Here is a 1105458-nt window from a genome sequence, read left to right as displayed (position 1 = left end):
GGGAGACACAGGCGTCTCCCCCCAGCTGGAGGAGCAGCTGAGCCGGCTGCAGCGGGAGAAGAATGAGGTGCAGAGTCGGCTGGAGGAGGACCAGGAGGACATGAATGAGCTGATGAAGAAGCACAAGGCGGCTGTGGCCCAGGTGAGGGGGGGGCACAGCAGCCGCGGCACCCCAACCTCCCGTAATGACCCTCTCGGTGCCGGTGCAGTGGGATCCCCTCTGACGGCCCCGGTGTGTCCCACAGGCGTCCCGGGACCTGGCGCAGATGAATGACCTCCAGGCACAGCTGGAGGAGGTCAACAAGGAGAAGCAGGAGCTGCAAGAGAAGGTGGGGAGCACTGACATCAGGCATGGGCATGCACCCTGAGTGAAGCCGGGGGGACGGCGAGCATGCAGGGACTCGCTGCCCACACTGTGGGGGAACCCCCTGCACCCAAGGGGGGTGCAGAGCAGTCTCATCGGGAGCTCCCCATTGGGATGGGAGCAGCGGGGCCAGCAGCTCCGCTCCAAGGCCGGGTGGCGGGGGGGCAGGGAGGTTGCCGTTGAGGCTAAGGCTGTGCACCCCCTGCAGCTGCAAGGCTTGCAGAGCCAGCTGGAATTCCTGGAGCAATCCATGGTGGACAAGTCGCTAGTGAGCCGGCAAGAGGCCAAGATCCGCGAGCTGGAGACCAGGCTGGAGTTTGAGCGGACACAAGTCAAGCGCCTGGAGGTAGGCACCGGGCTCTCCCTCTGCTCCAGCTGGGACTGGGATGCAATGGGAACATGATGCCCAGGGGTCTGCTGAGCACATCCCCAATATCCCCTCCATGGGACCCCCCACGCTGCAGCCCTCCCCTGCCGGCAGCCTGTCCCCATCCCCGCAGGGAAAGCTCTCTGCAAGCACCGATAACAGTAATCCACCACCCAGCCTGGCAAAGTGCTGCTCTTCCCATGCATTGACTTAGGGAAATTATAGACTCTCCCGGCCCCGCTAAATGCAGCCTGCTTTATATTCTGCCGTTGCAGCTCTGCTGGGGGAGCGGAGCAGCTTAGCTCTCCTCTTAATATTTTCCTAGCTATTATTTCCCTTCTCCGCTCTCTCTGCCGGGGCCATAAATATGCAGTGGCTGGCTCAGTGGCTGGGGGAGAATGGGAGCTATTTTTTCCCTACGTTACACGCTTTAATTACTTCACACACAGTTAAATCTATTTTTCCAATTCAACAAAGCCCCTGTGGTTGTTCTGCCCCTTCCCTGGCCCTGGCGGGGTTTTCTTCTCCATCTCCTTGTGTAAATTCGTGAGGATGGGATCCATCCCTGCGTGAGCCCTTGGTGGGTGTTGCTGCAGGGTGGGGGGTCCAGGGGGGATCTGGGGTGACCCTGTGCCCGCTGCTCCGCAGAGCCTGGCCACGCGGCTGAAGGAGAACATGGAGAAGCTGACGGAGGAGCGAGATCAGCGCGCAGCCGCCGAGAACCGGGAGAAGGAGCAGAACAAGCGGCTGCAGCGACAGCTCCGCGATGTCAAGGAGGAGATGGGTGAGCTGGCCAAGAAGGAGGCAGAGGCCAGCCGCAAGAAGCACGAGCTGGTGAGGCACCCAGCGATGGGTCTGGGCAGGGGGACAGGGGGGTTTCCCCAGGGTATCCGTCTCACCCCGCTCCTTCCCCACAGGAGATGGACCTGGAGAGCCTGGAAGCTGCCAACCAGAGCCTGCAGTCAGACCTGAAGCTGGCCTTCAAGCGCATCGGGGACCTGCAGGCAGCCATCGAGGATGAGATGGAGAGTGACAGCAACGAGGACCTCATCAACAGGTGAAAGCGCCTGGGCCTGGCTCGCACGCGAGGCACCTCACTGGGCTCACCGCTTCTCCTTGCCACTTCTGAAATGCCATGGGGACCCCTCGGCTCTGCCTGGCCCTGGCAGAACGCCGCCTGTCCATCCGTCCATCCATGCATTGTGCACACGTGCATCCGTCCGTCCGTGCATCATGCACATGTGCATCTGTCCATGCACCCGTGCATCCGTCCATCCATGCATTGTGCACCCGTGCACATGTGCGTCAGTCCGTGCACCCGTGGCTCCCTCCCTCCCTCCACCCACAGCCCCCGTGCAGCTTCACCTGCTTGTGGAGGTGCCTGAAATGCAGCCGTGCCGTGCCGGCTGGCTGGAAACAGCCCGGGGAGCCCCAGGAGCCAGGGCAGCACAGGCTGGCAGGAGGTCTGGGACACTGGGATCCAGCCCAGCCCAGGACAGAATCATAGAATCACAGAATCATTTAGGTTGGAAAAGACCTTTAAGATCATCAAGTCCACCCATTAACCCGGCATGGCCAAGCCCACCACTGACCCATGTCCCCCAGGGCTGCGGCTTTTACATAGCTCCTACGGTGGTGACTCCACCTCCCCGGGCAGCCTGTCCCGGTGCTTTTGACAACCCTTTCAGTGAAGCCATTTTTCCCAACATCCCATCTAAACCTCCCCTGGCACAACTTGAGGCCGTTTCCTCTTGTCCCATCACTTGTTACTTGGGAGAAGAGACCAACCCCCACCTCGCTACAGCCCCTTTTCAGTAGCTGTAGAGTGGGGTCCCCCCTGCGCCCCCTTTTCTCCAGGCTGAACCGCCCCCAGCTCCCTCAGCCACCCTCCATCAGATTGGTGCTCCAGACCCTTCCCCAGCCCCATTGTCCATCTCTGGACACGCTCCAGCACCCGACCTGGGATGCTGGGATCCAGTGCAGGATGCTGGGTGCAGGCCCGTGCCAGGGGTGCAGGGCAGCCACACCTCCCTCCCCTGGCCCTCCCCCACCATTTAATTTAACCCCCATTATTTCCCCACCCCCTTGGTCTTTTTTTTTTGTCTTTTTTTTTTTTCCTTTAATTTGATTTCCTTTCTGTTGTGTTTCTCCCTCCTCTGACCCCCCCCAACCCCTCCCAGTTTGCAGGACATGGTGGCAAAGTATCAGAAAAGAAAGAGTAAACTGTGAGGAGCTTCTCTTTCCTTCCTCCCCTCCCCTAACCCCTACCTCACCCCCGCGGGCCGGGGTCCTGCATGCCACTGGCCCACCTCCGCATGCCCTAACAGCATCCATGGCATGGCACATAACTGCATCCCATGGGGGGGGCACGGGATGAGCCCCCAGGCTGAGGCTGGCGGGGGTTGCTCTGCCATGGCAAACGATGAGCGTGTCGGCACGGGGTGGTGATGGAGCCCCGCTGCCAAGCACAATTAATATCCCCCTGCCGCGGTCGCTCCCCCGCGACCCGGGTCCCGCTTAACTAATGGCACGCTCGCCCGGACATAAATTGTGTTTGACGTGGTGTTTAATTCTGATGGTTATAAAACCTCAGCTGCCCCCAGAGTTTGTTTACGGGGCTCGCTGGGGGTTTTTTTGTTGTCATTTTGTGGGTTTTTGTTGTGGTTTTGTTGTGGTTTTTTTTCCCAAGCTGAGCGTTGCCTGGATGTATTTGCAGGGGAGGGAGACACGCGTGATGGAGTGCAGCTCGTTGCTTTGAATTTAACGAGGAGGATTCATATACAGGGTCTATCCCAGCCTGTCCCCTGTGCTGTCTGCTGCTGTCCCCGGGCAGGGAATAAGCCCAAAGCCGGGTGGATAAAACGGCCGTTTAAGATCATATGATATATTCCTTCCCCGGCAGCAGCTCAGTGGGAGCCCTTGCCTCTCGCCGGCCGGCGGCAGGGTGGGGAGAGAGGGGGCTGTGCCGCTTCGATTTCCTTATAGATCCCGCCGGTACTGCCATAACCCTAATGAAAGCAGTAAGCAGTTAGGTATTAAGGGAGATTTATGCAAGGATGCTTTTAACGTGGAGGAATGGATTTTGCAATGCATACAGCACCTTCTTTCTAAAGGCAATCAATATGGTTACGAACAGCCGTTATAAATTAGATGGTTTAAGCCAGATAGGGCTTTTTTTACACCGGGACGTAAATCAGGGGCTCTCCGGCATGGCAGGGCTGTAAATCTGTCCGCTGCACTCCTGCGCCTGCCTTGCCGGAGTCATTTCTGTTCTGCCTGCTAAACTCCTGTTTACCCAGGGCCATCAACATTGCTCTTCCTTGCTGTAATTTTGCACTTGATGGTGGCCTATAAAATGAACCCACTCATTTCCTTCCCATCCCCGGAGCTGGAAATCTCCTGTTTCTGGAGCCATGCCCTGCCTGCTGCCCCTCGCTGCCCTGATGCCGGCCCTGCTGTCTTACCTCTCCAGCCATGCAGCGGCATGGGGGGATGCTGGGCAGAGCGTGCAGGAGCCCCTCAGCTGTGCAGGGGCATGGTTTGGGGGTTAAGGGGGTGCGTGGCACAGCTGTGCTTCGGGGAGCCCCTAGCATGCAGGTTGAGCTGTACGCATACAGGTTGTGCCCCGGGAGGTGGAGCAGGACCGTGGGATGGTGCTTTGCCCATGTCAGGGTACACAGGCAGTGGATGCTGGGGTGGTTCAGCGCCCACCAGCGCAATTTTGCCCCTCCAGCACCCAAAATCTCACTGCCCCATGCTCACTTATTTCTTTCTCCCACCCTGACCCACATTTCTGGCAGTGATGGTGACTCGGACGTGGACTCAGAGCTGGAGGACCGTGTGGACGGGGTGAAGTCCTGGCTCTCCAAGAACAAAGGCTCCTCCAAAGCGCTCTCGGATGATGGCAGCCTGAAGGGCAGCAGGTGGGTGCAGGACTGGGCACGGGGCTGGCTGGCAGAGGACAGGGTGAGCTGTGCTGGCAGACGGCCAGGCTGTGGGGTGGGCACCCATGGGATGTGGCACACGGTGCCATGCTCCCACCCCATTCTTGTGTGGCTGGCCAGGAAAGGGTTAATGCTGGCGAGCGGCTTGATCTCCATTAGGGACACATGTCCTTCACCCAGGGGGACCTCCCTGGTCCCCCTCCCCATCATCCCACCCACTGCAGCACCGAGACCCAGCCTGGAGGCGCAGGGGTGTCTGCAGCCCCCACCCCGCCTGCCTCCCCAGGGTTTGTGGCAGGGAGCTCTAGCCCTGTGCATCATCCCAGGCTGAATCCCCACTCCATCCTCCCCTCATTTGCAGCCCCACCACATCCCTCCCTACACCTCTCGGCAAACACTGGCTGCCCACACAGCCCCCAGCAGAGGGGGGGACATGCCCAGGTGCCCCCGTGGCACAACGCTGAGCTCTCACCTGCTGAGCACAGATTGCTTTGATCCAAACCCATTTTTCTAGCAAGGCTCCAGGACTCCCAGGGGGCTACCCCCCCCCCGGCTCTGCCAAGCAGGGAGAAAAAAATCTGAGCCAGTTTTTGTTAATTGGTTTAATTTATTCAACGGTGCAGATGTAAAACATTTTGTTATTGGAGATAATTCCACCTTTTCTGAAGTCAGGAATCAAATGCAGTCCAGGTAGCCGACAATGAAATAAATTGAACACAACACTTTAAAGGGGAATCAAAGAGCTGGGCTAGAACAATTCCCCCATTTACATGACATTTTTCCACGATGCTGTTTCCCGCTGACGCAAATTACCGAGGCTGCCTCACCGCCGCACTGCTCCCCCCCCGCCCGCTCATCTCCATCTCTTTCTTGTCTCCCTGGTACGTGCGGGGGCCACGGTGCCACCGGCACAGGTCAGCCCCGCCGGACGGTCCCGAGGGCGAGGAGCGCCCGGTGTCGGTGTTGAGCTGCCTCAGCTATAGGAAGCGGCCAAGCCTCAAGGACTCCATAGGCGGCCGCGGGGATGAGCAGACGCTCTTCAGCGCGCTTGGCGAGCGACCACCTTCCCCTGAGCGTGCTGCCCGAAGGGCGGCCCGGGGCGGTGAGCCCAAGGACCAGGCAGCCATCATCGCCCGTGCCTTCGCCGATGCCAGCGGCCGGGCTCGCCAAGGGCTGGGCAAGCGTTGGTCCCTCTCGGCTGCCGATGGTGAGAAAGCCTCCGTCGCCTCCGCCCCGGTGAGCCGGGCCTCCTCCGCCTCCTGGCGCGGGCTGGAGGACGGGGACGAGGGGGACGAGAGGTGCTCAGTGCTGAGCTTCGCCCTCTCCAGCCCCGGGAGCTTGCGGAGCCGGCGCGGGGGGCCTGAGGGTCGCCCCGAGTCGCGGCTCTCCCTGGCCCGCAGCCACCTGGAAGAGGCAGACGAGGGGTCCCGCGGGCAGCACACCCTGGGGCGCAGCTTCTCTGTGCCCCCCCGGCCCTGCAGCGCTGCCTCCGAGGACAGGGGTCCCAGGGACGCCCGCCCCGTGGGGCACCGCTCCTACCTCGACCCCGACTTGGAAGCTGCCATCCAAGAGGTGCTGAGCTACCGCACGCCGCGGACCGGGGGCTGCTCCAGCCCCGAGGCCGACTCGGGGGATGACGGCCGGAGTGTGCGGAGCACACGGAGCACACGGAGCGCGGCCCCCCTGGGCGCTGCTGACCACCCGCTTGGCAGCCTCCGCCGCTCTGCATCTGCCCTTGACTTCTCCCGGCACGCCTGCCAGCACCGCAGCAGCTCAGGCTCCTCTGAGGAAGAGGAGGAGCGGAAAAAGAAGAGCACCAAGAAGAAATCCAAGAAGGCCAAGAAGAAATCCAAGAAGAAGAAGAAGCAGCAGTCATCATCCGACTCAGATTCCTCCTCCGATTCCTCCTCCGGCTCCACCAGCTCCTACCGCAGCACCTCCAGTGTCAAGAAGGGCCCGCGGGCAGCCGGGGGCGAGGAGCCGGTACGTCCCAGCCGTGGCAAGAAAGAGGAGAAGCAACGGAAGAAGCAGGTCGACAGCCTGATGATGAAGTACCTGTACCGGCCCGAGAGCGATTGAGGCAGGAGGTGGGAGCAGTGTGTGCCGTGCAGCATGAACCTCCCCGTGTGCCACTAACCACCCACCCTAACCCTCGCCTGGCTCCAGGCACGGAGCCCACCTCCGCCGGGCACCCCAGGATGGGGCACCCCGCTGCACCCACAGCAGCCCTGCTTTTGGGGTGCTGCAGGGCATCCTCGACGCATCTCTGGCTGTGGGGAGCATCCCCGGCATGGCCGCAGTGGGACCAGCAGCTGCCCGTACTGCCAAGATGCAGCGTGTTCGGAATTAGCAGCTGCAGCACACGGGACACCGGGAAGCTCTAATCTCTTCCTGGCTCCCCAGCCACCGGTCGGGATGCAGCTGAATTTATTCCTTCAGGAAATTCAAGGGCTCTCTGGGCAGCACAGCATCCCTGCTTGCCCCGGGGCATTTGCCACCCCGGGGGCGGCAGTGGGTCCCGAGGGTGGTGAGGAGGAGCGGGACGAGTACTAACAAGCACTTGCTGCAGTGTGTGAGCGCGGAGGGGGCAGCACCCACAGGAGGAGGCTGGGTGGGCAGTTGGGGCTCAGAGGCAGCATCCTGCTGCCCTGCTCCGTGTCGGTGCCTGTGCCGGGGAGTCGGGGTGCCAGCGCCCTCACCCTGCCGGGCTCTGGGGCTCAGCACCCTGTTCGATGGCAGAGGAGAGGGTGTGCCCAGGCTCGCTGGCAGTGATTTCGGAGTGGGTTTGATCCTTTCCAACTGTTTGAATAGCAGAAAGGCCGGAGGAAGGAAAAAAAGCCTTTTGGAAATGTCACAGTCGGGCTGCCTGCTGCCTGTCAGGGCCAGGGAAGGCGTCGTGGGGTGGCAGGGGGAGAAACCCCCCCAGCACCCAGCCATGGTGGGCTCTGGTGCAGCCAGGACCCTCAAGCAGTGATGCCCATGGGCAGTGGTGTTTGCACCCGTGACCATGTGCCTTTGAGCTGGTGGTGCTGGGTGCCCATGGGGGTGGCACCTCCCAGGCAGGCTCAGCTCCACCGCGGAGCAGCGCCTCGACCCGGGCAGTGGAGCATGTCCCAAATATCTCAGAAATAATATATTGGCTACGGAGGCTCCATCCCGTGGGCTGCCAGCACCGGCTCACCATGGCTCCCGGTGCAGCCGGAGGGGCCGTGTGCCCGGCAGTGGCACTGCAGCACGCTGGGGGCGTGGAGAGCCCCCTGCCCCCCACTAACCCTGCTCTCTCCCACACAGCCCCCCCAGCTCCCGGCACACCTTCACCTACGACAGATGGGACGAGGAGCAGGACACCGGGGAAAGCACACGCCGCTACTCCCACAGCTCCCCCAGCGCCAGCGAGGCAGACAGCCGGGCCACCGAGACCCCTGCCTAGCCCCCCCACCATTTCCCATCACCACAGAAACACTCAGCTCCACGGGGCCACCCCGGGCAGCCGGTATTTCTTCTGCACGGGGTGGGGGGGGACACACACACGCAGCCATCCCCCAGCCTCGGCCTTTTGGGGGGAGCAGCCCGGCCGGCTCGCTGGCTGCAGCCCCCATGCCACCCCCACCCTCCCACCTCCCGTCTGTCCTCGGCGGCAGAGCCGGCAGCTCCAGCACCCTGGGTTTAATTCCTCAGTGCCTGCTGGCTCCTTATTTTATAACTTAAACACTCCCCCCTCCTCCAGGCACCCCGCCATCCTCTTAAGCCCCTTTTAGTTGAGCCAAAGACGTCTCTCGCTGGCCGGGCCCTGGGGAGCAGCCGCCCAGCAGCTGGGAAGGGGACATGGGGACGGGGTTTCACGTGCCCACCCGGGTTGTCGTCACCCCCACCCAGGCCCCCCACCCCTGCCTGGTTGTTTTGCACTAGCCCAGCTGTGCGTTCCCCCCCTACCCCCTTTACTTTCAGTATGAAAATAAACGTCATTTCTGGCTGGTGACACCGGCTGCTGCCTGCTCCACGTGGGGGGGGGGGGGTGTCACTGCGTTTGCGGGGGGGGGGTGTTGCATGGCAGCAGGGTCTGGTGGGATGGATCCAGCCCGGGTGAGGAGGTGGGACTGTATGGAAGGGCCAAGCCGGGCTCCTTCCTGGAGCCTGCTGCACCCATGGGTGACAGGGAGGGAAGGGGGGAGACGGCCCTCGTGGGTGCCGGCACTGAATCATTTATCAATCTTCATAAATATGCAGATGAGCAGCGCGGATGGGAGCCCTCTGCCTGCCAGCGTTAATTATTTAACGCGGAGGAGATGGTGATGTGCATTGCTGGCCGCCTGCGCAGCATGTGGCTTGGCCTTGGCTCCAGCACCCGCAGGCCAGTGCTGGGTGATGCCCCCTGCCCACACCCCACCAGCCCCAGGGACCCCCTGCACCCCCAGGACCCCCCACCTGGCACCCTGCAAACCAGGTCATTCGATCCCTTTCCCCACTGTCTCTTTGAAACAAATGGGCCGAGCTCAGCGCTCGCTGCCATAAAGCCACGCTGCGCTAATGCGCTTTCATTAAGTGGGAGCGATCTAATGATAATAAAATGGCACATTTAACATTAAAACATTTAACTTGACTCCTAAGCAAGTGTGTCTCTCCACGCTGTTCCAGCTCCATCTTCATGAAGCTGACAAAGCTCCTTAATTTGTTTCCAGGGAGCGGGTGCTCAGTAGAGACTGCTTGGCACTGCGCGGCATGAGGGATGCTGGGATGCTGGGATGTGGGGAGGCAGTGTGCTGGGATGTGGGGATGGAGGGATGCAGGATAGCAAGACATGGGGATGCAGGGGTGCTGAGTACCATGATGCTGGGGGGGGGGGATGCTGGCTTGTCAGGATGCAGGGTGCAGTGGTACAGGGATGCAAAAGAGCTGGGATATGGGGATGGAGGGATGCTGGGATGCAGGGGTATGGGAATGCAAGGGTGCTGGGATGTGGCGATGGAAGGGTGCTGGGGTGCACAGACAGAGGGCTGTTGGGATGGGGGAGTGCCAGGGTGCTCTGTGCTGGGATGCTGGAGTGTGAGGATGCAGCGTAGCTGGGCTGTGCAGCATGTTGGGACACCAGGATGGAGGGGCGTGATGATACATGGGGATGCAGGGGTGTGGGGATGCCGGCACACTGGTGTGCAAGGACACAGGGATGCAGGGACAGCTGCAGGCCAGTGCAATGCCGTGTGGGCATGGCACCTACAGTGCAGCCCGCAGCACACCGGGGAAGCGGGTGATGGCGAAGGGGGCCGTGCTGTGGGATGGCTCCTCGCCCAGGCTCAGCTCGCACAGCAGCTTCCCCACCACTGGTGCCAGCTTGAACCCATGGCCTGTGGGGAGGATGGTGGCGTGGGGGACCCAGCCACCCCCATGGCCCTGGCCAGCTCTGGGGGGCCAGGCTGGGGGAGTGGGGTGACCTCACCTACCTGAGAAGCCAGCCCCAATGATGATGTTGCTGAACTTGGGGTGCCTGTCCAGGATAAAATCTTCATCTGGGGTGTTCTGGGGGAGCCATGGGGTGAGGCTGTGGCCAGGGGTCCTCTCCTGGACCCACGGTTGGGGGGGGAAGGGATGGTAGGATCGACCCTGGGGTGGGGGAGGGGTTCAGACCCTGGGCAGATGGGTCCTGCTCCCGAGGGGAGGTCTCACCGTGTAGAGGCACGTCTCCACCACGGCCGGCTGGGGCTCCAGCCTGGGCAGGTAACTGCTGATGAAATTGCTCAGGAGGGTGACGTAGGGGTGGGGGGTACCCGGGGGAGCCCGGTCCCGCTCTTCAGGGTCAGCGGGGCTGCCGTGATGGTAGCACACCTGGGGGAGAGCTGGTCAGGGCAGGCTGGCCAGGGGGTGGCCCCCCACCACCGTGCCCTGCTCACCTTCACCAGCCCCGGGTACTCGAGTGCTGGCAGCCCGTAGATGCTGTGGGGGGCTTGGGGCAGCCCCAGGGTTATGAAGCAGGGACCAGCCCGGCCTGCGCTGGGGCTTGCGGGGTCCTTCTCCTTCCAGTAGCAGACGTCGATGCGCAGGGGCTGGGGTCACTACGTTAGCTCCAGCCGCGGCCACCCCACCCCACGGTGCCACCAACCCTTACCTGCAGCGGCAGGCGGAGACCCAGGGGTGCCACAAGGTCACTGGTCCAGGCTCCAGCCGCGATGATGAGCCGGGGGGCTCGGTACACCCCAGTGGTGGTGGTGATGGTGAGCACAGCCCCGGGTTCAATGTGCAGCACCTTCTCCCCATCCCGCAGGGTCCCCCCGTGCCGGCAAAAGACCTCCTGGGTGAGGATGGTGACAGGAGGGTCTGTGGGAACAGAGCCAGGGGACACCCCCATCCCATCCCCTCAGCAGCACCCACCTGCACTGCCCGCAGTGCCCGGTCAGCAAAGAGCACCCCGCCAGTGTGGTCCCACAAAGCCACCTCACCATCGTGGAGCTGCAGGCCAGGAAAGCGCCAGGCCAGCGTCACGGTGTCGAGGACCTGGTCGGCACCCAGGCTGTGCCGGCAGCTCTCCAGCTCCGGGTTGCCCGCCGGCCCCAGTACCACCAGCCCCGTTTGCCTGCATCCCACCAGCCATGTCAGCTCCCCCTGCTCCCCTTTCCTGTGCAAACCCACACCTTGCTTTGCCCCTGGGGGAAACTGAGGCACAGCAGCACCGGTGATGCTCAGGATGTGCTAGGAGGGGGTGCTGGGTGATACGGGCAGGGCACGTGGGGTGGTGCATGCAGAGGGTCTGAACACTGGCATCATGCTTTGCCCCCCCCCCTAATTACAGCAAGTGCCATCAGCCCTGACCCTGGCAGCAAAGATTTGTTTAGATGCTCATTTCTTTAATGGCGCTTCCTTTACTGAGCCACATAAATCACCAAGAGCAGCTGCCTGCCAGGGTGGCCTCATCCCGCCCAGTGCTGCATCCCACCAGGGCAGCAGCCACAGCCCCCAGCCCAGCCCCGCGGGGAGGGGACGGTGCCCGGTGGGGGCTGCGTCCCTGTCCCCGTCACCTGTAGAGGCTGATGCCAGCCTCAGCCTCCAGCCGCTGCCAGAGGTGGAAGCAGTCGGGCATCATGCGGGCGTAGGGCATGCGGGGGTAGGCGCTGCGGGTGATGCGGCTCTGCCCGTGTGAGCTGCCCCGCGAGTGGGGCAGGATGAACTGTGGGACACGGGGGATGTGGGGGTGACTGTGCCTGCTGCCAACCCTGCTGGGCCCCACATGCATCAGTGCTGTGCCACAGCAGGCACCTGGGGACACAGCCTGCCCTGCCGGCCACGGCGCTGGGACACAGCAGGAAATGGGGTCCTGGCGCTGGGGACACGGGAGTGCTGGCACTGGGAATGTGAGGGTCCTGGCACTGGGGACGTGAATGTCCTGGTGCTGGGGACACGGGAGTGCTGGCACTGGGAATGTGAGGGTCCTGGCGCTGGGAATGTGAGGGTCCTGGCACTGGGAATGTGAGGGTCCTGGCACTGGGGACGTGAATGTCCTGGTGCTGGCACTGGGGACGTGAGGGTCCTGGCACTGGGGATGTGAGGGTCCTGGCACTGGGGACACAGGGGTGCTGGCACTAGGGACCAGGGGTGCCAGCGATGGCTCCGCTCTGTGCCATGGCAGAAGGCAGCCAGGCCTGCAGGTGCCCACCCCAGCACATCAAGGATGGGGACACAATGGGATAGGGACACAACAGGGCTGGGAACATGGCAGGGCTGGGGACACTGGTACCTGCTCCAGCAGGAGGGTGTTCCTGTGGCGCTGGGCCAGGTGGTAGGCAGCGAAGGAGCCCTGGATGCCGGCTCCGATGACAATGGCATCGTAGGTGGCCTGGTGGGGCTGGCTGGTGGCAGCCATGTCTGTCCCTGTCCTTATCCCTGCAAGCAGCCAGGAGCTGAGCCAAGGGGAGGGACAGGGCAGAGTCCAGCCGGTCCGAGCGGATGGCGGAGCCTTGGCTGCCCTCCAGCCCCATGGGGACAGCAGGGGCATGTGGGGGCCACATCCTTCCCACGCCTCAGCACTGGCCGGGCAGGAGCACCCCCACTCCCCCACTGATGCCAGCACCCAGTCCTGCCAAGGAAGGCAGCTCGTCCGGCAGCGATGGCACAGCCGGCAGCGTGGGGGGGCTGCCCCCTCCTTCCCCAGCCACCCCCACATCACCCGATGGGTGTTAGGATCCCACCTTGGCACACGGCAAGCCCTGGCCCCAGCACAGCACAGGGACCACCAGCACCAGCCCCCCAGCCCAGCCCCCCACAGAGCACCGCATCCTCCACCACCTTCACCCCCACTGCAGCGGGGTCCCCCCAGCCCTGCCGGTAAGATCAGCGTGAGTGGGTGGGATAAACGGGATGGAAAATTGTTCCAAATAAACCCCCCTTTCCCCCCGCCCCAGTCACTGCCGGCTCTGACCGCGGCGGGACAGGGGCTCAGGAACGCTCCCATTTTTGTGTGCCAATGGGAAACTCGCCGCTGGCTTCAAGGTAGAGTTGTTTGGGTTTTGTTTTTTTTAACTCTGGCACAATTTATTATGGCCATAAACTATTTTGTTGCCATCTTTTGTTGTTGTTGTTATTTTTTTTTAACAGGAGATAGGCGTGATTTAGGGCTCGCCAGAGCAGCTGGGATGTGATGCGGAGCCCCATGTTCCACTGGTGGTGGTGGATTTTGCAAGCCTGCAAAATTCTGGGATGTGATTCGGGGTTTGGGGACACTCAGCGATGCCTGGGGGGGGATAATGCAGTCTGCCAGTTTTGCCCGTTGCCGCCACTGCCCTGTGCCGCCTGACAGCTAATTAGGGGAATTAATTTACTCTGGCTTTCATGGTGTAAAAGGCATTATTTACTGGTTAATTGTCGTTATTATGAAATGTTAAATATCATTATTTATTTTGCTGCTTGCCTCCAGTGATGGATGAAGCATCGGGGAGCATAGGACGCCCCCAGTGGGGATTTCCAGGCCCCCCCAACGTGTCCCCACAGCTTGGTCACGGGGACACCCTGGCATCATGCAAAGGCAGAGCTGGCAGCTAACAGTGATGGGGAGGTGAGGGGAGGTAGACGGGGGGCACAGGCAAGGGCCAGGCTCCCCCTCAGGCCGCTCACCCACGCCACTGCCAGGACCACTAATGCAACTAGTGGGCACCGGTCTCAGCGTCGCTGCGATGCCCAGGGCTCTGCACCGTGTGCTGCCCCATTAAATCAGCACATCCTCCCTCACCTTTGATGTTACAAATAATTCACCACTTTCCCCGGGTTTCAGCTTGCTTTTTTTTGCTTTGAACAGCCCCTCTACCTGCTCTTCCTTTTTTGCTGGGAAGATGAAGAATAATTAATTATCCGTGAAATGTTAAATGGCAAAAATGAACTCCTCTCCCCTTAACGGCTTGTTAATAGATCGGGCTGGAAAAGCCTTGCTCGTGCTGCTACAGAGCCGGGGAGGCTGCTGGTGGGTTACAGGGATGGTTGCTGGTTCTGGAGGGGGATGGCTGTGCCCAGGTGGGTGGGACAGCACTGGTGACCATCCCCAAGGCTCTGTGGGACCCCCAAGCCATCGCTTTCATGCCATGGATGACCCCAACCAGAGCTGATCCCAGGCATCGGGGAGGTCTGCACCCCCAGACCCCAAAAAGCAGCTGCATGGGCTCATCTTGCCTTGGGGTGAATTTTTGGGGTGCCCCCCCCAGCCCTACGCTGGAGGGTAGAGAGCACCTGGTCTCCATCATCCTCTTGACCTGGGTCTAAATTAACCAGAGGCAATGCTCGTGGCAGCGAGAAATCCATTTCCCAAAGCAGCCGGCACAGGTCAGGAGAGCTGTGCCGAGAGCACAGTAAAAATGAAGTATTCCCTGTGTGGGCTGGGCGATGGATGAGAGCGCTCAGGGTTGGCACCGGGGGGTGACAGGGGTTTGGGGAACAGCCTGGCACAGGCTGTGGGAGCCACCCTGGCTCACATCCATGTGGGGCTGGAGAAACTGGGAATGAGGAGCTTTGGCCAAGGCTGGGCAGAGCTCAGCAAGCAGCAAGCTGAGCTTGTTTGCTTGTTGCACCCACTGCACCTGCTGTACCCATTGCACCCGCTGCACCTACTTGCACCCATTGCACCCACTGCACCCTTTGCATCTATTGCACCCATTGCACCCACTACACCCATTGCACCCACTGCACCCATTGCACCCACTGCACCCTTTGCATCTATTGCACCCATTGCACCCACTACACCCATTGCACCCACTGCACCCATTGCACCCACTGCACCCTTTGCACCTATTGCACCCATTGCACCCACTGCACCCATTGCACCCACTGCACCCTCTGCACCTATTGCACCCATTGCACCCACTACACCCATTGCACCCATTGCACCCACTGCACCCACTGCACACTGGGTTGGCAGCTGAAGTTTCCAAAAGCCCATCATCAGCTGTACAAGCGCTTCATGCCAGGCTGCATCGGCCTCATACTCCAGCAACTGTAAATCAGCACTTACAAAAGAATTAGGGAGCAGCATTGCTCCCCGGGGAGCTGAAGCTGCGTGGCTGTGGGGAGCAGGGCACCCTCCCCACCTGGCTGCAGCGTGCCAGCTCCGGCTGGGCTCGTCCCCATTTACCTCCCTGGCCCTCACCATCTCTCATGATTTGAAGGCATCTGCAAAGGGCTTGTTTGCTTTGTGACAAAACCAACAGCCACCAAAGGCAGCCCCTCATTAGCAGTCCAGGTACGTGCCTGGGGAAGCGTCAGGTGGATTAAAATTGTTTTAATATCATAATATTAGAAACTTCAATTTGGCCTCAAAATGCTCATCTTCTAAACCCTGCCAGGGCTTTGGTGCATTAAACATTGATGAAGCTACCGGCAGATCAAAGTTTTGGGTTTAGCACTCAAACTGCTTTGCGGGAGCACCAGCTGCCCCCTGCCCCCGCCACAGCCCACCGGGGCGAGAAGGATCACAGCATCACTGCCCACCCCCCACCACAGCTGTGGGGCTGGTGGGGCACGGACCATGCCATGGGGCTGGCCACTGGTCTCTTCTCCCTGCGCCAAGCCATGCAGCACATGGTTTGCTGTTCTCCGTGGCAGGAGCGGTGTGTGTCGGCAAAGCAGGGCCTGGGATTAAAAATAAAAACCCACCCAGTGATGGTTGCGTGGGCCGTGTTTGCAGCCAGGGCTGGCCGGGCTGCGGGGGATCTGTGCCGTGCACGGCATCGACACGGAGAGGCGAAGCCATCTGGGCTTTCGCGGAGACGGGGAGGGGGTTATTAAACAAAGAGCTGGTTGGGGTTTTTTTATTATTTTTCTTTTATTTTTAACACACTCAAGAGCCGTCTGGCAGCCAGCACAGAGCTGCTCGGTGCTGGTGCCAATGCCATCTGCCTGCTGCAGGGCTGGCTGCCCCCACCACCCAGCCCTTCCCCAGGAGCTGGACCCCGAGCTGGGGGGCTGCAGGGTGGGTCTCAGCCCCTCGCCTAAGGGCCCCCCTCTGTGCCGTGCCCAGCTGCGGGCGCTGCCCCAGGCCCAGGTTTCCCTGCTTGGGGGATGATCAGCCCAGCCCCCATGGGGGTATTTAGGGATGGGAAAGGGCAGCAGGGTGGTCCCTGGCGCTGGGGGCTGTGTGTGGCTGGGGCGAGTGTCCTGGAGGGTGCAGCATGGGGGGGGGGGGGAGTAGCAGGATATGATGGGATGGGCGCTGGGGAGCTTTCCCACCGCTCTCGGTGGCTCCCCGGCGCGCAAGGTTGCCGGTGTTGGCGGTGGACCGGAGATTCCCCCCTCCCCCAGCCTTCAACTCTCAGCATTTTCCGGCGCCGCACTCGGAGAGTTACGGCGCCGTGTAGTTGCGGGGGGGGAGTGACAGGGAGGAGCCCCCTTCCCGGCCGCGGGATTGGCGGGCGCCGCGCTCGGAGCATTACGGCGGGGAGGGCCCCCCCGGCCCCGGGATTGGCGGGCGCCGCACTCGGAGCGTTGCGGCGCGGCCGTGCCCGCAGCGGAGCTGTCCGCGGTGCTGACTGCCGCCGGCCATGGGCTCGCCGCCGCCCGCCCTGCTGCTGCCGCTCCTCGCCGCGCTGCTCCGCGCACCGGCCCACGGTAAGCGCCGGCCCCGCGCCGACACCCCCGGTCACCCCCCACCCCCACCCCACCCCCCGCACATACACACCAACCACCCTCGGTACCGCTAGCCCCAGCCCCGCTCCGTCGCCGCCAAACTTTGCCAACTTGCGCTCGCCCCCGGTGCGGCGGGGGCATCCCCCCCCGGTGAAGCGAGAATCGCGCCCCCTTCCCCGTTACCCCCCCTCCCCCCGCCCTGGTGGCGCGAGGAGCGGGAGCTGCCGGGGGCGCGCAGAGCGGTTTGCAGCCGGGCTGGTGCAACGCCGCCCCCGGCGGGCTCCGGTGACAGCCCCTCTGCCGGTATTACCGGCGCTGGGGGCGGGGGGTACCGCTGCACCGGGGGCTGGGCAGGCACGGCGCCGCCCGATGGGACCCGCTGCCCCGGCCGCCGAGCCCTTGGAGCCACCCCCGGCTGGCTATGGCTGGTGGTGGGCTGCGAGCCAGTGTCTTGGTGTGGTCCCCACCGCGGAGGTGGGGGCATTGGGCTCTTCCCCCTTGCGCTGGCTGGCTTGGGGTGAGTCCCCCGGCTCCGGGGAGGGTGTGGAGGAGATACGGGGGCGGTGGGTGTTGGTCCTTCCCAAGGAGAGCAGCCAACACCCAGCTCAGCTCCTTAGCTCTGCCACCCATGGGGCATGGGCTGCCTCGACGCCTTGCGGCTCTGCTGCCCCAAAAACCAGGATGGGGAACCTGCCGGGGTTTGGGGCACCCCAATCCATCGCAGCCATGACAATGGTGGGCAGCATGCCCAGGGCGAGGGGTGGGCAGGGCTGCAGCCCCGCTGGCTCCAGCGGGATGCGGGCAGCGGGACGCAGGCTGCCCACTCGGCGCAGCCAAGCTGCAGGCAGCAGCCGTGCAGGGAGTTACATAAACTCCCCATCTGGCAGCCGAGCCCAGCCGGGGACAGGCGCCGTGGCCCTGTGCCCGCTGCTATTCCTGTCTCGTTCTGCCGCCTGGGGCTGCTGCCACAGCCCTCTTGTTTGGGAGGGGTCTATAGGGAGACTCTCTGCAGGGCAGCAAGTGGGGCAAGGCCATGGCACCCCCATCTCCTGCCCTGCCAAGGGGTGTTGAGGCTGGAGGCGGGGGGGGGTCCCTGTCCTGGGAGCAAGGCCCTGGGCAGGGCAGGCTTCCCCCAAGGGAGGCTGGTGCTTACCGTTGTCAGTTTAATGATTTCTAATGAGCAATTACCTCTAGTCAGTCCCCTAATTTCTGAATATCAATAAAGTTAATTAAACTCTGCATGTGTATTTCCCAGAGTGTTAGAGGTAGGGATGCCCTGGCAGGTGCCAAGCTCTTCCCAGGGCTGGGAGCTGTGGGGTCCCATCCACCCTGTCCCCCCCCATGTGCTGAGAGCTGCCCATGGCTCACCCACCCACTCCCCGTCCCCCATCAGGTAGGGCTCCCAGCCCAGCACCCCCATTTTCATGTAACAGTGTCACCATGGCCTTGACTTGGCATCAATGGGCCTGTGCATGGTAGGGATGTGTCATGGGTCTGGGGGGACATGGGTCTTGGAACCCTCACCCAGGCTGAGGGGATTGGCAATGCCCCTGGGTGGTGGCAGTGCAGGGCTGATCCTGTCTCTCCTGCCACCCTGTGTGGTGACCTGCAGATCTGTCCCAGCCACGGGGCTGCACCAGCCCCCAGTGTGCACAGGGGTGGGTTTGTCCCAGCAGAAAGCAGGGCCTGGACCCCACGGTACTGGTGCAACTGAGGGGGACGGTGCTGGGCATGGCTCCACCCACCATACCCCCTCTCCCCAGCTCCCCAAAGTCATGGCAGGCCTGGCTTTTTGTGGGGGATCACCTTTGCCAGGCTGAAGGCAGGTCCTTGTAATTTGGGGTCGTGGCAGCCTGGGGTAGCTGGGAGCAGTGTGTGCTGTGGCAGGGAGCACAGGGTCTGGTGGTGCCCCCGTAAGCAGTGCCACACCATCCAGCATCAGCTGGCTGCACCGTGCCCATGGGGGTGGTGCATCTTGGGGACATGACATCTCTGGGGATGTGGGTGCTGCTCAGGGTCTCTCTGCGAGCAGGGGGCTGAGGAAGGAAGCAGGCATCTGTTACAGTAATTAATGGCATGTGTGCTCATCCCCTGCGTGCCTCGGAGGAGTTCATCACCACCACGCTGCCGTGCCGCCAGGCCAGGATTATCTGGATAATGCTCTTAAGCTAGAGGATGGGAGGGCAGGGCTGCCCTGTGGGGATGCAGGGCGCAGGCTGGGCCACTGCCCCCACCGTCCCCCTGGTCACTGCAGAACTGGCTGCCATTTAGTGTCAGTGGGGACCAATTTGGCGTGTGGTGTTGTGCTGGGCAGAGCCACCAGCCCCAGGCTTTGTGCAGCCACCAGGCAGAGCCAGAGCAGCAGGAACACAGGGGGGAAATGGGGTGCAAAGGAGCCTGGGCAAGAGCCCAACAAGGGCACCCCCAGGCATGGTGTGGAGCAGTGGGGGGGCACCTGCCCCATGCTGGTGGTTGGACCCCCAGACTGGCACGGGGCTCCCCAGGGCTGTGTCTCCCTGTGTGCAGCCCTGTGCCGGGGTGGGGGCTGCCCCCGGGCTGCCCGGCCCCCCACAAGCACAGGCAGGCCCCAGGGGAGGCCGATGAAGTTGTGTCTCCAGCGGCTCTGGCGGGAGAGGATAATTTCACCTCCAATCAATTCTTTAAATGTGCACAATTGAAAGATTGCCTTTGAAAGCTGCCTATAACCAGGGAGGTAATGGATTCCCTCCAGTTGTAGGCAGCAGCTCGGGAACAGCAGCATCCCTTCCTCCAGCAGCATCCCTTCCTCCAGCTGCCAGGGAGACAGGGCCAACCAGGGCACCAGCACCTCTCCTGCCACAGGCATCCTTGGGTGGGCAAAGGGGCTGTCTGGGCCTGCCGGAGGCAGATGGGGTGTTTCCATCTGCCTGGCTTGCCCTGCACTAAGACCCAGCACCACTCGTCATGTCATCCGAGGTGTCGGAGGGTCCCCCTGGATGAGGTTGGGGATGCGCTTGATCCTCAGCCTGTGGGAGAAGTGGCAGGAGCCAGCCTGCATGCTCACCATGCCAGCAGGGATTATTACATATATAATTTAAATGCAGTAACGAGCTGTGCTGAAGGGATCAAATATTAATCAGCCACAATAGCGCTGCTGTGACCCTGCGAAAATAGAGAGAGGTGCTTGAAATGCCAGTTCAGTCGGCGCTGGGTGATGTGTGGGGGCGATGCCCAGGCAGAACAGGTTCCAGTGGTCCCCAGCTGCCATGGGGGATGGCAACAGGTGGTGGGATGTGGCTGTAGCATCAGCCCTTGGTGGCTTCCAGAACTGGATGGTTCATCCTACACGAAGAGCAGTGACAGGGCAGGGTGTGGGGGTTGTTGGCGAGGGGATGCTCACATTGAATTCCCAGGGGAGCAAAGGCAGGTGCTGGGGGCAGGTGGGATGCTGGCTGTGGTGGGAGCAGACAGTGATGCTCCTTGCTTCCCACCCGCTGGGAGGGAATGGTGTCTGCGGGGAGGATGACATGGCTGAGCAGCCCAACACAGAGCCCGACGAGCAGCTCTCGCTTGCCTCCCGCAACCGGATTTCAATTACTGTCACCGGCAGCGGGCGGAGGGAAGGGGAGCTGGGAGGGCAGCATGGTTCCTGTCTCCCTGCCTGCCTCCTACCCCAACCTGGACAGGCCCGCCCAGCACCCAGAGGTGTCCCATGGGCTGGGTACCCCCTCTTCTACCATGGGTGTGCCAGGGGGGCGAGCTGTGCTGCTTCGTGGTAGAGACCAGAGCTGGCACAGATCCCCATGGGGGCTGGCACCCTCGCTGTGGGCACCCCAGGGTGGCACAGAGTGGGTGTTGCCTGGAAGTGGGGGCTCTGTCACAGGTGATCCTGAAGCAGGTCGTGGGGGGGGGGTTGATTTGGGAGCTGCCAGCACAGGGAGGGGGGACACGGCACCACATGACTCCAGCGTTTGGGTCCGAAATAGCAGCAGACATGCAATTTATCACCGCCGCCGCTCAGGGAAATTGCTGTACAAATGCATTAGCTCCGCAGGGAGAGCGGGGGAAGTGGGATTACACGGGCCATGGGCGGTGAGGAGGGGACAGGGGCACTGCTGGCACCCCGCGGCACCCACTGGGTGGGAAGGGAGGAAAATCCCAGGGATGGGCAGCCCAGCGCCCACTGGGCTCTGTCCTCGTGCCCCTGCGGTGTCGGTGATGCTCGGGGCTTGGCGTTTGGTGTGTCAGCCGGGGCTCAGCCACCGCTGCCGTGATGCTCCAGGGAACCGGTTGCGGTGACATGTGACATGTGTCAGCGGGTAAATGACTGTTCAATTCAAGGAGAATCGCAAAACATACAAGGTCAAATGCTTCCCCGCCAGCGCCACCATGAATATTAAAGCTGAGCTCCTCCGGTCGCTGCCAGGGTTGGTGGCTGCACTTGCCAGCAGTGTCCCCAGGCACCGGGGCAGCCCCTTGGGTGCCCCCCACCCCAGCTGCTCTGGCAGCCTCAGCTTGGCCGTGGGCTCCTGGGCTCGCTGGCGGTGCTGGGGTGGAGGTGGCCATGGGGCGGCAGAACGTGGATGCCAGCAGAGGTGGCAATGAGGTGCCAGCTGGTGCCAGCAGGGTGTGTGGCTCACCATTTGGCTGCGTGGCAGTGGTGTCGGCTGGGTGACGCAGGGAGCAGGCTGCACAGCCCTGCTTGCACCCACCCACCCCTGCCTGCACCCTCACGCTGTCTGTGTGCACCTGCCTGCACCCACCCACCCACTTCTGCTCGCACCTACCTGCCCACTCGCTGCCTGCGCCCACCCTGCCCTGCCTGCACTCTTACACCACCCACCCGCACCTGCCTGCATCCTGACACTGCCTGTCCTCTCATACTGCCTACACCTGCCCACCCACAGCCTGTGCCCACCCTCATTCCCTGCCTGCGCAGGGGACAGAGATGGGGATCTGGCATCAACCAGGCACGTCCCCCCTCCTGCACCCGCTGCAGGGGCTGGGGGCGCTGGGGGCACTGAGGGCCATGGATAGGCATGTGTGGCGCTGGCTGCCTGACAGCTCATTCATCACAGCTGCTGGCTCTGGCCGCGGGGGCAAAGCCAGATTGGATTTTAAATTGGAAAATAAACCTGGACTCCTGTGAGCCCCAACCCCTGTCCCTGCGACGCACCAGGGACTCAGCAGCCTGCACCTCCCGCCTGGCCAGGCTGTGGCCAGACGGGAAACTGAGGCACAGAGCACTGCTGTGCCACGGGGTTGCGATGCTCCCGGGGCAGCCGGGGGCCCTGCTCCATCGCCTCCGCCGAGCTGGGCGCTGTTATTGCTTTCTCGGTGGGCAGCATCGATCGGTGCTCCCTGGGCAGCCGCGTCCCGCCTTATTTATTTATTTGCGACAGCAGGCGGCATTGATTCCTGCCGGGGGGCCAGCCACACGCCGCAGCCAGATTAGTCTCCGGCATCTCCTTGGCTCCCATTAATAGACTCCCGCCCAGCAAAACCAATGTGAAGGATTAGGGCCCTGGCCCAGTGCGGCCGTGAGCACGTGCCACGCATGCTGAGGGGCCCCAACAGGCACCCGGCTAGTGGGGACTCGAAAGTCCCTTTGCAGGGGTCTGTGCCCACCCTGAGCCCTGGGTGGTCCCTGCTAGGTGCCAGGGCCTGGAGGGCTGGGTGTTGGGTAGCAGAGTCCCCTGTCACCAACCCTTGATGACCCTGGGGACGTGGGAGGGATACAGCTGCAGCACTGGAGATAAGCTGCTTAGAGATGTCTGTGGTAGGTGGAGGCTGTAAACCTGTGGTGCTTGAGGGGCGTAGGTGGCAACGTCTGGGCACAGGTGGCAACATCTGGGCACCCAACTGCCTTCCCACAGTGCCCTGAGCACCCTGCAACCCCCAAGGGCCAAGAGCATCCCTAGTCCTTGAGCATCCCTTGGCACCAGGAGCATCGTGTGGTACCCAGAGCATCTTCCAGTGCCAGGGGGATCCTGCGGTACCCAGAGCATCCCCCAGTGCCAGAGGGATCCTGTGGTACCCAGAGCATGCCCTGGTACTGGGAGCATCCCGTAGTACCCAGAACATCTCTCAGTGCCAGGGGCATCCCGTGGTCCCCAGAACACCATGCAGAGCCCAGGGCAGTGCCTAGTGCCTAGGTACTACCCAGCCCAGGGTGCTACAGCATCCACATGGGACCTGCTGTAGGAGCCTTGCTGTGGGGTCTGACTCCACCTGGCAACCCCGATGGGGACTGATGTGCTCCCCAGCACCCCAAGCAGCCGAGATGCCAGGGGCAGGGAGGTGCAGGGGGCTGGGGTGGGCATCTCTGCCTCAGCCTTTGCTGCAGCTGCGGCAGCGCAGGGCCCAACCCCGAGCACTAATCTGCTATTAAAGCCTAAAAGAGATTTTGGCGCCCTTCAGTATAAACTCATTAACTTTTATGTTCTAATAAATGGATCCTATTAAAAAATAATTCTGGCCTTGCTGGGGGGCAAGTGAACCTTTCGGAGTTGGTGCGGCCAGGTGCTTGCCTGCTCACCTTGCCACTGTGCCCAGGGCATTATCACTGTCCCGGGATAGCAGGGAAGCGGTGGGGACACAGGGTGGGTGGCGGGGTGCTGGGGATGCCTGCCAGCACCCAGCAGCTCCCCTCCACCACTGCTCACCCAAGTTAATGTCTCTTAATAGTCCCTTAAAAGCAGCAGTCGCAGAGTAATTAATCTTCGCGGGGCCCTGCCCTGCTACGGATTGGTATAATTACCTGGTAATTGGCAGTATCATGTCATCAGCGCCTGTGCACGGTGGTGAGACATGCCCACGCGCTGCTGTGGCCTCACATCTTGCATCAGGCCACAGAGGGATGCTGGGTGCTGCGATGGCATCCCTGCCACCATGGCATCCCCCCTGCTGTGGCACAGCAGGGCTGGGGAGCTGTGCCCCCCGGGAGAGAGGATTGCGCAGTGCTGGATCCAGTGGGAAGAGATGCTGGGTGGCTCATTAGGGCTGATTAATTTTTTTTTTTCTTTTTAGATCTGAAGGCTGTAAATGGCTGGGCTGGGCACAGCAGGGATTTGCTCAGGGATTAATGCACATGAGGGCCACGGGGCTGTGGTGGGAGGGGGGGCCTTGGGGCTGCGAGTTGGAGGTGTGGAGCATCAGTGGGGAGGGGGCCCACAGCAGACTGGCATTGCCTGGGGATGACCTGGCTGGTGGGTGGGTGGAGAGAAGCTGAGCTCTCACAGAACTCATTGCACTGGTGGCCTGGAGCAGGGCCCCAATGTTCAGGCTCCAGTGGTGCCCCCCGTGCAGCCAGTCACGGCAGACATGGAAATCACCTGCATGTCTGCACCACAGGGATGTGGGCTCCCGGGGGACCCTTGGCATGGGACAGCCACCTCTGTAGAGAGGGACAAGCTGTGACCAGGGACACCCAACCCCAGGGCTGGTGCCACCAGGGCTGCGTCACGGGAGGGATGGGCACCCCTTAATGTGGCACAGGCTGCAGCTGTACATTAATTAGCCAGGGCTTAATTGCCAGGGCTGCCCCGTGAAGGGTATCCTGGGGCGAGATGTGGCAGGGTCTCATTGCATGGGGTCGCTGCAGTTGTTTGCCACCCTGGTTTTGGTGCAGTATTGTTGTGCAGGGAAGCATTAGTCCTCAAGGCGGCACTGGCCTGTGGTGAAGTGTTGGTCCATGGTGAAGCGTTGGACTCCGGTGCAGCATCAGTCCCTAGCGCAGCACAGGTCTGTGGCACCGCACCAGCATTGCTCCCCAGTGTGGTACCAGTCCCCAGAGCTGCATCTGTACCTGGCACAGCATCAGTCCATGTCCAGAGGCTGGTCCTGGGTGCCACATCAGGCACAGCATTGGCGTGTGATGAAGCATCAGTTCCCCAGTGCTGCATCAGTGAGCGATGCAGCATCCGTCCATGGTGCATCGCCGGTCCAGAATGAAGCATCAGGCCCTGGTGCAGCATCAGTCTACGATGCAGCATTGGTCCATGGGTCCCCAGCACTCCATGCTCTCTCTTCCCCCCAGGCTTCAATGGGCTGGCAAGGAAGGCTGGGGAGAGCGCTGAGGCCGAGGGGGAGCCGACGGCACTGCCCACACCGGCGGAGCGGGAGGCGGAGGCTCGCTTCGTGAGCACAGCACCCACGCTGAAGCTCCTCAACCACCACCCGCTGCTGGAGGACCTGCTGCACGAAGCCTTCCTGAAGAAGGACTACCTGGGCCAGGCACCATTCCTGCCTGCTGGCCCTGGCCCCCTCCTGCCTGCCAGCGCCCTCGAGCCAGCCCCTGGCCCCCCAGCCCCCGAGCCCCCACCACGCACCCCTGCCCTGCCCAGGGCTGCCTTCCCCACTGACCCGCTGACCACCCCGGCAGGGCGCCCGGGGCTGTGGGGGGAGGCGTGGGGGGCTGTGCCGGGTGCTGACCCTTCATGGTCCCCCGCCGGGGTGCTGGAGTCGGGTCCTGCATCTTCCAGCCGGGCACCCGCCACCCCTAGCACATCCCTGGGACCCCGCGCTGGGACCACCATGGTCCCCGGGGATGAGGAGGGGACCACCACCACCTCCACCATCACCACCACCACCGTCACCACACTGCAGGGTCCAGGTGAGCGCTGGGCAGGGAGCTAGGGGGAGCTGGGGTGACACAGGGCTGAGCTGGTGTCTCCTCTGTCACCAGTCCCCTGCAACCGGACGCTGGCAGGCCCTGAGGGCTGGCTGGTGTCCCCGGAGCTGGCCGGTGTCCCCTACGATGGCAGCCTGGACTGTACCTACACCGTCACCGTCTACCCTGGCTATGGTGTGGAGCTCAAGGTGAGCCAGGGACTCTGTGTGGAGCAGGGTGCCAAGTGCCTGCAGGGAAGCTGTGGGGCTGTGCGGGGTGCAGCAAACACACGGTCTTGTCCCTGTCCTTGTCACTGTCCCCTGACAGTGGGACAGCAGAGCTGGCTCAGGGCATCACCTGCCCTCAGGCCCTGGGGCAGGGATGCAGGTGCGTGGGCTGGTGGGATGCCCCAGGATACCCTGTGTCCCCCGGCTGCCATGGCTGGCACCCACAGCAGAAGCAGCGATGCAGGACTTAATTAATGAAGCACCAACGGAGGTGCAAGCAATGCCAGCGGGTGCAACGCGGTGGGGCAGAGCCAGGAAAACGCAGCGCCCATCTGCCAGGAACAGCGGCTGGCGCCACTCCTACGGTGCTGAGGCCACGTGCTGGTCCCATCAGTGGCACATGGCCGTGTGCCCCTCCCTCCCCCACTGCCCAGCCCACCCCCTCAGCCACCGCAGGGCCATGCACGGCTCCGGTGGTGAGCCAGCAGCACCGGCTCTGTGGTCAGCCCCCAGTCCTCCAGCTCACACAGCAGCGCTCAGCGGTGCCGCTGCTCATCGCTACAGCATTGCTTAATTAACATCATTAATAGCAAATTGCTCCAGAGGGCTGCGGCGCACGCCTGGCTGGCGGCAGGGTTGTTGGCGTGGGCCCGGCTGTGCCGTGACACTTCAGCGGAGCCACCGGCTGGGTCCTGCTGCTCCTGGCGTGGCGGGATGATTTATGGTGCTGGTAACCATGTTTGAAAGGCGCTGTCCTGCACAGACAGGCTTCAGTGCGCTATCGACCGTGGGCAAGCTGCCGGGGAGCCAGCTCCCAGCCACGTGCCAGGGCAGTGCCGGGGCGGTGACACCTGGCCATACCCTGCAGGTACACAACATCAGCCTGGTGGAGGGGGAGACGCTGACGGTGGAGAGCGCGGGGGGCCTGGAGCCCACCCTCCTGGCCAATGAGTCCTTCCTGCTGCGGGGCCAGGTCATCCGCAGCCCTGCCAACCTCCTCACCCTCCGCTTCCAGAGCCCCCGGCCCCCCAGCCCCGGCTCCTACCGCTTCCACTACCAAGGTACGGGGCAGCACCCAGCGCCGGCATGGACCCCCTGGTACCCCCCAGGGCTCCCAGCACGGCGCTAATTTGCAGCGTGGCCATGCATGGGGGCCACGCCGCTGGCCAGTTAAGTGGGCACAGACCCGGCAGAGAACATCAGCAGAGAGCTAATTGGTGTGAGCAATCATGGGCTCATTTAGCATCATTACTGGCAGCCATCAGCACCGCGTCACCCAGCCCTGCAGCACCCAGGGGGCTGGGGAGGCAGGTTCTGGGTGAGGGGTGGGCTGGGGTCCTGGTGGGGGGTCTGGTTCCCTGTCTGCCCCCGGTAACACCACCACCTGCCCCCAGCCTACCTGCTGAGCTGCCCCTTCCCGGCACGGCCGGCTTTCGGGGAGGTCTCTGTCAGCAGCCTGCACCCCGGCGGGGATGCCCGCTTCCGCTGCGCTGCCGGCTACCAGCTGCAAGGTGCCCACCGGCTCACCTGCCGCAATGCCACCCGGCCCTTCTGGAGCGCCCGTGAGCCCCTCTGCCTCGGTAAGCACCGGCACCGGGAGGATGTGGCACAGCATGGCCAGCTGCTGATGGTCCCTCTCCCACAGCGGCGTGTGGCGGGGTGGTCCGGAATGCCACGGTGGGACGCATCGTCTCGCCTGGCTTCCCTGGGAACTACAGCAACAACCTGACATGCCACTGGCTGCTGGAGGCGCCTGCCAGCCACCGCCTGCACCTTCACTTCGAGAAGGTCTCACTGGCAGAGGATGATGACAGGTTTGGCCCCATGGCGGGGCAGGATTGAGGGGGTGGGTGCACCCTGGGGCAGCCCCAGACCGGACACAGGGCTGTGTTCAAGGATGGGTGCCGTTGGCCTTGCCTATGGATGGGTGCCATGGGTCATATTCAAGTATAGGTGCTGTTGGCCATGTTCAAGGATGGGAGCCATTGGCCATGCCCAAGTGTGAGCACTGTTGGCCATTGGCTATGGTCAAGGATAGGTGCTGTTGGCCATGTTCAAAGAACATACCATTGGCCAAGCCCAAGGGTGGGTGCCATTCATCATGCCCAAGGATGGGTGCCGTTTGTTATGCCCAAGGATGGGTGCTGTTGGCCATGGCTGAGGCTGGGTGCTACCATCCATGCCCAAGGATGGGTGCTGTTGGCCATGGCCAGCACAGCACCCTGCCCCTGCTATGCATTGGCAGGCTCATTATCCGCAACGGCAACAACGTGGAGGCACCGCCGGTGTACGACTCCTACGAGGTGGAGTACCTGCCCATTGAGGGGCTGCTCAGCACCGGGCGCCACTTCTTTGTGGAGCTCACCACCGACAGCAGCGGGGCCGCTGCAGGCATGGCACTGCGCTATGAGGGTATGGGGCCGGGGCGTAGGGGGGCACCCAGGCAGCCCCATGCCCGCCTGGCCCCTGCAGACCTTCGCCCCTGTGCCCGCAGCCTTTGAGCAGGGACATTGCTACGAGCCCTTTGTCAAGTACGGGAACTTCACGGCCAGCGACCCCCGGTACCCCGTGGGCACCACAGTGGAGTTCAGCTGCGACCCTGGCTACACGCTGGAGCAGGGCTCCACCGTCATCGAGTGCGTCGACCCCAGTGACCCACAGTGGAACGAGACGGAGCCAGCGTGTCGCGGTGGGCACCAGGACTGGGGGGCCGGGAGGGCTGGAGCTGGGGGTTCAGTAGGTGCCAGAGCTGGGGGGTGCTGTGGGTGCTGGGGATGGGGCATGAAGGATGTTGGAGCCACTGTGCCATGGTGCGTGCTGGAGCCAGGGGACATGGTGGGAGCTGGAGCCAACAGGGGTTGGATGGAGTTGGGATGCTGAAGTGGGTGCTGGAGCTGGGTGTTGCTGTGAGTGTTGGAGACAGGGATGGGCTACAATGGATGCTGGAGCCACCATGCCACGGTGTGTGTTTGAGCTGGAGTCAGTGGAGGGGAGGGCACTGAAGCTGGGGGCTGCAGTGGGTGCTGGGCACTGGGTGGTGGGTGCTGTGCCGGGTGCCCCCACGGCGATGTCAAGCCTGGCGTGCATCCGCAGCGGTGTGCAGTGGGGAGCTGACGGACACGGCCGGTGTGGTGCTGTCACCCAACTGGCCAGAGGCATACGGCAAGGGCCAGGACTGCATCTGGGGGCTGCACGTGGAGGAGGACAAGCGCATCATGCTGGATGTCCGCGTGTGAGTGTGGGGACAGCCACGGGGGATGGGGACAGGGGAATGGGGGGGGGGGCACGCAACCAACATCCTCACGGCCCCGCTGCCCCAGGCTGCGGCTGGGGATGGGGGACGTGCTGACCTTCTACGATGGGGACGACCTGACAGCCCGCATCCTGGGCCAGTACACGGGCACCCGCGGCCGTTTCAAGCTCTACGCCTCCACTGCCGATGTCACCGTCCAGTTCCAGTCTGACCCTGGCACCGGTGCCTTTGGCTACCAGCAGGGCTTTGTCATCCATTTCTCCGGTGAGCCCCACGGTGGGATGGCATCATTGGTGTCCCCGGTGTCTCTGCCACCCCGCTCACACCGCCATCCCCACAGAGGTCCCCCGTAACGACACCTGCCCTGAGCTGCCAGACATTGCCAACGGCTGGAAGACATCCTCGCAGCCGGAGCTGCTCCATGGCACCGTGGTCACCTACCATTGCTACCCTGGCTTCCAACTGGCTGGCACCGACCTCCTGATGTGCCACTGGGACCTGACGTGGAGCGGTGACCTGCCCACCTGCGAGCGGGGTGAGTGGTGCCCGCTGGCAATCCCCCTGCCCTGCGGCATGTCCCCAGCAGCCACCATCACCACCGGTCCCTCCCACCCACAGTGACCTCCTGCCGGGACCCCGGGGATGCTGAGCACAGCCGCAGGGTGGTCTCCAGCCCTAAATTCCCAGTGGGAGCCACTGTGCAGTATGTCTGCGACAAGGGCTACATCCTGGCGGGTGCTGGGACCCTCACCTGCCACGACCGCGCTGCGGGGGGACCCAAGTGGAGTGACCGTCTCCCCAAGTGCATCCGTGAGTCAGGTACCCCTTCCCAGGCATGTCCCCCTAAAAGCCAGTGGTGGGTGCTGATGCCACTGTTCCCTCGACCTGCAGCGGAGACCTACGAGCCCTGCCACAACCCCGGCGTGCCGGTGGGCGGGCGGCAGAGCCCCGAGTGGCGGCTGTACCCGGCCGGAGCCACCTTGCGCTTCTCCTGCACTGCTGGCCGGGCACTGCTGGGCGAGGGCAGCCTGCGCTGCCTGCCCGGGCACCCCTCGCGCTGGAGCGGCTCACCTCCTATCTGCAAGGCGGGTGAGAGGACCCCCCCCCACCCCAGCACCCCACCAGCACTGCTCGACACCCCACTTCTCACCGCTGATGCCGGCTTCTTTCTTCCACCCCCTTCCAGCTTCCTACGATGAGTTTTACAGCAACCGCAACCTGGATGGTAAGGGCAAGGGTTTGCAGGGGCGACCTGGGGTGCTGGGGTGCCGGTGGGCACCCAGGGGTGCAGCCCATGTGGGGTGACCCCTCAGTGAGCCCCCAAATGTCCCGGGTAGCTGTGGCCAAGGCCGTGCCCTCGGGGACGGGGCTGGAGGGCACCAACGTCGCCATCGCTGTCTTCCTGCCTATACTGGTGGTGGCCCTGCTCATCGGAGGCATTTACCTCTACTTCTCCAAGTGAGTGGCTGAGTGACCCCCATCACCTCACAGGGTCCCCACGGACCCCCAGCTTCCCGCCCCAACTGCCCTCTCCCCACAGGCTCCAGGGGAAGCCAGCCCTGCAGCTGCCCCTCGCTGGCTCCCACCCCTATGACCATATCACCGTGGAGTCGGCATTCGACAACCCCACCTACGAGACAGGAGTAAGTACTGGCCACTGTGCCCCCCCAGCTGTGGCCCAGGGACCCTGCGTGGCACAGGCCATGTGGGCCAGGGGCTGCACATGGGGTGGGACATGTGTGGGATGGGGTTGCGCATCCCCAGGACCATGCATTAGCTAGGACATCCATCCAGGGACCACACATGGGATGGAATACCCATCCAGAGATCACTCACATGATGGACATCCATCCAGGGAGCACGCACAGGATGGAACATGCAACCAGAGATTGCACATGGGATGGGACATCCATCCAGGGACCACACACAGGATGGGACATGCATCCAGAGACCACACATCAGCTGGGGCATCCATCCTAGGAACCATGCATTATATAGGACATGCATCCAGGGGCCACACACAGGATACGACATTTATCCAGGGACCACAACATCAGCTGGGACAGCCATCTAGGGACCACGCATGGGATGGAATATCCATTCAGGGACTGTTCACAGGATGGACAACCATCCAGGGACCACTCACCATCTGCAACACCCATCCAGGGACCACACATGGGGCAGGACGCTCACCAAGGGACCACACATGGGGTGGGACACCCACCCAAGGACCACACATGGGCCCAGGGCCCTGTGGGGTGGGAGATGCCCGGTCCCTGTCCCAGGCACCCCGTGGCACCGCCGAGTGTCCAACCCCTCGCAGTCTGTTTTCTTTGCAGGACACGAGGGAGTATGAGGTGTCCATCTAGGCGTGGGCAGCGTGGAGCTGGGCGCTGCAGCCACCCCACCCGGGCCTCCCCGGGCCCACCGGCACCCCCGTGCCCGCCGGCCCCCCGCCACGGCCTGGGCCCACCTCTCCCAGGGAGGTTCAAACCAAGCGCTCGGTGGGAGCGACCCGGGCACCAGCCACCCCCCCGCCACCCCTAACCCACCTGGACCCCGGTGGGGTCGGTCTGAGCCCCGCTGCCCCCCTGCCCTGGACTCCTGGGGTGCTGAGCCGGCGGGGGTCCCCAGGCCTCATCCTGCCCCCTGGCCCCATGACGGAGGTGGGGACCCAGGCAGGGGGAGCGGGGCTTTGGGGACCCCCAGCTGAGGACAGGGCTCCCCGGGGCTGCAGCGGGGAGGGGGCAGCGGGATGCCCTGCAAAGCCCCCTTGGGGGTGGTGTCCTTGTGTGGCTATGGGGGTGCCCCCTACCCTTCACCCACCCCCAGCACAGGGTCTGCCCCCCCGCACCCCCGTGTCTCCCACTGCTGCCACGCAGGCACGTGTGTCCCCCCCGTGCCCCGAGCATGCTGCGCGCCCCCGGCCCCCCCCCGGCTTGCTTCACCCTCCCTGGGGTGCCCCCCCCCGGCCACCGGCCCGGTGCCCCAGCAGGGTGCCAGCCCGGGGTGACGGCGGGCGGCAGCGGGCATGGCTCTGCCCCCCGCCCGGGCTGATGGGCCCGGTCCCGGCCCCAGCCGCCCCCCCCCCGGCCTGGAGCGGGCACCCCCCTCCATCTTTTGGTTGTTTCATTAATAAAAACTGGTGTTTTAGAAGAAGCGGTGGTGTCTTCCTCAGCAGGGCGGGGCAGCCCGGAGAGGGGTGCGCTGCCCCCGCCCCCGGTGGCCGTGGAGCCCCCCAACAGCACCCCTGTGCCATTCCCCCCTCCCGCGGGGGCAGTACCGCTTTAAGAGGCGTGGCCTCCGCGGAGGTGACGTCACGAGCAGGACCCCCCCGCCCCGGCGCACCGCTCGCCGCGCGCCCCCTGCCGGCGGGCGGGCCTCACCGCCCCGCCCTGCGTGGCGACGTCACCAGCGCCCGCGCTTCCCCCCCCCACCGGCCTCCCGCGGCCCCGGAACGTGACGGCAGCCACGCGCCTGCGCGCCGCCCTCCTTCGCCTCGCCCCTCTCGCGCCCCGGCGCGCCTGCGCGGGAAAGGGGCGGGGCCAGGCGGGAGCGGGGAGGGCGGGGCTAGCCGCGCCTGCGCGGTATCGCCGGCTGCGCCCGCCCCCTCCCCCCCCTCCCCTCCCCGCCGCTCCAGGGCCGCGAGCGCGAGGCGGCGCGGGGCCGCGCCTGCGCGCCGTGGGGAGCGTGCGCGGGGGGGGCGGTGTGTGTGTGTGTGTGCCGGCGGCGGGGCGCGGCCTGCGCATGCGCGGGCGGCGCGGCGGCGGCGGGGCCCTGAGCGTCGGCGCAGGCGGTGTGTGGTGCGTGCGCGGCGGCGGCGGGCGCGGGGCCGCGCCGCCCCCTCCCTCCCCCCTTGCGCGGCATGGCAGCGGGCGCGGGGCTCCCCGCAGCCGCCCCCGGGCCCGGCTGGAGGAGGAGGGCGACAGGCAAAGCGCAGCGGCCCGTGGGCTAGGCCCCGCCGCCGCCCCCTCCTCGCCGCGGAGCCGCCGCCGCTGAGGGGCCGCCCCCCCCCGCACACACAGACACACACGCACACACACACACACCCCGCTTCGCTCCCTCTCGCCGGGGGGGGCTCTCGGGGCCGCTACCGGGCTGGATGAATGTGGGAGAAGATGGAGACCAAGACGATCGTCTACGACCTGGACACCTCCGGGGGGCTCATGGAGGTGAGGCCGGGCCGCGGGGGGGGGGAGGCCTGACTGGGGAGGCCACGGGGCTGCAAAATGGCGAGGGACCCCCCCGGAGCCCCGTGGCCATACAAGGAAGCGCGGAGGGACGGCGGCGGCTCGCCCAATCCCCGGGAGAGGCCCTCCCGGACACGGGGCCGGCGGGCGGGGCGGGCCGGCCCCCCCCCCCGGCCGGGCCGGGGCCGCTGTCCCCAGGGCGGGCGACTGGGAGCAGGGCGCTGGGGTCAGGGTCCGTCGCAGCCCCTCAGAGCCCTCTGTCTGTCTGTGCCTGTGCAGCAAATCCAAGCCCTCCTGGCTCCCCCCAAGAGCGAAGATGGGGAAAAGAAGAGCAGGAGGCCCGAGAAGGAGCCCAGGCGAAGTGGCAGGGCCACTAACCACGATAGCTGCGATAGTTGCAAGGAAGGAGGGGATCTGCTGTGCTGCGACCACTGCCCCGCCGCTTTCCACCTCCAGTGCTGGTAAGGCTCGGCGCTGCCTCCCTCCGCGTCTGCACCTTCCCTCCAGCGCCTCCCGCCTCCCGTTAGCTCCCTGCCTTACCCGGGCAGGGGGGGGACGTGGGGCCGGGCGGAGCAGGCAGGAACAAAAAGGAGGTACAGATTCCATTGGGGTCCATCTCCCTCCCACCCCCCCCGCACCTCCGCCCGAGGCTAATCCACGCGGCCGAGGTGAAAAGACCCCCCTCGCTGCTTTCTCTGGGGGGTGGGCATCCGCCACCCGCCTTTCTTTTTGTGCTGAGCAGCGGCCGAGAGGAGGAGCGAGGCCGCTGGCTGCCTGCGCGGCCTGGCTGCCTTGGTGCTGCCCCTGCCCGGCCTTCCACCCCACCCCCACCCCCGAGCAGATAACTTCCCCTCCTCACCCCTTTCCAGGGGGGTGTTGCTTGCCGGGAGGGGGCGGGGGGGGGGAGGCTCAGGAGGGTCCTGGCCAGAGCAGGGGGAAGCGGTGGTGGCGTCTCCGCACCAGGCCTGACGTTCCCAGCGCTTCCGTGCTGCTGCAGCTGCTGGGAATAATGGAGGTTGCTGTCTCTGTGTCTCCGTGCCTCACTGTTTACAATATGGCGACCTTCCTTTAAATTATATTTTTATTCTCAGCGCCATTTTGGCTGCATATATGACTTCCAAACCCTTGCAGCGCTCCCCCAGTATCTCAAACGTGAAAATACCTTCCCTGTGGAAATCCAGGCCTCTAGACTTTAAAATTGGCTGGGTTTATTTCTTTCCCTCCTTTTTTTCCTTCCTCCTGACTCTTCAGATCTGCTTGTCTTGTCCGTGGCGGTGACTGCCGTGAACTGGGGGCAGTCAGGTCCTATTGCTGAGAGTTGTGTGGCTTTGTTGATGAAGGCAGATCTCTCTGCATGCAAATCTGGGTGTCTTGTGGGAGTCGAGGTGCGTGTGGAGGCGGTGGCAAAGCTCTAGTCGGTAGAGGCTGCAGCGGGGAAGGACTCTGGCTGCCTTCCCTTGCAGCTTCCTCCGCTGTCTGCACAAAACGACCCGCCAAAGGCACCTGAACTTTCTGCCCCGAAGTTTTTGCCTTTCTGCACCGGGAGCCCAGATGCATCTGAGGCCGCCTTACCCGAATCTCCCCTTCAACAGTTGACGCAGGCGGGCGGTTTGTGTTAAATTAGCGCAGCCAGAGTGGATAATGGAGGAGGGAGTGGGGCAAGTCAAACAGCTGGAGCTCGGGCGTACAGAGTATTCTTCCTTAGGGGAGATTTTTTAAGCACATTCCTTTCTCTCTTTCATGCTTTGGAGCTTTGTTTGCCACCCTGTTACAGCTGTCTTCTCTTTGCTTTTTTTTCCTGTTGTTTTTTTCTTTCTTCTTTTGCTTGGTGGTTATACTGTGTTTGTATGCTAATTGCAGGTCTCTGAACACTTATTAAACTGATTGCTGATACCAGGAAAACTGACTGTGCGGTCACAGTTCTGTAGGGAGTGTCCCGTTAGCAGCGTGTAGCCAGACGAACCCGACAATGCTGTAGTGTGCAGCCATGACATCATTCCTCCTGCCCTGAGGAAGTGCTACTGGTGGTAGTGCAGATCTTCTAATATTTATTAGGAGGACACTAATTACTAGGGTGTTTTTTTTTGTCCACCTTTCCTGATGGGCTTTAATTTAAGGGTGTTGGTTATTTTTTTTCTTCCGTTGGGCATAGTTGCTTAAAACTTGGCACTTGCCTTCAGATGCTGCCAAACACATCCTGAGTCTTCTCTTAGTGAGACTGGAGCAATGGTTAGAACTTCATGTTTTGAGATGGAAGAGCTGTGACTAATGCTAGAGAGTTTCCTTGTTGACTCTGAATCCTAGTTAAACCTATCCATAAATGAGACTGCTTTGTGCATGGCTAGATTTGGCTAAATTTCATGGCTTTTAGTTTGGCAAGTTTATTGTAGTTAGTGGGTGGGAAACTCATGTAAATCAGATACCTGTAAAGCTTTGGCTGTACTTAAGTTAGTTGAATTGTAATTATTTTTTAAAAAAATAACCTTTGGCTAACTAATCACCCCTCAAAACAGAAATGGAAGGGACTGTTGAGATTGCACTTTCTCATTTCATTTGTTGCCTTCCTTGCGGTGTGTCTCAGGTGATGGTTTTGACAGTAGCCTAGACCCTGCTGCAGGAGGTGGCATGGTCTGGAGCAGCACAGAGCGCACACTGCTGGATAAGCTTTGCCTAAAGACCTCCGGCTTGGGTCCAATTCTGCTCCCCTGCTCGTGGACCTCTGTCTGTCGCTCAGCCAAGGCCTTCAGGTGAACCAGGCTGTCTCGAAGGGATGCTCAGGTTTTGTTTTCATGTTTTGTTTCCTTTACCTTCTGATCTTGCTTAAAGTAAACTTCCATTCTGGATATAAACTTAGGCATACAGGCACTTGCAACTTCCTTTCTACCTCCCTTTTTTAAATTTAAAGAATAGCAGCTGTAATGCAGTGCTCATTTTAAGTCATTTGAATAGCAGTTTAAATATTCTGCTGAGGCATACTAGCTCAATTGTGTTGACAGCTTACCTGTTCTTTAAATATTTATTGTCAGTTTTAGTACAGGTTGCATTTAATATCAATATAGAGAAAAAAACCACACCACACCACCCCCTGCCAAAAAAAAAAAGAGCAGCTCTTAATTGGTCTGGAGTTTGTAATGAGTTGGTGAAAGCTGTATAGGAGAAGCCATATCATAAAAGAAAATGAATGGCAAGGGTGTGATCAGCCCGAGTCACACAGTAGGCTGGAGACAAACCCAGGAGTTAACCCAGCTTAGTGGCCCATAAACTGGTTTTGTTTCTTTCTGTGCAGAGAAGGCTCTTCTGTATAGTGTTGTTTAAATCTGTCGTGAGAAAGCTGGCTTCGTTAGGTAAGTCTGCGGTTCTCAAACTTCAGCAGTTTGCTTAACTTCAATCTAGTACCTCAACCTGTTGTCTTCTGCAGAAAACAGAAGGTGCTCGGTGGCCGGAACCCCCAAAACTTTCCAAGGCTGGTAGTATTACACATCTCTGACAGTAAATAACAGGCTTTGATGATACACTGTAGAACGACTGCTCTCCTGAATTAATGTGGGTGGAAGTGGCTTCCCAATTCATCTGTCAGGGTGTCAGCTCTTCTCACAACTCCGTTTCAGAATCACTAGTTCAGCGTAAAACTCCTACAGGTACTCTCAAAAGAGTCTGTGGACCAGGAGGATTACCAGCCTGGCTGCAGACAAACTGGCTTGGTGGGAGGGATACAGGAAAGTACAAAATCCCTACCAGATACTTAGTTTCAGCATACTTGGGTTAATATCATAGTCAGGTGACTGTCTTCAGGTTTGAATTTACAGAGATATTTTTTTCTGTCCTTAATCATTCTTGAAAAATGGAACATAGGACTTGTAGCTCATAAGTCTGCTTTTGGTTATGTTGTTTGCCCATAATCTGCTGCTTTGGGTAATGGTGCAGCATGAATTTTTGTTCTGCCTTAACCCAGGCCCTTGGGAATGGTATACGCTCCTTTACATGATTGAAAACCAATTTTCCTGTACTACTTCTGTTCTTCCCCGTTTATATCCTCCTTCTGGCTATGTGATTGTTCGAATTATGAGCTCGTGGTAAACTTGATTCATGTTGAAGTCGGTTTGCAAAGTGACTGATGTTGCAAATTCATTACGGCATCGCTGAAGGATTAGAAAGATCCCTGGGAGAGGAAAGTTTAGTTAACAAGTTGGGGGAGGGGAGTGACAACAGGAGGGAGAACTAACACAGAACAGTTTTGTGTTTGTTTTTTCTTCTTCTTTTTTTTTTTTTTTTTTTTTTTTTTAAAAAAAAAGTCTCACTACCCGAGTTTCTGGTTGGAGGAGCCCAAAATCACTAACCTCGCTGAATGCTGCTGTTCAAGTCCCTCTTATAAATCGCATGCTGCTGGCTGTGAAGCACTGCTAGCATGGCAAAGTGACCCGAGTTGCCTAAAGCTGAGCGGCTGCCCATTACGGTAAAACAGACAGTACCAGTTTTGTGTCACTTCCCAGCAAAAAGCCTTCCCTTAGCTGCTGGCTCACCCCACAGCTGTGCTGGGAGAGGTATGCTGCTGCATCCATACCGGGGCCTGCTAGCTCCATCAAACTTTTTGCAACGCTTGCCTCTTCGTGTTTATATTTGGAGCATTTGGCTTCATTTCCCCTCTGATTTGGCAGTCTTCACCAAAGTGCTGTTGTCGAAGAACTGAAGTAACAGAGCTGCAAAGAGAAGTAGACTAAGCTAAACTAGCCTGAATTTTGCATATTTTCTATGAGTCACATCAGTTAAGTGCTTTGCAGAAAGAATGGAAAAAAGTTGTTTGACTGGTAGGACATCAATAACTCTTTCCCCACCTTATTCAGGTCTGAAATGCCCTGCTTTATCTTGGCATTTGTACCAGCTTTGGGGTTTTTTTTACATAAATGCCCTTTCTGTGTGAGGGGAGGGAAGCATCAGCCTGTCTATTGTCTTAGCTAATCCTTCCCTTAATGCAAATCTTTCCCTGCTTGGAGGTTTCAGGTGAAACTGAATGGTCTGAAGCATCTGCTGCTGCAAGGGGTGGCAGGATGCCAAAACAGGTGCCCGAGAGGCTAACTTCAGCCTAACGGTGAACTACAGAGGAGCAGGGTTTCAGTACATCGAATTACATGTGTCACTGGCATTTCTGACAGTTTCAAAAAAGGTTGTAGTTTAGCTGCAGAAAGTTTTTATTTTAAGGCTTTCTGGTTTGGTTGGGTTTTTTTTTTACATCACATGACTGGCAAAAATCTAATTTATGTAACTGCATTTTGAAAATCAGTCAGCTGTTCAGTTCCAAACATTAATGTAAATATATCTATCTTAAGACATTGTTTTAACAATGTTGTTTCAAGTATATACTTTATAAAAAACAAAAAAGCCCTACTTTTGTTTTTATATATCTTTGATTCTGATATTTTAGTAGCATTGGGGCCAGCCTACTCTTGATTCTAAACCAGAATTGCACTGGCTTGGTTTCTCAGTACAGAAGGTCACACTGCGCATGTGTCTGCAGATGTGGTAACATGACCAGTCTTGGCAGTTCTGTTCAGCAAAGTTGTACCAATGAGATCTTATGCTCTTCTCACTCTGTCCTAAATCTCTTGATGCAAAGGCAGATAAGGTCAGCCTAAATCTACCAACTGAAGCTGAGGGCACCAGAAAACCATTCACAGTAAGAATTTAATGAACTAATCTTATTCTGGGACTTGTAAACCACAATTCTCACCTGTGTGTGCATGTTCTGCTCATGTTAAACCAAGTGTGAGCAGATTTTGCAGTGTGGGTAAGAGTTGGGCATTCAGATCAAGCTGTGGATCACTGCTGCTCTTCTCAACATCAGTGTGCAGTGGTAGGAGCAAGGCATTAGGGTTCTGACAACGTCAAGGAGGGGGTTGTTTAACTGCCTAACTTATGTTTTGTTTTCAGACACAGCTGATGTATGGACTGACATTCTGTCAAACACCCGTGATGATCGGAAGCTGTTTAAAAGGGCACGGTGCAAGACTACTAATAACAAAAGTTCTCTGATGTTTTGTCCCTTTGCTTGAGAATGTGCCAGTTTTTTGTTGACTGGGCTGGGACTGGTGGAATGGAGAAGTCTTTTCTTTTTTTTTTTTTTTTTTTTTTTGGGTGCTGCTGCGGGGTCCATTTTTGAGTTGACTCCAAGTTCAGTAGGATGCAGTGGCTTGCTTCCTAGGTGGGGTTCCCGGCTTTGTTCATGCTGCTGCAGAGCTGGTCTTTCCTGGTATGTCAGACCTGCAGGCGTGACTCAACGGGAGCCTTTCAAATGTGGAAAGGTCTTCCCAGAGGAATTCCAGCTCCTCCAGGCATTTGCAAAGGAAATTCTTAATTGGATTAGATTCATAATACGAATCTGCTAATGACTTACTGTTATAGAGATCTTAGTACTGTCTTGTAAATATATTCACCTTCATTTAGCTTGCCCCGTGTCTTTTTATCACATACAAGCTCAGTGTTAAGATTGTATACAACTGCCTGCAGATCTTATAGTTTGGATCGGGAGGACTACTGTGTTTATTACACAAAATGGTATAATGCTCATAATTCTCCTCTCTCTCTCTCTCCCCCTCCATTTCTTCGTGTTGCTTTAGGTGTGGGTAGTAAAAGGATAGCAGTAATGATTAGCATGTGTAACGTCCAGCTGTATTTCTCTTACAGTGGGTGTGAAGGAGATGTCGGGTGGGGAGTGCCCCGATACTGTTGACAGCAACAGAACTGTGTATTTATAATAATTACAGAGTCAGGACCAAACATGTATGGGTTTTTTTTTTCCCTGAAACTGACCTTTTTGACTTGGGTTGTAGGTGCTGTTGTGATGGTATGAGGAACACCTGCATGGAGGGCAGGGCTCCTGGCTCTTTCCCTGTGTAGGACAGTCTGAGTCAATTCGAGATTTCAGTCATAGCATCGATACAGAAACAGTTTCTCTACATAGTAAAGGCACTAACATCAATTCATCTGTTTATTGACCCACTCAAATGGATGTTAAACTGTTCCTGTTGCTAGACTGACTCACTGGTATGTGTTGGGTTCTTGAGTTTTTCCTGTGCTCTGGAGCCCTTATTAATCCTTGAGTCGGTACCAAACAGCAGGAATCCGCTGTGAAGAAAGGGAGCTGTCGCTTCCAGAGTAGGAAAGAGGTGTATCTTCCTGAAAGCAAGTGTTGCAAAGCCTGAATGTTTAGGGAGTGCTGCCTGTTGCAATATGAATCACATGTGAGAAGGATGTACCTGGTTTTGTTTGTTTTTTAAACCAGTTAGGAAGTAAGCTTGGACTTGTGAAAATGCTAATGTATCTGAGAATATAATCTGGCTTTCTTGTAGGGTTACAAAGTACTGGATTTGAAAGAAGTGAGTGTAAGCAAAAAGCATCTTGCCACGTCAGGTTACTGGCTAAACTTGTGATTTTTGTGACACAGTCAGATTGTCGGAGCTGGCTTTTTTCTTCTTACAGTAATCGATTTATGCTGCCTCCAACTCCACCACTTGCTAGATGTCTGCCCAGCTTCCTCGAAGGAATGCTGCAGTATCTGGTAACTCTGTAAGCCAAGTAAAAATTGTGTTGTATCTTCCCTTTAGTAAAGGGGTTGACAGATATCAGTTGTAATGCAGTTACATACCTTTTTAGGGTATGGAGTAAATGCTCCCTATAGCCAAAAAGAAAGAAAAAATAATTCTGTAAATCATTCTTCCAGTTGCCATATCAGATCTCGAGTACAAAAGGCAAAGAGCATCTCAGCCAGCTGGGGGAAATCTAGTGCCTGAACCTGACTCTAACCTATTTCTGCTGACGTCTGCTCTGCACGAGTCACTTGAAGTAAACTAGATGGAGCTGGAGATTACTGACTTTGAACCCTGCAGAAAGCAGTGGCCTGAGGATGCAATTTAGCAGGCTGAAAACCCCATGCTGAATTTCTGGCAAGCAGTAGTGATTGGTGTGAAACACCTACCTGTACAGCCGCTGACTTGAGGCAAGGCATCCTGTGAACTTCACAGTGATCTCTTGTCTAGAATAGCAACAGGAGCAGGATATGAAGGTGATCCGGAAAAAAGCAGAACATAATGTATACAATGCTTTAAGGGGGGTTTTGGGTGGATATTTCTATTGCTGCTCTTTTCTGTCTCTTCCCAGTGTTCTTGGGAAAGCCTAGTCCACGTGTAGATGTCAGAATTATACTTCACTTGTGCCTGTGTGAAGACAAATTCATACTTTTGCTTTTATGGGTCTGTTCTTCATCCTCTTCTGATGTGCTGCTTTCCTTTTTTCCACCTTATTGCTTCTGTCCTTTCACCCCTGTCTCCTTTGAACACATTCAGTATGGCTAGGGCTGAATGTGTTCACTTCTCAGAAACCTCTCAGACCTGTGTTTTTGATTATTTTTTTCCCGCCAGAGATGTCTCTTCATTTATTGTTCTTTAAAGACAAAATTGGATGAAGTGATTCTCACCAGAGCTGTGTTGTTCCTCAGCCCTCTTTCTTTTCCCTGATGCTGCCCTATGTGTCATCCTGCTTTGAGAAGATGACTTGTAATCTGTTAAGAAGATGGTGCTGTGAAGATCGGAACGCTTAATAATGAATCTGGACATTGAATTCAGGCTATTGTTACTATTGTCTGCTGTACAGGCATGAGTGGTGCATGGGAAAGAAACAGGAGTTAAGATGTGCAGAATGCCTGAATTTCTGGGTCTGACCCAATTTTCCCAAAGGCAACAAGTCTTCCTATTGACTTCTATGATTTCTGCTTATAAATACAAAGCTGGATCGTTCCCTAGCAGATACGTCCCAAATATCAGTTTTCACACCAACCAAAGTCATTTTACAAAAACAAAAAAAACCCTTCAGGGTGGTACAGGTATTAGACACTTTATTATGCATATTTATTTGTATAGTTGTATATCTGGTTTTTTATATCTACGTGGAATTTTAATACCTTAAAAAACAATACTTCTTTTTCTTGTCAGCTGTTAATGAGGCTAATAACTAGCGGTTTGTCGAGGGAACTGTCTCTGTGGGCCAGGTTCTTTCTATAAATACAGTAACTAATTACATCAGGTGATCACATGTTTACATGCAGCTTATCCAGTTTATTGGACTCTCCTGCTTGTCAGGTCTGAGACGAGAAAGTTCTGCTTCATCACGTTGGAGGGAACTTTTCTGATTCCCTGCGAGTCTCAGGATTGCAGTGCACGAGCGCTCAGGGAGGAGGCTGGACCCTGGTGATGGTAGGAAGGGAACAGGTAAGATAGATAACACATGCTTCCATGAGCTGTCTCTTCTCAGGATGAGACTAGCAGAAGCAGTTTGAGGAAGGATACAAGAAAATGACTTCACTGGTTTCAAAATTCGCAAAATACAGTCGCAATAATTTGGCTTGTGAAAATGGTACCTTGTTCTTAGGAGCGTGATAGTACTGAAGCCACAGGCTTGAGCCGTGGGTCAGCACAGTGTGCTGCCCTTGCAGTGTTGAACACTGGCTGTTTTTGAAGGTAGAAATAGGCTCACAGTGAAGTTGGATCTTGTGATCCGACATACCTGGCCATACTACTTAAACTCTTAAGAGTTCAAGTAGTCTTCTGCTCTTTTACTGGCACGTGGATGAATTGTGTTAGCGTACCTCTATTTTTTTCCTTGCGTGCATCTTGTTTGTTGGTGGCAGGCCATATAATGGTGTTTTAACCCTGCTTCTGTTCTCTGGCTGTTGCTGAACCCTTATTTCCAACTCTGGCCATGCTGTTGGAAAGATGCATACTAAGCAGATGCAGTGTTCCAGACGATGGGATCATTGGTGACCTGTGAAATGGTCATTTCAGTTCCCTTCCTTGCATAGTGGCAGCCAAAATAATCAAGTACTGACCCGTCCAGGTCTCCTTGCTGGATGTTACTAAATTAAAACTTTTTATATGCATGCTCAAGGCTTTCACTTCAATGTAAACAAAGTTATGTTGGCTGCGATCAGCCTGGGTTTTTTTCACTAGCTCCCTCAGGAGGAGTTGCACCACAGATAAGTATAGGGGCTGATGCTCTGGGGTTAATGTGAATTACACTACTGGCTTCAAGTAGGTATGGCTTACGAAATATTTGAGCCTAATTGAGACCAGAAAGTTCCTGAAACTCTGTTAGTTTTGATGTGATTGACTCATGCTTAGAGGTCTGTAAAGAACAAAAATTACGTCTAGCTTATCTGAAGTTTGGTGGTCTCTGCATTGGTGCTTGAGAAATCTTTGGTTTCATCAGGAAGATTGCTCCTTGTGCTCCTGAGCATTGTGACTTTATCCATGTTAATGAGCAGAACTTGTAGACTTTGGCTGAGTAGTTTGTGCCGAGGGGTAATCCTGACACTACTGGAATAGAGGAGAGAGGTGACCATATTCCTAACAACCATCTTTACGGTCATGGAGCCTGACTTCTGTCTTCAGAAAATAGCGAACTCTTCCTGGATCCAGGAGTTGCAATAGGAAGGTAAAGACGGTTGCAACAGGGAGGAACTTGAAACAGGCTGCAGCTGTTGGCTCGTTTCATGCGTGTTTATTACCTATAAGGTAGAGGCTCTGAGCGCTGGGTTCCAGGTGTCCTCCTCCTGCAGGGTTTGGGAGCAGCTGTGAGCAGAAGTGTGTAACTTGAGCGCAGTAGCACTGTTTCAAAGAACTGAATTTGTAAATGATGCAACTTTCTCTGTTTCTCAATGGGGCGCTTGTGATGCACTGACAGTGAGGTTGGTTTCCTGGTTTGTTTTGGTTACGGCTGCCATTGAGGCCCTGCTGTAGGAAGCCAGGGAGCCTTGTTCTTTATGAAGCTGGTAGAACAGCTGTAGCTCTATCCATCATTGGGATAAATAGGAGCCCCAACAGAAGAGCCAAAAGCCTTCTTCCTTTATCTAACTGGCAAACATAACCAGCATCCTTCATTATAAGCCTGTCATTGAGTCCTGGTAAGTTAATTAGATGATTTCTGAGAAGGAAAAATGTTCTTGCCTACATTTGTTCGTGGGGTTGCTATTTTCCGCTGCAGAGAAAAAACAAACCTAAGTCCAATTGTTGAAAACAACTGACATCAAAGACAAGTTCTTCAAGAAAGCTTTGCCAGCCATGGGTTTGTTTTCCTGCCACCATTATCCCAGCCTGCTAGCTGGCTCTAACCCTGCTGGGTCCAGAGCCTGCTCTCAGTAGTGTCAATGTGCCTTTGATGCAAGATGGCCACCAGGAATGCCGTGTGTAAATAACTTCAGGTTTGCTTATAACTGGTTCCTTTGAGAGCTGTGGCCCAGTTTGTATTGAAGAAGGTGCCATTCCTTTGAGCGTTTGTTTACTTATTTATCGAGGTCAGCAAAGTGAAGAGTAATTACGGGATTTAGACTAACAACAGGCATCTGATGTGTGAGAGCTCCAGAGTGTGAAATTGAAAAGCTAAGTGGCTTCATGCTATTGTTTGCTTGATAAAAACTCCTAGTATACGGGTGACTCTTGAAGACTTCTTTTTATTTCATCATAGCCATTTAAATTTTATTTAAGGGAGGCTTTACATAATGTTCTGACCATGGGAGAGCAAGTCTTGACAATGTAAACCTGGTATGAATTTCAGGAGATGCTACTTAACTTTTTTAGAAAAAGCTGTTGTAAGGCTAATATTACGGCAAGTGACTTCGTATCAGTGTAGTGGCTTTTGAATAGGCAGTGATAAACATCTCCTTTAATTTTCAGAGGCTTTGTATGAGTCAGTCTTCCAGGTGTTTGTATAAATACTCACTTTGAAAGTCAGCCTCAGTTTTTTCAGAGCCATCTTTGTCTTACATTCAGAAACGTGTTCTGCTGAGCAAATTTTGATTCGGGTCACACCAAACCTTTCAGGTAAAATAGCGCTTGCCGCCACTCTTGCCTGCAGTGACAAAAGGAGAAACTATCTGAAATGAAGGTTCAGCGGAATTGTACAGAACAGTACAACCGATTGGTGTGTAGTTGAAAGGAGATGTGTTGTAACTGAAGATAAAGTTGGTGCTGTACAATTCCAGGTCCTGTTGGCAGCAAACACTAACGGCTGGAGATCTGCATGCTAATGAACCTATGAAAGATAGGGAGAAAACAGCCGTGGTGCTCCTGCCAAAGTGCTAATTCCTACCTTGGTTATGAAGATCAAGTATCTTGTTCAGATTTAAAAATCAGTTTCTCTTACGCTTACAGTAAAAGGTTGACGAATGTGGTCATAACTACTCAATTAAAATGGCATTCTTTAGCACTTCCCTGGCTTTATGCTAAGACCCAGGAAATGCTCTCTGCTTGCAGAGAGGCCAGCAGCGCAGGAGAGCATTCATCAGTCTTTGTTAGTGCAGCGAGCTGCCTTGATGAACAGTTCATTAACCAGGAGAAGCAGAATCAGTCTTTTAATACACTTGCTATAGCAGTTAGGCCCAGACAGCCAGCAAAACAACTCAGGAGGCTAGTCTGAGCGCTAAAACCTTGCTGCTGGTCTGAAACTAATCTTTCCCCTCCTTCCGCAGGCCTTTGGATACCAGCATTCATTAAAATGCTTCTCCAAGCTGTCATTTAAGAGTACTGTGTATGTAGGAACTCCTGGTTGTTGAGCAGATAGTTCAAACGTAACAAATGGGACTATAACATACACACTTGAGAAGAAACCTGTTCTGACTCTTCTAGGCATCTCTCAAGATTCGCCATGGTATTAATTGTTTCATTGTAAAATGCGTAAGGTTGAGGTAACAGTTAAAACAAATAACCGGAGGCATCTGGCAGCGTGTGGATCCCTGGCATGCTGCGCATGCACTGGAATGGGGCAGACGTGTTCCCAGCAGTTCAGGCATGCTCATCCGTAGCTTGAGAGGGCTAAAATTCACTACAAACAAAGTGTGTGGGGTTTTTTTTTTTTTTTCCCTGGGGTGCTGGGAGGGGGGAATGGGCCAGGTGAATCTCTACTCCCTGTAGCTACAGGTCTAAGAGATCAGTAAAACCTGAGCTATTGCAGGATCCACCTTAGAACTGGGGATGGATTTACGCTGCAGCAGGCACGGGAGGATCCTCCTTCTACCCCCCCCTTCCCCGCTTTTATTAGCAAAAGCTTAGTTCAGGGCAGAGAGGGGAGTTACTGCTTCAGCCAAACATTTGAGGCTTCGTGTAAAGCAGCCAGTAGTTGAGGCTTTGGTGCTCTCATCTAGAGCCTGATCTCTTGTTCATCCAAGTCCTCCAGGAAATGAGAAACATAAGCTGCAGGTATGTTTGTGCATATATGCAGAGCGCTGCGTTTCTGGAGTGCCTGGAACACGGAGGCCTCTGAAACCCTGCACTCCTCAAAATGGCTGCCAGATGTGTTGGCTCTACTGAATTCCCTGGAGCCTGACACCAGAAATGCTGAGGTTATTACCAGTTTGGTTCTTGCTGTGTTCTTCCTTCAGTCTTCCAGGCACAGCGTTGCAAGCCCGAGGGTGACCCTGGATGGCTGCAGTACCTGCGGAGGCTTTCTGTTGGCACGCTGGCGTCCTCGGGGCAAGGCTCGCCGGGACTCTGTTTAAACAAAGGAAGCGTGTTTGTTTTTACAGCTCAAGCTTGGGAGCCTAGGCTGGGATCCTGTGCCGTTTCCCCATGCTAGGAGCAAGATACTAGAGGAAGACAGCCTCTCCCTTTGCTGCGAAGCACGGCTCTTGCTGGCCAAGAAATACGCATCTTATCTTCTCCGGCTCGTCAGTGCTGGAGACTTCTTAAAGCTTAACTTGGATTTGGTTTGATTTTTGTCTGTAGGTGCAGTAAACAGCGTAAGAGACTCATGAAGGGAGCCACAGTCTGGCTGCCCATGCTCGTGAGGCTTCTTGGGCCGGTCTTCTTAGCTCCTTGCTAGTGTGGCCTCACTAGTGCTTGATCACCTTGTAACTCGGTCAGTCCCAGCTGGTTCCCTTGTAACCCATTTCCCACAGAGTGGGAAATGGAGCTTCCAGGCTCTGCAACAATGCATCTGGCTGTTGAGTGTTTGGCACAAGAGAGCAGGCTTGCTATGCAGCTGTCTCTAGCACCGGTACGCAGAACTTTTAAAAGTATTATCTTAAGCCACGCTGCATGGTAACTGGCTGTTTTTCTGACAGCGTGTACACTTTTCCTGCAACAGTCAGCAGTTTGCTGAAATAACAAATGTTAATGATAAAGAGGTGTTGGAAAGTACTTGAGCTAGTAGTAGGATCTGTAAGGAAAGTGTATCCTCTAACATATGCTGCTGTGCCTTTAGCTGAGGAAAAGTGTTTCTCAAAATAGTCCTCGTTACTCCTTCATCTAATTTGCTTTGGTTTATTTCTAGCGTCAAAATGAGAATGTCATTTCGATGTGATACAGCTTTTATAGTAAGTGCCGATCCATATGAGTAGGATGTATCTTGTGCTTCATAGCCAAGGCAAGCTGTATATGGTGACGCTTCTAAGAGTATTTGGGTTGTCTTAAGATAGAAAGTGGTTTCCACCATTAAGTCTGCCCAGGGACGGAGTACATGGGAAGCAGTGGTAGACTTCACGGCAGCTTGTTCAGTTGGACTCACACTGCAAATCCAAGGGATAGAAATGCCTAGATAGGTGACTGTGCTTGCTGCATGGTAATTGTAGTCTTACACAGAGTAATCAAGTTATTTAAGGAAGCACTGGTATTCGGGGGGGAGGTACACATGTTGCACACAGTGGAATCTTCCAGTTGCCTTTGCTATTCCATTCTAAGAATGGCTTCTGAAACCACAGAGCATGTCGCGTCGAGGAGATGAGATGGGTGTCGTGGAAGACTAGCGTCTCAGAGGTGTCCTGCTAAGTGGATGCAAGGGGGAGCAAAGCCAGGGAACGTCACTGTAAAGAAAAGGAGGAAGCGCCCGGGAGCGGAACCTGCAGCGCTACCCTGACTCCGGCTGCGTGTACGTGAGCAGAGGCTTTCCAGAAATAACAGTAAAGCATTGCTTTGTATTTCTCTTGTAGCAACCCTCCGCTCAGCGAGGAAATGCTGCCTCCGGGGGAGTGGATGTGTCACCGCTGCACTGTACGCCGCAAGGTAAAGCCTCTCATGACGGACACGATCCCTGCCCGTCCGACTGTCCATTTGAAACGTGGATCCTGTGTTTTGTACCTTCCTCTCCCCTTAACGTGTACATAGATACCACCAGAGTTGCTCTTTGTGCTCACACTTTCAAAGGGCTTTGTTAGGAACAGGCTTAAAGAAAACCAAGGGGTCTTGATGAGACTCCTGGTGTTTTTAATCTTACTGCTAGAAACCAAAACTGGAGTTTGTTCGTTCTCATCAAGCTCTGCCTTTCAATCTGTTTTCCTTCCCCCCCCCCCCCACTTCTGGAAAGGAGGGAGTGCTGAGGCACAGAGGGGGTGGGGATGGCTCCCATGCTCCAGGAGGTGAGCTGCCTTACTGGTGAAACGGGAGTCAGGTTAGTGCAGCTTTGGTATGAGGGCTGTGATTCTGGTTAACGTGTATTTTTCGGAAGTGTGACTTCACAGCAGTTGCATGTCAGGAGAGGCTGAAATCACTTTATTATTTGAGTTATGATTTCCTGGGCTGTTGAACAGGATGGGGAGGAGATGATTGGGCAAGATTGTGGCTTGTCTGTTTTTTTTCCTTGATGCTCTTTCTCCAGGAAGCTATCTTGCACAATGTAAACATCTTACTGCTGTGACTACGTAAGACTGTGTAGCAGAGGGTTTAGAAACTGCACCAAACTATCTAGCAACTGTTCCCTTGAAGTGACACCCAAAACAGATTGGGAGAAAACTCTGTGCTCAGCCTTTTGTTCCTGAAGCAATTGCGTTGTTATGTTTCCAGAGTACTGTTCAGCCATCTGCCAACAGAAAAAATGAAGGCTGCAAACTGAGAAAATAATAATAAAATAAGGGATAGAGAGAAAAAAGGAAAACATGCCAACTTTTCTGATGGTCTGATAATGCTTTGCTCCTTTTGCAGACCATTTTAGTGATGGAGTAGATTGGTTCATCCCTATTGGCGATGCTGTCAGGCACTGGAGCAGAGCACAGTTGCCCATGCCAGGCCATGCAGCGTCCCCTCCTGTTGCAAAATGGATTTGTGGTGATGGCAATGTATTGTTTTCCTCTGCTGCAGTTCTCCCTGCTCACCTTGTTCAAGATTTCTGTTGTTCAAGAGGTAGCAGAGTGGTGTTTGTATATTGTGCTTGTATTCTCAAGCTGACCTTCTTGTTCCATAATGGGTTTGGATGCACTGCCAGGGTTAATAGACTGCATCAACAATGAACGGTCTACTGTGGAGTTTCTCAGTGTTGACTAGCAAAGTAAACAGAGGTTTACTTTTTTTGTATTTGTCAAGTATTTAGGACTAGATGCTGTGAAGCGTTGTCCTGATCTGAACTCAAAAAATACGGCTGTTCTGAAAGGAGAGACATGCTCATTTTCTTCCCCATGCCTTGGCTCCCTTCAGCTGTTTTGTCATCTATACGTTAGCTGCAATCAAATTATTTTTGCTAGGTCAAGGCTGTAGTGACTTCACGGGGAAAGTTGTAAGTGGCTCAAGTCTTTTCAGATGCTCTTTGTCTTCGATTGCTTATTTGTCAAGGTTGATGTGCTTTTTTTGTGGCCTCCATGATAAGCCTGCCTATTCATGTCGTGCAGAAGCGAGAACAGAAGAAAGAGCTGGGGCAGGTAAATGGATTGGTGGACAAATCTGGGAAAAGGACCACCTCCCCCACCAGTGACGCAGACCTGTTGGACAGGTCTAGCAGCAGCATCAGGGCTAATGCGCATGCCAGGATCTTGGAAAGGAGAGCAAGCCGGCCTGGCACTCCCACATCCAATGCCAGCACCGAGACCCCCAACTCAGAGCAGAATGATGTCGATGAGGACATAATTGACGTGGATGATGACTCTGCCATTGCAGAAATGGACTGTGGGCAGCCCCAGCTGAAGCGACCCTTTGAGCTTCTTATTGCTGCTGCCATGGAAAGGAACCCAACGCAGTTCCAGTTGCCGAATGAACTGACCTGCACCACAGCACTTCCAGGTGAGCACCAGCTTGTCTAGTGTTGCTGAAGATGTCTGCAGTTGCATCCTGCTGCCATCTTGCCTCTTTTCCCTCCTGGCTCCTTGGTAGTTGCTGCTCCAGTGATGCTCACTGGTGAAAGCAGAGGGTACAGAAGTGCCCCTGGTTGTCCTCCAGCTGTCCAACAGCAGGTGGCCTTGCAGTTGTGAGCTGTGGGGACACTGCTACTACATGCTACACCTTCATCAGCACTTGTGGTAGATGCTTGCTGTTGTCACCTTGTTCTGCATCATCAACCTGAAGAAAAAAATTTCAATGGTCAAAATACCTGATTTTGATTTATGGTAATAATTAGTAACAAACCAGTGACTTAATGTATAGGATGTCACTGAAACTATTAAGTATCAAATATACCTGCCTTCAAAGACAGTCTCTGTCTCAGTTAAGGCTAGATTTAGTGGTTGATAAGGGTTCTTTAAGCAGCTCTCTTTGCCTTTTCTGCTTGCCTCTCTCTGGGTTGATTATGTGTATCTAATAGAAAGAAAATCTCTGTGTGGGTAACCCAAAGTCTTTTAAAATTTACTTTCAGGTACTAGTAAGAGGAGGAGAAAGGAAGAAACCACAGGAAAGAATGTCAAGAAAGCACAACACGAGTTAGACCACAATGGTTTGGTTCCCTTGCCGGTGAAAGTCTGCTTCACATGCAACAGGTATTTGACTCTTCCAGGGAAGTTATTTGGTGTAGCTGCACCCTTCACCGGAGCAAAGTTCTTACTGGAGAAAGTAGATGACCTGTTCCCTTTCCCATTGACCTTCTTTACCTGCTTGCAGCCCTCTAAACAAATGGGGAACGATCATCTTTGCTACGTAACAGATGTTTAACCATGGCAAGTGTAGGTGTGGCTTCTGCAGCCCTGCGTGGCTGTGAAGGGTTTTAAAATGTCGTCTGAAGAGAGTGAGCCATCTTGTCTTCAGTATTTTTCTACTAAAATGGGTTTAGTAAATGGAGATATTTGTTTATGGTTTGTAAAGGAAGTATGCAAGGAGGTGACCTTTAGGAAATAGAAATCTACTGAGAGGGATATAAGCCCAAGGCAAATAGGAATATTGTGCTGAAATAGTAAATTTGAAAACCAGTAGAAAAATACTGCTGTTTTTTATAACTAAATAAAAAAAATGCATAGATAAATCCCTATTTGAAATGTCAGTGAAAACGGAAGACTTTATTTCAGGAACCCAGTCAGAGTGAGTGTCTGGAAGTGGAGTGGAGACTCGGGTGGGCTTTTGTAGAGAATACCTGTTGACTTTGCCATAGAGTGAAGACTTCTTTAAAGCCTGGGGAATCAGCTGTAGTAGCTTTCTGGAGTTTGAGATTTGTTCCGAGAACATCTGGTTGAAGTAAATGTCCCAACTTCACAATGCACGATTCACCTGAGGAAAATTTTAATAACCTAAATCTGAGATTTCCTTTTGATCTCTAAATTTTTTGCTGAATTTCAATCTCTGAATGAAGCAATGCAGAACTAATGTATGAGGTCAACTTGAAAAGTTGCTTATGTGAATCTGCCAGGTACTTACAGCTCCAGCAACGGCATCTCCTCCTGCCAGAGGACCTCTTTTGTAGTGAGGAAGCCTCACGTGCATGGGCAAGTCCTTCTGCCTTGAGTGGGTCTTGCAGAAGGTCCATATAGGTCGTTACAACTTGGAAGCCTCATTTTAGATGGAAGTAACATAGCGTAGGGGGAATTGGTGGGGATAGATAAGCTGAAGTGGTTAGTTGAGCTTGCTTGCGTGTTCAGTGTATGCTCTCTATTCTGTATGGGAAATAAGATATGGCACTCTCTTTGCAGGAGTTGCAGAGTGGCACCTCTAATTCAGTGTGATTATTGCCCACTCCTGTTCCACATGGATTGTCTGGAGCCACCGCTTACTGCCATGCCTCTGGGTAGATGGATGTGCCCAAATCACATAGAACACGTGGTGGTAAGCAGGACTATGATTGCAGTATGGTAACCGGATGCTGGAGTGGAACCTGGCAGGTCCATTAAAGGACAAAGTACAACAAATGTAAAACAGCTTCTGAGCTCTCATTGCTCCCCGTAACGCTTGTAAAGCTCCTGCTGCAAGCAACGCACTCTCCAAAGGAATATGATGCTGCTATCTGCAATAAAATATAAAGATGGGGGAACTCCTTCCTGTAACTGAAGCTGAAAGCTCAGATTGTGGCTCACTGACAGCTTGTCTAGTTTTCAGACTGGACTCCTTAAGATCTAGATGAGCTTCCAGAACTGTGACACAAAGCAGCACAGTGCTACAAATAGGGGAAGTAATCCTTTGCATGCTTAACCCAAAAAACTTTCATTCCAAGAGGGAGTTTTCATTTGTGGAAAAGCAGTGTGCTTGAGACTTAAATACTCAGGAAACAGGGGGCTGAAACAAAGGGCTTGCGCCCAGACAAACTGCTTCTGAGAGCATTGATGCTGCTTAGTAGGCCTCTAAGTGCTTTTGTATTCATCTCCAGCAATGTGCCCTTTAACAGAAATGGTTAGTGCTGCAGGAAACAAATAGTCTAAAGCTGAGCTGGTGCTGTACTGCCAGTGCTACGAGGCGTAATGAAAATCTTAGGGTACATTAGAGTGACCCGCAGATCCCTAACTCCTGTGGCATTATCTGATCACCCAGCTGAACCAGAAGAACTTGACCCTGAGTAATCGGTGCCGAGTATTTGACCGGTTCCAGGACACGATATCTCAACATGTTGTCAAAGTGGATTTCTTAAACCGAATCCATAAGAAACATCCACCGAATCGCAGAGTTCTTCAATCAGTAAAGAGAAAAGGTTTGAAGGTAAGTGGAAACAAGTAGGTGTTGGTGAAAATCCCCGCGTATGTATTCTAGTTTGGAAGGGACACCAGCACGCCCAGTAGAGGTGGCCTCTTGAGGCAGGAGGAAGAGGGTGGGGTCTGAATGAACATGTTGGTGAGAGGTCTGGGAGTCAGCAGTTACTTTTCACTACATGTAGGATTTAAGGAGCTCTTTTTCCACCAACCCTAAGGCTCAGCTATTTACACGTAAGCCTTTAAATCCAGCACAAGCATAGAAAGTACAACACAACTTCTGGAAGGTGGCCCTACGGTCAGAGTTGGGACTGCTGTGTTAAACCCTGCAGAGTGTTTGCTGCCAGAATGCCTGAAAAATGCCATACAGGTTTCCCTTCTTATTTGGCCTCTTTTTTATGACTTGTCTTACACTGTAGCCACCACGTTGTGCTGAAGTCATGCCTGACCTAAGGGAATAAAGCCTATTAATTTCAGTGTGGCTGCATCAATTGAAAGTACTTAGTCCTCAGAACTTCTGATGTATTGTCTGCAGGGCTCCTTTGGGTCAGAAAGCAGCAAACGCAAAGCATTGTGCTGGTTAGGCACTTTTAACTAGTCATTCTTGAGTCTCAATTGTTCTCATGTGTGATCTTCTTTCTCCACAATGTAGGTTCCTGATGCTATAAAGTCCCAATACCGGCTTCCACCCCCGTTACTTGCGCCTGCAGCAATTAGAGATGGCGAGCTGATCTGTAACGGGATCCCTGAGGAACCCTTGCAGAAGCACCTTTTGAACACTGAGCACTTAGCCAGCCAGACAGAACAACAGGAGGTAAATGAAGTCAAATGCTTGGACTCTGTGTCTGTAGTTGCTTTGGTGCAAAGATCCTCTTCCATTTCAGTCATGATCAGAGCAGTTGTCTAGGAAACCAGTCTCAAAATCATGTCTGAAGGTGATAGCTTGTCTTGTCTCTGACACCCTTGCCCATTAAAACTTCATTTTGGCTTTCCAGGTGAAATGTAAAACTCCTCATTTGACACTTCAGGGAAGTGGTGAAATAGTCTTCTGGCCTTAAGAGTGGAGTCGAGGGCTTTCTGTCTAGATGTCATCTTTATTTCCTGGCTGAGGGGAAAATACTTTCCACTTTGATTATGTAAGGCTGCTCTCTGACACGCTTATTTGTATGTTCACGTCACATTTCTGGGCTACTTTTTATTGCTGATAGATTTTGGCTTTTAAATCAAGGTCCAAGGTGTGTTTAAAACTTGTATGAAACTTCTTGCCAGATCCCACGACGCGAAGGCATGTTGCTTTGCAATCAGTGGTGTAGTTGAGTCCTCCTGTTAGCTCAGGCGGGGTTCTTCTGTGTGGCAGGTGCACATTCACCATGGAGCTTAAAACTTGCAATAAATCTTTTGGTCTTCCTCTACCTTGTGTAAAGGGAAAGGTGCTCTCCACCCCAGCTTTGGCAGGCGGCTCCCTGTAGTGTGACGTAGATCAGCATTTCTTTCCAGCATGCTACGGAGTAAGTTGAAGGATTGTGTTTGGATAGAAGCCCGTATTGGTGAAAGACGTGTTTGTAACTAGCTGAAGAGTTACAACGCTTAGTAAGTGAAGAGGAGGAGGAGTTCGGGGGTGAGGAAGTGTGTCCGCTGCCTTCTCCTTTAACCTCTGCTCCCATGTGTACTGTCCCTGGCATGGAGATAAATAGTACGTAATTTTGGTTGTGCTTTTGTACCTCTGGACAAAATTTTCTCCTGATTCTAGATGAGCATCAGAGCAGATGCTGTAGTTCCAGGCTGCATCTGAGCGGTCAGCAGCACAGTGAGGCAGCTGAATTTCTTCAAGCTGGCTGAACGATGGAGTAACTGTTGAGGTTTGGAGCACTGTCTGCCTGTGGAGCTAACCTGCGCTTTTTTCTTCCTCCCAGTGGCTCTGTAGTGTTGTTGCGCTCCAGTGCAGCATATTGAAACATTTATCTGCTAAGCAGATGACTTCGCTTTGGGACTCTGAACAAACAGAGAAGGCTGATATTAAGCCTGTTATTGTGGCAGATGGCTCACTCGCCAACCCTTACCAGGCAGCTGACAAGGCACCCACACCTTCCCTCTATTCCATGTCATCCTGCACCTCAGGGATTACCACCCAGAATTCCTTGAGCTCCTCGCAACCCCAGCAGACTTTGTCACAGGAAGATGTCAACTGCAGCTCTTGTATAGATAAATCCAAGAAGGTGTCTTCTTGTGGGACTTCGAACGGGCCGACAGCCTCTGACATTAAAGTAAACGGTCCTCATTTCTACAGCGTTTCGTCCGAATCTTCAGCACAGTTGAGTGACTCCCAGAGGCTAGTCGGATCTGGTAACACAATACCTGTTTTGTCTCATCGGCAAACGTGGCCTCGGCCCCTCACACCCCCAGCAAGTTGTGGACTTCTGAATCACACCATTGGAACCATTGTCAAAACGGAAAACGTAGCAGGACCTGTTTCTTGTGCACAAAGGGGTTCTGTGCCCGTCACAAGTATGCCTACGTCCATATCGAGCTCCTGTGCCAGCCTGGAGACCACCAGCACTTTGCAAAGAAAGAATGTGCAGACACAGATAGGACCGCCGCTGACGGCAGATCTGCGGTCTATGGGCTCCCCTCTGACTGCCACCAGGGCTCTCACCCCTCCGCAGGCTGCAGGAGATGGCATCTCTGCTGTTGGATCCACAAACAGATTCTGTTCACCAGCACCACCTTCAGGTACGTGCTGAACGGCTGATCTTGGCCCCAGGGCTGAGAAAGTGTTCAGGCTAAGTGTTATTCGGAACCTCAAGGCTCTAATAATAAAGCTCTTTTTATAGTTTAACTGGGATTGGGCTTTCTGTGGAGAGCCGGGAGAAGTTTCTCAAGTCTCTTCTGTCTTGGGTCTCTTCATGGGAACCACAGGGTGGATTTTGGAGGCTGCATATATCTGAGAGGGCAACTCCGTGCTGAGAAGTGGGATAGTAGATCAGTTTTATTCTGGAAAGCAGCAGTAGTTTTTAAAGTCGGCTGCTGTCTCGCTGTTCAACAACTGGCCTCTCCAATGCTGCTGTAAACCTACCAGTTTGCTTTAAAGCACTAGTTTGGTTGCAAGATAGTCCTCCTGACAAGAGCAGCTGTCTGATACGTGATCTCCACGCACAGTAACTGTTGTGGTGATGGTTGTGTCCCCTAGTACAGATGTGTTTGAAGTTTTCGGCTGCGTAGCCTTGGTGTTAGAGAAATGCAGACTTGGGAAGCTGTCTCTAGTATCTGCTAGTGTGTTAATACAGGGTAGTCACCAACTTGCATATACCATCTCTGTCCTGAGTTGAACCCAAAACCCTTGCTGTTCCACCAAAGAATAGGTACATGCATTTTAAAAACATCAAGTCAAAGGTGTTGATAGGTGCTGAAGTCAGAGTAGCTGCCTATAACTCAAATTTTGCTAGAAGCTTTCACTTTGAAACATTCTCCTTCTCTTGCTTCTCCCCACACCAGCTCAGCACTCCAACTAGCAAACCCTTTGTGCACGTTGGGTTGAGGCAGTCGCTGAAAAGCGCGCGATGGAGCTGTCGCCTCTCGCCATTCCTAGCTGCTCAGTGGCAAGCTTGCGTGGAGTGACTCTAATCTGGTGATTGCAAGCAACAGAGGCAACATCTCTATTACTCTTTTTCAAATTCCTTAATGAGTAACTTCTGAGCTTTTCCTCGTGTTTGGAAGCAGTCCCCAGAGTACTTGGCTTCCTTGCTTTTTGCTGAAAAAACTTGGTTACTCTGACGCTTCCGGTTTGACCATGCCCTGCTTAGAAATGCAAGACTGGGAGAAGTTTTGGTAGGAGAAATGAGACCATGCTATAGGAAACTTACTGCTTGTGGTTTGAAGAGCACTACAAACCTATGTAATTTTGCAGTTACTTAAGATGTTAAATAATTGCTTTTGGTGCAAAGCACTTGCATTCTACAAAATGCAGGTTAAAACATTATTTTGGTGTGGTGTCTTGGGAAAGGTGTAAATGTTTAGATTCTCTATCTAACATGATGTGTATATATATTTATAACAAATATTAAATTATGGTTGCTGAGTACAAAAATACAAATTGTTCATTACTTTTTTTTTTTTTTTTTGGCCATAAATTTCAGGCTTATGATAGTTCTACCAAGCAAACCAACTCAGGAAGATCTGGTATCACAATGCATTAAAGGGATTTTGTTTTCTGGCAGTTGCTATTGCCTCTTTTAGCTGCATAGTCGCTGCCAAAGCAGTAGGATTTTACTTTGTAAATAATAAAATCTGCTTATGACTGTCACATTCTTACTGGACAGTGAAGTACACCCTAGACAGGGTAATCATGCAGAAATAAAAATGGGCCAGTTGTACTTTTAATGCATGTTCAGACCTAGACAAGCAACTTGGCGAGTGTGTATAGCTTCAGTAAGTTCCTGAAGCTCCTGGGGACTTGGTGCTCATCTTTCCCATCTCTGTAGGACATCACTTATAGTCTGTCGTTGCTGCTGCTTCAAACAGGGAGTAGGAGCTTAAATGTTTAGGTCTAGAATTCCTCTGACAACTGGAGGAGAGAGGCAGAAGCGGTTGGCTCTGTGCTGGAGGCACACAGTAGTCCTTCTGTGAGCAGGAGAAAGCTAATGGCCTCTAATTCAGGCCTTTTTCAAATACGTGCCTGTGAGCAAAATTAGTCATTCTGAGCAGCTTGTAAGTGAAGTGCAGCCTGAAGGCTGGGTGCATGTCTTGCGAACGTCACAGTGACATATCTTCTCTGCACCATCTTTCTCTGTAGATGGTAAGGTCAGTCCCAGCACCTTATCCATAGGAAGCGCTTTAACTCTACCCTCATCACTCACTTCAAACTCCGCAGCTATGTTGGACCTCACCAGTTCCCTGAAAGCATTTGTGGATGGCGGTGAGTATTTCGTTCATTATCAGTCTCTACTAGCCCTGCCTGTTTGCTTCCCTCCAGCGTTCTGTCTCTGCTTCAGGAGAAGTTCAGAGATAAAGGAAGGGTTGCAGTCAGGTGAGGGTGGGGCTGGGTATACATTACCTTAAATATGTCACGTGCTTCCCTACTTGTGGTGTTGCCAAGGCAGCAAGGCCAATGAAGTGTTTCTGCCTGAAGCTTTTCTGGGGAACGATCACAAAGCTATTGCACAGGCTGCTTTCCAGGTGGAATCACATGCAGAAACCTGCAGTCCTGCCATGTTGTGGTGCTAGCTGCAATCCAGAGCTGTTCCCGATGGGCATAAAGGCCAGCAACAATAGATCTTGTAGTCAAGCAGTCACCTGAGTGGTGATGCTCTAACGGGTCAGTTAATTTTCTAATTTATTTCCGCTTCTGTCAGTCTTCTCCTGGACTGGCCCGTTTTTTATTTTCCTTTTGTTGCACTTGGCAAGCAATGCCAAACCTTAGTGGAGTGACTTCAGGAGGAGGAGATGGCTGAGCAGCAATCATCCATGGTGTACTGAGGCTGTTGCCAAAGACTTCTACATTTGACAGACAGCCTTTCTGGCATTGCCAGTGTGTGACCCTCTTTTTTGGGTGAACCCTGACTGCTCAGCCTGCCCAGATGACTTCTCTGCTCTCAGGAAAGGCTGTTACAGCTCTGCTTCTTCTGCCAGCTGTTTTAGCTGTAGTTGGTGTGGAGAAAGCTCTTGGAAGAAGAGGTTAGCCAGCCCCCTTGCTGCCAGAAAGCAGACCTCTGCAGGGCTTTACAAACATAAATACTTCAAAGCTATCGGCAACAGATCGGTTTTAAAGCTCGTTAATAAATTGTCTGAATTGCCCTGTTTGGTTTAATTGACCCCACTGCGAAAGCGTGTGACTCAAGACTGAGCCTGTAGCAGCTTCAAAGAGATGGTTACAGCTTTCCTCTGTAATGTAGGGCTAGACTTTCTAACTAGGTGATGGAGCTTCACAAGAGCCAGCCTGCTGCCCAGAGGGGCGCGGTGGCAATGTCCACCTCTGCAGGCCTGTTGATTCTGAGCCAAAAGAGCAGATCTTCAATTTGTATCAGTCTTTGTTCCCCTAAACTTCTGCTTGCTGCCTCAGCTGTAGCTCTGGCCGTCGCTGGCACTCTCCTCACACACTGCTTACAGGAGAGCATATGAAGTAATAGATCACCTATATGTAAGGTTCCTGGTATTGCAAAATTTGTCAAGTCTTTGCTGTTGAAGCAAATGGTGAGTTTGAAAGTGGGACAGTTAAATCCCCTGCAGCTCAGATTACACCTTTTCCATGAATACCTTACTAATTGCTTTTTGTTTATTGACAGAGATTGAGATAAATATGCTGGATGAGCAGCTGATCAAGTTTCTGGCCTTGCAGAGAATACATCAGCTCTTCCCTTCCAAAGCTCAGTCTCTAGCGAGCAGTGTCAGTTCCCATCAGCAATCTCCTGTGGGAAACCACATTGAAGGTAAGAACAGCCCTAGAATAGTTGGTTTATGTTAAGATGTAGCTTTTGGGCACTCCCTTGCCTATTCATTGAAGGAGATCTCCCTTTTCTTCTGGTATCTGTCTGATGCTGCCTTTCATGTTTCTTTCCTCTTATTCCCCTGCTCTGGATATCCACTGGCCAGAAACTCCTCCAGGTTTCTCTAGTATCCCTCAGTATCTTCTGGTTTTCCGCTGGAGATCTTTAATAAAATTGTGGTTTATTCATCGTAGAATTAGCAAGAGATGGGAAGGTTCACCTGTTTTTGTGGGGTTTGGGTTTTTTGTCCTCACCTTTGAGACGGGCAAGAGAAATATGTGAATTCCTGCTCTCTCCTTCTGGAGAAGTTGCTTGTGAGACAAGCACTTGAACAGGAGAAACTGGGGCACAGAATAAATGTGTAACGTTGTCATTGCCTGGTCATAATAATGTCCCTGTCAAGCTGAAACACTAAATGCAACTAATGCAAATAGGGGAAACCAACTTGTGCTTCTGTTGGAAATCTCCCGAGTTCAGCATTGGCTTTGTTTATGGTCACTGGTATTGGCGTGCTAACACCTAAAGCTGCAAGATGAACATGGCTTCGTGTTCATCTGCATGCAGCCAGTCAGTTTAATTGGCTTTCAAGCACTAAGTGGCCAGCCTTGTTGTGGAAGCAGTTGTCTGCTCCCCCTCTGCTAGGCCTGGGGGTAAATATCCAAGACAAGATCTTTAGAAGTCTGCTAGCAGTCAGTAACCTTCTGAAACTCTGTGCTTGCCTGCCCGCTTGCCGCTGCGCCACAGCATTCTCTAAATGCTTTGTCAATCTTCTTTTGAACACTGCTGTAGTACACAGCACCAGGCTGTGATATGAGCTGCGTTCCTGTGCTGCTCGTTGAACAGATGAGTTCTGGAAATTCTTCAGCAGTCTGCCTTTCAAAAGGCAGATTGATGCTCTCTTAACCCATCACCCTTTTTGGGCAGGAACGATGCATCCAGCTGACTGTTTAGCATCGCTGATGAAATATTAGATCCAAAGCCTTTAGTGAGCCCAGCTGAGCCAGCAGAGCCAGACGGCTGAGAGGGTTGTGCCAGGCAGCCGGCAGAGGTGGGAACCTGCAGATAACAGCTGCGCTGCGTGCTGCACGTCCAGTAATGCCACTCAGTGTGGCCAATGCTCTTGCCATAGGTAGCTCTCCAAACAACCTGTCATAATCCTTGTGTTCTTTGATTTCACACTCTTGGTGTAAAGCTGTCACACACATTTGGTGTTAGGAGAGGCCTAAATTCTGTGCGTAGAAGGGGCTTACCCCCAAAAGACAGCTGCCAAAATCCTGCTAGGTCTGTACGGTCCACCAGAGTCTGGTATCTCTTCCACAGAAGATGATTTTCTGCCCAGTTGATGCAGGCATGTGAGAATATGTGATTTGAACTTGGCTGCCAGGGAGCTGCTCTGGAAGCTCAGCCCTGGACCAGCCATTTCTGAGTGTGCCGTAGGGACCAGCCTGAGGGGAAAGGAGCCACTCGGTAAATCATCCTGCCCTGGGAGCTGGGCTGCTCCCTGGGCAGGCCCTGTTCAAGCTGTGTGTTTTTCCTGCAGCTTCACTAGAAGTGAAATCGCAGCTGTTAAGTTGGTGACATTCACCAGCACCAATTTTTTTATAAGCGGCACTTTGACAGCAAGACTCAGCTCTTTGATTACCCAAAGTGGAAAAGATTAAGAAAGAAGCTAGTGGTAGGCTGTTTGTGTTTTCCTCGGTGTGGCTCCATTGCACACACTTGGCATTAATGTTCCCCCAGTTGCATGGCTTGTGCGGGTTGCTGGAGAGAGCAATTTTCTCTGATGACTGGCAAAAAGATGTTTAGTGCACAAACATTCCTAGAGGGTTGGGAATTGGTGTTTAGGCCAAAGCTGACTGCATCCTCCTTAGGATCTTAGATTTCTGCAGAGTCTAGTGCTGGGGACACTGAGGTCAAGCAGCCTTTGTAGCTGATAACGTTGTTCAGGTAATTTCTTTTTATCTTGCAGCGCAAAGAAAGGAAGTGCAAGCCCGGGCAGTGTTCTATCCTCTGATGGGCTTAGGGGGTGCAGTCAATATGTGCTATCGAACCCTCTACATAGGGACAGGTGAGTAGCTGTTTACAGCCCTGACCTTTCAGAATCAGGGTGGTTCTCCCTGGCCCTCCTGAAGTGTTTGCCAAGTGGGTGTCAAAGAAAACGGACCCATTGTGGCCACGGGTACTGGGATTCTTCACTACCAAGAAATGTGGAAGTTCCCAGTCCATTTGAATCTTTGTGGGGTTGCACCTTTGTAACCTGGCTGGCATCAAAATTAGCGGAATGGCTGCACTGGAGACCTAATGCCTGACTGATGGAGAGAAGACTTAGAAGAAATTGCTTGCAGGCTTCATTTCTTTCTGCTTAGATTATTCTGGCGTTCTGGGTGGACCCAGTAACTGTGAAATGCTCTTCAACCTTCATGGAGCTGCCTGCTAGCCTTCCCTTCCCCCACTGAAACTTTGTTCGGTGGCTTATCGCAGCATTATTCATGCAGTCCTGGGAGCACGGACAAAGGCAGTTGCTCCCCTGTTGTTTTGCTAATTGAAGTTTAATTCTGTCTGTTGTTCTCTGCTGCCTGACAGTTTTTTTTTTTTTCTTTCTGAAATGAACTGAGCTTGTTTTGTCCTCCTGATTGACAGGAGCTGATATGGATGTGTGCCTTACAAGCTATGGTCACTGTAACTATGTGTCTGGCAAACATGCCTGCATATTCTACGATGAGGTGAGTGCTTGAGTGGTGGGTTTTCTTTTAATTTTTATTATTTGGCATGCATGGCAGTGGGAGCTGGAGATGCAGGCAGCAGGTTGTCTTTGTGTGGCACTCCTTTGTGGACTACAAAGTAAGAGCCAGGGCTGTGAATGGTTTCACTCCAGTGAAGGCTGCGTCAGCGTTTTCTGTCAAACCCTTTTCTGAAGCACAGAGTTCTGCCAGCTTGATTTCTCTGAGCTAACTGCTTGTGGACAAAGACTGACCACAAGTAAGCACTGTCACTGCTGGTGTCTAGGGAATGAAAAAGTCATAGAAACTGTTAGATACTTTTTGATCCAGCTGCGTTGCTAGTAAAAGCAAAATTTTACCTGTCGACATCAAACCTCAGCTGGCACAAAACAAGGAACTGCTCAGAGTCTCTTGCTCTCAGGTGTGATGGTGGTGCAAAGTGTTTGTGCCATTTGCAGTACTCTGTATATAAATTATTTAACTAAAATTTCAGTTAAGCTCTCAGCATAAACAGAGGTCTACATTTGCTCCTTAACTACAGTCCAGAGATTAGTCTGTTCTTGGAAGTAAATAGGTTGGCGGGTCTGCCAATAAAAGCGCCACTGGAGATGTCTCTTAGCATGGGAGCAGTCTTTGAAGCAAGACAAAATCTTTTATTTCACCATTTGTCGACGAGCTACTGAGCAGGATCCAGGATTAACCCACAGCCAGCTTTAGCCATTCCTCCAGTGCACTACAAGCTACAGAACACACTCTGTAATGGGATCCAGACCTTAAATCTGTGTTGAAGCATCTCCTCACAGTGGTCAGTCCTAAATCAGGCTCTAGGTGCTGAACTTCCATGCTCCAGCAGGCCTCCTATGGCTGTGGCTGCTCTGGAGGGAGAATTCCCCTTCCTTAACTCTGCTGCTTCTGCCCGTTGGCAGCTCACACTTGGCCTTGGTCTCTGCAGGATACTTGAAAACTTCACTCCCCGGTGCACAGGGAGTTTTTGTAACTTGATTAAGGCTTTGTAAGTCCCTGGGGGATAAGGTCTCCAGCCTTCAGATGATTCCTATGAGCTAACCTGAAATCTCTTCCACTTTCTCAGCATCCTCTGCAAAGCTCAGTGGAGCGTGATGCTGTGTCACAGTAATGTCTCCTGGCATTTCAGCATCTGCACAAGGCCTGTAAATCCCAGACTGTCGCTGTCTGGCGGCTGCTGCAGCACGCTGGGATCCCTCTTGCCATCTTGTGTCTGCTTTCCAAAGCACATCTCTTCCCTGCTAGGTACAGGTCTGGGGCCAAGTTTGCGTCTAGTGTGCCTCTTCAAATGGTGTGCTCCCATTGTGAGAATCAGCTTGAATCCCTGTTTCCAAAAAATCTGTCGGTCCAAGTGCAGTAGGTAAAACCTGCTTCTCTTCGGAGCTGCTTTGGCCCTCCTTTCCCTGCCGGGAAGCAGCTCCCGCTGAAAAGACAGCTGTTCTGTGAGCATGAGCCGTGCACAAGGGTCAAGTTGGTGGTCTGTGAAGCCGGGGGATATTTTAATTGCTGTTATTTAACCATCAACAGAAAGGGGTTGTGCTCCAAAAAAGGGGTATGTGAGCAGAAGCCCTTCTGACTTGGTGTCTCAATTCCCACCTCTTCCTTTTTTTTTTTTTTTTTTTTTTTAATTCCAGAATACGAAACATTACGAGCTGTTGAACTACAGTGAGCATGGGACGACCGTGGACAATGTTCTGTATTCGTGTGACTTCTCAGAGAAGATGACGCCCACTCCTCCCAGCAGTATTGTTGCCAAAGTGCAGAGTGTGATAAGTGAGTGTTGAGACGGCGCCAGCCCCACACACCGCCCCAGGGAGCTGTTGGAGGGGGACAGGAGCGGGTGCAAATCCATTCCTTGGTGCCCCTTGTTCTGCACCCCTGGGAAAAGGGGGAGCCTCTCCCCGGGAGTCAGCCTGGGTTATAACCTCCCTGTGTGGGCCTGGGAAGTGCCTCAGCCTGCGGCATGCTCTGCTGCGAGCCGTGCCACGGGTCCCTGCCTGACACCAGCTCCGGCTGGACCGAGGGGGTTCACCATGCGTGTCTTCCCCTCCCAGGTTGTGTGAGGAGGTGAGCTGGGCTGTGCTATAGGCATCCCATCCCTGCGTGGCTTACTCCTGCTCTCCACCTGATCAGCTTCCTCCTGGTTTTGCGGGGTTTTGGCTGCCAAAATAGATAATCTTTCCAGGGTGGTGGGGAGATTCCCATTTCCCTTTCATCCGCCGCTTCCTGCAGACTGAAATGCCTCATGGCTGGAGGATCTTACCCCTGAGGCACCTCAGCAGTAGACCCTGCTGATGAAAACAAACTGTCACTGGCCTGCCCAAATCTTACATGTGTGTTTTTGTTGTGTTTTTTTTTTTTCTCTCCTTTCTTTTCTAGAACGACATAAAAGCAGAAAACAGGAAGAGGAGCCGCATGAAGAAGCTGCTGTGATGAATTCACAGGCGCAAGGGCAGCATCGGAAACCCTGTAACTGCAAAGCCAGCAGCTCCAGTTTGATAGGGGGCAGCGGGGCCGGCTGGGAGGGGACAGCCCTGCTCCACCACGGCAGTTACATCAAGCTGGGCTGCCTGCAGTTTGTTTTCAGCATTACTGAATTTGCGACCAAACAGCCCAAGGGGGACACTGCCTTAGTACAAGACATGGACTTGGAGGAGAAGCTTTCTCTGAAACCCCACCAGATGCCCGTGCTGCGGTCCAACTCAGTTCCCTAGGAATTTTAGGAAGAGAGCTTTGAAGTAAAGGAAAACGCCCTCAGACTCTTGCAATGCAAAAATGTACAAACCGAGGTGGGATTTTTTTGTGTCGGCCCAGAGACTGTTCACACGCCGTTTGCATGAAATGAAGAACGTTTAACTTTTTTTAATTTTTCTTTTTTGCTCAAGTTTTAGGGGCATTTGCACATATATTTGTACTATACATTTCATTTTAAAAGGAAAACTGCAGTGAGAGCAGGACGTGTCAGAGCGAGGGGCGACCGCTGTCTGACTCGAGGACTCTCTCTGACAGATAGTTCCCATGCAGTTGTAAAATAATCAGAAACTTGTTCTATTTTGTGCCAGTGACAATAGTTTTATATTAAAAGAGAAATACAGTTTTCATACAGCAAATCTATACAATATCATTGTTTTATTTAATGTAAAAAAGCGCTCTTCTTCCCACAGTTATTTTTCCCATCCCTCCCTGCTATGGTTGCACTACAAGTAGCTACTGTGTATTATGGGCAGTGAGAAATGAGTTCTTTTCCTGGTGTCCATCCTATTTTTATTTCGAATAAGGAAAAGTGTTGGATTCTGTGTAAATACATCAGTGATGGCATTTTTCAATGTTTTAAAGCTGTGTACAGTGCTACATGTGGTATGACGTTCCTCAAATTGTCTATTGTAGCAGATCGTTTGTCGTAACCTGTCTGTCTCTTTTGTTTCTATGCCACCTCCCCGCAGCAGAACAGCTAGTTCCACTGTACATAGTAATTGTAACGTTTTAGACTTTACAGAAACTTTCCTGTATTCTGTATATAAAAAAAAAATACTTCACATTCTGTTTTCCGACTGTCTGTCTGAACTCTTGTCACCACAACCTGGAGCATCCCCAGAGTATGTGCTCTCTGGGGAAGCGGAGCCTGTGCTGCGGGAAGGGGCTGTGCCCGCATGGAGCGTGTCCTGCGTGGGGATGCGGGAGGATGTGAGGATGCTGATGTCCAGGAGGGAGGAGGATGAGGGGCGGAAGGTGATGGAGTCACAGAAGGGTTTGGGTTGGAAAAGGGACCTTGGAAGGTAAGTCTAGTCCAGGACCCCTGCAAGGGCAGGCACCTCTTCACCTTAATCTGACCTTGAACGTTCCAGGAACCAGGAGCAGCTGCCACTGCTCTGGGTGAGAGAGGTGGGGTCTGGCCCTCGGGGCACCCGTGTGCACCCCCACCCTCTCCCTTAGGGCAGCGTGCTGGGGACAAGGGCGGGGCAGGCTGCAGTTCGGGAGCAAGTTACAGGTGGGAGGTAGGCTGCAAGGGGGGGCAGGTTGCAGTCCGGAGCAGGCAGCAGCTGCGGGGGGGGGCACGGGGACAGGTTGAGTCTGGGAGGCAGGTTGCAGTCCGGGGGGGGGGAGCAATCGGCAGCCGAGGGGGCAGGTGGCAGCCGGGGGGAGGGGGGGGCACTCAGCAGCCGGGGAGGGCAGGCAGCACCCAGGGGGGCAGGTCGCGGCCCGGGGTCCGGAGCCAGCGCCGCCCCGTGCCCGCCCCCCCCCGCCCCGCTGCCCCGGTGGCGGCCGCACCGCCTCCGCCCGCCCCGCGCTCCGGTTGCGCAAGGAGCAGCGCGGTGCGGCCCCGTCCCGCCTCCCGCGGCGCGGAGCGGGGGGTGCCGGCTGCCGGGGCGGCCCGGGGCGGCGGCGGGATGGGGTGGGCGCTGCTGGGCGCCGGGCTGCTGCTGGCGCTGTACACGCTGCTCCGCCACGGGCTGCGCCGCGCCCCGCCGCCCCGCGCCCCCCCCGCGCTGCGCGGCCGCACCGCCATCGTTACCGGTGAGCGCCGGGCAGGGACCCCGCGGCTCCGGGACCGCCCCGGCCCGGCCCCGCCGCTCACGGCTCCGCTCCGCAGGGGGAAGCGGCGGCATCGGCGCAGCCACGGCGCTGGAGCTGGCCCGCGGCGGGGCCCGAGTCGTCCTGGCGGCCCGCAGCGCCTCGCGGGGGGAGGCGGCCGCCCGCCGCATCCGCACGGTGAGGGCCGCGGCACCGGCATCCCGCACAGACCCCGGGCCGTCCCGTGGGGGGCGGCAGGCACCCTTGGGGGACCCCCAGCGCTGCCCTGGGGCGTCCCTGGACACGGCAGGGGCACCCCGGGGGCACCCCGAGACACCCACCCCCATGGGACATCCCTGGGCATCACATGGGCGCCCCCATGGGACCCCCCAAGTACCCCAGGAGCACCCCGAGACACTCACCCCCATGGGACATCCCTGGGCACCCCCAGGACACACCTGGGCACCCCCAAGAAAGCCCCATGGGACACTCCCAAGCATTCCAGACACCCTCAGTGTGGGCACCTCCAGCCTTGGCATTGGGCACCCACCCACCCCCCAGCACCCTGCAGCCCCCATCCCAGGCAGGGTACCCCCATCATCCCAGAGAGAGTGCCCCATCCCGGGCAAGGTGCCCCCATCCTGGGCAGGGTACCCGATCCTGGGCAGGGTGCCCCCCTCCTGGGCAGGATACCCCCATCCCGGAGAGGGTGCCCCCCCTCCTGGGCAGGGTGCCCCCCTTCCGGGCAGGGTACCCTCCTCCCGGGCAGGGTGCCCCCCCGACCCTGCCCCAGGCTGTGTGTACCCACAGGAGACAGGGAACGAGGAGGTGCGCTTCATGCAGCTGGACCTGGCCAGCCTGCGCTCAGTGCGAGCCTTTGCCAGCACCTTCCTGCGTCAGGAGCCTCACCTGCACCTCCTCATCAACAACGCTGGTGAGTGCCGGTCCCCCCGGTCCCCCTGCACCCCCACCGTGGGCTGCCATGGCTTCCTTTGCAGGCGTGAGCGCCGGGGGCACGACAGAGGATGGCTTCAGCCTCCCCTTCCAGGTGAACCACCTGGGCCATTTCCTGCTCACCCAGCTGCTGCTGGAGCGGCTGCAGAGCTGTGCGCCCAGCCGCGTGGTCATCGTCGCCTCCCGCGCCCACTGTGCTGGCCGCCTGCGCCTCGACACCCTGGGCCGCGCCCCGCCCGGGCTGCTCTCCACCTTCCAGGACTACTGCGACAGCAAGTTGGCCAACGTGCTGCATGCCCGCGAGCTGGCCACGCGCCTGCAGGGCACCCAGGTGACATGCTACGCCGTGCACCCAGGTAGGGACTTGGCTTACCGTCAGCGTTTGCATGGGGTGTTCTTTGCACTGGGTGTCCCATTGTGCCGGGCGTTGTCTGCACGGTGCGTGCTTTCCAGGGAGCAGCAGTGTGCACAGGGCTGCCTTTGCATGGTGCACTTTTTGCACGGTGCGGACTTTGCACGGAGAATTCCTGCATGTGCAGTATCCCGCTGCACAGAGCGTCCTTTGCATGGTGACTCCCTTTGCATGGAGTATCTGTTCACAGGGTGCACTGTTGCACAGTGTCGCTTTGCATGATGCACTTTTTGCACAGTGCACCCCTTGCACAAAACATCCCTTTGCACGAGTATTCCTCGGCACGTAGCATCTGTTTGCATGGTGCACTTTTGCACGATGTGCTGTTGGCACGAAACATGCGTCTGCACAGCGTGTCCCTTTGCCAGGAGCATCTCTTGGCACAGTGTCTTTGTGCGTGGTGCACCCCTTGGTGCACTCTTGCACGGAGCACCGTGCACCACTGACCCATACACCACCGGCCCTGCTAGGCCAGGCCAGGGGGTGCGACACGGCTGTTTCCCCTCACCCCAGGGTTCGTCAACACGGAGCTGTTCCGCCACATGCCGCTGTGGCTGAAGCCACTTTTCCAGCCGCTGGCCTGGCTCTTCTTCCTGGACGCGTCCGAGGGCGCCCAGACATCCCTGCACTGCGCCACACACCACAGCCTCGAGCGCTTCAGTGGCCGCTACTTTGCCAACTGCCGCCCGCAGGAGCCGTCGCCGGCGGCACGGGACGACCAGCTGGCCCAGGCGCTCTGGGAGGCCAGCGAGAGGCTGGTGGGGCTGGTGGGGCCCGGAGGGAGCCCGTCGCCTGCCCCCGCCACCGTCCTGCAATAAAAATTACATTGGTGACAGAGAGGGGGATGTCTGTCAGCTCCTGCGCCCACGCGGCACCAGGGTGGGCGTGCATGGAGGCGGCCAAGGAGGCACGTCAGGGGGCAGCGGCCATGTCAGTGGGGTAGGCTGTGCTTCCTGCCCAGTGGTGCAGCTGGGCCCCACAGGCTGCCCCCGTGCAATGGGCGCGTGTGCACGTTGTACAGTGCACCGTCCCATGTGTGCGCACACGCACAAGCAGTGCACCCTGCCTCGTGCTTGCAGCAAAGCTGCTGGCCTGCTTGGCAAAGACATGTCTATGCTGCAATGCAGCAAGCCCTGCCTTGCACATGCCTGCACGCACTGACTTGCACGTGCTGCAGTGTGCACCCCCTGCCATGCATGCCCACACTGCATTGCACACACCCTGCCACGCACGCCCATGCACATGCTGCAGTGCCCATGCCCTGCCTTGTATGCCTGTGCATGGGCTGCAGCGCACACACCCTGCCTTGCATGCCCACACCAACCCTGCAGCACACATGCCCTGCCTTGCACACCCTGCCTTGTACACCCATGCACATGCTGCATTGCTCCCACCCTGCCTTGCACACCCACGCAAACCCTGCAGTGCACACACCCTGTTTGCACACCCTGCCTTGCATGCCCATGCACACGCTGCATTCACCCACCCTGCCTTGCACACCCATGCAAACCCTGCAGCGCACACGCCCTGCCTTGCACGCCCACGCTGCAGTGCACACGCCGCGCCTTGCGCGCCCCCCCGCCCCCGCGCTCCTGGCCGCGCGCACGCGCGTGCCCCATGTTCCCGCGCGCGCGCGGACAGGCGTCGCCCAACATGGCGGCGGCGCGGGACGCTCAGCCCCGCCCCCGGGGCGCGGCACCGACCTCCCCAAGATGGCGGCGGGCGGGGGTCACGCCCGCGGCGGGCGGGGCGGGGCGGGGCGGGGCGGGGCGGGCGGCGCGGGGGGCTGTGGGAGCGGGCGCGCGGTGGTGGCGGGCGCGCGGGCACCATGGGCAACTGCCACACGGTGGGGCCCAACGAGGCGCTGGTGGTGTCAGGTACGGCCGGAGCCTCGCAGGGGCTGGGAGGGCCCTGTCAAGGTTGGGGGGTGTGTGTGTGTGGAATGTCCCTGAGGGAACTGGGGCGGGGGGGTGTCTTTTAGTGGTGAGCTCTGCTAGGAGGGGCCCCCGATGGGCCCTGGCTGTGAGGGGTCTATCAGGGGTTTGGGGGGGTCCCTGTCACAGGATGTGGTGGGGGGGGTGTCCCTGTCCTGAGGGGGCTGTGGGGCACTGGGGGGGCTCCGTGATGGTGGGGCCTGGGGGTGCTCTGGGGAGTGTCCCTGTCATGGAGGTGCACTGAGGGGGTCCCTGGTGGGGAATGGGAGACCCTGCCTTAGAGGGGGCGTGGGGGGTGTCTGGAGGTACCTGCTGCAGGGCCCCCTGTGATCTGGGGGTGGGGAATCCCCTGAAGGAGCACTGGGATGGTGTGGGGGGAGGCCTTTCCTTGAGGGGTCACTGGGGGGGATCCCTGCCACCAGGGAGCCTTGTGGCGTTGTTTGGGGGGTGTCCGGCTGTGGGTGGGGGTGCCCCTGCTAAGCGGGTGCCCAGGGGCGGTGGGCAGCTCCCTGCCGCATGGACCCCAGGGCTCTGAGGTGGGGTCCCTGCAGCGCAGGGGGCGGTGGGTGAGGCGGCGGTGCCCGCAGCACACCCCGGGCTGCTCTGTCAGATGATGTCAGGCAACAGTTCTGGGCCACTGCCAGCAGCCTGTGCCTTGGCTTACCGAGAAGCCGTCCCGCTCCTGGGGGGCAGGTTGGCTTTGCTGGGGATGGGGAGCTGGGTGTGAGCATCCTGCTGGGGCAGAGCACGGCGGGCCTGTCCCTGGGGTGCCCTTCTCATCCATCATATCCTCCTGCCACTTCGTCACTAGCGTGTCACCTCGCCTCTCAGTGGTGCTGGCACTGGGCGCGGTTGATGCCCATCAGATAACGTGTGATGTTGGCAGGTGAGCTGGTTGCTTAGGTTAGCGTTAAATAAACCAACAGTGAAATCCCCTCTGTCTGATTCAACCTGTAGCTGCTTCAGTCCTCCGCTGAAGCTCCAGACTGCACTTTGGCATAGGCCCGGATGCATGCGGACAGGACTTAATTACTCTTAGGTGATGTAACAGCTTGCTGTAAGGGCTAGATATGTCGCTGTGTGTGACAGGCTGGGACCAAGTGTGAGGTAATAACCAGGTTAGATACAGATGTTGGTCGCTCTGTGTGTCCTCCGTCATGTTACATCCTTTCTGCCAACACTGGACTGGTTTTGTGGCAGGCGATGTGATGCTCAGACCTAAACTCACCTGGGAGAAGATGTGTGTGAATGTAAAGGGTGTGCTATGACCACCGCTCTGGCATGCACGTGAAACTGAATTGTTATGCTTTTGGAGCCAAAGCCGCCAGTGGGCTGCGGTACTTGCTTCTGGCTGGTCTGTTACCAGTTCATCTGTCTTGGATAACAGATCTGTTACGGGAATTACTGAGGACTTGCCAGAAGCAGGCTGCAGTTTTGGAAACAAATATGCCTGCTGTGGCGGCTGCTTCTGAGGAGTGACAAACCACACCCACCAGCTGCCTGGAGCAGCAGTGTTTCTTGCAGTTTTCCTGGTCTTCTGCATGTCTCTGCAGTTCCCAGCTGGGATCTAGAGCTGATGCTGCGCTTCCCTCCAAAGAGACTCCTCTCAAAATCGGCACTGCTTGGTAAAATGTCACATCCAGCAGGAGGAATTGGGAAGCTCTGCTCCAGGTGTGCCAGGATGCCCTTCAGTCTAAAAGCTTGGGTTTGCTTCTCTTCAGCTCTGAAGTTTACAAAACACAGCTTGCAGGATGAGCCAGCAGGGATTTGTGGCATCTGCTTGCAGTTCCAAGCGTTGTTTTCCCACAGCCGGGAGTTGTGAGCTGAGGACACTCGTCAATGTACAGCCACGTTCTGGGAAGGCAACGTAAATTACACCAGGCTCTGCGAATCAGAATTAGGTTCGGTGCTGCCACCAGACATAGTTTTACTCTGCTGCTGCCCAATGCTTGCTGATTCTTGAGAGCACCGGCTGCGAGCTCCTGGGGCAAGCTGAGAGGTTATGGGAGCTCTGCAGAGCCCCACAGCCCTGCAGTGCCCTTTGTGCTTACGTGTAGAGCAAATGCCAGGGCATTAGTGAGAGGCGTGTAACTACAAGCAGTTGTAGTTCCAGGAACTTGGCCATGTCTCTCTGGGGAAAAGCAGAGACAACCTTTGGGCCCAGCATTTACTTGCATGATATTAGGTTGAATTTGGGGAGAGAGGGGAAAGGGAAGAATAGACCAACAGCAAACAATATTAAAAGCAGGGTTTTGGCTTGCTGTCTTGAATTGTGATACAGCTGTTACTTGAAAGACTTCACTTTGTGGAAGGCACCTCCAAATCATGAAGCTAATGCAAGTTTTCTCTGTTGGTTGTAAATTTAGCCCGTGCATCTTGAAGGAAGTTTAGTCACGTGCCTCCCCCCAGTCTATGTTTTTTTTCTGAGGAGTGATCTTTCTTTTCATTTTCTTGTGAGACACTTGAGTTCCTCCTGTGCTCAAGGAGCAGTCAGCTTTGCCTTGGGAACATCTGTGTGTGCAGGAGCTTCACAGCCTTATTTGGGAATCTGCTTCCCAGGCATGGGTCAGCGCTCTGCTGGTGCTTGTGTCCTTCCCCCGTTGAGCAACACAGATCTTCTAAGAAACTGCACTGGGTTAGCCGATCCGCCCATGAAATGTGGAGTCCAGGCTTTTTAAGAATGTTTCACAAAGCCCAACAGAGGCAATGATGGTCTCTCCAAAATGTGGGTCTAACTGTGCTGGAGGGTAGCGGTGCTGGGAGCCTCCCAGTGAGGTTTGGTGCAAGTTCTGAGGAGGCTTTGCCAGGGAGCTGGCCTGTCACGGAGCTGCCTCCAAGTGCAGCTGGAGCCAGTCGAGTTTTCAGGGAGGTACACAAAGTACCTGTTCATCCTGATAGCCGAATGTTCTCACCAGCTAACAGGCTGTCTCAGGTGCCTGCTGCTGGGTTTGGGTTACAGTCTGAGTGAATGCAGCTTTTGTGGCTAAGGATCGATCTGCGAATTTTGAAATACAACACTGGAATAATTCTGCAGAGTCTCATAATGAGATGTAATTTATTATAGCTGTATTCTTCTTACAGTTATCATAACTCAAGAGTGTTGCCTTAATCTGTACAGTTGGGGCATTTTCCGTCTGGCTGTCGAGGGCTGCAGGGTCACACCACGCAGCAATGGTCCGGCAGCCAGAGGAGCTTTGAGGTGAGCACCTGGACATACGTGACAGAGGAAGGTTGGCACAGCCCACTGTGTTTCTGTGTCAGAGCAAACTGCTGTTTCAGCAAAAGTTCAGGGTGGGAAAAGAGGAAAAAAAGTCAGGGGAGTTGCAGCCAAGTCAGCTGAGCTTTATTTCCTAGGAGAATACTGAAATAAATTGCTCCTAAATGCCTAGAAGACGACAACTACGTGTATTTGCTGAGTATGAGCTGTGTCTAGCTGATCTGCCTTCCCTCCCAGGTGAGTGAGCACTCTAGGGGATGAGGAGAAGCAGCAGATACTGCACACCTTGCCTTTGCTAAGGCTTGTTACACTGTTATGATTTCTCAGAAATCATTGTGAGATACGGTCCAGCCCAGATTCAGTTTACTTTAGTGCAGCACCCTTTGGGGCTCCTTGATCTCTGTCAAAGGGAGCTAGCAGTTAATTCCAGTTTTGTGTAACCATTTCCTGCTGCAGCCCAGCAGTCAGGGGTAGTTAACCCTTCTGGAGTAACTCTGAAGTCTCACATCCTGTTACTGCAACCCTCTTATTGCTGCAAGAAGAACTGGTTGTGATTTTCAACCAGTGTGACTATGCTGTTTTCATGGCAGTTCTGTAAGTTGAAAGCCTGAAATAAAGGCTTCTTGAGGGTCTGCAAGCCCTTCCTGCAAGAGACCTGCAGTCCACAGTGCAAGGAGGAACTGGTTTCTCAGATACTATAAAACTAATACAAAACTGCCTGGAAAACCATTGCCAAGGAACTTGACAGTGGCTCACTGTTCAGCTAAAAGGATTTATCAAGTAAGTTCCTTGTTTTGGCTTGCATAATGGAATCGAGAATGTGTTTATTGAGTTTGCAGACAGTACTGAGCTGCGAATGGATTTGAGAGCTTTGAAGAGCTGGATTAGCATAAAAACGAACTCAACAGATTGACCGAATGGTCTGGAAGAAATACGATGCAGTTCAGTAGGGAGAAACGCAGAGAGTTACACATAGGTGAGAACGGTCGATTACATGAAAATGGAATGAGAAAGTCCAGGCTGTGTCCTGCAGAAAGACAAGATGAGCAGCAAGAGCCATCTGAGACCTAATGTTCGTGGTGGGGCTGATGGCATGGAGGTTGTCCCTCTGCTTCCAGCTACAGGCTGATGTGATGGTGGCTAGCTGCAATTCCAGTTCTTCAGCCTCAAAAGCAGTGTGAGTGTGTGGGAAGGAGCAGGCAGCGTCATCTGGGTTTTGCATGGGGTTTTGCCCCTTGTCTGCATTTGTGCTTCTGGAGCCAGAGTTCAAAACCGTTCTCCAGGGTTGTGGTCGAGGTATTCTACCTTTCACACCAGGCAAGCCATGCAGAAAACTTCTAGTGGCACTGATTGTCACCTGCCAGGTTTAATTGAGTGCTCCTGCAGAGTTAGGTCCTTCATTTTGGCTAGCCAAAAATCTTTCCCTGTGGTTGATTTCACGCTGCTCGTGATGCTCGGTGCTTGCAGTATCACAGCTTGTCTCAAGTCTGGTGCTCAATACAGCTATTCACCACTTGCACAAAAGGAAACTTATGCGGCTTCCCTGTGATATTTCCATTTCGGGAGGTAGTTCTTCAGCTTTATGCAGGTGGTGGGGCTCAAGGTTTCCCTTGTCAGGGGCTTGTTAAATCTCCAAGACTTGCAAATTACTCTTTGGAAAGCATAGCTGGAGGAGGAGGTGGACAGAATAGCCTCAGGGCTTTCCTTTTGGTTTCCAAGAGGAATTCTGGGGTAGTATCCCTGTGGTTTTGTTGTGTAACTTCGTTGCAGTTTGTCTTCTCCAAGTTTCTGCATGCAAGGTGAGTTAAGCTAAATGTGTGTTTTCAAACTCTAGCATTGATACTCATAGCTTAAACCAAGTAATTTTGATATAGATTATATCAAAAACAAGCCAGCCAGCATAATCTGCTTTCATCTGTTGCAGTGACTCTTGAAGGATTTTATGGATTCAATGCAAACCTTGCATCTTTTAAAATTAGTTTTTGCTAACCTTGTACCATTTCTGCATGTGGACAAAGCCTAATTTATATGCATAGCAGGGCCTAAGAACCAGACACCGACTTTAGTCTAGACCCTGCTTTATTACGTGGTTTTCTCTGTGTATACCTTTTCCTTTTTCTCCCCTCTCATTATGTCTTTTGTCAATAACTGTTTTCAATTATCAGTTTTTTCCTTGCCTTTCTGCACTCACTTTTTAGCACCCCATGACATTTCCCAGCATGGGGCCGTTTCTCTAACAAACCCAGCTGCTGTCCAGCTGGACCGAGCTGTTTATTCCCAGCTTTGATGGTGGGTCCTCTGGGAAGAGGTGACTCCAGCACTAGATTGCCCTGGCTCAAGGTGTGAAGGTGGCAGCTCTCTCTGCGCAGGTGAAGGCAGCGGTGTCTGCCCTGTTCTTCACCCTGCGACAGTCTCGGGGAAGGAATATACTGAGCCATCATAGCGGCCTGTTTACCGTGACCTGATTTCGGAACGTTCACCGCTTCCTGCCAGAATACAAACTCATTGCCTCGAGGTACCTTGGGAGAGCAAACAACACAGAGCTTGTTCAGAACCTCAAATTGTCCCAGCTTTAATGTTTTGAGCCCTGTGTCCCCATAACTGTTTGGGCTTCGGTTCGTTCTTGCATGCCATCCATCGGGGCAGCAGCTTCCTGCATCTGCTGAGAGCTCCATTTATCTGCAAACTCCCAAGTGGTTAATCTCATTTCATTAAAAAAAAAAAAAAAAAACAAACAAAAAAAACCCAACAAACCAGCAAACAAAAAGAGACAACGTGCTTTCTCCTGGCTCTGGGAATTCTTACTTGAACATGGGACCCCTTCGTTTGGGAAGAGGCCAAGCTGGATGGCAGCTTCCTGGCTATGAATCCTCCGTTTGTAGTGTGCCTGGCTGCTGTACACTGCCCCGGAAGAGGCACGGTGAATGTTTGTGGAAGCGATGGCCAAGTGACTGTGAGACCCGGGCTGCTAGAACAGTGGGCGTATTATAGTTGGAAAAGGCAATTTCTCTGCCAAATCGCATTGTGCAAGAGGGTTTATTCTTTAGCCTTGCAAAGATTTCGCTTTGTTGGTTCTTTTTTCGCTTGCTCTCTCAGACTTGGGAAAGCGGCTGCAGGACTGCAATGGAAAATGAGCGTTCAGCTCATTTGACCCACGTTACTAGGATGGAGCTCTGATGTGCTTAGACGTCCAGCTTGCATGAAAGCAACCAGCTGGCATCCTGCTCCTGTTTTACATGTTAGCTTTCCCTGTTTTTCTTATGCTTTGAACACTTCTGGACATATAATCTAGCTTAGTAAGCTCTGCTGTGCAGCAATGCTGTGTAGCACTGGGAAGTAAACATGGGGCTCACTCTGGGTGCAATACTAAATAAGGTATTTCCTGCAGAAGAAAAGAAACATCTTCGTGGAGAAGCATGTTCCTGTAACAACAGTGGGTTTAGGGTGCAGAGTTTACGCAGAACATTATTATGAAACGAATTTTGGTTTGGTAAAGACCACACAGACCCTGTGAAATAAAACGGCTTTCCGTGTGGAGCTGCCTTTCCTGACTGCCAGGAACACGTCCCTTCCTGTTCTTGGAAAACAAGGGCCTGGCTAAAAGGTTGAGCTAACCAGGCTGACGTCCTCCAAGAAGCATTAAAAGGCATTGTGGTTAATATGCTGCAGGATATTGGATCATCAGTCTCTGTAACTCCTAGCCTTCCAGTTACAGGAAAAAGCTATCCAGCGGCCATCTCGGAGGTGACGGGAGAATATTCCCCTACGCTGTGGAGCACAGGAGACCTGAAAAAAGTGTGTAGATCCCTCTCCAATTTGTGTTAACTTCCCCCAGAAATTGGAGGGTGAAAAACTGTAGATGCGGCTGATCTGCTGGTTTATCAGCCATTATGTGGAAGCCGGTGAGGCAGGCTCTTTAGCTGATAGCGGAAGGTGGTGAAACACTTGAGGGTGGGGAGGAGGATGTGGAGGATAAGAGTTCCCCCTCCTGCAGGCACGCTGGCCTGGATGTGTGCTGGCTTTACTTCTTCATTTTGACCTGCTGCAACAAACTTAATAATCATTGTCTCTCTTGAAAGGGCTGTCTTGTGTGGCTGCAGTCTGCTGGCTTCATAGTTCTCCTTTTCCCCTCCCACAATGCGAAGCTCCCACAGCGTTGCAGCCACACTGTTTTCCCTGCTCTTCCTCTGCACTGGCTCCATCACGCCTGTGTAGATAAGTCCTGCAGGGCTGAAACTGTCTGTTGCTCTGTTGGTACAGTGTTTGCCTGGCTGAGGCCCTTGAGGGCTGCTGTATGAAGTGATTATGGGTAACAGACTAGGGAGGGACTGCTGGCTTGATCTGCCTGAGAGACGGCAGCTCACAGCCCTGCTCCGAGCCAGGGAGCTGCAGAGCTCCTCCCTTGCCAGGCATGAAACCTAGGGCTGGTCGCTGGCAGGGCGCTCTGTTGAAAGGTAGCAGGCATCTTATTCCTTGAATCAAAGATCTGGAAATCCAGACAGCATCGTCTGACCTCAGTGGGGTAAAATCTTAAATTGTCAGCGTCCTGGATGCTGCCGGAATTCTGGGCACAGCCAGCTCTGCGGTCGACCAGCAAAGCCTCATGTGCTGTAGTACTTGCATGAGCCAGAACTAGGAGATATTTTTGGGGAGCTCAAGGGAACTTGAGGGTTCTTCCCTCCTCAAATGCTGACCTGCTAGCTTTTTGTTGGGTTTAAGGGTGGTTTGCAGTGTGGGGTGAGGGAAAGGAGATGGATTTCTTACATAGCTTTCCACGACAGAGCTGGTGTGTCATAGTTAAAGATACTGAAGCATGTACTTACAATTCTGGTTGCTGTAAGTGCTTAAACTGCTTAACAAAACTAAAATAAAACCCTGGTTTGAAATACAGTCTCTTTCTGTGTGTTACTCTTTGTCATACCGAATTATTACAAATACTATTTTCCAATTTTATAAGACAATACTAAAGAAAGGTTGCCTTTGGAAAATTGCCATGTGAAGCCCATGGAGGTAAGGAAGAGCGCTGGGTTTCACAGTGGCCAGCTGCGTTATGGCCGACCAAAGGCTGTTCAAGGGCTGCTGTGGATCTTGGAAAGAGTTTTCTGTGTTCATTATTTATCAGATACTGCAGGCATGCTTGGATTGTTCTGGGTCATGCTGCAGAGCTTGGCTTGGTCGCACTCATTGCTGTAATGCGGCCAAGCCGAGGTGCTTCCCTTGCTCCGAGGGGCTGTGGGAATTGATGATCCCCCAGGATTCCCTTTCCTCAGCACCCAGAGGCTGGGCAGGCTTATTAGGAAGTTGTTCTGCTCACAACTCAGTCTGGGTGCAGGTTTTTCCTTGTCTGAGAGCAATGTGCTGATGTGTAATCCCTACATCTCTCTGCTTTTTGCTGTGCTGCAGGTGGCTGTTGTGGCTCTGATGTAAAGCAGTATGTATACGGAGGCTGGGCCTGGGCTTGGTGGTGCATTACTGACACCCAAAGGTAAGGAGACCCCTGTTTGTGGTTTTGGAGTAGGAATTAGGCAAAGCCATCCCAGTGGGGCTCTCAGCAGTATCTTTAGGAACGTGGGACTGGGCACTGCGTATGAAACCATGGATGAGCATCAGCCCAGCCCTCTGCCTGTGAGCAGCTCCTGGTCCTTCGCGGGAAGGCTGCCTTGCATACAGGGCTGTAAATAGCTGGAAGGAGCGATATGTGCCCTGTGTGGTGCCTTGAAGCATGGGGCATGTAGGGTCACTCACAACTGCACAGCTTCTGGCCATCCTCTGCTTTGAGTGGTGGAGGCTGAGCTTGTCCAGGGCTATGCAGGAAGTAATCCTGTCATTTTAGGCTTACCTGACAGTAAATGATGATGCGCAAAACAAAACCGCAGGATGGGGGAGTTCTGTGCTGTTTGCGTGGGGACAGTTGTGCAAAAGACAGAAAAGAAACCCCATGCTTTCAGCTGAAGTACTTTTCAAATGGCCTCCCTGTCCACACCTCTCCTCAAACCCAAGGCAATCAGATATCCTTTTTTCATTCTTTATTTTTTTTCCTTTTTCATTGTTTTTTATTTATGTAACACCCAACAAGCTGAGAGAGCCGTAGCCTGGGTGGTCAGTGTGTTTCTTCCTGTGCTGGTGCAGTGAGTGTTGAGGAAGGCAAGAGCCCTGCTCTGCTCCGCTGCTGCCTTTGCAGCGCTCTAAAGCTACGAGGCTCTCGCAGAGGTGCTGGGCAGCAGGGCTGCCTCATCCATGAGTTCATAAGAGGAGCCGAGTTCTGCCCAGTATGGCCCAAACCCTCACCCAGTAACAAACATATTTGTGGCATGCAGTGGGCCAGCGCCCTCTCCTGCTGCTCGAGTCTCTCTTTCTAAAGATAAGCTGACTGCTGTCACCTTGGGAGCAGACTGTGTTCCTATTTAAAACCGCGGGATTTCCTCTCTCTCTCCCTTTCCTTAGTTGTGGATTTTGCTTGCTGCTTCTCACTGTGCTGGTCTCTGAACTAACATGCTGTGATAGTGCTGCTGTCCTGCTAACATGGCTTTTCATCTTTAGGATCTGTGGAAGTGTTAACTCTCTCCCAGCACCTCCCTTATACTCACCGATGCAGGTTCCTCCGTCTGTGTAAAAAATAACAGGGAAAAGGATAAAGATGTGACTCTTGGGTTTTTGCACTAAGCGATGGCCAGAGGTTGTAGTTAACCCTTACTGCTTGATCTTGCCACTTCTTTTCCCTGTTCACGTGTTGCCACCAGCGGACAAAGTGAGCATGTTGCTGCCCTCACTCTGCAGATGATACACTGCCGTAGCTGCTGTTTGCCTGGGGGCCAGGCAGCTTGCCTTGTTTGAAGGGGTCCTGGCTGCTGCTGGCAACTGACTCACCACAGCTCTCAGGTCCTCTCCCAGGTGGCTGGTACTCAGGATTGCTACGAGAGCCTACTGTAGTGCTCCAGGTGCATGAAGAGGTCTCAGCTAACACATACTGCTTTAACTCGGGCTCTCCAGTGATGCTCGTACGAGATGGGAGGGGAAGGAAAGGCCTGGCTTGTGGGCTCAGTGCTTAAGGACTGCATTTGATCCAGACAAGCTTCATTCATTAATTTTTGTGAGGCATCTCATTGGGAGAACTGTTGATTTGAACCAATGGTTTCTGCTGCTCCTCTTGTGTCCAAAGCCCAGAGAACAGTGCAGGACCTTGACCTGCCGTGTGCAGGAGATAACAGATGTATTTGGGAGGCTGACTTATTAAATTAAGCAAAAGCTGAGCCCAGGGCCAAGAACTGCTTGCCAGGAATGAGTTGTCATATGATAGAGGTGTGTGCATTATTTAGCAAATGGGGCTCTTGACAGGAATGCCAGCAGCCAAACAGATCTTTTACTTTAAAATCTATACCCCTGCTTCATGCCATGGGATACGGAGCTTAATTCTCCTTTTGAAAACAGAGCCTTTCCTAAATACCGTAAGCAATGCCCCAGATGGAGCTCACTGCATTAACATGAAGAGTGAGGCAGATTTCCTCCTCTGAAATTAGGACATCTTTTCTGGAACTGCCAGTGCTGAAAGTGAGAGAGACAGCAGCGATTGTGTTCCTGTCGGCGGCATCCCGCCAGGTAGCACTAACCTGGGAACAAAAGGAACAGTTAGAGCTGGCAGGGTGCTGGGCTCTTATCCTGCTGCAACCTTGAGGATTGGGAAGAAAAAAGAAAAAAAAAATCCTGTCCCTGATTAAAGGTCAGAAATAAAAGCAATGAGAGAGGCAGCATGGTCTTACATGCCTCCAGGGGAGCCAAGTGGTATTATTCAGCTTCTCAGGACAGCACTTGGAAGCACCTTTCTCTCATCAATGCCTTAGCCAGGGGTGGGTAGCCCTGGCATTTTAATTTTTCTGGCCCTTCTTAAATGTTGGTATAGAAGTAGCTAGATTATTACAAAAAGGAATTTTCTGTGTGTGAAGATTAGTCCAACAGAGAATGCCAGCTGACTCCAGGGTGGCAGTCCAGGTGGGATACCTGGTTCAGTTTCATCTGTGGTGACTTAAGGGATGCAGGGTGGAGACAAGCCCCCAGCCTGTTTATCCTCATTAAAAGAAGCAGCGAGACGCTGTACACTCCCCGCTGTGACTAGGGAAGCTGCTCTGGCCCAGCGTTACGGAGCCCGGGGTGCGGGCAGAGGAAGGAAGGCACACTGAAGAGGGAAAAGGCAAAACCTGAAAGTCTTGTCTGTCCTTTCCAAAGAGTGTCTTACTCTCTGATAACTGCTTTGTGTATTTGCTGTCCTACCCTTATTCCTTGCTGCTCAGACTGTCTTTGGAGGTTATGACCATCCTCTGTCGCTGTGAGAATATTGAGACGTCGGAGGGGGTCCCACTGTACGTAACAGGGGTTGCACAGGTAATAATCCACCAGCTTCCTAACATTGTGTCTAACCTTTTATCCCTCTGTTTTGAGCAGCAGCAACAGCAGCAGCAGCAGGATAACATAAAAATTAATGGTTTTCTAATGGGACAGTTGAAATCTCAATAGCCTCTTCTCCTTCCCCTTCTCCGGCACTTGCCCTGGGGTGCACTCCACAGTTTATAGGTAATGTAGACAGATGCATACTTGGCAAATTCCAGATTCAGCATTGCTGTACTGGCTCCTTCTGATAACGCTGCAGACATTTGCTCCAACTGTAACCCTTTCCTTGACAGCACTGTTTCCATTGTGTGCTTGGTGGAGAGCAGAAGGGCCATCGCCTTTTGTGTGGAGCCACAAGCAGGCCAGTTTGGGTTCTGAGCAGGATTTGGGGCAGGTGGGAAGGCAGATTTTGTGCTGCTTCAAAAGAAAACCTGTACACGTGGGGAAATTGCAACTCTACCTGGCTCTGCCATTTTGCATATGGGTTTCCACTCAGCCCTTCTTCCTCCACATAGAGACAGGGCCTGTTTTGGACTTTGTCACATTTGAAAGTACAGCATAGAGACCTTGGATGAGTTGCAACACACAGGGTTAGTGTTTGCACTGTGAGCACTTAGGAACCAGTGTGGCAGTAATAACCAAACATCCCTGTGACTTCCTGGCTAAGAAGTAGCACGGTATTGAAATTAAATTCAAATTATACATTAGGTCTTCAGAAGGCTAAAATCCTGCACTAGCTGATTAAAGCTGTGAACACATATGGCAAAAAATGCCTGTGCGCATCCTGGACAGTGGGATCTGTTCTATCAGCTCCCAGTTTGCATGCCAGTTTAATTAGGACAGTGGCCAAGGCAGGCATGAGCTTGCAGAGATATGTTTCAGCACTTCCAGCCAATCCTGGAGCTACTTGGTGTACATGCAGCAGCCCAGTGCAGCCCTTTCATGGTTCAGATGTTTGACCTAACGTTCACTGACACAAGCTGTCTGCCCTGTGGCTCCCTCTCCTGACTCCCAGTGCCTTCCCGGCTTGTTATGACTGACACAAGAGCCAGGCTTTGCTTCCTGAAGCAGAACCTGCCATGGCCAGGCATGTCTCTTGTTTTACCAAATCATGACCTGCAAGTTGCCGGGTCTGGCCAAAGTACCTGGAGCCCAGGAGAAAGTTTTGGAGCTGCAGGATCTGTTCTTGGGTGCCTGATACTACACGAGCACGGCCCTAACGAGCTGGAGACTCACTTCTATCTGCCTTTGGGTCATGGGACACAGGAAAAATAGAGGGAGAGGTGAACCAGATCAGGGGGTACGTCTGTGTTAACGCTAACCCAGTGAGGGCAAAGGCATGGCTGCTTCTTGCAGCGTGAGCACTAGGTTCTGCCAAGCACCAGGGCTCCTGCTGCCATGGCAGTGCGGGGTGGGCAGGAGCATCACGGGTCCATGCTGTGCTTTTAAACCAGTGACACCAGTCAGCAAGAGCACACGCTGCCCCAGCGTTGGGCAGCATGGCACAGCAAGCCTCTGACAGAGGGCCGTTTGGGGTCCTCAAGCTGCTAGCTTCTGGCCACCTCATGAGCCCAGCAGAAGGGAAAGGGTCACAATACCATTTCCAGTCTGGTTCCCAGCCTTTCTCTGCTGATAAATTGCCTTTAAGCGTTATCTGAAAATCTGTTTCTTGGCCAAAGTGACTTGTCTGTCTCCAGTCACGGATGTAGTCCCTCGGCTGCATTCTGCACCTGTCTTACATTACCTGTCTTACATGAGTGCGGCAGGTAGCCCCCCGGGGCAGGAGATGCAAAGGGAAGAGCTGAGTGTGTGTTACCTGGAAACGTGCAAATATTTTGCGTTTTTTGGCAGGATTTCCCTAGAGATAATGACGTTACAACCCAGGTGTGAGGACGTAGAGACGGCGGAGGGGGTAGCTTTAACTGTCACAGGTGTGGCACAGGTACAGTAACTCCAAAACATCATTTCAGGAATGCATGTCTCTAACTTCCATCTGGTTTTTCCCCTTAAGAGGTTACTGTTGTCTAGAAACAGAAGCCAACTGCTCTGAAACAAATTCTTGTGCAAAACCACACTGTCCTTGTTGGTTAAAACACACTACAGCATGTCCCATGTTGTGAAGGCAGTTGTGACCTCTCCTCCTCTCCTTCAAATCATTCCTCTTTTTCTGGTGTCTCATTTGTCCACGTGGCAAATGAGGTGTGTGTGGGTGACTTGATCTGTTTGTGGAACGCTGACGTACGGCGGTGCCCTTGGAGCTATGTGTGATCCTGCAGGACCGAGCCATTCACTCCTGAGATGGTATCAAGCATTATGTTGCTTTGGATTATTATTATTAGCATGTGGACCTTGTAATTCTTCACGGTGAGTTAAAGCTTAAAGAAAGAACTTAGTCCCTCCAGGCACTAAAATTTGTCTGTAAAATCCCTGGTGTGAATTGAATTTTGATTCTCTCAAACCTTCTTCATACGTGAAAACCAGCTCTTGCTGCTTGTGGGAGCACGCTGAAACACCTGCATTTCTTAGCCTCTGAGATCTGCTGCCTTGATACAGAATCTATCCTTGTGACCGGGTCCTGCCTTAGGGAGTATGCTGGGAGGAAAATGTTGTTAGCTTTTGATAGAATTTGACTCCCCAAATAGGCAGCTGGATGCTTTGATTGAAAATTGCTCCTGACAGCTCATTCTGGGTGTGTAAAACCAAGACGGTGGTTCTCAGTTCACACAAGGCTGTGGTCACCACGTGTCCAAGGCATGTCCAGGTCTGTTGTTGCAGGAGAAGTGACTGCCACATTCCCTGCGGTGAGCAGTGGAGCCAAGGGGAGCTGCTGAGTGATGCAGTGATGTGACCAAAATCCCACATGCGTCAAAAGGCTCCCCCCAGGGAAAAGCACTGTGGCTGCTGCCGCCCTTTTAAGACCAAGCGCTTAACAGAGTTCAGCCAGTGCTTTCCAGAGCAGTGCATTCCTCCCTAGGTTCATCAATCTGCTCTAAACTGACGTTGCAGAGGAGCTGTGTGCTGTGTCTCTGCGTAAGTGAGAATATGAATTCAGCTAGGAGTGGTTTCTGGATTGTCACACATGGCAGAAGGGCTGGGCATGACCATGACTCAACAGAGGGTAATCCATCACCCTGCCACTGTTGGGGAATGGGGCTTCGTGCAGGAGCACCAGCACAGGAGCCAGTGTTTTGGGCTCATCCTGGCACTAATGATGTGAACCAGCACCCTTAGTTTCAATTTTTGAGTTCTTTATTATCCATTTAGCTGCTAATGTGTCACATAACCACAGTGGGCTTTGTATGGGTGGCAAAATGCATTCACCCATGTCTCCCCTCACACGCATTTCATAAATCTGTAGGCTTTTCCTTTTGTATTTGGAAAAAGTATTTCTGTGAAGCCAGTGTTCCTTTTTAACCTAGTGTTGGGACATCCTTTCATTGCCTGCGAAATGGTCTAAGCTGGGCGGCGCATGGTAGCAGAAGGCTGGATCACCGGGTGCCTTGACTTAAAAATGCAGCTCTCATTTAATCTCATTCATGTTATTCTCTCTTCTCACTGTTCGTTTTTCCCCACTGTCAATTAATTTTAAAGACCTAGGCTTGTGAGATGCAAGGAATCGCCGTGCAGAAAGCAGGCTTGAGGCAGTTTGAGATGCGCATGGCAGAGGTTACCTTAATTTTGCAGGATTTGGGGGAATTTTGCAGAAATTTGCAAACATTTTTCTTTTAAGAGGTTGTGCAAAAAAGGAAAAAAAAGCAAGCAAATTATTACTAGAGAAACATCTTTTTAAATGTTTGCTGTAATGATAGAAGTGCTCCGTGTGCATAAGGGTGCTGTTCTTTTCTTGAAGAGGCATGTAATGAGTACTCACCAGTAACCTCCTGTCTGTATTGGCTGTACATGCAGCACCCTGTGTCCAGGGTGCACTGGGGTGCTGCTGCCTTCGGCCACGCTGGGCTTTATATCCTTATATCCTTCCGTACCATTTTTCTGAGCCTCAAGCTAATTGGATTGTCTCTGCTCACCCCTCGCTGTGATTGCAGCTGGCTGGAGCTGGGTGCGGCAGTATCGATCCTCCAGACGGGATTGTTTTGTGGAGGCTCTCTGATTCCTTGCCAGCTAAACTCCCTCTCTGATGGGAATGACATTTGAAGAAGCACCAAGAGTCGCAGTGCCCTGTCTGAAATACTGGAAGCAGGCTGAGCGCAGATTGCTCAACTCTTCTTTTGTTTAGTGCAACCTTTGCTTGGTAGGTTGACCTGTGTATTCAGCCAGGCTTGTTCCAGCTGTCCAGGCTTTACCAGCGCAGGCAGGCTGCCGGCTGGCTTTATTGACAGAGGCTGAGTTGTTCCTTGCTCCTGGGAAGTACTGCGGAGATTCTCTTACTGAACATCCTGCTCCATGCTCTGACTGTCCTCTCTGTAGCTTCCAAAGGGTGGGGATTGTTTAGAGAGGTGGAATTGCTGGCAGATGCACACCATCAACGTTGCTGCTGAGTCTAAATGGTTTTGGTATTTGCAAAAACCTCCCATTGGGTGCGGGATGAGCCTTGTGCAGGGCCCACGCTCCCGGGTGCAGCTCCATAAGCAGCTCTCCCAACTCCCTCTTGTGTAGAATGTGCACACTGCTGGCCCGGGGGGCAGGGACCAGAAACCACTGTGGCCTGGCCCAGTAAGGAGCCCAGAGGTCTTGGGGAGAAAGAGGAGGATTGCAACGCTTGCCCGAGATTCAGTTTGGTGTTTTGAATGGGAGACCCAGCCTGAGAAGCAAAGGTTCTTTTTTTTGGCAAGTAAGCAAGTTGTAAAAGATTGCAAAAGCAAATAAGCTCAGCTCAGGTTGGTGTTTCTTCCTGTTCCTAGGGGTAGGCTTGTGGTGGCTGAGCCTTGGTCAGCTCGCCACATCTAACATGGTCCACCTCTGGTCCCCTTAGAAGGTGGTGGCTGGTCCCAGCTGTCCTGGCAGTGCTGGGGCCGGGTCCTGCTGTTCAGCTCTGCAGGTTTGGCTGCAGGATCATTTTGGACTTGCAAGCTGTCAGAGCAGACCTTCTCAAGAAACAGTTGTGTTGCTTTTGCCAGCAGTTCAACCCTGAAGAGTGGTCTTGTAGGTGTCAGGATGAGGTCTATAGGCTGTGAACACATCAAGAGTATGTGTTGGGAGCCACGGAGGGCCCCTGTACAGCACCTGAAGCTTTGGAAGGCTCTGAGCCAGGGCTGTGCTGGCCTTGTAGGTAGAAGCAGGTCCAGCCACAGGACCCTTGGGGCAGGATGCAGGGTGCCACCAGCATCTCGTGGGACAGGAGGCACTGCCCAGCCCACATGTCTCCATGAGAGGGTGCTGTGGGACCCACTCAGCGCCCAGAGGTCCCAGCAGAGCTGCGTGGCTGGTGTGGCCCCGCTTCCTTCGCTGGTGCTGCCAGACGCAAATATGTCCCTGTGTCCAGGCTTTGCCTGAGCCCTCGGACTGGATTTGGCCACTAGGAGCTGTCACCTTGGTGGGTTGTAGCACCTCATAGCTGGGTTATACAGAGCTCCATGAGCACAAAGCTCCACTGCCTTACATACCCCACAGAGATTTTTAACCCACTTTGCTTTTAAAAGGCAGCCTCATGACCAGCAGGATCATCTGAAGACCCTGGCTTGGCTGGATCTGGGAGTGCTTTCACGTCTGGCTCTGACTGTGGGAGGTGAAAGCAGTGCTGGGGCAGCTGTGTCCCACCCCTGGGGACTGTTACCAGACTGACCATGCGGAGCAGGACAACCAGGTCCTCGCCCTGGCACATTGGGGTCACTGCAAATTGCAGCTGGGAGCTCCCAGCCAGGAGCAGGACAAACCAGTGTGCTACGGCCATCTCGTCTCATCTCTCCTTGCAGGGAACACCAAATGGAGCCCCTGTTACCAGGCTGCTCCTTGGGCATGTCAGACTCTTCCTTGTTCTCTGCCTTTCCTGTGTCAGAAAAATTAATTCTAGTGAAGGAGGAGGAAGAGAAAGGTAACTAAATGGCTTTTTGCCAGGGGTAGTAATAAAAAGCCCTCTCCTCCTAAGTCCGTTACTGGTGCAGTGCCTGAACTGGTAGCAAGGGCTCTTTGGTAAGGTTTTCATCATGTGGGACTTGAAGGGTCAATCTCTGTCCCCTCATCACCCAGTGGCTGCCGACGCAGGACAGCTGGCTGCAGGGAGCACCTCTCCACGCTGAGCTGCAGTCAGGGTTTGGAGCAGTGTCTGCCCTGGACGCTGGCACTGCTGTGTGTGCCTGCAGCAGGGCTCTGCCCAGCAGCAGTGAGCAGGGGCTCGCTGCTTGGTCCCATGGCCTGGCTCAGCGTGGTGACAGCTCAGCATGGTCCCTTAGAGCATCGGTAGCACGGGTGCCTGGCAGCCTGGTGGTGGTACTGCTGCTTCTGCTGCTGCTGCTGCTCTTGGGTGCCTGTCCCTCTTTGCAGAGGCACCTTCAGCTCCTTTGGTTTTGTCTTCTGTCTTTAGGTGAAGATAATGACCGAGAAGGAGCTCCTGGCTGTGGCCTGTGAGCAATTCTTGGGGAAGAACGTGCAGGATGTGAAGAACGTGGTCCTTCAGACACTGGAGGGGCATCTGCGCTCCATCCTAGGTGCGGAGGGGCTCACACTCTTGAAGGCATCTTGAGTAGCTTTCTCCCTTCTCTGCTGGCTGGTCCCAGCAGTATTGCTGCCACCGCAGCAGCCACAACAGGCGCTTCCTCTGCTGACTGCAGAGGTGGCATCTTAAGTTGTTCCTCCCTTACAGCAGCTCCTGCCGCGTGGCTGGGTGTTGTGATAAATGAGTTTTCGGTGTCTGCAGTAAGAGATGTCTGAGCCCCCGTGGGTTACAGGTAGCTTGTGTGTGTGGTGGTTGTGCTTGTGAGGTGGAGATGGTGGTGCACGCTGCAGGGCCTGGGCAGAGGTTTACGCCCTTGTGCCCAAACCAAGAGATTAGGGGCAATGAGGATGTTGCTGAGCTTAGACCCACACCATTTTGTGTTACTTGTTCCAAATAAAAGGCTTTGCCTTCCTTCCCTCTGCAGGTACCCTGACAGTGGAGCAGATCTACCAGGACAGGGATCAGTTTGCCAAGCTGGTGCGGGAAGTGGCAGCTCCTGACGTGGGTCGCATGGGTATTGAGATCCTGAGCTTCACCATCAAGGTATGCCCAGATGGAGGGCGTTGCGCTGTGGGGCAGCCGGCAGAGCTGTAGGAGCAGCACAGCAGGGCCTGGCGCTGGCTCCTCTGCTGCAGCTGGCTGAAAGGCTCAGCTGAGAGCCTGCCCCAGCCCTCCAGAAGTTTCCATGGCAGCCGCCCACAGCATGTCCTGTATCCAGGCGGCTGGGCAAAGAGCACCTGGGTAGCTGCCTCTGTAAACACGGCTGGTGGAGAGAGCTCGCTGATAACCCAACCTCCAGGGAGCCGGAGGGAAGATGTCAGGAGAGCCTGCCTCTCCCTGTCATGCCTCGTTTTGTTTGGCAGCAGGCTGACATGGCTCGTTCTGACCGTGGCCTAACCCACAAGTGCTTGCTTTGAGCTTCAACAGAAAGGGAGCAAGAATAGAGTCACTCATTTGAAGTGGTTGTGACTTACCTTCCCCTCTCCAGGATGTCTATGATAAAGTGGATTACCTGAGCTCCCTGGGAAAGACTCAGACTGCAGCTGTCCGAAGGGATGCAGACATTGGTGTGGCAGAAGCAGAGCGAGATGCTGGCATTCGGGTGAGTCTGGAGATGTGCTGGGCTTCCCCAGGGCAGCCACTTTTGCTCCAGCTGTTCACCCTGGAGCTCTGCTCTCTGTTTCCTCTCTGCAGGAGGCAGAGTGCAAGAAAGAAATGCTGGATGTCAAGTTCTTGGCTGATACCAAAATAGCAGATTCCAAACGGGCTTTTGAATTGCAGAAAGCTGCATTCAGTGAAGAGGTCAACATTAAGGTGAGAGGTATCGGACAGCCTGCTGCTGTTCCCTGGCTGGATCGGGGTAGCAAGTCCTCTGGGGCTTGTCACCTTCCACCTCCTGCATGCGTGAGGAGAGCCAGAGGTGGAGAAACCCAGGTTTCTGTTGTCACAGGGTGAGCTCCTTGCAGCAGATTCCTGTCGTGTTTGCAACAGTTAGGTGGGACTAAGAGGAGAGAAAAGGGTGGGGAGGGTCATCCAAGCTGAACCTGGAGCTGGTTGGGCTCAAGTGCTGTGGAAAGAGCACACAGGGAAGGGCAGCAAGTGCAGCTCTGAGGGTTGACATGTCACCCCTGGGCAGAGGTTTGGGAGCAGGAGCCACGTCTGCTTTCAGGACCTGATGCCTGTGCACAGGAGATCATGGCCAAGACTCTCCTCTCCTCTCTCCCTGTGCAGACTGCTGAGGCTCAGCTGGCCTATGAGCTCCAGAGCGCCCGGGAGCAGCAGAAGATCCGCCAGGAGGAAATCGAAATCGAGGTGGTGCAGCGCAAGAAGCAGATCGATGTGGAAGAGAAGGAAGTCATCCGGATGGAGAAGGAGCTGATAGCCACCGTGAAGCGGCCGGCGGAGGCTGAAGCCTACTGTATCCAGCAGATTGCTGAGGGCGAGAAGTGAGTGAGCTCACTGAGCCCGGCTGCGTGCTGGGCTGTGGTGAGGTGGGAGCAAGGTGCAGCGGCTGCTGTGCTGAGACCTGGCTCGTGGGCTCTGCAGGGCAGGCATGTGGCTGACGGAGAGAGGGAAACGGTGCTGGGTACACAGCGGGGTTCTGGGCTGCTGGAGGGCTGGGTTTCCCTTTGCAGGGTGAAGCAAGTCCTCATGGCTCAGGCGGAGGCGGAAAAGATCCGCAAGATTGGAGAAGCAGAGGCTTTTGTGATTGAGGCCATCGGGATGGCGGAGGCGGAGAGGATGAAGCTGAAAGCTGAAGCGCTGCAGCAGTACGGAGAGGCTGCCCAGCTGGCTCTAGTGCTGGATGCGCTGCCTGAGGTGAGGAGGGAGCAGCTTTCCTCTGCTCCTGGCCAAGTGGTGGGGAGGTCCCAGGCTGGGCCAGGTCCCCTGGGGACACAGTGAAGCCCTACGTGGTGTGCAGGGACCTTGCCCAGCAGGCTGGTGAGCAGCACCTTGACTCTGCTCATCCCTCCCTGCTTCCTCAGATCGCTGCCAAAGTTGCTGCTCCCCTCTCCAAAGTGGACGAGATCGTTATTCTCAGTGGAGAGAGCAACAACACAACGTCGGAGGTGAACCGTCTGCTGGCCGAGATCCCCGCCTCCGTGCGTGCCATCACTGGTGTGGATCTCACAAAGGTGAGCCGGTTACTGGCAGCTGGCAATTCCTGCAGCTCGTAGGGCACGGGGGCTTGCCGGAAAACTTTCTAACTCCTAGGGAGCCTTTCCTTCCCCAGCTCCCTGCCTCCCCCTCCTCCAGCCCTCAGAGCTTCTCTTTTCCCCTCCTACAGATTCCCCTGATCCAGAAAGCTACTGGGACCCAGGCATGAGGCTGGCCGACCCAAAGCTGGTGAAGATCACTCCCTGTTATGCACTCAGACATCAACTGCCTTCAACACGTGGGAATTCCTTTTATATCAAAGACAATCGGAGTTTCATTTTTAAGCTCTGGTGCCTTATTTTGTAGGGCCAGAAAGATGCATGTCCAATCAGCTGCTCTTTTATTACAAAGGGTGGGAGGGGATTTATTTTGTAATTATCTGTATATTGTATCAGGCCAGGGTTTGGATCCGATCCTCAGTTATGACTGGCAGCTTGTCTGGTGTTGCAGTCCCGGTGCCTTGCTGTTCTTTGTCCTCGGGTGGCCGCCCAGAGCAGAGGCTCGGCAGGACACCGGAGCGTGGAGCTGTAGGAAGAGGACAGGCAGGACCTACCGCCCCTGGACTCCCTGCCCTGCCGCAGCCACCCTCCTGGCGCTGCCCAACCCCTGCCTTTGCCCGCGAGCTGTTGCTGTGGCTGGCTTTTCCCACCTCAGTGTCTTGCCCACAGGCAACTCAGTCCTGCCCAGGCTGGGCTTCCCAGAGGGGACAGGCACATCCCTGGGAGGGTGACAGTCTGGCACTGCCAGTGGGTGCTGCCCACTCCTGTGCTGCCTTCCCTCGGGGAAGTTTCCTCCCGGGATCTGGAGCCAGGAGAGCTCGGAGGGGGCTGATGGAGCCCAGCTGAGCCCTGCTGTAAGCCAGGCTTGGTGAGGTCCCACCACCAGGAATGCCAAAAAGCTGCGCTGTGCCAAAGCCACCCCATCCTCCAGGAGTGAGGTGGAGCCACCGAGCCTGCTGTCCCTTGAGCGCCCTGGTGTATCTCAGCCCCCACGGCTACTCCAGGCGCAGGTCAGCGGGAGGCAGGGACCGGGCAGGGCGCAGCGGTGGGGACAGGCTCCTCCAGCATGGCCTGTGCAGCCGCCTGGGGACCATGCTCCTGGGGGGTGCCGCGGCCCCCGGGGGCTGGCAGGGGATACCCCGGCAGACAGTGCAGAAGCCCCTACCTCGCTCAGCCCCCCCCTCTTATGGCCAGTGGCTTTGCTGCCCTGAGTAACAATGTGAAAGTGGTTGTCCCCTGTGTGTGTCCCGTACTCCTCACAGTGCCACCAGGGCCTCGCGGTGGCCCTTGCCCCTTCCCCGCCTGCCTCACCGCCTGCGCTCTGTGTGGCTGGTGCAGACAAACCCATGCGTGAAGTCAGCCTGGCGGTGACCTGCGCGGGCACTGCAGGGTGCTGGGGGTCCCTCTGCCAGCTCAGTCACCCATGGCTCGGTGCCACCTGCCCCGTTGCCGTAGGGTGGGTGCAGGGACCTGGGTCCCTGTCTGCCCTCCTGGCAGTGCTCCGGTACCGGCCGGTCCCTTTGCCAGGAGTGACCCGCTGTGAGACTGGTGGCACTGCGTCCCCCTCCCTGCCACCAGGGTGGGGAGGACTGGCGTTATCAGCCCCCTGCTTGTGCTCACACCAGCGGCGCAGATCTGGCGTTTGCTGGCGGGCGTGCCGGGCGAGGCACCCTATCTGCATGTGCGTGTGCATGCCTGCGACCCTGCGACTGCCACTGCTGTACGATAATAAAACCTTGTCACCACGTGCTTTGGCTCTCGACTTGTGCCTCCTGCACCCGCCTCCCCTGCCGTGGCACCCCTGGGCACAGGGCAGTGCCAGAGCCGGTGCTTGACAGGCCATGGCGTTGACTGGCCGGGGGGTGCTGGCCTTGGAGCGGGCAGCATTCCCGCTGGGATGGGAGATCCCAGCTTGTGCAGCTCCTGGGAGCTCGCAGCCTCCCCATGGTCGCCGTGTCCCTGGGGCTGCTCCTGGCCCACCCTCGCTCAGGGTAGAGGAGCCTTGTCCTGGTCCCGCTCGGGTGAGGATGGAGCCAGGAGCCACCCAGGGTGGCTGGTGAGCGCCAGCTGCATTGCCCTCGTTGAAGCGGGGAGCTGGTCACTGTGGGGTGCCCCACCAGTGGCACCCTGGGGTTCGGAGCAGAGCTGGCGTGGGCCGAAGGCTCTGTCTGCAAGGCTGGTGGCAGCAGCTCGTGTGACCACCGTGTCCCCTGCCCCACTGCCAGCTGTGCGCAGCCCGTGCCCTCACCCTGCCACCGGAGCCGCGTCCCAGCCCTGTGCACTGTCCTCTGCACTGGGGGACAGCAGGGTGGCTCTGGGGGTACCATCCTGCTCGGGGTCAGCCGGCGAGCAGGAGCAGTGGCAACCAGCAGCAGGGCTCTTGGCTGCCCTCAGGACCCTCCACGTGCCCGCGGGGCTGGGCAGGGGTGCAGGCAGGACAAAGGGCCCTGTCCCATGTGCCCTGCGGCAGGGCAGCCCTGCTCCCAGGGGTCCCCTGCGGCATCTGGGTGTCCCCACACCAGCTCTGTGGTGGTGGCCTGGGGGACACTTGGGGTCCCTCTGCCCTGTGGGGTGCAGGGCTACAGGGCTGGGTTGCCCTCAGGCGCTGTGAGTGCTGAGTGGGCAGTGGGGCTGGCAGGATGGGGATAATCCCATGGGGCTCACCTGGGGTGGGGGGACTCTTGGGGACACTTTGCCTGTGTTCCTGCTCTAGGTGCTGGGGTGCTTGTGCCACAGTTTGGGGAGCACTACAGGCCCCTCAGGACACCTCTGGGTCACAGCAGGGACCGCAAACAGGAGGGGACGGTCCCTTGCAGCCCCCAGGTCCCAGCATCCTCATGCCTGGGGACAGGCTGATGCCAGGGCTTGACCCTGTGCCACCTCCTACCAGGGCCTGGCCAGGCTGGGGGGAGCGTGGGTGATACTGCCCCTGTTCCCGTCACCCAGAAGTGACAGTGGGTCTGGGGACACCTTGTGTGGCAGGGCAGGGTCCTAGATAGCCGGACACTGCTGCTTATCGGGCCCCCGCGCAGACGGTCCCGGTGGGGGGGTTATCAGCTCCCTGCAGGCGGTTTCCAGGAACACCGGAGTGTCCTGGCGCAAACAACTGGGCGCAATGGCACGGTGCTTGCTGCAGGATGTGGCCCTGTGGGCACAGACAGGCCTGGGGACATGCAGGGCTAGGGGACATGTATGACTGGGGTCATGCACAGGCAGGTGACAGTCATGGTCAGGAGCTGCAGCCATCTGGGGACACGCGTGGTCAGGGGATAAGTATGGCCAAGGTCATGCGCAATGAGGTGACACAGTCCTCTTGGGGACACACACGGCCAGGGGGACATGTCCTTTGCAGACACATAGTAAGGAATACATCCCCCCGGGGGACATATCCCGCTGTGGGGGGCACATACAGGCAGGGGACTTGGACTCCCAGAGGACATGTCCCTGCAGGCTGGGGGACACATCCTTTTTTGGGGGGACACACTGCTAGGGGACATATCCCTCAGGGGAGCACATATGGCCAGGGAACACAGTGCCCTGGAGGCCACCCACTTCAGGGGGACACAGGCTCCCTCCACCCACGTGCATGTGCCTCATTTGGGGGTGCCTATGCAAGGTGACCCCCTGCACCTACATGTCCCCCCACCATCCCCCTGGGCCCTATCTCTATGGGGCTGCCACCCTGCCATGTCCAAAGCTCCTGTCCAGCAACTGGGAACCAGTTTGCAATGGGTAGCTCCCAGTTTGGGGTCCCTTCATCTATGGGGGGGACCATACTGGAGACCACAGGGGTCAAGGCAGGAGGACAGGGGGGCTTGCAGGCGGTGCCCATCCCCAAGGCCCCCATGGGCTATGCCAGGCTGGGGGGAGCTGCTTTGGGTGTGCCCTCCCTAGGCATGAAGGGGTTAAGGGGCCCCGTCCAGCTGTGCAGTGCAGATGTGAGATATGCAGATGAGGCAGAGCAGGTTTTATAAGGCGGGTGCAGCCCCAGCACCCCACAAAGCCCCAGTGCCATCCCTATAGGTAGGTGCCACCTCCTGGGGAGCTGCTGTCCTGCTCCAGGGTGGTGGGACTGAGAGGGGGCAAAGATGGGGTAGGGGGGATGCTGGGGTCTGGGGGCTATTGGGAGCCTCCCTCCATCCTTCCCTGGGGTGGTGGGACTGGGGGGGATAAGGGGTGCTGGCGTGGGGAGGCTATTGGGAGCCTTCATCCCACTGTGGGGCAGTGGGACTGGGGGGGACAAAGGTGGGATTGGGGGGATGTTGGGGTCTGGGGGCTATTGGGAGCCTCTGTCCTGCCCTGGGATGGTGATACTGGGGGGTACAAGGAGGGAGTAGGGGAATGCTGGGATGAGGAAGCCATTGAGAGCCTCCATCCTGCTCTGGGGTGGGGGGACAAAGAACGGGTAGGGGGGATGCCAGGGTGGGCAGCCCACTGGAAGCTTCCATCCAGCTCCAGGGCAGTGGGACCGGAGGGACCGGGATGGGGTAGGGGGGATGCCAGCATGGGGAAGCGGTGACCCGGGTGCTGTGTCCCTAACGGTGCTCTCCCCCGTGCAGATGCTGCTCGCCGCCCGCCCCGCGCGTGCTGCCCGCCGCCCTGGGCAGGATATCATCATATACTGTAAGTTCGCTATGAGACACTACAGTATAGATGATGTACTCCCCTGGGGGGCACCCGCCCACCGGCCCGGAGCCAGCAACGTGGGACCCCGGCGTGGGGCATGGAGGGATGGGGGGCACGGGCCTGGGATGTGGGACACGGCACCGGGGGCAGGCTCGGGGGGCACATAGGGTGGGAGCTGGGGGGATGAGGCACCCCCAGTGCGAGCAGCTCCAGGCTCAACCAGGGACCCGCGGCCGGCGGGGAAACCGTTACCATTACTGAGTTTAGTAATGGTAACGGTTCTGCCGACGGTCGGGCACGCGGCACGGCATGGTACAGCACAGCATGGCACGGCACGGCACAGAACGGCACGGCACAGCACGGCATGGCACGGCACAGCACGGCATGGCGCTGAAGCCCCGGGATCGGGCACAGGGCAATAAATGTGGTTATGGCACAGCGGCTCCAGCTCTCCTTCCTCACCATATCTCTGGGGTCTCTGGGCCCAGCTGTGGGTCTGGGTCACTGGGATGTACTGGGGTGTTAGGGGGTGCACTGGGGCATGGAGTGGGACAGGGAGCGTAGGGGTGCGTTTTGGGGTACTGGGTGCCTCAGGGTGCGGTGCTGGGGGCACGGGGGTGTGGGCAGGGTGCTGGGGTGTATTGCTAGGTGCCCTGGGGAGAACTGGGGGGCACTGGTGTGTGATTTTGGGGGACTGCGGAGACTTGGGGAGCATTGGGGTGTATTGCAGGGGAAGCACTCGGGTGGACAGGGTTGCACTAAAGAGGGGAACTGGGAGTACTGGGGCTCACTGGGGAGCATGGAGGAGTAGTCGGATGCATAGGGTGGGTGGAGGGTGGCGCTGGGCACACGGGGGTGCACTGGGATGGACTGCGGAGTGTCATAGGGGGCACTGGGACACATTGGCGTGTGTTGTGGGGGGCACTGGAACACACTAGGCACACTGGGGTGCACTGGGGCTCACTGGGCTGTGTGGCGGGGGCACTGGGCACACTGGGAGCGCTGGGCTGTGTGGTGGGGGCACTGGGCTGTGTGGCGGGGGCACTGGGCACACTGGGAGCGCTGGGCTGTGTGGTGGGGGCACTGGGCTATGTGGCGGGTGCACTGGGCACCCTGGGAGCGCTGGGCTGTGCCGGGTGCCGCCGCCCTGCACCGCGCGGTGTGGCCGGCAGGGGGCGCTCCTGCTCCCGCCCCCGCATCCCCGCCCCTGCCCACCCTCCCCGGCGGCCCGCACCGCCCGCCGCCCGCTGCCGCCCCACAGCCCCCCGCGGCGGAGCGCGGCGCGCTGGTCCCACCCGCCTCCTCTCTATGCTCCCGCCCTTTCCGCCAATGAGGACGGGCGCCGCTCGCGCTCCCACGCTGCCCCGCGGCGGGGCAAGATGGCGGCACCCGTCACCTTGGCGGCGGCGCGGGCGGTGCGCTGGGCTGCGAGGGCCGCGGCGGCGGGGCCTCTCCTGCTGGGGCCAGGTGGGGCGGCCGGGGCCAGGTGGGGCGGCCGGGGCCAGGTGGGGCGGCCGGGGCCAGGTGGGGCGGCCGGGGCCGAGGCCTCGCTCCGGGGGCGGCCAGGGCCGGGGGGCGGTGGGCGGGCCGAGCCGGGGTGGGTGCGCGGGGGCTGGCCCGGAGGCCCGGGTGAGCGGGGAGCGCCTCCCGGGTAGCCGCGGGGGGTGTGGAGGAAGGGAGCGGCGCGATTTTGGGGGCGTTTTGGGTCCGTGCCGGGTTTCGGTCCATGCGGTGTTTGCTGGTGCTGTCGTTCCAGCTCGTCTCCTGGAGAGCTGCGCCCCGCGGGCCGCCGCGCCCCCCGCCCGCCGCAGCGGGAGCAGCTCCGCGCTGGGCAGCATCCTGGGCATCCCCGCCGAGAAGCCGGCTGACACCCTGGGGCAGCACCCGCCGCCCGTCGCCACCAGCAAAAGTGAGTGGTACCAGCTGCCGCCCGGCTCCCAGCGCTGGGACCGATGCTCCTGACCCCCTGTGGGCTTTTAGCAACGTTCACGCTCCTTCTTTCCCCTGGTAGAGGAACAATACCGTCTGTTACAAAATCGGCCTGACCAGCCCCAGAACCCCAAGGTTTTAAGAATTGCCATCATTGGAGCACCCAATGCAGGGAAGTCCACGCTCTCTAACCAGCTCTTGGGCAGAAAGGTAAAGCTGGGCTGGAGCAACGAGTTCAAACTGCTAAATTACTTTTTTGACATATTCTGGCTGTGTAACATGTTTAGTTTCTTACAGGTTTTCCCTGTCTCTAAGAAAGTGCACACAACCCGATGCAAAGCCCGGGGTGTTGTCACGAGTGGGGACACACAACTGGTAAGCTTTCACACCTGCTTCCGCCTGGGGCAGTGGGGAGTATTAGCCAGGAACTGTCAGGTTTTCTTGTTTGTATCCCACGGGGTTGCTTCTAGTTGCACAAATGGGAAGTTTTAGCTTGGCTACTAACTGCAGGCAAACTTAAAAGATTCGTCTTTCCTCTTTCTAGATCATTCTGGACACACCTGGCCTCACTAGTCCCTTTAAAGCCAAAAGGTATCACCCACCGCTCTTGTGGGGAGAGCGGGCCAGGGGTGGGGGTTCCTGACTGTCAAGGTTTGATAAAACCAGAGAGTGATTTCCACTGGGCAGAGTTTTTAAAATAGGAGTGATAGGAATGTATATTTTTAGCCTTATTTTGGTCCCTTTGAGTTTTTTATGGTTGCAATTTCAGTAGCACACACAGCCTCCACATCCTTTGAGCTCTGTTATGTTTGATTCTGCATATGTGCATGTAACAAGGGATGTCACAGCCTGTAAGGCGGCTTTGTGTCAGCTGGGATGATGGAGAACACTAGATTTTTCCCCTGCTTTGAGGGGAAGGAAGAGGATGGTGATCAAGTGTCTGGCTTACTCATTTGTATTTGTCTTGCAGACATAAATTAGATGAAGCCATGCTGACAGACCCATGGAACAGTGTGAAACATGCGGATTTAGGTGGGTGCTCGGCTCCTCTTGGATCAAGCCAAACCCTTTATCTGCCACAGAAGTTTACAGCCCTATAGCTGTGGCATCTGGATGTTTACTGGGCAGCAAAGGCAGCTCTGGGAGCACGGAGTAGGAGGGAAGAGCAGTGAAATTATTTGAAATATTGAGCTGAGGAGGAGATAAGAATTGCCTGGTGCCAAGGGGAGGTAGCTTAGGGTAATATTTGGGCTTGGATGTTAAGTTTTAGCATGTGTGATGTCATTAGGATGGCAGGTGTAAACTGCATTTAATTTTTTTCATCAATTAGAATGCTCCTTTTTAGTTCCATCCATGTGCTCTCCTCTAGAAGAGGGGGAAGTAGCAGTATGAGGGAAGTGGGCATAGGCCATAGGGAAGCTGAAAATGAACATTTTGAAAAATGCAGGTTCATCATATTTCCCTTGCTCTTTTCTGGCAGTTCTGGTTTTGGTGGATGTGTCGGATCACTGGACACGAAACTCCCTGAGCAAGGAGGTGCTGCGGTGTCTTTCTCGGTTCCCCCAGATCCCCAGCGTCCTGGTTCTGAACAAGGTAAATGAGGAGCTTGCTCTTTCTGCCTTCTACAGTATGTTACACTGGTGTCTTCAGGCAGTACCCAGCATCAGCAGTGATGTGTTTTCAGGTCACTGAGTCTGGGTGTGCTAAAGGACACCGGTTTCCCCCACTGCACTGGAATATATAAGTGTGTATAAATGTATATATGTATACATGTTGTATGCTCGTGCATCCCTGAAGATACAGGCTGCAGACTGGGGTTTAAATCAGCTTTGGGAAGAGGAGCTGGCACCACAGTGGGGATGGCCAGCAAGAATCTTGACCGAGCTGATGGAGGTGTTGCTGTCAAGATGACGGTGTTTGGACAAACTGTGCTGGAACTGCTGACACTCTGGTTTGGCCTCTGGTCGGAAGACTGTCTGATTCTGTTGCAGAAGCCTTGTCCTGCAGCAGCTGCCTCCTGTGGGTGGTTTCTTCTGGCTCCTTCAGATCCAGGGCCTAGCTGCCAACCTCATTTAGGACAAATTTGTGACACCTGTCTCTCACTTTAGGTGGATCTTCTAAAGAAGAAATTTATCTTGCTGGAACTAGTAAATGACCTAACAGAGGGAATTGTAGGTGGAAAGAAACTGGAAGTGACATCTGCATTTAAACATAATTCCTGTTCTTCAGCGAAGTCTCCTCTTCATATCAATGAGGCTTCTCCACCTGAGAATAGGGTTCCTGTGTCTCAGTGCCTGCAGGGAACAGATCAAGCCCAAGAAGGCTCTAGCTTGGGCAAGAGCAGTGATACGAAGGCTTCCGAGTCCAGTCTTGTCACAGAAGCAGAAGGGGCAAAGCACTATGGACCCAGAGATCTAGAAAAAACGAAAGGCTGGCCGGGCTTCCAGGAGATCTTCATGCTGGCAGCTCTCCATGGGGAGGAGGTGGATACGCTGAAGGTAACTGCAGTCTGAACCTCTGTTACGCTTTGAGGCTGGTGTGCTCTTACCCTTGTGGGACCCCGGTACTTCATACTGAGCTTCATCTCCTGTGAGGAAGCAGCAGAGCTGCTGTTCTTGGCCTGGAATGTGGCAGAGGGATGTGTTGCCTGTCACTGTGGGGTGTGTCTGTACTGTATCTCCAAGTTTTCTGTACAGAATTCTTCTTTGGAGCTCTCCAAACAGCAGCTTCTTTGTAGTGATGCAGGCACCCAATACTTTATCTTTCAGCTACCAGATATACTGTGGGCTTTTGTAACTCATACAAATGGCTCTAGGGAGGTGTGATCCTTTGGTGGGGTTTATGAGTTTCAGAAGCTTCCCTTTCTCCTTTCCCCACCAAAGATACTAAACAACTGCCCTGATGCCTGACTAGCAGCAGTGTCCTTGTAGGTGACTTGCTGCCAGATGAGCACAGGGGTTGGTGGCACCGTGTAAGTGGTACGTGAAAGCTGATGGGTGTGATGTGTGTTTTGTGCTCACAGCAGTACCTCCTGATGCAAGCTAAGCCAGGCCCTTGGGAGTTTCACAGCGGGGTCTTGACCAGCCAGTCACCTCAAGAGATCTGTGATAATATAATCAGGGAGAAGATACTGGAGTATCTGCCACTGGAAGTGCCCTACGGCGTGGTTCAGGTGGGAAGCATGCACAAGTAGACTTGCCTTTGAGCTATTTTATTGGAAATAGTGATGATGTGATGAGAATCCCTCTGTTTGAATCTGTGAAGTCTTCCAGAGTTTTTACAAACCCTGGAGGGTGACTTGGGACTTGCCCGTGAAGTGCTCTGAGACCCTCTCTCTGAAGGGGGGCCACCCTTGCATGCCTGTGTCAGGGAGGGAGCGGTGTCTGTGGCTCCTGAGGCACTTTGCAGGATCACTGAGTGCACGCTTGCTGTTGCAGGTGACAGAGATGTGGGAGGAAGGACCGAGTGGGGAGCTCCTCATCGTGCAGAACCTTGTGGTCCCAAGGAAGGCTCATATGGTGAGTAATGGCAGAGAGATGGGGCATGGGGGGGTGTGAACGGAGGTTCCCCAGGTCCAACACATGTGCATCCTTGCTGTGATCCCCTTTCCCTCACCTGGGGGGGGTCTCTTGGGAAGAGCCAGGTGCCTGACCGGCACAGGCTGATCAGTAACAGCTTACACCTTTCTGAAGTTGTCCATGGTTTGATCTTGAGATGTCTCTGACTGCTGTGTCCCTTTTCATTGCTTTGGTGGCTACTCTGCTGTTTTCCTGGGTGGTTTCTCCCCGCAGTTAAGCAACGTAAGGATGAGTACGATGATCTTTTCTCTGGGTTTTAATACAGATGATGTTGATTGGAAGAGGAGGTAAGGTTATCAGCAGGATTGCTCAGGAGGCTGGCCAGGACCTGATGAACGTTTTCCTGTGTGATGTCTGCTTGAAGCTCAAGGTGGAGATGAAGAGTTGAGCTCTTTGTGTATGTTTCAAGAGCCCTTGAGCTCTCTGGTCATGTGGAGAAACCAGTCCTGTTTGACCCTGTGGGTATCTTGGCACCTTTGTTCAATCCAGAAACAGAGGATGATGGAATCAGTGTAGTGGGCCGCCGTGGAATATATTATTCTTTCTGGGAGTAGCCCAAACTGAAATAAAATCTTCAGACCTTCTACGGCACCTTATCTTGTGGACACTGGGCACGGACATCAGAGAAACAGCTGCACCTTTACAGAGCTGTCATCCACTTTTGGGCTACGTCCTCCATCCTTGCTGTGAAGCGTTTGTGCCTGGAAGGTCAGGAGCAGAACTTGCCTCTTAGTGGACAAAGGGTTGCAGCGAAGGGTCGTCAGTACATGCCTCTCACTTCTTCTGAAGGCTGAATCGCTCCAGCAGTGGTCACACGGGAGGAAGAGGCTACCCCAGCCCACGAGGTGGTCTTGTGTCGGCTTTGCTCCCTGCCCTCATGGAAGTTTTGCCCAGGCAGCCTGAGTGGCAGGTTTTCTGGCCACCTGAAGTGCTCTGTAATGGCCGAGTGTGACAGAGGGAGCTCTTAAACTCTCTGTAGATCATAAAGGTCGGTGGTTTCCAACTCCTGTGTGGGAACCCTTCCTGCAGGCTTGTGTACACCACCCTTTTAGATGACTGCCAGCTGCTGCTTTCATTTTGACCTCTTCTGTGCGGTAGTTTGTAAAAATGCTTATTCCTTCTCTTTCCCCTGTCACACTTCCTAAAATGACACACCTCCTAAGCAGTTTGCTGTTCCTGGCAGGTGGTACTTGCTCCGAAGGCTGAGTCTGGTCTGGGAGTTCCTGGAGAAGTGAGAAACGGAACCATGATCCGTTCTTGGTGTGTGTATGAGCTCCTTCCCTGGGTGCCGGTGAGAGGAACAGGGAAGAGAATGGTTCATTGGGCTTGTGAGCATTTGCTGGAGCATATTAATCAGAAGGGGAAACAGAGCAGGGAACAGGCGTCTTTCTGCCCCTGTGCATTTTGTTTCTGGTGCCCAGTGGGGTCCTGCCTGTCCACATTTCTGGATGTTTGGCTGACAAACAAATGTTGAGTGGCTTGGTCTGAAGACGCCACTAGCGGCATCTCATAGATGTTTACTTCTTCAGAATGGCTTGTTCGTCACGCAGAACCAGAGCAGACTCCCTTTCTTAGGAATTTGAATAGTTTATTGCACCAGAGTTACTTCAAAGTCATTACTCTTTGCACCAAGGTCGCAGATACAAACACAGCAACTAAAGAAAAGCCCCAAATAGGAGCAGCAGCAGGTTCTGCAGATCAGGGCTAATGGGATGTTGGTATGGACATTTGGCACAGGTCAGGGTGAGCAAGGCTCAGGGCTGGAGGAGCAGGGCTGTACGGAGGGCCGGGGCACCGTGTGCCACGCTGCGGAGCCCTTGGCATGGAGTGCGGTAGAGCTGGGCACCGTGTCCACATGTCTGGGCCCCTGCCCTCCCTGCCCGTCTGCACGTGGACCTGGTGTTGGAGGCTTGAGTTTCAGCTCCCCACGCAGCTGTGCTGGGGTGTTTGGAGCACTGGGTAGCCTCTGGCCAGAAATCCAGGTAAATCTGCCGCGTGCTGTTATAAATGCACATCCCTGAGGAGTGAGGAGAGCCTGGGCTGCTGCCCCAGCAATTGAGCGAAGAGATGTGGTGGGGTCCGGTGGGGACGCTGCTCCTGCCCGGAGCCCAGACCTGCTGAGCAAATCCCGTGCCCACCGTCCCTCTCTGGTGGGACCTGGAGGAGGTGAGGTGCTTTACCAGTGTCGGGAACACAAGATTATCTGGAAAGCAGGCTTGGGAAGCCTGCACAGAGCCTTGTTCCCCCGAGCAGGGGCTGCGGTGGTCCCATGCGTGCTGATCGCCAACTTTTGTGTTTTCCTTGCAATAAAAGAAGGTCCCAGCCCCAGCGCTTGCCGCTCCTCTGCTTCCCTCCATTGCCCCATGTGCTGCCATGTGCTCCCAAAAACCAGGGCACTTGTGTCTTTCCATCCTTCCCGGTCCCGCTGCCCCAGCCCTGGCTGCGGGAGGTGATGCGGGGGGGCGGGTCCTGGGGGGTCCCGGGCTCCTTCCAGGCGGGAGGAGGGAGGGGGGCGGGGCTGAAAGTCTTTTGCCACCCCAACCTGCAGCTCCTTAATGAGGTTTGATAATTAGGTTAATAAGCCCGGCGCTGCAGCCGGGAGGGGCTGTAATTGGCTTCAGCGGGGCGGCGGGTGCGCGGCCGGGAGCCGGGCTGGGGCCGCAGGGTGAGGGCGGGACCCCCGGGGGAGCCCCCCAGCCGCGGCGCTGGGCGCTGTAGGCGCTCCCGGGCGCCGCCAGGGGGCGCCGCGGCGCGGCCCTGCCCTCTCCCCCCTCCCCGGCGGGGCCGCGCGTGCGCGGGGCGGGGCGGCGGGGCCGTTGGCGGGCAGCGCGCGTGCGCGGGAGCGGCTGGCGCAGCCACCACGGCGAGAGCGGGCGGCGGCGGCGGCGAGCGGCGGGGCCGGCACGGGCACAGCGGCGGCGGCGCCATGAGGCCCGGGCAGGGGCACCGAGAGTAAGTGCGGCCGGCAGGGCTGACGGGCGGCCGGCGCCTCGGCAGGCCGGCGGGACCGCCGCGGCCCGCCCCCCCCCACCCCCCCATTGTCCTTCCCGGGTGTCCCCTCCCTCCATCCTCTGAGGCGGCGTGAGGTATCGCCGCTGTCGCGACTCTCCCCTTGTCGCGACAGCGCCTCGGGGCCGCTGGCGGGAGGCGGCCCCGGCCCGCCCGCCTCCCCGGGGGCCGCCTTCCCTCAGCCCGGAGCTCCCCGGCGCGTCCTTGTGAGGGGACGGGGGGAGCGGCCCGCCTAGGCCCCCCGCACCCCGGCCCCTCGCAGCCGGCCTCCATCGCCACTGCACGGCGGGAATCGCGATAGCACGGCAGCCGTCGCGACAGTGAAGTGCCTTCAGGAAACGGCGGCGGGGCGGGGGGGGGGGGATTGCGGTTGCAATGTGTGCAAATCCTTTGTGTAATCCTTCCCCCAGCCAAGTGCTTTTGCAAGAGGTATCGTTAACAAATTGTTCGTCGTTTTTATTTCCTACCAACGATTTTTTCGAGCGTCTTAACGCAAGCGTGAAGGCAGCTGCGGAGCTTGACTTGTCTGTTTTCAGCCCGCTCGTGCAAGCAAAGTCCTTAAAGGCTTTGGCCGTGCCGCATACCAGCTTCCCAGAGCAGCACCTGCGAGGGCTCGTGGACGCCTCTCATCCTCCTCTTGGCATCGCCTCCCAGCGCTAGGTACAAGTTTTAGGCTAAATTGCAGATGCCAGTCACTTAGTTCCGTGAGAATTCATTGTACTCGCTTCTTGCTGTGGGCCTTCATCCCATCGAACATCACAAGAAAACCTAAGCTTACGTGGAAAACTTTTTGCGACGGTACTTTCAGCTCTTTAGTGTGCAAACCCCGTTCTTTGTTGCGCCGGTAGCTGCAGGAGAGCACGCTCTCAGTAGATGAGGTTGGGTTCCCGAGTGATGTCATTTGTGCTGGAGCAATGGTGATGACTTTGTGATTTAATAAATCCTACTGGATGTGTCGGGCTTCGTGATTTTGTGTGTACGCTGTAGAAACTTCATCTGATTCAGCAGCCGGCTGAGAAAATTCTGTGATCGGTGCTACGTAGGCAGTAAGGGAGTATAGTGATGATAGCTGCTTTTTCCTTTCAGTGCTTGTATTACTGATCAGGTCTTTTTTCAGCTAAAGAATCTGAACTTGTTAGCGGCCATTCGTTTAAGTAAATACCCAAAACAGTGGGGAGAGATGTCGTTGAAGTATATTACAGATAATAAAGGTGGAGAGAGCAGGCTCACGCAGCCAGCAGCCTGGGGAGTGGAGGATGCAGGGAGAGTGTTCAGGTGGGTCTGCTGTTCTGTAAAGCCAGTCCAGAGGGTCTGAAAACTCTGGAGGGGAAAAAGCAGCAACAGAAAGCGAGCAGTGGCAAATTAACTGACCAGTAATTCTCAGTTAGGGGAAGCTTTGAGTCAAAAGCAAGTAATCATCAGAACAAACAGAGGGTGAGATGTGTAGTAAAGACTGAGCTTTTAGGAGAAGATACTTCCACAAAAGAAAGGCTATTTATTTTTTAAATGATGCATAGTGAAGTTGGGTAGAATTTCTGAGGTGAAGAAATCAGAGACTGACCCTTCTCTGGGGGAGTCGCGGGTTGAGCTGGAGCTAGAAGATGTGCTGATGAATAGGCTCTAATTTACAAGCATCGCTTCAGATATTTTCAATATTTCTCAACTATTTTAAGAAGCCATATTGAGTTCAAGCCCAACCAGCCTGGCGGTCTAGAGAGAGAAAGGATGCGTATCGCTGGGACAAGAATTAAGCAAAAATAGATAAATCTGACATAATGGATGACAAGGGAAAGATGATTGCTGAAAGATGTTGGCATGCTCTCTGTTCCTTCATGCTTGGCATCTATTTTGTTGTGTTATATGGCTTTTGAAGTGTAAAAAAAAGAGAAGGAAAAGATCTCATTTTGTGCTGAGATAAAAGAAAAGGCAGGTGCTTAAATTCTGTTGAGGATCAGCTTTGATACTGACATTAAGTAGTGACCTTACTTGCGGTTACCCTTCTGTCATTTTGTAAACTTCTCAATTGAATAAATAGTGTGCTTAGCAACAAATAAATACCATTTAATGAGATGGTATTTTTGATCCCCCTTCCACTTCACATTGCAAATAGATTCACACTTTTATCTGCTTGAGCACAGCCTGGGGTGCTATTTCTGTTAATAACATTAAAAAATATGTTGGAGAATGTCCACGTAGTACTGTTTTTATCTCCAAGTGTAAAATTAAGGAACCCTTGTGTTCTCTGTAACTTGGATATTTGCCTTAAGTCTTATTTGTATTTGTTTCAAGTTGGCCTCTGATAGATGAGCTTTTATATATGTTTGCTTCTGGGAACTGTTAGCAGATCAAGAGGTGAGGATTTTTATCGAGGACTGAAGTATCTGTATTTCCCAGAAATGCAGGCTACTGTGCGATATACAGGAGACTTAACTTATATCCTTACCCGCACTCGCTGAAAATGCCTGGTTGTGGAATAGCAACTTTTATAGGTGTTTCTGCTCTACTGCAATACTTTTCCTTTTTTTTTCCCATCTTGGCTTGTCCATTTTTCTTTATTATTCTCCAGTTTTGATCTCAACTCATTACTGGCCAGCATACAGAAGTGGGGAGAGGAGGAGGTAGAGGTGGTTACCCTGACTGCCCCCACCCCAAAGCATCCATTGCCGAAACATTTTGTATCCTGTATGTTGCTGGCTTGCTCATCTTCAGCGAGGTGGTAGTGAGGATAGTTACTGATTTATGAAGATGGGAGATGAAGTAATGTCCATTCTGTATTTCTCTAAAGCTCAGTGACTTCCAGGGCTCTGGGATTTATGGAATTACTAAATACACCACCAAGAACATAGCCACAACCTGGCTTGCTTGATTTATTTAACAGATGATCAGAACTTTTAAATAATTGCTTTAAGAACATGTAGTTCACTGGAGTACTACACCCAGCAATTGAGTAACAGGTCCCACTGTCGTGTTGTAGGCTGTAGCTGGGGCATGCTGACTCCTCTAAGGCTTCTTTATGGGGTAAGATGCTCCTGAAGGTAAAGGTTTCACAGTTTTCTGCATCTGTAATGGGGTGTATCACCCCACCATTTTCAATTTTCAGCATTTTAAACGTTTTCAAACTAGGAAGTTAAGTGAATAAATTTGTATTCCTTGTGTGGTATGCCATATTCCCATTTTTCCATTGTATTTTGTGACTCGTATTAAAACCTTAATCATAACGGTCTTTGACCAATTTTTCTTTTAATTGCAGATCGTTAGTTTGAATATGAATGTTGAAATGAGTTTCTCACTCTAGTCATCTTTTTTCTTTCTAAAAAAATTTGCTTTCCAAATACTGATTCAGCTACTGGGGAACAGAGCTCCTGAAAAGGCTTTCTGCTGACTGGCATCCAGAAAAGTTGTTTTTAACTTTGGCCAGAGATGTTTTCCCAATGGATTGTATTCCTCAAAAGCTAAGCTTATTATCTGGAATAGGCATAGCTTAGCCTTGGTCTTGCCTACACCTGGAGCTGACAGAGGCTGGTGTGTTCATTGGCTGCTGGTTTCCGTGTTTTTAGTAATTTGATTTAAGTGGGTACTTAAAACAGCAACGGTGACTGTGGCCCATAGCTGATCTGGCTTCATAGACTCTGTAGAACTCTCTTCCTTAATTTGGTACATTCTGTCTGGGTGTCTCTTCATGCCTCCCCACTCATTTTGTATTTGGTATGTTGTTGCTATAATTATTCTCCCGATGTGCTGAGGAATTATGCATAGTTTACATATTCCTATTGCTTAACTTGTTAATACTGTGTTTGAAGATTAGTCCAAGTTGCCAGGGTTCATGAAGAAAACGGTGATAATTCTGTTATTGGAATAATTTCACAAGAATGTAGTTTGGCTTCAGTCTGGCTTCAGTATGGAATAGCAGGGGTGTAGTACTTGGGGTGTGCTGGGGTGAAAACTGAGAGAGATTTTCAATGTAGGTTTTCAAGTCCCATGCAGCGACTCTGGTCTGCTGGATGGTGGTGTGCTTGGAATGCATGGAGTAGGTGAGTTAAATGGGTTATTGATGTATTTAGAGATAACTGAACGGCTCCAGACTTTTAAATAGATGCATTGATGGGTGTATTATAGGGAAATGTATTAGAAAACAGGTTTTCTGTAAATGCCATGCACCTGAGACAAACCTTTAAGTAAAATTCTGTTGAATTAGGTGACAGATCCTGCTTCCAGTGGGAGTGGGCTCTCTAGCATCTTCGGTGTGCAATGAGTGAGAAGGGTTTTTTAATTTCGTACTATGTATGTAATAATGTGATGCAGAAAAGGTGAAGCATGAAAGTGAAGCTATTTTTAGTATTTTAAAGAAACAGTCAAAAAATGATCTACCAAGTGATACGTTGCTGACGTCTGTAGTACAGCCAACCCAATTAAGGTGCCATATATTGTTTCCAGCTGGATTCTGATTGTTTCTAATTTGGGAACCACGTGAGAGCGAATGGAAATAGGTGAAACGACATGCTTTGAAATTCAGAGTGGATCTAGTATCCGGTTGTTTTCTGTAATTCCACTTCTCCTACTTGGGCAGTCTCCCTGTCCTGCACTTCGCAGCTAAGATGGTAGCCACCCGCAGCCTTCCCAGGTGATTTTTTCCTATATGGTGGGTGTGGAATTACTGGCAGAGAAAAATTATTTGCTACTATACGGAGAGCGGAGGGCAGTGGAAGAGAAAAGAAAATTGTGCATGTTTTTGATCGGTAAAATTTGCGTCAGTCAGTGTTCGGTGCTGTGGATTTTATTTCTTCCTCCCTGACCTCAGCATATCCTTTGCTGTATCCTGCTATCGCTCTTGCCTGCATGTTGTTGAACTTTGAGCGTGTGTTTTAGAGGGCTTGCGTATCGTGGTCCTGCCCTTTCCTGTGGCTGTTGCCTTGCCACTCATTTTGTTCCTCTCTGTAGGCAGATTCTGCATGCAGAACGCTTCGAAAAATGTCGTACAATTACTGTCTTGAACCAATACCGTGTGTGTGTGTATATATATAGTATAAATTCTGTTGGATGGAAATAGCATTGTATGAGCCTTTTAAAAAAGAATTATGCAGATGCTCCCACTCTCTAAAGTAAACTTCCTCCCCTGCTAATCTTTTTTTAAATCTGGAATGGAAAAAGCATACATTTTTAACATCTGGAAAGGGGAGCCCTTCATGCCTACTGTATTCTTCTATCCAGCATTGCTTTTCATTCATCCTTCTATTCTGGCACTGGTTTTCTTCATTTTTTGCCTTCTGAGCTAGAGGAATGTCGCGTGCTTTGGCTTCATTGTGGACAGGGAAGGTGAGGTATTTGCTTGCCTTTCTCTTCCAGCTCATCAGTCTATTCTGATTCCGGGCTGGTTTTTGACTTCAGCTACAGAAAAGCCCTCAGCTTTTGCCTGGGATGGGTAATGTGTTCCTACAGCTGGTAATTCATGCATCCTTTGACTTTAAATTGTTCGTAACTATGCTGAGCATTTGTGAATGAGTGTGGAGGAAGATCAATGCGAGAAGAGGCCAGGGGAAAACAGCTCTTTTTCCTGGTCACACCATTGCCTGATTTTTTTAGTTTTCCCGTCTGTGAACTCTTCAGTGTTTAAATTTAGAAATGGCTTGTTTTGGAACAAGTCACTTTTAAGATTGTTTCCAGAAGATTTGTGTGTAATTTAATCCCATTCATGTTTGCTGCTCTGATCTGTGTTTAGCCTGTTCTGTGAGACTTCAGGTTGCTCTTTCTCCCTGTACCTCTCCCAGTATTTTCTAGAAATTTGGAGTTTTTTCCAGTCAAAACTGCAACAGCGTTTATGAAGCCTCTCATACCTTTTCTATCCCCTGTTTCTGTTAATTGACAAGTGGTATTTTTAGAGTTGTTATTTTGTTAAAATAGCCTGAGTATTTTTAAAAAATGTAACTTCAGTTTCTCTGAAGCATCTCATTAGTGATTATTATTTAAATACTCTAGAAATGGAATGCATGTACTTAAAAAAAAGGGGGGGGGGGAAAATGAATTAGCCTAAATAATATATTTAATATTTCTGATGTATATTCTCTCACATTTACTATCTTTTCCAGCACAGCTTAGTTTAATATTTCAAGGCATCTTCTACTTGCCAGATTATCAATGAGTGGAGTTGCCAGCGAAGAACCACAAAAAGGCTTCTTAAAATGTGACAGTACAACATGACATTTCAACCACTTGAATTTAAGTTGAGGCAGGAAAGAATTAAGATTTTACATACTTCCATCTAGTGAGCATGAGGGAAATTGCATCCCCGGTTAAAATCCCAGCCATTCTCCTAGCGGTTCCAGTTGGGCAAGTATCATCTCATCCATTGGTCTTTGTTAAGCAGTTACTGCTGATAAACTGTGTAGCATCACAGGGCTGACAGATTTTTGCTCTCAAGTATTTATGTGGCAGCAGCTTTGCGGTGTCCATAAAATGGCGACGCACAAAGTTTTAAGAAAAATCACCTTTCACCGTGTGGCGTTCGTACTCTCCTTCAGTGTGTTCTGCTCTATTTACTTGTCATTCTGTGCTAGAATTTCAGCTGCTTGATTTATGAATTGCTGCTGCTGAAATAAAATTAAAGTGACTGTTCAGTTATTTAAGAGCCAATTAAATCTGATTTTATTCTGATGTAACATTTCCAATGAAAGTTCATAAAACGCAGCCTGTGTATGAAAGTTAGATCTAAAAATGTTTAGTCTTTATTTTTTATAATCTGTGGTTTAGATGGCTTGACTTGCCAACTGAAATCCATTGCAATCTCACAGCAGTGAGTTCTGATGTTACTCTACATATGAAAATAAAATGGTTTTGGATCTTTTCAGTGATCCTATAAGAGCCTGTAGCTGCTGGTTGGAGAATGTATTCAACCAGGATAACCAGATTTCTCTTGTTGGCAATGCTTTTGGAGAAGCAATTTATTTACTAGACTTTGGTGACTTTCAAAGGTAGAAACAATGGGTCTTTGAGGACCAACATGCTCAATGATTTGTCCTGACTGTACTGTCCTGAGGGACAAGCATTTATATTAGTTGAACTTCCAGTATCAGAATGTGCTAATTACTGTGAGGTCTCCCGCTCACAGGGGATGCTCAGGACGAGATGCTTTGAGAAACGCAGCCCCAGAACCTTGAGCAGTTAGAGCAGAAGTGACGGAGATGTGCCGTTTGTCGCGTGGGGTCAGGGAGCCCAGTTTGCTCTTACAGATCTGGTGGGGCATGGACATGTCAAAAAGCTAACAGTACCAGAACATACCTCCTGTGTTTTGTTAACAATAAACACAGCAAGTGGAGAATGAGCAGGTACTTTTCATTATAGGTGGTAATTAAAATGTATCTCTTGATGGTGGCATTTCTTATTAGGGGAAATGGCAATGCCAATCCCAGTTTTATTTTGACAATGTTACACACTCCATGTGTTATGGCTTCTATGGGCTGGGAGGGTGCTGGCTGAGACTGTTTCGATATTAAGGGTCTGGCTTGCCTTATTTTTTATTTAAAAATAAATCATATTGATGCGGATATAATTTTATTTCTAACTAGACAAGCCTGCACTAGCCAGCTCTCAGGTTTGTGGCGTCTGTCTCCGACAAGATCATAGATATGGAGAAAATGATTTATTTTAGTTTCCAACACTTAGATAAAACTCTGGTTTTGTGCAGATGGCGCTGAAAGGATAATGCATAGCTCAGACAAATTTGTGTAAAGCACTGTATATCTGAACCAAAATTCAAATCTTCAGTATGTCAGCAATACTGAGTTTTATACTACTATCGTAGTAGCCTGGAGTTTTGGGGGCATATAGGATTAATTGCCATGTGGGGAGGTCGGTGGGGTTGGTTTACTCTGGTCTGACGGCTGTGTGCATCTTGGTGGGGGGCTTCCAGCTGCCCAGCCTGGTACCCCAAAGAGCTGTTGGGAATTGTCCGGCTGATGTTGGAGAATGCTTTGGGGTTCTTGGGTGGAAAGCATCCTGAGCGGTGGCAGAGCAGCAGCGTGAAGATGCTTAGCTTTTTAGAGGGGGTTGGAGATGTTACAGGCATTTGGGGGGGTACCTGCTCCTCCCTCAAAAGCTTTTATAAAATGCTTTAGTAGAGCGTGATAAAGAAAAATCTGAAAGCTGCACTAATTCTAAATAAATGTTTACTAAACAACATTAATGGATTTTAAATGTTTTTAGGAATAGTTATTAGTCCTTCAGCCTCGTATGGCGAAGGGAGTTTTGTCTCGATGGGGGGCTGCCATTTTAATGCTTCCTGGCAGGAGGCCTATTTTGATCATGCAAATTAGGTTGGAAAAAGTAGGCTAAGCCATTAAAAAGTAGAAGAGTTCATGAAATTTAAAATTTTTAAGGTGACTGTTTTTCTAATCGTTAACATTTCTGTTATTGTCACGTTTGTCACTTCATTTTCCTTAGTTCTCATGTCCTCATCCTTCAATGCTGACAACCCCAGTTCTGGTTGCCCTTCCATCCACGGCTCAAAATGGAAGCTGTAAGTCCGTTGGCTATTTTATTCCCAGCAAGGCGCTTGGAAATATTGCCACATGGTGTGTTTTGTTGTATAATTAGAAATGCAGATACTTTCTTGTTGCACTGTGGTTAATTTTTGCTATTCTCCTACCATTAATAGGGACTGAAGGTTAAACTTGGCTTGTGTAAACACTGGGTATTTGCAGGATGCTTTTTGGCAACAGGGTTAATTCTGGCAGTGAGAAAGGGGCATGTGTGCAAATGGGCAAGGACCAGAGGCAGCACCCAGAAGACTGGATCCTCAAGTGGGAAGACACTGGGGTTTTCCCCAGGATGATCCCTTCACGGGCTTCACCTTCCCCATCAGTTTCTGGCCAGGGGACAAGCTGCTGGTCAGCAGAACGGCACGGCACTGATGGAACACGCGGTCCCACTGGGGATGTGGGGACAAGCCCCCTTCTACCCCTTCTGGCCAGTGCATGGATCCCGTGGCCACCATCCTGCAGAAACACTGCAGCCCATCCTTCACATCCCCCTCCTCCGGGCAATGAGCATGTCAGCAGAATAACCGTCTTGGTTCCTGCTGGCTCACGAGCTTCATTTAATCCTATTAATTTTTAATAGAAAATTAATATTAAGCTAGTGTACTTCTAACATGACTTTGCCTGTGTGCAGAAAGACCCTCGATTTTTGTTTACTTTGGAGGAGAAGCGTGTTGGATCCTGCAGGAGCGAGACCCTCCAGGCAGTCAGAGCAGTGTGGGGCTTTGGGTTGGGGAAGGTGTCTTTGTAGGGTTGTCACCTTCCGCAGATACATTAGTAGTGCTCTGCTCCACTTCTGTGATCACCAATGTTGCTTGGATTTCAAATGTTTATCACCAAAAGTAGCGTTCTGCGATGGTGGGGTGTGTGTGTGTGGTGTGGGGTGCTGCTTGGATAGACCCAGGGGAACTGGGGATTTCCAGCTCAATGTGTGCAACAAGTGTATGGTGTGTCCATTAGCGCAGAGCTGACCTGATCACCAGTGTCCAGTGAAAAATGCCAAGGGCTGAATACCGATTCTGTGACAGCTCCAGTAAATATGAATTTCAGCCATTTAGGGTTTCTGTTGGTGAAAAAAGAAAGGTGTATTTTTAATTGCCATTTTCACTGGGAGCTAATAAAAGAGATGGAGAGTTTGCACCCAGCCGCCCAGCTGTGGCTTTGCCACAGTTGTTCTGCAGCCCCCAAAACAGTGAACTCGAAACAGGAAGGTCTGCTCTGTGAGTTGATGGTATCTTTCTCGTTAAGATACATTCTGGGAAAGTAAGCTGCATTCCTTAGCTCTTGCAAACCTTTTTAATTGTTTTTTTTCTCACAGCCTTTGCCTGATCTTATGTAAATAATTGTTGCATCATATTTGCTTTATTCTCTTTACTGGGAAGTCAGTTAATTGCTTTTAATGGGAAGTGTTGGGGAAGCCTGTTACCTCTGCAGTGTAGATGAGCAGTGCAGTGGCTACTGCAACACTTGCATTTCTCTCAGCTTTTCTGGAGCCCAGCGGGCAGCGAGCCAGAGAGGGGAGGCATGGATAGCTGGCACCTTGTCTGGCGTTGAGGAGCAGCCGTAAAGTTACTCGCTGTTTTAGACTCCATCATAAAAGTAAAGCTGCAAGCACTGATGTGCCTTGTGTTTAGGTATATCTCGTCTGCGGGAATATTCAGCCCGACTTCCCTTATGAAATAGTATTGTAGGGTATTAATTATTCATAGTCAGTTTAATTCTTCTTTCTTGCATATTTAATTGTAATAGCATGCTGTATGTCACAGTGATTTCCCAGAAGAACTGTATACCAAAGGAAAGCCATTCGGGTATGTAGTCTTAAATATGTCCGTGCTAATCTTTGTTGTTTAATTTTGGAGCAGAATGGGATCTCATCTGATGTTTCTTGCAGAGAAACAATTATGCAAAATCATGATTTTCCTTAATCTTCTCAGCTAAGTTCTTTGAGCTGAAATAGCTGGTTTGATTTTCACTGATGACGTTTACGTTGCCTTGCTTATTTTATGAGGAAAAAATCCTTAATGGGAGGGAGGACGTGACTTCTGTTTTCTTCTCTGAAGGGGGGAACCTCTATCAAAGACTTTGGAAGTGCCAATCGATTCCTTCCAGAAGATGAAGGAAGGGAATAAGATTTTTATTGAGTTTTTCTCAGTGATCAGAATAGCAATGCCAAATGCTTGCATGATTAAGATTTGTCCTTTTTTTTTTTTTTTTTATCGACTAGGATGGGCTCTTAGTGGTTGACGTGAGAAAATATTGGAGGCACAGGAACTGCAAATGCATTCACGATTTGATTTGCATTACTCTCGTTCTAGAGCTGTTTCATGCTTGTAAGCCACTTGGTGAAACCGAATCCCTCGTGTTCGGAGAGCGAGGATTGTTCTCTGAGATTTACTGTAGGAGTTTAAACTTCTGAAAAATCTGTTTACAATGTGTCTGAACTGAAGGATAGAGGACACAGTAGAGACTGTTATCTGTTTACTGCTCAGATAAGGAGGTGGAATAGATTGCTGGCCTGTTTCTGAACTCTGCTTAATGAATGGTTGCTAGGCAAATTGCATCTCAATCAGCTTAATCCTCAAGATGTCATTTACAGGTCTGCTCTTTGTGAGGGCCAGAAACTGCACAGGCCAGAAATTGCTAGCAAAGCAGCTTAGAATAGCTTGTTCAAAAATTCAGCGTACATGTGTTGCTGAGCTGCCCAATTGAAAGTGCCTGTTGTCACAGGGCCACCGTTGCATGGCCAGGCGCTAGATTAGACGAGCGGTGATAGACAGGAGGCAGCAGCATCCTTAGCACCGTTTCTGGATCAGCACAGTGTATATCATAACGTTTTGGCACTGGATTAACGTGAAAGAAAAACGTTTCTAAATGGGGACTGCACTGCTGACGTGATGAAAGGTATTTCTGTTTTGGCCGAGTGTGCCTGGAGCCAGGTGTGATTTCAGGGTGCATATGTGGGACGTGATTAACTTTGGCAAACAGGTGAAAATGGGAGGTGGTGTTCACTGGCACAGGGCAGGGAGCTGGGGCTGGCCTTGGTGAGAGATCTCTAATCTCGAGAAGGCACGGGGTGGTTGTAGAAGGCTTCAGCCTGCCTCTGAAGCAGTGGACTTTCCCCCGCAGCATCGGGAGAGAGCCAATTAATTGCATATGCTGGTATGTGCGTTGCCCACATACATTAGGCTCATGATTTAATCCGAAGAAAGAAAGCTTTCCTAACACAGTTAAGCTTTAACAGTCTCTTAGTAAAGAAAGATAACAAGATACTTGTTTTTATTGGTTTCCTGTGACAGCGATTAATCTTCTTGCAGGCAGAACATTGTTCTTTGCTGCGTGGCTACACCTTCCTTTCCTTTGATGTATGTCCTCTGTGAATGTTGTGTGTCATGACACTGAACACTAAGTGCAAACTGGAGAAAGCTGGACTTGTTGAATGCTAAAGACATTTTTAGAACTGTTTATGATCACAGCGTGCTGATATGAAATGTTCTTGGCGTGGCGCACTTATTAAAAGTGTAGGTGAAAGCATAGTATGTGAACTTTGCAGTGCTTGCATAGTTTGGATGTGTAGAGCGTTTGTGCTACTCAAAAATACTGCTAGAATTTTAGGAAAAGATTATATTAAAATGTTGAGAGCCTCTCCAAATAAAGGGTAAATAAAACTTCACCTTAGTCGCTGGCAAAATGATGGTGGTGCTTGCATCTTTACCCTGTAGATGGGAAGAGGACTGTTGAACAGAAGACTTTGTGATCAGAGAGTGCTTTTCATGCAAATGAAGATTTTATTACATGCTGCTGAATCAGGGGCTTGTGTAGCAAGAACAGCACACAAGTGATAAGATCACTTTGTCATAGCTCTAAATTTTGCCCAGCGTGTCTTTCAGATCGCTGAAACAGGCAAGAAACGCTCTTGTTGAGGGCACAGCGGTAACTGATACAATATTTTGGGGGCAGGGCTTTTTCTTCGTGGTACGATCCATCTGCAGTGATCGGCCACGTGTCCACAGCCCTGATTTCAAAGCAACGAGGAACTGCAACCTGTAGGTGACCCTGCGTAGCAGCAAGTCATAAAAGCTCCCGTTCTTCATGGGTTCCCACTTCTGCTCTTGCCCATATGGGTGCAGAATCTCCTCTCAGCTGCAAGCTGGGAGCCCTTAGCGTTGGTTAGAGCGGTTTTCCACGCTTCTGGCTGGGATAGTCCGTGTTGCCTGTTCCCAGGTCACGCAGGGGCTCTGCACATGCCACGGGGCTGTGTTTTGCTGCAGAGGGCACCCATCCAGGACTGGCTCTCTGTTGGTTTTCCTTTTGTATTTGTTAGCTAATATCGTCTTCCCGATGTCCTACTTTCATGGTTAGAATCAGTTTGGTTTAATGAGGACTGTTGTTGCCAGCAAGTGAATGGATATATGTGGTGGGATAGGCATCTAAATCTTCCCCTGCAGATGGGTGGTGTTCAGCATCCTGATGTGACCTTGGTAAAAGTTCTCTGGTGTGTTACTTTCCCTTTCTGTATCTCTCTTGCTGTGTAGCAGCTTTTCTTTCAGACAAGCGTCTGAGCTATTGGAAATCTGTCCTCTCTTTTCTTTCTCTCTCCAGAGACATTGTCAGCATTAACACCCAAGCTACTTAGATTGACGCCTGAATATTCTGCTTTTGTACAATCAGGAGGCATTCAATGAAGTAGCGAGATGCAAAGAAGTTGTAAGATTTAGGACTGACATTTTTAGACACGTTTCCATCTGGAATTTTGAATAGTCTTGCTGAGGAAGGTCAGAGGCTTCCTTCACGTGGGATGCCCCTGTATGTGTGTGTTGAGCATCCATCGAAGCATATAGCACAGGGAAGAAACATGCTTAACAGTCATCAGATTGCAGTGTGGGGCTGTTCAAGATTCAGATTCTCATCTGAAGAGTCTAGGAATAAAATCTAGCCCTGCATGTTCCTGGAGAGTTTCAGAGCAGCAGGATGGAATCTTTTCTTACATTTTTCTCATGCAAATTATGGTAAGGATTATTCAGTGTTTTAAAATCTGGTTTATACTGGCTTCTGAATTTCATTTAAAATAAACATCTGGATGGCTTTTTGATCTCCTGTGGAAGACTCTTGTCTGCCTTGCTCTTTAAAATGACTTCTGCTTAATTTTTAGTGAAAGGCAAAGGCCTAGATCATTTTATCCTGGAAGCAATCTAAATGGTTCACCTTCTGCGGTTAGAAATTTCCACGAGCGCACAGGCTATCGTGGCAGCGATAGGTACCTGTTTCTTCTGTGCTGCTATTTGGGATCTGGAAGGCTGCTACCTGTAGTGCGATTTGTACTTCTGCAAAGCCTCGTTCTCCCAGTGGTGAGTGTGTATCGGAGCAGATGCTTCGTTCGAGGAGAATTATGGTCTCGTCCCTTCGCAGCTAGCAGTACAAAGCCCTCCTCCGGAAGATTGCCACAGTTTGCCCATGTCCCGCAGTCAGATTGGTGTAACAGTGTCACACAGGGAGTAATTGGTTATTTATTCAAATAGCCATTACATTTGGAGGATGTTTTCTCTGGTTTGACAGGAGCTCGCTCCTCTACTCTTCGCTGGAGACTGAAAACGTGTGCCCGTGGTGAGAGTGCTGCGTATGTGCTTCCTCTGTCTTTCTGGCTCTGAAATGGGTTCCTGTTGCTCTTTGGCAGACCCTAAAGCAGCGATCTGTGGAAGCAGTGTATTCAGAGCGAGAGTGACTTTACCTCTTTGTTTTCTCTCTTTATTTATGTCTGTATGGGATCAGCTGGTCCCACATTATGTGTAAAGTCATTAAATTTTAGCCTGCATCTGTAGGATGTGCTTTCTCCCCCTCCCCTCTAGTCACTTTGATCAAATCAAATAAAAAACACAGCGCTTTCATTTCTAGTTCTGTAGTTTCAAAGACAATCTCTTGACATGCTCTAGCAGTCTGGACCCGAGTCCTTTTTTTCCCCTTAGTCCAAAGGTGCACTGTGTCTTGCGCCTTTCTGTGTATCAGCAGTTGCAGTCTGCGTTGGCTTTTATCTGCATCAAAAGACAAATGGAAGAGAGCAAGGCACTGCAGGAATGGGAAACAGACTTACATGTGCAATGGAAATATGTAATCCGTACATTCAGTCTGCCACATGGAGTACAGACCAATTTCTATATTGGAAATCTCTAGCCTAGAGTCCCAGAAATGTGAGTTTCGGCTTTGAAGGCTGGTTAATCACCCCAGCAGTTAATACCAGTGTAAAATTTTCTGTGATGTCAAGCCTTTTCTTCTAAATACCTTTTTTTTTTGCATATGTCAACTATACAAAGCAATGCTCAGTTTGAGAAATTAGCATTCACTCTGTAAGCACTTTATTTTTGTCTGCTTTGTGAGCAGCTGAACACATGTCCAGGCTGAAGTACACTGAGCTGCCGCTTCCCGGCGAGCGTGCCAGTGCCACTCAGCACGAGGAGCAATGAGAAGGCTCCCGGCCACGCAGGCACAGGAGAATTTGGAACTTTGTCCAGTGTCCTGAAAAGCTGCTCCTGACCCTCCATCCTGGAAAAGCACATCTGCAAATCTGCTCGACTGCATCCCGGGGGAAAGGATCCCAGCTAAGCCGTACTAAATCATACCCAGTTTCTCAGCGAGATGAGTGCTCTGGTCGCTGTCATCCTGATCAAAGTCCGAACCGTGGCTGATGGCATTCATAATGTTGTGGTACGCATTACTTTTTCAGAGTAGCAGTGCTTAAAGCAAAGTGTGTTTCTCTGCATTAAGGAGTCAGATTCAGCTATTCAAAGCAAGTTGATAAATTGCTTTTCATTAAGTGTCTGAGCGCCAAGGGGTTCAGCATGTGTTCCAAGGAAAAAATACATTAATTACAGCTTCTGTAGAGCATTTATCAATCACATAGTTATAAACAGTACTAATGCAGTTAATTGAAGGTAGAAAAATTTACCTTTTGAATGTGTTGACTGTAGCAATTCCGTGGTTGGAAAGACAAATGGTCTGGAAATTAAAATCGAGTGGTACTTTGGGGAATGCCTGGGTACCTGTCTCACATACACACTTGACCAGACTCTTGCAGAGTGTTCAGAGGGGGTGTGCTGTCTGCAGCACGAGAGGCACTGTGGAGGTCAGGGGGGCTACAGCCCAGGTTATTGGGAGCTCAGTGTTCATGCAGGCAGTTTGTGCTGTGTTGGCTGTTGAGCTACAGTCGTACGGACTGTGGTAGTGGTATTTATTCCCTTCTTGCCCACGCAGGTTGTGTTTAGCAGGCAAACTGTAGTTTTGCCTACAAAACTGTAGTACAGTTACAACTGCCTCTGTGTCCTGGCCATACAGTTTATTGCTCTCTGTGTGTGATGGGTTTTTTTTTAAAAGAAGAAAGGCATGCAGAGGAGGAAGGATGTACAAAAGCAAACAAAAATCTCCTGCTCACCTGTAGTCAGTAAAACTTCCTGTGAAAAAATAAATCTTTTGTGAATGTAAGTTTTGGATAAAAGTGCTGGCAGCAGCTGAAGGAATCAGGTGAGGTTGTGCTGAAGTATTTTATCAGGTCTGCAGACAAAAATCCGGCGCTTGTGGTATGCAGAGGTTTTGAAAACATCTTGCACACTTGTGTTGCTTTCCCTGTGGCTGTTTTGAACTGCCAGCTGTGCAACTGGCCGCTTTTCATGCTTCTCAGGAAAGCCCTGAGAATGGTAGAGTATTTTTGCAGTAACTCACGATGAATATATTTCTTGTTCTTTCTTCTGTTGAGTTGTTGTGAGATGGCCTCTGAGCTTCATGCAAGACTGGTAAGGACACTAGGTCTGTGTCAGGACAAGCCAGCAGGGCACCATTTCCCAGGTTGATGGGAAAATGCTGTCTCGGTGCCTGGTCCAGTTCTTTGGTATTCACCTGACGGCTTGTATTTTCTACTGGTGAGTGTTTTGTACTTGTGTTGCAGCTTCTTTTTGAGGCTCTTGGAATGTTTTTTGTCTTTACGGTAGGCTGCACAATATCTCCAACTAGAGAAGAAGGTCTTATCTTGTCCTTACAAATGGTAAAATGAGTATCTAAGAGCTGTGTGTTTGTGGTCTGACAGGAAGCCCTGGCACTGTGCACAATTAGAGATCTCCAATTTTGTACCTTAAATACAAATTTGCCGTATATTTCTCCGCTTGCTTTGTAAATGGGCTGTTAAAATTTCACCATAGGTGGGACCTTAATTCAAGAGCTAAATACTAAACTGAGCAACTGTCAGTGTAATTGTACAGGTCAAAATGGTACACATGCATAATCGATGCACACTGAAATCCATCCCCTCCATGAGCCTGCCTGCGTTCACACACCACCAGCACACCTGGTCCACAAGTGAGTCAGTTTTTATTTTTATTCTTAATATGCAAGTTCAGTTTTTGGGGTTTTATGAAGTCTAATTCATTCCGCCTCATCTTATTTGCAAATATTTCATGTTTTCAAGTGAATCTATTTTTAAAACAGGACTGAAAGCATATTTTTCAATACCTAACAAATGTCTGGTTTATTGGTTGTGTGTTGCATAGAGGTAAAATTTGTTCAAAGTTAGCTCTGAAAAAAATGTGTTTTTTTGAAATAATCAGCTTGTAATAAACAGGGGAAGACAGCTACATTCCTACTCGAGGAACTGTCATAATCTGTAACTTCTAACGATATTTTAGAAGGAAAAACTATCATCCTTCTGTCATGTGCAGCACAAGGATTTCTGTAAGTCATGATTAAGGCTTTAATTCTGGGCTTTTATAGAGTAAGTGGAATGAGAGAAGATAACGATAATGGTGATCTGTGCGAAGCAGCCACTAGAGAGGGAACTATTTCATGTTTCCTTTCCTCTTTGCCTAGGCAGCTGTTTGCTGTACCAAAGAAAAGCTTCCTTTTCAGATCGAGGAAGGCAAGAAAGTCAAGAGGCAGGAATTCTGGCAGAGTGGTATGAGGAAGCTCACAGCTCTTGCATGTCCTTTGTGGTAAAGGAAAGCCCAGAATTACAACCTCATGCTTTACCCAGACATCAAACACATAGGAAAGCTGCACGTAACACCGACGCAGTGCATGTTCTTGCTGATGCTGTTGAGGTTATAACTGCAGCCTCTCCGTTATGGGAAAAGGGTAAATGTGTATTTTGGTTTCTTATCACTTGAAGGCAGAAGGAAGTTGCATACGAGGATGGAGAACGTCTGTTGGTGGGAATGCACGGTGCCTCCATTGGGGTACGTGTTAGCAGCATCCTGTAGTTTGGGAGTCGCTGGGCTGTTCTGGGTTGGCTTTGGATGGAAGTCATCTCATCTAACCTTAATACCATCGTGTTCACATGAAAACATGCACACTTGTATCTGTAAGTTTGTTCCGTGTTTTATAGCTGCTGCTGTGATATTAGAGATGCTGCTTGAGCATGTAGGAAGAAGGTGGATTTAGTTTCCCCTGAGGATAATGGATGCTTTGAAGGAAGGAATGTTTGTTTGCGCCTGTTGGTATCTTGTTGAAGAAAATGGTATCTTCTGTGAATGTTACAGTGACACGGAGGGAGTCTGGTTTGAATTTTGAAAATACAAATGTAAGCCTGATATCCTGGGCAAATGCAGGTTTTGAAGACAACGCTGTATTTACCTGGCCTCTGCTCTTAACTGCTGCAGTTCAACTGTAGCATCCTTTGCTCCCTCTCCTAAATGACCATGCGGATTTATGCATTGTGAAGCGTAACTGAGATACATACCAGACTGTTCTTTTATTCCCGTTTCCCACCAATACAGCATTAAAAACTTGGAGTTGGAAGTTACCATATAAAAGGAGAAAGAAAACTAATTAAAGGTCAGAATGCCTTAGTGTAGTGAAAATTCAGAGGCAGCAGATAGAAAGTTATACAAATTGCTTTTGACTTCAGGCAAGTCGATTTTCCTATTTCTTGCATATATTCCCATGGTAAAAGTAGTATCTCATCTGTCTCATAACTGACCACTAGCATATGTGTTTCAAGCACAGCCAGAAATGCTCCTTTGAAGCTTTGGCCAGGCCCTACAATCGTCCCGACTTGTCTTTTCTACAGCTTTTTTTCACCTTAGAAGCGGCCTGCCACACCTGGCAAGACCTACTTACTTACGCCTGTGTTGTCTGTCAGCTCCTGCCACATTGCAGAATACGGAGTTAAATCTAAAAATAGGCTTAAAAAGAGGTGAGGGCTTTGAGCAAAGTAAAGTAAGCCACTGATTTGGGTCATGAAAGGGAATTGATGTCACTGGTTCTCCGTTGCCGCTTTCTTGAGCTAAGATGTTCTGTTCTGAGCTGTGAAAATGCAGAGCGGGGTGGTAAGCAAACGGCACTCGATACAGGGAAGGGTGGTCTGCTGCCAGTTCTCCAGGGAGGCTGCCTGGACCATGACCTTGTAAGCCTGATGCGAGAAGTCAAGGTAGTATTGAATGCTGCACAGTTTCATTTATCTTCAAAGTCTTCTTCAGTGGTAGAAAACTGTCACACACTGCCGTCCTCTTAACAAGGAGCAACTGTGGCATTGGATGATTAAATGCTGCATCCAAAATTACATCATGGACCAGTGGTGAGACAGATCCTTCCCTCGATCTCTTCCGTCATAGGCTAGCCCATAATCAGGAGACCAGTCTTCTAACATAAATCTGGTCAAAAAACCTTAAGCCACTGTAAAAGGAATTGTGTGCAATTTTTGCCTGTTTCAGAGTGGTTATGTGGCTTCAGTAATGTTTGTTAAGTGCTTTGGTGAAGGACAGAGTGTTAATAATTAAAATTGGAAGGAAGTTCTGAAGTGGTATGGAGGATGACGACCGCTTTCTGGTCTGTTAGTTAACAAAAATGCAAAATATAAATGGACGAATCAGCAGGAATTTAGTTTAATGCTCCCTTCCCCCAGCCACCTGCATGAGCTGAGCACAGAAAGCAGCTAATTGTCTGCTCCGCTGCAGAGATGAAAGAAGCTGGTCCTGCAACAGGAAAGGCTATTGAACTGCGTGAAGGTGGTGAATTATCAGCACTGAAAACCTTTTGAGTTGGTATCTTTACGTGCTCAAAAAGTACATTATTTGTACTGGTGTTTACAGTGTTTGGGGGCTGATGAAACCAGCATCTCGTGACATGAATCTTACGTTTCAGTCCATGTAATTAAGAGGTCAGTAAAACTGAAACTTTTTTTTTGGAACTAAATGCTGTCGCAGTGTTTGGGTGTTGTCGAAGGGTGTGTTTGGTGAGGACAGGCCCTCTTAATGGCTTTATCTTGGCCCAGCTAACGAGCTGTTTGCAGAATTGCGCTGTGATTTGCAGTGGGCAGACTGTAAAAGCAGCCTTGTGTTTGTCCATTTTACTGCTAGCAGTTTCATTTGCAAAGTGCAGGCAGGAGCAGGCTTCTTGCCAGCAACAGCTTCATTCAGATTAGGGCTTTGGTTCAATTATGTCCAATTAACTTTTATTGCAGATAGCGGTGATAATTACTTGCAAGTCAATTTTTTGGCTGTGGTTATCCCAGGGCTAAAGTCTGAGCTTGATGGATTTTAATAACTGAAGTGACGTATAGCTTTTCCTCTTTTTCTCTTCTTTAGGCCTCAATTAGATGAAAGGTCAGAAGGTATGTAAAAATCCATCTTACAATTAAAGGCAACTGTTCTACTCGTCAGCAGATGCGTACTACTGTGTTTTAAAATAATCTCTTGGGATCAACCTAAAAAAAGGCTTTTTAAACTCTTATGATCATAACCTTGAGCTTGCTGCTGCTTTATCTGAAGAGTGAATTTGATGGAGCTGATGGCACATGTGGCAGTACCTGCCTGCCTGGAGCAGAGAGCCGCTGCCTTGGCTTTTTTTACTGCACTACATCCTGTTCCAAATTGCTTACCTAGAAGCCTTTAGTGGTAGCCCTTGGGCATGAGGAGTGTGATATGCACAATTTTCCACTTAAGTGCTGTTACCCCAAAGCTGTTTCATTTTCTTACCTTGTAGAGCATTGCCATCCCAGCTCGGGGAGAGGAGCAGAGCTGTGCTGCAGCAGGTGCCTGCCTTCTCCTGAAGCATCCCACGTACATTTAAATTCTCTCTGCCTTCCCCCTCCAAACTATTTAATTTTGTTGTCTGAGTTACATTATGAATGGAGGTCAGCTTAAAAGGTGAAACGGTTTACAAGCGAAATCATAGTTAATTAAACTGCAAGAAGCAAAAATTGATTTTGATCGAAACTGTTGCAGGGCTCTACAAAAGGTCCACCTGAATGCAGAAAGCCAAAAGGTCCTGTGCTGGCAGATGCTGACAGTGCACGCCACTTGTTACAAAAGGCGCCTTTCTATTGTTCAGCCTCCCTATTTATTTATCCCCAAGTACACTCGATGCTGTTGTGATTTATTGCCATTTCAAAAGACTACCTCGCTGCACGTTATTTTGCAGTTTTCCATTTATAAAACATTAAGAGGATGTGATACCAGCCGGTGATGATTTCAGTGCTAGTTTGGTAATTTTGTTCCAGGAAACGGTAAGATTTATCTCTGGCTCTTCAGCAGTCCTGGGAAAAGGCCGTTCTTGTAATGCCCGAGAATAAAGCGGAGTTTTAGGGCTGGAGAAAGGCAGGAAGCCTGCACCATCAGTCTGGACACTGTCAAGCAAGCCATGGCTGGCTGGAAGGAATTGTATTGAACGCTGAGGTTGGCAGAGGGCTTCAAGTGACTGCAGCTGATACAGATTTTTGAAACCCCTAGATTTTAGGTTACTTTGGGAGAGGGAAAAGGAATGAGTCTCATTCAATCTTGAGCAGCCTGCCGGGGGGTAAATGAGACACTGAGTTTTCCTTGGAGCATGAAAATTGGCACGGATTCAATTATGTTTCCTGGCACGCTCTTGCAGACATTTGTACTGAAGAAACTTCACAAGCCCAGTTAGTTTTTGTTTTTGTTCGCAGCATTTATCTGTATGCTGAACTTGGAGAGACTGTGCCGCGTGCGCTTGGGGGTTGCCGTAATCCCGCCAGCGGTTATGGAACTTCACGGGGCTACCTTGTGAATAACGAGAAGCGAAGCGTATCAGCCAGCCACAAGCACTTAACAACTCTCACATGGCTTATGGGACCCCAGGGTGCTGGAAACTTGGAATAGTTTGGAGCTTTTCTTTTGTGCGTGGGTGGATGCTCCTGCTTCCTCCCAGCCCCAGGCTTTGTGAACAAGCCCGCAGTTAATCGTGGAATTTCAAACATGTGTGTTTACTTTCAGGAACCTAACTTTAGACTTCACCAGCTTGCTTTCGTCTAAACCAGCTCAGTTTCCCTATATTTCACTGGCCGGGGATGGTCTGGGGGGAGTGTTTCCTTTGTGTGCTTACCCTGTAAGGCCTCTTGGGAGCTTCAGAGACTGGCGTATTTAAAACTTGGCAATAACTCTGCGTATGTGGTCTGTTTATATAATGATAAGGCTGTGTTAGAGTATTAGAAATTTCCTGGTAGTACTGAGTTGCTTAACATCTAGGTTTTACCGTGTAAAAGTACCCCCCCTGGCCTGAGGAGCACTGGGTCTGGCAGAGGCAATACTAAACACTGAATATCAGCCAGAAAATAATACATCTTTTTAGTCCAGAAAAGCAGCATCATGGTAAGCTATACTGGAACTGATTCTTAGCTTTACGGGGAGGGTGTCCCTGGGCAGTGGGTGGGGGTGAGTTCTCCAGTCCTGCCTGGTGAGCCTTGGTGGTGGCAGGACTGACTTTGAAAATCAGTGCAGTGGACGCTGTGCTGCCTGGACTGAAAAACCAACCTGATGCACAGGTAAGGCTGAACTTAACAGTCGTTGTGGGGGTGTCACAGTTACTCCCAAATCCCAAGCACTGCATATTTATCTTAAACTTAATCTGTTTTGATTTAATTATTAATAAATCTTAGGAGGAAAAAAATATAACCTGATCTTGTCTAAACCTGTGAACTATTTCATAGAGTGTCCTGCAGGACCTGTGCTGTCAAGATTATATCCTGCAGCTGCATTAGATTAAAATCACTTCAAAGAGGTTTATTTATTTATCCCAATCTAATCATTGTTTTCCTCTAGAAATTCACTTTTATCTTTTTATATATATTTTCAGTACATAGCTTTTTATGCCATGTTTGGCCGTATGCAGAATCAGTTTAAAATGCAATTTAAAAACTTTACAGGTAAGAGTTTCACAGTTGCTCTCCATTGCTGGATGCCAAAACCTACTTTGGCTTTGGGTCAGCTTGCCCTCCAGTTTACAGCTGACTGGTTTAGGTGAGTTACTGAGCCTGGTGCAGCGCAAACACCCCTCGGTTCCTTAATTTGCTGTCTACGTTCCAGTTCCCCCAGTAACATGCCGCCCGTCCTCGAAAGGGCTGGGGCAGCAGCCCTTGGGGAGCTTTGCAGGTGCTGGTGCCCACACAAGTTGCCACCGTGGAGCCAAGCCTGCTAGTGAGAAGCCTTGACGTGCCAAGTTCGGTTTATCTCCTGCTCTGGACTAATTAAAAGCAATAAAGCCGAGCACAGGAGGGGGATGATGGGCCTTTGTGTCAGGACCCTGCGCTGCCGACCTGAGACTGTGCTTAACAGCAGTTTGAGATGGCCATTGATGCTCACCTCAATCCCAAGTACAGTCCGTGCGGGATTTCACTTCGTTTTAGCTGGGGGTGGTATATTGGAGTTGTCTGCGCTAGGTCATGCTGGAGCAGAGTCAGGTCAGAAAGTGCTAGTCAGGTGCCGAGTATCTCAAAGGGAATAAACGTTCATCTAACAAAAAAGTGAACGGGCTTGTTGGTAAAGATAATTCAAATGCTTTTGTTTTCAGATATTTAGATCTCGATTCTGAAAAACTATTAATTTCATAGAGATCAGAAATTGAATCATGTTTTTAATTATAATATGAAATTCAGCAATGGAGTTACGGTCAGCACTTCTCTGTAAGTCTGAATTTCTTTTTTTAATGCTCAGCAGTGACCTAGATGGCATCAATTTGCTTATTGCAAATCAAGCTAAAAGAATGATTTTACGCTTCTACTGAAAATGATTTTTGTAAGTCCAGTATTTCCTTTAGAATTATTGTATTACTACCCCAGTCTTTTATGAACCTTTGGCATTGCCTAAAATGATTATCTGCCTGCGGGAACAACTTGCCTTTATAGCCCTGTCTAAAACATTACTCTCTGTATTGGAGCTAAAGCTTCTGTAAATACATGTTTTGACCTTCAAGGAAATGATGCTGTCTTATCACAGAAGCCTGGCTATTCTGAATTGAACACTGCGACCACTCTTAATCACTTGTTCTCTTTCCTAATGTGCCATTATCCTGTTTATTGCTGTGTGCGTGGCACTTCGGCAAGAGGCTTACTCAGAGAGTCACAGCGTTCAGGCTATAATGAGCGTTAATGACAGAGCAGGTGAGCAAACCCCTGTGCCTATCTTGCTGTCGGAACCGCTCCTTGGGCTGTCCAAGAGCACACTGAGCGCAGTGCTGTGCTGCAGAGCGCTTTTGTCTCTTTTGGGGCTGCACACAAACTTGCCATCGGTTAAGTAATGTTTTAGACACCGAGCTCCTTTGGTTATGCAGGCCTGGGCTGGTGTCAGACGTTACTGGAGTAAAAGGTAGATGCTTAGGCGAGTGTGGGAATGGTGTGATCTCATGGTTTTCTGACTGCAGTGAAGACTCTTTAATTTTGTTTGTCTGCTTTTCACTGAAAAATAGGTCTTGTTTTTTGCCAGTCTTCTGAAGTTGATGAAATGAGGAAAAAAGGAAAATACAATTACTGTTTTTTCTTGCTGACTGTGAACGTTTCTGTTGCTTACTCAGGTAAAGCTCTGGCAACTCACTGTGGTTTTGTCTTCTGATTAAAAGGAGCTGGATTCTTGTTTTGCCTTTTTGGTCTTGCTGGGCATGATTTGGGACAAGAAGCTGCTGCCCACAGGCTGTTTGCAGAGTTTCACTGAACTTTGCATGCTTATAGTCACGAATGAATCTTTTCTATAAAGGTCAAGCAACTTTTCACCTCCTAAAGCAGTTCCTTTAAGTTGTGGATGTGACAGGTCTTCAGTCATCATTTCTGAACACCACCTGAAAGACTCCAAGAACTCCACCTCCTACAGAGGGCGAGAAGAAAATCTGGGTTTAGATTTATTTCACAAGGTTTTACAACTATGTATCTTGGACCTCTGGTAGTGTAGATTGTTACTATCTTCTCGGAATGAGAGGGAGAATGACATAAACTTGTCCTGTTGATGGTTGTCTGTTGGCCCTGCATCTTGGTGAGGTTGTGTGTTTGTTTTCTCACAGCACCGAGTTGCTATTACTCTGAGTGGGTAGGGTGAATGGGCAATGGCGTGGAGTTGTCAAGCAGACATTCAGTGCCCCAAACTATTTTTGTTAGTCACAGTGGCACCCAACAGGCTTTCTCAGCAACACTGTCAGCTTTTGAGAGCGCTCGCACGGTGAAGATGCACGATTTTTGTAAATTAATATTCGTATGAGATTTCTTGGCCGTTAGTTTAATCAGCCTTTGCGTGTTGAACCATGGAGATGCATATAAACAGGGAGCTAATTAATTCTACACAGTGAGTAATTGCTGTGCTACAGGAAAGCTTTAAGTCCATGCTGTTCGCTGTATCGGTGCAAGTATTCCTTGGGCGGTCTGACTTGTGATGGTGGTCTGAGGTTAGGTTTCAAATTAAAGTCTTTAAAACGTCCCTGCAGAGAAATCTGCTTTTGGAGCTTTCTGGAGCATGAAGGCGGTGGTGCTGTCCAGGACGCAGGGTTGATATTGCTGCGCTGGGTGTCATCCAAAGGCTTCACGTTGTTCCTGCGGCCCTCGGCAGTGCAGCTCTTTCAGAAGTGGCCTCAGCGGGGTTTCTGCAGCCGTGGCTTTTCGTGTCAGTTGTGAGCTTTCTGCTTCACCTCTTTTGATCTTTGAATGCCTCCCCAGTTGTTTTAATTGGGATTTGTGAAACAATGACTGAAATTAAATCAGCCTATAACTTTGGAAGCCTTCAACTCTTTCCATCTTTTGGGGGTCATTTAACAAGCACCAAGGCTTTTCTAGCTACTTCTTAAGTGTTTTGGCAAAATCACTCCCTGTACAGCAGCACCGATGCTTGTGGAGATCTGGGCAAGGAGGAGAAGTCAACCAATTTTTCCAGCTTGACTCAGCCATCCTATTTCCCAGAGCTTTCTAAAGTGGTCGTGGCTGGCTGCAGCTTGCCCCGGTACCTGCAACAGGGGGGTTTGGGGCAGGGTCTTGGACCAGGTGGCCTCTACAGACCTTATGCCAACTGAAATTTCTCCATAATTCTAGTAGCACTGGGGGGCTTTGAGACCGAATTAGCTTTGTGTGCCAGGAACCCCCGCGTTGTGTGCCGATGACGGGATTTGAGGGTAGCTGTGCGGTGTTTATATATAAAGAGCTTTAGTGCTCCGGGCATTCATTTTGAGGTTTGATTTTTCTAAATGCTGCACCTCTGCAGTAGAGAATGGTGGCACCTCTGCAGCTCCTTTGTGCAGAAGGCACGTCTTGCTGTTTGTCTGACCCAGAGCCGCGCAGGTTAGCCGGTCTCCTCTGAAACGAAGGAAGTTGTAGCCATTCATCTTTCAGCCTAATGGACCACAGAAATTACAAGCTGTAGCATGCAGCTTAATCTTGCCACAAGGCAGAGCGCTGCATACTTTGCCTTCAATTTATGCATGCCGTGCCTTTTTATTAAATGTAAAAGAGCAGTTGACAGGATTTCTCTAGAGGACTTGCTTTGGCTATACGTGGTAGATAGCCAGCGCATTTCAATATATAGTAAAATGAATTACGGTGGTTTCTTTACCATTCGTAACAACCACCTTTGAAATTTGAGGATGGAGTTATGGATTATTCTCTGTGTGTCGAGCAGCAGAGGAGAGCGAGACAGCTATTTTAGTTTTAACCCTGCAGATGACCCACTTCTTGCAGAATTTCCGTTGCCATTAAGAGATGCAGTAAGGGCCAGAGCAGCGGTTGCGCATCTGCGTTTGGTCAGGCCATCACCCAGGGATGGCTTCTTTGCCGCTTTCTTTTCTCTGTTCCTCCTTGTATTATAACTTTGAATTGTCTCTCTGTTGTTGCAGTGTGCAGAGGAGTGAATGCCCCATGTTGTGTTAGTGCCTGTCTGCCATGCTGGCCTGTCTGCCAGGACCAGGTGACCTCTCCTTTCAGCTTCTTTCTTACACGCAGATGAACACTGGACTTCAGAAATGTGAGTGACGTTTTGTCTGCAGGATGTGGTTAACTGTTAAATCTGGCTCTGGTACAGCTGTGACATAAACATTTAGGATACAGTGGAAAAACTATTTAATGTTAGAGTCTTTTCTTTTGTTGTGCCTTCAAGGCGTGCATCGATAATGGCTCTGAGAAATCGCTGTGGAGGTTCACGTGCGTGCAGCAAGCTCTCCCCCTTTCCTGGCTTTATAAAGGTTAATTTTAACCACAGCAAGATGAAACGCAAGTGAGGTTTCTATGAGGTTCGTGCCTCTCTGCTGAAAACATTTTGTGCTAAAAGTGTGCCAGCTGACTTGCTTCTTAATGCAACTTTTTCCCGACTCCTTTTCACTTCCATTCGTTTAATTACTCCTAGGCATCAATAACAGTTGGATCAGGCTAATACAAACCTTTTGAGGTCAGCAGCTCTGTTGTTCTACATACCTGGGGCATATACTGCAAATATTAGTGATCTAGCCAAATTTACTAATGTTCAAAGTTTCCATCTTCTTTCTGATGTCTCTTTGGTGCATCTGAAAATACGTCTGCAGAGTACCCTGGTAATTCTTTTCTGATAACTTCAGTCTGTTCTTTTTTTTTTTTTTAAGAACAACTTATATTTGGGAATGTTTACTGGCTAGAGATTTTTTTAAATCTTACTGTCTCTCTTTATCACTGAAGTTGCACATTGATTGTTCAGCTGAAATTTCAGAAATACCAAGGTTTCTATGTAAGATCAATGTACTTGGTTCTTAGGGCTGTGACCTGTCTCTTGTATTTGAAATGTGCATTGGGAGATGTCTGTACCCTCAGTTCGCTGACGAACTTGTTGCTCTTTAAGACCAAGTCATTTACAGTCCAGTTGTAGCTAAATTAATATGTTAAGGCTTGTGATGCTACTGAAAATAGTCAAGGTAATTTTGCAATTAAGGGCGACGAGCTCAAGAGTCCTGGTCCTGCCAGAAGTGAATGACACTGTTCACGTACACACGTGTGCACTCCCGCAGCACTTACATAGCATTTACGCTGACTCTACGGGCTTGGTAATTGTAATGACACTTTCAGCGGTAGTAAAAATCTTTACTCACAAAAGGACTTCCTTAGATGGCATGAAACTGGGCATTCTCCTCCTTTCTCTTTCTCATTACGAGTTCGAGCTTTGCTGACTGAAACATGCTGTTGTGGTGAGAACGTGCCTAGGTCCTTGGCATTACGTGAAAATTTACAGTGGATCAGAAAGCTTAGTTCTGAAAGCAAATTATTGAGGTTCACGTGAGGGTAGCTGTGCACAAATCAGGTATTTGCTAATTACACCTTTACGAGGCAACGTGCTGGTATGTGGGCAGTTTCTTAACCTGGTGGTACCCGATTCTGTTTCTGAGAACTGCTTATCCCGGTGCTGAAAGCGTTGCTGTATCCTGCTTAGTGAAGAGCTTCGGGGACTGCATTTAAAAGAATTTAGGACATAAAGTAGCTGGCAGGCACTGGCTGGCAGTGGTAATGCTCAGCTGTTCCAGTTTGTTCTGATTTATACGGAAAATGAAACTGCTTGTACAGACCTTGCTCACCCCTGCTGCAGATGTGTGTAAGATTAATTGGTGCATTTCTCTCCGTACTGTATATGCACAAGTAGTCTAGCCCCTGGCCAAAGGAAAGCTGAGTTAATGAGCATTTTTAATGAACGGTGACTTGTGACTTTTGATGGGGGGTTGGAAGCGGGCTTTAATAGTAGTGCTGTTGCTTTTGTAAAAGGCATAGAACTCCACATGATAACCTTTATTCAGACTTACAGTGTTTGTATTAATAATTTTTAAGTGTAGTTTTCTGGATCAGACTTTCTATTAACGCTTAAAAATCCACATTTAGCTCAATTATCTTTTTTCCCCCCTTATTCACTTTCAAATAAAAGGCTTTTTTCTTAAAGGCAGTCTGTGCAGTGGGAGTTCTGTAGATTCATATGCATGTATTTTTTTCCTTTAGAAACCAATCACTACAGGACTTCCAATTTCAGTGTTTTTCTTTGAATTCCAGCCTGCATCGCAGGAAAGGCTAACATTGAAAGTCATCCTTATCCACACAGGGAATTTCTCACTGACTCCATATTGATATTCTCTCTTTTCTCCCAGATTCCAGTATAACCCTGACCAGTCAGTCAGTGTACTTGAGGCAAGACTGGGCAGCATTGCAGCCGCTCTTGGACATAGCGGCAGTGCCACGAGGTCTGGGAGAAAAAGGGTGATTTTGTGTGACAGTGATACAACATCAAGGTGAAAAGTGCTTTTTGGAGAGTCGGGCCAGGGGACCAAAAGAGAGAAGAGCAGCTTTGGACTGAATATGGGGTCATCAGCTAAATCGAGTCCTTTCTAGGGATGAGGGCTCTCTCTGCAAAGCCTGTAGAGAAACTGCTGCAATTGAGATTTTTATGCAGAAGGTGGGCACAGCTGTTTTCCACTTGTCCCGGTGCGGATGTTCTCATTAGGGTAGGAATCCTGAAGGCTTTTTTGTATTTTGTTTCATGTTAATGAAAATGTAACTGTAGGCAGTTTTAAAAGCAGTGGGTTTTAAAGCCTTAATGTACTTAAAAGATGTTACATCAGTGCTGAGGTGAGGCAGAGAAATATATCTCATTTCATGACAAAATTAGCTCCAGCAGTGAGACTCGCACAGGAATGTGACCAGATGAATCTATTGCCATGGGATTAGCAGGAGTGTGAACTTGCAGCTCACCAATTTATTGGGGTAACTGCTCATATGCACGACTTTACCTTATAGTAAACATGAAGTAATTACTTTTCAACAAAAGTATTCTGCCTTGCGTTTGCCATTAGGTAGCTCTGTGGAGCCCATCCCATTGTTTTCTTAACGTAGTTTGTTCATCTGCCATCCGCCTCATCATTTTATGGCCTGATTGAGAATTCTTGCACTTGCACGTGAATGATGAGCGTGTTCTAATACCAGCCTGTTCTTTCAGTCTATTCCAGCTGGTTTTCCATTCACTTAATTACCAGACCTAATTGTTCTTTACTGGTTTGTAGGAAATTTGCATGGGATATTCAGATTCTTGCTGGCCCTGTAATGCATTTCTCCTTTCTCCTAATTTTTTTGCTGCCTTAATTATTACAGTTGTCGAATCTTGGCTATAGAACTACTAGCAAAGTGCATTTTAAGCAGCATGTTGGGGCGCACAGATATACATCACCTTCAGGTGTAAGTAGAATGGCTGAGTTGGTCCATAGTAAAAGGAACATAATCTTAGCTGTACGCAAAACGGGCGCTGTTTGACATGGTCGTTGGTTTCAGAAGATCCTGTCCAAGGGATTTAAAAGATGGTTTGCCATTTGCTAGGATGCCAAGCTTGATGTCGGTGCATCATTTAAGTTGAACTGAGGGGTTATTTTCTCTCGGAGGAAGGAGTTCTTCCAGGTTTGGGATTACAGATGTGTTGTAACTGATAGGGCAGCCTGTTCAAACATTGATGGTTTAGCTGCTTTCTAAAAGCTTCCATTGCGGTTCCCATGTAATGGAAAAATAGATGCTTGGGTCAAAGAATATGTAGTGTATCTGTTCAGTGCTTTTATTTACCACCTAATGTGCTGATTTGCCTATATAAATATAAACCAAGCTGGGGAATTTTGATGGTAAGGGTGTCTTCAAGTGTCTACTTAATTTTCCATATGAAAACAAAAGCTTTATGTAGCACCGGCCGTAGGTATAACATAAACCATAATACAGACACGTGTGGGTGCCTTTGTCCATTGTTGATGGTTCTTCTCTGATTCATGGTGAGTTGCAAGGGTCATCTCTTGGGGAAGAAACAGAACTTAACGAGCATGGGCAATGCTGGAAATAAAGGGTGGGAGTTCGTGAAGGCCTTGGCTGTTGAGGCAAGGTGGTCCTGGCAGATGCCATTTGGAGGCTCTTCTCTCCGCTAGGAGCATAGTGGCTTGCTCAAAAGGGCGGATCTAAACCACCTGCCTGCAGCAGCAGGTCCAGGGATACAGAGAGGGTGTTCGGGTTAATATAAAATGAGCATTTCCTCTAATTAAGAGTAAGGGTGGTATGTGCCAGTGTTTGGACAGCACAGAGAGTAAGAGTGTAACCTGTGCTGTGCCAGAGATGCAAGACAACCTGCTTGCAAAGCTTCTGATTTCACAAAAGGTGTTTTTAATATTTCTATAATTATCTTTTCTTCGGTATCCATCCTGTTTTCTGTTTTCTTACCCTTACTTTTGGACAGTGAGTGCTCTTACAGCCACGCTGCTCTCCCTCACCTCTGAAAACTGGAAGCTTCAGAATGCAAAGGGAGAGAGATGGGTGGTACTCTTGTGTTCAGGAGTCTTTTGAAGACAATTTGCTTAAAAGAATCAGAGGTGGGTTTTCAGGAAGGGCTGTTTGCCTGGGAGCATTAGATTTCCTTGGGTCAGAGGGCCAGATGTGGGGCTGGGGTGCTCCTGGGCTCCAGAGGAGCTAGCTGCGGTGTTCCCTAGCAGCAGATGGCATGGGGCTGCTGAAAATTTTAGCAAAAAGGATGGGTGGGTTTTTTTCCAGTAAACTGTTGAGGCAGTGGGAAGTGTGTGGGTCAAGCAAAAGCAAAATCAGGTTGTCAGAGCTGCAGGCCGTTATTTGAAGATGATAAAATCGTCCTGAAGCAGTAGTCCCATAGGAGTTAAGCAGCAGAGCTGTGGTAGGGGAACAGCTCAGCTCTTCTTGGAATACAATTCTAGCGAGAGGGGCGTAAGCATTTCCCTAGAATTCTGAAGTTCTTTCCAGAAGTGGTTTGAGCTTGTGGGCAAGGTAGGTATCTGGTAAATTGAAGTAAGTGAAACCACACCCCTGTCTCCAGAAGTCTTTTTGTCTGTGTCTGGGGAACAGCATGGTTTTAATCTTGTGAGGTAATCACATAATTTTGCTGTGTGGTACAAGGATACTGTCCTTAGGAGGGTGCCACACTGAAAATTTAGCTGAAGAAATAATTGCAAGCCATAAAATAATGCACATGTAGCCTCCTTCCATTTGCTGATCTTGGGCTGATGAGGGCTTCCTAATGGACAGAAAGACACTCAAAGTGCTTCCAGGTGTCAGCACCTAGAGAGGAACTTGATGTAAATGGAGGCTTGAGCTGAGGTGCTTCGTGTGTGTATTGGGTTTGCATGGTGAGGTGGGGGGTGCGCTATAGGGGTGGCTTCTGTGAGAAGCTGCTAGAAGCTCCCCCCATGTCCGATGAAGCCAATGCCAGCCAGCTCCAAGACGGACCTGCTGCTGGCCAAGGCTGAGCCCATAAGCAACAGTGGTAGTGCCTCTGGGGTAACGTATTTAAGAAGGGGAGGGGGGGAATCCTCTGCAACAGGAGCTGAAGAGAGAAATGAGAACATGAGAGAGAAACAACTCTGCGGACACCCAGAATCAGCGCAGGAGGCAGGAGGTGCTCCAGGCACTGGAGCAGAGATTCCCTGGAAGCCCATGGTGAGGCGGTGCCCCCAACCCACAGGGGAGCAGGTCCCCACATACAGCCTGGGGAGGACCCCGTGCTGGAGCAGGGGGATGCCCGAAGGCGGCTGTGACCCGTGCGCTGGAGCAGGTTTGCTGGCAGGACTTGTGACCCTGGGGGGGACCCACGCTGGAGCAGTCTGTTCCGGGAGTAGTGAACCCCACGGAAGGGACCCACGGTGGAGAAGTTGATGGAGGACTGTCTCCTGTGGGAGGGTCCCCACGCTGGAGCATAGGAAGAGGGTGAGGAGGGTGAGGAGCTCTCCCCCTGAGGAGGAAGGAGTGGCAGAGACAAGGTGTGATGAACTGACCACAACCCCAATTCCCTGTTCCCCTGAGCCTTTCGGGGGAAGGAGGGAGAGCAAATGGGTGGAAAGTTAAGAATGGGGAAGAGTGGGGTAAGGTGTTTTAATATTTTGGTTTTATTTCTCATTATTCTACTATGATTTTTATTGGTAGTAAATTAATTTTCCCTAAGTCGAGTCTCTTTTTTCCCCGTGACGGTAACTGGTGAGTGATCCCCTGGTCCTTACCTTGACCCACGAGCCTTTCATTATATTTTCTCTCCCTTGCCCAGCTGAGGAGGGGAGCAATAGAGCAGCTTTGGTGGGCATGTGGCATCCAGCCGGGGTCAACCCCCTGCGGTATGGTTCCTACCTCAGCATTACATGGCTTTAATGTTTAATTTGCAGCTTTCTGATTTTGAATGGCACGGTGAAGGTACCGAGAAGGGCTTCAAGAGCCACGGGGAGGCAGACTTAAATTAAAGAGAAATAGAAACTTAGCCCATCACCGCAAGCTGTAAGAAATATTTCAAGCTGGAGACAATCCGATGTTTATAGCATGTTACCTGTTTTTGTCCAACTGTAAACATAGTCTGATGAAAACACTGGTTCCCTTTTGCTCCCCTAGGCAGGTCTTGCCTTAAGCTGAACTGGGGCTTGTGTTGGTCACCAGGTAATAAAGGGAATGAGGTATCTGGTACACGATCTGCTGGTCTGGGAAGATGAAGTTCTTGCCTCTTGATTCCTTGGAGATTTTCTACCCTTGTTGTCCAACTGTCTTGCCCTGAGGTTGATCCCTTGCTTACCAGAATTGGTATTGACAAATTTCCTTTCTCCGCAGGGGACACTACACAGAAAATGAGATCTGCACAGTATCCTACCCCAGCAGAATTGGATGCTTATGCTAAGAAGGTCGCCAACAATCCACTGACTATAAAAATTTTTCCAAACAGTGTCAAGGTTCCCCAGAGGAAACACATACGCCGTACTGTGAACGGACTTGATACTTCGGGCCAGAGGTACAGTCCCTACCCATCTCAGGCCACCACGAAAACAGGCCTCCTGGCGATAGTCAAATCTCCAGCAAAAGGAATTATCAAAGACTTTGACGGGACACGCACGCGTCTGCTGCCGGAAGCGATGATGAATCCCCCTTCCACACCATACGTTGCACCTAGCACTTTAACCCACCCCCAGGCGCTTGCTCGCCAGCAGGCTCTCCAGCATGCACAGACTTTGCCGCACCCCCAGAGTATACCGCAGCCACAGACTTTGCAGCACCCTCAGGGTATACCACAGCCACAAAGCTTACCGCACCCTCAGGGGATACCGCAGCCACAGACGCTGCCGCACCCTCAGAATATGCAGCAGCCGCAGGGCTTGCAGCATCCTCAGACCATGGCACACCAGACTCTGCAGCACCCCCCAAATCCTTTGCTGCAGCCGGGTTTACATGGAAGCAGAAAGATGCCGGATGCAGATGCGCCGCCGAATGTGACCGTGTCTACCTCAACCATTCCCCTCTCTATGGCTGCCACCCTGCAGCAGAACCAGCCACCGGACCTGAGCAGCATTGTGCACCAGATTAACCAGTTCTGCCAGGCCAGAGCTGGCATTAGCACTACCTCAGTGTGTGAGGGACAGATTGCAAACCCCAGCCCTATAAGTCGCAACCTGCTTATCAATGCAAGTACCAGGGTATCTACTCACAATGTCCCTACACCCATGCCTTCCTGTGTAGTAAACCCTGTAGATCATGCTGCTGCTGCTATTCCTCCTGCCTCTGTTAATGTGCCCATGGTGAATATTAACAGGGTGCCACCCGCGTACCAGAACGAAATCAAATCGGTTGCCTGGAACCAGCACCAGCTTGTGCATCTGCAGCAAATGTGTGGGGATGCTGCTGGGCCTGCTGGAGTCGCAGGGAAGCACCCTCAGAGAGAGATCGCAGGGCAGAGTTTTCCTGGCAAAACTTCAAACTACCCTCAAGAACTGTGCATGGGCCAGTCATTCAGCTTGAAGCTCCCCATTGAGAAGCCTACGCCTTCTCCACCTGTGAACGGGTTGCAGGGACCCTTGCCATATACCAATGGGCACTATTTCCAGCCCCTCTGGAATAACATTCTGCCCACACCCAACAGTGACAGCTCTGGGTCCCAGGATCTCGCCATGCCTTTCCACGGGGGACAGCCAGCAGGAGCGCCGCTAGATTGTGCAGGAGGAACTCATTACAGAGCTGGAGCTGGGCCATCCAGCCAGAATAATGTGATGCAGACCATGGATTACCTAAGCGGGGACTTCCAGCAGTCCTGCTTCAGAGATCAGAGCATGGCCGTGCTGGGAAAAGTCCATCGGCCTCCCATGAACCGAGCACCTGAACCAACCGATAGTCGAAATCTTCATATTCAACACCCAGGGTATAGATAGGCTGCAGTCACTTTCACAGACAAAAATTATAGGTTTAGTCTTAATTTTAATTAATAAGCAAGGCATTTTTAACTTGCAAACTTGTGTGATCATTATAGTAACCATTGGAAGAAGACATACTGTATATTTAAAAGCTTTGCTTACATGTTATCCATCTCCTTTATGCATCAAATACTTAACATGCCTTTTGTGTCAAAGAATTTCATTACACTACTTCACGCCACAGCTGTTTCCTCACCGCAGAATCCCCTTTGTGCAGCTTTTGCCTTCTGCTTAGTAGCTACTTGCTGGACTGATGTTGAGTTGCTGCAGGATTTCGCAGTTGCATCTGTTCACCAGCTCCCGTCAAGAGCGAGGTAGTGTAGCTGCTTAAATTTCCATCTCAATTTCCTCTGAAGATTAAGAGCAACAGAATTTGTCAGGAAGTAGGGCTTATTTTCAACTCGAAAGCCCATTTCATTAATGCATTAAACATTGACCATTTGCACTGTCTAGAGGCTTATTTAATTGAAAAAGAAGCCTACATTTGAAAAGAGCTAGCTAGGGGCATGTATTTAGGCATTAATATAGGAAGAAGCTTTTCAGCTGTTTCTTGCCAAGGTGCCCGCGTTTATTGTTTAGACTTTGTCCAAAGTCAAAAGTCTCTGGCAGATTTTTCTGACACTTTTTTTTTTTAAAAAAATATTTTTTTTTTTGTTGTGGACAGGGTATGGAGGAGGGGGGAATTGCGGTTTTAGGACGTAGGCAGCATAGCTGCCATAGGTAGCTGCCTTTTTTCGGCATTGTGTTTCCCTTCCCCACTCCCCTTTGGTCAGCGCAAGAGCTAACTTGGTCTGAACCCCTCGCTGCTAGGAGTCTGGCTGTCCTGATGTGAAGGGAATCCAGACCCACTGATGACTCCAAAAAAAGGGTTCAGCCGCTTTTCTGGTAGCTAGAATTAATTTCAGGGTGAGGGAGACTCAATCGAAGTAGTCTCCGGCGCGTGGAGCGGGCGCCGGGGCAGCGTGGCGCGGTCCTGTTGGGGCAGCAGCGCCGATGGGACGGTAGGCAGTCGATCTGAAGCGAAGTTCCGCTCATGAGCCACTGTGGGACCAATGGTCCTGTATTCCTCTCCATCAAAACGCCACAGCAGGTTTAATGGAACATTTCTCCTCTCTGGGAATTAGCAAAGCTATTTATAACATCTCTTTTTCCCAGGGTCTCGGTGCCTAACTCCTTCTGTTCCTTTCCCACGTCACTTCCAGCAGCTGGTCGAGTCAGTGATCGTAGGACACTAACTATGGGGTAACCTCAGCACCTTGTTCTCCTCAGTGTACCGAAACATACCTTTCCTTTCTAACAGCCGAATTTGTTGTAAGTAGAAAATTTCTCATCTCTGTTAATGAGACTAATACTTGAACATAATGATCACAATCAAGTTTGGAAATTAAAAAAAAATAATAATAATAAGAAAATAAATGCATTGATTCTTTATATGTACACTGGCTAAAAATATTGCTCTACACTGTAACTTTTAAGTGTAATATTTCTGTATGAATGTCGCCTGGTAGTGTGGGTTTGAGTAGCATTGTGTATGGGTGAACCCACTGGCCTCTGCCATCCACTGGCCTCCCTCACAGCCCTTTGAAAAACAAAGCCTTAAGTATTTGCTCCTTGAACTTTCCTTAACGAGCATGGTTTAAAATCTTAAAAGACATCATACAAAATTAAAAAAAAAAAAAATAACAAGTTTTGAAGTGACGTCATAGTTGGCTAGAGATTCTTAAAAGTTTTTCGTAAATGGAAAAATTAGAAAACATTTATTTGTATTTTTTTAATTTAGACGTGTAGTCCTGGGCTGTAACAAATATTTAGGTTTCAAAGCTTAGCAGAGTACGTTTTCTGACTCCTTGCGTAAGTTAGTACACTTATATCATGTCATTATTTAAATTCTTTTAAGTGTACTATAAACCGTTCTTTAGTGGTAACTCTTTAGCAAAGTTAAGCAATTTGACTAAAGACGGATTAAATTATGTGTTGGCTTGTGTTGCCTTATATTTAAAAAGGAAAAATTGCCTGATTGTGTTATGCCAAATGATAGCAACATGAAGTCCTAATTTATTGTTTATAATCGTATTCCTGCAGTCTTTGTGAAAACTGGTAAATATACATCTATGAAAGAACTAAAATCCTGAGGCTTTTCATGCAATATTTTTCTGAATACATTATATTGGAAGCCAAGGTTCGAGTCTGAAGCTGCTTCCCTTACAGTCTCCCCGCCGCCTTCCCCGTCCTACTCCCCCAAATTGATCTAGGGCTGTGCTATGACTTTAACCCTTCCTGCCGAGTTAGTTACTGTAAGGTGTTCTGCTACCTGAATACGTACCTTTTTACTAAATAAAATATTGGCATCTCCTTTGTTCAATAGCCTGCTACAAATCTCAACCCAGACTGTTATTAAAAGCTTTTTTTTTTTTTTTCCTCCTGCTCTTCTCCTGAGAGAGAGATTTGAGTAGAGTCCCGTGTCATGGTGTTTGCATTAGCGATGGCAGCACTTTCAGAGCTGTTGGGGCTCGTTCTCCACGGGCAGCCGCAGGTAGAGCCACGACCTCTGAGATTTGGCCCCGCTGCAGCGGGTCTGGGAAGCAAAAATACTCCTGAGACTCATCCAGGTGGGACATTGCTTGAAAAAGGAATCCTTTTACTATTAAAATACACTGAAATATTTCCTTTTGTTCTAGGAGTGAGATTTTTCTTTAAACCAGCCCTTTTCACTTCTGCAGCAGCCTCTTGCTAATGGGCTCTCCTTCCTTCTTCCCCACCACCTTCCGTGCAGAGGGACAGGAGCACTGGCCCGTCTCGCTCCCAGGTACACCTCGAGCACAGGCACCAAATCCGCGGCGCAGGCAGCCTGGCGTGGGGGTCCAGCTGTGGCACTGGCACTCGCCCCGGTGACAAAGGCGACCAGAGGGCTGGTGTGTGGCAGGAGGTGCGCTCTCCTGGGAATGTCTGTCCACATGCAGTTTTATTTCAGTCTCTGCCGGGTGCAGAAATAAGAGTAATTTCAAGCCCAGGGGTGCACCTTCACCCTGGGCTCTCCCCAGGACCCCGATGCAGGCGGCCGCCTGCCGTTGGGGCTCGGGCTGCTGCTCCCGTGGCCGCACTCAGCTTGCCTTTCCAACTGAATTTTCATCTGTGGGTCAGTGGCTCCCCGACCTCTGACTCCAGCACAAGGCCTCCGTTCCCCTGGTGGATCCTGGGTGCCTGCAGACGATGGTTCTGCTCCTTGAGGAAAGAGTAAGGTGCTTCCACATGTTTTCCTGAACTATTTACGCTGCCTCATCAAATCTGCCCACTTTAGGGTACCGCACTGATTTAGCAGAATACCGTTACTCTAACGGTTCCTGGCAACTCCCTTGCCAGCTGGAGGTGGACACTAGATAGATCCTAGGAGGGATAAACATGAATGTGGCGTAAACCCTTCCAGAGGATGCTTCCATCCTTGATGCATCTTGTCTTTTGAGCAGAAGCTTTGAAGCTGTTAAATAACGAGCCCAGTTTGTTACAGCCCAAAGTTAGCATTTTATAAAGACATTTGTGAATTTTCTTTTCGCTTACGATGTGAAAGGTGTCTCGGTGGGACTCGGCTGCTCCCATAGAAACCAAACAGAAATGTTTGCTGGGGCTCACTGGGGAGAGAACTGGGAATTGCTGCTGTATTTCATTAAACCACAGACTGGTGATAAACACTGCTGCTTATGTGCTACGGGTATGAACTAGAAATTATTTAATTTTTTTTGTCCACAGGAAAAATGAAAGAGAGACCTGGCCCCTATGCCCCTTCTGCTGGTTTTATGCAGTGCAAGTGCGTGGGGCTTGTGTGGCTGCGGTCAGCAGCACGGGGCGGGTGCTTGTCCCAAGGGGAATTTGGGGAAGGGTTTCTGGGCTATGAATGCATCAGGCACAGCCTGGCTGCTCTTCTCCAATAAGAGCATTGAGGAGGTGTGGGAAAACAGAAGAGAGAGAACATCTCCGAGCCAGAAAGGTGCTGAAATAATTACTAAAAAAAGGAGGAGGAGCCTGAGTCAGTTTGAGTTCTGTCAATGTGAACTCAGAGATTTTTTGACATCTGCGAGGGTTCAGGCTGTCTCGTGCTGTAAAGGTCTGCTTTCCTGGGCCAGGAGGGAGGTGTCTTTGGAGAGACATAGGGCTGCTCCAGAAGCTGGACCTGGAAGCTGCTGACCTTCAAAGTGCTGACCTAATGGTACGTGTAATAATCTCAGAGTTTTGCTTATTAACGTAATTTTAAATACAGAATTTTAAAGGAGATACGTAATGTTTGTAGACCCCTTCCAGAAGGTAGGAGCTGTGAGGGTTTTCTCCCCTTTCCAGTGATCGTACATCTAATTTAATCTGCCTGCTTTCATCTCTTAAGGATGACACAACTCAAAATCCATCTCCTCTGTGCTTGCTGCCAACATCTGAGTGTCGGAATCCCTCTGATGGCAAACTAATACCTTTCACGGTTTCCAGTGTTCCCCGGATACTAAGAAATGTATTTGGTTCCCACATGCTTTTCCAGGAATTTGGGCTAAACCAGGCAGCTTAGCCCAGCTAAGCTCAGCTGGGAAGAGCTCTGCATGCCCCCGGGCGCTGCCGCATCCTGGCTCCAGCATCCAGGACCGCTGTGCCAAGAGCAGCCGCTCCATCCATCCGCCCTGGGGAGACGGAGCTTCAAGATCCTCCTCTCCTTTGACTTGGCATCACTGGAGCTCCTTCGGTATCTCGTTTCTTCACCTGTCCCCCCAACAGGAGGAATCCCATCTGCAAAGCTTCTTCAGACTTCTACGTCGGCTTTGTGGCCGGTTAGATCTGTTCATCACTGGGGCGAAGATCTGGGGCGATAATGAGCCAGTGGGGACCTTGGCGTGAGCAGCTGCTGCCTTGGCCGAGGAGTTACATGCAGCCAGAGCTAAGCTAAAGGCTTCTGGCAGATGGCAGAGTAAGATCCAACCTTTTAAACTTCTCCTTTAGGGCCAAATAGGGTTTTCTTCCCAAGATTTAATTGCTGGGTTTGGTCTTATCCCCCGACGCTGAGCTCACCCTACCCTGGTAGATGGTGGGAGGATGTGAAGGCTGAGTTTGACCCAAGGTAGGCAACGCGCCGAGGTGGTCTCTGCCAAAACCAACAGCGTGTTGTCTCGTGATGGAGGACACTTGGAGAGGAGGAACTACTGCAGATGCTGGAAAAAAAATAAGAGTTGAAAAAAGTCCTGCTTGCTGCGGGGGTCCTGGAGGAGCCAAAGGAAAGGGGCATGATGGCATCAGCTCCTCTGCTCAGCTGGGGGAGCGCTTCGGACATCCTCCAGCAACAGCCACCTTTCGGATGCTCTGCTGCTGCTCAGCGAGGCCAAACTGCAATGTACCGCAGGATTTTATCTATCTAGTTTAAATTAATTTCAAGGCAGTTGGGTACAAACTGTTAATTCAGCTGGGGTGGCTGCTAGCCCTAGAGGTGCACTAAAATGGAAGTGGAGAAATGGCACCAAGATTTAAATTGTCCCACAGTAAAAAGCCTCAGACCCCTCTGGCCTGGGGAGAGAAAGGGCGGGGGAGGAGGGAGGCCAGCCAGGTTTTTAATAGGGGTCATGCAAAGCAAATTTGTCATGCCTTTATCTCCTGATGAAATATTCATGTCTGGTTTAGCCATCTTTTAGCTAAGAGGCATCAATAATCGGCACAAATCAGGGCTCTACCACATGAGCAGTAGATGAAGTGGGTTTGCCAAGAATTGTCCCTGAAGGTTTTGTAAGGTGGTCAAAGATTTGGTGTTGTGTTAGAGAAGGTTAGATAATGTGGTTGAGGTCTTCAGCAAGCCCAGGTCCAGCCCCTGCCACCCAGGCAGCCCCCCCCCCTCGATTTATAGGGCATTTAATAGCACTTTCCCTTTTTTTTTTTTTTTTTTTTTTTTGGTTAAATACCCAGGCAGTGGCCAAGCTGCATCTGACTGATGGGGCCAGGCAGAAGCTGGCAGGTTCTCAGCCTTTAGAATAAATCTTCAACAAATTTCCAGGAAGGAATTTTAAACTTGATCTTTAAAGCTAAATTTAGTAGCGAATCGATTTTTTTTTTTTTTTTTACCTCCTCTTCATTAATATTAAGAGCATCTCTTCCTCCTGCTTTGCAACCCAGGTCTTGCAGGGGATTTACTCCCCCGTTTTATGCAAACACGTGAAGGTTAAGAGGTGCTTGAAGATCCGGCTGACATTTCCAGCCAGGCACCGCACGGCGACGTGCGCACCGTGGCTCTGGTTGCAAAGTGCCAGCGTAAATGGAGCTGCCGTGCGGCGCTGAGCGGTGCAGCATGCGTGCATCCGTGCCGGAGTGTGGTGCTGGGAGCTACTGAGAGCGGCACCTGACGGCAAAATTCACATTTGTGATTGGAGATGGCAAAAGAAAAGAAAGAAAAAAACCCAAACGAAGCAGGGAATGCGGAGGGTTGTAAAGGTTGTGAGCTGGGGGCCAGTTTAGTTTTCCTCTGAGCTCCCAGCATCACTTCGCTGCAATAGCTGAAGCTTTTTAGTTCATAAATAATCTATGTGTTTGTTTCTCTTTTTTTTTTTTTAATTATTTTTTAAGGTAACTGGTGAGCCACAAGAGGCTGCCAGCACCCTGCTGTACGGCCGAGCTGGAGCAGCCACTGGGCAGCAGCGACCCGAGCTGAGCACCGCACCGAGCACCAGGTGGGCTGCGGCTGGGCATCGGGCAGCAGTGCAGCCTGGTACTGGGCACCAGTACAGTCTGATACTGGGCACCAGAACAGGCTAGCGTCAGCCACCAGTATAGGCTGCCACTGGGCACCAGTAAAGACTGGCACTAGGGACTGGTATGGACTTGCATGTGGCTGCAGTGCAGCAATGGTACTGAGCACCAGTGTGAACTTACACTGGGCTAGCAGGGGTACCAGTATGGGCAAGAATTGGGCACCATTATAGACTAGCGCTGAGCACCAGTATGGGCTTGCATTTCTCTCCAGCATAGGGCTGGCATCAAGCACCAGTATGGGCTGACACTGGGCAGCAGTGGGGCTGGCACTGGGCACCAGTACGGGTTGATGCTGGGCACCAGAATGGGCTGGCATCAGCCACCGGTTTGGGCAGGCACTGGGCACCAGTATGGACTCCCGTTTGCCTCCAGTACAGCAGTGGCACTGGTATAAGCTGGCATTGGGCACCAGTATGGGCAGGGGGCTCGCCCCTTGCCCCTGGCCAGCCATCGACTGCAGGGTCCCACGGTGCCACCCCCAGCACCCCCGGGCAGCCCCCACATCGGGCTGGGACCTGCCTGGGTGTTTCGGCAGGGCGACAGGGGACAGGACAGGGACACCCCAGCAGCACTGCCCCCCCCCCTGCAGCCCAGCCAGGGCTGCGGGGTGCAGCTAATTAGGGGCTAATTGTGTTAAGCCTGGGCAGCGCTAATGCAATTGTAGGATTAACCTGCAGAGACAGCGACACCCCCCTCCCAATTCCTCTGGGGTGATTTGGGGGGGGGCGGGGGGGGGGCAGACAGACACGTACCCGGGGTCCCCCAAACTGCCCCAGTGCCCCCAGCCATTGCCCACCCACCCCTGTCTGCACTGAATCCCCGCCTCCCCACGGCTGGAATTGCCCCAGCGCTAATGAGGGGCCGGGGGGGGGCTGGGGGGGCTGGGGGAACTGCAGGACAGCAGCACCCCTGGGCTGTGGACACCCCCCCTCCCTGGCACATCCCCGCTGCCGGCGATTACCGAATTAACCGGCTCCATCTGAGCCCGTCTGCTGCCGGGATGTGGGTCAGGGATTACCCACCCCCACCACCCCCCGTGCCCCCCAGCCCGGCCCTGGCTCTCCCCATCCCCACCCACCCCAGCTACACCACAGGCACCCCCACACCGGCAGGCGCTGGGGACAGGGGTGTCACGTCCCCCCCATCCCATCCCATCCCCGGCCAAGCGCAGGAAGGAGGTTCAGGCGGCCGTAATAAATACAAGAAAAGTTTATTGGAAAAAAAAAAATGGGGGGAGGGAGGGGGCAGTGGGCCCCGGCCTGGGGTAATAAATAACAACTGTGCTCCCGGGGGGGCACCAGCTTACAAAATATGGCTCTGGGCAGCGGGGTCCCGTGGGGTCCCCAGTGAGGCTGGCGGGGGCTGCCGGGCACCCCGGTGAAGGGTTTGGGGGGCCCAGCCCCCCGGCACCCCCGGGCACCTGAGGAGGGGCTGCCCCGGGGGGGGGCAGCTGGGGCTGCGGGAGGGTCCCAGCCCCGGGAGGGAGGTGGGGGAGCGGCCCCATCCCTGCCTACCTGAGAGCCGCCGGCTGCGGCCACGGCAGCATCCCCAGAGCAGGGGCATCGGCTGCGGGCAGGGCTCAGCACCACCTGGGGCTCACGTCCTGTCCCCCCCCGCGGGCACCGGGGCTCAGGCCAGGATCTTCTGGGGGATCTCCACCGAGGCCTTGATGAAGATGGCGTTGTCCCGCACGTAGTTCCGCTTCTTGATGTCCTCGTGGGAGATGAACTTGGGGTAGCCGAAGCCCAGGGTGCTCTCGTCCAGGGAGCTGCGCGAAGCTCCCGGCTTCTGGAAGTTTTTCCAGTTGGGATCGGGGTGGAAGGTCTCGGTGATGTGCTGGGGCTTGGAGAGCGAAGGGTCGCTCTGGTCCAGCAAGGAGAAGGTGACGCGGTAGGAGAAGGGCCACTCCAGCAGGTTGTCGTACTCGCCTGGCAGCACGCGGATGTAGATGGAGAGGTGGCTGCTCTCCCCGCTCCCGTTGCCGTTGAGGAAAGCCGAGACCTGGAGCTTGTAGCCGTACTTGTGGGTGTAGAATGGGGGGCTGAAGAACTCGTAGTTACTGCGGGCTTTGGCCTCCTGCAGCTTGCGGGCGTAGTCGGCGATTTTCCAGATAAGGGTCCCGTCGCTGCTCACCGACAGCTCCTCCACGTCCCGCCGCAGCTCCAAGATCTCCTGCCGCTGCCGGCTCACCAGGGCGCACACCATGCCCAGGTGCACCTTGGTGCTCTCCTCCAGGTGCCGGCCCATGGCGAGCTTGGGGCACTGCGGGGACAGCGGGACCATCAGCAGGGGAGTGCCAGTGGGGACACGGGATGTCAGGGCAGAAGGATGCCACAGGGACGGCACAGAGATGTCTTTGGAGCATGGGGGTACTGGAGCAGGACAGCACAGGGATGCTGTGGAGGCGCAGGGGTGGCACAGGGACACCTGGTTGGGTGGTGCAGGGACACTTGGGTGGCAAAGCGACACAAGGGTGAGGCAGCACAAGGAAGGGGACACCACAGAACCACATGGATGCGACAGAGCAGAAAAGGGACGCCACAGGGGATGGGACAGACGTCAGGGCAGGAGAAGTGTGGGGATGCTGTGGGGCACAGGGGTGCCCGCACGGGATGGCGACAGGGATACTGGCACGGGGCTGGGGACACGCTCACCCGGTGCTTGCAGCCAGCTTCCTTAAAGGGGCACAGCAGCATGGCGGTGTTGCAGCTCTCCTTGAGGTGGGTGGGCACATCCTCCCGGGCGATGCTGGGCGTCCCACACTGGTTGGGGCAGGGCACAGGGTACCGGGGACACTGGTACTGGTGGTTCTGGGGACAGAGAATGGCCATCAGCCAGGGCCGGCAGCTGGCAGGGCAAGGGTCCCCGTGGGCCCCCTCTCACCTGGATGGTGTCGAAGACGAACTCCTTGGCGCAGTACGTGCAGGGCTGGGTGCGCTTGGGGCACTCGGCCAGGGCGTGCTGGGACAGCAAGCGCCGCATCATGCGGGCCCCACACTTGTTCTCGCAGTACACGCTCTCCTGGGGACACGTGCCCTGGTGGCCCTGGGGACCACAGCAGCAGCATCACCCTCTGGCTGCCCTCGCCAGCCCTGCCAGGGATGGGGCCATGCAGTGCCCCCGTGGCTGGGCTATGCCCTGCATTGTGTCCCCAACCCTGTCCCCATGGCCAGGTTGTGCTCCCCATGGCGTTCAGCCGGGCTGTCCCCATGCCCAAGCTGTGCCCCCGCCCCACAGTGTCGTGCACTGTCCCCACGGGCAGGTGTGCCCCCATAGCGTCCCCCATCCAGGCTCTGTCCCCATGGCCAGGCTGTGTGCCCTGCAGCTCATCTCAGTCCCCACATGGTGGCCCACATTGCACCCCCCAACCTGGCTACATCCCCATGATACCCCCCCCCCCCATTGCGTCCCCTGCCAGCTGCATGTCCCCCATCAGAGCCATGCCCCCTGGCACGGTGCCCCCCCCCCCCCCCCCATTACCCACCTCAAAGGCCTCCCCAGTGAAGTCGCTGGCGCAGAACTCGCACTTGACCCGGCGCTTGGGGCAGCCGTGCTGGACGTGCTCGGGCAGGTCGCGGCGGCTCAGCTTGGCGCTGCACCGGTTGGGGCAGGGGATGACGTTGAAGCCGCAGGTGCCAAGATGGGCCTGGGGGACACAGGGGTGGTGAAGAGGGGGCCGTGGGGTGCAGCCGTGGTTCCCCCCCCACCCTGCCGAACCCTACCTGGAGGTGTTTGATGAGCCCGCTCCAGCGGCAGCCCTCCTCGCTGTGGATGCAGCGGATGGCCAGGCTCAGCACCTGCGCCTCCAGCTCTGGGTCGGGGTAGATCTGGGGAGGCAGCAGCAGGGCATCAGCATCCCGCGCCAGGCTGCGGGGGCATGGGGACCCCCCCCCAGCAGCCTGGCCGGGAGCCGCAGGCATGCTGCCCACGGCCGGATCCCCCCCGCCAGCGCAGGAACAAGCGCCCTTTGTCGGGAGCGGGTTTCCGCTGCTGGCCCCGCAGCACAAAGGGCTCTTGCTTCCGCACGGGTGCCCGTGCCAGGCCGGCGTGGCGGTGCCAGGCGGCTGTGCAGAGCCTGGGGACGGTCCCTTGGCAGGGACACAGGTGATGGGGACATCTCCTTGGAGTGCGGTGCCCCATCCACGGCTCACCTTGGCATAGTCCAGGGGCAGCTGGTCCTCCGGGCATTTGAAGACGCCTTCGCTGCAAGACACAGAGAGGGGTCAGGGTTGCTGGGGGCTGGGGGCCGGCATGTCACTGGTGACACAGTGTCCCATGGGGTCTCTGCCATTCCACCCCAGGGCATTGGTGCTGCCCCTCCACCCGTGAGCATTCACCCCACACCAAATCCAGCCACAGCCATCGGGGAGCCACCGCTCTAATCCTGCTCCATCTGTCTGAGCTGGGAAATGCCCCCGCCAGACACCCCCCACGGGCAGCCCCCCCCGCCCCGAGCCGGGCACAGTGGCCCCGGTCCCAGGGGGCCTGGGCCAGGCGCTGCAAGTGTGGCACCATCTGGAGCCCCGTCGCCCACCCCAGGCCCCTGGGATTAAGCCAGGGTGCCAGCAGGGGCCACAGGCACCCACAGCCCCAGGTGCTGGGGCCCAACGGGACTGGGGGGGGCAGCAGCTGGGCGCCAGATGTGCAGCCCAGACGCGTGGCCCCGGGGCTCCTGTTCCACAGGAAACGGCCCCACCAGCCACTTCAGGGAGGCAGGGGGCCGGCACAGCAGCTGCCCTGGGAGGGGGCGTCCCCATCCTGCTGTGTCCCCAGGGTGGGGGGCTCCTCCAGAGAGCTGGCCCTGGGGAACGGCCCTGCTCAGCCCTGACCTGTGGAGGGGCAGCATGGGGGGGAGACGAGGATGGAGCCAAACGGGCAGCGCAGCTGGTCACCTCTGGCCCCCACGACACTGTGCCCAGGGACAGACGAGGGTGGCATCCCACGTGCCATTCCCGGTGGACACTGCGACAAGAGACCATGGGCACAGCCCACAGGGACACGCAGGGACCCCGGGACTCTGGTGTCCCCAAGGTGGCTCTGGAGGTGGCCATGAGGTTGCCGTGCATTCACGCAGCACCTGCACGTCTGATGACCGCATGCCCTTGGCAAGCGCCGTCAGGGCCTTGGCCGGGGCTGCCAAGCGGATGGGAGACGGCGCGACAGAGCCAGCAGTGGCACCCGGCACGCGCTGGCCTGGCATGCCCGGGCACGGTGCGGTGACATCCCCTGCAAACAGCATCCTCGTGCTGGGGGCGTGGGAGCAACAACTCCCAGGAAAAGCAGCACAGTGCTGTGAGGCATGAGCCCCACGGCCACAGCCAGCCCCGCCATGTGCCCGGCCTGTTTGCAGCGGGTGTTTCCATGGGTGGCACCAGGCACCGGCTGCGATAAGGTGCCCCGGGCCAGGGCTGAGCACCCCAGCCCTGCCCAGGGAGCCCAGGGCCACCATCGGCCCAAGGCTGCCATAGGCCCGTCGCCTCTCCGGGGGCAGGCAGCCCTGCCAGCACCCGGTGCACGGTGTGGGGGTGCCAGGGCAGGTGGGGAAAGGGGACGGTGACCCAAAGCCAGCGCCTAATCTCCGACAAAGCCTCCCCATTCCTCACGCTCGGCCGGGCAGGGAATGTGCTGAGGCAGCGCCCGGGGGGACCGTCCTTGCCTCTGACCTTCGCCGCGTGCTGGGGCGCAGCGAGGTGATGGGGTGGGAGCCCCGGCACCCCCCCAGCCCCACCAGGCACCGAGGCAGGGCAGGATGGCTCAGCCCATGAGATCCCCAAAACTGATCTAGTACAAAGGGTGAGGGGCTCGGCGGTGGGGAACCCCACATCCAGCCGCCCGCGGGACGGATGCGGGAGGGGAGCGGAGGCGCTGCCTGGCACGGGCCCCGGGGAACGCCCGGTTTCACAGAAACCGGCAGCGGTGACGGTGCCCGCCGTGCCCCCGGAACGGGCAAAGGTCGCTCCGTGCCAAGGCGCGGTGCAACCGCAGGCGGCGGCAGAACCCGGGGTGACGCTTCGCGCTGCCGCACGCCCACCCCGGGGGGCGCGGACACCCCCGGGCCGTGCCAGCGTGGGACCCCCAGCACCGCACCGGGCACGGAGGGCAAGAACCGGGCAGCACCGGGTGGCACGTGTCCCGCGGGCTGCCCGTACCTGGGACATACCGGGGGGTGGGGGGGGGTCCTGGTTCCGCGCCCCCAGCGAGCACACAGGGCCTGGCCGCGTCACCCGTGCGCGGGGGGTGGCCGGACACACACCACACACACCCCCGCTCGGCTCCGGGCAGGAAGGGGTTAAGCACAAATCTTTGCAAGCGCTCGAAACTCGCCGCTCCGGGCTTCACCCGGGCCCCAGCTTCCTCCTCCTCCTCCTCACCGAGAGGGGCCACGGGCCGCTGCACCCCGCGAGGCGGCTGTCACCGGCTGGGCGCGCCCCGCTCCCCCCCCGGCCCGGGGCGCTCCGCACCGCGAGCACTCCGCACCCCCGGGACACCCCGCACCCCGAGCACTCCGCACCCCCGGGGCAACCCTCTCCCCGGCCCGCGGCGTCCCAGGAGCACCCCGCACTCCGGGGCACGGCCCCCCTTCCCCGCCCCCCCCTCAGCGCGCAGGGCGGCCCCGCTCCCGGCAGCAACGCCCGGGGCCGGTGCGGAAGGGGGGGTGGGGGACGCGGGAGCACCCGCCGCCCCCCGGGACGCGAAAGCCCGGATAGGGGTTGGGGGTACCCCGGGGAGCTGTACGGGGGAAGGGGTGCGCGGCGTGACGTCAGGCCGTGACGTCAGGGCAGGGCTCACCTGAGGAACTCCTGCAGGCAGGTGTCGCAGAAGCGGTGGCCGCAGGTGGAGACGCGGACGGGCTCCCGCATGGGCTTCCCGCAGAGCGGGCACAGCACCCGCCGCCGCGGCCGCTCCAGCAGTTTGTAGTCGTAGCCCGGCATCCCGCCGCCCCGCTCCGCGCTCCGCGCCCCGCTCCGCGCCTCCGCTCCGCGCCCGGCTCCGCCCGGGGGGCGGGGACACCGACCAGGCCCCGCCCCCCGGGTCCGACCCGGCCCCCGGCCCCGCCCCGCCCCCCGACGGGGCTGGGGAGGGACCCCCGGGGGCACCGCAGGGGTGCGGACCCCACCGCGCCGGGCAGGGGCACGCCGGGAGCATCGCCCGCAGCACGGCACAGCGACCGCCCGCAGCCCCCCCGGGGGGTCGCACGGCACCTGCAGACCCCCCCTCATCCCGGCTGCGGCCTCCCCTGGCCCTGGGCTGGGGGTACGCAGCGTGCCGGCCTCGCTGGCCCTGCGCCCCCCGCACGCAGCCCTGGCTGTGCCCCCCACATGCCCGGGGCGGGGGGGGCACCTCCCGTACCCACCCTCCCCCCAGAGAGCGCCCCGTGTCCCAGCCACCACCCGCGGCAGGGTCTGAGCTGGGCAACGGCGGAGCAGGAGGCGGAGGGACTGCCCTGAGCACCCCCCCATGCCACAGCCACCGGGGGGGACACACACGCTCCGGTGGCTTCATCTCGCTCCGAGCTCACCCCCGGGCTGCAGCCACCAGCATCCCGCGGTTCCCAACCTCCTGGCAAGAGCTGGGAGCAGGGAGAATAAAAGCAAATCCGTCTGGCTCCAGCCCCCACTCCGCTCCGTCAGAAACCGGAGCAGCATATGGCAGGATTTGCCCCTTTCCCCAGAGAGGGAGCCGAGCAGATGACAGGCTGCCAGCATGTGTTAGTGCCACTGCCGCGCTCCAGCCAGCTCCCCGCGAAGGGCGGCAGTTGCTCCAGCCCCAAATGTTAGCAGTTTTCAATTAGCAAATGGCAGAGGAGAGGGATTCCTGGGGGACACGCTAAGCAAGTCAAGCTCCATCACTTGTCACTCAAGGAGCTCACGTTACCCTTCTTCCCGAGAGGCTTCTGCTTAAAATAAAATCCTCAGCAGCCCGGGGGGGAGGAGGGCAGGCAGCCTGCCTGCTCCTGCCGGAGCTGCCAAGGAGGGATGGGGGGCTGATTCCTGGGGTTACCCCGAGGGATAACAGGTTTACCCTGCCACGGCCTGAGCCACAACAGGACTTTAGCTCCTGACACCCAGACAGCGGGGAAGCCGGTGCTGGTGTACTTTGAGCGTCAACAGGCACCGTGGGGTCTTCCCTGAGCAGCCTGCGGTGGAGAGCCTGGAGTTAAACTTTAACCAGCTCCCAGAGAGCCTGGAAACCCAACGCCTCAAAACAAATGACAGTGGGCAATGTACAGAGGGCAGCGGGGCACACCAGGCAGCTCTGAGCTGTCACTGGGGTGGCACCAAGGGCTGGAGATGCTCCCAGGCTGGGTTTGCTCAGAGCTGCACCCCCCCCCCGGGCAGGATCCACCAGTGGCCCCCACGGTCAGTCTGGTTCTGCCCCTAGGTCCCAGCAGCAGGCCCTGGAGCCAGGCTCACCACCCAGCCGGAGAAAGGCGCTCCCTGCCACCTGGTCCTGTCTCAAAAGCATCCCCGGACACGGCTACAGGACCAGGCCCAGGCCAAAAGGATGGACCCTTGGCACCCCACGGGGGGGACGGGACACCCTGTGCCTTCCGCATCACTCCTGCAAGCTTAGAAATCCTGTGTCTCTAATGACAGGCGTGAACAGAGCCGTGTTTCATCGCTGTTTACTGCTTCTCTTTGATGTTTTGAAAATTTTTCTTCCCTAACCTCACTGAAGAGCATCTCTGCTAATTAGCCAGGAGCCGACAAAGCCATCAGAAGGTGCTGGCTGTGCCGGCAGGATGGCTGGGAGGTGTCAGACCCTGCAAACAAAGATCCCCTCCTTTTCCCCTCTCCCTAAGGAAAGCCCTCCCCGCACGCAGCATCACAGCCAGGCGTTTGTCTCACACAAAGGCGACACTCAACCTCCGGGCAGGGCAATTCCCTTTGTGGAGGCGATATGTTCTCCATCCCTCCAATATGTTCTCTGTCCCCCATGATGGGTCAGTTCTTGAACCCTTCTGGGCTCGGGGAGGCCTCCTGCTTGCTTCCCCCAGCCTCCCCCTGCCCCATCCCTCTGCCCTGTATATATATATATATAGATATACACACACCTAAACTGGAGGGACAGAAAACCGACGCTCCGGCTTCTAAAGAAGTTAAGGTGGAGCGTTTTGCCGCAGGGAAAGGAGCGGGGAGAGTCCTCTCCCTGCTTCTGGGGACTGGTGCCCAGGGAGGGCAGGGGTGAGGGGAGCGGGGCGGCTGGACAGACGGACGGCAGCCGCACCTTCTGGCAAACCTCCTGGGAACGGGGATACAACCACGATGGAGGTGCTGGGATCAAATCAAATCAGCCCCGGGTCAGCAGCCAGTTTGGGCTGATTCCTACTGATGGCGATGGCCCGGGTCAGCAGGATCTTATCGAGCATGGGAACGGGCTTTCCCTGGGTGACAAGGACCGCGGGGGACCCGCACCAGCCAGGATGCGCAAGATGGGACCAGGCAGCCTTATCCCCGCATCACCTCCCCTACCCGCTCCCCTCCGGCCCTGCCTGCCTTGGCAGGAAGAGCTGTGGGGATGCAGCCGATCCACCACCAGCTCTGCAGAACACAGGAACAAAACAAGGATAAAGGGAGAAGCCCTGAGACCTGCAGTTTTCACCAGGAGCTTCTGCAGGGAAACAAAGCAGCAGACGTGAGGAATGCAACTGGCCTATTTGCCCGGGCTGCTCTCTGCCTCCGGCAGCGCGGACATGCCTCGGCTTGTCATTTCAAGAGCTATTGTTGCTCGGGGCTGGGGGCCTCTTTGTTTCCTTTACCCTTTCGCCAGGGTTGGTCACAGCCCAGTATTAAATTATTCAAATCATCTTGCCGGGCTTCACAGCTGAACTCCTGCACGGAGCGCACAGGCTGCGAAATCCCAAGGGCTCCAGCCTTCGCTGCAAGCCCTCAGCCCAGCACAAAGCACACTGGTCCACACTGGTTCCCCCTGCCTGGAGTGAAGGGTCCTAATATTCAAGGTAGTGACACCTCCAGCCCCAGCACTGCCAAGCAAAGGCATCATTAAGCCCTAAAAGAACCAGCACAGGGGTGGGAACAGGGGGGCTGCCAGGGGCCTCACCCCTGGATTTGGCAGCCCAGCTGGAGCAGGGAGAGCCTGGCTCTCCAGGCTGCACATCCCCTGGAACAGTGGCATTTTGGTGCCACCACTGACAACTCAAAGGGTGGCAGAGCCCTCTGTGCTGCCTGCCAACCCTGCCAACCCTGAGCCCTGGCGAGGCTGCAGCAGGAACACCAGCCCCTTCTTATGGAATGGGTTTGCACATGGCGTGGGGCAAGGGGAGCCCCGAGAGCTGAGCACAACACAAACAAGACAAATCTGTTGCTGTAGGAGCTGCTGCTGCTGCCAGCTCAGCGCAGGGAGGAGAGGCAATGGCCCAGAGGGGCTTCGAGGCAGTTTAACCCAGCCCTGCAATTACCCTGGTGCCCAGGTTGGTGTGGGAGTGGGGAACATCTTCCCCTCCGCTGACACCAGGCTGCCGGAGCCGTCCCTGTGACCTACAGCACATGGCGAGTGCCAAGGGATGGCAGAGCCTTTGAATTCGAGTCAGCTTCCCGGGATAGCAGGGTGTAACCGCCTGAAAAGGCAGCTCCACAAGAAACAAAAACGGCAGGGAAAAACCCATGCACCCACCCTGGCAGGAGCCAAACAGGGAGGCCGCGTCTGCCGTCAGGGCTGCACACACCTCTCCCAGCCGGACAGGACCTGCTCCCTTCCCCAGCCGGAGCCTGGGAGGCGAGGGAGGAAAAAGCAGGAGACCTGCAGAAATTCATTACCTTTCACATGACAGAGGGATCAGTTGGCTTCTACCAGAGCCCAGCGAGGCTTCCCTCATTGAAAACAGGAAAGAATCACAAAAATAATTAGAGAGATTTCATCTCAGCCAGCTTATGAAAGCACTGACTTTATACACAACAGATTGGCAACAGCACAAAGATGGATGTGAAAGGCAAGAACATTTGCAATGTCAGGCAGATCAGAGACAGAAGCTCATCAAAAAATGGCCCAGGGCAGATGTAAGTTAAAAAAAGAAAAGAGGAGGGGAAAAAAAAAAAAAAAGAAAGGAAAGGAAACGACCCTTCTGGAGATACAAAACCGTAACTCCTGTCTGTGACACAGTGATATGCCCCCTCCTGTCTGCCGAAAGGATCCCCGGTGAAAACTCATCATCTTCCTGGAGAGATCTGGGTTAAAAAACTGCAATTACTGACAATCACTTGCTGTGTTTTGCTGCCTTCCGCTAGCTCAGCTGGGAGCCAGTGAGCTGGTCAGCAGCAGGATTTAGGGGCCTGAGGACAAATGTCAGCTGGAGAATCCTCTGGTAAGCTCCTGGGGCCAGGAGAGGCTGTAATTGGAAAGCTCCAGGCAGCGTTTTGGGAGAGTGAGGCACGCTGCGCCGCACAGAGAGGCTGCTCACGCCAGGTTTGGCCAGCCGTGCAGGCCAGGACCCTCAAAAGCGTGATGAACAGCTCAACAAACGGGTGAAACGTTGCGGGGGGTGGGGTGGGGGGTGGGGGGGATGGGAAAGAACAGACCTCTCTAATTAGAAAAGAGGTTTGCACTTAGTCACCCAGCATAGCGCCTGGGGCCCTAACTCCAGACACTGCTGTGCAAAGGCTGACAGCTCTCTCAGACACCAAGCTGTCAGCCCGGGCTTTGTAACCACAGACAGCTTCCATGGGGGAAAGCAACCTCTGTGCTCCTCACCCTTCCACACAGGCACTTCCAGTGGGGAGGGGCAGAGCCCCCACACGACCCCCTGAAGGCAGCGCTGGAGCTCCGGGGATGTCCACCCCACAGCACGGCCGGGGCAGCGGCTCTCAGGCACAGGAGGTTCACAGAGAGCCTTGTTGATTTGGTGAGACCAGCTCCGGTTCCGTGGGAACCACCGTCGGGAGCATCCTGTTTCCAGATTGCTGCTTTTGGAATGCAGCTGAGGAGCTCCAGAGCCTGGGGACACAGGTCCAAGCCAGGCCACAGCGGGCAGCAGCAAGAGGAGAGGCATACCGGGTGGCTGGGGGGAGCCCCAGGACGGATATACGATGAGGCTGGATGTGGCCCCTCTCAACTCAAGCTCACTGGGAAGGTGCCTCTTCCACGGCCGCTGAAACACAAAGGGCAAGGACTAAGAATAAGCCGTAAACTGTCATCTCGGTGAAGCTCCAGGCCCTGCCCCACACAGGCCAGATACCCAACAGATGGGCACCACAATCCCTGTCCCGCCACCCCAGAAAGCTACAGCAAGGCCTAAGTAGTGGCGCAAGCAGGAGGCAATGCCCAGCAGCCAGAGCCCAAGCAGGAGGAAATGCTGTCTCCTGAGGCTTGTGCCCTCCTCTTCCTTTCCAGCATGCCCAGCTTCTCCCAGTTACTCCTGCGTTCACAGCGGGATTGAGAGAAGGGTGCAGCAGTGGCCTCACTTGGGCAAAAGCCAAAGCCAGTCAAAAATGGTGTTGGCCACACGGGAGGAAACCGCAGAGCGGTACAGAACTGCTGCCCCAAAGGTGCAGTGCTGCTCACCTGCACCAACACCCTCTCTGGGCCAGGTCACAGCCGCAGCTGACAGCAGCAATGACAGCACACGTGTCACTAGCTCTTGTGTTCTCTCTGCAGAGGTTTCCAGGCAGACTAAGCTGCGTGAAAGCCCAAAGCCAGATCTCAGCTTTTTACACAGCTCTCGATGCTTTTTGTACCCTGATCGCTGAGGGGTGCTGGAGCAGGCACGGCTGCTGCCCTGACACCGCTGCTGCTGCGTTTGCACTTCCAGTACCGGGACAAGCGGGTTGAGGTTTTGGACAGTGCAGAGGGACAGCAGCGGGGCTACACCCTCAGGCCCTGCCCTTACGGTGCTGCAGGGGGGAGCCCACAAACAGCTGCTGTGGGGTGCAAGGCAACTCCGGCAGCGGGAGAGCAGCCCACAGCCTTCCTGCAGAGACAAAACCCTTTTACTCCTGTGACAAACACCCTACTTGTTCCCGAGCACAGGACTCGGCTGTTCCCTGTCCCCTTCACGTGGCAGCACATATCCCATGAGAGCTGGGCACTTGCCGGGGAGGAACAGGAGCCATGGCTGATTCCGCTGCACTGGGGCAGTCAGCTGGGCCTCCTCCCCTCCGGGGTGTAATTAGCCTCCTTGAAGTGGGCTGGGACTGGAATCCCTCAGCCCAGCGCCGAGGCCATAATCGGCCTGGCAGAGGAGGAAGAAAGGCCCCTCCAGCAGTCTGGGCCAGGCTCCCATCGCACACCCAGGCAACGGAAGGGCAGGTCACACCATGGGCACATTTTAACTGCGCAACGATGCTGCCTTTGGCTCAAGCAGAGAGGAACCACAAAAACCATTGCTATCTTTTCCAAACCACAATGGAAAGGCAGCAGCCAAAACGACGCCTCAAATCTCAGCTTCTATTTCAGCAGCATCAATTAGAGAGCTGCTCTTTTTGGATACTCGGTGGACCGCCAGCACACTGACTCCCCATCAGCCGCAGCTTGGCCAGCCCACCTGTCTGGGAGTGCAAGAAACCCCCTCCACCGCCCCTTTGCTCCCCTAGCCCAGAGGAAGGGGTAGCATCAGAGTGCTGCATAGCAGAAGGGGAACTTTTGTGGCCTTCGAGTTATTTCTCTTCATCTACAGCTCTAGAGGGACTAGAATAACACAGAGCTCGTGTGCCAGGGTTACTCACTACAGCTCCAGTCACAAGGCATTGTGGCTGGCTGGGCTGTCATGGCAGAAATCACAGTCATGAAGTTTCTACTCACGCTTTACTGCCAGCAGCGTGTTCCCGTGACAGCAGGCTACGGAGGTCACCAGGTATGGATGCGTCTCCTCCAGCTGCACCGGCCTCGGCACTCCTGTTTCTTCATCCTTCCTGCCCAGGCGTCCCCTGGCTCCTTTGCCCCACGTGCACACCTCCCCCTCTGCAGGGGGATACATACAGCGTGCTGCACACAGAGCTCACCAGCAAATAGGCCTCCCATGTCCCTGGTACTGCCCTGCGCTATCTCCCAGGCCTGTCTTGGCCACAGCATGGGCTGCAGGCAGGGGAAAGCCAGGGTCTGCTACAGCCCAGGACACAGGGGCTTCAGCCTCACCTGCTCCGATGGCCACAGTGAAGGCGTCCCCACAAGCCACCACAGTGACCTTCATTGCCTGGAGCCCCACAACCAGGTGGGGTACGCGGCTGTTGCGGCAGGAGTTGGTGCCCAGCTGCCCATGCTGGTTGCTCCCAAAGGTGTAACACTGGCCAGAAGCTGACAATAGAGATGAGAGAAACAACTGGGTGTCACCCGAGGATGCGTTGAAGCCCCTGAAGCTATTTGCCCTCTGCCATGCTGATCACCCTGCTCCAACAGAGCTCCAATGTCAGGAGCAGGGTGCCTCCTGAGCCTCTCTGAGGTCTCTGCCCATGGGAAAGAGGCAGGAGGAAGAGAGTGAAAATGCAGGTCCCCCCTCGGGGATCTGGGCACACACCCCTCACCTGTGACTGCAGCCGAGTGTGCTGTACCAATGTCAGCGCACACAATCGGCTCTCGGTTCAAGGGGGCCGACTGGGCACACATGAACACAGTGGCCTCTTCCACCTGGTCCTCTGGGGAAGGCTCCTCTGCCGAGCTGATCCGATCTAGGCCCAGCTTGTTACACCTGCCCGGGGAAAAGCACAGTTCAGAGCTGGCTGAATGCAGCCTGGCACAGACACCCCAGAGAGAAATCCTGCCCTAGCATAACCACCCCACCAGCAGTGTGATGCTGGGGGGTAGGATGGCACAGAGGTGTCTTCTAGAGCCCCTTGCCCCCTCTTCTTGGGCCAGACACAGGCTGGCAGGCCCAGGAAGCTTAGGCAAGCTCTGGAGCGCAGACCCTTACCCCTTTTACCTGTTGCTCCCGCAAGCAAGAATCTGGTTCCTCACTGTGAGGACCATGGAGGAATCAATGCCGCAGACAACCTTCTGAGCCTCATGCTCTGGCGGGACTGGGACCTGCTGGGGGGAGTTGTGGCACTCCAGGGTACCCAGCCCAAGCCGACCTGGCAGGAGGAACAGAGCAGGGCACAGCTGATGGCAACAGCCTGAGCACAGCCCCCTGAACAGCACTGACATAGCTGCTGCAGGAGCCCAGCCTGGGATCTGTTGCTGCAGAAGGCAGCAAAACCCAAAGCACAGGGGCCCTGGTATGTGGCGAAGCAGCTGTAACCCTTCCACACCCACCTAGCCTGGCACATCTGGAAAGGACTGCAGGCAAGCAGGGCCAGCGAGGGAAGTGGGAACAGACAACAGAAAGCACCAGCCCTGTTTTGCAAAGCAGACATCTCTTACCATTATCCCCCCTGCCCCAGGCAAACACTTCCCGTTCGTTGGAAACCGCCAGGACGTGAGACGCACCACAGGCCACCTGCACCATCTCGTAGCCCAGCAGGGCCTCCACGATCTTGGGCTGGCAGGGGAAGAGCAGCAGCCGTCAGCCGAGACCTCCCAGCCTGCCCGGCTGCTCCCATTCCTCCCACCCTGCCCCCCCAGCCTCAACACAGCGCTGGCAGCATCCCAGTTTTCATCCAACACAAACACCAGCGAATTTTTCTGTTCCAAACAGTCTTCAAAGGGTCGAGAGACTACGTGCACGCAGCACAGAAGATAATGCAAACATCTCTGGGGCAGAAGCAAGCAGCCAGCACAACAGTTTGGAGAGGGAATAGGTTCAGCTGAAGGGTTGGGATTCGCCCCCTTGCCCATGTGGGGAGTGCCAGGGGCTGTTAACGCACGCTCTGAGCAGGCAGGGGCTTGGTGCAGGGTGCGTTGGCTGTAAGGCTCTTGTGCAGAGGAGCTGCGAGCTATCGGCTACATATTCGTTAGGGTGTGGAGAGACCAGCATCTCTACGTTTTGCCCAGCCCCTGCTGTGACCTGCTGTTAGATCTGACACCTCGCCACAGCGAGCCTCATTCTCATTATCTTCTGCAAGTGAAAAAGCACCATTTGTTGGGATCTGGCTGCTGCTCCCAACTGGTCTCCCCTCCCCAGCAATAAGCACCGAGCAGCTCAGCTCCGGACAGAGCAGGAATGAACGAGCCAGCTGACCACAGTGACAAATGGCACCAGTCCTCGGGCTCGGCTGGAAGCCATCGGCTGCTGCCACATCCGAGGGCAGGCGAGGAAGAAGCTGGAAGGCAGCAACGGGCCCTCAACCCTAGCGTTCCGAGCCAATCGGAAACACACATCTCTTCTTTAAATACTGGCTCTTTTGAAAAATAACTTTTCTCAGTGAACCCTGGCAGCTGCAGGCCAAGAGTGAAGCAGGCAGGTGTGTGATTGGAGGCAGCCTCCAAGCTGGGTGCCTGCCAAGAGCAACCACAAGGCAGCTCTTGACTTCCCCCACACTCAAAGGGATCATTGTGCAGGGGGGGAGAGAGAGAGAGAGGCAGGTTGGGTCTTTTAAAACCAGCAGTGACAGGGAGAGGAGGGGGAGGGGTTCGGATGCCAGAGCACGCCTGGGATGCGCATCCCTGGAGCTGGGATGAGCCCTCTCACGTGGCACAGAAGGCATGATCCATCCTCTACCCTGGGGGAGCAGCATGCCCAGCACCCTCACGACAAACCTGGCTTACATCCGTGAAGTTTCCATGCCCCAGACAGCCATTGCTGCCGCTGCCGAAAGTCATGATTATCCCCCTGTCTGGAAAAGCAGAAAGAAGTCGTGTCACTGGCACACGTGAGGCCCTGCAAGGCACACACAGACCGTGGGGCTGGCTGTGGCTCCCAGGACAGTGTCTCTGCTTGGACCCACTCTGACTCATAACTTGCTGCAGGAGCCAGAAGCCTTCAGTGAGCTTCCAGAGAGCTGAGCTTCCAGAGAGCGGCAGCCTCGATGTGCTGCGACAACTTGCCAAACAAACAGCAGATGATAGGAGAGCACTGAGATAACATTATTGCAGCTGTGCATGCAGGAGCTGCAAACTCCAAGGTCTGACAAGGTGTTAAATACACAGAGACACTCATCGCCCAGCAGAAGGGTGGCAGGAAATGCCATGGAGAGGTAGGACAAACCCATGCCCATGACATTTGCCAGTTACATTATCTGTCGTTAGCTACCCTGATCACCAGCAGAAGTGCAAACAGGGCTCCCAAAGGACCACTGGGAGGGCTTTGCTCTGCAAACACAGCCTTGGGCTAGTATGCGTGCTCCCCTCCCAGTCAGCATGCCTCCTGGCCCACTCTAAGGGGGTTCAGACCCTGCCTTCCTGCAGCTGAGGACAGCCAGCCCTGCAGGAGCTCACGCTGACTCCTCACAGCAACGCCAGTCACTGCTTGTGTCTGTGTCACACTCACAGAGCACATGACAGAGAAAGGCTGAAGGTCCCAGATGCTGCCCACGCTGCAGTCCCCACTGTACAGGTCAGTTCTGTCTTCAGGTGACACCAATGAAGTCAGGACAGCAAACAGCAGAAATTTGTGGCCCTCCCCACGTGGCACAGACCTTTGGGACCAAGCTGTGTGGCATCCTAGGAGGACCATGCCTGCCATTTCTGACCTCCACCTGATGTAACATGAGAGGCCACAGAGGCCTTCATGTCACCCCAGCCCAGCGCGTCGCTCAGGCTCCTCTCCGAGCAGGCTCGCCAGGCAGTCACGCTGCATTTGCAAGGCAGCTGCCGTGCAGAGGGGTCTGGGGCTCAGCCAGGCGAAGGCATGAGGCAGCAGCTCACCTGTGAGGCAGGCCGTGAAGAGATCACCGCAGGACACGTGTTTGATGGTCACACCAGACTGGCCCTCCAGAAAACGGGACACAAACTGAGGCTGGAGCTGCTCGGTGGCTCCTGGGAGAGAAGGGCCTCCTGCAGTACCCATCGGGGGAGCCTGGCAGAGAGAAGTCATGTCAGCTGCTGCACCTCCATGCAGCAAGAGCTGGGCTGGAGAACTCAGACGAACCCTTTCCCACAGGCTTACTGGTGTTACCTGCCACCTGGACTGGACAGCAGTCCTGGAGAACACAGTGCCAGAGCCTATGCAGTGAGCAGGAACGTCTCCTCCTCAGAAATCACACATCTGAGATTTCCACAGCCACTGCCTGCCCCAGGTTCCCTGTCACTCACCTCCCACATGATGAGCCGCCCTGATTTGGTGACTCCGGCCTTCTGCGTCCTGCCAGCAGATACCTGCACCACTTCGGTGTTAAGCATGGGCAGGCGGAGGGGGGTGGTGATCCCGCTCCCCCAGGTGTAGATGGATGACAGCAGAGGAGGGATTCCTGTCCTGGCTGAACCACCTCGAACACCTACAGGTCAACAAAGAGAAATCATTAACGTGGATCCCTGACTCTCTTTGCACAGAAAAAGAAACGACACCAGCCAGTCTGGGTGCCAGCACAGCTGCCTGCCAGCCAGCACAGCCAGACCAGTGCCGGTCCAAGGCTGGCAAGGGGCTGCTGGGGAGCTCCCTGCCAGGGCTGAAACACGTGGGAACAGCTCCTTGTATTTTATCCTAGAACTGAGGAAAGTGGCCCCACAACAGCTCTAGCCAAATTGCTACCAATGTCAGCTGCACTGCCCTGCACCAGGACAGCCCCCCTCGGCACCACTTTGCTGGAAACAGCAGAAATTTGATTCAAGGGTTCAAAACCTAGAAGAGGCAGCTGGAGAAAAAGCGTTGCTTGGTCCCCAGAGCAGAGGTGCCCGTGGGCTCCTCTGGGGTTCAGGGAAGGTGACATCTCTTAACTTTCTCTCTCCAGAAGCTTGAGGGCCTCTCTGACCCCATCATCCAAAGGAAAGGTCCTTCTGAATGGAGCTGCGTTGAACGCGTCATGTCAGGACTCACCCCTCGGCCTGGCACTGCTCACTCGTCCTCCCGTCCGGCTGTGGGTCACTGTCGCCACTGGAGCCAGGGGTTTTTCTGGCCTGCCAAACCAAAATCCAGTCCTTAACATCAGCGCCGCCCCAGAGGTCCCGCAGAGCCGTGGATCACAGCAGGTCTGGACAGAGCTGCAGCATAAGCCACAGCTGAATAGCTCACAGAATTGCCTCGGTAGGTGCTTTAAACCACCTGAGAGAGGGGAGTTGGCATCAGTTTGCTTCCCTTTGAGCTCATACTCTCTATTCACTGCCACTGCAATGACAAACCCGCACCTGCCATGGCCCTGAGCCACTGGGCCAGGCTCAGGCCGCAGCAGCTGCACGCTGGGTAACACAGGAGAGCTGCACAAGGACAACACTCTTTGGAGCTCATAACAGAGACATACAAACTGATCAGACACGTTGCAGGCTGTGGTAGCCCCTCCCAAGGGACACTAAGGTAACAGTGTCACTTGCCTTCTCATTTTGACACTGCCCACATCAGTGTAGAGGTTCAGAAGGGGCCGAATGCAGATGGCCTGAGCCATGATCTCATTCAGCTGGGGCCGCTTGGAAGGATCCAGGTTCAGCATGCTAAGGATGAGCTGGCGCAGGTCAGGGCTGTAGCGATCCGATATTGGGGCAAACGTCCCGCTCATGATTTTCAGCACTAAGGCAGGAAGATTCTGGAGAGAAAACAAAAGAGAGACATACAGTGGCTGGGTGGTCAGAGGTGAGGCCAAGGAGCGAGAAGTTTTCAGCACTGCTCTCTGCCTTCACACCTCCAGGCTCAGTGAGAAGAGTGATCCAAGCGCACATTTTCACCTCTGTAAGAAGCCACAGCTCCCTGCGCTACATGTAAACCATATCCCTCTTACCGCAGCTTCAAAAGCCCTCTTGAGGCTGGCAAGTTCGTACAGCACACAGCCCAAAGCCCAAATATCACTCTTCTGGTTGTAAGGCTTCCCTTCACAAAGCTCTGGGGAGATGTAGCATGGAGTTCCCACAACCTAGAAGAGACAAAGAAATTTACCACAATGCTGAGAAACTGGAGCAGTGAGGTGGAAAGAAAAATGCTGGGTTCAGAGAGCAGTATGCAGGCTGGCTGGAACACCACCAACCGAAGCATAGTAGAGCTGGGGTTTTGTTCCCTGGTGTCAACATCTGCCTGGCAATCTCAGAAAAAAACACGAGGATTTGCCTTTCCAGTGACCTCCCTTGCACATACAGAGATTATCTCTAATTTTGCTCCTATCCACTTGAGAGAATCAGAGCCCAGAGCAATATGATATAAATGTCTAGCCACATTAGTCCAGGTGGGGAATGATACTCAAATCTCAAGCAGAGAGAGGAGATTAAGACGAAGTAGGATGGTGGGGCACAGGCAGAAATTCCATTGCCAAGTATGTGTCAGATGAGCCTGCAAACACCACCCCTCCCACTGTGACAGCAGGAGGAACACTGTTGACCCTCACCAGTGAGCCCAGACACCCCACCCTCTCCCAGGCTTGGGTAGACAAGTCTTTCTCACCTTTCTGCAGCCCACAATGCTGCAGCAGACTTGGGCGTGAAGACTTCAGCCTGTGTAAACACCAAGGAGCAAAGCAGCATTGCGGATGTGGCCTACTGCAAGTATGCTACCTCCAACCTTGCTGCCTACAGCAGCTTCCAAGAGACTACCGTGAGCCAAGCCCAGAGTTTCCAGCCTGCTGCCACGGTGGGAAGTAGCTCCTCTACAAAGCCAGGCCACTCACCGTGTAGGCTTTGCTCTTGCTGCTCAAGATTTTGGAGATGCCAAAGTCTCCAATCTTGACGATCATGCGATGTTTGTCCAAGAGGATGTTTTGAGTCTTCAGGTCACGGTGCAAGATCTGCTTGGTGTGCACATGGTGGAGAGCCAGCAGGATCTGCACGAAGAAGTGAAGGATGGTATCTTCATCTAGCAAGGAGTTGCAGCGCTTATGAATAAACTCTGCTAGCGTGCCCCCTGTAAAGAGCAACAAAGGGCTATCAGCAAGGGTGGCTGCACAGGGCAGCGCAAACCCAGCCTAAAAGCCAGGGGAAGGATTTAGCCATGGCATCCTAACAAGCCAAACGCATGGGAAAAGGCACATCCTGGTGGGATACACAGCACATCCTCCAGTGCTCCTGTGACTGTGTGGAGAACAATGGCAGCACAGTTGGTGGGACAAAGAAAAAACGAGGGAGAAGTTACTGTTGACATATTGTCAAAGGCCGCAGGAAAAGAAACGCTAAAATTATAGCTCTTGGAGGAGGACATAAACACGGATGGCAGAACAAGATAAGCCTGTTCTGCGAAAGAGAACTCTTGCAGTCCAAGAGGCCACGTGGCACTGAGAGGCCCCTATCGCAAAGGGGAGATCCAGATTCAGGGCTCACATACAACTTTTAACAAACCATCATGCAAATGTTGATTTCATCTTAAACTCCATGGCAAATCTCGTTAGAAATCACACCTTCCCATGCAAAGCTGTGGGACCAACAGCATGGCCAATAGCTGACACAGGGAAATGTACGTGAAATCTAAGCCAAGGGCAGATGGTGGCACACTTATCAGCAACAGAGGTGTTAGAAATATCTTTGTTTTGGATATGATTAGCAGGTGCAAGGCATATAATCACAGAGTGGTGGAGCTGGGAAGGGACCTTGGGAGGTCATCTGGTCCAATCTCCTGCTCAAGAAGGGCCACCAACAGCTGGTTGCCCAGGACCATGACCCATCTCTTGAGTATGTCCAGGGATGGTGACTCCACAACCTCTCTGGACAACCTGGCCCAGTGCTCAGTCACTTGGCCCATGGTCACCTTGACCCCCAAACCCTTTTCTACAGAACTGTCTGTTTGAGAGATGTGTTTGGACTTTTCTGGGGTCCCCAAAGCACAGGATCTTTACAAGGAGCACAACATGGGGCCATAGCAGCTCAGCTCAAGGAAAACTGAGTGCTTAGCATTCCCTGGACCTGCCGAGGAACCAGCTATGGGTGCTAGGGAGATGAGGGCCCACCTGGGGCATACTCCATGGCGATCATGAGCGCCTTGTCCTCCAGGAAGTTCTCATAGTACTCGATGACATTGGGGTGGCTGAGCAGCTTGAGGACCTGGCACTCATTCTGTGCTGCCAGCCGCTCATCTTTGCTCATCTGCTCCACAGGGATCTGCTTCAGGATCACCAGCTTCTGGTCGGCCTTGCGCAGGCACAGGTGCACGATGCTGCGGGGACAGGGCCTCAGCGTGGGGCAGTGGAGGGGGCAGGGCCAGGCCACCCCCCCCCGGGCGACACATGGCCCCTGTCCCCCTGCTGCCATGGTAACAGGGCCTGCAATCCCCTCCCCCCCCCCCGGGGTGTCACACCCCCAGTACCGTGTCACCCCATCGCCATGGCAACAGCCAAGGCCTGGACACACACACACACACCCCCCCGCAGGGCGCCACACGCCGGCTGACCCCCGTGTTGCCATAGCGACAGGGCCCTTGCGCCTTGTTACCATGGTAACGCGGCCTGCGGCCTCCCCCTCTTCCCCGCCGTGCCGTAGTGCCGGCGCTCCCCCCACACACTTTGCCACAGTAAAAAAGACCAGGAGACCCCCACCCCGCTTCCCCCGCTCCCGGTGCCCCCCTCGGCGCCACGGGGCCGACCCCGGGGCCGCCCTCACCCGAAAGCCCCTCTCCCCACCACCCGGATCCGCTCGTATTTCTCCATTCCTGCCTCGGCCGGGCCTGGGCTCCTCCCGTCTCCATGGAGACACTTCCGGGAGCCGCTACGGCGGCCGCGGGAGGACAAACCACCGCGGGCCGCGCCCGTCCCCCTCCGCCATGTGTGTAGGGCTGCGGGGGGGAGCACGGGGCTCCCTGCTCCGGCCAGGAGGGGGTAATACCGCCCCGGCTGGGCCCCCACGACCCACGAGGGGGCAGGTCCCGGCGGAGAGGTTTGGGGTGCACTGGGCTCAGGCTGGGGGGCGCCCCCTCAGCAGCCTCCGGGGGGCGCTGTGCTGCGGTAGGGCCAGGCACAAAGGGCCCGGCTCCCCCTCCGTGTGTGCGTGTGTGTGTGTCACCCAGGACCACGAGCACCCCTGCGTGCCCGTGACGGCTCCCACAGCCCGCAAGGGACCTGCCCTGCACCCGGGGGTGGCCGGGGACAGGCCACGCCACGTGGCCGTGCTGCCATCTAGCGACACTGAGCCCGGCTCCCAGGGCGGGGGGAGGGCAGCCCCCCCGGCCAGCCAGCGCCCCGCACCGCGGGCAGTGGTGGGGTAGGGCCCACCCCCCCCAGGAATCGGCACCCAGCCCTGCCCCGCGGCCTGCCCAGCCGGCCCCGGCCCGCTGCTCTGAGGGGGCACCGGGACCCGCCCCACCCCGGGACTCCCCCACACCGATGTCTCCGTGCCCACCGCACGCCCCCAGCCGCAGCGGGTCCGCACAGTTTCGGGGCTGTTTTCCCAGGGGGGCGGCGGTTTTCCTGGTGTTCCCGCCGGGCCGGGCGCTGCAGCCACCCAGGCCAACTGTGCGGTGCTGGGCCAGATGTGCAGGGCCCAGCACAGGCATGCAAGGCCTGCCATGCACCTGCTGCACCCACCCTCCCATGCTGCCCAGTAGCTGTGCAGTGCCCTGCACGTGTGCAATCCCTGACACCCATGAGTGCAACACCTTACACACACAGGTGCCATGCCTTACACGCTCAGGTGCAATGCCTTAAGTGCTCAGGTGCAACGCCTCGCACACGCACCGAGTGCCTTACACACTCGCACACAAGCCACGCTCAGCACCCCGTGCCCACCTGCAGCCAGGTGCCAGGCCTGGCAAAGGAGACACGTGCAGCGCCTTGCACACGTGCGTGCAACGCCCCGCCCCGCCTGCACACGCACTACGCGCTCCCCACACGCCCGCGGCGGGGCCATCGCCTGCGGGAGGCGTGGTCAAGGAGATGTGGCCAATGAGGGAGGCGTGGCCAGCGGGGAGGCGGGGTCAACGATGAGACGTAGCCGATAGCAAGGTATCGTCCGTCGGTGGGGAGGAGTGGCCAAGCAAGGGAGGCGTGGCTAACGAGGGAGGCGTGGCCACCCATATACGTCGCCGGCGGCGAGGCGTGGTCAGAGGGGCGTGGCCCGCGGGGCGCCGCACGCCGGCGGAGCTGGCGGCGATGGGCCCGGGCTGGCGCGCTCCCTCGGCCGCGCTGGTGGGCGGCAGCGTGGCGCTCTTCGGGGCGCTGCGCCGAGCCGCCCTGGCCCTGCCCCGGCCCGCCGCCGTGCGGAGCCGCCCCAGCCGCGCCTGGCGCTGGCGGAACCTCCTCGTCTCTTTTGCGCACTCCGTGCTGGCCGGGCTATGGGCCCTCCTCAGGTACCGGGGCAGCTACGGGGCGAAGCGGGGACTCTCGGCTCCCCGTGGGAGCACGGTCGGGGGGGGGCCGTCCCCCAGGGGAGGGGGGGCGGGGGAGCTCGGGGTCCCCCGTGTCCCCCCATGGCAGCGCCCTGCCCCACCGCCCAGGCTGACCCGCTTACCCCCCTCCTCACCCCCAGCCTCTGGCACTCCCCGGAGCTGCTCTCCGACATCCAGGACGGCTACAGCGTCTCAGGGCACCTGCTGGTCTGCTTCTCCTCGGGTAAGGAGCCGGGCACGGCGACGGCTGCGGCCACCCACCGGGCTCTGCCTGCTCCCCTTCAGCCTCACCAGCTCCCCAGCTCGGGATGAGCCCCCAGCTCAAGGGCTGGGTGACTCCCCGTGCCTCCCATGGAGCCCGTGGGGTGCCAGCCCTGGGCTGTCTCTCCACGCTCAGCCTGGGCAGAGGTGTCCCTGATGCCTGGAGCATGGCCACACCACCCTCCTCCTCACTGCTTCCCCTTCCCGCAGTGGGTGATGCTGCACCAGCTGGGTCTTGATGCTCCCCTTCATCCCACAGGCTACTTCATCCACGACAGCCTTGACATCATCTTCAACCACCAGTCCCGCTCATCTTGGGAGTACCTGGTGCACCATGCCATGGTGAGTATGGCCCCCAGGAGGCAAGGGGCCAGCACAGGGGGGCTACCAGGCACCCCAGGGCTCAACCCAGCCAGGTCTTGTGTGTTACAGCAGAGCAAGCCTGAGCCCTTCCCTCTGCCTCGCCCTGGCTGCCAGGTAGGCTGCACATCAACAAGGCGAGGGCGCCTGGCGGGGCAGGACGCTTGCCAGCGTCGGCTCAGAGCGCCGGGAGCCAGACAGGCTGCCGCGCTGGGCAAGGGAAGAGCCGGAGGCTGGTCCCAGCTCCCCAGCACAGAGAGGTGTGACTGGCCGCAGGATAACTAGCTCTCCAGACTGGTTTTGCCTCGGCTCAGGTGCCCTGGGGCGCTGTTGGTATCTCTGGGTGTGGGGGGAGCAGCACCGCATACTCCCACCTAGCTATGCCCAGACCCTGGTGGGGAAGGACTCACCTCCCCAAGGCAAGGAGAGCTGACCTTGCTCTGTGTGTGCATCCCAGGCCATCTCTGCCTTCGTCTCGCTCATCATCACAGGCCGCTTCCTAGTGGCGGCGATGCTGCTGCTGCTGGTGGAGGTGAGCAACATCTTCCTCACCATCCGCATGCTGCTGAAGATGAGCAACGTGCCTTCCCCAGCACTCTACGAGGCCAACAAGTACGTCAACCTGGTGATGTACTTCGCCTTCCGCCTGGCGCCCCAGGCTTACCTCACCTGGTACTTCCTCCGCTTCGTGGAGGTGCAGGGCCAGGGTGCCTTCCTCACCGCCAACCTCCTACTGCTCGATGCCATGATCCTCATGTACTTCTCCCGCCTCCTCCGCTCTGATTTTTTTCCCTCCCTGCGCAAGGGCTCTGCGGGGAGAGATGTGGATGGTGAGAAGTTTCTGATAGACTGAGACGTGTGTGCCGATGGGGATCCAGGCTCTGGCTCCTGGAGGTCTTGGGCTCTCCAAACCTGCTCTGATGTGCCTTAGGGCTCGCTCCCTGGCCCCGGGCCCTGCCTTCACCCGCTCTGCTGCCTAAAAGCACTTCCCTGCTGGACCAGCCCAACAGCCTCACCGAGCCACAGGGTCGCTGCCGAAGCCAGGGGCATGGCCACTGGAGAAGCAGCCCAAGCTGGCTTCCACGTAGGCAGCTGGAGGGCCAGGGGTGGCTGTTTCATGGCTGATGGCCTGAGAGGGTTGTGAGGGAAGGGACGAGTCCCTCCCATGGTGATGTTGGGTGTTATGTGCATTAAAATCGGTCTGTTTACTGCTGCCGCAGCATGCCTGGGCTGACTTTTCTGTGGGGCAGAGCAGGATTACAGGGAGGGTGGTGGGGATGGACAGGACAGGGCCATGGGAAAGGATGTATCCCTGTTCCCAGCCAAGGGCTGGCAGCCCTCAGGGAGAGGGCACATTTCTGCCACTTGCTTTGTTCTAGGGACCCTCCAGGGATGCACTCTAGCCTACTGCATCCTACCAGCTGAGCCTTAAGCAGCAAGACCTCTATCCCCCACGGATGGGTCCCTCCCCTCCTCCTCCTCCCTCATCGCTCTTCCAGAGACCCAGGGCTGTGCAGGGAGCAGGGGCAGGGAGCCAGGAGGGGTACCGACCCTTGCTGCAGTCCCTGTCCTGCCTGTCTCCAGCCTGGCGGCGAGGAGCCTGGCTTGGCTGCATGACTCACCCAGCAGCCACGTGAAGTGAAGCTGGCATGGGAAAGCCGTGTGAGGCCACGGGCTCTTCCTGGAAGACTGCTGCATGCTCGCATCCCCCCGGAGCAATCTTCACCAGCACAGTGCAGCTCTTGAGTGTGCTGGGCTCTCTCCTGCAGTGACAGGACCAGGCTGCCTCCAGCTGAGAGCAGCAGGAGGGGTTCAGCTCCCCAGGGGAGCAGGGCCGGAACGGGCCCAGCCGGTCCTGTGGAGCACCAAAGCATCGGGAAGGCAAATTCTGCTGATGTGACAGCTCTGGGATCACACCAGACTGGCATAAGCAGTGGGGCTCAGCAGGACTCCTGCCCGACCTCTGCCCCGGGGCAGGATCTGTCCCACCAGCCCAGCTCAGGCAGACAGGCACTGTGGTTGAAGCTGGTGATTCAGTGGAAGCCATTGGGGATCATCCTCCATCCAGAGCCAGGAAACACCCCACAGGGCCGGGATCCTGCCGGCACCTCCTGGTGTACACCAATGCTGTGGCACACTGGGTGGGAACAGCCTGGCAGCCAGAGTGGAGACATGATACTGGGGACACTGCATGGGCAGGGACCTACACCAGCTTCACACCTGCTGCCTTGCCCCCCCCCCCCCCCCCCGCCCTTGCTCAAAGCAGAGCTCAGCAGCCCCACGGGAAGCCCTGGCAGGGCACAGCCCTACCCCTCAGCAGCACGCCCCAACAGCTACACATCTTCCCAGCTGCAGCTTAAGCACCGTGGCCTCTGCAGTGACTCCATCTGCAAATATCCCCACACAAACAAGCCCTGATCTTAGTTTCCCCTTGAGCCGATCGCTCCAAATTTCCCCCTACCTCTCTGCACAAAGCAATCACGGCTCTGCCCAGCAGGTCACAGCACAGGGGGACCAGCCCACACTCCCACCGCTCTTACAGCAGCATGGAAAGGTCAGGCATGACAAACTTCCCAAGGCAGGGAGCCTGGCTCCCCCCCATTCCCCTCCTGGCTTTTAGCTGGAGCATCTCCCAGCAGGGCAGCATTGGCCGGGCTGGGGCAGCTGTGGATGGGGACACCTGCCAGCCCAGAGTGAGAGGCAAGCACAGGGAAGCAAAGCGTCACAGCCAGCAGCAGCCACCGGGCTAAGGTGAGGCAGGGCCAGGGCAGACTGCAAGTCATGCTGATGAGAAATCCCTCCCCAGCCTCCCGCTGCAGCACACACCCGCTTCTCACTCCAGCATCGGCTTTGCTGCAAAAAGGGCGCTTCCCCATCTGTTTCTTGGTGTGACTACAGCTAAGGAGGGAGCAAACCCCCGGCATCCCCTACTGCCACTTGTCCCCTCCCCAGGCTTCACCCAGGCCACGGGCAGGTTGGGTTGCTCCTGGGAAGCAGCACTCCTCCCTCCAGGCAGCTTCTCACTCCTTACAACAGACAAGGAACATTCACCTCTCCTCCAGACCAGCTGAGCATCCCAGGAGGACTGGGGGGGGGGCTTCCCAGGCAGCCCCCATTTCCAACCCCAGCTTTCAGAAGCAGGCTGTCAGCAGCCAAGGTTGGCCCACGCGAAGGTGAGCACGCAGGCTTCGGAATACCCAGAGCTGCCCTCCTCTGAGAGGCTACTGGCCTCTCCCTCACCACAGCCCCCAGCCCTCCCCAGAGGACACACATCCTTCTCCCACTGCAGGCAGCCCAACATGAACCCAGCAGATCCAGCTGCACTTCCCCAGTACCTGGAGCCATGAGCACCAGGGGAAGTCTCACACCAAGGGTCACACAACCCAGCACAGACCTTTGCTGCCATGCTCGGACTGTGGGGTGACAGGATAGCTCACCCTTTCCATCCACCATCTTTTCACATGGGGCCAAACCTCCACCCCAGGGCTCCACCACCCTTCGGCAAGAGGCTCAAAGGAACTCTGTGTCCTGCTGCTCAAGAGCTCCATTACCCCCATCAGTATTTGGTCACAGCTTTCATCACCTTTCTCAATCAAGCCTAACAACATACTTAAGCACCCCTGAAGGCTTATCTGTACTTCACCATTTCCTGCTCACCCAGTGCTCCACATTCTTGTGACTCTCCAAGGACTCTGAAAAGCCAGTTTCCATCTACAAATCTGAGGAAGCAAAGTGCAGCCGAGGCAGCAACAGCAGCCAGTTTGGAAACAGCCCCCGTGAGGACAGTGAACCCTGCGAGGTTACAGGCAACATAACCGTAACAGTGTCAGGGAAACCAGGCTGCGATTCACACACTGCAACATGAGGAGTAAGGATCATGCCAGAAAGAAACCCACAAAGCCTCTGCTATTTGATTAGCTTGAGGGCTTGGTCAAGTGAATCTTGCAGCATAAGCAAATAGCTGATACACTCAGAAAATGGTGGGACACTCTGCTTGTGCCAGATCCAAACCATTAATACGTTTTTGTTGTGGTTACTACCCACCTCCTGGGCACTCTTTAGCCTGTGGTATGCTCCACAAGGAAGCTGTGTAGGACAGAGAGCACTGCTCACAAGCACACACTAATTACTCAGTGCAAGAAAATGCAGCAGGATACCAGAAGTCATGGGTAAATACAGATATTTGAAATGTGAAGGAGTGCCACCTCATGTTTACCCACTGCAGAGAGGCCAGTGATCCAAGAGACCCTGTCAGCAGGGCAGCACTGCCCCCACCCCCATCCGATCCTCTCACAGCTCTACCCACCTAGTGCCAGGGAGGGAGGGAAGAACCCCCCTACCTTTACTGACATGAATCCCCAAAAGTTTGCTAGGTGCTCTCTTTCACACAGGCTATGCTGTCACAAATCACAAGAGCCCCTCAGTGGTGTCACAAGGTTTATTATCTTGTCTGTACAGTTCTTGGTAGATGCAGTTTAGATGATTCCAATCTGGAAAGAAGCAAAGCATGTTAAAACAGATGTTACGGTGGCAGAAAGGCAAGACCCTCTACCACAGACATCACTAGCAGGGCTGCTTCTCCCCAGGATTCCTGTCCTCCAAGGACAGGCTTCTTCCTCCCAGACCTGGCCAAGCACCCTACATGACCCCTTTATATATTTATTCCACAGCGACCCTCGTGCTAAGCAACAATCCCCTACTCCAATCTGTGCCACCACTGCTCCTGCCTACCTCAACCACCTCGAGGACTAAACTGCCTGCTACTTCCAGCAACACAGCCACCTGCACAGCAGAAACCCTTCCTTCACCCAGGTCAGCAGTCCAGCTGTGCCCCTGCCATCATCTCCCCTGTTTGAATCAGCTGCCAACAGTGTTGGCCAAGAACACTATTAAGACAAACACTGTGTCAAGCCAGAAGCTGCAGGGCAGTTTGTGCACCCTCCCCACTAATACTCTGGAGCTCTAGTAGTCCTGTGGAGTAGAGCCCCTCCCTGGAGGAGCTGAAGAACAGCAGCAATTCTCTCTCAGTAACTTTTCCCACCTAACCTCAGGATCTTTCAGGCAGAGTTGTGTTTTCCTAGACAATGTGGTCTTTCTTCTGAACACCTGGATCCTAACTACAAAGACACACCACAGAAGCACCACTGTGCTTGAAGCACAAGTACCTCACGTGTAGGCCAGGTCAGGTAGAGACCTGGTCAGGTGGAGGAGATACAAGACAGCTACTGGGAGCTGCAAAGTTTCCTCACCTTGTTGGCTACATCCAGTGCATCGTAATCTGGAGCCAGTCGCACATAAGCCTTCTTCTCTCCATCAGGCCTAGAGTGGAACAGGAGGCATCAGAACAGAGGCACACAACTACTCCCACCCTCTCCACCTTCCCGCTATAATGACGTGCATCAGTGGTTCCTTTGGAAACATCACATTATTCAGTGGTAAAAAAAATGTTCACATCATTTGCACAAAACTCCCTGGGTGTTAGAAGAGCTCCCTGATGAAGCAGACCCTCTGGTCTGCCAACATTCCCCACTTCCACTAAGATGTACTCAGTCACAAGCTGCATTTCTCAAAACTTTAACACTGAAAACACTACAGAGCTTAATCCCACACCTCCTGAGACTACCCACAACTGCTGAAACTCACAGGTGTTACCATTTTCTGCTAAAAGCCACTCTGGGCTCTTGAAGAATCTCACCCCCACCAGTGACCCATCCTCCTCTTCTTCTCACCTAATCAATGTGTTGACCTTGGCCACATCAATATCATACAGCTTCTTGACAGCCTGTTTGATCTGGTGCTTGTTTGCCTTGACATCGACGATGAAAACCAGAGTATTGTTATCCTCTATCTTCTTCATTGCTGACTCTGTGGTCAAAGGGAACTTGATAATGGCATAATGGTCCAGCCTGCAGGAGAGACCCTGTGGTTAAAAGGCAGCTGGCAGATGCCATCCCTGCATCTCAGGGGCTTTCTTTGGGGTGCATCAGTCACCAAAAAAGTTATAATCACAAACTCTCAGGCTTTGGTCGCTTGAAATCATCACCTGCACCCCAAACACCCTCTGCAGCGCTCTGCCACTGAGGTATGGCTCAGCTCCCAGGATGGCACACTGGCAAGGTGTCACCCTGGGTCCTGCAGCAGGGTACAGCTCCCCATGCATGTGGCTGCTCCCACCCCACAAACCCTGCAGCAGGGCCGAGCCCAACACCCCACACATACTTGTTCCTCCGTGGGGCGCTCTTCCGGGGGTACTTGGGCTGCCGGCGCAGTCGCAGGGTCTTGGGCCTGCGAAAGGTGGGTGATGTGCGGATCTTCTTCTTCTTGTGACTGTGGACCCCCTTCAGGACGGCCTTCTTGGCCTTCAGCGCCTTAGCTTTTGCCTCTGTCTTCGGAGGCACAGCTATGATGACAGCTCAGTCAGCCCAACCAGCATCTGCAGGACCAGTATATGCTCCCCTGCCCCTAACGGGCCACAGCTTCCCCGTCACACAACTCAATGAGCAAGACCTCACCAAGTCAGGGCATCTTCATCCACCAAGGCCAACCCCAGAACACCCAACGGGGTTCAAGCTTCCCTCTTCCCCCACAACAAGCCAGTCACCCACTGCACCAAACAGACTGCAACATTCATTCCCCCTCAGCTCCCACAGACCCCAAGCCACTAAACTACCAGGTAGTTTAGCCTTTTTTAGTTTTGTAACTATATTCCTTATATATTCTCTTTTAGCTTTGCAACTATATTGTTTGCTTCAGTGTAATCACTATGGAGAGACTGCTAACTGACCCTGGCTACGTAAGGGTCGTTTAAAGCTTACAATCACTGAGGGGACGGCTGCATAGGTAATTAATGAGACAAACTTGGACTCTCCTTGGCTCTCCATACAGGGAACTAAATTAGGGCTCAGTGACTGGTCAGCTGTAACTACAGGGTCGACTATTGCTTGAGACCCCTCAGAAGGCTCAGATACCCGTAAGGAGCATGCACGATGCTTCATTAACACAGGACTGCCCACTGAATGAATATATGACTTTCCCGAAAAATATAACGCATAATGGTAAGTGTGGACTATATAATTTTGTTTGATATACTATACGGCATGCACGTGAGGCAGGGCGATGCCCCGTGCATCCAGCGCTACTATAATGTACGCTTCTTAGGGCTACACAGGAGTGAAGGAGTTTCCTTATTCCTGCTTTCGGTGAGACCGAGATGCCGGCGCTCGGCCCGCCAGCGCAGGCCTCTCCTGCCACCCCACGTGCCGGCGGCCAGCACGGGGCCGGCTACCCGCCCGCCCTCCCTCCCCGCCCCACACCGCTCAGCCCGGGCCCCCGCCGCCCTCCACCCACACCCCGACGATCCCTCAACACGTCGAGCCCGCATCCACCCGCCGCCCCGAGCCCGAGCCCTCACCCTCCTTCTTAGCCTTGGGCGCCATCTTGGCCAGGCGGAAGCCGAAAGGGGCCTCCCTCTCTGCCCCGCACGGGCTTATAGCCCAAACTCTCGCGAGATTTCCCCTTCACGCCCCAACTCTCGCGGTACCGCGGGGCCCACCGGGAGCGGTAGGACTCAACGGCGGCCTCATCTGCGCATGCGCAGAAGCGGCCACGCCCCGCGGGGCCTCATGGGAGTTGTAGTCCTGGGCACGGGACCCCCTCCCCGCGCCGCCCCGGCGGTGGGGGCCGGGCTGAGCCCCCGGTGCGGGATTACCGGGGTCCTGGCGTGTGGGCAGCAGCGCAGTTGCCCAGCCCCGGAGGAACCGGCGTCCTGGCCCCTCCCCTCCTGGGAGGTTCCTCCGGGGCTGGGCGTGCAGCGCCGAGCACCGCTACCGCAGCCGGGAGGTTCGCGGTAACGCGGACCCCCCCGTTCACCCACGGAGGGGACCGAGACGGGGCGGGGGGGCGTGCCTGGGGGCGGGGGGGCCTGCGCACGGGGGACACGGCTTGCGGGGACACCGGGACGGGCACACTCGGGGGCGTGGGGACCGGTGGGACACGGGGACGACGGCGCTCGGGGGGATGGGGACGGGTGGGACACGGGGACAGCCACCGTCGGGGGCGTGGGGACTAGCGGGACATGGGGACAGCCACCGTCGGGGACGTAGGGACCGGTGGGACACGGGCACGGTCGTGCTCAGGGGGATGGGGACTGGTGGGGCATGGGGACAGCCACCGTCGGGGGCATGGGGACCGGTGGGTGGGACACGGGGACAGGGACGCGGGGACCAGGGATGGCCATGCGCTGCTGGGGTGTCAGGCTTGGGATGTGGGGACACAGGGGCTTCGGGACTTAGGTGTGTAGGGGTGTGGGGACAGCTGCGTGCTGCGGTGTGGGACAGCCATGCTTGGGGACATGGGGACAGCTGTACCCTGGGGTGGCACACATGGGATGTGGGGATGGCTGGGACATGGGACATGGGGGCAGCTGGGGCATGGGGACAGTTGCACCCCAGGGTGTGGGGACAGCCACACTCAGGGACCTCAAAGCGCTGGGACATGGGGACAGCCACACCTGGGGATGTGGGGACAGCCACGACATGGGGACAGCCACGTCCCGACGATGTGGAGATAGTTGGGATAAGGGGACAGCCCAGCTTGGGGACACGGGAACAGCCCTATTCCGGGATGCTGTACTTGGGGACAGCTGGGACACGGGATATCACCGCTCCCTCTGTCCCCAGGCCTCGGTGGTGGCCCTCAGCCCACCTCTACTCCCCCCAGCCACCCAGCCCCCACCCAGCCCACCCCAGTGGCCCCACAGGACGATGAATGTGCTGGCTCCGGTTCGCAGGGACAGGGTCATCGCCGACCTGCCCCCGGTGAGTCATGGGGCGGGGGGGGACACCGGCCCGGGGGTGGCCTCGCCAAACCCTGTGGTCACACGGGTGTCCCCCTTTGTCCCCCTGCAGTGTTTTCGGAAGGAGGCCGCCCTGCACGCCCGCGTCGCCTTCCACCCCACGGTGGCCAGTGCCTGCCAGGAGCAACGGACTGGCACTGTGGGGTGAGTCTGGGGCCATCTGGGGTTCCCACCCCAGGACTGGGGTAGGGGGGAGGTGACAAGAGACCCACGGTCCCGCCAGTCTCGGGTGGGGGGTCCCCGGCGTAGGCGCCGCGTGGCTGCCGGCGCTGCCCGTGTGCCGAGCCCTGCGTCACGGTGCAGGAATGCAGCGGGGGGGGGGACACATGGGGGTCCGGGCTGGGCTGGCAACGGGGCGGGAGGGCCGAGCTGCAGGGGGCTGCTGGATACAGGGGGCTGTGGGGTGACACCCCCCACAGCCATGAACCTCCCTGCCCACGTGGCCGGCTGGGGGGGGTGGGGGTGCAGGCGGGGGTCCCCCTGCCCTGCTGAGCTGCCCCGGTGTCCCCCTGCTGTGCAGGTTCAAGATCTCCAAGATCATCGTGGTGGGGGACCTCTCGGTGGGGAAGACCTGCCTGATCAATCGGTAATGGGACCCCCCCCAGAGACACTTGGGGGGGGGGGGGCAGGGGAAAAGACCCCCATGCCCCGCCCCCCCCCCCATAAAAAAAAAAAAAAAGGCAGCAGTACCTTGGGCTGAGCCCAACCCTGGTCAGACTCTGGTGCTGGGCACCCCCTGGGGCAGGGGGTTGCTGACACCCACCTCCCCCCGCCCCCCCCAGCTTTTGCAAGGACACCTTCGACAAGAACTACAAGGCGACCATCGGGGTAGATTTTGAGATGGAGCGGTTTGAGGTGCTGGGGGTGCCCTTCAGCCTGCAGCTGTAAGTAGGTGGCAGCCCCCCCCCCCCCACGCACCCCTGTGGCCCCCCCTCACCTCCCACCCCACCCCCCAGGTGGGACACAGCTGGCCAGGAGCGCTTCAAGTGCATTGCCTCCACCTACTACCGAGGAGCACAAGGTGAGGTCCCCACTGCGTCCCCCCACACGGGCTGTCCCCATCCCCACCTCACCCCTCCTTTCCCCCACCCCCCAGCCATCGTGATTGTCTTCGATGTCAACGATGTGGCGTCCCTGGAGCACACGCGGTAGGTGACACATGGCCAAGGGTCTGAGGTGGGACTGGGGACAAGCGTGGGGGGTGGTGGGGCTGGATGGAGAGGTGAAAGCTGGGCAGGAGCGCGTGGGGCTGCTGCAACGCTGCGGCGGGCGAGCAGGAGGGTAGTGCTTGGCCACCCGCCGGTGACAGTGGCCCCGCAGGCAGTGGCTGGCTGACGCCCTGAAGGAGAACGACCCATCCAACGTAATCCTCTTCTTGGTGGGCTCCAAGAAGGACCTGAGCGTGAGTGTGTCCCCCTTCCCATGGGCTTTCTGCACCCCGGTTTGGCGGGGCTGTCCCCGTCACCCACCCACCCCTCCTGGCTCGGTTGGCAGACGCCGGCGCAGTACAGCCTGATGGAGAAGGATGCTCTCAAGGTGGCCCAGGAGATGCGGGCAGAGTACTGGGCTGTCTCCTCGCTCACTGGTGGGTCCTTGGCTGGGTGGGGAGATGCAGACCCCAGTGTCCAGCCAGGTGAGGGTACACTCAGGGGGTCTCATGCTGTGGGGCAGGGGAGAACGTGCGGGATTTCTTCTTCCGTGTGGCGGCACTGACCTTTGAGAGCAGCGTGCTGGCCGAGCTGGAGCGCAGCAGCGCCCGCAGGATTGGCGACACCGTGCGTGAGTACCCCCAGCTGGCCCTGCATGGGAGCCCCCTTCCTCATCCCCCACCCGCCCACCCACTCTCCCTCTTCCCCTCCAGGGATCAGCGGCAATGAGAGTGAACTGTACCTGTCAGCGCCCCGCAAGAAACCCAAGTGCTGCCAGTGAGGGGGCAGCCCCTGGCCCCCGCCACACTCACACCCCTGGACCAAAGAGGGGCAGCCCAGGCTGTCCCCGAGGAGCTGTCCCTGCCACCCCCTGGCCCCACCAGTGCCCCACCTGCCTGGGCACCCATGGCCATGGTGGTCAGGAGCACCCAGGCGGCTCCCTTAGCTATGCAAACCCAGGTACCACTCGCAGGGGGAGGTGCCCCCAGGCTCCTGTTTATCTTAATAAAACCTTTTTTATGCTTTTTAAGAAAGGTGTGGGGCTGGGGGCTGGGGCTGGCGGGGGGGGTCCCCTGCCCCTGGGTGCAGCCATGAGGTTCATGGGCTGGTGGGAGGACAGAGCCAGGGGATGCCACCCAGGAGGGGCTACTGTCTTGGATATGGTGGAAGCCAAACCTGGCGGTGGGTACCCTGGGTGTCTCTGCCCTGAAGAGCCAGCAGCCCTGCACCCTGAGGGGGGATGCAGGGGACATGCAAGATGCCACCACCCCACCCCCCCGTCAGTCCCAGCTGAGCTGGTGGCTGTTGAAGCGGGGCTGCAGGTGTGGGGGGACGCAGTGGGCACACTTGTAGTGCTCCTGGATCCACCGCCCGCCCTCGCTGTCCTCGATGCAGATGGCGGCCACACCTGCGGGGACACAGTGGGGGCTCAGTGCTGACCGCTGGGGGGTATGGGGATGGTGGTTCCACTACACCCATGGGTGCACCCTGGGGTGCCCTGGTAGGCCTCTTCCTACCTGCCACGACCCCCCCTTGCTGCTCCACCAGTTGGATGGCCGCTCTCATGGTGCCCCCAGTTTCAACCCACTGGTCCACAAGGAGGATGCGCAGACCTGGGAGGGGGCATAGGCTGCAGCTGAGTGCTCGGTGCCCAGTGCCTACACCGGCAGCCTACCCCCCAAGATGGGAGCACCCCCTGGCTCACCGAGCGAGATGGTGTCGGTGCGGACCTCCATCACCTTCTCTCGGCCCGAGTAGTCAGTGTAGGGCTGCGCCAGCGTCTGCACGCAGAGATGCCCGGCTTTGCGGATGGCCAGGAAGCCTTTCTGCAGCACGGCAGCAGCGGCAGCACCTGGGGGTGGGCAGGCACCATCAGGCCCTGCAGGGATGAGGGATGGGGACCCTGAGCACACCCGTGTCCCTGCTCACCCAGGATGAAGCCCATGGCATCGATGCCAGCCACCATGTCGATGGCGTCTCCCTGGAAGGGCTGCAGCAGGTCGGTCACACAGTCCTGCAAGCCCTGGGGAGAGAGCGGAGGTGCTGGGTGCCTGCAGCCCATCATGGGCACCCACAGCCCTGTGCCAGTGCCCATGGGCACAGCCAGGTGCCCCAGCAGCCCCGTGGGGATATAGCCCACCCCAGCACCCCCATGGGTGCCATACGCCCCAGGCACCAGGTACTTGCGGGTGGCAGTAGAGCCGGGAGGGGTCCAGCCAGGCATAGTTGGGACCCTTGACGTTTGGGGCCATCAGTGCCAGGTACCAGCCCTTCTCCCGGGTGACAGGGACGTGGCACAGGTCCATGCGTAGGAACTGCAGGCACTGCAAGCACTGAGCATGCAACAGGGGGTGAGACCCCCCACCCACAGCCTCCACAGGGCTCCCCGTGGCTCAGTGCCTCCCACCCTCCCCATCCTCACCCACATGTGGGCACCCCAGGGTCCCAGCGCGCCCGAGTCGGCTCCGTACCTGGGTGCTGGCGGTGAGGCTGAGCTGAGTGGGACTGTCATGGGGAGTGTCACAGACAGCGACAGCTGAGCGGGGGCAGCCCTGGTGGTGCTGGGCCCCTGCCAGCACCCTCCGCCAGCTGGGCTTGAGCTGGTGCCAGGTGGGAGCCCTGCCCATGGGCCAGTGATGTGCCCCCACTGGGCTCTGATGTCCCAGCCAGGCAGTTGCATGGTGGGGAGCACCGGGGCTGGGGCAGTTGCTGCAGCGGTGCCAGGGCATGGTGCAGGTGGCATGGTGCCCGAGGCACCCCGTGGGTGCAAGGGACAGCAAGCCAGGGTGATGTTCAGGGTGCAGCCCCGCAGCTTGTGGGGTCTCAGGCAGTGCGGGGATTTTCTGAGGCCATGCACGTCCCTGCTGGGGTGTCCGGCTGCCATCCTGCCCTGCCAAGTGCTGGCTGGCTCGGCTGCCCGATGTGCCAGCTCTGTGTCCGGATTGCCAATGGGCTGCATGGTGGGGGAACCAGCCAGGGGGGCGAGCCCTGGGGAGGCAAGTCCTGGAAGCCGTGCTGGGAGCTGCTGGGTGCCTGTGGGCTGCCAGCCCCAGCTGGGCACAGGGCACCGGGGCTGCCCCTGTCCAAGGCACCGTGGGGCATCTGTGGGCCACAGGGCACATCTGTGGGATGGGGCAGGATGTGGGGCTGTGGGGAGCATCTGTGGGATGGGACAGGGAGCTGCAGGGAGCATCGGGCCGTGAGGCTGCGGGGACCGTCCATGGGATGGGCTAAGAGGAGCATCCGTGGGTCGGGACAGGGGCCGCGGGGAGCATCCTTCTCCCGTCGGGGGCCACTCCGGGGTCGGGGGCCATGCGGGGGCCGGTGCGTCACGGGGCGGGCGCCTTGGGGCCGGCGCGTTACCGGCCCCGGCACATCACCCCACCGGCTGCCACAGCAACGGGGCCCGGCCCCACCGAGGGGTAACCCCCCCCCCGCGGGATGCGGGGCCGGGATGCGCCGCGGCTCCGGGCAGCGGCTCCAGCACCGGGACTCTCCGCACGGTGCCGTGCCGAGCCGAGCCGTGCCGTGCCGTGCCGAGCCGTGCCGTGCCGTGCCGAGCCGAGCCGCCCCGCGTGGGCGGGCTGTGCCGTGCTATAAGGCGGCCCCACCGCGGGCAGCGGCGCGGTGCCATGTGCGCCCCGGGGCTGCTCAGCCACCTCCTCCTCCTCCTCCTCCTGCTCCCGCTGCCGCTGGCAGCCCTCCCCGGAGCGGCCCCCAGCACCGGAGCGGGTCCGCCGGCACGGACACGGGCCCGCCGAGGGCTCACCTACCCCGGGACGCTGTGGTGCGGTGCAGGCAGCAATGCGGATGCCTACGAGCAGCTGGGTAAGGGCGGCGGGGCCGCTGCTACCTGTCCTCCCCATGCCATGCCCCATGCCGTGCCATGTCATGCTATCCTACCCCATCCCTTCTCATCCCTCCCCATGCTGTGCCATGCTACACCATCCCCTCCAATGCCATCCCTTCCTTTCCCATCCCGTGCCATCCCATCCCGTGCCATCCCATCCCGTGCCATCCCATCCCATCCCATCCCATCCCATCCCATCCCATCCCATCCCATCCCATCCCATCCCATCCCATCCCATCCCATCCTCAGCCCAGTGCTGCTCCACCCCTGCCCAACCCCAGTCCCAGTCCCATCCCAGTGCTGGGTCAGTCCCCATCAATCCTAGCTGTCCACTCCAGTCTTCAGCCCTGTGCTTGTTCAATCCCTGTCTGTCCCAGTTCAGTCTGCACCCCAGTGCCAGCCCAGTCCCAGTTCACCTCCATCTAGTTCCCATCAGAGGGCTGGTCCGTTCTGGTCCACTCCCAGTCCCTATCCTGATCCCAGCCCAGTTCCCCTCTTGGTCCTGACCCAGCCCTGGTCCCCATCCTAGTCCCAGTCTCATGCCCACTGTGGTGCTGGTGCATCCCCAGTCCTCATCTCAGTGCCAGTTTTGTCCCCATCCCAGTGCCAGTCTAATCCCAGCCCCTACTCATCCCAGTATGGCTCCAGGTCTGTCTCAGTCCAATATAATTCTGATCCCAGCCCTAGCCCAGCCCTGATCCCAACCCCATCCAGCCCCAGCCCCTGCATGACGACCCCCCCAGCCCTGCCTGCACCCCTGCAGGGGAGCACCGGGACACGGACCGGTGCTGCCGGGACCATGACCACTGCCAGCACGTCATCCACCCCTTCACCGCCCGCTATGGGTACCGCAACCTGCGCTGGCACACCATCAGCCACTGCGACTGCGACCGCAGGTGAGCAGCCCCGCATCTGACTGTGCCTCGCAGCATCCTTGCATCCCGTGGGGGGGATGCAGCCCCTCCGGCAGCCCCCCTGGTTCCCCTCACCCCGGCTGCGCCCCATGGCAGGTTGAAGGAGTGCCTGCGGCAGGTGAACGACACGGCCTCGCGGGTGGTGGGCCAGGCCTTCTTCAATGTCATCCAGGTGCTCTGCTTCGAGTTTGCCTATAAGGAGGAGTGCGTGGAGCCCTACCTCTATGTCTGGTGAGTGTCCCCCCCACAACGTGGGGACCGTCCCCTGGCTCAGCCCTGCCGGGGCTCATCTCACCCTGTGCCTCCTGGCTCTTTCCAGGTGCAGGGCGTACAACACGGTGGCCATTGCGGTCCCCAGGGAGCCGGTGCTGTACGAGTTTGGGGGGGAGCTCATTGACCGGGCAGCGAGGCCCGCAGGGGTCCCGCTGAGCCCCCCATGGAGCAGCGTGGGTGGAGGAGCCATCCCAGCGGAGCATCACGTGCCCGCCCGCCCACCATCCTCCCGCAAGGCAGCCAAGAAAGAGAGGAAGGGGAAGAAGAAAGACAAGAAAAAGAAGGGGAAAGGTCAGAAAAAGAAAAACCCTTCCAAAAACGGAGAGCTGAGCTGTTCTTCAGCCACTGCCCCTGCTCATCCCACTGCAGGTCAGGTCCCACGGGCCCCGCTGCCGCGCTTGGGGGAAGCAGCCAACGCCATCCTGAGTGATGCTCCGGCCTGGGAGGACTTGGGCAGGGGGCCAGTGCTGGCCACCCCCTCCCCGGTCTCCACTGCCAGCGGAAAGAGGAGGAGGAAGGAGAGAAACAGAAAGAAGAGGCTGAAAAGCAAAGCTGAGGGGCAGCCTGCCCGACAGGCATGGCCCTGACCCCCCCCCCCCGGCCCCGTGCGGGTCTTGGCTGTGTAATAAAGTTACAGCTGCTTGAGCAGATGGCGCGGCCTCTGCTCTGTCTGCGCCGGGAGAAAGGATCACACCGGGGTGGCATCCCAGCGAGATCCCGGGGCTGATCCTGCTTGCGGGGCGGTGGAAGGGGGGCACCGGGAGCTGGGTGGGCATTGAGTGGGTTTGTGCTGTTCCTCACCGATCCCACTGGCTCATGTCACCTTCCCAGGGAACTGGGGACAGAAGTCGTTGCACCGGCTGGGGACACAGCAGCCATCCCTGTGCTGGTATGGGGCAGAGCCCTGATTTTCACTCCCCTGCCGCAGAAGGTGATGTTCCCCAGGGCTGTTTTGCTGGAATACCAGTTAATGGATCGCACCACCCCAGCTTTCTCTGCCACTTAACCTGCCACCTTTTCCCAGTGCTCCCACTCCAACACCAACTCCTCCAGCCCCCAGCAATCAGGAGCTGCTCTGGGAGGAACAGGGGCCTCATCCCTCCCTGGAGGCTCCTCCAGCGCTGTACAAGAACTCTTTGGAGCAGGAGAACAGCAGCTTTTCCAGCCCTGGTTGAAAAGTAGGCGCAGCCCAGGGAGAAGCAGGGGCGAGCTGCCCGTGTCCCTGCCTGGCGGACGGGGATCGCAGCCCAACTCCTTCCCCCGCCAATAACTGGGCTCCCGTAGCAAAGAGCTTGAGGGCTGTGCCCAGAGATGGGGCATTGCCACCAACTCCTCCAAAGTGCTTCCGAGCAAGGAGCGTGGCTCAGCACTGTGTCCCCTCTCCTCCCCGGTGAGGCCAGTAGAAAGATCTTACCACACCAGCACCAGTTCCCAGAATAGCAAAAAGCTGGAGCAACAGGAACCGAGCCTTGGGAGATCAGACAGCACCAAGGCACGGAGAGCAGAGCCGCTCCGTGCAACCCCCACCATTCCCGGAGGAGGGTGCAGGATCCCAAATCCCTGAAATAAGTGGACCAAAAGAGCCTGCGGAGGAGAGGGGGAAACACCAAGGTTGTAGCGAGGCATCGCACCCTCCCAAGCACTACTAATGGGTACAAAGTCCTTGTGGCCACCACAGTGTCACCGCAGGAGGCATGAGGCATGCGGGCGGCTTCCCAAAAGTAGATATTTTTTTTTATTGACTGTAAGGGAAAACTAAAACCGAAGACAGCCAAAAAGGAGCGGACAATGCACAATTTGCCTCCCCCTCTATCGGTCTGACACGTTCCTGGTTAAGTAGCTGCTCCCAGTCAAATTCCCATCCCAAAATACAGTTTCATAAAATAAAAAAAAAAAAATAGCGTGAGGTTAGTACACCTGCAACCTCCGGCAGCCGCGGGCCTGCCTGGTCGCAGGGGTGGGGGGCACAGGGCTGTGTCAGCCCCCCAGTACTGCCGAGGAGATGGCGAGGGAGCAAGACCTGCGTGTCTCTGTGGAAACAGCTTTGCTTTGTCTCCTGGGTTGCTGCCATTCTTCAGGAGCATTTACATGCAAAAAGAGACCTTTGTTTCTTAAGATCTGCTGTTCCTGCTCCTTTCCTAGCGAGAGGAGGCTGACCAGGAGCCCTTGGAAGGAACAAAGACGCTGCTTCCACAGAAAATCCCTACTAATGATGCAGGAGAGAGGAAAGTGTGTGCAGCAGGAACTTTCCAGTTCAGAAATGGCTCTCGGCGCTGCCAGTCGCTCTGCAATACCGCAGCGGTCTGTTTCTGACACAACCCAAGTTCTCTGCAGTCTCTGCCCCTCTCCCAGTGCCCCCAGTCCCTCCCAGCTAGCGGGACACAGGCCTCCGGGAGGTGCCCCGGGTAGTGGCGTGATGTCTCTATACAATGCATTCAAAACAAAACGTTATTTTTTTAATCAGCTTCTCTGTGAAAGTTTCAGCGCGTAGAGGGCAACTCCAAGCAACAAAGGAAGAAGGAGCATCGACGTTCACTGCTGGGCTCCGCTTCTAAGCAAATCCATTGCTAAGAGGAGAGGCAGCACAGGGTGCAGGCAGAAAACCTCTCAACTAGCGTTCAGTAGAAACACAATTTAGTCACCCTTCTTGGTTACAACTGGGCAGGGTTAAGCAGGTATGGAGGAGGATGCCATGCACTCCTGGCTGCTTCGCGTTCTCCACCCCAGGAGCAGCTGCTCTTGCAGTGTTTTAGCCCATGTGTCTGTCCCACATTCGAGAAAGATGCCATTAGCTGGCATTTTGCTTCGCAGTCTGATTAAAAAAAAAAAAAATCTCGAAACTAAATAAATATTGTTCCAAAAGAAGCCAGAGGATAGAGCAAGCCTTTGGTATGACAGCTGGATTTCTCTCTGGCAAGACCCCGAGCCCCAGAGCTGCTGTGCTAGACCCCTACGAGCACAGCTGGGGGTTGGCACAGACTCTGCAGAGCCTGTTACACACAAGAACATAGAGCAAACAACAACAGAAACTTATTGAGAACTCCAGTTTGCTTGTCACAACCCCCGTGCCTTTGCTTGTGCTCTCAGGACAAGGAGAGGTGACAGTCAGGGTGTGGGAGAATCCAAATGAAACAGGCTCGCTGCAGGCCGATGGTCTGCACTTTCAGCTACGTTTGCTTCGTAGTCTTTGCAGTGAAAGCAGACTGCTGTGGATGTACAAGGACAGACTCGTTTGACCTCATAATTACTTTACCAAGCTTCCAAAGTGGTGAACCAGGGCCTGGAATGCAAAGGCCGCTGCAACGTCCCTTCCTATGATATATTTATATATATATATAGTATATATATTTAGACCAGCCCTGCCAAGTCTATTTATTTGCTCAGGTGCATGTCACCAAGAGTCTCTTCCCACCATTTCACAACATATAAAACAGGAGTTACGGGGCTAAGGAAATGGAAACTGTTTTCAACTGTTCATTCTCCCTTCCCCTTCCTAGAAAAGGGAGTGGAGATTATGGGTCAGGTCCAGCATGGCCTATCGATCCATCTCATCCAGCAGCGGTGTGGCATCCCCGGCGATGGACATGGGTGTGCTCTCGATCATGGGGCTGGGAGATGGGCGAGGCGTCAGCCTCTGCTTCTGTTTCCTCCGTTCAGCCTCCTTCTCCTGGAGCCACTGCTCGGCCATCTTCCCCCAGTCAATCGCAGCGTGACTGTTGGTCCTGCAATGACACGGGCAAGAAGGTGAGACACACTCGTGGGAGAGCTTCCCTGCCCTTTCCCCTCAGGGGTCCCACGCAAGAAGGTGCAAGGTAACCCCACCACGCTGGCTCCACACAAATCAACAAAAGCAATTGAGATGGGACACAGACAGGTACACGCACACAGCGCTGGAGCCACTCACTTTGGCTGCTGCCTCTGCCTGGAGCTGGATGATGGCTGTGACTGTGTCTGGGACTGGGTGGACTGGGGTGTGGTGTTGGCCTGGAGCTGATACTGGGGTGTTGTAATCGGCTGGCTGGGAGTAGTGTAGGAGTAGCTGGGGGTCATCAGAGGGGTGGCCACTGGTTGCTGTGCTGGAGTCGTAAAAACCTGCAGAGAGCAGACACTGTTAGGGGGCAGAGGGCAAACCCAGCCAGGCTGCGGGGCAGAGCCCTGGCATGCTCTGCACTGCCCCACTCGCCCTGGAGGCTCCTGCATGCCCTTGCTGCACACTGCTGGCCTTGCTGGAGCCCCTCGCCTGGGCAAGGAGAGGTTTGCAGTGACCACTGCCCAAGGAATGGGGGGCTGCAGGGCAGAAGGAGCAACACCCTGCTGAGCACAGGCCAGTTGTTCCACTGAGAGTCCCCGATCACCCACCCAACCTGGGTCAACAGGGCCACCACAGCCTGCCTGCCTTGTTCACCCCACACAGGGTACAAGGGGAGATGCTTAAATCAAGCAAGAGATGGGCAAAAGAGACACTTGGGGCAAGCTAGCAGAAATTATGTCCAGCAGTGGGCATGAAGAACAGACAAATTCCTCCCCTGTGGGCTGCAAAGGCGGCGCAGCAGCTCCCGAGATGGCTCCCTCCCATATCCCAAGCTGGCTGGCTCACTGCTTGCCCAACTGAGTGCTTAGTCTCTTTGCCTCCCAGCGTTCACCTCCCTTTTCTTCAGATTGTCTTGATGATTAATACACTGGGTTATCCACAGTCCCTGCCTATCTCCAGCTCAGTGTTTCCTGTGCCAGACTCCAGAAAGCCTCCCAAGGTGGTCTAAAAGAGGATCCCTCCTTCCTGCAAGCCTCGTCTTGCAGCACCTCTTCGCTAGGTCTCTCCAATATTGAGCGTGCTTTTTGTACCCGGGCACCTCAGCCCTTCCGCAGCTGGATTTAGCCTTGGTGGCAGCTGGGGAGCTGGCGGCACGGGCGGGGAGGAGGCAGACACCAGCACACATGAGGAAAGGCCTCAGCATGAGCTGAAACTGTCCAATTCCATCTTATTCCCTGCAAAGCCTCTGGGTGTTCAGTCAGGCTGAGGTGTTCGCCTGCCGGTGCAGCTCGGAGATTAGCACGCTGAGCTGAAAATCCCTGCAAACTCAGCACATAGTTTCACAGCTAATCTCTTCCACTGGCAGCTCACGTTGCCAGTTCAGGGGCACAATCAGAAGGTTGTGCGCCCTCACCGCTGGATCCCGCCTCTCCACCCTGCCACATGCCTTGGGGGCCAAAGCAATTTGCTACTTGCTTCAACTCTCTCCAGAGCAGGGCTGTATTACATGCCTCATTTCCTCAGCCACAGGAAGCAAGAAGCCACCTGGTCCAAGAATCCGGCCAGGCTCCCTTGTGCAGCACCACAAACACACAACTTTGGATGTTCCCAGGATGGTCCTGGGACTGGATGTTCCCAGGCTCCCAGCGGAGCCCTTCTGGGATGGTTTCTAGCAGCAAGGAGAAGCCACGCAGCATCTCCTCTCAACAACTTAAGGGACACGTACGTGGTATGCGCTGCTGCCGCCTCCGCTGCCTCCATAGCCATACTGGCTGGATGCCCACTGCGCAGGGGTGGCATTTGGGTTCTGTCCCTGGCCCGTCACAGCAGCGATGGCACTGAACATCTGGGAGGTCATGTTCTGTGGTAAAGCGTTCACTGCACGGGTCAGGTCTGCAAGAAAGACCCATCACGTTAAACAAAGCAGAGCCTGGAGAAGGAGCTTGTATCTGGATTCCAACCAGGAAAGGTCTGCACTGACCTGCCAGGTTAATGTTAGCTGGAGTAGCATTAATGGAGGCTGGAGTCCTGGTCCGACTGCTGCTGCTGGGGGTAATACCTGTGTAAAATACAAACCAAGAAAAATAGATGAGCTTTCCTAGAAGAGCAGCTATTGGCCTGAAACTTGGGATTTGAAAAAGTACAGGCAAGAGTGCTATTGGCAAGATACTACCATGTCACCAGGGAATGGCATGTGCAGGATTGTACGGCTGGGGAGGCTCAGGGAGAGGAAAGGGACAAATCCAGCCTTTGCCCCATGGCCCACTCGGCTGAAAGATTAGCTCTCAGAAAAGCTCCCAGTAGGTCCACAGAAGCCAAACACTTGAGTGTTTCTTTGAAATATCCCACATGTAGAAAGTCCTAGGATACACTTCAGGGACAAAGAACGTGAAATTGTCCTTTTATAACTGTCCCTGTTGTGTGATGCCCAGGAAACAGCCGAGTCACTCAAGTTTTGGGGTGCTCACCTGGAACGGGGTCCTGATAATGATCCTTAAACCATCGGAAAAGTCCATTCACAGTAGGGAAGACCTGGCCTCGGTAGCGGAATCCTTCTGGGGTCACTGTCACATACTCTATCCTGTGAGGAGCAGTGAATGCAGGAGAGCACAAGAGATTACAGGCTGCTTCAGTGCCATATCTGCCACTGTACAGCACCCTCACACTAACAGGTCACAGTCAGAACACCTACAAATTCAGGCAATGGCCGTACTCAAAATGAACAGATAGACCTATCCAAGACAGTTTCATTTTGTTTTCAAACCATTGCTCCAAATACCATGCCTTTCCATGCAAAATCTATCAGTCACTGCTTATACTCTTGTGACACTCTGTGCACAGGGCAGTATTGCTTGTAGCAGCCAGCTGGTTAGAAACACAGAAGTCTCCTGGGTGAGTTTTACTGCTAGACATAGGTCCTCTGCTCTTAGGAGCACAAACCCTGCGTAAGGGGAGGCATGGCTTATGGGGATAATGACAGGGCTGGAAAGAAAACTGGCAGAAATAAGCTGAGGTGTGGTACTGGCAGTACTGAGCTGCAGATGCTGGGCTTGTCTCTCACCTTGGTTTGCCTCGAGGCTGGTATCCCAAGAGGAATTTGCCAGGCAGATCTTTACATGCACTGATAAAGTAGGGAATAAACGTTGGCTTCTCTTTCTTGGTCTTTATCAGCAGCTCTTCCAGTTTCTAATTAGAAAGAGAAAGAAGAGAAATGCTCAAGGAGAGCCTACATTTTCAGCAACCCACAGAACCTAACGGATATCTCCCTCCATGCTGTGGTGAGCCCTTCTTCCCCCCAGCTCTGACGCTAGCAATCCAACAGGAACCACCAACGGCACCGTTTCCGTGCAAGGTTGGTGCACAAATGTCACCAGGTCACAGAAAGCCAATTACTTTCACTGATACTTGCTGACAGGGCAACCCCCTTTGCTACTCTGGTACACTGCTGTAGCACACACCATGTTCCCATTGCTCTCCTAACTCCAGTGCTCCCAGACAGAATGCCCTTGAGACCTGCAACTGGAAAGCAAATGCCAAGGCCCAAGTGACAAGAGGAAGATCAGAGTTTAAGGCCTGTCCAAAGGAATTTATATAAAGCTCCTATATCTCCTACAGAAGCTACCACATCCCGGGACAGGCTTACCTTCTTGTCTCCACCATTGCAGTCCTGGTAGTATTTGTGATTCAACAGGTCTCTGGCAAAAGAAGCCATTGGCTGGACATAGCGAGCAACAATTTCATCCAGGTCTTCAAATTCCTTTGAACAAACACATTTAAAGAGATATTTAGAGTGCGTGATGAGGAACTCTTATTCTAGTATACAGTTGTCAGCCACCCATTTTGCACAGCAAGAGTGGATGCTTTGAGAAACAACAACCCCCATCTCCAAACAACAACAACAAAAGACCTGAGTATTGTCTAAGAATCTGGAGAACAGCAGTGAATGTTTCTCCAACAGTCTGAAAGCAGCTGCAAGGACAGAAAGGCTGCATCAACCTGTCCCTGCCAAATAGGTACTTCGCCTTCCCCACCAGCTCCTTCCCAGGCATGCTCTGCAGGGCTCTCACCTCTGTGTTAATCCAAAGCGTGGAGCCCAGGCTGAAGGCATTCTCTTTACCCTCCTCTCGGACATCCACATGCTGGTAAATCCCATCGTTCACCTTCCAGGTGACAGTCAGGTGGTTCTCCCCTTTGCTACTTGGCCGAATAATCACATCCCCTTGGTCCATGGTCTCCATCATCTTCTCAGCTTGTTTGAAGCTAATATTGTGGAATGACGGGTGAGCAATTACCCTCTTGATGTACGCTAGGGGACAAAGCAGAGTGTTTAGGCTTCCAAGAGGAACTGCTTTGTTGCAGCAATATGTCTAATTGTGCTTACTCTCCTGAAGCATCCTGGGAAGGCTGGCATTATGAGGGAAGAGAAAAATCAAGACTCACTTGTCCGCTGCTGCTTTCTTTTCAGGTCTTCTTCCTGTTTGTGATCTGCTGCCTCAGAGTCAAAGTCATAGTAGGTGTCTTTAGGCAGTTTCCACTCATTGTTCTTATCCATCAGGTCTGAGGTCCTGCAGGTGAGGTCTGCACTGAACTTCTCAATGTCAATCTTCATGATCCTGCAGTGAACGGTCATTCCCACCTACAGGAGAGGGGCAAGCAAAGCTGATCAGCAGCTCCAGCTGATATGCCAGCCTCCCTGCTCTACAGAGCAATCTGTGTGGAGTCACGCTGCCAATAAGGAGGTACAAATGACCTCACCTACTTCAGAGTGATGCAACCTTTAAAAATGATCCTTCTATACAAACCAAAAATCAACTGATCCCCAAGATGAGTAGAATTAAAAGAGATTAAAGGAAAAATGGGCAGTTCTCCAGCATGTCTACTATCTATGCCCCGTACCACATAGAAAACTGCATGTCTGGAAGCTGAGGACAATTAAATTTACTATTTTACATATCTTTAACAATGGGAGAAGCAAAACTGGACTTAAAGATTTGCAAGAAAGCAGTTAAGTCTGTTCAGAAACAGAGTGAAAGATACCCAAAGCACTGCTTCAACAAAATGGGAAACAGAAAATACCACCACAAAAACGGCAATGTCTTAGTCCAGTTAACCGTGCTGAAGTTAATGACTCTTTAAAGAAATGCTGAGAGACCTCTGATCTTACAGAAATATCCATCACCTGCATGGACTGTCAGGGGGACCACAAAAGACAGCAAAGATGTTAAACCTCTATTTTATCATGTGATAAAAATACATGATTCTGTTTCTTTCAGAACCTCGGTCCTTGTCCTGAGCAAGACCAGTAACTCTGATGACCCCCACAAATGAATTAACACAGAAGAAAAAGCCATGAGAGAGGGAAAGTGACCCTTGCATATCCAAAGGCAGTTCCATGAACTCTTTAGAAAGCCAGAAACAAAGGGCAGCTCTGCATTAGAATGCCTTCTGGTCTCCTAAACCCAGACTTTAGCCAGACAATAATAAATCCTCCCGCAGTGCAACATGTTAACTGATTAACATGGTTCTCACCAGCTGCCAAGAGAGATTTGCACTGTGGCAAAAGGACGCTAACCAGAACCTGAACTTGCTGCTGATTTAAAGTTCTTAAATAAAAATATGGTTTGAAAAGTCATTTAGGGAAGCGTTATTAACCAAACTGTGAATCTTTGGTATTGGCTCCAGGCTCTTCCAGCTCTCGCTGGATATGTGAAAACCCACTGCTTTCATACCTTCACCCTTTCTTCTGGGCGCTTGACCACCTTATCACTAAGAAATTTTGTTGGGATGAAGCCAGCGACGCCATTATCCAGACGTGTCTTCACTCCAATGGCCTGACCTGGGCAGGAACCGCTGTCAAAGTGGTTCCAAACCTTGAGCAAGGCAAAAGTAAAGGTCATTCAGCATGGAAACAAAATAGCCCCGGCAGCTCACACTCAAACAAGTCTAAAAGCTGTGTCAGCAAACTGGTACAGCCAGCAGAGACATGTGGAAGGGCAGGGGACAGAGGACTTCAATGAATGCTACCCAGTAATGCAATCTTACTACGTCAGTTTTGCTCGCCTTCCTTTGCAACCAGGAAGGTCAGAACATTTTTAGACCCTGAACACAAGCCTGCAGCTAGGGCGGCTTTCTAATCAACACTATAGGGTTTTAAAGTCATGGATTACCAAGTCTGGAATTCAGCAGTGCTTAGAAGAGACCTCAAGTACAGCTGCATTAAGCAGCAGGGAGCCCAGATAAGTTCTTAAAATTGAGAAGGTGGCAGAACAACCTTCTGTTCTCAGTGTCACAGGCAGTTCCTCTGCGTAAAACACAATCCCAGATCACGAACAAGCCCGCTTTATGTATTTGCAAAGAATTGGTCAGCTTAGCCCCAGGTCCATTTCACTCCTAGCCTGGTTCACTAAAATCCATAATGCAGCCATAAAGGACCTGTCAAATCTATACTGAAGCAATTAGTCACAAGTGGAACAGATTGTATTTGCAGCCAAAGGCCACATTCAGGTTGGGATCCTGGGGCACTGCAGACGCAATCTTGGCTCTGATACCTTGTCTCCCAAGAACGCTACAAAACCCTCAAGCCCGTCAATAGCAGACTCCTGACAAAGGCAGGCCCGTTTGGAGAAGCAGCCCCACCTCGCTGAGCTCTGGAAAGTTATCCTGCTGACAGAAAGGACACTGCCAAAGGCCAGTTTCATCGTTCCGTATTGCCTGGTCGTAGCTTTCTCCTTGTGGCCGCCTGTGGGCTATCCCAGTCACGTTGCAGATGATCATTTTACCTGAGGTGTGATGGCAGAGGAGAAGGAAAGAATGAAAAACTGCATGCCAGCTGCAGGGCTCGGCAGCTCCCTTTGTCTAAGGCGGTTGTGCATGAAGGTGTTAGAAGACTACGTGGGTACCAGAAAAGCTGTTTCATGCACACGCAGCCATAGCACCATCACATCATCACGCTCACCAAGATCCCTCCGCCCCACATCCTAAGTCAAATTAGGGTGACAGAAACCAGGGACGTACCTATATAAAAAGTCTCTGGAGTTTCTTTGGTCAGCATATTGAAGACCTCTTCTGTGTTTGGAGAACGGTATGGGGTTCTCAGGTCCTTGTATCTGCAGCTTAGTTCAGCTCGGATGTCATATAAAGTGATATGCTTGTCACCATAGCCCTGCATGGTATTCAAAGGTTATAAAGCCATGAGCAGCAGGAAGGAGGTGAGTAGGGAATTCAGTGTAAGTTACAAAAGAACATAAGGAACTTTAAACCAGCAAATTTTAAAAGAAGAGGAATACACAGGGTACCATCAAACTCTGGAACTCAGTCATGGGATGTTGAAGAGGTCAAAAGATAATTTCATGTAGAATACCTTAAATGATCTAATTACTGTCTCCTGCCTCCTTCTTCCTTCAGCCCCAAGTGTACTTTCTGTAAGCATTTACTACATGCCATTGTCAGACACTGAATACTCATCATGGCTTTTCATACATTTTACAATGGCAACAGCTAAATACTCAGCTCCTAAAATAGATAAGGGTCACCAGCTATAAAACATAAGAAACCAAGCTGGACAGCAGAGCTTCCCATCTGTTTCTCAGCACCAGGAACCCCCACTGCACCTGTCTTTCCAGTTCTTCAGCAAAGGCATCGAGATCCAGGTCTTTCAGACGCTCAGGGTTTTCTAAGATCTCCTCTAGAGCTCCTGCAGGATTAGCGTCCTCTGCCGACTCATCGTATTCTAAGGCATCCACTGCCATTTTTCTTGCCCATTCATAGGTTTCGGGATGGACCCTAGACCCATCTAGGACTTCAATGTAGGAATCGGTACTGAAATAAAACCGAAGCAATGTTCAGATAAGGACTCTGAAGGGTTCCAGAGTCACCTCCTTCAGCTCAGTAACAAAACATGCTGTTGAAGACCACTACTGGCTGCGCGGCTGTTTTGCCACTGCTGCCCTCCACGGAACAAACCACTCCACAAAGGACAGAATGACTTCTTCTTTGCTAAGTCAACAGGAGCCAAAGACAGACATGACAAATTCCAGTCTGCAGGTCCTGCTCTTCAAAGATACAGCCAGGCATTTTGGATGCTAGGTAGATTTGATCACTCTGCATACTACAGCTTCCCTCTGAGCACACACCTCTCCACAGTTTCTCTCCTCATACAAATTCAGTGTTGCCACCTGGCAGTGAAGCCATCTGCATCTAGCTGTTTGGATGAGGCTACACTTTGCCCTCTGCATCTCTGGGACTTGTATCCTGCAAAAACCAGGGACGTAGCAGGGTTGGGTCACTCAGCACAAGGATTCAGCCAGGTGCCCTTTCTCAGACTGCTTTTCAAAGGCAAAAAGGATACTGGGCCAGCCCTAGAGAAAGCACGTTTCCAACAAGTGACCCTTCGGTGCAAAGCAGTCAGATTTAGAAACCACATTACTGCTGTCCTCCAGACACTTCTCTCTTGTTTAGTTATCAGTAACCTAATGCTCTACAAACTTCCTAGTATTGCTACTAGTTTCAGAGGTAGCTAAATTCCCAAGTTATTCCTAATGTCTGAAACTTTAGAAAAATAAAACACTGTTGCTAGGACTAGGCAGAAACCAAGCTAAAGTGCACAGGGGTTATGACAGACATCCATGACAACTACGTTAGGGAACAATTGTTTTATTTTAGTTCCTCTTGACCACCACGAGTCTTTCAAACCATAGCAAGCTATATAATTAATGTTCTGCAGCTCACACTGCTGTGCTGCCCTTAAGAATCAGATTAATAACCAACAATACCTGAACTTGGCCAGAAATCAGAAGGGCCACACAGAAACTCCTGGGAGCGTGGACTCCATCAAACAAGACTGCTTCAGCCTGTCACTCATGCTAACACCATACCACGTACGACACTGAATGCAACCCAATACTCACCTATCACCCAGTGATGCTGTGTCAATCTTGATGAAGCCAGCACAGTTGATAAACACCTTGGGTCCCATGTGACACATCGTAACCAGCTGGGTCCTGTTCTCCAGACGTGTGTTGTTTTGTTTTAAGATCTGGAGACAGAGGTAATAGTATAAACTTTGCCATTCGAACAGAAGGGTTCTCCACAAAAAGCAGCACGCTGGACACTGCAGTGTTCAAAGTGTCTGACATAAGCCTATCACAACTCAAATTGTTGCTCCCTGCCTGCGTCTCGACATCGTATGAAAGATGATTTCACATGGAGCATCATATGAAAGATGATTTCACATGGAACAGCTCCAGCTCTCAGGAAAAGTGTTGGCTTTTTGCCTCGTGTTTTCTACAGTATGGAGGTGCCTTGATACTGTAACAGTGCATCCGTGGGTTCAGGAGCTAGCTAGGACTGATGGATCTGCTGAGCTGCTTGGGTCTATCTCAGGACATTAATCCATGCATAGCTTCGGGGTTAGGCGCAGTGAGATAACACATACTAAAACTCATGTCAACGGAGCTGTCAGCTGCATCTGGCACACGGGACCCTGACTCATCTTGTAACAGCACTGCCATCAGGCCAACTCGCACATTATTGGTGATGCATTATTTTTTGTAGGCAGGGACAGAAACCTCCTTACCTTTAGCAGATGAGTGCCTTTGCGTGGTCCCAGGCCACACACGTACTGCAGCAAAGCCTGGCTGTGAGGGTGAGCAATCGCCCGATTGACATCCACTCCCACCTCATTCACACGATTTATGAATTCACAGTAGAGGGCATTCAGCAGTTCCTCCTTCACCACGTGCTCCTTGACAGAAAGAAGAGGCATTAGCTTCACAAGGAGATGCGTGCAACACTTTGCCATAAGCAAGCTGAGCCAAAAATACAACACACTGGCTCTCAGGAGCTGTACTGCACCTCAGAGTTACCCCTGAGAACAGCCTAAAAGCAGGAGGCAAATGAGCTAAAGGAGGTAAAAAACCAACAGGGGCCACGTAGTCTGAATATGGCATAGAACAGGCAAAATTTAGACCAGCTCAACTTGGAATACTTTTCTTTGACAGCAAACTGTCCCAAGCCTCTCAGGACACTTTCTATTGCAGAGAAGGATCTTGCTTGCCCAAGGATCTCACAAGGAAAAGTTACCTGCAGAGGGTGGAGTTTCAGGCAGAGAATATCCTCATCGGAGCTGCAGACCTGGGCAAACTCTATGAGGGGGTCCTGAATGCGGCGAGCAAGGGAGACTGCTTGACGCAGCAGAGGTGGGTAATCCCGGAACTCATTCTGCAAGAGGCCAGAAAATTAGGGAAAACCCTGATGGTGTTTTCGCATTTTGTAGCGCAAGTAGCAAAGAGACATCGTGGATTGGAACAAGGGAAGTATTTGGTGCTCTGGGCAAAGGAGAGCTGAGGTCAAAGGCTGCCAGGAGCTCTGCCACAACTAGGAATGAAACAACATCATTCACTTAGCTGAGCAAGATTCATTTCAGACTACATCAATATCTACTTTGTACATCTGCTGTTGCTGATGTCTTCAGGGAAGCCTAAATAAGATGTTTTGCCTTGATCCAAAGATCAGTATGTCACCATCTAGACGGAACACATGAGGCAGCAGATACGCAAGGTAGGGCCAGCGCAACAAATGGAGGATGAGACAGCAGAGCTGAGTGACAGGCTAAGGGATAGATGGAATAACAGAAGGTTCACCTCAGACTTCTTGCTGTTCATGTAGAGGATGGCCAATTCATTGTCCACCAGCTCCACTCCAATAGAGGACAGCTGCTGCCCTTGATCCAGCTCATGAACAATTCTCTTTACATCCTCCATCAGCATCTGAGCATCCCTAGGGAGAGATGACCATGGGGATTGAGGGAACAGAGCAAAGCTGGGTCCTGGAATCACTTAGGGGAGATGACCCCAACAGGTTATCTCACACCATGGACAGAAAGAGTGAAATCTGGACAGGCATGAGGAAAGGACTGCAAAGAGACTGGGAAGTGGAAGGAACACAAAGACTGACCTGTTCTCGCCTGCAATTGTCACCACATGAGGCTTCTTGTTCAAGAGGAATTTTTTCAAGGTTTCAATATCCTGGGCCTGGAAAGGCAAGCGACAGGTCACAGTTTAAAAGCTAGAGGGTTTCTGTACTTAGCTAGCTACCAGTCCTGGTTCCTATTTCACAGGGCAAATCCTCCCCCCACTGCCACTATGACATGAACACAACTAAACGTCTTTTCCACAAGCCAGCTTTGCAGCTCCAGCCCACTGTAAGGACAAACAGGAAAGCTCTGCAGAGGAAAGACTGATGGCATCACACTCTGGTGTTACAGGAAATCAGTGCAAGTAGGGAATGGAAGTCAAAATCCTGACCCAAGCTCCAGCAGGTCCCACAGCCTTTTGCTATTATAACGTGATCAGGCAAAGGGGAGAAAAATTCAGTAGCTGCGACCAAAGAAGTTCACAAACCCCCAAACAGCATAACTCAGGAATGGCAAGGCCCTGCCACTCCCTGCAAGGGGAGCAGAAGAGATGAACTGGAATCTTAACTGGAAGCAACTGTTCTGCAGAACACTTACAGATTGGGAAAAAGGAAGTATTCTTATGTGCAAGAGTGACAGCGAGCTGTCTTCAGATTGACTATTCCCTCCAGCCCACAGTGGATTGTACTGTACCAAAAGCGAAGTGCAGACATTCATCTTAACAATAGCTGTCCAAAGGCTTACCTTCTTTTCCCTCTCCTCCTCACGCCAGGCATTCCTTCTCTTTGTGAAATGCGGCAATCGGAGGAAGTCTGTAACCTCACCCTCTCCATTAACAAGGGCACAAAACACAGGGTGGTCCCTGCCAAAAAGAGATCACTCAGACATGGAGGACTGCTGAAGCTGTACATGCATCCAGAGGCAATTCCCTTCCTCCTACCTGGCTGAGGAAAACGCAATGCCTAGCACCCGAATCCCCTTCCCTTGGTTTTCATCCATGAAATCATCATCTTCCTCCACTTGCTGATCAGGACGATACGAAGCTACTTTTAGCCAGTTGTACAGTTTCCGACTGCAAGCCTGGCAGAACAGAGAAGAGGGGAGAGGAGTGAGAAAATCCACTGCGGGTGTTTTGGCATAGCCCTTCTCCGGAGGGAAGGTTATGGACTGCTCAAGGCAGCAACCAGTATATTCTGCCAGGACTGGGACAAGCTCTCCAGTACCATGGAGCCCATCTTCCCTCCCACTGGGATATTTGCTCTTCTCTCCATCCTCGGGAAAGTATCAAGACTCAGACCCCTGCCGGCCTTCTCCTCCTTTTCAAGAGCCTGTGTACGGCCTGTCAGCAGCTATCCCCAGCACACTGCAGGGCTCTTTGCACCTGTAACCCCAGCTCTGACTCAAACCCACCCGTCCCTTGTCGCACCTTGAGGACATACTCCTTGGCCTCCACCAACAGCTTGTTCTTCAATTCCTTCGCCATCTGCACGTAGAGGAACTGGTTGAGGGATCTCTCAATGGCCATTGTACGCTGCCGATTCCACTCCTGCACCTGGTGGCTGAACTCATCCCGATAATAGAACTGTTTGATTTCCTCAAAGTACGTCTGGTCACTTCCGTAACTGCAAGAAATGAGAGGAGAAGATACAGAAGGGCTCCAGACGCCTGCACTGACACCACCACTGGCAGATTCCTGCACAGGGATGTAACAGCAGCACCTCAGATTCAGGGAGCTGCATGGAAAATTTAGAGAAGAGCCAATTCTCCCATCAAACACTCCTTTATCTGCAAAAGATACGCTGCTAGACAGATCACAGCTGAACACAGCACAGAGAAGCCTGATCTGTGCAACATGGGGCAGCCCACAGCCACTCCAGCCCATCCATACGGCACAGTGTGGCTACTCAGATGTGCAGGGAAGAAAACAAGAAGCACACAGCAAAGATGGCTGGGAAACAAGCACTGCCTTTCACAAAGATCCTAAAGGCTTCAGAGTTTGCCTCCAAATGAATAAGACAGATGTCAACTAAGGTTTTCATTAAGATGAAGAAAAAAGCAAGACCCTGAGAGGCTGCTTGACTTCAAGGTGCGGGAAGCCATCAGGCCATGACTTCCAGGAGCAGTCTGGGTTACAGAGCAGCTCTAGCAGCATGACAGCACTGGACGCATGAGCTCTGCCAAGGCATGGATGGCAGAGCCAGTGAGGACTCACCCCTCCACTCCTTTCATGTCAATGCTGATATCTATAGTGAGCAGCGCTTCCTCCTCTGCCAGGCTCATTTTCAGGAACTGGTCATCTCGCAGCTCCTTCACAGGTTTGTTCTTCAAGTATTTAAATGAATAGGCATAGTGGGCTTCATCAATATCCTGGGAGAGAGGAGAGGCAGTCAGTAGGCATGCTGGGCACTCACAAAGAAAGACCCTTCTGTTTACTGCAGCAGACAATGGCTTTTATTCAATACCCCCTCACCCTTACGCCTGCCAGTCTGCATTTCCTTCCCCAGCAGGACACAGTGGAATTCGTTCCCAGTCTCAGAGAAACAGAGACCATTCCAATAATTGAAGGCACCATCTCAACAGCAAGAATCAGATCTGCTGAAACTCTGAGACTAAAAATGCAGCATGCTGCTGAGCTGGCCTCTGCAACCACCCAGCTCACATGCCGCTCCAAGGTTTATTCATAGTTGCCGCTGACATGGGAGAAGTTTCCAGATGCAAAAATGAGCATTTGTATGTTATTTAGATCCTTCCCTGAGTTGACTCATGGAGTCAGAGCTCCCGTCCTTACCTTCTTCCCCTTTTTGGTTGGTGAAATGTTGACTTTAGCTCTTTCTTGGAAAGTCTGTCTCAGGACCTGCCTGACCAAAGGCTCCCTGGCTATCTGCAAAGCCACCATGTACCGGGCTCCTTCCAGCACAGCTTCAGGGCTTGGGAACTGACTAAAAGTAAAAAGGCAACATGAAGGTTTAGGGCCTGAGAATGCCCTGAGATCCCCTCCCTTGTGTCACATCCGCAAGATCTCCATGGAGACACCCTCCCCGGCACTGACCTACACACATAATCCTTGGCCAGCTCCAGGGGCTCTGCAGGGAACTGCTCTGTCTCGTGACGCTGGTAACTGTCTCGGAGATTCTCTCCAAATTGCTCAGGTGTCAAACCAAACTTCTTAGCCAGGCCATCTGGTAAATCAAAAAAACACCAAAACCACACAACACAAAAACAATGAGGACAAGGGTACTGTAGCTTACACGGAGCAAAACTACCAGTCCTCCTTCTACAGGTAAGCCACACCGCCCAGCAAAGCATGCGGGCTAGGCCACTGCAAGCTCAGCATGACAGAGTGCAACGCTTACCCAGCCCAGCTGTTTGACAGATGGTGTACATATCCCGACGGGAAGCCTGCTTCAGCTCAGGCCCTTTCTGCTCATCATCTTCTGCATCCTCCCCCTCACCTATGGGAAGGATATATTTAGCAAGGCCTCTTTACAAAGGCATCCACACAACTGCAGCGTGTCAGGAGCACAGCAAAGGGATTAAACACAACCTACATCATGCAACAGAGTCCCTAAATTCCACAAACACACCTCAAAGGTTACAGTAAACCTTAAAATTTTTCAGGTTTAGAAAAATACCCTGAAAATGCTATCTTTGCAGTTTCACTCTTCTGCAGTTTTAATAGCAGTATCTCTGGGCTGCACATTAAAACACACATCAAAGTGGCTGATACTTGCTTTGGCCCCCACCACGAGGGGTGGTATTCAGCCTACTGGAAAGCAGCACCTTGTGCAGCAAACTGAAAATTTTCAGAGATGCCTGGAAGACCTGGGATTAACTTGAGATAGAAACTAACAGTAGAGATGCCCTGTGCAAACACACAGGCTTTTCAACACTTTCTTCCTATTCTTTTGAACCAGGATTTTCAACCAGCCCACAGTTAGGAGACTATCAAATCTGGGGACAAACCTTCCTCCTCTTCACCATCCTCTCGGATACGCTTTTGCTTCTTTCGAGCAGCCTTGGCAGCATTCTGCATCTTGGGGATGTCTCGCCCATAGTACAGCAGGAAGTGATTATACACGTCCTTCAGCTCGTCCATGGACTGCACGTCCTTCAACCTACGGCACGCAAAGCCAGCTTGTGTCAAAGCAAAGCTGAGCTGTGGTCAGAGCACTCAAGGAACCTGCTCTGGTACAGGTCAGGCAGAAGGAGCGCTTGGGCTCATCTTCCAAAAGAATTTTAAATATTTCTCACTACTGGCTTTGTAGAGGCTAACGTCAATGCACTGCAGCGGCCAGAGAGCCTGTGCTGTTTGGGCAAGCTAACACACATTTTAAGTTGTTCTGGAATGAATGTAAGAAGGTCATGGCACCATACCTCTCCATGTCAGTAGTATCCAGGGCCCTTATGCCATCAGCCAAGGGCTTGTCTGGGTCAGCAGAAATCTGTTCATACTGATAGGCCTGCATCTTCTCAAACAGACGTGTCAGGTTCTGCTTGCGGATCTTCAGCTGAGTCCACTAACATGAGAACAAAAGAACTGCAGTGAAACTTACTATCACGGTGGGTCACATCTGCCTCTTCCCTTCCCAAATAGGGGTTCCCAGGATCTTGGGATATTTGTTATATAAAAACAATCATTGAAACCTTCACCCACAGTTGAGCCCAGATATGAAACGTGGCAGATCTCATCTCAGAGACGGATTATATTAACAGAAAAAAAACATAAATCAAGATTTGGATCTACCTGATGGTAGAGAAGAAACCTGCACTCCTTGCAGGAAAAGTCACTACACAAGAGGAACTCGGTGAAGGGGAAGGACTGTTTTGAATCCTCTTTTGTCAGATAACCCTTTACCACCACACAGTAACAAATGTACAAAAACACAAGGGTAAAAAAAGCACACAAGGTCTCCAAGGTCAAAACAAAATCTGCTGACAGTATCAATGCTAGGTGAGAAGATATGCTAAATGTTGATGGGATGATAAGCAGTGAAAACACTCCTCACCTTCTCATCCCATTGCCAGACCTTCCACAGATCATTGATATGCAGCTCTGGCTCCACATACTCCTTTCTGTAGAAGGCGATGAATGGGACCTGGGTCAAAAATAAGACTCATTACCACCACGCTGTGGCAGCCAGGAGTCCAGAGAATCCTCCTGTTCCATGTGGGAGAACAAGCTAATGGAGCAGCAGCGTAGAATATGCACCAAGCCACACCCCAGCCTTTAAGACCGTTCCATCAAAGAATATACCACATAGACCAAAAAGCTTCTGCAACATCAGGCAACACGTCAGAGAACAGGCTGAATGGACTGACCAAGGCTCAAGAGACTCTGAAATTCCTCCCCCTCATCTAGCATCAATTTGTTCAGGATCAGGGAAATAGGACATCAGCAGCACCACCAAACAGGCCTTAAAACCTGCATTGCCACAGCTCACATCAGTTGAGCTGCACTTTCCAATGAAGCACCGTTTTGTCACAGGAGAGGCAACCAGGTATGGTATCTCAGCCCCTTCTAGTTTGCTGCCCCAAATGCTTTCAGCAGCCCCTCTGCTAATCCTGCCTGGATAAGGAGACAGACACTCAGACCTCATCTTGGCAACGAAGCGGAGTTGTGAATTACCTCAAAATGCTGGTTCCTCATGAAATTCAGGGCTTCTTTAATCTTCTGGATGGTGCTGGGCCCCTTGCGGCTGAAGCTGCTGCTGGCTTGCCCACGGTCGAGGTAGTCAGAACTTTCCTAAAAAGAAGAAATGTGTTGTGTTGATTGTATTTCTGAGCTGACTCTAAAAGACCAGCCCAGGCTACAGCTGGAAACCAGTGGTCCTTTTTGTTAGCTGGGAACGCAGGCTTAGGTACACACTCTGATTTTATACCACAGAAAAGCATCCTAGCACTGACTGGGCTTAAAGGAAAACAGAGAAGCAGCACCTGGCCAAGGTAACGGATGGTGTAAACGCAGATCATGGCTAATACTAATTTAGCCCTAAGTGCACACTGGCTCAGAGATTTTTCAATCATCCTTGACAATTATTCCTGCAAGTTCTCCGTGTTCCTTTTTTGTCCTGTTTTATAAATACAAAAATGAAGACACCTGCATGTTAAATGACCTGCTCAAAACCAGAAAACCAGAAAGAAAATTGTATTGGGCATCACATTCCTCTCAGCAGACTCCTGGAACAATGTCTCAAGGCTGGAAATCTGCAGCACCTTCAAGTTCTCTTAGGACAGAAGTCCTAGGCATAGTCAGACCTTTACCTGCAAGGAGATGGTAGGTGTTGCAAATGCATTCCTATAAATCCAGTCAGCTTCCTCCTCCAGCTCATCATCTTCAGCACTCTTCACTGGGATGGATCGCAGCTGTGAAAAGGCAACAAGATAAGCAGAGGCACGTGCAATACCAGGGCTCGCACTACCATGTTTTCAAGAAGCCTGGAAATTATTGTTTTGAGCTGCAGGTTCCCCCCACACCCACAGGGCTTTGCTGAGGATAGCCCTGCAACGTCTGCAGCTTCTGAGCGCGCAGGCAACTGCACCAGCTTTACACTAGGCAAAGGCAGCTAACAATTCTGTCAAAGGCTTGTGGAAAGGCTTGCAATGGTGCGAAATCTTTTGCGACAATCAAATTAGGGTACTCCCAATTTCCTACCAGACTCCCAAACCCTCTGCCGTTACATCCTCTGTTTCAAACAGTCTGTGCCTGTTCTAGCCTTGTTATCACTTTTCTTCCTGCAGCCACAGAACAGCAGAACATAAAGCAGCTCCAAACCCTCTCTGGGCATTTAGTCTCAGCCACTTCTCTTGCAGGAGGCCTGCTCTAACCATCATTGACATCCATGAAGATCACAAAATGTCTGAATGGGCCACATATGGTCAGAGGACATTACAAACAGCATTCCCTTGTGCTGTGCACGCTAGCATGGGAAAAAAGGTCCTTCTGAAAAGCCGGCAGCTTCAGACATTCCATTTTACAAAGGAGGGTAACAAGCCTCTGCACAGAATTACATTAACATATGCTACAGGGAGATCAACTGTTCAGTGAAAATCTGAATAAAGGGTAAAATTAAGACAAAAATCCAAGACATCAGAATGATCCCTAGCAGCACAAACCGGACTCGGTGTTGACAGCAGCATGTGTCCCGGTCACTTGGATTAAAGTGGGTTACAGAAACACCTTGTATGAACAGTTATGTGTTGGCTGGTATACAGGCAGGCTAGAAACCCTGTCTGGCACCGTATCTGTATCTCTTGCTATCCAGAGGTACGGCTGCAGGGATTCCAAACAGGATCCAGCATAAAGGACATCTCAGCAGAGCACAAGCCCTGCACCACTTCCAGAAGTGCAACGCTGGCACCCAGTGGCCAAAGAGAAACTTGGACCAGTGCTAAGCCCGGGCTTACATGCCTAGAACAGTTCACAACGTCACCGGTATGTCCAAATGCAGAGCTTTAGCCTATACATTTGACAGATGGAATCTTCAAAGAAGAAGGGGGGGGGGGTGGAAAAAAAAAAAAAAAAGATGCCAAAATCCAGCCAGCAGCCAGGTGTGAGAGCTGGCCTGCAGGTCCTGGAGCTGAACCACTTTCTGCTTGCACACTAGCACCCTCATCCCTCACCTGGAATCTCTCAGGCATGTCTGTCATGCGGATCTCATTGTCCTGGTCTGTTAGGTGACTGCTCTCCAGCTCACTGGGCTCATACATCTCAAAGATGCTACGCCGACTGACGCGCTTCTTGGCAGTCTTTTTGGGTCGTACACGGGTCTCCCCTTCTGTTTCTTCATCCTCATACTCATATTCCTCCTCCATCTCCTCATCATACTCATTGTACTTCTCAAACTCATCATAGTCAAAGTCCACACCAAAGATTTCCTGGGCTTCCTGCAAAGCACTGGAAGGCAAAAACTATCCTTCAGCCTCACTGTGCAGTTCACCGAACATCCTTCTAGCCACACAGGGGAGGCCACAGCACCCAAGTCTAAGCTTATCATGGATAAAATGGAAAAAAAAATCATCATGGATAGGTACACAACTCTGAGTTTTACATGCAAATACTTCTCTTCTAAGGGACTGGTTTTGGTATCCCTGTAAAAAAATCCAGGGGAGAAAGGAAGGAGTCAGACATTTAAGAAATTACAGACTAAAAGATCTGTGTTTAAATTTACCAGGTTCCTTTTGGGGAAAGAGACCAGTGGTATCCAACCACAAGCTGAATCACTCTGCAGTTCCAAGAATCAAGTAAGATGAGCACTGTTTTCAAGGCTCCAGGCAAATTTCCAATCAATACTTACGCATCTGTGTATCCTGGGAGCTTCTTTCGCCATTTTGGCTTCTTCAGAGGTTGTCCATCGTCATCCACAATGAAGTCATCAATGTCTGGACATTGAAAAATGATTTAATGGTCAGAACACTCGCATATTCAGCTGGTACCTCTGACAAAGCTCAGTTCAGCCAGCGCAACTACAAGCCTCCACCACAGGCTTTGGCTGCTGCTGGCTGTCTGATGGCCACGGCATCTACACCAACCTCAGACATTCCAGGCACCTGAACCACAATAACAAGCTAGAACAAACTTCCAGACACAGGCAAAGCCATCTGGCAACATCTGCAGCTCAGCGCATGGAAAATGCAGTCAGAAAAGGCCTTGCTGCTTTGGACAGCAAACTCTTGAAACTCTTCCAGTATGGCACTAGCAGTGGTGACAGGCTGACGCTGAAGAGAAGTAGGGCAGGCATGTGCTGTGCTGCTAGGTATTGAACAGTGCCTTGACTTCCCTCCTTTAAAGCATTTGCATTCTGAAGGCAGCTTAGAGGAGACGTTCAACACCTCAGCACTTGTAATGTGCTTCTGGACAAATCAGTTTAGACAGACAAACTAAACCTGCCACCCAGGAATGTTTAATTGTAAAGACTGTACTAATCAGACCAACAAAAGCTTTACCACAACAGCTCAAATAAAGTCTTAACTTTGTTCCTGTGCTTCAATAATAGGACAAACTTTGGATGAATCCACCATCCATACTCACCAGATTCGTCTTCTTCCTCCTCCTCTTCCTCTTCTGGTGGAGCAACAGGAGCTTCAACAGCTTCCCCTCCTTCCTCGCCTTCACCATCCTGAAAGATTTCTTCAGCAATGGCTTCCTTCTCATGTTCTTCCTTTCCATAGTCTTCTTCCTCATCATCCTCATCATCGGACATTTTTCGCACACGTCTGAATTTTTGCTGCAAGCAAGATGGCTTGTTAGTGCCCACAAATCCTGGCAGAGACTCAAGGCTCAGTGTGATCTCTGCCAGGCCAGAACTGCACTTTGTGTGCAGGCACCCGAAAGGGAGCAGGATGGAGCCCAGCACAGCACAGGGACACAGGGGAGGAGAGCCACCCCCTGGGGACCTGTGCTACAGGTATGGATGGGGCACAGCGTGTACACAACGTAACTGCCTGCTGAGGACTGCACCGTGACCAGGCCCGTGTCACCTGCATGCTGTCACCACCAGCGGCAGCCTGGTTGATGTGCCTCCAAGCAGGGAGTGTTACAGAAGGAGCTTTAGAGCCCATAACAGCCTGCACTGACTCTGAGGTTAGCTCCATGCAGGAGAAAGTTAGAAGAAGATGGGCTCCTCAGACTGTCCGGCAGAGGTGGGGAGGGAGGAACACAGCAGATTTTAGAAACCAGAAGAGGTTTGCAAACTCTAGGAAGCCAGTTCTCAGTTGCCTGGGCAGGGACAGACCCTGCTTCCCTCAGGCACTCAGCTCTCCCTTTCCAAGAGGGCAGGAGCAGATGGGAGGCACCACTCACTCTCTCCAGACAGCAGCCCACCCTCTGTCATCACACCACACCATTAACAGCAGCATGAGAACACAACTCACTCTTTTGACTTTAACACCCAAGTTCTCTTCAATGAGGTCAAAATCATCATCCTCCAGACGGTCATCAAAAGCTAAGAGAAGAGAGCAAACGTGAATTACACTCTCCTTTTACTAATCTGGGAACAGACCAACCAGTAAGAAAGGTATAGCTTACCCAGCCCATGCAGACACCCAGGGCAGAGGAAAAGCATTACCCCGTGGCCTGCTACGAACAGTTATCGTGAAACTTACTCCGCTTTCTCTTTTTGTGGCCAACGTTATTCTCAGAGTCTCCAGAGTCACTGGCTTCTTCCTCCTCTTCCTCTTCCTCATCGTCATCATCGTTAATGAAACCTTTCAGGTTCCCCTGCTCATCTTGATCATCAAGATTCTCCTCCTCCTCTTCCTCATCTAGGGTAGAGAGCAGCAAGCATTAGACATTTACTCATTGGCTGAGACTCCTTCTTGGCTCTGTGCAAACAGAATCTTTCTTCACACTATCCACACAGGGAGTTATAACCGAACACTTCTACTGACACAGAACCCAGCCAGCTGCTTGTGCCAGAAGCCCACTTCTTGTCTCGTGGTCTCATGCTCTCTCTGCAGAGGGAACAGGTGGAGAATTCCTCTGCTTTTACTGTTTACTATCAAACCCACGGGGGTGAAGCAGTGTATTTTCTATTGCCAAATACAAAAACCACCTAAGCACTTGGAGGAAGGGAAGCACTTAAACAGCTGAGATTATCGACTACAGATGGCCATGCTATTATAGCACAGTTATTGCTCCATCTGCAGAGTCACGGGATAGAAAATAGAACAGCGAGGCACACAGATAATTGAGCTAACTCAGAGCAGACAGGCAGACTCACCATCCTCATCTTCTTCTACAAACTTCTTGGTTACTCTAGGCACAACCTCCCCATCCTGGTTGTACTCCTCCTCAGACTCCTCTGCTTCACTTTCTACAAAGTCAGACATGGCCGCAGCGTCTCACACACACTCCACAGGAACTGGGGAAAGAGGAGAGACATCCATCGCATCAGCTGAGCCAGCAGAACACAAGCACTTCCCCCTACTGGGTTCTGGAGAGAAGAGAGCTAAGGCAAGAGGGTTTCAAATTATCTATCCAGGCCATGAATTACCCAGTGTCCACCTTGCCTAGATGTCCCTGTCACCAGGGATTAAGCAAGCATGAAGACAGTAGCCAAGTGCTGCTAGCTCCTGTCAACCCATGTCTCAGCGAGCAGGACAGGACCTGTCACAGCAGCATTCATTACACAGCTGAGCTCCCAGCTGTGGCTGAAATAGCACAGGCAGCCAAAGCCCTTCATCCTGCCCATACCCTCCCATGTGGCCAGGAAAGCAACCTCATGCTGCCACCAATGCTAGAAGGTGTTGGGCACACAGTCCAACCAATTAGGATCTTAATATGATTAATCCTCATTCAGTTAATGAAGCCAGGGCAATCCGGTAAAAGGGCCTTGACTGAATTGCAGTTGCAGGCTGTCAGCAAGGCTCTGCGGAGTCCAGGGAGCAAACAGGGGAGAGGCCTGGGAGGTGCTGCCAGGTCTGGGCTGGGGGCTGCTGGCTGCCCAGCTCCACCGCCCCATGCAGCCAGAGCAGCAGCCAGGATGGTCCAGGCCAGGAGCCTCCGTCCAGAGATCACGAAGTAACAAGAGACTACAGAAACAGGGTGTTTTCTATAGCCAGAACCATTTTTTTTTCCTCATTTGATGTTTTTCACCAGCTGGGGTTTCTGGAAGCAGTATAAACCAAGCTTGGTACAAAGGAAAGTATGTCCATAAAGACACAGCTCAAGTTCTGTCTCTCTGAGCCTTCCACTTCTTGTGGTTACAAAACTTTAAAATTTTCAAAGGCTTTGGGTTTAGCTCCTTTTTACACACACCAAAGTAACAGAAGCTTACAAAAGTCAGCTCTAAGAAAAAACACATCAATTCCTCAAACGGCTGTGAAGATGAAAATGCTGGCCCAGGAAGAAGTACCAGCCTTTGGGAAGGTACAAAAAGGAGCTCAGAGAAGGTGTCAGATCTAAAGCCAAAACCTCCATGTTAAATTACATCTGATGTAATTTAATACACACACACTGGGGAAAAAAAAAAAAAAAAAAAAAAGAGAGGAAAAAAAGATGAGAAAAGATTTCCATATGCCAAAGAATGATACCTAAACAAACACACTTCAAAGCGTTCCCATAATCGTTTCCCCACTGCAAACAAACAGCTGAAGGAAATCAGTCCCATATGGGACAACCTGATCAAGGCTTTGCTGTGACACTTCTTGTGTGCGGGACTTCTTGTTCTGCCCAGAGATCTATACATCTGGTGGCCAAAACAACCACTTAGAGAAAATCAGGGACTTCTCAGTCAAATAAAAAAAAAAAACAAAAAACAAAAAAACCCCACCACCAAACCACCAAAGTGGAAGACCCATCTTAGATATCTTTTAAGTCTTCAAATACTAATAGCTCCAAAGGAATGTGTCAGCCGTATCTCGTTACAGAAAACCCACAATAAAGGCAAGGGAAAGACCTCTGCCAGATTTCAGACATGAGCAGATAGCAGCTCATACTCTTGACTGATTACATGGCTGTGGCCAACACCAAGCCACGATGCTCCAGGCAGGTGATCCCCATCCTCAAGAGGACACTGTAGAAGTCATACACATGTATTTAAGCATCCCCCTCAGAAATAATGTGTCAGAGGACAGTATAGATGCTAGTTAAATACATGTTCCTGAAGCAAACGCCACTGATGAATTGTGTAACTACACACAGTAGTGGAACAGGAATTGTTATGTTTACCAGCCTGTGTATGAATATTATGTCAACGTCACACTTTCTCACCAGTTCTTCTTCAACATGTATCTGTCAGGATGTATTAACATATATAAAACTGCAGACCAAGTGGCTTTTCCTAGAGCATTTCCAAGACTAATAACCTCACTTCTCTCCTGTCCACGATCCACACACAAACCCAGCAAGAAAGAAAACCATCCGTGATAGCACCATACACAATTTCACTATTCTTTGCCAGTGAAGTGTTTCGCTCACAATTCCAACTTTCTTCCTTATCGCTTGTTCTACCATTTCCTGGCAATTTCAGTTCATGTCAAATCAAATTTGTCTGGACACAGTGAACAGCTAGGACTTAGGAAACCCATCTCATTTAACAATCCAGCTGAGCAGGTTCCACACAAGGCAACCACCCACAAAACCAAGTGCCTTCAGTTCCAGTGAAATCCACCTCAGGACAGCAGGGATGTCACTTAACAGGGCAAACGGAAGCCAGGGTAGCTATTACCAAAGAGGTGTTGAATCAGAGAGGGACTAAAGGTGTTTCTCACACCCTCCACGGCAGAGAGGCCTTAATTTGAAATAAAACAGGACAGGGAGGCAGGCAGAGACCGCAGCCAGCGCAGGTGGAGGAGCAGAGGCAGAGCTCAGAGCAGCACTGCTGCCCAGCAGGAGCCCCCTGTGCAGCAGGTCACACAGGGCCAGCCCCGCTTCTCTGGCCCTGGGGAGGCTTTGAAGAATCCAGAGTGAGAAGCATTGGGCCAGCCCAGCTGTATCAGGCTATGGGCCTTTTCTCAGAGCAGCACAGCAGCAACCCCGCTCCTGTAACACACCCAGGAGAGGGTCAACAGATTGCTGCAGCACAGGAGCAAGTCCTAAATTGCACTAGAGCACCAAAAAGGCAGGAAGACCATGCCTAACCCTGCACGCTTACTGGCACACAAGCAGACAGGCTCCTATAGGTGATACATACATAAAGCTTTACCCCTACAGCCACTAAACACTGACCAAGACAGACCAAAGGCAACAGCAATGCAGCAAGCAGCGCTGCGACAGCACCACGGCAGCAGGTGAGGGAAGCGCGGGCGCCTCCACATCGAGCACAGCCTCTCCTGCTTGCAGGGATGATCCAGCGGGAAAGGGCTGAGCAACTACACGACCTCTGCTTTTGACCAGGGACATCTGCACTTTGCTCAGCTCAAGGGCACAACAGCAATTGTCCAGAGTCCACAAGCTCCTTTTAACTGGGATGACCCTGAGCGGAGAGCTCTCCATGCTGTCAATATACAGACACCATAGAACAGGTCAGCAAGAGCAGGCTGGACACTGGCTGCAGGCACTGTGGGCTGCCTCCCTGGTGAGGCAAGGCAGTGCCTTTAGAACAAGTGCTTCTTGGTGATGGACCTGAGAATTCTGAAAACCAGGCATTAAAATACCTGTGAAGCCTTGGCCACACAACCAGATGCCTGCTGGTTGCTCAGGACTGCGAAACATGGCAGTGCTGGAGGCAGACGCAGCTTTTGTACATCACACATCAGCAAAGTTTAACTCATGAGGTTTAGAAATGGAGATATGCTGTGAGTACCTGCAAAATATCAGGATAGTTACAGGAAAAAACCCTGCACCTTGTCATTTACTGTGGCACTTGCAAGGTAGGGACAGGACCTTGTGCAGGATGGCATCAGGAAGGACAGTGCCACACAGAAGCTTCACAGCCTGAGCAGGTCCGGGGTGAGGGAAACCAGAAGCATCTCAGGGATGCCAACTAAAGCATGAGGCCTCAGTGGTGCTCATGGAATAACCAAGGAGTGTCCTTACACGAAGACACATTCATTATTCAGCAGTTAACCTCAGGATAGCAGTGTTAATGCACAAAACAGCAAAACCAAGTGCTAGTCTAGGCTCTACTACAGCATGGGTGGTGAAGAGAAGGAAGTCCTTGACTTCTCCCCATCCTTCATGGAAGGAACTACACCAAAGCCCTGACCCACGTGAGTCCTAGTTCTATGGTGGGTTTCTTGAGGCAGAGAGGGTTTCAACAGGGACTGTTTTAACCTCTGCCATTTTGCGGTTCAACTCACAGTCCAATTAAGATCACACAGGTCCACAGAATCTCATTGCCAAAGCCACCACTGAACAGTTTCGCTCATGTCTACACTTCAAAAAGGAAAGTTAAATTGGAGAGGACTCAGAAAGCTCTGTGAGAATAAGAAGGCTGGGAAACTTGACTCAATTAAATCATAAAGCCTAAGGAATCCCAATCTATTCATTTTGTCAATTAAACGCTCATGGGATGAATTTTAGCTCAGCCGGACTACATCCATGGGAGTAAAAGACAACAAATGGCTTATTAGGAAAAACCCAAACGAACTGCAAAGGTAACACCATCGTTCTACCCCCTGAAGCTCTCATAACAAAATCAATTTTGGTTTTCTTAAATAAATAAATAATAAAACCCCACACAAAACAAGCAAGCCATGGTTGAGCCAGAATGTGTAGATTTAACACTAATCACTAAGCAATGATCTTCAGGCTGGATCCTACCACATAATTCAGACAAGACCATACTGGCATCTTTTAATTTGAAGCTTATGAGCCTAACAAAAATATCCCTGTGAAGCACTGTAAAGCACTCGCACCACAACAAACTACCTTCATGGGTACCTCATCAGCACCAAGCTTTTCCTCAGAGCGACTCCTTGGTACGGGTAGGGACTTCTGTAAGGCTGATCTCTGCCAGGGCCTGCCAGCCCTGATAAGGCATCAGCAACATAGAGTGTTGTATTTAGCTTTTAAAGCCGTTTTATGAATTTCTGAAGTCAGGACCTAAATGAGACATTTCCACCCTCCTCAGTGGTAGGTGTGCAAAGGAGCGCAGGGGTGAAATGACAACTGGAAACAAACAATGCTGTGACAGGGTAAGTCCAGCCAGCCAGCCACCTCAGCTCAGGAACTTCCCATACCTGCTGTGTTAGTTTTAATGCTGCCTGTTGGTCCCACCACCTCTGATGCTATCAAACCGCAGAACGTCCTGTGGCAGAGTGCCACAGTTTACTAGCATGTTGTGTGAAAAAGCACTTCCGCCTGTTTATTTTAGACCCACTGCATCACAATTTCCTGTAAGAAACAGAAAATTGATGGTCCCTCCTTGCTTTCTCTGACCTGCCCATCACTTCACACATCTGCATCACTTCACACATCACCCTAAGGTGAGGAAACAAAGGCTTCACTTGCCCAGAAACCTGCTCATCCGCACTGCCCCTGCCTCTTTTGAGACGGCTAACCAGAACTGCCAGCAAAAGCCAGGGCACAAACTGCCAATGATTTATGCAGCGGCGTTAATGATGTTTTCTGTTTTGTTCTCTGTTCCTTTAAAGTAATTCCAAAACATCCTTTTTAGGCTACAGCAAGGCATTGAAGTGACACAATTGCTGAGACACCAGCAGCTCTTTCCTGAATACTAAAAGCTGATGTAGAGTCAATTGCTGCCGCGTTTGTTACCTTCATTACACCTGCTGCCATCATATCATGTTTACCACACCAGCACTCAGCCACTCAGTATTATCTAGTCTCTGTGACTTTTTTACAGTCTGGTTTAGCTACCCTAAATAATTTAGGATTAAATTTCCCTTCTCCACATCACCATATCTAGGAAAAAAAAAACAACCAAAAACCAAGCAGCAGAAGTGCCTGGGAAACTCCACAATATCCTCCCTCCACTGTGAGCACCAGTCATTCATCCCTACCTTTTTTTGCCACCCTTCAGCCTGTTATTAATCCCCCAAAGGGCCTTCCCAGGCTGCTGCCCCATGGCTTTTCCCAGAGGGCCTCGGCGAGAAGTTTGCAAAACCCAACGCGGAGCCCCGGGAGTTACCCCTCGGGGCGATCCGGACCACCAGCAGACTTGGAAAACAAAGGTCAGAGGCATCCTTCCCCCTCCAGGAAAGCAAACCGACGCTCTCCCCGTCCACCGCCTGACCTCCGCCAGCTCCTCCTACCGTGTCAGCGGTATTTTGCAGCCCCCCGGGCCGTTGCGGCCTCCACCACCGGGGAGCCGGGCCGCTCCGGTGGGCGGGGGGCTGCGGCACCCCCCTGTCCCCCGGGGGAGCAGCCACTCCCCGGGCCGCGGGCCCGCTGCCCACCGCTTGCCCCCGCCCCCGGCCCAGCCCGGGTCACCCCGCTGCGCCCCCGCCCCGGGAGGCTCCTGCCGCCGCCAGCCCCACCCGCCGCCGGCAACCGGGACCGGCGGGGCCGCCGCTGCCCTCGCGCACAGCCCCCCCGCCAACCGGGGCCCTCAGCCCAGCCCGCCCCCAAGCACCGGCGCGTCCCCGCCGCCCTTACCGCCCTCGCCGAGGCCCTGGCCCGCGGCAGCCGCCCAACGCCGAAGGCCCCGGAGGCCCCGCAACCACCCCGGGCCCGGCGCGACCCCGCTGTTCCCTTGGCAACAGCCGCCCCGGCCAGTTCCAGCGCGTGTGACGCGGCCCCCGCGGCCCCGCCCCCGCCAACCGGTAGCGCCCGCCCGGCCCCGCCGCTCGCCCCGGCCCGCCCGGCGCGGCCTTACCCGAGGCGCCGAGGGAAAATGGAGGCCTCCGCGGCGGCGGCGGCGAGCGAGTTGGGGGGGCGGAGCAGACGAGCTGCGATCTCCGGCCGGGCGGAGCGGCGCTACTTCCGCTTCCGGCGGCGTGGAGGGGGGGGAATGGGGGCGGTGGGGCGGTGGGTGCTGCTGCCGGTGCTGGTGCTCACGGCGCTGGGCGCGGCGGTGCGCGGCGGCCCCGGGCCCGTTACCTGCGGCTCCGTGGTGAAGCTGCTCAACGTGCGGCACAACGTCCGCCTGCACTCGCACGATGTGCGCTACGGCTCCGGTAACGGGAGACACCCCCCCCCTCCGCACCCCTCCCCCCCCCCCCCCCGCGCCCACCGGGCCGGGTCAGGCCTGAGCGCGGTTCTCCCCCCTCCGCAGGCAGCGGGCAGCAGTCGGTGACCGGGGTGTCGGCGGCGGATGACGGGAACAGCTACTGGCGGGTGCGGGGCCGTACGGCGGCGGTGTGCGAGCGGGGCACGCCGGTGCGCTGCGGGCAGGCCATCCGCCTCACCCACCTGGGCACCGGCCGCAACCTCCACAGCCACCGCTTTGCCTCCCCGCTCTCCGGAAATCAGGTACCCCCGGGATCCCGGCCCCACCGGGGGTCCCCCCTTCTTCCCCGGGCACGGCCGGGCTGCCCTTGTCACCCGGGCCCTGCCCGGTCCCCTGAGTCCCCACCGGGTTGTCCCAGTCCTGACTTGGTCCCCCTTCTCCCCCACGTCCCCACCAGTTCCACCTTGTTCCCAAGTCCAGATCGGATTCCCTCATCCCTGCCAGCCCCATCTTATCCCCCAGTCCCTGCCGGATTCTCCCTGCCCCTACCAGTTCCAAACAGGTCCCCCGTGTCCCCACCAGTTCCACCTTGTTCCTAAGTCCAGATCGGGTCCCCCCTTCCCTGCCAGCCGTGTCTTGTCCCCCCATCTCTGCTGGATTCTCCCTGTCCCTACCAGTTCCAAACAGGTCCCCTGTGTCCCCACCAGCTCTTGTCTTGTTCCCCAATCCAGACTGAGTCCCCTATGTCCCACAGCCAGCTCCACCTTGTCCCCTAGTTCCTGCTGGGTTCCCCCTGTCCCTTCCAGTCCCAGCCAGCGCCCTCCTGTCCCAAACAGGACAAGAGCAAATGGCCTCAAGTTGTGCCAAGGGAGGTTTAGGTGGGATATTAGGAAAAATGCCTTCACTGAAAGGATTGTCAAGCCCTGGAACAGGCTGTCCGAGGAGGTGGTGACATCGTCATCACATGTAGCTGTGGCAGCTGGGGACATGGGGTCAGTGGTGGCCGTGGTAGTACTGGGTTAACAGTTGGATTCAATGATCTTAAAGGTCTTTTCCAACCTAAATGATTGTACATCCCTACCAGCACTGCCTTGTTCCCTGGTCCTGACCAGGTCCCTACCAGTCCCACCTTGTTCCCCAGTTCCTACCAGCATCCAAGTCCCAACCAGACCCTCCAAGCCCCAACAAAGCCCCAGTCCCAACCAGGTCCCTCCTCGCTCCCCAGGCCCAGCCCCTTCCACTGCCCATCTCCTTGCCCTCTGGGCCCAACTCAACACCCCAGGTCCCCCCCTCTCTTCATCCCAGCCCCCAAACAAGCTCCTTTTCACCCAAAGGAGGTGAGCGCATTTGGGGAGGCCGGCGAGGGCGACTACCTGGACGACTGGACAGTGGTGTGCAGCGGGACCTACTGGGCGCGGGACAGCGAGGTGCGCTTCCAGCACACCTCCACCGACGTCTTCCTCTCGGTGACGGGGGAGCAGTACGGGCGGCCCATCCACGGGCAGAAGGAGGTGCACGGCATGGCCACCTCCAGCCAGAATAACTACTGGAAGGTGATGGAGGGCATCTTCATGCAGCCCAGTGAGGTCTTCAAAGCAAGGCAGTACCACACTGAGTTGTGATGGACAGACAGACTGCCGCCAAGCCTCTGGGAGCTGCCCTGTGGTGTTTGGGACTGCTCAGCCCAGGGGATGGCCCCTGTTCCCACACCTGGGTCTGGCACGTGTCAGGTGGCAGAGCCCAAAGTCCAACGTGAAGCAGATCCCAATGTCCTGAATTTGATGTGGGGCAGATCCCGGTGTCCCAAATCTGACACAAAGCAGATGCCAGTGTTCAGACCTGACCCAAAGCAGAGCCCAAGATCCAGTCCAAAGCAGGTCCCCACATCCCAAATCCAGCACAAAGCTGAGCCCAACGTCCAGACCTGGCCCAAAACTGAGCTGAACATCCAGACCTGACCCAAAGCCGAGCACAGTGTCCACGCCTGACGCAGCTGAGCCCAACATCCAGACCTGACCCAGCGCAGATTCCCAAGCTCCCCCCTTCTTCCCCTGTAGCTCCCTCTGGCCGAGGATCCCCCGAAGGATGCTGTCCCCCGGGAGCTGTGCCACGGTACCCCCCCGCTGTACCCCAAACCGCTCCCCGCACCCAGCGGGGCCCTGCGGACATAAAACTGCTGAACCCTGCGCTGTGGTGTGGCTGTTTGTGCGGGTGGGGAGCGCAGGAGCGGGGCTGGGGGCCGGCCCCGGTGCCCGCCCCCCCCGGCCCCATCCCGGCGCTGGCCGCGGGGGGGCGCTGCCGCTGCCGCTCACTCCGGGAAAGCGCCGCTCGGCCCTGCCGCGCCGCCGGCCCGGCCCCGCCCCTCCCAGCGGCCACCCCGGGTGCGCGGGCGCTCGGCCCCACGGGCGGCGGCGGCGGCGGCGGCGGGGCCGGGGCGGGTGGGGGGTGCACAGCGGGGCCGGGGGCCGCCATGCCGCCGCCGCTGCCCGCTGCGCTGCTCTGCCTCGTCGTCGTCGCGTTGCTCGCCGGGCTGCTGGCGCGGTCAGAGCCGGGGGGGGCCACGGGGGACTCGCTGCGCGGGGTGGGGGGGCCCGCAATGGTCACGAGGGGGGGCATGGGGCTGGCAGTGGGGTGACAGGGCTGGAGGGGGTCGCAATGGTCACGGGGGGGGGCGTGGGGCTGGCAGGGCTGGGGGGGGTCGCAGTGGTCACGGGGGGGGGGCATGGGGCTGGCAGTGGGGTGGGCAGGGGTCTTGGGGCCGTGACAAAGCTTGGGGGGGGCTCACAGGGGTGAAGGGGGGGCCCGTGGGGCTGACAGTGGGGTGACAAGGGTGTAGGGGGGCTTGGAGGGGTGACAGGGCTGGGGGGAGCTAACAGGGGTCAAGGGGAGCCCCCTCAGGGCTGGCAGTGGGGGGGCAGGAGGCTTGGGGGGGGCAGGGCTGGGAGGGGCTCACAAGGGTCAAGAGGGGGGCAATGGGCTGGTAGTGAGGTGCCAGGGGGCTTTGGGGGGTGACAGGGCTGGAGGGGGGTAGTCAGAGGGCCCACGGGAGTCATGGGGGGGCACAGGGCAGCGTGGGGGGACTCACAGGGCTGAGGAGGAGATGTTGGGGGGGCAGCAGGGGGATAAAGGGGACTTTGGGCTGAGGGAGAGGTGTCAAGGGGTGGGGGGAGCCTGCAGGGGTTTGGGGGGTCCTGGGGTTGGAGGAGCAGTGTGCAGGGCATGGGGGGGCTGCAGGGGGGTGGGAGGGTGTCAGGGGGGTGGGGGGGTCAAGGGGGGCCCTCAGGACTGAGGTGTGGGGGGGTGTCAAGGCTTGTGGGGGGTGACCCTGCAGGGTCTCTGCCCCAGCTTGGGGCACCTGTGGCGGTAGGGCCGGACCCTGGGAGCTCCCATCCAGCTGTGGGTGCTGGGGCTGGTGTTTGAAAGGCAAAGAGGGGCCCCAGCCCCAGGGGGGAGACTGACCCTGGTCTTCCACCTGTCCCCGCAGGTGGCTGGCGTGTCGCCTGGCCGTCACCTGGTGCCGGCAGAAGCTACATGCGGAGCTGAAGATCGGCTCCTTCGGCTTCTTCTGGGCCCAGGACATCAGCCTCAAGTTCCAGCGGGAGCAGCAGACTGTGGTGGGTGCCCAGGCGAGGGACAGTCGCTGGCGGATGAGGGCAGGCAGGGTGGCTGCCCTCACCTCTGGGCTGGTGGCAAATCCCTGCAGCCAAGCGGCGGTTGCAGAGCCCCACAGCTGGTGCCAGGCCCTTCCCACGGCCAAACCTGGGGGTTTGGGCTGCTCCCTGCTTGATGCCAGGCATTGGGAGCAGAGCGGGAATGGGATGAGCATCACAAGGCAGAGCCTGGTTGTTTCTTCTCTGACCTACCTGTGTGTCCTTGCAGGAGATAGACAACGTCTGGATCTCCAGTAAACTGAGCCGGGAGCTGCCGTACGTACACCCACCCCAGCTCCTTCCCTGCTCTCCTGGGGGGTCTGGCTTATTCCTGGCCCCACTGACTGTGGTTCTGCTGCTGTTACACCTTTCTGCAGCCCCTATATCCCCGTGCTTTGCTCTGTGTGGAAGTGAATCACTCTTCCTTGAGGTGGCAGTGTCTTGTTGATGCCCTTGTGCCAGTCCTGCATGTCCCCAGGGCAGGGGACATCCCTGACAATGAGGCCAGGTGTGCTGTGTGCCAGCTCCTGTAAGCTGCCCATGCTGTTCTTCCACAGGCGCTACTTTGAGCTGTGTTTTGGCGAGGTGCGAATCCGCACAGATCTCCAGAAGGGCCCTGGGTTCCAGCCGTCCATCCCTGAGGCTCCCAGGGATGCTGATGGAAATGAAAGCAGAACAGACCTGACTCTTAAACCCTCCCTGCTGAGGCTCCTTAGCCAGGTGAGGCACTGGCTCAGTGAGGGGCTGTTGTGGGCTGCACTGCTGTCGGACACCCCTCACAGTAGCACCTTCCCCCCAGCTCTTTTCCATCCACATGGACTCCATCAACATCATGGTTCTGCATGTGGCCACCTCAGAGTCTCTCTGGCACATCCACGCCAGCAAGACACGTCTCCTGCTGAATGGCGATGGGAAGAGGTAACGCTGTGCTCGAGCCCCGCTTTGCCTCCCCAGCCTGGCCCTGGGTCCCAGGGGGCAGGGAGACTCCTCTGACCCCAACGTGGTGTCTCACCTCTCTCCATCCCACCCAGCAGCATCCCATGTTACCTGTGATGTGACACATTAACCTCCTCTGAGGCTGGTCTGGTCCCTTTTCCTTCACGGGAAGTTTGAGTTGTGTGTTCTCCAAATGACGAGTTGCTGCACTGTGCACAGGGTGTGCTCTGCTTTTGGGAGGACTTGGAGCAGGGACTTGGGTCACAGAATCACACAATGATCAGGCTTGAGAAGGGATCTCTGGAGATCATCTAGTCCAAACCCCTGCTAACGCAGGTTCACCTAGAGCAGGTTGCACAGAGTTGTGTCTGGGTGGGTTTTGAATGTCTCCAGAGAGGGAGACTCCACAGCCCGTCTGGGCAGCCTGTTCCGGTGCTCTGTCACCCTCCAAGTAAAATAACTTTTTCCTCATATTCAGATGGAACTTCTTGTGTTGCAGTTTGTGCCGATTGCCCTTTGTCCTGTTGCTTGGCACTACTGAAAAGAGCTTGGCCCTGTCCTCTAGACACTCATCCTTAACATACTTATATACATTGATAAGATGCGCTCTGAGTCTTCTCTGGGCTGAACAGCCCCAGCTCCCTCAGCCTTTCCCTATGAGGGAGATGTTCCAGTCCCCTCATCATCTTCGTAGCCCTAATGGGGTTAATCCCTAATGGGTCCCTGTGTCCCACAGAAAAGAGAGGGCAGGGGCTTGGTTAGGAGGCAGCAGGTTCTGCATCCTCCGTCTGTTCTCTGTTCTCAGCCTGACCTGCGAGGTGAGCCTGACAAAGGTGAACAGCAAAGTCCTCCGGAGCAGCCAGCTGGTGAGTACTGGGGAAGGCAGAAATTCAACACTCTGAGCCTGGGTTCTGGCTCTCTGGGATACCCTGGGGACCTGTTCCAGCGCGTCCCCGAGGCTGGGCAATGCTGCAAGGCTCTGGGCTCCCTGCTGTGCCCAGTGCTTCACCTACAGCACCTGCTGCCAGGGAGTTGGGTGGCTCCCTGCGCACTCCTTGTGTCCCCATACAGGATGACACCTGCCTGGCAGAGCTGGCCCTGGCGCTCTCGCTCTCGCTGGAGATCAGCAGCAAGCGGCGGCTGGTGGGCGTCAGGCTGCGCGTCCGGACCCTGCAGGCAGAGCTGCACGAAGGGCTGTTCTGCAGCCCACTGCTGCGCTGCGTCACTGCCGGCGCCTGGCGCAGCAGCACAGAGGAACAGCCCCGCACAGGTCAGGGAAGGGGACAGGGTAGGGGGGTGCCAGCCCCTACACTTGCACTGGAGCCAGAGAGATTCAGCTCTGTCCCACTGCAGCACCCTGGGGGGTTGGGCCTTCCTGTCACTCTGTGTCTGTCCCCAGGCCCTGGGGAGCCCCTGAAGTCCCTGTCCCTGCTGAGCAGGGACACGCTGCAGCTCATCCCCAGGAGGGTGGAAGTGAAGCTGGAGAACACCAGCGTGGTGCTGTCTATGAACAGCCAGAAGAGGTAAGGAGGCAGGTGGAGAGGGAGGCTGGCCTAGCCCTGATTAGCCATGGGGACACGGACCCGGAGACAACTGTGCTGTTCCCTGCTCATCCCCTGCTCTGCCAGACCACAGAGAGTGAGTCTGAGAGCTCACCCCAGCGGGAAGGACTGAGCTTGGCCTGGGGACAGGCTCTTGGGGAAGGAGGGAGGCATGTGAGCTGGTGGGGACAGCCTGATGGGATCCTTTGATGGGATGAGAGGGCTGGTCTGGGCTGCAGCTGAGCGCTGGCCGGTATCTTTGTCCATGCCAGTGTGCCAGTCAGCTGGGGATGAGAGCTGGGGAGGTGGAGGACGTGACAGTGCCGTTCCTTTCTGGCAGTGACTCCTTGCTTCTTACAGGCACCTCACCTGGAGCCTGAAGCTGCTGCAGTTTCTATATCAGCATGAAGAGGAGCAGATCCCACTGCGCAACTTCACGCCCACCTCAGACCTGGACCAAATGAGTGTAGAGCTCCAGCTGGAGGGCAAGTAGCCAGGAGGGTGCCCACGGGTCAGAGCTGCTGTCACTGCCCTCCACCACCCGTCACTTCTGCTTCTGTCTCTCCGTAGATGGCCTTCTCCTGTCCCAGAGCCGCCAGCGCATCGTGTGCCTCAACTCCTTGAAGACCAGTGTGCAGGTGAGTGAGCACTGGGCATGCTCCAGTCCCCCAGGGGTGGCTGGTTTGGCTTCTGGCACAAGTTTTTTTGCCACCTGGCCCTCTCCCTGCTCTAGGTCACAGCCATTGACCTCTCAGCTGCTGTGCTGCTCAACACCTGCATCATCCACTACCGCCACCAAGAGTTTTCGCACTGGCTGGGCCTGTTGGCACAGGAATGCAGGTGCCAGGCAGTACCTGTCCCCAGCCAAGGGCACAAGGGAAGGTAAATTTGGCCTTGGCACAGCTGCTGGTATTGCAGCTCATTTCCTCTTGCCTGCCGTGCTCCAGTAGGGTGCCCCGGCACCTAGCACCTTCCCCACCCTGTGCACAGCCTGTGGGATGAGATGGCTGGTCTGGAGGGTGGCAGGCGGTTGGGGATCCATGTGGACAGGGTGCCCCTCTGGGCCTGCTCCCTGCCAGGCTCTGTGGGACACAGCACCTCGGGAACAGCCTGTCCTTGCTTGTCCCGTGCAGGAGCTATCCCCAGATCATAGCGCCCATCATCCTGTGTGCCTCGCTGTCCAACGTCAATGTGTCAGTGCAGCTGGGGGACACGCCACCCTTCGCCTTGGGCTTCAACTCCATCTCTGCAGGTATGGGCTGGCAGGTGGCACCAGGGTGGCTCCTGGGCTCTTCCTGGGGGTCGGTGGCTCTGCCAGAGGGGCACCAGGACAGGAATGGGGAGAGCTGTGCCACCTTTGTGCTTGCCTACGTCTATCTCTGGCCAGGGGTTGTGGACCCCTGCCTGGGTTGCCCCTATCTGGAGGCAGCTGGGCAGGCAGCAGCGAGCTCTGCCCGCTCCCCTCCCTCCTGTCTGCCTGCAGACTACCAGCACCTGCGGCCGCAGAGCGTGCACCAGCGAGCGGTGCTGGCCGTGGACCACCTCTGCTGGCGCGTGGGCAAGGACTCGCACATCCAGCGTGCCCCGCATCCCCCCAACATGCATGTGTGGGGAGAAGCCCTCATCCTCGACTCCTTCAACCTGCAGGTGAGGGGTGAGCCGAAGGGGTGAGGGGTGGCTCTCAGCAGGGAGCTGCCTGTCCTCAACTCCATGTGGGTGGTGCAGGGACGCATGGTGGCCCGGGGACATCCTGCAGCCTGAGAGTGACCATTCTATTTGTCCTGCCCCTGTCCTGCAGGGCAGCTACAACCAGCCCCTGGGTATGTCCAGTGCCCAGTCAGACACACTCTTCCTGGACTGCACCATCCGGGGGTTGCAAGTGGAGTCGTCAGACACCTGCACCGAGTGCCTGGCCAGGGTCCTGCCCCTGTTCTGCCTGCGGCCCCACGGAGCTGAGCTTGCCAAGCAGCCTCCCTCTGCCTCCGGCGAGCCCTGGGGGCTGCTCTGGAAGGTGGATTTGAAGGTGGAGGATGTGAACCTTTTCACACTCTCAGCCCTAGTGGGTAAGTAGCATCCAGGCTGATCCCGGGTGACTGTCCTAGAACAGCCCTGTGGTCAGAGGAACCTGGTTTGTTGTGGTGTTCCACCTCTGTGCCACCAGCGCTGACGTGCCATCTCTCTAGGTGCCCTGGAGCTGCGGCTGGACACACTGACCATCCTGGGGAGCGCTGAGAGCTGCACAGTCAGCGTCCAGGGCATGGTGTTGGCCTTGGTGAAGAGCATCACAGAGAAGATGCAGCCATGCTGCAAAGCTCCTGCCATCCCCAACCCAGTGGCCAACCTCTCCATGCTCTCCGTCACATACCACAGCAGCATCCGCTCCCTGGAGGTTGGTTTGGGTGTCCTGTCTCTGCTTTATCCTAGACTGGTGGGACTGGGGTGGCTGGGGCAGGGGGAGGATTGGCTGGCACCAAAAGGCGCTGGAGAGGAGAGTGAGGCTGTGCTGGACCTGGCAGTGACTTGGTGCCTGCTCGCTCTCTCTGCTGTAGGTGCAGTGCGGCGAGGGGCTGGCAGTGCTGTGGAGCCCACCTGACCACATGCACTTGTACCATCACACCCTGGCCACCCTGCAGTGCCATGAAGCCTTGCAGAGCGCCCTCGGCCACAGGACATCTTCCTCCCTGCCCCCAGAGAGCCCAGTATCCCACCCAGCCACCCCTACTGAGACACCGGGGCCCCTCCAGGCAGATGGGACCCCCCCCAAAAGACTCCTGTCCCTGTCACTGGAGCTGAGCTCTGCCAAGCTCACAGCCTTTGTCTCTGAGGCCAACTACATCAGCCTGGCAGCTGAACGGACCTCTGTGAGCTGGCACGGCGGTGCCCTGCATGGCTACTGTCCCGAGCTGGCCGCTGGCTTTGACGGACACAGCATCTTCAGCTTCAAGGAGGTGGAGGTGAAGCTGCTGCCAGAGCTGGAAGAGGTCATCTTGCACCGCTGCGCCTTCCCCACCCTGCGCACCCTTCGCAACCGTGGCTGGGCTTTCTCCTTTGCCAGCGTGACCATCGAGTTCCCCTACCAGTACGACTTCTCCCACACGCTAGATGCTGCCGTGGGCGTGCAGAAGTGGCTGAAAGGCTTGCATCGGCGCGGGCGCCCTGCCAGCACGGCGCTGCCCCCCGACCTCCTGCTCAAAGTGACGCACTTCTCCTGGGTCTTCCTGGATGATGTCTTCGAGGTCAAGTTACGGGACAACTACGAGCTGATGAAGGATGAAAGCAAGGAGAGCGCCAAGCGTTTGCAGCTGCTGGATGCCAAGGTGGCCGCGCTGCGCAAGCAGCATGGCGAGCTGCTGCCTGCCCGCAAGATCGAGGAGCTCTACGCCTCACTGGAGAAGAAGAACATCGAGATCTACATCCAGCGCTCGCGGCGCCTGTATGCCAACACGCCCATGCGGAGGGCCCTCCTCACCTGGACGCTGGCCCACCTGGAGCTGGTGGCCATGGCTGATGAGTCCTTCCATGGCACAGAACGTGTGTTGGAGCAGATGAGGGACATAGATGGTGTCAGCCCGTTCCCCCCCGAGGGTCTGGAGATGGTCACCCAGTGGTGCCGCATGATGAAGGGCAGAGTTGGCAGCTTCTTTGGTGAGTCGCTTTGTGTGAGGGTGCCCTTGGAGGATGGCATGGTAGCTGCGTGGCCTGGTCTCCCAGGACAGGGACCTGCCGGCACCATGTGATGTGTAACCAAGCAGAGAAAATTATTTTTGGAGGTTCAAGGGAGCGGGAAGGGAGCAGAGATGTGACAGGACAGCGGCTCCTGCTGTGGAGCAGAGTGGGGGAGCGGGGCAGTGTCCCTTGGCTGCCCCATCTCTCAGCCCTTCCTCCACCCTGCAGTGCGGATCCGTGACTACCCTCGCTACCTCTTTGAGATCCGGAACTGGCAGCTCTCCGGCCGGCTGATCGGAGCCGAGCAGTGCGGGCAGGCCTGCTCCCGGCGCTGCCAGGTCCTAAAGCTGGGCCTGCCCTGGGGGGATGCGACAGTGGAGAGGAACATGCCACCCTTGAAGTTCTACCACGACTTTCACTGTAAGAGCTGGAGGGACAGAGGGGGCTCTATGCCGGGGTGGGGATGGGGCTTTGTGGGACGTGCAAAGGGCTGAGCCAACCTCTGTGTCCCCAGCTGAGATCTCCCAGTACACCATCGTGTGGGGACCCTGCTGGGACCCAGCCTGGACCCTGATCGGCCAGTGCGTGGATCTCCTCACCAAGCCCTCAGAGGACCCCAGCACCCCATTGCCCTGGTGGGACAAGAGCCGCCTTCTCTTCCACGGGGACTGGCACATGGACATTGAACAGGCCAACCTGCACCAGCTGGCCACCGAGGTGGGTGCCACTGGGGGAGGGAGCAGAACGCGGCGTGGGGTCAGCCCACACCTGCTTCTTTCCACGCTTGTCCTTGCAGGACCCCTACAACACCACGGAGAACATGCACTGGGAGTGGAACCACCTCTCCTTCCACTGGAAGCCAGGGCAGTTCGTCTTCAAGGGCAACCTGGACATCAATGTCCGGACAGCCTCCAAGTGAGTGTGGGCACAGGAGCGCGGGGGCTGCCACCAGCGCTGGGGGGTAACCAGGGTCTCTCTCCCCATTCAGGTATGATGACTGCTGCTTCCTGCACCTGCCTGACCTGTGCATGACGCTGGACCTGCAGTGGCTGTGCCACGGGAACCCCCATGACCACCACGGCGTGGTGCTACGCTCCCCTGAGTTCCTGCCCGAGGTGCCGGTGGGGCAGCAGTACGACTCCTACCGTGCCTTCCGCTCCGAGAACCTCAACCTCTCCATCCGGATGGACCTGACACGGCCCAGTGAGGGTGGGTGACAATGTCCCAGGGATCCCTTGGGGCCAAGGGGGACAGGGTGGGGCATGCTGCTTTTGGTCATCCTTCTCAGTCCTGGGTTGAGTGCTGCCGTGTCCCTGCCCCGCAGTGCGGGCTGACGGCAGGTGTATTCTCAGAACACTCCCAGCCCCGGATCCTGCTCTACAGCAGCACCCTCCGCTGGATGCAGAACTTCTGGGCCACGTGGACCAGTGTGACGCGCCCCATCTGCCGTGGGAAGCTCTTCAACAACTTGAGACCCAGTAAGAAGAAGCTGGGGCAGCATTACAAGCAGCTGTCTTATACTGCGCTCTTCCCCCGGCTGCAGGCAAGTCCTGGGGGTGGGGGTCCAGTGTTACCTCCCCGCTTTGCCCGCGCTGGGCTCTCAGCCCCCGCTGTCTGCTCCCTTGCAGGTGCATTACTGGGCCTCCTTCGCCCAGCAGCGGGGGATCCAGGTGGAGTGCTGCCAAGGGCACATCTTCACTCGTGGCACCCAGCGGCTCATTCCACAAGGTGAGTGGGGACCCTGCCAGCAGCACTCGCAGGCTGCGCAGGTCCCGGCTGACCCCTCTCCCTGTCCCCCAGCCGGCACAGTGATGCGACGCCTCATCTCGGAGTGGAGCATCACACAGATGGTGAGCGACCTGAGCCAGGTCACCGTGCACCTCATGGCCTCCACTTGCGATGAGAACGCCGACCACCGGCTCGACACCCTGGTGAAGAAAACCCATCTGCTGAGCCTGTCCTCCCTCACCTACCAGCGGCACAGCAACCGCACGGCTGAGGAGGTACTGCTGCAAACATGTCGGGCATGGCAGCCTGTGCCAGCCTGATGGCATCCCCTTGGGACAAGGGGACCTTGGTCTTTGGGTGCTGTGGGTGAGGATTTGGCTGGGGAGGAGACAGACCTGCAGGACCTCCGATCTCCCGAGGGTCTGGCCAAAGGGATGCCCTGTTCCACCCGCAGCATCCCTGGTATGGTCCCTGCTGAGGGCTCTGCTCCCCACCCTGCCTGCAGGGCTCCCGACCCCTGTGCCTGAGGTCTGTGGGCAGGGGCTGGGGGAGGGGGTGGCTTTGCCATGCTGAGGCTCTGACCCTCTGTGCCCAGGAGCTGCCCCTGCGGGATGGAGATGATGGTTTCCACACGCATCAGCTGCACTTGGTGGACCTGCGGGCGTCCTGGACCACCACTAACCGGGACATTGCCTTCGGCCTCTACGATGGCTACAAGAAAGCAGCCGTGCTCAAGCGCAACCTGTCCACCGAGGCTCTGAAGGGGCTGAAGATTGACACGCAGCTGCAAGCCAAGAAGCCAAAGCGGGGCCCGCTCTCTGCTCACTCCATCCCTGCCAGAGTGACCGCTCCCATCACCAGCGGCCGTCCCGAGAGAGCCTCCTCGGGGGGTGAGCACAGCAGGGAGGGCAGCAAGGGGGAACCCACAGCCAGCCATGTGCACGCCAGCCCAAAGCTATGTCTGTTTTCCCTCTGTCGCCCCCCGCAGCCAGCCCTCCGCAGCATGACACTGACCCTTTCTCCTTCCCCAGGAGCCTACATGCTGCAGAAGCTCATTGAGGAGACAGACAAGTTCGTGGTCTTCACAGAGGAAGAGTCGGGAGCCAGTGAGCAGCTGTGTGGCATCGCCGCCTGCCAAACCGATGACATCTACAACCGCAACTGCCTCATCGAGCTGGTCAACTGCCAGGTATGAGCCTACTGCTCCCCACGCTTCCCACGGCCTTGCTGTGAGAGGGGCCGTGCCTGTCCCCGGGGCTCGTCTGACCCCCAGGGTCTCTCCCCCCTGCAGATGGTGCTGCGCGGTGCAGAGACAGAGGGCTGCGTGATTGTGTCCGCCGCGAAGGCCCAGCTGCTGCAGTGCCAGCACCACCCAGCCTGGTATGGGGACACGCTGAAGCAGAAGACATCGTGGACCTGCTTGCTGGATGGCATGCAGTACTTCGCCACGACAGAGAGCAGCCCCACCGAGAGGGATCACGGGCAGCTCTGGCTGGAGGTGAGCAGCTCAGGGGGCGCTCTGATGGGTGAGCTGCATGGGGGGCAGGCAGCGCTGCCAGTGCCCTGGCCAAGGCAAGGAGAGCGGCGACAGCCAGCAGTGGCTCCTTGCCTCCCCAGGTGAAAAATATTGAGGAGCATCGGCAACGGAGCCTGGACTCGGTGCAGGAGCTGATGGAGAGTGGGCAGGCGGTGGGGGGCATGGTCAGCACCACCACAGGTACTGCCTGCAGAGCTGGCTGCTGTGCCTGCCCCAGTCCTGCTTGCGTGGGACCCCAAGGCTGGTGAAGCTGAGAGCACCTGGCTCATCCCCGGCCATCTCCAGGCGCTGGCCAAAGCTCTGAGCCTTGTGCTGGGGTGTCCCCAATGTGCCAGGACGTGGTGCTCTGACCCTGGTCCCCCTGCCTGTCCCTAGACTGGAACCAGCCCTCGGAAGCCCAGCAGACCCAACAGGTACAGAGGATCATCTCTCGCTGCAGTTGCCGCATGTACTATATTAGCTACAGCCATGACATCGACCCCGAGCTGGCCACGCAGATAAAGCCCCCCGAGACTCCTGCCAACCAGGAGAAGGAAGACCTGCTGAAGAAGCAGGAAGGTGGGTACATCCAGACAGTGTGTCTTGGGGGTAGAGCTTTGGGCTGACGCACAGGTGCCAGCTGAGTCCAGGGATGGTCTGTCTCGGCTTTGCTGAGATCGGAGGGCTGCATACAGGAGGGGGGTCCCCAGCCATGTGGCAGTGCACCAAATGATGCTGGACATGCTGTGCCTGCTGGAGCCAGTGCAACAACAGCTTGGATCATTCCCCATCCCTCTCCATCTCTGGCTGGGCCCCACATAAATCCCATTTCTGGCCATGCTGAGGCCCCACTTGCCCTTGGTTCCTGCAGGAGCTGTGGATACGTTCACACTGATCCATCACGACCTGGAGATCTCCACCAACCCCGCACAGTATGCCATGATCCTTGACATAGTTAACAACCTGCTGCTGCATGTGGAGCCCAAACGCAAGGTACCCACAAGGCTTCAGGTCACCGTGTCACTCACTGCACCCAGGGCAATCCTAACCTTCCCCTATCCCCATGTCCAGGAGCACAGCGAGAAGAAACAGCGGGTGCGCTTCCAGCTGGAAATCTCCAGCAACCCAGAGGAACAGCGCAGCAGTATCCTACACCTGCAAGAGGCCGTGAGGCAGCACGTTGCCCAGATCCGGCAGCTGGAGAAGCAGATGTACTCCAATGTGAAGGTGAGCCCGCATCCAGGCAGCACCTGGCTCCCCAGGGTCCCTGCTCTGGGCAAGAGAGTGCTGAGGGTTGTCTGTCCTTCAGTCCCTGCAGGATGACAGCAAAAATGAGAGCCTGCTCGACCTCAACCACAGGCTGCAGCAGCAGCTGAGCCAGGAGAAAGCTGACCTGCAGCTGGAGAGTGAGGAGCTGAACATACTGATCAGGTAGGGGCCATCTCTGGCTTCCCCAGCATTGTGTCCCCCTTACTCCAGGGCTCCCACGTCCCAGCACTTCCCTCTCTGCTGCAGGTGCTTCAAGGACTTCCAGCTGCAGCGAGCCAACAAGATGGAGCTGCGAAAGCAGCCGGAGGACGTGAGCGTGGCACGGCGGACTGAATTCTACTTCGCCCAGGCACGCTGGCGCCTGACAGAGGAGGACGGGCAGCTGGGCATAGCCGAGCTGGAGCTCCAGCGCTTCCTCTACAGCAAGGTACCGAGCCGGCTGGTGGCACCCGCAGCCCCCAAGCCAGGGCCCGGGATGCGCGGAGCTGACAGGACTGTGTGTGCAGGTCAACAAGTCTGATGACACGGCCGAGCATCTGCTGGAACTGGGCTGGGTCACTATGAACAACCTCCTGCCCAACGCGGTGTACAAGGCAAGTGGCAGCCTGGGGGACCAGCCCTGCCACCCAGGGGACCCACGAGTGGCCTGGCCAGGGTGGCCTGTCCTCATGCCGGCCACCCGTCCTCTTCCCTGCAGGTGGTGCTGCGTCCCCAGAGCTCCTGCCAGTCCGGGCGCCAGCTGGCGCTGAGGATTTTCAGCAAGGTCCGGCCGCCGGTGGGAGGCATCTCCATCAAGGAGCACTTTGAGGTGCCGGACTGGGGGGTGGTAGGGTCCTGGTGGGGCGCCAGCAGCGTGTGCCAGGCTCTGACCTGCCTCTCTTTGTGGCGTACGAGGCATGGACTTTGTCAGGATTGTGAAGCAAAGGCCTTTATTGTTAGTTGCAGCTTTTCTAAGTTTATACTCCGTACATGCACTGCTAAAAGCTTCATTATTGCTCAAACTCTACTGTCCACGCACCCAGCTGCTGTTCACTACAGGCTACTCTCTGCTGTTCATGCCATTTCCTTATCTTCTAGAGGTTAGATCACATTCCTCCTTTGCTTCTGTCTCATCCAGGTTTCTTCTCATACTCCCTCAAAGTTATTTATGTCTTTGCTGCAGGATCACAGCTGCACATTATCAATGTCAAAACAACCCACTGTCTCCGTCCTCTACATCTCTCCCCACAGGTGAACGTGGTACCCCTCACCATCCAGCTCACCCACCAGTTCTTCCACAGGATGATGGGTTTCTTCTTCCCTGGTCGCAATGTGGAGGAGGAGGAGGTGGGGGATGAGGAAGACAAATCTAAGCTGGTGACAACAGGTGAGACACTCGTGATCGCCCTCCTCCCTGGCACCCAAGCGCTGTCCTTGAGCAGCTCTGGCTGCGAGCTCAGGATCTGTTTGTGGGTGGCTGCTGGCAGGACACGCATCGAGGAATAGGGATTCATGATCTCCCCTGCGGGCGGGGAGCTGGTGGAGAGAGCAGAGAAGCTGGAGAGGGGTCTGGGTCATGGCTAACCCCCAGCCGGACCCCAGCCACCGCCTCCCACCCTGTTTGTCCCAGGGATCCCCGTGGTGAAGCCGCGGCAGCTGATCGTGGCCGATGACTCGCTGGGCCCAGGGAAGGGAGTCACTCAGGGACTGAATCGGACGTCAGGGGTCAGGAGATCATTCCGAAAAGCACCCGAGGTACCTGCTGCTGCTTGGAGGGGGGAATCTGGGAGAGCCCCACTGTGGAGCCTGTCTTGTCCCTCAGCTGTAGGGCTGGGAAGCCATGTCCTCCACCCGCTTGCCTGTCCCATTTTCTCCTGCTCCCTCCCGCCATGAGAATTTGCGTCCTTTACAGCCAAGCACCTGCGTGCTTGATGTGATCGTTGCAGCATCTTGTTTTTCTAACACCACACCAGAGCAGCTCTCACCTCTCCCTGGTGAAGCAATGCCATGGCCTAGTGCCCAGCTGTCCCTTCCCAGCTGGTTCCTGGCTGTCCCCCCAGTTTTGCTGACTGACTGTGTACCGAGCAAAAATGGACACCAAATCAAATATAAAAATAAATGCAGTTCATTATATTGCAATACAATAAAGGTAAATAGCATGCAATATGATAAAAGGAAACATACTAGGTGTGATGTGCAATATGATAAAAGAGCAAGAGCAGCAGAGCATCAAATCGTGATTTGATTTGATTGCATATCATAATGCGAAGCGTCACAGAGACTAAGAAAAGGAGACATCAGCAGTTACCACCTTAACATCATCCAGGCCCATGCTTCAGCTGGGAACCCTGTTGCTGCTGGCACCTGGAGTCCAGTGGGAAATGGGCAGTTCCTATGTGGTGCATCCACCCATAGGTGAGGCTTCTGGCCCAGTCCCGCAGCTTGCCCACCTCTACTCAGTGAAAAAGTTTACATACCTAGTAGTGTAAGCAAGCTTTTAAGTTTATGCCAAGTGCAGGCGTGCAGCGTCTTTTGATTCGTAAGGTTCACGCGCGGCTGGGACTTTGGCCAGACACCTGAGCGTGGTAGTTGTGACCCACTGGTGGTTGTGACACAGCTGCACACTATAATTGTCTGGATGGTTCTGCTCCTGTCTTGTTTGTTCAGGGGGGCCAGGACAAACACTACCTGCTCCTTAAAGTTGTTCTTCAACTCCCTGAGCGCCCTGTCCAAGTTAAACAATTCCTAGTTAAACACAAAGAGTTTTGCATCAGCAGCAGTCAATTTAATAAACTTTCACCGCGTTCCCTCTCCTTCCCTTCTGCTCACGGCTCCTGCTCTGTCCCCAGCATCCCGTGGATGACATCGACAAGATGAAGGAGCGCGCAGCCATGAACAACTCCTTCATCTACATCAAGATCCCACAGGTGCCGCTCTGCGTCAGCTACAAGGTGCGGGGCTGGTGGGGCAGGGCATGCTGGGGAGGGGGCACAGGTGGCCTAGGGCACTGTCCCTGATACCCCTGTCACCTAGGGGGAGAAAAACAGTGTGGACTGGGGCGACCTGAACCTGGTGCTGCCGTGCCTGGAGTACCACAACAACACATGGACGTGGCTGGACTTCGCCATGGCGGTGAAGAGGGACAGCCGCAAAGCCTTGGTGGCACAGGTATGTGGGGCCCCAGCCCGCGGTGCCTCCTTGCCGCTTGCAGGGAGGCTGCCAGAGCTGCTCTGCCCAGGATGGAGGTGGTAACCCCATGGTGGGTGGCATGTTCTCTGGAGCGGGAAGCAGCCATGCTGGCTCAGAAGCTCAGGCTCTCGCCCATGCTGAGGGGCCTGGGTGCAACCATGGGGTGCTGAGCCCCCTAAATCCTGGGGCAGGTGATCAAAGAGAAGCTACGCCTGAAGCCGGCAGCAGGCGCAGAGGCCCGGGGAAAGCTGGAGAACAAATCAGACGGGACCATCCAGCAGCAGGAGGAGGATGAGAAGGCGCGTCTGCTCATTGGGCTGAGTGTGGGTGAGAAGAACCCCAGCAAGAAGTCGATCTTTGGCAGGCGCAAGTGACGGCAGCACCCGGCAGGCCGGGAAGGGACTGGGGGGGGCTCTGTGCTCCCCTGCTCTGGAGGTGCACCCCTATGGTGGGGGGGGCTGTGCTGCTCGACACAGCAATGCCCGAGGCGGGGGTTAGCCACGCACAGGCCCCTGGCAGCCCCATTGCTGTGGGGCAGGGGTGCAGCAGCACAGGGATGTGGGGCGCAGCGTGCTCCGAGGCCGCTTTGTGGGGCACGGACCCCCGTGCCAAGGACCCCTGTGAGCATCCCCCCTCCCTGCTCTGCGGGTGCTGGGCCTAGCCCCAGGGCCTGGGGAAGCAGCAGGATCGCTCCAGGCTGGGAGAAAGGGGAACGGGAGAGAGTTTAAATAAAAGAGTTTTTAATTTGGAACACGCTTTGGGTCAGCGGCTCATCACTTGCCCAGGCTCAGGGCTGTGTCCCCCGTCCCGCCCCCCCCCCAAGTTCGGCAGCAGCCCCCCCACCTGCTGTGGCTTCACCCCCTGGCCCTCCCCGGGGGGGTTGCTCGGGGCATCAGCTCTCGGGGCTTAGGGCTGGCTCCCCTGCAGCATCCCCCGGGGCTCGGCGGGGGCTGCAGGTACCCACCAGCCGCCCCGGGGTGGGGGGGCTGCGGCCCGGGGGGTGCAAAGGGGTGGGGTGGGGGTCCCCGGAGGGCGCGCCCTGCCCGGGAGCGGATCAGGCGTGGGGGAGGGGTCCCGGGCGGCGCTGCCGGTGCGAGGGGCAGCGGCGGTGCCCGGCCGCGGGGCGGGGGGTGGTCGCGCCCGGGCGGGGCGGGGCGGGGCGGCGGGGTTATGTAAAGCGGCGGATTACCGGGGCCCGGGCCTGGGGCGCGGCCGGGCGGCGCCGCGATGGGAGCAGCGAGCAGCGGCCCCGGGCCGGCCCCGGTGCGGCCCCCCCAGGTGCGTGCGGAGGTCCCGGGGGTCGTTTCCCCGCCCCCCGCCCCCGGGCATCCTCGGCCCCGGGGGTCCCCCGCCGCCCCGCTGACGCTGCCCCCGGTTCCGTAGGGCCGCGCCGTGGGGTCGTGGGTGCGGGCGCTGCTGGGCCGCGCTGGGCCGGTACCAGTACCGGGGTCGGGGCTTGCCCTGGCCCCACGGGGCCCCGCCGAGGAGCCGCCGCTGCCCGGGTGGCCGCTGCCGCAGCTCGTCTCGCTTTTCCTGCCGGAGTTCCCCGTCCGCCCCTCCGCCCGCCAGCAGCAGCTTAAGGTGCCGTCCAGGGGGTCCCTACCCTCCTAACGGGGTCCCGGTGCATCCTAACGGGGTCCCCGAGCGTCCTCCCGGCGCCGCCCGTGCATCCCGCCCTGGCAGCCCCGGGCGCCCTAACGAGTCCCCGCGCATCCCGTACCGGGGTCACCCAGCGCCCTACCGGGGTCCCTGCACGTCCTACCGGGGTCCCTGCACGTCCTACCGGTGTCACCCAGCGCCCTCCCGTGCTGCCCTCCCGGGATCGCCGCCCCTCTTACGGGCTCTCCCCGCACACCGTGCCGGGTCCCCGCGCCTCCCACCGCCGTCCCCGATTGTCCCACCGCGTCCCCTTCTACCCCCGCCGGGTCCCCGCACCCCGATGTCGAGTCTCCGTGCGTCCTACCGGGGTCCCGTGCGTCCTGCCAGCATCCACAACCGCCGTGCTGCGGGTCCCTGTCCCCCGTCCCCGTGTGCCCCATACTGGGTCCCCGTGAATCCCACTGGGGTGCTCTTTTGGATTCTCCTGGTCACCATGTGTCCCCACCACCTGCACTAGGTGCCCTGTGCCACCTACACAGGACCCCACACCCTGTCCCACCCCGAGCACCCCAACCCCCCTCCGCGGGGTGCTCAGACCCTGCTTCCCCACCCCAGATCCTGGGTTTCGTGGCCAAAGGCTCCTTCGGGACCATCCTTAAAGTGCTGGACTGCGGGCGGGAGAAGGTCTGCGCCGTGAAGGTGGGTGCTGCCCCCGGGGCCCATGGGTGCTCCTGCCTGACCTTGGCTCCCCCCCCTGACAGCCCCTCGCCCCCCCCAGGTTATGCCCAAAGTGGAGGTGCTGCGCCGCGACACCCTCAAGCAGTGCAAGGAAGAAGTCAGCATCCAGGTTGGGGGGGGGTCCAAGGGGGACCCCAGCCCATGGGGGGGTGCAGGGTGGCCGTAGGGATGGCAGAAGGCTGTGGGGTTGTGGAGGGAGGGTGGCAGAAGTGGGGTCCCCAGCCCCCCTGGCCCCCCACCCTGGGGGCCGCTCACCCTTTCTGCTTTGTGTCCCCAGAGACAGGTCAGGCACCCGTTTGTCCACGGGCTGGGGGACAGCTGGCAGGGCCAGCGCCACCTCTTCATCAGTGAGTGACCATCTGCCCGTGGGTTCCCCCCAGCCCCCCCCCGCCGGCTCACGTGTCCTTGCTGCCTGCACACGTGTCCCCACACACGCGTACGCTCCCCCCGTGCTGCGCACTGCCCCGTGGGCATCCAGGCACTTGGCTGCCAGCTCCCACCCTGCACCCACTGTGGGGACAGGGATGGGGGGACAGGGGTGGGGACAAGCCACCGTGGGGCAGGGACCAGCACCAGGGGTGAATGAGACACCCCAGCCCTGGTGCCTACCTGGCTGCGTGGCCCTGATGGCTGTGCCACCTTGGTGCCCACATAGCTTGTGCATTCCCAGGGCTTATGTGACCCCGGGGACTGTGTCACTTTGGTGCCTGTGTGACCATGGTGCCTGTGCCACCTCAGAGCTCATGTGGCCCTGGTGCTTGTGTGTTCCCAGTGCCCACATGGCTCTGGTGCCCATGTCACTGTGGTACATGACCCCAGCGCTTGCATGCTCCTATGCCGCCTTAGCTATGCCCTGTGTCACCTTAGGATGTGGTCCTGATGCCCATATTGCCCTAGTGCTTATGCCACCTTGGCGCAGTGTGGTCCTGGTGCTTGTGCCACCTCACTGCCCTTATGGCCCCAGTGCTTGCATCACCTTGGTGCATGGCCCCAGTGGCCCACCCAGCCCCCCATGCCCATGCCACCCCAGTGCCCGTGCCCCTCAAGCCAGCCTGGCCCCATGGGGCAGCCCCTCGGTAAGGCACATCGCCCGTCCCGGCAGTGTGCACCTACTGCAGCACCGGAGACCTTCATGCACTGTGGCGTGCCGCCGGGTGCTTCGCTGAGGCCACCGTCCGCCTGTTCGCCGCTGAGCTGGTGCTGGTGCTGGGTGAGTGGCCTGCCATGTCAGGGACAGCCACCACTGTCCCCACCAATGGGGACCTGCAGGCAGGGTCAGCCATCCCCAGGGGTGGAATGCTGCCTGCTGGGTGCCATGGGGGTGGCAGCAGGCACCATGCTGGGAGGGTACCCACCACCCTGATGGCTCTGTCTTCTCCCCAGTGTACCTCCACGACCTGGGCATCATGCACAGAGATGTGAAGGTGGGTGGCAGTAGGGCCGGGGGGGCAGAGGATGGGATGGGGGGTCTCTGAACCCCCTAGCATGGAGAAGCCATCCCAGCACTTGTCTTGTTTCAGATGGAGAACATCCTCCTGGATGAGAGAGGTAAGAGTCTGGTGGCACTGTCTTGGGGACACCCCATCCATGGGGACACCCCATCCATGGGGACACCCCATCCATGGGTCTCTGTGTGGTGTCTTGCTCTACAGGGCACCTCAAGCTCACCGACTTTGGCCTCTCCCGGCACCTGCAGTGGGGTGAGCGAGCCCACACAATCTGTGGCACCCTGCAGTACATGGGTAAGAGGGCAGTGAGGGGCTGGGGGGGACGGGGTGCAACTCCCCCAGGCACTCACCTGCTCACCCCTGCAGCCCCGGAGGTGCTGAGCGGGGGGCCCTACAGCCATGCAGCTGACTGGTGGTCCCTGGGAGTTCTGCTCTTTGCCCTGGCCAGCGGGGAGGTGAGGACCATGGGGTCGGGAGGGGGTGGGGTGGGGGGGTAGCTGCACCCCATGGAGACCCTAAATGCACTCCTTGCCCTCCCAGTTCCCCGTGGCACCGGCAGGGGACCACGTGGCCATGCTGGAGCGTGTCAAGCAGAGCAGCTATGAGAGCCCACCCACGTTCAGCCCCGCGCTGGCCCGGCTGCTTGCTGAGGTAACCCTCCCACCTGGATTTTGGGGTCCCTGCTGGCCCCCCGAGCTGGGTGCCGGGGTCCCCACAACTGACTGTTCTCCCTCCATCCCCAGCTGCTGTGCCACAACCCCCTGCACCGCCTGCGCTACCTCCACCACTTCCAGGGCCACCCCTTCTTCCACGGGGTGGCCTTTGATGCCGACCTGCTGCAGAAGGACCCGGTGGCGGTGGCGGTGGCCCCGTGCCCCCCTGAGCAGCCCCCGCCTGACCTTGCCACCTTTGCCGACTTCGACTACGACCTTGCCACCCCCCCGGGGCGGCCCTGGCCCGGCTGAAGCACCGTGGCTGGGACCCCCGGCATCGCTCAGGGACATCCTCCCCACCCCGGCGGCAGGTCGGACCCCGCTGGGCCGGGTCCCCCTTACCCCAAAGCTGTACCTCTCCCCGCGGGAGCAATAAACCCCGGAGCCGCGGGCACTGCTGCGGGTGCAGCCTTGAGCAGGACCCCCGGGCGTGGGGGGCTGCTCGCCCCTCAACCCTCGGGCAGGGGTCTGGGGAGCCGTGCAGGGCTGGGTGCCCCGGGGCAGGCCTGGGGTCGGGAGGGAGCTGGAGCGGGAGCGGGAGCTGGAGCGGGAGCTGGGCGCGTTCCCGTGCGCCCCCCGCCAAGCGCTGCGCGCCCCCGACGTGGCCAGTGCTCGGCGCTGCGCTGCGCCCGCTGGGCGGGGCCTATCTCGAGGATACGCCCCTTCCCGCCCACCACCGCGCGTGGCCCCGCCCCTAACGCACTCCCAGGCGCAGCGGCGCGTGCGCGGGACAGCCAATCAGAGCCGTGCGTGGGTTTCAAATAGGCGGCGCGGGAACGGCACCGGGAGCGGCGCTATGTGGGCTGCCCGGACCCCCGCCGTGAGTACGGGGTGGGGGCGTCCCGGTGGGGCGGCGTGGAGAGCCCCGGGGGGGGGAGGGTGGGTTTCAAACGGGCGGGGCCTGCACCGGAAGGCCGCACCGGGGCCATGCGGGCCGCCCTGACCCCCGCCGTGAGTGCGGGCCGGGGGGCTCCCCGCGGGGTGGGGTTGGGGGCGGGGTCCCGGTGGGGCGACGTGGAGAGCCGCGGGGGTGGCAGGGGCGTCCGGTAAGGACGGGAACTGTCCCTGTATATATGAAAAGGGGGGGGGCGTTGGGGCGTACTGCCGGTGGTGCTGCCGGTGACCCCCGGTGCCCACCCCCACCCCCCCACCCCCAGGCGGCGCGGAGGCCGCGGCGCCTCCCCCTGCAGGAGCTGCAGCTGCAACCGGGCGCTGAACACACCACCCTCACCCCGCTGTTCCGCCGCCTGCGGCTCGAGGTGGGTGCGGGGCGGGGTGGGGGGACACCAGGGGAGGGGGCTGAGTAACGGGAAGGGGTGTCGGGCTGTACCGGAACTGGTGGTACTGGGGTGAGGTGCCAAGGCACTGGGATGACAGGTATGATCTACTGGTGGGGGAAATGGGACAAACGGCTATGGGGGGATGGGAGGAAGGGCAGGACAGCCCTGACCCTCGACCCCCCCAATGTCTTGTAGAACTGTGGCACTCCGGTGTCCTGCACCCGGGGGCGCCCCAGGAAACCCACACTGGCACCCAGGCCTCTGGAGCCCCTCAAGAGCATCAGCCCAGAGCACCCCAGCGCCCCGGAGCCCCCCAGCAGCCCCTTGCGGGGGCCCTGCACCCCGAAGCCCCCCAGCAGCCCTGTGCCAGCCCCAATACGCAGTTCAGTCCTGGGCCCCAGCAGCCCAGAGCCCCCCAGCAGCCCCGTGCGGGGGCCCTGCACCCCAGAGCCCCCCAGCAGCCCTGTGCCAGCCCCAATATGCAGTTCAGTCCTGGGCCTCACCACCCCAGACCCCCCCAGCAGCCCTGTGCGGGCGCCCTGCACCCCGGAGACCCCCAGCAGCCCCATTCCAGGACCCTGTACTTCAGAGGCCCTGAGCAGCTCGGTCCTGGAATCCCGCACCCCAGAGTCACCCAGCATCCCGGAGCCCCCTGACAGCACAATGCCAGCCCCCCTGTGCAGCCCCATCCCGGTGTTGCATACTTCAGAGCCCTGTGGCAGCGTGACCCCAACGCTCTGCACCCCAGGGCCCCCCAGCATCAGCAGCTCGGTGCCTTGCACCACAAACCCTCCAGGCAGCACCATCCAAGCACCCTGCACCCTCCAGTCCCCTGGCAGTACCAGCCTGGCCTCCTGTACCCTAGGGCCCCCTGGCACCAGCTCCACCCCACAGGAAGCCCCCTTCCACAGGTGGCAAGTGGTGCCCACCCACTTCTCCTGCAGCCCTGTGGGCACCACGCCCCTGGCTGGGGGTGCTGGTCCCCTATCTTGTCAAGACACCCCTGAGGGAGCAGAGTCCCCTGCCCCACCAGAACAGGACCCCCCTGAGCTCCCTCCCACCGAGGCACAGAGGTTGGAGCCTGCTGGGTCGGAGGCAACGGCCACCCCAGTCCCCTTGCCCGAGGTGGCCCCAGGTGCCGTGTCCTGGATGTTGCCACTGGTGTGGCTGGAGAAGAGCCTCGGTACCTTGTCCCCGCTGGATTCCCTGCGGCACAGCCTGCCTCTGCCGGTGGCCGCCACGAGCGCCGGGACGAGCGTCACGCCGGTGGCCGCCACGAGCGCCGGGACGAGCGTCACGCCGGTGGCCGCCACGAGCGCCGGGACGAGCGTCACGCCGGTGGCCGCCACGAGCGCCGGGACGAGCGTCACGCCGGTGGCCGCCACGAGCGCCGGGACGAGCGTCACGCCGGTGGCCGCCACGAGCGCCGGGACGAGCGTCACGCCGGTGGCCGCCACGAGCGCCGGGACGAGCGTCACGCCGGTGGCCGCCACGAGCGCCGGGACGAGCGTCACGCCGGTGGCCGCCACGAGCGCCGGGACCTTCATGACCCCCCGGGACCTGCAGGAGAGGAGCATGAACACATACGTGGGTGCCCCTCCCTGTGCCAAGGACAGCGCTGCTGAAACGGACTCTCTGCTCTGGCAGTAAGTGTAGGAACATGCCTCCCGCCCCAGATGGGACTGTAACACCCATGCACTGCCCCTGCCCTCTCTCTGTCCCCAGCTGTCCTCGGGAGCAGCTGAAGTCCCTGCCACGGGCAGAGCTAGAGGTGCGGCTGGAGAGCACCCTCATCATCATTGAAGCCCTCTCGCTCCAGCTGCGCCGCTGCCAGGAGAGCCAGCGGCTGCTGCCTGGTGTGGGGCCGGCCGAGCAGAGGGATGTGTTCATGCAGACGGACATCACCCATGCCAAAGGGGTAAGAGCTCTTGCTGCGGTGGTGCCACCCCATTCCCTATGGCCTCAGTGCCATGACGGGGCCCATGTGGCCCTGGCTGCGCCGCAGCCTGGTGGAGCAGAAGGGAAGCGGGGCTGCTGTGGCACCATGCATGGCATGATGTGCCTGGCGCTCCTCCGGCCGCGTTATCACGTCCAGCTCTACTTGCTGAGCTTGCTGGATTTGAACCCTTTGTGTGGGGAAACATCCCTGGCACACACAGGGGGAGGGAGAGTGGGAGGTGCGAGCTCTCGCTGGCCCCCAGGGTGGAGTGGGGCTGGGGCGAAGCCCCCTCTGCTCTGCTGGGATGCCCTTAGGAGGAGGAGATCTACCGCAACCTCTACCTTGAGCTGCGGAGGAAAACGGAGGCTCTGCAGTGGCAGCGGGGAGCAGAGCAGGACCTGCGGCGGCAGCTGGAGCTGGCCCTTGAGCGGATGGTGCGTCTCAGCCGGGCTCACCTGTGCTTGGCGCTGCCTGTGCTGGTTCTGGGAGCCCTGCCTGAGCACTGGTGCCCTTGTCCCTTCCCCAGGGTGACTGGAGCAGGCAGCGCCTCCTGTTTCAGGGCTTTGTTGATGCGACTTCTCAGAGCTTGCAGGATGAGCAGGCAGCCCTCACCCAGGAGGTGATCCCCGCTTTCCCCCTGGGTTTTGGGAGGTGCTGGCGCTGCCAGCACACACGGCAGCAGTTAGCTACAGCTGGTGCTTCCTGGTGCTGTCCCCTCTCGCAGCGGGAGCAGGTGAGGGCCCTGGTGTCCCGGTGTGGAGCCGTACTGGAGAGAGTGCCCGGCAAGCTGCGGAGCTGCCTGGAGGAGCGGGATGCCATGAGGCAGCGAGCAGAGGAAGCTCTCCGAGCCAAGGAGGAGGTAGAGGGGCAGCTGGTGGCAGGGTCAGGGCAGGGTCTGCTGTCCCCGTGCCTTTCATGGAGCATCTTGACAGGGTGAAGGGCTCCTGAGCATCCCAGGGGAAAAGTCCAGTGTAGCCCTAGAAGGCCTTGTGGCTGCCTGGGGCAGCTGGAGCTCTCTGGATGTGGCTTTGGCTTGGGCTGTGTCCCGCTGGGAGCGGGAGCCCTGGGCATCATCATCGTGTGGGGATGCTCCTCGGAGTTGCCCCTCATGCAACAGTGTGCCCAGAGCAGCATCCTTCCCTCGGCAGGGAGATCGCTTCCTGGAGGCCTTCCGTGCCCATGCCAGTGCCCAGATCAGTGCCCGCAGCCAGAGCCTGGCCTCCCAGCGAGAGCTGGGCACGCTGCTGGCAAATGCCGTCCACCAGCAGGTACTGAGTGGCTAGGGATCTCCGGCTGCTTCCCACCTGGGTCACTGGGGGGCTGGACAGGCATCCCCATGGCCTGAGCTTGAGTGATGCTCCGAGCAATGGTCTGGGAGGGGTTTGGGTCCACCAGAGGTTTCTTTGTGCAGCTGTGGGGAGCTGCCCTGCATCTGGCCTTGGGGCTGGTGCTCTCCTCCCTCCATGGCCAGCAAATGTGGCTCTTGCAGCACGGCAGCGCTGACCCATCCCTCCTGCCCCACAGGCATCCCTGTCTGCCGAGACTCGGTCTTTCCGGGAATTCATAGATGTCACCTTTGAAAATCTGGAGGAGGAGAGGAGAGCCCTGGATGTGGAGGTGAGGGGTGTCCCGGTGGGGGCTGGCGGTGGGCTCAGCCCCTCGCCTCCCCACCAGCATGGCTGGTGCCGCTTTGCTCTGTCTTGGAGCGCCTTGTGCCCTGGGTGCCACGGGCAGCCCGGCTGCCAGACCGGTCCCTGGGCATGCAGCAGGACAGTGCCACCAGCCGACACGGCCACGCTGTCCCGGCTTGGAGGCTGGCAGTGCCATGCCATGCTGATCTCTGCTTGGTGCTGTCTCCCCTTGCAGCGGGAGCAGGTGAGAGCCCTGGTGTCCTGGTGCCGAGCCGTGCTGGAAAGAGTGCCCAACAAGCTGCGGAGCTGCTTAGAGGAGCGGGATGCTGTGAGGCAACAGGCAGACGAAGCTCTTCAAGCCAAGGAGAAGGTAGGGGGTTGCTAGTGCAGAGTGGTGACTGGGGGTGTCTGGGGTGCTCCCTTGCACAGGGTGACTCAGGGCACCCCTTGGTGTGGGAGCACCCTATGGGGAAGAGCAGCCCAAAGTGAGCTTGGAGGGCACTGTGTCTCTGCAGGCGTCCTGCCAGCTGAAGGAGACCTCAGTGGCCTTGCAGGATGCGGTGGCTCAGCTGGAACAGCTGACTGTGGACAAATCCTGTCTCAGTGCAGGTAGGGGTGGGTGACACGGGGGCTGGAGCTGCCCCTGTGCCCCCCACCATGCTGACAGCTCCGTCCCTCACAGAGCTGAGCTCCCTGATGACAAATCTGGCCAGCGTGGAGCAGGAGCGGGATGAGCTGCAGCAGCAGAACAAGCAGCAGTGCGAGGAGATAACCCAGTGGGTCTGAGCCCTGGGGCAGGACATTACCCCTCCCCCACCTCCTGCCACCCCTGGCCCCCAGAACGCGGCACCCCCTGACCCTGTCCCATTCCTACAGGCTGGCACAGGAGAGGGATGCCCTGCAGCAGGACTGCAATGGCCTGCGCCAGGAGCTGCGGGAGGCCACCGAGTGCCGGGAGGTAGGAGCTGCCTGACCCTGCCCGCGCTGTCACGCGCTGCCAGCCCCCATCTCTGCCTCGCGGGAACTCTGGCAGCCGGCCAGGAGCAGGATTAGCCCTCCCACGGGAGGGGGTGAGCGTGGTGAGGGTGGTTGACATCCCGCACGTAGCACAGCTCTCCATCCTGCCCAGCGGCAATTCCTGGGGAGGGGGGTGGGGAGCTCGCGGGGATAATTTTCTCCGGGCTGCAGGCGTGTTGCCCTCCCCCAGCCTGTCTGATGTCCCCAGTAAACTGCTGGTTTGCTGGGGTAAAGCTGCCCCTAATGGGAAATGGCACCCTGAGGCATGGGAGGGACTCTGCTGGGGGTCCCAAGGGTGCACTCACAGCTGTGTCCCCCCACCCTCTTCCAGTTCCTTGATCAGGAGAACTGCATGTCCCGCACGCAGCTGCTGGAGGTGGAGGCCAAGCTGAAGTCCACGCTGGCCGCCCTGCAGGAGCGCACCCTGCAATACGAGGAGCTGATGAATTCCCACGAGTGCCTGTGGTACTGTCCCCGCTCACCACCTCCCTCTGTTTTTGGGAAATCGAGCTCCTCCTGGGGGTTGGGGAACACTGCTCCGGGCATTGCTGCCCCAGCCAAGTGTGGTTGCCACGGCTGTGGGGAAGCCTACCAGAGCCCATCTTGAGGGGGGCTGCCTAAATCCGTGGGGTTTGCACCACTCCCAGGTCACAGTGGGAGCAGACGTGGGAAATGTCCCCATCCCACGCTGAGGAGGGGGGGATGCTGCTCCCGCTGAGGCTGATGCCATCCCACAGTGAAGAGCAGGCTGCCCTCTGCAAGGAGCTGGAGAGCACCAAGGCCAAGCTCCTTGACTTGCAGCACAAGAGGGACAAAGTCTCCTGGTGTTTCACGGACATTGCCAAGAGCAAGATGCAGCTGCAGGAGCTTGCAGACAGCCTCAGGGCTGCTCTGCAAGAGGAGGTAGGAGCCCTGCCTTGGGACAAGGAGGACCAGGGGTGGCCTGAGGGGTGTAGGACACTCATGGTCCCCCATGGTATGGCTTCGAGACACCCCCTGCTCACCCGGGCAGTGCAGAGCTGTCACAAGCTATCACAAGCTGTGCTCTCTCTCCCCTCCGAAGGATGACGATGCCCCATCGAGAAGCAGAGCCTGGTCCGTGGCCCTGCAGGCACAGAGCTGGCAGACCCCCCGCTGTGCCTGGACCCCCGCCCGCTGCACCCCGGCCCGTGCCAGGACCTCCTTCGTGGGCAGTGCTCTGAAAGCGCTGTCGGCGAAAGGTGAGCTGGCACCCGCTGCCTGGGTGCTGGGGGGGGTGTCCCTGTGTGGGGGTGGGGATCGTTCCCTCCCATGCTGGGGGTGCGGTGCTGGATGAGGAGGAGATCCCAGTGTCATCCCTGTGGGTTCCCCAGTTGTTGCCTTGTGGCAGCCATGGTTCGGGTCACGGCTCCTGTGGGCAGCTGGGGTTTTCTCCGAGCATCCCACGTGAGTGAGCTCTGGTCGTGCTCCCCGCAGCACGCAGGGCTGAGCACAGCACCGCTTCCCTCTCCTCTTGCAGATGCTGACGAAACCACTGGAGGTGGAGGTGCCTTTACTAAGGACAAACCTTCCCTGACAACAAAGCCACCAGGTACTGGGGCTGTCACCCTGCCCTGCACCCTGTGCCAGGGCTGCACAGGCTGTACGAGCAGGCTTGGATTCCTGCTTGGTGCTGTGTCCCCTGAAGCTGATGTTCCTTCTGTGCTGCTCATGAGCCTCTGCCCTGCCCACAGAGCCCGAGACCAGTCTCTTGGAAAGCATGAAGGAGCTGAGAGCCGTGGTCTCCGATGTTGCCACGCTGAGCTTCCGCGTCCAGGAGCTGGAGCAGAGCAAGTTCAAGGCGCTGCAGACAGAGATGTGGGTTCAGTGTGGGCTCATGTTGAGGGCTGGGCATGGTCTCTCCTGTGGGCAGCCTGTCTGGGGTTTGCATCTTGTCCTAGTCCAGGATTAGACCTCTCCTGCCATGGCTAGAAGGGCTTTTTCTAGCTGGCCAGGCTGGTGCGTTGGTCCCTCCCACCACGGGGCTGGTGGGATGCCCAGGACGGGGTTCAGAATCTGTCACCGTGATAGGCTGTGATGCTCACCTGCTCAGCACCACTGTCTTCTCCCAGCTCTGACCTGCAGCTCCGTCTGGCTACCGTGACATCGGAGAATGAGGAGAAGATGGACACCCAGGCTGCCACCATCGCTAAGCTGAACAAGGCGCTGAGGGGCAAGATAGAGGTGAGCCGGTGCCAGAAGTGGGCCAGTACTCGCCCCAGGGCAGAGCCGAACTGGGACGGGTGCTGATCTAGGACACTGAGAAATCTGGGTGACTGCTTCTGGTGATGCCCCTTGGGTGCTTCTGGCTCGTGTGACCTTCTCAAACATGAGAAAACTCACTCCCTGCTGGGGTGCTGGGGGTGGCCAGGGCCAGACACTGCCTGACACCACTTCTTCCCCACCGCAGAGCGAGAAGGAGCTGCAGGACATCGTGAAACAGCAGGAAGAGAAGATGCTGCAACTCCTCAACCAGAGAGGGGAAGTCATGGTGTGTGATAGGGGCCTGGCTGGGCTGCACGCCTGGGCAGTGCCAGCCACAGAACCCCCCTCAGCATCTCCTTTCCCCCTGCAGCAGCTGAAGGAAGAGAGATCTCAGCTGAGTCGCGCGCTCCAGCGCGCTGAGACAGAGGTCAAGGTGCTGTGGGAGGAGGTGCGAGGGCAGGAGCCCAAGGTGGACACTGCCCATGTCCAGGAGAGAGTCCTGCTGCAGCAGCAGGTGAGGCTGAGGGGCTGCCAGGGCTGAGGGCTCCTCATGTCACCATCCCTCTGTGGACAGGGGCCCTTTCCAGACCTCACTCCTTGAGCAGGTGACCAGCTCAAGGGCAGGGGGGAGCCTTTCCCCACCCCCCCCCTCCCCGGGGTCTCGTCCCACAGTGATGTCTCAGCGGCGCTCGCTCTTTTTGCAGTTGGACAAACTGCGGCTGCTGCTCCTGGAGAAAGAGAATGAGAATATGCTACGCTCTGACAAGTACCTGGGGCAGGTACGGGGAGCCCCGAGGGGCTGCCATGGCTCTAGTCCCCTCTCTCTTGGGCTGGTCCCTGCCCAGTTTTGGGGCAGGCTTCTGACAGACATCTCCCACTGCAGATCAAGGGGCTGGAGCTGAGGCTCCAACACGTCCAGAAAATGCTGAGGACCCACGAGGAGATGCAGGAGAAGATGAAAGAGGTGAGATTTATGGTTCGTAGCTCTCACCCTTGCTGTGACTGCAGCAACACCAACCCTTCATCCTAAATGCTGTCACTAACACTGCTGCTGTCCCCAGGTCCTCTCAGCCGTCCCCGACATGGCAGCGAACTGCCAGGAGCTCCACTGCCTGCTGCTGTACTTGGGCCTGGAGCCAGGCACTAGCAGCAAGGAAGCAGCCGAGCCACTGTAGCCTGAAACCTGCCTTTCTTTAATGTTGCAATTATTGACTAAATAAAGTTGTGTTGGCTTTCACCCTGCCTGGTATATGGATGCAGGAAGCTCCTGATGCCCTGCGTGGGGACAACTGATCCAGCCTGCGCTGGCTGCTCCTGCTCAGTCCCTGTCACGGGGCCACAGGCACGGCTCCCTGCCACCCCAGGGCCTCCCCTTGGCGGGGTGCACTCACCCCCCCGCTGCTGCTCGCTCTCAATAAGGCGCTGTGCGTTCCCCAGGCTCCCACCCTGCGGCCCCGGCAGCAGCCAGCGTGCCCGGGCTGACCTAGCTTCCCTTCCCGGCCCCGCTCCTCCTCCTGCCCTAGATTCCCTCTGTGCCCCCCTCCTGCCTCCCCCTGCGGAGGGTAGCGGGAGGCCAGTTCCTGCACCCCACGGTGGGGCTGTGGGCCACACGCCTGTTGCATGGGGCTGGTTCCCCCTCCCTGCGTGGCTGCAGCATGCAGCATCCCCTGGGTGGTGGCGAGGGCTGCCTGCCAGGTGCTGGGAGCTCTGCCAGCTTCCCCAGTCCCCTACCCCTGGGACCTTGTGCTGCATGGGGGGGCTTCCTCGGGGGCTCCCTTGCTCCCAGCACAGCTCCAGCCTTCACTCCCTCCTTTTCCTACTAGGGCATCTCCTGCGGGATCCCTCTCCCGGTGTTCCCGACCCCGAGGATGCTCCCCACTGCCACGGGGGCCATGCAGCACCTCCCTCCCCGAACGTGGCCCAAAATAGCAGCATTCAAACAAGTGCTCTGGTTTTTAATTGCCTGCTTCTCCTGCCCGGGGGGGGAGATCACCTTCCCCTGCCCTCTGCCGCAGCCCAGAGCGGGGCGGGTGCTGGCACCTTTACCCCAGTACCCAGGGAATGGGGGTGCTGAGGGTTGCGCCTCTATTTACCGGGTGCGTGGGTGGCTGCTGGGGAAGCAACGTTTGCTGTTCCCTGGTGTTGCACCCTTCCTTCCTGTGGCTGTGACCCCCTGCAAGGGGTCAGATACAGCCCCCCAAGATGTGAGGTGGGCAGTGGGGGGCCCAGGTGGTGCCCGGCTCTGGGGTGCAGGGGAAGATGTGCCCCTATCCCTGGATTAGGGCCACGCGGGGTGGCTCAGCCCTCCTTTTACGGCAGGGATTCAGCAGCAGGGTCCTGGCAGCTGGCCCGTGGGGTGAGCGGGGACACTGCTATTGTCCCTGTGCTGCCTGCAGGCAGCTTTTTTGCGGGGACACCGCCGTCTCCTGTGGGACTCCCTGCTCTGCCCCGGGAGGCTCTGCGCTGCTGGGTCTTGGCCCCTGGTGACACAGCCGGGGGCTCTGGGACAGCAAGCAGGGTGGCACAGTGATGAGTGGTACAGGGGGGTCCCTGGCCCAGAGGTGATGGGGGGAAGGTCCCTGCCTGTAGGTGACAGTGGCAACGGGGGGGCATGGCGGGGTCCCCAGCAGCAGCACGGGGGTGGCAAGGGAAGCCCCTACCCATAACCAAGAATGGCACAGTGGGGTCGGTGGCATAGAGGGGTCTCTGGCAGCAACCGGGGGTGGCACAGTGGGGTGCCTGGGTTGCCTGGGGGTCCCTGCCCATGACGGGGGGGGGGGACGACTCAGCTGCGTCCCTGGCCGGGGGTCGGGGGGGGGGTACAGAGGGGTCCCCACCAGCAGCAAGGGGTTGCAAAGAGGTGGCACCGCAGGGCCCCCACCCCGGGGTTGTCGCCCTGGGGGGTCCCCACCAGCGCCACTGCCGGTCGCCGGCGGGGCTGGGAGGGGGGTGCGTGCGGCGGCGGGGGGGCGGAGCGGGCCGGGGGGGCCGGTCCTGCCGGGTGCCGCCCCGCCGGTCACGTAGCTCTGCGGCAGCGCAGCCCCATTTACCGCGGGGCCGGAGCACACAGCCCGCAGTCCGCGTCCGCTGCCGCCCGCCCTGCGCACGGTAAGGGGGAGCCGGGGGGGGGGGCGCCCGGGGGGCGCCCGGTGACGGGAGCCGGCAGCACCGCCGAGCCTCCGGGGCGTCTTCGTGCGGCGCTGCCGGCATCCGGGGGGTCGGGCAGGGCTGGGGGGCGCCGGGGCAGGGGGGGCGGCGGGGTAGGGGGAGCCCCGGCGCCGGGGTGTTGGGGGGTGGGAGGGTTCTGGAGGCACCCCCTGCGCTCGAGCAGCCGGAGCCCAGGCGGTACCGGCCGGGGGGATCGCCACCCCGGGGGGCGCACCATCTCCCCCGGGCATCACCGGCCCCGCGGGGCAGCGCCAAGCCCGGGCGCCCCCAGCCCCGGGTAGTGCCGCCCCTGGGGTCTCTCCTCCCCGGGGAGCGCCATTCCCGAGGTATTCCCCCCCCTCCCAGTATCCCCAGCTCCAGGCTACCGCCACCCCCCCGCGTCCCAGCCGCTCGGGGTAGCCCCGGCCGCGGGGCAGCTCCACCGCCGGCCCCCCCGGGCCCTGCCCGCCCCCCCGGGGCTGCGCTCCCTAAGATGGCTGGGCTGGGGGCGGGCGAGCAGGCAGCAAAATGGCTGGGAGCTCCCCGGCATCCTCCACGAGGCCCTGGCCGGCCCGGGGCGAGGGCAGCTGCCTGCTGTACGCAGGGAGCCCACCCCCCTGGCTGGCAGGGCTGGGGGTCCCCAGCCCCGTGGGGTTCCCCGCAGGGTGCTGGCCGGGGGGGGTGGGTGCCACCCCGCCGGCGCGTGACTCAGCCCCCGTCTGCTTGCAGCCACCACCGCCACCATGACGCACCAATACCCCGCGCTGACGGCCGAGCAGAAGAAGGAGCTGTCGGACATCGCGCTGCGCATTGTGGCCCCCGGCAAGGGCATCCTGGCTGCCGATGAGTCCGTAGGTCAGTGTTGGGGGGCTCTGGCCCGCCACCCCTTTTCCCCACGCCGGAGGCTGATGAGGGTGCTGGGTGCCTGCAGGGAGCATGGCGAAGCGCCTCAACCAGATCGGGGTGGAGAACACGGAGGAGAACCGCCGGCTGTACCGCCAGATCCTCTTCAGTGCCGACAGCCGGGTGAAGAAATGCATTGGGGGCGTCATCTTCTTCCACGAGACCATGTACCAGAAGGCTGACGATGGTACCCCCTTCGTCCAGATGATCAAGGACAAGGGCATCGTTGTGGGCATCAAGGTGTGGGGGGTTTCCGATGGGTTTGTGGGGTGCTGAGGGTGCTGGAAGGGTGCTGGTGGGGCTCAGCGCTGCCTTCCCCTTCTCTCCACAGGTGGACAAGGGTGTTGTGCCACTGGCTGGGACAGATGGGGAGACCACCACACAGGGTAGGTGGAGCGAGCGGTGGGGTGGGGGCCGCGGGGTTTGGGGCTGTGGGGCTGACGCGCTGCCTGGCAGGACTGGACGGGCTGTCGGAGCGCTGTGCCCAGTACAAGAAGGATGGGGCTGACTTTGCCAAGTGGCGCTGCGTGCTGAAGATTAGCGACAACACCCCCTCTGCGCTCGCCATCATGGAGAACGCCAACGTCCTGGCCCGCTACGCCAGCATCTGCCAGCAGGTACGTGGCTGTGGCTTTGCCCCATGGGGTGGGCACTGACCCATAGCCGGAGTATTGACCTAAGGATCCAGGAATTGCCCTGTGGGGATGGGCACAGATCCCTGGGGCTCAGCGTTGCCCCCGTGCCTGAGTGTCATCCCATGGGGCTGGACATCAACCCAGAGGTTAGGTAACACCTCATGTGGCTGCTCATTGATTCTCAGGACCAGGCATTGCCCCATGGAGTGGACATCACCTATGGGGTCAGGGGTCAATCCACAGGGCCAGGCATTGCTACATGGGGCTGGGCATCACCCCACAAAAGTGAATATTGCTCCGTGGGGCCAAGAATTGACCCCCTCAGGCTGGGCATCACCCCATGGGGCCAGATATCACCCCACTGGGATGGGTATGACCGGCAAGGGTGGGCATTGAGCCTTGGGGCTGAGCATCGCCCCCCAGGTCCAGGCATTGCCCCACATTGCCATGGGGCCAGAGGGATACCCAGGGATGTCCCCATGGTGGCATCTGCTTGGTGTTTGCAGAACGGCATCGTGCCCATCGTGGAGCCGGAGATCCTGCCTGATGGTGACCACGACCTCAAGCGGTGCCAGTATGTGACAGAGAAGGTGAGCGGTGGGGTGGGCAGCAGGGTGGGCACCATGCTGTGCTGTGCTGTGACGTGCCAGGGGACCCCACACTGCCTGTCTTTCCCAGGTGCTGGCAGCTGTCTACAAGGCACTGAGCGACCACCATGTCTACCTGGAGGGGACCCTGCTAAAGCCCAACATGGTGACACCTGGGCACTCCTGCCCCACCAAGTACAGCCCCGAGGAGATTGCCATGGCCACTGTCACTGCCCTGCGCCGCACCGTGCCCCCAGCCGTGCCAGGTACCGGCACCAGGATGTGGCAGGGACCAGGAGGGGGATGCCCTGTGCCCCCCGCAGTGCCATAACACAGCTCTCTGCAGGTGTCACCTTTCTGTCCGGGGGTCAGAGTGAGGAGGAGGCTTCCATCAACCTCAATGCCATCAACACGTGCCCGCTAATGCGGCCATGGGCCCTCACCTTCTCCTATGGGCGGGCACTGCAGGCGTCGGCGCTCAGTGCCTGGCGCGGGCAGCAGGACAATGCCACCGCCGCCACTGAGGAGTTTGTCAAGCGTGCAGAGGTGAGGGCGATGGCCCTCGCAGGAGAGGGGTGTTGAGGGCTGCGTCCCCTGGGGTGGCAGGGACCCCAAGGGCTGCGTCCCCTGGGGTGGTGGGGACCCCGAGGGCGGTGTCACCATGGGAAGGGGTGTACTGATGCCTGTGCCCATTGGCAGAGGGGATGCTGATGGCCATGTCCCCCAGGGTGATAGGAGACACCAAGGGCTGTGCCCCACAGGACAAGGGGTGCCAAGGACCGTGATCCCCATGAAAGGGACACAGTACTGTGTCCATGGGGACAGCGAGGGCTGTGTCCCCACGGGGGAATGGGGGATGCCAAGGGCCAGGTCCCTGTGGGGTGGGCCATGCCCTCGAGGGTGCCACAGGACATCAAGAGCTTGTCCCTGTGGGAAGAGGGATGCCAAAAGCCATGTCCCCTGGGGTGGTGGGGGAGACCAAGGATTGTGCCCATTGAGATGGGGGACACTGAGGGCTCTGTCCCTGTGGGAGGGGGGTGCCAAGGGCTGTGTTGTTGCAGGGGTGCAGGGGACACCGAAGGCTGTGTCCCCATGAGCTGGGGGACCCTGAAGGCGGTGTCCCCAGGGACTGGGGTCCTCAGGGGCCATACCCCCTGGGGGCCACTGATGTTTCTTTTCCCTGCAGGTAAATGGGCTGGCGGCGCTGGGCAAGTACGAGGGCAGCGGGGACGACTCGGGGGCCGCCGGGCAGTCCCTCTATGTGGCCAACCATGCCTACTGAGCCCCAGCCGGGCACCCCACCAGCCCCCGCCCTGGCCCCCTCCCCACCACTGCTCACACCCCGCTTCCACTCCAGCCACCCAGGGGAGCCGCCACGCGGGGAGGGGGAGGGGAGCGGGCCCCATGGGCTCCGTGCTGCCGCGTCTGCAGATGAGGTGGGGGGGCTGGGTTACCTAGCCCCCCGAAGGGAGGCACCCGGATGCCCCTTTGGTGGGGGGCTCTGGCCAGGCCGTGGAGGGGGGAGGCCGGGCCGCGTGGGGGGGAGGCAGGAGGGGAGGCCTGGGGGTGCCCCTGCTCAGCCGTAGCTTTGCAGTCCCGGTCGCTGCCGCCCTTGGAGCGCGTGTGTTGTGTTCGCCATGTGCACCCCGTGTACCAAATAGCCTAACAACAAATAAACGGTAGAGACAGCGCTGTGCCGCCTCCTCCCTCGCTGTGGGGCACCGGCTGCTGCCCCATCCCGGCCGCGGGTGCCGCTTGTGCTCATCCATGCAGTGAGCTGTGCCCGGTCTCAGCCCACCTGCACACAGAGGGGGCTCTGGCACCTGGGGGCGGGGGTGGCTGGGCTCGCTCTATGGGTCAAGGGGCGAGTAAGGACGCGCAGTTCTCCCCCCCCCAGCCCCGCCTCGTTTCCCCCCCCACACCCGGCATCCCGGCCGCGGTGCTCGGAGCTGCACAGCCGCCCGCGCTGGGCACCGCTTGTCCTTCCGTGGCACTCGTAGCGGCGGTGCGGCCAAGGCCCACCTCCTCAGGGCTGGCGCCGCGCTCTGATTGGTGTTACTGCCCGCCCGTCTGCGCCGCCGCGCTCCGAACTCGACGTCCATTGGCTGTGCTAAGGGCTGGGCGCTCTGACTGGCCGGGCAGGGCATAGGCCCCGCCCCATCGGCTGGGACGGGAAGTGAAGATGGCGGCGGCGGCGGCGATAGCGGCGGATGAAGCAGGTACCGGCGGCACTCGGGTGCCCGCCCGCTCCCCCCGCCCCCGTCCCCGCTGTGCCCGGTCCCCGGGCCGGTGCTGAGCGCTGTCCCCGCAGAGCGGGCGCGGGGCCGCCGGGCCGCCCTGTCTTTCGCGGCCATCGCCGTGGTGCTGGGGCTGCCGCTGTGGTGGAGAACGACCGAAACCTACCGCGCCGCCCTGCCCTACGCGGGCATCGACGGGCTGGGCCAGCTGCCGGTGAGCGTCGGGGGGCCCGGGGGGCGGCGGGCCCGGGTGGGGCCCGGGCTGACGCCGCCTCTGCTCAGTTCCAGCTGGCGGTGCCCGTCGCTGTGGTCTTCGCCCCGGGGTCGGTGCCCGGGGACCTGCCGAGGCCGCTGCCCTTCAGGGACGTGCAGGAGGTGGAGATTCCCGTGAACTGTGAGAGCCCCCCGGCTGCCCGCGGCCCCCCGCTCCCCGGCTGCCCCCGCCCTTCCCCGGGGGGTCCCTGCGTGCCCGCTGTTTCTCTCCCCAGGAGGCAGCACCACAGCTCCCAGGGCCCCAAACCCACGGGCACCAGCATCATCCTGTCCGAAGGGGGACAGTGGGGACAGCAGAGTCCCCAGGGTGCTTGCAGGGAAGAGACCAGCTCGCCTCCCCGGGGATGGGTGCTGTGGCAGCCCTCGGAGGGTGGGATGCGCCCTGGGTGGCGTGGGGGTGTCCCACCTGCCAGCGTGGACTAGCTGAGGCCGTGTGCCACGCTGGGTCGCTCTGCTGAGGTTAGAGCTGGGGCCCAAAGGACCAGTTGTGGCATGTGTCACCCAGGGGCTGTCTCTGTCACTCTTGGCACCTGGCTCCTGCGAAGGGCCTGTGAGCCAGGGTTAGCGGGTTCACTCGGGTTTTCTCACCCAGCAGTGAGAAGCAGCATCACGTCCCGCTACGAGACCCTCTATCGCAGCACCACGGCTCAGGAGGAGGCAGCGCTGGATGCAGCTACCGCACAAGGTACAGGGATGAGGGACTGCAGTAGCTGGGGGAGCTCCGTGGGGGAGCAGTCCCCCCTTCCTGAGGCTAGATAGGCAGGGGACTGGGCTTTACTGCGTCTCAGGGTAGGATGGGGCTTGGAGTGAAATTCCCAACCCTGCTAATGTCTCTTATCTTCCCCAGAGGCTGACGCTGCTCTGCGCTCGCTGCAGGATGCTACGCTGGGCTCTCTGACCATGTACGTGGTCCCTGAAACTTCGTCTCTCCTGCCTCAGGTAGGGAGCAGCACCCTGCAGTGCCAGCCTTTGCACACTTCACCCCTCCCAGATGCCCTGGGGGGAGGTGTCTGTCCCCAGGCTGTCACAGGTGGCACCGTGCTCTTCTCCCATGTGTGGGCAGGAGCCAGCCCTGCTCCCAGCCCTCACCCCTGCCCCTTCCCCAGGGCATCAGCGTCTACGTGGGGAAGCACCGCAGTGCCCTGGTGAGGGCTGGGGGGGGCCTGGCTGCCCTCCGCACCCGCCTCTGGCAGCTCACGCAGGTGATGTCCTTCACGGCCAGCTCCATCGCCACTGCTCTCTCGGACCGTGTGCCTGATGGCCAGCTTGGCCTTGATGCACGGCGGTACTTGAAATCCAGCCTGGGTACGGATGTGCACTCCAGCCCCGTTCTCTGACCCGGGGAAAGCCCCCTGTCTCAGGGGTCAGGGCTCTTTCCTACTGTCCTTCTAGTATCCCTAGATGTCTTCTGGGTAACAGACCCCAGGATCTTCCCTTTGCCCTTGGCAGGTGCTCTGGGCCAGGCTCCACGCTGCGATTGCTGTGTTGGGGCACTGGTGCATGACCCCACATCGGGGAGGACTGGGGAAGAGGGGGTCAGGTTCTGCCACTCTTGGGAGCTCTGTCATGGCCGCATGTGTGGCCTCAGTATCAACAGGTGGTGGCTGTGGTGGTGCCTCACGGGCTGTGGGTCCTTGACAGGGTATGAGATCACCTTCAGCCTGCTGAACCCCGACCCCAAGTCCCATGCTGTGGACTGGGACATCGAGGATGCTGTGGACCGCTATGTGCAGCCCGTCCTGGACAAACTGAGCTTGGTGGCCAACTTCTCTGTGGACTCGCAGGTGAGGGCTGGGAGAGGCGGTGGGGAGAGCCCAGCTCAGTCCTTCCTGGATGCCCCAGGACACGCTTCTCTGCCAGCAACGTCTTCGTGGTGTGCCTGCAGATCCTGTACTATGCCGTCTTAGGAGTGACACCACGCTTTGACAAGGAGTCCTCCAGCTTCCTCCTGAGCGCTCACAGCCTCCCACATGTCATCAACCCTGTGGAGGCCCGGCTAGGTGAGCATGAAGTCACCATGACTGGCTGTCATGGGACTGGGCTCTGCTGAGGGAGGGGGGACAGCTGTGCCTATGGCCTGTGCCCCTTCCCTCCCTGCAGTGCCATGCCCTGCCAGCCCCAGATGGGAACGAGGGTGACAGAGACCTGCTGGCCTGGCCGTCCTGCTTGGGGCTTGCTGTGGAAAGAGCCAGGCTGGGCTCTGCCCCGGCACTGCGTGCGGGCGATCTGCTCTTGCTGTCCCTGCTGGCCAGGGCAGTTCTTTGACTCTGTCCTGCTGCAGGCTCCAGCGCTGCCTCGCTCAACCCTGTGCTGAACTTCCTGCTGTACGTGCCAGAGCGTTCCCACTCCCCTCTGTATATCCAGGACAAGGACGGAGCCCCAGTGAGCACCAACGCCTTCCACAGCCCCCGCTGGGGTGGCATCGTGGTACGGGAACATGGGGCGCTGGTAGTGCTCTGACAGAGTGGCGGCTCCCCCTCCCCAGCGAGTGCTGGTAGCCCTGCCAGTCCCAGGGCTCCGGCTGGGGCTCGCTGACAGGCTCTCCTGCAGGTTTACAACGTTGAAGCCCCTGCTTCCCCCCAAGCCTCCCTCCCACTGCATGTGGATGTGGACATGGTGCGAGTGATGGAGGTTTTCCTGGCCCAGCTCCGGTGAGGATGCTCTCTTCCCTCCCTGGGCCCCTGCGTGTGCTCTCTTGGCAGATGTGGAAATTGGTGGGGTCAGAGCAAGTGCTACGCATGCAGCTTGTTTGCTTCTCTGTGGGTTCTGGGAGGTAAAGGGTGGCTTTTTGTGGCCTGCAAGGTGCTGACCACTGGCCAGCACTGCTGTCTGGCCAGAGATGCTGGTATATCTCCACCTCCTGAGGTGGGAGGCTTGGCTTGTCATGCCCTGCATCCAGGAGGCCACTGGGCATCGTTGAGCCCTGCCAGGACTGAATGCAGAGGGGAAGGGGAAGAGCAGGGACTGCGTGTGGGACTGCAGGCTTCTGATGTGGGCTGGGATCTTCCCCTCCACTCCCAGGTTACTCTTTGGGTTATCTCGGGAAGAGCTGCCCCCTGAGTTTCTGCTGGAGAGCCCAGGGAACGAGGGGCTGGCCGACTGGGAGCTGGACCGTCTGCTCTGGGCCCACACCGTGGAGAACATTGCCACCGTCTCCACCACCTTGACCTCACTGGCCCAGCTCCTGGACAAGATTGGGAACATTGTCATCAAAGATGATGTAGCCTCTGAGGTAGGGCTGGGGGACCCTGAGGGGAGGAGCAGAGGGGGCCAGGTGTTGCTGTCCGTGTGCTAGACCGTGAGCTCCTGCTGGTGTGGTACTGTGAGCGAGGCCCCCAGGCTTCTTTCTGTGGTCCCGCCTGGCCAGGGACTGACTGTTGGCATTGTTCCCACACAGGTGTACCGAGCAGTGGCTGCAGCACAGAGTGCCATGGCTAAGCTGGCCACAGGCCACCTGCACTCTGCTTTCCAGGCCAGCAAGGAAGCAGTCACTTCCTCGGAGCGAGCCTTCTTTGACCCATCTCTCCTCCATCTTCTCTACTTCCCCGATGACCAGAAATTTGCCATCTACATCCCACTTTTCCTGCCCATGGCCGTTCCCATTCTCCTCTCCCTGGCCAAGATTGTGCGGGAGGCCAGGCAACGTCAGAAGGAGCCCACCAAGCTGGACTGAGCCCATTGCGATGGTGCCTTCTCTTGGGGCTGGGGGTGTCCCCACCTCGTGCAGTATGTTGTCATGGACCCATGGCCTGAGATGACACCCCAGAACGGTGTCAGGACTGGGCCCGGCAGTTCGGTTGGGTCTGTGGTGGCCAAAATGCAGGAGTGGGAAGAGAGGCTGCTTGGAGGGGTGGGAGATGCTCTCAGTCTGGGTCCTGAGCCCTCTGCCCAGAAGGGGAGAGAGGAGGGAGGGGGCTCCCCGTGTGCACCCTGCACCTTGCTGTGTTTCAATCAAGCTGCTCTATAAATAAAGACACACCCCCACTTCCGTGGGGGGCTGATGTGGGGCTGTGTGACCCCCCCCCCCCCATGAGCTGTGTGACCCCCCTGGTGAGCTGTGTGTGGGCTGTTGCCCCCAGCCCAAGCTTGGCTGCCCTTTCCCCCCCCCCCCCCCTTGCTTTAGGGGGTCTGGCTCCTGCCTTAGGGGTCTTTAGTCAAAAGCGCATGTTGGGGTGGGACAGGTATGGGGTGCAGCTGTTGGGGGGGGGCACAGTTCTTCCTTATTGATGGGTGTGCGGGCAGAGCCTCCTGGGGCCATTCCACCCTGCTGGGTCCAGGCCCTCCCCTATATTAGCCTGAGGTTCTTGGGGGGTGGGGTGGTCATCCTCTCCCCCCCCCCCCCCCTCCCCCCCCCCCGGGTGTCCCCTGTGCTCTCAGGGACAGCCATAGGGACCAGCCCCACACCACCATTCCTGGGGGGCCGGTTGGCATCATCTGACATCCTTCCCCCCCCGCCGGGGGAATGCCGCCTTCCCCGGTGCCGGGATCTGGCCGGAGCAGCCGTGGGGCCATGCACCCCCCTCCGGGTAGCAGTGCCCCCCCCGCCGGTGGCGCGGGGGCGGGCCGCGGGGCGGGCGGGGCGGTGATGCCCCTCCCGGTGCGGCGGGGCCGGCGGCGGCGCGCAGCGGGGCCGGGGCCGCTCACAGCGGCGGCGGCGGCGGGGCCATGAAGGTGAAAAAGAGCGGCGGGGCCGGGGCGGCGGCGGCGCGCACCGAGGAGGAGCTGGGCCGCAAGGCGCTCATCGGGCCCGACGATGTGCTGGGGCTGCAGCGGGTCACCAGCGGTGCGTGCCGGGGAGGGGGCTGCCTGGGGGTCGGGGGGCGCCTGTGTGCCCAGCCCCGGGGGCGCAGGGGATGGGGACCGTGGCTCCTTGGGGCTGGCGCGGCGGTAACGGCCCCTGAGGGGTGGGGTGGGGGGGTAGGGAAGCCGGTCCCCCCCTCCCCGGGGACCACGGAGGTGTCCCTGGGGTTTGGGTGCCACCGATGGAGCAGGGACCGGCCGCCTGGCGGGGGATGCCCGGACCCGAGGCTCGGGGCTGAGGATGCTGCCCTCCCTGCGAGCCCAGGGTTGCACAGGCTGTGGAGCAGCCCCCCGCCCCGGGGGTCGAAGGTCAGTGGTGAGATCGTCCCCGCTGCTCCCCCCCATCACCCCTTTCCGTGCCTGTGCCCCCTGCACGCAGGGCTGGGCCAAGCTGAGCCCCCAGCCCATGTCCACAACTGTGGGGCTGGTGTAGAGGTGGGGGACAGGCTGAATCTGTGACCGCAGCGTGGAGGGGGAGGCTTCATTGCAGACCTATCCTGCAGCCCCCCAGTATAGCACCACTGGTCCTGAGAGCATCCTCGGGGGCCGGCAGGGGCGGGAGCGCGCGAGCTGGCGGGTTTGTTGTGCTTGGCAGAGCAGCTCGGCTGGGACCAGGCAGCTGCCTGCGCGGTGGCGACGGCAGCGTTGGACCTGTCATGGTTACAGCACACCGGGCAGGTAGGAGGCATGTGGCTCACCCCAGCCTGGCCTCAGCGATGCCCAGGGGTGGTCTGCCCCGCTGCCCCCAAAAAGGCCTTTTTGCATGCCCAGGGACCTGCGGGTGGTCCCTGCGGGCAGCAGGTTGGGCAGGGGGAGAGCGCTGCTGGCAGGGAGGAGGGGGCTGGCCTGGCCGGCCCTGCTTCGCTCTGCCTTGGTGGGCTCTGTGACATGGTGGCCTGAGAGCAGGTTGCGTGTCCCTGCGGTGTGATGAGCCCTGGGGGGGAAGGATGCGGCTGTGAGCCTTGGTGCGTGCCCATGGTGAGCAGGGTGGGGGGAAAGCCCTGTGGGGCTCAGGGTTAGCCCGCAGAAAGGGGTTACGGAGGCTCCTCTGAAAGAGGGGCTGCTGCTGCTGGTGGGTCCTTGGGTCCCCTTCTCCCAGCTGCTGAGATGCTCTGAGGGGCTGCAGTGGCGTGAAGCCCTGCCCAGGCCCTGAAATCCCCGGCCTGTAGCAGGCAGAGCGGTGCAGCAGGCGCTGGAACGTACTGCCAGCGTGCTCAGAGGAGCAGCAGTTAGAAGGTAAATCCAAGCAATGGCTGCGTTGAACACTTTGGGTACTTGCTTTATGGTAGCCTGCATGTCCCTGCCCTCGGCAGTGCTATCTGGAGGGGCTGCAGGCACATGGCCACCCCACACCCTTGCTCTGGGGCGTGCAGACCTTGCGTGGCATCACTCTGGCCAGCGTGGATGGTGCGTGGCTCTCTGTAAGCATCTGCCTCCCCAGGGTGCAAGGAAGACTGAGCTGGTTACTCTGGCTTCAGAGCCAGGCTGGGAACGGAGTGGCTTGTCACCTGCCTCTTCCAACCAAGGAGCAGCACGCTTTGGAGCATGGGGAAGGTGTGAAATGCATGAAAATGTTTTGCTCCCCTCCTGCTATGAGGCTTGCTGGTACGAGGGTAGTACAGCAGGTGTGGATGGGTCATGCCAAATAGGAGCCAGGCGCTGTGCTGGGCTTTGGGTAGTGCCTTCCCATGGGATGTGCTTGTCTGTTCTGCTGCATGCATGTGGGCCACGAAATGCTCTCTGCACCTGAAATCCTCAGCGAGCGTTTGAGGATACAGGTATACGATACATCTGCATCGAGCATACCCAGCAACGTTTTGTAGCACCCTTTCTCAAGCTCAGCTTTCTACCTGATGGGTTTAACACAGGGAGCAAAGATACAACAGTATTTTTCTCACCCTGAACACGTAATGATTATTTGGGGCATTCTGTGGCCTTTCCTCATTTCCATGTGCAAGTTCTTAAAAACAAACTGCCAAAAATACTGATGTGCAACTGTTCCAGTCTTCTGCTCCGAGTGGAGGGTGCTGCAGGGAGGAGAAAGGACCAGACTGTGGGAGACAAATTCATGGCTACCCCAGCCCCAACCTCTCTCTTGGAGATGCTGAGTCAGGGCAAACATGATGCCCTGTTCACCAGCTCTGGTTTTGATGCCCAAAGTCATGGTGCTCCAGAAAGCTGGAAGCTGAAGGGCGAGTTGGTGGTGGGGTTGCAGCAGAAATGTCCTGGTAGTCCATTGTTGTTCCAGGTGGAGTATAAGCCATCTTCATCCAAATTTGTGGGTCGCTTGCACTGTTGAGGGACTGCGGCTGAGCTGTGTGCTGCCTGGTGTGGCCTGGCCACATTTGAAGATTGCTTCAGCAAATGAAGCCCAGGATCAACCATGTTAGGGGAGGGCTTGGTACCACAGGAACGTGGTTTTAGAGATGCTTACACCATGAGTAGCCTGTATGTTTCTGAATGGCCTTCTAGCTTGTGTGGGAAGAGGCAGAATCCTAGCTCCTGCGTGGAGTACGGTCTGGATCTGGCTGCAAAAGGAACTTGTGGCATGGCTGCCCGCGGCAACAGGGCATGTTCCCACCCGGGGGGGCCTTTGCAGCCCTGGATGGGCCTGGGGCATGCTGATCTTGCAGATGCTCTTTTGGAGCCAGGGTTTGCCGTCTTACGCTTGCTCTGCCTGCTGCGGAGCTCCTTGGTACTTCCTAGTGGACTGGTCAAATCTGCTCACCCTTCAGACCTGGAAGAGCCAGATCTCCGTGGAGCCAAGTAGCTGCTTGGTGGTTGCTACTTGTTGACCAGGCAGGTGGGCTGCTAGCCCTCCTCTGGGATTTGGGTCTAGGGAAATCCCTTGCTTTTTCACCAGGAAACACAGCTGGGCTTTTCCAGTAGGTGCACCTGATAAATAACCAAATGTTAAATGTCTCGGGTCAGGAGGGTGGAGATGCGGGATGTGGCTCTGTGGCAAAACCACGTTTACTGCTAACCCAGAGAAACCCCCTGTGCTACCAGCCAGAAGAGCCAGCTGGGCTCTGCTCTTAATGTGCTTCTAATAAGCTTAAAGGGGGAGTTGTGCAAACTGTCCTGCATATGCTACATCCTTTCAATATTAAATTCTCCAGCAATTCCAGGGCCACAACGTTTATGGGCACGCTGGGGTCCAGCCTGGTGGCTCTGGGGTGCTGCCCTGGAATATCTGGGCCTTTTGGCTGGGCTGGCTCTGGCGCTGCTCCAGCTGGATGAGGTGTAAAGCAAATGAACCATTTTCTTTGCAATTAGCAAGATTTGTTACTTGCTCACACAACTGCGGTTACAAAAAGAGGAAAAACCTTATGATGTGGTTAATTTATGTGGCAAAGGAACGGGGCTGAGCCCAGTTCAAATTGCAATTAATTATCGAAGCAGCCAGAGGAGCGGAGGAGTCTGTCTGCAGTCATTGGGATGCTGGTGGCTGTGAATGCCACGTCCCTACCTCGTGGAGCCAGCCACCTTCCCTCCTGTCTTTGACCACAGCTTTGCTGGGTCATGCTGTGCTACTCCCACGTTAGCTGCAGGGCAAAGTGAATTCAAGCAGAGCTTCAATTTTTTCCTCCATCTTTGGGGTCAGAGTCATCAGCGGTCAGCGGAAAGGTATTAGAGCCCTTGTAACACCATCGCCTTTTGCCAGCAATAGTGCCAGGCTTCAAACAGACAGGTAACGAATAGCAAGCTGCAGCCTCTGAGGGCTGCCCTGCTTATCGCAGCTTCAGGCACCTGTACAGATTGTCTGTAATACTAGATTAAAGCTTATATTTTAAGCTTTCTTCTAAGGCTTATTTTATTTGAGCAAACCGAAGGGTTAAATAATTGATTACATACTTGGAAACAACTACAGAACAAAACCTAAGAATAAGGAACACACAATCATTTCTGAAGCTAATCTCTTCCCCGAGCTGTCATTTAGGATTTCTTTGAGGCTTCTGGCAGCTTTAGCTAAAGGCCAGCTTGGCAGAGGGCTGCCTTGACGGGTGGGTCGGGGCAGACCTTCCGTGGGTGACTCTCATACCAGTTTCCCTGTAGCATTAATGGGAAGCTGATGTGGGCGAATCAGTCTGCAAAGCTGCTCGTGGACCGTGACTTTCCTTCCCCAATTCATTGGGAAAAATTATTGTATTAGGAGCTCTGATTAACTGGGGGTGTTTGTGACAGGTTAATGAATCACTGTTCTGGGTTGTCCAGGGTTGTGATGTGTAAAAAAGCATTTTGGTATGCTGATTTCTTGTCACAGAGCGATATTCCAGAGCTATGCCAAGCTGCTCACACCCGTGACTCCTTTCCTCAGCAGCACCACATACATTATGAACCCTTTCAAGGCTTTGTGATAACACATAACTCGAAGTGTTGCATAGATGAAGGGTTTTTTCAGTAGTCTCACAGTACAATATGGACTGTTAAGATTCCCAGGGGCAGCACACATGGTGTGCGTGTAGCAGGGGGTGCTGGGCTGGCAGCTGAGTGGGTTCCTCCTTCTGCCGGTGTTGTGGGTTTGGGCCATCCCTGGTGGAGATGGCAAAGGTAAGGGGGGAGCTGTGGCATGTGCTGGGGGAGTCATCCTGGGGGTTTGGGCAGGGCTCGACTGCTTTGGCTTAGCCCTGTATAAGAGCCAAGTGAGCTGGTTTTGTTAATGTTGTGCAGGTGGTTTCAGATCTGAGTGCCATCAGCGTGAACAAGGGGGCAGGAAAGAGTGTTTGGATGCCATGGGGATGGGAGAAGAGCAGCTCCATCCTTCCTTAACAAGGGCTGGAGGGCTGTGATCAAATTAATTGTGAGAGGGTGAAGTCTGGAAAGCTCTAGTTAAAAAAGAAAAAAAAATAATGAGCTGGCTTCCACAAAAAGCAGTCTGGTGAGCCGTGCGGTGGGACTGGGTGCATCGTGTGGCAAGGCACGCTGCCAGGTGGGTACACCTTAGGGGCTATGGGGACCCTGTAAATGCCCCAGCTCGGAGCCTGCTGGGATGCAGCCCTCTGCTTCATTCACAGGGTTGGTCAGTAAATGTGCCGCTGGGGAATAACTCCCATGGGATCCTTCTGGTGCGAGATTTTTTCTTCTGGGGCATTCACAGCAGCCTAATTAATGAGCTGGGTGGGAGGGCTGCAGATGCCTCCCTCTCCTTGCCCCCACTGGCTTTGCTTATGCAAAACCTAGGGCTTCAGGAAGGGAGCAGATCCTGGCTGGTTTAGCTTGTTTCTCTGCCCTCTCTTTACAGGACTTGAACTGCTGATGCAGAGGGCAGGGGAAATGGTTTCTTTTTTCTTTAATTGAACTCCAGGTGTCTAAGCAGGCATATCAATACCGCTTGGAACTTGCCCTGCCTTCCCCTCAAGGTCTTGCACTCTGTCCTGCGTCACTGCTCTGCCTCTTCACGGGGTTCGTGCTATTTTTGCTCGCTTCCTCCTGAGACTCTTCAATCTGATAATCTCCTAATCTCCAGCTCCCAGCAATTCATCTGCAGTTGTCTTTGCTTTATACCTGGCTTATGTCTTGGGAGTTGTCTTCAAAATAGCTTCTGACCTTGGTGGCTAATACATGTTAAGAAATAGGCTTGCATAGCTACAGAACCCTTCTCATTCCCCAAATTCTTGTTATTGCCTGTGTTGGGGAGAGACGTCCCTATTACAAGTCACTGCTGTTACATCAGTTGCTTGTACAGCATCCTCTTGATTTACACCCATTTTCACGACCAGGTTTTGAGCTCTTGCTTACCCCAGGTACACGGGGCTTTCCTTTGTGGGTTATTAAAGCCTTAAAATAGGAGCCCGATCTGAGCTTAGACGCTCTGATGAGCACCACAGAAATATCTGTAATGTCTGTGAGAGGGGACACGTGCTTTCTCCTGGTTGCAGAGAAGGGGTCTTAAAAGAAGTACAACAAGGAGTGCTTAACCCTATTGCGTGTGAACTCCTCTTAATAAAATGTGCCTGGTGGGGTGGTTGCAAAGGAAATCTGAAAATAGAGGACTGACTTTTAGCTTTCTCTGATGAGGATCAAACACCTAATCTCATCCATTGGATGACTGAAATAACAGGGAGAGGGCAGGAGGGGAAAGTGCCTTCATTAGCTTTCTTCTTGTATTATCTGGCACTGTATTATCCCTCACCTTTTGTGCTCCTTTGTAACACCAGCTTGCTAAAATACATGGCTGGAAATACGCACCAGGGTTCACAGTGTACCATTGTTCACAGAAGAATGGGCAGTGCCTGCTGTCATTGTCTAGGCTGTTTTGCTGGTGCCTTTTGCAATCTTGGTTGGATTTGGGAGGGGAGGAAGGTTTCCTGGATGAGGACCGGCTCTCCTCTGGATTGGGCAGCAGAGGTACCACCTCAGAGCTCTAAACAGGGAATGAGCATCCACTGTTTCTGATAACAAAGCTAGAGTTTAATGAATGTCTTGCTACAGATCACTGTTTGGGGGTTTGAAGTCACTTTTTCATACAAAGGGAACAAGAGAATTCCTGAAGGAATCCATTGTGTCTGGCTCAGGAAGTCCATCACCTCCACTGCTTCCTGAGATCACCACAGTGTCACTACTCTTCAAAACCATGGTAGGGGTTAAGATAGAACATGTCTCTAAGAGTGGGGAGTTGCAAATCATTGGGCATGGTATGGAGATTATGGGAAAGAAGCTGCAGAGGAGCCAGTAGGAACAGTGATGTGTGAGTGAGAAGTAGCTGCTCATTCCTTGCCTGCATTTGGGCATGTTGCAAGAGTTTGCTCTCTGCTTTGAGAACAAGTTCAACTCGGTTGACAACTCTTCCCAGGAAGGGTTTGGGTATGGAGGTCTGGGATATGGGGATTCACTGGGCTTTTGGAAGGAGTAGGAAACGCTTCTCTTCTGTGACCTTTTTTGCACTATTTAATGTGGGTACTTCGGGACAAAAGCCAACCTGCTGGGATTCCTAAGCTGTGCAGATGCGTCCATCCCTTCATCCCTTGTTCGGAGTGTGCCCTCTGCCAGCCCTGAATCAGGCCAGTACACCATGATTATTTAGTTATTAACGGGGAAACAACGCAACTTGCTTCAGGGGAAGTGGAATAATGACAAAATTCTGTGCTGAGAGACCAAGCCTACCTTTCTGGTAAATGACCCACTTGGTGGAGGTTTGAGCTGCCTTATGTCTAACTGAAATAGACGTGGATGCTGCCTCCGTTCCCCAAATTGTGGTGACGGTGAATTAGGATAATGAAAGCAGATGATACATTTAAGTGCGTCATGGAAGTGTGGGCAACTGGGCCCTACAGTAATTTAAAAATAAGTATGTATGGGATGAGATTAGCAAATGTGACAGTGCTCAGCTAAGCAGAAGTATCTGCCAATTGCAAGCAGCCCATTCCCAGTAAGACCTTCCAGTGTCTTATGTACAGGGAAAAAACCAGCATGTGGCTACTTTGTTTGTTTTAACAGGAATTGCAGCAAGCAAATGCAATACAAACTGAGAAGAATATATACCCCTTTTTTTCTTTTTTTTTTTTTTTTCCTGCTAGGAGACTGGGCGCTGCCAGAGGAGGAAAAAACACTTGATTGCAGTACTCTGGCAGCTAATATTCCCAGATGTCATCCAGTTAGATTCTGGCATGTTGATTTAAAAAAAAAAAAAGGTTTAAAATATTTTCAGTGCAAAAAAGAGTTGGAAAATGTAGGGCAGGGGTGCAAACATCAATGAGCAGGAGCCTGGTGGGGATGCTGCCTGGGGTTTACTCCTCTTCGGTGGCGCTGCTTGGCACTCCTCTCCTCCAGATGAGTCATGGACACTGTTATTGCAGCAAGGCTGCTGCCAAGGAGGGGGATAAAGCTGTTGCCATGGTGCTGGATGGGCAGGAATTCTGCAGGAGTAAAAACACTTAATAATTAACTTGCAGACAAACGCGGCTTCAGGCTTGCCTGCGTGCTCTAGGGAAGGTGTCCTGGGCTCCCAGGAGACTGGCCAGCCTGTTCTGGTACAGCTCCTTGCCTTCATGGAGAGCAGCTGGTCCCAGCGTGGCCGTGGGCCGAGGGAGGTGAAGCCGGCACTGTGGGAAGCTGTGCCTGCTGCTGTCAATTTGAGTTTTGCATGTGGCTGCTTGGAGCAGGGAACTTGTGGGATGAGTTAAGAATTTGGGCTGGCTGGTGTGTTAGAACCTAAAATCATTGTGTAATTGCAGGACATCTACTCGCGGATTGCTAAATGTTGGTGCTTAAGGCAAGGGGTTGGTTTAAATTTCTGTCCCAACTCCCTGGCTACTGTTGAAGACGGAAAAGACAATTTTGTGCAGTTCTTAGGCTATTTCTTCTAACAGTAGGCTTGCATTTTCTTGTGGTAGTAAAAAGGTTGAGCTTTTATTCTTGTTCTTCCTGATAGCATGGGTACTGGAGCTAGTTTTGCTTGGCGCAGTGTTGGTAGGAAAGGGAGACCTCCCTGCCAAATGCCAGAGATGCTTTGAATACAGTCCCCTTTCTTCAAGCCTGTTCCTTTGAGCATCCTCCATATGGTGGTGATGATGGAGAGCAGTAAAACTTCAGAGAGCATGTTGAACACCTCTGTTCCTTGTACCAGTGAGCACTTCGATGGTTCTCCCAGTTAAGATTTGCAAAGAATGACAGGCTTCTAGGGAAGTACAGGCGCTAGACGTGCAGGCCATGCTCAGCAGCACCTAGGAGCAATCTTTCATTTATTTCTGACTGCAGCTATCTTGGTCTCTTGCTACAGAGGGACCTGATTTCTGTAATTACAGAGCCCAGCATGAGAGCCCTGATGCCTGGTAGTCACAGTGTGTGGCGTTGGGGATGTTTTACGCTGCCGCAGCAATCTTTTCTTAACTCCTTATCTATGGGGTGTGCTAACCACTGCCCATGAACTATAACCCCCAGCCATAATGTAGGTACCTGAATCGTACCTACTGATCTGGCTGAAGTAGGGTTGTAGTGGGCTGGTGTGATCTCTGAGTTCGCTGTAACTTGTTTTCTTGTAGTCATTGAATAAGCCTGAGGTGAATGGATGTATTTGAATTTTAGAAATAGGAAAGCAGACAGAAATAAATTATTAATTCAGACTAACAGCAGGAATTAGTGGCTGAGAAAGGGCTTAGAATTAGAATGTTAAAGTATTACTTTCACCTTAGAATCTCCAAAACAAGTCTCCTTCAACAGGCAGATGCACAGTCATTCAAAACCACACCTGGCTTGTAGACATACAACATTTATGTAGATTTGTCATGATAAAGTTCGTTATCGGAGCAGCGTTCCTTCTGTGTTTATACGTGCAATGCAAATGAAGTACCACTGCTCTTTCCCCAGAGAGGAGGTGGATACCAAGGCCAGGAAGCTGTCCCCGGGCACAGCAAGGCTGAAGCCAGGAACAATGGCTTTCTCCCAACTCTGGTGGAAGCAGGGAAGGGATCTGTTCCCAGGCTGTTCTCCTAATTCAGGGAAAGGCTTCAACACTATTTTCAGTGCTGAGGAAAAAAAAGAAGTCTTGCATGGGACAAGTGCTGGTGGAGTGCTTTGCAGAGGTCTGGAGCCAGGGGAGGTGGCACAAGGGAGGACACTCCTGTTCCAGTTAAGTGCAGGCAGCTTAGGGCTCACAAAGCTGCTTAGCACTTGCATTCTGCCAGAGGGCAGTTTTTAAAACAGGCAAAGCCTCTTACACTGAAAAGGCTGGGATTTCATGGCGGTGCTGACTATTCTCAATACCCTGTGGGGAAATGGATGCAGGAGGTGTTGGCACAGGCTTCGAAAAAAAGGCGATGACCTCCCAGTGCTGGGGGAGAGAAGCCTTTTCCCTGTCCTGTCCCAGCAGGGACACAGGACACACACCACCAGGTGTGAACATTCAGAACTGAGACTGTCTTCATAGATTTGGATTAAACCCAGGGTAGTAGTGGAGATGCATTTGGGCTGCTCTTGCTGCTGGTTGTGCCCTCTGAAGAATAGCCAGAAATACCTGGTAAATTTGGGCAGCCTTCATGTAATTTTGCTTTCCTCTGCAGATTATTTGTGCACTCCAGAGGAAAATGTTTACAAGATAGACTTCACCAGGTTCAAAATCCGGGACATGGAATCTGGCACAGTCTTGTTTGAAATCACCAAACCAGCAGCTTCAGGTGAGTGCACACACAAAATAACTCTTTTCACAAACAAACAAATGCTTGTGTCGGCTTCCTTTTGCCTTTTCCCACTCCTTCTACTCAATACATTTCCCCCCAAGTAGGAGATGCTCTCAACTGCAAGAGGGGCTAGAGTCCCAGCTTGCAGCAGAAATACTATTCAGGTGTCCCTTTGTACCAACACAGTGAACAGAACTCATTGCTGCTGTATTCCTATGATTGCCATCTGTGATGAGAAAGGACAGATGGATGTTGTAAACAGAAGCAGAGGAGGAGGAGATCACCGTGTGTTCGTTTCTTGGCTGTTCATCAGCTAGAGTACCCTGTACATAGTTTAACTGTTAGTATCTTTCACTCAGGAGTCAGGAAAATGGTATTTGCAAAAGCAAGAAACTTTTTCAGTTGTGCAAATCAGACAAACTGAAAATGTGCGTATTTTTTTTCTTCGTAATTTTTAGGTGTTACCTGAAACTGTCAAAGTGTTACCTGTTGCCAGTGGTAATCAAAAACCAGGGCAACTGTTCTTTTCTTGATCAAGCGCTCTTTTAAATCTTCCCCATCTTCCTGCAGGTGAGAGGAAGTTTTCTGTAGTTTATAGATAGCAAACCAGATGTGCTAAGGGGAAATGGCTTGGTCAGAGTCTTGCTGCAATCCTGAATCGGAGGTAGGAGCAGTAAGTCACTTCAAAAGAAGTGTATCAACCCAAAGGGCCGTCTTGCAATACTCTGTCTCTGAGTGACCGGTAGTAGATGCCTCAGAGAGGATAAGAAGAGGGTAAGCACATCATCAGGCTTTCTCAGAACAGTTTCCTGGCTATACGACTCAATAATGCGTGATTGCAAGTATTTTCACCGAGTTTCTGTTTCTCAAACGGCTGTGACGGAGCTTTACTTTGCGCTTTTCCAGAACGTGAACACAATGACAAGAAGGACATTGACCCCAATGCTGGACGGTTTGTACGCTACCAGTTTACTCCAGCTTTTCTTAGACTTCGGCAAGTGGGAGCCACGTAAGTAGTTGCTCCTGTGCTGTTTTTTCTAGTACAGGAAACAACTGAAATATTATAAAAAATGGCTTTTGCTTGTTGATCCTGTCAGTGAGTTGATTTAATAGGGACCTTTTGTTATTATAAAGATGTCCAAACATCTTTGCTGGCTGCCTTGCTTTCTCCATCCCTGTAGCTTGCTTATTTACCTCAGGGATAGGCATGGTGTTGAGGAGATGAATGCTAAAGGGGCAAAATAAGACTACTGAGGTATTCCAGCTCTTTTCTGTGCGTTATAGTTTGTTTGTCAGAGGCTCTGCCAGCATCAAAGTTGTGTCTGCAGCCTTGCACGCTGCATTCCTCCCAAAACATTAATCCATAGATGCACATGAAATGGTGAAGTAATGTTTGGCGCTTTGTGCACCGGAATGATCTTTGACCTATCTGGTAGTACTGCTTGCATCCATCAAGAAACCACACCAAAATGTGACACCTAAAGCGTCTTTCTGTAAAGCTTTAAGCCAAAGTTGTTGCTACTATAATACAAGTGTCATAGTGTATTGTTTCTTTAGTAAAAGTTAGTAGAGATTACTGCTAACGACACTATCACTACTAACTTACTACTAACTACGGAGTTACCTGCAGTTAAAAAGCATGCATGTGGAGATGCAATTTTCAGCTTGTATTTCCCCTTTTGGCCCTCCAAAGAGCAGACTGTTGGGCTGCTTTGTCTTTAGTGGAGCTTTTAGAAGGATATGGGTCATAGCATGGCAGGTTCTTTATGTCATTAAGTCCATAATACTATAATTGAGCAACAGTTTCTAGCACAAACTGATTTGTTTCAGGTATAGTTTGGATCCACATTGGAGTGCAGTTTGATAGATCCCTTCAGCAGCAAATGTATATGTCATAAGTGATGTACAGTAGCCTCACTTAAAAAAAATGATTTTCAAGCTTGATTAAAATTCAGTATTATTCAGTTAATTCAGCAAAAAAATTAAAATTTGTTGTCAGAGAATGTACTTAGAGTAAGGTTGCCATTACTGCTTTCTGCTAATCTTAAAGATGTGACATTTAGATTTTGTTTTGGAAGAAAAGTTAAAGCTACTTATATACCAATTAGCACCTCTTTGGCCACTGTTTGGTTAAAATGGTAAATACTTTTGGTTTGTGCCAAACTAGTAACTGTGCCTTCCTGGCTTTTACTTATAGTGTATCCTGTGTAACTATTACCTGTCTTCTCCAAGAGGTCATGCTTCTTGGGAAAAGGTACTTGAATATAGTGCTGGCTGAAACTTGTCCCCCTTTGCCATTTACCGAGCAAGAACAGAAAACCATTTTCTGTAGCTCTGGCTTGTTTTTGATACCCATCAGAAGAATTAACTTCTGTGAAACTTCAAAGCAACTCCTAGTGAAGTGCCTGTTCAGTATGGGTGGAGGGATCTTTCCCTCACTGAAGATGAGTTTAAGATTGTAAAATCGTCTTGCATCTCTCCTTTTTTTGAGTAAAAAGAATCAAAACATAGTATAATCTAGATTTGTAATCCTATGTTGTGTCCATGTGTAGCATGCTTTCAGAAAAAGAGGAGATAATAATTTGGTAGTGCCATTGTGTTATATTTTTGGCTTTTTTTTAGAAGAGCTCTCTTCTACCTTTCAGGAACAGTTGCAAATCTTGCTTAAGCAAGAAAGCTCATTTCAGTCTTATCCTTTTTCAGGGTGGAATTCACAGTAGGGGACAAACCCATTAATAACTTCCGCATGATTGAGAGGCATTACTTCCGGGATCAGTTGCTTAAGAGTTTTGATTTTGAATTTGGGTTCTGCATCCCCAGCAGCAAAAATACTTGTGAGCACATCTATGAATTCCCACAGCTCTCTGAGGATCTCAGTAAGTTCTCTTTAATTACTGGGTTTACCACACAGTGATGTTAATCTAAGGTGTTTTGAGGAAGCCCTTTTTTAAAAGCTGTCTGTAGAAAGTGGGTAGGATAAAATACTTCCAGGTAGTTTCAGATCTGTGTTAATACAGATTTTGTTTTCTAGTAGCATGTGTCTTGTCACCCACCAGACAGTTGTTTTTTCTTTTTTTTTTTTTTTAATTCATAAAAGGGAAGCTTCACTGTCAGGGAGAAAAAAGATAATTGTGTTATAAAACAAGCGAAAATAATAGGATTAAAAAGGTGTCCAATAAATGGATGACTTAAATGTTATGTTCTCTTTTTAATGTTTGATGTGCTATACTGATAGCTTGAGAGATTTTAGTTTTAGTGTGAACATAACTTTTATTTTCTCTCCCAAGATACAATAGCATGAGTACTAAATCTGTGTGATCTTATATTCTTTACAACCCCTAATAATGTATGTCAGCGCTAATATTACAGTCTGTGGGAAATACAGCAATGCACCGCTGCTTGCTTATTGTCACACCAGAGCAAATTTTACCCGAGTTTGCTGTTTTATCACCTTTTTTTTAAAAAAAAAAACCAAAACAAAACCCCCATCCAAATTCTAGTGTGATATTGTTTGGTGGTTAGGTAAAGCACTTAGACGTGTGGTGCCTTAATGTATTTTGATGATCTTTCAGTTCTTTAAAAGATACTATCAACAAACGGTTTGGGTAGGTTCTTGGTTTGGTTTTTCACTTGGGAGTTTGCTGCTTTCTGAGCAATGCTGTTAAACGTAACTGAAACCCAATGCAGAGTGCTGCCTCGGTAGGGCTTCTGTGTAACACAACTGATTTTTAATTTTTTTTCTTTCCCCCCCCTTGCAGTTCGAGAGATGATCCTTCATCCATATGAGACACAGTCGGACAGTTTCTACTTTGTAGACAACAAGCTCGTGATGCACAACAAGGCAGATTATTCATACAGTGGAGGACCTTGAGCACAGGATGGACAACCAACCTGTGCTGGCCTTCCCTTTCCTATCAAAGTCGTCAGGGATACCACCACCTTCTGTTCTGTTGCCTACAATGTCAACTGGACAAGGATCCACAAACCCAGGACTCTTTGCCACAGTAGGAGTTTCATGACTAAATTTGCCAGTCTCATCTTTTTTGAGCTTTGAAGCAGACCTAGTTCTTCAGAACTTTAAGTGGTTCTACAATGCTAAATGATCTTTGGCTACCACTTCCCTAAGTTCTTTAAGTGTCTCCTTTGAAAATGGCCTTGTGGGACCTGAGGGATTTTGCCCTAATTCTGCAGATTTGTGTTCTTGCCCTCAAGTATCTTTTTAAGACATGATTGCTTTCTGAGAGTGTAATCTGAGAAACCATGTGAGTGGATGGATGCAAATGCAGTTTTGTTTATTTGTTTCTCTTTGCAAATGCTTCAAAGGCATGGTCAATTTGTCTTGTACCTCCAGTTGAAAATGTCGAGCATAACATCTTGCAAAAGCAAGTTTCATCTTTAGATTAGTTCGAGTATCTCATCCTTTAGTTTTGTTCCATCTATGTAATATTCTGTTTAATCTTGGAAACACTGAAACTCTCAATGAAGACCAGTAGCTCAGTGACAGAGCTGTTTTTAATCAGGTACCAGCCTTTTACATTGCAGATGAAGGCAAAATAACATTGAAGGTCTATGAACCTCCATAAGCATTTCCCATTCAGTTTTTGCAAACTGATTGCAGAATAATCAGGAAAAATTGAAGGGTTTCAGCTTGCTTTACCATTTTTACATAGCTAACATTCAGCCTATTTGTGCTATATGTTTTCTATGTCTATTCTCTTACATCTCTGCTCAATACTAAGATAAGGGCTTCAGCACTGCTTGTTAGAGCAACACTTTCATTTGTCTAGGGCAGTTGGAGAGTGCAGAATTTCCAATTTTCCATCTGTATCTGAACTTGAAGAATGTTATGACACTGTTTTCCCTTTGTTAAAAATGTTTTGCATCAGATATTAGTACAGGTGAAACTAAGTCTAATAATGTAGGACTTTATAGCACAGCAAAAATTTAGCAAGAGCTCTCTCTTCAGACTCTGCAAGAAGACCAGTTTTGCCCACATTTCTCAGCATGTGCTTCTTAGAAAGGTAGAAGTGCAAAGAAGTAGCAACACTGAAAGAATAAAACAAAAGCTGAGAAGGCTGCGTGGGGTAGCCTGTTGTCATGAAACCCTTACTCGGAAGGTCAGTTCAGTGATACTTAAAAAAAATAAAAGGCAGTTTGTAGATATTTCTATAAATACTTGATGTCTCCATGTCTAATTCTGTGAGTTTAAGTGGAACATTATATGTTAGCCTCAGATAGGTGTGATTGTAATAATTTTTATAAAATACCATTTCCAGTCGTGATTAACATCTTTCTAGTCACAGCCCAAGTCAAACAGAACTACAAATGGTTCCAAATGTAGCCATCTGCCTAAGAACAGGGAGGTTTTTGTGCTTTTACTGGGGTTGTGGTCACTATTAATGTGTTACCATTTGTATTTGGCTTGGCTGGCTTTACTTCTGAAAGAGGATTCAGTTTTCTAAAGAAAATGCAGTGAGTTTAGGTTACAGCACAGAATCTTTTAAGACTGATAGCTAAGAAAGTTCATAAAGTTCACTGATTTTACACCACTAGTATCTTGTAGTAACTGTTATCACAATGAGACTTGTATTTATCACTTTTTGTCACTAATGTATTAAATCATACAATTAGCCTACAGCTACTTAGCTGTTTGAGAGTTACAAAGAATTTCCTCAGTATTTGTACAATGCTTTGAGCTACTGATCATTCAGTTATATAGCACAATAATTACTGAAAATTAAAATAGTTTCAAAAAGTCTAGGTCTCTCCACCCCCTTTTTTTTTTTCATCAGGGCTGTTAAATTTTCTATATATTCAATGAGATTTTGCAAGTTTAAGTAGTTTAAGTATTTACAAATTTTGTTCCAAATCTTGAAGGAAAAAAGATACAAGAAGAAGAAAGTGTGTGTGTTTATAACTAGCACCCTATACAGGGTTTTTTTTTGGTGTCTTTCAACTCTCACCTGGTGTTCATAATCATCAATTCTGTGTGTAAAATTTTCAAAAGACTTCTTCTAGCAATGGTGCTTGCCCAGAATTGCCAGTCATACATTTCAAACAGATGTATGCTTCAAACAAATATACTTCTCGGTATGTTTTGGTGAAAGCAGTTGTATTTTGGTGCAGGCTTTTAGGTTATTGTACTGAGTATCTTCTCTGTATAGCGTATCATTGTCACCTGATCTGAAACAGTAATTTTCTGCTCTTTTTTAATGCTGCCTCCCTTTAAGACTTTGGACTTCAAAGTCTTAAAAAAAAAGAAGTAAATCCATAGAAGTATTACTCTAATCAATGAAAATTTGAGTGGTAGACATGCCCCTTTATAAAGGAACCTAGAGAAAGTTACTTTGTTCCCAATAGTGTGGTACGTTGTTGAATGGACTTTCTGACACTGCATTTTATGGTAGGTTTGAGGTTAAACATAAAGGGATGAAATATCCACTACTGATCTCCTGAATTCTGCTAACTGTTCTGATAATTCAGATTCTATGGGTAATAACTTCAGGTTAACAGAAAATTTAGTGTGCATCATATAGGAGATATTTTATTAAGTATATTTGTTGTCTTCTATTATTAGGAATAATTTAAAACAGAAAAAAATATTGGACATTTTCAGTAAAATAAATGTCAACCTATTTTGGCTTTGGCTTTCCAGTTTGAGGAATTTTACTTTTCTTAAAAGTCCCCACAGCCTACTACAAATAACAAGTTCTGATTCTTAAACCGAGGCAAAAACCAAAGCTTTCTGTGGGAATTGTAAGGAACCTGAGGGGTTTTTTGTATCCCACTGCAAAACTCACCACTGTTCTTTCTCTTGGAAACACTTTGTTAGCATTTGTTTAAGGTCAGCTACATCCACAGTGTTTACAAACATGTGGAATCACTGTCCAAGAGAGAGGTCCCATTCCTTTTCTGTTTCTGCAGTGGTATAATGTATAGTGTTGACATAAGGCATTGTATTGTTGCACATAAACAGCACTAGAAGAGTGTTTCTTCAAAAACTTTTGCAGTACAGCTGCTGTTCTAATGCCACTTCTGTCCTTGTTTTGCATTAAAACTATGCGCAAAATTTAATGTTAAACGCTACACTTTGTACAGCACTGAACAACTTCAATTTTCATCTGAAAGGGGGCTGAGAGCTCTCAGGTCTGTTGTAAAATGAAACCCACATTTTTTTCTCTTAAATTGGCAGCTGATTCTTATTATAGATCAGTTGAAAATCAGATTTTAACAGTATTGTTCACAGAAGAATTTTATCTTCTTGACTAGTTATTATTTTGTGGTTTAATATTAATCATAATTGGGTTTACTTTGAAAGTTCATCTACAAAATCACCAAATACTGGCTCTGGAAAAATAATTCTTGTATTATTTTTCTTTGGTCTCATTTTAAAAATTCTTTTAATTAGCACTAAAGCTCTGTTTTAATAAGCCAGTCTGGAAATTCGGGATCTGACTTTCTGAAAGTGAAAGAAAACATCTTAAGAGCTAACCAAGATTATCTGCTAATAATGGCTAGCTGTTTCCCACCATAAAACAGGATTATGTGTGTACTTTACAGAGAGAATTAGTCTTGGAAAAAGAAACTAAGTCTCTGTGAGTCCTAATAGTCACATAATTTTTCTGAGAGACAAGGAAATCATAACTCAACACATTCTCTCACTTTCTCAGTCTTGGAATCCTTTAAACTTCAGGTTTTTTAAAGAAAAGCAACAGTAATACATTTGTGGTTAACTGCCATGCTGCATGATCTAATAATTCACGGACTTTAAAGGCAGAAAGAGAACAAATTATTTTAAAAATTAACACATCAAATATAAGTATGGTTTAAATTCTAGAAACTTTGTTCTCAGATCAGTGGAAAAAGCCAAAACTGTTTCTATGAATGTATCCTTTATGTGGTGACATTTATGAATTAACTGAATAATCCACTCTCCCTGACTCAGAAGATTTTTTTTTTTTTTTAAGTAGGAGGTCTCTTCAGGTTTAAAAGCAATGTGGTGGGGTTTAGTTCTTGCTCATAATCTCTCTCTACATTGTGTTTTTGAGCAGGTCAATAAGATTGCTCTATTTGCTACCTCCGTCCTCCATTTGAGTTTCATTTCAAAAACATGAACGTCCAAGCGGTGGCTGTCTGTGTGAAACATTGCAGCCTACCACATTCCAAATTCCTTCATTTTGAGCATACAGACTATTAAAGTATAATGAGAAATAGTGCTACACTTTGACCTATAAAAACTAAATTCCAGTCTTCATGACAGAAATTAAAGGGAACTCATTCATGCAAAGATCATTTGGGAGCTATTTCAGGTAAGAAAATGCTAATATCCAGCTCTCTTAATAAGTATTATAAAAATGTTCTATTAATTATTCATAACCTGAAAAAATATGGTTAACAGCTCAATTGTAATTAGATCTGGTTAGGAATGAAACTATAGAGATTACTGCTATCCTTTACGGGGGGCAGGCATGGAGAGCAACTAGAACTGCATGTGTTGCACAAAAGCTAGTCAGGTTTACATGCATTGACTCTAGTGGTAAACATTATCTTGCGGAAAAAATGAGGGAGAGGGACAAGGAGAGGAAGAGAGTTAATTTCAGCTAATTGGAACCATGAGCTTTAAGGCCATGGTAAGTGTAAATGCTTTTTCTCTTGAGTTTTAGATAGCTGGTAGCTTCTGTTACCAGTTCTTTTCTATACCCCCAGCATAAGCACTGCCTAAGTTTATACAAATGTTTCAATATTAATCAGATATTAACTCTCATTGACAGTTCATATCATTTTCTAAACATGGAAATATATTTGAAAAGTGTGATGCTCTAGGCCTCAAGTTGCAGCTCAGTTGTTTTCTAAATCACAGGACAGTCTGACTAAGCGGGTGAAATGGTGTGTCTGTGTATCTGTTCACAAGCTGTAGTTAACTGCCTCCCTAGAATCACTGTGTTAATGCCTACTGTGATGTCTCCTTGTATCTTAATGCTACACTGAGAAAACCTGTTTGAATGTGATATTGACTTTTTTGCATAGAATCAGAATTGTCTGTATTAAAATGTATTTATAAAAAATATATTTTTTGTGGAAGGAAAGTAGGATTCTAGTTAATATACCATTGGGAAAATGTTAGAAACATTTTTACCAAGTTCATTTATAATTCTTTGTATCTTGTTAGTTACCTGATTTGTTTCCTATAAGAACATCCACTGTGGCCCATTCAGTGGCAATGCGATGCACTGTCATGCAAAGAATCTGGTTTTCAGAAAACTGGGAGTCTTTTGTTTCCTTTTGGGACAGTAGGAAACCAAGTAGGTTGCCAGGAGAAAAAGGAACCTTGGCACCAAATCCACTTCTGTGGCTTTGGCTTCAGCAACTAGTCTGTTTGACTTGTTTGCAGATAGATAAGTAGCGAGAGCAAAGATTGAGACTTCAGGACAAAGAAAATTAGATGCTACGATTTAGTCTTCCTGTAGGAGAAGGAAAGTACTAAAATTAATTTATACAAGGATTAAATAGGGAGTACACTTGCTTAAAATTATTTAATATTGGCAGCTTAGTCATAAATGTGCATACTAGGGAATACGCTTAACTTTTTCCATTACGTTCATTAGCAAGTGTTTCTTCTCCTGTAACAAATTGCAAAATGTAAAAAAAACCTAAATAAATTATTGATCCTAGAAATGAGAGTGACTATTTTATTTAAATATTTATATCAGCACATGGAAACCATTCTAATTTTCATTTCAGATGTCTCCCATCAATATTTGAACTCTAGGTTTGTGCAAACTTATGTAACTAGCTTCACTTTCTGATGATTATAAACTAAGCAATGAACATGTAAAAACTCTGCAGTGGTTTGCCCAGTTACATAAGTAAAATGGTTACATTGAAAGTGTTTAAATGGGATTCAGCTTTCTGACTGGTGAAAAGATCTTGGGTCATAATTAAATTATTTTCAAAGTACATTAACAGAACTTTGGAGTTCCACAGATCACAGTTATGCACCAGATTGTGCTTTTGAAAAGTCTGTTGGCTGCACTACGGAGAATCAATTTTTGAAATTAATATGACACCTGCAATTGCCATCTCTGCCATATCAACTAAAACTGAAACATCTGCTCAGACTGAAGTGAGTTGCGTTGGGGTAATTCCATCTTGACATTTTTGATATTTTAGTCAAAGGTTCCTGGGAATATCTCTGTATTTCTCTGTGGAGCAGAACAACTTACCTACTCTCAGAGGAAAAGAAGTATAATGTTTTTTGAAAATAGCTGCTGTAACTCATCTTGATTCTTCAGAATTACTGGGGATGCCTTAGTGACACAGTATCCAGCAGAACAATCATTGTGTACTGGAACTTGCAGAAGAAATGGATTAATGCAAGGCTTTAACTTCTGGATTATTGCTTGTAGCTACATGAAATACCTCTACTGAGTTCGGCAATAAGGTGATGACTAGAGCACAGGTTTGTAATGTGACTATTGTTCAGCAATCATTCATCTGAAATCTGCAATGAAGATACACTCAAAAGTTTGACATCAGTTCTCTTACAAGCACTTCTAAATTGGAGGATAGTTTCTGGCTTTGCCTGTACATGTTCTCTGTGGTTTGAGGCTTTCTCCTGCTTAAGCTTACTGTCAGAATTACTCAAACAACTGGAAGCATCAGGTCTATTTTCTTAGAATTCTTGAATGGACTAGGTGCTGATTTCACTGAATACCTACAGAGAAGAAAGAGCAAAATCAGTACTAATACCTCTAATAAGGGAGGTTAAACAATCTGCTTTTGATGCTGATGCAAGAGAATATAGTGAAAACCCTAAAACTCTGCTGCAGACAGGAGCTGCATAGATAACAGAAACATCAAGACATGAGCAAGAGCCTCACTGTCTGCAAGAGAAGGTCAGGAACTTGGCCCACTCCTCACTTCAAGAAGGGACAGTTAGTACAGATGTAGATGAACCCAACAAGAAGGTAAATAAGGAGCCTTCTAACAAGGACGTGCTAACTGCTAAGAGAAAAGAAACTACTGAAGTGATAAGACTCAAGGACACTAGGGTAAAATAATTGTGGTGGTGGGAGATTGGGACCTTGTACTCAAACGGCCCCCCTGAAGAGGATGGATCCCCTGTTCGGGGAGCATGTGTAGTAAATTTAAAATGAACTGTACCTTTAAAATGAAGCAAGAAAGCAACTAACCAATAATTAGTTCGTAGGTATAGACTTAGGGCAGAACTAACCAACTTCACTGTATAAATATGTATTATGAGTAAAATTAAGTGTGCAAGTTAGGAGGAGCAATCCTGCTTGCACTCTGCACCACAATAAACATACCTGCTTTATAACTCTCCTCAAGTTGTGGAGTATGATTCCGCACGTCAATGCTCAGGTATAACTACCTGGACTCATTAAAAAACTTCTGAGGATGAACAGAACCTTTTAAAAAAAAAAAAAACCACACCAAATTTTATTCAAGAGAAAATTTCCCAGTGTTAAATGTCTGTCAGAAATACACTGCATTAACAATGCTTTTTCATTTTTTTTTTCCTTAGCTAGTATGTTGGTCTCATTTATTAATAAATATGCCTAATCATCCTGGAGATTCCTGTACCCCTCCTCAGAGTCTTATTTCTTATGGCATTTTTTGGCTGCTTAGCTATTGTGGCAAACCATATGTGTTCGCACCATGCTTCTAATTCTTTTGTCACCGTTCAAGTGCATTCATCTGTCTGTAAATTGCATTCCCTTAACATTTCTTAACTAGGAATAACACTTCTTAGTGAGATACTATTCCAAGTTTCCCAGCATATACCTTTAAAGACAATGTATCTTCTTTTTAAAGAAAATTTTAGAGATTATGGAAGTCTATCATTGCATGCTAGGATAAAACAAAAGTATTTATTCTACCGATTTAAGTCCACAAAAAGGAGTATTGCTTTACAAAGGGTTTTTTTTTTCCCCCCTTAACCGGGGCTGTACAAGAACTTAAAATAGGAGGTGAAATCATGCTGGATAATGTATTTTAATTAAAACTACAAAGAGAGTTTAGGTAGGTAGAGCATAATTGCAGTTGGATGATTCCCAGCCATTATTTTGAAAGCTGACATGGGACCTTAAATAACAAAGGCCTGTTTTATTTAAGAATAATTTAATTATTCTAGTAGAGGGCATAAACCATGTTAATGAACCTTGCATATGAAAGTAATTTGGAGCAAGAAATAAAAACAGGCAGGGAAGTTACAAACAGTAATATAGAAAACACAAAATGAAATTTATTTTACAAAAGGAAGTTAACACATGGGAGAGGAGTTCTAAACACTTTCAGTTCTTCCTTTCCTACTGAATGACAGAATCAATCAGAAGAGGGGAATATCAAACTGGATATTTTATAATCTTTATAGTTTAGCTATAAAGAGTAAAAAATTATTCCAGATGGCAAATCATTGGAATATGCCAGTTTTACCATATTTACTGGAACAGTTATGCGCACAGTTGTACTTCTTGTACTTGCTTGGCTATAGAAGTGTATGTAGCTTTTGCTTTTTCAATAAAGGCAAGAAAAAATTGGAGTAGCAAACCTGGGCAAGGGGAAATGTCTGGCAGTGATAGTAAAGCTTTCAGTAAATTATCATAATTACTTTTATGGAGTAATTGCTAGTCTTGCGTACGCTGCCTAGTGTGTTTTCTCCCACATGCAGCCAAGCAAAGAAACAGGCATACAAAGTATCTTTTGAGCATATGTAGCAGACCCAGTTTCAGCTATGAAAGGTGCTACATGCACCAGACCTGAAAGCTAGAAATACCTAGACCCTATTTTAGTAAAAAAGCCAAACACCAAAACCAAAACTCAAACCCAAAACATTTTCTTTATGAATGATGTTGCAAAAGCTACAGCATACCACAGTTACACAAATGTTATTCTGTTCACTGGCATTCATCTTGTTTTGAAAATCATGTTTTTATTTCCCAGATGCATACCTTACCACCCTTGTATGTAATAATTAAACCTTATATAATTAAACCTGCTGACTACTTTGATGTCTGTACAGCTTCATAAGTCAGGAGAACAGAGGGTACACATGTCCCCTAAAATTAAAACATGCACAGAGACCTGATTATAAATTCAGAGGAAATAAAACTTTCTGCCCCAGGTACACCAAATCTCTTTAACACCAAGATGTCATGTACCTTTTAAAGATGTTCTCCGCCCAGGAGTTAACCAGCTGGCATTTGTCATAAACTAGATTTGAAATAACAGTCCAGAAGTGTTTTTTGCAGCTGGGAAATACATGCGTATGCTTCCTGTGGCTATCTGGTGACAGGCGCTTGCAGGAAACACAAGCATAAGTGTCACCATGTAGATATCTTATGGTGACAAATAATGAAGGCTATTACATTAGCTAACGTTTACATTTCTGCAAGATAATTTAAAATGAGAAAGATAATTTCCAGCTAAAGAAAAAGCTTGCACTTAAAGTATTGCAGTTTATCTCCTTAGATTAACTGGGTATTTGGTAGAAAATACTTTTCCATAGGTTTTGGGGTTGTTTGTTGTTGTTTTTTTAAATTCTGAAGTCATAAAGTTAAAGACAAGTATAATAAATACCTGAAGTAATCATTTAGGCCTGGAGTCTCAGACAGGCACAAACATGCTGGGCTTATTCATGTGGTTGAAATTAAATTCTTCACTGGCTGCCTGAGCGAGATCTTAAGATTCTTTGTTCATCCAGATTATGCAAATTCCCTTCTCCAGTGGTGGTGGTTGTTGTTGTTTTGTGGTGTGGGTTTTTTTTTGGGGGGTGGGCGGGTGGGGGTGGGGTGGTGTTGTTGTTAGTGATTTGCTTCTACCCGAGAGAGCTCGGTGCGTGGCCACTCGCAGCCGCTCCAACAGCATGAATCTGCTGGGCAGCCGCCTCCCCAGAGGCTTCTGGAAAGGAAAGGAAAGGGAAGGGAAGGAGTCCTGTAGGAAGCGCGGGGCCACACCTGCCTTGTTTTGAGCCCATGACTCATCCCCGCCCGCCGCCGGGCCTTCCACCTCTCACTCTGCGCGCACGAAGCGCGCCCTTTCCGGCACCGCAGGAGGCGGCCCAGCACCGCGCTGCCGACCTGAGGCGGAGTAACCCCGCTGGCGCCCACCGGATTTTCCCGCCCTTCCCTTCAAACCCCCGCGGCGGCCAATCAGCGGGCGGGGCGGGCCAGCCCCCACCAGCCGTCAGCGCCGTGAGGCGGCCGCCTCACCCCGTGCCCGGAGCCGCCGCCGGAGGCCCTGTCGGCTGGCCTGGCCATATCGCGATAGTAGGCGGTGCACGGGAGATGACGGGCCGCGGGAAGCGGCGGTAGCCCGGGTGCTCCCTGCCGGGCGGCAGGAAACCGCTGCCGGCGAGGTGGGTGTCGGTAAATCACCTCAGCGCTAGCTTGAGAGCCTGTCATCCACCCGCCTGCTCCTGCTGCTTCTTAGTTGACGTAATTAATCTTCTGGTGACGGGTGCGTGAATAAGAAGTTTGAGTAATGCGACTAACGGCGGTCTCTGTTGTGCAGCTGGGCCTAATTGGTTTTGTCAGGAATAAATTTTTAATGGTTTTACTCTCCTCTTGTGTGCCCTAGCCAAAAACCGATAGATTCAGAATAATAAGTCTCCAATTTATCTAAGCAGCAAAATATTTTGGGGCTTTGTTACTCAGATGGCTGAAGGTTTAATAGGGGTTTGCACACCAGTATTGGCCCTGAGGCGTGTAGCATGCTTGCTAACAGTTTGCAGCAAAGTTTGTGTGAATTCAGTGGATCTTGGAAGCTGCTTCCGAGCGCCCTTTGGCATCTTGTGGCATGTGTTTATTTGGAGAGGTTAATCTTGGTAAAGGCTGCTAGGTTGTCTGGCTTCCTGCTTATCTCTGTGCCCCTCGCTAGGCTGAGCCTAAGCTTGGAAATCTGTAATCATAGGGTACCAGAAAGGAATCTTGACGTGTCGATAACAGACAAAAAAAATCATTGTTACAAAATGCTGAATAGCACCGACTGCCAGCTTTTCACCACTGGGGAGGGCTCGTGTTTGGTAATGGTTTCACACTGATGGCTGTTTGCTGAGATCTGGCAGTTCATAATCATTCAACATTTGTTATATTGATACCTAAATTTTTCATCAACGTGCTAGCTGACTGAGTAGCACTCAGAGGAATAAATCCAGTATGCATTAGTAGTGTTCCTACTGCTGTTTATTTTCAGTAATTTCGGTATTTTCAGTGCAAACAAATACTGTTTGTGCATGTTTGTTTCTTTATCTGGAAAAAAAAAATAATTGCCCATTTTGGCTTCTGAAAGGACTGGATTTAAATTTTATTTTATGAACTAACTCCATCATTCATTATTTTTGTGAGGAACAAATCAGTAGTTCTCAATTAAATTTTTTGCTATGGCCACACATGGGAGATGCTACTTTAAGATTCCGTTCACATTATTGCAGTGAGGGGATGCCTGGTGAATTATGTAGTTCTTCAGCTAGTGAATGTTTTGGTTTTGTTTGTGTTAGACTATAAATGGATTAGGAAGTCAGAAAAAGCTTATGTAAAAGTGTTTACTGGTTTTGATATTTAGTAGTCTAAACACACATTTATGCACAGATCTGGAAGTCTTAAGTGTAAAAATGGAACATTAACACTCTGGAATCCAAATATTTGTTTCAGCCAGTAGCTTAAACTTATTTGCAAAAGTCAGTAGACCAGTTGCACTTTTCAAGCTTTGTGTGCAAAATTAGAGACACAAAGTAACATTGATGTGTTATTTAATACTTTATCTGTTCCGTAATACCTATTAATCACTTGTTTTAAAGTAGCTCGGCGCTGTGCCAGGGTTAAAGGTATGAAGGTATCTGAAAAGAACTGTATCAACGAAAGCAAATGAGTCTTCAGTTTTTATACCAAGAAGAGGAAAACATATGGGTAGCAGCCTACTTTAGCCTGAAGTCTTATAACTGTAAATTTGGGCTCATGTCAAGAAAAAAGAGCTTGCAAACATAGTTTCAATATAAATTGCTATTTGAATTTTCTGAAGTTTGAATGAAAGATGCAATTAAAAAAAAAAGGTTAAACTAATAAATCCTAAACTTTAGAGTGCAAATTTTTCCTAATCATATACTGGAGAGGGAAACAGTGAAGACTTTCTTCTGTTTGGTAATAAGGTATTTTTATGGTAATTACAGTTAAGATTTTTTTTTTCCCTAGACAGAAATAGCTGTTTGCATAATGTGTTTGGTTTAGGCTGATTAAGCAAATGTCGTTAGCCTTGGACTGGGAAAACATCATTCTTTTCTTTCTTTCTCCCCCTGTTTTCAGACTACTACTTAAAATGATCTTTAATGCAAATGTATCTTAAATAGATTTGCAGTGTGTGCAAAACACTTATTTTATGGTAGGTGCAATTTAAGGTGTCACCAGCTCTACAAGTTCTAAGAAAACTACTACTGTGCTATCAGTGACTGTGTCAAAAAATATTTTTTAAGTACTAGATAAGGATTGTACAAGGATTATTCTTCTTATATAAACAAAAGTAGTTAAATAAATATAGTTTTTAACTTTTTAAAAAAAAGAATTGTTCCAGAATTGTAATTTATAGTAATGACTTTTTCCTCATGCACCCATATTTCAATGGGATTTCTTTTGCGTGTACCTGAATCACCAGAATCACTGAAGCAAGACAATAAAATTCTAGATGCAAGAGCCTGAAAGGGGGTGGGAAGGGGAACCCAGACAATTTATATTAGTTAATAACTTGCAGTCTTTTTAAAATGTGATTCTTTTTTTAATAAAAGTCATTACATTATTTTTCTTATAACTTCTTTGAAATGTCCAACCATGTTAAATATGGAATGCATTGGAGAAAATACTTTAAGGTGCTTGGAACAAATAACTTTATATAGGGAAGACAAACCTCTCTTGTGTAGCTACAGTATGTCAAGAAAGTTAAGCAAAATATACACAAAAAAAGATGTTAGAGTGTTCTTTTCCCTTTTGATTTTTATGTCTGATAATTCTTCGAAGACTTATTGCCAAGAAAAATACATAATACAGTATGGTGCTTAGATTTCCTTCTCTATTTCTTCCTTCCCCTCCGCCTTGTGATCATGTGTATGGTCACAAGCATGGAATATATTGGTGCATGTGAGAGAATGCCCTAGCCTGTTAAACACAGATCACAGAGGATATGAATAACACATACAAATTTACAAATAATGAATTAATTGCTATGCTTGTAAATTATAAGTCTCTAACACAACAAAAGAACCTTATCTTTTCTTCATTTAAAATCTGTGATTTTGGAGTTTCTGTAGCAGATATTCAGCTCATCTAAAGTGTGGTCCAGATCATACCGTTGGTTTGAATGGGTTTTTCATCTGCCGTGGATTTGCTTTAATCACAAATATTTTATTACAATTTTGCCATGTCTTTAGCGTGATGGACCTTCCTGATACACTTCATTTGGTACATTCTCATGCATTTTCTTGTCATCATCTCTCTCTGCCAAATACAAAATATTGGGAAGACCATTAATTCTGTAGGGTAATATCTTGCAAAATGTAACATCCTGTATACTGGCCATAATGTGGTTCACGGTATGCTACTCAGTATGTATTCTTGTAATGATTTTAAAAAAGGCTAATAAGAATTTGATGCAAATGGTGATTGAAAGTAATGGAAAACTGAGTATGTCACTCCCTTAGGCCTCTGAAAATTTTGATCTGTGTACCAACTCTGGTGTTTGCAGTGAAGGGCTTCTAAATGGAGAGGGTTTTATCTTGAGAAGTCCTTGAGGGTGTAGGTAACTGCATGCAGAAGTCCCACTGATGTCAGAGTGGCTGTTCTCTGAAGTTAAGTGAATGTATTTACGAGGGTCTGGCACAGATGGTCCTACCTGAGCAGTGGGGGTGCTGGCAGAGTAGTGCTGTCTTCTGACGAAGTCAGAGAGCATACACATGCACAGAGCTAGGGAAACTAGTCTCTCAGCACAAGCCAGATCTATTGTAAATGGTCTATTATTTGTAGATAACATTATTTACCACTTATTGTTATTTTTGGCTTAAGAGATGTTGGCATGTTTTAAGGAATAATAGTAGCTATGTGTTGGAGAGCCAGTGGGGTGCAAAAACATGCTGCCTGAGTGCAGGGCAGGGGATCTGTTTGGTTTTGTTTTTCCTCAGTGCATGGTTATATTAAGTTATATATTTATTTGGTTGTTTTTTTTTTTTTTTTTTCCCCAAAAAAGGTAGCTAGGATAGTATTATTGCTCTTAAAGTTTGCACTTGGTAGGTATTTATTTGTAACTTGGTAACTTTTAAATTATACTGAATATAATGTTCAGCAGCTTTATACTTACTGTATGCTTTAGGGTTATCATGTAGTATGCACATTTCTAGTGATGTGGCATACTTAATTTTTTCCTTATTTCTTTATCTAAATGTTGGTCAAGAATTGATTCACCTAGCTCTGTTATGTTTGTACAACTCTCTTCCTGCTGTTTTTTTGAATAGAAGAGCTTTGCAAGCTTGAGTCTGCATATTCTCACTCGGCATATTCTGTTTGCAGGAATGCAGAGGAAGAGGGGCTCAAGTCAAGTGAGGATTTCTTGATAGCTGCGTGACGGATTACAAAGTTGCATCACACGTGTTCTTCCTAAATCTTCTCTATCTGTCTGTCCCTAATCTGATTTTAAGTCTAGGCTAGTAGGCATGGTTGAGGGTGTAGATTTGAACCTGGGTTTGGCTTCACTCCTAACAGGCAGTAATCCCACCTGGCCGTGAGAAAGCAGCTAACTAAACCTGCATGCATTTATTTTAACAGTACTATCACTGTTCTACCTGGTCTATGGTTTTCCTTGTAAATCCTTGCTGATTTTCATAGTGTAAGTGACCCAATGTGACTTAAGTTTTAACTTCCTTAGTTTCTTGTGATTTCCATAATATGGGAATAGAGATGTCATTAAAGACACATTTTGTTTGTTTGTTTGTTTGTAGACTATTTTCCTTGGTGTTGTTAAAGGTTCCTGCTCCAGATTGCTTTGGTTTTAGATTGTTTCACTTGAAATAAAACACTGTTCAGTCACATCACAAGCAGCACCTTTATGGTAAATCAGAGAGAGAAGTGTGTTAGGAACCATATGCTATCCTAATGCAAAGGCTAGTTCAGCATCGTAATGAACCCTGTTGGATGTATTGGATGTCAGCCGGATGTTAAAATAGAGATGCTCTCTGGATTTGGCTAATTGCAACTATTATTGTTCTCTCTCTTTATTAGCATTTTTCAAAATGTTGATTTAATGGTTGAATAATTCATCTTACTGTTCAGTTTATGTGGATAAAAATAGAGGAATGAATTTGAATAATTTCCAGCCAAGTAAAAATTCTACTAAATTGTTTTGTTCTTTTTTATTAAAAAAAGCAGAGTTTGAAATCTCTTTTTAAACACAGTAAAACTTAGACTTTTTCACTAAAGTATATTTGTTGCTTTGGTTTAGTCTGTCAGCAGATAGTCCTCTATCTTCTAATACTTGCAGAATTTTCAGTTTATATATCTTGTTTACCAAAACAAGATTTAAAAATCTTGTTTACCAAAACCCAGAACTTCTTTTAAGGGCACTATAAATGTTTTAATATGCAGATATTTATTTTTTTTTGAGTGGTCTGTGGCAGATGTTGTTGCCATCATTGGCTCCAATAAATAAGTTAGATTATTATGTGCTTTGACTTCTGTGTTCATTTGCAAGCAGCTTTCATTAAAAAAAAAAAGAATAAAGTCAATGATTTGTTTTCTTCTTGTAGTCATTTGTTTCTTGAAGATGCAGAAGATGAGTGGCTTGATAAAATGGTGTTGACCAGTTTAGCCTTTAACAATATTATCTTTAAATAATTTTAAAAAAAATTTACTATCTGTCTGTAGAAAATTATCATAGTAAAGCTACATATCCTGCAGGTGAGTTCTGGAAAAAGATTATTCTTATTCCGGTGGACACAGTTTCAGCTGACATCAGATAGGTACATGTCTGTGATGGTTAGGACTGTATTTAGACAAAATAATAATTAGGTTGGTGCGTGGTTCACATTAGTGCTATAGGTTTGGATCCAGAATTACTTAGGTAGGCAGGAGACACTGTATCCAATTCCATAAAGGCAGAGTAAAGAGTAGTGAGCTGTAGGTCGGGTAAGTTGCTGTGTGGAGTTCCGTTTGGGATGTTGCTGTTGCTGCTGCTGTTCTCCATCTGGCAGTGAGAAGGGAAACACTGGGAAGACATTGGGGATGATGAAATGAGAACTAGGGGATCCACAGCTAGGCTGTCGTCTTTCAGCTCCTCCCAAAGATTTCCTATAACAAAACAAAATGGATTGATTTGACTTTCTCTATACGTGCTTTTTGAAACATTGTTTTACAGGAGTTGGTAATTATACAGTTGTGTGTGCTGTATGTGTAGGTACTGGTAATCACTTATGAATGAGAAAGGAAAAAGATTAATAGTTACTATTCATCTGTCTCCCTAATGAATTTAAATCTGGGAGAAAGCAGCATTAATTTAAGAAAATTATTTTGCTTGGTAATTTGCAAGATTCTGCTGCAAATGTATCCTTATGAAGCATAACTTTTATTTGAAAAAAGCCCACTAATTTTGAAACAGGAAATTGCCTCTGTTATCTGTGCAAGATATGGAAGAGCTAATGGCACTTTATGGGACAAACCTGCAGATCTGTAAATTACTTTACAACTGGCCTTCTCGTATTCTTATGGTGTAGCAGTCTCTGAATTGCACGCTATAGTACTGGATATGTGATTGACCCGACAAATCAAAAGATCTGAAATGTTGCATTTTTCTTACATATACCAAAAAGTTTCTTGTCTTTTCATTGAACATGCCTATCCCAGTGAAAGCATTAAATAAGTTGCTGCAGGAGGGCTGTGTTTGTCGTATGCGTCATCAAAGATTTCTTCAGGGAGGGCAGTGGCAGGCAGACTGTTGGTCCAAAGCTATACCCACCATCTACAGACTATCAAACAGGGTAACATTTTTAGCCCTTTTGCTGGAAGCCTGATTTTGTGTTTGGTGGTTGTTTTTTTTTTTTTTACTCTGTGTGTGTGTGTATAATGATTTTGCTCCAAGTGTGCAGGCCTTGTCTTAAATTTTAGCACATCTTATTTCAGATTTGAGAATTTTAAAAAGAAAGTAAGTAAAAAGCTTAGATATGGTTAAAAAATTTAAGGTAAAAGGCGAGGACAGAGGGAAGTTGGGATTGTACCATATTGGTGAAACATACAGAATATTCACAATACGAATGAGTATGGTCCAGATTAACTGAGCAAAATGGAAAGAGGTTCGGGGAAATGAGTGGAACGTGAGATCTGTCTGCCTGAAAGAGGAAGAAGCTAAGAATTCAAAAACCTGTGGTGTTAATCTTAGTCAAGCAATCTGGGCATGGCCGGATTGTGGAATATTTCTGACAGTACAATGGTAAGGCACATGCAGGCACTGAGTCATGTAGATTATTAAGACTATGTTTTTTTGCTCTTTTAGGTTGCTTTGTAACCTAAAAAAGTACCATTTTTTGCCTGTGCAGGAAGGCAATTCTTGCACGTTATTTGGTGCAGGAAGAGCTTTACCATTTGGAACTCACAGGTTTTATTTTATATGTATGCATATATAAATATATACACACAGACACATAAACTTGCTAGGTTTTTTTCATAGTTTTGCATGGAAAGCTATGTTCTTGGTGTTCAAAATCCTGTCTATTCAAGATGATTTGATTATTTAATATAAAAAACTTTACTGTCAGTATTACATGACTAAGAACACACCTCAGAAAATACAGTTGTTCAGGGCATAGATCATGTGAATGTCTTGAGAAGGAGTAAACAGTAAAATTTCTCTGAGAAGAAATGTGGAAGGTGTTTGAATAAATATTGATAAAAATGTCAACATATTAATTCAATCAAAATTATTTATCTCTGTGCCCTTCACGTGATAATTCTCTTGATATGCACTGAATAGCTGTGCTTGAGTAGTTTTCAGTGGAAAATATGCTTTAATTAAAAAAAACCCACATTCTAAATACCGTATTGCAGTATTAAATATCAGCAGTCCTAGTCAAGAGTAAGCAGGTTATTATTTTAAACGCTGGGTGTCAATCTGTAGCTTTCTTGGGAAACTTTTTAAAGATTCCATGTTGTGTGAAATAACGTAACCTAGTAAGCTGGTCTCTGTAGCAGTTGCAAGGACAAGTAGTTAAAAAAGAAGGGCATAAATGCATCTTATGCAGGCTGGGATGTGATGTAATAAACCTGACTCTACAAAATAAAAATGCCTTAGATATCTACCTTGGAGATCAAAATCAGTCAGGGATGGATTAAGAGCATCGATATCATTGCTGAGATCTCCTTCCTGCATGAGCGTGTCCTGCATTGTCCTGGCTGTCGAGTGCTCTGTCAGCATCTTCACACCGCAGGTAGGGGGGGTCTGGGCCGGCAGTGGAGAATCCTGGGTGATGCTGGGCTGAGTTCGGAGTTCACTCTGAGCCTCCCCAGAAGGAAATAGGGTCTGAGGGTCAGGTGACTGTTGCATTAACGTACTTGAGATCGGAGGAAACCCCTGTGGTGATGTGTAGCACGCAGTCTGCTGCCCCCCGAGCAAATTTGATAAGGGGTTCTTGACATGCAGAGCTCCTGATGCGTGGATACTCTGTAATGGCTGTGGTACCCCGGAGGAAAGAGATGGCTCGCACAAGGAGTGGGATTGGACTGCCATCTGCCTGGAAAGGGATGCACTTGCAACACCAGTCGGACTGCAGGACATGATGGAAGATCTCAGCTTCTCACTTTTGTCGCCTATCAGTGTGTCAAGTTCTTCTACAAAACAAGAAAAAAAGTCTGTGACTTACTTTTTCCTAACAGAGCCTTAATTTTCATAGCTTGCGGCTAGTATTTTGGTGTTCCTCAGGAAATGTGTGAGTGGAATGGTAAACAGAAGTGCTAGCCCATAGATGATAAGAACTGAAATATTTTTCTAAATTATCATTTCCAAGTAGGTATGTAATAAATTGCAGGCTTTTTGTTTAAAGGTTGGATACTTATCAGTTGATTTCAGATTTTATTCTATAGTATGTATTTCAGTGTTGTTTTTATCTTAAAGTTTAGTGAGATATGAAGACAGATTTTTTGGGGGGAAGCTTCTTTGTGCCTGTTTGGAAGCACTCCTGCAAAACTAGGTCCTATTTAATTCTGCTTTTAATTTTTTTCTCTTGTTTTGCCAAACACTTTATAACCCAGAAAAAATCTGTTTTCCTAAATCATGTATAAATTCTCTTATACAGCTTGGTGCCTGTTGCAAAGAAAAGTTCTGGGTAACCAGTGTTTGAGAACTAATATGCTAACGTATTACTGACCTGGCTTTGCCATACTCTTCCTTACAGCAACTGGGTCTTTCCTCTTCCATTTCTGAAGCTCTTCCTGCATCTTATCGATTTTGGCTGGATTCAGAGCCCACAAACAGCCCTTCCGAGAAGAATTGCCTGACTTGTTTTCAACTTTCTCAAAGCATTTGTTCAATGATAAGTTGTGGCGTACAGAATTCTTCCAGCCATCTGGAGCTGTCTAGAAAAACAAATCCAATCTAAGAATGGAACATCAAGGAAAAAAAAACCTCACGAAATATATTTCTCTCTTTTGACAGGTGAGATGATAAGAAATGCTGTTTATATTATACTTTCTACAATATTAACCTTGTATGTTAGAAGGAAGCTACAAAATGTTATAGTCATGTTATGTGGGGAGAAAGGAACCAGATAAAATAGTAACTGATCTTCCAAGCAAGAAGGTTGGCCTTGTCAGAGGGGCTGCTGAATTTTTAAGAGTGAATTTGGAAATCACAATAATTGTGTAAAGGATTATATTCTAGAACTAACAGGAAATCTCTCTTAATCTATTTTGGAACACCTAGAAAGTTTTCCAACACTTCATTGAAGGACTATGTGCTACTTGGACTCAAACTAAGTGTCCAGGCAGACTTCAGAAGAATTTTAGCATGCTGCTGTAGGTGTAACTTTGTATGCTAGCTAATTACATAACCAAATGGTTTAATCACAAGCCCTGCAGATGAGATACAGGTTTCTACATCAGATCACTGCATTTTTTGCTTTGCATTTGTTTTTAACTCAGCAGTGGAAGCTGGAAGGTTTTTTTAAAATGGACAAGACTTATGTTTCATTAAAATGATTTGTCTGGTTTTATTATGTTGTTTCTGATCAGTGAGGGAAACAAAATTCCCTCCTTTCCCTGAGGACAGTTTTGCATTGAATTGCAAGAATGGAAAGAAAAGATAACCTAGTGCAAAACCTCTGTTTATACAATTTAATTTTTACAATTTTTTTTTCTCCTGATTGCTTGTAAAAGAACTTTGAAAATTAATGTTGCTGTAAGGGATGAAGAGGGAAATACCCAGCAAAATGGTCATGCTCAGATTCTGATGGGAAATGCCTGTTCGCTTGCTAGTCTGAAATACTGATCTTGAAAGAATGGCACTGTATTCTTTTATAGCATGTAATTTTTTCTGCTGTTTGTTTATTTGATTTCACTCCTTTCTGCTTACTTAGTCCTGCAGCTGCAAGATAGTGCTCATCACATTAAGGCTTTGCAAATTAGTATGCACATTCATATCAGAAGATTCCTGTAGTACATTCCTGATGTGTCACTTCCTTGCTTTTCTTTTGGTAGGTTCTCTATGATGCTGTTTGTTGTGTATCTGAGTAGAACAGCCTTAGCTCATAGGCACTGCACTATAATCTTAAAAAAAAAAAAAAAGGTGGGGGAGTGCAGGAAAAATGACTTGCTACATAATGGTAGGAATCAACCTGAGAAACCCGACTTCATTGTGATATATGCAAGTGCAAGTCCAGCTAGACTTCCCCTGTCATTTTAAGACCAGTTAAAAAAAAAATGAAATTGTAGCTTTACCTGTGTCAGTCAAATGGTATTCTTTATATTCTTTCCAAGAGGTCTGCATTTGCAGAGATGAGAAATCTCAAGAGAGAGAGACTTTAGAGCTCATCGGATTACAAAGAATGATCTTCAGTATTAGTGTATGTGAGGCCTTTTTTTTTTTTTTTTTAATCAATTTTGGATGCTTTTTCTTTTCTTGTTTCCAAAAAATCCTCATCTGTGTGTCATAAGAATTAAAAGAAATTAAACAACTCTGAAAGGTGGGTATGAAGTTGTCTATGTGCCACTATTGATTCATAATCATGGATGCAAAATATTTGTCATTATAATTATTCCTATCAACCACAGAAAATTACTGAACAGAGAGCACAAGAAATAAATAATGATTTTCCATAGCCTTTTTGAAAAGGTTAAAAATTAAAATATACCTTTTATGTCCATTGTTTCCTTTCCATTCTTACACTTTATTAGTAGGGACCCTTCTTTCATGGAAAGACAGCTTTCTGATAGTTTCTCTAATTGTTGTCTAGTGTAACAAATTTCCTTTAAGACCATCTTTTATGCACGTGCTTGTGTACATTTTTGCTTTCACATGATACAATATGAATTTTTGAACATACTTTGACATAAATTCTACTTTTATCGGGAATGTAAAATCTGTTCTTTCCTAGCTTATGAAGGACTATCTTGTGGGTTAAGGTATTGAAAGCCTTACTGAAGAATTTCAGGGTCGAATTTAATACTTGCTTTCTTCATTAAGAAAATTAATTGGTTGTGTGAGTTAAACACATGTTATTTACTAAAAAAGAAACTATTTTCCCTTCATAGCAGTGCAGTTTCTACCCTTTTGGCCCGCCTGATGTCAGCATTTCACTATTCTGTTAGCCAGTCCCACAGGTGAGACCACATGCATTCCTATTAAAAAAAAAAACAACCAAAACCAAACCCCAAAAAACACCAAAAAACCAAACCAACAAAACCCCCTTTAAAACTCTTTCTGCCACAGGGTAATACTAAAGATGATGAATCAGTTTTTCTGCCTTGCAGATCATATTCAAGTTGCTTTCTGGCAGTTCTAAGAGTAAATAAAACTGTTCCTCCTAGGTAAGATGTGTGCTTAGCTACTGAATACGCTGACCTGAAAGAATATTCATGTTTCTTGCTCTGCACATGAGGCTACATATACCTCTGTCTGTATCTAGACAGGATAATTAGTGTTTCTGCTAAGCACCAGAGAAGTTGGGAGTGGCATGTGTTTCTCAGAGGTTTTCAGAATGTATGGGGGTGTAAACTATGAAATAGTTTTAAAAACGTAAGAGCGAAAAGTACACGGATTTATTCTGGAGACTGCTGCCAAGAGTTGAACAGGTTCTTGCATTAAACTTGGTATTGCTGAGCAGCGAGAAATAGTCATTTACCTAGGTAGGCCCTGAAGGAACACTCTGGCAGTGTGTGTGTGTTACAACTCTGTCACCGGTTTTTTAAGTTAACATTTGATTGTTAATAAACTGAGCTTTGGCTACTGAAGGTGCTCTCCTATAGTTGGAATCTCCTTGCTATAGCTCATTTTTGCCATTGCTGCATTCAGCGTAGTGTGGATGAAGCTGTGTGGAGCTGGACACTGCAAGAGAATACTTGCTGCTCTTAAGTTCCATCAGAGCACAGAGCTTTCTAACCTCTTGGACCACTGGCAATAACTCCAATTAACAAGATTAAAGCTTTCTGTTAGACTCACTAATCACTACAAAGAAAAAAAAAAGGATGACAGGCAAAAAGTATTATTGTACAGACCCATTGATCCTGACCGCCTCTTGAAGTTTAAAGAGTTCAGTGATCTTGCAAAACCCTTTCTCTTTAAATCTAGGTCTCAAGAGAAGGGAGAGGTACATCAAAGAGTAATTCAACTTTAGCTGCGTAGATGTTTTTTTTAGGACGTAGGAGTTGGATTGCTCTGTTTCAACTAGAAATGAGATTGTTGCATCATAGAAACTAAATTTGCTGTGGCAGCGAATACAAGTTAATTTGACTAGGCTTGTATCATCTAATGTCTCCCAGCAAGATTCTGTGTACACTTGTACTCTGTTTCTCTCCAACTTAAATTGCTTCCCCTCCCCCTGTTGTCTCCTGCTATTTAGTGAGTTCTGGTAGCAACAATAAAATGTTCCTCACTGATTTTTATATTACTTTGTCTTGCTGAAGACTGCAGAAAAGGGAGGATAGAGGATATTAGCTTTTGTCATATACTGATAATTTTTTGGGCTGCTGTAAAGACCAGAGGTAGGCAGGGTTTAGTGCTTATAAGCATAATAATTGCTTGCTTATGCTCCCCTGCTTATTTTAAGGGTGTTTGGGATGGAACTACTCAATCATTTGACTGTAGTTGTAAGTAAAATCCAAAAATAAAGCCGTCTCAAAACAGTGAAGGCAGTAGTACTCCCTGCACCATTCTTTTACTATAAGGTATATGACAGCAGTAACCTCTTTCTCATCAATTTTTAAAAGAATTAAGAAAAGACCTGAGAATCTGTAAAAAAGAAACCCAATCCCAAAACAAACAACCCACCACCAAAACCCACTCCCTGTGGAACAGGCAAGTTTTGATAAGAAGGGAAAAATTTAGATTAGGTATAAACCAGTTATTTAAAGCTGTGGCAGGAATATACCTACTGTACAGATGAGCATACGTATACACACATCTGTATGTATGCATGCAGGCAGACATATGAACACACACACATCTATACATTTTCACAGAAAATATCACAATATATATGATCCACAATGTTTACACACAATATGTAGTTGAGGAAAGGATGTATATCACCCTATCATTTCCGCTGTGTCAGAATAACTTTAACTTCAGGAACAGGAAGGTGACACCAAGCAAAGCCACAGTCTTGTGTCTGAGGAATTCTGTGCATGGTGGCAGCTGCAGCATTTGGTTTGCAAGCTGCTGCTGAATTTTATAATTGATTGTGATGTAAGACAGAGGAGAATTAATTTCAGTTTGGTCTGATGAATAAATGTGGACATGCCTGCAAAACTTTTCTTTAATATTCCCACCTCTCTGCTTGAAACTTGTGCTATTTTTCTAGAAAACCAATCAGATAAGAATGTGTTACTTTGCTGTAGATCACATGATTTGTGCGTTATGCTAAGAAGCATAGTTTGCAAAACACCAATTTCAAGATGATGTGGCCCAGGACCTTTTTCATAGTCCTTAAACTATTTTCTTTTGGATTATCAATATTTCTTGCAACTAGTAGTAAATGCATGGAAAATAGAGTTAATATTCTGTTAGGGACAAAATACAAATCTTTACACTTATTCTTGTTCTGAAAATGAAGAAAATGTATAGCTGCTGTGTTCTTGTGTGTCATTCTATCCTTCCTTTCCCTGTTTAGATTACTGTCATTGTTTAATTTCATGTGTGTTTAGCCTAAAAATCAGTTGTGTCCCTGTGACTTAACAAAGTTAGAGTGCTTCAGATTTGTTTCTGTGGATTGTGACCAGTCATGCTGTGATGGAATACTTCTTGAATTGTGAGGGTAGGTTTCTTTATTTTTTCTCTCTTCTCTTGCTTGTAACAAATAACTGAGTAGCTAGTGATTTCTTTGGGAGGAAATCTGGGAATACAGAAGTGTAATGGATCCTAACAGTTCTTCATGATAATGTGTGCTCTTTTCCTCTGATTACTGACAAGTGGTTTGTGGTTGTTTTTTTGTTTGTTTGTTTGTTTTTCGTGGGCATTATTTACCCTCAGTGGTCCAAAACCATTGCAAAATTGTATCAGAACATTTATTTTTAGTTATTCTTAGCGTTCTTTTCTTAATACAAATGTTTCAATTGCCTTTATGTAGTTGCTTTAAATTTAACTGCTGTGTGTTTATTTGCAATAGGAAACAGGACAGACTTGTGATGCTTTATTTTCTTTTTTGGGCCTTGCTAACAGTTGCAGGTCACCTGATCTGGACTTCCAGTGAGAAGTTTTTGAAGAATCAGCATCATAAAGCTCTGTCTTGAGCAGCAGTTGGTGATTCCATTATAGCTCTTTTCAAAATCTGAACTGTAATCCTTCTGCTCTTGGATCATGCGCTGACTAACTCTTTCCACTTGCATTCCAAGTGCAAGAAACCATTCTTTTATAGCATGGATTTAAATTTCAATAGTATCTGCTGCAAACCATACAACCTTACCTTCACCAACATTACTGTGTAATTATAAGCTTAGTACCATTTATCACATCTTATACTTTGTACAGTGTATGCAAGTGATGAAGTTGCCTAAGACGGATATCCCAGCTCCAGAACAGAGCAAGATAACCTTGAACCTCTGCTTCCACACGAGTCTGGAGGTGCTGTTGATGGCAGAGGAAGCCACAAGACCAGTTCTGCCTGTATTTGAGATCTGAGGTGAAGGAATGGATGTGTTTTTAGAAATATTTATCCTTGTTATGAGTTTTTATTGAGGAATGGCCACTGTTACCTGCACAAACTCAAAGCTGGAACAGTTCTTAATATCTTTTTGTGTTAAATATTACCACATATTGTGTTAACATTTCTGCCTAGGCCTAAAATGCTGGGTGATTTATGATCATGAAGGTATATCGTGTATAATTGATTTGATATTAATCTACTAAGAAATTATTCCTTCTCATAGACTGAATCCCCTCCCTTATTCCCTCTGCTGCCAGGTAAGCTTAGAGAGAGATTTGCCCCCCCTCCCTGTCGAACTCACCTTAAAGTAAGGAAAATGTTCTGTCATGAAATTGTAAATCTCACTGACTGGCAAACTCCCTGTCTTGCTGTTTTTGAGTGCCATGAAGATCAGGATGCTTTAGGGAGAGAAAGAAAAGTATTTTAGTCTGTTCTGCTTGACTCCTCAGAAGTAGAAACCCCCCTATTTTTCACAGTGTGTGTAGGTACGCTGGCTTTCAATATCATAGCATGAATACTGATGATGCTTAAAGTTGCCACTCAGTTGTTTACAAGCAGTCTCCTTACACTGCTTAGCTTCCAGATGTAGTTCTCAAAATGCATATAGAAGGCCCAACCTGGGTTTAAAATAAAGTAATAGAAAGTGGAATCAAGACCACAGCCTTCAAGTCCTGCTATTGTGTACTTATTTAAGGTTGTGTTTGAAAGCTCAAACTGATAAAGGCCACCAAGAGAGTATCAAATTGATGGTGACAAGATGTATAATGGAAATTTAATTATCTGATCTACTTTATTAGACTGCTATTTGGGGACTAAACCTGTGTGGTGACTTGCATATCTGATATGTTTTCTAGGCATTTCCCCCTAGTAACTGGAGAAAAAAAATAGTTTTAATACAGGTCCTAGAAAAGACAACTAAGTGTTATTAGTCTTGCACTGATGAAATTTGCAACACCTAAGATTTTTTTATTAGAGAAATGTCTAGCTTTTATGGGGGTCATCAAGACTGTTTGCATGCTTTACAGCATTTCATTTCCCTCTGCCTTGGCCCCAGAGTCTGGAACATCTTGTGATTCATACAAACAAGACAGAGCGCACTGAGAACAAGACAAATACAAGTATGTTATTGCAAATTATGCTGGAAATAGGCCATGGGTAAACAGTGTATTTCCTGTAACACTAGGACTTGAAAAAATATTTTATTACCTGTAGGAGTAGATGGGTTTGGGAAACAGAGGCTGCTGGGATTCTTGACTGCTTTGAGGAGCAATTCTTTGGTAAGGGTAGTGTGATGAAGTAATATAAGTCACAGGGTAGTTGCCTCCTGAGGGATACTGGTGATACAATAAACGAGATGTTACTTGGCTTAGCAACAAGCTGTCAAAAACATTTCTTTCTTAAAAACAGTATTAAACTATGAAATTCTGAGGATATTGTCCTCTGCCTACATTCAATGGCTGTTATGCCAATTCAGACCTGAAGTCTTTTTAGCATGGTTTTCGAAAACATTAATATTATTAGTCAATGCTTAAGAAGTATAAGAAACAGGACACATATGAGGAGGAGCTCACTGGTATGTTGGCTCTTACCAGATCCTGTTGCACTGTGTTCCAAATTGAAGGATGTAAAAAACTACTTTCTTTTATTATTACCTGCTATGGTACTGGCATAGCATTCACATTTCTTGTGAAAAAAGAGAAACTACCTTTTTAGTTGTCTCCAGATAATTCATAATTTTATAGACCTAAAGTGTATCATCCATCTCTTTTGTGGTTGAAGTACCTTAGCCCACTCAGCCTCCCCTGAGCATTGCACTATGCAGACAAGTCAATTAATGCTGTAATTTTATTTATATAAATTAAAAAAAATAAAAATAAAACAAACAATGTACACCATAGAAAAATAAGCCTATTAAGCAAAGCCACTAAAAAAGAAGAAGAAAGTGAAGTTTTGACTGAGCCTTGTTTGGGTTTGTGTGCTGTTGTTTTTCATTTTTTAGTTGGAGAGGGATACAACAAGACAAAAATTCAAAGTGTATAAAATCGACTCCCAGATATTAGCATCCCAAAGCATCAGTTGAATTTGCTATTATCAAGCAAGGCAGTAAAAACCCCCAAAAATAACAACAAAAGCTTTAGTAGATGGCATCAGAGTATATATAAAGCAAATGTATTATTACAGAATAAGTTAGTAATGTCATTCCAGGGGTCAGGAGAGTGGTGTATGAGACATTTCTCATAGACAGTTTTCATATTGCCTGACTCACACTGAAGCTGTGAGGCTGCTTCCTCCCAGTTCCCTCAGTCAATGACAAGAAACAGGCTTCTCCAGGAGGCCAGGAGTTTATGCTGTTAACCACCACCTCAAGCAGCTTTTTAGCTCCGCCCCGCCCCCCTCCCCCCCATGTTCTATATCAGAAAGCTAGAAGGAATAGCCAGGACATCTAAAATCGGATAGCATTTATGTTACCATCACCCCACCCCTGTGGACACGCAGCAGAATGCTACATGAGACTGAAATGCTAAGCTATCTCTTCAAGAGATCTTTACGCCTGTCCAGCCCTCAAGACACAGTAAAGAAATGGCTGGCCTATCATGCAATCACCATGATAGAAATATGCCAATGCAATAAAATAGGTAAAAGAGGGGAGATAATGCTGATAGATAGCCTCGATTGCATCAGTTTCTGTAGGTTTGCTCTCAATTTTTTAACACAGCAGCTGGTGACATATTTTTCTTTTCCAAATTATAGTTTAAACCTGCTGGCAAGCAACTTTCAAGAACAAAGAAACACTATCCTGCTAAGGTAAGATACCATAAGATACCATCAGTTGGCTCTCCATGAGGCAAAGGCTCCCACTGAACTCAGCTCTGTGTGAGAGGAATTCCTGCCTCTTACAGATGAATCTTTCCAAATGCCAGGGCTAGGGCATGGCCAAAATTAGGAGTCATGTCATATGCTATTAAAAAATATACCTGCATGCCTTCCTTAGTACTCAAAGGTTGCTGAGCCCTGTTCTAGTGTTTTATTGCTTAGCTCTAGAAGTCCTGTGTCATGACGATTTTATGGGTTCCTTTGAAAGGTTATAAATATAGCTTGCAAGACTTTTTGGGAAAATTTCCTTGGCAATTAGTTTATATGTCTCTTCAGTTTCTTACTGTCATTCCTATTTTCAGACCAATAGCTTCTGTTGCTCTTGGTCTTTGTCCCCTTAAAAAAGCAAGCCTGTGAGAGGTTATGTGCTTGCAAAGTGTTCATAGTTCATTTATTTATTTTGGATTGTGAATAATTTATTTCAGTTTCTCAGTAACTTTATTGTTGTTGCTTGGGTTTTTGTCTGTCTGCTTGTACCTTTCTAACATTGAACTGCCTGAAATGGAATGTGGGAAAACATTCTGAATACACTCATTTGTTTGCTACAGTAAGCAGGATGAAATAAATGAGATGTACATAATTAATCATGTCCTGCCTTGTTGAACTAAATACTGGGCAAAACTGCAGTCTCCAGAGCAGCTGTGAACTGATTTCCTTGTGCAGTTCCGTGTGTATATTTTTTCACTAGAGCAGAAAAGTGGGCAATTCATACAATAATTTTGATTTTAATTGGTTTAGTGGCTCTTTGAACAGAATGAATACTAAGATGGGGCTGGTTGTGATGTCATCACCAAAGGCAAGAACTGGGCATTTTAAGGATTATTTTTGTTTTATTGGTTTCATTACTCCTTTTTGAGGGATACAGAGGCTGAGGAATGGTCTGGTATGACAGGCTTGAGCTGGTTTTACAGTCAACTGGCATGAAAGATGTCCGTGTTTTATGGTGGGTGGGTAAGTGACTTCAGTAAGTGTCTGCTACTTCTTTCAGGTCAATAAGAAGTAATTTTTCTTGTGAGTCACCATTTGTGTTGTGTCCAGCAAAGGGGAAGGTGAGGCCATTTTATCATTTGGACAAAATTAGCAAAGGGTTTGATCTCTCTCATCCCTCTAATGAAAAGTGAGGTGTAGTTTGAACATCCTTCACTTCAGGCTAAAGGGCCTGTTCTCTTGAGTGTTACTTCCTAGTGATTTAAATTGCACTGCTCCATTCAAATTTGAAACGTAAAGTATTAATGCTGGAGCTGCTTCATGCAAAAGATGTTATTCCACTTCTTCTCAGTCTAGTATCACATGTTCTTTCATTTCCCAGTATCTGATTATGGCACACAGACAGCAATTCTATCTGTTGTGACTTTGGCTGCTCATACCTGTTGTTTTTTTCCTCTGAGTAGTAGAACACGTTGCCATGCTTTTCCTACTAAGAAGCACAAATACTGAAAAGTCTAACAGAAACCTGCTGCGTATAAGAGATCTGTCACAGTGCCAGCCTGCAGGTGGATGGAAGACTTTCCTCTTAGTGCTTGTTGTATCTTGCCTAGAAGCTCGCAGGTGGTGTATTTCAGATTTAATTTTTGTAGTTTTTTTGAATGTGGTTAATGCCAATGTATAGTAATAGTACTAGCTTCAAATCAGCAGTGACGGGGAAGGATGCCTCCTTCAGAATGAATAAAGAAATTAAAAAATATTCAAATGAATTAACAAGCTAACTGGAGTTTCTGCTAAAGCACCACACAAACCTGACATTTATACTGCGTGTGAGATGTATGGCACATCCACAATGTGTGTACTGCAGTCTCAGTGGGGAACTAGTTTATCTTTGCAGCAGAGCTTTTGTGTCAAGTTAATCTTCCATCTAGGACTCTTTGCTTCTGAAATAATAATAATAATAAAATCAATTTGTAAGTTAGAATGGTAGTGTAATATCACCTTTCTTCTCATTCTATTTTAATTTTGTTATTAACTTTTATCCCTTCTATTGAGTTTTAGGCTAACAAGAAAAAACAAGTAAATAGTTATGGTGGGTTTGATAAATTGAAATGGAGTTACTTTTTTGCCACATTATAGGGGGGAAAAATGGTTCAGTAAATTCTGGATAGTGGAACGCTGGGGAGATAGGTAAAAGAAAAACCCAGGAGTGAGATATTATCTAGCCATATTTCCTGATGCAGTGTAGGAGAACCGCTTCTTTCTGTTATCTGTGCCTTCTCACACCTATATAGCATCTGTACACTTCTCAAGCTTTACAAGGCAACCCACTGAGGACAGGGGATACAAAAATCCTTGATATTGAAACTATTTGAACTTCAGTAATACCTGGACGCCCTAAGCAAATTGGTCTGTCCTTGTGCAACACCTAGTTGAAGAAGAACCTCCGTGCCCCTGAGTTCCTAAGCTGATTTAAATACAAAGTCCAGTTAGTGGTCAGGGGCTGGCCACAGCTGAGGGAGCAGGAGGAGAAAGATGACAGTAACAGGAACCTGATTTTAGAAGTTTACTTCATGCAAGTGTGGGTCCTTGAAGGTGCTTTCTGAGCTGCCTTGCTGCACTAACAAATGAAATTCCTAAAAAGCCATCTGTGACAGATGATTTAATTTTATCAATGATCATAAAATTCCAAGATTTTTGGGTTTTTTTATGGTAATTTAGCATCTGTTTTCAGAAGTTACTTAAATTTCCTCTTAAATTACATCATGCCAAAAATAACCTTTCTTTTTCCTCATGAGGGACTAAATCCTGGTGATGAATGGTATGATTACTATTCCAACGACTCAGACTAGTAACACCATATGAATTAACAATCCCTATGAAATAACATACAGTAACCTGTTTTTTGTTTTCTTTGCACAGTTTTAAATCACTACTCTGTTAGTCACATTTTTTATACCTCTTGAGCAAGCTGAATAAGATAGTATAGTTGATTTCACAACATCAGTCATCAGTCACTGGGATCAAAGGAGTCGTAACTCAAGTGTGAGCTTTTATGCTCAAGTATTTTCTATCTATGAATTCCCTGTAAGTTTAATTTAATTCAGTTCTAATGGTTGGGAGTTTTGGTAGTTGTGCTCTTTTTGTATATGGATTTCTGCCTGATTATCTGAAAAATCCTTGTTGCCTTAATTTCACCTTAAATAAGTTTTGGGTTTTGTTGTTGTTTGGTTTTTTTTGTTAATAGGGTGTTTCAAGCATATTTTTACCTCCTCGACTATCTGTCTTACTGAAAATTTTGTACATTGCAGATAACTAAGCATAAAAGAGAAAAATTTCAATGCATTGAACAGCACCACCATTTATAACTAAAGGAAATTATTTAAATACATTTCAAAGTAATGAAAATTACTTTCTGTGGTACGCACTCTCCCTCTATGCCAAGTTTTCAAAGCTTAGTAGACCTCACTTGCCAGCCTCTATAAATACATATTAGGATCACATGTAAGATTAAGGTATGTATGTTTGGTTTTACAAAGATACAATATGTGTGCTGCTTTGAAAATATGAACTGATATGTATTCAAACGACACCTAAACACACTCAAGAAAAACAAGGTGTCAGTTACTCCTGTGCATTTTTAGCATTAACAATATGCTTACATTACAAAAGAGCAACCTTAATATTGTACATTCTCGTGCATCATCAGCATTATTGTCAATTATGCTTCAGCTGAATAATCTTTCACTGGGGATGATGTAATAGTCAAAAGATTGCAAAAGAGATGTGTGGGCCATCAAGCACAAGGAAAGTGAGTATCATCTGTTAAAATTTTGCTTTACAAGTGCTTTTCTATGTTTGATCTGAATTTTAGGTATACAGCCACATCTATTTAGGTTTTTATTCTGAAGTTAAAGCACAGTTAATTCCCTGGGATCCTGAAATGCCAACGGTTATGTTAATAATTTGTCTGGTTTCAAAGCCAACTTTCTTGATCATAATGGTAAAAATATAAATAAGCAGTTCCAAGATTTAATTTTTACAAGGTTGGGTGGTGTTTTTTTTTCTGTTTTCTGGACGATGATTGAAAAATGCATTTAGATGTGCTGCTTTTAAGATCTCATTGTCATAAGCAAAATGTGTGTATCCAAACATGGCCTTGCAAACACAAATTAAGCAGGTATTGTTTCATCTGTCTTTTTGTGTTATTACCGTAACTACCATACCATTATGGTGCTAGAAATACAGGGGATTTTGGTCTGCATACTGTACTGACCTGATGGAAAGGATGTGAGGGGCAATACATCTGCTGCACTTGAGGCTGATAGCAGTATAAACCGGGCTGCCCTTCTAGTGGGGATGTCCTGAGCTTGATGTCTGAATCCTGCTGGAAAATATTTAAGGGAGGAGTTATAAGAGAAAACACGTCAATTTAAAATAGAACTGTTAGTCACTGTTCTGATTTGTCTTTCAATATACTTATTACTTTTTTGGACTTGATTCTGTCACAGTGTGTGTTACACAGAATTTGTTTTATGTTCTAGTGGTGCAAGAAGAAACATTGCTTCCTGGGTTCATATTATTAACTATTTAAAAAAAGGAAATCCCCGTCCAAATTCCACGCAAAGAGCAATTGAGAAAATAGCAGTTTCCATTTATCTTTTTTCCCTACTTACACAAACCCCATACTCCAGCTTGGATTCCTGAGCATGCACATATGTCTGTCTCTCTCTCTTTTTTTAATACTCCTTGGTTTTATCTTGCAGACTGTCAGTACCTCAAGCTGGCGCTGGAGTTTTGTCATTAGCTAGAGAGTGAGGTTTATAATGCACAGGAAAGAGGTGGCAGAGAAGAATCAAACTAGGTTGACTACTGAATTTAATGAAGATACAGGAAATATAGTAAGAATGTGATCCTCCTCCCCCCCCCCCCCGCCCCCCCCCCCCCCCCCCGGTGTGGAAATAAACATAACTAAGTTAATCAAGTCTTAATTTCTCAAAGGTCTGTCCAGCTGCCTGTCCTGGATTCCACATAGGGCTTGAATCTTCTGTTAAGGGCTCAGGCTCCTGGATGTTAAGTGTTGCTGGTTTTTAGTTAGAACACTGAGTGTACCATATGGTTTGTGTGGTAACACTCTGCTTTAGAAGAGCAATTCAAACAAACTGCATGCTAAGCAGAGCGCTAGACAGAGCTCTAGCTGGTGATAAACAGTGCAGGGAATGGTGTGTCTTAAACAGCGTCCTTATCCGTGCATCTGGTTCCTTCCCCACTTAACATCCACAGCCAGGAATTCTGTTCTGAGAGCTGGTGTTATAGACGTCTTATTATTTCAAGGAACTAGTAACACTTATCCTTCTGTTTTAAAGCAAAGCCATAATGACCATCTTTTATGGTATAGATTAGTGTAGGGGTACATATTAGACCTGATTTGATATCCTGGCACCAAGCAAATGCCACATCCAGTATTAATAAACGTCCGTGCTATTTTGGTGACCACAAGATGATGTTTTTTTCAGAAATATCAACTTGCCAGCAGTGTGTAAGTTATTTAAGAGCTTTGAAGTTGCATGCTGACTGAACCAGTGGAGACATTTTTTTTCCTGAGTAGTTACGTGTATTTGGTAAGGGGCTCCTGCCGTGCTATCTTGACATTTTCTACATCTCACAGCCCAGGGATTTGGGGAAGAAAATGGGAATGTTTTTCATCAACTGCTTATAGGTTTTGTGTTAAACTCATCTGACCTAGATGAGTATTTATCCAGGAAATAAGAGATCTAGATCAATTTCCTCCTTAACTTGAATGGCTTCAATCTCCAGGTATGTACCCTGACAACATCCCACCATTCCCTGGTGAATTGTCTTAATCCAATTAAGATGATTTTGTTTTTTTTAACCCTTCTTTCTTTTGGTAACCCTTAAATTCTTCGCATCACAGCAATTTAGAACCAGTGGTTAGGGCCCTCTCCTGGCAGATGTAGTCACTGGTTTTGTCTGCACTAGATGATGAAGATAGAATTTTACTACTTTGGATCACAGTAGAGATATCTGGTGGAGACAGATACTGAAAGGGTAATTTACCTTGCCCTTCAGGGATCTCGGTGCTGCCCTAAATAGGCACTTGCCTTTATCCATTATGTAAATTAGCCCAGGTACCTTTGCACTGCACATACCATGAACAGATCTTATATTTCATTTTAAGTAGTACTGATGTCTTAGAGTTTCTCTTCTATTTGTGTTAAGAAAAATACAGCTCAGCCAATGTGTTGTAACAAATCTGATATACATGTTCTCATGTTTGAAAAATACTGTTTTGTGAACTTTTGTCCCTTGAAAATACTAGTTGATGACAATTACTGATACAAACCCTGTTGTCAGGAAGGATTTGGATTGTTAGGATTCATGTCTAGTGGAAAATCATTTGTCCTTGTGCATCTTTGAGGATTTTTTCAGTAGGGAAAGGCCATAAAATAGAGAACTTTGACAAATAAATATGGATGCCTATCCCAAGCTCTTGCCTGCAACTTGACAAGAGACTAAATGTCCATTTAGCCATGTTAAAAAATAATAAAATAATCCCAAAAGTATATATTTGCCATTGAAAACAGGAAAAAAAAATGAGAAAAAATACTGACCATGACTTGTGAACCATGATCTTGACCTGTGGTGCTGTATTGGAGGCTGTTACACCATGGTTGTTCTGCAGAGATATTCGGAATGTGTGTAGGAAATGACTCTGACTCGTCAGGACCTGTAGATCCTGGTAGACTCTCAAAACCATCAATGCTTCTAGCATTTTTGAACGGTGAACCTTCTGGTGGGAGGGCTTGGTGTGCTTCCTGGAAGACATCTTCGCTGATCTGCCTCTTGTAAGGGTGAAAGGGGTTTCTGCTGCTCTTGAGAAACCTGTCATAACTTCCTACAGTACTTTCCTCATAACTATATCGTCTGAATTTTTCAGTACTGAAAGATGCTTTAAATTTGTTCTTGCCACAGTGAATTCCTTGGCTTGTAGGGTATCTCCCGTGAATTTGGTCCTGGGCTGGAGAAGCAGGGCTGGGGCTGTGAGAAGACTCTGAGCTCTTCCTTTCTGTCCTGCTGTCTGACTCATATGGTTGGCAGTTGTAAGTGGGGTTATCCTGCAATGAATTATTGGCATTTATTTAGGATTAGTATGAGCAAATATCTTATTATTTTAATTTTTTACAAAAAAAGTACATTAAAAATATATTATTGATGAGAAGTATAAAATTACTAGTCCTAGCCACCTTCACACCCTAAAAGATCTAAAGGCTTTTTGGTTACTTGGTATTCAAAATTGTTCAAAACTAAATTGATACAAGCATTGAAAAGACTGAACTAACCTGGAAAAACAGGATGTCTTAGGTTACTATTGACTAGTTGGTCTAACAATTTCAGGGAAAAGATGATGTATGATCAAGTGATGAAAGATTAAATGGCAGGAATATGATAAGTGCAAGTCTTATCATATACAAGTTTAGTCAAATAAGCTTGATCTCATTCTCTGGTGGTGTTACAAGCTGCCAGATATGTTGCTAGTTACATCACTTCCTTTCATTAACATAGCCACACTCGCTCTGAGAGACAGGTAGGCTCTAGGCAGACATTTTAACCTTCCTCCTGTCTCATCTCCTCCCTTCCCTTTTGCACTTCAGCAAAAAGAAAATAACAGCTACTAAAGCGCTCTTTAATCTGGAAGAGAAAGACTTAACGAGAACCAGTGTCTGGATCCTGAAGCTGAACACCTTCAGCATAGAAATTATGCATATTTTCCCTGACATCAAGGATGAGTAACAACTTGGGTGCCTTTTGAGAAGACATGCTTAAGTCAAGAGTAGGTTATTGTGTTCAGTGGAGGGGAAAATATAATGTTCTGTGTTACACAAAAAGTCAAACAAGATTATCAAGTGGCCCCTTTCCTCCTTCCCCCTCCAAATGCAAATTGGTCTTATAGTATTTTAGGAGAACAGATAAAGGAATATATGCCTTCATGGAGCAATCAGATTCCAAGAAGCCCCAAAGGGAAGTTTGCATAAAAGTCAGTGCTTTCTGCAGAGTGGAACATGGCAGAACTATTTTTTTCATTTGCACATGGGTCTGTGTGTTAAAGCTATTAATGTTTTGTTCTGTCATGGATTCTGCAGAAAGCAAATCTGACCTCATGACACTTTTGGCATCTCACATGAACACAAACTTGTAATTTCTGAATTCTTACTTCCTTGCTCTCCTCTATAGCCTTAATACATGTATTTATGATATCTTTTGTTAAATAAGAATTTTAAAAACTTTCTATATTTAGTTAAAGCTGTATGAATGGCAGTGCTTCCACTTCTCCATCTGAAGTTTTCATAATAAGAGTATGGGAAAGCTTATTTTGCCATTTTTTGATGAAAACCACTATTCTGAACTGTACTTTTATGAAAGGTAAACATGATGAATATATAGGCAACAGGAGAGAGATCATTTTATTCCAAAAAATGTCCCAAGGAATTCTAAAGTGCTTGAAGGTATACTCTATTGGTGGGGAGTAGAAAAGAGGTTCTGATGTCTCTCTGTCTTCTAATTTATTTATTCATTTTAGAAACAGGATGAGGATTTCTTTAAATGTAGCATTTTTACTAGATGAATTGCCTGATTTGTTTTAAAGTAATAGGATTTTTTAAGCAAGCAAATAGGAAATTTAGCATGGAGCTTAAGATTTAACGAGAAGAGTAACTCAGGTTTCTGCTCTTCAAGAATAAAACTTTCAGTGTTTACTTTGTTACCAGTTAAGTATGCTGAGATTTAGTAAAGCAGTTGCTGAATATTGTATCTGAACTTGTGCCTCTGAAGAAAGGGAATAGAACTGGGCCGTCTTACTCACAGTTTGCTGAGCTGGGGATACTGAATCCCCCTGTGTCTTCATGAGGTCTTGTTGGTCCCTTTCCAGAGTGTCCGAAGAAGAAAATTTAATATTAGATTGATCCTGGAGTAGTGAAACCATTACCAAATCCACGTCAGACAGGATTCCTGTTGTGAGAAAATCAAATTACAGTAAGTATTTTCTAAAACTTAAATTGGAGAAGAAACTATCTTGTTACATGCAAATGACTAGAGTGAATGATACCTTATCTTAAAATGAGCAAGAATTCCTAATACAGTTGAATTCTAATTTTTTTTTAGCTCTTAAAGAAATGTTCTGTAGATGCAATTACAATGAAGATGTGATGCAGAGTTTATATGGATTTACCACACAATTTTTATAAAAAGAAGTCATTACTTTGCTATACGTTCATAAGTTAATGAAAATATATTGCTTTGGGGTTATGCAAATTTAGTACTATTGCTTTATTGAGAGATTGAAAGCAAATGGGGTCCATTTATATTACAGTGGGACTATATACAATAAAAGAGGTTTTTGCTATCATTACTTAGACTGGTTGCTACAGACTTTATTTTTGCTTTTGTTGTTTTATTAGTACCAATCCCTTCAGCCTTTTCATTCTGTTTTGCATGATTAAATGTATCTGAGATATGTAAATAACTTCATCATTCCATACCTATTTTTGTTAGTTACATCTCCTCTCAAGTTCCTGATCTTTGATCTTTGGATATATGAGACATATCTGATAGCTTTCTTTGGATTCAGAGAAATAAATTTGATATGCTAGTATTTTGTTTTCTACCATGTTTTTTTCCCCAATCCTTGTTCGCTGTATCTATATAGTAAAACTACAAAAGAAGAACTTGCATTCTCTTATATCACACACATAATGCTGCACCAAGTGTGTGCCTGTGTAAAGATGTCTTGTGTTCATAGTTTAGATTTCAGGTATACAAGTTGGGGAAAAAAAACCACTTCAAGAGTTAATTTGCAAGGTCTTTGCCACGTGTTTGAATGGCTGTTAGGTAAATAACTAAGGGGTTTATTAGGTTTGGTTAACAAAGATGTATTACCTAAAAATGTAGAAAACCTTTCTTGCCCTTATAGTTCAAAGAGATACCTATATTTATGATAAGTAAGACTGCACTGCCCAAGGGGATAAAGCACAATGGGGCTTGGAAATCAAGTATAAGACCTATAGTAGTATATCAGGAAAAAATGATGTTAGATAAAGTTCAGAAACATCTTAGGCACAGACTCTCCTCCCAGTAGCTTAACTGGAGGCTGATGTGGAGAAATACTTCTAACTGATGCTCATCTTGAAAGAAGCAGGTGGGAAAACTGACAAGAAGGAAATATATGTGTGTGTATGTTTGTAAATGTTTCACACTGTCTGCCTTCTTAGTGCTGGTTTCCCGCTTATCTTCAGGTTACACAAAGCTGTGTCTGACCTCTCTTTTATACTGCAGTTTTTCAACCCAGCTGCCTAATTTGTGGTCTTAAGCATTAGAATTTTATTAAAAGCTTGTGTACAGTTATGATTCTTGCCTAATGACTTTTGCATTGCAAGAGACATTTGACAAATGATCACAAACGAAGAGAAAGGAGAGGCTTGTTTGCAAGAAAATCAGATTAATGAAAATAAGAAAACAGGTAAGTCAAAAAGCTCTGATGGCAGAGTATAGTAATGCCTGAAGCTTTTCTGTTCTCATGTGTACCATTAGGATCTGTGACAGAACCAGATAAAAAGAAGGGTTAATTCAGCGGGTCAGAAAGGTCTGGCTCTGCTTACCGAAGGCAATCTGAAAACAAAGTGACTATATCGTGGTTATTTTGGACAAAAGGTCCACGAGAAGCCAATTATTATTGTCCCTCCTGTCCAAGACTTTTCCCAGGTTGTTTATGAATTTCATTTTGCTGTCTCATGGAGGCTGGTAGGAAAGGAGAAGTCTTACTGCCATTTTCATATTATAAAAATTTCCCCCTGCATAGTGGAAGTGTTTTACTGGGTATTAAATGAGAAGCAACCTTGTACCAAAACAACGTCAAGCTGATAATCTCCATTCAATGGTGCTTATTTAACGCCTTTGTTGAGGATTCGTTTCAGAGGGATTTCCCATACAGGTAAAAATCCCAAGTCTATGATCACAGTGCTGTTCTCAGTTTTCACATTAAGATAGGCACCATTCTTCAGGAGCTCAGTAACAACTGCCTCTCCAAGTTATCCTTATCCTAGAAATGGCATGCTGTGGGTATGTCTTCCTGTTAGAGAAAAACCTCTGGCCATGTACTTCTGACTTTCTGGCTTTTTTTCTTGGAATCTAAACTTCTCGCTCCAAAAGCCATATGCAATTTGACTTTCACTGATATGTATCACTGCAGGCTATGCATATAGATAAGTAGAAACTGCCAAATTAGCATACTGAAAAATCTTTGCTTTCTTTTAAATCTCATTTACAGTATTTAAAATGTCCCTTAGAGACACTATATTTTGTAGAAATAATACATTACCAAAAAAAACCCATCAACCACTTTGCATTGTTAATACAGATTTTAGCAAAGAGAAATCAGGCTACTTACTGACAAATCTTTAAGAGAGAAGAAATTACAGTCAGTGAAGGTTGTTGATAATCAGGATTATAATAAATCATTTACCATAAACTGTTCCTTGGAGACAGAGAACTTAAGGAAATTGTGGGTTGACTAGATGTAGGAAGTGTTAAAGATCATAAAGATAAAAAGCATTGTTTAATGATGCTTGGATTTGGAAAAAGGTATCTGATTATCCCAGATGTAGCTGGAACCATTTCTCCCCAGCCCATGTCATACTTTTGTAAATGTTGCGTGACAATCCTAGGCTCCTATGATAAGATAACTATCTTTAAAAAAATAAATTAATGAGAAACTGTAACCTCAGCTGAGTGTTTGGATAAGCAAGGTAGCAGCAGCTGATCTATTAGCTCTGCATGACTGGAGTCCTGTGGCAGCAATCCATAGTTTAAACAATTCTTGGTTTTGTGTCTTTTCTGGATATTGGAGGGCGTTTTGCCGGTGATACACTTCACCAGAACTCGGCACTGGGCCGTCTAAGCTCTAAACGCTGTATGTTACTGTAAATGCCATCTCCATCCCTTGGGGCTGAGATCAGTTTTCATGAAAGGAAGGTGTGTTTGGATGTTCCCCAATCCATAATTCATTCTGTGTGCATGCCTTAGGCATCTCACTGATCCCTGCTTGACACTTGCTTGTGTGATCTACTCTCATCTCTGCCCCCTCCCCAAAACACTAAATCATCTTTTTCCTCTCCAATTCACACTGATGATTTCCAAAGTAAGAAAGATTTTTTCCCCCGAGTCTCTTATGAGAAAGGAATCAGAGAAGCCATGATGTTTTAGAATTCCATTTCTCAGTTTATAGTTAGAAATCTGCCTCCTAATAATTCCAAGTTCCAAATATTGTAGAAGTGACCAAAAATTTGTGACTAGTGCTTGCCATGTATAGAGGAATATTTCTAAGTGTAATTATTTGTATGGGAGACTTTCAGAGGAAAACGAATTTATTAATGAGAATCAGAAAATTTTGTGGATTACAATGAATGCAAGACCTTTCTAAGCTCTTTCCTGACAGATTGACACCAAAGGCTGTGCTGGATCATGGCTGGTGATAGCTGTAATTGCTTTGTTCATCTCTAACATTCTTGTCACTAAGGCTTGCCCTATTTTTAGAAGACATTTTCAGGAGCAAGATTTCAATCTGCACAGCAGTAAATGCTGGTTTAGCCACATCAATTTCTTACCGCTTTCTTGCTTTATAGTATGTATTGGACCTTGATTATAGGATACTTGAATAGCTTTTACAGAGCTTCTAAGGACTGTTTTCTTCTCTTATGAATTTAGATCTGTTTGTCAGTCTTTGTTTAATTTAACTATGCTATTTTTGCTTTCCTATTCAAGGGTTCTGAGCTCAATTCTGTCCTGGTTAGCTAGTGGTTGCTGCCCACATTTAGCTATCTCTGGAAATAACTTTTGCATATTTAGTGGGAGCAGATGAAAAATAAGCTTAATTCATCAGGGCCAGAGCAGTAATTATCTCAAGTATGGGCAAAGAAAGTCTGTGACCATGAGACCCTTTCTGCATCATATTACAGGGGATGTGTTTGCTACTCGCTTAACAGTAACTGTCAGGGAGGCAAGAGGGTTTGGCTACAGCTGCATTACAGCTTGCCTGATGTTACATCTCTCCATGTGAATCAATTCTTATGGAATAGTTATTCTGAGTGATATAACTAACCTGAATGCTACAACACTGCATGAGTTTACATGTAGGTAGTTGGTTTTCAGAACTCTGTGGAAGTGTAGATTCTACTTAAGTAGACCTGGTTGTGTGGGTTTGAGACTTGTTATGTAAACTGACACGACTAGAATAATGATGAACTTAATTTGATAAATCTGAACAGGGCAAGCTGTCTAGTGGGGTACTTCAAAGTTTAGGATTAACTCTAAAGTAATTTATTATTTTCATTAGAGATTTCAAAGTAAATTGATAACATCCACATGTAGTAGTAATTAAGACAAATATTACCAAAGGGAATTGGGTGCTAGAAACACGGTGGCGTGGCATTATGAAATAGCAAAAGATGTAATGACAAATGGAAAAATGATGAAGAAGAAGCAGAAGCCTGGAACTAGCAATTCTCTGAAAAATTTAAGAGTAATAGGCAGCACAGTGATCTGCAGTATCACAGACCATTAAGAAGTCTACCAAAATTTCAGGTCACCTACATCAAGGTACTGAATTCACATAAAAGAAAGGTCCCATTTTTTTATGAGATCATTCCTGAATTATCAGGATTTCTTTCTTTTCATTAAGGGCTACCTGTAGGCAAGGCTGAATACCAAGTGATCACAATGTACTATATAAAGACTTAGGGTAATTGCCACCATGTCCAGATGTGCACTCAAGCAGGATTGGTTAGGAGCTTTAAAATATCCAGGTGCTTCCTGGTAGGTGGGGAGAAAAGTGGAGTGTTTGCAGCATGTTTTTAATCCACTATAGGAGCATTATCATAAAATACTACAATTATCTGTATAAACAAATATTTTTCAAACAAAAAAAGAAGAAAAAATAAAAGGCATTTGTCCTAAATCTATTGTATGGAAAAAGTATTTTAAGAAGCAGATCCAGGACTTTTCTTTGCATGGCTGAACACAGTAAAATATACAGGCAATGTTACTGTCACTGTAGTCTTTAGTCCAGGTTCCCATCCTTACATGGACATTTTAGCTGTTCTTTTTTGCTTGTATTTTATCCTGCATCTATTACTTCTGATACCAGCTGTGAGGAAGGAGGGATGTGACTATCCCTGCAGAGGACTTTTTGTTTCTGATTTATTACATTTTTGTTGTATTTTCCTCTTTTCCAGGCTAAAACTTACTTACTAATTTCTCATTCTGAAGCCATTCCAGACCTTTGGTTATACCTGCAGCCCTTCCCTGAACAACCTGTAGTTGAACTTTCTGGGATGGGAGGATGAAAATTACATGTAGTGTCCAAGATGTAAGCAAACCATGGAGTTTACGTAGCAGATATTCTCCAAGTACACAGCAATTCACTCAAAATAGAGAAAAGCAGATCATGGGGGTTCTCCTCAGCTGCATTACATATCCTGTTTGTTTTAGGTATGTATTTTATCTTTAATGCTAAAGTATTCATTTATGCATAAATAGAAAACATGGCAGAAATTCATGCAGTATGGCTGAGATAACAACACTGTAAGAACTTTTGTATTTCTTGTAGACTGGGCAGACCCATCATTTGGGAAGTCCTTGACAGGGAAAAGTCCCTCACTTTGGTGTTGAACCAATATAATTAGCTCAGCAGAAAGGGAACTGAGCACTGAACAGAAATCAAGCATGCAAAAATTTAGCTAAGGTAAATGAGCTTGTCGTTTGGCCTTGGTTTTCCCCACACCTTTTTCCTCATCATAATAAGCACTAATACATCTTTCCAACTACACCAGTTAACTGAATAAAAAAAGATGTTAGCTCTCCCTACCAGCTTTGCAACTCTGATGGTATGTTTCAAAACCTTATCCTTTGCATATACTCTGTCCTGTTTTCTGGATGAATGATTGTGCTGTTTCCTGAATGAGGAGTATGAAATTTCATTGCTTTACACAAGACATCTAAGCATGAAGTCAGACACAGTTCCAAGAGTTGAAGTAGTTAATATGATACAGAAACTGTGTGATTCTTTCATGAATAACCAGCTTGGTTGACAGGTCAAACCAGCACAAGAGATAACGGCATAATCTGTTCACGGGTTGATCATAGCAAGTATGTAACTGAATTCTTTGAGCTGAATTCAAAGTTTTACTCTGCAGCAGGTCTGGGGAGTGGCAATGTATAGATGCAACAAGAATGGAAAGCTTTCAGTACAATCATGTGACAGAAAAAAAACCCAACATAGGAAGAAGGAAAGAAAAAGTAGCTATAGCCATTACATTGAATGGTAGATAAGGAGATAGCTTCTTTGGCTCAAAAATTCATGAACTGTAGATTGCTGAAAGCTGGAGGAATGTATTAGGGAATTACCATTTTGCTCTTCTCCAGGTATCCCTCACAGTCCCTGCATCTGTGCTTCACTCTCACCTGTTTTATAGCCCTGTTTCGCATAACCTTTTTTTTTTTTTTTTCCTCCTTTCTGCTATAATTACGTAGGTTGTCTCCTTCTAAGTATTTCTTCTTCTGTTCTCTTTCCTTTCCTCCCCCTGCAATGAAAGTCCATGAGCAAGCGGCTGTGTAGTACATAGTTGCCAGCTGGAGCTAAACCATGACAGTCACTTTACTTCTGTCTATCATGTTATTAGTTCTTTTGATCTCTTCTGGTGTGTCCCATTCCCTTCTACTATGGCTATTCTAGTTACTGGTTTCCAAAGTGATTTACAGGTTATCCACAATATTTTCTAAACTATCTCTTTTTTTAGTGTTCACCATTAAATTTTAATTGAATGGCAACCGTCAGCTGGTTTTAAAGACAAATGCTAAGAGATGAGATGGGTTAACGTTTCAAAGAATGTGAGAGTCACAGAATGATATGAGTAACATGGGTCAGGAACTGTCAGCTACGCAACATGTAATGCATTGTGGCCCTGTTCCTTGCTGCTTATGTGCTGGTGTAATAAATGTGATTAATAGTAAACTGTTCCCATGAATTACCTATTGGTAGGTTAAGAGCTGTATGCAAAGTGGCGTACGCTAATAATCCTCCTTGGGGAACATCGTATAGGGGGAACGTGGGGGACACATGGCATAGATCCTTCAGTAGTCTCATAATTTGTTTTACGTTCCTTTTCTCTCTCTGTGAGTCATGCTCATCTCCCTGTGACTTGAGAGTTCATCTTGGGATCTCATGCCATCTTTCTGTCTTTATGAGAAGGTGTGTATGATGATCCACCCTAATGGTTTCTGTTGCTGGCTGTGGCAGCATGTTTTATGATGGGTGTGGTACATTCCCATTTTCTCTGTTGTGCATGTACAGTATTCACCTTGCAGCCCCACCCGTGGCCACTCCCACCCTCCCACTGGGAATCGCCCACAGTAAGCTCTGTAATTACCTTTATTTGATCTGAGGAATGGATTTGGGAATCTTATTTGCACAGTCGTAAGCTGAGTATGTTAAAACAAAACCCAAAAAACTCTGAATGACTGATTCACTGAGCAGTGATGTGTTAAGTAGGGAAAGAGCAGAGTGACAGATAACCAAGTTCAGGGGCTGTTTAACTGAAGTGGTTTTGGAGTTTTTGCTTTGGAAATGTCTGACTACGATACATATATACAAAGGGGAATTTCACCTGTTATCACTGTTCTGAGTTCTTAATGTTAGCAGGCAAAGCTGGTTTAAGTTACAGTTTTGTTTGGAACAGTTTCTGTTAGTTTTACATTGAATCAGTGCAAACTGCAGTTGCTACTTGTTTTACGTGTTTAGTCTGGGTTATGCAGTGTAGTTTACACAGGCCTCTAAGACTCTCAATGAAGAAAAGAAATTGTATGCAGTCAGAAGTAATGCAGCACTAGTTCAAGCGTTTTGTTTTTGGAAAAACCTTCGAAAAGAAAAAACCCAAAACCCCCCCCCCAAGACTCAAGCTCGTACTTGGGCTTCTCGAGATCAAAGGTCTTTCAGCATCTACTTAGCAACTAGTAACTAATTCAGCTAGCTCACAGAAGCACAGCTGATTTGAAATGATGTATTCTGCTGACACCTATTCCTAGGCATGCATGAAAAATGTTGCATATAAAGTAGTAAAGATGGAGGAACAGGTAATGGAGAATGATATTTATTTCTCTGGAGGGAACCCACCCTCAACTCCTAGCAATAGCCTTTCTGGCCACAAAGCTTAAGTGTAGTTTCTGTATGTGCAGCCATCAATACTGGCTGCATGTTAAAGTATTTCAAACAGGAATACAGGGGAAATTGGCCTGATAATTTGCTAAGGTTACCAGAAAGAGCTTTTGACAAGATGCTTCATCACAAGGTTTTAAGGGAACTAAATATCCACCGAAATCCTGACTATTCACAGAAAAGGTCTTAGCATGAATAAATATTTGGTTAAAAGATAGAAAATGAAAGGTAAAGCTGAGTAATTGGTTTGCATGAGGAAGGAGGTCACCAGTGCTGGGGGTGATCTTTAGGGATCTGCTGAGACTTTGTACTGCTTAATGTATTCACCAAAAAACTGGGAAAAGAGGTGAAAAGCACATGACAAAATTTGCAGATAATAACTGTTATTCTGAATAGATATGATGAAGATTCTGAATAGATATGATGAAGATTGACTGGGAGGAACAGCAAAAAGACATTATGAGATTCAGTGATGGGGCATTTAACCTTACAGATAAACCTAAAGAGAAGCACAAAAACCTTGTTTACTGAAAAAAATCCTAACTTCCTTTAAAAAGAAATAAAAAATAAAGACACTTAGCGGACCATTAAAAGTCAGGAAAGAGTGGTGATGGATGGTTCCTTGAAAACAGTAGCTCAATGATAACAGCAATCACAAAAGTTAAATCAAATGTTAAGAATTGTGAGGGAAAACCAGAACAAGCCTAAATGTTTTTTCCATGATGCATTGCTGTCTTGAACAGCATGCAGTTCTGGGTCTCCCTATCTTGAAAAGGAGACAGTTGTACAGGATAGGTTGAGGAAAGGGCTGCAAGTCTGATCAAAGGTCTGCACCAGCTTCCATATGTGGAATGACTAAGTGGGCTTTGGTCTGGAAAAAAGATGATTGGTGGTGGTGAAAAAAAATGGAAGAGATATATTAAATCACAGGTGGTATGGAGAGGGTGAACTGGCATTGAATGCCAGAAACTAGCAAAATGTGATGATTCTTTATTACCCAATGTGTAGCTGCCCTGTGCAAGCCCCTACCACAGAGTGCTGTAGATGTAAAAATTTGTATGGATTCAAGGGATGGCTGGACAGGTTAATGGAAAGGAAAATCCGTTGTGGCTTATTAAACAGATGGACAACAGCTCTGACTTAAGAGGTCTGTGACTTGCAAGCTATTGTTTGCTGTTTCTGTGCTTTTCTCCAGGCATTAAGTCTTGTCCATTGCTGGAAATAGGATACTGGGCTGGGTGGTGGGCCTTTGGTTTCACCCAGGATGGATGCATTTCAGTATCATGTGCGCTGCGTGGCACTCTGTTTTACACACATAAACCCAGAGAATGTTTTGTGTTTCAATGCTATGAATTCCCTGCAGTCTAAAAGGTAACATATTTCCAGAGAGTTGTAGCTACCTACCTGCAGAAGCAAGCACTTTAGTTAGGGAAAAGAGAGAAAGAAAAAATTTAGGTGAAGAAATAAAAAGGCAAATGCCTGATTATCCTAACACTCTTGTCTTCCTGCCCCAAAATTACAAAGCCATTCACACCCCAGCATCAAGTTGAGAACTTAGTTTTGTAATTTAAAGCATTGTCTTTGGAATACCAGGAGGAGCAAGAGACAGACAGACTGAAGAATAAATGAGGGACAGTCTGGAGATTAAAGAACCTTATAGGAAAATATGGCCTGAGATTTTTTTGTAGAATGAATAACATACAAATACGTTAATCCTTTAGGAAAGAATAACTGCTGAGAACAAGATGAGATACAAGTGACTTGAAATTAGGAAGACTGAAAGAAGCGGGGAGAGGGAAGGAAAACTAAATCTAATATGGTGAACAAAACAAGAAGTCATGCATGAAGGCATTAAACTTCCCAGGAAGGATTATGTTGATTCATTGTAAGCTTTGGAAAAGTTAATGTCTGCTGTTAATATAAATACAAAGGAAGTTCCCCTGAAAAAGAGGGAAGTTGTGAGAGAATAGGCACAATTAAACCTGTCCCTATTTACAGTTATAAGATACCACCAGCATAAGGGTCTCTAAAAACTGTAAATATGGACATACCTGACAGACTAAGTTGCATCAAAGTTCGTTCACCCAATTAGCCTTCTCTCCACTTTACTGCAAAGTGACCAATGACTGTTCTTCCCCTTTACCCTCCCCACTTTCCAAGTGCTCGCTCCTCTGCTACACCCACCTGTTTTCCTAATGCCTAATTTATTCCTAGAGTCTATTTCTGCTTCATAAACACTACTTCCTCATTGTTAAAAGCAAAAGCGGCAAGAGCAGCTATTTGATTTTTAAGTTAATTTTATTTAAATCTTCATCTATTTTAACTCTTTCAGGAAAATTCTTCAAGCTTTGTGAAAACTGTTTCTTCTAAAAGAAGACCAAAACAGAGCCAAGTTTCTTCCCTCAGTTCTGCTCATTCCTGGCTGTTTAAAAACACATTGTTCAAGCCAGCTTGGCAAAAGCTCACTGCAAAATTTTTGCAAAATAATGTAATTTGTTCATCTAGGATGAACTTTTCAGCCAGGTTCATCTGCCTTGTGAAATGTGAGGTGCTTTTATATTGATTTTTCATTTGGCCATTATCTGACTGAACAAGTACTAAGTATTTAATGGTCCCTGTGCTCAGCAAAACCACTGAAAAGAAAATGCACAGTTTTGTGGTATGCATACTCCTTTTCAGGGGCTTAAGTGCACCTTTTCAGGGCTTAAATCTCAAAAGTATTTAATCAATAAAGTATCTAAGAAATGGAGACCGTGTTAGTAGTCTTTCTCCTGCTTAAATGTTTTGACTCTTTAATGAATATCTGAAGCAACAGAGAATCTCCTTCAAGAGCTATTTATGCATTCAAAATAGGGTAGCTACTTTCCTCTGTTTCTTAACAAATTCTGAATTCTTTCTGTTTGTGTGTCTATCCATCTACCAAGTTCACACTTTAGGGTAAGCATGTCTACTATACTGATAACTGAGACCACAAATACTCTTTTAATAATTTCTGTCCCAAATTATGGTTAATTAAAATATCTTACAGCAAAATGTTTTAAAAAATAATTAAAACCAGTTAAATAAATGACAAAAAACTAGAAAATGTGATGTTCACAGATTCTTTAGGAGAAATTTGGTTCTATTACACAATAAGTAGCTTTCCCTGCCTCTCACTTATAGCAAGGCCTCAATGACTTTAGAAAACAGAAATCTCTTTTGCCAGAAAACATGAGGTAATAACACCCTTGAAAGAAAGGATAGGAATTTCACAGAAATGGCAAACATCAAAAAACTGTATGCAGAAACAGTTTTGCAATAAACAGCCTGAATAAACAGTCTCTGTTTCATTGAGGAAGTATCGTTTAAGCAAGTGTATTGAATTATATACACATCCTTGATCCTGTTACAAAATTCTTAATAGAGATGAAAATTAGAAACAAGAAAAAGGCTAAAATTAAATAGTAATCATTTTAAGTCCTGCATTTTTCCCCTGTACTCATGTTGCATTTGACACACATCAACCATGCAGCTTATGAAGCACAAGAGATTCCTCTTGGGAGATTCATGCCCCCTCTAACAGGGATTTTGTCCATTCTCTCCTTAGTGAAAAATTAACTGCTTTACTGAAATGGAATCTTACATTTTTGGGAGCAACTAGCTATAAAGAGGTTGAAACCATGCTTGTTTCTTCTCCTCTTAAAATATTAAATTTCAGTGATACATAAAACATAATTAACCGATCTAAGGGGATTACCACATTAAAGAAAGAGATGTAAAACTAAACATGTTACAAAAACCATTTTGTTTTCTTGTACATAAAACAGTAATGCAAATTAAACTTTTTATAGGTGTTTGCTTCCAACGCTTAAAGCACAGCTGATAAAGAATATTCATTAAGGGACTAGAAGTACTGTTTTATATTATTGCTGACTTTGTCCTCAGAGAAAAAAGAGAATTGATATATTAAAATATATTTATATTTTATAAAACCCCTGCAAATCTGTATTAACATCGGTAACGGCAACAGCTCAACATTTTACTTCCTCCTAAAGACCTCTATGTGTAATGTACTTTTTCAATCATTCCAGCATTTTAGCTTTTTCAGATTGACTGAACAAGTGTAGGACTAAATTTATAATATTATAGTATTTTGGGGGACTAACAGAACATAGTGTTACAGATTCCGTAGAACAAGAGAGATGTCAGCAAAGGAAAGCAGAGTTTTGAACAAAGACCATGTCGCTTGGAGGCCTTTTAGTTATTTACTTCATGAAGTAATGTCTTGACATTGAAGAAAATGTTTTACGTTAAGCTTTTTTGCATTCACATGTTTATGCTCTCCGATTTAATATTTTTTTCCTGTTGTACCCAGAATTTTATATTGTGGTAGCTGTCAGTTATGAAGTGTAGAATGTGTTTTACAGTGAAGAAAAAGATTTGTGTCTGGGATTGGTTTTATCTGAGGCTGAGTGAAACAAATTTCTGTGAGAAGCTTTTGTCAGCTTTAGTTATTCTTTGCTGGTGAAGAGGCTGGCCAGCTACTGGAAACAATCTCATACCTTGCTTTGTCAACTTGTTGTGTGGTGACAGTAGCTTCCTATAGCAGATCTCCTGCTATGGTCAAAGACCATTTTTCTCCATGGTTGGGAGTCTGTAGAGCAGAGCAATAAGGTGCCTGGTTTTCACAGCTATTGTTTCCAATTCATAGCAAGATCTATATAGCAGAAATACCATCGGAAAGGTTCAGAGTCACAGGAAAGCTGAGGCTGGAAGGGACCTCAGGGGATCATCTACTCAAACTCACTCTGCTCAATGCCCGTTCAGCTAGATTAAAGTGCAGAGAAGAGTATCAGCAGGAAAACAGCTAACATATAAAAAGCCCAAGCCTAGTTTCTTCTGTCAGGGAAATTTAAGCCCTGTGTCTGTTACAACGAACATGCATGTTTGTTTAAACGTTAAACATCACTAATGAACACATCATCAAATCCAACTTGCTAAACTAGGACAAAGGAATTCCTCTTCTGGGTTCTCTTTGTTTGGTCTTTCTGTAAAGTATTCCTTCTTTTATCTATTTCCAAGTTAGATATTGCTAGTTATCACTTTTTAAATTGTGATTCTTGGCATATCTTACATTTTTTGAGAAACTCAGTGCTGCTGTAATAGTGAGTGTACAAGAATCACAATTTTTATTTTGCCAAGAATGCATACTTTTGCATTGGTAGTTATGAAATAAAGGTGGAAACTTGATTCTTACAGTGTCCAGAACTATAAGCAAGTATCATAGATCCATCATACACTTATTCTTCAAAATTCCATGATGATAAGATTTGATTATCCATATTGTTAAATTCAAGGAGTTCAGTCCTGGTCCATCCTACCTTCAGTTTCAGTATATGCATATTTCCATTTTCTATATTTTCACTCTCTCTTAAATTTTAGCTTAACAGTGTCTTTATATGTGGGCAATGTTATATGTGGGAAAATCTTCTATTCATCTATAACAGATCTTTTCCTATTTTTGTTGACTGTCTTATTTTTAAAAATTACCTTTTCTGTGGAGGCTTTCAACAATAAGGAACACCATCACTTTGAGCCAAATTTTGCAGTCCCCTTTGCCCTCCTCTTGAGCCACTCTGCACATAGATGCACAGATAAATCTGACTTATTTTCCCTGTTGAAAACAGTCCCCTGTTGTATTTTTATAGAGTCAGAGAGGAAAAAAGTTGTGACTGAATTATGCTGTGCCCCATTTGTTTTTTAGCTGTGAAGTTTGTCTGCTGAAAACTACAGCGAGCCAATGCATGTCAAGTTAGGCTGCAGGAACTCTCACTGATGTGAGGATGGACAAAAATCTAGGAAGCCATTACTAGATTACTAGTGAGTCTTAACCATTGAAAATTTTGTGAGGCAAGGAGTTTTTCCATACAAGTACAGGTATTTTAAGCTGTGTACTGAACTAATATATACTTATGGACAGTGAATTTCCATAGATTTAAATAAGTGGTATTATTGCTCAACACCTCGGAAGACCATATGCAGACTATCTCAAACAGAGGACCTTGCATTAATGGCTAATCTTGAAAACTGTGGTCCTAGTATGTAGTTTTTCAGTGCTTTGAAAGGTTCATGTGAAAGGTGTTAGACAATAATATTTCTTGTGCCTTAGCAAAACAGATTTCAGATAGCACAAACCTGACCTCAAACCCATATGGTAGCTCAGGTGCTCTCTAGACACTCTGCATTTCAAAGGAAAAAACCCATCCCAAATCTATTCCTGGGTGGAAAAGTAGGGCATACATTAATTAGTGACCTTAAAGCACAATGGAAAACTAACGGGGCAATGCCAAGTCAGTGTATGAGAAATTCTGGAATATTAAATGATGTTTGCCTGTGATCTCATACAATGAAGAATATGTGTGTTCTCAACTCCCAGAGGACAGGGCTGAGGCTTTTTGACGTCTTCAGGTTCAGTGGCCCCAATTAATTTCATTCTAGTGAATTTAGAGAATCAGCTGAAATTACTGCAGAGCTGCAGGTCTTTGAGAATTCACTGAGTATGAGTGCCATATACAAGACTGAAAGGAGGTAAATATAGTGCCTGTCTTGAAACTAGAAAGTATGAGGGAATTACAGATGGCATATTTAACTTTAATTCCCAGAAAAGTATAAAATTAAAAACCCACCAAAATGCCAAACTGAGGAAACAAAAGGCAAAAGTAAAAGCTATTATAAATTTGCTAAGAAGAAATTTTCATACCAGTGTAGTTTCCCTGTATACTGGCCTTGCAAGAAATGGAGGTGTACAGGTAATACAGTTTGACATTAGTGAGGCTTCTATGCTGTCTCCCATTTTGTTCTCATAAGCAAACCAAGAGAATTTATTTTAGATAAAACTCTAGGAGAGAGGAGGTAAAACTGGGTGGAATAGAGCATTAAGAGTAGTCCCTAACTGTTGATTGTCAGAATGAAAGGGTGTTTTGAGTGGATTTCTTAGAGCCTGATGCTGCTTGGTACTTTCACTAATGACTTGAGTGATAGACTAGAGAGGAGCACTAATCCAGTTTGGAGACAGCATGAAGATGGAAGGCTTTGCATAGGTATTTAAAGGACAGGATAATATTCAAAAAAGTCAGGAAAAATCAATTGAAGAAAATAAAATGCAGTTCAATGATAATGAAGTTCAACATCTAGGCAGGAATATTAAACCCTGCAGATAGTGAATGACAAGAAGTGACTAGGTAGCAATTCTGCATAAAACGATCTTGAGTTTTTAATGGGTTACAAGCTGAACCTAAATCGGCCACATCATGCCGTAATGAAAAAGGCATACATGCTAGCGTGTATAAGGTGCTTACAGAAATACATTCTGTGAGCCTTGTGAAGTTAACTCTTCTTGGTCTTGGTAAAGTATCAGCTGAAGGTTTGTGTCCAGTTTCAGTCACTGCATTTTGAAGGAATGGACTCCAATTTGGAGTCCATAGGAGAGGAGAGAAAATGGTCAGATGCCTAGAAAATGTGGTTTATGAGCAAAGATTTACAGAATTAAGTTTGTTTAGTCTGGAAGAGAATTTATATTGAAGGACATTCCAGCACTTTTTTTCCCCTCTCATTTGCTCTTCTTCTCTGCAGCTCGGGAGGACAGTGCCTAGCTGTTTAATTATTCCAGCTGGGAAAATAGTAAATTATTTCCTTCTATAAATTACTTACATTCCTGGGAGAACAGGTTCCTGTCTAATATTTCTGGCATCCTACCATTTGCCCACAGAGGGGAATGTTGCAGGGACCTGTCCTGGCAGGTCTGTTGAACCAGCAGTTAAGAGTTTGCAGGGCAGGGATACCTACCCATTCCAGGAGTAAAGTACGGGCTAGGTGTGGAAGTTGTAAGCTGACACTAGATGAGCTCCTTTGAGAGGCTCTAACAAACTGGTGAGGCAGCAGTACAGAGGGAAACAAATTGGGTTAAAATGACAGCATGTTTAGCTTCATTACATGACTCTGATGGAACCTCACCCTATATGCTTCATTCATTTCTGAGCACTTCACCAACAGAAAGATAATAATGCTGTGGATTGCAGTAGCCCTGTCTCATCCAAACATCTTAAAACGATTTTACATATATTTACTAAGCCTCAAAAGACACTGTTGAGATTTGTAAAGGCTATACAAGGATCACTTTACTAACCACACATTTAGCAGCTCCCTTCAGTATTTGGCAACATTTAACAGGGCACAAAGAATGCAGGTTTCATTTGAAAATGTTAGGGAATTTAGGTAAAATACATATAATAATCTTATGTATGATTATCTTGTTTATATAATTCAAAAAGTAGCATTGTTGTTCTGTGGACAACTCTAAAGGTCTTGCATCCTGAACAAAATAAAGAACAATTTATTCTGTCCCAGCTGTTTGGAATATATGGCTCTTTGAAGTGTTGATCTGAAGGAAGAATAGTGGCATACAGGCCACTTGAGAAGAGCGTGTTTGCAAGAAGCTAGCAAGCACAGCATGCTGCATTATAGTGAGGGTTCTCAGCTTCCTCAGCGTTATGGAAGAAGCCCCTGGTAATATCTTACACATGACCAGGAAGACTTAGTTGCACAAGAGGTGTGCAAAAAATGAACTGTGTTGTACAGGACTTAATTGATTTAAAAGAAAACAACGAAACCCCAGGATGTTTGTCTATGGGGTGAGGAGCCAGTTAGGGAAGTAGCAGAGCAGCTGGCTATGGTTATGAGGGCATGACTTGAATTTATGTTTGAAATGTGGCAAAAGGGCTAATTATTTCCCTGATCTTATTAAAAGTGGCATAGTGTCTTTGATACATAGAATTGGCCAAGACTTTGCTTTTAGTCCCTAATGTAAGCAGTATCCTGTTGTTAGCACCATGTTAGGGGATTGATTCAGTAGTGACTCAGAAGAAAGAGCAGCACCTCACAGCTCTGCTTCCTAAAGTTGACAGAATGATGCCATTCTGATGCCATTAGTGGGCTCCTACTCAAGGTACTCCAGCCTCTTTCGACCTTGCTTCTAAGAACTGCCACCTTGCTTTCAAATCTTAGCTAAATGAAGAAATGCCTTGGAAAGATGTGGCACTGGCCATGCTTGCAGATGTATGAGAGGAGGATTTTATTTGTACCTCTAGCTTAATCTGCATTATCTCCATAATAAATCTCTTTGTGTTTCAACCGAATGATTTTGGAGATGCAGGAGAGCAGAGGTGTTTTTGACCCAAATCATAAAGCTCAGGGTTTCTGACTGATAGAGGACATGGCTACAGTCAATCCTATCTGCTTGCAATTTATCTCCATTTACACTTTCTACGGCTTATAGACACTGACCTACCAAGTACTGTTTTGCTTCTGCCCCATCTGAAACAACAATACTTTTCCTTGCTTTCCAATGAACACAGTCAGAAAGAGCCAGCTTCCAAAGTTTCTGCATGTGGGGTGTAAGCTGCTAGAATATTTTGCATCTGTAATTGTTTGGTTTATAGGCAGGACAAAATAGTACATGTAAAAATTCTTCATTATATACTCTGCAGTGCTTTGAGTCCCTACCTTTTAAAGGCTAAGTACATGGTGGTTTGGGGTTTTTGTTTATTTGTTTGGGGGGGGTTTTGTTGTTTTTTTTTTGCAACTTTATGCATTTTAAATTTTATTGCATGGATTACTGCAGAACTTCTGACTTCAGATCTGTCTGTGGTCACTCTGGGTTGTAATCAAAGACTCCTTTTGGTTCTAATGTGAATCAATTGTCAATATTTTTTGCAGGATTTCGAAATTTCTGTTTCAGATTTTTTGGAGGCTGTATCACTGTCTCCCTGTCCTTGGTCATTTAACAGCCTATGAAACTTATGGGATTGATTTTGTGATTGAAAGTAGTTGTGCATGACACCACTTCTTGTGTTAAATTTCTGGACTTTACATCCAAAGAGACAGGAATGTTGTTATTGTGGTTAATGTTTAGTTTCCAGAAATCCTAAACAATTATATTTTCTTTTTATTTCTGTTTTTTACAAAATAGATGCTCTGAAAGGACATAGTGAATTTTCTGGGTTTTATTATCTGTCTTTCTCATTATCCCTTTCCAAAACTGTGTTTGAGCAGCAAGCTATTCTCCTAGAAAAGCCTGTTATTACAAGGAATGGATCAGAAAGACATTGCTTCATGTAGATGACCCTCATTCTATGCTTTCCTCTTTTTACCTCAGTGTTCTGCAGTAATGGCAAGTGTCTTCATGTGCTCCTGGCAGGTTCCTGTACTACACCTATCACAGTGGCATGTAGATATTTCCATTTACTCCCCGGAGTACTTGACTGACTCCTGTCTCAGTAACTGACATGAGGCTCCAGTTATATCTAGGAACACAGCAATATTATGGAAGTACCTGTGTTCATGTACAAGCTAGTACTTTCTTACACTATAACATCTGAGGTGAGTGTAGATGCTCAAATTACCAGGATTAGTCCCTTAGTTCATTTACTTTCATTTATTTCATTACATTTCATTACATTCAAACTACTTCTACCCATGTTCATCTCCCCTCGCTGGGATGTAGGGTAAACAATGTGCTTTAGTTGCATGTTTTCTTGGCTGCATATATAATACAGGGTACCAACTGGCTGAAAGCAAACTACACAATCCTTTACTCCTTAAGAAATATGCACTCTAGATATTAAATATTTTTCTTCTATGCTCCTAATTAGTTATGAAGAAAATACATGTATTTTCAGCCTAAAGCTCATACAGTCCAAACTAGCTCATATCAGTATTCAAGCTGGATACATATGATTCAGGTAAACCAAACTGAAACATTTATAGAATAAAGTCTAATTCCCCAAGATTTAATCTGATGTCCAGTAAACTTGCAGGAGGGCCAAGAGTGAATGATGGCTAGTTGTTATTTATTGGTTTGATAATTATTGTGTTTGTAACACAAACAGTTCCTTTCTTGCTGGAAATCTAACAGTCTGAAACTAAGAAGTGAAAAGAAAGTGATATACTGCCTGCGCGTATAAGAAACAAGAAACTTATGTATAAAGAAACAAGTTCCCATTTGCAGTTCTCAAATTTAGTAATTTCTGCAGTTAACACATCCTAGCTTCTGTCTGGATGTCACTTGAGTCACCTTTCAATATAGGAGTAAGTCCAGATAAAACTTTTATCTACTACTACAAAACACACGAGGCAAAAGTAACAGGTTTAAAACAGAGGCCGTAGTAAAAGCAAGCTTGCTATCAAAACATAAACTTCCCACATTTTTGATTTGTCATTGGCAAAGTTTGAAACAAATCCATTATGCATCTGTGAGACATGAGACTTCCCACTGGTTTTTTTTAGAAATACTTTTTTTGGTTTGTCTTTCTGTTGTTTAATATTTTTTTTTTTTTTTTAGGTAAAGGTAAACACTTCCAGCTTTCTTTGTAACTACGGAACAGAAAGTAGCTTAGATTAAGCTGGTATACACCGGAGACAAGAAAAGCTATTTTTTTTCCTTTGGGAAATCACCTACAGTCTTCACTTCACTTCTCCCAGTACTAGACCAATGGATCTATTAACTTACCTGGTGTTTTCTTGACTCCTTCTCTTGCTGCCCTTCACTTGCAGCTGATAAATACCTATAGGAGTTGCCGAGGAATGGGATGTAGGTGCTGACCTTCCCCTTCCCTCAGCCTAAAGTTCTTCAAAGTCAGCCTCAGGGACTTCAGATTAAATAGATGAGCCAAGGCAAAAGAGTTCTGCTCCCCCTTCCGTTTGGCTTTCACGGCTGAATTCTAAAAAGCTATATGAAGTTGTCAGAGGTTTCCTCTTACCTTTTTACTGAAGCAAAACGGCGTGCTGCTGCTCCAGGACAGGATTAGGTCATTCAAACAGCCCTGCAGAGAGAGTGGAGGCTCAGCGGTACAGAGTCTCCAAAGGCTGGAAAGATCTGATCTTACATCAGGTGAGAGAAGGCAGCTGGCTAGGCAAGCCAATAATTATGATATCAGCTCTTGTTCGCCTCAGGCAGTCCTGCATTTAATAAGAATACAAATATGACTAAGCTGCAAGGTTTTTTTCCTTATGCTCTCAGTAACTCTTCAGAGAAGTTGGGCAGGTATTGAGCTCTAACTGTCTGGAAAGAGAGTGCTCCCTCTCAGCCTCTCTGTTTTTCTTTTGATTTAAAATACTCATCTGTTACTGTGTTTTACAAACTTATTATCCACCTGTGGTTATTAAAAACACTCTTTCCTGACATGGATTTTGCCTTGCTATCAGAAAGCATTCAGCTACCAGAGTAGATGTCTGACTTGCATTTGTTCAGCCTCAACTCTCACAATGGAAAGGAACTGTGGCTCCACCATAGAGTGTCAAAACATGTCGTACCATTTAAATGTAAGAGGAACACTACAAGACCAGTACACTCAGGGTAATATTCCTTCCCAAAAACAGAGTGCCTTAGCACAGTCATAAAAATAGAACTAGATTGGAGGAGTGTATGCATTTGTGTGGGTATGTATGTATATATATTTATGTGAAGAGGTTTGTTTTTTGTGTGCAGATATGTAGAGAGGAATATGAGTTTAAATGTGCAATTGCAGGAATATGTATTTCTGCTGCCCTTACCTGGCTTTGGGCACACTCTACAGTCCCCTACACAAACCTGATCACACCTACTATAATAATACTTACCTACCTCATAGGGTGTTGTGAGGATTAATTAATGTTTGTAAAGTGCTTTGAAGATGAAAAGCCTTGAATGAGTGCTAAATATAATTATCGTCATTCCACAAAACAGTAGAAACATCTTTGCGGCCCCCAGGTTATTGTATAGGTACACCCATGTTTATCTCCCACGATTATGGTAAGATACTGAATAAGGTCTTGAAACTTTGATAAAAACATGCTCTCTGCTTTGGAGGACATATTTATATTCATGTTAAGTTCATGCTATTCATTAAGTTTTTTTGTGATTCCTGTTGCAGAATGCTTTACCAGATTTGTGACAGAAAAGCTCTACCACAGCATCCACGTGTCATAATAATAGGACTGGCGGAAGAAAAGACATGTTTTTACCTGTGATGAATTATTTCCTACCAAGAATCTGCCTGTTTGATTTTATTAGATTCATCAGGAACTTCTGATACTAGAAATGAAGGCTTTGTCAATTTATCTGCTGGATCTTGTAGAGATAGTGGGCATGGAGTGTTGGTGGATATACTCTTTCCTGTCTGGAAGATCTTGGGAGATAGTGCTGGATAATTACTTATGCTTTCCAAGCGCTTTCGGATTTGGTATTCCTCAGGGTTACATGTCTAAAGCTGGTGGGGAAGAATCTGAGATGGTTTGGGCTACATACGACATCTTTACTTAATTATTCCCAAATTCTGCACTACCATCCATTTACGATTCTTACTCTGATGACTGAGACAGATAAATCTGAGATGGTTTTATGTTAGTAACTTAGGCACAAACTGCAGTAGCCCAGAGACAAAGTAGGCTAATGGCCTGATTATTAACCCAGTCTCTGTAGTGAGCTTTGTAGCCTGCATTGAAATCCAGACTGCTGCAGCTATGTAGTTATTGGTACCTAAGTTAGCTAGTTTAACATTAACTTGTTGGGTGTGTTTATTTGAGCTGGCGTCACAGGTCGATTGCAGTGCAGAGATAAGATCCTGAATGAAAGTGAACCACTGACTGGCAAGCATTATCTCTTCTTCCCTGGGATTACTATCAGGAGGAAATACCTAGAGGAAAGGGGGATGCCAGTACTGGCTTCAGACTTTTCCTGTTTTTTACCAATGTGTATCACAGCCTTATACCAACATCTACTTTAGTGAACATAAAGAGCACAACCCACCTAGCAGCACTGCTTTGTAGTATTTCTCTTTCTGAGTGGCAAAATAGTTTTGTAGAATTTAAAGTCTGTATTTTTTTTCCTTACAGCTGTCTTGCAGCCAACTTGAAGAGTTTTGTTCAACTAAAGCAGTTTGTTCTTAAGGAGATGAAGCCATATGCCACAAGCAAAGAACAGAAGAGATCAAGAGGCTTACATCAGAAACAACTTAGTTTTGTTAGACACAGACTAGAATATTGTAATAAGTTAACTTTATATCTCTTCTTGGTCTGAGCTTTTACTGAAAGACTGAGGTGTTTATTTGGTGTACTGGCAGCTATTCTAAACTGTTGAATTCTGTTCCCAGATCTGATCTTTCATTTTGCAGTTAAGAAGAAAACAAAACAATTGCAGCCATCAAGGTTGCAAAGTAAATATTCAAAATGCACATCAGTAGCACCAATTCAGTGATGTCTGACTGAGACTACAGTTTGAAGTAATAATGTTAGCAGGTGGAAATGGTTTCTATCTGCTTTCATGAGACCTCAGCTGCCCGATGAAGATTACTAAAGTGGCAGTGCTGTTTGGTACTTCCATACAGGCAGTACTGCAGCGGGAAAAGAAATGACAGTCTGCATAACTAGCATGACTGTCTTTGTAATATGCCCAGAATGAGCGGCTCAAGAGCCTGCTTCCATATTTGTTTCCTTTCCTTAGGGAGAGTCGTCCCGCATGACCTGCTTCCTGTAGTGCAGTATTTTTGTATCTTGGATATATGTGGCTATTTTGTAATAGAAGTTGGAAAAATATAAATATCTTTCCACAGTTTGATCCTTGTCTCAGAAGTTTTTCCTGGACTAGCTAGTGCTTTTCAAAGCAGAGCACTGGAAATGGATAAGCTGAGCTCAAAGGTGTGCATGACACTTCATGTCCAACTCAGAATGTTTGATCAATTTTAATATAAAATGTTCTTGGGCTCCCTTACATGGAAAACCACTGTTGACCTCATTATAAATTCCTCCTGCTATTTAAAATTGGCAAGAACCATCTTGTTGATCTGGAAATTTGTCAGTGAGGAGTTCTCCCTATGAACTTTCTTCATTTTGTGCACAGCCAGAGCATAAATTCATTCCTTTGATTAAATATTCTTATTTAATTTAGTAGTGGGATAATGGCTTATTTTTAATACATTGTTTATATTTTATTATGCAGTGATGGCAGCAGTATTTGTTATCATAAATAGCTTTGTAGGCTTACAATTTTTGTATCCTAACATTTTGATGATAAGCTTACAAAATGACTTAAGACGTAATCTAACCAGCTATTCTGCCACCATTAAATAGGAAAAGTGGCCTAGCATCTCTCCCTTGGGATCACCTGAGGGAAGACACACCTGGGTGTAACTTAACCGTCTGCTGTGCTGCCTTTAAATAGTAGTCAGGACTTGCTTTTTATCTTCTGAGATATCCCTAGGGAATACACACCTTGGTTTAACCTACATACACTTCAGCCCATTTTTGTCCCTAACAAATAATCCCAAGTGCATTTATCTGGTAGTTTGATAAGTCTAGAAAAATACATTGGTAAACTGAATTTATCGATGTTAGCATTCAATATATTTAAAAGAGTATCATTCTCATTCCTTTCTGAGCTGCTTCTTTTGATAAAATCTGTCTTTTGCCCTATGGTTGTTATAGCTTAGAAGAGCTGCGAGTTGCAGTGTTCAGTTGGAAGACTGAAGGATAAAATTCACCAGGGATATCTCAATTATAGCCTCCAAATCTGACATGCGCTCAAGATTGTTGGCATTTGCAGAACTTTCTGTTTGTTAATTGTTTAATCTTAAATGAAAATACAAAGAACCTTTATTATATATGAAATATCATTTCCTGACCAGTGATTTAGTGTTGCCTATAAAGCATAGCATCTGTAGCAATGTGACAGCCACTATAAGCTATTATTGTTTTGTTATTTTAGAAATGAGGATGAGCTCAAGAGGTGGTGTTAGACTTGACTCTGTGCCTTTCTGCTCTAGGTGAAATTCAGGTAGGTGATATAGACACGTGTTATAGTCATTGTGTCATCTAGCAATATGTTTTGTTTTGCTTTTTTGACAAGATTGCTATTAGTATGCAACTTCCAATACAGGAGTGAGATAATTAATTAAAGACAGATATTTGGCTTATGGAGTAATAACCTCTGATTCTCCTCACAGGTTTATTTTGTCTTGTGCTTAGTTATTTGTTCCTTATAACTATTCTGTATCATATGCCATGTTCAGGACCCTGTATCATTCCAGAGCAGCTGGACCTTCCTCCTATCCTCAGGGAGGAATACTTATTCCTTCTTGGAGCGGATCACTGTATATATTTAAAGTTTCAGACCTCGGAATCAGGTTGAAATGTCCTGAAACATATAAACTTTCTTCTCAGAGAACGTAGTTTGTGAGGAGTTGGCAGCATTCTGTCAACTTTTCCTTGTTTGTAGACATTGCACTTCAGAAAGAGTCTTTTGTGATTTTCTTCCCTTTTTTTGTTACAAGGTTAACAGAAATAGCGAAAGCTTTCCTAGCCTGAAGCTGCTGGATGAGTGGTAGGTTGGCAGGCTGTCTTTGTTTGTTTGGTCTTACAGCTTCTTTTTTGGCTGCCAGTTTTTTTCTGACATCACAGAGTTGTGCAGAGTTGAGGGTATTGGAGGAGTTTTGGTGACATTACAACAACAAGAAGAAAGTCTACCTTACATCAGTTGCCAGAGCATGGTAATTTAATGAATGAATTCTCTGTCAAAGTCAAGAATATAAAGGAGTGTGGCCGATGTCAGAATCCTAGCAGTCAGAATGACTGAATCCTAGCAGTGTTTCATTAAGCCACATGATAATGGCACTGGAAACTTTGGTACTGATTTTGGAGAGAAAAGAACAGTTGACTGATCCTGACAGAGTTAGTCACCTCTAACTCCTCTATCTAAATAGGACTTTTCTAAAGGTCATACCACATAAGATTCAAAGGAGAATGCTATTGCATTCTGGTTTTAAGGCCCTGAGGGACTGTGGGAGTTTCAAGAACATGTGGAGCTGCAAGTGAGTCTTTTGAACTGTGTGAGTCTTCCAAATCCAATCCTGTCACATTCATGATTCTGAATATGTTATGCAGGTTTGGCCACTTAACGCTAAGGCATAAGCAATGAAACGATCGCTCATACATTACTTCATATTATTCCTTCTAAGGCTTGCTGCCTGCTCTTTTTATTTTCCATTTATTTTAAGCTGCAAGATGATTTCAAAGGTGTTGAATAACCCACACGTACCCCAAATAGTGTGCATCTTTTAGTTCTTGGCTGTTTTCTAAGGTCTGTTCCTCCTTGCTAACATTCTATCATGAACATCCTTTCTGGAGCTGTGACAGAGCTTAGAAGCAGCATTTGTTTGTGAATGACATGCGCTGTTTCTTCATGGTACAGATGAAACATGTTAGCAATTTACTGTACTTACTCTGCAACCTGAGATTAAACATGTTGTATTCTTGCACCATTCTTTTACAGCAGCCAAAGAGAATCTGTTTTGAATTGTTTGAGGATGTCTCATGTAGTGCTTAGAACAGCGGATTGCACTCAGAACCTGCTGTACCTCTCAGCTCACAGAACCTCCTGTATCCCTTTCAAAAAACTCATGAATTTGCTAACAACTGGAATATTGCTTTTGTATTTGCCTTGCTTAACATATTTTCTGTAAAGCTGAGGAATACTGCAGCTAGAGATAAAACAGTACACCTTCTCTGTACCACAACCTTTAACCAAGTTTCTAACCAGTTAGTGACATGATTGGTTCTAAACAGGATGATTAATATTTAGCTAACTAGAAGACAGCTAACAGTGTTTTACTCCTGCCAGAGGCTTAGGCTAGCACATGATTATGTTCTTATAACTGGGCTTGGCAGAAGTGTGTGTGTTGGTTTGGTTGGGGCTTTTTTTTTTTTTTTTTTTAGCCCCTTAACCATGTCTAATAACCAGTACAACTGGTTTGTCTTCTTCCTTTCTTGGAGTGTGCTTGGATGTTCCTAACTACAGTGCTCCATAAGCGGCTAGTGCCAATACATGCACTCCCTTTTAGCGTTTCTCCACTTCCATAGATTTTTGGGGGAACATTCGTCTCAGACTTCCCAAAATGCACTGACAATATTAATGGGAGAAATACAGATGCATAAACAGCATTAGTAGAGTTGTATTGCAGAAAAAACTGTTTTAGGAATAGAACTCACATTTAGTTCTTGAAACATGAGTTTCTTATGAGCTCATTAAAAGAACATAGGTATAAATACCTGCAGTATTTATAGGCAAAGCTGACAGGTGCTTAATATCACCACTCCAAGGTGTTACCTCAAATTCTACCACAGCTATTATTGTCTTGATTCTGAAACATCAAGAAAAAGTAGGAATAGTTTACCTGGTATATTAAAAAGGACTAGCATACTTGAGTTTTCCTAACAAATTATAATGCCAACACAGCCTAGGATATTCTTTGACACAGTCTAGGGCATTACTTAAAATTGGGGAAATACACAGCACGTTTTGCAGGAAGGTTATGGAGCTATACCTGGCTGGTAGTCAGGGTTCTAAGCTGACCTTCCTAGCTCCTGTATGCAAGACTTTAGAGCCATCAGGGTCAGTAATTAGAACTATGTGAGAGAGGTTCCCCCATCCTTTCCAAAACATTTTCACATCTTGCTTGGGCAATCCTTCCTTCATCTTTATCTTCACACACAATAGTGGAAAACATAAAACCCTGTGCTTCCGCAAACAGTTGAAATCATCCCAGAGGTATTATCTTAGAAACTAGAAAATGATTCAATGAAAGAAGGAATGAATCATATAAATAAATACTCAAAGTGTTGTACCTCAGCAATGTCCCTCCCTTCTTAGTACAAAGCAAAGAACAAAAGCAGGCTGCTGCCTGGCATGGGCCCCTCCTAGATGACTTACTGGGACTGTGAAATCATCAGAAGCCTCAGAAAGAAGTGCTTATGCAGCGTTTATGACTTGATTTTCTTCTCTTCAGTTCTCTGTAAGCATGGGACCGGTAACTGTGTTCTCTTGAATGCCTGCATATATTCTAGAAGATGGATGAGGAAGGGCATGGGCTGAAGCAAATATTTTTATGTCCACAGATTTCCGGATGGCTTTTACATTTCAGAAACTGAAAATGGATTTTTAGAGATAAAACATATCGCATAGAAAAGGGCACATAAACATTGTCAGGTCATGAAAACATGAAACCACATTTTCATTGCTGAGGATGATTTTAAACACTCTTAGAAAACAAGCAATGTGAAATTGAGTGGTCTGTTCAAATGGAAAGTTATAATGGGAGGTAAAAATCCTGAACAGGCCATTAATTCCTATCTGGCAGACAAACAGACACTACTTTAGCACTTAGAGGAGCTTCAGTGAGAACAAAATATTGATCTCAGATTGCCAGATCTAAACTTAAATGTGTGAGACACAAAAGTCAGTGTAACCCACTATAGAAGGTATTCAGTGCAAATTATTTTCTGAAAGGTCATTGTTCAAAAGATGAAAAGAATTAAGGAGGATAAAAAGAAGTAATTGCAACTGAAGTTTTCATTCTAAATTCAGTTAAAAACGTTTCATCTTCTTAAGCAAGTATTGCAAGTTCATGTGATTCTCCAAACACTCCAGTCTGTGGGGTTTCGTAGGAAGCAGTAGGCTTGGTTCACCTTCCTTGTCAGCTCTTTCTAAGTCCTTAGTTTTAATGGTTGGTTCCATAGAATGACAGTGCACTGCAGCTACTCTACATTGCTTGAATGTGTCTTTGTCAGTGTTTTTTTCTTCTTTTTTTTTTTTTTCTCTTGTTTTTCTGCACAGCATGCTTTTCACTCAGGCTCTTGTGACATCAGTGGCGAATGTCTGTGAGGAATTGCCTCGGGCTGGTGTGACTTTCAAAGGATAAGACAATTTGTTACCTTGCCAATGAACAGTTTATTACAATTCTAATTATTGTTATTAGTCTGGCAGGTGGTGCCTTGCATGATATTTTTACAACTGCCAAAGATGCAGGTACTTCTTTCATGACAAAAAATAACCTGAGTAAGATTTGAAGAAAGAACCAGCATTCTGCTGTAGTACATGTTTGATAATTCTTTGCATTAAGATAGTGTATATGGCACCTGGCTATTTTTAAAGCTGAAGCTGAAGCATACTGACTGTTGAAAGATTTTGTTGTGAGACCAATTGTAATTAGAGTGTGTTAACAGCCTAAGTTAGATATGAAGGTATCTCTCCGTCTCTCAAGCTCTTTCCTCTAATCTTTATTATTCTACTTGTTGTGTAAAGACTCATCATATTTATAAACTCTAACTCACTGTTAATGACTGCCTAAGAATACCAACTATCCCTTTCCCAATGAAGACCTAAGTTCCTAAACATAGGGACTTTGCTTTCTCTGGTTTGTAGGGTTGCATGCAGTCAGCTTCAAGAAATAAAAATGATAGAAATATTATGTGCATTTCAGGATGGGCTAATACAATGCCATACTATCCCTTTTGAGCAGCACAGTCCAGTTCCACCCATTGCTCCCTGTACAGAATGGTTGATAAAGCACATCATGCCTTTTGCTCTGTCATGTACTGAGTGGCAAAACATACTTTCTAAAAAAAGTTTCACATTGCTTATTCTGCTTCAGTAAATACTGAAGCTGCAGTGCATCCACACCAATGCATGCAACATAGGCAGCAAAGAGGAGGAGCTGGAAGCCACTGCACAGCAGGAAAACTGTGATACAGTTGCCATCATGGAAACATGGTGGGATGACTTGCATAACTGCAGTGGGTGGCTATAAATTCTTCACAAGGTACAGACAAGGAAGGAGAGGCGGTGGGGTAGCCCTGTATGTTAGAGTGTTTTGACCATCTAGAGCTTGACAATGGTGACAGTAAGGACAGTAAGGTTAAATGTTTATGGGTAAGAATCAGGGGGAGGGCCAACAAGGCAGATATCATGGTGGGAGTCTGTTATAGACCACCCAACCAGGATGAAGAAACAGATGAACTAATCTATAGCAGCTGGGAGAAGTCTTGTCATTGCTAGCGCTTGTTCTTGTGGGGGACTTCAACTTAGCAGATGTTTGCTGGAAATAAAATACAGCAGAGAGGAAACAGTCCAGTAGCTGGTGAGGGAGCCAGCTAGGGAAGGTGTCTTGCTGGAGCTGTTGTTTGTGAACAGAGAAGGACTTGTGGCGTGATTTGATTTGGTTGGAGGCTGTCTTGGGAATAGTGATCGTGAAATGATAGAGTTTTTGATTCTTGGAGCAGTAAGGAAAGGGGTCAGCAGAACTGCCACCTTGGACATCCAGAAGGCAGACTCTGGCCTGTTTAGGGGCCTGGTTGACAAAGTTCCTTAGGAGGCAGGCATGAAGGGCAAGGGAGTCAAGGAAGGCTGGACATTCTTCAGGAAGGAAATCCTAAATTTGCAGGAGTAGGCTGTCCCCATTTGCCAAAAGATGAGCCGATGGGGAAGAAGACTGGCCTGGCTGAACAGAGAGCTTTGGCTGGAACTCAGGGGAAAGCAGGAAAGCAGGGAGCTTATGACCTTTGGAAGAAGGGGCAGGCAACTCAGGAGGACTACAGGTATGTCATGAGATTATGCAGGGAGAAAATTAGAAGGGCCAAAGCCCAACTAGAACTTAATCTGGTTACTGCTGTACAGGACAATTAAAAAAATGTCTATAAATACATTTGCAACAAAAGGAGGGCTAAGGAGAGTCTCAATCCTTTATTGCTGCAGGTGGAAACATAGTGACAAAGGATGAGGAAAGAGGTGAGGTACTTAATGCCGCCTTTGCCTCAGTATTTATTAGTAAGACCAGTTGTTCTTGAGCCTGGCTCCCTGAGCTGGAAGACAGGGATGGGGAGCAGAATGAAGCCCCCATAATCCAGGGGGAAATGGTCAGCAACTGGCTACACCACTTAGACACACACAAGTCCATGCAGCCAGATAGGATCTACCTGAGGGAGCTGGCAGAAGTGCTCACCGAGCCACTTCCCATCATTTACCAGCAGTCCTGGCTGACCAGTGAGGTCCCATTTGACTGGAGCTTGCAAATGTGATGCCCATCTACAGGAAGGGCAGGAAGGAGGATCTGGGGAACTCCAGGCCTGTCAGCCTGGCCTTGGTGCCAGGGTAGGTTATGGAGCAGCTCATCCTGAGTGCTATCACGTGGCATGTACAGGACTACCAGGTGATCCGGCCCAGTCAGCATGGGTTTACGGAAGGCAGGTCCCGCTTGACTAACCTGATCTCCTTCTGTGACAAGGTGACCCGCTTAGTGGATAAGGGAAAGGCTGAGGACATTGTCTACCTAGACCTCAGTAAAGCCTTTGACACTGTTTCACACAGCATTCTCCTGCAGAAACTGGCTGCTCATGGCTTGGATGGGTTTATTCCTCGCTGGGCAAAAAACTGGCTCGCTGACCAAGCCCAAAGAGTGGTGGTGAATCGAGTTACATCCAGTTGGTGGCTGATCGCAGGTGATGTTCTCTAGGGCTCAGTGTTGGGACCCGTGCTGTTTAATATCTTTATCAGTGATTGGGAGGAGGAGATCGAGTGCACCCTCAGTATGTTTGAAGACAACGCCATGTTGTGGGGGAGTGTTGATCTGCTTGAGGGTAGGAAGGCTCTGCAGAGGGATCTGGACAGGCTGGATTGATGGCCAAGGCTAACTGCATGAGGTTTACCGAGGCTCAGTGCTGGGTCCCGCAGGCTGGGGGCACCGTGGCTGGGAAGCCGCCCGGTGGGAAAGGGCCTGGGGCTGTCGGGCGGCAGCCGCTGGAGACGAGCCCCCAGTGTGCCCAGGTGGCCGAGGAGGCTGAGAGCATCCTGGCTTGTGCCAGAAACGGTGTGGCCAGTGGGAGCAGGGCAGTGACCGTCCCCCTGTACGCTGGTGAGCCCCCACCTCGAATCCTGGGGTTGGTTTTGGGTCCCTCACTGCAAGAAAGACATTGGGGGGCTGGAGCGTGTCCAGAGCCGGGCAGGGGGCTGGGGCACAAGGCTGATGGGGGGCAGCTGGGGGGGGGTCAGCCTGGAGAAAAGGGGGCTCAGGGGGGACCTGATCACTCTCTACCTGAAAGCAGGTTGTAGACAGGTGGGTGCCCATCTCTTCTCCCAGATAAAGAGTGATGGGACAAAAGGAAATGGCCTCAAATTGCACCAGGGGAAGTTTAGATTTGATTTTAGAAAAAAAATTATTCACCAAAAGGGTTGTCAAGCACTGGAACAGGCTGCCCAGGGAAGTGGTGCAGTCACCATTCCAGGAGGTATTTAAAAGCCATGGCACTTGGGGACATGTTTTAGTGGTGGGCTGGGCAGTGCTACATTAACAGTTGGACTTGATGGTCTTAAAGGTCTTTTCCAACCTGAATGATTCTGTGTTTTTATGTTTGGTCTCGTGTAATCAGTATTGCAATAGCAGCTACTTTGTTCTTAGTCATGCGGCTACTACCTTAAAAAACATGCATGTTTTTCTGTCATTCTCATGATACAAAGAAATCTGGTTTTGTAAAAAAAAAAACCACAAATAATTGTTCTTTTTATATATAACCATCTTTGCTTCTTCCTTGTTTGCCCAGGAATATGAAACAGTCATATTTTTGAAAACCAGATGGGTCTGTTACAGTTAATCCAACTGGATTTTAGTGTATTATACTTCAGTTTGAGAAGCTAAGGGGACAGGCATGTCCAGCTCTCTCTCTGTCCCCTACCTTGATGTTTTATGATACAACTGCATTGTGACCAGACAACATGTTTCATTAATGCCACATTTATGTCCTGTAAACATGGAACGTAAGCCGGCAGCAACAGGAAAGCAAGTGGTGTGTCCTGTAAGGAAAATTAATTGATACAATTGTTTAGTACAAAATTTAGTGTTTTGTCTTTCTGTGACTTGGAAGAACTGCAGCTGTGCTAGAATGGTTTCAGGATTTGGCTGACTTATGTGTGCACCCGCCAGGGCTCCAGGTAAGAACTGATCTTGCTGGAGCAGAGAGTGTGGGCATGTTTTGGAGTCATTCCCTGCAGGGGCTGTTCAGCAGGTACAGTAGGCCAAAAGTGGCACTGATTCAAAATAGTGGCGAGAAAGTTATTACATACTTGACTGCACCTGGTGCAGAGGAAACTAAAGATGTTAGTCCCCTCCCCTTTCCCCATCAATTGTCTCATATTTCTGAGATACAGGTGTGTGGTTACAGCGTAAACAGACCAAAGATTTTTCTTCTAGGCTAATAAGTTGCATGGATTTTTTTCCTGTAGTATCTCTGCCAAAATACAGAAACATACAGTATGAACTCTTGCACTTCCACACACCCTGTGCACACTGGAGAGAAAGACTTTTCTTTCTGGAGCCAGGGTGGCAGACTGAACCTGCCCCTCTGGCAGCTATACTTCAGTCTTTTCTGAATATATTTTAGGAATTTATTTTTGTCTTGTCCATATTCTATGTCCATGCATTCTGTCAACAGTCAGAGCATCTTAAATTAAGAGATAATGTATGAGCATGAAAGTGCAGTTTGTTTTTTCTGTGCCATTGGCTGATCTTGTGTGACTATCCAGGACTGTAGCACTAGCTGTGGTCATTGGCTTAGAAGAAAAGCTGTTCTGTCTTCATCCCAAAGCCTGCAAGTCTAAAAGTCATCTGAACAAATTCTGATGAGGTTACTATTTTCTGCGTAGCCTGGATGATAAAGATGTACACTAAAGGAATTACAAAGGTGATTTTAGATTGGCTAGGTAGTATCTTCTAAGACTACTATTTCTTCTGTACCGGTTGTAGCTCTTGATACCACAACACCGCTTGCTTAGGTCTAAGAAGAAAAGAAAAAGCACAGGTGTGAGGAAGCTTGCATTGTACAACTGTGTTATCTCCAATGCAGACAAATGATTTATGATTGCATGTTTCATGTAGCAGGAATGATATTGCCAGAGGTAAGAATAAGGAGGAAAATTCAAACTCCCTTCAGGTGACAGACATCTTAAAAATAAAGAGGATCCTTTTGAATTTTCTGGCAAGTCTCATCAGGCTAGTCCTTCAGCAAAAAGGGAAACGTAGCGTCACTACAACTGCCCCAGAATAACCACTACTCAATGTCTAAGATTCCCTTGATAGGCAACCAGGAAAACTGGTGCCCTAACAGCTAACTGTACCGAGACTGCATTCCCCTTCTGCTTTTGCTCAGAACTTGCTCTTCTGACATTGTGCAATTCCATATTAACGTGGACATTAGTTTCACAGACAACTCTGACCACTTTTCCTTTTGCTTTACAGAAAGAAATGAGAAGCTCTGTAATCAGCAGAATTAATGAAATCTCGTGTCCTAGGGCTTTCCATTCCCTTCCAAAGAATGGAAAGCCCTATGTCCCAGTGGCAGTTATTGGGAAAACTTGAAATTGCTCTGCTTCTCATAGACTGGACAGGGATCAAGGGAAATGTGGAAATTCCTGTAATGCTGCAAGGTTGGCAAGAGAACCTTAACACTAATCTGAAGCTGGCTGAATAGTATAAACTTGAAGCAGAGTCAAGTTTCGATGTTTTGGTTGATCATACTTAATATTTTAAGTACAGTGCCATCTAAAAGTAGTCACGACCAATGCTTTATCGAGATAGATACCCTACACAGGCATACAAGGTCTGAGCCTTGAATCAGTTGCATCTGGTCTAATCTAAATCATGTGTAACAACATCTAAGGGTTGAACCCTTGAATTAATTGTTCTGTTCCTTCTCTATTTTCAAGTTAGTTTGTGCTTTGGTTTTTTCCTTTTTGACAATTTGAACCAATTTTATTAATTTTGCAGCTATGCTGTCTTGCACTGCCTTTGAAAAGTGTTCCTCTTGTTCCATTACTTTCCCCTTAGCTATTTAAGGGTGTTTTCCAAGGAGGATCAACACCAGACTAGGTTCTTGGCCTGGATTTAGGAACCTTGGGCATGCCCTGGTGAAGTGTCTGCAGCCACTAGACGGCACATTGCGAGGGAATCTGTACATCCTGAAGAGCAACTTGATGTTTTCAGTCTGTTAGTATGATTAAAGGATAAATAATATTAAATGTTTCTTTAATAGGAGAAAAGGCACAGCATTGACAGTAGTGATTAAGTTCTATTAAACAGTTGTTATTTTGGACACCAGGTGATTAGTACATTCAAACCACTTCATTTCCAGACTTTGGCACCTTGGTCATTACTAACTCAAATCATAAAGTTCAGTGAATCAAGTTGTAAATAGTTTTATTGGTTCCATGTTGAAAAAAATTGAGGGTTGTGAAATTCCTTGATGACTTAAAGTTACGTATTTCCTAAGTCTTTGTACTTCTGATTTCTGTTATTTATTTATTTATTCATCATTGCAGAAATTTTAAACTGTTTCTGCCTTTGCAAACACTAAACCAAACATGCTAACTGAGAGCGAAGAGTTGTATTCCTAGAACAAATACGCCGAATGGAGAGAGCTGGAGTTTTGCACTCAGGCACATGCTACTGCCAACATGCCGTAGTTATCTGAGGGAGGATTTACCTCCAAGGATGAGAGTGGACCTGCTCTTATAGCTTGTGGAGAAAAGTCCATGTTTACGTACTTGTCAATGACTATTGGATAAAACACAGGACCTTCATGTTTCTTTTGGTTTGTATTTTGTTTTCTGAAAATATTTTTTCATCTTTTTGAGAATTATTTTATGTCCATTATATGACAAGGCTTTCTTCAAAGTAGGTTTTGTTTTTTTTTAATGAAAGCTTACAAATTAAATTGTGATATCTAGGTATATTTCAAGGTTTCAGTGCTATACAAGAAGGCTTCCTTAATGTTCATTTTAATACCTTTTAAGTGACTGGGAGCAAATTCTTGGTTTCTCCAAACCAACCTGAGGATTAGAAAGACATGCTGGCTTCATGCTATTGTGGCTTTAAAATTGTCATGTGTTCTGTTAAGTCTGTTTATGATTTCAGTGCCTGATGAAGTGACCCTTGCATCACTTACATGCCACTTTACAAATTTCAGTCAAGTTGTTTATGATGAAGCAAGTGCCTTTCTCAAATGTAAGCTATTTTCATTGTTCTATTAGCCTGCTTAAAATTCATCTGGTTTTCTGGTGTGGTCAAGTGTTGTAGAAATGTATATGTTTACCAGGATAAGTCCTTCATATTCTTTTAGGTATACACGTATGTGCCTGTAAAACTTGTGTGTGTGCGCGTGTGTGTGTGCGTGTGTCTGGGCAAGGCAAGGCAAGACAGCACCATAACTCCAGGGAAAATGGAGGAGGTGACTGCGAGTCACCCACTTACTCACTGGCATATACTGTGGGAAACCTGTATTTTGTGGTTTTGTAGAGCACTTGCTTTTTAGACAAGGCAGGCAAGAAGGCAGACATCCCCTTCTCATTAACAAATTTATCACTTACAGCTCGTACATAAAACAAACTTAGTGTCAACTCTGAAATGAAGAGCTGCATTGGAAATCATACCTAACTACAACAGGTGCTGAGCTGGCAGTTTCACAGAAGATTGTGAAATTTGATCACACAATGGGAAATAGAGCCACTCCTTGAGGGCAATATCTGGAAACATAATGGGGAACCACCCTTCAAAGGTGATCTGTGTAATAATGGGGCTTAGAAACACTTTCTACCTGCTTTGCTTAGAAAATTATGAACATTTTTAATAGTGTTACTGGGTTTTGCACAAGCACACTATATTTAGCTGTACCTCAACTAGTCCTGCGCTCAGACACACCCAAGGCAATAAACTGCCCAGTGCATACTTGCTACTACCACCACTTCAAGGTGGAAACTATTAATGAAATTTTCCGTTCTCTTTATGTCCTGGTATTATTGTTAGCTTCTCTTCTCTGTCTACAGACTACAGCTTTTCACCTGTGTTCTTCTGGAAGCTGGGCATTTGTATACCTTCTGAGTAACTTTCGCTGCAGCCATTTTCTGGTAAGTCTCTAACCTTTATGTACTCATACATGCTAATGAACATGGAACACCCAGCATTATTACACCGGCCCCATGACACTCTGTGCTACTTGATGTCTCCCTCTTTCTTCTTGAGATTGCCATAAAGATTGCACCTGTGCTCCTGCATGTACTTATGCACACCACAGCCTCTGAATAATGTAGACTAATAGAAAAGACTTCAAAGAATCATAACACAGTTTTAAAGGGCTGGAAGGAGAGGCTGATGGGAAATGTTCTAAGAATTCAGTATTTCCTGCTTACGTAAGCAGTAATTTAGAAGGACATGTAAACTATGTGCAAGTATTTCAAAGAAAACAAAAAGCAAACAAAAGCTATGCACACTGCCCTGATGCTGTAGACAAAGAGCAAAGAAGGGAGAGGCTTGCAGCAAATCATCTGCTTGAATTTGTAATTTTTAAGTACTTGGACACATGGTGAGCAGGAGAATGAAAATATTTAGACAGATTTGGATGTTATTTGATAGAGGTAAATGCAAAGGAAAAGAGGGTGAGAGGTTTAGCAGTGACCTGAGCAAGTCATTATGTGATTGAAATCAATTACCTAGGAGATCATTAGCAAAAGAGAATAAATGCCCGCCCTTGTGCTGTGGATATTCTATTGGATCCCTATCACACAACAAATCAAAATACTTTCTTTGAAAGGCACTGAAGGGTTAATACCAGACTGTTCTTTCTGAGACAGTGATTTTCCAGCGCAACTGTGCTTGTCAGGCCAATGAAGCTATCAGTGCAAAGGGAACCAGTGATCAGCAGATACCAGAATTGTTTTGACAGTTGGAACTGGAAAGAAAATACTGCAGGTCAGTGAATTCTAACATTTTATAAATCAAATGTACACTGTGCTTTGTCCTTGTCTCCTAATAATTAGGATAGAGAAAGAAGAAAGATTTTTAAGAGCATGCATAATACTTGAGAGTGAAGATCACTCGGTAGGGTTCAAGTGGGATTTCCAAAATGCAATGGACTTTGTGCAAAACTTAGGCAGGCAACAACAGAACAAAACATTTAGCGCAAAGTTTAGGGGCATGTATTGTATAACTGATGTGTCTGAACCCAACCTCATTTATGGTGCTAAGTGCTTGATTTGGCCCAGTGTCTTTGGATAGTCTGGTATCTTTGTCAGTTTGGTAATTAGGGTTTGGTCATTTGGTCATACTAAAAGTCAGTTACAGCAGAATAGGGATTCAATATTTAAGAGTATTGGGGGCTTTTGAAAAGGAAGATCTTGGTTTTCAGATTCCAAGAAAATTGGACTCTTAATAATAAAGTAATTACTACTTTAATGATAAGAGAAAATCAGTTATGCTAACTTCTCTGGTTATTTGAAGGTATTTTAAGTAAGCACACAGGCAAGTAGTTCATACATGGAAGACAGAAGTAGAAACAGTGATACATATTAGGAAAAATCTCCTTAACACAGAGGTGCATAAAAAAAAATCTTTACTTCAATCATAAACATTCTAGGACACAGGGATTCTCCCCTTCTCAAGAGAATATTGATATTCGTATCATGACCTTGCAGGCTGTAATCTTACATAAATAACAATGGGACAGATGTTCTAGGAAAAAATGGTCTTTTACATTCATAACAAGTAGACTGCAAATAAATACATTTCAAAGTAATATAACAAGCTTACAGTATGTGATTTGTCTGTAATCATACAACACATGCCTTGCTGGGAATGCCCATAGAGTATATAACAATCATGTACATTTTGAACATATACACAGAGGTCTGTATATTCGTATACAGGTGAATAGTCATATTAGTTGTGACAATACACAGACATATGCATGAAATCAGGAATGTAGAGTCTCCGTCCTTCCTTTTATACACGCACATCTCTCCTTCTCATTGCAGATTGCAGTCTTTACAGGCAGAGCCTGAAAAGCACTTGGGGAAAATACCCCTGCAGAGACAGAAAATCTAAAGATACTTGGAACAGTTGAAAAGCCCAAGATTACCTCATCTTACTGCTGGGGTAACAGAATTGCCCGCTGAACAGCACTGTTAGGCAATTTTATTGCTGTTATCAACTGAACAATTTTGCTTGTGGATGGCTTGTCCTTTTCCACAGAACAGGCCTGTCTCTTAACTACTGCCTTGGCAAAACTTGTGTAGGTGATAGTCTTGCTCTCATTGCAGTTCTGACAGAAGCAGCTCTTGGTTCCCTGGCCTCTCCATTTTACGGGCATGTACCTGTCCTATTTGCCCAAGATGGGAAAGTTTGCAGTTGGAACAAAGATGAACCCCAGGTGTTGATGGCTAGAGTTATCGTCAGAACTCCTAGAATGTTGAGCACAAACCCAGCTTTGGCCTAGAATTATAAAAGAGAAGTGTTATTAGTTGAACTGAGCACTTTTTTCCTCCCTTGCTGATTAGGATTGTTTGTATGGTTAGATTTTCTCTTTGGCCTTTTTTCACAACTCCATCAGACCTTCATCAAATTACATTTAAGCTGGTTTTCTTCACAAATATAATTTGTATTAGGGGAAAATGAGTTTCCATTGGGTAAAACTCTTAAACTAGAAGTCCTGAAATCCTTTCAATCCACTTATGTAGGACTTTCTCATCTGACCTGGCATCTGTCTCTAATGTTACTTTGGATTTCTTCTTGAGTCAATTATAAGTTAAGAGCAGTTATCAAGAGACATGGCGTCCTTGTCCATCTTTCCCTAAGACAGCAACAAAGGGCATCAGGGCAGCCCAGTGAGATGTGCTGGGCTTTCCCCTAGTCCCTGCAGAAGGACTGTCTAGATGATGGGACTCTTTGACATCCCTATGATCTACATTTGGGCTTTTCAAACAGTTAGTCATTGCCATTTCTCATTGACAGCAAGATATTATTGGAACATCTTCAAGAGGCTTTGGTTGTTCTTTAAAAGCTCAATAGCATCTTTATAAGGCTCTGAGTATAAAGAGTCAGTGTCACCCTTTATTAATTCACACATGTATGTTCTTCTTTCCATTTGACATCGGCTGAGTACAGTGAGTTTCTAACACTCTTTCAAGAAGAGCCAATATTAGAAAAAGGAAAGATCAAAACTAGTGATGGAAATTCTGAAAAGAATGCACTTTTGCTCACCATATCTATAACCTTGAGCTGTCCATATGAGAAGACAATGGCATTGGGTGGAGTGGCCACTGGGAGCATGAATGCCAACGATGCAGAAAGTGTACAGGGCAGCATGACATAGAGTGGATTGAGGCAGATTGCTTCAGCCTATCCAAGAAAGAAGAGCAAAGATGGTGGTTTTGATATACAAAAATGCATAGAAACCTTTTGGCAGAAGACTGATTATATTTGTCCAAGTCAGAAGACTTAATCTTTCACAGACACTGCAGCCACTCATATTTTGGTTCTGTTTCAGAAACTTCTAGCCAATGTCTTTATGCAGCAAATGCAAGACTTGATTTTGCGGTCAGTGCTTTGTGTTTCTGATTGTGGAATCTGATCACTGTTGCAGTATAAATTAGTAATAATGGTTGATTCAAATCCACAACCAGGAAAAAAAGGTAGAGTGGCTTCAAAATGGTTAAAACAAAAAATAAATGATCAGAGGAAACAGGGTAGCCCAAGCTCTGAAGGTGAGTGGATCAGTTTAGGGGTTAGCCGGAGTCTGTGGCCTACGCAAAAATATTTTGGTAGAACTTATTCCAGTTTCTGTCTGGAACCAGCTTTTCATGCTGCAGAACTATGTCTACCCCAGCAACAGGAATCTTCTGTGGAAATGCAAAAAAGTCTGAATTAGGTCATAGAGCTTGACTAATGCTATCACCTTCAGAGACTTCTGGAAGGCTAGTGGTCGGAGTGAAATACAGTAATGGAATGTTTCAGGGAAGCAAATGCTGCTGCTATTGCTGTCTGTATGCAGAACAAATAGGAAAAAACAAGTACAGCTGGCAGTGACTTCATGAGGTTGTTTAGGCCAGAAGGCAAAGTCTAATACGCCAATGAATGTAATACCTTTACTTTTCACCAGCAATGATTTTAGAAAGGTTGAACTAAGCACAGTGTGTGTGAATATACATGCATGCACATACATATATGTATATTTTATTAAGTCTTGTATTCCTGATCAGATACATGAACCAGTGTTTGGCTATGTCAGTCAGTTAGTTTTTATAATTGAGCAGACACATGCTTGGAGAAGAGTTGAAAGCTCTTCTAAGATCATTTTGAAATGCTGGAACTTACCAGTGAAGCCAGAATAGGGAGGAAGAGGGTAGTGGTGGCCACATTGCTGGTGCACTCAGTGAAAGTGGCAATAAGGAGACACAAGAGGAGGACAATAGCTGGATGAGGGATTTGCTGCAGAGGTGTCAGTTTGCTACCTAACCATGAAGACAGACCAGATACCTGTAACAGAGGAAAGAGGTCTGTTGAGATAGTAGGCTGGAGAAGAAGTAGCCCTGTCACATTGGCCTGACAAGCCACATCTCATACTAATTCTACCTTCCCTTCTTATGAAAGTTCTCAAACAAACTGCTTTCTGTAGAAAAACATGCAAGAGGGCAATGATGATAGACATGATCATTTGGTAGGTTAAATAAAAATAAACATGCTTTCCCTTCCAAAGAATTTGAATGAAGATGATACTACATTTACAGTATGTTATTGATAGCAATTAATTATTTCTCTGTTTAGGCCATTAGTTGTACATGATGAATATTCAGGGATTTATTTTTTTCTTAACCTAAACAAAGATCTTTGAACTCACTGTCTAAAATACCTTCATACATCTTTGCAGATATTCTATCAGTTTAATGGAACTTCATCACATTGTCTGAGATCTCGATCAACTATCTGAAGCTTCTCATACCTTTCATTTTTCTCAGTCACCAGAAAATACCAGCATCTTCCCTACCATTCTGGGCTGTAGTTCAGCCATCATTATTACTCAGCTGTTCTTCTCAAGAGAACATATCCTAATTGTGCCTGTCTTGCTGCTTCATGCATTACAACCTAGCTTTCTTACTGGTTTTGCAACCACCATTCTTCTTTATGTCCGCCCTGCTTCATGTCTTGGTAAAGTCAACCTGACTTTTCTGACACTGAAAAGTGCTATCTCACAGAGGGGTTGGAATCTGTCCTGAAAGGACTAGTCTGATTCCTTGTCCTAGGGCCGGATCAGCTCTACCTAAATTATTACTGATAGATGTTTTTCAAACTTGCTGTTAAAAATCTCCAGCAATGAAGTTTCCACAATCTCCCCAGGTAATTTTTTCACTTAACTATCTTTACAGTTGGAACATTTTCTTTCTGCTTAACCTAAATCTCCTTTGCTGCAATTTAAGCCCTTTAGTACCATCAGAAATAAAAAAATACACTATCTTCCTTTCTGCAGCAGCTTTTATGTATTTTATTACTTATTTGAGAATAAATTAATGTAATTTCTTGAGTCTTTCCTTTTCCAGACATGTTTCCCAGAGATCTGATCATTCTTACTCCCTTCCTCTAAACTATTCATATATCCCCACATCTATCCCCACATCCAGCCCACATATACACAACTGAATACATTACTGTACCTGAGGACTTACCAGTCCTGAGTGGAAGGTTTATATTTTATGTCTTATGTATGATGGTCCTACCTATACTTTTCAATTGTTTACTTTTTTCTCAGTAGAAACATGAAAATATTGATTAGAATAAGGTACATGAGCAGCTTTAAAACTTATCCAGTCACTTCCACATCTTGCACTTGTGATACTTGGTTATTTCTTCATATTCCCCATACTGAGTTGCATCCTTCTTTTCTAGAAACACTTGTACAGGTCATTGTGATGTTTGAATTCTAAACTAGTATTTCCAGGCACTTGAAGCCTTTCCCAATTTATTTATTGTCTCTAGATTTAACAAACGTATTGTCTGTTCCATCATCTAGGTCATTACGGAAAAATAATTTGTAGCACTGGGCTCTGTAGCTGGAAATTTTTATCTGCTCCTGAAGGTTCTCTAGCTAGCTCTACATTTGTCTTCCAGTAGTTTAATTTAAATCATATTTCCATAAGTAATTTGTTTGAAGTAGTTTGTTTGAAATAGTTTGTAGACCCATCCTGGGCGCATTCTCTCCTCACGCGTGCTGCATCAATTAAGTTTTATTTAATAGAACCTTTAATGTGCCGGGGTAGTTTCTTAATAATCCACTTTTCTAGAAAACACAGTTAATCATGCTGCCTTGATTGGTAGCACCATCCCAGTTGCATAAAACAACAATAAAGATTTGTTCTAATCGCAGGACTCCTAAGGATGGTGAAGTCTGTCCTACTGCCACTAGCTGAATAAATGCAAGTTTGGTGCTACCAGCGTGCCCCCTTGCGTTCTGGGAGAGCATGCGTGAAAAGCGAGATGGAAAACACCCAGGAAGACACAAATACCAGGTAAGCAGTGTTACCTCACTGCCTTTGGCTAAGGCAAAGCCACCTCCCAGAAGAAACACTATGTTCCATGGCATTTTCTGGTGAACTGCCTTCCAGTCCAAGAGAGCTGGAGGTGCTTGGATCTTTGACTTGCTGCCTGAAATCCAGAAAGATTTTGTAAGCCATGTTACATTCTCCAAAGAAAAGAGGACCTCTTTGTGGGAGGTGAGTTTAGTCTGAACATCAGGAAACACTTCTGTCAGCAAGATCAAGTAGACTGTGGAATTATCTCCTAAAGCAAATGATGAGAGCTTCATCAACAAAGATTTTAAAACTTGACTTGCAAAAATACTAATGAATGATCTGTAGTTGCTCCAAGAGCTATAGTAGAATACAGGTCAGAGTGAATTAAAAGTATGGCAACGTATCTGCAGAACTGTATGTGTTTCTGTTACGTCATGTATTCTCTCCTGAAGACTCCAGCTTCAGAAGCTTTTACCTGTGTGCATCCTAGTGTCTGGAACACTGCTGAGATAAGACTTTCCTACTTAGTTAAATTACAAGAAACAGAGAACTTTTATGGGATATGTGCATTGCCTAGCCTAAAGCATACAGATGTAGCTATGCAGAAAGAGCAGTTTGAAATCTTGTTTAATGTTTTAAATTTCCTTTGTAAATCTAAAATGTAAAACTTCCCATGTACTTATTCTGACAGTTGATTTTTGATGCCTTCAGCAAACTTACCTGTTTGTTGTTTGTCATTTTTAGAAATGTTGGAAGGAATGATGAACAACAAAATTGAAATGAAGATGGCAACTGTAGCATCAGTGACATAGCTGCAATAGATCAGTCAGACATTCAGTCTAGCACTGTTTTCATTTTTATGAAATCTAGCCTACTTCATCTTTATTCAAAGTGAGGAGGAGAGGTGGTGATACCTTGTATCATTTTTGTTGAAAAGAACTGTTGCCCAACCTGGTATGAAACCAGGGTCTCTGGTAAACCAGAGCACTACCAGTAGTACGAAGAGGATCAAAACGACTATCTCAGCAAATTTCATTGAGCCCAATTTCTTGGTCTCTTCTTTGATAATTTCATAGGCCCGTTGCTCTTTAGCCTTTGCAGAGGCATTTGCAGCACAACCAAAATTCTTTGGAAAACTAGAAGAAAATGGACAAGAAGCATCAGATAAATCTGCCAGATGTCCTCAGAGTTAAGAATCTAAATTTTATACTAGTCATATTGTCTTTTAGATATATGTATTTATATATGCATATAGAAATTATATATGTTATTGAGAATGGAGCTTCCTGCCCCTGAAAGCTCATGATGTAAATATAAACAGGTGTGCTACCTGAACATATGGGGAAATAATGACAATGTCAGTGTGATTAACAAGGCTATATGATCACCAGGGAGTAAACAGTTCTGAAGCTTTTTAAAAAGATAGAAAAGGAGAATTTTGAAAAAGGAATTTGAAGATGAATGTATGTACCATTTCAGGTACTACAGTGCTCTGTCCATTTAAAAGAAAGGAGGTTAGGGATAATACAAAAGTGATAGGCTAAGTATTCAACAGGTAGGTAATGCAAGCCGGTTGTATGGGGTGATTAGCATTGGGAACTGGCACAATACTAATCCTCTAGGTCTGTAGCAACTCTCATTGCAAAGGTATTTACCAGCTGTATGTAGAAATCAATTTCCTGGTTTGAAGCACAACAATCTTTCAGGACATGAAAGCAATACTGCAGAACGGGTTATATGAAGTTTAGCTTCCTATTTTCATCTACAGAGTATATTTGGCTGGGTTTGGTCAGGTTCCTTGGAGAAAATGTCGCAGTATTTTAACAGGCACTTAGTATGCTAAGTTCTGATAGTCTCTGTCATAGGTGAGGACTTTGCCACTCGCTGTCTGACTCTCAAGCACCGGCTCATCTATAAAAGTATCACTTGTGTTACAACATGTAATGAGTACTTGACAACAGGCCTGTCAGCTGTACTACAGTGCGTAAAGGCTACTTACTTAAAGCCCAAGTACAGTATCTGCAGCCAAATCCATGTCAAAACCAGTAACACGATCATGGTGGGGAAGGCAAAGGAGAACCAAGAAGCAAAGTTGATGATGTTGCCGTTGTTAGGAAAGAGCCTGTAAAATGCAGATGGCTATTAGCATCCAAAATTCTGCACTCTCTTCTGTATTTAATTAATGATTCAGAAAAGTGGAGGTAGTGAGGCCCAGTAAGGAAGAGAAGTTACTGACAAAGTTACCAAATTGATAGTTTTCCTTCTCTGTGTTGGCTGGAAGTCAGCTGTAGCAGAATGATGCAGTTTTAGGAGCTATGTAATCCCAAATTCAACCAGACTTACTCATCAACTTGTCCTTGCAGTACCAGGTTTGGTGTTGTCCCGGTCAGAGTTGCAATCCCTCCAATACTGGCTGAGTAGCAAATACAGAGAGACATTCCCTTGCAGAATTTCTTGTGTTTCTCCTCTAGTAGACTTTCATTTCTCTTTCTGTCTTCCTCGACTGTCAGGACATGACTATTCCCTAGGTCCCAAGACAGGAACAAAAGAGTTACAGAAGATAGCTTGGATAGAAGATGTGCCTGTGTAATTCAGTATTTCAAGGCTAGGACACAATGGACTCAAAGCTGAAGGAGCCAAATATCCTCATTTTAAGGCTGACATTGTTAATTATTTGATCCTCTGTCCATTTTCACTGGTTGTCTTGATACAGAGCAGTTTTTCGGAAGAAGAGAAGTTGAAATGTGTGATAAAGTCTGAACATACTGCTGACACTTCTCAGTGAACTAGGGCAATGTCTGAACTGCACATGGTAGGGAGAGAGGCAAGAATTCGGGGAGGTACAGCAGAGTCAAAGGAGGTGAACTGAAAGGAACTCTTTCCGTATCAGCACCTGACTGCCGGCACTAAGATTTACACTCAGAAACATTTGAGTTGTCTCAAAGATGGGAAGAGGGCAAGACAGCTGGTAAAGAGAGATTGTTGCATGATTGTATATCTTTGGATTAGAAAGATCATTTTAATCCCTGACCTTCTGGCATGAAACAGGCCAGGAATTTTCCCTCTGGAACTCCCTTATCTGATAAGTTACACAGTAGATAATAATTGAACTAACATAAATATATAGGGAAATATCAAGCCCAATATAAGGCTTCAGCTAGGGGAGAATTTGTACATTTTGTTGTTTCATTGATTAGTTACCTTCTCTTCATATTTTCAATATATTTCTAACTTCAGCCAAGTCAGTAGATCTTATTGTGCTTTTGTCTGGTTCATGGAAGAGCCTCATAAATGTTCTTTGATACAGTCAGGATGCTTTAGGTACATTCTTCTTTTAGACTTTACTTGCGACTATAATTACAGTGAAGAAGGCATCAGGTCATCTTTCATTACCCCAAAGAGAAAAATACCCATAACCCACTCACCTTTTTCCTCTGCTTCTTTGGAGCTATCTGGTTTAGTTGGCTCTTCCTGCAGTTCAAAGGCTTTATTGATGTTTTCAGATGCTTGGCCAGCTGTGCTAGACTCCGTTTCTGACTTGTGCAACTGTTCCAACACTGCTTGTGCTATTGGGACCATCATGGCAGTGGTGGCTGTATTGCTGATCCACATCGACAAGAAGGCGGTCACAGCCATGAAGCCCATGAGAAGTCTGAGATGAAAAGGATTTGAAAAGTCAGTTCAGATCTCAGTGCTGCAATACCTTTTTTTAGGTACAAAGTTTTGGTTACAAATGCTGGGTTTGGAAAATGCTTCCACAATTCACACCTGGCACATCCTCTTAGCTAGTTTGCTTTGTAAATGACACAGTGAGATTTAAAGCAATTTTTTATTTTTTGCAATTTCAGCCAGTTGTGCTTCTACATTCTTACAACTAGGAAAATGGAAGCAGGTATCTTGGAGAAAACAGTTTATCTAGTCAGTATCCTGCTTCTGAGGAAGACATATCATCTTAATAACATGTTACTGTATTATAATATATTTCAAAGAGGAATTATAAGCTGAATTTGATCTCAAATGGCAATCAATTTAAGCCATAAGGAGGATGATCTCTTTTTTTTTTTGTAGTTTTATCCACCTCTATTATTTAAGATTCTCTTCTTACTCATATAAAATTCTAATCCTTGTTTCAGTATTACTCTGTTATTTGTCTCAAAATGATTCTTTAGATGAGATGTAGATTATATATTAGATCAAAAGGGCTTTATCTTGTATGCATTTTTATTCTATTGCTTTGTAATTTCCTTCAGTATTCCCTCTTCTTATGATCTGAGACAGATTAAATAGGGCCATGTAGCCTCTGTATAGCTTAAAGTTCTAGTCTGGTAAATATTTGTTGTTTTCAAAACAAACATCCCCATATTTTCTCTTCTCTTTCAATCAGTGTAACAGTTAGTAAAGTGTATAAGTTTTCTGCATTTTGGCTGTAGTCTTTCCTGATTGTTTAAAGCTGTGCTTTTGGCCAAGCCTAGCAGCACCCTTGCCTTTTCAGCGTCGACTTGCTTGTTGTTATTTCTCCACCTAAAGCCATTTGGAATTCAAAAAAGATGCACCAGGTCTGTAACACATCAAAGGATCCCCATTTGCAAGGTTTGCTCAGGCGCTAACTCACTTGGACTGTAGAGAAGCATTTGTAGGCTATGATTTGCAGATTCATATAGGAGACTACAGGCAACTCAGAGATAGGAACTAATGCCATAAAGTCCTTTTTCCCCCAGCATTTTTACAACTGTTACTCACAGGGCTGGTCTGACACCAGTGATAAGCAAGACTCTCAGAGCAACGCGCTTGTGTAGGTGCCAGTTCTCAATAGCAATGGCCATCAGCAGTCCCCCAATAAAAAGCATATTGGTGTCCTTCAGGTACTCCCGGCAGACCTGTAACATGGAACAAGGGAGAGAAAATAATGACAAGAAGCCAAGGGAGAAGGCATTTTCTGAGGGAGGATCTTGTTCCAAAGACATTAGCACGAAGTAACTATGGATTGCATCTAAACAGTGAATTTGCTTGGATTTCAGATTAGCCGCTCGCCCCAGAGCTCGCTCTAGGCTCATGCAATTTCTGTTCCATGGGGAGGAGGACAGCCAATTCCCCGTGTAACAATACTGCAATTCTCTCTTCTTTGCATTACACTCTGGAAATCACCACGAAAATAATCCCAGACTGGGAGAAGCTGACCAATAAATACATAGGCAAACATGTATAGAATAAGATCTCTTACTGTTGTTGAATCCATGATATTCATTAGTGGAAACAGCAGGACAGGAAAGAGAGCTGTGACAGCCAACGGCAAGGCTTCCGTGCACCAAAACAGTGCCATCACTATGATAACATAACCGCATTGGGCCTCCTGACAGAAGAAGAGTACGTGTAGTCAGAACAGACGGTACATCTCACTTAGGCTTTGAGAAGGCAACAGCCCATAATTATATTCATTGCCTGATAAAGGGATTAGAGACAAGGTTATTTTCTATCTTTCTCTCCCGTCTATCTTGCTACCTATGCAGATCAAATGACAAACTGTTCCAAAACCTTGCCAGACCTGTGAGGCAAAGATGGGGGCCCCCCATGGGGAAAAAAAGACACTTAGGAAAAGAAACAAATTGATTACTTTGAACCCTTCATGATAAGGGATTGGCAGTCCCTGCACAGACTTCTTGATTTTGCTGATGGTGGTAATTTCTTTTTATGTATTTCTGTCTTTGAGTTGCAGAAATAGTTACTGATCCAGTCAAGGTTTCTCCATCTTTTTCTTCACATTTCTGGACTTGGCCCAAGTGAACCCCAACAAATTTCAACAGCCTGGATTCCTTATACTGTAAATACTTCCATCTATTTTTAATTGGATTTTAAACGTAGTACAGACTTTAAAAGGCTCACTGACAAACTGGTCACAGATCAGCTTCCACTGACTTTGTCTTGTTTCTTTGAAGAAAGTATGTTACTCTTTTTCTGAGAAAACATTGCTTTAGTTCTGTTGGACAACCACTCCAAATTTATATAAAAACATTTAATTCAGTCCCTATACACTAAAGAGGTTAAAAATAAATTGTCACAATGCATTTTCATATGGCTGGGCTGATGAAGAAAGACAGGAAAAGTAACATTGCAGGCTACAGTGCCTTCCTTGTTTTGAAACTTGAACAGCAATGGGTGTCAGCAAATTCAAAGGAAGGAAAAAGTGGTTGTGTGGTCTTGAATCAAGGATGTCTGCTAAAATATACTGGACAGTATGAAGAAAATGTAGTGATGATCCTTACTGAGGAAACCATGAAGAGGTGGAAATTATAATGGCCAGATTACAGAGGATTAATCCAAGGAGCTGGAAGAACGGCTGGCGGGATCAAACTTGTGATGCTTTAGAACATGCTCAGGTCTTCTGAACATGGCATGGAAGTTACAGAGTCGGTGAAGGGAAAGGATGAAGCAGCTGTGAGTAGTCTGGAGGAGAGAAGAAGATAGCAATCTGCGTGTTAAATTGCCAGAGCAGCAGGGTTGGAGAAGTAAAGCTGGAAGAGATTCATTAAGAAATGAAAAGATGCTTTTCTGAGCCTTATTTCTGAATGAGAGCGGTAAGAACCTTGACTATGCATCCCATCAAACACTGAAAGCTGTTTTCCATTTTGATGATCCTTTTTCTCCCATTTTTGTTAAGAGATGCCTTTTGAGAGACCGTAGTAGGACTTTGGAACATGTATCATAGGCACAGTGCTAGTCTCTTCCAGCCTGCTGTGAACAGGCTCTCAGTAAAAGCTGGAATGAGGCTTTCCACAAAGTCAGTTGTCCTGTAAGGACATTCCTCTGTCATTAAAATCTTTAGCATTGTTTGTGTTCATTTGTAATAGTTTAGTGCCCAGTGCTATGTCATTATGGGACAGGTTAATAGCTCAGCAGAAGAGAAAAATGTGAAATTCCATCCTGTAAATTGTCTGCTTACAACTCTGCATGCTAAGGTACCAGCTTTTCCTGCTTAGCAGTACCACGATGCACAATTCTAACACAAAAAAATCTTCTTAGAGATAGCAAAGGGAAATGTCCAGGACATTTTAAAGTTTTCTGTTGTAGCTGACTACATAGAAACCAGAGAGTCATTTTCAAAGAGGAACTGAACTGAGACTGACGAATCCATTCCACAGGCAATACTTATTGCATGGTGACAATGACTTGAGCAAGTAAGTTTGAACTCGTGGCCTCAGGAGGAAAAAGAAAACAAAACAAACCCACCCACCCGCATCTCTCTGGCTGCTTAGAACTTTTCTGATCCAGATCTCTTAACTTCAGTAACTCTTTTGCCTACGGAAAGTTAACTAGCAAAAAAGTACTTTTTCTGGTTTTCTTCTTAGTAAGCTTTTAAGTGATAGTTTAAGCTATTTATTTGCATAGCAAGGGAATAGGAGGACACGGCTGATCAGTTACCACATTTCACCTCAGGCTAGCGCTACTCGTTCTTGCTTGCAGTCCTCTGGTCATAGCTCCAAAGTCTCTGATAACACTCAGAAAAAGAGCTGTGAGGAAGAAAAAGCTTTGGAACAAGTTGCATAAAAAGGCAGGTAAGTGCTAGTGGAATGAAGAATGAAGTTTATCGAAGGAGACTAGAAACTGGGAGTCAGCAGGGATCAGGAGACAAGCAGGCAAGCAGAAACCAGAGGAAAGGGCTAGGAGTTGACATCCAAAGAGCAGTGACAGGAGGAGTAGATTGGGACTAGCTATTTAATGATGCTGGGACTGTAATAAGAGACCTGAAGACCAGATTCGATCCGTCTGCATGAAGAGACTGGGAGTGCAAGAAATAAGCAAGAGCGAAGAAGGGGCAGAACGCTGGCAGTCTGCCTGCTCACAGTGCTGTAGTTAAATGATCAATGCCTCAGAAATACCTGCCCCACTACTACAGGTTTTTGTAGTTAATTTTTCCTGAAGGAATCCTTAGCAAAGTGTCTTCCAATGCTTGACATTTTAAATTTTATACATGGTTTGGAAAGATTCTTACAGAAATATGCTAAAAGAGAGTGAAATACATATTATTTCATCCTTATGTATCAGAATGCTTTGTCCATCTGACCAAGAAAAATGCCTCTTCTATCTGGCAATGACAACATGAAAAGAAGTAGAAGAAAATGTGGACTGAATATTTTTTGAAAAACAGAAGAGGGATTAAAATTGAGCTTTAGATTGTAATTTAGGTTCACACGTATGAGCTTCAGCATAGAAAATCCTTTGCTAAATCAGTTAGATGCAAAACAAAAGTTACAAAATTGCACATCACTGAGCAGTCTTCTAGCATATGCAGTCACAGGTGTACCTGTCCATCCATCTATGTCCCATCGCTTTTATATTCCCCCCCTATCAGTAGTCAAAGGGGTCTGCTCAGAAAAAAAAATAAAAAATCTTCAAGCAATAAATGAAGGAGGTGCCTCTGAGAAAGAATCTGTACGTTCTCTTCAGCACTGTCACTTAAAAAGAACAACTCTAAGGAGAGATTTGGCTCTCAAATCAATTTAAAAAAATTCTTACCTTGGTAGGAACAGCCAGAGGCAGAGGAAGAAACAAAAGGGGTACAAACACTATGATCAGATATTTCCTGAAGGCCAGGGTCATCTGCAAGAAGCCAGCCATGGTGCTGGAGCTAGCCCAGTGCTGAAAGGCCTGAACTCTACTGCTGGAGACTATATAAACACTCGGGAATATTAACCATTGACCTCAGGAGGTTGGGTGTTGTTTTTGGAACTGTAATCAGAGAAAGAAGGAAGAGAACAAAGAAGGGAGGGGACAGCAAGAGTGTCAGACCAGGAACTTTCTTAAGACAATCGTCCCTATACCTGATAAATCTGGGAGAGAATTAACTCTTTGTGGACCAAGTAGTTTTATTAAAAGCATCCTGGAATTGACCTACACATTTTTAAAGAATATTAGTTTTGGTCTTTAATAATGCCTTCTTTGAATAGGTACTGTTATTCCTCCTATAAAAAAAAGAATCTGCTCCTCCCATAATAGGTTGAAATTAGTTTTAAAAATATGTAGAGTACTGGAAAACACATCTGCACCTGTAATACTCAAATACAGAGATTAGAAACATCTACACAAAATGTTATATAAACATCGTCGTATTCGCTGAGAAATTCTTTGAGTAGCAAAATCCACTAGAGCAGAGCCCCTGTCACCAGATGCCACATCAAGTCCCCACGCAAGAAGGGACTTAAGGACTTACGGTCCTTCCCACCTGGGAGCAGGGGCACCCATTTTCATGCAGTCCAAGGATGACCCTCATGACAATTCTATTTTCTTCTACTCAAAGGGCAGCAGGGGAAATGTTAAGGTCTGGTCAGAATTCAGTTCCTCCCACATGGCAGCCCAATATGTATATAGAAGAATATATATATATACACATAAATATACATAAGAAAGGCTTAGGGCCAAAGAGGGAAGCTAGTACTCTTTCTGACCTAGCCTGTTATATCTCAGTGGATTGGGAAAGACTTGGCTACAGGGCATCACTTTGCAGACACTGGGCTATTTTTTTCACCTCTCTGATCTTGCAGGTTTATAGGCACGGGTTTGGTAGCTTGCAGGGGGAAGTGCTACTGGGAAATTCCCAGCAATTCTTGTGCCAGTTGCAAGAAACTTCCAAAATCTAAGCAGTGAATTACTTGGTTCTGTAAATACTGAGCAGGAACGGAACTCAACTTTTTAATTCCAAAGGGAGCGTCTTGTTAACGTCACTTTGATGTCTTTATTTGATAGATCATGTAACCGCATGCTTCAGATAATGATGATAACATTTCCATTTTACTGGTATAAATTGTCTTAGCGCTGTTTAGAGCTTACTCAAGCAGAGACAGAAAGAGAAACAGAGGAAGCAGAGACATTAGGTCATATGATGCCAGCTGCACAAATAGCTTCTACTATTTCTCTCTCCCATCCCTTTTCTGCCGTGACTTGCTTGCTTTCAATAACACCCTTATGATTGAAAAAGTGGCGTTTGTTGCCACTCATAGCTTCCTTGCAAGCTTGACTTAGGCATATTGCTCACAAGAAACAGCCTCATGTTACAGAGCTGCCGATCCTGAGCTTTAGCATTTCACCTTTGGTACAAAAACAATGAGAAAGAGCTTTTAAATGGATTATGTTCCCTGACATTTTTGCATCCACTTAATGTTGAATTAGTGTCTGAAAAGACGCAGTGACAAAATCAGCCAATGGCAAAGTAATTTTTCTACTTTCTACTCTTATGTCCTAAGGTTGCAAGGAAAATCTAGGAGGACGCTGCATTTTCACATAGCTGGAACGTGAAGGCTGGCCTCCAGCTGCAGCCCAACAACACAGAAGGGCCTCAGCTAACAAACCCTGCCTGTTCTTTAGAAGCAGCACATCCACAGCAGTGGTTTCCAGTGCTAGGTAAGTACTGTTCCTTTCAAAGACGCTATAAAGGAGCTCTGTAGGTGTGTTACTGCAAAATGTGTGGTTTGTGTCTTCGGGGGGGTTTATTAGAGCTTCACTTGTAGCCTGTTAACGTTCCCTCAGTGGTGTCAAAGGAGGGATGCTATTTACACGGATGTGGAACTACTCCAGTTTATATAAATGGGTTAATCTAATACTCTGAATTGTGTTCTTGGAATTTAAGGAACAGCTTGGTCTTTGCTTATGGAGCTGCTCTTCCAGGCAGACCAAACCTAATGGGAAACCTGCCAGCACAGCCAAAACCTCTTGCATGTTACAGTTTCTAAGTTATCTTGTCCTTTAGAAAAAAAGGAGTATTTTCTAACGGGAAGGAATAGCTGTGAGCACACGTTGCTAGAACATTTCTCAGATCTTAGTGCATTGAAAACGTCGATTGCAAATTTCCTTTTGTTTGGAGATAGGAAAAAAAAATAATAAAAAACCACCAGGTTTTAGGTTTAAACTTCTTCAGCCATCAATAAATACCACAGCCGGGGCTGAAACGCTGCCGGAGCATGCGTTGCCGCCCGGTCTCACCGGTACCTAACGTGGTCCCTTCCCCCGTGGCAGCAGGAAGCGCCCCCGCCGCCGCAGCCCCCCCCGGTTGCTCGGGGCGGAGCCGGGGCAGCCCGTCCTGTGCGTGCCGCGCCGTGCCGCGCCGTGCCGCCCGTCCGCCACCATGGCCGCCCCGCCGTCCGCCGCCGCCGCCCCGCCGCCCGCCCGCCGCTGCCCGCCGCTGCCCGCCGCCGAGCCGCTCCTCTTCCTGGCCACCCTGGCCCTCGGGCTGCAGGGCCCGCTCGCCACCCAGTACCTCTGGGACAGGCTGGGGGCCGAGCACGGCTACAGCGGCCCCAACGCCACGAGCCCCGCCGGCTGCGGGAACGGCAGCGCGGCCACCGAGCCCCTGCGGCAGGTGGGAGAGTGGGACGGGATGGGTCGGGATGGGACACGGGTGCTGGCACCTCCCCGGCAGCTCCGGCGTGGTGCTACGTGCTGCTGGCCCAGCGCCTCAGGAACCTGTTTCTCTTGCAGGAGGTGGAAGCGCTGGTCTCCCACTGGAACCTCTACATCAACCTGGGAGGCTTCTTCGTTGGTCTCTTCTCCGTGACTCTCTTTGGACCATGGAGTGACAGCATAGGCCGCCGTCCGGCTCTCATCCTGCCGGCAGCGGGTATGGCCATGCAAGCAGCCATCTATCTGCTCGTCATGTACCTGCAGCTGCATGTTGCCTATTTTCTCCTTGGACGTGTTTTGAGTGGTCTCATGGGAGACTACAACCTGATCCTGGCCAGCTGCTTTGCCTACGTGGCTGACACCAGCGACAAACGCACACGTACATTTCGCATCGCCATCCTCGAGGCATGCCTCGGCATCGCGGGCATGCTGGCCAGCATTGGTGGCGGCCAGTGGCGCAAGGCTCAGGGGTACATCAACCCCTTTTGGCTCGTGCTTGCTGTCAGTCTTGCTGCCACTCTCTACGCTGCTTTCTGTCTTCAGGAATCAGTGAAGCAGCAGAAACCAGCCAAGCTGTTCACGCTCCAGCATTACAAGGCTGTCTACAGGCTGTACACAGCCCCAGAACACCTGAGCTCCAAGCGGAAGCTCGCTCTTTACTCCCTGGCTTTCTTTCTTCTTGTCACAGTACATTTTGGAACCAAGGACCTCTTTGTTTTGTACGAGCTTGGCTCCCCTCTCTGCTGGGCTGCAGACCTCATTGGGTATGGCTCAGCCACCAGTTACCTGACTTATCTGAGCAGCCTGGGAGGGCTGTGGCTGCTGCAGCTCTGCCTTGAAGACACCTGGGTGGCAGAGATAGGATTGATCTCCAACATTTCTGGACTGGTTGTGATTTCTCTTGCTACTACAACATCACTGATGTTTACAGGTGATGTTGAATTCTTAAATCCCTGTATCTCAGGCTCTTAGCCAGTAAATGTGGGAGGCCAGTGTACTTCTGGGAGTTCAAGCACATGGAGGAAGTTCTGCCTCCATTTCAACCCATGTACCAATAAAACAGTGGCTTGCTAACTGTAAAGTTGGCCAAATGCTGAAGCTGAAAGTGTAGCCATACAGTTCCTAGAATATTAGGTTTCCCAGAAGCTGTATTACACTGCAGACACAGACTGAAGTGCATTATGAGATGCAGGAGGGTGAATCGAGACTAAATATAGCAGGGAGAAACTGCCTGGAGCTGCAGATTTCTGGGATTGTCTTTGGAGACTTGATTCTTCAGCTGAGCTTTCCCTAATGTGGTTTATCTTGCTTTGGAGACTTGATTCTTCAGCTGAGCTTTCCCTAATGTGCTTTATCTTGCTCACAGGTTATGGGATTCTGTTCCTTTCAATGGCAGCCACTCCAGTCATCAGAGCCAAGCTCTCCAAGCTGGTCAGTGAGACGGAACAGGGTAAGGAGTTAGGCAGTATGCTTAAGCAAGGCCCTGAAACACTTGTCTTCTTGGTACATTGAAACCAAACTGCTTTGGGAGGTTAGGATTTGCCTGGCTCATTTGGGCTCCTGTGCACCTGCATTTACCCATAGGCCCAGGGTAACATTTTATTTTTTCAGAATAATTGTCTTTGTTGATTTAGACTTGCTACGTTTTCAAGGTGAGGACAAGAGAAGAAAAGCAAAATGAAAAGTATTACATTCAAGGTCAGGAATAGTTCATTCATCCACCTGTTTGTTTCCAAATCTTTTACAAGGAGTAAGAGTTAAAATTAATTATATAACAAGCAGAAGATAGTAATTTCCCTGATCATAACTTTTTTTTTCCTGTAGATCAGTAACAGTGGGAAGAAACCCAGTGTTGTTAGAGGGTTATATCATTGACCATGCTGAAAGATCTTGGATAACCTGTAGGAGGAGCATATTTGCCTTTCTTCCAGTAATTTGTCTGGAAAGCTTGCACTTGCTGCTAAATGCTGCATAGGAATGCTTCTGCAGGCACACAGGGGAGAGGAGGGAAACAAGATGTGAGAGATCAAAAGGTGACTTTGCACAGTTTGTGTTTCTCATATAAGAATGAAGGTGGCACATACTTGACACCAGATTTATGATGCTAAAATCTATAAAGTGCAGTTTTCTGCTGTACTTAATGTTTAACAAATGATAAGATGTGCTTGGCTGTAAAGAGATCTATGTGGCCCTGTCTAAAGCATATACAATCCAGCTGATACAGAATATCCCTGGTCAGCTTTGGTGATACATGTTCTGGAGGTCAGTGAAGTGGTCCCAGCTACAGAGGAGCTGGGGTTGACGAGTTTGGCCTTCCAAGCTGGCACGGTGTGCCTGATTTCTGCTCCCAGCTCTGCTTACCACACTGATAATCAGACACCAGGTTTCTGATGGGAAGATTCACAGAATCCCACTGAAGGTAACACATTAAAAGATGTTTGCAGGCAGGGCTGTCTCACCGTTAACCTCTCATATCTTTTCCAGGTGCTCTCTTTGCTTCTGTTGCCTGTGTGGAAGGGCTGTGTTCACTTGTGGCTACAGGAGTGTTCAACTCTCTCTACCCTGCCAGCTTGCACTTCATGAGGGGATTCCCATTTCTCTTCGGGGCTGTAATCCTCCTTATTCCGGCAGCTATTCTTGGGTAATTTACTTCAAACCTCTAAACTTTGCCATAGGACCTGGGAAGTGTAACATGAAAAATACTATTTACTCTACTTAGGCTCACAGTTTTTTAAAGCATATTTTCAGTTACACTTGTGAGAGGGTGTGTAGTGCCCCAGTAAGCAGAGGTGCAGATCCAGTTCTTCTGGCATCTGAATCATAGAGATAAACCTGCAGCCCAAGCAACGTAGCTGCTGATATTCAAAGTGCTTCAGGGTCTCACTTCAACCTCAGAGTGGAATCCAAAATCTGGAACTGAATTTGAAAGTCCTTCTTTATGGAAGAGATGCAGCTCTCTTAGCAGTCTCTCTTCCTGTCATTTCTTTAATAACTAGAGCAAAAGCTGTGTCGTGATAGAAAACAAATCCCCTCATAAGTCCTGGGAGGGGGAATGTGTTGGGATTTGCAGCAGAAGTGCAACAGCTCCTGGCAGGGTCATTTTGTTCTGTTCCTTTGAAACTTTTAAAACTCACTTCATTCAGCGATGTGTGCCTTCTTAGGCTGACTGTTCTTTCTTTCTTAGGTGGATAGAAATCTGGGACTCAAACCATGACTACAGTCACTTCTCAGATGCTTCCCTGTCCCCTGCAGATGGCTGAGCAGCAACTTAGCAACAAGGAATTGGCCAGCTCAGCCGTGTCCATCTGAAGACTGCACTTTATTCTTCTGTTGAAGGACAGATTACCGTGGGATGGACACCCTGCTTGTCCTTACTAATTCTTAAATGCCAAATAGTTGGAAATTGTGGCTCTAACTACCAGTAGGAACTTGATTTGCAGATATGAATGCCTTCTCACCATTGTGTTGGCTCATTTGTCAGAGAAAACACAAGAGACCCAAAAGGCAATCAAGAGTAAAAGCTATTATTGGCCATTTGCAAGGCTGTTTAGTGGTTTGGGGGTTGGTGGGGGGGGAAGGTTCTGTGGCATGCTTTTAGTGGTGAGAGAGGACTGAATTCTGGTTTAATTGCCAAACATCTTCCCCTGTGAGTACTACAGTGTGCAGTAGATGAGCTGTTGGTGTGGTGAGGCCCAGAGCAAAGCCTGCAGAGTGAGACTGAAGCAGAGGTACCCAACAGCACGCTGCTGAGAAGTAAGGTCTGGGCTCCAAATCAGCGTGTTGGCAATAAAAGTCACACAAATGTCATGTGCCAGACTAGGCTCCCGCAGAAATCCTTCTGATGGTTGGTGTACCACAGGAGTGCTACTGCTCTCCTTACTGACTAAACTAACTTTAGCTTCGCAAGTTGGAGTTGGCTTAGGGAGAGAATCTAATGCATGAAGTGCTTGTAGTTAGGAGTGCCAGTGGCATGTCCTGCCTGTCTGTCTGCGGCTCAGCCAGGATTTCAAAGGTCTTTTTGAGAACTAATAGTTCACCTGAGAATACTACTGTGCAAGTAGGTGCCTTAATTGACAGTGGCCGAAACTGATGAAGTTAAGGCTAAAATTGACAAAATTGGGCCCCCCTAACTGAAGACCTTTACACTACAAATTTGAGGCCCCACCCCAGCTTTCATAAGTGTGCCCTAAACACTGCTCTGCATATGGCAGAGCCAGAAGCAGTCCTTCCTCATCGATACACAGTGCTGTTGCGATGAGCTGCTGTGGGGAACAGGACCAGTGTCTTTGGAGGTAAATTTTTTTGTTTTATGGGGCATAAATTTGTGTCAGTGACCTCAGTTCTGCTGCCCTTCTCAGGCTGTGTTTATGCCAGCAAGCAAACCCCATGTTCCTGGTACTCATAATTGTTCTTTTCAAAGCATTAACTGTATTGCCTCAATCCTATTTTCTTCAAACTGTCATAAACCAGCAGTCTGTGTACACTGTGTTGCACATACTGTTCAGATGCATGCAATAATGTCTTTACTGTGAAATTGTTTAGCAGACATGTTACTTTCAGAATGAATAAACCCTCCATTCTCTTTTATGGTTGGTTAAAAGATAGCTTTTCTTGTACAGCTGTTGATGTAATTTTCCCTTGCCTCATTCTGTGCTTCTCTCCATTATTTTCATGCTTCTTCCTTTATTGAAGATTGCAGTAAAGCAGCAGCGGGAAGTTATCTGCCTGGTGGAAAATGAGCGTGTGAGAGTCCCGAGTCAGGAAAAATGCGGGTTTGGCATTTGCAAGCAACCAAAGCTTGCTTTTCCCAAACACCAGAGTAAAGCTTGCAGGAGTGCCTGGTCTGTAACCTGTCCTTCAGTATGCAGTAAAGGTAAAATGCTTGCATTCAGCTTTGTTCCCTCTTCATTAGGAATTTGTGATAAAAGTAGGGGAGAAGCAGGAGGTGAAGAAGTAGGGAAGCTTTAAGAACTTGGTGTTATGCCACTTGATCCATGTAGTTACACCAGTGGACATAAGCAGGAGTTAGATGACTGATTGACGGGCTTACCCCAGAATTAGCCTCCCTGAGGAACAGGGCATGCTGTGAGTGTCGCATTAGATATTTGTAGCTGAACTGATTGTGAAGTAAATCTTCTCTACCAACAGACTCCACAAACGCCAATGCTAGCAGCTGCTCAGTGTTGTGCAGTGAAGTGAAATGCATGTACTGGCTCTGCTTTCCTGTTTGTGCAGTGTGCTTGCAAAGGAGAAATTCAATAGGAACTATTATGCTCTATTAAAAAATTATAACAAAGTTTTTCTAGGCTGGCCTCCAAGAACTGCAACCATGAAGCACATATACGATCCATGCCTTGTGGCTGTGGGCAGCAGGTAGGGTCCCTGGGGATGCAGGGAGCTACATCAGTCCATGCAGAGATGAGCGTGAATATGGGTCTGCACAGAGAATGGTGCCTGGAGAATGTCAGCTATGCTGTCCCTTCAGAGGATGAGAAAGCATGACAGCAAGAGAGAGCAAGTGTGAGAAGGCTGCAGGGAGAGAAGCATGTGACGCAAACAGAAAAGAGGTGGGGATTTAAAGTATAAACCAGATTTATTAATAATGTCTGATAGAACAACTTTAAATGCTTTCTTACATGACATAGCGAAGGAATAAGGAAGGGTGAGAACAGAATTAATTTTCTTGAGACTCTGCTCCAACTGGAGGGGGCCGGGTATGGGATGTTTTGCCAAGAGCAGGGTGAGTTCATTAAGGTGAAGATAACTGAATGGTGGGGAAACAGGAGGAGTCACGGTCTGGGCAGCTGGAGTATGAGATGGGATCTCGTTGCACGTGAGATACCTAACCTATAGAGAACAAGTAAATCTCTACATTGAATGGTGGGTGAGCAGGTTAATTGCTAGGGCGCTCCTAGGAAACAAGACACAATAATCTTACTGTGTGTTATTGTAGGGAGAAAAATCCTGAGGACTGTTTGTGTGGGACTCCTTCAGTGGCCATGGAGCCCTTGACATTCAATCAGTTACTCAAGGCTCCCTGAAGTAGCTCACAAGTAGCTTTTATCGTTTGGTGGTTTCACCTTTGGGCTCATCTGCTGGCTTCCTTGTATTTAATCTGGAGATTAGATAGGTTCTATTTCTGATGAAAGCGGGGCAGCTATAGCTACTAACCTTTCACTGGAGAGCAAAGATGCCATTAACAATGAGATGATAAGAACTATCCATAAAGCTGTGATTAAGCACCAGAATTTAACTTCCCCCCCCCCCCCCTTCGGCCCCCCCTCAAATGTTCATGGATCTAAGCCAAAAGTAAATGCGTTTGTGTTCCTGCCAGTTAAGGCAGGCAGCAAGGCTTCGGGGAGAGCCAGGAGAAGGACAAGTTGACTGAGAGTCCTCATTACCTCCTGAAGGAGTTGAGTTGTCTTGAGCAGGGGACAGGCGGAGGAGCTTGCTTCTTTTGCAGGGTGGTGCACCAGCCTGGTCTGCCGAGCGTCAGGGCAGGCTGGTGTTCCCTGGGCATGGCTTGCTTTCTCTCCCGTCTGTGCTCTGAACAAGGATGTCTTTCTGCATTACTCACTTTGTTCTGCATCAAAAAAGACAAACTCAGGTAGGAGCTGCGATTGCTGCTGTTGTTGAGAGCCTGCTCACCCTCCAGGCAGGTGTGAGAAGCAGAACAGGGCTGGGAGTGCAGAATTCAGGGGAGGTGTGTCGGGGTGACCGTGGTTCCTCACCTGCAGTGTTTGCCAGCCATGCTCCCAGCCGGTGCTCACACCTAGAAGCATCCACCTGCCCATTGCATCGACTTCGCTCTTTTCTGATACTTCAAGGTGAGTAGCTGCAAAAAGACCTGGTGGGTGTTGAGAAGAGGTGGGTAGAAAGAAGCTGATGCGACTTGGTATTGCATCCAGCAGAGAGTAGGGACAACCCTGAGCCTGAGGAGCTTAGCCAGGGCTGTCGGCGGTGAGTGGTAGTCAGCAAAGAGATACACCAGCTCGTTTTTGAAGGAACAGACCTTGGGACGTCTGCTGCGGAGCACCAACACCAGAATGAAATACAGCCTGTGTATAATAACTCCACAAGTACAGTGCAGCAATTAGCATCTTCTGTATCTGCATGGATACATGTTTTCCAGAGTCACAATCCAGCTTCTATGCCCTATAAGTACAGACCTGATGAAGTGGTAAAGCTGAGACATCAGATGGAGGGAAGGGGGTTGCTTTAAAAGCACTTTTTGCAAAGATCCTGCGGAAACGTCATGTGATCTAACCCCAAACTTCCATCGCCAGAGTTAAGAGCACAAATTGGTTTTGCAGCATTAGGAGGTGAAAGGCCCTCAGGGAGGAAGCGAGCTCCTGTGATAAAGGGACATTACTGGGAAAGAGAAAGCTTCTGCTGAGCAGTTTAGAAGGCCTCTGTGTGTTATCTTTCCCAGACATGGGGATTTTGTTAGGGCTTTGCTTTTATTTGCCCTTTCCTGCTCTCAGCTTCTGACCACAATGATACTCCTGTGGCACACGGCAGAGGCCGTATCGTGCTTATGGACTGTTCCTTCTCAACTGCTCTTCTCTCTCATGTGTCCTCTTGCTATGTATCCCTCACCAATTCCCCTGTTTTCCATCCTCAGAAGATCCCTTCTCTTCGGACATGCTTCTGGGGGATGCTGCAGCCATTGGCAGGGGTCCTGAACAGCATTGGTCTCCCTCGCACCCCCTGCATCGTGGGAGGCATGGCCTGCACGTCCTGCCACCCCATGGGAGGACGTGGAAGATGATTTGTCCACGCCAGAGTCCACCCTAGCTCACCAGGCACCGTGTAAGTGAGTACTGCATTTGGAGGGTGAAGGTGGGGGTTGATGATCCACCGGCCTTGTCTCAAGCCAGGGTACTAAGATGGGGAAAAATCTAGAGGGAGAAATTTGGCCCCACATAAAAAGGGGTAACCTGGGCAGTCTGTGGAGGGGATGAGGCAGCTGTGCTGGCTCTAGGTCTGCCCCAGGGAGGGCAAGCAGTCCAGGCCATTCTCCGACCCAGCTGACGAGTCCCGGGAGGAGCGGCCCTGGAGAAAGCGGATGATTTTGTCAATTGTGGCCTCCTGGTACTCGTGGGACCACCTGTATTGAAGGGGAAAATTTGATTTAATTTTTCCATTTTGCAAGATGCCACAGAGTAGCTCAGTTCATCTGGGGCAGGAGCCAGAGACCCCCGTCCTCCACTCCAGCTCTCTAGGAGCTTTCCTTTTCCCCATGGAAAATCGAGGGACACTGGATGCTGCAGGAAAGCCCCCTCCTGTGTGCCCTGCCAGACTGGAGGGCTACGAGCAGGTTGGGCTGCCAGCCCGGGGTGCTGGAGGGGAAGCAGGAGGTGAGAGGAACCCAGCTGAGCTGTGAATCCTGGCAGCATCACTCCTGCCCAGAGGGCTGGGGGCACAAGGGTGGGCGTTCTGCCAGCCGCGATGGGGTGGGCAATTCTGTTACCCAGGGGAGCCCCAAGCACAAAGACAGCAGAAGGGTTGTGCTGGAGACCTTTGCCCACCTCATGCTCTGGAATACCTGAAGTGACTCACCTCCCCTTTAGCCTGTTCTGCTTCCCTCATCTGTTTTTCCCAATTTCCTCATGCCCTTTGCTACTGCTTATGCAAGCCATTTTCTCCAGGTGCCAAGGAACCCCGTGGCACATGTTCCTTTTACTTACTTTATACCATTAAATTTCAGGACGGCCCTCATGTCCTTGGGAAGTGTTTCTGGGTCCGGCCACTCAAAATGGTCTGTAACGGGTACAATGTTCTTTCCAGAGTTCAGGGCTGTCACAATCTCCTGCAGGAACATGCTCAGGCTATGTCAGCCCATCACCAGCCCCATCCTGCTCCAACATCCACCACGCTCCCACCCGATGGTATCTCCTACCTTGTGCACCCAATCCTTGCACTCGGGGTCTCCCATGCATTTATCCAGTGCGTTCGGTGAGAGGACCAGCACAAAATTGCGGGCACTCATGACACTTTGGATCAGCTTGTCCTCAAACTTCCCTGCCTCCAGCTTCTCCACATCGATGAACACGCTGAAGCCGTGCAGCTGCAGGTGGACCTTCAGCAGGCTGGTGGCAAGAGGGAACAGCACTGTGAGGAGAGCTACTGCCAGCACCTGGCTTTCACATGCTCTCCCACCACATCGGCCAAGACATGAGGAGCAGCGAACAGAGAATGACACGGTCCTTGGGATGCCAGCCGCCCGCCCAGCCTGCGTACGGGTGTCTGCACCCATGCCAAAAACACGGGGAGCCCAACATTAGCTCCCTGCTGTGATCCCCTACAGCCTGACGAGCACAGCGTGAGAAAAGGGTAAGACAGTGTCAAAGAGGGAGAGGGTGGCAGTGACAGGACTGGGAATTAGCCTGTCCACCGTACAGCTTATGGCACATGCTGTCCCCATTTGCACTGCAGCTTTTGGCAGCCTCTCCCTCCTCCTAGCTCCATGCTCTTCCCACAGCTGATCACCAGCTTCGCTCTGGCCTTCAGCCCAGCTGCCGTATCATTGCCTGCAGGACTCACCTGGCCAGCTGTGACCCGGTGCTCCTCCGGTAGCTGATAAAAACATCAGTCCCGTTGGATGCAGTTTGCAGCGTTATAGGGGAGTGAAGTGTTTCTAGGCAGAGCAAACAGCAACTAAAAGTTAAAAATACCCAACAGCTCATCCCAAACAACCCTCGGCCACTCGCCCCCACCCGCTTGCTCCGGTGCAGCGTGCAGCAGCAGGACCCACACCCCTTGCAGCAGTGAGGATGCGGACACGGTGGAAACCCGTGTTGATGTGGCAGTCCTCCTGCAGCTGCTGCTCCGTCACCCGGTGCAAGAAGTTGCGGTTGATGCCGCACGTCAGCAGGTTGTAGGTGTACTGACGAAACTTGGGGTCGATGCCGCCCAGCCAGTCGGCCAGGTTGCTTCGGTCACAGGTGGAATAGTTTGCGAAGGTCTTCAGCTCTGTCAGCTCCCGGAAAAACCTGGCAGAGAAACAAATGAAAGGGTGGAGCGGAGGAGGAAAGGCTGCTGGACCAGGCAGGACCTAGAGACATTTGGTACCGCATCTCTTAACTGCACAGGAGAGAATGCAGCTACATGCTGTGGTGAAGGGTGAGCTAAAGGGATAGAAGAAGAGAAGAACAGCTGCGTGACTGCAGGAGCGTTGGTCCTCAGGACGCAGGGGTATGAGGAGCTCAGCCAAGGAAGAGAAGCTTGGGTAGGTTCCTGTCTTTCTGAGTAGCTTGCAGGATTCCACCTCCCTTGTGCTACAGGTGATCTCTCCCCATCCCACACCTCTCCCATGCATTGGTCCCGTTGCAGGAATCCCTCTGGGACTGCTGGAAAAGCCCTGGCAGTCCAGGTTTTGCTCCGTTCTTGTCTTTGCAAGAAGGGGAAGGTACAGACCTTTTCCCTGGTTCTGCCATTGTGGTGATGACCATGAGAGAGGCCAGCATGCCCCAGTGGCGATCCTACCTTTTCCGAGTGATGCTGGAGTCCATCCCCAAATCCTCCTGCAGCTCCTGCTCTGTCAGCCTCAGGAGGATGTCCCCATCCACTTGGTGGTCCTGCCAAGAGAAATCCAGGCTGGAAAGGTCCCAGGAAAAACTGTGAGATGTTTACACCTCTGCTGCAAGACTGGGCAAAAGGGGGCCCATCCAGGTGTCCCTCCTCCAGCCCACAGTCCTACCAGGAAGCTCTGGCAGTATTTGTTGAATCCGATCTGCTGCAGCCATGTCTGCACCTCGCAGGGCTTCCAGTTGGGAACTGTGGGCAGGATGCGCCGAGGAACCTCCTCCCCTATCATGCGCAGCACCTTTTTGGCCAGGGAGGAGGTGGTGCTGCTGGTGGAGTAGCACACCACCCTCTTCAGGCTCTGCGTAGCTCCAATTTCACTGAAAATCTGGGGACACAAAGGGAAGAGACATCACTCTGCTTTCCCTCCTCCTCCCCACAACCTGTGCTGGGCCAGCTGAGGACCAGGGCACGTGGTGAGCTCCCAGGGGAGCAAAAGACACCAAGATGCAGTCGTGGCAACCCTTCCCTTTTGCATCTCCTTCCTTCAGGCCAACCTACCCTTTACCTTTGTTTGCTTCTGCCTGGTTTTGATGGCAGCCTCCATGCAGAGGTAGAAGGCAGCGATGCACTGTGCTTCCAGCCGCGAGCTGTCCAGCAAGGGTACCAGCCGCTGCAGGTCGTCTGCCGTCCTCCCCTGGCTGTTGTCGCTGCTCCCCAACATCTCACAGGCAAACTGCTCTGGATCCAGCGAGGCGATGAACGGCTCCACCAGAGCCAGCGTCCCCGAGCGCTCCACCTCCTTCTCGATTTCTTTGTTGGTGGCCAGCACCGTGATGGCCAGGCATGCGTGCAGGCGGATTTGTTCATCATCTCTTGAGAACACCAGTGGGAAAAGCCACTCCGCCGCCCTCTTCTCGATCATCAGGCGCTGGTTGGCCTGCCCTCCGTACATGGCACAGTTGGCCAAAGCCATGGCGCAGTGCCGCAGCACGATGGGGTCCGTCCAGCGGCACCAGTAGAGGATAGCATCCAGGCCTCCATCCGAGATGAGCTGGTAACAGGTCTCCTCAGTGTGTTTGAACATGTGCTCCAGGATACCGGAGGTGCTCTGTGCTAGCTGAGGAACATCTCGCTCCTTGGCTAAGTTCAGAATCACTCCCAGACCGATGCGAGCGAGCCGATCCCTGCAGGAAGGAGAGGCACAGGCAGATGAGGTGCAGATGGCCACGCAGGGAATGAGAACAGTGACTGGCATGTGAACTCACCCCTCCCCGTGCTTTGGTGGCGTTTGCCCCCTGACAGCCAGATGTTACCCTGTAGGACACAGCTGCCAGATAAGCTGTCAGGCTGCAATGCAGTGAGATGTGACAGGAAGAACTTGTCTCGATCTGATGGAAGAGCTTGTGATGGGACAGGGCAGGGAGTACATAGCCCAGGACCACCATGCCAGAGGCTCTTGTGCTCGAGGTAAAACGTACGAAGTGATTAACAGTGCAGGGTAGGCTAATGCCAGCCTAGAAATAGATCTGCTTAGTCAGCTCTGCTGGGTGTGTGTGAGCTGCTCCGTGTTTGGGGGTGAAAACTCCTTTGTCCCTGACCAGTGCTGTCCTCTAGCTTTTCTCCAGATTGGTGCCAAGCTCAGGACAGGGGTTTCACCTCTGGCTGAGCAACCACGCAGAACTGCGCACTGGGGTGTGTGAGAGATGGGGATCTGCCTGCCCTGGGATGGCAGCGTGGAGGCAGTTCGGGGGAAAGCTGTTTATTTCCTCAGCCCTGCGCACTCCTAGAAGAGGACAGCAAGAGCCTGGGTGCGGGTGGCTGAGGGCCACCAGCTGCTGCTCAGCCATGGCTGGCTTTGGGAGCCCTGTGCTGTAAGGATAGTCTTAAAGTGACACCTGAATGGAGCTGTGCCCTAAAAGGGGGAAATGATGGACTCTTGGCTGCCCTCCCACGAGCTTGCCTGGGGCAAGGGGACATCTCCATCTCTGGCCTTAGAAATGACCCGGTTGGTGCTGTGGTGGAGCTGCTCTGTTCCCAAGGGACAAGCACTGGTGCAGATGTCCCATGCCATGCTGCTCACAAGGGCAGTGGCACATTTGGCCCCCAGCAATGGTGGGGTGAAGGCACATCAGCTTCTCTGTGCTGGCAGGCGGGAAGAGCATTTCTGGGAAGCTTGTGGCCCACACGGCTCATGCTGACCTTGGGGTGGGTTTGGCAGCAAATGCTCTGGAGAGCTCTGGAAAAAAAAACCCCAGTCCTCAGCCTGGGACTGGCTCCAAGCCCAGACTTGGCCACTGAGCTGGATGACAAACACAGCCCTGCCAGGTCCCTGGTTCCCCGCAGCCATGGGATGGAGCCAGGACCAGTCCGGCTCTGGGCTAAGCACCACTGCTGCCGTGCATGGATGCTGGGAGAGATCGCTAAACCAGAAGCTTGGACCCAAGTGGGGGACCCTAGGGGGGGACCCTACCCCTCCCTTCATTGCTCAGAGGTTGATGGTGGGTCAGGCTGTGGGGAGCAAGGGGCTGGGGGCCTACAGCTGCCCCGAGACCTTGGCCTGTGAACTGCTCCTAGAGCAGAGACAGCGACTCCAGCAGTTGCTTTCTCTTGCCAGGAAGCTAAATGCTGAGCTCAGACCGTGCCAGGGATGTTTCCTGGGATTAATTCCTCTCTAATGGACTTTCCTGATTTAGCTGTTGCTTCTTTTTCCCTGCCAGCGTGTGCAGCAAGGCCCCGGCTGTGAATCCACAACCCCACAGCAAGACACATTGACCATGAAGTTTGTCCAGGCTTCCTCCATGCGTGCCCAAAGCCCTGTCTGGGTCCAGCTGGGCTTGGCCGTGCTGAGGGAGAGTGGAGCTGGCAGAACCGTGTGGAGGAGAGAAGGGCCTGATCCTGACCCAGCTCGTGACAGGTATATGGCTCCTCTCTGGGACCAGCATGCTGGGCAGTGCTGCCAGGGAATGCTGAACCAGACACGGGGCACAGCAGAGAGTTTGTCTGTCAGGGGACCTTGCGGGAGGGTGTTGACGGTGTTTGAAGGGTGAGCTGTGTGTGGGTGCTGCATCAGCAACTGCTGTGCATTTAGATGTGTTGGGTGCTATGTGAGCACATGCAGCCTTGTAACCGTGCTTGTATGTACACACACGCACGCACACGCTCTCCCCTGGCCTGTGCTGATGCTTTGTCAGAGCCAGCCCAAAGCTTCTCATCTGTCCTGGGGAGCAGCACATGCATCTCTAGCCTCTGAGCTGGGGGCCATGAGCTGGGGGGGCTCCGAGGGCCGCTGGCTGAGCAGCCCCCTCCTTATGGCCTCACTCCAACCCTGGTCAGCCACAGAAAGGCTCTGGGGACTGGCTTTTGTCCTCCTCCTCCTGCTGCAGTTATGGTTGAGGGGGTATCATGTCTCGTCCTTGGGACAGAAGCTCTGGGCCAGCCAAACCGACCCAGCTCAGCCATGAAGGGTGTCTTTTCTGGGTGGCCCCCAGCTAAGGGTGGCTCATGAGGACACCCCGATCCTCACCATCATCCCTGAGCTGGGGCTGGTTCTCCTCCCTCCAGCCCTGGGGATGCAGGTTGTGCTATCACCAGGGTGTGACCAGCAAGTCAGGGATCCCTCTGTGCAAGTGCTGGCTGCGGGGGGCTGTGGTGTGGAGCCCAGGGGGTTTGATGCACCAGGAGCACCCAGAGCAGGGAAATTTGGGGAGTGTGGGTAGGATGGGTGGAGGAAATCCCTGCTGTGCTCGGGGCAGCAGGCGAGCCTGCGGTGGGGGGGGGTTGTGCCTGGCAGGGCAGGGGGCTTTTTGCAGACTCACCTGTTTTCTGCCACCAGGATCTGCTCCAGGAGTTTTCCTGCCTGGCACTTGGTCTCCAGCTCCGCTGTGTACAGCAGGTTCAGCAGCAGGTCCAGGCCCCCCTCCAGGCGGATCACATCGCACAGCACTTTGGCCACATCCCTCCCCAGCGTGGGCATCCCCCAGGCTTCCTCCACCAGCTGGAAGACCTCGGTGATGGCTCTCCTCAGCTCCGCGGGGCTGGCTGCCTGCTTGGCACGGGCGATAGCATGGTGCAGGGCAGGCAGGATCCGGTCCAGGGCTGCCCGCACATCCATGTTCACCCCGGGGGAAACCTCCTGGTGCTCCCTGGAGCTGCTGCTGCCTGCCCAGCTGCCGGCCTGGCTCACACACTCAGGCACCACCAGCCTCTCCGCACCCGACATGGCGAAGAACCGGCACAGTTTATAGAGGGAGACGAGCAGGGTGAGCACCATCGGCATCTCCTAGCGCAGCATCCTTGGTCACCTGCCCCCTGGGAGGGCCACCACGCCCTTTGGGGGGACCCAAGGTGGCTGGAGGGGAGACACAGGAGGGGGGACGGAGCTGGCCAGGGGTCCAGCCGAAGGGCCAGGCTGCCAGCTCCCTCTCCCCTCCCTGCCCTGCCGGGATGTGGAGCGGGAAGCAGTGGCAGGAGCCGCCTTCCCAGAGTCAGGCTCAGCATCTCCGGTCCTCAGGGGCTGATGTCACCCCGCGCAGGCGCCGCCTTTCCAAGGAGGGGCTCATCTCTGGACAGCAGCATCTCCATCCTTGCTGCAGATGCTCCGGCATCCCCCTGGACCCCTCCTTCCACAGCCCTCTGCCTGCCCAGCGTGTCCCTGTGACGCATCTGTCCCCCACCCTTGCCCAGGCTGCTGCGGAGCCTGTGGTCACCTCCACGGCAGGCAGGGACCCCCACACTGCTTTTGCAGCAGGTCTTTGGGACGCTCTACAACCGGCAAAGGGGGCACAGGGTGGAAGTAAAAGGCCAGGCACGGTGGTGGCTGTGGTCACAGTCAGGTTGTGGCCATCCTGGCACTGCATTTTGAACCCATTTGGTATCAGTGCAGAGGGATAAATAACTCCCTTTGCCTGGTGGAAATTCAGAGCAGCTTTTCTGGGTGGGCTCAGGATTTGCATGATAAAAGAAAGAGAAAGAGCGGAGGCTCACTGGGCCCCTTTTCTTTTCTTTTTTTTCCAGGCCAGACGTGCTCAGGGCAGAAATGCTTTGGATGCTTCTTGTCTGTGTTGGGAGGAGCAGCTTAAATCCTTGGCTTCAAAACCAGGTTGTTGCCAGCTCAGACTGAGACTTAAATTCAAGTTGATGTTTTGATGCGACAGAGTCGCTTTTAATCCTCTCTGAATCCACTACGCAGGGATAGACAGAGGAAAGGGACATTAGCTCACAGCGAAGGACGGTAAACAAGGCGTCCCGAGCAGCACAGTACCGCAGGAGAGGCTCAGCACAGAACCAGTAAGGATTTTCCTGATAAATTATTATTAAGCAGGGGCAATGCTACGGGCTGTTGCAATGCAGCACAGCAGAGGGGTTTGCTACCTCAGAGGAGGATGCTGCCTGGGGAGGGCAGAATTCAAGTCGTTGCCTTAGGCTTGTCCTGACAAGCCCAGAGAGCTGAGCTTTGCTTTGCTTTTAGTTTTGCTTTGTTTTGTTGTTTGAGAAGGATTCCCAGCACCAGCAGCCAGGGCTCTGGGAATGACAGGGATTCCTAGCCTTGCCCTGGGGGATCAGCCCCATTGCCTGAGCTTTCCTTGCTGGTTCTGCTCAGCCCTTGGCTGCAAGAGCTCCCCAGGACCCCATTACCCGAACGAGCCCCTCTCTCGGGGTCTCCTGCCATGCCTTGAGCACAGCAGCCAGGAAAGGGCTCACGGAGCCTTCATGGGTCTGTGGTTGCTGGTGGTCGGGAGCCTGGAACAGCAGGAGGGAGCTTTGTCTCAGCTGATCAGCAAAAGCAGCTCAGGCACTGCCCAGCCCTTCTTCCCCCCAGATTCCCCAGGAGCCTGTGCCTGCTCAGGTCACTTGTGCCCCATGCTCTATTCAGCAGGGATGTGATGTAGGTTTAGCGAACGCTGGGCTGGTGCTTGCACCCAGGGATGGCACCAGCCCCACCATAGCTGAAGCCAGGGGGCAAGGAGGGGGGCGACAGGGCTGCAAGAGAAGTCCTGCCCCAACAACCAGTGTCTGGTGGCTTTCCTTGGCTCGCCGGGGCTTTCCAGGTGGAAATGCCTTTCTCAAAACCAAATCAAAGCTCTTTCCGGCAAGGGTGGGAGCAGCCAATGCTGGAAACCACCTGTGTCTGAGCTGGTAGAGGCAGGGCCCCTGGAAAAGTGGGCACCCTGCTTGGGTTCTTCTCTCCTCAGATCTTCCATCACTTATTAAAGCGCAGAGCTGCGCTGTTCCTGCCCCAAGGCCAGGACAGACCCCACGGAGCTCTCGCCCCAGCAGTGCCACAGCAGCGGAGGCAGCCAGAGGCAGTATCTCTGTAGCCTCATGTGCGTTTGCTCCTTGCCCCTGATTAAATAAACATCCTGGAGTTATCAGGAGCTGCTGAAAGAGCTGAATCAACATTAATTAGTAACCAAAAAGATTGGTTGGAAAGGGAATGATGGGAGCAAAATACACAGGCATTTGTTTGCCGACTGCAGTGAAAGTGCAGAGGGTTCCCGCTCCCCCCCTCCTGGCCACTCACCTCTGGCCCCTGGCCCCCGTGCACAGCCCTGGTACCTGCCCCATCCCGAGTCGCCTGCCTTGGGGCTCCCCAGGTCTGCTCCCAGTCTTGCTGATGTTGAGAAAGCTGAAATCCCAAGAGTAAGTTCTCCGAAACAGTAACATTTTAGGCAAGCATAGGCTCTTTGCCCTCTGAACACCACTCTCCCCTTCCTTCATTAGTGTTTTTTCTCCCCTTTCTTCATTCCCAAGACCAGGCTGGGAAACGGCCTCCCCTTGGGGCAGAGGCGGGGAGCCTTAATACCATGAGGTTTGCTATGAAATAAGTGTGGTGGGACCCCAAAACTGGTACCTGGCTCTGGCCTGCTGTCCTCCCCTGCTCTCTGATCCAGCGCCCAGCCTGCCCCCCAGCTGGGAAGGTGCTGGCAGCAAAGGCTCTTGGAGCTGCCTGCATGTGTGGGGAGCCCTGTCCCCCCCATATGCCCCCAGCTCGGCACAGGCTGTGGGGGATGCTGGGTGGGAGAGTGTCTCTGCCCCTTTTCCCCTGTTCTGACCTTGGCCTGTTTGTTTTCTCCCTTCGGGGCAGGCTGAGCAAACAGTGGATGCCGGGCCCTGGCCGCAGCCACGCTCCAGCCCGCACAGTCGCAGGAGGGCTGCGCTCCTGGCCGCCCAGGATGAGGCTGCTCTTCCCGGCCCTGGTGCTGGCCCTGCTCGCCGCTGCCTGGGCTGCTGAAGGTGAGTCGGAGCCCACCAGCCCCACGCTGGGTGCCTCCCACTTGCAGCCAGGGTGGGGATGGAGTGAGTGTGCCCTTGGGCTGATGGAGGGGCTGGGGAGCCTGGGAAGGGTGAGGGGACCTGGTGGTGGTCATGGCCACTGGCCACGTTGGCTACGCCTCACAGCATGGGGAGAAGGCAAGCGGGCAGCACTATCAGAGATGCCTGGGCAATCCCTGGCTGTCCTGCAGCTGCACTGCCAGTGTGGAGCTGGGACCCCGGCACAGCCTGGCTCACAGCTCCCGTCCCAGCAGGACCTGGGTGGGAGTGGGGACAGGTGCTGCTGTAACCCCTGGTGATGGGGTTGACCATGGAGAGGTGGGGTCCCCCCAGCCAAGACATGCCATGTTTGCTTTCACCCCTGGGGCTGGGCCGGGGGGGCAGACGCTGGCCCCACTCCCCAGCCCACGTTACTCCTCCTGCACCGGCGGGTGGCTTTTGCAGACTCCTGTGTGGGCCGCTGCGAGGATGGCTTCAACGCGCAGCGCAAGTGCCAGTGCGACACCCTTTGCATGTACTACCAGAGCTGCTGCAGCGACTACTCCACCGTCTGCAAAGCCAAAGGTACCGGTCTCACGGCTGCCCTCCTATCTGGGGCAGGGGGTGCTGGGATGGCTGTGGGTGCCTGACACCACGGAGGCTCGGAGGGGTCCGTGCTGGGTCACCTCTGCACCCACCCGTGTCTGCAGGGTGAGGCCAGTGCCAGGATTTGGTGTTGCAGCACCAGGGTGTTCAGCAGCTGGCTCACTGCCGCCCGCAGCGTGGGGTCTGTGCAAATCCATAGCACCTGGGAGCAAGCGGCTGCTGCCCCCACATCCAGTGGGAGATGCCCAGGGCTCCCCAGGACGAACCTGCTCCCTCCCACAGTGACCCGAGGGGATGTGTTTGCCTTGCCGGAGGATGACTACCTTGACTACAACCTCACCGTCGACTTCGGCACGTCAGAGAGCACCACGGCAGACACCACGGAACTACCCACACCCCCGTTGTCGGTGCAGCCTACACCGCAGAGCAAGCCAGACCCTGAGGAGACAGTGGATGTGCCTGTGGATGATGTGGTCAGCACCACACCAGATGAGGTCGAGGAGCACGACCCCGTGGAAGAGTCTGAGGAGCTGTGCAGCAGGAAACCGTTTGATGCCTTCACCGACCTGAAGAATGGTTCCATTTACGCTTTCCGAGGTACCTCAGGGACCTTTCCCAGGCGCGTGGGACATGCTACCACCCCGTCACCCCGTGCCGGTGGCTGTGGTCCCTTGTGCCACTCCCACCTCCCCTCTGTCCCCAGGGAAGTACTTCTATGAGCTGGACGAGACAAGTGTGCGGCCTGGCTACCCCAAGCTCATCAGCGACGTCTGGGGCATCGAGGGCCCCATTGACGCAGCTTTCACACGCATCAACTGCCAGGGCAAGACTTACCTCTTCAAGGTGGGCAGGAACCTGGCTGAAGGGCTGAGTGTGCTCCCAGGGCAGCCAGCACAGCTCCCCAACCCACCCTGTCCCCACCCTGTCCGCCTCCATGCATGCACACACGCAGTGGCTGCCAGATATCCCCAAATCCCCGCAGCTGTCCAGGGCCCCAGGCAGCCGCAGCCTCACAACGGGGCTCCCCAGCATCTGCTCGCTCCCCATGGCAGTCTGGGGGATGCTGTACCCACCCCCTGACTCCCCCTCTGTCCTGCACCCCCCAGGGCAGCCAGTACTGGCGCTTTGACGATGGAGCCCTGGACCCCGGGTACCCACGCAACATCTCCGAGGGCTTTGAAGGCATCCCGAACAACGTCAACGCGGCCTTCGCCCTCCCGGCGCACAGCTACCATGGCAATGAACGAGTCTATTTCTTCAAGGGTAAGGGAAGAGCCCCTGCTCCCAGGCAGAGCCTGGCACCAGTGGCCACAGGCTGGACACCCCTCTAGCTACTGCTGCCCTCCAATGTGTCCTCCACTAATGCCCTGCGCATCCTCTCCTAGACAAGTACTACTGGTCCTATGACTTTGCCAACCAGCCCACGCAGGCCGACTGTGAGAAGTCCTCCCCCTCCACCGTGTTCAACCACTATGCCTTCCTGAACCGTGACAGCTGGGAAGACGTCTTCCAGATCCTCTTTGGTGGCAGAATGAGTAAGGGCTGGGCCAGCCCCGGGGGAAAGGGCTGGCAGGTGCCAATATGGCCCGCACTGACAGGGTGCGAGGGGTGCGGGCACCCAGGGAGGAGGGAGCGATACCTGGGAGCATGGGCAGGCTGGATGAGCCGCCGTGCAGGGCAGGAGCTTGGGCTATGCACAGGAACCCCCCAGGCCACACCTGCATCTCCCACAGCATCCCAAATCCCACCCTCTGCAGCCCGTAAGCCCCACGCTACCTGTCACCAGCCATCTCACACCACAGCGTCGCTGCTGGGGGCTGTTTATTCCCACTGGAGCTGGAGATGCCACAGGAAAGCCCCAGCCCTGGGCATGTGAAGTGAAGGATGGAAAGGAGGAGAAGGGGGCTCAGCAGCACAGGGCTCATCCCAGCCAAGGGTGGGGTGAGGGGCTGCTCCTGGCTCTGCCTCGCCCATGTCCCCATCATGCATCCCATCCAGGCTGGGACCCTCTGGAGCATCCCTGTGGGTCTCGGAGCTGGGGGCTGTCTGTGGGGCTGGGCTCAGCTCCCCCCCATACATTGCTGCCCCTCTCACTCACCCTCTGCCTCTTTGCCAGCGGGGGCGAGCAGTCCGCGGTACATCAGCAGGGACTGGAGGGGGGTGCCCAGCCGGCTGGACGCCGCCATGGCCGGCAGGATCTACGTGGCCTCCCACCAGCCCCGCAGAAGGAAGTCTCGCCGCCAGCGCAAGAGGTACAAGAGCCACCGGTCACTGAATTTGGGGTTCTGGGGCTGGCTGCAAAACGACTCTGACTCTGCGGGTGTTGAAAGCGACTGGCTGTCCGGTTCCCAGTGCGAGACCCTCCAGAGCGTCTACTTCTTTGTAGGAGGTGAGTCTGGGGCAGCAGGATCCGGGAGGGATGCGGAACCAGGGCTGCCGGGGCAGGGGGAGGTCTCCTCTCACTCTGTGATGTCTCTGAGCTCTGGGATGCAGCGGGAAAGTGCCCAGGGCTGGCAGCGAGGGCAGCAGCTCCCCGCGGTGCTGCCCCGTGGGCCCTCCTGACAGCCACCTCCCCTTCCTCCAGACAAATACTACCGCGTCAACCTGCGCACCAAGCGCGTGGACCTGGTGCAGCCCCGCTACCCGCGCTCCATCGCCCAGTACTGGCTGGACTGCCCGCAGCCCGGGGAGGAGAGCACCTGAGTGGCACCACCGCAGCCACCCGGCAGCACAGCCCCTAGCTAGACAGAAATAAACTGCGAGTGCTGTGCAGGCTGGAGAGCCCTGTCTGTCCGTCCGTACATCCCGCCCGGGGTCTGCGCAGTCCTTGTAGTCTGAGATCCCCGTGCCCCCGCGGGCTGTGGTCATCCCTCCAGGTACAGTAACTGTGCGTGGGCTGTGCCAGATCCCCGCTGCTGGCTCTGTCCGCGGCGCGGCTGCTTAGATCTGCTCTGCCAGCCATTCCGGTGCCTCTTCCCACTGGAGGAGAGGGATGGTGCCGGCGGCTGCCAGCCGGGAGCCAGTGGGGTCAGGTCTCTGGCACCCCCCGGCTCAGGTCCACAGCTCCAGGCATGGGCAGCTGGGCTGGGGCTGGGTGCCCATCGCCAAGGGACCCCAGCCGAGGCACTGCCTGGCCTCCCCCCTCTGCCCTGCTCACCTCTTGGCTCCGGTAATCCCGGCCACGGCGGGGCCGAAGGGATGACCCTTCCCTCGGGGCTGGGACGGCGCTCAGGGCCTGGCAGCTCCTGGGGGAGCAGGTGCCGCTGAGTCGAGCTCCTGCTCCTGCCGCGGCTCCTGCTGTGAGGACACATGAGCAAACACGGACCCACTGCCCCAGCACCCGTAACCACGGGGGCGATGCCCAGCGGGTGGCCTCCGGCCCCGGCTCTCACCGCTTTCCCTGGGGTGCCTGGGGGTGCCTGAGGAGCTGATGGGAGCCAGGCAGAGCCGAGTCCTCCTGGCTGGGTGGCAGGACACCCACGTTTCCCTCGGGGAGGATCGGCTGTGGCACGAGGGGCCCTGGCAGCACCTTGGGGTGAGCAGAGCGGTCAGGCTGCTGCACTGTGCTGTGCCGCCCCTCTCCGAAGAGACCCCCGGGGTTGTACCTGGGACACGGTGGCATTGGCCGGCCCAGGGCAGCACTGGGGGCAGCCAGGGCGGCTGGAGGCAGGAGGCAGCTTCTGCAAGAGAGGACATCAGCGGGTGGGTGGTTCGGGCATCCTCTCCCCACGTGAGGATGTCCGTGGAGCCCGGGCCCCCCATGCTCACCGGGAGCCGGGAGCCAGAGGCAGGTGTCGTGTCGGGCTGCCGGAGCCTCGTGGGGTGGCTGGTGGGGACATGGGGGGTGTGGGCACTCGGGAGCAGGGGCTGGCCGTCACCGGAGCTGCGGGTGGCTCTGCAGGATGGGCCAGCTGGGATGTCACCGCTGGGGTCTGGGGACAGCTGGGGCTGCCTGGGGAGCAGCGGGGGAGCAGGGCAGGGCACTGGCAGCCTCTGGCGAACCTCAAGCCTGCCCGGCCCCAGGGAGCCCCCGGGAGAGGCTGGCTGGCACAGGGTGCTGCCCGGCCAGGGGCTCTGGCTGTCCCACCAGCCCCTCGAGCCCCTGCTCGTGAGTCCTGCGTGCCCCCCCGTACCTCAGCTGCTCATTCTCCACCACGAAGTCCCGCAGGAGGCCGTAGAGGCTGGGCCAGGCAGGGGCTCCCTGTGACGGGAGCTGCCCTTCGACAGGGGAGCACCGCAGCCCTGCGGGTCCATACCTGCCTCCCCAGCCCGGCCGTTCCCCCTCCCTTGGAGGGGTCCCTGGCATCTCCATGCTCCTCGCTGGCACCCTGGGCAGGCACAGCTGCTGGCGCAGGGAGAGGTTTTCCAGCTGCAAGGCATGGATTTCTTTCTCCAAGGTTTGCAGCAGCTTCTCCCGAGACACCTGGGAGCACAAGGGGGTGGCTCAGGGGCATCCCAGCAGTGGGGCAGGACACCCCACCCGCAGCCCCTGCCTGCCATACCCTGTTGGCCAGGGGTCTGGTGGTGACCCTCCGGGCCCGGCTGGCGTAGTGCAGCGTGCTTAGCGTCTCCGAGAGGCAGTGTGAGGACGGGGAGATGCAAGCGACCTGCCGATGCAGAAAAGCCACAGGTGAGCTGCCAGCCAGGGGGTCACCTGTCTCCCCCCAGCCTTCCCCTCAACAGAGCAAGCCCCCAGCCCCCTGCAGCTCTGTGCAGCCCTGCCCGGCCTCCATGCACATACCATTAGGGTGATGCCCGAGCCACCCAGGGAGCGTGCCAGCAGCCGGGTGAGCTTGCTGTCCCGGTAGGGGATGTGCGTCCGCTTCCCTCGGGGTTTGGCCAACAGAGAGATGCAGTGTCCTGCCAGAGGACGAGCCACAGAGGGGGTGACAGGGCTCTGACGGGGACCCGCAGCTCATGCTCCCATGGGGGTGTCCCCTGGCCCTTACCCAGTGCCAGGAGGCTGCGGTTGATATTGTTGGCTTCCACGGAGAGCTCCCCGCTGGAGCCGGTCTCCTTCACCCGCTCGCTGCCAGCCAGGTCCACGAAGCACAGTGTGCCCTGCTTGCCGGGGCAGGTGCTGGGCTGGGGAACCCGTTTTGGGGGGGTGATGCTCTGGCCTCCCTCACCCCTTCCCCGCGGCCCACAGCAGCGTTCCAACCCCTGGGTCTGGGATTTGGCTCCTTGCTGCTCGCCCCAGCCCCACCAACACATCCTTGGGGAGGAGGACGTGACCCCCCATACCCCGGGGTTGTTTGCATCTCCACAAAGAGCCCCAGCCCCCCCCCCAACCCCTCCCCCTGGAGCAGGATGTGTGCTCACAGCCCGGCTGCGGACATTGATGGTCAGAAGAGCGTGGCTGCGGCTCGAGTGCCTATTGAGGGCGTGCGCCGAGGTCTGTCGCCTCTGGGATCCTGCCGGGGGGGCAATTGCGAGCTGGTAGGGGGCACCATGCCCCACACCCTGGCACGGCACCCACTGCCCACCCCCGCCAGACACGAGCCCGCCTGGGCTCTGCAGCAGGATGGGGAGCTGCCCCCCTTGGCTGCCAACAGAGCCCCACTAGCCCCAGGGATGGTTTGTGGGGGGCTGAGTCCCCCCCATACCGGGTCCAGCACACCCTGAACATGGCCCAGCCCCGCACCCGTGGCTCAGCACCTTGCAGGAGCAGGTTGGCAATGGCCTCCAGGCTCTCAAAGTCCACGCTGAGCTGGTTCTCCACGTAGAAGCCGTGGGTTTTGCTCCACCGCAGGGGCAGGGCGCACGGCGGCCCCGGGCTCAGCAGGTCCCGCACCTGGGGGGTTCAGCAGAGGGGAGGCACCAGGGGAGTGGGGGCACGGGGTGCCAGCGGGGCTGAGCTGGGTGGCCAGGCAGGCACTTACCTGCTCGTTGTAGATCTCCAGGTAGGAGGCACTGAGAGCCAGGTCAGAGCCGCGGCTCCGGCTCTGCTCCAGGAGGCAGGCAAAGGACCTCTGCATCAGCCCCAGCAGGGCCGGGGACGCCGGCTGGGTCTCACTCTGCCAGATGCCAGAGAGGTGAGCGGTCACATCGCGTTGGGCACCCACCTGCTCCCACCACCCCAGCACCCGAGACCGGGCGAGAAGAGCCCATCCCACCATCATCACCAGGTCATCTGGGGGTGATGGCATTGTACCTGGGCGAGGAGGGGTCCCATCAGGGTGTAGGTCTTCCCCGAGCCGGTCTGCCCGAAGGCAAAGACGGTGCAGGAGAAGCTGGGGAAGATGCTGAGCCTCAGGCCCGGCCCCAGGCGGTGGCACGGGGATGCCACCTCCCGGCACGGCCCTGGCAGCGCAAACCTGCCGCCGAGGCCTGGACGGGCGCAGCGAGCGGGCACGGGGTGGGCTGGAGGGCTGGGGTCCGGGGGGGGGGGGGGGTCGCCACAATTTACCCATCTATGGCCAGCTCCACCAGCTGCCTCATCCCGCTGCCTTCGAACACGGCCTCCTGTGAGGCGCCCGCGTCGAACACGGCGCTGAACCCGAAGGTGGCATCGTGCCTGGCCGCGCTCACCTGGGTGCAGGGTCAGTGGCAGCTCAGGGGGTGCTGCGGCCCCCCGACCCCCCAGCGGGGAGGTGGCACTTACGTGGACGGTGCCATCGCCGAGGCTGTGCACAACCCGCCGGTCGCCTCGCCGCGTCTCTGTGCAGGTCAGTGGCCGGACCCTAATGGCGGGGGGGGACACAGAGGTGTGGCTGGACGGGGACCCCGTGGAGCCCCCCTGTGCCCCTGCCCCAGGCAGGAGGGTCCCCACTGTGTCCCTGAGCCCTTCGCGTCCGCCCTCACCTCAGCACGACTCTCAGGCGCGTCTCTCTGCCCACCACGGCGCCCTCCTGCTCCTCTCCGGGGCTCCTTTGGGGAACAGAGGGCAGAGGGGCAGTGGGTGCCCCCCAGGCTGGGGGTCCTGCCCGCGGACACCCCGGGGCAGGGGTAGAGGGGCTCACGGTCGCGCTGTGCTCACACCACCCTCCTGTTCCCACTGTGCCCTGGCAGGGGACAGGGTGCAATGTCCCCTCATGTCCCCGCAGAGGGACCCTCTGGGGTGCCAGCCCCGCGCACCTGGCGGTCGCTGCCCAGCCCCCACCCCTCCAGCACAGGGTGGTCTCCGTCCCCTCCAGCTCTCCCCTGACTTACGGTCTGTCCTGGCCCCGTGGGAGTGTTCTGGGCCGTGTGCCCGGCTGGGGGTCCCAGCCCCGCTCCCCCTCTGGCTCCATGTGCCCCCCAGCACCCCTCGCTCGGGGTGTCCACAGCGGTCGGCGGGTCCCGGCAGGAGCCACCGCCAGCCAGCGCGGGCTGCCCCGCACAACTGGTACCACCGCTCGGTTAAACATTGACTGGTGCCAGCCCCGCGGGAGAGCGGCCGCACGGCGGGGGGCGAGGCCGGGGTGGGGGTGGGGGGCTGGTGGTGGCACCTCGGCCCTGGGAAGGGGGGAGGGGGCCCGGGGGTCGCCGGCCCAGCGGCACCGGACCCCTCCAAGCCCCTCTCTGAGCCCTGGGATCCTGACGGGCCTCAGCGTGCCCCGACGGCTGTGGGGAGGGGGACCAGTACGGGCAGCCGGGGGGTCGCTGGTCCCCGAGGCAGCCCCAGGAGCGCCGGGGAAGGGCTGGGGGGGGGGGAGGCAGCGCCGCCCGCACGGGGCGGGCCCAGCCCGCCGGGGGGGCCCGGGGGGGATAAAAGCCGGGGAGGCGGCGGCGGGGCCGGGGGAACCGGGCCAGGATGAGCGTGGCCCCGGGCACCTCCCGCGCCCCCCAGCCGCTGCTCCGCTTCCCCGACGGGGCGGGCGGGCCGGGCGGCGGGCGGGCGGCGGGGGGGGTGCGCGCCCCGGGGCCGTGCCCCTGCCCCTGCCCGGGGGGGCCACGGAAGCGGCGGCGGACCACCTTCAGCCGGGGGCAGCTGTCGGAGCTGGAGCGGGCCTTCGCCGCCGTGCCCTACCCCGACATCGCCACCCGGGAGCGCCTGGCCGAGCTCACCCAGCTGCCCGAGGCCAAGATCCAGGTGAGCGCGGCCGGGACCACCCCCCCCCCCAACCTCCCCGTCTGCCCCTTCCCGGGGCCGAGACCCCCGTCCCCACGGGGCCGCCCTGTCGGTGCCTCACCGTGTGTCCCCCCCTTGCCCGGCCCAGGTCTGGTTCCAGAACCGCCGAGCCCGCAGGATCCGCAGCGCCAAACTGGAGCCGCCACCGCTGCCGCCGCTGCCACCACCCGGGGAGCGGTGTCCCCCCACCGCACCCCCCGACGGCACCCCCCCGGGCCCGGCCCCTGCCCTGCCTCCACCCGCAGCCCGCAGCCCCGCTCGCGGCCTCCCCACCTCGCTGGGCTCCATCTCCGACCTCATCTACAGCGCGGCCATCACCAACCTGGGCGAGCCGTAGCCGTGGCAGGGACCCCCGGCACCGGGGACCCCCCCCCCGGCACCCAGGCCGCCCAGCTTAGCGCCATGATTTCATTAGGGTGTGGAATTACTGCCGGTGCCAGTCCCAGGGATGCCATCCAATATCCTAAATGCCGGTGCAGCCGTGGCGGGGCCGGCTCCCCATCAGCCCCTAATACCGACTAATCTTTTGGAAAAAATACCTTAATCTAAGGCCGTATCCACGGATGATTGTGGCGCAGCCGCCCCTAATCCGCAGGCACGTTTGCAGGTGCCGGCAGATCTCCCTATATCAGATATTAAAGCGTGTTTGCAGAGGGGCTTAGCTGCCATCAGAGCACTAATCACCGTGTCCGACCCTGGCAGGGTGCCCACCCAGCAGGTGTCCAGGTCCACAGGCCGGGCAGTGCAAACCTCGGTGTCCCCTCCCCACCACGGATGCACTGAGCTGGCTCTCTCCACTCTGCTCCTCTGTGGCACTCGAGAAGCCCCCAGGCTCTGCGTTAAGGTGTGTCCCCTCCCCACCCACAGAAGCCGGGCACCCTGTGGCAGGGGAAGGCAGAGCCATGCACCCCTCGTTGCCCTGTCTGCCAGGGGAGCTCTGCCATGGCACGGGCAGGCAGCCACGGCTCGTGCTCCTCCCCAAGACACCAACAGCCACAGGGCCGCGTGTCAGGAGAGGCGGCGAGGACACCGAGCTGCTGCAAAGCCCAGTCGGGTGCCAACGCCAATGTGGCCGCACCGGATGTCATCTAATTCCTGATCCGGCTGGAGGGAGAAAGAGCTCGCCCCCAGGTACAAGCTGGGTCGGGTGCTGCATCCGCGTCACTCGGGAATAACACTCTCCTGAAAGCGGGCAAGGGAGCAGGCAGGAGCCGTGAGGGCAGGCAAAGGGAGGCTTCAGCAGGGGACGACGGAGCAGGATGCAGCGGGAGAGGGAAGATTCACAGCTCTCTGCAGTGTCTTTCAGACACCAGGCTGGCGTTCCACATAGCAACCACCATCTCCCGTCAGGCAGGAAGGTTGCAAACACACAACGTTATTTATTGCCAGAATAAAAGGACGGTAACTTCACAGGAGAACAGGAATGGTGGGAGCTAAGGCCCCTCTCTGTGCTGGAGTGGTGAGAATCCACAGCTGTTCCTCTTCTGTTCTGCAGCTGCAAGATTTTTAATCCATGATTCATTTCAGGAATGTTAAGGAGCGGGAAGCACAGGAGGAGGCTGGAGGAATGCAGCAGTCTTCCTGGTAGCAGCAGCAGGTACTAACATCATAGAAGATAAACCTTCCCCAGTGACTCCTGGGGAGGGCAAAAGCCTCCAGCATGAGGGCTGCAGTTCACACGGACATGTGCAGTTAGAGTTTCCCAAGGTCCCCTTCAAGGGTCTGCACCATTACGTACAGCTCAGCTAAGCCAACCACTGAGGCCACAATTACCGCTGACAGGACACGCTGGGGACACAAAAAGAGAGATAAGCGACCCTGCGCACGCGGTCGAGCTGCTGCTCCTGCCTGGCCAGCACAGGGCGTGCCGCAAGCATGCTCCGAGGCCATGGGCTCACTCACCGCTGCAGTCTCCGCGAAGATGTACTGGCTGCCCAGGTACGTGCAGGCAAAGGCGGTCACCACCGTGACTATGAAGTTGAATATGGTGATGACAACGGCTTTAACAGATCGAACTGGAGAGAAGGGGGAAAGACAATTGCTTTTAGATAAGGCTTGGAGATAAGGCTGGGGACAAGCTATAGTCTTGCTAATGCAGCCTGCCTGAGGCTGCCTCAGCTGGGCTACAGGATACTTAAGGATTCCCATGCTTTATGCCTCCAGAAATATTTATAGGAACAACTGACAGGCTGCTCCTTTACTTGAGGAACACTTCTGTGCATTAAAAACTTCCTGTGAGATATTTGGAGAGGGGAGGGCTGTCTGATGTCATCAGCTAGCGATACAATAGTTCCCGTGACTGACCTGTAGGTACACACTTCCAGGCATCAGCAGGATGAGCGGCCACTCACCTTGCCTCCCAAACTCAGCCAATGTCCCGTTCATCTGCTAAAAGAAGGGATTAAAACTTGTGATCAGTTGTATTTTAATGTTAATTGCATAATAAAAGCAACACCAATGCCCTGTCCTGTCCCTAAGAGTCAGAATTTCAGAGAGATGCTGGGGAGCCCTGACAGCAGCTGGGTGGGCCGTGGGGAGCAGCAGTTCCAACACGCCCGGGTTTCTCTGGGTTTTCGCTTGTGCTCTGATTCAAGGACGTTGGGATGGGATGGGATCATTTCTAATCAAAGCACATCTCAGAGTGTGTTTTGTTGCATTTGGGTTCTCTGCTGCAGGCTTCTCTTTAACAGAGACACTAAAGGGTCTCACCTTGTCATCCATGTTCAGGCAGCTGGCAAGAACTAAACGCTGTAAAGCTCTGCATGCTCTTTGTCAAATCGGACAGCGTTACACAAACACCAAAAACCAGGGGGGAGGCAGGGAAGAATGTGATGAGCACATAGACGTGGGAATACTCCTCTGCTTCTCCGTTGCTTGAAAGGAACGCAGCTGCCATTACTACCCAGCTCGGCTAAAACCACTCTGGTTCATAGATGAAGCTGCTAAGCTCGGCAGAGAGCAAAGCAGATCTTTCTACAACAGTTAACCCAACAGGAGGATACGTGCAGGGACTTAAACACATGGGGATGGCAGAAACAGCTGGAGAAGGGATAGCAGGATGGGATCACAAGGAATGCCAGCAGGAAGGGATGCTGGCTTGTGCAAACAGTCACTGTGCCAACAGATCTCTTCCTGGGAAAGAACAAGTGTCCACATACTACCCTATTTTTTCAGCTTTTACCTTGACGTGAGTGATCTCATTTCAAAACTATGATGAAAATGTGACCGTTCAGAGAAAGGCAGCACAGACACTCCCAGTAAAACATTTACCGTAGGTAGATCAAACCTTGAGATCTTTGGCACAGCGAGCTGTTCCCAAAAGTCTGCCTCTCTTCTATTCCACCATCCTGACAGTCCTGTCCTGCCTCTGCCCTCAACATCTGCTGTCCCCACACATTTACAGTGTGCACCCCTCAAGTCCCTGCCCACGTTCCCTCTGTACTGCGCCCACTCTAGGGGGCAAACTTCCTTGGCTATCGGCCAGGCTGCTACCGGCCTGGCTTCAGAAGCCCGAATCCTGCCAGCAGGTGATGCAGCAGGCCCCTCACCTGGCCGGTGACGTTGCGGGTCATCCGCCGGTACTCCTCGTTGGCCAGCTTGGCCTTTATCCGCTCCAGCCGGGCCACCAGCTCGGGGTTCTGCGGGAAGGGCAGAGCCACCGTAAGGGCCGCGGCCGCCGCCCCCTCCCACGGCTGCTGCCCGCTCATCACCTACCCTCGGCGGCACCGGCACCTCGGGCAGGTCGATCTCGCAACCTTCCAGAAGCTCGTGCAGGTAGAGGGGGGACCCTGCGGGTGGGGGGCGGGGCGGTTAACGGCGGCCCGGCCGGGCGCGGCCCGTCGCACCGGGGGCGGCGCGGCCTACCTGCCTCCCGCAGCGCGGTGTGCAGCCTCCGCAGCAGGCTGAAGGGCACCAGGGCGCCCTGGGAGGCCAGCGCCGCCTCCAGCTCGGCCTGTAGGCCGGCGGGCAGCGCCGCCAGCTCGCCGCCCTCCGCCGCCCGCCGCAGCCGGCGCCCGGCCCGCACCGCCGACGCCATCTTGGCCGGCCGCCGCCGCCTAGGCCCTGCGGAGCGCCATAGAGCGCGGCGACGGGCTAGAGCGGCGCCGCGGGGGCCCCCGGGAAGGGGCGGGGGCGAGCGCGCGGTGCACTGTGGGCTGGCGGCGGGGTCGGCCCGGCCGCGGGATGTCGGGCTGCGCGGCGCGGCGGTACGTGGCGGCGGCGCTGGGCCGGTGCCGGGCCCGCGGGCTGCCGCTCTGGGAGCAGCCCCCGGCCCGCGGCCCGCGGCTCCCCCCGCGCCCGGGGGCTGCGGCGCTGCCGCTGCTGTTGCCGCGGCGGCACCTCTCGTCGCGGTGAGGCCTGCGGGGGCGCGGTGAGGGGCGGCTGGGCCCGGGGGGGCGGGCTGGGCCGGGTGTGTGGAGGGGAGGGTTGGGGGGAGGGGAAGGGGGGTGGGGGGGCTGTCCGGGCGAGCGGGTGGTGGGGGCCGCGAGGGGTGTTGGGGAGGTGATTGGGGGGTGTGTGGGGTGCGGTTGGGTCAGTGGGGGAAGGCTGGGAAGGAACTGGGGGCTGTCGGGGTGGCTGTGGTGGGGTGGGTGGGAGAGGAGGGATTGGGCTAAAGGGGCGACTGGGTAGGGGGTGGGGGACATCCAGGGCGGCTGGGAATGGGGAGGCTGGAAAAGGGTCGGAGTTATGGAAACGGGGGGTCACTGGGCAGCCCAGCGCGTGGTGGGGTTCTCAGGGGGGGCGTGTGGTACCCGAGCGGGTATGAGGCGGGGGGAAGCGCCTGGGGCTTGGGGGCTGTGTGCCCCCTGGTCTGGGGGCTGGCTCAGCCCCTGCAAACCCACCGAGCCACTTTTTTGCTCCTAGGAACCGTCCTGAGGGCAAAGTGCTGGAGCCCGTGGGGGTGTTCGAGGCACCCAAGCAGCACGGCAAATACGAGACGGGTCAGGTGAGCGGTTCTGGGGAGCAGAGCTGACCCTGGGGGTGGTTTCACAGGGATTGGGTAGCCAAGTGATTTACCCCTAAGGAGGCTGCGGCATTGTAGCAGAAGGCCAGAAGTTTCACAGTTCAGTGCTCCTTGTCTCTGCTGTGTCTGCAGTTTGTCAGTCATCTGACAGTAGCAAGTTGATAAGAATCTACAGCGTGCGTGACGCGACTGTTTCTGCAATGGCGTTTGCCCCACTGGTGTTATTGAAGGGTTTTCTCCCTCTAGGAGCAGAAGAGACAATCCCTGAATTTGAGAAGTAACAACTAAACTTGTAACTTCTGTGCTCAGTAATCAGAGATGTGTCTCTGTGTTCCTGGTTGGTCTCTCCCCTGCTGGTCTCCTTTCTGCACTTCTCCTGTTCTATTACTTGATGACTGGTTCATCCATTCACTTTTCTGGGGTAGAGATGACGTGAATTTCTTCTCTCATTCCAGACTGTTTATGTTCCCTCTTTGTTTCTGGGTTCACACAGTGGTGATTCTCCCCGTATTCCCATCCCACACATTCATACCCTTTGTAAATGTTTCTAATTTTACCTCAGTTAACAGATTATTTTTTTTTTTAAACACTGTTAGAAAAGGGCTTTTGGCTTCATGTTTTCTTTTGTACCTTAAGTTTCGTAAAGCTTGGTGTGTATTCAAATGCAACTGTTTGTTCCTTTCAGCTGTTTCTTCACAGTGTGTTTGGCTATCGAGGAATAGTCCTGTTTCCTTGGCAAGCCAGGCTTTATGATCGAGATGTGGCTTCTCCTGTCACAGAGAAGTAAGGATTTGGTTTATATGTTGTATTGTTACATTTACATTTTTTAGCGTGTTTCCTGTTTGCGTTAAACAAGTCTTTTTAAGGAGGACAGTGGTATAGGTCTGTTTTGTGTGAATGTATGAGTATTAATTTTGTGTTAATTAGAGACAGGGTGGAAGTATGAAGGATGAGAGTGAGTGTGTGTATGAAGGAAGTAAAAAAAATAAGTAATCATGCTCCTGGCATTTTTTATCACAAAAACACCCCCTTGTGTTGCTTTTTGAGCTAGGTCCAGGTTCCTGTGTTAAAATTGCAGGCTGTGGCTTCTGTAAATTTCCAGTGAGTTGGATTTGTCAGTTGCCTCCCCAGTTTCAACCCATTAGATAGGCCAGGTTCATCCTTCTTGCGGACTGAGTCGCTGTTCAGTTCTCTCTCCTTTTCCATCCATTTCCCCCCTGGTCCGTGTTGGAGCTGTGCTGGGAAGGGATGAGGATGAGGATCGGGGGGCAGTGGAAGTAGCCACCCCAAACAGGAGACTGGACTGAGCAGGAAGAACTTCTCAGTCTGAGAACAGAGCTGTTGTGCCTGTGACAAACACTGTTTGTCATCTTGGCTCATCTGTTGTTGTGTGGGTGGTTGACATGAATTTGATTTGGATGGAGTTGAATGATTACAGACTGTGAAATGTGTTTTTTAAAAAAATATTGTTTATGAATGTGCTTGGTCCTGGTAACAAGTTTGCTGCCATCCTGTGCTCGAGCTCAGTGCTCTGCTTTTCTCTTTAAGGAGTGAGAATGTGGCAGGCCACGGTTCCAAAGAGGTCAAGGGCAAAACGCATACTTACTATCAGGTGCTAATAGATGCCCGGGATTGTCCACATATAGTAAGTAACTAATAATCTTGGTATTGAAACTTAAATATCTTCTCCTTAATGAATGGTTCAGATGGACAGGTACTGAAAGAAGGTGGCTGTGGTGGCTAACTTGATTGTTCAGAATTTCAGAACAAATTTGTTCTTCAAGACATATTTTCCCTGAGAAAGACAATCTGAAATGTCATGTGACTGTTTTCTGGATCATGTTTCCTTCTTCCGACCTCCTTTCCTGATCCTGTTGGCGTTCCTACTCTGTTGTGTACAGTCATTATGAATGTGGGTTGCAGCATTGAAAATGCTCCTCTCTTGTTTGGGTGGAGAATTAGCCTAGAGGAATTAAAAGAAGAGATGTTCTGCAGTGAATTGGCTAAATAAAATAAACATTATGCACTTCAGAAATCACAATAGTAAACTGAAATGTGGCTGGCAACTGACCCACAATAATCCACACAGAAAGACAGAAACCTCCCTTTTTCTCAGTCCCAGAGATCGCAGACGGAAGCAGTGACGTTCCTGGCAAATCATGATGACAGCAGAGCTCTCTATGCTATACCAGGTGAGGAAAACACACCTTCAACCTCTGTGGAGACGGGGATTTCGTGAGACGAAGAGTCATCAACAGTCAACCTCTGCCAGTGAAGCAGCAATTCCTACAGGATGTTCCTGTAGGGAATCTGTCTGTAGTTCAGGGCTGGGCTAGAGACAACAGGATGACTAAAGTATGTGAAGTCGTTTTGGACAGATGGAAGTTGGGCAGACTGTGATCGGACACAGGCATGCCTGCTTTGAGCTCTCGAGACAGATCCCGTACGCATACCCTGTTGTATATGGGCTAGTCTAGTTTATTATTGGGACAGCTAGATCTCTTCCTGTCCTGTGCATTTCTTGCCCAAAGTCCTTTTGTGGCAGTGCAGTTGCTTCGCAGGCTGTGTGTGTTTATCAGAGGAATCATTCTGTGGAGAAATTGCACAGGAGAATGCTGCCAAGGGTTATTACTGGCCTGTTTCCTCCATACTTGCAGTCATGGCAGTATTATCTTTGGCTTCCTTCTTGGTAATGTGATCCATTTTTCTGCCAGGAGACTTCTGAACTGCTCTTTGCTAGGGAAACTGAACAGTTTTGGGGTTTCTTTTTCAGGTTTAGACTATGTAAGCCATGAAGATATCCTTCCCTACAGCTCCACTGATCAAGTGCCCATCCAACATGAGCTCTTTGAGAGGTTTCTCATGTACGACCAAACAAAAGGTAATCTCTGGCTTCAGAGAGAGCTCTTCAGAGCCGGATGCCCGAGGTACTCTATAACAAGTACCCAGAACCCGTCATCTTAGTTATGGTGGAAAAATTGTGGTCTGGTTTGGGTTTTGTTACAGTAAAGCTTCCTTTAAATAGTTTTTGTAACTGTGAAAGGAGTTGCTTTGAGGGGAGAGCGCTCTGGATACAGTATGCCTCTCTGCATAAACTCTCACCTTTCCCTCCCCACAGTTCCACCTTTTGTAGCAAGGGATACGCTGTGTGCTTGGCAGGAGAAGAACCATCCCTGGCTAGAGCTTTCTGATGTGCACCGAGAAACCACGGAGAACATCCGCGTCACAGTTATCCCCTTCTATATGGGCATGAGGGTAGGTCTGTGTTGCGTGTTGCTGTGTTAGTTCTGTGATCTGCTTAACTTGCATGTTTTGCTAAGACCAGTTTACTGGCTGAAGGTGCCGCCTTCTTACTGGAGAAATGACTTTTTAATCACAGTTGTGATTTCCTTGTCATGTTGTCCAGCAGAGAGATGAACAAGAAACTGTTTGGCCATACATTTTTGGAGGACAGCTTCTGAATATTAGTGTGTGTTTGTTATTTGTAGGATGGGAAATACCCTGTACTGTTCCGCAGAACATTGCTAGCAAGATATTTAGGAAGGCTCGTGAATTGGTCCTTTATTGCCTCAGTCACAGGTGGGCATGTGTGTGAGGTGGCAGTGAGGCCAGCTGCCCCGTAATGACAGATGTGCCTGTTATCCTGCCCAGGGATGAGATGCTGTGGGTGTCTACCCCTGTTTTCCTGGCTCTAATATGGGTTAGAGGGTTTGGTTAAAGCCTTCTGGATTTAGCTGATAACTACGAGCCCTTTATAGCATAACAACTGGATGTGGACCATCCCAAATAATGAGGAGGCTCCAGTAGACTTCTGAGTGGGAGGGCTGGGAATTACCACAGCAGTTTGATTTCCAAGTCCAGACGAGCACAGCTGCTGGGGGGCCGTGCTGTGACAGGTGGACGTTTTGGTGTGGATTTGCAACTTCTGTGAAGGCCAACTGATGTTTGTCCTAACGTTGTCAGAAAAACAGGTGCCTGAAGGCAAGGAAACGGGTGTTTCTAAATCTGTAGAAAGTGCGTAATTAACATGGAGATCAACCCTCCGTAGTCGAGATCCTTGCAAATCTCCCACCTCATGATTACATGTCTAGAGCAGAGCCAGTGCCAGGCAGTAACTGATGGACTGCTTCGGAGAGCAGCTGTCTGTGCTCATGTGAGTTGTCCGCGTCGATCTGGCATGAAGCGAGAGCCCCCGTGCTTGTGCTGTGCTGACAGCTGATGAGGTTTTGGCACCAAGTGTTGAAGGGCAGCTGCTAAAGTCTTTTGTTTCTCTTGACAGGAAGCCCAGAATTCCCATGTCTACTGGGTAAGTGCCTTTTGTTTCATGAAGCAGCTAAAGGGAAGGAGTTTATTTGCTGTGGCATCACTGCTGTGTGATAAGCTCTGAGGGAGAGTAGCCCTTGCCTGGCAACTGTTTCCCAGTATTGGCTATGGGTTATCAACTGTTTGCAGCTGATTTCAGTTCTTGATAACAGTCTTTCTTCTGTCTAGTGGCGCTACTGTATTCGCTTGGAGAACCTTGACAGCGAAGTGGTACAACTCCGAGAACGGCACTGGAGGATATTTAGCTTGTCTGGCACTTTGGAAACTGTCAGGGGCCGTGGCGTTGTAGGAAGGGTAGGTATTGTGTAGCTTCTCTTGGGAAGCACAGTGCCTTGCTGGAGTCCTCTCGCTTGGGTTGATCCGCTGGTAAATTGCTTAGTGGCAGTAGAAATAGATGGAATAGGAACTGGCAATGAAAAAAATCATGAGCTTTTTATCAGTTGTTAGTGTGCATTAATCAAAACTTCATACTATTAGAGAATGATCCTAAATGACTGGTAACAGGAAAACTGGAATGACGTGTGATTTTGGCACTACTCAGTGGGCGAGTTGTTTGCTGTGCAATTGGTAGCGATGCTCAGGTGTGGCTCTCTCTGTTTTTCTTTTTGCTATATAAATTTCCTGTTGATGCCTGTCTGTGGAGAAATATTAAGATCTGTTGCTGATGCAGCGTGGTCTCTTTTCTTCTCAGGAGCCAGTTTTATCCAAAGAACAGCCGGCATTTCAGTACAGCAGTCATGTCTCCCTGCAGGCATCCAGTGGTCACATGTGGTAAGAAGCACTTATTACTGCAGTGGTGGTTTAGATATAGGGCCCCACAGCGCTGAACTGGGACGCAGTTATTGGCTGAAAGGTGGGTGGAAGTGGACTGAATGGGACATACTTGATAGCATACATTTTTTTTGAGCTTCTCTATAGCAGTATCCCAGTTAGTGATAAGATGATCTGTTGATTCTTTGCACCAAGAGAAGTTTCAGGTTAATTTATCTTTCTTCTGTGGTCTGTGCTGGATTTGAAAAGACATGAAGCAGTTCTCCATCTCCTGCTTTCCTCAGTTTCTGTCCCTTTCAGTCCTTGATGCACGAGGATGCTTGGCTTCATGCTGGTGTTTCCCCAGGCAGCAGGGATGTGTGCACTGATATCCTCTCTTGGGAGAGGACTGGGCTTTGATTCTATCCCTGTGTGAAGCTGTGCAGTTTTGTGTCCACAAGGAATCGCCGTGTGGGGTTATTCCCAGTTGAGGCCAGATAAGGCCCTCGTTCTAACTGGTGTTCAAGTATCCTCTTCTGGTAGTGCAGGTAGGAGAGTGCTCAGCTGTGTTGTTCTTTTTCCTGTGCCACAGGGTTAAAGCCATTTCCCTTTGTTGTGCATTTCAGCTATGTTAGCACATCTAGTGTCATTTCTGTGTGGACAAGAAATGTGCAGGCACCTCTGTCTTCTATATGACAGGTCTTTCTGGCTTGCATTTTTTAAGTAAACATGTTTGGGAGTTAAGCTGCCTTGGAACTGCCTTTTTGCTGGGGAAAACAAGAGAGCAGCTCTTTGCCTGTAGGATATACTCCTGTTTGCCATGTTAAGCATTTTGAATTGCCTGAATGCATGCCCTGGGGAATAAAACCAGCTTGTTTAGTAGTTTTTCCCTCTCTGCATGCATCCTGAAGAGACAAAGGTCCTGCAGCTCAGAAGCTGTTCAGCTTGACTTCTGGTGTTTGACTGTGTCCTCTCCATCATGAGAACCTGTTGGTTTATCTCCACAATCCTCTCGCCCGTGTCATGTTCTGCAGTGCAGTCGCCTGTAGTTCAAGGCAGTAAACAAATTCCTTGTTTGAACAAGGACAGGCAGATTCAGTTCTGAAATGCAAAGCAGAAGCTGTTCCAAATTACATCTGTGATGGGATTTCATATTGTCGCAGACTTCTTAACCAGTGGAGCTTCTGCCAAGAAATATGAATCTGAATTTACATGTAACTAGTTCGTAAAAATAGCTTGGATGGTTTTGTCTCCTGTGGAGTGGGAGTTAGGTAAACACTGTCGCAGATGTGTGGAGTGTGTTTATCTCCTGGAGGCTCCAACCATGACATCTTTGTTCAGGAAATGTACATTAGAGATGTGATGTAAACTGCCCAGGAGTTCTCCAATAAATGAGTCAATTTGGCAGGCAGATGTTCTTGCTGTTGAACCAAGGTACTTGCTGCTGGGCCGGCCCTGCAAATAGAGCGCCAGAGTCCCTGTGCAGGATATGGAAGAGCTCATGTCTTGCTTTCTTGCTGATGATTCGTACCTGTGTTTGTCCCTGGCCTCAGGGTGATCTCTGCCATTATTTTTGCAGGGGTACTTTTCGATTTGAGAGGCCTGATGGCTCCCACTTTGATGTCCGAATCCCACCCTTTTCTCTGGAAAGCAACAAAGACGAGAAGACCCCTCCCTCCGGCCTTCACTGGTAGAGCAGACTGAGTGCCGAGACCCACAGAGGCCTGTGTGTGTTGTAGACCTTTGCCTCCCCATTATCATTATGCTGCAGCCAAGAACACAGAGCTTTTAAACATTTTAAACCATTTTTGTTTTAACTGTTGTCTAACGGGGAGGCTTTTTTTGAACTTTAATACTGGCTCTCTTGGGCTGCTTGTAAACATAAGCTGTGTTACAGTTAACCCATCCCTTCGTGGCACCTGCTGGGGTTGGAGCTGGGGGATGTAGATCTGTGCTGCTGCAGACTGGCCCCCTCGGCAGGCCTGGACCCTTTCCAATGTGTTGTGAATTCTCTGCAATGTGAGGTTTCTCTAATAAACTGGCCCTTCCAGTTGCAACCAGTCTTCCTTTATAAACCAAGGCCTAGGTTTTGCATCCAGCCTGCCCCAGCTTGTTGCTTCTCCCTTGCCCATGCAAAGTGGGCTCAGCCCAAGACTTCTTGCTGTTTCAGAGGGCAGCAGTGAGGCTGTTTTCGGGAGCAGGAATGTGAGCTCATCCTTCCTGCAATGCAGCTGCTTTTTGGGATTTAGCCAGCACGCGGCAGAGCAGCCTGTGAGCTCCGCTCCTTGTTGCACAGCCTGTCTGGGCTGTGCACTGGAGCCTGTTTTGTCAGAGAAAGGGAGTGCAGAGGTGGGAAGGTGGGTTGGCGGGTGGTGCTGAGCAGGCTGCCACGGTGTCTTGTGTGTGTTAGAGCACCAGGCTGTGTGCTGTGATAGTGCAGGAGAGCTGAAGCGGGCCCTCCACCTGCAAGGGCTTGCCTTGCTGCAGGCATGTGTGTCCCAGCTGCTGGAGGGTGCTTCCCTTGCTCGTGCTGCGGCTGTAACAGTGTTTTCTTGGTAGTTTCTGCTTTGGCAGGAAAAGCTTGTTTTAACCTGCAGTGCTGTCAGCGACAATGAGGTAGCACTTGGTTTTCTGCTCCTACTTGCTCAGCTCGGTGGGTTGTGATTTTTTTTTTTTTTTTTTTTTTTTGGTAGTCTGTGTGGCAGGCCCTGTAGAACTGTGCAGGTCAGTGAAATACCTGTAAGCTTACGAGGTGTGGATTTGGGGGAATTTTGCTTTTACAGGAAGGGCCCAGTCTGCAGTGCAAATCAGGTATTAACTCTTTTTACAAGCCAGAGCAACTTTTGGCAGCTCTGAGGGTTGCAGAGATCTGGAGAGACATCAGCCTGTGTGGTGGGACCCTTCTGGTTGTCTCTGGGTTTCCAGGTTTCTGGGAGACTTGTGGAGCCTGAGGCAGTTGGCTTTGTGATAGGAACCGTGGGCAGAATGTTTCCAGCCTTGCTCCTTTCCCTGATCTTCCTTAAATGACAAGGTATAACTAACTCATAGGACTGTTGTTTTTCTATATTGAGACATATGCTAGTTACTTACTCTTTCCCCAAGTCCTCTCTGAACAGCCTCTTCGTGTCTGGCTCCGCAAGGCGGTGCTGTGGCCGTGCTATGGGTCGTCTCGGCTGATGGACAAACAGACTTTGGAAATGCTGGCAGAAGAGACTTGTGTGCTGTCCTGCAGCTGGCAGATACTTGTATAGAGAAACTTAATTACTACTGCTTAAACAGTGCTTATCTGTCATGGGTCTCTTAATTTTATGTCTTCCTTTGTGTCAAGTAGGACATGCTATCTACATTGCTTTTGGAGTTTGAAAGGTTTCAATAGCCAGCCTGCTTTTAGGGGTAGAAAAGGATCTGTAGGGAACAGCCCACAGCTGACAACCCCATGTTGCTGCTGTCATGCAGATTTCTTTGCAGGGTGAGAAGTGGGGGGATGATGCCCCGAGTTCAGAGGAAGCAGGGGACCTGTAGGAACCTGCTTTTTTCCTCCTATGCAGTTGCTCGGAGTACCAGCTGCCCTGTGTCTCCCTTGGGTTATTGACTTCAGCTTTACTGGCAGTTACAACACCGCTGTAAATGTTTAACCCTATTGCTCACCTGCCCGTGCTTCTGGGGCGCTGTGGACCTAAAGCTTCCAGTAACAAGCAGAGAGCAGTATTCCTAAGTGGTGGCGTGGTCCTAGGGCAGGGGCTCTGCCAGCGCCAGGGGGAGCAGCTTTGGCAGCTGTGGCGAAGGGGCAGGGTAGGGCAGAGGCCTGGGGCCCAGAACAGCCGTTCTTGGCAGGGTAATGACTGGCAAGAACCGAGGTGACCAGCGCTGCCGGGAACGAGCGGGGCTGGGCCGAGGCGCAGGAATGTTTCCGCTCCATCGGTCTGCGTGGAGGCGGCGGGGCCGGGCCTGCCCTGGGGCCGGGGCGCGGTGCTGCGGGGCCCGGCGCTCGGGGAGGGCCCCTCCTCAACCGCTTCTCTCCCCAAGACTGTTTCCAGGGCCGGGGTGAGCCCCCTCCCCGCGGGCGGGCAGCTTTCCTCTCCTGTAAATACCTGTACAAAAACCTAATCAATAAAGCGCAGAAGGAACGGCTCTCGCTCCTGCCTCTCATTCCCCCAGCGGCGCTCGGGCACCCCCCACCTCCCCACAGCGGCCCCGGGGCCCGACCGCGCCCCGGCCCTCACGCCGCCATCTTAGTTTGTGTGCTCCCGGCGTGCCCTGCGGCGCCGGAAGTGACGCAGCGGAAGTGCTGCGGAGGCGGCCAGGCGGCAGCATGGTGGCGGCAGGCGCGCACCGGCCCGGGCCGCTGAAGCAGCAGAACAAGGCGCACAAGGGCGGGAAGCACAGCGGGTCGTCGCAGCGCCGCGCTGGAGGTGAGGCGGGGCGGGCCTGGCCTGGCCGCCTTCCCCGCCGCGATCCCCGCCGGCTCTGCGCGCCGCCCCCCCGCCTGACCCTTCTCTCCCCGCAGGCCGCGTCCCCGTCAAGGCCCAGCCCCGCCGGCGGCTCCGCGCCCTCAGCAGGGTGGATCGGCGGCACCAGGCCCTGCAGCTCCGCCGGCAGCGCAAGGAGGCGGTGAGGGCCGCGGCGGGAGCGGGAAAATGGGGCGAGGCGGCTCTTGGCGAGGGGGCAGCGGGAATGGGGCCGGGGCGGGTGGCGAGGGGGGTGCGACCCTGCGGGCACCGACCCGGTTTGGGTTTTTGCGGGGAAATGGGGAGCTGGGCCGGGGGGGGAGGGACGGGTGCCTGGGTCCGTTCCGTTCGGTGCAAGCAGAGCATTGCTGCACCGAGCGGGTGCGGGTGGAGCTGCAGGTGGATCCGGCCTTGATCTCGGGGCCGGGACAGGAGCTGGACTGGGGTTGGGGTTCATGCTCTGCAGCTCTGCCCACAGGTGCTGTTGGAGAAGCGGAGCCTGGGCAGCAGGGACGGGCCTCCACACCTTGTGGTTCTGGTGCCACTGCACAGCAGGGCTGCAGCCCATGACACCCTCAGCTTGTTGCGGAGCCAGGACTCTGCTGTTGTCTGTGTGGATGATGGGAGAGCTGGTGGCTTTGCGCTTCTCTGCCCCCGACTCAAGCAGCGCTGGCGCTTTGTGACAGCACAGGCAGGTGAGGAAATGCTATTGTTGGTGTGATTCTTGGCACCGTACCCTGGTAGCCTCAGTAATGGAGGTGTTTTGCGTGCAGGGGACCTTCATGCTGTCTTAGATCTAGCAAAGGTTGCTGACTCCCTCCTGTTCATCCTGGATCCTGCAGATGGCTGGGACAGCGCGGGGGAGCACTGCCTGTCCTGCCTCTTTGCACAAGGGCTTCCTAGTTATGGTGAGCGAGTAAGAAACTTTAAGGGTTTCTGGTGGGGTATAGGTCGAGGGGGTGCCTCATGGGAATTTATTGTGCAGTAAAAAATTCCATATATTAATAGGTGATCGCAGGTCTTTGACCGCTCTGTTTTTGAGCGTAGCATGGTCGGGTGAATGCCATTGTTACGCTGTCTTGTGTTACTGCTGTGGTGGGGGAGTGCTGGAGCTAGAAGGGATGTTCTAGGTTTAGGCCTCTGGGTGTGTGGTGGTGTCACTATTGTCATGGTTATGTAGGTGTGCAGAGCAAAGGGATTCAAAGGCTTTCTTTGCTAAATTCGGTTCCTGGGCCCTTATCTCTGTGGTCTCATCTAGTCTCAAAATCTTGTCTCTAAAGACAGGTTTTCTGTCTCAAGGGTTCTTCTGACTATGTGAAACTACCTTTGCACCTTGTGGTGTGAATCTGTTATTTGGGTGCTGATATCTGAGTGTTTTGTCAGTGCTTGGTAAAAGGGGTACAGAAAGGTTTACAATCTGATCCTGAACTCTGTTCTATGCACTGTTTGGCAGCTCTTGCTGTCCCAGGGGGCACTGACTTGCCATCTAAGAAGCGGATAGATGCCAAGAAGAAACTTGCCAAAGCCATTGAGAAGCGCTTTCCTGAGGTCAAACTCTTCCCCCTGAACACAGAGCAGGAGTCCTTGCTGCTGCTGAGGCACCTCGCCACCCAGAAGCAGCGGCATCTCGCTTTTCGGGACAGGCGGGCTCACTTGCTCGCATACACTGCCGAGTTTGTGCCTGGTCAGGAGAGCGACCTGGTTGGGACCTTGAAGGTGTCTGGCTTTGTCCGGGGACAGACCCTTGATGTGAACAGCCTGCTGCATATTGTGGGGCATGGAGACTTCCAGATGAGCCAGGTGGATGCTCCCCCTGACCCCCTCTCTTTGAACCCCCGAGTGGTTAAAGGACAGAAGAGGAGTCAGGACATGGAGGTACAGGTGTGTGGGAGGTCAGGGCTTTGCTGTCTTGTTAGAACATAATGTTTCTAAACTTTCATCAGGAAAATACAACTGGGTGTATGTGGTTAGGGGGAGGGGAAAGGGAGTTGTATCAGAGCCAGTAGGCCTGTGTTCTGCCACTGAGCTGAGGTTCCTTGCCCACAGCACTTAATTAATGTTATGTTATGACATAATGAACAAGATACTGAAGGGAGTTTCGCTTCAGACTGGTTGCTAGCTTGAGTTAGGTGTGTTCACAGCTGGGGGCTCTGCTCTTGCCCTTCAGGATGACTCTGTAAATGGTACTGATGAGATGGAGGAAGACATTAAGGTCCTGATGAAGGCAGATCCAAATAAGCAGGAGTCTTTGCAGTCAGAAGTGGTTCCTGATCCTATGGAAGGCGAGCAGACGTGGCCTACTGAAGAAGAACTGCAAGAAGCAGAGGGTGAGTAGCAGCAATACTTCTGTATTTTTTCCTTGTCCCTGTTATGAGTGTCGTTAGAAATCCTCTGTCACTGGGATGGCTGAGGATGGCTGCGAATAAACATGCTAGTTGGGCATCCCTGCCTAGCCCCATCACCTGACTGGCAGGCTATGTGGTTTGCCTGGCAGGTAGCAGGGTTACATTTTAGCTGCCTTTTCTGGGCCCTGGCAAATTCTGTGCTGGGCAACAGTGATTCTAGTCTAGAGCTGATCTTGGCTGTCCTGGTTGTAAATGTTGCTGAGGGGAAGGAGAATTGTTCCTGTATTAACCATTGGTGGGAATCTTACAGCTTCTCTGAAGGCTAACAGGAGGGTGGTGAAGGTCCCCAAAGGCACATCCAAGTACCAGGCTGCCTGGATTGTGGATGATGGAGAAGAAGGCAGTGAGAAAGATGATGATGAAGATGATGACAACGACGACGATATGATGGAGGAGGCAGTTTCCCAGGTACCTCCAAGAGCTGATGCTGCAGGCAGTCTCCAGGCTGTTATTGCATATTCTAAGACAATCCTGTCCTGGCTTGCTCCATGCAAGGGCACAACACAGAGCCAGGACTTGCCTGGATTTCCATTGCTAAATCTCTCCTATGTATCATGTTGCCTTTTTTTGCCTGTTAGATACCAAAGTGAGGGGCTGTGGTGGTATAGCTTGGGTCATGATTCACACACTGCAAGTATAGCAGGGTTTGCAGTGCTGTGTGGACATCTGCATGTGCTCACGGGCTCTGTGCTGCCCTGTGTGTCAGGAGGAGGAAAGCAGTGAGGAGGAAGAGGAACCTGCAGAGGAGGAGTGCGAGACTATGACCATTTCCGAGTGCTTGCGGGACGACCAGTATGATGAGAAGGTGGAGGAAGATGAACAGATGCTGGAGAGATACAAACAGGAGAGAATGGATGAAATGTTTCCGGATGAGGTGGACACGCCACGCGACGTACCTGCCAGAGTCCGGTAAGAAACAGGGTGCTTTGTTGGGAGAGGAGCTGGAGGGTTCCTGTCTGTCTAGTGTGGTGAGATAGGGCAGGAAGCCTGTGATGTCTTAGCCGTGGTGTCTGAACCTGGCTGAAGGACTCTTCTGAAGACTCACTCCTAGGCTCTGAGGCTTCCTGGGAAGGCATTAGCTGGGGGGCAGTGGGTGGGCCTGGGCAGCTCCCTGCAGCAGGGAGAGCTGCATCCTGACCTGGAAGAGGGTGGAAAAGGGCAGAGCCCTGATGCAAGGGCAGGTTGCCTGGGGACTTGGCTGCTGTTTCTAGCTCTCTCAGCACTAGTGTCTTTTCTGAGCACTAACGTTTGCTTTGCTCCCTTTGCCCTCTCTGAAGGTGTGAGTCCCTGCGGACCACAGAAGGTGCTGCCTGCGCACCCCAAGTGACATAGTTTGTCTTTCCTGTTATCTATTTTCCTAGGTTCCAGAAGTACAGAGGGTTGAAGAGCTTCCGGACTTCTCCGTGGGACCCCAAAGAGAATCTCCCAAGGGATTATGCCAGGATTTTCCAGTTCCAAGACTTCTCCCGAACCAGAAAGCACCTCTTCCGGCAAATAGAGAAAGGGGAGACTGAAGGAGCCTCGGTAACTCCCTTTTGCTGGTCTCTTCCCCTACTGTGTTTCCTTGTTCCTAATAGGAAAGACAAGTTAGGTGGCTGGGTGGACCTTTCAGCCAGCTGGTTCTTAGCGTGAAGCCATGAGTTCGGATGATACTGCTCTCCTGGACTCCCTCTCTAACCCAGGCCCATGTTACTTCTGACACTTTTTTGTTGAGAGAAGTATTTACAACCGATCCTCTTTTGGCAGGTTGGCTGGTACGTTACACTTCATGTCTGCAACGTCCCTGTCTCAGTGATGGAGAGCTTCAAAGAAGGAAAGCCCTTAGTCCTGTTTTCACTGCTTCCCCATGAACAAAAGGTGAGTAAGTATGGCCCTGCTGATATCTTGTAGGTGTACAGCTCCTTGTCTGATTCTCTCAGGCTGCATGAGTTGGAGAGGCTCCAGCTGCAGAGGGTTTGGCCTGAAATCTCCTCTCACTGCTCACGTTTCAACGTAGGACCTTCCCTTTGGTCAGTGCAGGCTGAAGCTGTCACGGGTGTTTAGGCCAGTGTCTGAGCCTGGCCGAGGTGTCTGCATTGGTGACCAGCAGTTCTTTCGGAAGCCATTGTCTAGGGCATTCGTCTCTGTTGCAGCATCCCGTTTGCTTTCTGCTCTGTCTGCCACCACTTGCCAGCCCTGCTGGCAGCCCCTCACAGCGCTGCCTCTCTTGCAGATGTCCGTGTTGAATTTCCTGGTGCATCGGCATCCAAGCAACAGTGAGCCAGTGAGGGCAAAAGAGGAGCTGATCTTTCACTGTGGATTCAGACGCTTCCGAGCATCCCCCCTGTTCTCCCAGCACACCTCAGGTTTGTGAGGGACCAGTGGGGTGGCCATGGCTGTGCCAAGAGGTGGGGCTGCGGTTTCTAGGGCAGGAAGCCTGTGATGTCTTAGCCGTGGTGTCTGAACCTGGCTGAAGGACTCTTCTGAAGACTCACTCCTAGGCTCTGAGGCTTCCAGTGGAGGCACTAAACAGTGGGGAGTGGCTGGCTTGGGGAAGGTGGCTCACTGGTTTGGGCAAGGCCATGGCAGGCTCCACGCAGCGAGCTGGTAGCTCAGAGGGTCGCTTTTATTCCCCGATACTCCATGCCAGCAGAAGAGGGGTGTTTATCACCTGTTTTGCTAAAGCACAGAGCCTGTTTGCCAGGGAAGAATGGGCTCAGTGGGGTTTCTCAGAGCTCAGGACTGCTGCTGGCTTGAACTTGACCCATTGCTGTTCTGTCCTAGCTGATAAGCACAAGCTGGAGCGTTTCCTGCGTCCAGATGCTGCTGTGGTGGTGACTGTTTACGCTCCCATCACTTTCCCTCCTGCCTCAGTGCTTCTTTTTAAACAGAGAAGTAATGGTAAGTTGGTAAGTGCTGAGGAGGCGGTGTCTGGGAAACAAACATTTGCAGGCTATTCCCACACCCCACTTATACTTTCCAGAGAGGTGCATTTCTGACTTGAAAAAGCAGCCCCCTTCACACTGTTGGAGAAGATTAACACGTTTCCTTCCCCATTATGACCTGCACCTTTGTCCATGCTGGGGGGTTGCTCTGGACCTGGAACTGTTTGTGGAAGGGGGTTGTGGTGGGGGAGCCGGTGATGGAGGCACCTTCTGTGGCGCTGCCCTCTGATGCATTAGTGACTCTCCTTGCAGGAATGCATGACCTCATCGCCACTGGTTCTCTGCTTTCCATGGACCCGGACAGAATTGTCATCAAGCGGCTGGTGCTCAGTGGCCATCCTTTCAAGATCTTTGCCAAGACAGCTGTCGTGCGATACATGTTCTTTAACAGAGGTATGGCTTGTCTCTGTGTGGTGGGAAGAGGGGATGTGGAAGCAGACCTCCTGCCCCTGCGGTGGTGGTTGTGTTGGTGCAGCAAAGCCGGTTTCTTACCTGCCTTTTATCTTTTATGTCCAGATGATGTAATGTGGTTTAAGCCAGTGGAGCTGAGGACAAAGTGGGGTCGTAGAGGACACATCAAGGAGCCATTAGGTAGGTTTGATTCAATATTTATTTCTGATGCTGGGCAGGATGTGGGCCTCCTGGGCAGGAGAGACGGCTCATGGCCTTTTCTGCTCTCTGCCTAGGGACCCATGGTCACATGAAGTGCCACTTTGATGGACAGCTAAAGTCCCAGGACACAGTGTTGCTGAACCTCTACAAGCGTGTTTTTCCCAAATGGACTTATGACCCCCATGTTCCAGACCCTGTGCCATGGGTGAGGAGCGAGAATGTGCTGCCAGTGCAGGAGGTAGAAATGGAATGAGTCTCCAGCATGTTTGGACTTCGTGCCTTAGCTCCCTGGATGCTATTCTCAGCCTGTGCGCAGTGAGGACAGCACTGATGTCTTGTTACTGCTCGGGTCTGTACAGGGGTGGCTGTCTCACCAGCTGCTGCTCAGGTACGAGCTACAGCTATTTATTTTAATGGAAAATGTTTTCAAAAACATCCAAGTGCCTCTGTCTTCGTGGTAGCTGGTTGTGGAGGCCAAAGGGAGAGGCTGCGTGCACACCTCGTGTGGGAGCCCCTTGGCTCGCTGGCGCTGTTGTCTTTCCCTCACGCCCTGCCCCAGTGGTGCGTGTGGGGATTTTGCTGCATCAAAGGCAGGAGTTTGCTGGGATTATTGTGATGCTGAGAAAGAAAGGTGAAGTAGCAGCTGGGGAGAGTGACAGCCCAGTTCCCTGGAGGCCTATCCCAGAGCAGGGCAGCTGTGGAGGGGAGAACAGGCAGTGCTTTGTTTCCAGCCCCCCCCAGTAGCAACCCTTTACTGTGGAACCAAGTGACTGTCTCTGTGCTGTAGAGACCAGCACCAGCTCCCCCTTATCCCTCTACAAAAACTCTGAAATGTTTGGGGTTGTTCGTCTGTTTTTAGTAGTGCACAAACCAGACTGTACAAATTCAGAGTGAGGTTTCCGTTGCTTGAGACACCGCTCTGTTCTCATTCTGCTTTCCCAGGGAGGTCTGTGAGCCAGGTCAGGGAGCTCAGGTCCACGTTTCCCCCACACAGAACGATGCAAACATTTTCCACATCCCGAGGGACTGCCTGGAACTGTTCCGAGAGCACAGCCGCCACTCCCACGCCAGCTGTTGGCTCAATCAGCAGCTTCATCCTTTCCCACACCAGCCGCGTGGCTTGCTGTCAGGACAGAGCAGCAGCTGTCATCCCAGCAGCAAGTACAGGCTGCTCCAGGGCTGCGGAGGGCACTGCATGTGCACATCTCTCTGCAGCGCCCTGGGAAGGGAGAGCAGAGCTTCCGCCAGCCCTTTCCAGCTGGAGACAGTGTGGGTGTTGCACAGCTGTGGTGGTGTGCAGGGGCTTGTGCTGCCCTGGGAGAGCGTAGGGGTGAGAGTGGAGGGGCAGAGCATGGCTGGAGGCAGCTGCCTGCTGGCAGCTACCGTGAGAAGGGAGCCGGGAGCGTTTACCTTGATTTCTTCCTCTGAGACTGTCAGGACATCATCAACCAAATCCCTGATGATAGGCCATGTGTTTGGGCCAATGCTCGTTTTAACTGCATCTGCGACGGTATCCAGTGGATGAAGGTTGGGGGTCAGTTCCCCTCTTACCTTGGACTGGTAACAGTCATCCACGTTGCGTGGCTCAGCAGCAAACACTTTCACATCTGGTCTCAAAGCCTGTGGAGAGCAGAAGAGCCACTTGGTTGAAACTAATGTATGCCTGTCTGCTGCTGCTGTGCAGGCAGGGGGGCAAGCAGGTCACGTTGCTTCTGTCCAGACCCCAGGCACCCAGAGATTTTCACAACCCGGTGTCCATTTCTGAAGAGAAAAGCTGCTGCCTGCCTTGGGAGTCCTGCCCTGCCCTTCCCACAGGGAGATGCAGCCATCGTGTCCCAGATGAGCTGCTGCCTTACCTTGATGGCAACTGCTATTCCTGCAATCATTCCTCCGCCTCCGACAGGAACCACTACTGCATTTACCTCAGGTGCCTGTGCAGAAAGGAAGCGTGAGTGCTTCTGGCACCTCGGGCACTCCTTTTCACTGTGCCCCTGCCTGAGGAGCAGAGCTCCGGGCTGTGCGTTTTCCTCACCTGCTCCAGCACCTCCAGGGCAATTGTGCCTTGCCCTGCCATCACTGCAAGCTCCTGGTTGGGGTGCACCATGACTCCTCCTGTCTCCTGGACTACACGAGCTGCTGTCTCGGCTCTGGACTAGGGGAAAGCATGGATGGTTGCCTCTCAGTCTGGCTATGCCACTTCTCTGGCTGCTTTCTCCATGCCTTACCTTGTCGCTGGGCTCGCATGGCACCAGTGTGGCACCGTAGCTGCGGATGGCAGCTTGCTTACAGTGCGGGGCTGTCCGGGGCACCACGATGTAAGCAGGGATCCCTGTGTGATGGAAGAGGAGGCAAATCCAACAGCCAAAAAGCCACAAGCAGCCAGTTAGTGCTGCAGGAGTGGGCCATGCCTTGCCTATGCTAGCTCCTGCAGGTGTTCAGGAGTGGAATGCCACTGCTTATCTCCAGGGGCAGTGGAGCTGGGCGTGTGGAGCTGCCTCTGCCCAGGAGCCAGCTCGGCACGTACCCCTGGCCCTGTACCTGCTGCCTGGCCCCTCCGAGCCGGGGCTGGAGCTCGGGGTAAGCGTTACCTTCTGCCTGGGCGGCACAGGCGAGCGCCTGCCCGTGATTCCCGCTGCTGTGTGTCACGACAGCCCGGGGCAGCGCCCCTCCAGCGCGCTCACTTTCCTCGACGAGGCTCCTGACTGCGTTGAGGGCACCGCGGATCTGGAAGGAGAGCACAGGAGCGCTGCTGCTGGGAGCTGGTGCACAGGGTGCTGCGGGCAGGCGGGGAGCCTCCTTCCTGGCAGCCCCCCGTGCCCTGGGAAGCCCTTCAGCCCCCGCGCAGGGGGGCAGGAGCCACGTTGGCTTCGAGGGCTGGGCGGGCAGCGGCTTTCTGCGCACCTTGAAGGAGCCGGTCCGCTGGAAGAGCTCGCACTTGAAGAGTAGCCGCCGGCCGGCCAGGCGGGACAGGCTCCGGCTGGTGAGCAGCGGCGTGCGGGGCAGGTGGTGGCGCAGCCGTCCCTCGGCCGCCCGGACGTGGGCCAGGGCCAGGCGGGGCGGCGCCGCCATGTGCTCGGTGCTGCGCGGCCGGCGGCCCCGGGGGCGAGCGCGCATGCGCACGGCGGAGCGTTTTGGCCCTGCGCGGCCGCCGTCCGTCGGGCCCGGCTCGCTCCCCCCCCCCCGGCGGAGGGAAGATGGCGGAGGGGTTGGAGCGCGTCCGCGTCTCGGCCGCCGAGCTGCGGGACATGGTGGCGGCGCAGGCCCGCGCCGCGGCTGGTGGCGGGCGAGGTGAGGGGGCGGCAGGGAGCGGCAGGGCGGCGGCGGGAGGCGGGAGCCGCTGTGTGGGGGCTTCCCCCGCCCCTCGGCGGCACATGCCCGGGGGCGGGCAGGGCCCCTCGGCCGCGCCGCCCGGCTGGGGCTGAGGTAGGGGCCGGGGCCGGACCGCCGCGCTGGGCCCGCCTCGCCCGGGGCTCGGTTCTCGCCGAGGTGCGAGCAGGCGGACGGCGGGGCAGGGAGGCCAGGGCCCCGGGGGGGCTGCGGGGCGCCCCTGGGGAGCTGCGGGCGCGGCTTCCCCCGGCCTCAGGGCGGGCCTGTCCCCCGCCGCCCCCGGGCCGAGCCCCTGGCAGCGCGGTCCCGTCTGGCTGAGGGGCCGCGAGCTGCTGCCGGGCGGGCAAAGCTGAGGAAACGCAGCACGTAACGGCCCCGCTTTGGTGAAACACTTTATCGTGTGTTGTTCAGGCTGTGTTCTCTAACGAGCTCTTGTGTAAACACAGTTATAGAGAGGAGAGAAGCGTTACTGAGTTGTGAGCAAGGGGGGAAGATGCATCTGTGACTCAAACAACCCCTTGGCAGTGCAGGGGGGCTGTTGGAGAAGGTGGCACCTGCAGGCAGAAAAGCTCCTGCACCAACAGCAGGCAGGGAATTGCTGCCGAAACCTGTAGCACTAAAACTTTATGGCTGGTACTTGCTCAAGTCTGGCAGTGTGCTCTCATCTATCCTTTTCTTGGCTCATTGTCGCTTTGAGGTAAAACCTGTTGTGGATTTGTGTTTTGTAGGTGGCCGAGGGTTTGGTCAGCTTTGTTGTACCTTAGGTGGCCGAGGGTTTGGTCAGCTTTGTTGTACTTTCTCATTTTCTACTGTTGTTTTGTGGTTTCCTGTAAACCTTGATGTAGATTTTCATGTCTATTCTCTTGGACTTGCCCTGAAGGGTGGTAGGCTCTTTCCCTTTACTTAATATTTCTACTTGTGTATTTGTCATGATACAGTTTTTTGTCCCTGGCTGGTTTGTGGTGGGAATAAATTTCTTCTGTTTCTCCCCAGAAAACATGAAAGAAGTGAAGGAGCCAAGGCATCGCAAAGACAACAGGCGCCCGGACCTGGAGATTTACAAGCCTGGCCTGTCCCGGCTGAGGAGCAAGCTTGTGCAACCAAAGCACGAGGCCTCAGAGAACCAGAGGAGCAGAGCTGAGGAGGGCAAGGAGGAGGGTGCCAGTGACAAAGGCTCTTTGGGAGGAGGGGCTCCAGTCATGGAGGATTGCAGCAAAGGCAGTGGTCCCAAGCAGAATGGTCCTTTGCAGGAAAATGAAGAGGCAGAGACTAAAGGTGGTCTTCGGAGCCAGGAGAACTTGTCCAAGCAGCCTGCTCTGGATGAGTGGTGTTCCAAAACCACCAGGAGAACCAAGAAGCCGGACCAGCAGATCTACCAGCCTGGGAAACGTCTGCATTCAGCTGCTAAAGAACCATCCCTGCGCTCAGCTTCTGAGGAAGTCACCAGTAAGATGGAGCAGCTGAAAGTCGAGAGAGATGAAGAGGCTGAGAAGGGTACTGGAAAGGACAGTAACAGGAAAACCAAACCAAGCAAGGAGGATAGAGATGGGAGCCAGGTAGGGGAAGGAGTGAAAGCCTCAAGGGGAGAAAAAGGAAGACGGATAGAGCGAAGCGACAGGGTAAGGAGAAAAAGTGATGAGGTGATGCAGGGGAAGCTGGGCTCTACCAAACGGTACTCCCGCTCTGACAAGCGTCGGAGCCGGTACCGCACCTGCAGCACAAGCTCAGCTGGAAGCAACAACAGCATAGATGGAGCTCCACTTGTGGATGGGGTGGAGAGGCGGCAGGAGCGTGCCAGAGAAAGAGTACGTCCTAGGAAGCAGGTCTCTGCATCCTCCACTGACTCCTTGGATGATGATAGAATCGACGAGGCAGAAGCATATGTCTCCAGCAGGGGTTCAGATAATAAAAAGCATTCAGAGCAGAGTCGAGCTTCTAGGAGTGAGAGCGAATGGAGCAGCAATGGCAGGGAAGTCAAGGGACCCTTTCGAGTCACATTTGACAGCAAAACTATGAACAGGGATATCAGTCTGGCAGATACAGATAAAAAGAAGCCTCTGAAGGCATTTGTTAGTTGCAAAGACTCGGAGCCTTCTGAGGCGAGGAACCAGAGCAGAGAGCCCCAAGGGAGGGGCCGTGGGATTCTGTTCCTGCCTGCCAACACTGATTTCTCTGCCAGCACCGTGGGCTCTCCTGAAGCCAGTCACCCTGGGCCCAGGCTCCTGCTCAGCGGGGCTGGGGGTAAAGGCCCCCGAAGCAGAGGCCGAGGCGGCACTGCTCGCAGGCTGTGGGACCCAAATAACCCGGACCAAAAACCTGCTCTGAAGAGCCAGACCGCTCAGCTTCACTTTCTAGACACGGACGATGAAGTGAGCCCCACCTCCTGGGGGGAAGCCCGCCAGGGTCAGACATCCTACTATAAGTTCCAAAACTCTGATAATCCCTATTATTACCCTCGGGCCTCTGGTCAAGGCTCCCAGTATCCTTACGGTGGGTACTCCCTGCAGTATCCTATGGGTCCAAGCAATGGGGTGTACCCAGGAGCCTATTACCCGGGGTACCCTCCCCAGGTGGGGCAGTACATGTGTGGCCCGCTCCCCCCAGCTCCTCTGAGTCCTGAGATGGAGCAGCAGATGCGGAACATGCAGCAGCAGGAGCTCAGCAGACTCCTCCGCGAGGCTGGGAACCAGGAGCAGCAGCTCAGCAATCTGCTTTCCAGAGACCGCATTAGCCCGGAGGGGCTGGAGAAGATGGCCCAGCTGAGGTTTGTGCCTGTGCTGTAGCGGGGCGTGTGGCAGAGTTATTTTCAGGGTGGACTACTAGAACTGTTATCCAGAGAATGCTGTCTCTTTGGGGATCTGGCATACTGGAGACGACAGCATCTTGGAAACTGGAAGAGGGGGTAGTGGCTTGCTAGCTTTTGATGTACTGGGTCTGTTTTTCACGTGCCAGTGGTATGTGTGTATTGGGAGGAAACTGTGGGTGAAGATACCATTTGCTTGGGCTGGGAGCTAAGCCGTGGCTTTTTGTGGTTGTGGAATGCTTTGCCCTTGTCCGCAGGGCCGTGGAGGAGCAGGACAGGCACCTGCTGTGGCTCTTGGGTTCTTGCCTTTGCTGGAGCCACTCTCAGTTCCAGTGCTCTCATATGCTTTCAGTATTTGCTGGTGGACTTCTACTTTTTTGCCTGTCCTTGGTTATCTGCTGTCTTAACTTGTGTTCTGGACTTCAGGGGCGGTGACTGTTGGCTTGTACTTGTGAAGCCTTGTGTGGGTTCCTGATGCTGTGTAACAGTGACAGCACCTTTCGAGCACCAGGTGGTTTTGCTTTTGACATCACTTAATGCTGTGACATACAGTGGTCCAGTGGGAGTAGCCTGGTGACACCAGCTAGCATGTGGGAAGTGACACTGGTGCTCTGGAGGGTGGTTAACAAGGCTGGAGCAAGTTTCTACTTGTCATCTTTCACATTTACCTGTGGCCTCTGAGTCTCCAGGGCTTCCCTGGGGACTTATTTTTGGAGCTGACTGGCAGCAAAATTAGCAGGTGAGCTCATTTCAGGGCTTGTTTGTTGTTTTGGGCACTTGTGCTACAGACCACAGGGTGAGATATGTCTGCGCTTGAAGCCACACTAGAGGTTTCAGCCCTTCCTCAAGGTGTCAGGGTCACCTAGAGCTGTTGTCTGGAGGGAGAGAAAAGACTGCTCAGTGCTGCTGTGGCCTGTGTGAAGCCCACCCTGCCCTGGGAGCGTAGGCATGGTTGACCCCGTCCCTGCTGGCAGTGTCCCTCTGTCTTGGTGTCTCCTGCTTGTGTCTGAGTGCGTGCTGCCAGCCTGTCTGTGGAGCTGTGCTGGGGCTCTTGGATGCAAGTGCTGCTTATTGGATGCCCATCTGCAGAAACTTCTTAATTCTCTTGGTCAGTGTTTGTGCTGTCCAAGTGCATGTGTGCGCAGGCTTTGGGGACTGCGTGGGGCAGGGCAGCAGAACCATGCTCTGTTCTTTGCACAAGGAACCTGCCAGCATCCTCCTGTTACTCTGTTGGGCTCTTCCAGGCATTGCCACCTGGCTTCCCTCCAGGCTTTACCATCTACGCTGTAGTACTGTTTTCTGTAGGCCTCAAAGTACTCTTAAGGGATGAGGCTGCCAAGACAGTAACAGCTGAGGATCCCCTTTACTGTAAACTTGCCCCACATATTGTGGAGCTGTTTCTAGTTTGCAACTATGTTATTAAATTCAGGGGAAGGATTCTGCTCCAGCATCTGGGCCAGGCTGTAGGTAGTTGGTGAGGGGAACGTGATTTCTGGGACTCAGAGGCTTTATTTCCTTCAGGTGTAATGTTCTCAGCTCTTGTTCGTCTTTGAGGAAGTGGGGTCTCTGTTTGTGCTGTGTATTTTGGATGGATGGAAGGGAGGTGGGGATCGTTTCAATGGCAAGGCCTCTGTTGCCCTCTGGTTCTTTGTGGTTTTGTTCCTGGCCCGTTGTAGCCAGACTTTGTGCTCAGCAGGAGCAGAGCCTGGCAGTGCGTGCTTTCTCTATGTTAGTATCAGGAGATGCTTGTGCCTTGCTCTTCCCAGTGGCAGAACTGTAGCAGAGCTCTTTGCCAGGAACTGATCCATTCTGATGCGTACATACAAGGGGGATGGTCCTTTCAGATTTGCTCTCTTGGAGCAGGAAGGGTGTTTGATTGTAACAGCTCTCATCTCCCTTTGAGATGAGTGTGGAAGCGTCAATTTGCCACAGCGTGCAAGCCGGATGAACTGCTGACATCTCGTGCTTGCTGGATGAAAAGCAGCAGGTGGCTCGGCACATGTGCTCTGGCAGCTCAGGCCCAGGCTGGGCAGTTGCTGTTGTGTTGACCGCTAATTGTGTTTTGTTGTAGGATGGAGATGCTACAGCTGTATGAACAGTGCATCCTGATGGATATAGAGTTCTCTGATACCCAGAATGTGGACCAGCTGCTATGGAAGAATGCGTTTTACCAAGTGATAGAGAAATTCCGGCAGCTCCTCAAGGACCCTCAGGGTGAAAATGCCCAAGAAATTCGGAACAAACTGCTCCAGCTTCTAGATGAGGTAAGAAGAGTGAAACATCCCCAGACTCCACTAAACCTTTGGGTGGGATTGGCTGGTGTTTGGAATGGGGTGGTGTGACTGGGCAAGTAGTCTTCTTGATCCTATTCATACCATGCCTTAAGCCATCCTTGTGCAAGGAGAATGTTCAGACGGATTATGGTTTAGTGTGGCAGGTGTAGGTCCAGGTGGACATCTGTTATAATTTAAACCAGGCTTGTTTTGGTGCGTTATGTTAATTAGAAACTGATTTAAGCTAAATGAAACAAATGCCCTGAAGTGGAAGTAAACAGAATGAGAAATGAAAAGGAGGTATTTGTGCCATCTTTATCACATTTGCTTAAAATTCATTGTGTTAAACTGCAGCTCAGTTTACTCTTTGTCGAAGGTAGGCTTACAGATCTGAGAGGATGTGTTTTATAGAATTAGGTTGGTGGGAAGGGACTGCTAGAGGGCTTTAGTCCAACCTCCTGCTCAAAGCAGGACTCCTCAAACACTAGATCAGGTCAGTCTTGGTTTTGTCTAGCTCAGTCTTGAGAACCTCTGAGGCTGGAGATCCCCTGACCTCCTTGTTGTTTCTGAATAGCCAAACCTCAGGGAGAGGAGGCTTCTTTCTTGCCTGTGGTAGGGATGGTGTGATGATTTTATACTCATCATCAGAAAGATTGTAACAGCTAAGTACGTGTGTGTTTTGCAGGGCACTTCTTTTTTTGATGGCCTACTCCAAAAGTTGCAGGTGTCGTACCAGTTCAAGCTAGAGGACTATATGGACGGGATGGTCATCCGCAGTAAGCCTCTGAGGAAAATGGTAGGTTGGCTTCCTTCTGGAGGCTTCTTACCCTGTTAGTCATATGCAACGTGCTGAACTCAATGTGCTGCCCTTGACAAGAGGGAGGTAGGCAGCTGAGCTCCAAACAGATGCTGGTATGTTTGCAGGAAATCTTTCTCAGCTTCTAGAGAACTTGTTGAACCAGTGCTGAGGCATTAACATTTCTTAGCTTCTTTTGCAAAGAACTTCTTTTTGTACCAGCTCTGTGACCAGGGCTAATAAAGGGAAAGTACTCTGACTTTGCCTTAGATATTGAACTTTTCTTTCTGCTTGGAATCCAAAATAATGAACAAGGAAAGCTAGCAGTTGCACTGCCTCCCTCACACTTGACAGCATATTGCCCTGAGCTGTGATGGCAGGTGTGAGGGACAGCTGGGGAAGGATATTTTAGTCCAGCTCCATTCCCAGAGAGATGTGTTTGTCTAACAGCTGTCCTCAAATTGGTCATGGGCTGAACAACTCTCTCCTGGAGAGAGATGGGACATTGTTGTAAGAGAGGAGTGTTTAGGGGATTGGCTTGCTCCTAGAAATGCTGAACCAGTGCCATGGAGCCTTGTCATTTCATTCTGCTGCCCTTTTGCGAGACCTTCAGTGTGTCAGTGACCTCCTCTTAGCTCTCTACAGTCCCTGTGCACGCACCGGGTCTGCAGGTGAGCCAGGGCTGCGATGTCCCACATGATGTACTGAATGCTTCTTTCCAGGTGAAGTATGCGCTGATCAGTGCTCAGAGGTGTATGATTTGTCAAGGGGACATTTGCCGATACAGAGAACAAGCAAATGACACGGCAAACTACGGAAAGGCACGCAGGTATTGTGTTTTTCACCATAGCGCCGGGGACAGCTCTTCTTCTATTTACAAGGGATTTGTCTCATTTCACGCTTAAACTTGCCTCTAGCCAAAGAAGTCTTTCCACTCCTTTTTATTGTATTGCAGTCCTGTGAAGTTGGAAGCTGTAGCTCAGACTGTTTTGCTGTCCTAGAGAGCAAGTCAGCAGATCCAGTCATCCTCCAGCCATCTAGTGTAGAAGTTGTCCTGTGCTGATCCTGCAGCAGGGAGGGTTTATGCTGTTGAGGCTGGCAGAATAGCTGTTGTATTTTCTGGTAGCTTTTCAGCTAGGAGAGGTTTCTATATGTGTCCATATGTACTGACTGCATCAGGAGTTACTGGCACTTGTTGCTTCCTGTCACTCTTGTCTTTCTGATGGTTTTTTTCTGGAGCGAATACTGGTGTGGGGGCAAGTGAGCACAGCATGGGGGATGGAGCCCTGAAGTATGTGGAAATTTGGAGATCAGGGCAAGGAAAGCTGCCAGGTTTGGGGTCTGTGGACATTGTGGGGTATGCTTGATATCTGAAGGAGGCTGGAGGGAGCGTAGTGGGTTCATTATATGTCTGAACAGTATTGACGGATCAGTGTGGCGTGAAATAAGCTGGAAAATGGATAATGGAATTGAGGGAAGATTGGGAGGAGAATGGAGGGATGAATGGATTGCCATTGAACAGATACGTCTTCTCTTGTGATAAGTATCTTGAAAATACGGGGTACAAGCTAAGGAACATGGGGGGTTTGGTCCCAGCTGCTATGGAGCTAAAAAGGGGACTGAGAGAGAAATGTTCCCTGAATAGCCTATGCTCTGTGCCAGAGGCTGCACAGGGGACAGTGCTTGCTGGGTCTGGCTAAATGCTCATCTTCAGGCTGAGCCATGAACGTTGCCTTCTGCAGCTGTATCTGCTCCCTCTTTTGACCTGTGCCCCAACTGCCTCTCCAGGCCAGGTGCAGGCTCACTGCCTGTGCATGCTTTTGCAGGCAGAGGGCATTTGTGCAAAGGGCCTGTTCCCTGCAGCACTGCTCATGCTGTACTGCAAGGGGAATTCTGCACCCTTAAACAGCAAGGAAGGCAACCTGATGTCCTTTTAGTAAGCCCTTCTTTTTTTTTCTTTTTCTTTTCTTCCCTCTTCCTCAGCTGGTACCTGAAGGCACAGCAAATTGCTCCCAAAAACGGCCGCCCATACAACCAGCTGGCGCTTTTGGCCATCTACACGGTAAGAGACGCTCATCATGAAAGGATGTACCAAGCATCGGGAGAGCCTCTGGGAGGATGGCTGTGAGATTCCATCTGGTGGACAAAGGCATTGTTTAGGGCATTGTTCCCAGATGTGTGTTGGTTTTTTTTTCAAAAAGAAAAAAGCTGATGGCAGGATGTGCTGTGTGGATTCCAGCTGCTGTGGCTTCAGGCAGCTTTGTTAGATACACGCTACTCCCTCAAGCTATTGGCATTTTGGGGACCGTTATGTGGGCTGAATGCAAATGTTTTAAAAGTGGGTTGTGTTTAAAGTTTTGCCTGAGATTTTTGTGCTGAAGACCATGCTGTCATGAGGGTGCTGTTACTGTTTGCCACATCTTCATTGAACCTGTGGGCACTGGTCTAAGCAGCATTCATATGCAACTTTGAAGTTTCCATTTAGCTGGCTGCTGCGGCCATGCAGGAAAACTTACTTCCAGGAGAATGTGACAGCAGGTAATGGAAGCATCAGGCTGGGACACAGGAGCTGGTAGCGGTCTGCCTCTTCACAGCACTGAAGGATGCTGGTGTAAAGCAGAGCAGCTGAGAACTGCAGGGTTCAGAGGTGCATTTCCTTCATGGCTGGGAATGACCTTTCTGACTCCCAGTGTGGGGCTTGGAGCAGTGAAGTGTCCTGCCTTCTGTGGTGTTTTCTAAGGCCGGCAGCATGTGGCCAAAACCCTAAATGGCTGTGTGTGTTGGTAGCATTAAGTCCTGGGGGTTGCCTTCTGACAGTATTCCTGTGGCCAGCCTGTGGGAGAAATGATGCTGAAAGTTGCTCCGAGCATGAGGGGATTAGCCCGGCAGCAGGCTGAAATGAGGGGGGCGTCCTGCCCCACCACAGGCAGAAGTCTGGCAAACCCCTTAGTCTTCCTGGGCCTCTGCTCTTTGTAAAACTCACGTGGAGTAGTTTCCATATTCGTAGTAATGTTGAAAAGAGTTATTTCCTGAACTGTCTGGAATTCAGTATTTATACCTTTGCCCTTTGCCATGATGTCTGGTGAGAGACTGTTTTGTGTGAGCCTCTGGGCTGATGGCTTCTGTAGAAGCCCTGAGGCTGGGGTAAGCGAGTCCACAGCTTACCTGTGCTCCCTAACCCTGGCAGAGGGCTTGTGCTTTGTGCTGGGGGTTGTAGGTAGCTGTGAATGTGGACAGAGCGTTCAAGGTCCTACTTGTCATAAGGTTTGTTGGCATGTCTGTCTGTCCCAGGCAGTATTGAGGAAGAGGGCACATGTATGGAGGGACAGGGACGGCAAGTATGCAGGAGCTTGGCTCTGAATGCCCCAGAATGAGTGGCAGCTCTGAGTCTGGTTGTGTTTTTGCAGAGGAGAAAGCTGGATGCTGTCTACTATTACATGCGCAGTCTGGCTGCTAGCAACCCCATCCTCACAGCCAAGGAGAGCCTCATGAGCCTGTTTGAAGAGACGAAACGCAAGGTGAGTTTTGGAGCTGGGCTGCAGGATGCTACAGCTGCCTGTGCTAACTGTCCTGTGCTGGAGAGCTGTGATCCAGAGCGGAGGGTGGTGGTGGCTTTTGGACTTGGAGTCACCACCTGTCTACTTCTAAGAAATTTCATGTTGAGAGGCAGATGAGAGAGGCAGTTTTCAGAGTGGTAGTGTCCTTTCTGCCTCTCCTCAGATTGCTTTTGGGGTTGTTTGAGCAGCTGAGTCTCGTTTCTGGGTCTCAAACTATAGAACAGCTGAGCTCAGCAAGTTGCTGTGGTGTGCAGCATGATCATTGCCTTGTCCCATAGGTGCCCCACACCTGTGAGGGTGGACCAGAGAGGCTGCAGTCCCTTTGTGCCCCAGAGGGTCATCCCAAGTCAAAGATACGGCATGCTGGCTGTCACACAGCTTCCCTTGTCCTGGAGCAGTTGGGGTTGAAAACCTCTCATCTGCATTGTCCTGTAGTATCAGAAACCAAATTCTGGACCTGTCAATGAGTTACTGTGGTTCTGAAGCAGGGGAAAGGGCTAATTTCTCCATACAAATGGAATTATTTACTTTTCCTGAACTTTGATCCCTGAGTGATCTGAATCTGTCCTGTCTGCCCAGGCTGAGCAGATGGAGCAGAGGAAACATCAGGTGCTGGATCTGAGCCCCAGCCGCCAGGGGAAGGGCAAGAAGCCCACATTGCGACAAGTTGGAGATGATGCCACACGGCTGGAGATCTGGATCCATCCCTCCCACCCCCGCTCCTCCCAGGGCCACGAGTCCGGCAGGGATTCTGAGCAGGACAACGGTCTTGGGAACCTCAGTCCCAGCGACGTGAGTACTGCAGGAGGCGGCAGTTGGCTTTGGTGTCATGTGTTTGGAATGCAGTGGAATGACACTGGATCTGTTTTGCTTTCCTGTTGCTAAATTTTCCAGTGTTTTGGCTTCCCCTATGGGATCTGTGCCTGGGTCAGGCTGAGGAGCTGGTGACCTCGTGCCTCTCATGTTTAAGGCATGTTGTTACCATCCATTTCTTGGCAGCGTGCGCTGGTGTGGCTGATATGGAATAGGAGAGGCACAAACAGAAGATGCTGTAAAATGCCTCTGTTGAGGGCTCTAACTTGGGTGAGGTTGCTGGTGGGAAATGAGGTCAAATGCTGAAGACCAGGGTTAATAGTGACCTTGTAACTTCTGAGGCTTGTTCTGGAAGTGGGTCACTTGTCCCCGTGCCAGATGATTGGAGGTTCGCACTGGGAATGTGAAAACCGTGTTTTTAATTTCCAGTGTAGGTGTTATATTTGCATTACTTGTTCTGCTGAGAGGCCAGAGTAGCGTGCCTTTCTTTTGCAAGAATAAGAAAAAAAATTGACTAATGGTATGTCTCGTCGGTCCGTTGGAGCTGTGTACCTTGCAAGAGGAGCCCGAGTGAACTCTGTTTGTCAGGCACAGGAATGCAGGCGAATGCAGTGGTGGTTGGGAGCTCATCCTCTAGGAATTCTTGCACTGCTTTGGCACATGCAGCTTGCAAGAGAACTTGCCAGGGAGCTCTGGGCTGCCTGTCCTAAAATGGCTGTTAAGGATGTGAGTTTAGCAGAACTGGGAAGACCTTCTCCGCATACTGCGGGGCCCTGGGCTGCTCAGATGCGATTGCGCTTTTATAACTAGTTTGTGACTTCAGCTGGGTGGAACTGGGGTGAAGTCTTGGGGTTTTGAAAGATAAGCTCTGGCACATCGTTGCAGCATTTTTAAGATGTTACTGCCCTTGGTTGTTTTCCCTCCCCTCAGCTTCTCTTCTGGAGACCTTTGCTTCCTCAGCATCATTGAAAAGAACGTGCCAAGCTTTAGCCTCTCCATAAATCATTGATGAAGATGCTTTGACATAAGATGCTGTGAGTGTGTTTGAGGCACTAGGGGTTTCTCTTTTGCAGCGCTCCCATGTGAGGCAATGTAACAGCTAGCAAAGTGGGGGGCAGCAATGTCTTGTTTTTTATAGTGCAGTGCTGTTTGCTAGAGCTTGCATTTGGTCTTTTCTGTGGTGTCTGTGCTCTCTGAAGTGCAGGTTGCTGGCGATGCCTGTATAGATCGTGTGTCTGATTACCGCCATTATTCTTGATTTCTTCATCTGTTTGAAATGTTGATTCATGGAAAGCACAAACTTTCTGATCGTGGAGAGGTTGCCTGATCAGAAATATAATGGCAAAACGGCGGGGGGGAGCTGGGGGCCCAGGTTTGGGCACTGCTGGTTTTGGCAGCCTAGGTATTTGTGCTCAGGCAGCCTGTGCCTGCTGTGGTGCAGCACTCCATTCGTGTTGGCACAGCTGCTTATGGGACTGTGCCGTGGCCGTGTCACTGAACTGCTCTGGATGGAAAATAACGAGGTGAAAAGCAAACCTTAAATCTTCTGTCACTGCCAGAGCTCCCGAGCTGTGAAGCTGTGAGCTGGGTACAGACAGCAGCTCTTTGGGAGTCTCTGGACTCCTTGCTCCTTGAAGCTATGGCCTCTTACCCTCTTCCTCACTGCACCTCTCGGTGGTGTGCGTCTCCTGCTCTGGAGAGGAGAGGAGCCGGCTGCGTGTTGCCACTGTGCGGCACTGTTTGGCCTTGGAAGGGCCCTGCCTGCGCCAGGGACAGGGAGCAGTTCTCTGGCAGCACCTCTGCCCCACGTCCCGCAGCTGGGCGGGAGGGAACAGCTCTTCTCCCAGGGGATGTGTACCAGTGCTTACGTGTCATTTTGGGGAAATGAGTGTAAATGTGTCATTGCCTCCTTGGTCCCTTCCTTGCCAGCTTTTGCCCTTGAAAAGGCTGAGGCAAGCCCTGTTTTCTGATCTGTACTGACAGCTGTGCTCTACAGGTAGCTCCTCAGACATCAGTCTTTATGGCAACTGATTCTGAGTTAGAGAAGGGAATTTTGCAGGGCAGAATGGCAAAGTGTTCAGCTTCCAGAAGCAGATACAACACTGCAAGTATAGACCCTACCAGCTCTGGATGTGTGCTGGGCAGAAATGTGGGGGAGAGGTTCCTTGCACCCTTAAAACGGAGGCTGTTGCTTCAAACCCAGCCCAAGTCAAAGGTATTTTTACTGTGGAGATGCTGGCTGTTTTACAGGTGACAAGAAATTGATTTGAGATCTTTTCTGTCCTCAGTGGTCACTTTCTTCATTGTGCAGGCGGTTAGGTGCCAGTCCTGTGACATGGCATGCTTGGCTGGGAGATGTGAATGATTACTCTCCCAGGATCTGCTGATGTGCGCGCCGTCCCCGTCAGCGAGCAGAGTCTGCTCAGCGTATGCTTGCGTGTCTCTTCTCAGTGCTGACTTTATTTTATCTTATGCAGCCCTGTATGAAAACAGAAACATCATTGCTTTATTTTAGGGTTAGAAGCCAACTGAATGGAGTTAGTGAAGTGTGATGACATGTCTGCAGAAGGCCAGCTCGCGGTGACACAGCCATTGCTGTGACAAAGGAAGGTGGCGTGCAGAGCAGGCAACTTGCCTTGTGCTGTGTTTAGGTAGAGGCTTGGTATAGCTCACAGTTTGCTGCATCATCTTTTCTCGGAGGATGCAGAACTGGAAGAATGTCTGCCCACACCAAGGGACATGTATCTTTGCCCCCTTCCTCAGTAATTGGATTTGGCACTGCTGGCATGCATGGTGTGGGACAGTTTCACACCGAGCTGAAGAAGTGTTTGAGTTGCAGCCTGGCTGTTTTGTGCTTAGGGTTTTGTCCATTATGTTTGCAGCCTTTTGGGGTTTCATTCTGTGAATGGCTGTTCTCTGTGGTCTCTTGTACGTTGCATGTTTCTAGGTGTGCGGTGGCAGGAGAGTCCAGGTTGGCCCAGTGCCCTGCTTACCTGACAATATCAGGTCGCTTTGTGGGGGATTCCAATAAGAAATGCAAAAATGGAGATTGAACCAATGAGCTGTTGTGTTTCTTTTTTAAAAACAGCTGGACAGGGCAAAGTGAGCTGAAGAGCTGAGTCTCTGCAATTTCTTCTCTGCCGTTGATTTCGTTTGCTATGGGTCTGTATTGATCTTAAATCTGCTAGTACCATATGCAGCTTACAGTGCAGGCTGTGAATTGGTAAGGTAAACAGGGCAAGTGTGCTGTCAGTCTCTTGAGAAAGTGTTAATATTACACTGAGTTTGAGATTTTAATCACTCCTCTCAGGAAATGCTGAGTTAAGGTTCCCACAGTTGCTATTGCCTACTGCCTGTGCTCTGCAGTAGATACTTCCTTGTGTTACCACACAGCATGCATGCACTAATAAAAGATTACTCCATAGCCATAGCTAAGATTAGGGAAGAGAGGTTTTCCCTTGGCAAGACAGTAATTGAATAATACTTCTCTCCAGATGTCTGAATACTTTAGCCTCATTAAAGAATTAAGGCTCCTTGCCTCTTTGTGAGAGGTCAGTCTTGTAGAGCCATCAAAAGTTTGGTAGGGCCACCCAAAAAGCTCTTAGGAGAATCTAAGGTCAGAGTCAAGATCCGCTGTCTCAGGCCTGCGTGTTGGCTGCAGGAACATTCCTGTTTCCACCCCTTGGCCTGCTGATAAGGGACAGAGGTGTTGCATTTGCCTGGTGCTGGGTGCCCGTGGAGCAGCCACCCCTTTGCAGTAGCAGAGAAATTGTGGTGGAATCGTGAGCTCTGAAGTTTAGAGCAGGTTTTAACCTCTGTTTCTTTATACAGGCTCTATTCTTAGTGGCAGGGAATATGGACAGTGCATCAGGATTTCCACAAGTAAGCAGTAAATACCACCAGGAGGTCTACCAAAAAAAAAAAAAAAAGAGAGGTCAAAGTTCTCTCAATAGGCTGAATATAGAGAGAGGGTTTATTTTGTGTTTCTTCTTTGTTACCTACATTACTTGTCTTGAAAGCTTATTACATGTACAGGTGTTGCTCTGTGCTGGTAATGGGTGCAAGTACCAGGAGACAGAATGACGATGTCAGAGTTGTAAGCGTGATTATTTGTGTTTTCTTTCAGATAAGTAGTGCTGGTCTGTTTTGGACCCCTTCGTCTCTTTCCATCTCCTGAGTCCTAGAAAATCATGAGTGCCAAGCATGCAGGGAAGTGGTCCTCTGCAGCTGGCGGAGGGCACTGTCTTCTCAAAGCACTGGAGGTTGTGAGAGCTGTCCTGCTTTTTTCCCCTCTGGGCCAGGATTCAGCTAACTGGGAACTTATCCAACAATGCCTGGTTGGGGCTGTTTTCAAAAACTTACTGTAATTTGTTTCTTTCAGAGATGAGACATCTCTAAGGATTCTTATCTTATGTCTTTCTCAGTTCTTCTTGCCTGCTTAGTTTTATTTCTGACTTTGCCTGCCTCACCTGTACACCATGATGCTGCATCCACTTACACTTCGGCAGCCCAGTTGCAGTCCAGGGGTGGAGAAGGCACTTTTGGGAATGCCTGTGCATGAGGACTTCCCAGTGCTCCAGGCTGCCCAAGTCACCGCCTCAATAGAGGCCATGTGTCCTTAGTGAAAAAGGTCGCTGTCCTAGTCAGCTCCTGCATGTTTCACATCTGTTTTTCCTTGGCGGTATTTGTTGTTTCTGCTTTGTGCGCTTGTTCCTCTTGGGCAGCAGCCACTCGGGTGACTGGGCTGGCTCCTTCTCCTGGCTGGTTTCCATTGGTACAATTTCTCGGCTGGGGGAGCTGTGTTTTGGGCTCTGCATCCGGAGAGGGGTGCTTCTAGGGAGCAGTGGGATAAAACCTCGTGTTAGTCTGGTAGCAGTTCTGGTGGGGGTTTCTTGGCCATTTTGCTCCATCAGCCTGACTTTTGCTTGGAGCAGTCACACATGGGAGTGGGAGCGACCTGTGTTCAGAGTTGGGATTGCCTTGATTTCACTACCGCTGGTGCCTAGGAGTGTCTGGTTTGTTAAAAGGCTGCTGTGGTGTGTAGCTGGTGTCTGTGAGCATGGCACAGCTTTGCTTATGCAAATATGCCACAGAGACATCCCTGTTTACTGAGAGCAGCTCCCTTCAATCTCTGCTCTTTTTTTAACCTTGTAACTCTTTCCTGTTACACATGGCTAGAAATAAGTGATAGGAAAAAGTGGAAATGATATATTGCTGTAATGATGTTTTTTCTTCCATGCAGATGCATGAGTAAGAGGCTGTTTGGGGAACTTGTTTCTGGGGTGTCTGCCCCTGAGTTTGCTGCCAGGCTGGTGGGATCATTTCTCTACACTTTCCAGCCTGGCTGGGTAGTTTTTCTCAGGACAGCAAAAGATTGGTCTTTTCTCTGCCATGCAGGCTGTCATGGATAATCCCCGCTGGCTGAAGCACAGGGCTCCCTCACCTGTTATCTCCATGGCTTCAGGTGGGCACAGTGCTCAGAGTGGTCTGTTTTTTATTTTCCAGATCAAAGGCTTCCGAAAAATATATATGTCTGGGCAGCTGGGGCTGGGCCTGTGGTTTAGAGGGGCAGTGTGAAAGCACAGTGATGACTGCCTTCCCCCTGCTGCTGGGATATGACTCCCCAGAAGAGTAACCCTGCAGGCTGTACGCAACGCCCTGGAAGCCTGTGCAGACTCTTGCATAATTTCAGGCATTTTTCACCCAACACTTTATGCCTGTGCAGGGTGGAGGGAATGGAAGCCACTATGCCAGCAGTGGCTGGAGATGCCCTGTGGGCTGTCTGCTGAAGCCATTTCTCACACCAGGTAAACATCAGAGCTGCACCAGAGTGGTGGCATAGGTGTGTCCCCAAAAGGGGGGGACGCCCTTTCGGGACAGAGAAGGGAGTGTCCCCTTGGTTTTATTCAGCATACAAGCCAGTAGTGGGATATACACAAGGTCTTACAGCAAGGCCTTGGCTCAGGCTGCCATCGGTACCTTGTCACAGGAAGGTGGCTTGTGTTAAGTCAGGAGGTTTGTCCCTTCTGCAGTTAGGTGCTCTCTAGTATCTGATGCAGTCCTGTCTGTGGACTGTTGCATTATGGTCTGCCCTTGCTGTTAAGGAAAGGCAGTGGTTCCCCTCCAGCCTGCTGCTTGTTGCTGCGCTTGGTCCAACCTCTGCTGTGCTGTGAGCCTCTGCTGAGCCTCCCCTGCGGAACAAAAATGAGCAGAGAAGCTCTGGGGTGGGAATGCTAGGCGTTAGCAGCCAGGTAAAGGCTGCCCTTATTTCTGTCCCTTATCCACCACCCACCTGAAAAAGCAGGAAGAGATGTCGCATGCTTAATTTTTGTGCCCAAAGCGGGACTTGGGAGGGAGACACCTGGAGTTCCCTCTCTCCTGCCCAGGTAGCCTCTTTTCTTTGCCTCTGCAAGTTTGCAGGAAGCTGTTGGGTTTGGTTACTCATTTGTGGAGGTCAGGACTAAGTCTGGGTTTTTTTTCCTTTGTGTTTAGGAAACAGTTTACAAATTGTTTTGAGCATGGGGGAGCTGGTGGCGTGTGAAAGAGGCTCCTCCGCCTCTTTGCTGCTGGACTTGCATTAATTCTCTGCCCTACCTCTTTTCTCTAATCTCTTTCTTGGTTGGTAGCATGAGTATTTCTGAGTGCTTTCCCCAGCCTCCGACCCCTCTGTCTCCTAATATAACCTCGGTCACCAAACCACCTTGGGGCTTTATTTTTACTTTAGCCGTTTTGTTTGGCGTGGTTAAGGTTGGTTTCTTTCCCCTAGCAGTGAGAAGACTTCTCTGCAGAGGAAGTAAGAGAGTGCCAGGCTGCAGTTGAAACTGGTTAAACACTGAAACCACACTCCTAGCCTCTCTGGGTTTGAGACGTGACATTCAGCCATGCAGCTTAGCACTAGCTTTTTTTGCTGCCAGTTGTGCACCCTCCCTATTTGCACTTATCTTTTTTTATAAGCTCTGTTTTATACTTTAGAATGCTGGTAAAAACCTTCTTGGCTCCAGTTCCTGCGTTATTATTTTATTTTGGTGATCCAACCAGAAATGCTGTTGCACCTTGCCTGCGCTTGTGATCTTCTGTGGATGCTCAGTGCTGCTGTGATAAAGCTCCTGGAGCTCAGCAGAGCTCACAGGACCTGGTTACTGGTTTAGCCTGTGCGCACAGGTTCTGTAGAACCCACATGTTGCCTTCCAATGCAGCTTGACCTTTTGTCTCTTCACCCAGAAGGTGAAGGCTAAGCTATCAGTAGGAGTTTCCAAAAGCTGGTATTGATCTTGGGTTTTGGGGTTGGTTTTTTTTTCTTTCTTTTTCTTTTTTCTTCTTAGACCACGTTGGTGGTTTGACTTAACTGTGAAGAACAAGGCAGGGACTAATGTTACTTGAATGGGAGAGACACCGACATGTTCTCCTTCCGGTAACAGGCATCTGGTGCTAATGTGTGTAGAAGTATCGTGGTGGATCAGAGGTGGGATCACTACAAGGACATCAATGTGTTATGCCTGTGTGATATCCCAGTGTTCAGAGAGGCACTGTGGTGAGGGGAGTGAGGCTTCCAAGTTCCAACAAGCTTCTCATACTCTAAAACCAAGTACAATCATCCAGAAACTGTCTTTCCCTGTCAGTCACTCTTTCCTCATTTCCTCTCCTGCTGGTGCTGATCAGCCAGGGATTTGTGTGTAACCAAAACCCCTCCTGCTGCTGCACATTAGTCCTTTCTCGTGGCCGTGGATTTGATGATCCAGGACTGCAGAGTAGTGTTGGGAGGGAGAGTTTGCACTTCAGATGAGAATGCTGCCAGAATTGGCAGTATTGGTAAAAGAAGTGAAATGCCTAATAGCAGGGTTGGGAAATTTCCCAGAGCAGGGTGAAGGCTGTAGATAGTGATTTCTCTTGAGCTTTTTTTTTTTGTTAGTCTAACCTTGATCTTTGTACGAAGTTGGCCCAGGCCAGGTTTTTCTGCTGTCTGTTGTACACGTTTTTTGGGATGGGCACCTCATATTTCACAGCCAAACCTCTTAATTCTGCCACAGAGAATGTTTGTTCCTCTTCAGTGTTGAATGAGCCATTTCCAGACAGGCTTCGTATCCACTGTGGAGGTGGGTATTAGGAAAGAAACTTCCTTCCGGAGGATCAGGGAGTGGAACCTGCTGGAATCCATGTCATTTCCTCTGTCCTTGGCTCTACTTTTCCTCCCCAGCAGATTTCATTGCTGTATAATTCAACGTGGAGAGGGAGATGCCTTCGTGCCGTGTGTTACACTCCTCAGGTAGAAGCAAAGGTTTCAGAAGTACTCTGGGAATGCAGCAGGGAGGACAACTACCTCCAGGCGGTGGGAGCCTGGGGCACAGGCTGGCTGTGAGCAGCTCCGTTATCCCTGCCGGTGAGCATGGCCGGAAGAGCAGGAGTGTGAAGATTGCATGTGATAATGCTGTCATTCTTCTGGAAGGCACGCTCTTTGCTCAGCCTGTTGTCCAAATGTCTTCTGTTGGCCTAACTCCATTCTAAGCCTTTCAGGGTTGGATCTCTTCAGTCTTTACCCTTCTTAATTTCTGCTATTATCTCCCTCCTTTGTGCTTTAGCTCCACAAATAATCTACTCTGGAGTAGTAAAGGAGGCTGACAACACCTGAGCTTCATGATCAGGAGATCTCTTATGACCAGAACTCATCACACGTTTCTCAGTGTCAATTTTCTGTCACAGGAAGGGGATGCTCTTTACTCCTGACAAACACTTGGGGCTGGTTCAGTGCACAGCATGTGGCCTCCCCCTTACCTGCTGGACAAAGAAAAGGCTCTGCCTGGGTCAGCTCGCTTTCAGTGCTTAACCAGATGCAGCCTCAAAGAGCTGAGCTTGTATCCTAAACGACCTGCAGCACCAGAGCCAATTTGTGAAAAGTTTTGTGTTGAAAGTTAACTTGATATCTCAGCTGAGGACTCTCTGGCGTGTTTGCATAGATTTGTAGAGTTTATGGCCAGCAGGGACCATTAGATCATCTAGTCTGATCTCCTGTATATCACAGATCCTTAAATTTCACCCTGCTACTCCTATATGAAGCCAAATAACTTGTGTTTGGCTAAAGCAAAACTTCCAGAAAGACATCCAGTCTTCAGAATCCACCCTTTTCCTGGGGAGTTCATTCCAGTGATAATTGCACTGGTTCTGAAACACTTATACCTTATTTCCAGAGTGAATGTTTCCAGTTTGTTCCTGTGCTTTACTATCGCGCGAGTGTAAAGAGCCCTTAAGTACCGTGGAGGCACTTTGCACCCTGCAATCAAATCGCCTCCCAGTCTTTTTTGATACACTAAACAGATTGAGCCGTTTAAGTTTTTTCACTGCAAGACATAATTTCTAGCCTTTGAATCACTTTTATGGCTGTTTTTTGGACCCTTTCCAATATTTCAGCGTTCTTTTTAAAAATAAGGGCACTAGAACTGGGTGCAGTATTTCAGTGTCAGCCTTGCCAGTGCCGTATATAGATGTAAACGTGCTGTCTAGTGCCCGCTCCCTGCTTGTATAAGGGATGCATTAACCCTTTTTGCCGGATGTTGTGTTGGGAAATTGGCCACTGTAGTCCCTAGAGCCTTTCTGGAGAAGCTGCCTCGGGCACGGTCTCCTGGAGACTTAATTTTACATGATCCCAGATGCATAACATGACATTTGATGCTGGAAAACCCCAGATTTTGAAGCGATTATAATAACCTTGCGTGAATGCGCTGTAGCCATCGCTACTTACTGCTCCATTTGCCTTTGTGTCGCAGGCAGTTTGACAGCAGAAATTGCTTTCAGTTTGTTGATGAAAAACATTGCTAGTGAATCTCAACCAACCTCCTTCCATCCAGTTCAGCATGGGTCCCCAAAGACCATTGCTTTTTAAAAAGCTACTTAATCAGTTTTTAATCTGTTTAATAGTGATACTTTTTCAGGAATGTTGCATGTTACTAATTCATAGAAACCAAATGTAGATACCAGTTTGGTTGAAAAGGAAATAACGTGTATAAATACTCTATTCAACTTGTTTTTCCTTAAATCAAAAGTTCTGCTAGTAAATTAATTGTTAAATAACGTTGAATTTATTTATAGGTCAGATATTTGTTTTGGAGCCAGTGAAGTTACCACAGCTTGATCTTCACATTACTGAAGTGGACAATTTTCTTGCTTATGTTTCCCGACTCACCTGCTCCCTGCAGGGCTAAGGGAGAAGTGGAAAGCTCATCGGTTTTGCTGAGGGCCTTCCTAAATGCCTCTTTTTCTCTTGCTGGGTTGCTGACTTGTAACTCTTAACAGCCATGAGGTGTGTCCTGGAGCTGGAGCTGCTGTACTGCAAAAGATGAGGAAGCTGCAGGAGTGTCTCAAGATCTCTTTACCTGTAAATTAATTTTGTATGCCTCAAGGCCACGATACATCAGGGTTCCTTCTTTCTTCCATGCCAAAGCAAATTAGATTTTACATTTGTGCAGTGTCTGATACTAAGTATCAGGATTCTCGCTGGAATTGCTTCTAATGCTACAGAAATTAATCCATTTCAGGGCAGGACATTGCAACTGCTAAACAGAAACCTGCACTGGAACACGTGGCAAGAAGTAGTCAAGGCAAGCTCTGTATCCATTTGTGGTTGCAGGTGGTATATGAAGAGGAATGATTATGGTAATTAGCCCAGCTGGAATTTGCCCACAGCCCTGTGGGTACCTTGTAAACACTGCAAAAATGCTAGACAATCTTAATAGCCCTTTTGTCTCCTTTGTGTAGGTAGCCATTTGCACAAAAAACACTTTTCACCAGCGCTTTGTTGCAATTGCACCTGTAACAGTAAAAACCTCCTCCTGGTATCTTGCCAGTCGAGCCCGCTGCATCGTGGGCTTTTCAAGAAGCTCTGTATCAGTGCTTGGTGTTATTCCAGTGAGATACTGCTATAGAAAACACCAGCCACAGCTGTGCCTTGCAACTTGGGAACGGCACGGGATAAAAGCTCAGGCTGATGTCATTATAAGGCCATCTCCGAGGGAGGCAGCGGGCTCACTGCTGCTTTCCAGTGGTGTAAAGCTCTGAAGGAGCTGCCTGCGGAAGAGAGGAATAATCTTAATAGTTAATGTGTTATATCAAGCCCTTGGGTTGGGAGTGAGAATATGGCATGGTTTGGGTGCCTGGTTGTTATTTCATGCAGTTCTCAGCAAGAAAGCTGTGCCTGGAAAAGCCTGGCTGCCCAAGAAACCCTGAAAATATTTGGGATGAGTGTGGTACGTGTTTTGGAGCAGAGCTCTGTGGCTCTGTGGTCTGTATTCCAGCTCCTTGTCACTGAGGAGACCCCTAGACTCAGGAGAACATCCCACTGTGCTCCAGTCCCTTCCACTCCAGTGGAAAACAGTGCATTTGTTACAGGCAGTTTTGCATCTGGTCTCTTGATTAATGGACTTGTCTTTTGCAGCCTATTTTGACTCTGACACAGCTTTCTGCTCCACAGATGCTTTGCTGATGTTGAAGAAAGTTTGCCTCGCTTGATAAAGACCAGATCCTGAAATTTACTTCCAAACCTGAAGTAACAATTTTTAACTTGAAACGCTTTTTCCCCAGGAGTCGCTGCTCCAGAATCCTTCCCTTATTTGGTGCCTCCTTCACAGCTGGGACTGATGCTCAGGTGCCAAAGCTCTGTGCACTCCTTGCCATGAGCCAAATGGGTCTGTGCTGGGTTCAAGCGCAGCAGCTCTGCTTCCTGGCCTTGATGCTGGCACTCCTTTTCCTGTGCATCCTGGTGGCATTTCCAGTGTTTCTGTGCTGGGGTGGGAAACACCGTTTTCAACCTTTTGATCGGTGCACAGTCTCTTGAGGTTGGGTCTTGCTTTCTTCTTTTCTGGCTCGAGACATGACAAACCTTTCCTGAAGCTGTCTGATCGCCTCTGTTCTGTGTGTTGTCAGGATGTATTCCTCGTGGCCTCTCAGTGATTTGAGCTGGCTGTTCCAGGACCGTTGCTATCTCTGCACTTAGCTGCTCTGCGAGAAGTTGTTAGTCACTGTTGATTTCTTCCATGGTAACAAATCCAGTTTGGTTGGCTGTGCGGTGTGTGAATGCTCCCCAAGCAGCAGTGGGCTGCTTCCTCTGGTGAGGTTGCCTCTTCCCAGGTGGATTTAGTCTGTCTGCACATGCTGACTCATGACAGCCGAAACAGCTGTTTTCAGCTTCAGGCACTACTGTGTGCAGGGACCCCTTCTTCTTCTTGACAGCTGGTTTGTTTTTATAACTAATGCCTTCACTATATGCTCATAACTTCCATATCTGTGATGCCCGTTTTTCAACTGGAAGAGCCAAAATCCATTTTTTGATAGTTTCATTGTTGTATAAGCCTTACTTGGTGGACTCTTCCCAAACGACCGATTGGGACCAGCCAGATTTCATTCCCTGTCCCAAGGAGCAAAGGTGCCTGTTAAGGGCAGCAATGTAAGTGCACAGGGAGTCCTGTCTTCCCCTGGCATCAGCACAAGGACTGTTTTCAGGAAACCTTTGGCAGGGGCCACCTTTCGACTGCACAGTGAGTGAGATGAAGGCAAGAAGCTGTTGCAGGTCTCATGCTAGCACCATTCAGGGTAGCGAGCACGCTAGCAGGGCTTTTGGGAAGTGTTCCTCTGCCATTTGAATGCTGAACAATGCTGAACAGCGGGTGATGGGACTTCCTCCTCCCTGCCCCAAAGCTGGGCCGCTTGGTGGAGTTAACTGTTTTCCTCTTGCTGTAAGAAGTAGCGTTTTATGGGAGGAGCAGGGGAGGGCTCCCGGAGACTGAGGGACAGGTGAGTCACTAAAGAAAGAGTCATTCAGAGAAAAGCCCAGTCAAAGCAGCCCATGGCCTTAGTGTGAACTCGGAGATGAAAGGTCCAAAGTTAAGTGATGAGCTCATCAAAACCTTGAGGCTGTGAGAGAAAAAGTGATGAAAGAAGTGTGAGAGGTGCCTGCTTGAGATGCCACAGTGCTGGGGCACACAGGCCTCTGCCTGGGCTTGCTGAGTTCATGCTTAAGTTGGCAAGAGGTACAAAACATGCTTCTTTCCTAGAGGCAGGTATCCTGCTTCCTTTAAAAAAAAAAATAATTATAACTCTATATATACATATATGCACATATCTCCATGTCCCAGTTCAGCACTGGTTCCTGTGGAGTGTGACTGGGTAGTCCTTGGGACTGAGAATGAAAAGGCTGAGTGTGAAACTTGCTCTGAGAAGATGGGGGCGAAGCTGATGTCCTGGCAAGCCCTCCCAGAGCCGGGTGTCATTGTGGGAACACTCTGGGCATGTCCCCGCTGGGCGCAGGCGTCACTTTCCATTCGAGGTGGGGACTTTTGGTACTCCCCTGCTGCCAGTAAAGTGGTGCGGGGATTGCGGGGTGAGTGCTCCGGGGGCTGTGGGTGAATGTGGGCATTGGAGAAAAACTGCCCCAATTTCTTCTTTCCTTCATGTGCAGCCTGCTGCTCAGTGTTGTGACAGGCTTTCCAGTAGAGATGGGTCAGGCCACGAACTCCTGCTCTTTCCCGTATCCCCCAGCAAAGAGCACAGAGCATGGACCCTCTCCTCCAGCTCTTGCAGGGAGCAGCAGCATTTGGCACTGGCCACTGCCTCACCAAGGCTCTTGCACCTAGGGGCTCAGACTTGTTAGGCTGTGTCTCTGTCAGGGTTTGTGATTGCAGCTGGAGCCAGAGAGATGGTCACAAACCAGCTTTCAACCTCCACAAGCTGTTGCCTGAGGGGGGGGGAAAGTACATGTTAAGGGTTTCAAGGTCTGAGCTGCCTTGGTGTCCTATGGAGGATGGTGGAGAAGCAGCTACATCCAGACTTCACTGGCTGAGTGAATAAGGGTTTTGCAGTGCTGTCCCAGTATTCTCCAGTCTCTTCTGGGTTTCATCTGCAGAGTTAATAAAATGGTGGCAAATAAAGTTGAGTTCCAGTGGAAAGGGCTCTTAGGGCAGCAGTAAAATAGTGAGTAAGCAAGAACCCCTTGCTGCGGGGGCCAGTTTAATTGGTCTGGCTTGTTTTATGAGACAGGTTTTATGTTTAAACTCGCACATGGCCCAGGAGTGACTCTGCAGCAGGGCATCATTCTCCTGCATGGGTCCTCTGGGAATGCAGCCCGGGTTAATTACACCTAACCCAGCAATCGCACCTCATGGAGCAGCTGGCATAAGTCATGGCATGAGCTGAGGGGTTCGGCAATGGGGTGGGAGGCAGTGCCAGAGCTGGGACTGCCAGTGATAACCGTCCCCCCCCGGCAGGCCTGGTAGGGAGCTTGGTGCTACCAGGAGGCACCGGCTGATGCCCATCTTGCACCCTCTGACGTGCACCTGGCTCTTGGCCAGGCAGTGCCACAGCCCTGCCTAGTAACCTCGTCCCTTCCCTGTGCCTCTGTTCCCGCTGTAAATGGAAGTGGCGTTGCTGACCTTTGCAGAGGAGTTCAAGATACAAAAATCTTGCACGAATGGGAGCAGAGCTCTGGGTCGCTCCTGGTCAGCATCTCCCTGCGTGGTGCTCGGAGCCTGGCTTTTCTCACCATGCTGAGGCTGTGCAGGCGCGCGGGTGCGGGCGGAAAGCCTCTTGTGGAGATGGTAAGAGGGAGGCCAGTCCACTCCTGGTGTGACACAGCCACCTTTAAGGCCAGGCAGTGAGCTTACCCACCCACAGCCTTCTTCAAAGCCCTTTAGATAAGGACCGGGAAAGCCCAGAGCTCAGCTGAGCTAGGGAGGCAGCTTAGAGCAGTAGTAATTATTCAAATCACATTTTGGTGTTAGTGGAGCTAAGCAGGGCAGGAGGCTGCCTTTGCGCTGTATGCTACAGCCAGCTCCCCCTGTATCTCCTTAACTCCCTGTTGCTGTAATAGTTCAAGAGTAGCGCTGCTGCTGCAAGCTTTCAGAGGCTTTTGTGAAACATCTGAACACCTGCTCCCTCTCTCTTAATTGCTTAAGGCTGGATGTGAACGAAGGGGTGCAGCATCACCCCAATGCCCCCTTGCTTCTTTCCTAGAGCAAGTGCTTCTAGCTTTGTTGCTGAACTCGCCAGCGCAGAAAAGCACCCGGGAGGACATCCCGCTCCTCTCTGCATCGACCAGATGCTTTTTCGCCTGCGCCACAGTTGTGGAGCACGGAACAAGTTGCTTCTGCCGTTTTGTTGGGGTTTTTTTCCCTGTTGGTGGGAAAGGCTGCCTTTGGGGACTCCTTTTGCATAATCCCTTAGGCTGTGCTTCGAGCTTACTTACCAGGTGCGGAGGAGGAGGAGGAGGAGGAGGAGGAGGCAGCCTTCGGCCAGAGCTGCCCGGGGGTGGTGCCCGGCGGGCAGGCAGCCCTGCGAGGGACCCGGCAGAGGGTGCTGTGTCTCCACCGCCTCTCCCTGCTCCTGCTCCAGCTGTTTGGCACTTGCCTGTGCCTGTGTGCATGATGTTTGTAAGAATTTGGGCATGTCCATTTGGTTCCCATCTCCAGTGCCACCCCCAGCATCCAGGCCAGGTTCTTCTGTCACTAGGGACATTCTTAATTCACAGGAAATCGGAGAGAGTTTAATTGTTTTCTCCTCTCTCTCTTTTTTTTTTTTTTTTTTTTTTTTTTCCCATGCAGCTGAACAAAAGGTTCATCCTCAGTTTTCTCCATGCCCATGGGAAGCTGTTTACCAGGATTGGGTAAGTGTGCAGGATGTTTATTTTATTTTCCTACATTACAAGTCTTTTTGGAATTTAATATTGTTAGCAACTAAGCTGTGTTTGGAGCTGAGGGCACAGGGTGTGAATTCTTGCAGGCCTAGCCTCCTGGTTCTTATTCTCCTTACCCGCCCTCCGATCCACGCTCGTTATTGTTTGGGCTTTTTCTTCCCGCACCTTAAGGCTCAGTGCTGCCCTGGGACCCTCTGGCAAAGGCTGAGGTGGGATGGCTGATACACACACAGGAGGGACTAGAGGCTGTTTTCTCTCTCTCTCTCTCTCTCCCATCTCCTTGCTCCCTCCCCTTTAATCTGTGGGCTTACACCCCACCCCACCCCTTCCATTCTCCCTAGCTCTTAGCCAGCAGAGAGGTGATTCTGGGGGGCTCTCAGTGAGAGCTGCCTGTGAGGAGCACAAAGCCATCAAGGCAGAACCGTGTGGTGGCTGCAAGCTGCCGTCCAGAGCGTGTCAAGACAAGCCTTGCCCTTCATCTCCTTGCTGCCATTTCAGTGAAAGCCTCACAGCTGAGAGCTGCCCTGGCTGTGGGAACTGGTTTATACAAAGTGCCTTTGGCAGTGTCTGTCAGAAACTGGTTTGGAGGAGTTGAACAGCTACCCCTGAAGCAAAGCAAGACTGATTTGGCCTGGGCTGAGATCCCAACCTTGGGGACATCCTTATGACCCAGAGAGCAGAGCTCAGCCTTGCAGCCGGTGGGCTTCCCATAGAGCTGTCCCTGCTCCGGGTCCAGGCTGGCCCTTGCTGCCGGGTGATGGGGCAGCTGTTGCAAAGAAGCCTTGTGCGGGTCCCCGCAGTCTCTGGCAGCGGTGGTCTCTGCTTGAGCCTGCCAGTGCCTCATAAGCAGACGTTGTCTTGTGAGCTCTGTTGGCTCCTTCAGTCTCTTGTGGAACTGTTAGCTGCAAGTTACAAGACTGAGAGACCTTTTCCAAGCCACTTAAGTAAAGGTAGCGTGGATGCAAAGTGGCTTGTCCCTGCTGTTGGGTTTTTTTCACTCAGATGTGCAGCTCCCTGTCTCTGGGCCTGCCCCCTTTCCCTCCTGGAGCAGGGAGGCACAGCAGCACAGGACACAGCACTGATCTTGCCTTGCAGCCTGAAACCTTGGTGCTTGCTCCACCCAGCATGCTTTCTGGGATGACCAGTCAGGAGTGGCATGTGCTTGACCCTTCGTAAAGCAATGGGAAGTAGGAGCTGGCTGGCCGATTTGTTGGAGATGTGTCTGAAGGCGAGGGGGAGAGCAGTGTGCTCACTGCCAGGGCTGTTGATCTCTCCCTGAGTCACAAGGCACTGATTATTTGCTCGCGGGCAGCAGTCTGGCCTGCAGTGAGGAGGCAGAGCTGGATATTCTCCTGCCTGCAGGAAAAGAGGAGGAGAGCTGCGAGAAGCCATGAAAAGTTTGGTAACTGCAATATGTCTGTGCCGGAGGGCAGAGCATCCGGGGAGCTGCTGGTCTCCAGCTCTGTGGGGCCAAGCTCACAGCCGAGCCCTGGTTGAATACATGCCATTGCAGGGATTAATGGGGATGTTGCAGAGGTTGCTCGCATATTTGGCTCCTGAGAGTTTTGTGAAATTAAGATGCAGCGTTTGAGGTGGTTGCTTCCCAGGACAGTCATTTAGAAAACCCAAGTATGTTTAATGGTAGAATATTCCCTGAAGTACTTGGAAGGGAACTAGAAAGTAATACCGTGACACAGGAAGAGAAAATCATCCAGCCCTGTTAAACAGTTTCCACGTTTAAAATAGGTAAAAGGTGAGGGGTGGCTGAGTCCTCTTTGGGCAGGATCTTCAGTGATTTATCTGTTAAAAGTACGGAAAGGATGATGTTGCCCTAATTGGACTCTTTTGCTCCTAAAACCACAGGTAAGCAATTTATTAAAAGCTTCCGCTCTGCTCCTGACCTGCTGGTTCTGAGCTCAGTGGGGTTCCTGCGTGCCGTTCCAGATGTGCTGTGGTATCAAAGCACAGCTGACAGGGCTGAGGAAGCCCTCGCTCCTTCTTACTGTTATTCCATGGCAGTAATCTTCATCTCCTTGCTAATAACCCGTCCTGCAAAGGGCTTCTCCATCCCCAGTGTCCTGTCTGCTCAGAGAGGATGTTGCTGGATACACTGGACATAGTCTGAGATTTCTCAAAATTAGGAAGTCTTTACAAGCAATCAGTTTGCTTTAATTCCCTGTCTGCACCCCAAATTCATGGAAATTGCTTCTTCCAGGGAAAGCAGTGCTTTTGTACAGGCAGACCTGCTCGGTTCTGCACAGCTACAAAGTACAAGGGGCCTATTTGTTACAGCCCATGGTTTGTGGGAAGGTAACAGAGACTTTGATCCGCTCCAGCAAGCGGTGCCCACGGAGAGGGTACCATTGCTGCTAGGCAGAACCAGTTGAAAGGCTTCCGTGAAACATGGTTAAGAAGAAAGCCATTACTGCCTTTAAAAATAGAGCCTTTTACTGTCCTGAAAGTCTGTTGGGGAAGCCCAGCAGAATTGCCCATGTGGGTTACCAGAAGTGGCTTGCTAATCCAGCCTGTAATGTGCTGATATCACCAGATCTGAATCTCTTGGGGAAGATAGAGGAAATTGCCATGGAGGCTCCTGAGGGTGCCTGCCCTGGCTCCAGATGCTTCACCCACTGCGGATTCTGGCTCCCTTGCTCCCATGTGGGCACACTGGTACAATGTCACTGATAACTGGAGTGGACAGTTGCTGTGAGATAGCTGTAATTCTTGCTGGGTCTACCTGTGGCTTGTTCTAGTGTAGGAGCAAGAAATAACACAGTAAGCTCAGCAGAAAAGGCAGCAGGACAGGAGGACCTGCCCCCCCGCCCCCCCCCCCCCCCCCCCCCCCCGGCCCCTGCAGTAGTTTCCAAGGTTTCTGGCAGCTTCTTGGTTATAAAGTTGTCTTCATGGGATACCAGGTGAGGACTCTGGGAGGGCTGTTGTGGGCAACCGTGTCTCAGTCATTTTATGAAACGACTGTGCTCTTCTTTGCAATCAGTTCAGTTTTTGACCCCGCTTCATTTGGGAAGTTGCTGAGGATCCAACAGCCCTGACAAGTAACCTCAACTAATTCCCATAGCAATGCCAGATGAAGAGTAGGATAAACGTGTCAGATTTCCGTGGGCGCTTGTGAGTGGTGTTGAAAGCACACCCCATCCTCAGCCGTGGCACTGCAGCCGCTGGCTGCTGTGTCCTGATGAGCGACAGCAGCGCTGTGTGCTGCAGGGACCTGCTCCAGCTTTGACATTTCCAGCAGCTAGACAAGGCCAGTCGTTAGTCTGCAAGTCCTTGTCCTGTGGGGCTCGAAGTGATGAAGTTTAGGGGCTCAATCACAGTGCCGGGGAGTGTGTAGCCTGGGGGACAGGGCTCGGTGCCATGGGATCTGATTCTGCAGTGAGGAGCCCGGGGACAGGCACAGTTCTGGAGGAAGCATGCTCTGGCCAACATTCAATGCACTGGAATTGCCACATCCGCATGTGGCACCAGTGTGTGCAGTTTGCTGCAGCCTGGGCTTCTCGGGAGTCCCATGGGCTGCTCCTGGTCCAAGTGAGCTGCTGGCCTCTTGGCATCCCTCCCAGCTTGGTAGAAGTCAGTAGAAAAAAATGGTTGGTCAGAAATGACTCATAAAGGCCGTGTTTTCCTGCCAAAGGAATGCTGCTTGTCGGTCACAGAGTAATCCCTCGCTACCCTGTGCTAAGGAAGGCTTCAGCTGCCTCCATCGCAACCTGCACCCTCATTCCCCACGGCTCCTGGACAGGAGACAGCACCCCAGGGGGTCCCCCTTCCCCAGGAGACATGACACTGAGTGAGCTGTGCCGACTGACCGCCCTGCACCCCGGGGCATAGCCTGTGCACTACAGACTCTCTTTCTGTCTGCAGGATGGAGACTTTCCCTGCGGTGGCCGAGGAGGTCCTGAGGGAGTTCCAGGTGCTGCTGCAGCACAGCCCCCCTCCCATCGGAAGCACCCGCATGCTCCAGCTTGTGGCAATCAACATGTTTGCAGTGTACAACTCCCAGCCCAAAGGTACCACGTGCTGCTTCAGGGGAAGCGGGCTGGGGATCAGCCACTCTTTGTATGGCAGAGTTGCTCATGTCGAGAAGGCGGGGGGATGGGACAGGACAAGACACTCACCAACTGAAGATAGATGGGGAAGTGGAGTGGTGGTTGGATGCCTGGGGGTATTGGCATGCGTAGGGACAGCAAAGGGACCTTGCTTGGCCTCGGTGGAGCTGACTGAGGTGTCTGAGGAGTGAGGAGGCATCACATCTCCCTGGAGCCTGAGTCATCAAGCACAGAAGGAAGGCACTGCTTTGTCACTCTGCCTTCCCAGCATTTAGCCTGGGCACTGCTCAGTGCCTGTGGCAGCATCAGAAGGGCTGGGAGCATCTCAGAGGCCTTGGCGGTTGGGAGAGTGGTGTTGCCTGTGGCTGTGTCTGTGCAGGTGGCTGGGTGACCCGATGCGACTCTGAAAGGCCAGGTTGGAGGCTGTGCCCCACACTGAGGCATCTGGAGAACAAAGCAGATCTCATATTACTCATCCTCCTCCCTTGCCTCCTCCATCCTCCCAGGAGGCTGTATGTGGTCTCTTCCATTGTCGAGTTTAATGTATTGGTCAGCAGAGATGCCACCAAACCAGAGTCTCTTTCAATGAGTTTGACGTGGTGCTTCCAGGGAATGTGTTCTTCCCTCTGGCTCCCCGAAGTGCACACAGCGGCAGGTACCCAGGTCTGCCTGAGCCACGTGTTTGGGAGCAGGGATGGGGCTGTGCTCCTTGGGTGGGAGGGAACAGTTTTGCATGCGGATTGTTTGGGATGCAGATCCCAAAGATGGAGGCCTTCAGCTGATGGATTTCAGTTAAAGCCACTATGTGGGCGATCAGGCTGAGCCCCAGAGAGCTGCTGCTGGAAGATTTCTCCCTCATGAGCCAGTTGGCCACTTGTCAGACTAGTGGTTAGTGGCCAAGGTCAGCTGATGGAGTGAACCAGTATCAGCCGGAGGACTGGGAAGCAGCTCCTGTGCACTGTGCCTGCTGCCCGGCCAGCCTTGCAGGCACCCTCCTCTCCCAGGGGAAGCCCTGGGGGAGCTGTCAGTCCTGCTGGTGAGGCAGGCTTGCCCTCTCGCCTGCTAGATGCCAACCAGCGACAGCGTGTTTATCTTTGAGCTGCAAAGTACTTTACAATTATGAGCAAATGCCTCTGCGTGGCCCCCCGGTAGGTATATTAATAGCGATGTCTGTGCCGCAGGCAGGAGCGGGTGGTAAAGAGGAAGAGATTTGTCTGGGCTGTACAGCAAGCCCCTGTGGCAGGGCTGGAAGCAGTCCCAGCTTTCAGATCACTGGACTCTGCTCTTCCATCCATAGCTGAGTTGTGGATGTGTGTGAGTGACAGAAAGGGAGTGCTTTTTATCTCATGTGAAAAATAAGTATTCTCTGAGTTTTCTGCCTCCTGTGTGGGTAGCTGCCAGCTGCTCCCAGCTTTCAGATCTCTGGAGAAAGTGAACCTGTTCCTGCTGGGGACTGCAGGCTGCGCAGAGCAGGTGGCACTGTTCATGAAATGCCTGCAGGTCGGGTGGCACTGCGGCTGCCATCTGATGCCTGGCACCCTTCAGGGATTTCCCTGAGGGTACTTTGCTCTGGTGACCCTAAAATATCGCTGAAAATATTGTTGGCAAAGCAAATCCTGTTGTCAGCGCAAATGCCCTGGTGGTCTCCGAGCGCTCGTGTGCCGAGTGCTGGCACAGCGCAGGTTGGGCTCAGTGCCGACACTGTGATACTGAGAAGACCTGGGTTCAGAAGGAAAAAAAAAAAAAAAAAAAAAAGCAAAGGGTCTGGAGCTTAATAGGCAAGCAAGAATGTTTGTTGAATTATTACCAAGTGCCCAGCACAGAGCGAGGGTGTTGGCTCCTTCCCTGGCGTGTGGGTTGCTGTGGGCAGAGGACTGGCTGCAGCATACGGCAGAAACGGCTGTCGGGAAGGTGCGGGGTTTCCATTTCCCAGCACATGAGTCACCTCCCTGGGTTGCAGTAGCATGGGCAGCGACGGGAGCGGGTGTGAGGAGGCTGATCCACCCCTGTGGATGTGAGGGAGGCTGGGGAGGGCACAGGGAGCAGTCCCACCCTGCCTGCATCCCAGTTGCCAGGAAGTGTTACTGGGGAGCCGCGAGCTGGGCTCGCTGTAGTCAGAACTTGGCTGTATCAGCTTCGTGGAGCTGGATCTAACTTTGCAGTTGGACCGAATGACCTCCAGAGATCTCCTCCTACTGAAATCTTTCTGCAAATCTGGGATCAGAATGTGTCTGTGTCCTTCCCATCGCAGGGGCCTGTCTGACCTTCAGCCGCGAGCTCACAGTAGCAGGAGGAGCTCTGTGGGTTTGGGGCCGGGGAGGGAGGTCTATCTGAGAGCCTCTCTTCCCTGCTGGCCAGGGGTAGTTCTCTCCGGGGTTAGCTGCTCCCTCCCTCCCCTGCCATGTATTTCCAGGTCTCTGGAGCCCTAACTACTCCCGAGAAACTTGGAAACTTGCTTGCTTGCCCTGTGTCTGGTGTCTAATCAATCCCTCGTGCTGGGATTCAGTGGTGCTAGCAGTTGTGGGGCGGTGTCGCAGGCAGAACAGTCTCAACGTGGGGAATTTTTACAAAATGTTATGCCCACGAACACAAACATTTAATCATAGATTCAGGTATTGAGAAAAAGGAAACGTGAACAATGAAATTCTTTAATAAACGCCTTCCCTTACTGTTTCTTTGGCTTAGGCCAAACACCTATCCTGCCCCGTCTTGGTCTCGGCTTCCCCAGTTTTCCCTGCAGATTGTGCTTGGCCTGGCCCAGTTCCTTCAGTGAGGCAACAGGCAGCGCAGGAGGCTGGGGACTTGTGTGTAACTGTTTTCTATCTGCTGCTGTTTGCTTTTTACTTGTTTTCTTTTGCTGAGGTGTGGGTTGGCCGTGGTCACCGAGGGATGTCCCTGCCCCAGTGTGTGTCCCCGGGGCAGTTGTGATGTGTCCTCCTGCATGTCTCTGGCTCCTACGGCTGCCACCCTTCCGTAAATCAATCTGTGCAAGGTCACCATGTGCTCTTCTGGCAGGCTGACTTTTTGGGGTGCACTGGGGTGTTTAAACTGGGTTCAGAAGCAGCCAGCTGTGAGCAGCACCTGGCGTTTTCATGGCCTCTTGCCATGCCGGTCGCTGCTGCAGCCCTCGTGTACCCAGACCTTGCAGCGTGTGCCCCGGGCAGGGCTCGGGTGAGTGCAGTGAGAGCCCTGCAGTCCGTGCCCAGCGCAGGCAGCTGCACTGTGCTTGTCCCCCGGGGGCCACACCAGGCGTGCCAGACTGGTCTCGGCTGCCTGTGCAGCCAGGCAGCGCTGGGAAGACCCTGGGAGATGCATTGGGTCTGTTGTTTTCTCTGACAGAGGAAGCCAAAGAATTCCCGCATGAAGTGCTTCTCCCACTGTTCGTATTCCTCTGAGTGAGCCATGCTCCCCATCATCCAGGGAGGCGTGCAGGAGGCGTGCAGAGTCCCTCTGACCTCCTGGTTGCCTCCTGTCAGGAGCATTCAAGGTGTGAAAAAGCTTTTTGTAGACCTCAAACCTATGGGGCAAGGAGGGCTCCCGCAGGGGAAGGAGGCAGGGAGAGACACAACCACTCTCCGTGGTGGAGACATGCAATTGCTGGAGTTTTTCCATCATGGCATGTAGGTGACTACCAATGTTTTGCGCCATCCTGGGCTGGGGCGGGACCTTTGTAGGGTGGCCTGTTTAACAGTTTGGTGGCCATCTGCACAACCAGCTTACAGAGAAGTTTGGATCCCTTTATCCCAACCGCAAACACTCCAAGAATTTTAATTTTTTTTTAATTCTGTAATTTGGGGAAATAAAACTCTGGTTTCTGAAAAGACTAATTGAAGCCGTGCTTGCGGCAGGGGCATCTCAGTGAGTGGAGAGAGAGAAACCCCCTCCCAGCCCATCTGTGCCCAATTTACTCCGATCTGGCCTCTCTGAGGCTTTTTTTCTTTCTCTCTCTCTTTAATAATTTGTTTTATAATTCCTGGAATCAAACCCATCTCAGACACACTGTTTTATTTTACTGTATTATTGGATTATACTTCCTATAAATCACTGGATGTTATTCATAGGCCACCACCAGAATAACTTCCCCTCTCTCCCCCGACGGCCCCGCATTCCAAACAAGCGCACACCAAAGTGGGGGTGCAGCAGCGCGGGGCACCCTAGAGACACTTCCCGGAAATCCCAGCAAATTTGCCTGGCTGCGGGTGTGAAGCATCAGGCTGCAGCACCTGGATGCCTTCTGGCACTCTTGGGCCGGTCGCGTTGTGCCGTGTGGAGGTTGTTAGGAGGTCGGGCTTAGGTGGAAGTGGAGAGGGGAGGGGGCTGCCATATGTGCATCCTCAGCACATGTAGGGAATGAAGTTGCATCCCCCGGGGCCGAGCAGAGTCGGGGCACAGAGGCACAAGGAGGTTCTGGCCAAGCACACGGCTTTAGCTGCAGATTGGGAAAGTGGCTTGTGTTTCAACCAGAGGGAAGTCATGGCAGGGCAGGGTGACCAGCCTGTAGGGCGTCTGCTCTGCCAGGGCCGATGGGTGACGAGGAAGACCTGCTACTTGAGCAGCAGTCCCAGCCTGTGGGATGTGAGGAAGGTTCAAGAGGGGAGCTGGTGACGCTGGGCTTTGGGTGGCAGCCCTCCTGGGTCTGCTGGCTTGAGCGGAACACGGTCAGGTTTTCTGTGTGAGATAGGGTTGGCTGGGAAACCTCAAAGGCTTATGCAGAAAGGGAGGATTCACATCCCACTCCCTGCAGCAAATTCAGAGCAGTGTCTATTCCCTTTGCACTGCCACACTCGGAGCTGTGTAGAGTGGCCAAATACTGCACAGGCCACTGGGTGCAGAGGTACTCTGCAAAGAACTGCTCTTACACGGTGAGTGTCCGCTAACTACAGCCTTTGCAAGGGTTTGCATGGTCCTGCTAGCTCCTTGGAAGACCTGCTCCACATTCTGAGATGCTGATCTTGCCCAGGTCTTCTTGATAGACACAGCAAAGGATCCATAGGTTAGTGCAAATCAGCTGCAGTGTCTAAACAGGTGCAGAACTTTCCCCTTTTGCTTGTGTATTCAGCACCCAAGCCTGGCTGGAGAGGATGCATCGAACCCAAAGGACACCCTGAAATCAGGCTGTGCTTTTGTAACCAGCAGCCTGCTCTGCTGCCATCTTGCCACTGTGCGCAGCTCTGTGCTGGATGGAGCGTGTTTCGCTTTGCTGACCGCAGCTGCTCCTGGCTTGCAGGCTAAAGCGTGAACCCTTAAAATAACCCCGGAGATGTCGCAGAGGCTGGTGGTGTCTGCCCTCGACAGAACCTCATCTCTGACCATCTTCACGGTTCTTGTTTGGTTTCTGATGCTCGGACCCAGTTTGCTGGAAGGGCTAACTGCAGCATCAGAAACTAAGGCTCAGCGGAAGCATGTACCTCTCTTCTGCTGCAGCCACATCTCAATGGCTTCTCATGAAGCTCTAACCACATCTTGCATATTGGAGCAGACAAAAGGTGCTGGGACTCAAATGCAAGGGAGTCCAGCGCATCTGACTGAGTTTAAAAATAAAGCAGTGCTATGGACGACTGCCTTGGTTTGGTGAAGTTTTAAAATTAGGCACAAAAGAAAGCTTGATAAACCTCAGGCTGTAGATAGCAGAAGCGGCAATTTGATCTTTCACTGTCTGGGGAGCAAAACTGAGTCTTTTTCTCCTAATTCGCCTCTTTGCATGGTAAATATGCGCTTCACCAGAGTCCAGCTGGCACCTTTGAGCAGGCAGCTCTCTGGGCCACGACAGCTTTGGGGACAGCGGCTGGGAGGCTGATGAAGATGTCTTATTGTAAAGCTGTGTCTTGGGGAAGCTGAGCATCTGTAGTCCTGTGCCCCACTGAGAGCAGAGCCCGAGGTCCCTCCACTTGCCTGGGGGACTTGGTTTTATAATGCGAACACAGCCCCCTTAATGCGAGGAGGATGGAGCTGAGCGGTTTTGCAGCTGGCTTTGTCGGGGCTGCTAGGGCTTCGGTTGTCATATAGCAAGCGTGGACTGAAATGTCTGTACCGAGGTAGGCAGCATGCACCTGGCAGTGTGCTGGTTCCCTCTGGGACTGGGTAGTGCTGTCTTTAGTGAGGTGATAAGACATAACGCTTCCCAAACCTGAAGTTTGGAAGAACTGGAGATTAAATTCATCCTTCCCCTCCCTTCGCGTTGCTGCTCTTACTCGCTTCAGGTTTGAGTTGTCATCGGGAGAGGGAACCCACAGGAGGGCTGGCTGGTACTGGTGTCCATCCTTCGCTGGGCTGCCTGGCTTGCACAGGGGCTCTAGAGCAAGCAGGTGCTGAGGTGTCAGTGCCTGGGTAAAGGGCTCTTATGCTTAACCCGTTGTGGGGTGATGTCTGCTGCTGGCTGTGTGCGGGCACAGCCCAGACCTCGGCCGTGTGAGCGGGATGAAGGGTTGAAATGGTGCAGGGGCAGATACCTGCATTGCTCGTCTTGGGAGCTGCATGGCTTCCTGTGCTGAGCTGCTTGCTCACGCTGAGCCTCCTGAGGGACACGTGTCCAGAGGTGGCAGCTGACCCTCCAGAGTTTCTCCTCTGAGCAGTTGGGAGTGTTGGAGGCTGGCACAGTTGCCAGGAACTGTCTGCGCCTTTCCTTTCAGGGAAGGAAGCTGTCTCAGACTTGAGACATCAGCAAAGTTCAGGTAAAATACTTCTGGCCCAGACGTGTCTTCAGAGTCTCACTCTTGGGCTCTTCAGGCTGGTGGCAGCGATGTTTAGACCAAAGTCTTCCTTTGCTTATTCCCGTCTGTTTCCTGTTTAAAAGGCAGATTGTCACATATTTGGGGATTTATTTACCGTAATTGGAGTTATTTTCCTGGCTGCTGGCTTCTGCCCTCTGATGCAAGATTCCTTAGCAAAATGTGTGTTCAGAAAGCCATGTGACTTTTTTTCCCCCTTGCCATAAGTGCCAGCAGGAGATGCAATAATCAACGCGCTGCAGGGAATTTCCACTTGCAGTTCAGGTTTCTGAAATCTAGACGTTGGCTTCGGAGGCAAAAGATTGAGCAGGGCTTTGTGGCAGGGAAGGGGAAGGTTTCCAGCGAAACAGAGTGCTTGCTGGTGTGTCAGACTCTCCAGTCCTGCCCTCCAACCCAAGTGCAGCAAAAGTCCCCGTCAAGTGGTATCGGATGAGCTCACTGGGGGCTTCTGCCTGGTCTGCCTGTCACACAAACACATCCTTACGTCTGCTCTTGAAGCTGTTCCACCAAACACAGGGTGATACCGAGATCTCATTTCAGGGCAACAAATAAGAGGGGAGATGATTTGTAATCACAAAGCCCGAGTCTGCTTTACAGCCAAGCTTCGAGAACTCGAGCAGCAAGTCAGGACGGAGCCAGTGACAGGCAAGGTCAGGCTGGAGGGGCTTTCATGCTGTGGTGCCACCAAGGCACGGGCCAGCTCTGTGAACGCTGAAACAAACCCACTATTTTGATGAAGAAGCAGCGTCGCTGTATAACATGAAAGGCAGGAAACGGAGTGCTGGCACGAAGTGTCTGTCCATCCTGCTGTAAATTGAGAAAGGAGGTACCTGAGGTAGCTGTCCTGGGGCTCTGCCTCACCCCTGCTTTGGTGGTGGGGAAAGAGGGGTGCCAGGGAGCTGGAATGGGGTTGCACCAGGTGCAGCAGCTTTAGATGTTTGCAGCATGACAGGAAATCCTCTCGCTTTTAAAGAGATGTTTCTGACTCTTTAATGTGCGTTGCGCCTTTGATTTCTTCGTGCATCTAAGCAACACCAAGTCAATTACTGTATTTCTGTTTAATTCTCTGAGAGAACGTTGTATAATTAGGCTAATTATGGTGCTTTGTGAAGTTGTAAAACTCTTGATTGAGCTTGCGGGGCTGTTTTATAGCCTGCCAGGTGTAGGCAGGGAGGGCTGCCTGCCCCCGTGCCCTGTGCAGGTCTGGGTGCAGTGCCAGCTCGGTGAGGGGAGCTTCCTTCCTGGGGGCTGCTCTGGGGGCTCGTCCCCTGCCAGCTCCCTCCTGCCTCCATCTGCTTACAGGCTGCAGTCCCTCGGTGAATGGGATGCCTGGTGCTGGGTGGGCTTCAGCTGGGAGTGAGCACCCCTGGGGGGCTTGTTGGGATCTCTTCTTGCCTTAAAGCTGAGATCAGGAATGGCAGCGCAGCCAAGGCTGTGTTTCTACTCTCGAGTGCATCTGCAACTAGGAGGTGATCCCACGTAAGTTTACATATGGAGATTTATTTTCCCTGATTAGGGTCTGCTGGGGGCTGCGTGTCCTGTGCAGCAGGTTCTTGTCAGCACAGCACCAGCTCTGCATGTGCTAAACATGCTAATTGATGATGATGAGGAAGATAAGGACTTCTTGAGCGTGACCAGGAGTCACCCTGGCTAACGTGATGCTCAGTCTGTCCAGCTTCACAGCCAGGATGGGCTGGGGCAGTTTAGCCCTGGCTGGGTGATGGCACTGAGGGTACACGGCCCTTTTCTAATCGAAGGGTCGTTTTTAACGCTGATTGATGTGGCTGTGGTTAATGTGACTGTAGGGCTGGCTCAGAGGTGACACAGAGAGGGAACGAGTGGTTTGTCTGTCGGTTGGCACAGGTCTCCAGCGTGCGCTCTCAGGTCCTGCAGAGCGAGACAAAAGGCGGGTGGGAGCATGTCACCGCAGGGTGGGAGGGAGGTGCCTTGTAGGGATGGTTTCGGCCATGGGGTTTCTTCATTCCCCCTTCTGTCCCTCCCGGGAGCGTCTGGTCCCCTGACCCTGCCTCGGTGAGCTCCTGGTGCTTCTGTGCCGAGCAGGGGAGCCTTGCCTGAGCAGTGCCTGCTCTCTGGGGTGATGGCACAGAGACGGAGCAGGGAACAAGCATAAACCCTTCAGAGCGGGGCTGAGGAGCCGGGGTCTGACAGGACCTCATGCCTGGTGCTGGGAGCAGGGCTCATCCCGCCCGGGGGGGCCCATAACACGTGCGGGGCTGTGGCGGGGAGCGGCGAAACGCGGGCTCGTGCATCTTTAAAAGCAGGCGCAGCGGAAGTGATGCTCTCGGGCCCATCTGCGCGGGGAGCGGGAGACGCACCCCAGCTGGTGCGAGGCCCTGGCAGCCCCAGGAGCTGCCGTCTGTTGGGGTTTACTGCTGTCTATGTTGAAACACGGCTTGGGAAGGAGGGGGATTGGTGGCACGGTGCCATTCCCGGTTCGCCTGGCCTTCTCGTTCCTCTCTCCTCCTCCTCCTCCCCGCTCCCTCCAATGCTTTAAAGTCACATTTCCAGGCCAGACATAGAATTAATCTCTGGGCACTTCACATTGCTGGCAGCGCAAAGCAGGATGTGGGATCTTTTTTTCTCTCTCTCTGCGTCTTGGCTGACTTTTTTACCTCTCGAAGAATTTGGAAGGGCCGTGAGATTCCCCCCGCCCCCCCTCGCCTCAGTGCCGTGCAGTTTTTCAGCACGCTGATCACCCTGCTGTGGCTTCACCCTAATAGATTTCATATGCTGACACAGTTGACATCAGTACCAAACTATTTTACATGTGATCTGGTGTATTTCCTGAGGAAATCTGCAAGATATTTATTAAGAACTAATAAAATAAACCTCTCCATGAGCTTTTAGGTAGTTTTCAATTTTTCATGTCTCTCTCGTTTCCTCTTATCAATGAGTTTCTATTTTCTCCCTCCTCTCTGACCATTGCAAAAGGAAACAAAAATAAATGTTTTAAACCATTCCTGAATGGACACTGGGAATACTTCTGTAGTGATGTATTAGCAAAGTCGTATTTTTAGTGCTGTATTGTCAGGACTAAAAATATCCCGCTGCAGTGCATCCTTTTTATAGGGCTTTGTGTGTGTATGTGTGCACTGAATGTTGTACAAGTTTGCACCAGTGTGTAAAGGTCTGTCTTTGTACTACTGCAGTGTTGCCTCCCCATCACAGCTGGACTCCATTAGGCCTTGAAAATTAAAGTAATCCTGGTTAAGAAAGGAGAAAAAAAAACCCCAACCAACAACTTAATCAATCTCGCAGAGCCGCGTTTCCCCAGCCGAGCCTGGATACCTGCATGGCAGCCCCGCTTTGAAAGACTCCAGCGGCTCAGGCTTGCGTGGGCCGGTGGTTTTGCTGCTGTGTTCTGCCACGGAGGGTGTTCCCGGCGTGCGCTGGCTCGAAAGCAGCAGCTCCGCTTTCCTCGCTGTGGTGCAGAGCGGCGGGGCGAAGGACGAGCTCGCTATTGCAGTCGCCCCGTGGGTTCCTGCTCATTTTTCATGCCCAGGAAGCCCTTGGGGGCTGCGCTGTGCTGGCAGGCGGGAGCGTGGGTGTAGCTGGGAGCAGGCTGGATACTTCGCGTTTTCAGAGGAACTTTCTACCTTTCTGCTATTTCTGTCTGCTTCGATTAACTGTGTTTGTGATGGAGAGAGCCAAAGGTGGGGGCTGGGCTGAGAAGCTGCCTCCCCTCTGCCCCCCGCAGCCAGCGTGGGGGGACCCCCGCTCCGAGGGCTGCTCCCCCGAGCTGTGATGGGAGGCGACTCGCTCTCGCTGCCGCGCACGGTTGATGCAGCTGTTTCCAAATATAATTTGCTGGCTGCTTGGCGTCCGCAGATACCCAGCGCAGCACTGCGGCCGTCGCTTTGGCCCCCAGGAACAGCCTTGCGTCACAGATAGTGGGTGCTGCGACTGACGGGGGACCTGACGGCCAGCCCTGGAGCACCATGCGCATGGCATGCAGCGTTTTATGAACTGATGCGTCTCACGCTCCAGCCAGGCGCAAGCGCTCCCCCTTCGCCCGCCCCTCCGGCGGCTTGTCTCCTCTGAGTCACTCGCTGCTTTACTCGCGGGTGCCTTGCTTTACTGTCTGCTGCCGTCTGGAGAGCCGCAGCCTTTCAGTTTCCTGTAGAGCAGTTCAGCGAAAGCAGTAATTAGGGCCCGTAAAAATTTATTTTATTAGCGAGAAGTGTTGGTGGGTAATTGGCCATAATTTGAACCCAGCCAGATTGGAGATTAATAAAAAAAAAATAAAATAAAAAAAAAAATCGCAGAGATCTTTTTACCAGAAACACCAGGGCTGTTACTTGCAAACCCTTCCCGAGGCGGGTGGGATGGGATGGGATGGGATCGATGGCGGCTGCTGCGGAGAGGGCGGCCGGCAGTGAGTGCCTGTGCTGTACCCGTCCTTGAGGGTGTTTGACACTGGCATGGGAAGAAAGGAAACCTTGTTTTCCAAGAACTCTGCTCTTTCTCAGCTTGATAAGCATTTAAAATAAAAGCTGCACAATTGGAATTGGCAGAGCATCCTCATTCTTTTGTCTGTCTGTTTATTTTTTTCCCCTCATCCCTCGACATGTGTGCTACAGCCCAGGGTTACTACACCCCGCAGAACCACAGGCCTGTAGCTCTGCAGGCGCGCGTGGAGCTCTGCCCACCCCCAGCCTGGCTCTTTGAAGCCTGGCAGAGCAGCAGAGATCCGGCTCCATCCCCGGTCGGGCCCTGACCCTGGCAGCCTCCTGATGTCCAGGGCACTGAAGTATTTGGCAAAATGTCTGTTTTCAGCCCCTTTTGGTTCCCCCTTTGCTTGTGGGACAGCAAACCCAGGGCTGTGCCTGGAGCTGCAGTGGTGGCTTTGGACTCAGGCTGTGACTGCGCTATACGGACCCAATCACTTTGGTATTTATAGACTTCGTTAGAGTAGTTTGAACGCGGCCAACGCATCGGAGCGGGAGCGGTCTGACTGCCGAAGCCTGCGTCCTGCGCGCTCCTTGCGACGGCTGGTGTCAGCGATTGGAGAATTAACCGCTCCACTCAGGGAGTAAGGAAGAGCCAAGCCCCTGCACACATGTCACGCTCGGTTACCGCTGGTTGAATCAGACCAGGGAGTTACTTCAGGTTACTAGTCCTGGTTGTTGCTTTGGTGGAAGGGATGGGGGTGTTACTTCAGGTTAGTAGTGCTTGTTTTTTGCTTGGCAGCCTGGGCTGGAACCTGGTGTAACTGTTTCCCAAAGAATATTTTTGGTTTTAAAACTGAAGGTCAGCAGTTCGCAAGTGCTGCACTTGCAGCCAACTCTGTGGTTCGCCTTGTGCCACCGGGCCAGCAGCACTTGAAATCCTGATCAATTGATCTGCAACAATATGAAACCACGAAGGGTGACTGCCAGTTAAAACTCCCCGTCTCGCCCCGTTTTCCCCACCCAAAGTGTCTTTCTGCCCGTATCCCCTTTCTTGCTGCCTGTCTCCCTCCCTCCCTTTCGGCTGTGTATTGGAGTTTTTGTCTATCTTTTTCCATCTCTCTGTCTCTTTTCATAACAGTTTTTAATAATGTTTTAGTTAGTTCCAGCCTTTTCCCTCAATGGATCCCATTGGAAAATGCATTTGAAAGGAAACAGTTATACACTTCCCTTCCTTTGAAACTCTGTTGGCACCTTTTCCAGTGCAGTAAACCATACAACATGGATTTTCAAAGTTTCCAAACACAGACATGCTGGCGTTAAATTTATGAAAAAATATTTTATTCGGCTGTATAGTAACTATGAGTCTCTGAGCTGCTGGTCACAGTGAAATCGAAGCTCGCTTTGGAACTGCAACAGGTTTTCAAATCTCTGCAGGAAACCTAGCGGCGCTGGCTGTATAGGAGCCTGCAGCTCCCTCGTGCCCTCCTGGCAGAGGATGCAGCAGCCAAGGAAAGGGGTGCTGGGGCACCCCAGGGCCGAGCCCACCACCCTCAGTGCAGCCTTTCCCTGCGGATAGCTCTGCTGGGAACGGTGCAGCAACAGTAGCTGCAGGGAACTTCACAGTCATGCCAATCCTGTCTCAAATCACAGGGGAAAAGAGGAATTTGGCATGAAACCGTAATGTCTTGTGCTTGTTAATGAGTGTAGAAGGTTGAGGCTTTTCAGTTACTGAGTCCCGTGGCGGGGACGTTCAATAGCCAGTGTGAGTGTGCGCGTGCTGCAGTCTGCACAGGGGTTTGGGACCTGAGGCTCCGGCTGCATGTAAGTTGTTGGAGCACTGAGATCATATTTTCTAATATTGGGGCTCGGATGTTAAGCTTCCTGGAATGGTTTCCCTGCGTGCTGTGGGTTTGTGCCTGTGGTCTCAGCCCTTCCCGTAGGGAATTGCTCACTTGACACCTGAGAACCTCCCTTTGTGTGGCACCACTCAGAGCAGATTTTTTTTCCAAATTTCCACAGAAGACCATGGCCCCCATTCACCGTGAGAGGTCGGGTGGGTGGATCTGGTCGTATCCTTTGCAAGGACCATTGTGAGGGGTTGTTTGCAAACAGAGCGAACCTCGAAACCTGTGCTCAGCAGCACTTCCATGTGCTTGAGGTGTGGTGTAATGCAGATAAGGCCTCCTGTGATAGATGAGATGATGACGTGGCAAAGAGATCCTGGGCTCAGTTTTCCTGTTGTCCTTTTGCTTGTAAAATTCCTTTCCCTCCACATGGGAGTTTTCCAGAGAAGTTGCTGATTAAGTGTTACCATCATGCTCGGTGCTGCATGGAGCACAGGAAAAGCTAGATAATTCAGGTCCAACTAATAGGACAGTGTAAACACACTGGCTTCTGTTTTAAAGCATCTCAGGTTAGGACGTCTTTCTGTGTGGTATCTCTAACAGTAAAGATGGGGCAGGACAGAGTGGGGAACTGAGCTTAAGGAAAATAACAGGTTTTCTAATTTCTTGACTGTTCACCTGGAGATACAGGGGATAGAGTTCTCCTAAAAACAGTCCTCCAGGAACTGCCTTTGTTCCTCCTCAAAGCAGAGGTGCCCAGTGTCTGCAAATTTCATCCCCTCTGTGTCACCATGGCCAGCCAGCAGGTGAGGAACACACAAATACTGACCACGTGCATTGGGAGGAGTTAAGGTGACTTCTGGATCCTTCTGGAAGTTCAGGACCCAGGCAAAGATATAGTTCTCCAGATTAGCGCCGAGCCATCTTAATCCCCAAAACATCACCGTGTTGTGCAGCTGTGTCCTGCAGCCATACTGAACGCACGCCCCTTTCAGCACATCGGAAGGCTCTGCAGGAGGGTCTCCACTGACTCTTAATTTTCTGCATTGACTGAAAGTGGTAACTTGAGGGAAGAAAAAGTGATATGTCATTAGGACTACCTTATAATAAGTAAGTGTGATGGCGTGAACTTGAACTTGCATAGATGGCTTTAAGTCTGGGCTCTTGACCTTTGAGCGCTCGACTTTGTGTTTATGTAATGGGTTTTGTATGTGTAATTCCCATCGTTTTCAGAAAAGCGAGCTCCCCCATGGAACCACACTGACCTCATCTGGGTTCCTTGGCTGGCACATAAATCTAGATTCACCACACAGCCTCTGCTGTGGCAGGAACACTGGACACGCAGGGCTGTTACCCTCCGTTCCGCACCAGGCGCTGGGGAGAGCAGCCACTGATGGTACCAGCAGAGCAGCGTGGGGACCTGGAGAGGGGGCTACTACGCTGTCACCTAGCTTGTGCTGCTTCGGCCCCCTTTTCTACCTGCCTTTCTAGTGTCTCACCTGGCTCGGTTTCTTCTTTCCGTGTCTGTCCAAGCAGATGAGCCAGCTGCTGCTTCAGTTGGAGCGGCACGTGAGAGCTGTCTGATGAGCACCCAGATTTCCATAGCCCCCCCGCCTTGGCAAAGCAGGGGTGGACGGAGGTGGCAGAAGGCATGCCCAGACCCTGCCGCCGTCCCTGCCAAACTTCTGGTTCCTGCTCCAAAGTGTGAAGGTGCTAGGGATTTTGCTGAAATGGTCAAAGAATTTTTAACTTGAGAAGAACAATATATTTTCCCTAACCTCATTCTGGCAAATGGCTGAACCTTTGTAGATGAAATTTTCCCAATAAATTTAGCTTGAAGCTTTTGGCATGAAGGATTGCAGCCTAAATGGTTAAAGTTTGGCAAAGTTCTTAGGGACTAAAACCAGGGTCTTATGATGGAAAGTGTTAGGTAAGCTTCTCTGTAGGCACAGCAGCTGGGCTGTGCTCCTCTTGAAGGGCTGGCCGGGTGCTGGGGGTGCCACTGGCATCAGCCGGGGAAGCTGGAGGGACTGAGCAGGCGCGGGAGGTGGCCAGGGGCTGGAGCAGGAGGTGAGGAGGCAGTTCAGGCCTGCAGGCATCTGATGAGGACCCTGGGATTTACTGCCTCCCTGGAATTGGGGGGGGGTGGGGGGGTACTTGGGTTTCGCTTTATGTTTTGGCATTTGCTTTGCAAACTGACACACTGGCGCTCTGGTCCCTCAGGAAGCTGTAAAAAGAAGAGCAGCAAACGAGTGAATGTGTTGAAACGGAAGCTCCGCACTTTGCTGTTCCTGCCCCATCAAAGGCTGCTCTCTCTGAATGCGCCTGTCTGCAGGCACTTTCTCTCATTAACTTTACTCCAGGCTTGAAGTGCTCACCAAGGTTCACACCAGAGGAGGCATGTTCCAGGCTGTCTGTTTGCATTTGCTGCCAAAGACATGCCCACCTCCAGCATGGGGGGGGGGCGGGGAGGGTGGTGGAAAAGGCTGCCTTTTATTTGCTGTGATTGTCCTGGTAAAACTTCACTCGGGGCTGGAGTAAATCTCTTGGGAAGCCCTGTTCACACCTCCTCCCCCGTTGTAAATAACATCTGACACAATTATGGTTGGGCGCATGCAGCTCCTGGGTGGGATGCTAGTAGCAGCTTGCCATGCCTACTGCGTAGCACTGAGCCGGGCTCCCCTGGCAGCATACTCCCCTGAGTACATGCACCGAGGAGCCTGCTCTCCTCGCTGGTCCTTTCGGGATGAGGCTCAGGGCTCTGGCTGTGCAGCTGGCTTCTTCCAAGGAGGGCTGACAGATCTGTGCAGACAGAGGATGGGCTGTCAGGGGTTTTCTTGTATCGGGCTGCATCATCCTGCCTCACCGCAGTGCCCCTGACACCTTTTTATGTCGCCATCATCCACATTGTTTCTTCCTTTGGTACAATGTGCCCTGTTTCATCTGATGCCCTCCGCACGTACTGAGCCGTGCTCGCCTTTGGGCCCTTTAGCCCTTGCAGCCGCATCAATCCCATCCTGCTTGTGCATCTTATAGCACATATTCCCTGCGCAGCAAGAGACAGCTGGTGCCAGGCTGGTCTGGAGCTATATATACATGCTGATGAGCTGGCTTACCAGCTTGGAGGGACATACTTTCATACGAGCTAGCCAGGAGTTATGTACATTTGGGTTTGCCAGCCTTTTAGCTGCCAGACAGGTCAAATTCGTGTTGCTGTCAGTTGTTGGCAGCAGAAACAGCGGCTCTGGGGATTGCGCAGAGCCTTGAGGCTAGTGAGGATTTTGTTCTGCCTGTGTCGTAAGTCCTAGCATCAGCTCACCCGCTTGGAGCGGCTGTGGTGAAGACAGTGCTGAGAAATAATAGTTTCTCTAGTCATCCTCCAGGCTTTGCCAGTGTGGGTGAGACTAGATGCCTTTGCCCCAGCTATGATGATCTGGGAGTGTCTCAGTGTGAATGTGACTAGTGAAATCTGGGATGTATGTGCCTCCCCGAGCAGAAAGAGTGTTCCTGACACTGCATAGGGTGTTTCGTATCCAAAACTGACTCCTGCAGCCTTGCTGGGGCCAGGGGTGCAGAGCAGGATCCTGGCCCCGCCAGCTGGGTCAGGCACCCCAAGTGCGGAGGGAGAGCTCCAAAGTGCTGCTTAGTGCAAGTGGAAATGGCTTCAATCTGTGTTTTGACTGATGGGTCTTTTCAGGAAATTTCTGAGAATAACATTTCTAAAAATGGCTGCTTCTTTCCACTGATATTTCCTGGAAAAGGCTGCAGTTAATTTTAAACCACTATCCTTTTCCCTTTTCAAGTGGAAATGGCTCTGTGCTTGTCCTCAGGGCTAATGTCATTCTTTCTGCCCTAGCCTGGGTTGCGTGGTGGGGAGGGGCAGTGTGCCACTGCCCTGACCTCCTCTTCCAGGACCTGTTGGGTTTCCAGAGCTGCAGAAATTGGGGTGTTGGGGGCAATCTGTGCACATGTCTGCTTTCCCTGTTCAAATGAATAACTGTCTCTCCCTGAGTCACTTCACAATGATGTTTTTTGTCAGTGACTCCTGGCCAGTCCCGAGTAGACAAGAAAGCCGTCTCTAAAGTCATTCCCTAAACAGAGCCTAAAGCTCTGTTTGTCAGTGTCAGGAAGGATATACTGAGCTGGTGGTTGTTGTACTTCAGGTGCAAGGATCCAGCCCTGTGCATGGATGCTAGGCTTGGGGATGGTTAGAGCTGGAGGCGAGCTCCCGGATCAGCTGGAGGGAGCTGGCAGCACAGAGCTGTCCCGGGCAGGCAGCCCCTTTGTGACAGGCAGAGCACGGCTTCCCCTGTGGCTCTGGGGCAGGCTTGCTGCTTCGGGTGGGAATATGTCATTAATTTTTATACCTTCCCCTGTAAACCATCGACCCTTTTTATGATGTCATGAGGGATTCCTTAATTTTGCAGCTGCTTCCTGGTTACGTCAGAGAAGAGCCTCCCATCCTAGAGCCCAGCGCTGCAGTCCAGAACGGCTGGAAACAAATGAAGTGTTGAATACCTAATGGCTTCCACAGGGAGAGCTGCTCCATCCTCCCCAGGCCCCCGGCATTCCTCACCTCCTAGGCCTCCCTCCTTCCCTCCCTCGGACAAAACCGGGTTTCAGCATGAAGCAGAGGGAGCCGAGGGCTTCTGGGCGGTCCCAGCTGCTTTGGGAACACGCGCAGCGAGCTCCCCAGTGCTGCTGCGTGTCTGGGCGCTGCAGCTGAGACAACCCCTGCCTCTCCATGGGGAGAGGTTGGTATGGGGAGGTGGACTGGGGGCATCCAGGTTATTACTGCAATCCAAAGTTGCTTTGGGAGGGATTCAGCCCTGTGTGCTGCAGGTGGTGGTGTTCAGCTGAGCTGCAGGGCTGTGCATTGTTCTGGGAAGGCTGGGGCTGCCATCGCGTCTGCTGCCTGCAAATGCAGAGTCAGGGAGCATCTTTCCAGGAAAGCTGCCCATCATTCCCAGGCTCTTTGCAGGGTATTAGCCAGGGCTGAGCAAGTGCCTCCAGGTTCGCAGCCTCTTTCTGGAGCAGTTGAGTGCGTGTGTGACTCGCCAGTGCCCATGACTCACTGGTCCTCTGTGAGGGGTGTTGGGGAAATGCCCTGCAGCTGTGAGTATCCCACTCGCTTTGCTGCTTTATATTCCGGTCGGCTGTGTGCGGTCTCCACCATGGGCAGGCGGCGGTGGGACCAGCTGCCTGGGCCGGCAGCGCAGCTCTCCTTACCCGCATCCTGCAAACAGTCCCATCCCAGTGGGCTGCCCTATAGCCCTGCCAACACTGCGTCTGGCGGAGAGTGACTCACAGGGAAAACGCTTGTGTCTGAGCGGTAAGAGAGCAAACGAATTGCCTTCAGGTGGTGTCAGCTTGGAGGTGACCAGCCTCTGTCTTCTTCCCCGCAGGGCAGCAGCCGGCTGGTGAATCAGTTGTCTGTGGTGCTGAGCTGCTGACATACCAGCCGGGTGCCTTAGGCACAGCTCGCCCGCAGCCCCACGCTCTTCAAGCTCCTCCACCTCCTGCGTCCCCTGGCCAGCCCGTTATGTCAGTCCTCGGGACTGTGCCCGGAGACCCGTTCGTTCCTTTGATTGCATTCTCATTGGGTCCTTTACCTTGTCACTGAGGAAGCTGGGTTCAACTGTTGCTCCTGGGGAGCAAAGCACATCCCTGCTGCTCTCTCTGCCTGCGCTGGGGCCACCTGCTGCCAGCACTGCTCCAGGCTTCCCGGACTGGAGCCGCAGCTCAGGTTAGAACGGGGAGGCCAGCATGGAAACTGTCTCGCTGGAGTCCTCCTGACCCTTGGCTAGGGCAGTCTAGTTGCCTGAATCAAAGGAATCTGGTCTCCTTCGAGACTCTAACGCTTGTTGGCTGGTGTTGTTTTAACTGTAAAACGTTCAGCATTCCTTGTGTTGTGTTAGCTGGGATGGATGTAGGAGCATGTCTGCTGCTTGCTTGTGAGCTCGGGGGTTGCCATGGCTCGTTTCCACCACTGCCTAGAGCATGCTCGGAGCGGAGCAGCTGGGAGCCCTCACTTCCAGCCCCCCTGCCCCGTCCCTACGAGTGCCCCCCTGGCCGAGGCCACGTGGCCTGCGCTTGCTCTGCCCTGATTGTCCCTCGCAGGATTTCCTTCAGCACATGGCACTCGAGCAGCCGCGAGAAGCTTCCTCCAGCAAATCCCTCTCTTCGGAGGTGGCTGTCCCTTGCATCGCCTGCCCTTTTCCCATTCCCATTTCCTGTGGCTGGTTGCGTTGCCCTAATAGAGGTTTGGCATTGCTGTTTTGCACACCCTAGTGGGAGAGGGGATGTGTTTATCACTTTTCCTGGAGATTATCTGTTTAAGCACTCTCTGACAGTTACAATAACAAGGGCAGCGCGTTGTGTTTCCCAGCAAAAGGACACTCGCTGCTGAAAGATGTATAGCACTAATTAGAAATACATAACATCCGGCCACATGGCAGCCTTCTCCCGGCCGCTCCATTTCCTGAGCTCAGACGACTTTGACGACAGTTGGTTTATGTTTTCCATGAATATAACCTTCTCAGAGAAACAGAAATTTCTCCCCGTTACAAAAGTCCCCTTTCTCGCCGTCTCTCTCTCTCCCCCCTCCCGACGCCCCCTTTCCACTGTGAAGCAGGTAGATTTATGACTGAAGAAAGCCTGGGTTGGATTCTGCTGCCGGCTGAGTCAGAGCAGAGCTCGCAGCCCCTGCGTGGATGCAGCTGAGAGCCCAGGTAGATGCTTGCAGAGGGCGCTGCGGCAGCTGTGCTGGCCGACCCACCCCGCTCCCCCGGCTCTCTGCAAAGGAAACTGCCTCCTGGTAGAAAAACTGCTCTCCGTGCACACCAGTACCCAGCTGGAGAAAAACCCTTTTCTATGTGCGAAGAAGAAACAGGAGGACTCTTCTGCAGCTCAGAGGGTTTTTGTGATCTTCAGAAAAACGGCCTGTCCCTGGTTCCCGGTTGCTTTTCCTCTCTGCGCGCAGTCTGATGCTCACCAGCTCCCATTTTTTCCACCCCATCCCCTCTCCCTCCTCTCGCTGTTAGGCTTTGCTTCACAGCAGATAGCCTGGGCGCCGCTGGGGGAGTCTGGGTCCAACCTCCAGCTCGCAGCAAGCAGCAGTGACTAGTACAAGGACATTTTTTCGGAGGTCCCCGCATGCTGGATGGGAGCAGGGCAGTTGTGCTGTGTGTAATGCATGTTAGGTGTAAGGGAGGTAGGAAGATGGAGCATGCTCAGGGAAGTGAAATCTTAGAAGGTTTTAGCTGCTGAAATGAATTCCTATTGAATATGGAAAAACTGCTGTATTTCAGATGTTTATAGCTTGGCCAAGTGTGGACAGATTTCTAGTAGGACAGGAAAACTCTCTGTTAAAAAGGTTATTCTGCAGCAAAATTTCAGATCCCCTTTCCAGGATTTGCAGTTGCTAGATTAGCTCAAGGAAGAGGTTGTAAGTGTTTTTTTTCTAACAGGGGTAAGCCACTGTCTTGTTTCCTAGCCTTATTCTCACAAGTAGCCGAACTGTTTTGGCTGAAGATTTCCGGAAGAATTTGGGCTGAGACAGGCACCCAGCATGGAAACTTAAGCTCTGATAGTTAATGCCTGAGCCAACTGGAAAAAGGGTCTTATAAGTGGCTAGTATCAGGCAAGCTTCATCACATGGTGCTCAAAACGCTCCCTGCAAAAAAGACTGTCAGAGCTCACGTCCTGCTGACCAGTCCAGCATCTGGAGCCCTAACCTCCACGGTGGGGTGGGGGTTGCAGCGGGCTGCAGGGCTCTGGCTTATTTTTCTGGTGCAAAAAGAGAGATCTTCGAGGCAAATTCAGCCTGTGAAGTGTGGGGTAATGCAAATTACCCAGCCTGTTGTTTCAGGCTGCAAAGTGTTTGATGACATTCCTGCTTTAACTGCCTGCTCCTTTCTAGCCCTGTGCAGTGTTGCACGTACCTTAGAGTTTTGCTGGCGTAGTTGATGTGGGGCTACAAGTGACTGAGAAATGGATCCAGCCTAAGAAAGCTCCCAGAAGGTGGGTTTTTAGGCCAGCTCAGCTTCCTGCCGTGACTACAGCGTGGCTCCATGGGCTGTGTGTAGGTACAGCAGATGGTGGTGCTGCGTGCGACAAGGGTATGGGCTTACCCTGAGTTAGTCTCAGCTGCAAGTGCTAAAACCCTGACCTGAGTTTGTGGTTTAACAAGCAGTTACTGAGGCAGCAGTGCCAGCTTTACCCACCCTCCTCTTCCCCCACACAGCACCTTTGATGGTGATGGCACAGCTGAAAGGTGACATTTCTAACCCTGATAAGCTGCGTGATTCTGGTTCACAGGGTGGCTGCGCAGGCGAGAGCTGAGAGGTGATGTGGTGGCAGGAGCTGTCGAACTGATACTGGCATTAACAGGGACCTTTGCCTGGTTGCAGGGGGAGAAGGTGGAGGGGGTTGGTTGTGGTGGTTGGTGCACAACCTGGTGTTGGGCTGGATGTTTTCCTGCAGGGTGTCACTGCTGTGGCTGCTGGTGGCACAGAGGAGCCACATCTCTGACAACCTTGGGGCCCGTGGTGTTGTAGCATCTTCTTTTGTGTGTGATTTCTGTCCGTAGTCTGCCTGACCACGCCCGCACCGTGCCCCAGCTGTGTGGCATGGCTGGGTCTGAGTATAGGAGGGTTATCTGATCACAGCCTGATTTGGGGTTTCAGGGGAGGAAGTGGAGGCTGGGCTTGTGGCAGCTTTAACTGATGAGATGCCATCGATGCCACCTGAAAGTGTCTCTGGCACCAAGCTTTCGGTGACTGCCTGTGGACCTGGCGATTTAGTTCTGCTTCACCTGCACCAGCTGAGCTGTGGATCTGGGGAAACAGATATGGGAATTAGAGGGTTTGCCCTGACCTGGGCAGTCAGGGTGTCTTTGCCTGCTCTTGCTGGTCTGTGGCAGCTGGTGTCCCCAAGTTGTACTAAGCGCTGTTCAACTGCAGGGACAGGAATCACCAAAGTGTCACTCTGGCTTCCAAGAACATCTCTTTCCATGAAGTTGGTGTCTAAATGCATGGTTCATTACCAGCAGCACAGACCATTGCTCAGCTCAGAGGTAATGATGCCCTGTGGTCTCCAGAGCAGATTTGTTGCTCCAACACTCCTTTCAGTATGTCTTCTACAAGATATTTTTCCCTTAGTGCCAGAGTAGGCTCAGACACTTCGTGCTGGGGGTGAGAGACCTTGCTGGGGGTTCAGAGAGCTAGTTTCCCTACTGCCCATCACTCCGAACACCCACAAGTTTCTGTGTAAACACCTCCCTTTTATGAGCATTTGATTGTACCCTCACCTTGGCTGTCTTCTGTGGCGTGGGGGGGGTTAGCCTGCAGCCCCACAGCCTCTACATCACGTGGTTGTGACCACTGGCTCCAGGCTCCCAGCTCAGTGAAAGCCAAGGCTCTCTGCCTCCCGAGGACAGTGGTGAAAAGGCACAAAGAGAAAGTTTCTCCTGATTTATGGTACTTACCTCTTTCGTCCGACAATTAAGCTCTTAAGAGCTTTTGCTGGTAGGGCTGGGAACTGGAGTGCTGGTATATGTTCAAGGGTCTTGAACAAGCACCCACCTGGACACTTGTCGTTCCTTGCCAGGTTGTTGGGCTGAAGGAGCCTCTTCGAAACGAGGCTGACAAGCTTGGCCGGGAAATGAACTTCCAGGGCCAGGGGAGTTTTGTGTAATTTAATGATGAGATGACAACACTCACAGTAGCTGAGCTGGAACAGTGGGGAAACAACCCTTGAATTTGGGTGTCCTGTGCCTCTTACCTGTACAGTGGGAAGCATCACAGGCTGTACTGGGGCTGAGCATCGTTGTGGTACATCAAAGCACTGTGGCTTTATGTAAACTGGCTGTGAGCAGGTGGGAGCGTGGTTCACGTGTGTAGCGATATGAGATGTTTGATGGAGCTGTGGCTGTAGTGCTCAGCTTGAGTGAGTGGGTTGCAGATGGCGGTACCTGCAACAGCTTATGGGCAAAAAACATTATTACTGTTTTTTAGTTGTTCAGTGTTGTATGGGGAGCTTGTAGCCTGTCACAAGAGCTGCTGGTGGCAATGGGAAGAGCTGAGGCTGCAGCACCAAGCCTGGCCATGGTCACCACCGAGCATTGCTCCAGCACTTGGAGCCAATCTCTGACATACAGTCAGGGCTGTGCGGTGCTGATGATCCTCAGCATCATGAAAGCCTTTAAGTTTTGCCTTTTTTGGAGGGAGAGGACTTAGCTTTTGTACCAGCCCAGATTGGGGGTGACTGTGCATCTGGCTTGAGCACAGTGCCCAGAGTCCTGGGGTGCTGGCTGAAATGCCCAGAGCTTTTCACCCACACTGAGGACTCACCAGACTCACATGTGGCAGCACAATGGCCGTGGTCTTGTCTTGTGCCCGCTCAAGAAGTGAAGAGTCCAGCATCTTGCCCGAGTGCGGGAGGAGGGAGTGCTGGGAAGACAACTGTAATTTCTTGAACTGGACTGTGTCCAGAGCACTGGGACTAACACTCTTAATTGTGGGAAAGGCTTCATGAAAGAGATTTACTGTCCCAGAGTGGTCACATCTTGAGTTTTATGTTTCCTCCAAAAGTTGACAGCCCCTGCAGTACAGCACTTCCTACCATTGCTCTGCAGCACCAGCTCAGCCCTGGCTCCAGGAACAGAGCACCCTTGTTTGGCTACCAGCTCCCGCTGGTGCCACCTTGGGTTACCCTCAGTGGTCTCCCCACTGGGTGCTGAACTCATGGGTAGCTGTAAGAGCTGGCCAAAATCAAGCCTACAAATCTTCCTCCCGTTTTTTCCTGTATTTTCTAGGTGTGTTTTAGTCTTTTTCTGGTTGTTTTTAACCTCCCCCCACATTGCTCTGAAATAATTTGCACTTAAAACCCCAATGTTTGCTCTCTGCACCTTAGGTGTTTTGCTGGCCCTGGCCGAAACAGGGTCTCAATGTCTTGCTTTAATCCTCTTGCCCTTTGCTTAAAATCCCTGGTCTGCCACATCAGGGGAGTTCAGCTTCCAACACCTCCTCCTTGCCCACATGCAGCTGATGCCGACTGCAGTGGAGGTCCTTGGGAGCCAGGGCTCCGCAGGGGCTCTCCCTCCCCATTCTGACACTGGGGCTTTGCTCACACGGGCACCGGTTTGCAGTCAGTACCTGCACGTTTGCATTCACTGGGCAAGTCCTTTGCCTGGCTTGTAGCAGCTTTTCTGATGGTGGCTGCCCGTCAGCAGGGTGAGGACTGGAAGCCCTGGTCCTGCAGCAGGTGATGCACCAGCCGGTGAGGAGCAGCCTGCACAGAGCAAACGGTACAGACTGGTAGGAGACCCCTGAGCGGTGTGGATGCATCCCACCCCGGGCTGGTAGGAGACCCCTGAGCGGTGTGGATGCATCCCACCCCGGGCTGGTAGGAGACCCCTGAGCGGTGTGGATACATCCCACCCCGGGCTGGTAGGAAACCCCTGAGCGGTGTGGATGCATCCCACCCCGGGCTGGTAGGAGACCCCTGAGCGGTGTGGATGCATCCCACCCCGGGCTGGTAGGAGACCCCTGAGCGGTGTGGATACATCCCACCCCGGGCTGGTAGGAAACCCCTGAGCGGTGTGGATGAATCCCATCCCGGGCTGGTAGGAGACCCCTGAGCGGTGTGGATGCATCCCACCCCGGGCTGGTAGGAGACCCCTGAGCGGTGTGGATACATCCCACCCCGGGCTGGTAGGAAACCCCTGAGCGGTGTGGATGAATCCCATCCCGCTGGGCAGCGGCTCTGCTCCCTCCCGCAGCACTTCCCTGGGGAAGCCCCCAGCCAGCCACTCCCCTCACATCTCGAGGGAGGATGTAAATCGGGGGCAGAGGGGATTTGGAGGGCAGAGGCTGCCCCTAAGGCTTAAAAGCCTTCTGCGAGCAGGCAGCGTGGTGCCTGAGCAAGCGCGGGCAGCCTGGCATGCCCCGTGGTGCTCTTGGCATCGCTCAGTGTAACCCACGCCCGGCTCCAGGCAGTTCCCTCGAGCCAGCTCCCTGCTGCTCTCAGCAGCCTCAGAAGTGGTTTCTGGCTGGGTGTAGATGTGCCGGGGGGATTTGCTCTCACTCCCAGCCGGCTCTGTTTGGAAGAGCTGTGGTGGTATGGCATCTACTTGAGTAACAGTTTCAATTAAGCTCTCTTGACAAGCTGTTGTGTGACTGGTGAACTAATGGGAGGAGCCCCCTCCTCAGCTGCTGAGGTTTAAACTCCAGCAGGGACAAAGATCAAACATGCAGCTAATTACCCTTTTAACACTTAAACATATCTCCCTCCTTCAGGGGAAGGCATCAGCTCCAAGCAGCAGCTTCTGTGCTGGAAGGCCTGAGTGCTGGCTTGGGCTGGCTCAACACGTGAGGTGGGGTTGGGCAAGACATGGGCAGTGTAACTGCAGCCCCTTCCTGCTCTGGAGTGGCCACTCGCCACCTTTTTTCCTCTCTATGTGGAGTAATTGGGTCCAGGACAAGTGTGAGCTGGGGAATTGCCCACCCCTGCAGAGATCCATGTCCCGTGCTGGAAGCAGAAAGGGAGGCTGCAAAGGCGAAGCAAGATGGAGCATCTGACCTTGCTCCCCACTGAACCCTCTCTCTGTCTCCTAGAGTGTGTCTCTGAAGACTGCCGCTCTGTCATCCAGGAACAGGCCACGGCCCTAGGGCTCTCCATGTTCGCACTCTTGGTGAGGCGGTGCAGCAGCCTGCTGAGAGAATGCGTGCAAGGTAAGGGGTTACTGGCAGGATCCATGCAGCTGCCTACGAAGCAGCCTGGTGGGGTTCAAGCCCTCATTCCCTGCTATTTTGTACACCCCTTTCCCTCTGCTGGGACCCTTGGATTCTCCCCCAGCATCCCAAGCTCTGCCCAGGTTATGGCTGGATCACCTGGCCAGAAAGCCCCTGATGTGTGCAGGCCAAAACATTTGGAAGAAAGGAATGGACTCTGGACATGTTTTCTGCTGGCTATTGGGAAACTTCCCAAAACTGGGACCTTGGAATCCTATCTTTATGACTGGTGCAGTGGCACTCCACTGTCCTCAATCAAAGGGATCACAGATGTCCTGGCTTTCCCCTTAGACCAGTCTGTGTAGGGAGAACAGACGTGTCTTTGTGCTTGCTGTGAGTTGTGGCTGTTCCCTTGTGGGTCCAAGGCTGGGATGTTGGGATCCGTGTCATGCACCCCCAGTCCCTGCCTGAGCCTGGCTCCTGGCTGCAGTGAGCTGCCTCAGCTCTACTGTCTTGTATTTGCAGTTCAGCCACGAGAGGTGGAGCAGGAGGATGATGAGGAGGACGACATCAAGGTCTCTGCCTTGCCCCAAGACCTGAAGGAGCTGCTCCCCAGTGTGAAGGTCTGGTCGGACTGGATGCTTGGCCACCCAGACACCTGGAATCCTCCTCCAACCTCTCTCGAGCTCCCCAAACAGTACGTGCATCCTCTGGTCTGTCTTCTGGTGTCTGCTCCCTCCCTGATCCTTGTGCCACCTTTCCCCCTTGCTCATGCTTACTTCTGGCTGCGGGGCTCTGACCTGAGCACCCAGAAGAGGCTCACTGCATAGGGGATGTTTGGGGGGGCACTCGTCACCCTTGGTGACGCTGACTTCTTCACTGATGCTTGGGTAGAGCTGAAGTATCTCTGAGGGGCCCTGGCAGGTGCCCTTTGCTTCTGTGTGTGTTAGAAGACGTCCCATGAGCTGGGTTTTTATCTTCTGCTTAGGATGTACATCTGCTTTTGTTGGGATACGTCTCTTTTACGTGCTCTGCTGGCCCAGCCAGCTGAACAGGCAGGGCCTTCCTCTCTGCAAGAGGGAAGTCCGTTTCCAGCATAAGCATTTCGTTGCCTTTTTTTGACTGAATCAGGCCAACCTTGGGCAGGCTGGGCTGGCCTGGAGCAGCTTGCTTGCTCGCAGAGCTCCAAAAGTCACCTCCCTTCTTCTTGCTGCTTCAGAAACAGCTTGTGTCTACCCCTGCAATGCACAAAAGGGTTAATTTTCTAAACTGGTCGATTTCAACCCATTAGTCCATAATGCGGACTAGGCAATTTGCATATTTTTGGACAGAAAATCGAGTGAAGGGGCCAAGTATGGAGTATGCGAAACAGTGTCTGAGCATGCTCTGTAGCTGCTTTCCCGCAGGATTTTCCATCTGCCTCCGGTACTCCGGATCCAGAGCCTGAAATCACGTCTTATTGTTAATCCAAAGGAGCCAGAACCCAGGGTGATGGGAAGGCGCATTAAGAGTAATCCAGCAAAGTGGCTTAACCATTAATGGGTCCCCACTCCGTGCGTCAGGTCCAGTCCTGCTCTACTAGTTTATTGCCTCTTACTCCAGTTCTTTTTCATTTGGCTGAGGAAATGGAAATCTCACACAGGAAGTTCTGGGCCTCATTTTGTGGAGATGGAGTCTGTTTTCTGTTTGTCGGCTGCTCGGTGTGGGACCGCTGCCTGCTCATGTGAACTGCTGCCCATCTTTGGGCAGGAACTCAAACTGGGATCTATCACGTGAGCCTGCGTGCACCAATCCCCCCTTCCCTTTGCGCTGCCTGCGCAGGGAGCCGCTGAGCCCTTGGCGACGGGCAGCTTCAAGATGGAATTTCTGATTGGGTTCGTGCAGCCAGCGCTCGGCGCCTTCCCTGGGACGAGCTGCCTCCCCCCACTGCGGGGCATGGGGCAGCATCCCCCCGGGGTTGCTGGAGCAGGTGCGGGCTCCTGCTTGCCCGCTGGGGTGGGAGAAGGCAGTGGTGGCAGCCTGCCCCGGAGCACGGCAGTGCGTGGCTCTTTGGGGAGCAGTGGGCATGGGTTGGGTGGCTCTACTACACAAGGTCTTGGTCTGCTCGGCAGAGGAATGAGGGTCTTTGTCTTGCAGCAGAGGTCCAACTGCCTCCCCACCTTGCCCTCTCCATGGAGGGTGGCTGAGCAGCTCCTCTTGTCCCACCATGCCCATACTCTGGAGCATGGGCAGCCTTCCCCAGTTGGCTCCCAGCTCCTCCAGCCTGGTGCTCTTTGGCTTAATGCAGAGCATCTGTCTTACCCACAGTGAGGAGACTGGCTGCGCTTTCAGCCCAGACCTCTTGTGCAGACGGGTGTTGGTGGTCTGGGGTTCTACAACAGCAGCGGCTCCGCTTCCCTGGAGGTGTGTGTAGTGATGAATAGCAGGGAGCCAGCTCCGCTCTTGGGCATGACCTGGGACTTGCAACCTTTTCCCTGGAGGTAGGAAAGGAAAAGGGGAGCACTGGGTTAGTGTTTCAGCTCTCTATTGACACAAGCCTGCTGACTGGCCTGGGGCTGTTCAGTAACCAGGTAGAGTCACCAAGGCTGGAGGTTTAGATAGGAGCAGCTTCAAAGAAGTTTAGAAGTAAAACATGGGTCAGAGCAGCAGGCGTGTTGGAGTAAGCCAAGGTTTATGGGCAGGGTGAGCCCAAGAGTGAGGAGAGCATGCAAGGAGCAAGCACAGATGCCAAGTTGTAGAACTCGGTGAGGGGCTTGTGCTGTTTCACGTGTGTGCTCTGTGCCCTAGCGGTGGTGGGACATGCCGTGAGGCCCCCACCAGTGCCAATGGAGAAGCTGGCTGGACACACTGAAACCGCCTCCCAGAGCTCTGCAGCCGTTGCTTTCATTGCCCCTTGTGATGGTGCGGGCACAGAAAAGGGATGGTAAAAAAAAACACAAACTGAAGCACAGAAGCACCCTGCAGGGATGCCATGAGCGTGCTAAAGCTTCTGGAAAAAACAGGCCCTGTACCCACCTGGCAGCCCACTAGGAGCAAAGGCCTGGCCCAGAGCTTGCATCAAAGTGCAGCTCGTCTGGGGCCAGTGCTGCTGCCAGAATGACGGCCTGGGCTCGGGGCCAGCAGGGCAGCTTGTCAAGACTCCGCCAGAGCCTAGGGCTCGGGCTGCCGGGGCTATACGTCCTGAGGCCTCTGCTCACACTGCGTTCGCCATGTTCAGGATCACTCGTTCTTAGTAAAGGAGAGAGCTGGGGGACTTTGAGAACGTCTAAACTCAGCCCAGCTGTGGCAGTTGGTTTATTGCTTTCAGCTGGTACTTGAACCCAGGTCCTGGTCTTGGAGTCTTTCCCAGGTTTAATCCCCGGAGCTTTCTCTGCAGCTGTATGACACTGCGCTGACCCCGAATGAGGATAGGAAAATAGAAACGGTGCCAAGCCAGAGTCTCTTTTTCATTTGGAGTCTGGCTGTCTGCCCATGACCAGGGTTACATAATGGGAAACATAGCTGGGGCTCTGGAGAGCCCGCGTTTCACCACGCTGCCCAGACCTTCGCGTTCTGATGCTATATATCTTCCTAATTGTAGCTCGGATGCATTTATCACACTGCTGGATTTGAGTCCTTACAATAAAAAAAAAAAAAAACACCACCCAAAAAAAAAAAAAAACCCCACACCAAATTCCTCAGCTCGCTGCTTTCCCCCTTGGACAGAGGCGGAGGGAAAGGTGTGAGGGGTGAGCACTGCTGAAACCCAGCATGTGGCTGCGAGCCGTGCGGGAGTGGGCTCTGTAGAGTGGGATGGGAGGCTCAGGAGGCTGCGTCTTCAGGGTCCTTTTTTTGGCAAGGGCTTGGGAATGAACCCCAGCTCCTGGTGGGCATCCTCTCCCTACCTGGGGGCTCAGTAGTCCTGAATTCAAGCCAAATGAGAAGCTACACCTTTCCCCAAAACCACTGTCCTTGGTCTAGCACACTCATCCAGCTTTTAGCCACACCTGCACGGTCACCGTGGCTCAGGGGATGCACTGGGATGTGTTTTCAGGCCAGAAGGCCATAGAGAGGTGACAGGCTGCTTAGATTCCTCTCTTGGGGCTGCTGTGTGTATTTGAGAGGTTGAGGTGTCCTTCCCATCTACCAGTTTGGGAGAGGGGCTCAGTGAGCTTTCTGTGGCTCTTTTTCTCCCATTTCCAGAATAGGAACTGAACCTGTCCGTGGACATCTCTGCTTCAGAGCAGCAGTGTCCTGTGGCTCAGAGATTGTGTGTCTGGACTAGTTGTTGCCAGGTCTTCTAGCAGCAAGCAACGGTCACTTCTGTATCTGAAAATTATTTATATCTGCATGTTTCACGGCAAACGTTGCATTGAGGTCCGAGCAGATGGTTGTTTTAAGTAGTTGCACTGATGTGCAACTGGGTTAGAGAAGTGTCTTTCATACCAGCTGTCCTCAGGAGTAACTTGCAGAGGTTGGGGTGTAAAAACAGGGAGTCCTGGGGAGAGGGAAGCAGAGTGGATCTCCTAAGGCAGATATTAGCAGCAGATGGGACAAAAGGCAGATCTCCAAGGAGGCTGCTGTCATTCAAGTGAATCCATCTCCTTTTGGGACATATGGTTGTGAAGAGAGCTGGGCAGGGGAGAGCACAACTTCTCCTTGCTCTACTTTGTTGCCACAATGAAACCGTTGCTAAATGAAGTGCAAGAATCAATGGGGAAGCCACTGGCTAGACAGACAAACTGCTGCAGGGCTGACCCTGGCAAATCTGGGCTTCTTCCATGCTGGAGTGAAGGGCCTCTCACTTTGTGGAGACTGTCTGCAAGCATTTAAAAATGGTTAATTTAAACCAAGTATTAAATTAAATCCAAAAGCTCTGAGCACATTCTAGAGCTTACCTTCCCAGAGAGATCTGCCAGATCGTTCTCATCACATTGCTCTTGCAGAGAAGTGTCACTGAGATGGCAGCTCCCACTGGGAGGGATGGACAGAGTCTTGGACAGGGGTGCCAAGACCTTGCTGGAGACTAAATGGAAAATCCCTTTTGCAGATCTCAGCCTTAGTTAGTAATGCTGGCCACCAGAGTTTCTCTATCGAGACATCAAAGCGAGGATTGAGAGGTGTCTCAGTAGTGTAAACCTGGCTGAGAATGAAGGCACAGTTGACCGAAGCAGAAGCCAAAAGTCTCTATGGAGAAGGGGGCTGTGGGGAAGCAGAGGATGGCTGGGAGGAAACTGCACCTCTCCTGGGGAGGAGAACATCCCTCTAACTCCGAAGGCATGTTCTTGGGAGAGGAATGGGTTTATGGACGCCCGGCTGGCCAAAGGGAACACATACAGGGCAGAGCGGGGGAAATCGTTGGTGCCATGGGGTACAGGGGCTGTGACCACGTCATCCCCGCTCTGGGCAGCTGTGTCTGAGTCCAGGACAAGGTTGGCGAACGCCTTTTGGGAAGAGCTCCCACCGCCAACCCTTTTTTATTCCTTGCAGAGGAGCTGCTTTCAGTTTGGCTTCGCCTGGGCCAGGAAAGAGGAAACCCAGGAGGGGGATGCGGAGCGCTTTGTGCTGGGGTGGGCACCGGTGCCGCCTTGCACCGGGAGCCGGTGGGTGTGCATCGCCTGGCCCCGGGAGCACGCGAGCCCGAGGCGTTTGCCATCTGCACGGCAGCGTGGCTCTTGGCGGCTAGGGAACACAATGCAGGGCTTCTTCTGCGCCGCGCTTTCCGGGTTTGTTCTGCAGCTGTGGAGTCTGAATGTTAGTGTTTAAACAAGCTGGTATTACACAGGAAATGGCCACCTCCACAGGCCCCCGCAGGCTTGTAACATGGGGTCATTGTGCTTGATATTAATCACCAGGCAGCCTGCGCCCCTGGTGAAGATGGTGGCTTACGCCGGCACGCCACATGGCACTGTGGTGGCCGGGGATTTGGCGAGCATCAGGCTGGCCCCGGCACCCTCTGCTCTCCCCACGTTTCAGTGCGTGCCTTTTGCCTTGCGGTGATGCCTGCCCGTCGTGGGCATCCCTCTTTGCTCGGAGCCATCCCCACGCAGACCCGCACGCTGGGGCTGCGCTCCAGCCTGTGCGCTCGGCTGCGCACTTGTGCGGTGCTCTCACCGTCGCCTGGCCAGGCTGCGTCCTGTCGGCGTGCAGCTGGGCTGCGCTCACACTGACAGCTACATTAAACCTGGAATTCTGAGGCAATAAAAAAGAAATTAACTCTTATTTTTTTTCCCCTGTCCTAGTGGAATAAGCAAATGTAAATGTGTCTGTGGGGAAGTGAATGAACCCCCGTTCTGAGGAAAGACCTCGCGCTAACCCCCTTCTCGCTTCCTCGGTTAAAAGCTCTGGGAGCCTTATCCCGGTACCTGGGAGCTGCGTGCCTGGGCTCGGTGTCAGTAATTCAGGGCCTCCCTCCGCAGAGGGATGCCAAAGATGTGGCACTGTGCATACGCAGCGCTTCCAAGCACCTGGGCCTGCCTTGGCTTTGCAGAGACGCTCCGGTACCGCAGCGCCGTTGGGTGACATAAGCCAGAAACGCCTGGAGGTGGTCACGGCAGCATCCTGGGAAGGAGCAGTGGGGAGAAGGTGCCTGGCAGGGCTCCCGAGTGTTGTGTGACCTTCTAGGGCAAGTGCGTGTCCCAGCAGGAGATCCACAGTACCGTACGGTGTCGGCATGAGCTGTTTGCCTTCGCTAGCTTTGCCAGCGGGTAGCAGCTGGTAAATGATCTTGGTGGTGGCAGTGCTGGGAGATACACTGCAGAGGAGCTGCACTGAGTGTAGCTGCACCCGAGGGGAAGGCAGCCCCGCTCTCTGCAGTGCTACCTCTCTATCACAGGAGAAAACCAGAGCAGAAACGCCAACACATTCTTCTTTGTTGGCTTTTTGAAGGCTCTGCAGGGTGTTGCATGTGAGAGAGTGCTGCCCGGCTGCCAGCCGCTGCTACAGAGCTGCTCAGGGTTGCATTGCAGTGAGGTCTTGCTACCTGGGGAGCCAGCACAGTCTGTGGTTTGACTGAAGCAAGCCCAGAGTGGAAACCTAACACATGCAGTGCAAATGACAGATGTGGCAAGGCACTGCAAAGCTATAGGGAGCCGGGGATGAAGGGGATAAAGTGACAGGAACTGCTTTTGCGCTCGGGGGGTGGCAAGGGGCTGCCCTGCCTGGCAGCGCTGCCGGAGGGGGTGGGGGCAGGCAGCTGCCGGGGCAGAGGGGAGGGGACTGCTGGGCTGGGTGGCTGCGAGGGTGTTGGCAGCATCAGCTTGGTGGCCGTTCACAGGGCTTTTTTCTGACTTTGGGTGCCAAGCCCCATGGAGGGAGATGGCTCCCTGTACTTCATCTGTGCTGCTCCTTCACCCCATTAGCACGTGGACCCCAGTCCTGCCCAGCATCCTACCCTCACTGGTCATCTTCATCCCCTGCCTACAGCTCTGTTTCTTTGGGAAAACAGGCGAGGTCTCTGTTTCTTTCCTTTCTCCTCCACCCTGACCCCACGCACCTGGCTGCCTCAGCCCACCAGGAGCATCCTCAGCATCAGTGCCCGTCCCCAGTGGGCTTGTTCCCCAGCAGCTGCAGGCACTCTCCCTGTTCCTCTCCCCTGCTGATGCCTGCAGCTTCTGCATCTCCTTCATCCAAGCTGAGCCCTCATTGCAGCCCACACTGGTGGGGCCCCACCAGTGCTATGTGACCGGACTCAGGCAGCCAAGCCCAGTTGCCAGCAGGGCACTGGGGGAGGGCTGAGCCTCCCAAGCCCTGTGCATCTCCCATGGGCAGAGCTCGCCTTGGAGGTGGCCCAGAGCAGCCCTATCACATCCGGTGCTTGTCTCTGCAGCCTGGGCCGGAGGATAAACTATCAGGGCTGTGGGGCAGTGGATCATTCCTCTTATTATTTTCTTCTTTTGCAGATAGGGGTCGTGGAAAGTTCAGTTCCTTTTAACCCTCACAGCTCTGTTTATTTTCCAGCTGGTAGCACAAACGCAGCGTTTCCCATTACATCACAAAGGGCCTCGGACAGATCCCTCCGAAAAACGTGTTGCAACTGTTTATTTTTTTCCATATTTAAACATTTCTGACAGCCAGACCTGGCTGAGCCAAGCGGTGGAGCTTTGTGAATGAACCCAGCTCCTGGTGTCTGTGCCCAGAAGGCTTTGAAGGACCTCTTCTCCTCTGCGGTGTGCGGGCTGGGGCTGGCTCCGGGACGTGGGCGACTCAGCGTTACATGTGTGCTGATTACGTGCTGGGCTTTGATTAATGGCTCCTCATTCTGCCTGGCTCCCAGGACGCTCTTGAAAACAAGATGTTTCATTTCAGTGTGCTTTCCTGGTACATTGATTCCCGTAAATAACCGAGTGCAGACTCTGTCCACCTGGAGCAGTTCAAAGAGCAGGGGGGCCTCCCTCCAGCCCTGGGCTGCCTCGGGCCGCACCGGTCACTGCTGCGCGCCCAGTGATGTTGGCTTCCCTGTGCTTTTCAGTGCCCCAGAGGTGTGGGGTGGATGAGCAGCCCTCCTTTCTGCCACCAGAAGCAGATCAGCCCTAGTTTCCCCTGTTCTCTGCTTTTTTCCTAGTTTATGCACTAAAACAAAAAAAATATCTGGGTGCTTTTAGAAACAGGAGAAAGAAATGCAGTAGGAGGCAGCCTGACTGGCTGCAGCGTCCCGGTGCTTGTTGCCTGCTTCCCTCACGGTGGCCCTCTCTGGGGTGCTGGGCCCTCCCCGGGGTGTGCTCAGCGATGGGATGTGTGATGAGAACGTGTGGAGAGCAGTCCAGAGCTGCTGGTAGCCTTGTGTTCGCACCCGGCTCCCTGCATGTCACTGCTGCTCCAGGAAGGTGAGAGCTGCAGAGGCAGCTTTGTAGGTCACTAACCAGTGTTGAAACCATGGCCAGAAGCAAAACACGGCTTAACCCCCCGCGGCTGGGGTTTAACTAAAAAAAAAGATATAAAATCTCTGTGCTTTAGAGCGTGGCTGCAGCACGTGGTCGCAGCAGATAACAGCTGCGCGAAGGAGAGGGTGCCCCAGCCTGGGCTGGAGCCCCCCAGGTGCCTCTTTTGCCCCGACAGCAGCGCGGGTGTTCGGTCTGTCCTCCCAGCAGGCTTTAAAATTGAGTAACAAGCATCGTTGCTCCCATCTGGAACGAGCTGGGTTCCTGCCGGCACTGCACAGGGAAGCTGCTTCCCGCGCATGTGCCGGCTCGGGAGCAGGCAGAGGTGGGCAGAGCAGCGGGAAGGGCGAGATCCTGGGAGCCGTCCCCATCCAGGGGGACGGGTGGTCGGTGTCAGCGCTCGCAGGCGAGGGTTGCAAGCCCTCCTGGGTTCGGTGCCAGCGCAGCTGCGGCTGGAGCCCTCCCGGTGGGGTAGGTTAGCGGTGGTGGCGTGCCTCGCCTCGCCTCACCTCTCTGGTATTCGCTGCAGCATTGCAGGCAACTCCCAACACATTCCAGCCCCGAATTGCTCACGTCTCTCCTCGTTCTCCCAGGGTCTCAGTAGATGTGTGGGCGACGCTGGCTGACTTCTGTAACATACTGACCACAGTGAATCAGTCGGAGGTGCCCTTGTACAAGGACCCAGATGACGACCTTGCCCTGCTTAGCCTGGAAGAGGATCGGCTGCTTTCGGGCTTCGTTCCCCTGCTGGTCGCCCCCCAGGAGCCCTGCTACGTGGAGAGGACCTCGGACAAGGTCAGCAGTAGGCCAAACATCCCCCCTCGATTCCTCCAGACTTTTATTCTTGGGAAGTTTTCTGTGCAAACGGAACACGATTAAGTCATTGAGAAGGGTGTTAAGGGAAAATATCGACCTTTCAGCCGCTGACATCCAGCTCTGTGTCATGAAAACCCCTCTCGACTTCCTCTGGTGTGTGTGTGCTCGCTGGCATGTTGTATATACGATCATTTCCTCACTTGTTTAAATAGTGCAGCTTGTGTTGGCAGTGCTCTCAGTGCACTCCAAATGGTTTGCATCATGCTTAAAGCACCCTCCCCCTCCCCCCGGCCACAAAACTCTGCCTTAGGAAGGCAGCCAGGACTTTTTTCCTTCTCTAAAGAGGAGAGTGATAAATAGGTGACTAGAGAGAAGCAGACACCATGTGTTAACGTACAAAAGGCTTTTAGGAATATGAAGCATTCCCCACTGCCCGCTCTCTATTTTCCTTTCTTTGCTCTAGGAGCCCATTCTAGCCTGAACTTTCCTTTGGCTGTTTGTTTTTAGAATAATGAAATCAGTTCCCTTGTTGATGTGGGGTTTTGGGTCTGCTCTCTGCCACCACCTGGCCAGAAGGGACCTGGGGGCTGCACTTGGATAACGTGTCTGAACCTGATGGGGGATATAAGAGGCACAATGGCATTTGTTTTGCACACCCTTGGAGGCACGGCAGGATAAGAGTGGCTCTCAACAGTTTCCTGCTTGGAGGCAGGATCACAGCACCAGAAACGCTGCTCATCTGGGAAGCTGTGGCGTTGGTGCTGCGAGAGGAGAAGTGGAGATGCAGAGGCTGGCTTCCGTGGAGAGCCTGCATGTGACGGTGGCAGCTTGCCTTCCCATGTGCCACTTCTTGATATTTGCCTGAAATGATGGTGAGAAATTTAGGACGTTTGTCACAGAGGGACCCAAGAGGTGCAAATTTGTTTCACCTCTCTGCCCAGCCCATGCTCACAGCACTGCCCATGGCACAGGGTCCCAGTAAAACCGAGAGCTCTCCCGGCTTGGCAAAACACCTTAGTCCAGGAAATCATTGTGGAAAAATCGATTTTCAAGGTTCTGTTTGAAGGGGTTAAAATAAGAAGCGTGCGGTTGCCATTGCTGTCCTCAGGTAGCCTGTTTGACCAGTGTGTGTTGTGGCCTCACCAGGGTTCTGCTGGGGACAGTCCCAGAGCCCCATTCTCTGTGCTGGGACTCCTTCCCCAGCAGCCACAAACCAGAGCCCCCAGCAGGCAGGTGAGGTGGCTGAGCAGCTCCTTCTGGTGCCCCATAACTTGTGGGAAGGGGTCGGTATTCCCTGAACTTTGCCTTTTCTAACCACACACCAGTTTATTCGGAGTGCCATCTACCTGCCCTGCCAGGCATTTGCACTCATCTTTGGAAAAGAAGAGACGTATCTTTTGCCCTATAGCTACATCTCAGCTTCTGAGCTGAGTTTTCTCACTCTCCTAGCTCCCTTTGGTTGTGGTGCTTTATAAAGAAACTGTACAACACCACTGGTGGGGGCTGGTGCCCTTCGCAGCTAAACAGCAGCCACCCAAGCATCCAGGATTTTTAGGCATGGTGGTACCAGCTCAGCCCTGCTGAAAGGACGACGGATCCCAGAGGGAAGAAGCTGGGCCTGGCTGGGTCTGTCCCCCCCTTATTTTTGGGTTTTTTTGCCGCCTCTGTGGGTCTTGTTTGGTTTGAAAGGGGCTGACTTGGGAACCGTAATCCCACCCAGCAGGCTGGGGTGTTTGTGCAGGTCTGAGCCCCCCTGTTGTGTGCCAGTTGTGCTGTGCCATCTCCTGGTCTCTGCCTTAACGCACCAAATGCATCACACCGAGGTAGACAGAGGAACCCACTGGTACCAGCACTGCCTGGGACACGCTGAGCAGAAGCACTGGGTTCTGTGAGGTCTGTTCTCCATCCAGTACTGACCGATGTTTTCATTAGTGGTCAGACTGGTGAAACAGCAGGTGTGCATATTCACTTTGCAGAGGACACCCAAGAGGATTAAGGGGAGGCCAGCGAGACAAAGCAGAAATCTCAAAAGCCTGACTTCCATGTAGGGATTCAAGAGCTCAGGCTTTTTAGTCTAGAGGAAATTCAGGGAAAATGCAGTAAGCTGCTGCACAGAGAGCAAGCTGTCCTCCAGCTCCGTGCTGAAAAGCACAGAAAAGAATGGGCATAAATTGCAGCAAAATAGACTAAGACTAGACTTTAGGGAAGGCTTCGTACCTTTGGGTAGTTAAGCACTTGAAAGCAGCCTCCTTAGCGATTCTGCAGAATCTCTTCCGGCTTGGAGATTTGTAAGAGCAGGCTGGGTGGCTCTCCCAGGTACGACATGGGTGGACGTGAATGCTTTAGAAAAGGAGGCAAAGTGACCTCTTTGGATGTTCCTACCCCATTTTCTGTGATTCAGTAATGCAGTAGAAAGGGACTGGAGTGGCAGCTGCATCGTTACAGTCAGATGACTACCTTGTTCCACAAATCTTCTCCTTCTGCAATATTAATGACGTGAATTATTTGACTCTCCAGAAGTAGGCTGTTGTAGAAGGCAGTGCAGACCAAGCCAGGAAGGTATGACTGAGAGGCACGAATACATATGCCTTTCACGAATGACTGTGAGCAAGATACAAAAAAGCACTTCCCTGCAAAGAAGCCCCTAATCCAACTCAACCAAGGGATCCTTGTGTGTGGCCCCCAGTCCACCATCTGCTCCCTGCCCTCCTTTTAGTGTGCAAAGCCCAGATGAATCTGACTCCTCAGCAGACGCATCTCTGGGCTGTTTGCAGTGGAAGGGTGCTGTATCCGTGCTGAGCATGGTGGCACAAGGGAATCTCTGTCCCTGAGCCTCAATGAGGCGACGGCAGCAGGCACTGCAGCAGAGCAACTCTGGCACGTACCGCATCCAGCTGCGTTGCAGGAACTTTCCCATTTGCCTGCTCCTTGTTGGTCACTGTTTGACTGAGCTGGGAGCAGGTGAGAAATGTTTTTTCTGTGCAGCAAGAACTGCCTTTCCCGTACTGATTTTTCATTGCTTTTTAGCAGGAGTTATTTTTCTGCACCCAATTTGTTTCTCTTGTTCTCAGACTTGGCGCAGTTTTCAGCCCAAGTTCCTGACACTTCTTTGCTGGAGAGGCAAAGAAAATGTACTGCTCTTTATATGGCACCCTGTGAATGTCTTGTGGCCTGGGAGGAAGGTTCTGGTATGCCAAAGAGGCTCTGGGAAGCTCGCTGTGGTGCCTTTCCTATCACTTGCATGGCTAGGAAGAGGCGGTTGTATTTTTACTGTTTTTTCCCCCTTGCTTGCTGATGCTCCAAATCCTTACCCCATGCTTTTGCACCATAGTTTTTTAAGGAATTTGTAAAATTTTGGAGGGAAGGCATCTGCTGAAAGGCAAGACTGGAGAGTATTGGGTTTAAAATGGTGTTAGGTTATTGGCTCCTCCAAGAAGATGGTTGTTTTGTAAGCTATATAGGACAAACACTGTGCTTCCCACTTCTTTTTCTTCTCCACATCCCATTTAGTAGATGGAGCACAGTATTCAGCCAGAGTTTCTCAGCAAGTTTTTGAGCATTTGGCCTGGCTCTTATTTTGAGTGAAAATGTTCTGACTCTGTTCGTTGCCATGAAGCTGCGCGTTCAGATTCCTGCTGGAGCCAGTGTGACACTCAGAGCTTCCCATCGTCTCTTGCACTGTCATTGAAGCTGTAACCAACAAAAGCTGGCTCCAGGGTGAGCATAACTTGGTGATGTTTTCCTGGGCGTATGTTGGGCAGATATCCATTGCAGCTTGTGTGATGGAACACCATTGAACGTACCAGTCAACAGCAAACTATGCAGCCTGGTGCCTGAGCTGTCAGACTGTGTCTGCAGCATTTGCAGCTGAAGGAGACGCTGCCAGGACCTCACTCACCCAAGCCTTGTACCCAAGGCAAGAGCAGGGAGCAGCAGCATAGCTAAGGTTCAGGAAGAAGGGAGGTAAAGGTGGTGTGTGGTGCTGCTGTGGGGCACTTTGAGTGGAAAACGCTTGTGTTGTGTTGAGGTTAAAGCAAGTCCTAGCTGTGGTGCATCTGAGCTATGCGTGGGTCTGTTCTTGTGCAGCCCTGGGAACCTGGGGCACGTCCTGGTTTCCTCAGCTCTCACCAAATCCTGTTGTCTGGGGAGCATCCTGCTCTGCAGTGGCCCCGTGGGGCTGGTGGCAAGGCTGGAAGAGGGCTGCAGGTCACCCAGCATGGAGCAGAGCAGGGAGCTCCTCTGCGCAGGCACATGGCATCACAGATTGCCTGCATCCCTGGAAACTCTGTACGGGCTTGGTATGTGCATCACCCCATGCTCTGCCGCATGCCCCAGCCAGGGAGATGTGGAGGAGAAAGTGTTAATGTCCCTTCCCACAATAAACCTCTCTGCATGGGGGGTCCTGAAACCTGAGCCTCTCTCTCCTCCCCCAGCCCTGACACACGTTAATAAAAGGTTTTTAAACGCCAATAAAAAGGCAGCAGCCCCAGCTCACCAGGTCCGGGGCCCAGGGTCCTTGGGAAGGCACTTCACAAATGTGTTTTTTGCATTTTCAGGCTTTTGGCTGGTGAATAAGATTGAGGAGAAATACTCCTTCCCCTGATAACAATACAGTGAGACGCAGGATCAGCAGTGTGTGGATTAAAACCAGACGGTGCATGATTAATACATATGCTTATAGGGCTAGTCACTGTGGTTCCCTTCTCTCAGAAAGGCACTTTCCCCCCCGCCCCCCCCCCCCCCCCCCCGTCATGTGCACGCTCATGTGTGGAATGGACTGTCTCAGATCCTCACCACTCAGCTAGTCTCAACCCTGTCTCACCTCACCAGGCAAACGAAAGCCCTAAAGTGCAAGGGTCTGAAAAATAGCTAGCAATGTTTTACTGCCCCGGACCTACAAATTGGGTACTGCGTGGCTCTTCCAGCTCCAGGGTGGCCAGTAGCTTCCCACACTTGGTGCCAATCTTGTTGCACAAGTCCTTGCTTCCTGCTATTCGCATTACCTGTCAGTGCAGTTAGCCTAAAATCCAAACTTGGTTCTCCTTAGGAAACATAATTTTCTTTCCTCTGTACTGTCCAGCCCTGGTGGACAGTCTAAATTTGACCCTCTCTCTTGCTGCTCTAGATCTACAGAACTAGTAGCCTTTGAATTAGCTGTTTAGGAGCTAACTATTATTTAGGCTTGGAATAAAATTAGTCCTGTATTGTTATTCACATCACTTATTTATTATTATTGATACCATAGTAGTTCAGTCTTCTTAAGGCTTGCAGATATCTCTTGGCAATGTGTAGTCATGTCTGATGCTTCTTGGAAAGGGAGCCCCAGGTCTAAAAGCGCAGGAGGAGTAGCTGTCAGAGTGACTGGGCTCTGTCATGCCTTGAAACACCAGAGGTTTTGTCCTTTCCAGGACCAAATGACTCCTGGAATGCCAGGGATGAAATCCACGTTGGAGTAGCCACGCTGCAGTGATTTTGGGAGGACTTTTGCAAGGCATCAGAGGAAGGGTAGCAAGACCAGGACTCTGAGAGCACAAACTTTTTGTAAGCAGAGAGAAAACCCCAGTGAGCAAATGTAACTGTTTTTTTTCTCAGCATCCTTTCCATATTCCCATTCCATAGCCTTGGAGCATCTCCCTCCAGCTGGCAAGGAAAAGCACTCAGCCCATGAGAGTGAGAGCTTCCAGCTTGGAGTTTTGTCCAGAGAGGAAAAGGGAAACTGTGAGCAGAGATCGGAGCCCCAGGTAGGAGAGTCCAAGGAGGAGTCATCCTTGAAAAACTCCTTCCATTCCTGCCTGCCTCGGTTTCCAAACAAGCAGTGAAAGATCCCTGCCACAGGCAGTCCTGCTTGGAGCGGGGACTTGGCAGGAGCTGGCAGCCCCGAGGCGGCAGTTAGAAATGTTTACATTTTCTGACCAGTATCTGAACTCCATCCCAGCCTCGACCTTCCCTTTCATGTGGTGCCTTTGGATTGTAAAACGCAATTAGGCTAAATTATGGGCCATGTTGGAAGATGATGTCATTGGGTGATGGAGGAGGGGCTGGATTTTATGCCACCACGAAGGTAGCGCGCAGAGTATCACCTGCTTTGAACTCCTCATCCATCCTTGGCATATTCTCGAACCACAAGTGGCAGGGGCTGTGTGGACACCACCGGAGCCTCCCTCTGCCTTTGCCAGGTGTCATTGGCATAGTAGGAATTGTCAAGCCGAGTCCACGTCCCCTGCTCTGGGTGGCAGAGGCGGGTACGCTGGTGTCCCTTGTGCTGTTTTAGATGTACCTTCATAGAAATGGGTGTGAGTGCTGTCTTAGTGACTGCTGCTGTGTCTCCTAGGGCTGTGCAGGGCATCTTCCAGGGAGGCATTCTGTTCATTTCTCATTTGGTCTCGGGTTTTAATCACTCTTTAAGCTAGGAGAGTTTTGAGCATATTCTTAAAACTGCGTTTCTCCAGCTGAAGGTAAAGAGAACTCATGGCAAACAAGCACTAGCGCTGCACAAGGACACTCAATACAGCCCTGGAGAAATCCACAATGTGGAATAATAGTTCAGGCTCTTAAAAGGGGGGGTGGGTTTTTTTTTAAAAAAAAAAAAATACTGCAATAAATCTAGCGAGTGGAATCTGAGGGAAATGATCCCATCTGGAAAACTCCAGCGCTGGTGCTGCTGAAGGCTTAAGGAGCGAGGCAGATCGCAAAAAGAAAACCCTGCAGTCTGAGGATGACAGGCTTCTTAATTGATGTCCATTGCAACTGGTACTCTGCCAGTTTATGTTGGCCACCTTCCAGCGTGCTGTAATTTTGGGGCCAGGTGTGAAACGTTTCTGTTCCATCTTGTTCCCAAGCACCTACAGAAGCCTCACACATCTCACTTGAGGCTTCAGCCCTGTAGGAAACAGCTGTACAGGTATAGGTGAAAGGAAATGTCACAGCTGGGCTTGGAGTACTCCCCTGTGCCTTGCCTAGGGCTCTGTTTGGGGGGCCGCTCTCCCCCCGCCACGCTGGGTTTGGGGAGGTGGCCACTCTCACAGGCACACCTGCCCGTCTGTCAGCAAGGTGCTTTGAACATCAGGGAGCTTCTGGGAAGAATGGTCAGAAACCCCCTCTTCAAAGAGGAGCCCACGGTGGTGTGCGTCAGTCCTGGAAGTGGGGAATCCAGCCTGGGAGAGCCCCAGATGCTGGCGAGCTGTGGCCATCTCCTCTGGTCTTTTCTGCCTCGGGGGAACCACAGGGAAATTTCCAAGAGAACAAGAGCAGGTCTTGTAGAAAGCACTAAGCCTTGATTTCAAAAGCCTGAGAACCCAGTGGGATCTCCAGCAAGTTGTCACAGGAGCCAGTTTTCAATCGCTGTTAAAAACGTGCATTATTTGCAGGCTAAATCTGTTTTGTTTCGATTTCCACTAATTTAATTTCACTCTAGGTTGGGAAGTCCTCCGTTGCTGCTCTCACCCTGATATATAAATGTGTCTCATGTCCCTCCATAAGCTGAATAGATGGAGTAAAAGGTGTGATGGTCTCGCAGGCACGGTTTGGATCCCCTGAGCCGTTCTCCTGATGCTTCTGAGCTGTGGCTGTCTGGGCTCGATGTGTTGCTGCTGCACCAGCTTGTGATGAGGAGGTGACGGCTGTGTCCTGCTCTCCATACCTACCAGGCACCGCAGCGTCCTGCAGCCCTTGCTCCTAGTCACACAGCTTTGCTTTTAGCTGTATTAAATAGTGTGTTGTTTGCTCCCGAGTAGGTGACTGACCAGTTTTAAGGTTTTTGTCTGTTGGGGAGTTGCTGTCTTCAGAAATTGGGAGGGTAGGAGACGGTGTCTAATCTGCAGGCTTTATCAGTAAAGGTTTTCTTTGTCCAGGTCACTGAACCTATTGTTAAGCAGCATAAGCCCAAGCAAGCTTCCCCGCAGCCCCGCCAGGACTGCCCTCCTGTTTACGCTGACATTTTAAGACCTCTGTTGACCAGATTTTAATCCGGTCCGTATCCTGTCCACTTGAGTCTCTGGGGCATACTAGCTTTTCATGTCCTCTCGCCCCAGCCATGCAGAGTGCTCAGACAACTGCCTGCCTGATGACGAACAGCTGTGGCATCAAGCTGCAGAAACAGTGTTGAAGGCAGCAGGAGTTCAAAGCCGTGCAGCTGCTTTGCCACAGCCAAGCATTAACAGATTCCATAGCCCGGGCCAGGCAGGCGTGATGGTGAGGAGGAGCGGATACAACAGTAACTCCAGTCCAGCACCCCTCTGCAGAGCCGGGGTCCTGCTGCTTTGCCTCCATCCTGAAGCTGAGCGCTGGTGTGTGAGAACTGCAGTCTCACTACGAGGTGAGGAACCACCTGCCAACGTGTTAAGATCCAGTTACACGTGTTCTCTTAACGCGCCTGTTAGTGAGCATGAGAGTGGCTTTGTGGTCTGGAGGCAGCTTGCAGGGAAGTACAAGGTGCTGCCTTCCAGGCAGCCCCATCTCTTGGAGGAGAACTGGGGAGGGAAGAACCAGCAGTTGGTGGAAACAACCTCCCCTACCCCTGAGGTGCCTCTTTCCTCATGTGTGGAGGGAGTGAGCGGTACCCGGTGCATGGGAAAGCCATGGGGAATTTGTCCAAGCGGCTTTGTGACATTTCCATCCCTTCATCCCCTGCCTTCCCTCAGCCTTGGATCCACCTCTGCCTCTCCTCCAGGCTCATCTTGGACAGGGCGCTTTAGGCACTGCGTTGGCTCCAAGTGGATCAGGCAGCCTGGGTGTGAGCTGTGCACGTGTACCAGCATGTGTGGGGTTCCCCAGCCAGCGCTGCACAGTTTGGCTCTGGTGTCAGCAAAAGGCTCTTTTAAAGTGTTTTCTGGAAGTGTGAGATGACCATCAGCTCAAGGCAGAGACTGACGGGATAAATCAGCCTTGTCCCGTGCCTGGTTTCAGGTGGCATCAGATCTTTGCGTGCGGAGCAAGGTGATGCTTGCTCTCAAACATCCTTGCTTCTGTCATCATCAGGCCAGGTTTATGTAATGAGATGGAAAACTTATTTACATTCAGTCCTTTAGTCCTAAAAGCTGCCTCCAGAGGTTTAGCACAGATTCTTGGGAAATGGGAAATGTCCTATTTAGAAACTCGCTGACAGCACGTTCCCAGAGTTGGCATCAGTGGAGTGACCTAGGAAAAGAGTCAAACCATGAAGTCTGCTGTGCAGCACCAGCTCGGTGTATGCTGCATGCAGCTTTTGCTTCCCTTGGGGTTTTTCAGCAGGTAATGGCCTTGCTTCTGCTGCACTGGCAGCCTTACGGCACAAAACCTGCCACCTCTTGGCAGGACATCTGGCCCAGATAGTGCTCAGCTCAGGCTATAAAAGAAGTATTCACCATGACTTTAGCATACTCAGAATGACATATTACAGTCCAGGCCTTGTGGAATTTGCTGATTAGTCTGTAAGTATATTGAAAGGCCTCATTAAAACACCATTAATGCTGGATCCCCTCCCAATGAGCCATCTCTTATTGCTACCCAGAGAAACTTGGAGGAAATGGAAAGGCTGCTCCGGCTGGCCGAGCTGGTCCCTGGGCATGAAGCATGGCCGCACCTCAGACTATCTTTGTGGTGCTCAAGAGTTAATGTGGTGCTTCTGATCGTGTGGGGGGTCCCTGGGACTCAGGATTGCCTCTTTGCCTTGTGCTTCGCCAGCTGGATATGCCGCCACCACTGAGACTCTGCATGCCAGTACTAAACTCAGTCCTTGACCTGACCCTTCATCTCTGCCTGTGGCTTAGCTTTGGGGGTGACCCTGTTCCATGGCACTGTTCTGTCTTTGACCAAGTGAAATGCTTAAAACATCCCTGCTGAAGACAACAACGACGGCTGTAGTATCCACCAACACAGCTATTGGAAGGACCTCAGGAAACCTGAAAAAAGACCCAATTAATAACTCCTCATTGTTATCCTGAATAAGAAAGATCCACGTCCTGGGAAGCTTGCCAGAGAAGTGGATGGGGTGGAATGCAGGGAGTGGTCAGCCCAAATAACAGATGGGGATCTACTCTGTCTCTATGGGAGACGGAAGGTGACCTCTGTCATTGAGCTTGGAGTCTGCTCCCCACGTTTCTGCTCCCAGCCGGACCTTGTGTTGTTTTTGTGGATGCCAAATCCATCTGCCAGTGCTGAGCTGAGTCTGGGCGAGGATGGAGAGCCCAGCTTCTGTAGCAGGTTGGAGCTGTAACCCTCGGTGTCTTCGTGCTGTCACAGCCCAAATCAGAAAGAGAAGACACCACTGTGGTCTTATTTATTGTTTTCGTTTCTCGCTGTCATTGAAGTCAAAGCACTTCCCAGGCATTAATGAACGTATCTCCACAACACGTTATGACAGAAGGAAAAGCAATTTCCTTGTTAGAGATTGGCAACAGAGGTACGCGAGGCTGAGGGACTGACCCAGGTCCCACAGGAAACCTTAGCTTCAGGATGAGAACAAGCCCCTGATACCCAGGATTGGAGGCCAGTGCCTCAGCCCCAGGCCACCCGTGTCCCTTAGGAAGACGAGGGGTTCCAAGTGAAGGTTCACTGGGAAGCGTTAAAATTCTTCCCAAACGTAGGTCTCGCATGAGCGACATTGCTGCTGCTGGTCTGACTGTATGTGTGGTGGGACACTAAAAATGCTGGATATTTAATCCAGATAATCGAATCAAAAATTTCCCCATAACATATTTGCATATATTTCCTTAAACATAAGGTAGAACTTGTAATTTATTTAAATTAACAAAATCTGCCGTAACATTTTGCATACCAGCATTTTGCATAAAGCATTTTCTCTACCATGTGTAACAAATATTTGTCTGTAAGTTTATATATTATGAATAGCGACAATAATAGTATTTATTTTTAGTCATTTTGTTGACTTTTTAAAAAAATTTCCCAAACCTTTGCCGTACTTGGGATGAGTAGATGCATATATAAACACAAATTCTTAGTATGAAGACATACGTGTTTTCTGAGGTCTGAGAAGTTACTGCCTGCCTGGTCTGCTCAGTTTGTGAACAACAGGACAAACTGACATTTTGGTTCTGTATTTGTCTTAAATATAAATGAATGATCTAGTGTTTATTATAGCATCCGTTATTATTGAAGGAAAGAGATTTATGTCTATAGACAGAAGAAGATGCGGTTTGCTACGTCCTTCCAATGCGGTGTCTGTTCACCTGATATCTGGTCCATGAGTGATGTTTCCCACAGAGCAGTGGCTGTGGAGCAGCGCTCCCAGTGTGTCAGGGACATGCCTGCTGATGTGCATTTTTTAAGCTGATGCAGTCACCTACCAGCTGCTGGTGACGTACCACATTTCTGGTGCTGAAGTCACTTTCAGAGATCATGCTTGCACTCTTGAAGTCATCCAGATGCTTCTTGAACTTGTACCCATTGCCAACTTAGATTATTAGCTCCCTCTAGTACCAGCAACTTTTTCTAGTTCAGCATCTGTCCTAATGAACAAAGATTTGATCAGCACTGATTGGAACTTTGCAGAAACCTGATGAATGAAATGCTCTTATCAGTCTGGGCTCGGGGAGCTGGATTTGCTCAGCAGTTGCCCTTTTTCACGCCCGTAGCTGCAACCTCCTTTTAGACACAAGCATCCTCACCGACTGCCCTGTGACTTGAGAGCTGCTTGCTAGTGACTGCCCTGATGTGGGAAAGGAGAGATCCTCCGGGTATCAGCACGAAGGGACACCTCATGTTGTGGTACCTGCTAAACATACAAAAGGCTTCATCACGTGGGAAACGCTGGGGTTATAAAGATAAATCCTTGTAGGCTGAAAGGGAGTTGTGTGAATGGATTTGGCTAGGCGGGAGTCGGAGCGAATGTAAGTGCATTGCGTGGTTATATCATTGCAAGTGTGTAGACAGAGCAGTTGCTAAACAGAAAAGTGGGCAAAGAGGTGGAAGTGCTGGTTGGGAAGGGCAAGGGGCTCACAGCTTCGAAGGTACCAGGGGGTCGTGGTGTGCTGCTGACCTCTGCAACAGGGAGCTGCCTGCCATGCAGTAGCTGGCCAGCGCTGTGGGAAAGCTGGAGCCCAATTTCCAGGCCATTACCTGCCTAATTCTGTGTCAGTGACCGTCTTGCGTGGTTTAGAGACTGAACACCCAGGGCAGCACTTCTGAAGGTTACATGAACGATGCAGATGAGACGACAGAAATGCAGTCAGTATGAGCGGCCGCTGCTCTCCGCATTCCCTGCCTGCGGCGCGTTCGGGAAGCGTGTTGGCTTTTTGTGGCACAAGTGGGTCTGGTCTGCTGTCGGCTGTACGCAGGACTTCAGGATCCATTCATACTTGTTCTTTTTGATGGCCTCTGGCTTTTTGTTTCCCAATAGTTGGGTGAAAGTTGTTCAGCTGGCACAGTGGCACCTTTAGGTTGCTTAAGGGTACAAAGCTTCACTTGACTGATGGGGTGTGGAGCGTGCCTTCCTCCCTTGGGAGGGTCTGAGCATCTTCAGTGCTTAACCTGTGGGGCTAGCAGAGCCCTCATTGTGGCCACTCTTTGCTCCACAGCATCTCTGGCCATCCTCCCCCTTTCAGGATTAAAACCCACCAGTTTGGAGAATGCTTTATTTAAATGAGTTGCTTCATGTGTTTTATGTGGTTTTTTGCCTAAAATGAAATGCCTTGGCATGATGAAATGTGAGGACAGGAGAGAATTTGCTGGAACTTCTGAGAGACTTAGTGCATATGCGCTAACAGGATATAATTTCTGTCCTGCCCTGCCTCTCCTCATGCAAACTGAAGCACATGGGCTGGTCCTTGTCATGATGAAATCGAAGCCTGGTTGAGATGGCTTCAGGGCAGTCTGGTGATGAAGAGGAAGCCTCATAGACTGTTACCGCTCAGAGATGCACTACGTGCTCCCATCCTGTCTTGGGCAGTACCACCCCTTCCTGCAGGCACCTTACTCCTCCTGTATCTCCTGTTCCCTTAGGCAGGATTCCCACTTTTCAGCTCTTCCCAGATTTCACCTCTGTTTCCCCCTTTTTAATAGGAATGCTTGGCCTCTTGCACTCCAACTTGGGGAGGAGCAGCTTGTTTCTGTAGCTGGCCTGGTGCCAGATGTCATCACTTCAAGCGGTGCCACGCTGCACATCTTCAGCAGTTTGAAATGGAGAGACAGAGAGAGACAGATAAGATCAGCAGCTTTAGGTGATGGCATTGTTTCAAATAAACCATGCATGACCCAAAGCTTCCACTTCAAATGGGGAATGAAATTGCTTCATCCTTTGACAGCTTGCTCCATGAAAGAAATTTATCTTCACTTAATTGCTTTAGATCCCAAGAGGCTGTGTACAGTAATTTCTAGGAGATAATTATATCAAATTAAAAAAAATATGTGACTATCCGACTGCTGAGCATGAGTGCAGTGGCCAGAGAGCAGGAAGGAAAGAGGCACCACATCTGACTCATGCGCACAGGTTATCACTTCCTCTCCTTCTCGTGGTCCACAGCCTGGACCACAGGAGACTCTTTGCAAGGGTCTGGGTGCCGACATGCTGAGCAGGGTGCTCGGAGCCAGGAATCCTGCTCTGCCAGAGCTTCTCCAGGATTCTGCCTTTGCTTTCCTGCTGGGGCATGGCAGGGATTTCCATCGCCCATACCTTGTCACTTGTGGACAGTAAGCCTTGCCAGGCAGAGCTTGGCAGCGCCTTTATCCGGTTAGTTCTCCTGTGTAGTTGTACAGTAGAGCTGAGGAACAAGAAAGCTTGTTGATTTAAAAACATGTATATTTAGAAGCAGAGTGTAAACTTCCTGCCCAGGCTGGGATTGGATTCTTGACTATGTTTGAGTTTCCAGTTTTCATTTCCTTTGCCCACATACTTAACATTGTGTATCTCCCAGAGTGTGCCCCAGACTAATCTCTCCTTAACCCTCCCTTGCCCCACATTTTTCTCTCATTATTTGCACATCAGTTCCAGTTCTTCCAGGAAGCAGCAATCTGATTGTCACTCCGTGCCGTGGCTGAGCCTGAGCTCCTGCAGGTCTCCCCCGTCCCCCTGGCAGTGACCTCAGACCCCAACCAGTGGCAGCCCAGAGCTGGGGGCTGCAGCAGGGACAGAAGTGCTGGCAGTTGCCATCCCTCAGAAGAAGATGGACTGTTGTAGCATGGGTTGAAGTCCTGAAGGGACATCCCTCTTTGTAGCTCACAGGAAACAGTCACTGACCAGTTCCAGGGGGAGTAAACCGCTCCATCATCTACATCATCTTCTCTTTCTTGCCTTTAAATCAGACTGCATGCCCTCCTTGACCGCTTCATGTGACAGCTCCTGCCCTGCCTTTGCCTTTATGGCCCACCTCCTGAGGACAAAGGTAATTTTGTTCCCCCCAGGGTTGTGACAGGTTTTGTGTGTGATCCTGCGTGGGCTTTGAAATGGTTGTCAACAGTCCTGGGCCAGAACTGAACTCCTCCCCACCCCTGTGATGTGCAGGCTGGTTTTTGAAGTGCGATGCTGCTTCAGCTGTTCCCAGGAAGTCTGCAGGGGAACAGCATTTGTACTAACGAGGTAAAGTCCCTGTGTGTTTCTGGAGGGGATCTACTCAATGGGCTCTTTGATGTCATCTCAGTTTTTGGACTTACATCAAGTAAGTCTAAAAAAGAAAAGAAATGTTTTGGCTTAGCCTAGAACATTTGCACCTGAGCAGGGTGACCTGTGGCTGTGCTGGTGGCTAAGGAAGAAATCCACAGCCTCCGGTAGAGCTGTGGCCTGGAGCAGGGAGACAGAGGCTTCTGGTCCCAAATGCTGCCCACCCAGACAAGCTGGCTCCCAGGGTTGTCCTAAGTGGTGAGGTGGCAGGGCTGTCATGTGTAAGATGCCTCCTCAGGGCAGTCCTCACACATAGCACTGCCCCCATGTGCTGTTCAGGACGCTGATGATCTCATACCACCCTGAGTGCAGGCAAAACCAGCCCTCTGAGATGCTGCGTGGTGTACCGTGTCAGTTCACATGTGCCAAGCTGAACAGCATCTCCCTTCTCTCTGCGTCTCCAGAGCCTGAGAAATCCTGCGTTGGGATGACCATCTCCAAATGTCCTCATATTTCCTGCATTGTGTTCTAGCTCAGACCTCACAGTGCTGCCACAGGGCTTACATTTAATCATCTGCTGGCTTGGCTGCCCAAGCCCTGCGCTCTCCAACAGGTCACGCATCCTGATCTTCAACTGTAGTTTATCGTTATCTTTTTTTTTTTTTTGTATGAGATGTCCGGACAAAGCTTGGCACATTGTAGTGGTTAGCACTGTCTGCTGCTGTCCTCGGTGACCTCTGCAGCCCAGATAGTCTTTGCCCCTTTATGTCCTCCTTCAGCGAGTGATCCTGGGCTGGTCTGAGGTTTTGGTCCCTTAGTCCCAGGCTCAGAGAGGGAAGGAGGGGAGAGGCTTATGGCAGCAGTGTTTGGTTGTCTGAAGCAGGGAGACTCCTTTCATCCAGCACGGTGTGGTTGTGTGGGGACACGCTGTGTAGCACCGTGACTGCCCAGATACAGCAGTCCCATAATAGTTAGCAACCAGTCAACTGGAAAGGGCTGCTTTGCTGAGGACAGCAAGGAGAGGGACATGGCTGGAGGTGAGGGACCAGCCGGGTATGGCACTGCACGGCCACGCCAGCCAGCTCAATAAGCTCACGCCGATGCCTCTTGGTCCCTGGGGTTCAGATATGGCACCTTCAGCCACTGTGATTTTGTCTGTGATTTTCCCATAGTAGCTATGTCAGCAACAGTCACTCTGTCCATCTCCTCTTGTCCTTTTCCTTTTCTCTCCTCTGCTTTCTTAACATACTTTTTTTTACTTGCTCCTTTTTGTTGCTGTTAGTGAAGAGTATATCACCTAAAGCCATTTGCAATACAGTTTCTGCTCTTAATAGATTCAAAGACTGGCTGCCCTGACAGCCAAAGCCTTGGGGGACAGGCGAGGGGGCTGCAGGGGGGGTGGGCACCCTTCCGCAGAAACTGGCGGAAGAGCATTGCAGAAACTGAGAATACAAGGCGCTCATCTGGCTTGAAGCTGCTGCTCAGAGCGCAGTCGGCATTTTGTTGCAGAGGCCACGAGTGAATGAGTTAATGATGATCCCAGATGGCTTCAGAGTTTGCCTCTTGCCACCCCTTCCTGTTCCCCCAGGATCTCAGATGGTGGCGGGAGATGAAGTAAAATTCTAGAGTTTATTGTAAAGTTCATCTCTCTCCCTAAATCATGCTGGAACTTGTGCGTGCTGTGTTGGCAGCTTCAAGGGGATGCTACCTGGTAATTAATTAGTTGTCAAGAGACAGCCCAGAGGTTCCAAGTCTTTATATTCTTGCTAATAGAAATTGCTCTGATTACATTTTCCCCCTTGGCTGGAGGGCTGAAGAGCGCGGAGCAGGAGCTATGGTCCATGGGCAGCTGGAGCACGCTTGCCTGTCCTTTGTTGGGACTCCTCTGAGCGTGCTAGCACACGCTGCCGTCAGCACGAGCCCTGGGGGAGCCCAGTCCTGAGCCCTGTCTTGGCCAGCCAGTTCTGCTCATGTTTCTCATCACACGCTTCCCCTGCCTTTGCAGGTGAGACCCTGCCACGATTTCCCTTCAGCTGCTCCTCGGGGTCCTCCCTTGGCATTGTCGCTCCTGTCAGCCCCCTTCCCTTGCAGACCCCTCCCCAGTCCGGACAGAGGTGCTGTGCATGTTTTCTTTGCAGAGCCCTTTTTCTGGGCTAAGCTTAGAGAAATCTTTGGTGTCTACAGAGATTCCTAGTGCTTCTCTCAGCCTCACTTCTCTTCCTTTCATCTTTATCTCCGTGCTTTTGCAGTTAGCTGTGAGCAGATTTAAGTTTCTTCTTGCAGAGAGAGGAGTGTGGTCAGGGAGCTACGTGATTTGGGGTCCTGCATCAGGCAAGCAAGGCACTGCACACACAAAACTGGTCTGGGGCTGGGTTATCCAATGGTTTGTTAAAGGACCATTTACATTTTTGCACGCTATTTTATGTTTTTCCCATATTTTGCAGAGACTCTCTGCTAACAACTGACAAATCCCCCTCTCCCCTTCTCTGGCCAGTGTCTGTGTCCCCAGCAGCCTGGTTGTGTCTGACATCTGGAGCAGCTTTGGGCCCATTCAAAATCAGCATCCTTGGAGCCAAACCCCATCATCATCCAACGCTCCTCCTTACCGTGCTTCTCTAGCCAGCACCACCATCCTGGGGGGAGCACTGTATGACATCCCAGCTACCTGGGAGACGTCACTCTCCTCCTCCCTCTGCAGCAGAGAACATTTTCTGTTGTGTCCCTCAGCAATGTACTGAATCAAACCTTCCCATGGCTCCAGGAAGCACTTATCTGGCAAGGAGCTGAGTGGCACTTTGGGCACCTGCAGGAGGCATAGCGACCCAGGCACGCTGGCGTGAGCGGACCTCTCCAGTGATGCAAAGTGGTCCATCTCAGCCCAGGATGGAGCTTGCTTTGTCTCCTTGTGTCTGGGAGAGATTCCAGCTTTCAAGCAACCCTGGGTAGGCAGCTGCAGCAGGGCTGGGAGCTGGGGCTGCTCCCGGGCCAGGCAGGGCACAGCAGGCAGCAAGGCGAAGCTGCTGGCTGTGTGACGGGAGAAGCAGCCCAGCTCTTCTCCTGGCAAGTGTGTGCTTGGGAGAAGAGCCCAACCCGTGGGCAGGGATGCTGCAGCTCTTTGAAGCCCGTCTCTGCTACCTTAGGGAGCAGCTCTGCCCTGGCTGATCCCAGGAAGCATCCCATCCGGCGTCCCTCTGGATGCTGTAAATAAGCTGCGGCGAGCAGCGCTGCTCTGCCGGATGCTCTCACGCCTGCTGGTGCCGTGCCTTCCCTTCCCACCCCGGGGGAGCCCGGGGAGCCGGGCTCCGACCCACCTGACTGGGCTGACTTTGCAGACATATGGTCCCTTCTCTTGGTGTTTAGTTAAGTGTGGGAGGACTTGATGCTGTAACTCCTGTAGCTTTTAAGCTATTGTTAATGCTGATACGGCCCTGCAAGCAGACGTGGCAATTTTACAAGCATGGCCCCAGCCCTAACAAAGGCAATTAGGATGCTATTCTGTTATAGCTGGGGGGAGAGAGGTTTCTAGTGTCTGGAAGGAGCAGTCTGGAAAGGGCATAATCTAATGCAGAAGATGAAGACAAAGGCATTTTGGAGGCAGGATGTGGGGAAATGGGGGCATGGCAAGCTCAGAGGGCAGATCTGCAGTGGCAGTTGGGGGTTACAGGAACCCAGCAGCTCAGGGCACAAGGCAGGAGCGAGCAGGAGGGTAGCAGAGACACGCTGCTCTGGGTGAGCACAGGTATCAGCTGGGGTGAAGGTGAAGGGCAGGGCGCTCTGTGCTTGGGCAGGAGGTGGTAGCTCTGGGTGAGAAGGGTGAAGGTTCAAGCTGCAGAGTGGGAAATAAACCCCAAACGTGATAACCATTGGAGTGTGATCTTGCAGAGCAGCGAGCAAAGGAGATGGAGGTGACAATGGCACAGGAGTGGCACAGGGCTCTCAAGTGATCTTGAAGCTGTGGAGGTGGCACGGGAGAGCTCCGGGGAGCAGGAGGGGGTGGTAAGGGCCACCACTGCCATGTGGTTTGGTGAGATTCAACCAGGGCAAGTCAGGAGGCTGTTTCCAGTCACAGGGCTTGAGCTGCGTTTCATGCTGCTGGCTTCTTCCTCGTTTGGCTTCTCCAGCATCTGATCTGACTGTTTGTTTGCTTGCAATGATTTCAGTTGTTTTCTATTTTAGCTTCTGACCCCGAGTGCCTGGGCTGGGGCAGGCAGGCACCGTTTGAAAGCCGCCACTTGGCGGCAACAACTGTTCGAGCCGTGGAGCAGCACCCATCTAACCCCTCTTTTCACACACTCGGAGCTTCCCAAACATTAACCTTTGGATTAAAATTTTCCATGCTTGGGCCCTCCCCAGATGTGATGTCTGAGCTTGGTTTGGGTTCATGTTTTTCATGTTTGCTGGATTTGTGTTATGGGAGAATGAAAGAAATACTTTTCCCATTTCAAAAAAAAAAATTATAGTCTCCTTTTTTTTTTTTTTTTTTTTTAATTTGGGGATTCACCAGAAATGGTTGACGTTTGAGGCTGAAAACAATTAGCTTGGCTGCAGCAAGCTGGTGTTGCAGGCACTCGGGGAAGTACTGCAGCTCCAGGTGTGTGGTGCTGCAGGTATCACCGGCGCAGCCTGCACAACCCACTCCAGGTACTTGCAGGCGCTGCCGGCAGAGCCAGGAGAGCCTTGGTGTGTGAGTCAGGCTGAGTAACTCCAGATTTGGAGGGCGGCTGGTTTTTTGTTGGTTTTTTTTTAAAAAAAAAAAAAAAAAAAAGTTGTTTTTCAGGCTCCACATGCAGGATCACGATGCACCGGGGCCACGCAGGCTCCCGGGCTGCAGTGAGTCAGGCACAGGGCTCGCCGCGCTGTTTTCAGTCCTCTGCTCCGTGTTGCACGCAGGTTGTGGCATCGTCGGGAGATGACGTGCGGTAGATAACAGTGGACCATCACCCTGGGGTGGGAGCGCTGTGGCATGGCTGCTGCCTCCAGGCCCCCCGTGCAGCGTGGCTGTCACTCCCCTCGTTTCTTTCGCCAGAGGAGCAATGCCTCATTTCGTGTGGCATGGGCTGGTGGCTGCACCTTCCCTTGCCCTGAGGCCAAACACCCAGATCCTGCTCTTGACACCTCCTTGTCCAGTTCAGGGCTACCTTGGACATGCTCAAACACTCTGAATTTCCCTACATTTAATTTTCTTTCTTTTTTTCTTTCTTTTTTTTTTCTTCTTTTTTTTTTTTCTTTTTTTTTTTTTTCTGGCTGCGGCACCCCTCTTCTCTGCTCCAAGTCTGTGTGCTGCTCATCGGGTGGGGACCTGTGCTGCTCACACCAGCGCTTGTAATGTCTGGCCTGCAGCTCTGCCAGAGGCCAAAATTGGCTCTCAGCGCATGGCTGGATCGCGAGGACAGTGTTAGATGGAGGGTGGAGTGAGCGAATACCCCTCTCTTCCTACTGTGCTTTCAGGAAATTTCTCTAATGCAGCTGTAAGTGTGAATGAAGTCAAAAGGATGGATCGGTGCCCCTGCTCCAGCCCACCCCACTTGTCGGGGCCCATCCAGAGTCCCCACCCTATTGTTCTGGTTCAGCTCCTCCGTTTCGGGGCAGGGGCCCTGCTCTGCGCTCAGCATCCCGCTCCCGGGAGGAGGAGCTCTGTAGAAAACAAAGACACAGCGAATAGTTTTCTTCTCCCCGACAAGCCGTTCCAATTCCTCTTTCCCTTCCCTAGGTGTGTTTGCAGCTCTCAGCCCGGCTGGAAGCGAGCGACTGTAAGAATCGGGCCATTAATCATCGGCCAGAAGAGCTGAGTATTGGGTATAAGTAGCAGAGCTGTGCTCGCTGCTTCCTTAGAGGCAGAGCAGGATCCGCACGGGCTGGAGCTTGCGTCTGGTGCATAAAGTTACCTCTCTGGTAGGCTAACGGAGCGTCTCTCGCTCCGAGCAGCCCCTCCTCGAAGAGGACATGGGCTCTCAGGCACAAGAACGTCATCGGGAGTCCCCTAAGTGGCAGCATTTCACTGTAAAGCAAAATAACAGTGTTTGTCCCTCCCTGAAGTGGCTGCTGGAAGTGGTGTGAGCAGCTTCCCGCCCTGCCCCGAGCCGCTGGGAGCGCGCTGCCAGTGTGGTTCTTGTGGTGGGTGGAAATGCCAGTATTGCTAATATCACTGGGGCTGTGGTGTCGCAGCCGACCGAGCTGTGGTGGCATTTTTCTGGTGTTATTACATTGCCTTCTGTATCCCCACCCTCTGTTTTCAAGGGAATTTAGCGGCGGCCCCAGCGGAGGAGCCGACGGTCGAAGGAACTCCTCCCTGCACGCAGCAGCCGCAGCCCCAGCCCCACTAGCTGCCCTTTCACGTGGGCTTTGCCTGCTTGTTAGTTCAAAGCAAAGCTGCTTCTCTTTCAACTTCCAAAGTTGAGGGGAGCTGGAGTGCCCCAAGCTCCCCAGCAGCAGCCGGGGCCAGCCAGGCGTGCGGAGCAGCAGTGGGGCAGCTTGGCGCTGACGTTGCTCAGTCTGGCTTCTGGTTTGTGGAGCAGAGTTTTCTCATCGCATTGCTCTGACTCAGGTATCTGTTTCCTCTGATGTGGGCAGCCGTTGCTGGAGCTTTTGCCCCGGGCACGCAATCGTTCTGTCTTCCAAGGGCTGGTGGGATGTACGGGAGAGCTCCCCGAGTGCTGCCACGACCAGCCGATGGCTTGGGTCCCTGGGGTGGTAAAAGCAGCATTGCAGGAGCAGCACCTACCACACCGCTACGTGTTCTAAAGTTCCCCTAAAATCGGTGGGGCGAACATCCAGTTTGTCTCCTAGACTAAAAAGCATGTAGGAAATGAAACACACACAACCTGACTCGAGCCGGCATGCTCTTGTTAGCTCAGATTTTGGGCCGCTTCACCCACCCGCCCGGGTGTCAGCTCAGGGACCCTCAGCCTTCTGCTCCCCATCCAGCTCCCTGCAATGGCAACACCACATTCCCTCCGCACCGGGTGCTTAGGCAGGACCTTTCACAGTGCTTATTTGATTGCGTTTTCCTGGCTGAACAGCCTTCCCTGAATTTGTTATTCTTCTGCCACTGAGACTAACCACTCTAACCAGTTTCCCTAGAGCGGGATCCCAGTTCAGCAGGTCTGGATTGTCACCCTCTGAGAATTGCTTTTGTTTGAGGAAGTGAAAACACCCATGGGGAGGCTGCAAGCAGCGGCCAGGTGGGAGCTGTGCTGCTTTAGGAGGTTTTAGCAGTTCTCGTTAAAACAGTCTCCTGTAGACTCAGTTACCTAAAAGAAAAGGAGAAAATTCCAAAGACTTTCATCCCAGTTCAAATATTCACCAGGGCAAGGAGCTGTGGAAGTTACGGTGGGATCTCAGATGACATTCTCTGAAAAATGAGCTTAATAGACTGCAAGTATGAAATGCTCAGACCAGCAGCAGCTGTGCCCTCTGCAAGGGCTTGGCCAGCATCTGCACTTCTCCCTTGCCTGCGCCGAGTAATGAAGGGCAGAGAGGGGCAATCAGGGGGTCCGCCTGAGGAGCCCCTCCACGTTTGAAGCCTTTGGCACCTCCACGAGATATTTAAATGACAGACAGACATATAGGGATCTGTAAATACTCATTTGGTGCCAACTAAACCACAAAGAAGATAGAGCATTTGTGGTCCAAGGAAGTTTAAATATTTGTGGTCAAACTTAAAATTCGACATAAAACTCTCATCTGCCATGGAAGGCGTCCAGGAACTGCATGGAGAATGTATAAGCTGTGTAAACTCCCAGAAACGGCTTCCCGGCCGGCTCTGCCAGGACCAGGCAGAATATTCCAGCTCTTACCTCTCTTCTCCCTCCTGCTGCCGAGGTCAGAAGTCAGGTTTGCAAGGGACACAGCAGCCCGTTTACACCTCCAGGGGTGGAAGTCCATGATGCTATGGGTGTTACCAGCTAATACTGTGGTTTCCTCGCTGCCTGTAGCAGAGGTCAGGCTGGAAGGACAAGGGGTGGATGATACGGGCAGAGCAGGTGGATGCCATAAGGGTGAGCTCTGGTTTGCACCGTTTTTTGCTACTTTCATACGGTAGATCCTCATAGCTCCCCTGTTCCTGTGTTGTAACTCTTTTTTTCTTCCGCCACCCAACTTCCCACTGTCTCAGCTGCTCCTACTGGTGTCTTGTCCCGTGGGACAGGAATCACCACGTTACTCTGTGGGTCAAGTCACAGGGCAGTTGTCTAGTTGTCTCCACGTGGCAGTCCTCGTGAAAGAGCTCATGCTATCGGCGAGAGCCAAAAGCCTGCTCTGCCCTGCTTCGGTGCACAACAGCTTTATCTGCCTGGGTGAGGGCTGGGTGTAGGGTCCGGAGGGGCTGAGCTGAACCTCCACATAGCGCTGCAGCGCATTGGCATGATGGGGACGGACATGCTCAGCAGGAATAGTGCATCCTCAGGGCAAACGCCCCAGAGAGGCCAGCTCCCTCCTGCCACGCTCAGGAGGTGCTTTCTGAAACAGGGAGGCTGCCAGATAACCACAGCTTTTTCCCCATGGCGTGAGCAGCCAGGATTTGGCTCCAGCCTCTTTTTTTTTCCATGTACCCTGCAAAAAGGGCTCTTACTGTTGCAAGAGCACATTGAGATCTGCAGTCGAGATGTTGGATTGAACATTCATCAGACGCATTTTGCGAATCCCAGGAGAGACAGATCCTAGCCCTGGCACGGGAACAGCTTCTCTGGTCACCAGCACAGCGTGGCCCCACAAGCAGATGTACCCGAGAAACTCTGGGGGTGGAGAGGTGCGGGGTTGGACCAGCCTCGTCCCCAACACCAGTGTCCCCTGGAGTAGTGGCCTCAGAGGAAGGGCAGCGTGTGTCTGCCGAGAGCGGAGCGGTCCCCTTTCCCTTACTAAGCAGTCCTCCCTTCCTCCACCAAAGAGCCTGCTAACCACTTTCTTATCTTCCTTAACTCTGCAAAACAATCTCTGGCAAGGCAGGCATCCTCCGAAATGGCAGAGGAAATAAATTCCCCCAGTCCCTGAAAAGGAAAAGACCGGAGACTCGCCGCAGGGAGAGCAGCCCATGCCCTCTGAAAGCTGACGGTTTTGCCATATTGGCTTTGCTGAGGATACGGATTTGCTTCCTCCTTCCCCAGTCTGGGACCAGGGGCTTGCGGCAGACTTTCAGGGACTTGTCTTCCCTGGTTAGCGTTCCAGTAGGATCTGCAAAGGAGGAGCAGAGCAGGCTCCTTTGGACTTGTCTTGGCTTTACTCTGTGGCCTGAATTTTTCCTTATTTCCCCCTGGGAAGTTTATGGATGTGCTGGGAGCTGGAATGGGAGAGGAGGGCATCGAGATGGCTATAACAGGGAGTCCCTGACTGTGACTTGCTCCTTCTCCTGGAGTCATCGGCCTCTTTCAAAGCTGTGATTTTTTTAGCCCCTTGTTCTCCCGACAGACAACCGAAATGTGTGGTCCTGTGCTCAAGGCGTTACCTTGGAGAGCAGAAATACCCCAGATACTGCACAGCTGCAGGGGTTGGTTTGCCCAGCACTGGGGCGTGTGGCCTCCAGGGGTGGAAGCAAATGCTTTCTCCAGTGGAAATTCCTGCAGTGTCTTATTGGAGCCAACGTTTTACAGTGGGAAGCCTGTAGCTGTTGGCAGCAATGCCTGAGGACACAATGAGAACCAGGCAGGAGCCACACACACAAACCAGAAGAAACATCTCCATCCCTCTGTGGAGACCTCTTGTACCCCATCATCTTCTCTGGAACTTCTCACCCAGGCTAAAGTCATACTTTTCTCTCATTTTGCTGCTGCCCTGTAGGAATGGACAGCGGGGGTAAAATGAAATAAGCTGACCACCCACCTCCTGCCTAAAAGGTGTTTTACACAGCCTGGAGCCAGCTGCTGCTCACTGGAGAGATGAACTGACAAAAAGGTTCTTTATAAAGCACATTTGACAGGTGAATAAGACATCAGGGCAAGTCTTTCCAAGCATCAGCAAAAGCCAAAAGCTTGGTTTAGAAACCATTGGGAACTTTCCTCTCTGGGCTGTGTAGCTCCTCACGCTTCAGAGGAGCAGTTGGTCCTGGGCTGGGCTGGAGCTTGAGGTCCTTCTGGGCACAGGAGCTTGAGAGGGATCTGGAGGATGGCTTTCCATCCAGAGCATCTGCTTCAGGTGACTTTGGTGTTGGTTCTTCCACACAAGTCACAAAAGGTTCCTGCAGCACCCTCAGATGTGTTTTGGGGTCTTTCCCCAACCCTGTGGTAAGCCACCACAAAGGGAGGGAAGAGTTGAGAGGAGCTGCACGGAGAGTCTGGAGGAGCCGTGAGATGTTTTGTAGGGCAGTGCCAGGCTGTGCCGTAGCACAGATGGTTTCAGGGACATAGGCTGGGACCTGTGGCAGTGTGGGGTTTCCTTACGGAGTCTGGAGTGTCGGTAAAGAATTCAGTCTGTATTCCTGCCCCACAGCCACTAGGTGCCAGTCAGGGAGAGAGAACTGGCCCCTGGCAGACAGACAGCTCTGGGGAGGGCTGCTCCCTCGGTGTGCCAGCCCAGGGATCCCCTCCTCTGGGGAGGGCTTGCTGGGAGCAGGCTCCAAGCCCCAGAATCGCTCACAGCTTCCCCCACGTCGCTGGGTCTCACCTTCACATCCTACAGCTGCCAGCGGTGACAGGTACCAGTGCCTTGGGTGCAATTTGAAGACTTTCATGGTAGGAATCTGTGCAGACTGCTCAGGGCTTCTTCTGATCTCTGACAGCAACACGTGGATGAGTCAGCTCAGATCTATCACTGTGCACCCCTCTATCACCTCTGCATTTTCTCTACATCACTGTGTGGGACGAGCGCCGCTGGTCGTAGCCTGGCCAGCCCTGGTGATGGTGGGCAGTTGGCTCACTTTCCATGCTGCTTTCCAGTTTGAAAGCCAGTTGTGGCTGAGCTATGTAGCTGAAGTTGGAAAGATGGAGACAGTTGCCAGGCCAAAAGCACATCTGCTCCGATGACTTGTCCGAGACCATGTGCCCTAGTGCAGAGGCTGGAGCCGTGCCTCTGCAAGACTCGGGGTGCTAGGAGAGAGGTTTGGCTAGGACATGCCTATGCTTTCCCTTTGGGGAGCCCCTGCTTTGCGGAGATAGCGGTACTCCAGCAGTGGCAGTGGGGAAGAGCAACTGGAGTGGTTCTTCTGAGCTCCTCTGTCTTCCCTGGGTGATGCACCTCTCTGCTGTGATGGAGCTTGGTGTGGTGGATCCTGTCCCCATGAGTGCTCTCCGCTTGGTGCTAGGCACTGCCAACGCTGGCACTGGGTCCTGCAGAGCCAGGGCAGCAGCGAGGTACATCAGAGCCAACGCTGCCTTGGTTTGGGCTCCGTTGCAACCACAGTTGCCCTCGGGTCACACGCAGAGTTGCAGGCATGTGGGAGCAGTGTCCGTCGAGCCTGTGTGTGGGATTAGTTGAAATCAGAAGTTTCTCAGAGAAGCTGTGGCTGAAGTCAGCCCTCAGCTGCGGAAACCAGGGTTGTGATTCAGCTGTGAGCGCTGCTGCCCAGCCGTGACGGACACTTCGGTCCTCCCTACCCAGGTGGCCAAGCCCCTCCAAACTGTATTTGGGCTGGGCAGGGTGAGGGGCTCCTCGGGCCACATCCTGGCCGGGGAACGAGCCCAGAGAAGCTGGGCTGTGATAAGCCCAGGGTTAAACCCAGCCCAGCTTTTGTGCGAGCCTGTGAGATGAAAACCCAGAAGGGATGAGACCAAACCGGGTGCTTTCCTCTGCGCTCCGAGCTGGCTCCCCAGGGATGGGAGGAGGTGGCACAGGGCACTGGGAGGCATTTAGCCATGGCCTGCATGGAGGTTTTAGCAGGGTCAGTGCAAATATTTCAGCTGGGCCATGTGGGCGCTGCATAGTTTAGATTGTTTGAGGCTCGCTTGGTTTCAGCATCATTCAGCTACTTCAGCTAAGCCATGTTTAAACTGATGTGGCAAAAACAGTGTTATCCCCACACTGGATCGTGCTGGAGCTTGGCTCTGAGTCCTAGTCCTATCCCTTTCCCATCTCCGAATCTGGGATGGGATCTCTCCGTGCTATGACTCAAACTTCTCGTGTCCTTTTCCCCTTCTGAATCCAGCTGTCAGGATGTGCTTGTGTCTCCCGCTCGCACACAGGAATGCAGAACCGGCAGTGGCAGCCTGTCCTCCAAGCAAACCCTTCCCCAAAGCCGCTGTCTCCCGTTTGCTTGTGGGGTCTAAGGTTTTCCCGAGAGGGAGGCTGCCAGGCTCCTCTCACACACCGCCGGCAGCAGCATGGCATTGCCGGAGGCTGTGGGGCACAGGGCAGCCTGCCCTGGACCACGTCCCCCTGGGATGTGACAGGTCCCCCCGGCCGAGCAGGGCTCCCCTGGCCAGCTGGCTTGGCTGCCAGAGGCTCTTTGGACTAGCTGAAGGAGTCTGCATTCCTGCCTCCCAGTTATTTGCTCTTTAGGACGCTGCGTAAAATTAACAAGTTGTAAAAGTTGATTGAAGGCGGCAGTGGGTGTGACAGCGATTTGCTTAGCTGCGGGAGAGCCGTGTGCGGAGCAGCAGGGCTGGTGAGGCTGGGGCAGGGGGCAGAGGGACTGTCCCCCCAGCTCCAGGCATGTCTCTGACCCAAAACGAGACCATGGCTGGTTTCTGGTGGTGTCACCCTGCCAGCACCAGGTGCACATGTTCCCCCTGGGCACAGCGCTCACAGATCTCGGAGTGAGTCCCTTCTCTCCCCTTAAATCTCCTGGAGGACGCGTGCTGGCGTCCAGGCTGCATCTCCTTTGGGCCAAGTGCTGGCCACCCCATGGGGGAGTCTTCTGCCGTCCTCTTGTTAAAGAGCAGCACACAGCACTCAGGGAAGTTTTTCCCATCAGCATGTTTTTTCGCAGGGGGGAGGGAAATACAGCCAAGGCCATAGAGGGGATCAGCTTCGTTAGATCTGGGAAACCCTTGTTAGACCTGGGGACGCTGCTCACCACTGGCAGGAGATGGCACGCGCAGGGTCCTGGTGGCACTGGCACTGCGTAGTGGTGTTGAAAATCAACAGCTGGTACAGTTAATGTGCAGCCCAGTGGGTCTCTGCAGGCAGTTAGTGTGTGTTAATGTGTGTCCTGCTGTGTCTTACTCAATGATCAGTATGTTAATGTATGACCCATGAATTAGCAGTCAGAGCGCTAATGAGCTTCGTCAGCGTGCCCTAGCAGCCACCAGCCGGCCGGTGGGTGGCTGGTGCTGGGAGCTGGTGGTTAGCCTGTCTGATGCAGCAGGAGATTAGAAACCTCTCCTCCCCGGGCCTGATGAAATCAGGCTGGCGATCAGGGCCGCTTGCCACCGAAGCTACCTCCGCCCTGTGCCTGGTCCCCAGCCACGTGTCCCCAAGAGGCACCGCAGTGGCAAGGGGCTCGGTGATGCCTCGGTCGCTCACACCTCTGGGGAACTGAGCCCGGGTCACGGACAGGGGCACCAGACCACTTCAGCAATTCTCAGTTTCAGTTTTCCTTTGAGAGCGGCTGCGTGCGTGTCAGGCCTATTTTAATACCCAACGATGAGTTGAAGCCAGGCTTTCGGTTCCTGCTGTCTCACTGCACGGTCAGAGGGGGAAGGGCGCACAGGGCAGCTATATTCCTCTCCAGGGCCGGGGATATCTGCTGCGGCATCACCACATACATCGACGCGGTGTCATTTTGTACTTGACCATTCCTTCAGGAAGGGTGGGTATGGTTCCCAGTGTCCTCGCCACACTCCAGTCTGGCAGCAAGGAATAGCCATGTGAGCCAGCCAGCACCTTCGTGGCCATCCCTGCTGCCCTGGGCATCCCGGCGCTGCCGCGGGCACTCACGTTTCTACTCTGAAACAGGAAGTTTCTGACAAAAGCGGGTTGCTCTGCAGCACGCAAGGTCCCGCTCTGCCGTTCGAGAGAGACCTGGGTGCCAGTCACAGGTCACTTCTTTCCCAGCATCTCAGAGGCTGGGCTGCCCCGCAGCGGGGCCAGCCTGGCTGCCGGCAGCCTGGGGCTCTGCCGCATCCTCCTCGAGCAGGGCTGCACGTGACTGAGATGTGCAGAGCATTTGCTCCTTCCCTGTTTTTCATTCATGTGGGCTGGAAAAATGTGTTCATGAAACGAGTTGCTGTGGCATTATGTCATGGGTCTTCAGTTGGGCTTTTTTCTCCCCAGCAGATGAGCTGAATTTAACCATCGGGCTGTGCTGGCTTGGCAGTAAATCTGGTGTTTCCTACTTGTTTCTTCTTCAGGAGAGGAAGGATCAAACCCATCTACCCTTGTCCCCAGCCCCAACCATGGGTGAAGGGAGCTCTTCTGCAATATTCCTGATCATTTCCAATCCAGGAGGCTCTGACAGGGAGATTTAAGCTTTTGCTGTGCAGAGATGGCTGCACTGCAGCTGTGTCAGCGCTCAGCCCTTCATGTATACATGAAAACCTCATGGGTTCCAAGCTAGATGCAATGGCTTTTATTTCTAGAGATGTCTTGAGAAAACCCTTGGGAGTGGTGTCAGGATGGGGTGCCCATCTCTGCCCCACCTGCATCCCCTTCCGCGATGCTCCTGCTGCCCGCCACGTCCTGGCATCCCACGGCATGTGGCTGGCAGCAGGGTTCAGCCCCTGGTGCTGCCACAGGCACATCCCCGCAAGCTGTGCTGGCAGTGGCGGGGGCTTCACTCACCCAGCAGCCCTGGCACAAGGGAAGTGCAGATACCAGGACTGGAAAATCCCTGGATTTGAGTCACCCCGGGTGAGTCAGGCCAGGTCTCCGCAGCATTAGCCCGTCGAGCTGGGGATGAAGCAGGCGGTGAGGTGAGGTTTCCACCACTTCCCCCGGGGCCACTGCAGCCCAGAGCTCTCAGGAGAGATGTTTCCCATGACAGTCATTCCTGGTTTGCTCTTGTTCTGTTTCCTTCTGACTTTCCCCTGCACAGAATCATTCCTAAAGGAGAGCCAGGAGGATGGAAATGTTCCTGTGGTGACACTTGCCGGGATTGCTCCTGGCTGGATGTCCCAAGCAGCAAAGGGCTGTCCCGGGAAGGAGGGTCCTCAGCAGCCCAGCCTGCTGAGCCTGTGTCACCTTGTTCATTGCTCACGTCTGTCCCGTAGGACATGTTTTTAGGAGCAGAATTAGTGGTTACGGGTCCCTTGCTCCCTGAAATACTACATTCTTGCAATCACCCTGCTCGCACCACCTCTCCGCAGCGGCAACTGCCTCCCGCTGGGAGGAAGGGGCTTCTCCTCCCCCTCCGCCTGTCAGTGCAGGTACGGGGGGGGGGCACAGCATCCCGGGGGGCAGCTTCAAATGAAGGTGGCCCCGGCTGCTGGTGCATGAGGGTGCCTCGCTCAGGCAGTAGCCGGGGTGGGAGGTTGGAGGTCAGAGGAGGGTCAGGTTTTTGACACGCACTGCAGCGACACGGTGGTTAAAATTAGCCCGCAGAGAGGAAACTGGCAGCGTTGTGGAAAAGCAGAAGTTTCCTCTCACGGCAGCCTGGTGCAGTGGGGCCACATGCCGCTGCCAACCCTCCTCTGGCTGCGGCACAGCCCCATCCAGGTCACGCACCGCCACCGGCATGGCAGGGTGACGAGCCTAAGCCGGGGTTGGAGCATGTGGCATCGGTACCACACAGCGTGAGCGGGCAGGGGGAGAGCAGGCAGCAGCCCCGGCTGCGAGGCACCTGGTTGAGTCACCTGTGTGGGGTCTGGCCCTCTCCTCGGCTTTGGGATCCCCATCCTGGCAGCCTGTGGGGACCCTCTGGGGATGCGGATCTCTGAGGCTGCTTTGCTGTGTATGAGCTGAGCAAAACTGGGAGGGGGTTGGGGGAGCAGCAGGAACTTGGGCATCGACATGGACTTTGTCTCCACGGTGTGCAGCACTATTAGCCCCTGTTTGCTGACTTTCTCCCTATAAATCTGCGGCTCCCCAGGGGTGACACCAGTCAGCAGGAAGCACTAGGGGAGAGCTCTGCAGGTGCAGAGCCCTGCTGCAAGGGGACGAGGTCACTTGTGGCAGAGGTGCCGGCAGAGGCTGTGCCGTGGAGGCACTGGGCTCCCGGGCTCTGGAAACTCCATTTGAAAGCCTCATAAATTGGATAATTACCCAAGCTATTGCGTTTCCTTCTGGCCAGATCTGTCCCAGCCTCCCTGACGGGGCTCCCCAGTTGGTCCGTGAGATGGGCCCACGGGATGGGGTTGGGCTGGAGTTGGGGAGGGGCTCAGCTTTTCTCAAATACCCCCACCCGCCCGCTCTCGCACCTGCATCCCTCCCCAGCTTTTGCTGGGGGGGAATCTGGCGATGGAGCCAAAACGAAACAGTAAGAATAGGCCACATCATTCATCTCATGCTTCAGCAGGATTTTCCCCCATTCGGTGGGGCTGGCTGCCCTCCAGCAGCCCCACGGCCCTGGAGTGCACAGATGAGGCAGGACAGGACACAGATTAGCGCTAGGCATCCTGACTTCATCTGCCTCCTTTTCCTTGGGGACGGTGAGCTACGAGGCATGGGCAAACGCCTTCCATCCCTGTTTAGAAGAAGAGGGGCACCCTGCACATCCCGGTGGTGCCGTGCAGTGCTGCCTGCATCCCACCGGACCTTCTATCCCCAAATGCTTCCCCCTGGCCATTGCCCATCTGCCTCCCCTTTGCACTGACTTTGTTTTCCTTTCCCTCTCCCCAACCCCCTCGTCCTCACCCTGTAGGTTATTGCAGCTGACTGCAAGAGGGTCACAGTTCTGAAGTATTTCCTGGAAGCCCTTTGTGGACAAGAAGAGCCTTTGCTGGCATTCAAGGGTGGAAAATATGTGTCAGTGGCACCCGTCCCAGACGCCATGGGAAAGGAAATGGGAAGCCAAGAGGGAAAACAACTGGAAGATCAGGTACCGTGCGGGAAGAGCGCGCCTCGGTGAAGGAAGAATCACCCCTGTGGGGCCCAGCCTCTGCCTGCCCTGCAGCTCCTGCTATTTATAGCCGGCGTAGCTGCGTGTGCATTTTATGGGGGGAGGCGGGGGGGTGGCAAATGGTGCACAGCCCTTGTCTCCCGAGTGTACTTCGCTCATGCCCTTTCCTGCCAGTCCAACCCGCGTGCCTCTATCTTGCGCGCTGCTATGAGTTCCAGATGCTGCTTTTTCATACCCGAAGCGGGGGGAGCTTTAATAACGTGCAGCGCCGCAGCCCCGGGAGAGGAGGTGGGCGAGGGGGTGTCAGGGTTCAGCTTCAGGATCAAGTTTATAGCCGTGGAGCTCGTTGCGGCAGAGGCCTGAGCTCCAGCCTCCAGCACACGTACAGGAAGAGCTGACATTGGCGCCCCGTCCCTCCCCTGCCTCTCACATCCTGATGTGATTAAGGAATTCAACTCTTGTTTTTCTGCCCTTGCTTGTTCCTGTAGGCCTTGCTTCACTCCAGGCTCCGTGTGTGTGTTTAAGGGCCCTGCCAGCCGCTCTGCAGGTTGACTCTTTTCTTCTGTTTAATCTTGCAGTTGGAAAGGCCAGGGAAACAGGAGAGAGGGGTAGAGGCGTTGGGAGCAGGGAGCTGGGTGGCCCAGCACTGCCCAGGCTCGCTCCGGGTCCCCTCCCTGCGCCAGGGCCAGGCGCTGCAGAGCACCGTGCAGGGGATAGCACCTTGCCCGTGGCCCCCTGCGCCCCAGGGAGCTGACAGCCAGGGGAGCCCAGAGCAAGAGTGTGCTCAGCACCCTCCTTGTCCCAGCAGCCATCTCCGGCCGAGCAGGGGACAGATTTTAAATGATTTTTTTGCACTGGGGCTCGGAACAAAACCCCAGGCAGCAAGAGATGTGTCTGTAAGGTGGGAGACCTGGACACTTTTCTTCTGGAGAAGACGCAGGAGGCTTTTCAAGCTAATACCGCCAAAAGCGTGTGATATGGGGGCATCTTCAGGTTCTATCCAGTATAAAGATGGGGAGAGTCCTGTTCTGCAGAGCACTGCCTTTGTTGGGTCAGTCCCTCCGATTTTTGCTATGAACAAACATGATATGGAGGGTAGCTCCTTCTTGCCCTTCCCCATAGTCTGCTTGGCTGTGGGAACCTCTGCGTGAGCTCATTGCACAACCCAGGAGCTTCCTCCTTGGTCTGTGATCGCAGGGAAGCTTCCAGCTCACCAGCATGACCACCATCAGCCTGGGCAAGCAGATCCCGACCCACTGCAGCAGATCAGCATCTGACACACACTTTTCCCTGAAGCCCTTGCGCGACACTGTCCCTTTGGCAGCATCTTCCCATCCCCTGTGGTCCAGGCTGTCCCGGCAAAGGGAAGTAAGCCCGAGGGCTCTGTCTTCCTCCTTCCCATGGCTAAAAGTCACAAGGAGAGAAGAGGACGTGGTTCTGTGGCCAGGCGGGTGTGCTGGCTGGGTGAATTGATTGAGAATGTGACTGTGCAGTGCTGGAATTGTTTTAAATTAAGACTGTGAGCTCCTGCCCGAGTCCCTCCTGCTGACACATGTCGTGGCAGCCTGCACAGGGCAGGGAGCATAGCAGTGCTCATATCCCTCTGGGGAATCCTTTTGTGCGGGATCCATCCCCTGCAGCACTCTGAGAGCTCAGAGCAGGTTTTTCTGCTTGGTCGCCACCTGGGAACATTTCCCAGCCCCATCACAACCCTTGGCTTTTGCACAGAGAAGGGGAGATGGGTAATGGCAGGGCTCGGGAAAGCCTGTGGTCACTGCACTGGGGAGCAAGAGAGGCTGGGCAAGGCAAGGGGGGTGTCAGCAGCAGTGGCGGAGCTGAGCTCCCGGGCAGCACGGCTGTGCCGGCAGCTGCTGGTGGGCACTTGCTGAGGAACAGGGACTTGTGGTCCCTCCTTTGGGCAGGGAGCCGCTGGGGAGAGCAGCGAAGCTGGGGTGGAACTGCGTTGTGGTTGATGCTCAGTTGCATACCGGCCATCACCTCCTGCCCTCTCCTGTGTCCCAGGGGTTTGGGTGCATAGGGAAAGGGCAGCGCAGCCTTCGCCTGGGGTGGGAACAGCGTGGCTCATTCTGGCCTCTCCAGTTCAAGGGTCTGCAGATCTTCTGGTCTAGAGACCCAGGGAAAGGTCTCTAGGAGAGGGTGAAGATGCAACATGGTCCAAAAGCGCCTATGCAAGCAGGAGGTTGGAGAACCAGGGACACTTCAGTTCAGCAAAGACAAGGTTCCTGGCCAGCAGGAGCATGGCAAAGGCAGACTAGAAGTAGGATGCGAATGTTAACAGAAGAAGTAATTAACCGTTGAAATGACTGACCTCAAGAAGCAGTGGATTCTCCATCATGTGGAACTTTAAAGTCAAGATTGAGTGTCTCCTCCTAAAACATCTGTTCCAGCCCACCTGGAAGGTTTGGGGTGGGTGCAGGAATCTCTCTGGCCTATTCAGAGATCAAAACGGAGAAGGGGAACAGGCTCTTTGGTCTCCTGGGTTCATGGATCCAGGTTTCCTGACCAGAAGATCAGCTCGTGTGCCTAGCTTCAGCTGAGGCAGCAGGGTTAGAGCAGAGTTGTACAGCCCCAGTGCAGGCAGGTGGGGAGAAGCAGCATTTGCTCCAAGGATTGTGCAGCCTAAACAGCCGAGCAAAGCTAAGAGACAGGAAAATGCCAATAGTTTTACAGAACTGAAGCCTATAAAATATCAGTGACTCACCCAAGGCTGTGGGAAGTTTCCCAAGGTGAGGAAGAGGGTTTGATTTTAGAAGAGAGCTTTATGCAGGGCTGCCCCTGCCCTGCCTGGTCGCTGCCTTCCCTGCACCGTTACCTCCTGTCTCACCTTGTAATTTCCTGGATGTTTACTATTTATTTATTTTGTTTGCTTCTTTTGAATGTTTAGAAGTAGTCAGTTGGCCATCAGCAAGTGGTGGTAGACCATGGCTGGCAGGGGTTTGTCTGCTGGAAGGGGGGAGGGCAGAACAAGCATGGTCCCTGTCACCAGCATCCCTTACAATGCTTCTCTCCTGGGTTTTTTTGTCTTTCTGCATTTTCTCGGAAGAAGGAAGACGATGTGAGGATTGAAGCATTTGAAGATGATTCTGAGGCTGAAGGCAGTGGAGGAGAGATGGACATCAAGGAGCTCAGAGCCAAGAAGCAAGCCCTGGCCAGGAAAGTAGCTGAGCAGCAGCGTCGTCAAGACAAGATTCAGGTAGGACGCTCTGTGCGACTGCAGTGTCCAAGTTGGCTGAGGAGCTGCTTTGCTTTGGTACATGGGCTGATCCTGCCTCATGGTGCCAGTGGTGCGCAGCTGTTTCCCTGCCATGCTTCAGGACCAGTGGCCTCTTGGGATGTGCTGGAGCACCCTGTGCTTCCTGGGTGTAGGTGCCCTGTGCTGCCTCCATGAAACCCAGCAGCAAGCTTAGCTCTGGCCCTTTGGAAAGGCCAAATCGGTATTGCTGTCCCACCCAGATCTGCCCTCCCAGGCCCTGAGATTAATGTTTCAGGGGCTCCTGGGACCCTTGTGAAGCCAGACACAGCTTCTCCGCGAAGCTGCCAGCACACCCAGGAGTCCTGGCAGGGGAGTGCTTCAGCTGATGGCTGTAGTGCGGCGTGTGCCAGGCAGCGAGCTGTCTCCCACCCAGGGCAGAGGCTCCGTGGCAGTGAGGTTCAGCGAGAAATTGCCTTTCCTGCGCAGCGGGGCACAGGCAGACGGGGGAGAGGGTGGGACATGAACAGCAGAGTTCAAGCAGGAGCCAGCGGCAGGAAAAATAGTCTGCAAACGGCTGCTGCAGCCAGAGTGCCACTTGCAAAGCATTGCCATCGTTGCCATCATTATGGGGACAAACAGACGGGATACAGGTGATCCTGGCATGGCCTTGGCCTGATCTGAGCATGTTCCCCAGTGGGAGCTGATGAACTAAGCTGGTTGGACTGGGAGCAGACGCCTGGCGATGCACACTGTTGCTTTAAGAGCAATCTTACATGCATGGCTGTTGGCTGCCTTGTTGCTCGCAACCCCTCTTCCTCCAGCCTCTCAGCCCAGATGAGGATTTCTCAGCAGAGGAAAAATTCTCCCTGGCTCCCCTCCCCCTCACCTCCGCCCTCTCTAATGCCCAGGGCCCTTCACTTCCATAATTCTTCATTTTCCAGCCTTGAACGTAAGCCAGACACATCTGTCTGGCCATATGCGTGAACTCTGCAGTGTGTGCCGAGGTGGTTGTAAAACAGGGCTGCTGAAGGCCCTACTGGGAGAGCGTGCACATGTGTACCCTCCGGCTACTGGCGCCGGGCCCAGAACCACTGCGCTTCGCTTTTCCAAACCCACCCCAACCTTTCAGATTTTTGCCTTTTTTCTTTTTCATTTGAATTCGGAGCAATTCATATCAAGGCGAAGGTAGAAGTTGTGCCGGGAGGGAGGGGCCGCCCCCGCAAGCGAGTCCATTATTGTTGGCAGGTACCTGGGTCGCATTAATACGAGGAGGAAGAAAGCAGCAGCGAACGAGTGAGAGATTGGAGAGATGGGCTGTAAATTAAAGCGGCCTGAAGCCTTCCAGCCTCCCAGGGTTGTTAAGCGGGAGGTGTAAGTAAATTCCCCACTTCCCACTGCCTTGTACAGACACAGCAAACAGGAACTGCACATGTTCAGGGAGGGCAGCGTGCAGCAGATCCCGGCCCCGGCGACTAGCCCAGCTGCAGCAGGGCCCCCCGGGATGGCCGCTGCCCATTCTGCGGGGAGAGTGGGGGCTGCCTGATGCTGTCAGGGGCTTTCTCCCCCTGGCGTGCTCCTCCCTTCCTCCCCAGCCGTGCTGGGGCTGATGCTCGCAGGCAGAGAGAGGTCAGAACGAGGGTGTGGGCAGCTTCAGGGGCTGCACAGCTGAGAGCTGAGGTGCAGTTGGAGTCTGAAGGCGCAGGGTGGAGGAGAAGTCCTTGGGGCTTCGGTAAAGTCATCCAGTCCATAGCTAGCTGGGAACAGCCCGGAGCAGAACACGTGTGCTTGCCCCGGTCCTCTCCCTGCCCTGGTAGTGACCACGCAGCCGGAGCTGGAGAGGCGGAGGAGCTCAGGTGGAAAGTGCTGCCTGGGGAGGCCAGGTCAGAGCCAGCTCAGCATCCACCGCCTCCACTTTCCCACTCTTGGCCTGTGATCCTTAACCTTCCTGATCATCCCATAAGATTTTGTGTTTCCTGGGACCTGGGAACCTTCTGCATTCCCTGTTACATCCTGTTTCTCTCGTTCGCCGCTCACCTAGGGAGTTCACGCATCAGCTGCTCTCTGAGTCCCCCTTTCACTGTCCTGGGGACAAGCCACAGCTCCACATATTCATCCGAGTCCAGCAGACGCGGCTCCTGTCTCAGCACAGCTGAGAGCCTCAGCTCTCTGTGCACGGCCATGTGCACGGGGTGGGGACTCGGGTCCAGAGAGCCCAGGTGCTGTGGCTGCCTACTGTAGAATCTGGGCTGGTGTGTGCAGGGACACAGAGTGCGGGGCAAAGCCCTCATCTCTTGGCCATCCATTTTCTTTTTGCACCCAAGGGGAGCGTTGTGTCACAGCCTCACCTGCAACTTACAGCGTGGCGCTTCTTGCAGCTAAGTGCACTGCCTTCTCCCCGGCAGGTTTTCTTGCCCTATCCTTGCCTTTGGCATCCTCCCCATCCATCTCTCACAGCCCAGCTCTGCTGCTAATGGAGATCATCCACCCAACACTTGTCCCAGGTTCACTGCTGCTGCTTACCTGCCTGGCATCGCCTGGCAGGGCAGCCCTGCGGGTCCCCGCTGCAGCTCCCCTGCCGGGGTCACATTTACACCTCCGGGAGGAGGTTTGGGCTTTACCGTGCTCCTTCAGACCCTGCCCTGGCCGGGGGTGTGCGGGACTGTGGCTCCAGCTGCTGGGGGAGCCCAGGTCCAGGCAGGGTAAATGGCAAACAGGGGTGGCCCTTGGCCAGCACCAGCTGTAGAGGGAAGAGGAGCGCTCAGCTCCATTCACGAGCTTGGACCCCAAAACCTTCACTCTGGGGAGGGGGTAGAGATAGGCCAGAGCAGGGATAGGTCATAGTCTCGTCTCCCTGGGCAGCCCTGGTTGCTTGGAGGCAGCCCTTTGCTGCCTGGCCCTGGCTTACGAGTTGGCTGCTGCTCCCTGGCTCCACTGCCAGCCTGCCGCTGCCCTCACCACTTGCCCAGATGGGGACAGAACCGCCTGCCAGCCCCATGTCGCAGCCTGGTGACAGCAGCGATGCATTGGGGCGAGGTGAAAGACCAGGCACGTACCTGGGTGCTGTCCAGGTATTTGGAGAGATGAGAGGCCAGGCAGGCAGGTGGACAAGGGGAGGCAGCAGTGGCGCTGCCGGGGCAGGCAGCGTTCTCGGGCAAAGCTGTCCCCTGCCGGCCCCGGGTCCTGCCGCCTGCTCCCAGCCACCCCCGCTGCTTGGCCAGGCCCTTGGTCCATGCTGTTCGGCGTCCCCTGTCCTTTGTGCCGCTGCTGTGCGCTGGGAGCGGTCGGGTTTCCTGACCGGTTGAAAACATCCCACCTGAAACATAACAGGCTCTTCCTCTGGATGCTGCTATTGTTTTGCTCAGCATTACAGAAGCAGCTTAACCGGGGCGGCCAATTATGACATGTCTTCCCAAAATAGCCGCTCTCCTGTCCCTTCTGAGCCCACGGAACGGCCGCCCCCTTAAGATGCAGCCGCTCCTTTGTGGCGGTAGTGTGAGTAAGTGGCTAAATATAGCCGTATCCCATTCACGCTCTCCTCGGCGCGCAGGAACAATGCCGCGGGTGCACACGCGCCGACACGCACCTGCCTGGGAGCGGGTGCCTGCTGGCTGCGGAAGATGCACACCCACCCACGGCGGCTCCGCCACGGCGGCGGCCCCGCTTTGCTACCAGGCACGGGGCACGTTTACTCCTGAGGAAGACGAGCCTTGGGAGGAGGAAGCCCTCGAGCAGGAGACTACAGAGGCATTGTTCTCAGCCCTGGAAAATCCGCCTCCGATTCCCGCGGAGCACACGGGGCTGGAAGGGGCAGCGGCGCCGGGTGTCCCCGCGGTTGGAGAGCGGGTCGGGGCAGCAGAAGTGGTGGCAGGATGGTGACGGCCCATCCGTCCTGGCAGAGAGGTGTGACCCCATGTGACCCATCCCGAAGGCAGCGGGGCACTCACCTCCGCTGAGCTTCGGCTCCAGGCCTCTCTGCTAGCCCGGCACCAGGGGCAGAGGAGCCCTGGGGTCCGTGTGCGGAGCGTCCTCCTGTCCTGTGCTTGTGGTGGGACCCTCAGGTGTCCCCCCTGGCACTCCGCAGAAGGTACCACCGGCTGGCCTGGCTCTGGGGGCACTGGTCCCCTGTGCCCACTGGAAGCCCTCAGCCGGGCATCGGCTTCCGAGGAATTCCCCAGGTGATCCCAGCTGATGGATGAGCTGGGAATTGGGGACCGTGTGTGCAGGAGTGTCTGCTCTCAGTGCTGCCACCAGCTGGGGCAGCCGGGGGAGCCACCTCCGGCTCCGGCCCAGCTCCAGGGACAAGCCCCAGCTCCTGGGACAAGCCCCAGCTCCAGGGAGAAGCCCCAGCTCCTGGGAGAAGCCCCAGCTCCTGGGACAAGCCCCAGCTCCAGGGAGAAGCCCCAGCTCCTGGGAGAAGCCCCAGCTCCTGGGACAAGCCCCAGCTCCTGGGAGAAGCCCCAGCTCCAGGGAGAAGCCCCAGCTCCAGGGACAAGCCCCAGCTCCTGGGAGAAGCCCCAGCTCCAGGGAGAAGCCCCAGCTCCTGGGACAAGCCCCAGCTCCTGGGACAAGCCCCAGCTCCAGGGAGAAGCCCCAGCTCCTGGGACAAGCCCCAGCTCCAGGGAGAAGCCCCAGCTCCTGGGACAAGCCCCAGCTCCTGGGACAAGCCCCAGCTCCAGGGAGAAGCCCCAGCTCCAGGGACAAGCCCCAGCTCCAGGGAGAAGCCCCCCTGGCCAGAGCAGCAGGACGGACAGAGGGCTGCAGGTGGGAGCAGCTCTGATGGCTGCAGTGTGCGGGTGCAGGAGGCAGGAGAGGGGAGGCTGCCTGGCCCTGGGGGGAGCAGGGACCCCCCCGGCCTCAGAGGTCCCCTGCCACCTCCAGCAGTGCCACCAAGCCATGCAGTGTGTTTAACCCCAATAAGACAAGGCTAAAATGTGGCCATCCTAAAGCACCTGGGCCACTGAGGCTGTACCTCTGCAGTTTGAACCGCGCCGCTCTCCCCAGGGTCTTCTTCAGACTCCAGGGCATGTGGGCCACCGTCTCCCAGTCCTCACATTGGGGAAACTGAGGCACAGCGGGACCAGCAGCTTGTTCCTGGCCGTGGTGGTGGCACAGAAGCCAGGCCCCAGATGTGGGCATCCCAATCCGCATCCCCCACACTCTCGGTCCTCCCCACAGGACCGTGCCCCACGCACCGGCAGAAGGGTTAACACCGCACTCGCCTCCCGGTTCCCGCACATGGGCTCCCTTTCATCTCTGGCGAGGGGCCAGCCAGCCTCCGCATGAATCACAGGCCACTCCTCTCTCCCCCAAAACCCCTTGGCCGGAGGCTTCTGCAGCCTTTTACTCACACAAACAAAAATAAATCTCGCTGCCGGCCTCTGAACTCTGCAAAGGCGAGTTTCCCTCTGGCTCCCCGAGCGGCCCGGAGCTGTGCGCGGGGACTTGGCACGCTCCCCGCCGACCTCGCTCTTTCACTCCCGGCGCATCCTGTGTCCTTCTCTCACCGGGCGGCCCGGCGAGCGGAATGGGACGTGACGGCCGGCACAGGCGTTGCTCGCCGCTGCCAGGAATTGGCTGGGTACGGGCTGCAAAAGCCGCTGGGGCAAATGCCACACACGAGGGTACTGCCCCCCGCCGCCGTCACCCCCGTGCCCCTGGCTGGAGGGGTAGGTGAGCCTTGTGCTCATGCCGTGCTCCTGAGATTGCTCTCGCCGGCCAGGGCGAGCCCCAGGGTCAGGGAGCCGTACTGGGGTGCAGGCAGGGGTCTGTCGTCGCCCATCAGAGGCCACATGGTTTCTTCATCCCCTTCCTGCTGGTTCAGGTCCATCAGCCTCTTTGGCCGCTGTTCAGAGGACATGGTGCTTTGCTCTGGGTCTCTGCCTTGGTCAGCCGGGCCCTCCTCTGTCTCTCCATGGCAGGTGGAGCTCAGCAGGGGCTGAGCTTGTCATCCTCCCAGGGACAAGTGTCTCCTCCTGCACCCCAAAACCCTGGGGAGAGACCCCACCTGCTGCTCTCCTTACAGCAAGCAGGCAGCGGCAGCACCATGCTGGAGGTGACTCCAGCTTGTCCCCAGCTGCAGCTCTTCTTGTGCCACCGGGAAGTGCCAGCACCTCCCTGGGTGAAGGCAGGGCGCAGGCAGGCATGTGGCGTGTGGCTGCCCATGGCAACATCTGTATGGGGACATTGGTGCCATCGCAGCTGCCCCTGTGCGATGCGGGTGGCGTATCCCCACGCAGCAGGCAGAACCTGGCACGCTCCCCGCTCTGCCCATCGCCCCTCGGAGTCGATGGGAGCTGTGGCCCCAGGCCCTGCGCTGCCAGAAGGAGGGTGGGAGACACGTGGTGAGGTTATGGTTGCTGCCTGGCCTGGAGATACTTGTGGGAGGTGGCAGCATCAAGCCGCCTTGATTTAAAGCCAGATGACAACACTTGGAAATGGATTAAAAACCACTTCTTTCCATGGCCACTGCTGGCCCGTGCAGCTTGTCGTTCCAGGGCGCCTCCGAGGCTTTGGCATGACTGCGGGAGGGTTCAGATCCTCACCCTGGGCAAGGGGAGCTCACTGTAATGTTGGGCAGAACAGGATCCAGAGTTGCTTCACGTCCCCAGGGCACATCTTGTGGGTGCAAGCCCAGTCTCACAAGGGTTTGCATGGTGGATGTGTTCCACAGCAGTGCTGCTCTGCTCCGCTCCGTGGGTGACCGGTTCCTATTAGAGGCAACAAACATCAGCAAGTCCAGGGAAGCTATTTTTAAGCAGAGGAAGCACTAGAATAGCATCCTGAGTTTTTTAAGCCTGTGACTTACTAAAGAGCCCAAGTCCTTCGATAGCGTTGAAGTAATATGTGAGCTCTTGGGTCCCATTTGGGCAATTGGCATTGTCCAGACATCCAGGTGCAGCCCCAGAGGGTTGCTAGGGAGACCCAGAAGACCCCCCCCATGTGAGGGTGAGCACCTCTGGTCTCCGGTGAGTGCAAAGGCATCAGCCAAGGACAGTGCTGTGTGTTTTCAGGGCTGGAACCCACCTGGTTTCCCAGCTGGATGGAGTCGGAAAAGGCAAGGCATATGTAGGAGCTGGTGGGACAGCCAGTGAGGTACTCAGCCAAGCATCCCTGCCCCACAGACCTCCCTTCTGGCTGCCTGCTCAGGGTTCCTGTGTTGGGATGCTGTTGGCAGGGCTTGTGTGTCCCAAACCAGTTTGTTTTGGCTCTTGTCACCTTAAGCTGTTTCCATGTGGAGCCCCAGAACCCCCATCCTCCAGCCCCCCTTTCTCCCTGCTGTTCTCTATCAGCCTCAGTCTCTTGGCACCGGTTCAGATAGTCCTGGCATCTGCCAGTCCCACAAATGGGACAATTCCCAAAACACCTTCATTTTCAAGGCTGGTCCCAGTACCCCCCGGTGCCTGAACTGGGCTGTCTTCCTAGGAGAGTGCTGTCTTGGAGGCTTCTGCCATCCCACTCGCATGTGCTACGGAGGTCCAAGAGTTGGTGTTTGAGGTGTGCAGGTGGGATGGATGCAGCCTCTTGCCAGTCTCCTTCACACGATGCCCTTGCTGGGTGAGGCGTGCATGCCAGCCAGGCTTAGCTTCTGCTCTTAGGGTCCGCAGGTCGTAGGACTGACGTGCTACTCACTCATCATGTGTCCTTCTCCTCCAGGCTGTGCTGAAAGACCAGAGTCAAATGAGGCAGATGGAGCTGGAGATCAGACCTGTCTTCCTGGTCCCGGACACCAACGGTTTCATCGACCACCTCAGCAGCTTGATAACGCTGCTGAACTGCAGGAAGTTCATCCTGGTGGTGCCCCTGATCGGTGAGTAGGGCCAGTGCTACAGCGGGGGCTTCCCCTTGCCCCCAGTGTGGGCTGTCCCTCCATCCCAGCTCCCTTTCTCTGTGCCCCCTGTGCCCGCAGCGCCTGTGTGGTCTGGAGCCGACCTTGTGCCATGGGGCTGGCTTCCATCCTGTCCTGTCTTGTCCCAGCCACGGCCAACGTTCCTTTGGCCTGTGATCACTCTTCTCCCCTCCTGCCAGCTTTCTGCCCACGGTGCTCAGCAAACTCCCCTCCTCCTGGGGCATTTGGGGGTGCCAGGGGCTGGGAGAGCTGGGTGGGTGTTAAATGGGATTTGGAGGGAATTTTGGAGGGAGCAAGGAGGAGGAACTGTTAAACAATCAGAGCAGATAGCTTATCCCAGCTGAGCTGGGGCTTAGGCAGCCTGAGCAAATGGCCAGCCTGTGTCCCAGCGTCTCAGAGCTGCTCAAGCCCAGCCCTTCTTTTTATCCTTATAAAGCTCGCAGTAAAACAGCAAGCTGGTTCCCGTTATTGGTAAACACTCACCCTGGCAGATAACGGCTGTGCTGCTGGGTGGTCTCCCAGGGTGGCGGGAGGATTTGGTTAGATGCCTTTGCTCTGATTGTTTGATCACGCTCTGTGCTGGAGGTAGTGCTCCTCCGGCCAGTGTCACTCCAGCGCCCGGTGCGTCCTGGTGCCAGGTGCCAGCCTGGCATTCAGAGGATCCCTGAGGGCTGCAGGAGAGACTGGAGTAGGAGCAGGACCAAGCCTCACAGAGCCCACAGCCTGCCCTGTCTCTGCCGCAGCCCCGGGATGCTGGGGGCGGCTCTGCCCCATGAGCATCTCCAGCGTCCAGGCAGCGAGGTGTATGCTTGTGCCGACTCCTGGCCTGCGGCACGCGGGGTACCTGCCCTCCAAGCCATTGTGGGGCTTCCTCCTCAACTCCCAGTGTCCGGCAGACTGCTCTGCTTGCCCCAGAGCCAACATCCAGCTGCCACCCTTCCCTGCAAGGTGAACAGCCTAGTTCAGGAGGGGTCCCTAGCTGGGGACAGGACCCCTGGCTGGGGGGAGCAGGGCTGGCCGCCTGCCCAGCTCAGCACAGGAGCTGCCAAGGAGCTCCGTGGCTTGGCACCGAAGTGCCAGGGCTTTGTGTGGAAGCGAAGGGAAGGAAGCCGGCAGCACCGGCAGGGCCTGGGCAGCCCTGGGGGCTGTGGAGTGGATTAACACCTGAGAGCGCTGGGATCTGCCCTGGAGCCATGGCCCTGCCTCCCACTGCAGGGCGGCGTCCTGAGGCTGCTTGGCTGCACGAGGCTGCTGCGTGGAACCCCAACCAGGGGCAGCAGTTACGGGAGAGCTGAAAACCCTGGTCCTGTCCCTGTCCAAGATGCCGCTGCCCTCCACCTGCCAAAGGAGCCTGGCGTGCCCTGCCCTGCCCTGCCAGGGACAGGAGGAGCAGCAGCGACTGAGCACCTTCAGTGCGCTCCTGCCCTGCTGCCTCCCTGCACAGCCCATCATAGTGGGGGCAGAGTAACATCCCGCTGCCTGCCATGAGCCTCCCTTCCCACTGCTGAAGCACCCTGAAGCCAGTGATTCCCTGTCCTTGCTGAGTGTCGGTCAGATTCCCCCTCATCCCCCAGGAAAGCCATCAGTGCTGAGACCTGGGTGCAGGCAGGAGGAACGTGCCTCCCGGGGTGAGCCGGGGGCATGTGTCTGCTGGGGGCAGGCTTTGGTGCCATGCCCCATCACCAGAGCAGCGATACGTGGTGCCCTTCCCCTGGCACGGGGCACTCCGCTCATCCTGGGGATGCAGCAAGGGGTTAAGCTCGCAGCTTCTCCTTGGGTTTGTTTCTCTTGCTCTTTAACCTGCTCCGTGCTCCTTGAAGCTGACCCTGCCATGGAGAAGCCAGGCCTGGTGCAGAAGCACAAACAAGCCTCCCCTTTGAAGCCTGTTTAGCTTGGAAGCAGGAAGGCGGATTTCGGGAGGGAATACCAGCTTTTCCTGTTTGATGTTCCGTTCTTGCACGGCTCCCCCCACCCCGGGCCCAGCCGTGCATTGTGTGGAAATGGCAGCATCAGGTCGGTAGCAAGAAGAGTCGCCGGCCAGCGAAGAGCAAAGCAGCTCCATGCAGCTTTAATTTGAATACCCAGACAGTGAGTGCCAGTCTCACCATGGAACAGAGCGATCACGCAGGCTCCCCGGGCAGTGATTCACAGCACTGGGGAGAGGCCTCAGACCCCGAGCTCTCTCCCCGAACCCCCAAGGAATGCATAGTTCCCACTTGAACTCAGGACTTGGCTCCAGGCTCGGAAACAATCTTCAGAAATGAAGCCATGGCTAAAACACACACTGTGCGCACAGAGGCTCCCTCGCGCACACGTGCACACCAGCTCTCTCGCGCGCCCGGCCTCGCGCACACGCAGCCCCGTACGCCATCGCAGGCAAGGACGCTCGTGTGCACATCTGGCCGCACGCTTGTGTGCCCGGCCTTGCCGCAAGCAGCCTCGGCGGCATCTTGCTCGCAAACGCACGCTCCTTCTGCAAGAGAGCAGCTCTTCCAGCAGCCCCAGCGCCGGAGGGTGGGTCCCTCCTGGAGCTCTGCTGGGATCCCTCGAGCTTCTGCTGGGCACTGGGGGCTGGAGCGGCTGGGGTTCCCGGCCGCTTGGCAGCGGTACAGGAGGCTCCAAGGCTTGACAGGCTCCAGTTAAGGCAAACGGGCTGGGAATCCGCCTGATCCCAGGCTCAAGCGGCGTGTGTCAGGGCAGATATGCATCCCAGATGGGTGAGGTGTTGGAGAGTGTGTGTCCCCTGCCGGGAGCCTGGGACGGCCGCTTCAGGTGGGAAAATAGGGCAGGGCTTGCACAGCAGTGACCGGGTGGGAACTGCCTGCTCCCATGCATGACCCTGTTCCCACGTGTGGTGCTGTGGCAGGCGGGCAGCAGCTTTCGTGTCTGAATAAGCACAGGGAGCCCAGAGGTGCAGAGCCAGGCGGTGCAGTGCGGGGCGGGAGGCACGGTGCTGCTGGCCATTGCTGCGCTCAGAGGCGAAGGAGCAGGCTGCAAGAGGCCGTGGCTTTCTGACAGCCTGGGACACATGTGGATGTGCTGTTGGTCGTGATGCAGGAGCGTGAAGCGGTGGGCACAGGGATGCTCCCAGCGTTTCACAGAGCAGAGCGAGGTGCCCTTAGGGAGCATTAACCCACCCTGCGGGGGCGAGGTGCCTGCACTTTCGGGGCCAAGCCAGGTGACCCGCAGAGGTAGAAGGCAGCAAATCTTTTCCAGACCCACAGCCAAGTCCAGGAGTACAGGGACGCTGTGGCAGCTGAACCCAGATTTCCTGAGCCAGCTCCCAGTGCCCCGGCCCTGAGGCCTTGGCAATTTGCGTGCTCCAGCAGCAGGTCATGGGAGCACCTTGTCCCATAGTAACTGTACCTCCTCTTCCTGTTTTAAGTGATAAACGAGCTGGACGGCCTGGCCAAGGGCCCTGAGATGGAGCACCGGGCTGCAGGCTATGCCCGCCAAGTGCAGGAGAGAGCCAGGAAGTCCATCGAGTTCCTGGAGGAACGATTTGAGAGCCGGGACAACTGCTTGAGGGCTCTGACCAGCCGAGGCAACGAGCTGGAGTCCATCTCCTTCCGCAGCGAAGACACCACTGGCCAGCAGGTGAGGGGCATCCCAGATGGGGAGGCAGCGCTGCCGAGGGCTGGAGGCTCTTTGCCACCCCCTCTGCAGAGAGCTGGGCAGGCTCCTGCGGGCTGCGTGTGTTTCGGCTCGGAGTGGCCCTGCTCTCTGCTGAGCGGCGGCAGGGTGTTTCAAGGCAGTGCAGAAATCAGGCTGGTGGGGTTGCAGGTTTTTTCGTGCCAAGGGTAACGTTGCCCTTCTCTTCCAGGGAAACAATGACGATCTGATTCTGTCCTGCTGCCTCCACTATTGCAACGACAAGGCCAAGGATTTCATGCCCTCCAACAAAGGTAGAACATCCTCACGTCCTCTTTGTCCCTTCTCTGTCGCATTCCACAGACTCTTCTCGTTTCTTTTTCACAGCCCTTGGAACCAATCTCTCCCACATTTTGCCTCTTTCAACACCAAGGTGCCACCTCCTGCCTCCAGTCAGCCCCAGGCTGTGGCCCTCCCACTGCATTGCCAAATGTGCACCTCACTGCGCTCTGGGGATGCCCCAGGCTGTGAGAAGCCCACCGTCGATGTCCACAGACACATTTTGTGGTGCTGGCAGCAGTGACGAAGGGCCCAAAGAGCCTCCTCCCTGCGAGCCCTGATGCCTCCTGTCCAGAGCCCTTTCCTCTGCTGGAGCCCAGTTGGCATCGGCCACATGTACTGGGACCAGACAGCCCCCAGGCTTTTGCCAGGGCGGTGGGGATGGGAATCGCATCAGCAGCTGCCCAAGAAATCAACCCGCATTTGTCAGTGTGAATTCTTAGCAGCTTAACTTGTCAGATTCACAGAGAAACCGTCACCAAATGTTTATGTGCAAATGATGCTGAATTTTGAAATCATGTGGATTATGGGGAATGGGGCCTGACAAGCTGACAGCCTCTGGTTTGTAACAAGGAGGCGCGTCACCAGCGCGGAGCAGAGGATGTTTATTGTTACACATTTCTTAAAGTGTCCGCACAAAACCTCCTGATCCCGCTTTCAGCAGCCATCGGCCCCAGGCCTACCCTCCCGCCAAGCCTCTGCTCCCCTTCCTGCTGCCATGGGCTGGCCGGGACACTCACCCCGCCATCATCTGCCCCGACACCGTGACTGTAGCCCATGTTCCTGGCCACACTCCCCTTCCCCTCGTCCTGCCGCTCCCCGCGCAGCCAGTCTGGGCCCATGTTGGGCTCCCATAAACTCTGTTTTTTCCATTCCCGTCCTGGCTCAGAGGCACTGTGTTTCCTGTGCTCATAGGAACAGTACTCTGGTCACAGGACCCAGCTGCTTACACATACCCCATATGCTTCCCCTGCTTCGCACACACATAAGCGTGGCTCCCACATCCCAGCCCGGCCCGTTGCGTGCGGGGCAGCTCATCCATCTGGGGGCAAGATCCCTTCGGTTGTTTCTCAGGCTTCAACTCTTTCTGGCTGTCTGAGCCCCAGCCAGAAACGCCTCGGTGTCAGTGGCGACTCCAAAAAGCTTCACAAAAAATAAGGGGTGGTTTTAGATCTTATAATGAGATCACCAGAATAATAGCACCAGCTTCCTGCTGGAGCCAGGGTCGCGGGCCGTCTTCCTGGCCTGGGTCAGGCAGCAGGACCTCCTCTTCCCTGCCTGCGGCACGGTGCACCGCGTGCCATGCGGGCAGCGCAGCGTCCTGGCACGGCTGATCGGCCTTCCCGGCCCCAGGGCTGTGGGCAGGGGTCACGAATCATCCCCCAGCCAGCACAGGGCGGGGAGAAGGCAGCCTTCGAGATGAGGTGCTGCCTCCAAGCCGTGCCGGGAAGCCTTGGCAGGGAGCTGGGAGCGCTGCCGGGGTGCCGGGTGGCCCTGCCGTGCCTGGGACGCAGCACCCTGCGGAGGGTGGCGGGGCATGGGGGGGGGGACAGCGTGATGCGGGATGGGTGCAAGGGCTGGCGTAGAGCAGGGGGCCCTGAGCTTCGCACCGCTCACTCTCTCGTTGCTCTTGTTGCAGACGATCCCATCCGTTTGCTCAGGGAAGTGGTTTTGCTGACGGACGACCGGAATCTGCGAGTCAAAGCATTGACCCGCAACGTGCCAGTGCGGGACATCCCCACCTTCCTCAAGTGGGCCCAGGAGGGCTGAGGGGGCCGATCGGGGCTGACAGCCCCTGAGCGAGTCACGCAGCCTGTTGCAGTGGGAGACCGGCTTCAGCGGCAGCCCTCACCGCGCGCCGCCACCGCCTTCCAGCCCACCATGAACAATAAACGCCACGTCTTCAACCCACCCCAGAACGGCCGTGCTGCGAAGGGCCCTCCCCTGAGGGCAGACCAGCTGGGAAGGTCATTGCTGTGGATGGTTCACGTGGAGGCTGGGCCGCTGAGGGTCCCACCAGCCTTTGGGCAGTGCCAGAGCGGAGCTGGCAAGCCCCGCTGGCCAGGGAAGCTTTGGGTGAGCCCCGTGCCGGATCACCAGCCTTTTGCTTGGTTTGCTTGGTTGCAGAGAGCTCGAGTCACGCGGCGGTGGCTCTTTGGGTTTGTAGGCTGGGTAGGGCAAAGACTGGGGCTGTGCCAGCGCAGACTTTGGGATTGCTTAATCTAGCTCGTGCCCCTCGGGGAGGCCGTGGACTTCAAGGGCAGGTTCCTTCCTGCCCCAGCCTGTTCGCCCTCCGTGGCCCAGGCAGCCCCAGGCCTCTGGCCCCCTCCCCGCCTGCGCCTGGCCCATGCAGGGGATGCTGCTTGCAGCAGTGCTTGTCCTCTCCCTGGTGCGGGGTTTGCTTGTGGAGTTTCGTTTCAGAGTTCAGTAGAGGTTAGTTTTTAGGTGTGTGCCCTGCTTGCTTTGTTGGGGGGAGGCTTTGAACACCCCCACAACTGCTTTCTGTCCTGCTCCCCTGCCATTACCTGCCCCTTCCCTCCTCCCCCAGACCCCTTAGTCCCACCCCACTACCTTTTTGACCTAAGACTCGGCATGAGGCTAACAAAATTCTCCAGGTCCCTGAGAACTGGCTGGCTGGCAGGTCCGTGTGTCCTCACGTTGCCACGGGCTCCTCTTGCTTGTGGGATCCAGCTCCTGCCTGTGGCTGCGCAGCCGGGCAGGACTGGGGGGAGCCAGGGCAGCAGCCGGGCCCCCACTGCTTGCCTGGCTGGAAGGGTCCCCTCTCAAGTCGCCCCTTCGCTGTGGAGGGAGCCATGAAGGGACCCCGCTGCCTCGTCACTGGGTCATACCCCGCCAGGGGCTGGTTGGGGTGTTGCTGAGCCCCCACGTGCAATGTTGTCCCATCACCAAGTGTCCCATCCCCAGCACCGTTAACATGCCAGATACAGAAGCTAAGAGGGAGCGTTAACCCATGAACCGGCGCCCCTGGAGCTCTGGCAAGTCCCAGTCCCATGAGCAGAGGGTGGGAGTGACCCCGAGACCGCCCCCAGTCCCTGCTGGGGCGCCGCGGCCGTGGGAGGGAAGCGGCAGAGGTGGCGGAGGAAGCAGCAGGACGGAGCCCAGCGTTTTCCTTTCCTGCGTGGGTGGCTCGGACCCGGTGTCTGCATCAGGAAGCCCAGCGTTACCCCTGCGCTGGCCACCTGGCTCACAGCGAGGACCAGCGCCAGGGGCAGCGCCTCGGCGATGTGGGGCCGCAGCGGGGCTGCCCAGCACAGCGATGGAGACGAGCGGGTTGCGCTGGCTAACCTGTGCCCTCGGAACGCCCCCGAGCCTCGGGGCGCCGTGAAGGAGGGGCTGTGCCGTGGGGCAGAGCTGGTTTGACAGAGACTTTGGGGTGCCCGTGCTTGCTGCAGGACACACGGAGCCATCACCACGGCTGAGCCCACCTGGGGCCGCAGCGCGCACAGCACCCACACCCGGGTTTGATGCCCGCAGCCGCCTGCAGTGCCGCTGGCTGTGCACAGCACATAGACTTCGCCTTCTCCACGCCGCAGGGTGTATTTAAATGTTTGTTTTCTAACAGAGCTGCCCCAGGGCTGCTTTGCAAAGCTCTTTCCCGGGGTACCACCAGCTCAGCGGGACATGCAGCTCTGCCAGGGCCTGACCCCTCGTGCCATGCCACAGGCTCAGCCGTGGGACAGAGGTCTCGCTGCCACCAGACCGGCCGGCACGATGGCAAGCGGAGCAGGGACTCGCTGGCTTGAGCACCTTGTGCCTGGGGCCGTCTGTGCCAGGCTGCTGCCCCGAGCCCCCGCGGGGAGTCCATGTCTCGGGGAGGTGGCCACGTTCAGGCTATTTTGTTAAATTGGTCTTAATAATTTTTGGTATTAAACATTTGTCTGTGCAGCGTGTTGTTTCATTTGCCATCGGCAAGCGAGTTGCTGTCAGGGGGTGGGCACAGAGGGCACCGGGGAGGGACGGCAGCAGGATATGTTTGTGCTCGCAAGCGTGACAGCAGCCCTGGCCCACCTGCAGCTGCTGCCCCCCCCAGCCAAGGGGGCTCTGGGCAAACCAGATGCACCGCAAAGCCCCTCGCCTCCCCTCCCTTTGCAGCCATCGTCCCCCCTCCAGCCTGTGCCCACCAGGGTCACCGCCCAGCCCTGCTCAGCACCGACCCCACACCGGCAGGACCCACCCCCAGAGAAGGATGCGAGGCCACGCATGTTAATGTCACTTTATTGCTCGTTCGGTTTCCACTATAGAAAAAAAAAGGGGGGCGAGGAGCCCGTGTACAAATCGGACGTGATACAGAGGGGGCCGGCGGCCCCGCTGGGTGCTGCCAGCTGTGCTTTGGGTGCTGCTGCCGCTCGCCCCACGGCAGCCCTCCGGAGGGACGCTGCCAGCCCTGGGGACCCCCGGTGGGAGACCCGGGCAAGGCCGGGGGGGCAAGGGGGGCACCTGGGCAGGAGCGGCCAGCTCAGGCTAAGGCACAGTGGCGGCGAGGCCGGGGACAGTCGCTGCTGGCGGCTGCCCCGGGGGCCTCGTGTGCAAAGGAGAGGAGGGGGCTCAGGGAGGGGGGAAGCTTCACATTAGCCCCAGGCAGAGGGGTCAGGGCACAGGCTGGGGGGGGCGGGGCGGGGGGGGGAGGGCTTTGCCCACACCGAGCAGAAGGCGGGACAGGAGGTGCGGTGGTGGCAGGGGGTGCCCCAGTGGGGGGCTCAGCCCCAGGTCACCACAGCCCAGCCCAGGGCAGCCCCCACGCCTCCCTCGGCTCCCTGCCCCCAGCCCCTCCCGCAGCCCCTGCCCACCGCCCCGTAGCTGACAAACCAGACTGCTTTGTCTTTGTCATGAACTCCCTGGCCCGGCCTGGCCACGCTGGGGACGGGTATCTTTGGCCAAAAAAAAAAAAAAAAAAAAAAAATCGAGGCAAGAGGCCACCCGAGGGCGAAGCCACCGGGTCCCTGAACCCCCCAGGGCTCCCCGGGCATCCCTGATGGCGAGGCACCTCTGGGGCAGGGCCCAGGGGCTCAGTCTGTGACAGACCCTGCCCCACCTCCTGAAAACAGGGTGCCGCTGCCCGGGCCACGGGGTTCGGGCCGGGAGGTCAGTGCTGGCTCCGGGGCGAGGAGCATCGAGATATCCCAGCCTCCCCCCGTGGCACGGACACGACCCCCGCCCCGCTGCCCTGCGCCCGCCGCTCAGACTCCACCGACCTGCTCTGTCAGTCTCTCCCCGAGCTCCCAGCGTGGCCCCGGGGGGGGTCCAGCCACCACGCAACCCCCCAGCCCCACTTGCCGCTCTCGGTGGGGACGGCAGCTCAGAAGCATCGCTCCGGCTGCCACGGATGAGCTACTCACGGTCCCACGGCGGTCCAGGCAGCACAGTCCGGGTCCCAACGCACCAGTGGCTCCCACCATGGGGTTGGGGTGACTGGGCAGCTGCCAAGGGCATCCCCTCACCCGGGGGGCAGCACCGGGGACAGGCCTGAGGTAAGGAGCGGGCTCATGTCCTCCAAAGCCTCGGGGCGCAGCCCAGCCTCACAGCTTGTGCTTCGCTCCCGGCCCCGTGCCGGGATGGGGGGGCACCCTGGCAGCCCCCCTGGCCGGGGGGCAGCTGCACCGCGAGGTCAGTCCCTGAATTACCAGCTTCTCCCGGGCAAGCCAGGGCGCTCGTGGCGGGACACGCCGTCCAGCCATCCCGGGGCAGCTCTCATGGGACCTTCCGCTACGAGCAAGTTCTCCAGGGCCGTCGGCAGCGCCGGGGGATGAGCACCCACCACCTCTCGCCACGGCCCCCCCCAGCTCCACACTGGGCAGCAAGGGGAGCCCGGCAGCCCCCCATGCCCCCCAGCCAGGCCGGTGCTAGGGGGGCGAGTATCGCTCTATGGTCCGGGCAGCCTCGGCATGGAGGTGCGGAGCCTGCGCCAGCACCTCGGCCGCCTTGTCCTGGCTCAGCCCCAGGTGCTCGGCCGTGAACTTGGCCAGTGGGTAGAGGCTCTCCATGGCCTTGGGGTCGCTGAGGAAGTGCGAGGTGTGGGAGAGCAGCTCGGCCGCCTTCTCCTGCTTGAGCCCCAGCTGGTCGGCGGTGAGGCGGGCCATGGCGTAGACGCTGTCGGGGAAGTCCAGCTTGGCTTTGCCGTCAGGGCCAGCCGCGTGCATCTTCATGTGGCTGATGAGGTTGCGCTGCTGGGCGAACTTCCCACCGCACACCTGGCACTCGTAGGGCTTCTCGCCTGAATGGATGCGCATGTGCTCGGTCAGGCGGTACTGGCGGGTGAAGCGCATCCCGCAGGCGTCGCAGGCAAAGGGCTTGAGGCCGAGGTGGCTGCGCATGTGGCGGGTCATGGTGCCACGTTGCGTGAACTTCTTGCCGCAGATGGTGCAGGGGTAGGGGCGCGTCAGCCAGTGCGTCTTCTCATGCTGCCGCAGCGTGGCCGGGTCCTTGTAGGACTTGTCGCAGGAGGAGCAGCGGTAGGGCCGCAGGATGTCACCCAGCCCCGGGCCACCCTTGTCCAGGAAGGGCACGGCCTGCTCGGCCGCTGCCTTGTGATAGAGCTCCTCTTCGTTGTGGGCCTCCACGTGGGCATTGAGCTGTTCGGAGCTGGGGAAGCCCTTGCCACAGGGGATGCAGACGTATAAGTTGTCGCCCAGGCTCTCTGGCTCGTAGCCCAGGTGGTTGCAGTAGCGGTCCAGTGCATCGCCGGGCGAGGGGCCCTCGCTGCTGCCCGTCTCCTCGCTGGTGCTGTTATCGGGCTCCAGGTCGTTGCTTTCCACGCTGGGGTAGCGGGGCTGCGGCGCTGTGGGCGGCGACTCGGCCTTTTCCTCCCGCTCCAGCTCCTTCTCTGCCTCCCCCTCGTCCAGGTAGGGGCCCAGGGGCTCGTGCTTCATCCAGCGGTACATCAGCTCGCGCCCGTCAGCACGGGGCAGCGGGGGCTCGGCGCAGGGTGGCGTGCTGCGGAAGGGGTCGGGGACATGGGGGTGCCCCCCTGGCTCGCCGCCCGGCGGGGAGTCCTTGTAGGCGGCGGGGTGGCCAGCCAGGAGGCCAGCGCTGACGGGGGGGCTGTCGTGCCGTGGGGGAAGCGAGGGCTCGCGGGGCTCGCCGGGCAGCAGGCGGTCGGTGGGCAGGAGCTGGGTGGAGGGGCCGGTGGGGCTCTTCTTGGAGAGGTCGAGGCCACAGGGCGGCGAGCAGTGACGCTCGGGGGGGCACAGCCCATGGGGGTGCAGCGGGGCGCCCTGGGCGGCCGAGGCGTACAGCTCCCCGCATTGCGTGTTGAGCGGCGGCGCCGGCTCCACGGGTGGCAGGTCCACGGGCCGCGGCGTCCCCGAGTAGCAGGCCTGGATGACTGGCGTGGTGGCGCGCAGCCCCCGGCCCAGCTTGTAGGGCGCATAGCCCCCGCGCAGGTGGCAGTACTTGCCACTGCGTTTCAGCTTCTTCTTGCAAAGGGCCACCAAGCCGGGGATCTGGAGGTAGCTGGCGGCGGCCAGCACGGCGCCCAGGCTCTGCTCGCTGCCCGGCTCGCACTCAGCCAGGCGGCCGGTGTAGATGAAGTCGAGGATGAGGCGAAAGATGCCGGGGCTCACCATCTCATGGTCCAGGTTGAGCAGGTTGTCGTGCACCACCAGCGACTTGAGGTAAGCGCTGCTGGCCGCCAGGATGTTCTTGTGCGCGCGGAAGAGCGCGTTCTGCACCACGATGATCACGTCGCACAGGAAGCCCTTGGTGCGCTGCGTGTTCAGCTGCAGCAGCAGCTGCCGCGAGTGGCTCGGCACCTCCATGGCGTCCAGCATCCCGCTCCTCGCCCGCCGCCCTGCAACACACCGCCCCGTCAGCGCGGCACCCCACCTGCCCCCCCCCACCCAGCCCTTCGGCCCACGAGTGGGGGGCTCCAGCCGCACGTCGGGGGGCTCAGCCCACACGTGGGGGAGGTGGGGGTGTCGGGGCTCGGCCCCCAGCGCTTCACGCCGCTGCGTCCCGGCCGCTCTGCGCGGCTGCTTGGCCGGTGCCACCGCTTATATGGGGGCTCGCTTCGCGGCGGGCCGGGGGGGTGGGAGGGGGGCGAAAACCCCCGGAGGGTTTTGGAGAAAGTGACATCACCCGCCGCCGCCGCCAGCACCGCGCCCCGGCCCCGCCGGCGCCCCGGCCCCCCGCGCCCACCTGCTCGAGGGGACCGGGCCGGTGCCCCCGCCCCTGTACCCCTGTGCCTGCCCCCCCCCCTCCCCGGGGCCGCCGCCTGCCGTTACCTGCGCAGCGCCGCTGCCCCGGCTCCCCGCCGCGCCTCCCGGCTCTTATGCATCCCCGTCCCGGGAGGCGGCCGGCCGTGCGCCCCCGGCGCCCCCCGCCCCCGTTTCCTCCCCCCCCGCCCCCGCGAGGTGAGCGGGGGGACAGCCCGGGGCGGGGGGCAGCAGGACCTCCCCTCCCCGCCTCGGCTCCGGTGCCGGTTCCCCCCTGCCCAGGTGGGTAAAGTCAAGCGCCGGCAGAGCTGCTTTTTGGGGTGGGTTTTCCCCCCCTCCCCGTATTTTTTAGCGCCCCCCCCTCCCCCCGTTTACCTGGGCGCCCGGTGGCCTCCGCCAACCAGCCGAGGTCTCGGTGAACTCTCATGGCTCAGCCCCGGGGGGGCCGCCGCCGGTTGCTGTTCCCCTCCACCCTCCTCCTCTTCTGGTGCTGCTGTTCATCCATACCCCGCGCTCCCGGCCGGTCCTACGGAACGGGAGGAGGAGGAGGAGGAGGAGGTGGAAGAAGTAGCGACGGTTCCTCGGGGTTCCCGACGCCGCCAGCTCGGAGGTGAAACCCGGGCTGCGAACTCCCCCTGACCCCGGCCTGAACTCCGAGCAGCGCCGCTGGCTGTTAAAGGGACGGCGGGAGGTTTTCCTCCTCCCATCCCCGGGCGGGGCACCGACAAGCCGGGCCCCCCCCCGTCCCCTCCCCTCCCTCCCCATCCCGGTCTCCTCCTCCTTCTCCCAACCCGGTTTTCCCCCTCCCGGTCTCCTCCCGCCGCGACCCCGTCGCCCCCTCGGGGGTCTCCATCATTAGCACATCAGCTTTTGCCTGGAGTTACCGAGGCGGCGGGGGGGGGGGGGGGGGGCGGGAGGCCAAGGAGGGCCCCCCCGTCCCCTCGGTAACTCCAGGCAAAAGCAGATGTCCGTGTCCCCCCCGCCCTGTCGGTGCCGCTCGCAGGGCGCCATCTAGCGGCTCCCGGTGCGCTCCACCCCCGCCGTTACCGGCGGCGGCTCCTCCCCGTGCAGGTGCGCGGTGGGACCCGACGGGGCGGGCGGTGAAGAAGGATAAAGCGCTGGGGTCCTACCAGGCTGTGCTTGCTGCCCCACGGATGGGTGCTTGATACACCCCCGGGTGTAGCACCCAGTGGGTGGGAGAGGTGGAGTGGGTGTTATCAGTGCAGGGTGCTGAGGGGGGACCCCAGTGGGTGCAGGTGATGTAGGGAAGGGGGTTGGAAGGGCGAAGGCAGCCGGCTCTAATCTGGGGGGGGAGGTAGAAAGCGGGGGGGGGGGGAGTGAGGGGGGCGCAGCCCTGGCGTCCAGATGTGCGGCGGCGGCTCGGGGTGGGCGGGGGGCTTGTGGTGGTTTGGGATGAGGAGGAGGAGGAGGGGGAGGCAGCCACGTTTCCCCTCACTTCATCCCTCCAGCTGCCCCTGGAAAAGCTGCTGGGCTGGGGGTGCAGCCTGGGGTGTCCCCCTCCTTTGCATGGGGGGAGCTGCCTCTCGCTTCACACTTTCACTTCTCCTTTCTCACGGCCGCAGCCTCTTGCACAACCTTCTTGTGCATCGTGATGGGCACCTCCGGGCCAGCCGCTAACCCCGGGGGGGTCCCGCCGGCACCCCATGACCTGAGCAGGGCACCCTGAGCGCTGGCCATCCCTCCTGGCTGGGGCCACCCCGGATGCTTGTGGGGTTTCACTCCAAAACCCTGGTGCCTTGGTGAGTGGGAGCCTCCGGAACAGGATTTGGCCAGCCCTGATATGGGAGAAAAAAGGATGGGTGCTGGTGAGGAGGGTGCGCGGTGGCAGTAGCCGTGGCCCTCCCAGCTCAGCATCACTTGGCTGGAACGCATCCTCAGATTCCCATCAGATCCAGGGTGTCCCAGCTCACTCTGGGAAAGCCACCCTGGGGACTGGAATGAGCTGCCCACGGGGACCCTGTGGTGGGTGGGCTCATCCCAGGCACCGGCTCGGAAATCCCCCTCCCTGCTCCCCAACCTGGGCTGGCGCCCACAGGAAGCATTGGGATCCTGGGAGAGGGACGTGGGCGACCCTCGTTACAGAGCCCTGGTTTAATCCCAACTCCCCGGGCACTAATTCCCTCCTCCCCACCCCCCCCTTCCCCCCACCCCTTCAATTAATGGCTGGAAGTGTTTCAGGTTCTGGCAGCGAGCTCTGGACGTCGCTGTGAGCGATGGCTCCCGCGGGCTCCGTCCTGGTAATTTATGGGGCTGAGTCGCATAAATCACGGCAGCCAGCGGCTCCCAGACAGCTGCCTCCCCCGGGGCCACCCGGGACCCCCGGCTGCCCCAGCTACCTGCTGAGTGACGCCGAGCCCTCGGGGCAGTGACCAAAGGGGGGCAATGGAAAAACCTTCACCTTTTCCATCCTCTTTTCCAGCTCCTCACCCATTCCCAGCCTCTCCCAGGAGCGGAGGGGATCAGTGCCCACAGGGACTTGGGGCAGGTAGAGGGGGGTTGGATCCACTAGTATCCCCACTCCTGCCCTGCTCTGCACCCCTGGGTAAGCCCCAACCCCGGGTGGCCTGACTCGACATCCTGCACCCAGAGATCCCAAAATCTGCCCGGGCTCCCCAAGGATCCACACACATGCTCAGCCCTGCGGGGGCCAGCCGGCCGGGCTGCGGGAACACGGGCAGAGCCAGCAGCGCGACCGGGAGTGCACGGGGAAAGGGGCATTTTCGCCTCAATGTGCTGAGCAGATTGGAACCAGCTCTGGTTAAGTCATTGGCTCTGTTGGGAGGTCTGAGCTGGAGCGTCTCCCGCCTGTGCCCCCTCCCCACGATCAATCAAAGTTGCAGCAAATTAGCCCAGATGCTGGGAGATTCGGTTCAAATCCAGCTGTGGTTTGGATCGCGTTCGCATGCCTGGCTTCATGTGGGACCTGGGCTTTTGGACAGGATACAGCCCCCCGGTCTCTGCAGGGCCCTGTTTCCCAGCGCAGCCTCTCCCCAAAGCCCACACACATGTCTTCGATTACGGCGCGTTGGCCAGCCGGGCCGCATCCGGCACCGCCAGGAGCCTGCAGCCCCCGCTGGCAGCTCGCACTTCATTTTCCCGCTGGTGCCGGGCTGTGGCAGCCCCCCGCGCCCCGCCGCTGCAGCCTCTGGCCTTGCAGGGGGATGCACGTCCCCTCCGCCTCTGCCGGGCTGAGGCCGTGAAACTCATAACAGTCCTGAGCTGCTCCTGGGGGCTGGATGGGTGCTGCCCACCTCCCACAGTTAGGCAGGACCCTGGGGATGCCTGTGCTGAGCCCTGCCTGCTGCGAAGCAAGGCTGGGGGCAGCCACAGGACCCTGCCAGGTGCTCCCAGGGTGCCTGGTGGCCCCCAACATGAGAGGACCCCTGTGAGGTGGTGGGAAGGGGGGGACACCCCCCAGCATGTCACAGCCCCCCGCCAGCCAGGGTGGGCAGGCTGGGTGGGGGTGGCTGCTCCCTGCAGCACAGTGCTGGCTGGGTGACAACACTGGGGTGGGCAAGGGACGCCTTCCTTGGGGGGTGATGGAGGTGATGCTCGGGGTGGTGGGGGGACGCCCTTCTCTGTGAAGTGACGCTTGATGGGGCAATGGGACCCCTTCTGTGTGGGGTCATGCTGAGGGGGGTCCCATCCCAAGGGGGTGATTTCTGCAGGGTGATACTTGGTCAGACAAGGGCACCCGTCCCTGCAAGGTGGCATTTCCTGGGGCAGTGGGGGGACCCTTTCTCAGGGGGGACATTCAGGTACATGAGGGACAGAATCACACAGTGGCTGAGGCTGACCACAGGTCATCCTCCAACCCTCTGCTCAAGCAGGGCTGCCCAAGGCCGCCTGCCCAGATGGATTTTTGGGTCACCCCAAGGATGGTGACTCCACCACCTCCCCGGGCAGCCTCTCCCAGTGCTCCCCTCCCAGTGAAAAAACGTTACCTGATGGTCAGAGAGAAGCCCGGTGATTCAGGCTGTGCCCATCACCCCGGCCTTGGCCCTGGGCACCACCGAACCGAGCCCGGCTCCATTGTCTCTGCACCCTCCCTCCAGGTACGTATATCCAGGTACATAATACATTGATAAGGTCCCCCGAGCCTTCTCTTCTCCAGGCTGAGCCTTCCCAGCTGTAGGAGAGATGCTCCAGTACTTTAACCTTCTTAGTGGTCCTTCATTGGCCTCTCTCCAGCATGTCCTCATCTCTTGCACTGGGGAGCCCAGCACCGGACCCAGCGCTGCAGGAGTGGCCTCCCCAGCACTCACCAGAGAGGAGAGATCCCCTCCCTCATCCTGGAGCCCAGAACACCATTCGCCTCCTTCAAACCAAGGGCATGTTGCTGGCTCACTGCCAACTGGGTGCCCCCCAGGACCATTTCTGCTGGCCCCTGGGCTATCCCGGTGCCTGGGGCTGTTCCCCCCAGGGACAGGGCTTTGCACTTGTTGAACTTGGTGAGGTCCCCATCAGCTGGAGGAGCCAGTGGGACCCCTTCCTTGGGGGCTGGTGCTTGGGCAGACAAGGGCACCCATCCCTGCAAGGTGATGTTTCCTGGAGCAGTGGGACCCCTTCCTTGTGGGGTGATGCCTGATGGGGTGATGGGAGCCCTTCCCTGCAGGCTGACGCTCAGGTAGGTGAGGATCCCGGCCCTGTGGGGTGATGCTCAGTGAGGTGATGGGACACCCTCCCTTATGGGTGATGCTTCATGGAGTAGTAGGACCCCTTCCTTGTGGGAAGATAGTCAAGATGGGTGAGAAACACTTCCAGTGGGGTGATACTGGGGGATGTGATGAGACCCCATTCTCTATGAGATGATGCTTCATGGGGCAATGAGACCCCTTCATGGGGCAGTGGGACCCCTTCTTTGTGGGGTGATACTCAGGCAGACAAGAGCACCCATCCCTGCAAGATGATGTTCCATAGGGCAGTAGGACCCCTTCCTTGTGATGCTTGATGGAGCAATGGGACCCCTTCCCTGCAGGGTGACACTCAGGCAGGTGAAGCCCCCATCCCTGTGGAGTGATGCTTGGTGGGATGATGGGACCCCTTCCCTTTCAGGTGATGATTGGTGGGAGGATGGGACCCCTTCCCTTCCAGGTGATAATTGGTGGGATGATAGGACCCCTTCCCTTTCAGGCGATGATTGGTGGGAGGATGGGACCCCTTCCCTTTCAGGTGATGCATGGTGGGATGATGGGACCCCTTCCCTTTCAGGTGATGCTTGGTGGGATGATGGGACCCCTTCCCTTTCAGGTGATGCTTGGTGGGATGATAGGACCCCTTCCCTTTCAGGCGATGATTGGTGGGAGGATGGGACCCCTTCCCTTTCAGGTGATGCATGGTGGGATGATGGGACCCCTTCTTTGTGGGGTGATGCTTAAACGAGGGCACCCGTCCCTGCAAGGCGATGGTTCCCGAGTGAATGGGACTCTATTGTGGGGTGAAGAGACCCCTTCCTCATGTGCCATCATCTCCAACCCTCCTCATCGACCACCGCCTTCCCCCTCCCCCCCCACAAACCTTTGCAAGCCCCACGGGTGACCTGCCCCTCTCCACCCACAACAGCAAGCCCCCGCTACACCCCCCCACGCCCCCCCCCCCGACTGGGACACGTCTGCAGCCACTAGTGGAAAGCCCACGAGATGGCAGCAACGGGCCACGCTCCGGGATGCGACCCCCCCCCCCCCCCAACCACCCCTCGGGGGCTGCCGCCCCCTCCCCCCACACACCGCCCCGGTCCCCCCGACGCGCACCTCGGTGCGCGTCGGGGGGACCGGGGCGGTGTGTGGGGGGAGGGGGCGGTGGAGCTGCGCAGCCGGTTGCGGGTGGGCCGGCCCCGGTTGCTGACTAATCCCGGGGCTGAGTCACGGTTGCGGCGGGGAGCGCTGCGGCAGCGATTCCCACACCCCCCCCCGGCTCCCCTTCCCGAACCGGAGAGCCCCGACGGGGCGGGCGCCGGTCCTGCGTAGGGAAAAAAAAAGGGAGACACCCCCCCATATATCTTCGGGGGGGGTGTGAGGACTTTTGGGGGATTTCTAGTGGGGTGGCATCACCCTAAGGCGGGCAGTTGGCGGAGAGGGGGGAGGTGAGGTTTTTTGGGGGGCTCATTCCCTGAACCCCTCTGCAGGTATTTGGGGGTGTGAGGAATGGGGTGGGGGATTGTGGCCTGGGCCCCCACAGCAGCGTGCGGCCTTGCGCTGCGCAGCGGTGGATGCTGGCGGGCGCGGATGCTGCTGTCAATGACAACGCCGCTGTTGCTGTGGCGACCGCTATGATGCTTCGCCAGAGCAGAGTGAGGTCAGACGGCTCCAGCAGGAATCGGGGAGGGGGGGGAGATGGATGCATGGGGGGGGGGGGGGGAAAGAATCCCTCCCCCGTCCCCCTGGACACGACTCAAGGCCCATATTGGAGGGGGGGGGGGGGCTGGTATTTGAGATGGGGGGGGGAAGCAGAATTAACTCAGCCACGAAACCACGACTTGTCTGGCTCGGGGGCACCGATGGCTTTTGGGGGACCCAGCCCCAGCGGGAGCATGGGCCAGGTCCCGCCAGGAGGCCAGAGGGGTCAGGGCAGCAAGGTGCTGCACTAAGTTGCCCCCCCGTACTCTAAACTCACCCCTCACACCACTTTGTGCTGCCCCATCCTCCCACAGGGCATTGTGCTGGCACCCATGGGTGCTTGTGGCAGCGGAGGGATGGGGGGTCTTGCTGGGGGGCAGGCAGGAGGTGCTGCCCAGGACATTGCCGTGGGTGGGAGGGGCAGGTGGGCAGGGGGCACCCCATGGCTGGTGTCCGAGTGTGGGAACCCCCGGCACCATGTGCAACCTCTTCCCACGAGGGGAGGGACTCAGGCAGCCCCCACATCGCCAGCCCCATGGTGACACCCTGACAGCGGGATAGGGCCACGCTCTGGCCTAGTGGGGTGGCCAGGGCAGGGGGTGGTGGGTGCCCTGGGATCCTGTGCGTGCCCGGGCAGACACCCAGGGCTTGGGCAGGGGGTGCCCCCGCCGCAGCCCCCGGGGTCCTGGCACCCTCTGCTTGTGCCTCCATGGGTGCACAGCCCCTGGATCTGGGGACAGCTGCAGGTGGGATGCAGGGTGCTGGGTGCTGCTCCTCTGTGCACCTCTAGGAGCCGGGGACCAGGTGGGAGCCGGAGGGGACCGGGGGGGGGGACCGGGGTCCCGGTGCAGCCCGGACCCCCTGCCCGGCTCCGTGCCGCTGTCCTCCCCCCGCGCCGATATAAATAGTAGCGTCTTCCCGTTCCCTAAATTTCCTCGCTGACGTAGCGCTCACGTCATTGTGTAGGTTGATGCTTTTCTATGAATGAGCCGAGATCCCCGTTACTACGAGCCCGATCCTATAAAAGCCCCGCGCGCTGCGGACAGCGCAGCACTGCCACCGGCGCCGGCCCCCGCCGGGAGCCGCAGGGCCCGGGCCCGGCTCGGGGGGCTCCGGGGCCCGCAGGAGGTAAGGCACCGCAGGGCTGGCCCCCAGGTAAGCAGGGACGGAGCCCGGTGCGGGGGCGGGAGGGGGCAGCGGAGCCCCGCGGCACCGGGCGCTGCACCTGACCGCCCCGGGCGGGGGGGGGGGGGGGGAAGGGGGGAAGGGGGGGCGGGGCGAGCGGGCCAGGGGACCGGGGCAGGGGGGGCTCTGCGGCGGGCGAGGGCGGCGCGGTACCGCCTGGCGCAGCCCCACGTGCGGGCTGGGCGGCGGGGGGCGGCGGGGGCGGCGGGGCCGGGGCGCGGCGCCGGCGGGGGCGGTGCGCGGGGGCGGGCGCTGTGCTCGGAGCCGCCCCGGGGGGGCGCACGGCGGGGCCCGGCCGCCCCCACCTTGCGGGGGTGGGGGTGCGGGAAGAAGCGCGTGTGTGTGTGTGTGTCCCGCTGCGGGTGACACCGGCGCCCGCTGTCCCCCGCGCCGAGCCTCTCCGCATCCATCCCCGACGGGACAGCCCCCCTCCAGCCCCATCCCGCGGTGCTACTGTGTCCAGCACCCCCCACCCCCGCGTTTCCCCCCACCCCGGTGCCCCCCGCCCGGGTGCTGCCAGCCCCACAGCCCGGGGATCCATCGCCTTCACCCCGGTGCTGCCTCCCGGGGCGTCGGAAGAGCTCGGAGACCCCGTCGAGGAGAGCCCCAGTCAGCGCGTCGGCACCTTGGCTCTAGACTGCTTACTGCTGCGTAGGGACAGGACAGTAACAGTCTACAGTCATGGCTACTGAAGCATGACCCACCGCCGGCCCCGGCCCGCTACCGGCCCCGGCCCCAGCCCCGCCACCGGCCCCGGCCCCGCCGCAGCGCCGGGGGGGCGGGAGCTGTCCGTGGTGCTGAGCCGTCGGGGAGCGCTCCCCGCCGGGCGGGGGGGGAGGGGGGAAAGCGGCGCGGCGTGGCGCGGGGGGGGGTCCCGGTGCCCGCCTGACCCCGCTCTCTCTTTCCCCCCCCGCAGACACCGAGCCCCCCACGGCGGACGGCCCCCCCTTCCCGCTGCAGCCCAGGTAGGGGGGGTCCCCCCCGGCGGGGCGGACACGCGTGGGAGGGAGGGGGGCGGGGAGAGGGGGGGAGGATGCTACCGACACTCCCCCCCCCAGAACCGGGAGCCCCCCCCCGCGCCGCGGGTGGGGGTCGGGCGCGCTCGCTGCGGTGGCGGGTCCGCCTCCTCGCCGTCGCCAAGGCACCGGCTGTGTGTGTCCCCCCCGTCCCCCCTCCGACGCCGCCCGGGCGACCGTGGCTTTAGATTGTTACTGTGCCGCTGGGGGGGTAACAGTCTACAGCCATGGTCGCCGGGCCCGGCGCACTCGCACCGCGGGCAGCACCGGCTCCCCCCCCCCCCCTTCTTCGGGGGTACCCGAGGCGGCGGAGGAGGGGGCGGGCGGGGGGGCGGCAGGGTCCCGTCGGGGGCGGCCCGCCTCCCGGGGCAGTAGGAGCTCACATGCAGGATGCAGCTCGCCGCACATCAACTCTTACTGTTCGGGGGGGCGGGCGCCGAGCGGCTCCTCCTCGGGCAGCGGGAACAGCGAGGACACCCCCCCCCCCGAACCCCTCCGTCTTGCCCCCCCGCCCCGCAGCCCCTCACCTGCCCTCCCGGCGGGGCCCAGGGGCCGCCCCCGCCGGGCTGATCCCGCCGCATCCCACGGCAGCCGCGGTGCCGTGTCCCCCCTCCCCATGCCGGTGTGCGCGGTGCCGCGGCGGGGCGGGGGAGGCCGGGCCCCGTTGCGGAGCGCGGCCCGACGGCGGGGCTGGAGCGGCGGGGACTGAGCGCGGCCCGACGGGCCGGGGCGGGCGGCGGCTGGGGGCGGGCGCAGGTTGCACAACCCGCCCGGCGCGGCCAGGAGATTCCTGAGAGGCGAAGTCAGAGCGGCCCGGCCCGCCCCGCCACCGGGCACCGGGCCCTCGGCAGCCGGCGGCGACCGGTGCCGGCCGGGCAGGGACACTCGCTAGGGGCAGCGGGGACCAGAGTCCCGGAGACGGCGAGGCTGGAAGGGGCGTCGCGGCGGCAGAGCCCCCGGAGGGGTGCGGGGTGCCTAATCCTGTTGAGGCGGGTGCGGGGGACACCACGGACAGGCCCCCGGTGGGGGTCAGAATGGCAGCGGTAGGACAGGGACAGCCCCCGAACCGGGACCTCTGGCCCCAAGGGTGCTGCAGCTCCAGCACAGGGCTCCCATGGGTGTCACTGGGCCCCCTTCGGCTGCAACTAAACCCAAGAAGCGGCTGTGCCAGGCAGGGCCCCCTGCCCATGCTGCACCTTCCCAGAGCAGCCCCATTAGGGGCACCCACCCGCCCACTGGGGTCACCCACCCGGCAGCTCTGCCCTTGCCCAGGAGGGCATGGCCACTGCCAGGTCCCCAGGGGCCATGGTGCAGCAGAGCAGATGCTGGCAGGGGCATACCCATACCGCAGGCACTGGGTCTCCACCGTGCGCTGCGCCATCTCCAGCCTTTTGCCCCCTGCTTCTCCCAGTGCTGGCGCTGGGCCATGTGCCACACATGTCCAGGAAGGGGAGTTTTGGGCAGCCCTGTCAGTGCTTGGGTAAAGCTGCAGCTGCATTGGCACCGCAGCCATGCTGCAAAGGGGATGCTGGCCATGAAAACCGCCCTCCATCCCCCGGATAAACCTCCGCACCCATGCCCTGGGCAGGCAGCAGCAACAGTACCGCAGTGAAGTCCAGGTGGCACCCAGGTCCTTCCCAGGGCACTCCTGGGTGAGGGGACATGTCCTGCTGGCAGCACTGTGGCCCCTTGGACCCCACGCTCTGGCCACAGAAAGGCTCCAGCTGCGCTGTTGTTGTTTTGAAGGCCAAGTCGCTCCTGCTGACACCCTGGAATTAGTTTGTCTTCCAGAGTCCTTAAAAATATCCTGGATTTCTGACACTGGGACTTGTCTTCTGACGGCACTTCCAAGCCACTGGGCCTGGGGCCAGCCATTGGCGCCAGGGGACAGAGGCCATCCAGCTCCCGTGCTCCTCCTCAGCACGGAGATCGTGGCGGTGCCAGGGAATAACACGGCAGTGGCAGGGAGGAAGACAGCGCCTGCCGCTTGCCATTTCTATGGTGGGATGGTGCTCAGCAGGGCATGGGCATGGTGCAGGCGTTGCCTTACCTCCGCCTTGCTCCTGGCGAGCATCCCCACACACAGCCAGGAGGGTGGGAAGGCTCTTCCCCAGGGACCTCTGACCCTACAGAGCCCCAAGGCCAAGGACTGGGCTGCAGCGAGGGTCCCCGAGGGGCTCTCCCTGGCTGGGATTCCTCCGTCCAGGAGCGGACGGGGTCCCAAAAAACCAGCTTCTGTCCAAAGCCTGTGACCTGCTCCCGGCTTTGCCAAGGTGCACCCGTGATGTGCTGGCACCACGGGAACATGGGGTGGGCTGGGGAGGGCTGAGCCAGTGAGGCTGGTGGGGCGGGGGGGCAGGGAGAGGGGGTGCTGCCTCCCCCCGAAAGGCAGGACAGCTGCCTGCTGCCCCTGGCTGCCCGCACACCGCACGCGCTGTTGTTGCCATCTGACAGCTCTTGGCGAAGTGGCCTTTTGTGATTCAGCCGTGTTTATCCCAGCCCGCGGCCCAGCCCAGCGTGGGTTTCCATGGAAAACTTCCATCCAAAACAAGGAGAGAAGGAGCTACAGCGGGAGTGACTCAGCCACAACTGGAAGCTTCTGCGGGTGAAGCAGGGAGGGGGGGGCTGTTCCCAACGGCTTGGTCCCGCTCTGGCAGCAGGGCCTGGGGATGGTCCCCAGCTCTCCCCTGCCTCTGCACGGGCAGGAGCCAGGCAGGGCTGGGGGCACCTGCCCGGAGCACCCCCTCCCCAGCCACCTGCATCAGGCCCTGCTGGTGGGGACAGGGGAGGAAGAGTGTGAGATGAGTAAGGCTCAAACCTTGGCAACATCCACACGCGATGCCAGGCTCGGTGGGATGTCGCTTTTTCCAGCGCTGCCCACGGAAGCCCATGCCTGGCGATCCCCACGTGGGTGGCTGGCAGGGTGGGCAGCGGAGGAGGGCTGAGTCGGCAGCAGCGCAGCGGGGATGCGAGGAGCCAGCGGTGGGTGTTTGCGGGGAGGCAGCAGCGTCTGTGCTGTGCGGGTCTTCTCCCGGCCTCCCTGGGAAACTGGGAGAGGGCTGGGGGGGGGGGGGGGGGCAAAGCTGAACCCCAGACCTTGAGCCCAGGGCCCTGGGGCCATGCAGGGGGCTGTGAGGCAGCCCCTTCCCCTGGGGTAAGGGAAGGGCCCCACCTGGGGAGCAGAGGGGTGACACCCACCTCTGCCAAAAGGGTTCCCAGTGCTGCTGGGTAACACCAGTGGCTGTCCCCAGGGCCCCCGTGCCCCAGGCCAGCGGCACAGCTGCCACCCGGTGCCCGCACTGGCTCCATCACTCCCTCCGCAGTGCCCCTTGCTTGGGGACAGCACACACCACGCCATTTTTGGGGGAAAACCCAAGTGCCCTGGGCTATGCAGGGTGGGTGGCAGGAAAGCCCCCAGCCACCGAGCTGAGGGAGGGGTGGGAGGGCAGCGGTCAGTTACCTGTGGGGGTGGCTGCGCCCCAAGAACTGCAGCATGACAGCAGCCCCGGATCTGCGAGAGGCAGGCAGGGTGTTCAAGGGGAAAAGGAGGCGCGGGGCAGGATTCCCAGGGCAAACCCCTTTGCCCGGAAAGGACATTCAGCAGTGGCTGCAGGGAGACGCATCCCTCCTCCCACCGCACCAGAGGCCGAGCAGGACCTTCCTCCACGGCTCACACAGACGCCTCCCACAGATGAGGGACACATTTATTTGTTTTTATTAATTTGTTTCAACCGGTACAGAAGCCACCTGGAGGAGCCATCTTTTTACGCACCCTGGGAAGACACAGGTACCGTAGCCCCCCAGCTCAGGTCACCCATCCCTCAACACCCCTCCACAACCCACCTGACGGAGCTTCCGGCAGAGCTGGGACTGTTCCTGGGCTCCTTCCCGCTTCGCAGCGCAGCGAGCTGCGGCCGTGCCCCCCCCCGGGTCGGGTCGGCGGTTGCGGGGCCGCAGTGCAGGCGGGCAGCCGGGCAGCGCAGCGAGCAGCCATGGCTGCAGTGCCTCCTCCGCACCGTCCCGCGGAGCCGCTCGGGCAGGGGGCTGAGATGCTGCGCCAGGAGACCACCGCGGCGAGCTGTAGCTCTGCGATAATTAAACAGCTAACAACGGGCTGGCAAAGAGCCGTCTGCTGCCATCCTTCCCCAGCGGCTGAGGGCTCAGGTGGGGGGAGCGGTGGAGACAAAGGCCCCGATGCTTTGTCACAGCTGGCCACCACGTTTGGCCTTGCTTCCCAGAGCTGCTGCTGCAGCCAGGGCACAGCCCCAAGCTGCATCCCTACCCCTCCAAAAACAGCCTCTGGTGTCCCCGGCGCAGCGACAGAGCGGTGACAGACACCCGGCACCTTCACCTCACCCAAGCAGCAGCACAGATGTGACACAGCCCATCTGGTGCTGCTCTGCAAAGTGACAAAGCGGGCAGGCACTGCCCAAGCCCCCCCAGCCCCCTGGGACACCACCAGCCTGGGGCTGGCTGCAAGGACACCAGCCACATCCTCCTACCACCACCACCATTGTGCTGCCACATAACCAGCAACAAACCAGAGGGCAAAATCTCACAGAACCGCTCATTTCTGCTGGTTGGCTTTAACCCATAGCAGCTCCCAGGCCTGTTCCTGGCTGAGTGAGCACAGAAAGTGCTTCTGTCCCCTGACCCGGGCCTGCTCCTGTACCACAGCATCCTCCATCCCCCACAGCGCCAACACCATGCTGCCCCATGGCTTCCCTGCCACCAGTGCTGCACATGCAGGGGACAAATTAAGGAGTTTCATCCAATTTCTCTCTTTTACCCACTATATTGCACTGTACCCCCAAGGAAAGCAGAGGTTAGAGATAGGCCCTGTGAGCATGGCCCTGCGCACACCACCTCTGGGCTGCAGCCTGGAGAGCCCGGCCTGCCCCAGCACTTAACTGTGCAGCAGTTGAGCAGGATGCCTAAAATTCTAACAACGATAAAGGTCTCCATGTGCTTCTGGAAAACATCAGAGCCAAAAGCATAGCGACAAGTTTTTGTTGTTTACGAAGGCACCTAGTATAGAGACAAAAGTCTCCCAGCACATGCACACTGAGCCAGCAGATATTTAATTCTTGAAACAAACACCAGCCCTGGCACTGCCAGGGATGAGAGGTTTTTCTAGATCCAGACCAGCTGGAAGGCTGGCTCAACAGCTTTCACCAGCAATATTACAAAACGTGAACCTTTGGGGTGTAACAGCTGCAAGAGCTCAGTGCTCTGCAGATGTTTCCTGTGGCTGAGCTGAGGGACCTTGATTTTGAACAGCTAATTGAGTCTCTGAAAGCACCTCACACGTAGATCAGTGTCACCCCCCTGCCCTCAAACCCCTCCAGGTCATACCCACAGAGTCATGTATACAACAAAGCTGCAAAAAAACAAGGGGAGATAACAAACCATTTAGCCTGACCCTGTGTTAACACTGCAGATCAGCGCAGTGAGCTGATGACTCTGGCCCTTCAGGAGGGCATGGAAACACAGTGATGTTTCAGCAAGATGGCAGGCTGCACGTGGCTCACTGGAGCCCCATTTATTACAGAGACTGTTATCAAACCGTCCCAGTCCCCGTGGGCTCAGTCTGCCCCTGGCTGGGACGGAAGCGGTCCAAGAAGTCCAGGTAAGCCTTCTTCTGTGGCGCAGCTGCAGGGACGAAGTGCCCGCCGGGGTGGGTGAGGACAACAGGCTCCACGAAGTGCTGGGCCAGCTCTCTGCTGAGAGGGGCAGCGATGACAGCATCAGCATCGCCCACAACATGCAGCGTGGGCAGGGCAATGGGCTCCTGGTAGAAGTGGCCGTGAGCCGGGGCACGGCTGGCAAAGCCAGCCACCAGGATGGCGAAAGCCACGGGGAAGCGGGGGTCGCCGCGGGCCCGCAGGGCGCAAACCATGGCTGCCAGCGCCGCGCCCTGGCTGAAGCCCAGCAGCCCGTCAAAGGGCCCGTGCTCCGCCAGCGCCGCCGCCACGGCCGCCAGCGACTCCTCCAACCCCGCCGGCGCCGCCGCCACCTCCCCCGCCTCAAAGGTGCCAGGCCCAGAGAACCACCAGCCGCGGGGTGGGTCGTCCCCGTCGTCGTCCTCGCCGCCGCCGGGCACGGGGTGCGGGGCGTCGACCGCCACCAGCTCTACGCGGCCACGCAGGGCCTTGCGCAGGGCGCCGGTGCGCTGGCGGAAGCGACGCTCGCTCTGCCGGTAACCGTGCAAACCCAGCAGCCGCAACGGCCTCCCCCCCGACATGGCGCCGGCCGCCACCGGAAGCTGGGATCATCGCTTCCGGCTGACCCCCCCCTTCCCGCCGAAACACCTCGCTCCCGTTGGACAGCATAGCCAGCGGGGGCGGGCGCTGCTTCACGCTGAGGCGCCAGCGCGCCCCCTGGCGGCGGGAGGCCGGGGGCGGCGCGGGGAGGGAGGCCGGGGGCGGCGCGGGACTCCCGGTGCTCCCGGGGGCGGCCGCGGGCAGAGCCTGCAACACGGCCAGGCCTTGCCAGGAGCTCTCCCGCCGCCAGCCGGCGCGCTCCTCGCGGGCAGCGGTGCCGGCTGGGTGCGTCCCCACCCGTGCCGGTGCTGGTACCGGTAGCCCCGGCGGTGCTTACCCTCGGGGCGTGGGGGCCAGCGGTACCCCCCGGCCGGGTCCTGGAGCGGGGTGGCAGCAGGACGGGGTGCGGGCTGCGCTCAGGAGGCTGCCGTGCCCCCGGTGCTCGGCCTTTCCTCACCCTCCACCGGCGGGGGGGGCGCGGGCGGCTTCCCCTGCAGCAGAGAGAGGGGGGTCGGGATGGGGCCCCGGCCCTTGCCTGACCTGCGCTGCGCCTGCGGGTGCTCAGCCCACAGCACCCCACGGGGCACGGCTGGGGGGGGTCTCTCCTCCCGGGGAGCTGCGAGGCAAGGTGGGTGCTCGCCCCGGCAAGGGCTGGGGGGGTTCGCGTGTCCCCCATAGCCGGGCTGGCCCCGGCCCCGTTACTGTTCACCGGGAACGAAGCCACAGGGTGGCGCTTTTGACACGTGGCACTGAGCACCGTAAGGCACCGCACGCTGTATGGCACAGGGCACCGTGCGGCACTGCACGCTGCACGGCACCGGGCACAGCACCGGGCACCGTACGGCACTGGGCACAGCACCGGGCAGTGTATGGCACCAGGCACTGTATGGCACCGCACACCATATGGCACCGGGCACAGCACTGGGCACTGTATGGCACTGGGCACGGCACCGGGCAGCGTACAGCACTGCACACCGTATGGCACTGGGCACCATACAGCACCATATGGCACTGCATACTGTACGGCACCGGGCGCTGTATGGCACCAGGCAGCATGTGCCACTGCACACTGTATGGCACTGGGCACAGCACCAGGCAGTGCGCAGCACCAGGCACCGTATAGCACCAGGCAGCATACGGCACTGCGCACTGTATGGCACCGGGCAGCATATGGCACCAGACACTGTACGGCACTAGGCACTGTACGGCACCAGGCACCATATGGCACTGGGCACCATACAGCACCAGGCGTGCAACCTGCACCGATGCCCCCACCACCTGTCCCCTCCAGCCGGCACAGCCACCAACAGCAAAGGGACAGAGAGGGAACCCGCTGCCCCGGTGACACCCTGTGCCCTGGTGACGCCATGCTGCCCACCTGGGCCGACCGGCCGCGGCGCGGAGGCTGTGCGCTGGCGTGGTTCACCGTCCACGGCCCCAGGGACTGGCTGGCGTAGAAGTCCATGGGGTAAGGCTGCTGCCACTCGATGTCCTGGAGAGCCACCGCGGCCTGCGGAGGGGACACGGAGCTGAGTCCCAAGCCGTGCCGCTGCGGGGGAGCCAGCAGCGTTGGGAGGGGTCCCAGCACAGCGGCTAGATGTGCCAAGCAGGGCGCTGCCGGAGCGAAGGTCACGGCACTGGGAATCCCACTGGTTTTACAAGAGATCGGCAATGCCGGTGGCGCACCCAGACTGTGCATGGAGCGCAGGCATGGAGAGGAGAGGACACTGCCCGGCTGCAGGGATGGCAGCTTGCAGCACCACGGCTCCGCGGGAGGCTCTGGCACATCACCCCAAGCCAGGGCTGGTCCCCCTAAAACAGGAGGGGGTTCCTCACCTCGTAGGGCGTCAGCAGCGGCTTGCTGAAGGCTTCTCCCCAGTCGATGGAGAGCCGGGGACAGGCTACCTGCACCCACCTGGAAGGGAAACAGGGCAGCAGATCAGGATGAGCATTTTGGGAAGAACAAGCCACGACGAAGCCCCACAGCAGCCCCCCAGAAAGAAGCCAGGTGGGCAGGGAGCAAGGTCCCTACTGTGCTGGAGCCACCTGCCAAGGACAGCCATGTCCCCTCCCTTCCGGGTGGGCACAGCACGCACAGGGATGCACACTGCCAGCCCAAGTGACAGCAAGACAGACGTGGCAGGGATGGCTTCCAGCAGGAACTGGAGGCCCTGACAGCGATGTGGCACCCTGGGGACCCCAGTGTGAGGGGCTGGAGGTAGGTCAGCAGCACTCACGCATCCACGTCAGGGAAGAGCCGCAGCTTGCTTGGGAAGATCTCAGACAGCAGCACCCGCACGAAGGGCCGGCCCAGGGCGCGGAGACGCAACTCCAGGTGCTGTGGGGAGAAAAGGCACCCAGAGGGTTTAGGGGAGCCCAGACGGATGCCCCTGGCAAGCCCCACAAGCCCTTCCTGGCCATCAGACTCTCTGCGAGTCCCAGCTCTGCCCCACAGCCACATCCCCTCAGCAGTCACAGGCCAGGTGCAGTGACAGGGGCCACGGCTCTGGCTCGTGCCTGGCTCTCCCCAGCGCGTGCCTCAGCTTAATGAAGTAATTACCACTCAATGACAACAATCTGTTCTCGTTAGTGGCTGCCTTCCCTGGGATGCCTGCCTGCAGTGGGCTGGATGCGGCCAGAGGCTGCAGGAGGAGGAGAGGGGCCCAGGAGGGGCCAGGGATGTCCTTGTCCTCCGGAGCTGGCACTGGTTGTCCCCTGCCTAGCCGTGCCTGTGTCCTGCCTGCTGCAGAACAGCAGCTGTTGGGACCTCGGCACCTGGCTCTGCCCGCTGGTCCCTGAACTGCCCCAAATCTCACCTGTGGCTCCCCCAAAATTTCCAGGTGTGAGCAGGGCCACCGTGCTCGAGGCACCCCACTCCCATGGGGCAGGACACTGTGGTCCTGCTCCCCTCACCCAGCTGGGATGCAGAAAGCACCAGCATGGTGGCTGAACAGGGATGTGAACGGGATCGGAAGTTCATCCAATTAAAACAAACCCAGGGAATTAATTGCCAAGCTGCCTGTGTGTGGGGGGCCTCCAAGGCTGGCCAGCTCTCCCCAGTGAGGGGCAGGTTTAATGAGCCTTTGTCTGGCCTCCCTCATCCACTGCTAATTGCCCTGCCTGCTCAGCTCAGGGGCACGCAGACCCAGGCCAGTGGCAACCGAGGGGCTGCCAGCAGTGCTGGGTCAACCCTCACCCTGGCAGCATGGCCACTGTGCCAATGGTGCCATCGCTACCAGTCCTCCCCCCAACCCAGGAGCAGTGCCCAGGGGGGGCCATGGGGAGGGGGTCAGTACCTGCAGGATGCGGGGGGAGCCCTGGCGCCCCAACGTGCCCAAGATGAGCCCCCAGCAGTGGGCACCGGTGGCGGTACGGATGGCGTCCTGCCGAGCGCGGCGCATACGCTCATGGCCGTAGTGCTCCTGGGAGAAGACCTTGCTGTAGGGATCGTACCTGCAAAAGCAGAGCCAGGCTCACATGTGCCCCATCACCTGCTCGTGCCCCACCACCTGCCCCCCTCCATGCTGGCCCCAAAAGATGCCCATCCCTCATCAGCACCAATTGCCTCCCACAGCATCCCTGCCCCTGGCCAATGCAGGGTCCAGCTGGCTTGTCAGTGTGGGGACAAGGATGGGGACAAGGTGAGTGCCCCACTGCAGACCCCTAACACCTAGCATAGCCTGGGCTCCACGTTCAGCTTCATGCTCAGCTCCCCCCCTCCCACCCCGGCTCATCAATTATGAAGAAATCTTTGATTTGTTGCTTTGTTTGACGAGGAGAATTTTAATCAAATCCCACTCGGGTTTCGGCAGCTTCACCAGCGCCATAAACCTGACGTGCGCCTCCCGTTAGTAACAAACGACCTACTAAGAAATTCAGATTTCGCCAAATGGGCCCAGCCTTTCACTCTTGATATTTCACCTGCTTTCAGCGGCCTCATCATTGCGCTTTATGGCCTCTGCCTGCAGCAGCCTGCCTTTAATGGCTGCACCTCCACGAGCTTTCACAGGTACTTGTCAAAATGTTTATATTCAGCCAAAGTAAATGGCTGGCGTTCATCTCCCTGCCGCACCTCTTCACCCGCCCTGCAACCCCTCGCCTGCCTGTGCCCACTGCAGGCAGCTGCCTGCTCAGCCCTGGGCTGGGGGGTGCTCCTGGGGTGCCTGGTGGGGACAGTTGGTCCACGGTGTGCTGGGGGAGCTGGGGTGCTCCCCACTGTGGGGCTGCTGAGGACCACAGTGGGTGCCCACGGGCTGTCCCTACCTGTATGCAGGTATCCCCGGGTTGGCAATCATGATGGACTCCAGGTGGAAGCGCCCATCGCCTAAATACCTGCCGAGAGAGGAGGAAAATCTACAGCACATGGCAAACAGCAGCACCCACCCGTGTGCCTGCTGGTTTCCCGAGCCCTGGTGTGTGGAGATGCCGGGAACCCAAGTTCCCGTGCTGGGATGCAGGGGCAGCAGGCATAGCCAGGGCTCCCTGTCTCTGCAGCCCCCCGGCACGCTGGGGTGGGGAAGCAGCCGTGCTGGGGGCAAGGAGGGATGCCCACGCCAGGTGGCCAGGAGCTGCTCCATCTCAATGGCTGGTTCTAGACGTTGCTGCTTCCATTTCTAATCGGATTTCAAGTCAGCAATTACATTTCAAAGCCTTTCATTCAGCTGCCCTAATGGAGTGAGGGCTTGGAAAATGAATTCAGACGTAAAACTTGACTAGATTTTGCCCTTAATTGGAGAATGACATTTTGGGAGATCAAAGCTAATTTGTCTGCAAAAGTTAGCCCCAGAGACAGGGGAAAGAAGAAAATAATAACGCAGGGAGGACGCAGGTAGGCTGGCAGTGTGTACCTGCAGGGGTGGCTGGTCGGTACCGTACTGCAGCTCCTCCGGCAGCAAGAACGACCCACTCTTGACAATGTGGTGCCAGCCTGGCCACCCTTGCCTGATCCTGATGCTCTCAGGGAGAGATGGAAAGCAGCACCTTCCCCGCACACCAGTGCGTCTCAGAGTGAAACCAGAGCCCCCCATCCCGACCCTGTGCCCAGCAATCATGAGCCCCACTCCCCGTATGGCTGTGCTCACCGTTGCTGTTGGCTCCCGGCAGGGTGGGCAAGAAGGGGGTTGGCAGGGCCAGGACCCACACCTGGGCTCCCCTGCTCCCCCCAAGGGTGGGGTCCTTGTATTTATTTATTCTGCAGTACACTGTATTCACACTACATTAAGCATTTCCATTACCTAAAATAATTAGGTGATAGGAAGCGAAGTGCTCCCTCTAATTTGCTGTCCTTAAATAAAATTAATGTTGCTGTGATGTTGGGCCCTGGCCATTTGTCTTTTCCAATTATCTACCCGCCCTTCCATCTATTATCTATTCTGATATACGACTCAATTATTTCCTCTGGGCTACGAGCGCACGCCACTCCAAGCAGTGCAGGGAGCTGGAGGGGGTCCGTCCCAGCCTGCAGATGTCTCCCTGCTGCCCCCCAGAACTGCCCCATAGCTGGGCAGGGAGTAGAAGCAGGGTGGGCAGCCTGGGCCAGGCAGAAGGGTCCTGGAGGACCCTGGGTACTTACACGACGGCATCAATGTCCTGGGCGAGCCGGGGTGATGTGCAGCCCAGGATCTCCCCTGGGGACAGCGGTTTGCACTGGGGCACACACACCTTGTACTGGGAGCGCAGCTCCTGTGACGCTGCCTGTGGGAGACATGGGGTCAGCGGGGACAGACTGTGGCACAGAGCACAGCCAAGGCCAGCTGTCCCTGGCACCACTGGGCACACTTGGGGACACCCCAACCCTGGCAGTCCCAGCTCCACGGGGCACCAGCGGCAACGGCTGTGCTGTTGTGTCCCAGCACAGTGGCAGTGGAAGCAAGCCCGTCTCCTTGGGGCAGCACTGTCACAGAAGGTAACAGTCCCACGCAGCCAAGATGCTCAGCGAGGCTCAGCCAACGTATCAATTAAAAGACAAGGGGAAATGCTTAATGCTTTGATAACCCCATGTTTAGATAGGCATGGCTCAAAAAGCTCATTCATCTCCTCCCGTCCTGCCCAGCTGGCCATTCCGGGGCAGACAGACAGACCCGCCGGAGCTTCCCCTGCCACTGCCAGCACTGCATCAAAATGCCAAGTGCTCCACCGCCTGCCCTGACATTTACAGAGCAGCTCCCAGAGGGAGCCAGGGAGGGGTGCCGCCATGAAACATTGATCAGAGTTATTATGAAGTACTTGATCAACATTACGGCAGCAGCATATTATCGCACTGACACATCAGAGGGGAACCGTCACCACCAGTACCCTGGAGCAGCCACTCCAGCCCCTGAGCTGGGGCAGGGAGGGACTGAGCCAGGGCCAGGGGAGATACAAGCACCATCCCATGCCCTGCAGTGCCAGGGGTCTCCATCTCACCTGCACCGTGGAGACAAACTGGATGGTGCTGACAAGGGCTAGGGACGTGCCTGCTGCAAAGTTGAAGCGAATGGTCTCAAGGAAATGGGATGTGTCGATCTTTATGTCCACGAACACGTAGAGCATCTTCAGCCCCTGTGTGGCATCGATAGGAACTGGTGAGAGGAAAAGAGAGGGTGTGAGTGTGGGATACAGCTGGGGCCCTAGCAAGCCCCCGGCTGCTGCTGCCTGCAGCTGGGGAATAAAGCATGTTGGTGGGGCTCCCTGCACCCCAGCCTCCCTGGTGTGGGCAGGTCAGAGTGGGCTGTGCCACCCCTCTGCCCATGCCAGCACCCTGGGCAGGGGGTGCAGATGGGAGCCGTGGAGAGCACCCGCTTGTTTCTCTCTGGATAATGGCAGCCTGGGGAATCAATGAACACAAATCTAATTACCCCTGGTGCTAAGAAGCCTGTGTCACCACGATTAAGTGAATAATTAAAGTACACAGAGTCCACATCGATCCACAGCTCCGCGTTCACTTCCCATTTTGGTGCTCTTCACCTGATCACAATTAAGTGCAAATTACTCCCTCCCACGGGGCACGTGGGGCCCAGGAGGGAGAGGGCAAACGCCTGTGTGCTGCGCAGGGACGCACCCCGCTGTCGGCTGCGTTGGTGATGAGCACTGTGGGCAGCCCGAAAGGAGCTCAGCACCCTCTTAGCGCTCCAGGGTGCCCTGCAACCCATCCAGCCCAGTGCAGGCAAAGACCACACAGCCAGAGACAGTGGCTGGTGGCTGGGCTGGTGACAGGCAGCCTGGTAGTGCCTGCCTGTCCCTGCAGGGAGCAGCTTCAGATGTGACTCCCGTCCCCCGGAGCAGCCCGACTCTTGCACTGGCACACTCCCGAGCACTGCTGGATACGGCCCCTTCCTCCCCTTTTCACTGTTCATTCATGAATAGCAGGCTACAAACCACGGGTTTTACACTCCCTGTTCCAGTGGTGCCCATAACCCTCCTTCCGCAACAAAGCACCTAGCACAGGCATTTATCACTGCAAACACTCACGCTGATGTGGTTTTCAGGACAGAGTTCTCAACTGGGGAGTCAGTATTTCATACAGAGCCTGATGCAATTCTTCAAACTCATTTATACAGCCCCATAAACGTCCGGGAGGGCCGCCAGGTGCCGGGAGCGTGGCAGCAGCAGGGATGCGCACGCCTGCCGCTTGCTATGGCAATTCTGCTGATCCACCTTAAAACCCAGAGCGTCTTATTGTTATTTTTGGGCTGATTCCATCCTGGGTGGACTTCAAAGTTAGCAGCATCTGGGACAGCAGCGCAGTTTCCATGGCAACTGGATCCAGAGTACTGTCCGCCTGGGGAGCACACAGCCTCCTCCTCCCGTCCCCGCCCAGCCTGTGCTGCACCCGCAAAACTGCCTTCCCTGGCCCTGTGCTGGGGCAAGCAGGACGCCCAGGCTGTCACTACCTTCCAACTTCAGCCCCCCAAAGCCCACTGCTGCGGGGCTGGGGGTGAGAGCAGCCCCATCTCCACCGGTGGCTCCGGAGCAAGCGGCGTCCTGCCAAGCCATGGCCCTGCTGCCCTGCTCTTGTGCACAGGGCTGCGATTTGTGTGCTGCGGCAGCGCATGGCTGAGCAGGACGAGCACGCCCTGCTGCCCCCAAAATCCTGCCCGCAGGCAGCCGCCCAGCCAGCCTGGCCCCATCCAAAGCCAGCAACCGAGGCTGGAGAACAGAAATCCCTTTGGGGAGGGATTAGCCCTTGGCACGAAGTCTCCGAGCTGATGTAGAGCAGGGCGGGGAGCTGCTCGGCATGGCAGGGTGGCAGCAGCACAGCCTCTGCAGTGCCACGCATGGCTGCCTCGGCAGCGCCCTGGGGCTGAATGTCACCTACTCAGGCAGCTGTGTCCGTAGTGAACCAAGAAGTCAGCACCCAGGGCCCGGGCCGTGTAGTCATCCACGCAGCACGCGCCGTAGGTCACATCGCCCATCACCACCGCCTCTGCGCCTGTGAACCTGCGGGGAGGCACAGCAATGAGGGTCACGGCTGGCTGCCATCGCCACAGCCCACGTCCTGCCCCCCAGCCCCGTGGCACGCCACTAACGGGGGACAGCGCGCTGCCATCGAGCCCTTCGCCACGCGCCAAAGAGGACAAGCACTGGCTACTCTCCGAGATGTCAACATGATTAAGCTGGAGAGCGGTAATCCGCCTCTTCAATTGGGTAAAGCTGTTTGCAATTCAGCGGATTATCCGCTCATCAAACAATACGCTGCCAGCTTCCTAATGCTCCAGCGGGGAGAGGAGTGGAGGGAGACCCAGTGCAGCGTGGTGCTGCCGCTCCCACCAGCCAGCCCCCGGGACCAGAGGCACCAGGATGGGCACAACAGCTGCCCTGGCATCCCCAGCTGTGCCAGCCAGGCTGGCCAAGCCACCACCCTGTGCCCAGGCACTGCGTGAGCCAGCACACCCTAGCCCACACCTGGCTGTGTCACCCAAGGGTGCCAGTTTGGCCAAGCTGGGTGCGCTCCAGGAGCAGCTGGTGCTTAGGTGGCATTTGGCGAGGAAAAGCACCAAAAAAGATGGTGCTGTCCCCCATCCCTGCTCCGACATCCCATTGCTCCAGCACGAGTCCACCTGGCACCGGCTGGCCAGTGGAAGGGCACGCACCAGCACCGGGTGGTAAAGCCAGAGCTCTGGCATGATTTAAAGGCGCTACCTTTGTGGGTATTTTATTGCACCAATTTGGGGGATTATTAGCTTGGCTGCCTTCCCAGGGAGCTGCCGTGGTAGTTTACGGATGAAAGCAGGTATCGAGATGACAAAGCCGCACGCCTGGAGGGGCTGCTTAAACCAGATGCTAATTCCTTATTTACACTGAGGTTGCACCAGCAGCTGTAGCTTGGTGCCAGCGAGGATCCCCCTGCTGCCAGCACGGGGCTGGGGCGAAAGGGCCAGGGGAGGAGGACACCCCAGCACAGTGTCACCCCCTGGCAGCACCCGGTGTTGGCTGGGGGCCAGGGTCCCGCGCGCTCCCCCCCAAGCGCCAGGCAGGGAGCGTTACGTCGGCAGCAAGAATAGAAATGGTGGGCAGAGCTGGGCAGATGGCAGAAGGTGGAGAAATGGTGGAGTGTGCTGAATATTAACAGCTCCGGCCCATCCGTCAGCGCCCAGGGAGGGGGACAGGGGAGCAGCTCTGCTGGAGCATCCCCAGAGAGGGGGCAAAGCCATCCCTACCTCCCGTGTCCGGCTCGGGCATCTCCCGTTCCCTGCAGTGTCCCAAGGGCTGGGGATGCAGTTAGGACCGTCAGAAGATGGACCAGATCCCGTGGTCCCTTGCTGCCAGCGTGGCCCGGATGGGAGGGTGGCTCCTCTGCTGGCTGCATGGCTGAGCCATGGGGCTGGGGGCTGCTGCGGAAGGTTCGAGAAGGCTCTCCCCACCCCCCTCAAGCCCCCAGCCCCCTCCTCTAATGAGAGGTGATGAGATGAACATGAATCAGACTCCACACATCTCAGCAAAAGTGGAAAATTATTCAGCTCCTTAAGATTCAGGACGGGGAGGTCTGACTCAGAACAGCAGCCAGCGCCGCTTAATTTTTTATAGATTAAAATGTATGCAAATTGGCCCAAACCCCAGAGAAAGTCCCTGGGGGTGAAGAGCAAGAAAGTGAAATAGCAACAGCAGAGGGAGGAGGGCAGAGGCTGGTGGAGGCACCCATGGCCCCTGCCCAGCGTGCAGGGCTGCAGGCAGCAGTACATGGCCACCAGCCAGTGGGCAAGGAGAGAGGGGGCTGAGCCCTGCCCCAGCCCCGGGGAATCATCCTGCTCTGGCTGCAGGGAGCAGAGCCACAGTGAAGCAGGGAGCAAAGAAGCCGCGGGACGATGTCTGATGAGGAGGGAGCCCAACAGTACTGGCTGGCTGGGTGCTGGCAGCACGGCGGTGCCGGCAGGGGAGGCAGAGGCAGCAGGACAGCACGTGCCGGGGTCGCCCGCGCTGGCTGGGCTGGACAGCTGAGTGGAGCTGCAATCATCTCCCGAGACAAATCAAAGGCAACCACGGGGGCCTCCCCTTGATGTTTTAATCAGTTCGGTGTCGCCAGAGCCTTTCATCAAACTACAGAGGAAGGAAACGTCAATTAGCAACCACCTGCCTCCGACACAGGCCAAGGAGCTGCTCACCAACCAGATCGGAGCGGTATGCGGGCGAGGGGCAGCCATGGGAGCATCCTTGAGGGGGTTTCACGTCCCCGCAACTCATCACAGCCGCGGATGGGTCCCAGCAGCATGCCAGCAGGGAGGATGCGATGAACGGGGCTGTCCCCACCCAGCACCAAGCCGCTCACTACAGCTGGGAGCTCATGAATATTGAGCACGTGGGGAGGTTATTCATCTTTTACGTCCTGCAAACCCCAGCTCATTCTGAAAAACCACCCGGCCTTAGCATTTTTCTCATCTCCCCCTAATTCATTATCTCCTCCTTTAAACAGATGGCTCCCAAAATCCCATTTATAAAGCGCAATGGTCAGCATTGGCAGGACACGTGCTTGGGTGGGTCAGGTCCCGGCCACGATCCCGGTCACTGGGATCCCCAGACCCTCCCAGCCCCACTCTCCCCTGGCTAGCGCAGGACGGAGGAAACAGCAACCCGGGGACAAGTCTGGGGGCTGAAAATGCTAGGACAGAGACAGGTACGCATGGGGCCAACATGTCCCCAAGCATGGGGCAGCCAGTCCCTGTCACCCAAGTGCCGGCAGTGGGCTGGTGCAGCCCTGATTTACCGAGTCACCTCAAAAAAAAAAAAAAAAAAAGAGCATCTGCTGCTGGCAGGAGCATAGGGTCCCCTGACACCACAGCAGCGCATGAACGATACCGTCCTGGTCCTCACCCCATGAAGCAGAGCTGCTCCCGCTGGCAGAGTGGAGTCCTCAGCCCCAGCATGTCCATCGTGCCTGGTGCCACCAGACCTTTGTGGGGAGGGGACTGAAGGGACCGGGCTAAGAGCAGCCAGCCCTGGCACCATGGAGCTGCTAGAGGATGAAGCCGGCACTCTGGAGCGGACTCTGCTGGGGACAGGGACACGGAACAGGCTGCTCCTTGCTTTGGAGCCATCTGCCTCATCTGCGCGTGGCCCTTCACAGCATGGTCACATTGTGGCGTGGTGTCACCTCCCTGCTGGGAAATGCGTGGGGATAAGCAAGAAAGTTATGCCCTGCAAATACCCCACGCCCTGTCCCCCAGGGGAAAGGCAGAGCACCCCGATCCCCCCCTAGACACTAAACCCACTGCCTGCCCTGTGGCACCCAAGCCCAGCCCATCTCGGGGGTAGATGCCAGTGAGTGCCACTGTCCTGGGGTGTGGGGACTGAGCGCAGCCCCAGCTGAGAACAATACACTTAATTAGCAGAGAAGCCCATCACCAAGCCCCATTACCAGACTCCCAACTTCATTAGCACAAGAAGGCTGCACGTAATTAAATAATGAGTTTGCAATTTTACTGCAAACGGCGCTGGAAGAGCCCCGTTGCAGCTGGGCAATCACTGCCCGCAGGCAGTACGGGGGCCCTGCAGAGCATCTGGAAGTGGGTCAGGATGGAAACGGAGAGGTACGTGTCTCCACAGCCCCACAGGAACAACCATCTCCAGCTGGATGATGTCCAAGGTCCCCTGAGAGGACCTCTCCCTCTGTCATCACTGGAGGTACCAGGGCTAACTCCACCACGCCAAGGGGCACATCCCGGGGGTACCCCAGCTTTGCTGGCTCTGTAGCTGTAAAAAACCAGAAGTAAAGCAAACCAAGGGCCCAGCGTACAGTGGTGGCAAAGCCACTCCAGCCATCATGTGCCCAGATGGTGCCTGTCCTCTCTTCCCCACAGCTGGGCCACAGTGCTGCCCGTCGGTGCCAGCACCCCAGGCTTGGTGGGGACACAGGGAGCCAGTGCAGGGCACACGGTGGTGGGCACCACGCCTGCAATGGCACATCCCAGCCCTGGGAGGTGACAGCCCTAGAGACCCCCCCCACTCCCCCCTGCCCAGTCCCCATCACACCATTACCACCCGGACTGAGGTTTTAAACATCTCCAGTGAAGTGAGAACTTCATTCTCCCTAATGATGCTGTTGTGTGGTTAATGACGGTGATTAAAATCCCTTACACAGCATGCTGCACCAGGCTGCCAGTACCTCCAGGTTGCACTTAAAGGACAAGGGGAGAAGGAAAGGCAGTGCTGGCTGGCAGAGCTACAGCATTGTGCCGCTGAGGCCGGGTCCTGACCTCTGTTAGCATCCCAGGGTGGCCCTTTGGGACCCCTCAGTGATGCTGCCAGCTTCACAGTGCTTGGTGCTACATGTGGCACACCTGCCTGACCAGGTGACACAGTGCCTGTGAGGCACCGGGGACCTGCCAGGCATACCAGCTATCGGGGTATTTTTGTCCTTGCTATCACAGCTGCTGGCCATAGTGGGGCATTTCAAGCTGCTGGGCTGCGTTCATGGACATTTAACTCTTTACCACTCCACCAGAGACGATTCAAGACGCTCTGCCACTCTGACACAGCCCTGCATGCTCCCGGGCATACTGTAGCACAGTCACTGGGATGGTCTGTGCACCCCCAGCCCCGCCTCACGTGGATGGATGCTCAAAAGCCATCAGGCCATTGGGATGTACGAAGGCTGTAGCAGGGCAGCCTGCGTGGGCATCAGGACACCCCTGCCCACCCCAGCATCACCCACCCCCTCTGCCAAGCCAAGGCTGATTAGCAGAAGCTGCTCACCCTGTCACGGCGCAGGGAGATGGAGGGATTAGCAGCTGTGAAGCCTGACAGCCGACTTTATTAACAAGGAATCAAAAGCCCAGCTGAGAGCCCAGCTGATGCGCAGGGAGAGGATGGGTCCGCTCCTGGCTGCACAGCCCCCCCCCAGCTGGTGGTGCAGGGGGCATCGCTGCCACCTCCCTGGCACGACAGCGGGTAGGCTGGGGGGCTGCCCCCCTCCCCGAGCCGTGGTCCGAGCTCCCCCCACGCGCCTCTCCATGCTGCCGCCTCCCAGCACGAGTTACCCTCTGCTGAATTACATCAGCCGTGACAAACGGAGCCAATTTGGAAGGTGCCGTGAGAACGTCGTGATGCGGTGTCGGCAGCCCGCCGCCCCACCAACTCAGCAGACCCCGGGCCCGCCACCCCCCCCACAGCTGGCCACTCGCCCCAGCGCAGGTTCGATAATAACCAACCTATTAAAGCTAATTAACTGGGACTCATGCAGGTCAATGCTGTAAGTGCACTATTTCAAAAGCACCAGGCTACGCACCCCACCGGCCTTTCTGGAGGCAGCGGCTGTGACACTTTGGCTATGTCTTCATGCCCGCAGCCCCTCAGGGCTTGGCAAGCATCAGTGCAATGCTGAGAAACCAGACAGAGTGCCTGGGGGGTCCCCATCTGGCAGCCCCCTCCCCTTCTTGCCCCCACTGGGGCTCCCCAGTGGCCTGCTCCCTCCGCCATTGCTGTGGGGGATGCAGTGACACTGCCATTCCCTTGCACAGGTGGTGACACTGCCATCCCCCTGCACGGGGACAGTCAGACCCAGAGCCAGCACCATGTCCTCCCTAAGCCACCAGTGCTGCGGCAGAGTGAGGCAATGTCCATGCTCTCAGCCCTCCCCAGCACCGCCAGGCCCCGGTGCAAAATATTTTATTAAAAGGCAGCTCCAGCAGAACGGATAAATACTCCATCTGAGCAGCGGTAGACACGGCTCTGGTTGAGTCGGAACACACAGGGATGGGCACTGTCACCCCAGGGACAGCAGCTCCAGGCATGGCTCTGCAGCCATTACCAGAGCACACAGGGGAGGAGATGCTCGCTGGCATCCCCAAACCCCAATTCCCACCAGCAAGGAGGGGGCAGGAGGCTGCGGGGATGGGCTGGGGAGAGGGGCTGCTCGCTGAGCAATGCCCCCCACGGGCACAGGTATCCCTGGCACGCTCAGTCCTCAGGTCCCCCCTGTCCCCAGTGGGAAGGGGACACCCCACCCCACAGCGGATGATACCCCAAGCCCCCATCCCCAGCCTGGCCGCAGCAGCCACCAGCGGAGCACACGGCTGCAGAGATTCCCGTCACGTCGGAGGCTCGTCCAGCCCCAGCACTGGGTGAGGAGGGCCAGCAGGAGCGGCGGCGGCCGAGCCACGATTCCACATTAATGCCAGTGATGAATATTAATAGCAAGAACAGGCAGGCACTAACGAGGCCACCTGCTGATTCCCACCTCACCTATGGCAATGTAACTGGGTCCCAAGAGTGTCCCCAAGAGACAGGGACAGGGCTGGGCTCACTCTGCCCACAGCCATAATCCTCCAGCCAGCAGTGCTGCTACCCAGCACAGCCACGTCCCCAGCCAGAATGGTGGATGACACCCAGCGCTCCCAGCAAGGGACTGGCAGTTGGGTGTTTCTGGGTGCTGCGTGGTGGCAGCGAGGGAAGGATACAGCCCTCCCGCCCAGCCTCAAAGCCATCCCCCATCCAACCACCAACCCACTGGCACTGCTACATCCCCTTTCTTGGCTGGGCACCTCTACCCACGCAGCACCCACCTCCCACCGCAGCACCCACCTCCCACCGCAGCACCCTTCACCCTGACACCCAGCACCCCTCCTCAGCCCTGTGGAGCACCCCTGGCAGGCAGGGCGAGTCCAGCAGAGATGCCAGCACCCCAGCATCCACCAGGAAGTGGGGCTTAAGGTTTCATTCAGATAAAAGAGCGCCTTAATCCGCTGCCTTTGAAGTCGAAGACATGAAAGCGGCTGGGTGCCAAAGCCAGAGAGGAGGCAGCTCCGCTTAAAGGGACAAGCCCACGCGGAACCACGCACACTCACACCCGTCCCCTGCCCCCCGCACCCGTCCCCTGCCTGCACCCACCTTCCCACTGCTCCCTCGCCCAGCTCGAGCATGGGGCCGCTGCAGTCCTGCGGGGGAAACGATGGCAAAGCAGGGACAAAGCCCACAGGCACGGCCGCCTTCCCACCCGGCACGGCAGCGGCTGCTCGGCTAGCGGTGGCAGGGAGGCAAGCCTGCTCACCCTGGGAAGGCAGCTTACTAATGAGTGCCGTGACCCCGATGGCAGACAAGGCACGCGGTGCTATTAGCACTAATTCACTGTACAAAAACAGAGAGGGGCTGGGGAGGGGGCAGCCGCAGCAGGGAGAAAGCCGGCAGATGGGGAGGGAGGGAAGCGTGCTCGGCAGTAAGGAGATTATGGCCAATTTCTGCAAGGTGCCTGCATCTGGTGCCACTGCAAAGCCCAGCACCTCCAACCTCACCTCCCAACTGGCACAGAAAATGAGGAGAGGAGCCATGGGGTAGGGGCCACCTGGCAGGAACCACTTGCAGTCACCCCCTCTGGGCCATCACCGTGGCCTCAGGCCAACCTCCCCAGCTGGAGAAGGGCTGCCCTGGAGCATCTCCGTGCTGCCCTGAGAGCAGCACAGCTGCAGGAACAGGATGGGGCCACAGGGATGGATGGCAGGAGACCTGCGTGGCAGCAGTGCCCCACCGCCAGCCCTCCCCTCGCTGGCCGTGCTGCCATGGTGGAGCTGGTGTCAGCCAGTGTCAACAGGGCTGCTCCCCGGCTCCAGCACCCCCTCCAAGACCCTGGCACACTGAGCTTGTCAGCAGCTCCTGGCAGAGCAACACAGCGGGAGGAGAAGCCAAGTGGCAAGGGCCTGGCTGGTGCTGTGCTGGTCCCTGTCCCCAGGTCCCTGCAACCTACTGCAGGGCAGCAGCATTGCCTGTGTCCCGCCAAGATGTGGCCAAGGTGTCCCCATGATGCACCTCCCTCAGCAGTAGCCTTGGGCCTCATCCTGCCCAGCGGCTGCCCCCTTCCCAGCAACAGCTCTCATCCCCTCGCCAGCCCCTGGAGCCGAGAACGGAAACATGGAAAACCCATCATCTTACCGCTCAACGATGTCTGCGATGGTGCAGGCAAACATGAGGAGCCCTTCTGGCATCTGCAGGGCCACTGGGGAGAGAAATAGCCCCAGGGTTAAGAGAGGCTGGAGAGGATGCCCTGAAGCGGGGACCTGGGCACCAGCCCCCAAGGCCAACGTAGCCAGCTCAACTGGCAGCTGCAGAACAACCCTCTGCAAAACAGCCAGAAACTGGTCAAAAATCCCAGTGGCTCTGGTAGCTGGGGTGCACATGGTGCTGGCTTGGGCCATATCCATTCTCCCTGCTTGCACACACCTCATCCCTTTCTGAGCCCGCTGACACTGCTGGTCCCTCCCGCTTCCCACAATAATGAGTTCCAGATTTTAATTATGTGCTGCACAGGAAGAGGTACTTTCTTCTGTTTATTTTAAACATGCTCCTAATAATGTAAACGTGTGCCCCTGGTTCTCCCAGTACAAGAAAGAGCGAATAATCATCCCCTATTCAGCCTCTCTGCATCATTCACAATTCTATATCCCTCTATCATATCCCCCTTTGTTCACCTCTTTTCCAGCCAAAGGATCTAAATCTATTTAATCTTTCCTTGTACAGAAGCTGTTCCAAACCTTTGATCATCCTTGCTGCCCTTTTCCACACCTCCCCTCCCTGCTCCTCTCCCCGTTTTGGAAGGGTGGCCAGCAATGACAGTGTTGTGCCTAGCAGGAATTTATTCATCAACGAATGATGCTTCCTGGTTTACTCCTTCCTCACAGCTCGGAACAATCCCTTTGCCTCTGCAGCCCAGCTGGGCCCCCCAGCACCTGGGGTCCAGCCAGAAGCACCCCATGGGTCCCCTCAGGCTTCCCCGGGGCAGTGGGGAGGAGCAGAGACCACACTGGGGAGATGAACAGAGAAGGCCCCACTAATCCCATTGTCATTTCACCTCCTCATCCCACTAAGACATCCCAGCTCCAGTGATATCTATCCAAACATCCTCTCCAAATCCCCCTCCAACAGAGATCCCCGTGCTGCCAAGCCCAGCCCACTGGCCAGTGCGGAGCTGTATAAAGGCTTGACCCAAAGCAGGCTAATCTCACCCTGCCGCAGCCCGCAGGGCCCAGGGAAAGCTGCAGACACTCTGCCAAGCCCTGCCCAACCTAGCAGGGCCAGGCAGCTCAGAGTCCTGGCATTCCCCAGCGCATCTGGGACCATTTGGGACCACCCTCCATCCCAGAACGCCACTAGCAGGCAGACCTGCAAACAGCTTTACCTTCCCCAGCGAGGAGCTGGCAGGAGGCAGCTAGGTCACCCTTTGCCAGCACAGCACTCTGGGGACAGGGGATGACACTCCAGCCCCCACAAACCCTGCAGGCAGGGCCGGTCACAGCCCAGCGGGAGGCTGCGTTCCCCCAGCAACAAGTCCCTGGCCGGGCTCTGCACATGGATTTTTAAATCCCAGCACGGCTGGCTGGCTGATGGGCTCCGCTCCCAGCTCTGAAGCCTAAATCCCAGCCGCATATTTACATTTAATTAGGAGGTGCCAAGCAGCAAAACACAGCAACGAAAGCCAGAGTGAAAGCCAGAGCGGCACAGCTGGGCAGCCTTGCCGCAACCTGATGGGCAGCCCTGTCTCCCGCACCGCAGCCAGATCGGACTGGACAGCCCTGCAGCCTCTGGCCCCTCGGCATCATAGCCAAGACCAGCTCAGGCAGCAGGTCCTGGAACATCCCCCGTGGTGCCTGCCAGCTCGGTGGCAGCAGGCAAAGACATTCCCAGGTGGACACAGCATTTCAAATCTGGCTCTGCCCAGAGCCCCAAGCACCACACAACCCCATGAGCAGCCCCTGCCCGCATGTGAAGCGAGGGTGGGGACGCCGATGACACCTGGGGATGGAGAGGAAGGCTCCAAGCCCTGATGCCTGTAGCCAGTCACACATGGAGAGCCGGCTCAGCCACAGCAGGATGTGCACGCTGCAGGGGGACAGCCCTGGCACCATCCCACAGCACCACAGTGCCTGCTCCGGGGTCACCACGGCCACTCTCCACCCCTCTGGGGCTACAGCAACCCCCCAAAGAAGGTCCAGATCAGGGTGCAGCGTAGCCCAGCTCCCTGCCAGCCCCTGTAGCCCCCCAGGACCGGGTGTTGCAGGGCTCCCCCTGCCCGGCCCTGGCAGCATGGCAGGAAAACACAGGGAGAGAGGAAAGCAGCAGGGACCTGGCCGGCATCCCAGACACATCTTGCAGGCTGACAGGTCCGTGCAGCTCAACTTGTCCTGTCCAATGTGATTATAATCCAGAGATACAGATCTATTAAACCCCCTCGAGAGAAAGCAAGCTCTCCAAAACAAAGCTTAAACATGCCGGACAGCCCAACACCATCCCTACCCCAGCCTCACCAGCCCCACACCCCACCCCATGAGGGTCCCCTTGCTACTGGGGAGCTCAGCAGCACCGACCCGCCACACTGCAGCCCCAGGACACCTCGTCCCCAGAGCTGATGCTCACCCTTCCTGGCCTGAGCCTGACGGATCCGCCAGATGGTCTTGGGGATCTCGAAGTTGTAGTTTCGGGGCAAGGCCTCCGCCGCCTCCCGCAGCTCCGTGTTCCCAAGGATCTCCTCGGGGATCTGCTGTGCCACATGCCGCACGGGGCCTCGGGCTGCGGGACAAATGGGGTGGCCTAAAGGAGCAACCGGGGAGGGCTGCACACCCTGTACCCCAGGTACCACTGGCATCGTCGCTGCCCTCATGCCACCCCCGGGGACAAGCAGTCAAGGGGTGGGTTTCTGCCCTGCAAGCTACTGGCACTTTTTTGGGGAAACCACCTATTGTTTTGCCCAGAAAGCACTGCTGCAGCTACGTGAAACGCTATGAGCATTGTTGGCTCTCCCCAGACGGGGGGGAACACCAGGCACAACCCCAATGGCTCCTCCACAAGCACCCCGGGGTCACCCCCGGGGGGTCCCTCCTGCCCCATACCAAGAGAATCCCGTTATCCCTCCGGGAAAAAGGCAACAGCTGCGGGTGAGCTAGGCCCGTCCTCGGGAGCTTCATCCTGAAGGCGGCCCCCGCCAGCAACCGCCCCCCTACAGCTCGGCGAAGCCAGAGAACGGCGGGGGAGTGACAGCAGGGGGATTATTCACTATTTCCAGCCCAACACCGGCACTCATGAGCCACCAAACCCTCCCCGCACGGCCCACGGTCGAACCGCCAAAGGGCCAGCTGGGCCGGGCCGGTGGCGGGGGAGGCCGGGACGGTGGCACCACCGTCCCGGCCGCCCCCGCCACCGACCCGGCCTCCCCTGCTAAAACAAACCCAAATAGCTCCCGGCACCGAGAACGCAAAGTTAACGCGGCCTCGGCCCACCTGCGGCGGCCACCGGGGCCACGCTGCCGACCCTCCCGGAGGCCGCCATGGCTCTGGAGCACGTGAAGGCGGGCAGGCAGCACTAAGCAAACCCCGCGCTAGGCCAGAGCAATCGCCGGCCGAAAGATCGAGTGGAGTAGCGCACCGGCGGGCCCCGACGGGACGGGCGGTGCAGCGGGGACCGATGGGTCTCGGCGAGGTTCTGATGGGCCCTTGGGTGTGCAGCGGGCTGCGCCAAGCGCTGCGATGTCGGGGATGCCCTCCTTCACGTCGGGGTCGTGGCCCAGCCACATCCCCCCCAGCCTCCCCTCCCCGGTGCTGACAGACCCTGGGCTGCCGGTCCCAGCATAAACACAGGAACGGGAGCACCGGGACCGTTGTCATGGTAACGGGTACATGTGTGTCATATCCCACCCCCCCAGTATCGCGGGACAGAAGCCATGTCCCTGCGAGGCGTGGAGCAGGAGGGTCTCGGGGACAGTGGGGATCCCCGGGGGTGGCAGGGTACCAGGGAGGCAGCGGAACGCCCCCCGGGACAGCGGGGACCCTGGCGGGGCAGTGGGGACATCAGCTCCCGGTGGGATAACAGGACCCCTGTGGGGCAGAGGGGAGGCAGCGAGAGAGACCCTGGACGGTCAGGAGGGACAGTCCGGGGTCAGCGGGGACAACCTGGGAGTCAGCGGGGTCCCGGTAGGATGTCGGGACGGCCGTGGGGAGTGCGGAGACAGGAGAGACCGGGGGGGGGGGGGGGGGGGGCAGAAGGGACAGCAGGGACCGGGATGCAGAGGGGACAGCGGAGCTCCCGGTGGGGCATCCGTGCCCCCGGCGGGATGGCAGGGACCCGGTAGGGTGGAGGAGACGATAAGGGGCGGAGGGCACCGAACGGGGCTGCAGGAACCGTGCCAGGGCGGAGGGGACAGCGTGGACAGCAAGGGATCCCGATCGGGTAGCGGGACACCGGGACACCGTGAGGCGGAGGGGGCGGTCAGGGGCGGCGGGGACGGTAGATCCCGGAGCAGCGGCAGGGACGGTGCAGGGTGGCCGGGACGGCGGGGACAGCCGCGACCCCGGCAGGCGTGCGGGGGAGCGGGGGGGGGCGGCAGAGCCCCGGGGGGATACCGAGGCCCTGGGGCGGGACACACACAGACACACAACGGCGGAGGGGACGGCGATGGGGCAGCGGTGACAGCCGGTCCCGGGGGAACCGCAGAGCCGGCGGGGGGTGGCGCTGGGCCGTGCCCCCCGGGGGGGCGGAGAGGCCCGGGGAGAGGCGGGTGGCGCGGGGAACGGGAGCAGCGGCACTTTCACGAACTGTCCACGGGAGGCGGGAGAGGCGGCGGCGGCGGCGGAAGGGGGGGGCCCGGCCGGGCTCGCCCAGCCCTGCCCAGCCCTGCCCGCCCCGTCGCTGCCCCGCCCCGCCCTGCCCAGCCCTGCCCGCCGCTGCAGGCAGCGCGGCACCGGCACCGGGCGCCCCTTTATAGGCTCGTCCCGAGGGGGTGGGGGGCGGCGGCGGCCCCAGCCCCGAGGGGGCGGCTCCCCCCTAAAAGCCGGCGGCGGGACGCGCGGCGGGCAGAGGCGCGGCCGGCGCTCCCCGGTGCTCCGGGGCCGGCGCTCCCCGGTGCCGCTGCGGCTCGGCCCGCCATGCCCCCGCGGGGGCCGCTCGCCCGGGCCCCGGCTCCGCGTTCCCGGTGCAGCAGCAGCCGCCGCTGCCGCCGCCGCTACCGCTCGCCGCCGCCGCGCCCGCGGCTCTGAGCGCCGCCGCCGCCGCCGCCGCCGCCGGGAGACCGCGCCCGCCCCGGCTCCAAGATGCTCCGCCAAGGTGAGCGCCGCACCGGGAGGGCACTGGCTACCGCGGGCAGCGGGGGCACCGGGGCCGGCCCCGAAGTTTGTCTCCCCGCCGAAGTTGGGGCCGCGCCGCCGGGCGCCCCCCGCCGCCACCGCGTTACCGGCGCCGCCGCCACGACCGAGACTCGGGCAACTCCCGGGGTCCCCGGGGAGCGGCACCGGCGGCGCACGGCGGGAGCGCGGCGCGGCGGGGAGCGGGTGGGGGGGGGGGCCGGGAGGAGCGGGCGGGCACGGCGGGCGCCGGGTCCCGCAGGACCGGGGCCACGGCGAGTCCCGTGGGCACCGGGATACGGCGGGTCCTGGAGGCAGCGGGGCCGCGGCGGGTGCTGGGGGTTGTTGGTGCTCGTCCCCCGGGGCGAGGGGAGAGGAACCGGGGCTCACCGGGGGACGCGGGGGGTTCGGCGGGGAAGTTGGGGTGAGCCGTCCCGTTCCGCCCCCCGGAGGAGATTCGCTCCACTGTGACATCACGATATTTCCATGGCAACCGCCTGGGACATCATAGGGGAGCTTTTTGACATCACAGCGAGGGGAGAAGCCGGCCCTCCCAGGGGGGAGTCCGGGGCAGGGCTGGGGGGGCAGGACCCCCAGCCCCGCTACACCCGGGCCGGTCCCACGGAGCTGCCGAGGACAGCGGTGCCGGGGGGGGGGGACCCCACTGGACCCCCCCACTCCCGTCCCACCCCCTGGGGAGGGGGCAGTCACGCACCCCCGGGCCCAGCCCTCACCACCACCACCGCATGCCCCTCTCGGGTGAGGCTCCGGCAGCAGGAGAAGATGCCAGCTGAGCGCTTGCAGCCCTCCGCAGCCCCCCACGTCGGCGTGCAGACCCCCGGACAGGGCAAAGCCCCCACTGCCACCCTGGGGATGCTTTTTCCCACTGGGGGAAATGTCACCTTGCGGCTGCGGGGCCTCACGCTCGGATGCTCCTGTCTCCAGCTCCCGCCTCAGCTTTGTTCGGCGGATTAACCCAACGGGCCTGGTGGTCTTGAGAATAAGCCCCGAGCCCTCGGAGCAGCCCCAGTTCACAGCTCCGGTGCTGCTGGCTGGAGGAAAAGCATCATCCAGGCTGGGAAACCGGGAGCCAGAGGTGGAGGCAGGCGACGGGGCTGCTGGCAGGGTTGCATCCCACCAGAGGTAGCCTGTTAAGGTCAAGATCTACAGCTTTCATTTCTGGAGCTAGAAAAACAAAATGCAAATTGAAGAGCCTGTGGGCTAATGCAAAACCTATTCTTAAAGTTTTTGTCTTGTTAAGCAAGGAAATAGAGTGCCAAATAGGCTTTGTTAAGTGGCAGTCTAATTAATAATTTAAAATCTTGTAGCTGTCTTTCATTAGAATTTATCTGTACATCAACCACAAAATCAGTCAAACACACTCATTTATAAGTTAATGCCATTCCTGAATAATTCAACAGGCAGGCAGAGGAGGCCTCCATCCCGCCGAGAGGCTCTGCCTGCCCTGTCTCGCCGTGGCCAGGTGTGCCTGGCCAGGGGGTCCCGGTGCCCAGCGATCGCCCTGAGTGGGGTGCAGAGGGGACCCCCCGCCTGCGAGGCCAGGGGTGATGGGGAGAACTGCTGCTGGGGTGAGGTGTGGGGGCCGAACCTCTCCACGGGGCTCGTGGGTGGTGGGTTTTGTTGAGGGACAGGGCAGAGCAAGGCTGTGCTGGTGGGAGGTGGCATGGGCTGATGGTGGCACTGCCACCGCCTTGCCCGTCCCGCTGCCGGGGACCGGGGTTGGGCTTGGGGATGTGACAGGGCTTGGGGCAGCGGGAGCCAAGCTGTGGGTGATGTCCCTGGGGAAAGCAGCTCCATGTCCTTGCTCACAGGGGTCGGCTTTGCATGTGGTGCCACGCGGGGCAGAGGTGTTTGCAGCAGGATGAGCAGCACTGCGATGCCCAGCGGCATTTTGGGCCTTCTGCGCCCTCTGTGCTCCACGGAGCCACTGGGCAGCCCCGGTGAGATTCGGGGTGGATTTTGGCCGCTGGGATGTCATTGGTGGCATGGCAGCGGGTGACAGTGTGGCGTGCAGCTCCTGGGTGAGGGTGTCAGGAGGGCCGGCACTGTGCTGGGCACCCTGCTGGAGGTGGCTGCAGGCAGGAGTGTAATGCTGGCGATGCAAGAGAAGGAGATTTCCAGGTCAAGGATGACACCAAGGTCATGGGCAGCCACGTCCCTGTCCCTGCCATCACTCAGCCCATCGATGGGGCATCCAGCCCTGGTCCCTCCCTGCAGGGGAGCAGCCGGCGGGCAGGGCGCAGGCACAGGCTGGGCTGCGGTTCCTGCACCGGGGAGCCGAGAGCCCAGAAACATTTCTGCTTATAAAAGTTTAATTTCCTAAAGAGCTGAGAGGAAGCCACAAGCTCTCTGTGCCCGGCGAAGCAACGAGGGTGGCTGGGGGTGGGCAGGATGCGGCCCAGGCTGTCCCTGCGGTGGTGCTGGGGGGGGAATAAGGGGGGCTTGGACAGGCGAGACCTGCCTGGACGTGGAGCCAGAGCTGGGATGTGAAGGAGCTGTCGTTGCTCCGTGACCCGTGCCGATGGAGCTCAGCAGGGTCAGAGCCGTGGCCATGCTTGGCTAAATGTTATTCCCACCTTTTGCCTAAAGTGCCGCACTCAGCACCCCGCGGTCCCTTCTGGGTGCCTGAGGCTGTGGGTGATGCTCCAGGTGGCCTCAAAGTGCTGCACTAAAAACACCGGTGAAGCTACCAGGGAGACATAAATCCGTGCATTTTCCGGTGGGATTTCACACCCACCTTTCCCCAAGGCACCTGGCGGCGCCGGAGCCAGTGGCACGGGCTGGAGCGGCGGGCAGTGGGTCCCCGTGGTGTGGTGTGCAGGATGAGGCTGTGAGTGGGATGTTGTTGCCTTGGGGCTGGGCAGGGACTTGGGCTCCTGTAAGCAGCCGGAGCGCTGGTGAGTTTTGGCAGCAAAAGCCAAAACCCCGTTTGAAGGCAAAACCCAGGCAGGGAAGCGCAGAAGCCTGGAGGGACATGGGGGTGGTTGGAGTGGCCAGGGCCACCCCTCACTGGGGTGTCCCCAGCTCCCAGAGGGTGGCCCTGGCCAGCCCTGGAGCAGTGTGGGGGCAATCCCCACCTTGCAGAGGAGTGACCCAGGACACGGCTGCTTCAGCCCCATGGCACGGGGGACAGCTGCCTGTCCCACCCCACTCCACACAGGGCCACCCCTGGTGATGCCACTCCCCATCCTCACCCTGGGCTGCTGCTGCTGCCGTCCCCAAACGGCCGAAAACTCGGGCTTTGTTTGCAAAGTGCAATCCCAGGGCTTAGCCACGTTCGGTATAAACTCTGGTTATTAACAGCAGTTTATGTCTTCAAAAGCGCTCTGGTGGAGCCACAGGCAGCAGCAGGCAGGCGAGGCACCAGCACCTGAGCGGTGGCTGTTGGGGTTCCTAGCGGTTTGGAGTACCCGAGGTGCTGCCCTGACCTGGCACCCACTGAACGAGGCTTGGTGGCTGATTGAAGAGCAGAGGCAACAAGTGGGAGGCCAGGAGGCTGCGGGGAGAGCTGTGGGGCCGGGAGCAAGCGGGATGGTGGTGTGAGCCAGTGAGGAGGAGGAGAAGGGTCTGTGTGCTGGCGTGGGCAGGGGGTGCAGGGCGTGACCCCAGGGGCACCACTGGAATGCACGTGCGTCCTTGTAACTCTCCGTCGAGGGTGCTGCTTCCCCACTAGTTTGGGTGATGTTGCCCGAGCCTAAGGGGGGATGAGCCAGCTCAGCCTCAGGTCCCTCTGCCAGCAGTGCAGCTGCTGGTCTCCCCACTCCGGATTGCAGTGCTGCATCCCATCTCCCAAATTGAGGAAGCACCGATCCCCCTGTACCATCCCTGCAGAACGGCATTGCCATGGAAACCCACAGCCCTGCGCCTGTCGCCCGGCAATTTGAGGGGACGCTTTTAGGAATATTATTTTTACTGATGACCAGTGATGGAGGCTGGGTGCTGGTGGAGGAAATGCCTGCGCGCAGCACTGGGCGTTACATCCCCTCCCTGATGGCCGATCTTTCTCCTGGCCGCTCTGCCGAGGGCAGGGCACGTGCCAATCGGGCAGCCGTGGCTCTGCCCGCGTGTTAAGTGCTGGCAGCGGCAAGTGGCAGATGCAGGACAAGGAGATGCAGGGGGCAATCTTCTTTGCGCAGATTAGGATTGGGGGGCTATTAAGCAGAAAATGCTCCATGTGGTGCAGAAAGCTCCTTTTCCTCTTTAACAGCACATGTGCCCGCTGGCTGTTTGCTTCCTGGCAATGCTGGCACAGTGGCTTGGAGCCGGCACGGCAGCTTGCAGTCAGCCCGGCTTTGGTGAGCAGCTTTTTGCGATGCTCCTGCCCGGGCTGGTAGTGCTGTGACCTCCTCGGTGACTCCCAGTGCCGAAATCTGGTCACACTTGGGGCTGTGTGTCTCCCCAGCTCATAGCAGGCAGGACGGGATGGCAGCAGGTTTTGGCACTGGAGAGGTGACGGGGCGTCCATGGTGGTCCATTGCATCCCGGCGGTGCCTGGCGGTGGGGAGAACGTGGTGCCGGAGCCAGAGGGTGTCAGAGATGCTCCATGTGCACCCTAAGTCCCAGCATCACCATCACCCAGGGAGGCTGCGGTGTTGTTTACCGGGGAGCAGCGGCGGGAGGGAATTTGGCTGCTGCGCTGGCAGGGCTCCTTACGGAGGCAGCCCTGCAAGCGGAGGGGAGGTGCCAGCGGCTCTGCCAGCCCCGTGTGCCGCACTTGGGAACCGCTTTTTTTTTTTTTTTCCATCTTCATTTGCACCAGTGTTTGTATTGATTTGCTCGTGGAAACCTCGGTTCTGTGGCCACAGGCCCCCCACCATGCCATCTGAGGGGTGCAAAGCCTATCCGTGGGCATGGAGAATATCCTGGTGCTTTTTGGCCCCATGGCAAACCTGCGGTGGCCTGGGTGAGCTCTCAAGACTTTCTCCTGGCTGGACATCAACGAGCATCTGGGCATGGGGATGTACTTGCACGGGGCAGAGCCTCTCCGGTCTCCTGGTGTGAAGGCAGAGGGGTGTGAAGGCTGCCGGTTGCATCCGCTGCCATGCCAGCTCCTGCCCCCCGAGCTGCCCTGCCTCCTCACTGCCTGCAAATCCAGCAAATCCATCGGGTGCTGGATGCAGCCATCCCATGGGCAGCACGCTGGAGCTGGGAGAGGGACCGGGACGATCCCTCCCATGGCAGGGATGTGCCGGGGTGTTTGTGCTAACAAGCCTGGCGTATTATAATTTCAATGGAATTTAAAAAACAAAATAGTCCTCAGACAAACGGCTCCGCAGTGCCTCTGCCAGGGCCTAAGATCTGCTGCTATCTATTTTTTAATAATTGAGGGTAATAAATATGTATTTCTTTCTCCTTTCTCTCCGTACTCTGCAGCTTGTCAGCTCCCTGCGTCTCTCCTCTGATCAGACCCCATCTTTGCCGCACGGAAAGAAAAAAAAAAAAAGGGAAAAAAAAAGGAAAAAAAAAAAGAGGGGGGGGGAAAAAAGATCCTTTAAGCAAAAAGGATTAAAGCCTTGAAAGTAGGTCTGCCCGAGCCGCTCGGATCCCTCTGCTCCCCGCCAGCCGCAGCCAGGGCCAGGGAGGGCTGTGCCGGGGCACGAGGAGCATCCCCAGGAGCAGGGTCCGGCCCCGGGGGGGTCTGTGGGTGCGGAGTGGGGCTGGGCAGCCGCAAATCCCCTGGGAGCCCTGTGGCGGCTGGGCAGAGCCACCGGGCAACTTGGCAAACCGCTGTTCCGAGCCGGTTCTGCTTCGGCGGCAAATATTCCCCAGTGCTTTATTCCCTCCGGTTTTCCGATAGGGAGGTGTGCCTGAAAATGAGGAGGGGGTTTGATGGCAGGGGCGAGCAGGGGGCACGCTATGGGACCCACCCCCCCACCCCCCCGGCTGTGGGATGCTGGGGCGGAGGAGGCGCTGGTGTGAAGGAGGTGGCTATTTATAGCTTCCCTCAGCTTTTGTTCCTTTTCCAGTAGAGCTCCTCTCGAAATAGAAACAGCGCCGGCTGCACGGCCACTCCCGGGGCCCAGCCTGGCTGTGGGGGGCACCTCCCGGGCCAGGGCAGCGGGACACCCCCTGCCACGAGGTGCCATCGTGTTGGGCATCCATCCCCCTGTCCTGCATCCCTTGTGATGGGGCTGGCATGGGAGGGAGAGGTGCCCTGCTGCAGCCCCCCCCTGTGCTGGTGATGCCCACCCCGACCTTTGTGGGGGGTGAATGGCTCTGGGGGGAGCAGCTCTGAGGGGTGGGGGCGAGGGGGGTGGCACTGGGTGCCCCTGGGGAGAGCGGGTGCAGCCCTTGGGAGCACCCTGGCAGGGTGCGTCCCCATTTTGCAGCTCAGCTGTTGCCTCTGCTCTTCCCTCCCAGCATCCGACTGCCCCCCCCTCTGCCATCTCTGATCAATATAGCTGGGAAAAACAAAACAAAACAAAGTAAATATTTAATATGATCCAGGGAGCCACGGCGAGCGCTCCCCCCGTCTGTCTCCTCTGCCAGCCGCTCGCAGCAGCTCCCCAGCCCTAATGAGCCTGAGTGCAGCAGGGATCGATGGTGAAGGCAACCTCTGCAGAGGGGTCAGGTCCGCCACATCCCCCCCCCCGGTGCTGCACCGGAGCTGAGGCTTGGCCCCCCAAGCCCCCCAGAGCTGCCTGCCCTCCTTCTCCTCCTCTTCCCGCCCCGCTTTTCCTCTTCTGCATCCCCTTTGTCCTCTCCAGCTCCCAGGAGGGATGAGAGCTCCGGTGCTCCAGCACAGCCATCCCTTGTCCTGCCGCCACATGGGACATGAGCTGTGTTGGGTGTCAGCTCCGGGCTGGGGGGCTTCTGTGGTGTGTGGGATGGGGTGCATGTAGGGCTGGATCCAACACAGAAGGACGGTGTCTGGCTCCATGGATGGAGGTGCAAAGCCTGGGGGGAGCCTGGACACCCCTGGAGCTGGCGCTGGCTTCCTAACCAGTGCTGAGCCGCTGTCCCCGCTGGTGGTGTGACCTCCTCCTCGGCAGCCTCTCACCCCCTCGCCTTGGTCCACTGGGGACCTGCATCCCCTGGTGTCCCCCAGAGACCCCGAGTGCTGACGCTGTTTGGGAAGTGCCGGTGCCAGGCGGCTGGCAGGCTGGCCCCAGCAATGCCAGCGTGGGACCTGCCTCATCGCACTCCGGCTCCATGTGTTTTCGGAGTTCAGATGGTCCCTGCTGCTCCAACGCCAGTGCCGACAGAGGGACAGTCATTAACAAGAGCTGCCTAATCAAACAAGAGCTGCCACAGTTGACCTCTGCCGGACAAAGTCCCTTTCGTGCCCCCCAGCCTGCACTGTAGGTTTAGGAGACGGGCCGAGCCGAGCCGTGTCCCCAGGCAGGCATTCCAGCGGATGGACCTGTGCATCACCACGTGGCCTCATCCTGCCCTGGGCCGTGGCTGGTTTCCCAGTGGGATGCAGATGTGGCACACTGGAGGCAAAACTCGAGGAGCATCTGGCTGCACTTCTCTGCTACCATAGCACTTTGCAAATTGTTTTTCTGTGGAAAAGTCAATTGTCCTTGGTGGTGCCTGGGATGAACCCAGGGCTGAATGCTGTCCCCAGGTTGGGATGAGAGGAATGCCTGCTCTGCCTGACATCCATCATCCAACCCTGCCAGACCTCCAGCACTGCGAAGCCCCAGCCAGGCTGCCTCTGGGGATGGTGATCGGATTTACAGCTGGAAAACAACCTGGTGTGCCCTGAGCACAGAGCAGGGAAGGTCCGTCTCATGACTCCAAGGTGATACCAAGCATCTTCCTGCAGCTCGGGGGTCTCCGAGCAGGTGGGGGAGTGCAGAGATGCTGGAGCAGGACTCCCCGTGGGATGTATGGCAGCAGCGGTGTGAGCTGGGACAGCAGCACGGGTCCTGCGTCACTGATGCAGACTTGTGGCAAGGTGCCGAGAAAGTTTTGCAGCAGCATTAGAAAATGTTGACATGTTTTTTGAAACAATTTCAGATCTGATATCTGCGCCAGATTGAGTTTGTAACCAGCTTTATTGTTTAAGCCTGCTGGGATTTCATCAAAGGCGTCTGCTGTTTACCCAGAACCATTTCATTGGAGAAAACAGCAAACAGACCTGCATTTCTATCTGATTTCACTTTTTCCTTTTCCTCCTGAATTTAAGTGCTTGTGAAAAGCATGGCTGATAAGGCAGAGCAATGTGGATAAATCCCAAGGACTGGTTTGGTGGAGGCTCCAACAGCTGCTCTGGGTTTATTAATAGACGGAAGGCAGTTGCGGGACCGGCTGCCGGGCTGGAGCAAGGCACCGGCCTCGGGGGCACCTGGATGTCCCCAGCCAGTTTCAGCATCTCCATCCCAGCAGGCTGAGCCGGGTCCTGGCTCCTCGGAATGCCAAAGGCTGGGAAGAGCATCCACATGGTGCTTTTTTACCACTCTCAGTGCGATATCGGATTTAAGCTATGAAGGAGCCAGTGTCTGTCCCTCCCCAGGGAATGGCAGCGACTGGGGCAAGCTGGGCCAAAGCCAACGCAGCCGCAGGAAGCTGAGAAAGATGGAGAAACCAAACTAGAGAGGGGCTTGGTGTAAACCACAATAATCCTCCTCGCACCTTGGTCCCAGGGGGCTGCCTGCCCAGCTCTGACTTCTGCCCATCCCTGACCTCCTCCTGCTGGGGAAGAGGGCTGGGGGCTCGAGAGAGCACCCAAGGGGGTTTTACAAGGAGCTGTAGCCCCCTCTGCCACCGACTGCTCTGCCCCAGGCATCCTTACCATGGCTGCTTTGTGGGTGCTCCTCACGGTCACCCATCACCAGCATTGTCTTCTCCAGGGTTCGGCATCTTCCCCGCTTGGGAATGGTGTCCATCCCCACCTTCCCTGGCCTTTGGAATGCAGACACGACAGGCTGGGGTTGGTGGGGTGTCCCCCGCTGCCTGTCCCCGAGCCCCTTCAGCATCTCCTGGCTGCCCCGGGGCCGGTGCTCCCTGGGCGGGTTGTGCCAGTGGCACCTCGCCGGCGCTCCAAGGGCTTGTCTCTTCCATCGATCACACCTGCACGGTGACAATGTAATTTTTATCTCTGGTTGTTTATTTCTCAGACAGAACTACTTGTAAATTCCGAGAAGAATATATATCCTGGCGCGTGACAGATCCAGCACACGGCGATTAATCTGCCCTCTTAAGACCTGAATGCAAAAGTGTCCCAATGTCACTCCTGGACGGGGTGTCGAGCCCCGGGCTGCGCTTTGAGGATGTGCAGAGACCCCGTGGCAGAGCGTGCCCTGGTCCAGGTGATGTTCCCCTACTACTTATTGCAGTCGCTATCAGCTCCAGTGACTCCACACTCTGGCTCTCCGGGCTCAGGCTCCAGCTTCTCTTTTTGGGAGGTTTATGCAAATAGGTCTGGATTTTTTTGCCTTTTTTTTTTTTTTTTAATTCCTCGCTGCTGCTGCTCAGCTGTGCCCCAGATAGCAGAAGTGCTGAGGACAGGTGTTTGCGGCAGGTCCTGCGGCACCCGCGTCCCAGCCGGCTGCCTGACCAAGGGGAGGAGGGATGTGGCGAGGGGATGTCCCGGGGGGACAGGGGCAGAGAGCAGCTGGCAGAGGCCAAGGATGGAGAGGAGAAGGTCTTTTAGTGGCTGGTACCTCCACACCGTGATAGGTGAAGGTCTTCTAATGGCTGGTACCTCCACATGGCGCTAGCGAGGATGGGCACTGGTGCCAGTGGGTGAGGTCTGTCCCCAACCTGAGCATCCCAGCAAGGGGCAGAACAGGGCTCAGGGTGTTGATCTGGACTCTGCAGCAGCCCGCAGCCCCGTCAGCAACACCCTCCGTGCCATAAAGCCGCTTATTTACAACCTCCTACTCGGGAGCATCTGGGAAGCAAAGCGCGTCATTTCCAGAGAGAGCAAAATGCTGCATATTTCAGTGTCTTTTGAATTTTTTAGGTTTCCCTGAACTGTGCTAATGGGTTGGTGGTGGCGGGGGGGAGGCGAGGGCCCAGCCCAGCTCCCGGCCTGCCTTGCTGCTCTGCCACGCGGCCATGACTGCATTGCTGCTCTTAAAATATTCAGTGCTGTTGGCCACAATTTCACAGCGGGTCAAAGCACGCCGAGCCAGCAAGAAGGAGGGAAAGTGTGACAACGAGATTAACCCTGGCCCGGCAGGCCCCCTCCGCGCTCGGCAGGCTGAGCACGATGTGCTGCAGCCACCTCATCCCGGGGGACAGGCAGTGAAGCCGGGGGGGGGGCTGGGCGTGACACCCAAAATGCCTCCGGTTGCCCCGTCTTGCTGTGTCCGTGGCATTACCTCCAAAATGCTGCAAAGCGCCAGCAGGAGCATCCTGGGTCCCGCCAGGAGGGCTGAGCATCCTGTGGGCTCCAGCATCTCTCCCAGGCAGGGGATGCTCCTCTCCTGGCTCCAAGCTGCTGTGAAGTTGGAGCTGTGCTGGATTCTGGCACTGCCCTGGTTGTGCCACTGGATGAAGGGCTGAGGATGCCCCCCTGGGTCTGGGGGACATTGCTGAGAGTCCTCAGTGTTTCTGCACTGCAAGACACGGTGGTTCCCAGGCCTTGCACAACCATCAGTTAGTGCCGACGATGGAGCAGCAGATTTACGATGCAGAAGAGCAGCTACTTGAACCTAGAGGGGTTTGCTGACAGGGATTTAATAATCCTGCCGTCGGCCCGGAGTTTCCTCTGCAGTTGCTGGCTTGTCTGCCAGGCTTTTGTAAGAAAACCTGGGCTGTGGTCTGTGCCACCCCTGCAAGGGGGGATGGTGGGTGGTGTCTGTGTACCGGCGTGGAGCCCAGGGTGGATGGGGGATGCTGCATGAGGCAGAAGGGTCTGTCCCAGGCTCAGCCCTGGGAGCCACGTGCTGCCTGGAGGCTGGAGACCTCCAGCAACTGCCCCTTGCATGGGCTGCGCGCTCTGGAGCTGGGCTACGCCGCACGGCCAGCTTGGCTGAGGCTTGGCCTCGCATCTCCTGCACTTTCCTTGGCTTCTTGGTTGCATGCGGTAACTTTGGAGCTCACCGACAGTAGCACGGATGATCCGCAAAGCCCTTCTCCTTGCACGCAAGCGTGGTGTCATCTGTGGGAGGTGCTGCAGCTGATGGGTGCTCTCCTGGGGTTTTAAGGATGCTGTAGCTGAGCTATCGGGGTGTCCTTGGGGGTCAGGGTCAGCCCCCAGGCACCCCCCAGCCCTGGGGAACAAGAGGCTGGGTTGGATGCTCAGTGGCCATCCCACTATCCCGGGCAGCCACCTCTAGCCTGAAGGCAACCAGCCCTGAGGTGACAGTCCCCGAGCACACCGGCTCAGCCCCGAAATGTCACCCCCGCAGCGTGCACAGGCATGTTGGCATCTCTGCCGTGGTCGGGGTGTGAGCTGGCCCCGGGGGTGCCCTCCCGCACCCTGTGCTGGCAACGCGCCGGGCTCTTCTCCCTAATTCTGCTTGATCCCTGTTAATGTACCAGCAGATGTTCTCATTATCCATTTAAACATATAATCCTTCCCCGAATCCCGCTAAGCTCCTGGCCTCCCCGATACCTCATGGCAGTGCGTTCCACAGGTTAATTATCCATTTTTAATTAATCACCCAGCGGAGAGTGACCTGTGAATAAGGGATGTGAAGCTCCAGCAGCTGGGAATAGTTGGCAAACCGTCCCCAGGCAGAGCCACGCCGGTGTTGAGCTCTCCCTGGATAACAAACCCGGCTCTGAAAATTTCTGTTTTGTGGATCTGGCAGGACCAGAGGATAGGACAGAGCCATGTCCCATGCGGATGGGACCCCTCCACACCCCATGTCCCCACCAAACCGGGAGCAACCGTGTCCCCGCTGGAGCTGTCTGGGTCCCACTTGGGAGTGATGGAGTTTGGGGGGGGGGCAGGGGGGAGGAGGAGTGAGGTAGAGAGGGAATAAAAATCACATCTTGTTTTTAAAAGGCATTTTTGAGTGAATGCTGAATAGGGTTTGGGAAAATTGCCTTAAAGGCCTGTTCTCTGCAGGGACGGAGCTTTTCATGGAGCACAAGTATTTTGAAACTTAATTGCACATTTGCACGGGCTAGTGTTTTTATTTCTCTCAGGTCTCCAAGGTGGTCTTTGAAGATTGCTGTCTCTCTGTAATGGTTTTCTTTATCTCAAATAAATTCCGCACACCTGCAAGGGGGAGCTGCTTGAAAGAAATGATGTTGAAATTGGCTCTCGATTTAATAAATCTGCAAATGGAGTTAGGATGCAGAGAGGCGAGGTGGCTGGTGGGGCCGGTGGGCCTCCTCCCCATTCCCCACCTTTCCTCTGCCCTCTCCATCACCTGCTTTCAGCCTCTCCATGGGCCAGGGCGAGCACAGGGCTGAGCAACGTGAGTCCAGATGCTGCCTTTCCCCCCCGGCAGCTGTTGCCAGCACATCCGAGGGGGCTCCGCTGATCGCCCTGCCGTGCAGACCCCTCTAACGCCCCCCTGGCCGCCTCCTGTGGCAACGCGTTACCCTGGCACAAACCTGCCTGTGGTTCCGAAACTGGCAGTGAAAGCTGCTGGTGGGAGAGCATTTAGAGCCCTGCCACGTGCCACGAGTGTGCCGGGCAGGAGACGATGCTACAAGCCAAACACCAACTATCCCAAGGACCCTCCTTTGAGGACCTTCTGATGCCGTTTCCTTTCCTGGCCTCAGGTTTGGGGTTTGGAGCTGTGGTTTGCTCCTCCCGCAGCCGCCCACCATGTGCTGCCACCATTTCTCTTGCTCCGGTAATCCATGCCATGGCTCCCCAGCTCTCCAGGGAACGTTTAGCTGGCTCTCCATTTTGGAAGCAGAGCAAAGCACCGGAGAAATGCCTGTGGCACAGTTCAGCCACGCTGGCTGTGTCGCTGCAGCAGGCAGAAACAAATCCCCAGGTGTCCAGGGCAGCGAGCACCGGGCAGCCCCGGCTGTCAGGCGGAGAGGAATGGGCGGCTGCGGGAGTACACAGACAGGTTAATGGCAGCCAGGGATGCTGCACAATTGGATTTCGCCTCCCCATTTCTTAAGGAGTCAACATCTTTCCTCCCTTGCTCAGAAATCTGGCGGTCCCACTCCTCCTCCCAGGAGCTTAGGTGGCAGCAGGGTGACCTGTCACCCACGGAAAGGACCCAAAAGGCCATTTAAAACCCTCCCTCCCCTCGCTGGGCTCCCCAGACACGTGGTTACCCACAGAGGCCTTGCTGCCTTCTGCAGAAACCCCAGCTGCTCGTGCTAACTCGGCTTCAGGCGAACAAGACGCCGGGCGATTTTATTGCATTGCTGGATTTTGTTCCACTCTGTTATTCACCGCGATTGAATTTGCTGCCGTGGAGGCAGGAGCTGGCCCAGCCAACGCTCCTGTGCTGCCCTCACTACTCTGGTGGGACCGCGACCTTGTCTCAGTATCTCGCTTTGCCCTCGGCTGGGTAATTTGGTGCCGGCATGGGAGCCGGGTATTTGTCTTCTGCTGAGCATCCCGGTGCGGTGCGACTCCCTTGCCTGAGCCAAATCCTCGCTCTGCTCCACTTTTAATCATTGACCTTGTAAATGCTTTCAGGGAAAGCTTCCGTCTTCCCAGCTCTCTCCTCTCTTTCTCACCTGATTGTGTCACTCCATCCCCATGTCCCCGAGTAGCTGTCAAAGTTTTGATGCCATGTGCATCACCGTGGCACTGGAACCTCAGCAGAGCAGAAACTCGTGTTCGGGTTATGCAAACCCTCCCCAGGTTTTAGACTTGCCGGTTCATGGTGTCAGCTGGGAAGCAGCAGTTCATCTTTCTCCTTCCCTGCTTCTCAGACTTATGTAAAAAACCACCTCAGGTTTGCTTGAGATGGAGGTTTCCTGGCCTGTTCACTTTTTGTGCTGGAAGCTGTGTGGCGGCAGGGCGAGGAGCATCCCACCTTTCTGTGCAAGTGGCCCTTGATCGGTGTAAACCCACCCAGTGGCACCGATGCCCCCCTCCCCACTGTGGGCTCCATGGCTGGACCAGACCCGGGACGCAGCTTCATCTCACCCCCAGCCCTTGACAGGGACACCGAGCCGATCCCAGAGTATTAGGAAACACAGCTGGGAGCTCTGTGGGCAGCCAGCGGGCAGAGCTGGCTGGGAAAGCTGCTGAATCCTTACCCTCTTCATGTCAACAGCAACAGCTCTTCTCCCCCACCGCCTGTGCCATCACCTCTGCCCTGTGATTGAATTAGGGGGCTGTAACCCACCTCCCTCCTGGCCCCGGTCCCCGCCGCGCCAGGCTCAGATGCTGAACTTGAGAGCCATAATTTAATTAGTCTCAGGCAGACAGCATGCTCGGATAGCTGTCGGGATCTCTCGCCTCCTCCCTGCCCAGCCATGTGCTGATTTATGCTCCCAGGCGACAGCTGGGATTTTGCGCGGGATTTTTGGTCTGCCAGGATGCATCGCTCTTTTCCCAAAGTGGGAAGCTCGTGGGGTGAGCGAGGAGTAGGAGGAAGACGGTATGGGCTGCGGTCGGTGCAGTGTTTGCCTGTGTGACCCTTCGTTAGGCTGGCCCTTCGTTTGGGGGAGGGAGCAGCGATGGGGAGCGGAGGCAGCCTGTGTCGTTACGGCAGCGGCTGCTCCTGGACTTCCTGGGTGCAACGAGCTTAAAGTTGCAATTAATAAAGTGCTGCTGATGGGAACGCAGGGTGGGAAGTGAGCAGCGCTAAATGAAACCTGAAAGGTTATTCCAATAAGCAGCAGCACAGTTTCCAGCTGCGCTCACTTTCCTGGGAGCTGAGGGACGATGGATGGGATCCAGGGAAGGGCAAGAGATGCCGAGTGGGATGAGGGATGTTGCTTGAGGATGCTCAGGTGCTGGCAACGCCTGCGGCACACAGGGGCTGCTCTGTGCCCTCACTGGGAGAGCAACAGCATGAGAAAATTTGGCAGGGGATTCTCTGTAAGTGCTCCCAGAGGAAGCCTGTTGGAGGCCAGCAGAAGCTCGGCACTTACTGGAGTGAAAAATATGGCAGGGGAATCAAAGTGGGAAGGGGACTGGCTACCCCATCCCAAGGATGCTCATGCCAGCACCCAGCTGGGAGTATAGCAGGTGGGTGCTGCCTGTTCTGTGGCCCTGGTGGCCCCTCCACAGGGGCCAAATCCTGCTGCAGGCGCAGAGCCTGGTGCCCCCCACGTTTGCACGGGCAGGGTTTTGGGGAGCGGAGTGAGCCGTGCTGCTTTTGGCAGGGGATCCTTGCAGCATGGAGAGCCGGCTGCCAGCCGCAGTGGGGGCTGCAGGGGGGAGCGGAGCTGGGAGCCAGGCTGGAGAGGAGCCGGGCAGGGTGGAGGTTCCTGGGAAAGGCGTTTCTCTTCCAGCTGAGCAGGCAGGAGCCCAGGCAGGCGGAGGCAGCCAGCGGTGGCCTCTCCCTGCCAGATGTAGCTGTTCCAGCTCTCCACTGGTGCGACACCATGGGGCTATTATTAGACTGAGCTGGGTCCAGTGGGTAGCTGTAAACTCCCCGATGCCTCCAGTAGCTCGGCAGATGCCAGGGCAGAGTGGGATCTGCCGGCACTGGTGGGGACGAGAGGCTCTGTCGAGCTCAGAGGGGGCGTGGGTGGCAGTGAGGGGTGGCAGAGCCTCCCCAGAATGGGGGCAGAGGGGTGCACTGGAGCTGGGCTGGAGCCGCAGCAGGAAAAGGCAGTTAGTTGCCTGAACAAGAGGTCTGGCTGATGAGGAGGGCAGGGAGCCCCCAGGAATGCTCAGGGGGTCGGTGGTGGCTGGGAGAGATGCTGCCCTGGCAGAGGGGTGGGACGCAGGGCTCTGTGTGAAGCTGCACCCAAAAACCACATCTGAATTTCGCAGCACGGCTCTAAAATGGAAACACGGTGTCCCCATCACTGCCGTCCTTGGCAGGAGGCACGGGGAAGCGCAGCGGGGCTGCGGCACACCGGGACACCCCTTCCCGTGCCGGAGGAGGGCTGGGGCTGGGGAGACATGGCACCTCCCCGCTGCCACCCTCTCCCCCAGCCTGGTTTCCAAGCAGGAGTGTTTAAATGCCTTTTATGTTGTGACTCAAATGATGAAAGGCCTGAAAATGGGACTAACAAAGACGAGTTGTACTTCAGAATAAAAAAACCCATGAAAGCAGCAGATGCTGTCATAGGAATAAATTGTATCAACAGTGATCAGATGGGAAGTGAAAAGTCAGAATGGAATTGCTCCCTCTTTCCCGTTTCCAGTGAAAATTTCTGGGTCCATGAATTTAGCCAGAATCAGGTAGGATGAAAGGCTTTGTCTGACAAGGCATTTCAAAGCATCTGGGAGCCTCCAGAGAAGATGTGGCCACTTGGACAGGGAAATGGAGCCCCTCAGTTTTAATGAGCATTTCAATTGCCTTCCTTTATCCTTCTGCCAACATCTTCCTTTTTCTTCTTCTCCTCCCCCCGCCCCAAGCCTGATTTCTGCTGTTTGTGATTTGTTTGAACTTTGCAAAACATGTATTTAAGCAACACAACGTGAGGAGGCAGAGGGTAAAACACCCCTGTCACTCCACACAGCCTGTTGCTTCTTGCAGTAAATACCTCCCGGCTGCGGCCAGCCCGGCCATTTCAGCTGCTGCCAGGTCGGCACCACCATCCTTCAGCATCACCCATTCCCTTCCCAGCCCTGCAACGATTTACCACCTCCCCGACTCCCCTTCCTGCCGCGACTGGGTCGCGTGCAGGCTATAATTAATAGAAATTAGACTGTCGAGACCTTGCAGCCCCCATCCCGTAATTACTTGGCCTTGCTGCATTCAAGGCGCAGAGATCAGCAGCGAGCTCACAAGCCACGGGCGATGGCAACACATCCCGTTAACAAGCTATTTTTATTAAGCTTTTAATGCAGGCACTTGCGTGGCACTGGGGGATGTGCAGCATCTCCACAAAGTCCGCTCCCAGGGGGATGCACAGGGGGATATTTTGGGATGAAATGCCGGCATCAGAGCTAGACAAAGCAGGATATTAGCAAAGTGCCGTGTCCCGACCACGTTCATCACTCGCACATTAATTCCTGGCACCCAGCCGCTCCAGCTGCCCACTGTCCAACTGTACAGATTTCAGGGGCTTGGCAAGGCGCTGATGCTCAGCACGTGGGTCCTCAGCTCCCCCACATCCCCCCGCACGGCAAGAGCCACGTGGGAGCATAATGATCCCCGACATCTAACTGGGCACATAGCATCTCCCCACCGGCTCATTAAACCTCCTAACGGCCCCGGCACGAGGTGCGGGTGCCGGGCAGAGGAGCAGCAGAGCGCGGCTATTCACACTGCCCTGCTTTTATCACTGTGCTTTTCGCAGGCTGGGAAAAAGTTCAGTGCAAAGCACGGGAAAGGTCTCTGAAAGGCAACCGCACTCACGACGCAGCGTGCCAGCATGCATCTCTGGTGGGGATGGGATTTTGCCGGTCTCTGTGATGCGCGTTCGGCTGTTGAGCACAGGGATGCTCGCTTGGAGGGTTCCTGGCATCACACGCCCACCCTGAGAAGAGATAGGGTCTGTGGAAAGGTGCTGCTGCCCATTTTGGGTGTGGGAGAGAGGCCTGAGGTTGTGGTCTGGGCTCCAAATGATGCCATCACTGCTTTTTTTTTTTTGGGGGGGGGGGGGGCGGGGGGGAAAGAAAATGTGACAGAGCTGGCGGCTTTGATGCCTGCCTGTCAGCCTCCTTCCCCCCTGCTGCAGGCGGAATGATGTGCCGCTGAATGGGGAAGAAGGTACATGACAGGCTCCAATTTGCCCTCTTCTCCACCAAACACAAGGACATCCAGGAAATCTGAAATGCAGAAAGACTGAAAAGGGATGAAAGGGAGCGTACGCAGCACGGTACGTAATTAGCTTGTGGATCTCGGTGGCACAGGACACCATTGGGGTCGGGACCTCAGCAGGATTACACGTTTATAGAGCTAATGCTCTCCCTATTAGCCATGATAGCATAAAACCCCTGCAGAAGGGCCCTTCGCCTCCCTGTTGCGGGCCACCATCCGCTCCCTGCTCCATCCATGTAAAAGTCCATCCAGCGCACCCCTGGATTTCTGCAGCCTCTGGTTTTTGCATCCCTTGTGTATGTGGGCTGGATGGCAGGGCAGTCGAGCATGCACCAAGAGCCCTGGCAGCTGTCACTTTGCTCTTCCTTCTCACACTTGCTCTGTTCTGGCTGTATTTCTGATCCTAGAGAAACCCTCTGTCGGTCCTAGCCAGCCGCTGGCAGGGAAATGAGCTGGTGAATGTGCTTTCGCTACACATGAGTTTGTTTAGCATTTGATACTGATCTGGCTGGTGCTCATCTGGGGTGGGTTTTGTCATTTCATCTGCAATTGTTTTGCTGTAAAGCGCCTCAGAGGGTTCGCTAGCCGGCTGTTTTACAAGGGACACCGTTCTTATTACTGCTGTGAATGAACTACTTTGCATTTCTGTGAATGGGAAGGAAAACTTGTCACCTCAGGACAAAAAGGGAGTGGAAGTATCTGATGATCCCCTGAGAGCCTCAGACAATCCACTAAGCTCAAGTCATCCTTCTATATTTCTCTTTCCTCCGGGGCAACTGGAATTATTAGTCCCTTCCCGAGGACCTCAGGATCTCCCTGTCCTTTGCCAATTCCCGTCCTGGCTTTGCTGCAGGCTGCTGGCACGTCCCGCTGGAGCTCGTCCTGTGCCAGGGACCAGCAGAGGATGCCTGGTGCCTGCTGGGGGGCAGGACAGCAGCACCCAGAGCCAGTGAAGTCCCTGGCTGTGCCTGAAATCCTGCAGTACCTATGCACGCCACGCTCCGGGTGTCCCCTGGGCCATGCCATCCTCTCCTGGAGGAACAGGAGCATCCTGGTGCCCATCGACACCTCCAGCCGTGGCATGACCCAAGGACTTGACTCATCTATGTGTAGAGACGTGCCATTTCCCTCCAGCACGCCTCTGCTCTGGGAAGGTCCTGGTGGTTTTTGAGATGCTGGTCCATCATATGCAATAGGATGAGAGACACAGGGGCACAATAAACCCTCTGGCAGCAGGGAAAGGAGATCAGAAAAAGAAGATAATCTCTTCTCCCTGGTAGCCAGGGATAGGATTGCATGGGAATGCTTCAAAGCTGCGTGAGGGGAGGTTTAGACTGGACAATAGGAAGCATTTCTTTACTGAGAGGGTGGTCAAACCCAGGCACAGGCTTCCTAGAGAGGTGATCCCCCATGTGTGTCAGTATTTAAGAGGCATTTGGACAGTGCCCTTAACATGAGGCTTTAATTTTTGGTCAGCTAAAGTGGCCAGGCAGTCGGACTAGGTGATTGTTGTAGGTCCCTTGCAACTGAAATATCCCATCCCATCCCATCCCAGATCTGCTTCCAACTCCATGCAAGCAGCAGCCCAGCCTCTGACCTAGCTAGCCCTCTCCCAGATGCTGGCTTTCCAGCTCTGCACCGAGGTACCAGCTCTGTCCCGTGCCTGCAGCCGCCAGAGCAGCAGCATCCGCCCGCAGCTGCACTCCAAGGCCATCGCGGTGGTGCAGGCGTACTGCAAACTGGGGTTAAGCAGAGCAGATTACACAGGGAAAACACACTCTACACTCCCTCTGTTTCTGCATGTGTTAGCCCTGAGACAAGCATTTACATTAAACAAGTTTCTACAGCCCAGTTTCCGATCCCACTGCCACTACCGCCATTGGCCTCCTTTTTTCCCCCTTTTTCTTTAGCTCAAGTGGCGGGAGGAGGAGATGCAGACACGGAGAGGAGTGCTAATTAAACAGGGAGTTCCACATTAGGGCACAAATCCTCTGGACCAGCACAAACCCTGCCAATTTCTGCATTTATTTATTATTTTTTCAGTACAATTGTAATTTCCAGTGGTGCCTCCAGCACCAGGAGAGAGTTCAGGGGCTGCTCTTGGAGAGGATTAGCACGCTGGAAGCATTATTACTTTCCTTCGCTGTGAATTCAGGAGTGATTCCCTGATGGCTGCACTCTATATAGAAGTGAATCGGTGCTAATTTGTTTTTGAGGATCACACATCCACCAACATGTGAAAGACAATCCTGCCTCTCGATGTATATTTCAAGTCAGTGCTACAGCAAACAACAAAAAATAAGCAAGCAAAGGAAGCCAGACCTCCCTCGCCCAGAAAGCCAGAGCTGGAAAAGAGCGGACTTTCATTTTTTTTTTGCTCATGTGACCTGGTATTGCTTCTTTCCAGGCGCGTTTTGGGTTTTGGTGGTGCTGCCCGTGGCGAAGGGCACTGGGGGCTTGGGCATCCCTCGTGCAAAGAGCCTCAGGGATGCTGCACAGGACAGGATGTCAAAGAGACTGAGCATAAAAGGCTTGGGGTTTTTTTCTTTTTTTTTTTTTGTTCCCTTTTACAATCATCCTCGAGTTTAACTGCAGGAGAGAAAGAAATTAACTAATTGAATCTGTAATGACAGAGGGGCTGGGCACCTGACAGGAGGGTAGCCGCCCTGCCACCCATCGCTCCTCTCTCTTTATTTGTGTGATTCAGAGGGACGTGGTCCGTGGGGAGATATCACAGCGGCTGAAATGGAAGACAAAGCTATTGTTTCAAACAGAGTTATTGATTTTTACATTATTACACTATGAAATTTATGGTCTGGTTTCAAACTGCAATAGGAGTTAATGACCACTATCCAGAAACTTCCAGGTGACCTTGGCCTTGACTTTGGTGGAGGAAGGTGAATAGCTCCAGATAACGGGTCAGCAAATGTAAAATGATCTTGTGACACCCTAAAGGACTTGATTTTGGGGTGCTGCTGGCCCCAGGGTTCTGCCCTGAGCTTTAGCTCCCATCACTCCAAGCTGGTTGACAGCAGTGATGGAGAGAGGGAAATTGGACCTTCTCAGCTCCAGGCACAAGCTGCTCCTGCTGTTAAGCAACATTTTGCTCCTCCTGAAGCCCCCAGACAGAAGCACCAGGATGTCCTCAGTGCTCCTGACCATGGTTCTCCATCTTTAACTGCCCTTCCGGCGCAGTTTGGCTGGCCAAGGGTTTGCTCCAGTCGGTCACCACTGGAGAAACGCAATCCAGGAGGCTCCAGGATGGCTGAGAAGCACCTGGGAGAGGAACACAGCCCGGAGCAGGGGAGATCCTGCAGGAGGGGAGAGCAGTGGGCAGTGCCTGCAAAGGGCTTGGCCCGTTCCCGGTGCTGGCCAGCCCTCCCATCCTGGTTGTGCCATTTGCTTTTTAATGTCGGGGCTACCAAAGCGGGGTCAGGGTGACCATGAGGTGCTGGGGACACGGAAGGATTCATAGGGGCTACAGCACTCCCTAGTCTAAAGCCTTTTCCTGGCTTTTCCTTAAAAGGTACCTCCTGATGCTCCTTTGGCACCAGCCTCTTCCCAAAGCTTTCCTTAGCAATATTCCTTCCAAATTTCCTTGTACGCTTCCACCTCTGGAAACAGTCTTGCCAGCAAAGGCAGGCAATTCCAGCTGCTGGAGAAGGATTTTTTCTTGTAGTACCTTCTCCCTGGAACATCCCCGATGCTACACCCTGAGCTAAAGTCATGTGAAGGCAGTAGCCTCCAAGCTCATCTTCTGCCTCGGAGGTCATAATTGCCATTAAATCACAGCTTGCCTAACCAAATTATGCAAAACCGAAATTATCTCCAATGATTTTTATGTTGCTGAAATGTTCCAGAACTGCCGGGGTGATGACTGGGGGATTGGGAGCAGCTGTCACTCCATCAGAAACCATAACTCCAAACAGCTGGGATCTGTCAGTTATTTATGACACCGTTTGCAAAAAAAATAAAAAAAAAATAAAAAAAATTGATGAAGGTGGATGGGTGGTTGCCGCTCTCTGGCTGAAAGGCAGCTCGTGCAGAAAGCAAAGCCCTGTGCCAGGTCCCAGCACCGGGAGCTGCCGCTGTCGATGTGGGGAGCAAACCCACCGAGGAAGCTCCTGCTGCAGGACCACCGGGCAGCACCTGAAGGGCTTTGCAGGGACGCTGAAAGCTGCTGCTCGCTGGGGAGTTTGGTCTTTGTGACAGTCAGGATGGGCTTGTTTATTTTATTCTCTGTGTTGAAATTAAAAAAAAAAAAAAAAAAGGAAAGAAAAAAAAAGAGGGGAAAAAAACCCACACACAGCTACTAAGCACAGGTCTGACACTGCTTTGTCAAACCATCCCAGATCTGTTTTGGCTCGCGCCCAGTTGCTGTCGCTGCTCTGGCCTTGCCTTTCATCGTCCACCGCTTGGCAGATGAAATTGTGAACATTTGAGGCTTCTTTTTCTCCCTAAACAACAGTTTCTCTCCGTGGGGGTGTGAACATCCCATTCTCAGTTAGTTCCCAAAGGATCCTTTTCCCTGGGGGTTGTAGTCGTGTCTTTGTCATGTCTTTGTGTCCCGGTTCGCTCCGGGTGGATTTGGAGAGCATCCTTTGATAGATCCTGGGTGTGAACTGGGCAGGAAAATCTGTCTCTGGAGCTCGCTGACAGCGAGGTGGTGGTGTTACACCAGGTGTGAATTTGCCCTCAGAAGAGGGTGAGTGATGAGTAAGCTTCTGCCTTTTTGATAATCTCAGCTGCGAGCAGAAGCCAGATGCTTTGTCCCCACTTGTAGCTCGCTCTGGTTAAGTATTATTATTTATATTATGTAGTAGCTATACATAGTGTTTTATGGCAGTAAAGATACATAAATCAGCAACCAGAAGACGAGGGCTTTGCTCTAAAGAGCTTATAAATCTAACAGCTTGAGCAGCACCGGTAATGGACACAGTAAGCAGGCAGTCAAGTTGCATGTAGACATGAGCTAAGATGGGTCTCCCAAAGCAGATGGCGGTTTAGGAGAGATTTGAAAGAGAAGCAACCTGCTCCATCCTCGAGACCTGATCCTGCGGGAGAACTAGACGGGCCGTGACCCATATAAGCTTGGCCGGGTGGAGAGGTGGAAGCATCCATCTGAGCAAAGCAGCTCGCAGAGGGGGAGCGGGCAGGGGGCGGCAAGGGCTGGTGGCAGGGCTGCCCATGGGTGCAGGTACATCTCCCCCAGGACCGAAGCATCTAGCCTTGTCCTGAGTGGTTTCTTTCCCTGGAGCCTGAGACTCCTAATTAACATGTGGCATTGCGTCTTCCTAAATAAACGAGCTCTGCCTTGCTTGGAGATACAGTAAAGCCAGCAGAGCACCGGCGCAGGTACAGCCAGCTCTTGGGAGCAGGCTGCTCGCACAGCACAGCCGAGGCCAGTGTCCCCACCGCGGTAGCAGAGAAATGCTCCAACCCTGAACCTTCCCCTGCTCCACCCCCCCGATCCTGGGTATCAAACCAGCTTTTTCTTCCCCCCCCCCCCCAATTTCTTCCTGTGCTGGCACTGGCCCTGGAGGAACCTGGTTGGGGCTGGGGGGAGATGTGCAGTGTCTGGCCGAGCCCGCTGGCTCCGGGCGTCTGCATTCTTCTGGCCGCTTTCAGCTCTTGCAGAAATTGAGGCTTCACGCTAAATGCATTACGCTGTATAACAATTAATCCCGTGCTACATCTAGAAAGTCCTTACTCATCAATAATGCATGTGGGAGGAGTGATTTTCACTCTCAGTAATAAGGCTAAGACAATGGAAACAAGCAGGTAATGGAGAACATTTATAATGATGTTAATCTAATAATGAGTCTAATGCTGTTAAAAGTAAGACTGCAAACTGGACGCATCCAAAGATAAATTATTTCAAGCATTCATTAACTGATGCCTAATTAATGCCCAATTAGATGCTACATGGGAAATGGTTTGGACAGTTGGACAAATTCATTCCAATCACTTAAACCTCAGTCAAAAGCAGGAGGCGGCAGAAGGACACTGCAAGCAGAAGCCAGGGTGACAGTGCATCAGTGGGAGAAATCCAGGAGATAAAACACCCCCTTGCTGATTTTATCCGTGTCAGCAGGGCTTTGGTTTTTTTCACTTCACCGTCAGGTTTCTGTAGGGTTTTTCTGTGCTGCTTTTGAAGCAATTCCTCCCTGGTGAGCTCCGACACACATGCTGGTGACCCTCCATCTGCCTCGAAACCTTTACAAGATGAAGCCGAAAGGGCTGTGTCAGGAATAACGAGTTCAACAAGTTAGGCAGGGTCTAACCCTCAGGGGAGGGGGGCTGCGACCTCTCGGGAAGCCCAGCGAGACCCAAGTGCTCCTGGCTGTCTCCCCCCCAGTGAAGCTTGGCTGCTGGCCATAGCCAAGCCATCACAGTGCTGGTGGTACCTGCCGCAGGAGCTGCATGGCTCCGTGACCACAGCCTCTTTGTTTCTTGGGGGTCTCATTCCTGGATCTAAAGTGGGACCAATCCCAGGGCATCCCAGGAACAGCTTCTCACAGCACTGGGTGATCAGCCGCTTTTACGGGCTTGGAGGCGAAGCATCCTTGATAAGACCGTGTGCCTTGAGTGCATCCACTGGGGAGTCCATACATTTCCTCTTTCCAAGTCCTGCCCACCTAATTATTATTTTTTTCTAAGCATCCGTCCTTCTGTTTCCCCATTCTCTTCACGCCCGAGCTGCAGCACGTAGGTAGAAAGACATCCCTGGGTTTTCTTCCTACAATCATACCCTTGGGAAGCTGAGAACCAGTAACACCCCAGACCATCCCCACCACCATCCATGACCGTGGGAGTCACATCTCCCTCTCCATAGGAACTTCAGGAATTAACTCACAAACGCCTGTTAATTAAAGAGATGGACTTGGCTCCCCTCTGACCTTTACCTCTGGAGTTATCCCTGTAGGCAGGGAGCCGTTAAACACTGCGCTCCGTTTCAGCAGGAGCCTCTACCTTGGCTGCGCTCCAGGGAGACCCAGGCTGCCTTCGTCCATCGCCGCGCTTTGCTAACAGTCGCCTGTCATCGCCATCCATATACGTGAAATTGTGTATGCTCCCAGATCCCTGCCCAGCTCCACCTCCCGTCAGTAATCCCGTTAGCCTGGCAACTGTTGTGTCACGGAAGAGCGCATAAAACTGTTGTTTGGAAGCAATATGTAATCTTCCAACCTGCTGCTTATAGCTGGGAGATGGTTTATTGATTCAGACCCTTGTGATTTGGTATTTGCAATAACAGACTCTACATGTGGGAGATCGTCACAGCACTTGTGCCTGGCAGGATTTTCCTAATAAACATTAGACCTACCGAAGGCTTCGTACTTCAGTGTCACCGAGGTAGGATGGGGAACATGAAGCTGTCCCACCTTGGCAAAGCTCACCCGTGGGTAAAAAACCTATCAGAGTGTATCTGCAAACCTAGCTTTATCTTTACCATCGTTATCTGGTGCTCAGATAATCACAATATCCTTGGGATACGGCTGTTTCCCAGGCTGCACTTGCACGGTGAGTTGCAGCGAGGGCTCCTGTTCTGGCAGGGACTGCTCGGGAGTCAGCGCTGGCACGGTGCTCCCACCAGCACAGCTCCTCTCTCCTCGCAAAGGCACGAAATGGTACGGTGGTGACTTGGAGAACGTTCCTTTTCCTACACAGCCGTAGGAGTTGTCGCCAATTAAACATTCCCGACTTACAGCCCCTTTCTGGCAGCGGCGCAGGAATGAGACATCTCGCCTGGTAGCCGATGTTTCATTTCTGAAGGGCAGTGCCTGGAAGAAGTCCCCCCACTTCTCATAGCAGCCAAGGCTTGGTCCAACGCTTTGGTTAGTGATGCTATTTTTTTTCTATTAACAGTCTAGTCAGAGGTGACTGCCTCTTACCGGTGATTTATGGAGAGCCTGAGTAACCCAGTTTATCTAAAAATGTGACAACTTTGCCTTGAGAGGATGGGTCCAGATGGACGGGTCACCTGCTGTTAACTAAACGGTAATAGATCTCCATACTAGGCAAAAGGCAATGGTAACCACGGAGTTATATTTCAAACACAATTAATGAGAAAATCGTGAGGTTTTCTTGCCTCCCCCTTGTATTCAGCTGTAGGCGGTGAAAAGAGGGACTATAAAAGCCCAAGGGGTCCAGCTCACAGACTAGCTGGTGATAACGACGTGGAGTAATTAGAGATGAACTCCACTTCCACTCTCGTTTTTCAGATTATTACAAGCTGAGCGCAAGGCAAGGACTCGTGGGCAGGATGGCATCGGCAGCTGTACGCTGCTCCGACGGTACTCCTTTCTCGTGTAAAGTCCAGAGGCAGAATTCATTAGACATGAGCAAATTTTGCATGTAAGAGGAAAAAGCCAAATCTAGGAGGAAAATCTGAATGAGAAATGACAAGTCTGGTGCAATGAGTCTGAAAAGCCACTTGGCGCAGAAGGAATAGCCTGAAAGCAAGCCTGGTGCGAGGAGTGGGAGCGAGACGGGAACGGGGCGGCGAAACCGGCACTCTGAGAGCCGAGCAGAGGGAGGGGATGATTACTGCCTTGCTCACCGCTTCTTCTCCACAGCGAGAAAGCCCCGGTCACAAGCACACTCTGTAGCATTAGAGGATGCAATATGCTTTGCCACAGGACATCCATTTAAAAATATGTTTGAGCATCCCACTTCCAAACGGAGTTTTCAGCTCAGCCTTTTCCACCAACTGCCGACAACATATTTTCCTGTAAATCACTTGGTTTTCAGGGTGGATGGTGGTGTCTAACAACTGTAGTAAAAAGAGATGGCAGGGATGGGTCTGCTCCTTCGGGGGAGCTGGGTGTGTGGTGCAGATGCACCGCACACGTGTAATTTTAGGGGATGTGCTGGGAATAATTAAAGCTCCGTACCTTTTCCTCTCTGGTATGTAAGCATGGGTGATATAAGAGATGCATTACAGGAGGGATGGACACCTGCGAGGGTTTGCATCTCCTCTGTTTGCTCTCACACCTTTGCACAACGGCGTTTTCTTCGCTTGTGCTGGCTGCCTGCAGGCAAGGGGCTCTGCTGCCTGCACTGCCAGCACGAATTCTCACCCCGAAAGTTTCCCCTGGCTGTTGCGGACTGGGAGCACAGCCCTGCCTGTTGCAGGCAGGGTGAGGAGGCAGGGAGTAATCCATACATCACGTTTCATCTACCGTGGGTGATGAGCCCACTCGTCACAGCCACGTGGGTAATTCATGAGCAGAGAGGAGGGCTGAGTTAATTGGGGGTGTTCTTCACCCGGAATAGTCCCCACGGTGGTTGGTGATGGGTGGGCGGGGAGGTGCCCCAGTCCCTGCTGATGCCGCTCTCCCCTCTCTCTGCACAGGGGGGTTTGCAGAGCTGCTGCTGGTGCTGCTGGGGCTGAAGGTGCCCGGCGCCCTGGGCTGCCCCACCGACTGCGTGTGCTACCCATCCCCGATGACCGTCAGCTGCCAGGCTCACAACTTTGTCACCATCCCTGAGGGCATCCCTGAGGACAGCGAGAGGATCTTCCTCCAGAACAACCAGATCACCTTGCTGCTGCGGGGCCACTTCAGCCCCTCCATGGTCACCCTCTGGATCTACTCCAACAATATCACCTTCATCGACCCCAACACCTTTGATGGGTTCGTCAACCTGGAAGAGCTGGACCTGGGGGACAATCGCTACTTAAGGGCTTTAGCTGCAGACACTTTCCAAGGGCTGGTGAAACTCCACGCCTTGTATTTGTACAAGTGCGGGCTGAGCTCCCTCCCCAGCGGGATATTCGGTGGCCTCCACAACCTGCAATACCTTTACCTGCAAGACAACCACATTGAGTTCCTTCAGGATGATATTTTTGTTGACTTGGTTAACCTCAGCCATCTTTTTCTCCATGGAAACAAGCTCTGGAGCCTCCATCAGAACACGTTCAGGGGACTAATAAACCTGGATCGGCTGCTCATCCATCAAAATCAGCTGCAGTGGATTCACAGGCGGGCTTTTCATGACCTCCGAAGATTGACCACCCTTTTCCTGTTCAATAACAGCCTCTCGGAGCTGCAGGGGGACTGCCTGGCCCACCTGGGAGCCCTGGAGTTTCTCAGGCTGAATGGGAACCCATGGAGCTGCGACTGCAAAGCCCGTTCACTCTGGGAATGGCTGCACAGGTTCAGAGGCTCCAGCTCCAGCGTCATCTGCGAGTCCCCCGAGCAGATGCACGGCAAGGACCTCAAGGTGCTAAGAGCAGAAGACTTTAGGAACTGTTCAGGGTCCGAGTCGCTCCATCAGATTAAAACACATACTTTCTCCACAGCAGACAGAGGAGCCTCCAAAACCCACCACCCTCACCACTCCTCCAAGGAGAAGGGGAAGGAGAGAGGGGCCGAGAACGGTTTGCACAGCAGCCAGCCCGCCGCTCCCCCCGGCTCCCGGCCGGGCTACCGCAAACCCGGCAAGAACTGCACCAGCCACAAAAGCCGTAACCGAACCTCTAAACCGGTATCCTTGGGGCCACGGAAAAACGGGCAGGAGGTTCCAGACTATGTGCCTGATTATCAGCACAAATTCAGTTTTGGGGTGATGCCGACGCTGCCCCCCAAACGCAAGGGTAAGTGCACCCGGCGGACGCCCCTCCGCCCGCCCAGCGGGGTCCAGCAGGCAGCCGGCTGCTCGGGGCTCCGGGCATCGCTCCTGGTTTTTATGATGGTGTTAGCGGCTGTCATCCGCTGAGCCCCCCAGCTGCGGGAGGAACGAAATCTGTACTGCCACCAATCTACAAAGGACCAGAGTTTCTTTTCTTCTTCTTTTTTTGTACGTGGCTAGCGTTGGCCTGGCAAAGGGAAGAACATTGTCTCGGCTTCTGACGGTCTCTCCGTGCCCGGCCGGGCTGCCAACGCGGACTGTGCCGAACGCAGCGGGAGCGGATTAAAAGGCATTATCACACCTTGTCACAAACAGCCTAACCGAGCACCTACAACAACAACAACAACAACAAAGCCAACCTTACAAAAAGCAGATAATGGGGACGGTAGCCAATTCATCGGTGACAACAGCTGGACAAATGGACTGTATCCATGCTCTTGTGAAATCCTGTTCATCCGAGAGCGCTCTGAACGACCCCTCCAATTACCGAAAGGAACATAATTGCTGTAAAAAACATCACCGATTAAGCCTACACTGTTTCTCTGAAAGTGAGTGCAAGGACACTGATACCGATGTAATAAGGACATTGGTTCTCCCACGTTTTAGCCCTTTTGGCTCCAAACCCAGAGGCCAAAGTTGGCTGGGAATCTCGTAGAAGACAATCTCAAACCCCTGAATATCTCAGGCATTACAGCAGAACAGGGCTTGCCTGCTGGGCTTGGAGTAGCCAACAACCAAAGGAAAGACTGATTAGAGGTGGAATTAAACAACAAAACCGACAAACCCAACACTTAAAGAGATGAGTACCCACAGGAGGTGCGCTTTTTTGTAACCATGTTCACACATCTGAAAAAAAAAACAACCAACAAACCCAACAAATGCACAGGCTCCCCCCCTTCCCCTCAATTATCCATATGTATGTCTTATAATGTTTATAAACTATACGGAAACTATATCTTCAGAACTAAGGATTGTATTGTTGAATTTATAGCAGACCAGTATATGATTTTTTTTTTTCTTGAGAAAACAAACCGGCAGCAGTGCCTACAGATGCTGAAAGCCATCGGGCGGGCTCAGTACGCGCGGGGGAACCACAGCGGACCAATGTTCTCAGCAATTCAGAGCACTAAACTTTGGGAGGGGTGGGGGGGGTGGTTGTATGCCATGCAGCCAAGTCCATATCCAGAGAGCCAAAACTCACCCTTACATCCTAAATTGTAATAGGGGGGGAGAGAGAGAGAGAGAGAGAGAGATTCGTTAGTCCAAATAAATAGAGCCATAGAGCTCTGTCTCCAGAGAGTGCGGCGAGGCCCCAGGGAGGAAAGGGGCTTTTATGGGGCTGGAGGCAGAGAGGGGCTTCCCAGCGGCGTTGGTGGCGTGAGGACCTTTATAGCTGGACTAAGGTTTTCACTGGGGCAGCAAGGAGCAGTTTCCAGGCTGCAGATAGTCCTGACAGCGTCAGGGGAGGTTTTGTTTCTGAAAAGGAACAGGTCGTGTCACAGGAAGAGTCAGAGAAGGGGGAAAGTAGAGCTCATAGAGCAGCGAGAAGCACAGTGCCCAGGGCTTCTGGTCCGCCATAGAAGAGAAAAATAAATGGTCCAAGACAGCCATATGGAGGGGGTTGTGGCTAGGTGGAGAAGAGGGAGCAGACCTGATTGTTCCCCTCATCCCGAATTAAACCCCGCGGCGGAGGGACGCGTTTGCTGGCCGTAGGGCACAGCAGAGTGGGCGGCTTCACCGATGGCAGCCCACGGGCTTGGGGAGATGCTGCCCAAAATCTGCAGTCGGTGTGACTTCCCTGTCAGCGTGGACATGTGAGACCAAAAAGACACTGAAGTTAATGAAACAAGGGAAATAAAAGTGATCTTGGACAAGAAAAGGCTGCTGTTCATTTCGTAACAGTCTCCCAGCGGTGGCATGTTTCTAGCCCGTAGCTCATGTGTGAGGCTGGAAAGCCCAAAGGAAACGGCTCGCGTTTGCCACCAGACACACCACTAGCTTCAGGAAGAACGGGTCAACTCAAGAAATCTGCTCCCCCCAACTGCTTTGGGGATGGGGAGCGGGGATTTATGCGGCAGCATATATATAGCATATACCTCTGGAGGTATCTGGAAACAAAAAGGGAAACTCCTATGCAAAAAAAAAAAAAAAAAAAAAAAAAAAAAAATGAGAGAGAGAAGAAAATTCCCTGATGCACTTATTTTTACGAGCAGTTGGGTGGTGGGAGTGGGCAGCTGGAGGGTCAAGGCATCTTCTGTTCTTATGGCAAGCAAGGAGGGGCAGGGGCTCGGATGCTTCACTTTTAAATACCCTTCTTGGGTAACAGCAGGAATAACTCTGGGAGGAGAAAGGAAGAGGTTACTTCATCAAGCCCGCTCCCTTCCAGCTCCTATCCAAACTTTTCTGTCTACAGGGCTCTAAAGCTCCACTAAAGGGATGTCCAATGCAGCCAGAACAAATAATCCGTGATCTGAAATAGCTCCCTCATGTCCTACTCTCTATAACCAATAGCAACTGAATGAGTCTGGCACTGTCCCTTAGAAGTGGAGAATGTTGTTATGTTGGTTATTTCGTTTCATACTCTGGAAATCAAAGCTCTCAGTGGGAGAATGAAGAAGAGAAGCACTTTATTAATTTTTTTTAAGTCTGTGTGTAACTCCTGTAATATAGGAGTGAAATGTCAGCACAGGAGATGCTAATGTTTTATAAATGATTTGGGTGCAGCAGACACGATGGATAGTCTTTGAGATGAATTATATTAGAACAGACTACGCCTGGCTCAAAACCATAATTGTATTTTTAGTATCTTTTTCTTTAACATGTAGGAAAAATAAAGGCAACTCCATGGTGTATTACAAGCCTTGTCAATCAAGCACTCTAACTCTGAGCAATAAAGGCTCCTGTTTAAAAACCAGAAGGGAGACATGATACGCTGCTAAATAGGAGGTGTTGTTTGACATGGTGTTGTGGTTTAACCCAGCAGGTAGCTAAACACCACGCTGCCACTCGCTCACCCCCCTTCCCAGTGGGATGTGGGAGAGAACTGGAGGAGTGCGGAAGTAAAATCCATGAGTTGAGATAAAGACAGTTTAACAAGACAGAAATGGAAAGGAAAATAATAACAACGATAAAATAATTAGAATATCCAAAGCAAGTGATGCACAATGCAGTTGCTCACCACCCACCAACTGATGCGCAGCCAGTTCCTGAGCAGCAGCTCCTGGCCAGCTTTCTGCCGAGTCTATATACCAAACATGACATCATATGGTATGGAATATCCCTTGGGTCAGTCGGGGTCAGCTGTCCCAGCCGTGTCCCCTCCCAGCTCCCTGTGCCCCCCAGTCTGCTGGCCGGTGGGGTGCCGTGAGAAGCTGCAAAGTCCCTGACTTGGTGTAAACACTGCTTGGCAACAACCACAACATCAGTGTTAGCAACACTCTTCTCATCCGAAATCCAAAACACGGCTCTGCACCAGCAACTAGGAAGAAAATTAACTGTATCCCAGCCAAAACTGGGACACAGGGACTAGAGGTTTCTGATGTTCCTCCTGCCTTTCCCTTAGCTGCTGTCCCTCCCTGCACCCATCTATCCTCCACAACTACAGCTCTTTGAGGATAAACTAAATTTTTATGGCATGCTCTGACACTTAGCCTCAAAAACGAACTTCCCATCTGCATGGTTCAGCTCTGCCACGGCCCTTGGTTCACTCTTGTGTGTATTTTCCCCAATCCCTTCATACAGCATGTCTTCATGCATTTTGAATGTTGCTCTGAGGACTGGCATAAATCCCCTCTTCTCCAAAGCAGCACTCCCACAACCTCCAAGCACACATCTCTCCAGTCGAGCAGACACAGGTATCACCATGCCTTGCCAGAGACAGCCTGGCTCAGGCTGGAGGTAAGGTGGGGAAATTTGAGATTTAATTAGAATCACTCCCAGGCACCAAAGGTTTGACAGGGAGGTCCCTGGGGTAAAGGGCTGAACCTCCGAGGTGGTGGTAAGCACTGCAGCCACTTTGAGGCAATGCTGGGCAGTGGTCCATGTGCTCTTATTTGGACAGGCGGAGTTGATGGCCAAGGCCAACTGCATGAGGTTCACCAAGGCTCAGTGCCGGGTCCCACACCGGGGTCACAGCAGCCCCCGCAGGCTGGGGGCACCGTGGCTGGGAAGCTGCCCGGTGGGAAAGGGCCTGGGGCTGTTGGTTGGCAGCCGCTGGAGATGAGCCCCCAGTGTGCCCAGGTGGCCGAGGAGGCTGAGAGCATCCTGGCTTGTGCCAGAAACGGTGTGGCCAGCGGGAGCAGGGCAGTGACCGTCCCCCTGTACGCTGGTGAGCCCCCACCTCGAATCCTGGGGTCGGTTTTGGGTCCCTCACTGCAAGAAAGACATTGAGGGGCTGGAGCGTGTCCAGAGCCGGGCTGGGGCCTGGGGAAGGGTCTGGGGCACAAGGCTGATGGGGGGCGGCTGGGGGAGCTGGGGGGAGGGGGGTGTGTCAGCCTGGAGAAAAGGGGGCTCAGGGGGGACCTGATCACTATCTACACTAACCTGCAAGGGGGCTGTAGCGAGGTGGGGGTTGGTCTCTTCTCGCAAGTAACAAGTGATGGGACAAGAGGAAACGGCCTCAAACTGTGCCAGGGGAGGTTTAGATGGGATGTTGGGAAAAATGGCTTCACTGAAAGGGTTGTCAAAAGCACCGGGACAGGCTGCCCGGGGAAGTGGTGGCATCACCATCCCTGGGGGTGTGTAGCTGTGGCACTTGGTAGTGGTTTAGTGGTGGGCTTGGCAGTGCTGCGTTAACAGTTGGACTTGATGATTACAGAGATCTTTTCAAACCCAAATGACTCTGTGATTCTATAAACCTAATCCCCTCCGTACTCTACAGCTCTGCCTGGGCTCCCCCGGCTGTGCCAACATACCCCTTCCCAGCGACGGGGGACCAGCCACAAACTGGTGCCACTCACCACCACAAGACTCAACCTTCGGACACGCATCGAGTCCCCTCTCCGGAGTGCGGGCAGACAGGCTGCCTGTTGCCGATGTGGTTAGACGCTCCCAATAGCTCCCTACAGCTGGGCTGCGAGCTCTGAACACCTCCCTTGGGAAGCGTGTCACTTGAGCATTTATTTGCTCATCAGTTTCCCGTTCCTTTAGCATTTCCCGGTCTGCCACCTGCACCATGCACCGCTTCAGCAGGCGAGAGGAGTTTCTATCACTGCGGCTGCCTTCCCCTTCTTTACATCATTGAGCTTAATGCTCTAACTTTGGGCTGTTCATGCAAATCCTTTCCATTAAAAAAAAAAAAAAAAAAAAAATGCCAGAGAACCCAGAAAAGACCCCAGACTGTGCTGCTGGAAACTCACCCCTGGTGGCAGAATCCCGTTTCCTGAGTCAGAGCCAATTTTCTCTCCATTGTACCACTTCTCCACGGTTTCATCCCGTAATTGCTAATACAGAGCTTTTCAGACATGCTTTGAAAACACAAACCATACGACACCGCATCTCTTTTATCCTCCCAGGCAGGATGAAAACCAAACTCTGCTTGGATATTGAGAATAAATTTTTAGTTTATCAGTCTCAACCAAGAGCACGAGTTTGCAGCTTCTCCTATATTCCCCAGTGCTTCCCAGACAACACTTGTGTGTCCCCCCCCCGCACCAATTCCAAATTATTTCCTTCGTCTCAGAAAGTTGCTGTGCGACACGTACCCCCCTTCAGAGGGACAGAGAAGAACAAAAGCATTGCCTCACACTTCCCATAAGCTAAATAACGCTTTCTGTGGTCCTTCAAGTTCATCCTTCCCTAAATCCTCCATTTCTGTATGCTTTCCATGTCTTAGCTTCAACCACATCCCTGGGAACGCCTCCCAAGATCCCATTTCATGACCAAGAATATTTCCCTTTCCATCGCTTACTATCTCCTTGAGTCCTGTTGGTTGACATCGCTCCTCTGTTCCACCAGCCCTCTTCTCTCCCTTAGTACATCCAGCAGCCCCTGAGCTCACGACTGCTTTGGCAAAACATGGCATCACCTACACCAGACGATGCCGATGGGAACAACGGATACAGGGATGCTCTTGGATTGCCGACTGCATCGGAGTTTGTGGGTTACAGATGGAAGTGAAAGCAGCTATGGAAACAGGACACAGAGGAGTGCAGCGGTGCTCACGATTTGCAGCGTGTGTTTTTGGGAAGGTATCATGCTAGCATCGCTGGCGAGCCAAACCACCTCTCTACCCACATAAAAGCAGCCCCAGGAGCAGCATCCCTCCAGAGTTCCCATGCAGCTCGCTGTCTCCCAATACACTCTGTCCTCCCCTCTCCTGGAGAAAAGGCCTTCAAAGGGGAGAAGGAGCTTTCATCTCGGTGGCTACCTCAGTCCCTGGCCCCCGCTCAAAAGCAGCCAATTAGGCAAACAAAAGCACGAGTTATCACACATTGCTGTAAGGAGCCGCTCACTCAAATCCACTTTTTCCCCCACCCCATGAATATGGGGGAAATTATCTCCATGCCCAGCTGCTCTGTGAATGCATCGTTACCCCTCTGCAGGCATATCCCCACCCTCATCCCCACCACCCAAGTCCTTTCCGGAGCTGCCCTCCATCCTCTTCCTCCTTTGTGAAAACAGAATCAAAATAACTGTTTAACAAATCAGCCATTACCTTCTCTCATGTCACCAATTCCCCACTATCATTTCGTAATTGGCCAATTTTCTCTTTTACCTTCTCTCTGTTCTGAATATGTCTCGGGAAGCTCTGATTGTGTGTTAAAATATCCTCCCTAATTCACTGCTCAATATCTCTTTCTGCTCTTCTAATTGCCCTTTAAACTTGCTTCTAATTTTTTTATAAATCTCCTAATCCTCTTCCTGCACAACTTGTTTACACGCACCGGAGAATGTATATGTATTAGCAGATGTTCCTGGGTAAATAATGCACAAAAGAATATTACTGCTTCACGCAAGCTGCAATTACTGCTTTCCTCCGAATAAGTCCTGTTTAACCCTCCTATTTAGGGCACACACCCCTGCTCTCGCTGCACATCTCCAGGCTATTTCACTCCTGCTGCAGAACATTAACACCACCAGCTCCACCACAGCGGAGCTCGCTCGCTATCTTCTGGAAAAAAAAGAATTAAAAAAAAATAAAAAAAATCAAAGGATAAAGGGAATGGTACAGTTATGTTCCAACAAATATTTTTTTTTTTTTTTTTCCCAGGAACATAGCTAGAAGAAATGAAACAAAATAGCTACATGACTCAAACAGAGCGGCACAACCCCAAGTAATAAACAAATTTGATAGTCTTGGTGCTTTTGATTTATGGACAGCTTGCTGCACTCCCTGCTCTCAGGGAGTCAGTTGTCAAAGCCCTTGTGCTGCAGACAGGCAGAGGGTCAGGCACGCATTGTTTGCCATCCGCTTTGTAAAAGCACTTCATAAAATTACTCAGAACTTCCCTTCTCTTTTCCATTTCTTCTCTCCATTTGTTTGCGGTCTCCTCCTCACAAAACACTGCAGTGCCCGCCAGATGCTTTGAATTCTGTCTTTTCCTGCTAAAGGGTGATGCTAAATCATGGGTTTAAAGTTACACATCTTGTTCAGATGAAAAGACCTGGGTCATCACCCAGGAAAAGCGACCCTGGGTCCAGGCAGAAGTCAGTGTTTGCAACCCAATCCTGGATCTCCCTTGGGAACGAAAGGCATTGCTGGTACTGGGAAGCTCCAGGAGACAGGGACTATTTTGTACTTACAGTCAGCACTTACGGAGGCACCCTGCTGCTACCTAAATACCAAATTGTGATTAACAATAAAGTTTTGGCCACCAGCACATCTCTGGGCATAGCATCGGTGTCTGCCACCTCCATCTTACCCAAACCATGTCCTGCTACACCCCGTGAGGCTGCCTGCACCTGCGCTGAGCATTGTACCTGCCTGCAGACACCTGCCCGAAACCTGCCCAGGGCACAGATGTTGAAAAAAAAAGTATTGAGAGGGAGGAAAAGCAAAATCAGATGGAAACAGTAAAAGCTCACCTCCTGCTTTTTCAGAGGCTGCTCTGCCATACAGGGTCAAAAGCAAACCACTTCTATTAAAATACAAAATTGTTCCTATGACAGACTGCGTATTTCCAAGGCTGTTACAGAATAACAAAACTCTTAGCTATTTGCTGACTTGCCTGGAAAGGTTTCCATTTCTTTCCCACATCCATACACTTTATTTCCCAGAGAAGCAGATCCTACTCCCACCAAGGGTTGCCATCCCCAGAGATGGATTTTGTTTGTTTCAATTTGAGCTGCACCAGTTTCATTTGATTCCCCTCCACCCCCCGGTTCCTGTGGGCAGGTACCGCAGCATCCTCAGCACTGGAGTTTGTGCTGCACCTTCCTCACCTCGCAGCTGAGATTTAACACCTCCACTTCAAGCCTACCAGCGTGACTTGGTTGTTGTTTTTTTTTTTTCCTACAGACCTAGTGAAACTACTCTCAGACCTGATTTCTCAATAGTGCATACGAATTGCTCTCCCTGGAAAAGGTTTTCATTGTTATTCCCTCAAGTCAATCCTTCTACAGCTAAAATACCCTGTAATCAAAGGTCTTAGCTTCTCACAGGTCTTCTGTAAAGAAGCATTTCTGGGTGGGCTGTCTCATGGAACTGCCTTGCATGCCCTCATGCCCTCAGAATAAGCCCTGTTTAACCCTCCTGGGAGTTCACAGAGTATCCGTATTATTTTCAACTTATGCCTTAATCTCATTCTGAAATACAAAAAATTAAAAAAATAATAAGTTAAAAGGAAAAGCAGAGTAACCCTTTTGGCACATACCCCGCCAAAAGGTCCTGCAAAGGCTGCAAAACCCAGCGGCAGCTGCCTGCAGGGTACTATCTCACAGCACTGTGTGTCCTGTCCTCCAGGAGAACCCCTGGAGAGGCTTCACCACGTTTTCAGGGGCTCCTGATAGAAGGAGATGCAGGGACACTTGCTCCTCTCCAGCTCTTACACTACTGCTTTCCTAAAGGCACGGCTCGAGGAAGCAGCCCCACGAAGGAGAGCGGCACACAGAGCAGTGAAGCCACATTCATGCCATCGCGGGAAGACTTTTTGACTCTTCCTTGCATCTACTTAGCACGTAGAAAGCAAAAGGAAACAAGAGAACACACACATATGGAACCCCCGTTAAACCTGAACTAAATATACCGCAGGATGCTAACAGCCTGCCTCGACTTGCTAGTGCTTCAGTTGGCACGGCAGGACCCCAACCACCGGGTTCTCTGGGCGGCTGGAAGGGTTTTCCATAGAGCAAACATGGGAAACCTCCAAAATCTTCCTCCACACACGCTGTGAGCACTGCTGGCAGCACAGCACTGCCCTGAAACGTTGGTGCCGGCATCCAGAGAGCAGAGAGACACGGAGCAGCCCTGCCTGACAGTGTCTCTTTCTGCGACGCTCCATCTTCCCTGCAGCAGCCTCTTCCCCGCAGAGCCCGAGCGTGCTGGGTGGGGAGCAGCACTGGGACCGGCCAAGGACACCTGCATGAGTGATCTGTGCAGCACAGAGGGCGAAGGAAGCCCCCACACCCTCAACTGGGTGCATCTCCAGGAAGGGAGATGGGAAACTCTCAAGATTAAAACAGTGAGAGATGAGGCACAGGCGCGGGAGAGGCAGGACCAGCAGGAAGGAGAGCATACGTGCAGGCTGGAGCAGGTACGTGCAGCCTCGTCAAGGGGAAAAAAAAAAAAGGGAAAGGTGGTAATATTTGACTCCAGAATGAAGGAAAGCCAGCTGAGAAATTATTAGAGGCAATTATGTGAGCAAAGTACGTGAAAAGTAATCCCAGCTGCAGGGAGCTGGAGGGGGGAAGAAATCATGATGTGATTCAAGGGGGCCCAAGAGAAAAAGCGCAAGAGCAGTGATGACCTGGTTTGCAGATGGATCTATTTCTGCTCGGATGCTGAAGCTGAGCCTCATCCCGCGCACTCGGCTCTCCAATGGCTTGCGTGACTTCTTCCCTGGCTGGTGCAAGTGTCAGGCACATGCATGTACCACGCGTCATCTGGGAATCATATTTGCCTTAACAGCCTGCACAACTGCAAGTGCAAACAAGAATTCACTATTAACATGAACCATTCTCCTTCCAGTGGAACTATGGGGTTTAGACCAATATAATATCCTGTCCCTGGGTATCAATATTTGTGACATATGCTAATCACTTTATTTCTATTTTCTCTCTCTTATTTTTTCACATCTTTGGAAATAAAAGCTAATTTGTTGTGCTGATTCTGATATAATTTCGAGTCATGCCCTAAATACAGCAATTCTCCAACACATTTTTTTTCTTTTCCCCCGCTGCGTAACTTCCCCCAAGTCACACTATATACAGAAAAACCAACAACAGCTTCAAACACCAGGGCAAGAAAACAAAAAGCAGCTCTTACATCAAGGCAGATCCCAGCTCCTCAGGCTTCCAGCACATCTCAACACAGAACTAGAGCAAAAGGGCAGATTATTTAAAGCCATTGCATGTAGGCCAATTTTCACTGCAGTTCCTTTTGGCTCTGATTTTCAGGCCCCAGCGGAGTGGTGAAGTCATGAATAAATGCAAGTAAACTGAGCTTATCCACTCTTATTTTGAGCAGCAGAGTTTACTCACCTCATGCTGCTTTGGCTGGAACACCAGAAGGTAAGTTTAAAGGAAAAAAAGAGGAGGGAGCGGGGGATAATCTACCATTGCCCTCGCCTACCGACTCAGCGAGTCCAGCACGGAGTACAGGCAGGGCCAGGACGCTGCTGACCCGCGGTGTTTCATGCTCTGGCTATTGAACGTAGCCGGTTATCTCCTGGTGCTGCGGAAGGGCTGGAGTTGGTCCCCTGCTGCGTGATGGGCAGCGTAAGGCTCTCTGTGCCCCTGCTGCATAGGAACTCAGCTGAACAGGATTTACAGCGGGTCCTGCCTAAAACACGGCACGCAGAAGGCTTCGTTGGAGGAGAAGGCAGCCTCAGATGATACTCTCCATCAGAAGGCAGCGTCTGGTGGAGGAGGGCTGGATTTCACCTGCAAATTACATTACAGCCTTCCAAACTGAAAATAACCAGGGCAAATATTTGAGAGTTTAAGAGGCCACGGTGAGTCTTGGAGCATTTCACCTGGTCATCAGTGTCCTTCCAATTAACAGTGTGGGACCAACAACCCAACGCTGCTCACCTAAGGACTTTCCCCAGGGACGCAGCAAGCTGATGATGCTTTCAGAGCTGGCCAACTACAATACTGCAAAGGTGGTGTAACAAGTTAAATATGCTAAATACTGTATTCTGCTCCTTGGAGCGGGGACCGTACTTACCCACTCGCCTGCCTTCTACAACCTACAAGTTCCTCTGAGCTCTGCCGAAGAGCGGCAGAGCCTGCGGAGACCCGCATAGACAGGAACTGAAGTCTACAGAGATAAATCCATTATGATTATCACATTAAGGAAAGAAAAAAAGATGGAAAAAACACCCTGCAATTTTACCTCCCTGCAAGCATCCCTTCCGCTTAGCTTTGACCATAGTGGAGTGACTACCGCACTTGTCTCCTTGTGGTCAAAACAGCAGTGAGAGCCAGTTTCTTCAAAGTTAAAAGAAAATAGTAATAATGGAGTCCCCATGTTCCTGCTGTGTTTATAAAGAGATGTTTTCTTCCTGAGCTATACAGCATGGCGGGCTTAATCTGAAATTTCTTTTTAATCATAGCAGGAGTCCCAATTAACGTCTTGGGTAATCGTTCAAGTAGAACTAGAGTTGCACAGCTGCAGCAAGGCAAGGCATGGAACCAGGGGATGGGCAGGGACCAGGAGCACATCTGGGTGCTGCTGCTGGCCTCGCATCTTTCCCCAATCCACGGACAGGCTGCCGGGGAACAGGTGCAGCTCCCCTCCTGCAATATTAACATGCAAACAGGTCCCCCCGGTCCCCAAGCACCGGAGTTGCAGCAGCTCCCAAGAAAAACCGCATGGTGAGAGCGACTGCGCCAGCACGCCGTAAAGCACCAAATTGCTTTTACATGCACCTTCCCAAAGGAAAAAAAAAAACCATCACGGTCGCTCTTGCTTCAATCTGCAGGCGTGTAATCCAACACATGTGCTTCCAGCGCGCAGGCGGGGAGGGGGACCTGGCACTGACCTACTTTCTTTTGTTGCTGGAAGTGCTGATCTCTATGCAGAATTCAGCGAGCAGGCAGAAGCTGTCATTAGGTTCTGGTTTCACCTCTGCCTTACACCAATTCTTGCATCACTGCAACCACCAATTCCAGCCCAATTACTCTCGATTTATAGCAGTCCCGACGACAGAACACTCTGACCTCGTCCTGCCTGCAAGCAAAGAAAATTGCCGTCTGTCGTGCAGCGGATTTCGGCCAGGCAGGGGGGTTACCTGCAGCCTTAGGAGCTCAGCGCTATACTTACCCGGAGGATGCTGCTGCAGTCAGCATACCCTAACAGCCTAAACCAGAGCAGCCCACAGACGGCCTTACTCTACATTTTTTTTATATTTTTCATTCACAAGGAAGTTGGGTCTGAGTTAGGCACTGCACTGACCTGGAAAACAAAGCTCTTTAAAATCCGAACACATACACCCAGAGTGGATCTCATCCGCCAACGTTATAGAAAACACAGACACAGAAGCTTTTAAACACTCAGGCTTCCATCCTCAGGTATAACAGGTCTGGTGTGTGCGGCTGACCCTCCTCCAGCTCTCCTCATGGTCCCCGCAGCATCTCCTGTTAGGATGCTGAGCCGCAGCCCTGAGGTTTGGGAGTTACAAGCTCACTGCAGTCACTGGGGCTTGTATAAATTGGTCTTCAGAGAAAACCAGCTCCACAGTCTTATGCAAAACCACTCTTTAGTAACCTACTAAAGAGCTTCCCGAGAATTTCTCTTCCCTGTGCTCCCAGGTACCTGGGTAAAACACACTGCCTTGATTTTGCAGATTTGGAGATAAAAGGCTGTTATGTTTAACTCGCATCCTTCAGACCTTGTAAGGCCGTTATTCGAAGCAAGCCTTCCCTCCTGCAATGGCTTAAGAACAGACCATTTTAATTGATTAGTTTGCCCATTATGGATAAGCAGAATAGCAGCCTTTCAATTGAACTTAAGGTCCTTGAAACGCAGAAAGACAGCAGCCTGCAGTGCATTTGCAAGCCTCAGAGGCTAATTTCCACCCTTTCTGCTGTTCCGTTCTCTCAGTCTGGGATTTACCTAAACACACGGGATGCGTCTCTCCACCAGGCAGTGGGGAATTGCTTTACGTTGACATTCAGTCAACAGATTCTAATGATAAAACAATATCAAATCCGTACTTTGATTAAAATCAAAGCCATGGAAAAATCATGCTAAGGTTCATCTAATGAATTTTTCCTTCCAGGACTTAGCAGAAGCCTGCCAGGGACTAAATCCAAGGGGGTAAAGCTAAATTTGACAGCCTGATAGTTGCCTTCACCCCAACTCCTAGAGCAGGCTTAGCAATATAAGTAAATCTGGTGTGGCCACCAAGAAAATAATCCTATCTATTTAGCAGCACCAGTCTACTGGGGAGAGGATAAGAGGCATTTGAATACAAAAACAACAATCTCAAACTGTATATGTATGAAATTAAATGATGTAGGTAATTAATTGTTTGATAAGATAATAAAATCTGCGCTAAGCTAGGGCCATGAGTCAGAGAAAGAAGAGAGAGAAAATATATTCATCACTCAGTCCACCTTTTTACCAACACATATTTTCTAGCATTTGTCCAGTGTAGGTTTTGTTTTGTTTTTTAAGTCAATGAATCAACTTTTTTGATATTCAGCCCAATGCCAAACAGGAGCTATTGGCATTTGCCGAGGATGAATAACTAACTAGTAATGATGCAGTCTCGTGAGATGGTCCAGGAAAATCCTGGGAGAGGTTTCCCCAGGACACGGCTGGCTCAATCACACTACCCTCTGCTTTCTAAAAGAACATATATACCTACATATATATATATATTTATAACTTGTTACACCAACCGCCGACGATAGCCGCCCATCCTTCACCTCTCCACTGATGCTTTTTTGCCTGCTGTTCCCATCTCCCCTAAATACCAAGTGACTTGTTTTGAGAAAGCTCATTTCTCCTGGCACCCTTACCTCACTCTTAGCAACCTTCTATTTAAAGTCACAATCTGTTGCAGCAAACCAGCTTAGGAGTATATAAACAAGCTGTTATGACCCCACTGCAGGAAGGGGAGGAAATGGCCTATACTTTAAAGTTAGCTGCCTTCAATAATTAGAAGCAAGTAGACAAACATGAAAGCAATGACACTTCAATATTCCGTTATTTAAAGGGTACACCAGCGCTCAAGTCCTTCATTACCACCTAGGTATGCAGACCCAATGCAATTAGTCAAGCAAAGAAGAGTGTCACCTGCCATCGGAGGGGGTCACAAGCTTTTTCACCATTGTTATCACTGGAAAATTTTTTTTGCTTGTTTGTTTTAAACCAGTCTTTGTTTCTTAGCATGCAACATCAGCTGCTTCTCACATCAGAAACCCTGAAAAGTTTTTATTAGTCCTAATGCTCCACAGAAGAATTAAGAGGTAACAGTACGTATGTTCTGCCCTGCCCCAAAGAGTGGGGAAGGGAGGAAAATTAGCTCTTCTGCAGCAATACAGCTAAGCGTGTACATCTTGCTTATACCATAGTCAGCTGTTGATGAAGTGAACACATCTATGCAAAAAGCATTTGCTTTGCAAAGGAGCAGTCTCTGCATTATTGGCCTGAGAGAGGGAAGCTAAAGGTCCTATAAAGAGCCAAGGGAGCGTTTCTTTTGGAGCTGTCAGTAGAGGAGACAGTCTCCTTGCGAAAGGCAGAGCAGGGCTCTGCTTTATTCCTTCTCCCAGATGGAAAGTGGAGAAAAAGGCAAAATCAGCACTAACATCACACCTGGGAAGCTTACAGTGCTGCGCGGTTTAAAACTGAACGGGGCACGTATCTCCCATTAGGCTGCCTTGACATTATGCTCACAAATAAACCACAAGTGCTTTTAGGGTAAAAGCCTGAAACTTGTTTGCCGAGGGACCCATTCACATCAGCATCCTGAGCAGGGAGCTGACTTCTTCAAAGCGTCTTTCTTTAGGGAAACACAACGCCAAGGAGAGCAGGCGCTCAGCTCTTCCAGGAGAGATTAAAGAGGAAAATTAGCAAAGCTACAGTTTATGCCCATACCAATAAGAGCAAGCATTTACCACCACTTAAATAATTAAAAAGATTTTTCACTAGTGACCAGGTTGTCACTGACTCATCTCACAGCCACCCATGGATGCAGGCAGCAGAGCGCTGGCTGGGGCTGCTGCAGGGCTCTGCTCCTAGAGGATATTCTGCAACCCCAGTAATTCCAGCACAGCGAGCTGCGGGGAAGAGAGGAGGAAGAGGAAAGGAGGAAGAGCTCTCCGCTTTTCCCAGGAAGATGTGATTTCTTCTGGGATGGGACCCAAGGGTTTTTTTGAACAATTTTTAGCTAGACCATGTAATACAGACTACATTAAAATGCTGAGACTTTGGGAGCAATTATCCCAAAAAATAGCATGTCAGGCAGCGCCGTGCAAGTAGGCAATTAAGCTGCATGTTAAGAGGCAGAATCCAGGCATTAGCACACAAGCCAGCACGCACGGGATGCGTACCGCATTTAGTGTATTTACAACACATGACCTAATAGTAAAAGCAATAATTAGCTACTATTAATACCAATGGAAGAAAAGAGAGGGAAAGGGAAACCGCATAGCTAAACACAAGTTATATATATAGAGGTAGCTAATGCAAGCCAGGGGTAAAGACAGCACGGCGCTGGGGTGCGAGCGTGCTCGTCCCAAGCCCCAGCCATGGAAAGGGAGGACGGAATGATCCACAGGTGAGGGATGATCTTTGGAAACCTCTGCAGCTGCTTCACGGGCATTCCTGCTCACCAGGAGGATGGGTACTGAAGTAGGTGGATTTGAGTCCCACCTACATTGCCACTCCATGTACCGAGCTCACATGTAATAGCCGCTTTCTGTGGAGAACCTCTCCCAGAATTTCCAAAAGAGATTAAGTCATATGCAATCTCTGGAGGGTAAAACAGAAGGATAAACCTCCCCTCGCCCAGCCCCTCTTTTTACTTATCCAAAATATTTCCAGGCAGTCGGGCAAGGCAACCACCGCAATGATGTAAAGCAATACCGCACCGTCTCCTAGAGCAAGAACGGGGCTGGCTTAAAGCTTTTGTTAGAGAGAAGAGGGTGCTTTCATAATACAGCCCTTTGTTCTGCCGGAGGAATTCAACTGCTATAAATTCATTCCCTTGGTAAATGCAGCAGTTATCAGGCATTTTACCACGGGATTCCTGGTCTCCTAGTGAAGTTAAATGCAGTGCCATTACAGCAGCACTTTAACGTGTAAATATTACATTCCCAGTTCTTCAGGAGATGTTCATTTAGTGAAATAAAATCCTGCTAGTAAAACACCTGATCAAACCCTTCAGCTGAACTGGCCCAGTAATTGCTCTAGGACTGGAGGGAGTCCAATGACTGGTTGCAATTTATGACCACTTTAGAAAAAAAATCTACCTCGAAGCATCCGCTAAGGACCGAGTTGTAGATGAGATCATGGAGTACATTTACATCGCAGCTTTCTATAACGTTAAGTGGCCACTAATTCGTGCTGAATTCCTTTGTAATTCTGATGGAATCGCATTTGACAATCACATAAATAGCAAAAAATTCCTCAGGAATAATGTTACTACAACAAGGAGTAAAAGGCAAAGGAATGATTCATCTTTCATGGTGAGACATGCCCTTTTCTATCATCTCTACTCACCCAAAATAATTTGCCCAACCCAAATTTCACAGCCAGGGCTGACAGACACCAAGTTGTAAAGGGGTCACTCTCCTGAGCCACGCTACCAAACCGCAGTTGCAGTTTGAGGGGAATACAGTTAAAATATGAAGCTGTGAGAAAGCATAAAGACAATTAAGCAATGAGATGAGCTGCCTGAGGGAGGCTGCAGGAAAACCTTGATGAAGATTTTGCTGCAGGCAGGGGGCTGCATTAAATGACCATCATCTCCGCCGTTATTATAAATCCAAGGGTCGTGGCTGGAATTGGCCAGAGAGAACGGATGCAAGATATGGCCATTTTAACCCTTTCAGTTCAACACAGAGAACCAGGATTAGAAAAGGGGGAGAAAAAAGGCCACAGTGCAGAAAAAAAGCAGAGTCATATGTGTATCGGAAGACTACGATTCAGCTGGAGACCTGTAAAATGGCAGACCAGAGTTCAGAATTGTGTCAAAGAGATGGAGGGGTGGGATCCATCCAGATTTTAAGAGGTTCGGTGTTCTCTCCTTCCTGAAGAGAGGCTGCCTCCTCTCCACACTCTGGAGCCAAGGAGTAAAGGTGGGCTTAGGCTCTCTGCACCCTTCCACCCCCACTCCAGAAAGCAAATGAACTGGTTCTGCCCTGGATGAAAAGCAGTTTCATCACCTTCTACAGCAAAACCCCACTACAGAAGGACTCTATGAGAAAGGCTGCAATCCTTCTAATGTCAAAATCAAATTGCCAGCTCAGCTCCACAGACAGACAGCTTTGAAGACAGCAGATTCCCCTCCCGCCTCCGCATCATCCCTGGGAGAAGAAACACCTGGGGAAGCCACCGGGACATCTCCTCATCATGCTCCATGGACCTGAGATGCCTCGAGATGATGAAAAAGCAGCCGTATTTTGACTGCCTCAATTAACCAAATAGCTTAAAACTTTGTTGTTTGCCTGGCACCAGTAGAAACAGGGTCCATATGCTGAACTAGAACAAGAACTTGTTTGAGGAATTGCTGCTTCAACCATGAGATGCCAAAAGCCAGATGGGGGATTTATAACAGTGCAATGCTGGCTTAACGGGCAAGGGCAGCTACAGCACAGCGTGTTCCTGGAAGAAAGCAACAGTCAACAAAGCTATGGGAAAGGGTTAAAAATAAAAGCAAGCAACTTTCTTATCATGCACTCCTTGCCTTCCACTAAATTAACGTCAGAATCAGAAATCAGACGACACTCCAGGCTGCCTGAAAATTGTTTTTACACTCCCAGTATGCCCGTGGCCAAAACCTAGACAACATACATTCAGTGTGAGGTGATTATTTAATGAATTAAAGGAGCAGATACATTAGCAGAAGCCGAAGCTCCATTCTGCTGTTCTCCTTCAGAACAAAGACTTCAGGGCCAGCTGTGCCCAAATAACAATCGTATCGCTGGAAAGATGACTGGCTGATGCCTCAACTCTTTTGGAGAGCAAACAGGCCCTCTGTCCCTCGCTGAAGCTAAGTGGCATGGGTCTGGCAGCAAGATATACAGTGTGAAGTTGCATTTTTAGATTCCCACAGGGTGCAATAATTATGGGTACCAGGTAGCAGCATCATCTCTCCTTAAGGCTGTTAATAAAGTTCACCTTCACCAGCTAAGCCCATTCCTCTTTCGTAAAGACTGGAAGAGATTTTATAGCAGATTCATCACCTCCACCCTTTAATTCTATTTTTGGAGTCTATTGAACTTTTGCATATGTTGAAATGAAAAGAGTCTATATTAACACAACCACTTTTTTGTTACTGTAATGAGAGCCTTGAAACCACCACAAAGAGAAACATGCCTTTTAGCAGCTGAAACAAATTATTACAGCAACTGAGTCTTAAAAGGAATTTCAAGTAAAAATATAGTATTGCATGAAGTTGTTATGGCAACTGATGTTGTAGAGTAACTGCACTGGGGCAAGTTTTCCTCCTTCATCCTGCTCAGCAAAGTCTGGGAAAAACTTTACGATAAAATTGTGCCTTAATTAGTCAAATAAGTCATAAATATAGCTTATCCCAAAATCCTTAACATTCCAGCCTCATGCAGTCTGTGTGCAGTTAGTCTACTAATGAGAAAATATATCTACTAAAGCCCCACTTACCATTAAAAATCCTATCCAATATTTTTCTAATACAATTTATCAATTTAAACACATTGCACAATGTAATATTCTCCTGCATTCCATTAAAATGATAAATAGCTATGGAAAAAACAAGGGATTAAACATACTGTAATGTAATCTAACAGTATTTAAACATAAATAAAAACTTAAACATGGATGGGAAGCATACCGTATTTGTGAGCAAAAAGAGCGCAAGTTCAGCTACCACTCCCTGGTTTGGAGTATTAATAGGACAGAGGAAGCAGGGCAATGAGAAATGGCAGTCAACTTCAGAGGATATAAAATTTCCATTAGGCTTTGTTATAAGATTACATCAAAGCAGTTCATATGTTTTAATCTGGGGAAAGAGAAAGCAGCTACTTGGGGTCTGTGCCTGGGGGCTGCCTCTGTGTACTGAACCAGACAGTTTGCATAATGAACAATTTTTATTCAATCAGGATTTCAGCACAGATAGCTCCCACTCAATGGGCTCTAGCATAAATGGGGTTGGAAATTGATGCTATTCTTCAAGCTCCACCTGCTGGTTCCGGAAGAAGTGCCGGTGGCTTTCCGAAGGGCCAGTTTTTGGACGGACACCAAGTTAAAATCCCTGCATTAAGTTATTGGAATAAAAATCCAAGCCCAAGTTCTGCACTTCTTGCCTTTCCGAGTTAAAAACCAACCAAAAAAAGAACCCTGCAAAATCTCCCCACCCCCAAAATAAATTATAAAAAAACCCCAAATCAAGATCCCCAAACTCCAAGCCAGTGTTTTTCTTGGGTTGTACCAATAATTTAGGTGATTTAAGTTTGCTTAGGCTGATCTTGAGCAGCAAAAGTGCTCCTAGAGCAAAGGTGCACAAGCTGGCAAAATCTGCCTGTTTGAATCCACCTGATTACCGAGGGAGTTGTCTTGTGCTCAGAGTGCAGCCAAAAGGGCAGAGCAGCCAGGGAAATCATTCCATTTAGCGTGCACCTTCTGCACGATAATTACTTATTTAAATTTTACTCTGCTGGCTGAGCCATTAGAAAATGCACTATAAACAAAGGTGATTTTATGCAGACAATAGCTGAGCCAGTCATTTTTAAAGACAGGCGCACAATGACTTATCTCCCAGGATGAACAGCTCTTATGAGATAGCTGAAACAAGGTTTATAGCCTAAACCCTATTTCCAAGGGTTATTCCAGTGGCTGCGCTGCCGGATCACCTTCAGCTTTAGCAGCAGCACAGTGCTCACTTGCCCCGCTGATGCAAACTGGGGTCACTAACAGCTTTATGGAGGGGAAGAGCCCAGGCAACACTTAGCTGCACAAAACTGTTTGCTAAATCCTAGGGTGACCATTTAGGTTTCAAAACATACACCTGATAATTCAGAGTTAATTACTGCGGGCATATTAGAGATGTTTCTGCCAGCACCTCTGGATTCTGCCTATTGATTAGGCACTGCGGCTGCTCTCCGGATCTGAGAGAAACTGTTGGAGTGAATTTAGCTTCCTGCCTGAATCAGGTAGGCTTTGCTTCTGACTAGCACCAAATCCCTTCTTCCTATTTCCAGAAGAAAAATAGCTACATTTTAATCTAGACTTTCCAAAGCTCCTGCCAGGCCCGTGATGTCCTGAATGCAGAATTATGGCTTTCCCTGGTTTTTGCTCATTTGTCTGGAAGCCTGTAGATTGTTGTATCTCATCCCCAGTACTTTTTGGCTCAATCCTGAGGTATTCTTTTATCAATTCGCCTGACAGCAATCCAACAAGAGTGTGTTGGAATATGATGCTAATCCAGAGAGACTATTCTTCAGTTGGAACATTGATGAAGTCTAATGAACTATTGGCAGAAAGGGACTTCTGTAGTGCAATTAAAACTTGCTTCTGTGAGATACAAAATATTACAACTAAAAGTTAACTGTGCCAAGGAGGGGAGGTGGATTAGCTCAAGAAACATAAATTGGTGAGAAAAGCCACTTCCTTCTCCCCCCTCCTCCCTGCAAGCCTTATGCATTAAGCAAAGCTGAAATAATGAATATGTATCACAAGGTGTTTGCTACAAGCCTGCTTACAAAGTGTACAGCCAGGAACTCCTGGAAAGGGGATTTATGGGTACAGTCACACACAGCTGGCATCCTATGTTCTGCAAGATACAACTGGGATGAATGCCCCCCCCCCCCGCAAGCACTTAGCACCCACCACAATAAACTAAAGGTGTTTAAGCAGAGTCTAATGTTTATTTTCAGGAGCACCCCTTAGGAGGAATACTAAATCATCCACCTTAGGTTTGGCAAATTCAACAAGAACCCTGAACTGGGAAAGGAGACACAGCGCATCTCCTGCCCTGATACACCAAATGTCCTCAAACTGCTCAAAGAATAGGAAGCAAAGCACGGGAATGGGTTGCTGCTTGGGGACCAGACCAGTCATTAACACCAGATGACATCTCATTAGTCATAGGAAATGACACTAACAGGGATCATTAAAACACTGTGATCTTTTACCAGTTTTGTTACCTGGGAAAAAAACACCCCACCACATCAGAAACTAATTTGTAAAGTTTCAAAAAGAAATTCACATTCATTGCTTTATCTTTTTGTATGTTTCCAAACATGGTAATTAAAATTCTAACCAAAATACAGTAACTCTTTTTCTTAAAAAGAAAAAAAAAAGTTACCCTTTTCCTGAAATCTTGCTTAGTAATGAGCATGCCTTCTCCACTGTCCGATACAAGACTAAAGTATAATGAGTGCAAGTCAAGCAAAGCTTTCTACAAGGTGAAGGCAGCTCCTGGAGCTGTAGCATCAGCAAGAGCTGCGGTGGATACAGGCTTCCTACTGCAAGGGCTCGCTTAAAGACTGATGCTAAAGGCCATGTCCACCAATGGGTGGTATATTAATGCTGGTCCTTTCTTCAAACCCTGTAAGTCTATATCGCTTCATGGAAGAGATCTGAAAATTAAGATTTATTTTTTTTGTCTTATTAATCTCTTTGCAGAAGCTGTGCACTTGGAGGCAGCACAGAAAATAGGTTAAGGCTCACAATAAGCTGAATGAGTTAAATCAGAATCAGGCAAGTACACTGACAGCTAGTTATTACAACTCTTAAGCTTACAGGCCAAGGTATAGGAGTACAAAGGAAACTGCAGTATCAAGTCAGATAAAATGAATTCGTTGGTTTTGACTAGTCTATAAGGAAGGGTCAAGTATTGGCTTGCTGGTGGGACCTATTGCCAACATGAAATAACTGACTGAAGCAAAGAAGGACTGACATTACTTCTCTAAATTATAAATTCTGCTTCCCAATCTATCTGAATGGATTAACCTCAAAACACGAGATTCGGAATTTAAAGATTCAGAATTCAGAAGCTATTATGAGTCAAGAGCAGGAATTAGCATTTGAGTTATAAATATGCTCTAACAAACTGACAGGAGTCGGCTTGCTGCTCCTTCCCTTTTTGAAGATGGTGGCATCAGGCTTGCAATATTTGGAGATATAAACCTCGAAGTGATTTTCACATCCCAACTAGATGTCAACAACATGGCTTGTAGGAAGAACACTGCTCCTCATCTTCTAACCAGTGCTACCGTGCAGTAAGCCGTTATGGCGAGGGAGGGTCTTTGTTCTCAGAGCAGGGGGTGGGATTTATCTGAAGAAAAAGCACCTTCCTGGGACATGAGGCTGTGGCATGTCACCGTGAGCTCCTACAAGTCCTCACCTATCCAAAAGACAGGCATAAGTGAAGCAGACACAAGCACACCCTGAATAAACAGGAGCTACTAATATCAGAGAAAGTCTCCAGGCAGTAAGTAATGAAGGCACTAAATAATTGTACCCGCTATTCGGATTTTCTGCCAAACATTAGCCAATTTAAAAGGCAGCAAGAGGCCTTTTACAGAGTGAATTTCTTTGAGTGCCGACTTAAAAGCTGAAGTTTGGCAGGAAAGTGTCTGAGAAGGATGGGGGAGAGGTAAAAGCCAATTTTACCTGGTAATCTGCTACACTATTTGTGTCCTATCCAGACCACACTTCATGCATTAAGAATACACTGCAGCTCTCCTCTGCGCTGGGGTGGCGGAGAAGCTAATGGTTTCTATTACAGGCGTGTGCAGAGGGTGGCTGTGGCATGCACATCTGTCTGCAAAATAGATGTTAGCTTTGGAAACTGCCTAAACACCTTCGTTTCCCAGCAAACGGGGATGGCAGTGGAGCTTTTCGGGCTCCCTCCTGGTGTGACAGGCAGGTGATTGACAGGGCTCGGAGCTAAAAGCCTGCACGTGCTCCCACTGTAAATAGTAATGCTTAAAAACAGCAGCCCTAACAGACTATTTCACAGACTTAAAACTCAGTACTCTAATGAGGATTTCCATACACACACACTAAAAGAGTCTGCACATTCTCAGTGCAAGGGGGGGGGGGGGGAGGCGAAATAAACAGCTGGTGAAGTGAAATACGAGGTTAGAGCCCTCTCTGATTCAAGAGAAGATTATTAAAACAGCTATAAAGATGGTGTTGGCATCTCTTGAAATGAGTTTGTTACATTCAGAAGAGGCAGTTACACATGACAAACCATTTTCTGTTTAATTAGAGGGCTCTGTGTGGAACACTTCCAGGCGGAGGAGGGGAGCAGATTGCTACCCAGCATCTCAATTATGGGACAGCGCCTTAACGATTCAACATGCAAATGTTTTTAACTGACCACAGAGAAGAAAAAAAAGGCTTTGTTTGTTCAGCAGGTTTAAGGAATTAGAGCTTTCTGCTAACCTTCAGCAAAGTTGGGCTTGCCTGTAATGCGTTATTATTATTTAAGGTTTATTTCTGCCCAAAGAATGGCTTCTACTTGTTGGCTGAAAAAAACTTCTACGGAGGAAACCATAACAGAGCTAGCTGGCTGTCCAGCCCTGGTTAAAAGCTTTCAATTCCTCCAACCAGGTAAAATAATATGTGGTTCACGAACAGAGAAGAATCTCAGCATTCACACCAAAGCTCTGAAAGTAAGCAAGCACAGAAAGGAAATTCTAGCTAATACAAGTTAAATATAGGTTATGTTAGCTGCATTTTACAAGCACTAAGAATGTTATTGGAGAAAGCTGTCATTTTTAATGACAGCACAAGCTCCAATTACCAGATAGTTGATACACTTGGGATTTGGAAGGTTTTTTTAAATCACTTGAAATCTAAAAAAACCTTCATTATTAGCTTCTGAGTTCGATGTAAATAACTTCACCTGGTGCTAAGAAGTTTAACATTTCACAGGGCACATGAACAACTTAAAGCCATTTATAAATGTATCTTCAGCTTCCTGGCAATTTAAACACAGTTTATGGCAACTTAAGCAGCAGGAAAGAATGCAAGGCTGGGCTGCAAGCAGAACCAGCTGCAGGAGATGAGCAAGGCTAAGGGAGATATGATGAGCTACCATGCCGAGGTCAGCCAGAATGATGGGGACACAGCACTGCTGAACACTGGAATAAGGCAGGAACGCACACTGGGCTGCAGATCATCTGTCAGTTCAGGGAGAAGACTATATCTTACTGCTAGGCTTAAGAAAGGTCACTTTAGCTTAGAACAAAACCACGTATCACCTTGAGCCTAAAGCTGAGTATATGCTCCCCAAGGATACATAGAGGCTGCTTTCAAAACCACAAATGCAGCTATACTGATAGGCTATCCTCTGACTGACAGTACCCTCCCAGGTCTATCAAGATGTCCCTTGAATTTCCCGTGTTTTCGTTGCTCGCCAAGGTTAGCAAAACCAAAAAAGCAAGTCAAACAAGCCTGCAAACTTGCTTACAAAAAGCAGAAACCTCCTTGGAAAAAGTCTGGTTTCCCAGCCGCAAGAAACAGTGCTGCACACACTGACATTCCAGCTCCAAAATCTAATGCAAGAGGTAGCAAAGCTAAATGCTGAAAATTTTAGTTCCCCACAGATAATATGAAAGCCTTACAGTCAGCAAGAACGGCAGCCTTCTAGCTTGTGGCAAGCAGAAAGTGGGATTGAATCATTACTTGAAGAAGAACGTGTTTCAATGTCTATAAATAAAAACCTGCAAGGCACGATGCCAAAGAAGCACAAGTCAATAGAGCTTTTCTATATGTGCTGTCAAACTTTACTTTTAGACAGTATATTAATTACATAGTCAATAATTGTGGGTTTCATTAGTGTATTAAATACCTCAATCAATAATATTTATCCTTCTCAGAGACAGTCTTCACAAAAAAAAAAAAAAAAAAAAAAGAAAAAAAAGAGAGGAGTACTTTTTGATCCTGCAGTTCAAAAAGTCAGTGCAGCACACCAGCAAGGCTGTAATGGAAAACATAAAACACTAGAAACAGACAAAAATCGGATTATTACTCTTATTTTTCAGCCTTTTGTACAATAAGCCATGAGGGAATTCCAAGAGCTAAACTGATGGCAAAAAAATTAGATTTCTTTCTCTTAATTGCTCAACGGTGCTGTCAGAGTGGACATGACAAATGTTCACATCTTTCATTTCTACATCAGATAAACCAGCAACCCAGCATTGCTCAGCCAACTTTCCGAGGATGAACTCTTAGAGCAAAGAACCCATTTCTGGTGCATCCCCACATGGTTGTCTGCTGCAGTGCAGCTTTTGAGGTGCCTTTATCATAACCTGGACCATCCCTGGAAAATACACCCCAATGAGAACTAACAGACTCGTGTGGGACCTTCACTGAGCTCAGTCAGGCTGAGCCTAATGAAAATCACATCAGAAAAGGAGCTCAGGAGATTTTTTTTCATACAAAACCTCCCTTTAAAGGGCAAAGGGTTTGGGACAAATTTAAAAAATGCCTTTGCAAGTGTCCAGTTTATTTTAAATAACTTGCAAGAAGAGTTATATACAAATGATGAAAAAAAGAGAAGTACTACAAGCAGCCTAGAAACACTCCCAAAGGCATGCTTTTGGCATGGCAGAGAGGCTGAATTTAACAACGATCAATGCACTATAAACAGGAAAAAACTAAAAACAAACAACACCCCACCCCCCAAACACAGACACCTAAGTATTCAAATAAAATAAACAGAAAAATGCGTAACAGTCCTCATGAAAAATCCATCTGGCAATTCAAACCACCTTTTTTTAAAAAAAACAAACGCATATGAATGAAATGTAAAAATGTAAACATGAAAAACAGACTAAAAACCTAAGAGAAGGTCTGTGTGCCTCTTACATCCTCACAGGTTATATATTAAAGAGAATTTCCATTTCCTGTAATAAGATTACCGATATTTACTGCATTACTCCAATATTTATAATGCATAATATGCTGCAGACCACTCCCTTCCCTGAACACAGGCTTTGCAAGTAGGCAGCCTGCTCCATTTCACATTTTTGTCAGCCTTTTATATAAAAGTGATAAGAAATTTCTCTTCCTTTCACACCTGAGTCACCTAAACAGCCCTACAACTGCCTGAGAGGTAACTCCTCCAGCCAGTGAGGCCGAGCATGGTGAGGAAGAAGCCCTATGGGGTGGCTGCTCTTCCCCAAAGTGGCTAGTTCAAGGCTAGAAAAAAAAAAAAAAAAAGGCAAAAGGAAAGATGACGGAACAGGACACGGAAGCAAAGTACATCTTCCTCCCCCCCTCAAGATGTTATGCTGTATCTTGGACAGCAAATGCAAATACCACCGAGAATTAAGAATCAAAACATTCAAAACATCAAACTCGTCAACTTCCACTCTCACACCCGTTGCACTAAAAGGACAATCCCATCGCGCTGGAACACGGAAGCCCACACACACACTCATCCAAGCTGCCAGGCATAGCACACACAGCGTAAAGCAAGCAGCTACCAAACACACGCAGAGCAGTCATTTCCGATCCATGCAAGACCACCCTTTATTTTTTACCACAAGTCTTAGAAGGTATTATTCCTCATAGCTTTATTTTGGGGGGAAAACCCCAACAAACCACCTGATGCATCTTAAACACTAGATCTGACTTAAATGGAGTCTCCCCTCCAGAGACTCGCAAGTCACTAACAATTAACTTAAAATTAATGTACAGTGAAGACATAGTTAACAATGGGAATCAACACAAATGGCAAACTACCTGCACATAGCACATCAAAGCATACCCCAGCAGGACTTCCCTCGGCCATGCAGAATGATGTTCTCACCTAATTGCCCCTGCACCTGCCTGTTTGAAACCAGCAGCCTCCCAATTTCATTTTTGTTTCCTACATTTAATTTAAGGCAAAACATTAGCAGCAGCAGGAATTTTCACCTCAAAGAGATTTAGTTACAAAGTATTCCAGCATCTTTTGAATTGAGCAAATACACATTCAGCCCAGACAATGGCTGAAGCCATACACCAATAACCTGGGCACTAGCAGAGCGAGATTTATGATGAAGGGAAGGAAGAGACAGGCTTGTTTGCCAATAATCCCAATTAGCATTGTGAGTCCACTCAATTCTCCTTAATTAGCACAGTCAAAAGAGCCCGGAGGCTTCTGAAGAGTCACGTTTTCCATGGCCCATGTCAGTGGCTGCAGTGATATACCAGGGTTTGGGTGGCCATGGCCACCCAGGAGTGAGGTGGGAGGAGAGAACCAAGACACCTCCACCGCTTCCCTGCCCTCGCTCCTCCTCAGCTAGATGGCTGCTGCAGAACCTCACTTCCTTTTGATTGACAAACTATTAACCAGTTATCTTCAATAGTCCTAGCCCATGCTCAGGGGAAGGAAGCAAGATACAGAAAATAATATGCATATATTTATGTAAGTGGGAAATCATATCCCCCTCTCAGGATTCATTTTGCTAAAGTAGCTCTTCTAGGCCCCTCCTAAAAAACGATCTTCATTCTCCTACTCAGCAGTGTAGTCCTCCTCTGTACTCGCCCCAGCTGAGATTCTTTTTTGCCTCTATACGTAGCAGACCAGAACTGTACATAGCATTCAAGATGAGATCTCACAGCAGAGGCTTATATAATCCTATGGTACTTGTATAGCTATACTAGAAATACCTTGCCTCACATAGCTTGATGTTTTTATCGTATACTAGTTGATTAAAGCATGATTAAAACCCTCCAACTCCTCAGTAACTAATGAGCATCCACTTTATAGCAGAGGTTGGGTGGTTTTTTCTTTTTTCTATTAGCCCTCAAATAAATGACTTTTCATACAAACTGTTTTAAGTTCATTTTCTGTTCCAGTTCTCAAGGTCATTCAGCTGATCTTGTAAGATACCTTAATACTCTTGAGTATTGATACCTTCCATCTCCAGTGCTCTGGCTGATGGCAGAGTAAACCCAGCAATATGGATGTACGGCAATTCCCTCTGGGAGAATGAGCGGCCCCAGCAGAGGCAGGTGTGCCACAGTCTCATAAAGCCACAACGCCAGCAAACACATGCTAAGACAAATGTCCATTAAAACATCCTCCTGTACCTGGCCCTGGGAATTGGAAATGGCTTCAAGGAACATTTTGCATTACCACTTGTTCCCAGTCCCCTCAAACAGGGAAGGAGGGACAGGAAGGGAGGAGCAGAACTAAAAGACTGGTTAGTAGATTGGAAAGATAGATTATCACTGCTAACCTACCATTTGTCAATCCAGAACTCTGCTGAAGACTGTAATTTTCTAGTCAACACTTTATAAACAAGGTCAGAGGAGACAAATGCTTCAATAAAAAAAATATGCAAGATATCAGCAGAAGAACCCAGTCACGATCCTCAATCCAAAAAAGAGGAAGAGGTTGTTTATGCAATTAATGGGCCCAGAATAATGTCCTTCATCTCCATCAATGGAAACGGCACTTACAGTTCTTAAACATAAAGATTCAAGATGACAAACAGGAAGTCATGGGAAATAAAGGGTACCAACTGAATACATGAAGAAAGAGTGCTCTACAGAGCAAAATAAATAAATAAGTCTCAGTTTTGCTACCAGAGACCCACTGCAGTATTGCCTGGATGCTTGGAGCTGTGCAGCAAATGCCAAGCTGTGAGCTGCAGCCAGGGAACACATAATTAATGTGATTAGGAGCACACAGAGCTAGCATGCTCTGCTGACTGAAAAGCCCAGTAGCATAATTACTGTTTTCTGTACTAGCTCTATGTCTGAACAAATCTCAAAGCCTGGTTAGTTTTAGACTGCTGTGTAAACGTCAATAAAAATCCCAGAAGTGCCAGCTCATCAGCATTCTCAGGCACAGAAATGGTGAAAATATCACTGCATTTCCATGCTGTTAACATCAGGCAAGGAAGTCTCCATTCTTCAGTCTAACCTTACAGTCTGTAATAAGGTAACATCTCCCCCAAGTGAATGATTATTATGAAAGCTAATTAATTGCTTTCCAGTAATGAGAAGTCTTTCGTGTTCAAGGAAAGCAAAATTCACTACACAGGAATTAAACAGTGTTTATTGAAACAAAGCTCCCCCCATCTGAAGACCTGTTTCTGATTAATAACATTACAAATAAACTCAAAGAAACTGAACATACAAACACACAAAATATGTATAGGCAAGAAATGTGAGCTAAAGAAAAAAAAAATCAGTCAAAAATCCATAGTATTAATTGAAGAGAAAACTAAAGCAATGCTTTGTAGTTCCCTAGATTTCCCTGGGGGATGGAGAGTCAATGCTTATCTGCCTTCTTCAGAAGAGACAATTTTGATTAATATCAGACCCATCTGACTCAGTCTATTAAACCCTGAAGGAAGGATATTCTTCAGATATAAGAGATAGGTCTTTGATTAATAATTCTACCAAATTGCCATTCCAAGCATTAACAACTGCATGGCACCTGTGGAAAGAGAAAGCCTTTGAATTCTATGGAAAGGAACTAACTTGCGCTAATAGACCTGTTCTCCTTCGTCCGGATCTGAAAGCTGTATGACACTCTTCCTCCTACCCTCCGCTGAACAAGTCAAGGTGTCAAGGTTGTCACTACTTTCTTGCGAAGACGACACAATGGTTATATAATTCAGCTTTACATACAGTAAGAAAGCAAAGTTACTTCAGACATTCTGAATGGTTTGTCTAAAGACCCTGGCAATCTGTCTAGAGATTCCTCTTTAGAGCTGTGACAGCTTAATAGACCACAACAGTCTACAATATCATTGCCATTAGAGCGCACTCTTAACTACCAGGGGCCTATCTTCAGAAATGCATTAAATCACTCATAGCCCACTACACTGGACTATCATGCATGGTGTAACTAATGCCAAATTGTCACACACCAAAGGGGGTGGGGCGGGGAAGTCCATATAATAGCATATATTGAGTTTTTCCCTGGAAGTCCTAACTTCAGTCTGTAGCAGCCTCCTCACCCTAGCTGAGCATTTCTCCTGATGCTTGCAATCAATCTCTTGCTGTACTCTTTGTAGTTCACAGGTTTGACGTCCACTGCTGTAGCCTTAATACGAGATTCATCCTGTGAAACAGAAATATGGCATGTAAAAGAAGAATGCTAAGCACACCATGCATTTGGTTTTAATCTCCTTCTGCCCCAATAACTTACTGCTCTTGGTATCAAGGTTAGCTGGGAATGCAAACATGACTCCCAGAGCTGCTATTTTTCCATTTGAAACAAGCCAGGCTTGATGAACCTGGGAGGGAGCAGTGTTAATGACAGCGGATCCCTCCTTCACTGCTCAAGACTTGGTATTTTGTGTGACCGAGTACCTTTGGAAACTTTTAACTGCTGTTAGCAAGCACCTTCAGAAGCTTCTCCCCACAAACATAAGAGGAGGAAGCCACCTCCTACAGAGACAAGTCAAACTACAATACACACACGCAACATTATTTGCATTTTAGGGGATACTTACGTTGTAAGTCTCCAGTTTTACTCTGATCCTGAACTCATACATGTTGAAGTTTGCATTTTGGAACACTTCTTCAAATGCCTGCTCATTCTGTGAGAAGGACAAAGACAGGTATCAGCTGCAGACAATCCAGGCTTCTAGTAGCCCTATGAACTTTCATAACAGCTCACCTTTTGCTGATGTTGGCAAAACAGTGGAATTAACTGGATCATGTAGTCAGAGCTGAATCTTCCATTGAATTTTAGATGCCAAAACCATAACTTCAAGTTTTTAAGAAAAACTTTAACTCAAGCTGAAAATTTTTTAGCCACATAAACAAAGCAACGTACAGTCGCACTGAATCTGCAACCAAGTGTACAGAATGAAAATACCATAAATCTACATGAGATTCTCTCATGCTGCTTAACTGTCTAATTCTGGTGTTCTGCTATGACCACAGGCGCTGACAGAGTTAACTATTTCCCTATTAATTGTTTCATTAGGCATTCTGTTTCTCTGCTTACCTGTCAAGGCTGTACATATACTTCACATCCTGACACAGACCCATTTAAGAGGATGTTCTACAAAAAACTGGATGCATGATTTGAACATGCTTTTGTAACCATTAGAAGACTCTGTCATATTTATAACATAAGCTGCTTCTAATTACCATATGAACACCAAACATCATCATCATTTATAACAGACAATTTGTCAAAACAGTAGAAAAGAAGCAGACAAGTTGGAGACTATGGAAAAAGTTTATTTTTGTAAAAATTAGTCGTAAAAACCTTTGCTGACATTCTACAAAAACTCTGCAGCACCATGATACCGACAAGTAATTATTATCCATTTATCTACCAGATGCACTTGACTTGATCAGTCACTCCAGCAGCAGATAGAGCATCTGATCTGGAATTGAACCCACCTCAGTTTCACTCATATTCCAAGTGTTACATCTGCTGTTTTTAAATGTGCGCAGCACTATTTTACCCTACACAGTGATTCTCCTAAGGTTTACAAAAGCACAACAAATGAAGGTGAACAGAAGCAGCTAGTTTCAGAGACTGCAAAATTTAGGAATATCCTGCCTGAATATTAAAACCCCCTTCTTCTGACTGTCGTATGGATTAGAGGATAAGCAAACTTGCTTAATAAAGCATTTGGCTTCTGTTTCCAGCTCTGCCACAAACTACGCTAACCATTAGTGAGTGGAAAATGCTGTTAGCATACCAGTCACTGCTACCCTACATTACCTCCTTTGGTAACAAGCACAGTGGAGAAGTAGATGAAAAACCTTGCATGCATATCTATGCTTAGCATGGTCACTGGCTGTACGTGGATTCAATACATACTGCGAACAGTGGAAAGACTCCCACTAACTTCACAGGATACTGCATCAGGTCTTCAGAGAAAAAACACTAAGAAAAGCTTACTGAAAATGCATCAAGTACCATTTTTAAAGGCTCATAAAAGTGTCAAATCAAAAACAACTTCTCCTGGAACACAAAGCATTCCCACTCATGGGCTCATTCCATATTATGTTCCATTTTCTACCCTCAGCCATTTCCATTAGGCAGCTCTTCAAAAGACATTACATGTTTGTACAGTTACATAGGATCTGCCATCTCTCCTTCCTCACCCAGTTCTCTTCAGCATTAAAAGTGACTTAAATTTTGTTTGAACTCTAGCTGAAATTAAGCATGACTGAAGTAAGAAAATATTGACAAACTTAGAATGTCTGAAAATGGAAATGCAAAAGTACAAGCACATTAATTAGAATGCCCTAGCAATACATCTTCCTACAGAATAGAGGTGGCCAGCCTTCTTAGCTCACAAAAACTTAGCATCCCAGACCCACAAGCTTTGTGCCATTTACCTTAAACAGCCAAAGTGCAGGAATTTTTCAAAAATCATGCTTGTACGTAAGTTACAGGAAAACTAGCCCTGCTTTGCACAAGCAGATGAGGTCTACAATAGTGTCTCAGGACAACCAGGACTACTACAACCTCAACAACCCCTCCTGCTTCATTTCTCTTCCACAAGCAACGGGTTAACCAACAACTATTATACCTATGGAGCCCTAGCATCAACCAGCCTTAACCTGGGATCCCAGCAATGCTCATATACAATTCAAGAACTTACTATGCTTTTCATATCATCATTAAAAAAAAAAAACCAAAAACAAAACCAACAACAAATCACAAAACCACATAGGTTTTATATAGTAGACAACTGAAAAACAAGAAAAGATTATGTTGGTTGGAAGGAAGGAAAATGAGCAGGGAAGCATGTAGTGGCAAAGGGAAGAAAATACTGTCAGCGTTTAATGACTTACCACCTTAAAAAACTGTTCTTATACGTCAAAGAAAGATCACTTAAGCATCTCTGCCAATAAGCCATTTTACAAGTCATGGTTTTCATATGACCCGCAGAGTTTCTGATGATATTTGGTGGGGAAAAAAAGAGCCTTCAGAAGTGGGCTAACACATATTAGTTCAAAAAGCTTCCTGCCTACTTACAAAGATACATACAGTGTTCTGGAACTTTTGGGTTTTGTAAACAAATTTTTGGAACATGTTAGGAATAATGTCCTTAGCATTCATGGCTAAAACAGTTTTTTGTACCTAGATTGGAAGAATCTGCAATGATAAAACAGCCTGTCCTTTTTACTGGAGTCAACATGTGTTAAAAGCTGTCAGCCCTCTAAAGGCTGTAATACTATCGTTAAGTAATCAGCCCTCTCTCAAGGTCCAGGTGATAAGGACAGGCTCATCTCCAGCTTTTAACAGCCAAAAGAGCTCAGAGGTAGACAGACTGACTGTGGGAGCAAACCATGGGGGAAACCAGGCAAATCTCTGTTCTCCAGGCAGATGGCCCCTGGAAAATAATCCTGAGGAGAGTAAACAAGTCCCTGCCAAGAACTTGAGACTAGGGAGAAGCAATGATTTGTGAACTTGTAAAGTTCAACATCTGGAGAACAATCTTGGGCTGCCAGGCCCCTGAGCTGGCCTATCACCCAGAGAATGGTCAAGATGAAATTCTTGCCAAATGAAGTAGAATATCCCTTTCTTATGGCACTTTTGTATTTGTTTTAGTAACACTTAATTTCCACAGCAACTACATGAATATAACTCACTGCTTTTGCCACCTCTGCTAGCTTAGGAGTGCTATACAGGCACACACAGGGACAGATCAACACTGGTGTTCCACACATACCCTATGTCTTTCTCCAAGGTGGCTTCAAGATCGACCTTACAAAAGTACTTCTTTACCAGGAGCATCAAAAAAAAGCAAGAAATTTCAGGGCAGCCCAACAACAAGATGCATGAAACATAGTTCAACTTCTAGACATTTATTAAAAATACAATAAGCTAATTGACTGACCTTTTCCTTCAGTTCTCCCAGGAAATTTGCGTTTTGCCCAAGAATGAATTCTGCTGACTCTTGGAAACAAGTCACCCACTGATATTCTAGGCAGTCTGCAATGGTCACCTAAAAACCAACAAAACACCAAAAGTTTATTTCATCCAGTTGCCTATTCCCCAAGGAAGACAGAAATGTTTCTTTTGTACTGTCTTATTTCACAGCTATAGAGAGTTTTAAGTTTCCAGTAATTATCAGAGCCCTAGGTAGTGTAGGGACTTTCCATCACTGAGGGTGGAAGGCAGTGACTTCTACCTTTTTTTTTTTTTTAAGCTTCATAGAATATCACAATAACAACTCAAGTTAATATTGACGGTACACTGTGTCACAGGAAAAGGCCAACAAGATAACAGTGTACATACTGATGGATGTTCAGGTCTGTTCTGCTGTCGCTGATGAGCTGTGAGGCAGAACAGGTAGCCCAGAACAGCTAGCGCCAAGGGGGACACCAGTGAGACTGCAAACTGCATTTAGTTTGTGCATGCATGTGTTCGCACAAGTTCTGAGGTAATACTATGTTATGAGGAAACTATTGAAACATTCAAGGGCAAGACAGAGCAGTAAGAAGATCAAGTACTAGCCTCATATACATTTCCTGGCTGCTTTGACATTTAGGAATGGGAAAAATAGAAGACACACTGTTCTGAAGGCCTTGATTGTACCCTCAGTATCCCCTTTATATTCTATGAGAATGATTCTGCTATGTAAAGTAGTTCATGCATTCCTAGAAGTTATCTGCTAGGAACTATTCAGAAGCAGTTTATGTTTTACTGAGACTGCAGGCACAGTTCCCTCCTCTCTGCATGCCCACCTGGCACAGCATTTCTAAGCAGCAGATACAACTTTAACTTATAATGTAAAAACAGAAGGTTGAACGCTTATAGTGTAAGCGGGCATCACAATAATAATCCCCAGACAACTTTCTGAAGCAAGCTCCATTAAAGCATGAGACAGAACAATACCTACCAATAAAAAAAAAAAAGGAAAAAAGGAAAAAGGAAAAAAAAGCACTAAATATAGGTAGCAGCTGTAAAAGTGCAATTACTGCTCTCCAGAAATGCCATTGTACTTCAGTTTATCTTCACTACTGAAGAGGCGTAGGCCATCTGTACTCTGCACTGCATAGTACACTTGGAAACCAGAATCAACTGAGCTAGCATCAACTTTTTGGCAAAGAGAAAAGCTTTTAATTGGAGCACTAGGAAAACAAACTGCTAATCAGCTCAATGAAACATCCCTCACTCAGGTACAGCATACAAGCCATTTAAATATCCCCTAACCCACAGGCACCACAAACAGAGAAATGGCACTCTAACACCCCATTCTCTCCAAAGATTTCTATTTGGACTACACAAGGAAAACAGCATGAAACACTCTCCTCTAATCCATTTACTTACCAGAAGCATCATGCGGTACTTGAAGTTGGGGAATTCACGATCACACTTTTCACAACGATACAGTCCATTTTGTTGGTCTATCACTTTCTTATTGCAATCCTGAGAGGGACATGCCTGGTACATACAGTTCTCTTTGCGCAGATGTACGACTGTGCCCACACAGCTAAAATAATCCGCCTAGGAGAGTGAGTGTGCAACATTAGCCTCAAAATACTCAATGTTTTCCAATTCTGAATTAACTACAAAGCAAGGCACCCATACTTGGATGTTTAGGATTAGAAAGCTTAACTGCTATAGGATTATTGGGAAACTGTAAATCAACCCCTCTGTTGCAATAATTTTCAAGCTTCCATTACGTTAAAAGAAAGCCCCTACAGCAGGATTATTTTGTGTTTCCATTACAGGAAACTCCAATTGCTAGGTTTTCTTTAGATAAAGCATATTTGCTTCTCCATTGTGTCTGTTCAAATCTTTACTTTTTCACAGGATTAAGATTCTGCACTTTCCTATGCTTCTTCTGGGAGGCAATACAAAAACCAGAAAGCCTACTGTGTAGTATTACAGATAAGCATTTGATTAAACTATGGCCTACAGAACAAAATACCCAATCACCATAATAAAATAATCATCCTAATGGTTTAAGAGCACAGTCAAGTCTTTCAACAGATAAACAGAGGTGGCTTAAGCAGCATGCAAAAAATCTCACAAAAAAATAGCTCAATTACAGGTAAAGGTAAAGTTTTTTTCCTTAGATAGAAGTTCTTGTGTATCCCAAATGGCTTAGCACTTAAGTTTGGGAAAAAAATAACTTAAAAATAAATCAAGAAGCAGTATAAGTCTAGAGAGGTTACTGGACTGGAATGCTAGAGACCTGAATTTTATTCCTAGCTTTTCTATTGACCAAGTGTGCACCCTTGAAAACCACTTCCTCCTAATGCACCTGCTTCTCCCGGTACACTTTGTGCTATTTATATGAACATCTTTGGGATGAACTCCCCCCTACCCCATTTATACAAGACTTAGAATTATCCCGCAAACACAGCATCATGTTCCAACACCAGCAACAGGCTTGAATTTATTAAAAAAAAAAAAAAAAAAAAAAAGTATTTAATAGTGTAAGTTCTCAGAGAGTAAGCACATACTGCTCAACAACCGGACTACTTCAATAAACAGAACGCCTGCATATAGTCTAGCTTTTTATTTTCTCCCCAATACACAAGGCTTGCAATCGGTGGCCATGCTTTACCTTATCTCCTTGTCCCAAGTTCTCAGATTTGGCTTCAAACAAAGTTTTCCAATTGGTATTTGCTCCAGACGCTGGCCCACCCCTCACATCAGAAATTGAGGTACATTCCAGAAGCTGCCCCTCAGAGTCAAACCTGGAACCACAAAGATACACTTGTATTTTTGCATAGCAGACCATACGGACTTATCAAAAGCTTACATTTAGTTTTGTGTGCTTAATACGAGGGATTTCTTATCAATGATTGCAAAGGAAACAATTACAGTAATTTGTGTATATTGCAAACAAAAATAGCATTTCAGAATAAGTTAATAGTCCGACTTAATTAGCACAGTATTTTATAAACCCACAAAAGGAGGACAGCTTTGTTCTATATAACTGCAATTTGTTTGCCAGCTAGTGGTCAAACCACGCACTGCATACTTGTTTAAGGCAGTCAGATAACAAGATTTAAGGGCATCAAGATATTTCCATAATTAAAATTAAATTACATGGTACCATTATCTTCGCAGCAGCTTCGAAAGAAAAAGCAAATAGCATTGAAAAGATTATGCTTCCTCTGTTAAAATAAGAAAGCAGAGCTTTTCAGCAAACGGCTGTACTGTCATCCCATTGTGGTGTTTTTTGTGATTTGAGAAACACACCAACCAGACTCAAAAACTGAACTCAATTGAAGTGTGACAGTAATAGCTAAGACCCACAATCAATTTTATCTTCAACAACCCTCTGAAGTACGGGAGAACCACAGCTCAATGACAAATGCAGAATGCCACTATATTTTATCCATGTTTGGATGATTTACCTAGAACCTGAAAATCCAAGATTCACAAATCTGATGCTGTCACCACTTAACCCTATTTGTACATACGCCATGCCTTACCTTATTAGTAGTTATAGCAGACAATTTAGCAACCATCTACAGTAGAAGCAATAAACCAGCAAGAAATCACTTTGTTTTCCTGACAACAATAAAAATGTTATTTTGCTATCTGAAAAATATCTGATAAGGAATAAACACTGGAAGAAATCAACATAGTTCTTCCAGTCCACACTGACAGAGTGCATATCAGATTTCATACAACGGAAAAAGCCTGTGAAAAAAATATTGTTCTCTCAGATCATGCCTCAGAAAGTGAAGCTGGTCAAGTCTGATTTCATGCTGCCTTCCAAGGCTTTGGGTCAGCATGCACTACTCCTATTTCAATTTTTCAAGGTCTGTCATGGAATTATAAGTTTTTGAATTGAACAACTGAAGAAGGACAGCCTTTCAGGCTCTAGTGCTTTCAAGGAAGAGAAGTTTCTACAACCTTGGAATCTATATCCTCTGCTACCTTTCTTCAGTACTATATAGACTGCTCAAGCACAGAGGAACAGAACAAAACAGAACAAAAAAGCACAGCAGGCTGGAATGAATCAACATAAACACACAATCATACCATCCTCGGAGCTTAAAAGCCTCTGGGCTATCAGGGTTGATAACAACTGTACTCGAGGACAGGACAGACAGGCTTCTACCACCAAAATCAGAGACTCTGGCTCCTTTGATGGCTATCACAGGTTGTCTAGAACCATCAAACTGTTCAGCCTGCATGTACGAAAAACAGAAAACATTAGTAGCACAATATGGTACAAGTACTGAGCTTGCAGTCATAATTCACAGAAGATGACAAGAGACTAAACCCAAATCAAACTGTCTCACTGTATTTAGAAGGTAAGGCTTTAAACAGTATCACTAGGAGCTTAAGAAAAGGCAGCTAACAATTAAAGCTCTAATCCCAACAGCCCATTTTTTGTGGACCCAGAGAATCCTTAAGTCACACCACCACTTTGGGCAGGGGGTTGGGGGAACGATGGGTCCCCTCCACCAGGAGTTTTACACAAGGATTTTAGAAAGGGAGACTGGTTATAGGAACGGGGGTTTCTCTGAACAGGAGAAATTATTTGGTCAGATTAGACTCTTCAGAAAACGAAATAACTCACTTGGCTTGACTGAGCCAATCATGTTTATTCTACTACTTCAACAACTACTACAAATACTACTACAAGAAGCGTACGTATGCTGACCAAACACTGTCCCTCAACTTTCTTTCCATTTTCCATTTTTAATCTCGTAAAGCTGCTTTAATGCTGTTCAGTTGACATCAGTTTGTTATTTGAGTAAAGTCTGACACTAACAAAGAACCTGTTGGCATGAGAGAGATTTTGAAAGGTATAGATTTTCTGGACCCCACACCACCTAGCAAGCAAGGGGAGGATCGTGTGCTTAGATTACAAACAAGCTAGAGTTAGCAGTAGCGTTCACTGTATCCATGAGATCCAAAAAGAACACAAAACATCCCAGCAGTTAGGGCAATGACTGTTACAAAGGAGACAGAGATCCTAACCCTAACTGTGCCAGCTGCAAGCCATACGTCACATCCCCTCCACGCTTGTTATTGTGTCTATTCTACAAGCAAGCAAGCAGATTTAACTTGGTAAAATGCAGACCCTGATCTCCGCAGGAAGAGTTATGCCAGGAATTGATTACCAGTAGCGTCTCCTATAACAACTTGGTGCAACCTCAAAACTTTGTGATATTGAGCTTTGGTTTATTTCATTTATATCAGCAGATGGTTAATGGTGTTTAGCTACCTACAATATCAGTGCACTTGATCATTTAGCCATAAAGCATCACTGTCAAGCTGGTAGGATCACTCCCATTTTATATACTGGAACATAAATCCCTAAGTATCTACAACATCAGTGGAAAACAAAGTAGCCTGTTAAAAGGATACAGAAGCAGTTTACTGCAGCTACTCAAACTTTCAGCTCCAAGGTTCTGATGCTTTAAACTCCTAGTCTGAGATACAGCCTCTCAACCCCCTAGTTAAGTAGCAATTTATGCAAGGTAACATGTATCCCACCTTACAAATAAAATTCATGTCAAATGAGACAGCTGTAGCCACTGGGCTTTTCCATAATCAAACTGCAACTCGTACCTTCTCCTAAACCAGAAGACTGTTATCTTCAGTCTTTGGGTTTGAGACATAATGTCTGCAGTTGTTCAGAACACATTAGTCAGATCATGTCAGCAGTTTGTCAGAGAAAGGTTAAGAACATCACACCTGAATGCAACCAGACAGTCCTTCACCTTCTTTCTGCCCCTGATCCTTGAACACCCCGGACTCTGTCTCAGTGCTATGCCCATCTCGGATGACAAGAGCACACTCAGTTCCTCACCCTACACAAAGGAACCTTTGCCTAAGAACAGGTAAGAGAGCACATACCTCATTTCCCCATAGCGTAGCTGTCACCAGTTTCCCTGATGTATCCATCAGATGCACGTTCCTCTTTGATACCTCCCTATTGTTAGCTTTCACTGTAATTTTAGTGACATCTTCATAGCTCTTACAAATCCCAATTACATCTGAAAAACAGTTACAATTTAGAGTTACTCAAGGGTCACAGTTGGGGAATACAAGATCATAAGAGAAGAATTCAAACCTACTGTCAGATTTTTACCTTGTATCCTAGCTCCTTATTCAAATCAAATCTGATATGGAAATTAAGTGTATTATGGTAGGAATGCTCCACTACAGAACTCTTCAGTGCTTTAATTTTGTTGATGAATTCATTAAGATATTCATGAATGCAAGCCTCACCACATTAGCAAGATCAAGGCATTGTACTATCTTTTCCCATCACATTCTGTCAAATGACTTCAGCCTCGATTCTGTAACACACTTGCTGTTTAAGCACAAGTCTCTCAAGCAAGGGGTTTAAAAGTGACTAACAAAACGAAGCAACAGGCTAGTGCCTTCACTGTAGCCCCACGACTATAAGCTGCAACTTAGATGGGTCTGCATGTTTGGGTAGTAAGAGCTAACGCAATCCCCTCTGCACTCCCTAAAAATAGACCATTTTTTAAATATTACAGATCTACCTTTAAAATTCCTAGCTGAATGCCTCTGAATCACAGGCATCTTGTGCCTGTGAAACCTGAGAACCCTCGCCCCCACCCAAGCCTCTGATTTTTCCGGAGTACTCTGCCCAGCAAATTACAGAAAAACAAACCTCCAATACTTCACAAAGCAAGCCAAAACAGTCATGCAGCCTGGACTGGGAAGCAATGAATTATGCCAAAATCACTACAGAGATAATTAGATAGTGAAAGAAAGCAAGACCACAGAAGGTATGAAATGCACACGTGCTGAGCAAGGACATTGTTCTATCAGCCCTCTTCTGTGGAAAACAATGATCATAGTACAATTTGAAGCACAAGTTTGAAGAAAAATCATTATATGTTGTTAGCAGAACAGGACAAAGACACCTTAACAGGAAAGCTACCCGCAGTATTTTTAATGGCAACCAATGGATAACTTCATTCAAGACATCCCAACACTTGAAGCATTGTATGCTCACTACCTCCCCAGTATTCAGGATATAAAAGTAAAACTGCAAAGCTTTCAAGCTTGCCATTTTGCTAGTTAGACTGACCAACAATCGAGTCCTTAGGTGTGTTCTCCAAGTCAGAGATGGATACAAACTCAAACTGAACAGATGGAAGATGCTGGGCATCATCACAGGGCACAACTGAAGTCTCATTAGTGAATGTAATCTCATAGTCATTCTTAACAGCTGTATATTGCTTGTTAGCAGTCTTCAAATTGCCTTTGGTAAAATAATATACCTACAGGAGAAAACAATGAAACAAAGGATATTATCAGAAGTCAAACAGAGAAAATAGATTGTGTTCACCTTTAAAAATCCTTGCTATGCTGAAGTTCCTCTTTTCTAGCTCTTGTTAGTCTATGAAAGCACAATGCTACTATACCTTGTTCAATTCAATGAGTGGAAAGAACTTGTCTGCTTGATCATTGAATGCAGTAGCTCTAATCTCACCCTGCAGGAAAATAGGAGAGCTGGTCAGAACTGAAATTCAGCATGAAAAAAAAAATAAAAAGAAATCTTTGCAATGTTAAGTGGCATCAGTTCTACAGACACAGCATGGTCTGCCAGGCTAGCTCCAGGCATGTGAGAAACAAACAACATTCTCTTTGCATTTGTAGTTATAGCTAAAATGACATTTTCTACACCTGACCATCAAATCACATATTCAAGTCTCATTAGTATATCTAGAATTCCACAATTAAATGCATAAGAACTACATATGTCCTATATACACCTCTGAAAAGGTATTTATAAAGCTAGCATTAATTGCCATTACATGCAAAGAAAAAAAAAAATCAATAGATCAGGCAGCGCCACAAGTTAGCACACAGTATATTGTGATGTATCTCCCACTCACACATGATGTCAGGTCTTTAAGTACGAATTAACAACAATTATAAACTCATTAGATATAAAGAGTTTTTTAAAAAAATTCAATACAGACAGTATGCAGAGAAAACAAATGGCTGGTAACAACATGTTACATTATTAACCTCGCATTTTATACTAAACATAATCTAGCAGAATCGTTTGTTTTCACGACAGAAGGCTGTAATTTGGTAAGAGGTTTGACAAACTGCAAGTTTAGTTAGATTAATCAGATACCATTCTCCAAACAAACCACAGATGAAATTTCCTAGTATTACAATAATTTGTACTCCAATTTCCTCATGAAAATGAAAGCTTATAACTTGGAGGCAATGCTTCTCTCACTCCTCTTTTTGTAGCAGGTATCTAAGCAAGGATAAGACCTCACTCAATCTACAGGAAACCACCACAAACCTCAGTATTAGGTTGTCAGTTTCCATGAACAACTACATTTTGAAGCTGCAAAAATTCAGTCACACACTACAGACTCCGATGAAAAATAATCAGTAATGCCATACATTTAAGACTTCATTCTGGATAAAAACTGGGTTGTTGATGCTCAGCTTAATGAATACAGGAATACAAGTTTCAGTCGTAATAAAAAAAACATTTCCTATAACACACTTTATTTCCTCTATTCTGTCTTTATGAAGGGTTCATCAGCATCTGGCATACATTATCTTTTTCTCAACATATGACACTTACACTTTCATCAACTAGCTCTACAGAAAAGAGCTTTCCTTCACCGCGGGAGTTGCTCCATGTGCGGATCTGGCCTTTTTGGGTAACACGAGCACAAATGGTCCACCTGAAATCAGGGGGTGGGGAGATAAACAGCATCACTGTTCCATGTCTTTTTTTTTTTCTTTTTTAAAGCAGAGATTGAATTGACAAACCTTTGGAACTGGAATGTCACTATTTAAAAGACAGAATCTTCCCACTGCACCTCAGCAATTCCACCCAGTTTTCTGTTGCTTCCTGTTTTAATTTGCCAAGACCATCAAAGGCAGAAAGTCGTTCAGAAAGCACCAAGGCCACTAGATGAAGCCTTATATAGTATGATAACAGTAGCGAACATCCTTCTGCACAGAAGCAGGCCTCAAAACTTTTACTCTTCTAAAGTACATTTCTCATAGAGCAGTTTGCCTGTTCTGAAAAGCCCTGCTAGAACTCAAGAGCTCAATTACAGGACTCATGTTTAACTTAGGTAATCAAATCAGTTTGCATAACTTAAAAATGTCATTCAGGAAATAATTACATCCTCATGCTTTTCAACAGAACAGTAGCCAAAGTGAATAGCTTAGTGAGCTGTTTTGTCATTACGTTACCAAAAAGAAGCTTGCTTTAGGAAAAAAACCCCAAAAGTCAATTGATTTTCAACTCCAATATTAAAAACCTATCAAGCTCAGCAGGGTAACTTCACCAAGACAATGCAAAGGCAAATCTCAGCTTGCTGGAATGTTTATGAAATAATGAAAGAAAAAAAAAGGTAAGAAAAAAAACCCCAACTCCAAAAAACCAAACCAAAACAAAAATGCAAACAAGAAACAAAACAAAAGAAGCAACCCCCCCACAGCTGTTTCTATGGAGGTTTTGTTTGTTTTTTTCTCTGGGTGGTTTTGTTGTTATTGTTGGTTTTGTTTGTTTGAAGTTAACCAATAAAGCCAAAAGAACTCAAAGAATGATTAGACAGAGATTCATACACTAGAACGCAAAAAGAAGCTATTGTTCCCTCATGCCCGTGATATTGAATAATACCTGGCAAACCATGATAACTCACTTAGATTGGTATGGGTTCAAGCTGGCAATCGGCACTACTTTGGCCTGTGATCCCCCTGGTGTCTTCACTGAGCTGGGAGTGCTCACTTTACCAAACTGGTTTGAGGGAGCATGGTACTTGACAGCAGCAGGACCTTTCAAAAACCACAATAAAGCACAAAGGATTTCAGCCTTGCAGTCAAAAGCCAGGTTAAACCCAACCCACAGTGCAAAGTCAGGCAAAACTCTGCCTTCTACGCAGCTCCCCACAGCGTGGCGGGAAAAGTTACACTACACTTGCCATGGAATAGACACTTAAAGCTGTATTCACTGGGCTCTGTGGGCCCCACAGAATGGCTAAATGTTCATTGAATCACTTCTGCTCTTGGCCACAAGTATTTTCTAGCTGCACACTGATGCAGAAGAGACACTTTCAAATCTTTAGAGCACTTGCACTGGAAACAGAGATGTGTCCAGAGTCAGTCACTTAAATACGGTCCAAGTGGGAAACAACTAGTTAGCAGTAAATTCTCTAAAATACGGCACATCGAGCTTTAGATCTACACCATCTGGGGGAACAACTGAGGAGCAGTACCCCACAATCAAATAATTTCCTGACACAAAGCAACACTACTAATTTTAAACTGAATCTTGTCAATGTGTAAGCATAGAAGTCTTATGATCAGCTTTAAGTACAGGAAGGAAAAGTTTGTTTTCTGATGCAGTAAGCAAGGGCCAAAATTTTACTATTTCAAAGTACTTCTTAAACACAGGAGTAAAGAAACAGAGAAGTTAAAACAGTACCAAGAGCTAGGAATGACAACTTTGTTGCTTCCAAAAAAGTCTACAGGCTGACATTTTAAGTTGACTGTCTTTTTCAGTATTTCACTATGTAAAGTCTTGACCAATAAGCCGTATTTATAGATGTACTACCAAATAGTTTCAGTCCTGCGCCACCTAAACTGTTTGGTCTCAATATCCCAGCATCAATAACACACCTGGCCAGCTCCAAACTAGCCTGCTCGGGTGTCCACAGAGCGCTGTTTCAAGAATGCAAAACTGCATCAGAGGAAATGTTCAGTTTACACTGCTTTGTCAAAGTTGTTTCCTATCTTTGTTTCCTTGGGGAAGAAGAGTGAAGGCGGTGAATTTTAAAAATTCACCATTAAATGCAAGCGTACAGCAGCCTCTTGAGAGAATTCACCTTGTCAAGCTATGGATTAGTCATTAAGAGTGTTTCTTGTGCAACACCATTAGAGAAAGGATCTTTTTGAAATGTAAGCTGTAGCTTTGCAATGCAGAAATGCAAACCAGAATTCCTGCCCACGATTACTCTTACCTGCTACTGACAAATTGCCGTTTTGTTGCTGTGGTTTGCTGGGTGCTGGATTTGCTGCTGGAGCTGAAGAACGTTGCTGCCCTTGCCCTGGTAATCACATGGAAAGAGACCATATAGTACAGTAGGGAGCACAGTAATTAAAACTATGCTTAAGCCTTTTTAGGAAATAAGGCTTGCATGAAAAAAATCATTTAAAACACACAGAACACAAGCTAAAATTCAGGTGTTATAGGACAGCAGTAGCAAGCTCTCTGTTGAACAGTATTACCATGGAGGAATTCCAGTCAGATATCTTTCCTCAAGCAGCTGCTTTCTACTTTGAAAGAATTCAGGGTTGACAGTTATTTAAAAGGACAGCACTGAAGTAATCTTGACAACCTCTCAGTTTTTATAGGCTTGTATTGCTCTGACAGGTAGTTTCTGCTACTACCTAGCAGCTAAGATAAAAATCTGTAGGAGAATTCCCTCTTAAAGCTCAGACAGGGCCAAAACCCACTGGGTAAAAATCAAATCTGAAGTTAACACAAGACAAAGAAAACACCTTCTATTTCCAAAATATGAAGATATTTAATGTGGGGGTGATGGAGTTATCATCTCAGCATTCATCTGGGTCCCTCTTGGGACACAGCAATATATTGCTTAGGGAGCAAAGTGATGCCATAATAAGTACATATCATGCATTTATGGCTTTTTTTAGATTCCAGGGCTTTTACTTGCCTTACATTGATGACAAATTACAAGAGAAAAAGCAGAGTGACATTATCTAGAAAAATAGTACATTAAAACACTAATCTCCCATTCAAAAAATCTGAATTCCTTTGCAGAATAATTATCCTATCATATCTTGCCTCCAGATGTGAAAATATCCAACATATTTGTCTTTTTGAACACAACTAATTCTCAAGCCATCGGTTTGCAAGAAGTCCTAGGCCTGAGCAGGCAAAGTGTCTATAATTTGGGATGTGAGGAGAAAGATGGTCAGAGAAAATGGAAAAGAAGGCCAGACCAAGCCCATAAGCATCACGAGCAACAGAAGCAGAGAATCTCAGAACAGAAGGGCAAGAAAGGATCACACAGAACTAAAGTAAAGGAGCAGAAGCAACACAAGGAGGTTTAGTGTCGCCTGATGTTGTGTAGTCTACAGAGGTAACCCTCTGGTTATTTTTAATCCAAAATAAGGTCCTTGCACAAAACCCAATCTGCTCCTCTAACTTGCCGCAGTAGAGTCACATCGGTGAACTGGTGACAGCAGTCTCCCTGGCAACAGAGTGACGTCAAACAGCAATGTGTATTTACTGCAGAATCCACTAGATGGAGAAGCCAGATTTCACCCTTGCTCAGCTGCCTCAGGTACTCCGAGGACCCCAGTCAGGGTCAGTGCTCAACACCCCAAATTCATTTTGTGGAAGGGAAGAAGGAAAAAAAAACCCAATAAAACACATTAAGACAAAAATATGTCTGGTCAGGGGCAGAATATTCAAGAAGAACAGGCATGCACATATGAAACAGCAAGAGACTTCCTTGCTACTTTTGTTCAAATAATTTTTTTCCCTAGGACTTCTTAATTAAAAAAAAACAACAAAACAAACAAACATCTCCAAAAACCAAACAAAAGACTGTCACATATATTAGAACACTTGTGTATTATGAAACACAAATTCACATTTTAATGGCTGCCTACACATAGCCTGGTGTTTCTCAACAGATTAAGAATATATTAACACATCTGTGCATGTGTTCAAATACAGAAGTAGCAGAAATATCTCTCCAATTTTCTCACTTGTGGAGTCTAGGGACTCCTAAACTACGTTTTTTGGTGACTGGTAGCCTACAGATCATTAAGGTGCTCACAAAATTGATGACTCTGCCTGGCTCTGCCTGGTTTTCGCTGTTAGTTTTTATTAGTGGAAGCTGAAAAAAACACTTGAAATACCTGATCCATTTCTGCTGCATATACTGGGTTAGTTAAACTCAAGACCTTTGGCCAAAGCTAGCCACACAGCCCACTCGAACGTAACAGCCATCTAACAGTGGTTCTCTGCTTCCAATCATCTGTTACCCAGAGGTATTGCTACAGTACCATGGTGACAGAAAACCGCACAGTAGCATGGAGGGGAAGAGGAAGGAAGAAAATGCATTTTGAAAGAATGCACACCAAATCAAAATGATGGGAAGGGTAAGAATAAGGGGTTCAAGTGAATGTGTAAGTATAAAAACATTTCAACACTGAAAGATTAAAGACATAAGTTAAACATAAGTAGCAAGTAATTGTCATAGTAAGAAGAAAGTCCAGCATCAAACTAATTTGAATGAGATTAATGACAGTAATAACATTAGTTCTTGTTGAAAACTAGATGGTAAACTGCTCAATCTTAATTTTCGATACTATTATGAAATGCTGCCTGTAAAGTTTTTATGACATGTATTAAGAAGCTTGAGTCTCCGGCTTCCTTGTTAGGCAGATTAACCACCTACTGCTCAAGCGAAAAGTGGCCAAAAGGCAGCTTCTCACTCCCCGGGTCCTACTGTGATATTACGGTCTAGGAAAGACTGTCCCTCAATCCTAGGTCTAATAATTTGAAATCTGGATTTCAAAAAGTAGGACTAAACCCTCTTTTTAAAATACCTGAACTTTTTCCACAAAGTGCTCTTAGATACTCATTCTGCATTAGCTGGGTGTTCCTCAAAAATACAATCTCTCAATAAATACAGGAATTTAAAAGAATCTGCAACTTGAAATACACCTCTGCCATTTTATCACAGCCTTCATGACAAATCGGGCAGCCTGCAGAGCAGAAAAGCTGGGTTAAGTATACTTAATGTAAATCATTACCATCTTTTGTAACTGACACCTTATTTAGCATCAAATAAAAAGAGTATGAAGCCTGCAGAATAACGTCAGTGTTAAAATGAAGTGTACATCACATCAAATTTGCTATCTGTTAACTACCTAGCACAAGACCACACTTACTACAATCATAGACCTGTAACATCTCCAAAAGCATTTAGATTTGAAGAAATCATTGCTGAATACTTTTGTAAGTCTAAATGAAGAACACAACTTTGATCAAAGTAATGACAATTTTACCAAAATTTATAGTCTTAAAGGTATATTTTCAGTTCAGTTCTAAAAGATACCACATTCCCAGTCGTTTCCAAGCAACAATATGATAACTGAAACACACTATAGTTCACAAGCTCTAGTATCACATAAGCAAGGGAAATGGTAGAGAGGCAAAAAACAGTCTGCTCAATAGCTATTCTGAAAATCTTGGTCTCTACAGCAACTGTGGGATTAAACCATAAAATCTGAGATGTCAACACATTTTTTAAACAGCAATTAGCTAAGTAACTATCAAAGGAACAAAGGATTCTTTAGGCTCATTTAACAAACGCCCCTCTAATTCCCTAGGAAAAAGAAAAGTTAATGAAGAAAGATGACTTTGCTTTTGCAATGAAGTCTAATTTCTGCTTCAATTCGCGAAGTAGGTTTTAAAGCAGAATGGCAGTGTACCTACCACCACTGTTTGTCCCAAATATCCTACAGAAAATTGTTGTCATTAATGCATGGTCCCTTAGTAACAAAAATATATTAATTCACTTCCACCAGAAAAAAAGAAAAAAAAAAGTCTTCAAGAAGAGCTATTTGCTATTAAATTTTATCCATTATCTGTATATACATCAAGACAGAGCTGTTAAAATATTTTCTTTAAGTGCTTATCAACCTCTCTCTTTTTTAAAAAATCAGACCTGGAAGAATAGAACATACTGTTGAATGTACCCCAGGGGAGAAAAATATGTATTAAGTCAAAAAATGTTTGCCTCAGAACTGTAAGCTCAGCACATGAAATGGTTACTTACGCAACATAATAAAAATAAAAGGTCAGATTAAGGTCCACTCAGCGCATCATCATTTTTAGATGACTGGGTTGGAACGGGTGTTTAAGGAAGTCTGTATGCTGGCTGTGTTTTCATAGCAGTCTCTCATCTATGTAGTTCAAGCAATCTAAGTTTTAGTGCTTCCTGAACCTAACATTCATGCAGAGGATGTATTGTTATGTTTAACAGCCTTTAATGGATTTTTCTTTCACATCTAATTGCTTTTTGAACCTGTGCCAATTTTTGGCACCTACCTCAACAAATTCTGTAATTTAACTATGCACTGTTTGGGGGTGCAGTACAGCCTTTGTTTTAAAACCACTACCTGACAATATGAGAACTAAAGAGCATCAAATGAACATAGAAGAGAAAGTGAGATTCATCATTCTTTATTCATCCCCTCCATGCCATCTTATACTTTCACAGATCATTATTACATCTTCTTCCTGCTGTTTTCTTTCCAGACAGAAGAAATTACAATCTATTTGATTACTCATTATGAGGAGACATAGAATAGCTTCCGCATACTTACTGGAACTCTACGTAGAGACCACTAACATATAATAAAAACCTGTCGATGTTATCATAAGGTATAGATACTTCCCAATACGATGTAGAGACTGAAGGTCCAGCAATGGTGTAGTTTATCAAAATATGAACAAACCCACTTTGTGTAACACAAATAGAAAGGATTGTCAAGATCTGGACATCACTTCCAGGTATAAGAAAGCTGAACATGTCTGATTGCTTCTTTTCAAGCAAGAGAGACAGACAGTGAAAAGCTATCATAACAGTCTGTTCAGAAAGGTATTTGTTTACAGAGGACACTCACCTTCATTGTACGGCACTGGATTGCCAATATTCCCACCAACCTTATCAGCAGTTTTCAGAACATTTAAATCCATCAGTATAACCACTCTCCTACAAACACAGAACAGACAGCAATAAAGATTTCCACTGCCTCTGCAAGCTTATCAGACTCTGGATATCCTTTGTTGCAGATAAAAGAACCAACCATCAAGGGCTGGTTCTTTGGACAAGGGATCTGGAAGACAAAAGCTCTTCACTGTGAACTTAGCCCTCTCACGAGGTACAAGTAGGCTTGAAACAGTGTCACATTTCATCAAGGACAGCTGACAGTAGGCTGAATGGGCACTAAAAAATTTAGCTTGAAACTAGTGTTTTAAAAGTATCAAAAGCATGCCATATTTTACAAGAGAGAATATACTTGCTGCCTAAAAAAAGTTATATTCTCTCCACAAAAATGCTGGAAAAGAACACGAACCTCAGCTCATATTTTCCTAGACACATAGTTTTTCTATAATCACTCAGCTTCCTTCTCATTTTACAGTATCCTACCTCCCTTCCCTCAGATTTTCACAAAAGACCAGATTCCACAACGCGTAACTAACAAGAAATCTTCACTGTTTCTTTCCCACAGCAGATAATTTTAAGTGGATGAAGCTTTGTACAATTTGGAATATTCCAACTGGAAACATCTAATTACTATATCACTGTAGTAGATATCTCTGAATCCACTTCAGACACATTCTGTAATTTTTTTATTTCTGCTATAGCTTGTGCTGTGCACTTTCCCTCCTGCACTCTGAAGACTGAATATTTTCAGATAATCCAATCAAAAGCATTTGGCCTCTGCTTAGTCACGAGGGACAGAGCACCCACTAGTGCAGCTGCCTTTCTGTAGGATCATACTTAAAGAAACATATATACCTTCCATCTTTCAGGCTGTTGACAATGAATCTGTTAACCTGGCAAATACATTGGGCTGATAAGCGTTCCTCTTCCACCAGAGAGTTCAGCTGTGTTGCCAACATGAACGCTGCAGAAACAGAAGAAAAACATTGAAACAAATAACATATGCCAACCTTAAAAGGGGCTGCCGTGGCTGACCCCAACTTTCAGCCAATCTAGTGTTGCATTAGATCTAAACTTGCTTAGTTAGTTAGACACATGGAAAAGAGTGTAAGTGCTGACAAAGCCACCAAAACTGAGCATAAACTATACTGTATTTATTCCCCAAACTTCAAAGCACAGTGATAGCCAGAATAGAAGTCAAAGAAAGATTAAGCTAAATTACTTTAAAATACAGGTGCACACTTGAGAGTCTGAGGTCCTTATACAAACCACAACTCCTTCAATACTCATTTCAACACTTTGCACCTTAGACACTAGACTGGAAACTTTAGCACCATTAGTATCCTCAACATTTGCAAAAAATCTCAATGCAGCTTGTTGTACTTACAGGAGAGTGTGTTAACCCCATCACTCATCAACACTCGGTAACGTGGTGGCCCGTTTCCTGTAGCTATAGCCCGTGTATTCTGCGGGGAAACAACAGATTAGCTCTCATTTGTTCAGAAACTCTTCAAAACCATAAAGTGACACCGTTAGCAAGTGATCTACCTATTCTTTTGAGCACTGACATAAAAAACATAGCCCAAACCATGTAGAACAAAATTAAGAGTGCATCAGCCTAGCTCAGCTCCTCTGCAGAGAAGTTTGGCTGCACTCAGAAACCCACGTGGAAGCACACGCAGTCACTAATGCACTAGCACAAGAGGTAGTGGAGAGTACTCACAATTACTTGCAGCACGGGTTTGGAGACGTTCTCCCCTTGCATTATCGCCTAGAAAAAAGAAAGGAAGACCCTCAGAAAGGTACCACCACCTCACTCAGGAACACTTAGAGAGCCACTGGTGAAGAGAAATTGCCATGGAAGGGCCAAAGACGAGAGAATAACCGTCACCGTTAGACTCGACCAGCGCCCTCCCTGCCTCCCAGCACCGAGCTCAGTTCCAGGCCTAGTTTGTCCCCTCAGGACCGCGCCAGATACGGTACCCAACCCCTTCTCCTCAGGCCCAGGCCCGACTAAGCCTTCCCACCCAAAGACCGAGCCCAGCCGAGCCCAGCCCATCTCCCCTCCCCCACCACACCACACCACGAGAAACCGGCACTAGCCCCTCACCGCGATGGCACCCTCGCTCAGTTGCACGCTCATGGTGCTGCGTTTGCCGCTGCGTTCCGCCGCTGCCGCCAAATCCTCCCGCCGTCCGGAGCTGCGCCCCCCCACTTCCGGCGCGCCGGTACGTCAGCGCCGCGCGTACGCCTGCCGCCTGCATTGCAGCGCACCCATTGGCTGCTCGGCACCGTACGGCGGAAGCGCTGCCGGGAGCGTACTACCGGTGCTGCTGGGCGCCGCCATTAGGCTATCGGTGATGGCGCTGCCGGTGGAGGAGTGGCGGCTGTGCGCTGCCCGGTGCTGGGCCGCGCTGGAGCCGCAGCTGCGGGAGCAGTTGACGGTAGCGTCGCCGCACGACATGGTGCGCCTGGGCTGCGGCCTCCTGCGGTGAGCGGCGGGTGGGGCGGGGCGGAACGGGGCGGGCGGAGCGCGGAGCTGACCCCCGTGTCCCTCAGGCCCGAGGAGGAGGCGGCAGCTCTGCGGCGCTTGTGCCGCCGGGCGCGGGCGGGCAAGGAGCCGGCGGCCGCGCGCTTCTACCGGGAGGAGGGAAACCGGTTGTTCGGGCGCCGCCATTATGGGGCCGCCGCGAGGCTCTACTCGCAGGTAGGTGGAGCGGGGACAGCCCCGCGGCGGGCTCCTCACGGCCCGGGGTCTCCCGCCGAAGGGCCGCTGGGGAGGGGTGGCTCCCGTGAGGGGATCCCCGGGGAGGGGTGGCTCCCCGTGAGGGGTCCCCGTGGCCCCCCAAGAGGCGGCAGCTGTCCGGTCTCCACAGGCGGCGTCCCACGAGCTCCCCGGCAGCCCTGAGGTGTCTGTCTGCTTCGCCAACCGCTCGGCCGCCCTCTTCCACCTCGGGCGCTTCGAGGTAAGCGGGAAGGGGGGGTGCTATGGCAGCCCCTAGCCCGGGCTCCTGGGGGGCCCTGAGCCAGGCTGCGAACACAGGGGGTGGCCTGCGGCCTCTTGCGTGGTGTGAGGGGGGACAGGGGTGTGGAGGAGCCCGGGTGCAGCCTGAGGTGTTACCACACAGTGTTTGCACACAGGGTTCAAATAGGTGCTTTCACAAATCCCACAATAATGGGTATTTAATTGTTCCAACAAGAGACTGTAGGTCAGATGTGCTCCCGAAGCAGTGCTTACAGCATCCATTGTACTTGCTGAAAGGTTCCATCTTTCCTTTTTTTTCTATGTCAGGAGGCTTCATTTGGCCAACAGATTGGCTATGCGTGTGGAATTCACAGAATAACATAGTCTTATTAAAATATTCTGCATCTTGAACAGAATAAAAGAGTACCAGTCTCAGCTGGGTTTCAAGTCCATTTAAAAGGCCTCATCTTGGTTTCTAGGTTTGTTTGGAAGATATCGCCAGGGCTGAAAGTCATGGCTATCCAGACAGGCTGCTGCCCAAGGTCTTGCTGCGGAAAGCTGAATGTCTGCTGTGTTTGGGGAGGTTACAGGATGCAGCAGACGCCCTCAGTGTGGTGGAGAATAAAATTGGTATGGATGGGATCATGACTAGTCCTACACACCAGACACTGCTAAAAAAGTTAAGTCAACTGAAGATTCAAATACATGAGAAAGAGAGCTGTCCAGAGCCCGCACAAGAAGCATGCGGTGACATTCAAAGAAAGTTGGAGACCTGGGAAGAGAATGACAGTATTTCAGGTGCATCTTCATCTTTGAGATTGAATTTTGATACAGAGAGAGGACGTCACTTGGTGGCCTCCCAGGACATCCTGCCAGGACAGAGCTTGTTGAAAGAGGAAGCCTTCGTAAGCGTGCTCTGCCCAGGGGAGAGCCTTCTTCTGCAGGACAGCAGTGAAACAGTGTGGGACACTCAAGTTACTAATGCTGATCTTTATTGCCACCGTTGTCTGAGACAGCTTTTAGCCTCAGTGCCTTGCCATGGGTGCAGTTATGCAAAGTACTGCAGCCAGAACTGTGCAGACATGGCATGGGAGCAGTACCACAGGACAGAATGCTCCTTGGGAGCACTGCTTCTCACGTTAGGGGTCTTTTGCCATGTTGCCTTGAGGACTGTTCTACTGGCAGGATTTGCGGAGGTTAGGAGGCTGGTGGAATGGTCCCACAGTGGTGAAAAGGGCCTTCATAACCCTGAGGCAAGGTGCAGACATCTTGGTGAGGCACCAGATACAAGAGTCAGTACCAGAGGTATCCCTGGTTGCAATGACAACGGTCAGTACCAAAGTTCTTACCAAGCTGTGTTCAACCTTTTGCCACATATAGAGAAGCATAGCCCTGAACATAAGTTCCTTTGCATGTTGAGTGTAGTGGCTATATGCAAACAACTGCAAGAAGCTGGCCTAGAGGCTGCTGTTTTGAATCAGGAATCATCTGAGAAGTGGTCTAAACCAAAGACGTGTGAAAAAACATCGGGTGAATTGTCTCTAGAACTGAAGATTATGGCAGAAGCGATGCTGAGGCATGTATTACAGCTGCAATGTAATGCACAAGCAATCACTGTAATGCAGGAGTTAGGTAAGATAAAAACTTTAAGCTGTTCCCTGTTCTTGCTCATCTAGCTTGTGTGAAGAGATTAAATTATAAAGCTTCCATTGCAGATGGGAATGACTTGCTTAAAATGTAATGGCCTGTCCCATACTGGCCTGTTCTTTGGTGCACAAGTAGAGGTTATTTAGCTATTTATTGCAGCAATATAGCAGAAACCTTTCTGCTCTCCTATCTGCAGTTGGTCACAGTGCTCATTGCATAAGTTGCGTGGGTTACTGAGCATTCATTTTCAACCTACTTGTTTTTCCTCTGTCTTTAGGGTCCGGAGATAGTGCTGTTGTAAATAAGAAGCCTGTGCGCCTGGCGACAGCCTTCTTTCCTGTCCTCAGCCTTCTGAACCATTCATGCTGTCCCAATATCAGTGTGTCATTCAGTGGGACAGCTGCCACTGTCAGGGCATCACAGCCAATCCCAAGCGGCCAAGAGATTTTCCATTGCTATGGTAAGTATTAACTCTCTGTCTCAAGGCACAGACATCCTTTCACCTCGACTTGGCATGCTAACTAGTTGCTATTAATATCATAATTCCCAGTATAATGTTGTTAGAATCTTTGTTTATGTATAAGCCTTGATCGAATATATCAGCACAAGATTTTATCTCTTGATTTATCTCTATTACATTTTTGGTCTCCAGTTGTGCCCTCTCCAAAAGATGGTATATCTAGTCTTAATTATAACAAAGATTTTAGTCTGATGTTAAGAACTGTACCTGTTTAGAGATTTCTACCCTTGCCATCCCTTTGCAGGGCCTCACCAATGTAGAATGAGGGTTGCTGAGAGACAACAGCTTCTCAGGCAGTATTTCTTTGAGTGTCGCTGTCAGGCATGCCTTGATGAGTTAGAGTCTGATGTCAAGAGTGTGGTGTCCATGAGAAACTCATTCTGCTGTCCGAGCTGCCGGGCTCCAATGCAGGTAGTTCTTCATTAGTTATGATTGTATAACTTACTAGGATGTGTAACATTTGGGTCTCTGGGAAAGTCAAGAGTTAAAAACCTCAGTCTGGGATCTTGGCTCAGAGGACAAAAGTCCTTGTAGAGTCAAGACAGTCTCTCACTGTTCTTAGCTTTCTTGTGACATTCTTGTATGTCAGTCTTCCAGCATTATAGGGAAAATAATGCCTTCAACCGCAAGTTAAAATCCCTTTGAACCTGATGGAAGAACTTCAGAATATCAGGGCCATGGATGAGAGGAAGGGGTATATTTAGGAAGAAAATGGAGGCCTGGAGTCTAGAACAGAAGGTGTATGTACAGGAGCTGTATGTAGAGAGAGTCATGCTCTGCAGTTCAAAGGATATAAATGAAAACAGTGTGTAGGCTAGTGTGTATTTTGTACGAACATTAATTGTGTACCACGTGACCCTGCTTTGGCCTAATCCATAGCCCAAATAGTCATAGCTATTCCTGGGAGTTTCTCATAAAATCAAATGAGCTAATAGCAATTTACAAGCAAGTCACTTTGTTTAATGAATGCAGCTGAGAAATGATTTAGCACCTCTATAACGCAATACAGAGATAACGGAGATGGAAAGTAAGGTTTGAGTTGAACGAAAGCAGGAATAATCACAGGGATGATTTCCACAGGGGGAAGACATGCTTTGTTGTTCAAATGAAGTGTGCGCGATCTCAGTCAGCAGAGAGAGTCTGTCGTGCCGTTTACGGGACCTTCAGCGACAAATCAAGGAAGGATTAGAACTGCTAAGGGACAGGAAGGCTGGTAAGACTCAGCTTTCTACTTTAAGGTCAGCAGCTAATGAGTGCGCATCGGGCGACGACGTAGTTCTAGCCATGAGATGGCACTGTTGCTTATGCAGTTGGGGTCTTTTGGCATGCAGCCTGGTGTCCCTGGGGACTTGAGCTTTACTGTTTTTTAAACCCCTGATCCGGGTATTAATATAAGTCACACATTGTTCCATAGTAACTAAAAGAACTCAGGGTAACATTGGAGTTATGCATTCCCAGGCCTTTCTTTCCTGGAGTGAGTTGGGCCAGCACTGCGTTAGAATAAGCAGGGTTGCAGATGAAGTCAATGTTGAATCCTGACCAAATCTGGCTGTGTAAGATGCAAAGATGAGATTGGACTGATGTTATTTCATGGATCATGGAAAGCTGGAGACTGGATAGTAGGATGAATTTGACACCCTCTTTTGTTACAGATCAGGCTATCGAAACACTCCTGAAATGTCAGATGGATGCTGGAAATTTCTTGTCTTCAGAGCATTTGCTGATGGGAGAGATGGAGGATCATCTGGCACAGGTCTATGCTACTCTTGGTATGACGTTGTCTTCTCATTATCTTTAGTCTTCTGAGCTTTGAATTCAACATGACTAGCCTTTTCTCTGGCTAGCCCTTTCACTCCTCTCCTACTGCATTTCTCTAGTTTTGATGGCAGGACTCTCAGAAAGACTGCTTTATCCAAAACTGCATTCCCGGCAGCCAGTGAACAATAATGTGATCTCATGTTCTTCTACATTCCCTGTCCTGGTCAGCAGCCTCCCAAGAATTCTGTGGACACATAGTTCATTACATTTTGCATGACACTGTCAGATTTTTCCTGTGGCAGTAGCTCTAGAAAGTATTCATGACTCATTTTTTGTTTTGGTTTGGTTTTTTTCCCTCAGGGAAGTGGCAGGAAGCAGCCAGGCACCTGGAGAGGAGTATTCGGATTGTGGAAATGCATCATGGGCCATCAAGTGTAGAAATAGGTCATGAACTTTTCAAGCTGGCACAAATTCTTTTCAATGGGTAAATTTGCTTTCATTCTCTGTCCCTTCCCTGCACCACTCCTGTGTCTGACAAGGTGGCCCTTGGCACCTTGCAGGGTGTCTTGCAGGACCCTGGGCAGTCTGGCACAGATATAAAAGTTGGCCATCACTCAAGTGCAGGCTCGTTAATCCCATTGGGGTTCACTTCTACCTCATGACTCATTTTGGACCCATTTCTCAGTTTTATGCCTATCTATTCTTTTCTTCTCCCTGGCTCCATTTATTCCCTGTCTTATTGTTTTATTTTGACACCTTTTTTTAAACACCTTTGGTGTTTATATCTCAGTTGTATAATGTTGTTGACATCTTTTTGAAGGGGGAATTAAGATCCTCTTGCTCTGTTTTGGTAAGCAAATCCCCTGACTGCTTCTGAAAATCTTCTCACAACACCTCCCTTTGACTGAAGAATTTTAGCAGGAGCTGCAGTGAGGATGTAGTGGGTACCTGTACTCAAAGATAACATTTCAAGTTTTTGTCCCTTTCCTTACCTTTTCTCCCCTCATCATCCTCCCTTTGCGGCTGAAGTGCACACTATTTGCCTGGTGCTGAAAGGCAGTGGAAGGTAGGATCTATACCCATGAACAGGTTTAGGTTTTTGTTGGGGAGGAGGTAGAGGTTGTGTAAGTCAAGGAGCTGAATTAAGTATTTTGTATCATCTATTCTTATTCTCTTCCTATTTCAGATTTGCAGTTTCTGAAGCTCTAAGCACGATTCAAAGAGCAGAGGAGATTTTGTCAGTGCACTGTGGTCCTCAGAGTGCTCAGATCCAGGAACTACAAGAGATGAAGACCTGTCTGTCAGAGCTTCCCAGAAGCATCCTTCAGAGGACTTAATTTCCCTGTCAAAGGAAGCTGCAATGTGATCTTTCATCAAAGCTAAGTGTCATGTGGTAAGGCAGCCATGTAGTACAAGCTGGAAAATCATGTGTAGCAACAACTTGAATGAAATCTGAAATGCTCTTTAGTGAAACTGTTGTAAATAAAATGACCAATTTAACATGAGGGGTCTGTGTGTGGTATGGTGGGAATAGAGACTGTTGCATAACTTCTGCATGTGGGTTTGAAGCAAATGTTTGAGAGGTGTTTGTATGCGTGTGCTTCTAGGTATGTGAATCTCCCATGTGTGGTACCCTGATGATTACGAACATGCAGTCATCCAGACCACGCTGCCTTTTACTTCTAATGCTATAAAGCACGTTTCTTCTCCGCAGTGTGAAATGTAAACGGTTGAAATGGATGAGGCAGCAGGTTGGGAAGTGCAAACTTAGAAGCTAGGAGAAGAGGCACTGCAGAACTTGGAGGGCTACCAGCGCAGACCTGTCAGTGATGAGGAATTCACTATAAACAACTGGTATCAGGTTAGAAGACAGGATAGGGGAAAATGCAGTATACACCAGATAATGCTTGTGTATAGGACACAGAACTTCTTTGTGGCCAATCTGGGGGAAATGGGAATGTGAAGTCATATGATGTGGGCAGACAGCCTTTCAAGGGAGAATACTGGTGCTTGCTGAGATTAATAGCAAAAGCTCTTTTATTGCAGCATGAAGGCATATGATTTGCAAGTTGTGTCTTTGTGCAGCAGAGCAGGGAGCCAGTACCCCTCCCAAAACCACCCTTTCCATTTGGGCCCCACCATTGCAGATTATTGTGAAGGGATCTAAACACTCCTGGGGTCCAGGATCTTGCCAATAAAGAGGAGGGTTCCAGTGGTATCATCTCGCAGTACAAGAAGGAAAGGTCTGTCCACGTGATATTCAATGGGGAAGGTCAGACGAGCGGCATTCACCCCAGGATTTGGTGTGGATTTTTCCCCATCTTCAGTAAGCTCCAAAATTGCCTTGTGTTGCATGTGAGATAGCTTAATAGGTTTGGCAGAAATCTGGGTAAAATCAGGTGATGTGAAAAGTGACTGGAGCCCTGGAGGAAAGAAAGAAAATTCCATTAGCTAAAACCATAGCTTGCAGGTGGGAGAGCAGTACTGCTAATGCTGTGATCCAGGAGGGCACGTAGCTGCTGTACTAGAGTTTATCGGGGATAAAAGGGAGAAGCAGCTTATATCTGTTTGTACTCAGCTTCTCCCTTTCAACCTCAGAAACATTGTAAGAGCTTAGTGGAAAGATGTGATAAAAAGTTGAGGGGTCCTGCACCAAGGTGATTTAGTTGCTGGTGAAATCTCTACAAGCTGACAGCAGGACTTAACTAATAACCCACCAGCTTCATACACTTCTGAGAGCAGGAAGCAACTTGCCCACTGCTTGGAGCCCTGGCAGTCTGTAGAGGGGGTGGGATGTACATACTTGTCTCCTTCACTGTGCTGCCGAGTGCCTCTTCATAGTTCAGCTTTAATTTGGGCAAGCTTAGCACAGCATGGACTGTCTTCAGCTCCTTGTCTACATCATGGACAAACTCAGAAGTAAGGCTCTCTTCTATCAGAGTCATATTCTGCGTCACCTTCGTAGGCAGGAAGAACATGGCACTGATTCCCTCTGTCAGTGGCAGCTGTGCAATCTGGAAGGCCAGTTATAAATAAGAGAGAGTCATATCAATAATAAACAGTTTTACCCATCCCATACCAGGCACAGGCCTGAGTCTTGACTGCCTGGTCTTTCCAGTTAACGTTTGGTCATCTTCCCTGTTTGCTTTTATTGGACACGATGCCTCCTGACCCCTCAGGCCCGCAGGCTTTCATCAACCCATGCTGCTCCCTTTCTATTACACCGCAAGTGCTCTCTCACCTGTTGAATCCTGTAATGAACTACAGTATTGCTTTGGGGGATTCTCATCTGGAACTCCTTTGAGCTCATGCTACGGTGAAAGATTTATTGGAAGAGGTAGAGATGGAAAAGTTTTGAGGGGTGTGCCCTGCCCTTCTTGCTCAACTTTAGGTCACGCAATACAGGCTAGTAGGATCTGTGCATTAGTTAAATTCTGGACTGATTGTCACATAGCCAATGTAGAAGCAGGATATTCTAACAATCAAGATACTGCCTTTCAAACTAGGGATTGCAAAACTAGCCTGATGGGAGCAAGGCTGTCTTCTGGAATGGGTTAGCAGATAAGTGTAGCTGACCCTGTTCCTCAGTAGGTTTAGGATATCTTGTGCAGTATTTGCTCTCTGACCTTGCAGTTGAGTTCTGAGTCAAAACCATATCGCAGTATGGCTTTGGGGTCTGACATCATGGACACCTTCACAGTTCTGTCCTCATCCAGATGGAATTCCTTCAGGGCAGTCTTCTTGGTGTCAAACTTGGTTTTCCATGTCCCTATTTTTTAAAAGATAAAATGGAGGATTTTCTGGAATAATAGCATATGAAAGCAGGCTTGTGTCTGTGGCTGAGTAATCTCGTGCTTTATATATAGTGTTTGCATTTTAAGAGTTGAGGCAATCGAATGATGATAGGGATGGAAATAGACTGATTGGAGCTACTGATTTACTGCCGCCCTTTGGCCTCTTCTTTTCATCTGAGAATTGGCTCAATGGGAAATAAAAAAATCAAGCCAGTGTATGGGTGGAGTAGCTATTGGGAAGTTGATGTTTACTTATGTAATTACAAAACTATTTTAAAGGGTAACAATTGTGTCAATGCATATAAAGCGCTTCTCTCCCCGCCTTTATTTTGCTCTTTGTCTCTAAGCAATTAATTCTGCAGGACACTGGCTTACAGCATGTTCTAGAACAGCTCTCTAGTATTTTCCTCCATTCCCTCTATGGTGGTAAAAAGGCTCAGTACACACTTTAAGTTGTGCCTTCCCTAAATGGTAATATTCTTTCTTTTGCTGTGGAGTTTTGTGCGCTTAAACTTTGTTCTCTGGTCTCTTACTGCAAACAGGTCAACATTCAGCTTCCCAAGAGTAGTAATTCCCCCCTTGAAGACTATTTCTGTCCAGATAGCGTGCATTTTTTCTTCATTGCCAAACAGTCTCAAACACTGTCATCTTACACTCTCTCTCTCTTTGGCAGTCTGTTTGCTCTGGAAGTGAGAGCGTTCCTTCATCGCTTCTAACACATGCTTAGTAGACCATCTCTGCAACCAAGCACACAACATTCTTACCCTTGAAGTAAGCAGCCCCAGCAAGGAGAATACTGACATCTGTGGGCATGTCCTTCATAAACCGCATAATCCTTCCTTTTGTCTGTTGTCGTACCCAGCTGTTGATTTCTTGGAGGTCTAGCTGGGTATTGCCACTTAGTGCCCTCGGACGCATCTTGTAGAACTTCTCTAGTTGGCTGTGAAAACCAGGCTTCACTCTCAGTCCTGGGGAACGAAAACATTGATATTGCAGCTAGTTCCCTTATCAAAACAATCTCAAGGCAGCAGACTGCAATCGAAAGCACAGCAGCAGTTCTCATAACATGTCTTTGGCTGCATATATACAGAAAAACCTGCTTTGAAGAAGAATGACTTGAAGGCACATTGAGGAAACTGATCCAAATTCTATAGCCACCCATGGGGGAGTATGGGCTAACTCTCTTCTGAAAAGTGACAAAAGGAGATAAAAACAGAAGGCTTGGACACAGCTATTCCTACATCAGTCTTTCTTCTTTCTCCAGCTTGCTTTATGAGTACAGCTTACTTAACCTATCAGATTCTTGGAACCAGCAGGTTCCAAAAGATAGCTCTTTAGCTTTCTCAGCAGCTGTTTATTCCACGCCAAAAGCAGACATTTCAAATAGTTCTGCAAGGAATTAAACAAAGGAATATGGCTGAATGCTGTCACAAATAGAAATGGGATTTGTGGTTCCTGGAAGTTAGCAGCACCTGCCAGAAAAGCAAAGGCAAAATTCTCTGAATTTCTTCTAGGTCTTCCACACATTAGCTGGTCTGTCACCAGTGTCTTTGTGTGCATTAGTCTGGTCTTTTATTAACGTGCACACAAACTTTCCGGGCTTTTTCTGGAGCAGCAACAGTGTTCCGTGCACTGTCTGCATCCTGGCTCAACAGTACATCAGAGCCAAAGCCGTTAGTGCAGTGTTGCTCAGTGTGTTCTACCTGCTACTAGTTATTTAGGTAAAACTTGATAGAGGGGAAGAAGGACTTTTACTTTTCTCCAAGATGATACGGGAGGCACTTTTCATGCTCTTCTCTGGTCCAACCACGCTGCTCAGTAGGTCCTTGTAAGTGTTGTGAACCTCAGCTTTGTTAAGCAGATCATAGAAGAGAGCACGAGAAATCACATCCTCTGTTCGTTCTCCAGCTCCTGCCGGCAACAAGGACAACAGTATGAGGGAAGGCCTGTCAAGCCAAACAGCACGTGGTGGAAAGGGGCAAGAACTCACCAAGCGAGAGACCAGAAAGTGCAGTAGCTAGGCTGAATGGAGACAGTAGCACGTTGGCAGTGGCTGTCCGGCTAGATTGCTGACGGTACAGGTCATAGCCAAAGTTGGAGACTGCGGCTGCTAGCTTGTTTATAGGGCTCTTGTAGAATGGATCTTCCTCTTCTTCACCGGCATTAGCTCCATCAGCAGTGGCAGAGTTCTAGCAGGTACAGGGAGTGCTTTGGTTAGACTTGCAGTTTACAAGGGCAGGTGCAGTTGTGATAAATGTTTCAAAGGCAAGCAATCTGCAGATACTCTCCTATGATCTACAGAAACACTGGCTTAATCTTACATAGGAATGGTTACTTTAAATTGTCCCAGTAAAGCCGGAGGCAGCACTCAGATTGGAATCCACTATTTCTGCCTCACGGTCATCCCCTGATGTAACTACTGTGGTTTTATCTAGGTAAAGCAGGAGTTAGTCTCATTATGTTGCTAAATAAAATCCTAGTAACTCAGGAGGGTAGAGCTTAATCCTTCTGTAAGGTTCTCTAAACTTAAATTACCTGCTCCAAGTATCTCTCCCTCGCTTTCTGCATGTTGTCTTCTACTCACCTGCTCAGTAGCTGAGTTCTGGGATCTGCTTGGGACAGTTAAGAGACCCAGAAAAAGGAAAGCCACTGGAATCTGCATGCCTGAACCTACAGAGTAAGAATATAACAAAGGTAGTTTGAGTGATCAAGCAAATGCATCTCTACCACTACTATTAGCTGTAACTGGTTGTAATGGGAACTGTGATGACACATGCTGCTGCTTGTCCTTCCCAATTGTGAAACACCTGATCTCAGCTGGGTTTTATTCTTCTGTAGTTGGAAGTATTCAGCCAGGCTGGCCCCAGTGATTTCAAAATTAGGCAAGCATATGTCTGGGTTTGCCTGAGTGCAAAATAAGATGCGTGTGGCCCAAACCACAGTGGTGCTAGCAGTGACGGAGTGCTAAGGTCCAGAAAAGCACTAAATAATACTTTCTGAGTTTTAGACTTTAAAAAACTCAATACTTCATTTAAAAAAGGTAGCAAATCCGTTTTGTTGAATGGGGTGGAAGACAAAACTGCTTACTGCTCTGCTATACAAGTTACCTGCCTTGCACAGTAGTTTATGATGTTTCTTGTGTCTGCATGTGCTTGGAATGCCGTACAGCCTATATGTGTCCTCTGCTGCTTACTTGCAATTTGACAAAGTGAAAGTAGAAGAGCTTTCTTAAAAGACAGTAAGGAAAGAAGCTAGGAGTAAATACCTAACGCTGCACCAGATCTAGAGAAGAAGTGAAAGACAGAGCTTGGCTTAGTCGCCTCCCAATGGAGGTGGGAGAAAAGTACCACACTCCCCAAAGTTGCTCCTTCTGTGGAATCCACTTTTAATTGCTCCAGCCTTGGAATATGTGGCCCTTCCAGACACATCTGTCTGGTCCAAAGGGCAGTGCGCAACTGAGGGTTTCACTGTGGGTAAACCAGAGCTACTGCAGAAGTGTCATGCCCCCGAGAACAGACGCCACTGAGGCTGGTCTGAAGCAATGTTTATATAGATTCCCAGAAATTAAAGGAAGAGGGCTGTATTTAACTAACCCCTGTGATCCAGGCATCCAGTAAAACAGGAGAAAGAACATGTGTTTCAGATTATCTTCAGCTATAAAGAAAACATGCCTGCTGGTAGAAATACAACTTAAAGCCACGTGGCTACAACAGCCCCAGTTCAGGACCTAGTCTTTTCAGGCAGAGGTTTTACTTCAGTGAAAGGGAGTTCCCTGTTTCCCTTTACTGTCAAAACCCTTTTCTTCTGGAGGTAGTTCTGCTTTGGAGAAAAAGGTGTCATAGTGGAGTTTTTTTCATCTATGTTTAGATGGTGTAACACAGCAGTGGTACTCTCTTTTTCCTGAGCGCTTGCGTCTTGTGACCTGCTGCTATCCTAGCTGCTGAGTAGATGAGGTATTCTGGTGCAGAAGATGTGTATCAAGAAGATTTACTATACTGGAACAAACCAATGTATTTGGTGGCACAATAGTGGATATAATGTTGGGATTGCTCATATCATTGCAGAAGTTTATAACAAATAGGCAGCATGCTGAGAGATGAGAGAAGCCCTGCATGGATCTAAGTTAAACAGGTCTTGGCAAGGACTTTGTGAGGATGCCTGCACCAAGCAGTACTCTTGCATGCTGAGCGGAAGAGGTTTGGCCCAGTCTAGTTTAGGGATGAAGGTTTTCCATGGAGCATAACCTTTTCTCTGGAAAAAAAAAAAAAAAAAAGAAGAAAAAAAAAAAGTCTCAACGCAACCTCTGCTTCCAACTACACTGAGCTCCCAGGAGCATGAGAGCGGAGATTGGTTTTGCAGATTTGTATTGTTTTTGCCAGTACTGTCACCAGCTTCATATTTCTCAAACTTTGCCAAAAAGCAATTTCCATTTTAGAAAGACAAAGCTTTTTGCGTTTGAATTGGCCTGAACATCTGGATTCTATTTGCATGTCTCTTAGCGCACAGCCAGAAATGCAGGGAAAAGAATTTGGTTGGAGCAGAGGTGGGATGGTTTCAGGCATGATATTAAAATCTGTGGCTGCCTTTAAAGAGAAGAGGAGCAACAGCATGCAGCATGTGATGTTACAGTAAGGAAGAAAATTGTGAGAAATGAGCTGAGAAGGAACTTTGTGTCTGGGAGTTGTCTATTTGAGAAGGCTGCCAGGTGCAAAGGAAGTATTGTGCTTTCCATCGATAGCAGTACAAGTCTCACATCATTTATAAACGCTTCTGATTTTAGGGGTGCTGTGAAACATCACCCACAAGTTCAGACTGCTCACTGTGATCACTTCACCCCATGGCACTAACTCCCTCTGAAGCATCTTGCAACCACTAGCTCTAGAGGATCTGATATCACCAAAATTGTTACTGTTGCAAAAAAAGGCATGTTCCCATCTGCAGCACAGACCCTAGAAGGGCAGAAAACCACCCCAGTTCCCAAGCGCTGCTCAGCCCCGGAGGCAAAGAGGTGCCCAAGGATGCTGGTGGCTTCCTACCCATGGTGAGATCTCTCATTTGGTGGGAATTGCACCCTTGAACACCTGTAGAACTGTTCTGCCCATTTCCCAGGTCCTCCGAGAGCTCCCCAGCCCCTGCCCACCGCTCCCCTCACCGCAGGCTGGGGGCCAGGGCGAGCTGCCCCTTACCTCGGGCTCCTCTGGGTGCTGCCGGCGCTGGCTCCCGGTGGCTTCGAGTCGGGGACAGTGTGGGCTTGGTGCAGCCACATCTGCTTTTTGCTGCTTCCCCCAGCCCAGCCTTCGGCAGGCTTCAGGTTACAGCTTCCCAGGGCTCTCTTAAAGTGCTCTGCTCCCATTTTCTGCTGCTGCCACCCTCCTGATGAATTGCACTAATTTTTTAACCCTGCCTTCCAAAACAAATGTGCTGCCTGTGATAAGGGCAGTTGAGCGGGTAAAGCATAGGTCACAGAGGCAAATGCTCCCTGCCCTGTTTGAGCAAGTCTTCTATCCCTGCTGTTTTGTCATGTGTGACATGAGGGAATTTCTGTCTCAGAGATATGGTTAATGCAGTAGTGTTTAATGGATTAATGTCCAGTATTTAATGGAGAGACTGGTAAAGTGGAAGCAGGATGCTATTGCTGTTTAAAGCAGTTAAGGGGAAGACATTGAGCAGTTCTACCCAGTGGTAGTTACTAGTTAACAAAAAGTTATTAACATAATTGGCTTAAAGGTTTTGGCCAAAAAGAAGACTAAAAAGCTCTTGGTAAAAATGATGAATTAACAGAATGTCGTAGGAGCTTACAGAATGAGAAATGATCTGGAGAAGGAAAAGGGGCCAGAGGTTTTTGCAGTAGATGATTTTAGGGGGGCACCCATCAGTGCACATTTAAATCAAGAGAGCGTATTTTTCGGAAGTATTACATTGTAAAACTCATTGTAACTAGATATTGCAGAAGATGAAAGATAGATAGATTTTGGAGAGAAAAAAAACAACCCAAACCAAATTAGACAGGTCCGTTGAAAGCTAACGATGGTCGGGTGTAATGTCAGACTCAGCAGCTGGGTGATACAACCAGAGAACAGTTGTTTTTCCTTGTCCCTAATCATTCTTGGCTGCTATTTCCCCAGTCATTTGTTACTGGCTGCTGGGAGAGCCAAGATATTGGGCTAACTGGACATGTAGCTAGCCTGATCCAGGGCAGCTGTTTGTCTACTTGGAGATGCTGTAAGTAAATTGTAGCCAGTAATGTCAGTACCCCCAGTCTAGGCTTGCGTTGGGACATCTCCTTGTTGGGCTGCCAGCCTCACCACTAACAGGTAATGAGGAGTTACTCATGCTGGCACTGGGCTCGTACAGCCCCTCAGCAAAGAGGAGGAAAGGATGGTTTTAGAGAAGCATTAGCTGCTGTTTTTGCAAGCTGGGAAAGCAAATCAGGTAGCCTGCCCTGTGATTAGTCAGTGCTTCAAAGGTGACCCTTTCTAACAAGAAGAGTAATAGCTCTGCTTTCAACTGCTTCTCAGCTTGCTCTGTGAGAAATTGTCTGCAGAGAGATGTTTGTACTTGTTAGGCTTCCATCGTCGGCCCGAGAATGGGGGTGTTGGCTGTGGAGATATCTTCTGGTGGTTTTAATCTCTTTTTGATACCTTATTTGTGGTATTAAAATGCCTTTTATGGAAGGGCTACTAAAGAAGTTTTTACATCTCGTCTGTATCTTCAAATGAAAGCTCAGCTGTTTAAATACAGGTTTGGTTTTAAAGCATTTAAATCAGAGTGGCAGTTGTATAGGATGTTATTATAGACCAAAGCAAGCTTGATTCCTGTAGGTGAAGGGAATTCACTCATTTAACTAGATGCAAGGGCTTAAACCAGTTTTGTTACGTCGATACAAACGTTTTACTGTTGTTCTGGTTTGTGTTCAAGATAGTAGGCAATATGCTGTCTGAACAGTGTTCACCTCTGCTGTGGAAGTACTGATCATATTCACATGAATTTGCTCTAGTAAAGAAAAAAATACATCTAATATTAAAGATACTGAGACTTACTTGATATTCTCAGCCAGTGTTGCAGATGAGCTATAGAGCAGACACCCTGTGCTCGTCATGTCTTTTCAGAACAGAGCTCAGTCAAAATGAAAGCTTAGCAATGCTAAGTGGAAATTCCTGAGCAGAGACATTAATATTACTTTGCATTTTACAAACTGCCTCTTCTGGAGAGTCAGTAGAGTGAAAAAGAGTCTTAAGGTTGGTGTAACTGATAATTTGTTGAGCAAAGCACAGTCATGGAAGGCTGCTGTACTGTCAAATAAGATTAAATTAATAGTTTGACAAGAATAGCTTGTAGGAGGAGGGATGGCAGAAAGATGAAAAGTAGGAAATAAGAAACAAGCTGTTCAGGAAACTGAGAATGAGGGGAAAAAACTTTACAGAAGAGGGGGAGCTGGAGGGCAGAGGCATAAAGAATACGACTTGCACTTCAAATTTTGCACAGGTTGCATTGCAACAGGACAGAATTTAGGGAGGTTAGTGCTGAGGTTGGAGTAGCCGAAACAAGACTTACCTAAGGCATGGGATGGTATTTCTTAATGTTAGAAATGAATCTGTGTGAATAAATAAGCTAAAATGTTCCCCGTGGGCTAGAGCTATGCCCTCATAGTAGGGCTGAATTCTTGTGGGTTTACTTGTTAAAATTACATGGCCCCATAATTACACGCTCTTTTTGAAGAGTAAGTGCCTTTGCATTGGTTGAAGGGGCAGGCATTATCTTTAGCTGTTCTTCCCCTTTTAGACTGCAAGAAATGTGTAATTGCAGGTTTGAGCCAGGACTTTTTATTCCCCAAAGTCTCCTGCATCCCCAAAATTCATGGTTAGTGAGTCAGTCCTTCTCTTGTTCCAGCAGATGGTGCAGACTATTCAGGGACGGAGGCTCCCAGAAGCATTCTGCCTCTTCCTTTGAGGGAAGGCAGACTTCCGAGTGAGGAAAACACTGCCAGAAGGATGGCTCTTGTGCTCTGTAACTGCTATTTTGCAAAAACAGAGCACCCTCCTTTTTAACCAGAAGCTGAAGGAGTTCAGAGGCAGAATCTACTATGGACAGCAGTTGTTTTGTACAGGAATAGCTGCAGCATGGCAGGCCGCAGTGAGTTAGACCAATATTTTTAAGTGGTAGGATGGCTTGGTGGGGTGGAGCATTCTCAAGAGGCTTTCATGGTAGCTTACTTCAGACATGCACATGCACCCAGGGAGCTATGCCCATCTCACACAAAAGCGAAGCTGTAATGGGACATTGCCTTTTGCCAAAACAGGGCAAAAGCAGTGACATTCAGCTACAGGTGTCAAAATACATTCCTCCTTCCCCTGGAAGCTATCCCAGCCATCCATATAGCATTGTGCTGTGGAGCCAGGAGTACCGCAACAGAAGAACAAATTGCAGATAGCAGATGCCAGATCAGCATCTTTGAACCTTCTAGTAGTAGATACCAGTAATGCTTAGGTTTTGCCCATGAAAGAGGTTAAGGACCATCACATCCCTGCTTATTGCTGCTCACAGGCAAAATACCCTCCTGTCCCTACACCACAGAGTTCATACCCTAATCCAAGGAATTCTGCCATTTCACAAAGCCATGTTTGACCCAGTGAGTGTTCCCTGCACATTCTGCAGGTGAGATGCCCAAAGTTCATTGGACTCAGTCCTTGGACAGTCTGTACAGATCAGTCATTTCACCTCACAGCCCCTCTTGTCCTCTGTGATGAGGTGCAGCAAAAAGCACATCCTTCACAAGAGCCCTTCTTGTCTTTCTGTCTTGTCATACCCAGACTTTTTTCCTCCTAATCTTCGCAATTATTCATGTCACATGCATTTTTCATTTCTCTGTTGGGTCTTTCAATGCCACACCTTAAGCAAATGTATTCTGCTTTACTCTTTATTATTCTGCCAACATAAAAATCACTAAAAAACACTTTATAAAATATGTCTTGAAAAATCTAGCATTACCCAAGAACCTACAGTTTCCCAGGAAAAGGCCTGTAGATAAGGATCTAAAGGGGTTTCCTGCTGCAGACCCTGCCACATCAGATCCCAACAGCCAAGGAGTAGGAAAAGGGAATCTTTGAGAAGAGCCCGTGCCTGGAAATGGCTGTGACGCATCCTAGAGAAGACAACTGGTTACTAGTCTAGTTGGATCTAGAGGTCATTTTCTAGGTGGGTACAGACGGTTTTCAGAGAAATGCTTTGAAGGAGACATGTTCACAGGAACTGCGGAAGGAAGAGCCATATTAATATCTCTGGCTGTTGTCCAAGCTGCCAGATGCTAATGATGATTCCAGGCTACAGGGGACTCTACAAGAACTTAATAAAGACTCTAATAAGAGTCTGGGGACAAGGAAGTCTCCATTCCAGGACTGAGAGCCCTGGAAGGGAAATCCAGGCAGAACAAGCTTTTCAGGTTCGACAGAGGGGAACCCCAGCCTGGAGCAGCTCGTAGAGGCTGGAATGGGCTATCCCAGGACTGATCTCTAGGGATCTGTAAAGGAAAACAGCAAGGGATTGCCTCCTGTGGCCTCAGAGGGAGGTCTCCAAGGACAGGAGGCCTCTCTTAGCTAGTCCAAAGGGCCAGGTAGCAGTCCCAGAATGCTTAGGCTCTGCTCCTCTCTCATTTAGGCATGGGGTACTCATTGACATCTGTTGCTTCGTGTGAGTCCCGTGGCGCTTTTATCTGGGGAGCAGCATTAGGGTTAGGGTTCTGGACACTGCCTATAAAAAGTGGGATGCCTGTTTCATCTTCAAAGATAATGAAGACAAAGGGCCTGTCAAGGCTGAAGGCAGAGACTGAGCGTGAAATTGCGATGCTGGTAGCAGCAGATGCTTCCACCCCATCTTCTTTAAGCTCTAGGGTAGACTGATGCTGTATACTGGATACGAAGAGAGGTTCGTCTGTGATCTTCTGGAGATTGGGGCTTGTGAAGAGCTCCCGGAGGCCTGCGGAGAAATGAGACTAAGTCAACAATTCCCAGTTGGTGCCACCAGGTCAGGTTTTTTTCAAAGCTGTCTGAAGAAAGCAATTCCCTAATCTGTTGCTACGTGTGTTGTCCACCATGGAGGACTGGAGAACTGGCAGGCAACAAACAAAAGCTGCAGTCCAACCAGGAGCCCCAGTCCCTCTCTGTATGGAGAACTGAGGGTGCCAAAACCAGAACAGTTTTCACAAGCTTTGTCCACATCTTTTAGAATAGTAGCATAAGAACTTAAAGCCTTCCTTAAAAAGCAGAGGCAAGTCTGAAGGCTCTTTCTTGCTAGGCTGGAAACACTTTTACAGAGATTATTTTTTAAGCAATTCAGCAAAACAAAGTGAACTATTGATTCTCATCTGGAAATGCAGTGCATGGTGTTTTATTTCAGTAAGCTCTCAATTCCACGTTCTGCGATCTGCATTCTCTCTTTTGGCAATTTCTACGTCCTAGACACTATGTGAAATGACAAAGTAAAGGGATAAAGGTTGATGCATAGGATGAAGTTGGTCTCGGCTATAAAAAGGGGAATAGGAAGAACTTGTAAAGACTGTGAGGAACTGTGAATGCTGCTTTCTCTGTAGTATCATCTTGAAGCAAAACATTTGGTGCTAGGCAAGCAAAGAGTAAGGAGGAGGAGAGGAATAAGAGATGAAAGAGTTTGGATGTTATCTGGAGCAAGCTGTGAGGCACAGCTTTAGAAACAAGGATGGCAGTTTTTAGTGTCAGTGAACAGACGCCATATAGCTTGATCAGCTTCACTTATTCCATGCAGATCCTCTTAGAGGCCTTACCCATTTGACCGAGAACCTTGTTGAGTTCCAGCTGATAGTCCAGTTTTATTTTGGGGATCTTCACTGCGGTGGGTACCTCTTTGGGGAAAAGCCTGCATAGCTGTCGATAAGGGAAGTTCTCCAGAACATGAGAGGTATCCCAAGTGTACTGGTTTGGTACAATGACCACAAAACTCATGTTACTCTTAAAGGGAAACTTGGCCACCTGGAAATAAAACCAGCCAGAAGAATTTATGGAACAGGAAGGAAAGTCCAGAAAGTGATGCTTTTAATTTAGTCTTTTTCTTATTGGTCTACAGAGCCAGTCTAGCTCTCGGACAAAAACAGCCTGGTAGGAAGGGGGTATCTGATTTCTTCATAGGAGAAAGTTTGTTGGAATAACAGCATTAGGGTTTGGTATTTAGCTACTGACTGGTAAAGATGGAGCACATGGCAGTGGAAGCCTGCATGCACAAACATTGTACCCACTCTGGCAGTAGCTGTATTCTGAAGGGCTCCAACAGTACGTTATCTGAGGGAACTCCTTCCCATATATCCTCATTTATCTTTAACTCAGGGCTTTAAAACTCCATTAATTCCCACTTAGTGGGAATATCTCTGTGGGTTTTCCTAGAGGTTGAGAGTGAAGATTCAACATTCTGGCTAGAAGCAAGGACAAAGGATCCTTATTAAATTTTTGTGTGCTATGCCTGTTAAAAGACATTTGTTTTTTGGAGAGAATACTTGCAGTCAGTAAAATACCACAGCAAGAAGAAATTTCAATCAAAATTTATAATGCTTCTAATAGAGCCCTACCTGAATGTCCTGTGACTCCAGTGTAAACCAGCTCAGGGAGTACTTCTGGGCTTTCATCATCTCGACTGGGACCACAAACTCATTGTCAAGGTGGAATACATCAGGCCCAGTGAAGCTAGCATCAAATTTATTCCTCCAAAACCCTATCAAAATACAAGTTTAGAAATCAACAAAGTTAAATTTGGGTAGGAAAACAGAAACTGCCTAGCTGACACTTCTCCTATCACGAATTCTCCAGCAAGGCAGATAGTGACCAGGCAGGTAGAAATACAGTGAAGATAAGTCAGTACGAGTGCTGGAAAAGCCGTTAACAGTGGGAAGCTCTTATCTTCCAGAGAGGGACTATGGAATGACAAAAAGCACAAGGATTAATTCTCATGCCTCAGTGTGGGAGATTACTGAAGGCTATGAAGATAAAGTCATGGATGTTTGCGCTTTGAAATACGAGGAGTATTGGCTTTGTGCCACATAAGGTAAAACAGTGCTCCAAGACCAAGCTAAAACATTTGCAGATTCACACTGGAAGTAAGTGTTTTGTCTGTGTTTTGATGCACAACCCTCAGGGAATTAAAAGGAAGATATGCCTGACCACTGTGCTGTAGTCAGAAAGAAATCCACAGAAGCTGCCTGCGAGCTCTGTGATTGATGTGTAGTGAGTTACATGTGACCTGGTTAAGATGAGAAGTGATGTGCCACTGTCTGGGATCCTGAACCAGGAGGCAAAAATATTGCAGGTTCCACCTGATGTATTCTGGCTCTGCTGTCAGGTAACATTTTTAGCACATGTGAAGGAGTTGGGAATCATTACTGTAAAGAAATCTAAGCAAGAGGAACAGCAGATGTACAAGAAAAGAACAAGCAGATTGACTAGCAGGAAGCAATGAAAGGAGATGCATTCAGCCACAGTGCTTGCAGAAACCTAGTAGATTTTTAACTATGCTTTTTGAAAAGTAAGACCTTTGGGGCTCACCGTGGAAATGGATCGCATTGAGCAGGAGCACCACTGTGTTTTCAGGGAGCTGCTGTAGGAAGGTGGGTATTTGCCCATTAGTTGCTTCCTTTACCCACTTGTTTATGGCTGCGAGGTCATCCTCACTGATCCCAGAAAGGGTCACGGGCTTTGCTCCGTAAAATTTCTCTGAGTCCTCCAGGAACTCATCCTTCACCTCAAATCCTGGCAGAGGAGAAGAATTCTACGTCAAGTCATCAGACATTAAAAAAAATTTGCTTAGTGGCTCAGTCAGTGGCATGACAATCCCCGGGAGGAGTGCTTGGGGAAACAGAGACATCTCCCACTACAGCAGTGTGCTTCCATCACACTCTGTCACCGCGAGTTCTATCCTACACCAGTTCAGATGCCCCCGTGCCAGCTCTCACCTTTCTGCAGGTACAGACGCGACACAAGGCTGAGGGTGGATTCTGTGAGCCTTCTGCGAAGAGTGCCCAACATATGGTGGAGACAGGGCACTGACTCCACGTGCATTGCCTCCAGTAAATGCTTCTCTGTCTGATTTGCTGCTCCTAAAAAAGCAAAGTCAAATTCCTGTTAGGTCCTGCCCATGTAATGGAAAACAGGGACATTAGCTGCCTCCTGTGTCCACAGAATGCCCACAGAAACATTCTGCGGCTTACAAAAGAGGCTGGAGAAACCTGAGTAGGAGCCTCAGCAGGGCCATGGAGGGCAGCTTTAATTGTACCTAGTTAAAGCTGCAGGAGTACGATTAAGTGGAAGATGCAGTATTTAATCTTTATGTTTTGCACATTGGTTCCTAATGCCTCCACGAGGGGGTACAGGGAAGGGCAGGGAACAGTGCTTTTGTAACTAAGAAGTTACCCAGTGCCAGGTGAGACAAGGCGAGGGCGATGCTGAGGGGTGACAGGATCACATTGGTTCTGTTGGACTCCAGCTGGACCTCCTTGAGGAGATCAATGCTGAATCTCATCAAGCCATCTGCTAGCCTCTGGCTTTTCTTCCCAGTCATCTCACAGTTTTTATCTTTAGCCTCTCCTTCCTCTTCAGAAGAGTCAATATTCCCAGATGGTTGCTGTTCATGACAGCCCACAGCCCCAGCTATAGCTTCATCTTCTGGGTTCCTGTCATTCCTCGTGCCTGGTGGGGTGATGGTGAAAGGTAGCATGGGTCCATCGATCTCCTGGAAGCTGTCATAGGTGAAGTCTACCGGCTCTGCATTCGGTAGGGTTGGGATGGCTCCCAGCAGAGCAGGCTGTGTAACTCCAGCGCTTTTCACGTCCTGGGGAGAAACAAAAAGGATAATGCTGAGAAAGCAGGGGCACAGCAATACCATCCTTCATGGGCTTCATTGCACACCTAAATGAAAACCCTCCAGCTTCTCTACTGTGGTGGTGTGTTCAGTTCAGTTTACCTTTTAACCCTGAGGGTAAAAGCACCTCCGTGAGTTTGGAAGACAGAAGGTCTTGTGTCCTGTGAAAGTGGACCAAGTGAGGGTCTTGCAGGGATCCTCCTCTGCTTTCTGTCAGGGCCTGCCCCAGGCAAATGAGCCCAACAGGCATGCTTTGGGGGCAAGAACCACCAGCCCATGTCTGATGCCTTCACCATTTACAGATCCATCATCCTCAACCTTGATTTCACCTCCTCCTTTCACATATTTTAGCACTGCCTATCTGCCTCGTGCATCGGTCAGCACCCTCTGCTGCTGTCACAGTCTTGATCCATTCTGGCTCAAATCCTCCTCTAGGCATCAGTCTCTTTTTTGACTTGTCTGTTTTATTCCATTCCATCCCTCTTATCTCCAAATTTCCTCATTTTCCAGTTTTCTAAGCTTTAGCCTATAGCACTGCCGCTACTGTCCTCACATTTGCATGGTCTTAAACATGTTTTTTGCCTCAGATCTCTCTGTTCCCACCTGCATCCAGATGACATTCCTCTACCACGGGAGCGCTGCACTGTCAGAGCCAGGCTCGATGGGTAGCATCAGCTATCAGTCTTTCTCCCTGTCACCCTCATAGCTAGCTGTTTTTCTCATCTTCCCTTATCAATCAGAAATTAAATAATTCACCTGCCAGTCCCTGTACACACCAGCTACTGGTGTTTACTCCATACGCTGCCCAGTTATTTAGGCTGGAGCTTCCAACACAAAGGAGCATAGCACTGGCAGCAGCAGGGAGGGAAGCCTGCAAAAAGATGGACTTTCTCATTGCACTGGCACTGCTAAGTTTTACTGCCTGGGCTCATCCTATCTCAGGACAAACCTATAACCATTGCACGTACCACAGCATAACTTCAATCCCCTTGGGTGGAAGCAGTCATTGCTTACCTTCAGCTCCCCATCTTTGTCTAAGAAGAGATGCTTTTGCTCCATGGCATGTGCTGAAGAAAACTGTAGGGAGAAGGGGGGGAAACAACAAACAAGGAAATGATGTGGGACATGTTGTCAGGTCCCAGGTAATCTCCTCTGAATTTCCAGAGTCAGTCTTTTCTGCTCCCAATCCTAACACATTCCCATGGGGCCAGGTCAGAGACTGGCACCAGCCTGGCTACAGCACAGGCAAGGCTTTAGGATGCAGACACCCCCCCCCAGAGGCAGTGGGGGACACCATGGGGAGGTGGAAATGAGCAGGGACTGGGAGGAACTGCAGATACTGGATTTGTTCAGAAAGGGACCAGGCCAGAAGGGTACAAAATAATGTATCCTCTGGAGAGTGAGCAGTACGATTTTGCAATCTCGGATCTGACAGTGATCCAGATTTAAGGGGAGGGGGGCGGGGGGAAGCTGTTATTAAACAACCTCCTGTTAACTCCTCAAGGTCATGGTCACTAAGTACAGTTGAAGCCAAGTTTGCAAAGATTTTCTACAGATATCCACTTGAATAATGAGAATATCCACACCTATTTTAGCTGGGGAAAAAAAAAATCAGAAACCTTGCTGCACTGGGGCACAGGCTAACCCCACTGCAGAGCAGCAGTGTCCTCCACCCGTCTGCTTTCCAGGGCTTCTCACGCAGAAGCATCAGGTTGTATTTGCCCCATGCTCTGGTGCAGGTGAGCCACCTCACTCCCCTTGCCTTTTGCTGGCTGGGGAGGGGGCTGTGCCCACAACACGGAGGCCCCCACCATCGCTGGACTGAAGCAACTTACCCTTAGGTGACTGTGCAGAGCAGATAGGCAGAGCAGCCACAGACCCCAGAAGAACACCATATTTCTGGAACAGAAGGACCAGCCGAGAGAGAAGTTATTTCCAGCTGCCTGGAAGCAGCAAGCTGAGCCTGTTCAGGTCTACAGGGAGAAAATTACCAACCTGGCCAAACAGGTTGGCACAGGAGCTTGCAGAAAGCAATAGGGAGATGAACAATGCTGCAAAGCAACAACACAGGACTCCTGGGTCCAACGCCAAGGCAGCGAAATCAGAGAGGAACAGGGACCCGCATCGGAGCAGAGCTGCAACCACAGCCAGGCTCCTACATGACGCTCTCCTGCTTGGATCCTGCATTTCTGACCCCGTTGCTCTTATTTCTCTGGATTGCAAATGGTATTTCCCTAATCAGTCCTGCACACACTGTGCCTCTGGAAGAAAACAAGAGCCTCTGCTCCTTTCCCATGCAAACCGCCACGGTACGGGCACAGCATCCTCAGCTGTGCGCCGGGATCTTGGGAGAGGGGATACTAACCTGCCTCAGTGGGGCTGCAGGCACTCAGCAAGTGCTGTCTGGGAGGGACTTTGCAGGTAGAAAATGCAATACCAGAGCAGTTTCTCAGCAATATGTCCTGGTACAGAGAGTCCTCCCCTTCCCAGCACTTGCTTTCCCACTTTGCTGGCAAACCCAGCCTCTCCCACCCCCGCACTCCAGTTCCTGTATGGGACAGTGGGACCAGGGCTTCTAGGGTCATGGTTAAAACCCCACCCGTTCCCTGGCCACTGCTTCACCCTGCCACTTTTCCCTTTCAAACAGAAATAACATTTTTCTTCTTGACATAAAGCCTCCATGCCAAAGCCCAGCCCTGGGCATGGCTGCCATACACAATTCCTGGGGCTGCTTTCCACTCTCTGAGCAATCCCTGCTTTCACCCGGGATTGCTGGGCTGTAACCCCAGTTACCAAGTGGAAAAAGCAAAACTTGAGGCCATTTCATTCCTCCTCACCCCGAATCCCACAGCCAGACATAACTGAATGCCCCTTTCCTTCCTGGTGGTGCCAATCCTTTAACTGTCTGCCAAATTCACAAACACACACCCCTTTCCCAGAGAGGAGCTATTGCCTGTTGCAGGAACCCCCATTTACTGTCAAATCCTCGCTTGGTTGTCCCTTACCTGAGGCTGTTCATGTCCACGTTGGAGCTGGCACCTGCTTTAGCCCAGCCAGTAGCTCTGTGTGGGGCAAACACAGCCTCTTGCCCAGCCCACCCCTCCTACTCGCCACAGCGACCTTCGGTACCACCCCGTTTCAGAATTTGGCAGGCAAATATTGACCTATGGCATCCGGTTAAACATTTGTTCAGGGTATAAGAGTGAATTTGTGGTGTATTTGGAGACGGGGAGACACTGTGGACTGCTGTACCCTCAAGACAATGTTAACACTGAGTTTACCAGTTCCAAAACTCCCATCAGCAGAAGTAACATGCAAAGTCAGTTGCCCCTAGTAGTGGGGCTCAGTTTTCCGTATTCTCCCTGTGCTGGGAATGTGCTCTTCTGTTCATAACCTTTAGTGAAATCATAGGGTTGTTATTTATTGCCACAGGGCACTGGTTTTGGAATTTTCTTTGCAGAAAACCCCAGCTCTTTACTCCCTGTATCCCAGCTGCTTCTGCTGCAGCAAGCACGAGGCACCAGTTTTAAGAGATGGCTGGTGCCCAAGGCCCCGTGGCTGTGTACCCGAGCAGGAGGCGGCGATGCTTAGGCTGGGCTGAGCCAAGAGCAGCTGGTACCTCCCCTGGGGCACAGCACGAACCAGAGCTCTGCCGGGGGACTTGGCCTCGGTGCCAGGCTCCGCAGCACGCACACATTGCAGTGGCATGGAAGGAGAGGCTCGGGAACAGGCAGAACTCCAGCAGTCCTGTGCTGTGCAGTTTTGTGCCGTATGCAGAAGCGATGGTGATCCTGGCCACGTCCTCAGTGCAAGAGGAGTCACTAAGGAGCAGCGGGGAATGCTGATGGGATTGCAGCACTCTCAGTCATCCATTCCTTGCAGCAGCTCTTGGTTCCCAAACTCGCCCCAGACACTGGGAGAGTGGAAAGGAGACAGGTCCAAGCTCAATAGCCAGAAACTACTTTGGGACATACCGCTGCAACCTGGGGAGCTAATTCGCCTTGGAAAGTCCCTGCGAAGTCCTACCTTATCTCCAGGGCATCTTCACAGCATCCCCGCTCCAGCTCACCCAGGAACACAAGGTGACTGAAGGCAGAGCTCTACCCTTGGCTGCCAGTGCAGGAGAGCTGCAGCAAGCACGCCCAGCCCTGCACCACGCTGCACCCAGGCACCTCCAGCACACAGCTTCCCCACACACCCGTCTCTGCATCTTTCAAAGAGTTTATTAGAAGTAAATATTTACATCTATTGCAAATGGTTAATAGGCAACACAGGACTGAGAGCTCCCCTTGGGTAGGTAAGGATAGCAAGGACCAACCGCTTGCCTCCCCACCCTCCCTGGAAGCCAAGGGCAGCCTTCCCAACTGCAGGTGGCTTAGATGGCCCAGCAGCTGGATGAAAGACCTTTCCCCTCCCAGGACAACCCACAGCAGGCTCCTCCTCTGCCCAAGATAAGAGCTTCCCGCTCCCCGATACTGGCTCTGACTAGGCTGAAGGATGGATGGGAAAAGGGCTGCAATAGAAGTGAGGCAACTGCTCCTACTGCCGGGCCAAAGAACGCTCTCCTTGCCTTTGGGGTGGGAACAGATGGTGCTGTCCCAAAGGGAAGGTCAGAAGACCGTGCTGGATCATGCCTGCTGGCTCTCACCCTACAAGGGCAGGAGGGGACAAAACTGAGCACCTTTTTGCTGTCCTGTCTTCCCCATGAGTCTGACCAGCACCAAGGACAGGATTAGAAGGAGGACTTCTTGGGAGACACTGCCAGTGCGCAGTACACAAGGCATTCCTCACCCCTTACAGAATCACAGCATGCAGGAACCAACAACAGTCTATCCCTACCCTACTGCTCCCTAGAGGGTCACATTCCCATCCCAAACTGTCCCTCTGCAGCAGCCCATTCCTAAAGGAACAAGCGAAGCAGATGGGGTTTGTGCCTTGGCTGACTTCTATTCCAGTCTTTGCCCTGGAGCAAGTAAGGCAGTAGAAGTGCTCTAGTTAACCTCTCCTCCTCCCATACAGGCTCTAACTCAGCCAGCAGAACATAAAGTTAATAGAGTACATCCTCTGGGCTTTGAATACAGACCACAGGAGGAGGAGATGCCTGGCACCATGCAGCTCCAGAGGCAGCAGTTCCCAGGCCCAGCCTATGCTATCCTAGTAAGACTATTCAGTGGTTCAAGAGTGGGAGTGAAGGGTAAGTGCAGATGGCAGTAGCTATACTGTTGTGTTCTTGTCAAGGGGCACCTCCTACCCCTTAACTGAAGGGGGGAGAATACCTCTGGTCCGTATTACTCTGGAGGGCAGCTCACAGTCCCCTGGGGATCAGGCACACATGGTACGGAAAGCTCCAGGCCTCTCTGCAGGGGTGACAGTGACCTACAACGCCCAGTATCTCTCCCAGCAGCAGTGGAGGTTTCTCAGTTATGGCTTTTTTCTTTTTAAAGATACAGTAAGAGGTTAGAGATGCTTTACTGAGTGCTCACTACCAAGTACACCTCCCCCCCGCATCCTCTGTTCAGAAACATCTAACTATGCCTCCTCCGTAAGCAACGCTGCTGGCTTTCAGCTCTGCCATCAGCGCTGTGGGACAGCCACAAGCTCCTAGGCCAGAGGTCACTATGCCAGGAGGCGTATGATGCCATTGTCCGAGCCCAGCAGGAGATGGCATTTTGTGGGCAGCACCGCCAGGCTGGTCAGCGTACCCCGAAAATTCTCTGAGCTCAGCTTGGTCGTGCTGATGGGCAGGGCTGAGGACTCCAGCATGGAGTAGACACCAATCTTGTTGGCCACAGTGCCAGTGACCACTTCGTTGCCATAGAGGTCAAATGCGTGGATGGGTTCAGATGCAGATTTGTAGTGGTGCAAAGGTTTCTGCTCCAGTTCCTTCCAGACAGTCAGGGAATGATCCGAAGAGGAGCTGATGAGCACATTGCCCTCCGCAGCCTGCAGGAAAGGAAAGGCCAGTGAACCAACACCGCTACAGTAAAAACTTCCACCCTCATCCCACAAATGAGATTAGCAGGTAGCTGCCAGTAATCCAACAGTCACAGTGCAATCCCTTGGAACAGTCCCAGCCATTTCTGAGGAACTGATGGCACTGCGCAGTATTAACAAGGCATCCAGTTGGACACTGCAAACCACAGGAGTCTCCGGTAGCTGGCAACCTCTTGTAGTGCTATCCTCCAAGAGACGGGCTGTGCCTTTTCTCAACAACATCCTGATACCTGATACAACTAATTCATCATGTTACTACCGCAGTGGGTAAAGGGATTATTGTACAGTCTCCCCCTCCATTAAACTACCTGCCAAATTATTTCCCTTCTTAGGAAAAGGAATTGGGAGGCTCTCTCACAGTAGAAAATACTGCTGAGGGTAGGAGAATCCTGGAGCTGCTTATTAGCAGAGCTAGTGAGAGGGTAAACAATCTACACCACTGAAATTTGTTTAACCTGCATTTGGGTCAAGGCCACTGGAGCCCCAGCGCTGCTCCCTGAGGGTGGGTAAATATGGACAAGAGTTATTCATTAGAGCAACACTCTCCCAGGGGGGCCGAGAGCCCTGCAGAGAAAGCAACACATTTGCTTCTTCACAGGAGACGTGGCTGCTCCCTGCCACTGCTGCAGACCTGCTTGGCAAGGACTGACACCTGGGAGGGCTGATGTCCATTCAGCACAGGTCAGACTAGGAACAGCCGCCTGCAGCACTAACCACAGGGCAGGAGCGCTTGAGCAGCCTCCTGGGGACACAGCAAGGGAAGGAGGAACGTGCAGAGAATGCAGCAGACAAGCCCTGCCAAGCAGCGCATGCCAGAAGGATGCTCCGCACAACCCCAGAGGATCGGTGAGGCACACAAAGCAGCCCCCCACCCTGATCCCAGCTGAACCTCTCACCTTGATCTGCAGGATGTCTCCCTCGTGGGCAGGCCACCCCCGCATGATGAGTCCTGTCCTGGTGTCCAGCAGCACAATGAAACCAGAGGAAAAGCCAGCCATAACGCTGCGCCCGTTAGGACTGACGGCCAAGCAGCGGATGAGCCCAGCGCTCACCCCACTGGCCAGGCGAAACTCGTGCTGCAAAAAAGAGTGTCCAGCTATTAGGGGACGAAGATCAGGGGATCAGCATTTAGGGGACAAGAGACCCTGGGGTCTGGCTGGCTTCTGTGGAGTCATCACAGCTGGCTTTGGGGCCAGCTGTGACCCCACCATTAAGCACACGGATGGAGGAGGGTGGCTTGCAGAGCACCAGGCTCCCTACCTGTAGCCCTGGCTTCCTGTGATCGATGAACCGCAGCACAGAATCTGCGCTGGCCACAGAGATGCTGTGATAGGGAGGTGGCATGGTGGTCACAGCTGTGATGGGGACTTTGCTGTCTAATTCATCAAAAGTCCGGAGAAGTTTGCCTGTGAAAACATGACAGAGATATTATGGCAGTAGATGTCTGGAGAAGGTACACAGCAAGTCTCCAGTTTTGCAGTGTTTTTTTAACAGGAACCATCAAAACTCAGTATGGCCCCTCTGTCTTTAAAAGCCGGACCAGTTCGCTCCAGCCAGCCCTCACCCTTTCCCTTCTTACCTGTGAACTGGTCCCAGATGTGTACGGTCCCATCACAGCTCACCACGTGCTGCGATGCCTCCAGCTGGCTCACATAGAAAACTGACTTTTTGTGCTCAGCATATGTGAACCGTGGTGGAACCTCACTGGTGCCATCCCCGTAGTTGTACAAGGGCCAAAGGCGGACAGTTTTGTCCTTGCTGCCACTAAGAAAGAAGTCCTCACTGCTGAGCGGTGCCACACACTTGATGGCCCCTGAATGCCCTGAGAAACTCTGCAGCTTGATCTGGTGGAAGTGGAAGCGAGGGTCGTGTTGGCTCACCCCAATCTCATACTGCCAGTAGGCCAGCCAGTTCCCACACAGCATGTGGGTGCTGCGAGGAAGGTCATGCTTCAGGGCGTTCTCCTCGCTGGATGAGCTGGGAATAAAGCCATCAGTGCCAGCACTGAGGCAAAGTAAGCCAAGACCCTCGCGCTGTGTGTCCACAGGGACCTGGATGCGGTTCCCTACCAGCACGCTCCCAAAAGTACCAGAGTGACTGTCCTCGTGGTGGCTAGAGAAGGGCTCGTTCCTTCGCGTCTCTTGCTCTGAGCCCACCGCACTCGGTGTTTGCTCCAGGCTAACGACCTGCAGGCTCTTGGGGTTCACGTTCTCCAGGTAGAGGCTGGCCAGCTTCTCAACCAGCAAGTGGTTGGGCACAACTGTCCGGATAACATCACCTGGAGGGAGAGAACGTGGCTTCGAGGGAAGGAATTTCCCCATCATCACCCCCCACCATCAACAACAGAACAAGGGTCAGCACAGGGTTGTGAACACAATGTCCCCCAGAAGCCAGCCACATGCTGCTCCCAGCCAAAGCAGCCTGAAGCCCAGCGGGCTCCCGACCCAATGAGCAGACCAAGCCACAGCCAGAAGCTGTGGGTTTCCCCTGGCAGCCCCTACGCCCTCTGACTTCTCCCCAGTTCAGGTCCAGCACGTGGAGCTCTCACAGATCCTGGGAGAGGGTGGCCAAGCCATACCTAGCAAGCAAGAGAAGGGGATGTAGGTGATGTAGGCCATCTCAGGGTTAAACACCTTCTGTAACTCCATCAGCACAGCCGGATCCAGGGCCAACCGCTTCCCATCCGAAAGGGGCACCTCCATCACCGGCACCTCACAGCTGCTCAGTGACTCCGCCGTCAACCCCTGGGCAAGAGAAAACAGAAAGACAGCCAAGATCAGATGCTGTCACCACATAATTAATTACACAAATGCAGCCTGGGCTGGATGCTGTCAACACCAGCACCGGCATATGCAGGTATGCCCACCACATTCCTGCATCTGGGTGCTGGGGGTTGGCAGGAGGACCGCTCCCACATCACTGACCTGGTCTTGCAGCTCCTGCAGCAGTGAGAATGCCCCAAAGAAGTTTCTCACTGTGTCACTCAAATGCTGTTGCACCATCTCCTGCCCAATCCGCAGGCAGATCAAGGCAATTAGGCTGATAGTCTTAACGCACAGGACGATACGGGCCTGGGCACCACTGGGGAAACTGAAGAGGACATCTGTTACCAGCTTGTTCTCCATATAACCCTTTTTCCCCCTCCTCTGCTTCACGCTTCCTGCCTTGCCTGTGTTATCAGAAAGTCTCAAGCAGCACAAGCTCCACGTGCATGAGGCACACCAGCACAAGAAGGTGCGCGGCAGGGCAGGAGCAGCCCCACAACCCCAAGAACATTGAAGTCCTCACAGAACCATTTCCACATCCCCGACTTTGAGTTGTGCTGATCCTGGCACAGCAGACTGCAGCGCTTACCCAACGGCCAGCGAAGTGAGGAAGCCCAGCACCGGGAGCAGCACCTCCTGGCTGATCTTGGGGAGAATGTCCATCAGCGTGGTGTCTGAGAGACACACTACGATCTTCTGAGTCAGTGTCACAGCAGCCAGGAGCCCTGCCTCCTTCCGACTGTTCAGCCGGCCACCACCAGACCCACCACTGGGCGCAACCTGCAAAAAGTGTCCTTCAGTACCCAGGGCCACCATCTTCCCAGTGGGACACATCAAGGGTGATCCCAGGATCACCCGAGCTCAGTCTCAAAATCCAGCACACTAGTGCTGGTCACAGCCCCCAGGAGAGGAACCTGAGCACTGAGTCTCAACAGCAATTCATGTCTGACACTCAAGGGATAAAACTGGAACCTAACGGGACAGATGTCAGTGCGAGAGATGAGCCTGCAGAGAATGGGGCATGACATCCCCAAACTCACAGCCGTCCTCTGGGGGGCTTCTCCCTGCAGGATGCTCCCACACCTGGGAAACTCAGAGGGGAAAGAGACAACCCTGGGCTGCCCCAGACCATCAACAACCTGGACAACCCAGAGCACCATTTGCCATCAGAGGAAGAGGAGAAACCTATTACATACACGCAATTTAAAGCCGGAATCAATGCCTTCATCCCATGCCATGTTGAGCCTGGATGCACAGATTGCAGAGGAACAATCCTTGCATGAAATATCCAAGCACAAATTATGGGCAAATCTGCTGCTGACTTCTAGAAATCCAGCTGCTAGTAATTTCATGAGGCAGAAGAGCACATCCTTTTCTGCTGACAACATACTGATGCTGGCTACAGCGATGCCAAAGAGTTAACAACATCAGCAGCAACGCTAGAAGATTTCTTTCTAGATTGTCCTATTTCCTAACTCCTAGACAAATCAAACACCCAAGAAAAGAGAGCCAATAACAGAAAACCACAAACAATTCCCAGTTTCCGCTATATTTCTTGTACACCTGCCATCTTCCAGCTCATCACAGAGGCCCTTCCTCTCACAAAATATCCACTCTGCCAAATCCTGCAAGAAGGATTGACTTTATCCTATTTGTGACCCACCAGTTTCATCGCTTTAATATCAGGTTGCCAAATGCTGTTCACAGGGGTATTAATCCCCCCAGTGCCCCCAAGCAATAAGTTTAGTAAAGCGAAGCAGAACAGCTGGAGCTATGATTGCAACTGGGTGGAGAACGATTTTGCTGAAAAATGGGATTTTTTCTCCTGAAAAATCTCCCCTTCAACACTGGAAAAACTGACAATGCCTTTTTGTTTTCTTTAAATGAACAGCTGTGGCCTCTTTTCCTCTATGTTTAAATTATCAAAAAGCTATTGAAGTTTTTCATTTGAACAAGAATCCATAACCAAAGTGTTTATAACCACTAAAAAGGGAGCAATATGAAAAATTAGCCTGTTTAAAGTATTCAAACCCAGGGTGGGTTTTTTTTCAATGAAAAACTGCTTTTTCAGCCAGCTGCATTACACACATTTTCAAACTGAAAAGTTTGTAAGTCTTGCCAGTATTTTTTATACATTGTTGAAAAACCTCCTTTAGCCTCTCCCCAGCTCATCCCCTATCTACCCACACAGACCTCTAAAAACACCCGCCCCAGCCATGCCCCAGCAGCCCAACCTGCTCCGCCTGCCCATTATCACAATCCCACCCTCGTGCCAGCTCTGGTCCGGCACACTCACCCAGCAAAGCAAACAGAAAACCTTTTCCTCTGGCTTCACACGTGCCAGCAATGGGTCTGACAGGGAAAGCCCCCAGCTGAGGGGAAGGAGGCACCCCACAGCGTGGAGGCTTGCTAAAGAGCAAAGCCCACGCACGCAGCCACCTCACTGGATGCGGTCTGGAGCTTATGGCAGGGGGTGAAAGTGCCTCTTTGGGCTGCATTGGCACAGCCTTTCCCGGCCAACGCAGCCAGAGCTGCTCAGCTCCTGCCGGCCCAGCTAAAAGCTCAACCAAGCACCAATTTTTCTGCAGGAGGCTCCTGGGTGAGGTTGGACTACTTTTTGTGCATCCTCTTTCTGTGCCTGGACACAGCTCTTGCCCCAACACGTGCAAGAAGAGGAGAAAAGGCAATACTAACCAGGTAGCTGATGTAGGGCAGGTACTGGTAGGTGAGGACGGGCTCTCCGTACAGGTACGCTACATGCACGAGACAGGCCAGCACCGGCTTGGACACCTGATCTCCCAGCACCGGCCGTTTTTGGTAGATATTTCCTGTACTCAGGGGACTGTTCTCATCATTGCTTGGGACAAACTGCTGCCTGGTAGGCCCTGCCCAGAGACAACACCATGAGCTGAAGCAGCAGGCTACACCCAAAGCCACCAGGTACCCAGTGAACTGGTTTGGGGCACAGCCCACCCCAGGGGTCCGAGGAGCAGACATTACCAATGTAGCAGGACGTGAGCAGACGGAGCAGGTTCCTGGCGATGAAACGGGACGTGACAGTAGGGCCCAGCTTGGCTGAGAGCCACCTCACCATCTTACAGGCTGTGTCTGCAAAACAAGAACAGTCACAAGGACAGAGCCCAGCACAGCGCAGATTAGCAATCACCCAGCTGCTGCCCAGACCCTGCCTGCCCTGCAGCTCCCAGGGCCTCAGATCCACACGCTTCAGTGGAGACCCGGCTTTTGACACCAATTTCATCGCTGGGACCATAGGCACCCCCAAAGTGGACCAACTTCTCCCCAGGCTCTCCCCTTCTCCCACTGATGGCTTTACCAGGCGTTCGCCACGCTCGGCAGAAAGGCTCAGCACTAGCAGGGTCTTACCCAGGAGTATCGTCTGCTCTTTGTCATCGGAGTGATCCGGCAGCTCCTCTCCCTCCCCATCCTCTGGCTCGCTGCTGTCATCAGCCAGTGTGACATCCACAGAGGCACCAGCCTCCACGGCCACTGTCAGCTCTGCATCAACTGCAGCATCATCTTGCTCCTCTTCATCACGTTCCTCTTCCTCCTCCTCCTCGTCCTCGCTCTGTTTCAGGTCCTGGCTGCTGTCCATCGACTTCAAGCTGCTCTTGTCCTTCTGGGAATCGCCATCCGCAGGTCTGTCCTCTCCCAGGGACACCTCGCTGGCGCTGCTCTTGTCGCTCAGCCGCCCGAGGCTGAGTGATTCCTGCTCCTGAGGCTGTAGGGACTCCCCGACATAGAGGCCGCTCTGGAAGTCCTCACTCTCGGGCAGGTAGGCTTGGTCATGGAAGCTGACACCAGAGGTGTAGTCGAGGAGGTCGAGTGCAGCGGAGCTGTGCTCCACGTCCATTTTGATCTCCTCCCCAAACACACACGACACTGGGCTTTCTCCTCCACTTTCATCATCTTCAGCCGTGCCAAGGAGGGACTTGCTCTCCTCCCGTGAGCTCTCGATGCCAACGAGGATCTGCAGGATGTGCGGCAGCAGGTTCAGGAGGAAGGACTGCAGCCCCAGGCGCACTATCAACTGGGCGACGAAGCAGTCTGTGTAGAGGTAGAACCTGCCGTGGCGGTAGCAGGGTGTCTCGTACGCCCCGATCAATGGCTTGAGCAAGTATTTATTGGCATTCTTCGGACCTAGGGATTTAGCTATAGGTTCAAAGAGATACCATGCTGCGTAGACAGCAGTATTCTCCTCAGACATCAGAGATAATATGAAAGGCAGAAGAATCTCCAACCCTTCAGGAGTGATTTCAGAAAGGATCCCCTCCAGCTGCTGCCACAGCTGGAAAACAAGTTCCCGGCCCTGACCTTCATCGTCTGTCTTCTTTGCCTGATAGGTGAAAATGAATTTGTGCAGGGCTGGGAAATATGTGGGGAAGGGGACAATGGAGCTGAAGGGGCTGAGGAGCTGTGTGGGACAGGGTGGGGGGAGGCCCTGGGAGATGGGTTTGTATTCAAACAACTGCACCGCGCCCTTGCCCAGCCTGGTCTTCAGAAGCTTCTCCACCGGCACGCTCAGCTGCAACAGGACATGCAGCACGTGCTGGAGCGGGGCTGGTATCTCCTTGGGGTGGTAGCGACACAGATTACGCACCATCAGAAACCGCTCCAGCAGGGATGCGTCAGGCTTTGAAGGACGAATTCTTGGTGCAAATATAATCTCAGCTACCAGAATGCCCAAAGCTTGCATGTCCCTCTGGAAGAGGTCTGAGAGACCCAAGGGTGGCTCTTCCCACGGCTGCTCCATCAGCTGCATCTCACTGCTTAAGCCTTTAACCAAGAAATTGTCCAGTTTCTCCAGCTCTTCCAGGGCCTGGAGTGGATTGAAGCCTTCGGGAAGTGTGATCTTCATGTCAGCCTGATCCAGAGCGCCTGCCTTGCTCCGACGGAGAGGTCGGACACCTGAGGTCTTGCCCTCGGTGGCATAAGCAGGGAGGGTGGAGGGTTGTGCTGAAGGCACAGTGGCACAGGGCTGATCAGCAGCTCTACTAGTAGCAGAAATCGAATCCAGGGCTTCTGTACCTTGCTCCAAATCATCCTCACCAGGAGCACATTTCTCCCCAGACCAGGTGGTTTCACTGGGAGTAGCCTCCAGGACCAGCCCATTAACTGCATCCATCACCTGTCCTTGGATATCCTCCAAAAACACGGTCTCCCGGATGTTCTGGAGAAGAGGCCGGGCAATAGCTGGAGCTTCAGCAGGTGTGTAGGCAGGTCCCACCATGCGCCTGGGATGCGGCTGGTCAAAAAGCTGCACAACCCCGTACGTCGTCAGATGCGTGTGGTTGTCTACTAGATGGAGGCAGACGTTCTTCTCCTTGACAGCATCCTTCCCCAGCAGCTTGTACCCAAAAGTGAGATCAATCCAGTGGTGAAGGTCCTGAGACACCTCCTGGCTCTCAAGCAGCATGCGGTGGACTTCAATGAACTCCTCATAGGAGCTACACCAAGACGGCACGTCCAGGTCGGGCATGTCTGGATGGATGGATTGGAAGATGGAAGGGTCTGTGTAAAATTCTGGGATGCACTCATCTGGGGTCCAGCTCTGCATGCGCTCCATGCTGGCTGGGTACTCGTTGGGCTCCCACTGGGACCTCACATGGCAGCACAGCACTGCCTTGGGTGTCCTCCGAGCCGTGTACACGTAATAGGTAATATCCGAAAGGACATCAGAGATGTGATGGGGGACATGGAGCTGCTCCCCGCTTGACCCACCAGCAACAAACGCCTGTTTGGTCATCTCATAGGTGAAGTCCAGCTGCTTGTCTCCCTTGTTGAGACGGAACTTGGATTTCCTCAGGTCCCTGAACTTGCCATTTTTGGTAGTGAAGTCCACCACCCAGGGAAGAACCGGGTGGTAATTGGGGTCTCCCATCCTCCTCCCAGCCAAACTGTTTAGACGCATAAGGTAGTCGAAGTTGCTGACCTTCCCATGTACCCACTGTAACACCAGGTCTCGGAGGTCCTTCTGGCAGGCGGTGCACCTCGCCTCCTGCCCTCGCACACCAGCGCCGCTTTGCTCACTTGTTTGTTCCAGACCAGCCTCCAGATTCACTTCCTCCTCCTTCAGTCCCTCATACTCTCTGAAGTTCACACGGAGCCGGCTGCACAGCTTCTCATCCACAGCCACATCCCGCAGGGAAAAGGCGCCACAAGCCAGACCCGCCTGGTGACAAGCCTTCATGGCCTGCAGCACGTGGAAAAGGAGGAAGAGGATTTTGGCATGGCTGTTGGTGAGCTTGGCCGGGCTGAAAGTCACGATGTCATGCAAACAGTACTGCACGTAAGGGTAGACGACGTACAGCATGTCGGCCGACTCAAGCAGAGCTTCAGCCTGCAGCACGTTGGGGCAGGAGGGCACCCCCTTGGTGGCCGCCATGCTCTCCTTGGCCAGGGAAGCACCAGGCACGCTCTTGCCCACCTGAAGGACAGGGCAGCCATAAACCTTCTGCAGGGCGGTCCGCAGCACGTCCAGGGCTGGCGCGGTGGGCGGCGTGTCAGCGTGCCGGTAGGGCCGCACGTAGAGGCAGTGAGCCCGGCACCACAGGTTTCGGTAGTTCTGAGAGGCGATGCTCTGCATGAAGCCGTGCAGGGTCTCTGGGGTGCCGTTGCGCTGCTCGGAGCCGGGGGGCTGCACCCGTAGAGGGTATGCCAGCCGGTCCTTCCGCAGCCCATGGATTTCCACCCGGGTCCAGCCCACTGGCAGCTTCTGCACAGAGTGCTGCAGGAATGTCCTCACCTCCATGTCGCTCAGCCCCTCCGGGCGCGGGCACAGGCCGGGCAGCACGCGGCGCTCCCTGAGGCTCGCCAGCCATTTCACCGGCACGAAGGCGGTAACGTGGGTCCTCTCGGCAGCGGCGGCCAGCTGCCGCCGGTCGATGTTCAGGTCCTTCTCCACGCTCTGGAGGAAGCCGTCCATGTTGGCTTCTGCTAGAAGAAAGGTGTCCCAGAGAGGCTGTGAGGGAGCGGAGGAGCGTGGCACCCTCCCTGCCCCCCACCCCCACAGACCCCTGCAGCAAGTCCTGCTTCCCCATTGCCACCGCCGTTAAAAAAGCCCCAGGTTTAGCAGCTTGGTCAAAAGACACTATGGTGGGGGTGAGGGTCTAAAAGGGACCAGCCCTCGCTGGGGAGGTGACAAGATGGGCCCTCTGCATCCAGGGAGGGGGACGTGGTGGGGCTCCCACAGCCCCAGAGCCAGGGAGGGGGACACAGTGGGACCTGCACAGCCCAAGTACTGGGAAAGGGGACAGGCCCAGGGCTGGGGGGCACACGATGGCACCTCCACAGCCAGGGAGAGGGATGTGGTGGCACTTCTGCAGGTGGCAGGGGGATGTGACAGGACCTCTACAGTCCCAGGGCTGGTGTGGGGGGACATGATGGGACCCTCAGCCCCAGAGCCAGGGAGGAGGACGTGGTGGACTCCCAGAGCCAGGGGAGGGGGATACGATGGGACCCCCAGAGCCAGGGGAGGGGGGTGTGGTGGGACCTTTGCGGGGACACGATGCCACCTCTGCAGCCCGTGGGATGCAGCCGTGCATCTCCACAGCGGGCAGGGGTACATGACGGGACCCCCGAAACCCCACTGATAGGGGAAAGGGCACGCTGCCACCTCCGCAGCCCCGGGGGGGCGACACGAGGAGATGCCCGTCACCGAGGGGCTCGTCCCCAGCGCCAAGCCAGGGCCCACGACCGGAGGGGCGGCCGCCGGCAGCGTGCCCAGGCCCCGGGCCCCGCAAGGCCCCCGCTGCTAGGGACAGAGCCAGGGACTCGCACCGGGGGCCCTCACCCTCCTCCCCCCTCCCCGGAGGAGCGGGGGGGTCCCTCAGCACGCCGGGGGCCCCCGGCCCCGCGTTACCTGGCGGCGGCGGCGGCGGGCTCAGCCGCGGCGAGCGGGGGCGGCGCGGGCCCCAGCCATGTTGGTCAGGTGACAGCGGTCACATGCGGCCGCCGCGCCGCCATGTGCCTGGGGGGCGCGGGGCCGGGGGGGGCGGGGGACACACGGGGACACGCGGCCCGCCGAGCCCCGGCTCCCCCCGGAGAGGCCCCGGGGCTGCTGCAACGGGGCCGGGCCGGGCCGCGGGGCCTGGCTCCCGCCAGCGGCGGCCGGGCCGGGGGGGGAGGGGAGGGGGGCTGCGCAAGGCCGGGGCGCGGTGCCTATACATGGGCAGGCGGCGGGGCATGACGCGGCAGACGCCGGCGCCGCGGCTGGCTGAGGTCACCGTGACGTCAGAGGCGCTCCGGGCTGTCAGCTGGAGTCGGGCGAGCCGCGCTGACGAGGCAGCCGGCCTTAAAGGGGTCCCTGCGGCGGGCGGCGGTAGGTGGACCCCACCGCCAGCAGGTGAGTGCTGGGGGTAGCCGGCGCAGCGCCAACGGGGCCAGACCCCCCCCCGCCGCGCCCCGGGACCCGCCCGCCCGCCTTGCCGCGGGGCCCGGCGCCGTCTCCGCACGCCGCGGGGCCGGGAGGGAGCGGCCGCGCGCTGGCAAGCCCCGGTCCCCGCCAGCCGAGCGGGGTCCCGCAGGCGCCTCCCGGGCCGTGCCTGACCCCTCCTGCCCGGCGCGGGGCTGTCGATGCGGCGCAGCCCGCGGGGGAAGCTGCCTGGGCACCCTCCCGCGGCCAGATCCCGCGCGGCCCCTTTAAGGGCGCAGGGGGCTCCCGCTGGGCAGCGCCGCATGGCGCGGCGGCAGCCGGCGCGTGGGAGTCACATGGGTGGGACGTGGAAGTAGCCCATTGGCTGCCCGCCCCCTGCCGGCGGCAATCAGCTGTTACTGGGGCGAAGGGCAGGAAACGTCCTTAAAGGGGCGGCGCAGCCGCTGGAGGGGCGCCCCAGCCCCAACCGGCTCGACCCGCAGCAGCCAGCCGGGCCCGGGCCGGGAGCGCCGTGGCTCACCCGCAGGCGGGTCCCGCTTACCGGGCCGGGCCGCCCCCTGCCCTCGGTCCTCCCCCCCCAAACCCCCCGCCCCTGCGAGGGCGCGGCCCCTTTAAAGAAGTTGTCCAGTCATCGCGCGGCGCTGCCAAGTCATCGGGGTCAGCCGAGTTCCCGCGGCCCCGCCCCTCGCGTCCGCCGATTGGTGAGAGGGGCGAGCGCTCACTTCTGATTGGCCGCCGACTTCGAGCAACTTCTCGGAATCGGGGCTGTGTCACCGGCCCCGGCGCCGAGACGAGCGGGCGGCACCGCCCGAGGGCGGGAGGGGGCGGACCGGGCGGCCCCGCAATGGCGTCGCGCTTCGCCGGGTGGGTCTGGCCCTTTAAGAGCCACCCTGCCCCCCTCCGTCGCCTCCCTCACCCTCTTGAAAATGCCAACTCACAGCACGCGGGGCATGCCGGGAGCGCCGCGCCGCACTACACCTCCCGGCATGCCACGCGGCGGGGGGCGGGCCCAGCTGTTTCCTAGGCAACCGCCGGTTGGCCACGGGAGCGCCCAGCGCTGCCCCCTGGGGGTGGGCGGGGAAGGGCGCTGGCTTTGCTCTCTCATTGGTCGAGCGTCTGGCCGTACTGGGCCGCTATTGGCGGGAGCCAGCAGCGATCGCGGCGGAGGCGGGCGCAGCGGGGGCGGGGCGGGCGCCGCCCGTGCCGGGAGGTGATTGGCTGGGGGTGGGGCCGGTGGGTGGCTGCGTCATGACTCCGCCAGCTGATCCGAGACGGGAGCCGGCGCGCGCGGCGCGGGGGGAGGCGGCGGCATCGGGCCGGGCCGGGCCGGGCCGGGTCAGGCCGGGCCGCGCCGCAGCGGGGCTGCTCCGCTCCGCGCCGCGCAGGTGGGTCTGGCGGGGCCGCGCCGGGGCGGGCGCTAAGGGTAACCGAGCCTGGCGGCGGGGGGCTACCGGGGGTCGGGGAGGGCCCCTCCGCACCCCGTAGTCCCGCCGGGAAAGGTCACCTTTCCCGGGGGTGGAACGGCGGAGCGGGGGGCTCGGCTTGCCGCGGCTCTTCCCGGGGCTCCGCGGGCGCCGCCTGCACCGGGCGGCCTCGCCCCCGGTGGCGGCGGGGCGGGGTAGGGAGGGGGTTGGGGCCGAGACCGGGCGCGGTCCCCGCTCCGGGGGGTCCCGGTGGGGCGGGCGGGGCCGCGGGCGGGGCCGCCCCGCGACGGGCGGTGGCGCCCCGGGGGTGACCTTCACTCCGGGACCGGGCTGGGCAGACTTTGACCCGAAGCCGCTCCCCGCCGTGGGTACGAACCGGAGCATCCTGGGCAGCCGAGGGGGCGGGAGGGCGGCGGGGTGCCCCGGGGGGAGCAAAGGGCCCGGCTTTACGGTGGTGCGGCGGCGGGAGCCGCCTCTGTTAGCGGGGGAGGGCACCCGATGTTACCGAGAGGGGAGACATTGGAGCGGGGGGGTGACCCCGTTACCGTGAGGGGGGCACGCGATGGGCATACGGCGGGTTTTACAGCGGGCGAGCTCCCACCGGGACCCTTGTGGATGCCGGTGGGGTCTGTCTATGCCGGTGAGGGGGATGGTGGGGGCCTGTTACGGGCAGAGGGCCCCCCCCGCTTCAGCCCCCGGTGCCGGCAGGGCGTCCCCCCTCCCCCCGGTGCTGGCGGGGCCGGTGGCTCAGCGGCGGGTGCTGATTCACGGGCCGGCGGGGGTGGAGCAGGGCCGGGACCCGCTCTGTGGAATCCGGACCAGATGTACCCGGCACGCCAGGAATGCTCGGCATCCCCGGGCCCCGCCGCTGCGCCCCGGCCACCGGCCCCGCACCGGGAACCCCCGCCGGGACACCCACCGGGGCCTTCCCTCCGCCCGGGGCCACCGGGATCTCCAGTGCCTTTGGGGTGACGCTGGTGGGAGGATGCTCTGGGGTGGCCGGCCAGGGGGGGCGATTCCCAGGGCTGTCTGTCCCGCCCCCCCCCCCCCCCCCCCCGGCGGGGCTGGACGCCTGGGGAGATTTCCCAGAACTCGATCCCGGCAGCTGAAATGCTTGGCGGTGTGGAAAAGGGATATTTTTCTTTGGGTGGAGGGAAAAGCAGCAGGATCCCCCACCAACCCCAGGCTTGGCGGCGGCCTTCTCCGACAAAATGACACAGAAAACAGGCTGCGCTCCCCCAAATTCCTCTGGCGCTGGTGGCTTGGCAGCAGCCGCCTGACAAAGTGTCTTCCCCGGCAGGCGGCTGCTGGCCCCCGGCCAGGCGGGACCCTGCCAGCACGGATGCCCGAGGTGAGCAGCCGGGGAGTGCCTGAACCCCTACCTGCGGGAGCCTCCCTGCCGCCGGTCCCCACCGGAGCCGCTTGCCTTATCTTTTTTATTTTCCGGCTGAAACGGCCTTGATTTTCCATGCCCGGCGTTTTAGGGTTGGCTGGAGCTCGTGTACCACCTGCTTGGGGAGAGTGGGAAGAACTGAGGTCTGAGCTGCCTCTGGATCCCCTGGGGTGGGGGAGGGGAGGATTCAGGGGGTTCTCAGCCCCAAGAAGCTTCCGGGGCGGGGGGAATGACAAGGCGGTGGATCAGGACTTGGTGCTGAGGTGGGGGAGAGGAGCAGCTCTGCTGCTCGGGGTGGCTGCTGCGGGTGACGTCTCAGCTCAGCGCGGTTGGATCCTGGCTCTGATGTCTGTGTTCCCTTCCTAGGTGCTGCCCTGCCGCCCCGCTCCTGGCTAACCAGCACCAGTTCTTCAGTGGCAAGCTTTATGTTCTTCTCTAGTAGCTAAAGCTGCCAGTTGAAGAACTGTTGAATGTAGCCACTCTCTTCTCATCACCGCAATCTTGGATGTCAGAGCCGGACCTGTGCCCTGAGCAACCGGCAGGAGCCCGGACTGCAGCATCCTGTGGATTTGAGCCCGACCGGGATGAAGAAGTCTCCTCGCAGCCTCCGAACAGAGCCTTGGCTGGAGGATTGCCAGGCAGCCCTGCCAGCTGCGGGGCTGTCGAGCAGGGACCCCCCCCCCGCCCCTGCCAGTGGGGTGGCACTGAGCTGAGAGACAACTAGAGAAGAACAAAAGAGGCATTAAACTTTCTGTTTTGCTCAACAGTGCGGTTTTAGGAAGTTTGTTGCTCATGGGATGCCCGCACCTGCCTGGCATGAGGGTGGTGGGGGCTGTGGACCCCGCAGGATGCTGGAGGGGGGGGGCGTAGCGCTGGAGCTCAGTCCCTGGCTGATGCTGCATCAGGGTCTGTGGGTGGGGAGTTGGTTGTTCAGGTCAGCTTGCTTTGTCCTGAGCAAAAGAGGTAACCCGAGGCTGAGCGTCGCTCACAGGACTCACCTGCTGCTGAGCTCAGGAGCAGGATTGATCCTGCAACACAGCGGGCTGTGGAATGGAGCCGGAGGAGAGGGCCAGCTCCACACCCACGCTGCCCTGGTGTGGGTCAGGGCCGGGTGCGGTGGAACCAGGCTGCTGGGAGCGGGTGACTCAGGGCCGAGTCACGCATGGCCACAGACGCCCGTTCCAGCAACCACCATCCTGCAAGGCCAGGCAGCCCTATCTGCGGCCAGCTCTGGGGCAGCACCAGGATTCCAGATATATCTGGCAGTGCTGAAAAGGGCCCAGGTGAACCTTGCTGGGCTCCTCTGTGGGCCAGGCTCTGCCTTGCTGGTGGACAGAAGCAGAAGACTGCCCCAAAATGGAACTTAGAAGCTATTCTCCAGGGATTGAGACACCTCCCTGCCTTGCAGGGGGTGAGAGGGGAGCTGCATAGCTCTCCTACAGCTCAGTGCAGGGTGAAATATCTGTGTGGATGAAGCACGGGCTCCTAGGAGGCTCAGCACCCCTGGGACTGCAGGGACCGCTGCCCCCCAGGCTGCCTCCGTGGCTGGGAAGCAGAGGAGTGCCCGGGCACTGCTGTTCCGGCCCGGCCAGAAAGAGCAGGGCTGGTCCCAGCTCAGGGGTGGGCAGCGGGGAATGGCCCTGTGCTAAAATAAATCTAGACAGTGTCAGCTCAATGTACTTGTCCAGGCTCCAGCCACCCCAAGGCAGGGTTGCTACCAGATTTTGGCACCTGGTGATGCGTGGGAAATGGCCTGGCGTCTATTTAAGTGGTAGAAGTGGAGCAGATCTGTTATCCTGGGGTTCTTCCTTATATAAAGCTGCTCTGCTTGGTGTGTGCTTGCTGATAGCTGTGAGAAGCTGAGTTTCTTCAAGGGGCGTTCTCACCTGGAGGGAGGGGGGCTGCTGGACCCTCTCAGATCGCACTCTGAGCAGTAAGGACAGTGGCTGAGCACCTCCAGCCTCAGGCAAAGCTGGCCTCTTCCACCACAGCTGCCCTGCTGCAAGCCCATACAAAATAGCTGGCACCTGCTCAGTGCTCAAGGAGTCTTGGAGTGCACCGAGGGGGCAAAAAGTCACGGGCTGGTGTGTGCAGGATGCTCGTGGGCAAGAAGGAGCAGCTCCCGGGCTGTGCCCCACCTCCCATGCAGCGCTGTGGATGCTCATACGGAGGGGAGCTGCATGCTCCGGCCACCAGCATCTCCACCCTTGCGTGCCTTGGTGTACAGATAACGCTTAGATTGGCTGCTTCCTCCCATCATTGTGAAGGACTGACCTGCACTGCTGAACACCAGCTCTTTCCCCGGTAGGATGTGGCTGTTTCAGGGGAGAGTGTTGCCATGAACAGCAGCACCACTAATTCCTGGGGTCAGGAAACGTGAAACGCTGTATTTCAGGTCAAATTCATACGTGAGAAGGTGCAGGAGTGCAAGTCTGTTTGTTTTAACGCAGACCCAGGATTGCAGTATCTCACCTGCTGAGCAAAGAGGCTCGGGCTCTGGCTAGCCCACATTTCATTTAAAAGCAGAGGGGGTTTAGGCTGACAAAGTGTCCCTGCGGGAACTTGCCTGGCTCTTGGGGCTTATCCTTCCTCCTGCAAAGCCCCATGTGATCAGTGAGTAAGTGCAGTGTTTCCTGCAGAAAGCACAGCGTTTCTCGCTCTTGCCTTGCAAAAAGCTAGTAACTCTTTCCTCTAGCATCGAGGTTGCGTTTCCTGCAGCGTCTGGCCACCTCCTCGAAGCATCCAGCGTGCAGGGACATGGCGGGAGAGAGAATGCCAACTGGGGCTGGGATTTCTCTGCTGGAGGCTGGCTGCTGTTGGGGGGTGGGAAGCGCTTGCTGCAGCAGCTAATGCAATATTGAAGGCGGCTGTAGCAATGCCAGCAGGTGCTGCTGGCTCCGAGGTCAGATGGCAGCCCTCTGTCCTTAGGGGTAGGGTATTTGGTGTGAGTTCTGGCACACAGGCTATCTGGTTCCCAGCTGGGAGAGCGGTTTGCCTCAGTCACAGCTCCCCTCGCTGGGAAAATGTGCTTTTACAAAGTAGAAGGTCAGCGTGACCGGTGTGCTGAATGAAAGCTCCCTGCCTACAGCCAGCACAAGGAGCAGGAGGGGCTGGGTGGATCTGTGGACGTGTGGCTGCTTCTGCCTGCTCAGGCCTTCAGCCAAGCTCCAGGATGCGGGCATCCTCCTCTTATCCAGCACAGCAGATCACTGTCCTGAAGAGAGGGGGAAAGCGCTGCGTCGCTTCGCCCCAGCATGCAAGCGAGCAGCCAAGGGCTGTCTGCACACACAAAACGCAGGTGCCGGGTTCAGCTTTGCTCGTGATTTTTATTTCTCTTGTGCCAGGACGGGAGGATGTGGAGCTGTTAATGCTTGGTTGACTCTGTGCCACTCGCAGCAGGGCATGTACCAAACTTAGGTTGCTGCCAGCAAGGGTATGTTGCCGATGTCGCAGGCCCTGCAAAACAAGAGGCATGTTGGGGATTTGCAGTAACTCATCTCGGCTTCTTGTCTCAGTGGACTCTGCTGGCATGGGGGAGGCAGCACAGAGGCACCCACCAGCTCCGTCAGGGTGTCACTTACTCTGCTTCTTCTTTAGAGATTTGTTTCCCCGAGTATAAGACTTCTGCAATCAGAGACACCATGGGGTCACAGTTCAGGCTGGCAGCTGCAGTCACGAAGCCGTCCCTGAAAGGGAAAGCGGAAGAATGTGGATCTCTTCAGTGTACATAACTCGGCACGGCTGCATCCCCGTGGCACCCTGGCTGGAGGCCAGTTTTTTGGAGGGCTCAGGGCGGGGTGGCTGGTACTGCAGGGTGCACGGGGACTTGCGGCAGATCGCCTGGCACTGCTGGGAGCTGGGCAGGGAGCCTGGGAGCAGCAGGGCAGAGGGAGAGAAGATGTGTCCCAGGCTCCCTGCCCAGCTGGTGTCTTCATCAAAGCTCGTCCTCTTCTTCTTCCCTGCCCTGCTTTGGTTTTTCTCTGAAACCATCTCCCTGCTGGTTCAACGACCAGCAGTTGCCTGCGGTGTGCAGCTGTGGGAGGTGATGTGGAGCCTCTGCAGGAGCTCTGCGGGCCGTAAGGCAGAGAACCGTGCCCTGCCGTGTCAGGGCACAGACTGGCCATGGATTCACTCACCTGATGTAAAAGATCAGGAACTTCTCTCGCTCCAGGCTGCCTTTCACAACAGTGTCTGTGTACCCTTTCCCGCAGCCTGTGAGAGAAAGCATGGCAACCTGCTCGGGGAGCCCTGGTACAGCGGCTGCCACGCATCCCCTGCAGTGCCATCAGAGGTAGGGACAGAGGGGACAGCGACTGGCTGGGGCAGGGGTCTGGGCTAGGGCTGGAGCAGGCATGAAAGCCCTGGACAAGCAGAACTGCCCCAGCGGTACAAGCCTCTGTCACGACCCCAAGCCTCTCCTTGGCTTGGAGAGGGAAATTCTTCCTCCTTCGTGTCCTCTAAGCCACTGGAGATCAGCAAAGAACAAGAGCTCTGGGTAACCTTCAGGCCCAGAGTGCAGAAACAGGGTACACAAACTTTCCACAGCAGCCAGTCCAAAACCTGAGCTGCTTCGGGTAAACTCTGCAATCGCTGTGTTTTTACCAGCCCCAGCCCCAGTGGTGGGTGAGCAGACAGGCTAGGAAACAGTTTGGCTGTTCCCATCCCTCTGCCCCCTCCTACCTGCGTAGTGGATGCTTTTCCCAAATATCGTGGTCCAGAAGAAGGGAACAGTGTGCAACAACTTCTCTTTCCTCAGCATGTTTAAGGCAGCAAAGTGACCTGTGATGAACCAGCAGAGGAAATATTTATCTTGTAGATCCTCGAGGAAGTGCTCCCTGCCTCTCATTATCCCGCTGTCCCTTCTGCCCCATTCCCTCCATGCCCATCTCCGAGGGGAGATGGCAAGCGAGGCAGCTGTGCTGTCTCACCGTGGGCCTCGGCCACCTGTTGGTGATGGATGCTGGACCAGTTCCCATCGAGCAGCGCTACAGGAAAGGAGACCACATCCCCCGCAGCGAAGACATTTGGGATGTTGGTTTGCATACGCTAATGGACAAAATGCAATTAGTGCAATGATGAGGGAGGGGATCTAGTGTGGACCAGGGCTACTCTGCTGGCACTTACCAGATCCACCAGGATGGCACCACTGTCATCTCTGGCGATGGAGGTGTCTTTCAGAAATGCTGAGCTGGGGGACACCCCTGTGGGGAGAGGAGCAAGGGGAAATGCAGCAAAGCTCTGCAGAGGCAGGGAGGAAACTTGGCCTTACAGCAAGCACGTGCCTGTGGTGCCTGTTCAGCCTGCTTGGAGCAGAGTAGCTTGCAGCAGTGACCGGTGCTTGGGCTGAGATAATCCAGGGGTAATAAAACCAGGGTCCAGAACAAGGCACGCTCTGATAACGCGGCAGTGACCTATGGAGCGCAGCAAGCGTGCCAAAGTCGTAGTGAGAACGTAAGTAGCTCCTTTTCTCTTGCCAAGTGTTTGCTCATGGGCTGCTAACTTTCTCCAGGTGTTTGGGGCCAAAAAGAAGGGCTGGATGATAGAGTGGGAATGAGACTGCAGGGAACGATGTCCTGGGAATGAACTGTGATGCTTTGGGCTTGCTGGCTGTTCTCCCTCTTCCCAGAGCTGCCTCCCTCTCCCAGCTGGGGTCTCTTACCTATTCCCACCACTACCACATCTGCAGGTAGTTTCTCTCCACTGGCAAGAACAGCCTCTGTGACCTAGGAAGGAAGCAGGAATCATTAAGAAATGGTTAAAAACTCTGTCCTAATTCCTGCAGCATCCCTGCTGCCTCATTCTTTGCTGTCTTTTTTTCTTCCCTGGGTTCAGATCACCTTGTCCAACTAATGTGTGCTGCCAGGAATGTAAGAGAAAATCAGTGTTGTCCCTGAGATATGAACATGTACTGATGCCCTTTGAGCCCACAGCTGTGTTCAATGAAAAGAAATGTGAGAGTCTAGACATGGGAGAGGACAGCTTAGATGTAGGCACTGTGTTATACCTCTGTTTGGGGTTTTTTTTTCCCAAAAAATTAGCAGTTCAGGGATCACAATGGTGTGACTGACCTTTCCATCCTTTCCTTTCAGCTCACAGAGTTCTGTTTTCATGTGAAACTTCACCCCTTTATTTTGAAGCATCTGAAAAAGACTAGTCTGAGTATTCAGGAGGAAATTCCAGGCTGTACTGCTGTAAAAACAGGCATATCCCACCAAAACCCAGGCAGGCAGCTTAGCTGCTGCTCCAGGCTGCAGAGAGGTTTCATTTATGTCCCTGGCTGGTGCAGGGTGCCTGGAAGCCTGGCTTCACTGCTGCCCTGGTCAGGACTGGAGCATGAGGTGGGTATAGGATGGAGCAGGGCGTGGGGGTGAAGCTGAGGACGAAGCAGGGTTTGGGGGTTTAAACTGAGCCGGGGACATGATGTGCACGTGAGGGAGGTTGGGACCAGCCATGTGTGCAGAGCTCCTTCAGTGAGCTGTATGTGAGAAAGGTGGCTGGGCACACAGCGTTATGACTCAGCACAGGAGCTCCATTTCCTGGACTTGTTGAGGATCACAGGGCTGCTTGGATAGCATGCGTTCTCCATCCTAGAAATTAGCACTGGATTTTCCTAACCTTCATGACGACACCTCCAACCTGGCGACCCAGCGTGTTCTGGAAAGGGAACTCCTTTTTTTCCACCACTGAGATGGCACCAGCCTTGTCTGAGAGGAAGGCAGCTATCTCCATTCCTGCAAGGGAAAGGCATGCCCAAAGTAAGTCTGCTGCAAGCATGAACCTGCATTCTCCTCCTTGGAAAACTTTTCTCCTTCCAGGTGAGGAGAACAAATCTGATGTATTGCCAATGTTTAACTGCTCATCTATGCATTTCTGGGCTGAGGTATTTAGCTCTCCCAACTCTTTGTTCTCATGTACTGTGGCCCTAGAAATTAGGAAATGCAGAGAAAGCTCCTGGCTGTGTACAAAATAGTTCCCTTTCTGTGCCTTACCCCCTCACTTTCCCAATGCTTCTGGGGAATCCAGCTCCTCTAAAGGACAATGACCTTTTCATAAGGCACGTTTCCCTCTGTCCACATCCAAGAACCATTTATAGCTCTCAAAGTTTCTGGCTATCAGAGGGAAGACTTAATGTGTACTGTATAACGCATACCCCCACCAGCTAAAGGGCTCCAGGGAGGAGCCCAGCCAGGTAGTGAATGGACATCCCTTCCCCGAGGCCTCTAGTTAATCTGCACACACAGCAGAAGGGGGTTTCAAGGCTATCACTGATGACTTGATACCCACTGCAGCCTGGTACCTATGAATGAAGCTCCTATGATCACTAGATTCTTCCCAGTCGCCAGCTCTAAGATCTTGCTAGAGTCTTCTGGAGTCTGGAGATTGCATACGTTCTGCAGGTCTGCACCAGGGACTTTGAGGAAGCCGGAGCTGAAAGAGAGAGAATCCAGATATGTCTCATGATCAAAAATGAAACAGAAAGAAAGAGGGGGTAGCACAAACCCATGCAATCTCTTGGCTGTGTCATCCCATCCTGTCCTTTCATCTTTGACCGCCTCCCTCTCACATGCCTCTAGAACTCCACACCCCAGCGCTGACCCATCTTGTCCTGTCTAATACTTTGTGCGTGGCAAATGCTTTGTGCACTCACTGGCTGCCGGTTGCAATGAGCAGCTGATTGTACTTCTGAGAGGACCCATCCATGAAATAGACTTTCTGCTTCTGGAAATCCACTGACACTGCCTGCAGGAGAAAGGAGGCAAAGATCAGACAGGTACCTCTGGTCCACTGGTGTCCTGCCACATCAATCCGTTCTGCTCGCCTGCGACTGCCTGCTCTATTTCTGGGGACTCGGGTGAGATGAGGGATGCTGGGTCCTCTCTCTCACTTCCCACAGGTCTTGGGCTTTAGGAGCACTAAGTATGACAGCACCAAATCTAGGTTCCTCTAAAGGGTGTGCAGAAGGCTAGTTTCAAGGGTCACCCTCTTTGCATGTGGTGGGCACATCTGCCCGTGGGTAGCACAGATGAGTGTTACACCCCAGGCACGCACACTATCCCTAGCACTGGCCTTGGAACGCTGTCCCAGAGGGTAATGTGTGTACTTAGGCAGAGCCCTAATTTCTATAAATGTAGCACTGTGCCTGCAGGCGTGGGCATCCCCTCCCCACGGCAGAGACAGGAGCGCCCGTGGAGGACTGGGTGCAGCTGCTCTCGTACCTCTTTCTCTGTCCAGAACTCTATGCTGTGAGCATCGAGGAATTCAGGTTCCCTCAGGTAAATGTCCTCAGCTTTCAAGTTCATTTCCTGGAAACAAAGCAGAAATATGAAACAAACCACTTATTCCAGATAGCAATACTCTAGCAGTGTTTACTGGGAAGTAATTTTGCCTAAGAGGTGAGTTTTGCATGAGTAAATCACAGCTCCCCACACTGCCTGATCACCATCATCTTCTTGTCCCCCTCAGAAAAGCCCATCAACTCAAACTCTGGTGGGAAGAACTCAGTGAAAAAACACTAGCTTATGATGGACTCTGATCAAAGACTTTCTGGGAGGAGGAAGAAGTGAGATGTTAGCTGGAAATATTACCCCCTTTCCTTGTGAGTGCCTCAGCACCCCTTCTGCTTTGCCAGAATGTCTCACTCAATTGCTCAGTCTGGTCCTGAGTGTGGGCCATGTCCCTAATTCACACATGGTACCCAGGCACGGTCCTGCCCTTCTCGCGTACGAACCTTGCTCAGTTTGGACTTGTCATATGGAACATGTTTCTCTTTAGTTGCCATGATGATCCTGCCGGTAAAGCCCTCTTGACGAAGTGTCTCTGCACACACCAAGGCAGCCACACCTACAAGAGATGCTCGTCTCAGCCCTCTTACACATCGCTATGGAGTAGGAGGAAGAAGTCAGGTCCTCCCTGGAGAAGCGTGGCAGCTCACAGCATATGTGGGCAGGGCACAGTACAGGCCACTTCACTGACCTCCCCCCAGCAGCAGCATCGTGTCCCGGTTGTAGGGGCATCGCTTGCTTGTGTCCTTCACCCTCCGGCTGTTTTCAAGATCCTAGAAGAAAATGAGAAATGCTGAAATCAAACCCAGCCCAAGGTGCTGCTTGTGCTTGGTGACAGCAGGTAAGGTCAGTACCTTCTTTTTTGCTGTAACAAACACCCTGCCGTCTTCCACTGTTACCTGAAGGGGTGAAAGGAGAGTGCATTTAAGTGCTACATTCATAAGGCTGTGGTAGGAGCTTTCCTGGGAGGTTCTAGCCCAGTGGGCCATCTGTCTCGAACACACTGAGAGTGACTCCTAGGGTTCTCGGATGTCAAATGATGCTGAGGAGCTCATGGGCTGTTCTCCTCATCCCAAGAGCACTCAGGAAGAGGTGTAAATCCTTTTTTTCTTTCCAAAGGATCTGTGCTGGCTGTGAGGGGGATACCAGGATGTGTGGCATCACCTTTGATTGAAAGGAGCTTTAGGACAGGGAGTTGGATGATCCCAAGAAATCATCCCATCTGTAGCTCTGCGCGACCTGGACCCGGGAGCTGTGGCCAGACCAGGGTGCTTCCAGCTGGTGTCAGGGGCACAGAGCTGGTGAGAGTGAATGAATGTGAGTGGAATGGAGGATGTGGCCCAAGCTGGGAGGAGGAAGAGACAAGAAGTCACCTTGAAGCAGGGAAGACAGTCCAGCGAAGGGTATTCCTCAATGTCTCCAGTTCGGATATTAAAGCAGGAGCCATGCCAAGGGCAGCGCAGCCTCTCCCCTCTCAAGACTCCTGCAGTAGAAAAGCCCCCCAGAACTGAGCAGAGAGGACTGACGCCCTGCCATGGCTTCTCCCCCCTGCCCGGTGCCGGCGTTACCTTTGGTGAGTGGGGCGTTGTAGTGGGGGCACTTACTGCCCAGGGCGCTGAACTCCATCTTGTTCCTCACCAGCAGCACCGGGTAGCCAGCCACCATCACCTCCCGGAGCCTGCGGGAGCAGCGGGGAGGTGGGCGCCCTGGGGGGCGGGGGGCGGCCCCTCGCAGCCACTGCGTTGCTCCCTCAGCCCACAACATGGCGGCCGCCAACATGGTGCCTGCCACCATGGCGATGCCAGCGCTGCTGCCTGCAGGCCTCATGGCAGCAGGCCAGGCCCCGGGTACTCACTCTCCATCCCCAACGTCGGCCTCCTGGCAGACCTCGGCAGTGACGGTGTCATCACCATCCACGGCCGCGGGCGAGCAGAGGGAAGGGTTGGCCGCCATGGGTGCCGTCACCTGTAGCTGCTGCCTTTTGCCCCTTGGCAGACGGTCCTCCCCCGTGCTGTGCTGCAAAATCCCACCCCAAAATGCTGGGACACCATCACCCTGGCTGGGAGCAGGCAGGCAGGATGCTCCCAACTCCTCGTACAGCAGGAAAAAACCCTCAGATGGTGGAAAACACGTTTCCCCCCTTTTTAAATCTGTGTCCAAGCCTACAACCCGTGCCCCTGCCCTTTTCTCGTCCGCCCTAACGCTCTTCTTGTTTTCAGCCCTGTGTGCCATTAAACTCGATGGCAGTGCAGGGTGAGTGAGCAAATATGATTAAAAACGGCTGTAAATAACTATGGTTATTTGTGGTGAGGTGCCGCCACCGTATCCCGTGGCTGCGTCAAGTCGGGGTCCAAAGAGCCACTTCAGCCTCTCCGAGAACTAATGTTATTCATCTTAATTATAACAAAAGCCATAATCCCCATCCCCAATGCCTCCTTGGGCTAGAAAGAGCCAGACGCCTGGGTCCTTAGCACTGCCCCTGCCTCAGCAATCAGCTGAGAGGCTGGTTAGGAATCTCCCTCTCTGTTTGGGGGAAAAAAAGCAAGAAACAGACCAGAGGAGGGCTGCTGGGGGCAGGTTTCAGGGCAGGATGCCCACTGGCTCCCGCAAACCGCTGCTGTGCCGCTGCCCTGCTCCCGGGTCCCTTGGGAGAAGCATCGGCAGGTACTCACCCAGCACTGCAGGGGGGCTCAGGCACCTGCCCCCGCCTCAGAAAGCCACCGTCTGAGAGTTTCTCCTCCGCGGAGGTGACACCCTCTTATTGCAGCTCCCTGCCACCAGCCCACGGCTGGGTGATGCTCTCCCCGAGTTGCACAATGTCCCCATCGTCAGGAGACGCATCTCCTGGAAGCAGCTGCCTGCCAGCTGGTCTTATCTGATTTCTGCAACTGGTCTGCACCTAATTAAGCATATTTTGCTGGGGTTTAGGATTGCAAAAGAATTGAGGGCACAGGTGTGGTCTAAAGACCAGGTGCGTAGTGCTCAGCGTGACCAGAAACTTGAGGGGATGCAGTGATACCCTGCTGTGGCTTCCCATTGCCCCTTTCCTTGATGGAGAGCACTCTAGCTCAGTGCAACGTATTTTTGCAGCGCTTTGGAATGCTTGTGCTACTTGTTTTACATTTCAGTAACATTTAAAAATATTTATTCAAATAAATTTAATTTGATCTTTCAGTAGGACCTCTCTCCATTGATTTTAAGGAAGGGGAAGTGTTCAGCACCTTCAGTTCGATGCCTTGTGTCCAGCTCTGCTCCTGGTCTCATCCAGGCACACGGTCCCTTTGTCGCTTGGTCCGTGAAGGACGGCACAGAGCAGCATGCTGCTTGCTGTACTATTTTTGCAACAGAGTGGGAGTTGCAAAAATCCAGGAGTAACACCTACGCTGTTTGTGTCTACTCTAGTTCTTATCTCTATTTCACAGTCAATATGTTTCACAACCTTAAAATATGCCTCAGAATTTAAGGGGGGAAAAGTTACTAGCAGTGTGCTTCCATCATCTCCTTTGCAGAACCAGAGCTGCTCAGGGACTGGCTTTCTGCCGCGCAGCACGTTCCCAAATCCAGCATCGGTGGGGGGATAAAATTCCTTTGGTGGGCACGGCCTGGAGAAGAGGGCATGCACAGGGATGCTCGGTAAGTGCAACCTGGTTAATTTGCAAAGCAGCTCGCTTGTCAGACCCGCCAAGCTGTGAGCACACCTTCTTTCAGTGCCGGGTGCCAGGGCGCTGCCGCTTAAGGAGTGATCTTAGCCCATGGGCGATGCACACCCATGATGGGCGCAGGTGCGAGGTATTTTCTCACTGTGCCAACTAGCAGCTTTGAGGCTCTGCCTTCCTGGCCAGCAGCCTGAATGTGAAGCAATTTGGCTGCTGAATGTCCCTGTTTAAACTCTCTGTAATTACTCCCCAGAAGCATGTTCCCACGTGGAGAAGCAGCAGCCCTCGTGGAGGCATTCTCTGACTCGGCAGAAATTGCTGAAAACGTTTGCTTATGGATGAAAGCTGCAGCGCACTGGCAAAGCGGCAGGTACAAAGGTGTGCAGCTGTGGGAGGCTTTGGGACGAGCCAGATGGAGCTCGGTCCTATGCGGTGCTGTTCTCACTGCAGGCTGAGCAGCTCATTCAGCTGCTGGATGCTGCTGGATGCAGATAGATGCTGCTGGATGCCGATGGATGCTGCTGCATGCGGATGGATGCTGTTGGATGCAGCCGAGCACCCAGGAAAGGGCTTTTATAAAATGCAAAGGGATAAAGACAACAAAATGCCTGTCTCTGATGGGGACAAAGACGATGGCAAAGGATAGAAAGTTGGAAAAGGTACTGGGTGTGAGAGGGAAGGTTTGGGTTAGCTGCGGGGATGCTGTGTTACTGCGTGTCTGAGAGCCAGCACCTAGGAACACACAGCATGCCCTCGAGGGATTCAGGTGATGGGATGGTATCAGAGGCAGATTTTCAGGAAGATGCTCTGTAAGCATCTTTTAGGCCTTTGTTAGGTAACCCAGAGTGAGTGGTTAAGACCTTTCCTTGTAACACAGCAGGACTAAACAGAGGAAGGGAGTAAAAGGAAGCGGTGCCCTCAAACACAGAGCCCAGGTAGGCACCAGAAATCTCTAACTGTTCCAGCTGCTGACATTGGCACTGACTCACTCGAGCCACTGAGCTGACCTTTTTTTTTATTTTTTTATTTTTATTTTTATTTTATTAGATATCTTCACTTTTGCTGCATCTCTCCCATGTTGTCTGCACTCCAGAAAAATCCAGATTTAGAGGCGAAGATTTAAGAGGGGTAGCTCTCCTCCTTTCAAGTCCCTGCTACCATCAGCTGGTGTAGCACAGTTTTTCATGCTGTAATGCAGCCACGGCCGTGTGGCTGCACCCTTGTCCCACTTTGCTTGCCCCTAGCTTGCTCAGGTCCTTCTCTGTCCCAGCAGACCTGCCAATTTTAACCAAGCATTACCCACAGAGTCAAATGTTAGTGAAGACTTGTTCAGGCACAGGAAGAGGAAGCGAGGTGAAAACTGCAGCAGAGCTAAAATGATTAATGGGACACCGCTCTCAGAACAGCTTGGTTTGTGATATTAATAACAAGAGAATTCAGGAGGGAACCTAACGTGTTCCAAGTTGCGGAGCCAGCAGCAGCAGGAGACGCAGTTAGGAAGCTCCTGTGCTTATATTTGTAACACACGAGGAATCAAGTGGGCTCAGCAACGTGTGATGCTGCACTGAGTAGGTGTAGGGGCTGAGACGTGCTTCCACCTTGCAGGACTCATTCTGAACCTGCCTGAATTGCAAAAAAAAAAAACCCAACCACATGTGGTCATAAATACGTCATGATGTAACCAGAAAGCACATAGATACCCGTCAGAAATTACTTAAGCTTGAGAATGGGGAGCTAAATAGGGGAAAAAATATTTATCCCACAAGGGAAGAAGATGTGGAAAAGGCAATATTTAGTGAGAATGAATTTGCTTATTCATGGCATAAATGGGGTAAGAATAATTACATGTGCTGTTTTACGTTTTCTTCCTGAGCATTCATGTCCGGCGATGGGGAAAGATGGGATACAGGCTGGGCAGACGCCCTGCCCCATGTTTCACTGCTCACCATCAGGAAAGAAGGAACCTGAAACTTTGCTATAGCAGATAAACAATTCAGAAGCAGATAAATTTGGGGCATGTCAGCTACTGAAAGTGGAGGAGAAATAGAAGGAACTGCCTGTGCTGCTGTGCTTGAAGGGGTTTTGCCAGTCAGTGTGTCTGTCAGCGAAATTTCGTTCTATCCCACGGCAAACCTGTACAACCTGAGTGAGAGGGAGAGAGCACATCCTTTGCACAACTAAATCACGGCAGCTGGTCGAGCCCAAGCCCTTGAGACACAGCTGAGCCCACAGCATCCTTAGGGATGCTGTACTGTTGTCACAGGCTTCTCCTACAGGTCCCTTGTGCTAAATCCTGATAAAAAAAGACCTCCAGTCCTGGGAAAAAGGAAGAAGGCCAAAAGCAAGAGCATCCAGAGCAACCTGCCATGGGGCAAAGTAGGATCTGCCTGGGTAGCGCTGGCTATTGGTAAGGGGGGGACATTCCCGCATGCCAGGCTGCAGAAGGCAGTGTGCTGTGTTCAGCCACACAGTGACCAGCAGCTGGTAGCTGGCACCAGAGCATCCCGGTGCTGTGAAGCTCCCAGGAGACATTGTATTTATTGTTCAAGGAATGATCTCAGGAAGGATGATCAACCTGGGCGGCAGAACACCTGCAGGGATGGTCAAAACACTGGGAGAGGGAAAAGGAAGAGTCTTTCTCTCGGGACATTGAGCTCACAGACTTGAGTAGGGTGAATGGACAGGCTACAATGCAAACCAGATGATTTCCTCTGCTGAACAAGACCAGGTCCTGAGGGCAGCAGTTCAGCGATGCACACTTTGGTGTTTCTTGAATTAAATCCTGGGGAGGTGAGCATGTGAAGTGGAGCTAAGGGCTGGGGGAAAACATAGTAAAAACTCTCTGCACTGTCAGTGCTCGCAGAAACGCTTGTGCTCACTCTGCTCACAGAGACTGATGTGCCTGTCTCCCGTGGCTATGGCGAGTATATCCCCAGTTCCACCTGGAGAATATCCAGCTTCCACAACAGGAAGGTGTTTCTGGTTGGAAGGGGTGGGCGCTCAAGTTTGCATCCACTACCTCTGCGATGCCTGGGCATGCTTTGCTGCACAGGGTGTGCATTTTGCACAGTAGATCCTTTCATAAATGTGGAGTTGCAGACTTTCTGAATGAAAATGTGGATATATAGAGCAAAGCATTCCTGTATCATCTGACTTCCTATGGCCTAGCAGATAAGGTGGTGACACAGTTTAGAGTGGGATGAAGACAATGGCTAATTAAAATTTGGAAGCCAAGCTGCTTGATTTGTTTTGAGATCTTGGACTCCTCAGATTATTTCAGGTGTGAGCCAGGTCTGGCATTAGATGAGCAGATGGGCTTTATGATTCCCTGGCTTAAAAAAGGCTGATTAAGGAAGTGAGGCTTTCCAAAAACAGGAGCATGACTTTTGCCAGAAGGACTGTGCCGTGTCAGAAGCTCCCACATCTGCCGGCTACAGCAAGCCCCAGGTGGTGGAGAGCCAAGTGGGCTCCTCCTTGTGTAAGGGATGCTGGAGCTGTGAAAGCACACCCAAACCCCCACCCAGGAGCAGTGGGGAGCATCTGGAGGAGGACACAGCTTATCTGGCAGAATTCATATGAGGGGTTATCATTAAGCTTCCAGCTCTTTATTGTGGGAAATGGGTTCTCTTTCTCAGACGGGCTGCAGAGAAGCTCCAGCCTGTGAGAGGGAGAAAAAAAGACACTGTCCAGCTATTGAAAAACCTGCCAGACCCTCAGTTTACACCCCGGCTGCTGCTGTGATGCCCCTGCCATGGGATCAGCTGTGGTCCCCATGGTGTTACGTGTTGGACCTAGGCACATCCTTGCTGGTATCTGGAAGGAGTTCCCTGCCCTGCTGGGAGCAGGCACCGCCACCGACCCGTCCCCTGGCTGGGCTGCCTCCCAGGCCGTTTGCGGACTGTTGGAAAACGTCTTGAAATTTGGGTGGAAAAAGGCATTATCTGCAAATAAGGTGTGACTGAGGAATCCCATTGGATCGGCCGCTCGCCCCGGCGCTCCAGCGAGCGCGCAGGGACCTCTTGTGGCAGCTGTGCCCGACAGCTCCTGTCCCTGCTCCCGGGCACGGCTTCTTTCGGAAGGAGCCCAGCCCCTGCGCCTGTGGCATCTGGCTGAATATTTGGCCTGATCCGGTGTCGAGGGACTTGTCTGTAACTGGGCTTGGAAGTCTGCAGCTCCAAACCCGTCCCCAGTTAATGCCATTGCTGCAGAGGAAAGAAGACAAGGAGAAAAGGCTGGAAACAGGGCTTGTAAGAAAGCACTGCCCCACTACAAGTCCAGGTAAAATTACGTAAAATCTGGGCTAAAATTATCCAGAAAGTAGTATGTATGCAGGTTTTGCTAGTGCTCTAGCAGTGGGATCAAAGACCCTCAACCAGAGGCTCAATTAATCGTGGCTTAAATTCCTCCCATGCAGAAGTGGTAGGTAAAAGCTCCAGCATCCAGAAACATTCCAACTATTCCTGTCCCCAACCCCAGCCTGGCCAAAACTTGGCCAAATTCTGATCTTCAGAAGAATAACAGCACCAATGGAGGAGCCCCTGGGACGAACGGGGCCGGGTTTGCAGGCGTCTCATGGTCTGGGACTTTACCTGCAGGCAGAGCTGCCACCACGGAAAGGGGCAGTGGAGATTTCAGAGGCTAAAAGATTGCAGACGGCTTCTCATTAGGAAATCAGCCCACTGCAGTTTTATACTGTAATTAATTGTTATGTGATTTTTCTCTCGGTGCCCTGAGCAGCCCAGCATGTCTCCAAGGCACGACTCCTCTTCCTCGGCATATCTTCTGCTAAACAGAAATGTCTTTGCATTTGGCCTTCTCAGTAACAGATTAGCCTACGTGATCCTTCAAGTCCTAATACACGAGATTATTTACAATCCCCTGAGCAGTCAGGTCTGCCGATTACTTCAGGCAGTGTCTTCCTGCCGCTTAACCATTATGAAATTACATTGTCTTGTCCGGCTTTTAAGCAAATTTCTGCAGCACGAACAGCTGCTTTCCTATGGGTTGGGACTATCTCACCCTTCTCCTTCAGATGTGGTTCAATGACTCCCCTCCCCAGCGTCCCTTCCACCAGCATACTACTTGTTGGGGGTTTGGTGTCCATCCCCCTAGCCAGGGCAGTGTCTGAGAGCTCCGGCTTCACACGATTCTGTTTCACCAAAGAGAAAATAGAAGATTTCATCCCAAATTAATACCTCAAAGGAGAGGCAGAGCTTGACATTAATCAGTGTGTACACGGTGAGTCATCCCCTCTGCGGAAGAGAAGCAGGGTCTGTGCGGCAGCTGCGCTTCTGCTGGAGATATCAAAAAGCAACAAGGGAGCAATCAAATTATGGGAAGCTGGAAAAGCAGCATAGCTGTAGGATGGAACTAAAGAAATCATGGGTAAAAGATCCTGAATTCCTACAAGCCCCAGACAGCAGAACTGGGGTATCCCAGACATTGGGGAGGTCCTCTTGGGACCAGACGTGGGACAGAGGGATGGAGGACAAGTGCTGTGGGCAAAGCATTTTTCTTTGCCGGGGCAATCGAACTTTTTTGCATTCTTGATGTGCAATCAGACCTGGTGGTGTGTGTCTGTATGGGTCCTCACGCCGGGTGAGGGATGGCTCCCCAGCACAGTGCAACAGTGCAAGAACCTCCCTGGTACCACGTGCTAGGGATGCTTTGGGGTGAAGGACCACCAGCCACAGCCCCTCATGGGTGAGGGGGTCAGCCACCTGGTGCCACCAAGTTGGAAGGGGACCCTCAGCGGAACGAGGAAGGTGTCCCCAACTCCAGCACAGTGGCGGGACACCTAGGCAGCCAGGCACCCTTGCCTGGCCTAGAGCTGGCTGTCCTTTCTGCTGCGGGATGCCCGGGGAAGGCTGACACCCCCCCCCCAGAGTGCTTGTTTCCCTTTCCCACCTCTCCCTGAGTCGCTGCTCCTGCATGTCTGCGTCCCTGCGTGGGGGGAAGCGGGAGATTATAGGATCATAGAATCATTTAGGTTGGAAAAGACCTCTAAGATCGTCAAGTCCAGCTGTGAACACAGCACTACCAAGCCCACCCCTAAAACATGTCCCTGAGCACTGCATCTATGTGGGTTTTAAACACCCCCAGGGATGGTGATGCCACCACCTCCCTGGGCAGCCTGTCCCGGTGCTTTTGACAACCCTTTCAGTGAAGCCATTTTTCCCAACATCCCATCTAAACCTCCCCTGGCACAGTTTGAGGCCGTTTCCTCTTGTCCCATCACTTGTTACTTGGGAGAAGAGACCAACCCCCACCTCGCTACAGCCCCCTTGCAGGTTAGTGTAGATAGTGATCAGGTCCCCCCTGAGCCCCTTTTTCTCCAGGCTGACACACCCCCCTCCCCCCAGCTCCCCCAGCCGCCCCCCATCAGCCTTGTGCCCCAGCCCCTTCCCCAGCCCCCTGCCCGGCTCTGGACACGTTCCAGCCCCCCAATGTCTTTCTTGCAGTGAGGGACCCAAAACCAACCCCAGGATTCGAGGTGGGGGCTCACCAGCGTACAGGGGGACGGTCACTGCCCTGCTCCCGCTGGCCACACCGTTTCTGGCACAAGCCAGGATGCTCTCAGCCTCCTCGGCCACCTGGGCACACTGGGGGCTCATCTCCAGCGGCTGCCGCCCGACAGCCCCAGGCCCTTTCCCACCGGGCGGCTTCCCAGCCACGGTGCCCCCAGCCTGCGGGGGCTGCTGTGACCCCGGGGTGGGACCCGGCACTCGATGCCAGCGGTGTGCCGGCTCCCGCAGCCCCCCTGGCCCTTCCCTGTGGGGCCGGTGCTCGCTGGCACCCCGGTCCGGGGCCGGCACGGCGGCGGGGGCTCGGGGCGCGGCCGGTGCCGGGCCGGTGCCCGGGGGCTCGGGGCGGGGCCGGGGCGGTGTCCGGGGGTTCGGGGCGGTGTCCGGGAGTTCGGGGCGGTGGCGGAAGTTCAGGGCGGGGCCGGGGGCCGGGGCGGTGGCGGGGGCTCGGGGCGGGGCCGGGGCGGTGGTGGGGGCTCGGGGCGGGGCCGGGGCCGGGGCCGGGCGGTGGCGGAGGTTCGGGGCGGTGCCGGTGCCCGGGGCGGTGGCGGGGCGGACCGCGGGGCCGGGTGAGGCGGAGCCGTCGGGCAGCGCGGCCGGTGCCCATGGGAGCCCGGGGCAGGCTGCGGGCCGGCGGATGCCCATGGCTCTCAGCCCGGGACTGCTGCTGGTGGCCGGTTCCTTCGCTGCCTTCCGCCTGCTGAACCGGGGGCTGGAGCGGCTAGTGCCGCCGCCGCCCTCGGCCCGGCGCAACCGCTGGAAGTGGCGAAACATCTGGACGTCGCTGGCGCACAGCGTGCTCAGCGGTGGCGGGGCGCTGGCCGGGTGAGCCGGGTCCCCCGGGGCCCCCCGGGGCATCTGGGGCCGGGGGGGGCTCCGGGCTGCCAGGGGGCACCGGTGGCATTAGAGGGGAAAGGGGGCGTCGAGGGACCCCGACAGGAACCTGCAGACACCGAGGGAGACTGAGCCCACCAGAGGGAATGGGGGTGTTGGGGGGACCCTGGGGAGCATCGAGGAGGGTGTGGAGCTGGAAACTGGGGGGCACTGGGGGATGGAGCAGGGATCGAGGGGTGCAGGGGGACCGAGGGACAAGGAGGCAGCAAGGGGATAGGGAAGAATCCAGGGGAAACAGGACAGGAGTGGCCATGGGGGGCCCAGGAGGGCTCCGGGGGGGTCAGCAGCACCGGGTGGGCACCAGGGTCACTGAAGGGAACTGGGGAACCAGAGGCACTGCCTGGCACTCACAGCCCCTCTCCCCCGCAGGTTCTGCCTCCACCCTGGGCTGTCCGAGGACCTGGTGGGCACGCACCCGCCCGGGGCGCACAGCCTGGTCGCTGTCTCTGTAGGTGAGGTGGGGGGAGCGGGCTGCCCCCTCTTCTGCCCCTCGGGGGGTCCCCAGGGGCATGTCGGTGCCTGACACCAGCCCTTCGAGCCACGTCGTGGGCAGCGATGTCTCAGGCACCCCAGACAATCACTCTATTCTTGGCAAAGGACAGTGGCTCCTTTCTGTCCCACGGCACCCGCAGCCAGGAGGTACTGGGCACCAGGCTGCCCACCACCATCCTCATGGGGCAGCCAGGGCTTGGGGCACCCCAAAAGTGCCCATGATATGGGCTTGGTGCAGGTCCCCCCAGAGCCTCAAGCTAAACCTGCCTGCCGGTGTGGAGGGTGGGAGTTTTGAGTCCTCTGGCTATGTGAAACCTTCCCCCCGCAACCCACCCTCTTGTCACCTTCTTGCAGATCTGTCACCATTCAGTGCTAACAGGCTTCCTGGCATGGCTACAGCTCAGCAAGGAGGTTTGAGTTATCTAAAATGCCAACGTGGGGTTGGTTTGGTGGCAGTGAATCCTGCAGCTGGTAAGGGTGGAAAGGGGTCTGATTCTGGGATGGTAACAAGGGTGAGGGTGCTGCCTTCGCTCTCACCCTTCTCCGGGAACTGATGCAGTTAGTGCCTCTCACTGGGAACGCATCCTATGGAGTGATTGCAGGAGGGACCCAAAACACACCGGTTTCCTTCACCTGCCGCATGTGATCCCGCTGTCACCACCCACACAGGGTCTGGGCTGAGCTGTGGCCATCACTTCCCCAGAGGGGCTGCCCAGTCCAGTCAGGTAGAGCCTGCTGGGCAGGGGGTCCCTTGTCACAGCCCCTCCTGGCCCCCTTCTTTGCTCATGGCCTCTCTGATCCCAGGTTATTTCCTTGAAGACTTTGTGGACATGTTGTGCAATCAGAAACTTCACCAGTCCTGGGAACTGCTCTTCCATCACTCTGTGGTGAGTCTACCGGTTGCTCCCGAGGGACAGACCCTGGCACTTGTACCACCAGGGGGGCTGGGGGACAGGAGCAGGGCTCCTGCTACTGCTAGTGTGGGTGTTTGCTGCCTGTTACAAAACGTCTGATTTTTGTGTCTGGGGAGAGGAGTCTGGACAGCAGGGCTTGGAGCTCCTCTTGGTCCTGCAGGACTTGTGTACTCTTTGAGGGTCTGTAAAAAGGCAGCCAAAGATGGGGTAGGAAAAACAACATGTGTGCACGGAGTAGTGGGGAAGAGAGCTGGGATCTGGCCCGTAGCAGTGGCTTGGGCAGGCAGTGACCCAGGTGTCCCCACCAGTACAGGCAAGCAGCTCAGCTCCTGCTGGCTCTTGGTTTACATAGTACATCACCCCCTTCCCCATCCCGCTCCCCGCGGTGCTTTCCTCTCATTTGGGTCAGAGCCGTGGCCGCGGGGCTGAGATGGCTGAAGCAGCCGCAGTGCAGGAGCCCCACACCAGTGCCTGCTGCCTACCTTGCTGCTGGCTGAGCCCAGTGTGGGTTTCTTGTTGATCTCTTGCAATGTCCGAATGCCAGAGCGTGTCAGATGCTACAGGGCAGGGGGCTGGCACAGGAGTCGGGCAGCAGAGACGCTGCCGGGTACAGGGGAGGCAGAGGGGGGGAAACAGGGCCTGGGGATGGGGGGGACAGGCACATCACTGGGACCTACCTGAGCTGAGATGGGGGAGGCGATGGTCAGAGAGCCCAGTGAGCCCTCCAGCTCTGCCGTTCCTGCTCGCAAGTCAAAAGGTCATCTCCACAATAGAACTAATTCAGGCCAAGACAGTGACTTAACGAGCAGGGAGCAGATAATCTCATTAAAGAGCCAATACAGAGAACAGCATTAATGGTATAAACTGAAGAAAGGACTGAGTGTGCTAAAGTGTGGGTATGCAGAGCCTGTCCCCCCACCCGGCAGGGAGGGTGCTGGGCAGGAATCATGCCCAGTGTGTCCCCAGCAGTCCTGTCCTCTGCTGCAGCAGCCCCAGGGTGCTTCAGGCCAGGCTCCAGGCATCCCACGGGGCTCTCTCGTGCACCAAAGCCCTTTAATCCCTGCAGCGTGCCTGTTCTGTGGAGAATCCCTGAGCCAGCAGCAACCATGAGCCAGCAGCAACCATAGCCCTGAGCTACAGGTCTCCCTTCCCACCCAGTTCAGCCGTCTGTGTGCGGAAAAACCTGCTGGGCCACAACCAGCTACACTCCCCAGGCCACAAAAGCAGGGCTAGGTCTGGCTGTTCTGTCTCCTGTGCCAACCTGGAGTTTATAGAAGTGTTTCCCTCTCCTCCCATGGGGAAAAAAAACCCACCAAATGCTCAGGTTTCATGCAACAGTGAGGAGGCTTTATCTCCTGCCCAAGGCTGCAGCTCTAGCTGGAGGCTGCAGTGCTGCAGAGGTACGTGGGGGGTGATGACCAGCAGTTTGGCACTGGCATAAGTTTCCACCTTGCTCCACGCCGCACCCAGGCGTGGAGGGCTCTGGCTTGCAGCAGCTGAGAGCAACTAGCTCCTGGGCTCAGCCTTTCTTCTTTCTCCTTCCCAGGTGATAGTCTGCTTCGGTATTGCAGTGCTGCTGCATCAGTATGTAGGGTTTGCCCTCGTGGCTTTACTGGTGGAGATTAACTCCATCTTCCTCCACCTGCGGCAGATCCTGCTCATGGCCAACCTGGTGCACACCACCTGCTACCGCCTCAACAGCATCATCAACCTGGGCACCTACGTGGTATTTCGCATCGCCACGCTGGCCTGGATGACTCACTGGCTCTTCCTCAATCGAGAGAATGTGCCCCCAGCAACTTACGCTGTAGGCACAGTGGGCATGGCAATCATGACACCCATGAACATCATCCTCTTCTACCGCCTGCTGCGCAGTGACTTCTTCAAGTCCGGCCGGGATGTGCAGCGGGAGAAGGAGCAATAGCCCCCTTCCCCACAGGGTCTGGGGGATAAGCAGCCCTGAGCCCCTGGAGGAGGACAGCAAAGTGCAGTGGAGAGTCAATGTGGCTGTTTCAGTACCTTGCGTGGAGGGTCCATGCTAACAGAGAATCCAGGCTTTTCTTGCGGCTGCAGATCCTGGGCCCTGCACAGCAGAGAAGGTGCTCCTGGGGCAGGCACTGGGGCTCAGGTCCCCCTGCACCTTTGGATGATGTGGTCAGACGACAGGGAGCTGCTCGGAGAAGCCTCAACAGCTCTCGCAGCTCCCTGAGGCACCGCTGAGATGAGAAGGGAGCAAAGGAGTGCTGTTTCCCCACTGCTCTTCTGGACATCCAAACACCACGGGTTTCTAAACCCTTGGTGCTCCAGCCCACAGCATACCATCAGCCAGGGGACACTGCACTCAGCCCAGCATTCTCTGTGGTGCTTCCCATGGGAGCACCAGACAAGAGAGGCTCCATGGCTTTACCCTCGAGGGCAGGGCTGGTAAAAGCCAAATCCTGCACTCATGAGTCCTCCCTGAGGACATTGTCCCAGGTGGGTGATGGAGGGAGAGGCTGAGACCTGTCTGGGTGGGATGCTGCCCACTGTGGGGTCCCAGTTGGGGGCAGAGCACTGGGCAGCGGGTGTGCGGTGCTGTGCTCGGGGTCGGGCAGCCAACTTCTGGAGTTTTTTCCATGTTGTTTCGTTCCCAGATCTATTAAGTGCCCATAAATGAGTGTGGGAGAGTGTCAGTCACTAGTCAGGATGATGCTATGTGATGGTCACTTCCCACAGATGTGGAGTTTTCAGGCATAGGCATCTATGAGGATTTAGGCACTTATTAGGAATGAAAAGTTCTCCTGCACAGCGCAGTGTAACGCTTTGACCCAGCAGCAAAAGCTCTTACTAACATGAGCCTTTAATAAATGGTTGAAAATGAAATGCCTTGAGGGGAAGGGGCTTAGAGGGAGAAAGGGATTCAGCATCCCAGCCTGCTCCAGGGGTGTTACTGCTTAGCACAGTCCTTTTTATCCTATGTCTCCCCATTGCAGAGTAAAAATACACCGGCACAGTCTACATCTCTTGGGATTTCCCCTGCCCCCCTCCTTTCTACAGAGGAAGATAAAGGTTTGGCCTGTTCCTGCTGATGCTCTCCTGCCCTCCTGGGCAAGGGGAGGCTCCGCTTCCCTTGGGGCTGGCAACGGGGAGGCTAAACGGCAGCAGGACGATGCCAGTTCCCACTGTGGCTCTGCCTTTAGCCCTGCTGCACCGGGCTGCTTGCAACCTGTGGAGTTAGGAACATGCTGACTGTGAAGTAGGGCAGGCTGCAGGCAGAGCACACAGCATGTGGCTTTGCTCATTCCTGATGCTGGACGCTGGCTTGCAGCAAAGCTAGGATCCCTGTGGTTTGCTCTGCCTGTCCCCGGAGGCTTCCTAGAACAAGGAATCAGAATTTTTACATTTTTTTGACTCCACGTTTCCTTTTCTCCACCGATTGCCACACACTGAACTGTTCCCCAGCAGCACAACACTGTGTATAAAAGCAAGATCATCCCTCTCAGGGTTACGTGTACCAGTTTTGAAAAATCCACTGGATCTGTTGTGCTTTCTATGTGGCAAATAACCTGTAACGCAAAATCTCACATTTGGTTTGAAAAGCTGGGGTCAGGCTGAAACAACACACTGCTCAGAGTTTGGCTGGCTCTTGTTTCGAGGAGGAAAACAAGGGAGCAGATACATTTCTGCTTGGGTAGGGGAAGATGAGCGATGTGTGTGGGCAGAGGGAGGCTGGAGACGACCTGTGGCCAAAGCCGCTTACATTTCTATTTGTGGAAAGTGCCGGGAAGCTTGCAGGTGCTGGAGATACCTACTCTGTGTTTGGGTTTTTCACCTCAGGTGGTGTTTAGGTGCCCATGTGCCGCTCACAGCTCCTAGCGGGTGAGGAGCTGGCAGCTGGAGCTTTCTCTTTAGTCTGACCCATTTACACCCAGTTTTTCAGGAGCTGCTCCACCGATCCCTGCCCTTAGCACAGCCTCTGCACCCGCTCAGCAGCACTGGCTCCGTCCTCTGGCCTCTGCCCACATGGCCTCTGCCCACAACAGGGACGTTTCTCAAGGCCGGGATTGTGTTACTGCATTCCTGCTGTCACATGGATGCTGTGTACAGGGGGGGTGGTGGCGTGGGGGGTGGCGGGCCAGGGAAGCCTGTTTTGGGAGCCTGTGATCAGGTGGGATTTTCCCACATTGCTACGGTGGGATGAGCAGTGGCTTTGCAGCTCACTGCAGCTGGGTGCCGGGGTTCCCTGTGCTTGTCTGTCCTGATGAAAAATGCCACAGCCTTGGGTTGCAGGGCTTTGGGAAGGGGTCTGCCCCTCAAATCCCCCCATACAGGGAATGTCTCCCTTAGGGAGTTAGTTGCCAGGCAGCTACGCCCCAGCCCACCACCCACCTGCTCCCCCTTCAGCCCCATCCCACACCCCAGGAGTCAATGTCCCCTCCAGCACAGGCCCCTCTCCCCATGGGGACGCCCCAGGGAGCCCCCACTCTGCAGAAGCCCTACAGTGAGTGCCCACCCAAGCACCCTTGCCTGCCTACAGTGAGCTGGGCCTTGCCCTCACCAGGTGCTGGGCCAGCACAGAGGGCCGGGGGGCATCTGTGCCGCCGGGGCGGGGGGCAGCAAGGCGGGGGGGCTACCTGCTGAGGCGTTAGGGGCCGTAGTGTTGCCATGGCTGGGGGAGGTATCGCTGCCCGGGGGCTCTGGGGTGCAGCATCCTCCTACCCTGCCTGGGACTGGGAGGGGGTGGGCCCAGGCCCTGGTGGGGGGACACCGGAGGGGCCGAAACGGGCACTGCCCGCACCGATGGGGCCCTCCAGGCCCTCACACCGCCCCCCGGAGGAGAGCGCGCCCCCCCCCAAGGCCTAACGCCCCCTCCCGCCCCGGGGCGCCGCTAGTCCCGCAGCGCTCCCCTACAGGTAGCCTGGGGTGATCAGCGCTAAACGTTGTCCAATCAGAGCCGCCGCAGAGCTGTCACCGCTGCCCCTGTTCGCCAATCGAAACCAGCGAAAGGCGGGACCGGAGAAGGCCGAGCGTTCCACCGGAAGTGTACTCCGGATACCACTGTCTTTCTCCTTCCGGCTTTAGTCCCGCCTCCTTCCCCTCCTCCGCGTTCTGATGGGCCGCGCCTGCTGTCTCCGAGGCGCCCCGAAAGCTGATTGGCTAGCCTTCATGACTGTGCGCCCCGCCCACATCCGGGCCTCTGAGGCGCGGTGGCGACGACGCTGGGCCGCCATTGTGGTGGGGAAGCGCGGGGCGTCGCGGCAGCCGGTGAGGGCGGGCGGGCGGGCGGGGGGCGCTGAGGGCCCGGGGGATGCTGGGGGGGATGGCGGGGGAGAGGCCGGAGGTGGCTTCGTCCCCGCCCTGAGCCCTTCTCCACCCCAGCAGGTGCGTCGCCATGGCCGCCGTCTTCCCCTACCGCGGCGGCTGCGCCCCGGTGCCCACCCCGCTGGCGCCGCTGCCCGACTACATGTCTGAGGAGAAGCTGCAGGAGAAAGGTGGGTAGGGCCGGCCCCCGCGCCCCAGGCCCACCGAGCGGGGCAGGGCCTGACGCCGCTGCCTCTCTATCCCCGCAGCCCGCAAGTGGCAGCAGCTGCAGGCCAAGCGTTATGCGGAGAAGAGGAAATTCGGCTTCGTGGACGCGCAGAAGGAGGACATGCCCCCCGAGCACGTCCGTAAAATCATCCGCGACCACGGTGACATGACCAACAGGAAGTTCCGTCACGACAAACGTGTCTACCTGGGGTAAGGGACCCCATGGCTATGTGACACATGGGAGCTCAGTTCTCTGCCGCCTTGTCAAAGCTTCTCGCTGATCTGTGAAGGGAGAGCCTCTTCTGCAGAGGCCTTGCCGTGTCAGTTGTGCATAGAAGGCAGCATAGTAGCTCGGTGAGGACAGAATAATCAGTTGCACTTGGGTAGCAGTGCAGAAGAGGAAGTTGTTGCTTTGAATTTATGAGAAAAACATTATTCTGGATAACACATTGGCCTAGAAGAACTTGGGAGAGAGTATGAAGTAGCCAGCCTACATTTTTTGCAAGATCAAAAAGCGTTGTGAGTGGTTTTTCACTGTTTAGGTTCAGAGAGTATCATATGCACATTGTGATCCATTGCACTAACTTACTGTTACCCATAAAAACTCCAGAAACTCATCTGAACTTTCCATTTTCATCTGTAACATTCTTGATGTTTAACAATCTCCTGGAAGTCAAACCATTAGAAAATTTTCTGGTAGTGCAACACATGAAGCACAAAGATAGAGTAGGAAGTTTGTGAATTTGTCCCTGGAGGCATTTATGAACAGGTTAGATGAGCAGTTTTCAGGAGTGAAAGGTGTAGAGGTAATTGGGCTCGTGACAGATGGATGGCTATTCTCTTGAGATCCCTTCCAACCTTGATTTTCCTTGATTTCTGATTGTAGTGCTCTGAAGTACATGCCTCACGCTGTTCTGAAGCTCTTGGAGAACATGCCCATGCCCTGGGAGCAAATCCGAGATGTTCCAGTCTTGTACCATATCACAGGCGCCATCTCTTTTGTGAATGAGATTCCCTGGGTCATAGAGCCGGTGTACATTGCTCAGTGGGGGTAAGAGCCTTCTTCCTTCATCCCGGTGAGAACTTGTGAGTAAACGTTCATTTGTCCACAATATAACGGTCTCTGGGTTTCTGCCAGGTCGATGTGGATTATGATGAGGCGAGAGAAGAGGGACAGGCGTCACTTCAAGAGAATGAGATTCCCCCCGTTTGATGATGAAGAACCTCCTCTGGATTATGCTGATAACATCCTGGATGTGGAGCCCCTGGAAGCAATTCAGCTTGAGCTGGATCCAGAGGAGGATGCCCCTGTGCTGGACTGGTTCTATGACCACCAGCCACTGAAAGACAACAGGAAGTACGTGCCTCTCTGGTAGCACAGTTCGCTGGGAGAGGGAAAAAACAAATGCACTACAGAAATTACCTATACGTAGCAGTATTTAACCTTTGATTGTGTTACACTGGGCTATGTGTGATTGGGGGGGGGGGGGCAGAGAAAAAAATTCCTTCAAGGATGGGAGGGAGAACCTGATGGCTACAGAGCCGCAGCTCTTGTCTTCAGCATCCAGAGAGGGCAAACAAAGCCTCTCTGTCCAGGAGGGCTGCTGCTAAAACTTTGGCATTTCTTACCATGCCATAAGTATAGTACCCTGTGTTGTCTAGTTGGAATTTGGATTGATAATTGCCAAGAGTGCACAGATACTGTGTCTCGGTTTGGATAAGAACGAGGAGAGGAGCTGGAGCAGTCAGTGTTTTCTGGGCAGATGTAGTCCATAATAGTCTTTAGTCTTTAGGAGTACTGCAGCCTGTCTTTCTGTCTAGAGGGACCCATGTTTTAGCTGTTCTTGATGCTTTCTGCAAATGATAGGTGATGAAAGGTGTTTGGTTATTTCTTGTCCTTTGGTAAAGGCCCAGTTGCCTTCTGGCTATGCACTGAGTGTCCATGCTTTGTTCTTTGGCAGGTACGTAAATGGTTCAACATACCAGCGTTGGCAGTTCACTCTCCCGATGATGTCCACGCTGTACCGGCTGGCCAATCAGCTGCTCACTGACCTTGTGGATGACAACTATTTCTATTTGTTTGACCTGAAAGCGTTCTTTACCTCCAAGGCACTGAACATGGCTATTCCTGGAGGTCCTAAGTTTGAGCCTCTTGTTAGAGACATCAATCTTCAGTAAGTGTTGGGTTTGGGAGGAAGGTGAAGTGGTTGTCTGGGAAAGGGCTGGGGAGGGTTAATCTTTTATCAAGTGTCTTGCCTTGAGTGAGCTATTCCTGGGTATTTGCTCTTTTTAGCATTAAGTCTGTGATGTGCTTGCTGCTGGGGACGCTGAATTGTTGTTACTGCAAAGAGAAGCCTAAAGGAAAAATGCTGTTACCCTGTCTTCAGTTAAAAATGTTTGCCTTTTTTACTGTCCCCCTGAATGTTCGTATAACAGTTTATTTTTGTCTTATTTGAGGGATGAAGACTGGAATGAATTTAATGACATCAACAAAATTATCATCAGACAGCCGATCAGGACAGAGTACAAAATCGCTTTCCCGTACCTGTACAATAACCTGCCACACCACGTCCACCTGACCTGGTAAGTGCAGCAGCCTCCAGAGCAGGGAGAGGAGGGGAAAGCTGTCAGCTTTAGAGCAAAATATGCTCTAATGCATATTTTATGTCATAGGTATCATACTCCAAACGTCGTTTTCATTAAAACAGAAGATCCTGATCTCCCAGCTTTTTACTTCGATCCACTGATCAACCCCATTTCACACAGACATTCTGTCAAGGTGAGTCACTGTCCAAGAGAGCCTGCAGTAGACCCTACTTGTGTGGAGGCAATGGGGCTTTAGCGTCTTGCTTGTAACCTTGCTTCTAATAGCAGCATATACTGAACTAACTGAAACAACCAGAAAACGTGGTGTTTCTGCATTTCAGAGTCAGGAACCGTTGCCTGATGATGATGAAGAGTTTGAGTTGCCAGAGTTTGTGGAACCTTTCCTGAAGGATACCCCGCTCTACACAGATAACACAGCCAACGGCATCGCCCTGCTGTGGGCCCCACGGCCCTTCAACTTGAGGTCTGGGAGGACCCGGAGAGCTCTTGATATCCCACTGGTCAAGAACTGGTGAGTTCTTTCCTGGGGGAAGGGGTGTTGTAGTGATTGTGACATTGCTGTCTTGTTACAATGAAAATAAAATAAAACCATCTTGTGGTGACTGGTTTCTAGAGATTTTAGGAGAGTGTTTGGAGGTGACTTGTTCTCTAAGGAACGTGAGTTACCTGAAAAATTGAAAGATTGTTTATCTCTAGGTATCGTGAGCACTGCCCAGCAGGCCAGCCAGTGAAAGTGCGAGTCTCCTATCAGAAGCTACTGAAATACTATGTTCTGAACGCGCTCAAGCACAGACCTCCCAAAGCCCAGAAGAAGAGGTAAGTGGGTGTCTATTCAGTGGGGAACTGCTGGTCTGTGTAGGGGACTGAGCTGATTATAGTCATTGCTCTCTCCAGGTACCTGTTCCGTTCCTTCAAGGCTACAAAGTTTTTCCAGTCGACGAAGCTGGACTGGGTGGAAGTAGGCCTGCAGGTGTGTCGCCAGGGCTACAATATGCTGAACTTGCTGATCCACAGAAAGAACTTGAACTACCTTCACTTGGATTACAACTTCAACCTGAAGCCTGTGAAGACCCTCACCACTAAGGTATTGGCCCGTGTGCTATTTTACTCAAGAGTGAAGTTTAATTGAAGGTTGTTAAGTAGCTAGTGTGGTGAGACAGGCCACAGTGCCTCAACTGTTCAGTTGTTTTATGGACTGACCAAACTGGAGCTGTTTCCGCTCTTACATAACATTGTTACATAAATTCTGGGTTTTCTTCTCTTCCAGGAAAGGAAGAAATCCCGTTTCGGTAATGCTTTCCATCTCTGCCGGGAGGTTCTGCGGCTGACTAAGTTGGTGGTGGACAGCCACGTCCAGTACAGACTTGGAAACGTGGATGCGTTTCAGGTAGCCTCTTTTTTAAAAATTTTTATTTAAAGGTGAGGAGGGGAAGCTGAGAGGAGGAGTGGAATGTCTGAGCGGATTTATATAGGATGCACAAAATGACTGAATGTTGCAGTGTTACCGAGAAGAGGGGGAATGATGAAAGCATGCAGGATTGCATGAAAGTCTGCTTTTACCCTGATTTATGAGAATTGGTCATTGTATGAGTCAGTGTTTGGAGCTTTGCATGGCCAATTACACTGTGCTTCTGGCTGTAAAATAAACCTGCTTCCTGAGGCAGTGTGTGTGGTGTTCCTTGTTATCTCTGACTCTGCTCCCCGTGTTTCAGTTGGCAGATGGCTTGCAGTACATCTTTGCCCATGTGGGTCAGCTGACAGGAATGTACCGATACAAGTACAAACTGATGAGGCAGATTCGTATGTGCAAGGACCTGAAACATCTCATCTACTACAGGTTTAACACAGTGAGTTCCACCTTGCCACATGGTGATGACCCCATGTAAACTGAGGAACAAGGAAGTGATTCTGAATTGTCAATAAGTGACCTGCACTTACGATGTCTCTGTTCTTCTAGGGGCCTGTGGGCAAAGGTCCTGGCTGTGGCTTCTGGGCTCCAGGCTGGAGAGTATGGCTGTTCTTCATGAGGGGCATCACCCCACTGCTGGAACGCTGGCTGGGGAATCTGCTGGCCAGGCAGTTTGAAGGTCAGCACACTCTGTAAATCTTGGATATGGGAGGAGTGTGCGGTAAAGATTAATACTGTTTGCTTGCCAGCTTGAACTCCAGTTTTCTGTTCCCACTGGTGGTCTGTATCCATGCTCCATATCAATCCTCCAAGCTATTGACTGGTTTAGACCTCTTATGAGACCGGTGCCCCCAGAATAGATTCCAAATGGAAGTAGGATTCCCTGCGCCGTAGCACTGTGGAGTCCATAGCCTCCTACTCATCTGTTCCAAACTCATCAGTGATGTTGTGGCAGTGTAGTTTCTTCAGACATCCTGAATGTCTGTGCACTCATATTAGGAAGAAGGAGGAACACCACCCAGTAATGTCAGAACTGCTGAAATGCTTTGCTTTTTCCAGGCCGTCACTCAAAGGGTGTAGCAAAGACTGTCACGAAGCAGCGTGTGGAGTCTCACTTTGACCTGGAGCTGAGAGCAGCCGTTATGCATGACATTCTGGACATGATGCCAGAAGGAATCAAACAGAACAAAGCCAGAACCATCCTGCAGCATTTGAGTGAGGCTTGGCGGTGCTGGAAGGCCAATATCCCCTGGAAGGTAAGTCTCTCACTTGGCCTTCTGGTTCAATTTTAACATCTCCCAGGTGGAACTGCTCTTTTGAAGGTTCCTACTCCTGCTTCCCTCAAGTTACTGTCCCTCCCCAGGTGCCAGGGCTGCCAACTCCTATTGAGAACATGATCCTGAGGTACGTGAAGGCAAAAGCTGACTGGTGGACAAACACAGCTCACTACAACAGGGAGCGGATCCGTCGGGGTGCCACAGTAGACAAAACCGTCTGTAAGAAGAATCTGGGCCGGCTGACCAGACTGTACTTGAAAGCTGAGCAGGAACGGCAGCATAATTACTTGAAGGTACTTTTGTCCTGCCTGAGGTTACCCAAATTGGTGCTATTTTCATAGAGGAGCTTTCACTGACTAATGCTGGTGGTGTGGTTCCGCAGGACGGGCCTTACATCACTGCAGAAGAGGCAGTTGCTGTGTACACAACTACAGTGCACTGGCTGGAAAGCAGGAGGTTCTCGCCCATTCCCTTCCCCCCACTGTCCTACAAGCATGACACCAAGCTGCTCATATTAGCCCTGGAGAGGCTGAAGGAAGCTTACAGGTGAGCTGTGGGAAGTGATTGTGTTCTGCAGGGGCAGACATACGCACTGGGAAAAGCTTCTGAAGCTATTTTTGTTATCCGTCATTCCTGGAATTGCGTTGTAAAATTACTTGATGGACTGGTAAAGGTTGCAGTGCTGCCAGGGGTGACTGGGGGCTCTTCGTGGACTCTGCCACTTCGGGCAGAACCAGTGCTGTGCTGCTAAGCCTGGGGATGTGGGGTGTGGAGAGTTATGGATCTTGATCTGCTTGGTTGAGCGGTATCCATCACCAGTTTGATGCAGTGGCTGTTAGCTTGTTCATGCTTAGGTGAGCTGTTCTTTCTCGCTTTCAGTGTGAAATCTCGCCTGAATCAGTCACAGAGAGAGGAGCTGGGCTTGATTGAACAGGCTTACGATAATCCTCATGAAGCTCTGTCCCGAATCAAACGACACCTTTTAACTCAGAGAGCCTTCAAGGAGGTAAGTGTCCTGATGAAAGGCAGACCATACTAGAAGTTACGCTGCATTCAGGAGCTAAGTGGCACTAAGACTGTGTGTTCTTTGTCAACTATAAGTCTCCGTTTTGCCTCTTTTTTTAGGTGGGTATTGAGTTCATGGATCTCTACAGCCACTTAGTTCCTGTTTATGATGTTGAGCCCTTGGAGAAAATCACAGATGCTTATCTGGATCAGTACTTGTGGTATGAGGCCGATAAGCGAAGACTCTTCCCTCCATGGATCAAACCTGCTGACACTGAACCACCTCCACTGTTGGTGTACAAGTGGTGCCAAGGTTAGTGGGGGTCTTGTATTCCCTGCAAAAAAGAGTTTGCTTCTCGGAAGCTTCCTTCCTACAAGCCCCTTGGGAGCTGAGCTTTCATATTTGCAACCTGCAGTCAATGGTCATTACTATCAGAGGCTACATTGTGTAGGTTATGTATATACTGGAGGAGGAGAACTTCCATAGCACTTGTGGTTGATTACTTATTTGTGGTCCCGTTTCTGGGATAGACTGGAAGGACCAGAGGGTGAAAAATCAGGTGTTACGAGAAATAGGTCGACTTCCTGTGCCCGGAACTGTGCATCCGCGTTCTGATCTGTCAGATAACATGACAAGCTTGTTTGTCTTCTCAGGCATTAATAATCTGCAAGATGTTTGGGAAACGAGTGAAGGCGAATGCAACGTGATGCTGGAATCTCGATTTGAGAAGATGTATGAGAAGATTGATCTGACGTTGCTCAACAGGCTGTTGCGTCTTATTGTTGATCACAACATTGCTGACTACATGACAGCCAAGAACAACGTGGTGATCAACTACAAGGTGATGATTGCTGTTGGGAAAGGGGGCATGTGGACTGTAAAATGGAGAGGGTTTGGACCCATGGGGGAGGAAGGGGCACAAGACTTGCTAAAGAAAGAAATGATGTGCGAGTAAGAAAACCCTTCTGGGTCCTGCTGAAAAGCAACTGCTCAGGTAAAAGGTCTCCGATGTATTGTGACAGGTTCTCACAATTCCCCTTCATTTATTTAGGACATGAATCACACAAACTCCTATGGGATCATTCGTGGACTGCAGTTTGCTTCCTTCATTGTCCAGTATTATGGGCTTGTGATGGACCTGCTGGTGCTGGGTCTGCACCGTGCCAGTGAAATGGCTGGGCCTCCCCAGATGCCTAATGACTTCCTCAGCTTCCAAGACATTGCCACTGAGGTGGCCCATCCCATTCGCCTCTTCTGCAGATACATTGACCGTATTCACATCTTCTTCAGGTGAGACCTCTGGGGCCCTGCTTTCCTCAATGGTGTTTGCTTTCCTCAACTGGTGTTCTGGCATCTTGCAGCAGATGCTGTGAAAGTGGGAATTAGCATGCTCCTGCTCCAGGCTTTTGTTCACTCTGCTAAGAAAGATCAGGAATATTTGAATTGACAGACTTTGCAGGACAACTGGACCAGCAGAAAAGCAACCATGTCAAAAGTTCAATTGTTACAGATTTTCCACTGGTAAAAGAAGCCTTTTCTGGCTTCCCAGCAAGTGGACATAAAATTTTACGTCTGTTCATGGAAAGATGACAGTCATGGTTTGCTCTATGCTAATGAAACCAAAGCCCCTTTGGAGGGAGGATATGGAAATTGGATAGGTACCTTCAAACGTGCTATGGCAAACAGCTATCCATCAGCAAGTCCTTATCTGTCTGGGCAGACTGGTGTTCTGAAAAGCTGGTTATGTAACTCCAGATCCTCTTCTGTGCATTTCCAGGTTTACAGCAGATGAGGCAAGAGACTTGATTCAGCGGTACCTGACAGAGCATCCAGATCCCAACAATGAGAACATTGTAGGTTACAACAACAAGAAGTGCTGGCCCCGGGATGCTCGGATGCGCCTCATGAAACATGATGTGAACCTGTATGTGCTGCAGCCTGGAAAAAACAAGTGGTGGGAGGGTGGAAAAATTAGTCATAATCACTGTTGGAGACTGATAGGCAGGTGCTTGGGGAGAAAAGTAGGAAGAGGTGAGGGGTCAGTGCTGTAATTCTGACAGTGAGTGATGGGTGTGAGAGACTGTAGTGCTGGGATGGCATTGGGAAGTTGCCCAGTTGCTATTTTGCTTCAGTAACAAACAGTCTGTCGCTGTGCACATCTTTTTCAGTGGTCGTGCTGTTTTCTGGGATATCAAGAACCGTTTGCCTCGATCGGTCACCACAGTGCAGTGGGAGAATAGCTTCGTATCCGTTTACAGCAAGGATAACCCCAATTTGCTGTTTAACATGTGTGGGTTTGAATGCCGCATCTTGCCCAAGTGCCGCACCAGCTATGAGGAGTTCACCCACAAGGACGGCGTCTGGAACTTGCAGAATGAGGTAGGGTGAGGGTTTGGCAGGGTGGGAGAGCAGTCCCTGCTGTACCTGGCATCGAAGCAGGGCTTACAACTGCCTGGGTGGGGGCTAACCACGCGTTTACCAGCTGTGTAACTGGCACCACTAGCAGGTGGAGCTAAAATGAGCTCAGTATGAGCCCTCCTTCCTGGGAGGGATGGGGAATTCTTGTCTGGGAATGATGGGGGCCCTGAAGCTGTAGAGGTGCTGTTCAGCCGCTTCTCTCCCCGTGTTGTATAAAGGCCTGATGGCAAGAGCTTGTCTTTCTGTACTGGAGAGGGGGCTCCCAGGAAGGAACTGATGGGCCTGGGCTCTTGTAGGTCACCAAGGAGCGCACAGCTCAGTGCTTTCTGCGTGTGGATGATGAGTCTATGCAGAGATTTCACAACAGAGTGAGGCAGATCCTCATGGCATCTGGCTCCACAACCTTCACTAAGGTAAGGTGGGAGGAAGATGTGTGACAGAGCATTCTGCACATGCCTGGAGAATGGGCTGAGAGCTGATCCTCTGCTTTCCTTCGTAGATTGTCAATAAATGGAATACAGCTCTGATTGGCCTGATGACCTATTTCCGGGAAGCTGTTGTAAATACTCAGGAGTTGCTTGATTTGCTGGTGAAGTGTGAGAATAAAATCCAGACTCGCATCAAAATTGGTCTGAATTCCAAAATGCCCAGCCGTTTCCCGCCAGTGGTGTTTTATACCCCAAAAGAGCTGGGGGGGCTGGGCATGCTTTCCATGGGCCACGTTCTCATTCCACAGTCTGACCTGAGGTGAGTTTTGCTGCTTTAATGCCTGCGTGGATTCAGTGTTCAGTTAGATGTGCTTTCCCATGAAAATACCTGAGAATGCTAAACCATGCTGTGTTACAGAGATCTGTTGCCTTTACAATAGGTCACGGCAGCGTGACCTGTGAAGTGCTGTCGCTCCTACCTTACTCTTGTGCCTCTTTGCTGCAGGTGGTCCAAGCAGACAGATGTTGGCATCACTCACTTCCGCTCAGGAATGAGTCACGAGGAGGACCAGCTCATCCCAAATTTGTATCGTTACATCCAGCCATGGGAAAGCGAATTCATTGACTCTCAGCGAGTCTGGGCAGAGTATGCCCTTAAGCGACAGGAGGCTATAGCCCAGAACAGGTGTGTTGCTGTGTGCAGTCACACCTGTGTGTGAGGACAGGCAGTGGTGTGAAGGCTTGCACTGTCTCAGGATGCTGGAGACCTTGCTGGCACTGTGATACGTGCTTCAGGCTGCCTGCAAAGCTGCACTCTTGCCTCTAGAGAAGGTGTGGACTCTGCAGGCAGAAAGTGCACCCGTGGCACTGTTTGAGGGAGGTGGTATGGCAGGTGGTGACAGGAAAAGCTGACATCAGACCCTTCTGCAGTTAGTTGTGCACACTTACAAGGGCAAGCTTTTTCTTTCAGCTGTTTGACGTAAGCGTGTTTATAGTGATGGCTATAGACACTTTGCTGAGCTCTTGAGTGCTTGGCGTTTTAGAACATCTCCTGCCAGAGCCCCCAGGTCTATTCTGTGATCTCATCATCTGAAATAATAATTAATTGATTGCTGCAGAATTGAGAGGTAACAAAGTGTGGGGATTTCTTTTTCTTCAGGCGTCTGACGCTGGAGGATCTGGAGGACTCATGGGACAGGGGAATTCCTCGTATTAACACCCTTTTCCAGAAGGACCGACATACCCTAGCTTATGATAAAGGATGGAGAGTCAGGACTGACTTCAAACAGTATCAGGTACTGACCGGGAATTTCTCTGGCTGAGTCTGATGTTCATATACCTGTTCCAGACAATGTCCTTGCACCTTGCATTATTGCAGGTGCACTTTCCTGTCTTTCTGCTGCAGGAAGAACTTAGAGCCATGTGTTGGGACTGGTAGAAGCTGTTGAGAACCATGTGTTCCCAAAATCTGTAGCTAGCCACTTTTGAAGTGTTTGGATCGATGGCAGTGTCTTGGGGAGCACCACACATAGTGCAACTGAGTGTTAAGAAGTCAGTTTTGGAAAGGGGGAAAAAAAGGTCCCAAAACAAACATTCCAAAATCTTTTTAATAACAGTGGAAACATTTATTATTTAAAGTCTCCAGTGGCAGCTCTGTAGAAGGCCAGTCCCTGAAAGATAAAAACTTCATCTTAGAGCCTACCCAGTCTGAATTGCATATTAGTACTGACTGACTTGTACTGTAGATGAGCTGTGTCCTCCAGGACTGAGGGCGTGAGGCTTTTGACGTTATTGTCATCGTAATCTTGGTTCCTACAACTAGTGCAGTTGGTTAAATGATCTGAATACGAAGCAGCTCACCAGTGTGCTGTTGTCTCCAGGTCCTGAAACAGAACCCATTCTGGTGGACACACCAGCGCCATGATGGCAAGCTCTGGAACCTGAACAACTACCGCACAGATATGATCCAGGCACTTGGTGGAGTGGAAGGAATCCTGGAGCACACTCTCTTCAAGGGCACTTACTTCCCCACGTGGGAGGGTCTATTCTGGTAAGAGAAACATTGATGTGGCCTTGCCTTGCAAACTGGAGCTTAGTGGTGCACCAGGAGGAGTCCTCGGCTCAAGCTGTACTGATTCTGTTGAGCCTCTTCCACTTTTGTCATCACTTGAGCACACTGTAGAGTTCAGTTGTGAGGGCACCTGGGACTGGGTATAATTGAACCTGAGCGTGCAAATCCATGGAACTTTCTTTGTATGAAATTATCTTCCCTGCTCCTGGTGTGTGTGTTCCTTGCCTGTATTACATGTGGCTCATGGCAGTCAGCGGAGATGAGGGATGCCTTAAGCAATTGTCTGCCCCTTCTAGGGAGAAGGCCAGTGGCTTTGAGGAGTCCATGAAGTGGAAAAAGCTGACAAATGCCCAGAGATCGGGTTTGAACCAAATTCCAAACAGAAGATTCACCCTGTGGTGGTCTCCTACTATTAACAGAGCCAACGTAAGTACCTGGAGTTTGTACTTGTAGGAGCTTCCACTGAAATGAGAGCAGTTAATTGATCTAATTCTTCAGAACATCTCTTGCAGATGAACTAAACCTCCTTAACAGTTGTTCTGTTTTCTAAACTTCATCAGTTTTGCTGTTGCATGTTCTCACAGCTGCTTTTCCTTTGCAGGTATATGTTGGGTTTCAGGTGCAGCTGGATTTGACAGGCATATTTATGCATGGCAAGATCCCCACGCTGAAGATTTCTCTCATTCAGATTTTCCGAGCTCACTTGTGGCAGAAGATCCATGAGAGCATTGTAATGGATTTGTGTCAGGTGAGTGGTGTGCTCACTTGGTTTGGTTCTGTGCAGTGCATGCACGCTTCTTTTGTACCAGCAGACTCCTGCTGGCAGCAGAGGTTGGCCTGGGGTTGTAGCAGGGTAATCCTTCTTCTGCGGTTTGACAGAGAAGCGGAGGAAATGGGATTTTCCTGGGTGCCTGTTTTAACTCTGTGTTGAGGACAGATGCTTTAGCGAGGTTGCTTGAACACAACTCATCTCTGGCTGTCTTTTCCCCAGGTATTTGATCAAGAGCTGGATGCTCTGGAGATTGAGACAGTGCAGAAAGAGACAATCCATCCCAGGAAGTCATACAAGATGAATTCCTCATGTGCAGATATCCTTCTCTTTGCTTCCTATAAGTGGAATGTGTCGCGTCCATCACTGCTTGCTGATTCCAAGTGAGTGTTTTCCTTTTCCCTCTCCTTGACTTTGCTGCAGAGCAGAGCTGCGGAGCCTGTTGTCCTGAGCCAGAGCCCGTATCTCTCTGTTGTCCTGAGCCAGAGCCCGTATCTCTCGGGCACCTCGAGCTGGTTTTCTCTGGGGACACAGGAGGACAGAGTCATGCCTGGCAAAGTGCAGGGCTCGTTTGGGCAGATGGTTGCAGCACCACCTAGTGCAGCCTCCTGCAAAACATGAAGACTCTCTGCTCCTGTTCTCTCCCCTACTTGACATTTCCCCTGAGCCAGAGCTCAGCAGCTCTGAAGCATTCTTCAGGAAACCCCACAGAGCTGTGCTGTCCGGGGGCCAGAACCTGGAGTGAATCAGACACTCTCTGTACTGTGTTCAGTTTGAATCCTCACCAGGCGGTTCCCGGGGGAGATGACCCTCGTGACTATGTAGTAGAGGAGTAACTGTGCTGCTTCATCATTGGCTGAGGGTTTCTCTTAGGAGCTTCTGCATTCCGTTGATATCTGAGAGCAGCAGTGGAGTCCCTTTGCAGGGTGGTGTGTGGGTAGTAGCCGGCTTCAGTGTTCATGCTTGGTGGCAGTTACTCTGTCAAAGACATGTAGCAACTGCAGGAGTTTTGTGCGAGATTAAATTGCTCTGGCTTGCTTTCTCCTTAGAGATGTGATGGACAGCACCACCACTCAGAAGTACTGGATAGATATCCAGCTGCGCTGGGGAGATTACGATTCCCATGATATCGAGCGCTACGCAAGAGCCAAGTTCCTGGACTACACTACAGACAACATGAGTATCTATCCATCTCCTACCGGTGTGCTCATTGCCATTGATCTGGCCTATAACTTGCACAGGTGAGAGCTGCAGCTTCTGTGTTGTAACTGTAATTGGTAGTTGTGGCTGTGCCTTAGCGCGTCTCCAAACTGGGCTGTATTGTAGCCAGGAGGACGAGGGGAGAAGGCAGAAGCCGGGGGTATGCGGGGAACGGGATAAGGCAACTAGGCAGTCCTTTCAAGTTGCCCTCTCCTGCTCATACAGTAATAACCGTCCAGTTCTCCCAGCTCACCGATCATTTGTTTTCATAAAAGATTTCTGTCAGACTGTTCTTGGAGCTGAAGGACAGCTCTTGTTTCAAGGCCTGCTACGAGTGGAGACAGCTGTTCTTTGCTGGAAATGTAAAGTGCCAGCGAGCAGACCTCGCTCCAGTGTGCTTGTTAGAGAAAGCGCAGCTTTCCCGGGACTGCAGCAGGTGTGTGCTGTGGCTTCCCACGGAGAGGTGGCATAGGGAAAAGCTGCAGCTGAGCAGCTCCCAGGGACATGGCAAGATGAAATCGTACAGTAGTAGTCAGCAGGCAGAAGGGTGCCTGGCTGCTGCCTGGGAAGACTTGTGTGCGGCTGTTGTCTCTTCATCTCGGAGATGATGGCAACAACTTGGTCTTCCATTTGTTTTCTTCTTCAGTGCTTATGGGAACTGGTTCCCGGGGAGCAAACCTCTGATCCAGCAGGCTATGGCCAAAATTATGAAAGCGAATCCTGCGCTGTATGTGTTGAGAGAACGAATCCGCAAGGGGTTGCAGCTGTACTCATCTGAGCCCACAGAGCCATACCTTTCCTCCCAGAACTATGGGGAGCTCTTCTCTAACCAGATCATCTGGTTTGTGGATGACACCAATGTGTACAGGGTGACCATTCACAAGGTGAGGCCAGAGATGTGTCTCGGGAGGAAGGGACGGGAACTGTAGGTGTCGTGTGCTCAGGGGTTGTGCAGGTGCGCGTGAAGATGAGGAATCAACGTGCACCCACGTTTTTGCAGTGTGCACAGAGCAGCTCTTAGATTTCCCGTACAGTTCCTGCTCAGAGCACACAGTGAGTCGGCTCTTGTGTAAAGGTGTGGATAGGCTACATTTATCTCCTGTACTTTTCACTTTTGCTTGTTTTCTCAGACTTTTGAAGGGAATTTGACCACGAAACCCATCAATGGAGCCATTTTCATCTTCAATCCCAGAACTGGGCAGCTCTTCCTGAAGATCATTCACACGTCTGTGTGGGCAGGGCAGAAGCGTCTAGGACAGGTAGGGCCTGGCTGCCTGCTGTGCTTTGGGCTGCAAGCTGGGGATGGGCTCTGACTGCTTGGGGCACTCACACAGAAAATATCATAGAATCGTAGAATCATTTAGGTTGGGAAAGACCCTTAAGATCAGAGAGTCCAGCCATTAACCCAGCACTGCCAAGTCCACCGCTAAAGCGTGCCTCTGAGTGCCATTATGCAGGTCTTCCATCTTCCTCCCTCTTAATAGGTTTGGAGCTCCGGGGTCCAGTGAGTCACCTGTGCTCAGGCAAGCGTTAGTATGGGATGCAAAAGGAAAAGAACACAGGCATTGCTACTGCCAGGTTTTTGAGGCTCTGAGGTGTAAAGTGCCTGCGTCATCAAGCAGGGCTTGAGAAACAGTGCTGTGCTCACTGTTACAGCAAATCGCGTTGCACTTGGCCGTACATCCAGGGTGGTGAGAAGACTCTCAGGTGGCAAAGCCAGGGAAGTGGTGTAGCCAGCTGTTTTTTCTGAGCCAGTCAGGAGTAACTGAACTCCAGGAACAGAAACCGCCCTCTGTGATCAGTAAGAAGGAAATGCTGGGCCTTGTCACTGATCTGGAACAAGCCATAAATTCCAGTCGTATTTTTAGAATTTGGTTTGAGTCTCTCTAGTTCCCAAAAGTGTGGAGACACTGCTGTTAGCAAAGAGATATTTCTCTAACCCTGCTGTGTTTCTGTAGCTGGCCAAGTGGAAGACAGCTGAAGAAGTGGCTGCCTTGATTCGATCGCTCCCTGTGGAGGAGCAGCCTAAGCAGATCATAGTGACGCGGAAGGGCATGTTGGACCCACTTGAGGTAACAATGCAGATACTGCTCTGTGAGAACACAGAAAATCTTTGGGAGATCACAGGACAGTTCTGTGTTCCTGCAGAGGACTTGATCTGGACCAATGTTCTGCAGTAGTTGTGAGCTAATCCCTCTTCTTGATAAACTCAGGTGCACTTGCTGGATTTCCCCAATATCGTGATCAAAGGGTCAGAGTTGCAGCTGCCCTTCCAGGCCTGTCTGAAAGTGGAAAAGTTTGGTGATCTCATCCTGAAGGCTACCGAGCCTCAGATGGTTCTCTTCAATCTCTACGATGACTGGCTGAAAACCATCTCTTCCTACACGGTAAGCACAGCATGCCTAGTCTGCGTGTTGCTTTGCCACTGACAGATGGGGCAGGAGCCAAGGCCTCTGAGATCCCTCGCAATTTGTTGCTTGGGAGCACTTGGCTCTGAGTCTGCCTGGATTTGCCTTCCGATTGATTGCACTGGTGCCTCCCGTGCCGTGTCCGTGTGCTCAAGCAGAAGAGAGCTGTACTAGGGCCTTGTGTATGTGGTTCCCTTCTTTCTGATGAACTGCATCTTGTTTTCTTCTCCAAGGCATTCTCTCGTCTGATTCTGATTCTCCGGGCACTACATGTGAATAACGATCGAGCCAAAGTTATTCTGAAACCAGATAAGACAACCATAACGGAGCCTCACCACATCTGGCCAACCCTGACAGATGAGGAGTGGATCAAGGTGGAGGTGCAGCTGAAGGATCTCATCCTTGCCGACTATGGCAAGAAGAACAAGTAAGCCACTGTCCAGCTGCAATAATCCTGTCAGCCTTTCCCTCCTGCTCCACAGACTGTGGCTGAGTGCTCCTTGTGGAGAGCAGAAGACTTTCAAGGGTCTTTGGCAGTGAACTGTCAGCTCCATGGGGAAACTGGTTGTTAATTGCTTTTAGTAAGGCAGATAAAAATGTCTGCACCAAACCTTTTTCTGATCTGTGCATCTTGTGATTTGGCCCCTCCTTTGGTCTAAAACTTTGTAGTTTCATTTTTCATATGCCTTAAGTGGAGGTTCTGGGCTTATGCCTTGGTGAGAAGAGTCCAGAATGTATTTTGAAATGCCTGACTTGGGTGGTTGTTTCTCTTTCAGTGTGAACGTTGCATCCCTGACACAGTCAGAGATCCGAGACATTATCCTGGGCATGGAGATCTCTGCCCCCTCTCAGCAGAGACAGCAGATCGCAGAAATTGAGAAGCAAACCAAGGAGCAGTCACAACTGACAGCCACACAGACCCGCACCGTTAACAAACACGGGGATGAAATCATCACCTCTACAACCAGCAACTACGAAACCCAGACTTTCTCCTCCAAGACTGAGTGGCGAGTCAGGTAGGGCTGTGGGGGGTGGAACAGGTCAGAGTGCTCAGGAAGGAATCTGTGCACCCTCTAATAATCGTCTCCTCTTCACAGAGCAATTTCTGCTGCCAACCTCCACCTGCGAACGAACCACATTTATGTTTCATCAGACGATATAAAGGAAACGGGCTACACGTATATCCTTCCCAAGAACGTGTTGAAAAAATTCATCTGCATCTCCGATCTGCGGGCCCAGGTGAGTGTGCAACAAGATTATCACAGTTGTACTCGTGCCGCAGGGGTGCACACCAGTCCTGGGCGGTCAGGGACTAGGTGAAGGGCTGGAACTCCCTGCTGTCTGCGTGAAGCCCTCTGTGCTCGAGGCAGTATGAGGCAGATGTTGGCAGTATGGTTGAGTGCACAAGTTCTTGCAGGGTCCTGATGGCTCCTTATAGCCCAGACTTGGGGGGGGAAACTCAAACTGAACAAAACTTCTGGTGTTCTCCTCTAGTGAGAACCTGCCAGCCAAGAGATACTCTCCTCAGGCACTAAGGGCAGGGCCACCCGTTCTCACGTGGTTACATGGAAGTGTCTTCTGGGCTTCTAAGGTGGGTGTCTGTGTTCCTAGATTGCAGGTTACCTGTACGGAGTGAGCCCCCCCGATAACCCCCAAGTGAAGGAGATCCGGTGCATTGTGATGGTGCCCCAGTGGGGAACGCACCAGACTGTGCATCTCCCGGGGCAGCTGCCGCAGCATGAATATCTCAAGGTGAGTTGAGCTGTTGCTCCCGGTGTGGGTGGAGGAGCAGCGTCTCCAGTAACGGGGACCTGCGGTGGCGGGGCAGCTTCTCTCGATCTGCTTGGATGTGGGACGTGGGGGCCTCTGCCTGAAGCCAGCCTGATCTGGGATCAGGTGAAGGGGAAGCCTTTGGGGGCCCCCTGTGCTTTCTGTCTTGCTGGAAGCAGTCTTGTTTTAAACGTCTTTCTAAAACGCTCTTTGTCAGGAAATGGAACCCCTGGGGTGGATTCACACCCAGCCCAACGAGTCCCCTCAGCTCTCGCCGCAGGATGTCACTACCCATGCCAAGGTCATGGCTGACAACCCCTCCTGGGATGGGGAGAAGACCATCATCATCACCTGCAGGTGAGAGCCGGGGAGGCTGCCATGCGCCCCTCTGAAGGACCCCCCCACTGGTTCCTCTGTGCGTGGGTGCTGGGGAACACGCTGAGGTCTCAGACTAAAAATTCGGCAGAAAAGGGAGTGTTTGCTCCTTTCTGCCTTCCCTTCTCCACCCAGATCAGCCTGACTTGCCCCGTCTCTTCCTCCTTTCAGTTTTACGCCAGGCTCCTGCACGCTGACAGCCTACAAGCTGACCCCGAGCGGCTATGAGTGGGGCAGGCAGAACACGGACAAAGGGAACAACCCCAAGGGCTACCTGCCGTCCCATTACGAGAGGGTGCAGATGCTGCTGTCGGATCGCTTCCTCGGCTTCTTCATGGTCCCAGCGCAGGGGTCCTGGAACTACAACTTCATGGGTGAGCTGCCCCGGCCAAGGGACGGGAAGGGGGGGCCATGTGAATAGCTTGGGAGGAGAAGGAAATCGCTTCTCAGGGAAGCATTCCTTACCCGTTCCGAAGCTGGACCTTCCTCGGGGCAGCTGGCAGCGATACCAGCGTTGTGGGCCGACCTTTTCTTGGTACCAGCACTGGGCTCTCAGTTCTCAATGATTTTTTGGTGGCAAAAGAGCACGCTGTGATAGAGGGGTGAGATAGACAGCTGGTAGCGTCTGGTCTCTTGCCACTGAAAATCCCTGTCAGGCAGGGGAGATGGTAATGGGAAAGGGAAGAGGGAGGGGGTTCCTGGGTGGGAGTAGCTGCAGGTCTCTGTGTGATGAACAGGAGGGGTCAGGAGGGGGAGAGCGAGGCAGGCAGAGCACGTGATGAGCAGGAAAGGACTGCGGGGCCTTGCTCTGTGAATCTCTAGGGGGAGGGACCCACAGGGTGATGGTTTTGTGGATACAGAACTCTTTTCTGGCACGGGGCTGCCTAAAAATCACCTTGTGAGGGCAGCGGGCTGCGGCAGAGGCGGGAGGGGCTTTCAGGCGGCGGGTGATGGACTCTCCCTTCCAGGTGTCCGCCACGACCCCAACATGAAGTACGAGCTGCAGCTCGCCAACCCCAAGGAGTTTTACCACGAGGTCCATCGCCCCTCGCACTTCCTCAACTTCGCCCTGCTGCAGGAGGGGGAGGTCTACTCTGCCGACCGCGAGGACCTCTACGCCTAGCCCTGCCCCCTCAGTACTGTTGATATTCAACAGCGTGTGTGTGCTGTCCCGCAGCTCCTCGCCCCCGCAACGCCCCCCCTCCCCCGTTCGTGTACCCCCCTCCCCGGTTCGTGTACCCCCCCCCCCCCCCCCCCCGCCTTGACTCAATAAATTTTGTACGAACGGGAGCGCTGTCCCGCCTCGGGGGCGGGGCGTGTGCGGGGCCGGGGCGGGGCGTGTGCGGGGCCGGGGTGCCCATGGCGGAGGGGCGGCGGGGAGCGGAGCCGCTGTGGCGGACCCCCCCGGGCCGCCTGGCCCCGCCGCACGTCTACCGCATGGCGGGGGCGCTGGGCGCCGAGCTGCGCCGCCTGGCCGGCCGCTTCGGGCCCGAGGCCGTGGCCGGGCTGGTGCCGCCCGTCGTGCGGCTGCTGGAGCTGCTGGAGGCGCTGGTGGCCCCGGCGGGCGCCGAGGGGGAGGCGGCGGCGGCGGCCGCGCGGCAGGACGCGGAGGTGAGCGGCGCGGGGGGGCTGGGGCGGCCTTCGGGACCCCCTCGCCGGCGGCACGGACCCCGCTGCGCCTCGCTAGAGGTGTCCCCGGCACGGCTGCGACCCGGCCGGCCCGCCCCCCCGCCCCGGGGGTGGCTCCGACCCGGCTGCCCCGGTGTCGTCGTCCCCCCGGGACGGCTCCGACCCGGCGTCCCGCTCCCCTCCCCGGGGACGGCTCTGACCTAGCTGCCCCGGTCGCCCCCGCGACCCGGGACGGCTCCGACCCGGCTGCCCTGGTGCCCTGGTCCCCTGTCGTCCCCACCCCGCCGGGGACGGCTCCGACCCGGCTGCCCCCGTACCCCCCATGCCCGGACGGCTCCGACCCGGCTGCCCCGTCCCCCAGCAGCCGGAGCAGGGGCTGTGGGATGCCGAGCGCCGGGAGCAAGCCCTGCACAGCCGCCTGGCCTGCCTGGAGGAGCAGAACCAGCAGCTCTTGCAGCAGCTTGTGGAGAGCCAGTCCCAGGAAGGTGGGTGTCCCCGTGGGTTTGGGGTCCCCTGATGCTACAGCGTGTCCCTGCGGGGGACGGCAGGCTGGGCGCAGGTCTGAATCTCTTCTCCAGGCTGCCCAGCCCTGGAGACCCCTCCTACCGGGGAGCACGAGTGTGACTTTATTCTTGGGATTTTGGAGATTTGTTATTTTGTTCAGGGACCCCAAATCCCCGAGCACGCCAAGGCCTCAGGGGGGTGGTGGGGAGAGCACAGGGTGTGGGCTGCTCTTGCCAGCACATGGATGCGTTGGGCACAGCCTGAAGCTCTCCGCTTCCCTCTTTCTGCTGTTCCTGCTCTGCTACCTGCCAGGAACGTTAGTCTGGCTTTGCAGCAGCACGTAGGAGTCTCGTGGCGGTGTAGGGTTAGGGGAGCCCTTGGGTCCTGAGGACACTCACGCCTGTCTGCACCCGTCTGGGCTCAGACAGCATGGCACGGAAGGAGCGGGAGGTGATGCTGCGGCTGAAGGAGGTGGTGGACAAGCAGAGGGATCAGCTTCGTGCCCAGGCCCACGAGATCGTCTGCAAGAGCCGAGACACAGAGGCGGTGAGTATGTGGGAGCTCATGGGTGTGGTGTGTGAAGGGCCTGGGGACTTGCTTTCATGTCACCTCTCCCCAGGGCTGTCGTGGTGGCTGGGGAGCCTGCTGGGCCAGATGCCTCTCCCAGCTCTGTAGGTGCTGATGGCCCTGGGGGGGGGGCCCAGACTGTGGCTGTGCCTCACTCGCTGCCCTGGGCCCTCCAGCTGCAGGAGCAACTGCATCGCTTCATGGCCATGAACGAGGAGCTGCGTCACAAGGTGGCCGTGGTGCAGGCTCAGCTCAAGAGCGCGCTGGAGAAGAAGTCGGACCTGGAGGCCATGATGCTGCAAACCCAGAGGGAAACAAGCAGGAGGAGCGGGACCGCCTCGGAGATCCGGCCGCCAAAGCCCAGCCTGGTGAGTCCGAGCCTGTGGCCCAGCTGCTGCAGGGCATCGCTGATGCCAACCCAGCTTTTCTGGCTCTGTGTGGGGTGTCAGGCATGCCCAGACCCGCCGGCCAGCAGGACACGGCCGCTCGAGTAAACCCCAGTGCTGAAAGTCAAATGGCGCAGTGCCTGCGATGTTGGTAACACCTTGTTCGGGAAAAATTGGTAGGGGTGGAGGAAGGAGCAAGAGAAGCGAGGTGATGGGAAGAGAAGCAGGGTGGGATTTGGAGGATGAGGAGGATTTGCTACGCATGGTGATGGGTGGCAGGAGCTAGCCAAGCTGGGGAGTGGCCATGGCGCATGGAAAACTAGCAGACTAATTCCTGAGACTTTTCCATCTCTGCCTGCACATGGCACCCAGCCTTTGGGTGGAGGTTTCAGCGTCTCAGCTTGCCTGCTGACTCCCCATCCCCACAGGAAGGCGCGCCATCACCCGCGGAGGAGCTGCGGCACCAGGATGCTCACTGCTGCTTCTCCAAGGACGAGCTGCAGCAGATCCTGCAAGAGCGGAATGAGCTCAAGACCAACCTGTTCTTGGTGCAGGAGGAGCTGGCCTATTACCAGCGGTGAGTCCTGCCGCGGCGGTGTGGGGCAGCAAGCTGGGTTCATCCTGTCCCTGCAGCCCTGTCGGAGGCTGCTCCTGGTGCATTCCAGGAGGATTTCTTTGCCAGGCCCTTGGTGAACCAGCTGGCTGCTTTTTGCCAGGGAGCTGCTGAACGAAGAGAGAGTCCCCAGCTTCTTTTTGGATGCAATGAAGTCGACTATCAAAAGGCAGAGAAAAAAAATCAGAGCTAAAATGCTGGGAACGGTGGAGGAGTCGGCGAGCAGGTGAGTCCGGCTGGCCAAGGCCGACGGGGAGCCTCCCGTGCAGGGGGGATGCTGGCTGGCAGGCGCTGGTGTTTCCATGTGCTGTGACACCGTGACACCCTGGAAGGGAGCTCCCCACACCAAGAGCTGCCTCCTCCAAAGGTTTGATGTCTGCAGTTGATGTCTTGCTCTGGCCCCGGGAGTGCCGCAGGGACCAGGCTCTTTGCTGCAACTCCCATGTGCCTGTCACCAGTCATACGTGGCCTGGCCAAATGCCACTCGTCTCTGCGTGGGTGTGACACAAGGGAGGCAAGGTGGTGGCAGTGGGGCCACTGCACGAGAAGGCAGGCTGGTCCCTGCGCTGTACAGTTGGAGGCTGTCCAGCCTTTGAAGATGGCAGCAGAGATGTTCCCTGGAGGCTCTGCGAGACGTCGTGGGCAGCGCTGGCTCCAGCAGACTTCCCATGATGGGGAGGGGAAGACCCTGCGGGCACCGGCCCCAGCTCTGCACGACTGCGGGCAGCTGGGCGGTGAAGCCTGGGCTAAAGCTGCTGCGTGGCACCGGGGGAGCTGTATGGCACTGGTTTTTAGGGGCTCTATTAAAGTCTGAAGGGGGGTGAGCTCTCCTCTGCTACTACAACCTGCTGCTTGCTTGTGTTGGGGTCTCTGCTGGCAGCTGGGGGGGTCTGGGGGTGCCTCCTCGCCTCCCTGCCTGGTGAGGATAGCTGCTGCCCTATGAAAGCTGCTCTCATGTGTTCCCCGCTTCCCTGCCTGGCTGTCACCCACCTTGATGGCAGGATGTCACCCACCTTGGCCCCGAGCCGTGGCTGGTGGTTGTTGGGCTGTTCCCCCAGGGAAGCGTGCGCTTGCTGTGGGGCAGGGGATACCTGAAGACTGTACAGCGGGTTGTGGTTTCTGCTGTTGTGGCAACCGGGGACACACCATCTGCTGGCAAAGTGCCAGGCGTTTGAAGCCGGTGTTTGAGGAGCCTCGTGGCTGGGCTTGCTGTGAAATGTGTTTGAGGAGCCGGGGCTGGGCTTGCTGTGAAACACGGCCATATCTGGGATGCGAGCATCACGGTGGCTTTGTGGCAGGTCACAGCCCACCAGTGCTTCAGGGCACAGTGGCACCGGTCCACGTGCCCCCAGCTCTGCAGGGGACACTGCTTGGCTTGGCAGAGAGCCCTGGGGTGGCTCTGGTACTCACAGCTGTGGTGAGCCCCCGACTCAGTACGGGTTTACCCCCCGCTTCTTTGTGCTGCAGTGATGAAGATGAGGGCTCCTGGCTCCCAGGTCGCGGAGCAGACTGTGTGGATGCTCAGCCTCCTGAATCCAAAATTAGGAGCTTGTAAGTTTGTTCCTGTGCTGGGGTGCTGGTGGGGAAGGGTGGCTGTGCTGGTGGAGAGGAGGTTTGGGGCTGTGGACCCAGCACCTGCTGAGGGTATGACCGGGACGGAGCCAGGCTGCCCCGTGCAGGGCTGGCAGGGGTGCTGCTGAAGGGGGGGTTGCTTGGTTTGGGGGGAACTGCCTTGTCCTGGGCAGGGGCAGAGCAAGCCTTGCTGCTGGCCGGGCTGCATCCCGCTGCTGTCACCAAATGCGGAGGGAGGTTGGGACACGGCTGCTTCCCTGAGAAGGCTTTTCTCCCCCCACAGCTGTTATCTGCTCTCTCTGCAGTTTTGGGCTGTGGTATCAGGACAGCAGCAAAGACCCCCCCACATCCAGCTGCTCTGGAACCTGGGAAATCATCGACTCACAGGACACGCAGCTGGAGCCAGAGGGAGAGAGTGAGCCGGTGGCCAGCTCCCCCGACAGAGCCACGCCGCCCCTCTGATCCCACCTGAACCGGAGCCGGATCTGGCCTCGCAGAAGCACTTCCCAGCTCCTCTTCTTCCAGTATCTTTGAGAGCGGCATGGCAGCCCTGGCAGCTTCCCCATACCATGGTGGCTGTGAAGCTGCAGCGTGGGGAACCTTCCTTCAAACTAGCCGGGACACAGTGTAGGGTGCTGGCCTGGCACGGGACGGCTGAGCACCTCCAGGCATCTCTGCCCATCGGCTACCCCTTCATTGTGCCCATGGCTTAACTATGGGGGTCCTGCACAGCCATGTCCCTGCTCCCCACTTCTCCGTGCTTGCAGCTCAGTGCAGAGTGGCTCTGCACCCCCTGCCTTACCCCAAAAGGGCTCTTCCCACCTGCTGATGGCTCTTTCTGCCAAACACCTCTGCTCACAGCCCAGGATCCCATCACCCGATCCTGCCCTGTGGGGTTATTTTGCTTCACCCCTTTCTGTTCATACCTCCCCTCATCCCTGCAATGTGAAGGTCGATTTGGGGTGCTGGGGCTGGCTGAGTGCTGCCCTGGGATAGCTGCACGGCTGGCAGGGGCTGGGCACGCTGCACAGGGTGTTCGGGTGCTCCTGTGTTGGAGCAGTCAGGATCAGCACCGCCAGCGCTACTCCTGCACTCTTCAGGCATGGGGTGAATTGGTTTTGTCCTGGCACTTCTTCCTGTGATTACTGGGAACTGGAGAGTGGAACAGTCCTCGTGTTCACGGGGGTGAGTCGGGCCCCTTGGGTCAGGTATTTTCTAGCTTTGGAACTGGAGTCAGAAATAAATCAGTCTCGTGTCTCCTCCAAGGTACCCGCTGCAGCCTCCTCGCTCTCCTTGCCTGGGAAGGGCTGGGTGATGCTGCTGGGCTTCGGCCACAGTTCTCCAGCGCAGCCGCGGCTTTTTGTGCGCCGCTGCAAAGGGCTGTGGCTGGCTGCGCTCCATCAGCTCCCCCGAGCCCCTTTCAGTGGGTCAGCTGTGATGGGGAGCGGGGCTACAGGAGTGCAATGCTGCAGCGCTGGGCACGGAGGGGTTAAGTCCTGCGTGGTGGGGGGAGCAGTGTGCTTCCAGTCCGGGCCCCCCTGGCTGAGCTGGCCTTGGGTAGGAAAAAGGTGTTTCCTGTGCATCTGCTGACACAAAGCTCCTGGGGAGACAGTGAGGTGGGACAGTGGCCAGCAGTGGTTCAAAAGCCAGCGTGGAGCATGCTGTGTCCCTGTGGGGGATGTAGGGACCCCACCTTTCAGCCCCTGCCCGGGGTTGGCAGCGCTGTAGGGTGGCTCATGGGGGTCAGGGCAGGGAGAGGCAGTGGACACCTCATGTGGGTTGGGGGACATTGGCTAAAACAGCTTTGGGGGTGATGGAGAATGGGCACCGGGGGAGCGGGATGACTGTGGGTGATGTTCAGGCAGGCACCAGCCCCTGCGTGGCTGCGCCGAGGCCCTGGATGCTCTTTTCTGCTGCTAGGGTGGCAGCAAGGGCCACAAATAGCCCATGTGGTGGCATTCCCTGCCTCCCCCTCCCCACTGCATCCCTGACGTCTGGATCAGGGCGCCTCCTCCTGCGTTTCCTCAGGAAGAAACCCAAGGCTGGTGGGAGGAAGAGGCTGACCACGGGAGGGACGGGACGGGACGGACGGGACAGACGGACGCCACTGCAGGGCTGGGGAGCCGCTGGGACTTGGGCCCTTGTGCCCTGTCGGGATGGGGAGCACCCGGCCCATCCTCTGCCTCCAGCTGTGGCTGTGGGTGCAGAGCTCTGCCCAGGAGCTTGACCCCGACGGCAGGAACGTCTGCAGGTATGTGCCACGGGGATCCCCACTCAGGCCCCTCCATCTCCTGGGGCCTCCCAGCAGCCCCAGGGGGTCATTGTCCGCCCATCCTTCCGTGGACAGAGGTCTGCAGCCTGGCATTGTGTGGGTGCAGAGGCTGGGGTGATGCTGGGGAGCGTGGTTGGGGTGTGCATGGGCATTTGGGGCACCAAGACTCCTTCTTGGAGTTATTTCTCACATGCTCCCAATGCACAGGGCAGCGGGGAGATGTGAGAGTGTTGGCAAAACTTTCATCGCACATCAGGTGGGAAATTTAGGCATAGCACACCCCGAAGGGCTTCTGGAGCCAGTGTCCCCTCTGCTTTGCTGCTACGCTGCCTCTCCTGCTGGTCTTGCCATCGATGGCAGCACCTTTAGTTGCCTTCGCTTTGGTGCCTGTTTTTTTGGAGTTGCTGGCAAAGGTTTGAGCTGCTCCCAGAGCGTCGGGGACTGGGCATGGGCTCCGAAGCGGCCTGTCCCACCGCCCAGCCCCACTGCCTGCTTGGGCTGCAGCCTCTTAAATTTCCTTCTATTTTGCTGGTTTCCTTCCGGAGCAATGCCCGCGGCACCGCACCCCCTCCCTGCTGCTGGGCCCAGCTGGGGCGAGCGCCCGCATTTGCTTCGCTTTAGCCGAAGCTGCGATGCCTCCCGCAAACCCACGCTGGCCCCAGCACCCCCTGCCCTGGCTGACGGCCCCTGGGTCTCTCCCGCAGGCTCCCCAGCGGCCCAGCGTGCTGCCCCGGCTGGAAGCAGGAAGGGCAGGAGTGCACGGCCGGTGAGTGATGGATGGTGACGAAGGCCAAAGCTCAGTCCTTGCGCTCGGCTGTGGCTCCTCCATGGCGCTGGGTGTTGGGGAGCGGCCCTACAGCTCTCCTCGAGCGGTGGCAATGGGGCGCTGCACCACGGGGACCCTCAAACGCTCACTGAGCAAGCGGCTAACGGTGCTGCGGCTCAGCCGGAGGGATGGGGCGGGAAGCGGGATGGCGGTGTTCCCGGGAAGGCCGTCTCGGCGGGAGGTGGTCAGGGGCAGGGGGTGCGCGCCGGGGGGGTGCTGCCGTGCACTGACATGCCTGCCCTGCTGCTGACAGCACTGTGCGAGGGGGAGGATGCCTGCGGGGTGGATGAGGTCTGCGTGAGACCTGGGGTTTGCTTCTGCAAACCCGGCTTCTTCGGAGCAGACTGCAGTTCCCGTGAGTATTTCCCCAGGGCTCAGCCCTCGCCACCCCATTTGGCAGCCTGGATGGTCGGGGGGCTGCCAGGCTCCCCCGCGACCCCCCATCCTTGCCATCTCCTTCCCTTCGCAGGCTGCCCTGAGCAATACTGGGGCCCCGACTGCAAGCGGAGCTGCCCGTGCCACCGCAACGGGCGCTGTGACCCGGTGAGCGGGCGCTGCACCTGCGACCCCAACCACTGGGGAGAGCTCTGCCAGTTCCCCTGCCAGTGCGGCCCCCACGGCCGCTGCGACCCCCTCACCGGTGCCTGCCGCTGCGAGCCAGGCTGGTGGGCACCCACCTGCAAGAAGCAATGTCAGTGCAACCCCACCAGCTCCCACTGCGACCCGCTGACCGGCCACTGCCACTGCCAGCCAGGCTGGTGGGGCAGGAGGTGCAGCTTCAAATGCTCCTGCAACATCTCGCCCTGTGCCCAGGAGACGGGCAAGTGCGAATGCAAGGCTGGGTTTTGGGGGCCGGCGTGCCAACGGCGCTGCGACTGTTTGCACGGCTTCTGCAGTCCCGTCAGCGGGCACTGCAGCTGCAGCCCTGGCTGGCAGGGCAGGAGCTGCCGAGAGCCCTGTCCAGCTGGGAAATATGGGGCTCAGTGCGTGCACAGGTGAGCTGGGGGCAGCGGTGGGGTGTCCAGCGGGAACCCGGGGCCACAGCCAGACCTTGGGGGGGTAAAGTCATCGCGGTCCTGTCTGTTCCTTTGGTTGGCCAGGGAGACCTATCCTGGGGGCTTCGAGCATCCCTGGTTGGCTGCAGCGTCAGTGTTGCCCCAAAAGAAACATCTAATGCCAGCAGAAAGCGCTGGTGTCGTTCTAAACCTGGTCATCTTTGGTCCTGCTCCCCAGGGTGATGAAGTGGCATCTCTCCCTACTTGCTCCCTGCCCTCTTGCTACTACAGAGCGTTAGGCACTATAGAAACTGATGCTCAGTGCTGGTGTGGGGTGAAACCTGTATTTGGGGGGGGGGGGGGGGGGCTGGGGCTGGGCATCGAGGCCTCACAGCCCCTCTGCCCATGCAGCTGCGGGAGCTGCAAGCGCAGCCAGCCCTGCTCACCTGTGGACGGCTTCTGCCTGGCCTGCCAGCCCGGCTGGAATGGGACCCTCTGCAAGGAACCCTGCGCTCCCGGCTTCCACGGCGAGGGCTGCCTCCAGCCGTGTCCCCGCTGCCAGCGCGGGGAGGCCTGCGACCCGGAGACCGGGTCCTGCCTGCACTGTGACCCTGGCTGGATGGGACCCAGGTATGCCCAGGATCAGGCCACCGGTCCTAGCGAGGGGTCCCTGCTCTGGGGCACAGCGGGCTGATGCTTCACTCTCTGTCTTGGCAGCTGCAACAGCTCCTGCCCCGCAGGCACCTTTGGTGACGGATGCCAGCTCCTCTGCCCCGAGTGTGTTGCAGGGAGCTGCGACCCCGTGTCAGGAGCTTGCATCTGCCAGGCAGGCTACTGGGGAGCCAGGTAATGTTGGGAGCGGGCAGGGCTGGGGTCCTGCTCTCCCTGGGGGGCATTTCCTTCCTTTCCTCTCTCTTCCAGCTGCAATGACACCTGTCTGGAGGGGTATTTTGGAGTGAACTGTTCCTCACCCTGCCAGTGCTCCCGGGGGACCTGCCACCCTGTGCGGGGTGATTGTGTGTTGAGTAAGAGCAACCTCAAGTTTACTCCTCGGCACCGGGCAAGGGACTGTAACGCCCTAGCTGGGGAAGGTGCCAGGGGGCTGCGATGCAGCCCCATCCCTCCTGGTGCCCCCTGGTCCCACCATGAGTTGCCAGCTCCCACACACCCTGTGCGGGGCAGCTCTGTGGGCTTGGCAGCTGCAGGACATGCTGGACTCAACCTATCTTCTCCACACAGGTCTTAAGGACCATGGAGCCCTTGCAGCCGCCATCCTTGTCCCTCTCCTGCTGCTGCTGCTTTGCATCGCCTGCTGTTGCTGCGGAGCCAGCCCAGCAGATGCTAGAGACAGGTATTTTTTTATATTTTGCAACCTTCGATGCAAAACCCCATCTCCCATGTCCTTCGATGTCCGTCTCCTCTGTGCAGAGCGGCGGTGCCAGATGACGATGTTGTGGCCAGGATGAAGCACCACGTGCATGGGGTGCTGGCGAACCTCAGCGCTATGATGCCTTGCTTTTCCCTGGGGGGCTATAAACTTCCCAAAGTCACAGGTAAAAACAGCAGAGCTGCTGACAGCCCTTCCAGGGTGTCACCCCCACCCTGTGCTCTCTGCATCATCACTGTTTGGGGGGGGGGAAGCCTGGAACCCCCCTCGTCCCACTGCACGGCTCGGGGCAGGCGTTGCTTTTCCACCCCAGCCCCAGGTACCCTGGGGTGCCCGAGCTCAGCTGTGTGTCTTCTCCTTCCCAGTTTCCCACCACGACACAGAAATCCCTTTCAACCCCAGCTTCATTGAGCCGCCGTCGGCTGCGTGGGTTTCAGACAGCTCCTTCTCCTCCTTCGACACTGACAACGAGGGACCAGAGTACTCCGTCCCTCCCAGAGAAGGTGATGTCCATGGCTGCTCCTCCTGCCCCCAGCTACCCCCAGCCCTTCTGGGCTGCTCGGGGTCCCATCCTGCCCTGTTACCAACCCTGGGCGCCCCAGGGACAGGTGCTGAGCACAGGCAGCATTTATTTCCATGCCCCCATTTTCCTGTCTGCAAGGACACACTGGGGCCATGCTTGGCTTCGTGTGATGGGATGTGCCTGGTGCAGGCAGCCCCATTTCACAACCTCCTCCCTGGGGAAATGCTCCCAAGGACAATTCTGTTGCATCAGCCCCTGTCCTAATGTCCCCGAGTGTGTCCCTGGGCAGCCCTGACTCTCATTGCTTTCATCCTGCAGGCATCCCACTGCTGGGGGGGGCCGAGCTGCAGGACGGGGTGTCTCCTGCCGGTGAGGCACTCCCAGACCCATCTGCCTTTGACTCTGAGGATGTCTCGCAGCCCTTTGCCATCCCTCGCACCTCCAGCATCGCCAAGGCCAAGCGGCCTTCCGTGTCCTTTGCCGAGGGGACAAAATTTGGGGCAGCAGAGACCCCCAGCCCTGGGCGGAAGCCCAAGACCCCGTGGGGCCCATCCAAGCTGTCCACACCACCAGGGGACACAGCAGCTGAGCCCCCCACTGAACAACCAGCCAGCGATTGCTATGAGAGCCCTGAGCCCCTCAACAAGGGGGAGGAAAGCCACCGGCCATCACCCCGGGCCACCCCGGGGGGACGTCGGCGGGTGATCTCTGGCACCAGGCACGTGGCCCAGAGAGTGGAAGCACTTGAAGCAGCTGCAAAATCCAGCAGCTGGGAGAGGAAGGGGAAGGAGCCCAATGTCACCACCATCTACATGATGGTGGGAACGGCTGGGCAGGACCCCAAGGCAGAGGGGGGTGGCGAGGGACCAGTCCAGGCTGTGCTCAAGCGGCTGGGCAGCTTGCAGAGGGGCAAGTGGGCTGCAAAGGAGGAGCCCAAGGTGAGGAGGAGCGTCGAGGCAATCCAGAAGCCGCCCCGCCGGGCCCTGGCGCAATGCAGAGACTCGGTGAGTAGCTGCAAGCAGAGGGAGAGTGTCGTGGGGGCTCCCACTGAGCCATCCCCTGGCAAGCACCAGCAGCTCCCTGGGAAGAGACAGTCCTTCCTTCTCACGTCTCCCTCGCCAAAAAGCACAGGCGCCCAGGATGGGGCCCACGATGCTGCAGGTGCCACAGAGAGAGGCAAAAGCCCTGAGCTACTCAGCTTTGAAACAAAGGGACAGGTTGCGTCAAAGGAAGAGCCAAAATATGAAAACGTGACCAGCAGCGGTGCCGACTCGCCCCCCAGCCCCACCACGGAGCTGCTGGCCACCCCTGCAGCCACCTGAGCCACCACCGCCTGGGCCAGGGCCATGGGAGCACAGGAGGCCCCTCTGACCCAAGCACGGCAGGAGCCAATGTTCCCCTCGGAGCTGTGAACTGGAGAAGCATCAAGCCTTCCCACTGACCCCTCTTCCTCTGCACCACGTTGCTGGTGTGGACCCTCACTGGCCGGCACAACCGGTGGGATGGGTGATGCCGAGAGCTGCAGCAGTGGCAGCCCCACGTCGTCACGGTGTTTCAGGGCTGGTTTCTGCTCTCCTCTGCCCTATGTGCCCCATTTTGTGTCTGCCACAGCCTGGAGGGACAGTGATGCTCTGGACACAGTGGTGGCACCTTCTGGCCCTCATAAAAGGGAGCGGCGCTGCTGGGTGCTCAGCTGGGAACCACACGGACAAAAACCAGTTTTACCCCATGCGTTTTCACCTTTCCCTGTCCTAGCTCTGGTAATGCTGCTCAGTCTCTTGCTGTAAAGGTGCTTCTCGCTGGAGGGGATTATTTTGTGGAGCTGGGCTGGGGAGAGATGATGGGCTATCACAATCAGCTTCAGCAAAAATGTATTTTAACTGCTTATCTCAAAGGGTATCTGGGTCTGCAGGGGTTTATCTGTGTGGCTCTGGCTTTTGTGGCAGGCTCTGGCTGCCTTCGTTTCTACGTACATGCGTAAAAAGACTCATGGCACAGCACAGGGTTTGTCAACAGCCTTTTAAACTCCACGCAATACCAAACTGCAGTTGTGCAAGAGCAAACGTGGCAGCTGTGCCATGACCATCAACCTGTGCACCTGGTGTTGTGCCGATCTGATAAGGATGAAAGCTGCAGGGAACATGGCATTTCCACAGGTGCCCTAAGCTCCTGCCATCTCCCACGCCTCATTCCTGTTGCAGCAACGTGTCACCATGGGTGGCTGAGATGCCATGAAAGTGCTGCAGCATGTCCAGCACAGCCAGAGGACCTCAGACAGCACGGGCGAGACTGGCACAAGGGCTCTGCTGCCTGTGCAAGGCGGTTGAGATGCCAAAGAGGATTTGCAGCATAAACTGGATTTAGATGTATCTAAGTGGTAGAAGTTTCTTGTATATTTTTCTGTTACTTCATGTGGCATGAAAGCCTCTGAATGAAAATTAAAAGATAAAAAAATCCTTCAGGAGCTGGGTTTCCCAGCTGCCCTCTGAATCAAACACACAGCTAGAAACAGTCTCCAAAGTGTGGAAACTGTCAGCAGCTTTAGGCTTTCAGGTTGGTGTTTTTTTAAATTATTTTCTGATTCTGTTGAATTCTGAACTCTCACAGAGCTGAGCCCAGAGCAGGGCCAGAGACAAGAGGGCAGAGGAAATGTGTGTGGGCTGTGAGGATCTGGAGCACCTGTGTTGCAGCCTGCATCTCACATGTCATGTATGGAGCTCCGTGTGGATTCTTCCTCTGGTCTGGCACTCCTGCTTTGAGGTTTAGGGTTTGGAGTGTTTCAAAAAACAGAGTGGGTTTTGCTTTTTCCCTTTTGCTTTTGGTGGGTGCTTCTCTGCAGTACAGGGCACTGAATCCCCACAGTCCCACGTGGGTGAGGCTTCCAGTTTTGCAGCCAGCATGCAGCACTCTTCCCTGCAGTGGTATCACCCACTGCCGTGATTATAACACCAAATATTCTGGTATACCAATAAAAATGCTCATCCTGGCGAGACCTGAGCAGCAGCCTGGCCAGAACTCTGTTCTGCACAGGCTAGTTTTTGTTTTGATGCTATTTTATTACAGTGGCAGGGACAGCCCCACATTTTATTTATAAGCAGCCATTTTTTCCTAATTGGTTGGATATTTTCAGCCTGTGAGCTGAGCAGCGCTGTGCCAGAAGTGAGCATCACGTGAGCCAGTTCGCCCTGGGTACGGCATGTAAATAGCTGACAGCCTTCCCTGACATTGAAACAAGCACCCAGCTTTGAGAAAACGCTGCTGCTGGCGCTGCAAGAACCTTTCATGTTCAGGGGCTGAGCTGCAAGGCAGGATGTTTTCACTGCTTGAAGATGAAGCATCTTCACCCTGTCTGGGCTGTGCAAGGATAACGAGCGGTGGATTTGCAGCGTGTGGCTGCCCATGCACATGCCTGCAGCCTGGTTGCGCTGGTGTCTTCTTGCTAGGGATGCTTCATCTGGCTTTGCCGTGGTTTTAGTACTGGATGCAGGAGGTTTGCAAGCCAGAGCCAGCAGGTGAGGGAAGGGTTAATGTCTTCCCATGCTGGATCTCCGACTTTCCAAATCTCACTGCAATGGTTTGAAGCCAGTCAGTGGGAAGCGGTTCCTCTGCAGATCCTGTCCCCAAGCGAAGATGCTCTCTGCTGGGGCAGCTCAGCCTCGAGGAGGTAGGAACAGAGGCTCAATCTGTCTCCCATGGCCATGGGGGTCTGTCCCCCACCGCCACAGCCCTGTAATCTCCTTTCCCAGACTGCCCGAGCTCTGCCTTTGAAGAGGACCACCTTGTTTACCCCAACGGCTCTGTCCAGCCGAACTCATTCCCAGCCAGTTTCTATAAATGTGTCTTTGTGCCAGCGCTGTTCTTCAGCTTCACTTTATTTTTTTTCTCTCCATGGTGTTTACTCAGTCCCCGGGTGTATTTATAGATGTCAGCGGATCACCTGATAGCTTCTTTTCTCCTTCTAGGATAGGAAAACCAGATCCCCTCATGCTCTCGCTGTAGCAAAGGGTTCCCGTGTCCCCAGACAGCCTCCGTGTCCTCCTCATGCTCCTTTCTGTCACAGTTCATGTTTCTTGGACACAGTGACCGGGTCTGGGTGCTGAGTTCTCCTGGGGCCTCGTGCTGTCTCAGCCTTCCTCTACCTCTGCTGAAAACACTGCACCGATCCAGGCTGCCTTGTTTTCTTTGCACTTTTTTCCCCTCATTTGTTTGCTTTGGCTTAAATCCATTTTCCAGCTGTTGCAACATTTGGCCCTTGTCCCACAGCTGAGGCTGAGGAGTTTCCTCTTCCCACCCGTCACAGTCTGCCCCTTCCTCAGGGATGCAGCAGCGGGTACACATCCACCCGTGAGGGCCCTCAGCTTCTGCTGAGCCACTCAGCGATGTTTATCTGTCACCAGCACAGTTTTTACCTCCTTTGTCTGAGAAACTAAAAATAAACCTGCAATGATTTCCAGGGATATGCAGCCACCTCCTCTGGCCCAGGACCTCGCTGACGAGCGATGGCTTTATGGCAGGACAAGAAATTCTGCAGAGGAACATGTTGAGAAATAATTGAACGCAAAAAGTGGTCGGAGCTCTGGTGAGCTCGACACACAGCCACTCTGGCAGCTTGCAGTGATTTCACTGTTATTTCAGGGAACAGCTGACTGTGCTGGTGGGCCGGGGTGCCGGGAGGGCTGTTCCCCCCTGCCCGGGGTGCCGGGAGGGCCGTTACCCCCTGCCCAGCCGTGCTGGGGGTGGCAGCCCAGGCTGTGTGTCGGATGCTTGCTCCCAAATGGGCTTTTAACGGGAGAGGGGCACCTTCCCGGCTCCCTCCGCCGCCGGGGAGCGGGATGGGTAGGCTTTGCAGGGCGGACCCGGTGCCTGTAACCGTGGTGGATGAGAAATAACGCGGGTGCCGTTACCGAAATGGCTCCGTGTGCTCGGCCGGGGCTACGCGAGCCGCAGCGGTCCCGTGGCGAGCGCGGTGCGGCTCTCCCCGCTGCCGCTCGGCGCCGGCAGGGACCGGCAGCAGCCGGTACCAAACCCCGCAGGGAGTTTCCTGCTGTCCCCGCCGTGCCGGGAGGGGGAGGGCGGCCCGCCAGGGCCCCAGCCCGCTCCGCGCCCGGGAGCGCCTCCGGCCGCCGCCGGCGTCCCGTTCATCCCCCGCGCCCCTGCGAGGCCAGCCGCCGCCCCCCCGGTGCGTTTCACGGGCCTCGCGGAGGGTGTCGCCCCCCCGTCCCGCTCCCCTCCCGGTCTGCCCCGCGCCCAGCCCCGGGAGTGCCGCTGCGGGCTCAACAACGGTGGTTGTGTCCGGGTACGTGTGGCCGTCCCGGGGGAGCCCAGGGGCAGCTCGGTGCCGGGGGTACCGGGCGGATACCGGGGGTCTGTACTGGGGAGGATACCGGGTGGGTACCTGGGGAGCTGGACCAGGGAGTATACCGGGGGGAGGGTACGGGAGAGGGTACTGGGAGGAGGTATCGGGGGGGGGGGCGCCGTACAGGGGAGGATACCGGGCGGGTACCGGGGAGAGGCACCGGGGGGGCTGTACCGGGGAGGATACCGGGCGGATACTGGGGGGAGGTACCGGGGACAGTATCGGGGGAGTACCGGGTGGCGCGCGGTCCGGCACGTGCCCCGGCGGTAGCGGCGCGCACGTTCATTGGTTGAGGCGGCGGCCAATCAGCAGCGGCGCTTGTTTGCGCCTGTGGCCGGATAAAAACCCCGGGTGGGAGCGCGGCGCCGCGGAGCGGGTGCGGCGGCGGGTGAGCGTGGGGGGCGCATTGAGGGATGGGGGGGTGCGCTTGGGGGGGGGGGTCGTCTGCGTGGGGTGCAGGAGCGGGTGTGTGCGGGATGGGGTTTGCGTGGGGGGAGGGGGAGGCTTTGTATGAGAGAAAGAGTGGGGTGATGTTAGCGTGGGGTGGAGGAGCTGGGTGCGTGCGGGGTGGGGTTTGCATGGGAAGGGGCTAGAAGGGTGCATGGGGGGTTGTGGAGAGGGCGGGGGTGCGTTGGGAGGGTGCAGGGTGTATGGGGGGTCGGGGGGTGTGTGGGGGGCTTGTGCGTGGGAGTGGCATGCATTGGAGAAAGTGGGGGGCTGATGGGGAAGAGCTGGGCGCATGGGTGTGATTTGTGGGTAGGGAGCAGGGTGCGTGGGGAGGGAGAGCACAGGATGCAGCAGGGCTGTTCGGGGGGAGCTGGGTGCGTGGGGGGTTGATGGGGGAGTGTAGCGTGGGGGGTGTGTGGGTAGGGAGTGGGGTGTGCTGGGGGACAATGGGGTGCATCGGGGGGTGGCTGGTAGAGGAGAGTGTGGGCTGCACCTCTTGCCGCAGAGAGGATCTCTGTGCTGAGGAGGGACTGGGGAGGTGGTGTGTGGGTGCAGGGATGAGGAAGAGGAGCTGATGGAGGAAATGTGTTGTGGGTTGCGCTGGGGGAGCGGGCCTGTGGGGTGGGTGTGCATGGAGGGGCATGGCTGCAGGCTGCCTGCCTGGGGCAGGGGCCTGTGGACCAGCCTCTGTGGCTGGAGGGTGGCTGGGCCAGACCCCCACTACCATGCCCTAAAGCAGGCCTGGGGCCTCAGCCCTGTGGAAAGCCCTGAGAAATCGTCTTGGGCCGTGGTGTGCAGCCAGCAGATTTCCCTGTAGTGCCTGATCACAGCATGCTCTGGGCTGGGAAAAGGCTCAGCTTGTCTAAAATGGCTACCTGCCTTATGACCCAGGGCTGGCCCCTGTGCTGCACACCTCAGGGCTCCCTGGAGCCGTCCTTTGGCCAGCCAGGTTGGCCCCGAGATCTGCTGCTTGCTTTCCTGGGCCCCAGGGGCTGGGGCGGGTGGAGCTGGAGACGGTTAACTCGACTGCAGCATCTGTGGGGCAGCCCGGTGATGCCAGGGTGCTGAGGTGGAGCAGCATGCGCCGCTGGCCGTCCCAGCTAGTGCACCTGGCTGTCTGTACAGCTAGGATGGGGCAGGATGTGGGCTGCCTTGTCTCCCAGCTGGGTGCTCTGGCAGTTAGCAAAAAGTGCTCCTTCATCAGCCATCTGTGATACAAACTGCATATTTAGGACCCTTGGCACATAGAGGACCTGTGCTCACCTTCCAGAGCAGATCTGTGCTCCTGTCTGGGGCGGAGCAGACCTGGTGGTCACTAAAGCCACCCTTAGGGCAGTGGGGCTGCCTCCTCGGTCCCAACCTCTGCCTGCAAGCAGAGGAGAGATTGGGGTGCTGGCTGAAGCTCCCTGCTCTGGCACGTGTTCTCTCACAGCCTTACAAATGGCCCCCCTGCCCTGTACAGCTGATGGGGGAGTGGGCTCCGGGCAGTTGATATTTGCTGCACTTTCATACCTGTTGCTCGGGAAGTGGAACGGAGTCCTTGAACGCTCCTCTGTCACATGGGGTGTGCACTGGAGGGGCTGCTCCAAGGGCACCTGTGCTCCTCCATCCCTCCAGGTAACTTGGCAAGCTGGTACTTGCAAAAACAAGTTTTATACTTGAGTGCCTTACATTCAGCAGGCAGGTTTGCTTGTGTTCTAGTAGAGAGGTCTCTTGTTAAACTATGGGGTTTTGTGCTCTTTGAGCAGCATGTGCTGTCTATGGACTCACTGGATGTTGTTCTGGTCCCTGCAGGTTGAGATTCTGAACGAGGCCACCTTTCCACGCAGCAATGGCACCCACGCTTGCTACTGCCCATCGCCGGCGCTGGTGGATGGCGTTCACAGCCATCATTGAAAACCTGCTCTTCTCTGCTGTTCTGCTGGGCTGGGGGTCCCTCCTCATCATGCTGAAAGCAGAAGGGTTTTATTCCTACCTGTGCCACGAGTCGGGTAAGGATGCTCTGGAAACTCGTGTGAATAAGTTGCTGCTGAGGTTTGCTGCTGTGGTTCCCTGTCTTAGGGTGGTAGGTCAGTCCTGGTGTAGAAGGAAGGGATGTACACCCCTTTCCAAAACCAATGGCATCCTTGTGATAGTGTAATGTGCTTGTAGTTGCTGTTGCTTTGCAGGGTGGTTGGAAAAGAAGCCCTAAAGATTAGGTAGAGCTCTTCTGGACAGCCTCTTACATTTCACTGTAAGTTCTTTCTCTGCATGGTGTCTTGGCTGATCTCTGGAGGGAAGGACTGATGGGTTCTGGAAGACAACTGTTTGTGGGGAGTGTGTCCTGAGTTTGTTGGAGGAAACTATAGGCGCTCTTTCCTTAGTTGTAGGAAAGAAAAGGGCGAGGGTGACAATACAATAGGAGAGCCCGGTACTGCTGTTGAAGAGGAGTTTCAGAAAAACTGCTACTGATGTTTTGTTCCTCTCCTTCTATCACCCAGGATATGCTCAAACTAGGCTGTGTCTCTAGGAGGGCTTGAGATCTGCCTTCAGGCCCAGCCAGAGGAAACGGTTGTCCATTTTGCAGACACAGCCTTGCAGGGAAGGAGGCAATCTTGTGATGTGGGAAGGATAACCCTGAGAAAAAAAGTGTAGGTGGACATACATCCCCAGTCTGGGCATGGAGAGAATTGTGATCTGGGGAATCCCACAGCGTGGTGGGATGGACTGTGGGGTTGAAAGGAGCCCATAGGTAAAGGTGTGGTATGGATTTGGAAAGCTGCTTTAGTGACAGAAGATTTGCACTTGGTCAGAGAAGGGACTAGCAGAGTAAAGAGGCAGGAGCTAGGTGTTTGGGCCCTGTTCAGAGATGTGTGATGGTGGATCAGCACATTGAGGGCTGCTGAGTGTGGGGATGGAGGAGGAAGCTGTAGAGGAAGAAAAGGAGTTGGAAATGAGTGCATAGACCCTTTATGGGTAATGGCTGAGAATAGTGGGGGAAATCTGAAACGTAGGGGAACAAAGTCCAAGCAGTAGTTGTGATCATACTTTAGTTTTTTTTTTTCCTCGCTCTTCAGCTGCTTATGATCTCTTCTGCTTTGTGTGTCTGTGGGTGGCTGCCTCAGTCTTGCACAGAGGCTGGGTTGGTGCACCTGGCAAACATGCACGTTTGTCTCTTCTACCAGCTGAAACTTGGCTGCTTAATCTCTGTCCTATGCTCCGCTTGTAGTTGGTGCTTCCAAGTGTGTCTGTGTGTTTTGGGTCTCCAGTAGTGCTCCAGACTGTGTGAGGGAGAGTCCTTGGTGGCTGGTGACCATTTAGGACTTCTGTTCAAGGCTGCTCTGTTCTTGCCAAGCCACAGTGACTTTGTTACAGGCATGCGTAAGGTATTTCATTAAACCTTTCAGGTGGAGGCTTTCTGCCACTGAGATAAACCACATGAGAATTGATAGGAAAATGCCTGCTCTCAGAGACAGTCAGCATTTGCTTATCTGCTTCCTGAGATGTACCCTGCTGACAAGAGCCCTGCTTCACTTGGGGCCCACCTTCTACTCTTTGCTGTGATTGCTTTAAATTCATCTGCCTTTGTCTCAGGTCAGTGGGACATTCACCTTGGCTTCTCACCCATGTTTGCCAATCTGTGGTTTGTCTGGCTCTTCCCATGAGAGTGCCCATGCCACAGACCACAGGAAAGATACAAATATTTGGACTGTGGTGAAACTGCTGCCTTGGGGGCAATTTCTTCCTCCCAGTGACCAACCTGTGCCCTGAGGCAAGAGAACTTCATCCCTGAAAAGAAATCTATGTAGTCAAATATCCTCATTGTTCTCAAATATCTGGCCATCACTGCTGAACTCAGTGATGGCTTGTGGCTTGTGACGAGCATGGAGGACCAGTTATGCTGGTTTCCTCATTCATCTGCACTTACGCGCTTTCTCTGTTGTCCTCATTGTAATCTCAGTGATTTGGTGGGGAAGAGTCCTGGCTCCAAGTGTGGAGAGAGCAGACTCCCCCGCAGCTGCCTGCAGTGGTCACTGAATGACCGGCACCAAGCTGAGTTTGAACTTTGCTGGGATTAGGATGGCCCAGTGGTTGCCTTTCTCAGCATAACCCATTGAATCCTGCAGCCTGAGTGGGTACTTGGCTGGAAGGTTAGTGCAAACAAATTATAACTAGTAGCCTTTGGGCACTTGTTGTTCCTAATGCTGCTGTGTGCATTTAAGTATTGCAAAAAAAGACTTTTCCTAATGAGCCAAAGGTTCTTGGCAGGGCTTTTCATTTGTCAGCAAAAGCTCTTGCACTTTGTGATGCCTTCCAATGAAAGAGAAAACTAGACCTTGTCCCTTCTGCAGGCTCTTCTCTGAAGGTAGCAGCAGCTGCCCAGAAAGTGACTGCGATTCATGAAGGGCTCCTTGTCTTCCTGTTGAATCCCCTGCCTTTTCCTGCCTGTCCTTGGCTTCTGGTATTGGCTTTTACTCTGCTGCCATGCAAACATGAGGGATCCGCTGAACTTTTAACTTGGTTGTGTGAGGGTGGAGATGGACACCTAGAAAAATATCCACATCAAAATAACAAATATTTTTAAAGCAGTTGTGCAACAGGGTTTGAGGGGGTGAGGGGGTGTACCCGTTCTGGGCGGCCAGGTTTGGCCACATCCTGAGAGGTATGTTTGAAATGTGCTGACAAGGAGTCTGGTAGTGGCACTTTGTTCCCATTTTAATTTTACTACACTACTACTTGGCCTTTAACCAACTGAAGCAGCATCTTTTATTTGGTGCAAGTGCTGATTCCGCAGTCTTTATCGGGATTTGGGCCTTATCAGCTGTTGGGGAACTTGATCTCTTCAGTGTCTTGCATTGCTGTAGTGTTACGGGGACTGGGAAGCTCAAGGCTTGGGTCTGAGACATTTAAAAAAATACCTTGAACCTGATAATCTGCTCACAAAGAGCAGAGATAAGGAGCCAGTTGGACAGAGGGCCTTCCTCTTGAGACAGGGCTGCAGAAAACTAAAGGGACGATAAGCTAATTCACTTAGAGCAGGTTAATGTGCCTTAACACTGGCGTAGGGGGAAGGTGCTGCCTTGCAGCTCTTGGCTTGTATTTATTTGGGGTCTGTGGTGGGGAACTTGCAGTCTGAAGGTCCCTTCCAAGCTGGTAGGATGCAACAATGGCTTGTAGAAAGGTGGTGCATGTGACCGTGTAAACAGGAAAAGAGTAAAAGTGGTAAATGTTCAATTTCTACAGGAAACATGCTGTGTTGATTAGCAGCTGTCAGTGGTATTGGAGAGCTGCATGGGAAGATGCTGGCCCTGGGTGAGAATTGCTGCAAAATGAAACCACAGCTGGGGAGCAAAAGGGAGTTTAACTGGAGACTGTTGCTTCAGTTATATGAGGCTTTCAGCTGGGTGCCCAGAGAGGGGGTCCTGGAAGTGCAAGTGGATGGACAGGCAGAGAGGGGAAACAAGAATAAATTGCATTTGCAGTAGTATAAAGCAAGAACATCTCCTCCCAGTTCCCAGAAGTATGACACCATCCTGAAAAGAGAAAACATGTTCTTATGTGGGCAGACTGCAGATCAGTTGTTTGCACATGTCTTTCACGGATATTTTTTTACCAATGTTCCCAGACTCGTTGGCTCTGACTACTTTTTTTTTTTCTCCCCATCTTTTTTTTTTTTTTTAAAAAAAAAAAGGTGAGATTGTCCCACAGAGCTATTGCCAGGGTATCTGGGGGTGTCTTGCCTGCTTGGCTCAGTCTGATCCATGAAACAAGGTGAAAGGAAACCTCCTCTCTGCTGTCTGAGATGGCAGTCACTCTTGAAAACACCAGACTTGTTCCTCTGGTAATGTGGTGTGTGCCTGGGATTCGAAGAGGTCAGTAAAGAGTAGTTAATGATTGACCCTCTCATGAAACCCGCAGTGCTTAATTTGGGAGAAAGGATGACTTTAAATGTTCCAGTAACAGCCTGAACAAATCCCAGTGACGAGCTTGACATAAATGATTACCGAGGCAGCCTTCCTCTCACCTAAGCTGTCATTCTTTAAATAGTAACTTGAACTACTAATTGGGCAGTAGAAATCCTGCCGCTTGTAGGGGGAGCGCTGTAAAAATAGGCAGTATGTGCTTGTAATTGCTGATAAAGACTTGCAGCAGCTTCTAGCTTGACAGTGGTGAGCATACATGGGCTGCGCCTGTGCTGCTGGCTTACCTGGGTGGCACTCCTGTGTGTCAGACCTGGCATGCTTGCATGCAGGTGGACTTGGCAAGAGAATTTGGGGAGGGCACCACTGTCATCACAGAGACAGCCCATCCTCAAAGCACTGTTGCAGATGGAGCCAGGCACGTAGGAGACTTTCCCCAGCAGTGTGGTGTGCACTGATCTGGAACAGGATCTGAGCTGTGATTGAGGGGAAACTGCTGTTTGCTGTAACCAGGTGCATTAGGTAGGTGAGTAGTTAGGCAGGTTCTCTGCCTATTAATCCCCTCCTAGCTACGTGTGATATGCTGCCACTCGTTCTCCTGTGCTGGTTACCTGCTGGCACATGGATCTGTGCTCCCCAATGAGATGGCTCTTGGCTGGACCTTGTGCATGCTGCACACACCTGCGGCCCCTCCAAAATTTTCTATTTATGGAGGTGGCTCAAAGGATCAGAGGATGGCAGGGTGCCAAGGGCTGCTTGAATCATTTCCATTACGGCTCAGTGGATCTTCTCTTGTTGCTCGGGGGCTGCTTCTATTTTCACAAACAATTTGTATTTCCACATAGCACTGCTGCCTGGGCCCTCCTTGGAGTTGGTGATGAGCAGCTGTAAACAAGGGGGTTGGTACAAGCAGGGGCTGAAGTTTGGTGCTCTGTTCCTAGCCTTCCTGGCTGTAGTAAGTCTTCAGAGAGAGCCAAGTTTCCTTGCTGTGTCCTTTTTGCCTCCTGGTGTTGCTGCTCATCGTGCATGCTGTTGAAGGATCTGCTAGCAGGCGTATGCTGTCAGGGAGCTCTTTGGGGTCACATTGCAAACATACATGTCAATATATCAACAGTAATGTGTCTATTCCAGCTGTAAATGCTGGATATTTGTTTTGAGATTTCTTTGTGGGAAGGGTTGACAAGGCTCTTTAACACATGCAGCCAGAAGTTATAAGGTCACTGCACTGTCCATGTCCCTCCACCCTTCTTCCACTCCACAGCTGAGCTATCTCTGTAGAGTGCTGACACAGGGAAACCACTACTACTTTGTCACTCCCCTGCCCCAGCCTTGTTTTCCCAAGTTTAACCTCTCACCCACATCTGTTTCCTATGAATTTATCTTTGTGGAAAGCCCAAAAAGCCGTGAGGCTGTGTGCCTGTGCCTGCCTCATGGAGATGCTGTTGGAAGTCAGTGTTTAAGATCCTGAGCCACAGCAAGAGGAGAATGTCAGGGAAAGATGGATGAAACAGATTGAGATGTAGTGTGAAAACTGCAGAGAGCCTCCCAAGTCTGCCCAGGACTGGTGTTTCTGAGGATGTGACTTGGGAACCTCAGACTGGAGTGCTGCCCTCCCTGCAGAAGGGATGCTGATGGGATGTGTGGCCTTTTGGGGATATCTCTGTCATTCACTCTGGCTATCCATGACTAGCAGGGCAAGAGGAGGGACAGATGAAGTTATCAGTCAGAAGCACATGGCAAAGGGAAAGGACAGTCGTCACATGTTCAAGGCCATGTTGAATGTGGCTTTGAGCAACCTGGTCTAGTGGAAGGTGTCCCTGCATGGCAGGGGGCTTAGAACTGGATGAGTTTTAAGGTCCTTTCCACCCAAACCCTTCTGTGATTCTATGATGACTGGCCACAGGCAGTTTGAGACCAACTTAGTAAAGGTGGTGGTGAGAGAAATGTAAAGGGAGAGAAATGCTGTGCACCTTCCCTGGAGTGCTGGGAGGGGACAGAGGAAGGTTTGCAGGCAGCTTGTAAGCCTCAGATATCGGTGTCTGAATTCCTGCTAATACCTGATGTCTGGAAGGTGGAGTGTAACTTGTTTGCAATGGACACACAGCTGGGAGGGTTGTGTTTGCCAGCTGGGAGAGCCTGGGTGAAACCGGTAACTGAGTGGTGCTAAGGCTTGGGTAGAAGGCAAGGTTTTTCTAGGTGGGGCTGTGTGATCTTCAGAGATGCAGCGAGGGCAAGAGCAGCCAAGGGGATCTCCATGAGCTGCACCAAGCAGTGAACACGAAGTCACTTGTACGTGAGGGATTCCTGCTAATTAACTAACTAACCACGGCTCACTGGGAATCTCTAGTCTTGCTTCATGCAGATAGTTATGTAGGTGACTTCTCTCTCTCTATTCCTCCTTTAATATTGGACTTTGTCAGATCAATTAAGTATGGAGGAGAGCGTTTTATATCACTGGCTTGCAGCAGCAATAAGAAAGCAAGTGCTTTGTCATACCAGCAAAGGTTACTTATAAGTCAGATAAGCGTTGGGAGAAGGAGAGGTGGAGTGCACTAGAGTGCTCTGAGTTAATGAAAGTCTAAAGGCACATGTGCTTGCCTGGGGAGTTGTAAGCCACCTTGGGATAGGCTTGTAACAGGAACAGAGTTGACATGAGGCAGTAGAATGGCTGCGGCAAAGAAAAGGGAACTTCTCTTTTTTTTTTTTTTTTTTTAACTGTTCTGTTTCTGTCTGGTGCTCTGTTCAGCACCAGAGTTTGCATGTGGAGTTCCTCACGCAAGGGCAAGAACAGAAAGCTGGAGATACAATTGATCTGTATGGGCTAAATCCATTTGGAAAGAATAGAAAATGCTAATTATGGGGCAGAAGTTAAAGACACATCAATCCTTAACAAACACGGAAGGCAGGTGAGCTGCCAGTCCTCCTGGGAACAGGGTAGTTAAATCCAGGAAGGATTTTTTAGAAGCGGGGCACTCAGGAAGCAGGGTGGCTACTGGAAAGCCATTCCTCATCCCAATGCCTGCAGTGAGGGTAAGAAGCTTTCTGTTTGAGCAGGCTGTTGCTCTGTGCCAGGCCTTGTCAGCCTGGTATCTGGGCCTGAAATAACCGATTGGGCTGTAGTTATTGCTCCCAGTTTACTTAAGGAAAAGATCTGTGAGAACATGCCAGTTGTAGATTAGGGGGACCTTATTTTTGTATTAGTCTCCTCAGGTTCTGCCGAGTTTTGTGCCCTGTAATTGCAGGGCTTTGCTATATAGTTCTTCTCATAAATTAATGAGTCTTTGTGCTTGGGTTGTTACCCCGCTGCTGCTTGGGATACCTGTCCACTGGGTGCCTGTACATCTTTTTCCTGCTCTCAGCTGAGCTCATCAGGTTTCCCCTGTCCTTTTGCTGCTCTTCCTACCTTTCTCCATCTCACTGATTATAAAAAAAAAAAAAAATGCAGCGTGGAGCATGTATGCCCAGTGTGTTGTGGCACCCTGTCTGTACAGGGGACTTTTTATCTTCCCTCCTTCCTCCTATGCTGCAAGCCTTATCCTAACACACTGCAATGATGATCCTCTGTCTTCCCATGTAGAAAACACCACCAGCAGCCCTGGACATGAGAACAGCACAGCTCTGGAGCACAAATGGCCTTCCTGCAATGCCCAGGATGAAATGCTGAACTTGGCCTTCACCATTGGGTCCTTCCTGCTCAGTGCGATCACGCTGCCCCTGGGAATTGTCATGGACAAGTACGGCCCTCGCAAGCTGCGGCTGCTTGGCAGGTTGGTGTCCTGGGCTCCCTGGCGGGGCTGAGGGGGGAATTCACACATTTTCTGGGACAGACGGGTGCTGTGCTTGTTGTGGGGCCCTTGCAGCCTTGGGAGCTGTATTGAGGGATGGGGCTGGGAGCTGCTGGCCATGCATAGGGCACTGGAGCAGCTCTGGGATGATTTAGGCCAGCACAGTGAATTGCTTCATAAGGGAAGGGCCTGGGACTCTGTCCACACTTCAGCTCTCCAGTGTTGCTCTGTCTCCCCGGCCAGATGGAGCCTGGAGGAAGAGTGGAGTCATTTGTGAGTCATGGAGGGTAGCTTTTTCCTTGAGCTGGGAGCTATGTCCTGAGAGGCACAAAACCAAGATGTTACATCACTGTTTGCAAGCTGGGGAGTGAACTAGGGGATAAACATGTCCTGCCTGCCTTTTCTAGGGCCCTTCTACTGTGTGGGGTATGTTGCTTTTTGCCTCAAATAGTAAGGTTGTTAGCTGCTTTTGTGGCATGTCGGGATTAGTGACTTGTTGGGCACAGCAGACCCCAGCGCTGCTGAACTGTAATGCAGTGAACCATACCAGAAACCAAACTGGCCTATGGGCCAAGTGGGAAAAACAGGGCAAATCTCTGACTCTGACCCTACCAGAGAGGAGCAGGTAAAGGCTGTGAGTGCTGTGACTGCAGCAGGGTCTTGGGACAAAGGCTGCTGCGGTCTCTGGTTACCTCGAGGTGGGGGCTGGCAAAGCTCTGTGCTGGAAAACCACTGGGGAATTTGGGTCCAGCAAGAGCTGCATCAGCACTGGGAGGAAAGGTTGCTGCCTCAGCCCTTGTGCAAGGTTTGTCTGTAATAGTTGGGTATTTCCCTGGATTTTTCTTTCCAAATCACCAGCTTCCCTCTCTCTTACAGAAATTATACTGCACTTTCTTAATGAGGTGCTGAGGCGTTAGAAGGATATGTAATTTACTGTAAGGCTGTCTGTAAGAAACTTATGGTTTTGATTCCCTTCTAGTGCCTGCTTTGCTGTGTCCTGTGTGCTGATTGCGTATGGTGCCAGTAACCCAGACTGTAAGTAGGCATTTTTCTGCTGAGCTGGGAGGGCTTTGGGGCTGTGGCTTGGGTTGGTTTTTTTTTTTTTTTTTTTGTTTTGTTTTGTTTTTTTTTTTTCTGGGGGGGAAACAGGCAAGTGTGACTGTCACACCTCCAGATTTTACTGGGGTCCTCCAGAGGACACAAGCCAAGCATCTGCTGGCCTGTGGGAGCTTAGCGGCTCTGGGGAGGGCTGGTGTTTCACAACGCTAAGTGCAGAATGTAGCAAGGGCCAAACGTCTGAGATAGCCAGGTCTCTGAGTTTTGCGTTTGGGCAGGGCTACGTCCTGTAAATGAACAATTAAAAACAAGTTCATGGTTTTTTCAGGGTTGGGAAATAGGTGATGGCATACAATGTGTAATTTGTTTTCTCACCAGGAATAGATGGATCTTGCTCCTCAAGACCAGATAGTGACATGACACTTTGAATCCAGTTCTTTCAAGTAAATCTTCCTTTTAAGACCCATTCAGGCAAACTGCATCAGCAAGTCTGTTCATCAGAGCAAAGAAGCCCTTCCAGAGATTATCCCATCATGAACTCTGGGAGGAGAGCCCTGCCCCTCCCACTGTGTGGCTGGGGAGATGGGTGCTGGGTCAGGAGCAGCATAGCATGTCCTGAGGGTGTTGATCCGCTGATGTTTTTGTCAGGACCAAAGCCCTCAGGGCTCTGTTTCCTTTCCCTCTCTATCCCTGTAAAAGCTAAGGGTAGATATTTTTTTATTGTTGCAGCTCTGTCTGTGCTGATATTCATCGCGCTGGCTCTGAATGGCTTTGGTGGGATGTGCATGACCTTCACATCACTTACAGTAAGTGAAGAGTTATTACCTGACTATTTTATTCCTTACTGTGGCTGTGAGCTGGGCTAGCAGGAAAGAACAAAGTGGATCTTTTGCTTGTGGCTTGAATAGCACATAATTTTGTTTGGTACAAAGAGTCAGTCAGTCTTCTGCCTGAAAGGCTGAGTATTAGGTGGTTATTCTAAGGTGTTTTTTGTCTACAGTCCCTTTTTTTACCTGCCCCTTGCATTGCAGGTGAAGGGGGGTGGCGGGGGGTGGGGCGGGGCAAGAAGTGTTTTTGTCTAGGACTGAAGTTGTCATATGGCTGTACTTGCAGTGCTTGGTTACTTGGCACAGGCTGGATGTGTGTTGTCAATGCTAAATCCAGTGCAATACTGCAGGAAGAATCAGCAGGGCACAAATCCTTGCAGCTGGGTATGACTGGCTTTCTGCAAGTGCAGTTTGCATCTCACCCCAGGAAAATGGTTGTTCTTGAGTACAAAAGCTTTTGCTTTCAGAAGGGTGAGAGTCCCTTCCAGGTTTCCTTAGAAATGCTGTGGTGTTGAATGCACCCAGCTCCATCTGCACAGCCTGCTGAGATCTGTTTAGTCTATGGATTGTACTGCAAGCACTGCTCTACAACTCTCAGCTGAATATCTACATTTTGGGGTTCTTTGCCTGGAGGCAGAAGCAGTACCATCCAAGTAGCTGCTTTTTCTACCTCATTACCCTGATCCTTGTCAGTGTGACTGAAACAGGGCTGGGTGGAAAGTTTCCCAGAAAACAGTTTGGGAAGCACTGATGTTTCCTGAGCTGTGATTGAAAACTTTCAGCTTTGGACTGCGTTACCTTGAACTTGCTGTTGAAGTGAAACTTCCTGTTAAGCCTTGTTAAGTTAGAGGTAACCTTAGATACTGGCTGAACTCCTGAGACCCAAATTTGGCAGAGGCTGGGTTTACAGGTCACTGTGTACTGTGATGTTGCTGCCACTTTTTCTTGCATATATTCAAAGATTTCAAAACTGCCTAGAGATGTTGGTCTCTCCTTCATATGTGGTGGTCTTCACTGGAAGCCTTGGCCCTGGGCCCAAAGAAATATGGGGCAAATGTCATCCTGCCACACTTCAGATGAAAACAAGGAAGAGGGGAGCACATCAGTACTTCTGTGGGAGAGGATTCCCACCCTGCTGCTGCTAGCATTGGTTACTGTCTCTGAGTGGTTATTAAGGGGGGTCACAGTTTATTTTGGAGCCACTGGTGATTGGAGCGAGGGCAAGGATAGGGCAGAAATGTTGCATGTGCTGTACTGTAGCTTTTAGCAGCAGAAGAGGTAAGCAAAGCCACTTATTAGTGCTCTCATTAGTGAGCCAGTTCCGCAGCAGTAAGGAAGTACAGTGGCAGGAAAAAGTTCAAATCTTCCAACAAGAGATCCAAGCCTCGAGGAGGTCTGAAGCAGGTAGTGATGCTGTGAGTTCACACAGGGATACCTCAGATGGAGCCCATCCCCTCCAGACAGCAGTGTCTTTTGTAAAGAGCTGAGGTGGCTTCAGGCCTGACTTCCCAGATCCACATTCAGATGTAGCTGCTTGTGCCTCCCTCCAGAGCCACACAGAGGCATTTTGGTACCTGAGGCATGTGAATGGTTAAAAATAGTCTAAAGTAGGAGGGAGGTGCTTCTTCACGTGCATCACAGCAGATCTGTGGTGGTGACTGTTAAAAGCAGGTGTATTTTGATCATTGACAGTTTACTGTTCTGTCCCTGTGTGGTTCTGCCTGCAAGCTGGGGTGCTCACAGCTGATGTGTCAAGAGCGTTCTTCTGCGGTGACACTGTAATCTCTTGTGGGTCCCTTCCACCTGTGGCCCATGGAGACGGAGAGTGTGGCAAGGGTGGGACACAGGTATGACAGTTTCATGGTTTGTGGGTTCCAGGCGATGTGGCTTGCATGCGCTGTGCTCTGCACTGTGCCCAGGAGAGGCTGAAGTAAGTACTTAAAAGGGGAGACTTGAAGACCTTTTTAAGGACATTCATTACACAGAGGCGGTGAGTGCTAATCAACTTCTGGTGCCAAGTAAGCTTGTTCTGGCTGACGCGGGCACTGACTGCCGAGCGTGCACGTGCATGCATGAATCAAAGCAAGGTGACTTCCCTCTCCTGCCAGCCACAAGTGACCTGAAGCGCTCCAGGAAATGGGTCAAACCCACTGGTGCATGAGCTGGTCCTCTGCCACCTTAGACAGGTTACAGTTGCTGCTTCGTAACTGGGTGGATGTGAAGGGATCTCCTGAAGCCTGTGAGGTTGTGGTGCTCCCCAGGTGCTGCAGCTTGTGGGCTTCATTGAGTGTTGAAACCTCCCAGGACATCTGTACACGTGGGCATGATGTGTTCTGTTGGGAGGGCAGGAGATGGAGGTCCTCAGTGCCTCTGCAAGGGATTAACGGGATCTCAGGATTATGGCCTGGGACAGTACTCCACAAAGCTTTGCCTCTTGGATTTAAAGCCTTCTTCAGTAACAAGTCTCCAGGGTATCATGAAAGCACATGGCAAGCCGTGGAGCCAAAGCAAGCTGCTGTTCCTGGGTGCCTTGTGTTGTGGCTTGAGGAGGAGGGGGAGCGAGTGGTGCTGTTCCCAGTTCTGGGAACAAGGTCAGACTGTGCCTGTTGTTAAAATGCAGAGGGGAGATTTCTGCCTCGTGACTTGGTCTTAGCCAATATAAGTGAAGATTGGAAATGGAAACAGATCTGTGTTGGTGGCTTTGACAGCAACACAGGAATCTGGCACCAGTTCTGTTCCGAAGCTATTTCATGCAAAGAAAAAACATGTGTGATAAATTACCACAAAGAGCCTTTTATAGATTGTCTTCTGTCCTGTTTTCCTTTCAAAGAATTACAGCTGCTTTGCTCTTCATTTCTGCTGCAAACAGTGCCCTTTAATCGGAGTGGGGGGGCATCTCTGGGTAGGGAATCTTCTTTGCTCGGAAATATTAGGAGAACTTAGGGCTCCGTGATCTTCTATTTGTTGAACGGGAACAGGAATCTCCATATGCTTTGGACAAAGTGGGCAGTTTAAGGCTTTCCTGGGGAATACATTTTTAGTGTCTGTGTAACTTCCAAATATACCCCTGATAGGGAAAACAAAGTTCAGCTGGAATAAAAATACCGTTCTCCATTAGTCTAGTTCACAATCCCTTGACTTTTTCCACTGTTCTTTCAAACAGTCCTTGTAAGAGGAGGGAGACTGGGTTTGGTAATACTGCTGTGGTAAGTCTTATATGTGGAATATCTCCAGGAAAAAGCTGAAAAAAATTACAAAATATGATCGAAGGTCTTAAACTCGCTATAGGGCACATAAAATATTTTCCTCTTGCAGATTATTTTCTTATTGCATACCTGTAATGAAGGACTCCAGGGGAAAAAAAGTTATAGCAAAATTAAGTCAGTATCTTTCAGACAGGGCATAAGGTTAATAGTACGTTGAGTACTATTGTCCTTTAAATAGGAGGCGTAAGAGTTTCTGTCGTTATAGGTCTTGCAGAATTGGGGCTGTCATACCACAATGGGCAGAAGTTAGTGGAGGAGTCTCTTCTGGCTTGCAGGGATAAGATCAGAATGAGGATCAGATCTTTCTGGTGGCAGAAAAACCAAGAGCCCACTTGCTCTGTGGCTTGTTTGGTTTTTTTTTTTTTTTTTTTCCTCTGGGGTTTATTTTTTTCCAGTGTTTGCTGCTATAAAGACAGCATGAAAAATGGCTTAGTAAATACTGTGTGTTATTTTAGTAGCTGGTCTTTAGATGAGACCTGCACAGGCATTGCCAGTGCTAGTGCTCTAGTCTTGAGAGGCTTTAGGTTTTCTGTCTGGGTATGGACTGCTTTTTCCCTTTCCTCCCCCCCCACCCTTCCAGGTAGTCCTGGATTTCTTTTCATCCCAAGTACTCGGTGTTTTCAGTTTCTGCTTTGATTGGGATGGATAAGACCTTAAATCTCCTATGTCCAATTTCTTCTCATCTAGCTGCTAGCTTGATGCCAAATAGGATTTTTAGGAAATTAGCCTTTCTAGGACTTCTGTCCCCATCTAGGCAGAAGCAGGCTTGGGTTTTCCTGAGCATGACTGTTTGCTTTCAGGCCTGCTCTGTGTCTCCAGTAGCCCTCAGAGCAGGAGGATCCACCTGGGAGTTGCTTGTCTGCTGTATGAAAAAGGCTTTTTGTGATCTCTGGGGCTCTAGGGAAAACCAGCCTGAGCCAAGAAGCAGCTGTGTTTGTGGAGCTCTTGCCCTGCTCTGAGTGTCCCAGTAGGAACAGCTGTTTGTTGTAATTTCTGGAGATTATTTTAGGTTTGGGGTATTTGAGATTAAATGAATGGCCTGCCTAGTGACAGTGACTAGCCTTTTTGCAACCTGCAGATACTGTATTCTGCAGATGCTGTTTTCTGGGATGTGTATTTAGGCCACTGCTTCCAAGAAGAGATTTTTTTGTGCCTGGTAACAGACCTTTGGATCCTTTGCTGTTTTCAGTCTGCAGCTCCTGAAAGCAGCCTGTTGGCAGCTCTCTCACATGCAGGGATCTGGGGGTGGGGATCCTCACTGCAGAGGAGTGCAGCGTTTTCTGCCTCTGCCGTGTGCGTCTGCTCGGGGTTCGCCAGCAGCATTAGGCCCAGCACATCATTGCTGCTGTTCCCTGGCCAGGGTTATCTGAGGACCCGAAGACTGCACTGCATAGGAAGCTCTGCAGTGAGACAGAGGGATGATAAACAGCCAGATGGGTCCTAGAGTGTTCCTGCACAGGAATACTTGTGTTGTAAACACGCTGGTCCTGCTGTGACACAAGCCAGATTTGCTTGCCTTATATGCTACTCCTGGGAAAGATGGATTTGTTTTTCAGCAGTGGAATGGGAATGTGATGACAGCATTTGCTTGCTTAGACTCAGTCTAATATTCACTGAATCATTTTGTTCAGCAGCATCTTTAAACAGATAAAATGCTGGTTATGCTTTCAGGCCTAGAAGGCGCCTACAGTTAGACTCCTTTGAAGCTCTCTGAGGCTGATGTGGTAGTGATGCCACGTAGAATTTGGGGAGGAAGTAACCCAAAAAAGGAGGTGGGAGAGAAATCTGCCTGCCTGCAGCAGAATCTCTGCCCATTGACCAGCTTCAGAAAGTATTGGCAGAGCTCTCTGTAGCCTACAACTTCTTCAGAGCTTCTCCCTGTAATGGCTAGTTTGCAGGCCATTAGTTAATGACTGAAACTGATTTGCTTTAAGTTGTTTAGAAAAAGAGGGAATTCCTCCTTTCCCAGGAGAGTGGGAAGGTCTCTCAGCTCTTTCTGCCTGCTCTACTCTGCTTCTGGGTCCTGAGTGGAAGCAGGAGCTGGAGAGCCAGTCTGGGAGCACTTTTGCTGTGCAGGTGGCAGAAGGGGCTGCTGTGAGCTGCTTCTAGCTGTTTCTACTGAGATCTTTGCTTTCCCAACAGATGCTTGCAGAACCAGCCTGGTCTGCTTACAGCAATGCCATCACATCTGATAGAAGCCCAGGCAGTGAAGTGGGGTGGGTACGAATAGCAGCACAAGGTGCTGTTGCTGCAGAGTTTAGCAGCTTCGTAGCTGTCCCAGGCAATAAAGCCTTGGATGTGTTTGTGATTGCCTTCCTGCACCTAGCTCCAAGATAGTGTGCTTGGGCATCTGAGCCATCCAACTGATACAGAAATGACCAGCTTTAGTCCCTCTTGGAGAGTATGCTTTCACAGAAGGAGTCAGGGACCTAGCTAGAAATGGAAATGCGAACAGCAGCACAGTTCAGGTTTCTCTCTGTTCCTTCTTGTTATAACAGGAACTTCTCAGTCTACTGCAAAGATTTGGGTGCTCACCCAAAGCGCATAAACAAACCTGGCAGTTCAAGGTGTTGCAGGGTGTGTTAAAGACTGTGCAGCGATTACAGCCTGTGTCTAATGATTCTTGACTAAAAAGAGGGTGATACCTAGAGAATATAGGCACATATTTTTTGGAGAGGAAAAGAGGTGGTGGCTACAGACTTGGGGTAAGGAACTCTTAAAGAAAGCACAAGGGCTGGAGCAAACGCTCTTGTGCCAAAGGTAACCAATGCAAAGTATGCTGTCAGTCTGGAAAAAAAGCAGTGTCATTTAAGCACATAAATCTTGGATTGTAGATGTCCCCTGACACTGGAGACAGCAATGCAAATGGCAGAGCAACGTCCTGAAGAGCTATGTCTTTGAGTAAAATTGTCTGCTTCAGATTCTGGTATCTAGGAGTCTTAATCCTAAATGCCAGTGCCTTCTCAAGAAAGCCTCCTTCCCTTTTCTTCCTTTCTCTTGGCAGCAGCCTGTTTCAACTGATTTTTTTTATTTTCCCAGCTGCCCAACATGTTTGGTGACCTTCGTTCCACGTTCATTGCTCTGATGATTGGCTCCTATGCTTCTTCTGCTGTGACTTTTCCAGGAATCAAGGTGAGGCTGTGGGATCATGACTCATGACTGGTGGTATGCTGATGTCTTGTACCATGTAGCAATAATGTGGCAAGAAAAAGGGACTATTTGTTGAAGCACTGGGGTTTTTTTCTTTTTTGAGATGTGCATTTGCAAGATTCAGTTCCTGTCTGTGTAAAAGACTTCCCAAGTGACTGCCTCAAGAGCACAACAAATACTGCAGTGGTCTGTTCACTAAGAGATGGTAAAAAATTAAAGGTGCCAAGTAAAAGTGAAAAACTGAAGATCTTTATGAAAGGTTGCTTTTTAATATCTAAGGAGTGTGTGTGTATATACGTGTGTTTTTAGTATGTGTGTATATTTAATCTGTGTGTTTGTCAGCAGTGATTGGCTTGAACATAGTTCAGAGCTAGCAAACAGCACTGAAGGGACAGAAGAGACAATCACTTGGGCTGCCTTGGTAGATCACTAGTGGTTCTGAACCAGAGATGTTTCATTACAGAGTTAGCATAAGGGGCACACAGTAAAGGTAAGCCAGTCTCAAGTGTGCAGGGAAGTTGCTGCTGGCTCTCCACGGAGAATGTCCTAGATAAAGACCTTTATCAGTCATCTATGATGCAGCTGCATGCTATTGCAGCTTGGAAGTCCTGTTGTTATAGCTGCTGTTAAAAGATATGTAAAGATGCATATACATCACTTTCTAAGCCTGCATGTCACACAACTGTGTTTTTGTTACTACTTGAGTTAAAACTAATTTTAGATGTAGCATGTTGTTCTTTCCCACAGTTGTCTCTCGGACCTTGTTCAAAGAATGTTTAAGTATCTTTCTGCTCTTATAGTCAAAACCATATTCCCTTGTGATTTCCAGGTTATATATGACTTTGGGGTTTCCTTCATCCTTATTCTGCTTGTCTGGGCAAGCTGTGCAGGACTAGTTTTCCTCAACTGTTTCTTCAACTGGCCACTGGAGCCTTTCCCAGGACCAGAAGACATGGACTATTCGTAAGTGTCCTCTAGACTGCCTTGAGAGCTAATCCCATTCTTAATCCTCTAGAAAGTGCTGGCATGACTAATTTAGAGGAGTGGAGAGGGAACTCCCTTGCATGTTGTTTATTGCTGCCACTTCTTCTTAGGATGATGATTTATGTCTGCCATTAGCATTATGTCTTGACTGCTCAATATCTGTGGAAAGTGGAACTTTCCAAAGCAGAGGAATTACAAAGGAAAAATGATTTGTCAGTAGTCATAAGTATTTCTATTGGCCTGGGGGAAGTATCTCTGTGCTCTGGAACCAGATGATTTGTGGGTTTGTAGATGGGAACTAGTGCTTGAAATCTACACATAGCCTTTCCAACTCCTGCAACTTTGCTGCCTCTGATTCCTCGCCCTGTGTTGCAGCTCTCATGCTCTTTACTACCCAACAGGGTGAAAATAAAGTTCAGCTGGCTGGGATTTGACCACAAAATCACTGGGAAACAGTTTTACAAGCAAGTAACAACTGTGGGGCGCCGTCTCAGTGTGGGGAGCTCCATGAAGGGCCCCAAGGAGCCAACAGCCTTGCAAGAAAACAACAAACTCTGCCTGTCTACAGTGGACCTAGAAGTGAAGTGCCAGCCTGACAACACAGGTGTGGTTCCATGAGCGCCCCAGGGTTGCTTGTGCTGGCACAAGTCTGTCTGCCTCTCTGCTCTGCTTCAGATCTGTTTATAAGAGATAACAATAAGTGATCCATGTGTTGCCAGGACCATGTGCCAGACACCATTATTTAAATACATGTTCAGTTATATAAGGGATCCTGTCCTTGTATGCTTGTCTAAATATGCCAGTGGTGGGGACAACAGCATGGGTAACTGGTCTGGCTGCAGAAGGACAGTGCAGTTGGTCTCTGCTGTCTCTTGGGTCTCATGGGTGTCACCATGACCAAGCCTTCCTTACTTGGGGTTACAGCAAAAGCAAATGGCTTGAAGCTTCCTTTTGCTCCAAGCCACAGAATTAGGTGAGTTGTCCTTCCTGCTCCCTTGCCCCAGTTACTGGTAGCCAGACTCCAAGCATCTATAGCTGTTTATTATGGAAGTTTGTAAGGCACCAGGTAGCTGCTAACTGTGAGTTCCTTGGAGCTGCCACTGGCACGCAGTATTGGAATGACTAGCTAGGAGACCTGCTAACCCAGAGGTGAAAGCCTCTTCTGAAATTGTACATGTTTACGAAGGTATGTTGCCTTTTTGAGAGACTATTATTCCTTCTGCAGCTTCTCCCTCCTTCATGAAGAGTGTCTTCAGTCCTATCTTGTTGCTCAGCCTTATCACAATGTGTGTCACTCAGCTGCGGCTCATCTTCTACATGGGAGCCATGAATACCATCCTTGAGTTTCTGTCTGGAGATGAAGATCAAGGTAGGGTAACCTGAAGACTTTTATCTACTTCCTTGAAACTGGGACCTGACCCAGGCTTGGTCCTTGCAAGAGGCCAGCAAGTCTGATTACTCAGCAGATATACAGTATATGGCAATTCGTGGTGTCAGAGTGCAGTGACAGCTGCTAGTAGGGTCTAGTGGAGGGCTGGAACTAGCCCAAGACAAGGGGCAGTGAGGTAGATACTTGAATGTCAAGCTAATTTTAGCCCTGTGTCTGTTAAGTATTATTCTGTGTTATTTCCTCAGATGGGTTGTTGAAAGTAGCCTCTCAGGATGAACTATGATAATTTTTTTTAACTGGAAAACCTATTTCATCAGGTATTTGCTTTGCTTATCCTAAGCAAGCACAAAATACAGAGCAACTGATTGTCATGACTAATGGTTGGACTAGGTATCTCAACCCAGCAGCTGGGGGTGGGAAAAGTGAAGTCATAGCTGTTTTGTGCAGCTTGGTGTATGCTGTGGAGGCTCAGGGGTGCTTGCTACGCTGGACTCGTCAGTATTTATAGCTCTGATTCAGTACATGAAGCAAACAGGAAAGAGTACATCAGTTTACTGTTGTTGAAAATACCCAGGATTGCAAAACAAGACTTAGCCTTTCTTTTTTTTTTTTTTTTTTTTTGTCCTTTGTAGTAAGATCCAGTTTGAACTTGTTAAATCTGGATTGCATGAAGCTGATAAATCAAGAGGCACTCCTCTGAAAACAGGAGTGAGCTCTGGGGGAGGGAAGGAAACTCGGGAAACTCCAAGTGCCCTGGCATTCCCTGAATTGCTTTGTTTCTTGATCCTTTGACAGCCTGCAGCATTCAGTTCTTTATCTCCTGGCTCAAGAGCCAATTTAGACATTAAACAGTAAACAGGACAAACTTCACGCTGCCTACCTTTCCCAGCACTGCTTAGTTTTCTGCTTACCTTGTAACTCTTTCACTTTTTTATTTTTACCCTGTCTTGCTCTAGGTATTTCTCTTTCATTTTTTCCTCTCCCCTCCTTGGTACTTCAGAATTAATACTAACTATATATGCTGCCAATTCTGTTTAGATCAAGCTCCATGTTAAAAAAGGAATGGTGCCCCTTGGGTGTATTGCACGATATTTTTTTTTCTATGCCACCTTTAAGATTTCTTCTCATTTTCCCCTCCTCCCCCTGAATGTAGCCTGGGCTCGAAGTGCAGTCTGCTGTCTTGGTGTTTCCATGGCATCAGCAAAACAGTGATATTGTCTAGTCGCAGCAGTGTCAGGCTGCAAGAGCCATTCCAGGATGTGTGCAGCTCTCTAGAAATACAATCTGTGTCAATCAGGAGGGGATGGGATGCTGCTCCCTTGGATTCCTCGTTGTTCTACTTTACCTGAACACGATTTGTTTAGAGAGCTCCTTCCACCTGAAATTGCTTTCAGGAGCACTTGGCAAGGGAAGGAGATTGAGTCAATCCTGCAAATGTTATGGTCAAGGAAAACTTAAATATTCCTGGGAGCGGAACAGGAGAGAGAGATGTGGGGAAAAATAATTCAGATAAGTAGCAAAGTCTTAGAGTTGCAGTGAGGCACTGTGTCCTTGAAAGTCCCGCTTCCTGTGCGGATTATGGTGACTTTGATCTGTCATGAGAACTATAGGTGGAAAGAGCAGTCAGCCTGTGGCTACTTATCTTCTGAAAAACCCCAAAAGATGGACAGGCTAAGGAGTTCAGTGGCTCTGTAAATGACTAATTGTATTGTAGGATGGCAGGAGAGAGTAGACCTGATGTGTTTATGAAAGATGCAGTCCAATTTCAAGTTCTAAACTGTCATCTTGCTTTCACATCTGGTAATACTTGAAGACCTTAAGTAGAATCAGGGTAGGCTGGAAAACTCAGCTGTGTGAGGTGCTTGCTCGGGATAGTTTTGAGAGAAAGACATGTAGAACAGGTGGTGTGAAGGTTTGTGCCCGTGTGCACATCCTTTGTTTGCTTTATCCAGGCTTCTACTTCTGCTGGTATTTGCTTTTTTTTTTTCCCCCTCTTCGGGAAAGAATGTTTAAGATGATCAAAAAAATGGGGAGGCCCTGTTTTGTAGCAGCTGCAGTGTCTCCTTCTCTTCTCTTCTCTTGCTGACCCCATAAATTTCATTCCCTGCTTCAAATTGGCTTCTGCTCTTGCTGTTTAGAGCCCAAGATTAAGTGTTCAGAATAGCATGAAGAGGCAAAACATGACAGCATGGCTTGCTGCTTATCCTCTATTAAAAAATAATCAGACAACAGCAAATCAGCTCCAGGGGTGTTTGTAGAGGGTGATGCCACCTGTCTTTTGGCCACAGCAGTTGCTATAACGAGGTGAGATGTGGTGCCACTTCAGGGCTTGCCTTTGGGAGGTAATGGGGGCATGAATGTGAGTTTGGAGGTTGAACATGTACATTTCTCTTGGCTTCCTTGCCAGCAACTGGAGCCAGGAAAGTATCATCAGGTGCCATGTCTGGGCACAGCAGAGCAGCCCTGCTTCTGGGGTTTACTACAACTGTATAGGAGAGAAAGGCTTGTTGGAAACTTCTTCCCATTATCAAGTTGATTTTGATTTAAATACTTGCTGTACTACTTTGGCTAGATCTAGAAGTGTGTTGGGAGGGAGAAACTAAAATTCTTTTTAGTAGTTTTGCTTACAGTGCTGTAACTCTTAAGCATTCTGTGCTGATATGGGCAGTTTCAGAATTATATCCTTACTTCAGAGCTGTGGTACACCATGACTCACCAGCCCTTCTGTGTGATGTCTACAGATCTATCACGTGGGCTGCAGAGAGGAAGTAGAAGAAGCATTGCAGGGTGGGGGAACTGTTCAGTCAGTAACAGGAGGGGACAGTTTCTTCTGAGTCTGCTGCCATCAGCTTTCCATGTAGATGCTTCTCCCATCATGGGAGAATTTTCACTGTTTAAGCTTCTAATAATTGCTCTCAGATGCTGTGGGTTTTGCCTGGTAATGTGCCCTCCGCCTACCTCTGAGCTTGGCTATTCAGCACGAAATAGGTTAGTCCTCGCTTCCCAGTCTGGCTTGTCCTTGCTGGACCTTCCCAGCTGGAGAAGATGTAGCTGCAGCTTCCAGCAAGGCAGGAGAGGAGATGTCTAAGGCAGGGTTGGCTGTGCAGGATATAGTGCTTGTAGAACTTTCCCTGTTGGTCCTAGCCAGAATAAATAAGCCTCACTGGCACTAAGCAATTACTGGGTCCCATTTCTGGAGCCCGACCTGCTGTTGGGCTGATGCTGCTCAGAGAATATTAGTGCAGGATGAGAATGGTTGAAGCAAGTATACTCAGTATATCCACTCTAATGCCATGCCTCTGGGAGGCTAAATGATGCAGTGATGCTTTGGTGTCTCCCAGCTCCTTCAGCCCTGCCTGTTAGCCTGTGAGCACATGGGCTCTGGGCTCCTGAGAGAGGAGATCAATGGGGAGGAACAGTTTCTTCTCATTGCTGCTACAGTATCGCTTAGACTGACCTTTTTAATTTTTTTCTCCCCTGCAGTGGCTCTCTACACTTCCATTTTTGGGGTATTACAACTGCTGTGCTTGCTGACAGCGCCTGTGATTGGGTACATCATGGACTGGCGACTGAAAGAATGCGATGATAGCTCAGAAGAGAATGAGGACAGCAACGCTGAGCAGTGCGTAGTGTGCGCCACACGGGACATGCAGCCATGTAGCAGGCCCCCTCTGCTCTGCATAATGTGTTTTGTGATGAAAGACTGAAAAGAATATTGGTTCTTCAGTATAGAAAAGAAAGCCTGAAGGAAGACTTGATAATTGCAGAGGAAAGGACCTAACTATCTTCCATGTCCACTAAGATCAGTCAAGAAGAGCAAACTTAAATTGTAGCAGGGGAGGCTCAGACTTCCCCTCTAGCCTAACAGTAAGAGTAACAGCACCAAAATAATTGCCCAGATGTTCCTCAGCTTCCACTGATGGAGATCCCACCACCTCCTTAGGCAGACCTTTAGCCAAACTGGTTTAGATAGAGTTGATATGATATGTGGAGAATCTTGCTGTGAGTTCCAGTAGCTGCTGAAAGTGCTTTTTGTAACATAGGTTTTGCTATCCTTCCAGAAGTGACAAGAAAAAGAAAACACGTGATCGTCAGATCCAGAAAATCACCAATGCCACCAATGCCTTTGTATTCACAAATGTCCTGCTGGTTGGATTCGGAATCACCTGTCTTATTCCTAACCTACCGTTGCAGGTGAATAGGCCAAATGGATGGGTGTGCTGGAGGGGCTGGCAGCGTGGGTGCTGGCAAAATGACAGGCAGGACAGAGCCGGGAGATCCTGCGAGCCAGCAGAACCAGCTGCAGGAGGGTTTTCTGGCACTGCTGGGAGACTTCTGTACTGCTTTGGGAAGTCTTAAGGTTGAAACAAATAATACCATGCAGTTTACATCTCTTGAGAGAACCTAAAGAAGCAGCTATAGTTAAATCTCGGAATTGATCCACAGTTTATTCACACTTGGAAGCTTCTGCAGCTGAGCTGTGTAACAACACGTACTTTCCTGCTGAGATACTTTCCTCTCAGCCCTGCCTATGTGTTTAACCTGGGCTTGATTTAAGCTGCTGATGGTCAGAAAATTGGCTGTAAGAAGTATGACACTGATATATACAGCAGGTTATTTCTGCATCAATTGCTATGCCCAATGGTACTTGTGGGATTATAAACCTGTTAGAATATTTATTTTGTGGCACCATCTGTTTTTGGCAGAGGAGATAAGTGATTTTATGGTATACTTAAACATGCCTTGATGACATAAGCAAACAGATACAGTTTTCTCATACTTGCATGTTGTCTGCAATAGCTTGTAGAAAACTAAACTGGCCACAATTGCAATGAAAAGCATTGTGACTGTGGCCACAGGTTGCTGGGGACATGTCCTTGCAGTGGTACCGTCTACAAATGAGATAGGCCTTGTGCTCAGAGGGCACTACATGTAAGCCTTTTCAAAGTAAGGAAAAGCAGTGCTTTTAGACTTGAGTACAAATTTCTTCCCTTGTGCTGATATTTCAGGTTTTGATTCTGGGTTCATCAAGCCCATCTTTGTGTACTAGAAAGGAGAACAGTTTTAGAACTGGTGGTATGTTGGGGTCTGGCATGCCTCGTGGTATCTAGGATGTGATGTTTTTCTGCTTCTTTCTAGATTCTTTCCTTCATTTTGCACACAATCGTGAGAGGGTTCATCCACTCGGCTGTGGGAGGTCTCTATGCAGCTGTGTAAGTTTCTGCTTACCTATTAATATGTGGCTGGCCAGATAAACTGGTTTAGGATGGTAAGCTGTCCAGGTGAGAGAGAGATCAGGAAGTGAAGTCTTCATGGTCAGAGGGGAAAAATGATGCAACTTGTTTCCTCAGTCACCACTGGATGACAGTAGCTAGACCAAAGTCCTAGCTGATGCTTTCCTTGTTTACAAATAGCTAACCGCTTTGACATAGCTACTGCAGTGAGACAGGCCCAGCTATATATGGGCCTCATGTGAGACTACGTCGTTGACACTAAGGTTATATAGTAAAAACTCAAGGCTTTTTTGTCTTATAATGAGTAGCTATGTGCATGTGTACAGGTAAAACATTAACATAATTGAATACATTGCTACTGGTCTGCTCTGACATTACATTAGTAAAGCATTGCTCAAGATACCATTAGTGATGCTAGCTCCCTTTCCCAGGACAGATCATCCATCCTGTTTCCAACTTACCAAAATTATCAATAGCTGAATCTAAATACTTTATTCCTTATTAAGCAATGAGGTTTGGTTTTGAAAACAGATCTGCCTCTCTGTCCTGAGCTGTTGGACAGAGGAACTGAAAGAAGCTGTTATCTTTCAGAGAACCACAGAATCACTGAGGTGAGAAGGGACCTCTTGAGACAATCTAGTCCAACCCTCATGCTCAAGCAGGGTCAGCTAGAGCAGGTCACCCAGGACTGTGTCCACTTGGGTTTTGAATGTTCATGGATGGAGACTCCACAGACTCCTTCTGTTGAAGGTTTTGGTCCCAGTGTCTGGGGAATCCAGACTAGAAAACCCATCTAAGACTCTACTTCAAAATTCATGAACTTTTGGTTCCCTGGCAGCTAGAAGCAAAAGATTTTTGTCTTGGGCAAGGTGAGTGCCTGTTGCTATACTTACCAGCTTGCTTGTAAACTAATCCTTTTTGCCCATTGCAACTGTCTTGAACTTCCTGGAGAGAGATCCTGGAGTGTGACTTCTTTGACTACTTGAAGGTTTTGATCCACTTTCTTTCCAAGCTTAGTTTAACCTTGACCCTTTTTAGACCCTGTTTAGTTGTGGAAAGAGAAGGATGTTAAACTGTTTCTGAAACTTATTTTTCCATTAGTGGTATCTGATACTCAGCACTTACCAATCAACAGTAGTGTTTAGCTTGACATAGGATCAAACATGTCCTCTGAAAAGGAAAACACATGCTAACCTGTTGTGCAGGTTTCACTCACTTATAAAGGGAGCAAATTGTTATGACAAGATGAAAATGACTGCCGAGCAGCAAATGGTGTCATGGGTAAAGAGGCCCTGCTTTTAACTTGTAAATATCAACACTCTTCTCCCTTTGCAGTAGGAACAGTAGTTGTATAAGCACTTCCGCCTGCCTATGGTACAGCTGCAAAACAAGTGCTGGATCTGATACTACTTAAGTTTGAGAGCTCAGGAGGAGAACAGTCTGGAGAGGAAGGCTCCAGCTGTGTCACCCACCAGCTGCATTCTGCTCCAGAGACCACTGTGCAGACCATTAGCTATAGCTAAATACTTTATTTAATGAAGTATTTATATGTAAGTCCAGGAGGGAGAAGTTCTTCACGTTATGCCTGTCTTGGGACTGTGCTCTGTTGCGTTAGTCAACTGGGAATGTAATCAGATCTGGGTGATGTGAACAGTCAAGGTGACATGTAATAATGCTGTTGTGTTCTCTGTTGACAGATACCCCTCTACTCAGTTTGGCAGCTTGACAGGGTTGCAGTCGCTGATCAGCGCCCTTTTTGCCCTTCTGCAGCAGCCTCTTTTTATGGCATTGACGGGACCTTTGGAAGGAGACCCTCTCTGGGCAAGTTCTTCTCAAATTCAATATGAAAGCTTGGTGGTTAAGATGATTTTGGCTGGCCTCTTTGAAAACAAAAGGACTCCTGCGCATGGACAAGGTTTAAAAACAGCCAGAATTCTACATGTCCCTTGGTCTGCTGTTACCTTGGTGCTGTCCTGGAGACCCTTCACTGTGTGAATAATGAACCTCTGGGAGGGAAGGCCATTAACTTTTACACTAGTGTATGGAAAGGGAGGAAGGGAGAAGGCTGAAGAAGTGCTTTCTACTAACTGTGGCAAGTCAAAATCTGTCAGGTAAAAGTGAGTGAATCCATGTGGACCTCAAAATGCAGTAGATGTAGCTCAAGAGATCTGAGTATTAGCTCCAATTAACCAGTAAATTTTGGGTTACTGATGCTAATGTCCAAAAAGCCAAGTGGCTATTGAGGGCAGGGCTAATGTAGTGTCTTGATGAGGGCAACTTAATAAAATGACATGGGTGGTCTAGGGGAGAGTCCTGGCCTCTAGGCTGCATGTGCCCACCTCAGCAGCCTGTTGCTCTTCAGTTGGCAAACTTGGTGTAAAAGAACTGCAGTTTAAACAGCCCTGCCTGCTCTGTGGAACAAGACTCCAGCAGCCATGATCCTGAGCAACAAACCCTTGTGGCATTTAGCTTATACACGTGGTGCTTTGGGCACAGGAGTGTGAATATAAATACAGTGGAAGTTGTTGCCAATACACTGAGCAGGGCGTCCCCTGGTTTGCCTGCAGCTGAGTGATGTAGGCTGGGTATTGACACTTTGGCCTGCATGACTGTCTTCCTAGCCTGCCTAACTTTGTTTTGCCTTTCTTCCTGCAGGTGAATGTTGGCTTGCTTGGTGTGAGCTTGTTGGGTTTCTGCCTTCCAATCTACCTGGTCTGCTACAGACGCAGGCTGGAGAGAGAAAAAAAGCAGAAGATGGATGATGCCAAACTTTTCCTCAAAATCAACGGCACTCCCAATGAAGAAGCCTTTGTTTAAACTGGTGCTTCGAGTACAACCTCCCTTGTACAGGTTCCTACCATATCCGTGGGTTCTACCTGTGGTGTAAGCCAGGCTCTTTCTCCCCTGGCTCTGCCAGTCTTTGCTCTTCACTGGAGTGAGGGCTGGACATCATGACTGAGCTTTCCTCAGATACATGGCAGGAGGAGACTTCCCACTCCTTACGCCAGAACAAGGGACACTTCTCTGTTTTATAAAGGCCACACAGATACTGTGTCTTAAATTATCCCCTGATCACACCCTCCAGAGGCAGAGTCTCTGCATAGGAAACTAGGGAGAGGAGGAGCAGAGGGATGGGGGAAGAGGGAAGAAAGACTGTAATTTGAGTTTGCAAATGTAATGCACTGAAGTCTCTTTTCTCCCCCTCTTCCCCCAACCTTGGCTGACACTGTCTCAGATGCAAGCTGCACTCTCCTCCCTCCCTGAGGCTTCATAATGGTCTTTCTGCTTGATATGTAGCTGGACCCAGTGTTTCTACTGTCTATCCAGACATACCCCAGACTGTTTCTGAGGCAGGGAAGGGGGTTTTATTCCTACATGTATGAGCACAGCTTCAGTGTATTGCTATGTGTTGGCTGCTAGCACTGACAGCTCCCAAACCTTTTATTACTGCAAATGACACAGACTGTGACGCAATGGATCTGCCTTCCACGCTGAAATGAAGAGCCTAGTGGACTGCTTGGTCTAAGACCAAGCCTTCAGAGGCCTGGAATTCCTCTTCTTCCTGGCCTACAAACCACCTGTACATGTTTTAAACTGTCCGCAGTCCCGGAACCTTTGAGATAGGAATTGGATCTCATTTACCAATGAAGTGCTTTGAGACTTGTTGCCTTTTGCCTCTTCTTCCCTCCAACATGACCCTGGGAGGAGAGCAGCAGCGTGTATTTAGTACAGTGGAAAAGCTTCTTGAAGCTGAGTTCTGGGGCTCCAGATACCTTGGTGTTCACATGTTATGAGCTGACTTGCTGTTGAAAGGAATCAAGAGTGCGGAACACTCCTTTGTGTCTGGTAACTGACTCCTGTGGACGTATGGCAGGGTGATGTGGTGATGTGATTCTTCCTCTAGCCATAGCTTATTTACATTGTTCTGATAATAGCCCCCAAACTGCTGAACACCAGGTTATTGTGACTGACCAAAAAGCTGCCGGTTTGGCTGTATTAAGAGCCTTCTACAATGTTGATGCTCTGTCTGGACAGAGTATGTGGTGATTGATTGTATGGTCAAACTGACTTCTAGAGCAATACATGTGGCTAAAGGTGTCCCAGGCCTGTTCACCATGGAAGGAATACAAAGGGAATTTTTAACCTGCTTATTTTTATAGGGGTTTTCCTAAGTCCTGTCTAAAGCTGACTTTTCTGCCCTTAACCTTCTTGTTGAGGTTGGTAGCTCAGTCTCTGTAGCCTTGTGACTAAAGTTAATCACTGCATCATTTGGACCTGTTTGGAGCAGGACTGTAGCACTGAGGGTGAACATCAGCAGGCATGCAGCAGCGTACTCACTGGGCTAGTGGCTGCAGGAAGATTGGGGGCAGAAATAAAACAGTTATGAAGATGTGTAGTGGCAGTGCTTTCTGAACTGCTAACTCCTGCATTACTGCAAATCCTGGCAGGGGGTAAGTCATTCAACTTCTTTGTCTGGTCAGAAAAGTACAAGACTCCATCACTGCTCTGTTAGCTCTAAGCTGGGGCTTAGAAACAACAGTGCACTCGGACCTTCCTTTGAGAAACTGCCTGGAAACTGGGTGTTAACTCCATTACTGGTGGTTTCAAGCATGCAGATGCTCAGCCCAGCCAGGCCTCCACCGTTCCTAAAGAGCAAGTCTGGTGACCTTGCACAGAGAGCCTCGGCAGGACTGCTGGAAGCCCTGCTGCAGAGTCCCTAGCTGGTGGCCTTGCCAGCACGGGATGACGAGGCAGCTTTGTGGGACAGCAGCGCCATCTCGAGTCACTGCCTCCAGCCAGCCTCCTGCGGGCAATTCAGATGCTACTCCACTCCATGGTACCTTTTAGTCTTCAGTCACTCTTCAAAATGACTTGCCACTTGAGTATTTTACACGTTTGTGGAACCTTTTTTAATGTGTTGCCTTTATTAAATGTGTCTGTTCCAAGACAGCCTTATTGCCTGCTGTCAACACTTCACTTTTCTAGAAACTTTTGATCTTTCTTGGTCTCCAGCTTTGGTGATGATTTAGCAGCCTTTCCAGCTTTTCTTTCTTTTGTGTTGAGCAATAATGGAGACAGAATTCAGATTCATTTTCCTGTTCACCTGGCATTGTCTCAAGTATGTACATGTTCAGAGATCCACCAGCAGTTGTACAGCTTGCCTAGATTTCCAGAGGGCTTTTTGCAGGTTTCTGCATTTCATATTAATACACTTCTAAATATTTTGAGAAAAAGATGCCTACTTTTGCTCTGAGATATTTGTGACATGACAATGACAGATTAAGTATCTTTTTTTTTTTTTTTTTAGTAAGAACTCAGACAGGTGAATGTCTGAGCCACAGTCCTCAGACTCTGTGTCTTAAAATAGACACAGCTGTTGGAGGGTGTCAGTGTGCTAACGCAGCATTACTTCCACCTCAGTTTCGGAACATTGAATGTGATGGCTTCCATTCTTATATTGCTTGAATTCCTGATATAAATGTCTTTGCAAAATGGTGGAATACAGTGGCATATCTTAACAAAGTCGCAGTGGAGATGTTGCTGCCTTTGAAGCATGTGCGGCTAAATAGATAGAGCTCATGCATTTGAGTCACAGTTTCAGGCTGGGTTTGCAGATCGAGAGTAAAGCGTGTCTCTGGCTGTCACCAGGACTAGTGGGTAGACAATGAAGTTTTAGTAATTTGTGGTTGAACAGACAAATAGGAGTGCTTTCTCATGCAGTGCAAAGTCAAACTGTGAAATTCATTGCTGCAGAATGTAGTGGGGAACAGAAGTATAAATGTGTGGTTTCTTTTTTTTTTTTAAAGAGGCTGGTTAAACAATGATCTGATGCATCCACTAACTCAGGGAGATTTTAAGTTGCTGTAATAAGAGTTATGCCAAGGAAAGATTACTTTTCTGTGTGCTCTGTCTCTTAAGAATTGGTCAAAGATGAAGATACATGCTGGGCTAGGTGAAACACTGGTCTGATCTAGTGGGTTTTAGTATACTCTGACAGTTGTGAGCCAAGCTAATTTTAAAAGCATCTCAAATCTGTCAAAAAAAAATGTATCTCCATGCAAGATGTGCAAATACTCTACTGATTGTGGCATAATTTCTGAAATGCTGCATCTCCTGCAGGGTGAGCCCCTCAGAGGACAGTATTCAGGCTTCAGCTTCTGCTAAATGTTGTCTTGAACGGTACAGAAACAAACACTGTTGGGATGGTCCTGTTACATGTGATTGTTCACAGGCAGTTTGCCTCATTCTTTGATGCTTACAGAAATGTAGTTGTGGATTACTTACATTTTGGAGTGGAAACAGCGTTGCTTTCTAGCCAAGTGATGCAGGACTGGGGGGGGGGGGGGGGAGGTCCTGATGCACTTTTCTATGTGCATGAGCCACCTTGTGGAAAAAATTAATGGGCTACCAAAAACTAGAGTTGCATCCATTTAAATCAATAATGCATTTACCTGTATAACTCAAATATAGGTCAATGTGTTTAACTGCTTTCATAATTCCTAAATATTATTTGTGGTGGTTTTATGCCACTCGTACTCCCTTAACTCCATCCACATGAGAAGTGTGAGGAGGGTGGTCATGGGAAAGACCTCTTCTCCACAGAAGCATCCTCAACTGGATGTAATGAAGCAGAAACATGATCTGTGAGTACTTGCTGTTTGTAGGAGCCCTCAAGGTGTTGCTCTGTAAAGGTGATTGCACCTTCTGGAAACACTGCTCCTGGCTTCTGCAGTCTCACATGCATTTAATATGCATCTGTATTTAAAAAACAAACTAACTACCCCCCACCCTAAAAAAACCCACCCAACTAACAAAGTGGGGAAGGGAGCTGACAGCTTTTTTCTTTCACTGATCTATCTACCTAAGCCCCATTGTCACAGTCTTTATAGCACTAATGCAATGATACTGTCAAGAGTAGCAGAGAAAATCTGCTGTTTTGCTTAATGGGGCAATTACAGTTTTATTCAGTTACTGTCAGAGCATCTGGATCCTTGAGAAGAAACTGGACACAGATGTCTGAAAAAAAAAAAAAAGCACATCTTGCTGAGACTCCAACTTAACTGCAATACTGCTATAGTGATTTAAATGTTCAACTCCCATAACGGAGTCTGGTCTCTTCATGTTCCATCTACAAAGGAAAACTGCAAGATGAGTGTTTAAGTAAGTCAGTAAATCACTGAAATGTTTTAAAGTAGATTTCCCTCTTGAAAGGCTGATGAATTTGGAAAATGTGCCACAAAATACAAACCAGATACTGTAGGGTAAAAATAATGAAATCTTTAAAACTACAGGTGGTGTTACCCCCCCCCACACACACACCCCACCACCACTTTGTCTTCTGTAGCTGCAGAGCTTTCGGTATTCCCTACTTCTCAGTTTAGAACTGTGAAGTATCCATAATGGAAACTAGTATGACAGGATTCCTGATGGGAAGGGACTGGGTTTTTATTAAATAAATAATAAAAAAACCACCTCTGACTTCTATTTCACAATGTATCTTCTCTGGAATAGCTGAAACAATGATGTGTTATGTAGATGCATTCTTACATGTTAATTATAAACCCTACAGGTCCTTGTTTTTTCTACCTGTGCTGCTCAGCCTGTCACTGTGCTCCATGTTGTCATCCTTTCAACTGCTGCTTGTCACTTCCTTATGCCTGTCTGTCACATTTTATTGAGACAATCCCTTTCAGAAAGCCCCCTCCCCTTTAATGTGCTAGCATTAGCCTCTCCCACCTCCTGTTCACCATTTTTTTTGTACTGTTTGTCAGAGTTGAATTGTAAGCTCCTTGGGGCAGGCCTGTGTCATCTTTTCTGTGTTTGTAAGGTGATGTGCACTCTTGCAGTACTATCTAAAAATAAATGTGGTACTAAGTTAATTGTTAGCTTTCCTTCCGAGGCTGAACATAATAAAAGTATTGCTTGGTTCCTAACAAGACTATGTAAGCATGAATGCTTTACAGTGTGTTATCTGTCAAATGGCATGATGCATGTTGAATGTTTCCTTGACTTTTCTCCTAGGTTAGGAGCTAACACCCAGATGTCAATTTATCTCTATTGGAGGAAAAAATTTAATCTCAAAAAAATCCAAACCAAAGAAAGAACCCCCCCAAAAAATGTAGGCAGTAGGCTGAGAAAGAGATCAAGCTCAGTTACACCAGGTGAACCGGTATCAAATAATTAAAGATGAAGTGTGGCCATAGGTGGGAAGACTATAGAAGAGATGTAGAGTGTCAGTAGGGAAGTCCTACATCTTGGTTATCCATGCTTGACCTTGGATGTATGGGGTTTTATTTTTCCAATCAAAGACAATCCTTGATATGTATTTGCAGTGATAAAGTAGCAAAAAACTAATGCTCTTTAGTTTTGTTTTGTTTTTTTTAACTGAGTACAAGTTATGTAAATGGATTTTCTGTGATAGGCTTCTAATAAGTATCTGGGGTTATTCTTAATGCCAAGCACTGCTCCTCTGACTGCTGCTCGGAAGCAGTCTTGAAACCACAGGACGTGAAAATACCATAAATCACGACCTGGTGACAGGGTGGAGCCCCATTCACAGAAAACGCACTTACCCTGCCTGCTTGCACCCTTGACTTATCCCGTAGCTACCTGCGTTAATACCCACATCGTTTGTCCGCCCTCCAAAAAGGCGTGTGGGGGGGTGTTATTTACCGACCAAGCGTGGCCCTGAGGCTGCCGCTGCGGCCACCTCTCCCTCAGACCGCGCTGAGGAAACAGCTCGCGGCGGGCGGGAAGCTCTCGCGCCCGCTCCCCCGCACTCGCCCCGCGGCCAAGGTGCGCGCGCGCGCTGCTGAGGTAACGAGGCGCCTGCGCGGCGCCGTGACGCAGCCGTTGCCGCAGAAACGCCCCGCCCCTGCTCCCGCCGCCCCAGCCCCCCCCCGTCCCGGTGCGGCGCGGTCCAGCGGAGCGGCCGGGAGGCGCCTGTCACCTTCAGCGGGGCCGGCCCGGGCGGGAGGCGCGCGGCGGCGCCGCCATGGTGCTCATCAAGGAATAGTGAGTGAGGGAGTTCCTTTCCCCCCCAGCCCCGGTCCGTGGTCTCCTGCGTCCCGGTCACCCCCCGGCGGCGCTCGGCCGCGCCTGTGCGCGGTGACCAGCCGTGGGGGGCGGCCCGGCCTTGTCCCGCACTGCAGCCGGCGCTGGGCGGCGGAGAGGGGGGGGGGATCGCCGTGTGAGGGCCGCGGCGCCGGTGGGGGCGGGAGTGAAGGTCACGGCGGCGGCGACGGGGTGGGGGTGTCCCGGGAGCCGGCGGTTGCCAGCGGCCCCCTCCGGCGGGCACCGGCCCCCCGCTCAGCCCCCTATCCCGGTGCCCGGCCAGGCGGCTGGCGAAGCCCTGCGGGGGACGGCTGGGTTCGTGCCCCCACGGCCTCCCCGGTCCCCGTTCCTCGCCGCTGGCTCCGCGCTGGGGGGGTTGCGCGGGGGGGTGGGGTGCGTGTGTCCCCGGTGGCTCGGGGAGCGGGGGTGCTGGTGCCAAGGGCCCTGCCGGAACCGGGAGCTGGGCTCGCACCCCGGCTGGCAGCCGCCGGCTCAGCGCTGTCTGTGCGAGGCAGCGGCACCTTGCCCCCTTCTCCTTGTCACAGGGCTAAGCGGGGAGCCTGGTTTTGATCCCCCTCCTCTCCTACGCGCCTTTAGCGGTGTAATTTCGAACGGGAGACTCCAACAAGAGTGTGCCAGAAATAAGATAACTCCAAAATATTTTTTGATGTGGAAACCTTACCTTGGAGTTTTTTGCTGTCCCTGAGGCTGCTGCGGTTGTTCTGGGGAAGAAGGGGTGGAAAAAAGGCTGGACGGTCTGTCGTGAGTGTGTAGCTATTAGTCACATCGCTTTTTGTAGTCTTTCGTTCAGCTGCTTTCTGCTTGCTAACATGATATGCTCTTTTGGAATAGCACTTTGGCTAGGCGTCTTTCAGCTCAGCATACTACTGCACGTATTTCTTTTCTGAATTCATAAGATTAACTTAAGTGCGGTCTGTCATTTTAAACTACTTTTGACTGATGAAAGAGGCTTTTTTCCCTCTTTTTTTTTTTTTCTTTTTCTTTTTTTCCCCTTTATAGAAATAGCTTTGGTCCCAATGATAAAGTGGGTTTTCAGGTCTTCTCTTAGACACATTTACCTACATGATGGTGTCCTCTTTATAGCAATTACTTTTGTCAGATCATGGACAATGGTGTGGTTTTAAATATTAAAACTATGTTGAGGGTTGTACTGATTCTTGCAGTTGTCTTTAAACTTGAACTTTTTTTTCCCTAATCTTTAAACCCTTGGTATTTTTATCCAACAATAGGGGTGCAGAATTTAAGAGCAGCAGCAGAGCTGTTCTTCCTAACATAGATACTGTTGTCTTCTGTAGTGTTAAACTGGGTAGCAGACAAAAACCTGGGCTAAGTCCTTAGTTTCAGGTGCATGTAAAGATAGTTATCTGTTTTGTTGATATTTTCCTATGAATTTTAGTTGTTTAATGTACTTTTCCTCTTACAGTAGCTGTCTGGTTTAAGTCTGTTCACATTCACTTATCTTTTTGATGTTTCTGCTTACAATCTCTTGTCCTGTACTGCAGTCAAGCTCACTTGCCAGTGAGCTATGCTACTCACAGGGCGTCTCATAAAGGTAGGAACATATGTACTTCGGATTCCCAGATTTCTGAGAGTATGAAAATTTCATTTTGATGAACATCAGGCTTCCAAAAATAATTTTACTTGGTATTATCATTTACTCACCAAATCAGCGTATCTTTCACACTGCCTGTTTCAGAAACAAAATGTGAAGTGTAAATGTTAAGACTAAAGGTTAAAAGACCACAATTATGAAATCTGTTTCTTTTTACAGGCTTCCATTTCTGTTTTCAGAAGGGTCACCAACTTTTAAGTCTTCTCATCAGCTATATTGTCCTGTTTGTTTTCTTTCCTTCTTTGTGTCTTTATTGATGACATATGTGGCTTTAAGGACAGCCAAGGTGCCTACTATACTTTAGAAAGGAGTGTTGGTTTTGTTTGTTTTTTTTTTTACTTGGTATTCCCAGCTAGCTCCAACAGTTGCACATTCTGAGTTGTGTCACTGTATTGGTTCTGGTATAAATCTTCCTTGATGTTGTGTGTGAAAGTTGCCCATTTTACATGCTATTTGAGATTTTTTTTGACTAAACTTCCTGTTCCAGGAAGCAGTTGTTTAAGGCATATAGAAACTGCTTGTTTTGGTGTAGCCTGGTTATTTGAAGTATGTTGTTGTTATTGTTTTATTAGTTCTGGTTGCCCCAGCACTGCACGTGGGTGCCTTACTGCCTGCTTAATCTAAGTGGTAAAAATATGTGAGCTGTAACTGCATATCATCTGAGCAGATTATTCTTCCATCACTGTGACCCCTTGTCACATTCTCCCTACTAAATCAAATGGGTATTATTATGTGCTCCATAGGTATTTTGGGAGATGTTACAGAAATAGAGCAATGTAACAAAAACCTGATGTCACATCTTTTATTGTCGGACAATCTGTATCATCTTTTTGGTACAGCTTCTTGCACTGATGGTTATGTAGTGATAACTTTAACATTTTCATTTGATGTTTCATCAGACCTACCTTTCATTTCTACCTATCCATGCTAAATATAGGCTGCATGGGGTTTGCTCATTTATTTGAGTTAGGTTTTTGGTTTCAGGGTTTGTAAATGATGGTTGAGGTCTTGCTTGCTGTCTTTATTTTGATTTAAACTGCATTGGAAGACCTTGAGGAGAATCAGTGTGTAGAGACTCACTTCCCTTTCCTGTGAAGTGACGATAATGACACTGACCTTCTCTGCAGCTGTACTTCCCTTTGCTGTCATTTGAGGCAGATTTTAATCTAGGAGGGATCTTAAATGTTGTTCAGAATTTTCAGGCCAACCACATTGTATAATTTCTCATAAGCTGATCAAGTGCCACCCCAAAGTTAGGAGTCTGTTTCCATTGCTGCTCTTGGTGAAGCTTTTCCACTGGATCCTCTAGAGTAGCCTTCCCTCCTCCTTCATTATCACTTGACTACCTGTAAGTGTTAGTAATCCCCTGCATTCTTGGTTTGCTGGGCTAAATGAATTGTAAACTATTTAACTTTCTGTTTCTCTATTGATGAACATTGAATTCTTAAGATAATATTCAGATCTAGTGTCTTCCAGTTTCCTAAATGGAATTTCATTAGCTTGCATCCATCTTTATACACCAGGTTTTCTAAAGAAAAATACTTTTAAACTCCATTCCAAAACCATTATTTCTTCCCTGTCTCTTGGACTTTTGCCTTTACTTACCATCCTCTCTCTCTTTTCATTCTTATTGCGGTTTAATCCAGTTAACTAACCTAATGTCATGCTTGATGGCATGGTTTACCTGTGGAAATCTAGTTTCTATTTTTTTTTTTCTTCTCCCTTATGTAAGGAATACCATACTGAATTGGACCAGAGGTCCTCTTATATCTTGCTTTTCTAGCAGATATTTTTAGGAAACAATGTATAAGTGAGTAGAATGAATGTTGTTCAGTATATCCTACCAGTAAATGGCATACGGACTTCCATGAATTGATCAAATCCCATTTTAAAATTGCTTATACTTTTTGTCTTTGGCAAGGAATCCCATAACTTAAGTATGCATTATGTAAAGTAGTACACTTGATTGGTCTTAAAATTTGTTGCCTAATGATTTTTGTTCTTTCCTGAAGTCTTCTGTTGTGAGACATAGTCATTGTTCCTTCTTCATTCTCTTTTTCACACCATTCATGACTCTCTAATGCTCTACCATATTTTAACCCTTTAACTCTTTTCTTCCAAGCTGAAAAGCCTAGTCTAGCTACTTTCTTCTCACACAGAGACTTTTCACCCATCTTCAATCATTGCTTCTGCCTTCCTTTGCTTGTCCTTTATCCTCTTTGAGATGAGGTGACCAAAACTATATGCAATATTCAAGATGTTGATGTGTGAGAGAGTATAGTGGTATAACTGTCTTTTTTGTGTATCTGTGTATGTATGGTGTTCCGGTTCTTGATGTTGTGTTTACTTTTGAACTGCCTCTGAGCTGATGTTTCCAGATGCTTTTCCATAAGGACACTAAGATGTTTGTTGACAGTAGCTTATTTGGGGCTCATCAACCCCATTTGTCTGGGGAAAACAAATGCTTAAGTGTGTTGTTCTGCTGTTGACACTGAACTTCATCTGCAGTTCTCAGTAGCTCTTTCTGCAGTACTTTGCAGCCAGCATAAAGCAGTGCTGTCATAAGTAATCTTGCATAATCTGTAAACTTTTGCCCCTCTTAAAGTTTGTTTTGTGCTGTCTTGCTGGTGACATTCCTCTAATGTAGAAAAGAAATTTTATTTTCACTGGTATTGCTTTTTAAAAATCAGTTATTAATAAAAGAGTTTTTCCCTGATCCCATTATATTCTCATTTCTTTGATACTAAATCCCAAAATACTGGGAATTCTTCCACCCACGGTAGCTGTATCCATTTCATCTGTATCTTGCTTTGGTTCCCTGTTTCAGCATCATCCTTACTGAAAGGAGAAGTTAAATACAAATCTAGTTTTGGAGATAGTTAAGAGTATTTTTAAAGGCCTTAACATGCATGCATTTTATCACCTTTAAATTCAGTTTTATTCTTGTCTTTTTCAAAAAATCTCAGTGTGACTTCTGGCAGCTTTTGCTCTGTAGTCCAGTCAGTTCTAAGAGGCGTTCAGGAAACCACAGTGTGAAAAAAGGTGACACCTTCCTTTGCAGTCGGCTGTGAGAAAGCCTTCTGAAACAGTTCTCTGGTGGCGTTTCCTACTGGATAGGATGTATAAGCACATCATGCAATGGCTTGTGACAATCACAGATCTCTGCAAAATTGTTGAAGCACATAGCAGCCCTCCACAACAACTTGATGAGAAATAAGATTTGACTGTTGAAGGGATGTAGTGAGAAGGAACATGTAACTGTTTTGATGCTGTGTAGATTTGTAGGCTGGTAAGGTGTTACCAGTAAGGGCCTATGAGAATTACACGGTTTTAGTATAGGATTGCAATTATGCTCTATCATGTATTGATTCTCTTTGAGGCTGTTATATAAATAGTCTTGGACTAAAGGGTAAACGCTGGGGATGCTAAACTAGTTGGATGCTGAAATACTGGGGGGACAGGAGAGCTGTGTAGCCATCGCTGTGAGGAATGTCATGTAAATTTTGCAGCTGTGGAGGTATTTGTTAATTTTCTGTTTCTGTATTCCCTTTCAGCCGTGTTATCCTGCCTGTGTCTGTGGAGGAGGTGAGTCCTTTTCTTGCTTCCTTTCTTTAGGACTGTAAATAAACTTGTGATCAAAGCAGTTTGTATGAAAGAAAACACCGTGGAAAATGCAAAAGGGTATAGCTGTTTCTAGGACCCCTGTGAGATGTTACTCGTTCAGCATCATTTTTACCAAATAATTAAATTTCTTTAAGCCTGAGGGTACTGATTATCTTTCTTGTAAAGTACTTCAGATGTGTTGATTACAAATCTTGACTTGTCAGACTGTTCTAAAGTGCAGTTTCCTTTGATTAATACTATTGTTCTTTTTTCAAGTGTTTTTTTTAGGAGAAATTTAAATTGCCCTTTAAACTATGTTTTGCTGGAACTCTTGTTTTGAACTCTTTTGTTTTAAACTCTTAGACAAGGACCAACAATTTCTTCTGGTTCATGAGGCTGGTATAGCAAAAGAAAGACTGTGTATATCTTTCCTAGGACTCTTTAAGACCTGTCTTCTCTAGCTCTTACAGAAATAAAACTTTCTTTTTGTTTAGTTGAAGCTCTAATTGAGAGAAGGAAATGTAGAGTACAATGGATGTGGTGATCTTGATCACCAAACTGGCTGTGGAGTAGCAGTGCAGTCTGTGGCTGATTCCCTGCTGTTTTCTCTGAGAGTTGCAGCTTGCCTTTCCTTCCTCCCTTCTGCATTGAACACCAGTCTTGCAGAGAATCTGACCATATAAATGTTTTCAATTTTTTAATGTTCATACTAGCAAGGTAGATGAGAAATTGAAATGACAGTCGCTTGAGTCTGTAGCATTTCTGTAGTAGAGTCCTTCTTCCAGAAGTATTTTTTTTTTCTTGTGGTCCTTGGCTGTAAGCCTTAGGGATTGTGAGCTCTGGTCAAGGGCTTGTTCTAACTCTTGGGGAGAGCTACAACAGCAGCACTCCTACTCGTTTTTCTTTCCCCTGAATATAGCAGCTACTGTGGTGTACACAGTGGTGAGCTGGATCTTGGCAGCACTGTTCTAAGCATATGCCTTTTATAACTCTACTCTTCTGACAGAACACAGTTTAGAACTTGATACAGTGTATTCCTGCAGCCATGAGGCTGACTGGTAAAAGACTAAGCTGAGTTCCTTGTTCCTGTGGATCAGTCTGCCGTGACGGGTACCACACGCTGAAAGAAAGTCTAGACCTCTGATCAGGGAGTGGTTTTAGGTCTGTGTTCTGTGTTGGTGCAAGAGTGAGGCTGTTAATGCCAAAAGTCTGTTGCTTACTTCTTACCTGTAGCTTAGATGCCTTCTGTGTTGAATTTGTTTCAAGCAGTTTTAATGGAAGTCTGTCTAAAGTATTAGAGTAGGTGTGTTTGGATGTTTTGTTGTGTCTGAGTGCTACTCATGTGGGGAAGTCCTTGACAAAGAACTGACACCGTAAGATTTATCAAGTAAGTAAAGGATGCAAACTTGGAGGTTAGAGAAAGTTATGGGTAAATTGTAAGGTACTCCAGAGCTCAGTAAACAGAAGACTATAGCCTGAATAACAGGAGCCCTGCCTCATAGTCATACCTGCCTCCTAGGCATCAAGCTGTGTAAAGAGAAAGTCAAAGCATCAGTATACAGATTGTTTCCTAGAGAGGGGGTTAGGCTGGATGGAACCCAGCACAGGGTTTTTCTGAGTTCTCTGATACTAGGATTAACCTTCATCCAGTTAAAGTGAGTCCTATGCTATGCTCTTTTCCCTCCCTGGCTGGCTGTTCAGTGCCAAGCACGTTTGAGCCTTGTGTGTAGGCTGCCTGTGTGGAAAATTGAGGTTTCGGGCGGTATGTAAATCTGTTGGTCTCTAGCAACCTCCTTGTATGAGGATGCCGTGGGGTCATTGTTTCCGAAGGTGTCTTCCTCTCCTCTGGGTTGGAGGAGTTCCAGAGAGTTGAGCAACCTACTGAAAAGTCTATAAAGTGAAGAGCAAATAAACATCATTAGAAGAGAAGGATAGACTGCCAAAGTGAGCAAACTTCATTTTTCCCCAGACTTGCATATTGTCACCATGTCCCCTGAATGATGCCCCTTTTCAAGATCTGACAGTTCTCGTGTGATAATCTGGATTTCAGGAATGAGTTCCCTAAGCAGAAAGATTTCTAAAGTTTCCTTATCTTTGCATATGTACTTACGTGATACAGTAGTTTTAAAGGTATGCTTAAGAAGAAAGGTTATTTCCAGTATTGACTCAAAGGATGACTACTGCTTTGGGTTTGTTTATTGCTTTGTCTACCTTCCTGTGTGGAAAGATGCTGACACATCTGTACATCACTTGGTCATTAATTACACTACTGTCTGTACTGCAAAACAGCTGTTAAAACTTCAGTGCTTTCAAGGATTTCCTTGTGCATAAAACTCTTCAGTAGGGCTCTGGAGACTTGTGGCTCCTGACCATGTAGCTGCTCATTAAGCATCTCTGGCTAGCAAGAGGACTTTGCTTTCACTTTAATATGGGCAATTTTTGCTTGAAAGACTTAGGAGTTCACACCTTCTGCATGCAAATTATTGCCAAAAGTCTGGTACCAATGCGTAAGATAGGGAATGAAATGAATTACAACTTTGAGGCACTGTAATAGGGCTGAGGAAGTCTGTGGTATTCTGTGATATGCCAGGGATTCTGCATTCAAGTCAACCTAAAAAATGGAGCTTAACCAATAGTAAGGAATTCAAGAGAAAACCAGTGATCAGAAAGGCATTGCAGTAATGTGACTTAATGAATAAATAGATTGGTGCTAAACAGTTAGCCAAGTAATTGCTAAGATGGGAACAACACAGTGGAAGAGAAGCCTTGGCAATGACTAAAACTTGAAGGCTGGGATGTAGGAGTTAGACTATAGCAGACTGTCTTCTGCTAGGAAATTCTGCCAAAATGTCCTGCTGAAGTGCAGGCTGCAAGCTGCACTCCTGTGTTGTTTTATATATCGTTGTGCTGCAGGGAGCAAAAAGAAAAAAAACCCCACCTTGTTGTATCTTAGGTGCTAACCTTTACTCTTGTACTCTGACCAGCATCACCTTGCACAGTGCCAACTTCGAGGGCGTGGACTTGAGTAGCTGTGTGGGTGTCTTGCCAGAAATGCTGGTATGGATTAGAGCTGTGTGTACACATTCTGTGCTGCCTCTTTGTTGCTTTCACATGGGAAGGACCTTGCCAAACACAAAGGACTTATTTGTGTTCAAAGCTGCTTTCAGGAAAATAATTGTTCTTGAAGATGGCTACATTGAGATCAGGCCTTCTGAAAGAAATTTGGTGTAATGAAGATATGCTGTCAGCTGTATGAGGTGGTGTGACATGGATCAAGTGGGTTGACTTCTCTTGCAGAAGAGAAGGTGGGTTTTTTGAGCTCTCAGGTCTGCAAGGGTAGGCCTGTCTGACACTTTGATCTTTATGGAGCCAGAATCTGGTTTTCTGATAATTTTTTTTAGGCAGATGCTGTGGGATTTGTTCATTGGAACAATTCTATTTGGGCCTTTTCCTCTATTATCGATGCGATTAAAGGATCAGAAATAACAGGGAAGATTAAATGATGAAGATGCTAAACCAAAGGGCTTATCTTCTTAGTGTCTGAACTTTGACCCACGTATTTAAAAGGGAGAAGGAATGAATGAGAGGCTGTTACGAAGAGGAATTAGTTTATACCCCTGGAGACCTGTCCAGAGACTTGCTGCAAAGCAGTCAAAGCCATTCAGTCCTCCTCTGTAATACTGTAGTTGCCAAACTCACGTTAAGTTCTCTTCTCTATGAGTATATGTGTGGCTCCACTAAATCAGCTTGCTTCTGGGATTTCACAGCTCTCATGTTTTGCTCTTCTAGAGGGAGATGAGTGTTCTGCTTTGTATGGGTCATCTGTAAGGAGTCATAAGGAAAGCAGTATATGAAATGTCAGAAGGCAGAGAGTTGTATTGCAGCCCAAAATCCAGACAGAAACCCAATCTGCCAGTGACGCTGCAGGAATTGTCCAGCCAAGTGAGGAGTGCCTGGGCCAGTACCTTCTGGAGAGATCCAGCAGAGCTGTTGCTCTTAGCTTGAAAGTGGTCTTGTATGCTTTTTGCCCTGCCTCAGACTAACTGAGACCAGGACATCTAGCCTTATTACTTTGGCTTGCCATCTACTACTCTTCCAATATGAATAAATGTTTTCTTGGTCTTTGTTAGCACCAGATGGTACAAACCACAGAGCTTGGGTACTGCTTTTATTTGGGATGCTCTGACAACAGAATTTAACCACTATAGAAGTCTTCCTTCACTGATGAAGATGTACCAGCCCAGTGAAATATTTCTGGGTTTTCAGCTCTGAGCAGTATTCCACTTTTCCAGGCTGGGTTTTGTTGTAGGGAGTGGTGAGTGCTCTTCCTGTTTCTGATGTGCAGCCCTGTGCTGGGGAAAAGGAGGAAGGCCTCAACAGTGCTCCATTGCTTTGTAGTTGTGTTTTGGAGGTTTTGGGGGTTTTCGCACTGGTGTTTTGTTTGGGTTTTTTAATCAGTGCACTTCTGATGCCTAGCACTTTGTGGATCACCCTGTCAGACTGCCTCCCTGTACTGCCTTTGGCAACAATTGCTGTTTTGCTTGCTTTCAGTTTAAGGCTTCACTCTGTTAAGTTTGAACACTTCCTTTTGATTTAGTGCTTTAGCTTCTTCTTCCTTAAACCTTGTCTGCTTAAAGATACCTGCGTGAATTTTCTTCATTTGATCGTGTTTCTTTTGAGCTCTGCATCCCCTTTTTCAACGACTAGAGGCAAGAGTGTATTAGTCTTTACATATTCTGCAGAGAAGAATATTCTCTTTTGTTCATATTCTTGAATTTTCCTCTGCTTTTCCCTCTAAAACATTTTTGCATGCTTTTTACAAAAGAGATTGTGTACTATCAAGTAGTTTGGGTGATTCTTGGAAAATAATGCTGCCAAGTGAGTGTCTGTAAGAGACTGAAATCTTAAGGTAAGAATTTCACTGTATGTTGAAATTCTGTGCTCTCCCTTTCAGTGGTTTAATGCTTGTGGCTAAGAGGAAGTGTGATGCAGAAAAAGCCCCAACTCAAAACAAAGAAGCTAGGAAAAATAATAGGGGGAGTACTGACAGCACGGATCAGCTGGTCATCTGGGATGCTAGTTGGTTCAGTTATTTCATTAGATAAAGTTTTCAGAATGGATTTAGTTATATGGAAGTAAACCAAAATTTGGGGCTGGATAAAGATAGTTGAGAAGAAATAAAAAGCTTGGTTGGAGAGGACCTGACAAATAAGTTCAGAAGAGAAATGGGTGTTCACTGAAGAGAAAAGACCTGACCTGACCTGATCATAGTGTCAATTTTGGCAAGAGAAGTTTTAGGATGCTAGTAGGCCTCGTCATAAAGGCCAAGAAGGGTAATTTCAGTGTATTCATCCTTAAGAGGTAGCAGCATTTCATTGGAAAACGCACTGGTGCAAATATCCTCTTTACTTCAATCTTCTTATGTAGTTGTTTTGAACTGCACTTGGGAGGTGCTCATCTTTGACTCTAATAGGCTCCTAGGCCGTACACATCTAACAAGTATGTTTCTCAGAGCACTTAAAGTAGGTGGTGCAAGTACCCTGTATCTTCTGTCTGCCTTCTGCAGTTCTTCACTCCCTTCCCTCCGACCCCTCATTTTGTCAAAAATCTTCATTTCATGTTCTTTGGGACTCTTCTGGATAAAGTACTGTGTGATTATTAATTTAGTACTAGCAGTGCATTATTCTCCATTTGACCAGAACAGTTGGGACACCTGTGTGCCAAAAAGAGTGACATACTATGGATTTTGCTACAGTATGCCTGGGGTCATCTGTGTTTTCTTTAAATGTTGTCTTGACACTCCTTTAATCTGTTTTACTTTCTCCTGTATCTGTGTTGGTTTGGAGCTTGAGATTTAAGGGTTAAAGGTAACTATCCTATTGGCAGTGCTCTCCTCCTAACTACCACTCAAGCTTTCTGTATCAAAATTAAATGAGCTGCTTATCTGGACACACAAGTGGATGTAGTTTTCTGTGCCTTCTCCCCAGATCATAAATTTATCTGTGGCCTCTTCTGCTAAACTTATTATTTCCGCTAAATGATAGCTATCACAATAATGTGTCTTTTAACTTCTTTAGTATCAAGTGGGACAGCTGTATTCTGTGGCAGAAGCCAGTAAAAATGAAACTGGTGGAGGGGAAGGAGTGGAGGTCCTGGTGAACGAACCTTACGAAAGAGATGGAGAGCGTGGACAGTACACACACAAGATCTACCACTTACAGAGGTATGTGAAACATTCTATTCCCAGAGTTGGGCAAGGTTCCTTGGGTAGGAGGAACTGGAGGAAGATGCAATAGGGTTGCAGTGACTGTGTAAATCACAGATAATGTAAATGCTGAAAGACAGGAGTGTAACAGCAGCAGCAGGCACATGGTACAGCTGGAAGTGGGCATCCACTGGTATGGCTACCCACCCTTGTAAGCGTGGCTGTTGTCCCAAGAAAATCTGGTTCTGAGTTTTTCAAAGCAAATATGATCCTGTTACCCAGGATTGCATACTTGAGTTTGGCTAAAGAGCAAAATACCTCCTAGATTTCAACCTGTTTTCAGCCTCCTTCCCCTGCCTCCCCCTCCCTTTTTTCCTTTTTTTTTCATTATGTAAAGAAGGTTTAGATTAACCATCCAATTCAGCAGTCTCTGGAAATCATTGTACCAGGGATGGGAAGAACCCCACCAATATGCACATGTGCAAGTCTCTGGCATCTGCATTTCAGGTGATGTTCTGCCTGTCTCAGAGTGTCTGAGCCATAGCTCTCATTACATGTCATTCTTACCAATGCTTTTCTTCCTATTTCCAAATCCTGCAGCAAAGTGCCAACATTTGTGAGAATGCTGGCCCCTGAAGGAGCTCTGAATATACACGAAAAAGCATGGAATGCTTATCCCTACTGCAGAACTGGTGAGTGTGTGGGGGAAGGACTGTGGGTTGCTGGCTTCTTGGTTTAAGGACAGGGGGGAGGGCAGGAGGGCATAAGGAAGGAGACATCTAGTAGGGAAGGTGTTTCAGCTTTTAAATCCTGGATTTCTGTTCTCTAAGCACTTTCTTTGGTCAGGAAAAGCAAAATATAGTGCTGTGGAGTTAAAAGAACTGCCCTTGTCTGATGTGCTGGTAATGTATGACAGTGGAAAAGAACAGACCAAGAAACAGGTGTTAGTCCTAATAAAGGAACAGATGTGTAACACTAGTGAAATGAATGAGGAATGATTTTTACATACTCAAGCACAGGATAACCTGGTGTGAAAAACAATGGAAGGGTGCAAGAGGGGAATGGGGAAGATCCTGGTTGCCATTTACTTAATGCAGATTGATGGGAGCCAGTGTTATGTGATTGGTATTTACTCAGTTGCAGGATTTGAAGTCAGTGAAGGCTGAAGAGGTAATGCTGGGGTTGCTTCTGGGTTGGGGGCTTGACACATATCCAACTCTCATCCAACAAGTGTAAAGTGAATCCATCTGTAAAGCTTGGGTGAGGCTCTGCAAGTTGTGCAAAGTGGTGAAACAATGTCAAACTAATTTTCTACAGGAGCGTTTAGTATCTTATTCACTCTCTGAAGTTATCAGCCGCGATGTTTAACTACTGCTGTTTTTCTGGTCTTCGTTGCTGTAGGAACTGCAAGTTTGACTTTGCCTCCAAATTTATGTAGTATTTTTGGCTGTATTTTTTTTTCTGTTTTTATCTTTTGAAGGATGCATTTTCTGCTGTTTGGGAGTGGTATGGTTGCTATGGGAACTGTAAACTTAAAAATTCTAACTGTTCTTGAAACTCAGTATCAAAAAAGTTATTTTCAACAATTTCCTTAGGAGAATTTTAAATTAAGTGTTTTAAAAGAGAAAAAGCTTTGTGGTGGGGGAGGATAATGTTACTTCAGTACATGAAATTACATGCAGCAATCTAAGGGGAATGGATATTTCAAATACAAAATTCAGATTCTGTCATCAAATGCAGAATAAGTTTTTAATGTGTCACAATTAATGAATTGACAGCACAAAATGAATGCTGAAACAATTATTAAAAACCTATCTTCCTTGGTTTTATGCGGTTTTCTTGCTGCATATCACTTAAATTAGCTATTAATTATCTAGTTCATTTGCCTGTGAAGTACACTGAATGTTTAAATGCAAACACTTCTTTCATTAATTCTTTAAATCGTGGAAACAGATCTGACAAAGTTGGCTCCAGTAGGTTTTGTTAGACATAATGCCTAGTTGTACCCTCCTCTTTCTCTTCTTCTCCGCTAATATCTGAAACAAAGGTATGGAGTTGGCTTGTTTTGTCACTCTTCATTGCGTATCCTTCAGTTACACACTGCTAAAATTCTACTTAGGTGGAAAAAATGTGATACTAAAATCAAGTACAAGTCTTTCCAACACAGTCACAAGAAATTTCAGATTTTGGTATGCTAGAAATGATAACATAACAAAAAACAATTCTCAACTGTAATAAACACCAATATAAGATGAGATAGAAAGTGCTTTGTTGTGGGGGTTGGAGCAGAAGGCAGTTTTTATGCGGGGGCTGACAAATCTGTTTGGAGAATCTGCTAGCCTGACGTGATCAAGTAAAGCTCAGAAAAGTTGCTGAAACCTTCACTTGCTAGTATTGGGGAGGAGGGCAGAACCCATGTATGTGGTGTGGGCTGCCTTTTGCGTTATCATTTTACTTTGGGATGCACTTGGGTAATTTTGGTCATATGTGAGAAGGCTTGGATGGCTTCATGTGAGTCTTTGTGCAGCATAAAATGCGATGCTGGCTTCTGCCAAGTGACATGGCTTTCAGTGCTCTAACTAAAGTCTGAAATTTAAGAGCCAGGACACACTAAGAACTAAACCTGGTTTGTCTGGGTAAGGGTTAGTGGTACCTCTGCCTGTGCCCTCCTGTACCAAGGCATTACTAGTGCGCTGCTCTCTGGAGCACTGCTAACTGGCACATTGGCTATTACATACAGCCTTTTAAATTTGAACAAAGCAGTACTTTTAATAAATTGTGCATCATGGTGTTGGGGTTTTTTTAAGTATAAAAGATCATTCTTCTTACATTTCCCTATTTTTCCTCTGAAAAGCTCAATTATTACTTCAGTATACACATTATATGCTATTATCAAAGTACTGCAGATTGAAGGAATTTAAATGCTGATGACTTCCTGCGATTCTGCAGACTTGTTTGTGCTGTAACATGTTGTTTTTATGTACTTTGAATGGAAGCCTTGCTTAGCTCCTTTGAGAGTATGAACCGTAAATGAGATTGTCATTGTGTACGTTTACAACTTCTACAGTAAAAATGAAGTGAGGGTTGCTTAATAGTTACAACTGTGAGCTAGTGCCAAGGAGAACAGTGTTCATGGTTCTTTTCTGCAGTCTGACTTAAATATTAATGTTGCTTAAATGTTTTTAGAAAAGCAATTTGACGTGTATTCCACTCTTGTGAGTGTCAGCATGGCCTACAGCCAAATGTCAAGAAATTGAGAAGTTATAACTGCAGCTGAGATGTGTAGGAGTCGCTGCTGTGCACCTCAAGTGCAGGCCCTAATTTGTAGTGAGCTGCACATCTAAGTTTTAATGGACATTTCTAAAGATATTAATTTGTTTGCTTTCCAAATGAGGAGTCTTCTCCACAGAGAAGAAAGGTGAAGGAAGGTGGAGGAACCTGTTTTAAGGCAGCTACATAGATGTGGCACATAGTCATGGGAAGGTGGGAGGGCTCTGGTTTGTAATTATTGTTGGTTTATTCAGTATTTTGTTTGGACTAGCAGGAAGAAATGCTGCCTTGCAGAAATAATGAAACGTTCTTTGAAATGAAGTTCCGTCTTTTAAAAACTAGCCTCAGCTCTGCTTGCTTGTTCTCTCTCTCCACCCCAACACAACAGTTGAAATAAATAGCCTTCTGTAAATTGCTGTAAAAAAGCAATTTTCAAATTGTTAGGGATCTAGAACACTCCAAGGCCCAGCAATAGGTAATTAAGATAGCTGGATGTGTGTGATGGGTGATATGGGATGGTACTGTCTACAGGATGTTGGGTTGGAAACTCACAAATTGTAATAGTACCTTTAAAACAAAATTGCTGCTTAGTAAAGCCCGCATGTTAAACATCAGAACCTGCAGAGTTCAGCTCTTAACTTCAGACATCCTTATTCTTGAGGAGAATTGCTAACATACTCTGATGGCTCAGGTAGAACAGATGCTGCTGCTGACTGTTACAGGATCTTTAATTGCTTTTCTGTGTTGAATAATTGAGCCTTACTATCCAGGGAGTTCAGTTACCATGAGCAGTAGAGATGCAGAGGGTCTGGTTACTGTATGCAGGGGTGATGAGGTCTGCACTGGCTTGAAATCCAGCATGTGTTTGCTTCAGAACTACGGAGGTGTTTCTTATCTGCAAGCTGAGAAAGGATTGGTAAAATGCTGTCAGCTGAACATACTTACTCCATCTTCTCGTCCGGCTGGCTGGAGTCCAGAGAGCAGAAGTGGCAGTACATAATCATTTGCTGCTCCTCTGGGTTTCTCCAAGCCTGAGAATTTCCAGAGGAGAAGGGGGTGAAGTTAGCTGGTGTTTATCAGCTTGTGGGGTTTTTTCTGCAGTAGTATCAGCAGCCCCCCGGGAAGCTGAAGTTGTCCCTGTTTTGCTGATGGTGGGAGGAGGGCAGTGGTTCCTGTACGTTCTTTTTTCACTAAAGTACTGTATCTCTTTCTTTTCATGTGTTGATTTCTTGGACCAGTTATTACAGTAAGTATTGTTTTTACTGATGATCTATGGAAGTATATATAATGTCTGAAATAAAGCATTCTGGGTATAAGAAGCTCTTTAGCCTGAGCTAAAGGTGCTTTAGCTCTTTTGTCATTGTAAGATTGTGTCGACTACAGCCCCTTACCAACCCTGGCATATCCACAAACACTTTGTAACTAGGGTCAGTGGCCAGCTTTAGAAATGGAAATGTACCATTGCCTAGATAAACTGATTAAAAGAAAGTTAGCTCATACCACTATGTCCCTTTGAGTAATCTGTCTTCTGAATTTGATATTTCCTTTTTACATGCCAAGTGTTTTACTGGCTTGTGCTTTTGTTTCTACTCCCTTGAGGGAGGATAGGGTTACCTTTAGAAGTCCTTTTCTACTCACAGTAATAATGAGAAATGGAAAGTTTTTTGCTTATTTGGCAGAACTGTGCTTCTTGTCCCTCCCCTTTCTAGTGTCAAAAGCTCTCAACACATCAGTTTAACATTGCTGTTTGTTTAAAGAGTTGCATCCAAATAAGTACTCAGTGCTAGATCAAAAATCTCTTTAAAAAGACAATTTCTGCCTAGTTAACTTATGCTACCCCTTCTAAACTCTATTTAGAGTAGCAGATATTGTCCTTTAAAGAAAAGGCTATTTATAAACTCTGAATGTTTCACTAAAACAATGGAACTTATGTTTTTTCCAATGGACAACTTGTGGTTTATTTGATCTCATGCATTTAGTGATAAAAAAAATGTGTTAAAAGCATTGATGTGTTTACAGATAATTCTGAAGTTCCCAAAGTGAAACCCCAATCAAGTTATAATTCTTTGAGTTGACTTTCCTAGTGCTTATCTAGCTAACAAGAAGACAAGTTATGTATCCAAAGAATAACAAGAAGCTTTATTTTGATGATAGAATGAGTATATGAAGGATGACTTCCTGATCAAAATTGAAACCTGGCATAAATCAGATCTTGGAACACAAGAGAATGTAAGTACTTGTGTCATGTATTTTATTCATCTCTTTAATGTCACAATACTGCTTTCCGTGCTAGATTAGAGAATTGCTGTGTGGAACTGTCTATTCACTGTGTTCCTGGATTTGAAATGCTTATTGCACTGGCAAGGCAGAAACTCCCTCCTGTTGGCTTCTCATATATGCTGAATAAAATTGTTCCCCAAACATTTGTTCTGTGTGAGCACCTTTGCTTCTTTAGAAGATCTTGTATTGTGTTTACCATAGTGCCCTCTCTGTATGTGGAAGGGGAATTCTGGGTGTCTGCATCTCTGCCTGTTTTTTTTACAGTCTTAGAATGGGAGTGTTCTGTAGCTGAATCAGTCACATTAGTCTTGTACTCTCGCTGCAGGTTCATAAACTGGAGCCAGATGTATGGAAGAATGTAGAAGCTATTTATATAGACATTGCTGATCGGAGTCAAGTACTTCCCAAGGTATGGTAGGTGGGTAAGAGCTCCCTAGTGTGGGAGGCCTTGTGCTAAAAGAGGGATAATGTACAAACTGTGTTCCCAGGGATGGTCACAGGTAACGGGACAAATGAGAGGATGGAAAGAGGAAGAAAGGCATTCCTTAGAAGTGTTTAAGCAAGCTAGAGGAGATCTTTTAATAGTTTTGTCAATACTGTCTGTAAAATGTGCTGCTTAGCCTTACAGTGCACGTAACGGTGTAGATATGTAGTTCTACAGCACTGTAGCTGATTACAATGCTTGAATAGCAAGAAGTGGCACTGCCCTTTTCATCCAGGATCTCTTTTAACTGCCTCCATTTTGAAACTGACCCATGGCTTCACAAGTGTATCTTGAAATCATGTAGCTAATACTTTGTTCTAAGAATCACTACAGTTCCTGTAAGAAACTAAAGGATGTTTTTGTACTGTACTGGAAAAATAACCCCCAACTATATAAAAATGGAATGTTGTTTGAGTTTCCATACCTGGTGTTTCTGACATTACTCAAATATGGGTGATTTACTTGTTCTCAAACTTGGCCAGAAGTAGTTTAGAACTACTTATTCTAGCTTTTATTTCCAATAAATGTGAATAGGTAGAACATGAGAAGCATCTGATTCTGATAGATTAGGCAGGTACTAAGCTGTATCTGTAGATACAAACTACTCTGAATCTGAATTAAATGCTGTCAGAGAGCGTGGAGAATTCACCTGGGGCAGAAGACTCCTGAAGATGATATCATCGGTTGATCACTTCTGACACTAAACTGATGATAATTTGAGTTTGTTTTCATTTTAATTGAGTTGGGGGTAGGAGTAGAGTACACGCCTCAGTCTTAATCCAAAATGCAAGAAGGGAACGATGCAAATAATTTCCTGTGCAGCAGGGGACATAACTGCTGCCTCTTTCGTTCTGGCGGTACTGTGACTTTGATTGTACTTGTTGTCTTTGAGTGCAGTATATGAGCATCATAGTGATGCAGTGCTGTGAAAAATACTACATACCACAACTCCAGAGAGCATAGCTATTTTCTGCAGCAGCAGTATTTAGTTCTTAAAGAACAAGTGGTTACAGGAAACCTGTCCTGAGGGTTTACAGATCTTCTGATAGTCTTACCCCAAAAGAATCCTTACAGAGGTCATATTGGTTTGTTACCACTTCTTCACATAGGTCTAGAACACAGCACAGGGGGGAGAAATATGTTTCCTTGAAGAGTGCCTGACCTAATGTTGAAGTCTGAAAACAGTAGCTCTTGAGAAGGCAGTTAGAGGTTAGTCTTTGCCCACCAGAAATATAAATCCTTTGTGACAGTGAGCAGCTGGGTAACAGTAGGATAATTTGTGTTTAATCTTGTGTGTCTGTCCAATAGGATTACAAAGCAGAAGAAGACCCAGCAAAGTTTAAATCTGTCAAGACTGGACGTGGACCTCTGGGTCCCAATTGGAAGGTATGTATTGCATGAGTTCAGGATCTGTATCTGCATGCATGACTGCATGGCTTGGAGCCAAAGATGTATATGTAAAACATTAGATTCACTTCTGTAGAAGGAAATGCAGAACTCTGCTTATGATCTGTTCTGAAGTTAAAGGAAATGAAATGGTTTGGTACAAATAGATAGAATGAGTTGCAAGAAATAGCCAGAGCTGTCCAGTGTTCAGCCCAAGGGTTCACCCAAGAGAATTCAAGGACGAAATAGTTGAGTTATGAGCAGCAGTGTTTAACCTTTCACTGAAATCCTTGGAATCTGAAGACTCTAGCAGTACAAATATGATACCGGTCTTTAAAAGGGACCCTGAATGGGGTCTGGGGAGCTACGGGTGTGGAAGTCTGATCTCTAGCAGGCAAACTTGGTAGAAGCTGGGGTTGAGATGATTCACTTGAGAACAGTGCATGTGGCTCCTGTGAAAGGAATGAGGAAAGTCCATCTTACAAACCTGGTGGAATTTTCTTTAAGGCTTCATAATTATGTGGATGACTTGGATGATATAATCTATTTGTAAAATATTTTAGATAGGTACTTGATTAAAAGACTTCTAAGGAAACTCAGTAGCCATGGCATAACAGTGAATAAATATACTGAAAAGCATATATTTAATGGAAGAAAAAAATGGAGAACAGAGGAGAGGAGGGAATGGTCCATCCTCAAAATGGAGGGAAGACCACCTGTGGAGGAAACTAGAGTTTATTTTCATGATACTCTTAAATACCCTGGAAAAGGTGCGAGTAAAGATGTGACAAACTTAAAAATAAAGATAGGCAAGGTGTAAGGATGCAAGATGATTGTGAGGAATTGTAGGAAGAAAGACTTCATAGTTGTGACTGAAAGGTCTGCTTTCCTGGAGACGTTTGCCCTGAGTTCTGATGTGAATATCTCTGTGTCTTTGCAGAAGGAGCTGGGGAAGCAGACAGATTGCCCATACATGTGTGCTTACAAACTGGTAACAGTCAAGTTCAAGTGGTGGGGTCTGCAAAATAAGGTTGAGAACTTTATACAGAAGGTAAGTGAGCTCTTTGGGGAGAGAGATGTGGAAATGAGGCATATTTCATCTCCCATCTGCTTTAGCATCTCAACTTCTAGTAGTGTATCCTGCCTGGAGATACTAATTTGAAACGTGGTCATGTCACCTCAGGGAAGACAGTCAAGGCCTCTGCCTGATAGTGCTGCAATCGGTTAAAGTTGGATTCAGTTTGCTGCTAATCCAAGGGCAGGGCTGGCTGATTGTTCTGTTAGTTGGCTATTGAATTGGTCTCACTCTAAAGTATGAAGGTAAACTGGCTGTTTTGTGTTATTTAATAGGTAAGCTTGAGAACTGTGGTTATTTGGTAGTTGGCTTGTGACTGGTGAGATGATGCATGTATACTAGGGTTATTTTGGTCAGGGGTAAGACATGTTTTTGTGGGCATATAGCTACAGCTTCAGTTATCTAATCCTAATCAGCTGAGGATCTTTCTGGCAAGTCCTAGAGCTCTAGTCATATTTTCCTCTCCTAGTCTGCTGCTTGAAACACCCATATTAAAAAAGAAGCAGATGGTAGGAAACTTCATTAACTTAAAATATGAGTAATTGGTATCCTGAAAAGAGCTTTTTCTGTGGCAGAGTTTCTAATCCATGAACTGCAGCAGGATGCTTGACCTGGGAATCGGTACGTGCAATTTTCCAGGCAGTGTCATGTTCATAAAATGCCTATGACTTCAGATCATGGAGACTTTTCAGTGGTTAATATTGGTAAACTACAGTGCTGCTTCTGCAAAAGCAATTTTCTGGTGATACGATCTGAAGAGAACTCTTAAGGGGGAATGACCATACTGCTGCAGGTTTTCAAATACCTGTAACAAAAGCCCTGAACAAAGCGGTGTCTTGAACCCTTTTCTCTTTATGAATGTCTCTTCAGCTACGCGTTTGCATCAAAGCAGTCAAGCTGCTTTTGATGAGAGCAAGTTATCAGATGTGAAACCATAATTGGTAAAACTGAAGTGTCCTTCCTTAATGAGAACTTTTCAAGAGGCATTATATACCCCTAATACAATGATTTTGTCTAGCTTATCTGCTATAAAATGGAAATAAATTGCTCCTAACTTGAAGTAGTTTGTGCACGTTAGTTACCTCTGCTGAACGGTTTTCAGTTGTAGAAAACAAGTGTAGGGGTTTTTTAGGTCACTGCGAAAGAAAAGGCAAGACAGGTGCATGTCAACTCTTTATACTTCCTAACCTCCAGTTTTTAGCAAGTCAAGGATTATTTCAGAAATACTTTTATTCTGTTTCTGCTTTTTTCTGCACCTTCAGGCCAACTGTTGTGCTCTAGGTAAGCCCAACCTGGAGCACTTTTTTCAGTCAGAACAATACTGCCAGATCAAAGGAGATTAGTAAAACATTCACTAATTCTTTCAATGCATTGTGCAGGCTGCTGTCTAGGCTTGGGAAAAAAATGCATTTCTCTGGGGATTCAAGGTTCTAGATATTCTTTTAAAAGACTAAAAATTAGATAGCTCCGCTTTCCAATTGTGGCAGCTTTATAGAAAGGTGGGCGAGGAAGCTGATTCTTCAGTGTACACATCTCTGAAAATTATTGTTATGATTTGGTTAGATCCATATTAATTGCCCTATGAGTAAGCTTGCTTGTATGTTTTATTCCTCCTCCTTTTGCAGCAAGAAAAGCGTCTCTTCACAAACTTCCATCGGCAGCTCTTTTGCTGGCTTGATAAGTGGGTTGATCTGACTATGGAGGACATTCGTAGGATGGAGGACGAGACCAAGAGACAGCTGGATGAGGTCAGTGGAAAAGCAGGGCAGGTGTGGGTTGTGTGAAAAACTGTTTCTATCCAGTACAGTAGAGAGAGGAAAGACTGCTGCATTGTCATAGCGTAGTGTGTATTGTCCTCTTGCTATTTAGGTCATGCTGCTTGTGGTTTGAATGATTGGCTATGACTCCATTGTGCTGGAATCTCCTTCTAATGATTATGGGCTTCTCTTTCTGTTTGTTGTTGAGCCAATAAATATATTGAACCACAGGTAATGAGGATATGAGTGGCAATGATTCATTTACTGCTTTAATATCTTCTATTAGCTTTTACCCAAATCTGATGGTTATTTTTGTCCTTGTTTGTTTCCAAAAACCAGTTCAGTAAAAGGATTTTTTAGCTCTGAGTATTATAAGCAGGTAGTGGGGGTATATAATAGGGTTCTTCCTATGAGAAACACAAATTTGGTAATAATGGGTGTATTGTTTCCATGATTTGCATCCTGCACTGCACCCTTCTCTTCCTTCATGCCTGAGGAGATTTCATTATAGTTACATGTACACTCTGCCCTTTGGATAATGGTTCCAGCTCCCTAGCACACCTGCAGCAAAAATGGTGCAAAAACAACACTGATTTAGGATCCTCAGATATAATCAGTGTCTTACATAAAGGAGGAAGCTTAATGTGTTCTGTACCAATAAATTTTGAGATAACATCGTGTGAGAATCTGTTCTTGAATAGTGTTTCCTCTTTCAGATGAGAGAAAAAGATCCAGTGAAAGGAATGTCAGCTGCAGATGACTAACATGACTTCTTCCTTGTGCACTGTAGGTATCAAGTGAGTTTTATAAAACTGTGTTGCTCTATTTAGAAGAAAAAATACATTTAGGTAAGAAATGACCCTGTTCGTAGCTTCTGGCAGGGAGTTTTGCAGTATTAATTGTTTTTATAGTGAACCTGTTTCACTAGACAAGTTGACAAGTGAGTTTATTGTCTTGTTTCGGAAGGATTCTAAAGAAAAGTTTGAGTGAAAAGTGTAAGAAAAATGTGTTGGAACATTTTGTAGATTTCACTGCTGTTCTTATTTCTGTAAAGTATGTGTTACTTTCCACGACTTGCAGAGAAACTTCTGCAGTCCCAAAAGAGTAAGTTGGACCTGCAAATACTTAAATACATTCAGAAATGGAAAATTCCTTGCAAATAAGTTTGGAATGTATTTCTCATATTGTTTGTTAACAGTATTTGCTAATGGGTCAAGGCCTGGAGCAACACTTGCACATTGCAAGAGAAGCAGCAGTGACAATTTCAAAGCTTTTTACTTGTTTTTCATCTTATTTCACTATGAGTATGCTAACTTGGCAGGGGAGGGGCTTTCATACTGGAGAGAGAGTATATATGAATTTGCCTTTGTTGGCCAGATACCTAGGTTGTATTGTAGACAGCATGCTGGATGCTAAAACGTGTAAGCAGTGCTGAGAATGTTGAACCTTACTCTGTTGTATAATCAGTTTGAGGGTTGGTTTTGGTGATTTTTTTTTTTTTTTTTTTTTTCCTTGGACACTGTACAAAAATGTGGTATAGTATTAGGGATGTAATAAGGCAAGGAGAAGGGAGTGATTGTCCATTTATGTAGAGAAGTCCAAGTTACTAGCCACAACTTTTCTAGGGCAGTAAAATACCATCCAAGCTATCCTTGGAGAGGAACCTTATCAAGGACTGACTATTTACCTCTGCCTGTCCTCTGTTATCTGCTGGTTGGTTGGTGATAAGCAGGGAGTATGAGGTGAGGGAATGTCTGACAGGTTTCTTCTGATAGATATGTTTTAATTTTTTTTTGTGACTTAAACCTTTTTAGTTTCCTCTTCATTCCACTTGCTCTAGAGCTTAGGGAAATGAGTAGGTGATCTTAATTGTATTGTATCCTCTGGATTAGATTGTTTAAATTGCAATTTCTGTTTGTCATTTTTAGGTTGTCTTGGAAATTCTGCTCTGGATTAATGCTGAAATGTAGTGATGCATTGGTCTGTTGCCATTGTCTGCCCTGGTGACAGTGTGTCTCACACTTGCTTTCTGAAGGTTCAGTGTGACACTTCTTATGGCATGCTGTTCTTCCAAAGTGGTTCTAAAATGTGTTCTTGTTGTTTCTTTATTTTAGTTTGCAAGACAGTCGTCAGGAAGGCCCAGGGAATCCAGACTCTTGACTGACGGACCATCTCTGGATCAAGCCTTTCTATATCCAATCGGCAGGCGATTTTAAGTCTCCCATAGCTAATTCTAGATGCCCCTTAATATTGTGAGCAAATAGACAGTCTGGTACTAAGCACTCCAATGTTAACACGTATACGAAGGAGGTAGCTCCTTGGAGACGTGTGACTTAGAGATCGCTGTATTTACGACTCCTCCCTCCTGTTTTTTTCATTGTGTTCAGACCAATTTCCATGTGGCCCTGTTTGATTTCCAAGTGACACTTTTAGCTAAAATAGTCTTGTGATGTGGTGACTTAGATTTTTTTCTTTTTTTTTTTTTTTTCCAAGTGGGATAAACTGCCACCTTTGTTCCTGCCCAGCCCTTCACCATTCTTTGAATGTCTATTTGGAGAGGGAAACTGTCAGTATTTTAGAGTGCAAAACTAGTCTAAAAAATGCTATGCTCTGACCCTTGCTCCCAGGGTAAGACATTTAATGGCATGTAATCTGAATACATAATCAGGAGTAGCCAGATATAGTTCTTGGTCTGCAATGAATTGTGATATGTGGCTTCTGCACGGCGTTACTTTGTTCTGTCTTAGCATATATGAATTAAAGACTGCACAGAAGCTGCATTCAGTGTCCCCATGCTAGGACCTCCAGCACATAACTGTTGAGTTTCGATTTAGTGGTACGTGGTCCCTTTGGCCCATGTAGCTATGTTGTCCTTCAGCTGTGTGTGTCAGTCTTACGAAATTGTTATGAAAAGTTGCTTGATATTATGTTGCAACTTCCTGGTTCTTTATTTACTAAGGTTCCCAGTAACTTATAAAGCTAAAATTATTTTGACTAATAATAATGTGATTCCCCCTGTACAAATTGGGATGTAGCAAAAGCTGGTGTACAAGTAAAGTCTTGGTATCTGATTACATCCAGGTGCCTGGGTTGGTGGTTCTGCTCAGCAATAATATTCTTCCCATTGCCAGACTGACTAAAATCTCTCCTTTCATGCTATAAAAAACCAACTTAAAGACCTGCAGTTGTTTTCTAGGGTATCTGTCAGTTATTATAAATCACAAAAATTTACTGTTAAACAATGTAAAGAGCTCTGGTTATTTAATGAACTCAAATACTGTAACTATCCTTATGTTGATATCAGCTTTAGACAATCAAATAAGCAGAAGAGAATCAAAGAAATACTGCTTTATTAAATACATATGAGAAAACCCCGAATTTCTTTGCTTATGCCTAAGGCCCAATGTTTGATTTTTCTTTTTTTCCTAGTAGTAATCACTTTGTTTTCCACTTCTGTATTTGGTGGCACTAACGTGAAATACTGAATGCCAAACACAGTCGTGGGTGTATCACCACTTTTGAGGAGTCTCCTTGGCATTCTGTAACACACTGACTCCTTCAGCCCTTCACGTTCCCGCAAGCGGGAGATCCTGAAATGATCCTGTGCCATGCTGAACAAGTATGTGCTGGGATCTGAACTGTTTTCAGTGCGAGGCAAGATGAGCCGTGCTCTGGTGGGAGAGGATGGCGTTTGGTTTCTGGGGAGGGGGCAGTTTATCCCTTTATTTTTAGTTTCTTATTTTGCCTTACTCATGTCTAAGTGCAATAAGCTCTGAATTGTACCAGTAACTCTGGCAGGCTCTTCTCAGTGACCTCGGGCAGTTTTGTGGGGTGGGGGTGGGGTTTGAGGGATTTTTAACAATCTCGCCAGGCAGAAGTAAAACAAAATTTATTGTGAAATAGGTGAAGAAACTAAATTTTAATCTGTGAGGCTATTTGGGACCAGGATGTTTTGTGGCATCTTCTATAGCTGTTCAAGAAGTATTCTAGGAGCGTAGGCCCCAGTTACAGTTCTTTCAGTTTCAAGTATTTTTAACTGAGAATTTATGCACTGACTTCTGTTCATGTTTGTCGGTTACGTTTTGAGGGATTCTTACACTTGAGGACAACCTGAAAATACACATAGCACACTTGTTCTTTCAATTTGTGTTATCCAAGAGGCTTTCTATCCGATGACACTAATCGCTATGGAAGCAGATTGTAACATTCCACCATGCAATCCTTTGTTGATCCTCTGATTTCAGAGTAAGAGCTTTTACACAAAGCTTTCCTGATTAGTGGAAAAACTGAGGAAAAAAAAAATAATGCAGGAACTCCAGCCTGAATACTCGCCCCTGTCCTTGCCCCTTGCTTTCTTTCCTTCCAGTTTAATCCAAAGTGAAAGCATCCCTCAGCCTTGGGATAGGCAAATCCCAGGAAGACCTTTCAGTCTCGATGCTTGGTTCCTGCTAGCGAGCACAGCGAAGATCACGCAGCGTTACCATGCGGTATCTTTCATCGGCTTTGGCAAGGACCCCCCAACCCACCGGAGGGGCTATCGCTGGGCTGCTTGGCTGCCCTAAGGTGACGGTTGTGCTGTGCCCCACTCTCCGACCTGCGCTAGGTGGGCTTGGGGGGTCTGGAGGCAGGTGCCTTGCCGCAGCCTGGGTCAGGCCGGATGGCTGGTGGGGTGCTTGCTCCCCCCTCCACACTGCGACCCCTGGGTTCGCCCCCTGGGTTCGCCCCTGCTGGGCCTCCCCGCCACCTTCGATGGATTCATCGTGCTCTTTCCTTTGCAACACACACTTTGTAGAATGGGTTAGATGATCTCGTTGTTTCTTTAAATGTGAGTTTGTGCCTTTTTTGTCTCCTAAATCTTCCAATACAGGCATATTGGAAACGAAATCTAATAAAATACTAGACAGCGTTACGTCTCCGCCTCTTTTGTTTCGGGTGATGCGCGGGGGGGGGGTGGGGGTGGGGGAGTGCGGTGCGGGTCCTCCCGCGCGCCTGGCGGCGCCCCAGCGCGCGCCGCCCCAGCCGCAGCCCCGCCCCCATCACGCGGACCAATGGGCGCGCGGCGCCGCTGCGGGGAGCGCGGAGGCCGCGGGCCGGGCTGGGCGAGGTCGGGAGCGGGGCCGGGGCCTCTCCTGTGCCCTCCGCCGCGCTGCCTGACTGGAAGCTCGGGGATGGAGCCTGTGGGCCCGGCGCACCGCGGCGCCCTGAGGGAGCTGAGGTGAGCGGGCGGGGGCGGCTTGGCGTCAGGTGCAGGTCTGAGGGCAGCTCTTCCGAGGGCGGGAGAAAAGTAGCTAAGTCGTTACGTAATTAGCTCAGAATTAGCGAAACTTGTGTTTCTGCTTATTAACAGGGAGTTGTACTAATTGGTGGTGTTACGTAGTCATATGAAAGAGAAGAAAAGCTGATTTTCTGATTTGAAAGCGTCGGTACTGGGGAGTCTTACTGAGTATTGTTTGGCTCCTTAGGGCTTTCCAGAGACCTACTTAACGCTTAATGAGGGCAGGTTCTACTGCGCTTGCTATTAATGCGTCTAGTGTTTCAAATGTGTTGCTTTTCGTGAGGAGGAAGGAGCTTGTGTTAATCTTTGGCTTCTGTTTTTACGGTGGTTTTGCACTGGGTCTTCTGTGGGGCCGAGCTGCGGTGTCTCGCCCTGTGGGCTTGCTTCACCAGAGAAACCTGTGTGCAAGGCCGTCAAGTAGCAGTCTGTGACAGGAAAAAAAACAAAAAAACACACCTATGAACACTAACATTTGCTTAAAGGTGTTAAAAGTCACCTTGATGCAGTGTTACAGGCACTGTGACCCTAAAACAGTTCTTTGCTATTGAGTTATTTCAGGAGTCAGTGGCACTAAGTAGCATCTCTAGTAGTTTGCTTGTGTTTTGGAATGCGTTTGCAGAAAGCGTGCTCGGGACAGTGCTCTGGTGGTACAGAAAACTTGCAGATAGTTTGGGCAATATCCTTCTCTCTATGGTAAAGGCTGTTCTTTGTGGTAACGGATGAAAACGTATCACTCAGGTCTCCCCTCCTGACCGTGTGCAGTGCTTCTACGGACTCCTGAAGCGGTGGGGAGCATCAGTAGACCTTTGAGGCTGCATAATGCTGTAGGTTATTTGCCTTGCAGATGCATGTACATTCCTCGCTATTAAGTTGTTCCTGCAGGTGTCATAACCTATGGTAGCCTACAATAAAACTGAATTATTAAGGATGTTCTTGGAATTGTTAAAAGTGTTTTTTCCTTTGGTGTAAACTCCAGTGCTGCAGGCTTTCTTGTGTTCGTATCAGTAATGTGGATACTGGGCGCTTCGAGGAATTTAATTTGTCGGTAATGACTGATGCGTTCGATATTGTTTCAGTTTGTTTAATCAGATAATTGTCATATAACATTAGTAACTGGAGAGTGTTCCCAAGTGATACATCTCTGATGGCAGAATTAGATCTGCAGCATACATACCTTTTTTTATTATTATTATTTCCCCTAGAGATTTGTTTTAGAATAGCTTTTGGCAGACTTCAGCATAGTCTTACAAAGAGAAGCTATTGGTGTAAGAAATTACAGACTGTTTCAGGCTGGTGTGCAAGGTCACTTTCCAGCTCTTCCACATACATTGTGTGTCACCTTGAGCAGGCACTTGATTGCTGGGTAAAAATATGACCCTAATAATGAATGTATTGGTGGAATTCACTGTTTAACTATTGGTGTTTTGTAAGGTCCGTATAAGACCCTAAGATAGATGGAAAATTAACAGCTCTGACATGTAACAAGACTGATGGTAAAGTGAATCCCTTTGTAGAAGCTCTGATATTGAAGTTGCCATCCTATAAAAGAACAACAGACAAGTCCTATGACACACAAATGTTTCTGACAGGGTTCGAGAAGAGCAGTAGCTTTGCTTGGTTTTGGTCAGAACTGTGTATTTGTACGTTTGGGAGCTGGAGATTATATTTCTGCTAGCCTACAGGCACATGATTGATTCAAATCAACAATAAATTCTTTTAAATCTTGAGCTTATAGAATTAACCACATTAAATCTATTATGAAGAAACAATTCACTGTGTGAGGGAGGATGTGATTGCAGCTTTTGTAACAACCCATTGAGCATGGTGGTAATGCTACAGCTTTTTTCAGCGTTGCTGCATCTACATTTGTCCTTTTGTGTTGGAAGCAATGCTGAATTTCACACGAGTTAAAACTTGATCTGGAAGACCCTTAGCCATCCTTTTCTACTTGGGATTTTAATGGGCTAGTCCTTCAGAGGGTAGTAGTTCTTGAGCAAATGGCATCCTTCAACAGCGAAGATGCATTTCAAGATTCTTCCTTCTCCCTAAACGATTTAGAAAGCCTGCACAACTTCCGCAGCCGGTCTGCAAGTCTCAGCAGCACAGGGTCCAGTGGCCGCTTGCAGCTCCGTCAACGAGTAGCCCAGCTTATGGCGTGTGTAGAGGACATCAGCTCGGATGATGAAATTCATGAAGAAGTGTCTCGCACTCTAGATGAAGCTTTCCTTATGTGGGGGAAAAGGCTGAAGGATAAGTGGCAAGAATTCAGGTTTTGTTCCCTTTAGTTGATAGGTTTTGTGCTGGTTGGTGTTGGTTTTTTCTTTTAATGCTAGCTAATAAATAAATTTCAGATTGATGAAAAGCGACAGAAAATCTTTGTTCCGTAGATCAGCCTGTAAGGAAATTAGACACTCTTGGGGTTGGTTACCTGTTCATGTTTCAGTTGTAGCATTGGTTTTATTTGATTTTTTGTTTGTTTGTTTGTAGACTACACTTAGTTACCTGGAATGTGGGCACAGCTTCTCCACCTCCTGATGTCACTAGTTTACTTCAACTCAATTCACTGGGCCCAACTATGGATATGTATGTTATAGGGTAAGTATATATTAAAGAACTTGCTTGGGAAGTTTATTGCAAAACTGCTAAGTCTCAACAGCTTATCATCCGTTTTGGGAGGACTGAGCAATGTGAATCAGTGCCTGGGAGACGGTTTAACATTATTGCTAACAGAAGGTGAAGACTAGAGTTAGTGACTTAGAACAGAGATGATTTGTAGCAAGAGAAGCTTCTCTCCTCTCTGCTGTTGTGTTGTGACAAAATAAAAAATATCCTTTTTCTAAACACACAAAAAGTTTTTGGCTGCTCTTTTCTTTGTTGGCATGCAGAGGCATATTCATTTTGGTATGAAAGTTATCCAAAATTCAGCATGTTTTAAAGAAATTAGTGCAAGCTAACATTAGGCACAATCTGCTATCGTGTTTTCCAAACTGTCTTGAAATATTGAAGACCTGACAGTCAGGTTATTTGTCATAATGTATCTTGAGTCTAGTATTGTCTTAAACTCTGTCTTCAGGTGTATATAAGCACCTTTTACTTTTCTTTTAGATGTGTTAGGTATGTGGATGGGTTAAACTGCTTGTAAATGGGAAAGTGAACAGCAAAAAATTTTTGACTTGCACTGAGAGGTTTGTTGGAATGTTGTGGCCCATGTTCTGAAAGAGTTACATTAATTCTGTCAAAACCAAGTGATAAAAGTTTGAGTAATTTTCATGTATTCAGCTTACAGGAGGTGAACTCAAGAATTACAAATTTTCTGTCTGACTTGGCATTTGATGATCCATGGAGCATTTTTTTCATGACTGTTTTATCTCCATTGGGATATATCAAGGTAATTGTTTACGTCTCTTAAGTGTCACAGCAGTGAAGGAAGCTGTCTTCCCCAGCTCCATTCAATCTTTTTTTTCCCCCTCAAACTCTCCATAAAAGATAAATCGATGGTGTTTTGTCAGTCACTTCCATAGGTACTCATATGTTAGAAACGATTCTTCATCACACTTGTGTTTTCCTGGTTTGTTGATTAAGGCAGTTTTAATTTTTCTCTGTTAATAAGAATGTCCTTAATTTTAGCAGTAAAGAATTGGTTGTATGGTTTCTCATTTCTCATTTAGAATAGTTGGACCATTTTGATGCTTGTGCAGCTCAGATGACAAAACAGCAATAAGTTGTTTCAGATATACTGGCAGCAGCCTGTGTAATTGCTGCAGAACCACATGACAAATAGAAAAATAAACCTGTCACAATAAGAATACATCCTCAAGGAACAGAGTAGTGAAGACTATTTAAAATGAAATGTGATGTAAACTTACACTTAACAGCATATTTCTTGTGGCCACAATATCTCTGTCTCTGTCTTGTTTGTAGAAAATGTTTTTCCCTGTGCAGTATTGGGGAACTGTATTGTGATGCTTCTAATGTAGTCTGCTTAAGTACCTGCTTTCACTATAAATATCCCAAGCAATGCCAGTGATTTTCGTTAAGATTGGTAAGGTTTCTTTTTCTTTTTTTTTCCTTTCAAATTGTTTGCAGGTGAAAATTAATTGCATGTATGTAAAACAGGATTTTAGTGGATATATGTATTTTTCTGAGGACTTTATTTTTAATTGAAGGCCTAGAACATTGTACGCTAGTTTAAATGACAAGATTTTTGGTACTGTCTGGGGCATAAGATCAGCTAAAGTGCTAGCTATTTTAATAATGCAAGCAATAAGCATAGGAGGATATACTGAATTTCTCCAATAAAGAGATATTAAAAGGTTTTTGAAGGTTCTGTTGGTTTTCTAAATCAAGCATTATTTCAGGGTGATTTTGCTGAGATGATTATGCTATCTGCATGCTAATCAGACTCAGTAGTTGTGACATTCTTTTAACTGTAATTAAACAAGACAAAGGACCCATTGGGAATTACAAAAAGGAAAAAAACCCCCGTTGTTCATTCTAGTTTAAGTCATTGCTGATAAACATTTGAAATCTGGCTGTGGGCTGACATTCAGGCCCTGTATATAGACAGTTAAAAAGAATTCCTAGCGGTATGCATGGTTGATTTTGAATTCTAATTTATAAATGTGGCACTTTGGACACACTAATGAATGGATGCTGCCACCTAATGGTCCTTACAGGACTTGATTAGCTCCGGTAATAAGAGGGGACTGTCAGGCCAGGTCAAAATCAAAGCAGGCAGTGAGGAGGGCATATGCTAGGCCTTAATCTGGGAAGCTGGTTGAGGAGGAGAGGAGCAGTTACCCCTTCTTTGCTGACCTGTAATGAGGTTGGGTGTAGAAGGGGTAGTTGTCATCCTTGGGGCATTCTGTCCCTTTGATAACTGGGTCGATTTTTAAGTGTTCAGGCTGGTTGGAGTCAGTCGGTTCTTCACTATAAACAGAATCACGTCCCCTCTATGAAGGGTCTTTGCTTGATGTGGCGCTAGATATTGGGGGGACCGGTGCTGGTTCCAGCAGAGGAGGAATCCACTGTGTTTTGATGTTCAAGACCTACAGAGAGAAGAGGTTTTGCATGGATCTTGAGAGTGTCTGGGGACTGGCCCACAGCAGAATGAAATGTAGCGAGTAATAAAGAGGCTGAAAGATCTTGATATCTCATGAACATAATTATGGAAAGGTGAATACTGGTTACATCTAATGTCTGATCAGATACAAATACATATGCATTATATAGTAATTGCGATCCATTGTTTCAATATACTGTTCAGTAATTTGTTGGGTTCAAGACAATACAAACATTAACATATATTCCAAAATCATTTAATTGTGTAGATGCAGAGGCAAAGAAAAGAGGCATTCTGTTTTAAATTTTGGGCTGAGTTTGTGTACTTCTGCAGCAGTTGTGTAGTTGATGTTATTAATATCAGGTTTTATTCTAATATAGTCTTCCTCCAAGTTCATCCAGCACAAAACTGAACTACAATTAACATATTTCAATGTATATATTTTAAATTGAATCATTATCATTAAAACAAACACTTAAAATGCATTTTGTGTCTCATGCCAGGAACATTGAAAAGTTCATAAATTTTTGATGAAGAACATCTTTCTTAGACTATTTCCACACACACCAAAAAAACCCCAAACCATAAAAAAATACCACCCAGTATCACAAAGTTTAAACGGTGTCTTATGTGCTTCCTAAGCATCTTCACTTTGGAAGTGTTTGGTAAATCAATTTTTACAGATGTTGCAGGCAAGAGTTACTGCTCTTTGCAGCTTACTGTTTTTGCAGATGCCTAGAATTAACTGCTGTGGATTTTAGACATTTTAATGGCATTTAGAATGATTAGTTATCTGCTGAAGGATGTTTCAGTTTGAAAAACTTGCTCCTGTTGGAGGATTTGTAGGCATGCGCTATTAAGATTATAGCCGAAAAATCAAGAATTTGGTTCTTCATGAACAGGATGCTGAAAGATAGAAACAAGCTGCCGGTGAGGCAAAAGAAAGTTCTTTAAAGATGCTTGGGCAAATACACGTTTTGAGATCAACTTCAGATTTCTCATATAATGTTATAACTAATGTTAATTATTTGAGACATTCATCCAAATTGTTTATAAGCAAGTCTACTGTAAGAATGATTCTTTACAGCACTGAAATGCATCTGTGTTTACTGTGTCACAGTATCAAAGCCAGGCTTGGTGAGGGGATCGTGTGACTTGTGCTATGGCGTTCTTCACCTAAAAGCTCCTATGAAGTAGACCCGAGGAATTCCAAATACCTCCTTGGAAGTGACCATTCCCTCTTTTGTATCTCTTTCAGCTCTCCTCCGTTCGCATGCAGGGATTACTACTTCTGATCTTTGTGAAACATGTCCACCTTCCTTTCATCCGGGATATTCATACGCACTACATACGCACAGGCCTGTATGGATACTGGGTAAGGAAGTATCTGAGACTTAATTGCCTTGGTTGTTATGCTCGTGGTAGTGTGTGCCTCTAAATGGTTTCCTGGTGGGAGGGAGGATATATGCTTTAATTAAAAATGAATAAGCTGACAAGCGGTGAGACTCACTTGTCTGAACCTTGCATGCAAGTGCACAGCACAGACGGTAATGTTTATTAGCTGATATACCACAACTTATGTAGGAATGAATTGTATTAATTTAAGCTTAAATAGCAATATTTAAGAATTTATAGGTGGTGTTAATAGTTACACATGCAGGTGTTGAATATAGTTCCAGAGAACATTGTTCATCTTCCATACCAGGGGAACAAAGGAGGAGTCACTGCTCGCATGTCCCTGTATGGTCATACAATTTGTTTCATGAACTGCCACTTGCCCGCTCACATGGAGAATACAGAGCAGCGGCTGGATGACTTTGAGAAAATTCTGGAAATGCAGTTTGAAGGAGAGAATATTCCAAGTACCTTGGATCATGAGTGAGTTGTTCTCAGACCTATTCTGTCTGTATTGGTTTTGTCTGTTATATGGTGAACTCACGCACTGAAGAGTTTTGGAGTTTTCATCCATCGTTTTTATTTTAAATATCTTTTCAGCCTTGACCCTGAATCCTGGGAGGAAAAGATAACCTGAAAGATGGGAGATGTATTTTGCAAGACTGTTCTCTTCCAGTCTTGAATTACATTAAATTTGTATGTACTGCACACGTCATGTGCTAGAGAGCTTTAGAAGCTAAAGCCCATTTATACCAATAATCCTTTAGATTGCTATTAATGTTTGTCTTACTCCATTTTTTAAGATTTGTGTTACATTTTGGGCCGGTATTATTCCTATTGAAATTTTAGTATCTGGCTGAGGTCTTCTCAGCCTTTAAAACTTTGATTGATGATTTCTCTAGCTATATGGATTACAGTTTCCTCAGGTGTTTCACCAAAAAATCCAAAACGCAAACCAAACCTTATTTGGGCCACTAATTGAGCTCTTATTCCTGAATTCTGAAGGAATTATTTGTATGTTCTATTGTTTTTCTGTGCTGGAATCTAAAGATGGTAATAGAAACATTTAAAATGGGGTTGAGAAAAACATTTTAGTTCAGTAATTACCTTTTTTTATATACCCGTAAAACTGTCAGGACAGATAAATCCAGAACAGATATGTAATATCACTTTAATTGTTAATGAGTTCATTAGTATTAGGTAAAAAAAATGACAAATGAGTTTCAAAATTATTACTTCTCCTACCATAGTTTAAGTCTTTGATAATAACATTTGATAATGCTTCATAATAACAACTTTCTTTCCTAAGAACTACAGAACACCCACTAGGTATCCCTGCTTTCCCAAGGCACTAAACCAGAGCTCTGAGTTAGTGGATTAGCATAACCAGCTGGTGTATAGGTCATCAATTTTGTGAATTATTTTACCTACTGTTAAAATTTAATTCTAGATCTGTCTCTGACAGAGATGTAAGTCATGAGGAGACTCAGGATAAGTTAATAGCCAGGCAGTAATGAGCAAGTGGCAAGAATACAAGGGACTTAATTTACTCTTTCAATTCCTTTAATTTTTTTGTCTAGTAGCAGGTTAATGTTTGTGTTTAAACTGTTTAGATTAAGTAATGTAAGTGATTAAAGCACCTAATTAGCATAAACGCTTGTATCTACTGAATTCTTCCCTTGTGTTAATGGATTCCTATAAATCTTCCATCTTCCTCTTCCTTTTTTTTTTTTTTCTTTTCCTTCTTTTTTTAGTGTTCTCTTCTGGTTTGGAGATCTAAACTTCCGGATAGCAGATTATGGCATACATTTTGTCCGAGAATCAATAAATAACAAGCGTTACAATCTGCTGTGGGAAAAGGACCAGGTATGTTGTCTTAATCTGTTTGGGGGTTTTTGTTTTGGTTTTAATAGGGTAGTTATGGTACCTCTCTTGAGTTTCTAATTTCTGTTAAAGAACACAAATTCAGAGTAATCACGAGGTGGAACTTATCTAGCTGTATACTCTCACCTCTCAGTCATAAGCCCCAATTGATTGCAAACTTTTTCTGCTTTTGTTTAGTTTCTTACTCATTTACAGTTCTCGTGTTTGAATGAAGCTTTCTTTGAACTTCATGCTTGTGAATTGTTCCTCACCTTAATTTTGCCTCCTTTTTTCTTCTCCCAAGAATTACTTTTAGAAAGAGCTTATTCTGGAATTTTTTTGGAGTAGAACTGCTACAAAATTTATAAATGGGTCGTGTCAAGAATTCTGGCAGTAACTAACAGCCACTTCTGAACTTACCTTTCCAAATATGTTGTGCTGACTGAGATATTGTATTATTCTTGGGAGATATTTTCTCATCTCCTTTCCCCATTGCCCTTTAAGCTCTGATTTTTAAATCTAATCTTCAAAATGTACTTTTTACTCCTGCAGTTAAATATGGCAAAAAAGAAGGAAGCGTTTCTTCAGGAATTCATAGAGGGTCCTCTGCAGTTTAAACCCACCTACAAGTTTGACCTTTATTCGGATGTATATGATACAAGGTAAAAGCATAGTAAGATGAGTTTTGACATGGACTATTAGAGTGAACATGGTGCTTGGCTAAATACTACTTTAGTAAGCAAACCTGAATTTCCTGAATGTACTGGTTAACTGGGGCTATTGAGCTATTCTGTGAGGCTCATTCAGTGGTCAGATCTGAATAAATGAATATTTCTGGCTGAAGAAATCTGAGTCTGCTGATTACATGAGGGAAGTAGTGAAACAACCCAGCTTTCTTTCAGGAAAGATTTGATTAACAGAATAAACCAGTGCTTAAGCCACTTCTTTTTTGTTCTTTTATACTAAAAATGTCCATTCATTGTCAGAAATAAGCAAAAGGAAAAGAGCAATTGCCATTTTTGGTTTCCTTCTCTGTTTAAGCATTTTTTTGACACTGCTGGTATTTGAAAATAAATGTAAATACGGCTTTATAAATTATTTTAAGTTGAAAATGGAGTAGAGTAGCTTAGGTTTCCTAAGTTTTTCTCTGACACTAAAATTTGTTGTTAAGTATTAGTCTTATGTTTCAACAGAAGGATAAGTTCCTGTCCAAACAGGGGGTTTGTATTGATCTTTTTCTTTACTTACAGAGAGCAGAAGTCCCTGTTTTGGTTTAAGTAAGAAGAGAACTTTCTGGATTTCATAATTTGTAAATATTTCAGAATCAAAGCAAAGCTCTTTCCTGAGCTTTTGATTTGATTTTTGTGAAATATTTGAAAATCAGATGACAGCTGATTTTCTTCAGGGATTTTCTGAACCTGTCTGAAAGCTGTAGTGCTATCTACTCTGCTGTTGCACTTAATACTGGAAGTTTATTCGTTTGGATCCAAAGACATTTTACTCCCTAATTGAGTGTGAAGAGATAAAATGGGACCAGCAGTAAATCCATTAACAAAAAATACTTGTAATAATCCAAACCTAAACATTCTAAGAATGATTCATAGCCTAATATAGTTTGTATTGGCTGATCTAAAGAACAAAAAGTGTGCTTATGCATACTGTGTGCATTCTGCTGTTAAAACTAACAGAGAGATTTTGGTTTGATGGGGGTGATCAGTAGACCTCAAGGCAAACACTCTTGACAAGTGTGCTTTTTGTGAAGCACGTAGTATTTTGTTATCTTTTATACTTTTTCAATGTGGATTTTGAGGTTTTTCCCATCTAATACGCCATTTTCTCTAAAAGAGTGGGTGTATTAACTTTAGCTGTTCTTTTGCTATTTTGTTGCACAGCAGAGCAGACATGGCAGCTCATAAAGATTTCTGTCGGTTTACATAATTACTGGAGTAAGTGGGATATGTACAGCCTCATTTAAAATCTTTCCACCTTATTAAAGGTGAGGCAGATTGTGTATGGGAAGGGGTAAAACAAAAGTATTTTGAATATTGAACTAAATGGCATTTCCAATTTATGATGATTTTGATATTCAAAGTTATTAAACTGACAGTTTTCCTTACACATCCTGCTCATTAACTTTTATAATTCAATCCAGTCCATTCTAATTCCTCTTCCATAGGGTATGATCTTTTCTCCATTTCAATTTGAAGTGATACATCCATACAGAGGGTTGCTGTTAAGTCTTCCTCCCACTACAGAGAGAACCACGAAAGGCTCATGTCTTCTGTTGTTATTGATATGGTATAAAAGGAAACTCTGAATTATGATTACAGTTTGATGTATAGCACAGTTGCAGGTTGCGGCAGAACTTTATTACGGAATTTTTAAAGCCTTTTGTTATGAGGCAGCAATAGCTTGCAAATCTGAAATGTAGGCTAGTACAATTTAGAGGAATTTTAAAGCATTGCTGTGTCACCTGTGATTAGTATAAGCTACTAAGTTTGTCTGTTGTTGTTAGAAGAAACTTGTTTTCAAATGTTCTGAATAATTTCAAACATCGTTCAGACTCTTCCTACATCTTCCTTAAGTTTGCGCCCCTTTTCTCAGAATAACTGTACATTTGAAGCTTGGGGCAGTTGCTGTATTATCTCAATATTCTTGCATGGTTTTATGGAGTGTTTTAGGAGAAAGTATCATTTCCTGTATGAAGCCGACTAACCCACTGAAATGCCCTTTACCCCTTCATTTTACTCCTCTTTCAGAAACCTATGAAACTTACCTGTGGTAAATGGAGTATAGTTCAAATTACGGAAACCTTGGTTGTAAAGCATATTGAACAGAGCTGTAAAATGAAGCTTGGATGTGATTGCCTTCTTTTATTAATGTGTATCTGACAGTCTTTCAACTTTGATTAGATTTTGCACAGTATTCTTAGCTTTTTAGCAACTGTTCTTCCTCTCATTTCACTTTTATCTTAACACTTTTGCAGTGAGAAGAAAAGAAAGCCAGCGTGGACAGACAGAATTCTTTGGAGAGTGAAAAATCTCTGCCAGCATGCACCAAAAGAAGGCGAATTCTCTGAAGAACAGACGATTTCTGTTACTTTGAATAACTATATCAGTCACATGAGCTATGGCATCAGTGATCACAAACCTGTTACAGGAACATTTGGGCTTGAGGTGCTGTCCCAGTTACATTGTTAAGAAAAAGTTTGCGTTACTAAGTGTTGTCTTACCGAAGCTGGTTTTCTAAACTTTGCAAGTCACCATCTCTCTTTCATTCTGGTTATGGTGAAGGCAGCAAATTGCTTTCATGTTATTTCCAGTCAGTTAGAGTCCCACAGCAGGTGTGGCAAAGAATAACTTGAAGAGAACAACTGAAAGAATGACAGACTTGACTGACGTTAAATTCTGTTCTTTTGTTTAGTTGAAGCCTCTTCTATCAGATCCTTTGGTCACTCTGAATCCTGAGGGTGAGTGGAGCTCAGAACATGATGTTCTAATCAGCTATTCTGCAGTGCCTGAATTCCCCAGCAGTGCTTGGGACTGGATTGGACTCTTCAAGGTAATGTTACCACATCATGGCTCTTTACCCTAAGGAAGATGGTGAATATGACTGGAGGGGGTAGTTGATAGTCATCTGTCCTAGGACATTGTGATTCTCACTAGTACAAAACTCTCTGAAATAGTCATGTATCCTTGATTGTTGTTAGTTTCTGTGTTCCGACAGTTTAGTTGGATAGCATGCGAGCTCTTTGGCACCCTTTAAATTCTGTGTTAAGATAATGTGGTGATTTAAGTAAAATGGTGCAGAAGCTGTGAAAAGGAATTGTCCTCCCCTAATGCCTTCAGTTCAAAAGATTTACTCGGCAAAGAAAAAACAAAAATGAAAGCAAGCCAGTGGAGGGGTGAGAGAACAGAGCACTCGCGCCCTTTCAGAAATGAAAGATTTGTGCGTGCCCCCAAAATGTTTTGATCCTAAAAGTGAAGTGTTTTAATTACTTCAGTGAAGTAGTAAGCATCTCTCTCACAGGTTTTCCATGTAGTTTATATTTTGTTTCCTTCAGAAAGCTAATGGTCTGCATCTTTCTTTGCAGGTAGCTTTCAGGCATGTGAATGACTATGTTACTTATGCTTGGGTAGAAGATGATGAAATTTCTTCTAACAAAGACAGTAAACAAGTAAGCCAGTTGTACTTCTTTCTAATGTGGTTTTCCACAGAGTAGCATTCAAGGTCTGGTTTTTCCATATCCCCTTCCTCTTAGGGGTTCTGTATCCTCTTTCCCAGTCAAAGCTAATTGGGAGTGATAGTATTATTTAAAATCCCTGTTCCTAATTCTTATAATTTTCAGGTAGTCTTAGCATACCTTCCCAGGTGTGATCATACTACCTAAGAGAATTGATGAAACAGGAATTTATTCCTGTAGTGACTTTTCATTGTATTAAAAACTATTGCAATTTTATATTTCGGTCCATTTCTGCCACTGAAATAAGTAACTAGCCATTTTTTCATCTGATTATCAAAGTTGCTCAATGTATCCTAAATATTTATTGTGTGATTTTCATTGCTAACAGTGTTAGTTCCAAGTATCTAATACAGCTACAGATTAGGGTTTCTTAGGTGTCTCTTCATTTTGGCTATTGAGTGTTTTGGTCCCTCTTTAAAAACTGTTGTCTCTTACATAGTTCCTACTACTGATTACCTGAAGTGATTTAAAACAAACAAAACCTATTTTGAATATAAATTATTTGTTTCAAGAGATATTTACCTGAACAAACAGAAATTCAAGTTTAATTTTGGAGACATGGTGAGTGCAAGGATGGATGAGATTTTCCAGACAGCAATGGAAAGCAGTTATTTCTTGTTAGAAATTTTGTAAGTTAGCATCAAGTTTACGACAAGAGCCCAAATTTTACTGTATCAATATTCTGAATCTCAAAATTTCTCTGATATCATGGTTTGTTATCAGTACGCTTAGAAATCTAAGCACTGTGAACGTTGTTTTAGCAGGATGCTGTGGGCTGCAGTTCAGGAACCATGGGTCTTTAGGGTAGTACCAAATGGAGAGGGTGGGTTTGCTCTGCTGTTCTATGTAACAGCTTATTGTCCCCAGGAGGCAGTTCATCTCCCTCCTTGCTGCTTCTGTGGCCTTGCCCCTTCCCTTACAACAGCTCTGGCTTTCTTCTCACTTCTTGCTGAACCAAGTCACTTTACTAACATGGTGAAGGATATTTGCTTTTCCACCCGACTTAGTTTTCAGATGGTTTCATAAGTTATTTCTGTCCTCATCCTTTTTAGCTCACATTTAAAAAATTGCTTACAAATAGTAAATGCTGATTTTTATGGCAGAGACTGCTTTTTTTGTAAGCTTCTTTCTCTGTGGAAATTGCCCTATTTTTATTCTTCTTGACAGGTTTACATGAGTGCTGCAGAAATACCCGATATGGGAGGAGAATTTTTTCTTTGTTATTATAGCAATAATTTGCAGTCAATAGTTGGTATCAGCGAACCTTTTCAGGTAATGTATTTGGAAGCTTTGATTAATGTTGATGTGATTTTTATTTCTTTTACTTTCATATGCATCTGAACATAGGTGTGTACAGCTGTGTTAATCCTGGGGAGGTGGCAGCAGAAATAATTGCAAAATGGATATGTGCTGGCTAACATCCCATAAAAGAATTTGCCAATATGCTAAAAGACTTTGAGTAGCTATTATGGCAACACATAGTGAAATAAGACAGTTTTCTCTCTCTCAAGTTTCTTTTTTGGACGTTCAGGCTCCGTCATGTTAGATCCCTAGATGAAAACTAAATTTGAATGCTGTGAACTTTCTGACACATAGCAAGCTCTTTGTGCTGCTTTTGGTGGTAGATTTGCACAGAAGTGTTTCCTGTGTAGTTGGTCACTTGAATTTGGGAAAGACAGGACAGCTGCAACTTCAGTTATTTGTTTAACAAGCTGCTTTGTTTAATTTCTGAAAGGATGGCTTAACCTGCACAGACTAGGTGAAGCAACCAAATGTTGCTTCTACATGAGGACTTTTTTTCCAAAATAATTTTGTTTGTGTATAATTTTCCATGCTGTCATGGCTGTGCTAATGTGCTATTGAATGATTGAAAGAGAAGTTCTGCACTGTTGTTGGATGAAGCAGTTGTGAAACTCCATTACCTTAGGGGATACAGCAATGAAAATTGCTGGGCTGGCTGGTATATCTCAATGCTACTGTTCATATTTTTCTTTCTATATTGGTGAGAAACATTGCAGAGTCCAGTATTTCTGTTGTCTTTTGAGCTTAATGTCTACCTCAAACTCTGCAGGATGGTTGTCAGTTGTATGTGGGTGCAACATACCCCATGCCTTTCTTTTTGCACGACACTTGATGTTTTGATACCAGTTTAGTGGGGTTTTTACTAGGTATTTTTTCAATTTCATAATTTCTGCATAGACATGCCACTTTTTAATTTTCTCAGTTCCTAGCAAGTATGTAAGATATTGTTGTATAATGGTGTATTGATAGCACAGAGCAACACAGTGTTTCTGTTAATTTTTTTTTAACTGCTCTCTTTCTTCTAGATTCAGCCTAACAGATCATTAATAGAAAAGGATCTGACGCAGGAAGAGAACAGTTGGATGCAGAAACCTGATAATCTGGAGTCGCATAATGACTTCTGAAGGCAGAAAGGGCATTTAGCGGTCCAAATTCAGGAGTCAGATGATTCTTTATGTCTTAGTGATTATAAGCTTTTACTCTTAGAAGATGGAGTAAGACAGTGCAAGTAAGACAGGTAGGATCATTCAGAAACTTTGTAAGCTTGTAGAAGATTATTTATTGTGGAAACAGATATTTTTATTGTTACAGGGAGAGTAACTGTCTTACACTGGATGAGAACCGTAAAAATAGCACCTAATGAATGCTGTATGTTTTAAGGTGATAGACATTTCTAATACAATGTTTTAACCTAAGTTAAATTGTGATCTGTAATAGATTTTTAGGCTTGCTCCTTTTTTTTGCAGAGGATATTTTATTTGCGATACAATATTTACTATGCTGTACCCATTTAATCATTGATTTCCAAATTTTGAGTTTAAATGAAGTTATTTAAAAAAATTATTTATTAGATACAGATAGTTAGCTTGTTTTAAAATCTTATTTGACTTTCAAATATAAGCTAATTACCTTTTGGGAAACACATGTGGCAACAAGTCACATGAAAACAAAATCTTTGGAGTGTGTAAAGTCCCCTTTGGTAGTCAATCCCTTTTCTTCATGCCTTACTGATGACTTTAGGATTTTCCATTTCTACTTTTTCCAAATTGAGATATGTTTATCAAAATGCACTTTTCCTGATTTTTTTTTAATTCTTTTATAAAACAACTTAGCAATTTTCCTATTGTGTTTCTCCTTTTGATTTAAAAAAGTAAAATAAACCCACTTTTATACTAGTCCCTGGCTCAGAGTTAACCAGGATCCCACAATTTCTGAAAGAAGTTGCTTCATTTGAGAAATGCTTTGGCATAGGTGAGCAGACCGTAGTTCATGAAGCACCTGTTGGCAAAGAGCTAATGATCATGGTACTGACCCCGATCATTTTCAGTTGTCATACTGAATTTAGAAAGCTAAGGCCAAATTTCAGTATTTTCCTGACACCATACTGCGTCATAATTGCTACACTGACTACAGAGATGCTGTGAATTGTAAATACGGAATTTCAGTGCAACAGATTCTTTCTTACAGCACAATCTGTGCTACGAAAAGTGTAAATTCTTCAATTTGTAGCAATTGGTCTGTAAAATTTCTGTTTTTCTAGAAGTGCTTAGTCCTTAATATATCCTGTGCAACTGAGGGTGGAGATGGAGTAAGAAACATTATGTACCTGTAAAAACCTGAAAGGTAATTAGCTTCAGAAATAGTTTTGTTTCTTGATGAGGAAGTGGAGATCTTTGCAAAGGATTGGAAGAGACACCAACATTCCACAGAATCTCAGACTGCAGTGCTGGAAAAGAGCACTTGTGAGTCTCCCATGTTCTAGATACACACCTTCGAGCTACCTTCTGTGTATGGTAAGTAAAGTTAGTTACTAATCACTGTCATGTTGGTTGTGGATGGAAAAGAGAAAATTTGGTTCAGGTGGAAAAGCAAAGCAAAGGATATTGGTGTGTTTATGCTGGAATATTGCTTCAGAACTGAATGGATTCCTTTTTTGCTCTTTTTCTCAAAGCCTTAGTTTTTTCAGGATTCTTCTGAGATAGAAAGTTAACGCCTTGATACGACATTTGTTTTGCAGTTACTTGCCTTTATCATTCACTGTATAAAATGTTATGGGGTCTGGACGTCTTTGTATGCTGTGGAAACTATAACGTAGGTTAACTGGTTAGATAGTTGCAGTGTGGGGTTCAAGAACACGTAGCCTCTGTAAATTCTAGTTAGTTGTATCTCAGCTTAATGCTTGGTGTTGGGAACTGTTCCCACTTGCAAGTAGTGAGGGCAGGTTCAGAGGATACTGTGTGCATTGTATGGATTAAAACTGCCGTGAGGTTTATGATTTATACATTCCTGTTACACTTCGGAACAATATGAGGAACAGTTTTCACATTTATCCCAGTCTTACAAGAATTTGTTTTGCACTAGGTCTTTCAGATACATGATTTCTCATGGCAATTAGAGCATCAGACAAATCCCTACCGAATTGCAAAGAACTTTTGCAGTTCTTGAGTTGTATTCTGTTTCTGATTTTACTGTGTAACTGTATTACTGTACTCCATGCAAGGAGATTCTGTGGAGAGCTCAAAGAACAGTGGTCTTTGAATTCCAGACCACAGCTGGCGATTTATTGTGGACCAAGATCCAGTTTCTTCTAATCAGGGTGCACCTGCTGTTCATGAGCAGCTCAGAGGGGGAGCCATACAGCCACTTTATATGGGCAAGAAACTCAAGATCCTTAATGTTGTATGAGAGCTGGTAACCCCCTCTCAATCACTGGACACAGAAGCTGCATTTTGTAAACTAATCCTTTGAACCACAGGACTTCACTGAAAATGCCCACAGCAGCTGTGATTGAATCTGCGTGTGTGTTAGTAGGATGCCGCACAGAACTGTATACTTCTTTCTTAAGTATTATGCACACAGTGGCACTTTTGTTTACTACTGTTACCTATGGTAGCTTTTCAGACTATTCCATGACCTGTAATGATGCAATTTCTGATGAAATTTATCTTTCTTAAAACACCTTTAATTGGATGTTATAATCACTGGCAATGTTTTTATACTCATGTGTTTTCTTTTCATGTACCACTAAAATAAATCCTGGCAGTGAAGTGTTCTACATGGCCTCTATTAATTTGAGAACGAACGCAATGGTTCAGGGTGGGTGGATCAGTTTGTGCATGGTAACCTTTCTCCAAGAAACTTTGGTCGTGTTCAATGCACAGATACAACAGTATTTTAGAGTGGAAATATCTCAGTGTATGCTGGTCTTTGGACCACAAAAGAAGGGCAAGGACGAATACTACTTTTCTTCTGGACAAAACAAAAAAGATCAATTTTTTTTTTCTATTTCAATGAATCCAGCATTAAATGGACGACTTTTGTGGATTTTCTGTCCCCTCTCCCCCGTTGAGGAGGTTTTGATATTTTCCTTGAAAAAATGCTCAAGCCACTTAAATTGCTTTCTTGATCTTTAAGAACAGGTTCTTCTAATTTCACTTTTTCACGGTGAATTTTTCACAGTTTGATTTGAGATGTTGGTTTTGTCTTTGTGAAAGATCGGCTACTTTATACTTCATATTTTAAATTTTATATGTTTTAATATAAATTTCCTATCAAATCATTTCCATCTTAAGAGTAACTTTCCCTAATTCCCTGCTGCTAGGGAATTAATTTTAAAATAGGAAACATGTCTACCAAGGGATGTTTTCCAGTATAGCCTTATTTAACTTCCATATATTTCTGATTCCTAGCTAACCTCAGGATGTGCAGTGTATCATTGCACATAGATAGTACAGCTCTGTGTAAACAGGAAATATTTCTAAGATGTCTTGCGTGTTTGTTAGACCCTAAAAATATGTTCTGATAAAGACTATTGTTTCTACTACCACTGCTTCCTTCTCTGCTCTTGGACACTACGTGACACTCAGATGAACTTGTCTTAATTAATATACTGCAGTTGAAAGGCCAGTCGAACAAAGCTTGAATTAGGTTTTCCTTGAGAGAGGAAATGATAACTTTTTTTGAGAACTCTGCATTACTAACAGGAATATTTCCGGTGGCCCTTTCTGTCCTTGGATATAGGGATTTGCTATTTGAAAGTGATTGAAATGAAGAAATTTCTTTTGTAATAACAAGATAGGGAGATCACAGGAAGTTCCTGGTACTCATCACTGTAGGATGTTATTTAACTTTGTAACTCATGCATCAAGCAGTAATATCGTAGTTTCCTTGTATCTGTTTTTTCTTTATACCCATCTTGAAAGAGAATGGAGAAAAAGATTTTTGTGTAAAGATGGAAGTGTTCGAGGCCAGTTGTCTACATGCACAGCTTGCTTTCTTTTGTCTTTAGCTCTTTTCAGGCACAAACTCAGTTGTGTACTACACAGTAGTGCAGAGTAAGCTACTCTTTGTGTATCTTTCCCCGGCCAAGGCAATGGCACTCACCACCTGATGAATCTATGCAATACACATTTAGTTACTCTGGAAACTGATCTACTCAGGAACTGTCTGTTTGAATTGCTGGACTTAAAAATCAACTGGACTTGTCTGTTTGAATTGCTTCAACTTAACAAAAATAATCTGTCTGTGTGTGCACATCCTACCTTCCTATATTACAGTGGAACTGTCGTCTTCCCCTTTCAAGGGCTCTGCAATTAAAAGAACATCTCATACATGCAGTCTAGAAAGTAACAAGAAATATCTGTGTGGGAGCATTTGGAGCATGGGTTGGAAGAATCACTGAGGAAAACAGTGAAGACCCGGGAAGTATGAGATCTGGGAATGCAAACCGGTGAGAGGAAATGCAGGAAAAATTCAGAAAATAAGAATTTACTGGCACCACAAAAAAAACCTCAAACCAAACAAAAAAAACCAGCTGACATTTTAACCTGTTAACTGTCAGTTTCAAACAAAGTACGGTTACCAAATACAGACCTCAGCCCTAGCAGGGAATGTTTCAGCATGTTTATCAAATGTGAGCTTTACTGTAACTGTGGTTTTGAAGTGTACTGCTTGGTCTCGGCAGAGACCAGACTTCGTTCTTCTGTTTCCTCTTCTATTTTGTTCTCTCTTTTACATATGTTTTTTTCTTCTTCAACCTCTTTCTACTTCCCTTATCATTTTTTTTCCTCTTGTTCTCACTTACTTGTAGCTCATTTTCAGATATTTTTTTGCACATAATTCTGGTGTCTTGTCACAGAAATCGTTCCAGTTTAATAGCTCTGGTGTTCTAGACTACTAATCTTTGTAATTTCTCTGTATTGGAAGGGTGGATAAGATAGGCTAGGTCTTGCTCTGTATTACTGAGAGTAGGGCGGGTTTGTTTGCAGAAGTTACAGTGATGTTTTTTTAAATTGTGATAAAATCTTTTTTCAGTAGAAGCCTGTATTGGGAATAAGTGGTCGAGGAAGCAACTATTGGACTGGAACAATCTTGTTCCAGCTAAGGGAAGTGTAAGAATAATTCCAGATCGGAAACACAGAAGAGTGACAGGCCATTTCAGTTACTGAACAGAATGGTGTTCTCTGTATCAGCTCTTGAATGGCCAGGTGCTTGTTAATTTTAACATCTAGGTAGCTTTTTTGACAAGCAGTATCAGCTGGAATTTGTAGTAAAGTTGAAAATTCAAATCTGGCTATTCCAAGAAGACAGCAGCAATTGTCTCCTAACAGCAAATCTTTAAATACCTGACGTTTAGGCTGATTTTTTTTTTTTTTCCCCAGTCCCAGGCAGGACATCTGCATCTGTTGGGGAGGGATGCATGAGGGAGGTGATGGGTCTAGATACTGCATTAATGGATGACATGGCTATAGCAAAAGTCTGCAATTGCACTTAAAGCAGTGTTAAGTGGATTATTTTTCTCATATTTGTAGCCAGAATTTTTGTGCGGTAACGTGCAAGTTAATTTCCTTTGTCATTATTAGTTAGCTACTCAAGGATTCAATTAATAATAACTTAATTGTGCAACAATTTGAAGAACTTCCTGTAGTTACCATGGGAGTAGTTAGTATTTTCTATTGCTCTGTCTCTGAACCAAGTGTCTGAACCAAGGCAAAGACGAAGAATCTTTTCTACATAAAATCTCTTGGTAGATTTGTAAAGTCTACTGCGTGAATGTTTTGTGCTTATACCTATGAAACGGCATCCGCAGTGACTTTACTTTTGTAAGTCCGCTGGGACTAAAATGGAACATCAACAAAGTTTGTGGCAATAAACACGAACATAAATTCAGGCTTCTTGGAACTGTCTTGACACATTGTAACTAGTGGAAACTAGTCTTGAACTTAATTGTTGTTTCAGCTCACACCTACACTCAGTATAAATACAGAGGTTCGTCTCTTCCTCTCACAACAGGGCTCCGAACCAAAGATTGCAGTTAGTCAAGGTCTGCTCCCAGACTGCTCGGGTTGTTCTGCTGCTGTCCTTTGAAATCAGTACTATCCGTAAAGACTAGAGAGATTTACTAACTTACCTTGGAAAAATGGAACTGCAAATTGAATGTATTCCTACAGGAGAAATCATCCGTGTGGTTAGTCGCAATGGAGAACGCAAGACTGTAAGCCTGTTTTTTATTGCCCTCTTTTCCCTTCTTTTAGCGTTAATTACACAATAATCAACTTAGTCACTGTTGTTCTGAATGAGAAATGCTAGTGCAAAAATACAAGGCTTCTGCAGGGCTGGAGTGACTGTAGCTGCGTCGTGAAGAGTTTTCTCTCACTAGGATGAAATCTGTAGCAATGAATGTCAATATTAAGTGACTGGGAGTTTAGAAAATGATTAATATGTATTTCCTGTAGAAATACTTCAGTGTACCAAAATTGGTGTGACTTGCAGCTGGTGTTTGGCCCGGGTGTTTTCATTCTGTCAGAATTCTGGAAGCATTTCCAAACTACAGAGGAAGGGGGGAAAGAACTTTGAAGAGAGTATGTTGATCCTCTTCAATATTGATTATCCGTGTCATCACTGGAATCGTGCCCTGAATGTTATAGGAAGGTTCACACATCAGAAATTCAGTAGTAGAGGAACATATTAATGGACTGTTACTAATATCGAGGAACTGACTATCCCATGAACTTGTGACTTTGACTCGGGTTCGGGGTTTGAATGTAAGCAAATGGAAAATCCATGGGAGGATTATTCGTGGTTTGACATGGTAGACATGAACAGTTAGGAAAGACACAGTACTTTTCTAGGAATAATTTCAGTTTTCAGTACTCGAATAACCATTCTGTGTGTCCCGAATATTTTCTAACTGGATTTGTATACCTTTTAATTAAAGGAGTCTAAAGAGAAGGAACTGTGTAAAAACTCTTCAACATGTTTAAGTGTACCTAAAGGCAACTGTGAATTTGTATTTCTCTGGCATAGGTAGCTATAAACTGTTTGATAGAGCTTCAGTTCTGGTAGGAGATTGCTGTGGGCAGAGCCATCTTGTACTGAAGTATGTATCTGTGCGTGTTGCTCCAGCTTCCTAGCATTGTCTTTCTAGTAAGTAATCTGAACCTTGATCTGAAAATTAGCTAAAACATGTACTGTGGGGATTACACAATTGTTAGAGTCATTTTACTGAGAAAAACCTGAGACCTCTGCCTTGTGTGAAGGGGAGGTAGTACCAATTCCAGTGTTCTTTGGTTTTCAGTAAACGGTCTGGGAATGTTACTGTCTGATTTGTAGTGACAGTAGAGGACACCGGCGGGACTGAATTGTCTTTCCCAGAGGGAACCATTCCTTTAAACTTTATCCTGAACAGCACATGCCAGGATCCTGGGGGAGACAGAGGGAAAAGGTGTTGGTTCAGCTTTCTAAATAGTTTCAAATACTCATTTGAAACTCCTAAGTCTGTAAAACTGTAGTTTGCTTAATTTGCTACTTTGAGAACATCGGTCTCTATTTATCAAGTTCTGTTGGTGCTGCAGGAATGGCCAGAAAAAAGCCGTTTCTGATGTGCTGTGCTTTAATACAAACAGAAGCTCACGGTTAAAGATGCTTTGCTGCAGGAGCGGCAAGCGCAGGGCTTGACTGTTTCAGCTCGGTATGCTTCAGTCGGTCGGGATTAAATCCCATGCCTCGCCTGCCTTGTGTTAGGAGAGGTGAACCGGGATGCGTGTTGCCGCACGGAGCGGGTGGTTACCTGAGCTTGTTGGCAGTTCACTCTGGCTTTGGGGAACGGCTCCGGAGTGAACTTCACCCTGCGTCCTTCCCGGGGAGATGCGCTCCTGACGGTTCCCCCAAACAGGTGCCCGCGAGGAGGGGATGGCAAAGCCATTATCGGGGGCCGAGGTTTATCTGCGGGGCGCCTGGAGCGGGCAGGTGCGCCCGGATGGCAGCCACGGGGACGCGAGCCGAAGCGTACGGGCAGGCTGCGGGTGGCCCGGCCGGTGCCGGCGGGCCCCGGGGGGAGCTGCCGTGCGGGCGGCCCGCCCCGCGGAGCTGACGGCAGGTGAGGGCGGAGGCAGGGCCGCGGCCTCGCCGCCCGCACTCCGCATGCCCGGCGCTCGGACATGCTCACTAGCGGCGCGGCGCGGGCTCCCCTGGGCAGTCGGCGCCGAGGCGCTGGCGGAGCCGCCACAGGGCCCCGAGCCGCGCGTCGCGGGGCGCCGAGCGCAGGTGAGCGGGGCGGCGGGGCAGGGGCGGCGGGGCAGGGCCGGCCCCGGCCCGAGGGAGGGGTGACCGCGGCCGCCGGCCGCCGCCCCCCGCGCTGGCCGAAAGGCGCCGGGGCTCGGCCACATGGCCGCGGGCTGCCCCGGGGAGCACGCCGCCGGCTCGGGGGCTGCGGAGGGGCGCGGGGGGCGGCACCGGCCGGCGCCCCGGGGGAGGGTGGGAGGGCGCCCGCGGCTTGGCCGTTCCCCCGGAGTCGGCCACCTTCCCCCGGAAACTCTGAAATTTCCACGGTAGAAACAAATGACCCTTTCAGAGCAGCCGGCATCCTGGCGGCTGCCCGGCGTGGCTCCGGGGCAGCCCTCCCCTCCCCTTCCGCAGCGTTACCGACACCGCCCGGTGCCGCTTGCCTGGCCGTCCCCCGCTGCAACGGGCTCCCCTCCTGCCCAGGCTCGCCCGGAGAGCTGCCGTAGGGGCAGCACGGGGACCGCTCCCGAGCTGAGACGTGGCCGTCGACCGGTGTGTCAGGGAGGTCCCGCCGCCTTCCTCTCAAGCATGGCTTTCTGTACATACCGAACTTGTCATAAATGTCCTCGCGCTGCCGTGTGCTGACTGGCGGTACGCCCTGCTGTGGGCAGCGCTTACGCTTATACTGGAATCGTTCTTCCTCGTCCGTCAGCTTTTGCACAGGTGCCTAAAAGCACTTCACAAAGATAGCTCGGTATCTTCAGTCCTCTCGTACAGGTGGAGATGTCAGACACCCTAACTTCTCCAGCTTTGACCATAGGTCTGCATCCCCACTGGGACTCGAGGGTCCCCATCTGTTGCACTACTTTTTGTGCCAGTCTTTCCCTTTTCTAATACACCTGGAGTTAATTGCTTGAAGTGACAGTGATTTATGGAAGGAATCTGACTCTGTGCTGAATGAACAACTCCTTCTAGTAACATGTAACTTCTGAAGTAACCTGGCTTGATCTGCATCCTCACGTTTCGGAAGGTTACGGAAGAAAAATGGTTCTGAGATACCATACAGAGACTATTCTGGTATTTATTCTTTCTATAACAGTTGCTTGAGGTGGAAGGTTTCTCCAGACCTACTTTAGATGGTAGCTGCCTTGGTTTAGAAAGTGACAAATGAGAAAATTTGTTTGGTTGGTGGGACAAGCCGCAAAAGCAGAACCACATCTTAGAGTAATGGGGAAGAAAGGTATTTTTTTTCATCTACTTTTGGAGCAATAGACAGTTACCAGTTGTCAGCACCTTTTCAAAACTTTCAGTAACTGCCTAAGGCTTACGGAGCTGACGAGTTCTTAATTTTTACGGTAGGCCCTGGTATGGCAACCACTGTCATTGCACTTAAAGATTTTAAGTTTTGATACTCAATATAACCCTGTGTTTTAGGGAGTGGCTGTGTAAATATAAATCTTGTCTTCTGTTGTGCCTGGCAGGGACCAGTGGAGTGCTAGACTGTACGCACGTTATCCTAATTTATCATGACATAAAGGATAGATTACTTTTTTTAAAGGGAAAACAAGTCTGATTCATAACACGCCAAGCGAGTGAGAGATCCCATGTGACTCAGGATCCAGCGTGTAATTTCTGTTCACTTTTGCATAACTAATAGCAAAGAAACTTGTGAATTATGATACATCTTCAGAATTTATAATTGTTTATGAGAAACTGTATAGATCCTGACAAAAGTATTCAAGTCAGGTAGAAGCTTTTTTTTTTTCTTTCTTTCTTTCTTTTTTTTTTTAATCTAAGCCCACTGGAGGAAGGACAGTAAAAAAACGTGGGCCAAGAATGCTTAGCAACAGATTCAATACACTCTGTCTTTCTAGGAATAAGTTCAAACTCTGTGGATGCCTTTATGCAAAAATAAGATGGTTCCAGTAGTATTCAGACATTTGGGATTGTTTTATTGCTTGTAGTGTCATCTTGCTTACAGGACCCAGCCTTAGTGTGTTGAGAACGGCATGTTTTCTAGGAACTGTACAAATTCCTCTACCCCTGTCAAAATGGACACCTGCACCAAATGCAGGAGAAACAAACTGCAGCAGCTGGCCGCAGTCACAGAGCGACGTATAAACCACAGCCACTGTGTATTTCAGTCCATTGCCCCCCTCCCTCACCCCAGTGCTCTTACCTGACAGTTTTGAATAGTTCCAGCATGCAGAATGTTGAGGATCACTGGGCTAGAGCACTTTGTCTCCCAGTCTGAAGGAGTAACGGGTGAGAAGTGCTCACAGGGTGCTTTCAAATAGCTAGTGCCTTCTGTAGGACAAATGTATGTTTGGGAAAATGCAGTGTGTTACTGGTGCTGTAGAAAAGGAGGTGGAGAGAACTTCAAGTACAGTCCTAAGGATGGTGTGCCCTACTGCCCTTTGTAAGTGATCCAAATGCCACTAAAGCACTTGTCCTTTCATACAAACTGAAGAACCATTTATACAGGCATATTTGCACAATTCTAAAATCTTGCTGTGGGGAAAACCATTTGTATTGTGCTTTGGCTTACCTGTATTGATGACAGTCAAATGTGGTTAACTTTTCAGAGCTGATCCAAATTAAAACTGAGTAGGCAAAACAAATAGGTCGTTTGTCTGGAGCAGTTTCCCAGCTCAGCTCGTTGTGTGAGCATGTGAACGTCTCTGCCTGCACAAAGAATACGATGGCACAGGAAGAAATGGCTGGGATCAGGTGGGGACTGCTCCGTTGGTGGCAGCAATGCTTTGTACTGGTGTAAAGCACTTGCAGTTAGAGCATGGGTTTGTCCTCCATCAGGGGTTTTACTGTGTTATATCCTGCTTCGCTGCTTCATAACGAGCTCGTGAGTGATGTGGTTGGTTTTGACTAGGATTACTATCCCTGACTTCAACAGTAACCGTACATCTAACCTTCTGTCGGCTTTTCTAGGGGATGAGGTTTGCATGGGTTGTCTTTCTGTGAGATTGTAACACAGTTATTTTTCTGCCCAGAGGGAGCCACTTCTATTGTGCCTCTGTCTGGATTAAATGATCTCTGTGCTGGAAAACATTGTGATGTTTTGTGCCCTCCTCTGCACACTTTACTCCTTGTTGTTGCGTTAGTGGGTTAGGTGACCAGCTCTTCCCAGAAAGCATTAATAAAGATATAAGCAAGCAGTATAAGTAAATGTGAAAGGCTAACAAAGTTTGTTATGACAGAAGGTTCTGAGTGGAGAAATCTCAAGTAACTTACTGCACCTGAGTCATGTTGCATGGGGGTGGAAGGGCTAGTAATCTTTAAAGCCCTGCCCTGCATTATTTAAATACTCTTCAATACAATAAGGAGTAGCAGGGCCAGTACCTTTTCTGTTAATGTTAATTACCTTTTCTTCAGTGTAGTCTGTCCTATATTAAATTCCTGTAGTGGAAGGCAATAAAAGTTAGTATTTAGAACTCCTGTGACTTGCATGCATGCATGGATAGCTCTTCCTGGCAGTTTTGTTCTTTAGGAAAGCACTTGGTCACATGTGAATGACCAGCCAGCTTTTCTTCACCGGGACACTTGCAGCCCTTTAACCGGTACGTTGGCCTTGGTCCAGCTTGGCCACCACCCTTCCTGTAATTCAGTTCAGCAGCTGATAATAAATGAACATAGATTTTTAACAGATCTTGTGGCAGTACCTTTGGAATGCTACAGTGTTTGCCTTCTAGGCAGTAGGATCCTGGAGCTGGAAGATAGGGCAGCCTGCAGTTACTGGAAAGTTTCATTTACCAAACGAGCAGTGTCACTGTTAGTGGCAAAGAATGTTATGTCAAAATGTATTCTGATTTTTGCTGAGAAATGGATAGTCTATGAAGGTCAAAAAAATCCTTCATCCGTGCTATTCTGAATAATGTTTCGAGTTTTTTGCTTTTTTTTTTCTTTCCCCATAAAAGACCTTTCTAAAATTGCTGCTAAACAAAAAGATGCATGTGGACAAAACTACAGTTACGATGGCATTCAGCCTGCTGTTTGGATGCTGACTGGACCGTGTAAGCTATAGCTGCTTTAAAAGGCTGTGCCTTGAAATTTATTTCAGTAATTTCTTTTGGAGGCACTTTTCTAGTAAAACTTTACTATGGATATCTGACTCTCGATTTCCGTGTAATGCTCTTGTATCTGACCAGAGATTTCACCCTTACAAACTGTAATACAGAGTTGTGGTCCTAATTTTTGAGACAGTGCATACTCGTAGCTGGAGAACAGCCTTTGTAGTGGTTTTAAGACTTCAGGGAAACCTTTGTGTCTTAGCAGCTGAGGTTGCATTTCATTAGTTAGAGTGATCTGTGGTGCCTTATGCCAGCTGACAATCACCAGGTGTATTTGGCCATTTTACTAATGAAGAGAGGGATTATTGAAGGAGCTGTAATTCAACTAGAGAACAGTGTTTGTCAGAGGATTTTATTTTGGTGAGCGTACAGCATTCTTTTCTTCATTACCATATACCCAGTGTTTTATGGTTGTTTTTATGTCTGTTTTCATTATCACCTGCTGCCTGGTCTAGATGGGATGTTCCTGTCCAAGAAGCAATCATCTTTACTGCGGAGTTGTAATGACAAACTGAGAACAGAAAAGAGGGTAAACTCGCCTCTCTCACTGTGCTTATTGTTCATGGCTGAAGGGTCCAGTTCAGTCGATGCCCAGTTATATAATAAGGAGGTAGTGATTTGTTTAGCTTTTTAGAAAATTAAATTCCTCTGAAACAGTATAACTGGAATTACAGAAGTAGGAGGAAAACTATTTTCCGTTCTGAAGCGTGTCTTTGTATAGTGTTGTGAGTTGGGTTAAACTTGCTAACAGTAACTAATAACTTCTACCTTATACACTCCACACTGAGTCATTGTTTACTCAGGGAAATTACTTCCAACAGCCAGACTTGTTTGCTGACTTTAGTAACTAAAATATGCAGTTCCATGCATTACAAGGCAGCACACTATAATCAACATTTTAAAAAGAAACAAAAACAGATACATATTTGCAATGCTACACAAAGTTGCATTATAAGTAGTATTTCTGCAGTTCAGGTTTTGATCTGCAGCAAGGGCTGATTTGTCCAATGGTGCAGTTTTGGGAAGAAGGATTATTGCAAAAAATTATTATTTTTTTCTCTAATTTTATTGAACCTTCCAAATTAGAGACCAGAAAGCCTTGTTCTCTGTTCACACATCTTGTTGTTTTAAATAACAGGTTGTCTTATACTCTTAGGATTTCTGGAGTCTGTTCGGAATTGCCTTTTCTTCCTCTTGGGAGGGAAAGCCACACCTTTGCACCAGGAAGCCAGGAATTCTCTCTCTGACAGAATTGGAACTTAGACAGCAAAAGAGATGTTTCTTTTGCCTTCTTTTAAGTGAGCACTGAAGTTCATTTGTGAGCAGTTTTCTGCCTTTTCTGGACCATGTATCAGCTGTTTTGTGTTAGCACATTATTTTCTCATGGATGTCACAGGTAGCTTTCCTACCCAACTATATTACATCTGTTAAGATTCTAATAACAGCTGGGGTTTGTATACCTGGTTGCCTTTTGGTGTGCTGAACAAACAATGCCAAGTGCACACAATGCAATGTAGTAGGGTTTCTCCGTGGGTTTGTTCCTTCAGGAATGAAGTGGGGGCAACTAAGCGTGGCTGACTCGGGTGTGAGGGAACTGTGGGAAGTGTTCGCACTGTTAAACTGTAACTTTTGAAGATACTTGAAATCTTCCTTTTGAATTTACGCATTTCTGAATTTTGTGGTCGGTTCTCTTTCATTTTCATTCAGAGATACCAAGTACCACGTAGTTAAAAAATATTGCAACTTGGAAGAGAAGATTCAGAGCAACATGATTACTGGAAAAGGATTACTAATGTATAACGAGGGACTGCTTTTATATCTGTTGCATCTTTCCAAAAACACCACACACACAAAAAAAGTACCTATCACATTTCTCAAACACTGCATTTTGAATAGTGTATTTTTTGTTTGATTGATCCCAAAGTCACAGACTTTTTTGGCCATAATTTTATTTGAAAATAGAAAGGAAAACTTAAGCTTTTGTGCAAAAATGAGGGCAAATACAAAATATGTAATTTCCAAAATCCCCATTTTCTTTGTGCATGGATTTGTTGCTCTTGAAGTTGGGGGAGGGGATCAAAAGCAAGTTCTGCAGAGAAGTACAGGGTGGTTTTTTGTGTGCCTGATTGTAGCACTCTGTGGGAATGCAGATGATTTTTAAACTTTAATCTTGTTGATCTTCTGTCGGGAGAGCTGGTGGATAGGAACTGGGAACAGCAGCTTATGGAGCCATTATCAAAGCTAGGACAAATTTATATTTGTTTAAACAGGCATGGTGGGGATTTGCATCACCCCTAAACCTTATGAAAGCATTGCTCTGAAACTCTTGATTTTTACCACTGCAGAATTACTCATGTTTTACTTTCGTTACCTCCATTAACACAATTAACTACAGTGCTATGAGAGTCCTAGCAGGATTTGGAGTTGCTGAGAGCCAGCACATTTCCTTGGGCGTAAAACCATGCCATTTTTACTCCGAGATGTCTTGTTTCTGTCAGCTAGGGTATAGAAGTCAAAGTATGGATGCACATAGCGAGGTGAGATACTGTTGATGGGACAGGGAAGTTACCTACTCTTAAGCTTAAGGGAATTTGAATATCATGTGTTGGCTGAAGGGGTGGGAGTCTGAAAGAAAACTGGAGTGGGAGGCCAGAAAGAATAGTGGAGGCTGAAAAGGGGTGGGAGACCAATAAAAGCAGAGACCAAAAAGGAGTGGGAGGCCAAAATGGTGTGGAAGCTCAGCAAGAAAAGTACAGGCCAAGAAGGAGGGGAGGATGGAAGAGTCTGAGGGGGATAAAAAGGTGTGGGAGGCAGAACAGGTTAGGAGACCAAAATAAGACTGTCATAAATCCAGCCAATCTTATTTTGCTCTCCTTTTTGTCTGTGCATCCTCCTGAAGTAGTGGATCCACAGGCTTATTTAGCTGAAGAAATTTAAAGCTCAGCCTTATGAAATAACTCGGGGACAAATGCCTGTTGTCTTGGTGCTCTCTCTTGGTTTCAGCATTTATAATTTTGGTTTCCAGCAGAAAGCATTTCTTTAAATTGTTTGAAATCTTGGTTGTTACAGAAGTACAGATGAGCAGTAGCACTGCCTGTCAGTTAGATGTCTACCTTAAAATACTGTTCTTTAAGATCACCAAAAAGATGTCTCCTCACTTCACAGAAGAAACAGTGCTCTCACGACTGTTTATGCAGGGATTAAAGAAAGCTAGGAGTGATTTGGAATAATAGAAGAGAGTTTATGTACCTTTGTGAGGTGTGTTAGAACCCCTAGAACATTTAAGAAAAACATGTGATGACATAATGATACAAACACAGTATTTTTTCTTTTTGCCTGATATAATTAAGGAATACATGGGTTGATAGTTTGGGCCATTTATATATTTATGTAAAGCTTTCAGGCATCATTTATCCCAAGTATAAACTAATCTGATTTGAGATTAATTCTGTCCTGTCCTGATACAAGGAAGAAGTATAAAGGAAAGGAGAGCAAAAGAAAAAAAATTAAAAAAGAGTGTCCAAGATGAGCTGCTCTTCCCGGAGATTGCTTTAGACAGTGACCACCTTGAAACCTTTCTCTACCGTGTGAGCGAGAGCTAGCAGAGCAGGGGATGTCTGGGGCTGAGAGCCTGGCAGGTAGTGAGTGTTGGGAGTGAGGTGTTGCGTGCTGCTCTGGCAGCTTGGTCATGAGGGCACCATGTGAAGAGGAAATGTTGCAAGAGATGTGGAGTTCTGTATGCAAAAAACTTGCAGAGCGAAAGAGGGTGTTTGATCTCTCTTTAAACTGAAACCTGACTGGCTGCCAAGTGTCTGTTTCTGCTCTGATGATTCCGTGTCTAGGCGGGGACATAGGGGAGCTCCTTCCAACCTTAAGCCTCGAATATATTTACCTGGCAACTGCTGCTGTCCAAACCACTTTCTTAGTTCAGTTTGCAATGGGAGGAAAATTCCACAAAGTGGCTCTGTGTAGGATGAGAATGTGAACTATGTCCAGGCTGAAGTCCATGGAACTCAAAAGCTGTGCTCATGAAACTTTTCTAGAGGCTTCAGTTAAGTTGGCTGTTTGCCAGTGAATGTGTTTTTGCTGAAATGCTAATTGTCTCCCATCAGAAATGGGTAGCACCTGTGAAAGCATCGCATTGCCACCTGAGTGAAAATGGGGAGTGGAAGAAAATCAGCGTTGTGCTGCAGTGTTCACAAAGAAATCTTTTGCAAGCATTGTACAAGCAAGCTGTTACTTTCCAAGGAAAAGTGTTGTTGTGACAAACTTTGCTTTTCATTTTGGATAGGCTGGAAAGGTAAATTCTGGTATAAAGGTCTAAAAGTAGCTGTCAGCTTGGTACCTGGCCTCTCTTTTGGCCAGCAAATTTCTCTGGTTAATTTCTCTAGCACTCTACTGAACTCCTGAAAGTGCTTTTCAGGTCATACTTTCACTGGCCCCAAACCAAATCATCTTAATTGCAAACCACTTATCTGAACTGATGGTTAGTTAACACAAATGTGACACGGTGCTTGTTAGAGTAGAAAATCAATCCGTGTTTAGTGTGGGCTGGATTGAGATTTGCAGATTGATAGGGAATGGGAAAGTTCATTTGGGTCAGTAACTGGCACAGTGATGAGTGTGTGGAGTGAGCTCCCCCCTTCCTGCCCTCCTGCGTACTTGCAATCAGAGCGCAGCATCATCAGCCCTCATTTTTAAGGCACCTGCCCAAAACTGTCGGTTGTTTGCAATTTGTTGAAGAGCAGACCAGTGTATTAGCTGGGCTTGCTTCTGCTGGCAAATCTGGTGTGACATATATACCCGCATGTGTTGGGTGGTTTATATTGCTGATTTCCTGACCACCGAACACTACAGCTGACAGTCTGTAGCCTCTAGCATCATTCCTGGGCTTGTCCTGGAGGCTGCTGGTGGTGATAATATATGCACATCACTGCTCAACGCTTTAAACATTTGGAGGCATGTATATGTGGTAAAGGGTAGGGGATGAAGCAAGCGGCCAGAGAGTCTTAAAGCTTCATCTATATCACTCTCAATGAAATGCCCTTTCTTTACTTGTCTGCAAGGAGGATGTATTCCCCCAGTATCTCAGATAAGCTTTTACTGACATGAAGTTCAATTTAAATTGGTTTTGCTGTAGTTCTCCGCTCCCTGCCTTGTACCTGTACTAGCATCCATTTGACCCTTTGGTGAATCGATTGAAACAAAATTTGGAGAACAATGATGAAGAAAAAGAGAATAAAGTTTTTTGTTTGTTTAGTTCCCTGACCTGTCTCCTCAGAGCTGAACAGATCTCGGTCCCAATACAGAGGAGGGAGAGCGCCAGGACAAGCACAGCTGGGGACAGAGGATGGGCTGCATCGCTGTAATGTCAGCTGTCTAGGTCAACTTTCAGCAGCCTGGAACTGCTCTGGCACCTTGGGGAACGTTTTCTGTGCTCTTTTCACCTTGGAGAAGTGTCTGTAATGTAATGCTGTGGGAATGATGGCTTGTGTAGCCGTTCCCTTCTTATGCTACTGTTTTTTGGTCCTTGAAGTCAGTGGTAGTGAGGAGAAGTTTGAGTTTGCTAGAATGTTCTGCAGTCATACTGGGGGACTTTTGTGCCATGGTGTGTGGGCTGATTGGCACTAAAACCTTACAGCCTGTGGATGTGGAGCTAAGCCAGCTGTTTGGAACATAAATGCTAATTAGTTATCTTCTAAATGTTGGCTTTATTAAGATTTATAAATAGAATACACTATCTCCACTCCACTGCTTGTAGTGGGGATTCCCAAGCTATAATACTTATTATAGCTCCTAAGCAGTACAGTAACCATCTGCGTGTGGAGTGCCTGCATTGCTGTTGCCTGTTATCATGGTATCAGGTCAGGAATAGAGAGGCACTGATAAATCCTGGTACAGACAACCAGCGTAAACACACTTGGATGCTGAGCCAGGAGAAGCTGGTGTCTGTTCCGCTTCTTGCCTAAGCGGCGAGTGGCTGCCTAAGTGCAACGTGGCCGGGGTTCAAAGCAGGGAGCGTAGCCCAAGTCAGAGCGGCCCGGTTGGGCACTGATGTCTGGTGTGTTTTGCTCTTTCTGGAGCAGATACACCTCTGCCACTTCCCAGAGCATTGCTGCTTGTGGAAGGGGTTGGGGGAGCCAGTGCGATGAGGGACGCCCTGCCCAGCTGAGGATGCAGGGATGCCCAATTTTGCGCTGCTCTTCAACAGATGTAGAGGTTCAAAGGACTTTTGGGCCCTGTGGGACTCCAGCAAGTCCCACACTACACGTGTGGGGTAGTAGGACAGGGTTACAGTGTTGTGGTATCTGAGCATGACGTTGTGATCGACACAGAAAGGGTAAGGGAGAAAGAATTCATTTTGCTGCCAAAACCTTTCGTGCGAGAGGTTGGATCTGGATGTGTGCCCTTTCTGGGCGTACATGCAGGTTCCTGCAATTTGTAGCTGCTGTTGCTGTCACCACCAGTAGTGGCACCCAAGTAAACAAAATTTAGGAATGCCATCCTGCAATAGAAACTTCAGGAGGCTATTTCTAGATGGAATTGAAGCTCCATGTGATTTAGTGGACTGTAGCCTCATTGTGAGGGTAGAAGGCAACCAAAAGTGGTTTGAACTGGAATTCTTTATTGTTGCTAACGTTGTAGTGGGCAGCTGGATGAAACTGTTTTGGAGCTTTGCTCCTTTTTCATAGCACTCTTGTTAAAGAGGCTTCATAACAAACTAAAAAGGTTTGGCAGCTGCTAGTGCAAGCCCGTATTTTTAGATGCCTTATTGATATTCTTTTTCGCCCAGAAAAAAGAGATATTCTGGCAAAAGACAATTAAAGAAACAACATTAAAATGTGCGTACTAAACACACAGATGATCACCCAGCAGGTAAGCTGGAGCAGCAGAGGTAGTAATGAGTTAGCACTTGGATTTAGTGATTTTTGGAATAGAGAGGTTCAGCTTTGCAGGGAAGGGTAGTACCTGCATGTAGCTACTCCTGTCACCCATCAGCTGTTCCAGTAATTCTCCAGAATGTGGAATTTGTCAGATTACCAGACAAGTGTGTGCTGCCTTTGTGCTGCCTATCACAGACACCGGGAATCCCGAGAATGTGAAGGACTCTCAAATTCCAGTTCTGTGTGCTTGCCCTTCCCCTCCTCCTCTAGGGGCTAGTGGAAGCAGGAAAGGAGGTCAGGCTTGAAATACAAAGTCAAAGAAGAGGAATTTGTGAATATATAGCAGATAATGCCCATCACTCACTGTACTTTGCCACTCCCACTCCCCCCCCCCCCCCCCCCCCCCCCCCCCCCCCCCCGATTGTGGAAAGTATGATTAAAGTCAGCCGCTCCGCCCTGACTGAACCATACATACATGCACAAATGCCAGATTCTCTTCATTCCAGGCTGCTGACTTCAAGAAGGACTTGCTCTGACAAGCTGGAAATGAGGGCTGGCAGCTTCGTCTGCAACTCAAAGGCTTTATCTCTCTTAGACACTCTTCCTAACATTTCCCACAAATACTGTTCTGCTGGTAGGAGCTGTTGTATACACAGGACGCCATCAGGCACTTATGAATAAAGACTCACGTTGTGTAACTCCCCTTAGAACAGGCAAGGAAAACTGCATAGAGCAATTGGCATCAGGCCCACAGCAGAGCTTGCTCTCCCTGCACTTCAGCCTCATTACTTGGGAGCGGTAGGGAGAGTCAGCTCAGCCTTTTAATTCTCTTGTCCCCCTACCGAGAGCTGGTGTTCTTTCCTTCACAAAAATGCTACCGTCCAGCCTTCATCTCCTGCTTTTGATGATTTCCATCAGCTGCTGATGCATTCATCTCCAGCTTCCCCAGCATATTCCTACAGTTCATCACATTGTCCCCTCTCTTTCCTCTCTGAACTCCCACCTTCACTCCTTCCCCACTTCACCACAGCAAGCGCAAGATCTTTGACTTCTAGGATTATATTATGGCTCCACCAGTAACTTCTGTTTCCCTGATCTTGCCTCCTAGCATTATTGCTTCACTGCTGCTTCTGCTCAGTGAAGGATGCCAACTGTGTCCACCTGTTAGGGGTTTTTTGCATGCGCCTTTAAGTTGGCTGCTTAGGCTGCATATGCAGTCTTTCACGTAGAATATTTATACACCCTGACCTATCTCAATCAATTGATGAATTCAGCCTTCAATAAATGCTTTCCTGGAGTGAAACCTATTTGAGAGATGTAATAATGGCTTTAGAGAGCATCTGTGCCAGTAGTTGCAAGATGGCCAAGCTCTTCTTTGGATGTTGTTTTTGCTTCAAAAGGAGTATTAGGTCAAGTATATTTTAACATTCATATAATATTAAACATGTGAAATAGAGATAACTTTAAGCTTGATGCAGTAAGAAGTGCACCCTGATAGAAAAATTTATCATAAATCAAATTTAAGTAGCCATTATGATTGTGACATGATTTCTGCTTAAAAGGGTATCTTTGGTGTCATCATCATATTGCTTCAGAAGCAGCTTGCCAGTGCTATTTTAGGTTGTGGAGGGTGTGCACCTGTATATATTTTCTAAAAACCATAAGACCTACGCAGCACTTCAGAGATTTCACAACTGGCTGTTCATAGACAAAACTTTTTTTTGTTGTTTTTTGTCTGATTTTTGAGGGAGGGCTGTTGTCACAGAGGCTGTGGCCTTGACTTACGGCCGTATAACCTAAACATGTTGAGCAGAAAAGGGATCACACTAGTCTGAGCTCCACATTCTCTCTCCTGACCATGGGACTGTTCTTTCTGGACATTGTGTGTGGGGGGAAAAAAAAAAAAAAAGGTGAAACAAAAGCTCTCATTTTCCCTTATCTAGCTTAGTAAGTGCAAAGAGCATGCAGCTCTGAAGCAGCAATGTAAGAGAATTAAAATCAATGTTGTAGCAAGGATTTTGAACAACAAGCTGGCATGAAGAAGTACCCATAGCATTTAATCTCTGTTTTATTCATCCTGGAGCAAGTGTAATTTAAAGTGACACCTCCATAATTGATGAAGTATCTTTTTACCATTTGTTTAATTACCAGTTTCAATGTCTAGAAAGCAGTGGATCAATAATTTACAGTGATGAACTTCCCTGTGTCCCTCTGTTTTCTAATTCAGCCATACAAACAATAGCTCCTGAAACAAACCCTTACGTTTTGATGCTTTTCTTTAGGTGATACAAAAGAGCTTCACCTTTTTTCCCACCACAGCTGTACTCCAACACAACTGAAGCTGATGGCAGAGCTCCCACTGACCTCAGTGAAGCAGGGTTAATCTGGGGCTTGCCACGCACACTCTATCAGCTCTTTGCAGTCTCCTCTCGTTATTGTGGAGCGGCTAAGGCTGAGCTCGTGTTGTTGCTACGATAGCAAATGATGCTGACAGTATTTGAGAGCTGTTAAACGGAAAAATTTAAGCAAAGGAATGAAAGCTGCTGCCTGTGTTTTGTATGTATTTCTTACGTTATAGGCTTTGATAACACGTATTGATTTTTCTATGGGAGATAGCTATTCTTGAGACTCTTGGAGCCTTCTTTCAGGTTAGAGCTCAGATTCCCTCATGGCCCTGCATCACTCACTTTCCCCAGGGGGACCTAGAGGATCTATGCCTATCAAAGCAGAGGAAAGAAAGTGTTTCCTTCCCAGTGAGATGACACTTCTGACAGTTCCTGTTGTCCTAGCTGCCATGGACAGCTGGGTTTCGGTAGGGTTTCCTCAGATAGCATCAGAACAAAAGATCAGAAGATCGCCAACTTCCCTGAGATCTCCGAATCCATGCACTTCAAGCATGATGTGGCTGTATGTGGAGAGAGCTCCCACCTACGTACTACAAGGCAGAAGGATTACCTTTCACTTTTTTGATGACGTGCTCGTTATCTGCGTCAGCACAAGCGGATGCTTCCCTTTTCCTATGTCTTATTCTTAGGGGTGCCAGTCCTCGTCTTCTGACAGAGAGCAGAATGCTGTGGGACAGTTGGTATTTCTGTTAATGCCACAACCAGCTGATTATAGCCAAGTAACAGGAGCTGTGGGAATTCCTTCAGGATATCTCGTTTGGGTTGGAGATCACAGCCCAGAAGTTTTTGTTTGTATGGTAGATGTAAAGGGTCAATAGGAAGATTGCTGGGCCTGCCTGCAGCTACCTGTTTTGTCTGCCTCAGCAGGATTTATGCAGTTTTTCTACCACCCAGTGTAGGACTGTACGTAAATAATAAGAGAGAAAGGAAGGATTTGGACCTAGACACAGCTGGGGAATGAATGTTTCCATTCACTGCATAGGTCCATGTTTATCCAGATGTGGAACGTGCGTTCCTGAGAACCACAAAGGAATGGGCTCCTTGATTAATCTTTAGTGTGTATTTTGTCTTTGTTTTTGATTAAATCTGTGTTTCTGATAATGCAGAAAATCTTGAGAATGCAGTGAGCAGGATAGTGTAGTTCCCCCGAGTGAGCAGGGAGTTGAAATCATGTCTCAGAGATGAGATAATCCTTACACTTCAAAGGATGCTTACTAAGTTGCAAGCCAATGATTTTTATTTAACATAAATATGATTACTTCTTCTTTTACTTAAAAAAAATAAATCTTGATTTAATGTAGTTTTGATTGAATAGGAGTATCAGGTTTTAAAATGTTGGAAAACAACATTCTGGTTTGCTTGATGAGTGCAAGCTGGTGCCGGTGGATGTGTGATGTCCTGAAATGATGTCTGTATTTTCCAGCCATTCTGGAATACTTTTGCCAATGTGATGGCAACTCACATCATTGCCGGTTTACTGTTAACTGAGGATATATCTATTTTTGGATAAAAATGCTTGCAATTCACAAAATCATTAAAGACTTTGTTCACTGTGGGATCTTTGGGGTACTGTCAGGCTGGTCAGAAGATTACCTCAGACAATACCCTTCATCTGGTGTCTTTTACCCTCCTTTTCAGAAGCAACAGAATAGGCAGGGTAAAGGGAAGCAGCTCAGACATAAGCCAGCTGCAATATCATCTGCCCACGTGCTCCTGTTGGTTGCCAGGCCTCAAGTCTGACACGCTGCCAAATCGCCAGTCTGCACTGTGTGTCTACTTTTCTTTCGTCTGCTTTTGGAAACTGCTTGGGCCATTTCTTTCAGCATAATCTGGAATTTCTACAGATCATTGGATGTTCTTATTTTGGGTTCATGATCTAGCTTTACTCCAGACTGCTGTTGAAACTCTTAAACTTTTCATAGGGGACTTATGCCATCACAATAAATGTTAAAATGCTCTTTGTTCCCTTAACAAAGAAGGGTTTGAAAGAACTTCAGTACCATATGTGTTCCTAATAGTTTTATTAGAACTTATTTATATCTTTTCATTGTCCCAAAATAACTGCTTGCCTTAGGCCAACAAAGTCAGTTTGGGACAGAGAAAAAAGTGGTGGAAGTACAAATTGTGCCTGTAAACTCTACACTTACAAATCATCAAATTAAAAAGTACTCCACTTGTTTGAATGTCTGAAGCATTGAATGTGGCCTTTTTCTGGGCTCACAGAACTTGGCTCAGCATGGTAGTTTGCTTACAGTATTGCTAAGTTTGCATTAAAAAAGTGTCACACCCAGAAGGAAAATAAGAACTTGTTTCTCCCAGGTATCACCTGCTTCTGGATTCAGAATGAAATGTTGCAAAAATACTTGCAGATTGGCATGTGTTTTTTTTTTTCCTTAAGGAATGTATAATTACATGGAACAAACCTGTGACAGATGCCATTGTACCAATATGAAATGTTGCTCATAGCAACATTTCCCTAAATTTGGGATACGATTTATACTGATACGTATATCTTTATGCTACTATGAACTTTCTATAATAGAGAATTTGTTATTACACTAATAGGAGTGGGGGGTGGGAGTAATTGTTGGGGTATCGGTCATTTACAAGCTCTTTAATAAAAAGACTCAGAATTTCAGGAAATATATTGCATATGGAATCCTCTGTCCTGTGCCTTTCAGGAAAGTTTAGCCATTTGGCCTTTATTTCTGACATAGGAAGCTTGAATATACTAATAAAATCTAGATAGTAACCTGTGCTCCAGTCTCCACACAGCAGAAAAGTTCATGGTTTTGACAGCAAGCTAGGAGTTCAACAATAGCTTCATTCAGACTTTATGAAAAGGAAAAACTTGATGTTGACTAAAAGAAACAATTTCATTTGGCTCTTTTGGAGGGAGGTATTTCCTTTTTAGACTATTTTTTACAATACCAAATGGTCTGGGTTTGGGTGTGGTTTGTTCGAATGCAAAACTGCATTGATGAAAGTTGTCAATTAAAAGAAAAAAGAACAGCATAGGACAAGTCAGTCAAGTTTTAGTTGTTTCCTATAAAGCAGTATGATATAGTAGATAAATCTGTTATTTGGACTTCTGTAAAATGAGTCGTGTTGACACAATTAAAAATAATGTAATTTAGGTAGCCTTCTCTAGATTTCAGATTTAGCCCACTAAAGAAAATAAAGCAACTTAAGCTTACTGTTTTGGTGTCAGCAGTTGTAAACAGACAATTCCTATATTTAGAGAAGAATTTTACAATCACCATTGGTGGCATGGGGGAAACTTGGGATCCTGTTAATATAACATTAGTAGGGATGGTTGATCTCTGCTTTCAGACTCCTAGTCTCATACCTGTGATTCTTCTCACTTTTTAGAGCCAAGACAAATACCTTATTTCTCCTGGGGCAGACTTTTTGAAACTGAACAAACAATTTAGTGACTGCATCCTTTGACTTGTCATGAAAAGTGAGTGGAGACGACAACAGCATTAGGGCCCAGGCTTAAAGCTGAGACTTTGAACTGACTCAAATGCACAGGGAGCTACTTCCCCAGACATCGTTTTTTGCAAAATTAATTAACTTTCAGATACCACTGACCACAAAAAATACCAGCACAGGCTATATTTCTGAATTGCATTACGGTTGTTACAGAGCAGTTATTACATGAGAAAAGAGGCACAAGGGTATTTAATATGAATGCTTTCTTTTTTCTTGTAGTTAGTTTTCTCTTGAGTCATAACTACTGATGTTTACTGGTTCAGAAAAAAAAACCCCTGCCTGCTGCCTGCACTTGTTTTCTCCCTCGTTGTGCAGGCAAAAATGGGAAGTATTTAATTGGACAAAAATTAAAGGTCAGTTTAAAAATGTTCAGAAATCAAGATGTCCCTAAAGATAAGTCAAACGTGAAACATCCTCTTGGGACAGAATTGCTATATGCCCTGGAAAGCTTGACACACCCTGGAGCGCACACCCTTTTCTGGCCAGATAGTATGGGGACAAGGGCAAGGTAAGAGCAACCAGTGAAGGACGTACCTGAGAGCCTGGTTACACTGGAGCAATCCTCTGGAACAGTATAGGAAATGGTAAATCTCAGTCACGTTACTGGGAATATGAAGCTGCTGATGCTGTGGTGTAGAAGAGTGTTTCTGCTGACAAAACTGTCTTACTGTCTCATCAATGAGTCTTTCATAAGGGTAGCCTAGCTTGCTTTTTTTAAGGCTTTTGGCTTAACTTCGCTGTGGCAAACCGACCATTTCAGCTCGGGGAGATCTTACCAGCTAACAAGTTGAAATCTTGGTTGGGATTTGGCCTCAGGTTCCACTAGGAGCTGTGCAACTCAGCAGGGACTGTGTTTGTCGGCAGAAGAGAGATAGGGTGTTGCAGGGCTACAGATACAAAATTATTTGTACATTTTGTCACAAACATCTATTGCTGTCAGAAAAAAAAGTCTGGGTGATAAACTTGTCTAGGAATTTATATTGTACTCATTTCTGTGGCAGCTATGGGACTGTGTCAGACTGTGTTTGCTCAGCAAGCTTCTCTCCACTGGGAGCTGCGAGCTTCTGGCCTTATCCAAAGACAAAGCAGAGATGGAAAGATACCCCTCACTGTGGATCACAGGGAAACGTTCCAGTTATATCACTTCATCCAGAGGAGGTCTTTGTGAGCATTGTTGTAGGAACTCCCTTTCATTTGTGTAAGAAGAAGGAAAATCTGTCTTTAACTGGGCTTACAGGTTTTGTGCCTGCTGAAGTGATGGTAAAAAGTGTGCGTTGGAGCCACGGTTGCAGCTCCAGCCAGAAGTCGGTCTGACAGTTTTGCTGAGATGTACACGGCTTGTGTAGCTATCTGCAGCTGTTTGCTGCTGAACCTGCTGGCCCGTGACACATTAATGGATACTGTTACGTGGGAACATTTTGAAAATTAAGTTTTTGAAAATAAGTTAAATGGCTCCTTCCACAGGTGCCCAACATCCTTACAGTTTAAAATAAAATAAGAGAACTGTCGAGTTGATTGAACGCAGCAGCTAACCGTTGTGCTCCATGGATCTACTGCCCAGGAAGGGCAGGTAGGGGAGCTGTCAGCCTGCCTTCTGCACGAGCACTGGCCACGCCATGCTTTAGGACATGGCTGGGTCTTTTCATGCCCTTTCCGTATCAGAGGTGTTCCCAGCCTTGCTTTGCAGGCACTGTTTTGTAGGTTTGAAAGCCTGATCAGTCTGTCTTTTTCCTCCCATGAAGAAAAGCAGGGGCATGACAGAAAAAGGACATAGCAGCTCTAATTTTTACCTTTAGTTTTCTGGGTTTGGGCTGTTGGGAGAGGCCCCGCTCTGCTCAGGAGAAGTCACAGATTAAGTGCTGTCCATCTCTATGGAGGAAAACCTTAGGATACTGCATGCTGCCTTCCTGGAGAATACTGATGAGTGAAGAGCCCTGCTCTGCCAGTTATGTCCCTCCTCAGTACTCTTGCATGTTCTTCTTTTCCAGACTGCAAACAGTTTAGTGGTGATCTGGCCTTATATAGTAATTTCCTATTATTAGAAACACTTCCTTGGGATCTTGCTCAGGGAGTAGCAGAGGGAAATCCTGTTTCCTTCATCTAACATGCAGGCAAACCACCAGTGTTCACTCTTCCCTTATCTAGTGTCGATAGAACAAGAAGTTTTTGTTATGATATGCTTTCCAGTCTTAATCCCTTTCTAACACTAAGCCTCTTTTCAGAAATGCAGGAAAAGAAATTTGAAGGAATAGGAACTGTCAGCCACCAATGTGAGCTGTAAAGTGTTGTCTACAGCCTGTAAGTTCTGCCTGCTCTTTCTCAGCCACGTTTTTCTCTCTCAGATGTAGTCATCCTAATGCTTTGCAAAACCAATTCTCTTTTTCATGTTGGGTTGTGTGAAAAGTAGTACAATAGGATGTTTCGCCTCAACCTGCCAGGGTATTGATAGAAAGCTAATGGCTGTGTTAAAACAGAGGAACAACTTTGTATTAAGGAGGGAGAGGTTTCTGTTTTGTGTGCCACGAGAACGTGTTTTTGAAGGAGAGATTGGTCACTGCAAGCACAGAGATATGCACAGGCTTTGAACACTTAATTTTTCCTGTGAAAACATTTTTTCCCCTTAAAAGGAAGATGTAGGTCCTGCCACTGGGAGTGACTGTTTGGAAAGTCAGCTGGGAGGAATGCACATCAGCTGAACTGAGTCAGGCTGTTTGTATTAACAGCTCCCTCAGAACAGCTCTTCTTGTGCTTGCCACAGACTCTACAGGGGAGCTGCTTAAATTGATTGTATCAAAGTACGGGCAAAGCAATCAAACTGCCTGTTGTTTTTACACTCTTTGCTATTGAAGCGAGTTCAGCAATTACTGTCGGATTCAGAATGGGTAGAGTATATTTGTAAAATCAGCTGAAGAGGTGACTGTCTTGCAGTCCTGTAAAACAACCCACAGGGCAGCGTGTGAGCGGGACAGAGCGAGAGCAGCCACGTGCATGAGGCAAACTGGCATCGTATTAAGGGCATCTGGTAATTATAAAGTGGGACTTTGTTCTGGTGGTCACTGTCAAAGCCAGTCATCCATTTCTGTTTCAGTGGTTCAGGAGAGAGCAGCAACAAGGAAAATTTATCTTAATTTGTTAGATTAGCCCAGTTTCGGTTTTCACTCACGTCATAGACCCAGAATTATTGTGTGTGTGCGGGAGCCATAACTAAATGTGAGCACGGCATATGTGCTTTTTAATCTGCTGTTTCTCAAATGCATCTGTCATCAGAGGTATCAAAATAGTGAACAGCGCTTACAGAGAAAGTGAGGAGTCCAAGGAGAGGCCTGCATCTCTATCTTCTTTTTTGTCATATTCCGTTGTGGGTTGTTTTTTTTTTTAATATTCTCGTTTATTTGTGAAAGACTGGGCTTGGGAAGAAAATAAGTTTAGTGTTCTCACTGTTGAAGCTTTCTTGAAACAAACAAAACCAGTATTGACAGTTTTAGGCATTACAAAGCATAAATTAGAATCCAAAATAATAATTTAAATATTCTTTGTCTTCTGGTTTTTTGAACCCTTTTGGCCACACCTAACACATTTTTAAGCTTTTGTCTGTAATCGTGCAAACACATTCACACAGAATCAGAGAATCTGGAGAACTTGTGATGTCATGAAGTTTGCAGTGAAATTAAGGAGCTTTACCATTTTGAGACACCTTTTAAGTGAGTATAATGGGATTTTGATTCAACCTTTATAGGTCTCTGGTTTCATAACTGACCAGGAATGTTTTGTCTCCAGGAGCCAATGTCCTGTGTCCAGGCTTCTGTTCCTATCTGCTTGTTTGGGGGACAGCTGGCTACTCTGCGTGGGGAAAGAGGAGATGCAATCACACAAACAAAAAGAAGGTGGAGAACAGTTCTTAGCAGAGCTACTGGTGTGGGGAAGAGGTTCTGCCTCCTTATCAAGTCTTAGTATTGGTTCTTTAGCAGGAAATTGATTTATTCAGTTATTGTGCAGTCAAATGTTCAGCCTCTGCTGGAGCAGGGCTTTTTTCCTAAGCAATGGGCCAAATGTCCTTCAGAACGTCCAGTTTCTGCTATAGGGGGTCCTAGGAATGTGAGGCATTTTAATCGGTTTTAGATCAGTATAGTCTGGACAGCAGACGCATGTGATAGGTTCAAGAAATTTCTATTTTTTGCTTAAGACGTTCCTCTGACCTGCAAGAGGAAGGGCTTTCAAATTCCTGGCCTGTTTAGGGTGGTTTGTTTCCCATGGTATCTTTGCCAAGTGCTTTCTAATTATGGAGTGTGTGTTACTCTGTGGTTCTTCTGCAAGGCAGAAATAAGGAATATTCTAACAATCCGGAAAAAAAAGATACACAGTGATAGATGCACTTGCCATCTTTTTGCTTTTGGATGAACGTAGATGCTATCTATCCACATTGGGTTTTCAATAGCATAAACCCAAGCCGGCATCTCTTGCCTCCGGATTGATATTGTGCAGTGAAATCTGCACAGCAAAAGGGAAGACTGGTTTGCTGATGCTGGTTTCATGGGGCCAAACTCTTTCTTTCAGTAGAGCCCCTGCTTTTAAGCTGTAGCTTGGCAAGTCACACACTGCGAGCCTGTCGGAGCAGGGCTGACAGGAAAGGTTTCCAGTCCCCTTGCTTTGAATGTGAAATTTTATGCAGGGAATCAGCTGCTTATCAGCAACGAGCAGAGCAATCCCAGTGCTCTAATCCAGGATTTGTATGAGTCACTTCTAACTGGTGAGGCCTGGAAAACTTGATTCATTCCTCTGCCTGTAGTTGCCTGTAGTAGTGATACAGACCTAGCCAGCCATTCTCAGCAGAAATCACAGACAAGGGCTGGGCTCTATTACTGGAAAGGAAGAACCTGGTTTTATCACCTTAATAGTCCAGGATCAAGATCTTTTAAATCAGCATTATCTAAGTTATCTCTGCTTTCCAATGATTTTTTTTTTCCCTCCCAATTTAGGCTAACCCACACACAGGCGTCCTTTCCGCACCAAGAGCTGGGCAGTAGTTTGGCTGCAGAAAAAAAGCATTTTGAGTAAAGGTCTTCCCACTGAATAAATAAATAAAAGGGTTCACCTGCCAAAAAAAAATCAAGGGAAATGTGCAAAAAATGTACTTCTGAATAGTGGGCTCCCGTATGTTCTCCTCTTAGGTGGTATTTTCAGTGATGAGATGTGTTCTGAGAAGTGTTAGGAGGTCTAAACTAGGAGAAAGGTGAAGTCATTAATGTGAAGATAACTGTGCTAATACTTAAAATTGTAATGTCAGTTTTATTGACTCTGTTTGGCCACAACCAGACTGATTTAAAGAATGACGGTAGAGAAGTGATATTCTCTTCCTGAAGAATTAAAGCCGCCAGGCTACGGCTCTAATTATACTTGGAAAACTCCTGGCTCAGGGCTTGCTGTCGTGATTCAGTAATGGCTAACGTGGCTCGGCTTGGGAAACGTCGCTTCTGTTACCTTTGATCTTCCCTGTGCTTCTGCACTGAGCAGGGCTTTGGACCGTTGTCTGTTTCTTTCAATGTTCCAACACAGACCAGTGCTAAACCTACCTTTGAAATGTGCCCTGAGGCTGCCTCCATTAATAATTCACCTAACTCCTCAGTTCGTTGATGATAAGAAGGGAATAAAAATCATGCCAAATCGAGTTGTGCAAGAATTGAGAAGTACTAAGAATATTTTTTCAAGATGGAACCTGATGAGGGCAGAAAAGCTGGTGGCACTGCAGCGCTCTTCAGAAAGTTTACCCTAGCTTCCTCACAAATCCTTGTCACGGTTGGCACATTCTTCCCGTGACGAATGACATCCACCACAGCACAGGATCTCTGGGATCAATGCCTTGGGTCAGAGTTAATTAGAGGGGAGTGCTGCGCCGAACCACGGACAGCAGCACATTACTTTAGTTTTAAATAGCCTCCTGTCTGAGCAGTGGCCATGCACAGTCTTGTTTTACTTTACTTGCTTTACTTTAAAGCTTTTTAGCTTTTTGCTTTGCATCTTTTTACTTTAAAGCAGGGCTTTACCTTTTCTGTAATAGAATTTGAAAAGCAGGCATTTTGAAAAAAGAAAACAACAAAACCAACTCAAAAAAACTTTAAGCAGAGCTGACTCCAGATACTGCCAGTATCAGCACTTGAGCTTGGGAAAGATTTCACGGCCCTGCATGTTCAATGGTTAGAGAATCTGCCTGATGGTGCTGCAAAATCTGGGTGATGACTGCCACAAGGGACCGCTTTTAATGGATTCCAACAGCTGAGGTACTTGTAATGTTGGTTCTGGGCAGGTATGTAGAGCAGGACTCACTCAGTAGTGCTGCATGCTGCCTGGGGCCCTGCAATCGTATCTGATACCAGGTACTAATATACCTAAGGGCCAGAGAGCCTTTTTGGAGAAAGGGAATTGTTTTATTTCTATTTTCTTCTTTATCCTATGATTGTGAGAATAGTCTTCCCCACTCTAGAAGTGGAAAACAAAAAGGAAAAAGAAAACAAGGTAAAATAAATAATATCCTTCAGAAGAATCTTATGATGAAAGGACGTTACTCAGTTGTCACCTCTGTTCATCTGCTTATGGTAGTGAACTGGTGACGATAGCTGACATTCAGTGTCATACCTCAGTTTCAGAAGTATTTGAGCAGATGCAAGAGAGAGTCTGCAGTAGTCTTTTTTCAGAAGACCATGTGCAGCAGGAAAGATTATATTCCCAGTAATTTTGATAAGGTTCCGGTGGAAAATTAGGCATTGTTTGGATTGGGCTTGTTTACTCGCTGCAGGTGTGGCCACTTGCATTTAGGGCAAACGACCTCTGAAAATTCAGCTGATGAGTGTAGTATTAGACTGAAGTTTGAGACCTTCCAAGCTGCAGGTGCAAGTTAGGTGTTTTGCCTTGTGTGCGTGGTGCCTTGTATGCTGTGGCTAAACCTGCATCTAGTTGGTAGTCATTTGTGGTGCTCTTGGCCAGATCATTTGAAGAGGGAGTCTGTTAGGAGGGTGGTATGAAGAGAAATGGGTGGCAGTATGCTTTGTGTAGGTTGTGATTATCTCTGTTGGGAGACTTGCTGACAGACCCTATCTTCTTTGTTAGCTGCTATGTGTCAGATCAAATGACTGAGTGATTTTTTTTATTATTATTTTTTTTTTTTTTAATCACTGATGCTTGGAAGTGGAGAGTCACCTGGCTTAGGGCAGAGCTTATCTTCAAGGGGTCTGCCTGGCCTCCCATGCAGCTGCCAGACAGCAGCTCTGTATGCTCATAATGTGAGCTGCTTGTGACCTGGAGCACCTGAAGGGTGGTATATTTGGCTGGGCTCTTTGCTGGGCAGTGTGCTATCGGCACATCTCAGAGATCTGTATCTTTATTTGCTATACCTGTAATTCGTTTTAAGATGAACGCATAGCTTAGACCCTTGAGGAAGAAAATAATTAATTGAATCATAGAATAATTTTAGGTTGGAAGGGGCCTGTGGAGAGCTCTGGGTCCAACCCCACTTCCAAGCAGGGCCAATTTAGATCAGGTTGCTCAGACATTGTCTGGTTGATTCTTAAATATCTCTAAGGATGGAGTTTCACAACTTCTTGGGGCCCCTGTTCCAGTATTTGACAGCACTCGTGAAAAAAATTTCCCAGTATCTCATTGGAATTTCCCTTCTTCCAGCTTCCTTCCATTGCCTTTTGCCCTAGCTAGCAAAGGCTGCATATACATTTTGACTTATGTCAAAAAGTTGATCTCTGGCTGCTGGTGGGTTTTCACACTCGAGGTGTAGCTGTGGACATTAATTTTTTTTGCATGAGACCAAACACTGGTGGCCTCAGAGACAGCTAAACGTGCTTCTTCTGTTTGCAAGGGCTGGAGACAGGGTAACAGCGGCTTGACTGTGTCCTGCTAGGAAGGGTCTTACTTGGCAGTGCAGGTTATTTTGTTATATTTTGTTAGAGGGGTCTCGGGGACCGCCATATAGAGAGGGTGTTCCGAGGGTGGATGTCTCAAAATGTTTCTGGAATAAAAGACTGCTGAGCTGCTCTGCTAAGTCCTCGCAAGGGCAGAGAAGGCAAACTACGCCTTGACTTTGGACTCTGTAGCCCTTTGGTTTGCTGAGGGATTACAGGTGTCACTATAAACCCGGGAGATTTTGTTGTGGTTGGGGTGACTTGGGAGTGGGTTCGGGGAGTCCTCTCGCTGCTGCTGCTGTTTCAGCGCAAAAATCACCGTAATGGAGCATATCGCTTCCTGCCCTGTTTGCTGTGGTTTGCGTGCTGGGCTCGGCACCAGGTTTTTCAGCGCCTGTGATGACTTTTCTTTCCGTTTTTCCCTGTCATTGGGCAGCGGGGACTCCGCAGGCAGGCTGCAGGCACAGGACAGCTGACTTCGCTTGGATGCCGCTCCCGATCTCTGCGCGTCGGTCTCCCCTCTTTGGGAGGGGAGGAGAGTTCCTCTCCCTCTCCTTGGAAAACGCCCCCACCAGGATGCTCCAGTAGGAGCTGGTGGGAGGGAGGGAATTCTGACTGCACCGAAATTGTCATGAAAAAAAAAAAAAAAAAAAAGGCAACTGACAGAAGAGTGAGAACTTGTCCTCAGATTCCTGCTTTTGCAGCAGCGTAAACTAAGTCTCTGCAAGTGCTGCGGGAGCTGGCAGGAGGCAGAAATGAAGTTCAGAGGCGCGGTAAGATTTATTCAGCTGTTCTGGTGGGTTTGCAGCTTTCAGATGCGTAGCTAGTCCAAGAAGAAGAGAGATAAGTTTTCAATTTTTCAGCAGGGACGTGAAATGCTTCAGCCTGCTTTGCGAAAGACCCCTGCATTGGAAGGTTATGTGAAAGGGGATTAAAACCCCAGGAAACACATGTTTTGGGGAGGAAGCCAAGGTGGGACTCGGGAAAGTGGGAAGAGAGGGGGAAAGCTGCCTTGGGGGAGAAGAAAGGGTGGAGCTTTTGCTTGGGTGGAAGGGGCATGAGGTTGTGAACGTACGGTACTGGTGCTGGGCTCTGCTTGTGTCCTTCCCGGGGACATGGGCTTCTTTCTCCCTGACTGCCACCCGAGGGAAGGGCAGGAAATACCTGCTTAAGGACTCCTTGCCATGCAGTTCCTCCAGGGTGTATTTACTTCAGCAAATCTTTGTCCACATTTTAGTGGCAACCAGAAAGCCCGGGTCTGTGTACTGCTTTGCAGGACAACCACCGGGAGATTAGAAAAACGAGTATGTGGCAAAAGGTTGAGAAGACTAGGATTGTTACTTGGAAAATGAGATGAGTAAGAGAGGAGGAAATCCAAACACATATATGCGGTAGTGCCACAGAGAAGGCAGATCATGAGCTCCTTTTTTTCTGTGTTGTAACGTAGGAAGAGGGACATTCGGTTAAGTTAAAAGTTGCCAAAGAGATGCAAAGATGATTTTTGTGCAATGCATAATTGGGTCATGGAATTCACTGACACTGGAAGATGTTAAGGTCAAGAATGAGGGAGCATTATAAAAAAGTGTGTGGGCTTTTGACTGGATAAGAATGTTCAAGGCTTTAATTGGTATAGTTACCAAATTTAGGAAGAGAGGAACTGAAAACGTCATGTCTGTAGATTTAAGCAATTCTCTGGCTGTTGAAGAAGAGTTAGCACAGGGCTGGAGCATCTCAAACCTGCTCAGTCTAGGGATCCCTGCATGTTTTTTCCCAAATAGTTTAGCATTGACCGCTGCCTGAGAAAGGGCCTGAGGGATGAAGGGAAGTGCAGAGCTTCTGGAGGACCTGCCTGGTCCCTCCCTGCAGCAGCACGTTTAAAGGTGGAGATGATAGTGCTTGGATTTCTGTTGGCATGGAGGACGATGGAGCCAGCAGACCTCTGTACAGCAGTGGATATAGAGGAAGGTTTTTAGATGTGATAACGCGAGAGTGATAAGCAGTGATGTTGCGTAGGGTGGTGCTTGATATTCTCGGAGAGAACATGTGGGTGTGGAAGTGTCCTTCCCATGCCCTGGGAATGCACTGGAGTGCTTGTTCTGGTTGGAAAGTTTTGCTATCTTTGAAAGACATAATGGCCCAAAATGGTTGTGTGGGGTGTGTGGAATCTAGTGGAGAAGGTGGCAACATCTGGTGTGGGGAAGGGCAGAGTGCTGCAGTAGTAACCGTGTGAGACCCGCAGTGTTGTAGTAGAGAGGTGAAAGTATGAGAGTAGTAGTAATAGTAGTAATAGTAAGAGAGGTAAAAGGATGTGTGCATTGGGAGGGGAATAGAACAGCAGTTCAGTGGCTGGGGGTGCAGGCTCAGCACCCCATTGCTGCGAGCAGGGAGGCAGGGGGAGCAAGTCATGCCCTGATCCTTCTCTGTAGGCCAGTGTTTGTTTCTGCTCCCCTCTCACCTGCTCAGTCTGATTGGGGAGTCAGTGGCAAAACTTACTCAGAAGGGCAGTGATCTGAGTTTTTGCTTTTTAAGCCATCTGTCTTCTGAAGCTACTGTGTGCTGCACAGGCCTGTGACCCGAGGTCACAGGTAGTCCTGTGTGTACTGTGATCAGCAGCATCTTTTAACTAGCAACAGCTTGTGGCATCTGTTCAGGAGCAAAAATGTCAGCTCCCTAAATATAGAAATTTAGTGTATTTACTTTTCCAGGCTTGGTGATCTTTCTGGTTTGCCTAGTTCCTTTTTCTTACTGCTATTTTATATTTAGCTTGTTGATTGAAATATCAGCATCCCCTCTTAGGGGAGAACATTTTTGCTCTCCTTCAAATCAGTTCTTATAAATACCTTTTTGTTTTCACTACTAATTATTTCTCTTTTTTCCTAACTTACTCTCCCCGCCAAAAAAAGTAAAGTCTAGAAAATGTAATTACGTTATAAGCACTGAACAAATTATATTACCTGCTTGCCCTGAAAATCTCCATGGCTTGCTTTAGTTTCTGTCCATCAAAATTTGCATTTTTCATTTACATTTGAGCTCCTTAGGTGAATTCTTACTATTCTAAATGTTGCAATGTTAAATGTCATTGATTAATATATTGAGAGTCATAATTAATTGCAGCAACATCCGCACCCTGCATTATTGTTTTTCAAAAGATTAAATTTTTGTTTTCACAGTTCTAACTCCCTATGACCTACATGCATTTGATAGATACTTAAAATAATGCACACGGTGTGATACATTGCTCACATTTCCCACTTGGCTTTGCATTTTAGGGTGGGAGATTAAATGATTCTGTAGCTTGGAACATGAGGGAGGCAGAACTTTAACTTCTAGGCAGTTTGCTAGTGGGAATGTAACAAATCTGTGAGAGCAGAATAAGCTGGCTTCCCCTGTATTTCCAGTTATGTTTTAATGTATTCCAGTTTGTCCCTACTTAAAATCTGGAAGATTTCAAAATAAATAGTTTACAAGAATTAGTCAAGGAAATAGCATTTCTCTCTCTTTCTAATACAATTTTTTGACTAGGGTATTCTTTAGTTAAATCCTTCCAACATGTGGTTTAGGATCGGGAGGGAAGTATTGGAGAGGGAGAACCAGGTTCTGAGCATGGGCAAGCGCTCCTTGACTCCAGACATTCCTTTGTTAGCGATGTATTGCTCTAAAAGAAGCAAGAATAAAAAAATGCTTCTGCTATAAATGGTCCTTGAGTGGCAGCTGCTGACATGGTAACTTTTTTTGCAGGTTAACGTTGTTCCCTTTAACTCTACTGATCTGTCTAACTCGTCAGGGTTGTTACCTGGTTTTGATCCCATTCGATCTGACAGTTCTGATTTTTTTCAAGTTGTCTGGTCAGAGCAGCTTACCACTTTGTGGGAAATAACTTCATTGGGCTTATGTAATTAAAAGCAAAATAAATAATATCCTTTTGTTATTTCATTATCTTTTTTACTAAACGAGCCTGATGTATGGGATTTGTGTCATAGAAATTATTGTCTGAGCTCAAGTGGTTTCAGAAGGGGCAGATAAAGCCATGTGGTTGGTTACAGAGGATGTATACGTGAGATCTAGAGCTGCCTGTTAGGAAACCCTCTTTCCAGCTCAGCTGTTGACTAACAGAGATCTGTGTCCAAAAAGTGCGGCTAATTTTCAGTGTGGCAAGAGGGAGGAGGATCCTAAGCGGCTGCACTTCACTCCTGGAGTCACTGGCAGGCAGCAAGTGCTTGACTAAGATCCCTTGATTCAGGCCCACTTCAGTTGTTTACCTTATTGCTTTCTGCATGTAAAAGGAAAGAGGAGCTATCCCGTTCTGCACCTCAGGAATTGAGGTCCTGGATAAAACAGTTGATTTTTGTCTGCTCTGCTGTCTAGCCCATGCTGTGTCCAAACCCCTTCTCAGGCTGCAGAGTGAAGCAGAAATCGGAGGGATTTTTTTTCCTTCCTGCGGCTTTGGCATGACAGTGAAGAATGTCATACTATCCAGGAGACAAATGTGGTTTAGCTGCCACCTCCCCACAAGAAATTTGTTCTTGGTTCAGACTTCTTATTGTCTTCCAGAATCTAATCTGAATTTCCCTTCCCACTCACATTTGCTTCTTGCCTGTTCTTCCGTTCCCGGCTTTGTAGCTATTTGTGGAACCTGCAGATCAATCATCTTTCACTTGATACCAAGATAAAGGTGCCTGCCTCTTTCTATATGGCACCCACTTCCTGCAGTTGTTTTGGTGCAAGCCTCCTGCTCTACTCAATGGAGAGCGGCTAATTTGTAAAAATGCGTGGTCAGAGGGAAATATTAAAACCTATCTTTTTAGATCTTGAAGCAGAAATCTTGTTTACATCGTGTGACTTTTCTTTCTAAATCAGGTGATTGTAAGGCTTCCCTGTGCCGTATAAGACCACTGACTTTGAGAGCTCCAGGTGTTTTCACATGCGCCACTCCTGGATGCTCCAGGAAGGAGTTAAGAGTTGCCTGAGCAGCCAGGTGCTCTCTGTTCTCTCAGTGATGGGCAGCATTTGTGGACCTGGGGTTGCTGTGCCCATGCTGACCATTCAGGTACCCGCCCTCTGGGAAAATCAAGGCTGGGAGATCTGGATGTAAAAGACTCCTTCCTACCCATGTGTTAGGCTGTTGGGTGTTGCGTGGCCATAGACGAGCTGATGGACAAAGCAGTGGCAGGAGTTTCTTGCTTAGGTCAGCCCTGAACTCCTGTGCTCGTGGCAGAGCACCTGTCTTCCATCACAAAAGAAAATTTCCCCGATGTGCTTAGCCTGTGTGACTCAAATACTTTGGATTTTGTTGTGCAGAGCAAAAGGTCCTGTTTTTCATTTTTGAGGTCGCCAATTCCTTAGCAGAGGAAAGTCTTTATCATACTTTGGCATTTAGCATACTTTAAAAGAAAAATACTTGTTTGCACCTTCACAATACCACGTCAGAGATTTACCAGTTCAGTTTAAGAGACTCTTTGGTATAGCCTTGAGTGCTTTTGTGCTCCCAGGAGCTGTTTTTGAAGGGATTTTTCTGGTTTTGTTGATTCTTGTGTGAATACAAAGAAAGGTTGGAACCTCAGCCAATGTAAACCTGGCTCTGCAGGCTGCATTCAGCAGCACCAATTTACACCAGCGGAAAGTCTTTCCCAAAATTTAATCACACAGAAGAAAAAAAGGCGTGTGGAAGTAGTACCGCTTTGGTAATTGCACTGGCTTGGTCCCCACCATTCAGGAGTGAAGGCTTTTCCTTTCCTGGCAGTGAGCCACTGTTGTGCTAACAGCTCTGGAGAAGAGATTAAAAGCAAAGAGTGGGTTAAAATAGTGTGGGAATGGGTCCCTTGGAACTGTACCTTGGGGTGGGTTTGAGAAACGCGGTGGCAAAAGTCAGCTTGGACTCTCTCAAGTAGGAGTGACCATAGGGACAGTGATTTTAGTAAGGGATGAAAGGTGAGTTTGAGAGAGAAGGCACAGGCACTCCTAAGCCCACAGGCACCAAGATCAGATGGAGATTGCTCAGATTTTTGCAATTCCCTGTTTGCAGCCTGGGCTGGGTGTGGTGCTAGCGCAGTAAGTATATCCTGCAGAGGTTGGGATCCTTAGCCTGGTCCTCCTTTTGATTCCTGTAGGTAGGGTGAAGCACATGGCGGAGCTAACCTAACGAACTGTTGGTGTCAAAAGGGCACCCGTGCTCCCTTTCCTCCTTGCCCTGGATCTGACACTCACCCCATTCCATGGTAGGGTGATTCACCTCACTACCTTGATGGAAAAAGACTGGCTTCTTTTTTCCTGGTCTTTGTTTTGCTGATATAGTGAGTTGAGGTGGTTCAGATAACAGACAGGTAATTGCTTGCATTAACACATGTCAGGGAGGCAAAGTCCGAAGGAGGAGATGTGTTGGGTTTGGCAGTGGTGAGCCATTAAGGCTGCACCTAACTTACCTCCTAGGTGGTGGTTTCACAGCCCTTAAAAGCAGCAGGAACTGGCCCTGCTGCTGAAACACTTGCTCATCCCCAGCTCCACTGTGGGTTCCCAATCTTGTGCCACCATAGCTGTCGGCCATTGCAAGTGATTATGTGTGGAACCAGTGTGGGAAAACGGCCTGGATTAAAGTAATAAAAACCATCTGAGGTAGTTTTAATGCATGTTGGATTTCCAGTCTAGCTTATTGCACAAGTGTGAGAGTCAGTGCAAGCCAAGGGTGCAGCTGCGCAGAGGGCAGATGGAGCAGTCCTTTCGCCTGCGTTCTCAGTGTTGGGACAGCTCGTCTACCCCTGTACTCTCTTAGCAGCTTCCAGAAAAACTGATTTTCACAAGGAAGGGGTCTGATCAGACCCTCACAGCCTATATTCTCCTAATTATCTGGAATACATGCTCCCTGCCACATGGCTTTCATAGTTGTCTGAGTGGGTCTCTTGCATAGCAGAGAGCAAAGGATGTTCTAAATGAACTGAACGTCAGCCGGAGGCGTTTTGGCAGAGATAAATCTATCCTCTGAAAAAGATGCTAAGGGAGCCAGTTCTGTCCATACGCAAACTGTTTAATGGTTAATTAGCTTCACTGTAACTTAATTAACCCCCAGACTGGGTTTTGCTAGCATTAATTTACAGCCACCAAATTTGCTGTCTGCCTGCTAATACAAAATAACTAACATTTCAGTTATTTTAATTTATTCAATGCCTCACTGTCACAGTCATTCAGTAGGAACATATGGTCATTATCGTGATTATTTTTTTCTAAATAGTGTCTTCTTTCCCCATTTTCTTCCTTCTGCATTACTGTTCTGTTTCCATTTTGGAAAAGGATTTATTTTCACCTCCTTTTACGTTGCATCTGTTGAAGTTACTGGCAGTCAAATAGTTAATGTTGACCTTTTAAGTTGGTGGTAGGCTTGGACATAAGCAATAAAGCAAATGAGCAAACGCTGGCACAGAGAAGCGCTTATTGCTCAGCTGTGGTTTACGACTGACGTTTGTATTTGCATTGAACTTGGGCTTGGGGAGGGTACAGTGCTGTGATGAAAATGTATATTCTGGAGAATGTGACTGCATCATGTCAGCTAGGTGACCTGGACACATTTAATTATTGTTGAAAAGTTGCGTTTAGTTGTTTGGGGTTTTTTTATGCTGACTGAAAATTTCAGGTAGTTAATTTGTTCTCACGGAGAGAGGTTGGAGTTGAATGAGAAGAAAAAAGCGTGGGGGAAACCGAAAGCTCCTTAGCCTTAAATGCCTGTCCCAGAGGAGGCGGCAGAAGTGCATTTCTCTGTAAGTAGGATAGATTGCTGCTTCCTTAGGCTGGATGTGTACAGCTGGGAGCAGTTTGTCCTGAGCTGGGAGTGGCTGATGAAAGAGCTGCTGAAACTGCTAAGTGACGTTTTCTGTGAAAGTCTTTAGGATTATATAAACTTGGATTAACTGTGCTAGGGTGGAAGTTTCTCCTCGGTCATTTTTGAGGCAGCTGTGTTTTAAAACTGTATTCATATACTTACCCACCTGAAAACTAGTTATTTTCTGTTGGGTCTGCCTTTGTTCCCATACCTTGCCCAAAACCTGCTCCAGGATTTCACTGCTCTGATAGAAGAATTCTAATTTCTAGACAGAGTTTCTTTGGATGTGATTTATCTCTATTTCTTTTGCTAGTGTTGCCCTTTATCTCGTCACCTTCCTTCTCCAGGGCTTATCCCTTTCCTCTTCACCTTGGCAAAGAGGGTAGAAGAAGACAACAAAGCGCTTGGCTGAAGGTGTGGAGGAATTGGTTTGGGAAGTTTTGGGCTTACTTAGTGACAGTATCTGCAGAATTCCTCCCAAGCTGGATCTTTCAAAGCTTAGAAATCAAGCCTTCCAGACCATGAGACTAATTGGAAAAAATAAAAAGGGAAATCAAAATTATGTTTCTTTGTGGTGTTTGAGCCATTAGAGTGGATCTGGATTTGAGATTTCCAGGAGGAACTGATTTTTCTTTCTGAAAGCTCCTAGTTTCATGCAATCACTTATGCCCAAGCACTGGGCTTTTGGGAAGGAAGCCAATTACAACTTGCAGAAATAGGCAAAACTGCATTTGTAAATATTGGTAAGCCTGAACAACTGCAGACTGAAGGAATTTGCACCCATTTGGGCCCAGATTTATACTTCAGTGGGTCTTGCCTTTATTACTACTTAACAAAACTCAAGGTAAATTTTTCTTCTGACCAAGGTTGTTTTTATTTTTTTTTCCCCTGCATGCCATCAGTCCCTGTGCTCTCACCACTATTATATCTTGAGAAGGAGCAGAAAGGAACTACCTGACAACGTGAGTCAGCAAAAATCATCTACATCATTGCACAGGGTTTTGGGGCTGGTTGGCAGCGTGGCAGCAGGGGTCCGGCATTCCTGGTTTGTAACACTGCTACAGGAGAGGGTGCCTGGGTGTCACTATTAGTGCGTGCGCCTGTTTAGGAACAAGAATCAGCAGTGTTTGTGCCAGTGATCGTGACATCCCAGAATGTAACAACAGGTTCTCTGAAATGCATTAGTGCTTTAGGGAAATGATTTAGAAGTATGCTTGCTGTGAGGAGTTTGCCAAATTAAGAAGGATTTAAGAATATGATAAGGAAATGCAGGCAGATGTGAGGCAAATGGTTTAATACGTTATATCTCCCATCTCTGATTTCTGTACTGTCTCCCGTCTTCTATGCCTTGTATATAGTCTCTCCATTGTGTAGAAATCTTCTCTGCAAGTAGCGACTGAGTCACTTGGTGCACATTTCCTCACCCTGTTTTAGTACGTGAGGCCGAGTGAAGCAAGAAGTCAGCAGACCTGTTGTTTTCCAGAAATGGTTGTGTCTGAACCACATCACTTAGAAAATGAAGCCTTTAAAAGAGGGTCATGGAATAGAAATTGTCTGATGCATGAGATAGATGTTGGTGTCACGGTCTAAATTCAGTGGCATGGGATGCAGAAATGTCCATTTCTCTGAATTTTCCTATTGGGTATCTTGCTAAAGCTATTAAATTGGTCAGCGATGTGAAGCTGTTTGCTCAAGAGATGACTCATCATCAGTCATAAAAGATTCCTTACCTCGAAACAACTTCCCATTACGAAGTGAGAGAGAAAAGTAGAGAGCGCACATTTCAGTCTCACTCCTGCTAAAGGATTTCTGGGAAAGGAAAGCCAAGTTTTATTCTCCTTATGAAATGCTTGCTTGCTTGCTTGATTTAAAGTCATTGGAAATTTAGCAATAACTTTTCCCTAATGCTGGCTTGTCTTCCGTCGAAGCAATTAGTATAAACCAGTTGATGAAGTGTTAGTACGCACTGACTAGCGTTTTCAACAGTAGTAGCAGGGTTATTCTAACATCCTCTCCTGTTTGTAGGTTGTCCGTGGGTAGTTGTGGTTAATGGTTCTTGTGGACTCGGTGAGCTGCATAGAAACCCCACAGATATCCCAACCTTCCTCTGCTTCTGGTTGCAGGGAGCGGGGACTAACGGCATTCGGCTGACCATGGAGAGCGCTCTGACAGCCCGCGACCGTGTGGGGGTGCAGGATTTCGTCCTGCTTGAGAACTTCACCAGCGAAGCAGCCTTCATTGAAAATCTGCGTAAGCGCTTCAAGGAGAACCTAATCTATGTGAGTAGCAGAGTGGCAGACGCTGAAGTGTTCATTCCTGACGGGAATTTGGGTGTTTGCAGCAGAAGACGTGCCATAGCTTTGCTTTTGGATTTGGAGACGGTGGTGTCAACTTCAATAGACCGTGGTTGCTTGTTATTGTTACCACTCCTTTTACAGAACTAGTCTGAAATTCTGTCCTGATAACAGGCGTAGGGACTCACTGCAGTGCTCCAGTGGAGGTCTGCTGGCATTTACAGATCTTGCCAGCATGGAAAAATCCACCTCACACCGCATTCTTCTATTTCATGAATTCACTCTGTGGTGGGCAATCCCAGGCTTGAACTTGATCCTGAATGGTGTATCAGAAATAATCCAGTATTCTTGCCTGTTACAAGCACTAAAACCGTTGGCAGGTGCTGTTTATCCAGTAAGGATAACATGTCTCGCGTGACACCCACAATGTCATTTCTTGCTGTGCTAAGAGGTCACTTCTTCAGCACCCTTGGCCTCTTTGGAAGCCCTCAGCAGCATCCGCAGTACAGTGGGGCAGGCGGCCCTTGTCAACAACATCACATACAGTCTTCAGAGCAGTCTGGGCTCTCAGAGAATCTGCTGCCAGACCTTCTGTAACCTCTCTGCTTCGTGTTTTCTTTTTCAGACATACATTGGCTCCGTTCTGGTGTCTGTTAATCCATACAAGGAACTGGAAATCTACAGTAAACAGAACATGGAGCGATACCGTGGTGTCAGCTTCTATGAAGTTTCTCCTCACCTGTGAGTGGCCTGTGGGTAAACAGTGCAGTTTGTGCCGTTCCCACGCAGGCGTGTGCAGTAATGACATGTGAAAACAAGCAAATGGGACTCTTCCTTGTCCCAGATGCAACCCTAATAGTCATAGGGATAGAAAGGATCCTTCGGAGGGTGTGGTGTACGGCTCTTTCTATTCCTGTTCCTCTCTCCAAAGAGGATGAGTTGCCTTTGCAAGAGCAGTATTTGGAAAGGGAGTTGGTTCCTTCCTGGCTGGAGGAACAGAGCTGCTTACCCAGCCCTGGCAGGACAGGAGTTCATTGTTCCAGGGTTACTTGGGGTCTGCGTGTCCGGGCTGTGAGTTTTCCTCTGCTGCTACATCGCTCATTCAGCATAGGGCAAACTAGGGGAAAGAGTGTGTCTATATGTGTGGTGGTTTCTTTCCTACCTCTGCTGTTACAGCCTGACCAATATTTATCTGGTATTTCCCTTGTTGCTAAGATACCGTCAGCCTGTTGGAAGAAGGAATGTATTTATTTACATGGTCTGGCCTGGTGAGCATTCCCAATTTCCCATTAAAAAAAAAAAAAAAAAGTTTGAGGTTTAAAGTTATTTTTGAAAGCATTTGAATTTTTTTGTCAGACTGAAAGAGAAAGATGACTGAGAGCTGAGGACATTTGGCTCCAGAATGTTTTCTTACAGGACCAAGGGCCAAATTCTGAGCACCTCTTGGAGGTTTTTTGATGGTGGGGTTTTTTTTCATTTTTTTTTTTAAAGAGGTCTTGGAAGAGTAAATGATATTATTTTTGAGCTATTTGGATTGTTTCTTATTATTGGCACATAGCCCAGGAGAGTAAGCAAAACAGAATGCGCTGCAAGCACAGAGAGGGAGAGAAACACCATTACTTGGGGAAAGTCTGAACACTCGAAGTTCTATTCGTTACGATAAAAACATGATTTTTATAGTGTTTGGGGCTTTCTGCGTAGATATGTGGGGGATGATTAAATCTGTAGAAACTTACATTTACACCTGCTAAGTTCTCCCCTTGTTCTCGATGGGTCTGTGTGCAGGTGCCCCCGCTGAGAGATCTGCCCCCGCAGGGCAGTGGCCGGAGCGAGCAGGGGGTTACCGTCACTCCTGCCTCCCAGGCAGGGACCCGGCCGGCATGCCGCCCCGTTTGCCTGCCATCAGGGCATTCCTCAGGGATTCTGTGTCCTCAGATGAGAATTTTGTGACTCTCTGGAAAACCCTTGGGACTGTGGCTACCTTTTCATTTGTGCGCAGTAGGGCGAGGGCTGAGCGTGATGGCAGTGCTCGCATATAACATGAAACGCTAAGCAGTTATGCTCTAATTCCTGCGTGTGCTACACAAAGTGACTTAAATCACAAAGTAGCTGGTTGTTTCTGAGGCTGTTGTTCTCTTTTCGTGTCTTAACTAGTCCTGTAAGAAATTGTGAAATGTGCAGCTCGTAAGTAAACCCTTGAGAACTGCGGTACTGAATACCACTGCCGCTGCAGCTAGGAAAACAGTATTTTTTGTTAACTGTTTTTATCAGCAGTACTGAATACCACTGCTGCTCCAGCTAGGAAAACAGTATTTTTTGTTAACTGTTTTTATCATTCTGTTAAAAACCACCACGTTATTTGATTATTTACATAATGTTATTTGATTATGCATTTAAAAATATTCTGAGGTGTAGTGTGGTACTCAGTGCTTCTCCTTTTACAGTTTCAGGTGTCTTTTTCTTCTTTCTCTTATTCTAAACTGATTCTAGAAAGCCAAAACACTTCAAGATTGCTATTCCAGTGTCAAAATAGTTGCAGGCTAGGCCTGGGCACTGGGTTCTCTGGGAAGTGCGTCACATTCAAAGGAGAAGAGTTATCCCTATGGGCTTGAAATGAGTATACTTCCCAGAGTGATCTGTCACATCCTGTCCTATTTATAGCCTGCCAGGGGGTTCAGAGATGGCAACTACAATTGGGACCATAAACATCTTTTAAGTAAAGTGGTATGCACGACTGCTAGCTTTCTGCTTGAACTTGCAGTACTATAAAATCACCCAACAAAGGCACACTGTCTAGAGGCAGTTCTTAACATTGAAATTAAATTTGCATTTATTCAACTGTTTTCAAAATACTCCAGAGACAGAATTTGGATGGGAAGAGAAGGACTTGATGAATGTAGTGGGGTAAGTGTGCAGTTGTGTTGCTAGGTAGCTCATCGGTGTTGCCTTAGCACCAAGTATTAATAGACTTGAGAAAGCCATGGCTGGTAATTTGGTGTGATTATTTCTAATTAATTTCACAGCATGAGAGTGTTTCTTTTTTAAAAAAAAGGGAGGGGAAAAAAAAGCAAAGCTACTAAAAGGTTGTCAAACGTATAAAGACAGGATATCTGCTTGATCACCACATGTAAGACAGCTGAAAATATTGTTATGGAGGTTGTCTTACATGAGTGCGTTGTGTAGGGCTAACGCTCCTCTCTTGCCTCTTCCACTGCACCTACCTGGTCCTTTTCCTCTCCCTCTGTAAGCAGTTGCCACCGTAGTCAGGCTCATCCTCCTGCTCTCTGGTGTTGTAAAAGTGCATGTGATCCTTCGTGTAGCATCCTGCCTGGTCTGTCGTGGGGAGGAAAATTGGAGAGAAAGAAAAAGCAGCAAGGGAAGAAACAGGGTTCCAGGCCCAGCAGCAACAAACCCCGGCTGTATGCAGGCAGGAGGAACCGTCTGGGGTTCTGGCAGTGTTTGGCCTAAGGTGGTCAGTCGCTTACATACCCTGCAGGATGCTTTTTAGGCTGTGTTGGCTTATCCAATTCTTCCTACCATCCAAGAGAAGCTGTGAGAGGTTGGGCTATTCTGGAGCCATATTATAGGAGCCACCCAGATAGCAAAGTGCAGTTGTGACCTTCTGAGTGTGTCATCACTTAAAAGACAAGCTAGAATAAAGATCGATGGAAAACAAGATGTTTCCTGAATGTAAAGCTTTGTTGTCCTGTGGGACCGATGTCAAGAGATCATGTATATTTAGAAAAGCTTATCTGCACTATTTAGTCTTCTACAGAAGATCTTCTCGTCAGAGAGGGTTTTTAAAGGCATTTAAGAGATTTGTGTTATTACCCTGCAGAAACTTGGCTCAGTGGTTAAGATGTGTATAGAGATGTCAGCAATCTCTTGTGTTGCCGGCGTGCAGAAGCAATATGCTCTTGCTCAGCCCCATGGACACAGACCTCTTCTTGAGCTGTCCCTGCTGGGAGGTCACACAGTGGGATAGTCTTAGCTGAGGACTCTGCCCTTCACTTGTGGAAACAAACTAATGCCTGGTTATGGTTGTCCCTTAGCTACGCTATTGCAGACAATTCGTATCGCTCCCTGCGCACGGAGAGGAAGGATCAGTGTATTCTGATCTCTGGGGAGAGCGGGGCTGGCAAAACGGAGGCTACCAAGAAGATCCTGCAGTACTACGCCGTGACCTGCCCAGCTAGTCAGCAGGTCGAAACCGTGAAGGACCGCCTGTTACAATCCAATCCCGTCCTGGAGGTAACTCTAGAGCCCGCAGCACGGAAACTTGACGTTGAGTCATACCGGCAGCGCTCGCTTTTTCCACCTGAGAGGGCGGGGGCCGCCGGACCCCGCTGGGCACGCCTGAGCTGTCTGTGCAGGGCGGATAGCGTGTCCTGGGAACACTGGTTCACCACACGTGGGCTGCTGGATTGCGCTGCACGCAGGGGAATCCCAGGCTGCTTCCAAGCCAAAGAAACGGCCCCCTGCTGCTGAACTCACGGGGCCCTTTCCAGTCCACCAGCAGCAATTCTGGCGTGGCCGGGCTGCAGCGGGAAGCACGCGTTTGGCGTGGGAAGAGTTCTGGTGCGCTGCGTTAAGTTTGCAAAGCCAGAAGTGGGCGCATCCACCGTGGGCAGCGTTGCCCTCTGATAAATGCATTTGTTGGGTGCCTTCTCTAGTGCTGTGGTGTCCTCTAGTGTCCAGCCCTGAGCTGTCTTTGCGGTTCCCTGCGATGTTTCTGCTCTGGACTCCAAAAACGCTGCGTGCCCAGGAGAGGTGTGCTCCCCGCGAGAGGGGAAAGCCTGGCAGGCCAAGACCTGTTAGGATGGCGCCCGCTGTGAGCAGAGCAGCAGGTGACTGTAAGCAAATAGCTGTGATGAAAGAGTAAGCTTTGAAAAGACTGGCAGACGTGACATACGTTGTCAGCAGTGAACTGGCATTAAAATAAGCTTGCTGGGGGGGATGGAAATGTTTTCAGAGGCGTGCTCCATCTGCAGTGCTCATGCAGGGTAGAAAGATCAGCGTTAGAATTTGGGTAGCGATCCGTTTCCTTTGCAAAAAGCAAAAACCTAGGCTTTGCTGGCTGTAAATGAACAACTGGCAGCTTCACCAAAATGTTCATAAATAATCTTATTTGATATTTCTTTCTCTCTGTTCGTTTCCGTTTCAGGCCTTTGGAAATGCAAAAACCCTTCGTAATGACAACTCCAGCCGATTTGGGAAATACATGGATGTGCAGTTTGATTACAGGGTAACTTGAAACTGGTCCCAGTCACAGCAGGCCTCTGTTGCCTGTGCTTTCTTGTACTGATGTGTGCATCGAGCAATTGTTTTGCATTCTCCTGACATTGTTGTAAACAGAGTCTGTGGCAACAAAGTCTATTTCTGGTGGATTTTATAGTACATTCTCTTTTTTCTTCCCTCATTTCTCTGTACAAGGAGACAGCTAGATTAAATCCTATTTCTAAGGGGTGCAAACAGATACTCCCAAACTAAATCCACATAAATCAGCTGCGATCTGAAGATAGTATCTGTCCTGTGTAACTTTGCACAGTGTTTGTTTCAATTCTGATCCAAACTGCCCCACGCTCTGAAGATGAACATAGTGCAAGAACTGAGTAGCTTGGCGTACTGCAGTCGTTCAAATGTCTCAGTCTGTAATCCCTCCACGCTCAGTGTTGTGTTGCTTTTCCTTTGTGTTGAATGCCTTCTCAGGAGGAATTTTACACACATCAGGATCCTATTCAGTACGTGCTGCAGCCATGATCTGTATAATGGTATCTTACTGTCACTTGACAGCTCCTTTTGCATGTGCTTCGAAACTCCAGTTGCCACTATGTTTTAGCTGAAACAGAGATTGTGATACAAAATGGCAGATAATTTTTTGTCTTTTGTAGGCTATCATGTTGTATCCTGTTTGTCTTTGAATAGGCCACCAAGAAGCAGAAATATTTTCTGTGTTGATGAACTATTCCATTGTATCTGGTTTGATTTAGGGGGCTCCTGTCGGGGGCCATATCTTGAACTACCTCCTGGAGAAATCCCGAGTTGTACACCAGAATCATGGAGAGAGGAACTTCCACATTTTCTACCAGCTGCTAGAAGGAGGGGAAGAGGACTTGCTGCGAAGGCTGGGCCTCGAGAAGAGCCCCCAACAGTATCACTATTTAGTAAAGGTGTGCGTTAACTAGTAACTCTTAGAATATTGTTATATTATAGGACCAATAGATTGTTTGACTTTTGTAGTTTCTTTCCCTCACTTCAAAAATAACACTGAGATGACTGCTTACAATAAAAAACACGTGCAGAAGTGCACTGAGCATGAGTAATAGATATTTGACAATTATTTACTTACTTATATCAAACTGTGTCTTTGTAGGGTCACTGTGCAAGGGTCAGTTCCATAAATGACAAAAATGATTGGAAGATTGTGCGAAGAGCCCTGTCCATTATAAGCTTCAATGACAACGAAGTGGAGGTGAGATGTGTTTATTAACAGCACAGCTGATTTTCCTACTCCTCAGGAATGTTTCTGCTTCCATTAATGTTATTTTGGACCAAAAGCAGTGTTCAGAGTGAATGTGTTCTCTGCAAAAATCCTGAGCCGCCCCCCCCAACAACAAAATGTTCTCTAAGATGTTATTTAACACCAAAATCTTGCTGCCTCTTCTAACTGTGCATTCGTTTCATCATCCTGATTTGTGACTCTTGCTTCCATCCTAGGATTTGCTGAGCATTGTGGCTAGTGTTCTGCATCTGGGGAACGTGCAGTTTGCTGCTGATGAGCAAGGAAACGCTCAGGTCACTACAGAGAATCAGATTAAATATCTGGCTAGGGTGAGTATCACCGGTTAGAGAGACATTACAGGAGAGATGAATTGTAGGGGATTCATTATTTTGAACTTGATACCGTCGTATAATTTTAGAATATGATTTAGGAGTTCTCATAAATTTAATTTTATTTGACCTAAATAAAATGCAAATATTAACATCAAAACCCTTTAATTGACAACTTCTATATTTACCACTTGCTCCACCACTGACTTGGGGTTTTCGCCTGCAGGCAGTGGGATAGGAATAGACCTATTCCAGATAAGAGTTTTAAAGAAAGAATCACACTTGTGGCTTTGCTTAGTCAGGTCTTTGTGCCAGAACAAGCAAGGCCATATCTATGCCAGAAAGGAGGTGGTGTGCAGCAGGAAAGGCAAGGACAGATGCTGCAAAAGTCTTGCAGTGGGAATGGGGAAATGAAGGGTTGTTTCACTGGACTGTGATTTTTAGGAAGCATTAGTAATAAATCAAACCTACTGCTTCATAAATTAATCTAATATTCTACCGCTTTGCAGCTTCTAGCAGTCGAAGGCTCTGTTCTTCGAGATGCATTGATCCACAAGAAGATCATAGCAAAGGGGGAAGAGGTAAGAACATGAACTGGGGATCTGGGAGGTATGTGGAATTAAATCAAGCTAACGACACGCCATCGGCTCTCTTACCAGAACTAAATACTTCTCACTTGTCAGAGGAAGCTGTTGGTGCAGGACCCCCACAGCCTAATACTGATTTGCAGCCTGCAGGGCTGGGAAAGTGGTGCGAGCTGAGCCCAGACGGGGTGCCATTGAGTGGCTGCTTATTAACAGTGAGCTAGGGAAAGTTAATCCCTCGGTGGAGTGGCTGCTGAATGGCTTTTTTTCTCCTTCTGCATGCAGCTCATCAGCCCTCTGAACCTGGAGCAGGCGGCCTACGCAAGGGATGCGCTTGCTAAGGCAATATACGGACGCACTTTCTCCTGGCTGGTGAACAAGGTTAACAAGTCTCTTGCTTACAAGGTAAATGAACCTTCGGCTTGTCAATATCCAACCAAGCGTGAAAGGAAATTTGAAGTCTTTTAGCTGTGAAGCAGAGAAATGGTAAGTTGTGTGCTGTACAGTGATCTCTAACTGAATTTGTTTCCCATTAAGAAGAGGGTAAGGAGTACATGCTGTAACTAAATGGGTATAATCCAGTGATGGATCATAGCTGTGAGCACATACCAACATTATATTTTTTTTTTCCCTATTGCAGGAAGGAGAGTTTCCAGGCTGGAGAAGTACAACGGTTTTAGGATTGCTCGATATCTATGGATTTGAGGTTTTCCAGCACAACAGGTTTGTTTCAATCAATGTGTCTTGAGTTTTGAGTAAACTCTGCATGACTTCGCTCATTATAGCATTTTCTCTGTTGTGAAATAAGACACCATTTCATCTCTGGTTCTCTTAGTCAAGAGAGAAAGAGATGACATTTAAACTTCAGGAAATCAGTTGAATAACTGATAATCACAGGGCTTTTAATGCTTGGAGCATCCAGCTAATACTTAGCATTTCCAGCTGTCAGTGTTCCTGGTATTTTAAAGAGACCGTTGCATTTTTGGGGCATGTTCATAGATACCTTCAGCTCTGCCTTTGCCCAGCTCTCCGGCACAGTGCTGGCTGTTGTGGCATCCTTCCATGGTGGTGTGAATAGGGAAACGCAGCTAGAAAAGAGCATATGGGACTATGGCAGAGCCTGGAACCGCACTCTGGCAGGCAGCAGTGAACTGAGACTCAAATGTGCGGTATCATTTGCCACTTCTTAGAATTTTTTGTGTTCCTCTGTGTGTGTTCCATCCTTCATGTCCTTTTTCCCCCATCCTTCTGGAATTCTTTAACAGTATTCTCTAAATAATTAACTTACTAAATTTAAACAGTCAATAAATAAATGTTTCACAAAATCTCTTCTATTTCTCTTGATTTACACAGAGCTATACTCATGCTGCTGCCCACTGATGATAGCTTCTTTTACTGTGGTACAGTGTTAGTGATTATTCTTCTGATTTTTGTTTGCAGCTTTGAGCAATTTTGTATTAATTATTGTAATGAAAAATTGCAGCAGCTCTTCATAGAGCTCACATTAAAGTCGGAACAAGAGGAATACGAGTCAGAAGGCATAGCGGTAAGAGCCAATATTGTTTCCACTCTTTCCTTTGTAGCACCTCCTGCAGCCAGAGGAGAGATTAGAAAAGAGGCTGCTAATAATGGCCTCCAAAGTAAATGAATTAAAGTACTTCCCTTTTTCCTTTCTTTTTGAAACACTTTGGTAACTCTGTGTGATATAGCTAGAAGTGAGTAATGCCATTTCAATCTTTTACTCTGATAAAAACAAAAAAAAATGCTTTTTAAAGGGCACATTAGGAAAAAAAGTTTGATGAGTGAAAAAGCTTTGTTTCAAATTTGACAGAAAGATTATCCAAGTGTGGTGCTGTCTGAAATGTTCTGAAATTTTCATGTGTTTTTCCAGTCTTGAATTGGTTTCACCCAAGTGTGATTTCTTGTCTTTGTAGTGGGAACCAGTTCAGTATTTCAATAACAAAATCATTTGTGATTTGGTGGAAGAGAAATTCAAAGGCATCATTTCTATTTTGGTGAGTTGACAATACCTTTTTAAATGAAAAATCTGGGGCAGCGTAGGGGAAAGCTAGGGGAAGAACATATTAAAAAAATGTTTAAGCTTATGTTAAGGGGTGTTTGAGCAGGCGGGAAGAGCAGTGATACACTGAACAGTGACACCATTAGAAGTCGTATTGTATCACCACTGTCTGCTCTCGGGGAAAGATGCTCCCAATCCAGGCAGTCTGGAAGGAGGAAAATGTTTTCCTTTCCAGCTCAACAGTTCTTCATTTGTTGAAGAAGGAGCTGGCCTACCTGTCGAAGGCCAAAGGGTCAGAGTGGGGCAGCATTTCAGGCAGACAGAGTTGGAGCTGGCCGGCACGCTGGCAAGCACCTAAGGAAATCAATACCACAGTGCGTGTGTTTGTAGGATGAAGAATGTCTGAGACCTGGGGATGCCACAGATACAACGTTCTTGGAGAAACTTGAGGAAACTGTGAAGAACCACCCTCATTTTCTCACGTGAGTGCTCCCAAGGCTGAGAGCAGTTATACTGGTAGGATCCAAGTGTGGAGTAGAGCCCAGAGCTGGAATTACCCCCAGATGACATGAGAACTCATGGTCTGTGTAACAGTAGTGTCCAAGGTATCCTGGGTCCCACATAAGAAGATTGGTTTTTCTTTTGCAAAGAGATTAGATGAGATACAACCGGAGCAACAAAACTCTTGTTACTGACTTGCCTCTTCACCGAGCTCTTCCTGGCATCCTACTGCAGCTATGTCCAAGGAATTTGCAGGCTTGCAGCTTCTTGCCTCTTCCAAGATCTGGCCCAATACTTCAGGTGTGACAGACTCTCTGGTTTGGAGTATTAGGCCAGATCATTCCCCAGCACTGAAGACTCAAGTCAGGTCTAGGAATAACGAACATGGAGCAGAATTCTACTGGTAAAACCAGCATTCAGAGGTGTATATGCATTACAATGATTTAAGCAGTGTTAGTGCTTTTGAAATTGAGAGGTTTATATTGCACTAACTCACCTATCTGCTTCCCCAAGGATATCGGTGTCCTCCTCTGACTTTAGCAGCCTATCCACATGGCCACCATGCCAGTTCAGTCGGTGTCAATTCCACATTTCACCTTTCAGATTGTTTACTTCAGTTTCAGAGCTCCACGTGTCTTTTCGTTCTTACTGAATGTTCTGCTTGTGCTCAGATGAGGATCTGTACAGCACCTCATGTGTATGCCAGCCTGCTGCCTCTACTCTAATTTCATGTGTACGCAGAACCACCCCACAACCTCGCCGGGAAGCTGAAAGTTTTCCCATTTGAAATAAAGATGAATACATTTTATGACATTGTTATGATTTGCTGGTTGAGAGCTCTCTTATTTACTTCTGGTCTTGAAAATCAGCAAGTCGGATGTACTCCCTCCCCATTCTCTGTTCACATAGTCCCACTCTGGGATCAAATGGCGTTGTGCTTTTTGAAGTGGATCCCCCCAGTGAAACAGACGTGTTTCCCATGAAGCTTCTTTGCTTTCTTACCAGGCACAAACTTGCTGACCAAAAGACTCGCAAGTCACTAGGGCGGGAGGAGTTTCGGCTTTTGCACTATGCTGGAGAGGTCACCTACAGTGTTGCAGGTAAGTGTGTGCATCATCTCCACTCTCTCTCACTCTTTTCTCCTCCTCCCGTACTCTGCCTTTTCAGTTAAACCAGTTTCACCATACAGTAAAGAAAAATCTGGGCATGGAATATATCCACACCTCACTTGATTAACCAGATTAATTTCCCATCTCAAATTTCTGCCTTGTTGTGCAGTTCCTGTGGAACAGCAGTGGCAGCCTGAGTGGTTTCTTTTTCTTCTTCTAGGTTTTCTAGATAAAAACAATGACCTTCTCTTTCGGAACTTGAAGGAGGTGAGTGTGGATAGAGGACATTTCCAATACTCAGCAGAATGAGGAGTTTGGTTTAACATGAGGGGCACCTAAGGGGAAAGATTCTTCTAGACTCCACTTGGAAACTGTGTGGCCATAGGGCTGCACTATGAAAAGACAAACTGAGGTGCCCAAAGTTCATTTTATTACTAAAAAGCAAAGCGAAACAAAAAATGCAAACAGTTTTGTCCCATGTTTCTTTGATAGTTCTCTGAAGGCTACTCTGTACTTTATCTCTGAAAACGTCTCTCTCTGCAGACCATGTGCAACTCTGAGAATCCCATCATAAATCAGTGTTTTGACAGGACAGAGCTGACAGACAAAAAGAGACCTGAAACGGTAAGAACATGAGCTGAAATGTGGCTATTCCCTCTTTTAAAAAGACACGTCCTGTCTAACAGGGTAATCTGAGTGCAAACCTCTTACATTTAAAGCCGGGAGGCTGAGGTTCGCTCTGCAGCCACAAGTACTAGCTGTAAGTCATCACTTTTTACATAGTTTTCTTTCTTTTCTCCTAGGCAGCAACTCAGTTTAAAAACAGCCTCTCCAAACTCATGGAAATCCTGATGTCCAAAGAACCATCCTACATTCGCTGCATTAAACCTAACGATGCTAAACAGGCTGGTATGACCCTGGTGACTCTTCCTTTTTCCTATGACAGCTATATATAGGCCTCTCTGCCAGTCATGAGGCACAGAAAGGAGCTCAAATGGGGAAGCCCTGCAAGATTTTTTCATGTTGGGTCTGTGTCAGAGCTGCTTGTAGGGAGGGGGGGTGGCAGTACCAGCAGCCAGGAATCAAAATGGGAGCACTGGTCTTGGGTGGAGCAGGGTCATGTTTAAAGTGAAGAATTACTACCCTACATAACTTTATCTTAATGACCTTTATTCTCCCTCATTTCTTCCTCCTGTATGCATAGAACATCCTAAAAGAGAACTTTGTTTTGGGAATAAATATAAATGTATATTAAAAGGGGGGGGGGGCGAGGGGACACGGGATGACAGGAGACAAAGTTTTGTGGGACTTGCACCGCAAGGAGAGGTTAGAGGTTAAAGATAATTGTGTAAGACACAACCAAGAATGGAACGTTCCCCTAATCCAGATGAAGGGACAGCTATACGTTGATTATGTTTATTTTCATGCTCTCTCAAGATCGGTTCGATGAAGTTCTAATCCGACATCAAGTGAAATACCTGGGATTGATGGAGAACCTCAGAGTGCGCAGAGCTGGCTTTGCATATCGAAGAAAATATGAAGTTTTCCTGCAGAGGTAGGATTACCTTGGGCTTCTCTCTCCCTGCTGCTCCCTATGTCACAGCTGTTGAGCTGTTCTGAACAGCCAAGTGACAGCCCTGACCCCTGGAAGACTTTATTTTCTTGCCTGAGCGAGAAGCATGGCCTCTCTCCCTTCCCATCACCCTGTATGGATGGTGCTTCTCTCCCTATGCTTTCTTCTGCTGTCAATTTTCAGATACAAATCACTTTGTCCAGAAACATGGCCTACGTGGGACGGGCGGCCCCACGATGGGGTGGCTGTGCTGGTGAAGCATCTTGGCTACAAACAGGAAGAATACAAAATGGGACGGTTAGTTCTCCTCTTTTCTTAATTTGAGATTATGAATCATTGGACGTCCATGCCACTGCTTTTAAATAAGGCTTCTCTATCTAATGGGTGAGGAAAAGATTAGAGATCCCACAGGGGATGCTAAGGGCAGGAAACAAATTTCTCTGGCATGTTAAACATAATTCTACATTTCTATTTCTAGAACAAAGATTTTTATCCGCTTTCCCAAGACCTTGTTTGCAACAGAGGATGCTCTGGAAGTGAGGAAGCAGAGTCTGGGTGAGTCACACACACTGCAGTACTCCATGGGCAGTTAGCTGTCTGATTTCTGATTATTTTTTTTTTCCTGTTTGTTTGGGGAGAGATTTTTTAAAACACTAAGCCTTTTTATACCAAAATCTGCTTGGTCACAATTTCAAACTGCTGTTTTTCTTGCCATTTCAGCAACAAAAATGCAGGCCACGTGGAGAGGTTTCTACCGTCGAAAGAAATTCCTGCACATGAAACACTCAGGTATGAGAGAGAGAGAGAGGAAGCTGCCGTGCTGGGCAGCTGCATGCGTGGAAGGGGCTGTTGTTGTCAGAGGCGACTTGAGTTTGATGTGCAAGAAGGAAGATTGTCAGAGCCTTGCTGGAAGGGGAAGGGAAGGCGATGGTGTGGTACCCGCCCCTTCCACCTTTACTCTGCAAGACCCCCGAGCAAGAGCAGACTTAACTCATGTTCACCCAGCAGCCCCCAGCTGCTGCTGCTTTTTATTAACATTTACACTTTGTATCGTATTTATATTATTATATTCTTCCCCTGTGCCACCTTGGAGGCTGTTTATTTCCAGAGCACTCGCCGGTGCCAGTGCTGTGTGGAGTCGCTGTAGGTATGAATGAGCTCACCTAGTGCAAAATCTTTTGTATTATTTTTAGCAATAGCCATCCAGTCCTGGTGGCGGGGAACTTTGGGACGCCGAAAAGCTGCCAAGAAGAAGTGGGCAGTGGAGACTATCAGAAGGTGCGTAAAGCATAACCCAGGCTATCAAATGGGTGCTTATTTTTTAACAATGAGATTAAACTTTCTTGTCACTTCAGCATTGGGCTTTTTAAGATAAATTACAACTATTAAATAAAGCCCAGGAAAGGGTTGGATTGGAAGAGACCTCTAACGATCACTAGTTCTGATCACTTTTCTAATAAAATTTTCTTCTTCTTCAGATTCATTAAAGGTTTTATTTACCGGAACCACCCTCGCTGCCCAGAGAATGAGTATTTCCTTGATTACATCCGTTTCTCCTTCCTGATGAACCTCAAGCGTAATCTACCAAAAAATGTTTTGGACAAATCGTGGCCAACTCCTCCTCCGTCGCTCTGCGAGGTAGGCACACCTGTGCCAGGGCTGGGCAAGGGGCCTTCAGGATGGAGGCCACAGGCCACTAAAGGCTGGAGGGGACACTCCTGCTTTCAGAGCAAGAACGGACCAGGTTCTCGCTCAGGTTCCACGCTGTGTTAGCATCTCTAGTAGTAGAATTAATCCAAACATCATCACGTGGGTGTAATTATCATCTGTAAAGTTATTAGTGCTATAGCATTGAAAGTTCTTGCAAGCATGGTGCTGTTGCAACACTGTTTTCTCCTGTTTTTTTTTCATCCATTTCTGAAACTTTCTTCCCTTTTTCTCTAAACAAATTAAGTTCCCTCTGGCCATTTAAATTGGCTGCAGCGCAATGTGGTTGCCTGTGAAGGACATATTAAGCTTCCTCTATTGCCATTATTGTTCTGCATATGGCAGAATTGGGGGTTTTTATCTGATCAAAGCAAAATACTGCAGAAAGGTCCTGGTGTGTTTGGATTGCAGGTACAGCTGGAAGCAAGAAAGGGCATGGCAGCAGCAAACAGAGTGCTCCTGGTATTCATTCTCCCTTCTAAAGCAGCTGGAGAATGTTGCAGTGCAAACTCTCTTGGAGAGGTGGAAAATAAGGAATACGAAGTTTAACTTTAAAAGCAACTCTCAGTAATGAAACAGTATTTTAGTTCAGCCATGCCTTTTCTGCAGTCGCTTCTTACCTGTCTTTGCTGTTTGCATTGGTTTGTCAGCCAGTTTGAGCTACTTTTATTTACCGTGTGATTTCTTTGTCAGGCGTCCCAGCTCCTGCGCCAGCTGTGCATGCAGAACATGGTCTGGACCTACTGCAAGAGAATCAGCCCCGAGTGGAAGCAGCAGGTACGAGCCACCCCCATGTCACAAACTGCGCTGAGGTTCCCACGAACAGGAGGGGGTTTGCAGCATTAGTTAGTGTAAGGAATGAGGGAGGGGAGGGAAAAGGGTGCTACTACAGAGGGAGTCGCAGCAGCAGTGGAAGAACTTTTGAATCACTGAATTCTTCAGTGGGTGGTTAAAAAGCTCCACAAGAACATGGTGGTGATGTAGGTCAGAGACAAAAAGCTAGAAGGCTACAACATGCGTAAAAGAAAAACAATTTTATACATATTTCAGTACGTACTACGTAAACAGCACTGCATATCCACACCCCTGTGTAATTTCTATACTGAAAGGCCCCGTTATTCTTCCCATGGAAGATAGAAACGTAAGCAGCTGCATCGTTCTGGTTGTGCCACAGAAAGTAGAGAGTGAGAATGCAGCAGACACAAGCCCAGCCACTTTTCAGAGAAGATACATTAATAGTTGCTGTTCTAGCTAAAAAGAATAAAAATGATACTGATATTTGGCTCAACTTAGTCTTGGAAAGGTAGGGAGAGGGTATTTGGTTTCTACTAAAAAAAAAAGGCTCAGTAAAGGGACATAATCAGAAACATATACATTAAACAATTTAGATGTAACTGTTAGGACATGATAGTAATAGTTGCCATTAAGCTTTTTTTTGTTGCGTAGTAAATCATATCGCTTATGAAGACCTGCAAAGTATTAAGCACATGGAACGAAATGCTGTAGATTAGTTAGTGGCTGAGCCTGTGATTAAGGACAGAGGATTAATGCCAGCCAGCACGGAGCGGGAGGTGGACGCTCACTCAAAACTAGTAACTTTCACCCACATTTTTACCTGTAAATGATCCCAGGCACTCCACGCCGTGCAGCAGCACCCGTAACATGCATTTGCCCTGGTTCCTTGTTCGCTGGTTTGTTCCGACTCCCCGGGAGCTCGGGCTGGGAGCTGAGCAAGGGTCATGCTCACAGTGCGGGGTGCCTCGATCCTGGAGTCCCGCCGCTGGGAAAGGGACCGAAGGTTTACGGTGACAGGTCAACTCACCAGGGAATCCCCGGGCTCACTCAGTTGTACTGCTCTTTCTCAGAGGATAAGGTAGAGAGTACTGACTAGATCAGAGCACCGTAATGAACGTGTTACACGGTGCTACTAAGGACGCTGCTCTGCTGTCAGTACTTCAAGCAAAGATGCTGACTCGCGGAAAGGCTTCAGGGGTGGGGGGAAATAACCAGAAACATGAAAAAGCCATATGGGGTAGAACAGGTTTAGCTTAACCTCTTCCTCCTTAAGAGAAACTCTGCAGTGGGAGAATTCTGAGACTTTTTAAACACCAGCATTACCAAAATCCGGAGAATAGATGTCACGTCCAGCTAACTTCAAACAGGAAATACAATACGTACTTTTGAGGGAAAGAGAAAGTAAGAAAAGTTTCCTGCCCTAAGGAGAGGGTAGCTGTTGAAAAGGCCGGGGAGGTATGGAACATTTGGTGTGATTTTGTGACTAGCATGATTCAGGAGGTCAGAACTACATGCTGCTAAAAAACCAAAAAGGGAACATCTCTTTAAGACAAATTTATCTTTATCAAGGAGGAATTTTGTACTAAGCAAGAATACATCTTTTGTCCTTGCAGTTGGAACAAAAAGTAATTGCCAGTGAGATTTTTAAGGGTAAAAAAGACAATTACCCTCAGAGTGTTCCCAGACTCTTCATCAACACTCGACTCGGTGAGTAGGCGTTGCAAAGTTCAACAACAAGAAGGATGGGGGAGATCAATCTACTTTTCTTGCTAGAAATTTCTTTCTGACCCCCACCTCTTTGATTTTAATACAGGCAATGAAGAGATAAATGCTAAAGTCCTTCAGGCTTTAGAAAATGAAGCAATTAAGGTGAGATGTGTGTCCTAATACTTTTGTTAAGCTTCTGCAGTTATTCAGCAGAGTATCAGATTAATTTCTGAAGAAAATACAGCAAGAATTTTACATTGTATTAAAATCTTGTAACACCTTAGAAAATAGTCTATGGGAAAGAGAGCTGATGGCTCACTAATACGGTTTGGAGATTTGGGCAAGTTTAACTACGTCAGTTAAGAACTGAAAGGGTTGCAGCTGGCACGGCTGGAAAGGAAAAATCTGACATAGACTGAAACTAAACCTGGATTTTTCAAACCCACAGTCAGACAGCTGTAGTCATTAAGTTACTGTTCCAAACTCCTCTAGGTCAACAAGGAAGTCTGTGGCAGAACTAAGAACAGGACTCTAAGGGATTGTCTGTATTCCCAGTCTACCAGGCACTGGTCAGTGCCTCCTGCAAGCTCTCTGGGCTAGAGGGAAGGTAGCTGACAATTGAACAAGTTGCATTTTTAGCACTGTTAACACTTATTTCAGTATGCAGTTCCTGTGATCAAGTATGACCGGAAAGGATACAAAGCAAGAGCACGGCAGCTGCTCCTCACCCAAAACGCAGTCGTCATAGTTGAAGAATCCAAAATCAAACAACGGATCGACTATGGCAATCTGACAGGTAGGAACGGTTCCATAAATGGGGCTTGGCTCAAGAGACTGAGGCCAGCTGTCACCTTGGCGACAGTTAAAATAAGTAATAACACCATAACCAATTTGTCCTGGACAAGAATGGAATTATCGGACCCTGACAAGCATTTTAAGTCAGTAGTATCTTGAAACGGAGTTTTTCTAAAATTAAACTCTAAAATAAAATGTCACAAGAATTACTCAATTCATCTCCCCTAAGCCCCTTCCCAAGTCATCTCCCAGTTGCACTTCTCAGCTCCGCAGGGGAGTTGCACCATTATTACGCAGCAGCTGCCTGGGACGCTGCTGTGGCTTTCAGGCCTCTACATACTTGACCAGGACTTGATCCTTTTAGGGGGGGAACTTGGTGAAAGAAAGCGAGGTTGAGAGAGAACCACTGAGCCCGTCTGGTGCATTGTAGTCATTACCCGGCTTTGTCTGAAACCCCTCTGTTCCAGCCCCCAGCTCAGCTACAGTTCCTCGTTACAGCTAATTTTGATGCTCGTCAACCATCTACTGCATTTGTAACCGTCACCATTTGAAGTGGTTTCCAAGGGCAACACTAATTTGAGGTTCTGTGACTCCCCTAAGATGCTGTTAGGGCAGAGATGTACGTTCATCTCCGCTAGGGCTGGGCTGGCTCAATTTAAAGAGCTCATCCAGTTTGTACCGTGCGCCAAGATATTAAACAAAGTCCAAAAATAAACTATGAAGAAACAGCCGCTCCTGAGACAGCACAGTGTTCCTTAACTAGTCCCTGCCCACCTACCCAAGGGAGAGGATTTTTTTTTTTTTTCCATTTAGCAAACATAAGCAACTCTTGGCAGAGGCTCAGCCTCCTGCTTACTGTACGGCAACGCTGTATTTGGAGCCAGAGTCGGTCACAGTGCAGCGTAATGAGAACCTGAGGGCAGCTGAGGGCAGGATCCCCAAGGACCAGTAACACCAGCAAGTGGGGAGCGGGTCAGGCTGCCCCAAGCCTGCAGGGCACACAAGGTACTCCCACCAAAACCAGTTTTCTGGAGCCAAGTTCCTACAGCAGCTCTGGCCTTTCTTACCCAACGGTGGCAGTGGCCGAGGAAAGACAAGTGACCACGTTGTTCCCGTTGTCCCTCTCCTCCTTAGCACCCCAGTAACTGCACCGCTCACACACCGGCTGGGCCAGAACAAAGGGTCTGTCCAGTGGGGGCTGAAAAAGTTTCAGTCATAGGTCCCTTAACTGGCCAAAGTAGCCGGTCACCGAGTCAAACCCAGGCATTTTCCCTACTCCTGATGGACCAGTGCATCTGGAAGTTTCTTTCCGGTCTTAAAGAGCACAGTTTAAGCCAACTGTCACCTTGCAGCTTCTTCAGCCTCCCTGCCGAGACGTTAGCGCAGAGCTTCTGTGCAGCTTCTCAGCTGTTGGGTGTCTCAGTGTGGGAGCAACAGTTGCTGCGTTCCTGGGAGAGGTTCTGAACCACATGGGAGAACCCCAGAGGTGCTGTGCTGGGTGTCAAATGGCCCTTCTCTGTTGCAGGCATCTCCGTCAGCAGCCTGAGCGATAACTTGTTTGTGCTGCACGTTCACTGCGAGGATAACAAACAGAAGGTAGCGGGACTCATCCATCATTTCTCCAACCACCTCTAGAAAAAGTTCTAAAGCCACAAAGAGCAGAAGATCCAGCTGGGGGGCGGGGAGGGGCGCACACGGTGACATGTATGTAACTGTAACTTCACACCAGCTCTAAGTAGCATTTCACTTCTCTTTCCTTGTGCTCACAGCTGTGGTGCACCAGTGACATGTTCACCAACAGGACTGGTGCCATCCCTTGCCCCCGTTACTAATTACTTGTAAAAAAATTAACTGCCCTAGGTGCAGTGTTACCCACAACAGAGGCCCCACAGATATCCACCGAGCCTGGCGTGTTTTTCCACGCTAACCTACAGGGATAGTTCTGCCTCTGTTAATTACAACATAATCATTTTGGTATACCGATACCACAAAACCAGGATCGTAACCCATTGTCTCTTTCCTCCCAGGGAGATGTTGTACTTCAGAGTGACCACGTGATCGAGACGCTAACGAAAACGGCCATGCAGGCGGACAAGGTCAACAACATCAACATCAACCAGGGCAGGTGAGCGAAGCCGAAGCCCCTCCCAAGAGCTGCCTTGGTTCTCCTGTGCTGGTTCCGAAGGGAGCTCTGCTCCAGCGTTAAAGGGCTACAGAAACACGCCTACACGTCATCAGCGACCTAATACACCTTAACTAAGGCTCCGTGTCCTTGAAGGAGCAGACCTATTGCAGCTCAGGAGCAATATAAAGCAGCCACTTAAGATGGGAAAAGGGTAAAACTAAGCTAGCGGAGAAGTCACAAACACTCATCAAATCTGTTCTTACCTCTTCTTCACAGCATAAAATTTACAGTCGGGCAAGGCAAAGAAGGCATCATTGACTTTATATCGGGATCAGAACTGCTTATAGCCAAAGCCAAGAACGGCCATCTAACAGTGGTGAGTACAGGCTGGGGGGGGGAAGGGGCACTTTGCGTCCTGCGGGCTCCAACCCAGAGGCTGGCACGAAGCCCTCCTTGCCGAGACGGACACGTGCCACGCAACTTTCTCGCTGAACGCCCGGCCCTTGGTCTGCCAGCCTCTCCCCCAGCTGGAGCTGTGCACTGCACTCCTCCCGCGCTCCCCAGAGGCTGCCGGGCTTACTCAAACTCATCAAGTGATTGCCCTATCAATCACTTCTGTTTTCCTCCCCAAGATTCAGGCTTTAATGCTAAACTCTGCTGCAAATCAAATTGTAGAAAGACATTTAAAAACACAGGAAGCGAAACAAAAAAAAATCCTTTTCCCTTCTCGGATTGTTTGTAGTCTTCCCGCTAGTCAGACCTAGTGGTGCAACTGATTTATGCATAGTCAGATTAGAAGTTACTCAGAAATAAATCCCAAACGTACTCGGCCTACAAGAACGAGCTCCCCAGTCCCACTGCAGGCTGAGTAGCCTCCCAACAGCCAGCGTTCCCACTCTGCTCTCCCCCAAACCACCCTCCTGCAGAAGCCACGACTGTAGCACTGCCGAAGCGTTTCCCTGCTCTATGGAACGCCTATAGACCGTACACAGAAGGGGTTAAATTTGCGTAAGCAACGCTCAAATGAGGAGCATTGCCGCTTTATTCGCTGTCACCAACAGCAAACCAAGGTAACTTCTTGGACTATGGAGAAACACACCCGATTTTTTCCCCCTAGCCTTTTCACACCATCCCTAGGGACACTGTCCCGCTTCATCCCTCCCTGCCCAGCCCAGCCGTACTGCCAGCCTGGGGAAGAGGTTCCAATGCAAGCCCATGAGCTGGGGTGTCAGAGCACCGCGGGCCTCTCCACCTTTGAGCTGCCACCGTCTGCTCGTTTCCTGCTGGGGCTGCAACTTCAGCACCTCCCAGCAGAGCAAACCTGGCGCGCCGTGGCGGAACAGTTCATTCCGGGAGCCAGCCTGCGGTGCTTCACAGGCGTTTTAGGTGCTAGAACTGCTGGCGGTGTCCTTGTTTGCAACACGCTTTCTAGCTTGTCCTTCTCCTCCTGCAGGTCGCTCCTCGCCTGAATTCTCGATGATAAAACGTACCACGACGGGACCTTTTCCTCCATCCGTCTGACTGTGCCCTATAGAATCGGCTGGACGTTGTTCCCAGCAGCATCCCCGCTCCTTCCTCGCTTTGCTCATGTTGTTTATTGTTACCAAAGACCTGCACTTTCTGAAAAACCACAAAATACATCTTGCTTTCTTGTCTTAATACGAGAGTTGCAAAAGAAAGGCCTTCTCTTCCTTACCTTAGTGGCAAACGCATGGGTCCAACGCGACGTCTGTGAGACCGTGGCTCATGAAACGCATTCGGCCGGGCTTTGAGGGAGAGGTAGCTCTGACTGACAGAGTTTAAGCCCTGATGAAAACGGCCAGAACTTGTGCTTGTCACCATCAAAAAGCACAACCAGAAAACAAATAATCCTGCGGCTTTGTCAGCCAAATTAATGAAATGCCAAACTTTATATTCAGAAAGAATGTTTTATGAAGAATTTTGCTCCAAGACATTTTGATGCTTTGTGTTATGATATATTAAAGCCATATCTTGTAAAAGAGTAAAACCCTGTAAATACTTTATAGCGGAGTATGAGAGATGCACTACAAGAAATGGAGTTGATGTGGAAACTTTTATGTTTTAGATTTGGAATTTTTGTTGCTTTTAGTTTATGATGATAAGGTGTTAACCTGAGAAACCCATCACGTAACTTCTTCGCTGATCTGGATGCAGAGACTCTTACCTTTGTTTTGAAGTCACCTGTCCCATTTCTTGCTCTATAGTGATATTTTTATACCGTAGGAATTTTTTTGTATCCACACATCCAAACAAGAAGTAATACGAACTGCAGAGGTTACCGCTTCTCTGTGCTGCTCTAGGCTGGTAAGGAAAGCTGTGGTCCTTGGCTACAGGGCGTGCACGCCCGCCCTCCCACCCCGTCACCTGCCTGGGAGTCCCTGCTGCCCCTCCCCCCCAGCTCAGCAGGCTCAGAGCAGCACCTCCAGCACTGCTTTATCCTCTTGGTTTTAGCATAACTGGAAGTTTGAGTTCCCACAACAAAGCTCCCCGATGTTTAGACACACGCCTCTCAGTACTGCCTTAAAGAGGACCGGCTGGCCGGCTCAGCACCGCTGCCGTGGCTGCCCAGCCGGCTGGCAGCTCCTTGGCCTGGAAGCACCTTGCTGAGCGAGCTGCGTCGCTGCCAGCGTAACCCACAGCTAGAAGGAATACAGGTTTTAAGAAATACAGGTTTTAATACAGGTTTTTACACTAACCGGCCTCAGACTGCATCGCAGAGGTTAATACCGGGTACCTTCATGTAACACAGAACCCCAGTGGCTGCAGGGCAGACGGCTGTCAGGCACCTGCTGGCCGCACACCACATTCCTCCGCCTCACCCAGTGCATTCCGCACTCGCCTTACCGGTCCTGCCTGTTCCACCTCTATCCTGATGCAGCAGCAGCAAGTTACAGTAAGCCCCGAATAAAGCGTCATCAACCACGCTGCCACTCCCGTGCCATCGGCTCGGTCTCCGACGTTCTGGTTTCTGACGAGACGCAGTTACCGAACTGCCCCAGGCCTGGAATGCTGTATACACTGTAGTACATATACACCACACTGCTGTATATGCTAGAGTGTATATACACTATACAATGCTGTATCCGCTATCATACAACCTCTTCAAGACTATGCTAAATAAATTTTTACAAAAAAAAACCCCACCCCTACACCTTGTCTTTGTTTAGAAACCGTTTCATCACTTTTTTTTTTTTTTTAATGAGAGGGAGGGTGGGGTTTCCCCCACCCCCTTCTGTCACCCAGCTCTGCTGAATCTCTTGGGTTCCTGGGCCCATCTGTCTGCACAGAGGGTAGCCCTGCTACGAGGAACAGGTTATTCCTAGAAAAGAGATTTCTGGGAGATCGGCTAAGCAGGGTGGACATTAAGGATAACGTGTTTCCCTTCTCTCCATCCACGTAACCGGACTGGCTGAGCAGCACTGTAAGGGCACGCGAGAAGAATGCACCAAGGAAATCACAAGTGCTCGTGTGTTCAGACAGGGCAGGATGAGCATGTGGCACGAAGAGCTGCTGGCTCCCCCAGCCCCACAGCGGGCTGTCCTCAGAGGGCTGGGCTCACAGCCCTACTACTTACTTACACACAGGGCTGGGATCTTACTTTTATCTCCTGTCTGAAGAACAATGCTGTTACTCCTCTCTCTCCCCCTCCAAATGATCCAATGACAAGCAACACAGGAAAGTTACCCTTGCTGAAGTAACTAAAATATAAAAGAAAGTCATAGTAATATTTGGCATTTTTAATTTAGGTTTGTTTTATTTAAGTTTAATGTTAATTCCATGCTGTGTTTCAGTAAGAACAATACAGATTCTGTATCTGTGGCTCCAGTCAGATATCCAGTAGTACAAATTAGCTTCAAGTTACACATACTGAACAAAAGAGGTTGAGCGAGCGAAGGGAGATGGGGAAAGGGGAGGGAGAAAGAAAAAATATTGAACACGCATGCAGGCTTATCAATGCCACCTTCAATGCTAACCTGCTTTGAGGAAAAGTAAAGAATAGGCAAGAATGAGCAGCCACGGATTGTTGAACTGTTACCAGCACCATGATTTTCAGCAACATTTCAGCAGTTTGGAAACTTTTTGTTTTTATACAGTAAAACCACTACAATAGATGTCCCAATGCAACCTGTAACTTCAAGCTAAACACCCAATTAAGTTTAAACATTGGTATAAAATTCAGTTTAAACAGTTATAAAAAAAAAAAAAAAAAGAAAAATGCCACCACATGCGCACTACCTTGCCGTAACAAATCTCTCTCCTACAAGTCTAACGGCCTTCAGGTGTAACATCCACTTCTAACGGCCACCTCGCCACTTCTGGCGGGAGACAATACAGTAATGCTGAAAGAGCCTGTACGCAGTCCTGTTAGTGTCTTAAAGAACCTACAAGCTGGCACCAGTAAAATCCACAGAAATTCACTCTTGCCTTTTAAGAACTTTTAAACTGTGTAAAAAAAATAAAAATAAAGAAACCCAACAGGGCAGGAACCTAAATTCTGAGACCCAATGTAAAAGTCAGATTTGGTGGTTCTCAGAGTGACACTGAGGGTTTTTGTGGGGAAGGGGAAGGGTGGTCAGAGATGGGTTCTCTTGTTGGCCTTTGTGTCTCACTGGTTTTCATCTTCCACATCCTGCAGCGCTTCTTTATTCTGTTCTTCACCTACAAAAGTGTTTAAAAGTAAGACGTCAACTTCTAAAAGACGAGACCTGCAGAACGGCTTAACAATCATCTAGAGATTAATAGTTTCATGCAAGTACACACGCTCGCTCACACGCTTGCAGAGATGACACACACACTCACATAACACAGCCAGTTTGGGAGTGAAGCGTTTCCATGGAAATTAAGCCTCATAATCACCTCATCACATTTCATACAGAACTGCAGCACAGGCCATTAGAAGACGAACTCTGTTGTAAGGACAAACAACAAACCACGGTCCCGAAAAAACTGACACTGCGCATGTGACCGGTCCTGTTGATCAAGAGCCGATTCATCAGAATGGCTGTAGATCAACATCCATTAAATCGGGAAACAGCTTCCCCAAAACCTCATCTCTACTCCCGAGTGCCCGAAGGACATCTATTCACTAGCTACAGAAGTGAGACCAAAACAGTTTTTAGAAATTAAACTTTTTTCTGCCCAAGTCCACTCAAGTCTCAACAACAGCAAAGTACTGCAGTCAGTTTTACAAACTAACACTGATGGCACATATTATGAAGGGTACCGAAAGTAGTATGAAAAACCATCCCTACTTCAAGTCCAACATGACCAGAAACCCCAACTTGCGTTTATTAAAAGGAAACCAGTGTGGAAATTAATTTCTCTTGAAAAACAGCCAGTTTGGGCCTATTCAACGAGGCTGCAACATGCAGTGAAATGGAAATCTCTCCACAAAGCCTCCGGTAGCAAGTGTTTGGTTATACTTCAGCTGCCCCTGGGTGAGGTGCATGCAATGCCTCCTGCATGTCTTTGCCAGATGTCTAATGCAACGGGAAAAAGTTTAACGTACTTCAGCTAGTGCCATTAACACATGCGCAATTAACTTAATTGGTAGGAGAAACGGAAAAATGTTTTCTTTACAATGATCTTTAATGATGTGAGATGATACTCTCTTAAGGGCGATAAACAAAAACTGCCCATTCAAAAAATTAATTTGCAATAAAACCCTATCAAATGAGACTAATGACTTCCAGCGTATCATCAGAATGCCTGCTCAGAGCATGTTCAGATTCAGAATTATCACCAGGTGCAACACAAGGTAGATTTGGAAGAGGTGGCCTAGGAACACAAGACGTCTGACATCCAACAACAATAAAACTTACATTTAAAATTACATTAACAGATAGGAAATTTCATTTCAGAGAGGAAAGCCGAGGCCCTAACCCAGGAAGATGATTAAAAGAAGATCTGAGCATGCTCTAGCCAACGCACTTAAGCAAATACTCCTTTATCAGGCCATTGTCTAAGTACTTTTCATGCCCAAATATTCTTAATATCCATCCAGGTATGCAGCTCTATTCCCAAACTTGTAAGTTACTTTGGCTCTTAGTCAAGCGTATTGGACCTGGGTGGGGGCAGCAGGTCCCAAACTGGTAGAACATTGCTTAGCCCTGGAATGGAGTCAAAGATACAAGCAATTTATCAGCAGCAGGAGAGTGACAGAGGCAAGCACAATTAGTGATCAGAAGAAAACTGACGCTGAAAAGTTCATTAAGCCATGACGAAGACTTACAAAGTAGAGTTTTTAGGAAATGAACAGTTGGACTTTCCTTTAGGAATCTATACAGCAGGAAAGAAGGGGAAAAGAGGAATCATACGAAGACGACATTACAAGCGTGAAAATAAACTCGACACCTCGTCTATGACATGGTTAAAGATACAGTAAATGAGATGGAAAAGTGCAGCAGCTGACCAACACCTGATTTTAGATTTTAGTCATACTCTACAACCTACACAACTGGAATAAAAACGAGCAAAAGCTTAATAAACACAACAAGCCTTTTTCAAGTCTCCCCCACCCCTTAGGAAACTAGTAGTAGTGATGATCTTGCTCAGTGCCAATTAACTTTTACCAATCTACAAAGGCTCTACCCATTTTGGAAATACAGAATTCTAGAAGCAACAGTTTTAAATGCACCCAGCCAGCGTATTAGCATGGGATGAGGAAATGAGAAAACTTAATTTTGCACCTATGTCTGAACGATATGCATCAACACCATACTTTCTGTGGACCTGGAGAACTGCACCACTATTTTAAGGAGTTCTACAGTGTTTTGAATTCTGTAAACATCATCATCATCCTGGCATGCATCATGAACAGTAACCAGGATAATCTGAAATACCTCAGGAAAAACAAAAATATCTATTGTCTATGCTATGGAGCTAATTACGAAATGAGAAATTACAACCTAGATTATGCAAGAAGAAATATAAAGAGCCTCTGTAAATAATCCTGAACTTCTGTAATACATGAGGCATATTAGTCAGCTCACGTGCAAATAAAGCAGCTTTTGGAAGATGTTACTGTCTCGTAACACCAGTTTGGCCTCGTTAACTTCACTGAAATGGCTTCCTCAGTGTTACCACAGAGCACCAGAATATTTGTCTCTGTTACAGAAGAAAAATAAAAGGTCCTATTTTAGTTGTGGGAATTGGGAAGCAATTTCTTTTTCCAACGCCTAACCATAGCAAGGCAGGCATCCAATTATACCTGCAGCATTTAGAGCAGGGTCGGTACATACCTATCCAGGACACATACACATGCTTCTGCGCTATCAGATAACCTCACACCTTCAGAAGCAAGGTGTGGGCCCTTGCGAGAGACTTCAGCACCAGGAAGCAGCAGGGTAACCTAGAAGCCAAGGCCCTGCACGTTTACAGTTTTCCCCGTTCTGTCAAAAGCCCAAAGAAATAGGGCTGAAACAGCATCTACAACATCCAATACTCATGATCTACGCAAAGAGCAGGAAGCTATCAAGTAACAATAGTTTAAAACAAACCCATCGATCCTACACAAAACCAGGTAGTTGGTAAAGAGATTCTACAGTTGCTTTCAAACGGACACTACACACCAATAAGGTACTCTGAAGTCACGCTATACGGCTATCGCCATGCTTCAAGTAACATCTTACAAAAAACTTTTAAGACCCTCACGTATCTATCAGAAGTTAAAAAGCCATGTTGTTTAAGCTTCTGTGCGTTTCTAAGTACCTAACATAATTTAAACAGGACTGACTTTAAACTTGGAGGTCAGCCCTTTCCACTTGTCTCTCCAGGACGTAATTTTTGCAGAAGACAACTCAAGTTTCTTTTTAAATAGCAAAGGTGTACTTCAAAAACCCAAACGAGTAAATTTATGCTTAGCATTGTATGGGAAAGTATAAAAGGAAAAAGTCCACTCAGTATGCCAAAAAGACCCTTTAAAATTTAAATAAAATTTAACTAACTACCACGTATTAGTAACAAAAGCAATCAACATCCCACCCTCTGGTACTGCCAGGGAATATACGTAGTATTTGCTCTGGCAGTAGCCCGCTTCAGGCGTCACAAACTAGCGGTTTGGGCAGTGTATTAAATAAAAGTACTTAACATCTCAAGCAGCAAATTAGATTTCCCCAAGCTTTGTGGGTTTTTTTTTGTAACAAAGTATTTTACAAAATCCTTTTCCCTTTCTTCCTCTTCTCCTTGTACTTAATCCTTCAGAAGGAGAGGAAAAGATACAGAAAATGCTGTAAGGTGAAGTGATTAGTATGAGGGCAGCAAGTCTTCCACTAAAATACCAACAGACATATCAACAGTGTCCTGAAAAGAAAAAAAAAAGGGGGGGAACTAGGTTATTTCCAATACTTCCTCCTGCATTAGAAATTCACATCTGGTTGGAATGACAACCACAGATGAACACACCACACCATAAAAGAAAGCAAGCTGTGCTTTTAAAAGCAGTGATTTAATTTAATCACAGATGCCTCAACAGCCAGGTGGGGAGAAGAAAAAAATTAATGTTACTTACTCCACACCTCCTTCAAGTGAGAGCTGAAAAGCTTCTCAAAAGCAGCTAGTGTCACCCCTATCAACTTAGGCAGTGTTAAGAAAGGACAGAAATTCAGGAGAGTCAATTACTAGGAAAGACAGAAGTAAAACACCGAATCCATCTACATTTCCACGCTCTGGTTCCTGGGCAGAGGTGAGCAGACAGCAGCATTTTCGAGCTGAATGTACTTACCATCACCCTGCATGTCTGAAGTCCATAGTGTCAGATTATCACGTAACAACTGCATGATAAGTGTAGAGTCCTTATAGCTTTCTTCACTCAGTGTATCCAGTTCTGCAATAGCATCATCGAAAGCTGCTTTTGCCAACCTGTAAGAACAGAATAAGTCAGATTTAACGTATATTGCTAAATAGACTCCGGAAGCACGCAAGCTGAACCTGTGCCTCAGGACACCTATCTTCTAGTTTGGCTACATGACATCTGTAACATTTTTTTATATTATTCAACAGTGATTAGATGTTCATCCAAACATCTCTCATTTTCAAATGCAGTCACTTTGCATACTTCAGAATCTTTTCACTCAAGCATATTGGTTTTCTTGAGTATTTCTACGTCTTGTAGTAGAACTGATTAAGATCTGCTAAAAGCTTGAAGAAGAATATTACATAACCTGCAATGACAGAAATATAAGACGAACGGCTCTTGCTTCAGTCACCACTTTTGCGCTCATATGAGCTGAGCCCCTACAGACAGATGAGCTGTTGTCATTCTATACGTGTTCACAGAAATTGGGAACATGATCCCTCTTACCTTGTGGAACAGCCAGAGAGGCAAGTTCTATCACCTCACACTTTTTGCAGGACAAGGGCATGCACAGAGTTAACATGGCAAGCTGTTAAAACTGCCATTAGCTGATCAATCCAAGGCTATCGCTATTCTGCTGCTCATACGTGATCTACTCCCAGATAAAACAAATGGGTCTGGACTCAAAAGCAAACGGCAAAGTTGAAAACCTTTCCAGCGAATTGACCTCAAACACAGCAAGTCATCAGTTACCAGAGCAGGAAGAAAGCCAGGCAGCCCAGTGATCCTACTGAGGAAAAGCAGTTACTCAAGTAGCAACCACTTCTGGCTTGTTTGGTATTCACATTAAGTTTCCCCCCCTTCCCAGTCACTACCTACCTGCAGGCACGATCAGGAGAATTAAGAATTTCATAGTAGAATACAGAGAAGTTGAGCGCAAGTCCTAAGCGGATAGGATGTGTTGGTGGGAGTTCTGTCATTGCAATATCACTAGCAGCTTTATAAGCCACCAAGCTATTCTCTGCAGCCTCCTTCCTGTCATTTCCTGTGGCAAACTCAGCCAGATACCTATGGTAGTCCCCCTTCCTGGAAACAGAAACAGTGACAAGTTGGTAGTCATCGTTTCCCCACCAGCTGCTAAATTAACAGCTCAATTCTGAAACTGATGTTTATCTATTCACACACAAAGGACACTGCTGCTGAACTACTGCCTAGACAACAATGCATTAGTACTTGAGTCGATTTTATGCCATGAGGCAAGAAAACAAACAGTTTGGGTTCGCTTATTTTCTTGCATGAGTACATGAAATAAGAGTATTACTTTCTCTGTTATCAAACTGTCTCTGTACAACTGTAGCTGAACTAGACAGGTTTTTGATCTGAAGGACAGAGGATTCAACTACAGGGGAAAGCACACTCTGCTGTTCAAGATTTCAGCTACGCTTCAGAAAGTATAAAATATGCACCAAACTAGTGACTACAGCAACATACTTCATGATCAAGTTTCATTTGATAATGCAGGTTTGAAGTTGAGACTACATGACAGTTATCAGCCTACCTAATCTTCTCTTTATGAAGAGTGTACAGCTCATGCAAAACACTGAAGCAGGGATGGGATTTCTACATTATTAGCTCAATTAAAGAAAATAGTTGTTTCTTACATCTAAGCGTATTTAGATTTTACGTTGTAATTCAGAAAGTTAGAACAGCTTGTGTTAAATTCTCATGACCTCACTCCAAACAAAATCTATCCAGACACTAACACCTCAAAGGTGGCCCAAAAGGGATATTTGTTAGCCATGACTGAACTGTCCGCTTTCTAGAAGTTACTGTGGTTGAGCGGGCAGAAGCTACGCGTACAGCTACCTTCTGTCTCTAGTACAGATAGACGAAGAGGTCCTTGCCTCACAAGAAGATACTTACATTTTGTAATAGAAAACCTTGGACTCGCCAGTGTTAGCTGCTGGAATGAGGTGTTTGTCCAGTACATCCAGAATGTCACAACAGATTAACTTCAGTTCAGTCTCAACCTAGCAAACAAAAAAACACACAAAATGAAAAATGGAGGCAAGGTTAGCACACAAGACTAAGAACTATTTCAAAAATATCTAAGTATCAAAACAGTCAACATCACAAAAATCCAAAGGGGGGGGGGGAAAGACAGAAGGGGAAAAAAAAGTATCAGCTGCTCCACAGGTGCATTAAGTAAAACAGTTCTGCACAATTAGCTGGCACACAAAGAAGCAAAGACTAATTATGATGAAACACGTGACTGAATAATGGAATTATAAATTCCCTGGAAGACAGCTTGCTAGACAGTTGCATTAAGTTTGTCTTGGGATATAATTCCTTACTGCAAGGCTTGCATAACTCCTAATTCCTTACGTTTTTGACCCTGGAAGGCTGCCCTGCAAGTGTCAACAGCAAAGGGGACAATTTGAAAGTAATTAATACGAATTTGCTAAACCCCATCACACCCCAGTTAAATGGCACCTTCAGAACAAGTTTCTAGTGATTACTTGGGAGGCAAAGCTCTAACAGAAGAGCCTTAGGACAAAAATAACGGAGAATCAGAACAGAATGAAGATATGCTGCGCACACAAAAAGGTCAGATACAAAAGCAAAACAAACTCCAGAAGATACACACTTCAGAAGCAGCAAAAAAGGCAAAGCGCAGCAACTCAGAGAAAAAGCAAAAATCATCAACACTAACAGTGAGATCTGTGGCCAAAGAAAACCAATACATAAAGCCTTATTTAAAAACAGGTATTGGATTTTAATACCCAAAGTTGAAAACATGGTCACATCACCTTCAAAGCAAGGTCTATGAGGTTAGGGTTTACCACAAAGTTTCACACCTGATAGCAAAGAAACTAAGCATACCCAAAAAAAAGCTAAAAACTGTCTTTTGACATCAACATTGGCAAGGCCAAACTTGGTCTGAGCATCCCATGTCATTTTGCAGTAACTTTCATAGCTACAGCTGAAGACAACTCTGGCTCAAGCTACTTTCGTGTACTGCAAAGTAGAGGTTTTCAAGCAAGGCATCAACATCAGTTACAAGACTCTACCAGAAACTGCATGTCTTGGATCGCAAGAGAAGCCCCGCTTGGTCCACTACCCCTAACTGTCTTCCCACCCACACAGTTGTTTTTCCTTCTTTCTTTAAGCATTTTTCTTGCCATGTAATATTCTTACCACTCTACAGCTCCCAAACTATGAAGGTTTGTAACCACATCTATCCTCAAAGCTGTTAAAATTATAGATCCAAAAATGAATGCTAAACTGGCACATACATACACATACTGATTTGTACAAAGTGACTTAACAGATGTGCAAAAGTTCCTTTAGAGAAATTAAGTCTACAGCAAATTTCATGTATAATGTCAGAATACCCTAAAATGCAGAGGAAAAGTTAGATGCTATACTTAATGTGACAAATGCTTAAGGAAGTTGCTGAAATATGGTCACTTGAGAAGAATCTACTTCATATATTCTTGGGCTACAAAAGCTATAAAACCTTTGGCCAGCAGTCAGTTCCTGCAAACTTCTTTCCTCTTGATCCTCTTTTTCAATGACTTCTTTTGCAGAGAGATCTTCAGCAAAACTGCAAAGAATTAAATCAGTTTCTAATCCTCTTTTGTTAAATAACCATACATGTACAAACTTCTATTTCATCTCAGACAGACCTTTTTCAGCTTTGCTTAAAGGATCAGTCACACAAGTTACCAGAGATCAGCCACTGTCCAGGGCAATGTAAAATGTCCTGACCAAGCTTAGTTTAAAGATTTAATGCATCTCAAGTTGATTAAGAACGTAACAAAAAACCACCCACAACAAAACCTTAAAAGTTCTTCTATGAAGAGGATCTGTTCTAGACAGCAAGGCTCCATGAACCCTGCAAAGCAGCAAGCCAGCACAGAGCCCACACTAAGCTTGTTCAGAACATTGAGAAAAGGCATGTTTAAGGTCTAACACCATTCCAGCTCCACATACGACAGACAGGCTCTGACCAGCAAGGAAAGACTGCTCCCTCTGATGGGTGCACGGAAGCCCCCCCGATCCACCTCCTCATTTTTAGTGGCAGTGCTCGTTTAATCAGATTCCAGGCTATGTTCTTAGCTCTGCAGATACAAAAGCTCGTAAACCACCTGGTGATCTAAATAAGGAAACTTATTAGAAGCAACCAGAAGGGTAGCCTGTACTAGTTCTTTGACCTGTTTTAATATGTAGCCCCCAAAATAGCTGCACCTCACAACTGAGATGCAACATGAAACTAGAACAGCAAGAAACAGTTGCTAAAGCCTGTAACCTCCCTCCTTCCCACCTCTGCCAAAACTAACAGGCAGACCACCCATCTTTATGCCAATTCATAGCCTAACCTTTCTAAGAAGGGAAGGAGAACCTTGCAGCTGCCCCAGAATACAACCCAGGTTGTACGTCTGAGCACTAGAAACACTTACTTCTCATATGCCACAGACAGAGACCAGTACAGGGAAGGTGAATACTCGTCCTGTGCTATTAGGGAAGGGATTCAGTTGCCCTGCCAGTGAGTGAATTGCATTATGTGCAGACACACACCACTTCATCCTCTCAAGGATGAGGAACGTGAGCCTCAGTGTGTTCTCATCTACACAGATGCAGTCAGATGAGAAAGCCAGGGGCTCCACTTTTGTATATCCAAATGGCCACAGGACCCAGAAAAGCAGCCTGCCTACAAAGGAAGCAAGTAAGTGGCATTTTCCCCCTTGGCTATGTGTGTTTTGTTACATTTGTCGTAAGTGGTTCAAGTAAAGACACAGCTGGCCTCTTCCATCACCTCTCAGTATTGCCTGGTGTAGCCCCAGGACAAACCAGCCCGGCCCTATGCTGACAACACCGTCATCCCTTGAGCTCTGCCCCAAGTCACACCGGCTAGTAGCTCAAACTCACTCCAAACGTTATTATAATTTATCACTTAGCTCTTAAAAAACACTGATGTAGACCAAAACTGTCTAATAATTACTTTCATACAAACTACAGCTTCCCTGTCAACTCGAGCAGCACCCTATAGCTGAGCAAGGTCACAGCTGGTTCTGGTAGCAGGAGAGAGATGTTTTTGCTAGAGATGCTGGTTCTCTCCAACTCCCCAGTGCTTTAAACTTGGCCTGTCAGTCCCTAAACACGTATTTTGGGTTTGGGGTTTTTTCCCCTTCTTCAGAGCCTTTCAAGCCTGGGAAGGGTCTCCCAACAGCACTGAACTTACCCTGAAAAATGCTACAACAGTATTTGTTGACACAATAAGAATAATAACTCTGCTGAGCCTGAACTGCACCTTATCTCTTCAGAGAAGTACTGAGCATGGCAACAGGGCAGCTGCGCTACTGTTCCAGCAGCGACAGGAGACAGCAAGAAGCATCATCCAAGCTTTTGCAGTAAGTTCTTCAGGCCCTTGCTGCTCCCATGCCATCTTGCCAAACCCATTAACACTCTCCTTATAGAGGATGCTAACTCGCAGGAAGTCTCCCAACAGCTACAAACAGGATCTGGTCTTCCATCTACAAACCATACGTGGAAACCTCAAGCTAGAGTTGAGTAGACACAGCTCGTCTTTCTCCAGTACAGAACAACATTAGTTTGCCACAGCACTCCTCCACCTAAAGCCACAGTGCCAGCTGTTCCCTTTAAGGATTTAACCGCTGAAGATACTGTTGGTGTGGCACTGCACTTCGTGTGGCCTCTCTGTTGGTAAGATACTTCAAGGACTCCATACACTTATTTCTTACACCAAGCAGTCTGTTCTGCATGGTACTTGCTCTCTTGGTAAAGAAAGATGCAGAACACAATGCCCTTTTTGCAGTCCTTTCAAAAACAAGGGATAAGTCTTTTCACTGTTGAAGGATCTTTGGCAGAAGACTGTAACCATCCACAAAACACTGTACAAAAAACCTGAAAGCATACAGTACAATACAAATTTAAACAATCAACAGATAGCTATTGTCTCATTTCATATGTTCTGTTACAAAGGTTTTAGACACCCGTCAAGAAATGGTATTTGGGACTGTATGTAACTGGCAGAGACCCATCCCATCAGCACGCCAGCACAAAATTAGAAACTCACAACTCTTAACAATTCCACGGAGCAACAGAAACTCTGAGTCAACAGAAAGTAGTCCAGAGCCATCCCTGAGAAAAGATTTCCAAGCCAACATAATTTCCATTGGTGGTATATGAATCAGTGCCAGGTGATATAATACACTCCACTGTTTCTGTGGAAGTGAAGATCTGAACCACGTGGAGGCACTTGTCATCAAATAATGGAGATTAAGTCTCTACAGAAATGTGTGGGATTTAAATAGTATGGCAGCATGCTTGCTCTGACTAAACCTCATTTAAGGAGGGGGAGCAGGGAACACACAGCTCACTGCTCTAATAGCTGAAGGTTTCATTAGCCCTTACCGATGAAGGTCAAAGCTTGCTCCAAGTTCTCCATTTTAGGTAAAGTTGCACAGACTGACTAGACTCAGCATGAAGTTATGTGGATCAATTTTTCTCGCTCTCAAGAGAGAGAAAATAGCAAGGCCCCAGAGGTTATTACACATCCAAATTTCAAAATTGAGATGACCATGACATATCCGCATCCCCCATCCCCAGGAACATGGGAGTACTTTATCTCAAATGTATTTAACTGCTATCAATGTCACTGACCAGCTTAGGGACAAAAAAAAAAAAAAAATAATTAAAAGCTACATTTTAAGAACTAGATGCTGTCAGAGAAGCCATAATGTATCAGCAATTATTTCAACACAGACATAGCTGTCTGAGCTAACAATAAGTCTGCCAATTGTACAAGATCAACTAGGCAACTATTCTTCATTATCACCCAACTGCTAAGCTCTTACTTTACAGCAACTCCTGCCAAGCTTTCATCTAGGGAAAAAAAAGTAACAAAACAAGGCCAACATACATGAAATGCAACTATCACAGTGATAAAAGACGAGGTAAAGGAGTCAAAGGAAGTGGCCATTTGGCTTTACACTGCCTGTCTACACCAAAAGGAACACTGAAGATCCTTGCCCACTGGCATTTCAACTATGTTAATATTTTGAACTCTGTAGGACAGAGTACTGCAATAGCACCAAGTGTTAAGAGTCTGTATGATCCAAATCAACTTTTATCAGAAGTAGAAGCTAAACAGCCAAACACCTCCTTTGACATGGTTAATTTTCCAAAAGTTGCCTGAGTAAGTCAAGTTGGAGAGTAAAAAGGCCTCCTGAGCAGGTGCAGCCTCACACTTCAGCAGTCAGCTTAACAGATATACAGACACACTGAAGGAAAAACCCTCCCCTTCTCCTTTGAGTCTATGGCCCTTTTGAGTGTTTACACAAAAACACCCAACCTCTCCCCATCACCAAGTACATTTGTTCTCCAAACAAGGAACAGATTTCATCCTTCCAAGACTGTCATCTTATTACAGGTCACCACGCCGCAGGCAGTCTAGAATACCAGGGCAGTTTATGGCAAGGGTAACAAAAACGAACCGTAACTAATGTTCCGTAACACCAACTACATCTTACCATTTGCCGATATTCCCGAATCATTTTTAATTTGTCTTCTCCACCTTTGTTTTCTTCTTTCTGTTCAATGCTGCTGATTATTCTCCAGGAAGCTCTTCTGGCTCCAATCACATTTTTATATGCAACAGAAAGCAGGTTTCTTTCTTCCACTGTCAACTCCACATCCATTCCAGCCACTTTCTTCATTGATTCAACCATTTCTAGGAGAAAAAGGTCAGACAATTATTCTCACATCTACAGCATCTTTCAAACCATTCAACAGAAGTTGTACATTCACCATAGCTTATGAAAACAGGCTCCCTCCTCCTTTCATGCACAGTTATTCCTCACTTTCATACTGGAGTGTTCCAAACAAATCAACGGGTACGTGCACAAAGGAAGTATCTGATGTTCTTTTAAATGCATTTGACAAGGGTCCTGAAAAAAATTTTTAGTGATAGTTTAGGGGAGGTTCTTGTTTGTTTATATAGGAGACAGACAAAAAGGATTTAGCAGCAAGCATGTTTTTCACAGTGAGTAACTATTATCAGTACAATCCTACATGAATGCGTGTTCTTCAAAACGGTTCAGAAAAGGCAGACATTAGCAAGAAAAGCGTGACCAAATGTAACCTGGCTTTCAGCACAGTAAGGATAAACCAAAGATTTACAGAATGCTCCACTGATTTGTCAACTGGAATAGTGTAACATGGTAATTAACCAAAAAAAAAATCAGATTTGAATAGAGTAGGTAAGTATGAGCACTGTTATTAGGGAAGCAAGACAAAGTTCCAAGAGGAACCACCAAGAAAGATTAGATAACTTGGAGAAGTAAACAAGTCATCCTGAGGATACCCAGAGCAACTGTATCTACACATGCCAAGCAGTTATGTAGACTGAAAATTAACAAACTATAAATTAATTTATATTTACAGTTTCAGCCTTTTGATAAGGACTACTAAACCTGAGGTTAAAACTATTATTATGAAACACAGCTTTCCTACACTCAAGTGGAAGCAAAAGCCTGAACCACTTAAGGAAGGCACAATCCTTTCATTACCTAACCACATTACAATTACATATTAGAAAAACGGAAGCCGAAAAGCGTGAAGTACACACTAACTGAGAGCCCCGTACGAGACACCCAGGAATCGTAGGGTTTGTCCTGCTACACAGTGCTTCACTTCATTCACCATTTATCTTTCAGCTTCATCAGAAACTAGAACCGGCGGGATTCCAACAGACAGAAAACATAACCATTAATGAATGGGACTAAAACCCAACTACCCCATCTACTCAACACAACCGTTTCATAGCTATCTGCCAGATAGAGGGACACCAGAACCACACATTCAGCTTCTGCCAAAACCACAATGATGCTATTAGGCTACGCCTCCCCTAAGATGCCTTACTGTGCTGCAGCCTATTTACCTTGCCCACTCATCATCCCTCCCCCATCATTTTACTTCCTTATGTCCTGCTGTGTCATGGCAGAACAAGCAATGGGAGTCTAATGAAGCTTAACTGTCAATTTTTTCCTTGGGCGCCAAAACTCACAATCTTAACAGGCATAAGCTATTTCAGCAATGGAAACAATATTTTTCCCTGGCAGGAACAATGTTATCAGTCTCCAACAGGTCTCCACATGTGTAGGACAAAATTTTATAGCAGCTCCATTCTTAGCAGAAGTGGAAAAAACCTTCTTCCTCTCCCACTAGATTTTGCTTCTCCAAATCAGGGAAAGTAACAAAAAAATCCACTAAGGATTTGTTAAGTTTTACAGAACACCACCGTACTACTGCAAAACTGTGAATTGTTTTTACTGAAGACTCCAGGAGTTGCCACACTACATACATAGTTAGTATTAACATAAGCATGCAGTCTTGTAATTTAAACTAGCTAGGTTAAAGGCAATATGATAGTTACAATATTCTATTTAACTACTGCAAGCACCGTGTCTTGTTTCCAGAAGGATGCCCCTACCTCTAAACAAAAAACTTACTGCCCAGCTGTAAATTTTTTGTTATACAAGTTAAGTCTTCTCATATTTTGAGGCTTCTTAAAACAGCAGAGCTACACCCAAGATAACAAGCCTTACACTGTTAATTTTTGTGACCAAAGACGACAAATGTGAATTAAGACTGCAAGTCTCTGTGACTTGGCAACCTTTGCAAAGCTCCAGCAAGGGACAGAGGGCTCATCTTCAAGCTTAATGTTTAACTGCCCTCAGCTAAGAGTAACTGAAACTGCACTACATCTGTAGTTTAAGAAATAAACTGTATTTGTGAACATACAGCCCTTCCTTCAACCGTTAGTTGTGTAAGTTCATGAGCTGCAGAGATATCCTCTATGTAAACACAAATAATTTAAAGTGTAGAAAAAGGCAGGGTAGTCATGCCATACTATTCATCTATGACGCTCACTCCCAGGCATCCACCACCACTCTGAAGATCTTTGGTCTGACCCGGTATGACCATTATTAATCAAACACACATGTGTTTCAGTATGTGGCAAGCTTAACTAACAAAGATCACACTAACTTTGTCCCATTAGATTTTCTTTGAAGTGATGAAAGCCAGAGGAAACTGAGTAACATTAATACCTTCTCTGGAACTGGCAGGTTTCTGAGGTAGCCTTGTACAACCTACTGACAGTCTCTAACCATCATACAGCAATGCACAGATTACAGAAGATCCGACTTTACTTTAAAACATTTATAGTCTTCTGTGCCTTATCCATTGGGATTAACTACAGAGCACTTCAGGCATACTATGTATGCACTACAATACTTCTGTAGAAAACCTGCTTTCTCATGAAGTAAAAAAATTATTCATACCTATCTCTTACACAATAAACAGCGAAACGCATGTAATAATTACAGTGTGGAGGTTAACACACACATACAGTAACAGTTTCCAAGATCATCTGGCATGTATCAGGAAAACCAAGGAAAAAGGGGCTAGCTTTACCAACCGTGCTACAGGTTTCCTTCGTAATCTCTACCCTAGAAACAGATTTGTCTACTGTTTACATTGAAATTAAAACACTATACAGAAGACTTGCTGTTCTCTGTAAACAAGTAACCGATTCAAAGAGTACATTTGTAGTGAGGTGTTTGAATGTAATCAACTGCTTCTGCAGGATTTTATCCACTGCTAGCCTAAACACCTACAAGCCCTTGAAACAGAGGTCCAACACATCTGTGCACTGGAGGACAAATCAAATTTAAGCCGAGTAACAGCTTTTACAAAGGCATACCTCAGACTCAGTCCTTCAAGAAGCAGAACCTGTCAATACATATTAGCCGCCAAGCATCCCTTTAGTCTTCTGCAAAGAAGGTCAATAACCACCCTCTTGTAGAGCCACCATAATCATGGAAGTAATGGTGCCAAAAGAAAACAGTCAACTGCTCAGAACTACCACCAGAAAACAGGCCTTGTAACCCCAACACTTTTTATGACCATGAGTTGTTAACAATACTTTTTGCCAGGTGAGAGCCACCAAGAGTAAGATGCTGGGGGGTGGGGGGACCACCTGAGGTTTTCTTCATTTGCGCTGAAACCCAAAACCCTCAAGTCCACCAACTCTTCAGACTAGGGACTCTGTCAATACACTGATGAAAGGAACTGGAAGGTCTTCCCTTCAGAATCTTATTCCTGTTACTAGTTAAATACACAACCAGCAATTAGAATCGCACCCATCAGCAAGTATCTTACCCCAAAAAGAAGGGACTTATCAGCCTACTCACAAAGCTGTAGGAGAAAGGTCCTGGTTTAGTAAAGAGCCCAATTTTACCTACAATACAGAAATCTGGGCTGGTATTTCAACTAGACAAAATAGTATTATGCACATACCTTGGTCTTCCACAGTAAAGTCATAATCCAGACCTGAAAATTTAAGCCTGATGAATAAGAACCCAGGCAATACAAAACCAAGAGGACAGCGTATTTGCATCTTCTCCAATAGAAAACGAATTCCATACAAAAATAAAGCCATCTATGACTGCCAACAGAACAAATATTTTATATCCTAAGTGCAGCTTTACGTATCTAGAAGATTCCACAAGGAGGTGAAAAGCTCAGAGACCACTTAAGACAAAATACAAGTCTGAGATTACATTTCAGTAAGGAGGATTATTCAGTAATGACAACTCATTGCATACACTACCCAGAGATGCTTACACTGCATTATGGAAATAGTAGTGTTATGAAGATTCAAAAAGACAGAAATTGTAATTTAAGAAGTTAAGTTGATTGTGGCTGTCACCTTATTATGCTACTGTCAGATCATGCCATCACCAGAGCAGGAAATCCTGAAAGTGCAAAGTGTGGAAGGACAGGGGAATATTCTGGAGAGTGACACACGTGCCCTAGATTTATATCCTTCCCCAGGCATTCGTTGTTGGTTGTTATAAGAAATACAATAAATACATATTTGGTCTGATCAGGTTTGTATATTCTTACGGAAAAAAGGCATTTAACTGAGACTCAGAACAACCACCTAACACACTACAAAACTTTAATAACGCCTGTGCCATTTTTTAAGTTCCTGTATTCTACTACGGTAAGATGCTTGGCTCCTTACTGCAAACATTGCTGACTCACCTCCAGCCACTGCAGACTAATAGTAGGAACGTGCACACCTAGCTTATAAAGCACAAAGGATCTGGACAGTTGTTGCCACCACACCAAGTGCTACCTAAAAAGATCTGTAAAACAGCCTGGTACATGACTTGGAATTAGGGGGTTTTCTTTTAACAGGAAAGAAAGATTATGCCTTACTCTAAAACTAAGCAGTAAATGGGGAAGTTTACAACTGTTGAGAAGCACGTATTTGATAACCATCTACTAGGGACCAACCCACTGAATCTGTACCAAGGGCACAGTTGATAAGGAAACTTACTTGGTCACAGAGTAACAAATGCCCCTCTACCAGACAAATACGAGAAACTTTAAGTACTTGTTGCTCCTCAAACTCTAGAAAACCAAGCAACTCAGGGGAACCCAGATGTCCCTGTGTAAGGAACTATGGAAACAGGTGATGTACTGCAAATTTAGTGGAAAGACTAAAATCCCTCCCAATATAGGATTCAAAGCTTAAGAAACAGCAGACCATACCGAGTAGCCAGTATCTCAACAGTTCCATTAAAGTTTGTGCTTCTAACAAAAATTACTTGGCCTAAACAAAGCTGATGCACTGAAGAGAACATGCTGGGGCAGGACTACAGTATTTGCAACCTCTAATTCAGGTATCATGTAGTGCTTAAGCCTCTCACGAACCGTGATGCTACAGAATCTGATTTGTTTTATGAAGCATCTAGGTATATAGCTTACAGCAGGGCACTCCTGATTTTAAACAATACACAGAATATACTTCAACCTTATTGCTTAAGTAACTAACTGTCCCTCACCACAGCACAGTGGTTCAACATTACCATAGATGTTCTAGCTTTTTGTTTTTCCTATTAGTGGTGTGCTTAACTTCCAAAAGAGGAACTACTTGAGTGAAAAAGCTTGTTAAAATAAGAACAGAAAAAGAGCTTGTTGAATAAAGGTGGGATGGAGGTGACTTGATGGTCATCATACTGAAGGCTCACCTCAAAATGAACCTCAGGAAAACCCAGACGGTGGCATTCTTAAATGCTACAAAGTTAACAGTAACAGAAGCACACCACTTCAGAAAACTGAAGTTGTGTTTTAAGTTTAATCCCTTTCATTCCCCTTATCTAAGGGGAATAAAGCAGACCAAGATCTTCAAGCTTCTAAGCTGCTGCTCATATCTATTTCAGGAGCTAAAAGCTGCAAATGAGCATCCAGTGTGATGTGAGGACATGGAGAATATAGCAGAAAACACAATCTTCCCACATGTGTTCACCACAGAAGATCATGCACCACAACCAGCATTCAGACGACTCGGTACAAGTGCTAGTCTTGTACTTGTTCATTCTTGCAATGAACAAAAGATTATTAGTAGCAAGTCACAAGAACTCAAAATAAAGCATCTGATCCTAAACTGTGTACAGTCTCTCAGTTAAGACTTTAGAGGCAGCAGCAAACACAAACTTGCTAACATTACGTCAATTTTCAATAAGGATTCCAGCAGACACGAGGAACTACAGAGCCATTAACCTAACACTCACAAGGGGTCACGTTAACACGAATTACACAAAAAACCCAAATGAGTGGCTATATGCAATAATACCATATTGTAGAGCATGGCCCTCTATAAATGCAAATAACACCTCACAAATCTACTGTGATGCTTTGAGTGAGTCAAGCATATGGACAAGGAAGACATGATGATATAATCTACCTGGATTTCCCAAAGGCATTTGACAAGGTCCCTCACCCAAGGTTCTTTAAGGAACTCAACTGCCATGGGATAGGAAGGAAAGTCCTCACATGGATAAACATATGGCTGAAAGACAGGAAACAGGGTATGAATATAAGACTCAGGTGTTCAGAATGGAGAAGCATCACCAGTGGAATCACACAGTGATCTGTGCTGGGAAGCACGCTAATGTTTCCAAGTGATCCAGAAAAATGGAAGCAAATAGTAACTCCTAACTTAGCAGTAGTAGCAAACCTGTAAGAACAAACACAGAGATAAAAAAAAAAAAAAAAAAAGACCTGAAGAAATAGGGACAAGCATATTTTCTTCATTAAGTGAAGAGCGTTAACTGTGAAGATTCATGCCCATAGACTGCATTTTCCCTAGAACTGAAGGCCTCCACCTGGCATCAGCAGCCACCACTCTGGACATTACAGTAATTAGCTCCAGATTCAAGCCAAGAGAAGGTAGGGCTCATCTTTTCATCCATTAGGAACTCTTCTTCTGAGCACACTATTACGTTGCCCACATTAAGTTTTTCTGTTCTCTTAAGAAATGCTGCATTTGGCAAGGAAGACTTACGAGATGGCTAAACCAGTGCAGCACCTTGCAGGGAGATAGTGATAGAAGGGAAAGCCACCTGCCTATCTATTCTGTCATGCCAGCTCAACACTTCTTTGACCTCTCAACTGGCTGAATCAGGTCACCAGCTCAGAACACAAATACTCAGAAAGTAATCTCACTTAGAGAACTGAACTGGCTCTAAGGGTCAGACTAGAAGCCAAGTAAGCATGACAAAGTCAGGGAAGAGAAGACATCCCTCTTTCAAAAGTGAGCTGTCAGATTAGCTCACCCCACTTTGCAGCACTGCATCTTCAGCTTTTAAAAGCATAAAATGAACACAACCTTACACAAAGTTCCTGCGATTTTTCTTTGAGGTCTTCACATGCCTGAAGCACCCCGAGTAGATTATTACAGGCAATCAGAAGCAGGGTGCAGCTACTGAGGTAATAAAAATTGATAATCCCATCTTAAGCTTCCTGTCTAGGGCATGCCACATTTACCACATTGTACTGAGATAAAAGAACCTAACTATAATCCCAGAAGTTAAAGACATCCAACAGGTAGTGGAGAAACAAAAATACCAAAGAACATCCATCCTGCACAGTGGCTTACACTACGATTTTGTGGAGAAAGCACCAGGTTATACTGCTATTTCTCATAGAAAGTTTATAATGGCTGGTGCAGCCACGACACTTCCGACGTTTGATTGCATGACTCTGCAACATACAGCTCTACAAAGCATACTTGTACCTTTATGCACTTGGAGAAATAGATGGATTAAGGCCAAGTTACCGAATCAACAGTGGTATTTTCTCCAAAATCAATCCTGTGGACGATCACAAGTCTTTCTTGCAACAAGAACATGATTTCTAAGTCATCACTATCATCTCTTCAAGCTGTCAACATACGCTTTTCTGAGTAAGAGTGTTTCTCCAGTATTTGTACCAAAACATTTAGTTTGAAAGCACACACAGGCAAAACTAAAGACTGAGCCTTATCATACATTCCTCTGCTTGATTGACATCTGCTACTAAGTAATCTTCTAATACAAGTACTCAGGCATACTCAACTGTAACGGACATCAACTCAGCTTCTGGACTCCTTACAGAGAACCAGATGATCTAATTGTAGATGTCTGTCTCCTTTGGTTGCTCTTGGTACCTCAGGAGATTCAAAAAGGCCATTATAGAAAAAAGTCCTCTCTCATACAACTCTTCGTCATCAGAAGTCTATTTTTATGGACCAGTACACGAAAAATTATCACTTTAAAAAATTAACAATCTAATTCCTCCAACACTGTCTTGGCCATACTCTGTCTACCTCTTGGATTCCTACATTTCTTAGGCATATGCTGAGATTTTTTTTTCTGACTTTTAGCATTTTCACACCTACCCAATCCACAGACAAAGAGAACAGTCGTATCCCATGTCACCAGAACAGTGAGATCTCTGACAGACAGATGTAAGTACTAACCACCTGGGGGGGGAACAAAACAAAAAAACCTAAGTATGCCCGACATTTGCCTGAAAAGGAGAGGTCCTCTGCAAACTGAAATGAATATGCAACTTAAATTCTAATTTGTGACTTAATTTACTGATTCCTCATTAAGCTGTAAATTCAAGACCTGTTACTATGACAAAGTTTTTTCTAAAACTCATTCAAATCTTGAATTGAGTCCACTGCTGCGCACCTTACTGCCTTAAACACTCATTTCCCTGACAGACAATTCATAAAACATAAGAGTCGGCTGTTAGCTTCCTGTACTGGAGTCAAGAGAGCTGTCAAATCTGGGGTTTTTTTGTTTTCTATCCTGTAACTTGACTTATTATTGGGGCTGGGTGGGGTGGAAATCAACCTATTTCACCTCACTGAAGTTATATTGTATGTAAATTTGAAGTCATATACTTCAAGACCTGTAGTACAAAACTGCTGTTTAGAGTTTAAGTTATCTGCTCACAGCCTATCTTGTGTCATAGCATGTTTCTCACCTGATTAAAAGAAAGCTGTTACCTAGCTTCCACGATGAAGAACCGTTTTCAACATTCAGCACCAGTCTACAGGAATCCAGATATGTACATTCTCTTGATATAAAGAATTCAACGTAATTTCAGAAACCAATGTTACCTACTCCAACTGCTCATTAAAAAAAAACAACCACACACATTTATAGTTACACATGATTCTATTAATAATAGTCTTTGAAGGAACAGCAGTAAGTGAGACTTCTTACAAAGCTTCCTGTATTATAAGTAAGCTTCCTGGCCTTTTGTGATTCGTCATGACATGCCTAAGTAGATCCGTGAAGATAGTCAGACACTCAAATCTCTTAATATCTCTAGAGATCAGGGCTTAAGTGCTACTTACACTGCAGAAGTACCTAGAAAGTTGTCCCCTTAATCTGAGCCAACAGACTGAAAAAGTGTACAGATACAGGACTAGACTTCCAACAATTCACAAATACAGCTTCCAGAACTTCATAAATTCTGTTAAGTCTGTCAGGTAAGCAACACCAAAGAAGCCACAGTTAGATGCCCACCACAAGTGCTCCTATAAAAGCTATGAACCATACATAAAAACCCACTACCACACCACTTTAAAAGTCTCAAGAAGATGGGACCAGAACTTAATGGTATCCTAACATCAAACAGAAAAAACTGTCATGCCACACATAATCGTTACACAAGATTTGCATTCCAATGTATTTGCAGACAGTACTTACCATCGCACCATTTTTTACATGCCAATTAATAACTGACCTTATGACCATCTATCTCAAAGATCAAATGGAAGAGCAAAATTAAGAATAACTTACACTTTCACCATACTGTTTCCCAAGCAATTCTGTTCATAGAATTATTAAGAAGTCTGAACTATCTTGGTAGAGCCGCAGTATTTCATGTAAGCAAGAACAAATTATGGCAGCAATTTTTAATTGTTTTAGCTGAACAATACAGAGTTAGCTGCTTAAACAGGATCTGCAGCACCTATTATTCCAGGCCATGGACATGACAGATATGAAGATGAATTCAGAACAACTAGCAGAATTAGAGGGTGCACCTGAAGTGTTTACCCAACTTTATTCTAAACAAACTTTGGAAGTCTAAAACTCACAGCATCGATTTAAACATGACAACTTTTAAGTTTAGTGCTCCCTCCTAAATGCTAAGTCTCATTACCATTCAGAAGCAATACAGATGAGAAGTCTTTTCCATCTTCATCTAGCCAGCTTGTTCGCAAACATCCATGATACTGGCAGAATTTAGAAGTCCATCAAGGGAAATGCTGCACCAAGGCAATCCCTGCTAATCAATTTTTATTAGCTGACAGGAAGTCTGATTGTTTTGCACTTCAGATCTCTACAATGGGGTAGAGTCCAATTACTGATTTACCACCGACTCAAGAGAACACTAGAAAAAGTCATGCCTCAAAAGCTCCCGAAGATGATGAATCCTCCAGGACGTTGGCTAAGAATCCAACCTGGGGTTCCACTCAAACCAAAGCCAACACTTTTCAGTTGCACAGACTCATCCATACCAGGTGGAGAATCCGTTCCTCCCTACTCACCAAACCAACTCCAGGAATGCTGCTGGAACTGGGATTGAGGGTCAGGGGGAAGTGCACCTGTCCATCTGATACCCTTTGGGGCAGACAGTTAAGACACTGAAAAAACCAAAACCCTCTGCAGAAGCTGCAGACTTACTGGGGAATATGGAACTGCAGGCACCCCTCCACCCAAATCAATTAAGCTGTACCCCAGTATCTTGTTTTTTGAGGGTCAATTTTTTCTGTAAGTCCTTACCATTAGTATGGAGACTGTCTGACTCCCCTCATTTAGTGGGATTCAAAGTTCTACCTTATTTCCTTACCAAAACTGTCACGGAAGGGAACCTTATTTAGACCTTCCTTTTCTGTTGGTAGTTTCTACTTCCTCCCCAAAACATGCATTTTTCAGGTGTTTTGCAACAATGTTATAAGAAGCTTTCCAAGTAAAAAAATATGTCATTTGGCAAGAACTTGGTCATGTTGTCTATGATTACACAGAGAAAGTATCTGGAGTGCCCTCCTACCTCTAAATGAAGTGTAACTGCATTCACACTTTTTTATATACAAGGGTATTTATTGCACTTTAAATGAACAAACAGAAAAGTCTTAGGGCAAAAGTAACAGTCCCAGAAGTGTAACATCATTGAGAAAATTGAAGGCCCTTTCTATTATATGCAAATTAAACATGTTTAAATGAACAGTCACAAGACAGACATTTTGGGGGCAAGAGACACCATCCAGGGCTGCCAGTTCCTCCACTCTACCACTTTTTCCGCAGATATTAAATGATCAGCCATAGCACAAACTTACAGGGGGAAAAGGATGAAAAGACGATGCTGGAAAAGTAAAGTGATCTGTAGTAATTTCTACCACATAATGAAAGCATATGCTTTTTCTTCAAGCGATGAAGCATCAGAACTCGATCCCTCGAGGGTGAGGGCTCGCTCTCTCTAGGTTTGCCAGGGGCAGCAGTATGTCCAACCGAAGGCAAAGGAAGAGAAAGAAAAGCGCTAGCCCCCTCCCTCGGGAGCCAACAAGGCGCCCAAGCCCCCCCCCCCAGCGTGGCCCTCGGAGGGGCAGGAGAGCCGGGCACCCCCCTTCCGGAGAGCACGGCACTGGGCGTTGTCTGCGGCGAGCCGCCCTCAGCCCCACGCCGCCGAGCCCCGCCAGGCCCGGCCCGAAGGCAAGCCAGGCCCGGCCCGAACGGCACCGGCCCCAGCCGCGCCGGCCAGCCGTGCGGTGAGGGGCAGCGGGGTCTCTTTGTGGGGCCCCCCCGAGGCGGGGGCGGCTCCCCTTCCCCCCCCCGGGACTCGCCCTTCGCGGCCGCCATTTTATTCCCGGCTTCTGCCGCCACCGCCCCCCGAACAGGGCCCCGCCCAGGCCCAAGCCACCCACTCGTTCAGGGCCCCCATCCCCAGCTCCACCAGCCCCTTGGGGCGCTCCCTGTCGCCATTTTGTCCGTGCCCCCCTCCTCCACCCCTGCCCCCCCTCCCCCGCCCAGCCGCCATTTTGTGGCCGCTCCCTCCCTCCCTCTCCCCTTGGCCTTGCACGGCCTTCCTAGCCAGCGCTCACCATCGTAGCGCTCAGCCTGCTCAGCCAACTTGGCCTGATAGACGAGATCCTCCCGATCGTCCATGTCCTGCAGGCGGGGCGGCGTCGGGGACTGCACGGGGCGGATGGAAGCCGATGGGTCTGGGGGGCTCAGCAGCTACCAGCTCGCTGCTCTCCGGGCAAATATGGCGGCAGCACCTCCTCCCGCTGCATCCGGGCACTTCCGCAAGTGAGCGCATGCGCCCTGCGGCCTCCCATAGCAACGGCGGCTCCTTGGCAACGGGCGGGAGGCGGGGGCCGGAGCCGTCGCGGCGTGAGGCGCCGGCAGCCCGGGGGTGGCGGGGGCCGGAGCCGCCCGCTCCCCCGCCCGGTTGTGGCGGGGCCGTAACCGAGAGGGCGCCGCCGTCCCGGGGTGGGGCGGAGGGACGAAGTGCGGGGCCGCCGCTGGCGGGGTGGGGCCGGGCGGCGGGTCCCCGGCGGGCCGCTGTGTGGGGGCCCTGCCTCGCCTGAGGGCGGGCCGCCGGCCAGGCCCCGCGCCGCGGGCTGGGCCTCGGGGGGCGGCACCTCCCTCAGGCCAGCTCTTTCTCTCGGGGAACGCGTCCCTGCTGCCCTTAGACGCTGGCAGTGCTGTTTGAATCCCTCGGTGTGTTCCTGGGCGAACCCCCGGGTATGCTTCGGACATTCTGGTGAATCTAGAAATGAGCGGAAGGCAGAAGGTCCGATTTAGCAGGTTTCTGCGGTTCCTCCAGGGTGCTTGCTGGAGCAGAGTATCACTTCCAATGCTGTCTGAGGGACGGTACGATAATTTCACAGTTGCAAGAGGCTTCAACTTAAAATTTAATGCTTCACAAGTTTCTTAGAGAGTGCTTCTGAAAAAATGGAGCATACACTTAAGTAAGTCGCCTCAATTTCCGAAATCTGAACGGTTTGAGGAAACTAAAAGGGATTATGCTTGGCTGGCTTAAATTTAATCTTGACGGATTTGCTCAGGATAGCTGTGAATGAAGTCTTGTATCTTCCTCCAGCGTCTCCTATGGCGAGCAGGCTAAATCAGCCTCCCTGAGGTGTAGCAGCGCACAAAGAGCTTTGCGGTTTTCCATACACAGCAGAGGCTGCACAGGCCCTGGCACCCCTTGGCCGCAGTGTCAGGTATCGTTCTATTTAATCTATTGTATTGTGCCCACTGAAACGGGCTCCTGATGTGTGACTGAGGGCGTGCACCCAAAGCACCATTTAAAGCACTTTCTATTGTTCCCCGATTCATTTTAATGTATTTTTTCAGTTGGTGAACTAAACCTTTAGGGTACATAAACCTAACATAACCTTATGGTTTTCTTACAAATAAATCTAAAAATATAACAGAATTATTTTTATACCACTCTTTACCTACCCAGAAAGTCAATGGTCTGTTTCCATGGGACATTTTGGGCCGCAACTCTTTTTCACATCTCATGATTATCTAACCAGAATTCCATAAAAAAAAACAAACCCAAAGACATTGGCGTGTCTGGACTAATGTGAATATTAGGTGTCATGTCCAGAAAAAAAATACTATTTTCAATGTAGTTGAAACATGATCAGAAAATGCCGATTTTGTTGAAATTGGGAATCATTATATACCTTTACTTCTGAATTGTTTGTAAATACATGGTGCCATTACCAAAGCAGTTCTGGTAAGCACCCGAAAGATCCCAGTGGTGTACAGAATCGCCATTATTTGCGTAAATACACTAAAAGTGTTGTGAGATATGCAAATTACCTCTGCATTTCATAAATCTTGACCTTAAAAGCCTACTTTTCAGCAACTGAGGCTTAGTTTTGTATGGAAGCTGTGCACAGTAAATTAGATTTGCATTGATTTATGAACTTTTCTGTGATCCTCATGTTCAGCAGGTACTCGAATTGTAGAGAGCTCAATAATATAAATAAGCCAGGCCACTTTAAGCATACTTATTTGCCAAAAGTGAGATGCATGCTTGATATGCTTGCTGAATTATAACGTCTTGTCTAAATACTTCAAATATTTTTGAATGCACTTGTTACAGATGGCATGCAAATATTTGGAAATTGGTCGGGGATTTGGCAAAGCATGAGGAATAAACAGTCTAATGCACAGAAGTAACCCACAGCATAATTTGATGATGCAATCCTTGCTTGCCCCTTGCACCCTCAACTTTTACATGCGTTGATTCAACCACTACTGCTGCTGAAAACCATTGTTGGAAGGAGGGGGAAAGAAAAGGAGGGGCAGTGGGTTTGTGCATGAGCCCTGTGCTCCAGCAGCTCACAGAGAAGTTCTGTAAATACCAGTCTGAGGTTAAGGAGCAAGAGGGCATGGCTATCAGGGCAGCATGGAAAGATGTATAGAACCTCTTCCTTTTGGCTGTAGTGAGCTCTTAAAAACTATCTCAGGTAATCTCATTAAAAGGCACTCTTGGATTGCAGCTCTGCTGGAGCAAAGCCGGGGCAGTACTTTTACCTATGAAAATTTAATCTTTTCCATCTGAAGATGATAGAATAATCTTTTTGTGGAGACATAACAGGAAAACTTAGCTGGCATCTTAGGGAGCTTAAATGCAGTCACTCATTTAACAAGGAACATCCCACTTGAAGACTCCACGAAAACAGTATTGACCAAGAAAGTTAATCTACAGAATCCAGCCAACTGAATACCTATCAACTAAAATATGAGCCATCACTGTAATGGAGTGACTAGGAAAACAAATGCCATCCTTGCCCTTACCAACAAGGAAAACTGTTATGCCAGTACTAACATCTACTGGTCCTTGTATACTTCTAGAAACAACGGACAGTGAAGTAATGTTTTAACTGGGAATGTACAACATGGCCTTTTCCATCCAGCAAGAGCCTGTGGAACTAGGGAGCATCTCCAGGCAGCCAAATGTTTTGAGGGATTTTGGATGCCTTAAGGTTTTGATCCAGTTACCTATAGCACACCCCGCTGAGCTAAGAAACCCACTGGTGTGGAGCTAGCACTGTTCTTTGGTGTACACCCCAAATTAAACAGTCTAGCTTTAGATACAGTACTGCTGCCAAGATTCTTACCCTTAGGGGCCTAGGGGCCACTGTCTCCTTGCAGTTTTTAAGGATTATAATGGCAAAGTAGGTCTAATGCAGATTCATGGTGCAAACGTTCTCCCACATGGGATATAGGCATTTCCTGTGCTTCATCCCTTGACAACAGACACTGCACATCTCATCCTTTCATTTTAAGTGTTCTCCCACTATTACACTTACGAAGAAGTCCTTCTGAGCCATTAGTAGACTCCTGTATGAGATACTTGCTGGTATTAATTTGCATGCCTAATTTATGTTTTTACCAGCAACTCTAAAAATGAACAAACAGCTTTTTCTCTTTCCAAACAGACGCACACCATCCAAAGAATCCCCAGATTATTTTCAGGTACACCTGAAGTATGATAACAGATACAAAATCTCATCTTAACGTTCCTCCCAAGTTCTTTTTTGCAGCGTGAGTACACTTTTTTCCCTCCACGTACCCTTGACTCAAGCAACTAATTTGCTTACAGAAAGCCACCTTGTTTCAAAAAAGGCGTATTTTACTGGTTGGTAAGTTATTTTAGTTACCTTGGTTAATCTTACTTCTACAGGTGTTACATTTAATTGGTTTCATGTAAGTATGGGCAATTAAAAATGGCCATACCCACAGCTTTATTGTTAGATTACTAAATGCAAGGATCCCAATGACATCCGATTGAAAATGACACCAGGTCAAAGTTTTGGCTATACTTTTATTTACTTCACGTACTATGAACATATACATTACATGCTACAAAAAAAATAAAAAAAAAAGACTTTAACTGTCAAGAAAGTGGATAGTGTTATAATACAATGGCACATGTTCATATTTCTCTTGAAACTGGTTTGGTTAGAATCCTTCCCCAAAACCATTAACAAAACCAAAGTGTTTTACTCTTAAGATGATTAGAAATATTTGCATTATTAACAAATACAATTCAAACAGATTAACAAGATTTAACCAGGTCAAATATTAGTAAAAAGGCTGGGGTTTACCAAAATGAAATATATATTAAAAAACCATAGCAGCCAGTTGTACTTTTTAGTGTGATATAATGTGTAAATGCACCAGAAGAACACAGTGTAATTAAGCATTCTGCTTTCACGGTGTATTTCTAGAAATGATTATTCTAGTTCTAACACCTGCCTATGCACAAGACCAAAAACACAGCCAAGTAGAGACAAAAGATTGTGACCAACATTCTTCGCAATGATTTTTTTTGCACGCATCAGGGAGAAGGGAGGGAACAAATAGAAGAGGATAAACAAAAGGCCACAAAAGGATTTAATCTATGAACATATTATGTTCTACCTATTTTCCTTTAAGAGCTTGATAAGTTGAAATGTCTATTTCATCCAAATGCAAACATACTCATTTCTATCACCTATGAAACAAAATCACATTTCGGCTTAGAACTGAATAGTGGAAAACAGTTGCAGTAATGTATCAGTTGACTACAAAAAACTGCTTGACAAGAACTTAGGATTCTAGTGCAACAGCAGCTATTAAGACTCCTAGTTTCTTTTTTTTGCTCTTTCAAAGTGTACAAATATCACAATTTATACAGTCTTAACGAAAACACATCTACAAAGTTTGCAGGGTATTTGCTAGTTAATTCAATTTATGTTTTTCATATTAAAAAGGCAAGATTTGCATAACAAAACTTTCAGAAAAATGTTCTTTTGGTATCTTAAAATAATCACCGGAGAGGTACAAACATATGGGCTTTCTTTAACTGCAATTGGAAAAAATACTTCAGAACAAACTGCTACTCTAAGAACACACAGTTCATTACGTTTCTTTTGCAACACCTGAAGAAAAATACAAGCATATATGGGATGGGCAACTGATAAACTCAGTATTAAGTCTTTTATTTAGAGTGCAGCTATTCAAAAAAAAGTCATAGTACATATCAAGGTCAGAGGAAAAATACAAATTACCCTTAAAGAAACCAATGTTACAGAACCTAGGGTTAGTTTCTCAATTTTTTTTCCTCAGTTTCCTACTAAGCTAGAAGAAATCCCACAATCACTGGCATATTACCCTAACCAGAGTAGCAACCCAAGCTAGAATAGTACTGCGATTCTTTTGTTACCATTCTTCTTACACCACTGTCACAACTGTCAGTTTTCTAATAATCTTCAGTAGTGCTTATGAGACTGGCGATGGAAAAGTATGATTAATGTACATTGGCGTTAGTCTACAGAATTAATGAGTGCCCATTACCTGAAAATTAGTCAGACTTGCTGATGGGTTAGTTTTGAAGTAAAACAACTAGTACTTAAATATAACAGAAATATAATTTCCAGCATGTTACACAGTTCTGAGGTAAAGTGTTACCAGTATTCTGTTGTACGGGTCGGTGCCTTGCAGCAATAGCCTTTGCAGTGGGAACTAGCCCTCGCAGCATTTACAACCAATGAGCCATTCTAGTCACACGGTTTGTATCAACCAAAATTAACACTTTCAGTTTGATACCCTTCAGAAAAACTGTTCTGTATGGATTACACTGTAGTCAAAGTTACAAAATCTGTTTGCTTAAGTTTGGTCACTAGAGCGCTGTGCTTGGAAAACAATCCAGGGTACAGGCAAGGGATAGTTACTTCAGTGTTTAATTTCAGTTTACAAAACTTACTGAATCCATTCTGATTTATGTTAGCGAAAACCAGATAATTAGAAGAGCAGACTAAAAAAAAAAAAAAACAACCACGAAAAAAACCAAGCAGTGCATAATACCACCTATTCAATGCACTGGCTTTCATTATGCCCTAGGAAGCCATATTTACTCTAGTATGCCTTTTGAGAATCATTCCAGAAGCACACAAATATTTTCCATTAGTTTATTAAAAATAAAATCCTCATGAAATCACTATCAAATATTTTACAGATGGGAATTAAACCAGAAGAGTCCCCAGAATAACTTTAAAATAGAAGTAATATTTGGTTTGTCAGTTCACCATGTTTGACACTGATTTGTACTTTAAGAGTATTGTACAATAGGAGCATTGAAGAATTCTAGAAAAATTAACTGGCCCTATATAATTTAATTTTATTGGAAAGCAGTGTCAATATTTTAGTATATTTAGTGAATCAAACACTGCTTTAAAGCTATGCATTAAAGTGCTACGCACGTATTTTTCAGCACCAATATGGATGTTTACACTTCCATAAGCCTTATATTTGTGAATAAAAGGAGATATTGGTGTGTTAATAGACATTTTAATTTAAAATCAGCTGCTACATTTGAAGCATCAACAGTACTGAAGGAATAAACGGTACTGAAACAAACAAAAAAAATCAATCTAGTGTCCACAAACTTCTAGAATTCTGAAGTTGATTTGATCTGTCATTTACCACTAAAATGGTAAGCATCTGTAAATCATAAGGCTGTCCCCAACGGGCTCTACATAAATCTGTACTGTGCAGAGTTAACTGACCATGCAAAGTACTACATAGCCTTTCCAGGACAGAGAATTCCGGATGGGAAAAAAAACAATGTATGGAGAAAGCTCCAGGATAAATTTGTGAAATTTCTAACTATATATTGAATTGTCTAAGGTTGATGTTCATTGCCTGAGGAAGAAGCAACATAAGCAATAGAACCGGAGAGAGCTATAAATGTTATCTTAACATCTACGTTACTGCTTTCTCCAACTGCTGCTGCTGGCAAGGTCCAGTCTGCTATGCACATGGACATAAGCAGGCATTACAACCTATAATCATGTACTAGTTCTGCCCCTTGACACACAAGTTATCTACTGTCGTACCCTGAATTACATGACCCTTGATTAAGGAATGGTGGTGTTCAGTCCCAGGGGTTTGCAGGTTATCAGAATGCTTATACAAGCAATACCGCTTTCAACATCTGTCAGAACGTAAGTCTTGATGGCATCTGCAATAAAAACAAGTTGAGATTGTTCCCATCTGTAAGCGCAACTGTTGAGCCACACTCAGCTGAAGTCCTCGTCAGGATTCTGTTGATCGAGCAGGCGGACATGTGTGAATGGAAAGTGCCCACGTCTGCCATTACATTCTCCTTCCCACTGACCACTCACGTTAATCTTTGTGACCTTTACCGTCTCACCGACCTGCAGGGGAAGAAAAAAAAGGAAAATTCATAAGGAGCTACTACCCCTCCCCTTTGGTGTCACACCACCCACGTGTACCAGATACACTTCTATAAAAAGTAGTTTTAGTCCTGGTTTTGATACACCAGCCTACCACCGAATGTTATTCACTCCTGAAGAAAGTACAGAAAGAAGCGTACCCAGACTAGGTGAGAACTACCAAAATCGAGGAGCCTGCAATCCAGTATCTATATACCAATCTTTCAGAGCACATTTGGGACTTCACATCAGCTGCCATCATAAGAAATGCCTCTCACTGAACTAACAAAAGCTTGTGTTCTGCTGGTACTCCATTCATCGCCTCTTTCAGGGAGGCAAGACCTGCAGGTGGACAAAGCGAATGCGAATCTGCAAGCTAAATGGCTCCCTGATTTTGAAATTCCACTAAGTTCTTTTCAGGTAGTATTGAAAAAGTTCTGGGTAAGTGGGGGCTACATATATATATATATATATATATAGCGCCACAGAGTATAAAATCTGGAAGAGTATGTGAGGGAAGAAGTAGCGGTACCTAAGGCTGCTCTGTTCTTACTCTGAGCATCCACAACTAGCCACTACTAGGCCAGATATTTCAGTCTTGCCCACCATGGATTTCTGACATAAATAAATTCCATGGGTACAGTAAAAATAATTGATGTCCTCTCCCTCCTATACTCAAATTATTTGGCTAGAAAAATGGACTCATGAAACATGCTGTAGTTTAAAATTATCCAGTTCTAATGTGCTACACTAAATGAACACACACTAATACATCCCATTCTTATCTCCAACCTAATATTCACATAACCAATTCTAAAGGCATCATCTCCCTTTGATAAAGGTACAGCAGTACCAAAAACTGTACAGCAGTCACTTTCCCAAGGCTGTGCAATCACATAGTTCAAGTCAGGGCCACAGGTCTAGGTCTAATCAGTCCCCAATTCTGTTTAATCTTGAAGGGTACTTTAATTAAAGTAGCACTTATTCAACCTAGGAAAGCACAATTTACATTGTAAAGACAGTCACTGGGGAGTTAATAAATGCAACATTGAAAAGCTGTCTACCCATTTCTACCTCTCTGTAGAATTTTACCAATAATCTTACTTTCAAGTAACATAAAACAGTTTTCAGAATTCTTCCTGGGTCACAGACGGAAAATGCTTTGGGACAGATATACTCTATTTTCTTTCACTAATACTGTAAATAAACTCTCAAGGCCTGGCCACAAGCCTTACTGCATTTCATCCAAAGAATCACTGAATATGCAGTTACTATTTTACACTGATGCTCATCACTGTGTTCCAAATTCATCCAAAACAGAATCTCATTATTCTCACTTTCCAAGCAGTGAATGAAGAACAAGGAAAACAATTTAAGATGTTACCAATCTCCATTAACTTTACAGGTTTTACTCACTTGCAATCTTTTGTCAGAACAGCTTTTAACAGTTCATAAATTCAAACTACTACATGGACATTTAATTAAACTTCCCATACCTCTGATGATTACTGATCTGGTAATGAGAGGCACACCTGGGACTTTTGCTGTCTTTTTTTTTTTCCTTTTGTAGTCATTAGTATAGACATTTTAATGAAGCATATTTTGAAGAAAATCCTCTTATGTATTTGCTACAGGCAAAAAAGAAGCCTTCCTTGACTACTGAATGCTAGTTTCACCTCTTTAGGAATTTAATCATCCAGTATGTATAATTTTGCTACTGCTAATAATCACTGGGGAGTTGTATGAATACAATTACTCTGTTGATCAAAACAATGTATCAGCTATAATTTAACAAGGATAAGATTAAATATAACAATACGAGAAGCAGAAAATCTTATTTCCTATTCACAACCGTTACAAGAACACTATCCTAGATAACTTTAAATTGCTTCAGACCTGGGTATCATCCTAATCAACCTTCAACAGAAAAGTATACAACCTCCAACCCACTAGGAAAGAAAAAGCACAAGTTGCACTTGAGTTTGCTGTCTGTAAGACATTTTTCTTAAGACTGCTGGCCTCTGCTGTTACTGAATATCACATGCTACTTTATGTTCATACAGAGTTTATTTTGGATGCCTTTCAACAAACTCACCTGCAAAAGGTGGGTTCAACAGTGCCATTATAGCGAGTTAGACTATGGGGTGCTTGTGACACTCCCTCACTCTAGAAACATCCTGTAGCTGTTTGGTTTTTGGGAGTGTTTCAGGGTCATTGCAGCAAAGGGACACCCATTATATGAATTCTCCTTAATATAAGAAGCTACATTCAAAACTTGCATTTCAAGAATTGTTAAGAGAGGAAAGACTTCTAAGTTTAAATGGTCCTTTTTAACCATTACAGTAATGTAATTTAGTACACACTGACACAATCCTTCATTCACATTTAATTCCTACATATCTTCTCATTTCATATATATGTATCTTTATACCTATCAAAGCGGGACTGACTTAAGCAAGCATGGGTGATTTCACAAATGCTTAATAAAATGGCTCCATTAGTTCCTTAATAACTTGGATATCTCTAGATCTGGTTTGAAACTCTGCATATTAATCTATAGTTCAACCACCCTCCTGAAGACAAAACAAAGAACCTTTTAAAAAATATTACGCATTATTACAAGTGCTGGGATTTTAAGATATTTAGACCAGATGTGGATGTCCTCTCTGATTCTCCTCACTTTTAACACTGACTTGCGGAATCATTAGTCTGTTGTGCATCATCCCACCAAGCACAGCACCTCAAGAACAACACTGTACCCTGCTACAAAGCCAGATTTGTCTCAGTCTTCATCAGAAGTTTTAAAACTAAATATATCCCATACGCTTCAAAGCAAAACTGAAGGTTCATGTGAAGACTTCTGTATGCTGTGGTTTTATTCCAAGTACTCCTCTTTGGTAAGGTCAAGATGGCAGAGTTCTGCTACTGTTACAAAGAAGAAAAAAAAAAAAAAAAAAAAATCGATCGATCTCAGAGTCATTCACCACAAAGATCTTCCCTTTTCCTCCTCTCTTAATATAGACTGACAACTTGAACAAGTCCAGTTACGAGCAAAATAAAAGTTATCTTTTGCTGAATCTTTTTTTCCAATAATACAGCGCAGCCTTTATTAGATCATAATTTGTTCTGATCCTCCTTCCTTTAGCTCCTCAAAACCACGTCAGTTTTAAAATAACAGACCTGTACAGATAGTCTGTTTGCACTTTGGGCCAAAAATATTTGGTGTTAAGAATCTACTTTCCTAAGAGAAACAGTGGGATCCACCCCCACCTGTGAATACTGCCAGATTTAAGGATAAGAGTTTTCATTTGGAAAGAATCCCGCTTTCTACATTTACGGTTATTAAGAGGTCTGGGCAAAAACGGACTGTTAAGATTTGCATAATGCTTTCTACTAAGTTATCTAAGAAAGAGATCTCTAAATAAACAGAGAAGGAACACCATGAAGTGAAAGGGAATGTGAAAAAAAAAGAGACAACAAGAAACAGTACTTTGATAGACAGGATGAAGAAAAACTCAGAGAAAGTGAAGTGCATATTGCAACTTTTTCCTGTACAGACATTGAAAGCAACTCAGTAACATTGTGATTTGAAATGATAAAAGCTGCAAAGAAGCTAGGAAGACCTATTAGAAGCAGTGACAAACAGCCCACATTTTAAAACTAAGATTTCCCAGAACTAGGTACAGAATGAAGAGCTACCACTGTCATTGCACTTCTTAAAATGTAGAGCTGTGGCAATACAAGAATATATCATCCTAACCAAGAGGTTCAACGTGTCTGCTAGGAAGTATTTAAATAATTTTACAAGGCCTACAAAGGCCACTGTTCTAATATAAAGGTAGAAAGGCACTATAAATCTTACATCCCAACACTGACGAGCTGAGCGTACACATTCCTCAGTTCCCCCCTCCCAAACACTTCAGCTATCTAGCCTATTACCGTATTAGTAACAGACACTAGTGGTGCAAGCCAGCTCAGAAGAGATATTCTCCATGAAACTACGCTTTCTAAAGCACAGCATACTTGACAGCTCATGTGACTTTTAATGAAGAGGACTGAACTAACATAACATCAGCCAGGGCACTCACAAGCTGTTCCTTAGCATTTAAAGGCTTTTGCTTTCACTCAAAAGTTGCTTATGATGGCCTGGATTATCAGTATTTTCTCATGCTATTTCACTCCATGCTACCAAACTGTGAGTTGGACGGTGTTGTGGGATTCTGCTTTAAGTAAAATGTAAAGGTAAGCTTAAGAGAATAAAAGCTTAAAAAAAATAATCCAGAAAGAAAACCAAAAGGTTTTGATAAATGTGGCACAAGATAACATCCAGTGGCTCAAAGAAAATCTAGTATCTGGTAATTGCAACAGTCCACAACAGCATTCAGGAATATTTCCAAGCTCCAGGAGGTGACTGGGTAGAGAGAGTGAGAAAAAGAGGGAAAGACAGTATTCTAGGTGGTATGAAAGTCTGAAGATTAAAAGTCTTCAAGTTTCCCCCAAATCTGCTGAGATGGCATAAAATTTCCATACATGCTTCTCAACCCAAAAATTTACATTCTGGATCCTGGCTCTCCTTTACTTCAAAAATATAACAGAACACACAGTAACTCAGAGCACATTTACATTGCTTCTCTAGACAAATTTTTACCTACAGTGGGAAAAAATTTCACATCTCCCAGGTCGTACGTCAATTACTAGATCTGTAGAATGTGCTGCATTTGCAAATTCTGTCCTAAAGACACATACCTGTATTTGCCGCATCACTGAAGTACTGAAGTGCTTTCTGTGCTATGCACAATTAAACAAAGTATTTGAGAGTGAAGAGGAGATGCTCTGACTCAGCGTAGAAACTGTTTTTTCCCAAGTACTTAAAATGTTATATAAACAGGAAGTCAATTAGGTATCAGGAAATTCCAGAGCCTTTAGCTCAAAGAAAGCCTAGATTAAAGGATACAATTTACATATCATCCTAAGGCAAAGGTCTGCCACTGAGAATACCTTAGTCTCAATTTCCTGAAGTGTAATTTGGGGGATAACTATCTGATGTGTAGAAGTAGAGTGCTCCAGTCTCCTTTAAGAAGGGAAAAACAAAAATATCAAAAAGAGCACGGACTTGATTGTATCAGGAAGCGAAGCAACCTTAGGGAAACTCACTACTTTATTACAAATCATACCCTGTCAATCACTGCTTTACATGAGACCTCCCCAATGAATTGTACAGGTTTTAGTTTGTGAAGCAGGAAGAAAGCAAGCTGCTTGAGGTCAAGATGTTACAATAAAACCCTGACTGTGACCATCATCATCATCTCAGTCTGTGTCATTTCAAAGTGACTATCAATGTTTCCACTGATTGCTTTTAAACTGCTGACAGACTGGGGGGGCGGGGAGGGGAAACAACACAAGAAACCCAAACCACAAACAACCCAGCACACCTTTTAAAATTGGGGTGAGGCAAGCAACAATGAACACCAGTTCAGACACACAACTTACAAACTGCTCCCTCTCCCTCCCCCCTCTAAAATAAAGACTTCAGAAGTGAAAACATGGATGGGGACATACTTATGTTAGTGATGTTTGACAAAAGACATGATATTTGTTCAGTAACCTAAACATGCTATAATAATCAAACTCTAGTCTATAAGTGACTCTAGTCACTTAGTCGTCAAAAAGAGCGCGCCTTTATCCATAACTTATTAATCATGATGTAAATTAGTATTACATTGCTTTTCCCTTTCTTATTCCTGCAAAACTATAATGTGATTGAAAGGGAAATCCCTTGAACAGATCTCTTCCTTCTAAGGTTTGCCCATTATGTACCTCCAAAGCCAAGGCTGTCTTGTCGTAGGCATTAGGGACTCGCTTCTGGATAACCCGGGCAAAAATAGGGCCATTCTGAAGGTTAGGGAGCGGAGTGTTGATGCTGGGCTGGGCATAGGGCCCTGGCTCCGGCCCACCCAGTGGTTGTGGGTGGGAACTATCCTGGTTACCTCCAATCAGAGTAGATACGGAAGCAGAGGAAGGTCTATACTTCTCGACGTAAGGAACAGGTATCATTCCCCTCTTTCCTTCGCTGTCTTCTGCGTTCCACCATTGCTCTTCAGGTTTATCCCGGATTCTCAGTATGTCTCCTTTCTTAAATGGAAGATCTTCTTCATCATTTCCATTAAAGTCAAAGAGAGCTCGCACATACTCAGCTTCCTCCTGCCTGAGGATAACACCACTATTCTGCCTGGATCGGGAAACTGGTTCTATCAACGTTGTAGTGTCCAAATAGTGTATTTTGTAGAATTCCAGTAAAGATGGCAAAGAATCAAACTCTTGGTCACCTATTCGAAATCTTGTGGGATTCAACCCTGAAAGAAGAAGACACTACGTCAAAGAGAGCATACAACAGTTAAAACTGTAAATAAAACATGTGAGAAGATGAATACGTTTACAGATAAGGAATCTGATACTGAATTTGTTCATCTTTAGATCAACATTCATCATATTCAGCTCCTCGGTGTATTTCTCATCAAAGACAGCACTATCACGATTGTGAGGACAGAGTTTTATTTTAAAAGATTTTTGTCAACGAAGGAAAAAATAAAGTGTAGCACTTTATCCTAATTCAGTAATTTCAGCAAATATCTTGTTTCCTTGAACATTATACGGACCCAACAGATAAAATCGCTCAGTACATCCGAGTTTCTCAGGAGGCTATACAATTTTCAGTACGAGACAATTCCCTGTTTGCTGTTTTATACTCTAAATCTAGGAAGCAAATGAAATTTTGCTACAATTTCAAGGAAGTGATTTTTTTAACTCTCTTTTGCAATTCAAAGTTATTTCAAAAGGACAACACTGCAATAGTGGTTATTTAGATGTTGTAATGTATCTTGGATTAAAGGCATGGACACTACAGAAAACTGCTTAGCACAGCAGCAAACAATTTATATGAGTGAGCAAACGAAGTTATTTTTCATTTTGATAAAAGGTACCATTAGAGAAAACTATGTATATTTTATGCTATGCAAAGCAGCAACATGTTTTCATAATCAGTATAATTCAGTCTTTTAATCTCAAGTCTTGTAGCTTCTTTGCCATATTTATAGTTTAGGCTCCATCTGACAAATCTAAACCTCAAATACATTAAAATACAGATGATGTTCACATTCAAGTCATTAGAAGTATCAAAGCTCAGATATGCATTTCAGTTTTCAATCTGTGCGCTGCACTTTTTTCCTTTTTATGTTCTTCAGGCTCAGCTGGGGAAAAACATACGCATGTTCTATTTCCACCATGCACTATACACTGTGTAATCAGTTATGGGAAGAATTGTGGAAGGCTGGGGGAGGGCAGTGGAGAGGGAAAGATTTACGCTTTAATGAGTAACTCTTTTAGCAAGAAAGAGATGCTTACTTTGCAAGTCTGTTTCTCTGCAGGGAATATCTAACAGTTCCGAGACTCAGCTCTTGAGTACAAAGCTAGCAGAAATCTTCAAGCTGTCACTGATCCAAAACCCCCTTCAAAGTAGCACTGTCAGCATGGGAAGCTAACATTACAAGAAGTTCTTTCAAGAGAGCAAAAAGGGGTTCCAATAGAGAAAAGGGCAGATTCAGTAAGATCAACATAGACAAACACCCGATAAATGAGTTTTGAAATATCCTGAAGGAATATAAACATCAGTGAAGCTGCTTACAGGAAATTCAAAGAAACAGAACTAAGTCATTGGAAAATGCACATTTGCATGCATTAACAGCCCTGAAAGACTCTCAAAAGAAATGAGTACAAATGCAGTGAGCCAAAAACCAAAAGCAATACCCTCAAAAAATTACAAAAAAAACCAAAACACAAACGGGCATCACTAAGAGATAAGGAAGCTATCATAAATATCAATAAGAAATGTGAACTCAGCATGGAAAGAGAAGATTCCACTTTATTCTCCTAAAGCATAATGATGAAAAGATGCAAAACCCCCTCAACTTTTGTTGAGATGTAACTTACAGCTCTAGACTTAGCAAGAACCCTGGAATTTTACCTCTGTGGCAGCTCTTAGCTCTGTGGTCTCTCAACAGATGACTTCTGGCTAGACAGGCAGCATCCCTACACCACTTTAAAACAGTCTAACTTCACTACATAAGCATATAATATTATCTGGGAATGCTGCACTTCCACTAGCATTGGAAGTGGGAAACCGTGCTTTAGAACAAGCAGTATAGACATCAAGTTTCAGACAAACCTCGTGACAGAAATGTGAGCACAATATCTGTCTGCTACTATTTTAGACGTAAACCTTTAAGGATCAAGGCTTATGTAGACACATCAGAAGGAAGTCATAAAAACTTTTAAGAGGACCAGAGTAGCCAAGATCTCTGAAGACATACAGAGAAGACTGAACCTCAAGTAAGTTCACTGACATGGAACTTATTTCACATGATGTAAATATAGAACCTAAAAAACTAACTTACCTCTGTAAAACCCGCTATAAACTGACTCCGTAGGGAGGCTGAGATCTCCATCGCCCGCAAAGTAAGTAAGTATACACAGAAAAATCTTAAAACTCAGAGGAAATGAGCAGTTCATCAGTAACATTCATCTCAGCACCAAAATCATCACTGGGATGAACAAGGGGGTTTGGGTGTCTTTACTTTTTCTTTTGAACAGGTTCACCCTCTTGATTAATGCATAACAGTCTGAAATAGCTGCCAAATGTACCTGAATAAAACTGAAGTTGGACTCTAAGAGGAAAGTCCACTGGAACCTTACATATGGGGATGGACTGACTGCAATCAGTGTACTGGAGCCCAGAAAATCATATGCTAAAACCCGTTTTGCACAATTGAAGTGAAAGAACATAGAGCCTCCGAACACATTCCAGGATCAGAAAGATCAATGCAATCCTTGAAGGGACAAACAGGTAAGCAGCAGAAAGGAGAGGCATTATCTTCACAAAGAGAACACTCCCAGAATACCACACACACTTCTGAGCTTTTGCGTTTGTTTTTTTTTTTTAAAAAAAAACCAAACATAAGGCAGCTACAAAAATCTGAGGTCTGGAAAACCTCTTTGCAACAAGAAATCTACAAGCTTAATCCAAATTAATTACCAAAGAATATAAATGCAGCAACGTGATCAGTCTGGAGAATTTAAATAAAGACTTCTAAATACAGCTAAAATAGGCATAAAAAGGATGAAATAGCTGAAAGCCACAGTTGGAAAAAAATACAACTACACCTTACCAAGCAAATGATAAATCAAGCAAGTTTCCATCAGTTTAAGGCTTTTGTGTATACTCTTGTTCAGCTACAAGGCAATGAGCTGAACGACGCTAACTTATGTAGTGGGGAAATAATTCTATTCACTATGGGTTTTGAAGTTTTATCACTCCCTGGTATAATGAAATGGCAAGACTTAACAGATTTCAGGCTCAGAGGAATTCTTCAGCTTCTCGTTTGAACTGCAACACTTCTCATACCTGTAGGCCAACAGAAAAATTAAGGCAAGGTCTTCCACAAGAAAAAGTTACAGCAGCAAGGCAAGTGTTTTCTTGGAGAAGTAGAGCTGTTTTCCTTTATGATTCTGGGACAGATTTCTTGAAGGCACAGGTCTGAGCAGCACACTGTCCACATCTTCTGAGGGCTCTCAGGAAGAGGAGAAGGCATGTAAAGGTAAGTCTAGCTACTGGAGGAACTTTAAAGTCACTTCCTATTAAAGTTGGACAACCAGAGTACTACAAAATTATCTCCTCTTCTCCCCTGCTCTCCACAGCCCAAGGAAGAATAGCTGTTCAGCTTGCACCTCTACCAGCAGCACTACTCAGCTGTGTAAGATGACTCCTTTGAATGAGAAGCACAAAGGGCTGAGTATCATCTTTCTTTCTTATTCCACCCTAGCTCCACCTGTGCTAGGAGTTAACCTGATTCCATCCATTTCAGCATTATCAGAACAGCTAGCAAAACCTCTGCTCTCAGGCAGGTGAGGGAAGAGTTAAAATCCAAAGTGTCCCAGAATTAAAGTTTCAAATCTGGACCCTGTCAATTATCTGTTTATGATGCACATTCCCTCCTGATAAAACACTTTCACACTCTGTTGGCTTCAGGTTAATCTCAAAAAGACTGCTTATATATATTTCAAATATTGTACAGATACTGGGGAATTAGAGGTATAAAACACCTAATATTTCACTTGGTGACAGTGTGGGCAGGTGGTTTAACCACAAAGCAACCTCTCACTTTTTCAGACAACTCAGCTCTCATTTTCAGTGCAGGGAAGCCCTCACAGAAATAAAGGTTTTCATTTTTGTTTCTAGAACCAGTCTACCCCCCCCCCCCCCCCCCCCCAACTTATAAAGCACGTTTTGGGCAGGAAAAGCTGTTCTTATCATGCAGGGCACTAAGACACAAGGCTCTCATTTCAAAGACATCACAGTGATGTAAACCAGTTTCCTCCTGGAGCCTATGGAAACTCCGCTATGAAGGCATCACATTCCAGTCTGTGTTTCCCCCATCCCACAGGGACACCTTTTTTCCTTGTTCCTCAGTACCTCCCTACTCATGCCTGAGCAAGACAAATCAGTACCCATGAATGCCCTATAAAAATGGTAAAGCCCCATCCACTGGCTCCCAAGAGCTCTGAGCACACCAGGAGAATATTCTTACAGAAGTTACACATTGTCATTTCTGCAGATAACCAGAGGATGACAGAAAAGTAGATGTCTAATGCATACACTTACCAAGCTTCCAACAGTTTGCATTTTAAGACCTTAATATGAAAAAAAAAAAAAAACACCAAAACATGCCAACAACAAACCAAACCACAAAAAAAAAAAGTCCCAAGTGTCAGATTAAACAATACCAGTCATACATATCTAAAGCCATTTCATATAGAGCCGAGTATGGATATCATTATGTAAAGATTATACGACTCCAGGAAGTACAGTCGCAATGGAAATGATTTAGACGCGTAGGTTAACCAGCATGTTCTTGAAATGCATACTTAGTGCAAACATCACTTTCTACACTGTATCTGCCATACTTTCCCACGTCAGAGAGATAAATTTTATAACAATATTAGGTTTCTCGCTTTATTACATTGTACTTTCAATAGAAGGCATATATTTATTTAGATATTTTAGGCATTTTGGTTTAGTGCATATGCATTTTTACCCCAGACTCTTATGTCAAATCACAAACATACGATGAATTTAAGTATTTCCTCTATTGTTCGTTACCATGCTAATGCTTGCATGCATACTTTGTTTTGTTTGGGATTTCTTTAGCTCGTGACTGTGATATTTCATCACAAATGATACCCTAATTCCAATTCAGTAGTTAATCTCCATCTCCACTGCAAACAGTTTTTCTTTCCCATAATTCAGTGACTTATCCTATTTTCTTTTAACAGCCTTGAAACATTTCAGGCAGACATAGCTATTTTGAGACGTTTTGTTAAATTATTTTTTCCTTATGCTGAAAAATCACCCACAAGTAGTTAGAAATTGCAGCATATCAGGTAAAAGGTGAACTTAGCAATAAGCAAGTTTATTTTATGCTTTAGAAATGGAAGAAAAGTACCACGTTTTTGTGACACTGGCTTTTTATATTAGGAAAGCCAAAGTTCCTCATTTCATTCATTCTGTATTGAAGCTAGGTTCCTAGTATCCCCTGCACATAGCAGTGTTAAAACAGTCATGAATTGCACACGCACTGAGACTAACAAAAATAACAAAATAACTTAAGACCCTGATTTGGCTTATTCAGATATCCCATTGAGAAATGGGCATCTACCAAACAATCAATTGCTAAAAACCCCACCCTATACCAAAAAATTAACATAGCTAAGTTGTTCTTCCTTATGTTTTAGCTTGACCACAATAAATAAGCATGACAATTTACATTTACCTTATTTTATTACATTAGTTTCCCTATTCAACGTGAAAACATCTTCAATCTTCTACCAATGTTTCCATCTCCCTCCCACTGCAGAACACGCCCCCACTTTTTTTCTGAAAGAAGAACTTAATTACACTGCAAATATAATTTAATATACAAACACTCCCAGCACCTTCTTTGAATTGAGTGTGAAAAGAGCACAGTATCAGTGTGGAGGCATGACTTATTTAAAACTACTAATATCTCAGCACAGATGTATCTGTGGTGTAGGAGTGATGCATCACCTGTACTCATAATATCCAGGGATTTTAAAAAAAAAAAAAAGACCAACCAAAACAAATTTATACTTTTTATATATACTAAGCCTACTGTGCCAACAGCCTACACAGCTACTTATCTAAAACAGACATTTAAAACAGAAGAGAATTACATAAGTAGTATTTAGTGATTTTTTTAAAAGAACACCAAAACTCTAGAACATTTTAACACCCAAAAGCCAGCCCATAGAATGCCACAAAACATTACTGAGCTTAAGAATGTAACACAATAAAAAAGTCAGGATGGCTATGTATTAAAGTGACACCACACTAACATGAAAAACACTGCTTTTCCAGAGATGAGTCGCTCTCCAGAAAACAACTGCCCAGAAGTAACAGCCACACATACTTCAGTTTTTTTCATCACTATTGTCTTTAAAATCCTACGAGGCTGGATTCCACAACAAACCATCCTGGTAACTTATTCTGCTCTACGTACCACCAGTCATGCATTTCAACAATTCACATACCAAGCCTCCCAAACCTACAGCAATAAACCTCTGTCGTCACAGACATGAAACAATAGGGAATCCACCACATCTTGTGGCAAACCATTTTACTACCCACAGCAGTAATGACTTCTACTTCCAGCTCAATTCAGCCACCTTAAACTTCTGCCTTGCAAACTTTCTGTGCCTTGAAAGTGCTCAACAGCTATAGTAGGTTCTTGGGATAAACACAATGACTTCAAGCTTTCCCAAATTTGCCAATTCAAAATGTTCCCCTGAGCAGGGGAAATTACTGTATAATGGTGCAAACATACTGGCAACAGTTTAGCTTTTTCTTAGATTATCTCCTTCTTAGTCAACTGCAGTCTGTGCAGAGACTGAAAAATCCTTTCCATAACAAGTATTGTTGCATCTTCCCAATATAGGGCTCCTTCCCAACCATATATCTACATCAGAAAGTGACTGTCTCTGTAGCAATTCCCATACTATCTACTTCCTGCCAAATAAGCTCACCACATCTCTTATTACATCGGTTTACTACTACACTTCATCATCATGCGGTTGTTCCTATCTGAGATGCTAGCAATACACCCACATCATTCTGCAAACATTAATATTCAAACTCGAGCAGTTCCGCTACCAACTTCAGCAATGCCCCCAGCAGAGATATCGCTGCCTTTGTATCATGTTTTTTACACGTCTAAGGACACTGCGTTGCTGGGGGCTCACGTTCATTTAGTTACACTTGTACTTGCAGAAATGCTGCTTCTCATGATACAGTTTTCCCTGTGACACAATCGGTGTCTTCTGCTCCGTAAGCGTTACACTTAATTAGGTCGTTTTCATGCTAGATGTTAGGTTGACAAGGAATACAACCAAACCTTCCCCTTCAGCTCACGGGGGGAAAATACTGAACTTCACATCTGATTTGAGAAAACAACTGCCTTTCCATTCGTGAAGACTGCCCGCTACTTAGAAGTGCTCATGTAGTACTTTCACTAGTGACTTTAAATTTAGCCTCACAGCCTGTCTTCAAATGCAAAACTATCTTGTCAGAATTCAGACTTTTCGATGACACTTCCACAGAACCGTCCCCCTGCTGAGATGACACGCAATATCTATTAATTGCAGTTAACTGCTTTATGAAAACAAAGGAACGGGCGAGTGCTACAGCGGTAGGAGCTTCCAGGAGGGCCGCTGTAAGCGCTCAGCTCCAGTGTGTGGGTAACTACGCTATTAGCTCGCTGGAAGGCAGGTGCAGACACACGGCTCAGCTCAGCCAGTAGCCCCAGCTGCAAAACACGACTTAATTCCGCTACAAAGAGCTTCACGACTTGAAACTCCGCCCGGGAGGAGAGCGGAGCCGCCCGGGGGAAGGCGCAGGCCGGGACTCGGCTGCCCCAACTGCCCTCCCCGGGGCGGCGGGGGGCTGAGGGGGCACTGCCAGCCCTGGGGGGTCACTCACCCGGGGCCCCAGGGCCCTCGCCGCCGGCCCGCCGGCCTCCCGCCGGCCCCAGGCTGTTGACGATGTAGTGCGAGACGCGGGAACTCTCGGACACCGAGAGCACGAAGTCGCCGGGGATGGTGCCCGAATCGCGCACCAGGAAGGTCCCGTGGCGCTGCCCCTGCAGCAGCGACACCGCCTCGGCCCGGCTCAGCCGCCCCCAGTACCAGCTCGCCCGGTCGTCGGAGTCGAACTGCCCGGCCATGGGGGCCGCCCGCCCGCAGGCCGCACTCGCTGCCCCCCCCCACCGCGGGCCTCCGCCGCCCGCGGTGCCCCGCTCCGCGCCCAGCCCTGCCACCCAAAATGGCGGCCCGTGCCCTGACCTCACCTACCGGATGTGACCGCACGCGGGAGACGCGGGGAAGGCGTGGCGTCATCAACCCGCGCGGGCCGGGGGGGCGGGGGGAGGGCGGGTGATGGGGCGGGGGAGCGGGGGGAGGGCGGGTGATGCGCCGCGCAGGCGCTGTGAGGGGCGGGCGCGTGCGCGCGCTAGGGCGGGCTCGAGGGGGTGGCGGGAAGGCGGCGCTGAAGGGGAGCTGGGGCTGTGAGGGGCTGTTCTTTACTCTGTAGGTACCGGTGAGGGTTGTCCGCGGCCGAGGTGCTCTGCTCCGCTCCGCGTAACTGGGACCAGCAGCGGCCGCATCCGGGGCTGGTCTCTCCTCCGGCCTTGCCGGTGTTAGCGCATCGGGTTCCCTGTCAGGCGCTGGCGGGAGGAGGGCCCGGGGGCGCCGGTGTAGCCCGGTCCTTGTCCTGGAGGTCTGGTCTCTGCAGTCAGTACATCCCGCTAAAGGAGGACAGCAGGGCAGTCCCCTGAGTGCCACAATTTGCGATGGCTTCCCAGTGCAGCTCGCTGCGGTAACCTGTGTGAAGCCAGGCTTCTCTGCGTGCTAATAGTGCATTTACTCTGTTTTTACTTCAAGAGCTGTTCCTGCCCTCATCTCCCCTGCCAGATGTACGCTTCTACCCTACATTGTTGCCAGCACAGCTGTTTTCATGGGACTACACGCAGAATTGGGCCAATGAGGTGTTCTGGGTTAAAAATAGCTCGGCAAAAGAAAAAAAAAAATCCTTCTTTTTATGCAGGGCGCTTCACCGACTGCTACCGCAGGGGCCTGCAAGCAGGGAAGAGCTGAAGTTCCACTGGTGCCACAGAGGAATGGGGGGGCGGGGGCACACACAGATTAAGAATTGTCTGTAACTTGAATGGAGCAATATTTACCACTTTCTGATTGTTCTCCAAGATCTCTTAAATTATATAATATTTATAATTTAAAAAAATATTTATAAATATATATTTAAATAGCAATATCTATAAATGCATATTGAATTCTGTTCCAGCTCTGCTCAATTCTGTGAGCTTTTTCCAGAAAGGAATGTTCTTTTGTGTGATCTCCATGTGGCAACACTTGCATAAACATAATGTTAGAGCCCAGCTGCCCTTAACTGTGAGCGTTCAGGGTTCCTGCCTGCCTGCCTGACAGCATCTCTGCTTTCTTGTAGGGCACTTTGGAGCTCTTTCCCTACCTCATGAGTGGGACTTGGTCATTGTGTCAGGTAATTAGGGTTGTATTAACCTTTACAATATCCCAGTGAGAAAATACTTACAGTGGTTTGCCAAATATAGAAGAAAACACCAGGTGCTTGATTTCAAATTATCCAATAGTTTAACAAATGAACATCCTTTCTCTGCTGATCCTGTTGTCTCTCCAGATGGACTGTAGGTAGGAGCCAGTCATAATCTATTTGGAAGCTAGAGTCACAGTTTCCCTGGTGATGTGTGGAGTTTGCTAGCCAGTTACAGAAACAGCCTAGGTTTTTCACAGATTTGAAAAGCTGCTGATCCTTGTTCAGAGCCCAGGACACTAGGACAGTTAAATCACAGCAGCAAAAAAAATGTCCGTTCTGTTCAGTCATTCTTAGGCTTCAAACAAGCAAAGCGGGACTCTTACCATGGCAAAACTCACCATTTTTCTGGCTCCTGCCAGCCCACTGTAAAAAAAGTCTCCTTTTAACTGAAGGCTAACAGAGTTCTTTTTTTATCTCTCCCTTCCCAGTCCCTGCCTTTGTACCCCATCTCCCCCTGTTTTCAGCTGAACCACAAAACTATAGGAGTTTGTGGAGGTTTTCGCCGGGTTGGGTTTTCGCTCCTGTAGTTGGGAATCTTGTTGTAAGAGTACCCTCTGGTGGTTAGCGATGAGGAAGTGAGTAACTCCTGTCCTAAGATGCTCCTATTGATACTTTTATGCTGGAATGATTTCTTGTTTAATCACTCTGAGGCCTTCGTTATTTGTAACAACCTTTCCTCACTTAAGGCTTCTCCTGATAGTAACTGGTAGCCTTTTCCAAATTCCTTTTTCCTCCCGTATGTAAACCGTTACTCTGTAGTAATTTACTACCCTTGACCCACCCTTTCTGCACAAAGGCTACAATAAAGGTAGAGTCCTTCTGCCCAAACCTGCTTCCTACACGGGTCTTTCACAGGCGGAGCAATTGCAGCCTGAGATAAATTAAAAGAAAAACAAAGCTCTCAGCCACAGTCTCAGAAGCATAAAACTAAATTGGCTTGTAATTCTGAAAAATTCTGAAAAAAACGGGGTTCTGAAAGAAGTTGTAAAATATCAAGAGAACGCTCCGTTTACCTACCTGGCAGTAAAAGCCTCGCTGGCACCCAGGCCTGGTTTCCCTCTCTCACAGCCTGCTTTTCCTCTCATGATTTTATTGTCCTTACCAGCCGGCCTAGAGATGATTTTTTTCCTAAGGAGCTCTAAAACTTTGGCAACTGATCTAAAGCTGCAGTCCATCAGTAGAAATTTTCTCATTGAATTCAATGAGTGAGTCTTGAAATTATGCCAAGTGGAGAACGCTGTAGTGTAGCAACGTTCTGTCCTAGGCGACATTCAAGGATGTGAAAACAAAGTCAGGAAACATCTGGGTTAACTGAAGGCTTTGACTGCTCCCTAATGACAGCAAGGCAACCTGGTGTCACTTAATCCTGCCCTAATCATTACTCGAACTGTTGGGCCTTGTAAATCTGGTCTAGATTGCGTATGTTGGTACCGCATCCTACTTATAAAATTAAAACTAATGGAGGAAAAGGTGCATCTGTTGGTTTCTTTTCCCTGTGACCTGAAGAAACAGCGTTTCTGCCACAGAAACGTGTTTCCTCTTGCAATTATTTCATAATCGGCTGCTCGCAGGAGGTGTCTGTGTCCTGTTTACTGCTGATGTTCATGCGATGTGTGCGTGGCCTGTGCCATAACCCTTCACACCTGGCTGGGAAGTGTCACCTGTGTCAGAGGTTCCTGCCAGATGCTGGATACATGGTGTCAGCACCAAATATAGCACTTCTGGCGAATGCAGGTGACATTAGCTATTGTATAAGGAGCACTGCACAGAGACCGTTAAAAATAAATAAACTTGGGGGGTGTGATGGTTAGTGAGAAGATCTATTAATCCCGCTGGGTTCTGTGTAAGGGGAGGAGCCCTGATGTCACCAGCTGCAGAATTTCTTCATGAAAAAGTCAAAATGTGCTACTGAATTTTGCTAGGAAGTACATCAGAAGGAAAGTGAGATATTGCAGGGGATGGGCTGCAGGGTTTTGGTTTGAAAAACAGGCAGAACTGAGGAATGGAGCAGCCCGAGCAGGGTGGAAGGGTCCTACAACTGGAAAAATATTAGGAATTCTTAACGAAGTTGGCTGGTGTGATGGAACGGGGGCGGCAGCTCACGCTGCTGGTGAGGTGCGGCTGTGGAGCCCGTCCGTTGTGGAATTACACCACAGACAGGGAAATAATGATGCCAGGGCGGAAGCAGGCCCTCAGCTGGTGCCTGGCTCTGGTCCCTTGTGTGTGTGGGATAATTATGATTAGCATAATTAGAGGAATGAAGAACTTGTCTCATGGGGACGATAAAACCAGCTTTATTTAGGCGGGAGGAGACAGGGCTTCTCTCCCTGACAGCCTGAACCCCTCGGGTGGGAAAACAGCACCTGACAAGGAGATCTGAGCCTGAGCACGACAGGATACAGACACTGCTTATTTTATCAGAGGTGTAAAATTCCGGCGGGATCTTCCTACAGCGTGGAGGGAAGGGGGAAAAAAAATGACCATTTTAAGAATTCAGATCGCTTTTAAAAAAATCGCTGCAGGAGGCAGAGCTGCTGTGGCAAGGCCTGCGCCTTCCAGCCGCCGCCCGCGGGTGGTTCCGTGTGTCCGGGCTCACCCCGGTGGCACGGCGCCGAACGGCGCGGCCGACCGTACGTGGGGAAGATGGCGGGGTTGCCTCCCCGCTCGCCGTAGCACTGGAGGACCGGCGGCTGCGCCGCTCTCTCCCCGTGTCTCTATGACCGTGGTCGGCGCCTTAGCGTGCTGGCCCCCACCTGGCTCTCGCCTCGGGTGGCGCTCTAGCCACCCTGGCGTCTCGGTGGAGGCTCTGGGCGGCGGCGCTCTGTGCCGCGGCGGTGCCGTCTCGCTGGTCGGGCGGAGGGCGGGCCTGGCGGAGCCATGGCGGCCGTGCGGGGCCTGCGGATCTCGGTGAAGGCGGAGGCAACGGCGACAACGGCTGAGCCTCGCGGCCCGGAGCCTGAGCCTATGGAAGTGGAAGAGGGCGAGCTGGAGACCATCCCTGTGAGGCGCTCGCTCCGGGAGCTCATTCCGGTGAGGGGCGTGAGGTGTGGTCATGGGCAGGGGACACGGGGAGGGACTGGCCCCTAAGCGGGCGCAGCGTCCGTGAGGGCGACGAGTGTGGCGGGGTGGTGGTCTGCGGGGCTCGGTAAGGTCATGTAGGGGTACATTCGTGGGAAAAGGGGTGACGTGGGGTGGGGGGTGCGTGCGGGAAGGTGATGGGCTGAAGATTGGGGGCATGAGGGGACTTGGGGGATAAGGAGGGTGTGGGGGCAAGTAAAGGGAAGCGGCCGGGATGTGCTTGGGAAGGAAGGGAATGAAGGGGATGGTGGAGAGCAGGATTTGGGCTGTAGTGGAGAGCAGGATTTGGGGTGTAGTGGCAGACTGTAGAGGAAAGCTGTGGGTGGGAGAGTGTGAAAGGAGTGCTTGATGCAAGAACATGGGGAGCACTTAGGGTGGGGAGCGGGGGGGTGGCCCTGGGAGGACTGAGTGGGAGGCACTGGGAATGTGGGTGCTGATGAGTGGGTTTTGAGGGATTCCCTTCTCATCGTAACCCCCCTTCCCCTTTTTCATGTTTGCTAATTGTTCCTGTTCTTGTACAAATTCTAGTAAGATTAGGATTTAATACCTAAAAGTGGGTCAGAGTTCTTTTAAACTCCTGAGTAGTCTTTTGCTCACAAAACTTGTGTGGAAATTACTTCAGAAACTAATCTCTAATTAGCTGATCCACCAACATGCTTGAGCTTCTACCAAGTGCATGGCCTATGAGACAGCACCCTACTGTACTTCTTTGTGCTCCGTAAGTCAGCCTTAGTGGGAGTTTTTAACTTTAAAAATAATGTTTATTTTGCTTTTCTTTTTAGTAACTCTAAAAATTTGGCAGCTTTAGACAAACTTGTATGCTGTTACTAAGAAAAGTAGTTAAGATTGCGTGTACTTTGGTATTTCTGAACTGACTGGCCTACTTTCTGAAAAAAAGTCCTTTAGCCAAAATAATTATAGCAGCGCAAGTGTAAAGAACACGTTTACTCCTAAAGAAAGCAAGATGTGTTCTTCCAGCTCCAAACTTCTGCCAGGTGATGGTCCTGAGGGTGCCAGAGTGAAGAGGTGCCATTTTTACATATGCAAAAAATGGAGGGGACAGAATTGGGTCATTCGTCCAGGGTCTGTGTGGTTTAATGCTGTCGTGTGAAGTCAGGTGTCCTGATTGATGGAAATGAGTCTCATAATTTTTTTTCTCACTTTGTTCTCTACTTTTACCCTTTATCAGTAGGGTCATACCAAAACAGTAGTTTCATCTTTCTGGTATTTGGAAGTTAGGTTTAAAATAATGATAGGAAGAAAAAGTTACTTGTGTAATTGTGGATGTGGCTCAGTGTTCAGACTTTACAGATGTGAAGCTTCATATTGGCACTTCAGGAGTCAGGTATCACTGTTAAATCTGTGCGTGTTTTACAAGGAAATTATACCTGAAACCAGAATTGTGGAAGTTTTAGTTAGGAAAGGTGTTTGGTGACTTCTCCTGTATGGCTGAGAGAGTAAGTAAAAACCTTAGCAGTGGCAGGCACAGAAACTACATTTTTCCAAAGGAAAGAATCCTTATAGTAAAGGAAATTTGGTTCAGTTCATATGCTTTTACCTTAGCTGATACCAGTGAGAGTTATTGCTTGTTTACCTGTCTGTCTAGGGATGTAGCTTGGAGTAAGGATCAAGGGAAAGAGGATGTGTTTCTTAGAGAAATGGCCCGTTTTTTTTCCAGCATAGCAGTTGCGTTGCTTCTGGTGTTCATTGAGTTTTCATCATCATTTTGCTTTGTTTCAGGACACTAGTAGGAGATACGAAAACAAAGCTGGAAGTTTCATTACTGGAATAGACGTAACCTCCAAGGTAATTTTTGTGCCGATTCTTCAACATATTCTAATTATTGCTACCAGAAAGGAGGAAACATTTCATTTATGTTTTCCCCAACATACACAAAAGCTTAGTGTCATGTTCATATAGTTGGCATTTTTCAACCGCTAGGGAATTTTCCTTTTGTTGGTTGTGGCCTGCATCAGGACATGATCTCTCTCGTAAACTGTGAGAATTAGCATTTTTAAGTTACAAAAATTTGCGTGCCAAAACCTGGAAATGTTTCTATAGATATTGCCTTTGTGCCACTTGACTTTGCAAAAACAAAGCCCTCTGAAACAAGCCAGCTGTGGGTTTTCCTCTTAGGTGAGTGACAGAAGGAAGAACAAGTGCTTGGCAGGAAAATCTGGTTTCATTGCCTTGTATCTTCCAAGGGCATCTTATTGTTTAAGACATAGTTTGAAGAATGTGAACAGCTGTTGCATTTAAATAACTTAAAGTTACATAATTCTGTGGAACTTCAGGAACTTAATCCTACAGCTCATCTCTGTACATCTAATACCGAATTTGCTGTTGTTTCATATTGTACGGTTGACCACTATATTTAGCATTTGGTGCTGGGGAAACAGCATTTAATCATATACTTCGTAGGACTGACACAATTTTACATGTTCTAACAGATGAATCCCCACCACAACAATGTGCTGATAAATCATGTGTTCCTGTTTTGCATTAGTGAAGCTCAGAAGATTGTGCTTATCAAAAAGTACAAAAAGGGTTCCAGATGAAGAGTGAAAATCAGCTTTTTGGCTTAAATATCTAGCTTGTGTGTTTTGTAATTCAGTAAAGAATTCAAAGTTCCCCTGGTTAGGGGAAAGCTGTTATCTTTTGTTACGTTCTTTAATGATGCAACTCTGAAAAACTTTTAAGACATGTGGCCAAAGATGTTTTGGCAATCTTTAAAAACTAGTAAAAAGCCCATGTTTATTTGGAAGTCGTTGGTGGCAGGTTTTGCTTAATCGCAGTTTCTGTTCCAAATTTGGCTTTGGTTATTAAGGTCCAAAAATCTATAATACTTCCTAATAAATTCTCTGGAATAAGGAGCTGCTTAGTCAGTTTCAAAAATTGCACAAGATCCACGTAAGCTGTTGCTCATGAGCTGTTCAAAAGCAGCCTGAATTGGCCAGTCTAAATAAGATCTCTACAGTCAGCACTCCAGCTAGCGTTGTTAAATTAATGTTCAGAGAGACAAGTTTAAATTTTTTTATATATTTAAAAAACAGACAGGGAAAAAACTCTGTAGTCTTCAAAGATGAATTATCCATGTGGTGGAAATGCTTGCTTTAAGAGAGCTTTGTTTTGAGCGCAGCCTCTGTACACTTATTAGGAAGGAAAAGAAAAATGTTACTGTTCCATCATGGAGTCTGAGCATTGTCTGAGATACCTTGTTTTCCACACATCTTGATTCCCATTATGTTGCTGAACCTACATTAGAACTATTATGTGGCACAGAAATGTTTTGGTGCATTATTTCTACATTCTGAAACTTATGGGTCTCTTTAGAACTAATAGAGTTATTAATACAGATTGTTGCTTTCTGGTAGATTTTATTTTAAATATCTGGTCCTTCAGTGCAACTTGCTGGGAATGCTGCTGTGATTCCTGTTTTGAGTGCATTGTTTTGTGTTTTGCAGGAAGCAATTGAGAAAAAGGAACAAAGAGCAAAACGCTTTCATTTTCGAGCTGAAGTGAATCTTGCCCAAAGGAATGTGGCGCTGGATCGGGACATGATGAAGAAAGGTACAAATGTGTCCAACAGTCAAGAAGAAAAGTTACTTTTGTTTAGTTCCTCACAGTTCCTTTATTTGATTTATCCTATAGTGTTTCCTGCATCCCCAGAGATTTTTGCCATATCGTTGTCAAAAGAAATCACTTTGGGTTTTTTTCACCTTTTTGATTCAATGTAATTATTTTTTAAATTACTTGACAGTTACCAGTTCACTCCTTATTTTACTTTTTTTTTTTTTTTTTTTTTCCTTATTTACCAGGCCTCCTTTTCTGGATCAGTGCTGCTTTAAGACCCTTTAAATTCTTTGAAAAAAACCAGACCTTGAGCACTGTGTATAGGCAGAGGACTCTGTGTCCCGTGCACAGCGAGGTCAGATTCTGTGCTGTATGCACAATGAAACTGGACTGATCGCACACATGCTCTTAGACAGGAAGCTGGGTGTGTTAGAGTATAAGCAGATCAGCCGGGAGACATGTGCACAACAGCTTGGCTCCTTTGGCATCCATTTAGTTCTCAAGGCACTTTTTCCAACTGGCAGCTTGGATAAGCCATGGCCTATAACAGCTCTCCGTCAGATGATAAAAGTGAAAGTGTTTTGTACACATGCCTGGGTCATTAGTATTCTGGCTCTTCAGTACTCAAGGGTAATACTTTGGCAGCAGTTAAAAAACAAGTGTTTTTAAGGGAGTTTGATAGCTATGCTGTACCTGCATCTACCAATGCTTGTAATGTTACCTCTCTTCTCAATTTATTGAAGTTTTGCATTGTGGAAGAATAATTCAAGTTACGGTGTTTAGAATGGTGTACATCATGCTTTGCTTTAATTAGCTTCCCTTTAGTTTATTTTAAATGTTTGGTTTATAAACCTGTATGTTACCGATGTAAAAGCTTGTTCAATAGAAATAAGTACCAGTTTTGTATCTCTTCTTCTTCGTAGCAATTCCTAAAGTGAGACTGGACACAATTTACATTTGTGGAGTGGATGAGATGAGTACACAGGACATCTTTGCGTACTTCAAAGAGTATCCTCCTGCTCATATTGAGTGGTTAGATGATACATCGTGTAAGTAAATAGTCTTTTGTCCGTAATTTTTACTCTCTCTTTTTATTTTATTTTTTTTTAGCTATCAGTCATAGCTGAACTTCAGATGTCTTAGTGGCTTTCAAAGTCAGTGATCTTTGTCTCAGTTTCCCTTAGTTAAAAGAGATTTAAAAGGGAAGAATTAATAATGTCATAAGAATCAAACCCACTATCTGGTTGAGTATTTGTTATTGGAAGGAGGTAGCACAGAATAACTTAGAGGTGACTTAAATGAAAAAGAAAAAAAATCTGTTTGTGCTGCTTACATCTTTATATAAGTAGTATCGCTGTTTGTGAGTGTCAAAAAAGGCGATCTACTGTGAGAGAAGGTTATTGAGCTGTGTGCAGTTAGGCAGGTTGGTATGGTTTTGTGCTGTGAAGGAGCAGACTTGTTGCTGTATTTGTTTAGTGCATTCTCAAGGAGAAATTAGTGGGTGGAAGAAGGTAGCAGCTGAATGTGATTTACATAGATTAGAAAAGTAATGTAAACTCACATTGCAAGGGCTGTTTCAGGGAGTAAGCATGCAGTGAGATTGCCAGAATGATACAACGTTGTTGCCAGCCATGCTTTCTTCAGTGGCAGTGAAGACTCTGCAAGCGCTATTTGCCACAGCTGGGTGTTGGATCATGGACCTGGAAGGCTCTGAGATTGTCATGCGGCTAGAAACCCTGTAACTGAAATAATATGAAAAGAAGCAGGAGCCAGCGCAGGTTTTTGGATTAGATTGGGATTGCTGGAAACTGGTTTATTGATGAGCATGGCTACAACCTGAGAATTAGTAGGGTGGTTCCCTGGAATGACCCTGAAGGAATTATGTTCCATGCAAGACAAAAGAAACAGTATGCTACAGAATGTTGGTAACCCTGAAGTCACTGTGTATGATGGCTCGATAGGCTGCCACAAGCTGACAAAAAAATTGAACCCTGGGTAGACAAATGCAGTGAAGAGCTGCTAGGTGAACCTGTGGTGATGAATAAGCTAGGAAGTGCACAGCTTAACTCTATGAGGGTGCATTTCTAAGATTGTCTGATTATCCTTTTTCTGTCTGATTATCCTTTTACCTAAAGTTACATAGTAAATTTGGCATGGAACCAGAGTGTACTTAGAGTGCAAAAACAGAGTCGTAACAATACTTTAGCCAGTTATAGTTAAAGCACAACTCTTTTAGTGATTGATTTTCATGCTGTATCTGAGTTAGCATGCCAGCTACACTTGGTGAAAATACTGAGAAAAAGCACTGTCTTCTCAGTATAGATTTGCATCACAGCATGGCAAAAATTTTAACATTCCCGACGGAATTCCATCTCAAGGTGTCTTAGCGCAAAGGTGAACTTAGCCAGTGTTCTGTCTTTCAAACTCATGAACATAAAATGATAAAGGCTTTGAAAATTTGGAGATGTGAAGAGCAGGTGGGCATATGTAGATGAAAAAATATTAGCCAGTCATTGAAGTTAGTGTCTGGCTCTTCTTCACCCTTGTAAAAGTTATCTATTCAAGTAATTTAAGAGAGAATCTCTTATTTTGGGACACTAGTTTTCTTGATATCTGAATACAGTCTGCTTAACAGCAGAGCAGTAAATGAGATTTGTTGTTTTACTTGAACTGAATGCATCCATGCAGAAAGCTTTTGTTCAAAACCTGTTTCGAAGCAGTTTTATCTCTTTCAATTTCAACATCTATGAAACACGTTTCATTGGCCTAATAAGTTTTATTTTAGTGCCATCTGTTGATACTTGAGGCATGTGCGAGGCATATATACTGAATCATATTGTTAACCTGTGTACATGATAATCTGTGCAAAGTGCTTGAGCAGTCTCTCCTGTTTTCCCCTATTTTCCTGCTTTTTGGAAAAGATTAACAGTATTCTGCAGTAAAGTCCAAGGTTCTGTTCAATTGCCAAAGGGAAAAAAATCAAGGCTTCTTCCCTCTCTCTCCCACCCTGCCCCCTTAATCACATTTGTGTGCCAACACATTCATGAAATACACTGACCTGGATTCAGTATCCTAATTTGCTGTGCTCAGGAAGCACTCTCTAATGTATATGATTGGGCATTTCAATGATTTTGGTTTTAATCAGTTGTTGTGTGTGTTTTTTGTAATGTGATGGAAGTTTTGTGTCCTTCAGAATTTCAAGTGCATTAAAGAATATGACTCTCCCTGCAAGAGATATATCCGATTCCTTTTTTTTGTCATGTCACCATATAAAAGCGTTTCTGAACTTTTGTTAGTGATTTCCCTCCAGTAAGGCAGCGTGTGTGGCTGCTTGATTATACAAACTGCATCTTGTTTTTGTGTGTGTTTATGTATGTCATAGGTAACGTGGTCTGGCTTGATGAAGTAACAGCAACACGGGCTCTAATAAATATGAGTTCGTTGCCTGATCAGGAGAAGACAAAAAGCAGAGAAAACAATGAGGAGAAGACAGCTGAAAAAACCAAGAAAGGTAGATTGAGATATGCATATATAGACATCATCTAGTTAAATCAATGAAACTTTAAACTTGTGCTTGGGTACTGCATAATCTAAATTACTGAAGGAGCTTCTATCATATAGTTTCAGGTAAATGTATTCTGCCACTTTAAAAAAGGCTTTCATCTTGGAAACCTTTTGAAGAAGCTGCTTCTTAAAAGGTGGGTTGGAGCTAGACCAAAAGCAGTAATTCAGTCGATACTGAACTTGTTAGATGCAGGGTCATGTTTAGATATGATATTTATAGTGGTATGTGTTGCACAGAAGTAAGTCTCTGTGTACAAAGGCAGTAAAAGCATGGATTCTAAGTGTGGGAAAAGCAGGTGTAACAAAATGTCCTATTTTTGAAATAACATGGTTGATTCCTTTCCTGATACACCACCATTCTTTAAGTATGTGGTTCACACTGATGTGACAATGTATCACTTCACGACACCACTGTATATCATCTCTAAATCTGGCCATTATACTTGCAAGAAGGAAGCAGACTGAAAGGTCAGTTGTGAAAGAGCCAAGCAGCAAAAGTACATCTTCATTTTGAGATAAATCTGGTACCTGAATGCCTTAATCATAAATTTATTTTACTTTTATGGGTGTAAGTTAAAAGTCGGGCTTTTGCTACCTTAGTACTGTTTTCCTGTTAGGCTGGTGTGATAAATTGCCGTGGTTCCAAGTACTGTACCATACAGTACAAAGCAAAGAGTTACTGTATGTTAATTAACTCTTCCATAGATTTTGTGTAAACATGCTATATGAACAAAATGCTAATAGCCAGTCTCTTTATTCGATATTTACAGTGCTACCAAAAGGCTTTCTAGAAAGTTTGGGGTTTAGGACTTTGTTAAACTTGTGGATCCTTCTAACTGATCCCCTTTTCTTGTTGCTTTTCTCCACAATGCAGTGGCTCCTCAACCATCCGTGTGACTTTAATTTTTGGGCAAATGTTGATAATGCTTCAAGTAAGACTTGTTAAGTTTTTGGAGATCAGTGACTGTCTTCTTTAAATGGAACATAAATATATGTATTTAATCTTGTTGGCTACAAATTACATACTATGTTATCATTACACCGCATCTCAAAATAAAAACTGTCATGTAAATTACTCCTGTTCGTCTGGAAAAGTGGGATATTGGATACAAGTACAAACTGTTCAATTACATCTTAAGGTGTGAGATGCCTGCAGATACACTGGAGTAATCTGGCTTAGTTGCATTCCTTTTTTAGATAGGAATTTGAGGGCTATTCAGACATTTAGAGAAGCAAGAGACTTCTATATATAAATATGCTAAATTTAACATTTTACTGTAAGTTTATTATTTGGGGGGAAAAAGTGCTTAATTCTGTCCCTAATGGAACTTCATTATTCCGGTTTGGATTTGTCGAATTTGTTTACCTAAATTCTCTCTTTGGTTTCAGTTTGGTTAATTGTGCTTTTCTCTTTGAACTTGAGTATGTTTTCAGGATCTTTTGAACAGCTGCTGTTCTGTATTTTAAGTTTTCAAGTCTGTTGTTGAATGAGATTAAGATAAGGTACTCTGAAATATAAAGAGGTCTTTTTTTAGTCTTAGGTTGATGAAGTATTTTGAGATCTTTGCATGATATTGGTATATGTTGATGGCTGTCTATATTCCCTACCTCTTTTTAATTTCTTTTTTTTTTTTCCTGAGGACTGTTTGGGAAAAAAAATATTCCAATATCTATTTGCTTACTCTGAGCTAAAAAGAACCCCAAAAAATCTATGCAAGCATCTCACAATTTTAGTAGTTCTGGAAGCATGCACTCTTCTGCTAGTTATTTCACTCAAAATTAAGTCACTGAGGTTTTTATTTTTCCTCCTGCTCTCTCTCAGGAACTTCTAAACTTTTGAATAATAACCTGGTTTACGCTGTTAGTATTGGAAACTTGTAGGTACTTGCAGCTTTTTAAAGGGAGACTGGAGGAAATAGGCTTTTATATGCCTTTTACAGTCTTGGCCTTGCTGATATCTGTCATACCCTGAAATGCAGTGCAATTTCATTTGCTTTCAAAGACATTCATAATCAATGTGTGCTGCTGCAGGCGGTTATCTGCACAGGGACTGCCTAGTTAATATTATGCTGTGCTTATGTGTGCTTCAAATCCCTGTAGACATTTACTGTTTTGATTATTCTCTAGGCTGCACAGAAGAAAGGATAACACCTTCAGCTTGATTTCAGAGAATGTAGGTGATAATAATCAAATGTGACTGACACACTAAAATGGAGTTTTGTTTTTTTTTTCCCCCAATTATTTTCCTTTTTAGAAAAACAGGAAGAAAGTTCTGATGATGAGACAGAAGAAGGCGAGGTTGAGGATGACAATCCAAGTGATGTTGAGGTCAGTACAGAAGGAAAGGGAAAACACTATTACGGGATTTTTGTTCTGACTCGTGTAAAGTCTTCATAACATTATAGTTTTAACCATGTATATTTGCAATTCACAATGTAATTATCAAAGTAAATTAGATGGGGAAATGACAGGAACTGCAGGTATGCTGTTGGTGTAGAAGAGCTATGGAAGAGTGTTTTGTAAAAGTAGATTTTGAAGAATAGATAGGGCATCCAGCATGTAAATGCTAGGCTGGCTGCTCCTTTCTGCTGAGAGGAGGCAATGAAAGAACAATAATGGAAGGCAACTGCCTTTCAGCAGTGAAGGCAGTGCTTAAAGAGACAAATAGGATTTAGGCTTTCCATAAATATGTGTGGGAATCAGCATACACATTGATGTTTTGTAAGTAATTTAATCTTCACTGGCTGAATATATAATAGGTGTGATTAGCATTTTCTTTGAGTGGCTCAGTGAACACTCGTACATCATGGAAGTCTGAATTGAGTTTCTATAAAGCAGATATAAATGAAAAAGCATTTTAGTCATTGTGTTGAGGGCATAAGAACTTGTTAGTAAAAGCATTTAGATACAAAACAAGCAAACAAATCAAAATTTTTGGTGTCCAAATTGTGCTATTTATTTTCTGCATTTCAGTTAATAGTACAGTGTCATCTGAAAATGCCTGGATTTAATAATCTGATACAATGTTATGAAGGAAGAGAAGGAAATACTTCAAATCTTCAGGGCAAGATACTTTAAAAATTCATGTTAGTTTGTCAAGAAAAAAAACAGAGTTCATTTGAACATAATTAGAAAAGTAACTTTCTTTAATAATCAGTTGATTGCTTCTCTGTAAGCAATCAATTTTTGTTCAACAGTAATGTATTTTTGAGTCCAGAATACCTTTTTTGCCCCCCAAAGTTGGATGCCCTCTCCCAGGTAGAAGAGGATTCTCTCCTGCGTAATGATCTTCGCCCTGCCAATAAACTGGCTAAAGGAAACAAGCTATTCATGAGATTTGCTACTAAAGGTAAATGAACAGCTTAACAAGCTGTTGTTAATAATGAATTTGCTGCTTGTTGTAGTTTTATTTGTTGACTAATTCATGACTTGAAGTACCTGATTTTCATTTGCAAAATTGTTAGGTTTTTTGCTAATAGTTAGGTATTAAGATTATGCAATAAATCCACATTTAATGTGTGAATTAAATTCAAGTTGTATGAAAATTGTTGTATATTAAAAATTTTATCTTGGTCTCAGGGCATTCTTCACAATACCATAGAATAGGTTTTATGATGCCCTTCTTCACAGAGGTAAATTTCACATTTTATAAATAAGAAAATAATTTGAGATGCAGGTGAGGTAATCGTGGAAATTACCGCTAAATACAGTTGAGATATTACATGATATTTATGAGTAAAATGAAGATCTGTGTAATGTCTAGACCATGTGGGAGCTGACATACCCATAAAGAAAAAAAGGTCATGAATAAGGTAAGTAGCCTCTAGCAGTTGCAGTGGGGTATAATGCTCTGTTCAGCTGATATGTAGGAACTCAGTCTCCCTAGAATGAAGTTTCTAGACACAAATAAAACTGTGGTGGTAGGAGAAATTTCAGAGGTGTCAGCAAAATTGTATCCTTCATGAAGAAGGCTGAAGTACTGCTGATCCGTAAGACATACTTGGTCTTACTTTCACTCTGTGTCTTTGACTGGATGATTATTTGTTTTTATGCTAGTGTTGTAAGATACATTCTAAGAGGCGAATACTTTATGTTTTTTCAGATGACAAAAAAGAGCTGGGAGCAGCGAGGCGAAGCCAGTATTACATGAAATATGGCAATCCAAATTATGGAGGCATGAAAGGGATTCTTAGCAATTCTTGGTGAGTACTGGATAGAGGAATTGGAACATTGCAGTTGATTGGACAAGGTAGTCTAAAATTTGTGAATTTTCTTTCTATTGAGTTTATGTAGATGCTTCTTATTTGTACATAATGTTTTTGCAATGTGACTATGGATTTGCAAGGGAAGTATTGTCTCATGAAAATAATGTTTGTATTCAAAACATTCAGAACAGATCTCTGACGGAGATTTATGTCTTCTGCCATGAGAGTAAGTGATAATTGCATATGCTTAATCTGGGACTGAATATGGCTCATTCATTATGCGTTTTCTGTGACAGGAATGTCATTCTTTTTGTGATGTTTCAGGAAACGAAGATACCATTCACGTCGAATCCATCGGGATGTGATAAAGAAAAGGACACTTATTGGGGATGATGTTGGCTTGACTCCTCCTTATAAACATCGTCATTCAGGTAATTGATGCCAATATGTCGTCGACCTTGTAAGAACACAGCTGGGGAACAAAGGGCTGGAAAGGGCCTTAAACAATGGCCCATCTAATCCCCTGTGTGAAAGTGAAGTGTACTTCTAAAAATAGATCTTAATCACGTTTTAAGAGTTTGCAGGATCAACTGTGGGAGAAACTTCATGCTGGTCATTAGCTTACCAAAATAGCTGCTATTTTCAATTTTTCTTTTACAAATGTAGGACATGGGGACTTACAGCATCAAGGGCAAAAAGAAGAGATAACTTCTTCAAACTTCTTGGCCATTTGTCTTACTTGCTGTGTCAATTCTTCCAGTCTATGAAAAAGCAAGTGCTAGATGTAGAACAATAAAGATTAGAAAATTGTATTAATTAGACTTGAATATCTTCATCTACTCCCTAAGGTGTAGGGGGTGTGCATTAAAAGAATAATTGGTGTAAAGATCCTTGATGTGAGACAAATATGTCAAAGTTTCATATGAATGGCCTGTTGAAAATAACAGCCATCAATGTATCAAATCTCACGGAAGATTTTGCATGTTGATAATGTGTTTTCTGAAAAGATGCTTGCACACTGCGGATTTAATTTGAAACATTACAAACAACTTAAATTTTTAAGTTGTTGATTTATATTTAAATCAGTATATGTGATAAATTCATCCAAATGATACATGTGTTCTTTATGGCATTTCTTCTTACAGGATTTAAAAGGATTATCACAGAGCCTGCAGTTGTCACATTAAACTCTGCAAGATCGTAGGAACTGTTACACCTAGTTCAGGAAGTATGAACTGAACTACTGCAAGAGGCAGTTTTGTTTAAATATTCAGTCCAGCTTTATGCTTGAGCAGGCTTTTGAGATGTGAACACTGTGGCCTTTTTTTTGTTCTGTGGTGATTTTCTTCCTCTTAGGCTATTCTGTAGTGTGGATTCCCCTTGGAATACTTTGCAAAATGTTCTCTCTCTTTAGCCTTGGAGAACTACAAAGACTCATTTGTAGTGGATCATTAATTAGAGCAGTTTTTGTTTTTTCCTTGGTTTTGGTTTTAAAGTACCTTACATGAGTGATAAAATTCAGTTTATCAGAATCAATTTGTTTTGCCTCAGGCTTAGTAAATGTTCCTGAAGAGCCTATTGAGGAGGAAGAAGAGGAGGAGGAGGATCAGGATATGGATGAAGATGACAGAGTTGTGGTAGAGTACCGTGATGAACTGCAAGCTTTCAAACAGTCCCGAGACCGCAGTGCAGCAAGACGATCGAGTGCTAGTGCATCTGATTCCGATGAAATGGACTATGATCTTGAACTGAAAATGATATCAACACCCTCTCCCAAAAAGAGCATGAAAATGACCATGTATGCAGATGAGGTAGAATCACAACTGAAAAATATTAGGTAAAATTTTCTTATTCTTTAGAAGTATCAGTGAAAAAGCATTCTAAATTTTAATTAGTGACAAAGCTGTCGGAGCTTAAAGACAAACTACTGAAGCTACTTTTTCAAATCTTAACATAATTTTGTAGTAGATATTTTAAAAAGAAATACAGAAAATAGTGATACAGGCTTTTAATTATAATTAACTTTTAAAAAATAATACCTTTCTTTGCAGATTTCTGTAACCGTGCTTATTGATAATAATGAAGCTTAAAGTGGAATCAATAGAAATTTGTGCAAGCCAGTGCAATTAACTTTTTGCATTTCATTGCTAGGCCAGGGAGAAATAACTCCTTTTTCTCTTTTCCCTTCACCCCTTCCTCTTTTCTCAGAAAGAAGATTAACTCTGAAGTGTTGATGATAAAAAGGAATTGATGTTCATTATGGGCGTATTAACCAAAATCACATGTATTGTAGATTATTAAAATAACTTCTACCATGAATCCCTTCAGTAGTAGAATTATACTTCATTATAATGTCAAGTCCTTTAACAGTTTTGAGGTTGCTTATCTGCTCTGAATTTTGACCTGGAGGCACAGCCTTAAGGAGACAAACTTGATACCTGCCTTGAAATGGATACCAAGGTGTTCATGTGATTATTGCTAAACTTAGGATTCTGACTGGAACACGTGCTCTTTTAAGGAATGTTCTTACCTCTGTTTCTCAGTAGAGAAGTCCTGATACTACTGTTCTGTATGATGTAATTTTGCATACAAGAAGATTTAAGAACTGTACTAGTTTTTATTTTATTTAAGGGACATTAAATCTATTTTAATTATTTTTAGAAATTCTATGCGAGCAGATAGCATAGCAACCAGTAACATCAAAAATCGGATTGGCAGTAAAGGATCATCAGAGAAAGTTGCAGATGTAAGACTACTGTTAGAAGAAAAACGTCAGAATAACAGTGCGCCACGTCAGCCAAACAGCACTGTAAAATCAGGTAATTTTAAACTTACATTGTGCAGAATTGTGACTGACTCATTAAAATGGTTGTGTTCATTTCACATCTGTGCTCCACTGCAACTAACAAACCTGAGAGAATTCTCTTCAGCAGCAGTTTCTGCATTCATGCATTTAATTTTTCCTCACTGAGAGACTGAGTTGGGGATTGCTATGGGGAAAAATGAAGTACTTTTGAGTGAAAGAGTGATGTTTATATTCATCCATTTTCTTTGCCTGTGTCTGTTTCCCTCCACTTTGTCCTTTTTGATTTGTTTACTCCTTGAGGCAGAGATTCTGTGCAACTCTGAGAAACATGGCACATGGGGAGGCTCATGTACAAAATCAAATGTGAAACACTAGCTAGTTCTATGAAAGAGCATGTGTTACATGAATATGGATGGTTTTTTCAATTGGCAGGTTTATTTCTGGACTTAATTGACTATTGCTGTTTTGACTTGGGTACGTGTAATTTCAGCTACTTCTGACATATGTGGTATCCAGAGGATTATCTGACTAATAAGTGAAAGATACTCTTTTGTATCAATGTAATGTAGAACTCACGTTAGTGTATTTTGGGGCTCTGACAAGTTGACACCTAACGCCCTTCGCATTTTTGTTTGAACCCTCTTTAAGACTAGGGGCTTCTACTAAACCAGACAAACTTCAGAATGTAAGATTGACATCATGGGTAAAGTATCAATATATTTAGGATTCTTATATTGTAGTTTTCATTTTATGCTGCAAAATAAAAGGAAACATTAGAATTCTAAAGCCAGGTATCTATTATTTGAAAAGATTCATTGAAGATAAACCAGTTTTCATATAATCTTAACTCATGCTGGATGCATAACATGCTGTGCTGCTAAAACAGAAATGCAGCAAGCAATAGGATAACTGACTTTGCTGATCTTTTGGACAGAGTGCAACATGAAAACATTAAATGTCAAATTTATTGCCAAAAAAAAAAAATATGTCTGCATAAATTGTATTGCAGACATTGCCAGGACTGAAATCTAAGTATGAAAGACTTAAATGAGAAGACTACAGAAAAAAATAAAAACAGTCTAGTTTCAAGTTGTACAAATTGTCAACAAGCATAAAACTAACTGGCAGAACTAGAGTAAATGCAACATGCTTTTTTGTCATTTTAATCACTGAAAATATCCCTAGATGTGCGGCAACGACTGGGAAAAAGACCACATTCTCCAGAAATTAAACCTCCAAGTAGTACCTCTGCTCCTCGTCGAGAACCAATATCAGATGTACACAGCCGGTTAGGAATCCCCAAACAAGATGTAAAAGGCCTCTATTCTGATACCAGAGAGAAGAAATCAGGTTAGTTTTATGGAGAAAACGTAATACTGCAATTCATTTAATTTTGGAGTATAAGAGAAATTTCAGCAGAAGGTCATGTAAAATTAATGATTAATTAGCAGATGTTTGTTCAGAGCTTTGAAATCTGAGTACATATAGGTAGGTTGAGCTGAGTGTTTTTATGAGCAATATTTTTATGTACATATGCTTAAAAGTAGAGGACTACTTTAAAACTGTGGTCAAAACAGGGCACTAAAATAAGCGTAATGAATGCAATTGGCACTTCAGACCTGTTTGTAGCAAACTCTGCAAATGGGGGAAAAACAGTGAACAAGGCTGCACTGAGCCTCCCATATTTAACTTCAGCTGCTGCTTCAAAGTTAAGTTCTGTGCCAAACATCAAGGTGGGAGGCATACGAGGAGTTCAAAGAGATGCAGTGAATTTACGACTAGGTTCCTCAGACTTCCTCCAGAATTCCTCATAGTCCTGTCTTTTTTTTGTAAAATCTTTGTTTTTCATCTGATTAGGTAATTTATGGACCCGATTAGGATCTGCTCCGAAGACACAAGAAAAGACTTCAGATAAACCTGAAAACTCTGTGGCATCTCCAGAGGAAGATGATTCAGAGCTCCAGCGGGTTTGGGGTGCTCTTATTAAGGAAAAAGAACAGTCTCGGCAAAAAAAGTCTCGATTGGATAATTTACCATCTCTACAAATTGAAATCAGCCGAGAAAGCAGTTCTGGATCAGACTCTGAATCATGATTGTTTTTACATTCTGGTCCTCAAGCTTATGACTCCGCAGTGTGGCAAGTTTTCCTTTGCCCAAAAAGCTGGACACTGGCAAAGACTCTGCAGCGAAGGTTCCAGAAGTGTCTCTGTTCCTTTTATACAAAAACAGAGATACGTATACCACTTGAAACCTAAAGCAATCACGTTTGTCTGGAGTCTGTGGTTGGCCCCGTGTTACGTAGGGCATTGTCTTCTATGTTTATGACAGCAAACCTGTAGTTAAGTATAGCAAAACACTTTTCCCCAAGCTTTGAACTTAAAAGAAGAGGCAGAAATGCTCTGTATTTTTAAGAAGACCTTTTTGTTGTTAATATTTGTAACATGGAGCCTTTTAACAAAATATTTTACACAGTTCATCCAAAGAACAGGGCATTTCATAATCAACAACATTGCCTTGCCCTTCTGGCTCTTACCAGCACCTTTCCTTTCCTCTTGAGGTAATAACAATAATGCTTCCTGGGTACGCAGCCAGCAAGGATAAAGCATGAAGGGACTGTCACGTTCCCTTCTTCCAAAATACTGAATGTAAATCTAAGTTAAACGTTTTAGTACAGTGAAATGTCACATAGTATCCAAGTAGCATCACTGCTCTCAAGGAATTCTCATTTATTTCGGTGATACTATGTTCTGCTGTAGTAGGGATTGAGATGTTCAAGACTGCAAAGCTGGATGTTTGAGAACTGTGCAAATTCCCAATGGTTTGATTTTTTTTTTTTTGTTACATGATGAGACATTTTCTTTCATCTCTTATTTGAAGAAATGTAACAATTTAAAAGCATACATTTTTATATTTGTGAGAATTTTCCCGTTGGCCATGGTGAAAGCTATAGTGGTGTTTTCCTATGTGCTGTTTAATTATATATGTATAACTGAAAGAGAAAAGGAAAACTATAGAATTACTGTCTCATGTCAATATATTTTTTGAATATTCTTACTGTATAGTACATGTGGATGTGGACACCGTTAACTTGTTACATTCAGCTTTTTTACCTGCATACCCTCTTTAAGTAGGAAAAAGGTTTGATCAGTGTGCAACTGCAATTTTTTTCTTGCTGGCTGTGGCATTTATTTTGTTTGCCAGTAATTCTGAGTAAGGAATAATGCTAGCGCATCACATCCTGGTAAACAGAACAGGTGGCAAAAACATTGTCTGCTACATTTTGATAGTCTGAAAATTTGTTTGCATTTCTGTGCGCCCTGTTTCCTAGGTTCTGTCAGTCCAAAATGTCTATGAATATCTCTTCCCCTTTCTGCTTTTTAACAAACAAATGTTTTCTCTTTCCCCCCCCACCTAATTTTGTACTAAGTTGAAGTAGGTTTGAAGCTTCACAAAAGCAAGGAATCTGCAATTAACTTTTCTTACTGCTTTGTTATGTGTAAGAATAGGAGCATGTAAAATGAAAGGTACAGTGACTAGAAGGGTAATCTGGGGACTGACTGGGCTTCAAGACTTATTATTCCCGTGTTTTGTGACACTCATCCTTGATTTTATATTTAATTATTGAATATATAAATATGTCTCATAAAGTACTGTTGAGAGTAAATGACTGCAATGTCTGATCACTGTAATAATTCATTTTAACGTGTGCTTTCATTAATATATCTTTCAAAGCCTTCAAATAGAATCATACCCATGCCATACCTGTTTCTCAAGATCCTGATAAAATTTGTTTAACTGGTGTCTTTTTGCCAGCAAACCTTTGTGTTGTATTACTGCTTTGAATCAGTTATAACCTTTTCTTTTCCTGAAAAGAGGTGGTAGATATGAATCATCACCTGGTCTATGAAGACAGGCTTCTGCATTGTTGTGAACTCATTTTTAGGCTCAGGAACCGGTTGTGCTTCACGGTTAATGTTGCTGGTAACCGCTGTGTTTCCATGTAACTACTCATAATTTGAGCCCGGTGAAGGACAGACTAACTGGTCTGAAGGGCAGAACGACAGTAGAGAATCGCTTCCACTGATAGAAAAGATCTGAACCGATGGATGTGTGAAGTCGGGAAAAGCGATGTAGGCAAAGGCTTGTGTTTGAGGAAGGGTAGCCATTAACACCGGTTCTGTCTTCCAGGTAGTCATTAGCATGCCTTGCAAATGACTGCACGTTAAGTCGGGTCTGCTTATGGTTTGGGGGGAGGGCTGTGTATATTAACGAGACCGTGGTAGCTTAGCAGCAAGAAAAATAGTTTACTGTTGAAGGGACCTATAGAGAAGGGTGGTTTTCTAATGTAATTGAGTATTTGTCTGGTTTTGCTTTTTGATGATGTACAGAGAAGCCTTGAAAAGTGTTTGCTGGTGTCAGGAATTCTAGCTTTGGTCTTCTTTAATTACCTGAACATGAACTGCTGGGTTTTGTTAATGAAAAATGAGCACTGCATCTTCGGTGAACGCTTTTTTTCTCAGCATGGTTAACTGAAGCCTGTCTGACCTAGAGGGAGAGTGCATTGAGAATGTTCTTTAAGTCCCCTTCTCCTCGTGGTCAGCTGTTTTGCTCTTAGCTAATGTGTTCTTGACCTTTACCTGAAATCCCAGGTATTACTGCCTTCAAAGGAGTTGGATGCTGAATTTAATGTTCTGATACAGAGGCATGTAACCTATGTATTTTACTCAAATGAACTTACGTTGAAAATTGCAAGCAGGAGTGTGACTTTGGCTTTTGCTGGAGCATCCATGCCTTGGAGGGAAAAATGGTTCTGGATTTAGGTGAACATTTTTAGTTCCCTTTAGAGATTGTAGGACCAGAGTAGTCCTCCTTCCAGCAAGCTTTTGTGGTTTTCAGGTGTATTTTTTGGGAAATGGTTCAGGTGACTGTTTCGTGGTGCAAAAAAATTGGCGCAGGAGCTATGGGCTCTGTGCCTACAGCTGTCCTCAGGCAGGCTCTAGATGTTTGGTGCCCATGGTGAGACTTGAAAGTGAAGGCTTTTGATTTTGTTGTGTTTTATTTATTTTGAAGATGATGGCCCACATGTTTTAACAGGGAAGAGGAAAGTGGAAAAAACCTAACCCTTTCCAGCTCCAAGATGACTTGATAATGTGAAAATAACGATACTTATTTAAACAGCTATTCCATTCTCAAGAAAAGCGGTCTGAAATGGCACTGAGCTATGCTGGAACATCCTATCGGAGCAGCGCTGCGGTGGGCCCGGTGCGGGCCTGGCGCCTTCCCAGGGCCGGGCTGAGCCCGCCTGCCTGCCGGGACGGTCTGCCCCGGCCCAGCCGTCCTGAACCCGCTGCCCAGCGCTCAGCCGAGCGGGGGGATGCCTCGGACCAGGGTCGAGCGAGGCTGAGGAAGCCCAAAGGCCCAGCTCCCCGCCGCTCCCGCCCGGAAGGAGGACAACGCAGGAAACGGATGCCTCGGCCCGCCCCCGCCGCGCTGGAGCAGTGGCACTGCCCGCCTACCCCTCCTCCCGCTGAGGGGTGGTACGTCCCAAGCCTTTATAAAGGGCCGCCGCGCTCTTTGGCACCCTTTCGCCCTGCGTGCCTGCTGCAGGTGGGTTGGCGGCAGGGGTTGCTGGGCGTTGCGGGAGGCGGGTTAGGGGAGAGGCGGAGAGAGGCACCCGTGTCATTTAGGCTGAGGTGAGGGCCCCCAGCACGCCGGCAGTGGTGGCGTCCGCCGGGCCTCCCCGTCCCTAGGGCCGCTCGGCCTGGGACCGACCATTAGAGGGAAGGAGGGGGGTGTTGTTTGAGGAGAGCGGGCCGCCATTGGTGACGCAAGGGACGGGTGTGGCCTCGGAACACATGGCGCCTGACCCCCCTTTGTCCCCTCAGGGCCGGCCATGGAGGCGGGACGGGCGCCGGGCGCTGCCGGCCGCCGGAACGGCTCCCCGGTAAGTTGAAGCGGCTGGGTTGGGAGGCCTGGGAGCTCGCTGTGCGGCTGAGGTAACGCCGTGCTGCCCCGGGCGGGCTCCCGCCGCCTGCAGCGGGGTCGGGAGGGTGAGGCCTGTTTGCCGTCGGTTGTTTTCTCCTCACGGGCCGCCCGGCTGCTTCCAGGCCGGTTGCTTGTTGCCCACAGCATCGCATGCTGCTGGGGCAGAGTCCTGCCAGGCTCAGGGCTCCTTTACGGCTGCGCATCTGCCGTTCCTGCCTGGCCTTCCTATGGATTTTTATTTTTATGGCGCTATCTTTATAGCAGACAGGTCATTTTTATGGTGGTTCCATGTGCCAGCCCCTTCCTGTGCAGTGGACATGACAGCCTTAGCTTTGGTGGCCTGTGGAATTTCAGTTTAAAAATGGCCCTTGTAAACACAGGCTAGCAAGGTGCATATGGGAGATTGACCTGTTTTTAGTCAGGAAATTTAGCAGAGAGGATTGTTGGCTACTAAAAGCTGTCTGATAACAAATATTTTGGTGATTCATGGTATCATCACAAATATGGGTGGAATTACAAGCAGACTGTTGGACGTGAGGTTCTGGTTTTCATGGGGGTTTGTTTTGTTTTTTTTTCCCTTGGATAAACCTACTTCTAAATTTTCCAAGGTTTTCTAAAATTACTGCTGAAGAGTATCCTAGTAACATTCTTTTGCTTTTACTCCCACAGCGGAAGGACATCTTGAAGTAGAGAGTAAGTTAAAGTTTCATTTCGTACTAAGGTGTGCAGTTACTTTCCGGGCCTTTGTGTACATGCTAAAGATGTAAAGCAGTTAAATGCAGGGTCGTTAGTCAAAAATAACCTGTAACAATTATACATCTTATGAAAAGTTAAATACAAACTCAACAAAACTAATTTTACCTGCCATTAACTGAGCTAATGCCTTTTATAAAACAAAGGAAAATGTACAACTGCTGTTCAAGATGGAACAATTACTGTATTTTAAGTAATGAAACACAAAAATAGTTAGCTGTTGATGATGATAACCCTGAATAGGAAGTGCCGTCAGATGCGAGAACTGACGATAACCTTCTTATTTGTCTGAAATACAGCTATGTGCATGCAGAGTTTGAGTTCTAGAAATTGTCTTCTAGAACTAAACAGGCAACTTTTATTTATGCTTGCTTTCTGTGAAGAGAGCTCTTGTAATATCTAACATTGCTTCATGTCCATCTCTTTCACTTCATCTGCAGTGCCTGATCTTTCCAGATAAAGATGACACAGTTAGGACTGGAAGCAGGTTGCTCTTTGGAGGTGGCCCTGATGTGAAGGTGAGTGATGAATTTCACTGGACCTTGTAGAGCTTTATACCAGGTAGCATCCAAGCTGAGAATTAGTCAGGTTTATAGGCTGCCAGAAGCTCAAGAAGCTTATTTTGTTAGTTTATACTTGATAGCTTGATTCAATCTGCTTTCTCTCCTCTCTTCCTCAAAATTTAATGCCTGGTACTTGTATCTCTCTATGTAGGTATAGCTTGCAGGTCTCTGCTAATATCTAATTGTTATTACTGTCTACCACTTGATTTACAGCTCTTCACAAGTCCTGTGGAAGGTAGTGAAGACAGCAAGAGCATGATGTTCTTCTGGGTGAGTTTAATAGTTGGTGTGCGGTTAATGCGACTGTCTTTTGGCTACAGTCTAAGAAAAATTACCTAGCTGAGAATATTCTTATGGACTGTTTCCTTTTCTGTATGTTCTTGGCTCTAAAAGTCCAATGAATGAAGTACTAGGCCTAAAAATACTTGATTAAACTAAAATATGGGCAGTAAATATATGAGCATCTGTTTCCTGCGCTACAGTTGTGTTGACAGCACTGTAGACCAAAGGGATAAAGACCTTGTTTCTGCTAGAAATGTATCAATTTACCCAAAGATATCATATGATGAAACTAACCAAAAATTGCTGGAATTACCGGCAGATTGACTGGTGGTGAGCAATGGTTTTTCTGATGGTATCTCTTAGATTAACAAATAGGTTGATACTTAGTGTTGAATGGTTAACTTACCTATGCTGCTTATTACAGGTGTTGATGCTGAAAAGGTCTGAGGAAGGCGGAGTCCCATGAAACATGTGCGTGAGCTTGGGGACTACTGTTTGTAAAGTCTGCAAATTTCTCTGCCCTAAGATGTTAAGAAATGGTAACAGTTACACTGTTTTGATGACACATACATTAAAATTCTCTCTCAATCCCTACCCCCTTGCCAACTGAGTCTGTTTTTGTCACTTCATTGCATTGAGGAATGACTTTCCATTCATTACACAACACATTTTTGATAAACATAGAGAGCACTCCTATAATTTGCTATAATATGATAAAATAGATGTACGCACACCACAGTATAATTAATGCAGGTAATGTAAATGGGGTTTAGTTGCATAAGCATTCTAGCTGGTAATTTACTTTAAACAGTTTAAACAATTGATGCCAATACTGTGCTGCAGTTACTGGAGAGATGAGGCCTTTAACACGTCTACAGCAAGAGGAGCAAATGCAACTATTTGTGTAGCTTGTTTTCAAGGCTTGCTATTGTAGTATTTTGGCCTCAACCTTTTTTTTTTTTTTTAAAGTCCACTATAGAGGTAGCAGAATCCGTAACTGCAGCAGTAGCATTCTAGCCAATGTGCTGCATCTCTTCTAAGTAATGGTCTGTACGACTCTTAAAATTAATTGCCAGATGTGCAGAAAGGGAAGAGAAACTTACACTGCAATTTGTCAGCATTCTTCAGCGTGGCTAGTAAGAGTGAAAAATGACTCGTTCTAAGAGTGGTTTACGATGGAGGTTTATAAAAGGAAGTTGAAAGGTTTTGGGGGAATCTTTGAGACTTAAACCAGAGGTGCTTAAATGAGAAAAACCGCATCTGAGGCCAAACCTGATATATTCATTGTGTCAGTATAGCTGACAGGCTGTAATGCTTCAGTGCCCTTGTAGGGGGTGTGGAATCAGTCTCGTCAAACCTGGAGTGAGGACGTGGTGCAGGTGTTGCTGGTTGCTTTGCCCACTTGGTGTCACCAAGCGGCAGATTTCAGTAGTGCCTTTAGAGTGTGCTTTTTGAAAAAGGTAAATTGATGGTCATTGATGAACTAATCCGTTGTGAGCACATGCTACTTCTGTGCTGACAAGCGTCAAAAGTAGCAGTAACTGTACAGCTTGATATTGCTTCTGGAAGCAATGAAATTTTGCTGGAGGGGGTGCAGCCAGCCAAACAGTCAAAATGGTACTTCGTGATAAGTGATACTTTTACTGCAGTAATTTAGGTGAGCAGTTCTTGGTTGTCATAAAATAAAAAGCAGGGGTATCCTTTACCCAGGATTTCATAGTCCCTAAAACCACTGTCACAGTGTGAGCCTGCTTATTTTCATGATGGGACAAGAGCAGTGGTGACAGCGGAAGCCAAACGTTCCAGTCCCGTGTCACAGATGAGGCTTCAGGGACTGCCCCAGCTGTGCCTACGCTTTCCTGTGTAGTTGGGTAAAGACTTGAGCCGGTGTTTTGACTGTTTTACCTCCTGACCTGAAAGAAGGAAGGTGCTATGACTTGGTGCTGCCTGTCTGGCATCACGGGACAGTGACCCTGTCGCTCTGGTAGCGCAGGTGAGCCATGCTGGCTGATGGCTGTGAAGCCAGTGGAACTAGGACACGTGTCAGTGCTTAGGGCATAAATTGTATGAAATGGGGGATTTCACAGAGGTTTCTCTTATGAGAAGTCAGATTTATGTACTTTAATCACAGAAGAACAGGTTTAATGTTATTCAGATTAATGTCAAAAACCCTGATACTATAAAGTGCAGGTAGATTAATCTGGATTTTTCCTAGGAACATTACTGTGATACATACAGGGTTTAATAAAAACATTCAACCTGGGTAATAAAGGAGTATGCAAAACTTGTTTGGAACAATTTTTTTATCTGAAGGTATTTGAACGATGTGAACAGGTTACTCTGATATTTATTGTAATTTAAATTTTAAATTAATTTTGAAGTAAGAGTAGCATTCTGTTCCCAGTGTTCCATGAAACAAAATTATTACTGCCTGATTTTAAGAGCTGCTTGTTTCTTAGCTGATACGATATGCATTGGAAATGAAGATGGTTTTAAAGATTTTAGAAGGAGGAATCTATTCTTTTTTCCAAATGAGAATTTGTACTCCATTAATGATAATGGAGGGGAGTATGGCCGCATGCCCTCAGTAAACAGAAAGAACTCTGGGAATTTTCGCTTGACTGCTTAATGTGCTGTTTAATTTGCACAAGATAGGTTTGCTGCAACTTGCTTTTGTAATTGTTCTTTCTAGTACTATGTATCAGAATTACCTCATTAAAATAGAGAAGAGTTGATTTGGGAATACTTGCATAAACAGGAAACGGTTTATCTGGGTTTATTGAGGCTATGAGTTGGTGGTATCTGTTATAGTTAACTATTCATGAGCTTTATTGTAGTATTACTTGTTTATTGTTTTCATCAAAAACAAAGTTCCTCAGCGGGGGATCCTCTTAACAGGCTGTTTTTTGCGAAGATGAATGAATGGAAAAGCATTACTCGTGTTAGAATATGGTGCCTTTTGAACAATGTGGCTGTCCTGAAGTTAGTACTATGATCTTACATGGGAGCATATATAATCATACTATTTTATCTTGCAGTGCTTGAGGGGAGGGGAAATAAAATTCTGTTTTGATTACATTTGGAGCACGAGAACTTTACAGTGTTTGGGAATAAGCAACAGGAAAAACCCTGATTTTTAGAATACTATTATTTTGGATTTTCTGAAGGCTTAAGAGAACATTTGGCAGCAGTCCCTGGCACTTGACAGCAGCCAACAACCATGGATAAGTCTAATGCAGATGAAAGGATTAAAGCAAAAAAAAAAAAAAATGCAAGGAAGCTAAGAATGGCTGAGTGCCAGCTATTAGCAATAAGAGAGATGGCAGTATCGTGTAGTAATTCATTATAAGAGATAACACAGTGATTATGTATTATCCATAAAATATGTGCTGTGACTGCTGACATGCTTGAGAATGGCTGCTCTGGGTGACAGTCTTTCCGTTTGTGTCTTCCCATGTGTACCGAGGTGGTGTAGAGGATGCCAACTGCAAAAATCACTTCTGTGGTGTGAATATGCGTTTAGTAGTAACTAGACTCAAATCCTCGGGCTCCTTTTTGTATAGGGCAGTAAAGGTGGGATGGGACTGACTTGTAACCTCCGTTCAGGGAATTTGTCGTGTGACTGGTAAGAGGCATGAACTGCAGGCAGCTCATTGCACCTCACGTTTTTGCTAGAATGAATTGGAGTGGACCTCATGCAAAAGGTTTCCTTGCGTGTGCCAGGGGCGGCATATTGGTTTCATCCCTTCTTTCCAGTGCTGCCTGAAAATGGTGGACAGGAAAGCCAGCGTGATGTGGCTCACGTCACTGGGAGGGGAGGCTGGGGAGCCGGCTGCCTTGCGAGTACTCTGTTTCTATTTCATAAATCACAAACTTCACATTTCATTTAAATGCTGCTTACCACTATGTCTTAGTATTTATGATAAAGCAATTGTATCTATATTAGCATTAAAATAATCACACAAACCCATGAATTACTATAATTAATGTATCAGTTATTAACTAAAACCTAAAGATGTGTTCTTTCTTGGCTCAGTAGCTGTGCTTTCAGCAGCTGAATTCAGTTTTAGCTGGCTGTACGTGCTTAATGAGAAGGGAGGAAGGGATGTACTGCATAGTTTTACCTTTACAGAATGAAGTAGGTCCTAAATTTTGAAACTTCACTCCCTCTCTCTTGAAAGCAGATGGAAGAGCAGTTCATTTTTCAACTGTCCCTCATTTTAAATTAGTGAAAGGGAAGCAAGGACTGTCAAAGGAGTTGCTGTTTTCTAGCAAGGAATGACTTAAGATGGTATTAGTGTTGTGCGAGGAAAATCTATGGGTTAGTTTCCTTCCAGCTGCCACATTAGCAAATGCTTTGTTATAATTTCTTAGATGCTACAAGGCAGCAACTCTCCGAGCTGCTCTGAGCAAGAAGGAGTGAAGGCTCCAAATAGCCGGGGGGTGGGGTGGGGCATGTTTGGCCTTTCCCACGCTTGCCCAGGGCTCTGGCTCAGCAATGTTCCTAGCACTTCACTGACCTTGTGCTGCCAAAGCTTTATTGCATTTCGTATGTTCCTGTAAAAAAGGACAAGGCTGACACATAATTTAGTGGTCTGGTAGGCAAATATGCACCTTATTTTGTCAATTCATGTAATTTAGTGTCTCAATTTTATGCTTAAAAATCAATTTCAGCCCAAATGTTATGAACAGTTCCTAACACTGCTTAAAATTGTAAGACTTTAACACATGGAATTTGATTTAGAGCATGCAAGGAGGGCATATTTAAAAAAACAACAGTAGGCATTTCATGCTCCTGTACTCTTTAATTCGGGAAGAGGGAGAATATTTGCCCTGTTTTGCCTCCTGACACTCGAGCCCACAAGATGGTGCAGTGATCAAGTTCAGAGCGTTAATTGTAGAGGAAGATTTTGCAACTTTGGAAGCGGCTGGTTTGGGGAGACATGGGTTTACTGCCTATTCCTTCCCGGTTGTCTAGTAAGATTTGCAACTTTTGTTAACATGCAGAGAAGCCCCGGTACAGTGAAAATACCACTCGTTGCTTGGCTGTTAATGTTTCTCAGTGTAGGACCAGCAAAGGCTGAGCCTGTTTTCTCTTGACGCTGTGCAAACCCATTGCAGTAATGGTCGCAGCCCCAAAGCGTTTCTAGTCTAAGCAGGCAGCAGCAACACAGGAGTGCAAGAATCAGCAGTGTGATGAGCAGCAAAAAGAGTTGAAACTTACTTTCCTTTAGTAAAAATAAAAATACTGTGTGAAAAATTATTTGCCCTTGATTACCTTTTGCTCAGATTGCATGCAGCCTCAGGACTTGCAAGCCTGGCTGCTTGCTAAAGCCTGGGACTGACACAGCAAAGCCTTGTGTCTCCTTGGTGGTGGGTGTTGAGCCTCAGCTCAGCTGAAGTCAATAAACCCCTTGCAGCCCAGCAGCTGTGTGTGGAACTGTAAAACCTGAGCAAAGCAGAAAATCACTTACACGATGGAGACTGAATTTGAAATCCCTGCTGTTTTAATCAACTTGAAATGTAAGAAGTTTTATCTCTGATAATTAAGACCTTTCCTGTGTGTGCTTTTCCTTTTTTTTGGCTAGACACCTTTAGGTTTTGCAAGTCAATACTTAGATATTAATTTTTTTTGTAACAGGTTTTTTATTTGTAATGGTTTGTGGTAAAATAATTGCGTAGCACAGCTGCAGTGTGAACTGTTAATCAAATGAAATAAAGATCTATATTTCTAAAGCTGCCTATGGCTTTCTAGTGGGCTGTCCTTTGTAGGGTTTTTTAATAAATTGATTTATTTTCTAGGTATTTGAATGACTTGCTTTTGCTTTTCCAGATCCTGTAGGAGATCAGGTTTCGTTGTCTTTGTTTTTCTTGTATTCTGTCCACGTGCCAGCTGCATTTGATGATTTGTCTGCGCTGGCTCTGAGTTTGTATTGGGTGCAGTTATTAACTGAATGGTGAAATAGGTTTGATGTTTGATAGCATATTCAGAGACAAACTTCCTAGCTAAGTCTTAAGCTTGCCAACAGATAATAAATTTTCCTGAATGGCTTAAAATTTACTAATGAATACCTGGGTCAAGAATACTAGTGGTATAGAATAACTTCCTATAGTTCTTCAGTTATCAGAACCCTTATCCGACAGCAGATGCAGCACTGGCGTTTAGGTGATCTGCGAATATGTACAGTTGTTTAATGTGGCACGCAGCAACAGCAGGTGAAATGCCTGATACAATGCTTTACATCTCTTGTGCCTCCACATCCAATGATCTTGCAATGGTCTGCCAGCATTCCTTCAAAGCCACGTTACCTCCTCGTTACAGATGAAGAAGCTGGAGACCAGAGCCTTGCTGGGGCGGGTGAGAAAAGGGAAAGCCAGTGTGGGCGGTCGTTGGGTAAAGCAATTTTACTTAACTGTCTCAGATCAGGTATTTATTACCTTCAACTGTAGCAGTAAATAATAAAATCTTTGTGCCGAGTCCTGCTCGGGATGTGAAACACATAGAATGCCTCCTGTGAGGATGATGAGAATTGTTTCAAAGCAAGGTGGCAACTGGGAGCTTTGAAATGCACGGTGGTTTCAGAAGTTAATGGGAAGATGCTGTACCAAGGTATGTGCACTTTGAATTTGATTTAATATGTATCCAGTCATCTTTAACCAGCCTCTGTGCTTCTGTACTATGGAGGAAGGTGCTCTGTGTTTGCAGGAGGCAAAATAAAGATTTTTTTTTTTTTTTTTTTTGTCAGCACCAGGCTGTTTGGTGTCCAAAAGGGCAGACCACATCAAGGAGAAGTTATTTCAAAGCTACTGCTTTTGCTTCAAAAAGGTCTTTGGAGATGACAGCAATGCTGTGTCACTTGGCAGCATATCAGCAGCTCAGAGGCTAAAGCTGAGGAAGAGGAAGGGTTTCAGGGAGGAGAGCAGGACTGAGGTGTCAGTGATGACACCAAAATTGTTTGAAGATCTGATGTGGTACCTGGAGCTGGTTAGATAGATGAAGAGACAGGCCTGGTGGGTGTTGGTGAAATTCAGCCCATTTCGGGGTTCGGATTCTCGGGTGGATGTGTGAAAATCTATTAGTTTGTGCCTTTGGAGAGAGTTTCTTACACAGAGGGAGGTGAAGGTGGCTCTGCTTGCAGGGGCCTCCCACACGAGAGCAGCAGGTTAAGGCCACTGGGTTTGCAGGTGGGATGCTGCAAAACATGGGTGGAGGAAACTGGAGACTGCGGAAGTTGGAGGAATTGGATAAAAAGAAAGTAGAAAGTGGCAGTAAGGTTATACTGTGCCTGGGGAAACTTTTTTCCTCCTTAGCACCTCTGGAGAGCGTGTTCAGGAGCCCAGTCTCTGGACATGTGGATTTTTGGTCAGTTCAGAGAGGTTATTTGTGCAGAACTGTAACTACAAAGTAAGATACAAGCTGTTAGATGCAGTGGAGACTTTTTCACCAAAGCCTGTAGGTTCATCCTTCACAGTCAGGTCTTGCTTCTGATCTGAGGGATTAAAATGGCATCCAGTCACTCTGGTAATTTCCCCTACAGCCCCTGATAATCATCACCTGTTAAAAAACAAGGTCCGCAGGTGGTTGCAAGAAGGGGTGGCCCAACCTGTGTTGAACAATGTTAGAGCTTCAGTAATCTTACTAAAATGCAGGGCTGGGCTGAGGTCAGGACCTTTGCTGGCTGTTACTGATTAAATGGCTGGTGCTCGTTGGGGCCCCAGGTGAAGCTGTTTACCTCCATTTTGTTTTAATTTTCCACCTCCCATTTAATGCTGCCCCGATAGATGCAGGCTGAAGATTTTGGGTTGTCTTTTTCTTTTCTTTCTTTCTTCCTTCTCTTAGCAGAATGCAGTACTTTATGAAAATAATACTACACTTAGCCAAGTTCTCCTGCTGCTCACAGGGTGTCAAGTGGCAAGTTTGAGGATGAAACGGCAAACTCCTGGGCAGTGCTGGCTGGTTGTGGAGGTAGGTGAGGAGGAAAAGCTTCAATTCTCATGGGCGATTAAGCAAGAAGCCTTTGAAGTTGTAGACCTAGCAAGCAGAAGATCAGTTGCCAGAGGAATAGCAGCTGGTACCTACATCCATTAGAAGAGGAAATTAAAGTAGGTCAGAAAAATTATGTTTTTTTCTGGAGGAGCTGGTGTCTAACCACAGCCTGCATATTTTCCTAGAAATCAAGGAGGGAGAAGGAGATAATTGGTGGTCATGGGAAAATACTGATGCTGGTGGCACGGAGGGATTTCAAGAGGTGGCTGTTAGTGTCTGTGACTTCCGAAGGAGTTTTGGTGGGCGAGGAGGGAAAGGGAGAAGAAATGGATGATTTGGAGGAATGCTCAGATTAAAATAAGGGCAAGATAATGGAGACCTCTAGACAAATATGTAAGAGTTGTACACCGGTGATATTTTGTTGTGAGTGTGTGGCTTTAGAAACGCCCTGGTCCGGAGCTCATTTCCTATGAGGTATGATCAGTTGCTTGTCTTTTGCTTGGTAGTTATCATTGGAGAATGCTGGTTTAATCCCTTTCACGTGAGCTGTGCTGAATTTACGTGGAACTAACTTTTAAATGGAGCTTGCTTGGCCTGTCAGATGGGTAATTTTGCTGACATGCAAACCTGAGCTGCTAAGATCAGTCTGCAAGATGACATTTCTGTGAAAAGCAGCACCTAAATTCCAACTGCTGTTCTGTTGTGCGTGCGTACTGCGTGTTGTGGAGGTGTGGGGAAAAGAGCTCTTGCCTTCTACCGTTTCCTAATCGGTATAATCAGTTAAAGAAGCAATATCCACTCAGGTTATTGAGCTAGAACGAGGACAGTTTTGGCAGTGAGAGGCTTGCAGAAGACTGATTTTAACTACCTCTGAGATGGGAAGCTGGGTTTGTTCCAAATGACACTGGGGACTTAGTTTGTTTAGCACATTGCAAACATCTTCCCGTGCCACCAATTTAGCGCACAGGGCTGATGTGAGCTTTGGACCTACACTCTAGAGATGGGCAGTAGTGAAATACAGCCCCTCTCTCCTGGGTGTTGCAATGCTTTAAGCTGTTTTGCTGCTTTAGGTTTTTTTTTTTTCCTGGAACAATGGAATGATTTTTCTTTTACAGTAACTTTTGCCAGTTGTTGGGAAAATGTGTATCACCCAGTTGGCTTTAAGCATACTTTCAAAGCCTCTCTTCTTCAGCAGCTTGGAAGGGAGAAGTAGGTGCTTTGTTCTTTTGAAAATCTCCCCCTTATAATTTGCTTGACTGTTGTTTCCTTTCAGTATCTTGCAGAGAACCTGAACATAGTTGGCAGGATTTTGTGGCAAAGGGAGGCAAGGGAGGGGCACAAAGAAGTGCTAAGTTTTGCATTTTAGCCTGCAGCTCTGTGCTGTTTCCAGTGCATGCGGTGGAGGGAAGCTCTGAGCTTGCAAGAAAGCACAGCTTCCTCCAGTGTGGTTGGAAAACTACTTAGCCTTTAAATTCATAATTTAACAAGCAGGTGTGTACAATGAAGGAGATGAAATAAAACAAAATAACAGGGAAGTTCTGTTGGAAAGCAATGTGTAAAGGCACGCAGTGAAGCAGATGCCTTTTGTGTGTTTGGAAATCTGTCTGCTCTGAGATTTTTCTACTTGCATTTCTATGTGCGGGATTCAACAGGGGTTTGGTAAGAGCCGGATTAGCAGGTGCCAAAGTGTGATGTGCACGGTGCTCGGAGACCGATTCTTTACCGCCTTGCAGTTAATCCGTTCAAGGGAAGTTGGGATTTCAGTTTTTACCTGGAGGCAGTGGCAAGGCAAGGGGAAGGGAGGCTTATTCCTGTGGTGATGCAGCTGGATTTTCTGTAGTTGTTATAGCCAACGTCCCTTTCTTTATTTTGTTGTTTGCTGTATATGGCTGAGTCTTTTTGTATCTATTCCATGAGCTTCTGCCTGAAGGAAAGGCACATCTGTAGTAAGGAGCTTTGAGGTCTAATGGAGCTGTGATTTTCACACTGTTTAGCATGTCTGTTGCTTGTGGTCCTGCTGCTGGTGGAGGCCGTCAGCTCCTGCTTGCGATGCAAAATCCTAATCACAGAGCACCTCTGCAAAGGCGGCTTGTGCAAAGCGAGGGGAGCTCTGACTTCCCCTGGGGAAGGACACGGGTGACAGGTAACACAGTGAGCCATGCGGAGAGACAGAAATGGAGCAGCCTCGCAGCACATGCCTAGAAAAAAACAGTGATAAATGCACGGGCCAAATCTTCAGTGAGTTATGTATTGATCTTTTCTTGGCACAGCACAAAGCGGTGGCCCTGTGCATCTCTCTTGTAAACCTCAAATGCTATTTCTGCTTCCCCTAACAACTCACTGAGAGAGATACAGCGTGCAACAGGCTCACGGAAGAGCTGTGCTGGCAACCAGTTACTCCACCTCACCTGCCAGTTGCAGTTAAGTGAACCCTTCTTGAAGGATGCTCTATAGGCTCCACGGATTTATTTTCTCCTCAGATTGAATTAATAAAATAGCAAAGAAAAATGAAAGATGGCACAGAAGCCACAGAATCAATAAGCTATTACAAGGCCAGAAACTTGGGGAATGAATTTAGAAATCTGCACAAATAATTAAAGGTGGTGGTGAAGAGGCTTCATCTTTTCTGATCTATTAAATCAGGCCTTCAGATTTATGTAAAACCATAAATTAAGCCAAAGTCAGATGCCTGCCTTCTCTGCATATGAACAGAAGAGAAGGTAGAAAATGCAAGCCCAAAACTGCCAGAAGGGATGGTAAACAAGGGACGGTAAACTAGGAACAGCTCCAATTCCCCATTCATCAGGAGTAATTGAGCAATGGGCTTATGCAGTTCTCGTGTAAAAAGCTGGCACCATATTCCTAAATACCTGTCCTGTAGTGCCAGTTTGGGATCTAGGCTTCCTCTCGTTCTTTCCAGTTAGCAAAGCTCTTGGAGTTTGTCCTTGTGGACAAATTCTGCACTAACATTTGTTAATGGTAATGCACAAGCAAAGCAGATTGAATACTGTTTTTCCCTGCCAGCTTAGTAATTATGGCTGCTCAAAGAAATAAACTAGCATCCACGTTTTATTTCCAGCAAGCGCTCGGCTCAATATAAATCACATATTTTAGATGTAGAGCTGTTTTTTTGGGGTGGTTTTGTGGGTTACCCCCCCGCCCCTAATTCTTTTACAGTGTTGCTTGGCGACATTGGTTATTGCAGTGTCTGAAAAAGGAGGTCAGTAAGTTTAGTTCTAAGCTCGACCATCTCACCAGGTAGCAGCAGAGCAGTAGTTGCTACCGCCAGGCCAATTGCTACTGCCTTTCTCTGTAATAAAGCTTCCTACGAGCGATCTGTTGTAAATTAACTGGTCATCCATCATGCAGCAGCTTTTCGCTGGGCAGGCAATTAATGGCACAATCAATGAAATCGACTCAATTTAGCTGTGACCTCTGAAGGCTGATCTGCCAACTTAATGCTCAGAGGCTGAGAGCCAAGACATGAGCCTTGCAGGCTTTCCCTCGATGCTCTTACTAGTGTGGGGCACGTGGATTGCGTAGCAAAATCTGTGAGATGTTTCCAAAGCTGGGATTAATCCTGTTAAGGAAAACCGGTCTTCAGATCCATCTTTAAAGAAGTCACTTGAGAGTTAGCTTTTGGGGGTCGTTAACTTTGGGTGCATGGTGAAAGGATGCTGCGGTCCCTGTGGTTGGGGCAGGTGGCAGGCAGGGGCTGTTGTGTTTGTACAGAGAGCCCTCATCCTGAGCAAGACCTGTAGCATTGCTATAAGCATTAAAATGATAGGATACAAAGGGAAATTTCACAATTGGGTGGAATATTTGCTCACTGAAACGTGGGAGAGAACTGTTGGGCTGGAAAGGGAAGGTGGCCTGATCCGTCATCCATCCCTGCTTTTGTGGGAGGCTGGTCCCCAGTGCTCAGTACTTGGAATCTGGTGCTTTTTTTATGGGCCCTGAACTGTTTTGACATCTGCCTTATCACTCCAGCAAGGAAAATGATTCCAACAAAGAATTGCACACATCGGAACTGCAGTGTAATTTTGCTTCAGAGCTCCTTGATCAGCAAGAGCTAAAGCCCCTCTGGTTTCTAACCGTGCTTGCTCAGTGTTTTGTATGTAAAACAGGTAGTCCTTGAGGGATAATACCTAAGTTACTTTTCCAGATGCCGCTGTGTACATTTTCCCCTATCAGCTCAGCTCGAGTAGACTATTTGCTGTCTCCAGGGCCAGCATTTAACACACCAGCATGAGCTGCCAATAAATAATGCAAGATTCCCCTAGCTAGGACTTCTTCTTCTATTAGTAAGGGAAAAAAAATACTAGGCTTCAGGTAGCATGGGAGCAGCTAAAAGTTTTAGCTTAACCTTCTCCTGGGTTTTTCCGTGGATGTTGTTTTTTTTTTTTTTTAATCTCAGGTGATGTGGGTGAGATTTGCCAAGGTCTCAGCTTTCTCCCTTTCTGTGCCCTTTATTGCAACCTCCACCCTGAGTCACCTTCTCCCTGGGAAAACCGCATCCTGCAAACATCTTGGTTGGAGAAGAAACCAGCAGGAGCTATTTAAGCAGCTGCAGCTGAAGCACTCTCCCAAGAGCCGGTTTTCCTCACAATAACCAGGGTATTCACACAGGTTTTGTTATGGCCTGGCTCACAGCCTTCAAAAGCACTCCCCAGCTGCTGAGTTCATGTTTTAGGTGGAAAAGGGCTGATTTTGTGTGTGGCCTGACTTGTGGGTTTGGAAGGAAAGACAGACCTCGGGGCACATATAGGGCTGGTGGCCCTCCTCTGGACCTGTGTACTCAGGAAAATGGCAGCACAGCTTTCCTAAATTTTGGATATTAGGATCTTTGTTGAGATTTTGATGTAGCTCTGCTCCGGGCAGCTTGGCATATTGGTGCCTTCAAGGATTTGGTTGCATCCATGCCTAGGAACAGCAGCGTGTGCTCAGCAGGGCGCTCACTAGGCATCATCTACCGTGACAAGTGTAGAAATCCCTCTCGGTCCCGGTGAAGCCCTCTTCCCACTCCCCAGGCATTGCATTTTTCCTTATGACAACAGGATCAGCTGACCTGCTGCTCTCTGGGTTTTCAGCTAGGCTGGCTTTTTCTCATTTGAAAAACACGGTTTTTGCATTAAACCCCCACCTTCCTTTGCAGCAGTTGTGATTATTTTTCATTCACCCATTCCCCATAAACAGCCATTTCCTAAGAACCTGCTTCTGTACAACCCAGAAGCAGCAAAATACAGATGTAGGAAAAAAACCTAGCCTGCACCCGCCACCCCCTCCAGTTTAATTATTACTTTTCTCCCCTGCAGTGCTGTGCGTTCCGGAGGAGCACGTGGGAAATCCTCTATGCACTGCAGCCCTGCAAATATATATTTCTTTCATAAAGCTTAGAAGGGAATGAAAATAAAGGTTTTTATTTTCTTGCTGAGGCAGAGAGAAGGCTGTGTCAGGGACACCCCAGTCCTTTAGCAAGTGCCAGGACACCCTTCTGGGTACCTGGGGTTCAATTTTTCCTCTGAATAAAGAAAGGAGAGAAAAGATTGAGGAGAGGGGGGATTTATCCTAAAGGTGGGTGTGATGGTTGTGAGTAAAATGGGTGGAAATGTGAGAGCAAAGGGTGTGTTGGGCTGTGTGCATCAGGGAGAGGGGTCTCAGTCCCCCCTGGGGCTTGGTCCTGGTGAGGAAGGGATTGCAGCCCTGTGGATTTGGAGCTTTCCTGGCACAAGCAGAGTGTGGGTTGCAACAAGGTGAAATAAGTCACAGCCAGCCCTGCAGGTTTTTTTTTCACCTCGTCTCTTCTGCTCGTCTTAAGTCTGGCGGCTGGAACCTGCCTGCCTGCAAGCAGTCGCTACTGCAGGTGCGTGCATTTATGATAAAGCTGGTGGGGTTTGCAGCTCGGTGTGGCATTGCCCAGGCTATTGCACTGGGCTCAAAGCGGGCAGCCTAGCTGTAATCCACGCAGGGAGATGTTTGCTCCTCGCTTAGCTTTCCTCTTGACAAGACCATGCACATGTAAATATACAGTTGGGCCCAAACCTGTTGTATTTCTTATTTTTTGGCTAGCTTTGTGTGGGAGTAGTGGTCATGATGTGCTGCCGGGCTGTGTGCAAACCCATGTATTGAAAGCGTGCAGTCACCTGTGGGGGGCTGTAAGGGTAGGGAGCGATCCCCATCGAGCCTTTAACTCCACTTTATCGTCTTGGAAGACTCTGTTCCCCCAAGGCATGGAAAGGAGAGGCTGAAGCTCGGCAGCTCAGCAGGTTGTGGTATTGCAGGGTCAGCAGCTCTTTAGCTTACAGCTGTTGAGCATTTGAGAATCTTGCGTGAAGCTGGAGCCCGCTCATATGAAGTGGTGAGGCTCGCATCGCTGGAGGCTGTCAGAGGACTGTCAATGATGGATCCTGGTTTCCAGTCTGTCCTTCAGAATTTAATGCTAAAGGCATTTAATAGAGCTGGAAGGATCAGCTCCTTTTGCTGTGTGTAGGCTGCTGGTGGAATACAGCCCCCGGGCAGATAAAAACTCAACTGCCCCTGGAGTGACGGAAGAGCGGGAGCACTGCACCATGTTTCCAGGACAACATCTGCGTACCAAAGAGGTCAGGAAGAGATTAAATCTGTTGCTCACCTAGGAACACCACACTGGAGAGGTTAGGTTAGTTGTTTTTTTCCCTTCCTCATAAGCATTAATGTATGAATGCTGTTAATAAGGTCGGTTGGTTTCCTTGGCAATAGCACCTACCGGCGATGCGCTACCAGTTAATGGAACATGGGAGTCTTTGTGTTTCTCAGGACACAAGTGGTCCCTGCACGAGCTTGGGAGCCACCTCCTTGCCCACTGCTGAAATGAGATGTGCTGAACCACAGGAAAGCGCTGGAACGTTTGGGCCTGAATGCAGGGTCAGCTGCAGGGCAATAACCGGGGTGGTTTATTGCCTGGGGCAGCCCCCTCCCTGGCTCAGCCCTCCTGCTGTCCCCGTAGTCCTTTAGGTCGCTTTTTGACCTTTCCTCTGCAGCAGGTTTGGGTAGGTGCTTGGGCAGGTTTGGGTAGGTGCTTGGGTAGGCATTTGCAGTCGTCTGCTCCTCTCCGAAAGAGGGGTGAGCAGCAACTAATGCTTGGGGGTGACCATCACCAGCCCTCTTGCTTGCTCCTGACCCCCCTCTTCTGGAACATAACCCTCATTTTAAATTAATAATTCCCTTCAAAACCCAAACAGGACTTGTGCAAACTCTTCTGAGAGAACCCAGCTGGAGCGAGCCCTCCGGAGCGCATGGCACTGGTCCTTCCCTGGCTCTCATGCCTCACCTACTGTTTCGATTCCCCTCGATTCTCCCTTCGATTCCCCTTCCATCTGCACAGAATCATTTTCAATTACATCTCTGTCGCTGAAGGTGTAAATCTCCCACAGACTGGCTTCTTTCATGCCCAGGCAGAGCTATGTGGTGCTGGTGGAGATAACAAATCAAAGCGGGCTTGGGCGTTTTAGGCACTTTTTTATTTTCTGGTGGCCATTTTCTCCCCCCTTTGACAAGAAATGACCTCAGCCAACTTTAATATTCTAACAGCAGTGATTTTCAGTACTTGAATCCTTCTGCTAGGGCCATTTAAAAGCTTCTGGCCAGAAGCAGCAGCCCCATGTAGCACAGGGAACATCATTGATTATACATGGAGTGAGCTCCAGGCTTGTTCTGATGCTGATGAACTGGGAAGGGAGGCAACCTCATGCTGCTTTCTTAAAAAAAACCCTGCTCTTCACTGAGACCACAGGATCATCATCCTGAAGAGCAATAAATGGCTAATTGACCTAATCCACACTGTGAAGAAGAGACTGATTAGCTAAAGTCCTCTTTGTTTTTATAACTGAGTAACTGTCTCCACTAGAGCTGTGGGGTTTTTTTCTTTGCCTGTGAAAGTCAGTAATTTGGGTTGCATGCTTCAGCATGCACAAATGTACAATAAAAAGCCCTTTCTAGTTATTTCCCTTTCTCACGAGGGCTGCATCCTCGCTGGGCACAGAGATACTGGCACAGCCTCTCTGTACCAGCGGAGCGGAGCTAGCTCAAGTCCTGCAACATCTGCACAGGGCTGTGGGGTCTTTCTCTGGAGGCTCATCCTTTGCAGCATGGTCCTGGATGATCACACAAGGGATCCAACCACGGCATTTCACAGTAGAGGGGGATGGCTGGGATGAGGTCCCAATCTGCAGCACATCTGCGTCAGCCTTAGGGACAGAGCCTTATGTTTAGCCCTCTGCAGCCAAAAGTTGAGCTGGTGAGCTGCTGGTAGCCCCGTGCAGAAAGAGCTTGATAAATGCAAAATATTTCCCAGTTGATTGATGTGTTTCACAGCAGGTAGAAGCTCAGCTGGAAGGGAAATGTGGCAGGAGCAACCTCCCGGGTGGTTTGTGTCGGTGAGGGAACTGAGCGTGCAAAGCATCACTAAGTGATGCAGCACTCTAAAAGCAAAGTGCCTCTGGTTTATGAATTTGCACAGCTAAACCGGGGGGTCCAGACGAATGCTAAGGCCCGGGATGGCTGGTTCCTGTGCAAATACTTTGCAGAAAATAAAAAGGTTGCAGCAAGAAGCTTGTGATTTAAATAGTTTAAACAGATGGAGGGGTCTGACCTGTGCACAAGGAGAGGAGCCCACTGTTGAGTACTGAGGTACTGAGCAAACCAGTGCCTGACCTCTTACAGAAGAAATTGCTGAAGTTTTCTTGTTTGCAAGGAGGAATCTTGTTTTTGATGAAATCCCCATACATGGAGTTACCAAATCTCCTGGTGCAGCCCGGCGGTGTGTCTGTGTGGCAGTAGTGATGGTGGATTTACTGCCTGTGCTACATTGCCTTCCCTGGGTGTAGGCACAGGCTCTGTGTGCTGCCTGGCAGCCTTTCCATATGGACAAAGCATATGTGCTATATTAACTCAGTCCTGCAGCCTGCCCCAGGCAAGCAGATCCCCGCATGTGGCTGCTGGGGAGGGGGGAGAAGTGCAGCCTCCCCCAGGGATGGGCTGATGGTGAGGGATGCAGCCGAGACCCGGCCAGCCTGGTATATCATGTCTTGCTGAATTTCTACCTTTACTAAAGGTACCTTTTTAAAGTTGTAGTAATGGTGGAAATAGTCCCCAAGTGCTGCAGGAGAGGTCTGCTGGGAGTTACGATGAACCTCTTCCCACCCGTGTCCTGTCCCATGCCATGGTTTGGGTGCTGGAACAAAGATCCAGGACCATGGAATCCTGGCTGCAAAGAACAGCCATTCCCTTCGGTGCACTGAGAAGAGGTGAAAACCCGTGGGGCAGTGTACTGTCCTCAGCATTCCTTTCTCCCACATTAGTTTTGCACACTGGCGACGTTTAAAATTTAACAGATGCTTTTATGATGCTTCTGTGTCCACCTTCTGCCCACCCTGCAGAACCCAGCCCATAAACGGGGCTATTTATTTCTCTAGCGACCCTTTTTTAAGCACCGTGGAGAATGCAGCTCCTTCGGTCGTCGGTTTTGCTGGGGTGCTCTGGGATGCCAGCTGGGCATTTAACCTGTAGAGAGGAAAAAATTCAACGCTGGGTCTTTATTAAACATTTTCATTTATTTTGATTACGGATAGCTCCTTTATTTCAAACAGATCAGTTTATTCACTGCAAAGTTTTTTCATGCCTGTTGGAAAGAGTTAGCATTAAAAAACAAACAAACAAACAAAGGAAAAAGGCTTGGATACATGCAAATCATACTGAATGTTGCCAAATGTATTAAAATGAGTAGCAGAGTTTCTTCTAAATTACCTACTTGCGTACGGAGGAGAAACAACCACCAACAGTGTGAAGCCCTGCTGGAAAAAGCTTCCCGGTGCAGTGGTGTTAACCAAACAGAGCCAAAGAGATGACCAAAAGTCTGACTGCGTTTGCACCCAGAAAAAGCAAAGCCAGAGAGTCACCGCTGCGAGCCAGAAAAACGATGCTGTAAAGCTGGTCGGGGGAATGGGCTTTGAACAGCCAGAAAGGGGCTCCCTCTTCGCAAAGGGAGTCACGTCTGGCCCTTTGAAGGTAAGGGAGAGGAAGTTTTCACGCTTTCCTGCCCTCCCCCAGGTTGAGGATCAGACGAAATTCTGGTTCAAAAGCCAAAGTGCATGGTCCAGCGCTGCTGCTCTGGGGTGATCCATTTTCCATCAAAAAGAAAATAAAATCAAACCCCTGTCTCTTAGAAAAAAACAAAACAACATTTTAAAAAAGGACTTCTGGTCCAGGGGGCAACGGACACAGCCAAGTGTCCCAACAGCCTTTCGGAGGCTTTACGTCTCCAGCTGGCTGTGTCTGCCCTCAGCGGCAGTGATACAGGGATGAACCCCAGGATTATTTTTTCTTTTATAAACCTTCAGTATTGTAGTCTCTTTTGTCATCAACAGCGATGAACCTGAGCTGAGCCCCAGCTCCAGATTTTGTGGCTCGCGTCTCAAAATGGATCAAATACTGTCAGCATCGCTGGTGCAAGCTCCAGGTACCACGTTAAACGCTCTGGAGTTATTCCAGCAGCACGGGTAGTGGGAAACTGGATTTTACATCTGAATAAATACTGGGCAGGCACAAGTGCCAGCCTGATTTCAGTAAGGCTGGAGGGCGAGAGCAGCATCCAGGCACGCTGCGGGCTGGGATTTAGCTTCGCACCAGGAAAGCAAAGCTGTCCCTGCAGGCTGGCTCACAATATGAAGGGAAACACCCCTCGTTAGTGTGTGATCGGTCTTTTGTTGTATCTCAGCAGATATGCTATTCATCAGCAACTCCTGAAGTCAGGATTGGAAAGGATTTAAGGTTTATCTCAGTGGCAGTCCTCTTTGGGGTGACTGCTGTCTGTCCATCATGCCTAGGAGAGCAGCTGCGATCTGGCTAGATCCAGCGCGAGGGAAAGGGAGCCCTTCCTTACAAAGTCTGGGCACCTTTCTTCTCCCCTTTTGTGCTCTTCTAAGGGCCTTGTATGACACCACCTTGGAGATGCGTTTTTGAGAGGTTAAAAGGCATAGCACATCACTAATGTTTAAAAATACCTGGCCAGCTTTTATAAAATACAAGTATTCGACACGATAACCTTTTTGTGTTCTTTGAAAAGAGAGAAGTTGACATTCATTGTACAGGAGGAAGGCAGCAGTCCGGGCTCCCGAAGCATCCCACCATGTGAATCGACCCTCTGCCAGGACCTTCAGCACTGAGGTCTCGGTTTGAAGTCACCCTTGCTCACCGTGCCCACCCAAGAGCCACGGAGCTGGACATCATGTCTGCGGGGTTGCAGCACCTTGGTCCGAGTTGAGGAGCTCCACAGCCTCGACCGTTCTATCTGTCTGCTGCAAGCCTGTGTTGTCAGTCTTGCCTGGCCCAGCTCGCAGGTCCTCCTGGCTCTCGGCCAGGCCATCCTGGCTCTCCAAATCGCTTACCTGACCCTCACCGAACTCCAGAATGGTTGGCAAGTTGCCTTGCTTTGGACATCGTCTCTTTAGGCTGACCAAGAAGGGTTGCGGCAAGGAGAAGATGTCCACGTTGTTGCCAAGGTCGATCCAGGTAACGCTGGGGAACTTCTTGGGATCCTTCAGGGTTTCGGTGAGGTCCCGTAGGATGGCCTTGGTGAGCCGGTTGCCGTTGAGGGAGAGGGTGGTGAGGTGGGGCAGCACGCAGAGCGCCGGCAGCAGCTGCAGCAGCATGTCGTCTGTCAGCTCCGTGAAGCACAGCTCCACCGTGTCGATGTGCTCTGAGCTGTGCTGGAGGTAGGACGTGACGCGGTCCAAGTCTTTCAGCGTCAGCGGGATGCCTGACAAGTCCACTGTGTTGTCCTGAGGCTTGCCCATCAGGACAGCTTTCAAACTGCAGGGGAGAAAAGGAGAAGGATGTTAATGTTGGGGAATGTCTCTGCTTGGTGGCATCGCTTTGGGCTCTCTGGCTGCTCAAGAACGTGGGTTATTTAGGTAGGATGTTCGGTTGGGGCTAGCCATCTCTTCTGTAGAGTCCAGGAGTGTGGCTGTCAAGTTTGGAGGCAGAGAGACATTTCAAGGCTGTTGTTTATTGATAGAAGATGGCCAGAAACGAGGAGACCATATTTAAAACCCCTAATTCAGAAAGAGTGCAGAGTTCTTTTCTACAGCCACTGCACAACCCCAGAATAAAGAGGCTATCCTGCTGCTTTTTAAAGGACAAAGAAGGGCGAGGGAGCCCTTGCTTAGGTGGGCAGGAACTGCTGGTGCTGGTGTAACACTTCTCACACTGCTGATTGTGAAGCTCTTTGAGCAGGGAGGCACATGCTCATCCTCTCGCCTGAACAGGTGGGAAACTGAGACCCAAGCCAGAACGACTTCATCCCAAGACAGCAAATGTAGGATAGACACCTCCAGGGCTGGCTGATTTGATCTAGTATTTCCAGTGTGTTAGATCTATTATGTCTCTTCAGTGTAGCTGCTGAGGAGACGAGCATGATGGAGAAATCCTTAGATAAATAAATTAATTCTCACAATGGCCCTATAGAGAGTCATTAGCATTAGCTAGACTGGAGTTTCACAGGTCAATTTATCTTCTAAAGTGAATCAAAGAACACATCTACAAGGAGGACCTGTTGGCAGACTAGTGTTGCTGAGGACTTTTTGCTAAATGAATTATTCCGAGTGAATTAGGAGGTTGAAGGAGCCTCACGCATGCTAATTGCTCGCGTCAACTTGGTGAGCCTCAAAGATCTCATCTGCTGCAGTGACACACGTCTCAGCAAAAAATGCTTTTGCCTTTCATTATAGCCCGAGCCGAGGAACGACGGTTCTGCCCAGCACCTGTTGGGTTTTCCAGCTGGAAATGCAAACCAGCACCTAACATTGCTTTTTTTAGCTACTGAGCACCGCCTGCCGCCGAGCAAACCCCCCACCTCTGCTGCCCATGGCATGGTAGGATGCTTCACAGCTGGTCCCACCGTGTGCCCCATGTCGTGAGCTGGGGCTGGGTGCAGGCAGCTGGTAAGTGTCAGGGTTTTTTTACCCGGGGAATACAGAAGGATCACAGCTAGAGAGCTGTAAATTGTGCTGAGCTTTGATTTGTAATTAATGCACAGACACAGACCACCTTGCAAGTGGTGTGAGCTCCCCACTGGACTTGGGGGGAGTAACTTAGAATATGTGAGCTCCCCGCTAGACTGGGGAGGGGAGGGGGGGTAACTTAGAATAAAGGCAAGGTGGAGGGAATTGAAGGTTATTTATAAGTACCAAAGCATTTTATTGTTGACTGATCAATACCCGCTTCACCACTGAGGAACGTGACATTTGCCACGGCCACTTGATGTGCTGGAGATTTGCAAGCTGAGGAGGAGTGAAATTCCTGCAGTTCCTATGGAAATAAGCCTCAAAAAAAATGCAGGGGGGGGCTGCAGGTAAGTGTGTGTATATATATATATATGTGTGTGTGTGTGTAGTGCGTGTGTATTTTCCGCAATCATCATCAGAATAACTTTCCTAAATCATCACAGGAAGACTGAAATGGCTCCAACATATTGTTGAAGAGTTTGCTCCAAGCCAGCGTGCCTCAAGGTGCTGGCAAAGGGCCAGGGAGAGCAGCAAGGAGCCGCCGCGCGGGGTGGCCCTTGCCGTGCGTGCGTGCACGGGCGCTAGCTGAGCGCTCTGCCTAGTCTTACTGCTCTGTCGTCATCCAGAGAGCAAAAAGATCTGGGTGTGGCACACGGTATTGTGAACGTAGGGAGGACGATTTGCCATGCGTGTCTGCTCCGCTGAGGGGCCGGTGCTATGTGCGGTGCCTCGTGTGTCTGCCTGTCGTATCCCTGTGGATTATCAGCTGCCTGCCTTTGAGCTGGTTGCCGAATAGCACGGCAGGCCACCTGGGCTGGCACTGGTGCAGTCAGCGAGGCCAGTTTAACAGGGCTGAGGGTGGTTTTAGCAGCAAATACAGGACAAGCCATGGCAGGGCTGCCAGGGTGTCCTGGTGGACGGACGCGTGTGCACCGATTGAGAACGCAGCTGCGTTTGTGCTTGGGGTCAAGCTGTCAGCCAGACAAGTGGAAACAGCCTCCATTGTGCCAGGGGAGGTTTAAATGGGATATTAGGAAAAATTTCTTCACTGAAAGGGTGGTCAAGCTGCCCAGAGAGGTGGTGGAATTGCCATCCCTGGAAGGCTTTAACAAACGTGTAGATGCAATGCATGGTTTAGTGGTGGGCTTTGGCAGTCTGGGAGTAATGGTTGCACCTGATGATCCCAAAGGTCTTTTTCCAACCTAAATGATTCTATGATTGTGTGACTCAGGGCCAAGATGCTGCTCTGCTGTCTCCTCTGGGCATGTTTTCCCACGCTGCCCACGAGCAATGACTGCCCAGAGGCTGTTATTTCAAACAAGGGGGAAAATGAGAGCTTTACTCCAAAGATCCATGCCCAGGGGTTGTGTGCCAGTTAAGAGTCTCCAAATCCCGCTCTGGAATGGCACAAAAGCCATGTGCCGGGTGCCCATGGCCACAGGTTGGCTCTGGAGACGTGGCTATGACCCAGCCAGGCTGGGGTGAGAGCAGGCAAAGTCCTGGGTGCTGTTAGACTGGAAACATCTCTCAAATCTTGACCAGGTTGTGATGGGGAGGCTGGGAGGGGTGAAAGATGTCTTTTGACATTTCCTTGGTGATGCTGGGTTATGCTCCACGGTCCGTTTAGCAGTACTTCGGTTTTACTTCTCTTTTGAAGATCTTATTAAAGGAAGAAATGGATGCGGATAAGCACTGGGATTAAAATCAGCTGCCATCTAGAGGCTTGGCTAAACACTAGGAAAACAAGCTCTCCACCAAGCCTCACCACTCACCAGTGCCAGCCCAGTTTCAGTTTGCACTTGAGCTGTGGCTTTCTGGTATTGCAGCGTGGCAGAAAGGGAGGTAATTTCACAGAACCTGCTTGGCTAGAGCGGGTACCAAAACCAGAGCTGGATGCAACAGCTGTGCAAAAGGCATTGAGCATCACCTGGCTCTTGGATCACAGTCGTTTCACATGAACTGTTTGTTTTCAGGGAACACCCCATAGGAAAGAACTAAATTTAGGATTTTTTTGTGGTTCGCGAAGCCCTTTATGGTCTCACATGACCTGGTGCAACCCTCCTGCTCTAACAGAAAGGCACCTGCCTGCTGTGCTGCAAGGAAAAATCACAGTTTCACCTAACTAGGTGATGCAATGGTAAGGTCTCCGTAAGGAAATCAGTTGCCCCCCTGCCCTTCGTGCCTCAGAAGCCGCTCAGCTGCTCTGTGTTTGTTATTCAGGGATTTTCTGTTTGAAAAGAGGAGCTTATCTTGGCTTCGGTTGCTGCTGCTGGGGGGACATTGCTGTGGGCTGGAGGAGACTCAAGCCAGGTGGAAGAGGAGACACCAGGGCATTGCAGGCTCTAGGAAGACAACGAGTCTTCCCCAAAAATGCTAGAATGCCCAGATGCTGGCTGCATGAATCAATTTCTCATCCTTAAAAAAAAGATGTGAGTTTGTGCAGCAGTTGGCCAATTTCATTATCACCATTAAGGAGAGTGATTGACTTCTTATTAACCTTCTAGCTCTAAGTACTTGGGAGACCTGAGGGCAATTTCAATCCATCATCCTGACTGCAGCCCTGGCATAAAGAAGGCGCTGGGCTCCGGCACCAGGCGAGTGAGCCAGGGCAGCCCAGCCCGTGCCGTCTGCCATGACCATGCTTGTGCCGCAAGGCTGGGGCAGGGTCCCTGGGCTGTGGGTGCTCATCCCTGCACAGTAAACCCAGCGGTGCTCAGCAGAAGGCCACGGGAGAGGAGAACGATGAACATCTGGGATGTCTTGCAAGAAATAGCACCCAATTTGACAGACAGCCCTACCTCTGAGGCTGTGCCAGGTATGAAAAATGTCTTGTCTGTTGGTGGGGGAAGGAAAAAAATCAATAATGGAGTCTTGAGAACAGAAAACAGGAGAAAAGGGATGTATCCAGCATGGTTAGGTAGGACTGAGGAGATGGGTGATTGCAGGAGGAGCAAGACCTACAAGAGCAAGCCCAAATCAGCTGGCGGCAGAGGGAAAGCAGTTTCCTCCTGCATACAGCACCAGAGGCAGAGAAAGCAGGGAGCAGCAGCACCCTGGGGCTGTACGGCTGTTTGTATGGCTGTGCTTTCATCTCCCCAGCTTGGATCCAAGAGGATCAGCCCTCTGGCTTTGCAGGAACACCTTTAGCCAATACAAACCGAAGCCCTGGTGCAGAGCTCTGCCCCTGCAAGATCCTACGCAGCCCAGTGGGATTTTTTGGGGTTACAACCGAGCATCCCTACGTGGGCGCAGGCAGTCCAGTAGGAACCGTGAGCACAGCTGGGTGTGCTGAGGCTCTGTACGTGCTTTGGGCATCCTGGCAAGAGCTGTGGCCTGAAGAGAAGAAACCAAACCAGCCTGATGGATGAGCCACCTTTCGCTAAGGGTTCTTACTGTACTGATAAACAGAAGCCCCAGGCTACGATCACCCATGGCAGGCTCTGAACTTGTGATTTAGGCCCATTCAAAGGCACACAAATCTCACTGGAAACCTTTTTTTTTTTGTAAGCAAATCGTGGCTTACTAAGTGTGTGCCTGTGACTTACTACACACATCAGCCAGCAGGCAGGTCGGGTGGGAGGAAAGGCTAACGAATGAGAGTCACTGCTGCCCTTCATTATTATCTGCACATTTCAGTTGCTACTTTGCCCTGGGTAAGATTATTAACACAGGCTGCTTAGCAAAAGGCTGGCCAGGCAGTTTCTATAATTTTGATCTTTTTTTTTCAGATTTCGGTGCAATGGTGCAATTAGCACTTTCCCATCTGGGCTGCTCTCCCCCACAAGACGTGGCGAAGCTGGGATGCATCTGCTGCACCCCTCTACATCACCTTTAAACGAAACGTGTTACCAAACTGCACTACCAAGCAGAGAAGGGCATGGTGGATAATGCTACCTGTTCTTGGATTTATTCCACACTGCGAGTGTGGAAAGGGGCCGGAGGAAGGGTCAGAGCTTGGGCTTGCCCCCTCGTCACCTTCCCCTGCCACTGGCACTAAGCCTGGCTTTGCAAGGGGGCAAAACCTTGCTCCGGTAGCCCAGGCTGCTCAGTCTAAGCCAGGACAATTACTAACTTCGTCTTTGTTTTTCATGCAGGTGCAGGCAAATAGTTACCCAGACTCCCCATCTGCCGGAGAAAAGTTTTTGACGCAAATTCCCTCTGCCTTCGGCGAGACCCTGAGCTGCTCTTCCGCTGGGATGTCCTTTACATCAAAATTGCCAAAGTGAATCTAAGCGTTGTTCATCCAGAGAGTTGGGCCCTCATTTTAACGGTTTTAGGTTAGTCTTTAAAGCTTGTTCAGCCTAAGAAAATAGCTCAGAATTTCTAGGTGCAAACAGCTCTGGAAGCTCTGGCAGAAACAACTTACCCAGGTGGGGGATCAGCCCTTGAGCACCCCTCGGTAGCAGGAGAACAAGAGGGCTTGAAAAAGAAAAGTTACAAAGCTACTGCTGTTTTTCCTTGTTTAATGTAAGAGGTTTGTTGTTTTTTTTTTCTTCTGGCAAGACAGATCCTACAGTGCAAAAACTATTATAAACTGATGGGGGGCCAAGCTCCGGTGGGTAGGTCGGTGATGTCTTGGTGCGCGGCACATCTGGAGTCTCGCTGAACTCTCCTGTGCCTGGGGGGACTGTTGCACTGCGGCAGCAGCATCTGTTAGTGGCGGTTCGTGGCTTGCTGGATTAGCTGAAACCTCAAACACACACCTCCACAGCCATTTAACGAGATCTATACTTATCCCTTTACAAGGTCTCATTTAACCTGGATGTGGGCAGGAAGACAGCTGTTAATGTGACATCGTTCTCTCTGCTGGTAATTTTTTGGTAATGCTGGGAAAGAAACTAATGAAATATATATATATATATATTTTAAAAAAGAATTTATATTCATATGTTGGCAGCTACTTCTCTCCCATATGTACTGCTGCATCACTTTTTGAAAGCAGCCCCAGCCAGCAAGGTGTAGCAAGGCTGGGGCCAGGGTGATTCCGCAGTAACAAGTTCTTCCCACCTAAAAAATCCCAAATTACTGCCATCTTGCAGTCTTTGAGCACCAAAGCTGCTTATAGCAGGATCTTGCTGTCAAATAAAGCACATAGTATCCCTGTGAATAAGTGATAACCATTTAATAGCATGGCTAAAATAAGCATCCAGGGATTGATCCTTGTTTTATCCAGCACGGATAGCCCCTGCGCAGAGTGATGCTGCCTGCCTGCCTTCATGTAACATCTTGTGGGACTTCTAGTGTGGCTTTACTTTAGCAAAACCGAGATGATAACAAAGGGAGAATGGGGATAACTTCAGGGCAGCTCTTTTTTTTTGTTTTGAGCTGTTTTCAATATTGCTTCACATTTGGGTTTGGTGGTTAGGTTTTGGTTTTTTTCCCTTGGAGCATGCATACAATTTCTGCCAGCAAGTAAAAGAGGATTTCTCACTAGGGCTCTATCCTTCTCCCCTTGAGAGGGATTTAGCTGATACCTACTGAAACAGATCAATTACCCTGTACAAACAGCCTTTTCACCCTGACGATCTGCAGTCTGTATCAAAGGCAGAGGAAATCTAAATCACCGGGGCAGAGCATCCCCGTTGCTTGCGCTGAAGGATGGTTTGCTGCTCTGCAGCAGCCTACGCTCAGTCTGTTCCTCAGGAAACAAACCAACCCCCCCCCCCAATGATTTAATAAAAATAGTTCTGTGGATATTCTGAACCATCTCATGGAAGTAAGGAAGATATTATGTTAACAAACAGCTGTAAAAATTTTTTATCCCTGCCATAAAGTTTGCCACAGAATGGCCCCAAATCTCCGGAGGAGGATCCTGCCATTAAAGAAATCGCTACGAGCCTTAGTGGAGGATCAGTTACACCCACTTGGTTTCATCCTCACACTTTATAAGGATATTCCATAGGGGGATACACAGATTTTTCTCCCCAGCTGGAAACAGTATATGGGGTTTTGACCCATTTAATGATAGGACTGGGTATACAACCATGCACAAAACTCCTGGTAACACTTTGGCAGGATGCGGATTTATACACACTTGTGCTGAACCGAAAGCTATTTTGCATGCAGCATTGAATGAGATCAGAAAACGTTCCCATGAACAAGAATATTGAGGTTTAGATCAAAGAGAATTAAAACAAAGGGCTTTCCTCTTCGTATAAGCTCATGACATTTTTCTAAAGCACGGCACAAATCAGCACATGAGATGCTGATGTGTCCTGTAATAAAGTATAATTGGGCTATTGAGCCACTTCCTTGGAGGGCAAAGGAATAGCTCAAGAAAAATGAAGACGAGGCAACCCCACAGAGTGAAGAATTACAGTAAGAAATTCACATGCTGTCACTGGTGAGAAAACTATTTATGAAAATGTCAGCAAAAAATTATTGAAAGTATTGAGTCATCAGAAAAGAAGTCAAGTCTTGAGAAAAAAGACTTGTCCTGAAATACTGATGGTATCAAAGATAAGTGTTAAATTCCAGGTCCCTACTCCTGCTTCAAATGATGACAGCCAAACACTGGAATAGGTATTTTGGAAACGGAGGGAAGGAATACAAACAAATGCAGCGACCCTGTAATAATGTCGCCAAAAGGGTTAAGCTGCCCCAGGCTCAGAGGAGGAACACAAACAAGAAAATGTAATTACCTAGCTTAAATGAGGAACGCAACTAAGGTGTATATAATAAGGGCTACATTTTACATTATAGCTATATTTTATATGTATTATATATGATATATATGATATATGATGTATATGTAATAATAAGGATGGCTAAAACAGGGAAAATGAGAATAGATTGCTCTTTCTTCATCTCTCAATTCATGAGCCAAGGGACACCCACTGATGCTGAAAGACTAAACTCCCAGCGGACAGAAGGGAAGGAGTGTTACACCGAGTTCAAATTAACCTCCCAGCTCCAGCCGCGGGATAGCTCTGACATCAAGGGCTTGGTGGGAGGTCCACGGCGGACACGGCACTGCTGCGGCTGATAACATCAAAAGTCATGTTAGGATTTAGGTAAATAAATTAACTGGGTCTACGTCCTGGGGCGGAATTGTAGAAATTGTAGAATTTGCCAAAACGGGGCCCTTTTGCTTCATCGCCAGAGCCTGGACAAGGGCTGGGGGGTTGCTCCTATGTGAGCAGCCTGGTGAACATCAACAGCCCTGGGACCCTGAAGGGTCCAAAGGCTGTGTCAGGAGGTGGGGGGGCATATAAAAATATACACGCATGTGCCTGTGTATGTGTGTTTTGCAGCTGTTCCTTATACATATATATATATAAAAACTAGGGAGAGGCATTACAGGCCAGGAGCAAAAACGCTTCTCCTTAAGCCAGTGGCAGGGAAAGGACCGTATTTCCCCAGTTAAGTTCCAAAAAAATCCATTCAACAGGTCTGTGATGCTGCCTAGCTGAATACTTCCCTTTTTTTATTTCCCCCTCCCCTCTTTTGTTTTAGAAAAAAACCCAACACTCATCAAAACATGAAAGCTGAAATCCAAACCCAATGTAGCCAGAGCCCAGATCAGAGCTGGGGTTGCCAAATTCCCCAAAATTCAGAGACACATGATTCCTGCATGGGGCCACCACAGCTCAGGATTGCTTTTTACTTTATTCTAAAGTTTAACTTGTCAGCGCTGCGGTGTGTGTGCTGCCATGATTAGTCATTAGCTGGTCTAGCTCCTCGTTTGCTGCCACAGAAAGATTTAGGGGTTTAGTAACAGCATAGTTAAGTCTGTTTTTCTCCACCTTTACAAATGAATAGGTTTTCACTCCTCGCCTTAGATTCAGAGCAAAGAGGATTTTCAAATATAAAAATACAGCACTTCAAAGCCCCTTTAAGGCTTACCAATAAACACATAAAAAAAAAATCCTAAGTCTTTACTGTTAAGAAGGGAAGCACCAGTGGGGATTAGTTATTTTGGCCTCTCCTTGTTCCAAGAGCTTTCCTAGTTTGCTAAGGTTTGCAGTTTTCATGTCGTAAAGTCTGGACATCCCCGTTGTTAACTTCCCTCCCCTGCCACCCGAAATTCTTCCCAGGCGGCTCCTCCAGCGAGCGCCATGGGATCTCGGGGGGTGGGAAGGGCAGATAGCTCAGCCAGGAGCTCGTCATCTGGGGGCTTTGCTCCTAATTTTGGCCCTGAGGTGTGACATCAAAATTAACTTTCTTATGGCCGTTTATAAAATAATTGTGGCTGCTGGGAATGTTCTGCGGGAATCACATCCCCAACTAGGATCTCCTATTGCCGTTGCAAGACCAAACACTGGGCTATTTCTGGGACTCGGCCCAGCACTTTTAAAAACATTTTTGCAAGCATTTTAAGTGCATACCTGGAGGGAATGCTAGAATTTTCCCCTTGCAGCAGAATCCTCAGCGTTGCATGCTGCCGGTCCCTGCGTGTGTGATGCTTGCAGCATACCTCCTCCGTGTGCCCGAGTGCCCCGGCTGCTCCACGAACAGCTCTTTGTTTACACATCTTTCCTTTCCAAACCCCACTGAATTGTCTTTGGCTCCACACCAAGCTCCACAGGCCTGTTCCTTCTCTATTCCAGGCATACAGTTTGGGAAGTGCATGGGGTAGTTGATGGGAAGAGTCATTTCTGTGCACCCAAGAGCATCCAGCCCCTGCACCAGGAGAACTAAGGGTCTCGTGGCTTTGGCCACAGCGTGGTGGTAGAAGGACCGTTGGCATCATCAAGATCTTGACCACTAAATCCTTCCTATCATGGTGAGATGAAGTCAAGCACCTTGGATTTATATTTGTTTACTAAATTAATCCACACCCGTGCAACGTCTCCACAGACATTAAATTCTAAAAGCTCGTGATAACAAGTAATAACAAAAATTTCCCCTGGGTGACTGCTGACCCTCTCCACTAGCCTCAACTCCATCATCTCAACCCGTCTGATGAAGAGCCACCCACCAGAGAGCACCATCACCCAGCCCTTGGTGCCTACCAGCCCCCACGTCACCCCAAAGCCAGGGACACAGCCCACACGCCGCACCTTGCACATGGGTTCCCACCTTGCAGGGGACCAGTCACTGCCTCATCCCTGGTGTGGTGAAGGGATGAGATGTCACCGGTGCCATCAGACGTCCTGCTCGTGGCACAGCCCTCAGCTCCTCTGCTGGGTACGGCACACGGGCTGAGAGCTGGCGGTGGCTTTGGGCAGCTGCACTCAGGCTTTGAAGACCCAGATCCGGCTCTAAACACACCTAAGCACACTAATATTGCAAATCATGTGCGGGTGGAGGAAGGAATCTGGTATTTTGGGTGCAGCACCTCTTTGGGGGAAACAGAGTGCATAAGAAGAGACTGGAGAAAGAATAAGAGAAAAGAGAAAGAACATAAAACAGAGAAGAGTCTGTGTTTGGGGCTGGGTGGATTAATTTACTCTTAACACCTCCCAGAATGACTCTAATTCCACCCTAGAGCATCTTTCCGAGGAAGGGAAATAAAGGACCGCAATTTTCTTTGCATTAAGCACTTTGGCAAAGCAATACTTGGTCCCTTTCTAAGGCTGACGTGCCTCAGTCCTGTGCTAGCACAGAGGAAAGGGGGAAACCACGGGGAACGAAGGGCAGGCAGCTCGGGCAAAAACTGCAGGCGGGGACTGGCTTCTGCACTGCCTTCCACGGGCACGTGGGCTGTGGGACGTGCAAAGGCTGCACGGATTCTGGAAACTGAGGAGGAAAATAGCAGTATACAGAAAGGAACCAGACACGGTGAACAAGTGGCTGAAATTAATTTAAAAAGGGAAGGGGAAAAAAAAAAGTAGAATGTTTTTGGTTTTCGGTCCAAACCACATAAATCTGACCCACTAACACTGGCCAAGTGGAAGTCACAGATCCACCACCTGGGAGCTCAAGGAAAGTCCATCTGGGTCCAGCTGCTGGGGCTCATGCCCAGGCTGCTGGAGAAGCAGCTGTGCTCGGTGGATGTTTGGGGACTTAGAGCCATCGATGGGGCGCTATGATGATAACCCCTAGAGAAGGTCAAACCAAACCAAACATCTGAGATAGACCGAAAGAGCACCCACACCTTCCCATGGTCAAGCTCCATCACCAAACCGCTCTTCCCTGCTCTTGCTTCTACAGCTGTGAGATTGCTGCGTCATCAGAATTTCACAGCATCCCAGTGGTATGGAGTAAAAAGACCCAATTAAACCTTTCAAAGCAACAAGCTTCCACACACACAAGAAAATGTAGTGTTATCCGAAGAAGCAACTTGACAAATATCCCCAATAGGGATAATCAAGCAGAAGAACTGCTCTCATTTGCATGCTGCACAGCCAGCTCCTCATCATCGTCCAGAGCCGAGGAGGCTAGATTCAAACATTCAGTGAAGCGATGGTCTTTTGCTCTGTACGAGAACCATCTATGTGTTACAAGAACAGGGATTTTTCCCAACTTGTTTTTATTTTCTGCTAAACAAAATTCTAAAAATAAGCATTTGGGATCCATCAAAATGCTTTGCTATTTAACTCTATTTAACACATTGCAAAAAAATGTAAATATCCTGCTGTTGCAGTACTCCATTTTTCTTCCCCCATCCTCCCGAAAATGAAATGTATTTATATACTCCTTCCTACGACATATTTTGTTCTCAAGAAATCTGTGTTTTCCTATAGGGAAACCATGCTGGAACATTCCCAACAAACTCTACTCCAATGTAATAAGAAACTGCAGCTGACGCCCCATTAATAACATGCATTTGTAGAAAAGGCAATCTGCACAAGTGCCAACAGAAAAACAAGAATTTAAAAGAAAACAACATGTTGGGATTGTTGCTTCTGTAAATGCCCTCCTGGAAGAGAATTGGACCAGAATGAGAAATTGTTCAAGTTTGCGTTATAACAAACAATGGTTTGCAATAAATAAACAACATTTTCTTTAAATTCTGACACGGAGGGGGAGGGGAAAAAGGCTGAAAAGACTCTTGGAAAGGGACTTTTATGATTGAATATATAAAAAACACCTGAGAGTAGCTATTGGATTTACATGAGCAGCTCCCCGCCAGAGAGAAAGGCAGCTGATGTGTTTGACTGGGAAAAGAACCTTTGAACTGAGTTGCAGCGCTCAGTGTCCAAAGGAAAGAGGCCATAGGAAGAGCAATCACTAGTAAATTGCTCGCAAACCCATACAATTTGCTGCCAATGAGTTTAAAACAGTTCCATCCTGGTGAGCTGAAAGGAAGGGGAGGAAAACGGGAAGGGGCAGGAGGAACGGGCTGTGACGGTGAGGGATAGGAGACCCGTGGGGATGGATGGAGCACAGCAAGGCAGAGCTGGCCGGGGCTCCAGCCCCTTCTGCATAGCCGGGATGGCTGGCTGCTTGGAATTCTTCATTTAGTTTCATTACTGGTGTGTCTTAGTCATTGCAAGGAACGACCCCACCAGCAGGCTGGCTGTGGCCCCCAACGTAGGGTGGGACAGCGTGGCTGCTCCCTCCCCGTCCCCCTCATTGCAAATTTTAGAGAAAAATAAATGAGTTTGGACACATCTTGTCTATTTGCAGATGAAAAGGGCTATTGTTAATTATCTCCATCCCTTTCCAGGGCCGGGGGGGCTTTGGGGTGGGGGAAACGCACCCGGTCAGGCAGGACAGCTTGGGAGGCATTGGCTCCGGGTTGCTTCTGCCGAGCAAAAAAATAAACCAGGAGTATCTGCAGAGAAGCGCGTGTGTCACACCGACCAGGCTTTCGCTGAAGGCTGGAGGGTCACTCGTTGCAGAGGCTGTTTGTGTTTCCTGTTCCTTGAAATAAGCTGAATCCCATTAATGCAAAGGAGAAGAAAATAAGATTTTTGACAGGGAGGGGGAACTTCAACTCTGATCCTCCAGCCCAGTTTTCTCATCAGAAACCAGCCCAAAGAAGAAAAAAACCCACCCCTCTCCCAACTGCTTTTCCTGCAATTAGGGAGTGATCAGCTGCCAAAATCTGTGCCTGGGGCTTTGCTTTCCCTAAACTGTTTATTTTATTGGAGTACAGATCACATTTGGAAGAGTTTAGGCAGGCAGAGGTCCCCCATCGCCTGTGCTGCTCTGATGAGAGCCAGAGCACGAGACGCAGCTGCCAGCCCGGCTCCCAGGATCCCTGCCTGTCCCTCACGCTCTTTGGGAAGATGCCTTCTCCAGGGCTGGGGGCTGGTATCACCCCCAGTTTCCCCCGATCCTTGACGCACTGACCACTTCAAGCCAAAGCCCTGCCCTTTCCGCTGCCATCCCGGCATTCCAATGGCCAAGAGAGGGTCGGAATCCTGACATGGGTCCCAGGTGGATCAAAGAAACCTACTTCTGCTTCAGCCCGACTGCGGACACGTTTCCCGCAGCTGGTTTTTGGGGGAACACTTACCACTTCCCCCCCGCAGGGCAGAGGATGGACGAACCTGCAGCCATCCCATAGCTACGGGGCTGGTGTCTGACCATGCCTAGGGTGGCAGGAACCCCCCCAGCCAAGCAGCGAGAAGGTCTTGGCTGCAAGAGGAACCGGCTGCCCGACGAAGAAGAGATGAGACAGCCGAGGTGAATGCCTTTCACCTGGTGGTTGGCCTGGCTATCCGTTTTTAATTGCAACTTGCACAGCTATCGAGCCACAAAAGTTCTGTTCCGCGTGATTTTTAATAAACGGACATTACATTGGCCAAGAAATTCCTTGCACCGTCACCGTCCTGCTTCCCTGCAGGGGCATACAACCCCAAGGAGGGACGAGACCCCCAGCAATTAGGCAGTGTTAAGCTAATGAGGCTTGACCGGTGTGAGACTGCTTCCACGAGCCCTCCCCGCGCCGGCAGACCCAATCTGCTTTACATTAACGTGCACAAAAAATAGTGGGTCCCACTCGGCGCGGCAGAACAGAGCGAGCATTGTAACCTCAGCTTTCATCAAACGAGGAGTAACAGGATACAACCTGATCCACTACTAGCTCTCTGCTCATGCCTCCAAAAGAAAAAGCGATGGGGTTTGTAGCTTTTTCATATTGTGTCCCAACGAGAAGATTTAGTAGGGATCCTCCTTTCTTTATAAGTACGGCAAAAAGTTGCTCAGAGCAGGGGGTTGAACCTGCTTTATTTACATCCTATAGGTTCCTTTTTCTGCTGGGCATGGTTTTTCCTGCAGCTTTGCTACCTGCTCACAAAGCCATTTCATTTTAATAGACCGCCCCCCTTCTACAGGGTCAGCAGAAACAGCCGCTACCATTTCTGGGGCTGCAAAACCAAACAAAAGAAAGCAGGCAACGAGCGTCTTTAACTGCCCAAAGAAAATCCCTCTTTGCCCAGCACTTCGTGGCTTTTGGCAGGTTATTTCCCTGCTAACACTGGGCATCTTGGCATTCTTCTTCCCTGGAAAGATGGAAACAGAGCTGATATCGGAGGTGAAGCTGGCTGCCAAGACTGCCTTTTCAGCTGGGCATAACAAAAAGGGAATTTTATACGCCGCTCTTAGCAGCAAAACATCCCTGCCGCCCAGTTCCCCGAACCCCTACGGCACTGCAAATTCTGTGGACAAGCAGGAAAACCACAAAAACCTGCCCCGAATTTTCCCCGACTGGCTGGGTAACCTACTTGCTTTTCTGTTAAAGAGCCAGGTCCCATTATCAGCTCTATCAATAAACCTACAAACCCATCGCCCTCTCCCTTCGGCTGCCCCAACGCACACATTTTGCCCTTTTCTCCACTTTCTGTACCCATCAGTGATGCGGTTTCTTGTTGCTGTGCTCCCAGCTGGCTGTTAGAGGGGAATGAGCGATGCTGGAGAGATCAGCCCAACAACAAATTTCCCAAGGTAAGCAATTTGTCTGTATTATGTGGACACATGCACGTATATATATATATGTATTTCCACGCCCCACCCCCACCCCGTCTCTAACTCATCATCTTCAGGACAATGAGCTGCGTTTTAGCACTCAGTGGCCAGCATGGCCCAACAGCTGGTTAAACTGGGGAACACAGGAGGGGACTCAGTCCAGATGGGCATTTCTCTCAGCCAAGACACTGCCAAGGAATAATCCCCATTCCCAACGGCAAGGTGAGAAGTGACCTTCACGAGAGACTGGGCACGCAGGGAGGCCAGCCCATGACGATGGCTCCCCCACAAAAAAACCCCTCATCTCACCAGTTTGGTGCTAACCCTGGGCAAGGGGAGGGTGAAACTCCTGGAGGAGCATATTGTCACCCTGGGCAACATGTTGCCAGATGAAAGAAACCAGCCCCGTTTCTCCGGGACTGGGATGTGTCAGAAGAAAGGATGGACGCCCCGTTTCTCCGGGACTGGGATGTGTCAGAACACAGGCTGCCCATGCTGGCAAGACAGGCAAAAGGCAGCGCGGAGCCGTGAGCATGGGCAGGGTCTGCACGCTGCGCTTTGGGCTCCCTTTCCTTGGAGGTGCCAACCAGCCCCTTTTGAGATGCAAAAGATCCTTCTGCGCTTTCCTGAGCGCTGGCAGGACACTTGGCCCATGGCCAAAAGGGGCTTTTTTTCTCCACCCTGTCACCCGTGAGCCAAAGGACTTTACCCCATCTGATGATGAAATGTCAAACTGGAAGGGGATGAGTCAAGCCTGTCTGGGTCACCCATGGGGTGAGCGGGGACCTCGGGGCCAGGCTACTGGGGGACAGATGGAAACACCTGCCTAGGAGCAACCAGAGCAACCAGGGCTGCAGCTAGGCTGGGCCTGGGATGCAGGAGCCTGTGCCAGGAAAGCTCCAGCTGTGCTCCATCGCAGCCCTGCTGTGACCTGCACCCTGCTGCTCGCATCTCCTCGTGCAGAGCCTGCTGCCTTCTCCGGTCCCACCCCCCCCACAGGCTCTCCCACTCCTGCCAGCCCCACAGCAATGCACAAGAACAAAGAAACCACCCAGATCCAGCCCAAATATGCCTCGGTGCCCCTTTGAAATGCCTGATGCCCAGCTGCCACCATCCAAAACCTTTGTGCTGGAAACTTCGATCCAGCCCTTCTCCCCACGGCAGCAAGGAGCAGCAAAGCTGCCAGTGCTCCCACCACTGTCCTCCTTTGCGCTGCTATTTTAAAACATTATTTTCATTCAAAGAGAGCAGCAGCGGGTGTGGGAGGTGGAAACTCACCCCGACAGCAAGCCAAAACCCCAAGTCGAAGTGATGGATGAGCTCACTAAACGCCTTCATTTACCACCGCTAACGATGCACGATGTGAAAGGGCTTGGAAAGAAATTTAGAAAGCTTCTATCAAAGCTTTATCATAAAGCTTGATTCTTCTAATTGGGAAATATAGCCAGGGGTGACAGCCGTGCCAGGGCTGGCTGGTAATTAGATGGGCACCACTGCCTGGGGGAGCGATGCCTTTCCCGCACGGTGGCAGGAGAGCAGCCCTGTGCAGACCTCACCAGCTAAACAAGGAGTAAGGCAGCGGCTGTTTTACACAAGGCAAACAATCACGGGGTGTCTGGAGGACTTCCAAGGCGGGGAGGAAGCGCATGTGTGTGGGGGTTCATTATTTCACCAGCTGATGCCCTCATTTAATAACCATTTCTGCTAGTTGATTCCCCACACAGCAGCCCAGGTTGGGAGAATAGATTTAAATAATCGCCGCCGTGTGTCAAAAGCAAATCTAATTTCCACTCCCTCCAGAAGCAGAGGAAGTGGAGTAGTAATAATAATAAAAAAAGCCCCAACCCCCCCCCCCCACTTTTCACAGTCAAAGGCCTTTTCTAATCAGGCATGGGACTAGAAAACGTACTTAGGGGACCACAGCAAAAGTGCAAGGAGGTGGGAGGGGAGCAGTGCCAGCAGGATGGATGGTCCCTCCAAGGGGAGAAAAACTACTGGGTTACTCCTTAGTCCAGCTGGAGAAAGGGAGAGGGAGGACGAGGAGGAGGGTGGCTTGAAACCGAGGGTTTAAGTCACAGGTAGTGCCTGCGACCACCTGAAGCTTTCAAGGCTGCAGCAAGAGCGCGAGCCAGCTGGGAGAAGGCAGTGGGTAGGACGGGGTGTCCTGCTGCTCTAAATCACCTCCTCCCAGCCTCCCATTTTTTTCTACTGTAGGATATTCTCTGGTTCACCTGGCTGTCAGTTCATCTGCTCAACAAGGGAAGGGCAAAGGCAATTCAAGCATTTGTCGGGGTCAATATTCGTCAGCGGAGGGGGGCAAAAAATTGTACTCTGCAGTTTGAGTTAATTGCTTTAAATTCTGGAGCAACCCAGACAACTTGCAGAGGGCAACGAGCAGGGTAAAGGCTCATTTTACTGAGTCAACGGAAAACCTTAAGCCCCTTCCAATGCGACAGCTTGCCCCGTAGCACCTACCCGGGTGGTATTTCAATACGCATGCATTATTTACAGTTTAGCTCCCACAGCTTACAAAGCAGGTCTTCGCTAACGCCGACTCCTCCCGACTAAGCCAGGTGTGGCAGGGCTGGCACACGGGCAGGAGCTGCAGCCCCGCCACGATTCAGGTAGCTGTAAGGGATAATTTTTCCATCAGCAAAACAACAGCCGTGAGGTGCCACCCATCCCAGCTGACCAGCAGTCATCCTTCAGCCGCACAGAGGAGCGGGACAGACTGCCCAAGCCAGGATGCGCTGATGCTGATGCTGATGGGTGATGTGGCTGAAGCTGGGGAGGCAGCCGGTTACGCACCAACAGCTTTAGTAGGTTGGATGTGTCACAGGAACAGAGATCAGAACCAACACGGGGCAGAAACCTGGATCGTAACATTTGCGATGCATCTCATTTGAATCTGCTAACCAGTTGCCAGGATAATGACCACACATTTGCATTTCCTGCGCTCTGTAATGCCGTAAATGAGAGATCCTCAATGCTGCCCAGCAAAGCATCCAAACCCAGGAGATACCAACCCAAGGGCATCATGCCCCACTGCATGGCACGACTCTGACCACCTCGAGCAATGCTTTACAGCTGGCGGGGGGACACAGGACACAACACACAAACTCGCATTCCAGTCAAAATCAATTCTGGCTGTTGCACTCTCGCAAAACATCCCTTCCAGGAGTTATTTCAGGCAGGAGAAAGAAGACACACTTGCTGTGCAAAGGGGCACTGCCTCCAGCAGCCAGCTCCCGGTGGCCGAGACAAATTCCCTATTTCCAAGTCAAATCACCCCGATTCCAACCTCACGCATCCGAGATGCCAGAATCAGACTCGGCTGCTGAGCCCCTTTCTCCCAAATGGCCAAAGCTGACTGCTCACCCCTGCTAGCGACCGGCAGCCCCAGCCCCCCAGCTGACGCTTTCGGATCAGACGGATGCTCGTCTCACCTCATGTGGCACAAAATCTCTTTGCAGCCGGTGTGTGGCTCTCGCGCTCTGAGTGCTGCATCATCACCACGTTTTGCCTACGTTTTGTTTTCCCCAGATTTGCTGAAAGCTTGCAAATTCAGGCCCAGGCTCAGCTGCTAATGATCTGTTTGCATACCTGTGTCGTGAGGGCTTGGAAGAGTCCCAAGGCAGCCATGGTACTTTCTGATAAAGGACACTGTGCTCCCTTCCCATGGTTGTGAACTCTCGGCAAGCAGCAGCACTCTCAGTGCCTCCTCAGCAGCTGCCAAAAAAGGCTTTTCTCTATGTGCAGTGTCAGGATTTGGCCTCTTCGATCACCGAGTCATCTGCCCCACACCTCATCTGTCCAGCTATCACCACAGCCAAAGCAGCAAGCGAACACCCAGCTTTCCACCACGCCCCTGCTTCAGCAGAGTGATGCTTGCTGCTAACACCAAGCAGATTTTAGAGGAAACACGGCTGTGGTCACCCATGGCCACCGTGCCCTACGCTGCTTAGGAAGCTGTGCTGGGTCAGTGTTAAACCAACCCCACGTAGCAAACCTTGGGGCTGCCCTCCTGCCTGCTGGGGTTTATCAGCACTGGTGGCAATGACTGGAGCTTAAGGCTTGAGGCTGCGAAGCACGAACGTGCTATAAATGCTCTTGGTGCAGGGGTTGGGATGCTCCTTTGTTCAGACAAGTCCTTTATATGCCAATGGAATGGAATGGAATGGAATGGAATAGAATAGGAAAAGAAAGAATAGAATAGAATAGGAAAAGAAAGAATAGAATAGAACAGAATAGAACAGAACAGAACAGAACAGAATAGAAAAAAGAGTAGAACGGAATGGGAAAAGGGAAAAGGGAAGGATATTTCAGTTGGAAGGGACCTACAACAATCACCTAGTCTGACTGCTGGACCACTTCAGGGCTGATCAAAAATTAAAAAGCTTCATATTATGGGCACTGTCCAAATGCCTCTTAAACACCAAGAGGCTTGGGGCATTGACCGCCTCTCTAGAAGCCTGTGCCAGGGTTGGGAGGTGCTGGGCTGTGTGCGACGCGGCACAGCATCCCTCCTCGCACACACAGGTACAGGCAACCATGCCGTGAGCTGCACCTGGTCCCAGCAAACCCCTCCTGGGCAGTAAGATCGTGACACCGTGCCCTCTGGAGCCCTGCTAGCCCATGAGTAACCCGCTGGCCTGCAGCAAACACCTCGAGGTATCATCTGATTTCAGCCAGATGATTTCAGCCGGCTGAGCATCTGGGAAACGTAAGCTAGAATTTCAACTGCATTGCACAAGCAGCGCCCCGCAGCCAGCCGTCCTGGCTGGGAAGGCTTTGGGCAGTGCTCAGCAACTGTCCCACCCTCCAGATGTGGCTGCAATATTCAGCAAAAATAACTAATTTCCAGCCCAAACCTGCCAATCTGGTGGCCAGATAACTCCTAGTGAAAATGAAGAACAAAATGGGTGATTTCCCCACCCACTGACCATCCCTGGCTGGCATCTCTGGGGTGCACGAAATGCCCCCGCTTCCCAGCAAACGGGGGAGCAGACAGCTCATGCTCCACAGGCACAGGAAAAATCAAATTTCCCCTGAATATCATCAACAAGCAAACAGGACGGCAGCTTTTTTACCCGCCATGCACAGCACATTGCAGAATTATTCCTTAATCACAGCCCTCATAAATATTTGCTCCCCCTCATTTGCAGCGCTTCACCTTTCCACCCGCGACAGGCATTGCATTTGCTCACCGTTCAGTCCTGTTTTCATCGTGCCAAAGGTCACTCCAGCGTCTCTGACTCTTTTAAATTCAACAACAAGCATCGCAGCGCTTGCTTTTCGAGCCTCTCGGGAAAGACAGGCCACCCCAGCAGCTAGGGCAGATTGATGGGCGCTGACATGCCAAGGACCCTGGCAGGGGGACACCCCAGGCTCCAGCAGCATCCCAGTGCTTCTTCCCTTTGTAAGACACTTATACAGCTTTTTCTCCCAGGCTGGATGCTGTCTCTGGTCAGTCTCGGCACAGATTTCTTCCGAGTCCTGCACTTTTAACTGTTGAGGGCTCTCCAAAGCACTCGAGCAAGCAGAAGTAGGTCTGCCTCACTGGAGACAGAAGAAGAGGGTAAAAAAACTCCAGGCAGGAGGGCAGGGAGGCATTAGGTGATTCGCAGCCTGGAGAGAGCCTCTGCCACTCCAAGCGAATGGCAGGATGCTGCAGACCCTGGAAAAATCTCACCGCCGCGCTACACTAACGACGGCACAGCGGCGATAAGCATCAGTGCAGAAGGACCACCGTTCTGGGTCACATCCAGGTCTGCCAAGTCCAGATCCTGTGTCTGGATGTTAATGTTTAGGTAAAGGAGCTAGAGCTTTATTCGTTTACTCCTCCCTGGCAAATCCTTGAGCTTCCCGTGCTTTAGAGACTTCTTGAGCCAGGGGTTGAGTCTAAACCCTGGTGTTTCATGGCCAGTGATGAAGCTGTCCTTCATTCCTGTCCCAGCTCTCAGCTTTCAGGCCCTTCGACATCGTTCAACAGGGAGAACTGGGTGAAAAAGTTATTCCTTCTGTTCAGTTCCAGCCTGCAAGTTGCTGATGTGGAAGCTTTGCTGTAACGACGGCACGCTCGTTCGGCTGCCGAGCTGGGGGAAGCCGGGAGCCAGCTCAGAGCATCCTCTCTGCACTGTCAGGTTCATCCCTGCCTGTCTGACACACACATGCTGAGTCAGGGATAAAGTGCACACCAGGGACAACCTAACGCCCTGGTATTTATAACCCTACTAGCCTTAAAAGAGCATTATTTAAAGCAAAAGCTGCTTAGTGCTGTACGTTATTGAATTTAAAATTACTTAGTTTTTTTTTTCTATTCTTCTCTCATTCCGCAGACATCTATCTTTCCCCAGCTGGATGAAATACTTCCCCTCTTCCCACCCAGCTCAGCCTGCGGTGCACGATTGCTGGCCTGTCCGTCCTCTCCCCTCCAACATCACCTGCTGTTCCCACCAGGACAAAACATTTCGCCAAGGATTTTGCGTGGTCACAAAACACCGGACGCACCAGACGGGATGTCTTCGCGTTAAGCAGCATTTTTTGAGAAGAGATTTATCACCTTTTCTACATAGCGAGGGGGATTGAGCGCGGCGATGCCTGCCTGGCTGTGGACAGCTACATCTCGGTGGGGTGTCTTCGAAGGGTTGTGATTCCCCAGGGATAAGCCGGCTCCCAGCAGCCAGACTGGCACCAGTGGGACAGGGTAGCTGCCCAGTGCCACGTGGGGCCAGGGCGCAGCCACCGCCACTTGCCAGCATCTCCCTCTTTTTTGGGAAGCAGCTTATCCGTCTTTAACCTCAGCTTTAACCTGCCCACCCCACTTGCTCCAAGCCATCTTTTGGGGTGCCAGCGTGGAGCAAAAAAATTCTGGCCAGCGACCTCGGTGCCTGCAGAGAACCAGCCCCAGAAGGTTGCTCCGGTTCAGCTGGAAAACAGACTTCTCGCACAGGAGTCCCTGACCTGGCAGTTTTGAAACCACGCAGACCATCAGGGAACAAAAATACAGAAGGCACTGTGCTTCCAGTCATGCGTGTGCCAAAGGGAATAAATTCAAGAGGCAGGAGCCCAGAAGAAGCATCATGTGGAGGAGCACGGAGAGCAGAACAGCTGACAGGTCAAATCACGACTGCTTCAATCCCAGCTATACAAGACACACAAAGTCATATTTTGAGTAAGTTTCAGAAGTCCAAAGAGTCCCAGATTGGCAGATCTAGGAAATACCCCGGGGCCATGGAGGAGACAGAGGTGAGAAGACTAAAGGAGACGAAAAGTGCCCCCTGTAAAATCACTCACATCCAAATATTTCTCCCAACTCCTTATTGTCTCCTGGTACCTCTCAAGGTTTCTTCTTTTTCCTTTTTGTTTCACCAAGGTGTACGCCTCGAACCACAGCAAACCTGCTCGGTTACCGTGCTGAGTGCGGGTAAGAGCCGTACCAAAGCGCCGGTGGCAGCGCTGCGGGAGGACAGCCCCCTCCCATGCTCTTCAGCGCTGCAACCGCTTCCAAACATCTCTGCCAAAGCACAGAAAATACTTCATGTGTGTTGGCCGAGGGCTGCAGGTACCAGACCAGTAAAAAAACAGGTAATACACACAGTGAGTTAAAAATAGTCAAGCAAGACTTTACAGTTTTACCTACATGTGTCCAATATGGGGCAATAGTTGAGCTGTTCCTCTTCATCAGTTGCTTTTCAGGTTCTCCCTAAAGGCTTCTGAGCAGGTCCCCGAGTTGCTGAATGAAGCCATGCTTCATGGGGGGCACCAGCCTTTGATTGTTGTGGTGTATCTACATTTTTTTCCCCTTTTTTGTTTTTAATTTGAAGAAAGCATTCAACCCTCTCATAACAGAGGGCGCATAGGCGCAGTGGAGAGAGAAGTTTGCTACGCAGGCTTCCACCAAAGTGAAGGTTATTAGGAAAGAAGACATTCTTTAAAAGAAAAGAATACATGGGCAATGGGATTGGAATTGATGTACCAACCACAAACAAGGCAGGGAGTCCGTCCTACACTACAGGTGAATCTGTAGTCAGCTGGGCTGGAGAGGGATCCCTTGAACAGCTTCATAAAGAGTTGGGGGGGAAAAAAAAAAAAAAAAAGGGAAAGAAAAAACCTGAAGGTGACTATCTCCCAGGGGAGCTGCTGCAGGTGATGCCTGTGCACCAGGCATCCTCGGTGCTGGCACTGCCTGTGGGCATACCGGGGTTTGCTCCACGGGGGCTGAGCCAGTCCCATCCACCCGACACAGGCGTTAACAACCGCTCCTCATCCCGCTACTTCTCTCATTACTGGGGTAATCCACGAATAAGGCTCAGCAAAGTGCTTTGGTCTGGGAGCAATGCCTTAGAAGACAGGCCAAGTAAAAACCCAAAATGAGATAAGCGGGATGCTGAACACACCATGAGCCAGCTGGTGCTCACGGTGGGTGGCATCGCTGACCGCAGCCGTGGGGCAGCCCGGACATGACCTTGAGCTTCAAAACCACTCAGCACATCCCTGACAGCAGCCAAGGGAGATGTCTTTTCATCTTGCTCATCCTCCCCTTGTTTTCCACTCTCCCTCCCAAAATCTTAGCTCCCTTCTGATTCCTTCTGTGTCACTCCCGAGGTCTTCCCATCGCATGAAGTCATCCTTCTGTCATGGGAGGATTACTCAGTCCCCACTGTTAACCCTCACCGTTCCCAGTTAACACTGCTAACTGGGAACACCGTATCCCAGTTAGCAGGGATAGCCCTTTGCATCAAATAGCTCTGTGGGACCTCCTGCCCCGGGAGTCCCTCCAGCACAGCCAGCAAGCAGCCTGGTGACAAGGGACAACCAGACACCAGGCACCTTGCGAGACACCTCAGTGGTCGTTTAATATTTTCCAGAGGAAAATCTGGTCTGCCTCGGCCAGACTGGGATTTGAATGCTGAACCACGGGAATATGCAGAGATTCAATTCTAATTTCCAACCCTTGTCACACAGGCAAAGGGTACGATAAGCTTGGAGGTGGCCTCTCTTTTGCTCTTAGGCCAATTAACAGAAACAACATAGTAAATAACCACAATATTTCCAACCCTGCTGGATATGCGCAGGGAAAAGCTTTGCTCCAGCCCAGTTGCGCCCGTATTAACAACTGCCACGCACAGGCGGGCAGCGGTTGGTATTTGGTCCCTGCCCTGGGAAATGGATCGTGTTCCGCCTGCGTCCAGGCTGCAATCATCTCAGAGACACACAGAGCTCTGTGTTACAGCCGCAGCCAACACACAGCCGGCTGCCGGCGGCTGGCAGCTTTGCAGCAACACGTCTGGGTGAGGATGGGGGCAAACATCAGCATCTCCTGCTGCTGAGGGTCACAGCTGGTCCCACCCCGGGGGCGATGCATCTTTTTGAGCCACTCAACGAATTGCAGCCACTGCAGCTGGTATTTAACTCCCGAGGGGGATGTCAGCACAAGGATACATCGACTCGGTGACCAGGCAGGTGCCACGAGGCTGCGGACCTCGGTCACTGTGATATGACCCAGCAAATGTCAGAAGATCCACCCTGGTCAGGAGCACCTCAGCCACTTCCTCCTGCGAGATGCAGGACCCTACCTGTAAGCCAGCGCCAAGCATCCTCCCCCATGAAGCCTGATGGCCTCAGTTCCCACCACCAGGCAGCTTGAAGAACCACCAAGAAGTACAGCTTTGCTTTTCTCCACCCCAAAACACATGGACAAAGTCTCAGGCCAGAGGTTTGGGAATTGCCCGCTTCCCGCTGCAAAGGCGGAGCAATCTGCAACACCCCCCGCAATCACAGTGCCGGGCAATACCCCTGGCTGGGTTTTGTAGCATTTGCTCCATGTGGCAGAAGGCACTTGGCTGCTGTGTCCCTTTGGGTCTCTGGGACAGTCATGTAATGGAGGGCAAAAGAAAGTCCCATTGACACAGTCAGGAGTCGCCCACCCACGGGTCCCAGAGGTCTCCAGCTCACAAATTCCCTCCTGCAGCAGCTCCACGCCTGCCGTGCCTGCACACGCGTGCACATAGATGGGATTTTAATGAAGAGGAGAGACCACATCGTTCCTGCTCCAGCCTCCCACCGACAGCGGGGTTGTGCTGGATGCTCTGAACAGACTGCTTGTTGCAGGAGCTACAGTTTCTCCTGTCGCTCGCCCACAAGCTGCCAGCAGCAGCGGAGGATTTTCATCCACAAACATTCTCTTTCTGTTTTCAAAATGAAGGGCACATTACTCATGCACCAGGCTTCCCTCTCCCCCCCCCCCTCCCCGTGAACACTCCCTTATTTTTTGCATCACAAGGGCTTTGTAAAAAATGCAAGCAGGCACTGCAAATGAGCATTACAAATCAGTGCCCAGCATTCCTCCAGGACAGAAATGTCTTGTGCCCCTGATGAAATTAGGAGTAGGATGTTGAAAGATCGTTCCTACCACCAAAACAAAGCTGCTCAACCGCCCTAAGTTCACCACCAAATCAAAACACCCTTCTCTTCTGTTTTAACAGGTCTCCGTACCTGGCTGCCAAGTGCAATGGGGAACATCGGACCCACAGGTAACCATAGATTAAAAACTGCCACAGCCTCCTGACTTCCAAAAGCTGTCCCAAACTATTTGTTTGCACTTCCAGCCAGGTATTTGCAAGGTGATTTCTAATGATTTCACACCAGAGGATCTTAAGAGATCAAAAGGGAGTTCAAGCTGACTCCCAGGTGTAAAGGAGGAAACACATTTATTTCACTGGCGTGTTTCCATGCCTCCTTTAATACTGTGGAAAACAAAGCAATGCCACGGAAAACCGAGCAAGCAGTGGTGCTGCAGCTGGAGCAGGTGAAGCCACACAGGTTTGGGAAGAGCAAGGATGGGCAGCCCTCGGTGTCTGGGTGCTACAAATGGGAGCTGGGAGCTCTGCCTCCCACAGAGCTGAAATACCTGCACAGTATTGCTGTGCTGATCCTGAAAAGGAAGAAGAAAAGCATTTTTGGCTGCCTCCAGCAGCAAGGGACAGTGCCAGAGCCTTGCAGGGCTCCACTCAGACCCCATCAGTGTGCCATCTCAGGCACGCCTGCCAAACTTTCCCTGTCCCTGCTCCTGTTGGGTATTTCCCCAGGTTCCCATGCCTGATGCTGGGGTAATACCTTTTGCAAAGCCCAGGGTGGCACAGGGGGAGGCGGACTCCTGCATCCCACCACAGCAAGATGCAAAGGGAACAGGAGATGCTTGCACATGAGGAATGAGGGGTCCAGGAGAGGTGTCTGCACTTCCCCGCTCAGGGTTAAAAAGCAACACGTTGCTTTTATAACTGACTAGGGTCTTGCTCAGCAAACAGCAACGTGCCATGCTCTTCCACCCTGCAAAAAGCAGGGGGTTTAGCCTTGCGTGCAGACAGGGAGCAAGGCAGCCTTGTGCCAGGCACACAGCACCCTTCTGCAGGGAAGACACATTGGGAGAAAACCTCTCCTCTGCTTTCCCCTGGTGAAGCTGATTCCTGCCTCCGTAAAGCAGCAGACACAGCCCCCTTCTCCTCCGGCACGGCTGCTCTGGCAGTACCTGTTTTCCCAGCCCAACAGATCCAGCCTGTGGATGTGCAAACCCAAGCTACGACCCCAGTGTCCCTAGTCCTGAATGCACCATGGCCCTGAACGCCGGGGACAAGGCAGGAGCTGGAGGAGGACGGATCAAGAAGGATTTTTGCCCTCGGCAGGAGTATTTTATGTCACTCTGATGGAGCTGGCATATGATGGGCATGGCACACTGTGGCTGCTGGGCCAGATCCTGCAGGTACCAGGGGCTGGAGGTATCAGCAGGGCTTACCTTCCACCCTCGGCTACCAAATATCCCCCCTGACTTGTTGCTTCATCAGCAGCTGCTGCAAAACAACATCTCACCGGGCTAAACCAGTCTGGGTTCCATCCCAGCGCTGCCAGAGGGATGCAGAAAGCGAGAGCCAAGGGTTGCTGCTTTTTCAGCCCTGCCTAGGCTGGGAAAATAAAACAAACACAATATTCTGTCTTACTTTATCATGCATATCCCTGGAATATGCACATATTACATAGAGAAGTACCTATTATGCAAGGGGTTTTACACCCTCGGTGTGGTTCCCACCACCGAGGCAGGGCCACAGGCAGTAATTTCCCTGCAGAAATATAGGGCAACAGAGAAAAAAATGCTCATTTGCTGCTTTCCTCTTATTCATACCAACACTCACAAAGCAACAGAAAATGACAGCTACTGTTGGACACTTTTATGACTAAATATATCCTCCATCTCAGAGAATTACAACCCTACAACTTTCCTAACCTGTCCCAAGAGAAAAACGATGGCTTTCAAGCCACAAAACTGTCTGAGCTGGAGAAAAATCAATGCTGCCCGAGCCTTGAGCCACAAGCCAAAATGTGGGAGGCTGCCAGACGCTCTTGACAGAGGAATTGGGGGATCACCCTTCACGCTGGCAATGACGCATCAAGGTTATCCGTGAGCAGAGCATCCCCGTGGGTGCTTGGTTGAGTCCCTTAGGTGCGTTAAGAAAACCACAAAAGAGAAAATTAGGCTTAAATTTCAGAGAGTGAAGAAAAGAAGTACCTAATATTCAGGTCTTAAATCTGTATGCAGGCTGCTGAGAAGAGACCCGACTTCTCCAAATGTAAAGACCTTGGTGGTGGCCAGCACACTCCTGCCACCTTCTTCAAGTGCTGCAGCTCCACTTTCTCTTCCCTGACCTTGTCCCTTGCTACCACCGTTATCTCAAGAACCCACTGGCCATTGCAGTTAAACATAATAAATTAGGATAAACAAGAATGCTCCTGGAGCGCCTTAGGAGCGATGTCATTTTTCTGCAGACTGACACGTCAGAGTAACAGTCAGAGTAACACGTTAGGAAGCAGGAATGTGGTTTAGCACTGACTAGCGCTGCTTGTCGAGCAGAGAGGACAAAATAGTCTGTTTAAACTGGAATTTACCTGAACAGGATCTAATGCAACAAAGCAATAAAGGGGCTTTTGGACCGGGCTGATGGAGAGATACAGCTCAGAAAGCCTGCAAGCCAGGTGGCTGTTGCTAAGGGATGCGGGAAATGCAGTGGGGAAAATCACAGCAGCAGAAAGAAACTGCAAGAAGAAAACTGAACGATGTGGCATCCCATTGCAACAAGGCAGAGCCGGGTCCAGCTCCCACCCGCCCTGGAGCCCCACGTCGGGCAGCGCAGTGCCCATGCCCACTTCTTGCATCAGGAGGATGGACGGTGTTAACAGGGTGGTAATGACATCTCCATTTCACCATGAAATTCAGCTGGAGAAAGGTAAGTGTTTACTCCACAGCCTATAACCAAAAGCTGCCTCGCCCAGCTGGGTACCTACAGCAGCTCTGTTCGCATTATCACTGCAGGATTTGGGTTCAAGTGGTCTGTGTTCCCAAGCTACATATGAAAACCCCTGCAAAGCCATGTCCTGCATGCCCAGTGCCCACGTGCAGCAGGCAACGTGTGGGCAGAGCTGGCTTCCACACCAGCATATACATTGCAAAGAAAGGCAACTCTTGGATTTAAGAAAAAAAACCCAAACCAAACCCAAATAAATTAGATTCCTGGTGTCACCAGAGCCAGCAAAGAATGTTGCCCTTGTTTAAAGAACACGTTTAGAGCAACTATGGGCACGACTCATCCTTTATATACATAAATCCTTGGGAAATAACTACGACTCGCTGTCAGCCTTAGGGATGAGCTCAGGACAGCTGTGGGAGAGCCGGCCAGGCAGTGCTCCCTGCAAAGAGGAACAGCAAACGGCCCCTTCTCCTGCAAATCCTCCAAATCCTCCTCGGGTCCATTCCTGGTGCAGCCGTGGAGCAGATCCCACACCAGGGCTGACCTTCCCCTCAGCCCTGTGCTGTAGAAGTGCACCCAGCTGCTGCCCACATCTGCATCGTGCCCGAACCGGGCATCCAGGCTGGCCCCACCACCAAGAAGGACAAGTGGCAAAGAAAAGAGAGCTGGCTGGAGCTAAGTGAAGCCACCTGAAAAAACCCTGTGAACTGAGAAAAACCATCAGATCCTTGCTCTTCGCAGGTCCCAGCACTGGGGGGAGGGTTTGCATGGGTGAGTGCTCAGAGCTCTGAAAATAAAATGTTTTGAGAGAGTGAAGAACAGCACCACATCGGCTCAATCTGGTGTGAGCCCCCTGTAAATTTTGTATTAGGCTCAGGGCAGGCATGGACTTATTTTCGGGGGGGTTCTCTGCTTATGGCAGAGTGACAACTGGGTTAAAAAATCCATGGATTTAGGTCCACACTGACCCCATTTAATTCCAGTGCTCAAAATGAGCTGCTTCACCCTAAATTCTTCCATGCTTCGTACTCCAGTGGCATCAGCAGAAACTGTGTGCGAGGAAGGGTACTACCTTATGTAAAATGGGGCTAGATTTGGAGTTAAAATATGAATAATGGATACTCCTTCACACCTTGCCCACTGCTCTGCCTGGCGGGGCAGGCACCACGGCTCCATCCCCTCCCTGGTGCATCCCTGGCTCATCGCTATGGCTCCTGCGCACAGCGGCAGTGAGGGCAGCAAGCAAAGGTAGCGCACCAGCCACAACTCTTCAGGGTGGGAAAGACACAGCAAAGCCAGGGAGACTTATTTTTCCCCCGGGAAACACTTTCCCCGTGCCCAAGAAGCGTGCAAGCCTGTGCTCCAAGGCCATTACGGATGCGAGGAGCTGTGATTACCAGTTTTGCTTTTGCGATGCTGAAGGCAAGCACCTGGCAGCAGGAGGAGCAGGGAGATTCCAGGATCTAATTCAACACTTGCTAGTTAAATGCAGGACTGTAATCATGTCCCTAGGCAGAGCCAGAGACGTACAAATTATTTTAGCTGGCTGGTTCTATCCTCCTGCTATTGGCTACCCTACCAGACAAAACACTGATTTTCATCCGGGATGTTTAATATAAATATACGTGATTCAGAGGGAGGCACGGAGAGGGAGAAAGCAAAGTGAGAGACAAACAGATTTATAACAGGCAAAAAAAAAAAATAAAGGTCATTTGGCACAGGTTGGGGTGCTCTGGTGCCAGGCAGCACAGCCAATGCTGAGAGATTCTCCCTCGATTTAGCTCTTTCTGTGCACACCCAGGCTGAACGCGACGCCTGGGGTGAGATGGAGACAGAAAGAGCCAGCCCCCCGCTCTGCCCGCACCGCCCGTGCCTGGCCGCAGCGCCACCGGCTGAAAAATCAGCTCCAGTCCTCTCTATCCATCATTTGTCCCCATCCTCCTCCGGCTGCTCTGCTTCTGATTATCACCTGTAACAAATACGGTGGCTGCAGAATAAAGAAAAGCAATTTTCCCCTGTAATTATTTCGCCATGTTTCTGGTGGGACTAATTACAGCTATTTGGCTTTGCTCAGCGCTCGGTCAAGCTGCACCCATGTGCAGGGCTCTCGCTCATTGTGCCAGCGAGACCTCGGCAGAGGTACCAGGGGGTCCTGGAGGGACCGAGCCACCCCACCGCTCGTGGCTACGTCCCCCATTGTCCAATGGAAACGCCAACCAGCATTTAGTGAAGAAAGGATGCTATCTCACTAAAAACTTGACCATGGGCATCCCAGGAGGTGGCAATACAACATCCATGCCTTCACTAGCCCTGAGCAAGAAGAAAGAAACATCCCGCTAGCGCCTGAGACCGCCTTGATCCCACAGCTGGGAAAACGTTTTAAACAGTGAGAGGGATCAGCACTGCATTAATGAATCCGTCTCTTACAAATGCACTCCCTACCGCTCCCATTCGCAGGGATAATTAAACTCCAATTTCTTCCCAAGCCCTTCCAACATGTCTAACCCAGCTGCAGGGGATGGGAGACTGCAGAGCACTGGGAGATGGGCACAGCCATGATCCCAGAGAAACGATGCCTCTTAATGAAGCCACGGCACAGATTATGATGTGTGTGTTTGTGCTTGTTACGAGCCAGTGCACTAACGAGCGTGTCTCTGGCAGACAGGACCCAGGAGCACAATGCATCACAAAGATACAGATTTCTAATTAACAAAGTATTTTCAAGTAACTCTGGGAGTTCTCCACGACAGGTTCTGCTGCCCCTGCCATTGTGCTGCGATCCCTAATTACCAGCAGAGAACCAGCTACCAAGCCAAAATACTGATCACAAGGTCAAGAATCACCGTGCAGGAGAGGACAGACCAGGTTGCCACATCCAAAGCCCAGGGTTACACGCTCCCTATGGATGGATCCTCCTGGCAGGTTGCAACACAGGACAGGAGATGACTCCAAATTGTCCGGTTTTGACCCAAAGTTGTCTTGCAGGAGAGTCAGAAGGCTGCCTCTCCAACAAGAAAGAAAGAAAACTTTGAGTTTCATCCTCACCCAAAAAAAAGCCTTGGTGGAGGGGGCAAAGGCTTGTGAGACACCCACGAGCTTGGTGCCGGGGCCACCCAGGGACCACAGGGCAGCCCATGGGGCTGTGTGGGACCCCCAGCCCCAACGTTCATCACTGCACTGGTGCCCATTGCTGCATTTTTTTGTGAGTAATTCATACTCTGCCAAATCGCTATCATGACAGCAGGCGCATCGTGGTGAGTTTCCCAACGCTTTTCCATTAATAACCCACAACCGAAAATATTGCCAGAGCCCCCAGTGCTCTGTCCCTGCTATAACCAAAGGCATGTTGTCACAGTGGAGAATTTAAGTCAGTTTCCCCCAAAAGGAACGGAGGAGCCTTTCCTTTTAGAAAGGCAGCTTTTAACCCCAGACCTTCGCCCCAGACTGGCTGCTGGCTGCTGGCTGCAGGATGCTGGTGGCCACCGAGGAGTCTCCCCGAACAGCCCGGAGAGATGGCAAGCGAGCCCCGGGCTCGTAACAGGAGCCGTGACTCCACAGACCAACGGGATTCCCACCCCAGCTTCCAGACTTCCCTGTGCCAACGGGGATTTTACGAGGGCAGCCTCCGATAAATCAAAATAAAACATATCCCAATTACAAGGGTCGTTCGTAGCTACTTCGCAAACGCCTTCTCCACAGGGGCACAGCCAGCCCCCGCCGACCACCAGCACTCAAGGAGGGAGAGGAGGGGGAGGAATGGGAACTCTGAAGAAAGTCCAGGATTCTCCCCATTTATTGGCTCTGTTTAGTTTCTGAACAAAAATCAACCAGCGAAGCAAAGGAACAGGACAAGACGTGGCGTGATAAAACCCGCTACAGAAAGAGCTGGGAAAGTATTCCCGCAGGCTTCGGTTTTATTTCTGATGAAATGAGCCCGTCCTCTCCTACTCCATCAGCGGGGACCACTGTCCCTCTGCTACCACCACACCTTGCCAAGAGACGGATGCAAAGAGGGGCTCCATGGCTCCCTGGCCATTACAGCCAGCTACTAATTATACCCCAGAGCAGAGCACTGATGGGCTGTGGATGGCCAACAGACACAACAAAATGTGGAAACTTACTATTTGTAAGTTCCTGCAATATCTGACAGCAGGGCTGGGTCAAGCCATCGCCGACAGGTGGGAACAAGCCCCTGTTACTCCCTTGGAGGCATGGCAGGGCATTTGCAAACCCCAACCCAGAGCAGGGGGCTCCAGGGAAACCCCTGCTGAGAACTACCCATCAACTCACAGATGAGACGGGGAGCATCCCTAACAGGGTCACTGCCAGAACACAAATAAAGCCGTGGGGGCTCAAGCACAAGGCAGATGCTCTCTCTGTTCTCTCTCTCTTCTCTACATTACGGCATTTAGATCTCAGCAAAAGGTTGACTCCAACTTCTGAGCACCTAAACCATCAACTCAGGCAAACCCCATCCTACAAACCCTCGCCGGGGCAGAGGCAGCAGCCAGCACCGCGTGCTCGCAGCCCCAGCGTCACTGCCATGCGGTCAGAGCTTGTTTTAAGGCTGAAACCTCACCCCTGCTATTAAACCCGTGAAAAACCTCAGCTATTTCCCAGCCCTTCCAAGGAAAGGCGAGCGTTACAGCAGGCTTGTAAGATAAAGCCTCGCAAATCTCTGGCACGTGGACACACTTGCACAACCACTCCAAGCTGATAATTAAGGACAGGGATTGATAATTAAAGACAGAGTGGCACAAAGCGCTGCTTTAATTTTTTTTCATTTTCAAGAATTTCTCGTCTTTTGGGCTATAAAGTGCTCCCCGCTGCCAAACAGCGTTAACTTTAACGATGCCCTGATGGGATGACAAGGGGTGTGCATTTCCTATTCTAATTAAGACAGAAACCCCAGAGGATAACGGAGCTCCTGGGTGCCGAGCCCTGCCCACAGGGTGCAGCCTTGCAGCACGCAGCCCCAGAATGCTCCCTCTGTTTCTGCCACTTTACAGGGAAGAGCAAATTTTAGCCATCCATACACCCTAGGAAAGCCAAAGGCACAAAAGCACAGTTATCCACCGCTAATGACATGGAGGTGTTTCTCCACCTTTGGGTCTCTACGCTCAAACAGGGTGCAAAGATGCTGAGCCAGATCCCTGGAAGATGCAGTCCTCATCTGATTTGGCCATGCAATCCTTTATTCCCTTGTTTCTATTTTCCACCTGTGTCTATTTTACTCCCCTCTTCTTTTCTTTTCAGTTTTTTCACCAGATTAGCCTCCACTATGGCTACAAATAGCATCTATTACAACAGGACCAAAAACTCTCTTGGGATCATGAGCCAGCACCTGGATACAAATCCTGACCCTGCCAGATTGTGGCTTCTTTTGTATTTCTCACTTCCTTAAACAAAAATAATTAATATATAATGCATAACATCACAGAAAACAAGGAGCCTTTTCCATCCCATCAGCCTCATCCACAGGTTTTTCAGCTCCATGGATCTGGGACACCAGCAGCTGGGATGCTTTGCTAAGGACCCAGGCAAGGATGGGGCCGGGGTCATTTCCTCCTTATTTCTAATCAGTTCCCTTCATGCAAACACACTACAAGCCACAAGTGCATGATGACATGTGCTTAGACATTAATTATCAGCTAATTAGGCTGTGTTGGAGCAGTTTGTCTCCTGTTCTGCAATGCCCAGCATGGGATGTTTGCAGGACGGATGGTTCAGGTTTGCCAGCCTGTTTCCACTCCCTGGGCACTACCACACTGCTCTCCTCTGCAACCGGGATGCAACGGGGAAAGGAAAATGGAAAAGGAGGAGCACACCTCTGGGTAAGCACAAAGCAACCTGATACGCATGCGTGGGGAAACAGTGGTGAGACTGGAGACAACTGAGGATTTTGGAGGTTGTGGCGAGCCAGGAAGGTTGTGATGTCCCAGCTGGCTCACAGCCCTGCCTAATGGATTTAAGCACTTTCCTTCACTGCGGTGGATTTGTTCTTCCTGTTGCTACAAGCATGCAACAGGCAGCTCCCACCAGCACCCGCGTTTGCACACCATGGCCAAAAGCATGGTGGAAAAAACCCTCCCCGCTCTCCTGAGCCCGCAGGGAGCCCTGAGGATGCAAGGAGCAGGGAGGGGACGGTCACCCCCTGGGGTGACGGTGGCTTTCAAAAGCCGACTCACCAGGACTGTGGCTTCCTCTTCATGATGCCCTGGCGTCTCCACTGCGAGTGGGGGCTGAGGTGGTAGGTGAGCTGCCGGCAAAGCTTCTCCATGGCCCCAAGAGAGTCCCCCTCCTGCAAAGAAAAGGCAGGGACACCAGGTAAGGTGTCTGTAGCATTGCCATCACATCCACACGATGCTCCAGCCCACAGCAGCTCCCTGCCAGGAGCTGGCAAGCCGTAAGGGATCACGCTAAAAATTGTATAGCAAAGGGGAAAAGAAATCCTGCTGACTGCGAAGCTGCTGCAAGGATGGGGCGTTCCACCAAGGGCCACCCAGTTCTGCCCACCTATGGACATTGTCGCTGGAGAATGACCACAGGGGTGCACAAGTCCCAGTTAAGGATGAGGAGGTCCCTCCTTGGCCGCTGTGCTGGGGTTCAGGGGACCAGTGCTGCAGGGTCGTCTCTTTGCAATTCATGCAGCAGCGGCACTGCTATCGTTTTGACACTACGTAATGGCTTTCAGCATTAAAGTTCTACAGAGATTGATTAAACAAACCAAACTACCCATCCGTTAATGTCAAAACTGCTTTACAGAAGAGCAACCAGTAAGAGGCTTGGTGAGCTGATGGAGATCTCGGGAACAGTGCTTGTCAGAAAATCTCAAAATGTGTATTTGTTAGGGAAAAAAAAACCACCTTCAAGGAACACAGGGATTTTGGTGGAGTCTCCTCAATTCTGGTTACAACTTCCACCCACAAAAAAAGTGGGTTGGAAAACTTTAACTCTGAAAGATTCTAAGAATTTGGTTCTAGAAATTTTGGTTCCTAAAAATAAAACGAAACACAAATACCAGGATCTGGACCATTCAATCGTGTTTCGTTACAAGATCTTTACATAGTAATGCATCTTATGACATCCAGTAATGTATACCGCCCACCCTGCTCTGCCTGCTTGCTCTCTGAATGGTCACAAGCAGAGATTAATTTGACCTAAAGAACAATAATGATTTAAAAAAATCAAGATGCGACCATTTGCAGCGTCCGCCTGGTTTTATGAAGCTGTTACATTATGAAACATCTTAGAGAAGATACCGAAACTTCATAGGAAGCATTAAAACAAGCAACCAGCCCGGGCTCAGCTCGCTGCTGCTCTTCATTCATGCTGACTGCGCAGGGCTTTGCCGTGTGCCGGGACAAGCTGGGCAGGGATGCTGAGGAAGATGCTGCACCTTCTCTACCTGAGCACCCAGTTACTGCTGCCTCCACATCCTCCACTTGAGGCCGAGCGCCCTGGCAGCCCAATTTACGCAATGTATTCTCCTACCTTGCCCCCAAGTCAGCAGAGCGGGACCAGCCCTATAAAGACATTATAAATATTGAATTAAGCAAGGAGCAATGGGGATGTTGACAAATCACCTCTGGGTGTGCAGGGAAACAATTACATCAGGTTTTCTCGGGGTAAAAAGAACAAACCACAAAACCAGGACAGAAAGAACATAACTGCAGATGGCTGGAACAGGAACGTCAGTGTAGGACTTGCGGTCTTTAGCTTCTCTGTTCAACCCGTTCTTTAAGATACGAAGCCTTGACACAAATGGGGGTAGTTTATTCCCAGACACATCCAGATGCCTACGCAGCAACTACCATTAATCAACAGCTGATTTCATTCCTGGGCGATGCTTGCCCAGCTCCGTCTGCGCTAACCAGCAGTGAAGCAACGGCACCAGTGCTCACCGCCTCTGCCAGGCACACAGTGACGGGCGATTTTGGCAGCTCAGGTAGAAACTCCAGATCCACAGATACCAGCAGGGCACAGAGCACAGAAAACACCGTGTCAGCACGAGCTGGGAACAGCGTGAGTCAGGAGCCATTTCACATCTAAGCTCCGCAAGCGTGTGACGGCTATACCTCCTGATTCCCAGGAAATAGGGGTTTAAGAGCATATTTAAACCCATACTTTTCAACACCTCATTTATCACCACGCTTAACTTGAAATAAGGGTTTTAATCCCACAAATTTCAATGGGATGTCAGCCTATCCTAAACCTCAGGCACGCCGCAATCTCCCCTCCTGCTGGCAACCCCGCAGCAAGAAATACCTCGTGTTCCAGGCTTGGGGATGGATGAACCCTAGGAGGCTCAGCCTGTCAAATTAACACAGAAAAAGTAATGAAAGAGGAGGTTTTTATTTCATGTTTTCCACTGGAAGGTCTGGAACTGCAGACATTCTTTAATTAAAGCCTCACAACATTTTGGGAAGGCAACAGCACGCGCTGCTCCCCCTAACCGCTCTCAACTTATTCTCTGCCAGCAACACCTTCCTCGCCATGTAACCAGCATCCCTAACGTGAGAAGAAAACGCCACAAATTTTGACACCTACCCTATTTTTTTTACCTTTGCATAACATCCAACAGCAAGCTGCCCAGTCCCATCAGCTTTCAATCAATCTATTTTTTTCCAGCGGTTACACTTGCAAAGCATTGCAACAGCCCCTGAAATAAGTGTCCGCTCTCAGCGCTGCACGGGGGTTTCCCTCTCCAAGCCCTTATTGCATCACGTGGAAAAATGTTTGTTGAAAAGGAAACAGTGTGCTAAAATGCTGTGGAGTAAGCAGCCACCGTGCCGCAATTCCACGCTGCAAACTGCCCCCAATATAATCTTGAAAGAGACAATTAAAATGGTCTCCAGCATTATCCTGACCGCTAAACTACTGGGGAAGTGAAATGATTCACAAGAGGAATGTGGCCAAAAAAAGGCTGAGAAAGTAAAAGAAACAAGTTTTGGCTGGTACAAATGTGGCAGGACCATCTTCTCTCTCCGGTAAGAGATCTGTTGGCCAAGCAGGGTGCTCCTGCTGGCCCTCGGTGCGTGGCTGCCAGACCTGTGCGCTGGGTCCAGGTGGCTGGTAGAAGCTCAGTCCTGAACTTCACATCAAGCCAATTTCCAAGAAATTCAGCCCCCAAAAAAGCCCCTCAGCAGAACCCCAGCAGATCATCCATCAACACCAATACAGCACACCGAGGCCTCCAAGGAAAGATGCTAGAGCAGCGCAAAACATATTTAACCTGTATCTCTCTGCATCAGCGGCCACAGGCAGCTCATCCTTCACGTGGTCCTCCCCACCACCCTTTTTTCCTCACAAGCAAGCTTGACTCATAAGCCCTGCACGTACTGGGCTACTTCTGTTTCGGGCTTTTAAACACTATTTAGAGAACATACGACTTCTGCACACAGCAACTCATGTGTCTCCTTCTGGTCTCAGTACCATGTGAGGGTATGAACCAAAAAGTATGGTCTTTTCCACACTGGTCTGTAGATGAATGCCCCAGTTTAGCACTGGGATAAACAAACAGCCCAATTCAGAACCTCCATAAGACTTCATAGGACGCTATTCTGGGGTCAAGCTCCTTGCTCTACACATCTCATTCCCATCACTGCGCTTCACCCTGCCCATGAGCAAGACACAAACCTCTCTGCTTCAAGAACCCACTTTTTTTAGGGACCTTCCTAAACCTCTGCAATTCCTCCCCAGAGCTTTGCAGGAGCTCCAGAGCAGCCCCAGGCCTGACCCCCGGCACACCAGACCTGCCCTGCCTTGCATAAAACATGCACAGAAGAAGGGATTTAGCTGATGCATGGTGCCAAAGGCTCATCTGATGGACTACACAGCGGCTCTTTTGCTGTTTTTATGATCCAAGCCTACCAGGAAAGAATTGAAGCTGACGCACACCCTGGTGGGACTGAGCCCAAGAGCTTGTTTGAAAACTGAGTCAGCTCAAGAATCAGCTCAGCTCGTTTGGGTTGACAAAGTTTTAACCTCGCTGCCTGGCAAACGGGGAGAGAAGGGCATGCAGGGCTGCCAGGAGAACCGGAGGTTAGTGCCTTACACCAGCAGGAGCAATGATGCTGAGCACCATCCCTGTGGGCAGCTGTAGGCTTCCTGCCAGCGTGCCAGCGTTACACTGCGATGCCAGCCCTCCCTCTGATGCAGGGTCACCCTGCTCTCCATCCAGCACGCTCCTTGCTGCTCTGTCATCAGCATCCTTGGGCACGACACAAGAGAAGACACAAATGGCATCAGGTGGGCAGATGCTGCTGCCATCCTCCCTGGCTGCTTCCCGTGATTAACCACTTCCCACAGCATCAAAAGCAATGCCTAAAGGTCTTTCTGCCCCACCTACACCAACCTATATCACATCACTTATATAAGGTCAATATAAGGGTGGGGTATTTTGGTGGTCAGAGGGCACATGAGTGGCAAGGCAGACTTACCCCAACCTGCAGAAATTGCAACCCACAGCACCGGGCTGGCAAACACTATGTGCCATTTCCATAGAAGGGACAACAATCAAGCACAAGACACGCACAATGAGAGCAGCCGTTTGCGCTGAGCGTGTTGTCTTACCCCCAGAACCGAGTTGCAGCAGCAGTCACTCCCAAAATAACACACAGGGATGAATCCATCGTAAAGGCATCGCCAGTGCTACCATGGAAGACCTGGTCCCTTCCAGAACCACGCATTCAAGGTGCAGGTGCATGGGAATGCGTATTTGTTACTCTGGTTTCCAAGCTCTGGGAGGAAAAGTGCCGAGCTTCTCAGGGTTGGGGAGATGGGATGGACCACACGGAGTTCGGCTTTCCCAGCTGACGATGCTGCCAGGAAAAAGGCTGTTTCGCAGAGCTGGGATATGCCCTTTCTCTTAGCACTACGCTCACAGACCAGCTGATAAATGCTGGTACGATGCTGCTGCCGAGCCCTCAGCTGAGCTCCCCACGGATCCATTGGCTACGCATCTGGAAACATCTGTAAGTTTGCAAAAGCTCTCAATGCCGCGATCCTGCCCACACCCGTACAGCTCCTACATCAACAGGGAGAGAAACCTGCGTCATGCACGCAGCAAAACAGCTTTGAGCAGCACCTAAACAGGGGGCAAAGCCTCCCCACAAGGAGCGAGCGAGCTGTACGGCACCCTTGTTCCTCTTCATTCCCCTTGGCTGCTCCGCTGGCAAGCTTTCAGGAGAAGACATGCCTCGCAGGGCATGTTCATGCAGCACCCTGCTCCTCAGCAAGACTGACGAGCCACAGAGCCAGCCCAGGTGGGACCAGCATCAGCTCAGAGAAGCAGGTTTTGGGCAACGTCTTGGCTTCTCTTTGCCCATGTCCTCTCCGAGCTGGCACAAACCCAGCACAGTTCCCAGCCATCAGACACAATGCTGAGCGCAGGATGGAAGAGGGATGAGGGGAAAGCTGAGAGCAGAGGCTCTTCCCTGCAAAGGGCCCCTTTCCCCATAATTCTTCCTCTGTCTTCGCCTGCCTCCAGCCCTCTGGAGAAGGAGAGGGCTGCTCACTGCCAGGAGGAGCCCAGAGATTCATGAGATTTTAATCCCTTAACAGATTTCAGCTGGGAGAGGGATTTGTGGCACATGCCCCATCCGCAATATGCAACCAGCCCCATGCCAACAGGATCTCATTCAGCTGGAAAACGATGGGGAGCGGCACGAGCCAAGCCCCACGGTGGAGGGGGTGCCCCAAGCACGTGTTGAGGACCACCAAGCTCCTGACCCTGGCTCCAGCCCCAAAAGGAGAGTTCTGGATGAAGGGATGGAACAACAGTGCTTGAAGTGGAAATCAGTTAAACCCCAGGGATAAAGGAGAGCAGGTAAAGGCCAAGCTCACCCCAATGCGCCCTGCTAAACCTGCCCCGGTTTCTGCAGGGTGACCTGGTTGATCCTCACTAATGGTCCCACCTGTGGTGCTGGAGAGATGCCTTTCAGGCTGTACCAGCCCCCAGCCACAGCTCCCGCCACCGGTGAGGTACCACCCAGCATCTGCACAGCACCGTTAACCCCAAACAAGCCATCCTTGGACGCGTTCCTCAACGCTCCGCCAGCAGAGGGGTGACACCATGGGAAAGCAAACATGGGATGGGCAGGACCGTGTTTTCACCGGGGTTAAATACCCACAGCATCACTGCCTGCCCTCCTTGCATCACTGCACGGCAGCGACTCCTGGGCAATGCAAGGAGGTGAAATTTGCACTCACAAACCGAGTTTTAGGGCTGCTCTCTCAGCCAGAGAGCTCGGAGGAGGAGCAAAGCATATGAAAGCCTCATGATAAAGATGTTACTGCAAATTAATTTGTTTTCATTAACAAATGAATCAACCGCTCCTCCTCCAGCAGCCGAATCCCTGGTGGTGCACAGAGCCCGAGGGAAGGTGGTGGTGGGGGGTTGCATCAGGGCCAAACATCGTGTAAAATAGGCCAACGTTAATGATTAAAGAGCCCTGGTAAAGAATTCCTGCTGCAGCACGGCAGGGGATTGACCCAAATTAGAACAATTAGCCATTGTCTCGGCTCGCAGGAAGCGGAAGCGACAGGTTTTTTCTCATGTTATTTACACAGTCCCACATTTCTGTCACTTGCAATCAATCTCTAGGAAAAAAAAAAAAAAAGTGCTGTCCTGCAAATCTTAGCATGCAAAAGTCCCGTATTGGCCCTCCCAAATAATGATTTTGACTTAATTAAAAATTAATTCCTTTTTTCCCTTTCCTGTTTCTTTCAAAAAACTTTTCAAACTTGTAACATCTCTTTGTGGATGCTGCAGGGTTTGCTGTTGCCGCTCTGATGCACAAAAAGGTCTGTCCATGCCCAAATCATTACAGCCACAGGCCAGGGAAACTGCATTCCTCCTGGGAGCACCGTTTCCCGCGTATGAAATATTTGGTGTGGAGACCCCTCAGCCGAGATGTTTGCTTCCCATACAGTTCAGTGAATGGCGACCCTTAAAGCATGACCTATTTCATAGCCAGAAAAGACAGAGAATGATAGATTTCCTTCCAAATCCTCTTCCTTGTTTTATTTTTCTTGGGTGATTGGCTAGGACAATAGGATAATAGTTTGGACTATTAAGCAAAAGTAAAAAACCAAACAGCTGAGAGGAGGAAAAAAAAAAGTTCACAAGGGCAAACAGAGTTATTACACAGTTGAAGACATGAAATAGTGAGAGATGCTCTAGGAAGCCCTAGGACAGACCATCCTCCATGGCTTTGGCATGCATGAGATCAGTATTATGAATTAGCAAGACGCAAAGGAGAGCAAACCCCTAGTAAACCCACACTGATGTGGGGACAGACACTGGGGTTTGGAAAGGACGACACCAAAATGAAGAGGAAACATTCTTTCAGCACAGTGAAATGGCCCCACGTGCAAAGCCTTCACACGCCAGGAGATGCCTAACGTGCCAAAGCTGATGGGGCACAGGGACCTCCAAACACCTACTCGGAAAGCAGCAGGAGAAGGCACAGGGACACATCTCAGGACATGACTAAGTCAAAGCCGTGCCTGCCATCCACCAGCGTGGAGCAGCCGAACTCCCCCCCCCCCAGCCAGGTCAACACAGCCGCCAGCAAAAAGCTCTGCCCACCCAAAACCTGCAGCCGCTCCTGTGGCTCTGAAACAGCTTTCCCTGGCCGCTGGCACTGGAACGGCATCCTGCTCCCCAGCACCGGGGCCCCGGGGTTTAATAGAAACCGAATTTACGATGCCTTCCCTTTTGATGTAGTCACGCGGAGCTGAAGTCATCTAATGGCTTTCTGGTTTTCTTTTTTCCCTTTCCTTTCTTCTTCTTTTTTTTTTTTTTCCCTCCCCCTTCCTTGCTTTCAAAGCATGGGGGCTAAATTGCAGCCTATTGTTGCAGGCAGACAGCAGACATCTGCGCTGCAGCCAGCCCCAGCCCCAGCAAGCCACCGCCAGGCTTTCCTTTTGAAGCCCTAATGGAGTTTTCTCCAGCAAACTGTCCCCCTTCTGCAAGACCAGGAGCCGAGGAGGTAGAAAAGGCTTTAAACCCACCGTTCCCCTTCTCATCGAAGGCCAAACCATGCCAAGACCCAGCGCTCATCCCACCGCAGGAGGCTGGGGGGTTGCTGCGACCTACAGCCCCATCCAGGTGTGCAGGATCCACGCCAGCCACAAACCCCTCCGGGTGGTGGGTCACCAAGTTCCTTGGGCAAGGCACAAAAATGCACATGGAAAAATCCCCGTTGTGCTGCGGGGAAAGGTTCTCCTAAAAACATCGTTGTAAGGATATTGCAATTCCATCTCTTACCATTTCAGACTCTTCTGGGAAGAGACCCAGCCTGCTGGGGAACGAGTGGTGAGGTGGATGGTGCCCAAAGGCAAGCAGATATGGGCATGGTGGATGTAAGTGATAGACCTTGTCCACACAGAGGAAAATAAAATCCAAGTAATGTGACAATATGGCTTTAAACGGGTCCATTTGACCACCCAATACCCTGCGCAGAAACTATTTCGACAATAAATCAAGGATATTTGAATTCAAATTAGAAGAGAAGTGGAACAAATATAATTCAAGGCCATTTTAAGAAGAACGAGGTTGTTCCCAGCAGGGTTTACTGTGACTGAGCTAATCCACTTGCTCTCTCCTGTGCTTCCCCAGGCACACAGCCATGGGGCCGAACACCGCCCGTGCCCCCCCTGCCCAAGGTTCGGGCCAAGCACCCACTGGCGCCCGAGACACTCCGATGGCTTTTGTAAGGGAAGGATGTGGTCCAGAATCAATTCACGTTAGAAAATGGCCAAGAAAAGACCAGCTGGCCCTGGAAGAGAATGAAGGCCTCTTATATGAGAAGAGGCGTTTGGCTTCTTCCAGGAAAAATGCACGGGTTTGGCATGGGAAATGCGGATCTGGGCTTGGTGACCCCTCTCCCAGCACGGCTCCAGCAGTAAGCTCACTGCAGAGCCCTTCCCAAGCTCTGCTTACATCCCCTCTCCAGCCATCCGCACAGAAGCAGGAGGTTTGAAAAGACAACAAAACCAAACGAGCTCCCGATTTCATCCCTCACTGCCACTGTCCACCAGCAGTTTGCAGGCTGGGTCCTCCGGGTGCAGGACTGCGGTCACGGACCCGGGAAGCCAGCGAGACCCTTGTGGAGCTGTCAAATAACCATGTCCAGCCCGCTCCCTTTCTTGGAGACTCCTTGCCAGGAGAGGAGTGTGTCCACCTTGGATAAATCTCTCGTTCTGTTCTGCGATGGCAGATTTTACAATGACCACTGTGGGTCCACAGTAACTCAGCAGTTACAGACGGTCGAAGCCTAGCGTCAAATAAGGTACTGTATCTTACTTCACCTAATGCAGGGGTAGTTTCGTATAAAACTATCTCAAATATTAGGAAGTGGTTTGTGGGAAATTCTACTGCGAGTATATTAAAAGATACAGAGAAACAGAACCGCACGGGCATAGAAGTTGCACAGAAACAATGCAAACCAACCCAGCGGCTCCAGATGCTGTTTGGATAAGGAATGTTGTTCATACTGGAAACCCTACCCCCTTTCCTTCTGGTTTGCTAGGATATAGGCTTTACCATCAAAAATTCCCTTTTAAAGAAGGGCAGAGGTGAAAGCAGCTGTCTGAAGGAGCATAAATAAAAGGCAAACAAAAAAATGGTGCTTTTTTTTTTTTTTGAGGAGGAGCAGTCTTCTAGCAAACAATAAACTATAGTTTGATAAAAGCTTATCAGAAAGTAAAACTTTCCATCCAGCAGCAACCCTTTTGGACAAAAAGGAGTATTTTGGAGCACTTGCAAGAACTGAGAAAAGGAACCACTTCTCATCAGCATTCCCGATCAGAAAACTCATCCCATTACCTGGCAAAACCCTAAACCCAGTGATCAAACCACCCAGTAAAATTCCAAATCCCCACGCCCAGGCCTGCAGCCATCAGGCCAGCTATGCAGAAACAGGAATGATAGCCCCAGCTGCTACACAACATGCCCCCAAACGGAAAATACTTTTGCATAAGACTAACTGAAGGTTGTGGCCACGATTAGCTGCGAGCCCCGGGCTGAGAGCATGTAGCTTAAGCAGCACTTCTGATCTTCACCACCTTCTTGGAGAAGCTTGACATGCTGGCAGGAGCAATGGCTGAAGGTGTCCCTTAGCAGATGGCAGGTTCTCCGTGCCAGGGCAGACAGCATCAGCTCTGGCAGCAAGCACAGCAAAATTAATGGTCTGTGGAGTCCTGGGTGACAGCAGCGTAAAGCTCAATGAGGGAGAAAGCCGGCAAGTGGTGCAAAGCAGAAGTGGCCTCAACCTGGGGACTTCTGGGCAGGAGATGCCTGCAGGGATAACCAGGCTCGCAAGCTGGGGGTGACTGCCTGACCCAGTGCTCCTCAGTGTGCTGATTGCAGCCGGTCTCCAGAAGGTCCCATTAACACCCTGGTCCGAAAGGAGCAACTGGCTTTGGCCAAATCAACCAAATACTCAGTGACTGAGCGTGGTGCATGCAGTAACTTCATGGTTCGAAGAACCCCAGCTCCTCTGCTTCCAGGCAGACCTATTGATGGTGCAAACCCTCTCCCCACCGTGGCCCAAACCAGAAAGGCACGTGCTCGTCGCATCTTGCCCTCACATGCTGGCTGCAGGGATGGGAGTGGATGCTGACCTCCCTGAGATGGCCAGCAAGGGACTGAGCACCAGCAAGGTCAATTCTTTTGCTCTCACTAAAGGACTTGCTCCTGTTCAACTCTTACAAAAACCTGACACAAAGCCACTGCCAAAACTGGGAAACCTGTGGCTGAGGACATCTGCACTGGGCATCCTGACACAGTACTGAGCCCTCACCTAGGGCAATCACAGGGTACCAAGGACCCCAGCAATTAAACCTGCCTTGAGCTAGCCCAAATTAGGAGCTGGTGAAGCTGCAGCAATAGCAGAACCTTGAAAGAGGAATTCTGCAGAAACAAAGAAAAAAAAAAACGGAACCCAATTTTGCAGCTCAGGTCCTGCTGTAAGCAGCGCTCATCATCCGCTTTGACGAAAGGCCAAAGTGCGATGCATTAGATTCAGTGTTGACACGCCAAAATGAAAAGCAATGTACAACAGGGCTTATCATGAGAGCCAGAGGTACAAGATGAATGGGATCGCAGCGACTCAGGAAGTTATTCAAAAGGATCCTGGAGTAATATTACTCTTGGTCTTCGGAGAAGCAATTAAAGAAGGCAATAAAATTCGAGGTGATAGATGGCCCTGAGGGGAACATGTAAGATAAAGGGAAATTGCAAAAAAGAATATAAAAATCTTTTGTGAGAGCTACTGGAGGGTACCCAGCTTAGCTTCTGCAGGAGAGGATAAATGAGCAGCAGTCAAAACAACATGGGAAATGGCAGGGGATCTGCATGCTGCTCAGCACCCATTAGCTGCGATGCCTGATGTCACCGACTGCACCCTGTCGAGATGCGCACAGCAACCCTGTGACTGTGGAGGAGGCTTTTGAGCATTGCCACTCCAACATGTGCTCCTGACAGATGCAGTGAGATCCTCAGCCAAATAAATTGGACCCACTTCAGTGCTATAAACAAAGTCACTAATGGGAAGGCCATTTAGATGCCAGGTTCATCCCTGGAAGGGTCACCGGACCGTGCTTTTAATGACAAATGCATCTGTATCCTGACAGACACAGGGAGTTATCGTACAACAAAGCAAGCAGCTAGAAATCCAGAAAGAGCCATTCATTACCCTGGAAATATCTCAGCAAACAACCGACTGACAAATTAATCATTATAGCTAATGTAGAACAGCAAAGACAGAAAAACACCCAAGGTGCCGCACTGACTGGACTGCAAATGGGAAGAAGGGTCGGAGGTGCTGACCTCTAACATCTGCTCGAGTCAGTGTATTCTGTGGATGATGGCACTCGCCTTCCTCCTACACACGCAGGCACAGAGGATTGATTTCTGAGCCCTGGGGGGCGCAGAGCCCCTGGGCAGCTCCTCCCCAGGGGGGTTCAGCTGCTCCCCATCACTCACTGCCACTGTCCACCAGCAGTTTGCAGGCAAAGCTGCCCCGTGTTTTGGCAACAAGCGTTGATGTCTCTACTGCAGACCTGATGTCTCTGCCTACCTGTGGGGCTCCAGGCTGCAAGCGCTGCATCTCCGGGGGCTCCTCAACTCTTTTCAGGCTCTCAGACCCTGCTCGTGGGCAATGCATGCAGGATGGGGGTGCACGCTGCAGAGCGACAGGTGGGTGCACAGAGTCTGCACGGTGCCCGTGATACCTCCCACCATCCTGCCCTGAGCAAATGTGGCTCTTCAGCCAGACCCTGCCCTACCCACCCCCTCTACATGAGCCAGCGTTTCTCAGGAGCATCCCATTTGGAACCGCAGGTCGGAACCTGGCATCTGCCTTTGCTGCTAAACGCAGGAACCACCGGCTGTTCCCTGTACCCCTTTCCCCTCAGGGTTAAACCAGAAGTAGATTATTTGGTTATTTATGTCCCAGCTGTAGGACATCATAGAGAGACTTTCCCAGCCCATCAAGCCTCCTATGGAGCCTCTCAGCTGCACCACACCAGATCCCACGGGAAACAACCCCCAGTCCGGCTGTTATTGCTGTCGGAGGAGAGCGGGAGCATCCCCGGGCTGCCACTGCAAATATTTATGTTATTCTGCGGGGGCTCTCAGCCCCTCGCTACAACCCCTGGGAGTCTCGTGACGTACAGGGGAGCCTGGGAAGGGGTGGCAGTGACCCCCCTCAGATCAGACCCCACTGCTCCCTGCTGCAGGTGGGCACAGAAACGGGAATCCCAGGGCAAGGGCATAACCCTCGGAGCAACACTCACCTTCAGCTCATTAACCACTGCGGGGCCCCCGTAGGCACGAAAGAACTGGGAATATTCTGGTTTGGGTTTGGTTTTTTTTAAGAATAGAAGATAACATCACCGTAAGGAAGCAGCAGCTAACAGCAGTGGCTGCGCTCCAGCCAAGCTCTCCTAGCAACAGCTCCGGGATGCAGCAAGGCTGGAGGGAGGGGGGTCACTTCATCAAGCGCTCCAAGCAGATGCGAAACTACAAACACAGACACCGGAGCTGTACTGGGGATTTCCTGGAAAACGGGTGGAAAGGAGAAAAGGGAAGGTGACAGAGAAATTGGGAGGATTAGCAAATCACCTAACGATTGCAAAAATTCTTTTGAAGATGGGAAGGGTGGGATAAAGCTCTTACCCAAATCCCCAAATACCCCAAACCGTGAGATAATCGCTGGCTGGACTTTGACCAGAAATCATAGTCCCTGCCATCTCTGAAGAGTAATTACTGAAAATCCCGCTGGCAACTTCCCTATCTGAGAGACCTCAGCTCTTTGCATTTCTTTATTACTTTTTGTTGAACAGAGAGAGCGCAGCTGCATCCCCCCCGGAAGGAGCAATCACCTGGTGATGCTCAGGGGAAGGATACAATGTACATGTGGGGTGAACCAGAGAGAGGAGCTCCTCTCGTCTCAGCAGCATCCCCAGGGGTCCTGACCCACCCCAAATCTGCAGTGCTGCTCACTGATACATCTCCTCTATCTGGCTGGGTGAAAGCTTTTCCTAGAGCCGGCACAGCCAAACCGAGGGGCCGCTGCAGCTGGGGGCTGCAAAGGCAACAGCTTGGAGATCAGTCGCAAAGGGCAAAACTTCTCCTCGCTCCAAGAAATAGCCTGAAGCATACGTCAAGACAGCTGTGATGCTGCAGATGGGCTAAATGGAAGTAACTCTTCAAAATTCCAGGATGAGCGCTGGAATGTGAGTGCTTCCGAGCCCAGAGGTGTTGAGGTTCAGCCCTGATGAGTGCAGTGCTGTGCACAGCCCTCCGCAAGGCCAGGCATCGCTTTCCCCTACGGTGAAATGCGGATAATGCTCTTTCCCTTCCTCATACAGGGCTCGAGGAACCAGCAAGGGAAGAGCACAGAGAGCTGCTCTGCACTAAATGTTTTATCCTCAAGTGCTTTCAGCTCACCCTGAAGCATCACAGGTACTCAGCACCTCTGCCACCCCCCCGCAAAGGCTGACTGCAGTACCCAGCAAGGGAGCTGAACTTTGGGGTACATGCAAAACAGTGGATTTTTCTTCAAATCCACAGCACGGGGCAAAGGCAGGATTTGGGGCAGGTGATTGCACGTACCTGCGTCATGCAGTGCCACTGAGCCCTTGCTAGTTAAGCTCCACATGCTCCTCGGTGGGGCTCACTTCTACGCCCTTCCAAAGGCTCTGGAGGTGTCACCATCTCCACCCCCTCCCCCAGATGCTGGGGAACAGCTCCTGCTTTGCAGGAGAGCAGCAGCCTCACCGGGGATGCAACAGGGCTAGCCAAAATGTGCCCTGGGCACTGGCAGCCCTCAGTGGCCAGGGATGAACACCAGGTGTACCCACAGCTCGCAGCCCCACAACAGCTCAGATTGGGTCGTAAGATCTGCTAGAGCTTCTTTCACCCATCCTGACCAACGGTGAGCGGGACTTTTCTGCCTGAACCAAGTCAGATGTGGCCACAATCTGTGGCTGGGCAATTCCTCAGCCATCAGCAGTGGTCTATCAACAGAGAGAACTCCCTTCCTTATTAAAACCCTCAAACTCTCCCTATAAAACCATTAATTTCTGCAAATTCACATTGCCAGCAGACCATCTGCTCGCTTAGTATCCACACACCTGTGAGTTAGGCTGGAAACAGATATTAAAATACCCATCCAAGTGCCCAAGTCACCCAGGTTTCCCCCCCAGCCCTACCGCAGGAGAGGTCCCCACCATCACTGCTTGAGGTAAATAAATACCGTTCCCACCAGGAGGCAGGGAATCGATACACTTCCTTCCTTTGTGGTAAATTATGTTCTGATTAAAAGCTAATGATCTGAACTCAAATGTCAATTGCCATCAGAAAACATCAATAAAGTACGTTGTTACTGTTTAATGAGGTACCTGTTTCTTCATCCTCCATTTCCCTCGGGGACACTTCTTTGGCGTTCCTGGAGAGGCTGCGGGTGAAGCGTGTGGGCAGCGCTGGATGCTCAGCTCGGGAACCTGCCCTCACACCAGTGTTTCTGTGCAGTGACACACAACTCTTGGCTGCCAGAGCTGTGCCAGAAGGGTCCTTGGAAAAGATTCAAAGTTAACCAGGCCAACTACAGCCTCACCCACAGGCTCTGCTTTACCCCCACGGGATGCTCAGCCAGGTTGCCTGCATCCACGTGGCACCAGCAGCATCCTGGCACAGGCAACCACTTTGGCCAGGAGCAAGATGGACACGACACCAAGCGTGGACAGTGGTAAAAAGCCACGCACACCAGCAGGGCTCATGAGGACTGCAAACACTTGCTTGAATTATTAAGCAGTATATTCTATTGCTCACAAAACTCTCCACAAGCTTGCCAGCCCTAGTGAAAGAAGCTCAGCAAACGCTTTCTTCTGTTATTCATCCTTTTTGCTGCTCTGGTGACATTTTTCGGAGGGGAGCGATGCACTGAGAGACCAGAGACTCCGTTCTGATGCTCTCCACATTCACACGCTCTCAGTCTCCATCACATCGACCGGGCTGAGCCGCAAACCCTTCCTGTGTACCAACAGACTTTTTGAGATTTCAGAGCACTTCCATCCAGAGACCAGATCCTGCTGCCTCTGACAACCCTCTGGGAAAACTGGTACCAGTCTGCAGGCAGAGGCGCAGAGCACACAGCTGGCAGCTATTTCTTACACTGACTTGAGGGTCTACTGCAGAAGCAGGTCAGATTGAGCTTCACCACGGGAGCTGGTGAAGTATGAGGTGAGGAAAGCATATTTTCCAAAAGACAACCTGAAACCACCAAGCACCTGATGTAAAAATGTATTTTCTCTTGTTATGGCAAGGCAGAGCTGCTGAGCCCCAGGTGCTGCCACAAGAAAAATACTAAACCGTTCTCCAAGAGGCTTCACTGACACCAGGAGGGAGCCTTGCTCGTCATGACCAACAGCAGAGTGTCTTTTACGGCTCTTCTGGTTGCCCACCATGAAGGGGAGGCCACCAGGAAGGCAGGTGAGAGGAGCCTCTTCTCTCTCCAGCCATGGAGCACCAACTGGAGAGTCAAGAGCAGAGGTGGTGGGGGTCTAGGTCATCTCCTATGTGCTTTTTTCTCTAGAGGAGAATAAACTGGGAAGAGAAACAAGGAGCTGGGCAAGAAACAACTGACCCACTGCTAGGAATGGGTAGATTCTTCCCTAACGCAGCCACAGACCTTTACCTTCTCCTTTTGGCATTAAAATACTTGAGCTGACCTGCCCCCTTCTCCCTTCCCTTCTGCCTGGGATCCAGCTCTGAAGCTTACTTTGGCTACTTGGCAACTGCCACCTTTTGAGAAAAGACAGGGCTACCATGAAATATTTTTTCCTGTTACTGGTTCTTTTTTAAATCTTCTGCTTCAGCTCCGACCTGCGCGATGATGCCCATCGCTGACAAGCGGTGTCACCCAAGATGCTCTCAAATGCTGGGCAGAAGAGGGGAAGCTTCGCACATCGCTCGCCGGTTCGTGTGGCACCTGACAGTTTGGAGGCATTGCAAAAGCCAAGCCAACAAAATCCACCCTGCAGCATTATAGAGGGTTTGCAGATGGTTACACGGCAGTGGGGAAAGGTTATCTGATTATTATGGGAACTGAGCAAGGGACCTGGCAATTCTGCCAGCCGGCAACAAGATTTTGGGTTTCAGCAACCCAAAAGAGATAAAAAGATAAAACTTTGATAAAAGTCACCCTGGCCACACAAGACTTTCTTTTTCCTTTTCTTTTTTGAAAAGTCTCAGTCAGCTTTTCCAATAACCATTTGTGTTTATACAGCCTCTTTCATCCCAAATCGTGCTGCAGCATTTCACAAACTCTGTTCATTGACCTCCCCATGGTACCAGTTAGGTAGCTGGGAAGGTGAAAAAGACTTTTTTGTGTCCACCCCTCACTGCAGCCAGAGCTGCACATGCTGCCATGCCTTCGCCCAACCCATAAAACCTCCATACTTTTTAATCCAAGGGAATTTTTTTATGTCACTGATAACAGGGTACGCTGGGTGGGCTTCCCCCGGCTGCTCCCCTGTGCCTGCCTCTGCCGCGCTGAACAGGCTCAGCTCCCAAGCAGAACGTCCCTCAGAGATACAAGCGATATAAAACTGGCCATAATACGGCCAAAATTGGCTATATTTTTCATAAATTAGCCCACACGTCCAAGGAAGATACTGGCTAGCCAGAAAGGGTGGTTACCCTGTCACACACTGCCTCAGAGAAGGGAAAACAAAGCAGCTGAGGGGTTAAGGGCTGATAAACACCCCCCACATGCCCCTCACAAAAAATTAGATGTTTTGCACAAACAGAGGCCAGTTCATCCTACAGTCATGGCACCGGTGCTGCGGGGGAACGCAGACGTAGCATCTTTCATAAGGTGCTATGTTTGACATATAGTTAATTCACCTGACATTTTAATGTTTTTTTTTTTTAAAGGACAGGAGCACTCTTCCCTGGGTTCCCACACCATGAAGCGTGCTTAAATAAAGGGTTGCATCCTGCCACTTCCCCGCTGGTGCTGGCGAGTGGGATTTTTCTGAGAAGAACAACCAACACTGGCACAACAGCCTCGCAGATCCAAGCGTGATTAATTGCTCCATCTCCCCACGTGCAAACGGGCTGAGTGCCGGGGAGCAAATTCATCAGGCAGGGAGGGACAAGGACAGCAGGATCTTCCTTGCATCACACAGTGTTTGGACGAGGAAGCAGAGGCAGGGCTCATCCCATCTCCGCAGTCCCATTTCACACACAAAACCAATAATTTGCCAGTAGTGGTACCATCACAGCCCATCTAGACCTCGCTGTTATTCTTTTTTTAGCCTTAATATCTGAAAAAAACCCTGCAAAGAGTAATTTCCCCATTTCCAAGGCACTCAGCTTTAGCTCACAGAGAGGCTTTGGAGAACATCTCTCTTTTTGCAACGAAAAGATGAGCAGAGGGCACGACACATTAAGTTAGGAAAGAACCAGCGTTGTCATTAACGGGGTCTGAGCTTCACAGCCTGCTTCATACCGCAGGATATTTTAATGTTTTGCAGATGTCTTAAATACCCATAAAGAGTGATCTACACACTTGGAGCAAGACCAGAAAAAAAAAAAAAAAACAAACCAAAAAAACCCCCAAAAACCCCCACAAAAAAACAACCCCAAAAGAAAGAGCCATTAATACAGAACACAGAACATGGAATTGACTTAGTTGATCCCCCATCACTCCCTTTGCTTTTCTATCAGGTATTTGGGGTTTTAGAAGGTTTCCATTCATAAATCAGCTTCCTTTTATGATGTTTCTTACAGCAAAGAACAAAAAAAGACTCGGTGCTCTCACAGAACTTTGCATCTGGCATCCGAGAGCTTTGCAAGATGTGCGAGATGCGTTCTCCTTGCACGTCTAATAGCAAAAGGAAAGGTAAGAAACTCATCGAGGCTGGCAAGCTTGCCCGACAGACCATGCCTGAGTGTCCCTCAATGTGTCATCACTTCATACCTATAATTTCAGCTCGTACTGCTGTAAAAACGAGTGTGATGTCAGAAACTTGGAATGATAATTTGAATTCACGATCAAATAATAACACGCATGGTGGAGGAGCTGGATTATGTGCTTGGTTTGGGGATAAAGGCACCGAGCTGGTGGTCACGGTACCCTGGTTATATTAATCCTGTATAAACTGAGTTTATTAATACAGTTTTAGCCACGTGTCACAGCACACAGGACAGTAAATGAGAGGGGAAAAAATACCCATTTTAGCTTCAACACAGCTCCACCAGAAATAACACATTTTAAAAATGCAGGGGACAAAAAAAAAAAAAAAAAAATCCGACATCATCTGTAAGTTAAATTCATATACCATGGGGCTGAAGAAGGGTTAGAAACAGATTTCATCCAGGTCACAGTAACCACTTTTTCTTTCTATGCTTTCTTCTTTTCGTGGGTGACAATTCACGTAATCAAACCCATACCGCAAACCTGATCAATTTAGAGCTCATGTGGTAAAAGACATCTGAGCCCAGGATGCAGCTAGGCGTATATTTCTCAAATGACACAGAAGCGAACAAGAAAATAGATCTTCACTCTACCCAGGGCTACAAAGGCAAAATCCATTTTGCTTCCAGTCCCAGCACGTCACCTCTCCAGCTATGCCAGTTGTTTAGTGGAGTTTTTAAATGCCCTCCCTAACACACGGCTTGAAACACTATGGATGTTGGTGGGCAAGCAGAGGGTCACGTTACCTGGCGTACACAGCTTCCACGCCGAGATGCTTGCCCATACCTAGCACCCTACGTGCAAACAGGATTGCACCTTGCATCTCAACTTGATGGAGCTGCAGGCACTGCCAGCAGAACAGACAGACAAAGCTGGACTTTGGGATGGGGTTTGGCTCAGATGTTCTTGCCTGGCCACCGACCGGCAGAAAAGCCTCCCTCCACAAAAGGCAGCAGCATGGGGATCAGTAAAACCAAAATCTCACTTTGTAGCTCACTCTGGGCAGCCTTCAGGAGCTGGAGGAGCCTCCACGATACATCCCCAGGACAGCAAGAGCTGGTGTAATCGAACACCCCAAGGTCACAAGGGAAAAAAAGCAGCCTTTGCCCAAGGCTTCGTTTTCTCCTCTGCCCCAGCTCCACTCAGCGTTTATCCCCCGTGCAACAAGCCCTCAGAGCAGAGGAAAGCCTGACTCACCCCCTATCAGTCATCAGTCAGCCATACGTGTGGCTTGGGTCTATGGAAAAAGGAACCGGTTTAATTTTCCAATAGTTTATGGCCAGATATTCCTGCTGGCAAAAAAGAGCTGTGAATTTTTTATGGGGGCCCTTTGCTCCTTACGTGTTTGTGTTTTCAGCTCCTTTGCCTGGAACGGCTCCCGCTGGAAACCTGAGCGGCTGCAGGAAAGGCACAGGGCATTGGGGCAGCCCCGTCCCATGCCACGCGGCTTCACTAAAGTGTTTTTTTTTCCCCTTTCCCCATTCACGGGGCAACCCTGGACAGCCAGACGTAGCACTGGGGACCACCAGCACCAACTGCCCCCTTCGCCCGGCACCCCCCTTTGGAAAGGGGTGGCTGCGGGCTGTGCCGGGAGCCCAGCCACTACCCGAGGAACCAGCCTGGCACCTTTCCACGGGGCTGGGGTTGGCGAGAGGCTGGATGATAAAACCGCCCCAAGGTCATGGTCATGGGGACAGAACCACTTGTGCAAATGTCCGTTCCTATGCAAACACCCGCTTGAACTGGCGTTAGAACACTTGTCGCACAAGACGAGTTTCCTGAAGAGCAAACCTGCCTCTTCTAAGGCATAATAAAGCCCAAAGGTTTACCCTAGCTGGGCAAGGGGGTAAATACCGAGTGCAACACCTAAGGCCACCACCCAGCACAACATTCACGTGAAACGGCGGCATTTATCCACCCTGGAAGCCTCCCCACCAGGCAGCAATACGGCGAGCCACAGCCCAAGCTGGGGGGTTGCTCTCGCACGGCTCCACCGGCGTTTCTGGAGACACCCACGTCCCAGCCCCTCGAGGAAGGGGTGCTCGCGACACCCAGGTTCAGCTGAACCGCATTATACATTTGTAAGTAGGGATGGGACCAAATCCAACCCCTGACGTCCAAGTGATCTGGAAAAGAGTTTTCACTTGGTTCCTTTGGCAAAAGTCACCCGAACACGAGCGCCTCGGGGAAGGCTGGGATCTCAGCGGGATCCAGAGAGACACGATCCAGCCTTTGCACAACATACCCTGATGTCCACACGACAGCTCACCCAACTGATTCCTGCACTCAGGCTCATACAAAGCACTGAAGGCTCCTCCAGCACCAGTTACATTTTTTTCCTTGCTGCTGGTTTGAATTTACTCACTGGAATAAGCATCCACCGAACTGTGCTGAGCCACAGCCACGTTGGAGAGCCCAGGCCAACTTTTTCCTGGCTATACAGACCAGGACATGTTTACCCAGAGCTTGGAAAAATGATTCAATTTTTATTTTAGCTCAGAGGAGAGACCAAGGGGTCACCTGTAAGCTAAGGGCGGTATAAATAGAGGCTGAGTGAAAAAAGCAACGTACGGAAAGTCAGGGAGGAGAAAAGCAAGATGCTACAACCATGAGCAGACTGATGGAGCAGGTTAACAGGGACCAGGGTCCAGGTCAGCCCCATCTGTCCCACCTCTGTATGGATGTGGACAAGTTCACAGCTGCCTCAACCTACATATTCATGTATGTTCATGCCACGGGATGCAACAGCACACCTTCAGCTGGCAAAGCAACAGCCAAAACTTCTGCAACACTCCTGGTCCTGAGCTTTCTCTTGCTCTTGTACGCCGCTGCCAAGTCTCTGTCAAAGAAATCGCGGGGAGGGAGAGTTCTGTGGGGAAAGAGGAGTGGATGCTGGAAAACAACCCAGGTGACTAAGGCACGCAGGTTTTTGGGGACGTAAAGAAAATCGGTGTCTCAGAAAACCACCACCAAACACTGGGATGAAATTAATTTTCACCCAGCATCCTGAGCTGCCAGCTAAGAGGGTTTAAAGCACAGCCAGTGGCACCCAAAGCCCAAGCAAGGCTACGTCATGGACCAGCAGCTGCAGCACAGTCTCGCTACTGCTGGATCTGCTGCCTGTCGCCTGCACAATCCCTGCTTTCCTCTCCAAGGCAACACCCATCAATCTCTCAGGGATGCTCCAAGGCTTAGCACCTGCCCGTGAGCCCCTGCGGATCCTTGTGGAGCGCCTCGCTGCACGGCAGAACAGGGTGGTATTTTCTTTGCTGCATTAATACACCGGTCGCTGCTCTCGTGCAAACACTTGCCACCTGCCAGCACTTGCAGCAGCCACGTGTATGGGACCACTGGCCTGGAGAAGCCGTCCCTTGCTCCAGCGGCAAAGCCACAGCACAGTGAGGTGCAAACAAGCTGTGCCAAGGAGGGGGAAAGGACCAAGTGCATCCAAATAACAGCATCGCACAAAGAAGAGTCTCCGTGCTGCATGGGCTGGATTGATCCACGTTTGCTACTGCGTGTTTTACCACCACCGTGTGCTAGAAGCCCATGATTCAGTATGAGGAGTTTACATCTCTATGCTCCCACTGGCACTAATTTTTTTACAGTATTTAGTGCCAAAAGCAACAGGCAGGGAGACAGGCGAAAGCAGGTAGTCGGCAGCAGAGCAGTTCACCGCTGCATGAGTGGCCTGGGGTTATTTTTATGAGCGGTGCCGAGTGCACTTGGCTGCGGCTCACTGTTAGTCTCCCAGGGCAAAACGTGGAGAAGAAACCAGCTTAGTCACGATGCTTTGGAAAAGGGTAACCTCAGCGGGGGAACGGGGCCTCTCTGCCTGGAAACATGCCCGTCAAAATAGGTTTCTCCAGTTTCCCATCTCATTGCCCCATGGGGGAGGAGAAGGGAAAGGAACTTAATCTCCGCAAGAAAAGGGAAAGGGATGTATCTGTACCCTTGCATGGGTTTAGCTATGCAGCACAGGGATGCATCTGTATCTTGAGCTCACGCTGTAGGACACAGGACGTTCATCCTTGGTCTGGAGATGGAGATTTGGGTCCCTGACGTCCCCGAGCCATGCCTGCACGCTGCTGTAGCCGCTCCACCCTTCCCAACACGGTTTATCGAGTGTAGAGAGTTTTATGAAGCACTTCCAGAGCCACTTTCACACTGTAGCCCAGGCAGACATACCCCGAGCATCATTGTGGCTTTCCCTCAGCAAAACTAAAGAAACTCTAAACATTTCAAAGAAAGCAATTTCCCTCATTTTTAAATACCGGTGGAGGCTATTATGAAGTAAAACCTCCACAAGAAGCAGCAGTGAATGACTCTATCCCTTCATACACTCTTAATTAAAGACCCATCATTAGCAGGACAGAGATGCCTGCATGCCCCAGTTTGGACCCCTGCCCCATCACACCAGGCACATCACACCTATGGATGGTGCCTTTCCAAGAAGAGCTTAAAACCACCACGTGCTGACCAAAAGGAGGCATGGGACGGGTAAATGCCTTGCAGTTCAGCAGCAGAGATGGGAACAGATGAGCCAGCTCTAAGTTTGCTGTCTCCAGGAGGGAAAAACAAACAAACAGCACCTCCCCTTCCAACAAAATCTAAGGTTATAGAGTGCAACAAGCGTGCTTTTGGTTAGAAATTCAGAGGTTTGATGAGCTCGCTGGGACCTGCTGGGAGACATATACACCTGCTCCAGGAGCATCCAAAAAATATCTGGGGGTCACTGTGTGATGCCCAGCGGGGGCTGGGTTTTGCTCAGATGTCTGCTCCCCCCATTGATGTTGCTGGGATGTTGGTGGTGCTGCCTTCCAGGAGGGCTGCACCCCCTGCGTCACAGGGGATGGAGCCACAAACATCAGGTGCACACTCTGGCTGGGGCATCTGCACCTCCTCTCCCCGCTCCACGTTACGTCAGCATACAAAGTCTTACACGCAGCAATGAACCTGGATGATTGATGCCATGGCACTGCTCCAGGCAGCTCTTTCCCAAGGACAAAAAGGCATGGGAAGGGTTTGGAAGACAAGGAAGGGGAGTGCTGGGAGTTGGTTCCTGGTGGCCCTCAAACAGAGCTCCATCCCATCTGCAAGCGTGACCAGAGCCAAATGCAGGTTATGGGGTAGAAGGGCTTCCTTTTTGATCAAAGTGAACTTTTTGTGAGTTCAGGGAAGCCACGCAGCTCCCACATTCCCAGGAAAGCTGTTACGATGAAGACATGCCACCAGGAAGCTCTGCAAACCCTCCTTTGGGCTGACTGGAAAACATCACTCAGCCTCTTCCTACAATTCACACCATTTGTTTTAAATGTAACTTTAATTCCTGACAAGCCGTGTGCAGGGGAGAAGTAAAACACAACCATGACAGATGAGCCTTCAGCTCCCCCACCACACTCTGCCCTGTCCCAGACAAGATGAAACGCAGACAGAAATGTCTCTTCAGGAAGAAGCCTGTTCCTGGGAGTTTCAAGGGAGGAAGGAATTTCAAGAGGGAGCATCACCACCCTCAGCTCCCCCTCACCCTACAGCCTGCACAAGGCTTGGCAGAAGAAAGCTGTTTCCTCTGAAAGATGCATACCTTTAGATGTTTGCAACCAATTTGTCTTTGGTGCATGACACGTCACCACAACTGTAGTGCCAGGACACACCACGCCGCCTTAGCGGAGCCCTGCCACCCTCCCAGAATTACAGGTAGGGAACTGCAGCACGGGAGGACTAAGAGATCAAAAATCCCCAGGGATCTGATGCCACACACATCTCCTGCAATCACTGCCTCGTAGCTTTTCTCTTACCCCTCTTCCTCCTTATCCAAGATGCTTCCAGAGCTTGGACATTTCACACCCTGCTAAACCTATGTTGTTCTGTGGATCAGATACCGACAAAACCACTTATTTAAGAGAAAACCCGGGGAAAGATACCTGAATCATCCAAACAGCCAGTGGCCACCATGCAAAGTCCCATTTTCTGTGGAAGGGAGCGAGCCAGCCTGGGATTTTCCAAAGCCCTTATGCTGCTATAGCTGCCAGGGAGCAAAGGGGATCGGGAGTTTTCAAAGCCCACATCTGCCTGGGGCTGTGCTCATGGAGAAACCTGCTCATGCCAGAGCCAGAACAGCAGCCCACAGAGGCTGCGCATTTTTGGAAACCTGGCCTTGAAGGCACAGCCAAGGACTCTTGTCATTTGGGGTCATGATAAATATCACACAAGGGCGAGGAACAGTCTGTTATCCTTGCGAGGCAGAAAGTGTTCCTGATGGGGTGAGGTCTTTAACTCAGACCCACAAAGTGGGAGAAAACAGAAATAATTTGCAAAACAAAGTGTGAACACCCAAAGTACTGGCATTAAGCAAATGTCACTTGGTCAGCTGGAAAGCCCGATACTGTGCAATCCAACCACGATCTCCAAGCAGGTCCTCTTGGTCCAAAGACACGCAAGCACAGCAGTAACCAGGAGGCTTTTTCCCTGGTACTCAGGGAGAAGCTCCACGCTCCCAGCACAGTGGTTTCCCAAGCCAGCAGAGTTATGGAGGCATGATGAGACCATGGTACCTACCGGTTTGGGGCAGTGGATGTATCTAGCAAGGCTGATGATTAAGTCATGAGTGATTGGATCCACCAGGTTTCGAAAGCTGGCATATCGATAGAGGACATCATCCAGAGAGGTCGACTCCATTCCTAAATCCTGCAGAAAATAGGGTAAAGGAGAAATGTTAGATGTGCTACAAAAGGCACTGTTAGCGTGGATCTTCAAATTAGCTCACGTTGGCAGTCCCCCATGAAGAAGCAAGTGATCCCCACCACCACCCATCACAAGGAGGGGACAGATGAGCACATCACCCTGGGGAAAGCTGCACTCCTGTGCTTTATCTGCTCTGCACAGAGGTGTTAGTGCTGCAGGACGAACACCCTCGTGCCCTCCAGAAGCCATAAATCCACTGAGCGATCAGTATGCTTGCAACAAACTAAAATTAAAGATGACTCCGGAGTACATGACAGCTCGATCAGCATGAAACTGGAATTGGAGAATAAATATAGCATAGATGTGCTCTGGGGTCTGCTGTGCACTGGGGAGGAAAGAATGAGCCTAAGATTGCAGCAACGGAAAGAGGAGGATAAGGAGGGGTTGGGAAGAGCAAAGTGCTGGACTAGATTGCCTGGGGAAGGGGTGGAAGCTCTGCCGTTGGAGAGTGGACAAGGATGTGTCAGCAACGGTTCAGATCGAGCTGATCCTGCCCTGGGGATGGATCAGACCTCCCAAAGTCCCCTCCAAGACTATTTTCTATGATTTGCAATCCTTAGACATAATAATTTGAGGAATTTTGGCAAAGAACTCATCATTATATGAAATATGTCAGCGCACAGGGACGAGGAGGGGAAGGGTTATATATAGTGTACTCCTTTTACTTCAAATATTTAATCTCCACTGTGTTTTGTTCTTCGGCAGCAGTCGATGAGGGGACAGGTCAGCAATCCTCTCACACGAACACACGTTGCAGTGGGGTCCCACCAGCCACCCCAGAGGATGGCCAGAGCCAGTCCCTCGAGGAGATCTTCCTCACAGGTCCCACATGACACCAGAGCTGCAGGAGAGCTGGCTCATTTTCCAGCTCTACCTTACTGGGTGAGCTTGAGCAAGCCATTTCCCTTTTGCCTTTTATTTTTGATGGGAATAAAATGTTTTCTGTTTCTCTTCAAAGGCATACTTCCACTTTTAAAGAACAAAGCCCAGAAGCAGCCTCCTCTGCTTGGCATGGATGGGATTTAGCAAAACGAAGAGCCGTGGGTCCTACAGCATTTCAGGAGATTTATCTCTCCGTTGGGTACCACATCCACCCACCCATAGCAGAGACACCACCACACCTACCACAAGGCATTTACTTTCCAGATGGCCTCTACAAGACTCGGTGGGCAGGGACATACCCCACGCACATGGCACAAGGTGCCAAAACCAGCGTGGCAGTGGTGGTTTGACAGTCACCACTGAAGATCCAGAGATGTGACTCGGTAAGGAAGAACTGACCGCCAGCATCCTCCCAGTGCAAACCCTTGTGGAGGAAGCCACAACCTTTGGTCCTTGAAGCCCTCACAGACAATGGGAGCTGGGTTTGTAAGCTGGTGGGCTGGTCCAGCTCCGAGCGTCTACTCCTGATTCTTGAACCAAAACACAGCACAAAGGAGGAACCACTTCAACTGACCACAAAAAATCAGGTGATGATAAAATCCTTATACCTTTATCTCCACTAGCATCGGGGAAACTGACTTCTGACCCTCAGGAACAGGGTGTCCACACCGGAGATGGAGACTTGTCCTCAAGTGCCAAGTCCTCCTCCCATGTAACTGGTGGCATCTGGCATGTAGTTGCATGATGTTTTAAAAACACACGTGTTTCTGGGGGTGAAAAGGCATGCTGCCCAGCAAGGGCAGCGCTCCCAGGGATTAATCCCGGTGCCATCAAACCAAACTGGTCCAGTTCTACAAAGAATCTGAGGCTGAAAAGAGCTGAGCTGCAAAAATGAGACGGAAGTTTCAAGTGAGGAAGGAATGAGCAACGCAAGAAACATGCACAAAGGGGAAAGTATTTGGTGCTCTGGTCCTCTTAGGGAAAACCAGCTGGTTACAGGGATGAAATACAGGAGAAGACCCTGAGGGCTGAGTGTGGAGCTGGGGAAAGTGAAAACAAAAATTATCTTTAAGATGCCAGTAACAGCCTGAGACTCCTGCATGTCCAAATAGCACCTTCCTAAGTGACTCAGTAAAAAACACCTGAAAAGTGTCAAGACACACAGCACAGGGCTGGGACAATCTTATTCACCATCATCCTGCAAAAAGCCACCTTCCTGAGTCCCTTTTTATTTAATAGTTTCAATTAATAACTTGTTATTGATTGAACATTTAGCACTTCGGCAGAACTTGCCAGGTGAGGACGTTAGAGCATCTCACAACCACAAATTGCACTTATCCCCCCCCAGCCACAAGTCCTGAAGTTTGGAAACAATGTGTTTTAAAGGGAGGCAGCACGCAGAGCTGAGCAGAACGTCAGTGAGATGTTAAGAAATGGGAGAAAGGAGTCCACCTCAAATAGGTGCTACAGCCAAAGCACCGCAGCTCCCAGCCCGCATATTATAAACCCAGATTTGGGCCAAACAAGTAGAAGCACGCTAGGGCTGGATATAGCTGTTGTTGCAGGAAATCAAAAAAATCAAGATACCAGTAAGAAAGTAGCTTTACGTGGTCTAAAAGCTTGTAAAAAATTTTAATTTTTTTTTTTTAAAGGAAAAAATAAGAAAGAAGACAATCACAGACCTGGATAATCTCTCTTTGTGTATGTGCAGATGGATGAAGACCAGGCAGAACAATAGAAATACAATTCAAGAGCTTCAGCTATCAGAAATCCACGATCCCTATCAGACCCAGGACACCAAGGAGGGCAGAAACGCATGGCTCAGGGTGGGGACTGGCCCCAAGTCCTGGCAACACTGCAATTTGTCCAGCTTTGGTATATGTTCAAAGCACCCTGAGACAGTTTAAAGCTTGTTATTGCCAGCCACACACACAATCTGTTAATAATTTACATTAAAAACTCCCCCTTTCTCCCACCCCCACTGTTTTAATACAGCAAAAATGAGTCAATAGCACCTTGGCACCCTGCAACAATTTGGAGCTTGCCTCGAGCTCAGAGGTGCCCCAGCCTCAATGGACCGCTACGGGAAGGCACGTTGGTTGTAGGTGCTGATGCTCTGTGACTTGAGACAGGCTGAAAATTATCATCTTCACTTAAAAAAAATAATATCTTTTCTATCTTCAGCCACTGGCCATAGCAGCCAGAGGGATCCCACATTGCCTGCAATTGCAGCTCACACCACAGGCAAGGTAGCAAGTCTTTCCCGTACTGGTTTCCTTGGGTTTTTTAGGGGCATCACTACAGCACTGGCTGAGTTAGTGTTGGCTTTGCTGACTGTTTGACTGCAAACATGCCAGTTAGTAAAAAAGAGCTGAATCAGTTAAAAAAAAAAAACAAAAACACATGTGGGGCTGTTCTCCCTTTCCAGGAGCACCGAAAAGAGCTTCAAAACAACAAATCCAACTGGCCACAAAACCCAACCAGCCGTGCCCACTGACTGCAAACATACCTAGTTTGAAAAATTAAGCGGCCAAATAGATTTATGATCTATCTCATGGCTTCTCTCAAGCTGGCACTTAAAAAAAAAAAATAATGAATTAATCTCAGCATCAAGATGTCAAGTTAAGAGGATGGCATGTGTTGTGCTCTCCAGGAGCACCACTGCGACAGCCGGGCCAGCCCACCAAGGCTGCTCCAGTGCAGTTGGGGTTAATTAGGCTGGAAAAAACGAACTCCTTCATTTGAGACCATCTTCATCCTCGTGTAGTCCAGCACTGCGCAGATCTGCAGGTGACTGCACAGAACCAGGTGGGTTCAGGAGCTCGGGCTCCTTTGCAAGAGGAAAAAAAGAGAAATAGAAATTGTGCAGCTAATGTAGGGCAGGGACATTCCCAAGGGAAACACACTCTTTCAGGGAGAGACACACCTCTCCTAACAACAGTGTGGATGTTACCTTCCCAGTCCAGTAGAGCTCAACATTAGGATTAAGTAAACATCAAGTAAGGGCTGGATTTGGCTGACGGTCGCACGGCATCGCTGGCAAACCCCACGCCCCACCAAGGGAGCTGTTTTGAGGGCTTGGTAGAAGTAATCCCACAGATCCAGCTCTCAACACACCGGGATCCCTGAGGATCATACCAAGGCTTAGCATCCTGCCACTTCTCTTTAAGCATCTCAAAACTCTGACAATTTTCTCTGAAGCTAAAATTAAAACGTAGACCAAATAAATCAGAGAATTTCTCCTCTTCTCTCCTGGGAGAACTTACATTTTTCACATGAAGTATTCCCTCCTCCCTCCTGGTACGCATTTTTTATGCACAGATGTCTTTCTCAGCTGCTCCCTAAATCTCTCTGCCACACCAGCATTGTCTCTTTTCCACCACATGTAATATTTTAAAGCCACTCAAGGCTGAAACTTGTTGGAGGCCAAGTGATGAGCTCATCTGCAATTTAATAACTTCACACCAGTTCATGCTGTCAGCGGCAAATCACAGATCGCTAGCTTTGGAGAAAACGCCCAGCATCTGGCTTGAGTCACTTGGGTTTTTTTCAACACGTTCCCTTTTCTTAGGGGATCTTTACCTGAATAGCCGGTGCAACTTTCCCATGGGAAGGATATAAGGTTTTTCAACGATGGTGTTTATGAGCCAGGCGGGACCATGGTTTTCTTGGTGTAGGCAGGAGGGGGTGTTTTTCTGGTGCCCACCCAAACCCCCGCACTGGGCTGAGATGGTCTGGGAAGGTTTGTGCACGTGTGGCAGGAGAAAGGGAACATCCCTGAGCTGCCTGGAGTCCCGACTCCCCCGTGGGCACCGGCCGGAGGACGCCGACAGGATGCTTCTGAGCGGCACATTTGACAGCATCCGAACGAGCTCGAGCAAGATTTGGAATTAACGACACAAACCCAGCAGAGACAGTCAGGAAAACACAAGTGACTGAAAGCAACCCAGAGGCTGTGAGTGGATAAAAAACCAAGCTGCCAACTCAACTTGAGCAGCTGCCCCCGAGTCCATCTCACCAAGCCATGACCCTTGCTGAACACGTCGGCTCCAGCCTTGCTTTGCCAGGCAGGACCGAGGAGCAGGGGGAGGAGATCATTTTGGGGCCAAACAGAAAAGCAAGAGTCTTGCTCAATTCATTTTGCTGCTGCACATCCTCCCTGCCATCACCCATGACCTTCCTGCCATTTATCTGATTTGTTTCCAGCTTTAGGAGGCTGAGAAAAAGCCAAACCACTTATCAGCCCCTGGGGATGGCTTACCCACTGGAAGACAAGCTTCCTGCCACCAACAAGTTGCGCTCAGCCTGCACAGGAGTTGGGGAGACTTCTGCAAACATAGCAATGCAAAGCTATTAGATTGAAACCAAAAACGAACACACACAAAAAAACCCCAACAACTATGAAGGAATTAGAAATTTGAATCAAAGAAGTCCAGCAGAAAAAACGTAATGCTTTCCTCCACGACAGCCAGCAATGGAAACTTCCCAGCCACAGCCATGAAAAGCGTAAAGAGAAGCCGATTATTTTGGAAAAACACCGAGCCAGGTGAGAGCCCAGGCACAGTCAGCCCTGCCACCCCGCAGAGCTGTTGCTGTGCTAGATGCTCTCTTCAACCTGGGTCTCTTCTGCAAGCAACAACCCCAGAAATAGCCCTTCCACCCAAAAAACAGCCCAAACTGAGCTCAACACACCCAAGCAATACCATTTTCCCAGTGAAAAGAGGAAAATAAATGCAAGGCATTTGGGAGCTGTACCCCCAGCTTATCTTTCCTTAGCGCCAGGTAAAACAACTTGTTATTCCCTTTCTGCTGCCTGTCAAAAAGCGCAGCACGATGACAGCTTGAGCAACCGGCTTTTGCAGCTCCAAGTTGCGTTTCCATGAGACGCAGCATTGTGCTCCCCTAAGCCACAAGCAGCATTAAACGATGGAAGTCAAGCCCTTATTAAACTATTTATCGCTGCAAACTGAATTGCAGTTAGAGGAAAATTCGGCAAGTCCACATGAGAAGTCATATGAGAAAGCAGGTTATGCTGTTGCTGCTTGCATTAACGCGGAGTGAGCACAGTTACCAGCTGCCCAAATATTTTATCGTGTAAAATCCACCCCGAGCTCCAGCAATCACAGCTGCTCATAAATATCCCGATAGCTGCTATTTTGGCCAGCACCTCTTCCAAAACTGTTCCTTATCTCCACTAATAGCCAGGACAGCATAATGAATTTCCAAGCAGAGAGTTTGGTATTATAAACAAAGGTTGGGCACGAAGGAAGAGAAGGATTAATATTGTGTGCAATCAATCATCTGCAGCAACTTATCTGGGAGAAATGATTTCACGAGGTGAGCATTAGCAATGTGGTGAGTAAGGTCAGCTCGGAGGGACAGGCATGTGAGATGTGACTCAACGGCCAGCACAGTGTGGGTTGCTCAAAGGCTACGGCGTTGTTTTTCTTGACGGAGGACATATTTAGCTGCTCAATCCCCCTGCCTTGTGAAGTGTCCCCCCCCCCCCCTTAAAAACAAGCAAACAAAATATTTCTTGCCTTTGATCTTTAGGATGTTCGACTCCATCATGAATTCTCAGATGTCTGGTTGACTTAGGAGGTTAGGAAGCCACCACAAACCTCAGTATTTATAGATTTGCCAGCTGCAAGCGGCCGTGGCTGGCCACGGCTTCTAGAATCAGCCTCCACTCGTTTTGCACGTGATGAGCCCTCCAGCATTCGCTTCCCAGCCGATAAGTTTGGTGCTGCTTTACTCTCCTATGAGATAAGGCCCAGCGGCGTGGAAGTGTGTAGCTGGAAAGATTATCTGCCTGGGGCATTTATTGCAGCACAACAGCCCTGGTCACCTGCATACACCCCCTATAAACCCTGTGTTTATACATTGCAATAAGGTGTTTTATACGTGCTATAAATGACTCAATTCTTCACTGGTTATCCTAAGGAAGCAAGGCTGGAACAGTCACACTGTCCATCCATCTCCTCCTCCTCTTCTCCAAACAGCTTTTTAACACAGGAACCAATTTCACCCATTGAGAGGGGACTAAAGCATCTGAAAGGTAACGATGTTCCGACAGGTTCTGGGAAAAAAACAGACCTCAGCAACGCAAGGATGCCCAAGTTCACACCTTCAAAGAGGGCAGGCAGCATTTAGCAGCTACGTGTGGCGTGGCTGTGACCGGGCAGTCGTGGTGGGACCAGTCTGTCCAGCTGGGGCATTGCAGAAGTCACCCCAGCAACCTCCAAAGCAACCAGCAATTGCTACTGCAAATTTCTATGTCTAATCCACCAGAATAATGCAAAAATTGAGTTTAAATATGTGGGATACTTTCTGTTTAACAGCGTTAATATTGGTCTGGAACAGATTGCTCATTCGAGCCTCCAGTGAGGGTGCAGCTAGAGAAGAGACTCGATGTTTCAGAGAAGAAGTAAATATTTCCCTGGCAGAGTGACTCAAATAATAAATGGTGGCAGCTTGAACCCCCTCCAGGAGACTGGAATTATAGGAACTCAGAGAGACGGATTAATGGGCAGAGATATGATGGTGCCATCCAGATAATAACTGCAAAGAAGAGATTTGCAGAAGAATGCACTGCGTTTATTTTAAACTGCGAGGCAAATGCAATTACCCCAATTGGAGTTTGGCCAGACCACAGCTAACAGACTTCTTCAGGAAAGTGCCTGTGGATATTTAATGAGGATAGATAGCCTCAGCTATCCACCCCATCTTCACTTACAGAGCCAGTGGGATCCCAGTATAGAAGAAGTTTGGAAACACTGGGGAAGGTGACTGCAGGATTTGCTTTGAACCATTCAAACAATTTAGATCCATCACCGCCTTTAACACAAGCACTTGCCTTAAGCTTACAAAATATTATACACCCATCCCTTCTAAACCAGCGGGAGCTGCCTGCATCCCAGTTTCCCATCCAACCCGGTGCGTCGCTTTGCGGCCATCACTCCAGCTGGGGCTCCAGCACCAAGCCAGGATCCTGCTGGCCATGCAGAGCCTGCACCGGCTGGCTCCTGGTGGGACTTGTCACTTCTTCCTCCTGCTCCCCATATGGACGGGTGGCAGCAGCAGCCTCCCAGTAGTCTCATCCCGAAGGTGCAAGAGCCTCTTCTGCTCTGCACCGCAACACTCCCAAGAAGAGCGATCCCCCAAGGTCTTCCCCCGGCAAAGGAAAGACGTGGGCAGAAAGAGCCGCAGGTCGAAGGGCAAGATGCGGAGGAGGCTGTGAGCAATCCCACCGGTCCCTCCATCGTGCCGACAGCTGGGTGCAAACACCGCGGGGCCACCCTCACGGCCTTCTCGCCTCCTGCTAGCCAGGTCCACCCAGAGCCCACCACACCACCTGGCTGAAACCCAAAGGAAAAGGTTAATGCATCAGCTCTGCAAGACACCCAGCCCATTAACTCTGCTCTGGCTGCTGGAACTCCCATTAACAACTCTGCAGCGAAGCATTAAAAGGAGAAATGACAAATTTAATCAAGCATCTGCCATTTCCACCCTCGTGTGTCTGCTAAGAGAGCTTGCTGGAGCAATCCAGATGCTGACCGGAGCATCCAAACCACACGTCAGAAGCAGAACTTCAATTTATCCTTCCTTTTGCTCTGTGATGAGTACCCTGCAACATTACAGGCAGTGGGGGTTGCACAGGCGCCCCTGCCCCAGCACGGGCCAGGGCCTGATCCCAGGATGGAGGGTACACACCAGCCCCAGCCCTGACGGCGCTGTGCTGCCAGCTCCTTCCTGCCACCCCACATGCACAAAAAATATTTATTTTCCCTTGCAAAAGTCGCCAAGATCTCTGTCGAAAAACAGACTTACAGGACAAGATGCATCTCCCCTCCCGTCAGGTGAGGATGCAGACTTGTCGCCTAGCTCAGTCGGCTGTCAGTTCACATGAAGGAGGTGATTCATCCCACTCTAAGGCAGCTGGGCTGAGTCAGCCTCTGGATGCGTTATCTATCAGTTATCCGCCAAGAAAAGCCCCTCTAATTAGCTTATCCTAGATATTTAATGTTTAGGCAACTGGAGCAGGAAAACCCCACTCACGCTGTTCGCACCTTGCTTTTCCAGCGCAGCAAGCGCAAAGCTCCGCACGGCTTTCGTCCCCACGCTTCCAGCCAGAGAACAGCCCCAGCTGCTTGGCAGCTGACCACCCATCAATACTAGTAACATTTTTAAGTTTTGCTTTAGGCCCCCATTGTTTTGTTCAAGGTAACCGGGAGCTCAAACAACTCTTGTCCTTGAAAGGTGACGGTAAGGTGCCTTACAGGCACTGAAGACTTTATTCACGCATGCAGGTATTGTACCACGCTGTGTTCACACGCAATAAATACACACACACGTCTTTATAATAAGTATTTACAGGAACAACAGGGAAAAAAATAAATTTAAAAAAAAAGGCAGAACTCAGAGCCTTGCAGGAAAGGGGAAGAGATTTCCAAGTAGATGACACTGTCAGATGGGGAGGAATCACTCGTCTTCATAATTTCCACTGCCTGTTAGAGACCGCCCCGGTGTCTGGGCATACAGTAAGTAAACGATTCCCAGTACAAGAGCAGCATTTGCAATCACACACCTTTCCCTGTTTGAAATTACAGACGAGTCTCCTCGCACACACTGCGACGGATGGGAGTTCCTGGAGCAACACAGAGTCTACAAGCACTTCATGCAATCTGCTCCTTATCCCCCACCTGCACGTACCGCATTCATTAACAGTAACGAGCCAAACACCCTCGCAAATATCTCTGCTAAGGGATATGCTGGGAACTGAGTCCAAAGAATCTTGACTCAGATGGCCCAACCTGAATGATGGATCAGACAGGCAACGAGGCTTGAGCACCTTGAACCTTGCACCTCTCTGTCCTTCCCCAGGTTACTCCGTGCCAACCAGTCTCATTAAACGGTGGGAAAGTGGCAAAAGTCTCAAAGGTAATTAAGATCCTGTAAGCTTTGGGGAACCAGGGAAGGAAGGGACCCCAGCAAGGGAAGGACCAGGATGTGGTACGCCCCACATGGCAGCAGATGGATGGACAGGAGGACAGATGGTCCACAGCTGCCATCAGGCTGGCCTAGCTGGGACCTCCAGGAGGACACTGGGAGCAGCTGGCTTTTCCTAGAGCTGAGGTTGGGCTGATCCGATAGACAATCAAGATAAGCCTGCAGGAAAGCCAGCCTTACCTGGCCCTGTACTGGGGACCACCCTCTTTTCCAACAGAAAAAACGAGAGAAAGGGAGTCCTCGCCTCTAACCCTTCCCTGCTCTGATCCAGCCACCTCTTCAGAGATGCCCTCACCTTCACAGATTAGCACAACACGGCGTGAGCCGCCTGCCTCTGGCGTTAATTCTGTTGAACCAGCCCCCGGTTAGCAGGAAAGCAGGATTTATTGGCTTGGCCTGCTTGAGCCCCATCTCCTGTTTCCAGCAGCTGCCACCGTGAGGGATTTCAGGAGGAGGTCAGCGCAGGTCTCCTCCCGATGTACAACGGTGCAATCCTTCCCACTGCTCGAAAAGCCCTCTCTGAGCACAGCCTGATCAGCTGTGCCCGGAGGCAGGTGATCCCAGTACAGCCAAGTACAGAAGGAACTACAAATCACAGTTGAAAAGTCACAATTGCTTCCCTACCAATCCAAAATTCCGCTTTCAGAAGATGTCCCCCCCCTCTCCTCAGCCAGGAGAGCTGTTGCAATCCAATGATGGAAAAAAACTCGATTATTTAGGGGGATCAATCAGATCCGCGTTAGCAGCACTGCCAGAAATGTCGCGATGGGGATTGCCCACACTGATCTGATACGGGGGTTTTGTTTTGCTGCACAGCTCTGCCAAGCAGCAAGCACACAGCCAGCCACGCAAGCCACGGGGAACCCCTCCCACAGCATCCCCAAGCACTGAAATTCCCAGGCACATCACACTGAACCTGCAGCATCAATAATGATGTTACTGTATCACCAGGAAGCCTCCTGGACCCCCCCAGGTGACCAAAAGAAATCAATCCGTTACCGCACATACAATAAGAGCTTGCAATCCAATAACTGCCATCTAAAACCTGGTTTCACTTCCAAGCCCTGGGTTGATTATTATTGCATTAGCTATGGAGGGACATAGTGTTGCCACTCAAAGAATGCTTAGCTCTGCTTCAAAGGGACTGAATTTCAGCGGTGGAAGACTATACAAATGCTTTGACAATTGCTTTGGGATCCTTCGGAGCAGATAGGTGCTACAATAAAACCTAAGATCTTATCGATACAAGCCTTAGTAAAAATAAGCACCAATGATTCCTCAACACGGCTCTTTTGCACAGTAGGTTATTCACGGGACATAATTGAAGACATCTTTGAGAGAGAGAAATATTCAATTAACTCTTTAAACCAGCTGCCACGGAATGATGTGAACGATACAAAAAGATCATCTAAATGAACAAATCACAGCTGACTCCAGTAAAGACATGTCAAGAATTTTTTTCTGCCATTTATATCATTGCAGGAGCCTGGCTGGGAGGAGCGCGGGGACAGCAATGGGTTTGGATAGATAGCTGCAAGGGAAGAGCCAGACGCTGCCATGCGCACCGCGGGCACTACCCAAAGCACACCAAATACACCCCCAACATGCTGCCACGCTCTCGGGCTGCCATCGGTCCCTCTGGAAAGCAAACTCATCCAAACCAGAAGGCAAAATGTTTTGCCATAGCTGAACTCATGCGCTGACAGGCAAGGCAATGGGTATGCTCCTCTCCATCTTAGCCTGAGTACCCCGTCTTCTACGCAGGCACCCATGAGTGCATCCCACAGGAGGAGAAACAGGAGCACACGCGTGTCCTGCAACACACACCGCGCTGCTGCCCTTCCCCACACACCCCGTGTTGGTCCTGCCACTGCTCCAAGAGGTTGCTCCCTACCCTGTTCCTCCCAAAACCAGAGCTCGGCCATCTCTTCCCCGCACCCAAACGTGCCCCAAATGAACTGCACTGGTGTCTCCACGTTGGCCAGACCTAAGAGTCAACCACCTGAAAGCCACTGAAGGAGCAATCTTGATCCCCTGATCCACAACAGGTTTCATCTCGGTCCTGGTTTGCAGGCACATGGACATCCAAAATCCAGGTATATCACCGGTTTTCCACCAGCAAGTGGAGTGGAGCTTCACTTCACAGCTACCTCGCTGCACCTAACGCAAGAACTTGGCTGTGTATCGCTGCAAAAAGACACGCAGCAGAGATTTTGCACTGTAAAACCTTAGAGGGAACATGAGACAGGTAAATTTTAGGTCAAAGCAAGAAGTGAGAAAACGAGGTTGAACTTGACGTTGAAATAAAACCTCCCTCCACCTTTTCTGCCTTAAGATTTATTCTGAGTTGAAAACAGCCTATTCCACAAGTGTAAAGCTTCTTTCTCTGCTTGGTACATTCTCACCAGTTAAAAGAAGCTTCCAGCAAAGCAGCAAACCAAACAAATCCCAAGGCACCAAACTCATTTTCTTACTTAGGACCAAGCAATGGGAATGGAATAAAAATAAAGGTTTCCACAGCTTCTAACGGCTTGCCAAGGCGGCCAGCATCGCGCAAGTAATTAATATGGACAACATGAATTTCAATTCTTTCATTTGCAAATCCAGCATCACAGTTAATCTCGAGCATGGACAAAGTCCATTAATAAAGCAGATTCATGTAATGGGATTCAGAGCAATGGCAAATCAATACATAACACACTTGTATGCTAGAATAATCTATGCTTCGCACAATAATCACGGTAACTGTAATGCTGTGTGTTTATACGGAGACATATTCAAGAGCAGCCCAGTCCACCTAATGAGCTCGATGGAGCTTGTTCTCCCACGATGGGATGCAACCAGCACCGGGGTTGGACAGCCGCAGCAGAAATACCCCGCAAGAAAATCAGATAAACATGGGCATGAAGCAGTTGCAGCAGGGAAAAGAAATCCAGGAGGATGCTATTTAACACAGAGGGTTGGTGCTCTCCTGACCTCAGCCTAGAAGAGGGAAAAAAAGGTACGCTATGAGCCATTGTGTCCTTGTGAAAGTGATAAAAAGGCTTCCGTGGCTGAACAGAGATGCACACCCATGGTCAGGTACCATCCAACATGTTCCCAAAAGTTACGCAAGGGGCAGGGGGTGCCTGAGCTGTGCAGGGAAAGGACAAACTCCTCAGCAATCCCATTTCATGAATTAGCTTTGGAGCTTGCAGCTCGTTTCTCTCCAGACACCAACAGCAGGCGGTTCAGAAGCAGTTTCATTAAACACCGACCACACACACTTCTGCACAAAGATACCCACCGCGCCAAGCTGGCAACCGATCCCCCTAATTATGGGATGATAGCAGGCACGCTCTGAAACCAGCCGCATCCACACAGCTCCAGCTTAAAGAAAAGTATGGGTATCACCCACTTCTCCAATTAACTCCTAATCAAGCCCGTGAGATGCCTTTTTTGCAGAAGCTGTGCCTAAAAGTCCGTGATGCCAAGCTGCTCCGTAGCACAAGAGCTAAGGCAGCATCCAGCGAGGCACGGCATGGCTGTGCAGCACTTGCTCCTAGCTGAAGCCCCAAAGGATGCCTGGGACCAGCATCCACACACAGCGAGGGTTTCCCACCGGCACTGCTTTGCCTGCAATGCTCTGGTCACCGCTGAGCTCCACATCTGCGTAAAAAAGATACTGCAAAGGTGTCAGAGCTGCCTCCAAATGGAGAGGTAGAGCAGGAGCCATGGAGAGCTGCTACTCGTGCTGCCCCCATCTCTTCCTTCTGCTTGCAGGCAGGTTATTAAGTGACTTTCCCAATTTAAAGACTCCCTAAGTCCCACAAAGGACGGAGTTATTCTGGGTTTGGGGAGGTCCTCACAGCCCCGTTCACCATCAGCAGCGAGAGTCAGGGCTCCCCACATCACTTCCCAGCTCAGCGGTGCCTGAAGGTATGGGCAGCTCCCCCCGTGTTTTTAAAAGCCTGGTCCCCCATCCTTCAAGTGTGAGCTTATCAATTTAATCTCGATAACCACACTGCTCAGTCCCTCCAGGGCACAATCAGTGAGGGAAGGGAAAGGATTTCTTACACCCCCGAGCAGCCACAAGCCAGGCGCTGCATCAGCCTCTCCTGCACCACCCCACTGAACCTCATGCTCAGCAGCTTTTCCAGGTGCAAGGGGAGATGATTTCCCCCAAACCCCTCCTTGAGCCCCTTTGGTCTTGCCCTGGGTGCCTGGCAGAGCCCTCCTCCCCGGGAGGTGCCTGTCCCTGCAGCTCATCAGCTGCTGGTAGGACCTTTCCCCCATCCCCCACTGTGGGCTCGGATGCATTTACTGATCCACACCGATCCCAGCCCATCCCCTCTTTCCCTTAACCACTGTCTTTCTTGTCACCTTCGATGCATGAAAGCCCACGTGGGGATTGCAGAGAATCTTCCCCTAACAAACCGGAGAAACTGAGCCAGAGCAAGTCAAACCCACATCCCCAGGCTCGGACTGTGCCACCTTCTGCCTTTAACGACCACATTTGCAAACACCTTTAGCTGGGAGGCCACGGTTGTGCTCACCTCCTCCTCCTGTGGGATATCTTCCCTCATGCTTGCCAAGTCAGAAACCCACTTAAATACCTGATTAACTATAAGCACATGTTTAAGGCCCACTGAAGCCAAAGGGGTTTGATTAGCAGAGCACTTAACACAGGTTTTCGCTACGGAAAACTTTCCTCCACTGCCCTCCCCACCCCAGCCCCTTCAGGGCAGCACGGGGTACCACTTGGTAAGCAATAGCCAGGACACACCACGGATATCAACTCGCCAGAGCGAAACGCAGCTCAAGTGATCACTGGAAGAGCATTTCACACAAAATCAGCCAAGGAGATCCCAGGAGACACAGGCAATTTGCAGGCTGGGCTGGGCTGAGAAGCGGTCTGCCCTGCGAGAGCCAGTGCACTGAACTCGCCGGCAAAACGTTTCCCGTAAGTGCTATTAAGATCCTCCTCTTCGCTTCACCACACATCACTGCAGCAAGGCTTGAGGGTGGTGGCTGCTGGCCTCTGTCCCTCCAAGCCCCGGGGGCCGTCTGGGATGTGACAGATTAACCCACACGTGGCCAGAGAGCCCCTGCACTGCACCGAGAAGAGAAATTCATCCCAGGTTTTGCTGGGGGTGCTCAACGGACATGGAAAATAAACAGCCTTTCTGCTGTGCCCCATGCCTCTTGCCCCGTCTGTAGGCTCTGCGTCCTCCACAAGGGGAAAGAGCTGCTCTTTGCACCCCCAAACCCAAAGCAGCACCCCCAAGCCAGGCAAGGCTGGAGGGCAGGAGGGAGAAGCAAGCACATCCCCTCCTGGCCGCCCCCCCCCCCCCCGAGCTGTCTCCTGCTTGGACAGGCAGCAGTACGTCTTGTTCAGCAATAAAAGGTGTCAAAGTCCGCCCGACCCTGATTAAAAATGAGAATGTTTCTGCTTTGTTTGACAGTCAGGGCCATTAAGCTGCTCTTGTTGATATTTCATTTCCCAGCGAAGATGCTGGCAGCGTGCACCAAGTGAACTCGGGATGACCTAGACAGAAACCTACCTTTGCCCAGGAAGCTTCTGCGAAGGAAATCCAGCACGTGATGGGTTCGTGGTGGTGCAATGCCCAGCAGATGATAGCAGGCTGTGAGCTGACACTCGTGTGTGATAAGAACCACACCTTCAGGCCACTTTGCAGGAGACTGCTTCATCCAAAACCTGCTGCTTCCACTGCTGAGTCATGCCAGAGCTCCGTGCTCCGAGTGATGCAATGCAGATTTCGGTACACACTTTTGCTTCTTATAGCTCCCAACCCGATTAGGAGTTTCCTTCCACCCAACCCTCCACTGTTGGGTGTGAGATGAGGACCAGAAGGATCACCAGTCCCAGTGACGAGGCAGGAGGCTTTCTACAAGCTGTTTACACTGAAGATCGTGTCAGCTCCTATTCCATGTTTTCACACCCACGGGAGCACGGCTGAGGTCCACGCCCTGGCACCAAGGATGAAAGCCTGGACCTGCATGATCGGTTCTCACAGGTTTATCATGGTAAGAGGCCAAGCTGCAAGAAGAAAGTGGTGCTGGCAGTGAGCTGTGGCTCCCAGCACTCCACTGAGTGAGGTCCACAGCACCATGCCTCCTCCTCCTCGGGCCCATCCGCATCTCCCAGACACCCAGCTCCACACAGGCGGGTTCCCTCGTTAGGAAGGCAGAGCCTCTGCGTCAGCAAAGAGTCCCTGTTTGCACAGAACAGGCACTGCTGGCTCAACCGTCAGGTACCCAGCCTGGAACCAGCCAAGGCAGGAGTTTCCACTGAGGGATGGAGGTGCCCAACAGGCTCCAGGGGTTTCCTTCTTGGAGAATGACAGCGAGGGGTGAAAAGATGAAAGGATGGCTGTGCTTCACTCTGTGATTTTTGGCACTGGTTTTCTTTCAGATAGAAGAACTTGTGCTTCCAGTGGAAACACTGACAAACCTCCACAGAGATGGCTCTGGTATGAAGGCTCGGAGCATCCAACACATCAGCTGGCCAGGGCACCCCTCAGGTCCTTCATCTTAACACTCTGCAGCCTTCACCCACAGAGAAGCCAAGCAGTTTCTCAGTTAACACATTGCCCACCCAGCCTTCTCCCCTACCTTGTCCCAACCCAGCAAAGCCCCCAGAACCACACTGAACCGGACTCAGGTGCTGAGGTCTCCCTGAAGCCAATGGGCGCTAAGCAGAAGCGTTATTTCAGGCGCATCTTTCCAGGTTTCTCTTCAGCTGTGCCCTAGACAAACCCTCCAGCTGCATCTCCTGAACTAGAGCAGCCACCCCAGCTCCAAAAGGCTGACTAGTGGCCTAGGACCTGCAGCCTGCACATCTACACGAAGGCACACGTCACCTCCAGCCCTGTCAAGGTCCAGGCTGTCAACTGCACACTGGCATCTCCAGGCACTGTGTCGAAGAAACCACATCCTCCACCAAGGTGATCCAGCACAAGCATGGGCTGATCTCTCCCTTCAGCACCAGCTGGCAAGTCAGATCAGCCCCTCCATCCCAGCACTATCGGCTCTAGGTTGTTATCCGTACACGCTGATAGCTTTTCCTTCATTTACCCTCCTGCAGATCCTTCCTCCTCCAGAAATTCCTGGCATCCTTTTGAATTTCATCCCCCAAACCTGTGGAGCCCCACCACTGCCTCTGACTCCAGGGGGGTCCGACACACCCCAGCCTCTGGGGCAGGTGTCCCCATGGCTCACGCTGGGTTTGGCTCGTTCGCTACAAGCAGCCAATTCCTGGAGCAGTTTTTGTGCCTGGGAAACTTGCCTGTGAGTTCTCCTCATGCAGCCTGCAGGGACAGCCAAAAATTCCCCTTACACAAACCTTGGAGGAACATCAGCAAAGCACCCAGCAAGGAAAGCCTCTGTCTCCATGCCCTGGGCTATTTCCCTGTTTCCTTACAAAGTGACACCACCTCAGGAAGCATCCCCAGCCAGGAGCAGAGGTCTGAAATGCCGGCAGTAACAGAGTACCCTGTTAATCCCTCGTCCTTCTCCGCAGGTGGTTGAGCCTTCCTGGGAAAACTAAACCAGACCCCATGAAATGCTATGGCCGAAGAGTATTTCCACAGGTGCTAGAACAAAGTCTTTGGCTTGAAACTCCCACCACAGCTCTGGCATTACAAGCCCGGAACATTTATTTTCCAACTTCAAACTAGCCAACACTAATATTTTTGACCACTGGTTTCTCCTGAAGTTAACAGCAGAGAAAGAAGAACCCTAGAAGCCTTCAGGACACAGGACCAACTTCTTAATATTGTTTTTCAGCTCCAACTGCGGGGCTCAATAACTGCTGAAACCTGATGCAGGACGATGAGCTGAGCAAGGGCAAAGCCAGGATGAGCTCACTGCGCAGCCCCGTCTGCCGGCACATCGAGCTTTCCCTTCCCTGCTACGGTCCCACCAAGATATCCACAACCTTGGGCTGAAATTCTTCAACTGGCCATGAAACAGCCGATGTCAGTATCAAGGCAGCGCTCAGACGTGACTGACACAGTCATTGGGCTGGTTTCCAAGTGGAGAAGCAAGTGGCCCATGGTGAATCGGACACCTACAGCCTCACACACAAGAGACTGGGGTAAACCGCGGCGTTTGCAATGGGCTGGGGGGGGCACTTAACACAGGGTAACACCACATGAGTCTTGGGACCTTCTTCTCCCCCCAGCAAATACCAGGAGTTCATGCTTGAAGGAAAGACTCCTTTTGCAAGACATGAAACAAGAAGGAAAAACCTTGTTTCTCTCTGAAGGTGCCACAGGCTGATCCAAAATCACCACTGACAAGTAAAGAGGTTGGAAAAACCCACTCCTGAGAGCCGGCAGGCTGACAAGCGGACTCAACGTGTTACTGTTTCCCTTTTTTACTTTATCTTTCCTGACGTGCCTGCTCAGACAGAGATAAGGTGCAGCTGCTCCGAGCACCCCTCCTGGCTCTGCCACCTCTGGACACTGCCAACCCTGTTCCTGGGAGCTCCCCGCTCCAGCACACGCTCCCCTTCCCTTTTACCAGGTGGATGCTCAGCCCTTCTGCCCCTCCATTCCCTCTGCAAAGTGAGCAGGACCGATCCTTTCCCCCGTTGCATGGGGGTTTGGAGGGGTGATGATGGCAAAGCCTGCAAGGCAGCCGGGGGCTGCAGGAGGGGGGCTGCGAGACCCCTCTGCCCGCTTCCCAAGGCTGGCACACCTCCGCTCTTCCTCTGTCAGAGCTCAGCCCTTGCAAAACCTTTTGGCCAAGCTGACCTCACCCACAGACCAGCCCCTTTCGGTTTGCCAGGGCCTTTCTCCCGACCTCTCCTCAGCCCACCAGCGGCAGGCAGCGAAGCCGCGTCCCTCCCCACCGTCCCCACTGTCCCGGTGCAACCTGCTGCTGCCGCCTGCTCCCTCCACCTGCCCAACTCTTCCACATGCAGCTGCCCTAACAGTAAGGGCTGGGTCAGACCAAAAAACCATGTCTCCACGTGTGTATTGCATGCACACACACACAGCAGAAGCTCATAACCCCCAGGTCCTGTTGCAGAACCCAACCACAAAACCAGCTTCTCCTTCTCCTGAGAAGGGGAGCTGCTTTGTGCAATTCGTTCTGTTTAATTAGCAACACAGCCTGGAGTGCCCGAGCTGCAAATCTGCCCTGCCAGCTCGTGGAGGGGTCAGGCAGGAGATGAAGTGTCCAGAGATGGAGCTTGGTCAGTGCTGGGTCCCACCAGGGCTTTGCAGGTGGTGCTCAGCAGTGAGATGTCGTTCTCATCCCCCTGCAATCAACAGCAGCAGCACTGTAAAATGACCTCAACCTGCAGGAACAGCGCTTTATTCCTGCCTTTGGGATTAATTTCAGGCTTCCATATTTTCGCTCCAGCACATTATCCTCTGAAGGGAGGGCACATAAGCAAACACAAGTCCTTCTAGAAAATACAGTTGATTTACAAGATGCGGCACCACTAAAAAGAATTTTTTTAAAAAATTACTTGCAAGAGAGGAGTTTAGCTTATTTATTTTCTTTGTGTTGGTGGAGAATAGCAGCTGATGGGCAAGAGATGAAAGCATCCCAAGCAGAGATTTCTTACCACATTTCAGGGAGCTAATCCCATCAGAGAACTGCTTTACATCTGTTTGAACAGAGATGGAGGGAGAGGTTGGCTGGAGCCAAACCTTGTGCTGGTGCAGACAGGCTGACCCTGTCACCTGCACGGTGCCAAATCCCCCACCCTCCTGCCCTGGGCAGCAGCAGGGTGGGAAAGAAAACGGGGGGGGGGGGGGGGGGGGAAGATCACCCAGCCCCAAGCCACGCATGGAGAGTACGCAGGAGCTCAGGCTGAGCACCGATGCTGTTTCCTTTCTGCAGTTCAGCCTGCTTAATGACCAGTGCCACATACTGGAAAATCAGCTCATGGTGCAGTGACAGCAGCTGGTCCCCAGCTGGGAGCAGGGACCTGCTGGGCAGGTGCTGCGCACACACAGTCCCACGTTGCTTACAATGCGCCCAGGAGGTTAATAGGGATGCACGCATCCAAAGAGCCAGGACAGCCCAAAGCCCTCGCAGCTCTCGGAGCTGCTGCCACCCTCATCCTACAGCAACCAGGCAAGAGAGAAGAAATGCTTCTTCTGGCATTCACCCACGGAAAGGACTGGATTTTTATACTCAAAAAGGAGATGTCAGAAAGCAGATGTTGTGCACAAATGGTTCTAAGACACCTTTCTCCCTTGCTTAAGCCAATTCAGTGATAGAACTTGGTTAACACCAGCCAGTCCCAGGGAGGAAAAGCTTTCCCTCAGGTGAGTCCCCGCGCACGCAGATGATGCCGCTCCACAGCACGCTCCTTGACACACGGGGAGACTGAGACGCAAAGGAACTTGCCAAACACAGAGTCCCCAGCAGCATCGCCTGGGGCCACACCACCCTGCCACCAACAGCACCAGCCACGGTGCTCCACCATGCCGCCGGCCCATGCTGGGCTTTCAGCTACGGCCATCGAGCGCTCGTCTGGGTCGGGGTCTTTGCCAAGCCCCTTGTAACACGGACATCGCATCCCTGCCACAAAGACGCCACAGAGACGTGAAAGGAGCCTGTTAGCATCACCCATGCTGGTGATGCTCAGTGTTTTTAAGGGCACTTAAGTTACAGTTAAAGCTACACTTCCAATGTGAGGAGAGGATGGAAAGCAGAGCCTGATGCTCAGCTCCATACCCGCCGCCAACAGGGCCACGCTGAATGCTCTTAATTCCCAAAAGCTCTCAAGCACAATGCTCTTAATTCCCAAAAGCTCTCAAGCGCAGCCTGTAATTCCCGTTATACAGTCCGGCAGGTGGGTAACGGCACACAAAATAATATCTTGATTTTTTTCTGGTGTACGAGAGGCTGCCAGGCGGCCCGAGGGAGGGAATTGCTGAGATGAGGGCTTCCCCTCCAAACACCTGCACCAAAACGGGATGCTGATTGGGAGGGTAACAGAGGGGACCATCAGCTGGGGCAAATTAAGTCCAGTTTTTGCAGGGTGTTTCAAAAGTCTCCCATCTTCCCAGCCCAAGACTCAGTGAGCACTGCAATTTATGCCACGGGGAACTGGGCAACTTGCCCCTATCTTATAGGAATACATCACTGAAGGAGAGTCAGGAGGTTTTGGGGGTTACGGGAAGAAATTAAGTCTTTCCCATGTTTCATCCCATGCTTCTGTGGTTTTATTTCCAGCATAAGGGTTTTAATCATTAGGTGGAACGGAGGCTGTTCTGGGTTGGGTGTTTGGTACTTGGCTCAGAGGGAAGAAGCTCGGAAAGGGAATTTGGATGCTACACTGAGGATCCACCTTGGCAGGTGCCTCCAAAGCGGGAATAAGCAAGGTACGGCAGCTGCAGGGGTGGGATCCTCCCAGATATTCAGTCTCCTCCGTGAAACCCAAAGGTAAAGGCATTTGGCTCGGCAAAGAGATTAGTGAATGCTCAGCCTTGCTGAGGAAGAATTATGGAATGGGTTGCAGGAGGATTCAATTCAACAACATCAAAATTCAATTAATACTGCTATTTAAAATAGCTTTAAACATTAAGTATGTTTACTTTAAAACATTCATTTCCAACAAGCCATTTAAAATGACGCTAACCTATGGTCATGCTTTAATATTAAACAGCTTATGTTAGCCTAGGTAAGCAGGATGTGCCGCCTGCCAAAGTTTTAAGGAAAGTCACTGATGAAAACCCAACCAGAAGCGACGGAGGGACAAACACAGCTTTTGGGGGAGTCTGGCTCTCTCACCAGGACAAAGCAAAATTCTCCATTTCAGTTAATTCACCTAGTCCGGCTAAACACCTAACTTCAACAAGTCAATGAACAAACTAGGAGTATAAAGGAGAAACATGTTTTCTGCAATCTGCAAGTAAAACCACAACCTGAGAGGCCAAGATCGCTAATTATGGTGACCAGAAGTGTAATTCATTATGTACAATTAATACTCTGGTTGATGCATCATCTAATTTTAAACGTAAACTGTGTTTTGAGAGGTTTACTTTGTCTGCCCTACATATCCAGCATATCATGAGTTCATCAACTGACCAAATACCATTAAAATTTTAGTTTTCTGCATTTTAAACTCTTTGTTTTCATCTCCGTGTAACTTGAGTCAGAAATAAAAAAAAAATAATAATAATCAATCATGTAAACCCAAAATTCACCATTTCCCACCAGAATGAACACATACAAAATTAATCACCCAGCCAAACAGCTGCCTAAATAAACGCCCCCAGATACACCAGGCTCCTTGCTTGGAAAAGGAAGTATCTGATTACACCAGCAGAAGCAGCTTTTTACAACCAAACAGGAAAACATCCTCTTTCTTATGGAACGACCAGAGGAAAAAAATCCTACCCACAAAAAAAAAAAATAAAAAAAAATAATAGGCTGCTTAAATCAAGATTCCCTCCTTGCTGACTTTGGCTGCCATCACTGCCATGGACGTAGATCATTCACACTTGCATCCCAAATTGCTTCACGCTTTCCACCTTCACGCAGGAAGCCCACAGCAGCCATCAGGAGCAAGGTTTCCCCCAAATCCCTTCTTCTTCCCACTCCGGAGTGGGAAGAGTTGTATCCAGATAGATGGTGTATGTGGAAATGGATGAAGGACTGCCAGAACGAACCGAAGCTCTGCTGGCTCTGCCTGCATGCCACCACGGGTCAACAGGGACCTTCAGAGAAGGGACCATCAAGGATGGGCTGTTTGGACAGGTTCGCATCCCGTTTCTGCAGAGATTTGTGCTACACTACCCTAATTTTGGTGAGCTCAGGCTGGACCAGGGCCTGGGGCTTATTCAACACAAGCAAAACCCGCGGTAGACGCTGCAGCGGGTGCGATGCATCCCTCATGCACGGGAGCTGGGGCTCTGCCCCAGCGTGCCCTTTCACTTTTGGGGGTTTGAACCCTCAGGTCCAACTTGAGGCCCTCACCCCCACACTTGCCATCTCATGAGATGTCCCCAACTTCCCGCTTCCCACTGGAGGTGGGGGTGCCCCAAATCATTTGGGGGACCCCACACCGGTCCCCACCACAAGCACTGTGCTCCGTGGGACTGGCAGGGTGGGAATGGGGCAGGGGTGTCCCTGCAAAACCCCTGAGCATATCTCCAGCTAAAATAACCATTTCCCACCATAGACTGCAAAAGGCTGAGGGCACGTCTGCTCTCCTTCCTTAGCAGATTCTGCTTTCCCCTACTGGGATTTAATTGTCGTGCCAAGATCTGCCTGGCCTTGGGGAAGGTGGGGGCAAAGGAACAGCTCTGCAGAACAAGATAGCAATTAATTGCTTGCCAGATCCCAGCCACCCCCTCAGTGGGCTCAGTTTAAGCATCCCCCAGAGACAGAGTCAGCTCTGGGAGTGTTTCCCAGCGTGGTACCCAGCCATGGGACCAGGGGCTCCCAGGCACAGATTTGCTTCAAGCCCGGTGCCCTTTTGTCATGCAAATATGGGGAATCTCAGCCTGTGCACGAAGAAGATTGCTGCCCATGAGAGACTGAGAGACGGAGATATGGAACCACTAACGGCATTACTGCTGGGTTTTAGAATTGTGTTGTCTCAGCTCATCACGCTTTGGAGGGGGAGGAAGAGACAGAGAGCACTCACCTTGGTGTGTTTTACATGCTGAGGTTTAGAAAATGGTGCTTCACCTGCCATGTAGCTGGATGTCCTGCCCCTGGTGGGTACCACAGCATCCCCCCAGCTGGGTGAAGGCAGGGGCCAGCCCATGCCCCCCAGCTTGGCCAAGCTGCTCCGCACCCTACGGGCCATGCTGGTGGCTCACCTTTTCTAACCTGGCTCACTTTTGCTTTCCCAGCTAGCATTCATTTTTTCATCTTCTGAAGCTAAACATAAAGCAAGAAGCTGAGAAATCCAGCAGACCCTTCCCCACCCTCCAAAGAAACCCTCACCCCCTGCACTTGAGGGTCCTGCTCAAAGTGCAGGCTGGTTGGTTGGGCTCTCCTTTAATTAATTAATGTTCATTTCAACTCAAGTACTATTAAGCAGTTTAGGGACATCGCCTCACAATCTCTTGTGCAACACAAGAACGCAACCTCCTGCCCCCCGCGAGCGCACCCACAGACGTTACAAAACCCCGCAGGGATGGGCAGGCGGAGCAGCACCGGTGGGAAGCGGGAGCAGGTCTGCAGCAAAGCAGCCCTGGAAACGCTGCTGCTATTTCCCAGAAAACAACCTCAAAAGGCAAACGGGACGTTGGAGGGCTGAAAGCAGCAGGCAGCAGCCTGATCCACTGCCTGGGGTCAGCTGAGCTCAAGGATGTGCAGGCTGTTGGAATCTAGGCAACCCCCCAAAAAAAAAAGTCTTGTAAAGAAATTCCTCCCCCAACACCAAATCCGAGTCCTGCTCTGCAACGGCAGGAGAGCCAGGCCTCTGGGAAGGTTGTATTATAACAGAAAGAGGCCCTAAGGAATGAGATGTCCATGAAGATACCCAAAGGCACGAGGAAGGAGGCAGCTCACTCCCGTCGGCTCCGGTGCATGTCCGAGACTGTCCCTCGAGCTGGTCATGCCACAAGCTCAAACCCTCACACAAAGAACGTGTTGCTGCCTTTGAAAGACAAAAAGTCTGAAAGGTGGAGAGGCTTGAAAAGGTCTGAGAAGGCTGGAAAGCTGGAAGCAGCTCCTGCTCAGAGAGCCAGGAGTAATTGCAGTTAAAACCTTCTGCCCGGGGAGGGAGGCTAGGCACAATTAGCTTTCTGCTTTCAGAGGCAAGATTAAATTTACCATCCAGCGGTCTTCTCTCCAAAATATGGAGGACAAAGAGGCTGGGATACACAGGAGACAGAAAGGGAATCAGGCATGAAATCACACTGGGCATTTGGCTAGGACCTGCGGTAGTTAAATGCTAAAAAAAATCCCATCTCTCTGTACAAGAATCAAATTAGTATTAATACATAACTATCGCATTTACCTAAGAGGAGGTCACAGTCACCGACCCCTCCCCCCACAACACATGGCATGCTATTATTGATCTCAAGCTATCAAGAAGCTATAATACACTGGATTTCAAGCGCATGGTCCCATACCACAGTGCCCCGAGACCCCCCGCACAGCCAGGCACCCCATCCCAGCACAGGTCCCAGCGTGGGGACCTGCAGGGAGGTCCCTTCCCACACAGCCGTCACACCCACGCACTGGCAGGAGAGGGGAGACATCCTCAGACACAGGGGTTTTGCAGTCTGAAGCAAGATAAAAAGGAAAAGGAAGAAAGAAAAAACAAAAAAACCTGCATGCCAGCCTGTCTGAGGGCTGGAGTCCCGAGCTGCCTGCATTTCGCATCAGATGTGAAAGCAGCAGCAGCCTGGGGGGGGGGGGGGGGAGGGGGGGGGAATGAGAAAAAAAAAAAAAAAAGAAAAAAAAAAAAAAAAAAAAAAGGACACATTCCTCATTCCTGCTATTATATAAACAGATGAAGTGCTGAATAGGTGTCAGCTTGCCAACTGCGACCATTAACCTCTCCCAGTTTGGAGATTTCTGGCTCCAGTGAGGGTGCAGGCAGGACCTCCTCACCCAGCCCAGCAGGTCCAGCAGAAGGAAACCAAGATGTGACTCAGCAGTTTCATCTCTGACCCCTTTCAGATTAAGTCCCCGTGCTGCATCACCTCCTGGGTCCCCAGCTCTGGCACATGTGGGAGCCACCACCTCCCCAGGCACGCAGCCCCCCGAGCCAGCAGCGCTCCCAGAAAGGCTGAGCTGGGGACCCCTGGAGAGCTGGCCGTGCAGGGAGCGCATCCAGGACATGCTCCTCAGATGCAAGTGGATACAGGGACACGGATCTTGCTCCTGCTCGGGAGCTCTCACTGCTGTCCTTCCAGCAAGCACAGCCTGCCTGGCTGTGTTGCATGTGTTGTTTTAACGCATCCACTAGCAACGCTGATTTCTTATGCGTGTGATTCCCCAATCCCAGCGGGGACATCCCTGCTAGAAGAGAAAACCTGCCCTGCTCCGTGCAAGCAGTAGGGTGAGCATCACTGCCGCACCGGGGAGGGGGGGCCTCCAGGGATGGAGCCCGCATTGCTGAGCGCTACCACCTCTGCCCTCCCCAGCACCGCCTGGCCTTCCCCTCCCTCCCTGCATCTCAGCATCTCCCAGGGACACATCTTCCTCAGGAGAAGCAGCGGCAGCCATCTTCCAGGGGGTTAATTAAAACCAGGCTGCTCAGATGCCAAGCAGATGCAGGATGCATCCACCTGTGAATCCCATAGGGGAAGGAAAAAGAGCAGAAGGAGCCAGGATGGGGAGCAAGCAGGGAAAGTACGCTGCAAGAGAGCAGCTTGCAGCAAGGCAGGATTAGGGAGCACAGCGAGACCAGAGACCCCGTTTGGGGCAGAAACACCCCCCCACTGCCATGCACAGTCATTTGTTGTCAATGCCTCCAGCAGCCTAAGGGTTAAAAATAACTGTGGGGAGTGCTGCGGGTTTCGTCAGCAACCCAAACCAGAGGAAATGAGGCTAATCCCAAAGCCGCCCCACTGAGCTGGCAAGATGGGTTACCCAACTTCCACCTGCGGTGCCCTACACGGCACCCGGCCTTGGCTCCTGTCGACCCCCCCTCGCAAAAAACAAGTCCCATGCCACAACCCTCTTCATCCCTGCCCTCCTCCCGGCAGCTCGCAGGCTGCGAGGAGCTGGGAAACCCCAGCCTCCATCACCTCTGATGCTTCATGTGGCAGAAACAATGCTGCTGAGGTCCTCCAGCAGCCGAGGTCCTCCAGCATCCCTGGGGACCGCAGAATGATCTCCACAGGGATGATACCCCACGGCTGGTGAGGAGCTGGGAAACCCCAGCCTCAGTCACCTCTGATACTTCACGGGGCAGAAACAATGCTGCCGAGCTCCTCCAGCATCCCAGGGACCACAGGACGGTCTCCATCGGGATGACGCCCTGCAGCTGGTGCGCACGGGGCCAAGAGCAAGCACAGAGCGGCACGGTCCAGCTACAAGGCACTCGCAGGCTGCCGCTAAGATGCATCATATCAGCCAGACCGCAGCACTCCCCAAGGTCTGCTCTAGACATCCATAAGCACATCCAAGGCTGAGGAGGAATGTTTAAGCAGTTTTGGCATCGGCAGGGCTGGAGAACGTGCTTCAAGGCTGGTGCAACGCCAGGGGCCAGCATCCTTCGGGGAGAAGGCTGGAACCTGAGGCAAGGCAGCACTGAAAAACATCCCTTTCATCCTGACGAGCTGCCAGAGACACTGCAAACCTTGCAAACTCACCTGACAACACATCTACCTGCATGGGGATCTGCTGTGCAACAGCATCTCTCTCTCTTCGTCGTAGTTAGGGGAAATAAATAACCCTGGAAGCACTCCTGACCCACAGCCTGTACCATGGCAGGTGCACACTGTGTAACACAGACCAGGCTGATACCGGGCCATGAAATGCTTCAGGAGCTGTTACCGAGCACACAAATTTACTACAAGGGGCCAAATTGCGTCTTTACGGGTGACTGCTTTTCAAGCCTGCCCGGGGATAACACTGCCCCGCAAACCTTCCCCTCCCCACCTCAGCATCTCCATGCACCCACGAGATGCTAGAGCTGACTTCCCAGGAAGGTCCAGGAACACCCACATCTCTCCCTTTGACTGCTCCAGGAGCAGTGCTCTCCTTCCCTGCTGCCACGTGGCCGGGGCTCGCTGCCTTCACAGCCCCCAGACCCCCCGCAGCTCCTGCCTCCCTGGCAAGCGCAGAAACCTGAGCACTGGGGGCAGAAAAGGGGGACAGGTACGATATACATCATGGGGCAACGGGGACAAATAGCTCTCCATCTACATCAGCTGCCATTTAATGCACTTACCAATGTTAATTAAGCAGAAGGACCGCCCCTAAGAATTGCTTTTTAATTTTACCACACAGCCCTTTGCCCTGGTGTAGCAGGGAGAAGGACATAGGAGCCCAAAATGAACTCTCTCTACATCAGACATTTTTTGTTTTACTATTCCCCTGGCCAAGCCCCCTCTTACAATGAAGATATTAATCATTTAATTAATAAAGCATCCCTGCACCACACAGTCCCTGTGGCACCGGGCAGCTGCTCAGAAGTAGCAGGCATTTAATCCCCAACCTGACGGGGCAGACATCGGGACACGGTGGGGCAGACACGGGGACACGTGGCACCTTGTTCCTGCAAACCCAGGATCAGGATGGGACAGGGCCGGAGGTGCCCGCACCCGCAGCAGGGATGCATTTCAGGGACAGACCACGGGGACCGCAGGCTGCCCACAGCGGAGGCAGCTGCCTGCGCCGCAGGCACGGGGTCTGCATGGCTCGCTGGGCATCAGAGCATGTTTGCCCCCAGCCCCTTCTTGCAAATTGGGGTTATCATGGTGTCTTTGCCCACCTGGGGTCCCACCACCACCCAGCAACGCTGGCGCGAGCCGAGAAGCCACCTTGCAAGTCCTGCAGCTTTGCCACACCTTGGACCTTGCCATTTAGCTTCTGGCCATCTTCAGTGCTTGGAGCTTATTACAATACTTCACCTTCTTTCCCCTCCCCCTTTTATTTTTTGCTTTTAATTCCTGGAACTGCTGTACACCTCCTGCCCCATGCAGGTGATGCCCAGAGCCGGCAGATGCCTCCTCCCCCCTTCTCCCACCAGCCCAGCTCTGCCCAAGCAGCAGCGACAGCCCAGCAAAAGCTCCACGTCGAGCCATAACCAATGGCAAATTCTTCGAGTGAAACGTAATGTGCTGGGAAGCGCTTCACCATTTCACTTGGGAAAATGATCCGTTTGGCAGCAGAGAGGAGGAAAACATGCTTTGTTTTACAAATTCTCTCCCCAGCAGGAGAGACACTCCCAGAATTTAATATACTGACAGCGCTTGGCTGCTTTAACCACTGAAACTCAAGAGTGCATTAAAAAAAAAAAATTTAAAAAAAGAAATAAGTGATAGTCTATATAATATTAAAGCCTATCCTGTTCTGCAACTGGTGGTATCGGGCACAGCAGTTCATCGGCGCAGAAGAGCTGCAATTCTGCCACTCATGACAGCAGCCGGCAGGGTCTGAGTGCAGGTTCCCAGCTTTCTCCAAGTGCTGGACACAATTAATTAATTCACTTTTCACTCTCAGGGTGAGGCCCTGCAGCAGCTCCTTGTGGGAAAACAGGGAGGATGCTGACAGGTAAATCTAAGAAGTCGCTTTATAGCAGAGAAACTGGATTCAGAGTTTAATCAGTGCAAGAATTATTTCCACGAAAGGCAACCAGCTCCATCCAGGTCACTAGCAAGCTTCTTGCAACCCCAAACTCCAGCCTCAATAAAATGGTAAAGTATAATATATATATATACACACTATATATTATATATAAAATATAATAAATAACAAACAGTATTTCCACCTATTCTCCGATGCATTTAACTGCTAAAAGCATCCCACATGCAGCATGAGCATAGCAGGGATGCCCTATGGGAAAACACACCTCATCTAAAGAGGGCAGCGGACGGCACTTTTTGGAGGGGGGATTTTAATTTTGTAGCATGGGGTTTGGGCTCCAGGCAGTTGACGGTGTTCCTGGAGCAGATGGAAAGAGCAACCGGTATCTCCAGCTAAAGAGCCTGTCGTGAAAATGAGCCTGGCTGTGCCAAAGGAGCACGTACCCTTGCGAACGGCCGCTGCCAGCTCCTGCACGCAGTGATAAATAACATAAGTGTTATTCCGAGGGCAGGCAGTGGGATCGAATTCCCTCCACACTGGAGACCGCTTCTGACCTCTCCAAGGAGCAGTCTCGAAGCAAAGAAATCTGTCTGCTGTTCACATTTTTCATCTTTTTAAACAAAATGAAGTCCGCTTCGTATCTCAGCGCTTTTATAGTTGTTCGCAACCTTCAAGCATTCTTGAAAATATTAATTAATCCTTAAAAGAGCCTGTAAAGAAAACAGCGTTGCTCCCCATTAGGGGAGGGGAGCAGGGTGGATAAATTTGGTGAAATGCAGAGGGCCACGCTGGACATTGGTGCCAGTGGTGGGGCTGGAAGGGCAGGACCTGCATGTTTAAAATATGATTTTGCTGCCCTGCCCTTTGGCTGATTACCAAACACAGCTTTTGTGGGAGCCCTAGCAGGCAGGAAGAGAAGCCCCCCAACCCTCACCTTGCAGCTGGCAGGTAGGGCAGGACATTATGTCAAGGAAAGCTGAAAAGCTGGTCTGCCTCGGGTCTGGCTACATGCTCATCCTGCTCAAAAAAAGCATGGAGCATGTTCAAACACAGGGATGCTGTCACCTACCCCCTTGCTAGCATGCTGGGCTGGCTTCAGAGCTTGATGGAGTCAGTGGAAAGGCTCCCAGTGACCTAAATGGCTGGGATTTAATAAAAAAAGCCTACATGCAACTGAGAGCTGGGCACCAGGTCACTTGGTTTGCTCGAAAACCCCAGTTTTGCAGCAGCATCGCACATCACCAACCCACACCACAGCCCCTCTGTGGTGGCCACCATTTAAATGGCTCATGGGGAAAGGTCTCTGCCCCACCAGGTTCACCCATCCACCCCCCTCTGCAGGAGAAAGCTCGTCCTTCCCCCCCTAGATCCTCCCTTTCAGGCTGGGAATGTGGCAGGAGCTCAGCTCTCAAAGACTCCCGCTGCCTGGCAGCCCCAGCTCCCTGGGAGCAAACTGAGCATCCCTTGTAACCACCAATGCACCCCTCAACTGCCACCTCCAGAAAGCCAGCCTGGGGAAAACCACGGCAATCAGGATTTGTTCAGTGGGGCATCCCACATTCGCTACTCGAAGGCAAGGAATAATACCATGTCATTAAAAATGTGCTTTGAGTCTATTATAGTATCTAGGACAAAGTGTTCCCTATTTTGACACTCTAAGACAAATTTTATCAGAGCAAGCTCTTCAGAAACATGCTCATGAAGACCTATCTGACTGTAACAGGTTCCTTGCTTCCCCCAGCATTTTTAAATTAATTTCTACACACACACACACACCCAGTCAGATGATGGGATGCCCCCACGGTCAGATTTGTCATTAGGGCAGCTGCTGCGACACATCCCAGCTCCCTCACAGCCAACCTGCAGGGAGGGAGAGGATGGTCCAGAGCATCGCTGAGAAAAAATAGTATCTGAATCCAGAGAGAACTTGGGAGCGACTCACGGTACTTCACAGGCACTGAGATTATTTTTTTTTTGGTGGGGGTGTTTGACATAAACACCTTCTAAAATTAGCCCCTGCCTTCCTGCCAGCTCCAATGGGCTGCTGTGCACCGATAAAGCTTTGGCGTGGCTGAGAGGGTGCGACATTTGGGCACAGATCTGCCACCCAACTCACGGCAACCTCTTGACCCACACCGCCACACAGATCCCGCATGGAGAGGGGTTTGTCCCAAAGAATCATACCCCCAGCTCCCAGGGAGGGGGGCACGTTCATCTCAAAGCACCGTATCTCAAGCCTCGAGAGCTTTCTATAAAGGAACGCAAACACGCGTGGAATTACTCAGATTTCTCAGCCGGACTGCCCCAAAGACAGTCCTAAACCCCGTAAAGGGACCCTGGCTGACGGGGTAGATGGAAGCGTGCCTCTGGGTGGGCTGCAGGGCTCGGGGACATGCCCCAGACAACACTTCCACTTGCTAAAAAGTTACCAGGACCAGAAAATGGAGGGGGAAAAACGCAAAAAGCAAAACCCACCACAAAAACCAAGAAGAAAACCAGCAGAGCCTGGAGGAGCTGCGTTTTCACACAGGCAAACTGACACCGAGCAGATCCACCGGGCCAGGGAGCTGCTCCCGATGCCCAGCAAAGATCTGAGCAACTTTTCCCCAGGTTGTAGAACTGGTTACGCTGAACAGCTAGGTGCCTTGCAGGCTCCTCGGGAAGAAAACCGAGCTTGAAGACGGGTCTGTTTTCAGTTTGCATGGAAAACTTGCTGGTTTTCCAAGCCCTGTGTACCCCAGAGCCTTGAGAATACCCAGCGCTTCAGCTTTTTTATCACCATCTATCAGCAGAAAAGGTTAAATGCTAATTTGCTGGAGACAGAGCAGTGCTCCTCGGCTGCCTGTTTGCTCACAGCAACTTTCAGTCGTGTTGCTTCCCAGCTCATGCCCAGCTCAAACAAGACTTTCAAGGGGAAAGGTCTTGGGCTCTGCACAATTAATTCCCCGCGCGGCATCTCGCACGCTCGTTGCTGCCAGCCCCAGTCACCACCAGCAAAACTCCACCAAGCGACTGCGCGTCAAAGAGAACAAGATAAAAAGCAAAGCTGCCAACTCTTGGTATTTCAGAGCCGAGAAGAAAAAGAGCTGCTTCTCAAAAGCTGCCAGCTCAAATTGCCTCAGCGTTTCCACAGATCTTGCTTTAAAACACCGAACTTTTTGAAAGTTGAGTGGGAACCTCCTTGAGTGGGCTGCGCATACTGCAAACCCCAGAGCTATCAGCGCAAGCAGTGAAGGGAAAGAGAAAAATGTACCCGGCAGGGTTCCTCGCTGCAGACAATGCAGAGCCACCTCCCCGGGGTTCTTTTCCCATCTCCAACACCGTGCCCACCCTGCAGCTCCTCAGCAGCTTCCCCAAAATTACGCCACGAAACGTAGACCCGCAAAAACGGAGCGTACCCCCCTTCTCGCTAGCAGGCGTTGGAAACCGGGATGTGTTTTGCACCTAGACTGCCTCTTCCCCACCGCGAGCAGGCAGCGCACCCCCACCCCCACCCGCACCCCCCCAGGAGAAACCTGCCCATCCTCACCTGCCGCAGGTGCCTCAGCAGCTCGGTGGCCTCCTCCTGCTTCCCCTGCTTCACCAGCACCAGCATGTCCTGGATCATGCAGATCCGCCGGTGGTAAGGGGGCAAGCTGCTGCCACCACCCTTCCCAAACTTCTCGCCGGACTTCACCACGAGGGATGCGAGGAAGTCCCCCCTTTCCCTGGGGGGCACTTTTTTGCGGTGGTGGGCCGGGGGGCTCTCCCCGGTGCCCGGCTGGCAGCCCTTGGTCTGCTTGGTGCCCATCGCGTGCGGCCCCGGCTTCTGCAGCCCTGGGGCTGCATGCAAAGGGGGTGGGGGGTGGGGGCTCGGGGCTGGAAGCCACGGGGGAGGGACAAGGCGGGGGGGGGGGGGCACAGAGGGATGCACGAGGGGTTTGGGGGTGCACAGGGGGATGCACGAGAGGACGCACGAGGGATTTAGGGATGCACAGGGGGATGCACGAGGGGGGATGCACAAAGGGGTTCAGGGGGTGCGGGCGGGGGCTCGGCGGCCCCGGGAGCCTAGCAGGGGGGCGGGTGGCCGGCGGCGGGGCCGCTCCGCTCCGGCAGGCGGAGGAGAGGATGGCTGCGCCCGGCGGAGCGGAGCCTTGCGGCGGCCCCGCCGCCCCGCTCCATGGCTGCGGGGATCCCGGCGGCTCCTTCCCCGGCGCCGGGCGGCGGCGGAGAGCGGCGGCGGCTCCGCGCAGCCCCCGAGCCCCCCCGCAACCCTCGCCTCCTCCTCCCGGCGCCGAGGGGGCTCCCGGGGTGGGCGGTGGGGGCGGCCACGACTTGGGGGCAACTGTTGCGCGGCGGGGGCGGCCGGGCTGCCCCGGGAGGCGGCGCGGCTCGGCCCGGCCGGCGGCGGGGTGTGCAGCGGGGAGCGCCGGGGGAGGGCCGGGGGCGGGCACGGTGCACCGAGGCTGGGCTTGCGGAGGAAGCTGGAGCCGGACGGGGCTCTTCCTTCCTCCACTGCCTCCTGCAGCCCCGCCGGGCTGGGGATTGCACCGGGGGGGTGCACCGGGGGGGGGGGGGGGGGGGACCGGCGGAGTTGCATGGAGGGGAGCGGCACCGGGCTTGTGTTCGCCCCGGGGGGGGGCGGGCAGCGGGGCTGGGCTGCGGGCAGCCCCCGGGAGGCGGCGTGGGGCATCCCCGCTGGTGGTTCCCGGGAGGAGCACGGAGGGCTTTCCCGCTGCAGCCTCACCCCAGGGGACCTGCGGGCGCTTGGCCGTGGCCGTGCCGCGCACCCAGCCCGGGCTGTCCCCTCGGGTGTCCCCCCACCCGAGCCCCCCTGGGGGGCACAGCCCGGCTGCGCCCTCCCGCACCTCCCCAGGGCTGCCACCGCACCTCCTGCCCCGCCCCCCCCCCCCCCCCAGCCCTGGCAGCAGCCGCTCGGGTGCCCATCTGCAAGTCACCGCTTGCGCCCTGCCCCCCCCCCCCCCCTCCACCAGCCAAAGCCCCCCCACCTGGCCCCCTCATCCAGTGCTGGCAGCTGCCCCTGGAGCACTGCTCCTTCCAGCAGCTCCCCATCCAATATTCAATCATTCCTTATCTTCCAGGCACCCGGCTGGCAGGGCTCAGGGCACGGATTACAGCTCTTGGATAAAGATCGTCAGGAACAACTCTTCCAGACAGGGACTGCTCACCTGCTGCAGGAGACTGATTGCTCAAGAAATGCCTGGAAGGAATCAGCTTTGGACTGATGAGGCCCCAGCAGCAGCCTCAGACCCTCTCCTGCTGCAAGGGGCTGTTTTCACACACCAATGTGCACCAAACTCCCCATCCGCCCCCATGCCTCTGCTTGGCCAGGGCAGGAGATGGGCTGGGAAAGCATCACCTTCTGCAGCAGGAATGTGCCATGCCCGGGCTGGGAAAGCATCACCTCCCGGATTTTGCAACTATGTTAGAAATAATCCCAAAACAACACATGAGAAATGTTTGCCTCCTCTGCATCCTGCACAACTGCACATCCACAAACACACAAATGCCATGTTATGTTGCTGAATAAAAGGCAGCTCTCCTCCACAGCCAGACGGCTGGAGGCCCACATAACGGTTTCTACAACTCCGAAGGCCAGCTGATGTTGTAATGCATTTTTGTGCACGGACCATGAGAACAGCACAGACCCCCAGTGACCTCAGTAGGGTTTGGCTCTGGTTTACAGAGCCAGGCTGCACAGGATCCAAAACAGGACCAGGCACCAGTGTCTTCCCCCAGGAAGACAGCTCATGACTGCTGTCATGAGCTAAAAACCACATTTCACTGGTTCAGCCGTATCGAGTACAGTCACATGAGGAAACACGCAGTCACATTGTTTGCAGAAACCACCAGTTTGTGTTAACCAGAAGCTTCACCTGGCAGTAAACCTCCCCAGAAAATTCAGGGAAAGGCAACCAATTTGCCAATGTCAACAGGAGGCAGTGGGAAGTGATGCCTGACCCCCCCAGCAGCATTTCCCCCTGCAGACTCCATTCTGGGTACGGCCTCCTCCCTTTAGAAGGATCAGTCCTCTTCATGCTATTAGCAGGGTGATAACGCATAACAACATTAAACTGTCGTGACCCTGCAAGAGGCCCGTGGCTGAAAACTCACTTGAAGGAGCACCATTTCAGAGCCGGAGCCTGATGCTGTGCCCCAAAGTCCATGGGAATGGGACCGGTCACCTCACGCATTCATTCTGCTTAAGGTGGTTTCCCCACCTGAATTGACTGAGCATCGTCAGTGCTTTCCTGGGCAGTGACTGCGCCCTCAGTCCTGCCGACATGCACAACCTCGCTGCCTAACAGGAGCTGGCAGGCAAGGTGCTTCCAGCCCTAAAACCCTCTGCCCATCCTCAAGTTTCACCTCTGAGGCTGTTCTTGACGTACACCTGTAAGTCTGTTGTACAGCAAGAAGCCAGCAAGACTGGGTTGGTTCACCTCTCCAATAAAAATATTAAATAATGGAAAAGAAGCAGAAAGAGAAACCCCTGCCAGAGCTGGGATCCCTCGCTCCTGCAGAATTTGAAGCCACGGGGCCTTCTCCAAAGAGACATTGCCATATGAACGGAGCATCTCACCCAGGATGAAGAGAAAAGCACGCACCTCCCTTATGCCAGGAGCCAAGTTCTTATGCCACTAGCCCTGAGGACCAGTTACCTGCAGCCTGTCCAGTTACCTTGACCCATCCAGCCAACCCCAAAAATCACATGAACCCTTGTGTCTGCTGGGAGCGGGCAGTGCGGGTCCTGTGCCCATTACAATCTCCATGCTGGTCCATACCAGCTCTAGCAGCATTGCAGCGCAGATGCTCATCCTGCAGGAAAAAGGATTTGGACATGACCGTCCCAGCTGGGCTGGGAGGAGGATGCTCACTCCAGGTCGGCTGAGCGATCCCACCCAGGAGCGTGCTCCTGTGCTCACCGGAGACCCAGGGGCTGCAGCAGCAGCGCAGGGACAGTTTGCAGCATCCTTGCTCACACTGAGAAACACCGATGGGAACTGCTTACCCCTGCAAAACTGGGGTGTACAGCCTGGTCTGAAGAGAGAAGCCACTGGATAAAACATACTACTTTCAATAGTCCAGGATTGATCTTTTAAGATGGTATCAAGCTAAGCATTTTGTTTCTACAGGCACATGGAGGACCAAATCCAACCCATCACAGATTTTTTCCCTCTAAAAAAGGCGCTTTGTGCCAAGCCCCACGAGGTGGGGCAGCTTTGTCAGCACAGGCTGCAGGGCTGACCGCGAGGAAGACGCCGACATCCCTCCACCTCTTCACGTCCATCCAGTGGGCCACTTCACTTCCATGGAAGAACACCATACCTGTTCCCTGGGGATCCCAATGGAATGGGCCACACGTTCCCATCTGGACTAAAGCTACGAACCCCTTCTCTTCAGCACCCCCTGCCCTGGATGAGAGGGGAGCTCTGCCTGCAGGGAGCCCGGCGGGGCTGAGGAGGTGGTTTTGCACAGCAACCACGGCCCCGAGTAAATAAATAAACCCGAACCTTTGCACTTCTGACACTGCTGTCAGCAGGGCAGTGAATGCATCGACTTCCCCTGATCAGGCTTATTTATAGCACAGGACAAAACCAGAAAAAAAAAAAAAAAAAAGAAGAAAAAGACAAGAGTGTGGTGCATACCCTTGTTTACGGCAGCACAGAGCAAGCACCAAGTGCTGCCAGGTTGGAGGGGTCAGATTTATGCTCCCTGTGAGCAGATGCAAAGGCACCATGACCGCTCAGGGCAGCACGAGAGCAACCTCCAGGCTCAGCACCGGTGGCTTGATGGCACAGGACATGCAGATCCCTCAGCAATGCTCCATCCAGAGCATTATTCACTTCTACCCCCTCAAAAGGGTCTCATCCAGCTACAGACCCAACCTCGTGGTGACGCTCAGCTGTCACGCACACACACAATTCTCCGTACACGCTACAAACACCCACCCACAAACCAAGCCCCCCCAGCACTGAAAAACCTGACCCCGGCACGAACCAGCTCTGCCCTGCAGCTCTCCGCGGGCTGGAGCTCGCTCTGCCGCTCTCTGACCGATGAAATATTCTGCTAAACTCATTAGTGGAGCCGCAGCCAATATGCATTTTTTCCTTAGTGCAGATGTGTGCAAACTGCAAATTAGTTAGATGTTTGTCTGAGGGACTTTGCTTTTAAAAAAAAAAACCAAAACTCTGTTCATACTCTTTATAAAGATATCGAATATTAAGGGTGTGTTAGAAAAGTCCACTGCTTCAAAGGGAAATAACTTCAGATCATGAGACTGCGAAAGAAAGTGATTTCTCCTCTCCCACAAAACTCAGATTTAAGAATATTCTTATTTTTACATCAAAAAGAAATGAAAGCTTTTCAATGCATTATGCAGAAGCTTGGGAACAGCCACACCACATAAGTCAGTAACCGATGGAGTAAGTGCCATGCAGGAGATCCAGCATCAAATACCTGAAAACACAGACACTTGCCTTCAGCTCCCTGACATCCCACGTGTGGGTACCCACCACCAAACCACTTCCCACGTGTATACGGACACACTTGTGGTTTCAGGTTAGTCGCAGATAAAACAAACTTCCCGTTTCCAGGAAAGACTGACTGGTTTTACTGGAAGATCACAATCAAGTTACACTTCTCTCTTGCCAGCCCACTCATGTTGTCCTTTGCAACGTGCTTTTTAAAGTGCTTAGATGGGGGAGATTAATTCCACAGCTTGCCTAAGGGAGGCAACCCCTTTCTGATCCCAGCTGTCGCCCAGGATGCCCATCCTTATCTGGAAAATCCACTCTGGATGAGTATGGTCCAACATGGGATATTCATAAAAGGGTTATTGCTCAAAACACTTGTAGACCTCCATGAACGGGTGTTTTGCAAGGCGTCCCCACCATCACTTCTGTATTTGAGAGCTCTCACGCTCCACCTGAGGCACCCACCCACCTGGAACCTCGGAGTTTATGAGGGGGAGCTTCTTGGCAGCTCAGCTCTTGCTCTAAACCCCACGGTTACCATTTCTCTAAGCAAGAAACACCTCCAAATTCAAGGAGAGTTGTTAATTTTGCTTGCCAGGGCACCACACCAGCATTTAACCCTTTCATCACCCCAAAAACCCTTCCCACAATCCAGATCTTGGCAGGACCCTTGGAGCACCCACCATCTCACCTACTCCTGGCCCTTCCCCAGATGTTCAAGGGGTTCAAACCAAAACCTGAGCTGGGACCAAGCTCTGCTTCTCATCAAACTCCCTCGCTTTGGAGGGCAGCGCAGGACTTGCTGATTTTTCTGGATAGGACTGGAATGATTAGGATTAACGTTAAATGTCAGCATCAGCTTCAGGATGGTGGTACTCACTATGTGGAAAGGACTAAGCTGACTATAAGAAATACTGCTTTTGAGATGGCATTTAAAGGAATCCAAGAGTTAATGTGATTTTTGTCTCTTAAAAAAAAAAAACACCACCAAAAAAATCCAAAAAAACAGCCTTACTGTAAGACACCACCAAATCCAGCAAGAGGAGAGCAGTCAGTCTCGACAGACAATCTCTGGGGAAGGCGGCCAAATTGAAAAATGTGATTTTAAAAGAGCAAAAGGCTATCCGTATCCTAAGCTTGATTCAATTCGGCTTTGACAAGGCACAGCAGCGAGACGGGGTTGAAGGGCCTTGTGAAACGCTGCGAGATGTAATTGCAGATGAACTAAACTCAAGGATAAACGGGGCAATATAATGATGAGAAACATTACATGTACGGGGAGATGTTTTTAAGGAGAAATGAAAGAATCTCATGTAGAAGCACTTATGTTTTGTCCAGGCAATGAATGAAGTCTTCCCATATTCACCTTTGAATTAACTCTCCACATTTGTCCTGAATTAGAAAAGGCAAGTGAAAATTATTTTAAAAAATAGATAAATAAATAAAAATTCCCTGTCTTTATCCCCCAAAAGTAAGGGAGAACACAGCCCAGGCAGCTAGAGAAATAGGGGTGCAGCACAGAGGGAAGCATCTCCCTCCTGCTCAAAACCTGCCCTGAGCTCTGGCGCCCGTTTCCAGCACAGCCTGCGGGAGATGCTCAGAGCAGGGCTGGAGGTGAGGAAAGGAGGGATGTGGGAGGGATGTGTTCACCAAACCTGGGCACCGGCGGTGAAAAAACTTCCTACAGGCAAGAGCACACACTTGCCAAAACCCCCAAACCACGATGTGGAAAGCTTTTTCCTTAATTATTAATTTGCTGCACCTTCACTTTTATGACACTGCAATCCCTGTACATGCACAAGCATTTTTAGAAGAAAAGCGCCGGCATTCACGTCGAACACCGGCGCTCTCCCAGGCACTTCTGCTGTGGCAAAAGGAAATTGGGATTTTTCATGCAACACCCTTGGCCAAGCCATTTCACCTCCAGATGCCCCATCCACCTCGCAAAGCCGGGCTCCCTGAGGAGCTACCAAAATCCTGCCATCCCACCCACAGCCGCTGCCTTTCCTCCATCGCCCAGGGGGAGTATGAGGGAAGGTCCCTCTGGTGCTCACTCTTGGGGGTTTTAATATTTAAAAAAAAAAATAAAAATCCAGAAAGGCTATATTAATCTCCCAGAGAATGCAGGTGGTAGGGGGGATGTTGGGATTTTTCTTGGTTTAGTGTTTGAGGGAGGTTTTGGGGTGGGTGTTTTTTGCCACTGGCAAGTGTTTAATAATTTAGCCTAACTATAAAAGAAAAAAAAATATTTGTTAAATACCAGAAGCGTGTCCTCAATAAAAAGGGATAGCCTGTAGAGAGGCTTGCCTGCATTATGACCATGGGTGCTGGGGGGATGGCCCCCCCTGCACCCAAACTGATCCCTCTGGAGCAGGGGGGAGCAGGGATGACCCTCCTCCACCCCACGCTTAGGTATCAAATATGCACGGAGATTGCTGTCAAGAGACGCTTCTATAACCTCCTATTTTTCCAGATTCAGGTGCTTACCCCCTCCAGTGGCACCTCTCCCCTCTCCCAGATTTCCCATGCAAAATAAGTCCAGACTCAAACCCTTAACCACGAGAAAATACAAAAATACTTAAGCTGCCGGAAGCAATACATCTTTCCTTCACGTGATGGCTTCAGCTTTTTTTTCCTCCACTCAACAATCTGGATGCTGTGTTTATAAAACGAAAAAGACTGTTTACACATTGTCCAAAAGTTGTTTAGCAAGAGGTTAGAGCTGCCAAATGTTTTCCTGGAGTTGTCTTGAAAACTACCCTTTGCTTTGCCTCCAGCAGGATTAAAAAGGCTCGGACAATTTTCTGCACTTCGGTCTGCAGGGAAAATTATTGCCTTGAGATGCTTTAGCAGTAAAAAAGATCAGTGAGCATTTTTATGGAAAATGATCTCTTTGTGCTGTAAGGAAAACAGCCAATTCAAATGTGGATCGGGGATTCAAAGCTCTGGGAGCGTGTTCGTGAATTTTTCCTGAAGATAGCTGCGTGCCACAGAGCTGCGTCCCCTCCTGGGTTGCGGTACCCTGTCCATAACGGGGTGCAAACACCCAGCAGCGCCAGAGGGGTTAATCCATCCCCAGCCCAGCGCGATGGAGGGAGCAAAGGGCTGTTGCAAACAGCCTAAACCAAAGGGCTGGTGCACCGAGAAGGGGGGACCCTCACTGGGACCAGCCCGGCACTTGGGGAGCGCTTTGCTGGGATGGCACCCAGCCCTCCCGGGGGAGCCGGCCGCTCCACACCACCACTGCGGTGAGGGAGAGGCGAGCCCAGCACCCCAACGGAGCCAAGAGCCACGAGTCTCTTTGACTCACGCTCCTGATGGTTTCCAAATGTTTCCCAGCATCCAGCCGTGACGCGAAGATGAATGTTTCGGAGGGGCTGACCCCATCCATCCCTGCCACAGCCCAACTCCGAGTGCGTTTGGCCTCGGGACCAGGGGTCACTAGTTACTACGGGAGTTTATCCAGTCCGTTCTGCACGTGCCACTGTCACCGGATTAAGCATTTGGTTATTTGCTCTCTAATTTCTGCTGGGGATTAACGCCTGTTTGGTGGAGCTGGCCTGGGGTGCTGGATGTGCTGCTGTGAGCACCAGGCTGGGGCTTTGGGGACAACATGGGGCCACAAGGTCATCACCCAGGCTCACCGGTCCATTTCACACTGCAGACGTTGCCTTTCCAGCCATTACTCCCATTCCCAATTTGAATCGGTGGCTTCCAAAGGGGAAAGATTTCACATATGGTGAGCACCAACCTCCCCAGCCATGCGTGCCCCCAGGCTCCTCCACCGCACCCCCCCCACCCCTCCTGCATCACCTGCTGCCCCAGGACCCCCCCAAGTTCAGCACCCGACATCAAGTTGCTGCTACCTGGCAGCCTCAGCCCCACCAAATCTCAGCGCCAAGCACAGAGGAAGAGCAATGCCAGCCCGGTTACCCTTACAAGTGTGCACAGTGAACGGCCAGCCGAGCCCACCGTGCCTTTCGTCTACAGGAGGAACAAAATAACCTCTATCCACTCGAGCTGTTGGGGCTGAGTAGGAGGAGCTCAGCTCAGGGCTTGTTTATCGGAAACAAAACCAGTGCAAATCCTATTTGTGCAAAGCTGCTTAAACCCTCTTGTTCAGAGTCTTTTCGTTTCGCCTGGTGCAGGGGTTGGGCACGTTTGCTGGTCAGAATCGGGGAAAAGCAAGTTTAGAGCCTGGGTTTGCTGTCAGCCTCAGCACCTGGGGGCTGCGTTGCAGGCAGGCTAGAAATTTGCAGCTCTCCAGGATTGAAATAATAAATAAATTATAATTTCTAAACTCTGTTACCTGCTGCTCAACAGAGCCTGAAAGGAAAATAAATGCAGATGGGAGGGGGAGGGCAACAAATAAATCCTCATAATTTCATCTCCCTTTTGGAATGCTTACGTTCATTGACTGGATGTGTCCTCGGCAAGCTGTGCTGTCATCATGGGCTTTATCTGGGATGAATAGAATGGCATTCAAAAGAGCACAAAATTTAGGTTTAAGCTCTCCGTTATGAGAGGCAGACTCCACCATGCACAGCACAACAGCCTAGGCTTAGTTTAATTGCAAAATTAAGTTTTACCTGCCTCATTTTAACTTTGTTAAAGCCAAAAAGAGCTATATTCTATTTAGAGGAAAGAGTGGCATGGCGTGTCTTTCCAAGCAGGAGTAAGACCCCCAGCATGGACTGCACCAAGATCTGGACCTTCTCAAGGTCCAAAGCGATGCTGCGATCCAGCTCGGGCACATTCTCTATTCATAAAACAGAAAAGACACTTCTTTTGAGAGGGAATAAGTCAAGCCTTTTGTGTTTGCAGTTCAAATCTCTCAAGCGTGGAGTAAAACTGACCTAAATCCAAGACTTCCTGGCCACAGAGAGGCTTAAACCAAAGGTATCTTTCCGACCTGGAACAAAAAGTTGGTATTTCTGAAATAACAATTATGAATTAAAGTTTCCATTCACTTGTGCAAGGAAAACTCTCTGATTTTGGAAACACTAATTTTCTTATCAGTTTACTGTGACGAAGTGACTAGAAGCAAGGCAGCTGGCATCAGCGTTACACCGTGTAGCTCCAGTTAAGCGATTCCTCCTACCTTCGCCCTCTCCCTCGGGAAGGGTCACTGGCCCAGCTGGGCTCCAGGGACAAACCTGGGATGATGCCTTCTTCCAGAATGATCTAACAAGGTACCTGCCTGGGGATGCAGGGGTACACCTTGCTGGGAAGCTTTGCCCATGGGATAAAAAAGGCAGTAAAAAGTAGCTTACGTCATGCAACTCACCAGCAGCAAGATTCAATTTCATTTCATTGAAATAATTAAATGTTTTGGGGTCATTTCAGCAAAACACAGTGATGAGAGTCAGGCTGACCTGATCCAGCATGATATACTCACCCAGCACTCCCCTGGCAGAACACACAGCTGTGTTTAACGGGGAATTTGCTGAGCAATCCCAAGAGCTCACAGGGTCACAGCCCCCCATCCCCTCCCACCGCAGCGGGGGAGCAAAGCGGCCAAGGGCTTTGCAAAACCAAGGCTGATTTTAGATTATATCAAAAGGATTTGTTCAGGCATTAAAATCCCAACACTTCCTTGGTCTGGTCTCCGAGCATATCCCCAGGTAAGCAGCCCCAATTTGCAGCCAAATCACCCCAGACCTCCCCATCGGCACAGCAGCGGGCACAGCTCAGATTTTAACCTCACTGGCAAACACTCCTCTCCCTCTGGTCACCCCCAAGGAGTTACAAGAGTTGACAGAACCGAGGATTTTCCCTCTTCCAACCTGGCAGAGAAGCCCAGACCTGGGTGCTCAGCCACTCAGCTCCAGCTCCGGGGCTTGTCTGCACCCAACAGCCCCATTACTGCCAGGCAATTAATTACCCAGCACTATACCAGGGGCCAGTGAAGTCTTTTGCATAAAATATTTGTTTCCCAGGAAGAGGGGGGAGGGGAGATGTGGCTTAAAACATTCCTTGGGATGCCTAAATAATCCAGCCCAGATGGAAAATGTGTTCATAAAAGGAAGATGTTAAACACAAAACAACTGTGGGGGAATGGAGAAGGGCAGGAATGGAAGGGAAACAGCCGGGGCAGCACAACTCCCAGCCTTCGTGCTGCAGGTGATACCCACTCTCTTGGAAGCCAGAATCTGTTCCTCTCAATTTTTATTTTTTTTCCCCCAGCAGCACAAACAGGATTATTTTTCTCATCGCAACAAGCGGAGGTACAACAAGCAAGTAACAGCACAAACCGTTTGATGAAGGTAAATAGAAGGAAAGAAACCGCAGCTTTCTTAAGGAAAAAGAAAAATAGGTTAAAGGAGTAGGATGCAGACACAAATGGGAGCACCAAGAGTTTAGGGCACTTTAGAAAGAAAAGACGAGCTGTGCCGATGAGCCACACACCAAAATTTAGACCTAAAATCTGGGGGAAAATTGGAACAGCATTGAGAAGTGTGGATCTACTTTCCCCTTGCAGTAGGTCTCCCTTCATGGCATCGCTCAGCATCTCAGTGGTACTGCATGCAAGAGGCAAGCAGGCATGAAAGTATTGTAGGATTAAAAGAGCAACATTTTTAAATGCAGTCACTGCGCTTAATCTCAGAGCAATTAAAAGCAATAGCCACCATCACTTAGCAAAATTAACATTAAAAGCCATCACGGAGATGAACCACCGATGGACCAGACCTGCATCACGCCTCTGCAGAGGCCATCCTCCAACCCCCTATGTGGTGCAGCCCCTCAGCAGAGCCAACACACTGCCTGCCATGCCCAGAGCAACATTTTTAGCGCTCTCCATCATCAGCACAACCCTAACAGCAATCACTTCACAGCTCTTCAACCACCCAGAGCCTCTGCTATTACCAGCTGCCATCAGAGGGGCAGAGCAGGGATGCTGAGAAGCTCTTGCCCTGGGACAACTAGTTCAGACACACAGTGATTTTGACTTTTTTTTTTTTTCAGCATAACAAGCACAAATTAACCCGAAGCCACAAAAAGATTCAGCAAAGAATAGACAAAGCTCATCCAAGTACCAGATGGTAGCAGTGCTGACTAAATTCAAAGGCCTCTTCCCTGCTTAGTCTTCTCAGCCCTAATCTAGATAAAAGCCCTCACTTCTTGAGCAAAGAGCTTATTTTCCACAGTAAGAAGATGAGGGTGTTAAGTCTTGGAAAGCCAGGGGTGTATTGCTATTTACAGGAGGAGATGAGACATCCCAAGACCCAATTGTTTCAGATCTTGCACTAAGTATTCCCAATTTCGCCCTTCTTTGTAAGTGGGGGCACATCACTGAGTGACCTGGGGTAGCCTACACCCCACCAGGAAAAAAAGTCAAAGCTCTTCAAAGTGACTTCGCTTGGTTGTGACCATGGCTCAGACCCCCAAAATAACAATTTTGCCAATGTGTGTTCACATTTTCAGACATTTTAGAGCCATGTTTTAAGGCTATACACATATATACACACACACACACACATATATATATATATATATAAAGGTTCCCAAATGCTGGAGGGAGCCCACCCGTAAGTAAGCACGTCCCTGGGGAACAGCCAAGCCCGTGTCTCTGGATCACTCCGGAGGCTCTCTGCAGGGGATGGAGCCTGGATTTCCCTGTGACACCTTCACAAGGAAACCTGTGCTCGGACACGTCACCCCAGCAGCACATCTGCATTGGAACATCAACCCACGGATGGGCACCACGCCCACCCCCCAGGTTCCAAGTTTCCCCCTGCTGTTGTGTGGGAATGCCCTGGCCATAAGTAGGAGGAAAAACTCATGAAAGCACAGGGAGACCTCCACTCTCAGGCACCTTCTAGACCTCAGTCAAGGTGGCTGTCAACATAACCAGCCCCATTTCTGCTGCTGAGGACGGGAGCGAAGCTGGCTGCCAGCTGCAGAGAAGTGATGAGCAGATGGACCAGGCAGGTTGGATCCTGGGGGAGTACGAAGGAAAGTTATGGGTCTGAAAATCTTAAAAGGCACAAGAAGAAAGAGAAATCAAATCAAAGTTAAATGCTGCCACTCTCCCTCTCGCTACAGCCTTCAGCGTTGAAATAATCCAGGAGTGCTTTGAATTCCTGCAGAGAAGGCTCTGAACGGCTGATTTGGGATTCAAGACGCAGAGCAGCGAGAACCAGCAGCGTTAACCAGAGCCCGGCAGAAAGCATGGAGCCCTGCCTGCCTTCCCCATCATCCCAGGGATGCTTACAGACCTTGCCACCCCCCCAAAACCCTTCCGAAACACAACCTCTCAGGGAACAAACGTCGATACAGAGATGCAAGACTGCCACCTATGACTACAGCAGCTTCAGGTTGATGCTCTTCCCTGCTAAGAGTATCGATCCTATCCCAGTCTGGGGCTCCTTCTATTTTCTCAGCCATCAGGACAGAGAGGTTTTATTCCTGTTCTGCAGATGAGGACCTGAAGCAAGAGGCAAACTGGAGCAGGAGCATGAGGTGGTCTCCAGAAACCAAGGCTGGGCTCTCCCTCAGACTGACCTGAGCTCATATCTCTGGCAGAACAGGAGAGTTGATTATTTTTTATTTAAAACCCTAAACTTGAGAGGTACAGCTGTGCTTTGTATTTGAGCCTGCTTTCTCTTGACACACTCCTAGGTCTGTAAAGCATTTCCCAATCAAAACCAGCAGCCTTCCATTCTTCATGGACAGCGGTTAGCCTTGCCACAGTTTTTATTATGCATCATGAATTTTAATAGAAATTTAGACAAACGCCAATCCCTCAGCATCGAGACAGGCAAGGTTTGCACAAGGTGAGAGGCGTTACTGGTTTTTTAACATAGTCACAGTGAACGGTTGTGGCAGGTGAGGGAGAGACCAGGGGAGCTACATCCACCCGTGAAGAGCGTGGAGCTGCCTGCAACTTAGAAACCGCCTCAGTCAGGTCCTACATCACTGCAGGGTATCCTGACTTGAGTGCTCTGTATCAGCATTTGTCAAAGCTATGACAGCCCCCAAAACCACCCCAAAAAACACCCCCAAAAAAACAGTGAACCTGCCCACTCCCATGAGACACGCAGCACTTCCCACCCCGTCTGTTCATCCCCCCACGCACAGGAGGTGACCCCACGCCAGCAGCCCTCCCTGCTGGTAACACCCGCCCTGGATAAGCGAGGCAAAAAGCCTCAAACACAGACCCCAAACCGATCCAGAGATGTCAAAGAGATTTCTGGCTTAAATGATCTTTCTGGCTCTGCTGAGGCGGGGCGGGGTGGGGGGCTCTCCACTGTGGCTTTGGTAGCAAATAAATCCATCGCTTTGCTTTCACTCTACGTCAGCCTCAAAAATGCCCCCCCAGCCGTTTACAGACATCTGCGCTGGCATGACGCAGATCCCTGCCTTCCCACATGGGATGGATTAGTGATTCACCCTCTGGTTTCAGCACCCCTGGAAGCCCAAGAAATTAAAGTCCTCTAACACATCTTTGGCATCTTCTCCCAGAAAGTTCAAACAAACAAACAAACCAACCCAAACACTTTCAGCTGCCAGAAGGAATAGCAACAGCCCCGTACTAACACTTGGCATGGAGAAGCCTGGGTGGTGAGATGGATGGACATTCAGTGGAGGGTTTCCCATTTCCAGGAACAGGCTCGCTCACAGGCATGCCAAAGGTTGCAGTCTTACTGGCAGCTTTCTGCAACAGCAGAAACCCCAGAGGCTAGCGGCTGGAAGTGACCGATTTTGAGGGAAGGAGCAGAACAATGCCCAGAGCACCCTCTCCCTGCGGAGAAGGCAGCAGGGAGGGATGTTTCCCAAAATCTCTTGGCAGCAAGGTACCATCTGGTCTTGCAATCAATGGCACACTTATGGGCAAAGCTGTGTCTCGCATGAAATAGGGCTGGAAGAGGCAGCAGCGTTACCAGCATTGCTAAGAAACCCCAGAAGAGACAGATGAGACCTCTCCAGCAGGTAGCCAGTGGCCCTCCTGGGCTGTCCCATGCAGATATGGCAGCTCCTGGAGGCATCCTGCTTCCAGCGACATGAACATCTACAAGCTGCTCTTGGAAAGTTTGGCCAAAAATAGCAGACATGTTGTGTTACCCTCAAGAGTCACAACAGCCCTCCTGAGGTCACACCATGGGACTCATGGAGCACCCGTAGCAGCTCCTGCTCCATTTACCAGCCTCTCCTGCACTCCACAGCAGAGCTGTCTCGGTCTAAAAGCTCCTACGCATGCCTGCAGACAAAGAGAGATGCTCTTCACTTTTGAAAACCCTCCAAGAGATGCTCTCAGCAGAAAACATGCTACTGCCTTGCCCGAAGCTTGGCAGCAGACAAAAACCTGGAGGCACAAGTGCATCTGAGTCTCACCAGCACACAGCAGCTCCCGAGTCACTGAGGTTTCTGACCTGCAGGTCAGTGCACATCGCACACCTGCTGCTCAAAGTAAGTTTGAAGCCACACAGGGAAGGATTCAACACTACCAGAAACGTTGGTTTCAGCCAGCTTGTGTTGGCCATGATCTTAAAACACCAACCCTGTTCTTACGCGGCAGCTCATGGCAGTGAGCAAACCTTCACCAGACCTGTTCCCAGCCCAGCCAGCCCCCAAGGCTCACGCTCCCCATGCCTGGGCGACCACTCAGCTCTAATCTGATGGTTAAGATGTTCGTGCCACAACCAGATCAGCACAGCACCAGGTGGCCTCGAGGGACTTAGGGCTTGTGAGAGTTTAGCCAAGATGCCAGCAGCAGATGGCAGGTAACGGGAGAAGCCCCTTGCCCTCGGCAGCAGGGCTGCAAGCACTCCCCCTGCACGGCATGCTCCTTCTCCCAGGGCTAGGCACCATGTCTTCTCCACCCCATCCAGGAGTAGCCTGCACTCCATCATTGGGCAGCTATGAACTGCAGCTCAAACTTAGCTCCATCTGCTGCTGTGATGCCATGAGTGACTCCAGGGGAGGTACCATGCTGCAGTAGCTGGCACGCCGACCCGAGGTTGTGTTATTCGGTGCATGCTCACGCTTCGCCCTCCAATTTTCAGCAGATCTGCTCAGATCCCAGTTCTCAACTACAGGGAAGTGCTTCTCTAAGTATTTTGACTTCGTCAGGGCGACCGTTCCAGGGGGCCATTATCTGCCAGCGTATTCAGCTACCCCAGCCAAGCAAAAGCAGGCAAGTCCCGGCAGCGCTGGGCTCCAACAAGCCCTGGATGCTGGGGGACTCCTTCCTCCAGCCACTCAGCTCAAACACAGCAGCTTTCAAGCTGCTCTAATTGACACCAGGGTCCATGCTGGCCTCCAGCTGTGCCTGGGCTTTGAGAAGATGACGGCCACCTTATGTGCCGGGTTACAGGCTTCCCCCTGTGCTACAGTCACTCGGTTGTTTTATGCATCTGCAGTCATGCCCAGGCAATGGCTTGGTGGAGAGAGTTTTTCTGCTGAAAAACTGCTTTGTACTGGTCTATATCCCTCTGCACACAAAACACTGGGGAGGCAGTAACCCCTGCCAAAGGGCTGCGTTGACACCAGGCAGATCTCTGGCAATGGCAGAGCATCCTCATGCGAGCGGCGTGCCCAGGGCAGACACTGCCGGGACATCTCCCGCGATGAAGGCTTCCTGTATTCCTACAAACCATTTTATTCACGCACAATGGAGTGTCAGAAATAATTATAAGGGGGCAGTGCTCTTGGGGCACTGGTGCAGCACAGTTTGCCAGGAGTCTGCCTCACTAACAGCCAGCACGAACCTTGCACACAGCAAGGTCCAAAGCAAGGGGAGAAAGAAGAGGTCCCTCACCCATAACAGCCAACAAACACAGGGACTGGGGCTTTATTTAAAATAGGAGACCGGGAAAAGCTCAAATCTTCCAAAAAACAACTTGGTTCCTAATTTCCATTGCCTTCAGGGCAGTTAGGCACAGGAGCTGGGTCCTGACCAAGAGATACTAAAGTCTTGCTGCCAGCAGGGGTTTGAGCTGTCTTCCTAGAAACAACACCCCTCTCCTCCCAGTATTGCTGTTGATATTAATTCTGAATTAAGACAGACCCCTGTGCTTGTTAGCCAGCACCAAGATCAGACCGAGGTGTATGACTCTCACATAAGGATAAAGGCAAATGCTTGGCAATAATCAATAGCAGGAACAGGCTTGTCTAATTGCTTTGACCTTTGCTTGGTAAGCCTTCTGCTCACCAGGCTGGGCTTCCATGGGAGAGATCCACCAGCCCAGTTTATCCCTTACAAATTTCCTGCTGTTCCCTTTCCTGCCTGGGAGCAAGACCCGGGAAAAATGAACTAATTCTCTAGACTTTCCCCAGGCAACCACAGATGTGGAAGGACCTGTGGGAACAGAACCGAGCTGAGGTATCGGGCTATCCCTGCTACGCCAAATGCATCAAGGAGCTACTTCTCTCCAGCAGCCACCTGGAACAGGCACCAGTTTGCAGGACCAGCTCCGAGTCAGCCTAGAAGCCCTACAAAGCAGCCTTGGGAATGCTACAGGGCCTCTGTCCCATGAAAGATTTGTTTCTAATTAAAAGAGCGCATCTGCGGCCTTGGGTGTTACTCGGGGGATACTACGTGCCTACTGAGAAGCGAATGCTGAGGGTGGGTGTGTTGCTTATCTGAAATACAGATGGAGACAAGGCGTTTTGTCGGGGGGAAGGTGTTCTGGCCCAGCGTGACCTCCTGCTCCGGTGGGAGCCAGGGATGCGGGGCGCTGGCACCCTGGGCCCCCCAACACCGGGAAAGCCTCACGGGGAGATCCCGCTGCTCTCCCTTTCCCCATTGGCACCACAGGAGATGCCAAGGGGCACGGGCTCCATGGAAGCTATAGTTAAAGTCAACCCCCCTGAAAATCCCCGTCTTGGGTCCCACGGCCGAGCTCGCAGCACAGCACCCGGGCACTGGCCCCAGGCCAAGCGAGCACCTGAACTGGGAGACCACCCGGGAACACCGGGGAAAGGGCTGGAAAACTGCTGCTGCTCAAACCGTTTGTCCTCCCTTCCTAAATGAACCCCTAAATGAACTTTAGGGGGTCCACGACACGCGACAAGGATGTACCAGGGGAAGGGAGGAAGCTGCCCGCCCTGGCCCTCACGCCCCTTCAGGGGTGCAGCCGCGACACACGCAGCCCCCGGCTCCCCCGACACCCCGGGGGCACCCCTGGAGCGTGTCACTGGGGAGAGGGCCCCTGGAGCCCGGGCAGGGCCGGGGCACCGGCTGCTGCCCCGCGGGCCCGGCTGGGCGGCACCACGGAGGGAGACGGGGCCCCGAGCGGCGCTCGGCCACCTCACACCGTCCCCTCACAGGCGGAGGGAGCCGACACCCCGCGCCCGGGCAGGGCAAACACCCCCAGCCCCGCACGGGTGACGGCTCGGCCCGGCTCAGCTCGGCTCCCGGCCCGAAGGCTGAGCTCCTGCCACCACCTAGCGGTGCCCCACGGGGAGAGCCGAGCGCAGCCGAGCACAACGCGAGTCCAGCCCGAGCCCGTCCGAGCCGAGCCCGAGCTCCGTCCGAGCCGAGCCGAGCCCGAGCCCCGTCCGAGCCGAGCCGAGCCCGAGCCCCGTCCGAGCCGAGCCGAGCCCGAGCCCCGTCCGAGCCGAGCCGAGCCCGAGCCCCGTCCGAATACATCGTCTCACCCGCTCCCGGCCTCCGGGCCCCCGCTCCCGGCCTCCGGGCCCCCGCTCCCGGCCTCCGGGCCGCGCTGCAGCCCCCCCTCAGGGCGCAGCCCCCCTCCCCAGCGGACAGTTTCCAGTTTGCCTCAGCGCTACAAGTGGTTTCCTTGCAGGAGTTCCAGACCTCTCCCCGTCCCGGGCCAGCGCTCCGGGTCTCCTGGTCTCTTTCAGGTCACCCGCACCAGCTCACGAAGGATTTCCGTGGAAAAGTTCATTTTCCAGCCGTTTGCTCCCTCCCGAGCCTTCACGAGCACAACCGGGTTCTCAGCAGGGTTAACCCCAAGGCTGGGGGCACGTCCAGCCGCCCCTAACCCACCGACCACCATCCCCTGAAGCCCTCTGGGACCACCCTGAAGCCCAGTTTTGCCCCACAGCGGCGAAGGCCCCGCTGGAGACACCCCCGCAGCCCCCCGACTCTCCCCACTGGCAGGGACTCACCAAGGCCAGAGGAATCCAGTAGCTCCAGTGCAGCCTGTTCGCTTCCAAGCGGTGCCTGGTACCACGCTGAGCCACAGCACCCAAAACACCCACTTACTGCTTGGAACACCTCCCCAGGGTGCCCCGTTACCCTCTGGTCAGGGGCAGCTGCCCCCTCAGCCTCCCACCCCGGCTGAGGGGCAATCAGGGTGATGGGCACCACCTGTGAGTAACAGCCAGGAGCCACCCCACACCTCCCCCCAGCTGTGCTCACAGACCACCTGGCTCCAGCTAAATGCCAGAGCAAAACCTGGCCACCTCGGTGGCATGTGTGAGCCTGCTGGTCCTCGTTACTCTGCAAAACAGTGCGTCCACCCACCTGGGACCCCCCTGCAACAAAGCAGCACCAGCCTGGCCCCAGCTGCCCAGCAAACGCTGCTTCTGCGAGGGAAGAAGAGGGTAAGAGTCCAGAAACAGAATTAAAACTCCAGGGTCAAAATCCTGCCTGGGGTGTTGAGCCACGGCGAGCGCTGCTGGGAGATGCATGCAGCCATGGTCCCATCTATGGGCTACAAAATCACATTTCTTACCCAGTTGTGCCTGCTAGCAGACGACAATATTGTTCCTACAGGGCCCTGGGGTGAAACAGGTACAAGACATAATGGATTTACCCACATTTTTCAGTCACCTGCTTTACCTGAGCTCAAAAACTACTCCATGGTGTGATTTACACCAAGACCATAGAGAGGATATTGGCGTCCTCCTTGCTGTAAAGCCCTCTCCTCCAAGAAGATAAGAGATCATCACCAGAAGGGATCTTTTCAAAGGATAAATGATAATGTGTTGTGAAATATTTTATTTACAAACATTAACAAGGTCTATGTAAAAGCTGGTCTATGGATTGCCCAACTTTTTTTTTTTCTTGTAGCTACAGATTAAATCTTATGCTTTATTTCCTCAAGGTGCAAGAATCATGTTGCAAGGAGCTAACAACAGAAAAAGCAGAAGGAAAAAAATCTGTGCTTGGGTCTCAACTGTTTCTTTAACATCCTGTAAAGAAACACCTTCAAAAGGTAAGTAGAGAGTACCGGTTCTGCTAGGAAGCCTTGCAGGCTATGACACAGCCTTCTCATCCCTGCAGCAGCATAGTCAGTCGGATGCATTTTCTTGCCAAGAATAAGTTACTTCTATCAGTAAAGGTCATAGCAGAGCTGTAAAAGCCCTTTACCAAATGAAACTGAGATCTGCAAACACAAAACAAGCTGCCCAAGTCACCCAGCAAGGAATCTTGATCTCCCAAGAGCCGGTGCAGAGCACCGAGGGACAGGGACGCCGCTCAGCATCGGTGCTGAAGGAAGATCCAACTCCAGCAAGCTCGCACCTTGCTTCTCAGCCTTGCTATTTATTTAGCCAAGTTGTTTTCAACGTGGGGTTAACAGACTACATCTGAAAAGTTGCCAAAGGCCAACAGAAAGGATACCCAGTTAATGGAGATACCACAAAGGAACCTTTGTGTGTGCAAGTCCTCAGGGATCCTCCAGGACAGCTGTGGGGCTCAGAATCAGGAGTGTGGAAGTCAGTGAGTTAGCTGGTTAACAGCAGATAAACAAGTGGCAAGAGTTTAATAGAAACATGGGTTTCTACCTTCAGCTACAGATTTGTTTTCTCACTCTAGCAGGCAATTCATCACTACCAAAGTTCTGATTAGTGCTGGAGGGAAGCGAAAAGGAGAATCTACAATCCAAATTTCAGCAGCTGCCAGCATACTCATTCATATGAACTTTTGAGAACAACATTTCTTTGAAATGCTGTTTCAAAAAAGCTAAAGCAATTTGCTTGCAGAAAGAAGGCGCTGCTGTGAGAAGACAGATGCTGTTCCTAATTTTCAGCAATACTTTCACGTAATACCAAAATATTTGGCACAAAGCACCTGATTAAAGAAATGCCATCGCTGACAGCAGATGGTACTTCTCATCCCAATCTGCAGCAGCCTGCTAATGTTAGATGTAATCTGATTGCAAACACAGCACGTGCATTTTTTCCAGATGAGCAAGCTTTACATAATTTTTCATTGCCCTTATTTCAGTTTGTTAACAAACATCATCGTTATGAGCAAACAGCCTGATTACAGTGTTATCAAATGAATCCCTCCTGCTCGCTCCACCCTTCCAACCTTCCAGCACCTGGAAGTATCAGCAAAACAGCCAGCCTTTGCCCCCTGCATCCTACCACCTGCTTAAAACACCTAGTTTTAAGCTGTTCATACTATCAAGGGGCATGAGGGAGCCCTGAAAGAACCTGACTTAAGGCAATGGCACTAAATTCCAGCAAGACTTTCCTCATCCAAGAGGCTTGGGAAACATTCCAGGTAGCAGGTTGCTCACCTTTACTTTAGAACGGGATTAATTCAATCCTTGATTTGCCAAGTACTTTTTTCCCCAGTGGGAACTCAGAGCAGATCCTCCTGTGAGTTTACCCTGGTGTAACTACGCAGTAAGAGCTATGAAAACAGGAGTTTCTTCAAGGAAGCGGCGCTTCTATAGAACTCATTGAACAGAACTGTGCACTTGACAAATAGTGGCTGCTTGCGTTATGAAAGAGAGTTTGTTTAACAAAACAAGTGAATACGTGTCCAGCTGCCTTTCTCTTCCACTTTGCTGGCTGAGGGACAGAATTCAGCGGAGGCCAAAGACTGCTTCGCTAACTGAAGTGGTGACAGACTTGTTCCAAGCTGAGACCATGCTCACACAGGGCAGCGGTGCTCATTCAGGGCAGACATTTCAGAACTAGCCATGTTTCCTAGAGCCATGCCCAGGGGATGTGTAAAAAAAACAAACAAAAAAATCTACAAAAATAATTTTTTCTATTAAGTTTCTCTGCCTGGTAAAAATTATTTTTAAAAAGTTACAGATTTGCTTTTAAACAATGCTCTCATTTGCCACCAGATTTGAATAGGCACCATTTGGATGCTTTGAACTGTTTTTTTCAGAGAAGACAGACAAGCTGGCCTCCTTGCACTTGCAAATACACAGCTTTTCAAAAGCTTCCAAGAGCAAAATGAAGTATGCTGTTCCTGCTCCCTCAAGCACCAAAACCACACAGGTGCAACTGGTTCCAGCTGCACAGTAACTGGATCTAGAAGTTAGCAAGTTACATCATCTTCATTTCAACAGCCATCCATACGTGTCCTCCTAGCCATCTCCTGCCACCTGAAACACTCA

The 1105458-nt window shown here is 50.4% G+C and overlaps 57 protein-coding genes and 2 long non-coding RNA genes across 155 annotated transcripts in view; 36 read left to right on the top strand and 23 right to left on the bottom strand.

Annotated features, from left to right (window-relative positions):
• Nucleotides 1-8654, top strand: part of MYO18A (myosin XVIIIA) — a 38920-nt gene extending 30266 nt beyond the window's left edge. For 11 of the 17 annotated variants that reach the window (XM_080401993.1, XM_080401992.1, XM_080401991.1 and 8 more), the window contains 9 exons: nucleotides 26-142; nucleotides 246-329; nucleotides 573-710; nucleotides 1380-1565; nucleotides 1649-1788; nucleotides 2912-2956; nucleotides 4532-4654; nucleotides 5590-6762; nucleotides 7967-8191. In XM_080401993.1, coding sequence (XP_080258119.1) covers nucleotides 26-142; nucleotides 246-329; nucleotides 573-710; nucleotides 1380-1565; nucleotides 1649-1788; nucleotides 2912-2956; nucleotides 4532-4654; nucleotides 5590-6754 — 1998 coding nt within the window. In that variant the 3' untranslated portion in view covers nucleotides 6755-6762; nucleotides 7967-8191. Of the gene's footprint in view, nucleotides 1-25; nucleotides 143-245; nucleotides 330-572; nucleotides 711-1379; nucleotides 1566-1648; nucleotides 1789-2911; nucleotides 2957-4531; nucleotides 4655-5589; nucleotides 6763-7966 lie in introns of all 17 variants that reach the window. The other 6 variants (XM_080401994.1, XM_080401989.1, XM_080402001.1 and 3 more) reach the window with 3 other exon arrangements.
• A 126-nt stretch (nucleotides 8655-8780) lies between these two features.
• PIPOX (pipecolic acid and sarcosine oxidase) lies at nucleotides 8781-16485 on the bottom strand. Its single transcript, XM_080402383.1, has 8 exons — nucleotides 12399-16485; nucleotides 11683-11831; nucleotides 11039-11240; nucleotides 10776-10958; nucleotides 10561-10713; nucleotides 10337-10495; nucleotides 10114-10189; nucleotides 8781-10017 (listed from the first exon to the last, which is right to left on the bottom strand). Exons 1-8 carry the CDS (start codon nucleotides 13110-13112, stop codon nucleotides 9887-9889), a joined length of 1767 nt encoding a protein of 588 aa, XP_080258509.1. The 5' UTR covers nucleotides 13113-16485; the 3' UTR covers nucleotides 8781-9886.
• A 71-nt stretch (nucleotides 16486-16556) lies between these two features.
• On the top strand, nucleotides 16557-31994 carry SEZ6 (seizure related 6 homolog). 3 transcript variants are annotated; one of them, XM_080402194.1, is made up of 17 exons: nucleotides 16557-16747; nucleotides 24783-25352; nucleotides 25431-25564; nucleotides 26451-26643; nucleotides 26977-27162; nucleotides 27228-27396; nucleotides 27828-27994; nucleotides 28077-28271; nucleotides 28676-28814; nucleotides 28903-29099; nucleotides 29176-29370; nucleotides 29454-29645; nucleotides 29727-29924; nucleotides 30022-30060; nucleotides 30173-30293; nucleotides 30376-30478; nucleotides 31159-31994. In XM_080402194.1, the coding sequence occupies exons 1-17, from the start codon at nucleotides 16681-16683 to the stop codon at nucleotides 31189-31191; spliced, it is 2898 nt and encodes a 965-aa protein (XP_080258320.1). In that variant the 5' UTR covers nucleotides 16557-16680; the 3' UTR covers nucleotides 31192-31994. The 3 variants fall into 3 exon arrangements, with proteins under 3 accessions (XP_080258320.1, XP_080258319.1, XP_080258318.1); XM_080402193.1 differs by having other exon boundaries at nucleotides 24783-25358; nucleotides 31175-31994; XM_080402192.1 differs by having other exon boundaries at nucleotides 24783-25358.
• Nucleotides 31995-32625: 631 nt separating this feature from the next.
• On the top strand, nucleotides 32626-65628 carry PHF12 (PHD finger protein 12). Of its 3 annotated transcripts, none has more exons than XM_080402158.1 (15): nucleotides 32626-33007; nucleotides 33305-33486; nucleotides 47991-48063; nucleotides 49637-50046; nucleotides 50615-50735; nucleotides 51876-52008; nucleotides 52708-52872; nucleotides 53515-53676; nucleotides 54776-55592; nucleotides 57652-57774; nucleotides 59141-59284; nucleotides 61311-61409; nucleotides 61982-62064; nucleotides 63720-63858; nucleotides 64465-65628. In XM_080402158.1, the coding sequence occupies exons 2-15, from the start codon at nucleotides 33342-33344 to the stop codon at nucleotides 64797-64799; spliced, it is 2949 nt and encodes a 982-aa protein (XP_080258284.1). In that variant the 5' UTR covers nucleotides 32626-33007; nucleotides 33305-33341; the 3' UTR covers nucleotides 64800-65628. The 3 variants fall into 3 exon arrangements, with proteins under 3 accessions (XP_080258284.1, XP_080258283.1, XP_080258285.1); XM_080402157.1 differs by having other exon boundaries at nucleotides 32627-33007; nucleotides 49659-50046; XM_080402159.1 differs by lacking the exons at nucleotides 32626-33007; nucleotides 33305-33486 and adding an exon at nucleotides 42250-42282 and having other exon boundaries at nucleotides 49924-50046.
• Nucleotides 65629-66258: 630 nt separating this feature from the next.
• Nucleotides 66259-69582, top strand: DHRS13 (dehydrogenase/reductase 13). Of its 2 annotated transcripts, none has more exons than XM_080377526.1 (5): nucleotides 66259-66600; nucleotides 66677-66795; nucleotides 67408-67531; nucleotides 67646-67907; nucleotides 68477-69582. In XM_080377526.1, the coding sequence occupies exons 1-5, from the start codon at nucleotides 66474-66476 to the stop codon at nucleotides 68904-68906; spliced, it is 1062 nt and encodes a 353-aa protein (XP_080233652.1). In that variant the 5' UTR covers nucleotides 66259-66473; the 3' UTR covers nucleotides 68907-69582. The 2 variants fall into 2 exon arrangements, with proteins under 2 accessions (XP_080233652.1, XP_080233653.1); XM_080377527.1 differs by having other exon boundaries at nucleotides 66271-66600; nucleotides 67596-67907; nucleotides 68477-68802.
• A 78-nt stretch (nucleotides 69583-69660) lies between these two features.
• On the top strand, nucleotides 69661-95825 carry FLOT2 (flotillin 2). 8 transcript variants are annotated; one of them, XR_013926351.1, is made up of 12 exons: nucleotides 69789-69840; nucleotides 78518-78599; nucleotides 83348-83438; nucleotides 87975-88098; nucleotides 88531-88649; nucleotides 89095-89208; nucleotides 89301-89420; nucleotides 89838-90052; nucleotides 90242-90425; nucleotides 90593-90742; nucleotides 90895-94786; nucleotides 95323-95825. XR_013926351.1 is itself a non-coding variant. In XM_080377250.1 (11 exons), the coding sequence occupies exons 1-11, from the start codon at nucleotides 69792-69794 to the stop codon at nucleotides 90931-90933; spliced, it is 1287 nt and encodes a 428-aa protein (XP_080233376.1). In that variant the 5' UTR covers nucleotides 69789-69791; the 3' UTR covers nucleotides 90934-92512. The 8 variants fall into 8 exon arrangements, 4 of the variants coding, with proteins under 4 accessions (XP_080233373.1, XP_080233376.1, XP_080233375.1 ...); XM_080377250.1 differs by lacking the exons at nucleotides 83348-83438; nucleotides 95323-95825 and adding an exon at nucleotides 81400-81490 and having other exon boundaries at nucleotides 90895-92512; XM_080377249.1 differs by lacking the exons at nucleotides 69789-69840; nucleotides 83348-83438; nucleotides 95323-95825 and adding exons at nucleotides 73253-73351; nucleotides 81400-81490 and having other exon boundaries at nucleotides 90895-92512.
• On the top strand, nucleotides 95048-103225 carry ERAL1 (Era like 12S mitochondrial rRNA chaperone 1). Of its 2 annotated transcripts, none has more exons than XM_080377392.1 (11): nucleotides 95048-95386; nucleotides 97146-97298; nucleotides 97401-97528; nucleotides 97616-97693; nucleotides 97863-97909; nucleotides 98289-98350; nucleotides 98799-98911; nucleotides 99427-99816; nucleotides 100341-100490; nucleotides 100756-100836; nucleotides 101162-103225. In XM_080377392.1, exons 1-11 carry the CDS (start codon nucleotides 95260-95262, stop codon nucleotides 101282-101284), a joined length of 1452 nt encoding a protein of 483 aa, XP_080233518.1. In that variant the 5' UTR covers nucleotides 95048-95259; the 3' UTR covers nucleotides 101285-103225. The 2 variants fall into 2 exon arrangements, with proteins under 2 accessions (XP_080233518.1, XP_080233519.1); XM_080377393.1 differs by lacking the exon at nucleotides 95048-95386 and adding an exon at nucleotides 96461-96856.
• Nucleotides 103226-103691: 466 nt separating this feature from the next.
• On the top strand, nucleotides 103692-141239 carry FAM222B (family with sequence similarity 222 member B). 10 transcript variants are annotated; one of them, XM_080377312.1, is made up of 4 exons: nucleotides 103918-104565; nucleotides 118806-119129; nucleotides 130506-130633; nucleotides 137248-139505. In XM_080377312.1, exons 3-4 carry the CDS (start codon nucleotides 130552-130554, stop codon nucleotides 138831-138833), a joined length of 1668 nt encoding a protein of 555 aa, XP_080233438.1. In that variant the 5' UTR covers nucleotides 103918-104565; nucleotides 118806-119129; nucleotides 130506-130551; the 3' UTR covers nucleotides 138834-139505. The 10 variants fall into 10 exon arrangements, 9 of the variants coding, with proteins under 9 accessions (XP_080233443.1, XP_080233437.1, XP_080233438.1 ...); XM_080377311.1 differs by lacking the exons at nucleotides 103918-104565; nucleotides 118806-119129 and adding an exon at nucleotides 103701-103848; XM_080377313.1 differs by lacking the exon at nucleotides 118806-119129.
• Nucleotides 139512-156405, bottom strand: TRAF4 (TNF receptor associated factor 4). 2 transcript variants are annotated; one of them, XR_013926349.1, is made up of 8 exons: nucleotides 152427-156405; nucleotides 149789-149840; nucleotides 149360-149464; nucleotides 149122-149283; nucleotides 148521-148682; nucleotides 148292-148447; nucleotides 144173-147899; nucleotides 139512-144140 (listed from the first exon to the last, which is right to left on the bottom strand). XR_013926349.1 is itself a non-coding variant. In XM_080377238.1 (7 exons), exons 1-7 carry the CDS (start codon nucleotides 153095-153097, stop codon nucleotides 147267-147269), a joined length of 1941 nt encoding a protein of 646 aa, XP_080233364.1. In that variant the 5' UTR covers nucleotides 153098-156405; the 3' UTR covers nucleotides 139512-147266. The 2 variants fall into 2 exon arrangements, 1 of the variants encoding a protein (XP_080233364.1); XM_080377238.1 differs by having other exon boundaries at nucleotides 139512-147899.
• Nucleotides 149789-169228, bottom strand: NEK8 (NIMA related kinase 8). 2 transcript variants are annotated; one of them, XR_013926332.1, is made up of 16 exons: nucleotides 168123-169228; nucleotides 167474-167679; nucleotides 166205-166437; nucleotides 165329-165460; nucleotides 164928-165136; nucleotides 164437-164516; nucleotides 163716-163897; nucleotides 163329-163479; nucleotides 162222-162298; nucleotides 160947-161064; nucleotides 160507-160657; nucleotides 160112-160275; nucleotides 159726-159884; nucleotides 159393-159551; nucleotides 157647-157743; nucleotides 149789-149840 (listed from the first exon to the last, which is right to left on the bottom strand). XR_013926332.1 is itself a non-coding variant. In XM_080377216.1 (15 exons), exons 1-15 carry the CDS (start codon nucleotides 168167-168169, stop codon nucleotides 157715-157717), a joined length of 2097 nt encoding a protein of 698 aa, XP_080233342.1. In that variant the 5' UTR covers nucleotides 168170-169228; the 3' UTR covers nucleotides 156477-157714. The 2 variants fall into 2 exon arrangements, 1 of the variants encoding a protein (XP_080233342.1); XM_080377216.1 differs by lacking the exon at nucleotides 149789-149840 and having other exon boundaries at nucleotides 156477-157743.
• Nucleotides 169229-169377: 149 nt separating this feature from the next.
• TLCD1 (TLC domain containing 1) lies at nucleotides 169378-171567 on the top strand. The gene is made up of 4 exons (XM_080377575.1): nucleotides 169378-169803; nucleotides 169983-170065; nucleotides 170363-170445; nucleotides 170921-171567. Exons 1-4 carry the CDS (start codon nucleotides 169607-169609, stop codon nucleotides 171314-171316), a joined length of 759 nt encoding a protein of 252 aa, XP_080233701.1. The 5' UTR covers nucleotides 169378-169606; the 3' UTR covers nucleotides 171317-171567.
• Nucleotides 171568-174887: 3320 nt separating this feature from the next.
• On the bottom strand, nucleotides 174888-178015 carry RPL23A (ribosomal protein L23a). Its single transcript, XM_080377590.1, has 5 exons — nucleotides 177875-178015; nucleotides 176683-176863; nucleotides 176193-176369; nucleotides 175713-175782; nucleotides 174888-174953 (listed from the first exon to the last, which is right to left on the bottom strand). Exons 1-5 carry the CDS (start codon nucleotides 177897-177899, stop codon nucleotides 174939-174941), a joined length of 468 nt encoding a protein of 155 aa, XP_080233716.1. The 5' UTR covers nucleotides 177900-178015; the 3' UTR covers nucleotides 174888-174938.
• A 32-nt stretch (nucleotides 178016-178047) lies between these two features.
• RAB34 (RAB34, member RAS oncogene family) lies at nucleotides 178048-181511 on the top strand. 3 transcript variants are annotated; one of them, XM_080377457.1, is made up of 10 exons: nucleotides 178048-178302; nucleotides 179182-179279; nucleotides 179370-179461; nucleotides 179838-179903; nucleotides 180100-180201; nucleotides 180274-180465; nucleotides 180638-180719; nucleotides 180812-180902; nucleotides 180989-181096; nucleotides 181179-181511. In XM_080377457.1, exons 1-10 carry the CDS (start codon nucleotides 178053-178055, stop codon nucleotides 181244-181246), a joined length of 1149 nt encoding a protein of 382 aa, XP_080233583.1. In that variant the 5' UTR covers nucleotides 178048-178052; the 3' UTR covers nucleotides 181247-181511. The 3 variants fall into 3 exon arrangements, with proteins under 3 accessions (XP_080233583.1, XP_080233584.1, XP_080233582.1); XM_080377458.1 differs by having other exon boundaries at nucleotides 178177-178302; nucleotides 179142-179279; XM_080377456.1 differs by lacking the exon at nucleotides 178048-178302 and having other exon boundaries at nucleotides 178678-179279; nucleotides 180274-180338; nucleotides 180414-180465.
• Nucleotides 181512-181598: 87 nt separating this feature from the next.
• LOC308059691 (adenine phosphoribosyltransferase-like) lies at nucleotides 181599-183587 on the bottom strand (the record flags this gene model as incomplete). Of its 4 annotated transcripts, XM_080377419.1 has the most annotated exons (6): nucleotides 181599-181873; nucleotides 181983-182078; nucleotides 182171-182317; nucleotides 182395-182488; nucleotides 182649-182798; nucleotides 182937-183587. In XM_080377419.1, 6 exons carry the CDS (start codon nucleotides 183585-183587, stop codon nucleotides 181746-181748), a joined length of 1266 nt encoding a protein of 421 aa, XP_080233545.1. In that variant the 3' UTR covers nucleotides 181599-181745. The 4 variants fall into 4 exon arrangements, with proteins under 4 accessions (XP_080233545.1, XP_080233546.1, XP_080233547.1 ...); XM_080377420.1 differs by lacking the exon at nucleotides 181983-182078; XM_080377421.1 differs by lacking the exon at nucleotides 182649-182798.
• A 399-nt stretch (nucleotides 183588-183986) lies between these two features.
• Nucleotides 183987-186152, top strand: PROCA1 (protein interacting with cyclin A1). The gene is made up of 4 exons (XM_080377550.1): nucleotides 183987-184293; nucleotides 185079-185211; nucleotides 185326-185460; nucleotides 185549-186152. Exons 1-4 carry the CDS (start codon nucleotides 184098-184100, stop codon nucleotides 186087-186089), a joined length of 1005 nt encoding a protein of 334 aa, XP_080233676.1. The 5' UTR covers nucleotides 183987-184097; the 3' UTR covers nucleotides 186090-186152.
• A 1062-nt stretch (nucleotides 186153-187214) lies between these two features.
• On the bottom strand, nucleotides 187215-217475 carry SUPT6H (SPT6 homolog, histone chaperone and transcription elongation factor). 2 transcript variants are annotated; one of them, XM_080377174.1, is made up of 37 exons: nucleotides 217385-217475; nucleotides 210884-211024; nucleotides 210267-210425; nucleotides 210036-210106; nucleotides 209194-209389; nucleotides 208460-208544; nucleotides 207786-208059; nucleotides 206427-206528; nucleotides 205792-205908; nucleotides 205172-205261; nucleotides 204540-204682; nucleotides 204129-204280; nucleotides 203519-203617; nucleotides 203215-203344; nucleotides 202954-203104; nucleotides 202378-202532; nucleotides 201592-201787; nucleotides 201106-201245; nucleotides 200910-201027; nucleotides 200207-200283; nucleotides 199894-200029; nucleotides 199334-199471; nucleotides 198828-198995; nucleotides 198160-198287; nucleotides 196864-197071; nucleotides 196268-196415; nucleotides 195890-196032; nucleotides 194983-195123; nucleotides 193694-193889; nucleotides 193321-193559; nucleotides 192897-193010; nucleotides 192315-192439; nucleotides 191722-191834; nucleotides 191235-191312; nucleotides 190980-191146; nucleotides 189407-189594; nucleotides 187215-189224 (listed from the first exon to the last, which is right to left on the bottom strand). In XM_080377174.1, the coding sequence occupies exons 2-37, from the start codon at nucleotides 210990-210992 to the stop codon at nucleotides 189038-189040; spliced, it is 5181 nt and encodes a 1726-aa protein (XP_080233300.1). In that variant the 5' UTR covers nucleotides 210993-211024; nucleotides 217385-217475; the 3' UTR covers nucleotides 187215-189037. The 2 variants fall into 2 exon arrangements, with proteins under 2 accessions (XP_080233300.1, XP_080233301.1); XM_080377175.1 differs by lacking the exon at nucleotides 217385-217475 and adding an exon at nucleotides 217165-217294.
• Nucleotides 217403-219864, top strand: SDF2 (stromal cell derived factor 2; the record flags this gene model as incomplete). The annotated part of the gene is made up of 3 exons (XM_080377560.1): nucleotides 217403-217685; nucleotides 217784-217980; nucleotides 219013-219864. 3 exons carry the CDS (start codon nucleotides 217403-217405, stop codon nucleotides 219298-219300), a joined length of 768 nt encoding a protein of 255 aa, XP_080233686.1. The 3' UTR covers nucleotides 219301-219864.
• A 200-nt stretch (nucleotides 219865-220064) lies between these two features.
• Nucleotides 220065-235903, top strand: BLTP2 (bridge-like lipid transfer protein family member 2). The gene is made up of 39 exons (XM_080377156.1): nucleotides 220065-220219; nucleotides 221163-221292; nucleotides 221558-221604; nucleotides 221886-222048; nucleotides 222128-222246; nucleotides 223070-223130; nucleotides 223336-223534; nucleotides 223664-223787; nucleotides 224166-224290; nucleotides 224376-224443; nucleotides 224539-224687; nucleotides 224939-225057; nucleotides 225289-225452; nucleotides 225604-225868; nucleotides 225989-226194; nucleotides 226355-227450; nucleotides 227700-227891; nucleotides 227986-228188; nucleotides 228268-228386; nucleotides 228460-228680; nucleotides 228824-229014; nucleotides 229100-229199; nucleotides 229272-229474; nucleotides 229795-230089; nucleotides 230231-230388; nucleotides 230491-230697; nucleotides 230817-230916; nucleotides 231112-231294; nucleotides 231587-231708; nucleotides 231787-231942; nucleotides 232025-232146; nucleotides 232231-232411; nucleotides 232491-232577; nucleotides 232682-232792; nucleotides 233215-233350; nucleotides 233594-233718; nucleotides 234813-234914; nucleotides 234997-235131; nucleotides 235344-235903. The coding sequence occupies exons 1-39, from the start codon at nucleotides 220149-220151 to the stop codon at nucleotides 235524-235526; spliced, it is 6738 nt and encodes a 2245-aa protein (XP_080233282.1). The 5' UTR covers nucleotides 220065-220148; the 3' UTR covers nucleotides 235527-235903.
• A 117-nt stretch (nucleotides 235904-236020) lies between these two features.
• RSKR (ribosomal protein S6 kinase related) lies at nucleotides 236021-240183 on the top strand. 2 transcript variants are annotated; one of them, XM_080377485.1, is made up of 12 exons: nucleotides 236021-236430; nucleotides 236536-236733; nucleotides 237367-237450; nucleotides 237530-237598; nucleotides 237767-237836; nucleotides 238592-238699; nucleotides 238873-238913; nucleotides 239010-239037; nucleotides 239142-239231; nucleotides 239304-239392; nucleotides 239478-239588; nucleotides 239681-240183. In XM_080377485.1, the coding sequence occupies exons 1-12, from the start codon at nucleotides 236380-236382 to the stop codon at nucleotides 239900-239902; spliced, it is 1161 nt and encodes a 386-aa protein (XP_080233611.1). In that variant the 5' UTR covers nucleotides 236021-236379; the 3' UTR covers nucleotides 239903-240183. The 2 variants fall into 2 exon arrangements, with proteins under 2 accessions (XP_080233611.1, XP_080233612.1); XM_080377486.1 differs by lacking the exons at nucleotides 237767-237836; nucleotides 238592-238699; nucleotides 238873-238913.
• Nucleotides 240184-240192: 9 nt separating this feature from the next.
• On the top strand, nucleotides 240193-248977 carry SPAG5 (sperm associated antigen 5). Of its 3 annotated transcripts, none has more exons than XM_080377191.1 (24): nucleotides 240193-240470; nucleotides 240808-240909; nucleotides 241126-242576; nucleotides 242656-242848; nucleotides 243184-243303; nucleotides 243396-243488; nucleotides 243594-243728; nucleotides 244018-244137; nucleotides 244394-244486; nucleotides 244736-244870; nucleotides 245016-245109; nucleotides 245183-245276; nucleotides 245377-245458; nucleotides 245849-245982; nucleotides 246255-246420; nucleotides 246581-246737; nucleotides 247016-247087; nucleotides 247230-247353; nucleotides 247608-247719; nucleotides 247946-248026; nucleotides 248114-248254; nucleotides 248445-248519; nucleotides 248624-248704; nucleotides 248802-248977. In XM_080377191.1, the coding sequence occupies exons 1-24, from the start codon at nucleotides 240447-240449 to the stop codon at nucleotides 248913-248915; spliced, it is 3993 nt and encodes a 1330-aa protein (XP_080233317.1). In that variant the 5' UTR covers nucleotides 240193-240446; the 3' UTR covers nucleotides 248916-248977. The 3 variants fall into 3 exon arrangements, with proteins under 3 accessions (XP_080233317.1, XP_080233315.1, XP_080233316.1); XM_080377189.1 differs by having other exon boundaries at nucleotides 248111-248254; XM_080377190.1 differs by lacking the exon at nucleotides 240193-240470 and adding an exon at nucleotides 240563-240601 and having other exon boundaries at nucleotides 248111-248254.
• A 1754-nt stretch (nucleotides 248978-250731) lies between these two features.
• On the top strand, nucleotides 250732-254701 carry ALDOC (aldolase, fructose-bisphosphate C). Its single transcript, XM_080377511.1, has 9 exons — nucleotides 250732-250848; nucleotides 251617-251742; nucleotides 251819-252030; nucleotides 252122-252176; nucleotides 252247-252407; nucleotides 252932-253015; nucleotides 253104-253278; nucleotides 253359-253558; nucleotides 254199-254701. The coding sequence occupies exons 2-9, from the start codon at nucleotides 251631-251633 to the stop codon at nucleotides 254292-254294; spliced, it is 1095 nt and encodes a 364-aa protein (XP_080233637.1). The 5' UTR covers nucleotides 250732-250848; nucleotides 251617-251630; the 3' UTR covers nucleotides 254295-254701.
• Nucleotides 254702-255141: 440 nt separating this feature from the next.
• PIGS (phosphatidylinositol glycan anchor biosynthesis class S) lies at nucleotides 255142-259550 on the top strand. Of its 2 annotated transcripts, none has more exons than XM_080377135.1 (12): nucleotides 255142-255231; nucleotides 255324-255463; nucleotides 255532-255643; nucleotides 256118-256207; nucleotides 256370-256461; nucleotides 256629-256827; nucleotides 257164-257306; nucleotides 257408-257522; nucleotides 257804-257949; nucleotides 258073-258173; nucleotides 258544-258754; nucleotides 258920-259550. In XM_080377135.1, the coding sequence occupies exons 1-12, from the start codon at nucleotides 255195-255197 to the stop codon at nucleotides 259193-259195; spliced, it is 1662 nt and encodes a 553-aa protein (XP_080233261.1). In that variant the 5' UTR covers nucleotides 255142-255194; the 3' UTR covers nucleotides 259196-259550. The 2 variants fall into 2 exon arrangements, with proteins under 2 accessions (XP_080233261.1, XP_080233260.1); XM_080377134.1 differs by having other exon boundaries at nucleotides 256115-256207.
• A 559-nt stretch (nucleotides 259551-260109) lies between these two features.
• Nucleotides 260110-274700, top strand: UNC119 (unc-119 lipid binding chaperone). The gene is made up of 5 exons (XM_080379985.1): nucleotides 260110-260305; nucleotides 270321-270434; nucleotides 271344-271446; nucleotides 273141-273313; nucleotides 274196-274700. Exons 1-5 carry the CDS (start codon nucleotides 260188-260190, stop codon nucleotides 274306-274308), a joined length of 621 nt encoding a protein of 206 aa, XP_080236111.1. The 5' UTR covers nucleotides 260110-260187; the 3' UTR covers nucleotides 274309-274700.
• A 15317-nt stretch (nucleotides 274701-290017) lies between these two features.
• Nucleotides 290018-311629, bottom strand: FOXN1 (forkhead box N1; the record flags this gene model as incomplete). The annotated part of the gene is made up of 8 exons (XM_080380023.1): nucleotides 290018-290776; nucleotides 292778-293305; nucleotides 293842-294049; nucleotides 300131-300227; nucleotides 301036-301163; nucleotides 306905-307015; nucleotides 309261-309764; nucleotides 311510-311629. The coding sequence occupies 8 exons, from the start codon at nucleotides 311627-311629 to the stop codon at nucleotides 290511-290513; spliced, it is 1962 nt and encodes a 653-aa protein (XP_080236149.1). The 3' UTR covers nucleotides 290018-290510.
• Nucleotides 311630-349165: 37536 nt separating this feature from the next.
• Nucleotides 349166-364371, bottom strand: SLC13A2 (solute carrier family 13 member 2). Its single transcript, XM_080379896.1, has 12 exons — nucleotides 362640-364371; nucleotides 359350-359478; nucleotides 358869-359005; nucleotides 357554-357780; nucleotides 356472-356652; nucleotides 356128-356250; nucleotides 355043-355264; nucleotides 354849-354940; nucleotides 354140-354261; nucleotides 351940-352101; nucleotides 350827-350964; nucleotides 349166-350058 (listed from the first exon to the last, which is right to left on the bottom strand). Exons 1-12 carry the CDS (start codon nucleotides 362739-362741, stop codon nucleotides 349927-349929), a joined length of 1767 nt encoding a protein of 588 aa, XP_080236022.1. The 5' UTR covers nucleotides 362742-364371; the 3' UTR covers nucleotides 349166-349926.
• An 850-nt stretch (nucleotides 364372-365221) lies between these two features.
• SLC46A1 (solute carrier family 46 member 1) lies at nucleotides 365222-370103 on the top strand. The gene is given in 6 exon segments (XM_080379908.1): nucleotides 365222-365475; nucleotides 365595-366447; nucleotides 366883-366966; nucleotides 368001-368157; nucleotides 368701-368749; nucleotides 368751-370103. Coding segments are annotated over 6 exon segments (1452 nt in total). The 5' UTR covers nucleotides 365222-365241; the 3' UTR covers nucleotides 368826-370103.
• A 129-nt stretch (nucleotides 370104-370232) lies between these two features.
• On the bottom strand, nucleotides 370233-381241 carry SARM1 (sterile alpha and TIR motif containing 1). 2 transcript variants are annotated; one of them, XM_080379859.1, is made up of 9 exons: nucleotides 379862-381241; nucleotides 376612-377230; nucleotides 376219-376431; nucleotides 376005-376096; nucleotides 375276-375511; nucleotides 375063-375156; nucleotides 374419-374608; nucleotides 374207-374328; nucleotides 370233-373626 (listed from the first exon to the last, which is right to left on the bottom strand). In XM_080379859.1, the coding sequence occupies exons 1-9, from the start codon at nucleotides 380320-380322 to the stop codon at nucleotides 373497-373499; spliced, it is 2157 nt and encodes a 718-aa protein (XP_080235985.1). In that variant the 5' UTR covers nucleotides 380323-381241; the 3' UTR covers nucleotides 370233-373496. The 2 variants fall into 2 exon arrangements, with proteins under 2 accessions (XP_080235985.1, XP_080235986.1); XM_080379860.1 differs by lacking the exons at nucleotides 370233-373626; nucleotides 374207-374328; nucleotides 374419-374608; nucleotides 375063-375156 and having other exon boundaries at nucleotides 375374-376115.
• Nucleotides 381242-381245: 4 nt separating this feature from the next.
• VTN (vitronectin) lies at nucleotides 381246-386684 on the top strand. Its single transcript, XM_080379916.1, has 9 exons — nucleotides 381246-381332; nucleotides 383131-383279; nucleotides 383763-383882; nucleotides 384186-384500; nucleotides 384607-384746; nucleotides 385010-385166; nucleotides 385289-385438; nucleotides 386020-386292; nucleotides 386488-386684. Exons 2-9 carry the CDS (start codon nucleotides 383147-383149, stop codon nucleotides 386604-386606), a joined length of 1407 nt encoding a protein of 468 aa, XP_080236042.1. The 5' UTR covers nucleotides 381246-381332; nucleotides 383131-383146; the 3' UTR covers nucleotides 386607-386684.
• KIF12 (kinesin family member 12) lies at nucleotides 386641-391524 on the bottom strand (the record flags this gene model as incomplete). Its single annotated transcript, XM_080380009.1, is given in 18 exon segments — nucleotides 386641-386685; nucleotides 386688-386792; nucleotides 386795-387200; nucleotides 387296-387432; nucleotides 387509-387583; nucleotides 387672-387855; nucleotides 388037-388326; nucleotides 388406-388510; nucleotides 388645-388763; nucleotides 388853-388988; nucleotides 389226-389317; nucleotides 389562-389697; nucleotides 389786-389920; nucleotides 390058-390136; nucleotides 390313-390434; nucleotides 390508-390586; nucleotides 390708-390773; nucleotides 391056-391524. Coding segments are annotated over 18 exon segments (2508 nt in total). The 5' UTR covers nucleotides 391253-391524.
• Nucleotides 391525-391585: 61 nt separating this feature from the next.
• SEBOX (SEBOX homeobox) lies at nucleotides 391586-392408 on the top strand. The gene is made up of 2 exons (XM_080379999.1): nucleotides 391586-391917; nucleotides 392045-392408. Exons 1-2 carry the CDS (start codon nucleotides 391639-391641, stop codon nucleotides 392291-392293), a joined length of 528 nt encoding a protein of 175 aa, XP_080236125.1. The 5' UTR covers nucleotides 391586-391638; the 3' UTR covers nucleotides 392294-392408.
• A 907-nt stretch (nucleotides 392409-393315) lies between these two features.
• On the bottom strand, nucleotides 393316-396091 carry VMA12 (vacuolar ATPase assembly factor VMA12). Of its 4 annotated transcripts, none has more exons than XM_080379956.1 (6): nucleotides 395821-396087; nucleotides 395671-395744; nucleotides 395505-395594; nucleotides 394308-394341; nucleotides 393859-393971; nucleotides 393316-393744 (listed from the first exon to the last, which is right to left on the bottom strand). In XM_080379956.1, the coding sequence occupies exons 1-6, from the start codon at nucleotides 395990-395992 to the stop codon at nucleotides 393649-393651; spliced, it is 579 nt and encodes a 192-aa protein (XP_080236082.1). In that variant the 5' UTR covers nucleotides 395993-396087; the 3' UTR covers nucleotides 393316-393648. The 4 variants fall into 4 exon arrangements, with proteins under 4 accessions (XP_080236082.1, XP_080236081.1, XP_080236080.1 ...); XM_080379955.1 differs by having other exon boundaries at nucleotides 394308-394344; nucleotides 395821-396083; XM_080379954.1 differs by having other exon boundaries at nucleotides 393316-393971; nucleotides 394308-394344; nucleotides 395821-396091.
• A 5-nt stretch (nucleotides 396092-396096) lies between these two features.
• Nucleotides 396097-404049, top strand: POLDIP2 (DNA polymerase delta interacting protein 2). The gene is made up of 11 exons (XM_080379931.1): nucleotides 396097-396305; nucleotides 396820-396901; nucleotides 397605-397702; nucleotides 398468-398564; nucleotides 399036-399111; nucleotides 399693-399800; nucleotides 400038-400174; nucleotides 401199-401225; nucleotides 401411-401536; nucleotides 401934-402013; nucleotides 403572-404049. Exons 1-11 carry the CDS (start codon nucleotides 396139-396141, stop codon nucleotides 403684-403686), a joined length of 1113 nt encoding a protein of 370 aa, XP_080236057.1. The 5' UTR covers nucleotides 396097-396138; the 3' UTR covers nucleotides 403687-404049.
• Nucleotides 404050-406156: 2107 nt separating this feature from the next.
• TSR1 (TSR1 ribosome maturation factor) lies at nucleotides 406157-412816 on the top strand. Of its 2 annotated transcripts, none has more exons than XM_080379837.1 (15): nucleotides 406157-406404; nucleotides 406500-406603; nucleotides 406919-407135; nucleotides 407214-407348; nucleotides 407894-408315; nucleotides 408608-408767; nucleotides 409096-409253; nucleotides 409552-409754; nucleotides 410207-410369; nucleotides 410592-410702; nucleotides 411058-411190; nucleotides 411609-411725; nucleotides 412022-412162; nucleotides 412286-412360; nucleotides 412456-412816. In XM_080379837.1, the coding sequence occupies exons 1-15, from the start codon at nucleotides 406305-406307 to the stop codon at nucleotides 412632-412634; spliced, it is 2418 nt and encodes an 805-aa protein (XP_080235963.1). In that variant the 5' UTR covers nucleotides 406157-406304; the 3' UTR covers nucleotides 412635-412816. The 2 variants fall into 2 exon arrangements, with proteins under 2 accessions (XP_080235963.1, XP_080235962.1); XM_080379836.1 differs by having other exon boundaries at nucleotides 407894-408321.
• A 399-nt stretch (nucleotides 412817-413215) lies between these two features.
• SRR (serine racemase) lies at nucleotides 413216-415495 on the bottom strand (the record flags this gene model as incomplete). The annotated part of the gene is made up of 7 exons (XM_080379940.1): nucleotides 413216-413504; nucleotides 413792-414001; nucleotides 414238-414312; nucleotides 414414-414533; nucleotides 414607-414710; nucleotides 414970-415105; nucleotides 415283-415495. The coding sequence occupies 7 exons, from the start codon at nucleotides 415493-415495 to the stop codon at nucleotides 413307-413309; spliced, it is 1056 nt and encodes a 351-aa protein (XP_080236066.1). The 3' UTR covers nucleotides 413216-413306.
• On the top strand, nucleotides 415485-531360 carry SMG6 (SMG6 nonsense mediated mRNA decay factor). Its single transcript, XM_080379826.1, has 19 exons — nucleotides 415485-415669; nucleotides 416702-418472; nucleotides 420583-420775; nucleotides 421470-421580; nucleotides 422303-422409; nucleotides 423564-423642; nucleotides 424988-425098; nucleotides 425717-425929; nucleotides 441529-441590; nucleotides 445497-445642; nucleotides 471283-471399; nucleotides 471925-472096; nucleotides 480851-481052; nucleotides 512267-512443; nucleotides 515532-515678; nucleotides 523332-523485; nucleotides 526910-527121; nucleotides 527348-527429; nucleotides 529094-531360. Exons 1-19 carry the CDS (start codon nucleotides 415576-415578, stop codon nucleotides 529222-529224), a joined length of 4281 nt encoding a protein of 1426 aa, XP_080235952.1. The 5' UTR covers nucleotides 415485-415575; the 3' UTR covers nucleotides 529225-531360.
• A 314-nt stretch (nucleotides 531361-531674) lies between these two features.
• Nucleotides 531675-540791, bottom strand: HIC1 (HIC ZBTB transcriptional repressor 1). The gene is made up of 2 exons (XM_080379882.1): nucleotides 536001-540791; nucleotides 531675-535261 (listed from the first exon to the last, which is right to left on the bottom strand). Exons 1-2 carry the CDS (start codon nucleotides 536050-536052, stop codon nucleotides 533316-533318), a joined length of 1998 nt encoding a protein of 665 aa, XP_080236008.1. The 5' UTR covers nucleotides 536053-540791; the 3' UTR covers nucleotides 531675-533315.
• Nucleotides 540792-549693: 8902 nt separating this feature from the next.
• OVCA2 (OVCA2 serine hydrolase domain containing) lies at nucleotides 549694-550429 on the bottom strand. Its single transcript, XM_080380434.1, has one exon. It carries the CDS (start codon nucleotides 550424-550426, stop codon nucleotides 549743-549745), a length of 684 nt encoding a protein of 227 aa, XP_080236560.1. The 5' UTR covers nucleotides 550427-550429; the 3' UTR covers nucleotides 549694-549742.
• On the bottom strand, nucleotides 549694-570644 carry DPH1 (diphthamide biosynthesis 1). Of its 9 annotated transcripts, XR_013926987.1 has the most exons (14): nucleotides 570119-570644; nucleotides 569259-569432; nucleotides 566781-566844; nucleotides 561732-562029; nucleotides 558742-558863; nucleotides 556851-557005; nucleotides 556018-556139; nucleotides 554709-554777; nucleotides 553742-553898; nucleotides 552683-552783; nucleotides 552282-552360; nucleotides 551824-551955; nucleotides 550783-550936; nucleotides 549694-549905 (listed from the first exon to the last, which is right to left on the bottom strand). XR_013926987.1 is itself a non-coding variant. In XM_080380268.1 (13 exons), the coding sequence occupies exons 1-13, from the start codon at nucleotides 570500-570502 to the stop codon at nucleotides 550862-550864; spliced, it is 1911 nt and encodes a 636-aa protein (XP_080236394.1). In that variant the 5' UTR covers nucleotides 570503-570644; the 3' UTR covers nucleotides 550805-550861. The 9 variants fall into 9 exon arrangements, 8 of the variants coding, with proteins under 8 accessions (XP_080236394.1, XP_080236395.1, XP_080236396.1 ...); XM_080380268.1 differs by lacking the exon at nucleotides 549694-549905 and having other exon boundaries at nucleotides 550805-550936; nucleotides 569259-569411; XM_080380269.1 differs by lacking the exons at nucleotides 549694-549905; nucleotides 570119-570644 and adding an exon at nucleotides 569732-570091 and having other exon boundaries at nucleotides 550805-550936.
• Nucleotides 570645-570871: 227 nt separating this feature from the next.
• Nucleotides 570872-626824, top strand: RTN4RL1 (reticulon 4 receptor like 1). Its single transcript, XM_080380406.1, has 2 exons — nucleotides 570872-571937; nucleotides 599051-626824. The coding sequence occupies exons 1-2, from the start codon at nucleotides 571925-571927 to the stop codon at nucleotides 600412-600414; spliced, it is 1377 nt and encodes a 458-aa protein (XP_080236532.1). The 5' UTR covers nucleotides 570872-571924; the 3' UTR covers nucleotides 600415-626824.
• Nucleotides 626825-629627: 2803 nt separating this feature from the next.
• On the bottom strand, nucleotides 629628-652491 carry RPA1 (replication protein A1). Its single transcript, XM_080380344.1, has 17 exons — nucleotides 652356-652491; nucleotides 651969-652016; nucleotides 651633-651711; nucleotides 651101-651209; nucleotides 650202-650290; nucleotides 645491-645577; nucleotides 644174-644306; nucleotides 643099-643201; nucleotides 641909-641977; nucleotides 641572-641764; nucleotides 640362-640501; nucleotides 638532-638680; nucleotides 637099-637231; nucleotides 635853-636029; nucleotides 634417-634524; nucleotides 631054-631140; nucleotides 629628-630659 (listed from the first exon to the last, which is right to left on the bottom strand). Exons 1-17 carry the CDS (start codon nucleotides 652386-652388, stop codon nucleotides 630552-630554), a joined length of 1845 nt encoding a protein of 614 aa, XP_080236470.1. The 5' UTR covers nucleotides 652389-652491; the 3' UTR covers nucleotides 629628-630551.
• On the top strand, nucleotides 652360-658640 carry SMYD4 (SET and MYND domain containing 4; the record flags this gene model as incomplete). Of its 2 annotated transcripts, none has more annotated exons than XM_080380250.1 (10): nucleotides 652360-652736; nucleotides 652805-652952; nucleotides 653122-653211; nucleotides 653690-654842; nucleotides 655135-655317; nucleotides 655622-655788; nucleotides 656458-656590; nucleotides 657030-657146; nucleotides 657496-657619; nucleotides 658322-658640. In XM_080380250.1, 10 exons carry the CDS (start codon nucleotides 652360-652362, stop codon nucleotides 658470-658472), a joined length of 2643 nt encoding a protein of 880 aa, XP_080236376.1. In that variant the 3' UTR covers nucleotides 658473-658640. The 2 variants fall into 2 exon arrangements, with proteins under 2 accessions (XP_080236376.1, XP_080236377.1); XM_080380251.1 differs by having other exon boundaries at nucleotides 657030-657130; nucleotides 658322-658461.
• A 509-nt stretch (nucleotides 658641-659149) lies between these two features.
• Nucleotides 659150-666398, bottom strand: SERPINF1 (serpin family F member 1). The gene is made up of 8 exons (XM_080380414.1): nucleotides 666116-666398; nucleotides 663514-663599; nucleotides 662920-663118; nucleotides 662685-662840; nucleotides 661694-661897; nucleotides 660762-660904; nucleotides 659939-660149; nucleotides 659150-659558 (listed from the first exon to the last, which is right to left on the bottom strand). Exons 2-8 carry the CDS (start codon nucleotides 663589-663591, stop codon nucleotides 659299-659301), a joined length of 1251 nt encoding a protein of 416 aa, XP_080236540.1. The 5' UTR covers nucleotides 663592-663599; nucleotides 666116-666398; the 3' UTR covers nucleotides 659150-659298.
• Nucleotides 666399-669830: 3432 nt separating this feature from the next.
• SERPINF2 (serpin family F member 2) lies at nucleotides 669831-678893 on the bottom strand. 5 transcript variants are annotated; one of them, XM_080380360.1, is made up of 9 exons: nucleotides 678444-678893; nucleotides 676637-676700; nucleotides 675816-675878; nucleotides 674354-674771; nucleotides 673897-674040; nucleotides 673490-673693; nucleotides 672520-672662; nucleotides 671725-671929; nucleotides 669831-670901 (listed from the first exon to the last, which is right to left on the bottom strand). In XM_080380360.1, the coding sequence occupies exons 2-9, from the start codon at nucleotides 676694-676696 to the stop codon at nucleotides 670576-670578; spliced, it is 1563 nt and encodes a 520-aa protein (XP_080236486.1). In that variant the 5' UTR covers nucleotides 676697-676700; nucleotides 678444-678893; the 3' UTR covers nucleotides 669831-670575. The 5 variants fall into 5 exon arrangements, with proteins under 5 accessions (XP_080236486.1, XP_080236483.1, XP_080236487.1 ...); XM_080380357.1 differs by lacking the exon at nucleotides 678444-678893 and adding an exon at nucleotides 677807-678414; XM_080380361.1 differs by lacking the exon at nucleotides 678444-678893 and adding an exon at nucleotides 677167-677786 and having other exon boundaries at nucleotides 676637-676774.
• Nucleotides 678894-679004: 111 nt separating this feature from the next.
• On the bottom strand, nucleotides 679005-691921 carry WDR81 (WD repeat domain 81). Of its 3 annotated transcripts, none has more exons than XM_080380225.1 (11): nucleotides 691440-691921; nucleotides 686945-690514; nucleotides 686561-686668; nucleotides 686255-686445; nucleotides 684150-684340; nucleotides 683720-683885; nucleotides 683374-683539; nucleotides 682375-683073; nucleotides 682056-682201; nucleotides 681692-681871; nucleotides 679005-680744 (listed from the first exon to the last, which is right to left on the bottom strand). In XM_080380225.1, exons 2-11 carry the CDS (start codon nucleotides 690501-690503, stop codon nucleotides 680418-680420), a joined length of 5733 nt encoding a protein of 1910 aa, XP_080236351.1. In that variant the 5' UTR covers nucleotides 690504-690514; nucleotides 691440-691921; the 3' UTR covers nucleotides 679005-680417. The 3 variants fall into 3 exon arrangements, with proteins under 3 accessions (XP_080236351.1, XP_080236350.1, XP_080236352.1); XM_080380224.1 differs by having other exon boundaries at nucleotides 686945-690511; XM_080380226.1 differs by having other exon boundaries at nucleotides 686945-690508.
• Nucleotides 691922-691928: 7 nt separating this feature from the next.
• On the top strand, nucleotides 691929-695535 carry LOC308061017. The gene is made up of 2 exons (XR_013927024.1): nucleotides 691929-693337; nucleotides 695136-695535. It is a non-coding gene; the product is annotated as an uncharacterized lncRNA (long non-coding RNA).
• Nucleotides 695536-698070: 2535 nt separating this feature from the next.
• Nucleotides 698071-705745, bottom strand: LOC308058429 (apoptosis-inducing factor 3-like). The gene is made up of 18 exons (XM_080374160.1): nucleotides 704907-705745; nucleotides 704620-704729; nucleotides 704425-704534; nucleotides 703906-703950; nucleotides 703743-703824; nucleotides 703498-703610; nucleotides 702986-703072; nucleotides 702418-702509; nucleotides 702067-702197; nucleotides 701385-701500; nucleotides 700838-700909; nucleotides 700429-700492; nucleotides 699894-699970; nucleotides 699698-699815; nucleotides 699450-699548; nucleotides 698906-698981; nucleotides 698351-698455; nucleotides 698071-698225 (listed from the first exon to the last, which is right to left on the bottom strand). Exons 1-18 carry the CDS (start codon nucleotides 705281-705283, stop codon nucleotides 698183-698185), a joined length of 1917 nt encoding a protein of 638 aa, XP_080230286.1. The 5' UTR covers nucleotides 705284-705745; the 3' UTR covers nucleotides 698071-698182.
• A 7975-nt stretch (nucleotides 705746-713720) lies between these two features.
• On the top strand, nucleotides 713721-720589 carry TLCD2 (TLC domain containing 2). Of its 3 annotated transcripts, none has more exons than XM_080374136.1 (5): nucleotides 713721-714056; nucleotides 714495-714577; nucleotides 714972-715028; nucleotides 715422-715504; nucleotides 717078-720589. In XM_080374136.1, exons 1-5 carry the CDS (start codon nucleotides 713869-713871, stop codon nucleotides 717453-717455), a joined length of 789 nt encoding a protein of 262 aa, XP_080230262.1. In that variant the 5' UTR covers nucleotides 713721-713868; the 3' UTR covers nucleotides 717456-720589. The 3 variants fall into 3 exon arrangements, with proteins under 3 accessions (XP_080230262.1, XP_080230261.1, XP_080230263.1); XM_080374135.1 differs by having other exon boundaries at nucleotides 714972-715088; XM_080374137.1 differs by lacking the exon at nucleotides 714972-715028.
• Nucleotides 720590-720697: 108 nt separating this feature from the next.
• On the top strand, nucleotides 720698-740066 carry PRPF8 (pre-mRNA processing factor 8). Of its 2 annotated transcripts, none has more exons than XM_080374084.1 (43): nucleotides 720698-720775; nucleotides 720893-721002; nucleotides 721081-721249; nucleotides 721926-722090; nucleotides 722178-722396; nucleotides 723001-723213; nucleotides 723497-723622; nucleotides 723713-723818; nucleotides 723967-724157; nucleotides 724343-724462; nucleotides 724541-724730; nucleotides 724914-725033; nucleotides 725359-725493; nucleotides 725604-725733; nucleotides 726114-726310; nucleotides 726418-726624; nucleotides 726714-726877; nucleotides 727211-727337; nucleotides 727457-727649; nucleotides 727991-728178; nucleotides 728389-728627; nucleotides 729115-729261; nucleotides 729506-729716; nucleotides 730052-730168; nucleotides 730255-730502; nucleotides 730689-730868; nucleotides 731343-731478; nucleotides 732064-732233; nucleotides 732551-732680; nucleotides 732856-733002; nucleotides 733246-733406; nucleotides 734073-734264; nucleotides 734870-735107; nucleotides 735354-735482; nucleotides 736182-736295; nucleotides 736437-736610; nucleotides 736865-737058; nucleotides 737408-737647; nucleotides 737729-737870; nucleotides 738243-738383; nucleotides 738619-738758; nucleotides 738948-739150; nucleotides 739745-740066. In XM_080374084.1, exons 2-43 carry the CDS (start codon nucleotides 720903-720905, stop codon nucleotides 739897-739899), a joined length of 7008 nt encoding a protein of 2335 aa, XP_080230210.1. In that variant the 5' UTR covers nucleotides 720698-720775; nucleotides 720893-720902; the 3' UTR covers nucleotides 739900-740066. The 2 variants fall into 2 exon arrangements, with proteins under 2 accessions (XP_080230210.1, XP_080230211.1); XM_080374085.1 differs by having other exon boundaries at nucleotides 720700-720775; nucleotides 720890-721002.
• Nucleotides 740067-740135: 69 nt separating this feature from the next.
• On the top strand, nucleotides 740136-745316 carry RILP (Rab interacting lysosomal protein; the record flags this gene model as incomplete). Of its 4 annotated transcripts, none has more annotated exons than XM_080374111.1 (8): nucleotides 740136-740387; nucleotides 740770-740890; nucleotides 741334-741455; nucleotides 741653-741844; nucleotides 742291-742439; nucleotides 742579-742701; nucleotides 743943-744026; nucleotides 744353-745316. In XM_080374111.1, 8 exons carry the CDS (start codon nucleotides 740136-740138, stop codon nucleotides 744507-744509), a joined length of 1200 nt encoding a protein of 399 aa, XP_080230237.1. In that variant the 3' UTR covers nucleotides 744510-745316. The 4 variants fall into 4 exon arrangements, with proteins under 4 accessions (XP_080230237.1, XP_080230238.1, XP_080230236.1 ...); XM_080374112.1 differs by having other exon boundaries at nucleotides 740767-740890; nucleotides 741659-741844; XM_080374110.1 differs by having other exon boundaries at nucleotides 740767-740890.
• A 681-nt stretch (nucleotides 745317-745997) lies between these two features.
• Nucleotides 745998-752506, top strand: SCARF1 (scavenger receptor class F member 1). The gene is made up of 11 exons (XM_080374088.1): nucleotides 745998-746298; nucleotides 747024-747085; nucleotides 747399-747500; nucleotides 747615-748140; nucleotides 748552-748770; nucleotides 748858-748986; nucleotides 749062-749165; nucleotides 749380-749491; nucleotides 749569-749693; nucleotides 749893-750030; nucleotides 750369-752506. The coding sequence occupies exons 1-11, from the start codon at nucleotides 746204-746206 to the stop codon at nucleotides 751370-751372; spliced, it is 2616 nt and encodes an 871-aa protein (XP_080230214.1). The 5' UTR covers nucleotides 745998-746203; the 3' UTR covers nucleotides 751373-752506.
• Nucleotides 752507-755685: 3179 nt separating this feature from the next.
• SLC43A2 (solute carrier family 43 member 2) lies at nucleotides 755686-789325 on the top strand. The gene is made up of 14 exons (XM_080374098.1): nucleotides 755686-755794; nucleotides 757648-757844; nucleotides 765331-765520; nucleotides 766518-766573; nucleotides 767324-767400; nucleotides 773727-773819; nucleotides 774667-774800; nucleotides 775223-775425; nucleotides 776047-776190; nucleotides 779695-779833; nucleotides 780273-780405; nucleotides 781351-781424; nucleotides 783143-783266; nucleotides 784101-789325. The coding sequence occupies exons 2-14, from the start codon at nucleotides 757685-757687 to the stop codon at nucleotides 784260-784262; spliced, it is 1689 nt and encodes a 562-aa protein (XP_080230224.1). The 5' UTR covers nucleotides 755686-755794; nucleotides 757648-757684; the 3' UTR covers nucleotides 784263-789325.
• A 974-nt stretch (nucleotides 789326-790299) lies between these two features.
• Nucleotides 790300-817101, top strand: PITPNA (phosphatidylinositol transfer protein alpha). Of its 2 annotated transcripts, none has more exons than XM_080374138.1 (11): nucleotides 790300-790460; nucleotides 795687-795717; nucleotides 801813-801958; nucleotides 802541-802640; nucleotides 807365-807439; nucleotides 807816-807899; nucleotides 809283-809360; nucleotides 810301-810411; nucleotides 812061-812183; nucleotides 812909-812989; nucleotides 814307-817101. In XM_080374138.1, exons 1-10 carry the CDS (start codon nucleotides 790441-790443, stop codon nucleotides 812954-812956), a joined length of 816 nt encoding a protein of 271 aa, XP_080230264.1. In that variant the 5' UTR covers nucleotides 790300-790440; the 3' UTR covers nucleotides 812957-812989; nucleotides 814307-817101. The 2 variants fall into 2 exon arrangements, with proteins under 2 accessions (XP_080230264.1, XP_080230265.1); XM_080374139.1 differs by having other exon boundaries at nucleotides 790301-790460; nucleotides 812909-812978.
• A 124-nt stretch (nucleotides 817102-817225) lies between these two features.
• INPP5K (inositol polyphosphate-5-phosphatase K) lies at nucleotides 817226-835104 on the top strand. Of its 2 annotated transcripts, XM_080374106.1 has the most exons (13): nucleotides 817226-817407; nucleotides 819955-820062; nucleotides 820747-820855; nucleotides 823788-823904; nucleotides 824235-824407; nucleotides 825679-825790; nucleotides 826340-826449; nucleotides 827038-827064; nucleotides 828774-828963; nucleotides 829211-829348; nucleotides 829881-829964; nucleotides 831198-831302; nucleotides 832358-835104. In XM_080374106.1, the coding sequence occupies exons 1-13, from the start codon at nucleotides 817241-817243 to the stop codon at nucleotides 832454-832456; spliced, it is 1539 nt and encodes a 512-aa protein (XP_080230232.1). In that variant the 5' UTR covers nucleotides 817226-817240; the 3' UTR covers nucleotides 832457-835104. The 2 variants fall into 2 exon arrangements, with proteins under 2 accessions (XP_080230232.1, XP_080230233.1); XM_080374107.1 differs by lacking the exon at nucleotides 827038-827064.
• Nucleotides 835105-840448: 5344 nt separating this feature from the next.
• MYO1C (myosin IC) lies at nucleotides 840449-971851 on the top strand. 6 transcript variants are annotated; one of them, XR_013925792.1, is made up of 35 exons: nucleotides 840449-840596; nucleotides 875258-875413; nucleotides 876054-876169; nucleotides 879481-879679; nucleotides 880593-880673; nucleotides 881419-881598; nucleotides 881802-881900; nucleotides 882146-882259; nucleotides 882769-882840; nucleotides 883129-883248; nucleotides 883484-883566; nucleotides 884284-884389; nucleotides 884778-884858; nucleotides 885254-885345; nucleotides 886370-886464; nucleotides 886694-886740; nucleotides 887017-887097; nucleotides 887277-887382; nucleotides 887911-888028; nucleotides 888230-888343; nucleotides 888525-888601; nucleotides 888767-888835; nucleotides 889240-889324; nucleotides 889525-889684; nucleotides 890447-890530; nucleotides 892162-892255; nucleotides 892362-892417; nucleotides 892916-893051; nucleotides 894576-894646; nucleotides 895078-895140; nucleotides 969572-969618; nucleotides 970329-970352; nucleotides 970853-970930; nucleotides 971200-971245; nucleotides 971682-971851. XR_013925792.1 is itself a non-coding variant. In XM_080374086.1 (32 exons), the coding sequence occupies exons 1-32, from the start codon at nucleotides 840474-840476 to the stop codon at nucleotides 896653-896655; spliced, it is 3240 nt and encodes a 1079-aa protein (XP_080230212.1). In that variant the 5' UTR covers nucleotides 840449-840473; the 3' UTR covers nucleotides 896656-898342. The 6 variants fall into 6 exon arrangements, 2 of the variants coding, with proteins under 2 accessions (XP_080230212.1, XP_080230213.1); XR_013925793.1 differs by having other exon boundaries at nucleotides 971189-971245; XR_013925790.1 differs by lacking the exon at nucleotides 970329-970352.
• YWHAE (tyrosine 3-monooxygenase/tryptophan 5-monooxygenase activation protein epsilon) lies at nucleotides 898924-923734 on the bottom strand. 2 transcript variants are annotated; one of them, XM_080374141.1, is made up of 7 exons: nucleotides 923534-923734; nucleotides 911547-911746; nucleotides 905914-906020; nucleotides 904870-905076; nucleotides 903919-904055; nucleotides 901429-901475; nucleotides 898924-899855 (listed from the first exon to the last, which is right to left on the bottom strand). In XM_080374141.1, the coding sequence occupies exons 1-6, from the start codon at nucleotides 923595-923597 to the stop codon at nucleotides 901468-901470; spliced, it is 723 nt and encodes a 240-aa protein (XP_080230267.1). In that variant the 5' UTR covers nucleotides 923598-923734; the 3' UTR covers nucleotides 898924-899855; nucleotides 901429-901467. The 2 variants fall into 2 exon arrangements, with proteins under 2 accessions (XP_080230267.1, XP_080230266.1); XM_080374140.1 differs by lacking the exon at nucleotides 901429-901475 and having other exon boundaries at nucleotides 923534-923733.
• CRK (CRK proto-oncogene, adaptor protein) lies at nucleotides 927266-945139 on the bottom strand. 13 transcript variants are annotated; one of them, XM_080374128.1, is made up of 4 exons: nucleotides 944784-945139; nucleotides 936497-937032; nucleotides 933504-933601; nucleotides 927266-930661 (listed from the first exon to the last, which is right to left on the bottom strand). In XM_080374128.1, the coding sequence occupies exons 1-4, from the start codon at nucleotides 945025-945027 to the stop codon at nucleotides 930646-930648; spliced, it is 894 nt and encodes a 297-aa protein (XP_080230254.1). In that variant the 5' UTR covers nucleotides 945028-945139; the 3' UTR covers nucleotides 927266-930645. The 13 variants fall into 13 exon arrangements, 8 of the variants coding, with proteins under 8 accessions (XP_080230254.1, XP_080230253.1, XP_080230250.1 ...); XR_013925794.1 differs by having other exon boundaries at nucleotides 930522-930661; nucleotides 933504-933604; nucleotides 936667-937032; XR_013925795.1 differs by having other exon boundaries at nucleotides 930523-930661; nucleotides 933439-933604; nucleotides 936667-937032.
• Nucleotides 945370-967504, top strand: NCBP3 (nuclear cap binding subunit 3). Its single transcript, XM_080374097.1, has 13 exons — nucleotides 945370-949478; nucleotides 951267-951332; nucleotides 952991-953096; nucleotides 954023-954148; nucleotides 956482-956610; nucleotides 958918-958991; nucleotides 959904-960012; nucleotides 960766-960865; nucleotides 961193-961299; nucleotides 962420-962705; nucleotides 963530-963687; nucleotides 964860-965024; nucleotides 965532-967504. Exons 1-13 carry the CDS (start codon nucleotides 949326-949328, stop codon nucleotides 965765-965767), a joined length of 1815 nt encoding a protein of 604 aa, XP_080230223.1. The 5' UTR covers nucleotides 945370-949325; the 3' UTR covers nucleotides 965768-967504.
• A 4974-nt stretch (nucleotides 971852-976825) lies between the features above and the next one.
• LRRC75A (leucine rich repeat containing 75A) lies at nucleotides 976826-1083499 on the bottom strand. The gene is made up of 4 exons (XM_080374122.1): nucleotides 1083238-1083499; nucleotides 1050438-1050566; nucleotides 1025571-1025683; nucleotides 976826-991091 (listed from the first exon to the last, which is right to left on the bottom strand). The coding sequence occupies exons 1-4, from the start codon at nucleotides 1083496-1083498 to the stop codon at nucleotides 990506-990508; spliced, it is 1089 nt and encodes a 362-aa protein (XP_080230248.1). The 5' UTR covers nucleotide 1083499; the 3' UTR covers nucleotides 976826-990505.
• LOC308058430 lies at nucleotides 991088-997131 on the top strand. The gene is made up of 2 exons (XR_013925799.1): nucleotides 991088-992221; nucleotides 992514-997131. It is a non-coding gene; the product is annotated as an uncharacterized lncRNA (long non-coding RNA).
• Nucleotides 1083500-1105458: the final 21959 nt, after the last annotated feature.

This window comes from Falco punctatus, assembly GCF_963210335.1.
Source record: "Falco punctatus genome assembly, chromosome: 1".
Classification (NCBI taxonomy): domain Eukaryota; kingdom Metazoa; phylum Chordata; class Aves; order Falconiformes; family Falconidae; genus Falco; species Falco punctatus.
This window is presented reverse-complemented; position numbering and strand designations above follow the sequence as displayed.

Excerpts from the sequence above, each read along its gene's own strand:
- UNC119 (XM_080379985.1), top strand. The coding sequence starts at position 260,188 with ATGAAGGTGAAAAAGAGCGGCGGGGCCGGGGCGGCGGCGGCGCGCACC. Across the intron at positions 271,447-273,140 it reads CTTCGGCAAGTGGGAGCCAC|GGTGGAATTCACAGTAGGGG; the intron begins GTAAGTAGTTGC and ends ATCCTTTTTCAG. Across the intron at positions 273,314-274,195 it reads ACAGCTCTCTGAGGATCTCA|TTCGAGAGATGATCCTTCAT; the intron begins GTAAGTTCTCTT and ends CCCCCCTTGCAG.
- SEZ6 (XM_080402192.1), top strand. The coding sequence starts at position 16,681 with ATGGGCTCGCCGCCGCCCGCCCTGCTGCTGCCGCTCCTCGCCGCGCTG. Across the intron at positions 28,815-28,902 it reads ATCATGCTGGATGTCCGCGT|GCTGCGGCTGGGGATGGGGG; the intron begins GTGAGTGTGGGG and ends CCGCTGCCCCAG. Across the intron at positions 29,925-30,021 it reads ACCTCCTATCTGCAAGGCGG|CTTCCTACGATGAGTTTTAC; the intron begins GTGAGAGGACCC and ends ACCCCCTTCCAG.
- SPAG5 (XM_080377189.1), top strand. The coding sequence starts at position 240,447 with ATGTGGGCTGCCCGGACCCCCGCC. Across the intron at positions 240,471-240,807 it reads GGGCTGCCCGGACCCCCGCC|GCGGCGCGGAGGCCGCGGCG; the intron begins GTGAGTACGGGG and ends CCCCACCCCCAG. Across the intron at positions 244,138-244,393 it reads CAAATGCCGTCCACCAGCAG|GCATCCCTGTCTGCCGAGAC; the intron begins GTACTGAGTGGC and ends CCTGCCCCACAG.
- PIGS (XM_080377134.1), top strand. The coding sequence starts at position 255,195 with ATGGCGGCGGCGGCGGCGATAGCGGCGGATGAAGCAG. Across the intron at positions 257,523-257,803 it reads CCCTGTGGAGGCCCGGCTAG|GCTCCAGCGCTGCCTCGCTC; the intron begins GTGAGCATGAAG and ends GTCCTGCTGCAG. Across the intron at positions 258,174-258,543 it reads GTTTTCCTGGCCCAGCTCCG|GTTACTCTTTGGGTTATCTC; the intron begins GTGAGGATGCTC and ends CTCCACTCCCAG.
- RPL23A (XM_080377590.1), bottom strand. The coding sequence starts at position 177,899 with ATGGCGCCCAAGGCTAAGAAGGAGG. Across the intron at positions 176,864-177,874 it reads GCCCAAGGCTAAGAAGGAGG|CTGTGCCTCCGAAGACAGAG; the intron begins GTGAGGGCTCGG and ends CTGTCATCATAG. Across the intron at positions 175,783-176,192 it reads AAGGTCAACACATTGATTAG|GCCTGATGGAGAGAAGAAGG; the intron begins GTGAGAAGAAGA and ends GTTCCACTCTAG.
- RAB34 (XM_080377456.1), top strand. The coding sequence starts at position 178,845 with ATGGGATGTGGGGATGGCTGGGACATGGGACATGGGGGCAGCTGGGGC. Across the intron at positions 179,462-179,837 it reads CAACGGACTGGCACTGTGGG|GTTCAAGATCTCCAAGATCA; the intron begins GTGAGTCTGGGG and ends CCTGCTGTGCAG. Across the intron at positions 180,466-180,637 it reads GCGTCCCTGGAGCACACGCG|GCAGTGGCTGGCTGACGCCC; the intron begins GTAGGTGACACA and ends GTGGCCCCGCAG.
- PIPOX (XM_080402383.1), bottom strand. The coding sequence starts at position 13,112 with ATGGGAGCGTTCCTGAGCCCCTGTCCCGCCGCGGTCAGAGCCGGCAGT. Across the intron at positions 11,832-12,398 it reads ACACCCTCCTGCTGGAGCAG|TTCATCCTGCCCCACTCGCG; the intron begins GTACCAGTGTCC and ends CGTGTCCCACAG. Across the intron at positions 10,714-10,775 it reads GTCTCCGCCTGCCGCTGCAG|CCCCTGCGCATCGACGTCTG; the intron begins GTAAGGGTTGGT and ends TAGTGACCCCAG.
- TSR1 (XM_080379836.1), top strand. The coding sequence starts at position 406,305 with ATGGTGGCGGCAGGCGCGCACCGGCCCGGGCCGCTGAAGCAGCAGAAC. Across the intron at positions 409,755-410,206 it reads GACGTACCTGCCAGAGTCCG|GTTCCAGAAGTACAGAGGGT; the intron begins GTAAGAAACAGG and ends CTATTTTCCTAG. Across the intron at positions 411,191-411,608 it reads GTTCTCCCAGCACACCTCAG|CTGATAAGCACAAGCTGGAG; the intron begins GTTTGTGAGGGA and ends GTTCTGTCCTAG.
- VMA12 (XM_080379954.1), bottom strand. The coding sequence starts at position 395,992 with ATGGCGTCGGCGGTGCGGGCCGGGCGCCGGCTGCGGCGGGCGGCGGAG. Across the intron at positions 394,345-395,504 it reads CCCGCAACGTCACCGGCCAG|CAGATGAACGGGACATTGGC; the intron begins GTGAGGGGCCTG and ends CCCTTCTTTTAG. Across the intron at positions 393,972-394,307 it reads GGCTGAGTTTGGGAGGCAAG|TTCGATCTGTTAAAGCCGTT; the intron begins GTGAGTGGCCGC and ends CCTTCTCTCCAG.
- PRPF8 (XM_080374084.1), top strand. The coding sequence starts at position 720,903 with ATGGCCGCCGTCTTCCCCTACCGCGGCGGCTGCGCCCCGGTGCCCACC. Across the intron at positions 723,623-723,712 it reads CACCACGTCCACCTGACCTG|GTATCATACTCCAAACGTCG; the intron begins GTAAGTGCAGCA and ends TTTATGTCATAG. Across the intron at positions 736,296-736,436 it reads GCATGTTGGACCCACTTGAG|GTGCACTTGCTGGATTTCCC; the intron begins GTAACAATGCAG and ends TGATAAACTCAG.
- TLCD2 (XM_080374135.1), top strand. The coding sequence starts at position 713,869 with ATGCCCATGGCTCTCAGCCCGGGACTGCTGCTGGTGGCCGGTTCCTTC. Across the intron at positions 714,578-714,971 it reads CCTGGTCGCTGTCTCTGTAG|ATCTGTCACCATTCAGTGCT; the intron begins GTGAGGTGGGGG and ends ACCTTCTTGCAG. Across the intron at positions 715,505-717,077 it reads TGCTCTTCCATCACTCTGTG|GTGATAGTCTGCTTCGGTAT; the intron begins GTGAGTCTACCG and ends TCTCCTTCCCAG.
- SUPT6H (XM_080377174.1), bottom strand. The coding sequence starts at position 210,992 with ATGTCTGACTTTGTAGAAAGTGAAGCAGAGGAGTCTGAGGAGGAGTAC. Across the intron at positions 203,345-203,518 it reads CTGTCAAACAGCTGGGCTGG|ATGGCCTGGCTAAGAAGTTT; the intron begins GTAAGCGTTGCA and ends TTGATTTACCAG. Across the intron at positions 203,105-203,214 it reads GCCAAGGATTATGTGTGTAG|TCAGTTCCCAAGCCCTGAAG; the intron begins GTCAGTGCCGGG and ends TTTTACTTTTAG.
- FAM222B (XM_080377310.1), top strand. The coding sequence starts at position 120,680 with ATGGTACACATGCATAATCGATGCACACTGAAATCCATCCCCTCCATG. Across the intron at positions 120,771-137,247 it reads CCAGCACACCTGGTCCACAA|GGGACACTACACAGAAAATG; the intron begins GTGAGTCAGTTT and ends CTTTCTCCGCAG.
- PROCA1 (XM_080377550.1), top strand. The coding sequence starts at position 184,098 with ATGTGCGCCCCGGGGCTGCTCAGCCACCTCCTCCTCCTCCTCCTCCTG. Across the intron at positions 184,294-185,078 it reads GGATGCCTACGAGCAGCTGG|GGGAGCACCGGGACACGGAC; the intron begins GTAAGGGCGGCG and ends GCACCCCTGCAG. Across the intron at positions 185,212-185,325 it reads CACTGCGACTGCGACCGCAG|GTTGAAGGAGTGCCTGCGGC; the intron begins GTGAGCAGCCCC and ends GCCCCATGGCAG.
- HIC1 (XM_080379882.1), bottom strand. The coding sequence starts at position 536,052 with ATGAGAGTTCACCGAGACCTCGGCTGGTTGGCGGAGGCCACCGGGCGC. Across the intron at positions 535,262-536,000 it reads GGAGGCCACCGGGCGCCCAG|GGCGGCGGGCGAGGAGCGGG; the intron begins GTAAACGGGGGG and ends GGTGTGTTGCAG.
- WDR81 (XM_080380225.1), bottom strand. The coding sequence starts at position 690,503 with ATGGACGGCTTCCTCCAGAGCGTGGAGAAGGACCTGAACATCGACCGG. Across the intron at positions 683,540-683,719 it reads TGCAGGAGCTGCAAGACCAG|GGGTTGACGGCGGAGTCACT; the intron begins GTCAGTGATGTG and ends TCTCTTGCCCAG. Across the intron at positions 682,202-682,374 it reads CATCTGGGACCAGTTCACAG|GCAAACTTCTCCGGACTTTT; the intron begins GTAAGAAGGGAA and ends ATGTTTTCACAG.
- ERAL1 (XM_080377392.1), top strand. The coding sequence starts at position 95,260 with ATGCCAGCATGGGGAAGCGGTGACCCGGGTGCTGTGTCCCTAACGGTG. Across the intron at positions 95,387-97,145 it reads GCAGGATATCATCATATACT|CTCGTCTCCTGGAGAGCTGC; the intron begins GTAAGTTCGCTA and ends CTGTCGTTCCAG. Across the intron at positions 97,529-97,615 it reads ACCAGCTCTTGGGCAGAAAG|GTTTTCCCTGTCTCTAAGAA; the intron begins GTAAAGCTGGGC and ends AGTTTCTTACAG.
- NEK8 (XM_080377216.1), bottom strand. The coding sequence starts at position 168,169 with ATGGAGAAATACGAGCGGATCCGGGTGGTGGGGAGAGGGGCTTTCGG. Across the intron at positions 167,680-168,122 it reads GTGGGGAGAGGGGCTTTCGG|CATCGTGCACCTGTGCCTGC; the intron begins GTGAGGGCGGCC and ends CTGTCCCCGCAG. Across the intron at positions 159,552-159,725 it reads CACTGTGGCCATCGGAGCAG|AGGGGGAGGTGTGCACGTGG; the intron begins GTGAGGCTGAAG and ends ATCCCCCTGCAG.
- TLCD1 (XM_080377575.1), top strand. The coding sequence starts at position 169,607 with ATGGGCCCGGGCTGGCGCGCTCCCTCGGCCGCGCTGGTGGGCGGCAGC. Across the intron at positions 169,804-169,982 it reads GGGCTATGGGCCCTCCTCAG|CCTCTGGCACTCCCCGGAGC; the intron begins GTACCGGGGCAG and ends CCTCACCCCCAG. Across the intron at positions 170,446-170,920 it reads ACCTGGTGCACCATGCCATG|GCCATCTCTGCCTTCGTCTC; the intron begins GTGAGTATGGCC and ends TGTGCATCCCAG.
- VTN (XM_080379916.1), top strand. The coding sequence starts at position 383,147 with ATGCCGGGCCCTGGCCGCAGCCACGCTCCAGCCCGCACAGTCGCAGGA. Across the intron at positions 384,747-385,009 it reads GCAAGACTTACCTCTTCAAG|GGCAGCCAGTACTGGCGCTT; the intron begins GTGGGCAGGAAC and ends TGCACCCCCCAG. Across the intron at positions 385,167-385,288 it reads ACGAGTCTATTTCTTCAAGG|ACAAGTACTACTGGTCCTAT; the intron begins GTAAGGGAAGAG and ends ATCCTCTCCTAG.
- YWHAE (XM_080374140.1), bottom strand. The coding sequence starts at position 923,597 with ATGGACGATCGGGAGGATCTCGTCTATCAGGCCAAGTTGGCTGAGCAG. Across the intron at positions 911,747-923,533 it reads GCAGGCTGAGCGCTACGATG|AAATGGTTGAATCAATGAAG; the intron begins GTGAGCGCTGGC and ends TTTTTCTCCTAG. Across the intron at positions 905,077-905,913 it reads AAGGTTTTCTATTACAAAAT|GAAGGGGGACTACCATAGGT; the intron begins GTAAGTATCTTC and ends TTCTGTTTCCAG.
- FLOT2 (XM_080377249.1), top strand. The coding sequence starts at position 73,279 with ATGCCTAGAAGACGACAACTACGTGTATTTGCTGAGTATGAGCTGTGT. Across the intron at positions 78,600-81,399 it reads TGCATTACTGACACCCAAAG|ACTGTCTTTGGAGGTTATGA; the intron begins GTAAGGAGACCC and ends CTTGCTGCTCAG. Across the intron at positions 89,209-89,300 it reads AGCGAGATGCTGGCATTCGG|GAGGCAGAGTGCAAGAAAGA; the intron begins GTGAGTCTGGAG and ends TCCTCTCTGCAG.
- POLDIP2 (XM_080379931.1), top strand. The coding sequence starts at position 396,139 with ATGTCGGGCTGCGCGGCGCGGCGGTACGTGGCGGCGGCGCTGGGCCGG. Across the intron at positions 396,306-396,819 it reads CGGCGGCACCTCTCGTCGCG|GAACCGTCCTGAGGGCAAAG; the intron begins GTGAGGCCTGCG and ends TTTTGCTCCTAG. Across the intron at positions 399,801-400,037 it reads CATGTACGACCAAACAAAAG|TTCCACCTTTTGTAGCAAGG; the intron begins GTAATCTCTGGC and ends CCCTCCCCACAG.
- CRK (XM_080374125.1), bottom strand. The coding sequence starts at position 945,027 with ATGGCCGGGCAGTTCGACTCCGACGACCGGGCGAGCTGGTACTGGGGG. Across the intron at positions 937,033-944,783 it reads CGAGGGCCCTGGGGCCCCGG|GGTTGAATCCCACAAGATTT; the intron begins GTGAGTGACCCC and ends TTCTTCTTTCAG. Across the intron at positions 933,602-936,496 it reads AGACAGCCTTGGCTTTGGAG|CAGAACTCTGCCATCTTGAC; the intron begins GTACATAATGGG and ends TTGTAACAGTAG.
- RPA1 (XM_080380344.1), bottom strand. The coding sequence starts at position 652,388 with ATGAGCGTGCAACTGAGCGAGGGTGCCATCGCG. Across the intron at positions 652,017-652,355 it reads TGAGCGAGGGTGCCATCGCG|GCGATAATGCAAGGGGAGAA; the intron begins GTGAGGGGCTAG and ends TCTTTTTTCTAG. Across the intron at positions 636,030-637,098 it reads ACTTGGGACAAGGAGATAAG|GCGGATTATTTTAGCTGTGT; the intron begins GTAAAGCATGGC and ends TCACTCTCCTAG.
- SERPINF2 (XM_080380357.1), bottom strand. Across the intron at positions 675,879-676,636 it reads CTCTGCACAGTCACCTAAGG|TTTTCTTCAGCACATGCCAT; the intron begins GTAAGTTGCTTC and ends TTCTCCCTACAG. Across the intron at positions 671,930-672,519 it reads TGGAGTCACAGGACATTCAG|GTGGCCAAGTTTCCCTTTAA; the intron begins GTAGGGCTCTAT and ends TTTTATTTCCAG.
- SCARF1 (XM_080374088.1), top strand. The coding sequence starts at position 746,204 with ATGGGGAGCACCCGGCCCATCCTCTGCCTCCAGCTGTGGCTGTGGGTG. Across the intron at positions 748,987-749,061 it reads GCAGGCTACTGGGGAGCCAG|CTGCAATGACACCTGTCTGG; the intron begins GTAATGTTGGGA and ends TCTCTCTTCCAG. Across the intron at positions 749,694-749,892 it reads TAAACTTCCCAAAGTCACAG|TTTCCCACCACGACACAGAA; the intron begins GTAAAAACAGCA and ends TCTCCTTCCCAG.
- MYO1C (XM_080374086.1), top strand. The coding sequence starts at position 840,474 with ATGCCCGGCGCTCGGACATGCTCACTAGCGGCGCGGCGCGGGCTCCCC. Across the intron at positions 876,170-879,480 it reads TATGAAGTTTCTCCTCACCT|CTACGCTATTGCAGACAATT; the intron begins GTGAGTGGCCTG and ends GTTGTCCCTTAG. Across the intron at positions 879,680-880,592 it reads AATCCAATCCCGTCCTGGAG|GCCTTTGGAAATGCAAAAAC; the intron begins GTAACTCTAGAG and ends TTTCCGTTTCAG.
- TRAF4 (XM_080377238.1), bottom strand. The coding sequence starts at position 153,097 with ATGGGGGGGTGCTCAGGGCAGTCCCTCCGCCTCCTGCTCCGCCGTTGC. Across the intron at positions 149,284-149,359 it reads GGCTCATCAAACACCTCCAG|GCCCATCTTGGCACCTGCGG; the intron begins GTAGGGTTCGGC and ends TGTGTCCCCCAG. Across the intron at positions 148,448-148,520 it reads TCGTCTTCGACACCATCCAG|AACCACCAGTACCAGTGTCC; the intron begins GTGAGAGGGGGC and ends CTCTGTCCCCAG.
- RSKR (XM_080377485.1), top strand. The coding sequence starts at position 236,380 with ATGGGAGCAGCGAGCAGCGGCCCCGGGCCGGCCCCGGTGCGGCCCCCC. Across the intron at positions 237,451-237,529 it reads AGAAGGTCTGCGCCGTGAAG|GTTATGCCCAAAGTGGAGGT; the intron begins GTGGGTGCTGCC and ends CGCCCCCCCCAG. Across the intron at positions 239,393-239,477 it reads TTGCCCTGGCCAGCGGGGAG|TTCCCCGTGGCACCGGCAGG; the intron begins GTGAGGACCATG and ends TTGCCCTCCCAG.
- LRRC75A (XM_080374122.1), bottom strand. The coding sequence starts at position 1,083,498 with ATGGGCACCAAGCAGACCAAGGGCTGCCAGCCGGGCACCGGGGAGAGC. Across the intron at positions 1,050,567-1,083,237 it reads TGCTGAGGCACCTGCGGCAG|GATTTAGGAATGGAGTCGAC; the intron begins GTGAGGATGGGC and ends TATTTTCTGCAG. Across the intron at positions 991,092-1,025,570 it reads AAGAGGAAGCCACAGTCCTG|TTTGAAAGCTGTCCTGATGG; the intron begins GTGAGTCGGCTT and ends TCTCCCCTGCAG.
- OVCA2 (XM_080380434.1), bottom strand. The coding sequence starts at position 550,426 with ATGTCGGGGGGGAGGCCGTTGCGGCTGCTGGGTTTGCACGGTTACCGG.
- SERPINF1 (XM_080380414.1), bottom strand. The coding sequence starts at position 663,591 with ATGCAGATTCCAGTGGCTTTCCTTTTTCTGGGTCTCTTAACTGTCCCA. Across the intron at positions 663,119-663,513 it reads AGAACTCAGCTACTGAGCAG|AACTCTGCCACTGCTGATGG; the intron begins GTGAGTAGAAGA and ends TGTACCTGCTAG. Across the intron at positions 659,559-659,938 it reads CAGCACAGTGAAGGAGACAA|GGCTCCAGTCACTTTTCACA; the intron begins GTATGTACATCC and ends TCTTTCCTCCAG.
- PITPNA (XM_080374138.1), top strand. The coding sequence starts at position 790,441 with ATGGTGCTCATCAAGGAATA. Across the intron at positions 807,900-809,282 it reads GGAGTCAAGTACTTCCCAAG|GATTACAAAGCAGAAGAAGA; the intron begins GTATGGTAGGTG and ends TCTGTCCAATAG. Across the intron at positions 809,361-810,300 it reads CTCTGGGTCCCAATTGGAAG|AAGGAGCTGGGGAAGCAGAC; the intron begins GTATGTATTGCA and ends GTGTCTTTGCAG.
- ALDOC (XM_080377511.1), top strand. The coding sequence starts at position 251,631 with ATGACGCACCAATACCCCGCGCTGACGGCCGAGCAGAAGAAGGAGCTG. Across the intron at positions 252,177-252,246 it reads TGGGGAGACCACCACACAGG|GACTGGACGGGCTGTCGGAG; the intron begins GTAGGTGGAGCG and ends GCTGCCTGGCAG. Across the intron at positions 253,016-253,103 it reads GCCAGTATGTGACAGAGAAG|GTGCTGGCAGCTGTCTACAA; the intron begins GTGAGCGGTGGG and ends TGTCTTTCCCAG.
- SLC13A2 (XM_080379896.1), bottom strand. The coding sequence starts at position 362,741 with ATGGCTGGCTTCTTGCAGATGACCCTGGCCTTCAGGAAATATCTGATC. Across the intron at positions 354,941-355,042 it reads TTCAACAAAAATGATACAAG|CTATGTCACTGATGCTACAG; the intron begins GTATCACCACCT and ends GATCTATTGCAG. Across the intron at positions 354,262-354,848 it reads AAATGACAAACAACAAACAG|GCAGCAAGTCAAAGATCCAA; the intron begins GTAAGTTTGCTG and ends TCTGGATTTCAG.
- DPH1 (XM_080380268.1), bottom strand. The coding sequence starts at position 570,502 with ATGACAACGGTCCCGGTGCTCCCGTTCCTGTGTTTATGCTGGGACCGG. Across the intron at positions 566,845-569,258 it reads TCAGGCTCAGGCCAGGAAGG|TGGCCCTGCAGATGCCAGAA; the intron begins GTGAGCATCAGC and ends TTCTCTCCCCAG. Across the intron at positions 552,361-552,682 it reads CTCTTCCCTGACGTGGATGC|GTGGGTGCAGGTAGCCTGTC; the intron begins GTGAGTGCTGCT and ends TTTCCCTTCCAG.
- LOC308058429 (XM_080374160.1), bottom strand. The coding sequence starts at position 705,283 with ATGGCACACAGGGCTGAAAACAAGAAGAGCGTTAGGGCGGACGAGAAA. Across the intron at positions 703,825-703,905 it reads TTGTTACAGCAAAAAAGAAG|GATCTTGAAAACAGCCGGAG; the intron begins GTACTGACCTTA and ends ATTTTCTTCTAG. Across the intron at positions 698,982-699,449 it reads GAAAAGCATCCACTACGCAG|GCTGCGGGAAAGGGTACACA; the intron begins GTAGGAGGGGGC and ends TTTCTCTCACAG.
- BLTP2 (XM_080377156.1), top strand. The coding sequence starts at position 220,149 with ATGCCGCCGCCGCTGCCCGCTGCGCTGCTCTGCCTCGTCGTCGTCGCG. Across the intron at positions 225,869-225,988 it reads CACACTCTCAGCCCTAGTGG|GTGCCCTGGAGCTGCGGCTG; the intron begins GTAAGTAGCATC and ends CCATCTCTCTAG. Across the intron at positions 228,387-228,459 it reads AATGTCCGGACAGCCTCCAA|GTATGATGACTGCTGCTTCC; the intron begins GTGAGTGTGGGC and ends CTCCCCATTCAG.
- SLC43A2 (XM_080374098.1), top strand. The coding sequence starts at position 757,685 with ATGGCACCCACGCTTGCTACTGCCCATCGCCGGCGCTGGTGGATGGCG. Across the intron at positions 780,406-781,350 it reads TTCCTAACCTACCGTTGCAG|ATTCTTTCCTTCATTTTGCA; the intron begins GTGAATAGGCCA and ends GCTTCTTTCTAG. Across the intron at positions 781,425-783,142 it reads GGAGGTCTCTATGCAGCTGT|ATACCCCTCTACTCAGTTTG; the intron begins GTAAGTTTCTGC and ends CTCTGTTGACAG.
- SEBOX (XM_080379999.1), top strand. The coding sequence starts at position 391,639 with ATGAGCGTGGCCCCGGGCACCTCCCGCGCCCCCCAGCCGCTGCTCCGC. Across the intron at positions 391,918-392,044 it reads TGCCCGAGGCCAAGATCCAG|GTCTGGTTCCAGAACCGCCG; the intron begins GTGAGCGCGGCC and ends TGCCCGGCCCAG.
- DHRS13 (XM_080377526.1), top strand. The coding sequence starts at position 66,474 with ATGGGGTGGGCGCTGCTGGGCGCCGGGCTGCTGCTGGCGCTGTACACG. Across the intron at positions 66,796-67,407 it reads CCGCCCGCCGCATCCGCACG|GAGACAGGGAACGAGGAGGT; the intron begins GTGAGGGCCGCG and ends GTGTACCCACAG. Across the intron at positions 67,532-67,645 it reads CCTCCTCATCAACAACGCTG|GTGAACCACCTGGGCCATTT; the intron begins GTGAGTGCCGGT and ends CTCCCCTTCCAG.
- SARM1 (XM_080379859.1), bottom strand. The coding sequence starts at position 380,322 with ATGCCGATGGTGCTCACCCTGCTCGTCTCCCTCTATAAACTGTGCCGG. Across the intron at positions 375,512-376,004 it reads TCCAGCATCACTCGGAAAAG|GTTTTTCCGGGAGCTGACAG; the intron begins GTAGGATCGCCA and ends TTTCTCTGCCAG. Across the intron at positions 374,329-374,418 it reads GCAAGGATTGGGTGCACAAG|GAGATTGTGACAGCCCTGAA; the intron begins GTAGGAGATACC and ends ATGTTCCTGCAG.
- SMG6 (XM_080379826.1), top strand. The coding sequence starts at position 415,576 with ATGGCGGAGGGGTTGGAGCGCGTCCGCGTCTCGGCCGCCGAGCTGCGG. Across the intron at positions 418,473-420,582 it reads GAGAAGATGGCCCAGCTGAG|GATGGAGATGCTACAGCTGT; the intron begins GTTTGTGCCTGT and ends GTTTTGTTGTAG. Across the intron at positions 481,053-512,266 it reads TGGAGAGGACCTCGGACAAG|GTTATTGCAGCTGACTGCAA; the intron begins GTCAGCAGTAGG and ends CTCACCCTGTAG.
- NCBP3 (XM_080374097.1), top strand. The coding sequence starts at position 949,326 with ATGGCGGCCGTGCGGGGCCTGCGGATCTCGGTGAAGGCGGAGGCAACG. Across the intron at positions 949,479-951,266 it reads CGCTCCGGGAGCTCATTCCG|GACACTAGTAGGAGATACGA; the intron begins GTGAGGGGCGTG and ends GCTTTGTTTCAG. Across the intron at positions 951,333-952,990 it reads GAATAGACGTAACCTCCAAG|GAAGCAATTGAGAAAAAGGA; the intron begins GTAATTTTTGTG and ends TGTGTTTTGCAG.
- PHF12 (XM_080402157.1), top strand. The coding sequence starts at position 32,942 with ATGTGGGAGAAGATGGAGACCAAGACGATCGTCTACGACCTGGACACC. Across the intron at positions 50,047-50,614 it reads CTGCACCACAGCACTTCCAG|GTACTAGTAAGAGGAGGAGA; the intron begins GTGAGCACCAGC and ends ATTTACTTTCAG. Across the intron at positions 52,873-53,514 it reads TAAAGAGAAAAGGTTTGAAG|GTTCCTGATGCTATAAAGTC; the intron begins GTAAGTGGAAAC and ends TCCACAATGTAG.
- INPP5K (XM_080374106.1), top strand. The coding sequence starts at position 817,241 with ATGGGCGCGCGGCGCCGCTGCGGGGAGCGCGGAGGCCGCGGGCCGGGC. Across the intron at positions 817,408-819,954 it reads GGCGCCCTGAGGGAGCTGAG|ACTACACTTAGTTACCTGGA; the intron begins GTGAGCGGGCGG and ends GTTTGTTTGTAG. Across the intron at positions 820,063-820,746 it reads ATGGATATGTATGTTATAGG|CTTACAGGAGGTGAACTCAA; the intron begins GTAAGTATATAT and ends TCATGTATTCAG.